The following is a 1,105,966-nucleotide window of genomic DNA, read 5'->3' on the forward strand; positions in this document are numbered from 1 at the left end:
GAAAGCAGATCCTTTATTATATGACAAATAGTAGTTATCATCTTCTGATAACTTGTTCTGATCTCCTGTTGCAAAGTGCAACATGCAGTTCAGATCTTTTTAGATCTGAGCCTTCAAAGGTCTTGCTTTTTGGGGTATTACTGCACTTTTTCATGATCATTCCTGTATTTTTTTTCCCATTATAATCAATGTCTGACAAACCTTCAGACAAGGTTTTTGGGGGAGATAGCCTTTGCTTAATGTTACTGCCTTGTTTAGGTCTTTCTGGGGCTCTGCTTTTGTCACCATCCTTGCCCAACAGTGTGTTTTCTCCATGTTAACCTGTTTTAATGTTACCTTGGGACATAATCTGTTTTTCTGTTTCCTTAAAGGCATGAATTGGACATCATCAACTGAAACCACATTTGTGTTCTGCAAAAATCGGTGTATTTGATTTTTGATACTGGGAATTACAACAGAAATCAGAATCTCAAAAATGAGTAGGTGAAAATTGTTAATGCTGTTGTTGTTGTTCTGCCTAGAAAATCAGTGTGTTTTCAGGATTCTGCATCATGGTTGGTTTTTTTCCCAAATGTGAATACCTTGGAGATGTATGGGTTGCAAATTACTCCTTTCCATGGTGCAGAGTAGCATGCTGATAATAGGTGCAAAATGAATCTACTGACAATGAGAGCTTCAAGAATTGTTCTGTGGAAACTAATGACATGTGTATCGAATCACCTGTTTTTCTCACTGAGTTCAACAGGATGGAAGTCAAAGCTCTACTGCTGAAAAAACAAGCCATGGCACATTTTCATCCACAACCACCTCCAATTCTCATTATTTTGGTAGCTGAGCAACAGGAGAAGAGTGCTGGACAATGCAGAGGCAGTGGAGCCCTCTGAAAGATTAGCATAAGAGAGTGTGAACAATTAAATACATATCTCAATCTGCCCTGTGTTCAGATCTGTCCTGTTCTGAGCTTGGGAATGCTCATTAATACAGTGTGGATCAAAGAAAATGCCAGTTCTGGGAAGCAAGTGCTTCCAGAAGGTACAGCGGACACCCTCTGGACTCCAATGCAGAAAGGTTGCTCAGCAGTCTGTGAAATCAGAACCTTGGACAAGCTTCCAAGCTGCCTGAGCGTATTGATTCTGGCACCTGCTTTCATAAGCAGGTGCTCAGGTTTATGTGCCCAGATGAAGTTACCTCTAAACATCTTAATTACATACCAGACTCTAGCTGTATCTATTGTGTGAGTGGTACTAGGTGTTGTTAGGAAAGGCATCAGAGAATGGAAGTATGCAAAAAAAGTTGAAAGAAAATTAAAAAAAAAAAACCCAGACTAAACAAGGAAAACAAAACGAAGTACTTGTTCAAAAAACAAAGATATCACAAACTTCTTAATCTGTGGTAATTTAACATTTGCTTAACATGTGCTGAATGGAACCAGAATTGCTCGAATTTGGCAAGTCTATCAGCAAATAAGAGCATCTCTCCACACAGCTCATTTCATATGCAAGGGGATTTCACTACTGTTCTTTTGTAGTGGTGGAACAGAGTTTTAGGGGACTGGGACTCTGCTGGGTATATGGGCAACATGTATTTCATTCTGTGTGAAGTAAATCAAGGGTGGAATTTAAAAGTCATATTGAGTAATCTGACCATTAAAAGCATGGTGAGATTTCACAGGGCAAATTTTGGCCTGTTTATTAGCACTCATCTGGCTTCCTGCGTGCTGCAGGACAAAAGGCACCTAATAATTTTCACTATACCATTATGAAGACTGTTGGATTACCTTTGATGAGGCTGCTAAATGAGACTGCCTTGATGATACTCTTGGAAAATGAGCAACAACAGGACTTTCTTGGGTTAAGTGTTTTATTATCCAGGCACGAAGGCTTGTGCTCTGGTCATTAAGGCTGCACAGAGCTCTCTGCTAGAAATTTCTTGGTCAGTATCTGCCCTGGTTTAAAGGACCAGGTGTCTGCCAGGGAAGGTGGGAAGCTCCCTTGGAACGGAAAATGTGATCTCCTTCCCTCCAAGTTATTGTAACTGAAATTATGGGGCTTTCAGGCAAAGATATGGGAAACGGAGTAACAGTTCTTTACTAGGATGTGTATGGATAACGAGGCAAACAAACAAACAGAACACAGCCCCAGTCCCGGCCTTCTCTCTCTGGGCTGTGGCGCTTTCCCCTGCGGTGCAGTTCCGCTCACAGCCGGCAGGGGGCGCTGGTGGCTCCCGGCCGGGCGGGGCGGGTGCGAGGATTCCCCCGCGCCTGCAGGGGGCGCCGTGTGCCGCGTCCCCTCACTCGGTCATGGTGGGTGGGCCAGCGGGAGAGATGGAAAAGGTGCTGCTTTTGTAAACTCTGGGTGGGCATGGGGGCCAGCCAGGCGCTGTGCCAATCCTGATGGGCAAGATAGACTGTAGCAGGGACTTCGGAGCAGCGGGCTGGAACGCCAGATGTGAGCATACCCCAGGGTGGCAAAGGAAGCGTAGCAAAGACTCCAGAGCGGTATCAGGAGCTGGACGGGCATGGGGTGTCGGGTTAAAGTGTAGCAAAAAACCCAAAGCAGCAGCAGCCACCCTCAGCAGAAGCAGCCAGGCTCCTGCAAACAGCCAGGAGATGCTCCCTCTGGAAGGGGGAAGGGAGTTTTTCCCTGAGGGAGCCGAGTAGATGGTGAGGGTCCTTCCCAACGAGGCTGTGTTCCAAAGGTCCCAGTTCAATGGCTGCTCTTAATAGCAAAGCCTCATTCACGGTAGGAGAGGCAGTGAAGGACAGAACTCCGCAGTGCCAGCGAATTGTCCCCACATCACCAGCAGCACTGTCTCACCTCCAGTCCCAAGAGCGAGAGAGGAGCTGACCCCAACCCCTCACCCCGCTGCCAAAATCTCGTGGTATCTCTGCCCTTCCCTTACCCCCGTCTTGGCCACATCTTTTGTCTCTCTTAAGTATCATTTCCATCTCTCAGGCAACAAATGGGAGAAAATTCTGGGAGAAAAAAAAAAAAAAAGGAAAAATCCTAACCTCCAACAGTATCTCTCTCCAGGAAGGTGCAGTTGTGGTTTAACTGGAGAGATAAGTAAATACCACACAGGAGCTCGTTCATTTTCCACCCCTTGTGCCGTGGTGGAGAGATTTGAGGAAAAAAGTAAAAATTGTGGATTGAAGTAGGGCAGAAATGGAAGGGATATTAATAATAATAATAATAATGAAAAAGTAATTAGGATATACAAATCAAGTGATGTACTTGATTTGTAAATCCTAAAAAAAAAAAAAAAGGAAGCTGAAGTACCCATTTTTTTTGTATTTCCTCTCTCTTCCTCCAGCTTTATGATGTGAAACCCCTATTTTCACCTTCACACGGAAATACACCTTCAAGGATAATTTTATCCTGGTCTCCAGGTAACCTAAAGTTCTCATTCCCTTATTATTAAAACTAAGCTTGTAAGTGAAACTGAACTCCCTTTTCAAATTAACCGCTTGGTGCAAAATGTCAAGTGGACTTCCATCCAGTGGAAGTCACTGAAGCCGGGAACTTGTTGACATGCCAAGGAGTTAAATCTGCAGCTAATGCTGTAGATTATTTTGATTTACTAACTCCATCACAAAAATGTCCAGGAACTGATGTTGTTAGGTTTTTAGTTCAGGGACAGCTCTGTACTGTGATCTGTCACGCTTCCTGCACTGCTCCCGTATGGACTGGGAACATAACATCATTTTCTGGCTACACAGATCACACATTAGTTTGAAAAGCAAACTCTGGATGTGATTTAGCACAGGGAGATGGAAAGTGGAGAGAGTGTGGCAGTGAGCTTAGATGTGTAGAGGATGGTAAATCTTTGGGCATCCAGGTTTTTGGAGGAGCGGGCTCAAGAGAGATTTATATGCATTGTCTCTTGCCCAGTGAAACATGGATTACAAATTATTCTGGGGTCTGTAAGGCTGGAGACTGGCTGTCTCACCTTATATTATTCAAAATACCTCGTTTTCCTCTTACTCTTGCCTGTTTTTGCTTGTACAGAAATGCCTTGACAAGACGTTGCAGCAATTTTCCCAACAGATATGACAGTCCATCTCTGGGGGCTTTAGAAGATATTTGCACAAAGAGGGTACATTCACTGTTCCACCAATTTGTGAAAGTACTAAATTAGGATATCGGTTATTGCATCTTACTTCACAAATTACCATTCATATAATTGTAAGGCTGTCTCCACTGAGCAACCATTTTTATGGTGATGATCTTACTATTTCCATAAAAATTGCAGTACACAAGGTAAATTGTGTATCCTAACCTGCAATTTTTGACAAGAATTTACACATGCACAAGAACTTATTTTTTCTTCTTAAGCAACAGTAATCATAAGTAATGTGCAGAAACATTCATAACTAGCTTTCTTGCATGAAAGATACATTTATTCCCTCTGTAACCTGCTGTAATTACAGTGCACATCAATTCCACCATAGGTAGGTACACCAGATTTTGTTTTCCCTTTATCCTCATACAATTTTAATGACCATCCCTGCTTAGAATACAACATTTTAAATTAAAAAATTAAAAATTTAGAAGAAGTTTGTTTCCCTGACAACACTGACAGCAACACTTAATTCCCCTCTGTGTGATTTGTAGATAAATACATACAGTTGCTGATACTAGTGAGATAACATGCCTGGGGCTAATTGTGCCATTACAAATATTTGAAGCCTGAGCTTGATAATGCAGGTCATGGTATTTAAATATGTATGAGCTGAACTAATTTAACTTTCTCGCTGCTTGCCAGCATATTGACAGAACCTTTGGTAATGGAGCTATGTGATTATCACGAAGCAGCTGAATTGTGCTGGGCACAGTTGATCACATATTGATGGGGAATTGTGGGGTTTTGTATTTCTTTGGATTTGTGGTGGCAACTCAAAAGAAGAGGCTCACGCGGGATCATGGGGCTTGTGAAGCAGATCCTGCTGTCCTCCTTCAGGCCCATGGATGGAAATGGAAAATGGAAAATTGAAAAATGCCAGGCTGTTTGGTGTAATCATTGTGTCTTGCCCTGTGGCTGTATGAGAAATCACTGAGATTTGTAAACTCCCTCCACACAAAATTGTTCTGCTTACGGTGATCCCAGACTCTGGGTTTTGTGCATCAAGCTCAGTTCTAGTGAGAGAAAACCCTTTACACACCCATCAATGAGCATTTTTTAAACCTCAGGACTCCTGGTTTAGCCTGTAAAGAGCTTTGGCTGGGCTCAGGGGTGCTTTGCCTCTCAAAGCAGATTGCAGCTAGAGCTGAGGAAACCTTGGCTCTGCTCCTCTGGTCTCCAAGCAGAGATTGCTGGGGAGTTATTCCTTCAGCACTTTGACTTGGGCTGGTGGCAAATGAACACCTGCAACATTGCTGAGTGCTGAGTTTGGGTGTGGGCAGAGTGACATGTTTAAGGTTCTTCCAGTTTCTTATCTCCACTTCTCATATTCTTGCATGAGGCAGGTGCTGAACCCAGTGAAAATTTACAGGTGGTGAAGCTAACCCAATAATCCCAACCCCAGTGTCATGAAGCCTTGGAAGCAGAATTGTGGTCCTCTCCCTTTTGGAGTGGCACCAGCACATCATCCATAAGTCTGTGTCACCTGCTGGCTGCACCAGCACAGCATCCATGGATTTTCTTGGAGGCTTTGGTGGATGGAGAGGTTTGCTGTCCCCGTTGCATCAGCAAAATCTTCAACAGGACTGTTGGAGCTGGCTTCAATCCTCCTGCTGCTGGGCCTTGGGTGGAGTCAGTGGTGTTACAGTGTTTTATGGGGTGTGAGGCACTCACCATGAGCTGTGGGGAAATATAATCATGAAAGTGGCATATTTTAGGGGCATGCAATTTCAGCAGCACAGAACACTGCTCCTGCAGGGCTCTTAGCTGGGAAATGGCCTGCCACAAGTCACCCAATAAAGCTCGAGGAAACGTGCTGGGATGAGTTATGTTGGAGAGTAGGAAAAGCAGACATAAAGGGAGAAGAGGTAATGAGAAAGAAGAGGCTTGAAAACCCAAGCATCATGGTTCAGATCACATTAAAAGGATTATTTAGATGTCCCTAAGAGGGTCAGAAATTCTAAATCTAACTGGACGAACCATGTGCTGTCCTATTGCAGCAAGTTCTGCTTAAAACTTTTTAGATTTGACGTGCTGGAATAATGTTACACATAGCCAGCTTTGGTCCATGCCAGTAATTAATTTGAGTGCAATTAATCTGAGTGAAGATGACATCTTTTGTCAGCAACAGGTAATCCTTCCTGGCAAAGGTAAAGCCGAGCAAGCAGTTGAAAGGGAAATCATTAGCAACATTCTCCTTCTCCTGCAATTTGTCTTCACATCCTGTTACTTCCCTGGATGGATGAGCTAAACACAGAGAATAACAAAAAACAAAACAGAACAAAAAAGCCCTTTGTGAGCTTCTGCAGCTGAGCTTTCTGGTTGAAAGGAAAGCTTTCCTTTGTATGTGTTGTTTCTTAAATGAGATGCTTTGATGGTCCCTTGGGGATTTAGCTTGTCTCAAAATGAATGTGGAAATTAAAGGAAATATGCAATTTGTAAGACAATCATATGAAGAAAGATTTGTTACATGTGTCTGTGCTCAGATTTAACACGTTTAGATACATTTATGCCCATGAATTCTTTGCTGGAGTCTGTCAGAAATACGGCTCCATTTGGGTACCACGCAGGAGGCAGTTAGACAGTTTTCCATGGCTCAGCCGTCCGGTGCTACCAGAGACTGACTGGGGCCCTGGGCAGTAATGTCAATTAGCCATAAAAGTCCTGCAAACAAGCATTCTGCCTCCTCCTTATGCATCCCCAGCTGCTCACAGGGACACAGTAACATCCAGAGCTAAAAACCATGTCAGAGCATCCCTGTCTTTTGTAGCTCCTCTGGTGATCTAAGTGGTGTTTTACTGGACATCAGTCTCACATGGAAATTTGGGTTGTCAAATTGAAAAAAGAGGATTTAGCCTTTGGTATCCTTTCTCAGGACATGCTTTTCAAATTGGAATGCCAGTAGTTTGCATCTAATTTCTCTTGAGCTAAATATAGTTCCTTTCAGTTCCTGTCTGTGCTTTTCAGATGGTGTTTCTGCAGGTGATTGGGGAATCCCTTAGCTCCAGGGGACCAGCAGGCATCATTTGCCTTTTCTGTCCTCAATTCCTCCATATGTTGGTTTATTTATTTACTGCCATTCCCTTGATTTTAAAAAGGAAAACCCAGGTGTCTGAGGACCTTTCTCTGCTGACGTTAATTATCTATAATCTATTCAGGGTGCTGCATCGATTGCTCCATCAAGGGCTGTGTAAACTCAGGGAGGAGTTTCCCAAATGGAAATCCCTTCCCTGCCCTCCCTGAGGGGCATGAAGTATGGATCAGTCCTACCTGTGTCAGGTGGATGGAGAAGCTCAAAAGCTCTCAGCACTGCCATCATGCAAACAGAGCTGGGTGCAGGGAAAGGATGCAACAACAATTACCACAGCCCTGAAAGGGAGATATGAATTAGCACAGCATTTAAATTTAGGGACCAGAGAATGTATCTGATCCCTTCTCTGCAGCACCACCCGGAAAATAAGTCCTGGTGTTGAGGGAAAATACAAAGGCTTTCTTCCTCTGGGCAAATGCTTTTGTATCACATCATGTGGTGTTTCCCATATATCATCCACGAGTCTGAGATGAGTCTTCAGGTGCCTTTTTCAACCACAAACGATGCATCTCTTAACCCAGGGCTACAAATCCAATGCGTATCATCCACGTGGAACTGAGTTTGTTGGATCACACACTGGTTGTGCTCACATGGGTTTTTCTGAGCACTGTCAGCAGCTGGGGGCAGGCAGATCTGTATCTAACGCTCCTTTGCACAGAAGTCCTTCCTCCCTTTTGAAATACTCTGGGTGCTCCACGGATGAAAGGTGCTCAGGGCACATCTGAGCATTTAACTTGGCTTAACTCATTTGTTCTTTAATCATTCATTATCCAGATGGGAGCAACTTCAAAGTGCTGTTCTCAGCAAGACACATTCCTCCCTACCACCTGAATATGCCCAAAGCCTGTTTCCTGAAGACCTTACACTTTTTTTTTCAAATGTATAGTATTTCAAAGTCACTTTATGATTAGACCAGGATCACTAGCAGTTAAATCCATCACCATCTAAGTGTCTGAGGGCATATTTTGCTTAAGTCATATTGTAGGCATAAAGGGCTCAGCTGCAGGTCTCCCAGTGTGCCCTGGCTCCACATAAAAGAAAAATAATGGATATTTCATTAATAAAAGTGCAGACCATCATAAGCACTCATAATCTCAGAGTAATTAAACAGCTGGAGAGAAATGATTCATACCAAGACTCACTGTGCTTAAAGGGTCCTTTTTTCTGTGTGTTTGAATGTGTTGCTAAGAAATCTTGTAAATAATGCATTATTCTCTTGTTAAAAAGCTGCCTTCTGGGGATGAAGCAAATAGCATTTTATTTGTTATTGTGTATCACGATATGTATAACACAACCTGGTGATCTTTCAAGGGGAGCAGTGTGGGATCTTGCAGAGGAGCATTTCTGGGAGAAGTAATCCAATGGTGAGGGCTTGGACTGTGATGGAGGCACAGCCCTGCAGAGGTTTAACAGTTGTGAGCTCCCACCATGTGTCTCGTAGTGTTGGGGGTTACAAAGCACCACAGGTAGTGAGAATTTTTTTGGTTCTCTTTCAGTATCAGTTTTCATCAAAAAAGTGTTTTATTTTCCACTTCAGTCCCCATGACATGAGAAAAATGGTCACAAATGTGGCAGTGCAGGCTGAAAAATCTAACAAAGAGAACTCAGGTTGACAAAAGATTTATTTAGTGATTAATATCGGGGCTGACTTACCAATTTATACTATTTGAAAGGCCAAATTGAATAACCTGTAACATTTTTATACTAGTCCTTCAGATGGGGATTGAAAAGCCCTTTCAGATGTGAAACTGTCTCTTGTGATATACTTGGATAGAGTGTTTCTGTGTATTTGGGCTAATTTGGTCTTCTTTTCCTAGAGTGATTTTTCTTAATTCTGTCTCACTTTTCCATGAGTGATAGTTTTTAAATGTGCACTGCTCTCAGTGGGACCTCTAGAACCCTCCACTATCCAGTTATTTCACCACAAAATTATCTGTCTGGGGATTTCACCTGCCTGAAAGTTAATCTGGAGAAGGGGACGTGTACAGAAAAGGACTCACAACCGAGAAGTGATATCAAGAAAACAGATCCAGGAAATCCCCCAGGAAGAAGAGCAGCTCCATGTATTCCCCAGCTGAATTGGCTCACTGGTCTTCAAGAAAATATCCAGCTTGAGAGCAAAAAAAAAGAGTGCTTTTCTCCTGCTGGCTTTTGAAAAATGATTTTTGCTTGAGTAATGCCGAGCTCCTTTGAGGTAAATGTGTACAGGGATAAAATCGTCAAATGAACATAGAACCCTAGAACAGATTGGGTTCATTTAGTTCCAACCCCTTCACCACGGGCAAGGATGTCCCCCACTGGGAAATCAGTTTGCTTCATGGCCTCTGGCCTTGACCACTTCCAAGGATATCCATGATCATTTTATGATTTCTGTGTATAAATAAACACCTATCAGGAGAGGTTGTTGGGGTCACCGTGAATTATTCAGCTCAGGAAGGTTTGGAAGTGATCAAACCTAATCTCCAAGCAAATCCGATGGCCAGATTCACTCAGCATCTCATCCCATAGTGCTCCTTTCTCCCCTTGCTCAGAAATAATAGGCATCATTTTTCACCAAGATATAATTTACATGGCAAACAAAATCACAGCAGCAATAGGAGTTAAGCAGTACGCTCCAGGAATTTTACTGCTGCTTAAAAGCAAATGATGGCTGTGCACTGATGTTGGCATCTCTGGCTCCACTGTAAATATTTGCTCATACCACCATTTAGGAGGAAATTTTCTGTGAGCTGATGGTGGTTCAGCCCAGCTCCCTTGCCATAATCTTGTCATTTTTTGCTTTACATTCCCTCCCGTCAATACACACTCATCTTTTGCACCCTAAAACAGGGTAAATGTTTTTTTTAAACCTCAGGTGCCTGACTGTCTCCTTGCAATACAGAGCTTCTTTCTGCTTCAACTTTTCCCAGTTCCTCAAGGTTTTCTAGTTCTTCCCATTTAATGCCATGATCCGTAGCTGTGCTGATAAAGCCTTTGACTTGCAGTTGATAACCTACTCTTATACAGAAATTAATATGTCTGTGTGAGCAAACTCTGTTGCCTCAACCTGTCCTTCAAATGTCCCAGGTAGAGGTGCTGTGGAAGGGTTAAGGGGAATATGCTCTGGAAAGGTGCCAGAGGATTTATGTGGTGATGCTCTGAGGATGTGCTTGAGAAGTATAAAGTGTGCTTGTCAGGCTTCATGGCTATGCTTAAAATCGACTCATTCCAGAACCTGTGTAAAATAAAAGGCTTTGGACAAGCATGGGATGTTTCCCTTGGCAGCCCAACAGAAATCATACTGCAATCAGCTGTGCTTGCTCCCCCCATCCACCTGGTAAGGAGTGTGCTTGGGGGAGGGGTGATATTTAATTCATGCACAAACATAATTAAAGCAGATTCAATCTCCAAAATCAGCATGTAAAGGGCTCCAAGAAACCCCTTTCTGCTTCTTCCTGAACCTCCTCCTGAATAAAGGTGCAAGGCAGAGACTGATAGCAATCCCCTCATCTGCTGAGGCTCAGGTGTGGTTTGCTCCAGCATCTGAGGTGAACAGCATCACCAACCAAACCAGACTAAACCTAGAGGGCAGCCGAGCTGAGGGAAAGGTGGGATCAGGGGACTTCTGGAGGCTGAAGTTCTCTCAGGGAGTGAATGAAAAAGATGAGATCACTGACAAGATGAAGCACAGAAGCTGGTAAAATCCTCAGACTTTGGAACATTTTATGAGAGCCTAATAAGACGCAGCAGGTTTCCCTCACCAGGACCACAAGAATGAAAGTGTGATTGACAGCACGGGCAAGCCTTTCAGCTGAAAGCTAAATTGGGAAGACATGGGAAATAAGCAATCCTAGGGCTTGGAAAGCCTATGCAAAGGGTGCTGAGGCAAGAGCAAGAGGAGGGTTGTTTCCAGTTGTTCACTCCGTGGGTGGTAAAAGGCCTCGCTGTCCTGATCAAAGCCAAATGCTGTGGTCGGTGTTCTCCTCATCACACAGCCCTCAGATCTGGGAGGTGTTCGGAGAGCAGCGGATGTTTAGCACTTAATAGTTCCTAATGACTTTGTCAGAAACCTGACACGGGCTTGTAGAGGAGCTCTGAATCCCTTCCTCGACCTGCAGACGGGAGCCGAGTCTTCACAGCTGTGATATCAATGTTTCTCACCTCTGGCTATGTAACCATGTTTTTGCTCTGTATGGCAGCTCTGTAAATCACTCCAGCGCATTCACACTGACAGAACTGGGAAACATCACAGCCCCTTGTATTGTCTTCAGTCCTGTTGTATCTTTTTCATTTTATTTTCTGTGGCAAAAAGTCAGGATTAGGATCTACCATGCTGCAAATCCTGAGCAGTGGTGATGGGTCAAAACAATATAACATGAAGGTTATTATAACCAAGCCTGTGGATTAGCATGAGTGAAGAAAAGAATGTATTTGCCTAAGTGCATCCTGACACAGAAAGTCTGTTCTCTTAAGACTTTTTTTTTTTTTCATATAGGAACTCCTCCTTCCTTGATTATTTCAGTCCTTGATTTTCCATGAGCGACACAGAAGGCAAATCAGGTTTATGGCAGAAAGTCTTCTAAAGATTGTGTAAATTTTTATACTAATTCTTTTAATGAAATAGATAGGATAAACTGAACTGGTACATACTGGTGAAAGTAAGTCAAACCGTAAAAGATAAGGAATGAATTTTGACTCATAATGACATGAACACCATTATCAGAATTTGTTTTGTTCTCAGCCCAATTATGTGGAAGAAAAATGATGGCGCAAATTATTTGCATGGTGACCAAAGCTCTTCCATCGCAGGCATCACGTCAAGTGACTCAGTAGTGCCATGCTCCAGATGTGCCCCAGCAGCCCTGTGCTCTCCCAGCGTCACAGGTTTGCAGGGCACCTTACTGGAACCAATGGGTTCATTTATCAGTGACCTTTAGTTTTATCTCTCTGAGGGTAGCCATCAGCCAGGACACCTGGTAAAGATCCCCTTTGCAGAGCCTCTTTGAGCATGGCAACAGCAATTCGTTGTTGCCCTGTTTGTGCTCCCATTGCACCCCAAACTGCTCTTCTACATCTTCCCAAACGAGCAGAGCACACAGCTGCGTGGCACTGCCAACGCTGAGAGAGAGAGAGAGAGAAGAAAAAGAGGCAGGAGATCATAGTGTTCCTTATTGTTAACTCTCATCTGGATGCCTTCCTGCTCCCAGGATGGACACACCTGAATTTGTGAGCCATGGGTATGCCAGGAAAGGCAACAAGATAAACTCAGGGCTCACTCGATGAATGGATGATTAGTAATCGCATTTTCATCAGGGCAAATTGAGAAGAAAAATCAAGCCATAGATTTTTTAATAAAATAGAACTTTGGCTGGTTGGTTAGGATTTTAGTTTCTTTTGTTCTTTTATACATACGTATCCATATATATGACTGCCATAGGAATCTGACATACTAAGAAGCTGGGACTTTCTCTTTTGAGCTGAAAGTGGTGAAAGTTACACAAATGCAAATTATTTCTGAGAGTCAGGCATTTTCCCTGATACTGCTTTGTGGTTAACACAGGACTTACATCTTTCAAAGCACTGAAACTACTATTAGTCCCCACAACACCTGTGAAGAGACTGAGCATTATTGCCCTACCGTTGTTCAAAATAAATGGATTTCTCTTGGCTTTATTATAGCTTTCTATGTGGACAAAAAATGGACAAGATATGCTATACATGTCTGAACAGACCTTTAGGAACAGGGAGAAGGTGACAACCGACTCCAGAGCCTTGGGTCTGACATTAACAATTCTTGGAAACAATTCGTGTGGCAGTTCAATCCCATTTATGTGATATTGCTTCCTGGCTTGTGGGGGGTTTTTGAGTTTGTTTCAGTAAAGGAACATGATGAGAGCTGGGCTAAGGCTGCTCATTGTCTTCGTCTGAAAGGCAGGAGCCTCCCTTGGAATGGAAAATGTAAACCCCCTCCTTCCGAATTATTATAATTTTGAAAATAAGGGGGCCCTCAGGCAAAGAGATGATAATAGGAGTAACAGTTCTTTGCTAGTATGTATAATAAAGCAAACAAACTACAACAACTACGGCATTAACAACAAAAAGGACCAGGAACCCAGTGACAGCCGAGACGGGAAGGGATGGAGGAGAGGCTTTGCTTCACAAAAAACCTGGGGCAGTCCATCCCGGTGCCCCTGCAGGACTCTCGGAGGCAGCCAGCCGGGCCGGCAGGAATGAGCAAAAATCCCGGGGTGGTAGATGAGATGTATCAGAGCTGTGGCTGGAACTGCGGGACGTCTCAGCAGGCAGGGAATGCGAGGTTACAGCGCAGCGAAAGCTCTCGGAGCAGCAGGACAGCGGCAGCCCGGCTCCCAGCAGGGCAGAGATGGGCGAGTCCAACATCCTGGGCACCTGATCAGATGGGGATAGGTCCCTCTTTTAGTGAGGTAAGGTGTTTATAAGGTCCCAGTTCAACAGCTGCTCCTAAGAGCAAAGGCTCACCTGCAGGAAGGACGAAGCAGCGGAGGACTGGGCTCCGGCGGTGACAGTGAAATCTCCCCGCAGAAAGCAGAGCTTGACCGTCCCCCGATGCCGAGAGCTCTTGCAGCCTCCCAGCCCCGTCTTTTGCCTGCCCAGTTCTCGAGGTATCCCTGCCGCTCTCCCCTGAGCTTGGCCACTTCTGTTTTTCATAATGGATACCCAACTGGATACCCAGTTGTTAGTGTGTCTTAACAACTAATGGGAAAGGAATTCTATAAGGAAAAGGAACAAACGGAAAGAAACTTAACCACCCACACTAGTTCAAATTTGAATCCCACTCCTGGCCATGTGTTTGCTTCTTGCAGGACAAAGATTTTGCTGAAGTTGGAAAGCTGCACTGGCTGTGTGAATCTGCTCCCTCTTGGCTTGTTCTTGATCTCAGTGTGGGTTCCATGCGGCTCTTGGCCCTTCAAAGGTGTTGTCTTATCCTCTCTCTCCACATCACCTTACAGACATCAGCAGCAAATAAATCTGTATGGATTGTCTCTTACAACATTAACAGCCTGAATATACTATTTATTTTCAGACCTGAGCTTGCCACCTGCCACGTGGTTTTATGGTGTGCATGGAGCTGGTGGACTTTTCTACTCAGTTTTGAAGCACTGTGAATTTTGGGACTTCTCTTTCACGTTTTCCTGCCCCTCTCCTGGCAAGCTTTTCCAAGGCTGGCTGCAGAGTCTAAGTAGTGTGAGGAGATCTTCTTGGTTTATCTTAATTTTCAGCTAATCAGTGATATTCCTTTCTGGGCTGGGTTCTTTCTAGCATCAGCACTGCCATCTCTTTAATCGCAGCCAATTAGCACCATGGAGATACAGCCAAGTGTCAGCTGGTGTGGGCTTTTCCTCTCTTTTTTTCAGCATAATTAGAGAATATTCACCAACTGTCGTGTTGCTTACATGTCTTTGTGGTGTTTCCTCTGTTGTGTAGCTGTGTCTTCAGGCTCTCTAGCTGAACTTTGGCTTCTGCACGGGGAAAGGTAGCTGGGGGCAGAGTTTGTTCTTGGTGCTAAATAAAGATATGACTTGAGATGTGAAAGGGAAGGATTGCATGGACGAGATTGTTGCTGGGGAGGATCTGCAGGCAGATGGCAGGTGTCCAGGACATGCACAGCCCCTGATTCCATGATCACAGCAGACACTTGATGCTCCTGATGCAGCAAACGGGGCTGGGGCATTTTGGGTATGTTGTTAGTGCCCAGGGCTGGTTTCTCTGTCCACTGTGAGGGATGTTAAGGACCAACTGAGCATTGGGAGGTGCAGAAAGAGTTTCCATGGGGCTGAGCATCACAAGAGAAACTCAAATGCTGCTTGTGACTCGGCAACAGTTTCCCTCTGCCTTTGTTGAACAGTGACCTGGGAATGGCCAGCCACGAGGGATTGGCCAGGAGCCTTTTCACAGAAGTATCATTCTCCCAGAGATGGTGAATAATTTTCATGACGTTTCCCAAAGTCTAAAAGGCAAATGACTTGTTTCTCATTGCATGAAATGTCTCATTCGAATTATTTATGCAGCAAAATTTAAAAAAAGAGAGCTTTCTTAACTCATGCGCTGCCCATGTCCATCTGCCCTGCCAGGCATCTGCTTGCCACTGCAAACTCTACTCTAAATAAGCACTCCTAATTTTTCCCTGTTTTTCCCTTAATTTGGAAGTGGAGTCTCATGCAGGATATAAGTTATGGTTCACTTCCACTATGTGCTTCTCTCCATTCCCTCTGTGATCAGAGGGAGCAGATGGAAAACTTTACAAAAAGAACAGACATCTCTGGTCCCTGGCTGCAAGGCCAGAGGGGTCTCAGATGTTATCCCTCATATTCTTACTCCGGTTAACTGAATTTTTCCAGGGGATTTAGAAAGAAAAGCTGCCATTGCCAGGCATTTTGTAAGGGGAATTTGTCTTGATATGTTTTCACTGTTACTGATGAGAGAGGGACAAAATGCTTAATTAGGGAGTTAACTGTCTTTTACAAGGTTAAGTTTCCTGCAAACGTATCTACCGAAAAGAGAAAGAAAGTGTTGCAAAGTCTGACAAAAATCTCTTTTTTCAGTGTGAATGAAAAGACAAAAAGACTAAAAGATGAGTGTAACTGCTTGATAGACCTAGGATTAGGTCTGCATACAGGTACTGCCTTACAAAAGAAAGGCCTTGTAAAATGCGGTTTAGGGTCTGGTACTCTGGCTAAGCTAGCAGCTAGCTTGTAAGTTCCCATGTGAAAGAATCATGAGCATGAGAATCACTTAGCACAACAATCTATTCTGATAAGATAACCTGTAAAAACAAAAAGTCTGTACCATGGGACTCTGCAAAGAAAATCTGTAAACACCTGGGTAAAGAGAGAGTCTCAGCACGTACACACACAAGCATTTTCTAACCAACGAATAGAGTGGCAGGAAAGTTATGAACCAATTACAGTTACACATGATGTCTTTGAAAACTGTATAAAAATGGGCTGTAACATTAAAGATTGCTTTTTCTGCATGAAGGAAAAAGAGTCCTGTCTGCTTTTATTGTGGCAGTTTTGCTCTAGGGAAATACTGCTTTCCCTCCTTTGCTGATCCTCTTTTCTCCTCAGATAGCCTGGGAAATGGAGGCCCATGCAGTAATTCTGATTTTGCCCCATAAGATCACACAGTGTTTGACTTTGCTGCAGAAGTCCTCCTCTCTTATCCAATACCTGTTCGCTGGAGTAATGCAGATTACAAAGCTGGGAAATCCAAGTAGTTTGTGGGGAAAATGTGAGTTTGAGCAAATGCAGCTACGAGATACGCTGCAGGTATCTCAGGGTGACGTGGAAAGCATTTGTCTGATGCAGTGCTACTTCTCACAGGAATAGACTAATATACATCTCAAATCCTGGAGTCAATGAAAAGTTAATTCATAGTGCCGGTATTGAAGACGATTAATCCAGTTTGCTGTTTGAGAGAGGAATGACCATTTTTGATGAGATGAGCAGCAGGACCTGACCCTTCTCAGCACATTCCTCTGAGATTTAGTTTTGAAGGTGGTAAGGAATGTTTACCTTTTATGATTGGAAAAGAGCACTGTATGAAGTGTGACAATTTTTTTCCCCGTTATGAGCTAAATTGTTAAATTCCTGCCTAGCACTTTGTGGAGAGTTTCTAATTCAAACTGACAGGTGCTGTACAGCAGGCTGCAATGCCAAGTAAAAAGGTACATTTTATATATTTATGCATGGATGCATGGAAAAGGAATTATTTCACATTAACTGAGAGAATGGCAGGGAGTTATACAATGTGGACTACTATTTTTTTTTTTAAATTTTTTCTGATAAGCTTCATCTACCCTTCCTTAACATCAAAGATGCACAGATGTTAATGGTTTCCATTTGCAGTTGGTCCATCAGAGCAGCTTGTGGCCAGCTCAGCATGACACGGGGCCAGTCTGAGGTTGTGCATCTTTTGGGTGCACAGGCAGGACAGGAAAAACCCTGGGCATGGGGCTTCCAAAGCAATCATGTTTGCTGGGGTGAGAGTTTTGGCAGATGCTCATCAAAAGAGGAGTCATCTCACCATGGGGATTTCCTTTGTGAAATCCCCATTGAAGCCTCTTCATCCAGGGGCTCCTTGTGTCCCCATCATGGAACATCCCAGTGGAGTCCAGCAAAGAAGATTCACCAGCACATCTGTGCCTGAGATCCTTTTTCTTGTGTAAGCTTTTTTTCAGGCAAAAAGCCCTTCCTTGCACCAGAATGACAACCAGGAGGTATTTGCAGGAAAAAACTCAAATATCTGCAAGCGTGCTGACAGATGTCTTTGGAGCCTTTTCCACTTGTCTGCTAAGAAAAAAAATCCCCAAAAAACAAACCCAACAAAGATGCTATTTTTGTCTGAAAATTTGCAGCAATCACTGGCACCTCCTTTGCTGTACAAAGATACAAGAATAGTTTTAAACCTGATTTAGTGTTCATTAACGCCTTTTAAAATGATGGTTATGGCCAAGAATTTACTTATATGTGGCACTGCATCTACTTCTTAAGCTAATAGATCATCTTCTGTAATCTTTGGTGTTAGTAAGTCCCCCAAAATGGGGTGATACTCATTTACATTAGTTGGGCCTCATTTCTCGGACAGCATTTCTGAAGGCTGTACACTTTGGGGGACATAATTATTTAGGATCCTTGCAGTCATAGGTGTTATTTACCATTAATAAATCAGACAATTTTCAATCCATATCCATCAGCACAGGATCACTGAAGAGAGCCACAGCTGGGATTTGTCTCTAGTGAGAGCTGTTAACAAGGTGTACCTGTTGAGTGAGGGCTGCTTTGCCATTGGAAAAATTCAGTGGGAATGAAATTTTATCCTTCTTTGCCCTCAAAGTCATAGCCACAAACCTGTTTTGCATGCAAGAGTAGTGCGAAATCACTTAAATGAGCCATGGAAGGGGCTGAGTGGGAGATGCAACAAGCAGGTTGTTGTGTTCACAGTGTTGCTAATGTTCCAATGTTCTCATGGAAAATGTCTGGTTCTGCTGGTAAATTTGGGCTGAGGCAAGTCAGACCATCTGTCCCCACACACAGACCAGAGCAGGCTGAAACTAAAGGTGTTTGAGTCCTTTTGAGTGAGCCCTCCACACTGGCTGCAAGCTCATTCTCACTCCAGCCCCAGCAGAAGGCTACTCCCAATTTTTTTCCCATAAAGGAAAACAAAAATCAGCGAGACAGATTTATCAGACAATTATTTTGTTGCAGTGATCTCTGCTTCAAGCTTGGTGTTCTCTCTGGGCAAAATACGATAATGAGTAATTAAAGACCTCTCTACCCTTTCAATTAAAGTTTCCAAAGTGCTTGCTAAGCATGAATTACAGTAAGGCTATGAGGGACAGACAACAAATTATAAACCTCAATTTGCAGGCAAGAAAAATGGAGTTTGTCAAAGGAGTTTGATTTAAAAACCAGTGTGAAAATTATCACCCCCTTCAAACAAATATTCAAAACACTTCAATATCTACTTGAATATCTACTTTGAAGTTCAGTAGGACCAAGTTTGCACTTCAGGGATCCCCTGTGCCCTGTAACCATCACAGACTAAAGTCTAGTCCCAAATGTGAAGTAACAGAAAATTTATTACTTGCTTAACCATTTTGAATAATTTTCCAATAAACCGTGATGAGGCCCTGTAATTACTGTGTGAGTTTAATTTAGAGTAGGTATTTACCAATCAAATTATATCTGACAGAGGCCTTGAAGGGATGGAAGTTATCTTAAAAAAGCCCCTCAGTATGTATATCAGTAATATTCCAAAAATCAATGTTGTCATCAAGCCATATTGACCTTCTTAGAAGCTGTGATTTTTTAAATTACATCTCTGAAATAAGATTAAAACTTTTTGTTATGCCTGTAGAGTTTCCTTGTGATAAATAAAAAGCACAAGGCATTTCTTATTGATCATTAGTCTCATAATAACAGTCTTTAAATCCGAACAAATCCAAATGAAAAAACCCAAACCCAACAACCTCAACAATCCTCCTCCATTATCCCGTGCATCAGGGGAGGTTAAATTTTAATACATATTTTGTAAATGTTTAATTACTGGTAGGATTTTTCTTGTTTCTCCTTTTGGTGTGCCAGCTCTAGAATCCACCTTTGAGCTCTTGAGGCCTCAGCAGAGATAAGTGTTAATAAGTGCTATTTTGGCACCTGATACAGCAAGTAATGCCACTCCATTAGTACAGTCCCAGACAACTCTTGTTCATGAATTGTTGTTCTTCATTAGAATGCATAGCTAAGGATTTATTTAATAAAAGAAAAAACTATTGGCAGTGGAAGAAGGATATAGAAGGAAGGTTTCAGATCGACGAGGGAGAAGGAGCATCCATGTGCTGAACTCTGCCCTGAGCCCTTAGAGAAGTCCATGCTTACATAATGCCCAAGGCATTGCAGCCTGGAAAAGAATTTAGATTTTTGACCTCTTCTTCTAACAGGATTGAGGGAGGAGTAAAGATGGCTGAGAAATATCATAAAAGCCCTAGAAAACCATGGCTAGGTCACCCCTCAGAATCCTGTCTATCATTATCTTCCAGATGCCAAAAAATAAGTGTCCCTCTTTCCTGCTCCTTCCAGGTTTATACCCTCCACGTCTACAGAAAAAGACTGGGAAACAATACTAAAGTAAATCCTAGAAATCAAAAACTATATGGCATATATAATCACTACTTTATTTTTTTAGATAGTCTTTTGGTGGTTTCCATATCTAGCTCACAGGTTTTTATGTGTGCTTGGAATTAACAATATGCCATTAGACACAGTATAAAAGCAACCCACAGAGAAAAACTCAGAGTTTTCTTGTGCACAAAATGTTTGTGAGAAAACTTACCATAAAAACACAATTTGTTTTCAAAAAGAATTTATAGTGGAGAGTGCTGATTTTTTTAATCCAATGTCAAGGTACAGTTTTCATGGCTGAAAACATCCTTCATAAAACTAGATAAACCCGTGTTGTGTTCTAGCATTTTGTGTTTAGGAGAAAAAACCCAGGTCCTGTCATGCTGACCTTGGGGATATATTCCAAGTTCTCTAGGGAATCTGGAAACTTCTGTTCTGATTTGTTTTTAAAATGGAATTTTGAAGTGATAGGGTTTGGACAACAGTTCTGAGCCAGAGCTGACTTACAGATGAGTCCTGTACATTATATAACTAATACCACCTATGCTAGTTATTTAAAAATAGATAAACCTCATTTACAGACTCACCAAAACACTTATGCTACCCGTTTTAACACAAAACTGGATGCTTTAGAAATTTTTACATGCTTTTGTGTATTTATCTGCATGATATGTTAAGAAACCCTCCCAACCAGTATCACTAAATGTTTATCTGTGAAATATTATTAGAAACTCTCCCCGCCATGGTCTGGACTCCCTGGTTCGGGGAGTTCTGGAATTGTACCACCAGCTGTTTCTGCACAGAAGGATATGCAAGTCATTCTGACTTGATGACTTGGGTCTGTAGAAGCTGGACCCTCTTTCAGCAAGTGGATGCACTGCTAGGACCTCCCAACCCCTGGGAAAATTCTCCAAATCCTTGCTGCAACAGGGGCTCCCCAGGAACTTATGGGTTGGATAGTGGTGATGTATTAGAGCAATTGGTGATGTATCTTTCTCCATCACTATTCTATTTCTCATGTAGTAATGATTTGGTACCTTGCTTATTTTGTTTGTTGCTGGGAGTGAGTGCATAGTAAGCTTATTGTTTTATTAAATGTATCATTTTATTTCTGTGTTGCCTTGGTATTAATAGAAAATAAAAAGAGCATTCTTTCCATTGGTTTCTGTGTCCTTTATGTTCCACCCATCAACTGGCAAAACAGGTATGTGTTATTGGAGGTTTTGCTTCAATTCACTGTCTTATTCACCTCCTTTTGGCAGATCAGTGCTGAAGAAGTTTTCCAGGGACATACAATGCGTTGCAGAGAGAGTGATAGATCTCTCTGAGGAAAAAGGAGATTAAGGTAAGAAAACCTGGGAGGACAAGGAGCAGAACCCATTGCCCCAAACATTGCTGGAAAATATTACTGGCACCTTTTTGGACTGCTTGTGTTCACAGCCTGGCTGGACCAACCTACCACACTGCTGCAGCCTCCCCTGCACAGCAGGATTGTATTTCAATTCAAGTTCTCTCATTGAGCTGCCAATGTTGCTGTGACAATTATTCTGTAGTTTATTGCAAAGGGAAGAGTCACAGTTAATTCAAGGAAAATGAATATCTGAAGCATTTACATCTCACTTTTGTTTTGCTATTGCTAATCTTTTGTTGTTGTTGTTGTTGTTGTTTTTCCTTATAAGCAGCAAACAGAATGCTCTGTTTGTGAAAGAACAGATTGGTTTTCTATGTCAGGGCTGCTTTATACAATTAATTCATAGTCATAGGGAAAAAAAAAAAATTTATAAATCCAACCTCCACAAAAGAACAACACAGAGGATCAACTGAAGCCAAACATATATGAGGTTTTGCATTATGTAATTGTAAAATGCTCCTACTGAAATGTTTTATTGATTGCTGAACAATGAAGGAACAAGACTAAGCTTCCAGAAACGCAGCACCAAATCTATATGGACTGATAGATATAATTGATTCCTTTCATTGTGGAGTGTTAACATAGAAAAATATGAGGTTATCTGTGAGGAGCTGTCTGAATGTTCAGATTGGTATTCAGTAAAGGCTTTGTATGGTACCAGCACTTCAAGGTGGCTGTTTCATATTTTCAGCCTTATCTGTCAACAGCTGTGCATAATCCTCTGTGGGTGGATCAATAAAAGCCAAAGGTATAGTGTTACAGAGTGATAATTCCTCAGAAAAGGTAGTGTGCTTTCAGGCTTCTTTGATAGCATTGTTGTCAGTGGGCAAACTAAGAGCTATTAGTAATTATCCTTCCCTCAGACAATGATTATTTAAAAGTCCTCATGGATTGGCCATACGCAAAGCACAGACCTTGTGGAGGTGAGTGGCTGAGGAGCCATGGAATTGTCACAATTCCCTGTGGTGGGGGAAGAAACCTCACTCCACGCTGACTTTTGATGTGCATCACATCACAGGTCCATGTGCTGCTTCAAGGACCATCTCCAAGCACATTGTAGTGCGCAGCACCAAGGGTTGTGATCTGCATCCTCTGGGCTCTCAGTCTTCAGAGCTGGCATGGCAGTGCATAATAGAGGAAGTGAGTTCATGCTTGGCCTGCCTTGCAGGAGTGTTTATGTGGGCCAGGAAACACTGCTGCCAGTGATTTGTCATCTGACTATTGGTTTTCATCCCTGGAAAGGGTGCCTCTGAACCAGCTGTGTCTGAACTCATGCCTCTGTAACCATGAAGATCAGACTCATGCCTCTGTAACCATGAAGATCAGCAAACCAACCTTGAAATAAATTTTGAACCTTCTCCTTTGAAAATCCTTATTCCATGTACTTCTTCCAGTATCCTAGATAACCCTCCCCAGCAGTCAGGCACTGTCAGCTGGGCTGGATGATGCTTTGTGCCTTTTGCAGAGGTAAAATATTCACTTGCAGAGGTAAAATATCCACCCATTGATTTTTTAGGCTTGGCTCCAACAGTCATGTGACAAACCCCTCTCATGAGGAATCATGAAATCCTCGGGTTCACTTAGGAGCTGCAGTGTGCTTAGGGTAAAGCATAGAGTTTGCTGCTGAATGATAGATACCATGAAATAAAGAGGACTCACATTTGAATGTGTCCACTTATTTTATACGAGACTTCGTTTTTAAGAACTTTCAGGTTGCCCCATGCTTACTTAAGCTAAGAAGGCAGCTTTCCAGATAAAAATAAATTTATTCAGCACTGACCATAAAAGATAATGAAATTAACAGCAAAGCCAGTGCCTACGTTTTTCAGACTGGGGTTACAAAAAAGAGCAGAGCAAGAGCATCCAACTTCAGACAGTCAGCAGGGAAAGGGCAGCAAAATCCTGGTGCCAAGCAAAATATCACAACACTGTCCAGAGAAGCCTGGGGAAAAATTATACAATCTGGGCAGAGTCGAGTTGTGCTGTCTGAAAGGAGACAGTTTAAAGAAAAATCCATTTCAGCACTCCACAAAATACAAGATGGAGTGATTCTGGCACCTTGCTCCCAGCCAAGGCAAGGCAGCACCAGAGGACCTGGCCATCAGCCAGAGCTGGTGTAATGAGAGGAAAGCTGGCTTCCTAGCTGTGTAATTTCTCCCTCTTCCAACAAGAGCATGAAGCCCTTCTGGCACGCTGCTTCCCCATTCTTCAGGGTGACATCTTTTAATCCTAAATCAGCTGATAGGGAGGATGAGGAGCTGGGCATTCTGTAACAGCAGGGGAGAATTTCATCCCTGGTGAGATTCCAGATGAGGGTTTATATTAATAATTCCTTGACACTGCACATTTTTCATCCATTTTTTTGCTACCCTTTTTGCCAGCTGTTTAGTTTAATTAAAGCTCCCCAGCATGGGTTTCCCCCTGAAAGTATCCAGTGATGCCTTGAGGTCTTTTGGCAAGCCAAGTATTAATTTCTCCAAATTAAGCTGTGTGCCTGCCTGCTCTTTTGCCTCAGGGAATGGGGAGGGTCCTGTGCTCCCTCTGTCCCATCATTCACTCCCTCTCCCTCTGCAGACAGAAATGACAACACAAAACCTTCATCTGTTCCTTGGTGCCCAAGGGCTGCACCCAGAGGTGCCAAGGGAGAAGCTACAAGTTTTCCAGCAGAGAGAAGACATTTTAATATGCAAATCTCTCCCTAAGAAGCTGTGAGGTGGCCAAGCACCCAAGGGATAATCTGGTTTGTCTGGCAATTTTTTTTAGAAAGCAAACACACAAAGGAAATACCTTGCTCTGGATATATACATTTATTTACAGATTCAATACCAGCAAAGCTAGTGAGCAAGTGAGCACCCACCCTAAGGTCAGAGCCAGCCTATTCGCTTCTCCCTGCCTCTTGTTTCTGAAGTTTTCCTTATTCCCATATTCATAAGTGCCATTGAAGAAGAACAGAGCTGTCACCCTCTGTGATTGAAATGCCAGAAAAAGCCTTTGGTTCCTCAAAATCTAATAATCAATATGCTGGGACTGATTCCCTCCTCATCCTTCCTCAACAGTAGAGAGGTCACAGTGTGCGCCAGCGGGACACACAAGGAAAACGGGTGACTATTTGGAGTTTAGCAAAACTGAGAGAGAAGGAAAAAGAAATGAGTGGAAGAGATAGTCAAGATCTGATACCAGGATCTGTTGGGGACACCTGGCCTCTCAACAGCAAAATGAACCAGAGCCTCAGAGGCACTTGAGTTAAGGGTCTTGAATTTAATCTTTGATGAAAGCTGGACCTGCTATGCCAGAGGAATCTACCCTCTCTAGATGCAAATCACAGATGAGAGGGTGTCTTGGTTTAAAAGAGAAATGTCCCCCAAGGAAGGCAGGAACCTTCCTGGAATGGAAAGAAGACCCTTTCCTCCAAATTGACATAACATTGAAAATTATGGGGCTTCCAAGCAAAAATGTAGGAAAAGGAATAACAGTTCTTTACTCTAAAATGTATCTGTAACAGAACAGAACAAACAACACAATAGCAGATGCTTCCCAAGCGCTATGTTTCCCCTTTGGTGTAGGTGATGCCTTGGGAAGACTGACCTGGAACAGAGACTACACAGAGCTAAGAGAATAAAGAAGGTATTTATTGAAAGGCCTTTAGGGTACACCTTGGGGAGGACAAGAGCCTGGCCAGGGCTACACCCAAGATGGACCCAAAATGGTCACAAAAAATGGCTGACTGGTCACAAGGTTTCAAACTTTTATACATTTTGGTCCATTTGCATATTGGGTTTAATTGTCCAGATTATTATGGCCCAACCTTCTTATTTTCTCTTTTCAGCCCACCATTGTTTTTGCTTTTGGGCCTGAAAGCTTGTAACCATTGTCCTTGGCCTCCAGCAGAAAAAAAGGTTTGTTTTGTCTACCCACCCTGTGAAGAGAGCTTAGAGAATGCCCGAGCCATTCGCTACACTACTGTTAACTCAATTACCTTGCCATCCATCCCTGAGGCATCATCTCCTCCTCCCAGTATCTTTTAAGGTGACAAATGGGAAGAAATTCACTGAGAAACCAAATCCAGAATGGGGGGACCAGCTGTTGAACTGCAGAAAGGAAACTGAGAGCAGTGTTGCTGGGTGAGTGCCATTTCTGGGTAATAATCTATAGAGATCATCTTCAAAACTCCACACAGGCCTCTGCTCCTGCCCCAAGGATTTAAAGCAACAGGTATAAAAAAAAGGAGATGATTAAGGAATGAATGAATGAATGAATGAATGAATGAATGAATGAATGAATGATCAGGTTACATCTCTGGCTAGAAGGTACATGGAGGTGTTGATTAGCTGTCGATTTGAAAAGCTGTGATTGTGATCTAATTGAGAGTTGGGAGGAGGACATAATTTTGGCCACAAGAATAAGCCTTATTCTTAAATGGCAATCACCCTGCTTGTGTCCGTGAAAGGCCATGGATTTGCTGTAATGGAGCTATAATATAGGATGTCTAATCTACTCTACACGTGCATTTAGGACGTACCATTTCTGAGGCCTCTCTTTGCGAACTCTAGATCATCTCCAGAAAACCAGAGATGGGAGCAGCTTCATCACAAACTAATAGTGGTAAGGGGATTTTCCTAATGAGAGATTATGTCAAAATCTTCTGAGATGCTTCAGATGACCAGGCCATTGCACTGTCCCAGGGGCAAAAATAATTTACTGCTGCAGTTCTGGCAGTGGTGAAGTCCTGGTGCCTAACTCGGCTGCTTGGACTCTTGTGTTTAAGGACCTTGGCATCCACGTGGGGTGACACTGAAAGGTTGCACCATGAAAGCAAGGCTTTGCTGAAAATTGTCTCTGCCTTCAGAGAGAGCATTTTACTCTTCTGTCCACATAGCTCAAATTCATTAACAGTCCCACAGATGCCTTTTCCAGGAGCTGTGACATCATTGTCGCCAAGCCATTAGCATTTTGTAGAACTTTGCTGGAGTATTGAATATTTGAATACTGAGTATTCAAAGTAAGGCTTATGGTTACACCTATGAAACTCAAGAGTGTTTTGCCCAGCCCACAGGCACCTGCTGGCTGGAGCAATCTGGGTACAAGCTTTTCTCACTCTTGAATTTCTTTTTTGGCTTAATTTAGACTGATGGCTCAAGTAATGGCCTTTTTCAGGAAGCCTTGAAAAGCTCTGTGAGCAATGACAGCACGAGGCGGAGAGAGCCCAAAAGAAGGGTATGTAGTACAGAAAATGTAAGAGCAAAAAGTGACACAGCTCTTCCTCTTTATAATGAAGAAGTTAATTAAAATACTTGTAAGCCTACAAGAGCAATTTCAAAGTAAACGACCTATTTTGCCATAAAATGAAGAACATGAAACAATATTTTGCAAAGGTTGAAGAGCTGTGTAGGCAACTCCTTGCTGTGAATGTGGCAACCTTTTTTTTTAAAATAGAAGGCGTATTCCTCTAATACCTTCTTACGTGAGAGAGATTTCTGCTTGTTCTTATTTGCTGCTGCTGTTGGGCTGACATTATTTTAAGTCATCCTGCAGCGCAGGAGGAAAAAAAGCTCAGATTTGTCAAGGTGGTGATGGGTGGGCATGCTGCAGCCTGTTTGTCCTCCTTAAATGGTTTAGAGGTTTCCACATCAAGTGAATCATGCCAGAATAATAATGCCACATCTTGCAATTCATTCTCATCCGTTTTAATGAAGACAAAGGGGCTCACTTTTTGAATCCATTTGGGCTTAACAAATTAAACATGCTGCTGAATGGTGCATGTGTACAGAATATTTGCCCACATAATGTTCATTGAGGTGGCATTGTTAACTAACCTTATTCCATATATATTTTTTTTTCTTTCTGCCTTAAGAAGACCTCACAGATATACAGTCGGTTCTGATCTGGTTCCCTGCTTATTTGAAGTTATTGTTAATCATTTTACTCCTATTCTTGCTGCTGCAGCATCACTGATGTTGCAGACAAGAAAATCTCCCTTATTTGCCACAGCAGCAAAATGCACCACCCATCAACAGGTCCCACCTATACAGGCAGTTCTCCATCTCCTTCCTGAAGCTTCACTTCATGGCCCTGTATCTACTGCTTGCTACCAGAGTGCAGCAGCCACCTGGGAGAGTGTAAACTTCCCACCATGCCAGGGAAAGTTGGCAGGTTGCTCTGGTTTGTTATGAGGGGATGCTATGGAGAAAATTAGGGATGACACCAACTTTGCCTCAAGAAACGCCAAGAACAGCAAGCAATATCTGTTACATTAAACACCTTCACTCTGTAAACCACTGAAAAGAATAAATACAAGAAAGGAGGTCAATTAACACTTTGACAAGATTTGTTTCCATAATAATCTGTCTCCAGCAAATAATCAGGGAAGGGTTCCAAACACTTGGTTGTCTGGACCTGTGACTTTGGATAAAGCATAAAGCAGAAAAGTGGAGAAACCAATGGGCAACAACTTCTGAGCTGTGCTGGGAAATAATATTCGTTACTGCAATCTGGGCAGCAAGGCAGGCTGTGCACAAGCAGCACCAAGGGGACAATCCAGATGTGTCCCCAGAGAAGCTGTGCAATGGAACATGTAAAGTGGCCATGTCATTCCCTGCTTGCTTTTTTCTGCCACAGGGAATAAAAGGCTACAGGAAGTACAGGTGATAACTTGGTTTTGGCATTAAGCAATGCCACGTAACTCAACATGGATCTCTCTATGATAACTTTTGACTTCTACGCACTCAATGGCATCAAAAATGCTGGGTTTTTTTTTTCTTTTTCTTTAAAGAAAAGGAGAGGCCCCTGACTCAGCTGTCTGTTAACTTGAAGAGTGACCCAAATATCATCCAGAAGACAGGAAAGAAAGAATCATAGAATATCCTGAGTTGGATGGGACCTACAGTGGTGATCAAGTCCAACTCTTGACTCTGTGCAGGGAACAAGTCCAAAACCCCACCACAGGCCTGAGAGTATTGTCCAAAACTTCTGAAAATGTGTCAGACTTGTTGCTGGGGATCCTCTTTCAGTGCTCAAATATCCTCTGAGTGAAAAACCTTTTCCTGATGTTTAAACCAAACTTCACCTGACAGCTTCAGGCCATTCCCTTGAGTCCTGTCATTGGTCCCCAGGAAGAAGAGTTCCGTGCCCCTCCTCTTCCCCTTGAGTGAAGGCTGTAGACTGCACTGATGTCTCCTGTCGAGTCTCCTCCAGGCTGAAGAAGATAAGTGACCTCAGCTGCTCCTCAAACAGCTTCTCTTCCAGACCTTTCACCATCCTCATGCACCTCTTTTGGTTGCTCAAGAGACTTGAACAGCTCAGCTGCCAGTTCCTTTTGTTATCGAGGGCATATCCTCTATTCTTGAAGACAAAACAGTATGTCCAAATGTCAAAAAGGAGAAATTAGAACACTGACTCCGGGAAATGCTGTTTTTCCCTCTGCTTCTTTCTTTTTCTTGTAGCTTTGTTGCTGAAGAAAGGTAAGCACAGTACATGGTAATAACAGTCACTCAAAATCCTGGACCAGGTGTATAATCATCTGTCTGTTCAAAATATTCAAGGTTTGTTTTGATAACGGACTCCCAGCAGCTGATTTTAAAACGCCCTGATTGGGCTGGCAGAGACAGGCTGCTACTGGCAAGAGGCAGAAAAGGAGGAACAAGAGGGGAAAGGACAGGCAGGTGAGCAACAGGAGCACAAATGTCCCACAGATTGACTTCAAATATTGAAATGCTTTCAAGGGCACTGGCTTACAGCAATTTACACTTATTTGTGGGAGATACCTTGAAACTCCATCCATTAGCAGCACAGACAGCATCTTCCATTAGGATACAGGGGTGGGCACTCTGGCACCACAGGGTGAATTTCAAAAACAAAATCAACACCCTATTGAACAGAAAAGTAAAAACAACCAAAACAAGTGATGAGGGGGGAGCTTAGATCTTCAAAGAGCACCAGGCTATTCACTAGAAGACTGAGATGCTTTGAACTAAGGATACAGTAAAAAAGTGTTGAAAAGGTCCGGAAAGGAGGTAGAGGTGAAGTCAAAGGCTGAAGAAAAATGACACACTATGGTGCTGGTGGAGACCAAAGGGAGATGTGTTTCATGTTCAGGGAATTGCCACCAAAGCAAGGAGTGGCAAATTTTAACATACCGATGTACAACTTAGATGGGGGAAAGAGCAATGTCACAAGCCTTGGATTTACTTTCTCCTGGTCCTCTCTTTTCCCTAGCAGCCATGACAGGTTATCCAGAAGGCTTGACATTACTGCACTCTTTATGGCCATTGCAATGAAAAACTGCTGGAGGTTTTAAGAAGCTGTCCTGCTGTTGCCCTGCAATGAGACATTTTTAAAAGTGTTGATTTTCTGTCTGCTAATTTTATCCAGGCTTAATTAAAAGCAACCACAGAGAGTAAGAGACTCCGAGAGAAGATGAGAGGGAGGAAAAATAAAATTATTAGGCTTCACATTCCAAGGACCCAAGCACAATTTGGCAACTAACTGAGGCTCATGAGAGATTTTTTAATTTTTTTTTCTTTCTAAATTATGTGTACTGAGTTCATAATTATAGAGATCCAGATCCTTGGCATTGTCATTTCCAGCAAGTCTCATTACATATCTTGCAGTGGGTACATGGCCGTTAATACTAATTCCATAATGACAGTGGAGCAGTGAAGTAAAATTTAATAGTTCCTCAGTTAATCATTAAAATGAGCCTATCTCTGTGGATGCTGGATCTTCTAATATTTCCATGCAATGCCGTTTTGGGTAATAAATGAGATGGCAAAAGGGGCTTTTTAATGTGTTATCACCCCATGGAGTCCAATAAGGCTACCTCGGTCCTGGCTCAGAAATGCTGGAGTGAGCTGCGCAAGCCAATTCCTTTCTGCGATTGTCCACTGGGCAAAATCTGTTTTGACATAACCACGAGATATTGAAAGGTCAAAGATGGTGAAGCAAATACAAGACAGCCAGAGCACGTGGCCTGTGTCTTAGTATAGAGACAAACTTAGGAGAAAAACGCTCTGGAATGGATGTTTTCTCTAAAGGGAAAGGCTTCAGTGCTCCTCTTTTCCTGGAAATGAAAGAGATGAATACCGGTGAGCGAAAGTGAAAAAAACCAACCCAATTGTTTATTAACAAAACAAGGGGCCTGCATTGCACAGAAAAAAAGACAGAATAAATGCTAGATATTGAACTTTCAGAACCTAGCCCGCCCTCCACCCACAGCAGGACAAAAGACTAAAAATGACCGCGGAAGAAAAACACTGGCTGGCCACTGGCAGGGAAGACAAAATTTTGGTTTTCCCTTTATCTCAGGGAAGGGTAAAAGGAGTTCCTGCAGCAGCTCAGGCAAAAGAGGTGGAAACCTGTTGAACCTCTGGGGTTGGTCTCCTCCTCTCAGCAGGCGAAGCTGCTGGATTTTGGTGTCCTTTCTCTTGTTGGCTGAGCTTTTCCCGAGGTCTCGGGCTGGCCGGAGCGGCCCCCGCCGCTCCCCCGGCAGGTCCCGATCATCCGCCTGGGCGGCCGCCCGACTCCGGACCAAAACCAAGCCAAACAGTTGAAGAGAAAACAAAACAGAAACCACCGAAAGCATTGCCGGTGCAGCCTCAGAGCCAAGGAGAGGGAAAAAAAGGAAACTTCATACTTAAATTAGCAAAAAACTAACCTAGCGAAGCAACAATCTATCATCCAGCCAGAGCTGCACCCAACACGGGGACTTGGAACAAATCCCGCGCCGGGGCTCCCAGGCTCTGCCCCACCCCCGGAGCCACCTTGAAGCTCCACAGCCATAAAGCTGTGATCAGGGAATAGAGTATCATCGTAAAATCATCCCAAGACACGCATGCTAATAGCTATGCAGTAGGGAGAAAGAAAAGAAAGGCGTCACAGTGGTCAGGTTGAGCTGCGCTGTGGTGAACTCCACCGGGCATAGATTCTTGCAAATTCTTTCTGGCTTCAGTCAGACTTATTTTTTTTAAGCATTATTATTCAATATTTTTTATTTTCTTATTCCTGAATTGGATGGTTTTACCTACAAGATTAAATGCTTTGGCATGACCTAGAGATTGAAGCCACCTCAGAACCCAAGCAGGGACATTTGGAATGGTTTAGTGAAGTGAAACGGTCTTGTCAGCTTAATGAGGGAATTCTTGCTCATGAAGGCTTTCCCCGGAAGAAACAAAAAACCCCCCCAAAACAACAACAACAACAAAAAACACCCTGAAAAGAAGTATTTTATCATTGAAGAAACTGGATGGGCAACAATAAAAATGAGATTATTTTTTCTTCTTTACAAGTAGATGACTGGTGGGATATTACAGATTTTTAAAAATAAACACCATCATCTCTTCTCAAATGTTGATTCTTAAAAGCTGCAGACAGGTTTTTTTTAAATAATGGGCTCAAAATCTTTGCTGCTTTTTAGAAGAAAACCACTGTGCTAAATGACTCCTCATTTAGTAAGTACTCTGCCTTTTAGGTTGGTTGCTTCTTTATGAGCTCCTGACTACAATACCATTGCCTTGATAAGGAATGCTGAAGGAAGGGACAGAGAAAAGACAGAGGGATCTTAATGTGGGAAGAGATGGGATGGAGTGGAGCTTAAAGCCTACAATAAACTGGAACCCAGGCAGTGTGTCACCAGGGCTGCTGCAGTGCTGAGCAGAGGAAGGCAGTGTCAAGAAATACCCAGACAAATTGGCAGCTGTCAAATATGAGAGGGTCCTGGGAAATGAAGAGTAGAGTGGTTGTATATCCCATTACTCCAAAAATCCAAGGATCTCCTGCAGCATGTCTAACCCCAGACATCTGATATTGGGATTGCTCTGCCTTCAGCATCAACAGTGCCACGATTTCTCCTCTGGGCTTTGGGTGCTGAGGCTGATAATCTCTTGACTAAATTGCATATCCTCAGACACCTTGACTCCATAACAAAACCTGGAAGAAAACCTCTGTCATTGTTCGGTGTATATTGGATTTGTCTCAGAGACTTTTTGTCTCTGAAGGATCCGCATCAATTCAGGCCATCCATGAATCTGATGCTCTTTGCACAGAAGACAGCAGGAGAGATAAAATTCAATTAATATAATTGATCCAAACTGGGACTCCAAATAATTTTTTAATGCTTTGACAGCAATCTCTGTAGGAGGAGATGAGTCAGTTTCTAGTCTGAGGATGAATATTTTTGTAATGAGATGTGTGGTGATGCCTTTGGGGTTGAGAGAAAACCCCCCCACTCAAAGCTCCCATTGGGTAAAGCTGCACAAGGCTTTGACCTCAAACAATAATTAAGGGTGTTTCCTTTTGTTCAAAATATATCTTGTTCAAAATCAGGCTGTTAAGGGAAGGAATAGAAATGATGTGTGAATCTCTTTGTAAAGACTATAAAATACAGACCATATTTTAAATATTAACTTTACTTCCTGCTCTTTCATATTTTTATTTTAAGATTTCCTTTTCCAACATTCAATAATTCTTTAAATCATTTCATGGTGTCTCATTTCAGCACACCAATAGCTATACATTTTCTTAACTGAAAATCTAGGAGAGCTTTCTAGGAACATAAAAGTTTTCTGAAACTTGATATTTTCAAGAAGTTTTCTCAGGGACTTTATCCAGAAAGGATAAAGTGCAGATAAATCTGTCAGTTGCTTTAAGATGCTCTGAATTAGTTCTATCTTGCAGGACAGCTCCCAGCACATCTCAAGCTTGGTGATAATTTCTACGGTAAATGATGTGTGTAGTCAGTGCATCCAAGATCTTTCTTCCAAAATAAGTATATGTATCCAATTTTTTTCCCCCCTGTAGGTTTCTTGAATGCGGGTTGCTTAAATCTTGCTCTTTGTTAGGACAGCAGACCTCTGGAGCCTTCAGTCCACACATCTCCGGCCCCTTGCCCCATGAGCCCAAGGGTTCTAAAGAGAGGAGCATCTTTGGGGAATGCCATTTCATCATTTGGCCAAAATGACGACAAAAAAAATGACAGTGAAGGAGAGAAAAAAAAAAAACAACAACTAAAGAAAAGAGAATGGGAAGTTGGTAGCCTGACAAGCAGAACAACTCTGCTCTCATCCAAACGAGTGGGAAAGAGATTGCCCCACAAATAAACAAATTTGCCCCACAAATGAACAAATGCCGTGGTCTGGGGGCTGCTCTCTTCCTGTTGTTTTTTTTTTTTTTTTCCTTCACAGTCATTTTCAAAATGCCTAACAGCCTTTAGCATGACTGGATTTAAAGCATTTTCACTATCTGCTTCTGACTGATTTTTTTTTAATATATGTATTTCATAACTCACTGGAAAGATGACTCTTATCCCCATTCCCTGCCAAAAAAAAAAAAAAAATCCACTCTTCAGTTCCCAGCTTTTAATGAATGGGAGAAAACATGCCATACTCACTCCAAGCAAAATAATAAAGTATTTACTTCTTCTCCATACAGTTAATTACAATTTTTCTCTTTATTGTCCAGGACTCCCAAATAATTGCTGCGAGCTACTCACCAAAGCCTGCAACTGAGAAAATTATTTTTTGTATTCACTAAGTTAAACCATAACATGCTGCTTATCCTTCTAGACTTCAAGACTTCTTCACTTGTGATTAATAAGACTGAGGAGTCTTGGGAAATTAGCTAGAGAAGTGGTGAATGCTACATTTCTGGAAATGTTGATTCAGGGACCTTCCACCTCTAGTGGAAGGTGTGGTGGGGCCTTGGAAATGGATGATCTTTAGGATTCCTTCCAATCCAAACCATTCTATGACTCTCTGAATGGTTCCAAATGGTAAATTATTTCTTGTCTGAAATGCTGGAAACTGCTGGGGTTTTCTTTGCTGTTACCTACCCACATTTTCAGAACAAGGACTTCATACTTACCCCACCAAACTGGGGCAACTGGTCTAAAAATGGTAAACACAGAGAGTGTTTCACTTTTTGTTTTCTTTCCTGTCTGATGGTTGCTGTGCTCAGACAGCTTGAAAGGAAGCACATTTTCTCCAGCAGCATGGGTACCAGCTGTCTCCTGAGAGGTGATAGCTGCTGTTTGTGCCTTTCAGAGCACACACTCGGTTGATACGAGGACTGTGACCATGAGTCACCTCTTTCACCCCCACACTGGGAAAAAGGTGATTTCTCATCACATGCAGTGTGACCTCCCCTAGCCTATGCCCAAGGCATGCTGTGATCTACCTTCCCACTGAAACTTGAGCAAGAAGAAAAAGGGTACACATGTGCCAGTTCTTAATGCCCAGTAGATTTTTTTTTTTTTCAGTAATGGAGATTTGGGGAGGAAGGAGGAAATCAGTTCGATGGGAAACCCAGGGCTTATTACCCTTTTTTTTCCTCACTCCAGGTTAGATGTATGTCTGTCTGGAGAAATATGATGAGTGTGTGTTTGTAAATAAGGCCAAATGGATTGAAATATAAATTCATTTGATTAAGGGCTAATTTTAAAATTGTTTTTAAAAGCCGATTAAAAATTAACCAAGCCCCTTTTTGAGAGCTGATCCACTGTTTACAGACTCTCTTCCAATATTTAAAATTGCATTTAAGTATTAAGCATCCAGAGAGACCTCCAGTCATACTTTGGTTCTGTCACCACATTTCTAGCTGATGTAGCATTGAGTGCATTGCATATTCCCCAAAATAAGAATACACTGCACATGCCCCAAAATAAGGAGAGCGTGAAGGATGGGAAGAGAGATGTGTTAAAAGACTAGGATGGTGGGTTTGAGTTCTTTTTGATCTCTGGGTATTTCAACAGGGTGTGAAGATATCGATAGCAATCAGGAAACATTGGCTATGTTTGATGCTTCACTTATGGCTCAATATCTAAAATAGAGAGACTGATTGGTTTCAGAGCACGCTGTAATCAATATGGCATGTTTGATGAATATTGCAGCCCTAATTAGCTGTGACTCGGTTGTTTAGTCTTTCAAATGAGGAAAATGATCATGTCAACGCTCTGATTTCATGAGAAGAGAATTACTGCCTTATTTTCTGGTATTTGTTTTGGTTTATGCATATGCATCTTTATTTCTGTGTTTGCGTATGCTCTTTGCTTTAGTGAATATGTGTTTTTGCAAGCTCATGTTGAGCAGAGTATGTCTCTGAGCTGAAATTGACAGAAAAAGCTTAACAACTTTTTGCAGCAAAAGCTTTACACTTGATCTTTTTTCTTCTTGCAGGGTTTTAAAAAGAGAACAGAGTACTTCCACAGAGCATGGGAATCATGCTCCAGTGGCAGGGAGTAGTGCTGTTAGCTTGCTTTCAGCACTGTCTTTGCAAGAGCCTGTGCAGCCTCCAGCACTCACACCGTCTGTTGCCATCCCCAGCTGTACACAGACAATGCCTCAAAGCCCAAACTAACCATTACTGAGGATTTTGTACATGCTACAAAATTTTAATGCCACTATAAAGTGGCCTACAGCAGTGTGATTGATGAGCACATGCCTCATGCCCTGAGTGGTCCTGTCACTGCTGAGGCTGTTAGACGAGCAGGGGGTGTCTTGTGGCCTCTCCAATTAGCTGACCCTCCAGCGCACACCAAGGGCGCCCCAAGGAGCTCTGTGCCCACTGAAGATGTTAACTGTCCCTGCAGGACTGAAGTACACCCTGTCATCATGGGTGCTTTCAGGGGTTAGGGGCACAGTTAGATGCGCCAAATCAGAACTGTCTCAAATTTCAATTGCTAAACTCCAAATAATCCTGATCAGGATAAGGTGATCCAGAATCAGAAGAATGCAATATCTCTGACCCTCCCAGCTGGACACCAACAGTGCTGGGTCCTTCCTAAGTATCATCCACATTTAGAGATGCCTCTGTCAGAGAAAGGGCCAGACCTGTCTCTGTATTGTAGAGTTCAGAGAGGAGAGTGAGTTCCAGCTCAGAGGATTACCCAAGGCCATGTGCCAAACCACCTGATCAGGTTATCCTCTCCCCTGTGGGATTGTGATGCCCATGTTGCAGAGCTGAAAGTGGAGAGGGTGGAGATGCCTGAGGGGAGCTTTGCTTGCAGTGTGAGACACAGGTACCTTAAGGATCCTGGATGCACTCACAAATCCATGTGGATGACTCTCTGGGTCCTACTTCACCACAGTTACTGGGATCCAGAGGGCCCTGGAGTGGCCAACGATCACCTCACCTGGGTTCAAAGATGGATACGGCTTTGCCTTGCATGAATCCAGTAGCATTTGTAGGGATGCTGTAAGAGACCAGCTGAAGACTGGACCCTGGGAAATGTACAAAGACAAATGAGCCCCTTCATCCTTGGCCATGTCCATTATTCCAGTCTTTAAAAACACTGCACAGGAGGTTAATCTGCCTCAAATGCCTCCAGGAGCAACCTGACCATGCTGAGACATCCTGTCTTGTAGCATACCTTGTCTCAGGGTTTTTTTTTTTTCCTGTCACAAGTTATTTATGTTTGGTGCCTGATAATTAGTTGCTAATGAGTTAAAATATATACAAAGCTAATGCAGTCTTAATCCCTCCCTGCAGCTGTGTTTGCCTAGCTGTCCCCTAAAGAGTGCTTGCAGGGCCTCCTCTAATGTTCCCAAACCCTCAGAAAGGCATATTTCCCCCAAAGAGATTTTTAAAAGGGCAATAATCCCTGGCTTAACATGTAACATGAGCCTGCCTGGGGTCACTCAGCAGCAGCCAGCATAAAATGCCCAAACAAGCCTTCTGAACTTCCTGCTGGTGTCTTCTTGTCTTTGGTTTCTCAGCTGAAGCTGCCAGTCCTCCACAAATTCTACCTTGTAAGGAGACTCAGAAAAGGAAAATGTAAAGTAGTAAAGAAAATGACAAAAAGGTTTCTGGTCATTTAAATGTCAAAGTTTGGGATGGTCCAATTAATTCTCAGCAGAACATTGGAGCTTTTGAGTGGCTCTTGTTGTTGTTTAAATGTGCATCAGGCTTGTGGGGGATCAAATTAAGGGCTTTCTAATTGTGATAATGTTGCCCCGAGAAGCAGCGGTCCCTCAGAGACCACCACAATCTTTGGGGTAAGTGAAGAGGGGAACTTGTAAGAAAAAAAGGGGGGTTGTCATTGCTCCCTGAGAAACAGACGAAATCAGACTTTCCCTCCTTTCAAAATGTGATTCCTACACCCACAGGTTACCAGGATGGAGCCTGAAAGTGGTGAACAGTGGAGATGGGACCTGATGAGATGATGGCCACTTCCAAATAGTGCTTTCATTGTAATGGCTGTGAAGTTGTGGAAGCATTTTTTTCGTGTTTTTTTTTTTTTTTTTTTTTTTTCCTCTAACAGATTCATACTTTTCTGAAGAGAATTTTTTTTTATACAGTTTACCACTTTTTCATCCCCTCCCCTCCCTATACAATTTAGCAGTGCTTAGTCACAGATTCCTCAGGTGTGCAAAAACAAAGCGTAGTTGAGCACACACGAGCACTAACATCATTGAGCATCATTTAAAAAATTTTATTGTGTAAATTAATTTCACACAAAAACACTGGCACAGTACACTGGAGTGCAGGCCTTGTAAGCTCAGCAAATGCCTGCACATTCTCTGGCTTTCCCCAGTTTGAAAATATTTCCTTTCCCTTCCAGAAACACCAAAGCACACAAATGTGTTTGATTACCCCGAGGCAAGGAGATAAATCATCCAGCACAGAAAAAGCACATCCAGCATAAGGCAGGAAGGATGCAGCATGGGAATCTGTGGAGCACACAGCTCCTGGCTGCAGTGGTGTGAAGTGCTGTCATGCCCACAGCATTGCTGGCATTCTTTCTGAGATATGTTTCCTGTTTTCATTGCAAATAGCTGAAAGTCTCCCTAGATCCCCATTAATTATAAACAAATGAGTGTTCTCTGCAGCATGGCCATATTTATTGTTAAAATTTGTTTGTGCCATTAGCCTTCACTTGTTGTCTTCCTCATGGCATGTTTCTCTGCTGGTGTTGAGTGGGCAGTTTTTCTTCTTCCTGGACCACAAATCACAGGGAAAGGTCCAATCTTGGTAGATATTGGACCGAAAACTTCTTAGAAATCAGCTGCAGAACATATTTTTTCTCTCTGTGGATCTAATGTCATGCCAGGGGGAGAAACAGACTCCAAATACAGCATGGTTTCTCCTGTATAATGTCAATTTGATATTGATTTGACTCTCTGGGGCTGTTTCCTGAATACAGGGACATGTGATGATACAGACCATCCAGCAGAGTTACTCTGACTCCTCTACATCTTCCTCATGCCCTGTGCCAAAAAAAATGTGTTGTGGTAGGAGGATTCCTCATCACTTCATGGAGTTAGAGAATTGGCTAAGGTGATTTATGTAAATAAAAGAAAATAGAATGGAGCAAAATAAAAAAATAAAACAGTGGCTGCAGAGGGTGAGCCTGGACAAGGGGGTGAGTGTTGAACTGAAGACGTGCAGGTTCACAGGTCAGGAATGAGCCCCTGCGTGGCCACCACTGCAAAGACAGGTAGGAAATGAGAGACTGATGCACTTTGTTGAAAAAGCCGTTTGGTAAATAACCAGGTAAATTCAAACAATTATTCTACCCTTCCTATCACCTGCTTTTCAGTAATGAAGTTTGATGCTAATGAAATCAGCCATCCAACTTTTCCCCAACTTGTCCTGGAGGAGAAGAAGTGGCGAGGCTCAATGAGGGAACCAGGGTGAAAACTAACTCCACGCATGGCTTCATCACATGATGCTAAACTCTCCTCTCCATGGTTGGAGTGGGATTTTTAAACTTCTTTTTCAAAGAGACATGTTTTTCACAGTCTCTTTTACTCTTCACACTCTTTCACAGTGCCACCCATCTCACCTTTGTGCAAGCCAGACCCAAGAACAAGAGGAGATCTCTGTATGTTGGTAATTTTGGATAAATAAATTTAGGCTTTGGGAAAACTGGAAAAAAATGTAATAATGTGTCCAGCATAATGAGGTTGGGGGATGTCTTGCAAAGCTGTTTAATTCTTGCTGGTAATTCTGTGGTGCTGTAGAGGACTGCAGGTAGCAAACTAGCCCAAGACATGTTTGCTATGTGACACATCCCTTCTTAATCCCATCCAGGTCTCTCTGCGTTCCTGGAAAAAATGAAAAGCTTAACTGAAAACAATGAGATTCGATAAATAAATTAAAAGGGTGTAAAAAGCGAGGCAATAAATAAACCAACAATTCTTGCCTTTCTCCCAACGTCAGCATGAGTATTCAGAGACATGAAACTTGCTTGTAGCACTCCTTACCCTTCAAGGTCAAGTATTCTCTCTAGAATATATGAAATACTTAGACACACACACAAACCAGAGGTGTACAGAGGCTGTCAGCTTCCCTAAGATGTTAGATGATATCTGGATGGTTTCGTTTATGTAATACAAAATACTGTGTATGCAAATATTGACTTTATGTTACAGCTTTTACCTGTGTTTAGGGATTACATACATCCAAGTTTGATCTAATGCATTTTCTATAGAGCACACATTTTATCTAATTAAATTAGGTGTAGTACATATAGTGTATATAATAATATACACTACATGGTCTGAGATGCATTAACTACCCATCATCTGCTATATTTAGTTGATAATAAATACAGAATATATGCTGCATAAAAATGGCTTTGCCTAGGGGAAGGAGGTAATCAATATCTCCTCACCACCTGGCCTCTGCTTTCCCTTTTCTGCAGAAAAAAATAAACACACCCTGCTCTGTGCTGTGAAGGGCACACTGGGCAGAGAAGGGATTTTTAATTTCATGATGCCCATTTGTGTGCTTCTGGATTTGCGGGTCTCTGCTGCTTGTTTCAACTGTCTCGTGATTTGATCTCTCCTTCTCTCTTTCCGCTTTTATTTCAAAACAATTTCCTGACTTGCTGTTGTGAAATAGATAAAAAAATATATTAAAATCTTAAAATTTAGGCTTACCTTTCCCATCCAGAAGGACACTTCTACTAAACAGGTGCTTGGAAACTGGTGTGACATAAGCAGGACTTGGAAGTACAGGGCAAAGGCCAAAGAGGTTCCCTGGCCTCTGCAACAGCTGGTGGCAGCACAGCTACCCAGACTTGCGCTGAAAATTATTTATAAAAGCTTGTTGCATTTTTTCCTGGGGAAAACCAGGAAGATCTTGGTGACTATTTTTAATAGGTGAGGTGTGTCTAGTGGCAAATGCCAACCACGTTTTCCAACATCAGGTAAGTGCATGGATTGATGCTCTTCTACCAAGGAGCGGATGATGCTCAGGAGGGTTAAACTGGAGGAAAATTTCACCTGTGTAATGCAAATAGAGGTACCCCCCCCAAGCCATGAGCCCTGAGCTGCCACCAGATGGAGCAGCCTCCCCGAGTACCTCCTCTATATTTTCATCAGGAATCTTTTTGGTTTCCTTTTTTTTTTTTTTTTTCCTGAAGGAATTCATTATGATAAATATTTTATCAGTGAATTCTGAAATAATTAATAGTGATTTGACATTTACTTTAAGGAGCTGCTGATAATTCTAGTGGAATGAGAAATTAGGGTATTTAAATGTCTCTGGACACTTTTACTTCAGTAAAAAAAAAAAAAAGAAAAAAAAAAAAAAAGAAAAAAAATAGCCCAACCCCAAGACTAATTAAAATCCCAAAGCACAGCTTTAACCTTACAAATAAGCCAAGGTCATAATGACCCCTTTGGAAGCTGCTGTGTGAGGGGGCTAGGAAGAGGAACCAAAGCCAATTTAAAGCATGCACATAACCCTCTGAGGAGATTCACATGGAAATCTTGAAAGGTAACCCAATTTCTTTTGGAAACTCTCTCTGAGAAGCTGATTAGGGAAATTGGTAATAAAGCCTCTGTTTCTGTAGACATAGATTGACATCCAATGTAATCATCTCCACAGAAGACTTTCCCAGGCACAAATCCATCCCTTTAACACCTTCCCTTTCAGACCTTGTTTAGAAACCTGCCAAGAGGACTCTCCTAACCCACATTATTTGGAGAAACGTCGACCTCTGACAGGATCTGTGCCCATTCAAACACATGCCCTTCTTCATACTCCAGTGTCATGAAGCTTTTCCTCTTGACTCTGTGCTAGTCTAGAAGGGTGGGATGGGCAGCACTTTCTCCCAGATAAGAAGGTGATTTATTTGCTCTCTCTTTAAACACACACTTTGTTGCAGCAGAAATAGGCTACAGTGTGGGTGAAGTAGGTGCTTCCACTGCTGTAAAGTTGTGGAGATCAAAGGAAACCAGCTGAAGGCAGTGAGAAGCACAGCTATTGCTGGTATTTCTCTCTCTCAGATTAGCTCAGACCATACCTACATTTGGGGTCTGAACACAGCAAAAAGACAGACATTCCCCCCCTGCCATGCATCTCCTGAACTTTGTCCCCTTCCATTTGGCAGTCCAAGGGTTGCACACAAGGAAAGGTGAAATTTCAGAGAAGGAAGCCATTTTTTGGAGAGTGTTGAACCCACCCAGCCAAGCCCCCTCACTTCAGTTACTGATGATTGAAGCCTTGGCTGAGAAGGGTAAGGCTGGGTTGGTACTCACAGTTCCACCTATGTCGGTGTCATGGAAGAAAAAATGCCACTTTTGCAGTCTTCGAAGTATCCTCTGCCTATCCATTTTTGAAATAAGTGATGGTAGAAAGGACAGATAACCTCTAGCATGCATAAATCTCTATTATACCTGTGGATTGCATATATATATGGAATATTCTTTGCCAGATAACAGATGCTGAGATTTAGTGCAGCAGGACGGGTTTTGTAACATCCCTTGTGCAGCAATGGGACCAGCCAAGATGCCTTTTCCCCTCTGAGCTGCAAAATCTTCTAAAAATCCCCCCTGCCAGGAGGTATCTGGTTCTTACAAGAATCTGCCAAATGACAAATTTTAATGAGAATCTGGCTGCATATGTAGCTGATGGCACATCCAAAAATGTCTTCCGTGGACAACCAAAATGACCTCTGCACAATCATCATGGTGAGGAGGGCATAAACACACCAGAGGCATTGCCCTGTTTGTCTTCAGGACAAGCTTTATTAACGATTTGCTTGAACAAGGTAGTTATGAAGGCATTGGTTCTTTAAGTTACAAGGAAAGTAAGGAGACTCAGGTTCAGCATGTAAATGACAAAGTAACAAAAAAGGCAGATGTTAACCCATGTAACTACTAGACCATCTATTAGAAGACATTTTGCAAGCAACATTCTACATTTCTTTGCATTGAAGTAAAAACATATTTTTTTGGTCAAGAAAATTACCTTTTTCAATTTTTACACTTTTTTAAAACTTATATCACAAATGTTAGGGTAAGGCAAATCCTGGATGAATAATATGATAAAAATCCCTATTCCCCAAGAAAATAGATCCACATACTCTGTTAAATTTTGTAATTTTAAAAGCAAAGCCGGCATGCACTGCATATAGAGAAAACTCTTTTTTTTTTTTAATTATATTTTCATTCAAGTCCTAAAGCAGAACAGTGTTAATTCAAAGAGAGGCTTTCTCAGTGCTTAATAGAAAGAGTGACAATTAGCTGCAGTGACCCATTATTACAGACTATGTCTAAGTATCACCTTTGGATGTCACCATGGGAGCAGTCACCAGCCTGAGGAATATCGTGTCTAATGGTAGGGGTGAGCACTCTCAGACACAGGAGAAACAACAATCAAGCACAGCCTCTTGTGTTGAATACAAACTTCAGCACCCAAAGACAGCTAGTCCCTTTACACCACCTACTGTGAATACATTTTGAGTTTAAATCAAAATCCTTGACATAAATACCAGAGTGGTGAATCTCCATCTAACACTTGTTCTTCTACAAAACCAGCTCCTTACCTTTCCCCATCTCCAGAAGAACATCAGAGACTGACTGCATCGACTATTATTAACACAGCTTCATGCTGCCAAAGCATACTCACTTTATGAGTGGTGAAAAATGCCAACAACTCAAGTCAAAACCCACCCAAAGGAAGACAGATATAAACAAGGCTGCAAACAGTACAGTAAGGACTCAATCTACTCATAGCTTTCCTTGCTTTACACTCTCTGGGCTTCATGCTTGGCCAACACATCATTGGGCAAATGGTTGTTTTGAAGACTCACTATTGTCTACCAAGGTTAAATAAAGAGCAAAATGAAATTACTGTCAGGGACTAAAGAGTGTCTAATACGATGCATCTTTGCAGCTAATTCTTTTCTTTAACTGCCAGTCAGCCTTCACAAGACATTTAAGGAATCTTTATCTCCTTCTGTATGACCACAGCTCAGCATCCAGCCTCCTGTGGGGTCATCCCTTTGGTTCTCTTGCTAAAACCAAAGCTGGTGCAAAGAGAGGGACATCTGATTCATGGCTAGTGTTAATGTTGCCCATGGGAAAACAGGATCAAAACAGGTACAGAACTACATCAGGGGACTATGACAGTTATTATACCATCCTCCTGATGTATTTATCCACTCCTGACCTACCTACTATGACAGCCTGTTTCAATCATAATGACACAGTATGGAAAATACACAGAAACAAAAGGGACCATGCAGAAAGCTCACATCCCAAAAGACATGTTCTGTCAAGCATAACCCCAAGGTTGGGAAAGGAAAGCATCAGAGGCACCTCAAAGGGAACAAGGAGGCCCTTCAAGTGTGTTTGGAGAGAACAAGAGCCAGAGGAACTGTAGTTACCAAATAGAAGTAACCTTAGCAAAATTTTCAAACTGATTAATAGACTAACATTAGCTCATTTACTCCTACAACTGATTAAATTTGGAGTTGTCCATCCACTCCAGGTGATGAAGAAGCTCCTTGAGAGCCTCTCTGGCACTAGTCACACCTGGGTGAATATACCACCGGAGGCAGCACACAGAAATACCCTTCTGATCCCACCTCTAGCAAACATGCTGGAGTCCCACAGAGAAGGGGAGGTGGGGGAGGCTGCCTTTCTAGGGGCTGTACCCTCTGTGTGTAATCTGATGTTTTTCCTCTTTTCCTTTCTAATCCTTGTTTCTCCTTGACACCCTTTTGAACTAACAACAACTATTGACTGTCACTGTCGTAGCCCACGTTAGGTATGCTTGGGTCACCCTTGACTTGCTCTTACTCCAGCACAGGATTTATCATTGAAACAGCTGGATGAGCCCAGATCACAGGAGGACAGAGATATGTCTTACCTTTTTTTTTTTTTTTTTAACTTTTTTTTTTTTCCCCTGGCCAGATACTAAATACCAATTTTGTAAATAAGGAATATTTTGGCTGGGAAAAAAAAAAGAGAACAGAACAAATTATTTTTCTCAAAATTATCAAATTAGAATCGATTACTTTTCTTAAAGTGACCATATTATTCTTTGCAGCACTTTAAAATGAGTTTGTAGCACATCCCACTAGGGACACAGGTCACGTGCTCTTCCATCCAGTGTATTTTCCGTCAGTTTCGGTTACAGTACAGTAGGGAAATGTACATGAAAACCTTTTGTTCCTTTTCTACAAATTTCAGTGCAGCATTTGCTGGCAGAACAATTGACATATGGAGAGACATTCTTATCCAAATAACTGTTAATTGCTTTTTTTAAAAAAAATAAAAACTCATGCATATGCAGCGGAAAATGTAATGAGGGCTGCTCACAGAAGCTACTGTGTGAAGCTGTATTTAAAAATGCCTCGAAGGCAGAGTCTTCCCAGCATCGAGGAAATGTCTGTTGCTTACCTGTACCCAAAGGTCATACTTACAGCACTGGTTTTGAGATGTGCAGAACTAACTGGAAAAAGCAGGATGGATTTGGGGTGCTGGCTGTTTTGAGGCCACATGTGTTATTCGCATGTAAGGACATGGCATAGCATAGGCTGATCATAGGAAAGAAGATAAAGATGCTAGAAAAGGGGTGGGCCTGGAAACAGGCTACTGATGGTGTGATGCAGGAGGAAAAAAGACCCGATGTAAGAGAGGGACTCACATTCCAGAAGAAACTGTTGTAAATGCAGGGTTAATTGCAAAACATTGTTAGACCTGGGAAGTTATGATTCTTCCCAACAGGCTTACAGAGCGAAATGAAATGAAGAACAAAGAGAAATTAAAAGCAAAAAGACTCATTCCCCCAAAAGCTCCCCCCCTCCCAACCCGCTGATCATCTCTGTGTGCTCTTTTCGGCCGAGAATGATGCTGTAGGATGTCAGCGCCTGCCCGTAGGGTTTCCTTGGGTCTCTCCTCTCCTGCATCCTTCCTTCGCCACAGGAGCAGAGAGAAAAGGGGGAAAAGAAAAAAGTAAAATTTTCCAATGTCTGCACAGAAGCCAGGTCTCGTGTTTCCAGCCACAGATGCCTACAGTTTTTTTGTCCAATGTGCGTGTGTCACAGCTTATATATAACACCTAATACTGGGTCAGCAAATTACCTGTGCTTATCAGGGTGTCTTGGCTTTCCAGAGCACCATCAAGCAACAGCTTGATACCAGACACCCCCAGCTCTGGCAGGTGCTTTGGTGAAAAGCAACGCATTAGAGTACCAAAACCAGGAAGCAAATCCACCCTTGTGAGATTCTCTGAGGTTTAACAGGCTGATCAGTCCTCCTTGGGGATTGCTCCTAGTAATTAAAACAGTAGCGAGGGAGTTTGGATGGCTTTGACAGAGAGCTGCAATGAATTTGATGCCTGTGTCTAATCCTGTGTATGCCACTGAACTGCTGAGCTAGACATGGTGTGCCCAGGATCTGGCCCCTTTGTATCAGAAAGATGCCTGCAAAGCCACATCTTGCAGGGGAACTGAAGAGATTTATTAACTGATTGCTAATTCATGAGCAAAAATTACTCCATCCCTAAACATTCACAGATAATAATTTCTATGGGAAAATGCAGCATGACAAACAGATTTCTTGAGGGCCACATAAAACTCTTAATATTCAAATACCTTTTTTTAAACAGAGGGAGGGTATTAACATATTGATGTATTTTTAAGTTAAGGATTTCATTATTTTCTCTCTTTTGTTTGAGCAAGGAGCTAAGGGAGGGGAGGAAGAGTTATGGATGATGCATTTTAATCATTATTTCGAGGGTGCATCCTCTTTTTACTTCAGTACTTTTTAAATGGGACACCCTCAGGGCTACTTCTCACTCCAGCAGTACAGCAGCACATCACCTGCACGCTGATAAGGACCAAGAGTCATGTTCAATGATAAGGCCTCATGTTTTAAATCTCTGTGTTACAGCTGCTGCCATTGTATACCTTGCTCTTGTGCCACATGAAAGCCCATTACAAGGGTAGATACAGCACGTTGCTGTTGATGATATTGGCATTTCTCAAAAACCCTCCAGTAAAGGAAGCAGTGTGCACTGGAAACCACTTCTGAGGGAGAAATGGCTACTGCTTCTTTTCGTTAGGGATGAGCCTTGGACTTCCCTCTTCCCCCATTATTCATTTTAGTCTAGAAGAAATGCTGCTTATGCCTATGAAAAACGCTGCCTCAACAGCCACCACTGCTCCAGCCACAGCACTGTCATTTGGTGTGGAAAGCCAAAAAAAGCTCCAAAAGGCAGCAGAGCTCCAGAAGGCAGCTCTCTGACTTTGCCTTGTTTTTCAGTGTATTGCTGAAGAGACATGAGGTACTGGAGTGCCAACCCTTTACGTTGTGAACCTTTTGTTTCCAGAACGCAGCTCATACAGAACTGAGCCTCACTCCAACCAGTTTAAATTGCCTGTCATTTTCCAAAGCAATGCCAAAAATTGTTTGCTCATTTGTTCTTCTGTTCCTTGTCTCAGTGATGTTTTGCCTTCTGATCATCCCAGACCATGCACTACCTAAACCCACTACAGCTGCAGATTGCTGTTATAATATTTGCTTGACATATCAAGTCTTACTTTTTATGATGTAATACAGGCCATGTTAGACAATTACTTAGCCTTTGTATTCTGTCTTCCCATTTATTTTTTTTTAATGTTTGGTAAATTTTAACTTTAATTCAGGTGCTTTCAAAGCAAGTTTTCATACAGAAACTGTATGCAAAATAGGGGAGAAAAAACAGTTGTGAGGGTCTTACCTGTTACTTAAGCTTTCCGCTCTGTTTCCATTGGATCGTTTATACTTTCAACTTGACTATTCATTTCAGCTGAAAAAGAAATGAGATGGTCATTAAACTATTAATGATACTCGTTAAGTTTATCATGTGGAGTAATAACTGCTTTTAAACCAAAAGGGACATTTATTGCATTAAGAAATCTCTTAAGTCATCAAATGGGTCTCTTCGGGGACCCATCCTAAGCTGGAGTCCCTGGACACCGTGACAAACAGTCCCGTAAGGAGGAAGGCTTTAGCAGCACTGGAAAGGCAAGCCTCTGGCTCTGGATTTTCTCTTTGGTCCACATCCATCCAGTCTGACTTTGGCACCTAACCAAGGAGTCCAGCTCAAGGTCAAAAGGACCCTCATCTCTCTCTGTAGGCCACAGGCAGAGATAGAGGTATTGCCAAGGAGTGATCCAGAGTTTTGCTGGACTAAGTGGTCTTGACCCTCAGATTCAAACACTGGAGTCTGACAAAGTCCCTGGTAGGTCCCTCAGGGTTGAGCTGCAGGATGGACATAGATCCATTTCCATAGAAAAATAGAATCATTTAGGCTGGAAAAGACCCTTCAGATCACTGAGTCCAACCAAAAATCTAACACTGCCAAGACCCACTAAACCATGTCCCCAAATTGCAGCAGTCAAGCTGTGACACTTTTGATGCTGTCTCAGTTATAGAGATGCTGCTTCCAGAAGTTCTCGAACTGCAAATTGCTTTAACCTAGGGAAGGATTCAGAGGCAATGTCACTGTATTCCTACAAAAATAGTTTGTTAGTGTAAGATCCGTTTAAAAGCCAACCTTACTTTCATTTAAAATTACAAAACCAAAACAAAACCCCAGTAAAATAATACTAATACTAATACTAATAATAATAATAATAATAATAATAATAATAATAGTAATATAAACTATGGCAGGTGTGATCAGTCATAGTGATAACATAACATAAACATAAATACCTGCAGTTTTAAGACTAGTATTTAGTATTTGTACTGCACTGAAATTGAATGAAGCCATTTATATTAAAACCATTTTTTTCTTTCTTTACCCTGGTTTTGTGTTGTGTTATCACCTGTAGATTATGAGGCCTTTGACATGGGGGACAGGCAAAATCCTCAAACATGAGTAGGAGATTTGGAAATTAAGATAAGATGGGAGAGAGGAAGGAATAAAACCCCAAATCAGTAATGATGCTACTTCCAGCTGGGCAGTATGATGTCTTTTCATGAATCAATGCCATGTCAATGTACCTGTTACAGTTTTGATGAATTATTTGTAAATTATTAATCATCCATATGCAGAAAAGATACTGTAATGGTTTCCTGGATGTTTGTGATGAATAATACAAAAAGTATCCTCTCCTGATTACAGAGCTCTGATGTACATCACATTTAGCAAGCTTGTGTTCTTTAACCATATTTGCATAGCAAAGACAGGATGCTTAATAAAAAAAAATCACTGAAGGAAGACTGCTGCACACTGACAACAGCATCCTCTCCCAGCCTCATTATGCTGAACAGCTTCACTGGCACTATTTGTTGAAAACACCTTCAGCCTTCACTCATATTCTACAGAAACCTCCTGCAAAATAAATCTGGACTTGAAACCTGAGGTTAGACTCTGTCAGCACCCAAAATGAACATTTTCCTGTGTGTTTGTGACTGAGCTCAGCTCTTTGCATGAGCTCTGCTAAGGACAGGGAGGTCTGGCTGAAGGATGGGCTCCTGCAGACCACTGAGTGAACCCCAACACATGCTGCTCTGAGGACAGCCACACAATCAGCTCTGTTCAGCTGGGAAACAGCACGGCAGTGAAGCACATGGCACAAGAACACATGGAAGAACTGCCCCAGGTACAGTGGGGATGTGACTCACAGTCCTGGGCTCCTCCCAGCACGAGGTGGTGTCACAGAGGCATCATTAGCCCTGGGTGTTCTACATCCAAACGTATCACAAGCTGAAATAGAGCTTCTCCCTGATAAGCAAGGGTTTTAGAGGGTTTAAACTGCTAACTCACTTTAGCAGTCTTGTTGTACCTCCCCAAAATGTGCTACATCAGCCAACAACTCAGAGAAGCACCTGGAGTGCAAAGAGGTGCACGTCTCCTAAATTCAGTTTTACCTACACCTCCTTCTGCACCTTCACAGAGGGTTTTTATGCCAGAAATGGACATCTCTGTGCAATGTGGACATTCTCTTGTCTCATTTCTCCTAAATTTTGACCCATTGGGGGCCAAAATTACCAGCTCTCAAATGATGACCAGGCAGGGATTTCTCCCCGAAAAGCAAGAATGTTCCTTGCAAGAGGAGAAGAAATAACCCAGCAAATAATTCCCATCCATCACAGCACTGTGGTTGTTGCTGACCTGGGGGGATGTGCTTTGGCAGTGCAGCATTGTTCCTCACCCCTGCAAGAGAGTTATGTGCTTAAAGGTTAGCTGGCCAGGAGAAGACAGGCAAAGTGGAGACTAGAGAGCCAAGTTAAAGTCATCTGCAAGAGAGTGAGTGCATTTCTTTAGCCCAGGATATTATGCCATAGACCTGGATAGCAGATGACACCAAAATACCAAAGTGTTTTGATTTAAATAGAGCTTTCCACAGGCTTGAAACCAAGAAGATGGTTGAGCAATCCCATTGTGAAAAGTTTGATTTGTTTGATCTGACTAATACCAGCTGGAAACCAAAAATTGCCTTAGTAATCTCTGCAGCTTTGGTGGTAGAAATACAAGCAAGCAAGCAAGCAAGCAAGCAAGCAAGAAAGCAAGCAAGACAAAGAAAAAATAAGGAAAGAAAAAAAGAAGTCTACTGCCAGGGAAATACCATCTAAGAACCCAATCACCAAAGGTGAGGTTTGCCGTCATTAAAAAAAACTAATCAGCAAATCTGTGCTGGGTTCAAGAAATTTAATATACAGGGGTCTCTGCTTTGATGGGTGATGGAAACTGGCAGGACAAATATGTGTCAGTATACACAGCTCTAATCCAGGCTACAGATGCACCTTCTGACAGTTTTACTGATGAAGAATCAAGCCTAGGTCTCAAATAATAGTAATTTCTCAAGTATATCACTCTCATGGACCTGCCCACTGGATGAACCAATATTGAGATCCACCTGAGCTGTCTTAACTCTCTGCATCTCTAATGCACTTTTCACTGTGCCATTGTACATGAAATTAAGCCACAAGAGCTGAGCTGCCAAGGGGGATGCAGTGATATATGCTTGTGCTTTCAGCTGTGAAGCAATGAGATCTCCTGGGGCGGAAAGAAGGGGACCAGAGGAAAAAAAAAGCAATTTACATAAAAATTACTGTTAAAGGGAACAAGTATGATCCTTCCTCTCTTTTTTTTTAAACACACAGTATATGTCCACGAGGAAAAACACCCTGTAAAATAATCCTAATAGCAATTTAAGCTGTCTAGAAACAAAGACTTCCCTGGCAAGTGAAGTACTTTTTGGCAGCCTAAGCAAACACCCTTTTCCTGTCCTTTCATGTAACTTAAAAATTCAAAGAAAAGGAACGTACAAGATGAGTCATATGTAGAAGACCTTACAAGATAAGCAAGATTTGAAACAGAGAAACCTATCAAGATCCTCATTTCAGAAACCACTAGCTGATCCTGCCGTCCTGTCCTATGGCACATGTTGAAACAGCAATGCAATCACTTTTCTTTACAGCCAGAAATCCCTTAAGATATTCCTTTAGTAAATTTGGGTTTGTTTTCACTAAGTAGCCCAAATTATCCCATGGATTCACAATTCAAATGTTTTATTGTGCCATGACTTTGGCGTTTGTTCAAAGCATGAATTCAAGAAGACTGCTTGGGCTTTATTCTGCACTTTTAATAGCATAATCACTAGTATTTTTTAAAAAAGAAAATTCATTATGTACACTTGCTTTTCCTGTGCTTGCAAACTTCTTTACAGGCCACTATCTAATCAGTCACAGATTCAAATGCTGCAGCACAATCTGACATCTGAGAAAGGAAATCAGCATCAGATTCTTTGTGTAAGTAACAGCAAAAAGAATATAATTGGTTTGTCTTGGAGATGTAAAAAATTGTGCCTTCAGTTTATATTATGTCAGTGTTGAGGAGGTTAAAGAAAGAGGTGAAAAATAGCCTTCACTGCAGAGAGGAGTCTATGGGTATAAAATGAGGATTGGGCACCCAATCCCACTGCTGTTTGGGGCAGTAAAAATCCCTTCTATGTAGCTCTTACTCTACAAGAGCTGACCCAGAAGAGTGAAAAAGGGTCTGCCTCACCAAAGCCTCAGCACCAGTCTGCTGATTCCCACCATTATTTCTTTACACACAAGATGAGTCAAGAAGGTCGATTATTTTTTGTTCACAAGGATGCTACACACTGCAGATTTTGAGTAGCATCCTAATACTCAGCCCTTGCCAGAATTTGCCACACAGATTTGGTCATCGGCTCACTGAGGTCAATGTTGGAGGAATATCATTTCCAAGCCAGGAATTTTGGGTTGATTATGTCCACAAACCTGACTGGAACTGCTGTTAGGCCAACTAAATTGTGATTGTTTTATTAACAGTAAAAGTCCTAGTGAGAGAACTGTTACCAGACTGAGCTATGCATGGATACTGAAGGAGGAGGAAAGGGAATCACAGCTGGCCTAGAATGAGACTAACAGACAAGTTCAGAGTGGTTATACTGCCAAACACTTCCCCCTCGATGGACAGAAATACTCAGAAATAATCTTCTGACTGCAGTTAGATCCCCAACCTCTTGGCCAATTCTATATCAAGACCAACATTACAGTGGGTCTAAAATATGACTTAGTTAAAAGGCAGGCAGTGTGGAACTTACCAACTGAACACATTAACCCAATCAACTCAAAAGACAGGCCTACAGCCCTGAAAGTTACTTCCAGCAGACTCACAAGACAGTGGGGATGGTGTTGACTCTCAAAAAGACTCAGTGGAAGAGATTATCATATCACTCAATTTTTTTAGGAGGAAACATATAAACACGCTCCAGAAAGGCAATGCTAGGTATCGACCTCAGGACAATACACAGAATCATAGAACGGCTTTTCTGAGGGAGGACTTTAAAGACCATCTAGAAGTACTCCCCCGCTGTGGGCAAGGACACCTTCCACCAGACCAGGTTGTTCCAAGCCCCCACGAGCCTGGTCTTGAACACTTCCAGGAATGGGGCATCCACAGCTCTCTGGATCAACCCGTTCCACTGCCTCTCTACCCTCATAGTGAACAATTCCTTACTAATAACCAATCTAAACCTGCTCTTTGTCAGTTTTAAAACCATTGCCCTAAAAAAGTAATTGAAAATAATAGAACAACACACCATCCTTATTTGAAACATCTGCTGCTTGACTTGCAAGGTCAATTTTCATAGGCTCCACAGAAGTTTCCTCTTGCTCTTGTATCCCTATAATAAAAGCCAAAGAAGGAGAAAAATCAATACTCAATACAAATCAGTATCTGATTAATGTCAAATTCTCAGACTCCTCGTGCTTGACTTTTTTGTTTTCCTTCTGGGATGCTCTTACCTTTGTAGACTCCACTGTTGTACAGTGGCACCCACCAGAGAAGAGGACAGAGGACATAGGAAGAACAGATTTTGAAAATAATTGCCTGAATGTTTTTACCAATTCATGCTCTTTTTTAACTGGGATTGTTAAAATCACATCGTGGTGTGTGCTTCTGCCTCCCCACCATTCTTTTCTCATCACTTTTAAAGAATCCCTTCTGCTCATAAAATGCAATATGTGATGGGGACCAAACCACAGTTATAAAGTTTCTCTAGCTAGCAGAAAGAAAATAAATACAGTGAAGAGTTCAAATACACCGGGTAGTCAGACACAAACTAGAATATGAATGTAGGAAAATACATTTTATCACTGCAACTCAACATTTTTATCTCTTCGGCCTCAGGCTCATCTGGAAGCTTAGATTCAAACTCCTAACAATATTTGAAAAGGGGGAAAAAAGTGGATTTTCTGTTTTAGACAGCGTTCTACAATTGTGCCATTGGCTAAGAAGCCAATTTTTATTTACATTCCATCACGCTACGTCTCTACTGCTGTGGCTGCTGTAAAGCCTGTTGCACCATCCTGTGACTGAACTCCAGGGTATCAGTGACTGGTCACCAAGTGATCAAGGCATTTGGGTGGTTATAACGAGACAGCAGAGTGCAGTGAGTGACTTTTGTCTCTCAAAAACCTACTTTTTCCTGTGGAATTCTAAAGTGGGGTTTTTAAAACCACTGGAGTGTGCAACATTTATTTTGTCCATAAAAATGTATCTACCTCTGAAAATTTCAGCCACTTTTCCTTCTAGTTTTATCTGCAAACCAATGGTATAATGGGAAATTCAGTTTCCTCTCTGCTCACTGTGATGGTGAATGCTATTTTCACTGGGAATTTCTGGCACACTACCTATAGAATCACAGAATCACGGAATCATTAAGGCAGGAAAAGACCTCTAAGCTTGAGTCCAACTGTTAACCCAAGACTGCTAAGTACACCACAAAACCATGTCCTCCAGTGCCACATCCACTCATCTTCTGAACACTTCCAGGGTTGGGGATTCCACCACTTCCCTGGGCAGCCTGTTCCAATGCCTGACCTATGGTCCTACCAAGCTTGGGGGATGGATGATTTTACAGGGATTGAAATGTTACTCATCATTTTAACAGACCTTACTTCTCATGCAGAAACTTTTCAGCGGATCATTGCAGCACCAGCTTCACCTCTCCCTCACTGTCTCCCCATAGACACAAACAAAATGCCTGTAAACATCTGTGAATGAGAATGCTGCCTATCTGCCTGAAATGGCCCCTCTGTGGGTGCATCAAACTCCAGATACTTCTCCAGGGAATTCATGGGAGGGAGTGTGGTTATCTCCTGTGGGCTTTTTATGTACCAACATCCCCAGGATTTCCCAGTGCTCACCCACCTGTCTTTTTGGCTCAATACAAAAGATAAACCCAGGTGACCCCACAGAAATAATGTATATATGGCAGGAATTTGTCAAGTGCAAGACTGAAGAGGTGTTTCAAAATCCCTGCTTGACTTCTGGCAAAATCAGTATGAAATTTAAGGGACCATGAAAACACTGATTAATCAAGCAAGATACACAGATAATTCCAGTTGTGATACATTTTGATTATTCGAGAGAAGCAGCTCTATGAAAAATAAAATTTTGAAAAATCTCGGAATAATCAGCCAGGCTGTGAGAAAGCTTAAAAACCATTCAGTTCCAATCCCCCTGCCATGGGCAGGGACACCTTCCATTAGACCTGATTGTCCCAGGCCTCATCCAACCTGATGAACACTTCAAGGGATGGGGTAATGACAGTTTCACAAGGGCCTCACCACCCTCTGAGTAAAGGACATCCTCCTAACATGCAGTCTTAACCCCACACTTTCATGTTAAAAACATTCCCCCTTGTCCTGTTGGTTGTCTCTACGTGAGTGCAGCCTGCAGTGGATGCAGCCCTACCCTCCAAGACACCCTGACGTCTGATGTAGGTATTTGGGATGTCTGCTAGACACCAACACGCTCCAGCTGGCAGCTGCTGCCTCTGAATCTGACTTTGACTCCTTAAAACCACCCTCTCTTAACCAAATAAAGGAGATATGATATGACAGGTCATGTCTTGCCTCCCAGTTTCTCCCCTTGTCACTGCCTGAAGTGATCACATGAACTTCCCAGCCCTTATCACAAGATCTTTAACTAAGCCTGGCTTTGCCACGCTGCTGAAAGGTTTCTCACTCTCCATTTCAGAAATCCCTCATGCAGCTGACAGGTGCAAAGGTTTATTGGCATAGTGTGAGGTGATGATGGAGGCTAATGAAAGAGAATTTTATGGACATGTGTGTGTGTGTGTGTGTGTGTGTAAATTTCTGCACATGTGCTTTGTTCCAGTTGACTCCCATTGGCAGTGACAATATCAGGCATGGGATGGGAGTAGCAAGCCTAGAAAGAGGCTAGGAAGAGTAACAACAGCATCAACAGATCTGCGAAATTACTTTTTTCAGAGGTTTAGAATCATAAATACTGTCAGAGGAATTGTTTTTGTTCTGCTTTTTCACCTTCTTTCCACATTTGAAATCCTGATTCCCCATCCTTTCTAGGAGGGGATTGTTGCAGTATCAGTGGTGTTTACAGTGGGAGTTTATTGTTGGATACTGTCAGCAAGAAAATTATAGTGGGAAACAATGTTCAGGGGAAAATTAGGCAGAATATATATTAAAAAAAGGTATTTTAAGCTTCTACAAAGCTGAGCACCACTGCAAATCTTGGGGAGAGGTTTGCACAGTTTACCATCCCATTTTTTGGCCAGACTTACAAATTCAGTTAATAAAAATTTAATTTCTTCCTTCATTATTACTGTAGGATGGACACAGGAACATTCACTATACTGCCACGCATGTGGAAAGGTTATTATCCAAAATAGCTCCTCTGCTGTGCTGTCAATTCAAGTTCACCCTGAGATCAGCCCAATTCACATAAACAGCAGATTTTGATCAATACCAGAAACTGCCTTGACAACCAATTTATTCATGAGGCCTCTCCCTCGATTTAATTCCTACAGGTTAAAGCACCAACAAGCAAAGGGTTTTGGGTCTCCATGCAGGAGCTGAACGTTCCTGAAGGGAGGGGAGCCCGGGAGATACCTCTTTCAGTATCAATTCCCATTTCCAACTGTGCTCCTGCCAGAGCTCATTACCTGAACCCTTTGCCAAGTGGTTACACAACAAGCCCAGCACTGAGAGACAATGAGCTGCTGGCACGGGCAAGCAGGGCTCCCAGCCTTTTCCAATGCACAAGGCAAGTATAGACCAGGAAGAGAGAAATTCTTGCACTCGCAGGTCATCTCTTCTTTTTTACCCTTAATAGTCACTTGTTTCATGTGCTTACAGTTCATACACCATTTTCTCTAGAGAAATATGATTTTTTCCCCTTTAGATTCATGCACTGTTTACAAGACTAACATGAAGCTCTTGTGGTAGCTCTTGGTACCTTAGCATCGATTTTAAAATTGCGCAAATATAGGGGTTAGAAATCTGTTTTCCAAACCTCCAATAAATTCTAACAAGTAAGAAGTGTAACCCTTGTCTTCCTCTTCATCCTCCTCCCTTTGCACAAGATTTACATCTATTTCAAGCAGGCGACAAAGCAGGCTTAGAAGCTGTAACAACCCAAGCACTGGTTTTCTGCTCTGAACTGCCTACCTTAAGGATGTTTATTTCTCTTTGATGTTTATTTCTCTTGGCAGAGCCCAGCCTTTGAGACCAGCCTTGGCATTGGGTGTGGGTCAGGGATGTCAGGTGGGCTCTGAACCAGGAACCAGAGTTCCTGCTATTAGTTTCTAGCTTGTTAATAATGTCAGAGATGCACTTTGAGACAAACAGAAAAACAAGCTTCATGTGTAAATTCTGTCAGTGTAATCACATACTGCATGGTAACTTATATCTTTAAAAATTCCACAATTTAAAATTCTTGTAATAAGTGGGAAAACCCGGCCCTAAGATCATTCTGAATATTTGAGGGAGAAAAGAGTTGTCAGTACTACAACAATCCAGAAAACTACTATTTTTACAGGCAAAATGGCAAAGCCATTATTCCCATGGCTGGTCTGCTCCACAATTTTGGGTGTTACCATAGGATTTCAAATAAAATACTATCCTGCCCATGGACAATGTGCAACCTGACAAAATTCATTAGCTGTAAATTATTTGTAGAGCAGTTGCTTCTACTTGTGTCAAATACTTAGAAAAATATCACCTCTGTCATTATATAATATAAAAACCATGTCACACTATCCAGATTTCTGCAATTCATACCCACTGAATACATTTTATTGTTTTGAGTTTAACTGTAAATATGCTTCCCCTAATCATGAGACTTTGAGAGAGTCAGGCATGTTAAAAAATAATAAATCCACGTTTCTCTGTTTAAAATTGGAACACATCATTTTTCATCTGCAGTAACAAAAACAAAACAAAACAAAAAAAACCCCAGAAAACAGACAAAGCTCTTCTGACCAACAGCTGCATTGTCTTATCTGTCAAAACCAGTTCCCACTTTGTTGCTCTGCAAATAGCCAGAGTTGTTTTTTTCTTTCTTTCCAGTCATTTCATTGAAGCGCTTCGCTAATGTGACTGTCAAGCCTTCATGTACTTTGTTTACTGCTGTATTTTAGTCACATTATAAACGCTGCCTCATTTAGAAACTGAAGCTGTCTGTGATACAAGGATTGTGTTTGACTCCTGTTCCACATCCATCTGGGATGACTGACCCTTTTAATCAGACTGGATTCTACCACATCCAATATTTGTGCTGTCTTCTTGTATGGCTCTACAGGTCTAAGCACCCAGCCTGCTGTTCTTGGGGCCCTAAGAAAAAAACCAGCAATCATTTTCCATCTGTGCTTCGTCACATTTGAGCTGGAAGGCAGTGTTCTCCCTTGCTGTCCTTCTGCAATGAACAGGTCAAGCTTAACGGTTCTGAATCTGCAGGAATGGCACTGCCACCACTGTGCCTCTCCTTGTTCAGCGTGGCTCAGTAAATAACAAACAACTCCATCTGTTATATCAGGATATGACACCTCCATCGACCACCACCCTGTCCCCAGCAATTATGCACCAGAGAGATGAAAGAAAACTCAAGGACACAGATTTCAGAGGAGGGAGTGCTGGTACCAGCTTTGCTGGGCTTTCCAAGGCACTGAGTGAGCATCATTCCGGATTTGTGTTGCAGCCCCTTCATTGTTACATGGAGTATGGACCCTCCTTTTGGGCATTTTGGCTTTGTTTTCCATAGCAGCAAAGAGTGATGGATCTCCCTGTCCCTCCAGTGCAATGTGTGTCAGCTCAGCGCTCTATGTTTGTGCACACAACTGCACCTAAAGGCATCGTGCTGCTCCCAGCCACTCTTATTCCCAGCTCAAGCTGAAAGGCAATTCTTTAAAAACTCAATTTAAAAGTGTCTAAGGTCTGCTTATCCCTATCCCTTCCAGCCCTTTATTAAACACACTGTTAGTCAATCTCATTGCGCCTACCATTCTCCAAAGGTGGGAAGAGGAGGCTGGTGAGAATTGTCGCCCAGCAGTATGGTCCATAAGAGCCACACAAATTTGGCACATCTAAAATCACTCCTGTCCATCAGGAGCACTTTGTGTATTTTCTCTCTCTCTAAAGACAGGATAAACCTGCACACAGCAGGCTCTTGATGAATACAAGGTACATTGTTTTAAGGAAAGCCTTTTTGATTTTTTTTCTTTTTATTCTGGAAAATGTGTAAAAGACCATGTCACTGTTTTCCAGATGCTCTTTTTGTGAAGCCTCTCATCAGAGAGGAAGCCTGCAGCATAGAATGTTTGAAATGGAGTACCCAGAAAATGTCATCTCATCCCTCAATTGCTGGCTGTTAACACAACTAAAATGTTGCCTGGTTGTGATCAAACTGTAGATCACCTGTCCTGAATGGCTTCCAAAGCACTCGTGCTCCATCCCTGTCTACAAATAAGGCAGATGGCATGCTCATTAGCATTATGACAAGTGAAGGGAACAGAAATGGTAAATGATTATTTACCTCTCTTTCCCATTCTGTCACTTTTTCCTCCTGTTTATGAAGTTCATGAGTGATTTAGTTCACTACCTGCCTCATCCTAAAAAGCTGTGTTGGTGTGAGGAATTAGAGCACTAGGGGACCCTTTTGTGTAAGCCGCAGGACATCCACATGTTTCCTAAGGCAAACCTTTTACCAGAGGGAATGATGCTGGGCATTCAGAAATGTCTTCTGAATTCCACAGCCATATGAGCCAGCCTGTTGGAAAACAGCTGCCCGCCAGAATGATCTCTGCACCTCTGCTCCCATCACAATATCACTGTCTCCACACACTCACCAGGCTCATCCCCACATACCTGGTAGTACAACAGCTCTCTCCAGTAGCTTTAATTCCTCTTTGCACCATTGATCTGTGGTGAGGACTCCTGGCCTTAATTCTAATGAACCACTATGGGAGCCCAAAGGCTTTAATAGGTCTTTCTTTCCCTTTGGTCCACCCGCTAAAAACCAGAACAATGTAGCCTGTGCTGCCATCAGCAGCACATACTCTGCCTCTATTCCTTTTCAATCTTCCATTCACTGCACTTTTCTGGGCATTTCAAATGACCTTGAGGAAACTGCAGAAAAGCAGACTGTGATAGCAAAGAGATCCTGGATCTCCTAAGAAGGACAGATTTGTCAGAATGTGACACTGTTTTAAAAAAAAAAAGGGAAAGAAACTTTCCATTTTGCTCCAAAGGAATACTCCAAACATAAAGGAGACTGAGCCAGTCCTCAGCCTTGTTATCCATACACATACTAGTAAAGAACTGTTACTCCTTCCCCCATATCTTCGTGTGAAAATAATTTCACACAAAGAAATAATTTCAAAGTTATAATAATTTGAAGGGAAGGGGTCATATTTTCCATTCCAGGGAGGTTCCCACTTCCTTTGGCAGACAACCTGTCTTTCAACCAAGACAGAAATGTAGCATTGTTTCTTTTTTAAAGCAGAATCCTGTTCGAATTCCTTCAGAGCCAAAATTTTACAGTCATCTTTAACTATATGGTGATAAACACAACTCTGCTCTAAAGGACTCATGTTGCTACTGAGCTCCTAATATATTCAAGTTCTCAGGACTGGTTTTTTTTTTTTCAGATCTTGGTCGTGACTCATCAAAACAGAACAGGTGTTTAAATAAAACACACACATTGGCATGTTTTTGTGTACATGTCTGTATTCAAGGGAAGTAAAGAATTTTTCATAAATAAATGGCTGGGAGTTAATTTCTCTCTGTAAAGAAGGGAAAAGCAGAGAGATGGAGATGTTACCCAAGGTGATACTTCCCACCCTGCCCTGAAAACACCTGTGGAGAGAAGACAGGGCTGAGATTTGGCTTTTGGAGATCCATGTAGCTTTTGCTGTCAGAGGACATCATTAATGCTGATGGCTGCCCTGCTTTCTCCTCTGAAAGCCTGGCATCCTTCTTCACAGCAGTGAGCCAGCCTCAAAGGAAGGAGAGGGAAAGCAAACATACTGAAAATGTGCATTACCTCCTAAGCATGGATGCCATTTTTAATTTCTGCTGACACCTGGATGAATATAAGAGCAAACATTTTATAGCAGTGCCATGAAGTAAGACGTTTCCCCAGCAAATCACAGGACTAAATGAGAGGAAGTGTTGCTCTAATCTTCAGCTGCTCTGCGCCAGCAGGGAATAACCACATCCTCTTCTGAACAGAGACTGTATCCAACACAGGCATGGGAGGACCTAAATTATGAGTGGTGATTTGAGCCCCAAATTAACATTTGCACCACAGGAGAGTATTTCCACATGGGGACAGACTTAGCCAATATTTCCTGGCAAGGCTAGAAAATGGATTTAGATTGTCACAATAGTGAATTTTATTTGCTCCCTTTCTTGACGAAAACTTGAAGACCAAAACTTTGGCCACAACAGTGCTTCCAGAACAGGAATTTGGCAGGTGAGGAAAAACCAAGTGTCAGTGCTGGCAGTTGCATGCTTGCTACTTTTCCTTGCAGAGAGCAATTATGCAGTGCTTTCTAAAATTGTAAATGCTCTTTCTGGCTTACTGTGGGAAACAACACTAATATGCATCACAGGGTGTGAGATAAAACGTGCAGTGCTATTGCTGCCTTTGATTTTTCTTCCATTTATATCAGCTCTCAGTAAAAATTACACAAAGACAGCTGCAGACTTTTTCCTCTAAACTTTTTCACGTTTCATTTTTCCTCTAAACTTTTTCACATTTCATTCTTTCTTTGGTTCATAAATTCTAGGGTCTAACTAAGACCTTTTATAAGGGACAGGAATTTCCATTTAGATAACATAATGCAAAGAATAATAACAACCATCATCATCCCTCTCTAGAAACAGCTCCAGAGCACTGCCCAACTGATCTCAGATTTGTAAAACAGGGATCTGACCTATTTGCTTCAAACTGAATATTTGTTTCTCCATAGTTAGGGTTTTCTTTAACGAGTATTTGTTTGTGTCCTGTCCCTCCCCACTTTTTCTTGATTTTAGGGAGTCTCACTTGCTGTGCTCGTGCTGAGTTAGTCTCTAGTCATGGAGATGACTCCAGTTTGTTGTCTGGGAATAGAACCTGAGCACAGCAGTAACTACAAGAGAAAGGCCACTGTGTTTTTCATAGTCACCTAAAAAAGTAGTTAGCAGACACCACCAAGAGCAGCTTTCTAAGCAGGACACTTAAGACAGGCAGCTTTTCTTCTTCTCAACCCCTATGCAAGGACTCAGTAGTAGCAGGCAGGCAAGAAGCTAGGAACATACATCAGAACTACAATAAATTGCTATGGAGAAGTCTTCAGTCAGGTTCATCAGCTCTGACATCTGGCATTGCTGACACCCAGGTCCTGTGATTTATGAGATTTTCTGCTCAGTTTAGGTGGAGGGGGCATGTACGGTGGGCTCCTTCATCTCCCAAACCACTTTATTCCAAACAACACTTCCCCTTAAACAGCCTCATTCCCTCTGTTTGAAGAAGTCCACCCTGCTGCTACTGGTCATTGTGGCAACTTTACAAGTAGGAGAACAAGGGATCAGAAATTTACACAAGGTTTCACATACATCAGACACTTATTTGTATCAAAAGATAGTAAATGCAAAGAGCAGGTTGGATCAAGGCTGGCTTACATCTAGATCATTACTGTGACATTGGGTAAAAACTGGAGCAACGTTTTGGGAAAGCTGAGGGATGTTTTTCCTCAACCATTCTGCCTTTGCTCCATGTTATTGATAATTTCTCACAGTTCTGTTATACCTCAAGGCACCAAACAGAAACTGGAGGCCAAAACCATATAACACAGAGACTGAACAAAAGTCTTTAAGGAAAAAAAGAGGGAAAAAAAGAGGAGGATGAAACTGTCTCAGTATGTTTCTTATCAGAGAACACACTTTGAAAAAAAATGCAGGATTTTTCCCTTTAGCACTGGAGATCATATCCTCTCTATCCATCAAACTATCTTTTAACACAGAGGTTGTTGCAGATGCCAGTACACATAGGTCAGCATTTTCAACAATAGCTGACTAATGTTAAGAGAACTTTAAAAGGGAGTTTAGATTCTTTTTTCCAAAAGCTTCAAGCTCCCAGTAGCTCCATCTGGCTTCAAAAGGGGCTCACTTCATAAAGTGTTTTGGATGTGCTCAGCATTTTTGAAATTCAGGGCACCTATTTTGAATCCTAAACATGGACTTTAAAAATCCATGCCAATTCTCACTGCACTAACGATAACACCACCTCTTTAATCTGTTCTTAGAAACCTAAGTGACATTATAACCAACAATCTGGCTTTCCCCTTCTTTTTCCCTCAACAGAATTTGTAGAACTCTGAAATAAAACTGGTGTCTACCACGAAAACTAGCAGGCTTGAGTCTAAAAAGATAACTATAATTTTCCTTGAAACTAGTCAGTAATACCTCCTCAGATCCTCTTTGTAATTGATGAGTAACATGAGTTCTTTACTAAGAGCTGTCCTGAAGGGCAGTCAGAATGCAGCAGTGAGGGCTGTGGGACACTCAGAAATACCTCAGGCCATGGAAAAGTATTGAATTCCAGGCTGGCATGTTGGAGTACTTAACCTTTCCTGGAATGCCAGTTCCCTCCTGTGGAGTGCCAGAAAACATAAGGGCTTGTATTTGCAATCCTAGCACTGAAGTCAAGACGTCCACCAATTAAACCAGAAGAGAATAATTGAATTAGAAGCTGATAGTGGCAGCCTTCTGTCCTGCTAAAGCAGGATGACACACACACAATAAAAACACTTCCTCAAGCTAAATCCTTCAGATTGCTGGACTCAGACCACACTTTATGATTTATTCATAATAAGACCTTCTGAGCTTAGGAACTTGCAGATGCCTAGAGCCTTTCCATTATATATCTTTCAAGTATTTTGTGCTTAGGAAAAAAAAAACCTGACACAGTGGTTCCAGCCTTGGGTCAAAACTCGGCAACATCTCCTCTCTTCTTCTTCCCTTGAATACTCACAGCTGGAGGGTAATACAGAGCTTTTGCCAGCACACAGCACAAGGGTAAGAATTAGAGGCTAAAGGTGTGCTCTCTACAAATGGCTCAGGTCTGCAAGAATTTGTACGCTGGCGTCAGGATTGTCACTGCCCACAGTCTCCACAGATACCTTGGCACCTCTTACTTTCATAGGAACTACTGAAGCTTTCGAAAGAATGCAGAAGTGCCAATTGCCTGATGCAAGTGACTTCAGCCCTGACAGACATTTCCTCAGAGTCACAGATAAAACTGAAGGATGAAGCCATAAAGGATTGGGAGAGGTGTCACCTAGAATTAAGTCACTGGCCTTGAATCATGGTTTTGTTGGGCACTGAAAATAGCAAATTTCACCATCTTAAAAACAAGCTTTATTGTGTTTCTTTAAAGATAAATAAATATATTTCAGATATATCTCTTGATTTCCTGAGTAGGCTTAAAAGTCTAGACGGCTCATAATTGTATAGTTTCCACTTTTTTACTACGCTTCAGTGCACTAAAAACCATCAATCTGACAATCTGAAGAGACCAAACAAATTTCTTTCACAACCGTGCACTGGATGTTTATGTATCTAAGCAAATACAGGAAATAAAATAAACACCTCGCATGGTTCTCTTCACATAGAACCTATTTTAAATTATACAGACCCCAAAAGGGGAGTGAGTGTGTGTTAGACAGAAAATTGGTCTTTGCCTAGAAAGTTTATAACTCACAGCAAATCTAGGTCTTCCCTACTTAGCTGCCCAGTTATTTTGATGCAAGCACCAAAGCCAGGTCCATACATGAGAAGTGCTTCAAGACCAAAGTCTGTGGCATTTCAGTTGTAGAGATTATTTGGGGTGGTAGGGAAGAAATAAGCCTTGTGCCTTAAAGGGCTGTTTCAAGTCACCCTGGGTATCTGTGACAACGTTGAGAACTGATTGAAAATCTTACGAGGGACCCAAGCACTGATGCTCAGTCTGATAGAACCTGCCATAATTTGGAAGTACTGTGCCTAGCTCAGGCTGGAGACTGGCAGAAGCCCTGACACTGTGACAAAGCCACTGCAGCTACTGCATTCTGCAGGCAGGGGATGGTCCTGCTGTACAGGCAACCCACTGCAAAGGCACATGTGGAGTCCATCAAAATGCCTCTAACAAAACCTTCTCCTGAATCAAACGACGTTTCGTTTTTCCTGGTTTAAAAGAACAGATAGCATAATGGGAAATGACATGTTTTCAGAGAGTCATACAAATGTATCCTGTGAAGATTTCCAGAGAAATGATCCTGGCTCTTGCCAAAACTATAAACTGAAGCTACCAGATTGGTGTTAAAAAAATTAAAAGAAAATTTCCTCAATTTAAAAGGACATGAGTATTTTTAAATTTTGTCAGACATTTTCATGGAGGAAGGAATAAGAAGGAACGGCTTCTGATTACCCAGCAGGAAGCATTTCAGAATGTGTTTGCTGGTCATTCATGACACAAGTACTTCTGGCAGAGGCAAGCAAGCTATTTTTTAGGCAGCAGAGCTGGAGGAAGCCTGTTGGTCACAGAGGATCAATGTATAAAACAGTGGTGCCACTGTGTTGGCAGCCCATGAAAGGGATGCCTCAATTAGGCTGATGAGCATGCAAAATCATGGAATTTAGGCTGTGCACTCCTTGGGTAAAGAAAACTGTGAAGGGCATTTTACACGGTGTTTCCAGTTTAAGTTTAGAGACTGGACTATGCAGCAGTAATCATTAATGATGGTAGTAAAAATATTAACAGGTAAAAAGATCCTGCTAATCCTTCTGTATGTTTCCTATCAGAAAAATTCTTGACTTATGTTTCATTTCCTTCACACAGAGCAATCCATAAGTGACAACTTAACAGTGTAACCATTAATGTACAATAGAAAGCATAAGGAAAATGAACCCAAATTAAAGTTCTCCAAATTCAGTTTACCTACTCTGCATCTCATGGCATATTTAAAACAGCAAGCCTAAAAGTTTAAGCCCATTTTACTTCTGCCTGCCCCCCAATTTACAAACCCTGAATTAATGCAGCTCTTTTCAAAGCCCACACATGAAAGAATTGTGCAAATAGCTGAAGGAAATGACAAGAAAAGAACTCTGTGTGCCATGGATCTCATCCTGTGCACAGAATGGCTTCCCCAGAGCAAGCCCATGTAGCAGTGCTTTTAGCATTCATCATTACAGCCCAGTCCTTGGATCCCTGGCCTCGTGGCCACGTGCAGCCAGGTTTCCGCTGACAGAGCACTGCTTATAACAAAAGGCCATCCCTCCCAAGGGGAGCACAGCTGTGATTTGAACATCAGACCTCAAAAAGGTGACTTTATTTCAAAAGTTTTGCCCAGGGCTGCTAGTGGGCCAATCAGTTTAAGTGTGTGATGGTTTGTAGCAACAAAACTGTGAAGTCTCCAGAAACTAGAAACCTGTGAAATGCGGGGGAAAAAGAGCTGCCGTCTTGCCAAAACAAAATTCCTGGTTATATAGAGAATTGGATCAAAGACAAAGTGTTTTGCAGAAACACAGCACTAGCACAAACTTCGTCACCAAGGCTTTGGGGATGCTGGGTGACAGTCCCTCTGGTGTCCTCAGCCACATTTGTGAGCACAGCCAAGGTTGGACCAGCCCCCTGCCCCTTCCTCCAGCTCTCCTCTGGACATACCCTCCTAATTCTGATTTATTCCATGTTATCAGCAGCAGGGCTGCTCACTGAGCAACTGGGAAGCACCTGGCTGCTCCTGGCAATGCCTCCTCAGCAGCTCCCAGCAGCAGGGCAGGAAGAGGAAAATCGAGATGTCAATTCCAAAGTGTGCCTGGAAATTTGTACCTGCAGTAGCTGCTCTCCAAGGTTTACAGCTCACCTCTTCTTTCCCAAAGCCTGCAGCAGACCCAAGTACTTGAAGCTCTTGGTCAGCACAGGGATACAGAAAGCATGGAGCAGCTTCAAGCTTTCTGCATATGTGTCCTTTGGGTCCTGAGGTCATAGAATCATAGAGTAGTTTGGGAAGGAATTTAAAAGATCATCTAGTTCCAACACCTCTGCCGTAAGTTTTTGCCCAAAGATTTTTCCGCCTCCCAGTCAGCTAAGAGAAGGTGCAAAATGCCAGAGAAATGGCATTTCCCAGTGATTCTGATAAACAGAGTATATAACCAGCTACTTTAAAAGCAGCCTTTGAAATGCTACTGGCTTGCTTTGTTCTAAGCAGTCCCAGGGAGAATGTCAGCACGCACAACTCATTTGTTATCTTTACAGAAAGGAGCTCCGCTAAGCGCCAGCCATCACAAAAATACTAACATTCCTTTTAGTGGAAAACAAATAGAAAAGAAAAACGCAACAGCTCGCTTAAAAGCAAGCCAATTAGCCCTTCAAAGATTGCCACGTGGTGTGTGAACAGGGATGGTAATACACTGGGGAACCATGCTCCTCTTCAGCCACAGCCTGAGTTCCGTCGATGGAGGGAGCACCATCACAGAGATAACACTCCCCCATGACACAAACCTACACTGTGCATTCCTTTAGACACGCTCTATGCAGTTTATTTCCCTCCGTGGCTTAAAAAAAAAAAAAAAAGCCAAGAATCCGAATGGCATGTGAAGAGCATTTTAATCTAGCCTGAGATCAGGCACTTTCCTCCTCTGGGCAGCGAGCACCCAGCAGCAACAACTTTATGTGCAACACAGGAATGTGTCAGGGAGAAAACTGCAGTAATTGAGGTCACACCCTCTGTGATTGCAAGGAAACCTCCTCACACATTTCACGCCCCCCGTCATCCATGGACATTTCCATGTATATACAGTTAACCATTTTAATGATATCTAAATATTTATCATCTGAGCAGATAAACTAGTAGGCATTTAATTCTAGTGACGCAAACACCCGATGGCTGGATGCTCTCATCTACCTGGAAATGCGAAACGCCAGCCACTGAATTCAATTATGTGGTAAAATTATGTGGCAGTTATCTCTGAGGTGTTTGGAATCCCACACAAAATCTATGCGTCACATGGTTAAGCAGCTAGCTCTCATATTTTGTAGGGAGGGAGGGAAAAAGTTGTGCTTTGTGGTTTGTTTTTTTTTTTTTTTAATCTCATTTGCAGCAGTACAGTTACAGCTTACAGATTAATAATAAAAGAGTGCATGTGACAATGCAGTAACAAATGATGTTCAATGTCAAACTCAAAGCAAGATGCAAATATATTTTTTTGTTATTTAACCAGGCTTTCATTTCAACTGCTCTGATCTTGTAAATAAAGCTTACAAGCTAGTCTCAAACAAGTGTGGGAAGAAAGCAAACAAACAACAAAAAAAAGAATACCAAACCCTAAATCAAAACATCTTAACTCGATGGTCTCCTAGTACTGATTAGCTAATTATATTTGCCGTTTTTTATTCAAGGGATCTAAACAGATTAAAACAGGTTAAAAACAATGGCACTCAGGAACTGGCCCAAGGGGAAAAGCACTCTGGATAGTACCAGGCATCAGTTGCTGTCAACCACTGCACAAACCCAAGGGGCATCCCTGAATGTTCTGAAAGACAAGAAGAGGTCGGGCAGAAGGATGGATGGACGGATGGATGGATGGGAGGACAGACAGACAGAAGAGACAGAAGAAAGAACAAACAACTGAATAACACTAACTGCACCTATGACTTCCCTTTACAAGCACTTTATTGAAAATGCACAAGTCCTCAACTCATCTTTTGGGGGGCAAATAAGGGGGCCTGAAAAGCCTTAGGCTAATTAAGCATTGCTGAGACATGCTTGATGAGATGGAAAAATACAAAGCTTTTGGAAGGATGAAAAATCTTCAACCATCTGGTGGTAGCGTTGAGAAGAAAGGGAAAAGACAAAGGGGCAGCCTGCAGCAGGGAGGCACAGGACTCCTTAATTATTGGGCTACCAAGACCATGACCACCCCAAATGCCTGTGAAAGCTCACAAAATGAGATTACAAGGCTCAACAAAACCAGCTCCTCTTAGTAAGAATATCATCTCAGGAAAGCAAACAGGAGTAGTCTTCCCCAAGATACATCTGCTAATTAGAAATGATGGGTTACAGATGCAGGTGGCAAGGCCCCCAGAAGAGAACAAGACTATTCCTGGTGACCTCTCTACCTGTTTTTTTCTGACTGCTGCTCTCCAAGGCTCCACAGATGGTATTCTCTTTAAATTAATACCACCCTGCCTGACAGGAGGAAGCTTCTGTTGTACTTGGCAATACAGGTGAACAGCCTGCATTTAGATTTCAAAGGAAATGCCCCAGGTGTTCCAGCAATATGGCAAGCAGCTGATGTGCTCCAGCCTCTTCAGGCCTGGAGAAGACTCAGCTGTGTTTTCTTATCTCTAAGACTAGCTAGAGAGAAAAAATCACAACATTCAAAGGGCAAACTTTGCACACTGGAGCAAAATCTGAACTATCTTTGCTCTAAATGGCTTTGTCAGTTAGGAGCTGTGAAAGTGCCAGTGCCATCCTGCCTTCTCCTCTTGGAGGAGCTGGATATGTATCCAGCTGATTGCAGGTGCAGGTTAGTGAGGAGCAAGCTCACACCCAAAGCTGTGACCAAAGCTTTGCAAAATTGCTGTGCTCATTCTCACTTTTGGAATGTGAATATGTATGGATGATTTCCTTCCCTCCCACGTGCAGATCCTTCTCCAGTTTCTTCAGCTGTGAGCTGGCGATCCAGTTGGATTCACAAGCTGGGCAAGAGCAAGCTATATCTAGCCTTGAATGGCAGACCTCATCACATAGAAGGAAATGATTCTGGCAATCTAATACATTGCATGGCACTGCTGCTTCCAGGATCAGATTTAAGCCTCAGGTCATGGCTACCTCTGGTGGTTAAATATCCCATAGCAGTTGTGATAAGAACAAATGGCATTAACCATATTTAAACAGCCAAATCTTGACATGAGTATCTCTCCCCCAGGCTCCCCTTGAAAGTTCTTTTCACTTTGGAAAGACTTTCTGTGTCTTAAACATCACACCTTTCACTTAGTACTGTTAAACATTGACTATGTTTAATGCCAGGGGGAACAGTTCCATGAGCAGATTCTGTGATCTCTATACGCATCCATTTCTAAGATTACTTGGGTTCCTTTAGATAGGTACAAGATATATCTGTATTTCTTATCATCTGCTTTTCATGCTCACACACTCCAAGAGCCAGCTAGATCTGCAAGTGGAACTGCATCCAGGAAATCTTTTCTATGCCATGCTGGAAGCAGGCAATACTAGAAATATTGTTTAAAGACTTTTCCCTTTAACTTTCTTTTCCTTTTGAAGCAAACTTGCCCACATTGCAGTGCCAGAAGGTTCAAAAGCTGTTTGGACATTTACCTGAAAACCAGCTGTGTTCCAGCTGCAGGAGTCTCCAGTACCACTGTGTGGTTACTGAGGCGTGTTAGTAACTTCTCAGTAACCTCAGTCATCTGCAATTCAAGACTCGGGTTTCTATGTGCAAGCAGATTTATGATGATACAGGCATTAAAAACATTGACAATGGTTTAAAAAGACCACAGTAGCTGTACCTACCGCACACTGGAAGACAGATAAACCAAAACCACAGAGGACACCAGTTTTACCAGACCAGGATGAGTGTGGAAACTGTTGGCTATGCTCATGTGAGGGTAATTGTAAAATATCTACTGTTCCAAGGAGGAAGTCGCAAAAAATGAGAGCACAGTTCTGGTCTCTTTTGGTGATCCAGCTGTTTAGATCAATGTGACCACCAGACAGGAGCTCCTGATATCTAAAGGAAGAGTTGGGTGTGCTGGCAAGGATCACTGCAAAACACCATGAATCTGAGATGTGAGATCACAAGAAGAAGGGCCAAGGGTTTAACTGAGGTGTGACCGCAGCAGCCGTGAAAAACTTGGAGCATTGAGGATCTGAACCCAGGTGAGGGAGAGGGACCATGCCAGTGCTTACCCTGGCCTCATACCCTGTTGATCAGAGCATGCTGGAAATAAATCTGAATTGATGCTGGAAGGGTTCCACCCCTGATCCCTGTGTTTTAAAGATTCCTGCAAGACAGCCAGGAGGGAAGCCCCTTTCACTGCTGGGACAGCACCGATGAGGATGTGTCACCTGCAGAGATCTGTCAATGCTCAAAAAAGAGCAAAACAAAAAGCAATGAAGCTGCTGTAGACTCATAACAGCAAGTCCTCCTCAGTTTTCTGACCTCTCCAGACCAGCTGGGTTGATGGAGGCACCATGTTAAGGTACCAACACGCCAGAGAGGGGGTGATGCTGAGACCCAGCTGTGCTGGCTACCTCCCTGCTCAGTCTGTGAGCTTCCTGCTAATCTTCCTTCCAGCTAGGATAGCTGGAAGAATCAGGCAAGTTAATTTCCTTGACTCGAGCTGCTTGAGTTAGGCATTGATTTTTCAGCACATTGACATCTTATTTTGAAGCACCTGAGGTATCTCCATTTGTTCTCATTTGACACTTTTGTGCTGCATTTCAGGCTGACAGACCATGAAAATGTGTCCAGCAGTTGTGCTTTACCTGATGAAACACCTGTGTAACTGTAACTGTGATTTGTAACTGTGATAGCATTTGGTGACAAATTGGGAATCTCAATGTTTTCTAGCTGCTGATACAGTGAATTTGCCATCCTGACCCCCTGACTGTTGTTAGCTGTAACCAGGGGGCAATGGAGAAGAGACTATTGACTTTTTCTGCTCAAAATCCAGAACAGAGTTTAACCAGTTTTTCTGTCCAGGTAAGAATGGTATAACCTGCAAGTGACTGCTTATTTCCTCCACAGAGAAAATGCTGAATGTGTAGACACGCTGTCTTTCAAGGGCTGTCAAGTCATGTAAGCATTGAGAGGTTTTAGGATGATGTAAATGGAATAAAGGTGGTTTTGGCCTCTGTGGTAGCTATGATTACTGGCACAGTGAAGAACAAACAAAGAGTAACGGCACATCCAAAAAGGTGAATAATGAGCCAAAGGGCTTATATACCCCAAAATGTCAGCGTAAAGACCCTGTAACAGTGAAGCAGTAATGAAGGTCATACTTTGGTTGAAGTTTGCTCGCTATAGATAGCAATGGATTTTAGAACTCAGGATAGGAGTAACAAGTCTGAACCTGGGAGGAAAATCATTGGCAACTGTTTCAGCAAAGCACAGTGTTAATCAAGTAAGTACATTATAAGATTGAAGCATGTGTACAGGTAAGTGAAAAAACCCCACCTTTCCATACTCCTGATGTTTCTCTTGGATCTCTCAAATAAAATTAGGTGTTTTTTTCCAGTTGCCCACAGACTGTCTGCAGCTGCAACTCACAGTTCATCACTCAGAGCACTGGTTTAATTGCAGCTATGAACACATGCACAGCACACAGGAGTGCTCCAGGAAAGGCCCCTCAGAGATCATGCAAGACCCCCAAAAGGAGACGCTGAGCTTTTTGTGAAATAAAAAAAGTCCCAAAGAGCTGCATTTCTGCACCAATATTTTGAGATGACACTACTGCCTGATTCAGATGCAGTCCCAGAGATGTAGGATGGAAGAGCTTTCTCCCTGGTAGATTATTCAGAGTGGCTAGAGACAGGGTCAGTTTGGGCTGTTGGGTTGATACTATGGGCCAGGTATGCTGGTGATGACCTTGCATGCTCACCTGGAGGCAAAACGTGATAAAAGGCAACCAAGCAGAGAAAAAACTGTTCCAGATGGCAAAACTTCAAAAGAACACTCACCTGTAAACCACATTAGGAAAAGGTGTGGGGACAGAAAACCTGCTGCCAAAAGTTATGAGTAAAGTGCAAAAAAAGGGAGACAAAATCCACAGGAAAGCATTATGCTTCAAAGATCTGAATGAGACTGGGTGGGATTTTTCCTGCTCTGGGTCAGCAGCAGTGAGAAAGGTTTAATCTTTCTTAGGTCATGCCTTAGAAAAGCAACCTCTACTTTACAAGGCTGTATATGCATTTCCCCTCACTATGTTGGAGCCCCTTCCTGTACAGCTCTGGCCTCCCTCTCCGAGCACAAGAAGCAAGGACACCTATGAAGCCATGGGGTACTAGCAGAGCCAGGAGTGGGAATACACAGAAGAGAAAACAGAACAGAGCTGAATCAAAAAGTGTGTCTCTTGATCCATGTGACAGTATAGAGTGAGTGAATGCCACTTTTCTCATATGAGAACAAGATTTACTTCTCACCACAGCACTATGCAAAACTACAGAAATAAACAGGGAAATGAAAATGTTCTTCCATTCCTCAAAGAACAAGCCAGAGAATCTTTCAATCCTAGGACATATGATGTTTTCTTTTAATTCCTTCCTGTTCTATACTTGGAAAAAGAAGAGAGTTCTCTAAATCATACCTTCTTCACTCCCACTGGCTGTGGTTTCCACGCAGTTATGACTGGACTCCAATCTATTTTATGAAAATCCTTGGTGAAATGCAGTTTGTCTCCCTGCTGCCCTAAGTATGTGGCCATTTGATATTTTGAAACAGATATAACACAGTGCCATAACCTGGGCAAGGCAATACATCCATCCAAAACCTAAGCAAAGGGGACCACAGAATTTCCAGTTCCAGAGCCGGCTCAGTTGGATCTGTGTGCATTCCATCATCAACAAACTTTATTAAAAGAGGTAAGAATCTAGAATTTATCAGTGCTTAACAAAATGAAGACTCCTTTTGTAGAAGACAGCACAAAGACATAACATTTGTCTGTAAGGGACCAAATTATTTCCTGGTGAATGCCTGCACTCCTTTGGTCTGCTGGACCTATTCTAATTTAAGACTGAATTTCTTACTGTGGCACACTGTAAAGCTCACTGTTCAAACAGACACCTCTGTAGCTGTACAGTGTATGTGAAAGTGGTGCCATATCTCTGGAGGTGCTAAAGCTTATTTCCAGAAATACTGTTGGCTATGATGCCATCTGTAACAGCGCAGTCCTCGGCCAGTGAGCCCTGCTTTTTCAATATGTTACAGGAAACTGTTTCTGCAGGAAACTGTTTCTACAGGAAACTGTTTCTAAGATGTCAGACTCTCTCCCATATTCCTTTCCCTCATTCCTAGGGTGCTATTTGAGATAGTTTAAAAGAGATACATGTTTTGTTTGCAGAAGGCACTGCTGTACCTCTGGAGAGGTGAGCTAAAACCAAAGCCTGGTAGACTTGGACTCCACCATTTGGAATACGGATTCTATTATCTCCCCAGTTTTCATATGTGAAAAGGGCATTATCAGTATCTTAAAGCTCTTCAAGGCTTGTAGCTCACGAGTACAAATCATGTAATACTATTATAAGCATATGAGGACTAAGAATGACATCACAGCATCTGCTTTTCACTGGGATTTCATGATTTTATATTTTTTTGGCATTCCCACCATGGAAAATCAAAATGAAAACGGCAGTTCAATTTATTCCATTAAAAAATATCCAGTTTCTCCTCCAGCATCTTTGAGGATTTATTTTCTTCTCTTTCTTTTTCTTTTCTGTGTATGGAAAAGCATTCTAAAGGTCCTTTTGCTTGATTTAATGCTGAGTGTGATTCAATTCAATGCTGTAACATAAGTTAATTAAACTAAACAAAGGCTGCATTGTCAACACTTTCAGCAGGAACAAAGAGATGATATTTTTAAATGCAATAAAAATTGCCAATTCATAATACTATTTCTATTCTGCTTACTTTAAAATGAAATGAAGAAAACAATCAAATAGAGATAATAAACCTTAAATGTTATCATTGTTACAGTACTCCCTATTGTTGTTTTCCTGTTTTCTTTCCTTTTGGCTTTTTGTCTTTTAGCCTTACCATCAAGTCTGGTAATGTAAAGTGATTGTGACAGCAAGCAAAATGTTTAAGCTGAAAAATTTCTTATATTTTCTCCTTTCTTATTAGAAAAGCTCACACAAAAATAGATTATTTTTCCTTGCAAGGGAGGAAAAATAATTAAAACTCCAAATTAATCTTGCACCACCTACTTCTTACATATATTCAGGATAGAAACTGATATATGGAGAGTAATGAAAAGAAACAGATTCCTTCTGTGGCAGGAAAATAAATATGACTTTTTTCCCCTCAAGAGGCCGAAATCAATATCTAGAGCAGACTACTGACAGTGCAATAACCACCCTGACTGCCAATGCACAGTGTCACAGCATCCTCAGGGAAGCACCCTCAGGAAAGCCCTGCAGGAGGTCTGCATGCCATCTGCTGCCCCATCCTGCACCATCAGTGAAGCTTCTTCGCTGATCTAAGAGCCTGGACGCCTCCCACGCCACAGCTGCCAAAGCCCCCACACAAACATAAACCCACAGGCAGCGGGGCCAAACTCCCACTCCTCTTCTTCTGCAGTCTGCAATGTGTAAGTGGAGCAGAGAAGGTGCAGGGGAACCTCACCTGGCTACTTCCACGAGGCACAGAAATTACTTGGATCTCCTTTTCTGCCACAGCTATAATTCCTTCAGGAGGGCAGAGTGCCTGAGACAGACCCAACAGCCCTTGGACCACCACAAATTCAGCACAGTGGGCTGGCACACATAACCTGCTCACAAAATCTCCTCAACTGGCTGATACCGCAGCTGAAAAGTTCACTGGAGTTTTGTGAAGTTCTGAAGAAAATAAAGGTTTGCAAAGCGAGGCACCTTTCGGGATTTCCAGTCATGATCTCTCTGTGCACCTCCCACTAGTCCCATCTACTGCTTCCCAACCCATAATCTCTGCATATCTTAGAGCTTTAAATACCCATTTGCAGCTTTCTGATTCCACAGCCTTTACAGCATTTCTGCAAAAAGTCCAATGGTGCACTTTTTTTTTTTTTTTCTGTGCCAAACATCAGTATCTGTTGGAATAGGATTTTAAAGATGTATTTCATATTTAGTTTCTGAATATGCTGTAACAGCCCAAAAAATGGTATCTGATCTATTCAGTATGGGTCCTTATCAAATGCCAAACACACTCTATCTGGTTCGGGATAGTTTTTCCTCTCCTCTTTGAGCAACTGAATAAAATAACTTGGAGCCTTTATACTAGATCTTCAGAAGCCACAGCACTCATAAATATTCTTTTCTTTCCAAACAAAGTGAAATTACCTATTCAAAGATCCTAAGGAAGACTTTTTTTTTTTTTTCCCAAAAATATCTCATCTCTCTCCACTTGAAGAATTAAAGGAGTTTGGTTAAGCAATAAGATTGCCATGAATCACTAATAAAAATGTCAGATTTGTCCAAAAAGATCTTTCTCAAGAATTCCTTCATTTCTCTAAAGCCACAATGTCATTTTGAAATTTTTGATTGCTTGATAACAAAGTCATATTTTGACATTATTTACAACTGTACCAATACATATAAAAGCCTATAAAAGCCTGAGACTGAAGCTATAAAACATGAGAGCTCTTTTCCCCAGGTTTTGGAACATTCAGTTCTCTCCAAGATTATTCCATAAAATTATCGCTCCTGCTAAAGCAAAATGGACAAGTGGAGAATGGACAAAGTGTTGCCTACAGAGTTACAGGTTACAGCTATTCACGTCACAAAGACTGCTCACCAAACCTGGGCTTAGCTAGAACAGAACTTGGCAGATTTCAAATTTGAAATTAGCCAGACTTCAAATTTAGAGTAAACAAGCACTGATCAGAAGATTGACAAAGGACTTCACACGCACTGCAAAGGATGGACACCTCCCCCAGCCTGCCCCTGAGGCAGCCCTAACCTCATGGTTAAGGTGAGAATTCTACCCAATCCCTCTAATATGTTTCTCATGTGGAGAAACATCACAGGTCAAGCTCAAACTATGTTCCAAATGGCACAGGACGACAAAATTTCAGCCCAGAGAACTAACAGCAACAACTGTTCATTTTCTAGTGCGCTGACAGAAATCCCACCCCTTCAAAGAGTTAAACAACTTTTAAGGGTGATTAGTGACGGAAATCATCATATTGAATGTCTTGATGAAGGGAGATAGAAAAAGCTGGGAAATGACAGAGGTGAGAGTGGGCTCAGAGGAGAAATTGGCTGCATATTCACACAAATATGGGATTTACTTCCATGTGCTGCAAATTGTGTTGTGGCATAAACGTGCTGATTAAACCTACAAATAAAGGTTGAGTGCATGGTCATTACGACACAACAGGACTATTTCCAAGTGTACGTATAAAGGGACTGCCAAAAGGTCTGTTAAAACTCTGTACATTTACCTAGTCAGCAAATAGGTCAGTGAACACCTCTTGCTCTGCTTTTTCATAAAGGGATTTGAGAATATTCCCCAATCTTATAAGAAACATACATTTTCATTATTCTTTTGTGAGCCAGAACGAGTGTATTATAGTAGTTGGGAAAAAATGAAAAAGGCATCTTAGTTTGCCTTTTTTTCTTCTGCTGCTCCCTCATAATATATAACTTCAAGTTGCAGTAGGAAAAAAAAGGAATAAATTGGCACATGTGATATTTTATTACTGATTTTGGAAAAAGTAACAGCAGGTTTTTATCAAACACACAGTGCCTCACACTGTTGTATTCTTCAGGGTAATCTGGCTTGGTTCTTACTGCTGGCAATGGGATATAGTGGTGTGACTGCCAAGATTTTGATTCTTCATTCCTCTGGGCTCCCAGCATCCCAGAACCTTGAAAGCACCAGGATCTGGGACTCCTTGGGGATTCACACTACAGCATGACCCTGGAGATGTGAAGGGAAATGAGCTATACAGGAAGGGCCCTGAAAGCTTTAAAAAAACCCCAAAACACAGAGAGGGGCTGGCAGTAAAATTTGCACAATTAACACAGAAGATAACCTATGGTTTGTCAGAAGTTCATGTAAACCGAGACATATCTTTAAAACAGCAAGAAATTGGCACTTTTTTCCACAGAAAACCACATCATTGAAAAAATTCCTAGCACGCTTCAAAGCCGCAATCAGTAACTGAGCAGAAATCCAACTTTAGGTTGGAAAAGGACTTTGTTGGTCCTTTGGTGGCTTACACAGCTCCAGTTCTGAGGACTGAAGGGATTGCAGATGACTCCCAAGAATGAATGTCCCAGTGAGACAGAGAGAAGAGAGAGGCAGCTACATGCTGCCTTTTGCTCTGGGATGAGTGAAAACAGACGCAAAAAAATCTCATGTGGAACAGAAAGACCAGGTAGCTTGGAATTTAGTAGTTGCCACATTTGGCTCTGCATATAGATCCAGAATGGGTCAAATTAACTTAAGATCCATGAATTTCTGTTTAACAGGACTAGCAGTCCCACATTAGCCTTCTTCCCACGATCTTGGACAAAAATACAGTATTACATCCTATGCCAAATGTACTGTGTGTGCTGCTGGAAAACTATTCAGCTGAATTACTTTAGGAAGCAGCACTAGGGTTACATAAAATAATGTCACATATTAAATCTCTTTTTAATGCCAGGTAATCTCTTTCTATCAAGAGGAGTCTCTCTTTGGGGAATACATCTTACTGTATCAGTCTGAACTCCAGCTGGTTTTTTTTTTTTTTTTACCTCTTTTTGTCCAGATCCACTTCACTCTTATGACAAACCTTCAAAACCCATGTGGCAGCATTTGTGCTCACCAGAACAAGAAGCATCCAGCAAGATGAGCTACGAGGGTGCTTATACCCATAAGAATGAAACAAGGCCAGGGAAAGGCTTTATTTCCTCCTCTGCTCCTACTCTGCAAGAGCACCCATTTATTTTCGAGCCAAAGACAGTACATTTGGAAGAAGCTGAACAGAATATTTATGCTGTTATCCTGCACACAGACTCAACACATCTCCTCTTATCATGGAACTTACCAAAAGATCACTTAAATTGATGACACTCCTTCTATGGACTTCAACAAGCTTTGGTTCAGATGAATCCTGCACTGTATCAACACCTGAGACCCCAGGTAGGAACAAGTTCCAAAATATTTAACAGGAACTTTTTACTTGCTTAGTATTTGAAACTTTTAAATCAAGGGCTGGAAAAGGAAAGGTGCCAAGAACAACACTTATCTGACATTACCTGCTTTTCCTTAACATTGCATATTTTAATAGTAAGTAGAACAGATGTTAAAACATATTCTCTCTTCTGAGAACTAAACGACAGTCCCTGGCTGCCAGGGACACTAAAGTAGTAAGGAGGAGAAAATGTGTAAATAATGAAGGTACATTTTGTCCAATTTAGTTGTGATGATGCATAAAAAACCATGTAAATAATTTCTATTTGGAGGAGATTGACATGACGATATTGGTATTTGCAATCAGAGTGAGCCTGCGTTGTATAACCTGGGTTTTGGCAACTGAGGTGGTGTGGTACCATTTACCTGAATTTGAACATAAGAATTATATCAATTCTCCCTTCATCATCATTACCACAGCACAAAACCAATACCGTTAACACAAATGATAACAAGGAGATGTGATTAATCTCCACTTGGACAGGCAATTAAAATTAAAAAAAAAAAAAAAAAGGAACAGAAATATTGTTTAGCTGTATATGAACGAAGAGGTTCTATTAACCTGGCTTTGCAGGGAAGAAAATTGTCAATATTGCTACTGCAGGTTTGCAAGTAAGTGGGTGTCAATGTCACTGAGAAAAGGACTTCATAATTAGGACAACACAGTTAGTATTGACCTTCATTTTCAATAAAAATCATGTCTGCACTTTCATTTGGAACTGTAAAATTCATCTTTGGGCTCTACAAATGACCATATAATTAACTTGCAGTTACTTTAAAATGAGCGAATTATTTACATATTACATTATTTTTTATATAACCATGTACCTTTACAAATGGTTAGATGACTGCAGGGTTCCCAGAAGCATTCAACACTTAAACTTCTACATTTCCTTGCAAAAGCATTCCCAAGGTTTTAAATACTTTACTCCCATTAAAAAATTACTGCTTCAGAAGACTCTGCATTCTCACTCCAAATAATTGGTTTCTTCATTAGAATTACTAGTTTTAGTTACTCTTTAGTTAAATCTCTATCAACGACTTCACAAATAACTATCATACCCTTTTATTTTAAATACTCTGAATGCTTCTAGCAAACGTGATCAAAAGGATACTTATATGGACATAAATATGTTGTTTTATCAGCATTATGTGCTTAAATGCAAAAAAAAAAAAAAAACAAAAATGAGAAGAGTATTTAAATGTCACTTTTGAACGTGAGGGTGCACTTCTTTGAACTTAGCAAATCCAAGTCCAATATATCAAAACTACACTCAAAGATAAGACAAAAAAAGGTTTTTCTTAGGGGTAAAAAAACACTTTTATGTGCCCTTTCCATGTTTCCTCACAATAGAAAATGATAACATGAGTCCTGCAGCATTCTCTGTCCCCATCTGTTTTATAATAGCCTCACCTCCTTCTTCTTTTCCTTCTTCCTTTTCCTCTGCACCACAAAACAAAGGTACCTCAGCTTCTGTTGTGTCTTCTTGGCTCAACAGTGGATCTGAATAAATTGGATCAAAAGGTAACAAGTAAGGCTTTTCAGAATGGACATAAAAGGATTAACACCCACTAGAAACCTTGCCATTAAAAACACTGGCAGAGGAAAAGACCCTTTTCCTCCATGAGTACAAATTAAAAAGGCTCCTCAAGGAAATCCAAGGGGCTCTACTTCAGAGCAAAGCCTTGAAGACACTGAACTTTCGGGATTTAGCCCAAAATCCCATGTGCCTACTCCAAGCATGGGTCTTCACCAGGACTCACTGCAATCCCAGAGACACACAGAGTCCATGCCCATCCCTTGAAGTGTTCGAGGCCAGGCTGGATGTGGCTTGGAGCAACCTGGCCTAGTAGAAGGTATACCTGCCTATGGCAGGGGGCTTGGAACTAGATGATCTTTAAGGTCCCTTCAGTCCCAGACATTCCATAATTCTATGTTAGTGTTTTTGCTTGTTAATCCTGCTTTTTGATTTCAAGACAGGAGGAGTACCTTCTATTTCCATGCAGGAGCCTTGGGAATCTGATCCAGTTTTAATCTCCTCCGTTGCAGAAACATCCTGTAGTCCTGTTAATCCAACAAACAGAAAAGGTATCAGGATGATGCTGTGTGCAGGCAACGCTACATTCATTAAAACAGAACATGAACCCCACGCACAGCATGGCACTTCTAAGCCAAGCACTGATTTTTTTTTCTATTAAGTGAACAATGTAAACCACATTTTATATATGAACATATCCCTTAACAATACTAAGCATTAAGTTAGTTAAATAGCTGGTCAAAACTGACCCTGCAGCACTTACAGCTTTTCTTCTTTAGCAGCTCAGCCTTGACACTGTTTCTCACAGGAGCTGTTGTAAAGCGCTTGCACTTGACGGTCAGCAGAAGGAACAGAAACACCCCACAGGCTTTCAGAGCCGCAATAACAACAGAGGAGGACGTGATAACAAAGCTCTGCACCCAGGATCAGTGTGGCTCAACCTATTTTGAGACGTGTCCTTCCCAGTAGCTCCAGGGATTACTGCCCCACAACCGGCTGACACAACATCTATCAGCCAAAGGCATTTCCTTAAGGTGGCAGAAGTCAGGCTGAAACCCACTGGATGCTGACACTGGAAGAACTGAAGTTTCACACTGGTTCATTATCTGTGTCTTAAAAAACTTTGATACAAAACTTTACCTTTGGCTTGATCTTGTTCACACACCACAGGATGCACTGAATCACCCTTCGGAGTGCCTTTGGAGTCTTTTGGGGAATCTGAGGAAAAAAGCAAGCAAACAAATCCTGAAGCAGTTTTCATGCTGGAAAAGTAGTTGCTGGATTCAGAGGAGGTCTTCAGTGCCAGCTTCATATTTGGCATTTTGATACACTGACCGATTTTCTATCTGCTTAACTACAGCCTTATAAACTACAGAAGTATATTTGTGGGTTTCAATTATTCAAATTGATTTTAGAATCCCCACCCTTACTGAGGAGTTTTTTTGCTGGTAGTACAAACCTTAAACCAGGAGCTGGCGAGGAAGGATGCCTAAGAATAATCAGCAGCACAACCAAGGACTTTATTCCTAATGAGTGGAGCGGCACAAATCTATGAGGAATAGCACAAACCACCTACTTGATAAATAAAGTGTTTTATTATTTATTTAGAATAACAGTTTTTCATGGTTGGATTTCCACAAACTTTAAATCTTTCCAGAAACATTAAATCCTATAAATCCCTGTGCAAATCCTAGCCTCCTGTCACTTGATGACAGAACTCCCAAGGTCATTACTGTGGCCAAGAGTGCTTTTCTTTTTTGGGGCAGACTATCAAAATGAACTGCCCAAAGCAATACTTTGGAACCAGTGGCACAGTGAGATTTAAATTAAATTTTGGCAGAAAGCCCAATTGCTGTGCTATCTGGGGTCTTCATAAACACAGGGCATTATTTTGTTGTGTCAAACAGCATTTTCTGACAACAGACAGTTTTTGCATGGGGAGGGAGAAATACATAATGCATAATTCCACTGCTTGCAGGTAATACAGCAACACTGACACACAATTTAGTTTTGCTCATCCTCATCACATACAGATTTCACTGGATAAAGAGCTCTCTTCGAGCCTCGTTAAAAACCAGTGCTGATCTAAGTGGACATTGTGCAAACCACAGGGATAAATCCACTCCAGGTCAAAACAGATAATCAGAGTTTGTGTTCCCATGTGAGATGCTTTCTAAAATCCTGCTCAATGGAAAAAGTGACGGTGCCAAAAGATCTACAGCATGTGATAATAAATTATTATTATGACAGTGTTATGACAGCGTTTTTACAGCTTAAATTCTGGAAGGTCCCTCTCTACAACAAGCTGAGCAAATCTTACAGTATACATACCCAAGGATGCCCCTGTAAAACTCTGTTCCTGAAAGTGTCCAAAAATAATCTCAGATGGATAAGTAGAATGCTGGGTTGTTAATATCTGATCCAAATTTAATAATCTGTAGGAAACGTATGTGCTGAAATTGTGTGGCTTTAATTAACTGCAAGTAATCCCCCATGGCAAATATTTAATTACCTGCACAGTTTCTTACTTCTTTCATGGCATGACAATAAGTTATAAAACCCCAAGTCTGAAAGTAGAATAACTCACTGATGCACAATTTGCTAAACTTTATACTTGCTGCACCGTTTTTTTTTTTTTTTTTTTAAATTTCTACTTATTCTTCTCAGGTGGATCACTGTACCAGTTTTTCATACCATATTGTACAATGAGGTTCAAAGGATCACCCTTATCAGCCTGAATTGAAGCAAAACTAAATTAGAATTTTATCAAATTCCAAGTTTCCAGTCAAAAATCCAGTTGAAGGATCTCTTGGTATAAATGGGAATAGCAAAAAATTCTATAGGGAATTTTTCAAGCAAACTTGAAACACGCTGAGGGAAATTCTAGCTTGGCTGAAGTTTTTGACAAAGCTCTCAGGATTTCAGACAAGCCAAGATTTTTACTACCTGTAACTCCATACCGTAAATTAATATATTTTTCTGTATGATACAGCTGCGTGCTTGTAAAAGGAACTGCACTGGCAAAGCTGGAATCAGAAGTTTTCTGCCTTGAGTACCATGATTCCAGGACCCAAACAAAGTCCTTCAAGCAGTCAAAAGTGATGAGAAGTATAGTATGACTTGCTCTGGGGGGGGGAGAAGCAAGAAGCTCTGCTCCATCATTCCCTTAGAACTCTCTTGTCCCGCAACCATTGCACAATACCTCATATTCCCAGATCGGCGCCCTTAATCCCGGTTCACTGGTGTCATCTTTTTTCCCAGAATGAGGAATGACTCCAATTTAATGCAAAAACCAATCTGTTGGCTGACAGATGTGCCCCATCATGCTGCAGTTTGTTGTGCAGCATCACAGAGGGAGGGATGTTGTCACTATTCCCACCTATTGGCACAGCTGGCAGTCTGTCCCATGGGCTTTATTCTTAAGGCACTGTAATTCTCTGTTAAGGTTTCATTTTTATCATAAGCAGTTGTCCTCTTGCTCCAGTGTTTGAGGGAGCAATTTAACTGCATGGCATTCCAAATTATCTCAGGCAATACACAGTGATAACATTTTTACAAGTTGTTTCTTGCAAAGCGTGTCTCTGAAAATAATGATGGACAGAAGTTACTGCCTAGCTGTAAGAGTCTCCCAGTTTTATTTCAGCAGCAGGAACCTCTCTTGATTGGTTTTACCATGCAGATTCTGAGTTCCAAAATCCTTAAGGTCAAGACCATATCAAAGGTTCCTTCTTTTCAAATCCAAATACCGCAATAAATATTCGAGCCAAAAGGTCCAAAGACAGATTTACTTTTAGGATTAACAAGAACAAAATAAAGCAAAGGGATAAACCCAGATTCATGAAGCAAATCTGTGCCAAGCAAAAGTGAAAGTGTAAAACCAAAGGCAGTGAACAGTAAAAATGCCGAAGATGGAATACTTTCTGTGTGCTTGTTTTCAGTAGGGTAGTGGCATTCCTCAGGCTCAGCTGATCTTCTGTGCTCACTTAGCCCTTTGGAGCCTTGTGCAGCTGTGCTTAAGCCCAGTATTATAGTCTTGGATGATTCCAGGGTCTACAAGAGCTCTGGCCATCCCTAAGGCCTTTGTTCACCTCTTATTCACCCAATTTCTTTTTTTTTTCTTTTTTTCTTTTTTTTTTTTTTTTTTTTTTTTTTTTGGTGTAAAGCAGTGTTAGTCTTCTCCTACACCAGAGAATCCAAGCCAGGATATTCTCTCACAGCACAGTATTGCTTAACTTTTTGATTACATACACACAGGGCACTTCTTACATTGGGTAAGTACAAACTGGGACTGTGAAAGTTAACTCTTCCCCCAGGTCAGGATGAAAAAAAATCTGTGTTTCTGATACCAGAGAGCTCCTAACACCACACATGAATGAACCAAACAGGACATTTTATTGCTTAAATAAGCCAAAGAAAGGCCACATTTATCTACTGCACATGAGGAATTTAAGTGCTTGTTGAAGTCTGAGCATCCCTTAGCGGTCCCAAAACAACTCCTGCTGGCTGGAGTGGCAGTGTCCATGTCAGGAGTGCTTTTCTCTGCTACCCTCCATTTCATTGAAACAAGTGTCTCGAGGGACTGCATGCTTGAATCCGCCTGGGAATTAGCCTCAGTCTTTAACAACCTGTTTACAAAAGGTTTAGGCTTTAAATAAACTGATCAGAATACTCTGTAAGTATATTCACTGCTCCTATCAACTGTATGTTGAATTCATCTCCAAGAAAAGCATGTAGCTTGCAGTAAAGTATCAATCCTATCCTTCCTGCCAATGTTCAGGCACTGTTTTGTTTAAATCCTGCATAAATCCCCATGCTTTTCCATACCATTCATTTTTCCTTTTGACTGTGTAAGGCAATTCTGCTCAAACAGAATTTTGCAAAAGCTAAGGAAGAGGGGAGATGGTAAGAACTGAATTAAGTGGTTTTAATGATCGTTTAAAATTCACTTCCCCAGCTACTCTCTGTATGGTTTATTTACTGAGTAGTTTCTAATGTGCAAAATACCTGGGTCCTGTACACAGCATAGATAAATCAGCATGTTTTTGGGAGCTGTAAGAAGATCAAAGAGGGAAAATGCTGGTCATTAGGAAAGAAACAGGTTCAGTACATTTTATTTTTTAAGCATGATACCGTGATAAATGACTGGAATATTTGCAGAGTGGAAGAAATCAAGCAGACATCTAAAATTACAAGTAATGGTGTGCATGGAGGCTGCCACATGATTAGGGTATTCTTTTGCCTCATAAACTGAGGAAAATATGTTAAAATGAAGTACTATAACATGGTGATTTATGAGAAGTTAGGAAGAGATTCTTGAACTTTGGCTTTAAAATGTTATTTTTATATCCACCAAGATTTCATTTTAATCTATCTTTATAACAGATTAGATTTATTGGAGCCAAAGTTGAAAATGCTTGGCAAACGAGACCTTTTTAGGTGCAACAGCTTGTAGAGATATTTTATCAAGTTTTCAGGTAATAGACCACACAGTTCATCTCGGCAGCTGGGATCCACTGAGAACCTCTCCCACAGCTTCAAGATGACAGAAGGGCATCTCACCTTCTGTCCACCTGAAAAACTCCAGGCGCAGCTTGTTTAAAAACTGTGGGCAACCTTCTCCTGACATAAGGGGCAGGACCTGTTGTACAGGGCTCTGGGAAATGAAAAAAGCTGAGGAAAAACCTGATTGCCTTGGTTAGAGCCTGTCCAGGGGAAAGGATTGGAGAGAGGAGATGAAAGAGCAGGATCTCATGTTGGACTGATGGGAGCGCAGCTGAATGGCTCCAGGTCAGCTAATACTCCAAAATAGGGAGGATTTAAATAAACCAGCTAAGTGGATTAGTGTTCACTGTTGCAGATGCCAGTACTGGTGAAGGGTCAAGCAGAAATACCTCTGGAGTAGTTCAGGGGCTAGACCCCATCTGGATGCACAGCTCAGGTCAGATTAAATGTGAAGAAGTGAATAACCCACATTACAAACAGCTCAAAGTGAACCCTGTGGAAGTTGTTAAGAGAATAAGTGGCTGGTTGGATGCTGATGCTGACATCCCTGGTTAAAAACCCCAAACCCGACAGATTAGCTTGTGTTAGCCAGTTTGCTTTCACAGGAATCCCTCTAACCAAGGCACAGAAAAATGTTATCACTTGAGTAGGCATGCAAAGCCACAGGTATGGCTGAGGATGTTGAAACTCTTCCATTAAAAAAGGTTCTTTTTCAGTTACCTATAATTGAAATTTTCCAGGCTGAAATTTTAGGTCTAATCATAGCCCAAGGGTGAAGTAAAAAGGTTTCACTGGTAGCTGCTGAATGCTCAGCACTTCTCAAAATCAGGTCAGTCATTTAGATGTCTTAATATATATCTAAGAGCTGACTTTAAACACCTCTTTCTGAACATATTGGCCTTTCACAGTCAATCTTTTTCATGTGCTTACCAACGACTAATTTATGTCGATTTGCACAGCTCCTCTGCATTTGAAATGCTCTGTCTTTCAGTTTATCCCTTCTCAATCTTTTATGTCTTTAGGACATCGAGATTTTTCCATACTGAGAGCTGCAGCTGGCCAAAGAGGAATTTATACCCTTTACATTTTACAGGCAGGAGACTTACTGGCTTCTGGGTTGCTCAAAGAGAATTTTTAGGGCTAACCCCTAGTCAAGCCATGTACCTAATTCCATGTTTCTGAAAACACAAACCCTCCGGCCAACTGAACCTGACTCCATTTCAGAGAATGCAGAAAAAAAGTGACTTGCTTTCAATGGCACTCCCACATAAGCCCAGACTTTGGTGAACACCTAGAAATAATTAATCAATCCCTATTTTATTTTTAAAATTAATAGTATATGATTTAATTTAGTTGACCTTCAAATGAAAATTCAGTTCTTAGTAAGTGCTAATGAATTACAATCAATGTATTGTGCACAGAAACTTTGCATAGTAGGGAGTTATGCTTCACCTGTACTCAACCCAGTTCCTTTTTACATTTTCCTGCCAGCAAGTCTAATCATAAAATTGGGTTAAATAGTAATTGGTAGAAGAGGCAACTGAGATGAAGATGCAGAACACTCTCTGTCACACACACACGGGCATGTACACACATTCTCTTTGACAAAACATAAACACAGGTTCAATCCAATCTTTACATGGTCAATTTAAAATTAAGTTGTAGCCCCAGCACAATCCTGTGCAGACAGACATACCAGACTGAGTGCAGCCTGCCTGATACGCCCTTTATCTGCTGTATAAGCATTAATGGCTTTAATCACTTCGTTCTGCCCTTACACTCCATAGAAAGAAGCTTCTCTCGCTTGAAACACGCCCTGTATAAAGGATCTACTTCCATATGCACAGTAATGAGGCACATGCAAAGGTGCTGCCTCGGAGGTGTCAGCTCTCCCCCAAGAGATCACAGCTAAGCATGCAAGTTTCTAAGGGTAAAATTGCAACAGACCTTTGCAGACAGTGGGAAGAGAAACTTGGCACAGACTGGAATAAGAGGATACCTCTACAGTGTTGCATTGAAAATCCTGATATTCTTGAAATATGACTGTTCTTCCCCCCCTCTATTTTTTTTTTCCTGTAGACAGATGAACACTCAAAAAATTCAGTTTTCTCAAAGGCCATGTGCAAACTGGGTTTGTGTGGGCCTTTTTTTCCTGGACAGTATCTCTCCTATGGTAAAGGAAGACATATACTTTTAAATTAATGTGAGATTTGTGGTCTCACAGGAGGTTTTCATTTCAACTGAAGCCCCAAAAGGTAATTCTTGCACCGTCCCCCACTCTTATCATGAAAATCCCTTTCATTCTCCCATCCTCTCCCTTTTCCTTTAAAAAAATGATAAAAAGGACTCACTTTCAGGAAAAATACTAGATCTTCATAGTAGCCAAGACAGATGTGTCCTGTTTCGAATATCACCACATTTTTAGAGCAGTAAATAACTATGTCAATGTGTTTGCTGTATTCTAATCCCAGAAATATGAGGAGGAAAAAAAAGAAGAAAAATTGCTAGTCAACTCTTAACTGGACTCAAAATACTTGTTTTTGTGTACTCAGAAGTGATCTGACACTTTAGAGATCTAAATTTTCATAGCAGGAAACCTCCCATTCTGAGTGGTTTAAACTATGCATTTTGGGAATGTGCAGCTAGACTTATTTGCCATAATTATTTTACAGTAATTAGGTGGAAGGACTGGGAATACATAATTTCTCTAAATGCTTTGTGTTCTGTTTATTTAGTTGAAGACAAACTTGAGAAATGAGTAGGTTCCAGAACCTGGAGGTTTCAGCCATGTTAACTCAGTGGGTAAACAATTTGAAAGCTGGAACTTATTTTGGGAGCATCAGGTGTTTTCAGAAATGCCAGGATTTTGTAAAAGTACTGTTTCTCAAAAAAGAAAAATAGCACTTTTTAAATAACAGTAGTATTTACTTTAAAGAACCCTCTCCTTGAACGCTTCCAGGGATGGGGCATCCACAGCTTCTCTGGCCAACCTCTGCCTCAGCACTCTCACAGTTAAAATCTGCAAAGTTGAAAGTCTACAAATGGAAATAAGGATTAAACCCATGGCCTAGTCCATGGTGGTTTTGCTGTCCAAAATTCTTGTTTCCATCAAAAAAACTAGCAAACAAATATAAAAACATGGTCTTAGCTTTTCTTTCTTTCTTTTTTCTTTTACTTTTTTTTTTCTTTTTTTTTTTTTTTTTTAAATAAACTTGCACAGTTTGACAAACGAAATCTATGGAGGAGAGTTTGTCTCGCTCCTTCTTCCCTACCAGATGCTTCCCATCTTTCTTATGAGGAGAGGGAGGACATCAAAGAGATAACGCACTTTGGATCTCTCAGAGCATTCTCTCTTCTGCCAGCCTCTAATGAGATGAGGGGAGAACACTATATATACCCTGAATATATTATGTGAAAAGTGAGACTTATCACACAAAGATGGTTTCTTTCCTAAGAAGAGACTTCTAATGCAACAGTGTAAAAACCTGGAGGGCTTACGCACTGGGAAGCAGATCATAAGACAGTCATCTTCTTAGCTAGGAACAAGCACTCAGAGCAATACCAATTTGTTGGGATTGTCAGCTGACTGCAGACAGAAAAGGGAAATCCAAACCCAAAGCCTCACTGCGACCCTCACATTGTGAAACACACAAAATGGGGAGTCTTTGAGACATAGAATACACAAACAGGCCAAACGTCATCAAAACTAGAGAAATTAATGACAGGCAATCACCAACCACGCTGGGATTGAATCCATCACTATTTCTGCCTTCCACTACCCTTGCCACAACTTCAATTTCTGATGTATCAACAGCAACAGGCAGTGCTCCAGCAAAGATCTGTGGTTCTTTTCTTCCTTTGCAGGATCAATCAATCTGTTAAAAGAGCACTTAAATCAACCTGCACAAGGCTTTGAACTCATAATCAGGTAAGTATGTGGGCTGTCCAGCATGTGGCTTTGGAACAAAAGGGCAGGATCTCACACCCTGTCACACTTATCTAGAAAAATGACAAGAGAGTCAAGTAGCGATGCTGCATTAAACATTAGATCTTTTAAAATTAATAAGTTAATGGATGTTAATAATCATGTTATCTCAGAAAAATGCATGAAAATTTTCTTTTAGTCTCTCTTGAAGGCTATAATGACAGATTGTATTTCTTATAGGTAGCATAACTCCTGTTTTGGATTACTGCTAACAAACATTTTGTATATCACCTGGACTTTTTCCTGATGTACCCCCACAAAAATGCTAAAAAATGTAGACCAGCACAAGCAATTAATAGCCTGATTATTACAGGAATATCAAAAACAATACAGCTGTGCACTGGTTCCTATCTGCTGGAAAACCAACAACTCCACAGGAAAAATCTCAGCTTGAAACATTTAAATTAGATAATCTTTCTTGTTTCCTAAACTCCCTGTCATTTGGCCCTGTGACACTTTTAAATATTTATTACAAACTAAATGATCTGAGTGCCCAGCACAGTCTGCACAAGATAAACATTACTATCTACCTCTCTATTATAACTTCATCTCCTCCTGATGTGTTTATAGCTATTGTGTTTTTCTTTTCCTGCCTCAGGAGAGCATTGAACAGGGAGCTGATATTGCTGAGATAGATGTGCATGCTTAACTACATTACCAAGACTTTTGTAAATGAAAATCCAAGCACTGACCTATTTTTGTATTGCTTAACTGTGATTTTTGGCTATTTCCAGACAAAGGAAATAACAGTTTAATGAAATGTCCTCTTGGGATGGGATATTTCAAAACACAATTTCCAATCTCTACCTTTATTCTCACTCAGCTCAAGGTCTTCTGATGACAGGCTGGCTACAGCTGAAGGTTTTGTTTCACCTATAAGAGCAAAGGAAATGAAAGAGAAGTTATTAATTAAACAGAAATCTGATGAACCTCTTTACTGAAAAAAAAAAAAGCGTCATGCGTTATTGAGACAAGATATTGGACCTGAATTTCATTTACATTTAAATTCGTGGCTTCCATCCATTCACTGGCAATTACTGGTCTGATTGTCTTCCCTAAGCAAGATGTAAACTAACATTCCAATACAGCCAGATCAAATCTGTATTTCCATTTCTCATAATATAGAGAGAGGAACAGCTATTGGTTTCATGGGTAGGCTGGTATTCTATTTGCTCTGAGATTTCTTTTTTTAATTTAATCCATATATTTTGAGAAAAAAACAATTAAGTCATTCCTAACTTGAATCATGTCCATGAATCCCACTGGAATCCAAATGACTAGATGCAAATGCTTTCCTGAAAATAGAAACTTTCATGAATCAGGCCTGAAATTAAAAAGTTGCTAAAAGTCTGCAGTGTGGAGTTTCTTTCATAGTAGAGCACACAGGCTAAGCTATTGTAATTAATAGATTCAACTGGTACCTGAAATTAATAAAACATTTTCAGTTTCACTGTTGATTTTTCTTGCTTGTTTTTATAGTTCTAAAATCTTTATAAGCTTTCGTTTTAATTTCTAGACTTTCGTTTCTTTCAAAAGACTTGTCATTGATGATTCTGACATTTTTTTCCCTTATACAGCCATCTAGTACTTTTAACTAGATCGAAACAAGAGCGCAGAACCACCTGCCATGTTGTTTTTCCATGTGTTAACTGTGAAGCTCATTGAAGACAGACTGGAGGCCAGACTTTAAAATAACCCCACGCAGTTGAAAATTTTCTGTCTTTTCAGACTATTACTGCTTTTTTTTCCAGTAGTATCCTTTATAATATATACTTTTCTCTATAATATCATGATATTTTTCACTATTCTGAGAATATACAAATGTTTATGTAATGGACCAGGTAAGAAGAGAATATTAATTTTTTTTATTCTACATTTTCTTTCACAGTCTCAAAGTTATATGATTTGTCACATTCAGAGGAAGTTTATGGCTTTTGGTTTAGATAATACAAATAACTTTAACATTTGATGGGATTGCTCCTAACAGGGGTCACTTGTAGTGCTTAGAAATCTTCTAGGCATACAACTGTGTACCTTGGAAAATCAGGTCATTTTCTACTGCCAAGACAGGGTGCAAAAGCAACAACCTCAAAATTCCTGGTGATGCTTTGTCTCCACAATGCATAGAGCAGAAAGCAGCAGAGAGTCATTAAGTGGATTTAATTAACTTGAGGTAATTGTGTCCCTCTTTGTTCCTGTCACTACGTAAACCAGGAGGGAAGGTTGCTAAGCCAAATAATTTTTTCCTCCAACACCATCTGCCCATGGCCAAGGAGGTGACTACTGGGCTATGAGTGGGAATGACATTATGTTTAGGCATGTACCTAAACCACGTTCCTAAAGCATGACATTTTCTGGATCTGGGACCTCAAATGCCTGGATCTTTTCTTTGACACTCTTCACGGGAATAATGAAACATGAGTACCAAAACAAGATAGCAAAAGAATGTGTATCAGGGCTCTGATAAAACAGCTTTGACAGCTCATACTGCAACAAGTCATAACAAGGAGTTTTGGGAAAAGCACAGTGCATTTAAAACACCTACAGTAGCAAAGTAGTAGTTTCAAGAGGTAAACATTCCTTAATTCTCTTGGGGAAAAAAGAGGATTTTATTCAATCAAACTGAAATACTCACCCCCATCAGAGGCACTATCACTGACAAGCACCGTGGGCTGCATTGGGCATCTGCAGATGCTACAACCAGGTTTAAGAGAAACCTCTGAAACTGGAGCCAGGAGCTCCGGGCAGTATTAGCTCTTAGGTGAGCTAGCAGTCAAGCAGTACTTGGTCAAGCTAAAAGCTCAAAATTGCTTGGGAAAAGATATGCTCCAGTCTAGTCAGAGATTCAAAACAGAATCGCAATTCACATGGAATAACTCATTCTTCTCCCTAGTCCCCTTGGCCTTTTGAAAATACAACTAGGATGGAAGTGCAAAAAACCAGGGAAGGTTATGTGGTTGCCCTCCCACACTTACAAACCACCACCATGCATTATCTTGGGGAGGATTAAGTTTGCTGAGGTCCACGGGTATCTATTTTATTCTGTAATACTGTTTGCTTCTGCCTGCCCCACATTAGGAGATACAGAAGAGGTTTTTTTACTCTCTCTGGTTTAAATATGTTTAAGGAACATTCTGCACTACAATGGGAAAAAATTCCTAACCAAATGAGAAAAGCAGTGTGCTACATGTAATGCTACAGTTAAAGAAATACTTAAGAAATAAGGGAATAATAGACATTTTGATTGCCACTTCAGGCCTTTTGGCAGCTAATTCATTCTGTCAATTCATAGCCATGTCTTGCAAGGAACAGAGTTGTGCAGCATGAAAAATACAACCATAAGCAGAAAAAAAAAATCTCCTGTGAGCATGGAGTGACACTGTATTCCAACATATTGAACTCACAATAATTTATAAGCACGTCACCTGCAAAATCCACCACTTGTGAACTCTGACATTCACTCACAGCATACACAATATTTTTCTCTATGGATTTAAATCTTCATAGCCACAGTGACTTGTGTAGACAATTTTTTAGAACTTGAAAATAGCCTTTTAAAATATTCAGGAGTTGAATTTTCATCAGAAGGAGCCTGCTGCTTGCTTCCTCCTTCCCCAGATTTCTTTCCCTCATTCTGATTCTATGCAGAGGGCAAAAAAAATATTTATTCCTTGTGAGAGGATCAGTTAGATTAGGCACCTTAAAGGGAGAATTTAGAGTTGGTAAGCTGGAGAGGGGTCTGCACCAGGGCTAATCTGGTGAAAAGGTACAAACATTCCCCTTCAAACGCACTGATTAAGGTTGTTGTTCCCCAAAGTGGATAAAACCTAAGACAGGCCTTTAAGGAGCTGGGCACAAACCTGCTTCTTGGCTCTGGGTCTTACTTTCATCATCAGTGTTTTGCTTATCCACTGCACCATCACCACCTATCGAGAAAAACACATAAAAATTATTTATGATACATCTTTTTATTGGTAACTGGAGCGGTGCAATATTAATTGTAACCAATTTAGCACAAACTGCTAATTTACAGTAGAGAGCAGTGATAAAAAAAGGAGAGATGTAAAGGTAAGCTGAAAAAAACTGCCACAGGATCAGTTCCATTTAAACCAGTCACATGTTTCTATCTCAAGATGAGGTTTATAGATTTTCTCTCAATAGACCCACTGGAAATAACAACACCAAATAAAGGGATGTTTCCCTAAACACCGTCTGCAATAAATGAAATTGTTGATTGAACTTCTATGTATTTTTCTTGGGATTATTTTCTTCCTGTAACATTTCAACAGGATCCTTGATGTGACTGTGTTTCTGACCTGCACCACTTACTTCAATGCCTGTGGAAGGCAAGAATCAACAGAATTGAATTTTAAAGCAAAAGTCACAATGCCACTTAATGTAAAGTATAAAAATGTAATGAAGAGAGCACATCAAACCAAAGTAAGATTGCTAGGACTGAATGAACTTCCCCCCTTTTTACATTCACGTTCATTCCCAATTTTCTCCGCTACTTCACATTCATTAGCTATTTTCTACTCCCCAGCTCCCTTTTGGAAGGCAGGTACCAAACAGCAAATTACTACTGAGAATAGGTAACACCCTGAAAAATATCTATGGGTCTCTTAAACTTTACTTGCCCTAACTAGAAATGTATCAGGAATTCTCTGTTTCGAGGGATGGAAAAGCCTCTTTTAGCTTCATAATAACATGAGGGGCTGCAGAGTTGCATGAGGGATTGGATGCCACGGCCATGCTCCCTTCTCTGCAGCACCGCAAGAACAGTTGAGCACCAGCCCTAACGAGGTATTTGAAAAGTTGATTGCTGAGCATATACATTGCAAGAAGGGAAATTCATTCCCAGGCCTGGAAATGTCTGGATAATGATGCACATTATTTTTTTGCTGTGATCTTTGCTGGGTGCTGGGTTTTCTGATGACAGCTTCTCTAAAGCAACACAGCTAAAGTTCCCTGTGTCCGCCACCTTGTTTTTGCTAAACACATGGAACCTGGTGATGGGAATAGCACTGCTCCAAATGTGATTAGGAGGATGGAAGGAAAACAGAGAGAGCACATATTTTCCACAGGCAGATGTACATCTGGTGGCACACTGCACCCAGCTGATATTTAAAGGCTGAGGTACGATGCTTTTTTCCCTTTCCAGCAGGCAATTCTGCCTGGCATCCAGCAGATGGGACTAGTGGAGAATTATTTCCAAGGCTGGCCCTGCACAGAGCAGCTCTCAGGAGGAGAGGAGAAGGAGCAGGAACTTGACACTCCTCACCTGAGAGAGGAGAGGTGGGCAGGGTGTGGCTGATGGCCATCAGCAAGGACTTGGGCTTGCTGCCCTCCTGGTAACTGTATAAATCCTAACCTTAATGGATGACTTGCCTTAGGGATTTCTTAGCACATTAGTGAGCTCTAACCTGTAAAAAAATTGTGTTATGTGGATGATCAAAATGGAGTGACAAAACCTGTGGGGTTTTTCTTTCCCTGACCTGAAGTCAAAAGGTATTTTTTTCAAAGTCACTGTTCTGCCTGTCCACACATAATTAGAGGACCACATGCAAAATAGAAAGTTAGCTAAGTTTTCTCTCCTCCACCCCTTTTCTCTTAAAACACAGGCTTGATGCCATCAAGCTATGCAGCAGGCAATTAATAAATAAAGACAACCCTGTAACACAGCAGTGCAGCAGCTCTGGAAAAATCTTTACCAATAGGTCAGACCAGGAGAGATTATTGCATCACTGTAAAATGAGCAGCACCAAAGCTTCAAGGATTCAGTCATGGTCAAGTGTAACATGTATCACTCTATGCAGAAAGAACCTTACAACCAGAAAAAGCAGGTCAGGAATAAATGTGACTACTGATACACCACTGAAATTAATTCCAGCCATTACCTTACTGCATTCAAAATTTAAAACTCCATTTCCACGTGATACTTGTTTCTACATCCATTATTAGGACTATGCCCACAACTTACTTGACTAAAACCAGGTATTTCAAGGGTTCATTCATATTTATTGCCAAGGAACTACATCTCTTGCTTAAGTCACCCAGAGAAAACTTTAACTATGAGAGAAAGTTTAAATGACCACCTAGTTGAGCAGATTATCAGATAAACCACATTTTCTCAATCCTAAATGTATTATTTCACTGGACACTCCCTGTTTAGAACTGGTCTGATAGAACATAATTACTCAGGATTCTCAACATGCTTTCACTTCATTTTGTTCCTTTAGAAAGAAAAATGTAGAAGACTTTAAGCAGAAACTTCACCTCTAGCACTCTGACCCAAACCAATAGACTGACTGGATCATGACATAAAAATTCATCTTGATCAGTGTATTGACAGTACGTGTTGTGCCTGGCAAGTGACTTTGGCAGAAATAGAGAAAAGGAAATGCTAAAAATTAAGACTGGAAAAGTGATGATCAAGTAAATGACTTGCAAAATAATGCTTGGCCTGGAGTATCTATTTATCTTGTGAGAAAGGGAGGAAGCAGAACATGAATACACTGACAAGAAAGCAAACTATAGAGTGGAGAAGTGACTAATCCCAAAATCTTTGACAAACAGGTTTTTCCACTTTAAAAACCCTTCTAATGAGTGTCTGAGCGTCTTTGACTGATGAAGAGTCTTTTTGCAGTTATTGCTCACCACTGGAACTGGGTGCGGAGCAAATGGAAAGGCTTTAAGGAGCACATCCTCAAGGCAAAGAGCTGGAAATATATTTTACAAGAGCAGTGAGACAAATTATCCACCATATTTTTATTCACCCCTGGCTCTCCTTTCCCCCGGGCAGAAAAGCCAGAGCCTGTACATTTTCCTTGAGTCTTTCCCATGACATTATTTATAATAAAAATGTCTTTTCCACTGGATGGCTTCTACAGTATCTGCCATCCTTCTCTTCCCGCTGCTGTGGCAATCAGTGATTGCATTTCCTTTAGGTGAAAGCTGTCCTCACAATCCTCGCTTTTCTATTACACTGGTAATTCAACAGAAATCTGTCACTCACTCCAAAGGAGATACAAAAAGTGGCAAATGACATGTCGTGTCATTTTAGGCCAGAAAATGTAAATGATTTTGAGCCACATCACAAGACAAACGGGAACATCTGTTCCTTCCCCCCTGGCATGACAGCCAGTTCTAAAAAATAGAAGTTTGAGGATTACAATAGTACTGTACAAACAAAATAAGCACATCAGACACTAAAATACCTTTTCCTGTCCATATGTCCTGCTTTCTTTTGCCAAGTTGACTACTGCCTCATAGTTTCTTGCTGTCTCCCCTTGGCATTTTCTTTGAGGTCATCAAGAAAATCCCCTTCCCCAAATGATATATTTGGTAGAAAAGAGGCTAAACAAGGATCAATCAGCATGCTCAGCAAGCTGGCAGAGTAAGAGGCACTTCTAACTCCATCAGAAAAGAGGATTCTCCAGGAGTGGCTGCCCACTTTCTGTTACGGAGCATGCACAGTGAGGTGCCAGCTGCAGTGGCAGCCCCCAAATGAAGCAGATAATATCATAAATAATATGATAAATAATAAGCCAGCCATCAGAAGAGGGCTGGGACAAGATCCCAATGGAAGGTCAGAGAACAAATCCTTGGAGCAGGTTTTCATATCCCTCATATTTTCTCTGCAAGAAACATGTGGCTTCTTACATCTTCCACTGTTCTTGTGACAAACATGGCAAGTCAAAAATATTAATAGCCTGCTGGCCTCCTGGCTCTTCCCATTTTGGAGCTGAGGAAGTGCAAGGTCTGCTCAAACACGTACTCCTCTTCAGCAGCACCTTTCTTCAAAAGCAGCTGGCGACATACTTAGAGATGAGGCTGAAGTCAGTGCCCCAAAAACTGGTGCAAAAAGACATTTTTCAGAAGAAAACAGAATTGCAGACACTGTGGTTTTTTTATTTAAAGGACGAAATTCTGCATAACCAGTATAAACCAGTCCATTTTTAATCCTCCACAAGGAATCACAGAATATCCTGATCTGGAAAGGATGCTCAAGTCCAACTCACTAACAGAGGTTATTAATAATAAAATTGGTTTTGCTACTGGGAAACCTTTATTTATATCATCCATAGGGTGTCAGTGTTCAGAATAAGGTTTCTTCAAACCTCCTCCTCCTTCCTGGGGTAGAAATAAAAGTGACAAAGGGCCAACACCTGAGGCTTTAATCCATATTTTTGCAGGTGCCACATCCTGGGATACCAGGTTTGATCCTGCTACATCTCTGAATGCTCTGTCATGGAAGTCCAGGAGCATCCTCTGCTTTTCTGCATGGCAAATGACTTTGGCACCTCTCCACTGGTCTGACCTGTGCTCCTTTCTTGTGTAAAAAATGCAAGTACAACCAAGGTCTGTCAGACAAGGGATGCCAGTTTTGAATTATCTTTTTTTGCAGCACAGAAATACTGCCATGGTAATCATACTAATGACATGAAGGTCCTTATTGTATAGCAGAGAAACTAATTAATGAGAAAGTGAAAAATATAGGCCTTGATCTGCATTCTGCACACAAGTAGATATGCTGGCTTCACTGAAACCCCTAAACTGTGAAAAGAAAGCACATGTACATCCATAAGGCACTTGAAATCATACAGCCTGCAACCATTTTCAAACTATTCCAGTGGTAAAATAATATCAGACATAAACCAAGAAGCACATACACACAAAGGCCATTATTGCAGAACTACAAACACATTAAAGTGAATCATTAATGTGGTGGCCTGAGGTTGCTGAACATTTTCAGTTTTCATTTTAATTTCTTTTAATTAAATTATGATTTAGGTCAGTTTTAATCATTACTTGTATATAACCCCTTTGGGGTAAATTTTAAGAAGGGTTAGTAATGAGTTATCTGCAGTAATTGTTTAATGGAGTTATGAGACTCTGCCCTCTGTGCTGCTTCAACAAATTACCACGCTGCAGATGCAGCCCCGAACACGCTACTGTGAACGCACCCAGCCCAGTGAAGCTGTCAGCCCAATAACTAAAAGGGTTTCATTTCCATGCAGCATTTTGTCCAGGAGTGTGGGAAAAGAATGAGAAAACTTTGGCTTGAGTGGCTTATCTCAGAGGTGAAAATTAAAACTATTGTATTTCAGGTATTTAACATCCTGAGAAATACAAAAGTCATGGCTAAAGCCCGCTGAAGTCAGCATGCATGCTCCCCTTCCTTCAGTCTTCTGTGGGTCAGAAGACAACTAACTCAGCTTCATCATAACCCCCCTGGTGAGGGAAGAACCAGAGGACAACAGCTACAGCATCAAATTAAGCCCTGGGAAGACAGGAGCATGCTGATTCATCTCAACTCACTGCTGGGAACATTGTGCTCACCTGGATTTTCACTGGGTCTCACTCTCCATTGACTGAGATTGTGCAATAGAGGTGCTGGGCAAGGGACATGGAACATTTCATTGCCAAAGATGCTGAGCATCACTGTTCCTGTGATGGCTCCAAACAAACAGAGACAGCTCCTGGAAGCTTGAGCTGACCAACACAACCACAATGTGGATGGATATCACACCCTAGATGTCACAGGCAGTCTGTGCAGAGGACGAACATAAAATCGGCATTTTCGTGTAAAAAATTACACACACTGTGCTCACCTGGCTTTTCACAGGGTCTAACTCTCCATTGACTCAGGTTGTGCAATGCAGGTGCTGCACAGTATTGCCACTGTTCTTGAAGTGTATTAAAGGGGACAGAAATTGCTCCTGTGAGTTGATGCAGAGTTCACAGCAGCATAAAGAAGCCCTGACTCCTGGCCCTACAATCTGTCCTATCCAAAAAACCAAAATGACCCCAGGAGGGTAAGTGCAAAATAAACCCACAAATGTTATCATTACTATAGAAATTTAGTCTTTGTTCATACTTTTACAGGGTGTCTGAAGACTGAGTGCTACAAGGGATGGCGACATGGCTTCTTTCCCAAGCCACAGTCAAAATAAAACTTGAGACCTATTTTGATTTTTCACCAATTCAAGAAACAGAGAAGCCACAGAGGAGACTTCACTCACAAAAAACCGTCACAAAATGCAAACAAACCCATGGACTACTTAGCATCAGCATTTTGGAATGAAGGGTCCAGCCCTATCTCCTGCACTGGACCTGAATAATCATGATGGTTTACTGTTATTCACATCATGCATAGAAAGGAGCAAGGAATTCCTTGACAGATGAGCCCCCCGCAGGTGCCTCGGGGTGTGTCACTGGGTAGAATTCTCTGACAACACTGCATTAAGTCACCCCAGTAACCCAGTCTTTTGCACCTTATCTCAGAAGGAAGGCAATCTGCTCCAAAGCATTCAGATTGAAAACAGGAATTGCAGGTGTCATTCTGGTGCTGCTACACAGCTGTACATTTGGTTGCTAAAAGAAACCCAAATGGGTAAATGGTCAACACAACAGGACTGCACATCACCTGTGGAGGCCAAAATGAGCTGTGTTTTCTGAGTTTAGCACAGCCACTGCACGGCAATTTAATGGAACAGTAGAAGCCACTTCACTGATGAAAAGAATCTTCCAAGAAACGTTTGCTCAGAGAGAAAATACAACTGAAAATACAGATAACATCCTATTTTACCCCTGGCTAAGTGCAAGGTGATCACCTAATATTCTGAAAACTGTAATCAGTCAGGACAGATGGTGGACTTCAAAACAGAAGTGAAAAGAGAAGCTCTCAACCACAGTGGATGGAGGTTAATTGCCACTTTTTAAATATAACCCATCTGCATTAAGGTGAAGTGTCTCACAGACATGTTTGATACACATCCTTCCCAGGGAATTTCTTCTGTAGTATTTTATCTTCATTTAACATTTTATTAAAGGATTAGGTTTGGTGGCAAAAAAGAAGACAGTCAATTCTAAGCTATCTTAGTAAAAAGAAACACTTTTAAGGCTGAATAAATGACTGTGTTTTTACAAGTATAATTATTTGCCTGGATGTTCATTTTCAGTAGATTATGATTGGAGCAGAAATTTACTGAATAATATGACTGCCCCATGGGATGCAAAGTACGAATGCAGCTACGATTTATCAAGGGATAAAAGAATCCCTTGCTATAAACAGCAGAACATATTAAAACTAATCAGAAGCCAAATCTAGATAATATTAATTCATACCTTAAAGAGAGAGACAATCAGGCCTGCACAGTGTTAGAAGACCCTTAGAAGAAACGCTTAGAACATCTCTGTGTAATGGCAAGAAAAAGTAGCTACTGTGTGCATCCCACCAGTTCCAGAGAGGATTAAGCCCACCTTGGAGGGATGTAGCACAAGCCAAGTGCCATGGACTATGGTGAGTGCATACACTAGATCCCTCTCCATGAAGGTAGAGCAGCAAAATTCATGGCAAATAAAGGAGAAGCAGGAAGGGGAAGCCTTATGTTAATCTCACAATCAGAGGGTTAAGCCATAAACAGAGGTTTATTTTCTGGTCCCAAGACTGCGCACTTTTTACCACTTCACAAAACCTTTTTTGGGAAAAGGGATGAGGAGCCAGAGTGTCTCCCTCTTGATGAGAATCCTCCTGAATGGCCACGGCCTGCTGGACCAATGAGTTGTTGAGATAAGATGCAGTTTTATTCTGCCTCATTTCTGCTGTGTACTTCAATCACCACAGTGACATCTCATGGACAGGGCATCCACCAAGTCAGGCAGGTGCCAGCTGGTGAGCCTGCATTTCTGACACAACATTCAGACATGTGATGTCACCTCTGAAAGCCAAGAGAAATTGTGATGGCCCCATCAGGCAAAGGAACCAACACTATCAACTCTGTTAAAGGTGATTTGTGTTCATTTTGAACTTTGTGGTTTGGCCTATTCATCAACCTGCTCTCCTTCCCACCCAGTGAATGGAAAGCAGACAAAGTACGTCCAGGACAAATAACTCCCAAAGACCTGCTCTTTCCACAGGTGATCCTGGGAGACAAACAGCCTATCAATCTATCAGGAGGAATCTGGTCATTCATCTGGGGAGCAGCTTATGAGGGAGGCTGGAGTAAGACAACTTGCAGAGCTCCAGTTTTGTCTTCACATCCCTTGAAGGAGGGCAAGGACATGGCTTTTGCTGCATGGATTGATTATTTTTCTGCTGGAGGAAGAGAAAAAGCAGGCATTTGTGCTCCTGTTACTAGATGCGTTACTCATCTTTGATACAATATTGATCTCACACAGACCACGGAGGGAATGGATGGGGAAGCTCTTTGGCAGGTTCTGCTTTGTATCTGAGAAATCCCGTAAAGAAGGAAAGGTGAAAGAGTTTTGCTTCTCCCTGTTGCACACACCGTGCTGTTCACTACGTATGGGAGAACATGCGGAGGTAGGAAAGAGAAACAAGGAACATTTAAAATTTTTGTTTTGTTAGGCTTTTGTGGAAATGGTTTGCCTTTGCTTGGTGACAATAAGTAGGATGAGAACGGGTGACTGTGGCATTTGTGCCAACTCGTGGCTGCTACGTTGTGACAAGTGCTGCCATTTTGTTTCTGTAACCACCTTAAGGTTGTGTTATGAAGCTTATGAAGTAAGACATGCATATGTTTTGTTTAGTACCAAACACATTTTGTTCACCTGGCACTTTACAATCACTCAATCAATGAGTGCACCTGACTGGGGGAAAACCAAAATTATCCCTGGCTGGTTTTAGTCTCCCAGGGTGCAGGAAAGCAGCAGGAGGAAAAAAAAAAAGAACAAAAAAAAAGAAAATTATATGGCATGTTTGCACATGTCAAACCTGAAATACTGCAGGGAACCTGCGAGTAAAAGATGTTTCCTAGCCTCTACATTTTCACAGACAATACCTCTGCAGTGAAAATCTATGGAATACAACCACTGACCTAAGAATCTGCTGTGCAGTTCACATTTACTTTTCTCTACCAACAGTCTGGAGGCAGAGAACAATCTATCTAATAGAATAATAACAGACACCATTAATACTTCAGTGGTTTGGTATAAGATGGCTTTCATTAGCATGTCAAGTGTTTATTTTAGCTTAGTGCAAAACAAGCTTCTTACATACAGCCACTTACTCACCTTTTCCTGATTGCAAAGAGGGTAATAATAAAGCAACTTCCTTTCCCCAATATTCTGTGGAGGTTTTAACATGCATTGAAATAATACTGCTCCATTACCTCTAGCCAATGAACCAGCCTGGTGAGCTGGAGAAAAATATTACAGCAGAAATATTGCTGAACTCAGTGGAATAGGTTTCAGAGACTGCCACGAGGGCAGACACGAGGCTGCTGTCATTGCAAATTGTACTCCCATCTTCAATCTAAAGGACACTCACAACCAAGCAGAGGAAAATACACTGGGTTCTTCCCATGTCTCGGTGTATATTTGTTAAATATTTTACAGCTGGTTGTGCTCCTAAGGGGAAAGTATATCCTATGTTAAATTTGGACTTTCTTTTATTGATCAAAGGTAGGGGTTGGGCTTTTGGAGGTTTTCGTTTGTTTTGTGGGGATTTGTTTTTTATATTTGTTTACTTTTTCGTGTGTGATTTTGCGTGGGTTTTTCTTTTTTTTTTTTTTTTTTTTTAAACTTGGGGTACTTAAAGTGAACTATCCCAAAGTTTAAACACACCAAACCACAAAGTACTTCAGTTTTACCCTAAGGGAAATTCAACTAAGTTGACCTCAGGCAGCGTTTGCCTTTGTTGTGTTTTACTCAAGATTGTTTATATGCATTAGCTACTCAGTTTTTCTTTTAAAAAGAAAAAAAAGCTTATTGGAAGAGAAGACAAGCCCCTATCTAAATAAAAGTATTCATCCATGCAGTTGTGGTTCATGTCACATATTCAGAACTTTCATAATCTTCAAGGCTCCCCATTAAAAGTTCTTTTAATTCATCAAAACCAACACCTAATAATTAGACCAGGAGAAACTAAATCCTCTTCTCAGACAAATGTGTGCAAATCCCATTTACTTCAATGGAAATGGCTCACAGGTGTGATACATTAGATTCCAGCCACTTGGCAACTTGACAGGAATCCAGTGTCTGGATCCCAACTTCTTGTCTCCTCTTCCAGAGGCACAGGTAATACCAAAGAAATCCGATCCAGGTTTCTCCACAGGCCCCTCAGCAAACACTTTAATTACCTATTCTTTTCTCCATCACAACAACTCTCAAGGCTAAATTTGAACTTTCAGTCTCAAACATTACAGGTTTGCTTCCTGCCTACCAGATGGGGGCTCTGCCACCAGCTATATTAAATCCAGCAGCAGCGATTACATTTTACAGACTTCAATTCTACATCAGCAAAATCTCCTGTACGGCATCAAATTCAAGGAATTCAGGCATTTTACAGCTCAGGAGTAATGCAATAATTCTATTGCCATACTGTTTACTTTGCCCTTCCAGCACATTTATTTGTGCTTCACAAAGTGAGCAGTAGGTCACCGGGAAAAATGGATAGGCACAGAGAAACAGGAAAGTGTATCTAGGGAGCCACAGAAAGAGTGAAACAACATTAGGTGATTTTTGAATGAAAGGAAAACCTTACAGTTTGACAATACTTTCTCTCTTCCTTTCATTTTGTTTAGGTTTTTTTTTCAAGATCCTGATACGATGAAAACTTTTCATAAAACAATTTTTGTTCTGCCTGTTCAGGAACATTGAAAGTGTCACCCTGATCCCAGCCGTGGGTTAGCCTGCATACAAATGGACATGTGGTTTGTCGGCGCTGAATTCTCTAATTCAAACGTTAAATTGGTATTTTAATTTAATCTGGGTTCAGTGCAGCATGAAAGGAAAGACACTCAGGTGTGATGAAATGTCTTGGGTCCCTTCCAGGTGATGACAGCTATTGCTTTAATGACTTGCCCGTAACAAGCAGTCACAATGTTAGTGACAGCACGTTACTAGCAGTTACTTAAAATGATAGATGTTAACACTTTTCTGCTCTTTGTGACTCACACTATACCCTAGTCAGAATATTTTAGGAGCTGAATGCACCGTGCTAGGTCAAAATGCTGAAGATGGTGCAGCCACTGGTTGAGGTGCAAAATTAGATGTGTCGTTTGAGGAATACTAGGTCAAAAAGAAACCATGATAAGGAACTGTCATGGATTAAAGATTAAGGTTCATCCTTTTAACTGTTTCACAGAAGGGGAATTTCTTCAGCACTTGCGTGTTTTGCTCTTCCACATATCTGAAAGCAGTGTGAAACTGTGCACTCTGAAAAGAAGCCTTTGATGTTAGCATCTTATAAACAATTATTCCAATGAGATAGAGATTAGGAAAATACACTTTGATCCAGTTTTAGAACAAGATAGACCACGTTTACATCCACACACATGGACAAGCTTCCCTGAGCAGACTCAATTGGAGGAAGGTATCCTCAGAGGAACAACACTTTAGGCATAATGTTAATCACCTGTGACTTCTAAGTAGGGGGAGATGCACTGCACTGTGTAAAGGCTAGAAACATAAGCACTGTAAAAAGGAAAACAGCAAAAATTTCTTGTAGAAAAGGAAAGTGAAGATTATATTGCCCTGTGTTTAGCAGCAGGTACCTGACCAACTTAACCAACCAGACTATGACCCCAACTCCACATAACATGAATTACACTTGGGCTTTTTTATTACATCGAGTCAGAACTAGTTAAGGATAAAACAGCAGCAATTTATTAACATGTATCAGCAATAATCAGTAGCCCATCACACAAAAATACAGTTTGTAATTGTGAATCCACCTTAGGATGAAATATACTTCAGAAGATTTAAAATCCCCTTATCTAGGCCAAAAAGAACTCTCCAAGTGTGTGCGGAGAGCATTCTTAACTGAAGGTTTTCCAGTTCTTTCCCAAGAATTCAAACCAAACTTTTACTCAAAATGTGAATTGATTAACAGCCCTGAGGAGTTGTTAGACCACCTACCTTCAGCATCATCCTGCAGGTCCTCAGGCTGCTCTTCTTTGCTCTTCGTGGGAGATGGAGGCTGGCCTTCTTTAAACATAACAAAAATATAAATTACATATATTATTTGGAAATGGTTTCATTGTATCAGATATTACCACAACTGTATGTTTTATCTCAGCACTCTATTCAGTACTTAATCTTTCTGCTATCTCAATTAATTATTGCATCATGTAGTATGAAATTTATAATACATATGTGTCTTTCCCATACATAACCCCCAACCAAATAATGTTTTAATTTGTAGTTGCAAACACAATATTTATTATACTGCATTATGGAACTGTGGAGAAATAGACTGAACTAAATGATTTTTTTCTTCTCTCAGCTCAATTCTCCATTCACTGTTTTAACACAACAACCAATGAATATAGACTGAACATGATAATTAAATGAAAGGTAGGGAAACAAATTTGATAGTGAAGTTAAGGAAATAAAAGCTTTACAAGATAAAAATGTTTGGATTGAAAAAAAAAAAAATCCATTCCAGCCTTCCAGACAGTAGGCAATATCAAGCTGGAGGAAAGGGAGTAAAAGAAGTAATTGAGGCAAATTAAATGTGAGATCTCCCTTACTTGTAGGGACTGAAACACACAGTGTCTAATATGAGTTGGTTAAACTTTAACTATTATGAACTTTTTCTACAATATTTTCAAAATATTCTGTCTTCTTAACATAAATGATGACATAACTATTTGTTTGCACCTCAAGACACAAACGGGTAGCAGAGAAAACCTGTTAATAAAAAGGGAGGCCAAGCTGGAAATCAAGCATAAAAGGTATTCCTAAATGAAGACATTCCATGCAGCAGGTTCCCTAATTAAAACATTCTTTAAACGTTGTTGCTTCACCACGAAAGCAGAGAGTGACAGACAATTAAAACTCAATTCATGGTGCCTAATGAAAGTATTCAACCATAATGGGAAAATGACTTTCTGTCATTTGACTTTCTGTCATTTGACTTTCTGTCAAACCTCCTGATTCCTTGTGGCTAACTGAGGGCTTGGGTGCAGGAGAAGCCTAAAGAAAACATTCTTTTTTGTGTGTACTGGAAATAAACCTTGACCACTCGTAATCAGGAAATTTAGGATGAGATATGACCTCACATGGTTTACCCTTAGTGCTGCTGCCATTAGAAATTAAGAGTCATGGCATTACTTAAAACTGATTAACTAATTAACAACTAGGAAAAAAACTATATACACATGTTTTATAAATTGCTTAAGTATTCCAAAAACTCCCAGGGTCTCTCCTGCTGTAACATATATGCCACACAATCATCTACTCTTTATGTTGCTGGAGTTTTAAGCAGCTCTTGACAATCAGATGCCCAGCTCTCATGCAGGACTTGGCTCTGCTGCAGATTCTCCCCTTTTATCTTCTACCCTTCCACAATTACATATATCCAGAGCCAAAATGCTGAAAATTTTAAAACAGGAGGTATGAAAGTAGTTAGGATGTGAAAAAGGAACTTGCAGATTCAAGGGGTAGCCGGCAATGATCCTTGTGGGACCCTTCAATTCAGGATATTTTGTAACTAAAAATATTTTGTTCATTCAAAAGACAGAAAGGGAGTGAATCATTGGCTTTGCATGGAGTCCAGGGAACATAGAAATATCCTCTGCTGCCCTCTTGGTTATTCTACCACACTTAAGCACAAAAAACCCAGACGAGCCATGGATTGGGAAAGTAGCAGGACAGCTCAAAGTGTCAGCAAAAATTCCAAAATGGAGATCTGTATGTGAGTAATTAAATTCACCCTCACTTTCTAAATTTTAATGAAAGAACATTATATATATAAAAAAGAACTGAACACTGCCCTTATAAATTTCTCCTAGAAGGGAATTTACACTTCTTTCTTTCTCGAACTACATAGAGCTCAGAGCATGAAGAGCCCTTAGCAATGAGTAAATAATGCCAGTTACTGCAAAGCAGAGCAAGCCTTGAAGTTTGGCTTGGAACCAGGTGGTAGGCTGCTCCTGAGAGCACTTAATACCAGGACATGTCATGTGTCATGTCATCATGTTTGCTCATCTGAATTTGAAATTCAAACACAGCATTTTGAGGAAAACGGGAGTTTTTCAAGCGCTAAGATGAATTTCTTTCTAGAGTGAAGAAGGCAGGAGTAACCACAGGAAAATCCATGGGGAAAAATAAAGGCAAAACCTGCCAAATAAAGACATGCTTTGTCAACCCTTTAAGGGGCTCAGAAGTGATGCTGATAGAGTTCAACAAGAACTGAAAAACAAAAGAGAGATCCTGAAAATAACCAGGCTTCCGAACACTTATTCACACCAATGCCTTCACTTTCTTTTAAAAAATAACTTGAATATTTATAGTGGACCATATCAAAATATACCTTTTCTTTTGAACCACCTGCCACCTTCTCTTTTTTGTTTGAGAATAATTCACATTAGGGGACTGAATCAATAGAAATGCTTTAATCAACACTTGCCACTCTACTGAGGAATTTTATCATCTAACCAACATGTGGAGTTTCCTCCACTGCCACACATCAAATGTCAATCAAGTTGAAGAGCAAATGTCCAGCCAGGTCTGTCAGGACTACCTGAATACATTAGATAATATAACCAACATCTTAACTGACAGCCCAAAGATGGAGAGGAAGGAGGTATACGTTCAGAGAACTCAGAACTGTTGCTGTCTCAGAAGAAACCATCTCTTTGCACTTTATAAAGAGCCTTCAAAACACTCACAAAAGGATGTAAAGGCAGTGTCCCAGGAGAACAAGATTTCAATCACAATTTCACTATTTTTTAGCAGACACCCCTTATTCCACAGACTGAAAAGCACGTGTGTTTACCACGGTCGAAATACAACTCTTAACTCTTTCTGCTCTCCAGCAGTGTGTACGTCCTTCCAAACATTTTGCCAAGTATTACAGAAATTTTGTCTGCAAATTTCTTTTTAAAAACAGCACACTTGGACAGGTGTCTGAACTGATCATAATAAAAGCTTTTCTAGTTGTGATCATTTGTGCAAAAAGGTTTCTGAGCTCTACTGCTGGGAGACATAGTTCTTCTTTATAGGCTAATTCAGAGGGTCAACAAGTCATTTAAATCTCACAGTCTGTCTCCACATAACCTATTTCCAAAACCCTTCCTAACTCCCAAATTTGCCTTGTTGCAAGTCATTGCTATTTTCATCTCAGGAAAAAAAGATAAAATCTCCCTCCAAAAAACAATCTCCAAGTGTAAGGATGTGCATACAGTGGAACAGGCAAAAAAAAAAAAAAAAATCTGTATTTATGTATCTTGATTGTAATAGGGTGTAATTAGGTATTAAGCCCTGTTAGTGTGAATGAGATCCTTCATCTTGTTGTTTTAACAGGCTGTGACTTCTAAGTAATGAACAGGTGATTAATTAGGATGATCAGGACAGAAACAGGATAACCAGCAGGGCATTTATTAGGAACAACGACTTGATAGGAAATGTCAGTAGTGTGGCAACAGACATAGAGATGAGGTCAAAAGGCACCTGGCAGAGAATGAAGCTGAACAGGCTGATGGACAATGCGGATTCAGATCTAAAAGTTTTTCCTGAGTGTAATTTTTTTTGTTTGTTTGTTTTAATGGCAATGGTAAGAGAATTGACTTATGTCAGCACATAATAATGTTATTATGTGCTGACACAAGTCAATTCTCTTACCATTAGGAAAAAAAAAAACCTGAAATGAAAACACTCAGGAAAGACTAACTACTGGGTCATCTGGTCCTTGTTTTGGGTTATGTAGGGAATCATTCACAAAGTAAAGCTGAGATGTAGACCTGCACAGGCCTGGACCTGCTATTTCTACATCTGCCCTTTTGACTCAAACCCTTCTAACACCAACTGCATGACACATGATAACCTTAAAGCACTTCAAATTAAGCAGTGCCATTAAACCAACAACTGCTACAAGACTCAGCATTCAGAACAACAGACTGGGTAAAAAACCTCTGAGTCAAATGCCATTAGAAGAGTGGGTTTGACTGTGTGCATTTAACAAGAGTGGATTATTTTTATTTTTATTTTTATTTTTATTTTTATTTTTATTTTTATTTTTATTTTTATTTTTAAAAGCGCCCCCTGCCGGCTGTGAGCGGAACCGCACCGCAGGGGAAAGCGCCACAGCCCAGAGAGAGAAGGCCGGGACTGGGGCTGTGTTCTGTTTGTTTGTTTGCCTCGTTATCCGTTCACATACTAGTAAAGAATTGTTACTCCTTTTCCCCATATTTGTGCCTGAAAACCTTCTAATTTCAATGTTGTAATAATTTAGAGTGGAGGGGGTCCCATTTTCCATTCAAAGGGACATTCCTGCCTTCCTTGTCAGGCATCTGTTCTTTAAACCAGGACACAGATGTAATTAGGATATTCTCTCATTTATTTTGAGGACTAATCAAAGAAAGAAATACCTTTCTCCATGTAATGAGGTAATTGTATTTTGGGGTAGTAGAAACACGAGATAGATTACTTTCATTATGTATCCATCTATCAGTAGTACACCCATTTGGAAATCTGTTATTTTTTACTCCAAGTTAGTTTTCTGTCTATTCCTAAGGCCTAATCTGGCGTGCATTGAAGCCAATGGACATATTCCCACTGCTTTCAGCACACATCAAACCAGGATCAAGGTTTTCTTTTTCCCTCTAATTTTGCCACCAGATTTAAACTAGGACAGATTCTGTGACCTCCACCTCACCATCCTACCACAATCTTTAAAGTGTGATTGGTACAGACACAATGAGCCTACAGTTCATTTGTGTCCTTGTATTTCTCTGTGTTTTCTCTTGGTCTGATATTTGCTCTCAGAAACATCCAGCCAAAAGGAAGCCGAGGCACAGGAATTTAGATAAAATTTAGATTTCAGTCATTGCCAAAGGTCTATACATGTCTAGTCTGCAACATGTGCTCCCTAGGAATCCAACCTCTCTTTTTCACTTTAAGCAAAATAATTGGAGGAAACACCCCAAAGCATATTGGCTACGGACAGCTCGAGGAAAAAGGGTCATCAATATTGGTGCCAACTGTTGAGTCCATCTGCTGCAGTCATGACCCATGAAGTCAAGTGGAATGAAGAATGATTATTCAACTAGTATCTTTTAGTGGTGACTATTACTTATTTACCGCTTACTTTTCTATTTCTCCCCTTTGAGGAGTAAAAAGCAGATATCCCCCAAACTAATAAAAATTTGAGTATGAAAATGAAAACTCTCCTCAAGGCAAAAATTATGTTTGTATTTATTGTTTCAGTAAATGCATCCTACAATCATTAAAAACTCCATACAGAAATAGATCAAAAGGGAATAACTTTTGTATATCTGCTACACTACTGGGGCTGATACATAAAAGATACTTATTTTTAGCCCTGTTGGTATTGATTGCTTACAGCCAATGCACTGATTCCCAAAATATCTCCAGCTGATAAAGAGATAACCAAGGATGTGCTGTTGAAACTCACAGCATCCTAGACCTGTGAGGGCAGCTCTGATCTGATCTATCTCATACACACACAAAAAAAGAGACGGGTAGGGAAATATCTTCCTGAAATTATATGATTCAGTGATAATTTCCCAGAGTATCTATGTGGCTTTACCTAAAGTAATGAAGCTGTGAAGGATATAAGACAAAAAAGAAGAGATTGGCTTTTAAGTAGAATTGCACTTTCTTTTAATTCTAATTTAAAATGCTTTTTAAAAAAAAACCTACACCAATTTAATTTGCATAATCCCCATAAAAACAAAACAAGAAATGCAAAATAATTTGGCTTATAAAACTACACATTTCACAATAAATATAAAAAATTAAATTATAAATGTTAGATGAATACTACAAATTTAACTGCAGCATTATCTTTGGCAAATGTTTGTTATATAATGACAAACTTTTTTAAAAAAACCTTTTATGTACATTAGTACAGCTATATCAATTGCACTAACTATTAAAATTACTAAACATTCCTATCCAGTAATCTTGACACCAAAATGTAATTACAATTATGTGTAATAAAATCAACAGGCCAGAACAGCCATAAAAGGATGTGCTAATCCATCAGTGTAACACATATCTGTGTTTTGACATCTATGTATATGCACCATTCTTTAAGTATTTCTAATTTCTCAGGTAATTAAGTTGTTGCATAAATTATCATAATCCATTTGTCTTTAGGACAATCTTGCCAATTTAAATAGTCAAGATACTGCCTCAAAAGCTTTTACCTCTGTTTTCTGGCTGGTATACCCCTGCCTCTCCCCATGTGGCACTCCTTTCTGACCCCTTTTCATAAAGAGAGCTGGACAGTCATACACAGTCACTGGACCATGATGGGATCAGGGTCACAGAGACCTTGGGGTATTAGCTGGTTTGGAAGAGGAGGCAGAGGAATATAGGGGGCTACTCTGCATGTAAAAGGAGATGCACTGCACAGAAATCCATATGGAACAGGAGATGTTTGCTGAGGACCTCAAGGTGAGGTCAGCAGGGAAAGTATCAAAAGGTGATGTGGTGGAAATCTGTTACAAAAAACCTGATCAAGATTAACTGGGTGAAGCTTTCTTGAAAAAACTAGCAGAAATCTCCTGAATGGAAGCTTTTATCCTCATGGGAGTTACCTAATCCTCTGTCCTCTCCTTTTCTTGTTCCTATGGCCTTCCCCTTATACCTATTCATCATTTCCATTTCATGTCATCCACAAACTCTAAACAGTGACACTTGTTTTAAACAGCAAACTATGAAGACCAGGAAAAAATCCTCTGAACCATTGTCTGACCAAGCTCAGTGTATTTAAAAGTTTGTGGAAGAGTTCTCCTACTGTTTTCATTGCAAACGTATAACTGCCACTATTCAGAATGGCAAATGAGTCAAGAATTGCTCAATTCACACTCTTTTACAGACAAATAGACTGAAGAATTGTTATTATTTCCCCTTCATGTTCGAACTAGCTACTGATAAAAAGCAATGAAATATCACCCAGAGGCTCATAAGATGATGACATTAAAAAAGCAGTCTCAGCTGGTCTTACCATGCACTTTTTATTATCAGGGATGGTTCACCTTAACTTTGTGTAAAAACCAGAGATGGCTGTTGCAACATTGGCAATAATGCTTAGCACTGCTTATCTCAACTAAGGCAATTAATTTCTAGATTTTTTCAGTTTGGCTCATGCTTCATAGAAGTAATATATTTTAGCATAAAATATTCTTTACTCACCTCTCTCTTCACTCAGCTGAGCCCCTTCTTCATTAGCATCATCTGTCAAAAAAAAAAAATTGAAAGGAAAATATTACTAGGGGGAATACCAGCAAACATCTAACATGAAATATTCCATGTTTCAAATTGCCTGTATCTTAGTTTGCTTTCTCCTGTTTAACATTTTGCAGTGAAATCTGGAGCTGGATGGGGAAGAAGGTTTTGATACTGGTTACTACCAGATATACGTAATGCAGGGAATGAAGACAGGGAATAAAAGTCTGTTCATAATTTACAAAATTCTGCAAATAAAGACAGGTATAATATAAAATTTCATTATCTTTCCTGCAGAGCTTTTGGTTTACTTGGAAAGTTTCAGTTTGCTTTGTTTCCCTGGAACAGCTGGCTATGCTAAGAAGAGAACTAGCTACACTATGAGACAACCACATAAAGAAGTTACTAAATATTTGCCAGACAGGCAAATTGGTTTAAGAACAAAATGAATCTGTGAAGACCAAACTTGGGCTAGCTAGGAACAGATAATTTTTAAGCTTAAGATTAGAGACAAGAAAAGCAGATTCCTTTTGCAAAAAGTTCCATTTTGGTATCAAAAGAATTTCTTACAAGATGTTTTCCTGAGTTAAAAAAAAAAATTAGCCTTAATTAACATCTTGGTAATTCAATGTTCTAGAGTCTCAATCATCTAATGGAGAGCTCACTGATCATAGACTTTTATGTCAATTATGTTCCTAATTCATATAGACTCCATTTATAGCCTTTTAAATGGAGTTGCTGAGGGATTTTTTTGCCAGAGCCTGTACTGGCAGGACAAGGGGGAATGGCTTTAAACTAAGAGGATTGGTTTAAATGAGATATTGGGAAGAAATTCATTGTGTTGAGGCAGTAGAACAAGTTGACAGAGAAGCTGTGAATGCCTTATCCCTGGAATTCTTGATCTAGCGGAGGGTGTCCCAGTCCATGGTAGGGTGGGTTGGAATCAGATGGTCCTTCAGGTCCCCTCCAACCAGCCATTCTATGATCCAATGATTTGGGCAGGTGAAAATTCTGTAGCAAGCCCACAGCTTCTGTCTGAGGCTCACTACCGTCCAAACTGGCATATATGCATACTATGACTGACCACCATACAAACTCCTTATTTGAAACATAATAAGCAATGCTAATGGAAACTAACAGCAGTATTTAGGTCCAATTTTACAGGGTTGGAACTTTACATCAGAAACTCTGCTGAGATCCAAATGCTCTGACTGGCAATGAGGATTAGGCTCTAGTATCACCAATATTTGGAGACTGAAACTTTATTCTAAATAGCAGAGAGCAGAAAAATTCATTAATAATAGAGACCTCTACTGGGAATTATAATTCATTATAAGCATTGAAGTCAGGAGTGTGAGAATTTTCATGCTTCTGAATCTCAGTTCATGGATCTGCATCCACTCTTCTCCCCTTTTCCTCTCATTTAGACATTACCAGGAGGGCAGAACTTTCAGAAGGCACTAAACAACAGCAGATTACATTTCTCTCAAGTACACTTTATTCTGACCCAAAGGACTGAAACAAGTCACTGCATATTTTACTTCCTTTCCCCTTATTCTTCAAACAACCCTTTGGAGGTGAAAAAGGCACATAGGCCTCTACTGTTCCAATATAAATTTGTACACTGTCATGATTTGAAAGGCAGATGTCTGCTAAGGAAGGCAGGAACCTCCCTTGGAATGGAGAGTCAGAGAGTATGACCCTCTTCCATCTGAATTATTATAACTTTGAAAAAAAGGGCTTTCAGGCAAAGATATGGGAAAAGGAATAACAGTTCTCTACTAGTATGTGTATGGATAACAAGGCAAACAAACAGAACACAACCCCAGTCCCGGCCTTCTCTCTCTGGGCTGTGGCGCTTTCCCCTGTGGTGCAGTTCCGCTCACAGCTGGCAGGGGGCGCTGGTGGCTCCCGGCTGGGCAGGATGGGTGGGAGGATTCCCCCGCGCCTGCAGGGGGCGCCATGTGCCACATCCTCTCACTGCGATGGCGGGTGGGCTGAATGGCAGGAATGGGCTGCAGCAGGAACCTCGGAGGCACCAAGCTGGAACAGCAGGGACAAGCAGATCCCAGCATAGTAAACAAAATGTATCAGAAACTCCGTGGCTGTAGCTGGAACCTCGGGCTGTCCCAGCAAGCAGTGGGCGTGGGGTTGCAGCATAGTGAAAACCCCAGAGCAGTGGCAGAGAAGCTGCCTGGCTGGGCAGTGACAGCCTGGCTCCTGAACACGGCCAAAAGAGGCTCCCTCAGATGGGGGAGAGGCTCAGGGTGCCCAGTTTTCCCCTTTAGACACCCGGGTACATGGTGGAGGGTCCTTTCTAGCGAGGTCAGGTGTTAATAAGGGCCTGGTGCTACGGCTGCTCTTACGAGCAGAGTTCCACTCAGGGTAGGGAAAGACAGCAAGAGATGGAACTGCTCAGGGGTGGCGAATTCTCCCCACAGCAACTGCAGCCTGTCTCCCCTCTGATCAAGGGTGAGAGTGATCTAAAAGCTGTACCCAGCCTCTTCCCCCCGGCCCAAAATCTCGAAGCAACTCTGGCCTTCCCAAGAGAAAACCGCTCAGGTGAGGGAGCAGCAGCCAGCTACACCCCTCCTCTGCGGCTACATCCCTTGTCTCTCAGCCCCAGTCGTTATTGTTTACTAGCAACAAGTGGGAGAAAATTTCCTAAGAAAGAAAACCAAAGGAAAAAGTCCTAACCCCCAACATACACACAACCTTAAGGAGTTTTGACAAGTAATTTTTAAGACAAGAAAATGAAAAATATTGTTCAAGCCCACGGGAATTCTGTCGCTGGCTTCAACTGAGCCAGGATTTTCGACCGGAGTTCTGCTATTCTTCAACAAACTGCTCAGAAAACATTTGGCAATATAGCGATTATTAATTATTCAGTTTCCAATAACATGTTCTTTACATGAAAGCATTTATAATGAAACCAGCATGATAAGGTTTCAAATTAATCTAAGATATGCCACTAAATCTGCAGAATCTTAACATACATATATCACCTGGTCTTCTGTGGAAGTTCTTAATTATAGTTCTGTAAGTGACTTGGAATATGAAATTCCCAAAGCAACAGAAGAGTTTCTAAGCTAGTGATAATGGACACAGACAAGAAATCTGATATTATTAAAAAGTAGGGAAGTCATTATGCAACATAATGATGACGACTCAAAGACTGCTTTTGTGAGCTAATTGTGAATTAAAGGCTGGGTTTTTTTCTGCGGAAAAAGTACCTAAGGCTTGTTGAAAGGCAATGAAGTCTCTACATCATTTTGAAAATGGAAGCTGGGCTCCCAATAACTTGGTGACATGATCTCTGAGTCGTTGTGGTGCCTTTGAAAAATTTACCCCAATCTAGGTATGAATCTGAGTTTCACTTTGGCACACAGCAATCCCCAGCCACTTTATGTGTCTGTAATTATTACTCTCACACTATTTATCCATCTGGTAGAAGCATTTCCCTCTTAAATATAAAACATTCTCTTTCACTGACCTTGGTGTGGCTGGCTGGAGTGATAAACACCATGCTTAGCTGACAGACCTCTATGCCAAAACCAATTATTTGAGATAAAAACTAGTGGTTTAGAAGTCTATATCCAAAATGCATTCACTTACCCCCTGAAAAGAATTGTATTAAGGGCAGCTTCTTGGTTACTGGCTCTGAATAAGCAAAAATATTTTTTTTACTGCAGCTTTACCTGCCTATTAGAAAGAAAAATCAGTGACAAGGTTACCATAAATTAGATTTGTTATGCCTAGTTTTGTTTTTCTTTTGTTTGCATTTATTTTTTTAAATTTATTTTCTTTAAACAATTTCTTACCCCATCTAGAGGAAGCCTTTGAGAGGTTTGTTTTGGTTTGAAATATGCACCACAGCCAGTCAATCCCAAAGTGAAACTGGATAAAACCACAGAAGAACCTTAGAGTGAATCTTTGACAGCAGCAAACATTCCCTTAAATACACACTGTCAATGTTTCTTGGCCAAACTCCCCCACTGGAAAGACCAGGGGTAAGATCCTCTGTACCTATCACCCTCACATGAGAGATGTTAAAAAATAACTGACTAGCAAAACATGCTCCAGTGTATGCACACATCTACCCACGCTTGGTTACTCCTCTGGCTGGGGAAGCAGAACAACGACCTTTCACATCACTTCCCCATTAAAGCCCTGGATTTTAGGAAGTTCTACCAAGAGGACTTTGCTAGAAAAGGAATGACTGACCCTGCAGTCTGGAGTGAGAGGAAAACTGACAGTGACTGCCAGAAAGGGTCAGTTCATCCCCAGGAAAAGTCACATCAGTATTTAGAAGGCTTAGGTGACAAGAAAACCTTCTAATCAAAAATGTGTGCAAGATTTCCCAGCTTGTAGGTTGAGGTATACTACATAAAATTAAATAGTCACCATAAATGGTGTAAATCATGCATACTACATAAAATTAAGGTATTAAATGGGTGATGTGTGGGAGAAGTTTCCACTCCAGTACGAAATCAATTACAGTTGAAAGTCAACCTACCATTGAAAGTCTCCCTCTAACTCCCAGGCTATCCGGGGTAACTGTATCTCTGAAGATCACAGAACTTCACATTTGTGAGCAAGGTGCTCAGAGCTTTTGTGCAAGCCACAGGCTCCCTGGTGGGGTCACACACTAAGTGATGCCTGTGGCTCCTTCATTGTCCTCTCCCTTGTTATCTGCTGGGCTTTGGGAAATGGAATAATCACACCATATCTCCTCTTACTGACACAGAAGAAGGGGATGCCTTCTGTCAGATCCTTTGTTTTGCCTTTTGCCTTGCTGGTCAGGTTGTTTCTCTGTCTCCCTAGCTGTGGCGTACAAGCAAATGCAAGCCAGATGGCTAAAATCATCAATCTGTGTAAAGATTTATGTTAGGAACAGAGAGGTGAAAGGCTCTAAATACCACCACTAGTTCCCAAAGCCATTAAACCACCTCCTCTTCGTTGCTCACGCTTCCACTTGCATTCTCCTTCATGCCAGCATGTGGAAAGCCAGCACTGCACAAACACTGTGCATTGAGAAGCCCTTACATGAGAGCCAGCTCCGAGCTGCAGGAGGCTGCTGCTTCATCTGTGCTCAGGTTGTGCATCCTGGGCTCCTGGCACTCCCCAACTGCTCTGCATGCTGCTAGCTCCTCCCTGCCTAGCTCCAATCTTTCCTCAGCTGCCTAATTGCATCCTTCAGGATTTTTATTTTTACCCCAGCATTTTCTGCAGTTTCCTGATTTCCAGATGTTTCCCTATTCCTAGTCAACCTACACGCCTCAGTTTGTTCCTCCTTGCAAGCATGGCTCCATGTCCAGACTACAACCAGGGGAGAAATGGGAGGGCACTGTGGGAATGGACAAAAATCCTCTCTGCCAAACAGAGCACTGAGATGGGCAGAGCTGTACAGGAGGCTGAAATGACAAGTTGGTGATCATAGTGCTGATGTCTTAAAATAAAAGCTCAAACCAAAAGAAACCCACCAAAATGTCAGCACTGAAAGCTTCAGCCATCCTCTTGGGCTTATTTGCAGTGTAAAAATAGGGGTCTGGCTCGAAAAGTTTCTACTGTCAAGCATTTCCCTAGCATGCATCCCACAATCTGCCTGTACTATTTCCACTGGGATTACAGAGAAGGAGCAGTGCAGCAATCTCACACCTTTCAGGAAAATGGATCCCATTTTGGGTCAGTCTTGGAAAACTTTTTGTGTCCAGTCGCAGAGCAGCCAGCAGTGTGGGCAAGGGTGCCCACCTGAGGCAAACCATCTAAACCACAATAATATGAGGTTTCCTGCAGCTGAAAAGACCGAGCAGGTTCTCACTGTCCATATTTCTCTCTCCCAGACCTTTCTTTCCAAAATTTTATCACAAAGCTTCAACCACCCAACGGCACAGTCACCTTCACAGCCTTAGGGAGATTTATAATCGTTTCTCATATCTATTTACAATACCTATCAACTGAAAAATCACTTCTTTTGGTGGCTTACAACCACTGTTGATACCCAAATGGAACTTTTTTCCTTTTGTACAGGTTTTATGTCCACCTCAGCATGAGTCAAAGTTGTTGTAGCACCATGAGCCACACAGGAAGGTTTCTTGAAGCCCAGACATACATCTGAGGCTTGCAATAACCCAGCATCTCCCCAAGCTCTTTTGGTTGTTTTGATTCCTCCAACTCAGTCCTCCACTGGGAAAATGTGACAGAAAATAGCACAAAAAAGGGCAATATTTTCTTTGAGGAAAAGCAGGTTTGGAAATCTCTGGGAGATGAGATCAACTAAAACAGGCCTGACTCTTTTCTCCTCTCCTAGTAAAAAGTTATATTTTCTATAAAACTTTTTCTCATCCTCAGTTCTCCTAAGAGGAAGGAAAAGAAAAAGATAAAACAAAAAGATCTTTAACAGAAAAAAAGTACATCCTTCTGCTTTGGAAGTAAAAATAGGACTTCTTTTGCTCCTATTTCTATCCTTTCATCATGCAGTCCTGCATACAGAGCATACTACATAAACCTCCACCTGATACTGAGCAAGTTTCATTAAATTTTTTTTTGTCTAATTATAAAGAAACTTCCACTGATGCACTGTACAGCCTGGCCATACTGCAGCAGCAGCACTGATTTCCTTCCTGTGTTGCTTAGTTACACCAGTCTCACAACACTGGAGCCTCACAGAATGTGTAGAATGTGTCTGTAGCTTTTGAAGCCATATCAAATAGAAATCCTCACTACCTAAGGTCTCCTAAGAAGTTAGGCACTGAGGGGTGTTGGTTTTTTTTTTTTTTTTTTTTTTTTTTTTTTTTTTTTTTTGTCATCACATCGATGACCTCTTTTATGAATCACCTGATCTGCTGTAAAATACATTCCATACAAACCATATGAACCTCAGCTGCAAAGACAAAGACTGTGCAGTAACTGCTGCTCCCACAGTGAGGGAACTGGACAACCCTAGTCCAGTGAAGGAAATGATACTCACACCAGGATCAGATTTGGACTTCTATTTTCCAGATGCTTCTACATAAAAGAAACAAGGCATTCCCTGGGTATCAGGCTTTAAAAAAAACCTATTCCATATTTCCTCTCTGCCCTAAAATACTGAAAATAATAAGTTTTGTTCACACAAGTGCTAAATTGGATGTTAATCGAGTAGTCACACACAAAATGGCATGTTTTGCATACGGTCATACATTTGCAAATACAAGCTTCTAACAGCATCTCATCAGTAACCCATGGCACAGGCAACCAAATGAGACAACCCCAAATTTAACTGCACCCTTGGAAACGAGAAGCAGTTGAGCACATGAAGTAATTTGGAGTCCGTGGCCAGAGAGGACAGGATATTTTTGATGATGACATAAAATGCATTTCGAATGCTTTAGTGAGATGCCACAACACCCAACAGAGTAGGAAGAAAAGATGCCTGATCAAAGATGTATTCACGTAACGTATTAAACAGAAAAAGCTGCTTGTTCATTTTCTGGTGCCATGTGTGAAGGCATCCATGTGTGAAGGGCTGAGTACAGAGGAGAACAGCAACATACTTCTCTATCTCAGCCCCTCCCTGAGCCTAAGGTTACACATAGTCCTTGAAGATTAATAGCTGTTGTTGCACCAATCTTCTGCTGGTTGAGCTAATCCTTTTTTAAACTGTATACATGACCTACAGACTCTGCAGCACCCTGTATCAAGTACTCTTAGATACTAACTGTAACTGTATGTTGGGTGAGAAACTACTTCCTTTTGCTTGTTTTCATCCAGATCCATCATTTCCTGGGACATCTCACACTCCTTGTGTTACAAGAGATGGCAAACATCTGCTCCATGGTCACCTTTCTAATTACCAGCCTCATCCTCTTTCTGTGCTCCCCCCATGCTGTTATCACGCACAGCAACCTGATCCTTGCATCTAAATGACCCCTGCGCCTTTCAAGGGCATCCTCATCCCCCTGCCACTTTGCTGTTTCAATACAGCTCCTATCCAGGTGGCTCCCAGGAACTTGAAAACTCCTGGATTCGGAGTGAGTGGACAAATACATAGAAACAGCCATTTTCCCAGACTTCTGGATTGATTGCAGGCTCTGTTGTCAGTCTCACAAAAGGAGACAAGAAAAATCCCTACAAGATGCAAAGAAGCAAAGAAGATGAGGCTCCTTTTAGCAAAGCAAAAGCTCCTGACAACAGCACTTTTACAGGTTATTAGCACTTTTATAGGTCCCATTGCTGATCTGTGCCCTGCTCCAAGCTGTGACACTGCTGCCATCAGTGTCAGAGGAGGTAAACAGCTTTCCACACCATAGTGCAGACAGTAGGTGACTAATACTTGCAACACACAAAGTCCAGAGCAACTCTCTGTCAGCAGTTGGCCGGAAAATAATTCCAATGAGATCACACCAGGAAGTTTTATTATGATTCAAAAGGAAGCCAGAAACAACCCATAAATTTTTTTTAGGTACTGGAAACCCACTGCCATGTTGGAATGCACTGGGAATCTTTCTTGATCTGCATATCTTCTGAGATGCTGAAAACAGTCTCTATACTGTTAGAAATATGTATAATCAGAAATATTTATAATCTGCTATTTACTCTGTCCCCCAAGCACCACTCCTGAGCTGCTGCTGGATCACTATCCTGCACTACACTGAGACCTTGGCAAAACAGGCAAAACAGACAACCCCAATAAGTGGAGGGACTGGCACTGTCTTTACCATGGCAAATAAAGACAGAAAGTCACAGGAAATTTTTGGTTTGCAGTTTCATGAACACATTTAGCTTTAAGTGACCTTGAGATTTTCTCAGGCAAGTTGTTTTCAGACACGTCTCAAAATGCACAAATATTTTAAATACTGTGGCTATTTTAAACTTTTGGATTAAGAACAATTTTTACAGCAACTTGTTTACACTGCAGGGTACTTTATCAGGGTGCTGTGGGAGAGAACTACAGCAAAGCCAACATCCTCTTTGAGTGCATAGGCTCCTCCAGCTCCCCCAGATGGGCAGTGCTTCCTTGGAAGACTGCTGAGGGCCAAGGAACCATCAGGGGAAACAGTGGGGCTGGGCTTCTCCCCAGCTGTTTTAAATTAAGTCCTTCAACAAGGGACCTCGCAGGAGCCATCTGTGACATCTTCCAACATGAAGACAGTTCAAAGGGATGCAGAGAGCATTTTGCACCCTCATGAAAACATCAGTGTGCCACTGATGCCTTAAGTTTTAGCTATCAAATTTTCAGACTCTGTGCTGCCTAGGGGTGCAGTTCTGAGCCTCATATTAAGTGCTGGTGAGCTCTCTGCACAGAGTAGGGAGACAAAACAAATCTTTTGCCTGCTGAGAACCAAGGACAACTTTCAGCCCCAAAAACACAAACAAGGATGGACTGAAGAGAGAAAACAAGAAGGATGAGACCTCACAATCTGAAGCTGAAATTGGACATTTAAACCCCAATATGCAAATGGACCAAAACTTATAAAAATGTAAGACCTCATGACCAGTCAGCCATTTTGTGACCATTCTTAGTCCACCTTGGGTGGAGCCCTGGTCAGGCCCTGTCCTGCCCAAGGTGGATCCTGGAGGCCTTTGAATAAATCCCTACTTTATTTTCTAGCTCTGTCCAGTCTCTGTTTCAGGTCAGCTTTCCCAAGGCATCACCACAACTTCTCCAAACCGACTGCTGCCTTCCACCTTCCACCCACCAAAAAATTCTCACTCATCCCTGCCTCAACACAAGACTCCCACAAGACTGGAAATCTGAAGGGAATGTTAAATCCAGAGCATGGAATCCAGAGCAGGTTGGATGGCTATGACTGCATAAATACTGAGGGTGTACCCTGGTATGCTCTCCATGGTTTGATACACAGCTCTGGAAAGGAAAGGAATGCATGGTCATGGCATAGCCACCATCTGAAAAGCCAAGTAGGATGTCCAAGGGACAAGACAGAAGTTTCTTGAGGCAGAGAAATCAGAGTTCTCTCAAGCAACCCAATACAACAGCTCCATTAGAACTATGGAGTTGGGGAAGCAAGACAGCAAAGAGCACCTTGCAAGCTTCGTGAGGGAAAGCAGTGGAGAGAGTCGTACAATGGTCTGACTGCTTCCAGTTTCACCCTGTGAGACCACAGGCCTTCATCAGCTGCAAGGGCAACAGCTTGGAAAACCTGCATGGAGACAGGAAAAGCAGCTGCAACCAAGCTCTTCAGGATGGCCCTTATTGACCAGGAGAAGAAAGCCAAAGAGATATCAAACTCTACCCAAATCTTAGTCCCTAAGGGACATTTCTGTGGGGCCCCAAGCCCTGGTGGCCTTTGTACTCCAGCCTGAACCAGTCAGAAAACCAGAGCCTTGTGACTGATGAGGCAAATCACTGCCCAGGTGAAACCTCCCATAAAGGATATTGGGCACTTCCAGTAAACTGCTTGGCACCTCTCCACAGAGTAAAATAAAGCTCATGAAAAATATTTTGTGGAATACATTCAGGTGATGAATTATGGAAACGAATTGGCTCATGAACGCTGCAAATGCAAATAGAGAGGCTAAATTTATCAGCTGAATTATCCATTTAATACTGGATTACTTGTTAAGGGCTAACTTATGACTCCTTTGCTCATGCGGAGAAATGCTCCAGCCCCAGTGCAGTCTGCCATAGGAAGCACAGAGAGAGAGATGCCTCTCAATACCAGTACAGAAATTACAGCCCCTGCTTAGGAGTTTGCTCACGTATTAGTGCAGAGATTGGCCTTTTTAATACAAAGGCCTTCATTCAGCCATTTAGACAGTTTCCAATTTGATTCCAAGCCTGGGAGATCTCTTAACAATGAATTTCCTCTGCAATTGTAATATATTTGCACATTTTACGCACAAGCGGGATGCTGTGCACCCTCCTGTAGTGATAGGAGAATTATTATAAGGCAGCAGCTCTCTTCCATATGGTTTGGGTAGGGGAAACAGTGTTTTCATCAACCAGGATGAAAGCAAAAAATGCATTAAATATCATAACCTGTAATGGAGGGAAGAGAAAGTTTCCTCAAGATGAAGCAATCCCTCTCTCTTTTTCCTAGCACCAACTGATGATGGCTCAAAAAAAAAAAGAAAAAGAAGAAGCTCTTGGGATCAGCATCTTTTCATTAGCTCTAAAAGGACACAAGTCTAAAAGCATGCACCTTCCATCTGTCAACTGGCCTAATCAAAGTGCAAATGTCCTATCTTCAAAAATTTTTGCAATGTTTCAGTGAAGTAATTTTCTTACCCTGTTTAAACTAGCAAGAAGTAATATAACCTTGGACGCTGCAGCTTCACGGGACATCCCTTTTATAGCATTATTTTCGTCTAAAAACATTTTCAGAAGAAAAATGTTTCTCCTCTCCAATCCACTGGTAACAGGTGGTAGATTTAGAAATACTTTAAGCGTTACAATTGAAGATAAACCTTTTATAATATTTGACAGCCACCATGAAAAATATGCATTTGCCAAAGGTCCTTACGAGATTATCTGTCTGACATATTAAGTAGCTTTGTGTACACAGAATACAGGAAGAAAAGAAAAAAGGTAACTTTGCTCCAGCTGGCAACTATTTACAAATGCTCTTAATTTTCCTCCGATATGTAGAATCCTAGAAGTATGTATGACTCCAAGATAAATGTTGGCAAATCTAGCTTTTCAAGGGAGGTCCCATTTTCTGGTAAGTCTTATCAATATGTATAGTTAGGAAGAAAAGTAACACCTAATGTCTGAACTCCATATGGAGTTCTATTAGAAGAAACAATGCATTCCAAAAGCAAAAATTATCTAAGTAGCAGTTCCTTTCCCAGAAAGCTTACTCATTATTACTAATAGCAAGGAATCCAGCAATGTAAGAACTACTCATATGAGCCAGAGCTGCGGGCAAAGATATTTTACTTGCCTGAAAGACATTCTCTCAGTTTAAGCAGAGAGAATGTTCCAACACAGGTGAAGGGAGAATAGCTGGGCTACGTCATTGCACAAGGAGATAGGACTCAATTCATAAAAAAGAAAAGCCCATCACTGTGGCACTGCTTAATATATTAAAACAGTGATCCATCTTAAGCAAATAAAGTCGCTCTTTCTACTGCTCTCTTCTTGCTAGAAATAGAAAATCTTCTCAGAAAAACCCCAGAGGATCAATAGAAAATTCTGCCTTGACTAGGACCCTTTACTTAAACAAACCAGGACTTTTCTGGAACACCATTGACTGAGAACCTATGTCTGAATTAAAGATAAGTGGTGCTCTGTTCCCCCTTGGAGCATGCTGGCTCTGGCTTGGGCTCTGTAATCACTGAGATTGAATCAGAAATGCTGAGACAGTTACAATTGCTCAGTTACTGCACAACTTTGCTACACTGCTAAGACATGACATTACTTCGAGGTCTGTCTCTTCCCCCTATATATTTGAAGTTTGAAAATGACAAGGCTCTTGGCAGTTGTCTTGATGTCAATATTATTACTTGACTAATTTCTCTGGCATTCCACTTGCAAAATAGGCCTAATGATATGTTCAACTAACGGAACAATTTTCCTATATCTATATTCCACTTACTCTAATGCACTGAGGTGTAATTCTAGCTTCATTTCATTATCACTTGACTAGCTCAAGCACTTGCATGTAGTTTTGGATTTATTAATGCAGTGGGTTTAAAGTAATAACTATTTATGTATATAACTCCATGAATATATTCTCCTTTCTAAGCATTTTTGTCCACATCTATTAAAGTAGATGTATTTCACAATGTTTCTGAATGCAAGATGCACTTTCAGAATGCCTTGATGTTTTTTCTCTAAGCTTAAAGCAATATCTCAGTTTTATTCTCTCCTGTGAGTGTTTAGATAGCATCCTATCAATTTAAATTTAGGGCAAGCCTATCCTTAAAGACTTTAATTTCACTAAATTAATAGATTTCCTTTAAACCAAAACAAAAACACCAGTTTCATTAATTTCTTCCACGGTAGAAATATCAGGAATTTACTGCCAAAGGCAGAGGTAGTTGCTAACTCCTTGACACACAGCCATGGTAGCTAAGTCTTCTGTGCAGGAAGCCAGTCCTGCAGAGAGATGGGATGGCTCTACAGCAAGAGAGACTGCTGATAACTTGTCCAAGTCTGCTATGTTAAAGGTAGATAGCAATTCCTAAGACATCTGAAAAAAAAGGGAACAAATGGCAGACATGATGGTCATCTGGTGATCCCCATCCAGCCCTTCAGCTGATGTTCTCACCAGGAGGTCATTTGGCACAGGGCTGACTTCAGATGTCAGAAGACAATCTCTAGAAGTTGTGGTACCCTGTGGAAAACTGTCATTTCAAGTTGGCAAAGAAAGCCTGAGGCTGTACATTAATGTTTAGGGCTCTACAAGAGAGACCCAGATACTGAGCATTTCTCCAGTCACACTACAGGAGAGTCGCTTGGGAACAAAGTCCTGCCTCTCCCTGACTCCTTACAAATTGGAGATCTAAAGACACTAAAAATAAAATATTAAAATAAAACCTTCCTGAATCCCTGGCTACTGACCCATTCACACGAAATCTTTCACTGCACCAGGAATAAAGTTTTAGAGCTAAACTGGTTCCTTTGAAGGCTCTGGTTTAATCTGACAGCAGATGCCCAGTAACATTAGGGCACATCAAAATCAGAACCATTAGTTATCAGAAAATTGCAACCAGGAGTTAATGAACATGGGTCCTAAGCTATTTTAATAAGCTATACGTAATCCTACAACAATCTATCTAAATTTTGGATACTGAGAACTAAATTTTCTCTGGACAGTTGTATATTTTAGATGAACCTCTTGTATAGCCACATATGCAAATCACTGGATTTAGAGGGTCCCTACCATGACCACCTGTCTATGGTCACATATCAGAATCCCAATTTTAGTTTGAGCAAAAAAAAAAATAATTCATAAAACCTTTGACCTTGTCATGATACATCTCTGAAGCATCTTCTTGTCTCTCAGACTTTCAGACCCCAGTGGGTTTTACATTTATAGAAACAATACCAGGCTTTACACCACGATTTCCAAGGCCTTAGGGATGAGAGTGATCATTAATGCTCAGGATTTGTTGACAAATTGATGCTACATTCTCCTCTCACTTAATCTGAAGGGCAGTAAAACATCCAGCAACAGTAGGCAGGGTACTGCCACTTTATCCTTTGGGTTGGGTATGCTGACAAAGAAATAAAATCACTCAATGAATGGATTACCCATGAATGCAGCTTCTTCAGTGCGCTCCAGACAAAAATATTATTAAGTGGTTAGACATCATTCAATGCTACCTGAATAATTCAATAGGTCTTTAAGTTTCAGCTGCCAATCACTGCAAACTGGCAATTACAAAGTCATCTACAAAAAAGCTTTGTTCTAGTGAGATGAGACAAAAATATCACAATTTCCATGCTACCAGACAGAGCAAAAGGAAAAAAACCACTGTGGCTACAGTGACAACACAGTCCTGTGAAATTAACAGGACTCTGAAGACACCAAAGCTCTGCTTCCTATTACTCCAGGGCCATTTCCACTAGACAGACAGCATGGGGAGAATTGGGAGATAAAATAAAAGACTAAAATCTGGATCTTTTCACACACATAGTTGGACTGATGTAAGCACAAAGCAAAATAAAATGGGAGGAGTTTCAGGGCTGATAAAATGACAGAGAGCAGATTTCTAATGATGTAGGATAAAAATAACTCGCAGCCTTATAGGAGGAGGGGGATTAGCAAATTTACTATCCACCAGGTTTCCTTAAATCTAGAAAGCAACCCCCTGTGTGAAATCCAAGATAAATGGCTAACATTTCCCAAGTGCTCCAGTGAGAGCCATCTTTCTCCCATTCATCCTTACACAGGGACAGCTCAAGTTTAAAGCCCTCATTCAGACACAGTTGGGCTCTAACCCCTGTGGTATCTTTTGAGACCCAGAGGAAACCTTACCAGCATTGTTAACGAAAGACCAAAGTGTGTACAAAGTGCATGGAAAAGCAATATACACTAGGAGCTATATACATTAGTGCAAATAATTTCATTCTCAAGAGTCAAGAGAGCCAGAGCCATGCACCAAGTTTTGGGAAAAGATACACATACAGCGTGGAATGAAGAGGTTAGCTGTACTGAGCATACAAAAGCAGTATTAGGAGTAGTTTTAATGGTTCACACATTTTAAATGTCTGCATTTGTACAGGATCAGAGCCTCTGTGTGCAGCTGATCTTTAAAAAAAGTTCACATTTCAGTATTTGGCTTTGGAAAGAAGAAATGATGCCAACTGTTGCATATTTTTTCTGCGGTTTTTTTTTTTAAAGTCAGATGGTACTTGGTTACTTTACCTACCTAGAGGGAAAAACTCGCCCATTTTCTTCTTGAAAATCTTGTAGTCAACCTCCAAAAAGACGCAGAAGATGATACGATCCACCTGTAAGAAACAAAATGATCCACAGTTGAAAGCCTCACAATCATCCATATTGGCAACAATGGTCAATAAAGGCAAAGAAACTTCTAAGCCAACGTGCTTTTATGCTCCAGGCAAACAAGAAAACAGGGCTGCACGTCTTGGCTTTATTGTACATCTGTGTTGTAATTTATAATATAACCTTTGCAATCACAGCTCACAACTGTATTCTTTGTTAACTGCCTCCTGTTTATGCAAACTGCTCTTGAGCACAGTATAAATGACTTTGGCATTCCAGATGAGAACTGGGATGCAATGTTTGATGAAAAAGTCACATGGGGACTTCTAATAAGCATACAGAAGAGTAAATGGGTAAGCAAAGAGCTCTTCTTCCAATCCTTGTCCGACAAACCTATTTGCAAACCCATTTAGTATTTTAAAATGGCTTTAAAAGGTTTCATGTGGTTTTAATTTACATGAAACCACTTATTCTTACTATAATACAAACAGAATGCAGCAGAAACACAAAAGCTGATTAGATGACAGGTAGCACACAGGGTAAATAAAACATTTAATATGCCATCTACTTAGCGAGGCTGAGCATATCAATGAAACCACAGCCCATAATGTATGCACCACCCACCAATGAGTTCAAATAAATTCTTTGGGAGATCACTGTATGTGAAAAGCTCTTCTGAAACAGACCAAAAATAATAAAAAAGCTAAACAAAACAAAACCCAGAAATCTAAAGCCCTTGAGGCTGAAAAACACCCACACTTGACTTCAGCCTTGCAATACCTTTGTTTTATTTTTTTGCATTGCCCAGCACAAAATGCCGCTGTAGCCAAAACCCAGCGTAGAGGGGTGCTGTGGAAAACAAAAAGACCCTCTTACAGCTGAGCTGAGGGACCTACAACTCAGTAATCATTTCTTTCTCTGAAGTGTGTAAGAGCTTAACCACAAAGGGATGAAGCCCAAGCAATAGGAAATTTGGCATCTTATGCTGTCATGGTGTCTCCATGGGCAATAAGACAATCTGTCACAGCAGAACTCCTCAAGACTGCCTTGAATGTACTAGCGAAGCCTCCCCCCTGCAGGGAAACAGTGAGAGGAATGCTCTCAAGACATGAGTTCTTTGCCTTATCTTCAGTAGAAAATGCTGTCCTTTTGCAGCAGCTGGTCTTAGAAGTGAAGTCCAAGCCTTGGCTACAAAGACACTGTAATGCTGAACAGCTCAGGACATCATTTTTGAGCTTGCTTCAGCACAGCCCAGTGGAATCCAGAAGGGGATGAGAGCAGGCAAGCTCCAGTTATGCAGGAAAATACCAGCAGCTACTAACAAGGACATCGCAGAACCAAAGGTGATGACAAAACCTGAATGGTCAGACTAGGTACATATTACAACTGGCAATAGTACAAGGGGTAATGGCCTCAAGTTGTACCAGGGGACAATCAGGTTCGATATTCGGAAAAATTTCTTCATTGAAATAGTGGTTGCACACTAGACCAGGTTCCCTGGGGATGTGATGGAGTTCCCATCCCTAGAAATGATCAAAAAATGAATATATGTGGCACTTTGCATTATGGGTTAGTGGGAAAAGTGGAATTCACTCAAAGGTTGAATGTGAAGACCTTGGAGATCTCCAACCTTACTGATTCTGTGACACTCTATGAGACTGAAGCTACAAGCTGCATTGGTTTTAAGGGAGAAAGAGGCTTGTGAGCAGGAGAGAAGGGAGCAGAGCAGAGCAGGGAAGCCTATCAGCAGATTTTTCAGCAAGAAAACTGCCTGCTGCTGTCTGTTCATATGATGCTTACGAGCCAAGCTGTTCTGTGCATCCCTCATAAACAAACCAGGCTGGATCTTAAAAATATTCTGGACTGTGGCATCAGCTACTCTTCAAAAGGGATATAATAAAAAGCTCAAATACTAGCTATGTGCACAAGCCAAAAAGTCATACTCATCTCCATACTCACAAATTCATAATATAAAGCATCATTGCCAAGAAGTGTTACATCTTATCTACACGAGATTTGACATGATCTTTAAGGTCCCTACCAATCCAAACTATTCTATGATTCTGCCTAAGTTGGGTGTTTTCAGGAGGGAGGGAGGCTTTAATCAGCAAGTGCTTAAATTACACTTCTTGTGAAAATTGAGTTAAGATATTGCTGGGGTGTTGCTGGATTGTCATCTCCCCTCTCTGCCTTGCAGACTTTCAAGCATTAAAAGTGATAGGCCCAATGAACCAGAACAGACAAAAGAGCAAGGATGGAAATGTATAAAGCAGAGGAGGAAGGATATTCCCACACAGAGAGGTTTCGGAGTCTCTGCATAGTCTCATATTCTCTGCTGAATATCCTACAGAAATTTGCCTTATTCTGTATAGTCCAACTTCTCAAGGTGTTCCCTTTACTTTTATTTATTCAGTACAGCTGGCAGTGACAAAGCTTCTCCACGAGAATTTCTACTACTTCTAATATAATTCCTTAATTTAAAAATAGGGAATCTCTCCAGAATTGGCAGACTATTTCAAAATTTCTAGCCTCCTGACTGTACACAGCCTATATATAAACCTGTTCCATCTCTTCTGCGTGTGAGAAAAACTGCTCTATTTTCAAGTATGCATAAGATATTGTGATGACAGCTGAAATCCTGTGTTTATCTGATTGAATGGCACGTGTTGGCAGATAGTAAATCTGAAATTAACCCCTGTTCTATCATTCTGCCAGTCACTGACTATTTTATCTAGCATCCCCAGCTAAAACAACTTGAGATTAGGTGGGGAAAGTAACCCTTGTCCTCACTATGCCCCTTCCAGCTACAACAAGGAAAGGTTTAATCCAAGTGACTATCAACCCACTTTGCCTGCTGGCCCACAAAAGCTCAGCAGGATTTTTGGGAGGCTCAGTTAGGAAAGCCTCTCCTTCGTTCAACAAGGCAATGTCTCCTCTCATGTGGCCTGGAAACTCCAGCTTCATTAGAGTGTCACACCACCCCTTTATAAAAGGGTGAGGAATAACCCCTGTGGGTTCCCTTGATAGTGCCCTGATAACCCCCTGTGCCTTTTGCAGATGCCCAGCTCCTCTCCTGACTGCTGACCAAGCACCACTCAGCTGCAGCAAAGCTGTAAAGGAGTCCCAGGCCGAAGGTATTAAAGCTCATCCCTGATCGACAGCTCTTTTTTGAAGGCTGGTATTATAATCTGCCATGCCCTGTCAGAGCATGATTAAATTCTGTTCACCTTGCAGCTATGGATAGGTGGATCAGAGAACCCCAAAATCAAGAGCACTGCAGTACAGGAAGAAGGGAGTTAAATGCATGAGCTGGTCACTTAGGCATCTTCACAACTCAAGGCTGTGAGTACATTTGATTATTTTTTTTTTACCTTGAGCCCTGCTTTCATTGCCAGTCTTTATTTAATTTTGATGGGGATAGCTTCCAGGTGGTTTTGTTAGCAGCACCTGATAAGAATTAGTAAACTTTTGCAGGGCTTACAGGACTCAGGCTATTTTTTTAGAATCACAGAATGGTTTGGGTTGGAAGGGACCTCAAAGATAATTCAGTTCCAATTCCCTCATCATAGGCAAGAACCTTCCACTGCAGCTGATTCCTCCAAGCCCCATTCAGACTGGCCTTGGACACATTTTTTGCAGTAGAAGGGACCCTAACTCCAGAATTTTAGAAGGATGCAGCCATATCTCATGAACTGAAAACATCTCCACTGGTGTTTTCAGTTCATGAGGTATGGGTATAAAAGCACAGTTGGTCTAATAGCAGCAGCACTGACCTCAGTGCAAAGGAAATGGCAAAAATATTTCTTTTTGGTTTTTGATCTTTGGGGTTTTGTTAGTTGGTGGCTTTGAGAGCACTTTGCATGTTGTGAGTTTTCAACTTACTGGTGAGTTGCTGCACCTTGGCTGGGTTCACTCACAGACCACTGACAGTCTGTGAGAGCTCCATGGAAGGCTGGGCAGGTGGGTGCTTAGGGACATGCACAGGAATGATGGAAAGCTGCTGAGGGTCCCTTAAGCTCATCCTAAAGGACACTGCCCTCTACTGCACTGTGTGGGAACACACTGCATGTTTACACACACATCTCTGCATGCAGCTGCTGGTACAGTAGGAATTTGCAGCTATATCTATATTAAAAAAAAAAAAAAACCAGCGAGTGATTTCTTACATAGACATATAGAGACAGGATAAGGGGAAATGGTTTAAAACTAAAACAGAAGAGATTAGGACTAGATGTTAGGAAGAAATTCCTTTCAATGAGGGTTGTGAGGCCCTGGCATAGGTTGCCCAGAGAAGTTGGGGATGTCCCATCCCTGGCAGCGTTTAAGGCCAGGCTGGATGGGGCTCTCAGTAACCCGGTCTAGTGGAAATTGTCCCTGGTCATGGCAGGGGGGTTGGAATGAGATAAACTTTAAGGTCCCGTAAGGCCTGTCTGTGATTCTCTATTCATTTTAGCATCAAAAATATCTATGTTTTTATCTCAGCTCTTCTGCTGTGGTCTCAGGCAGGCTGTGTGATTCCCCTGGCCTCATTTCCCTCTCTGCCTAAGGGACACCTGGCTGTGCACCAATGCATTGCTTCAAAGAGTTATTGCCAAGCACAATCCACAGGACATGCCAAGTGCTTTCATAGGTGTAGCTGTCTGTATACCCAAGTGCCAAGCTGGATATATCAAACACAGATCTGAAGCAGAACAGTGATCAAAAGGCTTTCTAGACTATTTCCTATAATGAGTGTTTCCATGACATTGCCACCCTGTGTCCCAACAAAATAACAGCTTGCAAGGAAAACAAACCCAAGTGTGTTTCAGCACTCCCAAGTATTTCATGCACCAGCACCACTTCATGACTCCACCACCAAGACATTTCTCTAGCAGGAAGTGACTGCTTTTTATATGCGACAAAAAGTTTCATTATCACTTAAATCTTACCAGAAAATACACGATAGAAAAACAATGAGAACTTGCAAAAAATGTTTCCCAATCCCAAATCAAATGGATGATAAAACAGCACAAAGAGAAGGTAGCAGCTTTTTGATCTTTGGAGGTGTAGCAAATCCCTTTCATGAAACACTCCTACCTGATCCCATTAGGACCCACTGTATTAAGGCAACAGTGAACACCAGAAGCTTGAGGAAACATTTTCAGTTTATCAAAATTCCATGGATTCAATTCAAAACTCAGTGAAGCAAAACAGAGATATCTTTTTCATTGACTTCTGTGTGCTTGGATTGGCACCTATGCTCTGTCGCACCAGACAGAACGTTTGCCTCCTCAAGAATTCAAGTTCTCCTGACAGAGACATTTCATTACCCTAAATGTTTCATACTTTCTCAAAGATATCTTTAAAAGTCACAGTTCAGAGCTGCCTGAACCCATCAACATGCCTTGACTACATTGCCTGTAAGAAAGGAGCTCTGAACCTTCAAAGCTGTAAGGGGCTTTGAGCAACCTGGTCTAAAAAGATCCCCATGGCAGGGAGTTCGGAATGAGATGGTCTGTAAGGCTCCTCCCAACTCAAACCTTCTTATGATTCAACAATGTTGAACATTTTCCTTTGTTTGGACCATGATTGCATGGGCAGTCCTGTTAGCTTTCACTGCCTGGCAAAATTTACCTTGTAGAGGTAAGAGAACAAAGCAACCTAAGCCAGGTTTCCAAGGCATGCTCTCACAGAATCAAAATCTCTGAGCTGTGAGAGGGTCAGAACAAGGAGCAAGAGATTTTTGATGCGCTCCAGGACCAGGCTACGAGTGCTCTAGCTGGTCCCTGTATATGACGTAAAATCTCTTCTGTTTCTGTGACAAGGGTTCAGTTTTTTGTTCTGAAGTTCATATCTCCTCCTTGCTTATCTTCAGGTACCCTATTTGCCTTTGCTGTTTTTTCTGACAGAGTCCCCTATCTTTTCTCTTTTTCTGACAGTTCCTCTGCTGTAGCTGGGCTGATGCACTGAACTGACCACATACACAAGTACAGAGACCAGTATCTGTTTCTGCCCTGCTAAAAAACTGGTAGATGATGCTCTTGATGCTGACAGTCTCCCCTTCAGCCCAGCCTCTGCCTGATCTGACCCTCTGGTAATCCTATTGCAACCAGCAGATGGAAATACCAGCTTTGTGGAATCACACAGACATCTGCCATATACCTCCCAGCAGCTGTAATGCATTTTGCCAGGGATGCTGCCTTTCTCGGGCGCCATGAACATCTGGGCCAGCTGTCCAGATAGCAGCCTGCCTGTCCAAACAGAGCAGAGAGGAATGCATCTCCCCTTGGAGACCAGAAGTGTCTCACACATTTTTTGAAGTTGAGCGCTTCAGGCCTCATAAATACTAATTTCATAGCACCGTAAATTAAAATTCAGCCTCCTGGTATTATTACTAATTTCACAGGAACCATTAGAGCATAAAGCCTAGCTGACTGACTGCTCCTTTTGGCATGACATCATGGTCTATAACTGCAGAGTTACTCCTAAAAAGAACCCCAGTCACGTATTTATGGCAAATAGAAAGCTTTGGTGCTGCCTTCATCCTCGGGACAGGATTTAAGCAGGGCAGAGGTGTCAGACTGGCGATACGGTGAATTTGACAACCAACCAACTGTGTGATGATGTTCACAAAGCTATTCACCTAGCCTTAAGAGCATTTCTCTTGGCACAGCTTTTGCAGACCTGAGCCAAAACACCCCGTGTTTATTTGACCTTGCAATCACACAAATGAGCCCAGCTTCAGGCAAACAGGACATCTCTGGATTACCCTTCAATGCAGGGACAAATGCACTCTCTCAGGACACTGCTCCCTGGTTTTCATGGATTTGAATTTGGAGATTCTTTGGAATCCAAAACAAAAGCTTAAATAAAAATTCACATTACTGCAAACCTCTTGCAAGTAATGGTATTAATCGAGAGTTATGATATTGCATCAAGAGCAAATACTTGCGGAGGACTAGCTGTGAAGAAGCAACTCTTACTTAAACCACCATGTTACTTAGCTAGCCATTGAAGAAAAAAATAATAGAAACTATATGAATTATAAAATATTTATGCTTATCACAGAGTGGAATGGTTTCTACGGTAGTCCTACTGTAGTTAAAAAACAGAATTAGAAAGTTATTATTACTGCTTTAATATTCTACGTCATGATGGAACACATACTTAGCTTGGAATGAAAGATAATTAAAAGTCCAAGGGCAATTAAAAAAAACAAACCAAAACCAACAAAAACCCCACCACAAATTTACTACCAGCTTAAAATACGAATACAGCCAACATCCTAGCACACAAGGCTCCGCAGCAATCTCTGCCTCTAAACCAAAATGAAGTAGCAACACATTTAACAGTGAAACTCAATAAAAATTCAAAATACGGCCAGAATGTCTCTGCCTGTCCTTTGTGCTTGGTCCTACAGGTCTGCTCATATTCAACAGCTGAGGGCTGTTGACGCTCCCAGTATCACACAGGTTCCAGACACACCAGTGCAGTTATCACTGTGGCCTGAGCCTATCTCCACATAACTGAAACATATTAAAACCCACAAAACTTTCCAGTGGAGAACCCCTTTAACCCACAGTTCCCAAGCACAGGCCAACATGCCAGTTTGGTGATAGTTCTGATAGATCCCTGCTGCCAGGTGAAGATTTGATGTGTCCAAGGTCACAGAAAAACAGGAACAGCAGAAGCAGAGTAGAACTTTTGAGTTTTTGGGGTTTTTTTCTCCTGCTCTCTTTTGACCAAAGACGCTACAGATGAAAAAAAAAAAATCCCTTCAATGGGCACATGCAAAGTTCACAAGCTTCACTGCACACCACTGCTTTTCCTCTGGTGGAAGTATCTTTTCAATGCATCCATATATTCTGTGAATCAATACTGATAGCTCATTTTCCCTTACACATTGATTGTTTTTTACAAGTTACTTATCCTTTGTGAGAGAATTCACTCTGTGAATACCTTCAATACTTTTTTTAATACAGTGCATTATTCAAGGGCAGGTAGAGCTTTCCCTTTTGGCCTTCATTGTGCTGAGCTGTTATTTTTTTGTGTGCGAACAAAGCATCTGCCTGGCAAGCAGAATGACTGTCCTGAAGAACCAACCTGGATCTCAAACAAGAAATTTTAACAGCATTTTCACAGGAATTCACAATTTTGTTGCCAGCCATTTGTGTATGTCCCAGTTACTGCACAATTATATGACAAATAAGATGTGACAGTCCTGTAGTGGCAATATAAACTCACACAGGCTGTAAAATAACCAGTCCTTAATAATCCACGTGTGGTTTCGTGCTCAACTACAAAAAAGTTTTTCATTTTCCTAAAGGTGAAAAAACCTGCAAAACCAGCCTAGGATTTAAGGGAACACCTCAGTATATTTCTTTTGATGGTCACTAAAACTTGGCAGGGAAGGGCCAGGAGAGTAGTTTAAGAATGCATTTGTTTTTGCCAAGATATCCATCAATCTGCACAACTCACTTCCGTGCCACACAAACACAACGACATAAAGCCCATTAATCTTTTCCACCTTAATACCTACTGTCCTTTGGAGATACAGGTTTGGAATACGTGAAGGCAACCTCCATTTTTCACAGCTCCCAGTCATAGGGCAGCTGACACAGCCGAGATAATCCTGTATTCAGCGAAACCGGGGGAATGAATGGATCCTGATGAATGTAATTTGCTATCTCAGTGACAAATGGCAAATGGGAAGAGAGGGGTGTGCATGCAAATATAACTGCATTAAATAAGGGCTTGTGAAGGATAGTGCTCTGAAAATATCTGATAGGCAGTTTTGCAACAACCGTGCCTTATGGAGGAGATAAATCATCAGCTTACTTAGAGTTATCATTATATCCTCATTGTGGAGCTCCGCTGAATAAGATGGAATTGTGGCACACAATCAAGCAGGGTGTTGTGGTCCCACAAGCCAAGTTTTTGCATCACATTTTACCTTACAGCATCAGTTTTTTGCTATCTTTTTAGTACAAGTTGGACTTAAATATCCCCAAATTCCCTAGGATTACGAGCATCCTAAACCTGTCTGGGCACTGAACCTGTGGCAGACTAATTCCCAAGACTGTTGTGCTCCAGCTCTTCACTGGATTGAGGTGTCACTTTGGAAAAATCTCATGGTTTTGATGGTTTTTGCCAGTTTTGTTGCAGTACCACATAATACCTACCGATAAAATTCCCACTCCCTCCCAGGACAATCAGCACTACCTGCTCAGACTCCACCACTCTAAAACCAAAATGTGCTTGAACACAGAAATGTGATCACCTCCTTGCCATTATCCCAGTGGCTGCTGCAAGATTCTGAATACAGAAACAGCCCCAGGACTAAAAACCATGCAGAGAGACCAAGTAAAATGGCACCTCTTACACTTCAAACAGGTATGAGAAGCAAAAAAAATATCAAGGTTTGGGTTGGAAGAGACCTTAAGATCATCCATTCCAACCCCCCTGCCACGTACAGGGATGTCCCCCACTAGATCAGGTTGATGAGGGCTCCATCAAGACTTTTGTGAATACTTCCAGGAATGGGACATCCACAATTTCTCTGGGCAAACTGCTCCGGTGGCTAAATTATGAGTCATTTCCGTTTGGATGCCAGAGCCAGTGCCCAGGAGGAGGCAGCAGGAAAAGCAATGGGGATCCATTGTCCTGGAAAGCAAAGCTCCCTGCTGCTGTTGCTGAGGTCCTGAAGGGTGCATAATTGCTGAACCACAGAAAAACGGCAGGAGAAACAATTCCTGGAAGATGATGATGATTTAAACAACTTTTTAAGTGCACTGTTACAGGCAGGGTAAAATAGCAGTCACGATAAATTAGGCAAAAACTTTCACACTGAGGCTGAGCAATGGTTTCACCCCACCTCAGGGGCTGGATACTTTCCAGCTGTTTTCATGTTATTTTTTAAATTATTGAGAAAAAAAAAAAAGTCAGGATGGATCTTACAAAGTTGGTTTAAAATTCAACTTTTTGAAGTGTTTTCATCAAAAGAGGACAGATGACTCCCACGTACAAAATTATATAAGCATCTAAAACCCAGGAAGTTTCACCTCAGAAAGCTTCTCAAAATGCATGACTTGATGAAGTCTCTCAAACCTGATGTAAATGAGAGCAGTCCAGAAGAAAACTCCCACTGAGTATTTCCCTTGTGTGCTATCACTTCTTTTATCATTCTCACCTTCATCCTCCATTCATGTTCACATTTGTCACTCTTTTTCCAAAGGCTGACGATTTCACAGGGGTTTTGGGTCAGTGCAACCAAATGTTTCCCACTCTGCTGGGAAGATGACAGCAGCACTTGGACACCAATTTTGTCTGACTACATCTGGGTTTCCAAAAATTCAACAGATGTCAAAAAAGCTGCACTTTCAGGGGATGAAAAGTGCTCACCTAGCCTGCAGCAATGTACTGCAAATTCTCCTCCCAACACCTCAACAGACTCTGTTTGAGAAGAGCATGGGCAGAGATAACATGTAGAAAGTCATTAATTCCTACCCAATGGGGTGATTAAAACTCCTGTTGCGGAAGCAAAGTGAAGGAGCAACAGACCTGCTTTCCCCAGAATAAAGGCCACATGGCATAACTTGAAACAGCTCTGAAACCGGTACTGAATCTCATTTATGTAAATCTTACCTAATCTCTCCCCTTGAAGAAAATGCTTTATGATTAAGTTATTTGTCATTTAGAGATCAAGTTATTCTCATTATGCAAGCTATTAAAGACCATTTTCCAAGGACAAAGGCTGATTTTCTTAAATACTGTATGTGTCTCCTTCTAATGCTGGAGATGAAGTTCTTGCCACCAGAAAAAGACAGAACCAGACAAAAAAGGATACTGTTAAATTTACAGTAATGGTAGAAAAAATACTTCTGTTCCCAGGATGCTCACTCCAGTATATCTTCCAAAAATGAGATCAACTCAGGACCATTTGCTTACTGCATGGCTGAGGTATGTACACCCTGTTTGTACCTGAAACACTCAGACAAATTCAACAAAATAATGCCATTTTTGTTAAATAGTGACTGTAGAACAATGAGTTATCTTTGTTAGATTTTGCCATGCTTGATTCCCAGCATCCTGAAAGAATCTCCATGCCAGGAGTCTGCATGACCTAAATGCAACCTCTGCATGTTTCTTGCTGATCACAAGGGATGTCAGGAGGAACAATGAGCAGCAAGCCAGGCAATTCAGATGTAAAATACTTATTCCCAAAAACACTCAGGAACCTGAGCTGGTGACTGGCTCAGCTTGTGGAATGGCTGCAGGAATGAGCCTTCTTTTGGGATGTCTCTAGCTGTGAGAGGCTGGGACCAATAAGACCTGTTCTTGAGAGCAGATACGATAATAGATTTGGCATCATCAGCTGGGGCAGCAATCCAGCCAAAATATCCTCATGTAAAAGGTCATTAAGGCAGCTTGATACGACTGACAGATGCCTTCCACAGAGGATATTGCAACTCTGATATAGGTTGCTCAGAAAAAAGAAACAACCAAACAATGGGATATAAATGTCCACAGTATGCAAACACTTTTCGTAAGGATTGATAGGGGAAAAACGATATTCATCTCTAAGGAATCAGTTTAAAATTAATTTTAATAGATGGTAATAGGCTGACAGTCCTCTGAAAACAGCCAGCAGATGTTCCAGCACTATACCAAGTCCCTGTGCCTAACACTGGGTATGCCGCTTCCACAATATCCATCTCCTGGATGGAGCTCTGTTTCTGCAATTAGGACACTAACAATGGCTCTTAGTGGGTCTTGAAATCCACCAGTGTGTTTAGTTCTGCTGTGGATTGCAGAGCACGAGCAAAGGAGCAGATTTATGATTCACTAGAAAGGACAAGAAGTTGCCTTTTTTTATGGTACGTTGCTATCAACAGATAACCTTGGTTCTATCCATCTGCTCATCATAAGAGTAAAATGCATCTAAATTACTGAGATACTGCTCAAATACAATTGAGAGCATCAGAACAATTTATACGAGCTGCTCAAACGCACTGATGCATATAAAGTCTCCAAAACCATTTATTGTCAAAATGTCAGCGCTAAATGCATAAAACTGTAACTTATTTTATTCCATTAATTAAGTAATGTGTGCACAGCTCTTTGAAAATGTAAAAGCACTTTGAGCACTGAGAGCTAAGCAGTGTTATTTTCACTCATGTGGACGCACTGTATGAATCATACATAATAATCACTTCTTGTGGAAAGTATTTTTGGTTCACTGCCAAAACCTAACCTAGAGATTTGGCACGTCTGTTCAGTAAAACATCTTTAAATGGTCCTATTTGGACTCCAGCTGGAAATTTTCTGTAACACATTCGTTACTGAGTCCTTCACATTATACGCCAGGTACACAGTTCCTTCAAAACTCTGTAATTTACTTTATAGAGAGAGATTGTAAACATTTGATTGCATTCTCCTCATTTGCACAAAATATTTGAGAAGAGTGGCTCACTGGTGTTAGCCGTGATTTAACTCATTCTCTTTGCCCTGTACAAGATGCAGCAGGTGTAATGGACGTAACACAGGGTTGGGATTCCCTTTCACCTTTGTGAGAGCTGTAGATCTCAGATTATTTACTGATCGGGTGAAAAGGAGATCGTGTGAAAAGGTGATTGTGTAAGAGCTTGATGGTATCATCTTTATCTATCCCTATCATTGCTGTGATTTGCTTCCCTTTAATCCCCCTCTGACTGAACTTTGTTTTTCCTCCCCCTCTATCCTTTGTGACTGAGGAGATGACCATGAGTTTTCCTTCCCTTTCTTTCTCTCTCTCAGAGAGCTTTCACAAGGGTCATGTTTTTGTACCCACAAGCACATCTGTTGCGTCTGTCTTGAAAAAAATAAGCCTGGCTATCCCTGCCTTGCACAAAATTGCTTCTCCATGATCACATTCACAGGGGGAAAGACTAAAATAACCAGAAACCAATAAAACTACATCATTTTCCTGATTAGTTAAGAGGAACAGTGATGACTTACAGCTGGCCTGAGTACCACCTGTGAACAGGTCAGCCTTGTGTATCCAGCTTCCTGGAATACACTCTATCCTTGTTACAGCTCTCAAATCAGGAGATATTTTACGCATGCCTTATATTTGCTTAAGCACATGCCTATCCATAATATAAATTAGTCTGTGTGGGATGAACCTAGCCAAGAATTTCTCTGGTGGAAGTCTTTCCGGATGTTCAGATTTAAAGAGTTTCCAAGAGCCTTGTCTGTAACACACTGCACCCATCTCTATTAATAACTCCCCCTACTACACCCTTGATAACTGATAGGAATATTTGTTCAGCATCATTTTTTATTCCCCAATTAATGGAGAAAGGAAAACAAGAGTGGGAGATATCTGATGTGGTCAACATTGCTCTGCAAAGTTTGGACCGATTCGCTCCACTTGAAACAGAGAAATTAATTCAGAGATATTTAAAAAGAAAGGAAGGATATTTGAACTGACTGGCTCGGAACAGATGAAACCTTTTACAGGGTTTACTGTGTCAGCTTACAAACTTTTCCGGGGAGGGGAAGCTACACTGCATATCTTATGGATAAGGTAAACACAGAGAAATCCCACAGCAGCTCCCAGCATCATGTAACTCAAACTCAAAAATAATCTTGAGTAGCTGTGCAGGACTTGCATGGCCAAGCTGAGCTTTAGGGGGCTCCGTGCTCAAAATGAAGGGTGCTCCCAGCCTGTCAAAACATTGCCCAGCTCCTGCTCTAATTCTGCCCAGCTCTGTGGTGAGCTCACAGCTGCTCAGAAAACAACATCTTCATCTCGTTTTAGCTAAAACAGAAATGGGGAAAGAGCAGGGAAGGCAGAGGAGAGTCAGCTGTTGTGACACAGCGAGCTGGGCTGGTACAAGTCAGCATGGCTTTCACCTTGCTTTCATGCAGTTGCTCCAAAGTTTCAGTAATGCTCAGTGTTAAAAAATCCATATGGCACTATCAGCATTCCAGATATATACATTATTCAATAATAATAAGCTACAGACTTTTGTAATACTCTCTCTACACTAGCTGTATAACTGCTGCAGGTGGAGGGGGAACAAAAGAAGAGAATAAAAGCATACCTCATGCAAAAGCAGTAAATAAACCATTTAAATCCCAACAATCAACTCCCAGGAGAGATATGAGTCTACCTGGCACCTCTTTTTAATAACTCCAACCTATTCCCTGCAAGCTTGAGCATCAAGAGGACAGGGAGTTCTTGACTCACTAGTGGGTTGAAAGAAAAAATTACCCTTTTTTTTTCTCACAGAAAAGGTAATTTGTGGCCCTTTTCCACAGCACACAGAGAGGACATGACTCTAACACCTATGTGCAATTTCTTCCAGGTTTGTTACTTCTGATTTGCCTGCAAGCACGCATGGAGCATCCACAAAGCTGATCCTGGAGACAGCTCCACCTGATTCAGCTTCTGGCTCCAATGTTCAGTAGTCCCACGTTAAAACCCATACAGCATATCCCTGCTTTTACATCATCCATCACCATCAAAACCAAATTATTACTTGCTGTTGATCATGTCATACCCACCCAAAGCTCCACGTTCTTGTGTCCGGTTACTCACTCAAATTTCACTTCTGTGGCAAGACTAATGTGTGAGAGATAACTTGAACGTGTCTAAATCTCTGAAAAGTTCAAATCAATTTTCTCAAACATCTTCTCTTGTAAAAATATCTCCTCCAGGGCTGTGATTTTTATGCCAAGTGTCACAGCACGGTGACTCTATATGGTTAAATTACAACTCTCTAAAATGTGGATTTATAATACAGATAATGGAAGTCCTATAACTGTAACATTTCAAATGTGCCATCTCTAAAAATGCCAGTTTTCAAGGGATGTCATTTGATGGTTTGAGTTGCCTCTTAATCAATGGCAAGCTGATACTATCTAGGGGGAGGAAGACTTTTATTATTTTCCAATGACTGTGCAGGATGAAGATGGCATCCTCCTCCTTAGAAGGCAACTCTGCCTACTAAGAAATTCTGTTGGAGTGATTGAATTTCTGTGGGACTAACACAGCATTCTGTTCATACTGCCTCGTGCTGCCTGCAGGACTAAAATCATACTGTGGCTGTAAACACCATATTTACAGCCTTAATCATGATGACAGTTTAAAAAAAAATCACATCATTTCACAAACTAATAAATGTGGGCATCTCTTCTGCCTTGTCATTTCTGAGCTTTTAGGAACTCAGGTCATGCTCTCACCTGTGTTTTCCAACTACAGACGACTAGAACATATTAAAAGCACACGTGAAATAGCTTAAAAAAATAAAAATCTTTGTCTTGGAAGCTTTCAAAACTCAGAGAAACATCAAGAAAAATACCAAAGCAGAGACAGAGGAGGTTGAAACGCCCCAATGTGATTTGCAAGGTTGCTCTGGTTGTGACTTGTTCACACTGAACTCAGTTGTGCTTTTTTGTGAATTGTGAGGGGACTTGAGCCAGGTTCACCTGTGATCACCATTGCACATTTCTGCCTCCATGGAAGACAGGCCACCTCCCTCCTGCCATCAGCTGTATATAAATGTCTCTAAATAGATATATTCTCTTCACTGTGCTGAAAAGGGAGGCACCATCTTTTTTTTTTTTTTTCTTGTATAATTTCTCCCAGATTTTCATTTTCTCCTGGAACATGGAAGAAGCAGCTCTGATGATTTGAAGCAGCAGGAGAAGGAACTGCTCTGGAAACGAGCCTGTTTTTCTGCTGCACTTTTCTTGCCATGTGCTGCAGGATGTTCTGCCACTTGGATCTGTGTTTCTAGGCTTCCCTTCTCTGCAGAGGCTTTTTCACAGGAGCCTGGAATGCTGCACTGGGGAACAATTCCAGCGAAATGAAGAACCTGCTGCTGCAATGCTACCAGGCACGGAGCAAGCCAAGGAGCTGCAGTCAGCTGGAGCTCCCAGCCACAAACCTATCACTACCCTAACTTCTCCTTCACTAAGAAAAAAGGCTCAAGAAACCCCAAAAATAATCCTGAGAGGATTTTTCCTGTAGCTTTGGAAGCCTTTGTGGGGCTTCCTATATCTATATCTATATCTATATCTATATCTATATCTATATCTATATCTATATCTATATCTATATCTATATCTATATCTATATCTATATCTATATCTATGTATATCAGGTTTCAACCTGACCTATTCTCAGGGTTTATCTGGAAAGGTAATTACTTCAATCTTATTGCCTGTTGCCAACTCCTGTGAGTGTGAATTGGTTGACCTGAGCGTCCAAGATGCGATCTGGTGAGTCTGGAGGTGTTGCAGATAGGATTCCTTCAGTGACCATCAGTACAAATTGAAAAGAAAATGTTGGTTTTCAATAAATAGTACATCCACGAACAGGTTTAGAAGCCTGAAAGCTACAGAGAGTAGCCATTAATAATATTTTTCAGTCAGAAGAGCCAAAATGTGATTTCTGTTGAAATAAGACAAGTATACAAATCACAGTTTTTAGCAGTTTTTATGGGTTTTTTACCACAACATAACTTTCAGAACAATCTACTTCCTTTATGTTCAAGTTGTGTTTATTTAAAAAGTTCAATCTGCCTTAAATCAGTGCTATTTTGATTGAGTTTTTTTATTGCTCTTCTCTTTTTTCCTTTTTTCTTTCCTTTTTTCCTTTTCTCTTTTTATTCTTTTTCCTTTATTCTTTTTCCTCTCCTGTGAAGCCAGGCTACAGCAGTTCATCAAAACAAAGCAAGGTAAATTTTCCCTTACTTGTTATTGTGAGGTATCTACAGTGGCAATCTGATCTCATCACGAAACAATTGCAGTAAAGATATCTAAGTGGATGTCACAGCTCTGCTGAAATATAAAAAAGTGAAATGAACCAAAAAAAAAAAAAATCTTTCCAATACAAGTCACATAGTTACACTGTAGTGAGTTGCAAACAGAATATGAGTACAGGGGGAGGGAGATAAAGCCAGAAATACCTGACTAACACGTTTATATTATTTTTAACATATTTAGGGAGTGCATAATCAAGGGATTTACAGCATTAAACCCCAGAGCTGTTGTGCAGCACTGCACTAAGTGAGACGATCAGTAAAAAAGGGAAAGGGTGAATTACAGCACTTTCCACTGCAGCTTGAACTATCCCCTCGTAAGATAAACACTATTGATTGCTTTTAAGCCTCCTCTCTATTAGGAAGAGACTTCTAATTTTGGGAAATCAATACTAAAAGGTAGCAGAACACACAGCCCACATTCCCCCACCTCCTCCCCACCCCACCCCGTCCCCTGCACGATTCTCTTCACATAAACCTCGAAACACGAAAGGGCAGAACCACACATTAAACTGTAAGATCATTGCTGATGTGCAGGGTGGAGAATTTGCCCCTTGGGCCACATTCTTCTTCAGTGCTGAATCTGCATCAGAATCAGCATCCACAAACTACTGTTTTAATTTCCTGACAGGAACAAAACCCCCCCCCCCCAAAAACCAAAAAAACCACCCCCCCAAAAAAAAAACCAAAAAAGAAAAACCAAACCAAACAAACAAAAAACCCCACAAAGTCTTGCAATGCCTGTTTTAACTTTTTTTTTTTTAAATTTATTTTTCGGGGGTTTTTTTTGTATCTCAGCTTCCTTCACTGCCTGAAAATTAACTCCTTAAGTAGTTTAACAAATATCTTTTCTTTTTCGAAACAAAGGCTTTTGTTAGAGACCAAAATAGCTTCAATTTTCAAGCTGTGGGGTCCTTTCTACTTCTTTTGTCTGGCTCATGATTTTAGGGGCCAAAAGGCATCAATTTAACAGCAAAGGAATGGGTGGTGGTATTGAATTACCAAAGCTGGTGTGTTGGGAGGCTGTTTGGGCCTCTGCTTTCTGGTGGTTTTCTTTTTTTCTTTTTTCTTTTGGAGGATGGCTGCTTTTCAAGGCCTGTACTATGAAAGCCCTGCAGACAATGCCAAATCCCTAAGAACAGATCTACACAAAACACTTCATAAAGCATATTCAGGCAGACATTGTGCATTATGTACCATGTAAGATGCCCAGCCGGCCTTCCAAGAAAAACAGCAACACTGACTGAAGCCAGGCCAAGGATTTTCTCATTAGCATGAGCAGAGGTTAGGCAGGCACACAGCGTTTCCCCCGTCTGTTTCCATTTACAGAGGCAACCACTCCTAGGAATATTATACCTAATGCACAGCTGGATAGTCTACAAAGAAATAGTTGGGTGGTTTTTTTTTTTCCCCGTCTTCTGCTGCTAAACTCCTGTCTTCTTGATATTTACGTGATTTCCCCTGAAAGTGGTGAGGTTTACCCCAATATGACACTGCTATTCTTAATCGTCTGACAGGGAATGGTCATCCCAGGCTGGTATCAAAACAGCAATTTCTCTGGTGACTCTCTTGTTAAAGCAACTACATGTGGCCATTATCTGAGTGCATCACTTAAGTCTTTGATGGCAAAACGTTTAAATAAATGAGAAGGAACAAAAATAGCTAGCAAATATCAGGGGATGATTATGTGGTTAAACCTATGAATGACAATGCTATTAAGAACAGTCATAGGTATTTTTAATAAAATAATCAGAAACAGATTAATAGCTTGGAAAGTAGCAGAGGATTTCTCTCTTCCAAAGCAATGGGATTTTCATAAGACTCTAAGCAGTCCTCACCGAAGTGGGAATGTGCTTATCTATATCCATCTCCTCTGATCACCTCACTCCTCAACATAAAGGGAAATCGATGAAAGGACTTGTTACTGAGACAGCTCTTAAGAGTCAGGCACTGTGATCACGTCTATAATCCTGCAGGAATCTATTTCCAACAACTACATCATCTCCAATGCAACAGGCATATTATTCAGAGCTGCTCTAAGACATAGGGAAGGAAATAAAACCCTATATAGAACATGGATATGGGGTGTCCATGCTGACCTCCTGCTGCTGGGTCTGACTCAGTACCAAAGGTTATTGCACTAAAATAATGTTTTTGACTGCTTGCATCTCTAGGGTGGAGACTCTGTTATCAGAGACAACTCTTTGATTCTCTGCACAGTGCCTATGGATGGGTTTCTCCCATGCTCATTTTTTTGGATGACCAATTAAGTGAACAAGGGCAGTGGAAGGGTTAAGCATTGATCTCGGGGCTCCCCTGGCATGCCAGGGATCTGCTGCTAATAACACTGGTGGAAGCTTCCTGAGCTGAAACTCCCAGCGTGATAGCAACTCCTGATCTGATGAAAATTCCTCCCTCGATGCAGCAAAACAACCCCATCGTTTAGGAGTTTTGGATGTGCTAACAGCTAATTTATTAAAGGACTCGTGCCATGTCCATGTTTACAGGGCTCAGGCGGCATACAAAAGAAAAGACTATTCCAGACACATAAGGGGAGCAGAAGAGAGCTGTATTTTTGGAAACAGCAGCACAATGTGCCAGAAGAAGGGCTGGACTGATGATAAGAACAGCTCTGATTTTTGTGCTGAGACTTCTTTCAGCCCGGACTAAAATGAGCACAAATACAGACTGGAAAAGACAAATAAATGAGAATAAAAATGTATTTTACAAATGGTGAAAAAAAAATGAAACAGGTTCAGGCAACAAGTCTTGAAAAATGTGGAAGTTTCCTAGATGCTTAGGTATGGCAATGAAGGGAAATGTATGTTGTGGGCACACAGATATTTAACCAGTGTCCTCTTATAAGGTGTTGTCCCTTTTGAGAAAGGTTCATCCTATAAATCACTATAAATCTCAAGGCAAAGTTTCTCAGCCCAAAAACCAGGGGCATAAAAGGACCGAGGAGAAATGGAGGCTGCATCTTCCAAAGAATTCTGCTTTTAACTAAGAAAATAAGATACCTGCCACAAATTTTGAGCAAATCCCCCATCTTCTGCACAAAAAATCCTGTAAGAGACATTTTCAGCCATCTCCAATAACAATCACATTTCAGATGTCTCTCTCTGACAAGCTGTTAGAATGTCAAAGCCTGGAAACAAAAGAAGTCCAAGCAAGAAGTAGGTGTCCTCCACATCTAACAACATTACCTCATTACCTGCAGGTAAATATTAGGCACAGCCTGAGTTTAGAAAATAAGGTTAAGTGCAAGGAGCACCTGGTTAACAGGCTAATAGGCTAAATAATTCCGTACAGTTTCCAGACACTAACACTTACATGTCGAGTTAGCTGTGTTCACCTTTCACTGAGAAGCGTTCATAAAATAATCTGAACAACTCTGGCATATGCATTTAATTTGAAGATTTACACTTCAGCTTCCTTTTAAAATCCCACTGTTGTAAGCAAACCACTTGATGTGTTGTCAAGTGATACTCTAATGAGGACAGTTTTCTAGTGGGCTTTAAGTAGCTGAGGGGAAAAGAAGTAAAAGCATGGATTGAACACCATGTTGAAGGTAGGCTTATCTTTTTAAGGTATGTTTATCTTTTTGAGGCACATTTATCTTTTTGAGGTACGTTTTATCTTTTTAAGGTACTGCCTTCTCCCTGGGCCTCTGATGCTTTATGAAAATGCACGTTTCTATAATGAGCTCCCATAAGTACGATGACATCACCTCTTCCTTACTTCATTCTGCCCATATTTGAAGCATCAACTTAAATATATATTCACCACGTTTTTGGCTCTGTGAATAAATTTACATGGTAAGTAGCATTAATTACAAGCAGCAACGTTCTGCTCCTTGCTATGCACAGTCAATATGAACTACAGATGTTCTAGATTAACGACTCCTTGCCTTGGTGGGGGTCCAGAACAAATGGCATGTGGTCCTTCCAGCACAGCACAGTCGTGTGTGTGATGGAGATGCCCTGTGCAAAAAGTCTTCCTCATTCAACTTCACCTTTTACCTATCCCTTACTCTTTCTAGCCCCCCAAAATCCTTGACTGTGTACTATGAGTAATCCTTTCTGTTTCAAGGAGGCTGCTCACAGCACTCCTCCTTCCCCTGAAGTCTTGTTTCACCCCCATTTATCCAAGCTGTAATCCTGCCACTGCCTTGTGACTCCCCTGACTTCTAAAGCAGCCAGACCTCAGTGGGTTGGTTATTTTCACCATCTGAAGTACCCCTAATATATCAATTTACCTCAAAATGCTCAGCAGTCACCTTCCATCTGCAGTTTTACTCCAAACATGCCTTATAAACAGGTTTATATCCAACTTCTCCACCAAGGACTCATGAAGTGCTCCATTCTCCTGAAGCTGGTCATCTGTCTTTCTAGTGCTTTAGCTCCCTGCCCCAGAGGGACACCTAAACAACATATTCCATTGCCATTCTTCTCAAGGAGGCACAATGGAAGAGTTTTTAGAGGACCTTGATGCCCCACTTTGGATGTTCTGCTTGCTAAGCTTTGTTAGTGCCTGGCGTGATCAACCACAGGCAGATGTGGCTCCACATCCCCACCAGAAAAGCCAAGTGGTGGTGTCCACAGTGGGGAAAAAAAATCAAGTACAAGAAAAAGGGACAAGAAAAAAAAATTAGTTTGGAGGAACACAGAGAAGACAATTAAACCTTGGGGTTTAATCAGTAGGACATTGGTACACTCCTTGCAGCAGTTCCAGGGCTGTGAAGTCACTTGAGGGGTTATTTTGGTGCTCAGCCTATGGATTAGCTGTGTTTCTGCAGCTCATTCACTCTGATACTGGCTGGTAGCATTACTGGGCTCACCATCTCTTTAATCACTTTATTGGCTCAGTTAAAAAAACATCCTACATCACTCTTCTGAGGTTTCTTAGATTGCTCTGTTTCACTTAAAAAAAACCTGTGACATTTGATGTGAAATCATCCATAATTATAAGGTACTGAAAATACATCAAAAATAACTCGACATACTTCTTGTATCTATATTCTTGCATGGATGTACTAGGCTGAGAGGCCAAAATATTTTAATATCCATTTGCAAGGCACCAGAACACACACCTCCTGAAGATTAGGCATTAAATTAAATGAAGACCAGTTCTGCATTTATGGATGATGCTTTACTAAAAGTCACCACAAAGTCAAAGAAAGAGGGAACAAATATTTATACGTCACCCTTCTAGAGCGTAGCAAAGGAAAAAAATCATGATGTGTCATGAAAAAAAAGTGCTATCTCCTCTTCTTAAAGCTCCTCTGAGGACTATGCAGATTTCACCTGGTATTCAAAAGAGTCTGAATTATTTTGAAGTACCTTTCTGATGTGCTTCCAGAAATTCCACCTCTATGAAATTTTATTGAATTAAATTTAATTGAATTGAAAATGAATTTTCATTTAATTTCATTTTCATTCCAGGAAATTCCAGTCATTCTCATACGGATCATAAAGGCTAAGATTGTCACCATGTGAGGATGCAGGCATCCACCTCCAGTGTTGAGAAGGAGCCATACGTAGCACCAAATCCGAACTGGTTAAAGGATGTTGGTGGGGTTTGTGGTTGTTGCTGTTTTTTTTTTTTTTTTTCAAATTTTTTAAGTTCTAGCTTTTAACCAAAAAATAATTAAAAAAGAGAGGAGATCTGCAGTATTGATCAGTTATCTCCAAAAGTACATTTAACTTCAAGAGTCAAAGCACTGATTTTTGACAGTCTCAAGAAATGCTACTGAAACAGAAATGGCAGAAACAATATCCAGGGCAGCGTCACTGAAGAAACATGTCACATTTGTTCACTAATTCCAGAAATTTCTGCCATTATTTGGTACCACTGAAATGTGTGTCTGCCTTTTCCCAACAGTTAAAGAACATTTAAAGATCCATTGCTTATGCTCTCTCTAATCACCTGCTCTGAGCCCGTGGCTGGGGACTAATTACAGTAACTACTAAAAAACCCAAAACATACATTATGCTGCGTATTTTTTTTTACTGAAAATACACTACACTGAATTTCAATTGGCAAAGAAAAATTGGGTATTTAAATTTCCTGGCAGAAATGTGGATTTATGAAAATAAGCCCCTAGGATGGGAAGAAAATACTGGTACCTGTATGCTAACAAGATTTCTGACATTTGTGCCTCTGTGGGTCAAATGCTGACCTCAAACTCCTCAGTTTTAGGACCAGACTTGCCCTTCTTTTAACTTTCAGAGAATTGTAGGCTAGTTCCAACCCAAGCCCAAGGCTGGATGGTGCTCTGAGCAACCTGATCTATTGAAAGGGTGGTTGGAACTAGATGAGCTTTAAGGTCCCTTCCAACCCAAACTGATTCTCTGATTGTATAAGTCAAGCTGGATGGAACAATTATTCTCAGAGAATAAACAGTAACTATGAAGTTTTACACTGCTTTAAAGGACCCATGTGAGGATGGACAGGGTTTTTTGATGTTTTCTCTTAGTCTTTTTGATTCCATTTTCTTCCTCTTAAACAAAAGCAGGATGTATCCCTCCAGTTCCTCTAGTTTTAGGCAGCCATAGCATCTCTTCAATGTGATGGAAAGAAGAGAATTTGTAATTCTTAACATATTGATGTCAAAATCTTCACCTCATACCTGTCAGATAGCTCAGTAAATAAACTAGGAACATCAATAAACACAGAAAAGAGCTGTTCTATAGAGGGGAGTATGGGCCCACTCTCAGCTAGCACACACAGTGCAGCTCTGGCATATGCCGAGGACACCCATGAGATATTCCTGCCTGCTCCAGAGAGGATCTTGGCTTGCTCATGGTTTCCTTCCCTCTGATCAGCTCAGGTGTTCCCTGAGTAGGCAAGAAGAAAAACTGTCCTGAGACTGAGTCCTGAGGCACTTTGAACCCCTCTCTTTCCACACATGTGGATGTGTTCATGAAGGACTGGCTTGCATGTGATCCCTGAAAGAGCTGGAGACTCCCTCTGCCCTTATTTCCCTATTTCACAGGGCAGTTTCTTTCCATAACCATGGTTTCTGTCCTTCCATTCGAGCACCAGAACGGCCCCAACTTGTAAGGAATTTTGACCATGTACACTGGGGAAAACCTCTTAATGCCAAGCTGCACAAAAAGGAAGGAAAATCTGCACCAGTGTCAGCCAGATGTGAAAGCAAAAAAGACCAGGCAGTTCTGAAGGGTGGATTTACAATCAGAAATTTCCCTCCTTTTACCTCACACATTAGAGAAAAAAATAAAATCTGAGAAAAAAAAAGGAGTAATTTCTGCTTTCCTGCACAGAAGGGCAAAAAGCAGCTTCAGCTACCAGCCTCGTTATTTTTGCATCCTTCCAAATTACGGCTCAAACAAACTGCTCTCAGTTCTAACATTTGTTTCTGGTTTCAGACTAGTAGAAATCTAATTTCCTTCTCCCCAAGAGCAAATGTCAGCACAAGTGGGATCTGAAATTTGTGGCTTGACACCTGCAGCAAAGAGCTAAATTGAGAGTAGTATTTCAAAGAGGTACTTGGGAGGTATGTGCTTAAATTTGCTTAAAAGGCAAGCAGGCTTGGATATGGTCCTCCTGCCCCTAAAACATATCCTCTTCCCCCCTGGACTGAACCAAGGCAGAGGAAAGGCGGCTGCTAGAACCACTATGATTGGAACCACGTGGGCCAATTGTGGTGTTTTAGGAAACTTTGTGAGTCTGGCTCAGAAATAAGTGTTATGATTTTACACTTCTAAACATGTTGGCCGAAAGAGCCTGCCTAGCTTTTACACAGAACCAAATGGTTTGGGTACAAGAGATGTTAAAGAACATCTTGTTCCAATTCCCCTGCTGTAGGCAGGGACACCTTCCACTGGACTAGGTGGATCTGAGCCCCATCCAACAGAAAAAACAGTTGACAATTAAATTAGTTTTTGATTCAGGATCACTCCAAACTGCATTCCTGATAATGAGGCACAAACAGCATCCTCAGTCCTCCCAGCCTTGCTTTGGTGTCCTGGTTCCTATGCCACTGCAGGCAATCTACCTCTCACTTTTCCAAGAAGAAATCAGCATCCAGGCTGTGAGCTACTAAATGCAACCCAGGAAATTTTAATGTTGGAAATTAGCATTCAGAAATTCAGTATTTAAATGTAGAAAACCAGAACATTTCTGTAATGATATTTATTGATATTTATCATAGTTCATCTGTAAAATGCACTGTTTTAACCCAAAAGTTGGGCAGTGGGACATATAAGCTCCCTGCAGTTTGATACTCCAGGCTGAGAGAGCAGGCTAAATCCTGGCCAGTTCTAACTCCATTATAACAAAGCACACAAATTAAATCTATTTTATCACTTAACTGATAGGGCTTGTGCAATCCTTGTGCTAAAATTGCTTGGCACAACTCTGAAATGTGCAGTGCAGTTTTCTCATTTTGAGAACAGGTCCCTGAGCTTTAAATCACACTGGAAACTTCTGTTTTGAGATGTCAAATTGTATTTTCAATTTTTGCATCAACCTAAACAGACGTGTGTCTCTTATTAATATATAGAAAACCACACTATCAGGACAATTGAGTTACAGAAATGTGAGCGAAGAACCTGGTAAGATTAAAATTCAAATAACCTTCCTTTTTGTCCCCTGCTGCAAACACAGGGGTGTAAGAATGTATACAGCGTTTCAATTTATTAAAGCAGAAAATATGCAAATTAACATTGCTTCCACGATGCAAAATGAGAAAGTAAAACTAAAACAAGGCTGCAGATTTTAAATGGACCTAAATTGGCACAGATCCATTAAAGTCATGGGGACGAAGGCTGGAAGCCAGTCATCTTCCATACAAAAAATAGCAATATTTGGATAGGCCAATAGTTATTAGGAATTCCACTGGCATGGAGTTGCTTTAATCTTCAAGTCAAGCCGTGTCTCAGAAGCACTAACTGGAAGATTGCCATCACTTTCAGCACCCTCTTCTAAAGCCACTACAGAACCAACAATTAATGCAAAGGGCAAATTATGCACATGCAATAGCACAAACATATTAAAAGTTCTGACTTCAGTAAGAAAAAAAAAATTGCCTGTAGCCTACCACCCACAGGGGCCATTCTACTATTTTTAAGTCAATTAGTTTAACTTGTCTCAAAAGTGAGCCCTCTCTATCCTCGTTAGTGGTGACAAACAGTTTATTGGACTTAATATTCTTTTAACAGCTCATTAGAACTGGAATCAATCAGTGCCACCGAATCGAAAGGTCATTTATCATCAATTTCTTGAAATACAAAATGGAAGAAAAAAGCAATCTAAAATATCCAGAAGGATTGCAATTACTGTAAATAGGATATATTAGGAAACTGGAACAGAAACCCAGCAGCATCTATATTTGTGGATCATTATGAGAGAGAAAATGTGAATCACTGTTTCCTAGCTGCTACAGGAGAAAGCCCAAATTATATTTTCTTCACTTTTAAAAATGGGAACACATTCAAAATCCTTTAGGAGGATTCTCAGACACTATATTGATGAGGAGCACCTGACCCACAGATCCTATATGATACATAGCACACATACATATCAAAGTATCATGTAGTACCTAAGTATACTCTATACAAAAGCGGCATTTAGAAAGTTCCACGTTCACTATTAAATGTGGTTGTTTTCCAGGACAATGAGTGCACAGATCTAGTAAATATCCACAGAAACCACGTATTTCATTATCGCTCACTTGTACTGGTCTTTTTCAGAAATGTTGATTTATGATAAAAATTATCAGATGCATTTTAGGGGGGAAAAAACAGTTCGACATTCTGCATGAAAAATTAATATTTATGCATAATTACAACATAGAAATTACCAGATAAATAATCCCATCAATTCCTATAGGGAAGATGCCTCTAGATGCCTTTAGCTGAAACTACTTGAGTTGAATAGGAAAACAGTCTGAAAACATGAAGAATTTATCAGAGAATGACAAGTTCTTTATACAGTTTTGAACCACCTATAGTTTCTATGCCATGAACATAACACTTTTTCCTTCATTTTTTAAAAATATCTCTGCAGAAATATTCCCATTCCTTACATTTTACAGTGATTTTTGTGAAGGGAAATAGTTTCATATTTGGGGATATATTTAGTACGTAAAAAATACTTAAATACATACATATTAGTCTGGGAAAAAGAAATTAAGTGGGTGCTTAAAAAATACAAGAATCAAAATGAATAGGAGTTCTTAAAGACTTGGTGCAACAAAAATCCTGACTAAAATGGATCAAGGAACATTGTCTATAGCCCACACCTGAGAGGCTGCTAAAAACACAGCCATAAAGAGTGGATGAAAACCCTTTTAGGCATACACACAGACTGGCTCTAGCCTGCTTTTTGCATCACGGATCCTGCCAAAGTCAGGAGGGAGAGCCAAGGGAAGAATTCCAAATTCTAAAAGGTGAGGCCTTGGAGGGCATCACCATGTCCCACTGAAGGCATCCTCTGCAGGCCAGAGGTGATTTACCAATGAGTTCTTTCCAGTCGTAAAGCACGATACATTTTGCCGAGGCTGGGATTTTGCATTTTAAAATTTAGGTTAGAAGATAAGAAAGGTAATCGAGTTAACACAAATTAACAACTCCCAGCTCCTCACCTGAGCACAGTAACTCATCCCTCCCAGCACCAGACATCTGTAAGTGAAACAGTAACTGGCAGCACAAGAATCCCATAACTTTTATTCAGGCCCACTTATTATACAGCATCATAAGCCACTTAAAATGAAGTATTATGGAAACACCCGGATTTTTCCTATATGGACAAGTCAGGACCAGTGACAGGAGCTTCTAATCATACCTGAACCTAGGCAGATCAAAAAGACAGTTTTATAAAAGCATTAATGCTTCAATAATCTGAATTAGTGTGGAGAAGTCTCAATTAGTCAGCTTCTTTCCTTAGGGAAATCTCTCCTCTCTATGTTTTTTTTTTAATTAAATACCAAACAATGCCACTAAAACACATCCCTGGCTCTGTGTGGGAAGCAAGCTAGTTAAAACAATTTTCTTCTCTTTGAAGATATAAAGACAAATGCAGGGAGAAGGAGATAGCTGCTTTTAAAACGCAGCACTGATACTCCCTACCTCACATAACAAATTGGAAAACACAAACACATCTAATACATATTTATGAAAGGCAGAATTCAACTGCTCTGTAATACTGTGAGTAAAACACCACGGAAGGTCTGTGCAGCTTATCCTGGTGCCATCACCTGCACCCAAATCTCAAGGCTCAGCACCACACATAGATGAGACCATATGTTTATACACCAACGGGTATTTTATGTTTCACTGTCCTTTAGTATTCCATTTAACTTCATTTTAAAAAAAGGAGCTTTTTGTTCTCAAAAATGGTTCGAAAAATCGCCTTTTCAAGATAAGCAGCCTGAGACATCTCACAGGGCCCAAGTGTTCAGCATTATTAATGTTCTATAAGCTTTCTCATCATGTCATTACTAAATAAAACATCAGCTGAACCCTACTAAAGCTCTGCAGATACGTGAGGCAGTTGTTATAACTATATTTATATAGGACATTTCTGCCTTGCTGCTATAAACTATTCTGACCGTAGTAGATTCTGATTCAGCATTTTCAGGTGTAAAACTCGTGCAAAAAGGAGACAATATTTTTTATTAACTTCCTATGGAAAGAGTAAGGAAAGTAATCCTTAATTAATTTGGGTGCAAACACGTTAATTTGGGAAGAGCACGCATCCATACAGGAGAAGTAGCTGTGCGGTGGTACCAGCCAATGTAACGAAAAAAAGAATCAAACAAACCCCTCTTTCCATAACGAGTATAATTTGTAATAGGGATCCCCTGTGGTTAAACCAAAATTACTGCAAGAGTTGCAAAGACAGCTACTATATACTACATGTAATTATATATACGTGAATATGTTTATTTAAAATGTAAAATATGATGCATCTATATTTAATATATAAAATGCATTGTATTTTATACTATTTATATTTTACATAATATAAAAGTATTTATATTTTTTTCATATATATATAAAATTTCTCTCTCTTCTTCTCCCTCCCTAACTGCATGTGCTCAAGAAAATTAAGATGATGATTCTGTGCTGAATAATCTCCAGTGGAGCTTTGGCTGGAGGAGAAGGATGTAGAGAACTGGTGGCTGGAGACGGGGTGAAGTTCTAGTCCTGCTTATGCTTTCTGTGCAAGGACAACTGGGAAGGATTTCCCTCCCTTCTTCTTTTCTAGGCTTTGAACAACCAGGCCTAGGGGAAGGTGTCCCTGCCCATGGCAGCAGGGGTTGGAAGGATGTGATCTTTAGGGTCCCCTCCAACCCAAAACATCCTGTGGATTCTAAGAAATCTCAAACTCGGAATTATTTTCCCTGAGTTTAGTTCAAATGAATTTTTGAACGAAGGCAGCTTTGCCTTGAGCAGCAATCCTGCTAATAGATGGCCACTGACCGTGGGCTCAAATCCAAAGTATGTGAATTTCAGCTCTGAAACACAGGAGCTGCTTTTTGCTACATCAAAACAGACTGAGGGGTCCAGCATCTTTGTCAGTGCCAGATGCTTCAAAACAAGTTAGATTCAATTTTGCTGCTAGCAAGATTAATTCACATACTAATCAACTCAGCTGAAACCGTGACACCAGTGAGCCCAACCAGATTTTGACCCTTACTGTACAGTTTCCAGCATGAGAAATAAGAAGGATTTCTTCTGACCACAACACATGATGCCCCGGAGCAAAAGCGATTTGAGAGAAGATTGGCATGCAGTGGTAATTTCGTTTAAGCTGGCGTAACCAATTTGGGGTTTTGATCTTGGAGAATAATATGACAGGATAACATTTTCAGAAGTGCCCAAGCAACCTTTGCCCTTGGGCTCCGCTGGCTTTCAGCAGGTCAATACACTGAAGCACCCAGGGACGTCTGTAAACCTCGCCAATACATTTGAATCTTTATAGATGTAAACCAAGAGAGACAGTCTGGCTTTGCCCTGTGAGCTCCTCCATGGGACTTGTTTTGAGGGAGCAGAAACAGCTTTTTGTTCCACCCGTGTCCCACCCCAATTTTTCACAGGCAGCTCCATAGCTTCAGCCCACTGCATCAGGAAAAACACGGGAAACAGGAGTCTGCTGGAGGAAGAATGGACAAGTCCCCAGTTTGCAATTATCAGGCCAGCTGAAGCGAACACACTCCCCCTTCCCAAATGTTCATAGGAACTTTCCCTGGGGCAGTCTGGTTTTGTGTTTACCCAGTTCCTCTCCTCGCACAAAGAGCTTTCACGAGGGAAATTTCAGAGGCAGAGTTTGTCTTACTGTGAGGGTAAAAAAAAAATAAAAAAAAAAAAATCAGAGATGCAAGACAAAGAATTGTGAACACTGTTTTTAATTACCGATAATTCAAAATTTATTTCTCACTCAGAACAGCTGATCAGGATGATCAATTTCTTAAAACATTGATTAAATCCTGTTGGTGTAAGATAACATTCCAGACTTTTCTTTCTGTTCATTGTGTAGCCTCATCTCTTTGAATCTGTTTCCTTGGAATTATGGGCAATTTACTGTCAATACTGCCAGTATGAATTCTCTGAGTATTCATTTTACATCAAATGTTGCTATGATAGACCCGGAACAACACCATGGTTGGAATGGAGTCACCAGGCATGCCAGAAAACCCGGACTGGCTTCTGGCTGGAGTCGGTTGGAGGGAAAACCCGGACCGGATTTTCCCGGAGTCCGGATCGGAGTCGGTTGGAGGGAAAACCCGGACCGGATTTTCCCGGAGTCCGGATCGGAGTCGGTTGGAGGGAAAACCCGGACCGGATTTTCCCGGAGTCCGGATCGGAGTCGGTTGGAGGGAAAACCCGGACCGGATTTTCCCGGAGTCCGGATCGGAGTCGGTTGGAGGGAAAACCCGGACCGGATTTTTCCGGAAACTGGAATGGAGTCGGTTGGAGGGAAAACCCGGACCGGATTTTCCCGGAGTCCGGATCGGAGTCGGTTGGAGAGAAAACCCGGACCGGATTTTTTCGGAAACTGGAATGGAGTCGGTTGGAGGGAAAACCCGGACCGGATTTTCCCGGAAACTGGAATGGAGTCGGTTGGAGGGAAAACCCGGACCGGATTTTCCCGGAGTCCGGATCGGAGTCGGTTGGAGGGAAAACCCGGACCGGATTTTTCCCGGAAACTGGAATGGAGTCGGTTGGAGGGAAAACCCGGACCGGATTTTTCCGGAAACTGGAATGGAGTCGGTTGGAGGGAAAACCCGGACCGGATTTTTCCCGGAGTCCGGATCGGAGTCGGTTGGAGGGAAAACCCGGACCGGATTTTTCCCGGAGTCCGGATCGGAGTCGGTTGGAGGGAAAACCCGGACCGGATTTTCCCGGAGTCCGGATCGGAGTCGGTTGGAGGGAAAACCCGGACCGGATTTTTCCCGGAGTCCGGATCGGAGTCGGTTGGAGGGAAAACCCGGACCGGATTTTTCCGGAAACTGGAATGGAGTCGGTTGGAGGGAAAACCCGGACCGGATTTTCCCGGAGTCCGGATCGGAGTCGGTTGGAGGGAAAACCCGGACCGGATTTTTCCCGGAGTCCGGATCGGAGTCGGTTGGAGGGAAAACCCGGACCGGATTTTTCCGGAAACTGGAATGGAGTCGGTTGGAGGGAAAACCCGGACCGGATTTTCCCGGAGTCCGGATCGGAGTCGGTTGGAGGGAAAACCCGGACCGGATTTTTCCGGAGTCCGGATCGGAGTCGGTTGGAGAGAAAACCCGGACCGGATTTTTCCGGAAACTGGAATGGAGTCGGTTGGAGGGAAAACCCGGACCGGATTTTTCCCGGAGTCCGGATCGGAGTCGGTTGGAGGGAAAACCCGGACCGGATTTTTTCGGAAACTGGAATGGAGTCGGTTGGAGGGAAAACCCGGACCGGATTTTTCCGGAAACTGGAATGGAGTCGGTTGGAGGGAAAACCCGGACCGGATTTTCCCGGAGTCCGGATCGGAGTCGGTTGGAGGGAAAACCCGGACCGGATTTTTCCGGAAACTGGAATGGAGTCGGTTGGAGGGAAAACCCGGGCCGGATTTTTCCGGAGTCCGGATCGGAGTCGGTTGGAGGGAAAACCCGGACCGGATTTTTCCCGGAGTTCGGATCGGAGTCGGTTGGAGGGAAAACCCGGACCGGATTTTTACCGGAGTCCGGATCGGAGTCGGTTGGAGGGAAAACCCGGACCGGATTTTTCCCGGAGTCCGGATCGGAGTCGGTTGGAGGGAAAACCCGGACCGGATTTTTCCCGGAGTCCGGATCGGAGTCGGTTGGAGGGAAAACCCGGACCGGATTTTTTCGGAAACTGGAATGGAGTCGGTTGGAGGGAAAACCCGGACCGGATTTTTCCGGAAACTGGAATGGAGTCGGTTGGAGGGAAAACCCGGACCGGATTTTCCCGGAGTCCGGATCGGAGTCGGTTGGAGGGAAAACCCGGACCGGATTTTTCCGGAAACTGGAATGGAGTCGGTTGGAGGGAAAACCCGGGCCGGATTTTCCGGAGTCCGGATCGGAGTCGGTTGGAGGGAAAACCCGGACCGGATTTTTCCCGGAGTCCGGATCGGAGTCGGTTGGAGGGAAAACCCGGACCGGATTTTTCCCGGAGTCCGGATCGGAGTCGGTTGGAGGGAAAACCCGGACCGGATTTTTCCCGGAGTCCGGATCGGAGTCGGTTGGAGGGAAAACCCGGACCGGATTTTTCCGGAAACTGGAATGGAGTCGGTTGGAGGGAAAACCCGGACCGGATTTTTCCGGAGTCCGGATCGGAGTCGGTTGGAGGGAAAACCCGGACCGGATTTTTCCGGAAACTGGAATGGAGTCGGTTGGAGGGAAATCCCGGACCGGATTTTCCCCGGAGTCCGGATCGGAGTCGGTTGGAGGGAAAACCCGGACCGGATTTTTCCGGAAACTGGAATGGAGTCGGTTGGAGGGAAAACCCGGACCGGATTTTCCCGGAAACTGGAATGGAGTCGGTTGGAGGGAAAACCCGGACCGGATTTTCCCGGAGTCCGGATCGGAGTCGGTTGGAGGGAAAACCCGGACCGGATTTTCCCGGAGTCCGGATCGGAGTCGGTTGGAGGGAAAACCCGGACCGGATTTTCCCGGAAACTGGAATGGAGTCGGTTGGAGGGAAAACCCGGACCGGATTTTTCCGGAAACTGGAATGGAGTCGGTTGGAGGGAAAACCCGGACCGGATTTTCCCGGAGTCCGGATCGGAGTCGGTTGGAGGGAAAACCCGGACCGGATTTTCCCGGAGTCCGGATCGGAGTCGGTTGGAGGGAAAACCCGGACCGGATTTTCCCGGAGTCCGGATCGGAGTCGGTTGGAGGGAAAACCCAGACCGGATTTTTCCGGAAACTGGAATGGAGTCGGTTGGAGGGAAAACCCGGACCGGATTTTTCCGGAAACTGGAATGGAGTCGGTTGGAGGGAAAACCCGGACCGGATTTTCCCGGAGTCCGGATCGGAGTCGGTTGGAGGGAAAACCCGGACCGGATTTTCCCGGAGTCCGGATCGGAGTCGGTTGGAGGGAAAACCCGGACCGGATTTTTCCGGAAACTGGAATGGAGTCGGTTGGAGGGAAAACCCGGACCGGATTTTTCCGGAAACTGGAATGGAGTCGGTTGGAGGGAAAACCCGGACCGGATTTTTCCGGAAACTGGAATGAAGTCGGTTGGAGGGAAAACCCGGACCGGATTTTCCCGGAGTCCGGATCGGAGTCGGTTGGAGGGAAAACCCGGACCGGATTTTCCCGGAGTCCGGATCGGAGTCGGTTGGAGGGAAAACCCGGACCGGATTTTCCCGGAGTCCGGATCGGAGTCGGTTGGAGGGAAAACCCGGACCGGATTTTTCCGGAAACTGGAATGGAGTCGGTTGGAGGGAAAACCCGGACCGGATTTTTCCGGAAACTGGAATGAAGTCGGTTGGAGGGAAAACCCGGACCGGATTTTTCCGGAAACTGGAATGAAGTCGGTTGGAGGGAAAACCCGGACCGGATTTTCCCGGAGTCCGGATCGGAGTCGGTTGGAGGGAAAACCCGGACCGGATTTTCCCGGAGTCCGGATCGGAGTCGGTTGGAGGGAAAACCCGGACCGGATTTTTCCGGAAACTGGAATGGAGTCGGTTGGAGGGAAAACCCGGACCGGATTTTCCCGGAGTCCGGATCGGAGTCGGTTGGAGGGAAAACCCGGACCGGATTTTCCCGGAGTCCGGATCGGAGTCGGTTGGAGGGAAAACCCGGACCGGATTTTCCCGGAGTCCGGATCGGAGTCGGTTGGAGGGAAAACCCGGACCGGATTTTCCCGGAGTCCGGATCGGAGTCGGTTGGAGGGAAAACCCGGACCGGATTTTCCCCGGAGTCCGGATCGGAGTCGGTTGGAGGGAAAACCCGGACCGGATTTTCCCGGAAACTGGAATGGAGTCGGTTGGAGGGAAACCCGGACCGGATTTTTCCGGAAACTGGAATGGAGTCGGTTGGAGGGAAAACCCGGACCGGATTTTCCCGGAGTCCGGATCAGGGTCGGTTGGAGGGAAAACCCGGACCGGATTTTCCCGGAAACTGGAATGGAGTCGGTTGGAGGGAAAACCCGGACCGGATTTTCCCGGAGTCCGGATCGGAGTCGGTTGGAGGGAAAACCCGGACCGGATTTTTCCGGAAACTGGAATGGAGTCGGTTGGAGGGAAAACCCGGACCGGATTTTCCCGGAGTCCGGATCGGAGTCGGTTGGAGGGAAAACCCGGACCGGATTTTCCCGGAGTCCGGATCGGAGTCGGTTGGAGGGAAAACCCGGACCGGATTTTCCCCGGAGTCCGGATCGGAGTCGGTTGGAGGGAAAACCCGGACCGGATTTTTCTGGAAACTGGAATGGAGTCGGTTGGAGGGAAAACCCGGACCGGATTTTTCCGGAAACTGGAATGGAGTCGGTTGGAGGGAAAACCCGGACCGGATTTTCCCGGAGTCCGGATCAGGGTCGGTTGGAGGGAAAACCCGGACCGGATTTTCCCGGAGTCCGGATCGGAGTCGGTTGGAGGGAAAACCCGGACCGGATTTTCCCAGAGTCCGGATCGGAGTCGGTTGGAGGGAAAACCCGGACCGGATTTTTCCGGAAACTGGAATGGAGTCGGTTGGAGGGAAAACCCGGACCGGATTTTCCCGGAGTCCGGATCGGAGTCGGTTGGAGGGAAAACCCGGACCGGATTTTCCCGGAGTCCGGATCGGAGTCGGTTGGAGGGAAAACCCGGACCGGATTTTCCCGGAAACTGGAATGGAGTCGGTTGGAGGGAAAACCCGGACCGGATTTTTCCGGAAACTGGAATGGAGTCGGTTGGAGGGAAAACCCGGACCGGATTTTTCCCGGAGTCCGGATCGGAGTCGGTTGGAGGGAAAACCCGGACCGGATTTTCCAGAAACTGGAATGGAGTCGGTTGGAGGTAAAACCCGGACCGGATTTTCCCGGAAACTGGAATGGAGTCGGTTGGAGGGAAAACCCGGACCGGATTTTTCCATGAGTCCGGATCGGAGTCGGTTGGAGGGAAAACCCGGACCGGATTTTCCCGGAGTCCGGATCGGAGTCGGTTGGAGGGAAAACCCGGACCGGATTTTCCCGGAGTCCGGATCGGAGTCGGTTGGAGGGAAAACCCGGACCGGATTTTCCCGGAGTCCGGATCGGAGTCGGTTGGAGGGAAAACCCGGACCGGATTTTCCCGGAGTCCGGATCGGAGTCGGTTGGAGGGAAAACCCGGACTGGATTTTTCCCGGAAACTGGAATGGAGTCGGTTGGAGGGAAAACCCGGACCGGATTTTCCCGGAGTCCGGATCGGAGTCGGTTGGAGGGAAAACCCGGACCGGATTTTTCCGGAAACTGGAATGGAGTCGGTTGGAGGGAAAACCCGGACCGGATTTTCCCGGAGTCCGGATCGGAGTCGGTTGGAGGGAAAACCCGGACCGGATTTTCCCGGAGTCCGGATCGGAGTCGGTTGGAGGGAAAACCCGGACCGGATTTTCCCGGAGTCCGGATCGGAGTCGGTTGGAGGGAAAACCCGGACCGGATTTTCCCGGAGTCCGGATCGGAGTCGGTTGGAGGGAAAACCCGGACCGGATTTTTCTGGAAACTGGAATGGAGTCGGTTGGAGGGAAAACCCGGACCGGATTTTCCCGGAAACTGGAATGGAGTCGGTTGGAGGGAAAACCCTGACCGGATTTTCCCGGAGTCCGGATCGGAGTCGGTTGGAGGGAAAACCCGGACCGGATTTTTCCCGGAGTCCGGATCGGAGTCGGTTGGAGGGAAAACCCGGACCGGATTTTTCCCGGAGTCCGGATCGGAGTCGGTTGGAGGGAAAACCCGGATCGGATTTTCCCGGAGTCCGGATCGGAGTCGGTTGGAGGGAAAACCCGGACCGGATTTTTCCCGGAGTCCGGATCGGAGTCGGTGTGAGGGAAAACCCGGACCGGATTTTCCCCGGAGTCCGGATCGGAGTCGGTTGGAGGGAAAACCCGGACCGGATTTTCCCCGGAGTCCGGATCGGAGTCGGTTGGAGGGAAAACCCGGACCGGATTTTTCCCGGAGTCCGGATCGGAGTCGGTTGGAGGGAAAACCCGGACCGGATTTTTCCCGGAGTTCGGCTCGGAGTCGGTTGGAGGGAAAACCCGGACCGGATTTTTACCGGAAACTGGAATGGAGTCGGTTGGAGGGAAAACCCGGACCGGATTTTCCCGGAGTCCGGATCGGAGTCGGTTGGAGGGAAAACCCGGACCGGATTTTCCCCGGAGTCCGGATCGGAGTCGGTGTGAGGGAAAACCCGGACCGGATTTTCCCCGGAGTCCGGATCGGAGTCGGTTGGAGGGAAAACCCGGACCGGATTTTCCCCGGAGTCCGGATCGGAGTCGGTTGGAGGGAAAACCCGGACCGGATTTTTCCCGGAGTCCGGATCGGAGTCGGTTGGAGGGAAAACCCGGACCGGATTTTTCCCGGAGTTCGGCTCGGAGTCGGTTGGAGGGAAAACCCGGACCGGATTTTCCCCGGAGTCCGGATCGGAGTCGGTTGGAGGGAAAACCCGGACCGGATTTTTCCCGAAGCCTGGATCGGAGTCGGTTGGAGGGAAAACCCGGACCGGATTTTTCCCGGAAACTGGAATGGAGTCGGTTGGAGGGAAAACCCGGACCGGATTTTCCCGGAGTCCGGATCGGAGTCGGTTGGAGGGAAAACCCGGACCGGATTTTCCCGGAGTCCGGATCGGAGTCGGTTGGAGGGAAAACCCGGACCGGATTTTCCCGGAGTCCGGATCGGAGTCGGTTGGAGGGAAAACCCGGACCGGATTTTCCCGGAGTCCGGATCGGAGTCGGTTGGAGGGAAAACCCGGACCGGATTTTTCTGGAAACTGGAATGGAGTCGGTTGGAGGGAAAACCCGGACCGGATTTTCCCGGAAACTGGAATGGAGTCGGTTGGAGGGAAAACCCTGACCGGATTTTCCCGGAGTCCGGATCGGAGTCGGTTGGAGGGAAAACCCGGACCGGATTTTTCCCGGAGTCCGGATCGGAGTCGGTTGGAGGGAAAACCCGGACCGGATTTTTCCCGGAGTCCGGATCGGAGTCGGTTGGAGGGAAAACCCGGATCGGATTTTCCCGGAGTCCGGATCGGAGTCGGTTGGAGGGAAAACCCGGACCGGATTTTTCCCGGAGTCCGGATCGGAGTCGGTGTGAGGGAAAACCCGGACCGGATTTTCCCCGGAGTCCGGATCGGAGTCGGTTGGAGGGAAAACCCGGACCGGATTTTCCCCGGAGTCCGGATCGGAGTCGGTTGGAGGGAAAACCCGGACCGGATTTTTCCCGGAGTCCGGATCGGAGTCGGTTGGAGGGAAAACCCGGACCGGATTTTTCCCGGAGTTCGGCTCGGAGTCGGTTGGAGGGAAAACCCGGACCGGATTTTTACCGGAAACTGGAATGGAGTCGGTTGGAGGGAAAACCCGGACCGGATTTTCCCGGAGTCCGGATCGGAGTCGGTTGGAGGGAAAACCCGGACCGGATTTTCCCCGGAGTCCGGATCGGAGTCGGTGTGAGGGAAAACCCGGACCGGATTTTCCCCGGAGTCCGGATCGGAGTCGGTTGGAGGGAAAACCCGGACCGGATTTTCCCCGGAGTCCGGATCGGAGTCGGTTGGAGGGAAAACCCGGACCGGATTTTTCCCGGAGTCCGGATCGGAGTCGGTTGGAGGGAAAACCCGGACCGGATTTTTCCCGGAGTTCGGCTCGGAGTCGGTTGGAGGGAAAACCCGGACCGGATTTTCCCCGGAGTCCGGATCGGAGTCGGTTGGAGGGAAAACCCGGACCGGATTTTTCCCGAAGCCTGGATCGGAGTCGGTTGGAGGGAAAACCCGGACCGGATTTTTCCCGAAGCCTGGATCGGAGTCGGTTGGAGGGAAAACCCGGACCGGATTTTTCCCGGAAACTGGAATGGAGTCGGTTGGAGGGAAAACCCGGACCGGATTTTCCCGGAGTCCGGATCGGAGTCGGTTGGAGGGAAAACCCGGACCGGATTTTCCCGGAGTCCGGATCGGAGTCGGTTGGAGGGAAAACCCGGACCGGATTTTTCCCGGAGTCCGGATCGGAGTCGGTTGGAGGGAAAACCCGGACCGGATTTTTTTCCGGAGTCCGGATCGGAGTCGGTTGGAGGGAAAACCCGGACCGGATTTTTCCCGGAGTCCGGATCGGAGTCGGTTGGAGGGAAAACCCGGACCGGATTTTTCCCGGAGTCCGGATCGGAGTCGGTTGGAGGGAAAACCCGGACCGGATTTTCCCGGAAACTGGAATGGAGTCGGTTGGAGGGAAAACCCGGACCGGATTTTCCCGGAGTCCGGATCGGAGTCGGTTGGAGGGAAAACCCGGACCGGATTTTCCCGGAGTCCGGATCGGAGTCGGTTGGAGGGAAAACCCGGACCGGATTTTCCCGGAGTCCGGATCGGAGTCGGTTGGAGGGAAAACCCGGACCGGATTTTTCCGGAAACTGGAATGGAGTCGGTTGGAGGGAAAACCCGGACCGGATTTTCCCCGGAGTCCGGATCGGAGTCGGTTGGAGGGAAAACCCGGACCGGATTTTCCCCGGAGTCCGGATCGGAGTCGGTTGGAGGGAAAACCCGGACCGGATTTTTCCGGAAACTGGATCGGAGTCGGTTGGAGGGAAAACCCGGACCGGATTTTCCCCGGAGTCCGGATCGGAGTCGGTTGGAGGGAAAACCCGGACCGGATTTTTCCCGGAGTCCGGATCGGAGTCGGTTGGAGGGAAAACCCGGACCGGATTTTTCCCGGAGTCCGGATCGGAGTCGGTTGGAGGGAAAACCCGGACCGGATTTTCCCGGAGTCCGGATCGGAGTCGGTTGGAGGGAAAACCCGGACCGGATTTTTCCGGAGTCCGGATCGGAGTCGGTTGGAGAGAAAACCCGGACCGGATTTTTCCGGAAACTGGAATGGAGTCGGTTGGAGGGAAAACCCGGACCGGATTTTCCCCGGAGTCCGGATCGGAGTCGGTTGGAGGGAAAACCCGGACCGGATTTTTCCCGGAAACTGGAATGGAGTCGGTTGGAGGGAAAACCCGGACCGGATTTTTCCGGAAACTGGAATGGAGTCGGTTGGAGGGAAAACCCGGACCGGATTTTTCCCGGAAACTGGAATGGAGTCGGTTGGAGGGAAAACCCGGACCGGATTTTTCCGGAAACTGGAATGGAGTCGGTTGGAGGGAAAACCCGGACCGGATTTTTCCCGGAGTCCGGATCGGAGTCGGTTGGAGGGAAAACCCGGACCGGATTTTCCCGGAGTCCGGATCGGAGTCGGTTGGAGGGAAAACCCGGACCGGATTTTTCCCGGAGTCCGGATCGGAGTCGGTTGGAGGGAAAACCCGGACCGGATTTTTCCGGAAACTGGAATGGAGTCGGTTGGAGGGAAAACCCGGACCGGATTTTCCCGGAGTCCGGATCGGAGTCGGTTGGAGGGAAAACCCGGACCGGATTTTTCCGGAGTCCGGATCGGAGTCGGTTGGAGAGAAAACCCGGACCGGATTTTTCCGGAAACTGGAATGGAGTCGGTTGGAGGGAAAACCCGGACCGGATTTTTCCCGGAGTCCGGATCGGAGTCGGTTGGAGGGAAAACCCGGACCGGATTTTTCCGGAGTCCGGATCGGAGTCGGTTGGAGAGAAAACCCGGACCGGATTTTTCCGGAAACTGGAATGGAGTCGGTTGGAGGGAAAACCCGGACCGGATTTTTCCCGGAGTCCGGATCGGAGTCGGTTGGAGGGAAAACCCGGACCGGATTTTTTCGGAAACTGGAATGGAGTCGGTTGGAGGGAAAACCCGGACCGGATTTTTCCGGAAACTGGAATGGAGTCGGTTGGAGGGAAAACCCGGACCGGATTTTTCCGGAGTCCGGATCGGAGTCGGTTGGAGAGAAAACCCGGACCGGATTTTTCCGGAAACTGGAATGGAGTCGGTTGGAGGGAAAACCCGGACCGGATTTTTCCCGGAGTCCGGATCGGAGTCGGTTGGAGGGAAAACCCGGACCGGATTTTTTCGGAAACTGGAATGGAGTCGGTTGGAGGGAAAACCCGGACCGGATTTTTCCGGAAACTGGAATGGAGTCGGTTGGAGGGAAAACCCGGACCGGATTTTCCCGGAGTCCGGATCGGAGTCGGTTGGAGGGAAAACCCGGACCGGATTTTTCCGGAAACTGGAATGGAGTCGGTTGGAGGGAAAACCCGGACCGGATTTTCCCGGAGTCCGGATCGGAGTCGGTTGGAGGGAAAACCCGGACCGGATTTTCCCGGAGTCCGGATCGGAGTCGGTTGGAGGGAAAACCCGGACCGGATTTTCCCGGAGTCCGGATCGGAGTCGGTTGGAGGGAAAACCCGGACCGGATTTTTCCGGAAACTGGAATGGAGTCGGTTGGAGGGAAAACCCGGACCGGATTTTTCCGGAAACTGGAATGGAGTCGGTTGGAGGGAAAACCCGGACCGGATTTTCCCGGAGTCCGGATCGGAGTCGGTTGGAGGGAAAACCCGGACCGGATTTTCCCGGAGTCCGGATCGGAGTCGGTTGGAGGGAAAACCCGGACCGGATTTTTCCGGAAACTGGAATGGAGTCGGTTGGAGGGAAAACCCGGACCGGATTTTTCCGGAAACTGGAATGGAGTCGGTTGGAGGGAAAACCCGGACCGGATTTTTCCCGGAGTCCGGATCGGAGTCGGTTGGAGGGAAAACCCGGACCGGATTTTCCAGAAACTGGAATGGAGTCGGTTGGAGGGAAAACCCGGACCGGATTTTCCCGGAAACTGGAATGGAGTCGGTTGGAGGGAAAACCCGGACCGGATTTTTCCGGAAACTGGAATGAAGTCGGTTGGAGGGAAAACCCGGACCGGATTTTTCCGGAAACTGGAATGAAGTCGGTTGGAGGGAAAACCCGGACCGGATTTTCCCGGAGTCCGGATCGGAGTCGGTTGGAGGGAAAACCCGGACCGGATTTTCCCGGAGTCCGGATCGGAGTCGGTTGGAGGGAAAACCCGGACCGGATTTTTCCGGAAACTGGAATGGAGTCGGTTGGAGGGAAAACCCGGACCGGATTTTCCCGGAGTCCGGATCGGAGTCGGTTGGAGGGAAAACCCGGACCGGATTTTCCCGGAGTCCGGATCGGAGTCGGTTGGAGGGAAAACCCGGACCGGATTTTCCCGGAGTCCGGATCGGAGTCGGTTGGAGGGAAAACCCGGACCGGATTTTCCCGGAGTCCGGATCGGAGTCGGTTGGAGGGAAAACCCGGACCGGATTTTTCCGGAAACTGGAATGGAGTCGGTTGGAGGGAAAACCCGGACCGGATTTTTCCGGAAACTGGAATGGAGTCGGTTGGAGGGAAAACCCGGACCGGATTTTTCCCGGAGTCCGGATCGGAGTCGGTTGGAGGGAAAACCCGGACCGGATTTTCCAGAAACTGGAATGGAGTCGGTTGGAGGGAAAACCCGGACCGGATTTTCCCGGAAACTGGAATGGAGTCGGTTGGAGGGAAAACCCGGACCGGATTTTTCCGGAAACTGGAATGAAGTCGGTTGGAGGGAAAACCCGGACCGGATTTTTCCGGAAACTGGAATGAAGTCGGTTGGAGGGAAAACCCGGACCGGATTTTCCCGGAGTCCGGATCGGAGTCGGTTGGAGGGAAAACCCGGACCGGATTTTCCCGGAGTCCGGATCGGAGTCGGTTGGAGGGAAAACCCGGACCGGATTTTTCCGGAAACTGGAATGGAGTCGGTTGGAGGGAAAACCCGGACCGGATTTTCCCGGAGTCCGGATCGGAGTCGGTTGGAGGGAAAACCCGGACCGGATTTTCCCGGAGTCCGGATCGGAGTCGGTTGGAGGGAAAACCCGGACCGGATTTTCCCGGAGTCCGGATCGGAGTCGGTTGGAGGGAAAACCCGGACCGGATTTTCCCGGAGTCCGGATCGGAGTCGGTTGGAGGGAAAACCCGGACCGGATTTTCCCGGAAACTGGAATGGAGTCGGTTGGAGGGAAAACCCGGACCGGATTTTTCCGGAAACTGGAATGGAGTCGGTTGGAGGGAAAACCCGGACCGGATTTTCCCGGAGTCCGGATCGGAGTCGGTTGGAGGGAAAACCCGGACCGGATTTTCCCGGAGTCCGGATCGGAGTCGGTTGGAGGGAAAACCCGGACCGGATTTTTCCGGAAACTGGAATGGAGTCGGTTGGAGGGAAAACCCGGACCGGATTTTCCCGGAGTCCGGATCGGAGTCGGTTGGAGGGAAAACCCGGACCGGATTTTTCCGGAAACTGGAATGGAGTCGGTTGGAGGGAAAACCCGGACCGGATTTTTCCGGAAACTGGAATGGAGTCGGTTGGAGGGAAAACCCGGACCGGATTTTTCCCGGAGTCCGGATCGGAGTCGGTTGGAGGGAAAACCCGGACCGGATTTTCCAGAAACTGGAATGGAGTCGGTTGGAGGTAAAACCCGGACCGGATTTTCCCGGAAACTGGAATGGAGTCGGTTGGAGGGAAAACCCGGACCGGATTTTTCCATGAGTCCGGATCGGAGTCGGTTGGAGGGAAAACCCGGACCGGATTTTCCCGGAGTCCGGATCGGAGTCGGTTGGAGGGAAAACCCGGACCGGATTTTCCCGGAAACTGGAATGGAGTCGGTTGGAGGGAAAACCCGGACCGGATTTTTCCGGAAACTGGAATGAAGTCGGTTGGAGGGAAAACCCGGACCGGATTTTCCCGGAGTCCGGATCGGAGTCGGTTGGAGGGAAAACCCGGACCGGATTTTCCCGGAGTCCGGATCGGAGTCGGTTGGAGGGAAAACCCGGACCGGATTTTTCCGGAAACTGGAATGGAGTCGGTTGGAGGGAAAACCCGGACCGGATTTTCCCGGAGTCCGGATCGGAGTCGGTTGGAGGGAAAACCCGGACCGGATTTTCCCGGAGTCCGGATCGGAGTCGGTTGGAGGGAAAACCCGGACCGGATTTTTCCGGAAACTGGAATGGAGTCGGTTGGAGGGAAAACCCGGACCGGATTTTCCCGGAGTCCGGATCGGAGTCGGTTGGAGGGAAAACCCGGACCGGATTTTCCCGGAGTCCGGATCGGAGTCGGTTGGAGGGAAAACCCGGACCGGATTTTCCCGGAGTCCGGATCGGAGTCGGTTGGAGGGAAAACCCGGACCGGATTTTTCTGGAAACTGGAATGGAGTCGGTTGGAGGGAAAACCCGGACCGGATTTTTCCGGAAACTGGAATGGAGTCGGTTGGAGGGAAAACCCTGACCGGATTTTCCCGGAGTCCGGATCGGAGTCGGTTGGAGGGAAAACCCGGACCGGATTTTTCCCGGAGTCCGGATCGGAGTCGGTTGGAGGGAAAACCCGGATCGGATTTTCCCGGAGTCCGGATCGGAGTCGGTTGGAGGGAAAACCCGGACCGGATTTTCCCGGAGGCCGGATCGGAGTCGGTTGGAGGGAAAACCCGGACCGGATTTTCCCGGAGTCCGGATCGGAGTCGGTTGGAGGGAAAACCCGGACCGGATTTTTCCGGAAACTGGAATGGAGTCGGTTGGAGGGAAAACCCGGACCGGATTTTCCCGGAGTCCGGATCGGAGTCGGTTGGAGGGAAAACCCGGACCGGATTTTTCCCCGGAGTCCGGATCGGAGTCGGTTGGAGGGAAAACCCGGACCGGATTTTCCCCGGAGTCCGGATCGGAGTCGGTTGGAGGGAAAACCCGGACCGGATTTTCCCCGGAGTCCGGATCGGAGTCGGTTGGAGGGAAAACCCGGACCGGATTTTCCCCGGAGTCCGGATCGGAGTCGGTTGGAGGGAAAACCCGGACCGGATTTTCCCCGGAGTCCGGATCGGAGTCGGTTGGAGGGAAAACCCGGACCGGATTTTCCCCGGAGTCCGGATCGGAGTCGGTTGGAGGGAAAACCCGGACCGGATTTTCCCCGGAGTCCGGATCGGAGTCGGTTGGAGGGAAAACCCGGACCGGATTTTCCCCGGAGTCCGGATCGGAGTCGGTTGGAGGGAAAACCCGGACCGGATTTTCCCCGGAGTCCGGATCGGAGTCGGTTGGAGGGAAAACCCGGACCGGATTTTCCCCGGAGTCCGGATCGGAGTCGGTTGGAGGGAAAACCCGGACCGGATTTTTCCCGGAGTCCGGATCGGAGTCGGTTGGAGGGAAAACCCGGACCGGATTTTTCCCGGAGTCCGGATCGGAGTCGGTTGGAGGGAAAACCCGGACCGGATTTTTCCCGGAGTCCGGATCGGAGTCGGTTGGAGGGAAAACCCGGACCGGATTTTTCCCGGAGTCCGGATCGGAGTCGGTTGGAGGGAAAACCCGGACCGGATTTTTCCCGGAGTCCGGATCGGAGTCGGTTGGAGGGAAAACCCGGACCGGATTTTTCCCGGAAACTGGAATGGAGTCGGTTGGAGGGAAAACCCGGACCGGATTTTTCCCGGAGTCCGGATCGGAGTCGGTTGGAGGGAAAACCCGGACCGGATTTTTCCCGGAGTCCGGATCGGAGTCGGTTGGAGGGAAAACCCGGACCGGATTTTTCCCGGAGTCCGGATCGGAGTCGGTTGGAGGGAAAACCCGGACCGGATTTTTCCCGGAGTCCGGATCGGAGTCGGTTGGAGGGAAAACCCGGACCGGATTTTCCCCGGAGTCCGGATCGGAGTCGGTTGGAGGGAAAACCCGGACCGGATTTTCCCCGGAGTCCGGATCGGAGTCGGTTGGAGGGAAAACCCGGACCGGATTTTCCCCGGAGTCCGGATCAGAGTCGGTTGGAGGGAAAACCCGGACCGGATTTTTCCCGGAGTCCGGATCGGAGTCGGTTGGAGGGAAAACCCGGACCGGATTTTCCCCGGAGTCCGGATCGGAGTCGGTTGGAGGGAAAACCCGGACCGGATTTTTCCCGGAGTCCGGATCGGAGTCGGTTGGAGGGAAAACCCGGACCGGATTTTCCCCGGAGTCCGGATCGGAGTCGGTTGGAGGGAAAACCCGGACCGGATTTTCCCCGGAGTCCGGATCGGAGTCGGTTGGAGGGAAAACCCGGACCGGATTTTTCCCGGAGTCCGGATCGGAGTCGGTTGGAGGGAAAACCCGGACCGGATTTTTCCCGGAGTCCGGATCGGAGTCGGTTGGAGGGAAAACCCGGACCGGATTTTTCCCGGAGTCCGGATCGGAGTCGGTTGGAGGGAAAACCCGGACCGGATTTTTCCCGGAGTCCGGATCGGAGTCGGTTGGAGGGAAAACCCGGACCGGTTTTTCCCGGAAACTGGAATGGAGTCGGTTGGAGGGAAAACCCGGACCGGATTTTCCCGGAGTCCGGATCGGAGTCGGTTGGAGGGAAAACCCGGACCGGATTTTTCCGGAAACTGGAATGGAGTCGGTTGGAGGGAAAACCCGGACCGGATTTTCCCGGAGTCCGGATCGGAGTCGGTTGGAGGGAAAACCCGGACCGGATTTTTCCCGGAGTCCGGATCGGAGTCGGTTGGAGGGAAAACCCGGACCGGATTTTTTCCCGGAGTCCGGATCGGAGTCGGTTGGAGGGAAAACCAGGACCGGATTTTTCCCGGAGTCCGGATCGGAGTCGGTTGGAGGGAAAACCCGGACCGGATTTTTTCCCGGAGTCCGGATCGGAGTCGGTTGGAGGGAAAACCAGGACCGGATTTTTCCCGGAGTCCGGATCGGAGTCGGTTGGAGGGAAAACCCGGACCGGATTTTCCCGGAGTCCGGATCGGAGTCGGTTGGAGGGAAAACCCGGACCGGATTTTCCCCGGAGTCCGGATCGGAGTCGGTTGGAGGGAAAACCCGGACCGGATTTTTCCCGGAGTTCGGATCGGAGTCGGTTGGAGGGAAAACCCGGACCGGATTTTTTCCGGAAACTGGAATGGAGTCGGTTGGAGGGAAAACCCGGACCGGATTTTCCCCGGAGTCCGGATCGGAGTCGGTTGGAGGGAAAACCCGGACCGGATTTTCCCCGGAGTCCGGATCGGAGTCGGTTGGAGGGAAAACCCGGACCGGATTTTCCCCGGAGTCCGGATCGGAGTCGGTGTGAGGGAAAACCCGGACCGGATTTTTCCCGGAGTCCGGATCGGAGTCGGTTGGAGGGAAAACCCGGACCGGATTTTCCCCGGAGTCCGGATCGGAGTCGGTTGGAGGGAAAACCCGGACCGGATTTTTCCCGGAGTCCGGATCGGAGTCGGTTGGAGGGAAAACCCGGACCGGATTTTCCCCGGAGTCCGGATCGGAGTCGGCTGGAGGGAAAACCCGGACCGGATTTTTCCCGGAGTCCGGATCGGAGTCGGTTGGAGGGAAAACCCGGACCGGATTTTCCCCGGAGTCCGGATCGGAGTCGGCTGGAGGGAAAACCCGGACCGGATTTTTCCCGGAGTCCGGATCGGAGTCGGCTGGAGGGAAAACCCGGACCGGATTTTTCCCGGAGTCCGGATCGGAGTCGGCTGGAGGGAAAACCCGGACCGGATTTTTCCCGGAGTCCGGATCGGAGTCGGCTGGAGGGAAAACCCGGACCGGATTTTTCCCGGAGTCCGGATCGGAGTCGGCTGGAGGGAAAACCCGGACCGGATTTTTCCCGGAGTCCGGATCGGAGTCGGCTGGAGGGAAAACCCGGACCGGATTTTTCCCGGAGTCCGGATCGGAGTCGGCTGGAGGGAAAACCCGGACCGGATTTTTCCCGGAGTCCGGATCGGAGTCGGCTGGAGGGAAAACCCGGACCGGATTTTTCCCGGAGTCCGGATCGGAGTCGGCTGGAGGGAAAACCCGGACCGGATTTTCCCCGGAGTCCGGATCGGAGTCGGCTGGAGGGAAAACCCGGACCGGATTTTTCCCGGAGTCCGGATCGGAGTCGGCTGGAGGGAAAACCCGGACCGGATTTTTCCCGGAGTCCGGATCGGAGTCGGCTGGAGGGAAAACCCGGACCGGATTTTTCCCGGAGTCCGGATCGGAGTCGGCTGGAGGGAAAACCCGGACCGGATTTTTCCCGGAGTCCGGATCGGAGTCGGCTGGAGGGAAAACCCGGACCGGATTTTTCCCGGAGTCCGGATCGGAGTCGGCTGGAGGGAAAACCCGGACCGGATTTTCCCGGAGTCCGGATCGGAGTCGGTTGGAGGGAAAACCCGGACCGGATTTTCCCGGAGTCCGGATCGGAGTCTGGGATAAAAACATCAGTCTTCGTTTGTAAAGCATATTTTCAGGTTTGATGGAGGGGATAAAGTTCTCTTTCAGGTGAGAATGTTCTGCTAAATCTATGCAGCTGGACTATTTTTCCTATAGTAGCACCACATGAATATGGATATCCAGCTGTAGTACTTAGGTGCAATCAGGGAGGGAGATGAAAAAACACAGTGACAAGAAGTTCAATATATTTTGCCTTATAAATTCTACTCTTGTTGCAGCTGAAGGGGATGGCAGGTATTGAGAGAAATATATTTCAATATTATCCAGCTCCACAGGTTTCCACACAACAGAACTGGGTGGATGGGGCAGGAATTCCATTCCTGAATGCCCATCACACACAGAGATATAGGGAGACTGTACCACAGCCTTTGCAGAAGGGCTGAACAGCACTGTGGCCACAGGGGAGGAATGGGAGGCTTAAAAGCAAGGAAATACCTCATTTGTCTTTCCCCGTGAATATTGCCACAACAACAGTAAAAACTGAGGCACTCCAAAGTATGAAACAGCCACATAAAGTCTCTTCTCCAAGCCTATAGATACCACAGGAGCATAAGACGCCACGTTACCAATTTCTGTGCTGCATCTGAAACCTGATAGCCAAAAAATATGAAGAGATCCCATCAAAAGCTCAGCCTCTTCTAAAACACTGAAAGAATTAGCAGCATGACTGGCCTGTGTAAATCTCCATGCCCATTCATGCCCCACTTACACACAAAGTCTGCCTGTTAACTGCAGCAAAAGGGAAAATTTGTGACAGCGGTTTACAATAAATCAATTCATTGATCTTTCCACTTTTTAACCAATATATATCCCCATACAGCTTCAATTAGCCCCTTGAACAAAGTGACACCTGGCAAACAGAACCATAAATTAGCCTTTGTTGTTATCACATCCTAAGCCAAAGAACACAGGGGGTGTTTATTTTACTAGCTGGTCCACATTCCGAGGTATACTTTACAAGGAAAAAAGGCACTATTAACACCTTTGTCTAAGGGCTAATTCTGTAGCTCTTAGAAAGTCTCTAGTCTTTTCTTCCAGAGAAAGAAAGAGAGCCATAAGGAGGCGTCACCTGAAAGGCCTGCCACTGGAAGAGGTGCGGCAAATATTCTAACATCATAAAATACCGGAAAATAAGACAATGCTGAGATGTTTTACTCAGCAAATTCATAATGAAATGCAAAATTAAAGCCCCAAAAGAAACAAAAAAACCCACACAAAAAACCAAAAACCAACAAAAACTAACCAATCAACCAAAAACCCTCAAAAAAGCACAACCACCCCCCCCCCCAAAAAAAAAAAAATTGCTGAATGAGGAGCATTAGAATTGATGAAAGGCAATGAAGCATGATAGCCAGAACAAACATTGCTGGATTCCACCACCAGATCGTTCCTGGGGACAACAGTACTTAAGCATCCATCTCTGTTTTCTGCAAACTCTCCTAATCGCAATTTGATTGAGTTTGAAGTAACGCACTTAATATTCAAGAGATATAAACTTCCCTAATGGTATGAAGTAATCCTATAAAATATCACAGTTGTGCAAACAAATTTAATTACCTGCGTGAGGCAGAACAGCCAAGGACTGAATTGGAGAGATCAGAGATGGCTGTCCAACACAATGAAATAAAATGTTCTATTGCTGTTTCTGAAGTTCTGATTTCTGACAAACAATGGCCTGGAAGGTCTACAAGTGGGGAGTTGACTTTTGAGGCTTTCACACTGAACTCTAAGCAAGCAAAAAAGTGATACAGCCATGACTCAGCTTTTACAGGGTTTTATCTGTGTTGAGTACTCTCAAACTTGTTTCCTAAGCCATGCATGGCAATTGCTCCCTAGCCAACACTTCATAGCATAAAGTCATTTGGAACAATTAAAAAAAAAATAAAGCATTTAACTGTTAGAAATTCCCGACCTACATCCAGATTTTGTCCTTTTTCTGGTTTGCTTTGTCAAGTTCACTCCCAAGGAGCCTGAGACATCAGGGATCCCCATCAGAATCTGAGATGCCCTGGCTAGATTGAGTTCTTCCCTCTCAGTCAAAACATACTCTGGCATAGTTTAGCATTAGATTAAGTGTGTCTTGTAAGATAATCACAATGCACTCAATAATTGATAGTGTGTTATGTTAAATTTGTTAAAAGAAAAACAAGCAACTAAGGCTTTAAACCCCACAATACACATTAAAGATGAATAAACAGAGAGAGTAATTACCAGCATACTCTGCTAGTTATATTCCAAGTTTAATCAACCCAGGGGACAAAGTAACAGACACAGGATTTCACCCACACTTCAAAACCGGAATAATTTCTCCTCCAGTGCAGCATGTTCTGCAAAACTCAGCGCTGGTGAAAAATAGAACCTTTCTGGCTTTAAAGACTTGAGCTCGTTTTTGAAAGCCCAGCTCTCTTTTAGCTTCCAGCTGAAACAGGGCAGAACAGTCCCTCAGCTGCAGTTAATCAGTGTGGCTCCACCAAAATCAACAAATCTGTGCTATTTAACACTAGTCTAAGAACTGACCCCAAGTTATTTCCCAGCATACTGTCCTCAGCTGAGACTGCAGATATAATTATTTTGGTTCTGGCATCTGAAATATTTCGTCAACAGTGAGTTAATTAGGTTGCTGCAGTAGAGTGATGTAAACTCCCATAATTTTTGATGTTTGCTCAAACAATACATATTCTGCAGCTGAGTAAATATTTCTTTGGGGAACATAATGTAGGAATTGGTTCTCACTCCAGATGTAGATTGCATTTATAGAAATTTGCACTGTGGCTTTGATTTGAATTCTCTCATCCTCTGGTCTGCGACAACCGAATGCCTGTACACTCACAGCTGTATCAGTAGTGATATTCCAAATTTCTACAGTGCCTTTCTCTATTTAGTCCTTTACTCCCATTAATGAATTAAGCCAAGGATCCCCCTGGGGTAAGAATTATTCTATTCATTTCACATACAGGGAATTTATGATGAGAAAGCTGAAGCCACTTGCCAAGGTTGTGTGAGAAACCTGGAGTAAAGCTAGAGAGAAGTGCAATCAATACATAGGAAAAGTTCCAGTCTTATTGAACAGGAATAAATGTTTGCAGAATTCAAGCCACATTTCACATTTTTAAAATATTAGGTAGACAAGTATAATCCAATAAAACAGAAAACAAACAAACCAACGTCATTCTGTTGAATGATAACTAAATGCTCTGTATATTTATTTGAGAAGTTTTGGAGCTTTTTTCTCCCCAGGAAATAATTTTCCTATGGTTTCAGCTGATACATATTGGAATTTCCTTCACGGGGGAAGATGTATCCCTTACTGCATTCAGCAATAAAATAGCACAAGAAATAAATCATTCTGGGTGGAACTTGCTGGCATTCATTAACAGTATTGGCTCAAATGTGGAAGTGCTGGAAAAACAAAAGGGTGTTTCAATCCTGACTTCCCTGACAGCAAAGGTAGACAAGCTTTGAGCTATTTTCATAATTCTGTTACCTGTTTTGACATGCTGAAGAACAACAAAAGCACACTTCGCCAATTGCCCTGTGAGAAATAATATTCTGATGCTCAGATTGCATTTTCAAGTTAAATAGTGCAAAAGAATTGCACACAGGTCTTTAAGAGAATACTGCAGATCATACAGCTCAAGTCAGGCAATGCTTTCAAATAACAATGATTAAGTTGACAGAAGGACAAAGAACTCTCCATGGCATTAATGGCTGCAGCAGGATGAAATGCTGAAGGACCAAAAAACCCTTGACTCTGGCACGGCCCTGACTTCAGAGATGAGTATTAGAGTGTTTGAGAATCGCTTCAGAAAGGACTACCCTATCATTAGCCACACAGGTTTAGGCTCAGGCATGAGAAGCATGGCAATGAAGATGCCAATCAGGAAAATTTCCTCCTTCAGAAGAGGGGGAAAACCATGTCCAACCTGTTTAAAACAATGGACTTCATCCTGTACCTTTAAAGGAGCTTTTGGTGGGGATGCAGTAGGTGCCTATGCCCATGTTCTAACAGAAGAGAAAGAACAAAAGAAAATGTCCACATCATTTATTTAGGGAGCAATGAGATGAAGAAAAATAGAGTAACAGCTATCTTGTTCTGCTAAACGTAAAAAATCCCCTCTCTGTAGATCAGGTCGAAGTAAAAAGAATCATTGAACATTTTAATTACTAGATAATATTCTCTCTTTAGTATGGAACTATCTCTTTTCCTTGCTGACATTCTCCATTTCCAGTGGAAATATGAAAAGTTATTGAAAATGAGATTCTGGTCCTGTACATTTTCATATTTCAGAGGTCAATTTACATACTAATCATGCTCCTCTTCTCTTCCACATTCCACAATAGGAACAAGCACACTCACAAAATATAGAACAAATTGACAAGGCATAACCCCTTCTATTGAAAATACAAATACATGAGCTCTGTCAAGTTACAGCTTAAAGCAGAACTTTCTTTCTGGCAATGTCAATTTGAAAATACGGTGGTCAGGACTTCTGGAATTCATGGAGCAGATAGGATTCAGAAGAGGAAGAATTTGTAAAGTGGAGAAATAAAGATGCTGGACAACACCAGAAAACAGGGCATGGCACGGTGAGAAAAAGATGGATAGAGACAAGAATTAGAAGGATGCATGTTCTATGGAGAGATGAAATGAAGGGGAATGGGATCAGAAACAAGCCTGATGATAAGCACAGAAGAAAGTATCTCAGAAATAAAAGCTATTTTTTGGCTGCTAAATTTTGCTGTTGGGCAGATCCAAATAATTTGCCGACACTGTCTGCTCCATAAATAACTACTTGCAAATGTGTCCTTTTATTTTATGTATTTATTTTTACTAGCTCTTCCACTGGTGATAAACACTGGATAAACACTGACTTTGCTGATGCTCTCTTCTGGAAAAAAAGAGAGAGAGAGAGAGGGAGAAAGAAAGAGAGAAAGAGAGAAAGAGAAAGAGAGAGAGAGAGAAAGAAAGAAAGAAAGAAAGCAAAAAGATTTCTCTACTCCTTCAGGGACAAACAAAAAGACTAACTGCTCATAAAATGCAGAAAAAGAAAGCATGGCAGGAGAATTCCTGCATGGCTGAAAATAAAACCTAAAATCACATCAAAATTGTTGGCCCAGAGTAATTTTCAGCGAACCACAACTGTTATTTCTCCTGCCAGCTGGGAACATAAAGAGACTTTATTAATGCATGATTTCTGCATTTACCTCATATTTCTAACTTGGAATAAATTAGAAACAGACTTAAAGGCCCCATTCCGAAGGGTGAAGTAAACAAATGTCTTTTACCATATACGCTTCTCAGAATGAATTCAATTCAGGCAGCATTTGTTCAGCTTGCTCACAGCAGACAGCTTTCATTCTGTACAACAGGCTGCAAGAACAGACAATAGAGGGTAGGCTGCACTTCACCTTTAAACAACAGCATGGGACATCCAGTTCTGCCTTCTCCTCACCACTGCCGTGTCACTGCACTGAACAGAGATTTTTAAACAGTAAATGTTGGTGTCTGTGACTGCCACCTGAAAATATAACTTCTATTCAGCACTGTGTTGCCAGGCAAGAACATTGATATCCCAAAATCTGAAGCAGGAAGAAAGATGGGAACTTAAACTTTGTTCTCATTCCAACCAAAAGTGATGCTGTAAACAGAAGCAGCATGAGCCTTGGGATGCAGTGACTCTGGGTTCTGGAAGGCTGCTGGCTGCACACAGCTGGTTCCATCTCATCCTTAAATTTCCTCTCATGGCTTGCTCTCAGAAGGGCCAACCCAGGGATCAATAGACCATATATGATATATTAACAACACCTAACCAGAAGAGCTTCCACTTCCCCTTGCCTTTTTTTTTTTTTTTTTTCTTTTCTTTTCCTGGTCTTTTCTAGGTTTAAGAAAAAGACTTCAAAAGAACACAGCTGTTCCCAAACCCAAACTAGTCAGTCTTTTTTATTTGTTTGTAATTTTTTTCGTTGTTGTTTTTGTTCAAAGGGGAACACCAAATTCTGCTCCAAGTCCAACTCCATGGTTCCGAGGTTGAACCGACAAGAACGAAAGTCAGGTCAAGATCAGGCTGAAGCCTTTGCTTTGGAGAGAACCCAAAGAATCTCTGCATGAGATCCTCAGGCCACTTTTAGCAGCCTATAGACCCTCTATGAGACAAGTGCTGCATGAAAGCACAGCTCAGAAATGAAACAACCACTTTAAAATAACATCTGAATTGCTTCTGTGAATGAAAACAGCAGGTTATGCTACATCAACTACATTTTTCCCAGCTCAGACTTTCAACACATATTTCTGTCAGAGACTAAATGATGATGACAACCTCTCACTGCAATCAAAAGCAACCACTGCAGTTCATATGCACAGAACATCTCACTATCAATCAGGTAAATAACTGGAAAAAAAAATTTCCCCATCAGAATGGAGTTTGGATTAAACCTTTAGAAGTGAACTGGCAAACCATTACTGCACACACTATTTTGGTATTTTGGCTGAAGAGAACTTCACTATTTCAAAAGAACCCCAAAAAGTCAATAAAGCTGAACTAAACAATTTTTAAAAATAAACTCATGATCTTACAGCTGGGGCCAGAAGCACTAAGGCTAAATAATGTCTCTGAAACGCTGTTTAGTTGAAAAGAGAAGCTAAAAGCACCACTGATGCTCAATTCTTTTCCCCTGTGGTGTGGCGGATACCTGAAATGTCTTGGTCTCTAACAACTGTAAATAAAAGATTATTCTTACTTCAGCTATGCTTAAGAATCAGTTTAAACTCATAATTTCACCACTGATTTATAGTTTACCCTGGGACCTTAAGAATACATGCAATGAACAACATGTTGCCTATATGGCAGTTACTACTATGGGAAAAATGCACAGAAGAATTAATAATTCTGAGCAACAGTGGTGTTTGAAGTTAAATGCATAAGCAGTCCTTACAAAATATATTGTCCAAGCTGTTTTTATGGCAATTTTTACAGTCATAGGGGTGTTTTAGTGGCACAAGCACAGATTTCCATAAAGGGATTTTTAGACATCAGATTTACTGTGTCTTCATTTCTGTTTCATATCAGCTTTTAATATCAACCAAATTAATCTGGTTGTGTTGGTAAAAGACTGGCTTCATACTCTGGGGTGTCTCAGTGAGGGTTACTAATTTATTGACAGCAATTTATGTTCCAAAGGAGACACACAACACATAATAAACATGATAAAATGAAAGAAGACAAAACATTAAGTGTTGGGTTATTTCCTCTGTGATAAATATATTCATCATTCTGAATGATTAATGAATTGGATCAAATTCATTAAGTGGATTCTTTAAGTGGAGTGTGTGCTTGGGTACCATATATGCTGCATTTATGGATAAGGGTTGTACATCTTGTCCCTCCTCACTGTGTCCAACCTGGTTTTTTCACACACAGGGTTTCCAGCCTTAATGAAAATAAGATACATCCCAAACACAAAAGCAAACAGAGAATAAAACTCCATCTTCAAGCACAAATTGGAAGCGCGATAATCACCAATTTAGCAGGCACGTCTTAAGGTCACTGAATTCACGTGGTAAGCAAATACTTTGAACAAAATTTCATTATCCTGTTGTATCCCTCCCTATCATCACTGACTGGCAGGCCCCTAAGAGGGTTTAACTCATGTGCCCATCACTACTGGAAGCACTGCGGAAGCCTGATGCCACTCATTCTCCAATCCATTCCAATCAATACCAGCTCCTTTACATCTCACAGGCAGCACTATTAGTCCTGGAGGGAGGGAGATGGCATCCTGCAGGTGTACATAACCTTTTGACAAACTGTGTACATTAAAACAACCTGCTCAGCAATGGAATTATATTAGTGAAGTGCTGTCAATCAGAGAACATTTCTATATACAACCTGGGGGCAAGAGGGAACAAGGGGCTTTGGGCACAAATCCTGGCTCCTGTTCAGCACAGCACTTTAGCAAACCCCTGAGCTAAGCACTGAGGGTCTTGAAAGCCAGTAGACCGTAAGCAAATGCTTAATTACAGAATTAAATATGCCCAGAATTGAGTCCAAACAGCTTAATCTTGCAGTAGATAAACACCATCAGCTAGCATTTTGTTGAGAGGTGCTAATGCTTGGTGCTGAGATTGACTGAAAAGTTTGGATGTGCACAACCCCCGGCTAGAATCCATGTGTCCAGCAATAAGGAAGAGAGGCAGACCTGTGCTAAGGCTGAAGATCAGTTGTTCTTCTTCCTTTAAAACAAATTCAGCACTTTGGAATATGGTACATCCCTTTTTTAATCCCATGACGAAAGAAAAAAAAAATGAATAACCTCAAGGTTATATTTATATAGTATATATATTATTTCTTTAAACCTACAGAAGAACGAAAAACTCAGACAGAAATCCACAAAAAGAGGAAAAGAAATTTAGGATGGCAAAGCACACTTGAAATCATTATCCTCTATGGCCAGGGTATTTTGTCTGGGGCAAGCAAAGTGGATTTTAAGTGTTTTAAGTGAATTCTAATGAAAGACTCCTTTTCAGCCCGACTTTGCTTTTAGCAGCACTATTTCTTCCTTATTAGCATTCAAGTTTATTAATTACCCATTGCATGCCTTAAAAGCATTTTTAGGAAGTGACAATAGCAGCACACTCTGTGATGGAGGGTAGACTTTGTTGGCACTTAGGCACTTGAAATGTGTGAAGTGGTTTGAGGGTGAAGGAACTCGAGCCCTGGGTGAAAGTGTAAGTAGATTTCAGAATATCTGACAAGGGGGATTTAGAGCCAAGGGTGTAACAAGTGCACGCTAATGCAGCTGAATGTCAAAACAGAAAGAAGATATGTCACTCTCAAAATGGCATATTATTTTTTTTTAAACTGCTTGAGATTTTAAGAATGCACATTTGATTGCTCATTAGAGCAATTATGTTCATAGTTTCTTAAGCACTTTATGCTGCATCTTTGTGAGGTTTTTCTACCCAAGCCGTTCAACTCTCTTTGTTTCCTGTTGAAAGATAACATTTAAATTATTTAATAGAGAATTGGTGCAGTCTGGCGACCAAAAGTTAAAAAAACTCAAGCAGAACTTCTAATGAATAAATTGTTAAAGCAATTTGAAAATTGCAGGGCTTAAAGAACATCACAAGTCTCATCTGAGGAAAAAAATAATCTCTTCAAGGAATGCTGTTTATCATTTCAAACACAGGAAAAAGGAAAAAAGAAAAAGGGAAAAGGGAAAAGGGAAAAGGAAAAAGGAAAAAGGAAAAAGGAAAAAGGAAAAAGGAAAAAGGAAAAAGGAAAAAGGAAAAAGGAAAAAGGAAAAAGGAAAAAGGAAAAAGGAAAAAGGAAAAAGGAAAAAGGAAAAAGGAAAAAGGAAAAAGGAAAAAGTCTGATATTTTTAAAACTGAGCAAGTGGATGAGATTCTGTTTTAAGAACAGATTGCACAATTCCAGGAGCCCCAGCCTCAACCTTCAAAGCTCAAATGTTTCTTGGTGACAATTTCTGTACATCAGAGAGGCCAAAAATTTAGTGCACAAGAAATAGGCTCAGAAATCCACATTTTTATGAGTGTGTGAACATCTTGCCCTCCTTCTTCATTCACACTGATTATGCCATAAGTGCATCAAACCTGTAAGAAGTCTCTACCCTAGTTTTTAAAAAATAATCAAGAATTTTGCCCATGAAAATAATGACACTAATGAATTACACACCCAAGTTCTTCATGCCTGACACATAGACCAGTCAAAGAAAAGGTAAGGAACAAGTGAAAACAATCTGAGGACACTAATTCACAGAAAACGGTTTATATCTGTTTTCTCTCATGGATTTCTTGTTAATGATTTACCAAATACCAGCGAGGCCAGCCAGGGTCCTTCATTTTACATGCAAAAATTAGCTCTCAAATTACTGGAAATCTTCAAAATACAAGAAACTTTTGCCATATGTTTACATTTTCCTCCTAAAAATGCAGCATTACTTTTCCACAGAATTGTACTATCTTGAGTACTCCTCTGAAATTCAGCCACGGTGCTGAAAGAGCTTTCCTAGTCAATGAAAGGTTACAATTTCTCAAAAAACCCAGCATTCACACAGATGGCAAGAAATAAGACATTTCCTTTTAGACTCTCAGTTTTTCAGCTATCTTACGTACTACAAACTTGGATTCACAAAGAGTAAGACACTCAGCTTTTCCTAATATTTCCCCAGGATATATAAAACAGGCAGTAGTATGGTTATGCTGCCTGTCAAGTCCTTTGCAAGGAAAAAGTTTCGTGTTTCCTCTGATGTACAAACTAAGTTTACACCAAAAATGTTTTTTTCACACTTATCTTCTTCACGAAAATGCATTTCTTATTTTTGTGATCTCAGAGATTTTTAAGTTGCACAGAAATTAGAGGAAATAAAGTGCTATCTCAAGTTGACATAAAGCCACAAGCTGAGTATAAATCCAGTGGTCCATAATATCTTCCTCAGCCCTTATTCTTAACAGGCCTGGATAGATACAGCTGTAGGTAGATTTCTAGTAGCTACGGATTTCTTGCTTACAAATTATTATTTACATCGTTTCTTCTGTTTTTTACTACATTATCACTTTTATGTTGGAAAACAGATCACCATCTAATTATTGCAGTCACCCATTCTAGCACTGTCACCACTACCCCCAGAATGACTTTGCCACCTTGTTAATAAAAGTACTATGTGAGCTCCTCAATGTAATTATTTGAAACTATTAATGTGAATAAAACTTTTCTGTGTGCATGTGGTAACCAGGTCTGTTCATTCCTTTGCTGGTGACAAGATGAGACATGGACACGACGGCCCCCAGTTAGCACCACTCAGTCATCACATCCCTGAAACCTCCCCAGAACCCCGAAATTTTGGGGTAAAACATCCCCCCAAAAACCCCAAGATCCCCAAATTTGGGGACCCATCAAATCCTTGAGACTCCCAAATTTGAGCCAAACCCCCAAAACCACCACAGAACCCTCAAAAGTGGGATGAAATACCACCCAAACCCCCCAAATTTGGGGTTAAATCCTGCCAAATCATACCACAAGCTTTAAATTCTGTCTGAAAACCCCCAAACCTCCAAATTTGGAGGACGGCCTGTTTGCACCGGATTCCCAGAGGAAGACTGGACCCATCTCACCACCACTGAACCCTTCTACAGGATCATCTCTGCTCCAACAGAACCACATCAGTCACACCAGGAGGACTTGATTGGACTGCTCCCAACAACCCTGACAAACAGGGTGTCAGATTGTATTCTTACTCTGTCAGGTTTTCTAGGATTTTTTTTCTTTTTTTTATTGCTTGGCTTTTTTGTACTACTACATTGGTATTTTTAATATTCCTAGTAAAGAACTGTTACTCCTATACCCATATCTTTGCCTGAAAGCCCCCTTAATTTCAAAATTATAATAATTTGGAGGGAGGGGGTTTATATTCTCTAATACAAGGGAAGCTCCAGCTTTCCCTGGCAGTCACCTGTCTTTCCAAACCAAGACATCCCTGGAGAGCACTGGCTCCAACCCCAGCTGCAAACAGCAATGCATCTACACTCAGCTGGCTCTTTTGCTTGGCAATATGTACAACCTGGGCAGTACGATTCCTGGCTTTGGAGGAATAAAGAAAACTTGCCTAGCTGTAATCTGGCCTTTTCTTTCTTCATGCCATGCACTGCACAACAAGAGCAGTTTTCACAATCAGCTGCCCTCAGTCAGGGTTTAAACCTTTGCAGATACCAGCAAATCTTCCATTTCACTTCTGCTTCCTGCAGCAGCCAGCAAAGCTACTGAAGTTTTCCTGCTTTTCTTAACATGAACTCATGAACACCACCAGAAACTGCATGTGTGTATTTGAAATGATTCTACATCCCACTGCCAGCTCCCCATCCCATTGCCCACAGCATGGAGCTCTCATATGGACCAGACACACAGCAGGCAGTGGGTCAGAAACAGCCCCAGTTTGTTGTCTCCCTTGCCTCTGTGCACTAATTTCCTTTTCATTTCCAGCTCCTAAATCCAAGCAAGGAATTGAAACTTCAGGTGACTTTGTCAAACAGACCATTTGAGGACTTGTTACTGTATGTTGTGATATTGATTCAGTAATGTTCCTGCAGCTCCTGCTTAGGGTAAATGAGACAGACTTCCTACAGCTTCCCAACACAGACCCCAAACTCTTCCAAAGCAGTCTTGCAATGACTGTAAAACACACCATGATGAGAAAGCCCTACAACCCTTCTTGCTTGGAGGAACTTTTATTTTAGAACAAGGGAATAACCAAAAGTGGCTGTCACCTTGTTATTGCTCTTTTTTTTTTTAAAATGGTTCCTGGATTTGCCTTCTGCATGATAACATCAGCTGTAGAGAAAGTCACAGCACTTAGAGGAATCTTTACTCTCTGTGGACATGAATACACACTAATAGCTTAAAAACTCTCAGATCCTGGATAAACCTGAGCACTTGGAGCATCCTTCTGTGCTCTTACCTATGGTCTGTAACGTGGCTGAAATACGCTTTAAAGCAGGTAAAACACCCCTCCATGACAGCACATTCAAGCTGCTTTTTAAAGTGGATGATGTCAATTTGGGAACAGGCTGGTGATGATGGGATGATGGGCATGGCAGCTGAGCTCCTTCCCAGGGACTGGAGCTGACCCAGGCTGTGCTTCCTAGGAAGTTAGATCAGCTACAACTGCACATCAAGAAATGGAAAGTAACAAAAGCATATTTTAAAAAAAAAAAAAATGAGGAAAAGGTGGCATCTGCACCAACTGAACTTCTCCATAATGGTGGCCTCAGTTACCAGTCCCAGGATGGTCACGTACAGAGACACAAGACTTGTCAGCAAACAAAGCAGGTTTAAAATACCTGGGGGTGCCCAAACCCACACATTTGAAGCCCGGCAAGGTTGCCTCATGCCTTCAGTCCCCTAGGAAAAGCAAATTGCAGAGTGTGTGCTTTTTCATCTCATTCCTTTGGCCCTGCATGCTCTACCTAGGAGCAAGGCTGACTCCTTTTCTCCTGGGCAATTCAAATGGAGACGGAGAAATTGTTAAAAGATGAGAGGGATGGGGGGAACACACACGTGTTATAACTCTATTTAGCAGTAAAGAGATGAGTAAATCTGAATGTTTGAAGAATCTTTAAAGCCAACCCTAGTGTCCTCCATAAGCCAACAGTGGTCTTTTAAACACAGTTACAATATAACCTATACATCACCTCTCTCTGTTGATTCATCTGAATCGTTAATGTCACAATGAAGAAAACAGTCTTCCTTCCTAGGTAATTGCTGTACATCTATTAAAATGAATTAAGTCTCTATTGAAAAGGCTTGTTTGTTCCATATCCATCCTGCTAATGTGTATCTTTTCCTTCATTATATCTAGTAAACTGTCGAGCCTGCTATGTTGGGGAAATCAATAATTAAAGAGCTTTACAGTAATTACTCCAATAACACACGTTCTTGCCACTTAAAACACAAATTAAAGCCACTAAATTAAAATTTACACTGTCAACAGACAGAGATGGGTATGTCAAGCACTAGCCCTCAAAGAGTTGCTGCTCAGAAAGTCATTACATTGAGCAACAAGTCTCCTGCAGAATATTTTACAGAGTATTTTATTTGCTCACTGGTGTTTATCGTCAGTGTACTTCAAGATATGAGATGTGAGTCAATAACAGAACCACAGCAAGCGAGGAAGAGACCGTGCTTTTCTCACACAGCACAAACAAATTAGTGTCATTTGCAAGCAAAATTCAGTGTCACTGACCTCCCTGTATCTGATCTCGTGTTTACAGCAAATGCCTACATGGACACATATGCAATATGAATACAATTTTAAATATATACATACAAATAAATACTTCCATGTATTTATTTGTACGTGTATATTCACTGTTTTGGTAACATGCGTGTTTAGATGCATAAGATAACAGGCATTTTTCTTACTTCAGGAGGGTTCTTTTAAAATGAACTGAATACAGGTAATTTCATTATATTATAATCTGAAAATTAGTATTTTGGTACTTCTGGTGTATTCTTATTAAAAAACCCCAACGTGTACAAACAAGTGTAGATGGGGACATACAGGCATGTTTATCCCAAATTACATTTAATGCTTAAATTGCAATAGCTATCTTCTGATTATTAAGCCCCTAATTATAGGGGAGACTGATGACAAGTTTTTATTAACCTGGGTTCATGGATATGAGAGTTGCACAACCAAAACAAGAGAGCCTGTCCTCTCACACCCACCTCAACTGCTTCCCTACTCTTGAATCACTGTCACCCTGACACAGCCTCAGGGTAAAAACGATTTGGGATCAGAAGGGCTCATCTTCCTCTTCATCATTGCCATTCACCATTTCCCCAGGGCTGGAGTGAGGATGGAATCACCATCGCTGGAAGTGATCAAAGGGCATGCGGATGTGGAATTTGGGGACATGGTTCAGTGGTGACACCGTGGTGCTGGGTTATTGACTGCACTCAATGATCTTAGAGGCTTTTTCTATCTTTAAGGATTCTCTGAGGGTGGGGCAGGAGCCAGGAGTAAGTGTCAAACCCCTGCTTTGCTGGGTGGCAGAGAAAGAAATCATGACCTGACAATCACAAAACTGAGATATCTGGAAGTCCTGCTGAAGGACCAGCTCCAGCATTGTGTTTTCCTTCAGGCCAAATTCTCTGTCAAGGCAGTAATTTGAACATCTTGGGCATATCTGTTGAGATATGAACATTTCTTATTTTAGGTTCTTATTTTAGAATAACCAATATTTTTGTCTTACCTACCTCAGGAAAAACAGGTTGGGTTTTTTTTCTAGAAGGGGAAAGAAATAAGCAATCCTAACCCCATCTGAAGTTATGGCATAGGCAAAAATCCTGAAATTACTTAAAAAAAAAAAAAAGGGAAATAATCTGACACGAATATGCCATATTCAAACCTAGACTCATTTTAAGTATCACTTTTTTTATAGTTTGTAGTAGGTGTCTGTGCCCCACAGGCAAAATTAACCAGCAAATCCCAATTTTCCAATTGCGCTGCAGTACATATTATCATGACCTTGATTTTCCTATTGTCACAGGCACAGAGCAATTTTCTTTATTGGACATCACTAGTCAGGCTTGAGTGATGTAGCAGTGACATGGAGATCCCTGTTTGAAGCCATGTTCCTCTGTGGGAAGCTTTGTGATGTGCTCCTACAAACAAGCTGGAGATCAGGGCCCATGGAGTTATTTAGGCTTTTCTCTCATTTATGGAAAAAATGAGATTCTCCCTCATTTTTTTTTTGTTCAGCTAAGCCACTGATGATCAATCTTTGCTGAGATAATCACTTGACATTTCACAAAATATCACAATATTCTTCCTTACAAAACAAGCCTTAGGTAAAGGAAATGGATGCACTAGACCAGTGTCACTGACAGATTAAAACATTCCGCCCACGCACCTTTTTGGGAGGCAACCCCAACTCCTTCCACTCTCATTGACACGACTCCTGATCTTATTGACTGAACTTTCACCACCCATGACTGAGCTAAGTTCAAGGCCACTGGTTTACACAGGCACATATAGGATTATTTTAGATGTTGGCAGGAAAAACTTTTAGGTGAGATCAAGTGGGACACAGTCTTATCAAAGAATCGTGAAACAGTTTGGGTTGAAATGGATCTTCAAGACCATCTCATTCCAACCCTCTTGCCCAACAAGGGCACTTCCTACTAAACCAGGTTGCTCAGAGCTCCACCCAACCTGGCCTTGAACATTTCCTGGGATTGGGGAACCTACAACTTCTCTGAGCAACCTGTGCCAGTGCCTCAGCTCCCTCCCAATAAGGGAATTCTTTCTAATACCCAAACCAAAACTACCCGCTTTCAATTTGAAGCCATCTTGCCTCTACCCCTACCTTGGCTAACCTCTGTGCTTGTTTTCACTCTATGTTGGGCTGCTGCTCATATTTAACGAGTGTGTTTTGACAGCAGGGAAGTGATTCCATGGAAGAGCCTGAGCACAATCTCTGCTGTCACCAAACCTGAAGGGCAGTGCTCTGCATCAGGGTGAATTTGAGATGAGGGCATTCCACATGCTCACTGTACTTTCAGTATCACACAAATCAGGAAGGGCTAAGAGGTGTGGGAGAGACTGGAGAGGGAGGAAAGTGTAATCACAGGGAGAAAACAAACAAACAAACAACAAAAACCAACAACAGCAACAAAAAATAAACCAAAAAAAACCAGCAGTAAAAAGATGGGCTGTGAAAAAAGCTTCATCCACTGTTGCTTAACATAGCTATCACACAGAGCACTGCTCCTGTGTTTTTTATCATGCATAGTTTTTTTTTTTCTGCTTCGTATGCTTCTATTTATATTTAACAAGACCTTTTATTCACCCTCCCTGCACCCAAATAATAAAAATAAAAAAAAAAAATCAGAAAGCAAGCCCCGCTGGGACTTTAAGCTAACACTTCTACGCTACTGATGGCAGCATAAAGAGAGCAGCACCATCATGATCTCTTGACCTACATGGGAAGCACTGCTATTGCGCTGAGGCAGCAGAGAAAAAGAGATAAAATGCCTTTTCCCTTGAAACAGCTGTGAAATATTGCAGACTCTGCTGTGTGCTAAGTGTACAGCTACTGCTGCTCTGGTAAAACGCTGGAGTGCTTTTCCCCCACGCACTGCTCCAGGAAATAAAAACTTAAAAATTCCAAGAAAACGCTTGAAATAGAGCTGAAGTTGATTTTTTTTCTGCCTTTTCAGTTTTGATGCTAGATAGGTGTTTGACATCTCCCTTGACTACATCTGTGTTCCTCTAATTCATTATTCTCACCCAGATTTTAAACTAGGTGAGTATTATTAATTAAGTGGATGTGGCAGCAGCTTCTGAACTGAAGCCCTGCTTGTATTACATCTGGGAAATGGGATCGTATCAGCCTTCAAAAAATATAAATAGTGTGCGAGATTTGTAAGTTGTGAATTATCCCTGCCTACTAAATTAACAACAGATAAATGAACTGTACCCTTTTCATCATAATAATCCAAAACTAAAAAAAAAAGGAAAAAAAGAAAAATACTGCCATGCTGCCATTAGCTGCACGATTTTCAAAACCAAGCTGTATTTTTTGGATGTCTGATATTTCTGTCACATCATGATGCTTGTAAGCTATCTGTCATTTTGGGTCATGCTCCACAGAATGGTCATCACTTTAGGAGGGCGAGATACCAATTTTAATGATTTTAAGTTAGTATTTCCAGCAGAAACAGGTAAAGACAACAATTGTATCTCATTATCTCATTACCTAATTACCACAGAGCTGGGAATAAACATCTGTCAGCCCATTTCCCCACTTTGTACTGAAATCTCAGCCACTATCACTGAATGCTAGAGACTACAGTGCACCTCCTCTTTTTGGCTGAAAAGACCTTTTTCTAGCAGTTTCTAAAAAATACTATGAAAGCTATACCAAAGATGAATATGCCTTGAAATATGGAACACAGTAGTGAATGTGAAGCTTCTTATTAAAAAAAAAAATATATATATATATATTTTCAGATTTTCTGTGAACTTATTTAGGGTATGGACTTTCCAGGTGCCAAATCAAACATTAAATATAAATATTTATTAAACATTGTGATGATGCTGCATGACATAACAAATACAAATACCTGACATGACATGCTCTCAGTTTTTATACTGGTAAAGAAAACAATCCTTTTTTAATTACATCATGTTGCTTATTTCAATGTCAAAAAAAAAAAAAAAAGAATACTGGGTGCTCACAGATGCAAAAATTTATATATTTTCAGATCCTGAGCTTCTGGTTAGGGCAGATTCCCAATAAAGGGAATTTGTGGGATGATAGCCCCCCAGCCACAACGTACAGCTGTACAGAGCAATGAAAGAAATTCTTTGTTCAAGCCAGTTCTTAAAAAGTAATGGTTATAAAAAATGCAACCTTCCTTTTTTTACATTATTAAGTGATCCCTTCAAGCGGTGAGATGGAGCTGTAATTTTTGCTAATTAAGATATCATTTTTACCCTATGCATACTGCTCAGAGGAGCTTGAGAACGTTTAGGTCTCTGAAGAGAATCCCTTACTCCTTCTGCCTACTTATTTTTTATATCTGCCTACATGCCTTTTATATCACCAGCAAACACCCAGGATTCATTCAGTCCTAGGAAGCAGCAGGCTTACACTGACTATCCAATTTTTATAATTGTGTGAATATTTGGGTAATAGAGTTTGTCTGAAGCCAAATTAGAAATCAAATAAATGATAATATGACATGCAATCACTTTCAGTGTCTGATAGCTTAATAGTAAGGGCCCATTTTAATGCTATGCTAACTCCATAATCCCAGAAATTGAATACATTGAAATGCATACCTCTTCTATTATATTTAGTTAGTAACTTGCTAATATTATTCATCTGTTCCAGTATTTCCCTAAAATCCTCTGCTTGGAACAGGATATTATTTTATGATTGAAAAATCAGTAAAAATAAAATGAGCAGCTGTTAACCTCAGCAATCACAGACCACATGCAACTATAAATGCATAAAGCACTCATTTTTCAAAAACTGCTTTTTTTTTCCTCCTCTCCATTTGTTGAAATCCAAGTTTGGATACACCAAGATGTTGCCAATTAATCTAAAACACACAGCAGAACGATCACTTAGCTCTAAGCAAATTGCTCATATTGCACATTACATCCCTGTCCATATTCACTTTACAGCTTTACATTTGGACATAGCCAATAACCTCCTGGGCAGTGTTAACTGCTCTGATATTTATAAATGCAGATCAAGCAGGATGGGCTGCAGTGAGAATCCACAGAGCCACTGAAACACCACCATGCTTCACATTTCTACTCAAATCTCTGCCAAGAATGTTACTCCCAAATGCTGATTATTGAAGGATTATCCATTGTCCATGAGTCACTGCCATGTAAGTCATCCCAAAATAACTACTTGCCTGTTGTTTTAAGGAGTGATTACACACACACACACACACACACACACAAAAAAAAAAATTGCTGATGAGAAACTAAAATACAATGTGGAAAATGGGTCCACAAAAGAGGAGGGGGGAGGCAGATCTGGGCTGGGAGAAGGGGGCTGGCCTTGCCCTGCATAAAAGGGTAAGCCCTCCATGGGTAAATGTAAACTGGGAGAGGAGAAAACAGACTGGTATATTTAAAAATGACTGAAAAACATGAGGCTGGAGAACAAGACTAGGATTCCTTGTGGGGATGAAGACCATGAAGAGAGTTGGGAGCCTCACTAGCACAGACTTTGCTTCACTGAGGAAAAACAGTGGGACAGGGATCATTAGGGGACACCAAAAATGACCAGATATGGGGACTGGGCAGTTTCTCCTACAGGAGGAGGAGTCCTGGTGGCATCTTGCCATGCTGAGTTCCAGCAAACAGCAACTCCTGCCACCAGCTCCTCTCTCAGCCAAGGACAGAGGGGCCCTGATCAGAGACAAAACACATCAAGATGCCTCATCACAAATTCTTCCTCTAAAGAATTGCAGCTGCGATTCAAGACCTACACAAAAGAACATCAGGAAGGCTGTCACTGCTAGGAAGTTAAGAAATACATGAAATAAATAACTCCTAAAATCTCCCTCCTCCATATGCAGATGTGGCAACCCAGAACAGCAGCCACAGAGGGCAATAGGACTCACACTGGAAAAACACCTTCAAAATTACCGTTTCTTAATTTTTCACTGTTTTGCAACCAGAAAAAAATCACTTCTTTTAACACTTAGTGCCATTTTTATGTTCTTTACTAGGGGTCTTCTGAATGCCATAATTACAGTGGGGCACATGCAACATCACATTCTTTGTACCAGTTCTCAGAGGATCGATATTGAAATTGAACCTCCTTGAGATCATCGACCTTTTTGTTCAATGTATGTAATCATTCCTAATATGAACTTACATGTAGGTTTTGTAGCACAAAATTCCTTCAGGCACACACTAATGCTTTTTCCTCCTGGACTAAATGGTTGGAATGAGCTGCTTTGAAAGCTGTCACCATGACATAAAACTCTCTATTTGCTTCTTCCTTCACTGCCAGTAGGCAATATTATTTCATAAACAATCTAGTTCTGGGCTGATGTTGCCCACATCAGGGGGGAAAAAAAAAAAAAAAAGCTACAAAGCCAAAAGGTAATCTTTTCAAAACACACATTTTAAGCAACCCATAAGGTCTAACCATATGTACAACGTCACGTAAAAATAAATGGGAATATTTCCACACTACAAATGAAGTAGCTGGTGGAAGCAGAGGAGAAACAGCAGCAGAACAGTTATGGCATCTTGCTAGACATGCAGAGGGGTTTTCCAGACTCTCTGCTAAAATTCCCTCCACTGGCACAGCTGAAATGGGCATACATGTCCACGGCCTCAGGGAAATTGCAGCTTAACCTCGTGAGATGACCGAATGGCACCTCAGAGACCATTTATATCTCAGATGGCACTCATCCTCAAATAAGAAAAAATAATTTTATGCCAATTCAATGCTTCTCTGAAACTGCTTTGCAGATTTGCCCCACTTTTTATGAAAACGATTCTCCTGACAGCAGAGTCAACCCAAACCAGCCATGAAGCACTGACCACTCCACCATCTTAGGGGAGGAACTGCTCATCATCTCCTCATCTCATTCTTTGTTCTCTGGACTCCCAAACCAGAACAGAGCAGCCCTGGCACTTCAGGGTAGTCACCTTTTTTTCCCCAGGACACTATTAAAATGATGAGGCTATGGCATAACAGAGGCATCTGAAGGAAAGTTATGATCAGTGAATTTTCTAACACTAAGCCTTTTTCCCCCAGAGAAAAGGAACAAAAGAAGAATATAAACACAACCAAATAAGACATATTACCATTCATTTTCCCAGCCTTAACGACTCCATGATTCTATACTTTCTCAGTAACTTCTACAGGTGCATCTTTAACCAGAGCTTCTGAAATGGCAAATCACAGCTGGACTTTTGAGAGTACTCTTCCTGTATGGTAATATACCTACCTTTGACCTCTTGCTTATCAATATAATATCTGCCTGCCTGCAATTCCACAGAAACAACTTAAAAAGCCAGTAATATCTTTATTCCTCTTTACTCAAATATCTGCTGCAATTGAAAGGAAAGTCAGGAGTAGATGAAAACCTATTTTCACTAATGCAATAACAATAATTCCACAAACATATTAACAATTTCCTGCCTCACTCTTAATTTTATTTCCTCTCCATTATATTCATTTAGGAAGATAATGATACCATTTGTTATACTGTTCTAGTCTTTGTTAAGCATCCAGGCTAGGAGTGAGACAAATGAGGTTGTTGGCATTTAGACAAAAAGGCAGATACTGTGGGATATAATTTGGGTATAACAAATTATTAGGCAGGTATGTACCCATAATTGGTACTTAGTTCTGCAGGTTTATTACAAATATGGTACACATTTAATGGGTCCACAATGTGCTTCCAGCTATTACTTGAGAGAGTAAATACTACTCAGGCAAGTTCAACAGGATTCAGGGCAAACCCTCACTGATGAAAGCCTGCAGAAGCCAGTGCTGGATGAGCTGGGATTGATCAATATGTTCAGTGTAATTTATGTGGGGTTTTTTTTGTCTGTTTGTTTTATTTTTGATTGGTTTGTTTGTTTGTTTTAACTTTATTACTTCAAATTAAATTTATCTGTAATTTCATTTGTGGAAAGTGGAGACAAACCATTAAACCAGCACGATTTCAAATAAACCCTAATTACATACAAGTGCAAATGCATCAACAGGCCTTGGACATGCAATTAGATTGCTAATTATTATTTTTTTAAAAAAAGATTACTCCAGATTGCTATGCACACTGTCAGGTCCTGAATTCACAAAATATAGCAGCATCTTAAGCGTCCAGGGTAGAAGCTTCTGCTATTTTTCTTATAAAGATATAAATGATGGATGGAGTCACCAAGGGGATTCACAAGAGCCTGCCACAGCAGGAGGTGTTGATGTGACACCTCACCCTTTCCTGGCAGGAGTTTGCAAGAGAAATGGCAGGACTGGGAGGTTGGTTAGAATCATTCCTAAGTTGTGGCTTTCTCCTGGGCGCTGACAGCTGAACCTGGGGCTGCCAAGGGAGCAACAGCGAGATCATGAGAACTGGGCAAGAAAGGACATTTATCCATTCTACCATTTCAGCATTCTCTTAGCTGAGGGAGTTGGGATGAGGAGTTCCGCTAAAACGAATGTATTTTTATAGCTCTGTTAGTCTGCAAAGAAACTTGTCCATGAAATCTTTCCTGTGGAAGTCTTATTCATGTCTGACCATAATCCTTTGAAAGGCTAATGTCCCTTACAAACACAGAGCCCAACACGGAGGCAGTACTCCAACAACTACCCAACAGGAGCAGAGCTGGGAGAAAGGGAAAGCAAAGTGCTCATGTAAAAAATTCCATCCCTAGGGTGCTAAAGGAGCATAGAACTCACACAAAGAAAATAAAGAAGAAAATAAACCTTCTCTGTGCAAGCCACAAATCAGTAGAATCTAATTAGTGATAAAAACAGATTGGCCCAGAAAAAGATCTGGAAGAAGCAGGAGCTTGCTAATGATACATCTCATGAGCTTCTCACTTGCTGATGTGAAGGAGATCTTAATCCTCCTAGAAAAATCACCAGAGGTTAAGAAAGAGCTGTGTTAATATTTTTTAAAGCATTTTCCTGTTGATAATGTCTTCATGTTTCCAGATATTTTGGAGACTTTATAAATCATGGCTCTGGTAGCAATTAAGGGAATGCAACATGAATCTATCTGGCACAGGTAATCTTCTTGTACCAGGATTTTGCCAGGTAATATTTCCAGCTGCAATCTTTCTGAAATGCTATTACTGCTTACAGAAATGCAAAACAAATCTGTCATTTACCTTTTTTTCCCCACAAACACAAAAACGAATAAAAAGACTGGAAGTATTTTACAGCATTCCTAATTCCCCTTGCCTAAAAGGAGCTGAAACAGTTTTCCAGAGCACAGCCCATGAATCAGGCATCCTATGAAATGCAGATTGCAGCACTGCTCAGTGTGCATCCATCCATCCCAGCCAACTTCCTGCTGGACCTCTGGATTCAATAGTGTGAGATTGATCCAGCTGAAGGACTCAGCTCATTCCTAGAGCTGCATGTTAAAAATGGCACTGACAGTAAAAAAGCAAGAGCAGAGACGGAGGTAGGAGAAGACAGGAGCCCGATCAGCCTTGGTTTAAGAGTGAATTTAGTCTAGCAATCTTGGGCAGCTGTGGCACAATAGGATTTGCTGTCAGTACTTTTAGATCCCGTATGATGAGTGTGAGTGCACCCAGGAGAGACAAAGGCTAATGCTGTCCATGGCCTAGGTGGCACTCCATGTGCCTGACTCTGCTTTGGCCCTTTGGGATCTATTTTAAAAAGCACTCTCTGTATTTTCTTTGCTTATATAAACCTCTCACAATTCCCCTGCCTTTTAAAGGCTGTGAGTAATAAATAATATCCTACTATGTGAGCAGCCCTGTTGTGAGCAAAGACACCATTCCTAAGGTGATGTGACCACAGGGAGGAAAGGATCGAGGCACTTTCTCTTTAATCAGCACTTCCTTTTTTATATATTTTTTCCAGGTATACAGTACCACGCTTCCTTAACTACTGTCTGACATACTTTTCCTCTCAACAGCTCCTTCTGTCTCCCCTTTTTTCTCACTCACATCCTTCCACATCATTTCCATTTTCACAAAGCTTGACTTGGCTATAAGACTAACTTCTGGTCTTATTCCCGTATTCTGGGGACTCGTATGGTTTTCCATTTTTCAACAATGGAACAAAGTCAAGCCATACCAACTGCAGACATCAAAAATACTGACCAGGAAAATGCTTACAGTCAGGAGCCACAAGGAAAAAATCCTCAAGTTGCTTAAATGTTATACAGACTAGATACATACACTGTATACCCAGTGTCCTATTCATGCTGATATCTTGGGTTGTTTAGGCGACAGTCTCTGTCAAAATCCATTTCAATAATACCCTAACTGGCACAGCAGCCTTCTCTCATTTAGTAGATTCAATCACTACTTGCTGATGGAAGGCAGACATCGCAGCTACAAGATGCCATTTACAGTACATTTCTCCCACGACTGCAATGTTTTTATCACTTACAATCTTTTGGACAAGATTCCATGTCTTGCCCAATGTATCATGAAAAGGGAAAACGAACGTGAGGCAGCAGCAACAGCTTTGTCACATCTTTACTGAACTCATTAATCAATATTTGTACCGTTAGTGAACCAAAAACTAGGCTGGACAGCAAAAAACCCAGAACAGTGCCTGTAGCTCTTGGCCTTTTTTCCCCTCCAACACAAATAATATGCCTGTATTTCATATTTCTAGAAGTCACATCCATTATTCAATTATTCAAAACACTTCAGCATAATTCATATTTTATGAGACCAGAGTAAAACCGGGTTAATTGGTTTGTGTCAGATTATAAATCTAATCTGGGTACTCAAAGCACTCAGGTCAGATTAGCAGTATTTCATTCTTTTCTCAGAAAAAAAACCATTACATTGAAAAGTCCTCATCATGTACAGTTGAAAAGTGTGGGAAAAATGTCATTAAATGAATGAAGACACTTTCAAAGAATATGACCCATCCAATCTTTGTTGCATGAGGAAAGAAATATATACAATCAAAAGTAATGTAAGTGTTTCACATATCTCTTTTCCTACCAAACAACCAAAAAAAAAAAAATCCCCAAAACCCCCACCTAAAAATATCTGGAAAGCACTTGTGTATAACAGAAAACATTCATTTTCAGAGTTCTTTGGGGTTATATATATATATATTTCTGGCTGGGTAAGTAGATTATCTGAACTAATTTTCTTTCCCTGCACATTCTGTACACTGAATTGAGGAGTGTAGTAGGTTTTTCTGCAGTGAGAAACACTCACTTGAGGAATTCCCTCTGATGCGTTTATCTGATGTGTTATTGACAATATTAACTAATGACTATTCATTAAATCCAGTGAACATCTTTACAGCCTTCTCCCCGGTCTGCTGAAAAGAGCAACAACAAAGCCATTAGGAAGCATCTGAAAATCCTGCAAGGATCCCCTGTGGCAGGATGTTCCCCCTCCTTATCCCTCAGATAGCTGGTGCATATGGATGAGAAAACGCAGGGGAGAGCTGCCTGACAGGGGGGTTATCTCTGGCACCAAGAGGGTGAGACCCCCCCCAGCTAAGAATAAACATCTTTGTCTGGAGAGGGAGAGATGTAGAGAGAGAGATAAAAAATGAGATCTCATGGACTGAAATACACTGCTTTACGCTATAAAAGCGACACAGATTTTCACAGAGACAGAAGCCTCCTACACACGCCCTGGAAACGTGCAGGACTTCTCTCATTAAATCTGGATGCATCTCTGTGGATACTCTTCCAGAAACTGGAGAAAGAACCATATGTATGTCCTTTCAGAAACTGGATGGTAAGATACACTGAATCTTAATCTATACTATTTCTTTGCTAGCTACATAAATATAGGTACCTCACTCATGCTCTGAATTGTTTATCTGCTAGTGGTGCTTCTTTTGCTTATCCTGTGTACTAAGTAATCTGTTAAAGTCTTACCTCTGTTTTCCTTGGTCTATTCCATAAATAATTCATGTTGTAATAGGCCATTATAAAGAACCTGAAAAGCGAGAGTGGGTTTTGGGCCTCAATAAAGTTACTGTCCACTGCCAGAGACAGGGATTTGTCCAAACACTCTTCTCTCCATTTCTAACACACCCTTTCTGGAAAGCCCCAAATAATCTTGTCTTCCCAGAGGGTCTCCTCACTTCACATGGGGAAAGGCCCTGATTTTAAAAGGTGTTAAACACTATATCAGTCAACAGAGTTTCACCTGTAGGCTCAAAACTGAGAACTCGTTTTGCAAGACTATTAAAACTCCGTAATATTCAGTCTTCAAAGACTGCTTTTCTCGTTACCATGTTATATCTTCAATTTCCATGGCAAAAATGCAACCAACACATTAAGAGCACAATGGATTTAGGTCATACCTTCCAAGGATGCTGCCTGGCAGTAAAATGCAGAGCTGGATACTGCCTTTCACTGAGCGTGCACAGTGGCTGTGGTTTGTTTCCTTCAACCTTCCCTTTCCAACTTCACCTCAGCTCTGCTTTGCCCTTTTTGCAGCTGATTTCTTGCTTACCTATTACATTGCCTATGTCCTCTGCACTAAGGTTGCAGAAGCCAAAAAAGAGATGTTTTAAAGAAATTGTCTTCAATTATTTCTTGCAAGGATGAGAACTCCCTGTTCACTCTGCATAAAGACTGTGAGTGCTTAGTCTGTCTTTGAGGAACTACAAAGACTCAAATTCTACGAGAAAATATCGGATTCTCATTACTGCTGTGAACCTTATTCAAACCTAGATTTAGATAAGCAATTAAACTAGAAATAGCAGTTATTGCCATCAGCTTTTCTACTCACACTTAAGGCAAAATTCATTGGATCACTGATGATCCTCACTATCCTCATCTCTTAATTTCAATTCAAATTCATTTTCAATGACTAAACTTATTTGTTCACATTACCAGAAGTCTCAGGGAATACTATTTATTATTGTTTCATCAACTGTGCCTGACATTATATCATATTCATAGACTGGGTAAACCAAATAATAAGTGCACATTACAGGCTGATGGTCATGAAGAAACAGCCATTTCCAAACAGAATTTTCCCTCATCACCTACACTGTTAAGTGGCATAAATGAAAATGAGACCAAATGCTTAAGGTGCACCCACTCTTTCAGAAAGGAAACAAAAGCAGAATCTTGTCATCCTTGCATTTTGGTGACTCCAGATGGAAGTGGCCAAGCACCCAGTAACAGCCAAGCACACACCCTGTGTTTGCTGCAAGTTAATAACTGGCCTGCAGACATGACACGCCAAAATCAATGAGTGCACCTGGAGGGATCCTGTAATTTACCCTGCTGAAAGGCTGAGAGTACAGGGCAACTGGTTATCCACAAAGGGTGTGATTACCCAGCAGGAAAAAGGAATTTCATGCCCTTGCAACGCCCTCTCTTTGATAACCACTTGCTCTGTGTGTTCAGCAGCACAGGGCTGCAAACCTCACCACGGAGTTAATAAACAGTTTCTCCAGGAAATCTCTTCCAAAGCACCAAGTGACTGCACATTTCTATGCAGGCAGCTGACCTCTGCACAACAGTGAATTCTCAGGCGGTATCCAAAAATGATGGACCCATCTGTAAAATTATTCTTTCACCAATTTAAATGTTTGACAGCATCCAGCAGATTTAACTTGCATGCAAGCAGAGATATGGTAACTTGCCCCATTTTCAGCAGTCTGAAATTTGAAGGTGAACACAGATTAATTATCTCTTTTCTTAAGCCATTGCCATTTCTAAGATAGAGATTCAGCTATCTAGCAGAGAACATGCCTATAAAGTGAGGATTAAACAAACTCAGAATTGAGTAGATGGTTTATTCGAGATCAAAAGATAGGCAGGTGTCAAAATCCATCTTGGATAATACACCATCCATCAGCTTTGATTCTCCCCCTAAAGTATACATTTTTCTTTCCAGAGCTACAGTTATGACATTCCACACAGCACATCATGCCACACTTTATATTATCCTATAAAGGTGATTTCCATTCTTGTTTCTAAGCTTGTGTCCAAGCTTAACTCAAGTTCTGCATTTTTGATAAAGTAAATAATATAAAAATATAACTGGAAAAATTGCATTATTTCCTATTTTAGACTCCCCAGTGATTACCAGCAAAAGTCTCTGTATAGCCCATTCAGAAGCATTATGCTTCCCTATACAAACTTTCCTCCTAATGGCTTGTTCTTTCAGAATAAGATTACCTCATTAGCATGGTGGAATGAGTTTGGGTAAATGAATGGTGCCTATATTGTCAGTAACGCTGAAATGCTATTACGTACATTCTTCTCTAGGGAGATTCAAGCAAGATTTAAATCAATTCATTGCACATTTTTTTTTACTATATAAGAAGGGGAAGAAAACTGGTACATCTGGTGTGAGCTGACCTTCCCTCAGGACACAAAACTATTGATCCTGTTTTCTCCAGCATCTGCTAGGTGTCATGGTAAATGCAATTAAATATGTGGTATGCTGTAATTCTCATTTGTCACGCTTTCCTGCAGGTAGAAAGAACCTTTCCAAATTCTAACATTTTACCCTTAGAGCATGTGAGCCCACTGTCAAGTGACAACAGCTGGACCTTACTAATCATGAGGTAAGGTCACTTTACATTCCCTTCTGAACTCAGACCTGTGATGTTTTTCTAATGAACAGGTGGCAAATTCCCCTTTTCTTCATCCTCTGATTTCTTTATGGTGTATAGGGCACAATCTACTACATCTATAACATCGCAACAGAGCAATTTAAATAAGCAAAGCACTTTAACACACAGAAATGGCTGCTATTAATATGTTGGAAGAATACCTGCATTCACTCATATTTCATATGGTGTCTTTCTGGATTTAAAATAGACTTAGTATCACAGATCCAAATGATTTTAAATGCAAACTTTGCTTCACTAACCCATTCAATGATGTGTGCATTATACAGATAACAGCTGGTCTTTTATCTGTGTTCCAGAGATCATACACCAGATAACTTCTTCATTATTAGCCAACAATATCACACTGAGCTATCGTTTTTTGCACAGCTGAAAGACTGAGACCTGTGCTATATATCCAGACCATAACCTCCACTCACTCATTCATGTATCTCAATCCCTCCTTAATATCTGGCAGCCTTACAGTCCTGAATGGACTGAAAATCACCCTCCACTTTTCCTGTACCAGCTACTTTATCACAAATTAATAAGGAAGATTTTTAATAAAATGTCTGTGGTTTTGTTTTTTGGGGTGCAATTTTGAAGTCATTCATGTAACAGTAGAAAATCAAGTCAATAGGAGTCAGCTTTAGAATTATCAGAGTCTGCTTAGTTTTTGAAAGAGTTATTCATTTTGAAAAACTAGAGTTCAGAAAAATGTTTCAAATTAAAAAAGCAAGTTTTTTGGTCTATGTAACACACATATCATTTGCATGAGGGTTTTAGCAGTACCTTCACTGAATTATGACTGCAGCAATTACAAAGCAATCGCTTTTACAGGTGACTTGCTTAAGATTTTGACTAAAAACATGCCAAAGAACTCCTCCTGCAAGTCCCCAGCCTCAGAAATTTCTTTACAGACAGCCTGTTCCTTGATACCATCATGCACCGCAGCATTATAAGCCAAAAAACAAATGCCACATTGCTAAACCAAAGCAACCCGCCTCTTAAATTCCATCATGAGCCTCAATCTGCATTTCTGTGAGCACGGGAACAAGGGTGGATGAGCCTGGCCACACAGGCAGCATAAGAAATCTTCAAAAACACACTGACTGGCTCTAGGGCAACCTTTGAGTAAAACCCCAGAACTCCTTCACAGCAAGAGCTGTTATTCACAACAGCTTTGCTCAACCTTCAGGATGAACTTTCAGAGAGATTCACCTATAGAAAAAAATTTACAGATTGACCTATAGAGGGGAAAAATAAAAAAAACCCAACAGACTTCAGCATAAAAATTCCAGTTCCCAGACATGCTGGATTTTAAGATGCACCTTTCCTTCATATTTTATTAGGAGCCCAGATACATTTAAATCTCAGACAGAGTGTTGAATGACTGCACATGAAGTACGGCACCACACAGTAGGAATAAAGCTCTGACAGACACTGAACGATCTGTAATGTAAAAACTCTCAGACTTTTCAGGTTTTTACTAAATCTTCAGCCTAAATTACTTTGCTCATCATAGCTACAGAGAGATTAATACAGCCTTAGAGCCTTGGAGCCAACTTAATTGGGTACTACAACCTGCGCTGGCTAGTTAAATGGGTTTTGGTAAACCTTTTTTGTTTCCCATCCTTTGCAGATGCTCAGACCAGCACAGGAACCTGTGCAGGATGACCAGTTCTGTCAATCCAAAGTGTAGAAAGTCACTGCATTTGTCTCGGTGGACATGTAAACCAGAATTCATCACTATCAGGAAGAAATACTTCAGAATGAGAGTGGGGAGACACTGGCACAGGTGACCCAGGGAAGCTTTGGATGCCTAATCCCTGGAAGCATTCAAGGCCAGGTTGGATGGGGCTTTGAGTGACCTGGTCTAGTGGAAGGTGTCCCCTGTGGCAGAAAGGTTGGAACCAACTGAGCTTTAAGATCTCTTCCAACCCAAACCATCCTATGATTGCATTTGAGGAAATGCCTCCAGCAACTGAATTAAGACTTATCCCATTTCCCATTATTTTTGGGACAAAGACACAAAATAAGTTGGGTAAAATCACTCCTTTTGGAGAAAGGTTGCAAGTAAATACTTCTGGTGCAGGGGCAACGGTTTTTTTCCATCCAAGGAGACCAGTGCAATGACCATGCATCTAATACATGTGCCAGAACTAATTTTCTCATGCAAGGAGCCACCCTTCCATCTTCTCTCTTTTCACAGCAAGAATTTGACACATTTGGAGCGCACATTGGAGCAACTTCTTGCCAGTCACACGGGTTCTGAGATGCAAATTGAATATGGTGAAGAAGTAGCCCTTAACCCAAGAAAACTCTTAAATGAGCTTTTAACTCCCCAGCAGCAATCCCAGGAGTTCACTTTCAGTGAGCTGACACTTCACTACGAAACCACATCTATTTCAAAGCCTGCACAACTACTGAGAGTGCCTTCATGGATCTTTATTTTGCTTTGAAAAAGGGGTTGGGGAGTTTATTCCTCTGCTGATTTCACAGCTCAGAAGAAGGAAGAAAACCTCTTGACTGAATATGATGGCCAGGAACTTTGCACATAGGAAAAACCACAACGTGCTCTCTGCTGCTCAAAATGAGTTTTCAAAAGAAGTGACAAGACTGGAAAAGGATGGTTTGGTATGAAACATTAAGGTTTAATTCTCAGTCACCAAGCTGAATTTTTGACAGAAGAGGGAAAGGGTAGACTAGCAGCTCCCAAAGTGAGAAACTCCTCAGGACAGCTAACTTTCTGTTTAAGTACAAAACCAGACTTCACTGTAACCTCAGTGGATCCTGATCAAAGCAGGCCACCTGCCTTCTGCCAAACACACCATCTGATCTCCATTTTGTATCCACAATAGATGAACTGACAAACTAGCCACAAGTCTAACATAATAAAGGCAAAAAGCTGTCAGCCTACAATAAACTTGGCTTGAGGCTACAGGAATATCATCTTTGAATGTTTTCTGGCATTCCTTGATCTGTCTCACCCAATTAATACTAATATATCACTAATATAATACAAGGACTTCAAGGATTTGCTGCCTGTCATCATGATGGTGATGAAGCATTCAGCACAAGATAAGAGTTGTAAGGTGGTTTTGTTCTGGTTTTAAAAATATATTCAGTGAAATGAAATTCCAGTATTATGTTGCAATACACTTTTATTAGGTGGAGGTTTATAAACTCTTCTTCAGAATCCTGCGGCTCAAAGCTTCTTTAAAAATGTTATTAAAAAAAATATCAAAAACTCACCTGCCATTCAATGTCTTTCTTAGGAAACTCAGTTTCAGATATACACACATATATATGTATATATAAAAGAATATACCTATAAGTATGTATTCAAAATGTATTCAAATGGTTTACAATTGCCAATATTTCTATCAGCACTAATGCAAGTAAGACATTCTAAACAGATTCTTTCTGGAAAGTTAAAAAGATCTTTTTTTTTTTTTTTTCTTCTGCATGAGAGAATGTGAGATTTTCAAACTTCTTCGGAAACATGCATGCTACACTGGCATAAAGGTTCATTTATCTTGATGAAAACCAGGATAGGGAAATTTAAGCAGAGCCTCCATACACTTCCAGGGCTAAACAGCTCCTCTAAAGCTTTTATCTAGACTGAACTCCCACTGGGAGTGTCAATATACCTTGATCTCTTTGTGCTCTATTCCCCATCTATAAAATGAGGATTAGTCTATGCCAAAAAGGAGCTCTGCAATATATTAGAGTGTGTCAGGTTCTTCAATCACATGAGCCACAAATTCCCAAGTACCACTGCAAAGAAGCTCACTTGAGTCCAATGCAAAAAAGGTTTGGGCTTTAATTCAGTGCTACATTTTAACATCTCTTTTTAAAACAAAAAAATCTTTTCCTCTGCAGAACCTGAACAAAAATAATCTCCTGAACTAGCTGCAATCTCAGCACAGTAATTACTCTATCTTTTAGTACCTGATTTTAAAAAGGACACTTACTGAGAAAGGAAATATGTGATTCCCTGCATCTGGCAGTACCATGAACTAAGAAATAGTTATAAGAAGTCTACAAATGCATTTTAGGGCCAGAAAAGAACATATTCCAGGGAAGATTATCTTATTTTGCATATCTCTAGACACTGGATCTAGAGATCTGTCATAAATGCTCTTAGCTGCCAGTTAACCTTTGATTTTAACAGGCAGCCCACGCCTGACATTTAATTAGCAACCCAATTAAATATTTTGCTGTTCTCAGCTTGTTTTATCCTTTAGAAGCTACAGAAAGAAATCAAGACAGACTTCCACGAGGAAGAATTTACAAGTGTCTTTATTAGCTGTTAGAACAGTCATTCTGGCAGTGTAATGAGATCAGGACTTGGACCATTTCCTTAATATTGAGATGTTCGTCTTAGATCCTTAAAACCATTCCCAGGGATTCTTTCAATAGTTTTATGAGAAAGACATGATTGTGAGAAAGAGAAGTATTAAGCTTTTATGTACTGGATGTAACACTACAACAACATTAACACACAGTTCTCCTGCCAAGGTTTGATAGAAAGATGCTCCTGGAGACAATGGTCTGTAGTGGATGGACAGTGAGAACCAGAGCAATGATCTGTAGGATTTTCTGCCTTTTCCTAAGTTGAATTTTACCCTCCCTACAATGATTTCACCATTAGCTACTTATATCCTGTGAAGCTGTTAAGGCACCTGGTCAGGGTGGTTTCATTAGGTTTATTATGCAGTTAACTAATGATCCTGCATATCTGAAAAATTATTAAGCTCCTTTCTCTCTGCCAGCCCAGGAGAGGCTGGGTTTTTTTGTCCAGCTATTCTCTTTTGAGGTAACTTTTTCACAGTGTTTTGTTTCTGGAAAGATGCTCCCATAGAACCAGGGGAAAAAAAAAAAAGTTTCAGGAAGTTAGAACTTTTATGGAGAAGTCATTAAGAAGGTGCTGATGCAACCCCTAGCTGTCTGCCTGTCACCTGCTGGCCGACTGCTCATGGAATCTTGAGAATCACTCCATGCAAACAAGTGAAATGAAGCCTAATTTCATTAAATCCCTCCAGTTGTTACTGTTTTGTACTATGCCTGGATAACATCCTTTATTATGGATTCCTTCAGGTTTGCTCCAAAATGCAGCAAACATCAGAGACCCCAGGAATTGAAATCCCTTTGCATTTTCAGGCTAATGGGGAAAAATTGAAGTTCCCCCAGTCGACTTAAAAAATCCAGCAGGCTGCATCACCCAGTTTTAGTGTGCATCAAGAATGTTCATGTGACAGCTGAAGCAGAGTAGGAAATGCTCTGTGTTAAATCCCACCTTGAATTACTGTGCACAACCATGCTGTGCTGACCAACCTGATTAAGGGCATCTGAAATCAATTATCCTCTGTTACGAGCATGGATCTGGGATCTGAGACTGATGTGTATTTTCAGCAGCAAGGAAATCCAGGCAGGAGAACTCTGTACCCAATGCCACTAGCTTCAGGTTTTATTTATGCCATTGTATTTATTTAGAAATCAAAAAGAATTTTCTTTTTTTTTTTTTAAATAACTAATTATGGAATTGTTGAGGCAACAGCCTGAAATGTCATCAGTAAAAGTCTCCTTTAAGGGTGTGTTATTAGAAGATCTGTTTATAGATTTTTGAAAATTATTTATCGTTCTTTAAATCAATTTGAAAGTGACTAGCACCACATAATTTTCTATTTGTGCTAATTACAAGTAAAGAGCAATATTAGGATGAGATGGTTATAAATAAAACTTGTTGAGCAGCATATTGACATTATTTTATAAAGCTTAAGATGTGCCAAGTTAATAATGGAACTTGGACCATTTGTGAAGAAACAGGTTTGATTAACCCTTGCTGTGCTAATAGCTGAAGACCATTTCTATTTCATTAAAAAGTACTGTGCTACATTAGTATTTCTATCATTCTTTTGCTGGTGGTCAAGGAGTTAACAAACATCTGGAATGTGCCTTTTAAAAGAACAGGAACACATTTAAACTACTTTTATCTTGGAAGTGATTTGATGGATCTGATCTTCGGTGGTATAAAACTGGAGGGGCTGTCACATACAGTACCCAAGCAGTTTGAAGGGAAAAACATTTCCAGCTGTACCATACAGCAGTTTCCAAATAACTCGGAATACATTTAGGAAATGATCTTTTCATGAGAAAGGGGCTAAGCTGTATCACAGAATTGAAGGAGAGCCAATAAATATACACTAACACTAGGATTTTAAATTTATTATTGAGTATTTGACAACTGGATTTTCGGAATTATGAGCTCTGTCCTCCAATTACTGAACTAACTCCTTTTTCCTTTCTGTATCTCAATCAGTAATAAAGTTTTGAGTTTGAGTGGAAGAGTTTTGTTTGATTAGTTTTTCTGTTGCCAGCACCACCTAATACTTACTATGCTTTGGGCACATTCCAACAGGCAACTGGCTAGATGATGGTGGTGAACTCACCTGCACAAGTTAATAAAATCTGAGTAAAGCACAAGCACTGAAATGAGCTGAATATTGCAGAAATACATCAGCAGATTCACAGCACTGCAGCACTTCAGTCATAGTCCAGTGAAGTTCTGGCTGTCAGATTTCCCTGTGGGTTAAACACTGCAGTCTTGGACAATAAATGTTGACTTCCTATTGGTGGTCCATGCACAGACCTCCTTTGCCCACCAGGCATATTTACAATCGACAACTGAGCTGCAAAACCAGTAAATTACTTTCTTCTCATCATTTAGTTCCTCACATTTGCACAGTGACACATGTCTGCAAGCGCCAGTCCAGCCCCTTGACCCCATGCTGCTGCCCAAACTTTCCTCCCTTTCTCAGAGGCTTCCTGCAGACCAACAGAGCCACTCAGGTCTCAGAGCTCCCAGAGAAAAAAAATATTTCCAATTGAAAACTAAGGTATCTATTACATGACAAATAATTTCTCCTCAGCTATCATTACCTATCACACCTTGAGCTGTATTATTTCAAACTACTACTTCCAGAAACCACAAACTACTCATTGATCTTCTAGAAGTTTACTCCATCTTCCTCCTGCTTGCTTAGCACTTCATCTTTCCCTTTCCTTTTTCTTTGAGGAGGGAGCAAAAGAGGGGAGGCAGCCTGTCAGTCCCTTCATGCTGGGAGACCATCTACCAAGTGTTTTTGGTTTCTGAAGCTTTGCTGTGTTAACCAGGCACCGAGAGAGCTATGAAACCCCAAGACAGCAGCTGCCTCATCTAGAGAACATCCTTCTCCAGCAGACGTGTACAACAAGCTTGCAAGTCCTCTACAATATTGAAAAAAAAATTGCACTGGAACTTTGTAAAAAAAAACCTCAAGTAGGTTTTGTCCCATGCCCTCCAAAAATTAAACTTTCCCATTCACCTTCCATGATTATTAAGAAAGAAGCAGTACCATGTGCTGGTTCACAAGGCTAAAAGATGCACAGGGAGGAAATACTAACTCCCTCTTCTCTGCTATAAAACCAGCATTTTTACCCTTAATTCCTCACTAAAGGTAAGGAATGTTCTTTCAAACAGGAGCATTCTGTACTCTGTACACACAGAATTGACATGCAAATGAGTTTCCAGCACAATCCCGACTGGCAGAGCAAAGAGGAGGTCTTTGTCCCCAAAAAGAACCTTCCATGTTTTAATTTTAATTGAAAATTTGAACAGTCCACAGGCTTATTCCAAAACTCTCTTAAATAACTACAAAATTTATCTTCAAAGGTTATCTGTTTACGAAACACTCCATAACAACAAAAAGTAGCTTAAATCTGTGCATGAAATAAAAGTTCCCTGACAAAGGAAATAAAAAGAAACAGTTAATTTTTCACAGAGTTCCCATTTCTGGCTGGCCTGATTTCTCAATGGGTGCTTGTACCACAGATGCATTTTGCTGTCTAAATTTGGGCACAAAAAGATCTCCGGCTGTTCCCAGGGACCAGCTGGCTCATGGGGCCTGTAGTGCTCCATTGTGGGACTCTCATTTTCAGCCCTAAGAAACATTTCTCAGTGGTCAGGTTTATCCTAATTATCCTAATTATTATTTTTTTTCTAATTATCACAGAGATACCAAAGCTAAGTCAAGGTCCTTAAGGGCGAGGATACTTGAAGTTATAATGTTTCATGAGAACGAATTATTTTTTGAGGAAAGAGCAATGCTGTCACAAATGGACATCTCTAACTGTATCTGGAACAACTTATTGGTACTGAGGAACTTAAAATTAAATTGAGACAGTCTAAAATAAGTGTAAAAAGGAAGAAAATTATCATCCAACATAAAATGCAATGGACAAGAGATTTACCCATTATATGCTTACACTGCAGTTCCTTAGGTCAATTTTGCACCTATATACTATTTGACACTAATAACTTTAGGAAAAGGCAAGATAAAAATGACATTTAATTTCTATTAAAAAAAATAGATTTGAAGAACTTGGATTAATTAAGCATTTTCTAAGCAACTGCTTGTAAGGATTGACCAAAAAACCATTTTAAGGCAGACAGTGGCAAGAAATACTACTAGTGTCTTTTGGGATATACTTGATGAACAACTTGTCAGAGGTCACAATCAATAAGATACCTTTTATTTCAACATGTTACACACAAGTGCTTACAAATATCATCTTTTACTGCCTCTTCAGAAAGAGACTTGACAGAGGAAGCAGACACCAGAATAAGTCTTCAGATCCAGCTGAAACGACAGCACTGGCAAAAATATCCTTAAAAATAAAACAAAACAATGTGCAAGTCCACCCACAAAAAAAAAAAAAAAATTAAAAATACTCAAATGCCTTATTTGTCTTTGAGAGGAACAGCAAGTCTGCATACATAAAGCTAATGAAAGGATTTCTCAATTTCTCCGAGCAGAAGTGCTTTAAAACCTTGCTAGGACATGCAGATACTCATTAAACACTGCGAGCTGCTCACAGGCAAATGGGCAGAACTTCCTCCCATGGGAACAGGCAGCAGATGATCGAAGACAAGCAAGGCAGAATAAAAACTGGCTAATATGACAGCCGAGGCTGGAAGGATTTGCTGAGATAAGAGATGGTTCTCAGCGTTCTGGCAAGGGTATTGTTGTCAGACGTTCTGCGATTTCCATTTACAGAGAGTTTCACTGCTCTTTTTTGTTCCCAGAATTAGCATATCAGAAGATGAAGCCTGAAGCTTTATGGGTTTTTTGGGGTTTTTTTTTTGCTTATTAACTACTCAAAAGCATGTGTTTCTATACCTTTTGATTTAGAGTACAAAGAAAAAAAATGAAGAATAGAATTCTATCCATCTTTCAAATTTCTTGCTTCCCTGAAAAATACTTACAGGCTATCTTGGCTGATGAAATTACATAGACCCTGCCCAGATCATCAGAGATAGTGCAATGGTGAGTACCAAGTAAATTTAATTTCACAACTAATATCACACAGTGGATTTGTGACAATTTTTTCAATGCAGCCATGAATTGTAGGAACAATTTCCTCAGAATTTCAAAGATTTGAAAAATTCCGAAAGCCTGTACAAAGATAAATTCAGCATTAGATATGAACAGGATAAATAAAAATAGACTGATTGCATTAAACAATCTTGAGTGTCCTCATAGAAATGGAATGGTTATTTCCATTGTACAAAGAAAATAATCTGTAATAGTCTGAGGCTTCCTAAGAAAAGCGACTTCACCATGACCAAAAATGCTTATGCACCAAGAAACAAAGAATAAGGAGGCTGAATAAGAACTATGTCAGATAATTAAAAAGTTTAAATATAGAACCAACTGCCTCATAACTCAGAATCAAGAAAGATGGCTATGTTTATACAGGAAAAAAAACTGTCAGAAGAAAGAGGGAAAACAGCTCTCCATGAATAAACAGGCACACATACTCAGTGAATGTCTTCAACAGTGAAAAAAAGAGACGGCCATTAAAACCTCGAAGGAAAACCAAAGATTGGGTCTATGGATATGCATCACCCTGCAATGGAAATGTGTGGAGATCAGCACAGAAATAAATTCCATTACTTTTGCTACGTGCTCTATCAGTAAGGCCCTTAGCAGAAGTGGTGGTGCATTGGAAGTAGGAATAAAACTGAAGGCAAGAGGAGACAGAAGAAACCGGCAATCATTGGGTAACGAGTAATATAAGGGTGTTTCTTTAAAACTGTGTTAGGAACAAAATGAGTCACAGCAATTTTTCTTGTTGATTAGTGAACAAAAGTGACTGGTTGTTAATAACACTGTAAAAGGTAGTAGCAGTCAATAAATCTCCCTTCCTGTATCTGGAAAATGAGTCAGTAGATATGTCACGCCACTTAATGATGATAACATTTATCTTTCATTCAAAAAGTCGCCAAGGGTGATGTTTAAATGAAGCTTCTAGATTTAGACCTTTTTTAAGCAGCAGGCCTGCATAAGCTTCAGGGCAACACCTTCAAAGAGTGGTTCTCAAGGTGCAATTTTTACCATCACCATCAATTTTGAGTTAAGTACTCTTTGAACAGTACAGAAATTCAAGAGGTTTGGAAAAAAGTAAACATGCTAACGTAGCAAAAAGTAAGTAGGTAAGAGACCTGTCACCTGAAATCAGTCCTGGGAAAAATTATGGAATAAGCATCACAACTGTTTTTGAAGCAATTAAAGAAGGACTACAGAAGTTAAAAGTGTTTATGGTCTTGTCAATCTAACTCAAGATCTGTGGCAATGACATTACACACTATGAGGTTAATAAAGTTAAAGGTGCTGAGATGATGAATTTCCCTGAGGTATGCAAGTCAGTGCCAAGTAATATTTTGTTTAAGAAATAGGAAAACTACAAATTTAATGCAACACATTAGATATATCAAAGATCAGCTAACTGACAGGTCTTAAAATTGAATTGGATGTTCTCCAAGCAGAGGCCAGAAAGGACCAAACATCTAGCAAACTGCTACTGAACATAAATCCAGAAACAAAGGGAAAAAAAAAACTTATTTAAGGAGTGAGGACTTTATCCTAGAAAGCAGCAAGTGAAAAGGACATGCTGCTCACGATGAGTAAAGGTGATTGATGCCACTTGATGCTACTGCATCTTCAAAAACTTCTGACAACTTGTCCAAGAAGGGAGAAGAGGCTGTTAGAAGAAACAGGCCAGTCAAGCTCACCTCACTTCCTGGGGAAATGATGGATGAAATTCCCCCAAAGCCACCTCCATGCACATAAAGGACAAGAACGGGATGGGAAAAAATCATCAGGGAAGCACTGAGGTCAAATCCTGCCTGACAAACCTGGTTGTCTTCCACGACTTGGAGGATAAAGGAGGACTAGAAAAAGGGCTGGTGACCTCCATTTCAGTAAAGCTACACTCACTACAGCACCCCATATAATTGGATAAATTATTTATAATGTGGGATCTTGAACCTTGGAGAGATTCAAAACCCAACTGGACACAGCCCACAGTAGAGCTTTGAGCAAGGAAATTGTAGAACACGTCTCCAGAGCTCCTTGCCAATCTGAATTCCTCTGATTCAGCTCTACAATCAACCAAGCATCAGCCCCTGAGTCTTTAACCTTGCAGATTAAAGAAAATGGGTAAAACAAACAAACAAACAAACAAATAAATAAATTCAGGCTAGAAATAAGGGGCAGAAACTAACAGCAATGTAAGTAGAATTTTAATGACCTTACCAGCGATGGTAACATGTATTCAAAAATTAAGACATTAAAGTCAGAGTACTTCAATGTATTCAGAAATTAAGACATTAAAGTCAGAGCACTTTGATATCTTGTGTGCTCCAGAAAGCCTATGACTTCATCACCATCCTCTTCTCCAGCCTTATAATTTGTGCATCTGTGACAAGAAAGTGATGGGTTTTTCCCCCATCTTTATCCTTAGGAGAACTGTACTCCATTATCCCATAGATGGAAGGAAGACATAATAAGGGAAGGTGAAACAACTGCAGAGCAAATAAACTGAGAGTAATGTTCCAGCGTTCAAGAATTCAAACACTGAAATTAGCCCCGGCAGAACATTAAATCACTGCACCAGGATGCCATCACAAGTATAAAGCTGGGTAAACTATTAGGAGCTCTACAATTGCAACTATCACTTGGGGAGAAATTGTGACAAAAAAGAAGTGATAGACACATCATGTTGTGAATATACAGCATTACTTCTTAAATGTTTATATGCCCACAGTGTTTAGAAAACAAATGTTCTGTGCATAAAGCAACATAATAAAAATTCCTTCTACTTCACAAGACCTCATTTTTAGTGAAAATATTTTTCCCTATAAACGTTTGATGTACACATCTTCTAGAGCCAAAGAAGTTAGAGACTTAAAAAAAAAAAGTCACTAAGTAAAAAATCCTGAAAAACACACAGAATGTAGTCAGAGCATAAAACTCTGCCTGTAACATTTATATGGACCCAAAATGACAAGATTTACAGGATTCCTTTTGCAACTGTCTGCACTGAAAACAATATTTTGAAAATGTTATTTTTGATTACCATGTTATTCAGTGCACTGAACTGCATGGATGCAGTTTCAAAAGAAAATTAATTATGATTGGTCATAGCATCACAGGCAATTTGAAGAAGTTAATTACACATTCAAAGTGCTTCTGTCTTCAAATTAAAAGGAGAACTGACACCAGCATTACTTAACATAATTATATCTTTTTACTCATGTATTTTGACCAGTGTGTAAGTTAGTTCCTGCCATTAAGACAGTTCCATTGTAAGATTCTGTTGGTTGTTTCCCCAAATGACAAAAGCTAAGCCCAATGGATGTAAGGTAAAAAAAAGCCCAAGATATTGCCAGATGTTGAGAAAAGAGTGGCACAAAAGCTTCAGCAGATCATCCCTATTTGGAGCCTCTTGTACACTTGACATTTGGGGACAGACATTTCCCACTTTAAATGTAGGTGAAGACTCAACTGCCACTTGCAGTTATCTTTTATCCTCTCTGTGCTATCAGACCCTGCTTTCATCTCTGACCACCCACACAGCCTCATGGTTTGAATTTCAATGGAACAGACGTTCTGTGATGTACACAACATATACACTCCTTGCCACATGCACTTCTGTCACCACTTTCTAAGGATTTTTCCAACACCACTTCATGACAGTACGGCCAAATGTTTCCCCATCCACACAGAAAAATGAAGAGGAGATGGGAGAAAATTCCCTTCCTCTCTAAAAGGGAAATAATTTCCCCTGTATCAAGCTGTGAACTGGTAAACACAAGAGGTAATAAAACCAAACCAAAGGTGGAGAATGCCTGACCAAACCAAAGGTGGGAAAATATATTTCCCAGATTATTTTTCTGGTTTTTTTTTTTTTTTTTTTGTTTGTTTGTTTGCTGCTTTTCTTGTTGTGGTGGTGGTTTTTTTTGTTTTTGTTTTTTTTTTTGTTGTTTTTTTTTTGGGGGGGGGGTTGTTTTTTGTTTGCTTTAGGTTTTGAGGGGTTTGTTTTGTTTTCAGTTTTTTTGTTTTCCTAGATTTTGTTTTCTGCCATACTTTAAGTAGAAAAAAATGCTAAGCCAACAAATAAAGAGCATCTTCTACATAAATACTACTGGATTTTCCTGATTGTCATGCAGAATGAACAGCAGTTGCTGTGTGGTCACAATTCCTGAGCTAATGGGTTGTGAGCCTGACAGTGATCCCACATTCTGGTATGAGGATATAAAATGCTGTAAGGAAAGAGGAAGTAAAAAAGGAACACGTAAATACATTAGGAGCAATAAAAGGAAGGGGAAGGGGAAGATTCTTTACTTGTAAGTGGAGAAATGGACACAGATGATGCACTCGATGCCTTTTGGCTTCACTCTTCACAAAAATGTTCCATTGGGAGCAAACCCTTAAGCATTATCAAGTTCAACAAAGAAAAAGGATGAAAAAGAGTGCATTTGGACATATGTAAGTTCAAAGATTGACACAGAAGCCCGTTGAAATCACTCCAGAGACTCCAGGGGAATATTGACCATTCCCCTGAAAAATTAAAGATTGATGGGAGAAATCCCAAAGGATAGGTAGGAAATAAGTAAGGGAAAACTCGGGAGAATGAGGATTTAGGAAATTACAGAGCAATACATTACATTTGAAAGGTTCTAATCTAGAAAATATATTTAACTATCCCCAAGTAAACATCTAGAAGGTCACAGCATGCCTGAGTGTGGCCAGCACAGAGCTGCTAAAGACAAATGCTGTCAAACCAACCTAATTTCCTCAAGTGGACTGGAGAGAAAGCACTGAAAGGGCTGTACCTTGGCTTCACTCCTGTTCCTGACACATTCCACATGGCACGCTCCAAAGCAAACCACAGAAATGTAGGTTAACATGAGACCACAACAGAACAGATGCAGGTCCATCTGAACACATGCTCCCAGGGACAATCACCAGTGATTTCCTGGCAAAACTCGAAAATGTATCAAAACAATGGCTCTGACGCTTGACTGTTGGTGTCACTAATAATGGAATGAATGCACATATAAAACTGGCCAGTGAAAAAAAAAAACAGACAGAAGGAGCAATTTGTTTTGAGTATGAAGTTAGAAAACAAGTCTTGATGGAATGAAGAAGCAGCAGTGTGAGATCTAAGGCAGAGAAGCACTACACCTACAACACACAAGTCACAAATACAAATGGGCAGTGCCAGCCTATGAAAACAGGATTTGAGAAATTTGACATGCATCACAGGGTGACTAAACGCTGTGATGCAAAATTTGCCACCACGGATGAAAACCATTATTCTAGGAATGCACTGAAAGGAGTGTCATTTGTAGTGGCCAGAGCAACTGGCCCATTGCCATCACCAGTTCAGAAACAATGAGGTCTCATGTAGAGCATGAAAAAGGTGAACTGGTGAAAGTATAGAGAAGACCACAAAGGAAATGTTTAGAAAAGTGGTTTTAGAAAGGCTTGGAGTAAAAAAATATACAAGTGTGTGTGTTCAGACTATAAAAGATAACTGAAGAACACACTGAGACATGGCTGAGTGGACAGTGACCATCAAATGCTCTGTGCATCTGGCTGAGGAAACAAGAACTCATGCCCTGAACTTGGAGCAACACAAATTTAAGGTACTAGAGCAAATTACCTCAGTGTACATTCAGTTAAGCAGCGGAACAGAGCAAGAAACAGCAGAATCGACATAGAGGGGGGGCTGTTTCAAGATAAGATCAGATATGAGTCTCAGGATTAAGTGGCATTACTCAAGACAAGCTAGGACTAAGTATTTACCAATAAAATTAATTTAAGCTTTCTACTTAAGCTGACACAGATAGAGCAGCTGGGATGTCCCAGCTTATTCCCTTCTTCAATGGGGCAAACACCTTAATCACAACACACACTTGGCAAGAGCTCAGCATCAACAAAGCTGACCCGAAGAAAAAAAAAAAACTCTGTGAGGAAGACATAGGGTTGTCAATGTGAAATGTGTGGCAGTAACTGCTGGATGTTAGAACTTTTCCAGTTTGAGTCACAAACTGAGCCAGCAAAATCAGTGTACAGATAGCCTGTCTCCTAAGGGTGAGAGTTTGTAAATTCTGTCTGCTTGGTCTAAAGGCAACAGTACAGAGGAATGCTTTTTACTGCTCAAAATTTTCTATGGCTCCTTGTCTTTCGGCCTTTTATTTTAAGATTGCAGAACTACAAAGCTAAAATGAGCACGTGCCTAAAGGAAATACAGAAATAGGATCTCTCAAGCAGTAATTTATATTACACCAATCTTCTGCAAGGGATGTAAACAAAATATAAAGTGCTATTTTAGCATACAGGCAGCCTCGAGGGTTTGTTTGCAGAATGTGCTTGGACCAGATTTTCAGTATCTGATGCAAAAAGTTATGCCAGGAAAAAAACCCAACCTGAATACAAAGCAGATTTTATTGCATGTAGCTGTCCCTTCCAGGCAAAAAAGTGGATCCTGATACACACAGTGACCTGTCCTCGGCATGTCATTCTCTGTTTCTCACAATTAGCAGGGCATCAGGCCAGAAGAACATAAAAAATATGTCCTTCAACCCTTTGTATTGTCATATATCTGGCTGGTGAATTTGAAAATCTTTGTGCTTAATTCCAAGTACATGCTGCCATAGACAAACTGGTCAAAGAATGAAATGCAAAGTGAAACCCTCCTCGAACCCCAGAGATGACAGAGAAGGTGCACACTGACTTAAGGTTTCAAAAAGAAGAGCAATTGTAATTAATTTCTCTTCCTCCGTGAAAAGTTACGTTTGAACAGATCTTGAACACCAGGCACCTGATCTTCACAGTCATCTGTGAGACAGGTAAATATCCCATTTCTTTTTATGGAAGCAAGTGGAGACAGCTCAAGGTCCAGGTTGGAAGCTTTTCAGCCCCCTGGAATCCCTGCATTGCTCCAGTACTAATTCTGTGAAATAGCTGCTCTGATAAGGAAGAAAATGTTCACAAGTGGGCTTTAAATGAATTCTCTCAGGTTCACAGTGCAAATCATTATCAGGAATTCAATTTTATCACAGGTGTTTTATATGCCCAGACCATTACATTAAGCCACTGTGAGGACCAATGATAAGGTAATAAAGGAGCACCTGAAAAACTTATTAAATGTGCTTTTTTTTTCATTACAGATACCCACAGAGATGACTTTTTCAAAATCATGGCATTCTACAGATTGCTTTACACAGACAGGGTCACAAATCCACTGCAGCCCTTTAGCTTTGTGTCTATAAACATTTTGAAGTGAAAGGTTTCATTCTAGTACGATGGCCATCAGGGACAGGGCTGTGTTCAGAGAATATCAGGCCTGCAGAAAGCAAACAACAAATGTGTGAGGGCCACAAGCTGAAAATACAAAGGGAAAGGGCTGGGTGATGGAGACCACATGATGTGCATAAACCTTATGGGGACCGTTTGGAAAACAGAGCAGGCTTCAGTAGGGCCGAATTACAGCAGGCAGGGAAAGAGACACGGGAAAACTCACAGCCCAAAGGAGATTCAGATATAATTCCTGTGCTAGCATTTAGATGAGAGGTTCCTCCTGAGTCAGAAAACCCTGAAGAGGTACTTAACAACACTCCCAGCCTTCAGTGCTTCTGCTGGGGAGGGCAACTTTTTTGGCCTCATTTTTAATACCCTCCTCATATTAATTTCAGCTTCTTACACCCTGGCACGTGTTCAAAACCAAGAGCCTGGGTAAGCAGCCAAGGTAATAGTTTCTGAGAGCCACCCCAGAGTCCCCAGGTATGTGTATATGTACTTTTTTCTATTAGGAAAGCTGCTATTTCTTTGGATGTAGCTCTTGACAACATTGCTGCACCTGAGAAAGCCACTTTTATCAGGCTTTCAAATGGAAAAGGTGGCCAACAATTTACCCAATTTTGGGTAAAATAATTAGCTACAAAGTTATTAAAAAATAATCACTACAACTCACATAGAAAATGGACAGTAGTTTACAATATGCTGTTTCACACCCTCTCAGGGTGATATTTTCTAGGTATTTTCCTATCTGTGTCACAGATCTGAGAAGCTTTAGAAGTACCCAAATTTACACAGGCAGTAGGATCTTAGGAGCTGAGTATCCATAGTACCAGATTCAGTCTTTTTTTCAGCAACTAGGATATTCTCTCACAGAGAAGAGATCTGCAGAAATGTTCAGGGCAGGTCCTTGCTCTGATCCACCACAAAAACCTCACTACCTTCTAAAAAAAGTGCCTGGGCAAGCAGGTCCATGCCACAGGGCAGTCAGTAGAGAGCTGATAACAATCTCTATGTTCACATTCCCACTCTGACCCTCTTCACACCCCTAAGCAGAAAAGTCTATTAGAACAAAAAAAGCTTTTAGGCAAATAAAAGCCCCTCATAGAAAGAGGATTTGAATTTTTTCCTGTGGCCTGATGTCTCTACTTTTGTCATGCTGTCTGGCCTGTGCTGCATGTACCTCTCTAGAGGTGCCCACAATATTTAAGTCCTGTAAAAAAAGCTGTGCAACAGGGATTCCAGATGTTATTATTCCTTAAATCCTTGGCAGCACACTCCCCCCAACCTTTTGAGCATCTCATTCCCAGGTTATTTATGCACTAAAACAACTTCTTAAATCTGTTGCCAACCATTACTATACAAACTTACCCTCAGAGAAGCTCTACAATTTTATGATAAATGCTGAGGGGAGATTAAGTGCTGCTGTAGCATCACTGCTGAAAAACCATGGAGAAAACCATCAGTTTATTCTTGTCATTGTAACCAATGCTTATCCATGGTGGTCAATAAATTCAATGCTAGTTTTCAAGGCAAGCAGAGCCAGTGACTTCTAAATATTACACAACCTATCAATTAAAATGTTGTGGATAATCTGTTCATTAATGGTGAGTTTTATTATTACTCTTCAAAATCAATTAATTTTTGTCAACACTGGTCACTTTTAGAAGGAAAGGTACAATAGGTTAGCAATAGGGCATCAAAATACTGACAAGAAAGCACTGATATTCGGGCTTTAAATAAGATGAATAATGTGGATTAGCACCAAGACTTAGAACAGTTGGCAATGACAGAGCTTGCAAAATTCAAGGCCTTTCAATTTAGACATGATTATTACAAAATAATTATCTCCCCCAAAAGCATCACTAGATCTGAGGGCCAACATACCCTCTGCTGCACAAAATCCACTGCCACAACCAGGGAAGGCTACAGAAGGGAGATTTCTGACAGTAAAATATGATCAGCAAAATTTTCAGCTTATTGTTCATAGTAACTCAAAACTATCACGGGCGGTGGAGCCCCAGGCGGAATAAATGAGATGTCAGTCCTCGGACTACAAATAGCAAATGTCAGAGAGGCACTTGCAGCTTCTTACAAATATATTGTAGGTGAAGCAGGCATCTCTGAGAATTTAGACAGGTCCTTTTGCTGTGCTGAAACACCAGGCCTATTCTTGAATATTCTTAAATTTCATCCCATATGAATACAAAAGATTGAGTCAATAAGATTTTGTGAATCTGGAAGCATCACGCTGGATGTAATGCCAATAAATCTTGTATTTCTTCCTAAAGCAAATTATGAGATACTGTTTTAACTTTTGGGAATGCCAAGCTAAGAAAGGAAAATACTTTTGTGTTGCTGAAATGTCAAAACCCCACAACAGACAACATTCCCCTCTGTCATTAATAAAACTGGTCTGCACGAGTCACTTACAATGAAATTTTACTACTTTTCTGAATTTCTTATCCTCCCCCAGCAAAACTAGTGCATTTACATGCCTGTAAAAACTGTTTGTATCAATTCCAAATAATTTTCTGATTATTTTGTACTTTTCTGTATCTGCCAATCTTTACATAAAACAAAGTAAAGATATAATTTCCAGTCCTTATGCGCTGGAAACCTCTGGGTGGGAGGCATTGGTTGGAAACATTATTTTAGTGATACAAATCATCACTGCAAACCATTGTCAGTTATTTTCCCTCTCCTCCCTTTCTTCAAACTGCAGTTAATCCTCCAAATCATTTCCTACATCCAGCCATTCCCTCTTCCTGCCCTGGGGATAAATGTCTCAATCTCCTTCTAATCATTCATCATCAAACTCCTTCACTTGGCTGTTTTGTACCAAACCATCCCCTGCACAAAATGATTTTATCCAGTTTTTCACTCTTACTCAAGACTTTATAAACACTGACTGCTATTTATCTATCTATATTTGATAGGTTCAAGTAAAGCTATGAACAGCAAAAAATTAAATTCTGTTTCATCCTATCAATTTACTACCCAAACTGCTTCTCTCAATCTGCCACATACATCAATGAGGACTTCAGCAAATTCAACTCATTACCTTTTATTTTCTCTGTTTCAGATACTCAAAAATTATGAAGCAACTTTAGACAGCAGAGTATTTTTCATATAAACCATGGCCAATTCACTGAATCAATACAAACCAATGAACAAGCCCCAGCCCTACACAAATTGCAGAGAGCAGCAGAAAGACACGTGGCCATATCATGGCACTGATCTTGAAAATGAACTCCCAACTGGAGTCAATAATGAAATATGCTTAAAAATCAATTACGTGCCTACTGCGTGGCAATTAAATCTGTAAAATGAAGAAAGTCCATTAAAACTTTGGTGCTTAAACACTCCCAAGTCACTCACATCTCTGTTTCTGAATTTCAATTGCATGCCAAGACAATATATTTGACTCGAATGCAGCAGTAAGAATTCATTTACAAGTCTCAAAAATCCTCCAAAGCAATTTTTACCAAAATCTGCAACACAGAAAGGCAGTGTATAAGTGGCCTCAAAGTGCCTCAAGGCTACCATTCATTCTTCAAAGCAAAATTCTTGTTGTGATGTTAAAATGCAAGGGCAGATGATGTCTGTGATGATTTCTCAGGATGAAACTGTTGACTGATTAATATCAGTGGCATCTCTCTGTCTTAACCATCCATTTTTGATTTCATCATAACAAAAAATTTACAGCAACCTTCAGCCTTCCCCCAGGAGGCTGTTGGTACAAATTGTTGATGTTAGACTGAAATGAGACATGAAAACCTTGTCACTGAGAAAAAAAAAAATACCAGGTTCTGGTTTTCCTACACCACCTGTAGGAAAGCAGCACTGAGAAACTGGCTATTAGCCAAGGCTGGGGATCAAGTGATCAGTTTGTACCGACGTCCTAATGTTTTAAAAGAGAAATAATCTTTAGTTTCAGGTAATGCAGCTGTCAGGGATGAAAGTGAGATTATTACTTTGGTCCAGATGGCAATCTCTGTGGCTGTGGTCTTCAGAGCATCACTGAAAATGATACTGCACTGTTATCTCCTTAATAAAAATGCAGCTAAAAAGCACAGCACGACAGTGATTTACTGTACACAAGTGTACAACAACCCTTAATTACCATTATCACTGCTTCTTCCAGGTGCAGTCAGCAGCAAAAAAGAACCATTTTCAATTCTCCATGGGTTCCTCTTTACAATTTAAATGCCACCACCCAGATCCCCACCCAGAAATACGGGAAACCTTGATAGCTTCCCTTGTGCAAACACTGTAGGAAACATTTCTTTCCTGAATTGAAGGGTTGCCTTATTGAATTGCAGGGTTTCAACCACTGAGAGTTCTGCTGGTATGTGGGAAAGGAACAAACACGAGGAAAAAGAGAAGAAAATTAGCAGAAGTCTTCCAAGTGAGATTCCAATCCCCAAGGGCATCTGGCAATTGCCTTTAGCTTCAGCTCTCCTCCCAAGACTTTGGGTGGTTGATGATGGAAAAACTTAACAATGTAAGCCACTTGTCACTGCTTTTCTCCATGCCCAGGTGCACATACAGGTTGGAAGAAGCTGAGACTGTTCAGGAAGCCCAGAATTCCAGCAGATGACTGTGGCCATAAGGGATGTGCAGCTCAGGCAGCTCCTTTACCACCTCACCTAGGGAGTCAACTACAGGACTGAGCATCCCATGCCAGAACAGCTCAGATATACCTGTTTCTAGATCTAACCATACACTTCAGAGAATACTTGAGTATTTTACTAGTCTTTACCATAAACTCCAAGCTACCTCAACTCTTTGCCCTCTCCTGCCAGGATTGAAAACTTAGAAGTTTCTGGGGAAAAAAATTGCAACAGGTGAAAGCACCACGAGTGGGAGCCTTTGCCACCACAGAAACCATCAAAAATAATTAAAAAAGAAACATGCATGCCTTTAGTCATTTTCTTGCCATCTTCCTGACTTGAAGTGGTTGCAGTCATGGGCATCCAGCCTTGGAGCTTCACCTGCCAATGCTGCATACTCTCTACTTTGATACTTCTATTTGATCTGAAACCTGCCCCATCAAGGACACCAGAAACTGATTCTGCACTTACAAAGTCAACAGACACATTGAATCTTTTCCAGGTCTCACACAATTGAAGACACACAGAAAATTAAGCCCTGGGTTAAGTTTCATTCAAACACAACAGATTTTTGTATTGCTGTAAACATGACGTTCTTAAACCTACAGACATCAAACCCCCAAATATTTCCATCACGGAGCACGATTTGACTTGGCCATAATGGTTTCTATGCTGCTTGAAAAGAAAAGATATCCTGTAATCTACAGAGTATTTCTATGTCTTCACAGTGATTGGAACTAGATGATCTCCAAGATCCCTTCAAACCCAAACCATTCCATGTTTTTATGATCTTTTCTTCAACAGCTTTAAAGTGACAGAATTGTGTAGTCTTTCCTCAAGTTAGCCACAAAGCAGTGCATCAGGAAAGGGGTGTTCACCTCTTTAACTGATTTTTACCCCCAGGTTTACCTGCTTTTGCATCATAACCATCTAACAGCATGCAGAGAAACTGCAGCAACTGGGATGCTGATTCAAGAAAAAACAAGAAAACCTAGTGAAATCCAAGCTGCGTCTAATGGCGTGCATAAAGCTGAGCAGTGTTGAAGTGTTTGTGTAAAAGTGAGATGTACAGGTACAAACAACAGGCTCACATCCTCCTCTCCCAGTCATCAGACACATCTACTTACCACTGGGGGCCCTGAAAAGAAAGGGGCCTTTGCAAGGTGGCCCCAAGGCCAATTTATAGATAACATTATATATGTGTGAATTATAAATGTCTCTGATGTTAAAACATCAGAGAATGTTAAAGCATTCAAAACTCAGTTAACATCAGACTTTGGGGTTGGCAGTGATACTCTGTTTTCACTCGGACCTCGATAAAAGTTTGCCACAGATTAATAATTCAACTATGCACATACTGAGTAGAAGTATTTTTATATTTATAAATTTTATATTTAAGGTACTTTACCCCTCGTCTTTTTCAGACAGACATATATTTGAGATGCATCAGCTGACTAGAAAAACATCCAAAGCTAGGCAGTTCTGTTGGCATTAACCAGAAAGATTGGGGAAATTATGGAACCAATAAAACTGCCATGATTTGTACTTTTCTAAACTAGTTGCTGCCTTCCTGATTTATTAGTGAGAACTTCAAAAGTTTTTCATGAAGATAAATAAAAGCACATGGACAGGAGCATAATACACAGAGTCGACAGCTCTGAAATACACTGTTTACAGTGTACAGGGAGAGAGCAACATTTCAGGTCATTCTTTATATCTAGCAGAGCAAAAAAATCAGAACTGATATGACTGATAACCACTGTAAAGAGTGCAAACTCATTTTCCTAAAGATGGAAAACCTTTAGACACAGCTGACCAGTGCCCAGCTTTAAAAAATTAATGTCCCCTGTGATCCCAGACCTTTCTCGACAAAAATCAACAGCCCTTTGGGAACAGGAAGAAAGCAAGATTTCTCTCTTGCAATATGACAGACAGAATGTAAAAATGTAAAAAAGTAGGAGAGCAAACTGATCAGGAAGATTTGTGCATCATTAAAAAAATGCCCCGTGGGCTATCACCTCAATAAATACAGGACAACAAAGATGATGATACTTTATCCTTCAAAACTGTGACTCCTAGGCTGCAATGGATAGCACTCAGAGAGCTGTGAGGGCAGACACACACAACAAGAGTAGCAGTTCAGCCAATTTTACTCCACAAAGGACAGCATGAGCACAGACAGCAGCTTACAAATGACATTCTGGCAGCCTGGTAAGGTCAGTGCCAACTCTGCCATTCAATTTGCTGCGGTCAGTCTTCTGCCATGTCCCATCACATCATTTCTTGGCCATACATGCCAAGTAAGTTTTCACTTTGAGGACTGAGTTGCCATTTTTCACTTTGTTACCCTGCCCTTTAACTGCCACTAAAGTGACACTGATGTATATCCCCAGGAAAAGGAAGGACAATTCTTTGAATTATCATGTGCCAGGAACTCATTCCCTTTTAAATACTACAGTTGCTGAGCTGCTATTTCCTTGTGCCTTATTAAGGCTAACACTGACAGTGTTGGTGGGTACACACTGCACTCATTAACTGGTTTTGCAGTCAGAGCATCTGAAGTCAGTATCTAATTGCTTGGAAACGCTTGGAAGTCCTTCTCTATTCCTTCTACACATACTTAAAAAAGAGTATGTTCAGTATCTATAAGCTGTTTCAGAAAGATGAGCTTTTGTTTCTTTGGTTTTTTAATCACTATAAGCAATTAACTGGGGATATATAAATCATATATATAAAATATATATATACCTCATATATAATATATATAAATATATAAATAGTGAAATCTAAAATTAATGATTAAAAGTGAAATATCACCAAACTTAAAAAAAAAAAAAAAACCCAAATAAACCATTTCAAGAAACACATCTTAAAACTACTGCTAAATACAGTGAAGCCTTGGCATGCCAGAGTTGACTTCTAGGTAGAAATAAGAAACAATACCCTGAATTAATAAAAACCGTTGGCAAAAAAATATACATATTAATTAATTTAGTGGAAGTTTACCCTTTCAGGGATCAGATTCCAGGCAGGGACAGCCTTGTCGTGGGAGCAGAGAGTGGCACTTGCAGGCAGTTGGGATGGCAAGGACAGCAGATGGTGGCGACTGCAGGCAGCACCTGCATGGAGCTTTCCATTTGCATCCCTGCAAACCAAGACTTTCTCCAACTGTTTAAGATCAATTCCCAGCTAGCTATCCCCTGCCAGGTGTCTGACACCATTAACAATGATGTTAATAAGGCAGCAAAGGTCGGATCTCAGAATTCATGCTCCAGGGGATCCATCCTCTAAACTCCTCGGCACCACACGAGATGTTTTCTTGGAGAATAGTGCTCCCTACCTGCTTTTAGGAACCAGTAAAGCCTCCTATACCTTCCACAGGAGGATGAACATCTGCCAACAGCTTGGTGGTATTTCTAACAACATTTTCATTCTCTCTAAAGTCTTTCCGTGCCCCTAGTTTCCAGATTGCTACTTGTCCTTTCTCTTAATCTTGTAATAAGATTCTTCAGGATGAGAGGGAACGGTCTTGAATTGAAACAGGGGATGTTTGGATTGGAGATTAGGAAAAAATTCCTCGCTGAAAGGGTGGTCAGGCATCGAAACAGGCTGCACAGGGAAGTGGTGGAATCACCACCCCTGGAAGTGTTCAGGAAGTGTGTGGATGTGGCACTTTGGGACACGGTTTGGCAGTGGACTTGGCAGGGCTGGGTTAACAGGTGGACTTGATGATCTTAGAGGTGTTTTCCAGCCTTAACAATTCTAAGATTCCACGACAAAACCTCAATACTTAATGCAGAAAGAATTTCCACACCTTCTATTGCTAAACAGTCTGGTGTGGTGAGTTCTCTCAGTGGCGGTCAGAGAGCTCCTGTGTGTGGACTTTCAGCTTGTGTGGCACAGCACAGGGAAAATCAGGCTCCAGTCATGATCCTGGGAAGGTTTCCTTCAGCTCCTCCAGTCAGAGCCACAGAATTAGCAAGTGCCCACAGAAGTTAAGAGCATTCCTGGGGAAATTCAGTCCCTCCCATCCTGCAGGGTACCAAGGACTCACTGGAGAGTGATGCTGCCTCCTCATTTCCTTCCCCCTTATATCAAGTACATTTTGAGCTCTAGAAAGGAAAAGCGACTTCCTGGCTCCAATCTGTGTTCTAACAGCTCATTTCAACATCAGTTTTGACAATTCACAAGATTTGGAATCCACTTCTGCACACTTTCCAAATGCCCCATATTTTAGTTTAATGGGGACTTAAAAAAAAATGAAAAAAAAAAAAAAGACTAACCAAAAAAAACCCTTTCAGTCGCTCTTTTATTAGAATAATGATGGGAATGGCATGCTATCATTCTGGGTAATATTTGGAATGAATAATGGTGGATTTACTTGGCCAGAACCTCACTGTAACCCAAATATCTGATGTTTTCAAACTTCAGAGTCCATAAATACGTGCAGATGTTCCCAAAGGCTGCTAGAATAGCCTGGCTGAGCTCATGGTGCAAACAAAAGCCAAAGCTCAAAACGTTTTATGTAACTGTTCAGATACCAAAAACTGCATAAAGTCCCACAAAAACTTCTTTCAGAATAATGCCTCAATTTGAAAAGTTTTCCCCATTTCAAATTCAGTGAAAACTAAAACAAAATAAAACATCTTCTAGCTTTTAGTCTTGCTTTTATCTCCCTCCTTTTCCCACATCCTTTTAAAATGTCACTACTCAGAAAAGCCAAGTTAATGGTCCCAGATCCTGAAATCTGCCCAAACCTTCTAAAAAGGCCACCACCTTTCAGACCAAAGAAAGCTATCAGATTTTCTGCCCATTTGGCCACTGACCTCTGTGAAATCCATTAGGGAAACACAGAAAAGCAGGAAAACACTTGTGCCCACTCCCCAACAGACTGTTCACTTTTATAAAATTGGCCATCCAACAAGATAACAATTTTCTGCCTGCACTCAAGTTCAAGTGGCTGAGCCTAAATCCTCTTTTAGTATTTTCTCTGCGTGTCTAAGGCTAAACATACCATATAAACTAAACTTCTAGAATTCAAAGAGAATCTTTGGCTGGGAATACAATAAAACAAGTATTTTCTTGAGCAACCTGATAGAGCAATGGTCCTAACTGAAGCTTTATTTAAAAAAGCAACTTTTTCTCTTCGCAATTTTTTTCATAGAAAAGTGAACATTCAATGACTGTTTCTTTGCTTTGTTAATAAAATTAACACTCCAGAAATGTCAAGTTTGCTTCTAAACAGTCTGAGGTGTTCTGTAACACAGAACAATGTGTTGCTCCAACCTGACTGTTGTACTGAGAGCCACAGGTATTTTAGAAAAAGCAGAAAAGGATCTGAATTAGACAAAAGGACAGACGTAGGTGGTGAGGAAATCCACTGCTGGGAAGCCAGGCTAAAAAATGCCAAAGCTGTAGTCACATCTATACTTCTAACAGAATCCTAATGCTTTGTTTCTCGATATGTAGCACAATATTCTGTAGCTTATTCCACTCAGAAAAGCCAGAAACAGAAGCAACAGAAGAAACAAACCTTTGATAATTGCAGAGGAGCCCTATATAATTTTCTCCTGTAGCTTTGTCCTCAGGTAATGAAGTGGGATGACACAATGATGGTTTCCTGCCTGGCACCTTGTTCCTTTAATGGCTACTGCACCTGCGTCCCTAAAGAAAGTGAATATACTGACATTCATTGGAGAAATGTATATTTTCTTGAAATTGAGCCGGTTTTCTGTCTCCCAACCTTACGAGATACATATCATAAGTTATTTTCAAAGACACTCGATGAAGGGATTTAGGCAACTTGGAGAAACTTGAACTAGACATGGCGCATTTCAGGGAATTGCCTGCTATGCTGTTCTCCTTTTGGTAAGCAATACTCATAAAAGTTCCATTTCATGACATGTCAAGCACATTCCCTCTAGCAAGATGGAAGATTGAAATCTACCTAAATATCCAATTTTCAGCCAAAAAATTATATTCTGCCCCAAAGTTAAATACAGTGAAAGTATGATATGAAGATGTTGCAAAAAAATTTATGAATGTATCATCAGCTACAGAAGCCAAAGGCCCTTTTGGTCAGCTGACTTTGGAATCAGGTGAACCCGAAGATTTACTTGTTCCCTCCTCCCACAGTTTGTTAAGGATGCCACACAATCAAGTTGCCCCTGCAAATTAGCACATCCTAATTGGCAGCAGTTGAGCTTCACTTCTAATGAGCCCATCCAATTGTACAAGTCAACGTCTGCTGGGACTGAGCATTGGCACTGACAGCATTTGAAATTTGGGTGGGCCCAGAGAGATTTAAGATAGCCTCAGAGTAAGCAAAATCCAGCTCCATTTGGCTACAAGCCGTTTCATCATTAACCCTGATATTAAGAAATATTTAGTTTATATATTTCTGCATTCTGATTTATGTACCTATCAAAGAGAACAACCATGTGCACAACAAACAAGCACTTTATAATTATATTTGTAAAATACACTAAATGCCCTTCTCAAGAACCATTCATTCTTGCAACCAAACTGACTATTTGTCCTTGGTCACGATCGAACTCATTTTTTATGGAAAAGGATAAAAAAAGCATCAGAATTTCTGTCACAGTCCACAATCTAGCCTGGCCTACAGCATGCAGCTTCTGTACCCAATGGCACTGCTGTGAATGAAGCAATTACTATCCTTTGTGTCAACCTCAGCCTCTTAACCTGTATTAACCAGGCAGTTATCAATATCTGGCTCAGAGTGAAAACAGTCTTCAGCACAAAGTGAGAACTGCTTTTACAAAATGCCCTAAAATAGGGCCATTTTATTTAAGAAAAAAAAAAGTTTAATATATGTATTTATATTTGTACCTGTGCTGTTTTTACACATTTAAAATTAAGTCAAATAATATTTAAAAAAAGCAGAATTTTGAACTTTGATTTTAGTCATTTTGGCACAACCCTGCAGTGAAGTCTTTGCAAATTAACTCCAACACAGCAGCAGCTCCACTCTACCAAGACAGAGGTCCACCAGGGGCCCAATCAGTTGAGGATGAACTGGGCATGCAAATAATAAACACCATTTTATTAGTGGGGAGAAAGCATTTCTAAAGGCCAAAGACCTCCAGGTGATTTGGCAGCAGCAGCTGAATGTGCTGATGGTCAAAGAGGTGGTGAGCACATCCTGAGGCCACCAAACCCTGACTTCTTCTTTCTAGAGCAGACTGCAAACTGCACTCAAACCTTTCCACCAAACAGTATTTTACTGCATCACCAGGAACAAAAATGAACCTGTTTCCATGTGCTTCCCCACAAGTGGAAAGGATTTTGCAATTTACATCCATCCAAATAACCGCTGCCTGCCTGCACAGCACTTACAGGCTGAACAGTGAAGTGAGTCATTCATCCTTTCAGGAAGGAATTTCACAGCCTGTAGGTCAAAAGCCTCTGTTTTTCATGAACATTTGCTCTCTGGTGCTTAAGAATTTGGATTCGTAGAAAATTCAGATTGACTGCCCCCTTGAAAGACAAAAATGTCTAACGCAACACTGGTAAAGGGACTGTGGGTAGGAATAGAAACATCTGTTGCTTGAGCAACTTGGGCTTTACTTTTTTTTCAATGTGGTAATATGAAGCACCAAAGAGAAACAACACCTGGCACAGAATTTCATTGTCGGCAAGACCTTTTGTGACTTGCAAATCGCACTTAAAGACTGGGAATGCAGAAAACAAAATTAAGGTATTTTCTAGAGTGAAAGCACTTTATGGAAAACAGGTCAAGATATAGATAGCATTATTTTATTTTCCTCTTTTTCCCCTTTAAAAAGAAAAATGTCTTTTTCCTTTCATACTCCAAATGCAAAATTTAAAATATTCTGAAAATCAAAACAATCCTGATGAATTTTTTTGTGGAAGTGGATTAGGCAAACATCAAGCGACAGCTGGGACCCGATATTTTGTATTAAATACCAATACTATCAGTTTCCCTTATTGTTACTGACCAAATGGTTATTTAGGGGCCTTTTGACCCCAATTTCTTTTAAACTGGGATAGTAGAGTTGAATAGAAGATAAGGGTAATATTTTTTAAAGAACAGCAATGCAAAGCCACTGCATTATTTTCTTCCAGACTGCATCAACTTCAATACAAACAAAAGGCAAATTGTCTGGCAGGAAATGGGACCATTTTAGCTGCTCACTCCAACTTTTATTTCACAGTTTTTATTTCCCTGGGCAGAATATATCAGCTATATAAGTAGTCAGAAAAATTTGCTAGAAATTACCCCAGAGAGTATTCAGTCTATACAGAGAAGTAGAAGATGTACCTTGATATTAGTTTGAAACCACATGTAAATGTATCATTAAAATGCAACTTCTGCTAAAGGTGAGTTTCAAATCACCTCCATGCAATAGACATTTTAATAACAGAATGTAACTATGTTTTCTTATTTGACAAAAGCAGGGTGGAGGTTATAATCTTTCTAAAACTACCTTTTCTGAGACACTCAAAGCCTAGTGCTTTTAAAAAAAGGAGAAAAAATAGTTCAAAATAGATTGAAATTAAGCTAGATAGTAAAGTCTGCCTGGATATCTTACCTTTTGTAAGCAAGAAAGGAAAAAAAAATCGGTCTTGAACACACACTGCCACTAGAATTGCAAATATGAACACCTACAAAGCTGCAGGTCCACTAAGACCATGTATACTGTTGCTGGAAGTTGATCTTATGATATTTCACCATTTCTTTTGAAGAATTCCAGACTTCACTGTATCCCCTACAGCCTTATCCCAGTCTGTTCAGTTCTGGCTGCTGTAGTATTTTGCTGTTTGTTCTGTAAATTCACCACAGGCAACCTGTCAGGTTCCAACTCCCTGAGAATGTTGCTCTGCATGATCATATGCCTAAAAAAGGTGATGCTCTGATCACACTCATTCTAAAGAAGGCCAAAACTATAATTTCTGTTCCTCTGAAAGAGGAATGCCTGAAACTATTTAAATGGTTTCTTATATCATAGCATGGTTTGGGTTAGAAGGGACTTTAAAACTCATGTAGTTCCAAGCCCTCTGCCATGGGCAGGGACACCTTCCACTAGATCAGGTTGCTCAGAGCCCCATCCAATCTGGCCTTGAACACTTCCAAGGATGGGGCAGCCACAGCTTCTCTTGGCAACATGTGCCAGGGCCTCACCACCCTCATAGTGAAGAATTTCTTCCTGATGATGCCTTAAGTTTTAGCTTTCATGTTTTTCAGACTCTGTGTTGCCTAGGGGTGTAGTCCTGAGCCTCATATCAAGTGTCAGCCAGCTCTCTTCACAGAGCAGGGAGACAAAACAAATCTTTTTTCTGATGGAGATCAAGGACAACTTTCAGCCCCAAAAGCACAAACAAGGGTGGGCTGAAGGGAGGAACAAGAAGGATGGGACCTCACAACCTGAAGCTGGAATTGGACAATTAAACCCCAATATGAAAATGGACCAAAACTTATAAAAATGTAAAATCTCATGACCAGTCAGCCATTTTGTGATCATTCTTCGTCCACCTTGGGTGTAGCCCTGGTCAAGCCCTGTCCTGCCCAAGGTGGATCCTGGAGGCCTTTGAATAAATCCCTATTTTATTCTCTAGCTCTGTCCAGTCTCTGTTTCAGGTCAGCCTTCCCAAGGCATCATTGACACCAAACCTTAATTTTGCTTCATGCAGCTGTTCCCTCTTGCCCTATGTAAAAAGTCCATCTCAAGCCTTTTTGTTTAGTGAAAAGAATGTAACGATGCACAGAAATGAAAGCTTGATGGATGAAGGCATCAGTTCTGTGCTACCTGGGCCCTGCAGAAATCAGGGATGCAGCACATGCCCCGATGCACCTTTATAGGTCACACACATCCGTGTTTTCTGTCTGAAGGCGTCAGTGTACAACACTGTCCATGAATAATTGGTGTGACACTCCTCTCTTACATGAGCCGGAACAGACAGATGTGGGAAAATTTACCCTCCTACTGTAGTAGCAAGAGAAATAGCTAAAGGAAAGAATAACACAAAGTGCCCACATCTGTGGAACATTTTGTTGCAGGAATGGGCGCACTGCAGCAGGAATTGCAATTACAGCAAACGCTGAAACCATCTGGGATTGCTACTCCGCATTTATGGTGGCTTCGTTCCCTATGTTGTTGGTGAGGAAAGGAGCACTCCGCATTGGACGTGTCATGAACAAGAGGACATAATACAAGCAAATAATGCCCTGTGTGGCTCATAAATATATTTAATATATTTAAATCATATTTAAATATATTATATTTAAGATATATGTAATTATATATATTATACATAATTTAATAGATTTAATATATTTAGTATATATAATTATATATTATATAATTATATATTATATGTAATTATATATAACTATATTTAATATAATTATATTAAATTCTAACTAAAAATTATATTTAATATATTATAATTAGGTGCCCCTCAAACTGTTGTCAGTATTGCAAAAAAGCCCACTGAAAGAAAACATAGAATTAGCGGAGGACATGAAATCCCAGAGAGGTATGGATACAACATGAGAAACCTATATAACAACTAATGAAACCATCCTCCAAGGATAGAAAGGATAGCTGTGAAAGAAACACAGCAACGAAGCAAAAAAAAAAGCACAATATAAGACCACAAATTCTTGCTGCCCCATAAAACTGCTGTAGCTAACTTTATCATGTTTACATGGGATGTTGGCTTGAGTTTAAAGGAAACATTCACTATGCTATATATAGTTGGCAAGAAAAAAGGTTCTCTCCAAAGCTTCTGGGAGCATATGTTTTATGAATACACAGAATAAAAGTAGTGATTTGTACCATTAGAATATATACCCTTCTAAAATGTGTCTGCGTGGCTCAATCAGATTTCTTCATTTAAAAATATAATGCAATGTAATTTTATTCAACTTTTCAGAAGTGAAATACAACCCATGAATAAACTCTTTCAAATCTCTGCCATGAGAGCAAATTCCCTAAATGTTATTCTGAAGCACCACATAATGACTCCCAGCATCTAAACCCCAAACCACTTGTGAAAATTCAGCCTTTCAAAGTGCTCAAACTCTATTGCTTCCAGCTGCTCACATCTGCCTAAATGTACTGAATCTTACACACAAAGTCTGTAAATCAAAGGAGGAAAGTGGTGGAAAGCCAGAGTAACAGAACTCTAAAAGACACAGACTGAAAAATAATTTGCTGCTATTAGGGTCTAGTGAATTTGACATATTTTCAAAAACACCACACCAGCACTGAAGTTCCTAGACAGCTCTTTCCACAAAAGGAGCCATTTCAGTCTTAGATACCTGATACTTCAAAGCGATTTCTCCTCTAAAACCTGTCCAACACCACAGTCAAGAATGATTCTCAGAGAAATCCCACAGTAAACATATATCCTTGTGTGTGATGTTGAAAATATTTTTATATACAGAGCAAGCAGCGTGACAGCTGCAACTCTCTCTCTTTTACAGTATGAAGATCATACTTTTTACAAAGGAATCTAAAACACACAGCCAGTTTCAGAAACCTGCAAACTCCTCATGAGATGTAAAGGGCTCAGAAAAAAAATTATGTCAGTTTCTGGTAACTTTTAAATACAAATAGCGTAACAAATGGGTACAAGTTCTGACGCTTCATGATTTTAAGTATCACAAAACAGGCTGGCAAAAGGCTCACGAATCTGGTAATAAAACATTTAACAAAGGTTTTAAAATTTTTACAGCCCTGTTGATTTTATTTTTCCTTTATCATACTTTTGTAGCCTTCCAGCATATTTGGAATGCTAGAAATCATGATGGCAGTACTTCTTTTTGAAGAAATGTTTAACTGAGACAAAGCTCATGTGCAGATGCAATCACTAATGCACTCACCAGAGCCAGACTCAATATCTTTTATCTCCAAAACATTTGTCTGTTCATCCGCAGAGCTAAAGGACATTTGCTCCATGTGGTGATAGCAGCAGTTACCCTCATCTTTGGTCACTGAAGGAGAACCTCAATTCACACACACATTAAAGTTCAACCTGCCTCTCCCCACCACCAAACTCCACAGTCCCTTCATGTACTCCTTTTCAGTTTCACAATGGAACTTCACCTTGGACTTCAGTTGAAGGAAAACTTCGATTACAGCAAAATGCAACACTGGGAACAGCTGTTTAAGACAAGCATCTTCATAGATCTAATTTTATAAAAAACTTAATTGTACCCAGATTTTTAATTTTAATTGTATAACTGCATTCAGGTGAGAGGCATGCATGTCCACTATCAAGACAAATCATATTTATGGCCTAGTTTTCATTTTATTTTTGTTTTTCCTGTATTTTGCCAAATTTGGCACCAGCTAAACACAGGAAATAAAACTAGTTTCTCTGAAACCAGCAAATCCGGTATAAAATTCAGCGGGAATACGATTTCCGTTTAAGGGCAGGCCTTGAACTGAGAACAAATTAAAACCACAGAAAGATTTAAGACTAAACCAAGCTGAGAACAAAACAGAATAAGCTTAAAATGACCAACCTCCTTTGAAAATGTAAGAGTTTTCTAGACCTCACTGCCAGCTTCTGTGTCTCTATCTACAGTGGGTACACATGAGCACAACATCCCTTTCAGATGCTAATCCCAATTAGAAATTAGATAATTTCATGCACAAAAGGTGATTGCTGAGGTGAGGAGCTCTCATGGTGAGGATTTGTAAAAAAGAATGAAGTGTCTCAACACCTTGGTCACTCGAACCTAGGGCTAAACCAAAGTTCTTTTGCTCTGGGTAGGCACAAAGGAGAAAATCCCAACTAAATATTCTCAAGAGGTAAAAACCAAACAAAACTTTGCTGGAAAACTAGAAAATTAAGGAACACTGGAAGAAGAGTGAAGACTGCATAACATCACTTACCACAGTACAGGCTCAGCCCACTGAACACAGAAAGCCTTATAACCCATTTGATGTTCCATGAAAAGAGACTTAGAAGAAGGGGAGAAAACGAGAAAAAAATAGACTAAGAGGGGCAAAAAAAGTTCCAAAGACACAGAGAAATGGTATGGCAAATATGATAGAAGAAAGCTTTCATTAGAAACTCTGAGAGCAACGCTGTTTTAAAAATCGGCTTTCAGAGTTATTCCACTGAAATGGATGCTGTCCACTACACTATGCTAACAGAGGGAAGGATAAATATTTTCAGGGGTCATGGACTGATAGAAAACAGAGAAATCATTTTTCATGGTGGTAGAAGCATTTAAAAGTGAAGCATCTGGAAAGGTGAAATGGATGATGGACGTAGTGTGTGTTACAATGGTTGGAAAAGAGAGACCTTCTCCAGGACTTGGCTGAGAAGTGTTAGGATGAGAGCTCCTGGGGGTATGCCAACAAAGAAATGGTTTCCTCAAAGATATAATGGTTTAAACTACTGTTCAGGTGTTCAAGACCAGCTTGGATGGGGTTCAGTGAGCAACCTGGTCTAGTTGAAGGTGTCCACAAGCATGGCAGGGCAGTCGGAACAAGATGGCCTTTAAGGCCCTTCCAACCCAAAATATCCTGTGATTGTACGATTAAACATTTTACCTGGAAGCATTAGTACTGTGTGCAACAAACTTCGACTTAAATTACTAAATTAGCACTCAATTGGTTTTGTAAAAAGTTGACATATTCAAGCTTAAATATTTTTCCTCTTCTCATGCTCTCTGACCCTCATATTATTCAGTTACTTTTTATATAGGGCATCCTTCTCTCCATTCCCTGTTTTTTTTTTTTTAAATGCCAAGCAAGATACATAAAAGGTGCATTTCATCTAGTGAGGTTATTCCTCACCCTTGGCTAACATTCAAAAAATAGAGAACTTCTGTCTAAAAGAAAAAAGACAAATGGCATCAAGCGAAGCCTAAAATGTCATTGTGAGGCATGAAATCAACTTCTTTTTCACACACCTTTAGCCGTATCAATATCTGCAAAACTTGCTGTTTCAAATAAAAAAAAAAATGAAGGATTAGAGCCACATGGTAGCCAACTAAATTCTTCACTTGCATCTGCTTCTCTGCTTGGGATCTCAGGCTCAAAGTGTGTGTGTGGGCAACATAAACAAGTTCCTACAGGGTGGGGAAAAGCCCACATTGCACTGCAGAGTGTGCTAAGAAAATGTTCTTTATTTTGCTTCAAATGTAAGGCAGATAAATATTTACAAGATTAACTTGGCACAGTTTGCACAAGACCTGGGGAAATTTTGTAAATTTAAAGGCACAGTTGTCACTCTGGACAAAGAATTCCTCAAGTGCAAGGGGAATTAAGAAAATCTTCTCACTGTCTATTAGCAGGTTGCATGGTGTGCTTGTTGCATACTTGCCTTAAGTTCCAGATTCACTCTGAGTTCAACTACTGCTTTATTCAGACTTTATTCAGCCTTTAAAAATCCTTTTCAACCACATAAATATCCAGCCAAACATCTAATTATATTTTGCCATACAAAGTAGTATGAAATAAACACTCGCTTTAAATGTCATTATCTTAATTACGGTAATGGCTTCAGGAGAAACCCACTGAATTATGGCTGATGACATTAGTCTTCTCAGTCCTAGAAAAATAATACATACCCAACAGCTACATAAATCTGATAATGACAAGAAACAGCAGAGCAAAAAGGTATTGCTGAGTGTATGCTGCTAAAATCAGTGGGGAAAGAGGGAAGAAGATGCCCTCTTTTCAAAGGAATCAGAGTTCAGCTTAGCTTTTCAAGTTTAGCCAAGAGAAGAAGAGTTCTCCCTTTTATCCTGGTAATAAAGATGTTGTTTTCCCTGCTAGTGAAAAAGAGTGGAATGGCTTTTTATGGAATGAGGCAGATTCCCAGGGACCAGAAATCCTGAAAAACTTTCCAGGAGCTCTCCAGCCTGTGTGTAGTGGGTTGCCAGCATGAAAGGTGATGGAACAGGCAAGGGAGAAGATGGAAAAATTTGGCATAGGGATACACAGAAAGGATCTATGACCAGAGGAAAACGAGGGAAAAAGAGAATTAAGAATGCCTTTACTCAGTGTGGATGCTGTTGCTTTGCCCCAAATTGGCCTCTGTGTCGTGCCTGTGGGAAATGTCACCTTGGGATAACAAAGCATAAACACCATGAGTGATGCAACCACACCTCATTTATTTTAGACTCCAGTCTAAGTCTTGATTTCTTTTCTTGTAAGAACTATGCCAGAATAAGCTGCAGAAGTAGGTCTTAAGGAATTAGTTTCAGTTCTCCTAAAATTAGCAATGATTTCTTTGCAGCAGCGCTACAGAGAACCACTGCCTGCATACTGTGCTCCACTGAGGGACGTGGTCTGGACACCAGGGCATATCCAGCCTGATTGTCCCACACCTACCAAGTAAACCTGATTTCCTCAGAATGCCTCAGAGGAGATGTTCATGCAAACCTCCCTGGAATGTGTGCTGTTATTAGGGAATTAATGAAAATATGCAGACGCAGCTCTTGCTGGTGAGAGGCCCTTGATCGTACTGTACAAATGGATGGCACTGTTGTCACACTTTAGAGAAAGGTATCAGTAGTTCTTCTGCCATACAGTTTTCTGAACCTGAGAGGATCACCACTGCTCCGTAAACATCTTGATTTCAGTGTCACCTGCAACTGCTAAATGCCTGCTTAGCATTAAAAGGACACAATTGTTTCTAAGTAAACCTAAAAATTGGGGGTTTTTTGTTTACACAATGACTAATCTCCACCAAACCCACCCTTCTTCTTCCTCTTCCCTCAGAGGACTTACACTGAAAGGCAGAAGGCAGACAAGACTGTGCCTCATGTAGTTAGTGATGAGATTTGGTATTTCCAGCAGCAGAACCTGTTCTCAGAAGGAGGAGCAGCTGTTTTATCTACAAGGTGTATTTTCTGAATTGCCAGGGATGTTAGGTGCAGCACGCTTCAGCAAAGCAGAAGGAAATACAGTCTCCTCACCATCTGGGAGCTTCTCCCTGATGTCACCTAAAAACAGGTGACACAAAAGGGATGCTGAGGGCAAAGACTGTGATGATAATGCACAGGGAGAAAACCCTTCAGTCACCAACAGCCTGCCTGGCCTTGACAACAGTCACTGCTGCAGCTTTGTCAGAGGTCACTGCAACAGCAAGGCTTGCTTAAGATATATTGTGTGAACAAGGAAAAAAATAGCCCTGAATTTTACTGCCTCATTACAAGAGACAACAGATGGATGAGGAGAGATGTCAACTGCTTTGTGATTATTATGCCAAAGGATATTTTAAGGGAGGAGTTCAAGGATTTAACAAAATTTTAACAAATGTTTCCGGGGAGAACAAGGGGAATATAATTCGCAGGGTGTACAAAAGATCTTATCTAAGAATACAACTGAGAGGCTGGCCTAGCAGAGGAGGTGAATTCACAGTGTGGAATCATAAGGGAAAAAAGTGAACACATCCATCTGTTGTGCTAGAAAAAGGCACAAAAAAAACAAAATTAAAAAAAAAAAGGAGTAAAATGGCCAAGACAAAAGAGAAGGATATGGCCCTTACAGTAGCATCCCAAACAGGTAAGGAGAGGCCACAATTGAATTTGGGAAATCCAAAGAAATAAAACAGATAGCTGTAACCAAAATGTGAGATGATGTTTGGACCAGAGTTTCAGTTCTGTGGTTAGCTAATTTAAAAAAAAAAAAAAAAAAGAAGAAAGTTTATTTTAAAAATCTTCCAGCCTCTGACATGCGAATGTGAGGCCCCAGTGAAGGTCTAATGAAACAGCAGCAGTCACTCATTACAGGCTAAGGGTTAGCAATTCAGGTTGCAGTGACAAGTGAAGGAGACAGAGGGAATTATTTTGGGAAATGTGGCTGCTTAAGAGCTAAGACAAGGATTGAAAAACCTCTTGGGTAAGAGGGTTCACCCTCACTTCTGTATGTGCTTTATATACCAGACCCAACCCCATAACAGTAGGAAACCACTTCTCCCTCCCCCTTCCAGACCGCCTTGAAGAACTAATTGGGCTGACAGCAACGGTGCAGCTTTCCAAATACACGGAACCGTAATACTTGATATTGTTAGGAGAAATAGCTTCCTGAAAGAATCTCCCTTAATGCATTAAGCCTTATGTGTTTTAATCATAGAGATGCACAGAGACTGAGAGGGGAGAGCAATGTATTTCAGGCAATTAGAAATAAGATGACATAGCTGTCATTGCTCATTGACTGCCTTTGACAATATCTACTGCAAATGGCACAGATCCCCACAGAGGTCTTTCCAAAGCTCACAGTATTTAATCTGCAGGCATTTTAATTTGAAATAAAAGTGATATTTTCTTCAAACAGAATGAGAACAGGGGGAACAACCACGATTCAGACAGCTTTAAAACACTCCAGGGTAAGGCTGTCAACAGGTACACCTTGTGCACACGCACAAGTCTTGTACCTAGCTTGATTTTCAGAAACTCACAAATATGTTTTTAATGGCACAAGAAGAAGGTGTTGTTTGATTCACTTGCCAAAGAATCCAAATATCTTACTTAGCTCAGAGGTGTGTGGGGGGAAGTATCATATTAAAAAAACCCAAACCAACAAAAACCCCTTTCCAGGACATGTTTACAACAAAAGAATCCTGTCTGGCATGTGTTGTGGTGGAAGAGAAACACACTATTGTCAACATGCAGGTTACAGAGATGACCCCACCGCTGATTTTTGGAGTAGTTTGGCCATCCCGGGAAAAGAGCTCTGAGAAACCAGATTTAAGCAAACAGCCCGCAGGAGGGGAGGGTGGAACCGACAGAAAACTAAACTGAGTATCAGCATTTGATACTCAGGAAATGGGTTTCTAGGCTGAGGATGAAACAAGCCCTCATCCTCCTCCCACACCAGTCCATTGTTTTAAAGAGGGATGTACTGACTGTGCTCCATCTCTGTGTCGATCCAGTTTTCACTTTGTCCAGGCCTGTTACCCTCTGGGAGCACAGAGGTGATTGCCTGAGGTGGATTCTCCCTACAGCTGGGACAGCAAAGAGGATGTGGCTCTGCCACACTGAGACACTACTCCTCCATCATTAGTTCCCACTTGCCCTGCCTTCTGTAAGAAATTCCAGACCAATTCCAAATTCCATACCGCAGGAAATGGATTTGTAGAGAATTCTCAAAGCCTGACAGAAGGTTTACATAGGATGTATCTGTACGCAAACTTCGAGATAGAAAATGCTGACTTAGAAATGCCGTGGAATAGGATGGACGTTGATGAGAGAAAAATGGAACCGGAAGCAAGTTTCAAAGGATGGCCTTGCAAATAAGACTGGGCACTCTGGAAAAATAGAACTATGAAAGGTGTTTTGTAGTAGGACCCATGAGGGGTAATTTCAGATGATTGGCTTTAAGGCATTAACAGCATTGTGTGGCAAAAGCTGATAGGCCAAGAAACGTTTATAATGTATTGCAATTAGGAAATAGTTTGGCTTCTGACTGTGATGGCGTGAATTGTAACATCTGTTCTGTCTCACCCTTTGCATGAGACTGAAAATGGAATAAAAGCTTTTAAAACACCTCTCAGTTGCCCCATCTCTGGGTCAGAAAAGGGCATAATCCAACACCATATTAAGCAAAGCCACAATTTATGGAAATTATTAGTTTTATTCCAGGTGTGCCTCCTCCAGGAAAGGAAAGTCCTCCCTTATAAACAAGGGATCAAGTGAAGACTGACAGCGTTAGAGTTATGGAAGTAGACAACATGCATAAACATGCAAGAAAACAGGAAGATATTGCAGTATTGATTGGCATCAAATTTCCATCTGGAATCAACAGTGCACTGCAAGATGAACCAAGGGAACCATGTAGTGTTCATTAATAGGGCAATTTTTTTTGTGCTAGACTAGAACTTAAATTAAAGGATTAAATTATAGGAGTAGGTTGTTCCTATAACAGCCCAGGTATGAAATTTTTTGCAGACTCCACTTCCAGCCCAGCAGAACCCTCATTTAGAACAGAAAAACACTGCAGAAAGGAATGCAGGCTGAACAGCAGAATCGCAGGCACAGCAGAACTCTTTGGGATTGGTTTTTGTCTTAAGGAAAGGTTCTGCTTTTTCAATAATTTTCAGTTCACCACTCTATGCTATGTTTTTCAGCAGCAGAAGCCTCAAGAGTTTTTCTCTGGAGAAATCTTGCACAGATTGCTCGTACCAGTCCAGCCACAGGCTGAGCAATCTGTTCTGGGTTTTTGTTTTGTTTTCTTTTTTTTCCTTCTTGGCTTTACTGCAATGAGCTCTTTAAAGGTACCACAAGCTGTTCCTTTCTCTACCAGAAAACAAAAAAAAATTATCTTCTATTTTAATGTTTTCTACCAAGAAGTATATGCTCTAAATGGATGTTTAGCTGAGCAGAAATTCAATGGCAAACACAAATTACTACCAGCATTCTGACCATTTATCATTTTTGACACAAGACCTTCCACAGGTTACAGCCATACAGGAGTCTAATTCTGATAATAAATTGCAAAGTGAATTTCTGTAAACGTCTTTTCCTCTTGTTATGGACCCCAGACATTTCAGCAGCTTTAGGCACTTGTACCAGGCATCCTCATGCAGTCCAATGACAAGTCTGCTTAGCTCATGTATTTTCTTAGATTTACCAACCAACACAGTTAATTTCTTGGTACTTTAAAGAGATCAGCAAAGAGGTTTGACCTCCTGTAGCACTCAAAACCACCAAACCATTGTATTTCATGGGATGTGGAGAACTTCCCATAAACTTATGCAAGAGAGAGAGAAAAGACAAAAACTGCCTCAGAGACTTCTAGAAAAGAAGAGCTGAAAAGTCAATGCATCCCAGCTTGCTAATGGATGTGAGACTCAACACTGTCGAAAGAGAACAGGATTTTGACCACCTTTGATATGACCACGTCTAAAAGATTTCCCCCATTTAAAAGACAAGAATTATTACCTCATTTAGTCACCACAAGAAATTTGAGAGTCAGTCAGAAGGGACCTGAACCTCTCAGGACTGAACTCCTAACACATGGTCACAGAAACTCTTTTCATGCCACTACAAAGTATATTGTTGTTTTCTCAATAAAACTAAGGATGAAAAATTAGGTAGCAAGAGAAAAAATCACATTTTTGACTACAGGCAGCTTGTTCCTAATCCCAAGTAGGAAAACCTAACCAAAGGTAGGGCGACAACTGCTCCAATTTTGTTGATCATAAGCATAAGTTCATTTTCCAGAGAATGGTTTTGAAGTGACCTTAGAGATGATCTTGTTCCAGCTCCCCTACCACGAGAAGGGACATCTTCCAACAGATCTGGTTGCTCAGGGCCCTAGCCCACAGTTTTTAACGTAGACTTGAATATTAAATTGATTAATGTAGAATTGAACAGAGAAAAAGAATTGTCTTGACTAAATCACATTAATTTCAGATAACAGTCTTTTAAAATTCTATGTTTATTGATATGTCTTCTGAGCACACACTTTCCATACTCTGTATGTTGAAAATGGGACATTACTTAACAAGACAAAAAATATTTCTTTCCCTCCTGTAAGAAGGAAAGGCCAGTGATGGACCATAACTCCAGATCAGAAGGATAAATTAGAATGCTTACTTGTACAAAAGGGTTTGGGGATTTTTGTTTTTGTTTTTTGGAGGGCTTTGTTTTGGTTTGGGGTTCTTGTTTTGTTTTTTGGGGTTTTTTTTGGTGGCCTATTTTTTCCTGTGGGCTTTTATTTTTTTTTGGTTGTGGGGTTTTTGGAGTTTGGGTGTGGTTTTTTGGTGTGCTTTTTGCTTCTTTGTGTTTGGTTGGTTGGTTTGGGGTTTGCATGCGTGTGTGTGTGTCCGGTTTTTTGTTTGTTTTCTCCTTGAGACAGAAAAAGGATATGCTCTTAATGGAAATGAAATGAAAGTGAACATGGATTTAATAATGGGAAAGAGAAGAGGGAGAATCTCACATAATTCAAAACTCATTTTGGGATATCTGAAATGTTTGGAAAATGTTTTATCTACATTACAGAACTTCAAGTTATATTAAGTTCCCCTAACCCTAACTTCAATTGTTAGCTCATTAAATATTTCCCCAGAAAGACTATGAATTAAACATTAGAGGAAAAAAAAATCTACTAAATACAGCCTAGAGAAAGCAGGTGCAACTCTTAGAGACATGCCTGGCTCTAGTTCAACTCGATGGTGTAAATTACATCTCCAACATTCACATTGTTAGCATTAGAGTAAATTACGAGCGGTTTCTATGAAATCCAAAATGTTATGCTGATGTAAAAATATGATAAGGGAAGGGAGAGCTGGGAGTGGAGAAAGAATGATGAGAAAAACTGAGTAAGCATGGCAGAGTGATGTGATGTATATGAACAAACAACACCCCTATGAGTTATAGGCTCCATTAATTCCTTTCCTCCCCATATTTACTTTTTTGCCTAGAGGGAATGTAACATAAAGGAGAATTCCTTGTTTCAGATTATGCTTCTGCTATCCAAAAAAAGAAAAAAAAAATTTCCAGAACGAACCTGAGTGTGGAGACTTCAGTAATTGGACCCATACATCACAACAGGTTGTCAAAACAAACTTTTACTCTGCTCTGCAGAGCCAGTTGTTTCAGAAGTGAAGACCTAGGAAGACACTGATGCTAAACAGTTCTGAATACCCCCTGCAAGGTGCTAAGTGCCTCAAATGTCCATTTAATAAGTGTGAATTGAGAGCAGCCAGCAATTCACAAGAGATGTTAAAATGCTCTGCAACACAGAGCTACAGATATGTCAGATCCTTTTTCCTGATGGCTTTTATTTCTTTTTTTTTTTCTTTTTAACAAGGTCTGCGTGATGCCACTTTCATCTGTGCTCTGTAGAGGTGAAGACAGCACTGGAAACAGCTTGTATGTAGCACTTTCCCTCTCTGAAATCCATCATGGTTTTGCTCTAAGTGGCACATGCTGGTGTGCAGGAGCAGGGCTCCCCTGCCTTCACCACTGTCTTGGGTTGTAATGCAGGAGTGCAATGCAGGTTGGAACCAGGGGTGTGTATTCTGCTATCATCTGCTGAAACAGGGTGGGGAGGTGTTAATGGTCCAGCTGAACAAAGCAGGTGGGGCAGAGTTCTTTATCTCTTCCAGGACCCATCCTCCCTCCAGGGGATATCTGCTGTTAATGGGCCATCGAGGCTCACTGCATGACTGACACAATTACATCATCCCATTGGGAGATGCTCCACCCAGTGGGAGGAGCCCAGGATTCCTACCTCCATAGAACCTGAGATTCAGAACACCAGGACAGCCTGTTTGCACTGAATTCCCAGAGGAAAGAGCAGACCCATCTCACCACCACCGGACCCTTTTACAGGATCATCTCTGCTCCAACAGAACCACATCTGTCACTCCAGGAGGACTTCATTGGACTGCTCCCAACACCCTGACCAACAAGGGTGTCAGGTTGTATTTTGACTTTGTCAGTGTTTCTAGGATTTTCATTTGTCTGCTTGTTTTTGGTTTTTTATTGGTACTACTACATTTTTAGTTTTAATGTTCCTAGTAAAGAACTGTTATTCCTATTCCCATATCTTTGCCTGAAAGCCCCTTAATTGCAAAATCATAATAATTCAGAGGGAGGGGGTTTATATTCTCCATTCCAAGGGAAGCTCCAGCTTTCCCTGGCAGACACCTGTCTTTCCAAACCAAGACAACCATACATTGGCTCCATGGGAAGCCACTGAGCTGCAATGGCAGGGTAGGGAACCTCTATTCTCCCCAGAATGAGGATTTGGTTTTTAGGGGAGTGGGAGCTCCTGCTGAGGTCAGGCATGGTTCTTGGCTCCCAAATGCTGGAGGGTGCAGAAGGCAGCCAGGGGAAGTCAAGGGCACTGCAAATGGCACCTGTGACAAACAGTCTGCTTCTCCCTGCACGAGCAGCCAGTGGTGATGACCTGCTGCATCCATCCATCAGTGCCATCAGAGGCACTTCCCCTGAACACATCTGGGACATATCCTTCCTGTTTACACCATAGCAAAACAGCACGGGAAGGATGACCTGCATGAAAACCCAGATATCCAGGCACATCCTATGCAGAACTAAGTTTCTGTTGTGACAGTGGAAAACTTAAATTGCTGGGTGGTGGTTCCTTACCCGTCCAAATATACGAATCAGCAAACAAATAAATTTACTATGATCTGACAGAAATGCCTGGCTATGATGGAGTAGGGGATTTTTCTAAGGAAATGCAGAAACAGACACTGGCTGTGATAGATGGCGAAACACAAGTAATTTGCATCTTGTATTATCATATCTTGTCATATTAACAGAAGTACTTATTTTAATTTCCAAGGTTTGGAGCAGCCAAAGAGGAACTCGCAGCTGATCTAAACCCCTGAAGCAGTCTGAGTAGCTTTAGAGCAGGCACAGCATTTTCACAAAGCAAGTGCAAGTGCTTTCTGTGAATACAAAAAATACTGCTGTGACACGACTGACCAGATGTTTAATTGCTCTGTTCAGCACAAGAGCATTTGTCTGACATACCAAACATCAGGAATAAAGCAAAGAGGAGATTCTCTGAAACAGGGGATAGACACAAAAACGACTTCAACATGAATAAACGGACTTCGTACAATTTCTTGCCTACTGCTCTTATAACAATCAGACGTTTCCTGTAGACACAAACATTTTGTGTAGACAGAAACCTAACATAACAGCAGTAAGGTTCACTAAAAAAACCAGACCTTTCAAAAAAAAAGGAGTCACACAATCCATTCCCTGAAAACACAGGAGGAGGAGGAGGAGGAGGAGGGAGAAGGAATAGAAAGGAAAGGGGGAGAAGAGAATGATCTTGCTTTAATGTGGCAACATTTTATTTACATAAAGTTAGATCTAAGGAAAATGTAGGATGGTATGACTTCAGCCTGTGATTCCAAATCATAGGCTTCCTGATGTAAAGTGATGGGGCATTGAAAACATCCCCTCCAAAGCATTGATTCTAATTAACTTAGTGCTTGTTTTACAAAGCTTTCTTAAATCTCTTCCCCCTTCAAACATCTGTCAAGCAACAAAAATCTGCTCTCACGCTTTTGTTTCTCCAGAAACATCTGACTTAGAGTAGAAAATTGGTTAGACAAGTGCAAAAATAATTGGGACCTGCGTGATCTCTGTTGGCATGAACAGCCCAAACCACAACCCAGCCATTAATAAAGTCAACTGCAAGGCTTTGGGAGGCCAAGAGCAGCTCCTAGGAAATGTCTGGGTGTACATGACCATTTTGGAGACAGGTACCATGGAGAACACCTGCATTCAGCAGGGGGACAAGCAGTGAGGCTGCCTGAGTCTGCTCAAGTTTGCAAGGGACATCAGGCAAGTGCAAACCTGCAAAGAGGAAAGATGGTGCAAACAGAGAGGAGCTGGACAGGATCTGATGGAAATGGGTTTATAATGCTTAAAATTTTTTTTTTTTAAAACAAAGACTTTGGACATTCATTGGAAGAACTGAAACTAGATGATTTTTCTACAGCAGAATCAGACTCTGTAATAAGCAGATTTTAAATAGCCAGAATGCAATTGCCTACAACACACTAACACTTTACCTACCATCATAATGCTAAAATTAAAAGTCCTGAGATGCTTTTAAAAAATTGCACCTATTAAGATTTGGTTCTCTTTAGGTCAGAATTTTGTACCTGACATCACACCTGTAACAAATACACCCAGGACCCTTGGGAAGGGTCAATGGACTCTTGGAAAGGCACATGCAGCTCTGCAGCACCAGAGCTTGGCTTGGCTGTGGTTCCTCCTTTCTCCCCGACAGCAAAGAGAGGAGAGGCACAGGTCACTAAACCTACATTATCAAAATAAATTAAAGCTCTAGAGGACAATTCAACAGCCAGATTCTGGCCAAACAGTTGGAGACAGATGGAAAAGTAAAGGCCCTGAGATGACTGCCTGATTTTCTCCCCTAACCCAGAGTAGTATGGGGAGAGGGCTGACAAATAAAAGGGAGAGAGAAACAATCTAGCTGCATGGGCTTAAAAACTGTATTTTGCAAAGTGCTCATTCTGCTTTCCACTGGCCTGGAGCCTTAGGAGCTGAAGAAAGAGGAAGGATTTTTAGGAGTAAACACAGTGCAGTGTTGTGGAAGATGAAGAGGTGTTCTGCAAACTCTGATGGCATTACCTATGGTTTTAAGGATAATCATTAAGCAACCACCTAAACAGTGGATCATATCCTGTCTCAATCACAATGCACCACAAGAAAGAAAATCTCTCTCAGGCTCCAGAGATGAACTAATAGAAATGAAAGCACAAAGTCCCATTTTTTCCCTCTGTGATTTACTTTTAATTACCATGAAGGCAGGCTGCCTCCAGATAAGTGAAAATAAAATCCAGGTAGAAGATACACTGAATGCAGGATGAATGTCAGGAACACCCCCAACATTCTGTTTATGATAAGCAGTATAAGGGAAAAGCTTTTTAAGCAATTTCTGCCACATCCAAGTCAATCAGAGATTGCATTTACTATTCTGGGGCAGGTGTCCTCATATCCGCGTGGCAGACAGGACTATACACATACCCCAGAAATACAGACAGTTCTACATATTTGTACATTTTTAATCAGTGATTCAAGAGCACAGCAAAGGTTAGGAAGTAAATCCTGACCTATACAAGCTACTGACACTACTCCCCTTGGAGCCAAAAGAGCTGGAGTCGGCCTCCAATCCCTGCTGCAAAGAGTTTTTGAATTTAAATTCTAGCAACAGCAGAGATGGAGCAGCATAACAACGGTTGGACAGACAGGTAAGTTGAATGCAACTGCATAAACCATGGGAATTTGAAGAGACTGAACTAGCAATTTTCAGAGTACTAATATTCTCTAAATCTTCCAGGTGAGTCAAGCTCAACGGGTATTTTACCTCCTATGCAAAGAAAGATAAGTAAAGGATTATGATGATATTAGAGATTTTCAATTCACTCAAGTTCGTTGTTAGATAAGGTTAAAGAAAGAGTTCAATTACGGTGCAACATTCAAGTTAACATGGAGATAACAATGAGCAGGTACTTGTTACCTGATTAGCTGAACAAAAGAAAAATGAATATGGGGGGGGAAAAAAAAAGATTTGGTAAAAAATAATTAATCTAGAATACCTATGCAAGTGTAGGTGACATTTGATAAGCTCACTCATTAGAATTGCAGAAGCATTCTTTTTTAAGGAATTTACTGCCCTAGGATTTCTAGACTCACACGTTCCTTATTCTCCCTTTCCCTTAAAGGAATGTGAGATTTTTCACAAATTTCAATCTCCTCAGTAATGAGAATTTAATGATTTAATATTACTATGCTCTAATAAAACAAAGAATAGCAGTGAACCTAATGCAGAAAATAACTGATAAATTCCTTTGCATGTTACCTGTCAGTCTTTTCACTCTGATTTGTGGGAAGTAAGAAAATACAACTAATTCTCACAATATACATATAAATATACATATAAATGACCTATTGCCCACTGCAGATAAAGACAGAATTTATTGGTGGTGTTCCTATTTCCCTGATAATGCAAAAGGCAAATGCCTCTTTTCAGAATGGCTGTGCAGCAGTGAAACACTATTATTTAGCCCAAAAAATTAGAAACACCTCTTACACTGTATTACATTGTTCCCAGTGAATAGCAGTTTCACTCCTTTAGATAAGTGCAGGAGTGGTTCACATTCTTCTGGGTATTTAAAGAAATGTATGTCACGCACAAACAAACCCATTGTTGATACACATGGTCCTAAAGGAAAGGGTGTTTCCAGGAAAATGCTCTACTCCAGCTACTGTCTCTGCCACTGAAAACCTGAGTGAGGGAGATAACGCTGATCACGCAGCACAAGCTAAACTTTTTAGCAGAGAGGAATGCTACAAAACCAGCACAGTAGTCTACAATCTCCCAGCAGAGATCTATCACTTGGGTTCTTGCAGAGCTCTGTGTATTCCCACAGTTACGAGGAGCTGGATTCTTAAAATTGGGTGCTTTTGTCAGGTGACTTAAAGCTCAATCAGGTGGAGCTGGAGAGCAGGAAACTGTGCCATGTACTGGCTAATTATCAGAGAGAAAACCTGTTTGTATGTCCTGTGGCTAATCTTCATAATTGCCTGCACAGACTTTTGTTACAGATTTCCAGCATTCACTTGCCACAGTCTCACTCCTCTTCGTAAAAAGACAATAAAATTCTAGTGCCAGAGTTGTCACCCAACACATTTGTTAAAATGGCAATTTCAGGAGCTGCTGTGCAAATCACACTTCCTGAAACATGTCAGGATTTTCTGTGCTCTATACTTGGGGTGTTGGGAGTGCTGCCTTGCAAAAACCCAGTGTTCTAAGAGTCTCTGACCACTCACCAGCCATTAAAACCTCCACTTCTCTGTGCTTCACCTCTACTTGCTAAATTTTGGAGTAGAGCAGTAAGAATAGAATATCAATCACATTTAGCTTTGCTTCCCTTCATCAGCAATGGAAAATCAGTTAATTTAATGAAGGTCACTCCTACATGGCTCAACTTTGGAAAAATTTCCTCAAGGGCAGTGGCCCCATGCTGATGTGAAATATCCTCAATATTAGGGATCACTCCTGAATAAATGCCTGGAAAACAATTCCAGCTCAGGTGATATCATATCCAGCTGATTTGATATCAGCTTCTCAGTTCTTGGTGCTGCTATGCCTACCCATGCCAGGAACTTCTGAGCTAACCCTGCACACAAAATTAACTGATAATTCCAAACACGGCTAGGATAGAGAGCTAATTGGAAAGTCCCGTAGCATTAAATAATTCCCATCTATCTTCAAAAGCATAGTATCAATCACAGCAATCGCTGCACTGGCCTTACTTTTCGGGCATGCTCCAAAGAGGAAATGGGAAAGGTACGGAACATATAAATCATTTTGATATAAAAAGAAAGTACTTAGGCAGTCATGTAATGAATCCCCAGCACTGTCATCTGTGTTAAAGGCCATGAAAAGTTTTGTAAGGTCCTGAGTGTAAACAGCATGAAATAACAGAAAAGTGGTTTACAGCTTCACAGAGCAGTATGAAATTCTATCTTAAACCACCACACAAGTTAAAATCTAAATGAATCCATCAACCAGTTACCAAAGGAAGGCAAGGACTAAGCTCTGTGCCTTATTCTGAATCTTTGGGTCTTACATTTTAGCAAAAAATATTGGATTGCCACTTAGATTAGCCATTTGCAATTATTTCAATAATTTGATAAATGCCTGGGTTATGTTCAAACAATGTTTCCTGCTTTTCCCAGTTATTAGAAAACAGGAACTCAAGCATTCAGTGGGACTCAGAGTCTGAAGGTGATGCTATCTCACACAGTACAAGACTGCAGGTCAGCATTAATCATGGAAACCACACAGAACAATTATCAGATAAAGAGCAAAATGGCTTATGCCTGGTTCAGAGCAGAAGCATGCTCTCCTCTGCTAATAAAATGAAGAAAAAGAAAATAAAACCCAGGTAGGGCTGGTTTTAAAAATGAGCAGGTTTCCTCCATCCTACTCAACATCTGCCATCCTGGACAACTCCTGTGTCATGCCAGCCAATGTTTGCCGTGGACTCTGCAATGCACAGTGTGTTTCCACCATTGCATCCTGATTATTTGTGTGTTGGTGGTTCCCACACTTGTGTTCTGCTAGAACCAGCACCTCTTAATAGGAACTTAGAGATGACAGATACACAAAAATATACACGCCCTTGAAGGAAAAAAAAAAAAAAGGTTTTGTTTGAGGCTTTTTTTTGAAGAACTGATGTCAAATGAGTTTCTGAAGATGTCTGTGGATTTGAGGTGGGTCCCACCCTTCCATCTGCAGCTCCTGTGCTGTGCCTGTCCCCGGGAATGGAATGGGCATCTTCAGCTGCCCAGACTGGTGGTTTACTGCTCTATGCAACATGATGGATATATGGAGGCAGGGTGAAATTAGATGATGTTTAAAATCCCTTCTAACCAAAACCATTCTGTGATAATGAGATATATTCATGTTTTGGCAACTCTGATGTCCTCAGTATAATGGTTTGATTTTGCCAATAAAATTAAAATGCAAGTTTGCATATTAGTAATAAAATAATGTAAGTTAATATTTGGATGCTGGCTTGTAGAACCCTTGGAAAATTCCTTGGCCAAAATATGACGCAGAACAATAGACAATTTCAATAACCATGAGTGTATGAAGAAGAACATTTTAAAAGATAAAAGAATTTGACTTTTCATAAAATTATCATGATACTAAGCACTGATCAGGCTTTTAAATTTAATTTAATGATCCTGATTTCTAATATACTTTCCATCAACCTGATAAATATTCATATTACTTTAGTGCTGTCACACAGGGATGAGCAAACATGACATACAGCTCAGCAAGAAGCAAAGTCTGAGCATTAAATGTATGCAACAGAGAAAGGGCATTCAACCATGACTGTATAACTCTGTTTAAGAGATAGGCAAAGAGACAAGGATATTTAACTACAATATTAACAAGGGCAACAAATTTTATTTCTGTTTTCTGCAACTTAGCAGCCAATTCCATATTTTAGAAGTATTAAAGTTTCCTCTGTTTAAGCTGTGGACATCAGTGAAGTGCTTACAAACATGCAGATCTACATTAGCTTATAAAATTTATAGTTTTATCAGCCCTTCTGAAATTATAGATATTTTTATGTACCTACTATTCTCTCCTGATTCCCCTGTGCAGGATTTTCAGTGACTGACTTCAGCATATTCGAGTATACTTTCATAGTGTACTAAGTGGATTGCCCTAGCTTTTCAGGGACTGCTTTTCTCCTTTGTCAGCTAAATGAAAATAGATTTAAAGCATTTCGGCTGCTGACCCAATGTGAGCATTCTAGTGAGACAATCTGATTCAGTTGATACAAACCAAAATAACACCAATAATGAGGGATTAAAAATTAAACTGAATTTGACTACTAAAATATCCTGAGTTGGAAAGGACCCACAAGGATCATCAAACCCAACTCTTAGCCCTGGACAGGACCATCCTAAAATCACACCCTGTGCCTGATCTGTGGGGTGGATAAAACAGGAAGCCCCACTTTGGAGTATCCAGTATTAAGTTATGAAAATCTCCAACCCAGTGATGCAAAGACTGACTGAAATAAATTTAACCTACAAAATCACACTAGTCAGAAATTGTTTTGGCAGATTAACACTGCCATAGAGGGATAAGCCATGTATTAGGAATTATCTGTGCCTTCTCACCTTCATTCCTAATAACTGAAGCTATCATAAGCTCCATATCACATGCTTCAGGCAATTTGATCATGCATCTACACCAGATCAGATAAAAATCTGTGCTTCTATTTGACACAATAATGCACAGATCTGATATTTACAAGCATAAAATTGCGCTCTAAATTTAGTTGCAATTGCTATTCACTGTTCAAATCTAGTTACGATGGCTCTACCCAGGCAGCAATTTCTCATGCTTTTCCTTATTTCTTTAAAACCTCAGTAGATAATTCCCACCCATGTGAGCAGTAATGATCCTGGGCTCCATCACGTGCTCATGTGATGTGGGGTGCACATGGTCAGTCTCAGGAAGGTTTAGTGCCAAGGTAGTCCTTCAAGAGGAGCCACCAAAGTGCTCATAGAGCTGGAGCACTCCTCTATGAAGACAGCCTGAGAGAGCTGGGGCTGCTCAGCCTGGAGAAAACTCCAGGGAGATATTATTGACAGCCTTCCAGTACTACAGGGGCTTAGAAAAAGGAGGGAGAGAGACTTTTGACAGAAACAGAAAGCAAGAGGACAAGGGGGAATGGTTTTAAGATAAAAGAGGAGCGATTTAGATTAGATGTTAGCAAAAAACCCCCAAAACTTCCTGTAAGGGTGATGAGGCAGTGGAAGAGTTGCCCAGAGAAGCTGTGGATGAGCCATCTCAGGAAGTGTTCAGGGCCAGGTTGGGTGGACAGCAGCCTCATCTAACAGGAGGAGTCCCTGCTCATGGCACGTTATAATTATGGGGTTATGGTTCCTTCCAACCTAAACCATTCTGTGAACCTTTGGGGACCCCAAAATTGGGGGTCCTATAATTCTGTGACTATGGAGAGATGGGTCTGAATAGAATTCTTGTCCTAAGCACTCAGGCTGAGGGTGCCTGAACGAAATGCACAAAAGTACACAGGGGAAATAGGAATTTATGACAATTTTTAGTCAGGTGACACACTGCACATTTTTCAAAGGCATAGAATAAAAAATACCTCACTTGAGGGAGACTTCTTAAAGAATCAGGAAAAACTTTTATTGTTAAATAAAGCTCTAGTCTATATGGCTTTTGTTATGCCTTTCAAAATGTAAATTTCCTGTGAGTGTACCGCATCAGTAGTTACTCATTGTTGTGGTTCCTTTCATTTAGCTGAAAATGGTCCTGGCCTTCTCTGCCAGCATCAAAGGCACCACAGTAATTGCTAAGATAAACATAAGAATGGTCCTCAATTTTCATTGCTCACTCTTACCTTTGCCTTGTGATCACAGCATCACTGACTACCCTTTCCACTACTGCTGGAATCTTTTACTATGCTTTCTTTTATTTTCATTCTAATTTCCCTTATGAAATTTAAATTTTGAGACTTGTGAGTCTTAAAAAGAAGCAGGAAGATGCTGGAATTGCCAGGTTGAGATGAACAGAAGTCACATTTCATATTTCAGTGTGTGTGCATGGCTATGGGCTGTGATGATTTCACTAGCAGGGGCATATGACTGGTCAGGAAAGAAACACAGACTTTGAACTGTCACAAGGCATGTTGTTATTCTTCCTGTGATACTCAGGATCCCAGAAAGGAGACCAGGGGGAAGAGATTGTATTTTACCTGGAGACTAGCTGAGCAATCATCAGTCTTTACTTGCTCTTGACAGGGAAAATTGGAGACTGCAACTGGCTGTAGCTGTAGGGCCCATGAACATATCTGTCCTGCCCCAAAGCAAGGAAGGCACCTCACATTCTTCTTCCAAAGACAACAGATACCGCACAGGGGAAGCCACCTTCTTGTGCACTCACAGCTCAGGAGGAAAGGGGAAGAGGGCTTAGGGCAGCCAGACAGCCAGGAGTCAAATGTCAGAGGTGAAAGAGAGCAGTAGTACTTGTCTAACTTTCCTTAAAAAAACTGCCAGAGAACTTAGTTTTTCTTTGCTCCGGAGTACACACTGAGCCCTTCCCAGCCCTGCAGTGCAGAAAGCTTGTGCAAAGCTATGGACATGTAATATAAAATCTAGCTTGACATTTAATCCCACACGAGAGACTCGTATAAGCCTTCACCCAGGTATCCAAACCAGTGATCTGGGAACAGCTGGATGCAGCCTGGCTTGTGTTATCACAGCCCACAAAATACAAGAGCAAAGCTCATTTCATGTGTGTGTGCTGGGGTTTGGCAGATGTTACACTCAGCATCACTGATCAAACACAAAGAAAGTGGTAGAACACAAGGATAATGAAACACTTTTTGGCAATCTGACAAATGCGCTGCTCCTTTGAGTTGGGTTGTTCATCCATACCTGGTATCTACACTCACCAGTACGTGAAGGGAGGAGGCCAACGTAAGGAATAATACCACAATTTTTGCCTGATCTTTTCTTCTTCAAAAACCATATCAAACATACTAGAGAGCCTGACTGCATCAGAAGTCTACAAGTTCCAACCATCTAGAGCCTTTTGCACCATTTCTCATCTTTTATCCATTACTTTACTCATTTAAAACCCATGTTTAAAACACTCTGAAAGAGGCAATCAGCATTTCAGTTGTACTACTGAATGTGTTGTTACTTGAGGAATATTCGCCCACTTATATTGTCCATTTTAATACCAGCTGTGAGAAACAACCAGCACTGACAGTTTATTTTAAGATTTAGATGTTCGGTGTTAAATGATGCTGGCTTCAAAAAAAGCAAGAAAGTTTTGGAAGAGGTTTAGAAAATACGTGTTAGCAGTTATTAGGCAAACAATTTCTGCTTACTGTAGTACCTCTGGTAATAATCAGGAATAGGGAAAAACCTCCTGAAACCATGAAGAGTCATGAAATTGTCATTATGCCACAAATCCCCATTCTTAAGTTTACGTTGTCAGCTTTTCTAAGTGGAAGATACATCATTTTTTTCTCTCAGCAGGATTAGAGAGCACTTTGAAAATACTTATTATCTGTGGGTTTCTTATCCACATTCTTTTACTCTACCTTAAAACATCAGCTTATACCAAGTGGTTGTTGCTTAAAACTAAACTACTGTGTGTTGCAACAATTGCTGCAGGCTGGAAAGTCAGATCCTGTTTCTGTAAACTTACAGATGTACTGAAAACATTTAGATAAATCAGAATCATTAAAACTAAGGCTTGAAAAAATAAGGGATATTCACTATTTCATGAATCTTCATTGGTTTGGGATCTAAAAGGGAAAAATGCCCTAAAATTAATTTTGTATGTGAAATGCTTTAAAGACTGATGGGATTTAGGCAAGTCTGAGAACTTTATATACTCCAAGGCACTGCTCAATGCATATGCAGTCATGGAATCTGGGCTATCTTCCATTTGCACATAGAGTCAGAGAGATTTTTAAATTTTATCGTGTATATCCATTGAACAAGGCTGGTAGCTTCATACAGGCTTTTATTGCAAAAAGAACATGATTACAGGGATATCTTTAACTCAAAATTTTGCTGCCATGCCAAAAGCTCTCACAGCACTACATTAGCTCTGTCATCCTTAAGACATGCACATATTTCTATACTAATGTTGCCCAAGTGTAGCTTTAAGTCACTTTATCTCCCACAGAGTTACAGTCACGCAGGTGCCTCCATGAAGCCCTGGTAGGTACAGCAAGGCTTCAGCACCTGAGGATCAGCCTGCCCCTCTGTTCCCCTTGGTACTCAGATATTTTGGTCATAAATGAAATCCTCTGGCCTTCAGTGAGGTCTAAGCACGACCTTCCAGGCTGGGAGCAATAGTCAGTGCTCCTGAGCCCTGGTCCTTAACAGCAAAGAGATAATGGTGCTGCCACCAGCAGCAAGGCAATGACAGAATCATAAAGTCTGGAAAAGACCTCTAAGACCATTGATCATCCACAAACAGCTGAAGTGGCACAACTATTTCAGGAAACCTGACTGGAGAGGAGTGGGAAGATTTCCTTCCCTGCTTTACTGAGAGCAAGTTGCACTTTCGTTCCTCCACTTGACTGCTGACGTGACAGAGAAAGTGTTATGAGAGGAACAGCACGTGCAAAGTGCTTTCTATCAATAAAGGAGGAGCAGCAGACACTTGCTGAAGAAAAAGTGCTTTTCTTCTCAGTAAAGACAATGATGACAGAACTAGCTCAGCTTAGCTTGGCAGCTTCTCTGGAAGAGCCTCAGGAGTCCTGCTGCCACAGAAATCAGGGCACAAATCAATCTTGTGAGTGACAGGACAAAGGTCCTATCAAGAGGTGTATTTAACAGCAGCTGTAAATATTAGAGATGTTCTTTCTAACACAGTGAAGATTAAAACAAGCCTGTGTTATCAATTTGCCTGCAGAGACCCAACAGGGGAGCACTGGGTGGTGTTGTCTCAATGCTTGAGACGATGATAATGTGCTAAATCAGCCTGGACAGCAGCATTTTAAAACAAAAGGCCAATTTATTTCCCTTATTAAGTGGTTAGGGAAATAAGGAACACTGGGCTAATCCCACAGGGACCAGAAGCTCCTCTGTGATGCCCTTGTACCTTTTCCTACAGGAGAGACTGGTGGGACCACACACCCTGGCACTGGAACACTCCACTGCAGCTCCCATATCCCTCCTCGAGCTTATTGAGGCTGCTGAACTGTCACAGATGCAGCAGCACAAAAAGAACAAGTTTTACCCTTTCCTCACCCTATTTTAAAACTTGCTTAAAGATGGAAACTTCCAGGATAGAGTTCATGCTATCAAAGGTGTCTATGCAGCAGTTGATGCTTTCGGTACTACTGAAAACTAAATAATTACAAACTTCATACATGTGCCCTTCGAAATCCTATAGCCTGGCTTGTTGATTTGGCCCCGAGGATCCAAATCCATTATAAAACTTCCTCTTTTTTTGCCTTCCAAAAACCCATTTTATATAAGTCACAATCTATCTTTTATTGTTAAAAAAAAAAAAAGAGAAAAATGTGTCACAGATTCAACCAAAAGCCACATTATAATATGAATCATAAATTTTCTAATCCCTCTCTCCTGCCCCTCCCCCCCATTAAATTATTCTCTGGATAATGAATCAGATATCCTTTTATTAGCATATTTCATTTCTCAGCCTTTCAATACATAGAAATAATATTTTCTAGCAAAAGACAGCTCTTAGACAATGAAAAGACATTAAATTGTAGATTTAAAAATTCCCTTTCTACTGGAAGTCCATATATATATTGAGAGGCTAACAGAACAATTGTGCTGCCTCAAGATTCATTAACTGCTGATCTCACGCACAGACAGGCAAGGGAGAAAACAAGGAAGGGAAGCTTTTGAAAATTGCATTAACTCTGATATTCAATTATTATAACAATGCCACTCAGGAGGGCTTGCACTGAATTTTGTTAGAGATGGGGATTTTAAGAAAATGATAACTGACCAATTTGAAGACTCACGAAATTGTTTTTCGGTTTCAATAATAACACGTATTACTCATTCTCCCTTCAGAAACAGGAAAAAAACTGTTTGTATTGCATTCAAATTCTTAGAATTTGAAGCAAGGTCACTTAAAAAAAAGAAGTGAAACCTCCCGTATTTTTGCATTAATAATGACAAATATTTGTGTGTGTATGTATGTATGTGTATATAAATTTATATAATTTTCCATAATGGAAGATATACCCGAAAGGACTAATTTATTTCTCTTTCTTTAATACCACCAGAGCCTACTTAGGGTGGCCTTGTTCAAACCGTTCCTATTTTTCACATTATTGAACTTCTTCTCAAAATATCTGAAATTCTCAACTATTGTCTCGTAGATTTTGGTAGCTTGCAGCAAGACTTTGCCTTTTAATTATGAATAGGCACATTTTAATTTTTCACTAACTAGATACCCACAATATAAACGGGTCCCATGCCATATCATTAAAAGCCCTTGGCAGAAGTCATCTTTAAATGGCTCCTGCCTAAAATGATGTTTCCCCCTCCTTACTTTCCACCCTCTTAAGACACCTCAAACTTTAAAGGAAAAAAATGGTAGGGCTTAATGCCTTTACCATCAAGCTAATTAGAAGAACTGCTAATGAGTGTGAATTAATAATAGCTACAACACACACCCAAAGAAAGAAAACCTGTATCTCAGCTGATGGAAAACCACTTATCAGTCAGAGGCACGGCAGCTGATGGAAAAGAATTTCCACTTTTATTTTCACAAGTGTGTAATTTAACATCAACCAGGGGTTTCCAAAGCACGTGCATGCCTAGTGTTCAATGGAACCCACAACTGTTTGCCCATGCCAAGGGTGTTGGAATGAGATGATCTTTAAAATCCCCCTCAACTTAAAGCATTCTGTGTTTCTACGAATAATCTAGAGCTTGTTACACTTACATTTCCGCAATCCTGCTCAGAGTTCAATACACATATGAGAAAAGACAGGAGGTTGCTGTTGTCCATGTCAATCCTGACTTTTCAAACACTATTTAGCAGTCTCATCTTTGATAAAAAGATCAGATGTCACAGCCACGAGTGCTGGTTATCCAATTACACACAAAGCACATCTCTGTTTTGAAAAGCACAGTTAAGGTACACATTTCACTTGCTGTGAAAGCCAATTTCTCTCAATTTCACCGACTTCAGAAATAGTGGGTGAGCAAAACGTCCCTAAACTACAAGCAGGCAAAACCAGCCCAAGACAATCCTTGTATCTGCAGCTAACACTGATGTGCCACTAATGTCCTCTGAAACAAAATTTACCCAAATCCCACACTGAAGCTCAGGTATGACATGATTACGTTTAGCAGAAGTGAGCCCACATATGAAAATTGTGTCTCTTCTGCACTCAGCCCTAACTTCAGCCCAAGTGTCCTCACACACAGCCACTTGGGAAATTACTGCTGTTGTTTAAAAGTCTTACAACAAACTTTATTCCAAGATCCAGAAGTTCTGATAGTACTTTTGAAGTCTGTCCAAAAAAATCCCAGCCCGAACAACAAAACCAACCCACGTGAGTTCAGATGCTCAGAAAGTTAAAAAGAAATACTTTTTAACCAGTCTCAAGCTCTCCATTTGTAAAACTAAGATGAGAACACCCATGGTACCTACCAGGGCTGTCAGAAATTCCTTGGCTAATACTTGTGAAGAGCCAACTGCCAAAGTTGCCCTTTGGTGCTGATTTTGTTAAAATTCTTACTATTCAAGGCTAGTAAATAAATATTCAATACAGCTTGAAAACAAACTGCCCTCTCTCTGCCAAATAGGACATAATATGATAGACTGCACTTGGAAAATAACTTTAAAGAAACATTTGTGTTTGCAGGTAACAGGACCTCTCCATATAGAATGACTGTGCTTATTCCTGTCAAATATAATAGACACAATAGAATTAAACAAATACACATAATTTCATCTGTTTTATCCACAGAAAATGACTGTTTTTACATAACATTGAGAAAGACTATTTTATTATTCCGGTTTTCGTCAACATGGTTATTGGAAAAGATATCTAGTGGAAGAATTAAATATGTATCCAAATCTTTTTCCTTAATTGATAAAAGTGACACAAACCTATATATTCCCTTTACTTTATTTTCAATATAACTATTTCACTTCAGCTAAAAACGTGTTTATTAAGGGTTCAGTGATTGAAGATAAACCAATTGTTAACTACTGTTGACAAATGATTGCTTGGGGACCCCTGCTCATCTAATAAAGTGAATCTGCTCTCCTCACATTTCTCCTTGCATTCACACCATAAACCACTTTTATAGCACCTTCCATGCAATGCATCACCAGGCACTTTACATTATAAAACTAATCAGCAGATAAAACACCACTGGATCTTATAACACTGACATAAAATCCAATATCCAGTAAAGCCTAAATCAAAAACTCAAGTTTTCTGCATCAATTTGCAAACTAAGAGGAACATGCGCTGCTTGCACTTGAGGGTGGAAGAGAAGTCCAGTGATAAGGAGCAAGGCAACTCAAAGCTTAGATTTGACACAGCTTGCACACAAGCCTTAGAAGTTACTTAGAGAGATTTCAGAGCCCAGCACACACAGAATGAAAATGTCAAATGCCAACTGATGTAATATACATTCAGTTTTGTAAGAACACAGGTTCTAACATGCACTAGTGCCTTGGCTAAAAATAATTACAGTTCTTTCAAAACTGATGATTGCTGGCATTAGCTCTGTTTTGGAGAGTAATAAGCAACTGCTTCACAACAGAGGAGGTAAAATTGTTTTACTGAACCACTGAGAAGGTAGAGAGGTAAAAACGGTTTGGAAGGCAAATTTAACTCAGGTAAAACCTGATGAGAAACAAAATTACCCAACACTTAAAATATCTTGAAAATAACGATCCAATCTAATGGTTTAGTTCAGAAATTTTTATCAGGTACTCCCACCAACAGTGCTCCCACCCGCACTTACCAGGATTTGACACAAAATCAAACCAATCAAGTCTATCAGTGAAGTGTAGAGAAAAAATTTACCTGTGTATGCTTACAGTAGAGATTACAATGCGTAGTGTTAATAAAAATCCTCATCTATAGAAACAGCACTTGTGCAGTAATGATTATCAACCAAGCGACAACTGCAGAATTCAAAACTCACATAAATCGATCTCCAGGGTATTTCTGGGAAGGACCTTTAAAAGCTCATCAACAATGAAATAAAAGTCAGGACTTGTTGAAGTCCAAACTGTAGAACAACACTATTCTGTAGTTGGAGAAAAGAAGGGAGTCTTAGCTATAATATCTTTAAAATATTTTAAAATAAACAATACAGGAGACACTTCGTGTTGAAAAACAACAGTGTAGCAAGCTCTCCAATGTGGGATGAGGATACGGCACAGGCATCATGACAGGACCTTATCCAGTGCAAACACCTCTAGGTGGGCTGTGTATTAACAAAACCAATCAGGAGAGTTTCCATACAAATTGTCACATGGAAATCTTTTTAACTTGCAAAATAGAACTAAAAGACCTCCATTAGCAGAAAAAATAATAAAGGATCAGAGAGGAAAAAGGGGTTTGAGAAAACAGCACTAAAGGATGGCCATGTCTATTAAAATTACAGAACCTTAAACAATTAAACAAGAATTTCTGAGATCTACATTCAAGTCTAATTTTTTTAGCCACTGAGAAGGCAAAGAGGTAAAAAGAATTTTGAAAGTAAATTAAATCAGCCAAAATCTGATGAGAAACATAATTATTCAATAAATATTTTATAATAAATATTGAATTTTTCAATAACTCTGTATTTATTATTAAATAAAGTTATTTTATTATTAAAGTATTATAACTGAATTTACAACTTGACAGTCGAAGCATAGCACTGCAAAATTATATTTTTATACTATGCATTTAATTCTTCTTAATTTTATAATTACAATACAATTTTATTCTTCTAAATCCAACTAACAGCCTCGGAGGGATCAGATAGCCCCAGTGCAATAAGGTTTAGCATTGCTGCAGACATTGTAGTGCTTGGCTTTTCACAAAAGCTCGGGTTATACATCACCCTACTTGTGAAACAAACCAGAGATGCATTAACCCATCTGATGCGTATCCCTTGGACTGAAAAAGCAGACAATTTTTGCACTCAGAAGAAGCAGCTGGATGCACATTGCAGCTCATAAGCCCTTATTCCACCTGGAGAACCTGTGCCCTGGCAGAGTTAACATTATCCATCCTGGGATATCCTTGCTGCAGCAAGGCCAGGTATTGTGTGATTCTTCAAGTGTGTTGTCTCTGCCTATTGACAGAAATGTCCTGTTGACACAGACAGGTGAGGGGAATAGGGGCAGGAGTGGCTGGTGTTCAAGCAGCTGTTTCAGATTGCACACTCTCGTGTATAGGCATGGACAACTGTCTGTATTTGTGCTGTTTAGAGGTCAATTAAGGTGATTTTTGTGCCAATAATACAGGGAGTTAGGAAGCAGAAGTACATGCAGACCCTTTGTCCTCCAGTTCTGTGAGCAGGGGCTCCAGTTCATTGCTTCTGCTGCCTCTGCACCCTGTATCCCCTGTAAACAAGGATTCCCACTCCTCTGGTGGAAAGAGACAACACAGTAACAGGAGTCTGCAAGGAGCAAGGGAGGGTGACCACCAAGATTAATCCTTGAGCCTTTGATTGAAGGAGGAGACTCCCACCCCATTCTTGGAGGCTGCTCCATAAGTACACTTGGAAATGAGAAACAAGTACTAAAAAGCCCCCAAGTTATACCTTGATACACCTTAAATCATGTATTTGCGAATTAATTGCCAGCCCTGTTTTATTTCCTAGATTTGATCCATACCAATCGTGAGGACAACAACATCATGGGAGGAACCTCGGATGTGGCCAAATGACCTTGCAAAGGTACAGCAAGGATATTCCCACTGTTGCCTCTTGAAAGGGTGGAAACAAATGAAGAAAAAAAAAAAAAGCTTCAGGGTTCTTAAGATCAGGTTCTGCATTGATCTTAAACCATGGAGGCAGAAGACAACAACAGCATCATCTGCAACAGATGCCGTGTGCCGGATGCTGGGACAAGTTTCCTCATAAAGAGCCAAAAGAGGGCTGGGAGTAATTATATGGGAAGAGTCACTAATAGAGGGAGTGCAGCCTGGAAGTTGAACACAAGCAACAAAGAGCCTAGATTGCGAGGCTTTGTGCTGAAGAGGGACTGAAAACCCCTGCTTTGCTCGGTGGAACGTGGTTTGAAAAGCTCTGCCTGAATTGGCCAGAAATTTGCATGATGATCAAAGGTAAAATAACTTTGAGCTGAAGAATAGCAGAAACCTGCTTCCTTTTTCTTTTCAGGCGGGAGGGGAAATGGAGGCACACCGCAGGAAAAATGATGGGAAGCAGCTTGGTTGTTGCAAAATCGAGGTCGAGATTTTTGCCATTAGATCAAAATTCAGCTCCCCTTAAGTTTTTCAGTGATCTGCACCTGTGCAGTCACTGTCACATGAAGGCTCAGGGTGTCATTCAATGCACCCACAATGTCTGTCAGGACAGGACTGTGATCACGATCCTTTTTAGAGGATACAGGGTGCAGAGGCAGCAGAAGAAATGAACTGGAGACCGTGCCCACAGAACTGGAGGACAAAGCATCCTGCACATACTTCTGCTTCCCAGTTCCCTGTATTACTGGCACAAAAATCAACTTAATTGGTGCCTAAACAGCACAAATACAGATATCTGTGCATGCCCATACACAAGAGTGTGAAGTCTGAAACAGCTGCTTGAACACCAGCCACTCCTGCCCCATTCCCATCACCTGGCTGTGTCAGTAGGACATATCTATCAATAGGCAGAGAAAAAACATTCAAGAATCCATTGTGCCTTTCACCAAAAAACCAGGAATTTTAAAACCTCAGGGACATCCTCAACCTTTAAGTACCTCCTTGGTAAAACCAAATGAAAAAAAAGAATTTGTTGCTGCCATAGGCCTGGTATATTTTACACATTCCAGATCCTTTACTCACTAATTAACTAAACACTGAACTTTCATTGGTGCTGGTGTTGTGCTATGTTAACTCGAAATAGGTGGTCACCTAGTTCTTTGCTGCTCAATAAACTGAATATCAGCAGAATGCAGGACAGATATATACAATCACATGGTGAGAATAAACTAGAAGGCATTAATGACACTATGAGAGCCATGGAGGATACCAAGAGATTAACAGGTAGTTCTAAACTTGGTGCCCTTGAAAAGATTTCTATTAGAAGATCTTAAAATAGTTTACAAGTGCGAATAGTAAAATCATTACATATCTGAACAGCACGAGGAACTAAACATACTTACTTCCTGGCTTAATTATGATCTAGTCAGAGAAGTACATTTTTGTGCAGCAAAAAAAAAGTCTATAATCAGGAGAATCATTATATGGAAGTACACTGGGAAATGGGAGGTGGCAGCCAATAGCTACATGCATAATTCAAACTGTGACTCGGGATTACTCACTGGTTCACATCCTCCTGGGACCAAAACATTATCAAAATGGCAATGCAACAATGCAAGTTGATGAACTCACAAAGGAAAATCATCTCACAACTGTGAATAGCCATTTACTAATAATAAAACATAAAGAAATGTAAACTCAGGACAGTCTTAACTCTGAAATTTCTAGGGAACAAAGATTTGGGAGATGAAGCATCTCCAACAATTCTATTTCTCAGAGAAGAAAAGTGTTCTGACAAAGTTTGTTTCTAATCTCAGTTGCAACCTCATTCCCAGTATTTGGCACACTGTGAGCAGATGATGAGGAGCAGACACTCAGCCCTAGGGCAGTACTGAAGAATTCAACACTTACAAAAGACACACATTATCTGCAACACAGTTATTCCTGCCTGCAAACCTGCAATATTTTTGACTGAGTGAAAAAGTCTTTCTAATGTAGACGCATGAGCTCTGACCTATGACCATCAAACGTAACATTACTATGACAGACAGCAGAGAGGAAAAAAAGTGAAATTACATTCTGATTTCAGTCACAGGAACAAAACCAGAACAAATACACTAAGGTGCACTCCCCACAGATAGCATTTGGGCCTTTACATTCAGAAGTAAAACCTGACAACAGAGTAGCATCTCTCTGAAAATCTCATTCTCAATCTTTTTAAATGAGCCAATGCTGACTGAAGCCAAAGAGGACCACGAGTGCTTTGGCAGTGGTTACATCAGATTTTCTGATGGAATCTGATGGATTTAAGCACCTAATGGGAAGTCCTCTACTTTGTGTGCAACAGTCACACAGAAAGCAATGCCATCTTTCTCTATCAATGCTTCTGTTACTGTTCTTTTCCAGTTAATGTCTTTAAGGTGTAGGAGAGTAGGTTTAGGCCAGCTATTACAAAAAAATACTTTACACAGAGAGTGGTGAGGCACTGGAGCAAGTTTTTCAGAGAAGCTGTGGGTGCCCCATCCTTGGAAGTGTTCAAGGCCAGGCTGGACGGGGCTCTGAGGAACCTGGTCTGGTGGAAGGTGTCCCTGCCCATGACTGGGGTTTGGAATGAGATGATCTTGAACTCCTCTTCCAGCTGAAGCAATTCTATGGATTCTAAACTTAGGGAGGCCTTTGGGTTCTCAAAATCGCTCAGGAAAATGAGAAAGAGTGCTAGAAAACTGCAAAAACCCCAAGTGTATTCCTAGTGAAAGAACTGCAGTAATTTTAAAGCAATCGACATTGAGCAGTCAAAAAAACCAGAAGTGCTGGAGAGAAATACAAACTTAAGCCTTCAGTGCAACATGAGCTGCCTCTCAGCTGGATTGCCAGACTAGACAAAGGAGAGGCATCAACTTCCAAAGTGCAATGCAAGTATTTCACCAGGTTCTTTTTCTCAGAAAAGTATTTGATCCTCTTGCAAATACTGAAGGAATGTAACATTAAAAAAAAAAAAAAAAGAAAAAAAAAAGAGTAGTTGTGTTTCAACAGATTTCATAGTCTGAAAAATCAGGCAAGGTCACCTTCATTTGAGATCAGAAAAACGTTCACAGGCAAGGAAATTGGGGTGAAAAAAGAAAAGGCATCTCGTATTATCATATTATCACAACCCTAATTCAACTACTAGTTCATTTTATAAGCATGGCTGAAAAAGATATAAAACAACTTACTACATGAACTTAATGAAGAAAACAATCCTGGTTCAGTGATGAGATGGAAATCTGGAAGGTTAGCTAACTGTTGCATCATGAACAGCTACATCCTTCCACTTCCTCTGGCTGCCTTTGCCAGCAATAAAAATAATCTTTTTCCAGATTTTAAGCATGACATCCTGAAGAATTTGATCTGTCCTTCAGAAGTTGTTAGGTTTTACTAACTGCATCATGTATGCAAAATTAGGCAAAACACAGAAAGAAAAAAATGTGGACTTAGGGTAGCTCAGAACTCCTTTAGTTTCAGAGACTTCCAAGCAGAAATGATGCAAATAATTTTTTTTTTTAAAGTCTCCTGTCGATTTAGAGGTTGATGGTTTTAAAGTCATAGTTTTCACTCCTTCTATGAGGCATATTTTGACATGTTCCTATAAAATCCACTTAAAAATACATGCTCTGCACCCAAAACCTGCCAGAGGTTAGAGAAGGTAATCTTCAGAAAATGGGTAATAATTTAAAAAGTAGGCTTCATCTGCAGAACTCTTTATAAATGAAAACAGACTGAAAAAAAATGAATTCCTGAGATCTCCTTTAAAAAGCAGGAAAGTTAGGCTTTTTCATTACTTCAGGCTTTGCTACTTCACAGGCTTTCCACACTGCTAGTCTTTGCTGCCTCGGGGAACAGTAACTATGATTATACAGCGCAAAATAAGCAGCATTAGCCCTAAGGCTGGATGGAACACCTAAAAATTTCTGACTCCTTCCAGAGTTATGAAAATGTGCACTGACACTCCCACTCCACCCTTAATAAAATGAGCAACTTGTGCTTGAGGCCACTCAAGTTCCAAAGAGCTTTAAGTACCAAGCTGTGATTATCCATTGGCTTCTCCTGGACGTGACCACTTGGAAGTTCCTCTGCACATATTCAATATGCCCTAAAAATGTACATGTACTGTTTTTTCTTTCAATAAATCTGCCTGTAAAGGTAACACCTGCAACAGTTCAGGTGCTAGTTTGTCAGGCCACGTCACATGCTTCAGAAAAAAAATGAGCTTTTATATTTTCCCAAATCTCTCCAATCAAAAAAAGAAAAAAAACCCAAAAAAACCCCCCCCCAAAAAAAAAAACAAACCCCACCCCTTCCACCAAACAGGAAAAATAAAAATAAAACTCAAAATAACCCCCCAAACAAATAAACACAACCCCCCTCAACCACCAATACCCCCCCCCCCCCATTTTTCCTTCCCCAGCTAATTATCTAGTCCCATCTATGGACTAATGAATGTTGACAACCATTTTTGAATATTAAGGATGGGAAAGCAAAAAGTCTCAGATAAATATTCAACTGCACAGGTTGATAAAAGATAACTATTACAAGAAACAATACTACTAATTTGGTCTAAACGCTCAGGATTTATAGCTGTGTGTGTATTGATCTGTAGAAGTGGTTTTGGCAAGCACTCATACTGATGTAGCAGGAAAAAAAAAAAAAAGAAAGAAAAGTTTTTCTGTCTCTCCCCACAACTTACAATCTCACTGCAAGGAGCCCTTTCCATGGTGGAAGCCCACACCCCAATCTGTTTTATTGCCAGAAAGGACAGTTTTAGCCAAAGAGTTTTTTAGGATGTTATCCACCCCTTCTTCTAAACCTAGGGATGAGGAAAACAGATATTTGCAAGTCCCAACGTAGATTTGTCACATCTATGGGTACCTAATACCATCTTTGGATATTGTACATACTCATCCTATGCACCCGAATAAATACATGAAAACAGTCCAGAGCATTCACTCAACACCATATATAATGCACAAATAATTTTACAGACCCACTACTTTAATTTAAGCAACAGTTTCAATGATATTTCTCTCTCTCTCCCCTAGGGAGGAAACTTGCAGCATTTTAGGAAGTCGTCAGAATAAGTAAAAACTAAGTATTTGACAGACAATTAGTACAAACTCCTTTTTCAATAGAACTAAAAATGCCTGTTAAGCAAAGAAGAAAACATAATTTATGACGTTAACTCTTAAAGCTTCACAAGATAATGACCAAATCAATGCAGCAAAAGTGTGTATTTTGCCTGGTAGTGATAAAGCAGGGAAGGGACAACCGCTTTTGGCAAACCTGAGAAGGTAAGTGAGGCTTGCAGGTCTTGAAAGCTTTGAGTAGAAAGCATCAGACACACACAAAGTGGAGTTTGAAAAACCAACACTGGGAAACAATCAGCTGCTTGTTTCAGCCTTTCCAGGCTGGAGGAATTCAAAGAGAAAGCAGCGCAGTAAGATTCTGTCTGGGTACATACTTTTCACTTCAAGGTCCTACCAAACCCTCTCTAACAAACTGGGAATTGTAGGTTATGGCTCTCTCTGTGGAACAAGGTTCCCAGGTAAAAGCCAAGCCTGCCTTTTACTACATCCAATTCAAAGTTCTGTAATGAAACAATAATAGAATCGGGCCAAAATCTCAGCCCATTAAATCATCTTTAAGTCACCCTTGCTGGAACCAAATCCAGATAAATCACAGAATATCCCCCAGCTCAGCGGCTTGGCCACACCGTGTTCCTAAAATACAAGACAAAGATGAGTAAAATAACATTTAGACTAGCAGCCTGTGCAGCATGCTTCCTTGAAGGTTTTGGATTTGTGCAGACACCCTGATATTTTACCAACACGTGCCAGGCTCATCCCTTGACAGCCCTTCCTCTCCTGACCCCTGTGGTGCCAAGCTTTCCCACCTGGCTCTTGCAGTTAAAATGGTGTTGCTGTTTGAGGACAATTTAATATCAACTAGAATGAAAGAATTTTATTTAGACTATCCAAAATAAGCAGCTACAGCTACACAACTTTATAAAAGACGTAGGTGAAGAAATGAAAGTAAAGCAAGGCTTTAATAATACCTTTTTCTTCAGACATCTCCCTGCTCGTTGCACAGTTCCATTCTCTGTGCAGAGTTTATGTCTGAGGTTGTATCTGTTAGACAGCGCCTACACTTGAGTTTTATCAGAAAATTTCCTTCTAAAGGAAAGGTTCCCCATGGACAACTTCCAATAAAAGGAAACCCTTGGAAATACTTAGGAGAGCTCACCCTCAGAATTCTCCATTTTCTCTTCAAACTTTTATAGCAAATCTCTCATTTTAAGTTTCCCAGGTGTCCAGACAGACACGATCTTTCATTCCAAAATTCACTCTAATTTCACCTTAACCAGAAGGTGGTCTTACCACTTTTTTTTTCCCAATAAAATAATCCCTGCTTTCCTCCCTTAGAGATGCAAATGTCTCTGTAAGACACAATGCCAGCACTGAGCAGTTACTGAGCAGCTCTGTCTCCTTCCACAGGAGAAGGAAACCTCTCCCTGCTTCCCTGACGTACTGCAGTGCTCCAGTGTTGAGCATTACAATTACTATATCAGATATCAACACCTACATCAGATATCAACACCTAACAGGTACCCAAGCACATGAACTCCTGATCTGACTCTGGACAAACACCATGTTAATAAATTTTCCCTGGGTTTATATAGGTGAGTTAAGTGACTTTTAATTTTTTTTTTTTTTATAATTAATACTACATTATATCTTTATTCTCATGTTTAGATTCATGCTGGTGTAATGCCCACATGGTCAGCAATGTGTCCTCCCACATCTTTGCCTCCCACCACCACCTTTCTCAGATTTTGGGAACAGCAGTAAAATATATTCCTCCTCTCTCAGGAGTTCCTCACTTGATCCTTCTCAGTAAAATACGCTTCTGAAATAAATACTTGGCAAATTCCTCACATCTTTCAGACACTTCTCTGAGTGTTTTCAAGGACTGAAAGAAGTTTCAGCACTGATCCCTGGTGGGGGCAGATGTTTAACTACCTGTATGGACAGTGATCTGATGGGCAGTAAAGTGCATAAAAAAAGATGATGTTTACTCTGTTCAACTTCCTTTCCATCCAATCAGTCTTTTCCCTATAGCTTGGGAAATAGGACTTAATTCTCATTCAGCATCCAGGAAAACATTTCTGTAGTTGAACAGGCAGAAGGCAATGGAACCATTCTGAACTCCAACCAGGAAAAGTGACAAGAGCTCCTACATGCACAAATCCCTTTCTATCATCCTTGAGCATAATCACAAAATCTGCCACGCTGTTAATGAACTCCTGCATGTCACAGACACTCTTCCCCAAGGTAAAGGAGTGAGTGACTCATTCCTGCAGCAAATCAGTTGGACAGCCTGGAAGTTTTAATGCAGTCACACTGTTCTTACATGTGTGCTGCCTTTTGGTAAGACCACCCTCCTTTACTGTGCAGTAAAGTAAGATGTCCTGCCCCTTATCTGCAAGAATGCACCTATACAAACCCTCGTTAACTTGCTCTGAAAACTTTCCTGCTTGCTCTGTTTACTGCCTTAAACACACAGAAAGCATGCTGAAGATGCAAACAGATAAAGAAGCTGAATTGTACAAGTATATGATATATAGCATATATATATACACACTCTATATAGATAGTATAGTGTATATATAGTAATTATACTATGTATAGTATATATAGTATATATACTATTATATAGCATATACACTATATATAGTAGATATACTATATATAACATATACACTATATATAGAATATATACTATACATAACATATACACTATATATAGTATATATACTATATATCCTGCATATATACTATATATCCTGTATATATACACACACCATACGTATACACCATATATATACACACACACTTTTTTTCCTCTCTCTCTAGTATATATAATATATAGTATATTCTTGCACATTCTTCATCCTTCAACTCGTACATGCAACACTAACGCTCACAAATCAAGGATGGGTTTAATATTCTGTCCCTCTGAAGAAGGTGAAGGACTAAAGAGGTAAAGTACACTTTCTTCTCCTCCTCCCCATCTTGCTTGTTTTTTGAAAGCATTCGAAAAAAAACCACTAGCTTTTCCCTAGCATCCAACTATCTCCAAATTTTAGAGGCATTTGTGAGTTTATGGCAGCAGGGTGAAGAAACCCTACTGCAATACAACACACAGGCAGGGAACTGGGGACAGCAAGGAGCAGGAGCCGAAGAAATGTCCCCTATTTTTAAGCATCCTATTTGAGGAACCTCCACTCTCTCACTAGTGCTGACTCTAGTCATTTAGCCATCAAAAGCCAGACCTTAATACTTCTCCTTGGGCACATCAAGAAGTTCTATTAAAGTCATGCAGGATGACTCATTCACAGGCCCAGGCGGGCAGGAGTTCTCAAGGCAGCTTTCTTGGCCACCATTCCATCCTTTCCCTCTTTCACAAGAATCCACAAATTTTTTTTTTTTTCCATCCACTTGATACTGCCACATATGGTGTGACACAACATCCTTATGAAGCTCCTTGAAACAACAGCATCTTTTTCTTAGCTGTGATTTGTCCAAAGCACATGCCATCTGTGCATCCTGAAGAGGAAAAAAAAAAACAACCAACCCTGCAGCTAGTGAATGTATGGCACACTCTTAAGCAATGGAAAGCAGGTCATAAAATGGGACACAGTGGGGTAGAGATCTTGAAATCAGACCTCCCTAAATGATTCATCTAGGGCATTATATGTTGATTTTGCTGTTGCATATTGATGGATCACACAAATCTAAGCCACAGATCAGCATGACGAGCCATGACCATCACTGCTGGGTTTTGCCCTTGTTGGAAATTTGGGGAGACATAAAAATAAAGTCCAGTGCATTTCACAACACTCAATTCACCACAGATGTAGAAGATCTGGCCCTTCTTCCTCAATGGGTGCAGAGGGACTTCCATGTAAAAGAGTAAATAATTCCACTCCCTGAGATCAAAGAAGGGGAAAAAAAAAGAATCCCCCAGCACCAAAAGCTAGACAGGATTTCAGGATGCAAACGTTAACATTAATGCTTCCTCAAGGTTTTTATTTTCTTCGCCTTTTAAAAAAAATTAAACCAGCTAAAAATAAATGACAAAAAGCCTGGTAAAGAAACACAATTCATCGACTTTTATGACACAGAGCTTAATGCTCTGCCAAGATGTCTCTCCACAGAGACCTCAAAGGGTGACCATTACTCCCCTGACCACTCAATCCTTCACATCCCCTGCGAGGCTGCCAACACACCCGCTAATTGCTGCCAAGGCAGATAATGCTTTCTGTGTTGTGAAATGGACACCTGGCATGGGACTATTCAGCTCGTTTCACAGAGGCCAGCACTTGTCAAATGATCATGATTTCTGGCCAGAAAAAAAAAAAAAAAAATTGATTTCTGGACAGAAAAAGCCTCAATGGAAAACTCTGGATGGGGGAAAAGAAAAGCATATGACAGCAACACAGAGGGAAAGCAGATAAAAGAAGTGACATCTTCTTGTCACAATGTTCTGCCTCTTTTCTCCTCTCCTGTTAAATATGTAGCATCACCAAAAACCCAATGACTCTAACCCATTTTGCTGCTGCCTGGGGCTCAAAAGCACATGGCTGGTTGTGCTGTGGTCTTGGAAGAACCAGCCCTGGGACCCTCCCAATCTCTGTTTTCCTGATGCCAGATCTGCAAGTGAAACTGGAAGGGATGGGAAAACATAGAAAAGAACTGTAAGACTTCTGAGAATTTTAGAAATGACTAGTGGTTCACTCTGTGGGGTTTTGGTTTTTTTTTTTTTTCCTTGAGTATATGGAAGTATTTTATTTAGGCTAGGTCGATAAGAACCAAGGAACAGAATGAAGCATATGTCTTGAAGGTGAAGAGTATGGTATTTTTACCACCAGACTGCAGAAATTCAGTCTTTTTCTAACTTGTCTCATTTTAAGTGGAAATGGTTTAAATACAATGACTTTTCCAATTTTTACTTTATCAAAAACCCTGCAGATGAGCAAAGTTCACCCTCATTAATGCTGCTTAAGTGTACATATGTCCTTGACATTTTGCCACGTCTGTGGAATAACATTTATTTTTTTATTAAAGTCTCGATGCCTTTTTTCAAATACTTGAGCCAGTTCTGCTCAGATTCACAGAAAAACCCTTTTCAGCATTATCATGCAAGCTGATTCATTTACAACTGTTAAAATTATTCAAGTCTGCCCAAACAAAACAGGCAAATAAAATCCCTCCAGAACACCACCCAAGCTATTAGCTGATACCATGTTTTAATGAGGACATCTCCATTTTTCTTCTGAAAGAGTTGATTATAGAATCCCACATACAGCCATTAGAGCGTTTAGCAGATTTAAAAGTTGTCCTTGGAAGCATCTTTTATCATTGCTTCAGTTTTCACCTCTAGGCAATCTCCCTTAAGAATTCCGAAGGGAAATTTGCATTTGTTAAGCCGCCTGCTCAGAACTCTTTATTAAGGAGGTTACAGGTTAACTGACGGGCTAAGTGGAGCTGCTCACAAATGGAAAACATTGAATCATTCATGAAAAGAACCATAAAAACACTATGTGTAAATAAAAGTTTTACTACAAAAGACCACAGAGTGATCTGCTCTGTGCTCCTGTGATCTGCGGCTTTGCTAACCAAGGATTATGGCACCATCCACCAGCCTTTTACCAGCTACACCACCACTGGATGTCCAACACCCTCTGCAACACCTGGAGTGGTTTAGAGCTGTGTTCTGTGCAATATTACAGTGTGATGTGTGCTGCAGGAGTAGAAGGATGTCTAAAATAAAATCACAGGCTGATACATGCTTGGTGAAATGGTACAGGGGAAAACAAAGCAGTTAATTCATACCAGCTCTTCTGGGATAAGATACATCCTTTCCATAATTTCTTCTTTTTTAACCTATTCTACAGCCTGAAAGAAAAGATGACCTGCAGGTGCTTTCTTTCAATGTTAGTCACAGTTACGTTGGGTGTAACAAGCTGGAAGGAGAGCAACTTAAATATGCTAACACTTCTTGCATTGTTTCAAACTCTTACTGCTTCGGGGCTTTGTAATATACTCACTGAATATCTTAATTGCTGTAATTTAAAGAGATAACAAAGAACAGAGCAACTGGCTTTGCAGGTACTCTTTCAGTATCACTGGCTGAGCAGGGAGCATCTGGAACAAATGTGCGTACAAAGAAGTTTGGGAGATCTTATTTCAAGCACAAGTTTTGGCTGATTCGTATGAACTTATTCAAATCTCTTTAAGATCAAGAAACAAAGCAGAAACAAAAAGGAAGATTAAAAAAAGAGCTGTCCCTCTTTCCAACAGTGATGAAACCAGATCAGTGGAAGACTGCATAAACTTCTCTTGACACATTCAGCCCAGGATACACGGCACACCCTTTCCCTAGCTAGCTACCCTTTAAATAGCTGATTGAGATTCTGATCCAAACCACTCCACCAGTGCTCATTTTTAAACTCTGGAGAATGATAAAGTAATATTATCTTATCCATACAATCGCTTCTTATTTATTTCTCTCTGTGAAGAAAAATTCTATTCTGCTGGGTTTAGGTTTTATGTGGGGAAGAGAGGTGAGTGCTTGGTTTTTTAAGGGAAAGGGTGGGGCAGTGATGAAAAATATTTTGATTTATCAGTTGGATATTATTTTAATGTCAGAAGCATTAATATTGCTAAGATTTAACAGTTGTGTTTTGTCATATTTTCAAATCATGTAAGCCTCACCCACTACATGCATTAAAAAAAAAGTGTAATATGACCATTCATAAATGCCACTGTATAGCTGTCAACTGTCTCTGAAAATTACAACCACGACCCAATACTCTTTTTAGATAGGAACAACACAGGGAATCTGCCATATCCATCTTAGTGACTGTACAGATCCTAGTGATGTACATACTAATGATGTACTTATTTATAAATATTAACTAAAGAAAACTAGATAGTTTTTAATTTCTACTATAAAAAATGAAGTCACGTTCTGAAACCTCAAATTTAGCTTCTCTGGAATGATGGTGTTTAAATATTTTGCTGCAGCAGCAGCTCTTCTTGGTATTAAACCCCTCCAATGTGTTTACATACCAAAGCAACTATGTGAAAACTTGAGGATATACATATCTCTCTAAACCCAAGAAGTACTTCCTAGGGAAACCAAAACCTATAAACTCCAGACTGTTTTCATTTGGCTGCTTAAATATAGAATGAACAGTGTAGCATCAGGTGTTCCTGTTTGAAAACTTGGACTGTCTCACTCCTCTGAGTTCTGACTCCTTTGGTCACTGACAACCAAGTCATGAACTCCCTCCTTAATGGAATTAAGTTCTGTCTTACAACTAGTTAAGCTGTTCTGTCCCCCACTGGACACTTTCTCACCAGCTTCTGGTCAGTTTATCCCAATTTGCTCCCCTCAGTGCCACCCTGTTACCTGCCTGATGTATCTACAGAAGGCAACGATATCCCCTCTCTCTAAATTTCCTGGGTTTAACAGGTCAGATTTTATATTCCCCCTCTCAGAAAGTTAAATTTTCCAGCTCCAGCCTGCTTTCCTTTAAATCTGATTGCCCAGGGAAGTGATGGACACCCCAGTTTTTGTAACTGGTTGAGGGCAAGCTGGATAGGGCTTGGAGCAACCTGGTGTAGGAGAAGGTGAACTGCACATGTTGGAGGGTAGCAGTGAGATTAGGGTACTTTAGGGTACCTCCCAAACAAAAACATTCTGTGATCCTTTGGTTCTTAAACACAAGTAATCACAATGTTACAATGCTTTCAAGATCAGGTTTCTTGTAGGAATAGGGAAAAAAGCTGGCCTGTCACTTCTGCTAAGAAGAGGAAGCTAACAAGCAATCTGTAAGTTCACATAAGAAGCTGTTTTGAGAACGAGAAGTTTCTTTAACACAACAATCTGTTCTGAGGGTGAAAAATAAATGCACCTGTAATAACAAGCGATTTGTCCCATGAGAATCAGTAAAGAAAATATATAAACAATCAGAGAATAGATAGATTTGATAGACAAGTAAAATGTCTTTCACTAACCAATAGAATAATTAACAAGCAAGCTATTAACCAATTAGAAGTTACCCTCGAGGTTTGTAAAAACTGTATAAAAGACAGCATTCAGTGATAATAGAGAAGCCTTCTGAATTTTTATGGTGTCACTCTATGTGTCATGACCATCCCAACCACATATGGACACACCTGTAGTTTCTCCAGTGTTTTTCAGGTCATTGAATGTGTGCCTGTTTTAACTGAAGTATTTCATACCATCCCTCCCCAGACTGCATTTGCCTTGGCCATGGCTTCATCACATCACTCATTCTCAGCCATTATGTGATTTAATAATTCTGAGTATTTTCCCTCTGTCGTTTCCAATTGATGAACTCACTTCATACAGCAGAAAATTTTATTAACCCCAGTGCCTATTACCACACAACTCCCCTGCAAATTTAATCATGTTTCTGTTACTCAGTCTTCAACATTATCTATTATTGTTATGGGAAGAAAAAGCCCCACAACTTTCATCAAGGAATTCCACTGGTTTTATCTATCTCTTACATAGAAGCCATCGCCAGAAATAACACAGAAAATCAAACCCGTGGTCACAGTTCAGAAACTGTGGCCCTTCCCGAGCTCACAAGTGCTTGTAGGCATCTCATCATCCCCATATCTCCAGCTGGCCATCATACAGTTTTCTACAGATCTCCACTTTCTTTAGCTAAGGAAGATTTCCTACTGAATATTGCACCTTGTGCTTTATCAAAATGCAGGTAAGATCTAATGTTTTGCCTTCAAATAGAAAGTCAAACATCTAATGAAAGAAAGATGCTCAGTAATATCTGAAACAATGTCTTCGCATTTTATCTGAGTTCCCCATTAAACTTTGTGCCTTTAACTACTCTTCATTTCCTTTTTGTACTCCAAAGATCTGCATATTGCTCAGAACAGACTAACACTTTTGTACTGGACCAGATCACTTTAATGTCCTCTGTTGATTTGGCATCCCTGATCTGAAAGATTTGTTACCAATCCTTGCCCTTAGAGAAGCCATCTCATATTATATCATGTCTTTCTGAATCCTGGAAAGGAGATTATGCTGATTCCTCTGACTTCAAGGTACTTATGTAAGGCCTTTAGAGCCTGGCTTCCACCTCCTCTATGATAATGTTAATTTCTATATACACATTCCTGTGAGGCACCCTACCTCTGCCCTACCTTTTTAAGTGAACGTCTTTATTTGAACTGCATCTGTGTGAGCTTTAATTAATTTGGCAGAGAAGTGTATTTCCACGATGTGGTCAATATTAATGAATGCACATGCATGCTGAGGAAGGGTGAATTCCAAAGTTATGGGGACACTGGTGGGGTTTCTCACAGAAGAGAAATGATCTGGTGTGAGTAGAGATGGCATAATAAGGCTTTTAAGATTTACTCTGAGAAACAGACAAGCTGAACATCATCTGTAGGATTAGCCTGGAAGGAAAAACAATCAGTCTCTCTCAGTAAAAAAAAAAAGAGCAGAAACGTAACTGCCTCTGAGACAAGCACGAGGAGAAATGGAGATCCTCCAGCCAGGTTCTTTGAAGGAAGAAGAGACACTCACCTAAATGAAAGCCTGCATCTCCCAGAGGCAGGAAAGCAGCACAGGGCACCTGTCAGACTGCATCATGCAGGGAAGAGAAGCAGTGCTGGCAGTGCCTTCCCCTGGTCACCCATTTTCCTCCCAGGAGACAGAACAGGGATTGACAGCAGCCAGGGAGGGATAGGCAGCTTCTTGCTGGGTCACAAATATGAAACTAATCTACACTTAAGCTGTGAATGTGAAACCAATATATATGAGGAGAAGAGGTGTCAGCTTGGGCAGCTAAAATTGACAGTTTAAGAGAGCTTTTCAATGTGTGAACTAAGGGGGATGAGAGCAGCACTTAGTGCCACTGCCGGGAAAGGAAGGCTGGGATAAGGAACTGGAAACACCAATCCATTATGACAACCAAAAGTTGTTTAAGATGTAGGAAGGCTCAGGGCTTCTGCTATCCAAGGACTGCAAAGGCCGGTGGTGGCAGGAAGGGCACAGAGTGAGAAGGAAAAGAGTGAAGAAGCAATGGCAAGAAAGTCAGGAAGCTGCTCCTTCTAAATAAGGCAATGTATCCACCATGGTTGGAAATGGAGTCTTTCCAAAGATCTCTTTCTAAAGCAGAGCAGAGGGTGTTAAAGAGAAATAATTCTATTTGGCCTTGGTTATCAAGTAGCCCTTCCCAGGGACAATCGAGTCCACAACCATAGGAAATGCAAGGCATTTTTCCCAATTTGCTGTCACAGTTTCCTAAGTAAAAAAATGCACAAAAGGATAACTGCATCTGTATTCCTGCTCTCACAGCACACAACAAAGACCACAGATCTCTTCAGGCTGGCTTAGACTGGATATTAGGGAAATTTTCTTCACTGAAATGGTGGCCAGACATTGGAGCAGGCTGTGCAGGGAAGTGGAAGTGTGCAGAAAACATGTACATGTGGTGCTGAGGGACGTGGGTCAGCAGTGGGTTGGCAGTGCTGAGTTGATGGTTGGATTCGGTGATCTAAGAGGTCTTGTCAGCCTTTGAGATGTGATGATTCTTTCCAAAGGGACAAAACTGCCTTGATTCTGAACTAATCTGCACTCTCTCTCCCACTTCAAATTCTTCCTCAAGATTCATCTCTAAATCCGGGAAAAAAAAAACTCCAAACAAACTGAGCTAACCAATTATGGTTAAGTAGTACCAAGGACAGCTGATTAAAAAAAAAAAAAAAAAAAAAGTGTTTTTTGAAAACAATCATGCCACAAATAGCCAATGTAACAGTGCAAGTTTAGTTCATGCTATTTGCTGTTTTCCCTTCTCTTCTGTCACACTTGCACTTCATATTAGGCTGTTACTTCTTTAAAACAGGACTTCTAGCTGCATGACACAATGATCTAAATGGTGGACATTCTAAAATAATATATAAAATTATGTTTAGAAAGGTACTTGTTCAACATAAAGATGCCAGAAAAAGATTCTACAACATCTCTTACTACATCAGGTCTTGATAACTCTTTTAATCCCTTCAGCATTACCCTGGGTTTATACTGTTCCAAAGCAAAAAGCACCTCAAAGCCCCTGTATGTTCCAGTTTAACAATAACTGTTACTAAATAATTTACTGCAAGCAACAAAGGCTTAAGACTGAAGTGAAGATGCCAGAGAAGCATTCGGTGCACTTTCACCATCTCAATTTCAGTGCCAGAAGATCTTGTTTGATTTTTATCCAAAAGCCAAAGGCAAAAAACCCTGTCACTGACAAGTGCAGAAAAAATGCTGATTTCAGAAAACAAAGCCCTTGTAGTGATGATAGCATTTTGCTTTGGTCTACTGGTGGCAGACATGTCACTTTTATGCAACTTCATATAGAATACACTAATAAAACATGATAAAAGTCTGCTCCAGTTATTCTGGCATGCAGCTGATGATAACCTGTAGTGGGAAGTTCATTTCTAAAAGTCAGTGCTTCAATCTTCCTAGGAATTTTAAATCTCCATTTTAAATACACCTTCACAAAAATATGTTTGATTAGTAATACTGTGTGCTCTATGATGTCATTTGGGTTGAGGTGCTAAAATATATTGTTATTTCCAGTCAAATTAAAACATCCTGAATATTATCAAGTATATTACAATCTATTTTTGAAAGCAGTACCTTGTGAAAAAGCAGTTTACACTGAAATAACACCATTAAAGGGAAAGTTTCTGTTTGAATACAGTTCAGTGTATCCTGCCAGGCACAGTATATGAGCACCAATACATTCCAAACTTCTTCAAGGAAAACAGAAAAGATGTAACTTAAACCACTCTCTGCAGTGAACAGAACAGGGCTGATAATCTACCAAGAAAAGCTCTTCTCATGGAGTTTGGCGCTCTAGCTGGATCCCCAAAAATAAAGAAATTCAAGACATGTAGGATAATGACATACTTTGATGGTGAGACTGACTGCACGCTTTTCTGTTCCCCTGATGCTCCTTTTTATTTCAGACATTAAATTTAAAGGCTCTTCCTATTCCATGTAAATCACACCTCTCCCATTTGCCTGCCCACAGGAGGGAGATTTAAAAAAAAAAAAATGGTAATAAGATCTAGTAGTTTGGGGACCACTGACTGGCAGGATTCTCTAGCAGGCAGAATACTGGCAACCAAAAGTAGATCAAGCGCGCTGCATCTTACATAAAAGAGCCCACGTGCCTCCTCACACTAAAATAACAGCTCTGCTACACCAAGAATAGTGTTTGTCATTGTCTTTTCAGCAAAGCTGTGACTGCAAAAGCCAGCTCAGCATGGGGTGCTCTAATTGATACAGAGAAGCTAATTTTTTTTTTTTTTTCATCACAGCAATAGAGAAAACTTTCTTCTAATGCATCTAGGCCAATGCTTTAAACAAAGAAATAGCTTGCCAAAGCCTTCAGATCACCTCAAATATGACCTCTGCCCTGACAACAGTAATGGAACAGGCTGCTGATTTCTCAAAGGCAAGCAGAGGTATTTGTGATCATCATAAATACAGCACGTAATAGTCTTCATTCACTTCTGTGCTGTTTGTCCTTTGCCCAGATCTTATCCAATTTCCCAAAAAATTTGTCCTTTTTCTGTCCCATTAATGTTCACACTCCAGCATTCAGAAGGGCAGGAAGATCCACAGCATATGCTGATACTTGCAAATACCAGCGCTGAAAACAGTGTACAACAGTGCACATCTCTGCAATGAATCACTCCAGCATGCTGATTAGCATTTTTACTACTTCAAAATTTCAACTTCCATTTTTTTTTTACTGCATCTTAATGCACTGCTCTTTCCCTTTTTTGGCTGACTGCAACTCGCTGTTCTTCTGCTTTCTCTGACTGTAAAGTAGTTTATGGTGTTCTGCATGGTGAACAGCATATATAAAAATAAATTGTATGCTTAATATGTTTAGAAGGTAATAGGAGAGCAAATCAAGAAACAGGAAGATTTAAACCTCCCTTGCAGCCCAAAAGACAAATAGTTTAGTAGAGATGAGGGATATCAGCTTTGCTTCAATATCCTACTTCCCCTGTAGAATAAATGTTTATATTAATATACAGACATTATGTATTATAACAATAAATAGTGTTTCATGCCACTCCAAAGTACCAAGAAAGATAAAAGGCTGGTCAGGCAGCTGAATTTGGATCCCCCATACAAAGTTATTTTATCTGATTTCAGCTCTTACTGCCATCAAACCTCTAAAGGAACAATGCAAGCCTGAAATGACATTAAGCAATGTCCTCTATCATGTGTTGGAAAGAGTTAGCAAGAGATTCAAGCACATCCTAGAAATTTTGTACTTTGCTGGGTGGACGACACACCTGTGGAGCAAGGCCACTGAAAACACGGAGTTTCCAATAGCTCTTCCCAGAGCTTGATGAGTGTTCACAGGAGCAAATTGCTCTCTTGAAACTGCCCCATTCTTTCCCAAAGCCAAACAATGAAGGAAAACTCTCAATCTCTCAGAAACAACATTTCTATATATTGTATACAGTTAGAAAGTGTTTGTGTATGTGTACAGACACGATTTAGCACACTAATCAAAGTAAGAAAAAAAAGAGCATTAACTTTAAACCAGGTCTTCTAAAGTTAAAAATATCTATTACACTGTGCTACACGCTTCACTGCTCAAGATCACTGAGGAGGAAGCACATAACTGTAAATAACATCCTATGTTTAATAGGGAAACTGTAAGACAGCAGTATATCAAAAACCTACCATTTACTTGACACAACTCGCACAGTAAGCTCATTTTTGTTGCAAGTAAATCACCTCAATATAAACAAGGACCTCAGGAAAAACAAGCAAGAATTCACAGTCCAACTCGGGAAAATCGTAAATCTAAACTTTTCTGTATGAAAAAAATGATACCAATCCACTGTTTGCATCCAATTTTCAGCATCCCAGGAATTCACCTTGTTCTTATGCATCATGCCATTACAGAAAGATGCCAGAACTGAAGGGTCCCCAAACACTCTGAACTAGACAGATGGGTCAAGCTTTTATCTGGTTCCCAGAAAGGCTGTTTTCATGACATGCCTGAAAGAAAACAAAGACTAATACCCCCCCTTTTAATTTTTCCTCCTCTGAGTCTGTATGCTTGGCTGAACTAGATAGAGTTCAGCAGCAGGTCTCAAAGAGTGGTGGAAGCGAGCACTCTGTTTCTGACTTCTGGGAAAGAAAGATCAGGGCACTGGATCTCAGTAAAGAATCTTCATTCAGCTACTTCTCCATCTGAACACTCCGCAGAGCTCAAAATATCACCAAACTCATTTGCAAAATTGCTGTGGGTGAAGAATCCAAGATAAGCAGAGGCCATAAAAACCTGAAATGTCATCAGTTCTCAATGGCATCTCGCTGGTCCTTGCAATGCTCACAGTAAATTATTTTTAGCTAACTAAGAGCAAATCTTCCTGGTTATGATACCATCTTCATGACATCTATGCAGTAGGCTACTTCACTGCAATGACTTTTAGATTAAGTTGTATGGATAGGACATGGAATTGTTCGCAGGATCACAGAAGGAATTTCTGTTCTAAATAGCTGGAACTACAGAAGCAGAATTTCTACAGTTGGAAATGTTATTCACAGCAAACCAACCAACATTCTTAGAGAGTAGGAAATCAGTAACGATGGAAAGCCTACTCGGCAAATACTCATTTCACAATACATTTCTGAACATCTATTTTGTGCTCATTACCCACAAAAAAATCCAAGGCACATGGGTTTACTCACTGTGCTACTCATCAACAGCACATTTTGACTGTAGTTAAAGAAACATTCAGAAGAATATTATCTACAGTAAGTTCACGTGCTGACTTTCTGATTCATGCTGAGATGGCTGTTCATTCAACCCTGCCTAATTAGCACTCCACAAATTATGAATGGCAACTATTTCCAGCAGGCCATTTCCACGTACTCTGAAGACTGAGAAATAAACACAGAAGAAGTTTCTTTTTATGATTTTTCATATTTAGGAACTGGTCATTTTATTCTATTGGGGAAAAAAAGGATTCTCTGCTATTTATCAGCTGAGCAATAAGTTCTGGCTATTTTAAAAAAATATGAGAACAAAGAATAAGCAACAAGAGGATGAGATTTCTGTTTATCTCTTTAGGTTTGTGGCTGTATATCTCATTTTGCCTTATCATCAATTGGGCACCAAAGAAAAGTACATCAGAGGAGCAAGACTTAGAGCTGACAGTTTCGCACTGTCTAAGGAATTAGGAAACTTAAAAAGAGCATCTACTTCCCATGTAGAACAACTCCATGGATAACCATGGCTCTCCAGACTAGCTGGCTGTTGGAATAGCGTTTGTTTTCTCCCTAAATTGTATCAGCACTTGCTCTCTCCCCTCTTGTTATCAGTGCTCCTTACACAGAATTTTAAAGAAAGAAACTTGAAGATAAAGGAATTTGTGTGAGAACTGTTCTTTCAATGCTGAGTCAGCTGATACATAATTAAATGTCCAATTCATGACTGAAGCATGAGCAGCTTCAGGGAGGCATTTGATCATTTAATAAACAAAAAAACCCCAACATATTGACTAAACCATAATAAAATTCTATTTATTTTTGTAAGTGCGCTTATCTCCTATGCAGCTCCTGTTGGGATTGGAGGATCTGCTACTGTGAAGGGCTGCTTGTGAAAATAAACAAACATTCAAGGCCAGACGCTCTTGCCACTACTTGGTATTCCCTGAGTAAAATCCCCTACAAATTCACTAAGAGATAGCAGGAGACCCTCAGTCACACTACATGTGAAGTGTGTATCTCCTGATGCTTCTGTAAACTCACATCTAGCTTCCCTATGAAAAAACTTCATGATTGCTCTGGCACATACACAAGTAAATACTTAATATTCAGTTTACATCAAAGAGGATTCATTAGTGGCACCGATCAGCAACAAATAAATTTCATGCTGCCAACACAATACAAATGCATATCAATCTCCGGAGTTTTGGAGGCAGGATTGGGCCATGAGAAAAGACTCAAGGACAACCTTAAATCTAGCACAGCACATCTAGTCATTTCATGGGAGTTAATTATCTTATTGTGCCAGTCTAACAAAAACAAATCAGAGAAATTACCAAAAGAAATGACTAGTAGGCTCTGGCAGAAAAGAACAGGGAGGTGGGGGACAACACTTTGCATTTACCCCATTATTTCCTGTCCTTTTCCTTTTTTTTTTATTTTCCCCTTGTCTAAGCACCTAGCATTGGTCACTCAGAGTAACAGAATGGGGCCAGTCTGATGTTTGGCTTTAGTCATTTTAACTCTTTGCACATCGCTAGATCATGTTCTTCGGAGAATGGAGTTTCTGTTCTCTGCCTCTGGGTTCCTTTTACACTGGGTCTTTAGATTCCTTTAGAACAACCAGAGGAGGAAAAAACTCTCTTCAAGAAAAGCTACAAAATTCCTATGTGATTCTTACAGGATACCAGGATTTGAAGCATTAAGGTGAACGAACAGTGCAAAATTCATAATAAAATCAGGTCAGCAGAACCCAAAATGATCAGAAGAAATAGTTACAGTATTTTTCATGAGACGTCAAAGTAATTTGACATATATCATCTCTGTGTGCGTACTGGGTAACATTCGTTCCTGTGAAGAGGGACAGCATAAAACCTGTGAACTACTTCAGTCTCATTTAAGACTTTAAATTAGGACTTCATGCATGTGGTGTATGGTCACAACAACTGCTCCCTAGCACGGAACTGAATTTTATCTACAGTGGGTGCTGATCTCATCTCAACTGGTGCTGCTCTTACATCAGGTGTAAATTCATGCAGAGTTCATTTCAGATCAACAAAAGTGATTCTACAGCTACCAGCCATTAACAAGCCAAAGGAAAATTCCATAAAAATATGAAGCCAATTTTTCAAACCTTCCTGCATACAGTGAAAACAAAGTACTCTGTACTACCTAATCTCCACCTTATGATTCTTTAAAAATACTTGTCTTTAGCAGATGGCAAGTTAATAAATCCAGAATTACACATTTCCAGTTGATAAGCCTACAAAAACTAAGCAAGTATTCCATAACAGAAAGCTTTTGATGCCACAATTAACATTGATGAGTGACAGTGATATTAGACAGAATAGCTTCAGACCCTTTGCACATATTATAGATCTGTTCAGGATTAGTAGGGAAAAAAAAAAAAAAAAAGGAAGTAATACCAAGTGAAAGCAATGCAGGAATTCTGACGGCCTTCCCATAGTCTTGAATAGGTCTTTGAACTTACTTTGCACAAGAGAATGTGTGACCTGAACTGCACCGTGCAACATGACAGATGAAGGGAGGATCCTCCTTCAAAGCTGGGCTCTCAAAAACTCACAGAGACAACAATTTACTCAAAATTTAAAGGCTGCCTTTGAAAACTGCCAACCAATGCACAGCAGTAGGGAAGGGTAATGGAAGATAGTGACATGTGAACAGCGTGATACATACAGAGGCAAGTTCAAAGCTGCAACTAAAGTGCCTGAGGAGAGAGGCAAAAAGCCAGATGCTGCTTTTGGCAGAATGTCCAGGAATCGTTGCACCAACATCCATCAGAAGAGGACAGCACGTCAGGAGATAAGGATGGGAGCTGCACTTCCTCACATCAAACACCTGAAGCCGATTCTGCTCTCAGAAAGATTAATTTAGGGAGGGCAAATATTTGGACAAAGGAAAAGACAAGCAAAGAAAATAGTGGTATCAAAATCAACAGAAAGACATCATAAACAATGGTGCAGGTGATGCCTTAGGGAGGCTGACCTGAAACAGAGACTGGACAGAGCTAGAGAATAAAGTAGGGATTTATTGAAAGGCCTCCAGGATCCACCTTGGGCAGGACAGGGCCTGACCATGGCTACACCCAGGGTGGACTAAGAATGGTCACAAAACAGCTGACCAGTCACCAAGTCTTACATTTCTATAAGTTTTGGTCCATTTGCATATTGGGGTTTAATTGTCCAATTCCAGCTTCAGGTTGTGAGGTCCCATCCTTCTTATTCCCCCCTTCAGCCCACCCTTGTTTGTGCTTTTGGGCCTGAAAGTTGTCCTTGGTCTTCAGCAGGGAAAGGATTTTTTTTGTCTCCCCACTGTGAAGAGAGCTGACTGGCACTCAATATGAGGCTCAGAACTGCACTCACACCCCTCGGCAGCACAGAGTCTGAAAAACATGAAAGCTAAAACTTAGGGCATCGTGACTGCTCATGTCAATGAATACCAGGTTGGATGGGGCTTGGATGGGCCCGATCCAACATTGGCTGGCCAAGCTTGGACATGGCCCTGAGCAACCTGGAAGGTGTCCCTGCCCATGGCAGAGGGGTTGGAATGACATGTTGAACCTCCTTCCAACCCAGACCATTCAACAATTCTGTGACGCTCCCACCAGTGCACCTTGTGGTGGCCGACCCCACCACAGCATGAAGACCAGCTTCATAAAACCAGGTAAGCAGAAATCCTGAACCAACTCAGTTGTTTACCACTGAATTGAGATTCAGCAAAGGAACAGCCATGAGGGCATGGAGGAGACTCACACGTTATGGGGACACACAGAGAAGCGTCCTCTATTGCTCAGAAACATTTCTGTAAATAGATACACCCTAATAAGGCTCCTGATCAGAAAAAGCTGATCATTTTCTTTGTGGGACCAGGGAGATGGTTCCATTGACACTCCCATCTTCTTGTTTGTGATGGGTTAAGAAGGAGGCCAAAAGTGTTGCTGATTCCCTTCAGTACCAGTGGGTTGGCAGGAAAAGGTAACGTGGCGCTATTGCATTCTGCTGCAGCTCTGCCTCTTGACTCTGCAGGGCACTGAGGATGGCAAGTTGAAATGTTGATTTGAAATGCAAATTGCTTTTATTCTAGAAAGAATGGGGGCATTTTAGAAGTTTGGTTTTTTTTTTTTTTTTCTTTCTGGCTAAAGCTAAAAATTTCTGGGTTTTTCCATGCAAGAATCTAACTCATTTTGCAGTCTGGGGAAAGGAACACTTGAAGCTCCTCTTTCTCTGTGGCACAATTTGTAGTTGACTCTTCTTAGTGGCAAGGAAAAAAACTGTCTGGAAGTCTACCTGGGGTAAAAGAAGTGAAGGATATCAGTCAGAGCTTTCTGTACCATCCCTTAAAATCAGCATTTTGGTAGAAGACGAAGAAAAAAACCTAAACCAAACCACCAGATCCAGAGTTCAAACCTCTAGCATTCAATTTAGTGGTGTGGATTTTTTTTTGTAGTGCCATAACTTAAATTCAGTTCGAGATCTTTAATGGCTTAGAGGTGGAAAAGGAATTTGATCCCAAAGTAAAAGATCTTCTCTGCAAATGTCCAGATAACAGCAAACCAGAGTGAAACAACGTTTGAGGGAGGCAGGAATGCAACTATCCTAACACAAAGGAAATGCACTATCAAAAAAAAAAAAATCTACTGAAGAGGATAAAATGGAGTAGGATACTTTCTAAGAAACAATTTCCAGATGTGGAAGGGTGAGAAAACTTAGAAAACCAAGCCTAATGTGAAAATCTATAGTATCATACGTATTCAGGTCCACAATAACATAGAGCTTTGGTATAAAACCTCAAAAAGAAAGAGAAACACTTTCTGACAGATTGTTTACAGCAAAACACAGGAGGTGGCCACACTTTGACACAGGAACTCTTGGTACAACTATTAAACTTACAGGGTGCTAAGGCAAGCTAGAGGTTATGTAGCTTCCATAATTTCAGTTCTACTGGTACTGTTCAACACTGTGAACATTCCTTTAACAAAGCATTCATCAAAAAAAGGACAACTTTGTAACCTGTTTTGTATGTTAACGGTTTTGAACTGCTGTTAAATGCTGGAGAATCAATTGCTGTGTGCAAATCTTTATGACAGTGACACCGCAAATCAATCAAATCCTTCTTCCTGTGCCAAACCTGTAGAAACTATCAGCTTGGAAGCACAGACAGTATACAGAGGCATAATCCAAATATTTGACAAACACGTGTCTCAAAGTTAGGAGCACATTTACAAAGACTTGCAAAACATTTTTTTTTTAATTTATTGCAGCCAGTGGGGCACAGATAGCTCAATCATGAATTTCCATCTTTTCCTCTGACAGTAACTCCTAAAAGAGAGTCAAGCCACAGCTAATATAAAATATGATGAAAACTGTAGCAACCTTATTCAATGTTTATCCATCTCTGTACACACACTTTTCACTCCCCAGTGAAATCCATTCAGCAGATGACTTCATCTAAGCTTTAAGAAGCACTGAAGAATGATGGATTTCAGTACAAAATGAGACAACAAGGAGTTAAACAGATTTTAAAAGGGTGTCTGCCTGAAGGGCTTGGTCCTGCTGAGGAAAAGAGACAAGTGCTCCAAGGATTCATAAACGCAAGAGATTTATTCCCCTAAGCTGTTATGCATGTACCTAGCAATCCTGAGGGGTCAATTCTCTGAGCAACCCAACTTAGGAAAAAACACCTTTTTCACTTATTTCTTCTTAAAGCAGGAAGAAGAGGAGCTTGGACAGGCTAGGAAAGAGATCTGCCTACAACAGAGAACTAAACAGTTTATCAGGGCTACATTAGATCATCAACAGGAGTCTCATGTAGCTGATTTTCAGCCTAATATTTATTTTGTACCACTGATTTACAGGCACGTAGGTATTAAGTGGACTGTGAGCATCCCATGAAATTCTTTCATCTTTCAATGTGCTTCTTGTGCATTTGCCAAAGTCATCATTTTCCAGCATCCTGGGTAGCTGCAGCACCAAATGATAAATGCTTTCTCAATGAAGAGAACATAATTTCAATAGATTTCTCCTTAAGCTCAAGCCTCCCTAATAATAAACACATTGATTAAAATTCCTGCTCTGGAAACAAAGGACAGATTAAATAAGTGCTTCATTGTGAGAATGTATGTATGTGGGAAATCTCCACTTCTATAAACACTCAATTGAATTTGGTGAGACTTGGTTAAAAAAATGGACCACATCCATAGATTGATGCCCCTGTGATTCAGGAAAGAATAAATCAAGAAACCTGGATGAGACAGAGCACGATGGCAGTACACTGTAGCTGGTTAAAAGCTGACAAACATTTAGCATGTATTCTGCTGAAAAGACACTGTTTAAAATAAGAAGGTTTTTAGATATAGCTCAGTGAGCTATCCTGCACTGTAAGCCATATAATTTTTGTTTGCATCAAATCTCCAGTTGCATTCCACTATTATGCACAAGAAGATAACGATATGCTGCTTCAGAGGGTCTTTAGTCTTGAAACAGAACATATTTGAATGTGTTGCATCATATAAACAATCTTGATTGTTCCAGCAGTGGAAATGGGCTGTGGGTGATCCTACACAAACCTGAAATAACACATTTACACCAGATTTGGAAAAAAGCGTCTTTAGAAATCCACAAAATGACAACTTCTAACTTGTCCTTAGTAGAAGGCCTGAACTTCTGACTGATGGTTTTCTAATATCAGGTCTTTAATGTCACTGATGTGCTTTGGCATCAGTTCAAATCTGTATGGGCACGTACCAAGCCTCACACTGGTTTAGTTTTCATTACCTGAAATGTCATTTTGGAGAGTTCCCCATTTAATATATAAATGCCAGGTGCCAAAGAGATGATCAGTGACCTTCTAAAATCATAGTGCTATCATTTTGCTGGAGGGGACGTTGATTTTTTTGTGGCGGGCACAGTGCCACAAACCAGTTAGCCAACGCCACAGCACCATCACAGGATGATACTGGTGGAAGCAACCTTAGACTGGAAGTGACAGAGGCCATAAGACAACAGCCACTCTGAGGCACAGTTTGTAAGGCTTAAAAATCTGAGTAACACAAGCATATGTAAAAAATCCTTATCTGTATGCCCTGCATGCATTCCGAACTTAGAGACTTAACAGCAAAGTTTCAAAGCATCTGGTAGTAAATCCAAATTTTAGTCAGTTTTATTGGGTCACTGCATTTTTATAGATGTTACTCCCTGCATCCTGGAAGATGATGACAGTATGATAAAAGCATCTGAAACTGATAAGAGAATGAACACAGAGTAAAATCATTACAAGCATACTCAGAGTAGTGCTGTTGCTGGATACTATCTGAATCTCTACCTTCTCTCTGAAATTCTTCTGCAGTTTGTGTTAGCCTCATCATGAGGATGATAAAAGTCTGAATAAAACACTGGCAAGGGAAGGAATCAGTATTTTAGAGTAAATAATCCCATGATGAGCCAACCTAACACACTGCTTCTGAACAGAGGTGAGAGAAGGCACTGCAGGAACACCTTTATTTCATTATCCTTCAGCTGCTTGCATGTCCATCTTATGTAGCTCAATTCAGAAAAAATTCTACAGTGGCCACAGTCTTCAGGCAAAAGGGAATTTTCTCCTGCACAAGACAGTACAACAACTTCACAGCAACAGGGGATGCTCTGAGACACAGAGCATTTGCAATGGAAAAACCCTTTTCCATTCTACTCCGGCAAAAGGTGTGTTTAGTTGCAGGAAAACAAAAAATTGTAATAAAAAGACCACCTACTCAGTGTTTTGGGGAAGAACTGGTATGGAAAAAATAGCACTGAAGCAGCTGCTGATTTCGACTAAACTATGTCTAGTAAAGCCACCCTCCATTTCTGCAGCATCATGCCTCTACACACATGTTGTAAAAAGAACGGACAACTTCCAGTGTTATCAAAACATACACCACACAGTCAGACCCACAGAGACTTCCAGCACAGAAAAATAAATTATTTTTAAACAAATAACTGTAACTCCAACATCTTCCACCCTATACAATCCAGTTGCAGGTTTCGTTTTTGTTTTACAGATAAATTTACAAGCTGTGCCTGCCTAAAATGATGCAGGGAAAAAGGGATAGAGAACAATCACAAAAATTCAGTAGTTTCCTCTAGGTCTCAAGGGACATTTTAGTAATTTTTTTGGAAATCATAAAAATAGTGTGGCATACTTGCAGCTGAAAGAGAATAATTCATTTATGACTCCACTCTGTTGTCTATTTATGACCTTTTGTTACATTGATGGGATGCAAGTACCAAGAGGAAGAAAATACTTGTAAACAACATCTTCCCCAACATTATCATAACAGCTAAAAAAGATCTTTCATGCCTTGTTGTGGAAGCATGGAGAACTTCTTACAACACAGCAGAAATAGCTATAGTACAAGCTGGCAAATTTCTCAGTGTTGCAAATCCAGATTTGAATGGCTCTCGCTCAAAAACTCTGCTCTGAATGTTCACCACCACCAAAAGCAGAGAAAATGTGCTATGCTCTATAAATCTACATTTTAAAATTTACTCATTAGCTTAAAGCAGAACCTATGTTGCTTCTGAACTCTGACTTTTTGATTAGGAAAACTCATTAAGAAAGATAAAATTAATCTGATGAAATTCATAACCCCTATTCGAGAATGGCCCTGAACATCTAAATATGTCTCTTGTTAGAATTAAAAGGAAAAGAATCTTACAAGATTATAAAAAGTATTTAGATTCTTCAAATTCAAATTGTATAATCTGAGAGGTGAAATGTTAAATTACCTGCCCAGAGCAGGGACAGGTCTTCATGTGCGACAAAGCTTCCAAACTTTGCTGATAGGAGCTGGGAAGTGACACTGATACTGGAATCATGTTCCAGTGGTGAGAAACTATCTTAATTCTTGTTTTGTCTCCATATATTTTTCCAAACTATTATTTCATATATTCATTGACCATATATTCATACACTTTTATTCTACTTCTATCATAATTTTTATTCCACAGTTAAAATCCATTTTTTCCACTTTTTGATAAGCCTACTTTTCTATTACAAGAAGTAGATTGGGTACACCTAAATTTAAACAGCCTCCCTGTCATTATCTCTTATGATCCTCAGACACATACCCAATATCATGTTTTTTCATGGTAAGGCTCAGTTCTACGAATGATTTTAAACTGGCATCTCCTAGAAATATTTTCTGATCTAAAAGAATCAGAATCAGTATTTTCTGTTCTAAAAGAAATATTTTTACTTCTAAAAGAATCAGTATGTGAATTAAAATTCTAAGTTTGCCTGGAACGAATAGCTATCAGTTTGTTGTAGCATCCTTCCATCGTAATGACAGTACAGGAGGACTTCATTTAGGATCTCATCAAAAGGGAGATGGAATTTAAGTTATTTACAAGCAAGACATTTGTTAAAGCTTTTATAATACAAGTGTTACTGCTGCAAAACGTTGAAGGCATCTTCTCCTATATCAAAAAATAAGTAGATTTATACAGAATCATATACGCTAATTCATAATTTTGCACTAAACAATTCGGTTTGTTCCCCAGAATTAACTTTAATTCAAGGAAGACTTTGCACTGCTTAGACCAGAAAACAAAGTTCTGAGATAAACAAGTAGCTAATACACACTTCCCAGATATATTTACCCATTAGTGAATAATAAGTAATTTCATAAGAAGCACTTTATGAGATAAAATATTGATTCCGAAATCAACAGAACCTGATGTGTACTTTCCCTCACTTTGCTGACCCTGTACTCCTACTTAATTATATTAATAAAGGACCACTTTCAAAAAGCCAAAACTGTTAATACATCCTTCGTAATATCCTAGTTCTGGAAGCAGGAGATAGCATAATGAATGTCCATGATAAATGTCGGAAAGCTGCTGCTTTCTTTCTTTCTTTCCTTCCATGGAGGGACAGGAGAAGAGAGGGAGGTATAGAAAAACACAGAGGAAAAAAGCCATTGAGCCCTTTAACCTGTACTTGTCTTTTTCCCTTTTTAAATGTTTGTACAGAAGAGCAGCCTCTGAAGCACTGGAAATAATTGGATACTTCACAAAATAAGGAAAGAGTGCCCAGCCTTGCAGTGCTGCCACTGCATGGCAAAGACAACCCTTGTGGAAGAGATAAAGAGCCTGAACATTCCTGGAAGGAATCACAACTGCTGGCCAGCACAAGGAACTGTGGTGTGGAGCTGCCTTAAACTGGCTGCCTGTTGTCATTTTTATTGTGCTTGTAATTGCAATTATAAACCATACCCCTTGTGTTCTTCCATTCTCATTCTAAAGACACAAATTGCTATTAACATCCTGAATTTCAGACAATAGCTTTTGGTCTAATTTTCTAGTGTTGCCTTCTCTTAAATTCTTCTTTATTTTTTTAATAGTGAATTGCAATTTTTTATTTTTTCCCTCTAAGCTGCAAAATTTGTACTTTGGCAATAATCAGATTTAAAAATCTCAAAACCATCGCCGAGAGGCTCAGTACAACAAACAACACATGGATCTCTGTGTTCATCCCAATCCATCAGAAATGTAGGCCCCTCTGACTCCCTCCCCAAAAGTCTTTATCCAATGTGAATATCAGTGTTCCTTTTTGAACAAGACTGTAACCACTCTATTGAAATATTCTCAATGAAAGCAGAGCTATAATATAGTTAATCTATATCTACTGTATTCTAGCTGGGTATCACCGATCTCAGAAAACACAGATAAAGAAGTTCACTGGGGAAAAAAGCCATAGAAATAATGTTATTTTAGTATTACTTATAGTAATAAGTATTTTAGTATTACTAAATATTATTAAATACTATAGTATTTTCTGTTTGCCACTATCATTTCCCAAACCAGTCAAACACACATGTAGAATTGGTGCTTGCAGACCAATCAGCTAGCAAAAATGCTACCAGCAAAATCATAAGACATAAAACAAAAGACTTGGGTCAAGAATAAATTTCTGCTTGGACCTTGGACTGCATTTTATATGTATGTTCAGGCACCTTCTGAACTTCTGCAGGTGGAACAAAATGTCCTGCTTTAAGGCCAACTTGAACTCAAGCAAAATGACAAGAAATAGAACCAGCCAAGGCACAGAGCTAAACAATCCATTTTTTTCCTGCCACTTTCTGCATTGCTTTTGTTTTTAACTGCGTGACCTGCCAGCAAATGAACAGCCAAGCACTTATTGTCACCAGATCTCCGAAGTGACAAGTCTTTAATAAGGCTGCCTTCTGCAATAAAGCATTTTTGCAAGAGGAGACAAAAATTGTACCTCCAAACATATTCATTAGATTGGATTGATGTATAACACAGCACAATAGAAAGGCGAGTCGCAAAGGATCAAATAATTATCTTAATAATGTCCACTACAGTGATGAACTGAAACAGTTTGTACATTAGAAGGCTATTTATGTACCCTGTGATTGCATTAGGCTTTGCTGCCTACAGGCACCTCAGGAGTGCACCAACAGCTCTGTAATCCACATCATTTTATGCTTTGTAACCAAGAGTGCAGCAATTAGGATTTAACTTTCTTCCTAATTTTTAATACAAACATAATTTTTCTGGTTGTAGTAATTACCAGTGAAAGCATGACGGAAGGAAGCAGGTAATCTATACCTTTTCTTGTGTAATATTTTTAGAAATATTACAAAATTATTTTGGTTGTTTTGTTTCCTGGCCAATACAGACAACATCTGGACTCAGCATTACTGAAACATGGAACTGCCATGTAGTCCACTTTCTGCCCACTGCTGCTGAGATCCAATCAAAGCCAAATGTTGGGGTGGCCAAGAATCTGAAATATTCCAAATCACCCTTTAGCAGGGGTGCTTAACAATAAGATCAGAAAGAATTGTCTCCTCTCTTGGAAAGGCTGAGAGAATTGGGATTGTTCAGCCTGAAAAAGAGAAGGATTTGGGGTGATCTAACTTTGGCCTACCTGAAGGGAGCCTACAAGAAGGATGGAGAGGGATAATTTACAAAGGTGTAACAGGACAAGTGGGAAGAGCTTCCTACTGAAAGAGAGTAGGTTTAGATTAGATATTTAGGAAGAAATTCTTCCCTGTGACGATGGTGAGATGTTGGAACAGGTTGCCTGGAGAAGGTTTGAATGCTCCATCTCTGGAAGTGTTCAAGGGCAGGTTGGATGGGCTCCGAGCAACCTGGGATAGTGGGAGTTGGAACAAGATGATCTTTAACCTAAACCATTTCATGATTAGCAAAGACACACACTGCGGTCCCCATCATGAGGAATGAGGAAAGATATGCAAGAAGAACTGTTGGATTCACAGCTCTTATTGGGATTTTCTGTTTGGTTGGTTTTTTGGGGTTGACGTTTTGTGAGTTTCTGTCTTGTGAGGTTTTTGTTGTTACAGTTTTGGGGGTTTTTTTGAATGAAGAAAAGCACTGCCATCCAAAACTGCAAACAGTCCTGCCTACAGGTGCAGATGATGCTTACAACGCGCTCTGAAGAAATGGAGCTATCATAAAGGTACAAACAGGTTACACTGAAACCACTGACTGTATTCTTCAGTGGTCATTCAAGAGTGCCTGGTACAATTTTGGGCTTCCCAGTGTATCTCACTCTGCATTGAAAAGGAAGTGCTTCTTTTTCAAGCCTTCAAATCAACCTCAGTATCTGGAAGACTCTGGTATCTACCAAGGCATTTGAGGTAGATTTAGTAATATTTTTATATATTTATCATGGCATATTGTATTCCATTGACACTGCAGAAAAATGAACTGCTATGTTTCATTTAAAATAGCCATATTTTCTTTGTCATGGTTTTATGACAATTTCCATCTCTGTTTTCATTTAAATGCTATTAAATGTGCTTGGTTTTGAACAGCCTTGGAGAAATGATTAGTGATAAAAACATTTGGATAATGGCTCATCTATTTTTGTTCACACTGACATAGCAGATATGCCATTCTAGGCTGGATTCTGAAAGGACAAGAGTCAGTGTTACACAATATCCATGACCCTCTTTTTTGTTAATCATCCCTAATCAGCTGTTGCTTTACAAATCAGATTTCTTAGTCCTTTCAGGCATGCAGTGTGATGCTAATGTGTGGCAACAGAATGTTGATTATAGACCACTGGGTAGCACTGGCTGCCCCATTAGTGGCACCCAGCTGTCCAGATTCACGCATGAGCAAGGAGGATTTAACAAGTGAAGATGAAGAACAGCAAAATGCCTGTGATGTGAAATGCCTGTGATGCAAAAATAAGGATAATACCGAAATAATTAGCGTGAGGGCAAGCATATTTTCAAAGCAGTAGTTGAGGTAAATGGCTGTAACTTTATTAATCACTACATTAGACATTGGCACTTTCTACAGTATTTTTAGTTCATCTGTTAAACCTGTTTCTAGCAATGATGAACATAAAAGCAGAGTGTAAGAAACTGGGCATTCCAAGGCCTGCAGATGTAAAAATATCCATTGACAGCTTGAACACAATTCAAAAGATTAATTGCATTAAAATAATTTAACTGATACAGACAGGGCTACTCTCTTGAGATATCTGTGTTTTCATCTGTAGGAAGCATCAGGGTAACACTGGCCTCAAACTTAAAATGTGGCTATCATGGGAAAGCTGGTATTTTTAGTGACATCTTATAAAACGCAATCTGGAAGCCTGAATATGGAGAGTTTCTATAATTTTAAACTGTAAAACTTTTCTGTACCTGCACAGACTACAAAGACCAAAATCCCCCGCCACAAGTTTTCCTCTGAATTTCAAGTCCACCCCCAAAACACCATGGAAATTCTTCTTTATCTAATTGCTGTAAGCTCTAAAAAGTGTCAAATAAAAGTGCTGAGGGTTGAGATTAGCCCATCATTACTTAAAAGCAAACATGGTACCATTTTTCTGACTTTATGCATCTTGGCCTGTATTTCCTGAGGGTACAGAACTTGGCTGTGTGTTACTTGGGTATAATAAACAGTCAATGGTTCCATAAATACCGGGGTCCAGCTTCTGAGCTGACGCAAATTGACTCAAATAGAGCTGAGCAGCCCGACACCAGCTGAGGAAACAGCTCTGTAGATCTAATTATACATACAGCAAAAAAAAAAAAAAAAAAAGAAGTCACTAAGAGCCCCATCTCAGTTCAGCCCATTTGACATAATTAACTGTACAATAAAATGTTCCATGATCAAATAGCTCGGTTCTTTTGAAGTGCTCGCTTTCCCTTTCCTGCAAAAAGCCACATCTAAGAAGAAATTCATTCTTACACTCTGCAAAGCCACGTTCTCCATTTCATTCTGCAGGGCCCAGATTGGTGCAGAGGCTGAGAAGCTCTCAACATAAAAATAATTGTATAATTATTTTATTATCTATATAATAAAATATATAAATATTCTATAATATATTTTAATAATATAATACACATAATTTAAATATGTAAAAATGTTTTATATATTTATAAATATATTAATATTTTTTCTCAAACAAAAAAATAATCTGGATGGGAGTTGGTGACCTGGGTAAAGGTAAAGGACTTGTTAAATCCTCTCCAGGGCTTCCCTCTGCCTCTCTTCTCTAGTCCTCACTCTGAAAACAAAGATGCATTTATATGAAGCTCTGTTGATTTTGGGAGGGGGGAAGGCAGTAATTAGGATGCTTCAGTTACATAAAGGGTTCATTCCTCAAACTCCTTGTCAATTCATTACTCTAATTTTTGACAAAGACACCTGGATTAAATCCATAAGTAAATGGATTTATGTGCTTTAGTCACTCAGGTTTTAAAACTCTCCAGAGCTCCACTGCATTACCCTACTCCTACAAGAGCTGATGTGCTATTCCCACAGACAACATCTATTAAATCATTATATCATTATTTTCCAAACCAAAATTCTCCACGTGCTTCAGTAATTTGCCTCCTTGAATCAGGATATACAGAGCGTGAGAACTATTAAGTTAAACAACTTCCCCTCGGTTATCTTGCTTTTATTTCTCCCTAGAAGCCTTTAAGGCATTCACAGCAGCCCCTGACAGAATGTGCTGGAATTCAGTAATATATCAATTAACTACAGTCAACCAGCTGCTAATACTATTTCTCCAAAATGTCTTCATTATTAATGGAAAGCGTTGTGGTGTGGCAACATGCTCAAAAACCGACTGAGAAAGAAATTATGACCCAGTTCTGTGAATCATTGTATTGCATTTCCCACCATTTTCCTATCACATTAATTAGTACAGTTGTGGTTTAAAGTTCACAGAACCAATCTGACCTCTTTTAGCAAAAGCTCACAGAGGCCACCCAGCCAGCAAAACCTTCTACTTGTCATATATTCTCATTTCAAAAAGATTTATAAAATACACACCATCAATGGCTTCACATGCACAGATACTTCCATTAACCACTGAATATTTCTCCCAAACCACTTTCTGGAGCATTTAGAATAAAATAATCTGGAAGAAAATTAACAGCTCGAAAACGACTGCGCGTGGAATTACTCACACGGGTGCTAATTAATCTAGCTGAAAACTGGGACATGACAGCTCTGGAGACTGTTATAAAATACAGAGCCCTGATTGCTGGTACAGCACAAGGTCAAGCACAGAGCAAGCGACACGTGTCTGAGGGGGCACGGCAGCTAAACTGGGGCTGCTTGGTGGCCCTGAGTGTCTCAGTCCAGGTCCAAAGAGACGCGTCGCAGTCACAAAAAGTGCTCCAGGCGCTGGCACAAATTGACACCCGTGCTGGAGCTGGGGCTGCTCAGATCCACTGCTCCCAGACGTTGTCATTTCAGATTGCGCTGACATCTCAACCCGTGCACACCCTTCAACCTCCTCCTCCTTTCATCCTGCTGGGCAGTGTCACTACCCTGGGCAGCAAGGAGCTGAACAAAATACCTCAGACGTGGATTGTTTCCAGATCTACACTCCACTTACCTTTCAACTCTCATTATTTTTCTAAACAAATGTAAGTTTGAACGTCGATGCCGTGTGTAATAAAAAACAATACATCATTAAACCACAAAACTGCTGCATTATAGTTCAGAGATACTAAATGGTTTGATAGCATTTTATGTTCAATTTTGTTTTAAATAACAGCTGTCTGTGCTTCTTGCTGTCCCTGCAGGAAGAAAAATCAAAGCTAATGCAGGAAAAAAAAAATACTATTCCCATCCTCCTTTCCAAAAGCAATTCTTTAACTATTCAGCCAATTGAAATCTAAAAATAGCTGAAAAAAAATACATGGGAAGAAAAAAGAATGGCTTCTTAATTGCATATTAATTGCTATACCCAATTGTAACTTACTTTTTTCACTAGCAAGTATCATAATTTGTGCCATTATAAAGCTCTGGAGAATTGTGCCAACAGAGAATGTGCATGTCAAATAATTGATTCAACCTGCCACTTGCCCACGGGGTCAATAAGGAGCAGCTGGACTTGAAATCCCTACCTAAAAACAACAGCTGCAGCACACCAGATAGACCCAGAGTGGAGGTACAGCCTTTGTTTTCCACATCCTGATCCAAAGCACTCAGCTAAATGCCCAGGCAATAAAGCAGAATATAAATAGACAAGTTCACCACGCATGCAGGGGGCAGACCAGGGACGGCTGAAAGGAAGAAACCACAAAGCGAAATGAAGTACACAAAGGAGGGGAGAGCAAGGCATACTGGAACCTGCCAGATCCCTGTATCAGCAGCTCATTTTTACTCCATGTCACTGCTTTGGACATGTTGGACGTCCAAGAACAACTTTTTCAAGCAGCATGCTTCAGAAAACCCAAGGCGAACAGTCCACTTACAAGATCTGTGGCAGCTCTCCCTTTCAACTAAGAGATTTTTACAACTAAAAGTCTGGATCCAACAGCTTCCCAGCACTTCATTTCTAAAGTTCAGGCAATACTCTGGGAAAGAGACAGAGCCAGCCTTCCCTGCCCCTGCTTATTTCCAGTCCAGACCAGCAGGAAAAACCATACAGGGTCTCCATGGCTATCCACAGCTAGACAGACATGCAACTCAGATCTTGGCTCCTTTTACAGCAGGATCCCTTTTTCCCTACATACGCAACATACAAGGTGACCATGAATCACCAATAAAGACAAGGTACTCATCATTTAGGTGGAAATCCCAGTTCACACCAAAGCAGTAATTTTTACGTGGTATTATGTACACCCATAATTCTTTATTCTCTCAATAGCTCAGAAAAATGTTATAGTTGCTTATTTCCCTCTCAGCTTCTGCTATTTGGAGGCATCGTACGAGCTAGATTTATTTTTGGAGGACCATGGCTATAAATTGCATGTCATGGGATTGTCCCTCAAAGACCTCTCTGTCTCAAAGAGAGCACTGCAGAAACTGAAGCACCACGCTCACAACCACCACAAGTGCTAATAAATAAACCACTGTATTTTTTGCAAATGCTTCTGCTTTCAGGCTTTTTCTCTGTCTCCTATAACAAACACTAACACTGCCACCCTAGTTGGACCTGGCAATTCCTGTGTGTCCCTTCCAACTCATGTGATTCAAGGATTAGGGATCCTTAGCCTGCCCTTCCATGTTAACCATGATGCAATAATTCCTTCACTGCAAAAATTCCACCTGTAGTAAAATTTAGGAAGGCTTTGAAGACCAGTGTTAGCCAGTAGAAGCTTACCCATTGGATTTCCACTCAGAGCATTGAATTACAAGTATCTTTGATAATTTGCAGTGCAGCAATTTCTTATGTACACAGCTCCACCTTGCTAATAAGCAATTCAGTACCAACAGCATGCCAGGCATTTCCCAAACTCCCATGAAGGCTCAGACTCCATCTGACAAGCATACACACATAAGCAACCTGTAGTTATAATAAGATTTTATTCTCGTATGATATGCCCCATAAAAATCACGCCAGATAAAAAATGTCCAGGATATCCGACAAATCTAAGCATGCATGTTAACAAGACATTGCAGTTATGCTATATAACACTGTATCAAAGTTCATAGAATCCAACAAAAATCAAGGGCAGTGGCACCTCAACTGATTGAAGGGAAACATATTTGCTTTGTAAATACTAATGAACTTTATGTGGTATCTGTAGGGAGAGATTTTACCAGGGAACACAGTCAGCAGGACTAAAGCACTTCATCTCTGTTGTCCCTCCTGAAACATTTCCCATCAGGAGGTTATCATCATACAGATCGTTTATTATTATCTGCAACCCCAAGGGGAGATGTTTGTTTAAATGCCCACAGGGAAGAGGTTATCACACAACAGGCATCAGGATTGAATTCAGGGAGTCAGACTGCTCTGTGACAAGTTTGTTTCATATTAGGTTCGAGCACTCACCCCTGTAACAAGAAGCACAACAACAAGCAACAGCGCAAGATCAAAGACTTGTTTCCACACGTGGAGAAGACATTTGACATGCACTTTCCAAAAAAAAAAAAAAAAAAAAAAAAAAAAGTGAAAGCAAAAAGAATAAATAAAATTATTCATATAGAGTGCATTTCATCCATAAAACTACCCACTACCATCTCAGCTGAAGGATAAGACTATCGATATACAAACAGAAGACCGAGGTTTTTTAACCTTTTGGATCACAAACCCAAAGGGGCTTTAAATGAGAGATGAAATTTCCAGCAGAAAAGGCTGAAAGTCACATATAAAACCCTTTCCCCCAACCTGAAAATATTTGGCTGGATTGAGGTTTGAATGCACAGTGCCTTTTAAGTAAGTGGAAAAGCTGTATGGAAGAGACCAGAAAAAAATGCAGAACCTGAAAAATCCCTTCCTCGCACATCATCAGATCTAGGAAATTTAGACCTGGGTCCCTGAAAGGCCCTGGTTTCTTGCCAGGGGGTGAAATCAGAAAGATTCCTTTGGATTTATTGGGCATTGATCATGCAGACGAAGATACAGCAGCTGATTCTTGGTATTTCTTTTCAGCCTGAAGTCTTAAAGAGCTGGAAAGTGTCCTACCAAGTGGTATCTTAGGTCTGATAGCAAAGATGAGACAAATATACCAGCGCAGAGAAGTGCAACACTCCTGGTTCAGAAAAGCATCCCAAATTCACTTCTGGTAAATGTAAATTTACTCCTGAATGAAAACGTGCTCCTGAATCAGGATGAAGACAGACAGAAAAGAAGAGAGACACGGCAACGCCGACCTTGTAATTTACAAGGCGTAACTGCAAGCCAAAGCTGTGCTCTGTGTCATGGAAACTTTCATCTCAACTGTAAATTATATTGCTTTTAAAGCTACTTAATTCTGCTTTCACCCTCACCCACATTTTTCATCTAACCACTGGTTGTTTTTTACTTATTTTACTAGCTCCAAAGTATATTCATCCTTTTTTTTTTTTAAATGTAGGTAAAAAGAAAATAAGGCCTCAAGAAATTAATAGTATTTAGATTTAGCTGTAAACAGTCTACGCTTGTACAGTTAATCTTCATTTTTTTTTATCTCATGGGAGATCAGGTTAGAGGTAAGGAGAAACCTGAGTAGGTCTCTGTGTGGTGTTTGCTCAAAAACTCTTCCCACAAAGCATTGCTTACAATTCCTATGGAAGAATTTCATAGCTCACCTAATTCATTTTCCATTTATTCATTAATCCCAAATAAACAAAAGAATCACATAATCCTGAAGTCTAAGTAGGAAGGTGATATGCACCCTCAAACTGGGCTGACATTTGAATTTAAGCAATTTGTTCTGTATTAATTTTCAGTTATTTTATCTTGGAAGCCTGCCATCATTCCCATGTTTCCACAGGTCCTCATTGTCAATGCTCTGCACATCCACAATGCTCTTCTCATCTGTTCTGTCATTTCATATTTAATAGACAGACCTATTTTTCACCTCCCCAGGAATACAGTAGGATACAGAACCTATGAAGTATGTGGCCAATATCATCTAACCTATTAAATGTCAGAATCATATATCTCAAACCATATGTCAAGATGCTGAAGTCTAGCAGCAATAAACTCATTCTGTTCCTCACAAGTAATGCACTCTGGCTGTAAAGATCCATGTGGGTTTCCTCCTGTATATATTTGATTGTGACCTACTATTGATGGCTGATGTGGTAGGAATTGGGCAGATCTTAGATGGGAAAGTGGAATAAAAGCTAACAAAATATTCTGTTTACAGTTATTTCTTTCATACCAGTGTGGTTCTTCATAGGGTGATCCAATGTTTGCTTCAGCATAAGACTTACCTAATGTATTTTTTTTTTTTTGTATTTTAGTATTATTTCACCGCCACATCCCATGCTGGACGTTTTGTTTTGGGAAGAACTGTAGGCAAGAGAACTGAATTTCAATCAAACCAAAGTGGCACCTTTCCAGAAGCAAAACAGTCATGTGAGTCTTTTGGAAATGGAACACCCAAAGCAGTTTTGCAGGATGCCAGGGAAGTGCCAGCAGGAAAAAGCACGGGCTCCTGTCTTGTACCATCTCTGTCCCTGAGGCCTGAGGCTGGGCAAGCAGCCTGGCCAGCAGCTGGTGCCCATCCATCCCACCTGGCTTCTGTCTGCTGGTGACTGCCAGCCAAACCCATCCCTGGCAGGCAGCTTCTCCCACAAGCCTCCCAAAAGCACTGTCTCCACAACAGGAGCCTCCCTGCAAACCTGCACAGAGCAGAAGGAAAACCTGCTCCACATCCCCTTCCTCTTCAACCTGCTCCACATCCCCTTCCTCTTCAACCTGCTCCACATCTCCTCCCTCTTCAACCTGCTCCACATCTCCTCCCTCTTCAACCTGCTCCACATCTCCTCCCTCTTCAACCTGCTCCACATCTCCTCCCTCTTACCCCATCTCAGCACAGCTCCTGCTAAGACCCAGCTATAATCCACTGATACAGTCCAGTCATGACACCAAAGTAGAGCAGAATATAAATTGCAACAGATTCACTAATGGGAAGAGCTCAGAAGCAAAACAAAGATTGCAGCAGCATTTTCTCCATTACTCAGGAAGTATTTTGTCCATGACTCTCACTCCAGCTACGTGGATTGTTGTTCTTCAGTTATTTATTCCTACATACACGCAGGGTGAGGGACACAAGCCAACTTGAAGACCCCAGAAGGGCAGCAACAATAACTGAATCCTTCCAAAATGAAGGCTGGACCTCTTCTGCATTGCCTTAATTTGAGGAGCCAGTTGAAATTATCAGATTTCTGGCTGAAAGCCAGTACAGAAATAACAGGATGTCATCGTGATCTTTTTTGTCAAGCAAGAAGTAACAACAAAAAAAAACCCCACTGTTTCTCCTTATTTTTAAGTATTTTTTCACACTGCTCACTATAGTTGTAAGGTCCCTCCAAATACCCAGAAATCACAAGGAAAAAAATAAATCAAAGAAACAAAACAAAAACTCCGCACTTAAGCAGAGACAATTTTGGTAATTTAGCTACACCCCTGTACAATTTTGAAGCTATCCAGGCTCCTGTTATCATAACTACTATTAAACTGGAAGGATAAAAAGAACAAATTCTTTGGCAAATTTCAATTATTAGCTAGTTAACTGCTGTAAACACGAAAGAACCCATGCAGAGCTCTGTTTTGTATTAGTGACACTCATTAGCTGCAGTGGAGTTAGTGGAGGTGTTTTTGATGCAGCACACAAAGGTTAGACAAACCTTTACAAAGATGTATTCAGGGAATATATCTACACTGCATGGATTCCCTTGATCCTCCACAAATTTTAGAGGGAAGAGCTGACAGAAAGCCACAACACCAAATCCTTCCTCCCAGTTTGATTTTGGTCACAAACAAGCATCTCAAACCACACCACAGGACACTCCCTTGGGACATCCCCAGCCATCATGAGCACCAACAGTTCTGGCCAGGAGGGATCCTTCCTGCCTGTTCCTCAGTATCTGGAGCAAAAATACCAAAATCTTCTCAAGTTAATAAATAAAGTATTATGTGTAACAAAGACAGGCTTTGTCCACTTCACTTTATCACCCCTCTAACTAAACCACAACCTGAAGAACATATAAGAAAAGCATTGCTGCCTTGGCAGCTGCCTTATCATTTCAGAAAATGACTTGTCTGCTGGGATGATAGTTAGATCTGGGCTTTGGGGACAGCATTGAATCTCTCTGAGCCTGGTGAGAGAGCAGCTACACAGAGCAAATAAATCATTTTAATTTTGTACCAGTTGAAAAGCATTTTTTTTTCTCAACTTCAGCAAGATGACAGTGGCATGATGGCTGATTTTCATTTCAATCAGAGCAGCATATGATTACCACCTAATTAGAATGTAGAAATAGAAAGGAGATCATTTTTTAACCTACCCAAGAGAACAGTGCTGGGGGAGGGGAGGAGATTATGTTAATCAAGTGATACTGGCATATCAGAGCAACCAAAATAGCCGGATGAATTTTTATCGGCACCCTCGCTGTCCTTGAGGATCTGTCAGTGGCTTCAATCAAAACCTGCGTTTTCAGAGCTTGATTTCTGAGTAATAAATATTCTTTAAAATAAATACAAGCCACCGCAGGCCCAAACCAAAAGACATCGCCTTAGGCATGAATACATATATTTTTGTTAAAATTTCACATGCTTTTGTTGACAACTGTAAAACTGTAAACACAAAAACTAACAAATCAAAACTAAAAGTCAGGCTTGTCTTAAGGGGAGCTGTTTGCATTAATATACATGTTAGGGGTTTTTTTAAACTTACTTTCATTAATTAAATATTGTCAGCTAACTGCTCCACTCCTTTCTGGCATACATGTTGGAAGTTAGTTGCTCTGCCCCCGGGGAATCTAAGTGAGGTTACATTAAATGGAGCTGCACCAGGCAACATTTTCCAAGACATGCTGTCTCCATCTGCATCCTTCCGCAGAGATAAAGACTAGACCCTGTCTCAAGATGCCACTTTGTTTAATTGCCTCTGAAGAATGAAGAGCCAAAATTAAATTGCTGAGACCACAGAAAGGAGGGGGTTAAAGAAATTAAAAACAAAATAAAATTAATGTTTAAATTATCTTTCAGGCAAGCCTGCTTTGTGCAACAGAGAGTGGTGGCAGCTCCCTTTGCTTTGCCCTCCCAGGCCATAGCTGGTCATCACAACATCTCTCTCCAAACTGGTCACCAGTACCCAGCACCATCTTAGGTGTGTGAGATATCCTGCCTTTAGCCACCCGAGTCGTAGAAAATACCCCCCCAGATCATAATTGGATGGAGCACAGTACCAAAGGAAGCACAGGTGTAGGGCACCCGTCCTGGAGTGTGCCTCACTAGACAAACGGGTTTCCTCATGAACATTTTTGTCAGGAGGAGTATAGCCAGTGTGATCCCCATCCCCATTAAAAGAGAGTTGCACTGATTTCAGCTGGACCAGGATTTGGCTCATCCTGCTTTGCTGGAAATAGATTATTTTTTTCTTCCCTTGGCTGTAGGATGATACGTAACTACCTGCTAAAAAACAAGGTGACTCGTGCTTCAGGCAAGATAAGAAAAAAGTCTCTCTTCAGCAATGAGTCTAACAAAAAGGAATCAAGGATGTGTTGATTTATTTCCCACCTCTGTGCTTTTAATTTATATTGGTTATTTCAATGGCACATACATTGCCATTGCACTTTCCTAGTTGTTGTTCTACCAGGGTGTGTAACAAACGTTGTGAGATATGGTGCAAGAGAAGGAACAATACTTTGAACCAAATGTGCTGTTAAATTAAAGTCTTTTCTTGAGCATTAAAAAAGTCCTGAGGCTTTTCATGTCAGTGTACTGTACGTTGAGGCATACACTTGGATCTTTTTTATTTTTCACCCTTTTGAGAAACACAGCAAAGTAAAAGTAGATAATGTCTATCATTGCAAACATTCCTAGATATCTGCCACAAAAACCCAAAGATAACCCTCTCCCCATCACCCCCAATAATGTAGGGGATGCAGTATTTAAAGTTGCCACAATGTTTTTGAGATACCATTACAGGAAATCAGCTGGCAACACCCCAAATTATCCCAGAAAAGAAGCATTCTGACCAAATTATCCCCAAAAGAAACATTCTGACCTGTTTAAAGAACTTAATGTGCATTTTAAAAATGAGTCCCAGGGTGTAATCTCCTAAAGAGTGGACGCCAATTCTATTTTGTGCTCTGAAGAATTCTATTAAACCTCAGGAGCACTGTGTGCAATGTGAAAACACAGTTTGCTAAGGAGGTAGCCTAGGTGGTCTGCAGTAAATTAACCACTGCTGCTGACTGAGGCCGTACCAGGAAAGAGTTTGCTCCAAGGGATTTCTCCACTCACAGCACAACACCATTCACCAGCTTCTAAACTAGATTTGCCCCCTGGCTGCAAGTCAGCAAACCTGGGTGTAAAGCTTGGCCAGAGATTAGTTTGACTAAAGGGTTCATTTCAAGAGCAGAACGGTGCTGCTGTTACACACAACTGAGTCCAGACCACTACTTACAAACAGATTATTTTTTTTAAAACTAAAGATAGTTGCTTTTCCCAACCGATTTTATGTAGTTGACTTTTAGGCTGGTGGACTATGGTGGCTGTATGTTTGAGTGAATGACAATAGAAATATCTCTGTTGCTTTGTAACAATTAACCTCAGGAAGGAGCTAACTCCATTTGCATGGTAATGAGACATTCATCTAAGTGACATCAGAGTTAAGCATGCTAATAAGTTTTTATACAAACACCTGAGGGGTCAAGCACAACCACGGGCTTGGGTAAGGAAACCTTTTATTAAATGCAAATCACTTGTCTTTTAAATACTTTGACAGAGAAATTTGCAGGACTCCAGCACAGCTTGCGGGAGTCATTCAAGTTACATTTTCAGGCCCCTGGGCTGACTAAGGAATATAGCAACTGATTTATTTATGTTTTGAATTAATATCAGTATCTAAAAAATCTTCATTATAGCATCAAAGGAAAGAAGTACTACAGGAAGGTAGAGAGGTGAAAACAAGAATATTGCCTTATCTCTCCCAGATTTGTCACAGATTCCTGGGTTGCTGGAAGGCAGAGGAGACACGGCTGCTGTAGGGAACAACAAAAGACTTGGAAATTTGTCAGCTTTCCTTCTACCTATTTGTGCCAGGTACATTGCAATGGAGGCAGACTCCCTAGTGAGCACGCTATCTATCTTGCACTAAAACTTCTTGAATTCAATCAGCCAACTCACATTCTACAATCACAGAGGTTGAGACCTCAGTGAGTGGTTAGGTCCAAGGGCATCACTGGGCTGCCAGACTCCTCTGGGACTAAAGGAGCAGAACTTCCTCACAGGTGAGGCAGATTGCAGGACAAAGGGTGAGGGAAAGAAGCCGACTTTGATTTAATTTAACTCTGGCAGAGCCAACTGCAGGAGGCCTCTCTTGTTCAGGAGAGGGTGTTTAGCAGGACACACCAACTCATCCTGGCAGTGCCAGGGGAGCAAGTTTGGTCAGTAGTAACAGGAAGGAGATGAAGACAGCACCCTGTCTGAAAAGCTGCGCTTGTGCCAGATCATTAGAGGTTTTGCTCCCAGACTAGAAAATATGAATTTAAATATCCAGTGGGTGTGGCAGGAATTGATCTGTCTTTAAGACAGAACTTTGTAGAAAAGACTGTATCATACGGCTGTGTGCAGCAAGAGGAGACTGTGTTAAAGCACAGAAAGTCCTCTTCATTCCATTGCTGTGTGATGAGCTACTTTGGGGAAAAGCTTGGGTAATATATAATACTACTACTCAAAACACAAAATCTAGTCCAAGAGAGTAAGTTACAAATCTCTGGAAGTGTTCAAGGCCAGGACGGACGGGGCCCTGAGCATCCTGGTCTAGTGGGTAGCATCCCTGCCCATACCAGGGGTTGGACTAGATCTACTTTTTTATGCAAAACATTCTGTGATTCCATAACAATACGAAATGGATCAGATTGACACCTGGCACAGAGCTACTTCAGTTCTTTTAAACCAGATAACTATGCTCACCTTGCTATACACATTAAATACCAGCAACCCAGTAATGGTATGCTTCCCAAAGATCCCTTTTACTGCCTAAGTTACTGCTGTCTTCAATAAAATAAAGTGTCTTTATTTTGCTGCAGTCCTGTTAATGACATGTAAAACATGCTAATGTGCCATATTCTAAAACCAAAGCCAGTGGATTGTGGAAAAACCTTAGGAAGAGGGTAAGCTTCATGGGAGAAAGCACAAAGATGTGGATAATCAAACCCTCAAAACTTGACAGAAACCTAATACTCCACTTCCTTTGAAAATCAACAAAAAACTCTGGGGGAACAGCTCTGAATCATCATAATCAGTAATATGCAAAAATTGCACCACCCATATGTCTTCAAATGCATCAAACAGAGTGAGACCTCAGCTTCGTGAAACTGGGATTCAGGATGTTAGGAAAACTACATTTAAGACAACAATTATGGGCTGTAATAGTCCAAACTGAAAAAACAGCTGTGGTCTAAGGTGAGTAGGATAACTTTAAATATTGCTTTGTGGTTAGGACAGCCTGAGCTCCTTTCACTGTCCAAACATTATAAACTACAGCTACTTATTTACAAGTAATTCTGGTTAAATTGGAGTTTGTGAGGAGCAAGGCAGGAGGTGTGTATACAATACAGACTCAGATTTTGAGGAAGAAAAACTTATTTCTGGAGAAAAAAAACAAACCCAAACCTTCGAGCCCATTTTTAAAATTATGTGGTAAAAATGAAGCTAGAAGAAATCATAAGATGGTAAGCGCCACAAATATATTGGGTTTAGCCTCACACATCGAGGTTAAAATTACAAACAGACGAGATCCCAAAAATACAAGTTTAGGGCTAAGCAGATGAGATTTAGGTCCTAACAGTGTTAATGAAGTCTGTCCATCCAAAACTCAGATTTCTAGCTGCGGGGAGCCAACTGTGACAGGAGCAAAAGCCACAGCAACCAACTACTCAGTGCTACAAAGAATCAGAGTCCAACAGGTGTGCACTCCTTAGTGCACTCCCAGGTTTGAAAACCTCAACTGTACCACTCAAATCTCAATGTATCACTTCCTCTCAATTCAAAGTCAGCAAAAATCCCAAACCAAACAAAATAAACCCACTGAATTCATAACCTGACATATCAGATTCTTAGGAATATATTGCTAGAGGAAAAAACCTCCTAATTATGTCCTTGAATGCTTTGTTCAATGTTTGCAGACAAAAAAACCAAACTTTTATTGTCTGAAATCTGCTGGCTGTTGTCATAAGGAAACAGGCAGACTCTCACTTCAAGACATGATTCTTTTATCTGTTTTGCCTCTTTTTGCTGCACTTCTCCAACCCAACACTAGGAACACAGAAAGACAAACAGTAGAGAGGGGAGAGATGCAGATCCTTCTGTTAAAAGCACTTTTTGTCTTGTACAAATAATCACTATTATGTTGCCACTGGAAGATGACCAGTACTATTAAAAGTTCTTATATTTGTGGAGTGTTTCTGGGAAAACTAATACTTAATAGTAAGCAAACCGAAAAATTAATGAAAACAGAAAATAGGATCCCACAGCTTTTTACTGTAAAGTGACCTCTGGAATGCCACTGACCTTTGGTGACCGTTTCCACTGACAACTGGTTTGCACATTTCCTCTCCAAGAATCTCCTCATTATTATCCAAAAACTCTGACAGTCAGAAACAGCTAAGGAAGAGAATAGTCTTCTGCTTTGCCAGGAAAGATTACAATGCACAGGAAATGCACAGTATGGTTTCGAACAAAGGTATCTCTTTTGAACTCCTGTAGAGCTTTTAGACATAAAAATCTTCCCCTGGCTGTATTGTCCTGACCTGACTTCACTGGTCTTAAGACTAAATAGTAAAAGACTTCAAGTCTCAAGCCTGTGTTTACTCTTTTCACAGTTCTGGAGTCAAAGACGATAACCTTAAACAGAAATTTGAAAAAAAAAAAAAATATTTTGTTCCATACCTCATTGTGATTCTTGCTTAACCATTCCTTAATAGTGTTAAGGGCAATGACAGCAGCAGGCTCATTTGGAAAACCTAAAAAGAGAGGAAATGAGAGATAAATAAAAGGCATATATTTCTTTTATATATAAGATATATATACAGGTATGTTTGTTACATATATAAGAAAAAAATATATATATATAAGACCCCCCTATTCTTTAAAATATTTTGGAATTACAGTTGGTCAACTCCCTTCTTCACAGATTTGTATAAAGGTTTCAGGTAACATCTATTACATTCTTCCCCAGCTAAATAAATTGAAAATAGGCACAACAATGCTTTATTGGATTTTTCTCTTTTTTTTTTTCTTTTACTTCAGTTAAGAAAAGTCCACTGCTCAGGAGAAGAAGAAACAATAGAGAGCTGTACATGTGTCATACTAGGCAGGCAACCATTCAACACATATATCACAATAACAAATATTAGGCTTACATTTCATGGCAGCAAGAAAAATTCAGACATTTCTTAAGGCACAAGGGCTTTCTTAAGGCTTTCTTTCTCTAATCCATCTGTCAGCAAAACTGTACCACACTATGACCCCAGTGCCATAGGCCTTATAAAGAGAGAAATGTTTGAGTTGGAAATCTCTCAATTTATGACCTAAATCATAACAAACAGCTTTGGAAATTAAAGAATTCATGAAGCATTAGCATATGAACTTAAGGCCTTATGTTGCATGATGCATTAGCAACAGTAATTCCCTCCAGCACTAAACAATATCAAAAATCTTTCCAGGGATACAGACTTTTTTACTTTGATGGTTTCTACCTACCAAATCCAAGGGTGCTTTCATTACTTGGGCACCCTTAATTTAATTTTGCTTTAAATTCCTAACTTGGGGGCAGCAAATCATTTCTGTGAGGATTTAAAAATAAAACCCTGTAAGCTTCATGAATGGCTCTCAGTAGGTTGGATTAACAGAACAGGCTTTGAAGAGGTGGAGCTGCAGGCACAGTGGACAAGCAAGCAATAGGGTTAGCAAGAGTCATGAAATTCAGCATAGAGCTGTGGAGATACAGCCTTTCTTACATCATACATCCTCACCCTTGCACCACAAACTGAAACACAGATACCGCAAAAAACCCACGAATTTTCTTCTTTAACCCTTTTTCAGAACTTGTGCAATGCAAGGTTAGGAAAAAAACCCAACCCAATCCAAAATCCCTGCACTGAATCACATTCCCGAAACATCACACCCGGTAAATTGACTCTGCAAAGACTTGCTCCAGCAGCATGTGTACTGTTTTGAAGTGACAGATGACAACCATTCATCACAAAAAGCAAGTAAAATAGTCAATTTTGGATAATACCAACATTTAGCATGTGCTTCCTTTGAATACATTTCTCAACAAAGCATATTTTTACATTTTAAAAAATATACTTATCAAATCCAAGATAAAAAAAAAAAAAACAAAAAAAAAAAAACAAACAAAAAAAAAAACTAGCTTAGACCCTACAAATGTTACTGTGGATACTTCTATTGCTGCTGGGAAAATAAATTCTTGTACCATTTAATAATGCTGCTGATATCATCGAGGCATATGTCTCATGACACCAACTAACGACCACTAACGAAACCCAGAGCAGGGACTTCCAACAGCCTCATTTTCATCCTATAAAATAACAGAGCTCAAAGCAGACCATCTGCTCAAATTAGTAATATCCTAGCTAACAAACTGGGGCTTCTTCCACACAGAAATTCCATGCCCTGTGAGTGTGGTAGCTCTGCCTGGACACAAAATGAACACCGTGCAGAGGGACAAATGCATATTTCAGACAACTGATATGCTATTGTTTATGCACTGAATGGTTTATTATTTTCAGAACAATTCTCCCTCCAGCAAGATTAACTTTTCAGGCTTGTTTTTCACTCCCTTGCAGCAGGTTGGCCAAAGCGGTGATAAAGCACAGCATAGAATCTCTCCATAAATTGTACTCTGTTTAGAAACTGCTGCCATACTAACCAGTCTTAAACAGAATGTTATCTAGAAAACTGGTGTTCAATTACTACTAAGTCACCACAATGTAAAGGAAACAGCTCAGCGACCTAAATAAACAGCCTTGAATTCTGTGTATGATTTTGGAAAGTAAGTTGAAACCCATCAGAGCCTTTCATGACCAGCTAAGCCCCCAAAAAGATTCATCTAATTAGCATTTTACACACATTTCTGGTAATTTTATGGAAAGGATTATTTTACTGACCGTGTGCAGAACCAGGATGGAATTAGCCTCCTGTTGCAAACCTTGCACCAGCACAAAAGCCCCTGTGTCTCTGATTCCCAAACAGACAAACATTTTTGTTTACAGGACTGAGTTAAAGTGAGATGGGCTCTTCTAAAACAGGCTTTTGCATTGTTTTTATCTCTAACCTACATTTGCCTGCCATAACATTCCTGGTCTGCTCCCATCTACACCCCCATCCCCCTTTTCCCACTTTCAGCAAGAAAGCAATCTCGGGAAGCGTGTGGGAATCAAATTACTTGAGAGAAATGAGCTCGAGGTGCCTCACAGTTTACTGACTGCTGGAGCAGCAGCTCAGGCAATTCTGGCTAAAGGCTCAATTTCACAAAAGATAAAACAGGTAAAGTAATGAGTGACACTGGGCCATGTTACTGCAGTGAGCGTTCCCCCAGCATACTGAAAAGGACAAGGGCACAAAAAAAGCACACAGTGGCCACGAGGTACAGGACTTCACTGTGTTTATCTGCCTGGAGGAAAAGAGAGGGTTGACAGGTTGTGTGTCATGGCCAGGTGTGTGGCAAAGTGTACCTACCCACAGACACAGGTATCTAACTTGGCCTGAGCTTTCTGCATCCTTCACTGCCCCAGCAAACACCTTGGCAACACACCCAGCTGTACCACAAAACCAGTGCAGGCTGTGCCTGCCTCCTGAAGATACAGAATTTTATTGCCACAGTCTGCATTTTGCAGTGCCAGCTGATCACATCTCACCACCCTTTACCAGGATCCCAACTCCCCAAGCACAGCAAAATCCTGGATAGGAGCAGCCACTCCCCTAGCGTCTCTCTGAGCTCATGAGCCATCCTTTAAGCACAGCTCTCATCATCACAGCTGATGCAAACCTTCTAAGTGGGTGCAGACCTTCTAAGGCAGTGGGAACGAGGGTGTGCACCCTGGTACCATCACATAAAGCACACCTCATCTCTACTGCTTTTGGGAGGTCTTCGCACAGATACTACCCACAGCGACAGCCCAGGAAAGCTTTGAGAGCCTTCAAACTTAAGACTTTGCTACTCTTTCCAGGGCTTTGCCAACTTATTCCTGGAAATTGTAACCCTGACCTGTGAAAAGGCTGGCAAAGCAAGCTCTAGGCTGCGTGAGTCCTTGCAGTCATCACGGCCATAATTTTACTGCAAAGGTACGATAAGATATGGCAGAATTATTCTGATGCATCTGATAGGAAATAAATGTGCTGTTTTCGAGGAGAAGAGTGTGGGGAAGAACTAAGATAGTAACTAGAGATACACACTGACATTCCCATTACATTCTGTATTTATTCCCTGGAATGCAATCAGTAAGAACATAACTCCCCCTGTTTCATCAAAGTACAGAAAATATGCAATCAATTCCCTGTTGTTGGACACCCCTGTGTAAATGCTTCATCTTTTGTGCTTGGGGGATTCAGTGGGGAAACATTTACTCTGTTGTAAATGTTTGTTACTCTTTGCCTAATTTATCCATGCAGTATCAAAAGAATGTACACCAGTAGTCCATGGAATTGCAGATTATTCTGAATTGAAATGTACCCACAAGGATCACAGAGCCCGGCTCATGGCCCTGCACAATGTTCTTCAAAGCATGACAGTGCCACAAGGATTTTGTGCCACAAAACTAACAGAAATCTATCTCAGGGACTCCCAAACGACGTGGAGATGCTGATGGCTTTATCTGACTTTTTACTGGTTTTGATCCAATCTTACAAAAAATGTCTAACTCACAATCAGGAAATGCCACCTCCCCATGAAAAGCCCATTAACCAAACACAGGTATTAAGTAATCAAACTTCAATATGATCTATTTGAGGATTAAGATAACAGATTGTAACAGGAGGTCTATAAAGCTAACAAGCAATTGTCAATCCAGAAAAATCACTTCAGTAACTGTAGGGATAAGTGTTATAATTTGTCAGTTTAACTCAGATGCCCAATGTTTTCTGTAAATCAACTCATCCTGGTTAAAAAAAAAGGTCTGTATCCTTTTTTGTTAGCATAGCTTAAGTGCTAGGCAGGTTTTTATTCATTTAATGCATGTTTCTTTCTCTATGGATTCCAAAAGGCTCGTCACAGGCTTAATATTCTTATTTGCCAGTTTAATGATTTCATTTTGAAGCAAATCATGAAAAGAAACTAAATGCACATCAACACAAATAATCATTATGTGTTTTCATATTTTCTCAGAAAAAATATCTACACTGGCATATTTGTGCATATATCAAGATGTAACAGTTTGCAGACTGTTCCTGTGTGCTAAAATCAACCCTGAGTCCCACAGCTTAATCAACAAGGCTGTTAAAATGGAAAAAAAAAAAAAAACAACTTCCACGTTTTAAGTTTATAAATTTGTCAGTATGTTTACAGATATATAAAAAATTATGCTCTTCAAATAGTAGCTTGTCACATTTTTAAACTGTGGGACTGCACTGAAGGCCATCTCTGCAGTCAGTATGACAGGGATCTCCACCATGCACCAAGTACTTGCTATGTGGGAATCATCAGCACCAGATGGCACCGAATATAAAGATGTTTTAAAGGAAAGAAGAAGGGGGAAAGAAGAGAAAAAAGGTACTAGGCACTTGTTCCATACGTGTTCTGAAACCCAGCATTATTACTGGTACTGTAAATACCTTCTGAATCACAACCTACACATAAATAACCGTGCTTCATTATGGCCACGTGGGTTAAGGCCAGATGATAGTACTTATGACAATAAAGAGAACAAATGAGATGCACAGCCCAGCATGCCTGAGGTAGGGTTAACTCGATACATCCACTTGTCCTTCAGCTGTGAAATAAACAGAATAATCTTGCAACTGATCCCATGTAATCATCTTGTCAAAGACGTATTTTAGTCGTCAAAATGAATTTGCTCACGCTAGGTTGATTCCCATTACCATGGCAAATCCGTTCTGTTTGGAAAGAGATGATAGCATTCTACCCATAAGCTTATTGTGTTGCAATTCTTGAGCTTTTTTCTTTTTTTGTCTCTCTCTTTTTTTTTTTAATTTTTTTTTTTTTTTCAAATAACCATTGTCACATAGTGATTGGACAAACAAGCTAAGTTCCTACTTTGATCATTTTTGTGGGCACTCATAACCCGGAAAGAAAGCACGCTCATTTGGATCAGCTGCGCTGAAGACTAAACAGAAGAGCCATGAATCTTCTGCTAAATAACCTACCTTGCCTTATTGAACTCATTCAACCAGAGAAAACCTTATTTGCTGTCCACTCCAAAACTAACTCTAAGAAAGTGAAATTAAGCACTCTGAAAAGCCAATAACCTTTCTGTTACCCTGAGAAACAAAGCTGCACCAATTCACTCTGCCCTTCACAGACTGTGCTACAGTAATTAATTATCATTCATGTAAAACAAAACGGGGAAAATAAGAAATTTTCAATATGCATAAACAAAACATTATTCTGAAGAAATCATTATGTGCTTCTCAGTTCCTCCCAAGAAAGGCATACGCCTTTACATTTTCCTTGAGTGAAAGAATTCAGAACCAACAGAAAACTACCTGCAGTTCCTGAAGAATCATTTCCATTTGCATTCAAGTGACATGACAGATGCAGCTGGTGGAAGGTGGTTAATAAAAAGAAACTCAGAAGAACTTTCCTGGTCTGATACAGTGACACAAAGCTGATAGAGAACTGAAATAAGGGAGAGCTTTTCTTCACCCACCAAAGTGTACTGGGTAAGACAGGGACCCCTGGTTAAGGAGCTGACAGGGGCCTCTTGTCTGATCAGCACATCATCTCACCTGCACCACCTACATCTCAGGTGCTCTTCTGTTGTGTATCTGGGCTCAGCTTAGGGTTGCAGCTGAAAGAAGTCAGTTGCCAAAAGGTGGCCACCATGTAGGACAAATTAGGTCACAGCTGTTTTCTCTGAAGTACACGGTATCACACCATGCTTCACACTCTGCCATGTTGAGATCATTGGAAAAATACCTGCCATATTGTGAAGGTTCTGGCTTCTTTTTTTTCCTTGCCAAGGTCGGGATTAATACATGGGAAATGTAGGTTTTGAGTTCGGACTTGGATGTTTGTTATTTCTTATCTATTTACAGACTCATGAGCCATGAACTCTAACTAGCAAGTGAGAGAAATGAGGTAAAATAGAGCCTTTTAACTCTTTCCAAGGTTATTTAAGTGATAATTACCCAATAACGAGGTGACACCTATATTATTTATACTTCTGACCCAATAATGACCACCCAAGGTCTGCAATGTGGACCTTTTTCACCCAATCACAGAAAACCACCCAAACCCATGAGAAAGGACAAAGACAACACCCAAAGCCTTACATCTTGACTCACGTGTATTACCATATACTAAACCCCCAAAATCTAAGTTTCCAGAATGCCAATACCACATAACTGTTAAATGTGTCACCTGAACAGAGACAGACACACTATAATTATGTAGGCCACGCAAGCAGAGGCTTGCACCAATAAGTCTAAAGATTCCACTGAAGAAAAACTAAATTTCAAGTTTACTGGGTGGTTTGACATTTATTAGTATTGGATGGGGGAAGAAGTTTTAGTGAAAATGCGTTTACATTTGGACTACTGAGGAGGAATAGAGTTCCCCTATGAGTACCTTGCCACAGGAAGTATCATAATCCCATTCTGAAGGAGAGCTGCACGTGTGTAAGAATTTCACTTTCCTGCAGTAGTCAGTCGATTTTTTTTATCAAAAGAAAAGCTTTTGGTTTTGCTTTTCCAGCATTTGTAAAGGAGTATGCTTGCAGGGGATCACACACCATGGACAAATGGATTCTGTAGCAGTCTTGTAAAAAAAAACACAGCAAGAAATACTTGGAGACTCTGGGAAGCAAAACTGCTTTGTAGCTGTGCTGTTTACTGTGCTGTGTGATGGAGTTTTTTTGTCTGTCAAGGAATTTCTAATGCCCAAGTAGAAAAATTAAGGCTTCAACCTGAGCATAGTATGGGAAAGACCAGAAATACACCAGCACACCACTGAAAGGAAAAAGATCTCCCTGCTCTGGCCATTAGCATTCTCCTGCGGGAGCAGAAAGCACACACAATGCAAATCCAAGTGGAAGATAGACTCACACAGGCAGGTTTGCAATTATAAAATCTACCTATGAGAGTGTATATGCAATGTCTGTGTAAATTACACAGCTGTTCAAACACATGTATGCAGCTGCTCCTGAACTCAAGCACATCATTCTCCTTTAAATACACTTTATACCATAACCAGAATTGCTAGTCCAGGAACAAACGTTGTACAAAGAAATGTTAATTGGAAGAGATTTCAAAGCATACATGAGCTTCCTAATGCAGACAATTAAACCTTCTATTTTGCCATATAGAGCAGGCAAGTTGTGTTTTAGGGTGGCAACATAATACAGCCAAAGTAATTTGAAACAAAGTGTAAAGCACTAGTCAGCTGTGAAATCTCCCATCATACACTGAATTGCACAGCAATGGGATATTGGCTTCAGTGTACTTACAATTCCAACAAGGTTAAATATTTATTCTAGCCACTGATTTAAATAAAAATACCTTGTTGTTCTCAAGCGCAGCAAAGGAATCAACCCTACCTTCCTGAAGTGCCTTGCTAATGCCACAGGAGATAAAACCCAACCAAACAAACCCCCACACACCCACAGGCTCTGAATTCCACTGGAAACTGGTACTTTCTTTTGAAATGTGTGGTCCAGAGCATTAGACCTCCTTAACCTCCACTGACACTATCCCAGGCCCTCCTTGACTGCCTCTGAGCACCAAGGGATGATCTGCTCAGCTGTGGGAATAAAGTCATGATTCTGTCTCTTGCCAAACCCTGTTCCTCATGGCATTTTGCTATTGATGGCAGGCTCTAACTGAAGGTTTATCTGAAGCAGAGATATTCTTGATGAGCCACTCCTTACTGAGTTTCTGATGTCTGCTATCATATCTGCCACAGCAGGCTGGGTAGGTGGAGAAGGGGCAGGAATTGTCACAAGAGGCTCACTCCTCTTGCTGATGGATCTTTGTGCAGACAGAGAGCCAGGAAAACGCACTGAGGAGCAGCAGATCGAGGTGGAGGAAGAAGAGGAGAGGGAGGGTATTTAATTTTTTCTCCTTTTTCTGCCACAGTCAGGATTAAATGCTCAAGACCGTATTTCTTGTTCGGACTCAGATATTTATTAATTCTTATCTATGTTACAGTCCCACAAACAGTGAGTTCTAGAGAACTTCTAGATAACAAAGTAAAAATGGAACTCTATCTCTCTCTCTCTCTACAAGGCCTTTTAAGGATAAACTGTCCAATTAAGAAATGACAACTAAATTATTTTTACTTTTAACCCAATAACCAACACCTGTGGCCTTCAATGTGGACTTTTCTATCCAATTACACAATACCACCCAAATCCATGGAGAAGAGATGAAAAAGAAAGACTCAGCCTCTGCCCTAAAACCTCCATCTTGCTTTATATATATTACTGTATCCTAAAACCTTCAACTCTTAAGTTTTCTACCCTGTGATATTACACACTTCTATTCAAACTCCACAGCCACAATCCCAGTTCTATCAATTCAATGTTGGAAGCCTTTTCCACAGCCTCAGGTCAATTGCAGTGCTTTCCTGGGGGCCAGTGCCTGTCAGCACAGAAAGTCTAGAATTCTCAGTGCTCGGGGTTCCAACAGGAAGGAACATGGAACTTCTTGCTGCAAAATGGGGAGTAGGATTTTGGGAAGAAGAGCTGAATGTGAGAAAAAATATCAAGGCTTTGCTGGAGCTCTCAGTACTTTGGAATAGGCAGCACACCATGACAGGAGTTACAAGAACTTGGGGAAACACCTGTATGTAATGCACATGAGCCACCACAGCAAAATGAAGGGAAACGGCAGCATAGAAAGTCTGAGAAACTTTAAAGGAATCAAACATTCATAGGCAATAGTGAAAAAAATACAAATATCACATAAAGAACACAAATAGCACTCCCAGCCCAGCTCTAACCTTTAAACCACTCCCACCATGTTCAGCTGCTCTGGAAAATACAACACAAAGACCTATCTGGATTATCTAAAACCAGCAGAGTATTTGGGGAAGGCCATCCACGTACAAGAACAAACAAAACTATCTGACATTATTTCTGCTGAAGCACTGCTCTTATCTCCTCTCCAAGAGAAATCAAAGATTTCCTAAGAGCACATAATCAGCTGAAAAAATATATACTTACTCCTTGTGAAAGAGAAGAAAAAAAAAAAAGGACATAAGACATGCTTTTATCTTTTTTCCCAAAAGACATGTGAGGAAGAAAGTTATAGGGCAGGTTGGGTGAAAAAGCAAGACACTACGTCTGGCACATTTAATCTACTTAGTTTAGTCATTTTAACAAATACATTATTGATTCTTGGTTTGTTTTTATTATTCACACTGTGGATTTTTTTCAATTCTTGCCTCAGGCAGCAGTAAACCATACTAAAGGGTCACAGCAGCAGCTATTGTACTCAGGAAATCTACAACAGCTCAAAACTGAAGTATTTCCATCCAATCTGGAGTTCAAAAATGCTAGTACACTTGGGAGGAACAGAGAGGGGGTGCATTCTAAATTTGGTGTTTAATGGCCTGTTCTTCACTGTACAAAAAGGCTCCTCATGCTACTTGAACACACAGTACATGTACGCTGCTAAAACAAGTGCTTGTGCAGGTTGTTGGACTTGATGCATCATTGCACTGCCTCAACAATTTTATGCATTAAATTTTTAAGAGGAAGAATTTTTTTTTCCCCTTGCCCAGATGCTGCTTCATTTCTGCAGCAGTCATTTGCCTGGCAAGAGGTCAGCTGCACATACCCTTCATTTTGTCCTGCAAGGGTCACAATGTGACTTATTTATTTTATGCTCCTGTAGCTATCAGCAACCAGCCAATCTACACTATTTATCTGCATTTCAGGACATATTGGAGCTACAGCCTTGTCAACAAAAACTATGTGGAACCCACTGGCACCTCTTCAACAATCCTCCCAATGCAGCACCAAAAAACCTTTCTGCATGTCCTGAGATTACAGCAGTATACACAAGAGATGAAAAGTGGTTAGAAGATTGTTAAATGTTGCAGCAGCTCTCTTGTTAGAGGGTAGACATGAGCTGAGACACAGACTCCTTGTTTATCACAGCACAAAAAGGGTCCTGGTTTATTCCTCTTTACAGCTCAGCCATCCTGACCCCAACCACTCACTGACTCTGCCTGCAGCTCCTGCTGGAGGTTTCTTTTGCAGCCTTTGACTGCTGGTTATTTCCTGCTCAACTCTGACTGCAGGCATTAGTTTGCAGACTCTGAAAGCAAGCTAGCATTTTACCTCGCTAAACTACAACTGCAGGTTCCAACACCAGGCTCTAACTGCACACCCAGACTGACCTCACAGCAGTGATTCTCCCTCCTCAGGATACTTCTTCATAATCCTCTCCTTCAGGCTCCTCAAGGTTCCTTCTCCTTCATGATTCTCCCCCTCACCAGCTCACCCCACTCCCTTTTATCACGCTTACCTTTATTGGACACACCTGTGGCTCATCAGGGGCTGTATTGGCTAATTAACACAGCTGTTACGTATTAGGGGTGAGGTCGCCTGTACTCCCTTCTCCTACACTTAAAATTTGGAATAACGGGGAAAACTGGATTAAAGCAAGACTAAGGAAAAATTACAATTTAAAAATGATTTCAGCAAACCTGCCTGGTTACAACAGTGCATTACACACTTGTGATGCTCTTAACAAGACCTCAAATGCTAAAAGGTATAAACAAAACCATTAATGGGTAAAATATGAAAATAACCTTATCTCTTGGAACACCCTCATCAGAACACCTTTGACTAACAATCCCTCCAAGAAGCAGTTGCTTTTTAAGCCCACTACTGGTAGGTGATCAACAAAATAACCCAGGTTACATCAGATTCTTCAGTGTTTCAAACGATCACAGCACTAATTTCTCAAGCAAGTATTTGTTACAAATACGATTTCTCCTAACATCTCTAATTTGCATTTCACTCACAATTATGCTTTTATTGAGTCTTGCATTCTTCAATCAAAAAGGAAATTAAATAACCAGTTAATGGCACTTGCAATTCCAGAAACTCAAATCCAATTTAGTCTCTCTATGAACTCTAGGTCTTATTGAACTTGTTTTAAATAGCATTTTCAACATGTATTCTGGTAAGTTGCCAGTATATTGTTGAGGTTTTTAAAATTTATTTCTAAATCATTATATGAGCAAACATGTGCTGCTTCTAGTAAGGAATGGGATTTCCTAGCACTCAGAAAGGTTTAACAAACATCAACCATCCTGGTTAGATCAACAGCCGTAAATCCAGCCTTTAAAGTAAAATGATTTAATTTTGTGAGGTGCCACTCTTCAGGGGGAAACATAAAGCCCAAACACACCTGTTTTTCAAGTAATTTTGAGCAATATTCAAATCGAGACAGGGGAAAAGCAATGACAGAGCAAGTGACAATTACTGTAGTCAGAAGAAATGCCCAGATTTGAAACTAAGGAACCGATGCTATGGTTGGTCAGATCACACAGCAAAGGATTTGGAAGACTAAGAAATCTCTTTTGTCAGAAAATGCAGTACAAATAAGAACCTGATCTGGACAATTTAAATGTAAATTTCTTACCACCTGTCAGACACAAGTGAGATTTAAAAACCCAGGCATCTCCAAAACCTAGCCTTAAAGTGAATATTGACCTCCCACCTCAATTTCCTTGTAAATGTGGCCATGTGGCCACAAAGGGGCTGTTTGTTGCAGCACTTTGTTAAATTTAGGTTTTGTGTATGGTCGGCATGAGATGACCCACACAACCCCTGGGGAAAACCACGATTTCAGGACAGGTCCATGCCACAGTCAAACACAACTAATCCTCTCGGAAACATGACATCCCAGAAAAATTAGCAGGAGGGATATGGAAAAGCATCAAATGCACAGCATGGAGAAACCTCACTGACTGTTAAGCAATGGGGTAAATGAGGGAAAACAGAAGATTTTTAATTGGGGCATATGAAAAAAAGAAGTTGTCAATTCAAAACAGCTTCTACATCATCAGAAATAATGTAAGAGTTAGAATCAAGCTTAGGGAACAGCTTTAGCCAGTGTGATTTCCATTAATTTTATCAAAGCATCCTTGCTACATATACAATTACACTCAAGATAGTTCACTTTATCATGACAGCTGCACATCTCCAGACTGTGAAAAATACCACTGCAATATTGAGCTGGGCTGGGATTATTTCAGTGGATTATTGGTATGCAGACACCACCCTCCACAGCTCAGTCTTCCTCACATCTCTGGGAACAGAAATCATTAAAAAAAAAACCAACAAAACCCAAACTGCAGGAAGGATGGAAAGTTGTATGAATGTATCAATGCACAGGTCAAATTTAGAAAGGGAAAAACATAATACATAATAAAGATTATGTATTATATCTAATCATACATAACATTAGAATAGAAAAGAACAATAGACAGGATTTTCTGGGTGTTTGATGGTGGTGGTTTTGGCAGTTTTTGAAAACACAAAACATCTTTTAAATAACTGCATCTAATGTGTGCTAATGAGATGATACTGTCATAAGTGCTGAACATTATAGAGAGATAATTCAGGATTGAAGTCCATGATTATCTTCTGGTGTTTATTGTGTGGATATTTAGATTTATAACGAAGGAAAAGAAGGAGAGTTTCATTATCAGCCCAGACATTTTTGGGGAAGAGAGGAGCCTTACAATTTAGATTTAATGTATTTAGTAGACAATGACAAAAACAAGCAATAAATACAGAGTAACCTAAAAAGCATGGATTGTACATTAAAAGTTACAAAATTAAGGCTACACATGAAATTCAGACAGAACCATTTTGTTTAGTAAGTAGAAAATCAGTGAAATATGTTGACACGAAGTCATAAAAACAAATAATAAAAATAAGTAGATTAAAAAAAACTGTGGAGGTAAGGGAAAATTTAAGACATCAAGAATGATAAAATGTGGAGCCAAGGCTGAAATGTATTCAGTACAAATATCAAGGTGACCTCCTCCTAGCAGAAAGCTTTGATACCACAAAACTTCAATAATTTGTGAAAATTGGTCTATCAAGCAAACACAACTCGTTATCAAATGCAATTTTTTAAAAGTAGATAATTTCTTGAAATCATATGCAATTTAAACTTAATATATATTTATGAACTTTAAGCCTATGTTTTATTGGCATTAGCACTGATGGAGAAACATTTCTATTTATTCCTTTTCAGAAAACGCTCAGCTTAGTTAAGGTCAGCACAAATGCCATGTAATCAACATGGAAAACTCAGAAGAAGGTCAACGACTCGGAAAGAGAGTCTTGAAAACATGGAACAAGTTAAGAAAGGATTTGGAAGCTAATTATTTACCATCAAATGCCACAAATTCCACAGCCAGGACATCACTGACTTCTCTTAGTAAGAATTTTGAATATGCTGGCATTATTCGAGAAATTCAAGGCCAGAGTAGTTACATATTCCCGCATTACTTGTGCTGAATTTTGGAAAAAGTATCAGCTGGAAATATCTGTGGGGAGTTACACTGAAGTTTTTCAGCTGTGCATTCTCTAACTCTTGGCCACCAGTCAGGGTAACTACAGTCACTGCTTCTGTTCACCTACAGCCAATAAAATGGTGACAACTGCACCAAGTTACGCAACTGAGGGACGGGTACACGGTTCTGATGCCTCAAGCTTTAGCTTTCATATTTTCAGACTCTGTGCTAGCTAGGGGTGCAGTTCTGAGCCTCATATTAAGTGTCACTCAGCTCTCTTCACAGAGCAGGGAGACAAAACAAATCCTTTCCCTACTGAGGACCAAGGACAACTTTCAGCCCCAAAAGCACAAACAGTGTGGCTGAAGGGAGGAACAAGAAGGATGGCACCTCACAACGTGAAGCTGGAATTGGACAATTAAACCCCAATATGCAAATCGAACAAAACTTATAAAAATGTAAGACCTCATGATCAGTCAGCCATTTTGTGACCATTTTGGGTCCACCTTGGGTGTAGCCCTGGTCAAGCCCTGTCCTGCCCAAGATGTACCCTAAAGGCCTTTCAATAAATCCCACTTTATTCTCTAGCTCTGTCCAGTCTCTGTTTCAGGTCAGCCTTCCCAAGGAATCAGTTCCATAACCCCAAATCCTCATTTGGAATAACGTGGAAGCATTGCCAACATGCATCCTCATCACCTGAACCATGGCTAGCAGCTTTGACTAAAAGGGAGCTTTGAATCTCACATCTCTTTTTGGGAAGGGCCTACAATACATCAGTGATTCATTGCTTTACTGAAAACTAGTAAATTGTAGCTTTTAATGTTGGTAGCAAAATAAAACAGATTTCTAGGGCACTGACTGGCATGGCCAGCACGTAAATAGCATCACTTTTTTCTTCTATCCTGTTTCTAGTACTGTGAAAAATTTATCAGGTTTCCTTCCTTTCTCACTCTGAAAGTGAGACTGTAAACTAGGCAAAAAGGGGAAAAAATATCATCTCTTAATTAAGCAGTGCCAGCTTAGCAACAGAATTGTTCTTTACTCTCATTCCTAAAGACAGGAAAAAACCACCCAGAAAATCCAAACCAAACCCAGAAGGCTACAACCAACCAGCAAATACAGCGCAAAATGTCGTTGGACATGTTCCTAATGGCACCAGGCTAAAAAATAATGTTCTGGCCTCCCAACAGTCAGCTGTAGCGTGTTTACTGCTACAACAAAAAGAACAGTTAAAAACCTATCAGTGGCAGAGTGTTCAGCACCTATTACAGACACAAGTGTAACTACCTAATGGTAATTAGGGGCACAAGAGAATGACTAATGCTCTGAATCCATAAAACTGCATCAGTTCACAAGCTATTATGATTGCACTGTCTGCAGCTCACAGCCTATACCGGGCAATTTAAGGTGATAAGCATAAAACTGATACTCCATTTTCCCAACACTGGATAATGAGCTGGTACATAAAGCTGAAACTACAAACCACACACTGGTCACCACTTCAACAGTCGATTTACTCTCATCCTAAGGATGCACTTGCTTTCCTCAGTCTTAAATTCTAGATATTCCTGTGCTGTATTTTTCTCATCAAAATGCTAAAAACTTCACACGGTTTCTTTTGAGATTTAGAAATGTGTTTTTGTTCATCAAAACTGAGAAACAAGAAAATGGAAAAAGAAAACACAGTACTGGCTGGTAGCTAGAACAATGTGCTGACATTTATATCAGCTTTTATTTAGCTCAGGGGTTTTTGAACCAAGCCTTCTCCATGCAGTAGTGACATAAAATTATTCACATTGGATAGCACATTCCTCAGTGAGTGACCTAGAATTGCTACTCAATTGGACTAAGCAACCCAAAATTTCGTTTGCAAGAGAAACAAGTTGCAACGTACGATAAACTATTATATTTTCTATACAGGATACTCCCTGAAAATGAAGGCTTCATGTTTGTATTCCAGAGAGAAACGAAACAGAAGGGGGCAAAAAGTCTTCCACTGCCACAGCATCACATGCAAGAAATTATTACCCTTTAAATAGTATTATACTGTATTTCTATTAAAGGGTTCTTTCAAACATCACAGAGAGAAGAGGGGGAAAAATTATATGCTGCCTTGTCCAAAACTAAATTGGAAAAATGATAGATACAGATTATCATCTAATAATATATAGGACAGCAAGTACTTTCATTCTCTTATATGTAAGTAATATAGTGAAAGGAATAAAAGACATATACAAATAGTTTAGAAATAAGACTTTAAAGTAATGTTGTTTTCAAGGCGCTAGATACTCTTTCAAGAAAAAGTAAGATAAAGTCTTCCCTGCCCAAAATCAAATATTTTAAAAACTGCACAATTCTTTGGACTGGATTTTTCCTCTGCTGAGCTCAATGCAGTTATTCAAAGTGAATAGGGTGAATTACAAAAAACCACATTTACTCCTCTCAATGCAGTGGAATATTTCACTTCTAGTGCAAATCACCACAGCTTCTCTGAAACCAATGTGCTCCAGCACAAACTTAGCTCGGTTTCCATTTTAGTTACCAGATGAAAACCTAAAATCATAGCCATAGACAGCATAAAGTACATTATTAAGTAAAGAACGCTACTGTGAGTACTACTATGAGTAGGCCAGTTAAAAGAATCCCATATTCCTAATGTAACCCTAGAAGCCACACAGCTGCTGCACAATTCCAAAAAATAGATAAGAAGAAAAAAGAAATTTAAGCAAACACCTACCAAAAGTTGAAAAGTTCTCTAGCGCTGTCAGAGTAAATAATTTTCTTTAGTCTGCCATTGTTTTCCTTCCCATCTGGAACCAACTTACCCTGGGACAAAATCAGTCTGTGTGAAGCTGTAACCACTCAGACCTGTCAGCAATATTAACAGACTCATGGAATGGATTGGGTTAGAAGGGACCCTTATATCATCCTAATTTCAACCCCAAATTTTTTCCTGTTTTTTTTTTTGCAGTAGCCATAACACATCCAGCCAAACCAACGAGTCTTTTTGGTTCCTGAAAACATCTCCACAAACACAATCTAGGTTGTTCTCTCTTCCAGGCAGGATCTTGCAAGCCACCGTGACTTTTCCTCCTGAGGACTTACCCATGAGCTCCAAGTCCCACCTCGGTGATGGATGAGGTGTTGGGATGCTCTCCAAAACCTTTATCACACCCGCCAAACCCCCTGACTGAGAGTGCACAGTTTGTTTATGGGCGGTGCTGGTGACAGGCACAACAACAAGTCCCCTCATTCAGTCAAACGGGAATTGAAGGATTAGTCTGTCATGCCAGACCAGGGCCTCATTTTTCTTCTGTGCTACGCGGGGTCACCCCCTTCCCTCAGCCTGAATTTGATCATGATTAATTCGTCAAGGCTGGCTGTAGCATGGAAATGAAGAAATGGATTGCCAATTACAGTTATCTTCTTGCAGAACACCCCTTGAACCAGTCCTTTTCTGCAGCAGTGACGGCTCAGAAATAAACCAAACGCACCTCTATTGAGCAGGAGCCTGACCCAAAGTGTGTGTTTTAAAGCAGGAGGTGACTTCTCCCTGCCCAAACCAGCTCTGTGGTATAAATGGTTGACTTCTATCCTGCCTGCCTGGCAGGCATAAAAAGCCCCTTCACATTTGTTTTCATAGTTAATATGTTCTGAATTACTGACTCAACACTCCTCAACAAAAAGGTGCACATTTGTTTCTGCAAAACCCACCCGAAATAAACCTGAAGGGCAATTTAACATGTATACAAATAATGCCAAGTAAACAAATCCAGCAATGATTCTGCTCTGCTCAGAAGCTCTGGAAAGGATTTGAACTTTCTCCTCACAGAAAGGTAAATTCTGACTCTTGCTGCATTTCCTCTGCAATAAGCCTCATGTGCTTTTACTAGCTGTGTAATATTTCACTGATATAAGAAACTAGCTTAAATTGAATAAGCAGATTCTGATAGACTAATTAGATAGGAAATAATTCCACAACAACCTGATATTTTTTTGATTATTAGTAGTACCAAAACTGAGAAATAACACCGCAGTCCTGGCAATGCATGCACACAATTTGTTTTATTCGCTGATGCAATCGCCAGCCAGTTACTTGAGTTACATAAATTCAAAGTATGTGTATAAATCTAACTTTTTATTACCTCAGAAATTACCAGTTAAAAAGAAAATCCCTTTTTCTACCAAAAAAAAAAAAAAAAAATAAAATAAAAAAATCAGAGCACTGAATAGATGCTTCCTTCCATAGTTGTAATTCTTGGTATTTTATATTATTTTCTGGCGCATCCCCACCTTGAGACAGAAGACAGGTGAACGTTTTGTGGCACACAATATCTCTAAATGCATTCCCAGGACAAAAAGGCACAACTCACTCTCTTCCAGGCCCTTCCATTAACCCAGCTGCCAACACGCTTTGTGGTGTGCAGAGCTGCAGAATACATCTTATAAACAGGATTCTGGCTTAGAAACAGGATTAGTCATTCACTACACAGAGTCATTCAGCCCTGCTATTCTGCCTCAGTGGCAGTTGCCCTTTCCAGTGATAGATGGCAGCTTCCCCAATTTAACAAAAGATGTAGAGAAAAGGACAACACAGTGAGTGACCCTCAGAGCCAGCAACACCTTCAGCTTGACTTTCAGGTAGTTTGATGAGACTCAGAATAGCAGCTCCATTCTGTTGACCCTTCCTTTCATTTCAGGAGAGAGGTATTTGCCCTAACAGCAATACATTTTTACCTTCCACAAGCCACCTGAAAGTCTCCATATTCTCACAGACACTTCTTCCAAACTTCGTGGAACGACCAAAGTTAAGAACAAGAGATGACCTTGGGAATGTAAGTTTATGTATTTGACAACTTTCTGTGTTTGTACTGGAGTAGCATTAAGGGTCTCCAACCCTGACTAGGACCAGTACAATAGATACGACATAAATAAACAGTAAGAGATAATGTCTGCTGTGGAGAATAAAACATAGGACAAATAAGGCCCAGCATCACAATATTCTGTGGCCAGACCACAGACAGACCCTCTGCATCAAAAACTAAAGAATTCCTGGGAAACAGAAGGCATTTTCCTGAGGCATTTACTATCTAATGCAGTCACAGAAGCTCAAAAAGACACCAAAGGCCAACACCTTTGTGGTAAAACTATTTGATATCCGTGACACCACAAATATTACTCCGACTCAAGTGTGTCAGGGCTTTTAAAAGCTCTGCAAGGACTCACAGACAAAGGCTTGCACTATTATTCTGTCCTCACAGAACGAGTTTTAGGCTGTGAGTGGGACTCAGCTGGATACACTCAGAGTCACAGGATCTCTCAGGCTGGAAGGGAACCACGAGGATTATTGAGTCAGACTCTGCTCCTCGCAGGACTACCTAAAATTAAACCATGGGACTGAGGGCATCACGTTCATCAGGCTTCATGGCAGCGCCCTTAATGATTACATTGGTAAACTGCAGATAAAGCAATTCCATGGTATTAAAATGATGGTAGGCAATCATCTGGGAATAGAAATCTTGCCGTTGGCGAGCTTTTTGTGGCTGCTGAAGTATACAGAACATGTGGTATGACTAAGATTACATACAAGACCAGTTATGCCACAGTGCACAGGTAAATGAAATCACTGCTAAGTGCTAAGGTGTGGGAAGGCATGAAAAAGATATTATAATAATGACTATGTTTTCACATCGCATCTAATCATGAATATGGTTAAAAGACACCCACAACAACACGGTAGAATCCACTAATGGATTGTGTTCCAAGTTAAGTTTTAGAGACGTGCTCTTTCCTGGGGCAAGGGGCAAGATTACATCAAAGAAAAAAAATCTGGATAGCAATAATTGGGCTTTTTACCAAGAAATATTTTATACTTCATGAATCATCTTAATGTAATGTCTCCAGGATGAGGTCCATGCAGCTTTATTTTTCTTACTTCAATTCATTTCTTAACAAATTAGCTTCAAAGAGCTTTAGCTTTTCCGGAGTGTAAAGGCACAGAACAAACACATCAGATTATCGTGTTGACATCAGCCAAGAAGATTTAGAAAAGAGAATTAAGTGATTCTGTTGGTCTACAACAATATGGAGTTTTAACTTTCATCATGGTAATTGAGACATTCCTAATTCTTTGAATAGAAAACCACAAATAAGAAAACAAATAATATATCTGACCAGTTGAAGCCCTGTTTATGATTTCTTCAATATGCTTCCTGAATACCAGAGAACTTTTCCAGCCTGTTTATGCTTTACAGGGTAGTTACCTGACAAAAAAATCCAATAATACAAATAGTGAAAGGGAAAAGGGGGAAAGTGCCCAAAGCTCAATGTGTTTTTGATGCCTTTGGAGATGTTTTTTCCTCAGCAGTCTGGAGATACCTACAGAGGTCACTGCAAAAGCAACTTGAGCCATGCTAGGAGATTCAAGATGGAAAACACTATAAATAAGAGCAAAAAACAATTGTTCCTTGCAGAATAGAACCCAGGCAGTGAGGTTAAAGAGGGTGGGCAGCTGTAGGATTGAAAGCTGCAATAATATAATAATATATCACTAACATAAATATGGCTGAAATGTAAATATGTATAAATATAATTTTAAAAGGAAAAAGTAACTACATAGACTTTTATTTCTTCCTAAAGAAAGGAATAGGACGTCTTCCTAAAGAAAAGGAGGAACGTGGAAAAGACTAAAAGAGAGGCCATGAGGCAACTGACTATTCAGTGAACAGTCCAAGCTTCCAAAGGGAAATTTTTAAGGACGGTCACCAAATGCCACTTGAATGAAGGACAGGACTTATCCTCTAGTGTCCAGGGGAAATGCTGCAAATTGTACCAGTCAGCAAGACCTTCAGAATAGATAAAATTCTAGATAGTCAAACTACATTATCCATAAAAAGCTAATTTCCACTGAAAAAGAGAGCTTATTAAGTCTCTCGTCTGGAATCAAGTTAGAGCTTCTCCTTGCTAAATACATCACACGAATGTTAATTTTAGACTGCTGAGAGCTCATCAATTTACACTTCCCTGTAATAATTTTTTTAGTATTTAAATTATGGGAAGACACCAATTAGTATCATGGACACCACACTGTCTGAAATAAGAATACTGTTAAATAATGCATGTAACAAATTTTTATACAAGTAGTAATTAGATTTCTAGGATTACTTGAATATTATAATAGCAATTTCATAGCTGTTACCATTATTTTTAATAATAATCTATTTAACTGGTGATCAGACCCTAAAGAAGTGTCAAAGAATGAGTTCTCATATATCTTCATTTTTGCAAACATATTACATTATCCCAGCTACGGAGCAAATAACAAAATGCAATTAACTTTCAATGAGTTACAAGAAAGGTCTTTTAAAACAACACAGTGTCAAAAAGGTTGATGTGGTCTGAGTTGAGGGATGAGGAGCTGTTGATCTAGTTAAAAAATCAGCTTAGTTATGAAAATCTCCTTAAGAGGAACTTTTCTTATGTGGCCTACCAGATTGGGATTTTTTTACCACAAAGAATTGATATGATAATATCCATTTTCCTGGATAACCTCAACTGACATCACAGTATCCAAATCGTGATGATCACAATAAGCATCAGGCCTTTTTAATGGTGACAGGAGCTCAAAGCACCAGACTGGAGATAAATACAAAACACTTATTACACATTTGTGTGTAGTAGCTCTGAAAACTTTACAGCTAATTCCTTCCTTGGAAAGGTGACAGTGCAAGCCTTATTAGAATTGCTCATTAAGGAAACATCTATTCCAGAAATGAAATGCCAACAGAAAAATGAGGAAAAAAACCAAAACAAACAGATGAGAAAGATGGAAATAGATGGCCTCAACCTTTAACCCTGTGTCAGGAATTTACTCTGCCTTTGGAAACATTTGGTTTAGTCTTCTGACTCAGATTTTCTGAGGGCTTTTATAACCCTTCAGCAGAACACCTGTTGGTTAATCCCTTGTTATAATCTATCCTGGCTCACCTCAAGGGAAGAAGAGCTGCTGGATTTGCTCCCAGCCTCTGTGGCGGGAGGAATCATTCCTTGGACCCTGAGCAGGACCGACTGGGGACACAAGACCCAAGGACCTCTTCCCCCAAATCTAAAGAGGATCTAAGGACCTTTTCCCCCCTATATCTAAATCATTTTTCTGTGTTCCCTCCCCGCATCCTCCCTTGAGAACAGATTATCTTCTTCTATTTCCTATACACACAGCCTCCTTTACTTTTTTTTTCTTCTTTTCAGACTTCTCTTTAGCTACACACAGCAAATAAAACCATGCAATGTTTTGCTATGACCAGGCCAAAAGCTACAAGTAAGTCTCAGTGCCCTGATTCTGCAAGCAGTGAGATTTACTCCAAAGCAATAATGATGTTTAAAAATGTGGTGAAACTATGCATTTCCACCACCTAAATCACCACAGAGCTTCTGCACTTTCACGGCATTCGATATCTTTCTCTCTGTGTTTTTAAAATTAATGTAAGTATAAATTCATAAGAGAAACTAATAGCTTCCTCAATCTTTTTTCTCAGAAAGGATAGAGGACATAATTTTCATGAAACAAAGCTAAGGAACAGCACACAGCTATAGTGACGTAGAGATATAAATACACACCAGTTAGAGAATTCAGAGTTTCATCTTTCTCCCTCTACTTTATTTCTTCTTTTTTTCCCCCTCTCCCTTAAGTTTAAAATAACATTTAAATGCTAGTTTCTGTTGTCAAAGAGCAGCTTATGTTGCCAACATCACAGAACAAAGCCAAGCCCTATATTAGTGTAAAGTAACAGTAAGGAGGTAACACACAGGTGTGCACAGACCACAACATCTTCAGTTCCTTCCATATGCAGCCTATCCCACAATTATTTCTCCACGTATTTGTGACAAAGATGAAAAAATCCCGTCTTCTTACAACCATCCAGCAGAGCCTTGTTTTAATTTTGTGGCTTGGGAGGTTTGTAGCACCATATCCCAATATCCTCGCTCACTCTGTAGGCTGCAAACGCCACAATTTGTGGAGAGCTTCCTATTGAGGTGCTCTTCCAGAAAATCTGCTAAGGAAAGTGACAAATCCCTCTTCTGGAGGTGCCTCAGGCATAATAAGACAGTAATTAAAGGGGAAACTGGATGTGTAAATGGTGATCCACTGGTATAACATGAAAACCTGACACACTACAGCCTAAAACAACACTTCATACCCTCTGAACTATAGATTTGTCTATTGACTTCTTCATCCCTTTTTATAATTTTTTTTTTCCAAACAGATAGTAAAATTGCTTTAATAAGGAAAAAGAGCCAAAATGTAAGAAAATTCCTAAAAAAAATCGAACTGGCCTGGCTTATGTTTGTGTGTTATTGAACAGCTGCTGAGGATGTGTGTAGCTTGATACCCCAACACCTCCCTAATGCCATGGGAGGGATGTAAATCCTCAGTCCTCCTCCCAAAACAGTTTTATTTGGGAAACTTCATGCTCTTGGCATAAACAAAAGCATTTATTACAATAGAACAGAATAACCATGGCATCCACAGGGGTATAAACCTCCACCACCTTAGCTTTCTTATTATTTTTATTCCTATCATTTTTCTTTATTATTATTTTTATTAAGAACTGATTAGCAGTTCTTAGGCTTATTAAAGGCGACAGGGATCTCTCAGGAAAATAGATTAGGGATTTGGGAACTCATAGGGAATTTTTTTTCCCCCAGAGTTGCCTGTAGGCAGACTCTCACTTGATTTTTTAGTCCTTACAAACATTTAGCATCGGTTGCCTTCTATGTCATTTTCCAAAGATGGAATCCCTCATTTGAATCAAAGTCCTAAATCAAAGTGGATCTGTTGCCAGCATTCTTTACACAGGAGCACATGAAAATCAAAGTTTGGACTGCTGGCACATCAAATGGCCTCCTCAGGGCTGTAAATTGTTCCAGCTGAAACATCCACAGCCTGATGGGTGGAGATGGAGCAGCAGGAAAGTGTTTGGGGAGCAGGGCAGACTTTTTCTTTAGCCAACACTCCTCCCATGAAAACCAATCTGCCCTTTGCCAAGACCCCAGAAAAAGCCTTGCTTGCTTGTTTCTTCCCAGATTTTCTTTTTATGGGAGTAAAAGAGTGCTCTGCAGTGATGAAAAGAAGAATGGGCTGCTCCCCAGAGAAGTGTGGACACTCTGTCCTAATGGCAAGAGTGAAGGTGAGCAATCCATACATCTACAAGAATCTGGAGCGGAACTCAATCCAGATCCTCAAACTGGATGTGCTCAGTCGATCTCTTGCAAATTTCTGTGCTTCAATTTGTAGGAGAAACTGAGTCCTCAGCCAGGGGTTTCTGAAGGGAAAGAATTTGTTTGTATGGATCCAAGATGAGGAAACAACAGGTGTGTTCCTTCTATAACGCGCTTTGTTTTTTTGTTTTTTGTTTTTTTTTTTTTGGACAGTCCAGCGTTATGTGCACAGCACAAAGATACCCTGATCACCTTGCCCACCAGACATGAGGCTGATCCCCTTCTTCATCCAGACACTACCTTTATCTAAAGGAATTTGCACGGAAAAAGGGGGAAAACCCCAACAAAACCGAAAAGATTAAAGCAGAGTTTTGTGTGTATTTTACATTACAAACACGTCACCACCCACAGTGTCATTTTAGCAATGCAACTGCTATCAAACATTCTTGAAAACACTGACACCTGAAGCCAGATGCAGGGCAGCCTGTTTAATTATTACTCTCAGGCAATGCATCTGAAAGTCTGGAAAAAAGGGAAGTTGTTTTGGTTTTTTTTTAGTTGAGGAACAGAAAGTATTTATTAAAATGTAAACAGTACAATCAATCAGAGGCTGTATTCCCACCCTAAAAAAAAAACCCCAAAAAGCAGCCTCAGAAAACCAGATTATTTTAGCACAAATGCAACAGTGAAAACAGCAAATAATTACAGAAAAAGCATCTGCCACAGTGTTTCTGTAATGCCAAAGCTACCTTTGAGACAAGCATTGAAAACCTCACGTAAACTCAAGATTCCTATCAGAGCTCCTTCCCAACTTTCTCTGCTGGCTTCAGGGAACCACATTTCTCACCTGCTGAGACTTTTCTTATAACTAGGCCAATTCCAAAATAAAGTGAACTATTATTATCATTATTTGTACTTCCCACTTACTAGTAATTCCCATAAATTTACAGCATGTCCTGCTTGATTTTCTAAAATAATAACAACAGAAATGTATCAATGCAAAAGATCAAGATTTAAGCCAATGAGTCAAGGACTAAATTGCAAAGCTTGCCTCCAAGTTCAAAAGGGGGACCAAAACTGAGAAATGAGGCAGAAATTTATCTGAAACTAGATTTATATTCAGCCAGTTCTAGTGCTCACATTAACGACATCTGCATGCTCTTCTGCAACAACTGAGGTGCAGTTCAAGTAGAAGGGAATACAGCACCCAAACTGAACTGGATTTTACCTTCTGAAGCCTATTTCAGATTTACAATCATCCAAAAAAATTTAATAAGAGGTCCTTGAAAAGGAAGGAACAAACCTAAATATTTCTGCCTTCCTTTCGCCCCTCCTGAATCTGAACTATCTAATTAGTCAAAGCTAAAATGATCTTATCTAACAATTACTATATGTTCTGACTTAAGTCATACTACATTGTTACATGACAATGACTTTTTCAAAATATTTATTGCTGTTTAACATAAAATCATTGAATAGTTTGGATTGGAAGTGACCTTAAAGATCATCTGGCTCCAATCCCCCTTGGGACACCTTTCCACCTTTCCCTTGACCAAGTTGCTCTTAGTCCCATCCAACCTGGCCTTCAACAGTTCAAGGGATGGAACACGCACATGTTTCTATAAATCCTTATTTTAAAAACCTTAAATCATGTGATTAATCAAACCTAGAATCATTTATTGGATCCAAATGGAAGAAAAATCAGCATAAGTTATTGCTTAAGGAAGAAAACATCCCCTTTGTAGTTTGCATGTTTTCTCAAATTTCTCATTTTTCCTAAATAATGAACTGCTTGTTTATTTCCTCCTTCAAATATCATGCTCACTTCTTTCACAATGCCAACCAAAAAGCCAGCTGACTGTTAGTGATGGATTACCTTATGATTACAACAAAGCAAGAGACTCACAACAACAGTTTCCTTCCAGCTCCTTCAGGCCATGTAAATTTGCATGTAAATTAATAAATTAAAATGGTGGAAGCAAAACTCAAGGGAACTAAGATAATTGCCTGTTACTCTAGAAAGTTGGCTTTTTTTGTTTTGTTTTGGTTTTTTTGGGGGGTTTTTGGGTTTTTTTGTTGGTCTTGGGCATCGGGGCATCTCTCTTTCTTTCCTTCTGAATGGAAAATTTTTCCGGACCCCTATTTTTTCCTGTTTAAGAGTTCCTGTAGAAGTGTAATCACAGTTGCAGGTCTTGGCTCACAGAGCTCTAAGGGTTATGCTAAGGGCTGCACAATAGAATCCCACATCCCAGCCTCCAGTCACAGCCAAGGGCTTTGGGTCTCTGTTATTTAACACAGTATAAATCCATTGGTGAGACAAAACGACCGATGAAACATCTGATATGAAACATCACTGCTTGAAAAACAAAGAATAAGTGACATGGAAGGTGTGTCTTACCATAAATTCCAGTTGAAATACAGGGAAAGGCCTGTAAAACAAATAAAAGAGAAAAAAAAAAAAATCAGTGGGAGTTCTGTTTACCACACTTTTTTATCAAAACCAAGAGTGTTTTTAAGTGCCTGTTTTTCAACACCCAGAGATTATATATTGTAGCATGCACTGATACAGCAGTCAAATCACAGGCAATCTCATGTCACTATATGAAACATACTCCATATGTTTTCCTTGCTGCCACGTTAATAAAGGTGCATTCTTTTCTACATCTCGAGCTATAAGCAACACTTGAACACAGATTCATTCTTAAAACTGCCTTTTGAGCTCAAATTTAATGCCATAAGCTAAAAATGAACACCATAAGCTACTACAGTAGCAAAAAAAAAAAAAAGAAAAAAAAAAAGTCATAGCATCTGGGTAGAGTTAGACAATGTTTCTTCATCAGTAAAATAAGCTTGACCAGCTTAGACTATGTTATGCCTCTTTGCCATGGCCTCATTCACTATAATCTCCTTTTTTGACTCAGCTCTTAACCTCAGTTCTTTCAGACCTGTGGTTTATGGTGTGACCCAACACAGCTGTAATGCTACAAGCCAAAGGTTTGCAAGCTGGTGCAGGGGGAGGAACTGGAAGATGCTGGTGAAAAGAAAGTACATTTTTGGCGCAGCTTGGACATCAAAAAATATACATCATGCAACAAGAAACATTACAGACACTGCACCAGCATGAACAATGATTTGCATTTCTGCTAAGCTGTCTGTGTTGTCTTGAGATTTGCATTTCTGTGAGCCAGAGTCACTTTTCTACCAGGAAAAAAGAACACAAAGCTGTCGTTTCAGGGGAGAGGCAATTTCCTTCGTGTTCAGCTGATATGTGATATCACCCTTGCCTCCCACCTCTGAACTGACAGCAGACACAGCTCAAAGGTATGAGAGCACCTGGGACCAAAGTCTCAAATATCCACCCCGGGGCTCCCTCCAGATCCCCCAGCAATGAGTCATCATACAAAAGAAAGAAATTCTTCTTTACTTAATCGCACAGGAAAACATCATTCAAAGCTAATGCTTGCTTTATATTTAACCAGGGAATTAATTAGGGAATGGTGATTAAGAAAGGAGAGGTCTAATGGAAAGAATACATCCTCCCCTCCCCTCTGAAAATACTTAACTAAAATAAAGTGGAGGAGAATTATAGTCTCATTCCTTCTCATAGCCACTACAGCTTACATCCTGAAAAGTACTTAGCTTTGTAGTTTGTACCCAATAAATCACAAGAATCAGCTCTTTAAAGAAATGAAGAATAGAGTAGAAAAAGGAAAAAAACAACCACCATATGGTTACGGAGCTCAGGCTGAAGTGGCAACAGACACTTCAGCAACCAGAGAAAAGCATAAAGGACAATTCTGTCCAGTTTAGAAAAAGATCTTAAAATTCACCACCGCAACAGTTCCACGGGTTAAGAGATAATTGCTCCGAACAAGTGTTTTGTTTTCTATTCTTTGCAGAATTTGAGTAACAGCATGAGACTTAGACACTCATCTGCCTCAGAAAACAACTAATGGAGTATTTATTCATGGTTCCTTCTCTTCCTGGCCCCACAACCAGATAAGAGGAAAGAGCCCCGCAGCACCTCCAAAACTCCATCAATCCTGTGGGGCTCCTTGGGCAACACCTCACACGGTGCCTATGGGATCTATAACTTCAGATCCCCACGTGCAGGAGTTCAGGACTTCTATACCACTAACCAATATGACTGAGCAGAAGCCATTTGTTGTTTACACTGAGCTGTACTCATACATTTTAAGTCTACTGTTTATGTGATCACATTTTTTGATTGGAGCTTCTATCTCGTCAGGAAATATGACTGGTTACAGTTTATTGCTTCACAGGCCTCTTTTACCTAGTTCTTCCATTCTTGCTGTTTTGTTTCTTAGGCTCTTCTTTTCTTATTTTGGTACTATTTATGGCCGGGTAACCTTGATGAATTCTAAAGGGTTTAGTAGGAATAACTACAAGCAGCATGACCAGAGCACATTATCGCCTAAGTTGTTCAGATACCTTGCTACACTCAGGGTGACAAAGCCACTCCCCTGGGGACCTTGGGCACCCCCCAGGTCACTGCAGATCCATCAGTGCTGCCAAGCAAAGGGCTCTGAGGGAGATCACAGATCCTTAGGGCTGTGAAAAACCTCTAAGATCACCCAGCCCACCCAGATTTAACCTCCTTAAAGCCCTGACAGGGACCTTGATGGGATTTACAAGACCGGCTGCTGCACTGTGGGACAGGCTCAGCACAGGCTGCCAACATCTGGCACCACGGCTGTGTGTTGGGATCCAGGAACCCGAGGGCTCCAGGGGAACAACCTTCTTTCTTATCTTTGCTCAGAGAGGGAAGATGAGAACTGCATTTTCAGCACTGCATGGCAGCCACTTGTCAAACCTGCTCATCTCCATTCACAGAGTAACGCGCTCTGAGGCCGCTCAGCGAGCTCTGGCTGGAAATTGGTGTGTTGTGTGTGTTTCTGAACACTTCAAAAATCACTGGGTAGGCACAATCATTACCTTGCTTTCAGTTTCTGTCGTGCAGCTGAAACGTATCTGGAATGGAGCTACAGGACTGTGTAAAATCCCATCAAGTCCCTTTGGAACGTGGGCCTGTGCCATAACTCAGCTGAGCTTTGCCCTCTCCCTCATTCAGAGATGATCACAGCACATAACCAGCGGATGTAATTTCGTAAAATGTGACAGAGCTTTTATTCATTCAAGAAAGACCCATGCCTGGGATCACATATCAGCCGTGTTTCCTCTTGGCTCCTAGGGAGACAATTTAGTCTAGATGCCAGGTTGAAATTACTGGCAGAGCAGTAATGGGGAATTCACAGCATGGATATCAACATACTACAATATTTGGCTTATGGACAAAAGATGTTAAGGTTTCTAACCTTTTCTGTGCATAATTAATAACAACTTAATTATATATCTGATTTCAATTAAAAAAAAATTCCATTTCACTGTAGGCAGCATTCATTCCTATTTCCACAATAAAAATGTTTCTCATCTTAATTTGCTGCTGGTATCCACTATTTATTTATGAACCTTTAATTTCTTTGCTACCAAAATAGCATGTTTGCTTTATTTGGGGACTAATAAGAAATGCTACCCTGATAGCACTCAAAACAGACACACCTCTGAAGTTAAACACAAGAAACAAAGGAAGGAGCTTCCTAGTACTCCTGTGCTATTGCAATCATCTGGAGAAAGAGGCCAAATTAAATCAGTTCTGTGAATACTGCAAGACTGAAATTGATTTAATTCCTGTAGGAGAGGATGTGGGCGCTCAGCCTCCGGTTCTTTTTAATCCAATGTGTCTTTACCAAGGCTACAGCAGCAGTGCTAATTAGGATGAAATGTAATGCAGCTTTATGAGGAACATTTACAATAGTCACCATGTGGAGGCCAAGTTGGACTCCAAGACATTTCAGTAAGAAGGACCTGGGTATTTAAATGCTTAGGGGCTTTATCTACATCAAGGGGTTCTAGTTCACACTGAGCTGCAATGTATTAACTGCTAAAACATGAGATGAATACAATTGCTAAGTCTACATGACCAGATGCCTCCCACTGCAGCCACAGCTCCTAATTGCTTACACAGAGCAAGGACTTTCTTCAAATTAAGTGCTTGGCATTCTGAAGTGTCATTCCCAGTGTCATTTCTGCCACAAACAAACTATATTTATGCAAGGTAAGCACTTTTATTCCAGCACATAACACAGCAGGCAAAAATAATACCAAACACAAATCCTTCTCCTATTTCACTGCATCATCTTATGAAGAGGACTAATTCTCCTGCTTGAGGGCCATTCCTTCATGCGCCCTGCATCACTGATACTCCTGTCCATCAGCCAAAGCTTCTAAAAAGCTTGTGCACCTTAGATGCTTTCCAAAATAACAAGCTATATAAAAACACTGAACTTCAAAAAACACAATAAAACGATAAACTTCGGGGACTATTGTATGTCTGTCTCATACAAACTATTCACAAGGTACCTATATACATATTTAAAATCAGTAACATCAAACACTCAGAGAAGTTGTGCTGCTGTTACTAGATCAAACTTATAAACCAAATGATTTCATAAACCATGAACTATAATACTACCCTTTTGCCTTTTAAAAATCCTTATACTGCTATCTGGAAGAAAAATAAATTAAAATCTTAGGCTATTTTCCAGCCTCTCTCCTGAAATTAATTCTCTTTTGGTCATTATTCTGAACCACAACTTAGCAAACAACAGATTCTGGAAGTAACTATCATTCAAAGAAAATTCTCCATTAATAAATAGAGAATTCCAACATAATTCCCTATCCTGAAAGTGAAGAGGAAAAAAAAAAAAAAGGGAACAATTGAATATAACCAGCTCAGTTTTCATATCAGATAATACTAGCATGTTTGTTATGTCTTGAAAGAATAAAAAAAGCAATTATCACCAAAAATAATCCATGTCTTGAACATGGCATATCACATGCAAGCCTTTAGGCATTTGTACAAGCTCATCCCTTATTTAAACACTGGAAGGTTCTCCTCATCAGAAGCAAACACTGGGCACTCAAATGCCAAAAAAAGTTGGGAGGCAATTTTTTCGAAAAAACACAAACCTTCAGCTATTTCACAAGCTTAAAATTCACACACCAGTGGGGAGGGTCTCAAAGGATGCTGACAGCTGACAAAGGGCTGGTCATGCAACCACAGCTGAAGTTTGGATTCAGACACACAAAGGCTGAGGTTTTCTTTAAGAAGTTTGTTTGTTTACACAAGAGAGCAGTCACTGAGAGAAGCCACTCAGGAGGTTAAAATGACAAAAAGAGTGTCTTTAAAATGTCCTGTTAACTGAACTAAACATATCAGGTGGCTGCAGGGGAGCATCATCCTTTGATGACCTGTTTGCTGTGTGGCAACATTCTCATTGTTAAATTATGTATCTCAGTTTACACAATGAATGACAATTTTTTTTTTTTTTTTTTACTGAAGTAAACAAAAACTTCAACCAAATGACATTCATTCAACAATGAGTGTGGTGAAAAAATATTGAGGAATGACTACTAAGGATTAAAAATTCTTTTTAGCATCTGTGTATTCTAACTTAACATCAATTTAAGATAGACTTTTGAAGGCATTGAAACCAAATGCTACAACCTACACAAGGCAATAGAGCATTGTAATATGGACCATTGTAATATGGAATTAAATTAAGATGGTTCACTACTTGAGGAATCTCACCAAATTTTTCATTTTAAATTTTTCAAATTTAGAATCTTTCAGTAATTAGAAGTCATAGCTCAATTAGCTGCCTGGATAAAGGTCTGGACTGAACTTGGGTCAAATAATCTGATTTCTCCATGTATAAACTCGATTGTGGGGTGAGGTTTGCCTTTTTTTTTCCCCTAAACTATTTGAATATCTGTAGTTAAAGTGAAAAACTAATGGGGGGGCTACAAATTAACAGTTTGGCACGTATTTTAAAATCATCACGCGTTTATATTTAGAAATACTGATCTATGAAACCAAACTGCTCAAAGCAGGACCACCTAAAGATGGTCACCGAGGACCATGGCCAGGTAAAGGTTGGAGTATCTCCAATGATGGAGACCCTACAACGTCTGTGGGCAACCTCTTCTGCTGTTTGTCCAACCAGAGAGTGAATCAGTCAATTTTTGTGTTTAAACAGCAGCTCTCTGTTGCCTGAGGACTCCCCAGGGTGCTTTGTTCCCCATCAGCTGAGTCACTAATGAAGAGTTTTAATAGCATTGGTCCCACAGCCAGCCCCTGGGGTACATGACTAGTGACTGGCTCCAGCTGGACTTTGTGCCATCAGCCTGTAAATCCCAGCAGCTCAGCCGGTTTTTAGTCCACATTATGCACAGTAAAAAAAAAAAAAAAAAAAAAAGACAGAAATACAATAATTGGGCTTATAAGATAGCATTTGCCTAGGATGTTTAGAAGCCATTGCAGTTGAAATACCAATTAAAGCAGCAAAAATGCAGATGATAAGGAAAGAATAAAATATCAAATGCAAATTTAGAACAGCTTTATTCATTTTTTTCTTTCTATACCATCCTGTGCCAAAGCAGGCTTGAAATGAATGACAAACTGATTTTGAACCACATCGGCGATGTGCTTTCAGCCCCAGTAGAGAACAGCTATGAGTTTCCTTCATGCTGAAGAGCAAGAAATTAAAACTCCTTCTTCCTTTTTCAAGAAGAGAAAGCAACACTCAGCTACGTGCCCCACATTACATCAGGCTCATGGTGCTACAGAGCAGTTTCTAGGTTTGCCTCTAGAGTCCCTGAACCCTCAGTGCCTCATTACTTTGACAAGAAGAGCTTGAAGATGTGAATTCTTTCACAAGAACTATGCAGATTACTTTTATTTATTCCATACTACTTTTTTTTTTTTTTTTAATGAAAGTTATGGACTATTTTCTGAAGAGTAATAACACTGTTTAATCACATTAACTTAAAAACAACTATTGTGTTAAGGGATTCCATTCCTTCAGCCTGACAGGGCACCTGCACAGCAAGCTTTGGGCATGCCTTCCTATCTTGGGTTGCAAATGCAGGATGTATTCTATTTTCCATCTGTCGAAACTGGTTGAAGAAGTGTTTTTTCTTTATCTCATAACTCTGGGGGGGAAGGGGGTGGGTGTCTTCTGTTAATGGGCAGCTGTTAAAACCAGGTGGGGCAATGTTTCTTTATCTCTTCCATGGCCCAGCCTCCCTCCAGGGGGTATCTGCTGTTAATGGGCCATCGAGGCTCACTGCATGGCTGATACAATTACATCGTCCCATTGGGAGATGCTCCACCCGGGGGGGAGCCAAGCATTCCTATCTGGATAAAACCTGGGATTCAGAACACCAGGACAGCCTGCTTGCTCTGGATTCTCAGAGAAAGACTAGACCCTTCTACAGGATCATCTCTGCTCCAACAGAACCACATCTGTCACTGCAGGAGGACTTAGACTGCTCCCAACAGCCTGACCAACAGGGTGTCAGGTTGTTTTCTGACTCTGTCAGTGTTTTCTTCTTTTTTTTTTTTTGTTCATTTGCCTTTTTGTACTACTACATTTTTAATAGTCCTAGTAAAGGACTGTTATTCCTACTCCCACATCATTGCCTGAAAGCCCCTTAATTGCAAAATTATGATAATTCGGAGGGAGGGATTTTACATTCTCCATTCCAAGGGAAGCTCTGGCTTTTCCCTGGCAGACACCTGTCTTTCCACACTGAGACACTTCCCCACTGGCATATTTCTAGTCACAGGATGCTGTGGTGCCCACAGACCTCATCTTCTGTGTGCATTGCTAAGAGGAAAGCTGGGATCCTGTTTCATCTCTGCTTGCCCATTTCCAGGCTGGACTTCTGGCCTGAGGTTTTCTCTGCAGTTAATAAAGAGGGTAATTCAGCTGTTTCAGGTCAAATGAATGGCTCTCATGGGGAACTGCTGACTACAGAGCCAAGTTAGATACCCAGGCTAAATTTAGGTGGAACAAATCCTTCCCTCAGAGCAGGAAATCATCTGTACTCGCCAGAAAGATTCAGGAACTCACTCTCTCGTGAGTCCTCACCACAGGAATATTATTCCATTGATTCAATATAAAATTACTTTTAATGCAAAATGTTGAGCCAGACTTCTCCAGCTTCATGAGACAAGCAGGGACTTCCAAGGCCAGCAAATCCACTCTGTTTCTCCAAAGAGTGGAGAACAGAGAGCCCTCAGTTTTGTGCACTGGCTTCACATCCAGGGGCACGCAGCTGTGAGAATCAGGTTTGCTGCACTCAGCGCAGACTCCTGGCAGCCCAGGGAGATTTCCAGCCCAGGAAATGCCAATGCTGAGCCATACATGGTGCTCAGGAGACACAGGCATTGCAAGCCTGGCCTAAACCCACATGGGTTGGTAGGAGAGGACAAACCGAATGCAGAATCAGCATTTCCAGCATCCAGGTCATCACTTATCAGCAACTTCGTAATGAGCTCAATTTTAGTGTCATTCAAATTAATATTGTGCCACATCTACAGATCAGTAGTAGTTTTACATTTATAATATTTTCAAATGAAAAGAAAAAATAATAAGAAACCACAAGACTATATATTGATATAAAGGCTTTAGGAAGGAGATATTCAGGAACAAAAGTTTTTACTGACCACAGTGACAATTACTTCATCCTTAACACCAGTTTAGCCTGTTCTTACTGCTTCCTCTCAACCACCATACTCAAGGAAATACCGCTGCACCTTTACTGTGGCATGATTCAGATCTGAGCCAACCTTGCAAGAAAAAGTTATTAAATGACATTAATATAGTAGTGAGATCATACTCTGACAAACAAGAATAATGAGGTAAATTAAGGGCAGATAGATATTGAGGCTTTCCTCTAAATGTCCCTAATTTTGAAGGTTTTAGACATACTGTCTTCTGAACCTCAGTGCAATTTTAGTTTTTTACTCTTTGTGATATTTATAGCTTCCGTTTATATAAAGTAATATGTAATTTTAATGCAGGCCTAATAGTTCCAACTGCCATTGACACAGATTGTAAAGTGAAAGAGAGAGGATTCCTTGTTGGGTGAACTGCTATTTTATATCATTCCTGCCACCCTAACCACTGCAGTACAGTGGGTTAATGCCATATTTGGATTCCAATCTTGTCAACACATCAAAGATCCTCCCAGGTGAAGAGGAGCAGGGCTGTGCAATTGATCTCCCCTAACCTGTAACATCTGTGTCGCTCTGGTCCAGGGTGAGCGACTGCAATGCATGTTTCTCTTTGAAAGAGGTAAGAGAGATGCCTTGAAAAAGTACACGATGATGAAAGGTACGAGGCCGGCATAGACCTTGGAAAATGTCAAGGGAGATCACAGTCAAAACTGCCTTCTTTATCCAGAATAAATAACAGCAGTTGTGGATTATGCGGCTGCAATTCTGTGGAGGAGGTCTGGGAACATAAATCACGGTAAAGACAACTTGAGACTCTTTTCAAAGACCAAGGAGGTTATTCATAATTTTAGCTTATATTCTACTCTTCCCAGGCACAATCCCTGCAGGTTTTTCTATGGCTATCATGAGTCCCCTCAGAGCAGTGTTTTTACCCTCCCTATTTATTATCTGCTCTCACCCCACACCATGGTTTTTTCCTTTCCTTCCTCCTGCACACTCCTTCTTGATCACAGATCGCTGCCATCCGCCCCGTTCCAAATTCACTGCTTCCATTATCACTTCCCTTGCAGCTGGGGCACATCTGCTCTCAGATCCACTTCACAATTTTTCCTAAGGCTTTTGCCTTGCTCTCAGCATTGCTGGAATGCCTGTGCAAGGAAAGTAGCAGCTACAGGAATCTCACCACCATCTGTGGCTTGATTCAGAGCCATTGCAGGCAGCAAGAAACCCTCAGCTTCAGCTGCAACCCAAATCCTATTACCACTGCTTTTTCCCTTTCAAACTGCTGTTGAACGACACAAATAAAAAAGTTGAACTGCACCAGCATTACCAAAACCAGGACAGCAGCTCTGGATACCTAATTTCTGGCACACTGGGTTTGGTTCAGAAAACAGCACAACCTGCTGCCTGAAAGAAGGTTCTGGAAAAATCAGTGGCAACGTGTTCAACGGAGCACTAAGGAAATGAGGAGTCCTGAAGAGAGGCCAGCCCAGGTTTGCGGGTTCTGACACATTTCCTCACTCTCAGTAACCCCAAGAGTGTTTCTTACCAAGTTGAATGAATCTGCATAACGCTTTCCTTGGCATCAGTAAATGTGTCAAGATTTGTCTCAATAAAACTTCAATGTCAATGAAAGAAAGGCCGTCACACATATGGGAAAAGTAGAAAGAAAAAAAAAAACAGATCTGAAAAAATATGTCTATTTTCTCTAAATTCCTTCAGCTTTCATTCTCTTACAGACATTTATTCCTCCTCTTGAGAGGTGTTGCTGCAAAAATACAAGGTTAACAATTTTAAATGGAACTGCGACTTTAATTTTCTATGTCCTCCTGTTTAATATATTGATCCAGACAGGTTTTGGTTTTTTTTTTTTAATTCAAGTAGCAAAATGACCTGTCAAATTCTTCCTGCTTTCAAATGTTCTGTATGGAAATAACTGGTATGTATATTTTTAAAACAGCAAAAACAGCAGAAGTGAATAACAGGCATAAAGATTTCTCTCTCTTTTTAAATACATATTTCCCAAATGAAGAGAACTGCACAGAGCAATCAAAATGAAAAACAAAAATATAGCTATGACTTTGATTTCCCTGTCTTTTCTGGTTGAGTTACCCCCAGATGCCTTTTTCATTTAAAAAAAAAAAAAAGCATATTGAAGTCTCTGTGCTGTTGATTTCCTTTTTTTTTTAAGGAAAGACAGACATGAAAAGGTCTAAACCAGAGACACATTATTATTCAAGAAACATTACAAGGAATAACCACTTGCATTACTAATATTTATCATTCATGCAAACTATTTAGCATGAGAGACAAAAGCAGATTATATATATATATATCTACAGCTATGTGTATGCTGAAGAGATACCAGCTCTGGAGAACAAATATAGCACACAGAAAAGGGGAAAATACAACAAAAAACCTAGCCAATACCGAAAAAACCCCAAAGCAGAGACGAAAATGAAGGAAATGAAGAACTTGTACCTGATGATGGTAAAGGCTTAGCATGGTTAGATGGTTTTACAGTTTCTTGTTTTCAAATACCTTAGAGATAATTAAGAATTAACTGTAAGGTTCCTTACCACGTGCCATGGTAAGGACGGTATAAAAGCAAAGTGAGAAATGTTGGTAAGAGTATTAAAACCCCAGTGATTTTTTCTGTCTTTTCTCCAAGCACCCATTGATTTCAGCAGGTGTTGTTCACATGTAGTGACTCCACAACAGAGCTCTAATTGCTTCTTCTCAGACTGATTCGAAGGCATTAACATGCATAAATTTCCATTTGTGCTCATGGGATTTGTAGGGCCAACACCACTTGTTATTCTCCCAGAGTCTGTTCCCCTGGTTCTTCTACTTTTACGATCTACTCCGACAGAACGCTCCTGTCTTGCATTAAAATACAGTTATGAAATTCATAACTAAACAGTACTTTAAACCATATTGTTTAATCTATGACTTTTCCTCTGACAAGTGTGAAAACGTGTGCAATGTGACAGAAGGTTTGCTATAGTAATTGCATGTTGTGATCGAAGGAGAGAGTAACAACCACGGAAATAACTGTCTTGCTGAAATTACTGCAGAAGGTAAGTTGCTCCTGTACAGTTTAAAACTCGTGCACCATCTGTTTTCACAGTCCTTTAAATGTTTCTTCAGCTAGTTAAGGGATTTTGATTGTTGTTCCTGTAGGCACTACCACATTTTCTCTGACCTTTTGCACATTGTACTTTGGAAAGTGTGTCTCTCCATCCCTTTCTGCCCTTCCTCCCCTCAAACCCTCCTCACTGGGACTCATTCATCCACTGCCCACATCTGACAGACCTCCCACTCATGTTTTCTAAATTCTTCCCCCGATAGCTAGAAAAGAGGAGATTACATATGGAGAAAATGTGTAGGTCCCTTTGTGTATCCAGTAGATGGAGACACAGTGTTTATTTCCCTAAAAGTTGACATTAATAAACATCAGTTCAAGAATCAAGTAATATTCAAAAATTATTATTATTATAGTCAAGAATTACCTAGTTGTGAAAAAGAAATATATCTGAATAATCACATTGTAGAGCTGAATTACAATGCTAAATCATTTGCAATATAGCACTAAGTAACACTACATTAAACTTAACAAATTATCAAGACTAATTCTATATTAAAAAAAACCAGCTGAAGTTAAAATGAAAATGAACAACAAACAAAATCTTTTCATTTAATGCATTGCTCCCTATAGGCATCAGGAAAGCTCTACAATGAAATAACCAACACAACAAAACTGTTACTGTAAGGTGGCACAAAGTGACATTATGTTAGAACAGTAATGTTGTAGTTACAACCACCTTGTAGTTACTAAGGTTCCTTCAATTCAAACCTCCAGATGAACAAAACAAAAAAGGGGGGGGGGGGGGGACATCAGATGAAACCAACGTGTTGCAAATTAAAAACTAATAAAAAGAGATTCTTCTTCGCATAAAACAGTGGATGCCACAGAAATGAGAAAAGCTGATGGGAGTTGAAAATCAATAATGTGAATTCACCTACAAAAAAAGCTGATGAGCAATTTGAAGCAGGAAGATAAAAGCTGTGGATGAAGAAGTCCCTAAGTGATGAAAAACCATGGCCAGGGCAGTGTTCTGACAACTGCCATTAAATGCTTATCCCACCCCTACATTCCCCACTGAGCATCAGCTTTTGGCCAAAGCAAAGGCAGGGCACCAAGACACACACTTGAGCTGACCCAGCGTGACCCTTCATATACTCCTCAGCAAACTTTCTGCATGACTATTGAGGAAATTATGAACAAACTGGCAAAAGGTGCAATTTGTGGGCGTTTCTGTAAGCTAAAATCTATAAAAACAAAAGAATTGAATCAGAACAGCAACTGCCAAAACAGCCAATGACCACAAGCAGCCTCTGGCTTGACCAAGACAGGGTTGTGGAGAGCAAGCCTTCCCTCCCATTTGCTCCTGCTAATGTCCTTTTGAGCAAAGGACACCTTTGTTTGTTAAGATGTGAAGCAAGCAGGAGAGTTTGTTGCATGATGTGCTCTTGCTTCTCTGTGGCATGAGCAAGAAATGAGTATCACACCAGTGCTAATCCTCAAAGGGACTACAGAGCCTGCTTATCCTTGCTGGATTTGCTGCAGCCACCAGGCAGCATTCTCACTTCCCTTGTGAAGCCACTCTCCCTCTGGTCTCCTTTGTTTCTTCCCAATGTGCTGCTCTAGGAGGCTTTGGGAAAGACTTCATCACTGCACAATAAACAATTCTCTGAATCCAAAACATAAAACACTTCATTGCCTTATCTTTATGACAAAAGAAGGTGCATTTCACGCTCACCTTTCTTAAACATATTGAATACAACAATTTTAATCATGTTTAAAATATTTGACAAATCTCTACCTCTGCTATATCTTATTTTTTCTGGTAACTCACTGTTCCATCTGAGAGCACCATCCTCATTATAGAGGTCGTCCCCCCCCCCCACCTCACCCCCAAGAAACATACCATCTTAAGAGCTGAGCATTTGATTTGCCTTTCCAGACAGAACCGTTTTCAAGAAGTCATCCAAAATCACTTTCAGAAAATTCCTCCCCAAGGAGTTACAACTAATTAAGAGTCCACGCATGGGTTAGTAATTTACATGATTCCATTGTGGATTCTGCAATTTTTATCTAAAGTCTTTGAAGTCTATATATAATGTCAGTCATTCTGAGTCATCAGCAAATTACAATCCTCTTTACTGTGCTGCTGGAAACACTGTTAAATATATGGAGCAAAACTGGTCCTGACACTGCTCCCCCCTAATACTGCTGTTAACCTCTTCCATTGAGAGAACAGCCTTTTTTAATTCTTTGTATTAAATTCTAATTTGCTAATTGATTTTTAATCCATCCAAAGGCTATCGATTTCTCCATCCCATGAATCCTTTTTCGGTCTATTATTCAGTCAATAAACAACACTGCTTATTTTCCAAAAATACCCAGCAAGGAGGGAGGCTGCCACTGCAGCACAAGGCTTCATAGTTTGGTTGGTGCCAGAAAGAAAGCAGGAGACTCTCTAAAGCATCCAGACAGGACAGGCAAGACTTTCATCCTTGGTTCAGGTAAGAGGGCACACACTGCCCAGGACAGATGGGTAGAGCTGGGCAAGAATAGCATCTCTAAGGGCAAGACGAAGCAAACAGAAAACAGGGAGGCCAACACATGTGATTTTTCAGCCAAGTCTTGAGCCATTCTAATAATAAACCAGGGAACCATCTTGAACATTACATGTTATTGAGCAGTGGACCCTGACCTTTTCTCAGCCCACACACCACAAGCAACATCAGCCCTTTGCCTTCCCTGGCACACGGAGCCTGTGACAGCAACTCTGTTGACAGAGAGCTCTGGCCACAGGACAAAGGGCACTGCTTAAAGGTTTGGGCTTTTCTTCTTAAGAAGATATTATTTTATTTTAAACATGTAGTGACAGTAAGCACTCCTCATAAAAGTAGCGGCACATTGACTAATGATGAATCAAAATGCTGTGGTTTTAGCTGTACACGGAATATATTTGGGATGATTTGGCTGATGACCAACATAGTACTACAAGCATAGCACAAAGCTGTCTCATTTCTCTCCTTCAAAATATTCCTTCAAACCTGGTGTCTAAAAAACTTGACAAATTGTAAGTTGGTGTTTCACTTTGTCAAATCCTAACAGCTAACATTATCGCTTCAGTGGGCTCCTGGTCCTTAAACAACCATCTTGAATATACCAGCAATAAAAAAGCATAAGCTATGACTGATTCGATCTCTTCAGCTGCTGGGATCAGTCCAGACAACCCACGAATTCTTTGTGAACTAAAAAAGCAGAAAATTAAACTACACAGATTAAGCTGAACCAACTTTAATGCACTTCAGGATTTTGGCTACCACTTCACCTGTAATTAACACTGACACTAATATGTTTTGCCATATTAGAACCAGTATGGCCATAAGTCTGGCATTATGGTATAGAATAAAAAGTGGCCAATCCCATAACTGGACTCAGAGAAAAATCTGTATGTGATCTGGCAAAAGCTGTAGTCCTTTCTCCTCAAGCCCTGAGAGTTTCCAGGACATGGCTATGCCATCACTCAGGATAGTGCAGGACACCTGTAATGGATTTCCATCAACAGAAAAGGCTTGTCTGAGGACTGGAAGGAAAACCATGTGATGCTGGAGGATAGAAGGGGAAAGGCAATGAGGATACAAGTTTTACTCTAAGAGCTCTTGACTCTTACTCTACCTGAAAGATCAAAGATTTCCAGAGAGCATTTGGCTGTAACTGCAGACGCTGTAAATCATAAATTTATCAGTATCAGGATTTTAATGCAGAAACTCCAAGGACATGCAAGTAGCAAACCTACTTCATAAAATACTAATGCTTCCTGCTCATGGAAGAGCTTTCCTCTCCACATGCAGCTGGGTGGATAAATAAGAGCAGGAGGGGAAAAAGAAACTTAAATATGAGGGTGGTGAGGCCTTGGCAAAGGTTTCCCAGAGAAGCTGTGGATGCCCCATCCCTGGAAATGTTCAAGGCTGGACAAGGACTGGAGCAGCCTGGGATAATATAAGGCGTCCTTGCCCACAGCAGGCGGCTTGGAACAAGATGATTTTTGAGGTCTCTTCCAACCCAAACCATTCTGTAATTCTGCGATTTTCTTGATTGTTTTACTTTAATTCTAAAGAAGTGAATTAAATCCAAGAAGCAATGGCCCAAATCAGTAGTTTCACTATGTTTCCTTATTATCAGGAATTGAATACCCCCAAAAGAGACAGATGATGTACAGAGTTAATAGACAGCTGTATAAAAAACTGAATTTAATTTTTTTTTCTCAGTGTTATCTCTAATTTCCAAATGCACTTTAAGAATGGAATAATTCAAGTTCTAGTGCAATATCAATGTTTTTCTATTGCATAATAATTCACTTCATACAGGGCTGGAAGGTCAATTCTTTTCTATTTCATGCCAAGAAAAAAAAGACATTTACCTATGTTGTTCCTAATTATTAGATAGAAAAGGAAACTAGCAAATAAATAAATTTTACTGCAGAAAAAAAAAAGCCAAAAAAAGGAAAAAAAAGGAAAGGAAAAAAAAGCAGCTATCAGGCAATACTCTTTGCCACAACCTAGATCCTATGCTTCACAATGAAATCCACACTGTCTTAATCCTGGAGTCTAGGCTATTAATTATTATGAGAAACAGCATAAATTGATCAAGCTGTGTCATCAGAAATTAGAATAAGGCAACTCTGCCTTTAAAAAAAAATGAAAACAACAACAAGCTCTTATTGTACCAGTCACAAAGGGAAAGTGTCCATATGTGATAGAGCCTGGCAGTATATTTTACACAGTCTGCGCTCAGAGTCTAGTGTTGAAAGGCAATAGAGCACTCAGAGGGGAATCCTATATCCTTCTAAAATGGAATAGGCTGTAGGATCAGCACCAAAGTGCTTGAGGATGTAGTAAGATGGCATTCCCAATAGTTGCCTCTGCTGACACTGTGTGTGGTCTGCTGAAGCCTTGCATTCAAGTTTTGAAATACTGGCTTTTGGGTGGTAGTAGGAGTGATCTCCTAAAATAAAAATAATACGGCTGCATATTGTTCTCTATAATTATCCCTGTTGTGAGGGTGAAGCCAATCCACACAATGGACTGTCCTTTTACTGGAGCTGCCTTTTTGTCAATACCTTTCACATAAATATGATTTTCAACCTCACTCATATGTTCAGTTCTCTCCTAAGAGAGGAAAATTGAGGAGGAAACAAAGGTGGATTATGCATACTATGTGAACATCAGCTTCGTGTAAACTTCGTTCTACATTCAATCAAAATTTAAGGACAAAGACCTAATATTTTAAAACACATTAATATATTAAAATATATTATTAAATATATTATTAATTATATTATTAAAATATTTTATAATATATACATATATTAAATATATGGAATAAAACATCACAATAAAAAAGACCAAACTGGGAAACTGGAAACCCTACAGAAAGAGCACACAGAAGCCATCATCTGAAATACTTCCAGCAGAGGTGTCTCAGACATCACTTATCTTGTTTCAACCCAGATACATAAAAATCTGAATCCAACCCACAGTGTAGTCTTTGGACTGGTCATTATCTCTCTCATTTCAAGAAAACCATATTCCTGATGCTACCAGAACTGCATCAACAGGCTCAGTTGAACCTACCCTAATCAAGTAACCATTTTTCTTGTGAGATACTCCTCCATATTGGAAGAGTGGAGGGAAAAACCAACTTTTCTCTGCTGGTTTGGGCTGAGATAAAGTTCATTTTGTTCTCAGTAGCTGGTACGGGGCGGTGCTTTGGATTTGTTCTGGAGACCATGTTGATGACACAGAGATGTTTTAGTTATTGCTGGGCAGTGCTTACACAGAGCCAAGGCCTTTTGTGCTCCTCACAGGAGTTGGGAGGGGACACAAACCAGGACAGCTGACCCCAGCTGGCCAAAGGGACATTCCAGACCACAGGAAAATGTGTGGGGCCTATAAAGCTGTGGGAAGGTGGAGGATGGAGGGGACACTGGGAGCGATGACGTTTGGCTTTTCCAGGTGGCCATTATGTGTGGCGGGGCCTTGCTTTCCTGGGCATGGCTGAACACCTGCCTGCCCATGAGAAGCTGTGAAAGGAATTCTTGGCTTTGCTTGTGTGCACAGCTTTTGATTTTGATGCCTTGGGAAGGATGACCTGAAACAGAGACTGGACAGAGCTAGAGAATAAAGAAGGGATTTATTCAAAGGCCTTTAGGGTACACCTTGGGCGGGACAGGGCCTGACCAGGGCTATGCCCAAGGTAGACTAAGAATGGTCACAAAATGGACAACCAGTCATGAGGTCTTACATTTCTCTAAGTTTTGGTCCATTTGCACATTGGGGTTTAATTGTCCAATTCCAGCTTCAGGTTGTGAGGTCCCATCCTTCTTGTTCCTCCCTTCAACCCACCCTTGTTGGTGCTTTTGGTCGTGAAAGTTGTCCTTGGTCCCCAGCAGGAAAAGGATTTGTTTTGTCTCCCTACTCTGTGAAGAGAGCTCACCAGCACTTAATATGAGGCTCAGAACTACACACCTAAGCAGCACAGAATCTGAAAAACATGAAAGCTAAAACTTAAGTCATCTATTTCTCCATTGAACTGTGCTCATCTCAACACATGAGTTTTTTCACTGTACTCTTCTGATTCTTTCCCCCAGCCCACTGCTGAGGGAGCAGCTCTGCGGGTCTCAGTTGCTGGGTGACAACTTTCAAGGACTGAGGTATTACAAATAAGCCACTCAAATGAACCTATCTGCAGCACACCACGGTGAGAGATTTTATTGGCCCTGTAAAAACCTGTGAGCCCTAGGAAGGCTGATGCATTTTGACTAAGCCGATTTCTCCGTCAAGGAATTATTTACTTATTAACAGACTTTGCTATAAAAGCATGCCATGACATTAAAAATGAGGGAGGAGTGGGGGGAAAGTGCTGTCAAGAGCACTTCCCAACAAAAGTGGTTTTGAACCTCCCAAGGTATTTATTTCCTACAGCAAACAAAACAATTTTTGTTCAGCCATCTCTATCTCCTGTACATTTCTAGAAAGATAAGCTCTCTGAGCTACCTATTATATCATTTAGTTCTTGGGATCTACTGTAATAATACTCTGTATATAAAAATAGCTCTAAAAGTGTTTTTTAGGGCTGCCGATGCATTCAAAAGTCACAAAACTCTAGGATTAAGATTGCTGAACAGTCCTTCATGTATTTACTCTGCCTCGAATATATTTTTCTCAGTTTTGTGCATTTCTTTCTGCTGAGTCCTTACTCGTTCAGTTTAGAAAAGCACAGTTCACATTATTAGCATGAGCTAGGTAATTCTAAGTATCTTCTGAAGGGAGTGCCTCAAGCTTCCTGGGCCTTCCTCACTCTCCAAAATATTCCTAACGCACAAAACACACTCCAGAAAAAGGATCTGTGAATATCTGGATACATCAGTGGCATAAAATTTACTGTGGTTCTGATGGGCTCATGACTGTGCTTCAGCTGAAGGAGACAGAACCCCATACACAAAGTTTCTGTTGGCTTTGAGCTGGCTGTACTACAGCAGACAAATTTTAACCCAGAAAAAAAACAGTGAGGTGCAGATATGTTGCACCCAATATGACAAGGTTTTAGAATTGGATCAGTGTAACGATTTTATGCCAGACCAGTACTGTTTAGCACATGGCTGTGGCTGCCTTTCTGCAGCATTAAGAGCCCTGAAACAGATTTTCTGTATCATCAAACCACAGTTGAAAATGAAACAACTTCATTTCCTAGTGCATTCACCAAAAAAAAAGTGAAATAAAAAAAAAAAGGTGAAATGAAAAGAAATCAGAGTTTCAGAGTTGGAAAGGTAGCTGCCTGATGCACCGGGGTTTTTTTTTTCTGTTTGTTTGGGTTTTTTACTAGAAATTTGCAGCTGGGGTGCAAATCTGGGACTCTCTTTTAATTGCTGATGAACTCCCCCTATACCTAGCTTTTTAAAGTTAGACCAGCAGAAGAAATTCTGGAAACAGGACACACCCATCACCTGAGCTTGTCTGATTTAGAACACAACATCACACGACTGCCCTGCTCCATGGCCAGTCCAAACAACTCCTCTGCTCCCAGCAGTGATGGAATGGAATCTGAGCTTGTTCAGCAGCAGCAGCAATGCAGAGGAAACATGTTTCTTGCCAAACCCCAGGTTTCATTTTCAGACTCACAGTGTGAGCACTGACCCAGCACCATGAGAGGATAGGAAAGCTGGCTGTATCCCACGGACAGAGGTGCTCAGGCAGCCTTCAAACCACAGAAACACCACTCTAAGCATCCCTCGTACTGCTGCCTCCCAACAGGAGACAGTTTTCCCATTTTCAACTACTGAAATAAATTATTTCTTTACAGTTTCAACATGCTGACTTCAAAACTGTTGTCAAAAGAACCTAATGCTCAGAGTGAACATGAATTCATGAGGCACAAGGAGCTGAGAAACAAAAAGCACAGGAAACAAGTCACTCCTGAACTTCTGCTAAAATATTAAATATTATTAAGAAAATAGAAAATACAATAAAATAATAATAGCTTTTCTGTAACAACTGAATAAGAACTTCAGCTCCATACACACATTTCAGCTCTTTACTCACATTACCACCTCAAGGATTTCTTTTCCAGAGGTGCGAAGTCTCACTTTGAGACATCCTGCTGCATCTTAAGCAGCAGCCTGAGCAACATGGACTGGAATTCTGCTGTTTCTGGTGACTTCAAACATCAGTAAACTAGTAATCAAACACATCTTCCACAGTGTCTGCAAATCTCTGTGATTTTCCTGGGATTTTTTAGTAGTAAAATGCTGTCCATCAGCTGCACATTAATAAACACTGGCTACATTATCTGCCTTCCTGTAATAACAGTGCAATACCAGCAGCCCTCACGGTGAGAAGTGCTTTTGGACAGGCAATATCTGGTTATAGAGCGTCAAAGAAAACATTCAGCCACTTAAAAAAAAAAAAAAACCAATCAAACAACCCCAAACCAACAAAAGGCAAAAATCTTTTCACCTTACCAGAATACAGAGGTGAGAAACTTTAGAATTAATTTACGTTTTGGTACATTCCTAAACTCCAAGTTAACTTGCTTTTGTTACCCTCATCTTTATTAAATATTCCATTTTCTTTCCTGAAGCGATGACATCTTGCTGTAAATCAACCTTTGGCTGGAGACAAATAAAACCAGAAGTCATCCTACTGGGATCTAATTACCCCAGCTGGATTACATTTTACCAAACAGATGCTTGCAGATTTTCTCCCTCACTGTATCTTTCTGGAAAAGACCTTTAATATCTCTTTGGAAGTTTCCCACGCTAGCTGCACTTTGCTAATCAAACTTTGTGCAAAAATAGCCTTGTGTGCTCCACTGTAAGAGTTTTCTGGATTTATACATTTTAGAAAAACATAAGAGGTCTCTGAGCAGCTTTTCCAGTCAGTCCTTGCTCTCTGCAGTCTGCCCCCATAGCACAGCTCAAGGCTGGGGTTTCACAGAGTCATTTTCATGATGCAATAAATTACCAACATGAATCAGGCACAGCATTAACATAACCACATTAGCTCACAGAAAACCCCACACATTAAAAACCTGTTTCCCTAACAAAGCAGAAACACAGAGCCTCAGGCAGCTCCTAAACTGAGCAGCCCCTTGCCTGTGGAGGCATTCAAGGCTGGAAGGTTGAGATGGTGACTGGCTCCCACCCCAGAGCTCCTGTCCTAGGGAAATAGCCAGAGCCACAGGCCAAGGACTAAAACGTCACATGGCAATGGAGTACAATGATTTCTGCTGGAGAGATGACTATTAGAAGTTCTAATAGTCAACCCTATGGCCAAAACATCCCACTTGCCTATTTCTAGTTTTGGTCACATCCACAAGTTGGTTTTTTTCCAACTCTCCTCACTAAGCACATCCAAGTTACCACCAGCACATCACCTCTTGCCTTTGCCCACTGCATTATAGGTTTCAGGAAAATGTCTCCGCAGGTTGAAGCTCACCTGCAAAATCTCTTTTGCCTCTCTGTTTCTGAAGCCTCATGCTGTAAAAGCTTTCCCTCCCTACCCTGAAAGGCGTTAAGCAATTCTTCCTGGCTTTTCTGGATCCTGCCTGCAACACTGAATATCATCAGTGCTGCAGAGACACCAAACTCCAGCTATTCCTTCTCCTCCTCCTTGCAGAGGTTGTGGCCAATAAAAAGACCGAAAAGGGAGCTTTCTTCCAACAGATGTGGTCTTCAGTTTGAGATGTGGGATCAGTACGTAGTCACATCGTGGCTAGCATTGCCCTTGCAGGGCAGGTACACCACAGCTAGCTGATACACCAGAGCTGAAGCTGATGTGCTCCTGACTGGTCCACAGCAATAAAAAAAGATCCCAGTAAAAACAAGCTGAGAAAAAGTTGGTAAAATGATTATTTATCTCCCATTGCTCTCTTGTCTTTGTGTTTGGCCAGGTTGGGCTGCCTAAGGCTTGAGAGTACTGCATTTTCCTCATCTGATCTATTATTCATGAGTTCAACTATAAAGACAGGCATAAAGATCACTAATCTCACATCAGCCGCTGAAGTTTACAGGCTCCATATCCATCAACACCCTCCAGCTTCAACCATTAAAGCAAAATACCTCAGAAGAACTAACAATGAACAAGGTAAAAATGGGAAAAGATCCAAAATGTTGACATTCCTCCCCAAAATATTTTCCCATTGTCCTGAGCTACAGACACAGTAGTTTTCACCAGACCCATCTTTGCAATCTGACTGTTTGTATGGCAAAACTTCACAGATTATATCCATTTAAAAATCACAATAGTGATCAGAAAACCCCGCAGTTTTAATTGTGAACTGAACTATTATTATTATCATCTATCTAGAGTTACCATCCCAAAAGGGATGTGCTTTGTGCTGGGGAGTGAAAGGAGATGGGGATTGACGTCAGCTGCCCTACAACTCTCTGCACTCCTGAATTATCATTTTTTAACCTTGGGGAAAAATTGAATTCCGCTACTGAATAAATTTAGCACAGAGTCAACTTAATGATCACATTAGTCCCTGTCTGTTCTCCCAATGCCCATTCACTATTTAATTAACCTATTTCTGTAGGTTACTTCCTGGAGCTATTTTTAGGTAGTTTAATCTAAGTCATCCCTCCTCTGAAGATGGTTACATGAGTTACCTTTCTTCTACCAACTGTGTCACTGCCATTTGGGTGTTAGCAGAACCATGGCTATGCCAAAGCCTGCTCTGACTTAATTTGTCAGTATATCACTGCCCAAAGTCTATGAGATTTTTAAATTTTTTTTTTCCCTGGGTAATCCCTAGGACAACAAAAATCGTTCCTGCCACTTTAGCAACTTGCTCGAAGATGGATTTTCTTCGAGTCAGACCAATAATTCAATCACGATCACGGGGTTGATTTAATTACAGGGGGTGGGGGTGGAAAAAGAACCTATACATCATTTTCCTGGAAGCAAGACCCACACACCAGAGATCTGAAGACAAAGCCTTGGCGTGCCAGCCCACACAGACTGCAGCTGTAGCAGCCAGAGGGGCGGCTGGTGGTGAATGCACTGACAGAAAAACCTCATTATCCCGACTGGGGAAGTGACGTGTACACTCCTTTTGTCTGCAAAGGGTGCAGGGTGGACATGACTAACAGCCAGAGACTTGTTATGTGGTTTGTCTGCATCACTGCACAGTTCACTGCAAAGCTAAGAAACAGGCAGATTAAAAAAAAAAAAAAAAAAAAAAAAAAAAAAAACACCAAAACCAAAAAAAAAAAAACCCCACAAAATAACTACTAGGGCAGAAGCCCAGGCAAAGCTTAAAAATATTTAGAATTGCCGTTTGGAGCCTGGGATTTTCCTAAACTGTTTGGAAAGGGAACCTGCAAAAAGAGACCCTACTTCCCCAGCTGATCCATAGAGAGACTGGGCATCTTTTGGAAGGAATTTCTAGCTACCAGGGTAACATTCTGAGCGATTGTGATACTGGCTGTCAACATCTCACATGTCTTTAGCTGCAGCAGATTGCTGCAGATTACTCTTTTTCTTTGCTGAATGTATGTCTGAGATTTTATCTGGTTAAAAAAAAAAAAAACAAACCTGTTTTGTTCTGTATGCTTATTGCAGTTTTGACCAAATCTGCCTTTCCAGCCGCATTCTCTGCCTTTTGAAAACACATCAAACAATTCCTTATACCTCTAATGGGTAAGAGATGATGGCTAAGGCTTTTAAGTTCCTTTTTCCAAAATACTACATCCATGTTTCAGTGAAAAAGCAAGTTCTTGGAGGAAGGGGGAAGGGCTGGCAGTAGATCTTAGCTGTCTCTATTATTTTAATAAAGTCAGCTGAAGTCCCTCAGAAGTTAAGAGGGAAATAAAATGTACCCTGTGTCGTGGTGAATCCAACACTACTCTGTGCTCTTCCAGCATGTAGTTTGAAGTAAGATGCAGAAAATAAAGGATTGTTTTTAAAGAGTTAAGATTTTAAAATAGTTAAATAAGTCAGAGGCATGATTGACAAATGTGAAAAAAAATAACAGAGGACAACAATAATAAAAAGACTAAGTTATAGAAGAGATTAATAATGATTACAAAGCCAGACCTGTAACTAGATGCCTTTCAATTAACTCAGCACACACATCAAACGTTGCCTTTTCTAGCCTTCATCCTGTGAAAACATAGTTCTATTCTTCTCTTCTGAAGTGTTCCTATATCATATGTGACTGTTAACAGAATAATTGGGTTTTCATATTATATGCATTGATTCTATATCATTACTAATAATACAATAGCTAATTTTTCTTTCATATGAATGTTACGTATCATGTGAGCGAAAAACCAGGTTCAGTAAACATTGCTGTGACTAAATTTATCACTATACCACTGCCCCTTATTAAGGAAATAATATAAATTGCTAAAATAACAATTATTGATCATATTAAAATAATATCTAATGCACACTTTCTAAAAGAGTGTGTATAAAACTGTACTTCTAATATAGCACTATTTTCATCTTATGTGTATTTTTAACAACCCTGGAGGTCTGTAAGATCCAGAATTTCACACCAAACATCAAGGAAGGATGTCAAATATGTGCCATGTTTTGGTCAATAATAACATGAAAAATTAAATACTAGGTAAATGTAGAATAAACAATTAAAATGTTCAGCTACTCAGGCTGGGCCATTTAGAGGAGCAGAACAAGAGTGTGCATGCCATAAGCATCCTATTTTTTTTTGTTTTGAACCAACTTTAACTTCCAGTAGTCTGCCAGGATTTTTTAGATGTCACTCTAATTCATCTTAAGAGACAACACATTTATTAATATCTACAATGGATACAGGATTTCTTTTATTCTATTGAGATACATAGCAACTACATAAAGCAAGAAGTGGTGCACTACCTGGGGAGCTTTTGCTGGACTACTACTTTAGACAAAAAACTACTTTTTTTACAAGTGTGTTGTGGAACATGTGGGTGGCTGGGACTTTTCAGGTGTCTGACTGCACCAAGAGTGCTCTGAAGCAAAAAATGCCCTTATTAATGCAAGATCTGCCAGGAGATATGATGGCAGTTGCTTTTTTTTGCTGCATCTAGGAATAAAATCGGGTGTTCAGAAGGATGCCTGTAAGCGGGAAGGAAAGTGGATGCAAAGGAAAAGCCAAAACCAACAGTGCAAAACTAAAGGAAATTCTGAAGTTTGGAACTTTCATGTTACCTTACCAAGAGTATTGGCTCTAAGTGTTACCACCTCCCCTCTCCAAAAGATTTCATATCAAATTTGATAAAGACAATATTCTGGTTTTTTCTTTGGATCATGCAAATCTGTGAGACTAGTTAAAGAAAATTAAATAGCACCTAGTTTAGGAGCCCAGTAGTTTTCCAGTTTTTGTTCTGAATACCTTTCCCTTTTACACATTTATTTCTTCCTGATAACAGCCTTAAAATACTGTAAATATCTTGCAAAATCCCTGTTGAGCTGTAAGATTACCTTTCAGCTCTGCTGCGAGTTGATATGCTAACAACCAGCAAGCAGTAAGCTTTCTTGACCTTGAAGGGACAAGCTGCTGCAATGAAGTGAAAGACCATATTTCAACAGAAACAACTCCAAATCTTCACTTTTCCTGTCCTCAGCCCAGATCTGAGGCATTGCCTCAATGAAATTTGGAAACTGCATGTCAAAAGAACTTTGCTAAGTCCAACAGAAGGACAAATTTCTGTTTTGTAGGAGCCGGCAGAGAAAAGATACAGAGCCTGCAGTGCCCACGTGGGTGCTGCATGCATCATGCTGAAAATCAGTGCACAGCCACTTGTTGCACACATGTTCTGATCTCTGCTGAAGGGACTCCTTGGAAGCAGATCTTTAGAAAGAGGGAGGGGAAATCCTGAACACCTGGTTGAGGGTCCAGCTGAGAACTGCAGCAAACAAAGAAATCTGTCACTGCATATTAACACTGATCAAAATGCTCTAAACTCATGGTCAGACTGGTGACTGTGACTACTTGTCACCCAGCCATCAATGCAGCCTGTGCAGGTGAATGAGATTAGTGCTAAATTGGTCATGCCAAAGCCCACTCTGGAGGTACTGGGAGAGCTGGGGCTTTGCTAGGTTCTAGAGGGCAGTTTTTAAAGGGGATTACTGGGACTACTGCCTGCAAATCCTGATTTTTGTCTATGGGGCACGAGTTGGCAGACATATCATCATCTGGTCCTCACTCAAGATGTAATAAAGTTCTCACTGGGTTCCTACCGCTGCCATCTCCTTTTTTGTTCAGACTGTGGAGAAGGGGTACAAAGAGAAGGGCAAGCCTGCAAATCCTTACCTGCCACACACAGATAATGCTGCTTTTTCCTTTCCTCTTGGAAACATCCAGAGGTCTGTTGAATTTTGTTTATTGCTCACTGCAGAATGCCTGCTTGTACCTGACCTGATTATTATCCTTTGTTTTATGAAATGAAGCAAAACACGTTGCCACATTGAAGAGCTGGATTAGTACCACGATTCTGCACACCACCCTGACAAAAAAAGGACCAGGCTCTCCTACAATCCCCGAGGCTCGTCCTTGCAGAGCACCACAGTTCAGCATGCACATGGAATGCCAAAATACTCAGATACCTTGGGCACTGATCCATACAGCATCCACAGTATAAACTGGAGTTTTCAGGAGAAACCCATAGCTGCTGAAGTAACCACACATTTGAATTTCTTCCTTTTTCCATGCCCAAATTACATTTATAAAGTTTACAGCAGTCCAAACCCAGAAATAACCACTGGAATAATGTATTCTGACCATACTGCAACACATTCATAGCACTTTGGTGAGGAATATTTATTATGTAGTATATAACTGAAGTTTTAACCTGTAGTATATAATCAGAAGATATTTCCAGAAAGATATTGCATTTTACTTTAAAAACTTCACTGGACAGAGCTCAGAGAAATCCAAAACTTAATTTCCAAACAAAACAAAAGCCATGCTTGTCAGGAAACTATGCAAGTTCATTTTATACTATTTCTCCCTCTGCTTCCCTACTTTCATGTCCCAGACTCCTCTCCCTACCCACTAGCCTGTAGCTTCCAGTTATTCTAACAAATAAAGTGGCAGAGATCTGGCATAAAAGCCCAAAACCGGACAGTAGAACAGGCATCAGTTCCATTCCACAGGTTCTCTTGTGTTTCAGGTTTGTTTTTAAAGAAGTTGAGGGCAACATCCAGTTTTTTTTCCATCTGGCTGACTCTAGTGATTCTGACTCCTGTAATGAACGCAGGCTTAATGTACAAAATTTATCAAAACAATCTGCAATCTCTCTGTTAACCAATTTGCCCTACTGCCTAAAGGAATCAGCACACGGACTAGGATGAGCTTGTGCCTTTACAATGAGAGTATTGCTGCTAACTTTAGGGTGGACAGATTGTACCTCCTGTTCTCATTTTTCCCCAGCCTCCCCAGGGGAAAACTCAAAGCCATGTAAAATTTCAGACAACTGGCTTATGTAGACAGCTAGAAGAGAGACAGAGGGAACACAGATGTTATACAGAAAACCAAATTCAGCCTTAGTAATGCAGAAGCAAACACAGCCCCTTAAATTTAGAAACAGGTAGGAGAAATGTAAGGATTTTCAGTACTTTCTGTTGAGTCGAAAACTTTAAAACCCAGTCTAGTTACATAAAAATCACAAAAAACAAAGCCTGTCCACAGGATGCAAGCATAACCCACACACTGAATCACGAGGATCATTCACTACAGCACAAAACAAATTCACGGTGCCCTTTATTCTGTTTGAATGAGACTTTACTCCACCAACAGTCCTCCCAATGTCCAAAAGAGGGACAGTGATGAAATCAGCTCCCCAAATGGCATGTAAAGCATTGAATTTCCAGCCTGAATAGCTCACTACATACATTGTCTATTCTTTAGGATAATTGCCACAGGATTTCTCTGCAAGAAGCCTTTAGAAAGCTTACCAACTTTGACCAATACATTAGCTACAGTTTCAATTACCCTGTTAATGTGAAACGTTCTTCTGCATGCAGCTTCACAGAAACCAGTTAGCAATACCATTACCTTCGCACTTAGCGGGTGAAGAATTGACAAAGATTAACATTCAAGCAAAGAAGTGCTTAGCTGACATATGCAGGTAATAATCATGAGCACATAATTATGCCAAATGGAAAAGAAAGGGAAAAACACACTCCCAAAAGTAATGAAAATGCTGAATCTTAAAACCAATCCTATAATGGCTAGCAAGGCACAAGATATACTATTTGTGAGCAATGCTGGCATACAAATGAAACACACTGAAAGAAAACTACTCAATAGAGAGTGCAACTGGGAATGGTGGTAAAGTGCACTCCATAACCTCATGCAAACAAAAGAAATCATTAAATATAACTTTGTTTGCCAAAATCAACACACAACAAATGGCTGTGCTAGTCAGCAATGCAGTGAGAAAAAGAACATGGTAATCACTGCAACCCAAGTCCCACTGTTCTCCAAAAAGTGAGTGTTCCTTTAGAATATATCTTATTTGCTCTCCATATTTGAAATGCAAGTGGTTTTTATCAGCTACATTAGTCTCATAAGTCTTCTGAAATGGCTTTATTTACTGTAGCAACCGAGTAACTGTGAATTCTAACAGAAATTTCTGTTGCTATTTTTCTTCCTTTGTTGAGAAACAACACGAGCTCTGATTGTGAAAACGACTTAAATTCCCGCATTACAGCCCACCCTGAACCAAGCATTAAGGTTTTTACCTGTTCTGCTAAACTGCAAGGGAGTGTTGCAGCAGCCCTCTTGTTAGAGGGTAGAAACGAGCCGAGACACAGACTCCTTGTTTACCACAGCACAAAAAAGGGTCCTGGCTTATTCCCCTTTACAGCTCAGCCATCCTGACCCCAACCATTCACTGACTCCGGCTGCAGCAAACTCCTACTGGAGCTTTCCCTTGCAGCCTCTGACTGCAGGGATCAGTTTGCAGACTCTGAAAGCAAGCTAACGTTTTACCTAGCTAAACTACAACTGCAGGTTCCAACAACAGGCTTTAACTGCACACCCAGACTGACCTCACAGCAGTGATTCTCCCTCCTCAGGATACTCTTCCTTCAGGATCCTTTCATCCCCTCTTCCTCAAGGTTCCTCCTCCGTGATTGCCCCTCATCAGCTGACCCACTCCCTTTTATCACACTTATCTTTATTGGATACACCTGTGACTCATTAGAGGTGAGGCTGTCTTGGCTAATTAACACAGCTGTTACTTATCAGGGGCAACCTCACCTGTATTCCCTTCTCCAACAGTTAAGCACGTATTTAAATACTTTGCAGACTGTGAATACAGAATTTTGCTAAGCCCAACTGCACAAGATTGTGCACACTGCCAAGCTTGTACAAGCCGGCCTAAAAAACTTTGTTGACGTGCCAGAAGGCTAGCCACAGCACGAGCCTTCGACATTTATTTGGAAAACTTCATTTACCAAGGACTAGGTCCTGCTGGCTGCAGAAAGTCTTTGCTCTGCCCAAAGTCAACAGGAACAGAAGAAGTTGGTAGCCTGCAGAATACAAGACATCACTGGGGTTTGTTACTGCAAAGAACCAACTGCTAAAATCTGCTACGAAACACCTCCTTTTCTAAACAATGTTTTGGACTCATGGCACTGCCAGAAGAAAACATCTGACATGTAAAGATGATAGAGCAGCATTATGAAAGGCAAAGGAGGACTGAACTCCCTTCAGAGAGCAAAAGCACTCCAGTCTTTGGCCTCCTGGGATGCCTCAGTTTCCAGGGTGACCCAGCTTCTGCAGAACACACTGCCTGGATGATGCTACACATCTGCCATCTCCTGTTGTGACTTATCTCTCTGCATCCACATCCTTCCTACTCCAACTTCTTAGCTCGCCTGTCTGCAAAAATGAACAGTTCACCTAGAATTCAATCTACTCTCTTGTTAATTAATACAATTCTGAGCTGCACCATCTCGGTAAACCCAAGCTGCACGTGCTGTGCCCAGCCAGCTGGGGGATGGACAGACTTCACAAGAAAGAAGGCCACCTACCAAACCACCCAACCCTCTCTTCATGGGCCTGCAAGCACACAGATTTTTTTCCTTGGAGAGCTTCCATCCTCAGTTCAGATCACTTATATCGCTGGTTTGCACCCCACTGCAGGCCATACACTGTGTAGGGAAGTACTGTGCATTCCTAGGAGGCAGAAATCAAACAGAATTGTATTCTCTTGAAAAAAAAAAAAAGAAGAATCTTTTCCTGTCAGAGAAACAGTTTGAAAGTGTCTTCAATGCTCTTCTTCTCCTGTCTGCAGCTCTTTTTTTTCCGAATTGGACTTTCCAGATAATCTGGATGCCAGCACAAATTACTTGGCAAAGGCTGGGCTACTGGCAGGTGGGCTGCTACTCTGGCAATTTCGAGCTGGACCAAAAAAAAAAAAAAAAAAAAAATCAATCTACAAAACACAAAATGGCCAAACAGATTACTCATTGGCTGGTAAGCCACATCCCCTTGAGGCTGTTGATCAGGCTCTATGCCTGGCTGCCAGCCTGCTGGAGTACAGATGGAAGAACTGGCTGTGGAAACACTTCTCTCGCCCACAGCTCAGCAGGAGAAGGGATCCCAGGCGCTGCTGGAGAATATTTCCTTGGTAACTTATCTTCTACTTATCAGTGCCTTTCCACTGCAGAAGCAGTATTTCTTTTCCTTGAGCGAGATCTAAAGGAAATTATTAGCAATTTTCAGTATTTCTATCAAATCAGTTACTCCTTGCAGAACGCTGAGCAAAGTTAATGGAAATTATTTTCTTGCTCAAAGATTTTGTTTTCACTGCAACACAACTGGAGACATTAAAGATAAAAAACTTTGCAGCTGTTATTTTGTGGGCTCAACTTCTTCATTTCCAAACATCATGTCATTCTCTTGTGGTAGTTTTGACAAGGTCCTGCCTGTGTTTATACTGAATTTGCAGTGTTCATATCTTACACACTACCTGCATATTTCTGCAATAAACAGTATAAACTAAATCAGGTCTACATTACACCATAATGAATCAATGGATTCAAACGTAACTTTACTCCTTAATTCAGTGAGTGTATTTAGAAAAGGTGGTAGGGTTGTTTCCATCACAAAGCTCTGTATATAAAAGTATTGGTATCATATTGTGTGCACCCTGCAGATACCTGGGAATGGAGCAAATCCAATCCCTTGTTATGATTTGTCCCTGGTGTTATGACTTGGATACGACTATGGTGTGTCAACACAGATATTAATCACTATTTTTCCCATTATAAGAAAGCCTGCAAATTTTAGGCAATTAGTGAAAAAGATAATTTGGAATGGTCACAATTAATGCAAATAAAATAACATGCAAATGAAATACATGCCGATACCTGAATACCCCAAGCACTAGAAGCAAAATCTCTCAGATTTCAAGAACCACATGTAATGATTTTTTTTTCATTTAATTTGCATTCATACAATTACAGAATGGTTTGGGTTGGAAGGGATATCAAAGATCATCTTGTTCCAACCCCCTGCTGTGGGTATGGACAACTTTCACTAGACCAGGGTGCTCCAAGCCCCATCCAGCCTGGCCTTGAAGACTTCTAGGGATGGGGCATCCACAGCTTCTCTGGGAAACCTGTGCCAGTGCCTCTCCACTCTCACAAGAAAGAATTTCTTCCAATATCTCATCTAACCACGTTCTCCATCATTTCAAAGCCATTTCCTCTTGTTCTTCACCACATGCTCTTGTCAAAAGTGCTTCTCCAGCCTTCTTGGAGCCCCCTTCATGCACTGGAAGGTGCTAAAGTTTCCCTGGAGCCCTCCCTAGGTTGAACAAGGTTGTGTTGCTCCATTCCTTTCCCAGCACACAGTACACAAACAAGCATTTGTTTTTAATTTTCCAGTTTAGTGAGTTCTCCTAACAGCCTCCTGCTCTCTCTCACCTCCACCAACTTGTCTCTCATCTGCTCTCTGATTCTGGTGTCCCATGAATCGAGTGATGGGCACAGAGGGAGTGTTATGCAGGTCAGAATTCCCTCTCCCAGCCCCTTTTGTTCCTGTTAACTGTCATGCCTAATCTCTGTGCAGAGCCAAGGGTGTTATATTAATCAGCTGTCCATGTATCTCTTGCTTCTTAAGTCCCGCTCTCCGCTTTACCCAGACCTGCTCCGAGCTGGCAGTTTGATTAGATGGCAGCTGGAGGGCCCTCACAAGCAGTGAGACTCTGCAAGCTGCTCAGCTCATGATCTGACAGTGGGACATGCCAGGATACAGCCAGCAAAGCAGCAGGACACGCTCCAGAGCCTGGGGGGGACTTGCCAGTTACTGGGCTGGCAGCAGCACCACGGTAAGGTCAGCTGGCAACCTTGATTTCCCATCTCCGACCAGCTATTTAATTCTTACTGTAATCAAATCAAGTCACTGGGTCTTCACTCACAAATCCTGGATGGCAGAGAGGGGACAGGTGGGGAGACCTTGGATCCCTCAGGAGTTGCCATGACTCTTCTTGCTAAGGGACAAAGGGACAGAACCCATGGTGCCACCACTCCACACATGTTGTGTGGCTCTCTAGAGCCCCAGGAACAGGAGCTGCCAGGTTCAGACTGGGGACTGATGGGACCACGTGCCAAGTGAGTGAAGAACACCATCCCTATGAGATATCAGGCTGCTCCTCTCTGGCAAGGAGCTGGGGAAAGGATGTTTGGAGGTCCAGAAACAGTCACATTTGGGAGGAGTTTGTCCTCACCAAGAGTTACAAAGCAGAAGGACAGTCCCTAGCAAAAGGGAAAGCAATTTGATTTCTTGGTTAGCATTGGCATGGCCAGAAGGAAACAAGCAAACCTACCAGAAATTGCTGAGGCAGTGATATTGAAATACATAATAGTCCTTGTTTTCAAAGGGCAAACAGAAGGAGGAGAAAACAGGGGACTCATAACCACAAAGGTGAGGGACAACACAAAACTCCCAAGAAAGCTGTTTCTATACTACAGCCAAAACTAAACCCAGGCTGTAACAAATCTTTGGGGAAGTTGCCCAGACAAAAAAAAAAAAAAAAAAAACAAAACAAAACCCTAACCAACCAACCAACCAAAAAAAAAAAAAAACCTAAAAAAACCCAACCAAACAAAAAAAAGCACTTATTGAATCATTTTCATTCAGTAAGGCAACATCAGGACTGGAAAAGGGTATTTCTAATACTATTTTTAGCCAAACAGAATCAATTTTAAGTTGTAGAGGGAAGGTAATATAAGATGGGAAAAAATAAAATTCCTTAAAAATGTTAAGGGAGTGACAACAAGAGACCCAATGATCAGCATGAGAAGACTTGGAGCTCATGCTGAAGCAGAAGGTCAACAGACCAAGGCATTAATCCCCTTCTTAATATTTTTAAAGGTTCAAACCCACCATAAAGAAAGGATCCATAATTTGAACTGAACACCCAAACTGGTTTTCTCACCCCTTGCTATTTTCCTCCAGCACCCACATTTGACTCGAGTCACTGCAGCAAATACATGGCGAGCTGTGGGAAGTATTTTTGGCACACAATGCAAGCTGTAGGTACTTGGCAGGCACAGCAGCCAGTGGCACTGGTTCCCTCTGTCACTTAAGGAAAGTCAGTGACAGATTTGGCCGAGCTGCCACATCCTCCCAACGCTGCATCCGGCTCGCGCAGTGTCCACTCATTCTTAAAAACAGCAAATTCAAAACCAAAGTGTGAGACAAAGTGTATCACCTTGGATTTGTGCACACACAATGTGCTTTTGCTACTGAGCATGAGCACATTCCACCAAAAACCAGCAGCGAGTGGTAATTCTGGGTGTGAGATGCAATTAAAACACCAGGGTTGGAAACAACGTGGTGGGGGAGAAGCAGTTGGAGAAAAGACAGGAATGAAACAGGACTGGTATTATGAAACTCTTTTAAAATAACTTGCATACCCATAAATAATAAAGAGCCAAGCTGGTTTAGCAGCAGCGTGCTGCTATTGCTGATTAGGGAGCTGGAAATGTGTCTGTTGAATCTGCCCTTTTCTGCTCCAGATGCCAAAGGTTTTCCCTCTCCTACTATTTTTAAAGCTTTTAAGTTTTCCAGGTTAGCCTTCACCTTTACTGCATGACTGCTCAAATACACTATAGGCAGGACAAACAGCTGTAAAAAATGAACCCCAAACCTCACCAAACTGTTCCATATTCATTTCCATAAATCATTTCCCCTCATTTTTATAGGGATTACAAGGCCCAGAGAAGCATTACACCATCAAGTGCTGAGATACACTCAGGGCAGTGGAGCTCAAGAATAGGGTCTTTCATCATTTTAACACCTATAATGAGAACAAAACATAGCTGGCCACCATGGGCTTGACTCTTAGAAAACACATGCAAAGGATATTGTAGAATTTAATAGTGGCAAGTTGGGGTAAGCAGAAATGTCAACTTCAAAAAGAAAATAAAAGATTTATGCTCATACTAATGCATAGCAGCATTCCAAAAAGGCTCAGTATGTATCATAAATCAAACTGAGCTATAAGAAAATCACAGTGAAGCTAGACAGGATAGGTGTTTTATAGTATAAAGTAATTATAGCAAGTGACCAACTGTACTTTTTTAACAGTAACAGAAATCCTATACACTCTTCAACCTTCCTTTATTTTCTCTTGCCAATAGTAATCGTTTTATAACACACCGTTCACAAGAAAGATACCACTTAAAACAAAAATCTACATATCAGGCCCACCATTTATTCTACAATCCGTTCTACAACTGGGAAACACACGTGATATTGCTGTTCCATGTCAGTCCATGGAAATGGGTACCATGCAGGCAGAGTTTGTGTGTTTTGCACCTCGAAAGCAGCAAACAAAACGTAATGCAGGGAACAGGCAGATCAGTGTGAACTGAACTCACTTTAATTGAAGTGAATGAAGCACAAGCCTTAGAGATCTGCCTGCAAGTGACTCCTGCTGTTGTTTATGACTTGCATGCATGACATAAGCTGCATACCAGCCCAGGAATCACTTTCCCTTCCCCAGCCTGGCATGACCCTTCTCTGATGGCTATCCTTCTGGACAGCACAGCAGGCACACGGAGAGAGGAAGGCACGCAAACCGCAGGACGATGCAAGAACAAACCGCACGAGAAATGCGTACTAGCAATTCCTGGTCCCTCTCAGAGATCAAAGTGTCAGGGAATGAGACTGCAAAAAAGTTGGAAATGCCTCCTGCGTTTTCAGCTTGGTGCTTGTTTGGTTTTTACACAGCAAATAAACAGTAATGCAGAAATGTCGACTAATAAATTTGAATGCATTATAAGCATTCCAGAAGAGATGCAATGTCTTCTTGCATGAGGGCTGAAGCTAGACCTACTAAAAAGTAGGTCAGGGGCAGGATATTCCTGAACTGTGTACCACAGGCTTCTGAACTTGCTTTTCTGAAGCAGCTGTTGGACAGCAAACCTGGTACTGGATGGACTCCTCCTCTGATCTGCCCAGCCCCAGGCAGAGTGCCAGCAGCTAGGAGCCACCTCTTTGTCCAGCCTTGCCTGCTTCATCTTAAGCACACCCATTATTTCAGTTCGAAATTCACTTCAAATCCAAAACTGCTCTCAAATCAGGCAAGCAAAAATGTCAAACGAGGTGGTTGGTTCTGCAACATCGACAAACGTGGCTTAAGGCTGACATTGCCAAATTAATCCTCTCCTCTGATCAAAAGATATTCTTTCCTGTAGTGAAAGGCTAACAACTAACCCAAAGTTTCTGGAAATCCTGGCAGCAATATGTATCAATCGGCAGCCTGATCCCCTCTCTCTCCCTGAGGACTGAAATCAGGCTAAATTGCTAATGGGAGCAAACTAACAAAATCATCACATACAACAGTTTTAAAGCAGAAACCTGAACTAGGTTATTTCTGTGTATTGCACAAGTCTCACTGCAATTCTACAGAAATATTTAAGACAAACCTGTTAATACATAAAAATCCATATATATATATATATATATATATATATATATATATATATATATATATGTGGATTTAGTACTCCACAGTAACTAGAAAGCCCTGAATTGATGCAAATGAGGAATGCAGGAGTTATTTTAATAATGTGCACTTCTCCGTCTGGTTTCAACAGATTAAGCCTTATTTAAAAAAAAAAAAAAAAAAAAAGTGAAATTCTTTAACCAGCACATAAAAAAGTCTCTTCTGCCTACAAAAAAAAAAAAAAAAAAAAAAAAACAAAAAAAAAAAAACACACCGGAAAAAGCCATTAAAACTCTTTTTTTAAATTCAAGCAAAATTTCAGCTCTGACAATGCTAAGAACAGCACACTTCAGATCTTTTCCACTTTCCTAAGCTATCACAATCAATTTTATAAAGACCTGGAACTTATCCTAATTAAGATCTTTGCTTTGATATCCTGAGAATGACCTCAAGGACTCATTCTAACAAACAGAAATGAATCCTGGTACTGAGTCTTCAGTTCTTAAAAGCTTTGCAGCAAAAAATCATTTAACTTGTTCCAGGACAAAACTACTTGTTGTGGATTGTTCCATCCAAAACAGTGCCTGTGACTCACTGACACAGGCTTGAAAAGGAAGTTGTGGGTTGCTCAAATGAAATGAAAGTTTCTCAGGGAGAACTCATTTGATGTTTTCTCATTTCAATGCAACTTTGACAAAAAAAATGAATCAGACTCCTCAGTTGAGAGGAAAACCCCCCACATTTGGAATGAAATGACACCTTGCTGAAGCAGGTTTCCTGATTAATTTCCCCAAAAAGACCACAGTGACACAGTTACCCTTCACTAGTTCAAGTCTTCCCATCTTACCCAAGCGCTCACCAAAGCTGTCAGTGGGATTTTTACTGATTCCATCTGGAGGTACCTTAGAGTAAATTACTTCAGTGGAGACGTTACTCAGCTCTGAAGAGTTACTTATAAACTCCTTTCTTTTTTGTTCAATAAATCCGTGTCATCTGCCCACCTGAAATTAACGCTTCCCAAAAAATGTAAACTTGGCATAAAAAATTCACTGGTTATAACAACACTTACTAAGAAGCTGGTCAAACACCAAACAATTTGGGCAGCAAGGTCATGGGGTGCCCATCTTTCAAGATATTCACACCCCAAAGGATCATTTTGCTTAGCAACCTTCTACCAGGGGCCGTACTTTGAGTAGATAAAGTAGAAAAAATCTCCAGATCTCCTGCCCAAACTCAGATCTTCTGTGATTACGTGAAAAATATTCATGAATTATAGACAACACTGCAGTCTACAAAAGATCACATTAATTTTAGTCTGCATGAGGCTCATTAATAACTAATTATAATTCAAAATACAGGCAGATTTCATAGAGAAAAAAAAAAATCCGTGGTCACAGAAATATCTTCACCCTCCCCACCAAACAATTCTTATATCAAGAAGTTACTCCATGCAGTTAAAACTTCAGTTTGCTTTTTATGCATGCAGGAAAAAAGTCAACACTGAACAAGGCTTTGTCAAATATGTTTTATATGCTACTGGAAAGGATAAGGTCATATTATTAAATAATAAATCATATCTGCTTTTGCAGGTTCCCATATATTACTGAGAATTGATATGAAAATGGGAGTGCTTTGAGCCTCTGTTAATGAACCATGCTGCTGTGCTGGGTCAGCACCACACTCTGCTTTAGTGAAGTGATTTTTTTCCCCCTTCACTTTAAAAAATAAAACTCAAACAGCTTTCTTTTAGAAAAGAAAGACAGGACAGCACTAAGGAATCAGGTTTTCATGTAATCCCCAACTCCCAGATTACCACCAGGGAGCACACAAATGTGCTAATGTGAAAAATCACCTCCATTTTCTGCTGCCTCACAGAGAAAAGCAATTTTATTCTGAATACTCACTCAACTCAGGTGCACAAAGGAACAGTAGTATATTCATCGATTGAGAAGAAGTGCCAGAACTGCTTCTAGATGATACCATGAATCTTATGGTAATAATGTATTGGGGAATGAGGGGAATGCAATTTTACTCACTACTGCTTCTTTCTCACGTCTATCTCAAAAACAAACATAGTCTTTTCTCCAGCTTTGTGTTCAGTCACCCCATTCCCTTTTATAATCATCCAATTTCATTAGAGACAGTTTCATAAATATTTTAAAAATAACTGACTTCATTGTCCCTTAGAGAAACAGATCTTTCAAATAACCCTGCAGATACTTTTTCTAAAGTTCAAGCCGTTGACCTCGATAATGATCTGCAGAAAATTTGTTACAGACTGGAGAAATAATTCCAGTTTTGTAATGGCTCGTAGCATAAAAAACCCACAAATTCTATGCAAATATCTGAGGCCATTTATTCACTGGTCAGAGTTGGGATCTTCGAGCTCATTTAGCATGGTAATACACATTAAGACACAAACCACAAATTTATCATTGAGATCTGGTGCCATACCAGCCCATTCATATTTGTGTCTCACTCCATGGCAGTTCACTTATACTACAGCTTCACCATGTTCATGCACGTGAGCCTGACAACAGAATGGAAGAAACCAGCAGCTGCTCAGATAATAAAAAGCTCAAACCACCAACCAAGTCAAAAATGAAGTATAGATTTCCTTCCCACACTCCAGCAGATTAAAACTCAGATTGGTTGAAATCCATTTTGAGATTTCAGCAAAATCCATTTATGTCTGCTATGCATCCTGCTGTCTTCCTACCAGGATTCCTCCATGGCCTAAAGTTAGGGTGAGAAAAGGGAAGAGTTCTTTAGATCTCCACATGACAGAGCTCATAGAGCCCTACAACAAACACTGCAGAACTGTGTGTCCAGCTGCAATATGGAAGGGGGAATTATTATTTCAGCCATACGGGAATTTCTGGAAAAAAACCCCATTCCACAATGAGCATAAAAACATGAAGAGAAGGATCCTTCAGTAACTTGCATTCAGTCCATTTGTAATGAGGTCAGGATAGAACTGCTCTTGACTTCAGTGAATTTAACATACTTGGAAAGGTTCAGCCAGACCCTTGACTAAAATTTTACCGATATAAATTAATACTGATGTACGGTAAATTAACTTCCACTACAGTAGATATTCATGCCTGCACAGACAATAATGTTCATGCACGGTTTTCCCCCATTCCAGGTATATTTTGTGTTTTTATGCTGCTTTCTCTGCATCTGTAGTGTCTAGAACAGTTTGACTAAAACAATTATACAAAAGTTTGCTTACATCAAGCACAGTAAAAGTATGTAGGGATGGACACATGCCAAGCACAAAGTGCAAATGCAATTTATTCTCACTATTACAGCCACAACTAAATCTAATGGAAAACAAGGACACGGTGCTATGACATCTGTAAGGCGAAACTTCCCCAGCACCTTTTATTCCCCCATTTCCATAAACACTTCTCTCTCAAACAGATGTACATACGCCTAACTAATCTCATGTCAAAGGAGAGGGCACTGTTCATAAAAATACCTGTATTTTTACTTTCACCACCACCACAAACACTCAAACAAACAGTCCTGGACCAAATGTATTGCAGCACATGCAACTCTTCATGGTAAGTGCTTCAAGTCTGTAACATATTGTCCAGATATTAATGGGAGTTTGACATTTCTAAAACTCTGGAGGAAAGTCTACTGAGAAAGCTACTGCCAAAATCAGAGAGGAAGTCTGCTGCCTGTGTCTGGGACTGCCACAACTGTGGGGAAATGATGTGTGTGTATTTATACCAGCCATCCCAAAAGAAGTTTTGTAACACAAATGTCCTGGTATTTCCCCATCCCTGGAAGCATTCGGAGACAAGTTGCTCTGAGCAACTTCATCCACTGTCCCTGCTGATTGCAGGGAGGTCGGAACTAGATGATCTTTAAGGTCCCTCCCAACACAAACCTTCCTGTGGTTCTTTTTCTGACCCAGTTTATCCTACCATAACATAGTGATGAGATAGCTTAGAATCCTTGTCTTATGTAGCATTGTGTTAAAGGATATTCCTTTTTAAGTAATAGTATTTGAATACTTCAGCAGTTACCTTTTATTTTTCAGAATGGCACATTAGTAAAACAATGTTAAAAAAAAAATCAATCCATCAGATGCAATCTCTTTTGTATTATATATAACATTCATGTTCATATATCACACATAATGATGTAGGGATGCACCAACACCTTTCAGCCTGAGAAGGTTAAAGGAAGAGAGAAAGATGCAGACTTTGCTAATTCTGGGATAACACTAAGCTTCCTAAGTAAAAAGGAACATAAGAGGAGCTACAGCAATCTTGGCAGAGAAATCCTCAAAATGGATAAGGAAGACCTGCAACCAATTTTATTTCTGCAATGTTCTGTTTTAAATACTATCCATGTCCACCCACAGTATTAACACAGCTGAATTTATGGGTACTCCTTAGGCAAATTTTAGCTCACCTCTTTTTCAGGTTATTTGGTCAAGATTTGTCTTATTAGATAATGGCTAATAATAAAAGGCCTTGTCATGGGAAAAAGAAAAAAAAAAAAAGAAAAAAGATAAAAAAAAGGTGCCCTGCCTTTGTAACTAACAGAGATTGGTGATTTAAGTAATGAGATACAATTATGCATCTGATTCATGGTGTTAAGTTTGGAACCAAGATACACAGTAAGTGAAGACAAAGAAAAAGATGCTTGGCCTTAGAAACAGGTGCAGGAACATCAGCAAAGCTGGCTCTGCACATGGAATAACATGAAATGAAACAGCCAGCACAAGACCAACTAAGTGAGAGAAAAAAGTGAAGTCAAACATCATTTGTGAAATGCCAACTGCAGGTGTGCAATGGTTAAACAGTTCTCAACTCTTATAAGCATCATTTCTTAGAGCATCAAGTAAGAGAGAACTAAAAAAAAAAAAAGTATAATCACCAATTCCATCTCTGAGTTATAATAAGTAATTTCAAAAATGGAGCGGATCAAAAAAACCCAGTGGAATTGAGGCTAGGAGGTGACAAAAGCACTGGCAGGGAGAAGCAGATGAATGCATCAGCTATATCTTCATTTTTAAAGGAACTAACGTGAGAACTCCCTCCAACTTTCCCATGGAGAGCCTCTAGGATGGTCCAAGGCGCAGTAACCATCTCCCCCTTGGAAGTCTCTCTGGGAGACTTCTCTCTGGCTCATGGTGACCCAAGTGTGTTAAAACCGTGAGCCCTTGCAAAGTTATGTTAATTTGTTACTTCCTATTGGTTAGTTCCCTGGTTCCTGGTTTTTACCCCTCCTGATTGGTTCTTTTTGGATCCTCTCACTGACTGGTCCCTTTCCCAACTCCTTTCCCCATTGGTCAGGTTATGAAACCCCACCCCCTGGCTACCCTATATAATCCCTCTCCCCTTGGGCTATTTGGTTCTTTCCCCGAGGACTCTGTGGAATAAAGCAGCTCTCCTGGAGATTGGAAAGACCGTGTCTTGCTGCTTTATTCCTGCATCATCCAAGGTGGCAAGTGTGGATCTGCTGCTCAGGCAGCCTCACAAAAGAGCTGGTCAGTCTGCACCTGGGAGTGCCTGTGCCCCCATCAAACCAGGTCTCTTTTTAAAGGAAAAAGACGAGGAAGGTCGCAGCACTTTGACCGTCGACCAGATCACGCCAAAGATGTACCAAGTCCTGAGGGTTGGCCTGCAACTTCTCAGAAATGGCTTAATGACATTTGCCAGACGGCTCTTCAGGTGGGTTTTGTAAAGCAAAGGTTTTAATAAGAGGGAAATTTACAAACGATACAAAAACAAAAGAACAAAAGCTGTGCACAGGTGTCAGAGAAGCCCCTGACAGCTGGCTAAGACACCTCAAAAAGACCCCAGAAGCTTTGTGCTCTTCCTTAAGCATTGAATGATTTAGGTGGGTTTTTTGGCAAACAGCCCAGTAGAAAATAGCTACATTTCTAAGGGACAGCTAAAGAGAACTATCAGAGTTTTTACCTTGGCATTGAGCCAATTACGGCAAGGAGAGGAAACCCTTAAAAGGTCCTGGGCTGAAACTAGAACCCTTTTCCTCATATAGAAAACATCTACCTGATCATGGGGGGTGCAGTGCAACAATGTCTCGGCTCTAAAACCTTCCACAATGAAGAATGATGATGTTTTCCCTCAAATGCTGAGACCCCAAAAGTGGCCATTTCCTCCTAAAGGTTTGTGAATTGCCATCTTGGGTGTCTCTTACACGAGTTATGTCAAAACTCAAGGGTATTCATGTACTTGTTTAGCTTATTCTCAGCTTCAGCACTTCAGCATTCTGAATTTGAACTGTGACACTTCAGCCTAACAAAACCTTGGTTCCAAAACAAAGGTTTAATGCCTCAAATGAAGGTCATAACTATTTGCCTGACTCTAACCTAGATTCAATATTTTCTCCATGTGATTTGAAAAGATCAGAACAAAGGTTCTAAGGCATGTCATTAAAAAGGCACCAGATATCTCTAAGACATCTGCCCTTTACCCAAGCCTATCTAATCTTCACTATGTACAATAATAACTTAGGGAATTAACAGTCTGTGATAACCAAAACAGAATCCTACCTTAATTTTTTGACAATAATCTGAAAATATTTGCATGAAGCCAAAAGCAAATGAAAGAATAAACGAAAATTGGATTCACTCTTTCCCTGAAGAAAAGGGTTTTTTAAATGTTATCAAAACTGCTTACTGCAGCCAAGATAAAACACCAGCTCCTCCCAAATTATTAAAACAATCAAGCATCGCATAATTTTAAGTAATTAGACTCATTAACATTCCTTAGAGACTGATTTGATTCATTATATGGAACACCCTCTTTCTTCCTACAAACTTGTTTTTTCAGCCCAAAGGAAAACTCTAAGCAAGTGCCAGAGATAGTGAATACTGCTTTCTAGCATCTTGAATCTAATTTCCAGTGAGAGAGCAAAACAGTGCCATTACTATGCAATAGTCTTCAATTAAACCCAGATTAAAGAGCAACTCAATATCTAACAAAAAAAAAAACCTTATACATACTTGACTGACACTGCATTGAACTCAGAAGACTAAAGAAATAGAAGCTGTTGTGGAGCAGGCAATCATACTATGTCAAACTTTGCTAAAGGAATAGACTTTTTTCCAGCCACAGGCATAGCTTTAAGGGCAGACCACAGCAGATCAATAACGTGGTTGGCTGAAACAGACTGATTTCAGAGGTGACCTTTTTGACATCTCTTTCCAGCTCATGTGTTTCCCCCTCTTCTGTCACACAAAAATAAAGCTTTCTGCTATGACTGACCAGACGCTTCAGATACACAAATCAAATAACACAAGGGAAGGGTTCTCTAAACCCTGGTGAGAACCCAGAGCTATTTCTCACACAGTCCCTCTGTAAACATTCCTTCAGTACGAGAGAAGAGCACAAATGGTAGAAGATGATGAAAAAAAGTTAAATTCCATTTTCCTTATATCTCAGGAGCGCTTCCCTACCTAACCTACTGAGGAAATGGGGTCTCTCACTCAGTCTGTTAAGTTCAGTTAAATCTAAGTTTAAGTTTTATAAATTTGGGCCCTGTTAAGTTGAAGTTAAATCTACGCTCAAGTTTTATAAAGTTAAAGTGATAATGGATTTATATCCTATTAATTTAAAGTTTTTACAATTTCAAGTCCTGCTGAAGCTGCTCCAGTTTATACAGTCGACCTGGAGACAACTGGGCAGACTGTTACAGAGAACCTGGGTCGCCAAAATGCTGAAAAAAAAATCCCCAGCTGTTTCTCCATATCAAGTATCCAGCCAAAAGAATATTTAATTATCTAAAATAAGTAAAACAGGGACACCAGGAAGAGCTAAGGAAGAGGCTGACAAAATCACCTGAGGTTTAGGGGAAAGCTGTGGCCCCAGGGAAGCATCCATCTCCCACAGCTCAGGAGATAATGGGGTTCTTGCTGGCCTAAAGCAGGTCACTACATCTTGTTTTGTTTGGGGAAAAACATTTCATTGGTCACAAAAAGACTTTTGTTAAACTCCAGACCTAAAAATTATTTGCAAAACCAGTCTCTCAAACAGTTCAATTATTAATAACATTTCATTATCCAAGTGTTTTAATTAACCAACCTTTAAAATTAGAGGAAAATAGAAGTAATAACCCAAACTTAGAGACAGAAATTGCTGTTGGCGTGGTTTGGCAAACCATTAGCAGGTTTGTTAGGAGTCTGTCAGGGATGAGCTGCTCAGTTGTCTACACATTGCCCCTGCTCCTTGATTTAAGAATAAAGAGGAAGGAAGTATTTTCAACATGATCTCCCAAATGATTAGGAAAGGGTTTTGCCTGTTTTTCAGCAGCTCAGTACTAGCACTGCCTCTCTGAAGCACCCAGACACAGCAGCGTTAGGGCTGAGGATGGAGAGACAGCAAGTCTGATCCAGTCAGGCATGTCCCATCTCAGGACTGAATCCAGAGCAAGGGACAAAACCAGAGATGTGACTGCCTGGCTGTACTTCAGTAATAAAAATTATATCTAACATCTCTCAGGCATTGAGACGTCAAAGGTTGTCGGAAAGAGAAATAAGTTTAGGACAAAGCTGAAGTATGACAGAGAAGGTGCTAAACAGTAGAGGGCTGGAAGATTGCCTGAAAGACAGACCCCTAAACATCTGCAAATTACACTGAGATAGATTTAGTGAGGTATAAGCAAGGTAAGTCTGCTCTGAAGAGCTGCAGTGCATTTTTGTTACTGGCAGACCATATTACTATTTTCTGTTGAGACTCTGTAAATGTGTTCTTGTGAAGACAAACCTACAAATATACACAAACAGGCAGGTTGACAAAATGAGCTCTCATTAATTTCAAAGGGATGCTACAGCAACATCTGCACTGAGGTGCTGATTCAGTACTGAAAGGACATGGATGGAATATAGTTTCATAACATATTCATTTCATAAATGCATATTTTTCTAGTAATTAAAGGGATGTAGGGGGTAAAATTTACCTGCAACAATGGAATTCCAACCTTAGATAAGGACGATCCCTTCATGCTGCCAAAGTCACTCACTACAGGGTACATAAGACATACCAGAGACAGCAAAAACCCATCAGCTACAAAAATGGGTGTGGCAATCAGAAAATTTGAACAAATGGAATCTGTATGACCCACAGAACTGCTGTACCAAGGAGATACTGGCAGTTTCACACCAAGCTGCAACTGGCAGAAAGGGGAAAGGGAAAAACCCATTAAAATTTTGAGTTTAAAAGTTTAAAAGTTTACTGTATCACCTACTGTATTCACCTACTCCCCTTGTTCATTTTTTAACCATTTAAGTTAAAAGAGTTCCTTTTACTTCATATTTGAGTTCCGCAATTCAGCAAGTTATACAAGTTAATACAATGTCTTCACCAACCTATGCTCTTGTAAAATTGAAATTTACAGATTAATATTACACAAATTCTCTCAGATTTTTATTGTAGATGGAGCATGCAGAGCAGTAGCTTTAAGATTATCTAAAATCACAGCGCTTCCATTTGAGACTATTTCAGTTTCAATACAGTCTCAAATTTCCATCTGTCAGGCTATGTCCTAAGCTGAAATTTTTAGGAACTTTCAAGAAATTGATTCAACCACCTTTGCATGAACAGTCAAAACACATTTTTCAAAAAAAACCCAAAAACCCAATTGAAAAATCTTGATGTTCAACTTCTTCAATACTGAAACAGCTGGGAGTTGAAAAATTACATTCCTCTGCAAAGTACCCTTCAATGATAAGTAATTAAGTTTTCCAGTGAACAGTATTTTGATTCAGTATTTTGAAACTATTCACAGAGGATGTACAAAAGTCTTAAGAACAAAAGTGACAAATTAAACAATGTGACTTGTCTGAGGGAAACAATGGCACACTGCACAGGCAGGTATGATGTGATAACTTAAGATAAGCTCATGCTACCTTGTACCTCCAAGCCTCATTTTCTTACTCCTAATATGCAGGGAAGAAGTCACTGACTGGAGATCATGCAGTGCCTGATTTAGGACAGGAAAAACATGTCACCAAGAAGATGGAGGGAAAAAAAATTCAAATCTGCATTCTACCTTGATCCCACCCATGTGTTTTGATAGTTTCACATTCAGATCTGGTTGTGAGGTGGGTTTTTTAGTTGTTCCTCTGTTTGTTTGGAGTTCTTTCTGGAAGGATTTTTATTATTTTTTACCCTTAGAGAGAAGGAACTTCCACAGAGCAGACATTCATGTTTTCTAGATTGGTAGTGAGTAATAGTTAATGCTTTCCCTCTAATCACCTAATTTTGCTTACTATGTATTTATATGCATCAAACAAGAAGCCGCTTCCTCTTTTCCTCTTCCTTCCCTCCATCCAAAAGACAGAGGAGAAAAGAACATTTCTGCCCACTAAGAATTTATCCATAGCACGTATCCATGCATGGAATTTGCTGGAAAGCAGACACACAGCTGGGGCAGGGCTTTGTTCATGCCACTGTGGAAAGTTAACAGTTAAACCTACAGCAAACCACTGTGAATCTAAACTGTTAGTTAGGAATTAAGGGATATAAACTGTTGGAGGGAGCTTCCCCAAGAGTCTAAGTCATTTCTCACTTCCCAAAGTGCTGCAAACTTTTAGGCACTTAATTTTGTTCAAGGAAGACTTTGAGCAAAGGTTTAGGGCACAAGAGACATACAAGTACCTCACCCTCAGGTTCCTGATATTCTTGCCCCATTTATTTCTGACACCAGAGCAGAAGACATGACCTAGATTCTGCAGTATCTATAAGGAAGGTTTTTCTCAGGTCTCCCTGCTTTTCTCCTGCAAACTACCACCATGAAAATCTGAATTAGAACGGTGAGATTGTAGAAATTCCTGGCTCTTTCCTGCTCCAAGTTCAGGGTGAACAAAACTCAGAAGATGTTGTTTTTGAAGTCTCACTCTTAATTTTATTATCCTTACCTATCACAAACTCACAAGATGTGAGCTCTCGTTATCTAACAAGTTGAGAAAGTGAGCCAAAATGGTGTCTATTCAAGGCTATTTAAGTCCCAATTATCCAATAAACAGTTGACATCTATATTGTTTATGCTTCTAATCCAATTATGATCACCCAAAACCCGCAATGTGGACATCTTTCACTAAATTAGAGAAAAACACCCAGATTCATGAAGAAGAAGGAAGAAGAAGGTAAAGACAACACCCAAAGTCCTCCATCTTGACTCATATGTATTACCATACACTAAAACCCAAAACTATAAATTTCAACTTAAATGGTCAACTTAACAGGAATCAGCCGATCTGAGGAGACAAGAGAAATTTGAAACAGGCTTAAAAAATGGTTGGTGAAAGAAAGGAGAAAAGACGTAACACAGATGTAACCACCTTCGGTGGTTTGGCCCACTCCCAGCAAGCCTTTCCTCTGCAATCCCTCTAAATTGCCTCTGCTTCTTCAGAAGTCCTCTGGTGTCACAGCCACCTGCCATCCTGTCCTCCTCTGTCACCTCAGCTGTGTAACTCATGGAGCAGGTGACCTATCCCTCCCAACGCGGGCCATCAAGAACACCCTGCCAATGCAACTCCTGTATTTATCACGTTGTTAAGTGGCCACAAATCGTCGTTAAAAGGGTGATTCTTCCAAACTATCTGCTTGTACCGAACACCTCACAACTTCAAAGGAGCAATCCTTCAAACCCATGTATCGGCATTTTACACTGCCGTTTTACGTTTTTTTAATGATTCTGAATAGAAAAATCCATGAAATACATTTGTTCGTGGAATGTGCCTTGCAGCATTTTAAATAACCTCATTTGCCTCGCTTACAAAGTATTTAGAGTACTGAAAGAACTCTGACACAAATATTCTCCGTGCTGCCATAAAAAAGGCTGCCTGATAATTTAACTATAGTATCATAAACTCTGAAACAATGTGATATTTTCTGACTAACAGTCAACATATTGTAATGCCCACGTGCAAAAGACGTAAATACGGGAAACATCTACTTGGTTACTCTTGCTGTATTTTTTCCCGAGTCCAAAACACGACCATTACATTTTAAGTACATTTAAATATAGAACTAAAGAGAAAATTGATGCGTGCTATGATTTTTAAAAGACATGGGAGCTAAACAACGTATGCAAGAACTATAAAAACCAAGTGGGATGGTATTTTTGAAACAGTTATGCTTTGGCAGTTCTGTGCTCAATTAAATTCATAATTTCACCTCTTCCTCATTGGGGAAGCCTCCATTCTAGAAATACAGAAAACTATGACCAAGGCTTCTGCTGTATTTCAAATTTCTCTATATGTTACAAAAAATTCTAGTTTGGAAAAAAGATCTTTCCTTTGTTTCCAGCCCTCCCTTGCAGATTTTCGTGGGAGTGCACACTGACCTCAAGACATGGGAGAGTATTGCCTTTTTCAAACGATTCTTCGAACACAGGAGAATAGGAAAGCAAGAACATTTAGCCTTAGGAAAGGGAGAGAAAGCAGGGGAACAAACCTTTTAGGAACGTTCGACCACATTAAGCATTCCATTAAGGTTTATGGACCGACATTAATAAAATCAAGTTAACCTCAGAGTTAAAGGTAACAAATATTTCATAGCAGTTGCTGTGCATTTTGATACTCCAAAACTGTGAGGTGGAATCACTGCCATCAGGAGAGGTCTGTGAACAGTCAGGTGTGCAACGGACAGGTGCCAGCATGGATGATTTGAGAGGTTATGAGCACACCAAGCACCACCAAAAGTATTTTGTAGAATTAGAGAGAGTTCAGAGAACTGCTGAACTGCCCAGAAAACCCCTCATGGAAAGAGACTGAAAGTGCTGGGATCATTTACTCTGGGCTCTGTCTACATCACCCAGGGTTACGTGCAATGAGGCAGAGCAAATCCAGCTGTGCCCATGCCCACACGGAATTGCTGCTCTGCTTTTGCTGTCCCAGCTGGCTCGTTTTACACTGATTTAAACCACTCACATGTTGGAAAGGAAGATGCAGAACAAGGAAGAAGATTGAAGTACAGAGTGGGTGACTAACACAGAGAAAAACACAAATTATGACTTTATTTTCCCTTTTTTCCATATTGCCACCAACACTCTCACCAATAACATAAGATTGAACAGTGGAACTCTCCCACCACAGAACAGTTTAAAAATAAATTTACATTACTCAGCCTTCTTGCCAAAGGTTTCAGTAAAGCTTGAATTTTCTTAATATTGAGTAAGAGACAGTATTCAATTCAAAGCTTGGGAGTTCTGAGAAAGAATCAGGTATAGGGTAGGGTGTCCTGTGGAGGCTAAAGAATTGAACATCTTTAATGATGCAATTGCAATGTCTGCCTGAATACAGCAGGGAATAATAAACCAAATGACATTTCTGGGCAGAAATGGGAGAGAGTGCTGCCTGTTTCTCTTTCACATTTGAACAAGGCAAGCACATCCATATGGGCTTCCTCATTATTAGTAAAGACTATTTTTTCTGTGATATTTATTCATGAAATTGCACCCTGTATCATTTTCCTTATGTCTTTCTTACTCTGCTTGGCAATCAGTTTCATTCTCTGCATTTTTTCACTAAGACACCTCAATGGACTCGTGTGACATTTTCAATTATCATTCTTTTCCTTCCAAAAACTGAATTAGAACTCAAAATCATTGATTAAAAAAAATTATAATAATAAGGCTTGCATAAACCTATCCCCTCCCAAATCTTTCAGAGCAGAATTGCAAATCTATCCATCACTGGAATCACCATGCAGTTAAAACTCCCCAAGCTTTCAGCTGGATCAAAATATTAACTGTTAACACCCAACTCCAGTGAAATGGAACCTGTAATGCTGAAACTGCAAGGAACTTCTGGCTGTCCTGCTTCCAGTGAGTAAAGCAGCAGTAAAGTGTGATTAACAGGGCAGTTAAACTCCTGCATCTTTCTGTGGTCCTTCAAAAATCATTCAGAAATAAAGGAAAGGTTTTGCCTGCCTGTGAGATCAGATTCTGAGATTTTAATGAATCTTCAAAAATCCAATATTCCTGCCAACTGCTTTGTCACAACCTGTTTCTTCTGTCACTTTCCAACAGCAAGCATGGATTTATATGCGTTTTAGAAAGCTGCCCAAGCGCTGGTTTTGCAAGATTTCCAAGATTCAGATTTAAAGCAGTGTGTCCTCGACTATGAACATTACACCAACCTCCCAATTGTCTCACATCATTCGGAGACAAATTAAAAGTGGTAAGATTATGAAACTTGCATTTAATTACCAAGAAATGGAACTGCTACTGATTAAAAAAAGTCTTCATTAAAAGTTCCCAGCAACATGAATAAAGCCAGAGAAATTACTGAAGCTATTATTAAAACTATTACTTAAAAACTGACATCTTAATTGTGTTCTGTGGCAAAAGATGAATCATCAAAAAATATTAAGTGTAATAATTATTGAGAAAATAAGGTGCCCCACGGTAGTCTCTTAAATGACTAAAGCATTCACTAAGTTCTTTTTCCTTCAAATAAATCCCCTGTTAAACCTTTCATTTCTTTATCAACTTACGAACATAAAAATCACACACAACACCTTGACAGTGTTTTGAAGCATCACTTAGCCAGGGAAGGATGAGGACAAGGCTTTGTTTTTTATTTAAACTAGTTGTTTGAGAGCAAGATACCATCAGTTAGATGCAGTCCCATCATTCAGTCACATCCTTTCTTAACTGGTTTGTATTTTATATCCTACCACCATTAATGAGCTTTTCTAACTCCCCCTGTACAATATACAATACTTCAGGAGAAAGTTTACTTGGAAGGCACATAATAAAATAATTAAATACAGAAACACTCCTCACAGTCCTCACCAAACTAACAGAATTTTCTCTAAGGAGGTAGGAAAATGCTGCTTCTTCCCAGGCACATATTGATCAAAAAAAGAGACACATCTGGGCAGAAGATTTACACATCTATACCATCTAATGCGACATATTTTAAGTTAATTAAAAACCAAAGCCAACCAACCAAAAAATCAAAACAATAAGCAGCCACAACCAAATCTTCCCCCACAAAACGCACCCAATCCAAATTATCGATGCTGCCTAAGATGGGGAGTTCCAGTTTTTCCCCCCAAGAACACACCACCACAAATGCATGGCATCTCTTCTGAGGAGACAAATAATCTTTTGACAATTATCATCTTAAGGCAAAAAATGAAAGACAAGGAAGCAAATGTTAAGCAAAACTCCCTGATTATTTCACACCTCATTTGTTGACTCGCACTCCCCACTGCATCCCAAGCCAAGCACCCCAATGCCTCTCATCAGTAGCTATCTAAAAAAGCTGCCAGCGGTTCAGTTCAGTTTCCTGCTACCAAAATTCCCAGCCTGACTGCTGTTAGCAGCTCACCAAAGATGCCTTAGCTAGTGCCACGGTGAAAGGGTGTGCATTGGAACCCTGGAGGCTGAAATTTTCCAGCTTTCTGTGTTAAAAGGTGCTGACCTTCAAACAAGCACCACATTTGACTTGAGATCTTATGACAAGCTCCTGAGATTGAGTGATAGCACAAGGGTTGTGGGTGTGTGGTTTAAATAGTGTTGTGTGATCTCACAGGGTGAAAAACTTAATATTTAAGATTTTAGTATATAGTAATACATGTGAGAGAAGATGGAAGGCTTTGAGTGTTGTCCAAGTCCTCCTTCTTCCTTCTTCTTCAGAAGTTTAAGGGGTTTTCAGTAATTAAGTGAAAAAGGTTTGCATTGCAGGCCTTAATAATAATGCTTTTGATCATTATTAGGTCAAAAGCATAAATAATGTAGGTGTCACCTTGCTATTAGGTAATTATCACTTAAATAGCCTCAGAAAAAGTTAAAAGCTTTACTTCGTTTCTCTAGCTTGTTAGTTTGAGCTCACGGCTCGTGAGTCTGTACATAAATAAAATTTAATAAACAACCAAGTCCAAACCTCATCCCTTATTTCCTGTGCTATTCATCCTAACTCTAGCAGAGAGATAAAAGAAGCAAAAGCCATCACAGATGTGCTGAGGAGGTTCTTTGGTAATTCTATGAGAAAGGATCAATGATGAAAAAAGCACTGACAGCAATAACAGCACTGCTCAGTGATATGAGCAGAAAAGGCAGTCTGGTGATTCAGAGCCAGCAGCAGTACGATCTGGAGCATCATTTCTGGAAGAAGTGGTAAATTATAAAATCTGTCAGATTTGGACCTAGCAAAAGGGGTGTCTTGTGTCAGAAGCCTCACCCACACCCAAACAGCCCTGACATCTTGCAGGTGTGTTTTTCCTGATTGTAAACGTGTTTTCTGTATAAGTGAAATGAGGTTAAGATAGGTGCCCATTCAGATGGGCAACGTCAAGGACTTCGAAGAGTCAGTGCGCCATCTCTAACACCTTACTTAAGAAAGCTTCAATGATCCGCTTCAAAAACTTAAGCCACAGAATCACAGAATCCTTAAGTTGGAAGAGACCTCCAAGATCATCAAGTCTAACCCAACCCTAACCTCAACTAAACCATAGCACCAAGTGCCACATCCAGTCTTTTCTTAAACATATCCAGAGATGGTGAATCCACCACCTCCCCAGGCAGACCATTCCAGTACTTCATCACCCTTTCTGTAAAAAACTTTTTGCTAATATCCAGCCTGTATTTCCCTTGGTGCAGCTTGAGACCGTGTCCTCTTGTCCTGTGAGTTGGTGCCTGGAGAAAGAGACCAACCCCACCTGAGCACAGCCACCTTTCAGGGAGTTGTAGAGAGTGATAAGGTCACCTCTGAGTCTCCTTTTCTCCAGGATGAACAACCCCAGCTCCCTCACTTGTTCCTCACAGGGTTTCTGTTCCAAGCCCCTCACCAGCCTCGTGGCCTCCTCTGCATGTGCTCCAGTGTATCAATGTCCTTCCTAAACTGAGAGGCCAGAGCTGGACACAGCACACCAATGCCAAGAAGTGAAGGCAAGGAAAGGAAGCTTGACAAAAGCGGAAAACCATTTCTAACACTGACACATACAGTTCAGCCCTGACAGAACAACTCTGAAGAGCTACAAGACTTAAAATTCACGTGTTGGGACAGCCACACCCCTCTCACCTCACCCCTAAGGCTCCACACAGAGAGAGAATCCACACACCCACCACCAACCCTGTCCTGCGGTGGGGACCTGTGCCTGGGCAAAGCTGTTGGAGGCAGCTCACAAACAAATCCCACTGGAAACAGCTGAACTGTGGAGGCCACAGTAATTGACTGCTTAGGTGATGAAACGGCAGACGAAATGCTGTGTTGACAAACGCGAATTAACATGCAGTGGAAAAACATTCCTGACTTTACTTACACAATGATAAGCTGTAATTTAGCTATTAGGACTAAGAAGCAAGAGCTTGGAGTTATGTGTAAATGAGAAAAAAAACATCAGCTCAGTGCTTAGCAGAGATTAAGAAAAGCAAACAAAGAGGGGGGGGAAAACATAATATTGCTGCACGCTACTCCTTTGCTCATTCTTCTCTCCAAGTATTTGTTCTTTGCCACTCCTTGAGAGCAGACAATGAATTAGTGACATCCATGGTCTGACCCAGTGAAACCTTTCTAGTTCTCCTGCTACAAGAACATCACAATTTGATAAAGGGACTGTGAATTAAGACATTATTAAGCTTACAAGAATTTCAAATTAATAGTACCAGCACCAGATAAGCTATAAATGCTTTCCTGATAGTTACATATTTTATTTACAGAATAAGCCAGACGGTTCAACAAAAACAGATACAAATTTGGAAAGGTTTATCATTGTACATTACCAGTGCAGGCCTAAAGGAAGCAAATTAGGTTTTAAGGAGCCTCAACAGCATCCATAACACCGTGCTTCCAAATGGTGACCAAAATACAGAATGTATAATGAGGACAGTTACAGAGGTCTTTAGAAGAACCTTTAACTCAATATGGACTGAAATCAAATCCCACTGAGGTCAACAGGGAGGGCAAACACTCTTACCTGTATTAAAAAACCTAAACAAATCCAAAGTTGTTATAGAGGACAACTAAGTAAAACTGCAGTAAGATTGTAGTAAAAGATGCAGCAGCCTGGGGACAGGGTTCAGTGATGGATTGGCAGTGCTGGGTTAAGGCTTGGACTCAACAGTCCTGAAGGGCTTTTCTCATCTAAATGATTCTAAAATAACTCCCTCCTCAGCGTGCAAGTGAGAATGGTGTGTCACCACCAGGTTAACGGCTTCAATCCTGACATCAGCTGCTCAAGACAATTGCAAGAAGAATGTCCATGCTTCTTTACAAATGCTCCTGGTGCTACCAGCTCTTAAGAGAAGACAGTTACACGTCAAATATGCTGTAAGACTGATTTTTTTTTTCCTACTGAAACACTCTACTGTAAAACCCTCGAGTCACTTCTGAGAATTCTAGACCTCAGATACACTGAGGGGCCAAAAGAAAAAGTAAAATAAAACCAATATATGTAAGACATTAAATAAAGTTAAAAGATATCCAAGAGAAATACATATAAATAATGGAGAACCCCATTGTAATTCTTTGGTGTTCAAGAAAAGAGCATTTAAATTCCTTGGTGTTCAATAAAAGTCCAAGTCCTCTGAAAATGTTTTTGATTGTCACCTTTTGCAAGAAATAATGCTGCAAGTGAATTCTAAAAAAAGAAGCACTATCTTCACAAGAAAATTTGATCAAAGCTTTCTTTTCAGAAAACATCCACTCAGAATAGATAATATTCCTTGGACTTTGAAAAAAAAATATTAGAACAATTCTTTAACTTAATTGTAATGACTGAATTTTACTGACATTTACCAGTCCTGCAAATATTTTCCATCAGGTTATACAAGAAAATGCATATGAATCAAAGAAGTCCTCTTAGAAACCTTTCCAACTGATCCGATAAAAATAACCTCTAAGGAACAGAGGTTTTGATGGATCTCTAAATAAAATCAGCATTTTAAAGATAACAACGAAAACAGATTGCAGTCATGTTGCTACAGGTGCTGTATTATTTGCTTGCTCAAGAAATTCTTTTCTGGTTTCCAATTCTATGGAACACAAATTTCAAATTACGAATCTGAGATTCAACTGATGAAAAAAAGACTCTGCAGCTTCACATGAGTGCTTTGACTGGGTGTAATTATTTTCCTTCACTGCATCAAAACTGTTGTAGAGAATGATAACTAAAAGCATATTAGGGGCTACAACTGTCTAGACTGAATGAAATAATGAAAGGCAAGTTGAGTCCTGCAATATTGTCCAGGGGGAAAGCAAGTGAAAAACAAATCAAGGAAAACCCCTCACATTCTTTAACAGCAGAGTTGTTCTGAAAAGCTATTAGTTTAGATAATCTTCCATGAAACCACAAAACTGCAATTTTTGTAGCATATGTAGAATCAAGAAAACTCGCTAGGCAGAAGTTAGTGATTCAGAGAGTGTGACTAAGCTTGATTAGCTTTTTGCTGAAGCCATTTCAAAATGCCCACATTTTCTTTGGTAAGCAATGCTGCCAGTGGATTACTAAAACTGATGGCTAGCTTTTCTTGCTATTTATAAGCTCAGGAACACCATTACAGCCTCCACTAAACATGGAGTTGGTCTAAACACTCAAGTTAATTTCAAAGAAAAATTATACAAATCTATGGGTTAGAATTTTTAAAGCTTAAAGCTTTTGAATTTAAAAGAAACTTCAAATCCTTCCATTAAAAAAAAAAATTACATACCAGCTGCCCAGTGACAGGTAGATTTAGATACTTTGATTTTGAGGCAGTGACAGTCACTTGGAATGTCTTCATTCAAATTTCATACACGACAAAACAGGAAGGGCTCCCTAGTCAGTCTCGCAGAGAGAAAAATGTGAATTTGTAGACAGGGCACTTGGTGACCAGGTGGTTTTAGGTTAATGGCTGAACTCAATAACCTCAGAGGTCTTTTCCATCCTCAATGATTCTGTGATCCTGTGATGCCAGGATTTCCTTGCAGGGGTGTTGATGCTCTAACAGCCATCTGGGGTGATCCATTTTGTGTTGGAAGGGCCTCTCTTTGCAGCCTTGCCCAGAGACATCTGCAAAGCTAATTGCCCTTCCACAATGCAGAACTGAGTCAGCCAGCCAGCCAAGGCTGCAGTCATCAAAAAGGGGATTTTCTAGCAGGGTTTTCAGCTTTGCTCTAGACAAAAGAATCAGAGCTGGGGTAACATAATACGCTGGCAGCTCCAACAGACACCCCGTCTCCCGGATTCGGATTTACAACTAGACTTGACTGGAACCATCCCTTTGCTGAGTGCAGGAAACAGAGTTCCTGAAATAGCTGATCTGGCAAGCACTTCTCAATCAGGCTCATCTGGCAGAAATAGCATCTGCAAAATCACTGGGAGTTAATAACGCATTCATCGACACTGAAAACGACTGAAAATTCCCTTTTCACTTATTATCCTACCTCGGTAACACATTTTAAAAGGAGCTGTAATTACCACTGTGCACTGTTGTTAGGAAGGAGAAGATCAAAGCTGCTCTAAAGCAGCCACAACGTCCCATCCTCTCTTTTGCTCTTTGCTGAACAACAAACGCGTGCCTTGAAGCGATTGCTCTGCAGAGAAGCAGCTCCCAGGGACGGATTGCAGTGACCTTGTGATGCTTGCTGGGGAACTTATCAGAGCCACCACTCAGTAGAGTGCAAGGGATATTTGATGTAAGCAAACTCAAAGAGTTGTATCTAGAACAAACAACGCTGCACCTTCTAAAATGCCAGTGGCAGCCTGGAAAATGCAATCCCTACACTTCCAGATTTTGTTATGTTCAGAGGGATGCTTGTTTGATGGGGTTCACATCTGATCAGGGAACAGGCAGGATCTTTCCAAAGAGAAATGTTAATGTTAAGCCTACTTCAAATTATAAAATAAAATAAAAGTAATAGAAATACTCAAATTGTGCCTCCTCCCCCTTCAGGTTTTTGCCATGAAGACTTCAAACAAACTTTAAACACGCATGAAAATGGAAAGACACCAAAAAAAGGTTCTGCCACTGGAAGGGTTTAAGAAACGCTGAGTGTGTCACCTATTTGCAACAAAAAAAAAAATAAACAAAGCTGTTGAGGGTAAATGGCTATAAATATAAAAAAGTAATGGGGCACAAAGAGCTCTAAACAAAACCAGAAACGTTGCCTGACTGAATTAGTAACTATAGCTAAATGTGGTTTTGATTCACTGGTAATTTATGGGTCTTTTAACTTTATGAATATAATAACTAAAAGGAGCCAAAAAGAAAAAAGATGACAAATGCTAAATATATATTACTATGTAATAATGGTAAATTTTCAGTGTGCCAAAAATACTTCAAAAGTCTTGGAGCGTTTAAAAACAACACCACCACCACCAATTTCTCCTTTTCTTGAAACCACATTTAACCTTCAGAGTGAATTAGGGCAAGACTAAATCACAGTTTCCTTGCTGAGAAAAGATAAGAAAAAATAAACTTCTGAGGAATTAATGCTTTATGTAATTTAGGTATTAAAAATGGAAAATGGTATTATTATAAAGTTAATAGCAGGGAAAGTATCAATAAGGAAATTATATATGCAGCGATTTTTAATTACCTCTCATGCCAGAGGATAAAGGGACAAAATGAATCTTATTGTCACTACTTAAAAATAAACTAGCACAGAACGAGCTTCATTAAGGTAAGTAACTTAGGTGCTGTCTTTTATCCTTTAGTGGCCTCTTTGGTCTGTTGCTTAAATCAAATCACCTGACATGAAATACAGGATTACTGTTACATATGATCATACCAAAGCTGGCCCAACATGGACAATCAGAGCAGTGCCTCACAGGCCAGAAGTGGAAGGATGGTGATTTGGGAGCCAGTTAGTAATTAATGGCTTCTGATCACTTATTTGGTGATCCCTAACTAGCCTCTTCCCAAAGATAAACTAAGAAAATTATTGTACATTTCCTAAACAACACGGCTGCGTAACAACCCAATTGATTGCCTAGGAGATGGAGCATTAGTCCCTTAACCTCAGTTCTCCTCACCTAGGATATACTCAGAAGTGTGGTTTCACAAAAAGCACATGGCTTGGAAGTTGTGTTTTCCCGGAGGAATAAATGAGTGCCAACATCTCCACATCTGATTCATAATTCTCTTCCATCCTGCCCTGGCTTACTCGGAATTACAAACAAATGAGACTCAGCGTTACTTTCCCCCAAGTATTCAGCTGTCAAAGATACCAATCTAGAACATGCAGAATTATTTAACTTTTTAAAACTTTCTACAGCTGTCCTTCCCCCTGAAGGCAAGGTTTCCTTCCTCAGTATGAGCCTCCCAACACTAAGAATGTAACCAGGCTTTGTCTTTTGAGTGGCAGCTGCTCTGGAGTGGCCCGGGACAGGAGGCAACCAGAACTCCTGGCAGAAGGTGATGCCTTAAGTTTTGGGTTTCATGTTTTTCAGACTCTGTGCTGCTTAGGTGCACTTCTGAGCCTCATGTTAAGTGTTAGGGAACTCTCTTCACAGAATGGGTAGACAAAACAAATAGTTTTCCTGCTGAGGACCAAGGACAACTTTCAGGCCCAAAAGCACAAACCACAGTGAGAGGAACAAGCAGGATGGGACCTCACAACCTGAAGCTGGAATTGGACAATTAAACCCCAATATGCAAATGGACCAAAACTTATAGAAATGTAAGACTTGGTGACTGGTCAGCCGTTTCGTGACCATTCTTAGTCCACCTTGGGTGTAGCCATGGTCAGGCCCTGTCCTGCCCAAGGTGGATCCTGGAGGCCTTTCAATAAATCCCTACTTTATTCTCTAGCTCTGTCCAGTCTCTGTTTCAGGTCAGCCTTCCCAAGGCATGAAAGGAAAAAACCACCCTGCAGTGAGGGCAGGAATCACCATCAGAACCCAGATGTCCATCCTGATGGCAGAGTAGGATGCCCAAAAGATGCTTCCCACATTTCCACAGCTCACCCCCACTTTGAACCTTCAAAGCTGGGGTCATTCAACAGCACCTCATAAAATCATGCTCTGTAAATGCTTCTGGTCTGCCATCTCTGTTGAAAACACAACCCTCAGTACTTAAAAATAGATAGACTAAAACCCCATTTCATACCCAAATGGTCAGCAGTTAGACAGCATCGCATCATCATTCAATACACTAAAGCTTTTTGCATCCTAAGAAACCTGAGATATGCTAAAAAAAAAAAAAATCCACGGGTGAGTTCATTTCAGCCTCACCTCTGAGAGCATAAAAAAGTTCACAACTAGGTTTTGTTCTCTATGAAATGACAAATAAAAAAGGAAAACTTTATTACATATATATTAATATATATATATACATATATATTCCCCTATATAAAGTACTTATTAAAATTACTTAAAGGCTTGTGGAAGAGAAAAGTGCTTCACAAAGCATTAGTTCAAAAATAGAAAACTTTCAACAGTGTATTTAAAAGCACTAACATTCAAGTGGCAATTTCTAAGCTCCCCCTCTCTTCCGCTATTTAGGTCTTTTGTTGAAACTTTTTACTTCTTTAACACAAAAACCGCTTTTAAAAAGCAACAAACATTAAAGAGCAGCAACAGAAGATCCTAATGGTTAGTGCTTCCATTGAGAGAGAAATAAAAACCCTTTCAGGGGCTAGGCATTACAAGCTTTTTCTCTTCCCCTTATATCTCTTTTGTTATCCTCTATTAAAATCAGAACGTGAAAGGAAATATCCATCACCATCGCACATGAGGAGACATCAGCTCATTTTGTGAGGAAACTCATCAGTCAGTAGTTATCGTAAGCTCTAATATTCAGATGTCAAGCAACTAAATTCTGTATTGCAACCGCACAACTGCTCTTAGAACAACTCGTTTAAAAAAAAAAAAAAGAAAGAAAAGAAAAAAATATTGGCAGTATAAGCCTTAAAGGAAATTGTCTCATATATTTTCAAACCATCCTGCAGAAAATAGCAGCTCTACAAATTTGTAGGGATTTCAGTCTTTGCAGTGACTGGAACCAATGAAATGGATGGCATACAAAATGAAATGGTTTTGCTTGATGAAGGCTGCACATTCTTTGAACAGTGAACCAACTGGGATTAAATATTCTAATTCTCAATCTTATAAAACATTGTGATGGACAGCTTTGTCAAGCTCATTAATACTAAAGCAACTGCTGATAATTGCTCCAGGTTTCAACCTCTAATTAAAGCTAAGTGGCTCGATTTGCATACCGTAAACAATAGAAGTTTCTTGTGATCACACTCCCAGAGGCCTTATCAGCTTCACAAATACAGTATCATTAAAACTTGAATGCTAATTACAGTTAATTTCTCAATGCAAATAGGAGTAATTCAGTGGACATTTAGGTCTTTCTTGCTTAGACTTAGCACTGCAGTTTATCTAAATGTACCCCAGACGCTTACCAAAAATAACACACGAGGAAGAACAAAACATTCCACAACTCTCCCTGCTCTATCACGTTTAATAAAATGATGTCAAATGTTATCAAAAGCGTTGCCATAAATTGAGCAAGGTAAATCAATTAGCCTTTCTCCATTTGTTCCCTTTATCTGGGTAACAATGTAGAAAAACAAAGCACCACTAATTAAAAGTAGTTCAGGCTAAGCTGTGGTGCTCACATTACAAACTTCAGTAGCACTATAAAAAGACTTTCCAAAACAATCCTTATCTTAAACACTTGTCTATGTGTTTAATGAAAAATCCCGAACAATGTAGAAATCTGCATCTGTTGGGAAAACATGTAAGATGCACTAAAGCGTCTAACAACAACACACTTCTAATGTACTTGTAATCTCTCCTCCAGCCACCTGTGTCAACTTAAAGTGAAGAGGAAGCAGGAGAATCAGAAGTAGGAACTATTTTCCCCAAATGAAATAGCAGCCACAACTCCGGCAGCCTCAAGGCCAGGTTAGGGAAGGGGATTTCGTGTGCCAGGCTGCACATCCCTGGGACTGCAGAGGATGGGGATGTGCCCACAGCACCGTGAGCAGCACCAAGAGCTGAGGAGAATCACTCAAAGAGCCAGCCCCTCTGCTCGGCAGCACACACAGCTCTTGGTGTTTGGGATGTGCCAGCCCTTTACCCCAAGCCTTTCTTATTCATCTGCTTCAGAACAATCTCAGATCCTCTCCCATCTGCTGTATGTCAAAATTCTGTGTGGACTAGAGCACAAGTTTGTGTAACAGAGTGACAAGTCACCTAAGAACAGCTTAGCTATAGTATTTTTAGAGTGTTTTTACATAGGTACTGTAAAAACACTCTAAAAATACTATAAAAACACTAGTGCAGGGCTGACAGTGTCACTGGCTAATTACTGACTCCAGATGTACCAGGGAAAACTCTTCCCACTGCTCCAAAGGCTGCATTAATGAGTCAGGTTATGATTCCCATTGACAGTCCCTAGTATTTTTACATCCTTCGACACTCCTTAAGTAACAGGTGAAAAGTGAGTCCTTAGGATTCAGAGGTACCTGTTTCACAACAGCTGCACCATGCAGAGAGAAGAAAACTTCATTTCCCATGGTCGTATTTACATCTGTATAAGGTCTCCATGGGGTGGCCAAGGCACTCCCGCATTGCTTGGAATGGGACCATCTTCTGCTCCAGCCTGCCCCTATTTGCTTTTCCAAGGAAAAAAAAAAAAAAAACAAAAAAAAAACCCCAAAAAACCCCCCCAAACTTCCAAGTTCTACCATGAAAATACTTACTTGGTAAATACCTCCTTGCCTTTTGCTCCTTCCCTTTCAGAAAGCCTCAATTTTAATTCTTTTCTCTCTGGCCTCTCAGCCTGCCATTTTTATAAAGGATGCAACCCTTAAGGCACCTTCCAAAACATCCAAGATTTTGGTTAATCTTGACCCAGAATTCCTTCTAAAAATAAAAATAGTAAAAATCCAACACTTGCTATCTATTCTGCCTCCTTCCATTCCTGAGGTACTGTACCTGAATCTACATTCTGCAACCAGATAATTTTTAAAACTGCATTATTCTTCACTCTTTCTGTCAGAGATCCTATAATCAGTCCCCCTCTAGATTTAATTTCCTAATCACTTCAGCATGTCTTTTTCCATGCTGGACATTACTACAGGAATGTCTCCAAGTTCCAAATGTGCCAAGGTTTTTAACCCCTTCTCAAAAAGAACACAATCCTACCTGCGTGAAGTTCTCACACTCAAGCCTTGCTAGGAAAAAAAACCAACAAACATTAAAACCAAGGTAGGGAAACAAACCAAACATAAGAACAGCCTTGGTTCTCCATGCACAGTTTGGATTCATAAACCGGCTACAGTTTATGAATCCAAAATCTACCCATATGAATCAACTCCCAGGAGGTCTCCAAGTATTTGCAACTACTCCACTGCTGGGGCTTTGTCCATCACTGCTCTTTATGGCAAATATCACCTGTTAGTTTTCAAAGTATACCAGCGTTTTGGTCTTTTAAACTATGACTCTCCATAAGCCTTTAAAATTTTTTATTCCATTTAAGTGATTGGAAAGCAGGGACCATAATCTGTGATAAGCACATTTAAATTGCTTGAAGCAAAAGCTGAGGCACTTCTGAAGTGAAACCCCAAGAATACAATGATTAAGGTCACAATAAAATGAAAATTGATACAAAATTGTATGAGCCTTTTTGCAAAAACCTTAATTTTTGGCACTGTTCTGCCCTAGAATACTACCCCACTTTGATCATTTCCATTTTCTGACATCAACATGGTAATGAGTGATTTACCAGAGTATGTACAGAGCCTTCTCTTTGCCCGTCTGAGATTTGATTATTACTTCTTGATGGCAGTTGTTATACCAGCTGAAGACATTTTGAATGCTGAGAATTTATGAGATTTGCCTCAGATAAACAACACGGGATTTTTGACACCAGCAGCTTCAGCTGAGTCCAAACTTTTCATCCTCAGTGGCTAGGAGAGCACACTTACGATCATTCCATTTAAAGACAAATGTTTTCATTTATTTTGGGGGGTGGGGAAAGGGTTCTGGTTTGGTTTTGGTGGGTTGCTTGGGGTTTTTTCCTTAAAACCAAACATTTCCCAATGTGCACACACAATCAATACCTTTGTGTTCAAGAGCCTTTCAAAGATTTTATTTCTCCTGATAACAACTCAGTGGTGTAGCTGAAAGCTTATTGTTCACCATTAAGAGAGCCTACTGCATTAAAGGTTTTGATTTATTTATTCCTCAGCCTAAAACATCACAATGTATTCTGGAGGAGCTTAATAAATGCACTAAAAAACTTCAGGGGAAAACAGGAAAGTAAACCACTGTACACATTTTTCAGAGATTTCACAGTTCCCAAAATTTTACAGAAAACATTATTTCAATTCCAAGTGAGCCATCATTTGATATTAACTTAGCTCACGGACTAAATCTTTCAGTGGAGCTTCTCTTGACGGCCACAGAACCCATAAGATTTACAAAAAAAAAACCAACCAACCAACAAACCACAACAACAACAAACCAAAAATCTACTGACACATTTTCAAAGAAAGAAAAAGAAGAAAACCCCCAAAAACTTAGAGCACAGAAGGCTTCCTGAGACTTCTATAAGGCAAAAACCTCCACATGCACTCCTAACAGTTCAAGGTTTTATTCATATCATTCAGTTCTTCCTACTGAATGAGAAATCTTTGGACTTTTAACAGCGCCACTGTTGCTTACCAATTTTTAAAAGAGCACTTAACTTTGCTCAGCTGCCATTTCTCTAATGAAACCCAAGCTCTTTTGCATACCAGAAGATACACAGACAAGACATGCAATCATCTCAGTAAAAAACTTTCCTGCTGGCACTGGTGCTGCCACACTCTCTACACACACCAAGGTGAAAAATGGATGCACAACCGGGAAAGCACCAAGTCTCTCTCTCTAGGAGCAGTTTAATTAAACAACATCACTTCATAACTTCAAAAGAACTGCAAAGGTTATATGTCTGAATATATATATATATACATATACACACACACCACACTTCCTGCATTAATGCCTGGGTATTCCTGCCTATTTGCTATTCTCCTGTTTAGACTGAACTGCTGAAACAGGTCCTGCTCAGAAGCCAGAATTACAAGGGAATTGTTATCTTTAACTAACAAAACCTTTCACAATTCAGTCCAAACTACATAACATTTTATTTGGCTGAAAATACTTTTATTAAGTCCATACTGTGATTTAGGTACTAGTGAGAATTTAACTTCGCATTTTCTATTCCAAGGCATTTTCTGGAGCCTGTCACTGAACCAGAATCTCCCTGGCTCTTTTGTAGCATTCCATTTTTTTCCCCAAACTACCTCATAAAGACTTGCAAGGTGCACGCATTTGTTTTATAAACCATCTCAGCCCTCCCTTCTCTGCTGGGACTAAGTACAAAGGGATTCAGGAGAAAGCCATTTTGTGAAATGATACTTTGCATATTTTTTCAGAGAAGCCCTTCACATGGGGAAAAATGCAAGGGCTGGTTTTCTTAACAAGGAGATAATAAAGAAAAATGATTTCATTTATTCCGAGTACATTTGCACTTCAAAAGAAAGGTATGATGATAAATTGTACTCACACATCCAAACCACCCAGTTCAGAGACTACAGATGGGCGTGACTATGATGGAGCTCTTCATGGTCAAGATTCCTGAGTATTTAGTCAGAACAGGATAAATTATTTCAGTCATCTCTGGTTCTTGCTGAAACTCTTCAGATGATGGTGGTAACATTGGATTAGGCCTTCCAAAAAATAACCCTGACCAAGGCCAAACACATGACAACAGCAAAATATCTCCCTCCCCAGCTATAAATGAGGGCAACAGATGCACCGCTGAAATGATGCACAATAAATGGTGATTAACAACATCAGCAGCTCCTGCTTTTAAAAACATCCATCACGAGCAATTTTAATTAAAGTGAACGGCGAAGTAGGTGATTTGGCTCAGCATCCACGAAATTATCAAGTGGGATGTTTCTGAGGCCTGATTACAAGCTGTAGTCGCTGCCACCATCAGGCCTGAGCAGAATTAGCCGTCATTAACGTCATTAGCTCCTGGGGGTGAAATAGGATGAATATACATCATCTCAGATGGCAGTTTATCCAACTGAACCATTGCCACCTCACAGTTTTCTAGCAGCCTGGCTCTTGGAGCACCAAATGGTTGGTGGTCTAGTAAAACTGTATTTTTCTTTTAAGAAAAGAAATTCTTTTAGTTTGTCTGTTTTATTTTGAATATACCTGGATGTGATGCTGCAGGCTTGCTTTCTCTCCTGAGAAAACAGAGAACTGAATTGGTGAATTATGAGCATTCAGATATTAATACTGTAGCAAAAAAATTGAGCTTAGATGTCACATTCTGCCAAGAGATGTGTTAGGGAGAGATAACCAAATGACAATCTCTACATATCTGCTGTTTTAGCTGGGCCTGGATACAACTTTACTTCCATTTAATGCAACTCAGCAGCTTTCATAGTCACAGACCCCTAAAAATTTGACAGATTATCCAAAAGGCCTGAAATAATGAAGACACACGAGAATAAAGAACAAAAGCATGGTGAGGGAAGATTAGAAAAATGGATAAATAAATATCCTGTGGAATTGGAACACTATGAAACACACTTTGAGGGATCAAAAAAGGGACGTACACAAACAGTGAGCGAGGAGAAGAAAGAAACAAAGCTACAGACAGCAACGTAACAATTCAAGGCTGCAGTAAGGAATAATAACATGTTTGGAACAAGGTTTTTCTCTGTTAAAGAAAGAAAATATGGCACCACAGTACATAAACAGGGAAATTAGAATGCAAGGGAGACATGAATTTAGCAGAAAGAAAGGAAAAGTGCCAGCTTGATGACTTGTATTTGTCTTGAGCTTGCCCTTGCCATCAAACTTAAGTCTTGTATTTGGAAATGGAAGAATAGATAAGGAATCAAATAGTAATATTGGCATGTAACAGAAGTGTGAGAAATGCTTTGAACCATTGTGTGTTTTGCTTTAAAAGAAAAAAAAAAAATCTGATCTGCAACGATCCAGCTGGAAAAAAATGCTCACACAAGGACTTGAGCCATAAATGAGAACGGAGTAGGAGATGGAGATTTGAGATCAGTGTCAGACACGTTTTAGTGATCCAGAATCATTAATGGCAGCATTTCCTCCTTCTGCAGGAGGAAATGTTCTCTGTATTGCACAAAGGGTGTGGAACTTCAGGGACATGACAATGGGGGGGGGGGGGGGGGGCAGGCACATTTGGGTTTCAACGTGCCAAAACACAAAGAAACACGTTTACAAAGGCAGGCACAGACAAATCCACATCCACGGCATGCCAAAGTACTGGACACAGAGAAGTCGAAGTGAAACAACATCATCTGCTTGCAAACCAGGAGGATCAATCCCAGCACTACCGCGCCAGAAAAATTCCCTTCAAAAGCCTCTGGATCTCTCTGCTTGACTGAGGGAGGAATGCATTCCACAATAAGGACTACCAGCAGGTAATGAATATAAAAAATTGTTTAAATAAACACTCTCCCCACCTTTCTTGTGGGTTCTGACACGCTTTCAGTCTTCCTTTTCCACACAAGCAGGGGAAAATCTGCCCTCTGGCTATGGAAGTGTGGACTCAGCTGTTCAAGGAGGATGTGTCAGTGGATAATTCTGCCCAAACACTAACACTGAGATCATCACCCAAGGTTTCTGCCCAAACTACATCAAGGAGCATGAACAAAAACCACTGTCTTGTGTGGATTCCACCTCTCTGGATGTGCATGGTTCTGCAGCTAAGATTCAATTCATAAAGGTTTAATACGGCGAGTATATGCCAAAGTAAGTTCAGAAACCTATGGAAACTCCTAAAACCCAGCAATACACTGATTTATCTCCTCAGAAAAAGATTTACCATGAGATATTTCAATGAGAATAGACTAAATAATAGCTCTTAGGAAACTAAATGTGCTACAGGTAATTACAGTCTGCAGAAATGTGTGTTCTTGGCTCACAGCTTTCGCTCACGCAGTCATCTTTTAGGAAAGGCACAACAAGAGCAAACAAAATGGTAATTTACCTGTAATTGTCCTAATCAAAATTATTCTTTCCCCTAGCAGTGATGCCCTTCCATGACAAGCCACACTACAGTAACACATCTTTTATATCATATTTTCTGTTACCAAAGCAACTAACTCTATTTGTTATATTTGTTTTCATCTCTGCTATGAACAAAACTCGAAATCCTAACTGACAGGCATCACTAGGAGTTGATAAGGGAGTCAGCTTTGAAAAAATCAGGCTGCTAAACTGTTTACTTGAATATGGACTGCATGGAGTTTTATACTTGGTGAGAACAAGTTTCAATTTCTTTCAGATGAAAGAAATTAATATTTCATCAGAGTAAATACTGAAGTACCTGTCATATTACTTAAATTATATTACTCCAATTACAGCAGTTTTATACTTTAGAGACCTTAAAAGATAACGTGACATCATCCCACAGGAATAATATTAAAAAACCACTCAGGTAAAGGCATAAATTTCATAACTGACTACTGAACATGGCTATTTCTTTACATGTAACTATGATTTAATATATCATTTCTGCATAATGTAAATGGCTCCAAGCAACTACTAGCAATTCAGGAAAATCGTTTTTAATGAGTTGCCAAATAAGGCTCACAAAAGCATGCCCCTTCTGATTATTCCTCAAAACTACTTTCCAATATATCTACTCTGATCCTAAGTAGAGAGTATGCTGTCATGATTTATTTTTTTTTAACCTAGGTAAGTATTATGATGCCCATCTGATACACAGAATAATTTATGCTTTTAAATGCTCATTTCTTTGCTTCATATTAGCTATACCAATATTAAAACCATGTTCAAAATAATTGGTTTTTAAAATTTTCTATTTGAAAAGTTGACTGATTTCAAAAAAAAAAAAAAACAGATAGAAACTTAATGCTATTGTTTGTTCTTTGCATAGATAAGTTAATGTCTAAAAAATGTAAATGGGACATACAGAAGTGTCTCAAAACTATCAGATGAAAAAAAGTGACAAGGATGTTGAGAGAACAGTGCAGTGCTAAATTGCAGCATCACACGTACTCTTCCTCAACATCAAATTGAAAGGGGGGAAAAAAAAAAATCTGCTACTGGAAAGTCACAATCTGCCAGAAAGCCCTTTGTACATTTTTAGGCATCACAGAAGGTACCTCCAGGAGAAAAAAAAAACTGCCAATAAGCAATTTCTAATTTCAGCATAACTTGACTCCACTTCTGGCGATGGAAAGAATCACAGCAGTCAGTGTCACAAAAAAAAAAAAAACAAAAAAAAAACAACACAACGCCCACCAAAACCAAACAAACCAAGCCTGTTGAAACTTTTATTTCATGCTGCTGCTAAGAATCCCATGAGTTTAGAGGATTGCAGGGATTGCCCTTACAGAGGAGCCTACAAACTGCCAACAAGGTGACAAGGTGTTAACAGGTCAGTGAAAGGAAGCCAGATACAAAGACAACAACAGCTTTGCACAGAGCCTGATGGCCACAGCTCACCAGTTCTCTGGGATTTGACAGGAATTTGTACATGCTTAGCTTTTATTAGGAATTTCCATTATGAGAATGTGCTGTTCAAATGACAAGCTTCTTAAATGCTTGACTCTGCACAGCCTGAGACGTGCATGCAAATAAGAATCCCTCTAGCCTACTTTTATTATTTTATAAATTCTCTTTCAATCCAAATGAAGCACAATTTCCTCTGCAAAGAAACATCAAGCATTCTCTTCCTCTGCGTTTTATGATGTAGACTTTCCAGCAATCCCTGGATTTTATGAGCTGTCTCATATAATGAACATTGTGGTCCACTGTCTGACAGATCTGCACTTTATCCTTCCCTAATGAGACAGTTCCCCAATTATTGAGCCAACAGGCAGTGTTTTCTCTACAAAGTTTCACCCTTTTAAGCACGGAATTCCCACAGGGTGATTGGCAAATTATCACACATTAAACCCATCACATACACAAACGTGTGGAATTCATCCCTGAACAAGCAATTTCCTTTCTTTCACCAGTTCAGGATGTTGTTCTGTTTTTGGTTTGTTTTTTTTTTCCCCCCCAAAGTGTTCAGTCAGTGCTTCATTAACCCCCCCTCACAAAAATAACTCACCTTTCTCCCTCTCCTCATCACAAAGATCACTGTCTTACAGGACAGTAACACCACAGAACAACAAAATGGAGAAGTGAGACTGCCTGGTAGTTCAGCTTGTTAAAGCATCAAGTCTTTCTTTACATCTGGACAGTTTGTGGTCAAAGATGACCCAGGTGGCTGAAAGGCTGTATGCATCAGTTTTTGACCTCTGTTAACGCCCCGTGGTGCAGGATCTGAGCCCCGGCATCCTGAGATCCATCTGCTGGCAGAGGTTCAAGCATTCCCTCAGTTTTGGGCTCTTCTACCCTCCCTGTACTCAAAACCCTTCTGAACACCTAAGCTAAAGTGTTCATCCCTAAGGGGGAGCGTGGATAATCCTATCCACATCCCACACATACTCCACTACGTACTTTACAAAAAAGAAGAGTCACAGCACGGTCACTGTTACAACAAATAATTTCTATGTGGTGTAGATATAGATTTATTTCCTTGCTACAAAACACATTCACAACTGATCATGGTGTGCCTCTGAGCTGCTTCTGCCACTCTTAGCCATAGTGAGCAAACACTCTAATACATTTAGAGCATCAAACCAAACACATCCATTCCCTCCTAGGAAATACAGACCGCACATGTAACCAGACAGGGGCAGAATCAAAAGTGAAATGCCAGTGATGGCCCACCTACACACACTGCTGGAGCTACAACTTTCCAAAGCAATTTTCCCAATATTTCACCAACCTTCCAATCAGGAAACGACTCATAATCTCAATTTTAAGTGCCCAATCCTGTAATTTGAGTCTGTTTCTTCTTGTCCTGTCTGCAGCCCAGACAACAATGCACTTTTACTCCTCAAAAGCCTTTTATGGATTAGGAGTTTTTTAATCTTCCTCTGCTCAGGGTATAAAATCCTTTCTCTTTCACTCTACTTTTGGTGTGTTTCTAACCCCATTTCTGGCTGGGACCCTGGACACAGCAGCACAACGGGTAACTACCTCACAATTTTTCCTGTTCAATTGTCATTCTACAGCTGCTCCCTTCTTGGTTTTTCCTGTAACAGTGTAAGTTTGTCAACACACCTCCAGCGCATGATCCACTACAAACTTCAGCTCATTCCCTGAGGAATCTCTGTCCAGTGCTTCAATCAATCCCCAGCCTTTCGCAATTGAAGGAGCATCTCTGTTGAGGTGTAGCAATTTACACTTGAGCTCGCTAAATAAATCTCCTTTAATGAAACCCTCATTGAAGGAGCAGAATTGCAATTCAATCTACCAAGATCATTTTGGAAGAGATGGTTGGGAGCACATCCAAAACAAAGCAGCAGATTCACCTTTGACTAAGAAAAGTATGGCCAACTCTGGAATATATATATAAATAATTATATGAATATATGCATTTATATACTATATTATATGTATCATATTATAATGTATATTTGTATATTTATGTATAGAAATTATATATAATTTTATATCTATATCTATCTGTATGTATGTATTATATAATATATAAATATATAATTTCTGGAACCACAGGGAAAGATCACAACCTCCTCATTTGATGCCAATATGATGATTAGGCAAACTGAAAAACTTGAAGTAACAGATTAATTTTTAAGGGTATTATCTGAAAAATACCTAAAAGAAGAAAGCTAAAAAGGGAGAAAAGAAAAAGAGGAAGGCTGAGCTGGAGAGAAAACTGAGTCAGAAAATGTAGCATCAGTCATATCGTAGCTTACAAGTTAAACAAGTGTTTCAAAGAAACAAATTAAGCGGATTTATGATACTGTGGAAATTTCCCTCCAAAGCAACTCTTCTGATTGATGGATATGAATCTCTATCAGAAAACAAGATGATAAAGCAAACCTTTAGGAATTTCAGACTTACAACTCATTGCTATGGCAACATTCTCAGCAAGATATAAGTTTTGTTGAAAATAATAAGAAAAAAAAAATCACTTCACTTTTCCCTAAAACATAAATCTCCAGCATAAGAGGACAAGACAGGTAAAGGCAAGAGTGTAAACCAAACTGTTAGACCAATACACAACAGTGCACTTCTTAAAGCATCTCTCTACAGTTCAAATAAAATTCCTCTTTCGTGCATTTTATAATTTACACCAGGAGGAGCTGAAAACACACTGGGTTTGAAATAGATATTGAAAATTGCAGCCTATGAGTTGTAATTGAAGATTCAGGCAACACAGAGGCTCAACATGTCTCCACTCAAATGAAGCTCAATAAAACTGTGCAGCCTAGCAGAAGTACATCTTCCTTTATCAAAGTGGATACAAGTACCAAGAATATTGGTGCACACCTGTTTTTAAAATCCCTAATTACAGGTGGGGACAAATATTTTAGACAATGAAAAAAAAATTTGTTTGCTTCTCAAGTGCTACAAACAGGTAAGTGGCAGGTACCTTTCCTGCTGTGTTTTTATACGTTGCTCTGCAAAATTATTAAGCTGTGTTATGCTAGTTGTACTATTAGAGTATATAAGTTATATAAGTATAGTATATATTTATATAACTATATGCTTACTTATATACCATACTTATAGTATATTCGTATATAAGTATATAAGGTATACTAGTATTTGTATTAACTCTCCCAATCACAGACAAAATATAATTGACCTCTGTCTACAAAAAAAAGTAAAAAAAAAAAGAGTTGAAATTCCCTATAGATTAACTTAATTATAAGTGAAACAAAGATTGATCTAACAAAGCCTCAAATAATACCCTAATTTTAAAGCCCCTGCAAATGCACAGCTAGCATTCAAAAAGCACGTCCTGATCCTATTTAACAACTTTTGTAAAGAAAAGCTCCCCCCAAAATGCAGCACAGGCTGTGTGCACAGGAGGGACACGCTTCATTCAGAGCCCAAAGACACAACCTACTCCCCCAGGAATATCCCATCATTCCAGGTCACTGGCCATCCTCCCACCAAGCCGTGGCTTTTCCACTCGACCTGGCGATGAGCAGGCCAGCCCTTGAACAGTCCCTCTCACTGCTATTTCCAGATGCCCTTTTGCCTTTTGATGCACTTCAGACAGCAGGAGCAGTGTGCTTGTTCTGAGAAGTCCAGCTAAGAGGTTTTTCCCTGCAGCAGGACAGCTTTCTGCATTCACAGCACAAACACCCAGCCTGGAAGAGACAGATCTTTGTGGTGTGGTGTTTTTTTAATGCCACACCAAGCTCATGTAGTAAGACTCTAGAACAGCATGAACTCTTCCCTACCTGACTCTAGGCAAACAACAGGAAAAAAAAAAATCTGTATTTTGTGTATAATGTCGCTAATACATTAGTTGGTGATAAGCAGAGCTCCTTCTGCAACTCCAAGAGCCACATTCTTAGAGGATTTCCTCCTGCCCCCTTTGGTGCCCTAAAATTCTCCCTCGAGGTGGAGGTCAGAGGGCGCAGGCTAAAGAAATGCTTCTTGTTAAAGCTTCACAGTTCACCCCCTGCCAACACAAAGTGTTCCTGAAGACTGCAATTCTGAACAGAGTGCTGAACAACAGCAGAGCTGTAGTCCCAATCAGAACTCCTCCATTTCCTCAGCCATTGGGGAGGAATCCTGCCCTGCCTCCTGAGCCAGGAACCAGCATCAATTTCCCTTCTCTGCAAACTCACTGCAGCTCTTCTGGTTTGGATTCCACCCACAGCAACACACACCATCTTTTTTTATTATTTTCTGTGCAGTTCATAAAGTCCCTGTCTGACTGCAATCCTGGCTCTGACTGACAGCAATTGATTGGAATTTTTTTTGTAACCACAAGCTAAGTCTGAATGAAATAGGTGGCAGGGAAGTGTTTGATGTTCAGAGAGCTTCCAGGGTATCAGATGGCTTCAAAGAAGTGCATGCAAAGAAAAGCAAGATGAGAGGTCCCATGAAAAACTTGGAGCACACAGAGTAAATAATTTCAAAGGCTGTGTAAACAGGGGACCAATTTAAAATCTGAAAACAGTGATTACAGCTCCCCCAGTCTGCCTGCTAACCTTACAATTAATTGGCCTGTAAGACTCTTATTTAGAAAACCAGTACAGAAAAACAGGAGGGGAAAGCACCTATCAGACTGGTTTTTTAATTATATCTTCTTCCAGTAAAGATTTAGTGCCTATAAGGTATTTCCAGTGTTCCAGGCAGCAGAGATTTAATTGATGCACGATAGCAATCCCTAGTATTGTGCAAAAGAGACCAACGTCAAAATACAATTTTTTTACTATTAAGAGATTATTCTGAACATTTAAGAAAATTAATTTGCTCACACACCAACTATTTACTCTCTTGGAATTGCCTTAAATTTTTTTTTTCTCCCATTCAGCTGCACCAACTTAAGTGGAGATAAACAGAAACCTGTCTCAAGTATCCTCTTTCCCAGACAGAGGATTATATAAATAAGACTCATCCAACACAAAAGGTTCCCCTTGACCACACAAATAGTCAGACAGCAGCACAAGTGTCCTGGAGGGAGCACAGCTACATAAGCAAGTGCTGAGGAAAAAAAGCAAGTTACGGAGTTAGGAATGCAAGATAACAAGGACACAGGAACACAAACTGTGGTATCCTGGAAGGCAGATGGAGCAGATGACCTGAGAGAGGCTAACTCTGCACAAAACAGCTGATGTGGCATTTGAAACCTCATGTTGAGTGTAAAACCTTTCAGAAAACAGGCTCAGGAGACAAATGTCAGGGGCTGTGTGATTTCTCTGAGCAATCCTGAGGACGGTCAGATTTGTTCCTGAGGCTTTTCTTCCTGCCTTAATGGCTATGCAGATCCTCACCCACAGCTGGGCTGCTAGTGGATTATGAACCTTGGCAATCTCTCTGATGGGCATCCCATCATATTCCCTCATCTCATTTCCAGTTGTACCCATCTTATCTTTTTATTGTTTTAGATACCGAGATAATAAAATGTTCAGATGAGATACCAGTGCTCCCTTAGGAGTTAGCCAGCATTGTTCTCATCCATGCCTGGACACCTTAGATGTGAATGCCACCTAGAAATTACTGTCAGCTACACCACGTAATTGCCCTGTTGGCACACAGACAATGATATTGTTCTCTCCTCCCTTCCATAAAGCTGCAGCTCAGAATTTACACAGTATTTCAAGGCTATTGCTTCCCTTCCTGTGTGTGAAAGTGCATGCACACGCATAAAAGAGAGTTTGGGTCCATTTTGAGTCCTATTCCTCTTCTCCCCAGTCCAATTTCTATGGCATCCATCATTTCTCCAGGGGCAGATCAACAATACTTAACAGTGAAACAAGTAACTGCTTTAAGTACATCTAATTTGGGACTTATTATTCAAGCCCGTTTCTTCATTGTGCTAGTTTACTGACTTGGACTATTTAAAGTGAACTGGGTTATTTTTCCCCACCATATGCTACTCCATCATTTCCTGTGCTGAGTTCTGCTGTAGCTGTCAGCTACATTTCCGACCTCTCTTCCACTGCAACAAAGGCAGAAACTCCCTTCTGCTACTGGAGTGGGTGCTGACGGGGTGATATTCACAGTCTCTGATCAATTGTTATCATACATCTCTGTCCTTTTCTAGCGGTTGCAACACTGCCTGTTGTAGCATCATTTGTAAATGTAATTAATGAGGTGTTTATGTACTCTTCAAAAATCATTAAGATGTAAAATTGAACTGCATTTAGTGGTGCACCCTGAGTCACCCTGCATGTTCTGGTCCAGCTCAATACCTTACCATTCATCATCACTCTCCATTCATGATGCCTCCAGCAATTCTAACTTCTTTGACACAATTCATGTTCAAAATACTTTCAATTGTGGTGGGGCTTTCCCCTCTTTTTGCAGTAATTTCTAGACTTGTCCTTTCTGTTTTGAAGGTAACAGATCTGTGCTGTTACAATCTAATGTCTTCCTGCTTCCTTCTCAGTTATTACAATTGCTAGAGAGTGCACAGACGCTCTGGTTTAGTTAATTCTTTCAGCACACTGCAACTTGCTATCACCAATACCTATTTATTTATGTGTCATTAACATGGCTTTTCCTCCTTTTCCTCATGATCTACTTTAAAATTCATTGCTTTTCTCTCTCACATACTTACTTCTTCTTGTTAAGGAGGCAATCAAAATAGGCCATCCATGGGCACAGCTGATTTTTTCTTCCTCATTTTACACAGGTAACCTTTTTGTCCCCTTCCACCCCCCCCCCCCCCAATTTTTATCTATCTTCTTCATACTGCAAATATTTCTGTTGCTATAATCCAATCTACACTCAAATGCTGTCTATTTGTGTCATTTTCAATCCTTTGCTCCCTCTATCTGGGTCTCTGCAAGCCTTAGAAATCTGTAAGTATTTTAATTCACTTTCCCTTCCCTCTACACATACAGTACTGGACCTTGTGAAAGCCACTTACACTTTGCATTCTTTTCCTTCAGACTCACAGTAATCTACTGCTCCCTAATTGAATGAATTATACATTTTCCTTTTCTCCAGGCTTGATTTTTTCATTAGGATAGACACTCGAGTAGCCTTCACTTTCCAAGGCATCACTGAAATCACTGGACTTAGGGCTTTTCAGAACGGTCCATGATCTGTCATGTGGACTTTAAAACCCATATTGCTTGCTAAGCTTCTAAATGCTGCTATGAATGAATGGCTCTTGGCTCCTGTTCAGTTTGTGCAGCTGTGCTCTGCAAGTCTGGGTGCTGAGTATTTTTTATCTCAAACAGGTGCACAGTCAACAACTCTTAACCGGTGAGGAAATAACCTGTGGATGATTCCTCCTGTGGTTAGCTCTGCTCATTAAAACATCAGGCCAGTTTCCATGAAATATCAGGCTAGTTTCCATGAGTACATTCCCTTTTTATAATTCCATGTTAGACACCATGCTACCACCTAGAATGTCCTAAAAATTACAGACTCCCTATAGATACAAGCATTACCTGCATTGACCAATCCCCACTAAAGCTTTTCCTTTGTTATTTCAATACTCTTCTTTTACACCCTTTCCTAATTATTATTCTTTTTCCCAGATGATATTAAGAACTTTATTCCCACTAACCTGAATGCCCCCAAAGCCTGTAATTGCCCAGAGCAGGCAGAAACAAGGACAAAAGTAGGAGCAAAACGCTTACTGGCTCCAATGAGAATCACAGCAGGACACGAGCATCCTTCAGTGTTTCAACAACACCAGAGAGGGGCTCAAAACATGCCCACCAACCCAAGGTTGTTTTCAGCTCTAATTTTTATGGCTAGAATTAAAAAAAAACCAAACCAAAAACCCAAACCCACCAAAGAAAACAAACCCCACAATGGTTTGTACAATGGCAAAACGAGGGATTGCTGAGCGCCATTTTGAGAAGCAGAGAGAGGATGTCACGAGCACAAAAAGTGTTGAAGAGCAGAGCTCTCACCAAAAAAAGAAAGAAACAAATAACATTCATCAGGTCTGATCTGAAGGGCACATCTAACTTCAGTTCAAAGCCCTGCAAACTGTCCTGCCCCTCTCCTCAAAAAGCTTTGTTTTGTGATATTTGTGATATTTCAGTGTTAATACTGAATATTACATCCTCATACAACACCATTGGTTCAGGAAACATTTCTTAAGATTGTATGTTTGCACTCTAAGTTGCCAAACATATGTGCTATCACATAACCAGCCAAAATGACCCCCAAAAGTGTGAAGTCAGGCTCAGAACACAAATTCTTTCTCAAACCTACAAGGAACTAACCTCTGCATATGTGAAGACTTAAGCTGCAACTGCGTGAGCTACAGAACTAAAGCTCTGGAGCTGGAGAGGGAAAAGGTCCTTTTCTCCTTGGCTTTTGAGGTATAAAACTGTACCATGCATTTCAAGCTCAATGAACTTCACAGTTCAATGAAATACCATAAAATAGGCTATTTTATGATCGAATTTGGTGAGAGGGTTCTAAAATCAATGACAATTGACCAATACCCTTATTTGCAGGAAGAAATAATAATGGGTAGAATAAGCAACAAATTAATCACTTCTCAGCCATTTAGGAGCCTATACTGCATGCAGTTATCCTCCGGACCAGTGGCTTCTTAGGGTTTTCTTAAATTAATAATACAGTGTAAGAATGAGCCATGGGATCAGCTTCCCCCCTAGTTTAATGAGACAGCTGTTTGCACTCCTACTACCAGGCACGCTTTCCCTAACTCCTAAAATAAGCTCAGCCCTTTCATCTGGCAATTGTTTCGGCCAAATCATGTTTAATTTTTTGGGTTTTCACAACACAAAGGGCAAGAAAACGTATCTGGAAGCTTACAATCATAATTATCCTACATCAAGGAAAGCAAGATCCAGACTAGAAAAAACAATAACGTGTTCTCCCACAATACTCACAATTGATCTGATGTTGTTTTCTTTTGCCAGTTTCAGAGAGGACTTGTAGCAACTTGCTAAGTTTTCTTTATGAGTGTCGGTGAGATGGCCTCTTGCAATTGGCCCAACAGTGTGGATCACATCTGCAGTGAATAAAAAAAGAAAATAAAGAAACATTAAAGATGCTATACTGAATCGCACATCGCACATCAATCCAATCTGGTATTGTAGCTACACACAAAGGTAGGAAAAAAAATGCAAGCAAATGTATTTAACTGGAAAACACATCATAATCTACACGTGCAATGATTAAACCTAAATCAGTAAAGGCTAAATTTTGAAGAATTTGGACTAAAGGAGGAAATGAGAAAAATACAGTGAATGCGTGTTACGTGTCTCCTGCAATGCACACACAGGGGAGATGAAATGTTTGCACAAATCCTCTAAATCTACAACTCCACAACTGTAAATGCTGTAGAACTTTGAAATTGTTGTTGTCACTCCCCCAAGTCCACTCACTGGGAAAGTTCACTACACAGAACCTCAGCACATTGTTGGCACAGGTCATACGTGATGCACATGTCACAGATGATACACAGGTCATCTCTCTTTTCCCTCGGCAACCATTTGTAAAGAAAGGAAATTAGGAATGTGCTTCTTATTCAAAAAACATGATTTCCTCTCATGTCAGAGCAGATGGAGACACCATGCAATAAAACAAAATATTCTGTTTGAAGAAATTTGTAATGAGCAAAAAGAGAAAGCACAGTCATCTTAGGTATGATGCCTTTAGACTCATCAAAATCAGATGCTGCAATCAATCAAAGTCTTTAAAGTGCTGTGAGAAAAATTAATTCAAGAGGCTGGAGTAAAAGAAGCGTTGAAAAGAAATCTACAAATTAAAAGGTACCATGATTTTTTTTTTTAATCTCACTCCTTCCTATCTCCCCCCAATTATTACGAACCGCATTTACTTTTTACACATCATTCATCTATAGTATATGTGAGCACAATAAAATGAGTTATGGTGGCAGACGTACATTTTTATTTGCCTTTCTTTCTAATTTCCTACAATGTATAGCAGAAATAAACAGTGCCACTACATATTTTCTTTTTTTCAATGTTGCACAAACAGGGATTATCCCAACACTTTCAACTGCAGTACTGCTTGGTCCCCTTTTAGGCTGTGTTTCTGTCCCATGTGGGTCAGGTTTCCAAGAAACATCTGCTGTTGCTACACTCCAGAATATTTTAATTTACTCACAAATCCTACAGAATTAACACCATTATTCTTCGTCCAAGCTGGTTTTGATGATTTCCATCCAACATATGCCAAAGCATAAGAGAAAATGGACAAACTAATATTAAAATGCAGACTGTCTTTTTTTTAAAACTCAGACAGCATCTGTCAAGTCCTGCTGCCAGATGAAATTCTGCTACCTGAAATATGGCTTTTATGCTGTCTGCTCTGAAAAATTCAAAATCTTTTCTATACATTAGCCACACAGTATTGATAAATCAGGAAATAAAAGCACATCTGATCCCCAGTGCCCAGAAACACCCAGGAATCCGCTGTGATGGAAACTGAAACCTACAAGAGCTAAACTTTCCAAGTGCTACAGGAAAATCCCCCTCCTGGGAAGTAAATAAGAAGTTGAGAACTCTTCTTTCCATTTTGATCACAGTGATTTTCTCCAGTTGTGGGAGCAAGATGGGCAGATTGGATAATTTCTGTCGAATGTCACAGCTGCCAGAGAGCCCTCCAGAGAACCCTCCCCGCAGCTGAGCCTTTTTCCAAAAGAAGGATGGCAGCAGGACACTAAAAGAACCTGTGAGTGCAGAAAAGAGTTGTGCTCTTACATGTGTTTTAGCTACTATCATAAACTGAGAACTATTAAGAAAAGACTTGAAAAAAGGAAAGAGCCTTAGTTTAAAATTTGCTTCTGTGCGCAGAGATAAGGTGGTGTGTGTACTTCCATCACCAAAGACCGTAATTTCTGTTCATGACTACAGCAGTTTCCTGGAGGTTGAAGCTTTCCAAGGAACATTTCTATTTGGAAGTGCTGGTAACTTCAGAGAAAGGAAAAAGAAAAAAACCTTCTTGACTTTTTTCCCTTGTTTTTTTTTTTTTTTTTTTTTTTTTTTTTTTTTACAATAGGTGAATTTCAATTACTGAGCCAGAGCCGTGATTTAATGGTGGACTTGGCAGCCTGGGTTACCTGGGTACTGGCTCACCATGACCTTAGAGGTCTTTTCTCACCTAAATGATTCTATGACTCCACAGGGAAAGGAATATACTCATGAATCTCATCTCGGTCAAATTCCCCTCTACATTTACAGACATCGAGATCAGAGTTATCATGATGAATTTCAAATTCACAATATCCAGCAGCCAACAAGCAAATAAAGGGACAACTATAAAACCAACTTAAAAAAGAATATTTAAAGGATGAATAAGAAAAGAATCATAAACATTTCCCTCTTTTGGCTGAGTTTCCTGCATTTCAACATGCAGCTCCTTGAAAGCTGAAGTATAATGGCTTAAATTATTCATGGGTTACTTAAAGGCAAGAAGGAGTTTTGGGGAACAGATCAAGTACCAAATTCTTGCCAGAGTCTTTCCATATAAAACTCCCACAGTATAGTTTCTAGATGCATTTCACTCACTAAATCTTTAGCTCCCTTCCTTTAGTCTTTCATTAGTAAACATTACTTTTAAGCCTCTGTTGAATAAATGCAAAATGTTTTTGTCATCTTTTTTTTCACAATTCCCATTTCAGCATTTTCACAGCAACTTGCCAGCGATCCTGTATTGCTGCATCAGACACTTCATGTAAATAAATAACCTTTAATGCAGTTTTAGCTTTTATGTTTAAATTTCCCCAAGTCCATCATAGAGAGGACACAAAAGATGGTTATGAATTGAACAGGCCCTGACAAACCCAATCTAATGGGAGACATCCTATGGCAAGGGCTTTGGACTTAAATGATGTTTAAGGGGTCACTTCCAACACAAAGCATTCTGATTCTATGAACTGGTTTATAAAACATCACAACTATTATAATTGTTTACAGCATATTATTGGCAAAGAAATCCTTTCCTTAGGCACATTATTATTCTGAAACACATGGTGAAGACTTCATTAGCAGAGCAGCATTGCTAATATGCCAGTGCTTTATGGTCAGCAGACAAAGAGGGAAGCAATAATTCTATTGTTGTACATTGTCAATAAAATCAGTGAGTACATACATTTCCTAAGCTACATGTTATTCTGCTTAAGCTGTTCCAAAATACCTTAAAGTTTCCAGGTGGGCAAAACCCTTTGAGATTTTACAGGCATGAAGGCAACAAACCAGAAAACAAAACAGCTCTTCCCCCTCCTTCAACCCATGCAGTTACTACCTGAAAATCAGACTTCATAGGCTGAAGCAGCAGCGTTCATTTTTAATACATCAACAAAGACTGTCAAACTTCAAGCTTGTCTGTCACAATAAAGTTTCCTTTCTGCTCACATATTATCCCCTGCAGAGAAATGGAGGATGGAGGAGTTTGTGCCATAGAGGAGGACTACAAATATTTCTCTACAAGAAAATTCAGGGCAGAACTGCTGTCCTGCTGTCCTGGCCACCCACTACAGCAGCCAGCCCTCAATTTTAAACTTCCAGTACTGCTGGCAAGGACAACCACAGATGAGCAAGGCCTAGCTGGCACCTTCCACACCCAGCCAGAACAAGGATCCACCCCAGGGAAGAACATGAGCTTTTTGAAGGAAAACACAGCAGTAAAGGACTGTCACAGGAATGAGTTTCGCAAGAGAAGGCAAACTGACTGCAGCAGCAAGGCAGTGAGGATGGGCATGACCGTGGCCTGAAGGTACAGAAATGAAACAGAAGTGGTCTCATCACTAAAGACTTTTAAACTGGGGGAGAAATGTAGAGAAACTCCAAAAAGACTCAGTTTGGCTGCAAAAGCTGGCTCCTGTTGCACCCTTCGGGGTCCCAGCGCTTCTCAGTGAGGTCAAACAGGTGTAAGGGATGCAAACATTTCCTAAAAACCAAAACTTTTTTTTTATCTTCAAAGCCAAGTAAACGGGTCAAAAAAGGGAACAGTCATCACTCAGAGAATGCCACACTAACCACCTGCAGCATTTTCACTTTTATGTCAAAAGAAGCTGCCAGCACTGCTGTGGAGTTGCTGATTTACCATGGTCAGTCTTCCAGCCAGGAGCACTGATAGGAAACTTCATTAAGGAGAAAGCTGCAGTCCATGGGAACATAAATCACTTTGTGTACACAGAGCAGAGATGTTTGCTTACATTTTTAATAGTATATTGAGGTGCAGAGCCCCCAAGGAAGGTATTTCCTTATCTGGGATTCAGGTCACAACAATGGATCAAACTGCTTTTAATGCTAATGAAGCTGTTGGTTTAAAGCAGTGTTTATAAGGAAAGGAGGTATTTCAGAAATAAAACTACAACTGCTGTGGAGTACAAACTTTACGCATAAAAAGACCAATGAGGCTTCTTTTCTCAGGTCTTTTTCTTAAAAAAGCCAATCTATACACCTTAAACTTGCTGTTTTCTCACACAAATTTTTAACTGCTGCTGTGCAGAAAGGGCAGAGCAGCATGGGCAAGGATGAAGCACGACTTCAATTGAAAAGGGTGAAGAGAAGTGACTGTGCTTCAAAAACCAACCTGGAGGACTGACATAAATTACTTACAATGTAATTTACTCTTCCCTTGCTCTTTGAAAAGAGCAAAAATTATTAGCACAGCGAGCTTTTCCAAACAACTAAAAAAGTACAAATAAGTTTCTCTCCTTCCTTCCCTTACAGATGTGAGCGTGGTGCTGTTAATGAACCACAGCCAGAACCAATTACATAGTTCTCTCATTCATCCCATTTACACATTCATAGCCATAGTTGGCCCACCCAGCCAATTGCATGTTGAATACATAATTCAAAATATATAATTCAAATAATGAAGCTGTAACCCTGTCAATCACAGCAGTAACCAGATGAATTTCAAGGAGGAAGTTGCATGTGCCATTGAGTTAAAAAAAAAAAAAAATCACAAAAAACCCAAAAAAAAACCCCAAAAACCCCAAACAAACAACAAAAACCTGGTAAAAATTCAGAGCATTAAGGGCTCCATTAGTAAATGTTATCAGTTGATTTACACAATAAGCACCCACCCATATTGGTGCTGAAAAGGAATAGCTGAGGTTCAGTCGGTGGCAAATGGAATTACCTCCAGATATTCATACCCATTGGCTATCCCTATTCTTCAGGAATGCAAGCAGCCTATTACTTTGGTACACAAATTGCTCAGCTTTCTCATTTTCTATTTCTAGCTACATGCACTTGCACATACAAAGTGCATTTTCAGTGTGCAAGAAACAACTGTTAATTTTAATTTCAGCTGAAATGAATCCCACAGGACCGCAGTCTTAACTGTGTGTCTCCAAAAGCAGATTAGCAGAGCTGAGCATTATAAATAAAAAGACATCTTTTATAAATCACTGAATGCTGTGTGTGACTACATACAACACAACTCCCAAGTTCAAAAGCATTTCTCTGCTTTGTATAGGTACATATTAGGTATACACCTAAAATATATAATACATTATATATATAAATACACACAGACACACACACACATATATATATATATTTAAAAAAGGTATATATTGCATTTATGAGCAGTTAAAGAGTCAGCCTCAGATTTTCAGGCTTGGGGCAAGAAGCACTGCTCGATCTGAACTTTGTACCTTTTATAAATGCCTTCAGTGATTAATTAGCTGTTTGGGGTGAACACACAAAAAAAAAAGTTTCACTACCTGCAAAAGCTATGGTATCTAGCAGTCATTTATGTAAAATATTTAAGCCATTTTTCACTTAAACAGCATTGTCTGCCAAGGAAAGGTAAAGAATATATTTACTGTAAATTATTAACCAGCATTCCTCGTTGCGGGCTAGACGTATATCCTAACTACAAGACAGCACAGTCAGAAAACAATATTCCCAGAGGGAGAGGAGAGGGATTTGCGGAGTCTGAGAGACCCTTTGGGGAGCTGCAGAAGCTTGCACTCAATAGCCTGCATTTAGCATCTATGGGAAGCTGGGGAACACAGAGAGCTTGTTTGCGACAGTCCCACCACTGCCTCGACAGCCGGCCGGAGAATTCAGTCACACAAGTCAAAGCCCGAGCCCCTCTGGCACTCGTGCCTGTCATAAAATACAAGGCGCAAGTTACGTCTGTGTAATCCCAGAGCAGTTCCCCTCCCAGCAATGAACTCTCAGCATAGCCCTGCCGAGTCGGGGCCTCGCCATTAACGGCGGAAACAAAAGTCCGCTCTGTTCAGGCAGGAGGAGCAAGCGGCGCAATTAAGAGACACTCTGCTGTATCCCAAAGTAATAGGTTTTACAAAGCAATTTAGGGCCACGATGACAGATGTCAAGGCAGTGGCTAGACAGGCGGCCCCGTAACTTCCATGGAAATAATTGCCTGCGCGTAAAGCCAAAAGGCAACGGCTCTGCTCGGGATATTCATAGTGTGATACGAACGAATGTGAAATGAACATGACAAGACCGAACATGAAGTTAAGACATCCACAACTCATTATTCCCGGTTTCTTTTTTCATCTCCACTGGATGGATTTGCAGAAGAAATGCTCAAATGTTATCCTTGTTCTATACTTCCCTAACCAAATAAAGACCTAAATGTTGGATTCTTTTTTTTTTTTTCTCAGAGATGGGGCAACTAAGAGACGTTTTAAAAATTTTTATTCCATTTTCAGTCTCAGGTGAAGGGTGAGACAATATAGATGTTTAATCATGCCATAACAATCAGAAGTCAAACCATTTCCTAATTACAATACATTACAAGCGTTTCTTGGCCTATCAGCTTTTGCCACACAATGCTGCTAACAATGCCTTAAAAGCCAATCATCTAAAATTACCCCTCATGGGTCCTACTACAATGCACCTTTCATAGTTCTATTTCTCCAAAGTGTCCAGTCTTATTTGCAAGGCCATCCTTTGAAACATGTTTCTAGTTCCATCTCTCTCTCAACAACGTCCATCCTATTCCATGGCGTTTCTAAGTCAGCATTTTTTACCTCAAAGTTTGCCTTACAGATACATCCTATATGAGCCTTCTGTCGGGCTTTGAGAATTGCCAGCAAATCCATTTCCCACACCTTAATACACCTAAGAAAACCAGAAGAGATGAGATTGTGCTGCCCCAAGCAGATTTTGTCCTCCACACACTAGAGGAAACCTCACTTTGATGTAGCAGCAGAGGATCTTGTGAAAACACATACCAAGTGACCCCCTTGACCCAAGCAATGCTCTCCCCCTTTCACCATTATTCTTCCCAAGTGGACAGTACTACAGACAAAAATATGCTAATCTGTTTTTTTATTAATGTTTGCAACACATAGGAAAGTATGAGCCACAAAGATTCTCTATTTTTATCATATTTTAACAGCGAAAGATGTTAGTGAGTGAGTTTGGGTTTAAATCATTTGATAAGGCTTTTCAACACTCAAAAATAAACTTGCTTGCCCTAAACTGAGAGTGTTTATTCTTCAGACACTAAGACAGAGTTTCAGGCTACCATTCCACAAAACTTTTACACCAAAATCCACAGTCTGGTGAAGGATTTAACATCAGCCACGTAAATTCAAGGGATATTTAATCCCACTTGATTCCTGATTCAGTAGAGAATCTTGCAAATATTACTCCCAAAAACACGCAACACTAATCAAGTCATAAAAATGCAAATGGGGATTAAGTTAACTTCAGTTCTAGTTTTGGAACTGGATTAATTACAGAGGCAGAGAAATCAGAAATGAGCTAATTTATGTTCTCAGCTTCTCAAAGAACGGACCCCTTGTCACACTTCATCTGTTCTCAGTGTCCAGTCCTGTTCTGTTGAAGTGAATTTAGTTACCTCTACTGGAGTACTGCACAATTAAAGCATAAATATACCCTTTAGGCTATGGGGAAAATAAAAACCAGCAAAACAAAACAAAACAAAACAAAACAATCCCAACACAAAATAAAAACCAACCATCCACCAAAAAAAAAAAATCCACAAAAAACCTCCCTCAGTCTCACTACAAAACATAGAACCAGATTACTTTTATCCGGAAAAGATTAATACTCAGAACTACATTTCTTACACTTTCCTCTGAGTGCTGAACAGTTCTACAGAGTGCTCTAATAATTTAACAACAAGCCATAGCAAAAGCTCTTTATTTCCTATTTTAAGGACTTTTTCCCTCTAAAAATTCTATTTTGATAACTTCCAGCATTTCTTATTAAAATGCTCTTTATTATTCGATCAAGCTCATTGTAGGGATGTTGAAACAAAGGAAGACATCCCAAGAAACAAAGAAAACAATCCGATATGTCATGTGTACCATGACCATGGGACATCTTAAATACGAGCAGATCCCCAGATACTGTGTCAATACTTCAAGGCTTTCTTTCCCTTTGTGAATTTATACAACTTTTAACTCAAATTATACGTCCTTCATCTAGAATTTAAGAATATTAGCATAAAAGCTTACAAAACACTGACCTTCACTTGAAAGGAGTGGTGATTATAGCAGAAAGTTTTCAAAAGACCAAACTAAACAATCCTTAATCACAAATTAGCAGCAGAATAACCTCAGGTGAAACGAGAGGAAACTGCCAGCATTGGTTTCATCTGCCCATTGAAGGGATACAAACTTTTTAATCAGATCACTTCAGGTAAAAGGGTTTTTAAAAAAGACTGAAAGAATTGTTTCCTGAAGAGGAAGCTTTATTGCCTTCTTCAAGAGGCGAAGTGTTACTTAGAGTTTCAAAGGCAAATTTATTATAGTCATAGTTTGTGCATCTATTCCTTACGGGCACATAACAAAAAGTCCCCACATTTGTTTCTTCCATTTACTATTACTATATGTTTTCTCGGGGATAAACAAACTGCTTTCACCTCAGAAACTGGAGCACATCTATTTTGTTTGACACATTTCTAATCTACGTATCCCTCAGAGCAGAAATTAGATGCTTTGCTAAGGATTTTGCATGTCTTCCTTAGGAAAAACAGAAAAAAAAAAAAAAAAAAAAAAAAGAAAAATTACAGGTTCTCCATGTATCTTCTAAAGAAACCAGTGGCAGCTCAATCAGCCTCATTAACTTTCAAGTTTGAACACTGGAAACCATGGAAGAAAAGTTCAGTATTTCCCTTGCCACAAACAATACAACACAGCTCTTGCAATGCAGATAGTAGAGCCTTGTGCAGCCTCTTGGTGCCATTTATCACCTCTCAAATCCAGGTGGATACAGAGAAGAAGGTTAGAAACTAAAAGACTGAAATCATTGAATATTTTTAAAAATGCAATAACTCCCAGTTTAAAGGCAGAACCGAGGATTCACTTGAACTGTGCTGCAGGACTCCATTCTACACAGAGAATGCTGTATTCTCCTCACAGCAATAAACACAGTGATTATAGCTCCAAACTGGCAAACTGCTGCTAAGCTTAGGAGCAATCACACAGAAACTGGCGAGACTACTGCTTCAAGGTAACAAGGATCTGAACATCAGCAAAGGAAATGAGAGCACACCTCCAGGATGGAGGAATGCACACTTCCCATTCCATCTTTTAAAGGGCATCACTGAAAAATCTCACTGCCTTTTCACTTTCACAAGAAAAAACATAGTCTCTAATTTACTTGACCTTATTTATCTTCTGTACTTTCAGCAAGCTGCATTTAACAGATCTTTGTCTACAGTCAGTTCTTTAAAAAAATGGTTGCCCCCCAAAAACTGAGCCCATCACAAAACAACAGAAAGAGGAAAAAATTGAATTTACCATTTAAACCTCTCTCTCAAACTCAGTCAAACACATTCAGTGGAAAGAGGGACATATGATGCAGCACCCGAAAGCAAGAAGCTCAACTCATTTTTAAAAGTTGACTAGATTTCCAGTTGGCAGTGCCACTTTAATTGCCACATGTAAGTGTGATAAGTGAAATAACTGGACAGCTCTTTGAACCATAGGATGAGACTTCTTGCCTAGAAGAAGAATATCACTTTCTGTTATCAACTGCATTTTAATTTTGGGTGGCTGAAACCACAGTAAAGCACCTTCCTGATGTCAACATATTCCAGGCACCGAGTTGTGAGGATGCTGTACATGCCAAGATAAATTCCTCTGACCCTTCTCCCTCCACCTCTTCCCAGAGATGCTCTCTAGTTTGAAAGATAGTTCAGTTTCATCAGCTGGCAATAAGACAAATATTAGCATTTGGAATCCAGTGCTCTGCAATCCATCCTAAAAGAAAACCCAGCAGATGATGGAGGCAGGGCACAAGCAAGTCTGGTCCTAGAGGGAGGAGGGAAAATTAAAATACAAAATGGAAAAACATAAAAATGGAAAATACAAAGACAAATGTCTGCACAGACTACAGACAGATTATCTATGCCAAAGATATGGAACAGAGAAAAAAATATTAGATTTAGAGAAGAACTTCAGTGCTTTGACCCTGTAACCTGCATGCTTTGTAATAAACAGCTACTACTTCTCCGAATACTTCAAACTAGAAAAGAGGCTAATCTATATTTTTAATAAATCTAACTACTCTTTTAGCAGAACTAAGTAAACATAAGTCTTGAACCAAGACTGAGTGCAGCCGTTTTCCCTGGGAGTGCAGGGGTACAGTGGAGGTAGAATTGCCCTAACACTGCTCTTTTACTCTGCTCAGCCAACCAGAGCCTTTGCCCAGCGCAAGCAGGACACACCCCATAACTTGTGTTCTCAGGACTCCCTAAATTTGAGCCCAAGTTGACAACTTTCCCTCCATACCTCTGCTGACAGGGCAGCAGGATGTGACTCAGGGCAGGCAAGGGGAAAAAGAAACAAACGATTATGACTGTGCCTGGCCATGGTGCTCTGCCCTTAACGCTTTTATCAGTTTTCTTTCACAACTGAGCTTTCAGATACCACAAGCATCACATGGAAATCATCTGATCTCTTCATCCTTCCAGCTCAGAAAGATACCAAAAGGAGAGAACAGAAGATGACAAGAAGACACCACTGCACCTTTAATCTGTTTACTCTCTGGATTGTGCTCATGATACAACACCTAACTGAGCGATATTTCTTACTAAGGAAAAAGAAATATATAAGAAATATACACCCTCTCATGGATTGTGATCTGCTCAGCCAGGCTACTTGCCAGCTGAGTTTACTGCCTGCTTACAACAAAGACCAGCTCACCAACACCACAGGTAAGCACCACCGAGGTGGAAAGGAGCTAAAAGCCTCCAGCAAACGTGTTCAGAATTGCCGGCAGACAAGAAAAGCTAAGTACAAACACAAAATGAGTCCAACGAGGGTATTTAGCAAAAATTGTGGTATGATATTTTGCACAATATGCAATGCTCCTGTGGTTCCAAGTGAAAAACAAGCTTTGACAAACATCTTGAAAGTGTTTTGCATCAGTGTAAGTTGTAAACAGTTGAATTTTCAGCACGAGCAAACATACCAAAATAAGAAACAGGGAAACTGGGGTTTTTTTCCAAGATAAAAGATGTATTGTAAAGTGAACTGTTAGCAGCTTGCTGAGGCTTATTGCACCGCTAATGTTCTCCGTGTCAATGTCACCAGGAAGAACCCTTGGAGAAACACTGGTGTCACCTCTTGTTCAGCTCAATTGAGAAAAATGTACTTAAACAACCTTCTGGAAAGTCATGTAATGAGCTAAAAGAGCTGCTGAAGGACATACTTGAGCTTCAGCTTTCTGTAAAGGAAACGCAGATATAAATAAAGCAAACTTATGCACTCAGTAGTATTGTAGCATGCCATTAGCCTGCCACAAGCATTTCACAATCACCACCAGTGGAGAATTTCCAACTCTAGTCACTCAAAAGGGATACTGGGGTTTAGGAACTGGTAACCAGAAAGACTGGAGCTAGAAATAGCAGCAATGCCTTTGGGAAAAAAAAAAGAAAAAAAAAAAAGAAAAGGAAAAAAAAAAAAAAAAAAAAAAAAAAAAAAAAAAAAAACCTAACAGGGAGATGGCAAAACTTATGAGGGTGACAAGTGTCAGAACCATTTCCAAACCCAAGACTGCTGAAAAGAACTGCTTCATTTCTGGGAAACCATATTGAGAAGAATATCTGTACATTTTATTGCACTTGCTATTGAGGCAAAATGGTTGTTTTGCCACCTGCAGCATCCACAAATCCAACGCATTGCTTCTCCAGGAAAAGAAGAAAATGTCTGCAAAAATCACGTTACTACTTTAACACCAGCCCGAGGATTAGGGGGACTTTTCAGAAGTCCATGTGCAAAGTTGTACTGCACAGCGCCGTTTCCCCTCGCTGTGGGCTGTCAGAAAGACAAACTAGTATTTCCAGGGTGAAAGCAATTGCTCCAACAATAATGTCAGCTCTTTATTGTTCACCAAGCGCTAGAAATCGGGGCACGTGAAGCAGCAACCCATTTGGCTGACCTCACCAGCCGAGCAACATCCAGTCAAGCAAGCAAAAAACATGTTGGGCAAGATGGCAGGGAAGAAAATCAAACACAGACGTGTACTTTCACACGTTCTTGTGATACCGCTGCACTCTGTCTTTTCAAAGCAAGCCAAATGCTTGATGCAAATCGTGGCAAACGACCCGACCTTACTCAAGTCAGTGTTTTTAATGTGGGTCCTGGGCCTGAAAGGAAAATACTGACAAAGGGAAATCCAACTGCTTCAGCAGTGCTTTTTACACAGTCAAGTGCTAAGCCCCACCTGGGCTGCTGTAGGACTTGGAAAATCCCTTTGCAGCACTGGCTGTTGGTGGCTGCTGTTTGAGAAGCCTGTAAATAGTACCCCACGGAAGAGGCCAAGGATGATGAACCTTGGGGATGATGATTTCACCACACTTTGAAGCTTTTCAAAAAGGCAAAGCTTTAATGCACAAAGGCATCTTTTTATTCTTAAAAAACCTCAAAAGGGAACTTTTACCCCATGTTAGTGCTGATAGTGTTCATGGTTTATAATTTCAATATTTGGCTTAGTAGAAACTTCATCTTTCTAGGAAGCTAGGATTTTTCTGCATATTTGCAGTAAAACCTATTAAATATTACTGATCCAGAACCTCATAACCTTTAGCTAAAATATTGCATGTTCCTCTCTAGTTATATTCAGTCATCTTCAAGATTGTCTAAACTGATACCCTTGGCTTTAGGGACAAAAAAAAACAAAACAAAACAAAACAAAACAAAACAAAAAAAAAAAAAACCAAAAAAAAAAAAAGGAAAAAAAAAAAAACCAAACAAACAAAAAAAACCCAAAGACAAAAGAAAAAGGACACCCCACAAAACCAATCCTCCTTCCCAAATTCCCACAGAATGAAATTCTAATATAACCAATTGCTCCTCTCCCCCCTGCTTCTCAACCAACAGAACTTTTGTTGGGAACTTCACCTCATTAGAATCCTCATCATTTAAATAACGTTCAGCAATAACAAAGGACCCTGTCATAAAGCTTTTGATGGATGTTTCACAGCCAACACATTATGGTCAGGATTTATGGGAATGATTTAGGAAAGCAAAAAAATAAAGTAGGACTGACTATCATTTAGCAGAGAAATTATAAATGCAAATTCAGATGTAAGACAGTATCCTTTTCTTCATGGAGACAAATTTTGAAGAAGTTTCTGGAAAGGGGGACCACATAATAGACTTCTAATTCCACTAGTAACATTAGGAAAGGAAGGAAGATTACAATAGGCCAGGTACCATGTCATCCTTGATATACTACTACACTTCTTTATGAGCACATTACAATTCAGAGAGCTAATAATAAAAAGTGATGCTAAGATGATGAATTGATGCTATGCAATTAGACCTATTAGAATTCACAAGAGTCGACAGGCAATAATCAAACCACTTTCATGCTGCCCATTGCAATTATCTTTGCACTTAAGAATCAACAAAGCACATAATGACTTGCTCTCAATTAAGGAATTCATGAGAAATGGAATTTTAATTAGTGTGTAGAAAATTTGGGCCATTTATTACTTTACAGGACAACAGATTGTAAAAACTAGTTGAGTAGTCTTAGGGTTCAGGTCCAAGAAGAACACACTGATGCTTGGAAAAAGGAGTCCCTAATAACATCCCTTGAAATGGGATTGCTAAGGGAAATGCACATTCACTTCTGATAAATCCTAGAGAGGAAAAAACAAAAAAAAAAGTCCCCCCAAACTCCCACAAACAAACAAACACACACCAAAAAACTCCAACACCCCCCCCCAAAAACCCAACAACAACAACAAAAAACCCCCACCAAAAAAAGAAACCCAACAAAAAAACAAAAACAAAACAGACAAAAAAAACCCAACAAAACAACCAAAGAAAACAACAACAACAAAAAAAATTCCACAAATAAAATTGTTGGAACTTGCAGCTAAAATGGAAACTGTTGCTGATGTTCTCAATTACCAGCTGGGGAACAAGTTGGGTAGAGTTACATTTATTTGTGGTACAAGCCAGATAGCAGAAGGTATAATTCTACATTTCTCATCACAACATGAGTGGGACAAGAGAACAAAAATGCACCATCACTTAAAAAACCCAGAGTCTGAATAGTAACTTGAATGCTGATTTAAGTTTTCTTTCTGTAGTGCTTGAATAGGAAGACTACTTAGATTCAAATAAAATTATTCTCATAGTTTGCTGATCTTAGTACAAAACAATTTACCAATAATTTGAACAAAAGCATCAGTTAAATTCTAGAAGTGGAGCTCTTTGATAACATAAAATAGAGGTTGATTGGGAAGTCGAAAGATGCTGAACTCCAGTGTTATAAAACGCTCATTTTTTAAAAATGCAAAAGAAGTCCACACTTCAAGTGTGAATATTGGCAGTACAGAGTTATGTGCTCACATAACATTAGTGAATCAGTAAGATACTAAATAACATTTCAGTTTGCTAAAACCATATTTCCAGCACATGGGTCAGCATAATCCCAAGCACAAGTATAGGTTGGGGGGAGACTGGAAGGAGAACAACGCTGAAGAGAAGGAATTGGGTGGGAGAAGCTCAGTGTGACCCAGTAAGGTGCACTGGCAGCCCAGAAACTACCTGGGCAGCATCCAAAGCCCTGTGGGCAGCAGGAGAGGGAGGGGATTCTGCCCCTGTGCCCCTGCCTGGTGTGACCCCACCTGCAGTGCTGCAGATCTGGAGCCCCAGTATAGGAATGTGGACACAACCACGAAGATGCTCAGAGGGCTGGAGCACCTTCTCTTTGAAGACAGGCTGAGAGGGGTGGTTCAGCCTGGGGGGGAGAAGGTTCCAGAGAGACCTTAGAGCCTCTTCTGATGCCTTAAGTTTTAACTTCCATGTTTTTCAGACTCTGTGCTGCCTAGGGGTGCAGTTCTGAGCCTCATGTTAGGTGTCAGTCAGCTCTCTTCACAGAGCAGGGAGACAAAACAAATCCTTTTCCTGCTGAAGACCAAGGACAACTTTCAGCCCCAAACGCACTAACACTGTGGCTGAAGGGAGGAACAAGAAGGATGGGACCTCACAACCTGAAGCTGGAATTGGACAATTAAACCCCAACATGCAAATGGACCAAAACTTATAAAAATGCAAGATCTAATGATCAGTCATCCATTTTGTGCCCAGTCCTAGTCCACCTTGGGTGTAGCCCTGGTCAGGCCCTGTCCTGCCCAAGGTGTACCCTAAAGGCCTTTCAATCAATCCCTACTTTATTCTCCAGCTCTGTCCAGTCCCTGTTCCAGGTCAGCCTTCCCAAGGCATCACTTCCAGTGCCTGAAGGGGGGCTACAAGAGGGCACAGACTGATAGGAAAAGGGAGAACAGCTACAAACTGGAGGGATAGGTTTAGATTAGAAATTAGGGAAAACTTCTTCCCTCTGAGGGTGCTGAGGCACCGGAACAGGTTGTCCAGAAAAGAAGTAGCTGCCCCATCCCTGGAAGGGTTCGAGGCCAGGTTAGATGGGGCTCTGAGTGACCTGGTTTAGGGGAAGGTGTTAGGGTTGGAACTAGATGGGCTTTAAGGTCCTTTCCAACCCAAAACTTCTTTGATTCTACTCAGTCTTTTTAAAAAATGCTACTAAAAGTCCATAATAGTTGAAAAAAACCCCGTTAAATACTGTGCCATTTGGATTATGGAATAATAAAAATTAAGTTTAATGCATGGTTATTACCTGCAAAAGCGTACCCCCATGCTTTGAGTCTTCTCAATTTCCCATTTTGCTATGAGCAAACAGCTGTATATTTAGTGCTTAAAAATCTGTCAGAACGATGCTCTATTCCCATTGTCAGGGAATTATTTCAGCAGTCCTCATTCTTGATTCCATGGGGGAGCCCTGTCTTTACAATATCCCGGTCAACGAAAAACATTCACAACAACCTGAATGGCTTCTTGTAAGTGATAATACTTCAAAAGAAGGGGGGAGGGAAAAAAAAAAAAAGAAGAAACAAACCCTTTCACACAGGAATTCATTCTTAAATTCCCCTACGTGCTCTGCTTAGCGAGGGCTCTGGGAAGCAGCAGGGGAAGCAGCAGGCACTGCTGCCCCAGGGCCATCCCTCCCACAAAGGGAACATTTTCACACTGCTGCCGAGCCACCATCCTCGCCCCACGAAGCATTTCCAGGGAAAGGGGAGCTTGTGGATGCATCCTTCTGTCTGCAGCACGCTGGAATTGCCCCTGGGGAGAGGGGCGAGCTCCTTCCAGGTTACAGCAGCTCCGCATGCTGCTGTCACTTTGGATCAGTCACAGACAGGCCAGCTCAGACGTGAGGATACAGGAACACCAGGATGCCTCACCTCCCACCCCCTGCTTTTGTGTCAAAAAAAAACCCCGTTTAAATTAGCACACCCCAGCCAGGGCATCAACCAGGCCACCCTCTTCTCCTGTACAGCACTCCCTGAAGTCACAGCAGCACATTTAAATTAGCACACGCCAGCCAGGGCATCAGCCAGGCCACCCTTTCCTCCTGCACAGCACAGTCCTGAGGTCACAGGAAGAGGAGATAAGGGAAATGGAATAACCCGTTTACCTTGCTGCAGTTGTTAATTGCAATTGGTTTCTGCAAAAATGACACCTAACCCTGGCCCAGGTAAGGATTTGAGAGCAGTGGATCTCCTTGGAGGCCCAGGGTGGATAGTTCAGGCATACCAGACATTTTGATCAGAAGGCAAGTGCCAGTTATGCTTTAAAAACTTAATTAATTCAGAATATGCTTACAAGGTAAAAGAACAAAGTCGCTCCAGAAGCGGTTTCCAGATTAACATCAAAATCTGTTAAACAGTCATAAAACACACTGTGCTGCTGAGGATTGTTAGGACTGAACCTAAGCTAAGTTATTCTCTGTGCCACAGAATTTACAAGATCATGGCTCAGTGCCTCATTAAAATTAGGGTTCTGTTAATTAAAGCTTTCTTTCAAGTGATAGATGGCTACTGTGGATGTAAGCTGCACATACTGTTGAAACTTCATATTAACAATAGACAGCACACATGAAACAGATAGCCCTGGGTGGAAATAAAGTGGCTTCCTATGGAAGCAAAGATTTCTTGTACTGCAATACAGACGGAGAAAGAGACAGGTGGAAGGTCCTTAAAAATTCATGAAAGCCTTGTTGGCACCCACCTTCATTTCAAAGTCTCTGAACAGTATCCTTTTCACTAGTTTCCAGTCTTGCCAAAGGCCACAGAAAGCTTTTTCAAAAAGATTCAAGAGCTTTGAGAGTGAACTTGATTGCACCCCTGCCCAAACCCTTTCATCTGAGATTTTAAACCCCACCTATTTCATTAAGAGGCATAATTATTAAAACAAAACAAAACAAAAAAACAAACACACCAACAAAACAAGCAATGGGTAGAAGTGTGCTCACTATAGTTAGGGAGACAGAGCACAATTTATTTAATTGGAAAATTTGTTACCCAAAACCCCCTTGACTTCTAAGAATGCCTAACACTATGTTTTACTGCTGAAAAGGGCTTCTGAGAGAGGAGGGATATCTACATCAGAGAAGGAACCCAAAAACCCCTAGAAAGAGAAAGCCTTGGGATTCTAAAGATTGATCAGGGATGAGATGGAAAGTCCACTGACTGCAAGAAAGTCCATGAGGCATCTCTAAGGTCATGTAAAGAGGACGTTTATGATGAGAAAACAGGCAACACACTTTAAAAATATATCTTTTAACCAATAAGCCATAAAATTGCCAACTATATCTTCTCATTAAAAGAGGCTTTTTGGGTTTTTTTCCAATTTGGTAACTTCTCAAAAAGAGAACATTTTAGAAGCGTGTTCTCTGCTGTTTGGATATTCAAGTCTAGTTTTTATCCAGCTGACCCTTCCAAACACTGTATTTGAGTCTTTAATGGCTTCATGGTTCAGTGAATTTGAATTCCTTCCTTATTTCCATGACTAAAAGGAAAACTCAAAACCAGAAGATTTGGACCACTTAGGAATCCGGCATGTGTTAGGGTTTAGGATGTGCTGCAACAAAACAGAGAAATTACAGATGCCAGAATGCACTTTTTCCCTCTCCCATATCACAGAGAGAATAGAATGAGCCCTTAACCATACTGATAGTCATTAACAGCTCTGAATCAAGATTAACCTGCACACCTTCCATAGCTGAATAGAGTTTCTAGAATTACCTACGACTGATGAGACAAAATCACGGGTCTTAGTCCAAGTTCTGACCCAGTAAATCCAAAAGGAGGAAAAAGCTGCAGACCTACATCCAGTGTGGGCACAATTTCAAACATAAGCATCCCTTTATTTTCTGAACTGAAACTTACCCTTAGAATTTACTTGCTTTTCACCCCTAGAAGTGTCAGCACTGGCCTGTGGAGCAAAACTAACACAGCCATCAAAATAATTAGCACAGCAAAAGCATCACAAATAGGTTGATGAATCAGTGTTACACGAATCTCAGCCTGTAACAGAGGGAGCTGGACTTCCCAGATGGGATTAAGTTTCTGTACTTCACCCGCTATCATCTTGATGAGGAGCTGTTCCTCCCCTGCTTTCCCCTCAAAGGAAAGCATCCTGGCTCTGGGGAGCTCATTCGTTTCCCCAGCTCAGGGCTGCGCATGGTCTCAGCAATTATGCACAGCTACACGAGCCTTTTCAAAGGGCTGATGCTTTCAAGAAAGTAAAGAGGCAATTGGGCCACGTTGACCAGAATCCAGGACATTAAAACCCTGGAGAGTTTGTACTGATTAGCTTTTTCTTTTTGTGTTTTATTGCAAGGAAAACAAAACGAATGAAATGCAGCCAAACGTGGTCTGATCACAAAGGAAATTAATTTAAAGAGAAAATTTCTACCTTGTATTTATCTGTTCTCTCCCTTTTCTACTCTGCCCCTACCCTTCTTCACTAAAATATTTATGTATGATAATGATTTCCTGAAATACAGAATGAAATCAAACCATATTGTAATAAAACTCAATGGAGCAGAAGATAAATAAATCAACATCAAGCATCATTTTTTACAGCTTTCCCAGAAATAAAACAATTAGCGCATTAGCCGTGAATGCAATAATAAAATTAGCCAATTAGGTTATTTAAGCGATTACCACATTGAATTGAAAGAATAACTGCCATACATATGGATAAGTCCTGCTGAGAGAGAGAAGAATCTGCACACTGTCCGCTTCTGTGTCAAATGGAGTGCTTATGCAACACACAATGGATTTATTGCCGCACACAAAACCTGATCTGATGTTACCCTTGCTCCTCCAGTGTCTGAAGGAGACACCTTAAAAGCAAATGAGAAGATAGCTGTGCTCATGTTAATTGTTGTTAATTGTAATACTATTTGCAGCATCCTTTCACACCAAAATTGACTACAGAGCTGTAATCAGTTCTTTAGGAATGCTACCAATTAAAAAAAAAAAAAAAAAAAAGGATATAAAGAATAAAAACTAAAAGGTTTACACATTAATAGCACTTCAGTGTTTTTCTCCCAGATGGTAACACAGCTGACTGCTGTTCCCTCTTATAACACAGCACTGTTTATCCTCTGAATGTCCCCAATATAAAACTGCTTTATTCCTTTGTTGCTGTTGTAAAACTTGATCTACTGTCGGACAACATGAAAGCGTCAACTTTTGGATATATGGCACAAAAAGGCAGATAGGATAATCCAGCCTGTACATCAGCAACAATGCAGTTCATGGCTCAGAGATAATGGGAGTGCAGATTATTAGCTGAAAGGTGCAGTATTTCACCCCTCACAGCGCGGGACTGAAGTGCAGTTCTGCTGCACGTGGTGCATTTTGGGCACGTTTTCTGGCTGCTCCCTTTCCCATTAGCCAGCTCGAAGCTTTACAGAACTCAGGCTGTGTGACTGTGCAGTCAACTGGAAGGAAACAGCACTTTTATTGCAAGTGCCTGACGATCTGTTAGTTCTTGTAGAAATTATGGAGCCGTTATGAAATCTAATACACGGCGTGGAGAGAGATTAGCAGAGGAATGGGGCTTTGATTCAGCATCTTAAGGAAGATGGATGAAGGAAGAGTGAGCAATTAAAGCAGTTGGTCTTGTGTGCAGAGTAAGAACACCCACACAAATCTGGACATCCACCTATTCCTCCCTGCAAACGGGGAGTGCCCAAGGAGTGCCATCAACCAGCCTTTATTTGCTGACTATTTGCTATCCCTACAATAAAGAGTAGGAAATATTTGAGTATCTACTACATGTCATTACTAGACTATTCTGGTTGCATACTTTTATAACTAAGTCACAATAAAGCGAGAGAAAAAAGGGGTGTGGAAGATTAAGGAGAAGTAGAAAAATTGGAGATAAACGTCAGTAAAAATAACATATTTACTGAAGCAAGCTATTACATACTTGAAGCAAATAATTCAGAAACTAGGCAGCAGGCTGGAAAGGTAAAGTGCCATCAGAATAGATATCACCGATCATCATAGAATGGTTTAGGCTGGAAGGTACCTTAAAGATCATCCAGATCCAACTCCCCTGCCATGGGCAGGGACACCTTCCACTAGACCACGTTGTTCCAAGCCCCATCCAGCCTGCCCTCGAACATTTCCAGGGATGGGGCATCCACAGCTTCTCCGGGCAACCTGTGCCAGCGCCTCACCACCCTCACAGTGAAGAACTTTTTCTTGTTATCTTGTTTAAACCTGCCCTCTGTGACTTGGAAGACATTTTCCCTTGTTCCATCACTTCATGCCCTCATAAAAAGCTCTCCTGCAGCCCCTTTAGGTACTGAAGGCTGCTGTAAAGGTCTGCACCACATTCAGGCTGTGCCATGTAAAAGTAAGTTACATGAGGGACAGAAGGGTTTGCTTCATTGGCACATAACCTCCACCTACTGCAGTTAACCTAAAACGTTTACTTTATTACACACAATATGCATCCGTCCAAAGATGCCGCGCCGTGTTATTTAAACACAGGCTTTATGAATATTTTTATAGCACTGCTATTCCTCCCCTCAGTGTATATTTATTTCCATTTTAGCTTGGTAGTTTTCTCGACCAAGTCTCCTGGATGTTGGTCTGTGTGAGAGCACCAGCTGAAAAGACTTTAAATCAACCTCCTTGTTAGTGGAAGCATACAGCACTATTAACCAGTGACTTGATATTCCTTCCAAAGAGCAGGAGGTCAATTCCCTGGGCCAAATTAATATCTCCACGGAATAATTTCCTGGCTGGTGAGTCAAGAGAAAAATGACCTCACTCTGTGGCTCAGCCAGGGCCACCAGGATTCAGAGTGACCATATTCAGATCTAGGTCCAATGTCCCATCACATTTCACCTGCTCATTACCCACCAGAGCCAAAAAATCTGCTGCAGAGAAAACAAAATTATGCTAGGCTAAAAGCAGGGCAGTGTACTAAGGAACTAGGTAAGATACTCTTTTATTTGATGCTTTGAAGCCAGGAGGGTTATGCATCTTAAAGCATTGTTTTTTTGCGTAGATCTGATATTCAAACAATAAAGCAAATTACTTTAAGCATTTTCAGTATACCAGAACAACCAAAAAGAAAAAAAAAAATAAAATTAGACACAGAATAGGAGGGCAACCAGTCAGTTCCAGATTTTATCCCCACACTGAAATAGATGCTCAGCTGTAAATACTCTGTATATCCAGCAGAGCACATAGCCATGTGTTTATATTTCAATCGTACCATAACCAAACAGATGCAAGTACAAGAATTTGACAGTGACATTGTTCAGCACTGAGATGAGTTTTAAGCTTAATACTGAATTTAATTTTAACATGGTTTTCACACAATTTAAAAATAAAACAAACTGTACCTCACACCCTTCTGAAGAAGCATTGTACCAGATTTTGAGTAAGAGCAACAGTAGCAAAATAAGAGTGAGTCATTCAAACCCATCCAGTAATTTTATATCCTCCCTTGGAACACCATGTTTTGAAATAGACAGTAAGTCTTACATCAAAAAGTGTTACAGTAAACATAAATCAGAGAAGCTTGACATGATTAACGACACTGGGCCAGTCACCCTGAGAGAATATGAACTGCTATTAACTCAGTGATGAAGGATAATATTCCTCTTCTTGCGCACTAGTTAGCGTAAGAGCATTCCCACCATTTACCAAGAATTGGACTCTCAATTTTCACCTGAATAAACTCAAATCAATGCATTGCCCATCATGTGATTAGTTAGACTAGATTTACTGATTTATACAAAAACTCTTTAGCAACTTCAAACCAACATTGTATGGTTATGCAAAGTTACATTGCGAATCACTGAGAAAAAACATTATACAGTTAGAGGAATAAGATTTAAATCTAAAACGTTTGGAGCACATGAAAAAGAACGCCAACCTAGACATGATGACATGTCACGGTTAGAGTGTTGACAGATGCTTAATCACAGGGTTCAGACACCAGGGACTGACCATGTAACACATGAGAGGTTGCCAGTACAGTAAACACATAAAAAAATATGTTTGCAAAAAGAGACTGTTAACCTTCAGTAGAAACAAGGATTTGTGCTATGATGTCTCTGAAGATGTAATTTTTTTTTTCCCCCCATCATTTGACCATCCCTGTGAAAGAACCTGATTAGTATTCTGGGAAAAGAAATCAGAACTCCTACTACAGAAATAATCCAAACAAGATAGTCCTTCCAGTGCAAGACTAGCAGTTGTTGACTGGGTTTCTGTTATTTCTATTAGCTGCACCAGAAGCACCAATTTTAGCAGAATCATTTAGAAACATCTACATGCCCCATTCAGCCACATCTACAGAGCCCAGGACTTTCCAAGCCATCACCAAGAATACCCTCACCAGCTGTCAGGAGCAGACTTGGTATTTTCATTTTAAAACTCAAAGCACGGAATAAAAGGCAAATTTTGAGGACCAGCTGCCTTGGTGCAAATGCAAAGCTTGTTGTTCTGTCCGTGTTGGAGGAAGTTTTGTGGACTTTTCCAGCACAGATGGATTGCAACTAGGATGATTTATTCTGTGAGTAAGTGGAACAAAAAGCAAGTATAGCAAGCAGAGCCACGAGTCAGATGCAAGGCTCCATAGATGGCTCACAAATACAGATTATTTGTGTCTTGCGCTACACTTCTGCTCAGTGCCAAAATTATTAGAGTTGGATGACACATGTTACGATTCCCAAAATTCTGTCAGTGAAGTCAGAAGAGTGATCATGATCTTTGACTATAACACTTTTTTATGCTGAAAGATCTCAACACAAAGAGAAGAGGGCTCACCAGCAAAAGCCTTTTTGAGAAACTTGGCCAGTCACTCTCTGTCCTGAAGTACAGAATCAACTGAAACCCCAAGAACAGTTTACAAATACAACCAAATCAATGCATTCACACAGACAAAAATGCTGGATCAGTAAAGCCTGAGAGATCCACTGCAGCCCAGACATCATGTAAAAAAGCCTTTGTAAATTCACTGCCTGATGGCATTCTGGCAGGGGTACAGGTTTAGTGAAAATTCCATACATTCCAATGCAATTAAAAATCCAAATAACACTGCTGCATTTATGTCCCAGCCTTCTCCTACAAAGCCTGGGCCACACGACAGCAGGCGGTAAAACATCGTGCTATGAATGATCTGGATCCAAAATCAGCATTTAACAGCCAAAGGAAGTGCATCTAAGCAAATTTACAGCCAGTGTAAATTGCTGTGCTATTATAATCTGCCATTATTTGACTTGTAGTTTTTTATTTGTAAATGGAATACTGAAGTGTTTCGTGGGACCGTTGCCTGCAAATACGTCTCTTGCTTCAGATTTCAAGAATTTCACCTATACTATCAGCAAAAAGCATAATTTGCAGGCATAAAGTCAATACATTAGACAAAATCTTTTTCAACAGAAAGGAATGTGAATGACAATTACAATGCTTAAGGGAAACTATATGTTTTTGAATTCCTAATGACAGGTTTGTTCTTTTTCTCAGCAGCTAGTATTTTCATAACAAGTTGTTTTAACTTTTTTTTTAAAAGCCAATCTTTTGTATGTTGATTAAAGGATTTTAGTTTTATTTCAAGCATAAGGAGCCATGAGCTCAAGACCTCTTCTGTTACATCACCAAATGCAAGGCAGAGAACTGAAATACCAAGTTCACTTGCCTCATGTCTTTTAACAGGCACCTTATTAGCATTTATAGTATATTAGGCTGTGCTAATTTATTAGCACAAAACCAGAAAAGTTAATTGTCACACAGATTTCAAATTTTGCACACAATAACTTCTATAATTTAAAAAACATATATGTATAATATATAAATATATATATGTAATTTAAAAATAGTATTTTTTTTTAGTGAAAAAAACCCTTAAGTATTTTGCATAAATCCTAGTACAGTAAGGCACAAAAAGTTTTGCAAGTGTCTTGGACAGAATGGCAGCCCTTTTTCCTCCACAAAAACTGCATTCAGAGTTAAAACAAGGTTGCAAAAAAGAAAAAAAAAACAATAGGGATCACTGCAGAGCACAATCCACATCAAACTTATCAACACACAATTTTCAAAAGTAATTTTTCACTCTGGCAGACTGTAGAGCAATTCCCCACAATAAAAGAATTTGCAGTTTCTGTGGTGATTAAGGATTTTAGTCTTAGTGCAGAATCAGAGACTGAGCTGCAGGGCAAAGGGAAGTCACATGGAAGAGAAAAATCTACCACTTAAAAAAAAAAAAAACAAACAAAACCCAAATTCACCAAGGAAATAAACTGGTCATTCCTGTCTCCCTACAGATTAGGCTTTGAGGAGTCCCAAAAAGGAGTCCCCTGCCAAGTGACACCTGATGAAAGCAAGAGTGGTGCAAAGCACAATATGAGGCTCAAAGTGTCCAAAGCAATTCAGAAGGGCATTCACACAGTTGGAGGGGAAATGAGGGAGCAGAAGCAATGCTCTGCCAACCTCCTCCACTGCCACCATGTTATTCCTTTAATTTGTTCGACCTGTCTGCTCAGATTACCTGATATGAATCTCAAGCTGCATGTACAGTGCTGGCCGAGCCGCTGGATAAATTACTTTTGATGGAATTAAAAAAAATGTGCTGTAATTGGGTGCTCTCCCCAGTGATCAACAGGAGACTTTGCCTGATCACTGTGCTGAGCTGGAAAGGAGATATCAGGCCTACTGGATTTTCTGCGACAAGGGGAGAAAATTTCTACAGCTCCCAGGAGCCAGAAGGAAAATTCCTTCCTCTCATCGTTAACTAATATACTTAAAACACTTCCTAGAAAATAGACCTAGCCTACAAAATTTGGTATCTTTGGCAATGGCTTCAGTGGGGGAAAAGAATGAAGAGTAAAGCTTGTTCCAACTTAAAACTACATATCCATAGAGACCACAGAAGGCAAATGCATCCCCTAGCCCAGGGTGCCCAGGAGACACAAGGAAAAAGGGTCACAAGGCCCCAAAGCATTGTAAGTTATTTGCATCCTACCACTGCTTTTCCTAATAAGAATCACACAATATCCTGAGTTAGAAGGAATCCACAAGGATCATCAAGTCCAACTCCTGGTCTCGAATGGACAACAACCGCAAGAATCACACCATGAGCCCTGCCCACAGTGAGCCAGGGCAGAGTTTGGGCCGTGTTTTCCTTACAGAACAGTAATATTGAAAGACAGCTAAGAAATTAGATATGCACGCTTTCTGTAAAGCTCTATATGACCCATCAGTCTTACTTTTTCTTTCCAATTAGTTTGGTATTCGAGGGAGAAGTGAGGGCAAAACTCAACACAGTTCCAAGTGCACTCAGCCTGCAAGTGAACTCTTGAGGTTTCCAGGTGATTTGTAGCTGATATCCTGAAGGAACAGAAACTAATGAGTAAAACAAAAAGTCTCTTTAATCTGCCTTTGCCTGCAAATTCTTTCCTATAATCCCTGTCTTTGTTCCCTCTTGGTAGACTGTTCACCAAATTTACATTTCAGAGTCCTCGCAAAGATTCCTTTCAGGCTGTTAGTGACACAACGTATAATCACCCTACCTGAGCCTACTTCTAATAAACAAACAAGAGGAGTGCCAGCTTTTCTGTGTGCCTTTGAAAAACCTAATTGATTAAATATTGAGAACATTCAAATATTTAACTACTCAGTCAGCACACAGAAAACCTAGGAATTTACTTTTCCTCCGGGGAATGTCACCTATTTAAAGTGACTAGGATGGCAAAGTGCTACAGGTGGATTTTCATAGCCTAAATTACATTTACAGAGTAAAGAGCAAGAAGTAGGAGGTGACAAAAACACACTAACTACCATATAAGCATTAAAAAGTAGAGGGAATAACCAGATCTGCCCTGAGCAGACATAGTGAGATCAGTGTAAAAAGAAAGATGAACTGAAGGCGAACGTAAAACTCAACTACTTATGACCTTGCATCGTTTCTAAAATTCCAGGTTTGTTATGTGGCAAAATCAAAAAGGACAATACAACAACGCTGTGGTAGGCACTGAGGGCCAAAGGAAGTGAACTGTTTTGATATTGAAGCATTGTAGCTGTCATCACTCGTGCTAAGTGTTGCTACTAATTTCTACCACCTTATCTCATAAATTAAAGAGCTGATAGATCACAACAGCACAGAGAAGAGTTATGAATCAGTTATGGGCCAGACTTATTTTCATGGCTATAGATACATGAAGAAAAATGAACTCATCTAGTCCAACCCCGGCTTTAAAAAAGGGGCAAAGTGTTCATTGTGCTGTGATTCTCACTGGGACAGGTCACAGAACGCATCTATCCCCAAAACCCCCCAAGGGCTGACTGGAAACAGACAGATCAGCAAAAATATCCTCCAAATACTGGATACACTCAGCAAACAGCTTGCATCCTTTTGTCTTGCCTTTGCTTCAGCACCACCCTTTAAAAACAGGAGACGGAAAGAAAGTCGTATTTCCCTGAATAGCAATAGTATTGCAGAGCTGCATTCCAAATTCTTCCCAAGGTACCTGAAAGATTGAAGGGGCTGGAAGAGGTCACCAAGAGGAACCTCAGATAACCATTTCAAATGCAAGGCCAAGCAAAAGCCGTGGATGGATTTCAAAATCTGACCCTTGCTGGAAAAAGAAGCTTTCCACTCTCTAAGACTGCATTAATTTTCTAAACTGAATATTTCGGACTTTTGCCCTCCTCCTGGGAGTCAGTTACCGGTTAGGGGCAGAAGGAAGAACTTTCCAAACACAAACTTTATAGACACAGTAGGAGTTATTTCACTTTTTGTGACTTACAATTCAACCATGCTGACAACCTCTGTTCAGCATCTAACTCTTGGTACAACAGCCACTGGCAGAAAGAATTACTGACCAAAACAGCATCTTTATAAAAGAGATACCTTATTAATGGGAACTGTTAATTTTAAGAAGGAAGAAAACCAGATTTTTCAAGGAACATTTGTTATATCAAAGAAGTTGTTTTGAAGGGCGTGTTTGACACACACTAGAGGTTCATTTCTTCTTTTGTTGGGCAGCAGAGGAAATCCTCACTGTGGAATAAACATCAGGCCTATTTACCAAGATGAATATTTAGATTCAGTAAGAGCACTGAGGGCTGCTGGGGTTGTGCCATAGCCCCATGTTAAACCTATTAAATCTTTATAACAACTGGCATTAGCAGAAGCATTTCATTAACAGGCTAATGAATACACCGGTACTCTCTGGCACTCTGGTTTTAATCACTGAAAGGTAGTTCTTATCCCAATTCCCAAATTTGGGGATATTTGTGTGTTTGAGTATAAGTGCTGCTGATCACAGCAATATCAAACAAAGTCGGACAGCGCCATAATCTTACGGGGGGAAAACAGAATAATAATGAGGATTTATGTCAGTATTTCTCACAACACTTTCAATTAAAAATATGCAACAGTGATACCATCAAACTAGGAATTGGTTCTGCATGACTGAAACAAAGGCCTACTGCACTGGCTGTGTTTATACTCAGTTATTGAGCAGAGGCCCTTGACTTTCCAAGGAGGCAGGCAGCCAAAAAGTTGCATTAAAACATAGCTTGAAATCCAGCCAGTTTCTAAAATTCTCCTGAAAGAGAATGAACTCTGTGTTGTGCAGAATTAGATTAATTTAACAATGGTCTTTTCACCCACACTCAGTAAATGTAGCCCTTCTTCTCTGCTGGAAAATCATTTTCTGAGTTGCCAGGTCTAGTAAGGTACTGCCTTTCATGTGATAAATAAAGAAAATGCAACAAAAAAACCCAAAGAAACCCCAAAAAAACCCCCCAAAAAACCCCCCAAAATCTGAAATCACCCCATCCCACTTCTTGACAACATTTTGCCTCCTTCTCCCTCCTCAGACTTGTGGGATTTTTCCATCTGGCTCTCAGTTTACTTTCCATTGTGCAGGTTACTCTTGGCTTTGAAAAAGCCACATGTACAGAATCCATCTTTATTGCTACACAGGTGTAATTCAGGAATTAACATCCAGGTTCCTGGCAAAGTCAGAGTCCAACAAAAATTTAAGACAGAAAGCATAAACTGTATTTGTGATCATCATCCTGACAATTCCTACCCAAACTGGGACTTGATCTGAGACATAATTAATGTGAATTGTGTCCTAGGTTTATAGCTTAAACCTAGGCATAAACAATATATAATTTAAACTATAAATTTGTATTCTGACAGCTAAAAACTATAAACCTATTAAAAGGTTTATAGTTTTGAGCTGTTAGAATACAAATGAAATTAGCACCGACCATTAAAAATGTCTTTGACTAAGGAAAAGCACACAAGTTGCATATCTGTCAAAGAAGAATAATAGCATTTATTTTTATTATTATTATTCACATTTAACAATGCCAAGTTTGCAAAGACTAAAAAGAAATTTGGTTGCTTTTTCCAAAGCTTCCCATAGTTCTGCTATAAAGAACTATACTATACTATGCTGTTAAAGTTTTCTAACTACCAGAAGAAATAGTATTTCCGTATAGCAAATACATCTACTGATATTTGAAGATAAAAGCCACCAAAAATCTAGGCTTGCACAAAAAAAAAGAAAAAAAAAGAAAAAAAAAAGGCTACAAAGCACTGGAAACCAGTGGAAATGTGTTATTTCTGTTGCTTTTAGAGAAAAGATGGGCTCAAAAAGTACCAGAATCAAACACTTTTGTGCCATATTCATAGTTATTTCTCACAATGAACACAGGTACTGAATGTTTGCATTTCATTAGAAATCATCAACTGAAGTCGGTGGGAGTACTGGGAAAAACTAATACATTTTTCTAACAACAGAAGATCCTTAAATTTATTTTTTTAAACTCCTTACTTTTTTTGTAAAGAAATAGCCAAGCACATATGTTTGGAAAACTGTCACTAAACTAGTCTAGGCACATAAAACCCTAGCAGACACACAAGTAACTACTTGGACATCATCTGAAAACATACTTCAGTGACCACATTCATGACATTTATCATCATAAACATCATTAGAACATTAGCAAAAAAGAAAGTATTTAGTCCAGAACTATGCAAACATCTCTAAAAATGGATCACCACGCTATCAGGACATATAAGAAATGTCTGAGTGACCTGAGCAGCCCCGGGTGCTGGAGGGGTTCAACCACTGTGGGTAAAACCTGCACTGGGCCTGGCAGGGAGATGATGGTGTTAGATGGGGGCTGGAGGTGGCCAAGTCTCACCTGAGCACCCCCCCGCCTTGGATGCAAGCCTGAGTTTGAGGCCGTAAACTTGCAGTTTTTATGGGATAAACAGCCTAAAAAGTTTATGATGAAAAGTACAAGCATCTCATGATGGGCAGCTAGACTAGGTTGCCTAAAGTCCCATCCAGCCTGACCTTGGACACTTCCAGGAATGGTGACAGTGGTGACATTACATATCACCTACCCAGAGAAAAAACCACAGTATTTGTTTACAGAAACTACCTGACATTCATTATTTCACTGTTTGTGAAACCCTGATGTTCTGACCTCCTTCAAATTGTATTTAAAGCTGTAAGAATGCCCAGGGCTTTACAAGTGAGATCCAAAGGATCTTTCTGCAATGAATGTGCAAATTATTCAGACCTTCTGAATTATGACCACACTGGCAGTTCATGGCTTTGAGTCACTCCAGGGCTGTGCTTGGCCTGGCAGAAGAGAGCAGGACTGTAGCTGCTTTCTTCCCCATTAACTCATGCAGCTGAAGATGCAGCTGAACAGCAGCTTGGTCTGGTGATACTGAAAGGATTAGAAATGCTTCTCTCTCTTTCCCAAATCAGAGAATATTCTTGCTGAAATAAGGTGAGCAGAGCTCTCAGCAGCAGCCCCTGTAGTTCACCCAGACTCTCCACCTGACAGCTTTGGTACAGCTGGCACAGGGCACTCAGGTAAAGCAACTCCAGCTCTGAGTCTCACCAGGGATGGGTTAAGTCTGCTCAAGCTTCTGCAGGCAGAAGCAACTCTCACCCAGTCAACTTTAAAATGGAAACACCCACTGAAATGATGCTACTGGCAGTATTATCATATTTTTTCGTATACTTCAAAATAGATCCGTTTATCCTATTACTGCTGATCCAGCTTTTTTTTTTTTTTTTCCCAGTGTATGTCAGCAAACATAAATCTTTTTCTGCTAACGTGGTACAAAGGCAATAATAGAACAATTACAGCTGTATTATTGCTAATGAATACAAATCTTATTACACCTCTTTTTTTTAATCGTACATTAAGTTATTCAAAGACAAATGCAGGTATCTCAGCAGCAGACACAGCTATTCCTGTTAACCTTGCACCTTAACTGTTCTCTCTGGTTTATATCCTCTTCCCCATCTGCTTTTCGTTTCTGTGAAATGAAGCAGATGACTCTCGCAAAGTTGAAGTCATCTTAGCCAAAACACAGAAACCAATCAAGGCCAGTCCTTTCTCCCTCCTTCCCTCCCCACCCCAGTCCCCTGATGATAATAGCTGCAGATGAAGCCCACAGACAGAAAACACCAGATGCTAGCCCAAATTACTTGTGGTTACCCGACTGCAACTGAGCGCACATTCTTCTTTTCTTCTTCAACATGAAGAACGTGCCCCCCTTCCCCTTGGCACTCTTCATTTCGATAATTTATTCTAATATTTGTTTGTGAAAGGGGGATGGAAAAACTGCAGACATCTTTGGGGACTTCCAGCCCGAGCTTTGAAGGCACTTGTTCTGATAACTTGTGTTATTGCTACACCTTGTTACACTTGTCACATCTTGTTCAATAAGGTCAGCCTGTGTTCAACAAGGAGGCAAAGCAGTGTGCTGCTAAGAAATATGGCTGTTCTCAAAACAAAACAAGCCAGATTTGGCAAAATTTAGCTCAAAATGAGAGCACAACAGAGTTTTCCTGTGATGCATGGACATTCCTCTCTGAATATCACAGGACAAATCTTGTATCAAAAGTTACTGTCCAAAACCATCCATCTATTGAGGGCTACACCTTCCTTTTACATCAAGTTGCTCAGTTGTTTTGTCAAGTTTACCAATGATTTCAGACATGCTTAAAATATGCAGGGGGGAAAAAAAAAATCACATACCAAAAGATTCAAAAGGCTGAATCTAAACATTTCACTTCTGAACTGCCTGTGCAAAATCAAAACTCATGTAATACCTCAGAGACAAATTAAGGAACCAAAAATATTGTAACTGCACATTTTAACCAGGCGTATCAGCTAAAACTATTCTCTGACTTGCCCTGTCATGTAAATTACCATGTAACATCCTTTGGACCACCAATAGACTGTAATTTCATCCAGCAAGCATACAAATCGAATAGCCTCCAGACCTTCTCAGTATTAATGAAAAAAGCATTTGTTTCCAGGCATATAAAGTATTAACTTCTTAGTATTAACAGTGAAACATACAAGTTGACAGTGGATTCTAGGGAAAGCTTACATCTCTAAAACCTCTTGACTTCCTTTAGAAGCTTTAGAGCAAACCCCTGTGCTCTGTGGCAACATTGATAAGGAAAAGCTTTTCCTGTGGAGCTAAGCCCTCCACGGGCAGCAAACAGCACTGACTGACAGCCTGGAAATGCTGAGGAGCCCAGAGAGACTCTTCTTTTGCTTTTCCACCTGTCCTGGAATTGCGTTTTTGTGTCTTATGTGTCTGATGTATTACCTGAGCCTTGGCAATGCTGACTCACCAAGCGAATCTGATTGAAGTGTCAGTCACGTGAGCCAAGATTTCAGTTTCAGATATGGGGACAAACACAGTGGTTGACCATCAGAAAAAGGGTGTTATCTGTAGGGTGGCCACTGTCATCACAGGAGAGCTAACTCATGCTGCAAGCATAAACCATCCTTCCTGCTGTGGGTCCAGAGAGTTCAGACCCCAGGTGTTTTCTCAGCATCAGGAAAGCAATGCAAAACCCATCAAATAAACCAAAATCTAGGCAACCACCTCCTGCAAAAACTCTACAGAACACAAAAGCCTAAGCACTTAGGTGGAATCCAACAATCACAGATCATCACTAATTTATTGTAGAGCATCCCATGCACCAGGAGCAAAAATGTTCAATCTCAGCCTTTCTTTCTGTTCTCGACCTCTGTTTCCTGCATGGACACGAGTGCTGCACACACAGATCTGATCCCATCTGTGGCACAGCCTGACCAGCCATGTCCAGTGATCCCAGCTGGGGAGCTTGCCTGGGCAGCAAGGGCAACACTTGCCCTTTTCTCCTTTGCTGCCTCTCTCCCATGACCCTCAGCATCTCTATTCACAGAGCACACTGCAACTCAAAGACCTTCCCCTGCCTGCCCCAGCTGGCCTCTCTCTTCTGAATCCACAACAAAACATCCTCCCCATCCCTCAACAAGACTGACTGTCACGGTTAATTCTCCACTTTCAGAGTGGCATTATTTCTTCAGTGCAACAGGAAAACTTCTTCCAGCCTGAACCATGATGGCATTGTTTCATTTCCTGTTTGCTCAAAGCCGATTTTCACAGGTCCTAATTGCATGATCTGATAGAAAATTTCAATAGAAATATCACGTAGAATTGGAGCTGAAGTATTTCATCAAGACACACTTTTCCAAACCAGCTTTCAGGGATAGACCTGAAGTGTTTGAGTCAACAGGTGAGTCACTAAGAAGATGAGGCAGACTGGACTCAATCCTATACATTGTCAATTCTGCAACTTTGGATGAAAAAGCTTGCCCTGCTTGACACAGATCAGGGACTTAAATTTTTATCCCCAGCTCAGTAATGCAACTGTCAGTCCACAGGGCTTATGCATCCTCTGCACACAAAGAGGCTTTTGTGGCTCACCAGGGAATGAAAACCAATTGTGAAAGTTGGAGAGGTGCTGTAAGGAATCCTCCCCTCACGCTGGGGTCTTTGAAGCACCCTGGACATCAGGTGGGTTGCCCTACAGACAGAAGGGTTCTGTTATCATCTCGGGTGACCTACTGCGTGAGGCATGTCACAGTGCTCCTCCCTGCCAAGCCACTCCGTCTAGCCCAGCTACTTGCGATGGCAACAGAGCGTAAGATGCCATTGAAATGCTTGCAGTGATAGACAGCTTCACCACGTCCACCAGCAAGTTGTTGCAAGGACTAATTACCCTCTCTTAAAAACATGCCTTGAATTTCCCGTTTGATCTTTGCTGACTTCGACTCCCAGCTGCTGGATCCTGTGTCTTTGCCTGCTTGCTAAAGAGTCCTCTGCACCAGACATCTTATCCCTCAGTGGGTACTTAGAGACCATGATTAAATAGCCACTTAACCTTCTCTTCAGGAAGGTGAGTCCTGTGAGAGCAGATGGTGCTGAGCACCTCTAAAAACCAGCACTGCAGCTATTCCTGTTGGTAAACTGCCAGCTGATTGTTTCGCTAAGGCCAGTTACGGAGAGCTGCTGGCACCACTGACAGACACAGGAGGGGCTCACAATTTGTTTTTTCTAATCTCACTTCCTAAAAGCCAAGGACATCATCTCCAGCCCTAATGCAGAAAGAGCCAACCTGTGCCACAGGAGATACACATTAAAGAGGACTCAGGGCCTTAGGACTGAGACAGCTTTACCTCTACGATCTGGGCAGTGCTGGTACTGATGCCTTAAGTTTTAGCTTTCACGTTTTCAGACTCTGTGCTGCCTAGGGGTGCAGTTCTGAGCTTCATATTAAGTGCTGGTGAGATCTCTTCACAGAGTAGGGAGACAAAACAAATCCTTTTCCTGCTGGACACCAAGGACAACTTTCAGGCCCAAAAGCACAAACAACAGTGGACTGAAGGGAGGAACAAGAAGGATGGGACCTCACAACCTGAAGCTGGAATTGGACAATTAAACCCCAATATGCAAATAGACCAAAACTTACAGAAATGTAAGACTTGGTGACTGGTCAGCCATTGTATGACCATTTGGGGTCCACCTTGGGTGTAGCCCTGATCAGACCCTGTCCTGCCCAAGGTGGATCCTGGAGGCCTTTGAATAAATCCCCACTTTATCCTCTAGCTCTGTCCAGTCTCTGCTCCAGGTCAGCTTTCCCAAGGCATCAGTACCAAATAAATACCAAACCCAACTGTGCTGCTTATTTTTGGCACACTGAGGAAACAGGTAAGATCTCATATCACTAAAGCAGGGAACTGAAACTGCTCTGCATTGAGAGAAAAAAAACCAGCTCCTTGAGTGACTGGCTGGACAAAAGCACAGCAATAGCACCAGCCCTTCCCTCTCCGTGCCAGAAACATCCCCAGCACCAGCTGTCATGGGAAGGTGTCACTGTCAGGAATTGCTCTGCAACTTTCAAGGAGTTTGGATCACCTGGGTCCCTCCTGCCCAAGCAGCTGTCCTTTGGAGAGCAGCCTAGAGAGGCTCCCTCACCTGAAGAGGCCATTTGTCACAGGGTCATTCCCACTGCCCCTTGGATTCCAGAAAGCACTGTTGTATCACAGCAAGGACATAATTTTCTTGCTACACCCAACATGAGAGAATTACCTGCATCTTCTGCCCAGGCACTTCAGAAGCAAAGAGATTCAAGTGTTGTAATTTCTCTGTAAATAGGCTGGCAGTACTGGTGTTAAATACATAAAAGTATTACTTTTAATTATTCCTCCAATTCCTTTGCTATTGGTGCTCGCCCAAACACATCTTGCAGCTGCAAGACCCCAAAATGTCCAATAGAGGAATATTTAGCAGTCTCTGGGGGGGAAAAAAAAAAAAAGAAAAAAACAATCCTTCTCATTCACACAATGGTACAAAGATGTCCATCTTACTAGGTAATGGCATGAATTCCTGGGCACACAGGGATAGGACATGGGAAGATTCTTGAGGTATCAGAGCCTCTAGCTTTGGGCAAGATGGAACATGCAGCTTCCCAGTCATGGCAAACTTCAGCTGTGAAATACTTTAATCAATAAATAAACCCAAACCCATCACACTGAGACCCCAGTCGTGCTATTTTTAGCTCCTTGTGGGAAATAAGCCCAGTGCTAGCAGTTTTCTGAGCAGTGCCTTAAAAACACTCAGGCAAGTAAGAGGACAGGACCCCAACATCTCATAATTGAAACAGAGAACCATCCCCCTGACCCCGACACAGGTAACCAAAGGCACAGCAAGTACATGAAACATAAGAATAGGACCCATATGGCTTTCATAATTGATAATGAATTCCAGTGAACTGGATTCAGTTCTAATTGGAATGAAAAAAAATCTTTTTACATCCAATGAAAGGAGAAAGAGGGTTGCAACTTTTTAAACCCACCCCTCCCAAGTGAATACACACACAAGTGTGCATAGATGAAAGGGACAAACAGGACCAGAGGACAGAGAAGAGACAGAAAATGTAAATAAGGAGGAGGCAGGCTACAGACCTCTGAAATACTTTCCAGATTTCCTGCCAGTAAACATCAATTGAATACGAAGCTACTGAAGTATAATTACCTCCTTGTCAATCCTTACATTAACATTTTCCTAACTCTTCAATGACAATCACCTCTTTCAACACTCCTTAATAACAATTCATTTACTTATCCTTTCACGGATGTGTAGGACTGTCAATAACTTCTCATCCTTAAAGCAAAACTGGGAAGCTGGGGATCAGAGGCAGCTACTGAAATTGAGATTTCTGAACAGCCAGAGTTTTTCAGACTGGACTTCCCACTTCTTTCGAAAACTGGAAAATTATTTTTTACCAGGTTACTTTATTCATTCTTTTCTCTTTCATTATTGAAAACTTGAAAAATTAGTATGCAAAAGGCAAATATCATTATGGATAAACAAGCCTGTAAGACCCCTCCTCCCTGCATTTTCTTTCAAGCAGGTCACAAAGTACTTCTCACAAATATATGCAATAAAGAACACAAGACAATCCAGTTATTGTTCAAGCCCTTAGCACAGACAGGTTGCATGTCTTGGGCACGTCACTTAGCATACACCTGCTGACTTTCTCCAGTAAATGAAACACTAGATTGACATACACCTTCTTCAAAACACCAGGAAGAGTAAGGAAAGGAAAGAGAGCATCAACTCCTATTTACAAGGTCACAGCAGAACTAGGATATCACACTTGTTCCTGTTTTCCTTCTGAGTAACAGCAAATGTGATCAAAGCAAACTCTTTTGACTATGAAATACTAGCATCACATTATTTGGCAAAGCACAGCCCTGGGACCTGCCTTTCCCCCCCCCCCCCCCCCACTTATAAAATCAAGCCCCAGTCCTTCTGACAAGCTATCTTCAAAACACAGACCAAAAGAACAGACTGTATGGGAAAAGGGTGCTGGACTTTTATCTGGTTTTTCTCCAGAGCTATCCTTAAAAACTGCAGAAGGTCCTGAGCCAAGCTCCACAGAAGGGTATTTAATCACAGAAGATGGTTGCTCATGAGAAGCTGCCCCAACAGACAGAATGAAGTAACCAAAGGATACAAAAAGTGAAACAAGATACAGAGAAGCTCATGTATTCAAACCTTTTGTCGTGATAACCACAAACTCAGAAAGGAAGTCTGTACGCAGCCAAATACAGACAGACCATGAAAGCGTGAATTTCATCTAAAAAAACCCATATAGTGTGATATGAAGTGTGATATAGTGTGATTTGAACTGTGCACCTCAGACAGTGAAGTAGTCATGCACAGCCCCAGCTTCTCATCAACAGGGTGAGGACCCTGGTTTCCTGGAGGTCTCATTATAACCATCCCGCTCTCAGTTCCATCAGATCTCAGGTGGCATATTTAGACCCTTCATGTGTAAGTGCCAGTATAGCTAGAGAAATATTAACACACCTCACCAGCTCTCAGCTCCTCTCTCAATTGATCAGATCTCTGCCAGGGGTGTATCAGGGAAAAATAGTATTTTGTTCTTGCTCCTGAACAGGTGCCTCTAGGGTCACGTGGGAGAATTCCCATGTTAACTGGTAAAGATATGTTTCCCCAGGATGATAGGGACAAATCTCTGGAAGTCAGCCTGTCCTCATAAGGCAAAAAAATCTTTAAAACCCTCTGCAGAAAACGATTTCTGGTCTTGATGCACATCTCCAGTGTCTTTCCTCTGATTGATCTGGATGTTTAACTTGTTTGCCAGAGCGATGGACCTGATTATCAGGAATACTAAATGACCATCAGTGCTCATCATCTTTAAAACCACAACTAATAGAAGTTGGGAGACAAAGTTTTCACTAAATCTTACAATTTCTCTTCATCCTTCATTTGTTACAGCTAAAATTAAAATGCCAATTAATAAAATCCTTACAAGAGGAGCTGACTAATGTTGTGCAGCAGTATAAAACTTCAGCGTTAGTCATGCAGTGAATTCCTTCAGGGAAGAGCTTTCTTTTCTGTTTAGATGTCAGACAGAGAGAAACCTAAATAGTTAAATCTTACCCCAAAGAACTAAAACTTAATAGGTGTTTTCAAGTCCTAAAGACTTGAAAGGCAGCCCTCACCTCAGACTTGTGCTCTTGTTGAAGTCAACAGCAAAACTGCCCCTGACTTCAGCAAGAACAAGGTCATGGTCCTCCTGTGCACTGTCATAGGTCCTGAATTTAAAGGAGAGAGAAATCAATACACAGCCTACAGCTGTCTGGTTACATCTCCCCTGCTACCTACAGACTCACACTGGGGACTTCAATTAGTTCTCACTTTCTGGACAAAAGGTTCGCATGACAGCGTGTAACACGTGAGGCTTTATCTGGGCTCTCAGAGGGGTTGTAGTCAAGAGACCACTGAGATAAACACGATTGCCAGTGTCTGGGTGTCCTGCTGAGGAGCCTGCTCCTTGTGCATTATACACGGCCCACTGGGAGCACACTGACAAATATAAATCTCTCTTTTATGGAGCAGCTCGTGTCAACAGTGGTGCCCTCACCACATGACTCAAGACATCAGGGGAATCCAGTCCAAACACTTCCCATGTTGCACAGGAGAGGCATAAAAAAAAAAACCAAAAAAAAACAGACTACAACAATTTTAATATCTGCTTCCACTCATGTGAAACTAAGCACAAAACTTGCCTTCTATATGTTCAAATACAAAAGTAACTTGTGTTTTGGGGAAAAAAAAAGTAATAACGAAATAAATGCTCATCTGTATGAGCATACGTAGAAAAAAATGTATGTCCTCTCTTGATAAAGATACATTCACGCATATACAAACACGTATTTATGTAAGGGGATCTCCATCTTCTGCTTTGCAGAAAACTGATTTTAATTTACAGGAGTTTCTGTTGCTTTCAAACACTTCTAAAAATGACTCATTACATGTAGCATTTCCTTTGCTTGGCATCAGAGTATTATAAAACCAATAAAATCAACTGCAATCCAGAGATACAAATGAATCTTCTATACTGCCAGCATCAACTATCCTTCGCCTAAAGAAAACCCAACTGCTTAACAAATGGGCACTTAAATAAGCTTTTACTAAACTTTAGCATAAACTGTTAAGCGTGCATTTGGTAAACTTTGCTCTGGGATTTTAATTAAAGCCACCTGCCATTTCAACTGCATTGTTTCTGCTTCTTTTTTTCCCCTCTATACATCAGCTTTCTCTCCCCCCAGCCTCGAGTGAGGAGAGGCAGATTTGTCTGAAGCTCTGGCCAAAGCCAAAACTCAAAGGCAGTCCCCATTTCCTGGGCTGGCTGTGAACACAGCTGACAGCAAGGAAATACACCCATGTGCTTTAGGGATGACCTTGGGAGCATCACCAGCTCCTTGGCTCCACTTCTGGCAGCTGAGAGCTGGATCATCCAAACCCCTCCTGAACATGGAAACACACGCAGTGCTGGCAGAGAGACAGCCAGTGCACTCAGCAATGGCAGGTTCAGGGAAGGAGCAAACAGAAAAGCTCTTGCTTACAGTCAAAATCAGCCAATTCTCACTCATTCAGCCTTGGAAATTGGCAAAAAATACAGTATTTCCCTGCTTGTCTTTTTTTTTTTTTTTTCCTGGTGAAACTTTCCCCATCAATCCTGCAGGTTTTTTGAGGGCAGTTTCACTGAAACATATTGGCTTTATCCGGAGGATTTTTGCCAAAAAATGTGCCTTTTTTATCTAATCATAACAATGACATTCTTATTGTGTTCAAATATTACAGTGCTACACCAATGCTTACAAAACATTACTCACCAGATCATTCAGGGCAGAAAAACAGAGAAGAAAAACTTGAGTGAACTTCGAATATACTGACTGCAAAAGCACTCCACATTAAGACAACATCCAGAATTTTAAATTAGCAGCTACAGAGGTGACTTGGGGAAAATCTATCACGTTGGGATGCACCACACATACAACCCTTTAACTAATTAAAACCAAGACATTCTATTCTTTTGCAAATGTTAATCATCTCTTTTTGAAATGTTAATCACCCAAGCAGCAAACTGTTTATGTTTTTGTCAAAAATTGATATGTATTGCCCCAAACTTTAAGAATTCCATATTAGCTCTACCCATCAAAAGACCTGAACTTTCCATCAAACAACTGTCTGCAGAGGAGCGATGAGGTGAATTAGGCAACGGTAATTTAACGATCAATCCTTGTCATTTCAGAACGACAGTACTATTTGGGAAAAAAAAAGTGACAGGAAAATAGATTAAAGTGCTCAAATAAAGACGCTTTGTTCATCTGAATAAAACATTTGTAACTCTGGTCTGAGAGGTTACTTTCATTTGCCAACCGGTTTGATTTGCCACTCATCTTCCTTTGGGAATCATTCTGTTTCAAGTGCAGTAAGAGATTATTTATTTGCATAAGGCAACAGAGGGTTATTCTTTCCCAAAAAAAATGACATTTTTGAGGATGACATTGCTATACAAATGAAAGAAAATGTTAACAACTCCTGAAAGTTCTCATAGGTGATTAAAGGCATCGTGCCACACGGCACTAAGCGATTAGCACTGATGTGGCATATATTACATTTTAAGCATAGTTGAGCTTTTGCACCATTTCTCCAGCTAGTAATAAACTTATTTTTTGAGACACATGAGAAGAATTTGATCTTCAGAAGAATGTTTTAGACTAAGAGCAGAAATTACTACCCTTCATTGAAATAACTTCTATAAGCGATCAGGAAATAAGTAGCATCCCTACCCATTTATTTAGAAATTAATCTTGAAGGAGCAGAAAGTGAAATTGAAGCTGGTCTTTGATACTATCATGTTGTTCTGTAGAAGTAGGGAGAGCTGGATCACAGCACTGAGGGAGCTGTCACCAACCTACTGTTGCCAGGCCTTCTGTCTGTGGATGTTCCTACTGCACTTTGTAATTACAAACATTAAGGGTTTCTCCTTCAGAGGAGGTTACTCCCACAGAGTCTCTCTGAAGCCTCCAGAGAAATCTGGTTTACTGGAGCCGACCTGGACACTCACACCAACACCTGCTGCAGCAGCAGTGTGAGCCCACAGTGAAAACATGGGGTACTTGCTCCATACCAAAGAGACTTTGAAAGCCAAGCCAACAAAAATATCAGCCCAGGGCCTTCTGCTCTTCTTCTCCTGACCTCCCTGAAGCTCTTTTCATGAGCTTCAACTCAATGTATTTCATCCTTTCAGCCTACAATCATATTGGTAACTGCACAGCTGGGGCCAAATTTGACCATTAGCTTTATCATTCTGCCATCCAAGCCCTTGGCCCAGAGTCCCACACACCTCCAAAAACCTCACCTGAGCAAATAAACCCCGCCCAGCCTCAGAAGAAGGCAGCTTTTCAAGCACATCCAGAAAGACCTCACGGAGAATCAGCTCCAAAGCCACAAGTCTTGGCGGAGCCCTGGATTACAGAACCAAACCCAAAGAAGAAGCCAAAGCTCCTCCAGCTGACAGGCTTCTGCTAAAGAACAGCTTTTAAAGGTGACAATTTCCTGACACATTACAACAAAGTTGCAGCACTACTTACTTGTTCCAAGCTGAGACCAGCTCCTGGACTTCCAATGGGAAGTCTGTGCATGGCAGAACACAACTCTGCAGGACAGTGGGTAGTACTCCAGAGATAACTAAACCTCTTTCATTTCCAAAGGTGCTGGAAATTCTTCCCCCCCCCCCCCCCCCCCCCCCCCATATCATGCAGACTATTGTTCCTTTCCTGGTAAGTCCAAGGAATTGAGCTCCTCTTTTCAAGTAAGGATCTTTTTCATGCAGTAAATCTCTGAGCAATACTTCTCTACTTTTAGTTCCCTGGCTGAAGATGTATCATTGCTGTTCTTTGGGCTTCAGAATAAAAAAGTATGTCTTTCACTCACTAATTTCTCTAGGTATGTTTAACACAACAGAGAAAATAAAACTCAGATTTTATATTGTCTCCTCTTTCTCACCAGATCACATTTAAATCCAAAAAAACACTGGAAGACAGTACAGTACGAGTATGAGCCTAGATTAAAAAAAAAATTTAAAAGCTCATTTTCTCTCCAACTAGTAAGAGAAAAAAAAAAAGGGAAAGAAAAAGAGGCAAGGGGTGAGAATATTAAAAGTCATGGTTGCCACCTCCTAACTCACCCAGGGCAAAAGCCAAAACAATTATGGAGAGACATATGCCGATGGCAATAAAACAATTACTTGCATTCTGTGCCTATTTTAAATATTAAGTGTTAGCAGCATGTTACTTAGAAAATTAAAACACTCCAAATTTTAGTTTCAGAATGTATGAATAAAGCACTGGATATGGAGGAAAGTCAAACCAACAGACCCAAACATTTCTTTGTTTGCATATTGAATACCCATAATATAATATAATCAAAAATGTACAGTTTAGAATGAGCCTAATACTGTAACTGATGAGTAAAATTTGGCATTGAGGGTGACCATTTACATGCTAAGTCTGATTTTACACTAAAATAAGCAGATGCCTAACAGCTTATCTTTTAAATATCATATACTACACACATAAATGCAAGTGCTGGATCTAATTTAACAAGATTTGTGGTTATGAACACATGGACACCACAAATCCAGCATGAATGGTAAGTCACAGTCCAATGCAGTTCCAGCTGGCTAAGATATAAACAATACTTTCCCAAACTGCAGTTGCTAGTAAAATCAGTACAGAAATTTACATTGTACCTACAGCAAATGCTTGTTTGGCATTTGACTCTTTCCTAAAGTGATGCAGCTCTCCCTCAGAAATAGGGAACAAGATGATAATACTCAGGGCCAGCTTCAGCTTCACTTCCTCCTCTTTCAAGATGGACGAAAAATACGTGGCCATGCTACTTGTTTCCTAATCTTATATTGAAGAAGATTTAAACAAGGGATAGAAACTTCTGCTCTTAGTCTGGGAGGTGCTTCTGAAGCTCAAATATTTCTGTTGTGTCTTCACAAAAACACTGGGCTGACCTAGAAGATGTCTAGGATAACTTTTATTCTTTAGCACAGCAAATATCTATGCAAAACAGGTGGAGAAGTGGTAACTCAGGTGAGGGAAGGAAGCGTTATTGCAGAGGTCAAAGCTCATTCAGGCTTTCAGTAACGAAAGCAGCACCAATCACTCCTGTATTTAACAGGCATAACATTGTCTTGACTGCCTTAATGTAATTAATAATAATTAATTTGCACATTGGGATCCATGTTGAAGCTAAATCCAAAGCATTACAAAAGACATGTTGCCCAGCAAAATTGATGTCACGTTAATTTTCTGTTGAGTATCTTTTTAGGGAAAAAACCTCCCAAGTTTACAGTGAACATTTCTTCCTTTGCTGGTTGCACTACACCTGTAAACTGTAGCATATTGAACATTAATTTAATGACACAGGCCAAGTGACAATGACTGATCTTTGGTATTAACTTCTGGCTGTTTCAATATGTATTTAAAAAAACTCCACCACTTTATTTTAGGATTATGGTGCTACTGCAAGCCATCCGTACTGGCAAAACCGCCAATAACTCAAGGGTTTGGTACCTATAAAACAAATTAATTTGTGTTGTATGCTTACATAAGAGACCCTTGTGAAATATTGCCTAACCCAAATTTAAGAAAGGAAAGTTAAATATTTATAAACAAGGCTCACTGGCAGCCCAGGAAATCCTTATGGAAGACATACTCCAACGTGATTGACTATTCATATACAGAGCATGACATACGATGGAAATGAATAAAAAAATAAACAACGCACTCCATTACTCCCAACATCTGCAAAGCCTATTTTAAACTTCCTAAATGACACAGATGTAGCAGCACGGAGCTCTTAAGCCTCGAGTGCATATTGATGAGATGGCTTTTGTGTTTCTGGGATCCTGAAGTGAACAATTAAAGAACAAACATTTCTGTATCGCAACTGAACAAACCCAGCATTTCAGAGTTTCTGACGTGTATATCTGTGAGACAAATTAGCAGCTTGCCAGCAGTTCACCAGGATATTTTTACTACCTCTATTTAAAAAAAAATCAATTAATTTTAAACAAAATGAAGCAGATTGTGGCCGAGAGGTTACAAAAAAAAAATTATTAAAAATTAATGAGTTCTTTAAAATACACATGAACGTGGGGGTAAGAGAAATTCAGATAAGCAACCAGGAATAGCAAAATCAAATTGACTTCAGAGGTGACTTACATCTGGAAAAAAAACCCAACATTTTTTTGTCATCTCATTTTAACCCCCAGGTCTCTCTCTCACCAGAGCATGTTCTGTACCACCATGCCCACAGTGCTCCAAGACCAAATGTGACATTTCTGCCCAAACACGAACTCTGTAAACTCTAAAAGGATCATTCTTGCACATGTAAAAAAAGTGAACCCTGCAGCTAAAACCAAAGCAGACCTTTCTCAAAACTCATCAATCAAGCAAGAGCTTACTGCAACATCCTGACCCCTATATGCATCTCCCAGATGAGGTCATTAAAATCCAAGGACTCCAGGAAAATCCTGTTATCACAAAAACACCACTGCAGAGAATTAATGATTTTATTACTTTAAAAAAAAAAATGGCCCTCACAATGTACAAATAAGAAGTTTTCTCCATTCCCTCTTCCTCTTTTGCAATTCCTCTGATGTGAAGTCCAAAAAAAGAAAAAAAGAAGGTACTGAGAGGGTGAAATGAATGCATATCAATACAAAAAAGAAAGAAACACTGCCAACTTAAGCGTTCCTTCATAGCAGAGTCCAGAGGCAAGAACTGCACACTCTACCCTGCTAGGAACAGAGGTGATGGAAGGCACTACCTGGAAGGAGGAGAGAAAACTCTCTGTGGAAACAAGTCTTTGGAAAGCCCAGGGCTCAAGACCACGCAGCAGGATCACTGAGGTTAGATGTGCCTGGATGAAACAAAATCTGACAGAAAAGACAAAAAAATTCCCCACCTGTCCAATTCCACCAAGTGGCTACATGGATTCTATCACAAATGAGTGGTATTAAGCATTAAAGAAAAAGCAGTACAACAGTTTATTAATAGTTTTAGAACTAAGCTCCAATGACACCTTTGCTTGGCAACACAACTGGATCTTCATTTTTTAAATCTAAATAATCCTTTTGCCATTACGGTCATTAAACCAGCTCAACGTTGCTCCAAAGACAGGTCATAACAAAAAGATGGCACTTTTGTTTATTAAGGACTTACCTCCTTAATTCTTTTCACTCACTAGGAAACAACTCCCCCCTCCCCCCCGACAATCCTCTTTTTCTGCAAACATCAGTCTAAAACTAAATGTCTACATTCTGTGAGAAAATCCAGTATTTTCTTCATCTTAAAGAAGAGCAAGACTGGAAATTAAAGTTATTTTTCAAAAATCACTAACATTCTTTATTACAAAGTACACTGGGGGTTTGAAACTAGATGATCTTTAAGGTCTCTTCCAACCCAAGCCATTCTACGATTCTATGATAATTTAGCACTACAGAGGATTTAGAGCCCACTGAACACTACAGGACTCTGCAATCAAAGTCCAGATCAGTAAAAACATCAAACACCCTTTTAAAGCAAAGAAAATTTCAGTGCAGCCTCTTTGTTCCACGTGCTGTTTGTCTCCAAAATGTAATGTTACTGTGATGTCATTGTAAGCATCAGAGCTCTAAGAGCCTGGCAGGCAGAAACACTGGTTTCAATTTCACCCTGGATTATTATTTGGAAAACATTTAGGAAAATATAATGAGCCCAACAGGAGGCCCAGAATCTAAGAGATCCTGTTGTCTGCCTTTTTGAGAAACCACAAAATCTTTAGCTCAAAGCTACTTGCATTACACTTTCCACTTTTTTTTTTTTTTTGGAACGGTTTCTCATTTTCCGTACCCCATTTCTATTGATAGATTTTTCCATCCAGTAAACAAGGAAGCTGCTGCTTATTTACAAAGTGACCTTCAAGGCTAACCAGAAAATCTACAGCTAATTGACACAACAAACCAACACAATTCCAAGAACAAGTGTATGCACAGGAATTTTTTTTTTTCTTAAATTTTCCTAAGAGACGCCCCAATACCAGCCAGAGTTGTGACAAGGCTTAACAGAAGCCAACCTGTAGGTTGACAAACCATTCAAGAGAATACAGTACTGTATTATTCCTTCTCCAGAAATTTTATGTCAATGGGGAGGACTACAGAAGACACAGCCCTTTGGGAAGAGGCACACCTGCATCATCATCATCATCAGGTTCATGTTTTAACCTTAAAGCAGTTTAGAGGTGTTCAAGGCCAGGCTGGATGGGATTTGGAACAGGCTGGAATTCCTGACCAAGAGTTGGGGGTTAAACGAGAAGATCTTTAAGGTTCTTTCTAAGCCAAACCATTCTATGATTCCATGAATTAGAGGGAAGCTGACTGTGTTGAAAGCAGGTGAAGCTCAGGAGCCAAGGACAATATGAGAAGAAGGCATCTCTGAAGTATTCCCAAGCAAGAAACGTGATCAGGGAATGCAACAGCTCTCGAGCTTTTTGTTCTCACAACTACTTCACACAAATTTATCTAAGCATTTTCTGGGTGACTTGATACCAAGTTGTTTTAGTGCGGGGGTGAAGGCAGCACCATCTTCCTGCTCCACCAGCTCACCGTGTCTCCGTGTTCCTGAAGAGCAATGTGTGCTCTGATAAATGTGAAAACAGGTCTGGTCATATTTCCACGGTCTGTACTGAGCTGATGAAGAGCAAGTTCATTTGTGAGAAACAGGAAATGAAATTCAAGAGCAATGATTCAATGCACAGAACTAATAGTGCTCAGAAAGTGTTGTTAGTCCTGTAACTGTCGCAGGAAATGGCAAAATCAAAAGGCACAAGTGGACTTACTAATTTAAAAGGACTCAGAATTCCTGGCTGGAGTGCAGGGAGAGGCAACATTTTATTTGTCCTCTTTCTATTTATTTTACAAATTTGTCTGCACAAGTGGGAGCCCATAATTGAAACTGCTTCTGTGGGCAAATTAAACAATAACGTTTTCTTCTATAAATCAAGCATCACACAGTAATGTGGAAATTTTTTTTATATTTTAAAACAATTTCTACTACCAAAAAAAAAAAATCACCTTGCAAGAAATTCTGGGGCCACACAGCCAGTGCTGCTGTAAGGTCTGTTAGTCTTCAGCAACTAATTATATCTGTGTATATTGCCTTAAAAATCCCAAACCTAAAACTTTTAACAGAGAATGTCCACTGGAAGTATCTGCCAGGAACAGCAAAAAAATCGTTTAAAAGGCATAGCTGAGGCCAGTAGTTAGAATACCTTAAAATACAAATGTGGATGAGAATGTCCTGAGGCGCCAGAATGATTTTTTTTTTTTTAAACAGAAGGGAATGTGTTATTCTGGATTCCCAGAGGGACACACATAAGACCAGACATCTAAATAGACTTTCAGAGACCTAATTACAGGATTTTCACACATAACAAGACAAGCAGTACCCATTCCAAAAACCAGCTTTGACACACTGTAGCCAGCTATTTAAAAAGGCAAACAAAAACCCACAGACACATTTCTATTCCCTGGTAAACACCAAGATACTGGAACTAAAAACCAAATGAAGACATTTCCAAAACGTCAGTCTGGAAGCGCCACCACCGTGGTTGGTTTTTGGGGAGCTCCACCAAGTCCTTTTACAATGCATCTGTCATGGAACCAAACCCAAAATGCAAGCAGCAGCAACTTTATTAGCACTTCCTGATCCCAGGGGTGATAAATACGTTTGTTTACTCCTGCACGAGCAAAGCTGGTGGTAAAAGGGAAACCGATCAGACTGTTAAGTGGCTGAAACTCACATTAAAAGTCAAATGATAACATAATCCCAGGAAATTGCTAGAATATAGAGATCGAAAGTGCTGCGGTAGCCGGGGCCACACTGGCACCTTGCCAACTGCCTGAGGGTCAAAGCTGTTATTCTGCATTTAAATCTACATAAATTTACATCTATTTTGCATAACAAGCAAGCACAGTATTAAATACACTTTACCGAGGCACTGTCCTGGACTCGTTTCCCCACTCTTGCAAGAGCACAAGGCTAGTGATTGCCTTTAACTCCCTATATAATAACTAATTTGGTTTTACAATGCAATATTCTGGGATAAAACCACAGAGAAGTTACTTCTCAGCTTACAAGGATGTGTACAAGAGGATGAGTGCAACCAGCTGGGATAGACTACTTGTTTATTTTACCTGGAGTGCAGACCCCTTTCTCCTATCTGTGGCATTGCCAAAATTCTAAACTGCCTTTCTGCTTTACTCCTATGGCTCATCTCAAATTCAAATTTGGATTTGGATTTTCCATCTTTTTGAACAGAGAATCTTCCTATCAATACTCAGGAAAAAAAAATAGCAAAACTTTTATCTATCCTCTTATAGACAGAAATGTAATCATAACTATGGTTTACGTGGTTATATACAGTCATACAATCACATATAGATGTGCTGGAGAGCCAGAAAGCATTCCCACAGTAAGAGATGAAAAAACTAATCACACAGTTTTTGGAATAAAAATATGGATGTACCCTCACACCATGACACGTTATCACAATCAATTCTTCTGCAGCTACAATCTGAGTAATTGCTTCCAACTGGTTTTGTGGGACGCTTTACTTTCTGAAACTATCAGAGTCCAAATATGTCAAACTGCAAAGCGTGCAAAAATGTGAGCTCTCTTATGTTTGCAGAATGTTGTACAATTTCAGAAAGCCGCTAAACCTGAGATATGCATAATATTTCTTTTAAAAATATTACCCTGTCCCTCATTTCTCCACTTCCCTCTCAATTCATCCCTTCTACTCATCAGCCAGAAATTCAGGACTGGATGCTTTGTAAAGCTGTCCAACTCTCTCAGAAATTTCCAATATATAAAAAACAATCTAATGCTTTCTGATATTATTGCAAAATAGGAACTAATTATCTGGAATGAAAGAGTGAAGACTTGCACAAACAGCAGAAAACAGCAGGGGTGTTATAGTCAAGGTGCTTCAGACTACACACATGAAAAAAATCTGAATTTAAATTATTATCCCTTCCTAGTTTCACATGTTTGAGGAACACCTCCAAATTCCAGGATATCAAACTTCTATTCAGGATTAAAAAATTGCAATCCTGAAGAAGGATCTGACTGTCCTTACAATGCAGGTCTGCCTGCCCCAGGTCTGCCCTGCCTGAACCCATCCTGCCTTCTGTCCTGCAAAAACAGACACCAAATGCCAAACATGCATTATGCCCTTCAGAACATTAAGCCTAGGCTATAATTTTCTCATTCTTTCCTCTTTCTGTGCTGGAAGTCTATCAGATCTTGTTTAGAAAATCTTCTTCTGAAGAGCTCATGTTTTCACACTGCCTTTTGCTTTGCAAAACAGCCAAGTGACAGAGTCAAATCTCTTCAGAAATCCTATAATAATAAACTGTAGATACAGAAAGGAGGTTGGGAAACTTTGTAGAGTAACAGATGTCACATTTAAGCTTCCAGGGAATTACAGAAAGGCAATCAGACCTTTTTTTTCTTAATTTTTAAAGACAGTTTCAGACACTATGTGTAATAAGGTAATTGAAAACACTTTACTTCTCTAAACTCTTTGCTGTTGGGAAATGAAACTGAAGCATCTCTGTACAAAACCACAGGCTTTGCCGCACTGCCATACATTCCCTTCATCCCTCCAGTCATTTTCTTCTCATCTGTCTGGCTACATGTCTCATCAGCATCCACTGCCAATGTGTACCATCACAAACTCAAGCTGTATTAGCTCAGAGAAGTCTATAAATTCCATATGCTTCTTTTTATGCTCTCCGCAAAGAATTAAAATAAAATTTGTCTGGATAAGCATCACATTTACCACGTTAGCACAGTTCTGCTCAAGCAGACTGTCCATCTTTCCACCTCCAGTCCTGTATTTTAAACCAGAGAAGACGCTTAATGGAACTGCAGAGGCTCACAGCAGCAGCAAAGGGTTTATTTTCCTTCATGTCAACCTAGGTAAATAATACATAATCTGGGTACTTAGTTATCTTCTGATTGCTGCCACTGAATGCAATGAAGGAAGGGAGATAAACCCTTGGAGGCTGAAGGTTGGTAATTTCTTCTGCTACTCCTACGTACGCGGCAAGAGACACAAAAGGCGAGCTCTCTGGAATTTAATCTTATTATGATCCATTTCCACCCGAACTTCATCCCTCTGGATGTAGAGCTGACACTTATCCCAGCCCTGTCAGCCCCCTGCAGCCCAGCTGCACTTGCAACATTCACAGACATTGCAAATTGGGCAGCAGGAATCGACAGGGGAGGGAACACTGCCTGGCTCGCACCGACACAACGGGGACTCCTCATCCTCCCCTAACCCCGGCTGCTGAAGCCCTCAAAACCCTCTGGAATACTTCTGTCACTGTCTGGGGGAACATTCAGAGAATTAGAGGCTGTGTCTGGGAATGGAACATGGGACAGCCTGATCGGCATAAAAGCCCAACAGACTGTCAGGGGAATAGTTAGTTCTCCTAATGTTGACACTGTAGCGTTTGTTCTTGGCAACTCGACACCACCACCAACTATCATCTTCTTTAAATTGTCTTGAAAGGTGTAATAACTCTCTTTATTTGGAATATCTTTTAGAAGGAAACGAAAATCAGTACATTATTTGTAAAGCAGCATCTATCTGATGACTTTGATCTGTGCTGAGGCAATACCCTTCCCGGATAAAAGCAGAGCTGTTAAAGAGGAGGAGCCATCAGATGAATATACACTATCTAGCAGCTTTTTGAAAACATATTTCTACTCAATTAGCAGTTACAGTGATAGCTAATTTTAGATATTAAAGCACTGAACTTTCTGTTGTCATGCTTTCATGCTACGAAATCCTCTTCAATTAAAGCAGAGCCTTATCCAAAATGTTTCCCTAACACATTTTACGTATTTTTCTCTGCTTAAAGCTGTCGGCTTGCCTACATTAATACACAAGGCAGAGGCTGAAATGCAGGTTATTTATTCAGCTGTTAAACCCCTGCAGAACAATGAAATTATAGAATGGCATGGGTTAATGTACATTGTAGAGCCATAACACAATAGGGGACATACTGCTCCTGATTAGGTTGCCTTGCTCCAGGAACTGCTTGTGTGATTCAGTCCTGGGCATAAGAAGAACTCTGACAATATTTCATCTGATGTCGGCTTCAAATTGCTCACTATGGAAACATATTTATACTATTTTAAGTTGGGATGTACGGGGTTCCTTTCAGAGGGGTTCTAAGTGCTGTAAAACCACACGATAAATAACACATACTCCTGCAGAGGACACAACCCAGCCACACGTGTGCTTAGCACACAACTCTGCACAGATGCTGACCCTTCATCTGGGTTATGCCTTGTGTTTCATTTTGATCATTGCTGACTGCTTATATGAAAGCTGAAAAGTGTTTTTAAAACTAAATCCTGACACATTTCCCCCCTATCTGTGGCTGTGCAGTCTATGTGCAGTGCAGACGAAGCTCATTATGAATACACCCAAGATCAAGAAGTGCTTATGGAAAACATCAGCAGATCAGCCCTTAAAAAGAAACAGCCTGGAGTGTCGGGGGCATTTGTGATCCTCAGAAGACTGGTAAACTGAAACACTTCAGAACAATTATTTCTTTCCTAACTGCAACAAAGTTTGTCCCTTAAAATCAGGACTTCAGTCATAAACCAACTTAAAACCTGTGTAACAGTCTAAATACAAATCCCAAATACCACAGGCTTTCCTAACAATGCTGGCTGGATGTGACCTGCAAACAAGATGCAGACTCCAAACAGTTCACAGAAGAATTGATTTATATCACATCCCTGTTCCATGCAGTGTGCATTTATGGAATTTTATGAGTCTGTGTAACATTAGCCTTTTGGCAACTGTGTACAGATACACCAGTATATTTATTTTGGGTAAGGTGGGTTTTTTTGCTGTTGATAACTCTGGGTATCATCTTCCCTATCTTTTTTTATCTCCCTATTTGTTACCTGCAATATTGAAGTCAGAAAATTCAGAAGTCTTATGGGAGACCAGCTATGTTGCATGATCGATTCGAGAGAAAATGAATACATCACCTTTTGAATTTTTATACTGACAATAATAACATAGAAAATAAAATTGCTCCTCTGACTCTTCCTTGTAACTTGGCCACTTTCTTCTAAAAGGCTCTGTTGATGTGTCCTGTGTGGCACCTCTTATAGGATGGGCATTTTCCCTGATCAACTTCAATCTCTGTTCCTAGAATCATGCTCTGATTGTTCCTGATTGTTTAGGTACATTGGTAGGGAAGCAACCCCACCCTTTTCACAAACAGTGAGACTCTAAAGTCACAAGTACATCTCTGAGAAAGAATGGGGATCCACTTACCAGTGGCCTTGCCTGAAACTGTGAGATGCCATGTCAGATTTTCCTACATCTCACTCCAGGAAAGTCAGTTCTATTTCTGAAGGGCACCCTTCCCACAGCTGAATTCTTTACATCATGTAAGCCACATGTTCACGGGTGCATAACAAGGAACAGAAATCTGCATCCTTCCTACAGCTGCCTGTCAGCTATTTTCAAAACGTCTTTCGAGTTGACATTGTTTTACCGCATCCAGTGATAAACTATAATGGACTTTGATTGCATTTCCCTTTCAATACACGTTATGATCAAGTAGCATGTACACAATATTCTCTTAAAAATGCTCTGGAAGCTTTGGACTTCCACTCATTGCATACTCAAGAGTAGGGCTTGCAGAGAAATCTTAGGTATTCCACTCCTGCCTCCACAGACATCACAGAATATTTCAGTTTATTTGACTAACCACTAACACTTCTTCTATATGAAACCATGTCTTATGTATACTCGAAAAGTGACAATACTGGCAGTATTTTTTCCCCCTTCATTTTGGTTTCTTCTGCACTGTTTGCATTAGCATTTCTTTCACATGAATGTTCACAGCCAGCCAGTTCATTTGAAATGGTTGTGCAGCTTGTCTTTTTGTGCTCTGCTACTTTTTCCATCAGCTTTTCCACTGAACTTTCAAGATCAATAGACTTAGTTTACTGCAATGCAAGATTTTTTTCCTGCTACTGCCACTGTCATTTTATTCACCTTTAGTGGCTTACAAATTCAGCCTCATTTGGTGAAACTCAAATGGCTTAAAAGGTGAGATATGAATGTAAAGTGCTATTTTCTTTTTAATAATATATTACAAATGCAAGCCATAAAGGGGGAAGAGTAGCCGTAGTATCTGTGCCCTACAGTAGAAAAATGGATTTACTGATACATTCCATTATGCTTCACAGCCCCAACAGAGTAGCCTTGAGTTTATTTGACTAAACCCAATCAGGACTGATGCTACTACCAGAAAAGCAGTAAAATTCAAACATAAAATTTGAAACCATTCTTCCCCTTTTATGCTTCATACAAGTGCTCTCCTGCATCACTGTAATGATACAAGCAGAGAAATTTCCATGAAGCCAATTTGAAAATAGGATAAACCTCCCCAGAAACCCAAACCTAACAATGAAAAGCAACAGCACTGGGAAAAATCAAGGTGTTGGTAAAGATGTGTGTAACAAAGGCATAACGGGAAAATGTCATATTCATTTTGACCAGAAGAAGATTTCTTGCCTTTTTCTACCCCCACCCCCTGTGTAGAACACAGTCATTAACAAACCATGCTTGGTAAATCACTGACAGTTCAAGTCTAACACCACCTTGCTCCCAACAGCAGAGCACCTAACATGCTCAAATGCCCAGTAAAAATCAATTGCCCAAAACCTAACAGGGATCCATTTAGGTACTGGAATGGTTTTGCATTGATTTCTTCCCTTATCATCTTTTGTATGGGAGCATGTTAGCAAAACTGAAGACAGCACTGCATATCCAAACCTGCTGTTTCTTTTGTTATCTAGAAAACCTACTTTTGTTTTGGTTTTTTTTAAGCCAAACCAGACTGAACTCCAGGCTCTGCTACGGATAAGTTTGGGGATTGTGTTCATTTTTTTAAGACTGTATTAATGATGCCTTAAGTTTTAGCTTTCATGATTCAGACTCTGTGCTGCCTAGCGGTGCAGTTCTGAGCCTCATATTAAGTGCTGGTGAGCTCTCTGCACAGAGTAGGGAGACAAAACAAATCCTTTTCCTGCTGGACACCAAGGACAACTTTCAGGCCCAAAAGCACAAACAAGGGTGGGCTGAAGGGAGGAGCAAGAAGGATGGGACCTCACAACCTGAAGCTGGAATTGGACAATTAAACCCCAATATGCAAATGGACCAAAAACTTATAAAAATGTAACACCTTATGACCATTTGTCCATTTTGTGCCCATTCTTAGTCCACCTTGGGTGTAGCCCTGGTCAGGCCCTGTCCTGCACAAGGTGGATCCTGGAGGCTTTTCAATAAATCCCTACTTTATTCTCCTGCTCTGTCCAGTCTCTGTTTCAGGTCATCCTTCCCAAGGCGTCATTAATGTGAAAAAGCAATCCACACTCAAAGGCAGCCCTGCCTCCTTTCACACGAGTTTCCACTAAAGCTGATGTTTGCTGGCCCAAAACCCCAATCCCTTGTGACTGCAGGGCAATGTGATTTAATCTGCTGCCCATGGCACTCAGGACTGACTGATCAGCCCAAGCCTGAGCCAGCACAGAGAAGGGCTCACCCTGCATTTGCAAGGTCAGTGGCCAACAATCCCCTCTCTCCCCTCACCACGGCAGCAGTAATTGCACGGGTATGTTTGAGCAATTCAACTCGCTGCAATGTCAGAACTTCAACCTTTTTTCTTTTTTGACATGCACCAGATTTGGTCTGAGTTGCACAGACATGACATTTCCATGCTTCCCCCAGAAACTCTCTTTCAATAAGGATCAAGCAATAGAATGAAGTAAGGAACTAGGAAAAAAAAAAAAAAGAAAAGAAAAGAAAAAAAAAGAAAAGAAAAAAAAAGAAAAGAAAAAAAAAAAGAAAAGAAAAAAAAAGAAAAGAAAAAAAAAAAGAAAAGAAAAGAAAAAAAAAAGAAAAGAAAAGAAAAAAAAAGAAAAGAAAAATAAACAAAAAAAAGAGACCACCACCACAGAACAGTTTGGTGCTAAGGCTCCCCTTTAACTCATGAGTGTAAGACAAGATGATATATCACACCAAAAAGGGAAAAAAAAAAAATCCAAACCATGAAATAAATAAATTGTTCAATGAACCACATTTTAATGAAAACTTTCCTATTTCAAAAAAATTCAGGAAAAAGCTGGCTCATCTACCTTAAATCCCAAAAGAAAATAGAAACATGAAAAAGGAAGAAGGAACAAGAAGCTGTCAGCTTCAAACTATTATAACCTTAGGATGCAAAATTACTTTCTTCCTGTCACCTTAAAAGGGACTCTTGGCTGAAAAATATGATAGGAACCATGACTGGATCAGACACGTTGAGCAGTTAAGTAATCACAAATCACACTGAATTTTGATTTTAGTGGGATGCCATGAAAATAGAAATTAAACATCCACAGCTCTGGAGGGCTTACAGCAAGATTTCATTTCAAATAATGTGTGCAGCTAAAGAAAGCAGTAATGACAAATGTCATTTCACAGAAAAATGTGTTTCAAAGTTTATAAGTTTTAAGCAACTTCATCTCTCTCAACATATTTTATAAATCTTTTACGTTTGTTACAAATTTTAAAAAAACAAACAAAACCCTTCACACTGAAAGAGACTGGATTTTTTTTTCCACATAGCATTTGATTTAGAAAGAAATTACATCATGTTCTTGATCACAGGTAATTGTGAAATTAATAGTGTATCTTAATTTGGAATTAAAATAGGAGAACTATTTGGAGTAGGGCTAGGGAGAATAAGGATGAAGGGGAGCTGAACCTGAAACCCCTCCCATTCTGGAAGCTGTGTACGGACACAAGTGTGACCCCCAGTGCCCTCTGGCAGCCAGCTGTGACCAGCTGCTATTCCAGTTTGAGGCACTGCCCAGGCCTGGCTCTACCTCCAGAGACTGGGATCCACCAACAGCCAGAAACCACACAGTTTCTGCCCAAGCAGCAGCCACAAGTTTCCTAAAAAGCCCCTGCAAACTAAGGACTACCCAGCTGAAGAACAGACTTGCACAAAACCCCATCCAACTTAGGAGCAATCCAAGCCACTGCATTCAAGGATTTGCAATTGTTTGAATTTAATGCAAGCTCGTAGGTGGAATGGAAAGTCATCTGGCATCTGTTGGCTTCAGCCTCTAAACCATTCCACGGTTGTCACTTCCCACCACCCCACCCAATGTCCCATCTCACACTGCATGGCGTCCCCTGGTGTTAGAAATTCTCAGAAACCAGCCACCTGAACAACACACAAAACTTTCCTAAGCTTAGACAAGCCAGGGCAGTGAACCATATGAAAAACACCAACAAGTCAAATCTCAGCTCACCCTTAATCCACCAGCCACAAAATCCCAGGGCCCAGCTGCTGGAATTCTGGAAGATAAAAACATCACACCCAGCCTCACTCCCTGCCCTGCCTCAGCCCATACAACCATCATTCCCTGCAAGCATGGTCTGTTCTCCTGACCACCTCCCACTCCGTGACACTTCAAAATCTTTGCATCCTTTCTACAGAACGTAGCTTAATCTAAGTAATAATTGATTTTAGACTTCAGTACAAAAGTATGTACACCCCTTAAAATCCTATTGGAGTTAACACTGTTATATACAGGGGAGATAAAAGTGGCAGAGCTGCAAAGTTCTGTATCTTTGTAAAAAAGTTGCAGAGCTGCAAAACTGTGTTTAGGGATCATGCCCACCCCACTGTGGGCATAATCCCTGAACTATAGATAAAGAGCTGGCAGCTTCAAAATCCTTTTCCCATTCTCCCTTGGCTCTCAGAGCAAATCTGTTGCTCGAGGTGGTAACTCAGGCATAGAGAGTGACAAGACAACAGCAGCTTCTATGTCCAGAAGGTCCCTTCTGGATTCATAGAGCAGCTGCAAAAACACGTGTTGGCCAAGCCCACAGGATGTCCTGCATTTGGCAAACAATCAGAAAGGAGCGAGGGGGAGTAGGGAATAGCCAAGGAAGATGAAACAAAACGGGGAGGCAAAAAATCTCCAAAAGAGAAAGGAACAATGGAAAAGGGCAACAGGGGGAAGATGAGAAGGTCGCTGCAAGGCAGAGGGAAAAAGGGCAAGAGAGTCTGGGAAAGTGGTGAGACAAGCACATGAAGAAACAGGCTGTGAGGAAGATCTCCCACCATCAGCACATAACACAAGGCTCCTGCTGGAAGAAATGACCAGCAAAAACAAAACCCAAAAACAGTTCTGCAAGATACAAAGAGAACTTAATCACACATTGGTAACCAGAAAGGCTTTCCAGCCCGCAGATACTTGTGTGATGACAACCGAGAAAGCAACACAAAGGTTTGGACATTGTCACTGGCTGAGTAAGTAGGTTAGGCTTGAAAAGAGATCACAGACACCAAATGCAAAATAGATAACATTAAACATTTATCGACAACACAAAAAAAGTTAGGCTAAGCTTCCAAAAATGAGCACCACTCAATACAAGTCAAGCCCTGAGATGGAGAGAGCAACAACTGAGCCTCCTACAGCTTTCAGCTCCAATGGCTCATAAGCTTTTCCTCCAGGTCTTTCATTGAGCAAAGTGAGTGCTTCAGTTCTTGCTGCCTGCTGGAACTGCTCGCCGTGGTGACTCTAAACCTGCCCCAGCCAGGCTGCCAGCTGCACAAAGGATGGATGTGTGCCCCAAAACAGACACACCACGTCTCCTCAGGGCTGAGGAGGAGGGAAACACAGTGTTGTCTCCCAGTCACACAGGACAGCATTTACATCCACTTGTTTCTGTTCAGAAGTGGCAAATAAATGAGAGCTTTGCTCTTTTTCACTGAGAGACATCCATCTGTCTTCTTCAAGCTAAACAAGACAAAGAAATGAGGAGAAGGTGAGGCACCGCTTTTGCCTGCTGGAGACGGAAATGCAGTGGTTTATATAGTGAAGTAAAAAAAAAAAAAGATAAGAAAAGACTCTTTTTCAAGTTGTATTCACTCACTGTTCATGCTACATTCCCTTCCACATTTACAGCAACCTGGAGCCACAAAGCGTCACCTCAAACCGACGATCTCCTGGGCCCCAGGAATCAGAGATCTGCTGTTCCTCAGCCCCCACAGTGCAGCACTATTCCTGCTCCCAAGACACATAGCACTTCCATCACAAATCCCATTCTGGATGGGAGGTAGAACTGCATTTTTAATTGCCAGTGATTGTTTGGTTTGCTCTAGAAGATACCTTGGTGCTGGATTTTTTTTTTTTTTAATTTAGTCTTTTCCACCCCCAAAACGGTTTTGTCTCTGTCTCCAGGATAGCAGATGTGGTTGAATTACACTAGCACAGCCCTCCTGACAGCACTGACCCTTCCCAGCACAGGAAAATCCATCCTGCACAAGTCTGGAATGGTGACATGGTTGTCACCTTTTTTTTTTTTTTTCCCCAACATATACAAGGCTTCATCTCTAAAGGAAAAGCAACATGCTTGCAACCCCAAATTTATTATCATTTTAATTTGTGAGAAAGGATTGTCTTCCACATAATTTTTGAAACTGTGTGATTTAAGCTTACTTACAGTTAATCCATTTTTCTAATTACATTGTTTCTCTCACTATAGATCAACAGTTGATTAATCAGACTCTTCAGCAAAGCAGCGAGGTGTCTGACCTTCTTACTTTCTGTATTTGCAATGAACCTCATCTCATATTTTTCCATGAAATTAAAAAAAAAAAAAAAAAAAAAAAAAAAAGAAAAAAAACAAAACCCACAAGCTATTTCAAGCTATCTGACTACAGGGAGCCCATCAGGAGCTCACCTATGGGCGAGGCTATCAACTTTATTCTCTGCCAGCTTCCTGACAAGTCTTGCATCATACTACACCCTCTTGGTGTTAATGAAGAAATATTTCAAAAGCCGGTTTTTCACAACTTAAATCTGCATTTTCATGTGCTAATTTTGTAGCTCCCCTGCTACAAAATTCCCTGCAGTACAGGGGCTTCCTACAAAGCTGCAAAAGACCTCCTTTAGTTATGGAAAAAAAGCTGTCAACACTTACCAGATATGTAAGTACTTGCATTTCTTCTGTGTTAAATGGTTGGAACTCAATGATCTTAGAAGCCTTTTCCAACCCAAAGGATTCTATGATTCTCTCCAGTGAAGTGACTAAATACATAAAACCCCAGCAAGTCTAAACCCAGTCACTCTCCCACTCCCGGGCATCTGCTAGTGCAGCACCCTTTTCACATAAAATAGGGACAGTGTTCCCTGTTGGAGAGCAGGGTCATCAGGCATTTTGGGAAGTTATTCCTCACCTTTAAAATAAAATCAATAAGGTGTTTGTTCTAACTGTCCTAAAAGATTTTTAAAAAAATGGTATCTCCATCACCTTCCCATGTTGTTTTATTCCATTCCTGTTTTAATAGACAGCTTTTCCTAGGTTTTAACTATCTTTTATCCTGTGTCTGTTCCTCTTCTACTTCACAAAGATTATTCCATTTTTAAAAATGTAAAACTGCATATTAAAAAAAAAAAAAAAAAGCCCTTTCATCTCCTTTATTCTTTTCCTCAATCTAAATCTCTCCTCCTCCTATTCCTATCTCGTGGAGTCACATTTTCTTTATCTCCAATCATTCTTCATGAATGATTTTCTTTTAATTGTTATTCTTTTCCAAATGGGTACACACTCCATTCCATCACCCACGACATTAAGGAAAATACTCCTCAGGTTCATGCCTGGTGATAGCCCTGACACTTCATTTAAATGATTCCAGTTAAAATTATTTTAAAAATCCAGTTTGAATCGTTAAAGCCAGTTTGTTAAACCCAGCCATATTACAGATTTCAACACCTCTCACAGGAATAGAAGTTGGGGTGCCAGAACCGACACCTTTTCGTGTTTACATGATGCAGCCCCATAAAACAATACAGAAATAAGATATCGGTTCAGTATCTACCCAAAAGACATACGTGGAAAAATGTGGGACTCAAAGCCCTTTTCATCAACCTTAAAAACATTTCAGAATTCGCAAATAACAACGTCCCCCCTAGTAGGGGCAAGTTAATATAAAATTCCCCAGTTTGAGCTGAGAGCCGAGTCTACGAGTAAGTCAAAAACACAACAGCTGGAGAGACATCTATTTTTAGAAAAAAGCTCTATTAAAATAGCTCATTTGTTTTGGCAGACTTATTTCCAAACACACTAAAGGAGCACTAACCACACACATGATTTACCACAGAAGAATTGAGGTTTGGAGAGGGCAGGGAGGGCTCTCCCCCAAAGAAGATAATGTATGTGTAAGGAACAAGCACGCTGGAAAAGAAGCAGACTGGGTTAGCCCTAACCTGCAGCTTCATTTGTAAAAGCTGCTGTGCTTCAAAGCTCTGCTCTTCCCAGGGCTCTGCACTGACATTTGGCTAACTGACTCACTCAATGTTCCCTTTAAACTTACACCGTGTCAATTAATAGATTATTGAAGCCATTGATTTACCTTTAAAGCACTTTATGATCTCCAGTCCTCTGAGAAGTGAGTGGGTACCTATGAAGTGACAGCTCACATCTCCATCAGCCCACAGCAAATGCTTCCTTTGCAGTCACTGAGCCAAGGCTAAGTAGGACATGGAAAATACAGCGTGAGCTTCAAACACCTGGGCTTCCAGCAAGGAGTTTGGCTCACCTAGAAAAAACACCTGGCCACAGTCTATGTGCTCAGAAAGGCCACAGACAGTATTGCGGAGGAATTTGGAATAAAATGGAATTGTCTTTTTTTTTTTTTTTAATTAAAAATCATGGAAGTTTAAGGATGTAGCATGATCTGCAAATGAACTAAATAAACATCAGTAAATGGAACAATTATTCCTAAATTGGGCCCAGGTTCAAACCAAAGGCTCCCTCAGACATCCAGTCTCCTGAACATACTCCAGTATGATCCCACTGCCTGACTGGGGGATGACCTTCGTCTGGATCTTCACCATCCCACAGACACTCACGTGACCTCCAAAACTAATAGCAGACACTCTGCTACTACATAAAGAACAAAATCTTGGTGCCCTTTGCCAGAGTAGTTAGCAGGACAGAGTAATGGCTGAAAATCAGAAACGGCCATTTGGAGGTGGGAGCAATATGAATGCTAAAATGTAAAATAATTAGGTGGGTATCCTAAAGGATGCTCTTTACTGCTCTCCTTCACTTACTAAGCACCTGTGCAAGCTGCATATTGGCCTTCATCCAACCTTACAACTTCAGCTTCTTGAGCCAGGCTTGGCAATGGCAAACTGAGAGCACAAGTTTGCACCGAATCCAACTGAGACAGAAAGCAATGCATCTCAATATTTAGTCACTAATTAGGCTGCTTAAATAATTGCTCCAGTCCACGTGTCACAGTTTCTTCCATAACAGTGAGCACTCCCTAATTGGAGACTTCTGATAAACTTGAAAAATACCATGTTTATTAATAGGAAGATTAATATTTTCAAAAGCTTTGTTCTTAAACTGTGAGTTAGAAAACCCAATAAAGCACCTAAAGGGATGCTATAGAAGGGAAAGCACCACCACACCATTAGCACACCAGCTGAAGGAACCTACTAGCCTGAGTGTTATTAAAACCACTAAATTATTTCTGAAATTCTTGAAAGATACAGAAAGGGTGATTATCCTTTCCTTCAAAGTCCCATCTGCTTTGAATTCTTACAGTTTCAAAACACGCTTACAGTTCTAATTAATTTTAATGATCCACGCTGAATTACTTACCAACTAAACGAAACTATTTAATTTCTTAGTGGGCTTGAATTTTGTTGTTTCATCATTACTAATTTATAAATGTTTTTCACAAACAGAAGCTACAGCTCACCTTGGAGGAGGTGCTCTCAAGTGTGATATATGGCTGCACAGACCTGCTGTGTTCAGGTCTCCTGAGAGGGCTGTGCTGGATCCAAATTAATACACAGAATTTAAACCCAGATCACTTGGTAATCTCTTTTGGAGGGTGTTCCCAACCGGATGCAGATCTCAAAGTCAGAGCAGAGTTAAAGGAACCAACCCACGTTTAAGTGAACTGAGGGCGAGGAAGGAGAAAATCACTATTTAGCGAACTTGTATATACATCTCAGTTAATTTAATCATCTATCATTAAGGAAAGCTTGCCAGTAATATCTTACATATGGGTTTTGTTTTAAGATAGACTGTATTCAACAGACCAGTTTTTTTATGGCTGCAGAGGGATACAAGGAAAAAAAGAGAATTCTGACTTCAGATTCCATATTAATGTTTCCATTTAACTCAATGGGACCAAGGGTTCCTCCCTGGAATGTGCCTGGGAAAACAAAGAAGTAGCCCAGGAACTTAAAAGAGTTCCAGTTATATCTCCACCCTTAAATAACATATATACTGCTGAACTCAATAGTTTCTCTCCACCCAAGCTAATATTCTGGATATTATAAGCAGAATATCAGCAGCATTATCACTAACAAACCACTGTCTCATCAGCCTGGGCAAATACTGAATTTTGACCTAAACTTCCCCCCGGAGCACTTCTTTAGAGACCTGTCGAGCCTGTGTTGAGAAAAGGTATAGAAGGAGTTCACAAATCAACATTTTATTTTTGCCTGCCTTGTATCACTCCCTTGCTTCTCCTCAATACCCTCTTTTACATCTGCACTAAAAACAGATCACAGTGCATAACTCAATTCCATGAGTTGAAATCTATGTCAAAATACTATCAAACAATGCCTTTTCCCACCCCTACTCCCTTTCAACTCAAGGTTCACTCTGAAGCATCTGTCATATTCTGCTTAGTGTTTCATATTAAAATCTTGTTTCTCTTGCAGTCTTACAAGTTTGCAGCAATGACAACTGGCATTTAATAATTAGCTTCCCAATTTCCACCAAAGCGCTCTGATTTCACAAAACATGACCTGTGGGTAGTTTGCAAACAGAGCCTTTACCCTCACTGATGTTTTCTGGAAAAGAAATGGCTCATTTAATTAAGCTATTTTAAACAACTGCATAAATTATTTAAAGAAAAAAAAAATCCCAAACAAACCCCAAAATATTCTTCTCATGAGTCTCTGCATTTCACTGCAATGGATATACTACAATGAAGCCTTATGTATTACAAGTCCATCATGTTTTTTCTTGCCCTAAAATCTAAATGGTTGCAAGCATTACTGGAAGTTCATCTCCTCCTGTCCTCCCCCAAATGAAATCATTTAGCTTTCACTAATATTTCTTCTCCCAAAATCATCTTCACTGTTTGGTCCATCCATACAAGAAAACGGGAGACATTCCTTCACTGAAAACATACCAGAAACCCTAAAAGAGTTACATAACTTATTTCTCATTCCACCACGTTTTACTCGTATGCTGCAAAGGGAGTAATCATCTACATACTAAATTAAGACAATCAGGATACTGAGGAATTCCTGTGCTTTCAAAACATTCTGTATTAATAATACATTATTCTCTTAATAATATATTAATGACCCTCCTCCCTCCCTCTCATGGAAGCTTCAGTCACTGAAGACAAAAGCAGGAATGTGGCAAGAGTCAGCAATGAGTTTTCCATAATTTCAGAGGAGCAGTGTAAATGTGGGTGATCTCTTATTCATAAGAGTTATTCTTCAGCACATTACAGGGGAAAAGAGATTTGTTACCATTTGTTTGTTATTTGAACAACATCCTCTCAGCTACACAGATGGGATTTCTCCTACCCCAAATCAGCTAAAACACTCAGCATTTGTAGACAGCTGATTTAAGCTGTTAGTAGAAGAAAAATAGATTATTTCTCTGCAATTCATTTGATAAGACCATCATTATTCATCTTCTCCTTTGCAGGTGCAAAGCTGCATGGACTTGATGAGAAAGATTCTGCACTTGACACTCGAGCATTAGAGATTACAGAATAAGTCCATGAAGGGCCTCCATTTTCTATTTTCCAGAGAACCATGAATTAGCTCTGAAAACAGATTCTCGACCAACAAATAAAAATCTGAGAAGATCTACATGCTGTATTCAGCGAACTCAAATCACAAAGCGTGTGCCCATTACAGATTTGAATGGTTTGTGTATCGCCGTCCCAGTTCCTTCCTTATGTTGCCTTTTTTTGGTAGAAGGTTTTAAATTATTTTTTTAGGTGGCTATTTTCCCCCCATTTTCCTTTTTAAAAGGCTTCTCAAGCTGGAACCTTGATCAATTGACTACTATTCCTCTGGTGACTTGTGCTGCTCAATTATGACATTTCATTTCAACCTTCCTCTCCCAACACCTTGCATTAATCCACCCAAATAACTACTGGCGACGTTTTCGAGGTGATTGATTTTTCACATCTGAAAGACATTTGTTCTGGTATGCTAACAGTAATAAATGAGAGAGGGGCCTTCAAGAGTGCAGAATGAAACTGAATGCCAAGATAAATGTTACATTTCAAAGTATAATGACTGAAAAAAATTTCAGATAAACATCTTCTGGAGTGCTTTTTTGGAAAAGACTTCTTATTTTCTTCCCCAATGTATGTATGTATCTGTTTGTTTGTCATCAAGGATTTGAATAAGACATTATCAGCATAATTAGAAACACAAATTGACTTATCTGTCATGTCAATAGCAGCTCTAGCTGGAGGACCAAATATCCAAATTTGCCCCTGCTCATCAGTGAAACCTCAAGAAAGCAAACTAATATTTCAAGGACCTCATGGGGAACACATGACAAATTAAGTCTCCAAAATAATTACAACATCCCACAGGGAAAACGCGCTCCTCTTGCAAATTACCCCTAGACTTTTACATACACTTTAGAACACATTTTAATGGAGTGATACTATCATAATTTATAAAAGATCATGTTTCCAGGATCTAAGGGTTCGTGTTTTGAAGACCTGAAATAAATCCTCAGCCCAGGACATACTTGAAAGTAAGATCAGGACTTTTTACCCTAAAGGTCATTCCCCTTTCCCAGGAAGAAACTGCATAGTGGGTATTTCTACAGGTTTGAGAGGTTTTTTTAAGTCACAGTCTTGTTATTTATAGTTCTTTGTACTGATAATTTGTAATACTGAGAACATGAAGTTTGGGGTTCAGAAACACACATACCTCTGGGGACCTGAAATATGGGGTCCAGGAACAATTCCCACAAACTAATCGTGCAGAGTGGGAAAATGGGTGGTGGTCAGGAATGGAAGATAAAAGTACAGAAAATACAGAAAGAATGGGCGCAATTCCTAGAAATTACTAGTTCAGAATGATGATAAGCTCTGTCTTCCCAGCCCTCCAGTGAACTGTGGCATGTATTTGATGCTTAATATTCACCTCTTGGAATTGCATAGGTTTTTCAAAAGAGAGCCATTAATTTCTCTGCAAGACAAGGAAAGCACCACTCTCACTTCTTTAAAATAAACCCAGAATAGAGAAATACCAAATAAAACATCTTGCTTCGTTTTTAAAACAATCCAATAGGTTTAATATCTATACATACACATGGAACTACAAACTGTTTTCTCTTACCCAAGCTACAAAATCTGTTGTCTGAACCCAAATGAGAAATACAAAACATGAACAAATTTTCAGTCAATCGCTCCCCTAGATTTATACTACTTTTTACTTCAATATAGAGAAAAAAAAAAAATCTTCTGGCAATGCCAGAGGCACCTTTGAACCCAAAAATAGTTTGATTTGAAAACATCTTTTTTCTACAAATCAAGAAAGAAAACCTAAAGCAAATCCTCTGTAAATGCCACTGGCAAAACACTAAAAGCAAGGAGCAGTCTAAAGTCCATTAGCTGGTAGCAGAAATGCACCAGAAGACAAAAGGTTGCAGTAGCTCTTGTATGTTCTTCTATTAAGAGACTTTAGACACGTGTTGTGGTGCCAGCTTAGAAAGTGCAGTGAGACTGAATTTTTGGAAGCTATAAAAACGAAGTAGGCAAAGCAAGGCAAACATCATCACATCTGTCAAGCTTTTTAATACAAAGGGATCCAATGACTGCCAGGGGGAATAAAAAAAAGCAATATAAGTAACTAAAAAAGCCATACCAATTTTTCCATATATGTTATGTTCATCTCTCTCCCAGTTCCCTTTATTGACTTTGCGTTTTCAAAGAAAACGCTTTTCACAGAAGGACCAAGTATGAGCACAATACTCACCCAAAACAGCAGTTTTATGAATAGATTCTTTAGGTATCTTGACTATATATATGTGATTTATGAAGGCGTGAGAAGCCTCTGCGTAGCTTGAGTACAGTTACAAAAACCTTTAAGGAAATCAGAATTGATACCAACGTACCCCAGGATGCACATTCAGCACCAGAGTATTCAATTCAGATTTTGTCTTGTTTGCAGAAAGGGCAACTCACAGAACATCCACACAGCTCAGACCACAGCGCTGCCAGCGAAGCAAAGAAAAACCCTTCCAAGCCCAAGCAGCTTAAGGAGGAATTTAGGAAAGCCTCCCATTGAACCACAGGTCATTTTCCCAAAAGGGAGGAGGTAGGCTTTACAACCTGAATGAGAATAAATTTCAGAATGCATTTTAGTATTTGTAAATTAAAAAAAAAAAAAAAAAAATACAAAAACCCAACAAATCCAAACACAAAACCCCCTAAAATTCACAGTAAATATTCACATTTTCTGACATCTATTCCCACCCTACCCTTTAAAATTCTGAAACTAAACTTCAGCAGACTTCCAATGCTCTCAGCACAGAAGTATTTCCTAACTGCTCTTGAGCTACAGCTACCCATTCTTAAAGCTTATATTGTCTTAAAAACCCTACAGACTTGTTAAATTTACATTAGAAAGTCATCCAAGTGAATATTGTGCGCAAGGCTGAAAAAGTCAAGTGTGTCAACTCCAGCACTGCTCCATCTGCTATTCATAGCTCAAAGGAAGGTTCTTGGATTTCTTTTAAAAGGGCCCAATTTCGTTCACTCAAGCACATTTGGAATAACAGCATCCCATAGCATTCATGCAAGAAAAGGCTGGTCACATATTTAAATTGCCTTTTTTTTTTTTTTCCTTCCAAGTTGAAGGCTGCTTTTCTACACGCAGGCATCACTTCATTTAAACAGATTTAAGTGTTTGAGAATGGCAGGACTGAATCTGATTTGGCACAGCAGAAATTCTATGTAAGATTTTATTGCTTTGGTCCTTAAACACACAGACCATCAGCAGCCTGATGGAGACAGCAGAGAAGCACTGAGAGCTGTGATTGTATTTCACATTTCTACCTTCACTTTGGCTCTATTAACAAATGACACCAGAAATAATACTTAAGACACTTCCCAACCCTTCAAGACTGGATATCCTCATTTTTTTCGAGATGCCACACATTCAGGGTCGTAAAATTGAGACAAAAGAGGCAGAACTTGTAACAGAGCAAGCTGCCGCACTGCTTCTGAGCTTATAAACTTCCTTATACAACTACAAATACTGTTTTGTTTGTCATGATGTGTATTCCTACCACACAGTGCAGTCAGCCTGGAGAGGGGGAAAAAAAATAAGCATCAGCAGTGAACATCATCCATTCTGTTTGTGAAAGGTTTTTATGCAGCTTCTGAGGGCATATACGTGGCTTAATTCCCATCAGCATTAGTGTAGCTTAATGCAGAATTTACAGAGAAAAATGAAGGGTTTTGAATTAGCCCCCAAGTAAATGGGTTGCTCTGTCTTTTGGTGCCTCTTAATGAAAAATAGCACTTCCTTCTAAGCCTGCTTTGTAGTTAGACAAGTCTTTGTTGCTGCAGAGAAATGTAAATTTATGGGAATAACAAAACAAATTGATTAGTGACATGGAAACCACTTAATTCTTGCTTCCCAGATGGGAGACTGTTAAGCAAGCGTTTAACCTATTTGTATTTTGGAAGGAAAATAAATGCAAGTTTTCAGCTGAGGTGCTGAAAACTCAAAATTATCATCTTTAACTTTTACCTGCCTGCAAAACTCCAGCCTTCTAACAGCCCTAGGTGGGGTGAGCTGCCCAGCTCTGCTCTTAGAGCACAAGTGGGCTGTGCTAAGAAGGAAAGAGGGCCTACATCCTAATTTAAAACAGCTACTAATTGGTGGTTTACATTATCCAGCCAACTAAATGCAGAAAAAAATTCTTTTTTTCAGTACGGTCTATGCAAATCCAAATACCTAGGAGTCCAAAAAGCAGACCATGAGAATGTGTGAAACCAAATTATCCTTACCTGTGCACTTACAGACCTGTGTACAGTAACATGCACAGTTACCTGGTCTGTATTTTCACACACTGGACACACGCCCTAAAATGCCACATCCACACAACTCTGAGAAGTCCTAGTACAGCCTGCACTGATCAAAAAGGCTTAGTTCACATTTAAACACTTCTGCCAGCACATCCCAATGTGATAAACGTGCATCAGCCACTTCGCTTCCCCAATTTTGCAATTTCGTGTAAGCAGAGAGAGCAGACTGAATCCACGTTTTAGAGCGGAATGTAGAATTACAATCTACAGATGATTTTACAAAACGCCAATACAAAACCGTCCCTTCCTGACCAAACTGCCTTGCATTTATCATTTTTATCATTCCCCTACCAAAAGCTCAGTATTTTAAAACAGAAATACAATAGCAAAATATTGAATTGACACTTATGATAAAATGTATTTGATTAAGACTTAATAAAATAGTCTGTATAATACCAGTGAATAATGCATCATAAGATAAAGGTGGACATAAAGCAAATAAGGGTGTCAAATCTAATTCTAATGTGCATTTTTCAGCCATATTACTTATTTTATTACTGGATTTTGAAATGCACGCTGAAATTCAATAAGCTTTTTTTTTTTTCTTAAGCAAATAACAATAAATTCCTTGAAGAAATTTACCTCATTTAGTCGTGTTGCTAAGTTAAAATCAATGTAAAAATTTCCAGAAAACTTGTGTAAATTCATACTCTGAATAGCACATCTTAGAAACAGAACATTTCAAGAAAACTTTCAGAAATAAAGCTAGAGTGTTTTTTTCTGTCCCATGCATTGGGAAAAACTGAAACACAAGAATGACCACCAAAATATACTACTGATTTTTTTTTTTCAGCTAAAGTAAGTTTTCCAGAATTTTCTTCTTAATATTCAACATGAGCCTTTCCAATGCAACAAGCCATAAACTATTTGTCCTTTTAAATGATAACGCACACATGCAAACACGTAATAAGTAAATGTTTCTTCTTCCATATTGGTAGCAGGCTGGCCTTAACTGAACCACAGCACTAAAGCCAAAGAACACCTTCCCCTTAATTAAAGTTTAAAGATATTCGCAAAGGCAAACATTTGTATTCAAAGTCCATCACGTATTGCTTGGAAAATATATTTGATATTCAAGGTGGAAGTTTCAGAGGTGAGGTGCCCAGAGCATCTCAAATTTCAACAAGTCTCCTAAACAATTCCCAACTAAAATCCTCACTAGAACTTTATGTTAAAGTTTACAATAGCATGTCGGAAAAAAAAAAAAGATTAAATTAGAAGATTAGTGACACTGCAGACTTTTCCTACAAGGCAGGTGGGCTCAGAAAGGGCAGCAAAGCAGCTCTGCAGCTCACAAGAGCTGGATATGGACCTGGTTGGCCCCAAACACTGCCCTGCTGCTTTCATGGCATTCCAAACTCTGCAGGAATAAATCCCACTCAGGGAAGGCTCACTCCATGGCATGGATCAGTCACATTTCACCTTTAGGGCCTCAGGGTCTGGGGGTGAGGTAAACATGCCAAGGAGGGAACTTGCCCTTGGATCAGGTATCAGAGAAAACCAAGACAAAGCCCTGACACTCTCAAGCATCAATACTGGTGACAAGGCTCCAATTGCTTCCCAATGTTTTCACTCTGGAGAGGTTTCCCTCGGTTTTCCAGCATAGCATGCTCTCCCAGCCTTGCCTTCCATCACTGAAACTCCATCCCTGCCTTTCATCTTCCCTTTCATGTGGAAAGTTAAATTTTTACACTTCCCCTCCCACGCATGCAGAAAAACACAGTTACTGTGAAGGACCACTCTGGGGGTGTATTAAAGTTCTTTTTTTCCCCTGTGTTTATCTTCCTTACTCCAGAGAAACTGGCACCACACACATTTTTACCCTCCTGAAGCCACATTCAACAGACAAGACACAAACAGCAGTTTAGATTTCAAAAATCTAAATTCCGGGATAAGCCACCAAGCCCATCTATAGTGCTGCTGAGCTCAGTGACTCTTTTCACTTATTTTAAAACTTTAATAATTGCGTTTGATAGCATCTTAGAAGAAGCTCTGATGCACAGCAGCGTGTCATTTTAGAAACCTTGCTCATAATAATTTGTAAAGCACTGGAAGTGCAATACTTTAAATGTTGAAGTTTTGTTCAGTAGGTAATGTTGCCTCAAGAAAGGTTAACTTCCTTTTTTCTGTGATTAAATCCCAGAATATAAAAGGCAGATAACTGGGGAAAAAAATATCCATGTCTCTACTGCCTGCTTGCTTGTTATTTTAAGCATTCTCTAATACACTGTGTAGAAATGGAGCCTTTTAGTGATAAGCAATGATCATTCATTTTACTAATAAAAAAATTTCTATTGCCTCTCTCTAATCTACAAATTGAGGGTTAAGAACATCCCAAACGTATTGTTTATAAAATTTTCGTCCTGTAAAACTCCAAAGGAACAAGGAAAGCATCACTGTTAGGAATTATTAGGCCTGAAACAAGTATAGGGAAGGTTTGCTTCTGACTGTGTGCAAGGAGTGGAGCACTACACGCAACTCTGAATCACTAAACCACATCCTGCTAAGTCCTGCTGAAGTGGATATTGCCTGATTTCATTGCAAATTTAGATTTATTGGCTGAAAAACAGATAAAAACAAACAAACAACAACAACAAAAAAAGCAACCTTTTCTCAGCAATCTCCTATAGAAGTGAGGCTTACTGCAAGGAAAGAATAGAGTATCAAAGCACTGCATGTGAAGCTGCTTATGTAAACTAAACTTAATTAATTACAGAATGGTTTGGGTTGGGCAAGGACTTTAAAAGGCCTTTTAGCTCCAACTACTCCGCCACAGGCAGGGACACCTTCCACTAGATCAGGAATCCTCCTTCCAATGTTTTCCTGAAGTGCACGAACACACGTTAAAACACAGCAACGTGTTTTTGATCACCGAGGCCAGCCTTTAAACACAGTCTGCAGAAGCAGCTTTCTTCCCATCACCTCAGGAGAGCACACACCAGCCCAGGAGAGCAGCAGGGCATAGCCCCAGGCTTCTCTCCCATTTCTATGCACTGCTTCAATCTCCAAGGCAAAAAAAAAAAAAAGAAAGAAAATAAAAAAAATAAACTACAGCAGACTCACAGATTGTAGCGCCTGCAGCTTGAAATGAATTCCAGTGCATTTTCTCAAGGACCTACCACGAGGAGTAACTACTAATGCACATTTCAAGTAGCTCTCTTGGCAAAAGCAAGGAGGAAAAAAAATCACCAGAGGGTCAGAGAAATTTGGAGCTGGAAGACATTATGTAGTCTCAAGCTTTCTATGGAAATGCATTTCCATTATAACTTCTACAGAAATATATTTGCATATCTACAAGGCTGCTTTAGATCAACAGATAAGCATATATGAATTCTCTTCTATAAAGGAAATCCCATTAAAAATTATTTTAAGTCTGTGACTTAGAAAAAGGATTTTGGACATCCAAGGAGGACCATCTTTGCTTCAAATGGAACCAATTGCTCCTTGAGCTTTCCCCACAAGACACAGAAAATTAATGACTACTGTATTTTTAAACCAAAACCTTTTAATATGAAAGGCCTACACTGTCTTTTTTTTTTTTTTCTCCTTTTTTTTATGGAGATGATTGCTACACTTTCTCCTCCTAATTCATTATCCCTACATCCCCAACAAAGTCTCTTGCCTTCTCTGGGATAGGCAGTTTAGCTGTGAGTGAGCAGCCTCAGCACTGAATCAGAACTGTGGCTCCACACCCCAAACTCAGGCACACATTTCCCAGCACCCGGCTCACTTGGGCGCTTTGTCCATCTTCATCATACTGGGCACACTGTGGTCAGCAAAACTTCAAAAATGTTGTTTTTAGAAGCCTTTACACACTCTCTCCCTGATGATGGGCAACCCACAACAGCTTTCATACCACAGTAACTAGCTGACAGTTCACTGGACATTCCTATACTTTATGTCCTTGTTGGTTTTTGTCCTCAGAGCACAGCTCAGTCAAAATTACCTCTTAATAAATTTTACTTTATATTTACAACAAATTCACAAGGAGGTCACGTTTTGTTCCCGAGCCACATTATTTAGGCTCGCAAAGGCTGCACTTTTGATATTCTCTGAGTTTTCAAGTTAGGTGTAGCTCTTTATAAAAAATGGTCTGAACACAGTATATTACTTGCTGCACAAGATGCATGCTAACCCTCCGGTAATTCCTTCAATCTAGGAATTTTATTCCCAAAAGCAAACTTGGCCTTACCATTCAAGATGACAAATACCCATCGGTGACTCACTCACCTTGGAAAGCTAATGAAGAAAAGTTATCGTAGTAAAAATATATATACATTTGAACTCTCGAAAAAAGAGACTGAACTAGTTGGTTCACTTAAAACTAAAGTATTTTTCAACAGTTCAACTAATTTGCTTAGCAGAAACATAACAGAAAATTATATAGCATTTTCCCTCCAATCTTACACATAAATATGAAAAAAAATAATCCTGGCTTTTCTAGCCAAACCCACTTTCATAAAATGAAGGAGTAATTTTTAGATAAAGGTCATTACCCTCTTTAAGTAAAAATTCAGTGTTATTCCAGGAGTTTGTGCTGCAGAGCTGCATCAACTCCCAGCGGTTAAAATGGAGCTGGACCTGGCAGGGTGTGTGGACACCCCCAGGTTCTTCCTCTCCTCTCAGGGCAACAAATCTGGCCATTGATTTAAAATCTCGCAGCACAATTTATAGTTAATATTTCAAACCTCCACCAAGACCATCAGATAAACAGAATATTTAATTAATCCCGTTCCTAACACAATTTCTTCTGAGTTGCCAGGAACAACCAGCAAATGACAAGTTCTACATCATTAGCGTTTCTTGTGATTGTTTTCAAAACAACTAAATTGTGATCACCGGAGGCCTAAAATACTGCTGGTCCTATTGATTATAGCTGCGCAAAGACATTTTTCTTTCCTGTGCTCTCTTTGCAGCTTTGCACACAAAGATAATTAAGCAGTGCTGATGATGCACATCCCCAGCTGGGCAGCAAGGAGCCTGGGTGAAGCCAAGCACCTTTGGTACCTACAAGTGTGAATTCTCACACAGCTCATTCTCAATCAAAACAAAAACCCGTGCCACAATGAAAAAAAAGCAACCCAAACAGATCAAATGACTTCCACTGGAAACAGCCTTTTACACCTCCAAAGTATTTTATGAGCATTAATCTGTCAGGTTCTCAATTAGTTTGTTTTTGTTTTTTTTTCTCCAAACAAACCTTGTTTAAAATGGTAATTATTAAACTGGGCATGAATATTCTGAGAACTTGCAGTTTTGCTTCATGAAATGCAACTTCTGGCTAGGCACAGCCATGTTCTTATTCCTTTGACTGGTAGTTTAAAAAAATGTTGATAAACTTGACAGAAATGCCATTGAGATTTTCCTTATGCACCACAAATGAAAGACTTACAGTGCAATAAACCACAAAGTCCCAAGACGAAAGAATGGCTTTTTGTATGAAGCATTTCAGTGGTTTGTTTGGTTTTTTCCTAAAGACCTGGGGCTACATTCATCCAACTCATCTTCTGTTTTCCATTGCAAATTCATGTGGGAAGTGCTTCATGCTGCTACAGCCCACAGCCTGGAAAGGGAGATCCCACCTCAGCAGAGTTCCCACGTGTAGGAGTGGCACCAGGCTCAGCCACAGCGCTCCTTCTGAAGGGCAAAGAGCTGCTGTCCTCCAGAATCAGAAAGATAATTAGAAGGAACCCCAGCAAGATGAGCAAGAAGGGTTCTGGTTTCAAATAATGGCACTGGACAAAACACGGATCAGTTTTGTGCATTGTGTGAATTGCATCAAAATAACACAAAACATAAAAACCCCACCGCCCCCCCCCCCCCCAAAAAAAAAAAAAAATCTTTAAACAATTCCCGTCATCTTTGCAAACACAGACCCAAACCAGATGGGACATCTCTTCAATTCAATTCACCCTGGATCAGGGAATCTTAACATGGGAGGTGTTTCTATTGTATATGTGAAAAAGCGGCCTGACCTCTGCATCCAGACATTTTAACCAGCAGTTAATCTAAAATGTATTTCTGTTGGCAGTGCTAATTCTCTCTAGAATCTGCGTGCATAAGCTATTAAAAGTTTAGATAATTTACAAAAAAACATTCTCCTGTGCATTTAACAAGCAAATAATGTAGTTGAACAGGGAATAAATGTGATTAAATGTAAAACTGGAAAAAAAAACCCCTAGCTACTTAGCAGACCTGATCTGTAATTTCCTAACCTCCACAACTAACCAGATTTCAGCACAACTTTAACTCAGTTTTATTTAAATTTCATCCTAGCTTTAATAAGTTATGAGCATAATTGTATGCACAAATGTTCTTCGGTATGGCACCATCAGAAAAAATTCTGCCTCTTTCAGATTGTTGTAAACATCATTAAATTGCAGCTTCCTATAATGTTTTATAAAGTAAAATGCAAATTTCATGGTACTCCAAGTTTCATGTGATGTATAAAACAGTAAAAGGATTTGTCTTTACCTATTAAGGATAGCAACTTGTTAGTATGCCATGATACAGAATTAAAAATTAAACAAATGTATATTTTGCCAGACTTACTCATCTATAAATTCATATATTAAAAACACATAGAAAATCAGAGTGTTTCAGAACAAGTTCCTTAACAGAAATACTATTTACAATATCATTTATAAAATTCTAAATCAACTCATGACAAAGACATGGACACTTCCCACCGAATGCTTTTCTCTAAATATGATCAGCAATTGCAGAACGTACAAGAACACTGAGAGATCCAAGAGAAACTCAGAGCAAAGCATTAAACAACCACTGCAAATTAAACGTGTACTAACTAGATCGCTTACATTCTACTCTTCTCCATGTTTCTGTCTTGTTGCACAAAGGATGACTATGATAATTCCCATTTCTGGATGCGTATTCTGCAACAGGACAAGTGCAAGAGCTTCCTCCATTTAAATCAGAGGCAACAGTGAAAAATCCTGGCTCAGTGATAGGTGTGAAGGAAATACATGCAAGACATCAAATACTTGTTAGATAAATCTTTGCTCAAATGGCCAGAAATGTCTGCAGCAAGATAATACCCTGTTTAGGAGATGAAGCAAAGGATTGAGCACCTTCTCTGCCTCCTTTTTTGCTAATTAGTTTCTTCCTTAGCTCAAGCCCATCTCCATATGAAAGGGCTGGAAAACACACAACTAAGTCAATAAGCATACAACCCTTGAGGGAAACAGTGTTCAGTAATGTGCTGCACAGCATACTTCCCCTTGTAGCACAGACCCTGAAATTCCTGGTCTTGTTTTTATCATGTAGAAATAATTACATGGACACTGCTCACCTTTTCTAAACATGTATACCTAAAGATCTCACAATGCTGTTCTTAAAAAACCCTGACATCAGCAGAGTAAAAGGATGAAGAAATGGGAAACGATGCCTTGATGTAAAAACGAAAACAAGATCATCCATTAGAAGGCAGACCTCCATATGAAGGCACAAAAAATAAAAGCTGAGAAGGAAAAGTGGAAAACAAGTCATTGAAGAAAGAAACAGAATTCTCTGGGGTAACAGAACATCCACAGCACCAGCTAAAGGCTACTTTGTACAATGTTGGTGTTATCCTCTGCAATAGGTACATTGGGACTAGTTAAGAAAAACCCAAAACCCCAACAAACTTAGAGGAAAGCCAAGAAAAACCCTCAGAAGAGAATTCCACCTTGAGCTATGTCTCTGAGTGAGAAACAACTCACAAAGATGGATAACATTACTGACAAAAATTACATAGCAATTTTTGTACTCTTCTATTTAAAACACAGTATTTTTCAAAGCCCTTAAATAAAGTTGGAGCATTTTACACCTGGAACAGGATCTGGTAAGGCACCAAAATGCCATCTACCTTTCCTCAGTGGTGTTCAAATCTTTCCTGAAAGGAGCTGTAAAAGAACTGACTCCTGTCACAGGCACCAAAGTCAAGAGCCATGTGCAGACTGGATCACATTGTTACTGACTGTGAAGAGTAAAGAGAAGAAAAGGGATAAAATTCATTTGTTTTCTGTCAATAAGCCTGTAAACCCAGCAGCCTTGTTAGTCTCTTTAAAAAGTGCAGCAGAGCTGATATCACCTGTTTTTAATTTTCATTCCTTATGCAAGCAACTGAAACAAGTTCTTTTTAAGCAAAGAATATAAAAGACGTTGTCACAAATAAAAGTTATTAGCTCCATTTAATTTTCCTGTGATAAAAAGCACAAGGATACGAGAAACAAAACACTTGAGACATGAAAAAATAACAACCAGCAACTTGAAGCTCCTTTCTTCAAGGTTAATGTGAATGAAATTTACTCAAGTTGAACATCACACCAATTACAAAAGAAAAAAAAATAAAAAATTAAAAAAAAAACACCACTAAGCTCTGATTTCTAACAATAGAGGTAGACACACTGTTTCCAGAATGCTCATTATATACAGATTTAGGTTGCTCCAGGGACTGATTAAGACCAGAGATATTCTATCAATACCATTAAGCTCACTAAGATGCAGTTATCCCCTCCCCAATGCATTTATGCCCTCAAAAATGAGGACACAACCACAAATGCTGCAAAGTATCACACATAATGTCATGATTGCTCTTTGGTCTTAAAACTGTAAGGCAAACAATTTTAGGCATCAGCTACAGCAGACACAAAATGATCTCACGTAGATGAAAACCAGCAGCACACAGAACGAAGTCCTTTGCAAGCCCCTGATGTAGCTGGTCCATTATTTTAAGAGTTTGGACAGAAACCAAGAAAAATGTATAAAATTGTGCAGTATCTAAAAATGGCATCTTCAACAAGGCTGTGCTCTTTGAGAATGTTACTCAGCCAAAGCTGGTTTTTAAATGATTATTTCCTTCTACACTGATAAGGTGACTTTTACACCCAGATTGACTACGACAAGATTAGCCTATGAAGAGGCACTTAAGATTAAAAAGAAAACCTTTACAAGTATGACCTTATGCATCCCAAGATTAATTCATCTTCTTATGTAATGTTTTTATCACTCCTTTGCAGTGAAAAATTGTTCTACAAGTTTTCCTTTCTGAGAGATAACCATAATCCAGTTGAAGACCACTATCATTTTGCTGGTGACAAAAAAGTATTTGCCTTTAGAAATACAAATCCATGACACATAAATGACTCCACAGTGACATTTACAAATCAAGGCATCATCCCAGCAACATTCCCAGCCAGATGTTGTATTGAAAAACTGGGTTAAACCTGTTTGCCAGAAACTGTTGCATTCATTCAAGAGTAAGTGATTTTCTTTTAAAAAAAATAGAGAAAATAACTTATATGCCTGTGAACAAAACTTTCTTGATTAAAGAAATACTAGTCTCTTTCCCATTGGTAACTCTTCAAAAGAGTCTACACAGACCTGTATATGAAAGATTCAAAAGTCACCAGGCCCAGTTATTTTCTGTATTTAACAGATCATATTATTAGAATTGCCAAATTTGGACCAACTTCTTAGCATTTCAATGAAAAGATGAGGCTACCAATTTAGGAATATTTGCCTTCATCATCTCTGGGACATTATCTCTCCAGAGCATTTGCCTTATTCATCTCCAGGTGCCAGCACAGGCAATAGCAACAAATTGCATGTTTATTGTTCATCAACCACAAACTATCCACCAACATTAGGTGGATAGTAGGTGAAGTATCCATCCTAAATCGATACAACAAGCACTACGTGAGGACTTTTAATCTGCACAGCTGGAAACATCTGTTGCTCTGAGCTGATTTATGCACTGCCAGAAGCCAACAGTTTCCAATGACGGGTCAACCAACTAGAAACACCCAAAGGAAACCAGACCACAGTGGGAAATCTCTGGAATTTCTAGTAAGATGACACATCTCTCCCTCAGCCTGGACTGTTTAATTAGTGTTGACCTGTTGCCTTGCACGGAGGTGGAAGAGATGAGCTCTTTAATATGACACAAAAGGAGGCAGGAGATCCTTCCTGTTTGCAGGGTGCTGCTGGAAAATGCACTCTCATCAGTCTTGCAGAGCAGGATCATCCAAGAACAGATGATCCAAGAGCCAGGACCCTGCTCAAGTCACCTCCTACTCAAGCAATACACAGATTTTTCTGCTCATAGCTCTGTCATAAGCAGAAATCAAGCCAAAGCAAACGTCACTCCCCACAAAAGCTGAAGCTCTCTGAACACCAAAACCATGACCTGTCCGCAACCTGGAAACACACAGTAGGAGTCCAAATGTCTCGCTGCATGATAATGACATAAGGACTCCACAAAATTATTTTGTGAACTACAAAATTATGAGAACTACATTCAGTGCTCATGCTCATTCAGACTCAGGAAAGCACTGCTGGTAGTTTTGTTAGGGATATTTACCCTTACTGGGTACAGGCAATTAGGCTTTTTTATTTAGAGTATATATTATTTATTTAATGTATCATTTCCCCGTTATTCTTCCAAACAACAAGGCCATTAAAATATTTCAGGCCTGGAGAATGGTGCAGTTAAAGTCTTCCACTTTAAGCAAATTGTGGCAATTCATAGGGAAAACAGGAACTATCTCTGATGAGCTGTTTCCCATTAGCCTTGAGAAAAATAAAATAGGATCACCCTTTAGCTCCCACTATTACCACTATCTTCTTGGGAATGTTTAGCTTCTTTAGTGAAATCAGATGTCTCCTCAGATCCCAAATCACTTTAAAGACATACAGATGGTCTAAATGCTTGCTTTTCTTTTCTTTTCATCTTTCTGTCAACTAAGAAATGTCAGCCCTGTGATGGCCAGACCATTATTAATAGTATCAAGCCTTTAATTCCCCCGCATTTAGAGGATCTTTCCTGGCTACCAGTTTTGCCTACCTTTTTGTAGAGCCATAGGGTTTAGGTGATCATTTGTTAAATGATCTGTTCACAAATCATGGACAGGTGGGCAGTGGGGAGAAAGAGCAGTACTGTAACATCAAATAGGTTTGGACAGCATTTGTGGCTACCTCTAGGAAAAAAAAAAAAAAGGTAATCCAAAATCTTCTGTCACCAGCTCCCTACCTTCCTTCAGACTGCCAGGTTTCCATAATTTAACGTGGGGTAGTTAGCAAACAGCAGATATTAATGTATTTAAATAAAAATTATATGAATTTTAATGTGGATACAGTAAATGAACTCATTTTCCTCAAGTTATGCACTTTACAAATTAGCAGATGACCTTCTAGCACATCAGGAGGGGCCATTCCCATTAAGAATAAAACAAGCTAGTCCATTAACTACTCATGCAAACAACCAACACAGAATTCCTAAAAAGCATGGAAAATAAGCATAAAGGAATATGTGCATTCTGAGCAGTACTCAGTGCCACAGACATTACAAACACATGGGCCAGAAGGTTTTTTACTCCCACACAGAATTTCACCCACCAAAAGAGGAGAGATTATTCTTCTGCAAAGAGATTCTCATTAACTCACACGAAAACTACTGCAAAACGCTGATGCAGTCAAAGAAAATTATACAATAATTATTTTCTTATTAAGAAACAAATACATTCCTTTTGGCCTCTTACCAAAACCGCTAATTAATGTAGATGCTACATTACATTATGAAAACTGGAGAGGCAGCTCAGTCTTGCAGGGGTTTTAAGAGCTGCTCGGGTGGGGTGAACAGATGAATTAACTGTTTCTGGGTGTTTTCTATTCTTCACCTCTGCTGACTAATACGAAGCAATCCATTAGTCATCCACCTGCCAGACCACACAACATGCTAAATGAATACACACGAGGCATTTACATGAAGATTTAACAAATCAGTGGGTATACTCCTGCATTTTTAAACAGTGGGAACATCTCTTTTACATTCTAAATTAGCCAGAATCACTCATCCCTCATGACTTACATACCATCATCAAGGCAACTATTCTTTCAGAGCACTGAAACTGCAGAACGATGCACACCTAAAAACGCACAACCTGCAGTATTTCATCCTGCATTTGTTTAAAATCCAAGTGCACACATGAACCCACTGAAATTCTTCTCCATTTCCATGGCCTTGAGGGAAGGGGCCAGGAAAAATATCCTTATGATTTCATCTCCAAAAGGCGTCCCATTTACCATTTGATAATTGCAGTCTGATTGAAGTCAGACACAGCTGATGAAGATTTTCTCAAGCAAGTGTGTTAAATCTAATACATATTACATAGAATTCAGCATTTCATTACCATACAAAAGTGAAACATACGCTAAAAATATATATATAAATAAATCTGTTTTCACATTCTAATAGCAATGCATTCCATTAGTTGCACACAGATTTTGCTTTAAAGTGATAAAGGGAGTGTGCCCCTGAGGAGAGACCCCAGCAAAAGAACCTCTGAGCTTTTATCCCCTCCCAGTCTGACCCCACTCAAGTCTCATCCTTCCTCCTGAGCTTCTCCATGCCCCATCCTCCTGTGATAGAGCAGGTATGACTGACACCCATGAAGGTTCCAAGCATCAGCAAGTCAGTAACCTTAGCGCACAGCCCTTTTCTCTGCACCTTCCCATGGGCAGCTCCACACAACACAGACTCCTTCTCTGTACTTCTCTAAGTCTTTTCCTCTGCAGGACCAGCTGACTCCTTCCTGTCCCTTGCATGACCAACCCTGTTTGTCCCTCCTGTAGCACCTTACCTTATCCCTTCCACCACTGCTTCACCCTTCCTCCTCACAGCACAGCCAGCAGACCCCAACTGACCCCCAAGTCCCCAATCCACTCTTTTATAACACCCGTTCTCCTTGGACCCAGCTGTGATCTCATTAAGGGCAAGGCTGTTCCCACTCTTTGGCAATCAGCACAGCTGCAGTTCATCGGGGCAGATTGCCTTCAGATTGCCCCTATCCCTTTACAATCCGGGGCAGATTGCCTTCAATACTGTCCCTATGCCCTTACAATCCATCCTCCCACTTTCCTGCCCTTTGTTATGCAAAGGATCAGAAGGTCATGGCCTCTTGTGTCAGGCTCCCACCCAGAACTCAACCTGCACCCCATGTAAACCTCTACACCCCTTCAGGTCCTGGAAGGCTGCAATAAGGACGTCCCAAAGCCATCCCCTTTCCAGGCTGAATAAACCAAATTCTCTCAGCCTCTCAAACCCATTTCTCCCGTGATTTAGGGCAGTTTGGAACATTTTCTGGCTTTGTTTCACTGTGGAGAGGCATCTCAAGGAGAAGCAGACTCATGGCACCTTTTGGGTGGATGACACCCCGGGCTCGGGGCAGTGCCAGGGACACACACCCGTGCTGAAGTGTCACACGCCAGTGTCACCAGGCACAGCCAACACTTACCTCGAGCTGACCTGGCTGTAATAAGCCTTCACTTAAAAACCATCAGTCAAGGAGCATTTTAAACACTTCCTCTTCCCTCTCCCCATGGGGAGCTCAGAAAACGAAGTCTAGCAAAAACCTCACAGCACCGCAGAGGTGTCACTCTGCAATCCACAGAGCAGGGGTGGCACTGGCACAGCTCTGCCTGCCGAGTCGCAGCCAAAGGAACCAATCTGACGTTTTTATTAGTGCAAAAAATGTCAATTTTTTTTTCTTTTCAAAACAGAAGCTAAAGACTTTCCCTCCCCAATTTTTTCTTTGACAGTGTGAGTTAGCCTGATTCTTCCCAGCTGTTACCACAAGAAAAAGGCTACTTTTTCATTGGAGAGCCCCTCTCCACTGCAGGAGCAAAGCTGAAGTATTTTGGTTTAGATCCTAACAGATCATGAGAGCTGTATTTTCTTAGCTCCCTCTCCTCTATTTATCCTTCATCTCTTCCCAAATACGAAAGAAGATCCTTGTGATCCCAACTGACTAAATCACTTACCCTGACACTTCCCTTATCCTGGGATATTTGCTACGCACACTAAATGGAGATGGTGAGAATTAAAAGAGGTAATAAGAAAAAGATCTGGAAAAAGAAAAGACCCAAAAGGTCAATAAGCCACCTTTCCTCCACTTTCTCAGGCAAGCCGAGTCATTCAGAGAGAAAGTCATGGGAGAAATGGGTTTGATAGGCTGAGAGAATCAGAGCTTCCCTGTCAGTACTGAGCTGTGATGGAGTTGGCCTAAAGTGGCCAACAAGGTAACAAGCATTGGAAATAAGCTTAACATCTTTAAACTTCAAAAATAAATTAAAGCATTTTCTTTTGATCTGCAATGTCAGTAAAACCTCAGCTATTACTCAGGATCCAGTCTACTGGCATGAGGATTGCCATAATTGGGGAGCAATAATTGACTCCATCCAAGTATATTAAATTAAGTATATTTTTGATAGTTGTAATAGACAGTGATTTAGCTTCTAAGTGACATTTCAAGTATATTTATTGTTATTACCATCACTGTGCAAGGTAATACAAAAGCGGGTGGGGAGAAATGGAAGATTTAAAAAAGCACTGTGAAAGGTAGGTATCAGTTTTTCTAGGTAGAAATCCACTCCAGAGCTCAGTAAAGCACCTCCCACAGTTTGACAAGGACTTTTAATCAGTTATTACAGGACAAATAAGGAACTTGAATATGCTGTAAGCCAGCAGTCTTAGGTTTTAATGAAACAATGTTATATTCAGCAGCTGACACAGGTAAACTTAGTTCCAAGAATTCTCATGTACTGTGATTTCAAAAGCGAGATGAAAACAATAAAAAGGCCAAATTCATTTGTGACTTGAACCCAGTAAGCTCCAAAACTATAAACAAGAAAGGATACCCTGACCCAAAGCAGAAGTTCTTTGGCACTCCTAATACAGACCTGCTGGAAAAAGGCAGATGCTGCTTCCTCATGGAGTAGGCAACACTTCATCTGCCTCATCATCCTTGCAAAAAGTCATTTCTGTATGGATCTATTCTCTTTAAAGAACTACAAAATTAGCCATTTATAGTTTCCAGCCACCATACAGAGCATCCATCTACTCATGTGACATGATATTACACAGTAATGTAATTATTGGAAATTAATTATATGAAATGGCTCCCATGAGAATTACGCCACACATAACACAATTATGAATATTTTTGTAGTGCCACTAAATATGGAAGATACCCTGTGTATGCTGACGTATTTTATATAATAATCCCCTGCCACAACCCATTTATTTCTAAAAATCTCTTTATAAAAGACAGCTCTGCACTTAGAGTGTTTCAGTTCACTTCCATCACACCACATAATGATTGCCAAATAATACAAATGATTGCATGGAGAAAGTCAAATACAGAATTAAGGGCAAAACAACACACTTAACTCTGCTGGAGAGGTTGTTGGGTTTTGGGTTTTCTTTTTTAAATCAAGACTTGTTATATTTCATGATTTGATGAGAACTTCTGGTACAGTATGAGAAGTAAATGAATCTGAATAACTGCATTGAACTAAATTACAGATAATTTACTTCCACCACTCTATCCAAAAACAATAATCAGTACCGTAACAAAATAAACAAATGACCATTTGTTATTTTCAGTACAAATTCTTCACCTTATCATCTGCTCTGTAAATTTAACCCGTCCCACTACAGCATGCAAAGCAATGCAAACTCAGGTTTCCTCAGCAAAAGCAACAGCAGAAAAAACACACCTGAAGAACACATTAATGAAATTCTTTGCAGTATATAAAAGACTTCTTACCTGGATTCCTTGAAAATCACTTTTCCCTTAGCAGGGTCCCTGGTAGTAGTAAGCACTAGTATCCAGCTAGCACATGGGAACATAAAGAGTGGCCACTCTTTATGATATAAACCCATCCATAACCATTCTAAACTCCATCTCCACCCTCTCCCCATCACCCCAAGCTAGCACCAGAACCTACATTTTGGAGGCTCCAAAGAAGGTCAATTCATGCTATTACTAATGAGTATTTCTCTCCACACCTGACATCCACCCATCCTGTTCTGAGGGATACTTCTGTCTCCTCCAACAACCCAAGAACTCTCCAGCTATCCCAGAGAGACCCCTCTTGAGGATCAGAATCATACAGGATTTTATCCTCCCTCACACTCTGCTGGAGCTCTTGGGTGCACTGCATCCCAGGATAATCCACTTTATCAATGAATGGCTAAAGAGCTGGTGCCATCAATGGAATTATGGATTTTTTGATTATTTTTTCTACAGCATCAGGCCTGCTTGAGTCAGACTGGAGTACTGTAGTGGATTTGTCTTGTGTAATTCATGGCACTCTCAGGCTCCTGGACACACCTCCCAAAATATCCAGGCAGCTGGAAAGGACTTATAAGAAGTAACAGAATAAAATATTTTATCCCTGATTTTTTTTTATATTGACAAAAAAAAAAAAAAAAAAAACCAAAAAAAAAAAAAAAAAACCAAAAAAAAAAACCACTACTATAAAAGCCTGCAGTATTCTCTGATTTCTCCAAGATCCTCTACACCACTTTAAAAATCATTGCACATAAGGGGGAAAAACCTATTACTGATTTTTTAAGGTCTATTTCTAAGGAAACACTGAATATGAGCCCATTCAATGACCTTTACTATTGAAGTCTTAAAATTCTTCACAACTGTTCTTCCCTTGTGAGAATGGCAGGAACTGCACTAACACTCATGCAATGAAGAAACTAAACTTTCTTTACATGCTAGGAGCCAAACCATTTTCCCTTAATTAGTCAAAGTGAAAAATGCACAAACTTTAAAAGGAAGGACTTTTATCACAATAAATGTAATGTGATAAACTATGGTGCATTTCTAGTTTCAGAACAATGCCCCAGCTGGATGCACTTCTGGGACAAACCAAAACCAGCCCCCAAAATAACAAAGCCAGGGCTACAAATGAAACAAAATGTGACCTGGGCTGCCACTCAGAAAGGTGCTGGTTTGGAAATGCACCTGTGAAGCTCAAAAAGAAGGACATTTGGCAACAGTAATGCCAAAAACCAGTTCAGAGATCTGTTCTGAAAGGCAATTTTTCATGCTACCTCCTTCTTCTGGATCAGTCAGCTCCTAGAGGGATGGGAGGCCCACAGTCAAAATATCCATGCTCAAAAAACATCTTAGCATGGAGTTAAGCAGAGAAATGCTTACATGCCATTGCTGACTGCAAGCCACTGCTCAATTTAGCAAAGCAATTAAGGACGTGATTATTCAGAACTGAACTTATATCCAAACCATCTGAACCTGCCTTATGCTTATTGTTAAGTAGATCCTTAAGAAGTTATGGTAAAGAAGTCATATGAAAGTGGGGTTTTTTGTTTTGTTTTAATTATTTACAAGCAAATGTGTAGGGCTAGCTGTCAAAACAAAGGAAACAAAGACGTCACACGTAAGTAAATCTAAAGAGTCACAGTTTTTGCATTTGGAACACAACAAAAATCAAATAATGAGCCAGGATGATGCATTTTCACATGAATGCTGAGATCATATTTTGACAAAACTGTCATCCACATAAGATTTCATTTTCAGTCTACTGAGGATTTTGCTGTAGCCTGAGTAGTTTGTGCAATATGCAATACCACCAGGTGTGTGGCAATTTGCTTGGATTGTCTTCAGGTGAACATAATCACGCCCAAACTGAAAACTCCTTGCACCAGGAACAAATCAGCAGCTTACTGCTAGAAGCAGTAACTAATAAAAATCTGTATTTCTATTTTAGATAACATTTTCTATACAAGAGCTTCTACTGCTGGTGGTAACCTCTTGTAACAGTTTCTCACTAATACAGCAAAACGGGTGCAAAAGTTGTCCAAAATCTTCTACATACGGAGAGTTTGATAGATGAGGAACCCCGTTTGAATCTAAAATAAAATGGATTTTGATACTAAAAAAATCATTCAAGTTGGAAGCCTCTTTCTTGAACATGGAGGGAGGCAGGACACGGAGACCACTGTGGAAAATCTGTTCACACCTCTACCCCCAGGTGTCTTCTACTAAACAGAAATGATAAGAAACTGGGAAACACTTCTGGAGGATAGTGTTACTGCTTGAGTGGAGTTTAAAGGCAGCATTAGCAGCATTAGTGGGGAACATGGACACAGGAAGAATTTGAAGAAGTCACTGTGCATCCCAAGGAAGTTGGGCTGGGTGTGAGCATGAAGACCCACGATGAAGGGAAGGTGCAGCGAAATTCTCCAGATTCTGTAAGCTGTGGAGTGAATGAGTTGGGTAGAAAAGCTGGAGAGTTTAAAGAGTCTTTTCATTTATTATTGTATTATTTCCTTCATATTTATTTGTAGAAAACATTCTGTCATTTTCTTATGACAGACTTCAAGCCTGTGTTGTTGGTTACCAGGTAATGCTGCAGTTTTAATGGCTCGAGTCAGCTGGAATCTTTTAGCAACACAAAATGAAAATACAGCAACAACAGGCTCCTTGTTTTACTGTAGCATTTCATCTCATAGGCACAGAAAGCCTATGTTCACTACATCAAGCAACAGAACACACAGGATTTATGCTGCACGCCTCCCGAAATTAAAGGCATCTCTACAGGGATGTAGAGGGGTTTTTTCAGTCTTTTTAAAACTGACCTCTACAGGTTGTTTTGAAAAGACTGAAAAAGAGAAGTTCAATCCATTTCTTTGCTTCCCTCCAAAAGCCTTTGTGGAAATTTGGTCAGGAGAGTTACACAGAGGACCATACAACTGGGATAAGCTGACTTCAGTTCAAGACCTGGTCATATTAATTGGGAGAAAGCATTTAAAGTTAAAAAGCCAAAGTCACTGGAATTTTAAAAGTGCCAGTAACTGTTAGGTGTCAAATAGGGTCAAACACAATAGAGAGGACTCCACCATCACTGTGTAATGGAGGCCTCTTCAAAAGCTTCTTTTAAATTCATTTCCATTCAGCACTTTGTACCGCTAGAACAGACTAGAACCAGGGACTGCACAGGAAAAGGCCACTCTGCAAACAACCCATCACTCCCTGTGAAGGAACACCCTGAAACACTCCAAGCATTTGCACTGAGCAAGGCACTGTGGTACTGGAACTGCAAATAAACACACAGCCAAATTTCCAGGAGTCCCCAATGAGCAAGGAGGGGCAGGGGAGTCCCATGGCCCACCGTGGTTTTGGGATGGCTGCTGCAGATCTCTCACTGAAGCATTCAAAGCACCTTTCATAAGGTGTGAAAAACCTTTATTATGCTCTGTAAGCCCAAACCCACCTTTTCCCACTTTGATTTTACAGAGGGCTTTCCTTCTCCAGCAAGGCAAGCCCAGCTCTGGAGTTGTCAGTACCTGCCTGATGTCAGGGAGGTTCCTGCACCTTCTTAACCCTCCCAACACCTCACCAGCAATGATCAGGCAGCTCAGAACAACTGATGGAGCAATTGCAGGTATTTCCACTCCGTTATTTACACTCTGCTCCAGGCAAATCATGGCAATAAAGCACAATTTTCAAAGGCGCTGTGTTTGCAGGGAGGAACCTTCGAGGAGAGAACCTAAGAAATTATCACTTAAAAATCCTGTGTCACGAGCAGTCTCTCCCTTTATCCAGAATACAAAATTCCAGAATTCTCCATCCAGAATACAAAAACACTGACAGTTGTTTTGCTATTTTTAATGATGTTTTAACAAATAATGTATTACAGTGTTATTTAACTGTCACCAGAGGTAAGAACAGGCCATGATTTTGTGAATATGTGGAGACCAGACTAATTCCTTTGAAAAAGAACCATTTAGACCGTGTAGTTTAAAGCTGGCAGAGCAGAAATCACCAGAGAAGGCTGAGCAAATAAACAACAAAAAATATTTGGACAAGAAACAAAAGATAACAGACAGAAGAACAGCACCAAGACAGAAGCATTTCCTTTTCAAAGGAGCAAAAATATGGAGAGGAGGAAAGACAGGGGAAAAATCACAAAGTAAAATAGGCAGGAAAAAAACCAAACATAAAGTAATGGATAAACTGTATTAGAGAATAGGGGGGGGAAAAAAAAGGAGAGAAAAATAAAACTAAGCTAACGTTTGCTGCAAACCGAATTCAGTGTAAATGTGCTGCCATTTGCTGAACTTCCCAGGAACAGAAATCCAGGGATTTTTACCTGGAATCTGGCTTTGGGTAACACAGGATACAGTGAAATTCCCCAGCCTGAATGATGGTGTCTGTGTATCTGAGGATAGAAGTTCTGCTGCATCTGACTTAGACTAGGAATTGGCTTTACATCCAACCAGAATTTAAAAGCAGGAAAAGTGCATCAGATCTTCCAATTCTGAAGTTTATCTAACACATACCTCTTTCTGAGGCAGAAACCCAGGTCAGTTAACAGGCTGCTAATGCCTCAGTAGAATCCCTATCTTAAAATCTTAAAAATTTAGAACCTTAAATCAGAAGATCTTGAATCTTAAAATTCAGAAGAATTCAGCTTAAAATCTTAAAAATTTGGAGGAAAATTCTAAGTAATCAAAAGATGAGAAGTTGGTACTGGAACAGGAAAAGCCCAGGGTGACCTGCCCTCCTGTGTCCTCTCACAAGAAAATCTTAGCACAGATTTTTGCTGTGGGTTCTTTGACAAACAACAGTGATCTATTCCAAAATTACCTCCAAGTAGCTATACATGCAAGGAGAAACTCTGCATTGGCCTCTGAGGTCCTTGAACTTCAGATTACTTTTTTTGATTCACCTTCATTAGACTGAAATTTTAAAGGAGACTGGTGGCAATTCGGACTGCTGAGCACATCCTGTGTTACATGAGTCAGGAAACCACGCAGGGAATTTTTTATGGAAGGAGTGTAGACCTGAATTTTGGCACCTTTGGCTGGCAGGCTTAAAGGGAACAGTGGCACATTTTAATCTCTGGATTCTGGCTTGCACTGGATGCTTACACAGCTCACCTGTGTAGCCAACACTCAATTTTGCATATTTCAGCTGATAACACACTGCGGTGTGTAAAGCATCAGAGATTTCCAGCTATCTGCCACAAGACATGTAGGTCACAGAAACTCAGTGTCAGATAAAAGGAGCTAAAGCTGATCTCTCTTTTGTCTCACAGATTACAAACCATCCCAGAGTCTAAAAGAAGATGTGTAAATCCTGATTATTCAGGGCTGCCAGGAGTATCTGTTTCTTGCACAAAGAAACACCTGGCACAAAATAAACCTGAGTAAGCCCGATGTGAATATATATTTTTAGAGGACTTCCTGAGCAATGTCTTCCCCATCTGTTCTTCCAGGGTGATGGGAAGCTTTGAATCATACTTAAATTATTATTTAATGAAGATGCTAGACCTTAATAATTGCCTACAGGAAGCTTGTCTCCAAACTGCACGTGGATTAAAACCTGATCCTTTACTCAGAGACAAGGTCCTGTTGGTGGTGATTCAGACATGAACCAGAGGGATTCTCCTGCTATATAGAGGCACCCCTAGAATTAATACAGAAGTACAAGCTTGTGCTAAATGTGGCTGCTCAGAAACACTCAGGAGCCTTTCTACAACTAGAAAGGAATGACTCTTTTCACCTTCCCTCGTGGATATTATTTTATGCTCCTGGTAGATTCCAGCCCACATTTACTCAAGAAGAAAATCTCAATCCCAACCTCCAGCAGAACAAGTTCCACCTTTATCAATCAAGGACTGCATTCCCTGGGGACTCTGCAGTCTGTAAAGCCCTTTGGTGGCTGCAGGTCCCATTCCCGATTGGAAAGATTCCTCAGAGGTATTTATGGAGTCTGAACTCCTCCCCAGCCAAAAGTACACTTCCACAATACATAGCACTTACAAAATTACTGTGCTCCAACCTTGGATTTCCTTACCTAGGGGACAGACCAAACTCAAATGCTAATAGCAGCTGAGAGGATGTGATTTCTTTAAGTAATATTTAGATAGTGTTCTGCAAGAAAAAAATAAAATTGCACTATTCTGAGTTAGATGAAAATAATCAACCTATTTACGTATTTAGTTCACAGAAAAAGTTTTTAGCTTGTGTTGGTCTATTTCATCTGTCTGGACACAGAAATCTAAATGACCTTGACATAAAAAGAGAATTTTTGACAAAACATAATTTACCAAACAATAAAAGCTTCTAAATTCAAAGGGAACATCAACCACACAATTGGCTTAAATGCACCGTGCAATTTCCCTTCCTAAATTTTGGCTTGAATACCATTTGACATATTTCCAGCAGAAGGCAACAAAATTAATTCTCTGCTTGTGCCCTGCACGAGCTACGTGATTTACTCAGAGGGAATAAAAGTTTTCTCAAAGTGTTGGATAATGGACCATTTCCATCAATCACTGTGGCATTCTCCTCCAGTGACTTCCTGTGAAGTCTCTGAATGATCCTGCTTCCTCTCTCCATCCAAAAGGCAACGTGAGTTTTGTTTAACCTCCCCAACCATCAAACACAGCTCTTCTGTTAATCTGTCATCTACTAATCAAGGCTCCATCCGGAAGGGCCCTGAATATCCATTAGCAGCTGGAATGCTGCACTGAAACCCTGGTTCCCAGCAGCTAAATAACAGATTTTGTAACTATTACTGGTCTAGGAGAATTCTTCTTCCACACATGCAGGTGCTTGTGTAATTTTTAACAGTTGTAGTGTAATATACAGCATAAATCCCAGAAGTGCTAATGGAGAACCATCTCATCCATTGCTCTGATAGTAAAAAATTCTAAGACACAATCTCTAATAAAGCCAAGAGTTTTTAAGGAGTACAAAGGGTATTTATCAATGTGCCTCTGACATACCAATTGAAAATATGGTACATTCTAGTTATGGACATGATGAAAATACTGCTTTGAAAATGAAAACCAGCTTGATTCGTGCAGGTTACAGATGAAATATCGGAGGAAGCGTGCTGCTGTGCCTACATAAAATGACAGATAAAACTTAGGATGACAAATTACAGTTCAGCAGGTAAACAAGATTTATCCATATTTTCTAGATGAAAGTGGTGCTTCTTAGGGTGGCTCAGCAACTACTATTTTTCAAAAGCTCCATGTATTTCAGAGGTTTCTGAAAGATGGCATGGACTAATATATCTTAGATAATCTTTATTACCAGCATCTTATTCATAAGGTACTAATTTTGCTCTGACATAAAACATGCAGATCAGGGACCAGTTTTCCTCAATTTATTTTTCCCTTATTTTTTCATTTGTCAAGTGAATTCAGAACTTCTCTGCTCTCAGTATTTTAAGGAAAGAAAATTAAATTTTGCATAGACCTCAACCTCAAATATACCACGCATTCTACACATTTTAAACACTGGTTTTGACAGAATTCTTTTTCAAACCTGTTTCAGACAGTTATCCTAACAGTTTGAGCTACTTTACAATGGAGAAGCAGTTGGGAACAGTTCTTTTACTACCTTTTATAAATGACCATTAAATTATGTCATATACTATAATGATATAACTATATTAAATGTTTTTTCACTTTAAAAATGTAAAAAAAAACACCCAAAAATGTAAAAAAAAAAAAAGTCCTTTCCTTCCCCTCTTTCTCCCAAATGCTTTCAATTTCATCAGCAAGTAGCAGGCTAAAGTACAGAACATACAACAAAGTGCATGTAGCAACTCCATTTCAGGAATTTTACCAACACAGACATTTATGGCTGTCACTTTATGCTGAAATTCTCCAACATCAAAGAGTGGTGTTAAAGCATGAGTGACAGCCAAGGCAACAGCTGTATGGATAAAATATGGTTGTTTTAACACCTTCCCTTCTTGATGTAAAGAAGGTCAAGGGATGTTGCTTTCATCCCCCTGTGGTGTTCTGGGTGAGCGTAAGTTCATCAGTAAAGCTTCAGAAGGGGAGTTTCTGAATAGTCCCTGTTAACTGTGCACAGAGGAGTGATGGGGAGAAAAAAAAATAAAATCTGAGCTTCCCTTCATTGACACTGTGAAGATTAAAGATTGGAAAAAGCAGCTCTCGGAGGTTCCTGCTCATTGGGATTCCACATATCAAAACCAGGAGCTTTCTGGAACTCTGGAAACTCACTCCCAAACTCACAGACAAGCACACAGTATCAAAGATGAAAGACTGCTGACTGCTGTGCAGTTAAACCCTCTAATTTACTTAGCATATTCTCTTTCTGACATCTCCTTGCAGCTGTTCATTGCAAATGATCCAAGGCAACGTTCCCGTGCTTGAGACAAGCATGGCAAATTTGAACTAAGGAAAAACACTTTTAGGGAGAGGTGAAAAGCATCTGAACTCAAGAGAAAAAGATTAACACCTCCCAGCTCTGAAGCATTCAAAATGTATGCATTGATTTTGTAGTTTCTACAAAAGATAAAAGCCTGTGCATGAAACTTGAAATTAGTGAGATTAAAGAGTAAAGAATTTATGCATTTCTTTTAGAAACAAGGGCAAATGTCAGCCAGTGAATTTATACATGTGATTTTGTCCTTGCTCCGTTTGCATTACACCTTTACACTGAGTTCAAATTTACTCTGGGGAATAATATTAAATATAGGTGACTGCCATTATGAAGTGGATGAACAAATACTGAATGCTGTCTAGCGAAAGTGGATTAACAGCATCTTTATGAAAAGGCCAAATCAAAGGAACTTGAGAATGGAGGGAATGGGGAAGTCATCTGGGAGCATACTCTTTTTTTTTTTTTTTGGCAGTTCCTAGTGAATGGCTTGGAGCTATCCCGACCTCCAAGAGCAATCAGGATGCAGACAGCTCAGTGACACCCCTCCAAAGCCCACCTGGGACCAGGGAACTCAGAGAAATGGGACTGACAGGATGCCAAGTCACCAGGACAGGACTTGGTAAGCTACAGCTGGTATCTGCAATTGACCTGTTGAAGGATGCTGTGTTCTGGCACTTCCTGACCTCTGCATGTTCTGTTTGGATTGATAAAGTTTTGCTTCATTTTGCTTTTGTGAGCTGCACTTCAGAGACTCGAGAAGCAAAGTAACCAACAGCTAAGATTTTAAAGCTGGAATTCTCTCTGAGTTTTGGTCAATGTCACCCTGTAAAATTTACCTTTCCTCAAAACCAGTTTGTGCCTTCTTGTTTCCCCAACTAATCCCGCCTGTTAACAGGAACAAAACGTGAAATGAGATACAGTGTGTTGAATATTGGAGTCTGAAAAATCTTCTTCAAGTAGCAATTGGTCCTGATCATTCTATTTAAATATAAATCCTGGACATCTTAAGAAGAAAGAGCTGTTGTTGTGAGCCTGCATCTCACAAGGCATGTATGGCACCACACGTGTGTGTGTGCTCTAGAGCCTTTGTGCATCTCGTGGTGAAGACTCACTGACACAAAGACACCGATGCAATCAGCCATGCAGCTCTTTGTGCAATATTTCTTTCTGCTCTTTCCCAGTCCCCCACTGTCATTCCAACTTCCAAGCTGTCAGGAAAATGCTGTCAGTTGCACCTTTTATGTTGGTGTGTATCCAGGTGCTCTCAAGTTTCCTTTGGTGTAAGTTGGTTCCAGCTCAGTCTTCTGGCAAGTGTTCCTGGGATAATCCCTAGCTTCCCCAGTCCTTCACAATAGCTCTCACAAAAAATTAACAACCTGATAGCTTCAATCTACTCGTTTCTCACAGCTCCTTCCCTCTGGGGACCCTGGGTTACACTGTGTCACTGTTGCAGCGACCAGGGCTGGATGACACATGTGCCATAGAGGTCCGATGAACATCTACTTTGGATGTACCAAGAGATAGGAGGGTCTAAAAAAAAAAAAATTAAATTAAAACCCTTCCATCCCAAAGCCTCGCTTTCTTCACTCCTGAATGGCTTTGGAATTTAGCAGAATGTTCTAGTGATGCCCTTTGGCACACTGTTTTCTGTCTAGGAAACAACGTCCCTCTGTCTTCCAACCACATTGCTCCAGCTCCCCAAATACTTCAGAATTATTTTGATTCTACCACTAATCGTGGTTTCTTTGCTTTGCTCCAGTTTTTATTAAATTCCCCTTCTTCTCAAGAGTCCCACCTCTGCAGGGGAAGAGGACACAGGAATCTCAGCCCATGGGTTATTTTGTTCTAAGTGAATTATTACCATCAATTGAGAAGACACCTGTGAGCAGTAAACAGCTCAGAGGCTGACAGCTCAGACCTGCTCTCTGAACCAGCAGCCACCACAAAACTCAATTTAAAAGCAGTCACTCAGCCCAAATTAATTATATACAAGGCCAGGAGCAAAGAGCAGAATGATCTACTGGGATCTCCTGAAGGCAACCTGGCTGAACAGAAAAGCAACACTGGTAAATTTTTCCCTGCCCTTGCCCTTTCCTTCTGACCACGCCGTAATTGCCAGTGAGGCAGAGCAATTTAACACCCAGCACCTGATCTGTGCCATTGCAAAGGACTAAGGGAGAGGGAAAACACAGCCTTCTAACACTTGCCCACAAGCTTTACCCTCTCTGTGTAAAGTAATCCCATAAAAAACCAAAATTCCAGCCTTTTCAACACCTTTTTCAAAAAAACCTCTAGGAAAAATAAAAGTGTCCTCAGAAATGCCAATGGAAAAAGTATGGTAATCGATTCCCTCAGAGTTTTATGGTCCTCTGCCATTGGTCCTAAACAAGATATTGCTCAAATGTGCACAAAGCTAACTCTGTAGGGCAGTTCCCCACTCAGCAGATGTCTTAAGGTACACAAGAGTTATTTTCATGTTGCTTTTCAGACCCAAGATTTAAAAATAATTTTCTCAAATCTCAACAATCCCATAGAGATATCAGGCCCTTACACAGTGAGTCAGCTGCCTATTGCAAACATGACTCACAATGTGGAGTAAACCCCTGCTCTCTTATAAAATTCACAAAAGGGAAGAAAAGGAGGTAGAGCTCCCACCAGCATAACTCACAACCTGTTTGCTCTGTGCCTGTCAGGTAGGCTGGGAAGTTATTGGAAGAAAATTCTGTGTTCACTCCTTGCACAGCCCTGTGCAAACTGTAGGCACGCATCTAAAATTCTATCTCATTACTGGCACTAATTTATTGACAGCAGATAGTTCACTGCAGGTGTCAAATCTCAGTCCATCACTTGGCCTGGGGGAAAATACTCAGAGGGAGATTTTCCTATCACTCTCCAACCTGTAAAAGCAGCTGCAACAGCTGCCAACGAGAGAGAGAGAGGTACTTCTGGTGATCCGTAAGTGCCTTGTTTTGTTATGTTTTCCTGTGCTAACTGCTCTCTTGTTTGGAAGATCATCTTTACTTCCCCCTCATTCAATTCAGTTTCATGGTGTATTAATGTCTCCCTTTTCAGTATCACATTTCCTCCCAACTATCTTGCATCTTCATAATCAATAATTTTTTTCTTCTCCCTTTCCTCTTCTGTCTCCTATAGAGCCTAACTGGAACCGGTCTGATATTTGCTGACATCAACGCTGTGGATTTTAACCTAAACTCCTACCAATATCCCTCACCCCAGGCTACTACAAGAGAACGTAAACTCATCTCCATATGTTTCTGCACTGGTAATAATAGCTGTTTTCTAGGCAAAATAAACAGTATTAGCAACAACTCATAGAATCACTAAGTTGGAAGGGACCTTCAAGATCACTGAGTCTTAGATCTGCTTGATTCCAATCCTCCAATGTATGGCAACACCATAGAGTTGCTTAAACGACACATGCAAAAGAGCATGTAAAATTTCATTACTTTTACTGATTCAAAACCTCACACTTGTTTAAATGCCATCGAGGGAAAAAAATCACACAAACACATTCTGAGGTTAAATATTGCAGTTAAAAGTAAACCAGGCTTAAAATAAAAAGTTGTCATTTTAAAGGCCCGCAAATAGGATAGAATCTACCAAGACTGTATAAACATTAATAAGTGGAGCTCCATTCAGAGCAGTGAGTCACGTGAGGACCAGCATGAACTCCTTTTAATTTGCAACCAGAAGGTCTGGAGGTTGAAAGAGGTAAAACAACTCAGCAGAAAGGTTCACTGGGACACAGATTAGGATCTTACACTTTCAAACGTCTGTTTCTGTTGGCTGCAGCTCTGTCTGATCGCTGCTGAGCTTGAGCGCTCTCCCACTTTACATCTTTAGCACTCTAAAGATATTTAAAAAACTGGAATTCTTTGTTCAAGCTGGTTCTCAGCCTGCCACATCCTAAGCAGCAGGTTCCTGGGATTGGATATTTCTCCCTCCCAAACCCCAGTGGTGCTGAAGAATGACACGACAGCAGTGAATTAAACAATAACCTTGCCCAAATGTTGCTGTGACTCAGAACCAGAGACATTTCTTTTTACTACTTAGTCCTGGTGAATGTTTTCTACAATTCCCCGCTGACACTCTCCGGAATGTTATCCTGCTGGATCCTACTTGGATGAGGAGCCCTGGCTTCTCTGTGTGAGACGCTGGCACCACAGGTCACTGGGTGTTGGAGGAAAGCCGTTCCTTGTGGAGAACTTTGTCTTCCCTGCCTTGCTGGAGGACATCACAGAGAGAATGCATTCGAGATACATCTCTTGCCCCTCAGCACAACAAAAACAGACAGAGATAAAAATCAAGAACAACAACAAAAAAAGTTTCTTTTGTGTCTTGGGTTTGTCTGTCTGGGACTTTGGCTTTACTCATGACAACCAATGAGAAAAGCTGCAGTAAAGATCAAAATCCCATCTGTGGTTTTAGGAAGGATTCATCCTTAGAGGAAAAAAAAAAAGCAAAAGTTTAGGACTTAAAAATTTAGTGGAAGTTTAGAAAAGGAAAGGCTAAGTGCAGCCTGAAATGTGATGTGAAAAATGAGAAAAATGACAAAGGGATGGTAGCAATACAGCATCAAATCCCTTGCCAAAGTAAATGAAAAAGTCACCCAGGCAGATAACATCTGGATATGTGCAACCTCAATTTAGGCAAAATCCTAATGTAAACAAGTCCACTGATAGCAGAAGAGTAGTTAAACATTCCACTGCCTTTGGATAATCGAAACCATCTTCCCTTCCTAAAAAAATAACAAACCTTTCAATTATCAAACTCTAAGGAAGAAACTGACAGCTACTGGAAGGATTCCATTAAAAGTTCTAAATTTCTTTTCTTTTTTCCTGCTTTGCAAACATCTCTTCAAATGATTTTTTTGTTTGTACAGAAACTGCAAGAGCTCTCAAATGACTTAACACTTCTAAATAATGGTAATATATGGTACACTGATTATACAGAATATAAACACTGTATTTTCATCTGGTTTATTAGACTAATGCAAGGCTACACATTCTGCTGACTTTATAACGATATTATTAGTTTCAGTGACATCAATATTGAAGCAAAAATTGAAAGAAAACATATTTTCAACTCTGTAACGTGGAGTCTCTATAACAAATGCATACCCTCTTCAAGAATCATAGAAAAAATTGGTAGCAGTCACTCTGGGAATGGTAACAGAGCAGGAAGGGAATTCAGTCTCTAACAGATTTTATATAAAGGCTGTGGAGGATCAGCGCATACGTATCTTATTTCACCAACCTAATTATATATTGCAATAGTCACGCAGTCAACCCCTCTGTCAACTTATTGCATTAATATATTACCACTGATAATGAAGTTTTGACAGTAATCTGAGACATCTGCAACAAGTACCATCAAAGCCATTGAATACAGAATAGCATTAACAAAATACCTTTTTTTTTTTTTTTTTTTTTTTTTTTCCCCAGGGATAACAACTTAAAATAGTTCTGGGGTAAATGTCACATCAGAAATAGTTGTAATCACATATGAATCACCTTTCATGCCTTTTGCTGGAATGCATATGAAATGGAATAATCTATATATTTCAGCAGAATCCATGCAATTTTTATGTAGCAAAGCTAAAGCCGATCCAGCAGGTCAAAATCAAAGGCTGAAGAACACTAACAAGGTTAGGAAGCACTTTGTAAGGAGTTACAAAGAAGAAAAGAATTCCACTAAGTTCCACTGCAAACGATCACAATTCAAAGGAAAATATCATTCATGCGTGCACCAGCAAATCCTAATGGCAACTAATTAAATAATAAATTCTAAAAATTCTAAAATTCCGTTCTCCTGTAGCTAACAAAGCTAAAAGGCTCATTTTTAAAAATAGGTCAAGTCTCTCATCTCCATGCAACAGTGACAGAAGTATTAAACTGGCTGATTTAAAAAGAAAGGGATTATCAGAACCCTTATTCACACATGGTTATGCAGAAAAAATCACCTCCAATGAAATTCAACAGAACCATATTATGTTGAAAACACAAGTAAACCTGATAAACAGCACACATAATGTGAAAAAAGGCTATACAGCTTCTAAAACAACAACAAAAAAAAATCAATGGGGAAATCAGATATTTAAAAAATTAAAACATGCAAAAGTGAAAAGCTTGCTCACCAGCAACTGCCTAGTTTATATAAAAATAATAATGCTATATGAGGCATGTGATGTTCATGGATAACTTCATTTTAGGATGTACCTCATTCTGACTCGGAGATCAACAGAGCTCAGCTCTCATGTAGTGCAGAAGGTAAAACAAATATGAACTAGCTTCCGGATTAGGGCTGGAGATGGAATTTCAAAATACAGAACCCCTGAAACAATTTGCACAGCCAAAATCACATTCCAGCACCATTTAATAATGAAGGAATCTGGAAGAGATTATCTGACTTTTCTTGAACATGCCATACCCAAATATATGGACAGCATTTTCATAAGTGCAAAGGCAGAGGGATTTAACTTTCAAGACAGTCACCAAGGCAGCCTCAAAATTAATCATTTTAAAGGTGTTATTCTCTTGCTTTGCAGTTAGCTCACACCCAGCCAGGACATTCTGTGTAACTGTATCACTTACACATGAGGATGTTAACAGTGCTGCAATACACACCAAGGATGGCATGCCATCAATCAAAATCTCTGTGCTTAGATCCCATTTTATTCTCCTATTCTCCAGTGTTGGGATGCTTCAATATTCTCATCCTACCGAAAAAAAAGAGAATTCAAAATGTATGTTTCAATCCTTCATACTCCTGCTACATTTTGGCAAGGAATGACTCATCACCTGCCATATACTGTGGCTGTATTGTGACTTTCCTTCTATTGAAGAAAATAAAATTCATTCTGAAGTTATTTGATTGTTCATGATGATACTGACCATTAAAAAAGGAACTACTTATTTCTGCTGGAATGTAATTTTTCAAGTAGAAAACCTGAAGCAGAAACCAGCAGCTCAGAAGCAGCTCATTAGCACACCTGTTGATCTCCTTGAGCCAGCTTTTGAAAAAGAGAGCATGTGCAGAATCCATGCTTTTTTCCAAATATTACAATTCAGATCTTTAAATTACAGTGACATGTGTATCCATCCTTAGTTTGGTGTTAGTACAAAGATGTGCTGATGTTAAACTGTGCATCCTGCCTTAATTCAGGCCAACAGGGATTTCCATTCAAGTGGCACTCACAAAATAACACTGCACTGTGGCCCTCCAGGGGCTGCAGCTTTTGAGAATGCTCTGTGTCCTCTTTTGAGTGTACATCATACTCAAAATACTTCCTAACTTCACCCAAACTAAATGCTTCCAGCTTAGAGATTGAACCCTCCAGAACTGGAACTTTGATTGTCACCAGTGGACACTTCTCCCCTCCCTCCCCAGAATTTTTCAGGGAAAAAAAAAAAAAAATACCACCACCAAAATTTGAGCTCATTAACATCTTTATGATAGTCTCCACTGGTTGCAGTCTTCCATTTCAGAAATAATATATCTGCAAAGTATTTATACTGTGTCAAACTTAAACCCCCTGAGCCATGCTGAAGGTAATCACAGGTACATCTGTTTCTGCCATATTTAAATTCATAGCCTAATTCAATTGCAAATAATTAGCTATTTATCACCATGAAGTTCACACTACAAAATCAGAAAGGGTCAGTATGATTCTAACCATTTAACAAAAGGCAGAGGCCTTAAAAGGAGGAAAGGGGAGAAAAACAAAATAACCCTGGTAATGAATCCCACCGTAAATCAAATACAATCAGTTCTGCTTGCCCATCATACCCCTGGACACCCCAATTCCTTTGTTTTTCTTTACAGATTTATGGAATTTATTGCCAATACATATCGTTTAAGTCCATCTTTCACTTTTATAGCCTGAAGAGGAGAATGATTTAGTCAAAATAACGTGAGTACACAGCTCTTGTAATGCTGTTGTGACCTCGGTCTCTAACACCTACGCTGGAGCATTACTATAAGTCACAAAGTTTTTTTCACTTGCAAGGACATCTTAATTATCCCACCCATGACATGAATGTTTTTGGAAGATAAAGTCTGTAATTAACTTGTTGCCAAACAATATGTTTACTGTCCCTGAAGGTCAGTTCTAGTATAAAGACATAAGGACACTTAACGCTGGGAGAGGTGCATTGAAACTGCCATCAAACATTAACCTAGTGGTCATCCATTATCTACAGTAGCAGCAATGCAGAGCAGGGAAATATTCTAAGCACCATGAAATGACTGGGCTAAAATAAATCTCTACTGGAACTCATAGGGCTGGCAACACTTAAGTACAACCAGAGATATTGACCCATTGTAATCAGACTTGTTAGAATTTCCACTTAATCTCAGTAGTCAGTCAGCAGCAGGAGAATTTGCTCAAGACAGTCAAACAGGATTGCTCCCGTACTGTGGAAATCTGTCTTTGCTGATTGCCCTTGTTGGAAGAATTTAGGTTTTGAAAATGTTTCTAAAGATTATACTGGAACAACTGTAAGAAATCCTTGCCTTGTTTAGTTCTGGGTTTTAACTAGAAATTTGCATGCCCCAGTTTGACTAAGGAACCCATGATCTGAAAAGAGCAGGCTGAGGATGGATGAGTATAGGTGTAACAAGGGGTTTCATCAGCCCTGCACAAAGCCATGAAGGGCAGCTCAGCACTCTTGGAACAATTCCTACACCAAAGGAGTTCCCTATTCCAGGGAAATGAGAAAGTAACCATCATTGATTAAAGATCTCCTACAGTACCTCGATTAGTTGTGTACATGAGCTAGGAGAGGTACAAACAGGGGGAGAAAAAAAGGAAAAACAATGAAATAAAATTAAGGAAAATTGTAATAAAGAAATATACGTGAAGCACTTCTGTGCTGTTGTGCCCAGTCTCTGACTCACATACATCATCATCATTATTCTGTATTTTAACAGGAAACCTAACAGACACTTGGCCCTTCCTTTGCTTTACACTCTGCTTACAGTCAGAGACAGATGGAAGGAATGGAAGGCAAAGAAAAGCAGCAAAGAAAATTACGGAGGAATAAAATCATCTTTGCCCAAGCAGACCCACTCTTCCATCCCACGCTCACAGCATGCTCTCCTTCGTGGAGAGGAATAGGTAACAACTGAGAACTTGTGTTTTCCTCAAAGTATTGGACAATATGGGAACAACTTGTGAAGAAATGGCATATGGAAGAACCTAAACATGGCAAACAGGCAAGAGTGAAAAAAGTAAACAGGAAAAAAAAGAAATTTGGATGAGAAAAGAGAAAAGATGAAAATGTTGTCTATTCAGATGAAGGAAGGGAGGATTCAGCTACAGAAGGGAAAATATTATGAATTTAGATAGGAAAAGGAACAAGAAATATGGCATGCCAGAATCAATGAATGTAAGACCTGGAGGAGGAAGGGGAGTCCGGAGACATTCACATCCACACAGTGTTAATGTGACCATTAGCACTGCACCAAACTAGTAAACGAAGAAGTTCTTTAGGCATATAGGAGACCATTACCGAAGATACTTTGAATTTGTACTTTTGATGCAAAACTAGTCGCTTCAAGTCTGTGATGTTTGAAGAACTCCCATATGTCAGCACTTAGTTACTAGAATAGCTTGTCTGTGTTGAAACATGGACTATTTGCTGGTTTTCCATTAGGAATAGATTGGATTTCAAATTCCCCCACTCAGTTACCAGAAGCCTTTCCATCAGCTGGAAACACTTTTCAATCCATCTTGCCCGCTTTTGACCTATGCTGGTTACTTTTGGAAGGTGAAACCCATCGGGATCAGGCATGGATAAGCAATTCTCCACTGAGAGCATGTCAAATAGACACGCTGCCTCCCCTGAGCCAGAACGCAGCAAATGTGCATTTCTCAAAAAGGGACACTTAGGGCTGTTCATATGCAGCAAAATAACAGGAGCTTATGTCAGTCTGCACTTCTCCTGTAGCTCAGTGTAGGCATCACACATGCTATCCATTTTCTGAGATAACATTGGAGAGTGCTGCGTGTGCGCTGCCTATAGACCATCTAATTAAAGAGCAGAGCATATTAAAGCAATTGAAAAAAAAAAAAAAAAAGTCATTTGTTTCTGCAGCACAAAATGAAGAGTCTAACTGCTAGGCAAAATAACTGACATGCTGTTACATATTTGCCTGAACATGATGGTAGAACAAGCTACAATACCGTAAGAGAAGCTAATTTCAGCCCAGGAACTTTCCAGCTTCTTCCTTCACTATTGCCAGTGGTACCCCTCAAGTGCCAGGCAGCTGCCAGTTGAGTTTTGAGTGCATGTGAAATGGAAGATCTGACTCTGTGGATGGCTGGAAGCTCATGGCACATTATTCTACAATACTGCAGATGGAAGTACACCCAAGTCCTTCCTCACCTTCTTCCCATCATTACCCTTCAACATCCATCCATTTTTTTTCTTTTTTTTTTTTTTTCTAAACAAGTCACCACAAGCCCAGCTCTGATGTCTTTTTAATTTCCCAGATGACTCCCTGACTAACTCGTTGCTTGCAGGAAGGAAAGCTTCCTGCAGGTGCTGGTTGCACCCAGCAGAGAATACAGATGCCTTGTTGCAGCAGGAGGGAGAAAATCAGAGCCGAAGTCATTATCCCCTTCACCACCACCCCTCTCTCCATCCTCTGTGTAAACTCTCTGACAGCATTCCCCCCTTATCTTCTTCAACAGTGTCGAGCAAAATGAAAAGGTTAGACTTGAAGGCTTTTATGTGGCCTTTAGAGTAGATAACCCATTTAAAAAAAAACCACAAAAACAACAAACCCTACACACTGCAAAATATTTTTGAAATCCCAGAAACACAAAGGTTCAAGGACTAAATTTGCTACCTTAGCTGAATTACATAGGCTTTAATGCTCTTCCACTAAGAAATACTTAATATCATGCTTCCCAAAGTGACTGTGGAAGCCAACCACAGGACCAAAATTTGGCTACAGTATCCAACAACGCATTGCAGATGCAAATCCCCACACTTGGGAACACCATGCTCCTTTATGTTGTTCTTCATACAAAAAGAGATGTTAAAAATGAAACATACAAGTTCTCAGCTTCAATCTGGTGAGGGCTTTCCCTTTATTTTCTGTATTTAGCATCTCCCTGTTCTATTGTCTTTCCCTCTTTGACATACCCACATTTCCTTTTCCTGTTTGGTAGAGGCTTTTTGGACAGTGAAGCAATAAGAAGTGCAGACAGTGCTGTGAAACCCTCTAAAAAAGCTCAATATGGATCAGACTCACGGGGATCACAGGCTACCACTCAACTCCACTCACAGCAAGAGCCATAGATGAATTTTCCATAAGGAAAAAAAAATGTTACTAAATATTCAGGCTCCAATCTTTCAGTCTTTTAAAGACAATTCAGAGGTTTGTGGTAAAAATATACGGTGCCTTAGTTTTGCATCAACACCATACATGATCAAAACAACTCGTTACCCAAGATTGATCTGTTTGTCTGGAAAATAAATGTCAGAACTGTCAGGAAAGGGAGAAGTTTATGATTAAACTCCAGCTGCATCATCTCTCATAATACTGTTTGAAGACAGCAAAGATTCAGCACTTGGTTTTTCATCCACCTCTTTGAAACAGCATTACAGAGAAGTCATGCAAAAGAACACTTATGTGGAAACACCTTTACAGTCAATGTTGTCATGTAAAAACAATTTTGCAATTAGTTTAGTTTTAGGGCAGAAAAATCATTCAACAGACTATGACACAGGATGATTGGACTAAGCACAGAAAGCAATTTTGTTTAAACACATGTAGACATCAAGCCAATGATCTGGAACAGCTCAGTGGAAAGCCAATGTGCACTTCTCTGTGGTCCTAATGGACTGCTTTAAACATGAAAGAAATTCATGCATTGCTTCTGCATGAAATCTCCCCTCAAAGAGGAACCAGGAAGCCACTCAGTTTTCCAGCATGTGCAGAGTAATTAAACAACTCAAACCATGACTCCCCTGACAAACCCCCCCCCATCAGTCCCACCCATCAGTGAGGATCACTGGGGCAGCCCAACCTGAGAGTCACTGTGGGATGCCTGACCAACATTACATTCATGTTCAGTTGTTCAAGCCAGATAAAATAATAAACCTGTTAGGTCACAGCACAGAGACCACATTCCTGTCTCACAAGTGAAGCTCTCAAACGAGGAAAGAGCTGTTACACCATTGCAATCTAAGTTAAGAATACCAATAATAAAATAGTATACCTCTGAGTATTTTGAACATGGAATTAAGTTATTTATTCTAAGTATCACATAGCAGCACTAAAAACGAAAGGCACAGGCACTTTAATTTTTTTTTCGTGTACAAAGGAGTTTTGCATGGAGATAGCTGGTGTCTTGCCATGTCATGACTGCAGAACGACAGCAGATACTTATCCACTCAGCTTTAATTAATTTGCTCCCAAATGAATACTGCATTTAGAAGGAAATGTAATTTTATCCTGGAAAACCACTTCACACAAATGGGACAAACTGTTACCTCATCTGATTTGTATCTATTTTCTAATCACACAGAGACTTACTATAAAAGAATTCAAAATTATTCTAAAAATATGCAGCTGCTATTGCACATAAATATTCCATTTTCCTCTCCGGATAAAATCTTTCTGAGGAAAACAGCAGACTTGCTTAAGGCTTGTTTTTCTTACATCTCACATGGACCTGCCTAAAACACTCGTATCACTTTTCCATCAATCTTTACATCACCTATGTGGAAATATCTACAAGTTCAACAATGTTCTGCTGCTTGAGTTCTGCTATTTTGGTGTTTTAATTATGTTACCTCATATGGCAAAATGAAGTTTGACATTAGTATTGAATCTCATAAATCATCACTTTAAGAAAATGCATTCCCTTGAGGAGAGGTAACACAGGTCATATGGGAGTCCCTGTTTTAGCTTCAAACCTTGTTAAACCATCTGACTTTCTGTTTTCAGAAAGTCAGTGCTAGGATTGTGCCTTCTGAGGCACAGAAGAAGCATATAACTATATGCTGGCCCTTTTTGTAAGTTTTTTTTTTCTATTTATGGGGAAGTTTTTAAGCAATAATATTAGGAGTCAAAAATAAAATACAAAATTGAATATGAATTCAACATTAATTCAGCAGTGCTGGCTCTGGAAGAAAGGCATGGTAACACAGCGTCTCAGATGTACAGTCAACATAGCGTTAGAGATGTAGAGTCCCTAAAACTTCCTTCTCCTTTTGCATTTTTCTTCACCCTTTCAAAACATTTTACTAAGGAAATGGCTGATGATGCAATACAAAAAGCAGCGTACCATACACAAATTTGAAAAAAAAAAAACAGTTTTACAATGATATTCTGTGATTCAAGATGTCAGAAGCTTACACAGGCTTTACAAATAACAAAGCTAATCACATCACAATAAATTTCACTAGAACAACTTTCTTAGGGTGCCAATTGTTGCTTTTGTAATGGTGAAATCACGATCCCATAGTATCACTCTCTAAAGGGAACGAACCAATCTGGTCTAAGTGTTTATTTAATGATGGAAGTCAAGTTTTTAGCAGAAATTTTGCACTTGCATGGCCCAGCTTCCACAGTAATGTGAGGTTATGCTTTGAACCCGATAGGGATGCACACAGAGAAGGACTGATATCAAATATCAATCAAATCAAATATCAAACACTGTGACAGCAGCAGACACACTGGGGTCATTTGCAAAGGCTCAGATATTTCTCAGTTTCTTCTTAAGAGAAGCTGCAAAAACCAGGAGGTGGAAGTGTGCAATTCTTTGAAACGAATAGACGGCAGTGCACAATTCTTTAAGGAAATTTGTCCTTAAATTTCTGTTGTTGTTGCCAATTCTTTCATTTTGTGCATTTAGGACGTGCTAAGGAGCTCCTCTCCCAGGATGGCCCCAGTCAGCTGAGGAGTGGCAACAGCAGGAGATGCTCAGTTTCATAAATTAATTAATAACAGTCTGCACTCCCTTTTCCATGTTTCCAGTCTATTGATAAAGGGAAGACTTGGTTATTGCCAACCACTCTACCTTTGCCCCAACACACTGCGAAAAGGATTTCTGCATGCTAAAACTAGGCACAGCAAAATGCAGATCTCTGGAAGGCACAGTGCATTAGCACCCCTGGCCTCACCCACACCACCCGGGTTTAAGGCACAGAACCACTCAGAAGGGGGTAAGGAAAAAAGGAAAATTGATGCTGCTACTTTTTGGCTGAAAATGAGAAATCTGGGATGGCACGTGAATCCTTCTCTGCCCTGTTGTAGGAATGCTTTCTGAGAGGACAAGAATGTACGTGCTGACCTGGGGGTAATGAAGCCACCTCTCGAATGCTGGCCCGTGTCACAGGTTGAAGCAGCCTGTGGGGTCCTGAGCTGGCCTTACCTCACCTGGGTGCATATAACACACACTAAATTAATTTTCTCGGAGACAGGCAAAGAGAGAATCAATATTTACTCCAGGATCAAAATGCTGTTGGGTTTAAAGAACTTAGCAGTCTAGAAAAGCGAGGAGCAATCATTCTGTTGGCATGACAAACAAAAGCACCCTCGCCAGTAGACACTGGATATTGACAATAACCTGGGAGCATCCTACCATGCATAGTAATCAGGTGGCATTTTGCTGCATGCAGCGAGTTTCTATCTTATAGACTTCTGGGTTTGGATCTAAGCAGAAGTATTCAAGAATCAAAATATAGTATTTTCCATTAAAGAGTAACATTGAAATAATTACAATCCACAACCACTTCTAAATCCCCCATAAAAGCTTTATTTAACGTGTCCTAATTGAAATACTGAGGGTATAAATAATGACTAGTAAATCATCCAGTGATTCAAAATGCAAGGAACGTGAAGTTTAGGGGCTTTTTTTGAAACTCTTATTTCATTTTACTGCAATTAAGTTGGTAGCGCACCAAGCTACCACCAAAAATGTCACACCAAATTAACTTCCTTTTTATTAACCATGGCAGGTCAAATAATTCTTAAAAAAGTGAAGGTGTCTTGGTAATGAGACTTAACTCAAGGACACTAATTTACAATGACACGGGTTCCTCCATTCTGTATTACCTCATGTATTTAAAAAAGGGTCAAACTCTTATGTCATCTAAAAATGATTTTGATCACTCTCTAGCTGAACTGCACTAATTTTATTTCTAATAGAACACCCAGTTTTCACCCTGTCATATCAACAGCCACCCACTGACTGCAGCATGTAGGAGCAGCTCTGGACTTCCCGTTTACAGAATGGACTGAGTTGGTATTTAATCAGTCAGAAACATCCAAGTGAACACCAGATCTCCAGAGTTTTTTGGCCTTTTTATATATTTTGAACACTCGTGTTTAAAAAATAGTGTTTCCTCAAAGGCAGCAACGGCATCTATTTCTTTCCAATGCTCCTTTAATCAAACCAAATCACATCCTGAATGTTGCATTTCACCATCATGCAGAGTGTTTCCCATCTGTTGGACTCTGCAGTTATTTCTGAGTGCTGTTTATCTCATTTCTCAGGAAAACACTACCTGTAGGAGTGGTCAGTGAAAATAAAGAGGACCAGTGATGCAAGAACTGGCTTTGCAGCAAGGTTGAGACCAAGTGTAGGCTCACTGTACCCAGTAGGTAAAAGGTAACACCCAGTCCTGAGGATGATAATCTGATTTTATAACACTGAACGTTACAAAATAGATATTCGTACAGACTGAGAAGGCAGTGAAAACAAGATTAAAATAATATCAGAAATATTTCATTTTATCTTATTTTATTCTATCAGGGGGTTTATGGAGGCTTGGGAACTCCCTGAGCTGAAAATTGGTGGGAATTAAGAGACCACTGTGGAGAGGCATAATCTATGTTTGCTCTGTTCCTGCTCTTCCCTTTGCACTCTTTTATGATCATTAAGGGACTTGTTGCCATTTTTTTTTGCTTTTTTTTTTTTCTTTTCACACCATTCTAGAAACGTAGCAGCAGGCGGCTTCACGCGCGGAGAGGACGGCGTAAGCTCCTCGCACATTTCCCAGTCCCCAAACTCATTTAATGTAAAATCCTCCAGTTGAGGACATAACAGATATTAAACTGATAAAAACATATGCTGCACTTGATCTTTGCCAAAAAGGTCAAGAGGCAAACACGAATCAGCAGCCCCGATGGTTTCTTTCTCTGACTCAGTGCGCACGCTGAGACTGAATCATCCCCAGATTTTAACACCACGGTAACAACAGTTATGCAGCTTCACCACTCAGATTTATTTCCAAAAGCTGCAGACAGATTACAGACCCCAAATAACTCACCCCAGGATCTCAGTGAGCTCATGATTTTGCACACACAGGAAGCGTTTCAGGACGGGAACTTGGGGAAGTCAATAATGCCGTGTCGAGCCTCCCAAAATATTTCAGTCTTGATCTGATTATTTCTTCTATGGTAAACCAAATAAAAAGAGAAAACACCTAGGCCTTCCCTCTGACCTCCAAGCTCCTGCTGCTTTAATGCCGCCAGCCCCAAATATTTAAGGAATCTTCAGTTTTCTGAATCATAAAGGTTTTTTTTAAAACATCTCCCCTACAGAAACTATTTCACCAAATTCTAAAAAGTTGAGGGAGTTTTTAATAAATAACTTATTAAAAACAGAACTACTGCTGTGTATTTTCTTAATCCTTGCATTTGAACATGTTGCACATTAATTCAAAGAATAAATATCTGTCTTGCTAAAGCACAATTATATGGTATCAAACTCCACCATAAATTAGCAGAGAAATTGTCCACACATGAAGAGCACTACATTTATACTGCTAAATCATCAAAAAAAAAGAAAATCATCCCTGTGCATGGAAACAAAATACATCTTTTCAAGTTAATGAGAAATAACAAAAGATATTTTAATAACTTGGAAAAAGACAACTGTTTCTTCAAAATTATTTTCATTTTCAGGAACACTTTGTAAACAAACTTGGAAACCTTTTTATTACCAATGATATTTTCAATCACTCATCATAATCACTAATTATTTGTAAGGGTAACAGCAGGTCACAAGTAAAAGGTATTGTCCCAGCAATAACCATCCAATATCCTGATGCTGGTGCTCCAAGCGGCACAAGACGGTCAGCCAGTTATGATGTAATTGTTTAACCTCCAAAACAGAGCTTTTAGTAAATTGGGATCAGCAAATCCACTGGATTTTAATGAGTTAAAATATTTTTAGAGCATAGCTTTGTTATTTTGTTTTAATCACCTTTCCCTAAGGCTCTGAACCACATTTAAGCATGTGCTTAATTTGCTATTGAAGTCAAAGGAATGAACAGTGAATACTGAAGTTAAACATGTGCTTAATGAGATTTACTGAGTCAGAATGCATAAAACCCAATGTGAGCAGAATCAAAGCCCTGAGGTATTAGCCAAGTCCACCCCGAGCTCCCCTAAAGATATGGGGCCTCCAAAAGGTGAATGAAAATTTTATGTTATTATGACATGTCTACTGCAGACCCGTATGTCTGAAATATTTATGTAGCAAAACACATACCAGACTTCGTAGGTCTCTGAAGTAACAAAAGAAAAACTTTGGATTTACCCAAAAATACTAACTGCAAGATTTCGTGGAATTTTTTTTGATGTCAGTAGCTCAGCAATATCCTTCGACATGAAACAACTGGTGATTTGTCTCAAGTTTCCTCCAAAAAGAGAAATGTAGTATGATTTAGGTGTTTTGATTTGGGGCAGGAGGGAATGGAGGAATGGAGCTAACATATATATTTTAGTTATTTGTTCCTCTGTGAAAAAGAAGGAATTTAATCCAATATTATTATCTCAATTCCTCAGTCAGTCAGACAAACTGTGTAATCCTATCACACCTGCACATGAGATCTGCATTGTACCAGTTGATGCTTTTTCTCAGACTGAATTAAATTAAATCACCTGCATGCCTTTAAGGCCCCTTCTTTACCACCAAAGACTGCCCCTTCTTCCTAGAGCAGATTAAACAAAAATAGCAACTCAATGAGCTTTGAATGCAGCATATAAAATATAAAACTGTATTTTTCAATTTTCTGCGACATTTAGATGGCCTAAGCAAACATTTTATCTAATTGCAGTTTATAAATATTTTCTTGACAGTAAATATTAGAAAAAAAAAAAAGGGGGGGGTTGATTCCAGGAGAAAAATTCTCCAGATTCCATACGCACTATAAATGTCCAAATCTGACTTAACGATATTTTAATTCTTTCTCTTTTAGCTTACATGGAGGATCTGGTTTTGGCATCAGATGTCACTGAGACTGTTTGGGATTTTTTTACCCTGCTCAGAAAAAATAACAGTGATTTGGAGAAATACTTAGCAATTTCTCTTAAAAACATACAGTCACCAATCCTTTCTCTAATATACTGTCAAAATCAGTGAATCTGTTAAAGAAAAATTAACATTTAAATGTTGAATATAATTTTTACTGGAAAATGGAAGTCATCAGAATGGAAGGAGTTAAATCTTCCCCACTCTTTTTCTAAGAGTAAAAAAGGCAAGGAACAGCTGTCACTCAGGTGATGAATACAAGCTGCCAGCCTTTTAAACAGCAGGTACAGCATTTGAGCTCTGAATTAATTAGCATTCAGAAAGCCTAAACACGGCTTGATAACTCCGCAAGATGATTTTTGTCCCTTCCTGCAATTAATACTGCTATTAAGATGAGGCAAGGGCACAATGCAGATCGTAATTGTACCCATTAAACAAAGTTTCACAAGTAATGAATTGGAGGCTCTTGCCAAGAATGCATCAAGTCAAATAAAGCCTCACTGCAAATAACAGACGCTCAGGAATCCATCTTCCCTTTTCCATGGCATTCAACAAAACCACGTGCAGCACGGATTCCTGAGCAAATGCACAAAATGTTTGCTGCATACAAGCACAGGCTGCTCAAAAGTTCATGTTTTTAAAGGTTTAAATGGTGGCTTTGTCTCAGAAGCATTCGGGCTGCTTCCATCCAAGAGCTGCTTGTAACATACACGTCTGCACTGAAAGGGAGTTAACAAGGCCTCAGAGATCATACTTAAAATTTTGTCTTAAAAAGCAAGGCCTCCCTCCATCCATTACTGCTGCAGCACTGCATCAAACTCTGCACAATCCATGTGGAAAATCTCCCTCCTATATTTATCATTTCCTTTACACAACGAGCATATTTATGAAGCACAAAAAAAAAAAAAAAAGATTGATACCAGAATTTAATGATATTTAATAAGTGGCCCATCTGTCAACAGTCAAGGAGTAAAAAAAAGAAGCACATTATTATTTCCCAAAAGACTGGAAATATTGTGCTAATTAAAAGGCACATTATCATTATCTCAAAGCAATGTCTAAACACTGATCAGACTTCACCTCCAGGGCAGGAGAACGAGGGAGAACTACGGATAGGAGTGCTCCCCAAATGGGTTGAGAGTCTCCAAACTGGATTTATGACAGCACAGGGATTGGAACTTGGCAAGTAGCTGGTACCTCCTGACTGGGTGGGCAAGCAATCAAACCCAGATTACTCATTTTAAATTCAACTCTTTAGAACAAACCTTTGGTACATTTTTACAGAGAACTGTAGAAGAAAAGAACTGTGCTCAACATGGCACTTCACTATTTGTTACTTCCAATCTTCCATCCACCTTGTGTCACAACAAAATAAAACTTGTGGTGCCCAAACACTAGACTAGACTGCAAAGTACTTTTTGCTGAGAAATGGCTCAATGTCACATGTACATAAGGGATTTATGTGGCCAGATGGACAGAAGCCTACACAAAAATAAACAAAAAACCATGAACATGGTGTCAGAAGCACTTTTGACTCTTGGGGCCTCTAGGAAGAGGGTCAGGATGTTTCAGCTTCTCCTGTTGAGTGCTATGGAGGAGAAAGGTACAAAAAGGTAGGTGGTTCAGTCTGCTGCTCATGTTTGCCTGGAGCTCTGCCTAAACATTAATAGTCAGTTTATTACCTTTGAAACCGTAGGATTTACTGCCATTTTCAGAATTCGTCTTGATCAGAACCTCCTTTAAACAAGCAAACCTCTCCTAACCTCAAAATCCATGCTTCATGTTCTAGCTGAGGCCACCAGCAGCCTACAACGTACTTTTTGCTCAGTATTTAAAAAGCTGACAAGACTCTTGGCATTTATTGCTTGCAGAGAGGCACAGTTACAGGCCACTGGCAAATGTTTTCCTGCCCTTGAGATATGAGGGATGTGTGAGCAAGATATGACTGATCCCACCTCTCACATGGTGGAAACTCAATGTACAGTCCCAGTTTCAGCAATATTGACTCTGAGCCAGGCCCAGCAGCTCACCAACTTTATGAGGTTTAGTGTTGTCAGAAGAAGAACACAGGTGAGTGATGCAGAATATTCCTGTGCTGGAGGTTAGCAAAGCATAGATGGACACGAAGTAAAAAACATGCTGGGATGAAAAGAGGGATGGGAGAATGCACTGAAAGCATGGAAAAATGGCAAAGTGAAAGGATCCCAGGCTGGAGAAAAGCACAGCTACCCTGGCAGTCGAGGTCCAGGGCCATGAGTACCATACCTGATTGAGAGCAGGCATTTTCCCCACCGTACTTTTACTGGCCAACTTTTTCCACCTAGAATTGCCACTATCAAATTACCATCTCCACAGTGCAAAGCCACCTCCAGTCCTCCTCCTCGGGTCAAGGAGCTCATTCATTACTGTCAAGTGAAGCATATTTCTATTTTCACTTGTCATTTCCAAACCATCACTTCACACAGGTGTGACCCCTGATCCTGACTTTCCTTCCCACACTCCCCTTGCTATACTCTGATGGTCCTCCATTATCTCCTCCCTGAGAAATATTAAAAAATGTAAAGGAGATGTCCCTGGTTTTGATTACCCTATTCCAATATAAATCCTTGATCTTCAGCATAAACACTTCAATCATTCTGGCATTTTCATTGACTCAAATTAAATGCAGAGCCAGTAATTATTTCCCAATCCCCTTGCCCTTTCATACACAGGTCTTCTGCCTTATGCAATGACAAAGTATTACCTCCCAGCCTCTTAAATGGTTCAGATACTTCAGATACAATTTTGGATACGAATCTGGCATGAGGGGGACTCATAAGTGAGGCTTACCCAGTACTAATTGTTAGTAATTACAGTGCTTTTCTCATGTTGAGCTCCAATGCTCAAACATGACGTGAGCCCCATAACCATACAATAGTTCCACTGATTAACAGGTTCCTTGGGGTGATCATGAGCATGAAGTTCAAGATCCCCTACATTTTGCTGCCTTCAAATGTAAACCCAGCAAAGCTAAAGCAAAAAAGAGAAATTCACAGTACTGTTCACTGTGAATTGGAGACTGGACATTTAGACAGACACACAGAAATGAAAAAAACACCATCAGCATCCAGTTTTACTTATGTTATTTACTGCCATATTCACTATGTTTGTTTTAAACTGGCACCGAATTCTTTATCCTTGGTGCCTCCCAGATTTGCCTTCTGACTTTGTGCAATTGTTCTACATTGTATAGCTGTCAGAGCAGAAGTGGAATGTATGAAAAGCTGGATAATTGCAAGCTGGGGCATATGGTACTACAGAGAACGTAGGGGTTAGTAGGAAGAGGGAGGGGTTTGCTTTTTTTCAAGAGTCTGGATATGACTGAAGCTTTTTCCAGTGGGCAAAGAAAATATCCCTTGTTTACCCATTTCTCCAGAATTTGAAAAGTTCCTTGCTTTTTTTTTTTTCCTCCCTTTTTCCTTTGTGGGGTGGGGAGAGAAGAAAGGTGGAAGTTACGTTTAAGGTTAATTCTTATTCACATGACAAATCATAGACGTTCCTTCTGGTTTTTTCTTGTGTCCTAAGAAGATACATTCTCAAACAGCATGCACAACATGGAGATTTTCCCCCCCAAAAAGCACTGGAATGAGCTAGCTGCTGTGTAAACATGTCAGGCTCCATACCTCACATACACTGAAATGATCAGCACAGTTCGCTCTTCTCAAAGGTATTGCTTCAAGCTGATTGCTGACTCAAGACAAGAACACAACCCTGGTCACAGCGAGTTTCTGAGTATTTTCTCTGCAGCTGCAGGGTATAGAGGGTTTTCTGTTTGTTTTGCTTCCCCCCCCCCCCCCCCCTTCATATGAAACCTCAGACTCTGGAGTACAGTTTGGCAGCACCAGGCTGAAATCACTGCCAGTTTCCTCGGGTACAGAATCTCCAATAACACAAAGCCCTGACTATCTACTTGCCCAATAAATAATCAAAATTTTGTACCACGATTGCCCTTTAAAATATATGACTACTTGTTTTTCTCTCCTGGTTGCAGCTAATCCTTTCTGCCAACAGGGTTTCAGATGTAACAAGCCTGCCTGTGACATGTTAGGTCCCAACACATCTCTCAACAAATGCCCCGTGCACGGCGCGGCTCACAAAGCGCACAGGTTGCAAAAAGGACCACAGAGACAGAGCCTCTCTCCTCCAATGGGATCAGAAAGGCTTTCCCATGGAAGATGCTCATCAAAGGCAAGGCCAGGAGAGATGGGTGTGCTGTCAGGGAAGCCCTGGCTCACACGTTGCATTTCTGGTGCATAAGCAGAACAGGGCGTTTGTGATATTTGTATTCCTGGATGGCTCCTCTGTCAGGTTGAATTATTGGTCACATGTTTATCACTGTCATGCTGGAAAGCTGATCCAGGTGATGTTTGCTTCATACTCAGCAGTTTTGAACAGCATTTTTCTAGCTTTAAGGGCTGGCATTGTATGACTCGCTCTTTAGGACTTGCTCTTCCTTTTTTCTGCCCCTGCTTCAATTTTACGCTCCTTCACTTTGCCCGACAGATCAAAAAGATCAAAAGGAAATAAACTGGATGTATCATTTTCAGCAGCAGTCAATTATCAGAGGCTTCCCTTGGTTTTGGCAGGAAGGATAATGGGAATAAACCCTATAAGAGCTGTTTGTTCTCCCCACTTACCCAATGCCTGGCCCTCTACCCACAGCTATGTGTGCAGCTGTGGAGGGGAGGAAGGTGACAGACACCAGCTTGCTCTGCCGCTTCCTGTGGGAGAGGACATTACCTCTCCTGCAAAATGCTATTACACGTGGCTGCTTTCTCCCACTTTCTCAGGAAAAGAGCTCCATTTTCATCTCATTGACAAGGAAATGAAAAGCGCCCTCAAATTCACTGTATAGACACTTGACACCTCGGGGGTTGTTTTTCCCATCTTATCTGGGATTTTAAAGCAGTTCCCATAGTTCACTGCGCTTCTCTGAAATCTGCTGCCAAGCCAAGAGTTTCAATTCCAAATTCAATTCAAAAATTCACTCAATGGCCCAAAGTGCTGCTAAAGCTGGTCCTGATGAGTGTCAAACTGCTAATAACTGAGAGATACCACAACAGCCATTAAATCCAAAATTGCAGAGGCTCTAGTTTTATCTTCTGAGATGTCTGACAAACACTGAGCCTCTGTCTGCCTATACACATCCGCATGGTAGAAAGACAGGGAACCTTTCACTGAGGGTACTTTGAAAAGGATATAGTCTGCTATAAATTCAAAATTTATTCTCTTCTTGGAGTGATCAGATGGGGCAGCAGAATGACAGAGCTCACCCAGTGACAGGTCAGCTGACACAGTACACAATTCTGCACTCTTTCAGATTCAGCATCTCAGATCACCTCAACAAATACTAATTATACCAAGTATTTACCCTCAGTAATTTCTCAAACAATCCCATTATTTACTTTCTACAGTACTATTTATGATGTCTGATGTAGTTAGTTAATGTTACAACCAGAGTAAAATTTCACCTTGGGCACTCTGCTGAAGTGCTGGCATTGCCAAATCTCTATGGGAAGTCTCCACTTAAGTAAATACTGTTGCAGGCACTCTAGACAAATTTTCACACACCAGTCTATTAATGTTGTTTCCTACATACAAAACTCCCAAATGAACCAGAGGCATTCATTAATAATGTGCATTAATGGGCAGAAATTTCTTCTCATGGACTCTATAAATCTTCAAATACTTGCAAGATAAATAGTTTGCTTTTGTGTAGTAAGAAAAGACAAAATTTTGTGTTTGATTAAACACTTGGACCTAATTTTTTTAGGAGTATATCAGCACTCATACCAAGCACAGATGGGAATAAGTATAAATTTATTTTATGCTCCCTTTGCTACGTTCATAGGAATATAAATTTGCATTTATTGTATTATTGTAGCTAAATTTGAGAACCATTCATCTGGGGAAAAAATGCAAGGAAGGCCCACATTTCTGAATGGATGTTAATTATCTAGGTAAAAACAATTGGACCACAGCCACCCTACCTACCTTGTGATGAGGTGAGATCCCTAAGAAGAAAAAGAAAAATAACAGGAACAAGAGAAAAGGTAAGAAAAGAAAAATTAGGGCCATCTAAACAGATTTTCCCGCCTGCTTTCAGCATGGCTGGTCAATCAGTAGTCAGTTAAATAACTCAAAAGTTTAACAGGAAAAAGTTAGCTCAGATTATTTACTAATTGTTTAAAAAGAGCACAACAGTAGTGAAACCATACAGCTCTTCCTCTCATCTAAGCAGTGAAGGCAGCATAAGCTGTTATTTCAGGGGTACCCTTTTCTCCCTGAAAAATAACCCTGACTCACCAGTCACTAAATAAAATTAAATAAGTAAAAATAATAAAGGTATGCTCAAAAGTGGGGACCAAAGCAAATTTTGTTTAGACTGAACAGATCCCGTTTACTGTGATGTTAATAATTGGGTTTATGTGTTTATAGACAGTAACTGCAGCTGAATTCAGGCACAAGTTTAACTTTTTTCAGCTAAATAGGACAGTAAAAAGATCTGCTTAAAGCCACCTTACAAGTGAATCAGATCTGCCTGAGGAAAACAATAGTACAAAGAACAAACAGGAAAAACGCACAAATTGCTTGTGACAGCCCAAAACTTTGGCTTTTCAAGGCATGTGGTCATCTAAGCAAGTCCCACTGGGACCACATGGCACGTCAGCAAATTAACATTTTGTTTGAATGTCAATCAACAAGACCTTTCCATTCAAACCCAGGTCAGCTGCACTGGCAGCTGTTAAGAGTGGTGACACTCCTTGCTCACACAGAGGCCTGGGAGTTGGGGGAAACACCATTCTACTTTTGAAAAATGTCCTCCTAGAAGCTTACAGTTTAAGCTTTTCAAAATCTATACCAAAAAATATCACAGTAAAAATTCTGGGTACAACCTCAGTGGTTTCCTCCATCCTCTTCTCATCCAGAATATTGGAGGTCAAAACACCAAACAGCAACCTGTGCGTCATACATTACCCCATACTACTCATCATCATTCCTGTACTCCATTGTACTTCAGGCACAATTTTAGAGGTAGTGACATCATAGAAACTCTCCAAGAAAAAAGGGAAAACACTGGCTTGCAACGCTGATCACCAGATCACGGGAAGCTCGCAAAGAATTCTGTCGGATTACTCTCTTAAGTTGTTGGGATTTGCAGAAAGGCCCTGCTTCATCACTGGGGCAGGATGCAGGCAGGGAACACCGTGTGATTCCAACAGAACAGCAAGGACCATGGGAATGAACCACCAGAAACCTCTGTTGAAGATGGCACATGCAAACACAGGCTGAAACAAGCCATGAGGGCAATACTTGGGAGGCACATGGGGAAAGGGGGTGGGGTGAAATGAGATAGAAAAGAAAAGCCAGGTAAATACTTTCTCTTGGCCTTAACTTTAAATGTTTGTCAAATTTTTTGGTGGTTTCAGTTTCTTTCTGTATGGATAAACTACACCGAACTTTGCCAAAAACAGTCTCAGTTTGTTATGAACTGCAGAGAGCTCACACACAAAGACATTCCTATTCTGCCTCTCTGCCGTGCAAATACACATGAACAAGTTGCAGGTGATAAGCAGTAAGGAATAACAAAATCTGGTCTACTTCTACTTAGTGAACAAGTTATGCACAAAATCCCCTTCCTAGATATTCTTCAGCACAATGTACAAGAATTTAAAGATGTGTTACCCATGATGGTTCTCCTAATACCTTTAATTAAAACACTACCAGAAGTTATAATGAAAAGGGATTGCTTCTTTTTTTTAATACTCTAAACCCTCAAGCTCTTGCTATTTTACATTCTGGTAAAAAGGAAATGAATAATGAAGCCACATTTTGGGATTTAACATAATTGTAAGATTCCCAGTTAAAGGGCAGGAAAGAGGTTTCATTTTAAAATTTCCCTTTAACAGACACAAGCTTTATGTTCCTTTATTATTACAAATATGCTAATTTAAAATGTCACCCTTTTAAACTCTTGTTAACAAGCCGCATCTTTCCTCTGCCCCACTACAAATGACAAACACAGGGTCTCACTGAATGAAAAGAAACTAGTTAATAATTGGCCTTATTGTGATTTCTGGCTGCCTTGTTTCACCCTTCTGGATTTCGCTCTGAATGCGAAATGCTTAATATCATCAAGCTTTCCTGGTGATCAGCATGCTGACTTACAACAAAGCTATTTACTGTTTGCAAACTCTCCCACTCCCTTTCTGACAAAAGCATTTTATCATTCCCTAGATAAAAGCTGGGATCCGGGGGGGGGCACGACAAGACAAAGGTCGATTGACTCCGAGATTCCTGCATGCCCGTGTGGAAAGCCCGCAGGTCCACCCACTGGGGGCATGCAGCGCTCCTTAGCATTTCATGGGGCTCACAGCATCTCCCTGATGATTTCAGGGGCAGCAGGAGGAACTGTGGTTGCCCTGGCCTCCAGCTCTTTGCTTTGGGAATGGGAATATCAGCTGGTGCTGTCTGCCTGAGGTGATGGTGCCAAGTCCTCCATCGAGGAGAGGATGGTGGCCACACAATGAAACTAGAACATCTCTCTCTATTCTCTTTCATGCAACTCCCATCTTGTGATTTCAAAAAATACACCTGACACTGAGCTTCTTCATGCCACAAACCTGATTCCTAGAGCCATATCCTCTTCTGCCATCAAAAAATCTTTCGAGCTCTCTGATCACATTATCAAAAACTACATGATGATGATCATATACAAAGGCGAAGACTTGGGCAAAACTGCAAGTCTTTGTAACTCTCTGAGCTTCTTTTAATGCATGGCGTCTGTAGGTAATTTCTGGGATTTGGAAACTGCGAAAATTCGAAATTGGTTTTGTTTGGATTATTATTTTATGATTTTTTGTTTCTGTCAACTAAAAAGCCAAACTGATATCGCACCATGAAATAGCACATTGATGCCAACATCCATATCATCCACGTCTAGATCCACTTATCAAAAATCTGGTACCTAAACAATTGACGTAAAAGACAGAGCTAGCAGATTATCTTCTGTGATAGCATACATATCTGCTACTTGTTTCATAAAGTACTTGCTAAGAGCAGGGAAAAATCCTGAGTTCAGTTCCAGATTCTTGATAAAGGTGCGCTTATTACAGGTCTCTCCCATCCAGTTCCATTCCTCCTGCAGAGCACAGCTCACCTCTGCTGAGCATGAGGACACAGGGGTTCCCAGAGCCTCACTGCAACTCTGAACAACTTAGGCAGATGTTTGACAAGAAAAACACAGAATAGCCGCTTAAGAATTTTTAGACCCTTGCTCAAAGCATGAGGTCTACTTCCTAATAAAAACAGCAACAACATCAACAAGAAGCCACCAGGAACTCTGGGATAACAAAGCCACTGTTCTAAAAGGATTTAAAGAATATAAGCCTTAAAAATCATACTTGATAATACTGCAATGCAACCCCAAAGAGAGCTTGAGTGCAACTGTGCCACAGGAAGACCCAGGCCTTACTTAGAGAAACAAAACCTGATTTAAGATTTCGCAGATCAGAATAAATTTGGGATCTAACTACAGTTAGGATGTCAGACAGAATAGGAATTCATTGCCACTGCCAGGTCATATCGACCTGGAAAAAGGAGTTTGCATATGTGTGTGCTTATCTGAGTGCATTACACATGCACCTCCTGGAGAAGGAACAGCTATGCAGGATTGATGGCTATGGACAGTATTTCTAATGGCCTTTTTAATTGGCACTATGATGATTAATTGAGGCCTTCACAGAACTCTGGGAGTGCTCATTACCACACAGCATGGTGTCCCAGCACACTGTGTGGGTGACCATTATTACTAAACAGTCATCAAAACATGAGACACTGATAAGATAAATTTTACACAAATCTACGAACCCCAGAAATGGAAGCCTACCACTGGGGCAGCTGGAAAATTCTGCTTCCTCTTAATATATTATTTTAGCAGTGCCCATATGCTCCCAGAGAGCTGAAAAGAACTTGAGAAAGGTATTGAAAACCGGCTACGTGTGCAATAAGGATTAAACACCTCATGCAGCATTTCTTGCCTTTGCAGAAGTTTACATTCGCTCATGGCTACACACAGGATACTGGAATTACCCCCTCAGAAAAGAGGGGGTCACTGCGCACCTGCAACTGCTGGGAGAGAAGCAGCTGTGCTCAGGAATGGCCATCAAACACCTCAGCTACACTGGACCTGCACGACACCCTGCTGCTGCCTTTGACCTGGAGAAATGCTGATGGGCTGCTCAGTTGTCCAGCAGCCAGGGCAGGGTTGGCTGAGTTGCTTCCTGACAGCCACAAAACCACTGCAGCAGCTCTGTGGGGCCAGGGGGGAGGCAGCAACAGAGGACCTTGAGGATTTCTGCATTCCTCCTTTGGGTTTGTACAGTTCTCACCTGGCCAGGGCAAGGGACCTGGGAGTCCTGGCTGACAGCAAGTTGAATATCCATCAACAGCGTGCTCTGTGCCAGCCACGTTCCAGGCACAGCATCACCAGCTGCTCCAGCAAAGTGATTCTCCCTCTCTGTTCTGCACTGCTGCAGCCTCACTTTGAGGGCTGTGTGTGTGTGCAGGATTTTAAGGTTTTAAGGATTGCAATATAAAAAAGACATCAAGGTATTTGGAAGCATCCAAAGGAGGGCCACAAGGATGGTGGAAGGCCTGGAAGAGAAGTTGTATGGAGGAGTGGCTGAGGGCACTTGGTCCGTACAGCTGCAGGAGACTGAGGGGAGACTTTACTCCAGTCTACAGCTTCCTCCCATGAGGGGAAGAGGAGGGTCAGACTCTGAGCTCTGTGCTCACCAGTGACAGGGCCCCAAGGAATTGACATTCTCAGCCCCAAGCCTGACAGAGTTCAAGAAATGTCTGGACAATACTCTCAGACATGCAGTAAGATTCTTGGGGCTGTCCTGTGCAGGGCTGAGAGCTGGACTCAGTGATCCTTGTGGGTCCCTTCCAACTCAGAATATTCTGTGATTTCTTCACCTCTGCCCTTGCCAGTACAGTGTGCAGGCTCCATGCCCACACAGCCCTCCCTGGCTCCTGCTGGATTACCAACAGTAATTACCCACTCCCTTCCTACTTAGAGGGGTGTTTGCTGCCTCAGGGATGTCTCCAATACACAACAGAGAACCATTTAGCCGTTTATAAATATTCTGTAAATAATCTTGGATAACACTAACACCATCTTTCATTCCCTGAATGAGTCAGGATTTTGTCACACGCCGACAAAGAACTCGTTCTCATTAGAATTCTGCAAAATCTTCTTAACACAAATCTCCTGTCAGCTTCAATCCATTAAAAATAATAAAGGTATGCTCAAAAAGTGGGGACCAAAGCAAATTTTGTTTAGACTTAACAGATCCCATTTACTGTGTTGTTAATGAGACAACAACAGCTCACGTCTCCCTTTGCCTTGACAATGGGATCTAATAGGATATTTGGCTGCATTTCCATCACACCATGGACCTGCAAAAACCACTGGTCATGACACAGGGCAGATTCAGTCCAGCCTGCAGGTCACAAGGAAGGACTGGTGGAGTTCCCAGGCAAGAGGGGCTCCCAGAGTATTATGGAGTATTATCCATTCCCCTGTGTTCATACCTCTGCAATATCCTCCTCAAATCCAGAACCTGAAATAGTGATCGCCCACCAGCCAGTGCAGGAGAAAAGCTTAGATCATCTTCTGCCTGATTAACTGGCTGTTCATTGTCTTCCTTTCCCATTCCCACCCTGTAAGAAACAGAGGCTTCACTGCAGCTGAAACAGCTCTCTCCCTAGCTGGAAAAAGCCAGATAATAGATACGATGTCCAGCCAAATATTAGACCCATGACAAGATGGGAGGAGCTGCCAAGAGAACATTCCCTTGGAAAAAAAAAATTAAAATAAAAATTTACTCTCCTGATGAGTTCAGGACTGTTTCCTCAGCTGGGCCCACACATCTAAAGCCAGCCAGAGACCAATTTGGGAACAGGCACTATTGCACACCCCAAGCAGGGGTGTGGAATGCAGGTGCGCACAGGCAAGTCTGGGGATTTGCTCTTAGCTGCAAACTTTCTGTTAAAAACCCACACCTGTCCTCTGAGGAATCTACCTTCCAAATTCCAGCTGATTTGCACCAAAGGATAGACTTCAGGAATTTATTTTTGCATTGCATTTTGTGAGCTGAGAACAGACAATATCAAGGAAAAAAACCCAAAAACTAAGCCCACCAAAGAGTTGCCAGGAAGCTGGGCTTTTCCAGCCATGACAGTGATGCTGAAGTAAACTTCCTTTGAAACATTTCTGAGCTTTGTAGCTCAGAATCAGGATTTTATGAACCAGTTTCAAATGCTTTTGGATCATTAAGAATTAGGTTAAGTTGCAGTTCCCTAGAAAAGAAACTGGCGTAAATCAATCTTATTTTAAACACACATGAACAGCTTAAAATTGCATTGTATGCCATTGCTAACATGTAATAGCTTCCAACTCCAAAGTAGAATTAAGTGCTGCTGCAGAGCTGAAGATATCATTTGGAAACAGATGTTAAAGTGTCATGAAAAGCAATTATCTTACTGAATAAATGAACTTCTTTGTAGCACTTTAAAAAAATTAGACAGGCTAAATAATAGATGCCCTATTCAACATTTTTAGATGGTGTAAATAGCCACCTTTATGAATCACAAATCATAACAAATTGCCATGTTTCTGGAAATGGATATTAATCTCCTTGAAACCTTGCACTCATGACGCACAGCAAGCTTGCCCAATAAAAAACTCATGAAAAAAAAAGGAAAAAAAAAATCAGAAAAACTGACACACATGTCACATTTGAAAGAACAGCTGAACTGGTGAATCACCAATCCCAGCCTTTCTCCCAAGAGCACTGCTTCTGCAGAAGAAAAAAAATTTAAAAAGGGGAAAAAAAAACCCAAAACCATCAAAATATATCTGCGTTTCGAAGCGCTTTTCTAGATTTTAGATCTTTTAGATTTTTCTACACTTTTTTAAACCTGAAAATTCATCTGTCCTGCTATTTTAAAGAAATAAGGGAAATAACACTCTAACTGTGGTTAAACCAATCTTTATATCAGGCTTGATTTAATGAGGAGTTTGTAAAAATACTGTGACACAAATAAACTCAATATGTTCTCTTCCTTGGCCTCCAGCAGACAGAAAGTGGTATTTTTCAAAATCTATTGACGTGACTCAAATTGTTTTGCCTCTAGAATTTTTATGGTTTCAGACGTACCTGACACATCATTTTTGCTACCCTCTTGTTAACTCTCTCAAATCATTAGCAGAATTTCAGTGTACAGAGGAGAACGCTAAATTAAAGAGTCAATTTCAGTTTTTAAGCCCCAGGGCAGAAAAGGCTGAGCACATCACAGAGAAAACGTATTTTACTTCCAACTTGGACTGCCTGTGCTCTCGTTACACTACTTCAGCACCCCTTCAGCTGCTGTGTGAAGCAGAGGTCTATTAAGCTCTGAAGGGAGCTCATCCTTCTGTCCTATAAGCAAAAGAAAGACATTTTTGGAGTGAGGAGAACTGCTTGAGCTGGATAGAGAAGACCCTTGAAAATGCCTCGTGGGGTTCCAGCCATACAAGCCAAAGCATAAAAGCACAGAACTGGGGGTGTGGCACAGAAGATATTTATAACTCGTGCTGGACAAAGCCTTTATTGCCCCCGGAAACACTGAGATGACAGGGGAAAACAACCCTATTGAGGGGGGAAGGGTGAATGCACACAATGGGGGTTTTTATATATTACCCAGACGAGTTTCTGCTGCTGTGGGACTTTTGTCATCCGTCGAGCTGAAAGGATAATTCTGCAGTGTGTCAGCAGATCAAGTGAAGGACAGGACCGCAGCAAGCTGCCCCCTAGGTTCATGCACACCTTGACAAATGGCTAATTGCAGCCGTGGGCTGTTTGGAAATTCTGAACATTCACGTGTCTGCTGCAGGAATCACAAGTGAAGTCTGGCAGAGCAGGAGAAAGGAGAGAAGCACGGCAGGGCAACAGAGGGAGAGGGAGGGCTTCATCACGCACAGTGCAATAACAAGAGGATTTGCAAGAAGAGCACCAATCTGCAACTGGTGCTGCTTACAAGAAGTGTTGAAGCGCATGTGGCATAGAAAGTAAAAATCAACAGGAAAATTAAAATTAATATACATAATTGCTTTTTCCATTGTTTCTAAAGCTACAGATTTTGATCCAAGAAAAAAAAAAACAACAACAAAACAAAGCAAAACCAAACAAACCCAACTAGAGCAAACCCCGTGTACCAAACCAACCAACCTCCTTCCCACTTCCATCTCTCCCTTTTTCAAAACCAGCCACTCTAGAATGAAGGTAAAAAACCCATCAGTTCAGTTACATGAAGAAGCCTTGGACATGATTAAACAAACAATAATAATAATAACCACCCTCATCAATTCATTCTTTAATGGCTAAAGGAAGATGCACTACATAGTTTCTTTGGGGATTGATACAAGAGGGGCAGTGAAAGAAAGGTGCCCAAAATATTTCAAAATTCGTTTCAAACTATCCACTCAATACACCTCGCTTTTCAATATCCTGGCTTTTCATGAAGCATTTTCCAGTCTAACTCCTCTGAAGAAACAAATTCAATTTAAGAGGGAAGAAAGCTACAATTTTCTCTAACTGGAAAAGGCAAATCAATACTTCGTAAGTATGGTATGAGTTAAGATAATTAATTTTCCACAATATGCTCAAATCTCAGCAGTGAAAACAGTATAAAACCAAATTAATGACTAAATATTCTACACACTTAGAGCACGAAAACACTCTTTCGTTCTTGTAAAATAGATTAAATGGAAACAGTTTCTATGGCTGTCAAAATGCAGCAAGTCTGAGCACCTTGAATTCTGAACCCTATGGATAGTACCATAATTGTCTTTTCTTAACCATTTGTTAGAAGTTTCATATTGTATCAAAAACCTTTGTGAAGGGAAAGGCAACCTTTAAAGGTCTCATTCATTTAGGCTGTGCCTCATTTCCATTATCCCCAAAGCTCATGTAGATTTTTATTCATCTCATTCTTTGCAAGGTCATATTTTTCTCTGTCATTTCACTTGTTACATCCCGAGCTTCAAGATCAGCAAACACAGCCTTAAATGCACTTCACCCTCACTCTAAAAAAAAAAAGAAAAAAAAAAAAAGAAAAAAAATCCTTTAGAAAAGGCGATTTTGACATTGGCTGCCTGCAGTTTGACTCCCTACAGCTTCGCAGTGAGATCAAGAATAATACTTCACTTTATAATGCTCACCTCGAGATTGCATCGGTAATGAAACACTCCAAGCAGGGATCAGTTAGAACAGCAAATGGCTTTAACATTTCCAGGGAGCAAAGGAATTGAAACATACCACACTTCACATTTGCAGAACAAAGAGGGGACTAAAAAAACCACCGAAATAAAATCAACAACAACGACAACAAAATCCTTCATGGTGGAACGTCTTGAAAGAGTGAATGTGTATGGCTGGAGGAGCTGCTGTGCTGCATTAAGGCACTAAGGTTTTGTTAACCACGGCTTAAAACCTACGCTAAGTGCAAAATGAATTCTCTCATGTTTTCTCTTGAGTATTTCGGCCAATTTCCACATGGTCATAAAAGCAAAGACAGGACCAAAAAGCCTTCCTGAAGGAAAGCATTGGACTGCAATGATTTCCGCAAGATCGTTTGTAAATTTATTCCTCAATTTCTAACACAGTACACAGGCACACGCAGGAAGCTCAAAAATATGTATGGAGCAAGCAGAAACAATAAAATAAAATCCAGCCACAAAATCTGCCCCCCTCTGAGTGGGATTTCACAGGATCTCAACTGGAGGAAAGAAGGCAATAAAAGCGGATCTGTGGGTGTTCTCACTGTACACAGGAATGTTTGCAGGCACTGGTGGATATGCAGGTTATTTCACATCTTCTGACATGTCACCCTCACAGACTAAGAACCTGATCTAATTTTGATCACTTCTGATAAGGTAATTTTAGATAGCAATGTAGGGACAGACTCCAATATCAGCCTCGGAGAGCAGGGAGAAATTGTTACCTGCACCTTTTCTGAGGCCAGGTTCTCCCTAAGAGACACAGGATTTCTACCCTTGTTTGAATCAAAGCAGGAACAGCAATTTGATCCTCAGTTTTTCAAAGTTTCTAAGTGTAGTTTTATCCTGAAGGGTGACAAGTTGAAGATAGCTCCTCCTATTTCCTATTTTCCTCCTATTTCTTGAGATCTCCTGCACACGCCTCCAGAATTTAGTCTGAGGCCAGAGAAGGAAATGATATTTAGCTGGTTAGAAAGGACAAAGCCCGACTCTGTCACTCCTGGAAGAACAGCCAGCTGCAGACAAGTATTTTTATTTGTGTACATGACACTGAACCTGAGTCACTGAGACAAATGAAATGCAAGAGCTTCACTGCTACGATTACATCCTCTCTGTTCACTTTTCAGGGCATGAGGATGTCTCTGGAAGAAGAAAGGCTGAGGACTGTGCTTTCCCAGGCAGGGAATTGTTACCAGCTTAAAGCAGGGCTGCAGGGATGATGGTCTGGGTGTATGGAACCAGCACTCACTGGGATGAGGCCTAAGGAGATCATAAAAGGTGATGCCAGCTGATGAAGTCACCCCTCCAGCTCAGAGGCTTTGGCACTGCCAGTCCCGTACTCAGTCCTTGCTGGGTATCTGTCTCTTCAGATGTTAAAGCTCCCATGTGTGTTTTAAGCCTACTTAAGGAGAAAACTATAGTTCTAAGGGTTTGAGGGGGGCTTATGTAACAGTAGCCCCGAGAAATAAAACCAACAACACATTTTCTCACAAACCATGCGGCTGAAGTGATTAAAAGAAATCACTAGACCCCGAAAAAAACCTCACACCTTATTTCTTGATTTTGGTGTTTGCAAACTTAAGCTAATGCAAGTGCTGCTATACAGTCAGTGTGATTTGTCAGTATTCTTAAAAGGCATGTAAACAGTTTAGATTAAAGCATAATGATTTAACACAGAGACATTTTCTGTCTTTCCTATATCTCCGTTTCGTAGTTACAGCAGATATTTTGCCATATGCTAATTTTCAAACAAGACTGAATGTATACTAGCAGGAGGGAAAGTTTTCCATTAAAGAACATAACTGTGAAAGCTAGTAAAAATACTTTTAGAAAATCCAAAACGATTTTAGTTCAAGGCTTTCTTATTATACTAATAAATGCATTCATGTCCACTCAGTGTATGAAGCAACATTATTTATTGCTTACCTTCTTCCAGAGGAGCACTTGAATATTTGCAGAGAAGTACAGTTCATCATAAATTTTCTTGCAACTAACATTGAAAATGAAAACAACTGCTTTGTATTAAGGAATTACCCACTGCCAATCAAAGAATTTGAGAGAAAAACATTAAAACATTAAAATCACTTAAACTGGATCTTGACTGGTACACTTCAGCTAAATTTTGTCCCAGGGTTAATGTTCACAGTCTCTAGATTATTTAGAAGTGATGAAAAGCTACATATTTCCATTCCCATCATTGTACACAACTACCAAAAATTTCTCAGTCTATTGAATATAGTATGCCGGGCTCCCAAGATGACTGGTTTGGGGCAGGTGAAAACAAAATTCTGCTCAAGGAATTTAAATTTCTTCACGGGCACCTTGGGAGTTTGGTTTCCAGATCGAAAGTGAACTTCAGTATAACAAAATCTATCAGTTCATATCCTGGGACATGGCTGAATCACACCATCATCATCAGAGTTAAAACCCAGCTTCCGACAACTCAGATACGGTAAAATTTCAGAAGAAGGAATAAGTGGAGAAAGCTCAGAATTGTACAAAAGAATTATTACAACTAACGAAAGTAACAGAAACGTCTTAAAATGACAGAACTGTGTGTTACAGTTCTGTAATACAGTTCAGTACAGTATTTAGATCAAAATCTAAAGCATCACATGTCACCTGACAAGAGTGAGGAGCACCTTCACACAGGGCCCCCGGGATGTGAAATGATTTGTACTGCTGTGCACCCCAGAAAACAGGACGGGATAAACAGAAGCCCTGGAGAGCAGAGCTGGGATGTCAGGGACTGCAGTGGGAGACATCAGTCTTTCCAAAAACTTCTGGGTGGTAGTGTTCCCATCACATCAGAAAGTCTCCTGAGGAGGTTTGGAAGGGACAAAGCTGCTGTGGGAGGAGATGGATTTTGGATAATCCTGATCCCCCAGAGGAGCAGTCTGAGCTGACTGACTCAGCCTGGAAGTGTAAAGGGGCTGGCAAGAGGGACAACTCGAGCAACAGGAGCCTGAAGTGAGACTTTCCAGTGCACAAATGAAAATAAGGAACTGCAGCAAGTGGTTCTCAAGAAAGCAGATTAGGAAAAGCCACAGCCCTCAGCCAACCTCTGTAGGCAGAGCCCAATAAATTGTCTCATGATCCATGGGGAGCTGTGAAAGTTGTGTTATTATTGGGAAAAGTGTAACTGTAATTTCCTCAAAGGGCTCTGTCTGGTCTCTGGGCTTACCCTGGCTAGCCAAAGGGATTATTTTACCACTCAAAACAGTCCTCATTCATAGAATTAATTCTTGATTTTTAAGAGGGTCAGGTACTTGAGGAGGGAAGGTTATCTCTGGGGTGGGAAGTAACACGCCGGGACCACTTAACCAGGCTTCAGAGACTCCTACATAGCAGAGGTATCGACACACAAAACCACTGTCAAATGCATGCTGAAGGATAATACTCACAACTGGAAATATTTACTGATAAGGACTGGGGAGCCTTGATTTTTCAGATTCTGAAGTAAAGATTTTTGGACAGTTGGAGTTTTTGCTCAATAAACCTTCTACTCTGATTTTCAGGAAGACAAATTATAAACAAAGCTTCTGAAGAAACTCTCAGAATTCAAAGAATCACTGGAAAGAATCTTTTAAAGAATAATTTAAAAAAAAGGCATTAAAGTTGAACTGGGAATTTGGGCTGCAATTATCCTCTTGAAACTCAATTCCACTGGCATCCCACCTCAAAGATGAGCAGATCACAACACGATTCTGTGATTGAAACCCGTCTGCCGTCAATCCACAAAACTGCCTCATACTTCACTTGGACCTGCTCATCTTGTCAAGCAAAGGAAAACCTCATAATCACTTTTAGCACTCCAGAGCCCTTCCAATTCTCAAAGTAATATTCCAAACAGCTCAACTAGAGCACAGCAACAGAGAACTCAGCAGCCAACCCACTGCAATGTTATGAAAGAGCAGAATTTTGGATGATAGAGGCCATAAATTTATAAAATCCTTTTGAGGCCATCCATACCACAATTTGAAACTCAAATGACTACTTCTCCCACCTGTTTCTTACAGGGTTTTTTTGGGGTTTTTTTTTCCAGGAAGAGCTGGGAAGAAACAAAAGGACAGGCAGCTACCTCACACTTTAAATCTGCATGTTAAAAGAATATATTGTGTACTCCTTTAGTCCACACAACATCCTACAGTGTGGGCTGGAACCAAATACAACCAGTTTTCAAATCCTGCTTTACCTGTGTGCATACACGTACAGGAGTAAAAAGGTGTCCTTGGAGTGGAGATAATCTGATTTCCTATTAACCAATCCCACAAACAGCATCCGAAGAAGGAAACCACAGCCTGTAATTATGCCGTGCAAGCCATATATTTCCACCGTTTAAGGGAAAATCTTCTGGGTAATAAATGCCGATTGGAATCTGATACACCTGTTATTAAATACATGTATTTCTAATACCTCACAATAATTAATAATTACTCATATAATTTTAATGCAGTCTGCAAATTAAATTGGCATCAAAGACATGCAAAGAACAACTTGTCCACAGGTTTGGGAGAACCTGAACCTAGGAAAACTGCAAAGTACCTGCTTTCAATGTTTCTGATACTTATTAAATCAGCCTATACTACATTTTTTTAATTGACACTCAAAAGCATTATTATGGCAAAAGTCCTAAAGGCACCTATTAGTTGAAGTGTAGGGGCAGAGCAAAAGGTTGAGTTCAAATTGTGAGAGAACTGTTCATCATGAGTATAATCATATAAAATTAGTTTGCTGGGACAGGGCACTGCTCCTGATGATGTTCAGGAACCCATAAACCACATCTTAGAGGAGGAGATGGAGTACAGAAGAGCAAGAACTGAAACTCTGCAGGATGGAAAGGAAGCAGGACTGTTTAAACATGTTATCTTCCACATCTGGAATCCAGCAGTGGGAGCCTCAGGAGCAGATTAGGAATTCACGATTCTAGACCAGTATTTCAGCCTGACAACAAGCTGCATCATTTGGCTAAAGAATGCCTCAGTTAGGAAAAGCTTAAACACCTGCTGCCAACAGGAATTTCTGCACATATCTGGTAAAGCCCCTTCAAACTTTCATCTAAAAGGAAGTTTAGCACCAAATACTTTAGATATGTTTCTAGAAAATAAGGTAGCGGCTCTCAAGCAGAGGGAGATAAAGACTTGGGAGTTGGGCTTTTGTGAAGGGGGTTTTTTTCTCTCCTTTTCTTTTTCCTTTTGAAAATAAATCCACAAAGCAGTGTCAAACTGTGTCCAGATGATAAATACTCTGGCCTTCATGTCTTACTTGGGTTCCTCTGAAGCTCAGCCCTTCCAGCTCCACATTCTGCAGGGAGAAATGGATTTTCCAGGTCCATTTCTCTGGACAGCGACTCATGTGACCTTGGCACACAAAGGGAACTCGTTGGAGTGGTAGCTGACACAAAATGGAGACCAAAAATCATAAAAAGTGAGAGAAAGGACGAAAAAAAAGTTGCAGAATTTCATTTTTTGACTATGTACAATTAATAAGATGTAAAAACATTTCCAAATATTAAGTTGCCTATTTGCAAGCATCCTAGTCTCCTAGAAATCTGCATTTCATTCTTACTAGGATACAGCAAATCTGGCTCAGAGATTTACACAAAGTCTGGAAAAGGAGGTGAAAGAGACACAGTGGGGAAACGAAAGCTGAACAAACCTGTGGTCCTCATAGGAAGTCTCAGCATTTTCCCATTGAGTAACACTGAAAGCAGGAGTTATCTTTATCCAAAAAATACAGCATGTGCTTAGCCCTTACCACAGCTGCCATTTCAATACCATTTGGTAAATAATTACACTTCACCTTTATTAGCAGTGCCAAACTCTTGATTACACCCTGAATTGAGGCTCTTGCAAGCAAATAAATTTGAGTCACATCCTCTAAATCAATTCCCACCACTAACTTTTCTCTTAGCAAAATCTAAGATGAGGACCCAGTTCAAGTACCTGGAAGGCATTTTTTCAACTCACTTTTATAATTCTAATCGAAAGCATGCATCATGTTTTTGTGACACGATGCTAAATTTAAGTCAGCTAAACAGGAATGACACTAATATTACGCAGCCGTGGTATCTCTCCAAAGAATTACTGTTTACATATCAAATTAGCTGTCTGAACTTTTCAAAAGAGAAGTCTTTTGCATTATTTCACAGCTGAGCTACGAAATGAACCGTAACAAAACTTGCAGGTACTCATTTAGCAGTAACATAATTCTATTTTTAAACGTGTGTGCAAAGGACTCCCTCGTCCAGTTTCCACTGAAGCTTTACCTCCATAATCACATCAACCAGTAATGCAAACGTGTCCTGACTGGAGACAAGCCCTCATTAGATTATGTTGCATTAAAACAAATTCCTCACAGGCCCTAATGAAACACTTGCCATCTAGCAGAGTAAGGCGATTAAGTAAACAGTGCTGTAGCATGACACCATGTGGTAAAATGCCATGGGGAAGGGTTTAATTGCATGAGCTTGCACTAAATGCCGAGCTGACCAGAATCCGAAGTGATGGGAGAAGAAATGGAGCACTCTGAAGTATTTCTGGGCTGTACATCTAATTCCTTGTGGATGGAAGCTAATGATGTCCAAAATACACACAACAAAGCTGGAAACTCGACGGTGCGCCTGCAAACGTGTGCTTGTAATTTTTTTAACCCATATAAAATTCGCATCCCAAGTTTGCATACAGCGTGTATAAGGTAGGTCATAAGCATGTATTTTCACAGCTGTTACCCTTCAGATCTCCTGTTTGCATATGCAAATGCTGGAAGGGCTGATGTGATGAAAATCTGCACCCAAATAAACAAACAGTGGCTGAGCCCTGCTCGTCAGGAGCCGTGTTGGATGTGGAAGTTCTCATCACCATCAGCTGCGCCCTGGCTCACGGCAGGGCACGCTCTTTGTCTCCTGAAGGAGAACAGACAAATGATGCCCTCCCATCCTGCATTCCTTCCCATCCTGCATTGCTTCCCATCCTGCTCTTCATGCACAGGAGGTTTGTGCTGGCACACTGAAGCTTCCATGTGGAATTTTCCTAACAGCCTAAATAACTTGGTCCCACCTCCAAAAGCAATACAGATGCCAAGGGGACCTCCAATCCTGTGAGCCCCGATCACTTTGTACTCTGAAACATTTGAACTCCAATCCTATGAGCCCCGATCCCTCTGTACTTTGAAATATTTGAACACTTTATGTCAGAAAAGAAGAACCTTCTCGTTTTCAAGTCATCTGATGACTTGAAAACTTGAGAGTTTATTGATTTTGACAACAAACTTCCTCCTAGCTCAGCAAAACATCAGGGCATCTGCAATTTTATGAAACCTTACAGAACACGTTTCCCAAATGATGGCTCAGCTGTAGGTGCTGCGTACCAGCAGCCAGGCTCTGAGTTTGTTTTCCCTCAAATGTAGAGCCAGACTTCCAGACAGACTCGGCCCTTGATATGTGCAAATACTAGACAGCAGCAAAGGGAACTGCTCTTTGTGAAATGCAATAAAACAGCTTGAGAGGGATGTTTTAAAAGTAAATAAAAGACTGAAGGCCTGAAGAGGCACTGAAGTGGTTTTGGAGGCTGTTATCCTCTTAACTTTGGATAATGACAAGTTGGAAAACCTGCCTCACCTGCCTGTCCTGCTGACAGGCCCCCACAGCATCTCCAGCTGGGTTGAGCTGAAGGGTTTTCAAGCACTGGCTGCAGCAAAACATCTAAACAGGATCTGTGGAAGTGTCCCCAAAAGATGTGTGGACAGACTCCCCCAGGCATGCCCTGCTGAGCTAAATTTGTAATAACTGCTTTTCCAATTTCCCCAGACGTGGCTGAGCTACCACCGAGGAGGAGCAAGGTTTGGGTTGAGCCCTGCTTGTTTCTAAGGGTGCCCTGAGAAAATAAAACATGCTGTAAACTAAACGATGCGCCTTCCAAGAAAAATGGTTACAGGCCAGATGTGACAGTGCAGCTTCTGATCTGCCCATGAAGCAGGGCTGCAGCTGCAAGTCACTCCACTGAAGTGAAAATAGATTAACTGCATACATAAACTGCCTGATCCTTCTGTAAAACTGAGCAGGGGATTTGTGGGATCTGTAATCCTGGTATTCAGGTCTTCCCTTGTGCTCGGCAGAGATGTCTGAAGCTGTTTCAGGCATGTCACACAGATATTTTCAGCTGACTCCTCCAATACTGGAGATTTTTAAAAAAGCCTTTACAACAATATTCAGTGACTCTAGACATTAACAGCTAACAAGAGTTTTAGGGACATGCCTACAGACATCCCATTCCCCTTGGAGGGGAATATTTACAATGCAGTATATACAGAATTACATCCAATGTGGAGATTGCACTACTATGACATTACTATTTTCTGAGTGTGTCCCTTTTTCCTTTCAATTTGCAAGTGTCTGCCCAGAAATTAAAACTGTCAATGCTATGGAAAAAAAACCACACAGATTGTAGGGCCGTCACTGTTCCAATATTAAAAATATAGATAACTCTATATAGGATGTAATGTCAATAATATACATGGTGTTTGTGTGTGTAGACAGATAAAACCCAAATATGGAAGCATATTTTTTAAAAAAGCCACCAAAATAATGCTCTTATCCTAGAAACTAGAAGAGAATTTTGCAAATATTTCACTAACACTAACCAACCAGTCTTCATAAAAATAAAAGAGAATCAAAAGCCAACATCACAGAACCTTCATCCACAGGGTGAAGGTGCTTCAGGAACCTATGGTTGGCAGCTCAAGCTCTGGAATCCAAAGAAGATTTGCTCCAAGGAAAGCAGCAAACACTGAGAGAGGCTCCACATAATACCAGGTCCTTCAAGTTGGATGAAATTCTAAAATCCACATTCTTATAGCCATAGATATTGTCACTGAAGCAGAGAATAGCATTAAAATAAATAGCACTCTTGAAGAGAACTACCTCATCAGAATGGTCACCTAAGTCTTGCTACTATCAAGTTCTGTTACATATAATTAACCTGAAATCATAAAAATAATCCAGTTTAAACCCACAACATTTAAGTCACGTTAAACATATCTGTACTTTTTATTGAAACTCTGCTTTAATCGTCCAAATTCTCTCCGGGGTCTTCCAGAGAAAGCGAAACTGCCCATACAATAAAACAGTTTTATATTAAAAACCTGTTCTCTAGAAGCACAATTTTAGGAAGCACAGTATTAACTCTTGGAAAATTATAACCTAGCCTGTTGCTATTGCATTAAAATGCAATTCATTAATATGTAGGAAATAGAGTTTATATTGCTAAGTGATTATTTGACAGTTTAAATGCAAAATCAGCATTTGGGTCAGATTTTAATACTGCTTTTTGATTTCAAAAACTGTGTGTTTGTAAGACCAAAAACTACATTTGTAACTGACAATCTCTTGATTTTTCTGACACAGTTAATTTCACTAATATTACGCTCCAATTCCAAAAGCAGTTGACAAAAAATGTGCATATCCGAAGAAATAAGGAATAATTACATTATCATAAGGAAGTGACAGTTTCAAAAGCATCTTTGTCAAGTTATTTTGATAAGTGTCACTTCCAGCTCACCGTCAAGAGAGGGAGCATAAATGCCAGAGAGGGAGAACGAGGGAATGCAAAATTTTAAAATATATCACAGGAGATCTCAGACCTCCTGCCTGTTTGCTAAAACTCTGTACCTCAGGGAGCCTAGTATTGGTCCATAATCTAACATCAATATTGTTTTGGCAAGTAATTAGGAATCCATTCAGGAAATTAAAGAGAGCTGAATTAAAATTTAGCTGTCACTTTGCATGTCGAAGCACGAGCCTAATGCTTCCAGGAGACAGAGATACCTAAATTATCGGCATGTGATTTGACTGAGGTATAAATCCGCCATTCTCTTGGGTTTTCTGTAAGTACACCAAAGAACTTCTTTAAGCCAATTGCCTTTGCTTCACCATCAAACTGTCAGCTTTAGTCATTCTGTTACAAAAACAATAACTTTCTGATCTAAAAACGAATTGAAGATAAGCGTGTTTTAGGAATTCAGAATGCTGTCATGCCACAGTCCGTTGTTTAAAGGAATATCAAATAAATAAATAAATGGATAAATAAACAAACTAATAAAAAACCATAATAATCACAGGATGTATTTTTATGTCCTCTAACAGCTGGGTCACAGAAAGATCAAAACAAAATGGTATTTTCTCTCTGTTCTCAGTTAATGTTGACAGGGTTAGGTAAATGATTGGTACTGAAATTTGCAGTAGATTATTCTGTGAGTACTTTGAAAGAAAGATACACAGCAACCCAGCAGATCTGCCAGCATCTTCCTGGGTCAATCACCATCATGCAGGAAAAGCAAATCATTTTTTGACCTAACCAATCTATTTGCTATTTATTGCAACTCATGGAATATTTCTTTCTCCCCCTTCTCCATGATGTTGCTGGTACACTCAAACAGGACACTTTGTCACGAAAAAGGACGCATTTCCTTTTTTCCAACTCAGTCTGCTTCTCCCAACCCTTTCTGTGTGCCTTTGCCATTGAGGCTTTTCCCCTCTCTGAATCCCCCCCCTTGTGACAGGGCTGCAGTGCAGGAGTTATTTGATCAGTCAGAGTCACCAGAGATATTTGATGTGCCGTGGATGTCGAAGTCTCTGTTCTGGAAAACGTTTGTGTCAGAAACAACAGCAAAATGGGGGGAATTCCACATTTCCTGTAGGCTCCCATAGGGCACAGCCAAAAAAAAATCACCCCTAAATCACAGTTTGATGGGTGGGTTCCCATCAGACTGAAGCACCCCAGTAAGAAAAGTAATGACTTGTAATTCCCTGTGACATTTCAGATGATTGGAAAAAATAAAAACCCCAAAACTGAAGTATCTTAATTGCAAACTACTTTATTGCTTAATTGGATGCATTTTCTCATTCTCTGTATTTTCTCAAAAAACAAAACAACTATGAAAACCAAATTAAAAAAAGCCAGCAGCTTCCCATCTGGAAACCCAACCCAGCCTCTCTCAGATCTGTAACTGGGGCAAGGAAGCATGACACAGTCCAAAGGAAAAGTCAGTGCAACTCCAGAGACAATCAAATCCTGTACAAAATACTAATGAGCTTTTCAAAATCTTCTGGGGCCTACCTAAACCAGAAATCATTTCAGATTATCAATAATACGTGTTATTTTTTCTCCTTACTGGGAACATTCAGCAAGTCAAACACAGGAAAATAATAAATAAAACTCCATGTGAGAGCACTGCTACTATATAGGACAGCAAAACCACAGGCAGGAATCACAGGGAAAGACACGAAAATACATAGAGAAGAAAAAAAACAATGCTTAACCACTCTTCGGCTAAAATGAAATCTGTTTTTTTCTAAGGGTGATACTGCTGCCACAAGTCCATCTGCTTCCTGAAGGACTTGCATGTCAAACCAAAATTTAAAAAAAAAAAACCCAACTCTGAAACTGATAAATGTTTTGCCTTGAAAATTCCTGGGCTAAACCACAACCAGCACTAGTGCATTCAGATGTTTTTCAGCCCAGTTTCATATTTTTTAAACTATTTTTTGGTTGTTCATTTGAACAATGTATAGGAACAGGATACATCTACATTTATGTATCAGAAATGGCAAAGCATTAAAATATTTTCCCAGTTTTTAGTAAGCCTGCAGTAACTACAGTAAATAAAATCTTATTACTTGTGAAATATAAGGTCAACAGCTCTGGTCTTAAACAGTTGCTCTCCATTTTCAGGTGAGTTTAATGAAAGTGAACGTGTCAGTTCCTAAAATATAAATGGCCACCAAGAGACTACATCCACAGAAAATATGTGGAGTTTCACACAGGGCAGATTTTGCTTTTAAACAGAGCTCTGCTGAGCTGGCCTCTACCCTACACAACTTGTTGGGTATGTTTAAACCAAACCAGCTGGGTCCATCTTGATTAATTATCATCTACACTATAAAACAATTAGAGATGCAACTTTCGCCTAGGTTGGCATCTCGATGTTTTTATGCACACACACCTTTTATGTTGAGAAAGTCAAGCTGCTCAAACACTCTCCATCACTGCTGTAATGGTTTTCTTTGCTTCTTCATCCAGCCTAACCTCTGAGGCCTACTACTTCATTCTTTTTGCATTAATGTTTGCAAAACCGTTTTGCAAAACCTCCTGATGCTATGTTTAAAAAAAAAAAAAAAAATTAATGCAAATTTATACAATTACTACTATTCAGCAGTCAATTTCTCAATAACAAGTGCTTCCTTGTGACTGGAGCAGTTTATTCACCTGACCCAAAGATCACTGGAGGCCCCAGTTTTTCAATACCCGACCCTCAGCAGCAAAAGAATTCCGAGTGAATTTCCTACACGCACGGGACCTGAAAATGCTCTGCCAGGACCTGAGCTGCAGCAATCCCACTCAAAATGCAGAGTTGGGGGAGACAAAGGTCTCAGCTCACAGGGTTCGAGAGGGAGGTGTTGGCAATGGAGCCAAGCCTGGATGAGCCCTCAATCCTACATTAATTCCTACAATGCACACATGGGCTCTCCTGCGATCCTGGCTCCCTGGAATAAACAAGGCCCAGGCAATTCCCACCCATCTCCCTGCCTCGCCTTCCTGCTCTGTGGAAATTGTCTTCAAATGCATTTGGAGGCCATTAGTCAGCCTCAAACAGACCTGGAAGAGCAGTGCAAAATGCCAGGCAATTAATTTCCCTTCAGTTTGGGAAATCACCAGGCGGGCAGAGGGGAGGCCCCTCTATCCACAAATACAGCAGAGTGAGCTGATCCCACAGGATCTCACAGCCGGCTCCTGCTGCTCCTGCCTTTGAAGTAGCTGTGCAACACCAAAGGGGTTCACCAACCAACAACAGAAAATTTGAGAAAACCCAGGGGTTTTTTGTTGGTTTTTTTTCCCCCCTGCTATCCACAGGATTCTCTCTTTTCCAACAGCTGTCATGATTAAGGATGCTTTCTGAAGCTGGAGGTTATGGATCATACTGAGCACCAGCAACCACTTCATCTCCCCATGCCCACCATTCATCACAGTCATCCCAACGCAGGGTGCCCTCCTGCGTGTGACATGCCAATCCATTCCCAGGTATTTCATTAGCTTACTTTATGTCTTCCCTTATAAATTATGTAAAGAACAAAGCAGGTTGTTAGAAGAAAAAAACACCTTGTTTCTCACAACAATATCTGGACAAGGGGTGTTTTTGCCAACTAGTTTAACACTACAAGAAAAGGTGAATAATTAAAATTCTAAATTTTTTTTTTCATGAAAATTCTTCTAAAAATGGTCCGTTAGTGGTTTGTTGCCTTTATGTAATTTGAAAAAAAAAAATCCATTCTCATTTGTTATCTACTGCTTGGGGCTGGATTCCAAGTTTTATAGTTAAGTAACTCTGCTACTTAACAAACGTGTGCATTGTGAAAAAGGACATTTGTATATCCAAAGAGATAATCATAGCAGAGAACAGATTCACTTTCAAACTAAAAGGCAAAAGACAAATAAAATATTAGAAAATATGTTGAGTAATGAATAAAATTATTCAAAGTACCTTTTGACAGTATTCTAACACATTATTTACAACATTAAAGCATTTTGGCTGTCAAAAATACAAAATCGAAGTCTTTACATATTTCATGCATTTGTCAATGAAAACTTCAGCCTTTGCTAGTGCAGTGGTCTGTGTTTATTAGAAACACCTTTCTTTTTTTGTTGTGAGACAGGATTAGGAGAAAAGTAAAGAAGGTTTAAATTTAAAAGGTTTAAAGATAGGTTTATTAGCAAAATTATAAGAGAGAAAGAAAACTAATAGGAATTAGAAGAAAAATTTTAAAAGTTTTTAAACAGTTTTTTTTTAGTGTATAAAGATAAAGCGTGCAATTTAAGGTTAGTATTACATTATCTATATTATATATATATTTTTAAATGGTGTTTTATTAGTTTATTTGAGAGAAAAGTCTTTTTTTGGTTTGTTATGATAGCTTTTTACCAGAAAGGACAGTTTGTGGTTTTTAATTTTTATAAAAGTAGTTGCTTGGGGAAAAATAGCAGTTGTTTAGTTGTGTAGTTCTGTAGCAGGCACAGAATCAGTTTAGTTTTGCAGTTGAGAACACAGAAGTTCCTTAATAGGCTTCTAGATGTATTTGAGTGATATGGATGCAGCCCTTATAATAAACAGCAAATCTCTGTAATGTCACAGTCAAATGTATTGCAAGATAGTGTTAGTTATTGTCTCCAGACAGAAGATGCTGAAGAACCATTTGTATTTTTCCCTTTTAATTAGATTATGCTCTGGTACCAGCTTATTTAAAATAAATTAAAAAATAACTCTTTAAAATTTCATACTATTTTGTAAAAAACCAAGCCAAAACACAAAACCTTACCCACAGCATTCATGCTGCAGCAAACAAATGTATCACAACCCACAGGCTTCCCAACAACTTCACTGCCATTAGCTTGGTTTGAATAATTACTGTTATTTTAGTAAACACTTCACATTCCAATTACTTAATACACTATTCACTGCAAATGGCCCCTTTCAGCTCTTGTCAAGTCAATATCAATACTCAGCAACTACTTGGAACTCACTTTTACTTGAAGAATATTTTTTTTTGTATTTTTCTTTTCTATATATGAATTTCTCTATCTGTTCTTTCCTCTACAATATTTTTGTGTGAAAAGGAGTATGTGCCAATTCGGAGGCTTCTCATAAATTCATCTGTACAATTCTCAGAATTTCGAAGGAGAGATCTGTAATTCCAGATCCTAGTGATTCCCAAATTAGGATTGCATTTCAGGAGTGGAAAAATGCATTATAACTTGGGTTTAGAAAATGACAGAAGGTTCATTTTTCTACTAGACTTGAGATAAGCCTTTTTCTCTCCTTGATCTGAATTGTTCCAAAGTTATCCTACCTGTATCCTCCAGGGAAAGCAAAGCATCACATGATTCTTTGCAAAGCTCAGAGGGCATTTAGATCAATACCTCAGCGCATTAGACTGCTTGCCAGAGCCAGCTTTTATCCTTCAACATGTTTCCTTTTAAAATTCTTCTTTTATTTTTCCCTTCACCCTGTTTTTTTTTTTTCCAAACTGACATTCCTGGTCGGTGCTTGCCTCCACTCTGCCATACCTTCAACTTTTATGATGTATTTTATGGCCTGGTTGCACACATCTCAGGATTGGGCAATTTTGAAGAGAAATACTCTTTCCGTGGATTTGGGAATGCAAATCTAGGATTATATTTTAAATTCTTCCATTTTCTGTTTGCCACCTCCAGCTGTGCACACTGAATTGCAGTAGTGAATGCTATCTGATCTTTGATATTTTTAATTTCTTTCCTTCTTCACTTAAAAATGCAGTTTCTGTTTGTCTGGCATACCTGTAGGGTTTCCAGCTTTGTGGAAGTGAAAGCATGGGATGAAGAGAGGGGGAAGGTTTAAACACTTTCAAATGTCTACCTAGCACCAAGTGAGAGCAAATATGAACTCCTTGCTCACAAACCCCCTGGCCATAAATCTGTGTCTGTGAAAAAAGATTGACCCTTGGTTCAGAAAGGCTAATTTTCAATAGTACTGGACATTCTGGAAGCTTTGCACGTGTTAGCAAATACTTCAAGAGCCATATGTAAACACATGGGATTGGGATATTTTGGGGAAAGCGTGGAATGATCCCAAAGTGGAAAACTTCACACCTTTCCCCAAGCTCTGCTGGAGGCTTCCAGCTCAACAAGGTTCTTTCCTCCAACTCAGACCACAACACTTTTGCATGCATTCAAAAAATAATTACTGACCTTCTTTGACTACAGCTGTCAGAATATGAACTTCTTAAAGGATCAAAAACCAAACACTGAGACATACCTACCTATTTCAATATTCTCTTCTTGCACACCAGTGGAGATCAAACCAAGTCAAGTATCCTAGACTGGCAGTACAGTTTCAGGGAACTGTTTTGATATTCCAGACATGGACAATTTTTTTTTTGGTGGGGTTTTTTTCTCTGTTTGGGTAGGTTATAAGTAAAGAAGCATGGGAGCCATCTGTTTGTGGATGTTTGAATAATGACCCAAATCTAAGTCTCTACAGACCTATCTCTAGGCAGATAAATTAATTTTATTTTAATTGGAAACTTAATTTCCTAAGAAATTGATGAAATGGATCCCACTTCCTACCATGCCCTTCCAGACCAAATTTCACATTCTTCAGCAGCAAACTGATCTTCCAGTGCTGACATTAGCCCAGATGCAAGTCCAACTGAAAATTACATCTAAACAAATCATGGTGGAAACTAATTGGAGGAGTTCATTGTGCTCACCAAAATCTTTTCTTAGCATGAACATGCTATCCATCACCAGCCTGTCCAACATATTCCAGCATTCCTGGAACTCCAGGATCAAACTCGGGGCCATGCTCTCATGCTTTCTTTCCCCTTTGGTCTAACTACTGCTTTCATTGAGTAGATTCCTGTCCAGCTCTGCCAAGGAAACTGCCAAGGTAAATAAGGCATTTTCAGATCCTTTCCTGATGCTATGATCAGAATATGACAACATCTGTCTTCTCCTTCCCACCAGTCACAGGCCTGCAAAAGGCACAGTCGTTGAGGGCTTGGGCCAAACTCTCTCGCAGTATCAGATACAGGGGGTGTAACAGTGGGAATATATGGGAACTGTTTGACTTTACTCTTTATACCTGGAAGCAAAGCAATGCTCCCAGGAGGACAGCTAACGTAAATCAACTTAGTCCTGTTTCCGAATATTTAACTGTCTTAAATTTCACCTTCATCAAACAATGCGAGCACAATTTTGAATATGTTTTGAGTTAAAAATGAAAGAATAAGAGAAGGAAAAGTAATTGGAAACTTAAAGTGATGGGGGGGAAAAGGATTGTTTCTGCACCATTACTGAAAAAGGGTATTGAGCTTTACTTGTTACCAGAGAAACAGTTCCTGTTTTTCTTTATTCATTGAAGATTTATATAAAACAGGCCATACAACAAAACCATCTCTGAAGGCAAATGCTAATAAACTGGCTAAGCTATCGTCCTCTCAAGCCTAAATTAAAACTTGCCATATTTACATATTTTCCTTTTTTGTTTCCCCTCCATACATATGAAAAGTCATTCAGAGTCAAGTTCTGAACACCTAATAAGAATGCAGACTTTGAATACATTGAGTGCCTCTCAATGTGTCAACCTCCACGCTGATCATCTCTTGGTTCACCACTGGCTCTAAGGGAAGCCAGGAAAGCTTCCCAGCACTGGCTCTTAGCAACGCTATCATGTTTTGGTAGCATATTTCTGACTGAATTAATTTTTAATTGCTAAAATAAATTACTGCAACGACCTAAAAGAAAAAAAAAAGTGAAGTTGATTTTTCACTTTATTAGAATAAGCCACGAATAGAGTAACATTCTTGCTGCTCTTCTCTGGTTACATTGTATTGAGTCTGGCTTGTGATAGGGGAAAAGATCCGATTAGGAAGCGACCTAATCCAATCATACAAATAGCCACAGGCTTAACAGAGAGTTATCAGCCATCCATCAGGAGTCCTGTGTGACTGCTTCAAGTGACACAAGGCATCTGAAGGGCCACAGACTCTCCAAGTAGTTCAGGTATCAAGTCCTTCACAACCAATAATGGCTTTTTGGTTCCTTAGCCCCTCTTGCAAAGCTGTCCAGATGACCTGACAACACACTGAGCCATTAGGGTTTGGGTGAAAGGACAGGAGGGAGCAGGAGCTCCATCACTGCTCCTTCTTGGTGCCAGGCAATGTGTGTTGTGGTTGGGCAGCCCTCCCATCCCAGCCTCATGCTCTGAGCCAGTTCATCCTCCCATGGCTCTTCCAGCTGTTTCACCTGGACGTGGCAGGCAGCACAGCCCCATTTCCCACGGAACAAATGAATTCAATTGTCAGCTCAGGAAAACGATCAGGATTTTGGCAGTAAATCCGTAACATAATGGCTGGCAGAGCTGCATAAAGGCTGAGTTTGCTGCCTGTGTTCCAAGAAAACTTTCATAGGGAAGCTGCTGGAGGCAGAGGATGAACAATGGCTGAGATGATGGCTGGGGAGGCTGTGCAGTGAAGCCTCTTGCCTCCTCCCCTCTTGTGCCTTGCTAGGTAAGGCACTGTGAGAAATATGACAAGTCTTTCTCAGCAGATTTGGTCCTACAGTCCAGGTGGGCCTGGAAATCACTGAGCCCTTGGCTCCTGCTTAGAAAGGCCATGCTCACACAGCCTCTGTCTCTGGGATCTCAATGCCTGCCTTGGAGGACAGGCAAAGTGAGCAGGTCATCTTGCAAAAGGGACAGAAAAAAAACAAAAACAAACAGGTGGCCTGGCAAGTTCCTACATCACTTTCAGGAGTGTCTGAGGCCAGGCAGGCATTTTTAAGCAACACAGAAGCAGTTCATACTCTTGCAAGTCCTTTATGATCAAAAACCAGATTGCTCCCGTAGGCATAAAGAAATTAAACCAACCAGTTCCCTTCATTAGGGTCAGAGCAGTGCAGAGAAGGGGCTGTGTGGGTGGACACATCCTCCAGAACACTCCTAAGCCATTCCCTCCCAGCACCTCCTGTTTCCAGAGCCATGACCCGACACCACTCCAGGCAGACAGGCTGGTGATGCCTGGAGCTGTAGAGCAGAGCTGAGTTAGGGACCAGCTGGACAACACGGGCATAACAAATCCATGAAAAAACAGCTCTGCTGTAAAAAATGTGGGGGCCCTGGCGGGCAGCAAGATGGATGTAAGGCAGCAGGGCAGCTTTGAGGCAACGAAGACAACCCTGTCCTAGACCACAGCAGGCCAAAGATGGGATTTCTGTGCTCTATTCAGCATGTTGTGTCATTCCTGGAATGACTGTCTGGTTTTGGTGACCTCGACCTTTCAAGCGAGACAATGAAAAATTGGGTAGGGTCCAGTGAAGGACAACCAGGATGATTAGAGAATTGGAGAACTTCTCATGAGAAGAAAAGGCTCAGAAGATCTAGTTATAACTTCCACTACCTAAAAAAAAAAAAAAAGTACAGATAGAGAAAGCAGAGATACTCTTCCCACCAGGATGTATTTTTACAAAACAGAGGTAATGGGCACAAGTTGCTGCAGGGGAAAGTACAGATGCATACAGGGGGGAAACTATTCAGTGAGAACAACTGAATTTTGGAAAAGATTGCTCAAAGAAGTGGTGGGAATCTTCTTGCTGGAAAAAATTGAGGCTCAGCTCAGTAATGTTCTGAATAATCAAATGTAAGTCCTGCAACAGAAAGAGAGATGTCCAAAGAAATGATCTCCAGAAGTCCCTTCCAAACCATACTTTGCTGCGGTTCCAATTCAAGTCCTAAAGTGAAGAGGGGGGGAAAAAAAAAGCAACATTTTTCTTGAAATGAAGGTAATTCTACAAATAAATTTCCTTCACTTTCCTTTCCTTCACTCAATTCATCTAGCAACAGTATTTCTAAAATAATCTATCTCCCTCTCTTCTCAAATCCAATAAAAAAGGACAGGACAGAAAAAGTCATAAGTGTAACTTGCCATACACTGTTGTGCTGTAAAACTACACAGATTCTTGGAGCCACGCTTCTTTTTGAAACATTTAGGATCCCACACAAAATCAAAAGCAAAGAGCTTAAGTAATCATCAGTGGAGCAATTCATGGGTTTATCCTAAATGTCAAATTTAAGTGACTCTGTTACTGAGAGAGGAGAGCAACACATGACTTTCCTGCAGTATTGGAGGGGAGATCAGAGAACAGAGCTTCCAGCCCTGGCTTCAGTGCTCAGGGATAACCTACAACCACCTAAAATGACAGAATGCTATGAAATGGCTTACAACCGACTTTTGATGAGCTACCTCATCAAAATCAACACACACCAAAGGAAAAAGATTGCCAAGACGATTTACTAACGGAGACAAGACTCCAGAGGGAGCGTTACACGTTATTTCTACATTCCTTTCTGGAGGAAAAAAAAAAAAAAAATCCTGTGTAGAATCTTAAAAGCGGCAATGTTGAGTTATGTCACAGGGTGTGATCACAGCTATCCAGCCCCATGCTGGAAATCACCAGCAAGACAGCATTCATTAAGACCTAAAAACTAGAGCAGATGAAAGTATCCCTAACTCAGAGCTTCTCCAGGGACACGCAGGAGCTGCAGTTTGTCCTCTGAGCACCCTAAACTAGTTTAAGATGTCTCCTGCAGGAGGCTGAGCTACGTGACCTTTGAAGGACCCTTCCAACCCAAATTGTTCTATGAATCTATAATTCTATTTCCAACTTTTAAATTTCCAACTTCAGCCATGCAGTCTGAATGTTTCTCACAGGCTGCACGTGTCATTTAAACACAGCCCCTGAAAACTCAGTTTGCTATTGCCTTGAGCAGTCAGGAAAAGCAATTTGACCAGCAGAGCGATGCTCAACTGGAATCAAAACTGGACAGGGACTTATGTTCACCAACTGAAAGCTCTCACAATGTCACTCTTGTTTCTCCTCTAAAATTAAAGCAGCACAATGAGCATTTCATTCTCTGAAGTCTCTCTAATGAGAAATAAAAAAAAGGGGTAGCAGATAACTCCTCACAGGTGTCTGGCAGGGTAGATCACTTGTTGGGTCTCCCAGTGGGAAACAACAGAGGAAAAGGAGACTAAAAAACACACACACACTGAGCAAAAACAAGATCTGGGAGATAAGGAAGAGAATAAATTATTTTTAAAAACTTAATAAAGGGTAAGAGGGAATAAGAGTCATCTTTGGCAATTAAAAAGACAACAAAAATATTTAGGAAGAAGCCTGAATGACACGCAGGAGGGAGAAGCCACTTGTTTGCTCAAGGGGCTGTGTTGCCAACCCCTCCCTGGGGAAGGAAAGAAGAGGGGAGCACAGCACATCACCCAGAGCCACAGCATGGAGAATTCTCTGCTTGGCTGGCTGCTGTGCTCAGTGGGAGGCACTGCAAGCAGCTCTGCATTTCCCCAGGTCTGATCTCTGAGAAACAGCACTAAAGTAAATATATGCTCCCATGGAAGTTCAGCCACGTCCCCGGAGCTCATCCATTCCCTAACCTTTTCCCAGCTGCTGGTCTGCAATGGGATCAGCTCACACGAAGCCAGGCTGGATTTCAAAGGAAAGGTCCCAGAGGTGACAAGCAGCTCATTAATTCACTGTGGTGCTTCAGTGCTGGAGGAAGTGCTGTAAACGCACAATCTGAAACTATTTAGAGCCACCAAATAATTATATCACAAGAAGCCACAGCACACTTCACATTCACTAATGCTGAAATCTAGCTATGTAATCTGCTGAGAGAATTAATGAAGAAAAAAGGAGGAGACTGGCAATTTATTAAGAAATGCTAATCAACCTGTTTTTGAAGTGTCCCTCATTTGCATTACAAACATTATTATGAAAATTCAGCATTATGCACTCTCCGTGCTGCATTGTACTGCTCTACTGAACATCAAAAATATTCACTTCCTTAGAGCAGGGAAAAAAAAGGGAAAGAAAAATCATGATCAAAGATAACTTCAATTACTTGTTAATTTCACCTTAATTCCACTCCTGGGATAATAAGCCTTCCTCATAAGTTCCCTTCCCTGTAACAAATTCTGATATATGCTTATAGACCCCTAAATATATTCCCACAAGAAGTACATGAATAAATATGCATCGGTGTAATTTACATAGCCTTCACCACAAGCATGGTAGCCTGTTTGTAAAAAAAACCCACTACAGTTTACTATGTGAAAAACTCATTAAGCTCCCCTTTGAATATAGGAATGAAACTTATTTTTATATTTATTAGGCACACTGCCACTGGTCTTTCATCCAAAAGCATTACGAGGGATGCTCAGAGACACTTTTATTCTCTAGTAAAAATAAAATAAGAGCAGAGAAAAATCAGAAGTGTGTAATTTTGGTCATTTATCAGAACTTCACACACTCATTTCTGAATAAACTACTTCTTTTATGGTTGCACAGATAAGTTGATATGAAGAAAAGCGAAGTGATTTCTAAGTTGGTTTATCTATCAAGAAATTTTCCACAATTTATCACTGAATATGCTTTCGTCCCTTTTCATGGGCCACTGAAATTTTAACTGCAAAGACTCGGGGAAACACATCTTTTTAATACTCACCAATCAATACCAAGAACAGGTAGAAAATGAAGAAATTATTAAACTTTAAAAATAGGCAACAGAATGGTGACATCTCAATTATTAATTCTGGTCCAGCAGCTGCATATGAAATAAATTTCTTGAAAATATTCCTCTTTTGAAGAACTGGTGAGCTCCAAAGAGAAAAAAAATTGATACTGGATAATTCTTGACCAGCTCTGCCTAAAATCACAGACACATATAATAGAATTTCCAGTGAGGCTAGACAAGCTCAGACTGAAAGAAATTTTTTTAAAAAATACTTGACTAATAATCCAATATATCTTCTCTGGCTATGACTCTGAAATGTAATTGATCAGATGAGATGACAAAACATCTAAAACCCAGCAAACATACACAACCGCATTTAAAAACACAAATTTTTTGACGGGAAAAGTGATCTCACCTCAACTCCTGAATAGAAAAACATACCGTTAATTTTTCTTTTTGGGGGTATTTATGCTTGTTTAGAAAGCAGAACTTGAGGACCAAAGGTTGCAACAGACTGTTCAGAAATGAAAACTACCAAAAGTTGAGCATCAAAATGAGAACAAAAACCCCTTTTATAGACACATTAGAAAATGAGAACAAGCTCTCTCAGGAAAAAGACTAACTGTGCTTTCCCTTCCTTATGTGCACTGTTAGTCACATCTTTTCCTCCCTTCTTTGGAAAGAAGGTTAAGGAAAAGAAACCTGCATTAGATTACATTTTATCTGTTTGGGAGGAAATGATTGCAGACAATAGGACCACCCTTCAGTGATGGGTGCCATAATTTGTAAAGCAGATATTTATAGTAAAATAGCATCTCACACTGGCCCTTCCCAGGAGCAGGACTGAGACTGAGACATAGACTTTATGAACTGCCTTTTGAAGATAGGGATGGTGATTTGTGCATGACTAAAGCACTGGGTATGTAAGGATGCAGAACTCCTCCCTCTCCTCCTCTCCTGGTCCCCAAACTACTTCCCCACCCTGGTAATTTCACCAGTGGAACAGCTGACCTAATCAAACGCCATAATACAAGATCTTCTGCAGTGACAGATGCTTTCTCTTGCACACTGAGGGTGTTCCAAGTTTTCTCCCTGCCTGAAGGGCAGGCCAGGAATCGTTTGGCCTCGGAGTGTTGGGAAGGGGTCTCACCTGCAGCCCGATAACGCGATCGATGCAGCAGCACTCTGCTTTCCTGTCATAAGGGTTATAGATTTTCCTGATACTGCCAAGGAAGGAGGTACACAGGGAAAAGGCTGTGCTGTGTAAGAGAGGCAGGGCTAACCCTCATCAGGAGTACATCCCTAAAATGCATCCTTCTCTTCTGTGTTTGTAGATCAAAACCTGACTGTGTCCCCCGAGGGCAGGGCTGCAACAAATGATACACACATTACTCTGCTTTCCATCTGGGATGCAGTTTTAGATGTCCTTCAAATTTCCTTTTATTTTACTAATCTGGATGGTTGATACATCAGCCACCTTAAGGGGTATAGAAAACATTATTTACTCTGTTAAAATTTAGTTTCTAAACTACAAGTATTGGTCTGTCCAATCAACGTGACTTGAAATGCGGCAAGCTTGCACAACAAAGTTCTGTGATGTTTCCTGGAATTACACTATTTTTGGAGTTGTTTTCTCTGCTGCATAATCCTCCCAAGGCTATGAAATCCCAGGTATTATAAGCACATGATTTGCTGAGCAGACTGCATGAATTTAATTCAGCAGTTTTCATTGACAGTGTTTAGATATGGCAGACCTGAGGGAGCTGTAGGAGAAGCCACTCCATTCTGCTTTCCCCTTTCCTTTTAAACACACATTTGTATTGTTGAGGACTGTGATTTAGGGAAGACAGGAATACAGCAGACACTTTGAACCATTCTGATTTTCCCTCCTAGGCCACCAGATTTTAAGTGACAATATCGGTTCTCCCAGTGGGCACATCCTCTTTTACTGGGGGGCTTGACAATGTTCACTGCTATAGAGTATTGTCTTCTAAGGTTCAGAAACTGCAGCAGCCCTTAAATAAGTCTCTTCTGATCATATTTTTTACTGCATTGCAATCTAATAAATACTAGGAAAACAAAATTTATTAAATGGCAGAGTTATCAGGGAAAAAAAAAATAAAGAGGAGAAAACCAAGCATGGGTAGGTACAGACAAAATCACGGCTTAGATGCTTTTTAAATAAGCACCTGGAAGCAGATTTGTCAAATCAAAGGAACACATTACATTTGTGGATGTAATCTTCTGGGTGCTACTTTTTTGTGTTTGTTTTTTCTTTTTTGCTAATTCACCACATTGGCTGTATCAATTATCTTGGCTTTCAATTCAGATTGAGTTTCTCTTTTAATCAATACTTTAAACCAAGAGCTTGATCCAAAGCCAACAGGGACCAGTGAAAAGTTTCTTTGACTTCAGTAGAGTGCAAGCAGCAAAATTACATTAAGAAACTAATCTTCACTGCAGATGCACTGTATGGGAAACAAAGCATAAAATATTTGAAATTACAGCTTTTTAATAATGCTTCAATACCACTTTAATCACACAGACATTTGCTCTGGGACTCTGGCTTCATATACCAAAATTCAGACAGAAGCTCTCATTTTTGTCTCATTTACCCATCAGTGTAAACAGAAAAACATACATTATAGCAACAATATTAAAACTATTCTACAGCACTACAAAAGACACGTCTCAATTTAAATCTCCATTTCTTATAGTCTGGGTTTCAATCAGGATACCTGGAGCTAATAATTAAACTCCACAGAAATTGCAGAAAGGGAACACTGGAAAAAAAAAATCAATAAAGAAACCTTTTAGAAGAATATACCTCTGGAACAAATGGCTGCAGTATTCATTCTGTTAAATGGTACCTGAAGGAGGGAAAACCTTAAGGCAGTCCTTAGCACAAATGCTGCAGATGCTACAGAACAGCTCCCTAACACATGGCAGAAGCAATTTCGTTGTGGGGGACTCCACTGCCTTTTAAATGACAAAAAGAACAGCAAGACAAAGCTCCAGTTTACTGAAAACTGTGGCATTAACTCTCATTCACAACACTGCACTGCAGTAAGCACCAGTGATGGATGCTCAAGCTGAAACAAGATGACTTTCCTGTCCTGCTTGCCCAGGAAAGTCCCATTACATTGTCACTCAGGGTTCTAACACATGGCAAGTGCTGCCTCATTTCATTCTTTCTTTCATTCTAAAAATAACTCTTCAAATGATAATTTCAGGGTGGTACCTCAAAGTTGCGTGAAGCTGCATGGAGCTGGGATAACTATTCACCCCATTTATCATCCCTTTGTTTCCTGCTTGACAGGGATGATAGCCTAATTTTTCCTCTGCATTAATAGCACATTCACGTCACATCAAATTCTGAAGTCATTAGTTAGTATATTCACCAAATCTACATTAATAAAGCAATAACTTGATCGCCGGCTTTTAAAGTGCCAATTCAAAATAGGGAGAAAAGAAAAAAAAAAACGCAAACAGGTGCTGTTTAAACAGCATAATCGTTACTCTAATTGACACCTTGGAGTTAACACTACAGAAAGGGGGACTAACCACGAGCACTGAACTCCCACACACACTTCAGTTCCAGCAAGTGCCTCTCACTCAGTGTTTGAGGTACAAGAGTCAGTGGCAAGGGAGCAAGAGCTGCTCCCACTGATGCTTGCAGATCCCCGTCCTCCTGGATGTGAGCTATTGATTTAGCTTCCAAACGCCAAGCCATCAGACTCCCTCACTGTGGGAGAGTTACAGAGGAACAGCAACTCCAGCCACAGACAGGATCATTAAAAGAACCACCTTCTGAACAGACCTGTTGCTAAAAATAAAAGCACCTACCCTGGTTCTGTGCTCCGTAGAGCTGAATCTGCTCTGTGAGATTCATTCTCAAAACCCTTTGAGAATGTAGGGGATGTCAAACTAAATCCCAAAGCCTCTGAGGCACAGAGATGTGGAGAACTGGGGTTAAGAGGCTCCACCACACGGCCTGGAAGTCAAAGGATTGCAGAAAATGTCTAAATCTTGAGAGCTTATATCACTTTTCTGGCAATCTCTCACGGGGTCTGTTGATTAAGCCTGCAACTCCTGACAGGCTCTGGATTTGAAGTAAACATTTCTCCAAGTTCTATCAGGGACAGTATGGAGTGCAGCCCAAAAAAATTGAAGTCTGAAGTTTTCTAGCAGTGGGGAGAGAGGAAAAAACCCCAAAAGCCAGATAGAATATTTCACAGTAACAGTGTGGCTGTACATCCTGTTTGCTTGTATTGCCAGGGCCAAGACTGCTTTCACCTGCAACCCCGACAGGTACCATTAGTGCATTTTAAATAGGCACGGCCTCATTAAAACGTTATTAATATATTAATCTCCTTAAAACTTACAAATATTTGGAATATTTTATTCCAAATAAATGGAATTTATTCCATTTATTTGGAATAAATGGAAAAATTAATACAGAGGAGAGACCCAGATTTACTCAAAAACATCTTCAAAAGATGGTAGTTCATGTCCCAAGGAAACGGAAAAAAAGCCCAAATTTTATGGATTCGTTATTTTAAAGATCTATCGTGCAAAACAAATGTACAAACAAAAACAATAGTACTCAACTTTCAAGTATGTTCCTCTTCACACAATTGTTTTTCCATCTGTCTTTTACATAATCCCTGTGACAGGAGCTCATGGTGGAACATAAAATATGTGCTCACTGATAATACAACTGCACAAACAGTTGTATTGAAGTAGCTCAGGTGCTCAGGCACTTCTGTTCTGCCTCAAAACTTAAAAGGTTTTGCTTTGTTTAAAAAATACAGATGTATTTGTAAGGAGGTAATTACTACTGAACAACTCACTGTTCCCTAACAGAGAATACAGTGCGATTTCCTAGAGATGCTTCTTAAACCAATAAAGAAAGGTTAAGTGAAAGAAAAAAGCACAAGTAGAATATATGAAACAGCACCGTGGCTTTGAACCCTTATATGAGAACTTAAGTGAAAACTAACAAAGCAGAAACACTTTACAAAGCCACAATTTTGCAAAGTTTGGACATAAAAAACCACCGAAGGCTTGCAGCATAATAAAAGATTCAACAAGACTTTCCAAGATCAGGGTTTCAGGATGGCCCACACAGTAACAGGTCACGAGCCAGAGACTGTAACCCTCCACTGTGGAGAAAAAAAAAAACGTGGTACAAAATGGGTAGTGGCCTCTGAGGGAGAAAAGTGGGGGGGAAAAGACACCAAAGTTCAGTATGGAAGCAAAAACACCACAAAGACAAAAGGCACATAACTAGCCAGAGAAATAGGTGAAAGAGCCTTCAAGCATTTAAACCTTACAGTGCCTCTGAGGTAAGTAAATATGACCTCTTTTTGCTTCATAATTGAGGCAATAAGGGTAAATGATTTCTCAAGATCACGTGGGAAGTCTGAGCCAGAGCCAGGAGCTCAGATTTATTACCTGGCCTCTATACCATGCTGACTCCCACAAATGATGGAGACAAACTGCAGGGATTTAGAAAGAAAAAACCCAAAGACTGTGGGCTGGCAAGACCAAGCTACAAAATGAGATCTTAAAAAAAAAAAAAAAAAAAACAACACAAACAAACAAAAAAAACACACAGCAAAAAAACAGTGGGGTTGGCACAGGTTTGCCAAAGCTAGCACAGAATTAGGAAAAGGAAATTGTGCTGCTGAGGAAAAGCAGCACAAGACCCTGCAGAAATTATGGTCCCTGCACCTTTCTCCCACTGGCGGTGGAGGCAGGGAACAAACAAAAGTGTCAAGAATCAGTCCCATTGCTCAGTTCCATGCTTGTTGAAATGCTGGACATTGCTGACATACTTTGGTGTAGCATAAGACTCATACAGAAGAGTGCATCTTGAATAAATTCCAGCCATTCCTTGGCTGAGGAATGATGAAGCATTTCTAGGGCTTAACCATTCCCATACCGTGAAAGCTGCCAATGGAAAGGACAAGATAAGGCATTGAGGTTTATCTGATCAATTATTTGGTGGAATGGGTTCAACAAAAAACCATAAAATTCAGGCCCAGTAAGAATTAACTAATCACCTACAGATGGAAGCACTACTCACCCTCATCTACTGAGAGAACATGTACACATACTGGACAGCAAACTTGTCCTGATAACAGTATAACCATCTATTGCAGCTTTAAAATGTGTATTTGTTGGGAAGTGGATCAATGAACCATTACGGGGGACCCAGTTTGACTTATCCAGCAGCTAAAAGTCAACAGCCCCATAAATTCCACGCCAAATGTGAGATTTTTAAGAGGCAGGTGAGCATTACAGAGAAGTGGAAAACTCCTGCTGAAGCAGTGCCCTTCACTTGAGCAGGCCTGTCAACACATGAAAGATCTGAACATCAAACAACTTTAAGGTCAACTTTGGCTGTAACCTTTTAACTATTCCTTTAGCTTTAACATACATAACTGACACCACAGAATTGACACCTGTCCTCCAGGTCTGCCAGCAAAGTTGATGAAAACAAGCCTAAGTTCAGCAAAACACCCTGAAGAATTCTGTTCCTGGGATACCACTTCTAAGGAGTAATTTTACCTATTTATTTTTAATTAAAACAACATTTAACACAATGCAAAGCTGAAATGAGAAAATATGATTGGCACAGCCTCAGAGACAGGGAAACTCCTGCTGGTCAAGCAGGGTGAAAGAGGTCAGGCACCTTTTCTAGTTTATGGTTCATATCCTCAGGTTCTGTTTCAGTTCCTTGGTTTTGAAAGAGGTCTAAGGCAGGACCTTTTCTGTCCTAGCTGACAAGGTATACTGCACACCCACATATTTTTTCCAGCTGAGGCCCACTTTTGTAGCCACAGGCTCTCAGCAAGATAAAATTTCATTGCCTTTGATGGTCTTCTCAGGACTGGGAATCCCTGTCAGGATTCTCTCCTGCATATTCAGGCTCCTTTCACCCCTGTTACCACCACCAGCAGCCCCATGGAGGCTTTCAGCATCTACCCAGGCAGATCAGGATGTTGCTGCTTAAACTAAATCAATTAGCAGGCAGCAGATGTCCAGGGCAAGTAGCTTTTCCATGGCAGTCTGGTTCCTTGAAATCAGCTGAAAGGTGAAGACAACAAAAGTTAAGGCCTCTGGCTGGGCTCTAATGCCTGCTGCAGGGATGAGATGGACCCCAGACAGAAATCAGATCAGGAAGGGAGAGCAGAGGAAGGCAGCCCTATGTAAATTGTCAGATGCAAACAGGAACCTGCACTGCAGTCCAACTTTTTGCCAGATACGTCTCTAAACAAATTAGTTTATCAAAGCTGACATCTAATTAAATCTTCCCTTTAGTGTCTGTCATTCTTCTTGCAAGGCCACGCAAAAGGGGTTATAGGAAAGTTTTTGATGACATTAAACATTAATTGCCAACCGTATTCTTACACACTCACTCCAATTTACCAGCTCCTAAATCAAAATTCAGGCCATGCACAGGAAAATCCTGTACAGAACATGTGATCACATCAGGATCTTGTATCACAAGCAAATCTAAAATAAAATCTATAATGATGCAGCATGTATTGGGAAAAGCATTATTTAAAATTAAGGGGGAAAGGATCAAGACCTATTCTCCTGTTGAGTTATGTATGGGGACTGAGGGAATTTGAAACCACTCTGTGTTATGCTCCATACATGCTGCTGACAGCCAAACCTCATAAGGAAACCTACCCCAGTGCTATTTGATGACTGACAATGTCCATGTGGCAGCATTTTCATTGGCAGAAAAGGAACATAAAAAGGAGAGACAAGGCAACTTTGAATTTCCATTGATCTGTCAGACTAGGTTAGAATCCACACATTACCAAGTAGATCTTTTTAAAAGCTGAACGTGGAGCAAAAAGGAGACCTCAAACTTCGCAGGACCTAAATATATTCACAGTAAGAAAATTTTATCAAGTTGTTCTTGACATCACACAATGAAGTCATGATAAAGTCGGAAATTGTCACCATAATGTGCCATTATACACATATCTGTGTATTTATCTTTTAATCTGTAAGCCTGGTAAAATTTTTTAAAAATATGTTTTTAAAGGAACTGGAAATACAAGGGTGTGAAGATGAGTATACTCAGCTAGAATTTCTTCAGGTCAGCTGAGGCTAGAGGACTCATTTTTGCAGTGGTTTATTTTGACAGTGCAAGTCTGTTCTTCCAAGGAAATCATGTCCATACAAAGGCAACAAAAAATACATATATCTGAGCAAATGAGACCTCTGCAGTGTTTGTAATTACAAAAGTGACTGCCTGGCACACACATCTTAGGGCAGCTGGATATTTGATGTGTCCCTGTTGCTGCTGCACCGTCAATTTACTATCACTTACTGGTCAAAACCCACTCTGAACAACCTTAACCGCATGAAGATGATCTCAGTAGGTTGTCACTATCATGCACTGTGACAGCTTTATGTTTTGTTATATTTATGGATCCCAAACATCACTGCAAAGAAGATCATGAGATTTCTGATCATTACACAGCTGAGCACGCAGCCTGCCGCGTTTGTGCTGTTTGTGGTCTTGGCTCCAGGCGATGTTCGTGCAACCACAGGAATGTTGCACCTAACTAAACTTTTTCCCAGGCTTGGGAATATTTAAGTACTGGACAATAGGAAGTTATTCATTTAAGAAAGATACATGGAAACCTTAAAACCTCGACAGGATCACATATGCAAAATTTAAGGTCAGTGACTTCACTGTTTGATGAGTCATTGCAGGTCTACTCTACCTCGATGTGGCACAATTTGAACTTCATCTGTTTTCCAAAATATCACTTTTAAAGACACACAAAAAAAAATCAGAATCCCCATTAGTATTAAATACTTTTTAATACAACATGCAGCATTCAAAAGCACACAATAGAGAATGGTTGTCCTGAAAACACAATCTCTGAGCAGTGGCTGAGGAGCCTGTTGGTAGCAATTTCTGATCTGCTTCCCACCTTAAACTAACTGAGAATCTCTTTCCCTGCCTTGCTGTTTCCATATGATACCAAGAAAAAAAAACAATTCACTATTTCTTCGGGTTATTTCCATAAAGCTAAGAAGGTTGTTGGTCCCTTTTGTACTCTGGAGGATGTCAGAAGCCACCTCATTCAGGTCAGATCAACACAGAGTGTTTAATAAGATGTGGCAGCAGACAGCCCATCTTTATTGCTGTTTTCTAAGCTATTAGCACTAGGGAAATCAAAACAAAAGCAGCAAGACCAGGCTCACAGCACTGAAAATGTTTTCTGCTATTTCTTCTCTCCACAGACTAACCCAGGAGGTTCTCATTCCTTCAGCAAGGTGGTTTCCACATTAATGGAAGTAGACCCAAGAAATTGTAAATAATTCCTAGCTGGATTTTCTCTTCCTTTGTTTAATTCACTTCTCCTCTTTTGCTGTTTCACTTTCCTGACAATTATCTTTTTGCCTTTATTACTCAATTTATTTTCTTCCCCTTACAAATGTCCCCAGTAGAAACCTGAAATGCTACTGTGGCCTGTAAAAAAGGGGTTTGGCTGAGATAACTAGAAGGATTCCTGTGACTCAGGAATTTGGCCAGAAGTGACTAGGTCCTGGGTGGATGTCAGAAGATGTGAAGCTAGAGTATCTCAAATTAGGCAAATTCAGATGAGGACTCTAAGTCAGCATGTCAAAAGTTCACTCTTCACTCTGCAAAAAGCAAGCAGCAGAAGTTTTTTCCTGTCTGCTTCCCGCTTGTTATATCACCTCCAATTTAAAATGTAATAGTCTTGGGGGAATTTTTTTCTTTTTTTAATTTCCTACTTACTACCTCAGTTACACAAGCCACATTTTAAACTGCTGTCGTTGATGGAAATAATCACAGCTCCAGATGATACACTTTTTATTTTTGCTGCTCTGATTGTAAAATTGATTAATGAGCCCTGAATTTAGAAGCCTCTACACCAACAGTCTTGGGTTTTAAAGAGTCTCACCTTCCTCAGCTAAAACAGAATACGTTGTTACTTCCTGACAGTGAAATGTGTGCACATGTGAAATATGTTTTAGCAGATAGAGATTTTAGGTCTACAAGCAACATCTTGTTCAAAAAGAACAATGTAACCTCCTGTCACACAGTAAGGATGTTGGTCAACAGACACACTGAGGGTTTAAAACACTCACCATCCAGAAAACCCCTTCCAATGGCTAAGCCCAAGGTCTACAGTAAGTGTTGGATGCTCAAAAATTGAAAAGTGCAACTAGGTTTAGGTTTTTGTTCAGGAGATACCAACCTCACTCGTGTGAGGACACTTCTGCTGGCTCCAGCTGCTAACATGATGGACAGATAACCAGCAAAAACATGGACCTTTTTCTGCATCACCTCAGAATCAAAAAATATGACAAATCTTTGATGAAATAAGGGTGACAAATATATTTATCAACATATTCTACGTTTCTTCTGCAGATTGACTCATTTTTTACAGCTGAAGATCAAATAATCACTGTATTTACATACAGATGTAATGGTCCACACGTGCAAAGTAAACTCATTAGTTTTCAAACCATTCCTGCCAACACTCAAGCAGCATCTCTTCAGGCAGAATTCTGGCACTAGGGAACCCAACTGTAGGAAGCTGGGAACTTTCACTTACTTGACTGCTCAGCCATGAGCTCTGGCATCTCTCAGCATTAATAAGGAAAGAAAAAGCCCATCATGGGGAGGTGGGGTGCTCACTACAAAACTGACATCAGAAAATGGAGAGCCTTGATAGCTATTAATCATAATTAATATGGTCAATAATTAAAAAACAACATGAGGCAAGAAACACTTCTCCCAGAGCAGTGAGACTCTAGAAGTCATGTCGAAAAAAGAAAGTGTGTTTCTGACTGAAAAAAATGCATCGACACCTCAAGCCCAAGATATACTGCAATGCAGTGTTCTCAGAAAAAAAACAGGAGTCACCCCGGCAGCTTTGGAAGTCACTCATGAGGCAGCACAGATCAAACTGGAAATTCAATATCTTGTTTTGCCCATAACTGAGGGCTGAGAAAGGAGGAGTTCTTCCTTTTCCAAGAGGCGAGCAGTTACAAGGAGAGCTGACCCTTCACCCCTGCTCAAGTCTGTGGGAACGGGAATCTTTAAGCCCTGGACATGATTTATTAAAAGGGCAGGATCAATTAAAAACTCATATTTCTAGCTAAAAATTTTATTACCAATAAGTCCTAAGATATTATCATTACCGAGGGGTAATAAAAACTTTTCCTGTTGTGGTTTTTTTTTTTTCTCCAGTTCTCTGACTATGTGCAGATGCCAGTCTGGACAGGTAGCTCCGAATAGTTCATGAGTATTTCATATTTCAGAATTATAAAAACAAGTCATAAACATGTGGTTTTAACGCTAGGATTTTTGGAAGATACCAGCAGGGAAATACCAGAAATTACTGAATCTCCTTTCTCTAGCAAATTTGAAATATATAATAGCCTGTGTTTTAAGAAAGTAAATATAAAGGCAATCTAAATGCTACCTAATTACAGAGATTACCTACAGTATAACATACTGCACGGACATACAGAGTTATTTATCAAAGTTTTAAGAATAGCAGGTTTCTTTTTAAATATTAGCATCTTTTAAGTCTCTTTCAGGTTGTGTGTTTTCCACATGTCTCTCCCATCTACTGCACTACTTCCAACCCAGCAAACCCTGCTGCGAAGAGCTTCTTTAACAAATAAGTCAAAGTTTTGCTGCCACTCTTGACAGCTCAGAAGGTGATGCAGGTGACATTTCAGAGGCAGTTCTCAGAAGGTAACATGGCATTTCTTCTGCACACACTGGTAAGTGGCGTGACAAAAAGGGAGAATTCTCTCAAGAACTGGGTACACAGACCAAGCTGAGTCTTACCTGCAGCGCCACCACAGAACAGGTGTCAGCACCGGAACGGCGAGTCCCGAATCTCAGGATTGCAACTTCTGGATTTACACAGCCTGGCCCAAGCTGGTGATGCCTTAAGTTTTAGCTTTCATATTTTCAGACTCTGTGCTGGCTAGGGGTGCAGTTCTGAGCCTCATATTAAGTGTCATTCAGCTCTCTTCACAGAGCGGGGAGACAAACCAAATCCTTTCCCTACCGAGGACCAAGGACAACTTTCAGCCCCGAAAGCACAAACAATGGTGGTTGAAGGGAGGAACAAAAAGGATGGGACCGCACAACCTGTAGCTGGAATTGGACAATTAAACCCCAATATAGAAATGGACCAAAACTTATAAAAATGTAAGACCTCATGACCAGTCAGCCATTTTGTGACCATTCTTAGTCCACCTTGGGTGTAGCCCTGGTCAGCCCCTGTCCTGCCCAACGTGGATCCTGGAGGCCTTCGAATAAATCCCTACTTTATTCTCCAGCTCTGTCCAGTCTCTGTTTCAGGTCAGCCTTCCCTCGGCATCACCGAGACCAACAGAGAAGTCACAGCTGTATCTTCACCTTTTGTCTAGTCTACACCTACCTCTCACAGAACAAGAGGAGAATGGAAAAAAACAATCTTTACTCATTATATTTTCACTCAATGCAAATTAATGCAAGAAACTCAGCTCCTGAGCACACAGGGCAGTGCAAGCACCACTTGCTGCAGAGTGGCACACAGAGCTGAGCACGGAGACACCCAGATACAGGCTACCAACATCCCACCCACCAAAAATAGAAAGAAAAATATGAGTACAAAAATATGAGTAGAAAAATCAGAGTAGGCAGAAAGAAAAACATGCTTCCCATCAAACCTGAACCCTTGAGATGCTTTGGTGTAGCTCCAAAGCTGGAGCATCACTTTGTGCACCACCAGGGCACAAAGAAAATGTCATAACTCTCTCCAGTGAGCGTTGGGTGGGCTGAACCCCAGACCTACGAACAGCAGAAACTTCTCAAGTGTCTCAGGCACACGGTGAGAAATGTGTCTGCTCTGAGAAAACAAGGAGCTTGAACATGTGGGCTGGCACTTTCCTGTGATATTCTCTTACTCAGATTCCTTGAATTTGTAAAGTATTCCCCTTCAGAAGACCCTGCAGTGGCTATGGTTAGAGGCCAAACATTATTTGAAAGTACAGAAAGCATAGAACAGCTTGATGAAGATCAGATAAGTGCAAATAGGTGATAATAACACAGAAGCTGAGACTAGTTGTAGCGTTTGACTGATTTATAGTAATTTAACCCTTTTTTTTCTTTTTTCTCTTTTTTTTTCTTTGGTATCTTATTCTCAGTTGCAAAAACAAAACAAAAACCCACTTGAGTCAGGACAGAGGTCAGCAATCACCATTTCAACTTAAAATATCACCATTTAAATGCAAATACTAGCCTTTCTTCCTGACCTTTAAATGTTCATTTCATAGAAATGGAATAGAAAGTGTAAATTTTGTGTCTTCGTATCTCTAAGCAGCTCCTGTGTCATTTAGTTGCAGTTTATGACACATAAATCCTTCTTATTAAATATATTCCTTCTGATTAAATATGTCATTGTATCAGCATGCTCTAGCTCCTCAGAGACAGAACTCAGTAATTTTGCATGATGTTTCATTTCACAGAGTACATAGATTAAAATGGAGATTATCATTGCTTCTTACTCTCTATTTATTGAGATAAACCCAAGTTTATGTGACACCAACAAAAATGCTGCAAATATTCTTGCTGGGGCTTGCTCATAGCAAATTTAAACAATGCTGATACCCGCAGCAGAGGCTTGCAAGCCCTCCTCAATTACATCTAACTCAAAACCTCCCTTTGTGTAGCTACAGCCACACATTACCACCCTTACATTTCTCAGCAATTAGCAGATGATTTATGCATGAAAACAGCAAAATAAATGAATTGATACTTATTTTCACACAAGAAGACCAAAGAGATTCCTCCCTGCTCTTAGGAAGAGCCATCCCGTGTTTCTCCTCCTCCAGGTACTCTGCACCTCCACAGCAAGGCAGGGAAGGCCTAGTTCCTTGAAAGAATGATTTTCTGCCTGTTTAAAAAGCTTGACACTGCCATTTAAAAGAGCAGCGTTTTGTAAAATGTCAGAGTTTTGGCTGCAGGGCAAAAAGGTACCAGTTCCTGGGTCAAATAGAGTCACATCACCATCACTCCAGATCAAAGGTCCACAATTAGCTGTGCCACCATCTCACATGTCATGGGCTCCCCTCCCTGTTCCACCAAAAAAACCATGTTAATAGGTATCACTGTGGATTCTCTGTGCCTGCACATGCAGAAACATTTCTGTTGTTGCTGTTTGCACCAATTCAGTCATTAGTTTCATAAATTAGAGCCCATCCCCTCCCATATATTTCATTTCACAACTCAAATCAGGACAGACTCAGTTTCAGTGTCAATGAATTACGTATGCAAATCACATTCATGCTCTGGCAAACATGACTGTAAGTTTGATTAAAAAAACATAATCATGCTTTATTACTCCATTTATTGGGGGATGGGGAGAAAAGTTTTAAAGACTGATTTTTCATGATGGCATTTGTTCCTCTATCAGTCTGGCTAATGGCAGTAGCAAGCCTAAGGAATTGTCAGTCTCATCTCTCAAATCAAAAGATAATGAAGAAAACCCAAGTGTGAAAACTGGTGTTTGGTACAGATCATCAGAGTATTTCTTGAAAGCATTTCAGAATGAAATGCGTTCCCTGTTTATATTCTTTTACATTGTACAAAGAGTTTTCTCTACTGACCCTGCATTTTCAGAGCTTAGATATTAAACAAATTAACTCCGTAACACATACCATGGAGTTGAGCAAGATTTATGCATGCAAAGGACACAGCATCACATCAGACTAGAGCAGCATCACTAACCACAGCAGCTAGAGAATCACAGCACAGTCAATTCAATTTTCAGCGATGCCTCTTTAAGCTCTAACGAACCATGGGGCCCTAATGAGAGGTTTCACTGAATCCTGGCCAATCAAGCAGAAATTTTATGGAGAAAAGGTAAAAGCTAAGAAGCAAAGCCACTCAATAACTATATTTTACAGCAATGTATTCAACCATGGACTAATAGTTTCCCTTTAAATCTGTAAAAAACTAATCATGATAGAATTGTAGCTTTGCAGTGCAGGATTGGCTTCCTTCTTCCTACTCTTTGCCTCCTCCCAAAAGTGGGAGACAATGAGCTATAAGGGGAGAAGAAATAAATGTTGATAACACCAAAAGGAATCATGATCCCTTGGTTTGTACCCAGCAGTACCTTTAGGCTGCCCTCAATAGCTTGAACCACTTTGATTTATGGGGCCATTAAAGTTCTAGTAATAATTCCAGTTCAGTTCCACATCTAATGGTTACTGACAGGAAGGGTTTCTGTTTTTTGACTTCATAGTGCTCAAAGATGCAATCCTGACCTCGCTGAAGTCCACAGCAAAACTTCCACTCAGTTCTGACCAGTGGAGTTTGATACAGACATCTTCCAACCTGTAAAATGTTTTCTAAAGGAGTAATTAAAGTATGGCAAGGGAGTGCTGTCAGCTGGCAAACTCTGTGCCAAAATGAAAACTTTGATCAGAGGGATGGGTAGTCTTTCACAAGAATGGGTTACATGCTAAGTGTTTGTCTTTCAAAACATCCTTGGGCTCAAGCAGCCTGCATGATAAGATATGTTTGCACAGAAAGCAGCAGAATCTGCTGAGGAAATATGAACCTTGGCAACAGATTTCAGTTTTCTTACTAGAGCATATCAGAGGAAAAAGAAAGGAAGAAAAGTAATCAATACCTCTGAATGCTTTCTTGTTGAAAGAAGAATTTGGATGCTGATGACTTAGCAAAAGTTACTCTCCTTAGAAGAGTTCAAACTGAGATGGAGGAATAGTTCTTCATGAACTTCAAAACTATAGAAGCTTCCTCTTCAGAGGATGATGATGAAGAGCAATAAAGAAAGAAAGATCTTTCCTTCCTGGTTGTAACAACTACATTTGAAGATTATTATGTCAGAGATCTCTCTGTCCCTTCCTCCTAAAGGAGCAGAAGTGGCACATGGCACACGTATCCAAGCTGAAGAGCAAATTAATGCATTTGGGTCCTTCTTCTTTAAAGACTCCTAGAAAAACCCTGTGTTATGGGGGAAAATAACTTCTCCAAAGCACCTAGCTGAGGTTTCACGGGCACACTGGCACAGGAGATGTTCTGTGGAGAGGATAAAGGAAACTAATCTAGTTTGCTTGGCACTGGAATAAATGAAGTCATGTAGAGGTCACTGATACACCGCATTTCACCTCTGTGTTAGGTCCAGGAGGGTGAACCCGCTTTCCATTCCTCATCTCTAAAATGGAAATTATATCAACAGAGTAAAATCATGGAATAATATCAGTGAATAAAATATAATACTATCAAAGGTAATTCTGATCCTCTAAGTTCAACCTCTCACACAAGGATGGTGGATCATTTCTGGATATAATATATCCCTTCAATCTTAAGGCACGTTTCATTCTGAAGCTACAATACCTCTGTTTATAAGCAGAGATTGTCACATGGCTGTGATGCTCCTAAACCACATAACCTCACAGTTTAGACTATGCAGAAAAGGATTCTAGTGCTAACTAGACTCTGGGCTAACCAGAGACAAATGTTGGAACCAGAGGAGCAAAACTCTGCTCTGTTTCTGCTACTTTTGTATGAGGAGCTAACGAAAATTTAACCAAAAAAAAAAAAAAAATCATTGTTTCATAAAGAGCTTGAAAATTAGTTGTATCAATGAACTTTAACAGCCAAATGTAATGACACAATCTATATTCTTGGAATCATTAAAATGAAGTCCCAAATTAAGAACTGCTTTATTGTTTTTTTTGTGTCAGAAAGACATCTATCAGATCCTTCCCTTTCCAATGCCATGTTCAAAGTTTCCCAGTTTTTTATTTTAATTTCTAGAACTTTTGCTAAAAAACACCCCACATTATATGAATAGTTCTAATAAGTCACTGCTTTTCTCTCCAAAGTTTGGTGGCTTGGTGGACACCAAAGCCCACATACCCTGAGGAAAAGTCAAAATTTACCAACACTTCAGTTTTGTATAGTCTAGACAGTCTAAAGGATTGACATCAAAAGACAGAATTTTTCACTGCCATACCTTCATCACTCTGACCCGAGCTCATAATTACCTTCATGTCAGTGAATCAATTCAGCTGTGCTGCTGGAATGCATAAGTGCTGACCTTTGATAAATGTGAAACCAGATGGCTTTGTTGGATCACTGGAAGTTTGGCACATATCACACACCACAAAAACTATGCTGGTCTGTCAGCAACTCTTCTAGCTCTCCCCTTTTTTTTGTAGAGTAGAGAGCTGGATCAACACAGAACATATGCTACACTCCGAAGTCAGGGAGGGCTGTTCCAGTTCGCTCTTCAGGCACATTTAAGAAGGAAGGCAGCACTTTCCTATCCCTCCACAAGCCACCCCAGCTCTCAAATGCAACAGAAGTTGGGTTTAAAATTCTGGAAGGAATAAAAATGTCTTAAATTATCAGAACCTACAATCAAATTACTTAGTAAAAGAAGAATATTTGTATGCTGTATTAGTCAGGGTAATGAGGACAGCATGGTAGACTTAGCAGTCTAGGAATTGCCAGACAAGATCATGATTCATCCTCTTCAGTATCATTTCACCAACTGTGGCCAATACCAAATGTTTCCAAGGAAGATATAAGAAATCCAGATGGACACAGTTAAAGGATAAAATTATGCTTAAAGACAAACGTCTTCTCCACTTTGTGAACGTAATCCAGCTTCATCTTTTGCCCTGAAGCAGGGTTATTTAAATTACTTCCAAAGCCCAGTTTTACTCATTTAGCTCTAGTTTCACACAGCAAAAAGGCTTATGTGACTGCTCTGGCCATGACAGTTTCCCTTCTTCTATCACCAAAACGTGACTTTGGAACCTTTTGGCCAACTCCATCAGGACTGAAACGAAAGGGCATGAAAGTCTCTGGGACAATTAAACTCCCAGAGTTATCAGGAACACCGGCTGACAGACCTAAAGAAACACCTCCACTCCTGCATGTGCCGAGGGACAGACAGGCCACTGCCTGCAGCCATGCATTCTGCCTGGCAGCATTCAGACAATCCATCACATCACACTTGGGCCCATCAGCCACATCACGCCTCACCCAAGCCAAAGCCTTTAGACCCAGCAGAGCTGAGGGTCTCCTGTGCAGTCCAGGGCAGGAGAAAGAAAAGGGGCTGCTGTTAATTCACTGGGGATGTTCAGGTGACAAAGGACACATCCCCAGAGGAAACCCAGCTTCATTCATTTGACTGAACACCAAGTAACCTGAGAGGCTTCTCTTTCCACGGCTAAGCATTGACCTACAGAGGTCTAATCCCAGCACCTCGCCTTCCACCTTTTGCTTTTACTTCTTTTAAAGACCTGGCTTAATATTTTAGAGCTCTAAGTAATCAAGCATTACACACTTTTTTTGTCAGCTGTTGATTTCCGTGGCTTGTTCAGTTTCATTAAACTTCCCACATTTTCTTCATGCACCACGAACAAACCAAGTTCTCCCCACTGTGTCATTGTGCATAACAAGTATTTGATGTTTTATATGCCTTCCTCTACAGGAAAAAAACAATCTTTTGAGTCTTTCTTTTCTGTTAAAAAAAAAGACCAATTCTTTCTGTGCCTCTAAATTATTTTCACCTCTTAAATATGGATTTTTATTTTATGTCCCGTGACAGGTTTTCTCTCAGAAAACATGTCTAGAAGTATCTGAAGTGCAAATACTTAACTAATACCATCTTACATTCTCTCCTGCACACTCACAGTCCATGTCTTAGACAAGGTTCAGGTTTTTAGCTGCAATCATACATTGGTCAAGAGCCCACGATAGCAATCATTTCTTAAAATCTGAGATTCAATGTGTTTACGCAGAAGGACACTATTCTAGGAATACAAACCTGTATGGAAGAAGGAATTCAGAGATGTCATCAGGATGATGTCTGAAACTCTGATATGATAATTTCATCTGCATTCCCTTGTAGGTGTTACAGTGACAGACATAATAGTATAATATAATACCAGGAATATATACTCTCTGTTAATAAGCACAATAAAAACATTTACTACAAATTGGACTGAACTTTCAAGGATGCTGTAACCAATGCAAACCTGTCTTATCACAGAGGATATACCCACACAAAGTTTGCACAGCAACAGGAAGCAAGAGAAAGCCGTTTAAGGAGTATAACCAGAAGTGAACAATACCACGCTGCATTTTACTGTCGCAGATTCTACTGAACAAAATGGTTAATAACATGCCCACAGGCAGAAAAGCATCTGGGACAGAAGGAAACGGTTCACCCATATTAGAACATAAGCTGAACTTATAACCTTATAACCTTTAACATATAACCTTCATCATCAGGGTGTGGGGATCAGCTTCACACAGCACGTGGATGATACACACCACCCTGACACACCCAAGCACACAGCACTGAAAATAGAATCCATCACACAGAGGAAGGGCTGCTGCACCTCCTGATAATAAAACAAAGGGCTAATGAACGTATCCTAGAAAAAAAGTAACTTTTGCCAGCCTTCGTTCAGCTTTGACATTAGTTCATCCTTAAAAGGCTAAATAATGAGCATTGATGCTTTAATTTGTACATTCGAACATTGGAGACTTCCAGATCTATTAATTTGGTGCTCTGTTTAAGTAGTCTATTCAATCGCTAAACTTGACTACATTAAATCTGAATTTTAAGTGATTAATTTAAAACAACTTTTCTCCGGGAACGGCAATCGGTATTTAAGCTTTTCATCTGCTGTCAACATTTAAATTAGTTGTACATAAGTGTTCCAACCTGAAAGGGTAATAAATCAATTAGAATCCATTTACTATGCCATATCATGAGCATGTGTCACAAATATAACCTGGTGGTCCCAGGGCAGTATTTTAGTATTTTAAGAGGGAAAAAAGGTGGCTACAAAGCAGAATGTGGTGGAAGCACACCAACACAACTAGTAAAATGCGAGTCAGTGACAATTAGTGACATAAAACACTGAAGAGACCATTGCCTATGAGTCTGTGCACAAGACTCAAGCTTCAACAAGCTGTGCATTGTTATCACATTTAGTATTTTCTGTCAATGGACAGATTTATTTGAAGCAGAGAGTGATGTTACTGCAGCTTCTAGTCAGGCAAAGAAGCAGGGCTAGTAATTTCAGTGTGACCAGGAGCAGGCTCTGGCAGTTTTTGTTCTGTTCCAAAGTCCTGGCGACAGAAGTCACTGATGGCTCAGGGATTGAGCAAGTGTCTGCAATCAGCTCCACTGTGGGGCGCCTTGCAATGGAAAACTGATGTTAAACGCCCTAAAAAAAACCCCAAAAATCACACAAATGGCCAAGCTAACCACTGCTAGTATCCCCAAAATTCATCTCAATCAATTTGATTTGCTTCCACTGGGAAATAATTGTGAGAGCCACCTGTCAAAGCAGCCCTAAACCCCTCTTCTTGTGTCTGACATTTCTACAGGAAGTTTATTTAGCAATATTAAAGGGAAAAAAAATGTTGTCCTGTTGGAAGAAAACAGTACAGACAGAAAGCGACCGGGGTTGGAATGAGCGACACCATCAGATTTGGCGTGGCTGGTCTGAACTGGCTCCTTCTAGGCAGTGATTTGGAATAGCCAAATGTCACACAAGCAGTAAGTGGAATGGAAAACCTGATTTTCTCTAATCAAATTTTGTGCATACAGGTACGTGTAATCTAATTCCAGGCTCCCGGATTAAGTTATTAACCCAATTATGTTCATTTTATCACCTTGTAAAAATGAGCCATCACTTCATTTAAATTTGTTCAACTGTTAAAGGCTAAGAGAGTAATATATTCCAGTGTCAATACAGTGCCAAAACGCATTTCATATAGAAAGCATCTATTTATATGAATCTTAATCAGTCTAGACATGTGCAGAAGCATTTCTTAGAGCAGACCCAGAGGCACAGCAGACAGTAAATTGAGTGGGCATAGAGAAGACTTACATTAATGGAACTGAAAACTCATTTCTTAGGCCCATTCATAATGGGGAAATTATTGTCCCATTCCCCACAGACTTTCCATTATCCCATTACAGGGAAGCCAGAACTTCTATCTGTGCTTCCACGCCCATGCACATATTGCATCAGGAGAACTTAATTTGGCCAAGGGCCATAAATTCACAGTGAAAGGCAAATGAAGATTCTCTCAAGCTGGTCACCAAGGCATGACATCCTCAACCCCAAGCAGGACAGAGCTCAGCAGCCTTGTTGAATACAGCCTGTTCCACCTAGGTGGTGAAGCCCAAATGTACTCTAACAACATGCCTGTCCCAAAATTAGCCGAGTAAATATATGCATGTGTCCTGAGGGCCCAGTGACCAATTTTCCAACTGTTCAACACCAGCAAATTGGGAAGGAAAGTGCGTGGTTCTGCAGCTCAGTGGCACTAAATTCTTCCAAACTGTCTTAGAAAACCAGCTTGAACAGCTATTTTTTCTAATCCTAATGTTATATTGAACATTAGTGCAAAAACCATGGCAATTGGCACAAAGATAGAATCCCAGAAAAAGGAAAAACGGATTTTTTTTTATCAGACAGCTAAAGAACTTCTCTTATCAGCCATTTGTTCACCAGGGCTCTTCAGCCCCTCATGCTTAAGTGCTTTGATGAACCGGAGCCACGCACCTTATCCATCATGACCACAATTTCCAAAAAAAAAAAAAAAAAAAAAAAAAAGTATACAAAAACCAATCACAACCAGAACAAAACCAAGAAATCCTTAAAAAATATATGCTTTAAATTTCATAAAAAGAGTTTATCTATGAAACAACACACCATCTCCTTGTCAGAGGCAATCTGTCATGAACAGGGAAGTATCACTGGATGAGGAAGACAGCTATGAGAACTGCTGAGGTCTGTTCTAATTAATTGTAGGCAAGCATTCCCTTTTCTCAGTGTGTTTTTACCCTTTCCCATTTTGCCTGCTATTCTCACATAAACCATCATCAGCTGTTACAAGATTTCATGAAACCCACACTTTTCTTTTTTATGTCTAGTTGACTGTTATCTATTCTTACAGACCCAGGCAGATCGAGTCACCAACAGGTGACTGAAGTTCAACGCTTCAGAGAGGAATTCTGAGCTGACTGTGAGGTTTCTATCAACGCTGTCCAAACACACCAGGCAGGAGAGGGAAGCAGGGTCAGGTCAGGGAGAGGCCCACACGTGGCACTGACCTCTCTGCTATCACTCCTGGCTAATGTGCACTCGTATCAAGGCAGGTTCTTGTGTGAGCTATTCAGTGTCGGCTAGAAAGGACAGCTTGTGCTTTAAGGGCGGTTTTGGTGCATCTCTGTCATCCCTCTGGTCCCACAGCAGGTTTACCATCCCAAAAGATAAGTCCTAAGTGCATCAAGAGGGACGCCTGCCTCTCTGACAACCAACACGTTAAGGCAAACGTAAAGCAAATTACATGAAGGCAGATGCAAAGCAAAACATGCACAATGCAAAACAGATGGAAATGAGCCACAGCGTGCTGCCCTTTGAAACACGAGCTATCTGACCATACAAGCAGCAGCACTGCATTAAGAAAAGAAGGGTGCTTGAATGTAAATGATGCACACCTCTCTCCTAGGAGCAACACAGGTAAAGCTCACCCTGGAGAACGGAGAGCTGGCTGCTTCCTGGGTGCAACACCAACCACAGGAATAGATCAAAGGTATTACCTTGGAGTGGTAAAAATAGACAAATCAAAACAAAGAAAAGGCAACTCTACACACCCCTGCAGCAATCATGTAATTCCCTCTGTTTATATGAACACATGGACACCACCCTCTTCTCTTAACACAGAACTCCTTTCCTTCAAACCCCACAGAGGGCTCCAAGAACTCAGCACGTAGCCCTAACCAACACACAGCAGCCATTAAGCATTAAAAAAAAAGCGCCCCACTCTCATTAACTAGCATTAAGTATTTTAAAAAGGCAACCCTAACAATAATTATTTTAAAAAGTTATGATGAAGGATTGTAGTAACTTGAGTGGCCTGGAGAAGGTGATGAAGTAGCAGCAGGTCACCACCTCTCCATGTGCAAGAACCACAGTCACATGGAACAGGCTGCAAGGAGGCTGAAGAAAACCCCAAACAGAAACAAGGTTCTCCAATAAACATGCAATAAAAGAATGAAAAAGGGGACAGAATACTCAAATGTGAAGCATTATGAGAGTTCAAAAGCAACAATAAACATTCAGGAAACTAAAATTTAGTAAGTTTATTTTAAGGAAAATAACACTGCTGTTGGCCGGGGACATCTCTGGTACAAATATCTGGAAAATGAGCTAATTACCTTGAGATTTGGGAATGTTCTGATTGGTGCCTAACATGACACTAGGCTAAACACATCTTCAGTCTGATCCACTACAGCCAAAGTACAGTTGAAAAAGAACAGTTTTGTGCTTTTTACAAAACTGGTCTAATCTGTAGATGTCTGTGTGGGATTCCAACCTTTAAACTTCACTTCCAAACTCATGGCACGGATGCTTTGACACAAAGGGCTGCAGACTTCTTGAAAGCTGCTTGCTTGTACCTGTCAGCTTTTCTGGCTCCTCCAAATTTTAAAGCGGCAGTTTTTAAGTAGCCTTCCAACAGACTGTCCTCCAACAACTTAAAAACCAACTCCATTTTGTGGATTTCAGTTTCATTCATTTAAGCCTTCAAAACACACTTTTTTTTTTCCCCCCTTGTATACACACTGCAATTACTCATTTGAATGCACTTCTTTTTTATCAGAAGGCATAATATAAAGATCTCTTTAAGGCCAGCACCCCATATAATGTAATTTCCCTCCATTACGCAGTTTGCTTAAAACATTTTGCCTGGGAACAGTCAGTAATAAAAAGCACTTCAATCGAGCTCATCCTTGAGCTGTGCCATAATTTTCAATTCAGGGTGTCAGCACCACATACAGAAAGGCAAGCTGGAGTCTCTTATAAAAATATCAAGCATATTAAAAGCAGAAAATGGTGAAAGAACTGAAGAGATCAGTGTTCCCTTCTTCAATCAGGCTGAATTTCAATCTGAACCCAACTTGAACAGATTAATATGTGAATTTATAACATCTCCACGCTAAACCATCTCAGAAATTGTTAAAGGTACCTTTTCCAAATGCACAAGTCCAACTGACTTTCAACAAAATTCATATTCTGACCTCAAAGAGAAGTTGGGAATGGGTGGGAATTTAACAACCACCTTTTAACTTCAGGATAAGAGTCTTTAAATGATTTCTGTCCTCTTAGCTGCTCCAACGTGGATCTGAACTATTTTTCTAACAGAATTACTTAGATTTCACACCACCACAAACAGTTTTATCTCGTAGAATCTTTGATATGTCGAACAACATTTACCTTTTACTGCTTCCTGACAAACTCAAGATTTTCCCACAGGGTGGAAACTATAGCTGTATATAGAAGAGAGTTGGAGAGATGCACCTTTCTCTTACTTAAAAATTGCTTTAATAAGTAAAACAAAGAGATAAGAGTACTCCTGTGAACTCTTAAGGGTATGTTTGCAAATCCTTTCTCACATTATAAAGCCCTAAGCACAGAGGCAGTGGGCTCATCTGTGATCATCAGCTCCTGTGGACTGCTGCAGAATAGAGTCGAGCAATACCAGATTTACCCTCCTTTATCAGAGGAAAGAGACTGAACTGATCGGATCCACCTGTGCTACACCCAGAGCATTCCCATACTACCCAAGAGGAACGTTTTTAAAACACGAGATTGGGGAAATGCGCGAGGAAACTCAAAAAAGATTAAAAAATTTTGATTTTGTCAGTGAACGGAGACCCATGGTATTCCTTGACCCTCAAAAAGTAAAACATAATGGCCCCACTGATGTCTCTTCAAAATAATGGAGCTCAACGAGAAATTCTAAAAACAAAAGTGTAAAAACAAAGAAAGGGTAAACTACAAAGTAATGAGGTGCAAGACAGGCAAAAATGAGAGAAGGCCAAGTTTGCTATGTATTATACATGTCAAAAAGTCCCTTCTCCTTGCCATCTCTGCAGGGTATAAAGTTACATGAGCAGATGCACAAAAATCCAAGCATAGGTTGGTTATTTTTCTGTATGGACCTAAATTCACCCAGAGACCATCCAATATTTTAAACAAACATTCTTTCAAAGCAGATAGTAATAAAAACCACAAAATTGAAGTACTGTGTACCTCTGCGGAAGAAAGGATTCAACAGATCATGAAGAGGCACACCTGTGAAGACTTACTTCAATAGTATGTTTATATTCCATGTTCTTTAAATATTAAACTTGAAAAGGTTTTTTAATCAGGGCAGTATTTTACTCAAATTTATGAAAGCCCACGCTTTGTTTCTTTCTTTTCCACTTGTTTTCTTTTCCTGAGGTGAGAGCTCTTGCAATTATTAAAAAATATATTTAAAACCAACTTGCAGGCTGTAATATTCGTGACTTGATACCTGTCAAGGCCCTTAACAGAGCAGCACAGTTAAATCCATGGAAAGAGTTAGGTAACAAAAATTAGTTTTCTAAGAAGCATTTGACAGCCTGTGGGGAGCCAGCCCAACCAGCAGAATAACTCCTGCAGATCTGCTAAGGTGTCATTAGCTGCATGAAAGTGGATTATTCATCACTAAGTTGTTTACTCTCCTCCTCTCTCTTTCCCAAAGTCAATATGTCATATTTCACTCCAGAAGCCATTTTCTTTTCCTCTAATTCTTCCCATGTCTCTAATAATTAATTCATTTTGCTTACACTGCAGCAGCCTCCAAAGCATGGTTTGAGTTTCTCAGCAAGAGAACCCTGCCAAAGGCAATGTGCCATGCCATAACCTCAATTACAGCTTACATGGGAGAAGGTTCCACTTGCTGCAGGAGTCACTCTTTTGTCTTAAACGAAATTCTCTCCGGGTTATTGGGTCTCAAAGATGTACAGCAAAAAAAAAACCACAGCAGATAATACCAAAAAAAAAAAATCCATTTCGGAGACAAGATGGAAGATCCACGTCAGAAAACACAGATTAGAGAAGTAATAACTATTAGTAGTTATCCTGTCACATGCTTTCACAACTACACAACACAGCATCTACAAAATATTTGTGATGGGGCTATGAAAGCCCAACACTCTGATCCACCTCACTGACTGGAATTCCCAGCAGCTGCCTCAGTGCTGGCTTTACACTCCCCACTTCTCCTTTTGATTAGCCCGAGAAGGGTTCTCTTTGGTGGCTGGAACACAAACACTTTTGACAGACTCTGTGTGCGTTGTTCTTTCATTTAGGCATCACTCAAGAAGGTCACCCCTTTCCGTGGAAGGGAAGGGAAGTCAGTGGAGACCCGTGGCCATTGTAATTGAAGTAGGTGGAATTAGCTGTGCAGCCTTCAGAGAAAGGCCTAAAAATCATTTATTGCCCCGATCCCTGAAGCAGAGGAAAAAAAAAAAAAAAATGGGTTCCCTGAAGTCTTTTTAGAGATCTGACATTCCAAGAGAAGTTCAAAGTCTTTCCACAATGTGAAAAATCAGATCGAAGTCTTTGAAATGTGAACGAAGAAATGCTTTGTCAAATTAACCTCCAGCCTTAGAAGAAGACAAAGTCTGCTGGCTTAGGATCACAGAAGGCAAAATAAGTGAGAAAGGAGCTTTTACAGAGGAATGGAGAAAACGTTCAAAATCTTGTAAAGAGTCAGAAATTAACTGGCATGAATATTATTTATGAAATCAGCAGTGTAAAAATATTAAATTAATTCTTCTTCCCCTGCAGCAATGAATAACAGTGAGTTAATAATTTATCTTAATGAACAGTATTTATTCACCTGAAAAGAGAAAACTACTTTGTCAGTTAAATTTATGCAACTTCTATTGGACATGCACAGCAAGAGATAACTCATGGATGTGGATAAGGCACAAGCACCTCAAGTCTGTTTTCCCTTCTACAATTAAAGTTGGTAGAAGCTCCGTGATTTTATTCCCAAGCTGTATGCAGCTTTCTGTTAAAAAAATTATGAATCAAAATACCAAAAGGGCTAACGTTCAATTATAAGACAACAAACCAAAAAACAGCAGCAAAGAAAATAAGAAAGCTGTTGTAAGAATTTGCAGGGGCTTTTAAATATGCAAAATTGTTTAACTGGACTCGTGACAAATTTTGGTTTAGTGCAATGAAATAAGAAACCATATGATGAGGGTCAAATTGAAGGCAAGGTTTTCAGCAATGCTTTGAGTTTGCAATTTTAGTCTTCCCTCTTAATTGTAATTGAGAATGGTCTAATGCTTTTCCCCAAAGAGTCTTCTGGTCTTACCTTAACATGTGTGGCATGTCCCTCAAGCAGCATATTCACAGTGCAGGAATAAAATGGTCAAGACACTTGCAATTTTAAGAACTGAAGTGTTTAATATAAGGAAAGGAAAAAAAAAATAGTGGAATTTGGAAAGAAACTGAAAAAAATAAACCCTGACAGCTGACAAAGACAATAGCAGAATTTTCCCAGATATTTTCCACAGCAGGGTGGCTCTGGTCACTAATGCATCTTACTGGAATGAAGAGGAAAAAATAAATAGAAAAGTGAATTACTGTAGGACCCAAAATAACTGGAGCCAAAGGTGAAATGGATAGAGCCATCTCAGATAACATTAAACACGAGAGCAGTTCTTCCCCCCTTTGTCTGATCAGAGCCTGAATCTCTTGTGCATCAGTGCAATCGAGCAACAGCAGTAAGTGGTGCTGTCAACAGCTTCAGCCTAACTTCAGATCCACATCATCCTGGGACAGCGAGCACATCTGCACAGCTAGCCAGAACACACAGTGCCTTGGGTAGAATCTGCTTTTGGGTTTGTTACCTCTCCATCAGCCTCCTGGTGCCCCAAGGACCCTTACAGGCATGCACAAAAGGTATTTTTAACCGGGATTATCAAAAGCACACTTGTACCTCATTTAGCTCAGAATACAGGTTTGGGAACAACGTCATCAGTGATGACTCTGACCCAGTTTAGGCTCAAAAAAACCCCAAAAAAACGAAGGACACGCTACTCTTTTAGAATCCTCTTGGAACTTGAGAAAAACTCCCTACATATACATATGTGTAGTTTTAATTAATGCTTTATCATCTGCTTTTGCATATGCATTTTAATCTGAAGTCACAATCAGTTAATTTACTCCATTTCTAAGTCAGTTTTAAAGTAATATGGAGACAAAGGCAGGAAGCTGAACTGAAACTATTAAGACTGTCTTGATTTTTAGCACAATATTTAAAAAACTTATTAAAAAGTGCTACTTTGGACCAAGAAACTTAGATTCAGTGTGGATGTGCAAAGTTTAATTGATGCGTGAAGTTTATCTCACATGGCTAATATTTCAGTTCACACTGACTTGCCCCAAACCCAATCCAATTTACATAGGAAGCATCCAAGCTTAAAATACAAGGAGGGATTAAAAATAAAAAAAAAAAAAAAAAAAAAAAAAACCACCACAAAAACATCAGCATATAATGTCTTTCAATTTTCAGTCTGGACTCTCCTCTTATTCTTTTTGGCTTTTGGAACCTCTGTTATCCTCCCTGATAACCGTTGCGTGGATAAGGGATCAGTAGACAGATATCAAATGCAAGCTGGATGTCAAAAAGAGCAAATCTGAACTTTCTTGTGTAGGATCCTCTCCAATTTTCTGATATCATGTCACCTTTCTTCTCTGTCAGGGAGTGACTTTTTTATGCCACGTATCATGGACTTCTTTTATGTTTTATATTTGTTTCTACATTTCCAGGAGACTATCCAAATGTCAAAACTGAGGTTACATGAAGCATTAATACTTAATAAAAGAGTTGATGACACACGAAGCAGCTTCACAACAATCCTGAACAGAAATCCTCCAAAAAACAAACTCATGTTCTGTTTAAGGAAACATCCGTGTGTCTTGAAGAAAGCTACACATTTTGTTTTTAATGCTTTCCACTATTTTTGAGCATTTTTAAACACTCTGGAAAGCTGTTTAGTTGGTCAGTACATCAGTGACGTGACCCTAATCTGAAATTTTCCTTTTATCTTTTCTCCGTGCTGTACCTTCCATACAGCCAAGTCCCAGAGAGAGTGAGTGCTCTTCTCCTGGAGCACAGGAAGGGATAAGAACAGAGAGTACAAAGAGAAAGTTGGGCAATTAAGCAATACAATCTCTCTGACCTTTACTCATCCGAGAGGAATTTGACCTGATGCTACCAAAGTGGCCATATAATGGAGCGTGGCTCTCCACCAGCAGTTGGAGCAGGTTCAGTTTTGCTGGCCTCTGTATTTGCATCTAATCTCTTTATTTAGTCACAGAACACTGAGGTCACCTATTTAGAAACCACCTACGGAAAAAAGGGAGCAAGTGTTACGTTTCCCTGTTTCCCACAGAACGCTTCCAAGACAATGGCAAGTGGAGACTACTCCTTCCATTAACACTGTGACCCTTGCAGTTAATGGCTTTTTGGTTCACAGACATACAGCCAACACAGCTCCCTCTGAGACCCTAAGGTATGGGTAACCTAAGGAAGGATGGGCTCTGCAGGTACTTGGAAAATGTCCAGGACTCGCTTAACTGCTGAGACAGAGGTTCACAAGTTGGCACGTTGGATTCATCATCTCATGCACCAAAGGATTCCAGAAAAAAGGGACATGTTGAAACACCTTGGTTTTGTAAGATCAACAAAGCTTTCAAGGAAAACAGCCCCCTTCAAAGCAGTGGTTCAAAAATGGAGATAGTCCCTTTTAATATCTGCAGCACACTCTTCAAAATGAAAAGCAACACCTCTGTGATGGAAAATTATTTATACCTATTACTACAAAATCTTACGAGGTGATAGAAGCAATTATTTTCACTTGATTTCATGCATTCTTATTCCTGCTCTGAATGGGAAACCTTTCTCACAGGGAGAACAGCTGACGCCGTGCTGAGCAGCATCACTGGAACAGGAAGGTTGCCCAAGGCCAGGAATATTTTTCATCCTTTGGTGCTTAATACTGACTTAAGGTATGCCAACATTTCAGCTACTACCTTCCCTAAAATCTAACTCGTGACACTAAGACTGTGACTGAGTAAAATAATTTGGCTTCCAGTGTATTGTTTTGGCATATTTTGCACAGGAATTATAAATTATGGTTTTCGTAAACCCAGAAGCTGGCATTCCTGTGATTTGGGATTAAAAATAAAATTTAAAAAAATATATCTTTTCTCAATTTCAAAGAAACCTCTGGAAGTCTGTAAAATTTTGGCTTCTATAATGATTATACCAAGAGTAAGACCCTATTTTAAACAAAAATATTAGACAAATACACAGCCAAACACCACCTGAGAAAGGAAAGAGACCTTTCAAGTGCCAGATTTAAGGACTACAGAAGAACAAGGAAGAAAAAGTACGGATACTCCCAATTCCCATTTTTCCCTTACACATCTCCATCTTCCTACACATTTCCATCTCTTACCATACCATCACCAAACATTTTTACTCTTTCCATGCACAAGTGATGTGTAGAATCTGTGATCATGGTTGTGCCCATCTCTGCTGACCTGCTTCATACATTTATTCCACTTATTTAACCCTTGGAGGCATCAAGATGTGACACAAGGACCTCTTCCCACACCCTTACAACCTCAGGCTCACCTAATGGAAATGGAAAGTCCTCATGGAAGACAAACTTGAGAAAAACAGCACAGGGTTCCTAGGCAAGAAGTTTTTCGGTGGCGTAAAAGGAAACTAATTTTACCTCCAATCACAGACATTAAAAATCAGTAAAATAAGATGGATATCAGATATCCTAAGACTTTTAGGAGCTTAGGATCAGTTTCTACGTGAGTTTCTTTTAAAACAGATGTCGAGGCCAAATATTACACCTGAGAATGAATCAGAGCAGAATTCCTGCCTAAGTGGACAGAAAAACACATTAAAGCTCAGCAGCATTTTAAGCATTGAAGTTGATGACAGCATTTAGGTACAAGTTCATTTATATTTTAATTTAGGCAGAAATGGCTGTTATTTGTGGACATTCCCACGGTGATTTTCAAAGCAGCATCAGGGTTCCGATTAGAGGCACACTCTGAAATCCAGGGCCTTAGGATTGCCTTTTAAACAGAGAAGCCACACTGCACTTGAAACGCGTTCACTTTTTCCATGGAAAACTTCTTTGCTAACAGCTGAGGATTTTTTGCCATCCACTGCTCTCAAAGTTTATAAACCAGCATGGTATTTCACTGTCCATAAATACACCTGTAAAGCTGAGCCCTGTGGTACAGGGAGCTGGGAGCACCTCATCTCTTTGGGGCACACAGGTGTGGGATTCCTTCTGTGGGACACAGGGCAGTTTAACCCCTGCAGGGCTGCTGAAGCAGTACTGGGTTATCACTTTCCCAATGAGAAGCACTTGTGAGACACACCACCTCCCATGTTTTAAAGCCAGATCAATTTGCTCTTATGGATTCCAGTTGTTTCAGGATCAGGACACTCCCCAGAGCCACACGGATCAAACACTGCACTTAAGCCGGAGATGAGGCAGGCTAACAGGTGATTCACCTTATCCAGGAATAGGGGTTATTTTTATTCTTTTTTTTTGTTTCATTCTGGCAACTGGGACTCATAAAATATCTGAGAAGACCACAGCAACATATTTTTTTTAAGAGAAAGAAAGAAAGAAAGAAAACAAAACACTTAGGAAGAATCAGACCTTTAGGAGACAGGGAATTCCTCCTAGAGCCAGGAGAAAAGCAGACAGCCTCAGGCAAGATGTCATCTTCTTAGTTAACACACAGCTCTTTTTCCCCATCCTTTCAAGTGAACTGCTGGAAACGTTTTAGATCTTGTCTAGAGATAAAAGTTAATTTTACATGGTGCATCAGAGACGCAGTATAAATTCGTAAATGAAGTAATATTTTTCCAGTGAGGCTCTGCTGGCAATGCAAGAGCTTGACTTCTCACTGCTGCAGAACCTTCCTATAAATAAGCTTTCTGCACATAAAGATTTAAGTTACTTGTCAGTCAGCAGGATTCAATAAAAGAAGTTCACATTTATTAAGTTTATAACTCTTTAATAACAAATTCTGCTTTCCTCCATTAAAAAGGCTTTTTTTTTTTTTTTTCTTTAAAGAAAGCATTTTTGTGGTACTTTCTGAATGCATTATCAGTTTGTCTTAACTGAAGTTACACTTTTGGGTAACTCATGGAGTTCCAGAAGATGATGAGACCTGCCTTTATCAGCTGAGGAGGAAAACCACGGAAACAAAGTCCAAAACCAGCTCTGGAGATGTATTTGTAATATGATAAGAAAGAATGTTAACAGGGCCCCGGGGACTGGAATACAGATGTTTCACATGCAGACTGGGTAGGCCAAGGGTTCAGAGGTGCAGGTGTCCTAAGCTCATGCCTTCGTGCACACAAGGTAACTGCTCAGAAAGCCTCTTTATCTCAGTGGTTCTTCAGCTTGACAGCAAAACCTCCCCTCATAACAAGAGTGCTCTGGCAGATCACCAAATGATTCCTTCACACTCAGACAAAAAGAGTTTTAATCCTCAGAGGCCACCCTTGCCACGTATGATGAATGCAATTAAAGTCTTACCCTACAGTACTAAAGTGATAACCTCTCGTTGCGAGAAAAGCCAGCTGAATATGTGTAATAAATGTCTTTATCTGCCATTATTGAAAACTGAGGCAAACAACCTTCCCAAACAATAGTCAGCATTCCTGCTCTCCGTGTTTTCTTTTTCAGAATACGCTGTGAATATGAAATCATTTCAAAGAACAGTACACAAATTAAATTATCCTGGTCATTATGAACACAGAGCAATATGAGAGGGTGATGAACTCACCAGTATGACATAATAATGCCAGCAAATTAAGCATAGAAAGCATCATGACAGTAGTACTTAAGTATTTCCCCTGCGCCTGAGCAATTTGTGCTTTAGCAGCCTATTGCCTCATCACTTACCACAAAACAATCTGAACTGGTAACTCTTTCTGACAACGACTGCCATTTATTATCCATTCCTACAGTGCCCAGCACAGTGGTGTTCAATTTATACCAGTAATAACCAAAAGGAAAGCCTGCAGTTTGTAACAGGGAGCCGGTGTCCAGGGGATTGCAGTTTGCAGCCCATCTGCCTCTGAAGATGTACAGGAGAACCTGCACTGGCAGTGCAGCCCCACACGGGCACAGCAAAGGGAAATCTGGTGCCGTGGGGCTGTGAAGATGATGATGATGGGTTTCCTTTCCTGCTGGAGACCCTCTGTGATTTCACCTCTTGACCCAAGGCTTCACCTCTTTTCCCAAGGAGCCAGGGAAGGTCATGGCAGTGGGGCAGAGCAGGCAGGAGAGATTTGCTGGCACACGCAGTGAACTCAGGACAGAGCAGGGGAACAAAGAGTGCAAGGCTTTGGTTGTGCTCCAGCTCAGCTCTCCTGGCCCTGAGCTCCATCCAAGACAGTAAGGAAGGAAGAGGGCATCACAGCCTGATCCATGTCGCCAAGACATGAACATCCATGCAGGCCTGACATCATCAGCATATAGAATTTTTACTCATCTCTCTCTTTTCTTTGCCCCCCTTATGCTCATCTGTCATTACAAAATCACACCTGCAAGTTATTACAAAATGGCAGATACGACCTTCTTCCAAAAAGGATTTTGGACAGGGTGTTTTTCCAAAAATATATTTTCTTTTTTAGAGCAGATACAACCAGATAACCAAGACAGCTATAATAACTTATCTATAAATACAATTATGCTACCAAAGACTGGCAAACTGACAGGAAGACTGGGTAAGGCTGCTAAGAGAATAAATACCTTACAAAAATACAAGAATATCCCACTACTAACAAAGTCTGAAGAGCCATTTACACAAAACACAACCAAGCCAATTAAGTGACAATAACTGGTTCTGCTTTGAAGCATCTCAAACTCACATTTAATTATGCTTAATGCATCATTTTATTCTCCTAACATAACGGGTTAGCATAAGCACACCAAGTGTCGACAATGACCTTTCTGTCTCAAATATGCTATTCACAGCTATTTCATCAATCCCTTACGTGTAGCTGGACCATGCAGCCTCATGTCCTGCAGAAGGGCACTGAATTGGCCTCATTGTCACCACGTGAGGTGGCATTCATCTCCAAATGCCAAAGCGGGCACGAGGAATGCGGCACAAGAATGGGAAGCATTGAAAAGAACGAGAGGAGAAGGAACACTTGAATAGCCTGCTCTTTGATTATCGTTTACAGATCCACTTGTGCAATGAAAAATATCCCAGAGATTGTTTTCCCACTTGTGCAGCCCCCAGTCTTTTGCACTTCAAAGGGGGTGTTTTCTTCACCAGCCAGCAACTAGGAGCCCAAAGTCACTCATGGCAAAATTCATCTCCTCTACTTTTGTGATTTTCCCTCTTATCAAAACATGTGTGTGCACAAGGCACAAGCTGAGACGGATGTCAGAAAACAGGCCTGAACGCTCCAGAAGCAAAGAGAGAGTGAACTGTGGCTGCCATGGCTCAAGCATTCCTGGAAATTTTACAGGAATCTACTTCTCTCTTTTCTGCTCTGTAAGTGTCAATAAGCAAGAGATTTTCGTAACAGAGATTATTTTTTTTTTGTTTGTTTTGGGAATAAGGGTACATAAAAAATGTCTTTAAAATACTTCCAGGAAAAAAAAAGGAAGACAATAAATATAAAGCCCCCCACACCTGTAGTTATTAAAAATATAGTTAATACTGTATTTAACCCAAAATTGTGATTACCGATGTATTTAGTTGTCCAGCTAAAGTACTAATGCTTCTTCACCCACTAAACCTCCTGTAGGCTCTCTTCCTAGTGCACTCTATTTAAAATTCACGCCACATCTCACAGCCTGAGCTCTCAACTTCTAACTTTATCAAGAAAAACAAGTTATGAGCTGCATATTTCCTAATAATGACAGTCATTTACAGCTGCAAATCTCTGCAGACAAATCTGCATTTATTCGAATTCTTATTGAAGAGAGGAACTGTTCCTGGATTGTGTTTTTACTCTGAGAAGTGTTAAACAAACTAGTTTCCATAGGCCTCTAGGTAAACACAATTAAAACCAAATAATTCAAATGTCTCTTTTATGCTGAAAATTTAAAGCACCTCAGAAAATGCCAAGAGAGTTACGCAAATGGAATTGTATAATCTTTAAACTCTTCTACTGAAGAGCGTTTACCAAATAAAGCTCCACAGAACTCTTTCTATTTCAGTTACTACCAATAGCATGTACTTTCTATAAACACAGACTAAAGCATGAAACAAATGTGTGCTGTCTGCAAAATCAATTCTTATTCTTTTTGAAAAGCAAAAATACCCCAATATTTATATTACTTTCTTCTTTGTATAAGAGAAATAAACCCTTCATTTTTCAGGGCAAGAATCCATGCGACATCTTTAAGTGAAATTCTCTTTCCTGAATACGTTTTTCAGCCCTCTATGTCCAGAAAGCTGACAGTGGGAACAGTGAGGGGATTTCTAGTTTTGGGTTTGGTTTTTATTTTCTTAAGAGTTACAGACATTTAGGTTAGTCCCAAAGTCAAACTACACTCCTGTTTCAGCTCATCAAGGAACGGGATGAATATTTAGTCTGGAGTGTTTCAAGGCCCCAAAGTCACTTTTTCAGCTTAACAGGACCTGTAACATCTCTGAAGTTTAGACTGAATGTCACAACTATGACACTTACTGCACCATCAGACTGACAGAGAAGAAATCAACAGGAAAAAACTCTGTTTTCATTGTCCACTGAAAAAAAATATGGGATAAATAATTAAGGACAGCTCAACAGAACTTATCCTTTTGCACATGCACAGTACAAATTAGACAGCTTACATAAATCTGAAGAGTACAGACAAATATTTCTTGGCTTTCTTATCCCTGTGCACTTGCCTGGCATGGACCCTTACTTAGTCTTCTGCTGCTCTTCTGCAAAACTGATGTTTCCAACTCCTTTCACTGAGGCACAATTCAAATTCACAATTGGCTGTGCTGTTCCCAAAATTAAGGGATACCTTGAAAATCCAAACAGTTGCTTCAAAAAGCTGTGTGGAAAATGGTGGGACACCAGGAGAAAAAAAAAAGATGCTGGGAGCAGGCAGAAGAAGAGGCAGGCAGCAGGTCTGTTCAGACAGCTGCCATACCATGGAATGTGTTCCCTGGGTGCTGTGGGGATGCAGCATCAGACACTTTGTCAAGAACAACCTGAAAACTGCTGTCACATCAAAGCACAGGAGCGCAGAGCACACCTCACACGACGATTAATATTGTAATAAACACTGCAAGCAGCTCACGTGCACTCGTACTGCGTGTCAGAGGGATGTTCCTGGCATTTTGGGATAGCTGCCTTTCAGATTTGACAGTTCATACTCTATTAATCAACACTGTAAATCCCAACAGCTCCTCATCACCCCCTGAGGGCCTAAAAAGTAATTTTTTACTGTTTTGTCAGAATGACTGGAGAAACTCAAGTCAGAAGAGAAGCAGAGGTCTGTCACTGAGAATTGCAATCTACTCTGTGTAATAAAATTGAGATTCTGCTTCAGAGCAGCTAAGCTTCTTCAAGTCCCTTTTCTCTTCTGAATCAATTATCTTCCACTCTTTTGTTCTTCCAGCTCCACACTAATGTTAGTTTTTTGTTCTGGCCATTTTTACCTTTAAAGGGTCTTGATGCCTGGCTGGAAGGAGCATGCACAGGGACAGTGTGAAAGCCCTGAGGATGGCTTGGGACCAGAGTGTATAAAATAATTGTTGGCAAACTGAATATGTTTGGCCTCGTTGAAGCCAGCCATTCCCTGCTTACACTTCCTTTAAGTACTAGTCACATCCTGGATTGTGACAGCAATTAAAGCCCCTTCTCAAAGGCTTTGGATATTGATTTTAGATCAGTTTGCTATTCCCAAATAGCCCCATAATCTCTATTTATTTTCCAGAGTTAAAACCAGCACGATTTTCTCCGAGTTAATACATTTTCATTGCTTCAAGTGGAAATTGGAAGTGCCCAGCTCCTCCACACTTGGGCTGCACAGCACGAAAAGCCTGGCCTGTGCAACTCTGAGAATGCTACAAAAAGAACCCATGCCAGGGACAAAATCAGCCCTTTGTTCTGTCCACCAGACCATACAGCTTCATGTCATCAAGCATCCTCTCCCTCTGAGAAAGGTCACACCGGTGTTTTCCAGGGAGCAGTGCTGAGCTGCAGCCTGAGCTGGAAGAAACTTTGAGCAGCTCTTGGAGAGTGACCAGACAATGCTGGTCCCCTCAGCTCCAGCAGGGAAAAGCAGAGCAGGTATCCTGCATCACTGCAAGGTGGCAATTGACAGCTGGGCCCTTTTAGAAAAGAACCTCTGAACCCCAACAAACATCCCCTACTTATTCCTTACACCATGGGTTACCAAAGCAATGAAAGGATGAAACTTCCCCTGTTTTGTTTTTTTTTTTAATTTTAGAATACATGAGTGTAGGGAACAGATGTTCCTTGATATTTCCTGTGTTGTCTCAATTAGTGGCCCACAAATCCCGGGTTTTAGATTCCCACTGAATTCCCCCTCTACGAGACTTGCAATCTGGCACTCAGCAGGCACCAAAGAAAATGACTGGTGTGGAGAGGCTTGCAGCAGAGATCAGAAGTGTGGGTACAGCCTACCTGCCCATTCCGGCACTGTGTGTTTTCAGTACCCAGGCATTCAAGTCTCACATTCATCACGTTCAGAGCAAGACAGAATACTTGCTTTTATGTGCACCCCATTCAGTGTACAGGGAATCTATACCCACATCCATCACGTTCAGTGAAATAGAGCCTATTTGCAAATGTTGAGCTTCCATTTCCCTGCAGTGAGCTGAATTACAATAGGCTGCAGGTGAACATGTTGAATTTCTGAATTGGGAGTGAAAAAATTCTGCTGGAGTCATTAATAGATGTGGCTAATGTGGAAAAAAGGCTCATTTCAGAACGTGGCTGTGCACCATAAAGGGTGCTGGGAAAAGCTCGTTTTTTGGCAAGCAAATACAATGTTTATGGCAGATGTCAGTGTGTGTAATAGAGATAGAGATGGAGATCTGCATTTATTTATTTATACCATGTAAAATGCTGGTATCCATAGTCCATCTACCCAGGCAATGCTGCTTCCAAACCTTCAAAGGCAACATCATGCATTTTCAAATTCATTCATCATGACCACGTTGAACTTTTTCTTTTCCCCCTGACAACCTATCAGTGATGCCAAGCAGCAATGATGAAAATCTGTTTTTGGAGGAAAAGTCTATATCACGTATAAACCAGTGAAAGCCTGTCAGGCATTTGAAATAGTGTTATTGTTCTCAGGCACTGCTGGCCACTGTAGTGCCACAGGAAAAAGGAGGAGTGGTCCAAGTGAAGCTTGTTCTCAGTGCACCCTTTGCCATGAGTTACGCAAATAAAACTCGAGAGAGGTGAAAAATGGGACTCCGTATGAAGACTAATTCAATTCACAAGTCATGATAATGCCCATAAGCTATCTGGGTGTGTGAATAGTTGGTAACTGCAACCTTGAAGGGAGAGATTTTGCTTTCTGGGGAAGGACAGGATTAATGGTTGAATACTGATTAGTTAGGTACGAGCACCTTGGTCCCTCAGCAATGTACCGGTTTGTTTTCTTTTTAATCTCTCCTGCTATACCGTTGGGAAATAGGGTAACTACTGGTTTCAATGCCTGAAATTAGCTTTTAGAGGAAAGTAAAAACTCCTAATGTATAGAGCATTAGAAACAAGTGAATCCATGAAGATGAGAATTTAATACTCTCTGGAAAATGGAGAGAGGGCTAGCAGAGACCCTGTTGAAAAAAAGGTCCCATTCTTGCTGCTATGAGCACAGTATGTCTGCTATTGCTGAACAAAGGTCAGAGGAAGGGTAATAGGAATTGACTAAGAAATTGGAAAAATCTCTATGATAGCCACCCAAAACCCCCCCCATCAGTATAACAATATAAAATAAAATTCCCACAAACAAACAAACAATCCCCCCAGAAACCTAAAACAAAGCCCAAACTCAAAACTGGGTACCAGAAGAGAGGACAACTTCGGCTTCAATTTGCTTTTCCCTGTATCCTGCTGAGCTGGAGCCCCACAAAGCTCCATCACTTTTCCCTACACCCGTGATTTCTGCTGGAGCCATCCTGCTCCACACCTCATGAATACACCTCAGTGGCCTTCACATGGAGAAGCACAGATGCTGCTTTCTGCTGATCATTCCCTGCTGAGAAGCTGCAGATCAGTCAGAGATGGGAACTGGCCCCATCCCACTGACAGGCTCTATCAACTCTCACTGCACACAGTCACAAACTTTTTTAAAAATCACCTTTATTCTGCCTTGCTCTAGGCCAGAAACTAGGTGATTAAATAAAACATACAACCTGTTAGAGTAAAACTGTCTCATGCAAGACATAACATGCTTCTCTAACTGTTAGAGACAGAAAGAAAAAAGAAAAAAAAGATATCTGTCCCTTTCCAGGATGGCCTAGGAATCTGATAAATCCAAATCTACTGGTCCTATGGATGAGTATAGATGCACCCATCCTTTACTGGGCTTATCCTGAGAACCCTCTTAACCATGAAATAATGAGGCTAAGATAGCACAGTGCTGAAATGGTATCAAATGGACTGTGGAATGAGCATTATATAAGAACAATTCTCTTGTAACAGCAAATCTTACTTATTTTTATGGGACTCTAAATAATTTCTTTCTAGACTTACTATGTGGCTTCTCAGCACTGCATAAATGAATCTCAAAAAGCAATTTAAGGTCTTTCCTATTTCTTTTCTACTTGCCTTTTGGCAACTAAACTTCTTTAATCAAAAAAAATATTTGATACTTATATCTGATGCAGCATTTTGGTGATGTGAAAATTACTGAAATCCATATGTCTGACCAGAAAATGGAGTGTGAAAACACGCACAATTCTAAAAAGACCTCTTTTAGATGTACAAGCTTTTCTCATTAAGTTTTTGTGTTTGAAAGAGGCATTATTAAGTATTGTGTTTTAGTGCACAAACTGCCAAATATAAGAACGTCCTTTTTATATTCTCTGAACTCCCACCGGTGCCACTTAAATTACTGTTCTTGTTAACCAGGATGGTTTTTATACTTGTGAGGTCTGAATAAATCACTTCCATATTTTTTTCATACATTACCAGGACTGCTTTTATTATTATTTTTTAAAGTATGCAGCTGTCACAGGCTAGCATTAAAATGTCACCTGAAAAACTGCAGGAGAAATGGATCACTTAATATCTGCTTCAGCAAATAACTATGCAGACAATATTTCTTGTGGTCCCCTGAAATCCGTGACAAGTCCCAATTGTTTGTCAGTGGTTTATTATTGCAATGCTGACATTTCTGTCATAAGGACCAAAAGATTTCTCTCCTTCAAAGGCGAAAAGAAAGGAACATCCTTTCTGCTTTAGGTCTTCAAAATGAAGATGGAGTATTTTGAGATTTTCTCCAATTCATAACCATGCAGCTTTTAACTTGTGTTTCTGAGACTGCATGTTTGGTGATGCAAGTTATGCCATTCACAGCATTCAGCGACAGGGCCCTTTCCTTTTTTTTTTCAGTGGTGCTCTATTTTTCACTTTGTCTCTTCAGTCTCTGTGGAATTCGGTATTTATTTTAGTGTTATCAGACACTACAATTTGACAGATTCGTGCTCCTGTGTTTTTATTCTTCAAAAACAGTTAAGGTTTCCATCTAGTGTTTGTTGAAGACACTTGGTGTCATGACTGACAAACCTAAGACTGCAGGTAACCCTTAGAAATTTGGGCATTTTCCATCCAAAAACACACTGTGTCTCTTCCTTCCTGTTTTCCCCTCCTCCTGCACACCTGAACTGACTCCTCTCAGCCACTGCTGTACCACTACCGACCCAAACTGATGGCTTTTCTTTTGGATACACGACAAAATGAGCTACTTTCTGCTGCTCTCTGAATGTGCTGTAGCCTTTTAACCTTTCATTATTTTCACTTCTGAAGAAGAGGCTTATAAGGAAAACTGCTGGGCTCCTCTGAAGCACAAGAAGTAGTTTTTCTGTTCACTAGCAGAACTCGATATTCTTCCACAGGCTCCACTACCTAGCCTGCCGTTTTCATCAATATCTGAACTGCAGCACTGCCTTACCTTTTGGTATCTCTGCATTCATTGTTCCATCCTCTCTCTTACATGATTTCCTCTTCCTTTTCTCCACTGAAAAGGTGACCATTTCTAACTAAGCTGCTTTTCCTGCCTTTTGATCAGTGCTGCCTCACTTCTCAAGGTCTCCTGCACCCTGCCACTCAAGGTGAATTTTAATTAAATATATTATATGAACACTTTTTCATTCCTGAACTTAGCTCTCTGAATGTTCATTTTATTCAGACTGTCTTCTAAAACACACAAACCAAGAACTTTATCTAGGCTTCTCTACGTACCCAACCCACATTTTCTAGATCTTTGGTTCTCATTCCCTGGCAGTTTGACTTTTCCCACCCGTGACACAGGACAGCTCTGCCCCTCATTCACACTCCACTGTAATCAAAGTCAGGAGGAGTTCTTTAAGCCCTCGAGTGAAGGGTTTTCCCTCCACTGCTGGCAGACAGCCATCTGTTTCCTAAAAATCCCTCCCTGCTGCAACCATAGCCACCAGCAGCGTTCAGTCACTTCTGCTTCCTCAGTTCCATTTCACCTGCCCACTCAAAAGAGAAAGCAATTGGTGAAGAGAGCAACTGAGAAAACACCATTCAGAAAATCAGGATTCCTGAAGTACCCATGGAGTTTGTTATGCCAAAATATAAGGGTGAGCCAGTATTTCTTGAAAGTTACTAGTTGTGACTGAGAATTAAAATATTTATTTGAGGAACTAAGGAAAGTAAACCTCAGAGGCTCAATACACAGACTCAACAACTGACAACTCCTACATTTCACTGCAAAACTTTGCATTACTCCTTTGTTATTTTGAGGGGTTTTTTTAACCGGCATTCTTTCTTCCTTTCTTAAAGTATTCATAGCATATGTAAAACATGCTACAACCATATCCTTATTCTTTATTCTATTTAGAAGAGATACAAATCTAAACAGAAACGGTATTATGTAGATATTAAAATACAAATTCTTGGATCAGATATGAAAATCTGAGGAAGAAAGATCCTACCTGTATTCAAAAGCAAATAAATGCTGGTTCCTTGCAACAGAGAAGGAAGTTTCGAGCTTTTCTGCAATAAAACCCAACACTAAGTGATCCAGTGTATAAGTGTAATTTGTACAATAAATAGTAAGTTAACCTCAATGGGATACATGTTTTGAAATTTGAAATTTTTCTTCTCCAACTATTACTCTGTACAGATGTGAATGTAATTTGAATTTTAGGTTCAAGGAGTATGTTAGGGCACGCTAATTCCGAAACCACCTTTACCTTAATTACATACAGCAAAAAAGTACAAATGCAAAAAAAAACCCAATTCTTTACAAATCCTTAAGCAGAGTATCTACTTAATATTGAGGATATAAATCAATAAAAAGGAGAAGCTTGAAAACTGAAGAGAAGGTCGCATCATAGGAGACAGCAGTGTAATTGGTGTGAGGACAGTGTACTGTTTGAAGGCTGAAGTGTGAAAACATTTATCCCTCCTTAGATGCCAAACAGCTTTTAAAATTACACACAATTAGACCTAATAACATCACACTTTCTTTTCAAGCTACTGCACTTTGACTGTAGAATACACATACTCCAAGGCCAGAAGTTTTGGAGAGATACTTTATATTCCATTGCAGAGAGACAAAGTCATTAAGAACTAACATGTCTGAATGTTACAGATGGCTGGAAGACACCCTTAACTGTAAATGTCATATTAATAAATTGCATTAATCTGAAATACAGAAACATTGCCATCCTTGAAAAGAATTCTACTTTAATTTCCATATTGTTGGTGCACTTCACCCCGCTGTGGATCCAAAGTTTATGTTGGACCTCTGAGAGTTTTTCACACTCTTCACTAAAACACATGGTACGTTCGTGTGGGGTTAGAGCAGTGTTTTCACTAGACACTCACTCTGTTTTATTCAAAAGATACTAATGCATCTAATTTACACTACAGAAAGCACTCAGCTCCTGCAAGGATACTTCTCTCTCTCTCTCTGCACTTCTGAACATCACTGAGAAAGGTAAAATGAGACCCTCCCAAAAAAATCATTCCTGTTCACTTAAAATTGTAAACCAAACAAGAATGTGTTTTGTGTCAATGCTCAAAATCAATTCACTTTCCTTTGTTCTTTAAGGTACTTCTAGAGATCAATAATTAATGATATCCCAGGGACTCAAGGAAATCAGACGAAAGTCCCTAATGAATGCATTTAGCATTAGTGGTCCTCCATGGAAAACAAATGAGAAACAGGTGCACAGGTAAGTGCAGCTCTAATTCATTTCAAGGAGCAGGAGTGACTCACACGAGGTTGTGCTCTGACCCCTCTCGTGGCTCAGTCCAGAGAATGCTGTAAAGAACAGCCAAGGTGTGGGAGTTCTGAGGGGAAGAGACACCACGGAATGGAGAGATTGAAATAAAACTCCTCATAGTAAAATCTGAAGTTGGTATCCTCTGAGTTTTGTCCACGTGAGCAATTTCCTCTGGCCAGTGCATAGGGGATGCTCCAGCGAGCTGGATTCACATGGACAGACTTCCTTGGGACAAGCTACAACCATGCACTCGCTACTTCCTGACTGATTAAGGAGAGGGTTGTATAAACAATATTTATACATGACATTTAACCTTCCAAGTCAGCAAAGAGTTACTAAAATGCAGGTAAACTCATCTCAATCAGTGAAAAAAAAAATAAATAAAATTCCTTGCTTTTAAAAGACCATGGTGTAGCAGCACGTGGTACTGATTTGGTTAATACCACCTATTCATAATATTTGCAGGTGAAGTTTAATGCTTCTTCATAAGAAATATTTAAGCATTGCTTTTTCTACCAAAAATGGTTTCACACTTCCAAACAGGCAACAGAGTAAGAACCACGTTGCCAATTTAATGAAGCTGTGATATTTTTTTTCTTTTCCTACCAAAGCTGAGAAAGGGCCCCAAATGACAGGTACGTTGCAAGAAACAAAAACCACAGAGGGCTCCAAAAACAACAAGAAGTGAAGTAATCAAGGTTTTCTGTGAAACCATGGAAGGACACCCACTGGGTCTTCAACTTCATGGAACATTTTGAACTGAGCTGGGCTAAACATTCTGGAAAAAAACTGTAATCAAAAATTCAAGTTATTTCCACTAGAATTTTCTTTTCAAAAAATGGATTAAAATGCTAAAGAATTAAACTCAGTTGACACAGCTTATTGCCACTAAAATCACCTAGCTATTTTCCATTTAGGAATCTGGCAAAATGTTTCAAAGACAAAGTCCTCAGCTTTCCAAAGCCAAGAATTTACATGCTTGTGTACAGCCAAGAGTTTACTAGTGGAAGCATGCACGTTAATTACTTGATGATTAAGTTAAGATTACAGACATAGGAAAAAAAGTCACCGCCTACCTTTGAAAACTTAATTTGAATACTCATACTGCCCAGCAGGGGCCTGAGAGGACTGAAGGCACTGGGATGGGAACAGTCACACTTTCTCCCCTCTCCATTCCCCTAGGTACCAGAGACCCAAAAGGGCAGGGGGATGTGACACTGACATGCAGTCAAGCAAATCACAGATGTTATTGAGGCATCAAGTTAAGTGCTGCTTAAGGCTGCTCATATCAAAAGGATAACAGACAATTTTGGCAGGTATCCCTTTGTGCCAGAGACAATGTTGGTGGTGTGGGAAAGAAGAGTTGTGTCTCAGGAACATGTCTTTTTTCCTGAAACAAAAATTGTAGAGGATGCCTATGAGACTCCAAGGATCGCTTTCTCGGAGAACTCGGGCGACGCAAGGAAGGCGGTCCATGGCAAAATGTGAATGTATGGATAGCTGACATGTCTGGACTGAAGCTGCTATGGCACAGACTATCTTTGTAAAGCAATGCTACTTTAGTCTGAAAATAAGATTATTACTTAGAAACATGCTACATATTAATTACATTTGCTTTCCAGTTTGCTACGGAAGAAGCTGTTAGCATTGGTTTGGTCTGGAAAGAAAATGACTGTGCATCAAAAAAGCACCTCAGGCCAAATATTTTAATGCCCAGGTCTCAGCCAGCACCGGTGTTACAAGAGCAAACTGAATGTGCATTCTGGGTGTGGGCAAATGATCTCAGATAGCGTCAGCGTGTTGGACCTGGGTCTGCCACGAGAAGAAATTTTTAAACTAGAAAACCATCGGAGCCCTTATTTTCTCTTCTTTGGAGGCTCATTAGCACCTTTCAACAATCTGCCTGGGAAAATAAGACTTACTACTGAGAATAACGCTCAAGCTGAGAATGGAGATCCTTCCACAGTCCCGGCTTGCAACACAGACAGGAGCAAACCATGTCATTCACATGCATGCCCAAACCTGCCTGTTCCCAGAGCTGAGACAGCAGCACTGCTCATAAACAGCTGGGAGCAAGGTAATGACATGCAAACGCTGAGCACGGGAGATTTCTTCACAAAAGCCAGGAAGTATTTATGGTACAACACACACTGTCTTCAAGTCTTAGTGCATCACAGCCCCTGTGAAGCTGTGAACAATCATTACAGAGGGTAAGTTTTGTGGAAATTATGATCATATTCAGAGCTGATTAGGGAGCAACCAAATTTATAGCAATGCAGCCAATTCATGGAAGATGAACTCTTTTCCAGAAAACTCTCAATTGCCAGAAATTCTCTCTCTCTCTGTTGGGAAAATGTCAGTTCCTGATTCACACAATCATTTCACTTTGAAACATTTAATAATAACCAAGAAGCTTTATGTTTTAGTAGACAGAGTTCCCTAAACAGAGGATGTCAGGAGATTTTTTCCTAAAGCCCTGCAACAGCATTTCTTAAGACTTAACGGCTAGCAAGCCAGGATAGCATAATTGTGTACACTACTTCACTGCTCAAAAATATATATTATTATCCTAAAACAGAGAAATGAAGGAAAAAACTGTGTTTTACAACAAGATTGCTGATAACTCCTGCTCTTCTCGTGCCAGGGCTCCAGAGAAGGGAGAAGTCCACACGTGGGAAGATCTTCTTCACTCTAATATATGCAAGCTGTATGTTGACACATACATAATATCTGCTTCTTTTAACAAGGAGTTGCACCATGTGATTACAAAAACTACATCAGGGAAATTTGGTGGCAGAACTTGGCCCTATCTGCCAAATAAGATAAAAGATTGTTTTTTGAAAGATTTCTTTTTTTTCATTTCGTTGAAGCAACAAAGCAGAAACAACAGGATTTCCCAACAGCTTTGATGAAACCTGAGCTGCACTTTGTTGAATCAAAGATAGGTGGTGCAGGGTTTCCCCTTTCTCTCAGAGACTTGGACACGACTTTATCAAGCTCCATTCCTTGCCCACAAGCCACACTCAGAGATAAATACCTCAGAGAGGGTCTCTTCAACAGAGCCAAGTCAAGGTGTCAGCCAACAGAGAGCCTTTCTGAAATGCTTTTTATGCAAAACTCTTTTGCATAAGTAGGTATGTACACTTGGCCAAAAAAAAGGAAAAAAAAAAATCCCACATCATGCCTTTTAATGAATGTGCTTGGAAGTCTGAGCAAGTCAAGGTTGGCATGGATTTGTTGTCTTGGCCATACAGAAAATGGTCGTGTTTTAATCTAGGAAGACACGGAATGCAAAATTAACACAGGCAAGTTGTCGTAGGTTTGGGGCTTTTTTTATATGGAAGTCCTCACCTTTAATGACTTTAGACAGACAAATAGATTACAAAGGCATCTGCTCAGCAGCTCTATGGGTGTCTCCTCACTAAAGGATCTCATGATTGAATCTCAAAGAAGATGTGTGGGTTGTCTTCAAGGAAAAGAGTCCCAAGTGATACCCCTTCAATTAGAAAGGCTCTGACGCTGCAGCTGAATTCCTTTGTAATGCTATCTGATGCAGGTGATGTGAGGTGCCTGTAATTTCAGGGCCATCCCCATTCCACTGCAGCACAAGGACTATTTGTGGAACACATCTCATTTGCCCTCTACCCCAAAAATACCTCAAGAGGGCATGTCACAGGGTAGGAACTGAAATACTTGGTAGTGCCTGTGCTTGGCAGACTTGAAAGAAAAAGTAATAAGGCAAAGATAATCGTACCCAGTCATAGTCATACAAAGAGTGCAACACCCTGAGGAAATGTGACAACTTATGACCCAGTGTGAAAATAGGTAACATGCATCTGAAGAGGTCAGAATGGATGAGCCCTCTCTGGTAACAGCCCTCTGGACACACTGGGACAGACTAGTTCTGACCCATGAAACGAGGACATAATCCTTTGGACAAGACTGTGCAGAATGTGTGGAATAAGGGTGTGTAAATGCAAGTGGAAGTTGGAGAAGAAAGGTGTCACACACTGGCTTTCCTCATGCTGAGCCAGCTCTGCCTCAGGGATGAGAGGCCATCACATCTGCAGCCAGCAGAGCCCACAATACAGCATCAGGTGAATGGTACTGTACGACTAAGGCTTCACTAATCTGTTGGATTAATGCTTGGGTTTAGTTGTTGAAGTGATAGCATAGCAGTTTAACATAAATAATGCTTCTTTGTGTTTGTGGAAATCTGCCAAAATATTCCCATCACAGTGGTCCCGATTTCCTAATCAAAATACACTACACTTCCTGAATCACTCATATCTGAGCTACCCACTTCCATACCAGCTCTAACAAATTACAAAACTTGAATTCTATTAATTCCAAAGTCGAGGCCAACGTACCGTTTCAGAAACCCCAAATTCCTTGTTGCTGAAAATAAATGGAAAGCAACTCATTTACTTTGGAGACAGGCAGGATCAGTCAGCTACCTCAGGCAAACACGCTTGAATGTTGGATACAGACTCTATCTACAAACCTACTATCTCACCCAGGCAATCAGACAAACACAAACCAAGAACACAAACATACCTGCTAGTCTGGATTGTACTAAAGGACAAGCTTTCCAAAGCTTGTATTCTCTCAGAGCAACTATGTGCACAGATAAAGACTATGGATCAATGCCCACGGGACCTCAGGAGTGTAAAGAATCCCTTTCATGTGGTAAGTTCACAAAACTGAAGCAAGCACAGGAAAGCTTCCTATTTAATGCATGAATTAAACACCCAAGACACACAGGTCATTACTGCTGAGGGCTGTGATTTCCAGCTGCACAACACCCAAGCAGTAACATCAGCCTGGTTGCCTAATCAAGGGTTCACTGCTATCTGCGGCAAGGAGCATAAACACCTCTCGTCTCAAGAGGCTGGAAGCAGCCCAAGGGACAGCAAGACAAAGAAAGCTGTGTCACAAAGGCATGGATAAGTGTACAGAACGCTTGGCTGTGCAGAAGCATACAGGAAAAAAGCCTATGGAGAGAACTGAGCTGTAGACACGAGATGTAAAAGGCAGTTAAACCCCTAGATCTTGCCGTACTGCAAACACGGACATACGTGACTGTTCTGCACAGGTGGCATTGAGTTTCTTTTTGTATCGGAATGACATTCCCAGAGGCAGTGCTGCAAGTGTACAGAGGCTCCTCTTTTTCTATTAATAAAACACATTAAAGGTGTAAAAAACAAACAAGAGAAACTGAGACAAACTGCACAGGCTTGTGTCGCATCCTTCCAAGACTAAGTGATGCAGTTGGTTGACTACAGAGCAGCAAGATGTTATGCAGCACATGTTCTTTGATAATGCCCTACTTTAGAACCAAAGAGCAGTCTGATTATGCTTTGAAAGCTACATGATCAAAGGAATTCAGAAAAAGCCTTTTGAATCATTTTCCTAGATGCTTCTATCAAACTGTATTAGGCCAAATCCGCCCTTTCAGTTTGAACAGTTTGAGCCACAGCATTAGTCTTCTGCTCCTTAAATCTATTCATAAACAAAAAATAAAAACCTTCCCCAAAGAAATGACCACACTAACCCATTATCTCATGTAGCTGAGTGCAATCAAAGACCTTCATTTACTTTATGTAAATGTCCTCTCCCTTTCCCAGGCCTAAGGTTTTCTTGCTCTCTGCTGTGTCACCTCATATCTAAGCTAGATACTGAACTCATCTGGGTGGAGGTTCTGGGTAAAAAAGTCACTACTGACTAAAAAAATACAGCACCATGGTAACTCAAGATACTTCTGCACCAAATACACTGGTTTCTTCTCTGTTTACAATATGCTCAAATAAAAAAGCATGGATGTAATACATCCAAATATTTCCATATTCATCACACATGGCAGCTGCTCCACTGTCCCCAAGTCCTACAGCACAAAACCACGAGTCATGGCATAAAGGGGTTAAACATGTGACAGCAGTGACAGGATTTTGGGGGGACATTAAAGCTCTCTGAAGCCGTGGCAGTTTATTGCTGCGGTGTAACAGGCCCATGTTTCGTCCTGTGGCTGGTTACAACGCTGTGAGGCATTTACTTGTGTGGGAATTCTGACTTCCCCTCCACTTCCCTCCTGAAAACTGCAGCGTGGTGTTGGCAAAACCAAAGGGCGATGATATTTCGTGGACCAAAGTCTCCTCAAAGATTCAGACGCTAACATTCACTAAATAAATGTGAAAGGAAGATTTGCCTCATATGCTTTGATGCAGTAGAATTTGATGGAAAAGATTTTATCTCTGTTTTCCTTTGTTCTGTTTTCACTTAACAGGAAATCTTTATGCATTGGCAGTCAGATTTCACAGCTAAAAAAAAAAACCTGCCTTGAAAATTTGAGTCTTTCATCTATTTTCTTTTAGTGTGTATCAGTGAGCATTTTCATCTGAGACACAACAGGATGTACACTGAGCTCTTAAACACATTAAACCAACTGGATCAAGTCCTTTAAATGTGTTAACTTATGTCTGCCTTGCTCTTTCATTTCACATCATGATTTTCTTTTCATTTATTATTGTAGTAAAGCAGAATAGACTAGAACTAATTTTTTTCTCAGGCCATTTTATATCCCATTTTCCTTCATTCCCTTGCTACATTACGTACTTCCAGGGAAGGAGTAATTTAAAAACACAAACAGGAAAAGATACAGTCGTTCCTCTTTCTTGTGGCATTTCTTATGGTTCCAACTATCACTGATCTTGCCACTGCTCCACTATCAAATGAAATTCATACTTCTTGGTTTGTACTCCTTTTTTTCTTCCCAGTAGCCTCTTCTACAGTATTTTATCTATTTACCCATTGCAGAATTTTTAGTAGCTATCTCTTCAACCTCTCAATGTTCTCCATTCAGGTCCTAATTATTTTTCATTAAGATGAAAGGATCCTCCTATTTTCCTGCTTCCAGGTATCCCTGATATCGTCCACAATTCCTTTTATATACATCCAGAATATTGTTAGCCAGCGCATTTCACCTCTCCTGTCACTTTGGTTGTGTCCAGCTTATGCTTATTCATATTTAGCTATTAACCTTTATTTAAACAAAGTACAACTAATCATTTTACTCATCCGTGTAATATTATATTAACCCATATTATCATTAGAGGTGAAAGACATTAATTGTGTCATCAACTTTAGCATCACTGCAGTATGCAAGATGCACGGGAAGTTGATATTTTTATTAATAAGGATGTTGTTGTTGTTGTTATCCAACATTAGAAGAGGTCATAGAGCTGGTTTTTGCAGTGAGCTGGGTCACATAATCTGGGATATCTTTACTTCATGGAGATATATTAAAGATAACCAAAATAACAAGGAAGAGGAGCCTCCAACCTGCCATGGCACAGACAAGCATTTCAGCAAGTCAGAATCCACGGTTTCAACAGCCAGGAGAACTATCTGCAAGATTTCCAAAGTTCCTTCAACAACTCTTTGTGGTAGCACCACAGCTGAGGTCAAACAGCCAGAGCAATTTTATTTAAGTGTTTCACATGAATATTGGTGGACCCTTCCCACTCAAAAGCACTTCCAACAAGTAGAAGGAGGCAATTTCTTTACATGCATTGGTTTTATAGTTTGGCCTATTTATTGAAAGAAAGGAGTTGATGACAGGGTCATAACTGCTGTGACATTTTACACATGTAGCTCATCTCAAGCTCTTCATCTCCTGGGCTCCCTTCTATCTTCAAACATGCTAGCAAAAGAAATTGGAATGGGCAGAAATCTAACACCCCTAGAAACTAAAAAAGAATCCTAACGAAGGGAAGCAGTGAGAAAATACACACATGTACGGCCAACTTCAGACTTGACCACAACAGCCCTACACTCCACTGTGGCAGAGGAATAAATCTGAATCTCAGCTTCATTCCTGATTGAATCATTAAATTCTGTGCCACTGGAATACAGGCTGCATGAGACTAGAGAATGTAAGGCCTATCCTTAATACATTTTAAATATTATTTGCTTCTAGGAATGACTTGCATCAATTTTTGTTTCAGACCAGTATATATAACACAGAAACAAGCTTATTTTTTTTTAACTAAACACACTTTATTTGTATATTCACCTTTCCCTACACTCAGTTCTTCAAGACCTCCCTTTCTATTCAAGTCCTAGATGTGACCAGGGACAAATAACTGGATTTTCCATTCCCATGGCCATACACAAAATAAAGAACTGAAAGGACAAGAAATTATCTGAATTTGCAACCTACCTCTGTTTATTTAGCTTTCCTAGAAGCAATAGTAGAAATCTAAATTCAGCAAAAAAAACCTAAACCAGAACTTTCTCCACAATACTTTTCCAATCTAGTGCAATCCATAGTAAGCAGTAACAAGCAAATTTGGGATTTTAGTAGCCATTCCTGCTCTGTCCCAAAGAAAGCCATGGGCAGGTGTGGGTTGCATAAATGTCACTGTGTGTCTGTGTTACTCAAACAGGAACATGTTACATGAATGCAAAGTGCACGTGGCAAAATAGACAGGGGAAGAAGGGCAAATCTCTGAAAGAGAAATACATTATTAAAGGATATATTTGTAATGCATGCAAAGCTGTCTTTTTGACTGTTATTGACCAGGGAAAAAGGACTACAGGTCTCTGCTATTATAGCACACTGCCAGCTTTCAGCTTTATATACTCACTTCTCCACAGAGATTTGAATATCCTCATCCTTTGCCATTTCTACCCTCACTCCCCAGCATTTGACTGAATTTTGAATGTCTAATACATTGAAATTCAGTGAATGAGATGGAATAAAACTGTGCAGTGAATAATCAGCAGTGAATAACATCCAGAAAGCACTTGTGTATTTCTTTCCTACTGAGAAAAACATCCTAAACAACATTTGATTTATCTACCCCAAAGTTCTCCTTACAGGGACTGACACTGCTGTTGACTGGGCATTTATTTATGATCAGCTGGTACCAGGCTCTGTGGGTTTCAGAGCAGGAAAAGTGAAATTCATTACTCTTGCCACACTACACCATCCATCTTTTATGTATTATATAGAGCACCGATTTACGGGAGCTGTAGAGTTGAAAACCTAAAAAAAAATGAATATTTAATGATTATAATATTATACATGCCCACATTTTCTTGTAAGGAAAATGTATGCATGTATTTTGCTGCACATGTTTTTCTAGCAGGTCGGTATTTGCAATGGTCCTGCCCTGCTGTTGGCAGCAGACATTCATTTCTGCGTTACCTGGCATCGCTTCTGCCAATTCCTTCAAGCAAAAGAGGTTCCACTAAAAACAGGAAGACCAAGATGACATCTCATCAATGAGAAAAAATATTGAATCTGATAAAACAAAAGCCACTTCCCTTGTATCACAATTAGTCTATTCTCATACCTGTGCCTGGGAACCAAGCTGTAGTCTCACCCAAAGTAAACGACCACTGGATTCAGAATATGAATTTAACAGGTGAGCTCTGACAGAAATCTTTCTCAATAAGGAGCATTCAAACAGAACTCCCTCCAAAATAAGTTTCTAAGTTTTCCTTCACAATTAACCTATAATGCAATATTATGGTTGCAGACCTCAAAGGCAATGTGCATGTATTTCTATTTATAATCTAAAGAACTGTGACACACAAATAAATGCTTCAGCTTATGCTCTAAACCTTGGGAGTACATAGTTCATCGTGTTAACCCTGCTTAATTCACTTGTGTTATCACACGCTATTAAGATACATAAAACATATGTAAGAAAAGTGAGCAGACTAACACTTCACATACCAGATTTGATGTCAAGCATATAATGGCACAGCCAACCTAGCATTCTTTAGCATTGCTAATCTATAGACATGAAATGAAGCATAAAGGAAGTGGGGGGGGAGAGGGGAAGAACACACAAAACCTCAAAAGAAAATAGCAATTCAGTTATAAGATTTTCTATGAAACCATGAATATTTATGAAAAAGCAAGGAGGGTGGTTTTTTTTCACTTAGCTTCCAATATCTCCTTTAAAAACTCTTCTGAAATATTAGACATATTAAAAAAATAAACTGTGCATATAAAAGAATGAAAGACATGCAGCTTTTAAGATAAGCATGCTTTCAGTGCAAGCATCTGCACTCAGAAGAGCATTTACACAAATTAACATATTTTATCCACTGTAAGGACCATAAAGCATTTCCAATTCAGCACATAATTTTTATTTCAATTGGCATGACAAAATCTTTAAGTGTAGCACTAGTAGAAGATATGAGAAGCTGCAATGACCAAAGGCAATGGTTGATTTCCCTGCATAAAGGAATGAGTAACAGTCAAAAAAAGGTTCGGGTATTTGGAGCAGAGAGAGGATGTTATTCTCAAATTCACAGAATCGGTTTCTTGTTACTATGATGTTTTGAAGCAAATATAATCCCTTTCTGAGTGAAGACAGAGAAAAAGATTACATGATACAGTACAATCCCTTTTCTAGAAACATGGCAATTTTGTCATCAACACACGGAGGAGGGATGTCATTACTCTTGGAAAAGAATTAGAAAGCTACTGTACAGCCCTCAGGCACAGCACCTCGCCTGGCAAACAAGGTCACTCCACATTCAGAGCCCCATAACATTTGCAGATTAAGGTTTCTAACACTAGATCTAGCTCCTTCATCTCCCAAAATTCAAATTGCAGCGCTTTGGTACATGCCTCAGACAGGGTTGCCACGGCACAGCACTCAAGAAAGCAGTAACTGCTTCCAGCACTTTGCTTCATGGCTGCAAGGACTTGTCTGCCCTGATTAATCTGATGTTAGTGATGAAAATACTAATAAGACTGAATCAGGAAAAGCAGATTTAGGGAGCTACACGGGCTCTTGGACGGTGCTGTGATCTACTCCTGTGCAGTAAAGCTTTCAAAAGAGGCTGTTACTTCTCAGGTACTCATAGGAAAAGTACTGAACTGTTTCTAAAGACACAGGACATACATAATGTCCAACATGTACTGCCATCCTCAAAAAGCACTTTTCCAATCACCAGCTGTCTTTTGCCTTTGCTTAAGGGTGGCATTTATCCATCAGACACCTCACAAACATGCCTAAACTATCAACTTAGCTGTCCTTGCTCAGGAGAGACGAGGGAGAGGTGGGTGTGCTTCCTCCACTCACATCTGCAGATCCCTCAGTTAAGCACCCCAAGACAGCACCAATCTGGTCCTTAGCAGGCCACAGTCTCCCCAGCAGACTCCACGTCCTAACCTGAATATTCTTGTGGAATCGAGATTTTGTTTGCCCAAAGCAGACCATGGCAGAGCTCTCTTTCACATCCCTGTTTCTCAAAAGGTTCTCAGTCACTCCAGACTTTTTATTAATAACAAAGGGGCATGTAATATGGGATATGTACAATAATCTGTCTGAAATTTATAGCAAATTATCCTAATGTATATTACTTTCAGTGTATTTCATTGCTTCATGAGCACTACAATATTACAGATTTAGAAATGATTTTAATTTACAAGCTGAGAGTCAAGATCCAAGTAAATGTAAAATCTGACCCTAAAAAATAGTGAAAATACTGTGAAGAAGCTTCCATTATTAACACATTTGAATCCTCAAAACTAGAACCTCCACCTTGAACCTGAAGTCAGAAATTAGCAGCCTGGACTAATGCATGAAATCATGGCAGCTGCACTGTCAAATAAAAATCTCACTGAAATATGTCTGAAATGATAGCAGTCATTTGTTACCCTTGCTCAAACAATGTGTAGGAGAACGAAGGCTCTGGTGACTCAACAGGCAGGAGAACTGGCACTGTATTTACCTGTTGTCACTATCTGAAGCTCCAGAGTAATAAATGGATGAAATGCAGCTCATAAAAATATTCATATGATGAAATTTATGGCTTACATTAAGCACGTTTAACTTGAAAAATGACTGTGTAAAGCTCAACTGATCTGTTCCCTGTGTATATTCCCAGTCATATCTGTTTACTTTGGGACTGCATGTTTAAATTTATTTCCACTTGTGCATAACCAAACTGTGTGCATGTCCCAAACAGCTGAAACTTTTTCTCTCCTATGTTTTGTTTTGGAGGTGGTTTTTTTTTTCCATTTTAAAAACTTCAGGCAGGTACTACATTTAAAACAGAGCCTGATACAATTCAATCTTGTTGACCACAGACACAGCCAAACCCTGAGATGGGATGTGCAGAATTCCAGTTCCCTCTCCTCTGCAAAGCCCAGGCAGGAAGGATGGGTGGTGGAAGTCACCAGCCCTGCAAAGCCCATCTGGCCAAGGACTGCACCCAAGCACGGGGTCCCATATTTTGTCTTTTTTTAACACACACATTTTTCTTCACATGGGAAGAGACACAGTTACCTTCTGTTCATAGCAAATGGAGGGGAACGTGTCTAACACCCAGCCCTCCTTGCCCACCTCAAAGGCTGCTGGGGGCAGGAGGTTTGGCCACATGAATCGACCTGTGCAGGCAGAGCCAGCAGCTCCTGCTTGGGTAACCCAAAGCTGCTCCACAGATGCCAGTGTAGATTGCATAGATCCTCTCATTTGTACCTCTATTACCATAACTAACGAGGAGTAAGCAGGATTCTCTTCCAGGAGTAAGCAGGATTCTCTTCCAGTCTACATGTAAAACAAGTATCTCTCCTTCAAGGCTTTTATACTCTAGATAAAGAGTGGAAAAATCTTTCACATGCTGCTAAGCTTCTCAGTTTTCCAGCAGCAACAACACACTTTCTTTTTGGGGAACAGCAGAAATATAATACTTCTCAAGACCTCTCAATGTAACATCTCCTGCATTCTTATTGTGTGTTATCTTTTCTGTGGTATCTAAATTTGTAGTATACTGAGGTAAAATAAGTATGAAACTTCCACAACGAAATCTTCCCCATCTTCAAACAACACACCACAATCACAACATGGCAGAGTAACAGAAGTCATCCCAAATTCCTTGCCAACAGACTTTTTAAAGCAACTAGAAGTGAAACACCTATGGACAACGTTACTCCTTGGATATATTGAAATGTATATGGGAAAACGAAGAACGTCAATTTAAAAACTGCTGATGGGGTAGCAACAGAACAAGATGTAAAATGGATTTGTACTTAAAAGGACAGCACTGAACTACAATGTTTCCAGCACAGAATTCTTTTCCCTTTGTTTCACTCACAAATACAGGTCACTCCTATGGAAGCAATCCTTTAAAGACAGAAGCAAAATTTCCAACAAGCACACATCAATTCACGCCACGGTGCAATTTGTGTTACTCATGTAACAGTTGATGTTTTTATATATAGATATATATATCTCTAAACCTGAGTGCATTTTCTTTTTCTTTTCCCTTTGTTTTGAGATAAAGCTCACCACCAACCTGAAAACCAAACCAGCCTGTGCAGAGGAGGACAACCAGGGAGACTTGGGGGCAACCAGATGACTTCTCAAAACTGTTGTGTTTGTAGATGTGACTATTTGCAATTTAATTGTTATTGCTCTGCGTTGAGTGAATAGCACCATACAACTGTTTCAAAACCAGCATCTATTCCTAATTCCATGACATCCAGCTAGCTGAAGAGCAGTGCCAGCAACCCACCATTTACAGAATGAGCATTCCTCAGAGACAGACACATTTAATAGGGGGTGGTGAAAGACATAACTCAGATGAGACATGTGGACTGAGAACCAGCCTCTCCTTAAATCTTTTCTGAACCGTCCTTTATTGCTCAGTTGAAAGGAATTTGCAGTGCAAAACGATAAGAAATACAAACCACCTTCTTAATCCATATGCCAAAACATTTACTTTTCTTTTTAATGCCACTTTAATTCCTGGTAAAATTCCAAACCAAGGGTTTATATTTCATGATATTGTCAACTTTGCATAAAACTACTGGTACTACTCATGACTTATACAGCCTCAGGGAGACTATTGATTTTTTTCCCCTTCATAAATCTGAAAATGCTCTGTCTCTTCCCCGTGGACCCATTATATTTATTGGTATCTATCCCAAAACAACTGCTCAAGGTTATAGCTATAAAAATATTCGAGGTTCTAATTCACTATGCAGAGGCTGGAGAAGCCCACAGATTTGGGCTCAGAACCCAAATTCTGCCCTGATTACAAAGGATTGATGAGTTCTTTTGTGTCAGGACCACAAGATAAACCTTTTTCTTTGGACAGAACTTATACCCTCATTGATGGAACACCAAGCAAATCTTACAGCAATTTTAAAAGTGACCTTATTTATGCAGCAAAGATCAGACAATACCAGTTAACAATAAATATCGGTATAAATATTTATTACATAAGTATTTCCCTAGAACTCAAACTTCTTCATGGACTAGCTAAAATAAGACATCCTGGCCCCCAGGAGTAGATGTTCAATTTTTGAAAACCATTTGAATGTCTGGCACCTCAGATGGAAATAAAGTATGTGGAGACGTGGTCAAAGATGAAAAAGAGGATTTAGCTCTTCAGGTGATTAAAATAAAGTACACTGTAATGACTGATTGTGATGCCACTGCTTTAATTGGCAGCTGAATCTTCAAAGATAACTTTGCATCAACTTATAAGCTACTTTAGGAAGGAAGAAGGCATCATGCAAGAATTTTCTACTCACTCTACCTGTACCGAGTCCAAAATGGAAGATTTGCATGTGAATATTTTTTTTTAAAACTACACTAAGCCACATATCCTATGCCATAATGATCTTCCAAGAGAGTCTGTGCCTGTGGGATGTTCCTCTCAGCACAAGAAAACTGCTGCCAACACAGACGAAGGCACTTTAAACCGAGCCATGGGACCATTTAAGAACTTCTCCCCGGCCACCCATGGAAGCAGGTGTGAGAAACACCAGGAAGAGCATCAGAGTCACGATTTTGATTTATTTCCCTGCTATTAGCAGGGACCTGAGAAGTGGGAGTACCACCAACCTCACCACATTTCCCTGTTCCACAAAGCAGCTGTGCACCACGCCGCAAGGAAAAAGAACATCGCCTCCAAAAGCAGCAGGAACAGCAAAGCCATTTCGTTTAAAAGACATGCAAAAATATAGTCATCACAATAAAAACTGTGGGCCTTGCCAATGGATTTCACTAAGTGGTATCTGAGATACCGTAATTTTGATTACATTTAGAACAAAAGCATATGCCTAGTGTGCAGTTAAAGGACACAAATGCTGACTATATATTGCTTTTCACTGTACTTTAATAAATTAAACACAGAAATTGCAGTATGTGATCCATATTCTACATGAAAATACCTACAGCATAATTTATACCTGGCAGCTGACCAGCTGGCAAGGCAGGCCTAGGCTTCACATATCACAGGAATACATAGTCTTTCATTTGTAATCTAGCTTTCATAAAATGAGCAGTAGCAAATTTTCAAGTCTGTAAATTCTACGCTGAACCAACCCATGCCACTATAAAACCTTGTGTCCTGAGAGTATGACCTGCTCCAGAAAAAAAAAAGGTTTTATTTTAGATCATTTTACAGTGTCAGCTTTTATAAAATACATTTAGTAAATATAAATCAAGGCACACACTTCTGGTTTTGATATAAGCCTTTGATTGAAGAAAACTTACAACAATCCAAAAATGAAGGATATTTCCAACAACCCAGAGTGCCAAACATTAACTCCACGGATTTACATGTTTTCATGAGCTGGTAGTTTCTGTAATGGTGGTATTTCATAACACTGCTCCTTTCCTTTACTCTTCCCAATACTAAAGTTATTATCACCCAATTATTGTAGCGTGAAAATCATTAAAAACCTTTCCTGCTTTGCTCAAGTAATATTTAACAAATTCAAAATGGTAAAAAGTGTTCCATGTGTATGTTCCAGTAACTGCACATGGAGTTTGTCACAGACACACAATGACAGAAACTGTAGCCTTCAGAAACTAATTGCTAATACATTATCATTAAAATAGGTTGCATTTACTACTTAAAAACTCATTGTCAGGGTAGGAAGAATTCTTAGCCTGCACTCAGAGAACACGTGAGCTTTTTAAAATTTATACACTGCATTTTGATCTCAGATAAATTTTGAGATTTAGTTTTTCTGTGACAATCTATGATGGGCAAATGTGGAATCTTAATTGACAGATAATTAAAATATCTTGATATTTAACAATAAAAAGTCTACATAAATTACTGAGGCGGTGGGTAGGGAGGGAACACAAAGAGAATCTGGGCTTGTTTCAGGATTCAACCGACTTCAAAGCAAATAAAAACACCTCTGACAAGCACAAAACATGATAAAATGCACCTTTTTTCTTTTCTAACAGAGCTCATTATTAAATAAAACCTTCTGTCTCCAGGGGAAAGTGACAGTGGTGCCTGTTAAAGAAGGAAAGCAGCACGTGTGGGCTGTGCTGCAGCTTTTCCCTTGGCTATTAGAAGCAATGACAGAGTTACCCAAACACTGAGCTGATGGGATGTCCCAGGAAGGTCCCAGTGCCAGCCCTTCATATCATCTTTAGGGACAGTGGGGTGTGATTTGGAACCTGCCTTTGGCTGGCCAAGAAATCTCCAACACAAACAGAAGAAGTCACAAGGTTAAAAGTGATGACATACATTTGGTGTTATCTTGGCATCAACATGCCAGGGGAATGTGGCATGATCCACTTGGCCCTTACAGCCCAGTTTATCCCAGTGCAACTCCCTTGCTGCTTCCCCTTTTTCTTCTGAGCACAAAGAGAAAAATTATATGTAAAACAAGTAATAATATAACTATAATTGTAATATAAATATAATTGCAAATATAACTTGTAAAACAAGTAATAATATATAACTATAATTCCCCATGATTTACCATGTTTTCCCAGCCTATGCTGCACTGACCCTAAAAGAAAAAGCAAATTATACACAACTCCACATGAAAATTTTTATATGTATCTGTACAGCAAAATGAACATGTGATTTAGCATTTTCAAGACTTAAAGTACTGGGTAAGTTGTTCTTTCCTTTAGTCTGCTAAGCAACGAAACAGAAATGAGCAGTGGGGCTAACCATGAATCCATCTTTTGAAATCACACTCACTGAAAGAAATAGGACACTCCCAATTAGAAACACCTAAAATTTCAAACAGAATTATCTACAGAAGTTGTATTTTCTTGATATTTACTAGGTTTTCTTTCCAACTGCAGAGACAGAGACTGTCTCCACTCTGTAAGGATGGTTGCAGCTCTGAGCAACAAACACCACTACACCCAGCCCTTTTTCCAGGGAACAGGAGCCTGTGTAGCACTGCTGGGGAAAAGATTCTGCTACATCGTGTTTAGATCACTAAGAAATTGTCAGTGTTGTAAAGGAAGCACCCCAAGAGGCCAAGAAGTGAGTCATGACACTGTGATTTTGCATTGATTTTATGGAGAGGATGGCTGAACACTGCAGCAGCGAGTGGTGTGCTCGTTTCCTCAAGCCCACAAGACAAAAAAAAGAAATGGATGCTATTGAAAGTAATTAACCGTAAAAGATAACGTGAAAATGGGATTTTAAAGCAAGATGTGTGAGGAGAAACAGAAGATTTTTAGCAAAGACACTAATTATTATGAAGCACCTTGAGTGGCACATACAAAGTTATCTCACTTTTCACCTACACAGAGGTTGTTTCTCCAGAGGTATTTCTCCAAATTACATTTCCTACTCTCCTGCCTCTATTTACTGCAGTTTCAGAAGAATGAATATGAGTACCATATGAACAGCAGCAGGAAATAAAATCTGGTTTTAATAGGAACTACTTAAATAAAGTTTAAAAATAAAGCACTTATTTTCAAAACTAGATTGCTTAATTTTTTAAGGGCTTTGGCTCTGCAATGTACAAGGGTGCTCTAGGATGCAGATACCCAAACCCCCGATTCACTTTAAAAATTAGTGCTCTCTTAGAAGTATAAATTGCTCCATCTGGAAGTGATTAGGGTTCCAAGGATGTGCAGCATTAAGTAATTTAACTTGCTGAAGTGCTTCTTTTTTAATAACCTCTTCAATTTAAAAATAAGAATAGTTTAAAAAAAAACCTCCCACCTTCTTCCTAGTACAGCTGTTTGAATCACATGAACCACTTCATTCATTTAATATCCTGAAAAAGGTGGGGAAGGCATTACTTGAGGCCAAAAGTAACAACTGCATTAGCAACAAACTGGAGGTACAACTGTAGAGGGGGAAAAAAAGTGAAATACTTGACACTCAAATGTTTGTCTGTGATAACCACCAGGCTATCCCTTTGCATGGGTACCTCCATCATTCATCTCCTGGTAGGAGCTTTTTCCTTTTATCTGTCTTAAAAAATTTTAGGATGCTTTCACAGCCTTTAACAGAAGGTAAGTTAAAAGTTGGCATTTGACAATGGTAATTTCAGCATTTTTCAGGTTAAAAATCCCTAAGTAATTTTGAAGGGTTGAAAAGTTAAAGTGAGAAATGCTAATTGCTCTGGGGAACATGAAAATTAAAATATATTTATAACTTGAATGAACTGACATGCATCATCAGTTGTATTTTCAATTAAGGTTCTGCAATGTTGATTAATTCACTCATTTGAAAACAATTTACATACAAGATGGTCAGGGAAGTGGAATGTTGCCCTGGGGGGAACTCAAGAGAAAAGTCAGGGATCAAAGTCTGAAAGCAAATTGACATATTTGGGGAGCTTTCAATAGCACGACAGCAGCGGTTGAAGATCAGAGCAGGGAGGTGAATGCTTTTTGCTTAGATGATGATTACTGCCATCACTGAAAATTTAAGGCTTCAGATTTTTCATAAGCACACAGCCGTGTACTTCATATTATTAAGAAAATTCCAGCCATCAGTCTCAGGAAGTATCTGAATACTGAAATGGAAATCAGCTTTGAAATTTGCATTTAGGAATGTGTAAGCATTCCATATGTGGACAGGCTTTTATGTTAAGAAGCTATTTCCTTGTTACAACCTTTGCCAGCAGACTCCAGAAAAGCCCTGACTTTCCCTATGTACCTGGCTGCTTAGATTAACCAGGAATATGCATGGGAAATTGACCTATTTATAAAGCAATTTAGAGAGAAATATTACCAATAGTTGCTCCTGCATTTCAATGGGATGCCCCAAGTCAGATTTCAATTTGCTACGTTCAAATTGCAAAAACAATTCCAATTGCAATCAGCTGTGTGGTCTCTTTGAACTGTATAGAAAAACTGGAGATGCAGCATCTGAGGAAATTATTGTAGGTAGCATTTTATAAGCAATTCAACCAATTATAAAATTTTACTCACAATCCTGACACACCACAGCAAGACTGTTGGCTTCACACTTCCCACGTAAGGAAACGTTCAGTAAAGTAAAAAGAACACATTACATATAAACTAAATCTATGTCAAGCAGAAACAAAAAAATTAGCCAAAAATCATTTTGAACTTGGAGACAAAGTAGGAAACATGAAACTTTGTGCTTTTTTAAAACCCATTTCCTACTGAACAGTTAGAAGTGCCTTTTACCAGCTGTTGCTGGAAAGCTGTCAGTTCATTTCCAGATAGAGATGTCAAAGGTCTGCAAACCTGTTATTGAACAAGGCTGAAAAGCATATGCCAATGAACAATTGAAAATGACTGGGGTGATGGGGTTAGGACCAGGGACACATGATTTTAGTCAACCTTTTGGCTTGCCATCTTCTTTGAAACTCAGCTCTCTGGAGCTTTTAAGGCTCTACTGTTACCCAAGAGATGTATAAATTCAGGACCACAAAGCATACCTCAGCCTCTCTGCTCTAGAGGCTCCAAATGAGTTAAAAATGAGCATGTCAGCACAGGTGAACTTTCACAAGTGAAAACTTATGTTATGTATCTCTGGAGGTAAAAATTCCAGACTAAGCTCAAATGCAACACGCTTCTGCTCTAGTAATACATGCTGCAAACAGGAAGAATCCCTGTAAAATACCATCCCTTCAGTGCCTGATCCATAAAAAGATGTTTAAAACTCCTTAGCCTTTATGGCGAAAAATACAATTCTTTATTGGTTAAGTAATTTTTCCTAAGATGGTATGAAGATACATGCTGTTATTAAAGTAATTATGTAGCCAACTCTGATGCAGACATTCTAAGCAGGAAGAACTTTTCCTTTCATGTAGAAGTTTCACCTGTGCCAATGTATGACACAGAAATAAAAACTTTACTAATTGGGTCAGACTCCTAATGCCACTAAAAAGACTGTCCTTGCACAAAACTCAGCATCCACTCTGGCTAATATATGAAAGTATATCAACAGGTCCTCTCACATGAGAAATTAATAATGCTGTGTGCAATCATTAACAGACATCAAGGATAAGTTGCCCCCACCTGCTACATTTAGCAATGGCATCAAAGGCTCATTAACACAAACAGTGAGAAACATACGATCCCTTTTGCAGTGGGGGAAAAAAAATAAGATGAAAAGGACAAATGCAAATAAAAAGGGCAAAACAAGTGGCTGGTATAAACCCTAACTAAGGCAATGAAACATAGCTACGTTATCCATTTTGATAATCCTATTGTCAGGTTATTTATTCTCAGGGGACAAGTCAAAGTCCATTTAACTAACCTCCAATAAAGAGTTAAAGCCTATTTAACAAAGAGCCTGTGTAACTGGATGACTGTAAGGATCCTCATGTTAAAACATCAGAAACATCCAACAACTTGAAGAGCTTACATATGACAAAAGTCTTATTAGGCAATGAAAAGAATATGTCCTTTTCCCTTCAGCAGGCCTATTTATATGCCTAAAATTAAACACATGCCTAATAATTAAGCATGATTAGGTTCCAATTACTTCGTTTGTGCTTCTTTAGTAGGTTTTTCATTTCATTCTAGCTGCCTCAAAATGTGAAAACCAGAGATGTGAATGGCTGAGATTGACTGCCATCCATTTCAGCTGCATTTCAGCCCACCCTGGAACATGTAAGCTTGCTGTCATAAGCTGTCAGTAAAACTCAAGCTTTCCAAACAAAGGTTCTGAGAACCCAGCTTACACGGCACCTTCAGATTTTACATTTTGTTTGACATCCACCATTTGCGAGAAATGGCATTTTATAACCGCTTTCCATCCTGTCTGTCCCCATCACCACCACCCCCACCAAACATAATTGCTGTGACTATAAATATCTGACAGTGCCACTGAAAGTAATCGAGTGAGATTTAGAAAACTCTTGTTGACTGCCTGATTGGTTTCTCAGAGTCACAGAATGGTTTGGGTTGGAAGGGACCTTACAAATCCCCTTGTTACAACCCCCTGCCATGGGCAGGGACACCTTTCACTACTCCAGCTTGCTCAGAGCTCCATCCAACCTGGCCTTGAACCCTTCCAGGGATGGAGCATTCACAGCCTCTCTGGTAAACCCCCAAAGAGAAGAATTTCTTCCTAATATCCAAGATAACCCTGCCCTCTGTCAGTTTAAAGCCATTTCCCTCTTGTCATAGAAGTGCAAATCTTCTAGTGTTAGTGTTAAGTAGCTTCTTTTCTACCAGATAAAAAAAAAAAAAAAAAAAAAAAAAAAAAAAAAAAAAAAGGAATAAATAATTTTTTACAAGTGTGGCCAGGGAAAGAACCCAATTATTGTACTGACAGCACATTTGAAAAGTCAGCTTATTACAACAGGCAGCACGCTACATATCTACAAGTTTCATCTCAGAGATTCAATATTAATGTCCTTTTTTATTGGTTCCTTACTTGAACATATCCTAAATTTTTTAGGTACAGTACATTTACTAAGGAAAAGAATCAGGTTTGCCCAGGTAAAGCTCATTATTTTCTGACTCAAATAGACATTAAAGTAGGAAATAACTGAGATGACACACTGTATTAGCAGCTGTGGAAAACAATTGTCAATGAATGTTCAATTTACTGAGTGGACATTAAAAGTGTTCCAAAACCTGCCAATAATAACAATAGAGTGGCAAGCCTTGGCAACAGAAAAGCAAACCAATCGATCTAAAATGGCAGACACAGAAAGCAGTCCAGCATTACAAAGGAACTTGAGCAAATCAAATAGATTTGATTTAAAAGATAAAGATGATTCCAACACCAGTTATAATTTAGAGGTATAATTCGGATTATATGTGTTATTCAAGGCACCAAAGACCTTCCAAATTAAAACTGCAGGACTGTCTTACTACAGAAATCATTCCGGTCAAATTAGAAGAGAAGATGAAGATTTAAGAAATTTTTTTGCGCTACTCTTACCACTCAAGTTGATCTGTAAACTGAGAACTAATCTAGGGAAGAGCTACTATGAAGACACAACCTTACAGAAAAAGGCAAAAGACTTTTCCAAAGGTGTTATTTATATATTTCTGCACGGAGCAAAAGGCCTGGGTTTCACAAAATGCCAAGGCTTGGCTGTTCACAAACGGCCAAAACTTGCCTGTTTGCGCTTTTGCAAAATTTCACCTATGTAAAACATATTTTGCTAAACTCAGTGAAGAAAGGATCCCAGCCAGGAGGTCCCACCTTATCCCCAAGATCCTGGGAAAACACGAAGTCCTGAAGCAGCACTGATGGACTGATGCATATCTAGAGATTTCTCACAGGATTGCGCAAAGAGCGCGAAGAGGAGGAAAAACGATTCCAGAAACGGTGTCAAAGTTCAGGAACAGATCACAGCAACCACAGCCCCAGGAAAAACCACCCTTCCAGCAGCACCCCTAAGTGGAAGTGACCCCCTTCCCCCAGGCTAGCCCTGCACAGCCCAGACTTTGTTCCCTGCCTGGTATCCACACCCATCCTCGGATAGACTCCTGTGTTCCCAGATGATCCAGTGCAGTGATTTACAGGAGGAACTAGCCCAGACGTGACAGCAACTTGCCTCTGAAGCACCAGGGACAGCTTGTACCTCTCTCAGAGCTGCCATTTCCTAACATCAAGAAGTAATTAATCTAAGCTGACTTCCATCATGGCGTGAACAGTTTGCCAACAGTTACCACATAATATTATGTTAGAAATTATACATGTTCACTACACTGGAGATGTGCCTGAGGCATTAACTGTAAATGGTATTTTTTCGGCAGGGATGTGTATGTGGGCATGCACACTGGAGCAAGAAAAGCCCTGACAGTCATGGATTGCACAACGGTTTCCATAAACAGATTTTTCTGTTGAGAGCTTTTCCCCCTGCTGTACTAAAGTTTTCCATGTTTGGCCTTGGAAAAAAGCAAAATTGCTCTAAATACTTCAGGACTGAAAGAACTGCTCCCATCTCAAATCCATCACCAGGAAAAGAAACAGGAGTCTGATTTCACTGCGTTTGTTCTCATCCCAGATTTACTTCAACACATGGAACCTCCCTCATTTTCATCTTCAATTTTTGATTCCTCCATTCCCAATATATTAACTGAGGTAAGGTTTATGCAGATGGATAAACATATCTGAGTAATAGGAAGCCTTGTCGGTGCTTGGAATCAGCTGGCACAGACGGGGATGGAGGGCTCATCAACTGAACCTCACTAAGTGTGAGCATGGTAGGAAAGGCTGGGCATCAGCTTATGCCCTGCCTTTTATATTTTGAAGCCTAGAAAGGCACTGAAAATCTGCAGCAGGCATTAAGCTTCATGTTTTGTACATGTGCTAGGGGGAACAGAAGAGCAGCAGCAAAATTCATAAGTATGTAAAGATCATGGTAATCAGTCTAAAGCATTATTAGCTAAATTTAGTGCGCTGGATGAAATTCATTCATGGAACGAATTCCTGCCCTACCTATTGCCTAAGCTGTTATTTCCTCAGGTAGTGCATAAACGCTAGGATGGCATTTTAAGCAGTGTGATTTCACACTGAGGCATTTCCAGAAGTCCTGTGAGGTATGAAGATCTATTGGGCTGTTTCAATTTGTTATGTTCAGGAGGCTTTCTCCAGAAAAAAGCTCACGACACAAGGGAGATAAGCCCCCAGCAAGGGGAAGTATCAGTCACATGCACAGAATAAAGTTTTCCCTTTACAATCTGACATTATCTGCTTAGGATGAAATACAATCTATGCTATAATCTGTTTTAAGCATTAGGAAACGAAAAGCCCAAACACACACGTTAAATTGCTATCAAGAGGAAAATCCATATTATAGAGGTGACAGGTTTTTCTAACAAAGCATTTAAAAGAGCAAAGTATGGAAAATACCACGGCCTGCCTCCAAATACTTGCAAAAAAGGTTAAGGAATATAACAGGCAAAAGAGGAAGAAATATTAGCACACAACAGCATAAGCTAAGGTGCAAAGCATGTTAATTAGTGTATCATAATGACTTCTGACAGTTTCACATAATGCCTTTTCATCAGCATACTGTTTCAATTATGTATTCTCCACTTCCCACATTAAAACCAGCTTCACTATGATTTTTCACCTGCTGCTTCAGTATTGGGCTTAAGCCCCATGTCTTCCAAGAAAATTATTTTGTTTTCCAAAAGTTACTCACTGAGTCCTTCAAGAAACACAGGGGAAAACACTCCTCTGCTTTGTGAAAGCATAAAAGGAAACGGGAGGGAAATGCTATAATGTAGTCTACCTTGTTATCTCCAATACCATGATCCTCCACGCTGCACAAGGCCCTTGGCTGGAAGTGAATCATGTAGCTCAGAGGTTATGCACACTGCAAACAGACACCTTAAATCTGGACTAACTTTCCCCAAATACTGAAAAAATGATCACAGAATGACAGATATGCTGAGTTGGAAAAAGGCACCCAGAAGGATCACGGAGTCCTATTCCCGGCCCTGCACAGGATCATGAAACAGCCCTTCCACCCCCATCTATTAAACACAGAACCAACCATTAAAACAAATTTCTGGAAGTCTGATCCACTCACAATTAAAAGGTTGTTTGATATTTCATCACTAGCGACCAGATCAGGAAACATCCTCCTGATCTATTTTTATAAACTAGTGCCTTGAGGAATCACAAATAAGAAAATCCAAAATGAATGCACAGCTAGGTCTAAATCCTTTCCAAACTTTAAAACGCTGGATCCCCCCTTCATCATTATTGCCATGGAAATGAGGCAGAAGGAAGGTGGAAGTCTGCCTTGCTCCTCTCCACAAGACCAAGCAGGGCACAGTGATGCCGAGCGTTCTGCAGGCAGAGCGTGAAGGGATGAAAGGAGCACAACTCCAAGGCACATCCACACACAGGAGCAGGCCCTGACAGCAGACCTGGGCCATGAGGAATGGGTCTCCTCCTACACACGCCTCTGAGCTCACTCTGGGGTGAGGCAGCCACAGGAGGACGAGGATTGCCTCCAGGAAACAATCTTTCCCATCCCAAGCCGCACGGGACACACCCTGTTCTCCAGTCATAGTATGGCTGGAAGAACTTTTTCCATGCACTCATAGATCACTCTGTTTCAACAAGTCTGCTACATTCTTCCTCCATCTACTGCTGAAAGGTGCCTGGAAACCTGTAAAGCAAGTCGGGACTTTAAGCAGTGCCTCTGCTACTCCACTGGTAGCTCTGGAGGTGCCCAGAGCCTGCCAGGATTTGGTGTTTGAGGCACGGGCAGAGCAGTCACACAGGGTAAACAATCCTGGTCATTTAATGACAGTTTACTGTAGCCACCTTCCACATACCCGCACGTTCAACCACCACTCTCCTCCACTCATTTTATGGAAGAGTCGCACAGTAAGAAAGCTCTTGACACAGAGCCACAAAATAAACTCCTCCTCGAAATTTTCATGCAGCAACTCATCACCCAATTATTCCTCTTCCTTTTACATCTCACTGAATTTCAACAAGGAAAATGGCAGGGAGCTAAGAGGCAATGTTTTGGCCTAAATTCTGTATTTGTTCAAAGTTCTAAATTCATCTTCTCCTCTGCTCCCTCCACCCTATAACATAATACTTTAGGGCCTTAATTCAAGTTCCTGCAGCCAGGGTGACACTCCCAGGCGATGCAAATGCATACTTGGAGGTCTGACAGCAGCATCTTCCATCAAGCAACGCACCCCATGAAGCAGCTGCAACCTTTTCTTAAGGCACTTGGATGCTTGCAGCAATCACAGACTGCCAGAATGAATTTTCAACCCCAGGCACACTTTAAGCAAGTGTCTTCAGGCTCCCCAGTGCCTTTTTCCCTTTTTTTTTTTTTTTTTCTTTATCTGAAGAACTATTTAATGGCCAGACTTTCCCATGTGCCTAGTACTCATGCACTCGCTCTGCAATCTCTCCGAAAACGGCTCCTAGTAAGATCTTAAATCAGCACTGGAGTGCTTAGAATTAGTATGTATTAACAGATTTAGGCAATGAAATTTTAAGCTACTGAAGCTTATTATTTTCATCCTCAAAATCTATTCATGTAAGTGCAGTCACCTTTTAATTCAGAGTAGAAGATTTGAGATTTAAATGTAGGTTCACTTTAAGTGAGTTTAGCACACAAAAAGTGACAGGAGTGGGAATACAGCTCTTTTGTGAACTGAAGAAAAAGAAATGGAAGAATAGAAGCAGCAAACAAATTACAAGACCTGTCAACCTTGTTAGATATTATGTTAAGAGCAGTAGGGATGAATGGGGACTTCCCACTTCTATGCCTATCACAAACAAATGAAAATATATGCACAGATTTGAATAAGGTATTTAGGAAGTGACAGATAAGTCTTAGGAAGGCACATTTGCTCTCCCTGCTGAGAAAATAACATATCTCAATAACACCACTTCCTTTCAAATTCCTCGGGACAACGAATCACAGAGGGCAATTTTAATTTATTTTGACTGTTTACTCTGTGTTGACAATTTGAATTGGTGGCTTCTGATATTCTGCTGCAGGAAGCAGTCTGAAACATGACAGCTCCGGCTGCAAAGAATTAATACCTTCAAAATTATACATCTCTTAACCAACTGTCTTTTTTTTCCCCAGCTATTCCAGCCTTCATTTCAGCATTCCAGCTTTGGGTTTCTTTTGTTCAAAAGGACATCCCAGAATGTTATTCTTTCCATTGTTTTGGAATTACACACATGCGTTAAACATGCCTGAGAAAGCCCGGGAAGGAAAAAAAAAATGAGAAGAAAAAAAATTGTAAAATTATTTGACTGTCAAGAAATTGCTGTCCCTCAAAGATCTGTGCTCGTTTATGTATTTGAGAAATTCCTTCTTTTTAGATTTGCCTTGTTTGGAGAACACGACCATATGCTACAGTGCTATCCACAATATGGAAACAGATTTACACAGACAGCATATTCAAGTCTACAGCAACCATTTTAACAGAAAGGGCACAAGTCAAGGTAAGAAAACCAACCTCTGATGAACAAGCATGTATTGTGACACTGCCACAACATAATTGTTGTTAAACGTCACAGGAAAACTTGCAAACTACATTAAGCTCCCCAAAAGGCTTTACAAGCAAAAAATCCTCTGCAACAACTTTGTTCAGCTTGCTGAAACTTCAAGAGGGCAAACTGAACTTTTCTTCATAGAAAATCTCAAACAACAAGCACCATTCTGCCTCTCAGGCAAGAAACTTTTTTTTGTTTTAATTGTTCCATTCCTTTCTCTAAGAAGGAAAAATACACCCTACCATTAGCTTGCTATTGTCAGGTAATCTGAAACGTGTAGGGATGTAAAATTAAAGCTCCCACAAAACTGACATAAGCTTCAAAATCATTCCACATCACTTGACAATTCCTGCTTCACTAAGTTTTATTGTTCTCCGGTCTAGTTAATCTTCTGATACCTAATGGTTATTGTTCCATGTATTCTGAAGGCTTATACTGAAGCAGGAATGTGGTGGGAATGCTTGTGTAGGTAACTTCAAAATCAATCCCATTAGGGTAAAAAAAAAAAATAAATAAAAAAAGCTTGATGCCAAAACTCCTCTCTCTTACAAAGATAAAATGTAAATGCTCTCCAGAAGGTGAAAACAGCTCCTCGGGGAATTGTTAGGAACTGGGCAAAAGAGCAAACGTTTCGTTAGTCAAGTAGGAACTTGAAGGAGGAGGACTGGGAGTGCTTGTGAGAACAGCACAGCTCTGCCAGCACGGGCAGCACCGGGGACACCGCTGACCTTGCCTGCGCGTAGAACGTCAATGAAGGAAAGGGAAACAGATAAAAATCTGTGCCTATAAAGTATATGCCATTTTTATTCCTTAAAGGATTTAATAAATTCCACAAGTCTCCAGGAACATAAAGATAAGCTAGCTGCTCATGAAGGGCAAAGCGCTATCAGCTTTCAAACCAACTCCACTGAGTTTAGGAAGGACTTCAGGGAGAAATGGCATTTATTAACATCTCTGGCTGCTCCTAAAACACAGAGCTGCTACCTAAATGGGGGCCATAATTTAACCTTCTTCGCTACAGAACACTGTTCTCAAGAAAACATTTCAAAATGAAGAAGGAAAACCAATTTACTTGTCTCTTTCTCGGCTTGTTTGTTAGGACCAAATTCTCCATACACTGCAATTACACTCTGAATGCATTAAGTATGACTGGAACTCAGGAAAAAAAACAGCATTTTATTTTAATGATCACCTTAATTTCTTTGATTTTCAAAATTTTTAATACAAGAATATATGAAAATGTGAAGGGTGTTCAGCTGGAAGAGGAAATTAGAAAGAAATATAACACAGCCTCTTTAATCCAAACATTTTCTTTAAAATAAATTCCACTTTCAAGCTTCATTTACAATCTCATTTGCACAGAGTTGCCAATCCTGATTAGCCCGAATGAACTCCCTAAACATCAAGGTGAAATCTCCCAGACAGTGATATAGCAGGAGATTAGAACACCTGCAGACATCCAGTGTGTGCTACAAGAGACTTTCTTTTTGCTTGGAATTACCCTCAAATAAATACCTTCAAACATAAATGCACAAAAGAAGGGATCTCACAATCTGTGCTTAAACAGAAACTTCGCATTTTGAAGCTAAAGAAATGCATTCTGTTCGAGACCAAAAGCTAAGAGACAAAGAAGCCTCTCTAGCTTTCAAAAACAGTGATCCTTTAAAAAGGGAGAAAATCATGATTTTTACCAAAGTCTCGAGACACTTTTAATAGAAACTAGTCATAAGTGATGTAACAGTAAGCAAGACAAAAAAATATTTGCTCAGCCCACCAGTGGAACAGATGATTCCCCAAGAAAACTCAAAACATAACCCTCTAGAAAGCCACAATTTCCTTTAAAAAAACCCCAAATGACTGATTTGTGATACTATGCATATTGTGAGACTGATTGCAAATGAAAACTCAGGTCACCAAAGTAAGGAATAAAGAAGGTAAGAAAGAAAGAAAGAAAGAAAATGATTTTCACACCCAGCAAATCATCACATGCCATCTATTCCAGTTGATTATGGCATTTATTTGGTCAAGTATTCACAAGTTAAAACTCCATGTGTTTAATCATAGTCTGGCCTGTTATAAAGCATTATGTCTTAAGACTTTATTTGATCAGAAGGCAAGCTTAGACTAGTTCTTGCAACTTTGAGAAATTGCAGTCAACCATTTCTCAATATCTGATAGGCAGGAAGAAGAAGAAATGGATTTTAAAATGGGTATGGTTTGATCACTGATACATGAGCCATGTTTCAAGAGCTGCGATTGGTAAAAATGGAGGGGGATTCCCTGACAGTATGGAACACAGCATACCTTATGACAGAAAAAAAGAAATGCCTATTATTGTCTTAATGCATATATTAAAACAAGGTACACAACAGATGAAGAATAAAATATCCATGAAAATACATCATAACACTACTGAGAAATCACCACCTGAGGTGACTGCACGAGAAAGTGCTGGAAATATGAAGGAAAGCATGAAGAAGTAGAAAGATGTGGAGGTAGGAGAAGGATGATAAACTTGCCAGGAGCAGCACGTAAAGAAGAAGCTGTAGTTAATTGTACCCTGTTAATTGTATGCCTGCCATTTTACCAGTTTCTAGGCTAAAGGTGCAATATATAATGGATGCTGGGCTTGGAGCCAAATCCCAGCTCCTGATGTTGAACATCCAGATACTGTAAGCCAATAGAGGTGTTTTTATGTTTTAAAACACTGGCAGGTAAATACTTTGTTACCCAAACACCCACAGCACATCCCCACTACAATTTCTCTAACAAAAAACACAATCATTCAAATGAGCATTATCACTGGTTTGTATTAAGGAGGACCTGAAGGTAAATGTTAAAAGCAAAGCCCTGTTTCAAAGAAACACATTGAATTCCTCTGCCAGAGGCTGGGACATCTGTTTGACTGGTTGGATAACACAGAAAAGTGAGGAAAGTGTGGAGGGGAACAAACGTGCTTTGCACGTGAGGCTAAAAGGGGCACTACCAAGAGGTGACCACCTTGGGAGCATTTATTTCAGAGCAGGGCTCAGTGCCTGGAGTAACCAGGCCTGCCTAAAGCTCTCCCGGGTTTGAAGACACTGAATTCACCCCCTAAAACACTAAGCAGATTAGGAAACCATTCATTCACCCCACAGGGGTACATTAAAATCTCAGAAAAAACTCAAGACAGGGACACACTTCACCTGCATCTAAAACGAATCACCATATATTTAATAAAACAGGATTCTTACAAAGAAGCAGATTGGATAGTGGGTTACAGAGCAATTGCTTACACAGTTCTGATTCAAATCCAGTGCTGAATAGGAGTGACAGAAAATTATGACCAAATTATGCCAGCTCAATGGATTACTCAAACTGCTCTAATACCCTCAAGTTTGTCCTTACTGGGTATCACTTTGACACAAAAGTCACTTCCACAGCTGGAATTAATTCAAAGAATACTTTTAAAGCACAGAATATTCCAAAAAACTGAATGTTCCTTTCTTATTAAAAAACAGTCTTAGTCAGACCTGGAAACTTTCTCCTTCCCATTGTTGCCATGCCAGTCCATGTGTCTAGTGTGGGTTACACACATGGAGAGCTATTGTTTAATTTTAAACAAGCACTTCAATTCTGCATCCCTGCAGGCATGAGGGTGACTCTGAGCTGTTTGGGAGGAGCAGTGGAAGGAGCTCTGAAGCTGCAATTTCTTCATGTTCTACAGCCAAACATAACACACCAAGCAGCACCACAACATGTGAAAAAGGCCAGAGCCCCCCCAGCTCTTTGTATAAGAGGTGAGGGTTTGTTCCACCTTAGAGAACTTCCTTTCAGAAATGCTCTGTCTGCCTTACAAGGGATTTACTCATTTGTGTTTACTAATTTCTGATTCATGGTCTTTGGGCCTCTAAAATATTGTTACTAAAAAAAAAAAAAGGACCAAAGAAGTCCTTTCTCATTTCCAGCCTCACCCTCTGTGTATGATCACAAGGGATTCTCTGACCCATGAACTAACTGCTCTTTTTGACACAACCAGCTGGTAGGAAAGCTAAATAAAGCATTGTCTCAAATCAACAACAAAGAGACAGGGAACAAAAAAAAAAGGAAATCTTAGCGTGGTTTTAGAGATCTTAAAGTGTTAGAAGTTACATTAACTGAAAAAAAAGTATCTGGGTTACTTAGAGAGAACCTCAGGTCCTCCAACTGAAAAATTAAGTTGCATAAAGAAAGAGGACTCATGAATGTGTAGGTGCAAAAGGAAATCCACGTATCTGAAAGACTCAGAGACCTCCATCGGGGATCTTCGGCCTCTGAATTCCCCATGGTGGGAAACCTGTCTAATACAAGTTTCCTTTACTTCTACCCTAATTATTCCCAAGCTACCACGGTGGTAGCCCCTAAGCAAGCCAGGTAATAAATATTCTTGAGCAATAAACCACAACACGATGGGAGTTTTTATGTCCTGTAAAAAACAAGCACACAGCAGGGATCTGGCAGTTCTGGAGTCAGTGATATCTTTCTTTTGGCTAGGGCCAAACATTCAAAAGGCAAAACTCACTCTCAGAAATTGCCTTCCTTTGCCAAGTGTAAGATTGTGATTTACAGTGACTTTTTTTGCATATTTGTTTTGTTCAACTCTCTAAAGTGAAAGAAATCCAACAATATCCATGGCTTCCCAGTCAATTTTGCATTAACTTCACTTTCAGACTCTAATGAATAGGGCTACACTGCAACAAACTTATTTTAAATTAAGTCTTCCCTGGGACCATTTCTACTTCATTTTGCTGGGAAAAAAAATTGTTTTAAACAAAATTACACCTCTGACAAGATTACACCTGACAAAAATGCAATCTTTTACTTGAGTGAATTGTGATTTTCCAAACTGCAGGCTTTCAGAGCGTATTACATGACATTATTCTGCATTCATGACACCTCTCAAAGTCTCAGGGGTTTTTTTCCCCCCCTCTCTGTATCACATATAAATACGTGTGGAGCTTCCCCAATTCTGTTGCAGGATTAAAATTGAATAATGCAGCTGTTAAAACAAAAATGCTACAATAGAAACTGTTGTGTCCATGGGCACTTCAAAGAGTTCTTGTTGTGCTGACCGGCTGTTTACAGTCCATGAAGATTAAGAGATATTTAAACAATATTCTTATTGTATTCTTACTTTCTCAAAACCAACCCACATGTTCCACTTCTAATAAAAACACTGTATAACATTATGCTCAAAGTGTAGCGAGAAAGTTGCAAAAAAAAAAAAAAAAAAAGTGATCCAGACAGACATAGATATAATCAGATATCAAAGGGGTTATTTTTAGTGTTTCAAAGCATTTCACATTTATGTATTTGTTTATAAGCCCTGGAAAGCTACCAGCTATTTTTTATTGAAAAACTAAATGGGAAGCATTCTTAGAAGAGTGCAGAGATGCTGCAACACATTGTCATGTTGAAGTATTAAGATGGTCAGACATTTCTCTGTCCATCTCACTGACACATCACTAGGAAATACAAGCATGCAGACCACTGCGTTAAAGGAAATTCAGTATAACTCACTTTCCCAAGGAGTCAGAAGGGAGATTCATATCATGACAAATAGCTAAGCAGGAGCATGTAAGATGATGTAATTCAAAGTGGGTGACAGTTGTTTAATTAGTAATTTCTTCTAGCTTCTTACTGCATAAATTACATTACACAAATTATACTCACCTACAAACATGGGCAGAAACAGTCATAAAAAGTTTACGTTTGACTATATTAAATCTTTCACGAACACAGTTTCCTCCTAAACCTGGCCCTAGAACTATTATCAGTCCCTTGGAGTACTGCTGAGTCTTTTAAGTCACAGTTTGGGTTTTCTGTTAACATTTAAAGACATCCAGAAAAGTCTAAATCCCAGATCAAAGTGACTGCTGTGCCCTGTAGATGATGGATTTCTAAGCTCCTCTGTATCCTCAGCAGTGAAACTTCAGTCCAAGCCTAGCAAGCTGAGAACCCTGTGCTGCAACCATTAAAAACTTCTCCAAGCAGTCTGTAAATGGCCAAAAAAATGAACCAAGCACAGAATCTGTTTTTTATCAGCTAATAATCTAAAAGATACTGACATCTATTCAGAGGAGAATAAATGGCACAACACTTGCAAGCCATGCAATGGTGTAAATAATCTTCAACCCTGACAAGCTTGCACAGAGCTACATATATACAGCAGTGTAAGTGTGTCACCTCCACCGCTTGTTCTGGCTTTTTTTATGTTTGAAAAAGGTAAAAAAATCAATGTTGACAACTCAAGAGTCTTCACAAACATCATCGAAAACTCACAAATACCAGAAAATGAAGAAATTAATCTGAGAATTATAAGAAATGAAAAAAATCCCCAGTGTATGGTCTTCAACTTGCATGACGAGACAAACGAAACTCTAAGAAAAAAATCTGTGCAAAGGAAGTATTAAGAAAAGGGACATGCTATCAGAAATCTAAAATAATACAGGGGAAACTAATTTCTAGTGCTGAACAGCAACAGCAACAAAAATCCATACAAATTTGATCCCCATACTTGAAGGCAAAACACCTTGGATGAAGTTCTCTTTTCACCAGAAGTGAAACAGCATCTTCACCACATAAAATAACACCAATTTTACTTCTTTTTACTATCTGATTAATCCGTATTTAGATTCCTTCCTACAACAATTAAAACATTATTTATACCCTGCAGTCTCACATCTGCTCTTTTCTAAATAAAGAGAAATGTTTCAAATGCTTGATCTTAGTTTTCACCAAAAACAAAACAAAACAAAACCAAAAAACAAACAAACAAAAAACCCTTAAGTACATAGGTCAAAACATTGTTACGTGGAACAGCCTCAAAATTCCTCTGCTGGGTGACAAAGATTTTTTTAAACCATTTTACATAACCTTCTCATCCTATCCACTTGAGCCTGGTCTAAATCAATTACATTACAGATAAAGAACTCACAAAACAGTCCTGCTTTTTGTCTGTATTATTCCTTCAAAATATAATCAGAAAAAAAAAAAACCAAGAACCAAATTTAAACCTCAACTGTGAGGTTTGTGAGTGAGTGAAGGAGAACTCCAAAAAAATCACAGCACCTTTCAGATTCATATTATTCCTTCTGCTTTACTTCAAAATAGTAGAAGGAAAATCCTTATTTATTACTTATGATCTGATTACTTCCATTTGCAAATGATTTGTCATATTTTTGGCTTTGTAATGTGCAGTTTCAGCAGAAAAAAGGAATCCTATTCTTTGCTTTCAAGAAAGAAAATTGGGCTGCACTGTTTTTAAAACATCCCAGCTACAATCATATAATTATTATTAATCTGAAGAAATGATAAGAAGGTAATGACCTCTGAGGGGCTCCAATTTTAAACCTTGTTTTTGCTACCCTAGGGAAATGGGAGGATCAGCAGTTAGTGTTCTAATTCGAGCCCCAAGCCTGTGCCAACACACTTTAGAAGCTAAATCCAGGTCTGGGAGACAGGCTGCATATTTTTCAGAGACTAAACCAGCATAAATCACCAAGTGCCAACACACTATGAGGTTAATGTTGTGTTTTACTACAGTAAGCAATTTCTATCACCATTTAAAATGAGACAAGCAAAATTCAGGCAGACAAAAATCTCATGCATCCAAGATTAATTTCCAAGTACTGAGTGTTGGCTTCGGCTACTGAGGGAACACACTAGAGTGGGAGCAGCAACCACTGCACTTAAAGGAGTATAAATATCTCCATTCTAACCCATTCTCCTTGTCAGCTGACTGTAGTGATGGGAATTTTGTTTCTTTTTCTGCCATGCATTAGACTTTTTTTTTCCCTTTTTATTATTATTTGAGTAAAAAGGACCAACTATGTCCAAGTGTGGAGGAAATAAAATATATCAGCCTTAAGGGGCACAACGCCCTGCCCCAGGGCCAGCATACGTGAGGAATGACTATGCCACCATTGTGGAGCGGAATATTCCAGCAAATTATTTTGCACCTAATTAGGAGACATTTTAAATAGCACCTTGCACATAAATTAAGCATTAGGAAAGTGTTTACACCTTGTAACTCACTCTCTGTTCCATCGAGGGGGTTTCCAGACAGTGCTGGATGCTGATGCCAAACAAAACTGTGATAAACAGGGCAGGCTGCTATCCCTAACACAGCACCCTGGAAATTCAGTTCTGTGACTGCTTTCAGGAGCACTGAACATCAAACCTCCGCAGAAAATGCAGCTGTCCAGAATTACAGATATAAGGGTAGGGAGGGAAATTCGTGGCATCAGGTTTCTACTGCCTGATATTACAGCATACTAACGCACACATTATATGCCAATGGTGGGCCCAATCACTGAGCAAATGGCTCAGGGCTCCTCTAAATTCTTCAGTGCCCACTTCTGTGCTGGAGTTCAGTGTTCAGTGACTAGATTGTAACAAGTGATGCCCAGAAGAGGAGGATTTAGATTCAGCAGTGAGGATCGATAGTACAACATTTCCTTCAGCCACAACACATACATTTGTAACCAAACAATTAGATGTGAAACGACAGCTTCCAGCAGAGCATGCCATGAGCTACTCACAGCATGACACTGCAGAGAACACTGACAGACACATGCTTGGGTCCATTCACAAATTAAATTTTAAAGAATCCATCCATTAAAAAAAAAAAAAAGTCTATGAGCTAGGCTCAAATCCAAGGACAAAGACCATACATTCCTGTGATGAAGATTCTTGGTGATTCACAACCTCTGCTAGCTACAGCACTTGTCCCTGTTCTTCCCAAACTGATGACAGACCCTGCACAGACTTGGAAGAGAAGGGGATGTTTGAACTTGTTTAGGTGAAGTTGATAAATGCGTTCCCCAACATCCCCAGGAGTCCTAACCTCTCCTTCTTGTACGTGCGTGGGGATGTACGTAAGGAAGAGACAAGCCACAAAGTTTTACAATAAAACCCTCTCTAAAATCTGAAAAGGTTCTAGGACCAAAGGAGTAATCATTAATACTTCCAACACATTCACAGTATAGGAATCTATGTGAGTGTCCACGGGGAAGAGAGCAGGTCATTAGGATGACTGGAGCCAATTAGATCCAATTAAAACACAATAAGGACACGACTGCACTTACTTTCAAAATGGTCATAAAATACGTAATATGATCTTATAAAAAAACCCTTTGAAACCCAGAAACCACTCAGAAGAAAACCACTTACCACATATTTGTGTTTTTGTTAACTATAAAGAAAACCCTTCCTAAAGGAATCTGGAAACAAAAAATCTCTCTCAAGAAAAAAGGAGTCTTGGACCTTTGTTTAGTATTGACTTGCTTTGCTTAATTTTCAAATTGGTTTTGAATGTATCAGCAACGATACTGATTTAAAGGGATGGCAAAGAGCTGCTACAGCTCAGTGCTGCTTCAGGAAACCCCTGAGTCTTTCCAGCTATATATTGCTTTCCCAGGAGGCGTCCTGCAGTTTGGGCACGTGGCTGACAATAATGTGAGGCTACTCAACTAAGATAAGGAGAAGAAACACATCCCTCCTGGAAAACTACCCTAACTTTTATGAGTTTATACGCTATTAATCGTTGTGGCTGTACCTTTTTAATGGAAATTTCATCAAACTTCAGTCAATAATAAGAGATCAAGGATCTTGACCAGCTGAGAGTTAGTAGTCAAGTCAGTCTTCTCTAAGCAATCTTGTCTTGTCCACATATCGTTCACTTTTACACCTTCCTTTCCTATTTCCAGACATTTTTCAGTTCCCAGACTTACCTTTTACCAGAATAAATAGGGAGGTAGCAAACTGAGCAACCACCAGAACCATGCAGAGGAAAGCAACTCTTCAAACCACACATATCAAAAATTTACAATCATTTGAAACAAAACTTCTGTGTTATTTTGTAAATAAGGTAATAAAAATAAGTGAACCAATTTCTTTGTGGAATCCTGGAAATCTGAAAAATATCCTGGAACGTTATGCTCCGTTCTTCCAGCTGGTCAGTTCAGTAACGCAGTAGAGTTTTGGAGTCCCATTTCTGCATAAATCAACCTTTTAATTACAGCTCTGCAACTGATCTCCAAGAAAATGAGGAGAGATTCAAAAATCAGTACCATTACAGCCTTACTTTAAAATAATACCCTGCAAATATTCATCTTTTAAAGACTGGAAATTATGTCTATGTAACAGAAGCACACTTTTTAATCTCTACTTTTTAATCTCCACTTTTTAATCTGATTAAACAAATTTAAAAGCTGATTCCTCCTACTGTGTTTAATACTAGCACTTCTGCTAACTACTTATTTCACAGCAGGGACTGTCTCTGAGAGCACATTCACATTATTCCTCCAGGCTGATCTTGGGCCAGAAGACTTGCTACATGTGCTATTTACTCAGGGACAGTGCTTGAAGTACTAAAAATGTCAAGCAAACAGAAAAAAAATTATTCTAAATATTATAGATTTATTATGAACATAAACCATTGTATTAGAAACTGTCTAGCAAGGTGTCTCCACCAAAAGTCCACCTTTCAGATTTACTGATAGTTGGTTCTATCCCATATCAGAGGCTGTAAGGTTTTATTTTCCGAGGTTTAGGGGTTTTATTATCAGACATTTTTCAGAAAAAGAAAGAGATTGTTACCAGACTTGGTAACAATAGAAAAGAAGTTAGTTTGGGGTTCCTTTCCTGCCTAGGTCAGGGTACCACATACCTGTGCTGGTTTGCAATTGGTTTTTAGGCCTATTAAATACCAGGCAGAATGGGACTTTATTTTCTAATGTGTCCTGACAGGGGTTTGGTTTTGGTTTTTTTTTATAGTGAACCTCAGCAAGCAGATAACAATCCACAAAGCTGTTATGGACCCCTCGTTCCAGCCATAAACACAATTTACATCCAGACCATTTTCTGCCAGTAGAGCCAACTGAGACTATTAATCAAATGAGAAAGAAAACAAGCATTTGTAGGGCTTTAAACAGATACTGTTCATCTGTTATTTAAAGCATGTCAGTATCAGAGTGCTGCTCAATGTTTGAGGATCAGCTGTACAATATTTAGAATGAACTGTTCTTTACAAGGAACAACAATATGAAGTACGTAAGTTGAATAATTGATGATCAGTCTGGGACGGCATTAAAGGAAACTATCTCAGAGGAAAAGGCAAAAAAGCACTGCCTTTTTCAGCCCTCCAGAGCACCGTGGAAACTTGGGTGCCTGCACAGGTGTTTGCTGAACAAACAACAATAGATGACATCAACCAAATTAGGTATTCAGCAAAGAACTTGGTTGGCATTTGGGGGGGACTTAGTGTAGGCTTTTGCAGCACAGGAGGCAGATGGTGATTACACTGATTTCTGTAAAACTGTACTGAATGTTACATTAACCGGTAATTAGAAAACTCAATTTGACTTCGCTTCTATTTTCAAACGGAATACTTTTTGACATAAAAGAGTACATCTTGGAAAGTTCATAGAAAACAAGTCCAGGTCATGGACACGTTAATCTTGGTCTGTTCACATTGCAACAAAAACAAGCTGAGAAAAAGGATGAACTACTTTATGTTTTCTCCTCCTGAACATTTGCTGTTACTTGTGTATTTCACAAGCTGATTTCTGACTCAGCTGCATAAGAACAAATCACAGAAAGCCAGCCTATACCCTAAATCTTTGCATTTTTCAGTCAGATATTTATTTTTCAATTTTTCCACTTTGAAGAAGTGATTTGTCAGACCTATTCTTATTTAACCTAAGTAAATATAGCAAAGTACTCCATAAAAATGCAATAGATCGTAAAGGAGATGGCCACAGTGCTTTTTATTTACCGACTACTACCTTCCTAACAAAGCATACCTTCCCCTCAGTGCCAAACTTAATCCCACCTTTCTCCAAGTAGTTTATAAAACAAAGCAATATGCTTTGAAAAGTAAGCCTTTTTTAATATGGAGTCCTTGCTGAAGCCCAAGTCCTGCATCATGCAGCACACACAGGCTGCTGCTGTCCCAGAGCAGCTTTGCTGAATTCAGAAAACTGTTTCCAAGCAAAGCACTTTAGGATCAAGAGCTTGAAATTGGAAAATCCCAGGGGCAGGAACTAAAACTGTAACATCTTAGAATTCTGTTAAACAACAACAACAACAAAAAAAATACCCCAAACCAACAATTTATCATGCTAAGGAATGCACTTTACGTTTACTATAACTTTGTCCAACTACAGCCACAAGAAGAACAGAGACAACAGAATAAATAGTTCACTACTCAAAAAAAGTGTTAATTGATTATTGCAGTTGGTCTTCTAAACACAAACAGATCAATGAAAAGCTAACTGTTTGTGAAAGTTGGAAAATTGCTGGCACACAACCTTGCCTCACAGCAGACCCGGACCTCCTGTCACCGTGCTGCTTTCCACACAAAAGTCAAATGCAAAATAGTTCCCACAGTTAAACTGTCCTCAGACAAAGCGACAGAGAGTGACAAAACATATCCCAGTAGCTTTACAGCTCTTTAAAATATGAAACCAGTCTTGACTGCTTGATCACTTTCAGATGAATGGTTTAAATGGTACAATAATTTAATGAGTCTACAACAAGTTTGCTTGTAAAGGCAAAAGTAAAAGAAAGCAACAGTTGGTGAGAACACAAATACATTTCAAGACAGAAAAACTAAGAAATCAAGAGGGTTTAATTCTCAGCCTCTGCATGTAAATTGTATGTTTGTCTCCCTGTGCCTGTTGCTGTTAAGGGTATCCTTTCCCCCTCTCATGTTGATGCAAAATCAAATACAAATAGACGTGGCTTTGATGCAATTTCAATTCCTAAGAACACTGATTAAGAAGAAAATTGCCTTTTCCCCATGTCTGGTTACAGGTTTTGTTTCCAACTTCAGGTGATAATGAGTTTTCTCATTGTTTTGGTTATTATTCCTACATGTAGAAATAAGATTTTCCTACAGCCTTCAAACAGGATCCCATTTTTCAAACCTAACTTAGGCAACCCCTGGAACTGCTTCAAGATTTAAAGGGAGGTCACACCTCAGACATGACCCTTTCTCTTTCTAACACACACCAGTTGTCCTGATACTTTGTATTTCGTTTCTATCACGAAAATACATGGGAGGAATTATGCGCCTACAGATGAGCAGCTTTTCTGTCCCTCCAGAGATACTTTTTGGCTAAGGGGGAAGAGTTGAACATGAACCATCCCCAGCACAGTAAATTATGATGTGGCACCCAACAACCCCATCTATGCCTTTGATGGGAATCTGGTGAAGATCTGGGCCATATACAACCCACCCTAACTACCACACTGAATCTTCCTCAGTAATTTCCCTGATCTCTAGTCAAATTAGCCTTTCATAAATGACCATTACCACACAGTAAAAAAAAAAAAAATACATCTAAAATATAGCAAAGTTTTCCTGCACATAGAAATTACCACTGCCAAGGAAATAATTGGAAGCTCTCATCATCATCATCAAAAGAGCAAAAACATGACTGGGAAAACAGTTTTCATATCTACCTAAGACATTAAGGCCTACAGGAGCCTAGAGAGATACTTGCTACTGCAGCCAGCATTTGATTTTACACGATAGTTAAAAGAGATCTACATATTTTTGAATGAGCCGTGTTCCTGCTGCTGCCTGCACATCCCAAAAAAAAAAAAAAAAAAAAAAAAAAAGAGAGAGCTTGAATTCTAGTTATACGGACTTTGCAATGCTTTCATGGTATTTGTATCTTCATGTTTTAATATACTATTTTGTAAGACCATGATTTGCAAAGATTTCCTACTTTATATTCTCACATAATAGACTGGCCAACCAATGTGCTGTCAACATGTTGGTGTTTTCCAAGAAGAGCTCAACATCTACAAACACAGTCAAATAACCATCTTCCTATTGGAAAGAGGAGGAAAAATTGTTGACAATTCCACTTTCAAAGTACAAAAACATTACGGCACTGAGCTAAACTTTGTCAAAAGTTAAAGTGTGACAGATGCCTTCACAGTAATTGCCAATCAGACACCACGTAGCAGCTGAAAACACAATACAACACTTTGATCTCCTGGGCCCTCAAAGTATTCACAATCAAGCAATCTGCATGAAGAACATCAAATATGCAACATTTCCAAAAACTGTCTCCGTGGAAGTTAAATATGATAATGTATATTTTGTTCATATTTCATAAAGCATTTCCAATCCTTTATTATGCATATGAAAGGATAAGTTTTAGCTTGCAAAAAATAAACATGAAAGATGCTTTATATTTTAGAGACATGCAAGTTTTCGTCGGATAACACAGGTGAAATAATCCTTTAGAAACGCCTGAATTGCTTTGAGGGGAAAGACATTATTACAGAACATGCTTAATTAAGTCCCACTGCTAATTTGGTAAAATGAATACCCTGTTGAATTAGACTACAGGGAAATGAACCGTGCACACCAGCAACACATGCTGGAAACAAAAAAAAGGCTGAGGAAAGGCTCGACTTACATTTGGCAGGCAGGTCGTATCCACAGGTGATTTTGGCCTGCCCCGTCTCACAGCCGCTCAGGTTGCGACACTCAGCCACCAAGCAGGGCCCGGCAGCTCGGTGTATGCAGCCATCCACTGCAAAACAAACACAAACAGGCATTTAGTTAAATGTTTTTGGGTTTTTTATGTTGCCTTTGATGCCTTTGGAAGGCTGACCTGGAGCACAGACTGGACAGAGCTAAGAGAATAAAGTAGAGATTTATTGAAAGGCCTTTAGGATGCACCTTTAGGGCAGGACAGAGCCTGATGAGGGCTACACTCAAGGTGGATTAAAATGGTCACCAAAAAAATGGATGATCAGTCACGAGGTGTCACACTTTTATAAGTTTAGGTCCATTTGCACATTGAGGCCAAATTTTCCAACCTCATCCTTCTTGTCTTGTCTCTTTTGTCCACCCTTGTTTGTCCTTTTGGGCCTGAAAACTTGTAACAGTTGTCCTTGGTCTCCAGCAGGAAAAGGATTTGTTTTGTCTCCCTACTCTGTAAAAGAGAGTTTACTAATACTTAATATGAGGCTCAGCACTGCACCCCTAGGCAGCACAGAGTCTGAAAAACACCAAAGCTAAAACTTCAGGCATCACCTTCACTCACAGTCATAAATGTTTACTGCCCATTTTTACACCCACAGCCCAGACCAACTGATGTCTAAGTTGATATCTAAATATATACAATTCATTCTTCTGACAGAATTAGTCAGTGAGTTCTGCGAAAACACGTTTAGACAACTTGTGCTAATTGGAAAGCAAACGTCTAGAAAAGGTAAAGTAGAATAAAAGTTTCAGTATTAGAAAAGCATGTTATTGAAGGCTCTAAGAAATTCTCACTACAAATTATGAAAACAAATTTGATCCCCATCTAAATGCCAAACTCTCTTTTACAACATATCTCTGACACTTCTACAACTGTACAGGTCATTTCATGTCACCATGCTACTAATGCCTGATAGAAAAATTCCAAGAAATAATGCTTATTGATTTGAATTACAAAAAAATACCTACTTTGGAGCTTTTTTAATTTTTCCAATTTAAAAAATTTTGCATTATTCATGCAATATTTTGGAGTTAATTAAAAAATAATTACTAAAAGATGCAATTGCAGCTAAGTATGCAAGAAAATTAGTAGAGTGCATAGATCTTATTACCCTCAGGAGCCAGCAAAAGGATAAAACAAGGCTGCTGGCACAGCAATTCTGCCCTCTCAACATGCAATCCAAGAAATCATTTACTGTAATTATAGCAAAAAAGTTTGAGAAAAAGAATAGAAAATAATAAAGGAAGTAGTGTATGCATGAACATGTTAACTAGAGTAAAATCCTAATTCAGCAGCAGCTATGGAGTTCAACTAGAAGAAATAATCTTCACATAAACTACAACATCAACTCAAAAGGTAAAATTAGTAAAAAGTAAAGTAAAAAGGCCAAAGAAACACTTATGGAGAGAAGAAAGGAAGAGTCTGTATGAACCTCATTTAGGACTTATTTCAGATTCAACTAGTTCCAACTGAGAGCTGTGCCCTGCAGCACATTTGAAGCAATTAAACCACAACAGGTTTGGAAAGCCAAGGGGAGATGGGTTGTTAAGAGATTCCCATCACCTGGTCCCAGCAGGAGCTGTGTAGCTTTCTGCAGGCTGACATTTGGGAAACCCATGGCATTCAGTGACTCCACTGACCAGGCAGAGCCCACTGGTTTTTATCAGGTTTTGAGTATCTCCTGAAGTCAGGCATCCCCAAGTGGATGACATCTTCAAATGGATGAAACTGCCTTCAGCTAAGTGTTAAAAGCCTGACTGTCCTTTCTGGGGAGTTCTATACCCTAGTTCATATTCAGGTGACACAGTAGACTTGGATAAGCAGTTCCTTGCAACACTCCATGCCCATCCTGGACACATTGTCACTGATTTTCAAATTTATTTTTTTTTGTAGTATTTTATATTAGAAAAAGAATACTACAGAATCATGTGATACTGCACTTTCAGTGAAATTGTCTGAATTTTTTTATTGATAAGACCATGGATGCCAAGCCACCAGCTGAAAGCACGTTGCACATGCTCTGTGCTAAGACACCAAGGCTTCTTATTCTACCTCAGCTGCACTATTCTCTTTAACTCACTCAAAACCTCTGCTCAACAGACTCCAAGATGCCAATGCAAGAATAATATTTCGTAACGTTGAGGGGGAGAAAAAGTTTGAAACCCATCCTGTGCTCATAATTCCCAATTTAATTGTTTTAACCTAATTACTAAATGCCTTTCCAAACCGAGCAGGATAAGTAAACCAGTACACGTTGAGGTACCAGCTCCCCTCTGTAACCCCTCTGATGCTGGAAGGGTGCTCTCAATGCAAATACAGCTATGATAGAGATGGTCTATCAGTATTTTCCTGGAGCTGATTCCACACCTCCGTGTCCAGCCTTTATAAGCAAAGACGCTCCAGAAGGATGAAAGAATAATTGAAAAAAAAATTGAATTCTTAACAGAGAAAAATCAATTCTATCACAACCAATCCTGACATATGACAAGGAAAATGGAAGACATCTGCCAGAAGGGAACAAGTAGACGTGAATGCTTCCCTTAGAAAGGTGGCACAAGAGAAAATGATTGAATGCTCCAGACAGGCTTAGATGGAAAAGTAGAAATTAGCATTTGATATACTTCGGTGACTGATGACACGGAAAAATGAAAAGGGAGGACAGGAAGGGGGAGAACACGCTCAACAAAATCAAAACCCAAAAAACCAAACCACCCAAAACTTTCATAACAACCTCTTTTTCCTACCATACTTTATTAAATGCATGAAAAGAGATGACCTCTGGTCTATGCATGCATTTTTTATTTCATAACTCAATAACCCATGCTAGAAATACTCTGTGTTTCCAATTATATATACACTTCAGAACTGAAGTTTGATGATTCTTAAAGTAAACCCCAAGCAATGAAATGTATTGCCAAATACGAGCACTCCGTCTAACACAAAGTAAAGCAACTGCAAAGGTAGAGTAGATTAACAAATCTAAATCTGATTCTTCAGCCTCTGCTAAAACATGTCTTAGCCACATTAATTAAGGGAAAAAACCCATGGAACAGGCATGTACAAAGTATTTACATGAGATATTCTGTTTTCTGGAAGTATGCACCAACTGGTATTGTCAGTGTACAGAGAGGCAAGCACACAGGGAAACTTAATGGAAATTACAGATAATGACAACAACCTCAGGAGGGAAAAATGATGGTCAAAGACATTTTGTTATTCTGTATTAACGAGGAAGAGATTTACATTATTATAATGGCATGCTGCCAAATTAATAGGAAAATGAAGAACCCTTGATATATTGGTTTCAGATATTTCATCAGTATTTTCAATTTTACTATGCTAAATAGATGCTCATCTGCATTATTCCAAACAGATCTGGAAAACATTTCTACCACATCCCACTGTTCACGGTGCAACTGGCTGAAAAACCCAGTCAAATCTGATTTGACATCACATGACAGTGATAAGGAATTGTGCTTTATCACATTAAAAAATGTGATTTCACTTTGAAGCCCTCACTCTGCTTTACAGTGTGCCTTTTTCCTACAGGCTGCCTTCCTGTTCAGGTTCATGGCAATCACACAGATATACTTTTGGTCACTTTCATACACAAGCGACCTGCCATTTAAGAGCAAAAGGAAAGATGTGGGGAAAATCCCCAAACTGTCAATTACAACTGAAAGAAATCCAATCTTCGATCTGCACACCGACCGAGAGGGCTTCTAACTATCCTTATTGGTACTGTGCTTCTTAAAACAAGTTTCAGGCTTAGAAACCAAGTTACTTTGAAGGGATTTTGAGAGCACTGAGTCCTGCCTAGGGCCACCAGAGAGGCAGCAAACACCCACGGGGTGGTGGAAGAACACCCTCTTCTCTTCTGCCTCCCATCCTAACAAACTGGCACCCCACCGTCTGAGGTCCCATAAATGCTCTGAAATAGCATTTGGCTATTTCACACAACACTTTGGCTTTTGAATGACTGCAAAGACTTCATGCAGGTCGACCTGTCTTTTGAAAAGTGATGCTGTTACCCAGTGCCTTCATGTGTGGAGAGCCCAGGAAAACCAGGTTTCTGTATTTATTGTTTCACCATGCTTGGGTGGGCAAGCACATGGAAGGAGCTTCTCAATCTGGAGGACCTACAAACATGAGCTACATTCTGAGGGCTGAAAAACGTCTCAAGAAACTTCAGATTCAATTCATCTCTGTAGTTCAAGTTGCTCATGCTTGTGGCAAAGCTATTAAAAGTAGTACTGTAATTTATATTTTTTTTTTCATGAAAAATAATAGCTATTTCATTGCATGCTTCCATAAGTTTCAGGACCCACTAGGGACAGCACTTTGTTCTCCCAACAATTCACCAGAAGCCATTAATGAAGAAAAAACTATTTTCAAAGCTACTGCACTCAATGGCATTGGTTGCACAAAGAAGCCAGCTGAAAATAACTGCTTAAAATACACGAACAAAGTGAGGTTTTTATCAAAATAAAAAGGACAGCATATTAATAACAACATGTTAAACAAAAATACGTAATCTTTGACACCATCTTTCTCCCTGCACACTGAAGGATGCTGAAAGGTGAAATCCTTTCTTAACTAATTCCTTGTAAAACCATTGCATTTATGCTCCAGAATTAAAGAGTTAAAGTCATATAGTAAAAAAACCCTAGTTAATTTACTGGTGTACAATATAGAACAAATCCATTTCTTAGAGAAAATCTCTTAAAATTGCAAATGAAGCAAAAGCACGGGAAACACAGAATTAAGGGTATCATGGGATGCCGCTTAAAAAAAAAAATAACCTCAGCAAAACTAGCCTTGCAGTGCAGATGGTAATAAAAAAAGGGTAAGGTAATCTAACACCACAGCAAAAATTACAAACTCCTCCAGGAATAATAAGGCCCAAATTTCTTTTGTGACCTTGTGTGCAAGGCTGAATAAAGTGAAGCTATGATGTAAACAACATATGCAGATTTATTGTGTTACATTTCAAGAATCTACACAGTCTTTTTTCCAAAGTAATTCCTGTTCTCTGGTGCTTTTCCAGATTTTCATGTCTTGTTTTCAGTAAGAAATTCATGAGGCTTGTTTATTTAAGAAAATCACCTGTGCTTGATCTATCCCTGAAGTGGTACTGCTCTTCCACGTGGCAAATGCCACCAGTGCATAAAACCAGGATAATGTCATTGCATTCGATGCAATGACATTATTAATTAATTATTAATATAAAATTAGATGACGAGAGGAAACTGCTTTGTGCACTGCAGAATCTCTGCTACAGAATCTCTACCCCGTTCTTGCGGACATTCAAAAAATGCCCATTGCAAGGACGCGTGTGACAACCAGAAAGAAAACAAACCAACAAAAGGACGAAAAAACCCCCCACTCTCAAAAAAAACCACCGCTGAACCCCCCCATAACATTTAAAAGAACAACTCACAACAAAACCCAGCCTCATTCTGCTGAAGTGGTGAAGCACCTCTGAAAAGTTCATTGGAATCAACCGCTGCCAAAGTTGCAACTGCACCTCTGAGACAAATGTCCAGGGGAAATAAATCCTGCCCCTCGAGGGACAACAGGTGCTGCTGGTCTAATGAACAAAGGTGGGGATCTTATAAAGATTATAACACAGATGCCAGTCCACTGCTAGGAGCAGCAATTTTTATTACTGAGATGGCCTCTGTCATTGGGAAGCTTAATGAACCGAAGATTTTTAATCAATGCACTGGTTTATAGGCCTCTGACATAATTAATTTTAAAAACTTAGCAATTATACAGTATTTCCTGGTCGAAAGCTCAGCGTTTAAAAGCATGATCTTAAGCTTTATGCTTAAAATTCTCATTTTCAAACACAAAAAGCACAGATTAACCATTTATTTTGAGATGGCTAGTTCCCTGAATTAGGTTCAAATTTCATCACCATCTACATTCTCGTTCCTTAAATATTCTTACTTTCAGAAACTCTCAGTGCACGCACCTTACTCAAGGCCAAAAAGGGACCTGCAAGTCTTGATGCTTAAACTACAGATTACCTAATGTGTCAACCCTCATCCTCTGTACAGTGCCTTTTTTTCTTAAAAATCAACATCCTGAGGCTTCTCAAGGGGCCTTCCAGCAGCTAGAATTACATTTGGGGATCCTCCAACTCCAACCAACCATGCTGCAGAGCAAGTTTAATGAAAAATAACAATAAAACATAATAAACCATTATTCCAGCATACGCTGCAAGGAACAGAACTTCTTGCAACAATGGCAGGTGTAAACCTTATTGTACAGCCAGTCATGGGAGAGCTGCATCTTAGAGTATTGTTGAGCTGAAATCCTATAAATTTAGCATTACAAACCACCGGTAATTGCCTGCCACGGTGAAAAGTACTGGGAATTAAATTTTAAAACCCACTGGTTGTTTAAAAGAAGGTTGTCCTTATCTGGATGCAGTTCACAGTCAAGCATAACAAAAGCAGCTGAAACATCCAACATAATCAATGTCCTTGCCATAAAGTGGCAAAGAGCCCGTATGGATAAAGAAATCAACAACAATTCAAAACAAAGCTCACTTACCCACGAATCTGTTACATTTTAAGTGTCCTACATTTACTGCACACAGCCAATTATTCCTACTTTGACAAAACACAAACCAACAGGAAACCCCACCACAAATTTTGGCAGATTTTTTTTTTTTTCAGTTAAATATCTCAGGATACCAGAAACTCATAATTAAAAATAAACAAAAAGCCAAGTCAAAGTTGTCCTGTCTAGGCAAATTCCTTCTATAAACAATTAAACAAGGAAAAAAGTGTTGGTTTTAGCTCACACTCATGACGCCATCTTTCTTAGTCTTCGAGTGCTCTGCTCCAATTTTGTAGGATGAGAGCTATAATGTCAATAGGATTCACACTTTTGTCAGCCCACTCAGGCAGCATAAGGGCTCAGAGAAACACGGGGCTGATAAACCTGTCTGAATGTCACACTTTTGGCAAGAAAAAACAGTAGGAAAGGCTCCAATAGTGCTTTTCCAGTTTTTTCCCAGTCCAAACTGCTGACATTAAGGCATGTGTGAAGGAGCCATCCACTTCCTTTTAATTGTGTTAGTGTTGAGACACCTGACATGCCACACTCTTTCCCAGATGGAAAGGAGACAGCTAAGCCCTAAATACCTCCCGGCAGTGAGCACAAAAACTGCTTGTTGTTGTTTACCGAGGAGGGAAGCGATAAGTCTGGAGAAATTCAGGCGACTCTGTTCTTGCTTTAATAAATCAAGCTCGGCTCACACTCCTCCCCAGCTTGCTCCCCCAGCTTCCCAGAACAACTATTAAGGAGGTGCAAGTTGTGTTAGGTGGTATCACCCTGCAGAAATGGGCCTGGCCACTCCAAAATCCTTTCCTCAGGCTCCTGGGCAGCCACAGTGCTTTGTTTGCACAGACTGGAAAGACAGCAAAGGTTTTAATCTACATTTCGTTTGTCCTGGATTTTGACTCATGTTCCTGTGCTAATATTACAGGACTGTCATTCTTTAGTAAATATCCATATTGTTGACTTCAAAATCTCCCTGAAACCCTCTTTGCCACGATGGCTATTAAGCTATTGAAGACATCAGGCTGCTGCCATCACACCAAGCTCTGTCTCGTGGCATTGAACTACGGATTCTCTTTTTTCCTCCTGTACTGTTCCCACACATAAAGTCAAACTCAGAGAAAGGCTAAAGGAACAAGTATCTGATAAAAAGATAGAAAGCATGTCTTACAGAGCAATGAAAATCAGAATTTTATTTTTAAAAAGCCATTTACTGATGTTCTGACGTTGCAATAAAGAACACAGAAATGTGTATGATTCTCTGTCCATCTGTCTCAGCAACCCATGTCACTTGAGGGCCAAAGAAAACGCTTAAAAGAAAAGGGCAAGATCAGAGAAAGAAATTACCAGGGCTTCCACAGCACTGGAAAATCACAAACATGGGAAAGAGGTCTTTTCTGTATGACTATGGCCTTGCTTTTTATCTTGTGGTTTTGGTACTTTCTGCTTTGGTTTGGGGTTTTTTTTGGATTTGGGTTGGGAGTTTTTAGCATTTTCTAAGTGTCTCAGACTCAGATATGCTTTTGAATTTGTATCTTCCAATTTTATGTAGTCTTCTGTTTAATGCAGACAAGGAAATTAATACCAGAGGTGATTCTGAGTAAAGGCATACTGCTAACCTAGAAAACAGAATGCAAATAGAAAAACTTTCCATAATCCTTCGGGAAGTTTTTTGTTTGGGGGGCTTTTTTCCCCTCATTTACGACACATACAGACAAGTGCTTCTTTCTGTGTTGTTTGATGTCTACTTTTTTTGGATTTTTGTGGAAATGCATGTTTTTGTTCTCTGTTTCAGCATTTTAAAGCTCAGCACAGGAAACTGCAATAGTGTGCTCCGTTACTTACAAATGTTTCAAAAATACCAAGTGCACAGGCCGGTCAAAGCAGATGAATTGTATTAAGCCAGAATAGGTATTTGCATATTTGGAGTACAGTTATTAAGCAGTCATCATGCAGTGATTATACAAATTTATTCACTACCATCAGCCAGCAGTTGACAGGCACAGGTCAAGGATTTAGACAGAGCAGGCTATCAAGTAATAATTGTAAAATGACTGTGTAAAAGGAAGCCTTATAACGGTGGTGCATCCTCACAGCCCAAAAGGCTTTTGGCATGTCATTCCAGAGAATTTTAAAGGTACAGTGAAAATTAAAAGAAAAATAATAAAGTACAACGTTAACCACTCTTTCCCCACAAAAATGCAAAGGCAGGTGAAATAAGCCCTTCTCAGCAGAGAAGGTGGAAGGAAGACATTCTCACACAGGTCTGCAGATTTGAAGCCTGAGGGCTTCCATAAGGAAATATGACTTCTAATTAAATATAACTAATCCAGACATAGGAGAAGGTGATTTTTCTCTTTAGCCACAGGGTGCACCAAGCATCAGAACACTATACATCACTGCTGGAATGAAAGAATACATTAAAGCTCCTGAGAAAGCCTGGGAGAAGTCACCGAGCCACAGCCAGACAAAGGAAGTACATGGGTGCAAGTTGAAAAGCTCCACTGCTGAGAAACCTTACACAAGAAAGGTGGGCAGATCTGGCCAGAAAAAAACTAATGATTTACAACTTCAAATATTACCTAGACAATTTTTGTTGGCAATCTGATTGTTTGTTTTTAAGAGCCATCTCTTCCCTTCCCCTCTAACCCATACAGGTTCAGTTTGGCCATGCAGCAGCACAGAACCCTCTTGGAGGTTTCCATGATGCACCAGCTGTGAGAGAGGGTGAGGAAAGTACCAGAGGAAAGGTCACTTACAGAAGCAAATTCAGCGCTGGGCATACTTCAAAAGGGACTTTAAAAAACTGCAGGGTTCCTAGGAATTCTGAATTAGGGCAGCAGCTGGAATGTACAAAGGAGGAAGACTGAGCATCAACAAAGGAGATACTCTCTGGCTTGCAGCAAGGCTTAACAGGCTCTAGGAAAACTCCAAGTTATTTACTGAGGAGCAGCTGGTTTGCTTATTTCCTGGATCATTTTCACTTGTGCTAATTTACTTTTATTGTGAACCACTGAAGGGAGAAAACTTGGTTGAGATACTTCTCAGTCTGCAATCACAGAAACATCCTCTCAATTTGGAGTGCTGTTTCAAACCAGATTAATTAACAGTATTAATTATACAAAAATTGCCTTGCAATAGGTAAATCCAATTGAACACATTACAATGTATTCTAATGGAATAAATACAAGGGAAGAAAAAGGTAAACACTAGATTAACCAGAAAATGATGTATGAAGAAGGTTCTTTCAGACAGCCTATTAACACAAGCCTGAGAAGTAATTACCCATAAAAACAAATATTCTCAAATATTCTTTCCTTTTGTTGAGATGCTGTGACAAATCATATGGGCAACACAATCAATAAAAAGATAACTTACTAGATCTCGCCAAAAGATAACTTAAAAGGCCTAGGACACAATCAACATTTAGCAATGCTGAAACACCAACTTGTTCAGCCACATGCAAAAATATCACATACACTAAATACAACTTCCCCTACAAAAGCAGCATTGTATCCTGATACAGACTCACACTGCAAATCAAATGCAGAAGAGAAACTATTTACTTACACTAATATGTCAGATTGCATTGCAGAAACTGAAAAATCTATTAAAAAATATTAGGTCTGTAGCTCAACCTATAAAAAACCACAAGCTTCACACATAATTAACTGTCTCTGCAGCACTGGGGAAGCTGCCATCATCAGGCCATGCCTTCCTTTTCCACTGCTAGACAGATTGTGTCTGACAGCAAAGTTCTGTTTCCAAGGTAAATGGAAAAGCCTTATACTACCTTAAGGGCGTCTGATATATGCAAAATTATCAAGTGGAAATTAGTGACAGAATAATAATGAATAAAATGGAAAGGAATAAAGACCCTTGAGTGTTTATTTGGTGACAGAAATAAAAACAAGACAGTGGCAAATCTTGAGATAACGTGCCTTCCACATTGCCCACTGGACTTGGGGGTCACTTTGGACAGAATTCATATTAAAAAAAAAACAAACAAGAAGGGCACAAAGCCTGATAACAGCAAGCAAGCCTTAGAGTTAAATGGAAGACTGATTCCAAAAGTTGCATGGGGAGTTTCTCCGAGCTGCTCCCTGCCCAGTCCTCCACAGGGCCACACCACAACAGCTTGTTTAATCAAGTCCCACACAAGCTGTTTTAGCCTCCAAAAAAGGTAAACCTGTAATTAATGAACTTATTACTTATCTGAGCTGCCTGCAACCCTCCCTATGCTCCACGAGTTGTGGGAAGGGAAATTAAAGTACTAAGCACAGCTTAAATTTACAATCTAATAGTTCTCAAGTAAGAAACAAGACATCCCACACAGATGGCTATATTTACTAGTTCGGCAATTCTGGTAATTCCCTCCCCAAATAACTTTATGTTTGTCCTAAAACACCATTAAAGCACAGATAAGGAACAGAAGAACTAAAGAGCTGGTTAATCTGTGTAGCATCATTATGTATTATTTAGTTTAATATCTTCTTGTAGTAAATACCAAATCATTATGTGCCATTTTCTTCAAGAGAACATTGTAGTAAATTTGGTGTTGCAACAGAACCATTAAAGTATAATAGTGTACACAGAAAAATTCTACTGATTAGCAAACAAAAATATGTAATTATAGCCACAGTGTGGGACTCAGTTGGCTGGTGTTTTATTGCATACTGTTCTGCAAGACTACTTTGCTGCCAGAAATAATGAGGAAAATACTGAGTTGCTAGTTCCAGTTGTACTAGAGGTTTTTGTCTTGATTTTATTGACATTTATAAAGCGATCATCGCATGTAACAAACAAGTCACATTGCCAACGCTGTGAGCTGCAGCCTGCAGTGATTAACGAGTAAACAGCATCAATCCCATAGCAACGTTCTACGGATATGGATCAATATTAACTGATTTTTTTTTAAAGAGGTAATTCTGAACAACACTCTGGCCAAAGCATCTCAAGTGCACTGCAGTTTGAGCAGTATTAAGGAAATAATACAAGAGCACTGAGACAGGGCTTTAAAATAAAAAAGCAGCTCAACATTAGCCCATAAAAGCTGTAGTAAACACGTTCAAGTGTGCATTTTTCCAATATATGAAAACACAGTTTTAAAAGAAAATGCATATAGTCATAAGCAGGAAGACTGAACAATATATATCCTTTGATATTTGGTATTATACTTAAGCCCCTAGATTTTATTTTCCAGCATTCATTAAAGGGAGGAGAGGGAACGAGATACGTTTGTAGCATTGTGCAAAAAAGATGGTGCCACTTTAAAAAGCTTGCAGAGAAATTAAAAATCACAAAGAGTTCATCTGTTCCTGAGAAGTTGCACTGGGATGTTTACATCAGAGGCATTAAACCATAGGTAGTTCATATCCAAACTGCAGCCTGATATCATTAGAAAGCAGCAACCACTCCAATATGATGAAGTAGGAGGATAGGTAACACTGGCTGAAGATACCAAAGCTCCAAAGACTGTGATGAACCCAGGGAATAAATCCCTCTTCAAGTTTGGCCTCCTTTCTGGAAACATTAACAGCACAAAATCTTTACCCATTTTCAGAAAAAGAAAAAAAATATCTTAATAGTTCGTCAGTGGTGTCAAAGGCAGAATAAAGTTCAACATAATTCTTAATATTAATCCACCCACTCAGAAAACATACTTTTAAAAACAGCTTCACCTACTCACTCACAGAGTAGTCAAAGGCAAGTTGTAGGCTGGATTTTGAGAAGAGACTGTGGTGAACTGGGCAAGGCATTGTGAACAGCCATCTATACAAAGGGGATATTAAGACTCATCTGCCTTTTTTCTATTAAAATTTATCACTTTGGGTAGTCTCCATTAGCAAATACAGAGGACCAATGAGAGCACACCCGTGGAGTAAAGCAGCTGCTGGTGAAAACCTGGTGTATAAATACTATACACAATTCAGGTGCTTTTTGATGGTGGAGAGAGTTTTTGTTCGGTTTGGGGCTTTTATTTATTATTATTGTCAGCTAGATCTTGTCTGGTCCTAGGGCTGAATGCCAGTTTTCCAGTGGAATGCATTAGGGACACATTTTCCAGTCTACTTTTACCAGAAAGAAACCTAATTCATGTGCTCCAAGGTACATGATAATGCTAAATACCAAAGTATTTAGCCACGGGACATGGGAATTCCCTTGAAAAGCACATTCTCAGCCCTAACTATACAAAGCAAGGTGAATGCACCTTGTATTGGTTTGGAGTTGAAATTTTTTTGAAATTTTCAGGATTTTTAGCCACTCCCAAGTTAGTGTACCTGCAAAAAAAAAGGGGGAAAGCCCCTTTCTCACTCAAATAAAACAAATCTTTACATTTTCAAAGCAGCGGTTTGGTACTGAGCCCCACAACCTTTATGAATCAAAGTGGAAAAGATCAAAGTAACAACTCGAGCTCTGTATCAGCCACACACAGAAGTCAGCGTGATAGGATATGCACTCCTTAAGGTTTCAGTTGTAAACAGGCACTAACAAACAACTGAGCAATGGCAGAAGAAAAACATTAGGCAGCCACCCCAGGGTACAGGCACAAACAAGCCCTGTCTTACAATGACTGATTGGTTCTGCTTGCAGTGGTGAAACTGGGAAAAAAAGTCAAGGATGAAGAGTCAGGAGCCAACGAGGCTGAGGGCAGCATAGACAAACTGAGATAATCAAGACTTACACAAATAACCTAATCCTGTGCTTCTGGTTACTTCTAGAAGATGGAGAAAAGGAATCCTTCATTGCCTTCACAACATTTTACACAGCAGAGTCCTTGTGAAATACACACCTAAGGTCAAGCTAAAAGCAACATGCGTGAATATCCTGAGGAAACATTTAACAAGGCACTCTCCAGAAGAGCAATGGTTAACTCATAGTCCCACCCCACAAATATTCCCCATTTTCCAGCATTACCACGCTGTAAAGACAAGCTGATCATGGTCCTATGGAAAGATTTACAAACTTTAATATTATTAATGCCTTTTACTTTCAACATATATGCTTTTGTAGAGCCAGAGACTAAACGAGGCTGGATTGGAGGCTTTAGGGTATGCAGTCCCACCACCTGCTCAGGTTCCCTTTACAAAACAAATGCATGGTTGAACTAGATCAGCCTTCCATCCTTCTGAAGTGATGAAAAACTACAGAAAAAGTTGAAGAGCTGTTCCACCATCTAAAAATCTGTTTATTGTTATTATTTTTTTACTAATTATGTTTAAGCTCCAGGGTAAAACAACACCCAACACCTACGTGTTATTGAAAATAAATGCTTTTCAATTATTAAGATGGGAGAACCAAAGCTAAACAATAACTGGCACAAAAGGCTCAGGCAAAAACAGTCCCAAGACGACACCTATGCAGCCTGGCAAGGTGCCCATTTGTGGTGATAGCAAGAACCACAAAAAAATAGGCGTAGCTGAAGTATTAAGGAGGATGAAAGGTGTAAGCTGACAGCAAATACAAACCAGATCTGAATTCTGCAGCCAGACTCTGTTTGGGGAGGCCAGGCTATTATTTGTTATCTGAGGACTGAGGCATGCACAACATGGGCAGGGATGAGCCCAGAGAGCCTTAATGAGGGACAAGCTGAAGCCTCAAGTCTCCCTCTGTGTAACAGGGTGAGAGGCAAAAGAAAGGGGTGACTTTTAACACAGCCTTCAGCAGACACCCAGGGTTCTGATTTATTTTTCTCACATCCAGATCTTCTTAATTTTGCTCTTCCTTTTCAACAACAAGGTTTTATTTATAACTATCTCTCCTAATTAGAAGGCCAGCTTCCTGATCTCTTGACCTATTGCACAATATGATTTTAATTAGTTCACACTGACATGCAAAGGCCTGGAGTTTAAGTATTGCTTTGCCTGAGCAAACCTATTTGCCCATTGAAATCCCTTACATTAACATCCCAACAAAAGATTTTTTAAATATTATTATACAAAATTTAGTAGCATAGAGTAATGTTGTAAAGGCTGATGTTCATGACTTTCTGAAAGAGTTTTCTCAGTTGAATTACACTTTTCACAGGGTTTTTTTTTAATAAACAGGATTTTTTTAATTGAGTACCAATACATCATTCCTTCTCAACTAATGCCTTATGTGCATCTCAGCACACACACAGATATTACAAGAATATTTGTTTTGAACAGCTCTTTCATCAGAGGTATTTTATGTACTTTGTAAAGGAACCTGGACTTTTGTGGGTTGCTAGCCAGGTAAAAGTCACATGTGCTATAGCAAATCTGAAATACACCAGCCACATGATTCCAACAAAATATATAATGGTAGAGTCTCCCTGGATTTCCCCAGCTTAACTTAAAGAGAGGCTTTAGCTCCTCTCTGGACATTAGTTTTTAGAAATCTACTCGTTTTGAAACTTGCAAGTCTCTATCACGCACATCTGCAAATAGCCCTTGGATTAAATTACGTGTTGGGAATTAATAGCAGGTAACAGACAGCACAAGGAAACCAGAGTAAGAGAGTTTCAAAATCTGCAGACTGCTTATATAGAATGGGGCACAACCAAAGCACACATTGATACTATCACGTATTTCCTTTCCAGTTGGACAAGAAATCCCTGACAAAACTGTCTCGGACTCGAAGGAGCCCCAGGTTTGCTCCAGGAATCTGCCTGTCTGTGAATGAGTAAGAGCAGTCTGGGCACCTGCGGTCAAGACACTTGGGAAACACAGGAAAGATCATGGATGTGACTGGCAGGGTGACTCAGTGAACATCAGGGCTTGAACTTCCACCTCCAGCAGTTATTGGTGGAATATCGACCATCATTCCATCTGAACTGTTTTCCCACATTCAGCAGATTCCCTATCAAACATGAGTTAGTGTTGCAAGTCTGCCTGCTTGAAAGCAACAAAATAGCTCTATGAGCCAGCATTTGCACTTTTTTTATAGCCAGAGTTCATCATTGTGAAACTACTGATGTTCCCTTGATATTTTAAACAGATACCCCAGAAAAGTAGAGAATAAAAAGTGACAAGAAAAAAAAAGTTTAGATAGCCATGCTCAATCTTGCTCTTCTATTATTCATTAACCTGCAGCTTTTAAGGGAGAACACAGTTGTTAGGGCTTCTCAGAAAAATCTGGCCTAATTAAGTTTTAATTCCAGCAAATCAGGATGTATACTTTGTGCCTGTCAAAATCAGAGACATATTTAAACAGCATTTCCCAAAAAGATAACATCTCTTGGTGATTTCACAATGGATTTAGTCCAGAATTTGGCACCATCTGTTTAACATAAAAGGTCTTTTCGATTCAGGAGTCCAACCAGCCTCTTCGTCTATAAGACCTTGGCCACATCTGCCTCCAGAACTCTGTGAACAATCAAAAAATCACTGCAGAACAGCTCCAAAAGAGCCCCTTCCTTCCTCTTAAACCTCTTTTGACTTATTGGCTTCAGGCTATGCTTAAACTTAAAGTGACGCAGAAGTGCTTTAATAGTAACATTAAATGTCCACATAACCCAGGGTTCAGTGCCTTCAAACATCAAAAATCAGAGGGACTGCAGCAGGGGGAAGGGAGAAGTGCAGAGATTCGTATGTAATGCTTTTTTAGTGTATCGATGCTAGGATGAGCCAGAAGACCTAGCAGCCAGTGTCACTATTCTCATTCCCATGGATGAATTCCTAAATAATTGTCAAGGACAAAATAAATCATTCCCACGATGCAGAGGACAGTAAGGAGAGCGATTTCTTGCAAAGCTTCCGCCTTTGTTGGCGCAGGTCTTTTTAACGGCCCTTTCTAAACATATTCTGGTCTTGAGCTTTGTGAAGGAGTTAAAACCCAAGCCTTGCTAAAACACACTGAAAAATAACATGTGGATGGGCACAGCCATCACTACAGTCAATTAGGTATTCATGGCTCCGCTCCCATTCCTGCTGCAGGAGGTGTGATTGTTGTACTTTTTCCCCCAATTCTCACGCTCCATTTACTTACACTAGGCCACATCACCGCTTCGCTACCCATCAAAACAAAAACTGCTACAGAGTAAAGCAGAAATGGATTTACACTGTACAAAACAAGGCATAATTTAAAAAAAGAAATTGAATACAATACACACAAGGCACCACAGAAGGTAAATGTGGGTCTCCAAAAGGTCTCTGCATAAATGAGGATTCTGGGAGCATTCTCCACTGGCTGCAGAGAGTTTGGGTGAATGCACAAAGCACCAACTGCAGTGCTCCTGTTCCTTGGCGCAGGTATGGGAAAACAACAATTAGGCTTTTGTCAAACATATCCTTTTTTCCAACAAGCAAACAAATTCTTTCTAAATACCTGTGCTGCCAACGTCTCTCTCACATGTGTAATTATACAGCCCTTCTTAAAACACTCCAAACAGTCAAACGGCATTGTTAAATAACCAAATGTGTTTTCTCTACCTTACTTTTGATTATTCAACATTAGCACCTAAATTGACAGTTATTAAGCAAATGATAAATGTTATCTATTCATACAAAAAGTGCTTTACTGAATCAAAACCATTAACAGTTCCCCAGAGCATAAATGTAATTCTTCTACACTACTGAAAAGAAAAGCTACAAAAAAAAAAAAAAATAGAAGAGATATTGTTACACTCAGAAACATATGCAGACATTCCCCAGAAGAGGCAAGTAACAGACCTGACCTAACACAGAACAGCTTAAAAATCATTGTAAAAGGAATTTATTGTGTGTAAGATTAGAAAACATGAAAGTCGATTTCTTTTCCTTATGCTTCAGACCTTCTGTAATGCTTCTAGTCAATTTTACCAGAAGAAGAAATACTACAAATTTTAAGCATAAATCTACACTTTTACTTTTTTTTTTTTTTTTTGCTATATAATATGTATTCTCTGTCAAGCACAATGATCACATTAAAGAATGGGATCATAACAAAGTTATTTGTGTTCAAATACTTCATCTAGCTCAGAAAGGCAGAAACTGGAAGGGCAGATCTTGGAAATACTTCCAGGACAGGTATTGGTGACTTAGAATTCCAACCTAGAAGATGTCCCATGTTCCCTTGCCTTTTCAAATGGTGCTACTCCAACATCTGCCAGGAAAAAGAATAGAAAATATGCTGTGAAAGGACCAGCATAGTTTCTGTGCTTGGAGAAAAGCACATCTCCTCATAACTGTAAAAGATATCCCTTGCCCTTCAGATGACTGCTTGACTTGGCAACACCAGAGTTTACAAAATACCCATCAGAAACAACCAGCAAAGCCACAGAGCAAAGCCTTTTCTGTTGCTTTTCCTCCATCCCACTTTTAGAGCAAATGAGCGATACGAGGTCTCAAACCGTAAAGTGGATATCCTACAAGTGCATGGTTTTCCCTAAGAAAGGGAACAGAGGTACTTCTGGCTAGTGAGACAGGAAATGTGTAAATCCCACCCCACTTTCTCGTTCAGGGAGTTTAATAAAGCAGCCCTGTATTGTGGCACACCAATCTATTTTGGCAGCGTTTGGAGAGATAGCACCTCCTGAGCTGCGAGTACCACATTTTACTGCACCCTGTCAGGTTAGATAAAAGCTGTCTGCAACTTTTATATTTTTCCTAGACAGAAGAGTTACACAATATTGCCAAGAAGCTTTAGAACCATGCAGGGTAGCCCATCACTACTGCCAAACAATTTTTTAAGATTCTATTTCTCCCTCCGTCTAAAAGGTGTTCTGGCAACTCTACAAACATTCAAGAAAGCAGCCCATTCTCTGCAACACACACTGAGACAGGGCCTTAGAGAGCCTGACCTCGTACAATTTCTTTAACAATTTATAAAACAACCTTCCCATGAAATGATTTTTTTTTTCCAGTTTCACAGTTAGAGAACAAACATTCTTTAAAAATCAAGTTCCTTCCTCCAAGACTCGCCCTAAAGGAATAAGGTACAAAGTAAAAGGAAAAAGGGAAGTAAGGAAATCAGAGCACACAGTAAGTATGTCAATTATTTCACCATGCTAAATATGACTGGAGAAGAGAGAAACTCCAGTTAATAGCAGGCTGATTATTCCAGTAGGGCCACTTAATAGTAATGATGGAAAGATAACACTTGTTTAACCAGTGTTTGTAAAGTACTTTACATTCCTCAGATAGAAGAGCTACAGATACACCAAACACCATCATCATTACACCGGCTGCTGCTCTGCCTTCTGTAAATAATGAAAGGCTGTGACACTGCTCTGGGTGAGCATATCCTAATGGAACATCTGGGGATGGGAGGAGCACACAGGACCAAGCCCTCCATCCCATATTTTATGCATGAGGAGTAATAACTTATGGTGTGGTCAGAGCACGCTGGCCAAGAGGAACAGCTTGGAGCTGAAAATGCTTCCTGAAGAGGCTGAAGAGTTCCTCTTGGGAAGACAAGAAGTGATCAATAAGCTCCAATGATTTGGGTTGACTCTCAAAGCAGTCTTGCTTTTAAAGGAATTTGTTTTGTTTACTTTGTTGGAAACTCCTAAAAACGTCTTCCAGTCCAGTGCTCAATACCTTTAAGGCACAATTACACCTTTACCAAAAGCACTTATTAATTTTAATTACTCCTTCTGACAAATATTTTGTACAGTGTAACACAGGTACATTTTATTAATCCAGGAATTTAAGGCTTTACATTAGAAAAACCCCCCACCTGTTCTATTATAACATTAGTTAAAGGAGGAAGGATCCAAAACGTGCAACACTCTGAATTTCAAAGTAGGGAGACAATTTCCTGCAAGTCTTTTTTTCAGATCATATACAATTTAAATGGACTTAGTTTTGCCCAAATTATTTTTGCTACTCATCTATCAGATAAGAGGCAACAGTAACATACAGTGGCAGTAATAATGGTGCTGAGAAAAGGGAATGGGCATGATGATTAAGCCTGTTCCAGCACAGGGAAGACAGACAGAGAAGTTTGGTGATGTTTTAGTTTATGGGTGATGCCCATTATCTGCAATGGTGAGGTGATTCATTAAATGGTCTTGGGCAGGCAAGTCTGTCAATACTGGAACAAAGCTACATACAAACCCATCATTTTAATTAAGGACTTAGAGGATGGCCAGTGAGTTAATTGCTATAAGAACACATACAAAGAATGTTCTTATTTCATCTGACATGTGTTTTCTTACAGACTCTCGCAGGAGGAATGCTAAATGATAAAAATGTTTTCTGTCTTTCTGTGTAGGAAGAGATTGTCGGCAAGTTAGGAATTAAATTCCACTGGATAATCACTGTATAGTAGCTAATTTTATAAGGTACACAGGTGGCTGTATTTCACTTAAGTATATATTTAATTCAACTAAAATTTCTAATATCAAGATGCAGCTTTAAAACCTCTAAAACCAAGCAAGCTTGCAGTAAAACACCATCAAAAAACCTTGTTAATTGTATAAAAAAACCGAAGCTAATGAAGCTAGCGACACTCTGTGTGTCAAAAAGAATCTCTTTATGCCTAAGGTGACCTTAAGCCGTGGCTGGAGATTAAAGAACTTCTAAGGCAAAAAGAAAAAGTGAATGATCTACACTGCATGAAACAACACAACAGAAAACCAGTTATATTTCACACAATTCAAGCACAAGAAGGGAATCAAACTGAAACGCAGAGGAATCAGAAATATTGGTGAGAAGAAACCTGCAGCGCAGCCCCTCAGAGAGGGCACGACAGTCCCCAGAGCTGCCCAGTCTCTGCTTGTGTCATTTGAGGAGGAGACAGGGTAGGAAGCCGCCCCTTCAGAGGAATGCAGCTCATGTCCTCTCATTGCTGGTCCATGTCATGTTCTGACCAAGAACTCTGGCAGACCCCTGGGAGAGCAGGGAGGCGTCAGGAGGAGACAGGTCAGCCCCTGAAGCCAAGGCAGGGAAAATCTTCCCCAGTGCTTCCAGCAGATGACCTCCACCATGCTCCCCCGCATCAGCACTGTGCTTCAGGCACCCTGCTTTCCACTCAGGTAATGAGGAACATTCATCAAAACCACTGCCTTAGCTTTCTTCTGTACACTATAGACTGCAAAACCAACACTCTTCCTGCAGATACATTCTCTTCACCTTACCATAACACTGGTGCATTATTTATTAGCATGGGTTTTTTTGCAAAAAAACCCTTTCCTTTTCAATGAGTAAGATCTGACTACTAACATTGAGCTAAATATAATGAGAGGAGTTTTCCATGCATTTGGGATAGTTTCTAGAGGCCTGTTTCAGTGCTTTTCTGATTCAAAGCCAAACTCTTGCACACACATCCTCCAGTATTACTCATGAGCTAATTTAAACACAGGTATCACCAAGTTTCAGTGAAAAAGACTGAAATGAAGACCAAGATAATAACTCAATACAAGCTGCTACAATATGATGAATAGGACATTTTAGAAGAGACTGCTAGGAAAATAATTCATATTGTGTACTAAATAAAAAGGATCATACTCTCAAGAGCTTTTGAAACGCTCCTTTCCCCTTGATGAATTACAATGCAATTTTCTAGCCAACTAATTTCACTAAAGAAGATAATGACTTGAGCAAAAGGCTAATCAACTGCCAATCAGGATTCCTTGAAGCATAGAATGTCAAACATTCAAGCAAGTTTTTTTACAAGTCATAAAAGCACTAAAGTTCCACGATACATCATAAAACCTGGGATGAAACCCTGAAGTTGATGAAGCATTATTATTTCTCCAGTGATATTCCTAAACAAACAAGTTCCAGCTTTTAACCAAATCTTCTATTAATAGTCAGACCTATTAAAGAAGTGTCATCACTACACAATTAGCTGTGCAAATGTCAGTCAGAGAACTAAACAGATTAATCACCCAGGTTGCTTTCTCTAGCAAGTGTCTGAACTGCCAATGTTATTTAATTTCTTCAGGAGTGGAGGGTGAGAAGGAATTTTTTTTTTTAATTTTCCCTTATTAGACTTTTATCATGATAGTGAGTGCTAATTTATCACAACTATTTGTTGTTAATTTAAATCCACTTTGGTTTTTTGTTCTGTAGTATTCCACTTACACCTTTTTTCTGTAATTCAGCAGAAAATGTTTTAGAAGGTAAGCTTTGTAGAAAAACATTAATTGCCATCATCTTTTCTTCACAAGAAACACAGGTCACTGCTCTTTTATGTGTGGCTAAATAGTAGCCTCTGAAGACAGGACTTCATTATTTTCATGTAGCTTGTCTCTTCCTTTCTATTTTTGAAGTCAATAATTAATGCTTTGTTTGGGCTTCTATTTCACCATCTTGTGTATTTTTCTGGGAAGAAAGCAAGGTGTCTTGAACCTCTTTACCCACTTGATCTTGTTATGATGTTTTGAGTTGGGTACATATTACACAAGCAGAATATCACTGATAAATACAGAATGGAAGAGAACATATTCTAAGTCTACAGTGTTTTCAAGCTACAAAAAGTTTTGGACAAGAAAGAAAAGCAGGCAGTCCAGTCTCATGTTCTCATAGCTTAAACACCTATTTCTGAAAATTTAGTACACTGCATAATCTCAGAAAACACAAGGAAAACAAAAAGGGTTATATGTTAGAGATTAATTCAAACATTTTAAATTGGGACACAGCGTGCCAGCTAAAAGGATTCAGTTCATTTTTGGTCCTAACACAATTAAAAACCATATCTAGATGTGAGAAATTAAAGTCATCAAATGTTTTATTAGAACACCATTATTTCACCCTGCTTCAAAAATCCACGTGCAATAAATGCCTGTACTGACTCGGGCAAACAATTTGTTCACTTCCTGGGAAAAGCTTAAAACCCAGGACGGACATGATGTGCAACATGTACTGAAGTCCACAGTAAGCAAAGATCCCTCCCCTAACCACAGAATGAGTTATTCCTGCCAGTTCCCACTCCCATGTGGCACATTCCTCCTCACACTAGTCCCCCCTCTCCTCTGTACACCTGGAAAAAACATTTTGCCTCTTTTCTCATAGTAGTAACTATGAATTTCAGGTGGTCTCACTACATTGATGTTTATTTCCTGGTACAGACTGCAGGCACATAAAGACCTGGAGTCTTTAGGCCTGCTCCACCTAGCCAGCTGCTACTGACTGACCCAAAATACAGGATCACCACTTCATGGTACTGGGCTTTCTTGTCCCCTCCTTACACCATGAGCACCTGAAGAGCTCCTCGGGGCTGGGATGGTCTCTCAGGAGAGACAACAGCAGTGCTGTCTGTGGTCGCTAATCAGAGACACCTGGAGCTACAGCCATTTTTAAAAGGGTTTTAACACCTTCTCAGAGACATTGGAAGCAGCAAAACTGCAGGATTCAAGAGTTTGCCACCGAAGCAAGGACCCTTGACAGAACAAAAGGAGACTTGTGAGAGAAACAGCCTCAGGCCCTGCTCATCGGGATTACCATCGCTGACCTCTTTTCTATGAGCTGGGGAAAAGCGCTAGAAAGGACAAAACCCTTTTCAATGAGAAAAAAACTTTAAAAAAAGAGAGAGATGGGCCAAGACAGGAAAATTTGGGGCTTTCCAAGCCAATGGGCCAACACTGTAGGAACAGAAAACTTCATTCCCTTTTTTAAAAAAGATTTTATACATATATATATATATATAATGTGGATGCCAATACGCACAAAAATCCAGGAAGAAAAAGACATAAAAACCAGACCTTGACAAGATCCTAGGTCTTCCTTGGGCCTCCATCTGTTCCTAGAAAAATTCTCTCTCAACAAAACCACTTATGTCTCGTTAAGATTTTTACCTCCTTTCCATCTATCAATTACTCTGGAAACAGCCCTTCTGTTTCTGGGAGGGGCGAGGAACAACTAAACTCAGGTTTGCTGAGCAGCAGTTCCACCTTCCCACTGGCCTCCCCAAATCCCCCAGGCCTGAAGAAATCCAGCAGGTGATGACAGAGTCAATCAGCTCGGCATCCAGTTAGAGGAAATGTCTTAGTACAAACTCTCACCAGGGAAACAAGCACCGAGAACACGCAGCTGGAGAAAGCCACTTCTGGGTGCTGACCTGCCCGATGGACATGCTGGTACCTCAGGAATTAACATCACAGACAGGGGAAAAAAAAAAACCCTGAACAACTCCACAGGCACCAAAGTATAAAATAAACTTACAGCACTGCAAGCAGAGTAAGACACTACGTGTTCTACAGTCCTTGGATATATTGAGTCCAAGAACATCCTTCGTCTCGCCAAACACTTGTTGAATACTGAAGTATTTTAACATATCAGGTTTATTAGATCACTGTTTGGAAGCCTTTCCAAAAAAACTGATCTGCCAAAGCAATTACTATTCCAGGCAGCATAGCTGAGCTGTGGAAAGCCACATGAGCTAGAAAAGATTGGCTTGTTTTAAAGCAGTCAGTGGAAGGGCAGTGTGAAAGAATAGCATAGAAATAACTTGCATAAATATCCAGATTTAAGGAAACATGGAGGGAAGCTAAAAGGTTCACAAAGGCCCATCAGACCTAATAAAATTAGACTTCTCAAGAACTGAATAAATTTCCAGTCATGTATGTGGACACTGTAGACAAGTCACAGCCCATGATTTTCCAGCACAGAGCACCATTTCCAGATGCTGCTACACCTTTTCAGTATTTTGGTTTTCTGAGTCAAGTGAGATGGGCTTCTTCTTTGATGGGAACATTTGAAAAAATATTTGAACCAAAATGCTAATCTGTATCACAGAATCAATGAGTCTGGAAAACACCTCTGAGATCATCGAGTTCAACCTTTGACCCAAGACCACCTTGTCAACTGCAACACGGCACTGACATCCAGTCTCTTCCTAAACACCTCCAGGGATGGTGACTCCACCACTGCCCTGGGCAGCCCATTCCAATGTCAAACCAGCCTGTCTGTGAAGCAAATCCTCCTAAAGGCCAACCTGAACCTCCCCCTCCATACAGAAGTAAAAAAATGTGTAATGTTTACACTGTAAATTGCTGCCTCCTTCCCTACCACCTTCTCTGTCACTTCTGTAGGATTAGCCCTGCCTGGCATGTCCCTGAGTGGTGTGGAAGGACTTGGAGCAAAACAGAAATGCAAAATCGCTCCTGAGAGATAAAAGTGTGTCAAGAAAGAGACAATCCAAAACAATTTTGCAGTCGACTATCAGAACATCCTCAAACCCAGCTCAGACTTTCCAATATCCCTGCTGAAAATTACTAGCAGACAAACAAATTAAATAGAATGTGATGAGACTGCTTATGTAGATATTAGAGAATCACTGAGGATTTTTTTTCTTATATTTATGTGTACATATAACCAATCCTGTTCCTGGATTAATTCATGAAACAGCAAGTCTCGACCGAAATCACGCCAGGGAGTGATGGAGTGGAAAGCAGTTGTGAGAACTGTGAGGGGAAGGATGAGGAGGCAGGCTGAGGTGGGAATAGCAAGGCATGTTTTGGGATCTCTGTTGGCTGTGAGCTCTTTGCACCCATGGCACGTTGCAGAGCAATGAGGCACCATCTGTCTGAGGGGTTTGCAGCTTCACTGTAGGAAAGCAACAAAGGTACTTGCCAACCTGATAACCTGTGACTTAGTTTTCCACGATGACTAAGAAGTACCACCAGCTTAATTTTCCTAATTTATACAGCCACATATTCTCTGTCTCATTTATTAACTGACAGAGGACGTACAACAGACACCAAAGAAAGCTTCAAGCATCACCACCTTGTTATCTAAATGCCTCTCTTACCTTTTCTGTGTAGCCTCCCATGGGCAGCTCCACACAGCTCTGCCTCTTTCTCTCTTCCTCCTGCAGTTCCAGCTCCTTCCTGACCGCAGCACAGCCACCTAACCCTGTCCGTCCCTCACACAATGTCTTACTGTCACCATCTTACCCCTCCTGTCCCTTCCTTCTCACAGCAGACTCCAACTAACCCTCTCCCAACTAACTCACTCCTTTATCACACCCACAGCTGTGAGGGCAAGGCTGTTCCCACTCTTTGGTAATTAACACAGCTGCAATGTCTCAGGGAGAAGATTGCCTTCAGCACTAGTTCTGTCCTCCCACAATTAACACCATTTCTGACTGCTTTTCCCACTTCTGAGTAAAATCCTCCAGAGCCCCAAAACTAAAGCTTGATGCTGGAGCAAGCTTTACACACCAGAACATGGTATCTTTACAAACAGGAAATTCTAACTTTGAAGGCTAGACAGAAACAGAGATGGTGAGAACACTACCACTGGATCACCTGCTTTTGGAAAAATGAGTAAAGAAAGACAATTTGCAGCAGAGACCTGAAATCAGTGGGGTACATTAACCAAGGAACAGGACACCGATTTTTCCTCCTTTTTAACCCTTGTGAGACATTGTTTACTGTCCTTCCTGGTCTTCCTCATTGTACACATTTATACAGATACCTCCTCCTTCTGTTTTCCTGTCCTCACCTCAGCTTTTCCAACAAAAGAATGACTTTTGCCATCAGGGAACAATATCACAGACTGAGCCTCTGATAAAAGGCCATGGAGATCTAGTGAGCCATGGCACCCTGATGATTTGATGCCTTGGGAAGGCTGACCTGAAACAGAGACTGGACAGAGCAGAGAATAAATCAGAAATTTATTGAAAGGCCTTTTGGGTACGTCTTGGGCAGGACAGGGTCTGACCAGGGCTACACCCAAGGTGGATTAAGAATGGTCACAAAACGGCTGACTGGTCATGAGGTCTCATGTTTTTATAAGTTTTGGACCTTTTGCCTATTGGAGTTTAATTGTCCAATTCCAGCTTCAGGTTGTGAGGACTCAGCTTTCTTGTTTTCTCTCTTCAGCCACCCTTGTTTATGCTTTTGGGCCTGAAAATTTTACTCATTTGCCCTTGTCTTCAGCAGGAAAAGGATTTGTTTTGTCTACCCATTCTGTGAAGAGAGCTGACTGACACTTAATACGAGGCTCAGAACTGCACCCCTAGGCAGCACAAAGTCTGAAAAACACGAAATCTAAAACTTAGGGCATCAGATTCAGTGATGCTGAAGCACCATGTTAGCACAACAGTGCTGCCTGGCCTTGCAATAAAAACATGGAAGTGCACATACTTTCCAGAAAATAACATACTTCTGCTGAAAATAACAAGCTTCCCCCATAAAAAGGAGTGATGGGCTGTCAATAAAAAAATGGCATTCAAATGAGCTGGTTGGATTTCAGTCCTACCTTCATTTTGTTCTTGATTTGCAAGGCTCTTCTCTCTTTAATGGTGCACTAAAGTGGTGACAGGCACAGTCCCTGTTCTGAAACAGGCTAAGGTGTCTGTGTGAGCTGACCCTGTCAGTGCCCAGGGCTTTCAGAGGCAAGCTTCACCTTTGCTACAAGCAGAAGTGGATGCAAGCACATTTTGTAAACAAATTGGATGTTGGCAAGTTCACTAGGACAGAAATTTGAACTAATCCCAGATTTTTCAAATCTGAAAGGGTCTGTGGTAGAGCTGAGCATCCTTTTTGGAAACGGCAATGGATGCCTGTAAGGGTGAGAGTCCTTACAGGAACATGCTAACATTATAAACAAATGCTATTAATTAAGATCTAATTACTAATTATTAATATCTAATAATGCCTTCATCAGCAAAGATAGAAGAGCCGTATTCAACGTCAATAAATATCAACTCATACAATTTCTATGTATTACTTGAAGTTATTTTTTCCCTACTGTCTTTCTATGCTGTGACTTACCAACTTCTCCTTTTTCAATGTATAAGTTAACCCTCTCTTTAATTAATACTTAACTGCATTGTACAGAGACACAAAAATTGTTATAATGGGCCACTGCTGAGAATTAAATACTTAACAACTGACCGCTGCATTAATTTGTGCTTAAACTGGCTTCCTCTTGATGATCAAACATCTGGGTAGAAAATTTTAACTAAAAAGCTCTATGAGCAAGGTGTACATTGAACAAACCAAATATGTTCTGAAATTTAGTTTCATAGGTGTATAAAAGCAAGCAATTCACATGTTGCTGCCAAGAGCCCATGAGTGCAATTCTTTCTTTGGATAATGTTCTCTTTCCTGCTTTTGAAAAAAAAAAACATTTATCTACTTTATGATTCAAAGTCTAGGTAAGTGCCTGAATATTCTGTCTCACAACTCCACACCTCATTTTAAAAAGTAGGCAATTAAGGAATAATGAGAATTTGTTAAGTAGTCAGAACATAAGGCATATAACAAATGCTAACACTTGGGATCACTGATGGAAATGTTATGAGAAGCTCCACAGTACTGTCTTAAAACAGCATAGGATAGAAATGCCCTGTGAGGCAAGGCAGAGGCTAGTGAATGCCAACAGTTAAATTTTTAATTTACAGCAAGTAGAAATGTTCTAACTCTCAAAATCTGTTTAGGCAAGGATCACTCTTGTGTCACATGTAACAAATATATATATATATATATAAATAAATAAATAAATAAATAAATAAATATATATATATATATATATATATAAGAAAATCATAAACTAACCAAAGGGAACTAATTATTAGAGAAACTTTAGGAAGAATATCTGCCTCCCCAAAAACACATACATGCCAAAAACACGGCAAAGAAACCTCTGACATTGCACACACTCATTTGCTGTGTGAAGAACAGACACTTGACATGAAAATTAGAATTCACAGCACTGAATTGACTCATAACCGTGCAAGTTGGAACCACAGAAGTTGGGGAAGGCGGGAGTGAGGCAGCACTGGCTCTGCAGAAGGCTCTTGGAGGAGGATGTCTGTGATGAAAGGGAGCTGCAGACAGGTCTGTGGGACACTCAAAGCTGCTTACTGCCTGAAACAACCAGGTATGGCAGAGATTGGGACTCGGTTTAGGAGCCAACTTGTGCTGCTGTGCCTCTGCTGCAGCGTAGTGCACAGATGTGGACACGGGTTTTAAAATCCTTGGGGCAGCCCAGAGCTTGGGTAAGTCACCTCCCTGGGTGTTTATTTGGCAGTGTAGCCCCAGCTCCAGCAGCTCCCAGTCACTGACAGGATCTGCAGTGACCACAGCCCACAGGCAGCCTCAGAAGAAATCAAGAACAGCAGATTTAGTACAGAAAAAGGGAAACAACAACCCTCTTATGAGAAGAAGCTGACTTTGACATACGTCTGAGTATCTAATCCAAACCTGCAGAGTAATCCTACAGCAGAACAACTCCAACTGCTGCAGTCTGAAAGCTTCTTTTTACCACAGAGCGCCGTTTTCCCCACCTTTCATTTCATCTGAAAGGAATCTACTTCGAGAGGCAGTATTTTGTTCAGCTTCTTGATTCCAAGCGTTGTCCCCACGAAGGGGCCTGGGGAGCAGGACAGACTGGCTCTCTGCTGGAATGAGCTGCTCCTCCCCACAGCAGAGGGTTTCCCCGGCTGGTTGTGGCAGACAGGAAAGGGGGAACCCACAGCAGGATGTGGGGGGAGAGTCAGCTCTCCAAAACCTTCTTCCCATCACCCTGCTGTTATCCGAGGGCACCGAGCTGACTGAAACAGAGCTCGAAAGCAGGAAGCTGCCAGCCAGGACAAAAGGGGAAATTGTCTGCAAAAGCTTTTTATTTTGGTTCTGTCCTGCCTAATCACTTCAAGTTTTCTCTGTGTGAGAGGTTGTAGTTCACATCCAAATACAATGTGGCTTTTGGAGTCTAATGGCTCTGCCACGGGACAGATTCCCCCCCCACCCCAGCTCTGGCCAACTCAAGGTCTTACAACAACTTTGCCTCTTCCTTCCTCCCAGGGTTAGTCCAACTTAACATGACTACAACATTATTTAGGGTATTTTACCACCCCTAAATGTACTGTCCTTCCTGTAAGGTTTTCCTCTATCCCAGGCAACATTTATTTCACGCAAGCCAGTGACTTTCTAGTGGAAAATATGAGACGCAAGCACCCCCCATCGACCACTGGTGTGGAAATTCATGGTGGGTACAGGAGGTGGGATGTGTTTGTGATGTGAAGAGTGACTTCATACTAAATGTTGGTGAGCAGGCTAAGAGCAGAACGGGATGGTTCCAGGAGCAAAATGTCTTTCCAGCCCATGAAAATGTGCTTTGCACCTATACTTCTTTTGTCCAAGGAATTGCTGTGCCTCAGAAACTGAAAAAATAAAAGGTGCCTCACTCTATGAGGGGAAGCAGAAGTATCACAACACCAGATGTTACAAGACCCCTTGACACCCTGCCCCTGAAAAAAAAGCCCAGCTGACACTCAGAACGGACTGTCAGCGGAAGATAGCAGTCCTCAAAAAGGAAATACATTTTGTGTCTTTCAGGGTAAAGAAATTACTAAAAAAATTACATTTTTCAGGCTGAAAAAAGACATTACTCTCCACAAAAAAATTTACATAACCCCCACTTCAAATAAATCGCAGTAACCACCCATTTTGATGTTATTGTTAAGAGCAACAATGTCAGTAGCAGTACAGCATAACAATATTTTAATGCCACAACAAACGCAGAAGAATTCTGCAGATATTATATTTATAAGTTGGAGCAAACCTCATTAACTGCCTGCAGCATTGCTTCAGTTCATTACGTGACACAAACAGAACAGATTTATATAACTGTATCTAAAATTACAAACAGGTATTTCTATACTTCCAGAGCTACATCGAAGCAGTGGTATTTATACAGCCATGAATAAAGTCCTACCAGCATTTTGATTATAAAACTGTATTTTTAGGATTTATTTTTTGACTTGGTCAGAAAAATGTGGTTTAACTTCAAAGTGACTACTAAGATTTTGCCTTTAGTTATTTTGTAAACTAATAAATCCTTATTACCTAGAATAATTTTACATAGACTCAAATTAAAGGAAGTCAGTAATACGGGAATGAGATTACTTCTCAGAAAGATATTGACAAGTTCACTAGGACAGAAATTTGAACTAATCCCAGATTTTCCAAACCTAAAATGGTCTGTGGTGGAGCTGAGCATCCCTTTTGGAAATGGCAATGGATGTCTGTAAGGGTGAGAGTCCTTACAGGAACATGCTAACATTATAAACAAATGCTATTAAAATGCCAAGAGATTAAAGGCTGAGATCAAATAATTATACCAAAAATATTTATCTCCGCAGATGTTTACATCAGATCAGTTCACAGCTGTGCTCCTTTGTTGTCTTGAAAGAAAAGAAGAAGATAATGAAAAGAATCAGATCCTACAACTACTTTTTCCCAACAACAATATCTTTTGTCTTGGACACCGAAGCAGCGGTGGGGGGTATGGCTTAGTGAGGTTATAATTCATCTCCACTAAGAGTTTTCTGACAAGAACAGCGTGAAGTGTCATTCCTCTCTTCCTCTGGGAGTTGGTGAAAGTGCTTCTGTCTTGCTTGCTTCTGTCCCTTACAATGTAAGGTGTCAGAAGCTTCCAGCCTGTTCCTCAGGTTTTTCTGGTGTCTTTTGTCCATTTTTATCACTTGGCATTGCGCCCTCCCCCAAGTTTATAAGTCTTGCTGGAGGTCTGTGTCTGGGAGGTGCCAAGGGTGCAGCACCGTGGTGTGACACTGGTGTGCCAACAGCTCCCCAAACACAACTTAACCCTTAGGCCACTGCCACTTACTGACTCCTGTGGGGACAGTTCACAACATGGTGACAATGACAGCCAATTATCTGCTATGAACACATATCTAGAGACCTTAACTGCCCCTTCCTTTTACCCCTAAGGACAGGGGGGTGTTACCCCTAAGGATAATGATAAATTTTAAATCATTTAAATATTTTTGGTGAATATTAAAATAAATACTAGGTAGCTTTCCAGTATCTTTTCAAAGCAATAAAAAAAAAAAAATGAAATAGGAGCATATGCCTGATTAAAATCAAACCAGCTGTGGCTGTCCCTCCCTGGAAGTGTTCAAGGCCAGGTTGGACGGGGCTCTGAGCAGCCTGGATTAATGGAGAGTGTCCCTGCCCATGGCAGGGGAGTTGGAACTGAATCATCTTTAAGGTTATTTTCAACACAAACCTTTCTATGGTTCTATGATATCATAAACTATGCAAAGATCTGAGTCCAGCAAAGCTCAGGCAGAAATAAGGTTCATATCTAACATATATATAATTAACCACCTGGAACAGCTTCTGACACAGGATGCTGTAAATTACTTAGGAGCATATAACTCAGATTTTTTTTTTTTGGCAAATTTTCATTTAAAACTTTCTACAGAAAAGCTATTTTGACCCAAACAAAGAGGGGAAATAAAGACACCAATCAAAACAGGTAGTAAAGGTTAGAGAGGAATTTTTATAAATGTGTGACCGTGAGATGGCTTTTTCCTGACTTGAAATAAAGAGACACAAACCTCAAAACCTTTGCAAACAAACAAATTGTGTAGTTCATGTGTTGCAGAATCTCTAAGAGGAATTATGCTAAATCAGTCCTGACTCCATTAATCTGTTCCTGCCCTGGAAATTGTTCTTACAAGACACACTGTAGATTATTAAGGAGGCTACTTTTTAAATTGTTATTACTCATGCAGGTGAAGTATTTTAAATATGAATCATAAGCTGACACATTGCATTAAAAATCCAGACATTTCTATGTCACGTCTCACAAAGCAGTTGCCACTGAGATGCATTAGATCATCACCTAAAGTCTCCTCTCCAGGGGAAAGCGAAGCACTAAACTGGACAAAAAGCTACCATTGCTTTTGTGGGACAACCCTGAATGAGCCAGGAGATGGGAGAGATGACCTAACAGGATTCATCTTGTCGAAAGTCAGAACATCAAAAGATTTTAAAAAAAAATAAAAAAATAAAAAAAGCCGGAGGGGGGAGGAATTTAATGTTTGAAAATTGTTGAAAAAAAATTTTTGGTGGAAGGAAAAGGCTAATGGGAGTAGCTGCTTCCAAGAAAAATGATGAACCAATCCATCAGGAAACTATGGTTTTCTTCCTGTTAGCTGTCCTCATCACACAGGGAGAGAGCACAGCTGCCAGACACTGCCCGGGGCATGAGGAGTCACTCTTCCTCCCAGAGAAGTGCCCAGCTGAGAAGCAAAATGTGCAGTTCCCTGCTTCAGTCCGTGGTGGGGATCACCCAGACAAAAAATAAAAATGTGCGAATGGAAGTTTCCATTCACACCCTTGGGAACTCTTGTCTTTTCCAAATTTCCACTGAAGGGAGAGGCCCAATCTCAAAATGATATTAAAGCTTGATTCTAATGGCATCTTGATATGAGTGAACATCCAGCACTGAAGGAGAGAAACACCTCCAAAGAAGCAGAGTGTGTCACAGTAAAATACCATCCTCAACAGGCATGAATGGGTAAACTAGAAGCACAAATACTTAAACACATTTAAACACCAGAAGTGTAAAACAAAGCCAGTCTAAAGACTAATACACCACACAATCATGGCATAGTTTAGGTTGGAATAGACCTTAAAGATGATCCAGTTCCAACTCCCCTGCCATGGGCAGGGACACCCTCCCCTATCCCAGGTTGCTCAGAGCCCCGTCCAACCTGGTCTTGAACATTTCTAGTGAGGGGCAACCACAGCTTCTCTGGGCAACCTGTGCCAGTGCCTCAGCACTCTCACAGTGAGGAATTTCTTTCTAACATCTGATCTAAACCTACTCTCAGTCAGTTTGGATCTATTCCTCCCTGTCCTGTCACTCCACGCTCTACTGAACAGTCCTTCTCCATCCTTCTTGTGGGCCCCATTCAGGTACTGAAAGGTCACAATTAGTGTGTCACCCCTGAGCCTTCTCCAGGCTGAAAAATCCCAAATCTCTCAGCCTTTCCTCGAGGAGATCTGCTCCATCCCTCTGATCATCTTGGGGGCTTCCTGTGGCCTCACTCCTACAGCTCCACGTCCTTCCTGTGCTGGACCCCAGATCTGGACACAGCTCTGCAGGTGGGGTCACACCAGAGGGGCAGAATCCCCCCTCACCTGCTGCCCACAGGGCTTTGGTGCAGCCCAGGGCATCAATCTAGGATTAGTTTATGTGCAACAAGTTTTAGAACTGAGCTCCCTAAGCGAGTGCCAGGGAAAAACCCGACCGTATTTCTCGCCCTCTTCAAGTGTTTTCGAAACATAATTGTCATTTCTGCCTGGAGGAAATGGTTTTTTTCCCCATCCCAGCCTACATCTATACCCTGAAGCTGTAACAAGGGCCTGTGAACAGAGTTTTCTGGTTACAGTTTCTCTTCTAAGAGCACAGGACATTTTCATGCTGCTGTGGGCTCTGTTACCAGAAGTTCTGATTTACCCAATTCAAAGGCAGCAATATTTTTTTCTAGGCTTACACGAGAGGCAGAATTCAGCTCGATTTAACAAAGCTTTTTCAACAGTGAGGCAACATTTGGCTTCGAGTCTGCCATACAAACAGCTTACCTTTGGGAATGAGGAGTGTATTTCTTTCCCAGAGTCAGACTTTTGTAATGATGAAAAAAGTTCCTGTTAGGCATTGATGCGTATAACTCATTTGAACAAATTAGGAAATGAACTCTTTGCTCATTACCTGGAATTTACAGTATCTGTGGGAAAAACATCGCTTATGTCATAGACACTCATAATGTCATCTGTGCTTCACCAGTGCTGAGCTAAGAAGTTTCTAGATAAGCTTGCTATTATCTGATAGCAATGGGTCCTCTGCAACTGCTGAACTGCATTAGGAGGAACAAAATACTCCTGAAATATTTATTTTCCTTCTGAGCAACAGCTGAAGTATTGATAAAGCAGAAAGGCGGGATATAAAGTCAGGACTGGAAGGCACAGACTCTGCAACCTAAACAACAGCAAAAAAAACTCTGAAAACATTTGCAAACACTTGACTTGAAGCACTTAAAGAGCAACAGGATGTTCACAGACATGTTTTATAAGGGCCAACACTTACATATACAGTAGTTTAGGAGGAAAAAAAAAAAGAACTGAGATTACAAACAGGGGCAAAGCAGCTAAAGATGTGTAATAACAGCAAATTAACTCTGCACAATTTCAGATACAGCTCTCCCCAGCACACAGGTTGATAGCAATAGCACTGGCTACGCTGAAAATGTTTCTTTTACAGCAAAAGTATGTTTTAAGATAATTATTGTATGGAGAACCACTTGAGAGTTAGGAAATGCTAGTTTGAACTTAATGTGTATAGACTTGATTTGGTCCATTGTATTGTACTACATGGGTGGCTGCTTTTCCCCAAATAACATCTGCCTGAGTCAGAAGAATGCTGTTCTAAATACTAAAAATTTTATTTTTTGCTGTTGAGCATAGGGCCACTTTTTTTTGTTTACTTTTTGCTCAGGTGCTGCTCAAAATTAGCCATGAAAACCAATTTATAAAAATATCCTGGCAGGAGTCATGACATTTGACATGGAATTATCTGCACGCTTAATAATGTTCCTCAGCTTATTTTCATACTAATGAAATAGCACTATTATTTGCATTTGAGAACTGCATGGAAACATATTTGCCTAAAAAGTCTCTTTCATCTCTGCACCAGACCACGTTCCACATGGATGCAACTCTTTACTGAATATGTTTGTTATAAAATTAACAAGTCTGAAAACTCAACGATTGGTTAAAACTTGTCTAAGCAATAAAATACTATCAGGCAGGGGCAGATGCTTGTCCTGTAGGCAAATATCGAATCCAAACTCCAAAACTCAGAAGTGTTACAGCCGTTTCAGGAAAAGAACAATACCAGTCTTATTCTTGGGAACTGGAGAGCCATTTTTACCTGGAAAATATGGAAAGTGAATAAACTTGGCAAACATCCAGCGATGAATATTTCATTTTGCACAAATAAGGGGACAAATTTACAAGCAATAAGAAGATGGTTGTGTGCCCAGGGTCAATCCACCTCTGAAGCATCCAGCTGTGGTGGGTTGACCCCAGCTGGATGCCAGGTGCCTACCAAAGCTGAGTTATCACTCCCCTACTCAGCTTGACTGGGGAGAGAAAATATAATGAAAGGCTCATGGATTGAGATAAGGGCAGGAGAGATCACTCACCAATTACCATACTGGGCAAAACAAACTCTGCTTGGGGAAATTGGATTTCTTACCAATCAAATCAGGGAAGAGTAATGAGAGAACATAACCTTAACCCTTAAAACACCTTCCCCTCTAGCCCTTCCTTCTTCCTGGGCTCAACTTCGCTCCTGATGTCTCTGTCTCCCCTAGAAGAGCACAGGGAGACAGGGGATGGGGCTAGAGGGGTGGCCTGTGGTCAGTTCATCTCACACACATCATTTCTGCTGCTCCTTCCTCCCCAGGGAGAGAGTCTTTCCCCTCTTTTCCTGCTCCAGTGTGGGATCCCTACCACAGGACAGAGACTTCAGTACATTTTCCAGTGTGGCTCCATTCCATGGGGTGCAGTCCCTCAGGAACAGGCTCCTCCAGCATAAATCCCCCATGGGATCACAAGCCCTGCCAGCAAACCTTCTCCAGCCTGGGCTCCTCTTTCTGAGGGCACAGAGGTGCTGTCAGGAGCCTGCTCCAGCACAGGCTTCCCACTGGGTCACAGCCTCCTTTAGCATCCCCCTGCTCCAGTGCAGGTCCCCACGGGCTGCAGGGCACAGCTGCCTCACCACGGGCTGCCCCACAGGCTGCAGGGGAGCCAGTCCTGGTGCCTGGAGCACCTCCTGCCCTCCTTCTGCACTGCCCTTGGTGTCTGCAGGGCTGCTGCTCTCGGATACCTTCACTCCTCTCTGCAGCTGCAATTGCTGCAATTAAAGACATTCTCCCAGAGACTCTGCCATCGTCCCTGCTGAGCTCAGCCTTGGCCAGCAGCGGGTCCATCTTGGGGCCAGCCAATCTTGGACATGGGAGAAGCTTCTGGAAGCTTCACAGAAGCCATCCTGGGAGCACCAACCCCCCCACCCAAACCTTCCCACGCAAATCCTACGCACCAGAGCTTCACTTGCAAACGCTGCTGCAAAGATTTGAACCGTTTTCCCTTCGGCATCACGTCAAGTAGGTACAACTGTAGTTTAGTAATGAGGGATGCAAGTTCAGGTCCCCTCAGTTTGGACTTTGACCTTGCCCTGCAGCTCCCAGGGCAAAAGAGAGGAATCCATCCCAGGCACTGACTTGTCTGGGCTGGCAGTCACAGGGGGTACCTAAGACACTTAGAGACACTCTGTGCTAACAGCAGATTTTAGCAATGTATTTTTAAAATAATTCTTACTACAGCATGAAGTTTTTCCTTTATAGAGAATATGAATCATTTAATGCCCCCCAAAATCCATTACTTTCATGCACTGTAGCAAAATAAATATTTTACAAACAATTAACTTCCATCTCTCTGCCTCTGAATTCTTATTCCTCTCCAGTTACAAACTGTTTAAGCCTGGCTTGTCATCATAGAGAGCTAGAAAAGCCAGAAAGTTTCTGCACAAATGATCTTTTCACAGTGTGTTTGCTATTTAAACTCATTTAATTAAATATGAAAATCTAATTATTTGTCTCAAACATTTCTGCATATGCATTTTAAGAACGCAACGAACAGAAGTCAATTTGCAATGCTGAGGCCAAACCCTACAGCCTCACAAAAGAACCCACGACCAAATAAACTGATGTGTGTAACAACTAATGCAGAGAAGGAGATCTGTTTAATTACTCCACTAAAACAACTTCTACAGATGTGAAATCTGTGTTATCAGAAGCCTTTTTCTTTAATCTGTGCTGAATCGTTTTTCAAATCTTTTCCACGAAGTCTCAGCAGGTCTTTAAGATCAAGTATTGTTAGCAAATGCTCTCCTGATACAACCCATCTGTTAGGTGTTAGTGTTGATCTTTTCTCAACATCCATAAAACACTCTTTTCTCTATTGTAGATTATAAATATCAGCAACTGTGCAGGAACAGCTTTGTTTAGATCTGCCAAGACCCTCTGTCCTGCAAATGTTGAGTATTAATTTCCAGTAAAAACAAATTCCAAGGGATTTTTAATATTTTTTAATTAGTGTGTGCTTTTTTATCTCATTAGAAGTATAATCAGTAGATTATTTGCCATGTAAACATTACTATTTCTGTACATTGAGAACAAACACATTTTTTTTTATTTTGGAATATGAATTAATTTTGATGTTGAACTTATCAGAAAAGCTGCCAATTTGCATGTTAGTCACTTGCAGTCTTTAAACCTTATAGAGAGAATCTATTTAGACATAAACAGTTAAACACTGAAAGATGAAGTTAAAATAGCCATAAAAAGGACAAAAGAGGAGGAAGCACATTTTCTACATCTGAGGCAAAGCAAACAATTGCAGTAGTAATTATAGCCCTTTTCTTTAAAGGAGACTTTAGACCAATTGTCCTGAGGCCACTGAAGGAAGAACAAGATTTAGTTACAGTGGCCATTTGATACTGCAATTTATTGCTTGCTGTATTTTCCTTGAAACAAGATATTTCAGAGAGCCAGTTGCTTGGTGTTAAAAGCTTAATTTTCAAAGCAAATTTGAAGAATGATTCCAGATTTTGACATGGCCAGTCTTCTTATTACTGCTCACATATTTTCCTTGGGCTATGAAAACAATTCCAGATTCTTCTTTTCATTTTGACCATAGCAAATGAATAATGTGGCCATGCAAACGATACAGTCAGAAAATCAAGGTCAAGTAATTCTGTTCTTAGGTTCTCTACTGATACCCAATATTAATAATGTTTTATTATTAAATTACATGCCTAAATATGCCTATTTTAAAATGTTTTATATGCTCTGTAAAATATTATAATAAGAATATATTTCTGTTAATCATTTTTCATATAATAACTTCGAGTGACCCAGAAGTAATTTTAAGAAAAAAAAATTCTGTTTATGTCATGAATAGACAAAAGAAGCCCAAGTCAGGGCTGTCTGTAGGTATATGCACAAACTCACACACATTTTTTAAGACTCAGAGTGTAGACATGAGACCAAGATTGTCATCGGGAACCTGAGCTGCTTAAACTATCTATTTAAGACTTCATGGCTGAGACTTTTCCAACACCCTGTGCTGATTTGACTTTAAAGATATGGAAATAAATGGCCACAGTGAAGTGATCTGATGTGGGCAAGTCTAACCTGCTGCCTTGCCCTCCAGTTAGGGAGAGCTGACAGAGCTTTGAGCCTCTGGAGGAGCAGCTTGGCACTGCACACAATGGAATTTTTTCAAGTGCTTCTGCGACAGGGGGATTATGAATAGGCAAATACAGACTCATGGATAAAGTGTTTTCAAAATAACAGCTCCCTTCTCTAAATGGCCAATATTTAGCAGCCAGCCCTGCTCACAGGGACTGACAAAACAGACAAGGATTTGCTAATACAACTCGGAAGCAGAGGGAAAATGATGGTCGGTAAATATTGAACGAGCTGTGTATGTTCCTTCCCTACAGCTGGAAGGGGCTCTGCCAGGAAATGATGAGGAAATTCAAACAGCAAAGATGATGTAAGAAAGGGCACGATCAGAAGATCAAACCAAATGAAAGTAAAATAAGGAAACAAAGAGAGAAAAAGAATAAAGGAAAATAGCAATGAAGTTCATATTAGACGAAAAAGGAGCGCTTGAGAGAGGACATATGAACACACAGCTGCAGATCAATTAGGCTGGAGCAGAAAATGGTGGGAATGGGGAGACCAGGAACATCTCCAAAGTCTGAGAGCTTCGCATGCAACTGGTTTGACAGGCTCCTGCCAGTCAATCTCTATTCTGAGCCTGTTTCATCTCAGTGACACTCTTCTTCTGTAAAGCCACATCACACAGGCCAGGCAGCATGCAAAGCATCCTGCTCCCTCCTCTCCTCCCGTGTTATCTCTGCTCCAACTGCTCCCATGCCCTTCCTGCCAGCTCCTCACACACACCCACCCAACAACTGAGCCGGTAGCAGGGAATTTCTGTGCTCAGGTCCCTTCTCTGCCCACCACTGGGGGAAGGAGAAAAACCCCGTGCACATGCAGCTGCTCAAGGAACAGATGGGAAATAAGAGAACTGATGAACGTAATGCCAGCTTCTCAAACATATCACTGTTAAAATATACAAAATTAATTATTTTGCTTAGTTTTTCTTATCTGCACACCTGAATTAACATTTCCAATCTATTTGTGCACAGTCTTTTAAAACATGATTATGAAAATTCCTTTAGCAATGCTGAATATTAGTACAGTTAATGTCATGGCATGTTGGAGAGTAAAGGAATTATTCAAGTGGTTATGAGAATTTGTCAAGTTCACGTCTCACTCCGACTTCTCAAATACTGGAATGAAAAAAGCCCTAAAAAATAGAGGGAAATGAGGATGTTGTCCATTTGAATATTATGAAAAGCTAGATATTAGTAATCTCAGCTCAGTTTCTGGTAGCTAGTTCCCCAGAATGTACAGCTGCTCTTGATTTTCCTAGTTCATTACTAATAGCAAGTGTCTTGAATGTATCAGAAGAAGACATTAAATAAATTAAAATCTCATTTTCCCATCAAAAGCAATTAGCACAATTTTTTACATCCTAGCCAGGTACTTCTCTTATTACTAGTTATTCTCTTTGACACGCACATTTGGCTGGGGAGAAGAAGTTTATATTTTCCACTGTCTGACAAGAGACTACAAGCTAACCATTTCACATATTTGCTAAAAAAAATCAGTAGAAATCAATATGCAAAATCATCATCTAGCTGGCCACAAGAAATTCCAAGGTAACTAGTTTTGGCAGAATCACTGCTATCTGAATTGAGGAAATTAGAATACTCAGCTGACATTAACACTACCAAAAAGGAAAAAAAAGAAAAAAAAAAAAAAGTGGAAGTAAATTTGCAAAGTGATGCTGTAATTAACATGGCCCTTGGGGTCTTGAGCTGATGTTCTGCCCAACTGCAGAGAAGAGTGGAGAAACTTAAAAGGCACCCAAATGCAATTTCAGCCTGACACAGCACTATCTAGCACAGCAATAATAGCAATAATTTGTGTCAATGGCTTCAGAATTACTGTGGCTGAGATGTACTTTATTATGTTTCACCCGTCCTTCAGCAGACTTTCAGTGCTGCAGAGCAGAAGAGGAGCTGGGTCAGAGGCAATAATTCACTACACAAAAAATCATCTCGATAATGCAAAAAAAAAAACCCAAAAAAACCCCCAAAAACCAAAACAGTTACCATTTCTGACTTCCAAAAAATCCAAGGAATGTTTTGACATCTAGATTTACTCCTGCCGATATTGTTTAGACAGAAAGGCAAGGAATACATGGCCAATGATCCAGTTTGGATTTCCAGTTCCTGAATCACACCGGGCTTTTTGTCTCAGGTAGTAATCCAGCTTTCTCCAAGTTTTTTGTCTCAGCATCTACAGCTTGGATGTTTTTTTAAGCTTTATTCAACCATCCATGCAAACCAGCTACACCCCAGACTCACAGCAAGCTAGTTATAAGCATTTGTTTGTTCTTGACTCCTTCCTCTGTACTTAATTTATGTTACACTTTAGAAGCTTTTAATTAGGGAGCATCTACTGATAACAGGAAGGATATATTTTAAACGTACAAGAACAAACTTGGATGGGAATTAAGTTAAAATAAAAAGAAAACATGGGAATTTTCATTCTAACTCAGCGCTGTGACTTCCTTGTACCTTTTAGCACTGACTACAACTCCTGCTTTAGAGAAATGTGGACTATAAGATGATAAAATCTTTTTTCACGTGTGAGAAAAAAAGCAAGATTGTGAATTAATTGTGTACTGAAAGGTGCTTCCAAATTGCTTCAGTATTGTTCAAAACATTCACTGAAAATGACATCCACGAGGTTTTGCCACACAAGCGTTTCAAACACCGTTTCAGCACATCGCGTTTCACAAAGGACAATGAGAGAAACAAAAATTAAAAAATAAAAATAAGCACCATCGGTGCACAGGTCCAAGAAGGGAGAGCAAATCTGTCAGGACAGAGCAGGTAGCACTGGTAGCAGGATGGGGAAGATCCTGTCTGCAGCTCTGACCCAGTGGTCACTCTACTGTGAATGGAGCCCAGAAAATCACTTCTTACCACTGGACATAGATCTGTTACACAGCCCAGAACAAGCCCCTGGAAAAGAGCCAAAGGTCTTGGCTCTCACATCTGCTTTCTAGACAGTGGTCTTGCCCCTGTTTGAATGGATTTACGGTCTTCGTAAATTAAAGATAAGGTTAAGAATATACCACCCTTAATCATCGGCTTTATTAGCTTTAGGATAGATTATTTTAAATTTGGTACGGTTTCTGTAACACAATAAAACAAACACACTTAAAGTAGAAAATATACAAATCAGTAGAAAACTGACCACCAGGACTTGTGAGAATCTCTTTGACCTTTCCAAATGTACTTTTCTGTCCTTCCTCTCTCTCCTCCCTGCATTATTTTCTGTTTTAGAACACGGCTGTTATTTGTCTGAGCCTGATAAGCTCCTGGGACTCAGCTTGACCTCTCAAACGAGATTCCAAGAACGTAGCCATCACAAGAAATCAAAACAGTGCATCCACAACAAACTAGTTTAGAAGTTGTGCTTATCACAAGCCTTTTTAATTATCTTCCATAGCTTTGATTCCTTTCCTTAGGGTACTAATTACACGAGTGTGTTTTGTTTCTTTTAATGTTATGAAACAACATCCACTTTTTTCCACATTTTCAAGCAATATTCTGCGTGCACACTACTTTTAAATGCACAACATTCAATTCAAGCCTTAGCAGTAGATTGGCTTTAATCATCTGAAACATGCTATGCCATCTCTCTAGTGTCAGAGAGAAGCCCGGATAACCTAAATCACCCTAGAGCAGGTTTGGAACGTCAATTACCACTTAATTTTCAAGTTCAATTACTGCCATAGAAGGAAAGTGGGTGGAAAAATTCGAAGTAAATGCTAGGGGTAACAAACTTGAGTTTTCAGACAAGTTTACATAATTTGTCATTATTATTTTTTTGTCTGCAAATCAATGAGTAACGAAACCAAATCAGTCCACCAGTGTTTCACTGGAGACAGATCTCCTTCACTGTCGGAAGTTAAGTTGTTACAAACGGTTTTGGTACATAGATTTTTATTTTCCTTAGGAGCGCTCAGATTTATTTGTGTGAGAAAAGGGAGGCTTCTGTTCAGCTCACAGCCATAAAATAAGCCAATACTAGACTGTCAAAACCCACAGCTGCAGACAAAGTGATATAACCAAAGAGAGTAAGGAGTTACTCTGCGTAACTCTTAAGAATGTAACTTCTTCAGCTTCCCTATTCATCTGCCTTCTTACTCTGTCTACGAAACAAAAGTCTAACACTAATGACTGCTCAAACCAAGTCTAGTTATTTTTTTCACCTTCAGCTGAAAAAAATTTCAATGCTAGCTAGAAAACAGATGTTCCATTAGCAGCACATAAACTGGAATATATATTTAAACAGGACAAAGGGTTCCTTATATCAATTAACTAACTAGCTAACTAACTAACCGTAGGCATGTTTGATTTGGGTACTTTGTGATGCCGGGTTTTAGCCCTGTGGAAATGCTTACAGACCTGTCCTGCTAACTGAATGCCAATGCTTCTAGATATGCAAGGCTGCAGAAATCATCCTGGGCATTGGATGATTTAACCCTGAGAGCTTACACACCATTTATGCAGGCTATGGATGTGAAGGATTTGCTTTTATCAAAATGAGTATTTTCACTTAGAAAATGCAAACCAACATTAGCTTTACTATTCTTCTCAAACTCTTCTTCAAATGACAGGCATCAAGAACATGAAAACCCTTTAATTCATAGGGAATGAACGGTGTGCTCCTGACAAATAGAAACTCTCCAACTGCCTGTGATATGATATTCTCTGGTCAATGAAACAGGTTGTGTGGGAACAAACGTTTTCCTGAAGCCTATCTCACAAAACCAATGAAAGGAAACTATTATCTGGGATTAAATGTTCTCCTTTGTTCTTTAATCCCAATAGTAAAAGGGATCTCCTACCCTATTTATATTTCATTCAAAAAGAACAAAGAAAAAAGGTTTTTTAATTAAGCAAAAAGTAGGAATTAAGAAAAGCTGAGTTGTATCTACATTTCACTGAAAATGTTCATAGGCAAGTCTCATCTAAGTTTTGCAGGTAGAAATCCTCCAACACACAGACACAAATGAGGGAAAGACAGAATGACTTAAAATCAGTGACAGCACCTCTCAGGAAGAGGTTCAAATGTGATCAGATCTACAGGGTGGTGATGAGTGCCCTCACCTCACACCACATTAGCAACAGTCACAGGAATCCAACCACTTCCCAAAGTGGACCCAGAAAGGATGAAACAGGACAGCTCGGTGCCATTTATTTTTCATTTAAAAACACAATCAAATAAATGAACAAAACCCACCCTGAATCCCTGCACCTTCCATCACTGGATACATACACGCAGGAGAACAATCTTCCCAGCCTTTGCACAATGTCAGAAGCACAAATGCTTCAAGATTTCATACTCCTCATTATAACAAATACTTTATACTCCTCAGTATAGCAAAAAGGCGACCTGGAAAGGGGATTTTCCATCGAGCCACTGAACATAGGAACACAGATTTCTCACAGAAAATGCATGGCTCATTTCCTTCGGGGAAAGAAATGTATTGTTACAGACATTAAATACAAACTACCTAAATGCACTGCATAGTTAGATACAATTACTATTCCTACTCTTTCATAAGCAATGCCTTCTAAAAGGATAAAGCCAGGGTTAAAACCTTCATTTAAACTAATCAGAATAAATGTCAACATAAGCATCAGCAGAGGAAGGCATGCCAAAAATAACAGAAAAATAGCGAAGACATAACGAACAATAAAGCTACTTAAAATCTTGGATACTGATTTATCCTACAACGCAGCACAAAATACTTGAAGGCAAAACAAAAATTCCACTTAATTTTCATTTGTTTGAAAGATCTAAATGTAAACACTGGTTTTCATTGCTCCTGTGACTTCTGCAAACAAATGGTTTCGAAATAAGTTCCTTGCTTTTCTTCTAAGGAGCTGGAACAGTACGGAAAACAGGAATGTGTTCAGACAGGGTAAAACAGAGAAATGCCACAATAGGAAGGGTTCTTGAGGCCCAGCTCTTCCTGGGCATTGAGGCAGGGTGTCTCTATGGACACAGGTCAGGGGATGCTGCTGGGATGGGCACACGGATTAGCAGAGTGAATTTAGAGAACACACTCACAAAAATGATGCCTAGCTACTGTTAGTTCCAAAGCCAGCAGGTTAGCGTTCTCTAACAATTGCTATTTGTCTTAAGTTTCCAAGGCTATGAACACGCCACCATGTCTGGCAAAACAGTGGAATTACACCTTTGAAAAACACAAGCCAAAATCAGGCAACTGATAGGGGAAGCGTTGCTCAGCTCAGATTGTTCCCGGCTCTGGCTGGCACTTTGTAAACATTCATATCAGGACTCTTGGTTAAGCCTGAGCCTTGGCTCCCTCACTGACTGTGCAGCCTGCACTGCTCAGGTGCTGACCTTTGCTCAAGTCCTTTTCTGTGTCTGGACATTGCCCAACTCAGGTCAGCAGTCCAAAGCATTATGGGCTGCCTAATGTACTTTTTTCTCTTCAAATAAAGCAACTGAAACACTCGAAGGCAGTTATTTAAAAAGAGCAGAAAAAAAGCAAAGACGATGACTCTAAGATGATTATTAAGTAATGCTTTTTTCCCAAAGTCTGAAGTATTGGCAAACTGATGTCCTGCATGCCATGACTGCACTGGCTGTTGGGAATCACTGCTCAGATCCAGAATGCTGTGATGCATTGAATAATTTCCTTTAAATACCTATCACTCTTTGCTTAATGCGATGACACAAACTTGGACCGTAAAATGACCTGCTGTAAGCTCATTAGTCATGTTCCTCTTTTGTTCAGAAATGCAGTGGGAATGACTCTGCACACAGATTGAGGAAGGCTGCTTTTAAGAACTGTCAAAATACATTGTAAAGTCTTACCCTCTCTGTTTTTATGTCTACCAGTGGTCTTGCCATTTCTTACCAAAATTAACCTTGATCTAAGTCGTTTGCTAGCAGAGTGATTCATCGAACATTACTATAATACGCAAGATGTATATAAGATATTACATTTGTCCAGCTAATGGCAAACTTGGGTTTGCAAGACATTTTCTCTCCCTCAGTATCAGCAGAGTATAGCTGAATTAAATGAAGCAAGAGACATGAAGCCTCTAACCTATTTCTGTGAAGTGTACCAAGCTATTTAACTCTTTAAACCAAGATGATACTTCATGTGGACTTCAATTCCAGACCTCTGACACATTGCTGAAACAGGCCATTGCATTTGGTTGGAAAGTCCTTTTATTTGGGAACAATCAGTTGCAGGATCAATAACTCGATTTAAAAGCCTGGAAAGCCAGCACTGCTCCATTTTCCTCAGAAGTTATGCATATTAGTGGCAATGCACAGAATGCTAGAAGAGTTTTGGAACTCTCTCCTGATGTTGAAATAACTGCGTCCTGGCCAAATTAGAACATTTTTAGGCATGTCTCTGTGCTCACACTTTTCCCTCAGTTTGCTACCAAAACCTGCTTGATTTGGAGAGAGATGTACTGGTTGATAACTCGATGGCCAATCTGAGTACACGGGGTTTTAACAGTACAGCAAAGGGTTAACACACATGCTGTCACCGAGAGAAATCAAGAACTAAAATCTCAAATGACAAAACACCGCTTCAAAGAGAAAAATGACTGAGCACAACTTCAGCAAAGTGGTACAAATTATAAAATAATCATCTGGCATTTCTGAGAGTAAAGTAGGAGAAGGGACAATAAAGGGGTTTCGGTGGTCTAGAGCTGATCATCCACCAACACCTCTAAGGGCTTTTGGCAATTACAGAGATTTCAAATATGAACAAACACCTTTTTTTTTCTGAACTGCTGAGCACATACAAATGGGAATTAACCATTTACTGAGACAAGCAATTAAGACAAATTAGAAAACAGTTTCATGTGCTTTCTGCACCACAAATACCTTATAAATGCCTTTCAGTGACCCAAAAAGTGAACAATAAGCCTATGTTAAAGGCTACTGTCAGAGAGACAAAGAGCAAAGACATGCAAGCTTTGTCTACAGTCATCTAGAGAAACTCAGCAAATTGCTCTGTCATGCATCTTGTACCCTCCCCAGCAATCATGTGGACCTTTGCCCTTTTGCCCTGACAGATTAAATCGAAGCATGAAGAAGTAGGATCTTAGCCAAAGAATATTACATTTTAAAAGCTGACCTAAGCTCTTTTTATTTGCCCTTTCATTTTGATCTCATGATGATGTTTCAGTACTTTCTTCAGATATTGAGTTCATCAATCTCTAACTCTCTCCTGATGTGTTGTAGGCTTCTGCATTTCTTCCATTTCAGGGAAGGATGAGGTTCTTTGCACTTTACAGACCAACTGTAATAAAAGGGTCTGTATGATTCAGGAGATCTAGAATATTAGTCATAAAGAACACTTGTAAGCTGGATTTCCCTCACCTCTCAAACTATGAATATTTTTATGCACTAAGACTCAGAATAGTAAAAAAAATATTATTGCTTAAATACTGATTTTGAATTTAAATAAAATTTATGCCAAGGGGAAGGATGTGGGCAAGCACCCTCTTTCACCCATGTATCCACCCCATCCACCACAGCCCTTCCTTAAACAGCTGCATTTAGCCCTCTGTAAGTACTTCATAATCAGGTCCTTGGCTTTTCCTAAACCTCTGAAACTCACACAAAGATTAATTACATTTTGACTCCGTGAGTGAATAACAGCAAAAACTATTACACTATTTTATCTGAAATTAAAATTCTCCAGTCTGCTACAGTCGCCTTTTAAATAGGCCTCAGCTTTCTGACCTGAAAACTGAGGGTGCAATCTGCACAGCTCTGGACTAAGTAATGAAACACAATCTTCCAGCTCATCACTCCCAAATTTTTGAGAGGCCTAATCACCTTGCAGAGGTTAAAAAAACCTAGTTGCCTCAATGTAGCTTTAAATAGATGGATCACTGTTATCAAGAAGAACAAAAGCTTGCAGATGTCTGAACTATTCTCATGCCTTCCCGAAGGACTGGTTTTTGTAACCATTGCATGAGCTACCAAAATCCTTGCTTGGGTGATTCGACTTGTGGAAACATTCAATTCAAATAAAACAAATGAAAACAGATATTTACAGAGAATAACATTGTAACAATAAAAATTTTTTAAAAAATCATTTTATTAAGCAACTCAGTAGAGACAGAGTATATCAATTGTGAATTTTTATGTGGCACACACCCCACACTAAGCACCAGAGACTGTATTTATGTAATTCCCAATGACTAAGAAGCTGATATCTCTTCCTTCTACACAATGATCTAATATTGCACACCATCATCCAAGTCTTCCTGACAAAGGAGGAGAAAAAGCACATATATTTGTACACAAAGGATCAATTTTTAGAGACTGCATAATCCTTTATCTCTTTAAATGGGTCTTCCTAGAAATTAGACATGTTTTAAATTGATATTACTGCAGAAAAAGGATTTTTTTTTTCAGATTGTTGTGATGGATATAGAACATGCAAGACCTCTAGATAGACTGCTTTTTAATTTTTAATTAGAAGACTCAACTTTTTTTTTCTATACCATTTTTCAAAGATAACAATATGGAAAAGTGGTAAAGGAAAATTCCAGATAAGAGAGGAGTTAAATCTGATTCTGAGAAAAGCAACAGTCATACAAATTGTTAAAACCACTATTTAGCAGTATTTTATGACCAAATCTCTCTTAATACTTAATGGCTATGAACGCAGGAATGCAAGACATTGCTCAGCTGTTAATCAGTCCTTACTCTTAGATTTGAAGACTGGGAAAGTTCCCCACAGATACCCAGAGAAGACAATGCTAACACTTACTAAAATTTAACGTAATAGTCACAAAGAAAACACAAGAATGAAAGATAAAAAGGAGAAGAGGGAAAGATGAGTATCATGGAGGATACAAAACACAGATGTTTTCAAGCCTTTAGCTTTTGGACATAAGTTTATCTTTGCAGTATCAATATTCACACGTAAGAACAATATTTCTCCAGCACAAAAGTCTGCTATTGGCCAATCAGCTGTGGAACACACCAGCCTGTTGTTGACACAACCCAAGAAAAGGGGATTTCAGGGCAGTGTGGAAATGGACTGGATTTCACTGCTCCAGCCATAACAAGAGCCTGTGTTTCCCACTGCAAATTCAAAAGTACTACAGTGTTACACAACCGGCACATTATGGCTCGCAAGAGCAATTTCTCTCTCTCTTAAAGGCAAGTGTTTACATCAAAGAACCTCCCAGAAGGGTTTTCCATACAAGTGAACCTCTGTTAACTGAACTAACATTATTAGAAAAATCATAGTCTCTCATTGGAATATCTTTTAGTATAATGCATGGGGTAGCACTTCATACTTACCAGAGGACTGTGCAGAATGTTTCTCCACTCACTGAAATAAAACCATTTCAATTCCACAGAGAATGTCTATATCCTTAGATAGAAGCTGAGAATATTAATCATATGCATACTTAGAATGATGGCTGAGACATCAACTACTCCTATTCTATGCACTGGGCAGCTGAAGAAGAGTCCCAAAAATACTCTTTATACTGCTGAGGACAAGAAGGTGTTTGTAGCCTCACATCCCGACATTGTTTATCAAGGTGTTTGTCACTGTGACTTGATACATTTCATACAGAACATTTAGCTTGCTGATATTCTATGAAAATAGATTTGGTGGGCCTGTAGGGATTTGATTTGATTTCACGGGAAAAACGTGCTGAAGATGTGGATGGCTCTAGGGATGATCCAGACAAAGCATTTCAAGAAGGCTGCACTTCAGATGGTTAATGCAATTCTGGCAATCTCTTAATTCCCCTCCTTATCCAGCAGCAATAAAGCTCAATTCTATAATCTGACACCTTCTTTGCTTGGATGTCCAATTAAATAAATCATAGCAAGTGAAGGACTCCTCAGAAACTGTGGGTTTTCTACCCAAAAAATCCCCTGAAGTCTCTCTTAATATGCTGATGTAAGTAAGGAGATACGGCTGCAGACAGAATGCACAGAAATTAGGAACAGATCTCAAGAAGTCACTCAGTTTATAATCTCATGTTCCCTGATGCTGCTTAAATACCTATGTTATCCCTGCCAAATATTTGGCCAATATTTAAAAAGCTTTCCTGCCTATTTACTATTTAATGGTCGTGGAGCTGAGACTTCCTCCTAGTTTTAGGAGGAAGTCTCGCCCCTTACTACAACTTGAAGCTGTTATTCCGCTAATGCAGCCACCAGGCACAGAAAACAATTGATCGCTATTCTCTTTCATGCAGAACAAATCCAAGTCTGTCAACTTTTTCTCCAAGAGCAGGTTTTAAATATATTTGAGTTTGACACATTTCTCTGCATTTTCCCCTCTCAAACTGCCTGCATGAGAAGCGAACTGAGAAATACGGGATGCTAAAAGGCATCTGGAATCCTTTTCTGGCATGAGAAAGGTATTTCACTTTAATCATTCAGACTCCTGTATCTTTAAAAACCCAGGGCCAACCTTCTCCAAAGCCTTTGTAGCTGCTGGATGTGTGGAGGTTCTCAGATATTTCAGACTACGGGAAAGCCTTTAACAGCCAATTAAGCTCCATATCTCTCTTGTGCTGGGGAGCCCAGAACTGGACACAGTATTTCTGTTTATAAACTATTTATCATCCCTCAGCAACACACACAAACCAGACAGCACAGCACTGATTCTGTGTTTAAAATAAAAAAAATCTATGTAAAACTTTGACAAGGTAGGTGAAATTTATAAAATGACAAGTTTTGAAGTTACTATGCCCTTGTTCATTTGGTGAGGACAGAGGAAGCTTTTTAATTGCCATTAAAAAACCAAAGGCAATTCCTGCAAAGTCCTCTCTGTCATCCAAATGTAACCCACACAAATCACCTAACAAACACTTCCTTCCCTTAGGATTATGAAGCTAATCTAAATATGCTACTCACAGATTAGGTCTAGGCCATTTTATTATATTCAAAACCAAAGTGAGGGCGTTTTTCCTATTTTTCAAAACACAGGAACTAAAAATAAAAGTGAGGCTGACGGGCATTTGGCTGAGTGAACTTATCTACCTATAAACCCCCAGCCCACAGAACTGCCCAAAGGAAGAGGGATAAAAACATGAAAAAAAAATATCACTCTGCAATCCCAATATTGTGTAATATAAAGGCAGTGGTCAAAACCGACAGGAATTAATTATTCAAAGGCAAAATATATGCAGCAGAAATATAAATCTCTTTTCATTTCTAGAACTCGTAACGCAAAGAAGGATGAAATGAATAGAAAAAAGAAAAAATATTTAGATCTGTTAGAAGGACGAAAGTTCTGTCTTCACCAGATTTTAAATTTTACACTTTAGAATGAACAAAAAAGCCCCTGAATCCCCCAACAAACAAAGAAAAAACCCAAACAAACAAAACCAAAACCGAAAAAAGAGGAACAAGTTTCAGCAAAAAAAATTCAATGCTTTTAAGAAGACGTCTGGACTATTTAATCTAAGGACTGAATCACAACAGCTTGGGGGCAGGGGAAGGAAACTAGACAGAAACATGGACTCATGGAACTCCTACTTGGAAGGGTGGGAAAACAATCCAGGGCAAAAGAGTTAAGAATTAGAGAAGAGGTTGCAAGCAGGGAGGCCTGAGCACTCATTTAAATATTTCTGTGTTATGTTTAAATTACTTTATTCTCAGTTTATTTTACCTACATGCAGCACATAAAAGAACACACCCTGGCAGTGAAATCTGATGTACCGAAAATTAAATTGTCCCTGTCTCTAAGTTAACAAACATTGAGAGACTGATGAGAGGAAACTGATGAGACTCAAGAGAGAAGAAAACTGATTTTTGTTTTCCTTTTGCTTTACATGCAAAAGTCAGCAGAGAATAAAGCACCTTAATATTTACAGCATGAAATATTGTATTTCATAAAACCTGATGCCTGAAATAATGGAGGCACTACAGACTTGGCCGGGTCCATGTTAGATTCTGAATGCAGTAATTAAATTTTTTACAAAAGGCATTAATTTAATTTCAGTGAAACCACAGAAATATTGTGTGTTTACATTATCTCCTCCAAGGTCTCATTTCCTTTTCACTTATTACATATATGAGACAGGATGTTCGAATAACAAAGCTGAGGTGCATTAATGAAATGGAGAATTACTTTTTGTTATTTGCAGCGCTTTGCAGGAAGACATACATGTATGTGCCAAAGAAACCTGGGTGAGCATCAGCACTCTCTTTACCTTGTAGGATTGAAAATAAATTACTCCAACACAGATGATCGTATGTTTCCTGATGTGTTAAATTCTAAATAAGGAAACAGATGCATAACTCTAAGGAAAACCTTCACACACAGGAATTCTGTATCTGCTTTGGTCATCAAAATACCTCTGTGGAATAAAGGAACAAGTCATTAGCCTCAGATACTGAAAACTACCTTTCAAGAAACACAAGTCATATTCCCTGCCTGCGTTTCAAGGGATATCTTTATTTTTGAGAGTTAAGAGAAATTTCTTTCCATTTTATAAAGCTGGCACATTCCCGACTGGCAACGAAGGTGCAACTGCCATCTTCTTAATACACCACATTAATTTTTAAAAATGTCCTATCCTGTCCAAAGGAAGTTAAGCATTTAGCACATGGCCAAGGCAGAGAGAAATTCTCACAAATACAAACTGTTGGGCAGAGCCTGGGTTTGGTTTGCCTCTTCTTGTTTCTGAATTTCAGTAGAGAGCAGAGCCATAGATTTCTTAAAACGTGCTACCAAAATGTGTCAACAAAATGAAATTAAAACATTGATCACTCCAGCAAGCCAGTGATGTCTAAAGGAAGTTTTAAATTACCCCCTGAAGTAGATTTCCAGAGATCAGCTCAGACAGAAGACAATGATCTCGTGCCCAGAAAGGCTGTATTGTCTTGCAGCTTCCTCCCAAAAGGCCTCCCTTTCACGCCGGTATCCAGCAGCAATCCAGATAACAGTTAAGTGCTACACGTAGTCCTTTTCATCTTATTCGTGCCTTTTTCTAATAAGAACCCGATTTCCTCTCAGACCCTGCAAACATTTGCCCTTTTCCCTGCTCTGTCCATGAAGCAGTGAAGGGGAAGACACACAATCCTCACTCGCCCCGTGTCTTGTGGACATCAGAACAACAAACCGTCCTTTAGTGCTTTCTGGTATTCATTTATGAATTCTCCTCGATTCCTAAATAATCTGTGTCGATATCTGGACACCAGCATCTCAATCTGGAAGGAATATCAGTGTTTTGCATTACCACTGGTAATTCAAGAGGTACTGGGAGAGGTTGTTACAAAACTCAAGCAGAACAGAGCAGAATTCTGCTTGGGTTTCTTGCCAGCACTGAGAAGGCAAACCACTGAGGAGCAGCATTATTTTGCCCTAAGACGAGCTGATAGTGCTTTTTCTGACCTCTCAGAGAAACTCAGAAACTTGGCTTCTAGAGAAGGAATAAACAAACAAAAAGCTCCGCCCCAAAAGCTACATTGTTCTGAGACTTCAAAAGATCAGACCCATGCTGAGGGGCTTGTCAATCACTTTTGTGTCCATACACCACTTCAAAACACACCCCAAGTTATTTTTTTAATTGTGTTTTGAGTTCTTGCAAGTCCCAGAAGTTTAGATAATTTTACCCAGCTGGTCTCAAACAACCCTTTGCAACTGTAACAGCTGTCAAAAAAGTGAGAGCATCGGAAACTGAAATGAATTTTTCTAAATTCATGTATTTGTGTTTACAAACATGTTTAGATGGATAGACAGATGCCCACGCTTGCCCCTGAGGCAAAGAAAGCCAGTGCCAAGGGACTCCCTAAGCCTCTGATCACCACCACCAAGTGACTTGCAGACAGCTGAGGGATTCAGACTCACTCCAGCTCAGCAGTCGTGTCTTTAATTCTCACCAGTTCAGCTCCTTCTTCATTGGTGTTTCTGCCAATACATGGAAAAAACCCTCAATTTCGTATTTAATACTTAGGCTACCTTTGGTTTATCAATTTGCATCTTTCTCAGCTTAAGACCATTCATTTGTTGCTCCGTTTTTAGACCCAGAAACTTCAATCTGGTGACATCCAACCAGGCTTTGGCCAAACAAACAACAACTAGTTGCTATTTCTCAGGTTTCAGATGCCCAAACTGCAGGGGAAAGAGCTTTGGCTGAGCTCACAGCCAACTCAAACCCACAACTTCAAAGGAATTAAAGATTCTAGCATATATTAAAAAAATTAATTTTAGTAGTGGCGTGATGGCAATAAAACTTTAAAAACTATTATTTTTCTTCTGCTACAGCAGTGTCCTTAATCAGAGAGTCACTTCTTCTGAACGTGTGTGATTAATGTGCAGCAGAAGAAAAAAAACCCCCTGCTTGCACCAAAGCGAAGAGCTGCTGCTTAGAAATGCAACTACTACGCCAAGAATTGTTTTAAATAGCGTCAAATTCCTAAAACAGGCTCCAAGATTAGCTCAGATACCACGCTACATTCACGCCACATCATAAAAACTGATTAAGATTGTCTTATACAAAAATCTTCTTCTGAATTAAAAGAGAAAGAATTACTCACAGCACGTTATGCCTCAGATACTGAAAACTACCTTTCAAGAAACACTCATATATTAGGAAATGGTAACTGTAGTAAACAGCACCCACATATTTCCTAAAAACCGTGCAACATGCCATCTCTTTTTAGGTTTCAGACATTAAAACTGCAGAAAACAGTTTTGTCTTACGGGAGATCGCAGATTCCCCAACACTGTAAATTTGACTTTAATAATATGATGCAGTGATGTCAGACAGGGGATGGCAGAATGAAATGGCCGGCCAAGAACAAACTCTGGGTCGTTGGGTCTTGGGGGGATTCATTTTGAGAAGAAAGGGGGCATTTCTGCTGAAAGAAGAACCCTTATGACTTATATTCACAGAAGCAACATCTTCCAACGTATAAAGGTGTCAAGCCACCAGAATCTTTGTTTAAAGCTCTTTTTGATAAGCTGAAACCTCCTCCTGGCCTAGGTACACGTTACAGCCCCTGAGGCTGAAAAAGACGGAGAGAGCCAAAAAAGGCAATTAACTCTAGCGCACCCCGGGATTGTTTATCAGCTCCTTCTGGCCAACAGTTAAACAGCAGATTCTGCTTTTTGCAAGGGCAAAGTCAGAAAACTCCGCCAAGGGAAAACAAACTAAGAGAGGCAATGGTGAACAAGGTTCAAAAAAGCCATTCAGAGAGGTGATTTCTGTGTACACATTCTCCTACAATGACTACAATCTTCTTTGTACTGCACGAAGCTTCGCCTGAGCATTGCTGTGGTGCTGAATAGGAATCAAACTGTACATCCCAGTATCTCATCTGAGCGTGTAATCACTTGACAAATCAATCAGCACTCACTTCACTCAGAAATACAAAGGGACAGATTCACCTCCCAGTTCCAGGGGGATCTGCAATCAGAGATTGTGATGAAAAGAGCCCAGGACTTTGCCTGTTCCTCTGCTCTGCCTGTTCCGCCTCAGGCAGCTCCAGCAGGATTCCAGTCCTATCAATGCCGACAGCTAAGAGAAGGCACTTTCCCTCATCTGGCGTTTGAAAAAATCCCAAAGCCAGCACAGGAATGGGAGGTGAGCAGGAGTCAGACTTGGTGCCCAGGTTCTGGTCAAGTACCTTTCCTCTCTGCTCTCCAGCTGGAGCTGAGGCACACTCCCACACCGCATTCCTGCCCTGCCAAGGAGAGAAGTAGGACAGGAGGAGTCGACCAAAGAGAAAAACACTTTTCCCACAGGCTTTCCACTTTTTCTTCCTGAGGGAAAGAATTTGCCTCGTGGATGAACCAGACACAAAGCGAAGCTTACAAAACATGAAACAGCGCTTGAGAAGAAAGAGAACTAAAAAATCCTGTATAATGGAGATAGAGCTCTCTGCTCGTGCTATCCAAAACTAAGGGGCTTCAACCAGACAGCAGCTCAACCCTGCTGCACAATTCACTGCAGCAGATTGCACCTCTGGATCCTGTCAAACACAAGAACTTAAGGAATTCACTGAAAATTCACTTTTACGTTGCAAGGGAGAAATAGCATTTATATCCTTAATAACACATTTCTGCAGTGGAACGACTGGCTTACACCAAACCCAAAGTAGTCGTTAGAGTGTCTGCAGAGATTGTGCCATTTTTCTGCATGTTTCAAAGCCAGTGTTTGAATCCAAAGCACTCCAGTCCTTCCCAAAGGAATTTTGTAGCAGGTGGTGTTAATAATCCCCGAAACAGGATTCTCTTTGCTGCATCAGCTAAAAGTTCAGGGAAAAGGGATTATGACAAAGACTTCACCTGACCCAGTAATGCCTCTGTCATTTGTCACCTCTCATGTCAGTTTTAGAATAAGCAGGTATAACATTTCAATCATAATACTGCAGATGTACTTCTACACTTGCCAAGGTTGAAGGCTAACGTGGCTCTTAGAAAGTCATTCTCTCCTGCAGGAAAATACGTGGAAATTAGAGCGACCTGGAATTCTACAAGGAATTCCTGCCAGTTTTCTGGAGGGCTTTTACAAACCCCTTCTCATCTGTTTAATCATAAAAGAAAAAGAAAAAAAAGAAAAGGAAAAAATAATAGAGAGAGATTGAAAAAAAAAAAAAAAAAAAAAAAAAAAAAAGGAAAAAATGCTTTATGAGATAGAGGTCAAACCAGAATGTCTCCAGTGAAATATCTGTGTGACAGTTTTCTGAAGTCACCTTATTGAAAGTAACACTGCCCCTTGTCTTAACATGAATGCTTTCCAGTTTTCATTTATGTTGATTGCTCATGCATTAAAAAATGTCTGGGGCACCAGTGTAACATCACATAAGGAGGAGTTGAAAGATATGAAACCTTTCTAATATCTAAACCCAAAGGTACAGATACATCAGAGCCATTATTTCATCATTAAAGTCCTATCTTTATAATAAATTAAAGACCTTTGGACCTGTATTATACACTGGAGTTATGTAAGTACATAAGCAAAGCATTTCACTATTAAATATGTACTTTTCTAAATTGCAATAAAAATAATTTATTTCACAAGGGGCATTTACCAGACACATTTTAAATATACCATACAAATTCTTGGATGTTTTTGCATGAATATTTAAGGTCTGGAGGAGAAATATATCAGATATTAAATAACATTACCTGATATTTTAAATTAATCCTAAACTATTCAATAAATTCTTAGACTTCTTTCACCTTTTAAATGGCGCTTTAGCACTTTAAAATGCTACAAGACAGGTAGATCCACATATTTGAAAACAACTCCAAAAGGCAAAATCACTGTGATAAGAGCAAATTTAGAAAATCAGTGCCTAGAGATCTAATTTACTGGTGTTTTTTTACAGGAAAACCAAAATTTTCAGAACCATCTGAGAGTTCTCATCTTGTAGTGCTACTGGCCATAACTAGAAACATTAGTCTGAAATACCCTTACTGTCATTTGTCTGCAGTAGCCTGTGAGAAGAACAGAGCACCACTCTTACACGTGTCAGAAACACAAATCAGCATGTATTCAGCTTAAATAAGAGTAAAATGACTACAAAGAGGAACTACACAAATCATATACAGTCATACAAGATTTTAAAACCCTTAATCCTTTGGCACTTGAGGGAGATGTTTATTAAAAATGCTACGCTATTGAGAAAGTACCTATTTGTGCTTTAGCTCTTCATTAAAAAATCCACGGATGTATTCTATTAACTTGGTTTTAGCAGATACAGTATGACAAGAGCTGGTCCTCAGTGAGTAAAGCAGAAGCTATTTTACTATAATCAGGCTGGTGTCTTTAAAGAAAACAAGACATTTCAGGAATTTTCTTTCCCAGTCCAATTTACTCCTGCCCACACTTCCCAGTGTTGCAATCCCACACTCCGATTTCCTGTTCCTCCCACTCTCTTTCACACACTCAGAACTATTCTTTTCCCCTTCCTTTTCAGCCCATCTCCCTTTGTCCTTCCAGCTCCATTGCTCCTATGAATCCACCTCTCCTCCCACTTCTGCTATTTCCATATTTCTATTAAAAGAAAAGAAAACAAAACAAAAAAGGAGTCCACGAAGAAATTCCCCCTTAAAAAAAGAAAAGGGAAATAACCCTGAAAATGAAACCTCAGAAAACTAATGAATAACCCTGCAACTGTACTGAGTTCCACTGATTTGTATGCAGCATTAGACTCTGTTATCTCCTGCCTTTTCATTTATTTAGACTGTAAAACAAACAAGTTAAGATCAGAGATTTAATTCAGTAGGTCACTTATTTGATTTCAGGATGCAAAGATGGATGGCTAGAGGAGTTTAGGTGGCTTAAGCAACTACTGGGGGAAAAAAAAAAAAAAAAACCCAGACAAAATTAAGCTTCCATCAAGAGGAGATGTAAGATCCTTCCTAAATTCATCGTCTTAACAGCATCCTGGCTGCATCAACAAGATTACTGACATCTTGCACTACAAACCAGCAGCAACCTGGAGGGCCCTGCAGTGCCTGGTTGCCATGTAACTATCATCTACCATCCCAAGATGCATTTATGTCTGGAATAAGAACTAAGCTTTTCCCATGTTACTGGTTTAAGCCGAGTGTGGCTTCCCCTTTACGCTGCCCTCTCTGGCTTCTCTCCTCCTGTTCTGCAGGCACTGAGATTAAGTGCCTATATATCAAAGGATGATTGCCAAGGAAAGCAAAAGTTAGATTATAATCAACACAAAGCTGGAGCCTCAGTGCTTCCACTCCTCTTATGACTGCTATCAAAACAAAAAGTGCTCCATAGGCCTGTAAGACACATTCAGCCACACGTACTCTTGTCCCTTCACGGGGCAAGTGTCACCAGCCTGCAATGAATAGTGCATATGCACCTGCACAGAGCTAAAAATTGAACCTGAAGTTCACATTAATAATGGAGCACTCCAGGTGGTCTGCAAGCTGGGGCCGTAATGAGGAACTTTCAGTGACACATTAGTTATCAAATGCTGAGCCAGGTCACTACACATGAATAAAATGATCTCCCCAGAAAGATGAAAGGGGAATTATTTTTTCTTCTGAAGAGAGATTACACCAGCCTTCTGTAAAAAGGCCTGAAGAAAGACAATGTGCTAAAACAGTTAACTTGATTAGACTGGAACTGAATAAAACACATCAAGAGCTACCAAAGGAGCAGAAAATTATTCTGAACTGTATATGCAACAGTGGCTAAATCCCACACCATGCCCTCTGAACCCCTGCTGACAGCAGAGCTCTGAACTGGGACTGCACTGCCTGCAAAACCAGCGGAGGAAATGATGCTGGTCTCAAGTGTGGCTGCTGGGGGCATCAGGGAATGTCAGAGGTGATAGCACCAGCCCTAGAAACCAGGAGCACCTTTCCCACAGCCAGCCTCTGCTGCCCACTCACCCACCCCGAGAAGCAGGCTGCCCCAAGCTCTGTAGGGACAAACACAGGAAGGAAAATCAGGATCTCCTTGAGACTACAAGGAACTGAGCCCCCGTTTGCCCTGCTTCACACCTGCTCTGTCCACTGGCAAGTAGGGAGGGACATGAAAACACTCTGGGGGAACTTGCTCAGGTCAGAGGATGACAGAGGGTCTGTCGAGGATCATTCCTACTTTCAAAGAGCCTGGGCAGGGTGTGTTCAGGGAATGACAAACACAGGAAACAAAAGTGATGTCCTATGTCACCCGTGCAGCAGGTCTTCACACGGCCCTGCTGGGAGGTGGTTCCAGCAGACACCACACAAAGGCTGCACAAAGGTTCTTGATGCTCTCTGCCAAAATCCTGTCCCTCCACTCGGTGTTCTGGGCCAAAACAGGGCTTTGCCCCTGCAAATGAATGGTGGGAGGAGGCAACTGCATTCAGAAGACAGGTCACTCAAACCTCAGGCATCCCCTTTCATCCCACAAGGAGTAAACAGAATCAGGATCTAGAAATAAGAAGCCTCGAAAGGTCTAAAGCTTTACAGACTTCTAAATCTTCACCCCAGTGCCTCACCCTGGGGCACAATGACTTTTAAAGCTTTGTCTTCTGAAAAAGAAACACCAGTTATTGTAAGAGGGAAGGAAGGAGTATTGGATTGCCCACTCATCAACACGTATTGTGAGGGTACAGGAGTAGGTTGATGAAATCTGGAAATGGGGAAGGGATGAAAGAAGAGAGCAGGATGGTGCCCTAAAACTTGGCAACACTGGGGCTGTTTGAAGTTCTCCACGTACTGCAGTATTGCTGTGAAGCACTAGAACAATGCAATTATGCCATAAATCAAGTTCAGTTCAGACTAGAAAAGCTCTTCATCTATTTCACAGATGGATATAGCACAAGGACACGGAAAAATAAAAGGAGTCAAGTCTCTGCATTTTGTTAGTGCCTGGTCCTGTAATCAGAGACAGGAAAGCTTTTACTGCTTACTACTCTGCTTTTTCATGAAAAAAGGAATTTCAGTAAGATACCCAAAGATGTATTAAGAAATATCACCAAATACAGAATAAATCAGTTAGTTGTTCTTCTCATAATTAAAGCACTATACAGAAAATACATCTAAGTGTTCCTACCAACAGGCACAATTCAAAATCAACAGCATTCAAACATCTTCAGAAAGAGGAACATAAATGAAATCACACCAGCTTGAAAAAAGATAGAAACAACAACAAAACCCCACGAAAATAAGTCTATCTACTGCACGACTCTGGAAACTGAATGTAAAGCTCTCCCTGAGAGAAAGCCAGCTCCCAATCTCACGGAGCTGTTTTAGCTTAATTGTTTTGAGATGTAAATGTAAACAGTGCAGAGTGACATTCTTCACTTGGGAGAAAAACCAAAACCAAAGAATAAACACAGTTGCTGGATCTGAAGCAAGCTGTTCACTGTCCTGAAATAATATAACTTACTTCGACATGTTTTCATGCTGAGAAGCTGGAGAAGCCAAAGTGCTGCTTAAGGGCCATTTGAGACACTTTTGCACCTAATGAGGCCAGCATATTTTTTGCAAGATAGTGTTATTTTCTTCTTTTTTTTTCCCAGGAATTCCTACATGGAAACTGATAACAGCTTCTGAAATACCACAGCCTGAGTGTTATCACCCAAATAAATCACTGTACTTCTGGGGGAAAAACAGCTCCTGGAATAGGAATAATGGAAAAACAAATCCAAAAGCCAAAAGCATAGAGGAACTAAGTGAAAAGTTGTTATTCCCATCAGTCCCAGGCCTTGATGCCAGAAAGCATTAATCGTGGTACTAATTTGAAGACTTCTATGAACTAATACCAAACATACCTATTCTAATATTTTTAAAATTCATTTTTAATGAAACCTGACCACTAACTCCAGCAAGCTGCTCTCAGAAGTCAAGCTTACTGTTTTTCACATCACCTGAGACGTGGTGTTCTGTCCCTAACAGGTTCTTTCTGAAGAAACAGTGTGTTAGCATTCATTACTGTAACCCATTGATGTATATTTGATTTGTGGTTTTCAAGTTTTCAACCACTTTTCTTTGATGCAATGCATAATCAGTAGTAATTAAAAGACTACCTTAAAAAATGGAAGCCTCTGAACAAATTTTGTGATAAACCATCAAAGGAGTGGAGTTTGAAGTAAAGGCCTGAAGGGTAAGAAACAAACTAAACTTGAAATTACTTAGGTCTATAAGAAACATGGCAGGAGTGGGGGAAATCTCTACCATTAACAGCCCTGGAAAGCTTAATTTAAAAAAAAAAAAAAATTATCAGACAGAGTTGTTGACCTGGATGTAGAATTAAACCAATGGATACTCCCATTCTTACACGAGGACAAATTGGAACTTTTATGTTTCTGTACTGAAAATGATTCGACGGTAAAATCACACTTCACAGCTCAAGGCAACATGATCCCACAGGATCCTTAAAGGAAAAGCAATGTACTTTGGTTCACTACCACTGACTTGTGGTCCACGGCCAGCTTAAAATCCTTCTTTGAATGAATCCTTGAAAAGGAACTAAGAGAAGAAACCATGGCTGGCAGCAGGCTTGAGCTCATGGTATGTCCAGGCCATACTTCTACTAAGAAATATGTACTTGCTCACTTATGCCAACAGGCTGCAAAATGCTTCTGCAGACAGTTTTCTTCCACTAGTAATGGGAATGTTGCATGGGTACCTTATGCTTTAGAATAAACATGCATCACTCATTTATCTAATTTTTCTATTACACTTAATGCCAAATTTATCTAATTATGGATTACTAATGAATGACTAGAAGCTAGAAAATACAAGCTTTACTTATTTTTACTTAGTAGATTAAAACAATTGCCAATCTGCAGGTGGAAACGTTTACAGCAATTCCTGTTCACTTTATTTAAAAATTAACGTTATAATTTCAAAACCTTTTGAGAGTCAATTGCCTCCAAGCACACTCTTACATCATTTCAAAGCTCAGATCCTTGAGCTTTAAAAATAATACTTGAGTTTATTCTTGCAGGCAAAGTATTCTGCTGAAAACTCTTTGAAAATGTTTGAACAAGCATTTTGATGAAATGGTAGCAAAAAGTTCACAGAGCCAGGCTGGCAGTCACAGAAGTCACAGTTTTACCAGTGCTCCATGAAATTCAGCTTCAAACAACAGATCCCTACATAGCTCAGACTTTTTCAAACAGACAGGAGCAGATCTGTCAAATCAACAGGAGAGCTGGGAAAGGAAGTCTGAACTACTGCAACACCTGAAACCAAAAATGTAGAGCTCATAAATGGTTCTGAACACGTCTAAATTAAGAATAATATAAGTGTTAATATAAATGTTCAGTCCTCATTAGCGTTTCCTATGTATATCATTCAGAACTGCTACTACAACTCCTTGGAGCAATCAAATACTGTAAGCACTTTTTCACTGGAAACTGCAAATACAGACAAAAGTTCTTGCATAGTACAAAGATAAAAGACTGCCTTCTGAATTCAGCTACTATTAACACTTGCACCTGGTGGTTACATAATTAAATACAGAAAACAACAATTGTACCCTAAGAGAAACTTAATTAGATTAGGCATGTAGTAACAAATGCAAAATTACCATCATTAGTATGTCAGTGCACTACAAATGGAAATGCTTAAATGCCAAGCCCACAACTCCCATTTCTGATTTATTCCCACAGATGAGGAGGAGACAGCGATTTGCTGCCTTTTGTAATTTCAGGACAACTGCATCTCGGTGAGATTTACCCAAAAAGGAGCAGCCAGGAGTACTGCTGGCATCTCTCTCCCCAGAAATTCAGGTGCACTGCTGTTGACAGATGTTTTGTGCTCCAAAAGCAAAACCAGATTGGGCAGTGTGGGACAGACTAATGAGTCTACAAAGCTCCTGTGTGTCCTGATCCTCTCACAGACACCTGCTTTGCTCACAGATGAGGCAGTGAATGATATGACAGCTTCTTCCCCAGCTGAAAGCAACAGGAATCCTTTCATGGCAGGCTTAAAGCTGTACCAACAACCAAAAGATAGAAATTAAGACTTCAGGGAAAGTGTTTCAATGGCGTGATGGTCTAGGTAGTGATGAACTTGGAAAGATTGCCTATGGAAGCTGCAAAGAAACAATGAAGAAGACAAGGAGGAGTTTGAGAATGATCCACCAAGAGTGACCTGAACAAAAGTGATGCTGCCTGAACAGGTCTTGCTTTCCCCTGATTATATATAGAATATATATATATTTTTTTTTTCCCCACCTGATTATATATAGAATCTTTTAAAGTAGCTGGAATACCCTTCCCAGACCTGTTACAGATCTGCCTGCGTGCAGAGTCACAGGAGGGAAAGGAATTATTGTAATTTATCCACGGTTATAATCAAACAAGTACTTTCCCAGTTGTCCTCTACCATCTTAGGGGGACCTGCACTCACAAATCTTCAGATCCCACCACCGTGACAGACCAGACTCAGTATGACCAAAGACAACCATGGATGTCACAAACTTGTGATCCCAAAGGTTCTACTTCATATCAGATGGACACACCACTGCGAGTTTGTAATTCTCTAAATGCCAAGATACTCCAATTTGTCAGGAATTAAAATGGGTGTTTAAATGCTTCATATATTTAATCAGCTTTCCTCAATTATTACACTGCAAAAGTTTTAGGGCATTAATTTGCCCCAAAAAAAGCTCTTAGGGACCACAGCAGCCTTCCTGGATAGTTCATGCCTGTGAAATAATTTAAACATTACCACTGGAATTGTAAAGCCAAACAAGTCTTGCTCACAGTTGTTTCCCCTGGCAGGACACATATTTAACTAAATCTAGCACCTAAAGCTACATATTATTTAAACAGCTTTTTGGTAGGAGTTCCAGAGGAGACCTGATCCAACTTGTTGTTCAATAAGTTGGATTTAAATAACACGAACGAGAAAAACACCTGACTAAGAATTCAGGTTGTTTTTAAGAAAGTAGAGCCATATCCTTTATCCTGGATGGCAAACCTGTCATCAGGTGAGTGTGAACTCTGCCACATTTGTGCTGCAATACTAAAATTTGCTATTTCTCCTCCCAAAAGGTAAAAAAAAAACCCCTTCCCTTTATCAAGAAAATCCAGAGAAGCACCAGACAAAGTTGTGGTCTGACATTAAACTTTACCATATAATTAAGAAATAAAATTTAAAAATAAAAGAAAGAAGCCTGGTTTATGCTATTTTTAAGGAAAATCAAGGTATTATGGGTTATAGGTAAGATTGTTCCAGGAGAAATCTACAGATACATAAGGTTACCCAGCTGTGCAGCCATGAAATGTGTTTTTCCTGATTAAATATGGAACTATAGCAACCAAGGGTACCATGGCCTCACATATGCTGTAATAATGAAACATAATGAAGGGTCTTCTGGGAGCTCTCCCACTACTGCTAAAATTTTATAGCATCAAATTTGGTAACTAATTTTGAAAAAGAGAGAATCCTATTTAATATTTGAGGTGCATTGGTACTTCTTTCCTTTATAACCAAGCAATTTCCTCTAAACATCCACATTCTTTATGTAGAAAAAAAAACTCCAACTGCTCCTGCTGAATCAAGTCTCAAAGGGAAAGATAATAATATCTCATCTGAACTTTACAGTATTTGCCAAGTATATCTTATTTGCAGATACCATCTGATTTGAATAATCATATGTTTGCAATTTTCCAGCTCCTGGTGAGAAACTGACCTGTCATCAGAGCAAATTTCCTTCAAAGCTCACATATGACTGTTATCTGTACCTGGTGTTACTAAGTACATCTCTTTTTTTGAGACTCATTCCACCAGTTATCTGCATATAAACTTACACATATAAGAGCTCTCATCTTATTTCATGGATATGTGGCTTTTTCTTGCTGTAAAAAGCGACTTGAAATAATTTTTTGATTAATCTTCCAATTCTTTGTCCAGCTGCCATTTCAAGGGAGAAGTTTTCTGCTGCCTCTTTTGTTCTCCGCAAGGGCGGGCAGCGCTAATTGCTTGTGAGCCCAGAGAAGGGGGGAAATTCCACCACAGCTGGCTTATATCTGGATTGAACAGAGGCCCCATCCTTGCACAAATAATCCCCATGGAGAAATTACTGCTCAGTCATCAAGGGTGAAGAAATACAAAGAAGGGAGTAGCACCAGGGGTTTTATCCTTTTACAGCAACAATACCACCTTCATTCCTAAAGCCATGGAAGGGCAGACAGAGTGACCACTGTGGTACAGCTGGGCTGGGTGAAACATTTTAAATCAAAATGGTGATGGGAAGATAAACAAAGATGACAACCACAACTGTAGGCTTTCACAAACTTTCCTTCACTTGCAGCAGCTCTGAAATTGGCAGTCCTCTTTCATTTGCCTGAGTAATGAATCCATTTGGCTTAAGAAATTACTGCCTGCTCAGAACACTTTTCCCTTCATCCCAGCACAAACTGGTGAAAGGAAGAAGTGCCACTACCTGCATTTAGAGGCTGATGATATGATTGCAGATGAGAGGGACTAGTGACTAAAGCTGTGATTAGGACATGGCATAAGAATACAGCTGGCAATGAAAGGGCACATGCAAATTCAAAGAGAGAGAATCTGGGAAAATGGTCTGGGACTAAAATTGGGCCATTTCCCAGTAAAGAATGGGATGGCAAGCCTGGAGCAGACAGGAACTGTGCCTAGCTAGACATGGAGACCTGTTTTTAGAAGTGAACAGTGAGGTAAAAAGTCAAAGGGGACACTCACTTCCTGCACCCCAAATGTTTGAGAACACAGTCTCACATTACGCAGCAGCAGAGGAAGTTATCACTCATCTCTTCCCCTCCACACTTGTTTCCACACCCATCACTCCTCTCTCAATCAGCTGTCTGCTCCTTAATCACATCAAAGCACCTTTTTAAGACCAAAGTTTGAAATTGTCGAAGCAAAAGTGCTCCCTAAACCCAATTCCTCTTTAATATGTAAATTTAGGCCTGCAGTATTCCAAATGGATGGGAATAGGGGAGCAGTAAACTGTAAAATGCAGGTAGTGGGACTGGGAACAAGAAGTGGAGAAGAAGGTGGGAATCTCAAGGTGCATTTCAACCAGATGATTTATAATCTGCTGTTACATCCTAAACCGATATACAAGTTCCAGTTTGAAGAATTGCTTGGAATTTATCAGGCCTAATTTTGGAAACAGAAGGACTTCCATTCTTCAACTAAATGAGACCCTTGCTGTATAGCCTGGGTCTTAAAATTAGAATTCTGATGTTAATCTCTGGGTTTGGGTTTTTTCCTTCTTCTTTTGGTGAAGGTAACACTATTGTTTTGGGGAAGACAAATAAACTCCCCATGAAATCCTTAATTTACTTATCAAATCACATACCAAACTAGTGAGCACCATAACAAATACTGGTTTGCAGACCAGACTTGACGTGTTCAACAAGGAAACCCTGGATGACTGAGAGGATGTTCCAGCTGGAAGAACAGTGAAGTTGTACAGTTAGAGGCAATATCATATACATACACATGCATAGAGCCTGTGAGCCTCCAGGCAACTCGAATTTTGGCACTTCCTAACTTTAAGTACTTGGATTTGCACCTTAATAACATTCTTTTAACAGTGTGTGTGTATAATACACTCATAGATCGCTCAGCCAAGACATACTTGATTTAATCAACCACATTTGTGAATTATTTGGGAAGCTTACCCCAGTTTTCTAAGTTGCAGCCCTGCCCAATAAAAATTAAAGCAGATGCCTCGGTGAAGCCCAGAGAAACAAGCTGATAATGTAAAAGGAACAGACTGAACTGTAACAGAAGTGTGACAAAAAATATTTTGTTCTTTGCTACTGTATATGTAGCCAAAACTACAACACTACAGATCTGCCAGTCCAAATGGCAAAGCCATCATTTTAAAAAGAAAAGCAGCTTTAAAAGGAACTTGAATTATAAACTCTACGCATTATGAGGCATTTACATGAAGAACATGAAGGAAAAATAAGTAAATTAGGTGAATTTGTAAAGAAAAGAACTCCAACTATTCCGCACATAATCATAAGGTAGCATTTTTCGTAGGAGAATCATTGAAATTCTCCAGCTGTTGAAAGAGGCTAGATTTGATTGATCATAAGATCGGGTGTTTTCTTAATCCAAAATACTTTTTATATCATCAAATATTTAAAAACACTTTGTTATTAATACTATACAAATTAAAATTACAAATAAACAGTGTTTATCTAACATAATGAAAAAAAGGCCCAAGTAAGAATAGCGAATTCTGTAAATTAAGAATTATTAATGGTAGGAGCCTCAAATACATCACATTTGTTCTATATACAGGTTTTCTCCCCTTAGTGTAGAATTGTTTATCTAGCAGTACTTATTTCCAGTTGGTAGTCCTGCCATTCCCTTAGAGAATTTGCTGCATCACCAATTAAGGTCTAATTGTCAGAAAGTTGCTCTCAGTAGAGTATGTTTCCCCTTTCTCCAAACGTCATCCTGTTTTTACCAGTAACACTTATGCAAAAATTAAAATTCCTCTTCCTTCCAAATAGGAATCAAAATTTCTACCTGCAAAACCGATCTAAGTTTTTACATTTTTGCTTTGCCTTCAGGGAGCTGATTTTTGCTCTTTTCTGCATGGACCTTTTGCAAAACAGGCTGTTTCCTAGGCTCATTTTCCAACTGGAAACTGGAGAAAACATTACTCCTCTGTTCACAAAGTAATTAGGTCTGTGGAGTATTTAGACTCTGTGATAATAATGCTCATGGAAACGAGGTTTGCCATGTGTTTTCTTTCATATCAACGCCGTCTTCAGCAGTCACTGGCCCTGGTCACATCTCAGGTTACTGTTTCCCCACTACGTCTGGTTTTAAAAATTAAGTCTAAATTGTTGCTACAAAGTCATACAGGCTAAACTTGAAGCCCTCAAAAGGGCAGGGAGGTTTTTATTTGTATCTTAAATCACAAAAGCTGTCTACTTTGTAGTCTTCCATATGTGATTAGAATGAAAATTAGCATATCTAAGCTGCACTGCCACCCAATATTATCAATTCAAAAGGATGAGCAACTGCAAAGAGAGACTTGGACATGCAGGTCTTCCACTAATGTTTCTTAAAAAGCAGTTCCACGGATGTAAGAGTTTTAATCCTTCATTAACAATCACAACATTTCATTTTCTGTATTATGCCACAAGTTCATTCCACTTCACATTGTCTGATACAGGGCTCTTAAAGCTGGAAGGAAGAAAAGCACACGGAAAACAAAGGACAGATTTTTCCAAGACTCAACTATCTTGGCATCTACTCTGCTGGAGATTTTCTTGGCTTTTGAAAAGCTGCATATTATAATCTGTGAGCGCTTTGCTTAGAAGAAAGAACTTTGGAAAAATGTGATCAGGAAAGAGCGATTCATAAATGAGTGGTGAAGCTCTGCAGAAAGAGCAGAAAATTTGAAATAGAAGGTGAGAGGTGAATGCAGACCTGATTTCATATTCCTTCATTCTGTGCAGCAAGAGGAGAGTTGTGAACTCTTTCTGTAATATCTGTAATTTCAATACTTGGGTTTTCCTTGGCTCTGTAGTTTAATCCTGGGTTTTATTCAAAATTGTCTTTGAAAATACAGTGACTAAGAAGTAATTGCTTTCATTAGAAACAGAAAGATGAAACCATTGTAAATTCTTTTCATTATAGGAGGTGGGGAATTAAGGACAATGACAATCTCCAATCTCTGACCTTTGGGGTCAGTACATCAGCAGACAGTGGCACAGTGATCTCCTTCCTTTGGGAGGTGTGAGTCATGTAATGTCCATATTCTCATTTTATTCAACGTGCATATTTTAAAAGAATAACCAACAAGAATCAGCAAACAGCTGGTGCCATTTTTTCTATGCCGTCATGCTCACACCTGTATACACATTTGATGTAGAAATTAATGAGCTTGGGGCCTAGAGATACCTTTAAGGAACATTTTACTGATTAAGGACTTTGTTTTGTATTTAGGCATGCCAGCATGAAAGCTTCAGTAAACAGGTTGATATTCAAAAGTGCCTCTATATCTACAAGTCAAGTACCTCCATCACTCCTTTATTTCACTTCTACTTCTTTTAATACCCCCCTGTAAAACCAATTTAAACAATTCTAAATGTTTTGAATTGCATTTCTCATTTTCCTCCTAATTGTAGCCTGGTCCTCCTACAGGACCTCCTTTCCTGGTTCTCCTCAGGACCAGGAAAATAGCTGTAGATCTTACCTCTGAATAAAAGATTTAAAAACATCACCACCCACTGTTTGAGCCTAACAAAACATGTCTTTCCTGCCGTGTTCGCTTCATTCTTACTGCAGCGAAAGGGGCACTGTCGAGATTGTTCGGCATGAAACTGAACAACTTTGACAGATGTCCCAATCTACAGATTTTTCTTTGAGGAAACCAACCAAATGTTTAATTTTAAAAAACATCTTCTGTAGACTGGTACATAGTTAATACAAACCATAGGCTGGTACATACTCAAATGCTCAACTTTATTCTCATTACAACATGCAGCGATGTGCGTCACTTCCAGCACTCCCAGTGATGCCTAGGGAAGGCTGACCTGGAACAGAGACTGGGCAGAGCTAGAGAATAAAGTAGGGATTTATTGAAAGGCCTCCAGGATCCACCTTGGGCAGGGCAGGGCCTGACCAGGGCTACACCCAAGGTGGACCCAAAATGGTCACAAAATGGCTGAGCAGACACGACATCTTGTATTTTTATAAGTTTTGGTCCATTTGCACGTTGGGGTTTAATTGTCCAATTCAAGCTTCAGGTTGTGAGGTCTCATCCTTTTTGTTCCTCCCTTCAGCCACCATTGTTTGTGCTTTTGGGGCTGAAAGTTGTCCTTGGTCCTCAGTAGGGAAAGGATTTGTTTTGTCTCCCCACTCTGTGAAGAGAGCTGACTGGCACCTAATACGAGGCTCAGAACTGCACCCCTAGGCAGCACAGAGTCTGAACACACGAAATCTAAAACTTAAGGCATCACCAGCCTGTTTTCCCTTGGCAACTGTGTCCCTCATCTTCAGCTACAGGAAGAGAGCCCCAGCAGAAGGTTCCTAAGAAGACTGAGCAGCACCTTGTCAAATGAAAGAAATGTGTTTTCTGCATACAAGATACATGAAACATACAGGTATTTGTCTGTACAGGGGAAAAGTGTTGACATTTTTAGACCTCGTTGCATTGACGTAACAGACTGTGAATTGCCTCATACATCGTGTGGGATCTGTCATTTAGGCAAGGTTTGTGATCATCCTCTCTCCCACATTTGCAGCTCTGTGCCCCAAGATGAAACAAAAAGGGAAAAGGAAAGAAATACATTCCTTACATAACCACCTGCCTTTTCACCTCGGATTTGTATCAAGAGTGGCTCAAATTTTCAGTGACCATGAAGTAAAGGTCCCAGTCCAAGAAAATTAATGTCCTATTTTTATGCATTTATTTAGGTACACACATGCCAAATCTGACTTCATGAAGCAATTGTAAGATCAAGTTCAAAACATTAATAGTGATAGGCACATACATACGTATGTATATAGGGAAGTCATGCATAGATGGAGAGTAGGAAGTGTGTATGTTCATGCTTTACTCATAAGTACACAACACTGTAATTACTTCATAATGAAATTAATCAAAACGAGCAGAGTTAGTGCAATGGTCTAACTGAGACAGAAGGAGACCTCACAATTGAGTGGGAGTTCAGAGTGCTGTGGACTCAGCACCCAGTAACTGATGAGTGAAAAATAAAACATCACTTCCTAACGCCCAATTAAGGCAACGCAGCAGCGATATTAAAAGGCTGAGGACAGCAGTGAGTAGGACTGGATGGACTAAATCGTAGATTATTTTCATGAACAAAACAGACAGTCATGTTTCTGCATTACCATCTGGAACCAGAACACCCCTTTAAAGAACTAAAAAAAAAAAAAAAAAAAAAACCACCCAAAAAAAACCAACCAGAAAACCCCAAACTGATCGCATAGCTGTACCAGTTCCTGTAAATAGCAAAAACATAATTTATTTATTTTTAACTAACTGCTCGGAAAGAGTAATTAGCAGGATACAATTAGGCAACAACTGAGAAATACTTAAAATCAATCCAGAGACTTCCTGTTTATGATTATTACCCATAAGATTGTATAAAAAGACTGGAGAAAGGAAGCTGGCACCCTATTTAGCCTAAAAGCAAAATATATATCATATTTTAACAAAAACAAAAAAGAAACCAGAGTAGAGCGCACATTTTAAATACAGTCACAGCAGTTTATGTTAAGGGTCCTTTGAAATAAACTGTGCTTATTTATTTATAGAGCTTTCATCATTATATCTCTGGACACACTACAAAATGAGAAAATCCACTAATTTTCCTTTAAAGCTGAACTAAAACTCCACTGCAATAACAGAAGGCAAAACCAAACATATATACAAGAAAGAAGGAAAGAAGGAAAGAAGGAAAGAAGGAAAGAAGGAAAGAAGGAAAGAAGGAAAGAAGGAAAGAGAGAAAGAAAGAGAGAGAGAGAGAGAGATTTCAAGAATAGCCAACCTGTAAAGAAAGACTTTGCTTGCATAGGAAGTTTGAATAAATTCTATAAAAGATGTTAAATTACTGAGAAATCTATTTGCTTTTATCTGATACAACAAAAAGCTCATGAATAACAAGATTTTGGGCTGAACCAAACACCTTAAAAGGGTTACAGTCTACCCTGAGCTACTGGCCTACCAATGGAACTATTACAGCTGTGCAGAAAAAAAATACATAAATATTAACATTTTAATTGGCTGATGCACTGTCACAGTGGGGGAACTTGTGGATACAGCCCTCTCAAACCCTCTCTATTTACAGAGATGAAAAAGAAGAGCATGCAAATAGTAAAAGGAGATAAAACACTTTAACAGCCCTACAGAATTGCAGCAGCACTCTCCCAGCAAAAAGGGATAAATTAGCAACAAAGGGAAATGGCCATTTGCCTTAAATTATCAGTTCTTCTCGTGGTCATTATTCACCAGGAAGATCTTTGTACCTTCATAGCCATTATCTACATACCTAGGCTATGACGCCGCAGTGTACAAAGCAACTGAGAGCTTTTGAAGATAGCTGAAATCCCAGATGAAGCACATTTGTTCCATGGAGCCATTTGTTGTGAGCACACCCCAATGTGACAAATGCATTTGACATGATACAAGAACATGCCAACAGACTGACATTAAAAAAAAAAAAAAAAAATTACAAAATAATAACGCTTATTTTCTTGATGAAAGGATCCTGTCAGTGCTCCTTTCCCAAACTCCTTCTTCTCCCTCTCACGGGATGCGTTTCATGTTTTGCACACGTCATGCACAAATTTGAACTTTGGATTTAAACCCCTGCTTCACTTGCATTTAAATTATGTAAATATCAAACCCAAGCCCTGTGAAATCCAAAACAGAGAGCATCTAGTCCTGGTTTAGGACAAAACAGGCTCGTCTTCTTCCTGTTACACATTATGAATGGGCGAGTGCAGGGCGAGTCTGGTATTTAAAGGCTTCTGCTGTTATGTGGATTGCTACAGGGTGCTCTGCAACTTGTCTCATTCCTGCCTCCAATCTTCTCTTGGACAACTTTCACTTCTCAGCGTCATTAATATTCATCGGGTAAACTGATGTCAAGTTACTATTAATTAAGTGCAAAACCTCCTTTCTTGGTCTTTTTTTTTTTTTTTTTTTTTTTGCTAGAGCCTTAATATCAGAAGATGGCTGGACATGCCGAGTAATGTACCTAAGACACAGCCATGACAATAAAAATTTATCCCTGGCTAAGGGGAGCGATATGAAGATATTTGATTCAGCTGTTCCTTTCTGACACTACTGACTGGATAATCACTAGATTTTTTAGCTCATTAGCTCACAATTAATTGACAAATAGACAGGGTGGCTGGTAAACAGCAGCTGACACATTTGAAGGGACGCAACTCCAGGATAAAAATCAGTCCGTGGTAATTTCTTTTGAGAGAAAACACTCTTTTTTGTCACTATTATAACATAACACAGATTTAAAAGCAGCAAATCCCACGTTCAAAGTGGAGTCTATGCAATGAAGGACAGAGAAACCCAGCTCCCTGCTGTGACCATGAACACAAGTTCCCCGCGCCATAAGAATTGTTTAAACAGGGCCTACAAACTGCATCTTGGCAGAGCAGACAGGTAGGTCTGGTCTACATTTAAGATATGCTAAAATACTTATGGCTATACATGAATTAATTTTTTTCCATGCTTGCAAAAGCCCTTGGAAAAAAATAGTTACACTTGGCCAAAAAAAGAGAGAGAGAGATGGAGAGAAACAGAAAAGCAGACAGATCTTCTGGGGCAACCAACTTAAACTGGGTGCAAACGATGCTTCCAAGAGACTTCAAACGTAACCTGTCCTCTCTCTGAGTTCGTAAAGACAAAATTACCCATTTTAAGTACAGAGCTGAAAGAAACTATGCTCGTAATAAATAGGACACACTAAAAGGTGATGTCTCCTTCCCAAATCCTAGCATAGGCAACAAAATCTTATGGGGGTAAAAAAAATCCAGATTTAAATATACTCTCAATTTAAGGTCAAAGAAATCAAGTCAATATAGAAATCAGCATGCAACAAAAATGTGATTACAGTCAGCAAATCAAGTACAGGAAAAAGGAACCATGAGGGAAATAACTGAACGCTAGGTGGGAACAGCAGTGCACAATACCCAAAAAAATCCCCACAGACTACCCAAAGCCATAAGGGAGGACAAACCTCAGCCCTTGCTCACTTTGCTTGAATAAAGGACATAAAATCGTATGTTTTAATTCCTTGAAACAAATGTAAAAGAATGTAAAGAAAAAACATTGCCATGCAAAATGGGGCACTTAGACTTCTGAAGTCAAAATCCATGACACATTTTTAAAAGAGCTTAGTTTTTCTCAAAATACCAAGTGTTTTTTTTCACTCCCTCCAAATGCAGGTAATTTTCTTCACAATTTTCACCTTTGCACTGTTGAACATAATGGGACGAATAATACATGATGCACAAATAAGTTATAATGCTCCGTGCAAGTTATTAGCAGTGAGATGCTGAATGCGTGATAAATCTGGCCCTGAAAGTGAAATATGCCTCCTAATTAAAAATCAATTATTAAAAACAGTAAAGAATGAAAAAGAAAAAAGGCTCACTCACCAAACTCATAATGAAATCCTGGAAACTTCAGAGTTATGTGAAAAGCAGAAAGAAACCTTCAACATCTATATTTAACTAAAGACTCCATTGTGGGTTTCTGGATTTTATGATTCAACAGTTCTGTGAAAAATTGTTTCTGGTATATTTTGTGCTTTTATCTCTTCATTCCAAACGGTCATGAAAACGAACTGACAGCATTTAAATGGGGACTGCAAGAACAAACCACTGCTCTGGCTCTGGGAAATCAAAGTACAGGGATGCCCGGATGCGGCTCCCAGGTGACACAGGGATGATAAGCAGCCACCCAAAACCACCAGCCCCTGAACTCGCGGACAGGTGCACAATGTTCACCCACAGTGTTCTTGCCCATTGGGTTTCTGAGCAGGTCTCTTCCAGAAAATAGTTTTAACACCCAGAGAAAGCAATTTGCAAGCATTAGATCAGGATGTGCAAATAACTATTTCCAATTAATTTGTGTTTAGCTGTGAAAAGATTTCAAACACAGAAGAGCTCAAAAGCAGCTCAGAATCACAACACCTGTTGCATAAGCTTGGACAAGGGGAAATTTCCAGTTTTCATTTTCTGTAAAACTAAGACATGTATTCATACCTCCAGCAGTGACAGAGAGATTAAATTAACGAGCACTACCGAGGAGATCTGAATCCCATTATTGGAGAAACTACACTGGTATTATGCATTATCATAAATATTCAGCATCTGCAATCAAAAGAAGGCTTTGGTGTTTACGTATATAATAAAGTTTTAATAATTCACTATCAATATTTCACGCAGCGTGCTACCGTCACTTTCTTCTGGATAAAAGAAAAAATACACCCGGAATTTAAAATCCACGACCATTCCACTGGGAATGAAAGTGCCTGTGGGAGAGTACCAAGCTATTCTTCCAAAAACCAGGGGCACCAGGCTCCATCTGCCTGTGGCTGGCCAAGGCTGCCTCCATCCTGTGCACCCCTGAGCAGGCTCCAGCTGCAGACCCCACACACTTTGCTTTTCTCCAAAACACACATCCTGTGGTGCCTGTCCAAAATCTAGAGTACTCTGGCAATGAAATTCTCAGGATTTTTATTCAGAAAAACTGGGAACCCCGAGGGAGTGTGCTCTGAAATCATCATCTGCCCTACCCATTGGTGCCTGATGGCACTTCCACAAATGTAGCCCCTCCGCCGTGAGCAGTCACCCTCTGAGCCATAGAAGTGTCAGATTTGGTATTTTTCATACCAAAATATTTGGTATTCTTCCAGCAGAGATCAAAGGCTGTGGGATTGGGGTTCTGGCCACAGGGGCTGCAGCAGCCCATGCCTGGAGGAACCCACTGCTGCCCAAACCCAATGTCCCACGGCAGCTTCCCCACAGCCCTGAAGACACTGATTTTTATAATGGCAGTAAAAGCCCCAAAAGATGTCAGGGCAGGAGCAGGGAGGGAGGAAGGGAGGAAAGGAGGGAGAGAGAAGATGAGGAGAAGAGGCAGAAGCACCTTGGCCTGCCATCACCTCAGCCTGCCATGAGGGGAGAGAACGTATTTTTAATCGCCACTTTTAACACATAAAATACAAGGAAAATCCCAACTTGACCCACAGCACAGGCTCACCCCGTCTGCTGCAAAGGGAGAGCCACATTATCAAGGGCCACACTGAACAGACATCAACTTCTGAAGTACAGTCCAGCTGAATAAATAACACAGAAAGTTAATAGCCAAATCCTTTCAGCAGCAGCAGTGCTCTGGGAACCTGATTGGAATTTGAACATTTGCATTGATTTATATTTTTTTTTTTTTGATGTTACCAGCTGGGAGCAAGTGCTGGAGAGAAGGTACAGGAACAGCTCTGCAAAAAAACAGGAACAGCTAGCGAAGGATTACCTCCTAAAGGATTATCTTTTAAACAAAGAAAAATTTGGTATACTGCAAACAACTAACTCAAATCAAAAGAAACAGATTAATCCAACAGGATTAACAGGTAAGGCTGCCCCATACTTCAATGTCCAGACACACAGCTGAGGAATGTGAATGGTTTTATTTAGACGGTTTTATTTAGTAGTCAAGCACCTTTTCATAGTCCAAAATAAGAGCTGTTTGTTCAGTTAAAACAAAAGCTTTGACGACTTATCCTGCAGCCTCACAAGCAACAGAGATCTCCCGTCTTTTTACAGAGCCCTTTCCTTTACCCTTACATATGTAAGCTCTGATCACAGAGTTCTTTTAACTCCCACCAGGAAGGAAGATTAGTTGCTGCCTGTACCGCTCCTGCGCTGTGAAATTTCCAGAACTGAGCTCTCCTGCTTCCCTCTGGGTGGCAGGGAAAGTCACCGAAAACTGAGATCAAGCTCTTTATGGGTTTGTCTTTCCTGAATTGTTACCGCTCGTGTAGGTTTTACAGACGCGGTATTACAGTAACACCAAAAGTAAAAAAGCATTGATCTACTAAAATAAAACAGCAGCCATGTATTTGGAAGCAATTCAATCATATGTGCTTGAGCATCCCTGCCTTACCAGCAGACACGTTTGTAGTGTCTCTGACCTGCACCAAAGATTTGCATTGAAATCTACTCGATTATATTTTGACAAACAGAGTAAGAGAAGCAACCAAGTTTAAACCATAAAAATAAAATTTAAAAATGTACAAAGACAAAGCCCCACTCATTTGCTAAAATTGCGTTTTACTGTATTTTAATATTTCAGCATTTTTGTTAAATTTGTTTATTAACCACACATTTGAGATTCCCTTGGGGTGAATTAAAAAGCCGAAATACTTAAAAACACAACACAGCGTAAGGCAATACAGCAGTTCCTTTATGTTTTAGTCAACCTCACATACGTGTCAGCCCCTACTCTGACCCAGAGGTGAAACCAAATTCAGCAGCAGTTGCAAACCTTACCTCTTAATGATAGGAAAGATTATGGACTTTGGTGAAGTTTTCAATCTAATAAATTTGTACTTTCAACTTTTGAACTTATATTCTTTCAAAACCAACTAACCTCTGCATTGGTCCAGCATACATTTTAAGTTTATTTAAGAATGAATTAAGCATTGAGCAAAGACTCACCTCCTCCACCTCCCAGAAGGCTGGAATTAGCTGTAAGAGAAACAAAAAGGGAATTGTTAGCATTGAGCTTCCTAAATACACATGGAACCAAAACAAAAGATGTTTCACAAGAGATTCTCCATTGTTTCAGTAACTTTGCTACTCTTCCCTCACCCGAAAACATTTCATGCAAAAACAATCACTTATTGTAAATTACAATCTCTACCTCTGCAATACCTTTGAAAATGCAAGCTAATAAATAAAACAATAATACAATTACTAAAGCTAAAGCACTGAATAGGTTACGAAATTACAATCCTGCGCTTATAATTCTATAAACCGTATTCTTTTGTGATTACCAAATTAATTCAAAATTTTCCTTGTAAAGAAACTTAAATAGACTTTTGATGCAACTTCTGATTATCTCTCCTTGTTTCCTCCGCCACAGGACCTTCGGGGATGACGATGAGAAATCCTGGCTTCATTGATGTAAAAGGGTTTGAGCAACTGAGCTGGGATTTCCCTCAGCAGGCTTAATTGACTCAGCACTGCAACCATCCAGCTACCCAGGCCAGAACTTGATAAATCACTTATGGAAAGCAATTTTCAGAGCACGGTGATACAAGATGGTCCTTCAAATTAAGCTAGCACAATTGGAATCACGCCAAATATTTTCCTTTCACTGCCTAGGCAGAAACAGAAGGAATGCCTAAGCTTCTAAACCTGCCCTTCAGATGTGTGGGAAACAAATCCTTGTTGTAGCAGAATATATTTAAAACAAAGTAAGAGCATAAAGAAGAGACACAGGTATTTCTTATTATTTCCTGGTGAGTAAAGAGCAGATACCTCAACCCATGCCCTACTGCAGGACAAGGGTATATAACAAGATACACAGAATAAATTAGATATTTTCTGTATGTTATTGTTTTTATCGTTTCCCTCTGCTTCTTCAATAGAAGTCTGTAAACAGCAAATTCCCTGCTGTTGGGTTTTTTCCATCACTTTCTTGAGACTTTATTACATAAAGTGACAATTATCTTTGTTTTCTTCTTTATCAGATATTCTACGAACACCTTTGACTTAATATCCATTTTCAGGTCAAACATTTGCAGGCAGCTTTCCCTGACACTTCAATAAAACTGCCTTCATCAGAAAAGGCCAGATTTTCCATCACAGCCAAGATCTGTGTTCCAAAGTACCTCTGCATTACTAACTAAGCACTTCTACGCTATGAAAATGCAATGTTCTTTAAAGAAAAAAAAAAATACAGTTTTATATCCAGCATAGCTGACCACATCAAATCAAAGCAAACTAATTAATTACTCATCCAAGGATTAGTTGTCCTACAGTCACCAAGGAATCATGGAAACTAAGACCTAGAGAGGTGTTCTCATGCATTTTTCTCACCCAAGTCTGGTTCTAATGCACTGGAACATTAGATGAAGGAAAATGGGACAAAAAAAACTTCTTTTTTTTTTTTTTTTTTCTGAAACAAAGTGATTTGGAGCCATTTTCAAAGAAGTGCTTGTTTGGACACAGAAAGGTTGGAGCAACAGACACAAAATGGAAAACTTTATAAAACAACACCACCATTATCCATAAGTGATGAACATCTCTTGGCTATCCTCTCTGAAGTGCTAGCAGGGAACAAATACTGCCATTATATATTGTCTTTGACAAAGATATAAGGATGGTAATAAAAAATGTGTGCAGACATGTTGCAAAGAACAACAATGTCGCTATATTTGTATTTATTCTTGCCCTGACTGAAATTCACTGTTAAACAAAGAAACAAATAAAACCACCCTCACATATTTTTACAGCTGCTTCCAAAGACCTCCTGTACCAGGTAACATCCCTTTCCCTGCAGTAAAAAGTACTTATCTGCTATAGAAATCAGCAGAGTTCTTATCAGAAGCAACTAAAAGGAACCAAGTGTCATCTACTGCCTGCTATTCCAGCTCATCTTTTTAGCACTGTAGAATACTCCTACAATTAAACTATTCTAATCCTTACATGAGTCACGTTCTAGGGTTTCAGTTGTTATGTTTGAGAGACTGGAGACACACAGCTAAAACCTGTTACCAAAGTTTCCACTACTAAAAAAGTTTCTTCGGATACCCAGCCAACATCCCCATTGCAAACTTTCATTCAATGGCTTCTCAGAGAATTATGTTTCTTTCATTAAGTTTTCCTGACAATGTTCATCTTGCCAGTGCTTTCCAAAAACTTCTTAATAGCATGTAAGTCAGCACCACATACTTCTCTATAGAAACAGTGAAAACAGTTCAAATGGATTTTTGGCTGCAATGCATCTAACTGCAGCTATTGAAAATGCCATAATAATTCACAAGCACTCTTTTTCAAGAAAATTTTGCTTGCATAATAGAAGGAAAATCAAACCATTTTCTTATGATTCCAGGAAAGAACAAGACTGATTTATATCTACAGTTTCTTTTCTAGAAAGATAACGTGTCAAAAAGCAAGAATCTTTATTTCCAGGTTTTTCAGACTCTCCCTGAAAGCTTCGATAAAACACACAGCCTCTTTCCATATCTGGGAAAGCCTTACCACTACAGAAGTAACTTGTCACTTAGCACCTAATGAATCTTCTCCCACCCAGAGGTCAGCACAGCCCTATGGCTGCAATCACACGGTGTGATGTTGGAGCAAGCACGGCCTCTCCTCTCAGCCCCTCTGTGGTCATCTGCTGCTGCACTTTGGACATCAGTACTCCCAAACCATCACGTCTTGGAAAACACTCTGGAAGCTGCTCCTGTTGTAGAGGTTCAGCTCTGGGGAGTTGTATGAGCAACCAGCAGAAGGTCTCAGGAGGTTTTCAGCCTCCAAATTTGACAGGGTCTGAATTGCCCCGCAGGTTACACTCAGGGAGAGCATGGCCACCCTCAGGTAGAACACCTCACACCCTGTGCCCCCAGAAGCTGTGCATGTCCCACCCCTGGCAGCATTCCCAGCTGGGCTGGATGGGGCTCAGATCCAGTGAAAGGTGTCCCTGCCCACGGCAGATGGAACGGGATCATCTTTAAGGTCCCTTCCAAGCCAAATCACTCTATGATTCTATGATTTATGACTGCAGATTGTAAATCCATCTTGGCTAACCCCTTGTCTCCTCATTTCTCTTTTCCAGAGCTGCACGAGGTTCTCGAGGTCCAGGAGACTTGGGGTGGGAGGAAATAGGAAAGCTGAATTGCTACCAAGTTACCAAGGCAAAGAAAAATAAAAGAAAGCAAACGAGAATAAGAGAGGCTCCAAAGAAATGTGAGTAAAGGCTTCCTGCACCTCATTTCAGAGTCGTATCACCCTTCCAAAGTGACCTACCCAAACTCTCTGAAATTGACTCCTTAAAAACTACAGTCCACAATAGATTCCTGGCCATTAACTCTGAAAACCTACTCTACTCACAATACAAACTTGAAATATTATTTTAATACATACACAGAGTGGTCAGGCAGCCAGCAGACTACAGTGTCAGACTGAAATACAAGACACACTGATAGAGGCCCATCCAAAACATGAGGCAACAGAGGTCAGAGTTCATCTAATCTTAAAATATTTTTGCATAAGCCAGTAACATAGGCTTCAATTTTTAAAAAAAATAATAAAAATAAAAATTAAAAAAATAAAAATAAAAATAAAAATAAAAATAAAAATAAAAATAAAAATAAAAATAAAAATAAAAATAAAAATAAAAATAAAAATAAAAATAAAAATAAAAATAAAAATAAAAATAAAAATGAACGCCCACCAGAAAAAAGAGCACCATATCTGGGGACCGGTTCCTGTGGTTTATCTAGTGGCCTCACGATGACACAAATTTACAGCTCTAGAGATGCTGTGCAGCACCACTGCTTTAAAAGGAGACTTGAATGCTGCATTCTGAGAGACAGATCTCATCCTCACAGTCTGTCTCAGTGCGGTGAACAGAAATACATCTAGAAGTGTTAGGATGGCTTTCAGCCCTTTAGCTCTGGGTTTCTTTTCAATAGGGACATTGGGAACATTAGCAGAAAAAGTGTTTCTACAAAGTTCAGCCTCATCTCTAAGAAAAAATCCATTCTAAAAAAAATCAACAAAAAAACGGTATCTAAACACTAAGGATACCAATTTAGCCCTTAATGAGATGTTTATAGCCCCAGATTCAACCAGAAATTCAGTATTTCAAATGACTTAAAACCTCAGTGGGCTAGATATATATGCTTTTTAACAGCACCAGGACAGCCCTAGTAAAGAAAACCAGTGAAATGGGTTCTCAGGGTCTGCTGTACCCTGAGAATTCAACTCTTGCTTTAAGAAATGAAATCCTTTCCAAAAAATGAGTGCGGGGAGAGAAGGGAAAAAAGTAAAGAAAATAAAAGACCTGGAAGGAAAGAATTTAAAGTAAGCTTAGTTGCTCATTATGGAATACCCACAATGAATACCTCAGGTTACTAAAAGGTACAAATTTTAATAATGAACATACCAGCACATTTAATAAATAAGAACTGGATATCAAAGGTTTAGATCTCAGCCTTCTAAATTAGCTATGTTGTATCGGTTTCCAACACTTTTTTTGACTGAATAAGCAGACCAGAAACTCTGGTGTGGGATTAATATCTTCATCACCGTTCCCTTTACAACAACATTCTTGCCAAACAGTAAGGTTATCTGAAATTTAGAGAAAAGCAATTGAACACTGAAGAAGTTCACCTCAAATGAAACTGAAAATCTGCCAGCCAGAACATACAAAAAATGCAGAAGGATGTATGTACGGGTTGGTTAAACAGGCTTTTGCAGGCACAGAATTATTTTTTTCTGCTGTCAATTCTGAGGAATTTAGAGAACAGGAAAGATGTGAATAGCAATTTTTGTGATGTCTCTGGAGATAACACACTTTTAGCTTTGTTAAAAACATAGCTGAATAACTGGTTACTTTTTGTTGGCACATACTCATCTGACAACAATTTAAGAACATAAATTCTTCTGGGAGCATGTCTTTGTCAAGTATTAATGGCACTAGTAACTTAAATTGACATCTATGTCATGCAGCCATGCATCTGTCAGTATAATAAAAATATACTTTTAAAAGATTAGTTGATATTGTCTGACTTGGCAGCAGATGTTTCAGCTTATTTTGATGTAAAAAAGATTGAATATTTTTGTCAATACTTTCTAATTGTGAAATTTATTCAAGGAGACATCTTTATAACTGGCAGTATTGTAAGATGCAAGACATTCTATTGCCTCAGACACCATTTTTATTCATCAATAAAACATCATAAGAGGCAGCTGGTGAGCAGAGTAACAGTAATTTATGGAATGGGAAGCTACATTTCTTCTACGTGTTTTGTGAGACATCCTTACCTGTCACTGCATTTCGTTTCATCTTCTCTCAGGAAACCAGAGAGAACAAAGAGGAGTGAGATAACAGCTGCACCTTTGTACATCCAAACATTTTTAAGCAAGAGATGTGTTTGGGTACCTTAAAGTAAAAAGCTTTAGGCTCAAAGATCATGAAGTCATTTTGCAGCAGGTACAGTAAATAAAACAGTCACCACACTACTTAAAATGCTTCCATCCATACTAAGCCACAGCCATCAGGAGAGGTAAAATAACATTTTGACAACAGACTGGGCCAGATTGGCAAAGTTATGACAGCGGCTAATGATGCAAAGCAGAGACTACTGGAAATTATCTACTACTGGAAATTCAAAAACCACTAGGCCTACAAAATAGGATTGACTTAAAACACTGAGGTTACCACACCCCAGAAACAGCTCCAGAATATGAGTGGAACAATCCACAGAAGATTTCTACAAACAACTTGCTCCTCTCCAGGTTTGCTTACTTTTAACGTGTGATCAAGAGCACAGCATGCTCTCAATACACACTCAAAAGACTTCAGCTTCATGTACTAAAAAACCTCTTCTGCCCATAAAACCCCTCTCCAAATAGAAGCAATGGCCTACTCAGTGTCATTTTATTCATAATAGGAACTGCCAACTTAAAGCTCTCTTTCTAAAAGGCCAAAAGATCCCTAGAAGCACGACCAAACAATTCAGCTCAGGAAGTTTCCATCATCTTTGTTTCAGCAAAAACAGATGATATGGGATACTACAGGAGGGACAGAGTTTTCCATGTCTCAACTTTTTTTTCAGATACTGAAACTGCACAGTACGAGTTAAAGATCGAAAGAAAAATTTAAAAAAAAAACCCACACCAAAAAAAAAAAAACAACCAACAAAAACCTAATTGAAGGTTTTGAGCAATTAGAAGCACAGGTTTTGTATTTGGAACCAATAAAATGGCTTTGAGGCTCACTTGCCACAACCTGTGATTTTTCTCTTCCCCGCTCACAAAATTCTGTACAGATAACAGATTTTTTAAACTGAGGTTTGCAAATAAAGTAGTCATTGTCTCTAATTTCAGGCTTGTAAAGGTTATGTCAGAGGTAGATTAAGGGAAAAAAAAACAATCAGCACACTAGTAAGTGCTCTGGAGTTGATCCTGTCAAGGAAATTGCCTTCACAACATTCTGAATTCAATAAGGAAACAATAACTGTCATAAGGTCTCAGTTATTTTTCTTCTTCTAGTACATTACCAACTCAATACATGATGTGCATTTATGCAACAAGGTTATTTTTAAAAGTTATATATTACATCCATTGAGCTTAATCAGTCATATGCAAAGCATCTCTGAAATCTGATATGAAGAGTAAAAAAAAAAATAAAAACCACCAAATGCACCAAAAACCCAACACAGGCAAGGCAGCAGTCAGCAGCACGGGACAAAAATGAGCACACAGCTATCAGGATGACATTTTCAACTTGGCCTAATCAGAAGCATAACTTCAAAGCAGAGGGAGCAGAATGACAGGTTTTTTACCATACAGTGAAATATAGTAATTGCTTTAATGCAGGGTGAAAGAAAATTAACAGAAATTGAAGTTGACTAACACATCCTGAGAAAAATCCATCAGAGAAGGTGTCTGGCCCAGAGTACTTCCTAAATGCTGCTGTATAGACTTCCAGATGGTCTGAAGTTTTAGGTTGCAGCTTTACAAGAAGCCTAAACTTTGCAGTAGCCTGAGGACTCCATCAAAATTGCTTCTTGGTGGGGAAGTCAGACAACCACAAGAAAAAAAAATAACTTAAAAGAATATCCCAAAAACCAAATGAACTTGTTTTTTATGAATAAACTACACAAAACACTTCCAGGTGAAATTTTTGCAAAAAACAGCACTTCATACTTTCCCACCAATGAAATTCTTACTTTTCATACCCACCCAGTGGAATTAATTTCAGCTAGACAGGACCATCTATCCCAAACCAAAGGAAAGAAAAAGATGCAGGAGAAGGTTTTCTGCCAGCGCCTCAAGAAGGACACTTAGAAAACCAGTTTGATGAGGCTGATGTCATCCTTGGGAGGCAGAAGACAAGAGACTCGTTGAATCAGAACCTGAAGTTTGAAGGGAAGGAGACAGAAAAGGCTAAAAGTGGCTGCTCAGCACTCAGCACAAAATCCATGGCCACGTTTGGTGTGTGCCTCTTTGCAGAAGCCACACTCATTTCCCCCATTCCTCTCCTTTTGGGAAACATCAGAAAAGCACAAACCAGGAATAATTTCATTCTAGAAACAAATAAAGGGTGATAAATTGTCACACGCACCACTGGATGATAAAGGGAAAGAGATGAATTAAGATTTCATCCATTTTGTGCATCAGTTTGTGGTTTTGCTCAGCCACTTACAAGTTGCCTTCTAGATCATGAAGGTATTGAACAATCTAGCTGAGCTGAAGTGTAAAGCAACAGGAACTTCTTCCAGCACAGAATAATAAGGACAAAAATATTCAGGTCTACCAGAGCCCATTTTTCATCACTCAGTTTAGGCCATTTGTGTGATTTGTAAATGTAACACTAAAGGGAATCAAAGTGCTGCAGTATATAATTAATCCATTTAAGTAGAATCATCATCAATATTTAAAAGCCCATGCAAAATAAAGTAAGACGTGGTCCAAGGTTCTACTAGCACAATTAGAAAAACTGTTTTGGTAGTAATTATTCCAAAATAATTACTGAAATTTGTATAACTCATGCATCTTTCCAGTATCCCAAAGGAACTAGAATATGTTATCTAGAAAACAGGGGAAAAAAAAAATCAGAGTGAAGTCCTTCAACTTTTGTTGCTTTTGTCTTTTCAAAATTACAGCCAGCTTTGCACCTACCAAAGTCTACCTGAATCTCATGACCTTTTTCTTCTATTTTTAATTTTTAAAACATAGCTGTGGTAGTAACAGTGTAGCTTATCACGAGGTTTCATTTCGATATTTTCATCCCAAAAAACTGCCCAATATTTGACTTCTCTAAGGAAAAAGTCATATTTCAAAAAGTTGTAATAAAGCAATAGCAACCTTCTGAAAATTAACACAAAGTTAAAAGGCAAAAAAAACTAACATATTTCAGTCCTGAAACATTAATATTCAACATTCAGGCTTCAAATCAATTTTAAAAAAACCCTAATTTGTTAGGAAATCAAAGACCACTGCTGAAAAGAAGCGACCTGGGGCCTTGTCTTGCCCATTTTTCCATGGGGCAACCAGCAGGAAGAGTTTCCCTGTGGTGCAGGCACATCCCACGCTGCTCCTGCTTTACTCACAGGCAAACCAAGCAAGGGTAGTCGTGGCTCCAGCTGCTGGGCCACCTCAGTGGGTGTATTTTCAACTCAAAGTACTACACGTCCACACCACTGTGTTCTCTTAGGGTGGTAACACTCGTGAACAATTCAGTTTGGAAAAAAAAAAATTAAAAAAAAAAAAAAGAAGAAAGGCACACCTGATGTCCTACAAAACAGAAACAGCCCCGGTGTTTTGGTTTGGTATGGTTTTTTTCAGCTGCACAGACAAGATTTCACTTGCAATTTTGCCTCCAAGTTAGAGGAAGGCAAGCTGTTATTGCACTGTTTTTGCAAGAGCAGCCTGGAAGGAAGATTTTGACAATGAATTACAAGCTCCTGCAAGCAACTAGCACAGACTTGCAGGAGCTGAAGAGCCTGCAAAGCACTGAAGTCGACTCTAAAATGTGTCCAACTGGGTGAGTGTAACATGCTCTGCACATGATGGTGTTGCATCACCTCTAATGATCCTTTCTTTATATAGCCTGAAATTAGAAGCAGCTCCCACTGTGGTCAGTGGGAGCCACATTACAGAAGAAACAGAAAAGTTGGTTATGTATTTTACAGTCGTGGGGGTGTTGTTTTCAAACATAGGCCCAAACTGTTCCTATAGGGCTAAAAATTTGTGTAAGAACAGTCATGTATTCCTTTGCAAGGTAAAGTGGAACTCAGTAACCTCAGTATTTCAGTCAAAGCAGGAACAATGCATTCTGGTAAAATATGGACTGGACATCACACACTGCCTCTAAGAATATTGTCCCAAATATTTCTGCATCCTGCTGTCAAATATACTATCCACACTTTATCTTAACTGTCTGTTTCAAAACGCTATAGCCTAAAAAAATCTGGAGAAGACCATAAAAGACAGTAAGAATAAAGTGTAGCCATCAACTTACTCTATCAGAGGCATCAGAAATTGCCCCTTTTATGATAAAAGTAAGTCAGCTTAAGTCAGATCGATCATCCTCTCCATTTTACAGCTCTTGGAACGTACAGTCCATGACACATCTTAAAATGGAGAAACATAAACTAAAGTTTGAAAAAAAACACAGTAAAAAAATATACTGTTAGCTTACCATTTCCACATTCCCTGAAAACTTTAAAAACTCTATTCAGGAACTTTAAAGAAAAGGAAGATCACAAATAATCAAAACAATGGGAAAGCCTGAAGATATTTTCAAAGGCGTGACAGAGCCAAGGGCCCAGATGAAATCCCTGGCAATGACAGATTTTAGATTGTGTGGGACAATTCTTTGTTCCTGTCAGCTTGTGGAGGGTTTTCTAATCTTTCCTAGCTGCAGATGCTCACGGTTTGTGATTTATCCCAACACCCATCAGACCGAGCGGTGCTGTGTGGTTACTTCCCTAGCAAACAGCGCCCTGCACCCCTTTTCCCTGGCCATCACCTGTATGATGTGAGCTCCCCATGGCTCCTGAGTAATAAAGAAAGGAGTCCATTTCTTATACCCTTAAGATCCCTCTTTAACCCTAAAATTCCAAGCACTTTTTAATGATAAAGGAGATTAAAGCTATTATCCAAAACTTCGCAGTAAACAGGCAGTGTTGTTGTAAGGCTGTGCATTCCAGGAGGTAATATCTGGCAGAAGCAGCATTAAAGGCTTTGATGAAAAATTTACTGAGGTTATGCTGGACAAGGAGCTTTCATTTTCTGTGAGGCACTACAGGAGGGCAGGATGTCGCACTGCCAACGCTGATAACGCCGCGCAGGCAGAAAAATAATCATCAACTTGCAACTCCTAATCAATAACTCCATCATATAGGCACCACTGTGCCATCCTCAGAATTTCATGTCCTTGCTTTCCTGCTGATTCCGCTGGTCAATTTAGATATGGAAATGTTGCCTGTATCAAGCAGGACTCGTGCTCCCTTGTCGTGTAGGTTATTCCCAGGGAGGCAACACATTTCCATCATCTAGATGAGACAAGAGGTTGGGTGCAGAACACATTTGGAAGGCTGATTTCCCTCCACAGCCCATGGTGACAGGCAGGCACTCTCTGGTGGCAATGTGGGACATCTGTGCTCTGTGAAGCCAAGACAGAGGATGTGAATTCACCCTCTGGTGGCAAAGATGCTTTGTGGTTAGTTCACCACCGCCACCACAAGCACTTCCACCACAAATCCTTTCAGCCATAACCACTACCCAAAACCGCAAGAACTGCTCACGCTTGCTATTTTTGCTACTTTTGTTTTTCATTGCTTCTAGTCACAGTTTGTCCATTGATTCAAGAGCAATATCAGCATGTAAAGCAAGTAATAAAACATATTTGCCCCTCTGCCTGGGCCACAGCTGAATCACAAGCTATTTTGTATAGCCTACGAATTATTCTCACCGAGAGTTTCAATAAAAAGGATTGTGGTTCCTGAATCAGAGCTTAGGACTGAGAACAAGAAAGAAAAATCCTACGATTTCTACAGATAAATAAACCAAAGATAAACTGGGGAAGGCTGATTAATCACTTCAAAGTGTGCTGCTTCTTTTTTGTGCTGTTACTGAGCATTTTTAAAGTGCTGCTAAAATAAGGACTCCTGTGCTTTTGTTTTACCAGTCTTTCTGTAAGGCAAAGAGGGAGACAAATACATGTGGCTCAAAAGCCCTGCGGGGGTGAACATTGGTTCAAAAACCACGCTGGTCCAAGTTGAATCATTTTTCTCCAAAATGCTGCAATACTTGTATCTAGAGCAACTTTCCAACGCCTTGCTGTCAATAAGATGATCTTTTAATGAGTTATTTTTCCTTCCATACTTTACCTCGAGGTAAAATAAAGTTCTTAAGAAGCTCCAAGCTTTCACACAGACCATTTGAATCCAGGATTAATATGTAACTCCCAGTGGTCTATTCCACGTCCAGGAAATACAAACAAGGATGCCATAACCTAATCTGTGCAGAGCAAACACTTCATTTCACTATTCTAATACTGCTGGAGTGATTTATGAGGTAGCTGAGTAATTCTGAAAAATGTACTAAGAAAACAAAGACAAAATTAGGCAAGGTACAAACGTTGTTTATATGAATGCAGAGACCAGTTATGTCAAAGGATATCACAGGCATCTGATGCCATACAAAAGCACATCTGGGAAGCAGGTAAAGTATGTTTTTATAGCTGTTCAGAAAAGAAAAAGATGAATCATCTTTCATAGCTCTATATAAAATTATTTTTCTAGTGGCAATTAATAGAGAGAGGCCCCAGAATACCAGTCACATGCTCTAACCATCAGGGAGAAGAAATAAATTACATGACAATAAAACCTCCCCAAACTTGAGTGAATATGGAAAATTCTGTTTTCTCTTGAAGAGCAGCCACATGGATCACACATTCTTTATGCACATTAGCAAAGAGATGGGCTGGTGCTGCCAGAGAGGATCTGCTGTCCCCAAAGCATCAGGCAGGGACACTGCAACATGAATGCCACATAATTAAACACCCTGCACAAGTTGAGGGTCATTATTTGCAGGAAAAGATGTCCTGTTAATTTATCTCATGTATCATTCCTACCCATATGTATAAAACCCATCAGCAGTCCCAAAATGTTACCAGAGGATGTTAGAGGCAGCAAAATCCACAGTGATCTGGCTGGAATAAGGGGCTGTGCTGGAGCTTGGCTCTTTTCTTCCCCCAAAGTCTCAGGCAGTCTTTTCTTTATACTTCAAACAAATTAAATCTACTGCAATTAATGATTATAGTTTTTCCTTCAATCAGCCCACACTCCTCTAGGAAATTAACTTAGCTATTAAAAGCCTAAAGGCTGGAAAGGAACCTAGTTAGATGAGTTTTACCTCCTCTGTATTGCCTGTGTAATCAAATGCAGTTTCCCCACCAGTTTAATTCTAATCAGTTTAATTACTGAAAATTACAAGGAAAAAAAAAAAACCAACCTTAATTCTTATGCTAGAACAAAGGAGAAAAGCTAGACATGGTAGCAGAAGAGAACTGGGTGACAACACTTTGATAGTGCACATGAGGGAGAGGAAATGACCAAAAATAAAGACAAATTCCAATATTCCTTAGACAACGGCCATCAGACTGAGAAGATGGAAACAGCAAGCTACCAGCCAAGAATATAACTCAGCACAGACCTGCTTCCAAGGTGTGAAGTTGTGGGGAGAGTTTATTACTTCAATACTGCAGCACCTTGGTTACACAGGACTTGTGTAGACCCACTGAGTCTTAATCTGTATTTCCTACTCAGTCTTTTGGCCCTATGTAAAAGTCTTTTTGCTGTAATATAAAAATAGATGAAAGGTGTCTTAAGCAAGTCTTTTGGACACACATGGTTCTGTGCAGATGGATTTAGAGAGAGAGTACTTTTCCTTCACTTGATTTCCACAGCAGAAGTATTTCGTATTGTTATGAAACTCCCCATTTAAAAAGAAATTATTTCATGGTATATTTCTTTTAGCTCTTCCCACAAGAAAACCTCCATGTTGATCAGAGCAACGAAAGGCAATATAATGCCTTTATTTCCTCTGAAATACCCCAAACATAAACCAAATCCATTCTTACGTTGTATCTATTTCCCATTTCTCCTCTTTGTCCATAATGGCTTTGCTGTCTACTTCGCAATTCTAAGGACCTCAATCAAGGCCACTTTAAATCTTCTCCATCCAGATGACTAATCCCAGTAATCTCATTTAAACTGCTGGTTTACATTCTACTAATGCTGCACAGCCATCTGATCTGTGCTAGGAAGGAGTAGGAGCAGCCTGGTGACTCTTACTAGAAGACATTACTGCCATAAATCAAGGATTTGTGCTAGTAAGAGAGTTAGTGGCATTTAAAAGTCTAAAAATGTTGGAACAAGTTATTTTATTTTTGCTGAATTCACCAATCAGCCAGCCTTGCATTTTGTCATGTGCACTGCAGAAAAGAGAAATTCTGTCTCACCACAAAAAATGCAATCCTTCTCCAAAAAGGAAACTTGTTCGATCCCAGGCAAGTTTTTAACTAATGATGTGCACAATCTTTTAATAGTAGAGACTGGGAGAGAGAATACCACAGAATTCATAAGTGCCTTGGAATATGCTCAGAAACACGGAAAGGTGAACTGTGCAGACCTCACCAAGAGGCAAACCAGGCATGTTCCTAGAGAAATACGTCGTGTCTCATAAAAAGGCCACTTTGCTGCAAGACAACACCCGTGCTTTCCACCAAGTCCCCTTCTGTGCCAAGATGTCTGTAGCCATGAAGTTTTTAAGGAGTCCCACAGTTTGTAAAGAGCTGCAGAGAGCTGCAGTATCTCTCTGAGCAAACACACCCCAAGCCTTTGTCCGAGTCTCCCGGAGGGATTATTTAATCAAGGTCGAGATAGGAATTCCCGAGGTGGAGAAGCCTCATACTAATGTTAAATGCAAGTCACTTATTCACCACTTCTGTTCCAAAATGCCTGGCCTTGAGCATTTTAAAGGCTGTAATGGGATGAAGCATATCTATCTAAAAGAACAATAAATCTCAAAGGTCAAAACAAGTTCTTGACTTAGATAAGATGTCTGCATATATCCTTACGAGCTCCCAATTGTTTTATCCTAATCAGTTAAGAGGGTATTTAAAAAAAAAAAAACCTTTCCCAAGTTTATCCTAGACTTTTTTCTCTTAGAAGATGGGGAAAGCCGCAGAGAAGTACCTTGAAATTCCTTTAGGTTCTGACTTTTGAAGCCCTCATCAAACATGCAGTGAATAAAATGGGGAAAGAACTGCAATATTCCAGGAGCATGGATCTACTAGCAGTAACTCGTTACTAGTTGATGGCTATTTTCTGCTCCACTCATGATAAAATTTGGTTTTCCTCTGCAAGATCAGCAGTTACAAAACTAACTAGAGGAAGAAGAGGAGAGGAGAAATAAAAAGCAAACAAAAACAGAACATGAAAAAAAAAACAAACAAAAAGAAACAAACAAGCAAAAAACCCCCTGAAGCCACACTCACCAAAAAAAAAAAAAAAAAAAGCCAAGAAACAACCATAAGAAATCACACAAAGGCAAGACCATAAAGTAAGATTTGCAAAAACTCTTGTCTCCTTTTTATTCCCCCCAGAAGATACACCAATGTAGCTATACTTTAAATTCACATTATGTATTTTAAGTACACCTTTATGAAGTTTTTTAAAAGAACTATGGTTACAAAAGCTGCAACAGGTCCTACAAGAAATGCTCCTACAAAAATCAGCTGTATGTGTTAGTGGGGAATATCCCCACCTTCAGCATGGGTCCCTTTCCTGTAACAAACTGATGAAGACTCCACACGAACTGCATCTCACATGGCAAGAGCAGACAACTCCCAAAAAGGCAACCATCACTAGTTAAAAATTAATCTTTAAAAGAATAAAATTGTATTTGCTTGAGGCATCTAAGATAGTTCTTTAAAATGAAGAAAAAGAAGCTGAACTGGAATTAAAACAGTCCACGTTAATTTACAGGATATTAACATTTACTCTATCATTGCCATTTCACTGAAGCTGAGATTTGGAGTGTTTTGTCTGGTGCACAAAACAGCCTTTCATAAAAGCAAATTCACCTCCTGGTGGGCCCAAAGAATCCCTGAGAAGAATGAATGCACTTAACCTGCATTTCCTAGAGGAAATGCATTCTGGAGGATGTCCTTTTGGAGGTCTGAGTCCCTTTCATGTAACCTACAAAGCACCCATGGGACCCAGCCAAAGCTCAGAGCTGCATGGAAAGCTCTCATGCCACAGCTGCCACGAGGGTCACCACTGACTAAACAGCCGAGCTTAAAAAGATTAAATTCCCTAATCTGAGAAATATTGTTGAAGCAGAAGACGGGATAAGTCCTAAGCATAGTTTCAGAAAACAAATCCTGCAGCTCAGCAATTCCACTCTTTACGGTAGGGGATGTTATGACAGCTCCACAGTGAGTTCGTATTTAAATGGAACTAAGTCCCCTCTTGCATCCTCCAAAACATCCATCACTGTAACTTCAGCCTTTTCATAATTTAAATGAATAATCTTCAGCTCCTAAGTACATCTTTCGTCTGTTTTGACAGACCAAATTAATACCTCTCGCACTTACTGCTGGAAAGTACCAGAAGCCCCAGTTATCAGATGCTCTGACCTCCCCTCTCCAGCCAGTTACTCAATTTAACCTGCTGCAAGAGAGAACTGTAGGGCTGTTATTGAGGAGAAAAAAGTTCTGTGTATCTTTATCTCAAAGCCAGTTCATTTGCTTTGTTATTTATTTAGGGGCAGTCTGTGTGTAGGGCCAGCAGCTGGACTTTGATGATCCTTGTGGGTCCCTTCCAACTCAGAATATTCTATGATCCTATGCATTCGAGTTGTACTAGTTAATTTTAATCTACGCATAATTTCTGCCTTGGAACTTTTGACCTACACTGAGCCCTGAGATCTTGTGAAGGAGGGGAAAAAAACCCACAACCCTGAAAAGGCTCAATTCTCTGCTTTCCCAAGTCTCTCCACTCCCCTTACTTGCTTTTCTAGCCAGTAAAAGCAAATGAGTGCAGGAAGAGCAGTAATGTTTGGATACTGTTGCCATGGTGGAAAAGTATTATTCCATACAGGAACTTTCATTGAATTTGTCATCAAAATCATTTTCAACAGGTAAAGGCAGAGTAGAGGCATGGGAGGCATCAGACCCTGACAGCCAGCAGGCTGATAAAGACCCAGCCAGCCAGAACTGAATCGTGCATTACTTCTCAAGGGAATTGATTAAATGGTAACATTTGTAATATTTGAAACTAGAAGTATTAATAAAAACAGGTTTTACCGATATTAATGAAGATGTTTGGTAAATGCATTAAGAATGCTTTATTAACATCATCTATTTAATAATGGACTGCAACCATTTATGAATGGTACTGAATTCACATGTCAAAGAATTTGGTGAAAAAAAATACAGTGAAAAAGGACGACATGTTCCACTTTAACACACTGTTTAAAAAACTCACCAGAAGGAACAAAATCCATGAGAAAAGATGCAAGACATTGTTTATTCAAGGAATATCTTAAAGTCTGAAAACTATAAGAAAACTTGCTGCATCTCAAGGAAATCTTTTTTTAAAACCATCATCTTTTGTTACGCAAGAAACACTTTGAGAATTTAATCAGCTGCAGTTAAAAAAGTGGTAACTATGAATTCTGTACAGTATTATCTACTTATTAAATCCATTAAACTGAAAAAATGTTAATTTCTTTTGGTGAAAAAGAAAACTATCAAAACATACAGCAGCTTAAAAACCTTGCAGGAACACATATTTTTTGTCTAATATTCCTTTCTTCTTTCTCTCATTTTACTCTTTTTATAAATGGCTACATAGGTATCTCCAGAACATCAGGTTGAGACGCTTTTATTATGATTCAACCACCTAATGATTTCACTTTCCATGATTTACACTTGGAAGAATGTAACAGCAAACACACGTAATGACAAAAAACGTTTGCTAAACCGACCAACTGCGACTAATGCTGCCGAAACCACATGGGCAGAAAGCAAATTGGGAATTGGTAAACGACAGTGCTGGAGAGATTAGATTTCACAGGATGTTCACAAATAATAATTTCCATAATGTGCTGCTCCCCTTGGTTCCCCAGGTAGCCATCAGTCTTTCTAGAAGGCAAGTTGGATGTAGGCACTGAACTTCCCATCCTGTGGAGCAAACTCCCTCCGTTTGGATGTTTGAACATCCCAAACTCCCTCTTTCCACAGACTGTGTGAGGGACTCAGTCAGCTTCAGACCTACAGGCCTTACAGCATTCTCCCCATGAGTACTCAGGGCTGGAAATCTGCACTCTGAAGAAGATTAAGAGACAGCTGGGAGCAATTTTCCAAAATCTTGAAGCATAAGAGGCCCTGGTGGTTGGGGAGCAGATCAAGGTGTCCACTTTGCTACGATGTTGTGTTTGGGAAGCCCAGGCTTTCACCCACAGTAACCCACACACAAATGCAGGGTCAGAACTGCAGAGAGCCCTTGGCAGTGCACACAGCAGGGACACTGGGAGGATTCCAGCACTCAGCAGATGCTGTCACAAGTGGAAACACATCAGAGACCCACTCTGACCAGGTGTGTCCCCACTCACACGAGTTCAAGTCAGCTTGTATGAACATAAAGTTAGCAGCTTGTACTTTCACATTGCTCATGACATCCTTCTGTGCTCAGACTCCTGAGAGGGATTGTCTTCTACAACCATTTCACCCTTCCATGACTGCAGCCATGTTCAAATAAAGACAGCTACCAAAAAAATCCACAACCTGTAGTATTTAATTGAAAGCAACCCTGTGGGAACTGCTGCTTCTGAGCAAAGAAATAACCTTGAGCCCAAATGAGGCATTGTTATCAGGGGCAATAAGCGCTATTTGTCCAAGATTTTCTACCAGAGACAAAGAGGTTGCCTCCACAAGTTTCTTTCATCTTGTCTCAGCTCTAGTATCTCTGATATCCCACTCATGGTTTCCCTCTCCCTTGCTCCAATCCCTCCATTCTCCCCTTTCCAAGGCCGTACATACGACACTTTCTCACAACCATTGTCTCCAGGTACTCCTCCTTTCTTTGGTTTCTCTCAGAGCTGCTTTCTACCTCCCCAGGTTTGTGCTGCCCAACTAGTTTATTTTTCTGCACCCCCCTGACCCCCCTTGCTGCTTTCCTGAGTGAGATGACATTTTGCCTTTCAGTTTCAGAGCATGCAGCTTCCAGTAAACGGATTAAAGGGACTTAAATTAGAAAGAAGGCAAATATGTAAACAAGCAGCTATGAGACGTAAGTGCCTAACGGAGGTTTCATTCAAAAGCTGCATGCATATTTGAGAAAGCAACCCTGGTTTTTAATTGCCCCAATAAATATCGCCTAAAACTTCCCTTATTTTCTGTCTTTCAGGGTCATCCTTCAACAAGGACACCTCAAGACACTCTTGGGTAAGTCAAGAAAAAATTCAGATTCAAATTAATTTATCAGGGCTTTCTCTTGAGAGGGAATGCAGCTGCTTAACTGGAAAACCTTATCTGATAGCCTGGGAGTTAAAAGGTCACAGGAGACTAGGGAGTAGCTGACTGAAGAATAGCCATTATCTTTTCCTATGCATTATGGTAAGCTTTCCCTATCAAAATCAAAGCTCCTAAGAATATTTTACTGGACACCACACTGATCATTTAGAATCTGTCCCGTGGAGTCTTAAAAACGTTGGCAATATAATTATGAAACTGCAAACAGAGATGTGGAATCGTACTGTTTATTGAAAAACATGTAAGGCATAAATGTATATAAAAACTCTAAGATCAGATATTAAGGCATTTTTCAACAACTCATGTATAAGCAGAAAGTTTCACTTACCAAGACTCATCACAAATATTGAATTATTAAACAAACAACCTAAATTGGATATTGAATACCAAGCATTACCACAATGAGGAAAAAAATCCTTACTTCCCTTGAGACTGGACAATTTAATCAGCCTACAGGAAAGAAATACTGGAAAAGTTAAATTTAGTGCCCAGTGAGTACTATTTTAACCTCCCTGTTTCAGCAAGATTCAAGATTTGTCTCAGAAGAGTTATCTGTTCTCAAATTAACTTTACTCTCCCCATCCTTTCTTCCATTTGTTTATGCAATTAACAACAAATAAAGCTGCAAAATCCCATACCAAAATTACATTTCCACTGGTGTAGATCAAACCACAACCCTCCTCCTGCCATTAACTGAAAACTAACTTTTAGATTAAACCCCCAAGGTTTTTTTTTTTTTTCCTTATGACCATTTGTCTTGATTTTTATCCTGTATTTTCAGGATGGAATGCCGAGGGCAACTTCTAGGTTCCAGCCACAGAAGGAGAGAGTAGAAACCAGAATTAACGACAGAATTGGAGGCTTCACTACATAAATTAACCTGCCAGAGTCCTGCCACCTGCTCTGAAGGAACTCCTCGGGGTGAAGTTGGGCTCTGTACCTCTGTGAGGTTCAGGTTTTAAGTGATGTTTAAACTGGAAGTTTAACACCCTAATACATCATCTGGAAAGCAGACAAGACTGAGCAGTTCTATTCGAAAAATAATTCCACCTAACAGTCCGTAAGGTAGAGAAAATACAGAGCACTTAACAGCCCAGATCAAACCCTGCAGAAAATTGCATGTGCAGAGTTTAGCTCCAGGAAGGAATATGGTCCCTTCAGCCACTCTAAACTACCTCCAGATGCCACAGCAGATCTGGATGTCAGTAGAACTTGGATACTCGTGGGCCCAGAAGCTCTTCTGAAGTAAAACATGAGCAGGTCTTACTAAGAGGAGCTTACAAATTGGGATTATGGGAGAAGCTGTCTGTCTTGAAAAGGAAGGGCTCAGAAGGCTCAGTTCAAATGCACCAAAGTAGTTTTACCTCATGTTGGTGGAAATAAAACAGCTATTCGCTCCACAATGGGGAGAAAAAAGAGATTTTTCCCTTATTTGTTCGGAAATAAAATTGTCGGGATACTCTCCACAAAATGCCACTCGTGAGAAAAACGAGACAGATTGGGAACAGCTTACACAGAGCAGAAAACTCCGCATTTTTGACATTTGGCACAACTCTCAGCACAGCTTTCCAGCTGCTGACAGGTGAGTCACAGAACGGCATGCACTAACTCCTGCTTCCCACGGCAGTGCCAACCCTCACCCACCAACCTGGGCACCACGGACAGTACAGAAGTTGTGTTCACACAGCACTTGGGTTATTTTCTCCATGCAGGCAAGCCTGAGTCATTCCTTCATAAAGCTTACTCCTTCCTCAGCACTACTCTCTAATGGTAAATTGTTCCCTTGATATGGTTTGCATGCTGCCCATCAGGGAAAGGTGATCAGAGGATCTCAAAACTAAAACGACAAAATATTGGCAAGCTCACTTATTCATCCTGTTTTCTCTGAAATTTTATTGATTTTACATAGCGAAATGTGGTAATCCCAAGTACCCTGGCCTCTGAAAAACCAACAATGCTCAGAGCCACAAAGAGCCATAAGGAGGAACAAGCCATGCATAAAAATGTCCTCAGTAAGAGGTTCACCCAGCCTTCAGCTCCACCTGCACCAAAAAGCACCAGGTTTAGTCAAGTCTACAGAAGAAAGAGCAAACATCGATTGTTTTCACCTGAGTGCCAGGACTGCTGGGGGAAAAAAGCTTTAGAAGTTCAACTGTAGTTATTTTTGTTGTGGTGGTGGTTGTTCTACAACATTAAAAGAGGAAACCCTTTGGAGTAATTGAAGCACACCATCATTGCCCATTTGACAGACACAAAAAATGCCACTTGCATCAGGCAACAGCAAGGAAACAACCTCAGTCGTTTTTAACAAAGGTTAAATAACTGGGAAGAAACAGCAAAGCATTAACTAAACACAGTGCTTTAAGCACAAAACCACAGACAATAGAAAGCATTAGCTGAATTCCTGGCTGATGTCTAGACTCTCAAAAAGCACGAATTTAAAGGCTATGAATTTCTAAATCACAGCCTGTGAGAGGCTTAGAAGGTCAAGGACCATTTCCCTTAATATTATGACAACAGCCTCTTCCCTGCTGGTGGAAAATCTGCTGGTTGACTAGTCAGCCAAAGGAAGAGATGCTCAGGCTAGGCCAAGTTTTTCAGAAAGAAAAAATATTCTGGGCCAAAATAGGGGCTTTTGGTGATTTTTCTATTTAGATGGAGATACAGTGAAGGCACATTTCTTTGGGTTGCTTCACCAAAAAACCATCCCATGCTAATATCCTCCCAAGCAATTCCAAAAGGAATATAATTTCTAAGAATTTGCAAGCATCTTTATCTTAGCAGCCATGTCAGCCTTCCTAGGAGATGCCACTGCATATGTTGGTTGTTTTATTATTTTTCATTTGTATCTTTGTTTTCTCCTTTGACAAGGAGAGAAAATCTTCTTGCTCCAAGGCAGGTACTCCTCCCTTCTTCTACACCTGGGGTACTGAATTGCACTGAAGGATTTATTCCAGAAGCTATGCCCTTAACAGTGGTCAAAAGCCTGCTATTTAGAAGTATTTACAGTATTATTTAAGAAAGATTCTCTTGTTAATAACATAATTTACATACTTAAAATAAGACAGTGGAATCCAGCTTGGGTACTCAAAGAATCAATTAACTTCCGTGACTCATTATTTAGGAGTTGCTGTACGAGTTATCAGCTAGGTCCCATCACAGCCAGTAAAACTTCTTTGAGGATACCTCAGGATTATCCAAAGTGAAGTTCAGAAATTTTACAGAAATTAAGAGTGCAACACACACACATAACTAGTGAAGAGTTTTCTACACTCCAACATACGATATGGAAAATATGCCAGTCAATCTTAAATTCTAATTAAAAGGAACCAATGCTGATTGCCAGAGAATGTGCAACTTGTATAAACAGACATTCCCCCATACCTTCACAGCCACTGAGGATGATTATTCACACAGATAACTCCAGGAAATCTATTTCAGCATCTTTTATTATGGACTAAAACTGAATCCACCCTCTGCAACAACGGAAATATTGTTAACAACATTGCCTCTTGAGAGGGCTGGGGTAGGGTTTGGGTTTAAGACCCTAATTAGCTGGGTTTCCATCACACTATTTTTTGCTGTCGGCTTCAGTGCTATCAGTTGTAATTAAAAACATAAAGTATTACAACCCTGCCTCTACAAATCAATTCCTAAATCATTGCAATGCGATTCATTGTCCAAGTATATATATCTTAAATATTACAAATGTTTTCCAGGCTTCACAGGCAATCATAATTCTCCTCTTGATTTTTCTTTCTAAAGCAGCCTTGCCTTTCCAATCCCGAAAATATACTACTTAATTGCTCGTGTCAGACTGAGTGTCGCTGCTGCTTCTGCCACTAACTAGAGGGCTAAACAACTCCATGGACCTAACAGACTGTGGAAAAAACCCACTGGAAAACTATTGCTTACAACGAAAAGAATCACAGCCTTTTAAGTGCAACCATACTGCCTGCTCCTCCACCAGGAAGAGACTCCCCTGTGGTAGTATCTGGGGACAAAGCAGATGACATTTTCATCCTTGCCAAGTGCTACCTCAAGGCCACAGTGGCCCAAAATTGTAAAACTTTGCAAAGTTTGATGGGCTTTGATAGGATTTTTCATCATCACACTGTTGCAATATTCCAATGGCTGGACAAATAGAAGTTAAAGGCCTCCATGCTTCCGGTTCCATACAACACTTCTCTGATTTACAGCCTCAGAAACTGAAAAATAAAAAGATCCAAAAGCTATTCTTTCAAGATGAGAGGAAGGAAAATCGATACCTATTCCACCTCTACAAATTCAGGTCCTCCAGAAACAGAGGGCCAGTATAATGAAGCAACTGAATGAAGTAAAAATGAGGCTCCATGTGCCATTTATTCCCAAAGGATGATCCAGTATGCATACTCTCTACTTTTCAGCCAGGCTTGTTAGACAGTTATATGGAGGATTATGGAGAGTTTGAAGCCCACATTTCTTTTTACATACAACTTCTTACTGGACTGTGTTTTAACCTGTCCCCTGCAACTGCCTTTTCCACGTCCTGCTTCCAGGAAATGAGTGCTCCTGCTGACAAGCTTGTGCCCGCTAATCTCAGCTAAAAAAGACAGGCTGCCACTTCGTACAGAAGCAGCAGAACACGATGTGAAAGGTCCTGCCCTCGGGAGAAGCACTTGCTCCTCCCTTTTCCATACACCAGCCTGGGAATGGAGCAGAGAAGGCCCAAGCCCAGGGAAAGTGCTGATGCTGGCACAGGGCACGGAGAGCAGCAATGCAGGAACTCAGGGGCACAAAACCAGGAGCAGGGAATGGAGGTCCCCAAGTAAAACCAAGCTCTGAGATCCCCCACTCCCCTCCAGACATTCCCACCTGTGCCTTTCGTACCGGGCAGAGCATGGGATAAGAAACAGACTCTGGAATTCCTTTCAACCTTCCCTAAGAGCACAAACTCAGAGGCTCTGCCCTCATCTTCCTTCCAGCATTTCTTTGTCTTCTTCTTGAAACTCAGCCTTGTTCTGCAGAGAGGAAGAGACAACAGCCAGACACGATGGATACGTGACCGGTCTGCTGACCTCTTCCCACATACCACCACAGGGTTTTTCTCATGGGCTGTGTTTTCTGCCATTTGCTGGTTTGCTTTCCTAACTGACCTTTCCTGTTCTGGAAGGAAAGACCACGAGAACTGCAGTACTCTTTCAAAGCAAAGACCCACCAGGCTTGAGATCCTACCCCTAACAGAGGCGTGAAAAGACAACCAAGACCAGGATAACCAAGCACAATATTCCCAAACACAGTTACTCCAGTTAATACCCCACATGCTTTCAGTTGCCTTTAGTTTCAAAATAATCCCCAGTGACTTTCTCATCCATGAACCCATGAGCCTCTCTTTAAACCATAAGCAACTGCAACACCATTTGGCAACAAGTTTCACATGCCTCATACTCATTGCACAGCAAGTCTGGCTCCTGCACACTTCCAACCTGGCACTGGCTCTATTTATGCAGGTGTTGGAAGTTTTATTTTTTTTTTTATTACACTTCTTAATAACTTATTCTGAACATAAATTGCTTACAGCCCTCAGCTCTCTCAAGTTGTGTTCAACATAATGCCATTACATCTGCCGCTTTGCACACCAACCATTTACACCATTAGTAATTCACCTTTTTCATTCTTCACGAAGTTTGGGAAACATTTGTTTTATCTTAAGACAAAATCTTTAAGTCTCCAACAAGAATGTTTGCTGTAGCATCAATCTCTCTAGTTGAGAGAGGTGGGGTAGCATTCACAGAATTTTGTATATCCCTGCCCAAAATTCCACAGAAATGAGCTCGTCACTGACCTTCCCTCAGTAGATTTTTTTTTTTTTGCTATGTGCCTTACTTAGAGCAATTACATTGAAGATATTTTCACATCTTTTCCATCTTCAGTTTTGACATGAGAGTTTGCTTTTTCTTTTCTAATTTGCAGACTGTCAGTGGTACAGGCCTTATCCTGGAAGGCATCACATGCAAAGCGTGCAAATGGAAAAACCTCCAGAAATGCTCCACTTAAGGAAAGACAAGTGAGCCTGAGACACCTTCAGAAGAAAAAAGGCACTAAATGTAATCAGCTTAAATTCTTTTGGTACTTTTAAATTCATTAGTATTTCCAGGTAGTGCTACAAGTAATGCTGAAGGGCTCTTGGGGAACAGAGGATCTTGGGTAAAGCAAGTATTTGCTATAATTTGATTCTGATGAGAACAAAATAGATGGAATTGTCTGGAATATATTTATAACAAAAAGACTTCATTAATCACAGCTTTTTGACCTGATCATCCTGGCATACAGGTCTGCAACTTGTCTCTACAACCTCTTCTTTAACTGATGACAAAATGAGGACAAATGAATTTGAATAAGAAAATGTTACTTAATTAAGAATTAATTAAGAAAACTCCTGTTATTTTCCTATTGCAGGAAACAAATTTCATCTGACAAGTATGAGGTAAGACTTTCACATATGTAGAATTTTAACATACTTTAAAGAACTTTACTTGAATATTTGTGCTCCATTTTAGGCATGAAACTTGCATAATAGCATATAAAGAGGGTGATATTTCAATAAAAATATCAATTCTATAAATATTTTTAATCTGTGCAACTCTTCTTCATGAATAGCTGATGCAATCAATTAGCAATTTATTTTGAGTATATTAAATACAAAACCAAAATTCTTTGATTAGTCTTTTGACAAAAGACTTATGATGGTTTGTCCTTCCCCAGAATTTCAGACCTCTCTGGCAAAGTCAAAGCAATGAACACAGTTTAAAAATCTATTTCTATTGACGGCACCTACACCTTTTTTCAAAGCAAAAATATTCCAATCACCAAATGAACTAATAAGAAACAGAAAGAAACACATTAATAATTAAAATTAGTCTAATGAGTCAAAGCAATACAAACAGCCTAATCAACTAGCAATAGGTAAATAAGAATTACAAAAGGAGTGTGCCAGTTCAAGTTATGATTTTGGACTTTCACGCTAGTGTTCTCTTCAGGAAAATGAGCAACTCAGCCCAGTGCTCAGAGCCCCATCCCTCCAGCTTTTTGCACAACACTGAAACTCAGACAAACCCAAGATTCAGATCGCAAAGAGGCAGATTTCTTCTCTGCTGTCAACACTTCTATATTTGTGTTGGTTGGCTTGACTCCTTGATCTCCAAGGAATCGTCCCGAAGACTTACAGGCAGATACAGAACCGGAAGAGCAAAGAATATTTAAGCAGTAGAATTGCTCAGTGGGAACGTGTAGGTGTTTGTCTGCAACATTAAGATTCTGATGTTGTTTTATTTTCAAGCTCCCTCCTAGCCTGAACAGGTTAGATGTAAAAACAGGCTTTAAAGCAGCATGCTATTTCAACTGGGCTGATGACTCTAATCATTCAATGATTGACCAAAGTTGTTGAAGTTTTACTTTCAGCATTCACCTGAAAGTAAAAAAAGCAAAGCAGAAAATTTTATGCTGTATTTCTTTTTTCAATATATTAAAAATATATATAATTTTATATATTTGAAATATATATTTCAATACTTTCTTTCAGTATATTTTTTCTTGGAAGCAAAAGAGGCGTTGATTTGTTCCCAAAGCAATATTCAGCCTGTATTGTGTCAAGCAGGCTCTTCTCCCCGGATGGATGGTCTAATCCATGTCAGAGCATCTCTGATACTGGAAATCAGGAAAGGAGAATTCTTTGCTCTTTGTGGTTACCAGGGCAGATCCCTCCTGGTATGTGTATTATACCACAGCAACATCATTCCATATGTTCTACCAAGAGTCTTCATGATTCTCTCCCAGATTTAAGAGGAGACAGGTTTTAGTACCAGAATACTCACCTGAAAACTGATTCCTGACATCCAGTGCAACTTCTATAACATACACTTCCACTGCAATGTTTGGGACTTACAAATCAAAGAGGGAAAAGTACTGTAACACCTTTGAAATGATCCGAGGTCAGTGCAAGGGTCTCTTACTACAGATTAAATCCTGTTTTATTCAACATATCTGTTCTGATCGCACTGAAAGTCCTTTCCTGCTGGCATAAAGGGTCACTGTGGCACACCATCTATTTCAGCCCATTTCCACCACCACAGAGTTTGCAGATGACTGTGCCAAGAAGTTGAAAGAGAGTTCTAAGTGTTTACTCATAGTAGCCTTCGTGTCCAGTCAAGTGAAGGGAGATCTTCCAGCTCAAGTGGAAACCCCAGCAAGACCTGTATCATCCTAGTGAATGGCATTACACACCCACAAGGTTTGGGACAGATGCAATCAGCAATATTTTTCTTCCTTCTTGAATCATTTCCATCATTAAAAATAACTCTGAAAGACTGACTGTTTCCTAAATTAATTCTTCAATAGACTCATCACAACAGATGGCTTGTTCACTCCCAAATACCCGCTTCAAGCAAGGGAAAGACAAACAGCAACAAGTGCAGTAACCACAGACATAATGTCTTGGAGATCCTCCTAAATTAAAAACTCAGGACAGAAAAAATTACCACAAATATTAACAGTGCCAAACTAGAGTTGGTAGAATCCAGCAAAGCTATCACATCACCTTGGAAATATATTATTTTGCTTAGAATCCAAAACTTCTCTAAGTAACACAATTTATTGCTTCAAATCTTATTATAACACCCAACCAGCAAATGCTTCTATGATGCCTTGTAACATGCACCCTTACAAGGTCTGAACTTTAAAAAACTTAGAATCAAAATTATCTGACTTTTATCTGACTGCTTTGCAGAGACTAGAATTCAGCTGGAATTATATTTTCTGTTATGCCAAATACCCCACATCTAAATCCCTTCATATTCTGAACTGGAAAAAAACCAAAAGACAGTCACAAGTTTCTGCAAATCATTTCTGGAAAAAGAAAAAAGTCTTGCTTTTTAGTTTCAGTGTAACATTTTGTTCTAGATATACATAGATATATATATATTTTAATACAATCTTATGCTAGCAAAAATCAGAACTAGGAAGCTGTTTTAGATCCAAACATGTCATGCTAAGAGAGTTTTGGGGTTTTTCCCCTAGAAGCAAAAAATTTCCCATCAGCTACAACTCTTTTTCAATCGGAATTTAGCATTTGATCAAACAACTTTCTCCTAAAGGAAACGCAGCCCAGCAGTCCTTTAAATTGCAAACAAGCTTCCAGGCCACTGGAAAACCTGTTGACATGACTGTTAAGAAAAGAAATAAACACCTTTCCTGTCTAACATAACCTAATCTGCTGAATTTCTGTGCAAGGCATTGTGGAGTTCAGGAAAATAGTTTCCAATCAAAAGCCAGCATTGGAATGAGTATTTGTGCCTCGAAATTACACCTTCTATTCTATTATACTTAGGATACACACATTTGAAAGATCCTGCAGCCTGGTCCCAATAGTATCAGCCATTATAAATGTATAATTTCTTTCCATCCGTTTTTCACTGAATTAGGTAATAAACTCTGAAAATTTGTAATTTTTTTTTAAACTGGTTTAAATCACATCAGAGACAACCGACAAAACTGAATAACCTGCTTACTATTTTACAAAGTATTTCCATCAAATTATAAGCCCAACAACCATTTAATAGCTTTGGTGAAAAATGATGCGGCCACAGAATAAAACCCAAGACCATAAAACTCTTCTGCATTTTATTTGGCTTTTTTTTCAGAGAGATTAACAAGAGCTACACAATTTACAGCTACTTAAACACAACTACCGCCGCATAAATAGCCAACATCACTGTTTCACACCGCTGACAGTAATTTCTATCACAAAAGAGATATGATCCAATCTGCCAGTATTTGCCACTCAAAGGATCTGGCATACCTCTTTGTCTAAAATGAACCTGAAAATGGAAAAAAAAAAAAAAAAACCAACAGAAAAATCCAAACCTAAGCCTATTTTGTTACAGAGAGGGAAGATTTCTGAGTTTACAAAGCGTTTTCAAAGGAAGCCACCACACAGGACTTCTTTCCACAAGGCCATCTGGAAAATCCCTGCCCTGCAGAAGGGAGGTCTCTCTCCTGCCCACATCAATTGTCAGAGCACATGAACTCCCTGCCACTGGCTTTCCAAGCAGACTTGTTTTGATGCCGGGAAGGCACCAGCAGTGCACAGCTGGAGACTCCTGAGGATTTGCTGGCTCCTGTGCAGCCCCTGGGGACCCCGGGTGCCAAGCAGCAGCAGCAGCAGCAGCAGCAGCAGCAGCAGCAGCAGCAGCAGCAGCTCAAGGAAGGCTTCCACCTCTGCTGGTGGAAGGGCCACACACCCCATCTTCTACAGCCCTTCGCTTGCCATGGCTGCAGCTCCCAGAAAAACTCCTTGAAACCAAGCCCCCCGCCTTGCATGCAAGCAAAGCAAATGCTGGTTTGGCATTTCAGAGCTGGAATTTGGAAAATCCTACAGGTAGACGCAGCCCCTGGGCTCTGATCCTCAGCAGTGAGACCTCCAAGCAACTCAACGCCTTGTTGTTTCCTGAATTCTCCTTTTCTCCATCACCCCCACCTTGGTTTTCTTTATAACACACAACCCAGCAACCTTCTGGGCAACAGCCCTTCAGGCACAGACACGTTACCTGCAGCAATGAGATCCACGACCTAAGCAGGGATTACATACAATTTCTGTCCACTGTTATTTTTGTCTCAGGGCACTCAGAATTTTTTGGAATCGCTGAAGTTGCTCTTTGTAGCCTAGTTTATTTCTCCTGTGTTGTTACAGGGAATTTATCCAATGGCGTTGTCACAGGATCACCGCAGGGTAAAGCCGAGCTGTCACTCTTACTCCTATAGCTTTAAATCTCAGTGAGACTCAACCAGTGGGACACTCACTCACAGCACACACCAGAAATTTTACATTCATTTATGCCGGGGAACCACTTTTTTAACAACCTTATAATATTTTGAAAACTCCCTTTGTGCCAAGACTGTTCACACAGAACGAGAGCTTCTTTCTGTATATGCAAGAGCCTTGCTTTGTGTTCCTACAGAAGCTGTGCCTGAATTTTAATGCTTTATAAGTCTCGTTATGAAATGTCTGTTCATTTGTACTGCACGTACCTTTTCTTCCCCTTCTTGGAAACCACACTCCAGCTCATCTGCAGGAATGAAGACACCCACCTGAACTCCTCCCCCACAGCCTCCTCAGTACAGCTTTACGAGTTCCCACCTTGCATTTCCCTAAATTCCCCGAGAAGGTGACAAACTCTGCAAATAACAATGTGCAAGATAAAACTCTGGATTTTGTGTAACCTTCAACAAGTTCCTAAAATCTGTAACTGACACGCATTTCTATGACAAGTAAATAGCAGTAGAAAACTAACTTTCAATTAAAACACTCATTTCCACGAGGGATTTTTTTTTTTTTTTTGGCAACTTATCCTAAAGCCCTGACCATTATTTCAGATATAGTGATTGCAGAGTGTGAAAGGCTGGAGGTACCTCACATTTTTCAGTGGTACTGTACTTGCCACTCCTTCAGACAGGCAGACCCTTGGAAAAAGCAAGGAAAATGGGGAAAAGAAAGCCCTAGTCTAGAGTTAACCTTCTTGCAACCAACCTTTTCAACTCAACTCGCTTTGGTACGTAATGCTTGGGCTAACAGTACAAGTGTGCAGGCCAGCACTGGCCCTGCCAAACCTGAGCACACAGATTTTCCATTGCAAGATCCATCAAAAATATGAGCCTTCAACAGCTCCTCCCTTTTCTCCCCTCTGTTCCCACCCAGGCCATGCCCATCCTTGCTTTACAAAGGGGGCGATTGCTCAGCCCTCATCTTTTTCACTACAACTTTCCACTACCGAGCAAAGTTATCCAATTCTGAAGGAGGTCCCATTTCACATCCAAGAAAAGGGAAAAAACCCTTGATAGTTGGTACATTCTGCATCCTTTTGAAACATCTCATTTTACAGAAATATGTTATTTCCAACCAACCCATTCTTATTGTTCATTTAGAACACAACCAGCTTTTTTATTGCAAAATAACACTTAGTGAGAAATAGTCCTTTAGCAGATTTCATTCTTTCGCTATTTTTCGCCCAGCTCGAATGCATACACACAATAAATAAGCTATAATTTTGGTTCTAAAACAGCTGTCATCTCATAAAAACTTGCTGCTCACAAGCAATGTTTGTTGAACATTCAATCCTATAAGGATATAATACACATAATTATGCTATTGTTATTAAGCCAATCATAACAGATACCATATGGACTTTAAAGTGGCTTTGAGAACCATTTTTTAATAAACGCACCATCACTGACACATTTTGGAAAAAAAATCCATTTCCTAAACTGCACACTGTTGGTAACACACACAGCTTACTCTTTTTGGGGTGTTTTTATGCTGTATGCACTGAGAGCAACAATACAACTCATAGCTCCTATTGAGATCTCACTTTCAAAGGCTCTCCAGACTCACTGCACATCATGTTTTTAATACAACAGTGACTGCATGCCAGAATTCAATGCTCCTGCAAATATGCCAACTTGTAGCTACTTTCAAAATGAGCTACTCACTAGGAATTAGTGCCAGGGTAAATCAATGGCACATTCAGCTAGATGTCCCAGCTCCACGAAATGAATTATACGCTATATACAGTCCTTTTGTACGTGTCTGTCTTTTTTGCATCTTTATCAACAAAAGCTGAAAAGACTATGAAATGAAGTTCCAGAAGGCTGTAAATTATCCCAGCAAAGGATTAGCAGAACAGGAAGCAATTTTGTCTACCTGCTGCACGTTTAAACAGTGGATTCATGTATTAGAATAAATTCTACCCTGTCTAAAACCATTTCACCCCTTCTCAAAAAACGCCGCTTTCTTTGGATTGCTCCTGCTGTGACACACACAGAGGGACGGGATGCTGCGAGCTGCACCAGCAGCCTACTAATAGCTGAGTGCTGGGCTGTTGTTGGCAAAAAAAATTTAAAAAAGCAAATAAAGTCACTTAAGTTGTAACAGCTAATGGGTGGCAGATAACTGGGGGCAGTGAAACTGAACTTGTGAATGCTCGAACGCAAACCTTGCTGGCTGCAGCTGGTATGGACACGACACAGAGCCCAAAACTAGGAAGTGGATCACACATGCTTCTGCACATGGGACTGTTAGGCTGGGAAAATGGGAGGCCTGGGAAGTGGGAAGAAGGATCCTGGAGCTCAGGCTCATGCATTGGGGCAGATATCAGCAGCTGCCTATGCACCTGACTTTCAGTCCCACCTCCTATGGCCAAGATCATCCTTGTGGGAAAGGGCACAGATCATCAAACAGAGTAAAGCCTCTCATCTTGTTGGTTCTTAAACAAACTGTAGTATTCAGAGATACTATGTACTGTAAGGGTTTTGCCCCCATTTTTTTCTAAATATGTTTCTCACTCATGACATGGAGACCATCTCTTTTTCTCTAAAAAAAAAAAAAATATTGCCAAGTGCACACTTGACCAATCTGCAATGCTCTTATTGCAAAATCCAGTAAGCCTCGGGGCTGCCCACTTTTACAAACAGCAGGTAAATTTTGGAAATAACTGAAGCTCGTGGAGTTGTGTTTGTAAGGGAGGAGCCTTCTCCGCAAGGCTAAAACAGCAATTTGCAGAAGTCTCAGTAGCCTGACTGTGTCCCATTTATAAAATCTTCTTATTCAGTACCCTTTCATTCCCTTCAGACATTCAATCAATTTTCCATCCACATCTCAAAAGTGCGCCTGGCCTTACAAGTTGTGTGCACTTGTACCACGTGTTAATCATCTCCTCCCACAGAACCAGCTTCCTTTATCTAGTACAACCTCAGAGGAACATGTCTAATTCCACCTGACTTCACTATTCAGAGACAGTATATCGTATTTATTTTCATATGGATTATGCACAGTGCCTTAGGTGCTTATACTATGGGCATTTTATAAGTGTAAACTTGATTGATTGGTCACAAGACTGTTTTGGACAGCTGTAAAATGGATTTGGCCCCCAGCCACGGTTTGCTCAGCAGAGATATACTGTAGGACTGAGATAACTGCAAGAATTCATAACACATATGCTAAGAAATATTACAAACCCGTATTTGTACGGTTGGCATAATACATGCATCGCTAAACATTTCTCAATAGCTAGGCACACTACAACATATAAGAGAATTCTGGCTGGATATTTATCAGGAAAGAAGACTTATGAAAATGTGCTTTCAATAACTGTGCGTGTGAAGTCAGCCCACTCTGTGCTGATGAGATGCAGTCGCAGCTCAGGAACAGCCTTATTCAGCAGAGTACCAAGCAATCACCCGCTGTACGCAGGCTTCAATTGGGAGCTTCATGCTTTATGCTGAGTGACTAAATGCCAAAAAAAAAAAAAATCAAGATGACTGCATTAATTGCCATCTTCAGCTTGAATGGCAAAAAGAAATCCAAAATCTAACGCCACCTCTCCACCTGGGTTCTTTTTCCACGGTTTTGTCAAGTGCTGTTTCAAAAAAAATCCCCTTTTTAAGATTGACTCACTATAGTAATGCTATTTTTATCAAAATACAAAGGCACCACCATTCTAGGAAGTCATCTTTTTATATAAACTATACAAGCTTGATATTAAGGTTGTTTTTATATGCAGAGTAGTATCTTCGTACCATTTGATGCTTCTCTCTCTTGCAAGTTGCAAAGGAGCCCTGTGTAAGGTGGTATTTCTGTTTTGAAATCAGTCTCAGTTTTGAAAAAAGAACGGGACTATTTTCAAGCAGTGAAGTCACCAGCATAAATATTTCACATACAGGATAAAAATAAGGTTTTCCTAAACTTTCTAGGGTTGTAGAGCTTCCCAGCATTGAACGGGTAATCACAAAGACTGCAGTCATTACAGCCAAGTTTGTGATGGATCATCCTCTATTCTATTTCTAGACTACCCTCAAATAATGGTCAAACCAATACATTTCACTTTAAACATGTATTTCTCTTGTTTTGGTATATTTGCAAACTACCACCTGTAACAATGTGGAAACCTTACAGGCACCTTGACATGTGTGGTGCTCCCAAACGTTTGAGAAGGAATTTATTTTTCATCTTTATGCTTTGAATAATCCTTTCTAAACCAAGTCACACAACTTTATTGCTAGTATAAAACAAAGTATTTAATTCAGATGAGGACTAGGTAAGCATTTTGGACAGTCTGTCTTCTCTTTGCAGAAGAAGCATGGCTCCAACCACAAACAGCAGGGAACTCTCTAATTAGCCTCTAAGGTTTGGATGTAGTAATTTGGCAAATCTCAACCAAGCAGAAAGCAGCATTTGTCCATGCCAGATACAAGCACCTCTTCCTAAATTCCATGTTAAGTCTGATTTTCTTATCTACGATGAAATAGGCCAGATTTTTTTTTTTCCTCCCACAACAAAACCTAAAATAATTTTCAGGTAGCGTCTCCAAAAAGCTCTGCTGGACACTACTGAATCAGCACTGCTAAGGAAAAAAAAACACCTTTTCCCTCTTTGAGACAGCCCTGATGTTAACTTAGGAATGTTCTTGCAGGCTGATTCACTCCAGCCCCACAGCATATGTTCACCTTTCGGAGCACACAAGTGACGTAAATGAAAAAGGCCCATGTTAATGGTTGGCTGGATCAGCTCCTAGTCCACAGTTGGTTACCCACTTAATCTGCTGCTGATCCTCTGTGTGCTCACAGGGTCTTAGAAGATGGCATGGGAAAACAGGAATGAGAAGATACAGAGACAAGATGGGCCATTATGACAGTTCACTGAATCATCGAGAGCGTGGCTTATCAACCACAGACAACAGTTAAATCAAATCAAAACAGGGCTTGGGGATCAATGAAACCATATTGCTGGAGTCATGCTGTTAACTGGCACTTGAACATAAAACTAACACAATCAAGCTACCACAGTTCAGGCTACCATTAAATTTTGCTCCTTGAACTGCAAAGCGTTTTTGACTGCCTTCTTTTTAACTTCCTTGAGTTAAGTGGATTTTTAAGGCAATCCATTAAAGTCAGAAAGCATATTTTTCTCCCCTCAACAAAGAACATCCTTTAGTGGCATGGCAATGTCACTTTGCCAACAATTAAAAAGGCCTGATTTATACAGTCTTTAGTATCAGTGCATGGGACAATGAAATGCTTCCAGAAAATTGAACCATTTTGTATTTTCTGTCTCCAGGCAAAGCCACAGAGACATGGGCCAACACAGTTATGTGTCATTTACAAAATGAAACATGGCACTTGATAAAGGATGAATATCTTCTAGGTAGGATGCTTGCTAAGTAGGTCCAAGCTGTCAAAGCATCAAAGACATCACCTTTTCCTCCTGTCACTCAGACTGCTGGCAACCCAGGCACATTACCATGAGAACAGAGATACTGCTGAAGTTTAAAAAAAAGAACCAAAAACAAGCAGCACTGGAACCTCTTGGCTTTTGCACTACAAGAGAGTCCACCAAAGAGAGTTTGGTGGAGGCATGCCAAGGTTAACTTCTTTACTTGTGAAAGTAATAGTAAGAAGACATTTTTAAAAATTCAAATCAGACATACACAATTATAGACTTAAGCTGGAAAATACCTACAAGATCTTTCCACTGAATTCCCCAATTAATTAATCTTCAATACCTTGGCAACTACCACTTTTCATGGGATCATGGAACGTTTTGGGCTGGAAGGTACCCTAAAGGACATCTTGTTCTGACCCTCCTGGCATGGGGAAGGACACCTTCCACCTGGCCGGGTTACTCAGGGCCCCATCCAGCCTGACCTTGAACATTTCCAGGGATGGGGAAGATTTCATAAAATTTTTAAGAGCATGTTTTTCAGTTCACACTGTAGTCCTGGAGAGGGAAAACAAAGACAGAAATGATGGGACAGAAAGGCAGGGGAAAAAGAAGGGAGTATTTTGAAGTCCTACACTCAGCACATGCTGGTGATACCTTTAAACAGAGAGAGATTTAAGAGAGGCAGAGATTTAAAACTAATCATGGAAGCAGTAACAAGATGCTGAAGCCTTTCAGCCACCCAGGCAGCCACTGACAGCATCTGATGTTTTCCCTGATGGGACAGCACTTAATCCTGGGCAGGGAAGCCTGAGCCAGGCTGCACCCAAGGACCACAGTGGTGCTCCCAGGCCTGGGAGCTGCAGTTTCAAAGAAACTGTGTGTGTATATTAATGAAAGGCTATAATTCTCATATACATTTTTAAAACTGCACAAAATTTAATAAAACTAGAATCAGGGCGCATTTTTTTCCCTCTCCCATTACTTTCACTTTGGCTTCCTCAGGTGATCCTAAATCCAGCAGAAGTGTTTTTGAGTGGGCCTGATGCAGTCCTTTGGATAGGACACACCCATTAGACAACTGATGGATGAATGCCAATAACATGTCCTCCCCGAAAATATCACCTGGTGATGTTTCTGAGCTCTTTGCTGGGGACAAGTGTGGCGAGGCAAGGCAAAAGACAAGCTCTTCAAAGAGAAACAACATGGCTTGGGCAGAGCAGCAGTGCAGCAGCAGCTGGGTCACTCTCATCAGACACTTTGAAAAGCTGAAGAAAGCTGCAGCACCCAGGGGAGTTGTGAACATAAGCTTTTCAATACTCGTTCACTCAGGACACACACTAACAGCCTAAATATTCCTGCTTCCCACTTCGACGGATGGCTCCTGACAAAGATGGGCACTGAAGGGGATGTAATGCCACACTCCACACACTTCTCATCACAAGTTACCCACCTGGCAAAAGCCAGTGCAGGGGGACAACAACAGGGTTTGAGAGTGAAGCCCCATCTTCTGTCTGAAAGGTTTTAGAGGCAAAGAGGGAAAACATCCTCTTAAATCTGCCATCTCTTCTTCCCCACACAAGGTACTCTCTTGCTTCTGCCACACAGCTCTTCTCTGTGCTCACAGCACATATCTTACAGGCCTCCAAATCCTCCTCCTCCTTTTGAGAATAAAACTTCCGTAGGTCTCAAAACACACTCTGATAGACCTAGTGTGGTTAATGAAGTTAAATCCCACAGCCTGGAAGGAAGCAGCTGCCCTGGAGCAGAGGAACAGCCCTGCGTTCTCTCTTCATTTAACTCCTGGTTTCCCAAAGCTCCTACGTTTGTTTTGGCCTGATACCATCACCTCTGGTACACGTACAAAGACCCCTGTATCACCAGACTAGCTGCTCCGGCTTGGGCTGCAGCTACAATTCAGATTTCTATTTTAAACTAGGGCTAAAACCTGTCATCTTTTCAGGGAGCACAGCAGCAAATACATCAAAGTGCTCATGGTCTTCCGTTTAACTTTCCTGCTATTTGCCCTAAAGGACATGCCTGCTCCAAAACTGTCACGGTTAACTTGGACAAGGGGGAGAGTTGAAGGCTACAGAAGCATCTTAGGAGAAAGAAACCCATGCTAAGTCCCAAGAGGCCCTCATGGGAGCACAGAGATAGTGCACCAGCAGTAACAGGGGTGTAAGCTCTGCCCCCAGCGCCGGCACACGGATGCTCAGCCCTGGGTTCCTGCACTCGCATCCTCAGCTCCTCCAGGGAAAGACACACACTTGGTACTGCAGGCAAGACCTGCAAGGCAAACCCCCCCTGCCTCAAATGGAATACAGCCCTGCTGCTCAACTCTGAGCTTAATTTAGGAACCAGTTTAGGATTTCAGTTCAGCTTTATTAGTGAAGTTGATGGACTGAGAAGAACTCGCACAAAGCCGTGGTCTCTGAGCCATGGCTCTTGTAGCATGGAGGTAATTTTATTGACAAAACTGTTCCACAAGTGGAGTAAACTGTGGTTTAGGTGAGCATTGCTTACTGCTGATGTGCTCCCCCCCAGGGTTATCAGGAAGCGAGTCATTCACCCCTGTGATAAGCATTTCAATGACAGTACCCTAACACTGCAGCCACTGTGATACACAGAGGAAACCCATTCCCAAAACGCCTTCACCTAAGACAAGAAAGGTATTTATATGGAAGCTTGCTAGCTTACAAGAAAACACAAATATACAGACAGAAGTGTTTTCCAAATCAAGTTAATGAATAGCAAAAATGCAAGCAAAAGAGATCACCCGGGGAAGAAAATTTAAAAGGAGGGTGGGAACAGGAGGCATCAGGCACTGAGTTGCATGGATGGCATACAGGGATGTTTCTGCACAGTCAAAGATTTTAAAAACAACTGGTGGGACAAACAGTAACCCAGCTAATCCTTGGTACTGGCACTCTGCCTATTTTGAGAGAGCAGCAGCTGGTGAATCTGACGTAAGTCTCTGCATCCAAAGCAGGAACTTACTGTAATGAAACCACAGCCCACATTGGAAAAAAGACTGTAAACTCGACAAAAAAAAAAAATTCAAAAAAAAAAATCAGGATCTCAATACACTATGTGCTACATCTCCATCCAAGTAAAATTAATCACAGAATGCCACAATTAGGCCGATTCAAAGAAGAAAAAAGAATAGGGGAAAAAAAAGAACCAAACAACAACCAAACAAAAAAAATCCCAAAAATCAAAACCATCAGTTGGACTGAACATAGTATTTAAAAAAAAAAAAAAAGAAAAAAAAGGTGAGGATGAAGGAATTACAAGCCTTGCATCTTCTGTGATTTGAAAAGTACAAATCTAAGACCTTAAGTGGCATAAAAACACCATTGCAGAAGCCTGAGGCGCTAGGCAGAACTACGTGGACTGGAAAAAATAGGCACATTAGTGAACCACCTAATTCAGGATCCAGTTACTCTTCCACCCCCATTAGAGCACTGCAAGAATGTCAGTCCCTTTATCTTGGACACCGTGAGAAAAGCACCTTCTGATAAAAACATCCACACCTCTCTCTCCCCCTCATTCCCTCCCTCTCTCCCTGTCCTCAGAGGAGGGCCAGGTTCACGTGAGGCTCTGAGCAGATACTCATTCTCTGCATTTCCCTGACTAACTGGTTTCCAGGATTATTTTCTTCCTTTCTTTCAGAAAATATAATGGGGGGGGAAAAAAAAAAAAAAAAAAAAAAAAAAAAAGGTTGAGGAACACAGTGCTTTTTAATCTTTCTCTTAGCTGTTTGATAATAATTAGCATGGGAAGAAATTACCGTCTGCATAATGGCAGGAGCAGTCACACAACGCCCCTGAATCTCATTTCAGGAATTCCAGTTGCTGCACCTGGTAAGGGTAATGGAAGGTGCCGATTTCATGGACAAAAAAAACCCCTTAAAAGATCTTTAAATGGGCTGAGAGGCACACGAAGGGGTGAAGAGGGTTATATTTCATTTAGGGATGATAGAAGAGGAAGTCATCAGGTCATTACATCGTTTAATTTGCTCTATAAGCAAATGAGTGCATAAACACCAGAGTTCTGGTCGTATTATCTCTGACTGACCTTCAGTGTCAAATATGCTCAGTTTATAAAGAAAATGTTTTCTTTTGTCTTTAAGAGCCAGCCTTGTAAAAATAGCTCCGGAGCTGAAAGTCAAGCTGTGTTCTTTTTTGTTCATGCATCACCATAGAAATTGGTGATGGAAAACTTATTAGAAATTGTCACTGGAGTCAGCAGATACCGGCTTTCAATAATCTTTGGCAGCTCCGCCGAGTAAGAAAGGGGCTGTTTTCCAGATCAGAACTCTTCTTGAAACAACCAGATTGTGCCTACAGGGCTGTGAGCGAAGCAAGGGCACGGAGAGGGGCTGTGCAGGATCACGGGGGATGGGACTGAAGTGACTCGCTTTTTTTTTTTTTCTATTTTTTTCCTTTTTTTTTTTTTTTTCTCCCGACTAGCAGATCTTTAATGCACCGCATGCCCCCGCCCCAGCCGCCGGCGGAATTTGGTCACGTTGTGAAAGCCGGGATGAGCTTGCCAGGAGCTCCCTGCCTTCCTTCTCCTCGGCGCTGAAAATGTGGCTCTGAAAACACAAGAAGCGCTCCGAAAATTATAGCTGTTCTCATCAAGCACTCGTGCTTCTTAACCCTTTGCTAATTCCCAGCCTGTGCTGCACATTTCAGGGAGATGAACCTCAGAACTCTGCTGAAACCAGATCAGCCTCACTCGATTCAACCTCCAGACTGGCTTGATGCCGAGCCCAGTTCTGCTCAATGTTCAAAACCTTCACAGATTTCTCTGTGCAGACAGAAGAACCAAGCTCAACACAGAAACTAAATCTGTCCAACTTTAACATCTTTCATTCCCAGCGTTTAATTCCTGGCTTTTGATGCATGAGAACCAGCGCTTCTCTAAATCAGCTTCTCCACTGCTTTTATAGACTGTACAACATCGATCCAGGCTTTCCCAGTGCCGTTTGCTCTGGGATCACCATCATCCAAGGAGAAAGTCTGCTGCAGAACAGCAGTGGCAGAACCAGCTCCAAAAGGGAGTTTACAGATCCAGCCCTGACTCTTCTCTTCCCCTCCCATGTAACACAGTAACTCCTCAGGTCTAAGGAAAATTCATGCTGCTCCCAAAGGAGACACACTTCCTTCCCGGGAGAAAAGGCAGCTGGAAGTCTCCCTTTAATTTCTGAAGAGCTTCGCATACCACGAGTGTTATGCATCTCACATTTTGACTTCAGTAAATTATTATATCATCACGGAAAAACATTATAAATATTACATTGAAAACAAACATAGAAGTATAATTTATAACCAGTGCCTCAAAACCTTGGAACCCCCCAGGCCATGGGGCCACCACTTGCCCCTGCTCATCATCCTGTTAACTCTGTCTCCCACAAGTGTCATCCCAGGGAAAATGGTGAGATACTTGAAACCTCACCAAATTTATAGTAAATGAAGTTGTTTAGCATGGATGAAATTATTTCATATTATATTCATGACAGAAATCTTGCATAAAATAATTTCACGCCTTAATATTCACAGAATTTCAGCATTCTTCACACAGGCCTTGCTAATTATCTGTAATGATTAACTCTACCATTTAAATGTAAACTGAATCATTTCTGGCACCATGAGAAGGGAGGAAGCGCTACACCGATGTGATGCAAATAGGTCAATGAAACATAATAATTGTAACTTTTTGGACTAAAAAGTTGTCATTTTACTATTCAAATATCGAAGTCTTCTTTACAGATTGATACAAAGATGGACTGAAATAACATTCTGTGTTGTCCCCCATACAAGGATTAGAAACAGCCCTATCTGCCTGGTCTATAACAAGAGCTGGAAGATGCTCTGGAGGCTGGACACACCAGGAACCTTAAAAGTATTCTATATTTTGGACTTCTGTCCTCAGCAGGGAGGAGCAGATTGCTAAATATTACTCTTGGTAATGGATGGCCTCCTTCTGTTGCCCTTTTTCAATCAAATGATTTTTTTCTTCCAAGATATCCTCTGGGAAGGTTTCCTGGAAGGCAGCAGAAGTGGTTTGGGATGTGATTTCTCCAGTGGTCTTTGAAGTCACTCATTTCTGAAATAGAAACTTGGAGACAAAACTTCCTCCATGATGAAAAATTCAGAGTGGGGGAAATAAGGAGCAGGATGGAGATTTTTTCATTTTCCACTACTATTTTAAAGGATGTTTCACCTCATTCAAAAAACCAAGAGTGTGTCTCAGAGAACCCTTAGAAACAGAGATGTTTAACATGAAAAATCAAGTGCAGACGTTCAAAGGCACAGTGAGGTGAGGTTTTGGCAGATGCACGCTGCTCCTTCTCCTCCACAGGCAGGGCTTGCGCACAGCCACTCGCCTGTAGAATCCACCAGGACATCTCAACTGCATTTCAGGTGCAGAAGAGCAGAAGCTCCACACTCCACCACCACATCCTTCAGACTCATCCTTCCTCCCAGACGTGTCCCCATCGCTGCTGAGCCAGCCAGAGCCCAGCTGGGCGTCCGGCAGCACAGACTGTCTGTGCTACACGGGCTTTGACTCAGCTCATGCCAGCTGATGAGGGAAGGATTGCCCTGAGCACCAGGAGATAATTTGCCAAGGTGTTTTGCTGCTCCTCAAGCCAATCTGTAATTTTACAGCATTTTGATTTTTATAGGAAGGCTTCTATTAAAACAGAAAAATCTAAGATCCAGACCGGAAGAAGTTGAGCTGCAGGTTCAGAAGAGGAATATCTCAGACACATGCATGTCTGGCCAACATTTCTTAAGTAGTTTATGAAATAATCCCTAAAATGTATACAAAGGGAAGTTTACATCATTTCAAACCCTACTGTATTTCACCCCAATTTCACAGTTGTCCTCTTCCCACACCGTAATGGCCCAAGTTTCCAATCCTGCCGAAGGGTTTTGTTTTGTTTCATAAAATAAAACCACAGATTTCTTCATAATAGGCCACTCAGGATCTGCATAGTGACAGTATTTCCAAAAGATCTGACATCCCTTCATTAAAACAGGCTACATCCCTGGCAGACTAAACGTTAACTTGAGAAGTCTAAACAGATGCTGTACAAGAAATACATTTTTCGAGGCACATGGTGAAATAGCAGCACTGCTGAAACCAATTGATCCGGTGACATTACAGCGAGAAGATGCTGTAGCTAAGAAAAACATCAACTTCATTTCAGCCCCAAACAAGTTATAACAGCAGCAATGTTGGCTCAGGGCATTTTCAGGGAATTAATAACCAGCCAGGGTTAGTAGCCTGAGGCAAAGTCAAGGATTAAGCACTACGAGGATAAACACATACAGCAGCTTCAAATAATATAGTTGACTTCAGTTTAATCATTTTGTTTCACTTTCAAAAAAACCTATGATCTCCAGACAGAAAATATAATTCATATCAGCAAAAGAATATACACATACACACCCCCCCAGGCAAGAGCTGAAGAGATAAATGGGAACACTGTAAAAAGTAAACATTTTCTCTTAGCAGCAGAAGAAGGAGAAAGCGTCCATTGGTTACAATTAAAACAAACAACCAAGAACCCCAGAAAAGAGGCAAATATTCCCAAAGGAGGATACAACAGACCTGGAGAGGGACTCTTGCCAGGGCATGGAGTGATAGCACAAGGGGAAATGGCTTCAAAGTGACAGAAGGCAGGGTCAGACCGGCTATTAAGAAGGAATTACCTGTGACAGTGCTGAGGTCCTGGAACAGGTGGCCCAGAGAACTTAGAGATACCACATCCCTAGAAATGTTCAGGGCCAGGTTGGATGGGGCTCTGAGCAGCCTGGTCTAGTGAAAGGTGTCCCTGCCCATGGCAGAAGGTTAGAACTGGATGATCTTTAAAGGTCCCTTCCAACCCAAACCATTCCATGATTGCATGAAAAAACACCCATACAACGTTAATGACTGCATGGGGCAGGAAAGGTAACTTAGGTGATCCCAAAGTTCAACATTTCCCCCCAAGAACAGTGGACCAACCTTCTACCACAGCCTCCACCAGCCAGAACTGCTCATAAAACTGAGTAAATATACTAATGCGCTTATGCTTTCTTTTTCTGCTCAGCTAGCAAATAAAAAAATCATCTCTGATATTTCTTTTGTTTGAAAGGACTACATACTTCTTTACACTAAAATAAATCAACCCAATAAACTTAAGACTAATCTGGAAAACATGTAGTCAGAATGGGATTCAGATTTTACTAACACATAAATCTAAAAGCATCTCGAAGGCACTGCTATAAGCCTTAAGTTTAAAAGTTCCAATAAAGAAGTTACACAACAAAACTGATACTTGAATTTTTAATAAAAGTATTTCTTTGAATCACCCAAAGTCAGAATAGAATAATTTTAAGACAGTATGCTTCAGCATCTCTTTATTTGAGAAGGCCTAACCAGTTGCTACCCTAACTCAGAGAGCCTGCAGTTGGAATGTTTACATTTATTTTTGCAGATCAAGAGGAGAAAGAAGCCTCTTCTACCTGGGTGACTTTTTAACACTTACATCTAAACACAGTACATGGCATTTGCTCTCTTGCAGAAGGTATTTCTTTTTCTCTCTCTCGGTTTGTTGGTTTGGTTTTTTTTGGTTTTTTGTTTTTTTTTTTTTCTTGTAAACAGCGAAAAGTCACTCATACCATTGAAGATGTTTAAAGGACATTGCAAAATTCTGATGTTACTTAAAATTACTTTAGAACTCTTCTTTCAGTATTAAGTATAGTATAGAAAATTTACAGTTGGTAACTATGAAGATTCTCAGCTGAATCTTTCAGACAATACTTCTCATTTATTACATAGACAAAAATCCCTGGAGTCAGTTAAATATTAAAGTACAATGGAAATGTTATTAATCTTTTACATCTCTAATTTATATTGATATGCTGATAGAAATATATTTATTATTACAATTTGCTTTTGAAAATGTATAAAAGGTAGGAATTTTTGGAGAGGTTTTCAATACTCAAAATGTAATCTGACCTCAGTGAAGTCAGAGGATGCATTGTCATGGACTGAATTAAGACCTCACTGTAAGCTTTTGTTTGATCACTCTTTGTTCAGAAACATGACAGTCATATCCCTAGAGATCTGTTTGATTGGAGTTGTTTCTAGTCAAAACATTTCTCATGCGACCAGCACTTCCTGACTCACCCCAAAAATCCTGTCACTGCCTAGAACAGCATCATCCACCTCCCTGAGCACGAGCTCTACAGCAAGGGACTCCAGAGCTTTAACTCCAAGTTCCTACAATATCCTCCTGTAGCTCCAGGGGAATAACATCCCTGAAGACTGAGACAGTGTTCACGCCTGAATATCTCCCAGGGATGGTGGAAAGGTTAACATTTTGAGAGCACAGCACTTCCATCTTGGTGAAAGAAAACATGCACGAGGGAAAGAAAGAAAAAACTTGTCAGTTGTTGGAGACAGAATGGAAAACTCAAAAAAAGAAAAAAAAATACAAAAAACTTTCAGGGGCCTTACAGTCTAATATCAAAAAAAAAAAAAAATCAAATGCTGGAGTGTTTTACTGGAAGTTCTTTTCACAATAGCTGGTGATGAAGAATGAATGGATGCCATTCCGAGTGCTAAGACGTGTTTTCATTGCCTCTTATAGACAGCATATTCCTGAATATTGAGCTATATTCTTCCAATGCTGTTCTACCTATAAATTCTGCACTTAGCACAGGGTTATCCATTTGGTGAATTGCAAAAGCACATAATAAAATGCATTTTATCATGTATATGTGACAGCCTCACTTGCTGTTAAAGTATCTTCCAAATACTATCATGTTCTTGAAGAGCTCTAAAATAAACATCAAATCCCAACCACAAGTGAGAGGCTCTATCCTCCTGAACAATTGAGTGTTGCCACAACTCTACCCCAATCTCGAAGTACAACTATTCAGTCCAAGTTCAGCATTTGCAGGGAATTATTCCATAAATTTTAAGTGTCAGGTGCATCTTCTTTTTACCTCTCAGGAACAAGTGGTCATCTATTTTTTCACTTCTTAGACAAAACAGTTTCCATGCCATCAATCCACAAAGTTGATAGTATTATGAAAAAAACCCATGCCAACAAACTTGTTTAGATTCAGGCTTCTACATTAAGTTTTATTTCTGACTTTACTCCTAACTTGAAAATACTAGTCAGTCTCCATGTTTCAAAGATGGATTTTTCTGACAGCTCCTGCCACCAGTTCAGATGGTTTAGCTGCCTAAAAGAAAAAATAGCAAAACCCACAAAGCACCAAGCAAAACAAAAATCCCCACGTCTTCTCCTCAGAGGTCATCTGGTGTCATCCCAGACACTTGAGTGCTGGCCACCAGGGGAAACAGCTTGGCTAAAACCAGTCTTAGTACTATCCAGACAAAGTACAAAACTTCCCAAGTACTAATTTTTATATCTTGTCAACATTTGCATGCTCTTTGTGTCTGGAAATTCCAGAGCAGCGTGCACAAGCTGTCAGCTACCTTTATGCAATGCTGCATCTTTCTCAGAACTCATAAAATCCTGATTCCTAGTTAGACAACATAGCTGTCACATCAAAATATATTCAAACATTTAAATTGGAGCACATCGCTCACCCCAAAATCTCTTTCCAAAGCGTCTCGGGCACTGAATTTGTGACATTAAACAGACAGAAGGGCTGTCTGCTAAAAGCTGCATCCATAATTAAGCAAGCAGAACAGATGAAGTGTGCTACAATAACAGGAAGGTGGGATTTCAGTCACCTCAGGTAAGGTTTCCACGGGTTAACGCAACCAGCTCCCATTTATCTGTCAGAGTTTCTTACAGACAATGGAAAGGAATAAACGGCTTAAGACAGCAATTACTCTAACTTATCTTCAATTCCTAATTTAATCAAGCTGAATCTCTTTCTGTGATTTATTTCTCTCCATTGATTGTAACCTGGGAGACGTGGAGCTCACATTTAGGTGTGTAAAGGTTAGACATAAAAGAGGAAGTAGGATGGATCTTACCTTACTAATATGTTTCATCCTAAAGCATGAGCACAAGAAAAAAGGTTTCCTCCACAGCTCAAGGAATTTGAGAACTGTAGAAACACAGTTTCATGAAAACACACAGTGCACATTGCTAGCAAAAACCAAGATCTTGCTATAAACACATGCACAGAGATGGTCTGGGATTAAAAAAATGAGAGTGTCGAGAAGCAGCATCTACAGCAGGAACACAATCTGATCTGACAATTGATGGCTGTCACAGACCATGCAGGCAGCAAATCCCTTGGACTGATGATCAGTGGATCCTATCACTCAAACACCCAGATTTTTGCAGGCATGTGTTAAGGACCTGCTGCAGGATTCCTGTTTATTCCTGCTCATGCCTTCAGGAATAAACAGGACATTATGTTTCTGGTCAGCTTAGACAGAGTCCAACCAATCTTCCCCTCCGCAACAAAGGAGCCAAAAGAGCAGATGCAGAACATAGAATGTCAAAGCATTTACCTCATTGCTCTGGCAAGAAATGTCACACACCACACAGAATAAACTGGACTACTAAGAAACACCCCAGTGCATGTTTATCTATCGTCCACACGACGTCCTGGCACCTGCCATCTTAGATTTCCATCAACTGGAAATTCCAGTGAGATATAAGGCATCATTTGGGCAGTTAAGGACCAGAAGATGGCCCAGAAAGGTTGTAGAATCTCCATCCTGGGAGCCATTGGAAGCTGGGCTAGACTCTACACTGAGCAAACTGATCTAGCTGAACACAGGGTTGGACTGGAAGAGTGCAGAAATCCATTTCAACCCTTGGTATCCTGTGCCTGTCCTTTCAGCCTGTCCTATGAGCATCGTGTACTGCCACATACAGGAAAGCAGTCCTGGTTTTGACAATTTTCACTCAGAGAGGGAAAAGCTCCCTTTACTCTTGAATAAACATGTTAGAAAAACTTGCAAAACTACCACACTTTTGGCCAAACTACCATTTTGATTACATTTTTGAAGGTGTGAACATCTTTTATTATTCAGTTTATAAACCTGAATTTAGCACCTCTCCTCCTCCCCACCATCACACCACCCCCAGAAAAAAGAGTCATCACTACACATGGATCAACCACAAACAAAATCATTTAGAGGAACAGGGAAAATTCATCTTTTATCATCTGTGCCACCTAGCAACACACAGTACTGGATCCAAAACATTTGCAGATCTGACACAGAGGAGCACATGAGCATCAGAATAGGAGAAGAGATAAAATCTCCTTTCCCATTTCAAAGCTTCCACAGGCACCAGAGCTTTCCATTAATTCTGAAATATTGTCACACTCACAACAGAACTCGAACATTATTTTTAAATTGCAAACCTGATTTTTGAGCAAACACAGCGTTTGGAGGTTGTGTGTGTGTGTGTGTGTGAGACTGATAATTCCATCTTCTATGAATCAGAACCCGGCCAAGTATTTCTGAGGTACGAAAAGCTTTGCTGAACATCACTGTTAAACAGAGGGCAACTACACTCTGCCTGATCTGCTGTGTGCAGCAACAGAAAGGACAGTCTTTTCTCTTTAAATTATTACAGTGGACACACTTTAAATGGACAGACTTAAAAGGTTTTAAGGCTAGAGCCCTTCAAGAACATGAGAATTTCATCCAGAATAATGAGAAAAGTATTACTAAAAATATTAATGTAAACATAGGCACAGATAATTACTTGCATGCTATTTGTTTGTTAGAATTGATCAGTTAGCTACTTCAGTTCCTGAGCCAGGGACACAAATGCTGACAAGACTGCACACAATAGGTCCCAAAATTGAGGCACATCTGAGGACAGGCTCGAGGCCTCCTGGCCTCAGTGCTCTAGCCCTGGTGTACCCTTACTTCAGTTTTAAAATGCATTTAATATTTAAGCAGTGTTATCTATACAAACAATGTGTTTGACTTCCAGTTCAATAAACAGCATCATGTATGTAATTTTAATTCTTTCTAAAAACTGCAAGCTTACTCAACTACAGTACTTGGAGAGTCAGTCTAGAAGAAATGAAGTATTAAACATCTTTAATTTCAGTCAATAGTCTGGAAACTACTGCAGCTTTCCACTTTTTAGGCATTCCTATTCATAATTCACCACTGGATACAACAAAAACAATCCTTTATTCATAAGCTGAGGAGTAGGTTCTGTGTGTACCAAAAAAATTTAATTTAGGATAAATTCTGAGAAACTTTATGAGACATCCCTCTCCTGCTGGGTTTTTCTTTTTCCCTTGAAAAAAAAAATTCAGTGGAATTCAATTTAGGAGATGGTCAAAGCACATTTAAAGATTTGTTTGGACAGATATATACATATTCATTCTGACATTTTCATCTTGATTTTTGACCAGCCATTCCCCAACTGAGGTAAATTGCTTTTTTTAAGATTTTAAAATGTAACATCTTTCCTGCAGATTCTGTATTTTTTTTTTTAAATTAGAATTTAAAACCAGCATCCTGCTTTAATCTTTGCATGTGGAGGGGACTCCAGGAAAGCGATGAAAGGTTTGCCCAGCAAAAGGAAGAGGCAACACAGAGACCAGAATGGAAACGAGCACAGGAGATGAAGCCAAAAAAAAAAAAAAAATTGAAAAGAAAATCAGAGATTAAGATGAATGAGGCAAAACAGAAGTTCAGAAGCAAACATCAAGATTGACAGCTGTCAGGAACTGAATCACCTATTCAATCAACTAAGCAGCTCATCATGGGCAGAAATAAACTCCTCCAGAACACTTCATCAGCCTCCCTTGAATCCCACTGAATGCAGCTCGGGGCTTGCTCTTGCATGAAACCTCATCTTTGCTTTGTTTCTTCTTAAAATTCTGCGCTGCAAAGCAATAGTCAGCTTTGACTGGTGATCCACTGTAATTCCAAAATCCACGAAAACCTGACAAATGGTGGCATCAATTCACAAACTGTCACACGGTAGCAATTACTGTCCTGAACTGGTCCTCAAATTACACACACAGCACCTTGTCACCAAAATAAGAAGGAATATTTGTTTCTGCTTAAACAGGGGAAGAAAAGTCAGCCAGATGTCTGTGTGAAATTGCACTCTGCTGCAAGCTCCTGTTACAGTTTTAAAGACAAAACTGAAAATGGGAGTAGGACGTGCACTTTGCACTAGGTAGAAAGTCTGAGGGGTCAACCACCACCAGTGGGGCTTGAAGAACAGCACAGAAAGCCCCTCCAAACTCAGCTCTAGAAGAAAGGGGGGATATCATTCTGTTTTTAAAAGCTTCTTGAAAGCAGAACTGAATTTGTTAAAGACTGTAACAGGAGATGTACATAGATTAGTCAAAAAAAATCAGCTTCTGTTAAAACCAAGGAAACTTGGGCTCTTAATTTTTGGTACTTTGGGATTTGCAAATAATTTCACTTCAAGTCAGAAAGGTTTGTGGAGCAAGTAACTCCTGTTCAGGTTTTGCTTCCACATCAGCCTCACAATCTCTACTCCTGCACACTTCTAAATGTCCTTACCCACCAGAAAAAGGGAGCCCAAGAACCAGAAACATTCTTTCACATTAGCTTTTCTATTGCCCCTTAATGTACTTAATCAATATTTATTTTAGCATGGGAGAAAAGAATACATGACCTTTGTTTAGAGAGCTGATTCTTAGATTTCAATTATCAACAGATCTGTGCTGGTTAAAGACCTTTGAGAGGATTTTAATACAGTGAAGCAATAAGGCGAGCCATAAACCAGAAAACCCAGCACTCTGCATTAGTTCATTAGAAAGTAAACACAGAAATTAAATGATTGCTCTATAATGTCTCAGAGACTGCAAAAACAATGACAAAAGGGTAACTACCATACTGATGTAAATGTTTTCATAGGATCCAATTAAGACACTGCAGTGTTTTTTTGCCTTTTAAGTTCTGTTCAATATTTTGTGTCTCATACCATTCACCCTCTCACTTCTAAGGAAAAATTTGTATTAGCTTGACACAAGAACCATTTTCAGCTTGATGCAAAAAGTGAACAGCTGAGGCTTTTTAGGGGAGGGCTCAGCAATTTTCTAATCCCATCCAACCTTCAGAGCACCTTGGAGAGACAGGGGAAGGGAACATGGTACAGCAGATCTCAGGGCTGTGGTGGACTTTCCTTAATTTTTGTTATTCACTAGGTGCCTTCTCACCATAACCACTTGTTGCCCTATTTTTTTATTTACCAGTTGCCTTTTTTCCCCTGGATACACAAAACTTTCCACGAAGGATAACTTCCTTTTCCTTTCCTCAGCTTCATTTTCTACACTGAGTTCATTTTTTCTGAACTCCTCAAACTAAGTATTTTCTTCAAAGTACACAAGTTTACATATCTATCATTTCAGCCTGATGCCCTAAAACAACACATATACTAATAAATCTTCATAAAATGCAAATGGCCGACCGATTCATCAACTGACTGCATTGCTTTGTTCATGATTCTTTAACCAGTTTTCAATACATTGCAGAGTGTCAAACAGTACTCAACAGTAATTTATTTTTCAGGACGCTTACTCCATGTGATGCATACAAAAGGCTGGGATTCAATTAGACTACCCCTGTGTTCTTTGCGCAAAACTTTTAATAATCTCAGAAAGTTTTTTTTTTTTTTTTCCAGCAATGCCTGATTATTTCAACTCATCCCATTTACTGCTCACAGCTCCGTTATCCTCTGGCTTCTTTGTTTTCCCTTCCCAAAAGGGAAGGATTTAATTGGATACTAAAGACAGTTTTTACTCAATAAAAAAATTATTTTCTTCACTGTTCACCAGACCTGAAATATGAACCCCCACTGTTCCCTTTGCTTTCCTCCAACAGGATCAGCCTAAGGTATGATTCTGAAGGTAACTGCAGTAATTGCATGAAATGAACTAATTTCTTACCAAGTTGATGATATTTGGTCACCCAAACACGTCACTTACTACACAGAATAATTTTTTCCACCCAACAAAGTCTTCTGTAGGTGTATTGACAGGATTTTCATCACTTTCTAATTGCCTTTGCTTCTTTCCCACTGAAGGTTGATCAAACCCAATTTCAATCTCTTTCCCTAGCACTGGCTAAAGCATCCTTACTTCTTCAGCTGGAGAATGAGGATAAAACACCCCATGCCCACACCCCCCGTGTCTGGGTGTGCCTTACCAAACAATTCCTGCCTGAATCCTCGCCTGTGCCAGCCTCCTGCTCCACTCCTGGAACTACTTGTTTATTTGTGTTCTGCTTCAAAACTCCTTTTCTTTTCTCCTTAGGTTTTCCCCCCCACCCCCCTACTTTGCATTAATTTGTTTTGCTTCTAAAATGGAATGTAACAGCTGGTTAGTAGTTTATAGCTCATTTATAGTTTATTCACCTTTTGTTGCTCTGCATTTTCGTTCTCCTTATTTAAATGAGCATTATGTGCTGGGATTTTAGCATTAAATAAATGCTTTTCTGCCCAGTTTCACCTCTTACGAGTTCCAAACCCATGAAATACGTTATAAACAAAGACCTACAACAGAACATATAAAGCAGCACTTAGAAATCCAGTTTGCCAGTGATGGATTAGGGCTTTACATTCCCAAACTACCAAGTACAGTGGTCTCCTTGACCACCCAGCTACAGTGATTTATATGCAGTGACAGATTAAGCAGTCTTCCTGGTTACATATCATTAGTGGAAATCAAAGTCATGTCAGATATTGATGGTAATACCTTTCAAAGGTACATTACTGGCCAAGCTTTATGAGCAGCTTTCACATTAATTATTCAGTGAACAACAATGCTTAAAATATATGCGTATATATACTCTTGGATCCTTGGACTATATTCATCACTGATGATTTTGAAGGAATGGAAAATTAACTCAAAGCTAACCTGAACACGGAAGCAGTAAGTTCAGGCTTCTCAATTTATAGATTTACTGTTGTAACTCCATTACATTAAATTGCAGTAAGACATCACAACTGCAAAAAACAAAAACTCCTAAATATCTAAATTCTAGCATTAAATTAACACAACTCTTTTTTCCTTTGGGTATTGCAAACCTATTCAAATCACTGACCAAAAAAAAAAAAAAAAAAACAACCCCAGCAATTAAGTATTTAAACTTCCATTTAAAGGCATGCAGTCATTCTGGGTCATGTTATTGTACGTTATCAATATGCTATTGATTAAAACTAATCTATTATAGGCACAGAACAATGCAGTGTTGATACGTATTTTAAAATCGAGAAGTGATGAAAGCAATTTTCATAGCCCATTTTAAACTTTCACTCAAAACATGTAGGTTAATGGAAGTTAATATAAACAGCATGGAACAGAAGGACTAAAATCTGATGAGAAACAATCAGAATAATTTGGTCTGCCAGCTGAAAGGATACACATGTACAACTAAATTGAACTTTGTTTATGCCTTTTGATTTTCAAGCCTTCTCTAAGATGATTACCCTATCTCCAGTTCTATCAAGGGAAAAACGCCTCCCTCTCTCTGAATCTGCTTCTAAATCAACTTTTTAAATATTGTTTTTACAATTTTAGGTATGTCACACTATTTAGAGTCTGCTCTAAACATCTGCAAAGAAAACGTACCTCCCACAACTCCTCACCTGCTCCTGACTTTCTCTACATCTGCTACTATTATTTTTATAGTCTCTGATTTGTTCTTGCCATTTTTTGATGTAAACAAGATTAGGGGAAGCCCTTTCTTTGTTTCTCCTCTCATATACCTTAGAGAAATGGGATCATAATTACAGTGCCATTTACGCAGCTGCAAGTAGTACTCCCGGGCACTTCAAAAGAGTTCTTGACCAAAAAGGAATCTCAGATGCTTTATAAAAATAAGAATGCTCACTATGAATGGAATTAAAGTGAAACATTACCTAAGTAGGGGTGCAGAGTAAATGATGAGATTTAATACAGGAAAAATAGCAAGGCCTCCATAAGCAGCCTGCATTATGCTCGTGTTTGTATTAAAAAAGCTGTGGTGCTTTTTACCCTTAAGCACTAGTTTCATTTTGTACACAAATTACATCCACTCTGCCAGACACCATTTATAATGGCAAACAATCAGATCAGACACGACACTCAAGGGTTTTTATAAACTTCACATTAAAGAAGCAGCATGTCAGTAGATTTGGCTACTACAGGTTTCCCCCATCATTTAACTCCCATTTGTCTTAAATTGGTAAATGGCTTTAAAGTCGCTATACACAGCACTGACATAACCACATCACAATGGTCCAAGCCTCTGGTTTTAGGAAATCACCTCGGAAAAATCTGCTTTTGTGCCATTTTCGAGGTCCCGGGAATGTACTTCACATCGGAAAGTTTTCATTACAAGCTTCCAAATAAATTTTTTGAGACATAAAAATGGTGAAAACTTTAGTTCAACAGGTTTGTTTTGATGCAGCGATGAGGACAGCAGTAGTTTGTTATACACTCTGTTGGAAAAGAAAAAACCCACAGTACTTGATAGCACAGAGTTATCAGAAGTTACTTAATTATCATACATGAAAAATGTTTTACAGAAGTAGACTGCAATTCACTGCAAGTTGTGCTTGGGCACATTTGCACAGTAAGGTTAGTATAAAACAAATTATCCTGAAAAATAATGGTATTATTCAGTAATTTTTTTACAGTTCCCTTTCTGAATCTTCCTGTTGAGCCTCCACTTATGCACGTTTTTTATTAAGAAAATGGATACCTAATCTAATAACACCCCAGACACGAGTGGCTTCATGAATTGTAAAACTTAAAACTAGAAGAATTCTATATCTCATAAATCAGAGCTCCTCTATTAACATCAGGAAAGGATTGTGGAAATTTCCATCCCCATCAAGCACTGCCCTGAAAGAAACCAGACCTTTGACGTGACTAGCACAGACTGCCCTCAAGACCATCAGGAAGAAGAATTAGTTTCAGATAGGGAAAGACGTGGGCCAGTAACAGTACCTTGAGTTTCACCAGAAATGAATGCTTGGACACAGGGACGAGTGGAGGGGCAGTGCTGGGGAGCACAAGGAAAATTCATGGAACCCTCCTAAAAGTGGCTGCAAACGAAAGGACTCTGGTTGTTCAGAGCAGGGAAAGCAAGCTCTGTTGTCAGTCATTCCAAGGGATCTCTGGAGCTGGACAAAGGGAGTCCCTTTCTATGGAGCAAACCACCATCTCTCAGGCCGTGGCTGAAGCCAGTGAAGGATATCAGTGTTTAATGGACAGAAAAAATCCACCAGAACATGTGGCTACAACATCTGTCAAAACATCCCAATTAAAACCTAGCAAAAATCACTATTAAATTGGCAAATTCCCTTGATTTTGGTGGGTTTTTTTGGAAGGATATGGCATGTAAATTTGTAGCCAGAGACTTTAATACATATTTTACCCTTCTAGCATTTGTTTTACCAGGTTTACAATTACTTTATTATATCCCAGTAGTCTGCATCCAGTAGAGAATCACTATCCATCTGCTAAGGAGATGCAAGCCCCTTTAATACAATTCATGACTAGGATGTGGAAACTGAGGCTAACTTTTGTCTGCTGCAGCGTTACAGGATAATAATTCCATTTGGGATGCAGTTCCTAACAATTTGAACAGGCCAGTAAAGCGCACACAGTAAGGCTCTAGAAGGCAAGGGTTACTTTGTCAATGTCTAAATCAACACATCCACAGAATGACAAACACATTTTCCCACATCACAAAGCACATTCTGAGAGCTGGCTAGCTCAAAGTTTGGAGTGTTGGGGTTTTGTTGGCTTTTTTTTCATCTTTCTTAATTATGTGGTTCTGTCAATCAAATAAAATTCCCTCAAAATAATGACCATAAAGAAATTGTGTCATTACTAATCACTGAATGATCACAGGCAAACCGAACCCCAGCAACAGTATCTGACAGCTCCCAGGGGATACAAGTGCTGTCAGTCCAGAAGCTGCCACATTAAGAAGTCCCTTAGCTGAGCTGTTCTACCGGTAAGGAACTGAAAGGTGCACAGAGCTGTAAGGAAACAAGTGGAAGAGTTTCCTGAAGAAAGTTTGCAGCAGCTTCTTTTTCACCTTGAAGGAGAACATCTTTGTCTGAAAACATCTCTCCTGGTCCTGGGATGGCGCCTGTACAAGGACCAGCAGTGCCTCGCTCGTTTAGCACCCAGTGCTCAATCCATGATTTACTTTATTTACATTTATCAACGTGAATTGTTGGTGCGCTGCCTCAATTCTTGTGCAGTCACACCCCCTCACCCACTCTGGTTGCATGCCACAGGCCCAGCTGCAGTATTTAGGATATCCAGGTATGCCACACACATTGAACTCCTCAGTTTTCCCAAGGCCAAGACAAACTCACTCTTTATGAGAAATATTCTTCAAAAATATCAGTTAACTTCTTAAATACAGCTGACATATGAAAGTCTCCAAAACGCTATTAAGCTTGAAAGAATTTATATGACAGAAGGCTGAGGGGTGACATTCCCAGTACCTGAAGGGAGTCTGCAAGAAAGATGGAGAGGGAATATTTACAAGAGCATGGAGTGACAGGACAAGGGGGAAGGGATCCAAACTTACGAAAGAGTAGGTTTAGATTAGATATTACGATAATTTTTTTCCTGTGAGGGCAGCACTGAAATAGGCTGTCCAGAGATGTTGTGGCTGTCCCATCCCTGGAACTGTTCAAGGTCAGGCTGGATGGGGCTTTGAGCAACCCAGTCTAGAGGAAAGAGTCCCTTTCCGTAGCAGGAGGCTGGAACTGGATGATTGTTATGGTCCCTTCCAACCCAAAACTTTCCATGCATGATTCTGTGCATTGATGAAATAAAAAGTCACTTCAGGTGATAAAGTAGGTGCAAAAGCAGCAACCTCTCACAGGGGAGGATGTGAGTATCAGTGAAACAATTTGGACTGGTGGAGAAGGGCACCTGTAAATACAAGAAACGGGGGCAGCACTTAACCCTCTAGTAGTACTAGATTAGTGCCCTGAGGAAGAAAAGGAAACTTTGCACTTGACCAAGGGAATGAGAGAGCTACAGAGAAAGAGGCTATAATATATCCTACAAGGCTGGAAAAGTAATACTGGAAAATAAGGAGCTTCTTCTTTCACCTCACAGCAACAATGAAAAAGGTATTTAAACCTATTGGAGTGGTCTGTTCTTCATAAGTATTAGAACAAAGACAACACTGCACTCCCAGAACTTCAGGTTGAAGGGAACAGAATCTGTTAAATGTCCAATATAAAGATGAAAAAGGTTTATGAAAATGATCCAAAAAGCTAACAGTGCACCTTTCAGAGGCATAAGTAATATATTAATGACTCTGAAAGAACATACATATTTGTTTGTTATGCCCTTGATACAGCCCAGTAGAATAAGCCCTGACAGGTCAGCATTTATTTTGCTGATCATTGGGTGTCCAAATTCTTCTGGTGCAAATAATTCCAGAGGAATGAGGAGGAAATACTACACAGTTCTGCCAGTCACATGCAAAGGCTGTAATGCAGTGCCAGGTAACCAAGTCCTTCCCAGGACTGACAATACTCTTCCATCCAGCAGCATCAGGACCCTGTTGCAGAAAGGCTCAAACTCTCCTCTTCAACTAAATTAGTTTTACATCAACAGTTCCTACTTTCCTGCTGTCAACTACCCAATGAGGAATTGATAATGCATTTTGATGAAGGACAGTGTACACATATAATAAAAACAATATTGATGATGCTTCCATACTTCATGATAAACTTTTTATTCTTTTTATTCAGTTTGGAGACTTAGCCATTAGCTGGATTTCCATTTCAAGAATAAATGTATGGTTCACACAGATGTTATTTCAAAATCAGAAGCTTGCTGAAGATACTGGGATACAGTGCATGTGAAAGTGCTTTGCTAGGGTTTGGGGGGGGCGGGTTGATTTGCTGGGTTTTTTTAACTAGCATAGCAATGATGTCAAGTCACCCAGAGCTTCTCATTTTCGTGCAACATGCATCATTCTCTGAAAAAAAGAGCAATAGTGCAGGTGTGCAAGTAATAAGATCTTATAAAGGAAAAACGTTCTTGCTCCTGAAGTAAAATGATCAAACAGCTACTTAGTCTTGTTGAATTCTGATACAAACGGCCTATGTGAGACCAAACCACCAAGGCCTATTCCACAAGGAACCCGGGTAAGTCATCAAGGGAGCCATGTTTCCTTTTTTAATTTAAAAAGTTTCATTATCTAGAGGAAGAATGCAGATATGTTTTTAATATCTGTCTGACTCGTACATGTATGAAGAAGGGCTTTTATTAATGACTACCAGGAAACAGGCACACCGACCGCAGATCTCTTGGCTTCACCTCACTGCTGCGGAGGGAAGCGTGCGTCTTTCATCAGGAATGGCAATATATTCCTCCAGCTTAACTGTTTTACATCCTCTCTGAGGCTTTTAACCACTGGACTGAATCGTGGACAAAGGAATCGGATGCCCAGAACGAAAGGCTCAGGGGAGCAGCAGCTCTTTATCCACTCCTAGCAATGCTCCTCTGACGGTGTGAAGCCAAGCAGCCGCCGGCGGTGCCCAGCGCCGCTCGATGCGGAACGCCGGCAGCGCGGCGGAAAGGACCTTTCCATCAGACATCCCCAAAGATCCTCCTATTAGCAAGACTTAAGGAGGCCTTTGTCATCTCAAATATGCTCAGCTGCTCACCGCATGGCGAAGCAGTGTAAGAAGCATTTAAAGATGTGTCTGACATCATTAATCTATTTGGCCTCTGACCCGCGGAGCTGAACTGTAACTATGGCGACTAAAGCTTGACCTTACTACGCTGAGAAACTTTAAAGCTCCGTCGTGTTTTGGGTCACATTGTTAGGATGAACAAAGGAATAAAGAAGAAATGTGACAGTTTCCTGGGAATTAAGGTCAGCGGGTCAATTGCCCTAAAGCTTTATTGTTATATGATAAGCAAGACTGGCTGAAATAATTTTTCAGCAATTAGAATTAAAAAAAAAAAAAAAAAAAAAAAAAAAAAAAAAAAAAACAAACAACAAAATCTAGAGCTTTTGTTGTCTGAAGGAGAAAATTGGTCTCTGTAAAAGCAATATGTAGCCCATCACTGAGCAAAATTACTCAACAGCCTTCCCTGTACCATTTACAGCACAAACACTGGGAAAAATGGGCAGCAGGTATCATTTTCACATTCTCATATCAGGTTTATTGTTAATTCAAGGTTTGGGGGGCGTGTGAAACGTATTTATTAATGAGTTTCTGGAATTGCATTTGCTGCAATTGTCAGTGTTTTCCATCCTCCCTTTTCAAATGATTCATGAAAGTAGGTGGGAATAAGCAGCCCGAATACACTGATTTGGAACATCTGTGTAAAAGCAGCATATGTCTTAGGCTGGGAATAAATACAGTATAGGGGCTTGTCCTAACTAAATGCTATGACAAATACCACTCCAAATATTTACAGTCTATAAAATTGGGCGTACTAACACTGTTTATACAATTAGGTAGTGTGGAGCAGTTTTCACTTTAATCATGCATCAGCAAAATTCATAGGTGTCTCCTCCATTTTATTATCTTTTTTAATTTATTCAATAAAATGACTAATTACAAACATATTTTTTAAGCTGAAAAGTTTTTCAAATTTTAGGTATTCCAACCCATACCATCCCGGACCACAAACATATCCTATAACAGCAGCTAAAAGCCAGATAGATACAAAAGATCTAAGTTATGTATGGAGTTATCATGTTGGGTTTCTTTAATTTCTCACACCATTACTTAAGAAAAACTATTGTAGTGCAAAAGTGCAGCCCAGACTGGGTATAACATGCCAGTTTAGCTGAGCATATCACCCACAAAAGTATAAAGTGTACGAAGGAAAAAGCATGAAAACAAAAGTATGTGAAGCAGGAAAACTAAACATATCACAACATTGTGTCTTGGGGTTCTCCACAATTAGTATATTTTATTTAATTATCTAATAATTATGTGAGTGGATGCTAAAACAGTGGCACTTGTTCATTAAGAAACATTATCGTAGTACACAAGTACAGTGCAGGGGAGAAGTATCGGCTCAAGTTTCTTATGACTATTAGAGAATACAAAAGCAAAATTCCAGGCACCCTGCAAGATAGCCCTTTCTGCCTTTCTTTTTTCTTAATACTCCAGATGTGTCTGAGAAATGGAATTCTACGAAACTGGTTTTAAAAGGTCTGTAGACTGCCAGCCTGACAAAAAAGCATGGCTAAAAAGATGCTGAGGTGTGAATGCCATCAATGAAGAATTCAAATTTTGTTTAATTCTTTCTTTTATTCAGAATTTGCACTGTTGGTTGAGCACAAACTGAAGGAATCACTGCTGCAGCTGTTTCCATCCTGGGGAAAAAATGTTAACGGCTCTAGAAAAGCACTAGAAACGCTCTAAAGAAAGAATTCAAGACCTAGAAAATTTGTTTCAGCATGGGCAAACAGAGAAGAATGTAATTAATACACATCCAACAGCAAGCTAGGAGTGATTTACCTGCAGCCATCACACCCTAGAATATGTGATAACTCTTATCACGTAGATTACTCGTCTTGCTGAGAATGTCCAAGGCCACTGCCAGCAGGCAGATCACAAACTGGAACAGGTTTGAACAGCGAGGGCAGTTTGGAGGACAAGTATGCAACAGTTCAGATTTAAGATATGCAGCAGACTCTTCACCTTGGAAGTCAGGATGCCTTTTGAAGCTGTGCCTGTGACAGCTGTGACACCAAAAAATAGTGTCAAGAGGTTATTTGGGCCCTATTATACAGAAGGTCACTCTAAATGTCATAATGGCACACCAGGTTATTTTCATCTTCTCTCAACTTGATACAAAACATTTAAGAGTCAAAACGCATTTGCTCTTAATAGACTATCCTTTTGAAATCACTCTATTTTAGCATTGTTTTATAAACAATGACAAACCAAGAAACTGGGCAACTTACTGCATAAACCCACAGAAACTTGCCACAGAAGGGGGGCATTCCCAGGTGCCACAGTCCCATTACCCACGCATGAACGAATAATTACTCTGGAAGTCAAAAGGGACCCTGGAAAACTTCTAAAACCTCAACAGTTATTGCTTTCTACACAAGAGAATCCCATCTGAAGTCATACATTGAAGTACTACTGAGTTGGCACAGAAATGGATTAAAGCCAGGAAATTCTAAGTTTAAGCTGACTCGCCATCCTTAGCACACTCTATTGTCCTTTATCCTTAAAATTTAATTAAACCTCAGTCCTGACCAGTTGTAATAAGGAGTACTGAAAACTGATTATCGGAATTGCTTTCCCCCGACAGTCTATTGTGCTACACTTCCTCTCTGCAAAATACAAAAGACCCTATGTACATTTTTCTTTCTCTGTGAAAAGCGGGCTGCGGGGAAAAAAAAAATCTGAAAATGTCTGAACTTTTATTTAGTTGACAATTGTGCTGTGGAATGAAACTAAGCATTTTCTTTTAAAAGCTGATTCGAACTCAGTACTTAATCATGCCATAGCAGAGCAAGAGCAGCAACAAATTATGTTACAATTACATTAGAAATTCTTCCACAACATTTTGTTTTCAGTCACTTCTAATCTTTCAATAGCTGCTGTTTCTAGGACTGATATTTTCCTAACAGCATTTGCTGCTCTGATCAGAAACATTTGTAATGTAAGGAAAATATGTACGTGCATGTGTGTGCAGAGCACAGACAGGGAGAAAAGCAGTCACATTTGATTATAAAAAAAGCTCTAGAACCCGTAAAACATTTCCTTCATTCTTCTACGTGGGTTGTTGTTTTTTTTTCCCTTATTCTAGGAGATTATTTACTCCTGTACTAGCCAATTTGTTTTCTCTGCTGCAGATCACTGCAATATATTATTACAAAGTAATGGTTTTAAAATTTAAAATGCTGTGAACTCCACTTCAAATAACAGACCCAAAACACAGGCCTCAAAGCAGACTCATCACTAACTAGATGGATGACTAAGCCAGAGAAAGGTAAAAGAGCTGGCAGGCCACAGGACACACAAATTGAGAGCCCAGGTTTTAAAATCCCTCTTTGTCTGCAGTGCTCTCCCTCTTACCCAGAAAAAGTCAGATGACTCGAAAATATCAAATAACATCTGTTTTCTAAACAACACACTAATGCCTATAAAATTTATAACACCCACTTTTGAAACAATACAGGAGACAGCTCAGCCTGCAAATCCAAAAACTTTAAAGGAATCTTAATTAGCAATTTCAAAAAGATGCCTATAATCCAGGCAGCATATCACTGCCACGAGATAAAAAATACGTATGCAAAGCTATCTATGGTATTACAAGGATATCCAACAGAATTCGAAAGCCTTTGGGTTAAAACTATTAAACTTGTAAAGCTTCAAAGAGGAAAGGTACAACCTTTCACAGGCCAGCAACAGGTCAGTGCCTGTTACAGCGATGCCTCATCGTTCCTCTGGTAAATGACTCCTGCTTTGGCTGCCTTCATTCCCAGCTACCTCTGCCTTTTGCTACAAATGCAACACAGCAACGTGTTTGCTCGCCAAAATGAAAATGCAAATCCCTACCACGTCCTCCTGCCTCTCTGGCCCAGCTTATGTAAATGTGGTTTCCCTAGTACACAGCATTCTACAGATTGGGGTGCCATAGCAAAGGACAAACTGACATTCCCTGTGTTTCTGCACAGCATTCCTGGGCTTACAGAGGTACAGTGATGTTTTCCCAGCAGTCACTCCTAAAGCAGCTAATAGTAAATGGTAATAACTTCTCTTCATCTCTAAGAAGGGAACAAACCCAAACCACCCTAGGATGAGAAGGCAGGTAGATTCCAGAGCTGGCTACATAGGATTAATAATGATAGATTCACAGAACATACTGAGTTGGAAGGGACCAATTGGGATCATTGGGTCCAACTCCTGGCCCTGCACACCACACCCTAAGAGTCCCACCATGTGCCTTAAGAGCATTGTGCAAATGCTTCTGGAGCTCTGCCAGGCTTGGTGCTGTGACCACTTCCCTGGGAGCCTGTTCAGTGCACACCCACCCTGTGGGTAAAAAAAACCCCTTCTGATATTCAGCCCAAACCTCCCCTGACTCAGCTTCATTCCATTTCCTCGAGTCACTGGTCACAAGAGTGAAGAGATTCTGCCCTGTCTTTGGCAGCACCCACTGCTCGGGGACTCTCAGAATAAGCTCTGCACATTTCATCAATAGTTACATGAGACTGTTTCTACTTGAAACCTTAAGTAACGCAAGCACCACATTGCGAGAGCAAAGGGTTGCTACAGTCACGACAAAATGAACAGCTGCCACACAATTTGATGAAAGTGCCAGTTTCCCATGCCAATACCACAATCCTTTCAATGAGGCATTTGGCCAACATATTAAAATCCTTAGACCATCGGGAAAACAACAAAGTAATTCCACAGTAACAGCCCCAGCATGTTATGGCATCTATTGTTATTAAAAATACAGTAGCTGTAGAATTACAGGTTACAGAAAGAGATGAGTACTTTTTTTTTTTTTTAGTTTCAGAAATTGAAAAGCAAAGAAGAAAAATGTTTTTGTAGTAATATGACAGGCGACATAAACCGTAAGAAATTTGACAGCTGCATATGCCAGACTCATACTTTTACTAAGAACAAGCCTGTACGAGACCTCTAAGGCAGAAGTTCACAGATGCAGAGCTGAAGTCAGTTTCAAACAGCAATGGTGGGTGGAAAACCATAACTAGCAGGCAGCAGGGCTTTGCAGTTGTTTTGCAGGCAGCTCAGAACGGTGAAGTAAATAAACAAATAAGTGAAACTGAGCCGGCAGCAATTTTTGACGTGCAGCGTGACTGGCTGTCAGTCAGAGCTGGCTCATCTGCTCTTCAAGTGGATGGATTTGACTTGAAACCATTCCATGCACACGTACACAGGAAGTTTCCATTAAATCCATGGAGACTAAAGAGAGCACCTAATGAGACTTAAAACTTGACTTTTCACCTCTCTGATAAGCATACCTGCAGTCCAGTTAAGGCTGACCACAAAGGCCAACTTCAGCTCCACAGTGCAGCATGCCAGACCCAACAACCAAAGCACAGTGCAAAAGAATGGTCCCACAGGCACCAGCACTTGTCTGGCTCCATCATGAGCCGCATGGAAAAGCAGCACCAGCAAAACGTATTTCATTGTGGGAGGAAGTCTGCATTTCTGGCAGCTGAGCTGACTAAAGGCCTGGCCAACCAAGCTGATGCAAAAGCAGAGATGGGGCTGCCCTCTGCGGCAGCAGCCAACCAGATGTACTGTGCAAAGCCATTTTTAGATGCTCTTGCCTGGAGTATTGAGGATCTGAACTCAATAACCTGAATCCCTTCTGTTATGTGCTTCTAGGCTCCACTGTGTGCACAGAGCACCGAGAGCACAGAGCTGACCCGGCACAGGCTCAAAATGATTGTGGCTGAACAATCCATAGCAATCACGACTTGTTCGCTAAAGAATTTACAATTGCAATCAGAACCTCTCTACAACCCCTGGGAAAAATGATCAAGAAGAAATGAAATAAGGCTTTGTTATATCCATGAACAATAACATAAAATAACATCAACTAGAAATAAAGACAAATACTAGGCAGGCTAACAACAAATGGAGTTTTCATTTCTCACTGGGGCTATTTTTAGATGCATTCATATTTAAATATGAAGGTAATTTCCCAGTGCAGCTGGTTAACAGCTCTTCCTGAGCTTCTCTTGGAGTTTGGGTGTTGCATCTGCTGGCATTTGCAAGGCAAACTTCTGGTTTCAGTGCATTATAACTACAAAAGCAGATGTTTCAAGCATCACCTTCAAAAATCATACTTTGCATCTCAGGGGGTACTATGGTCAGTTTATTTGCAAAAGGTTTGAGGTTTTATGTACAAAACTACGTTGCTATTGTAACAAGCATCTTGCATGGTTTTTAAATCTACCTGAAGACACACTGAGGTATGTATCAGGTGAACAAAATCTATAAATAATGTGCTAGTTTGGGCTGCTGATGGTTTCAGAAATGTGTGATTTTAAAGAATCATTGCTAAGGTCAAGAACTACTCGAGTTTTAATGAGGGACTCTGTCTGCTTCTCTCATTCAAATGAAGATTTTATTTTTTCTTTGTCAATAAGTGGTAATTAAATAGTTCTCACGCATTCTACTGTATCTGAAAGTCTGCTTATGTGGAGAGAGATACAGTAATGCTTTAATTAGGACTACAGACATACCATATTTGATTCAGATCATGGGTCCAGCTAGCCCTGTCAATACCACCACCACGTAGGTTTTTGCTTTCACAGCAATGTGCAAAACTGAGTATTTGTCAAAATACCTGAAGATTAGAAATAGATTTATATTTTGGTTTAAAAATCCATCTAGAGTAGCAAGCAAAGAAATGAAAAGCCAAACCACTCAAGAGTGTATATTACTGATCTCTCTATCCCATGGCATCACTTGTACTGTAATGACTGTGCTACAGGCCTGGTGCTTAACCTGCTGTCCTGGCAGAGCTAGACCTGCCTTTGACGTTTTTCACAAAAGGGAATGGAGACAAAGCCTCTGGCACTCATGCCACAAGCCTCCAGTGAAGAGCAGTGGGGTTTAGGTGGAGAAGCAGGTAGAAGAGTGATGGTAAAGCAGCTTTGAAAATCTTTTTCCCCACCAATGAATTGGATACAAAGCAACTACAGTGTAGACCACTCTTAGGGGAGACCAAAACACGCTCAGCTGTGTATGCGAAAGGCAGGAGTTTGGTGTTTTTTACTTGTGAGAGGAGAAACAATGAACTCAAAGAAAGAGTCAGACTGTTCTTCACTAACAAAGCTGCTGTTGTCACCTTCTCAGGCAAGTCAACCCTTACGTGCTGCACATCACGCACAGCTATGTCCATCCCGAGGTCAGCCAAAATGCCTTTGTTTTCCTGAGTCACAGAGCTGAAGGTCTCTTATGGGTTCCTACAGGTTACTCCTCTTTAGGGCTCCCAACACTTCCCCCAGGCCTTGGGATTGGCAGCAGCAATTAGTGTGTGTTCACCAAAGGCCAAAGAACAAAACCTTTGAGGAAGGAGATTAAAGATGGATTTAAGGAAGGAAAAAAAAAAAAAAAGAAAAAAGAAGAAAAGAAAATGAGGAACACTGCTCCAGATACAAAGCTTGAAATGAATTTCAGATTCCTATTCCCACGAAAATTCAGCCTCTTACCACTTCAATGAACTTCATCCTCAGTAGCAGCAAGCCATACCCACTAAATAATGCATGTCCATCACCTGCTCCAAGTAATTCCCAGGTCTCAGGCCTTCTCCTCATTTCCCTGCTTCCCAGCAAGTTGTGGGCAGACACCTACTGGGGGAGAGCTTCTCTTGCTCCTCAGTGTCCCTCGTCATTCTAGGTGTTAGAACTGGGTGAAAACTGAAGAGGGATCGCTCTAGGAATACCTGGGAAAACCTCCAACATGAATGTGCTTCTGAGACTCAGAGGAAATAGGATGCCTCAGCTGAGCATGCCAGTGCTTTAGGAATGAGATCTCCTTTGCATTTGAGGTAAATTCTAAACAAAATTTCACGGGTAAAAAGTAAGATTGCCATTAATAACGTACTACTAGGAAAGGAAATGTGAAAGAACACACACATATGCTTTACAACTAATTTTTTTTCCTGTTTAGCTTCAAGGATCTTTCCACGGCACATTCAGCCAGCAGATGCTGAAAACACGCCAGCGCCCACACCAATTCACGCAGATGGTGCTGGTGGGGTTGAGCCTTGTACAAAACTTACTTGTCTTCTCAACTAAGATGAAGTTTCTGCATATGTGTCCTTTTCCTGAGTCAGAATTTCATCGCTACGTTTCTCATGGCCTGGGAAATTTCAAAATTCCGGTTAACTCACTTTTAATGACCGTATCAACCCATATATGACCATTTAAATTTCTGCCAACCCCCCATTAACTGCTGTTGTGCAAAGCCATTCCTGAAATGGCCTCTCTTGCTGAACAGAAGAAGACAGAATAATAACCCCCGCTCACGACTAAATAAATCTGCTCAGACAATGTAAACTTAGCCCTTCCTGAGAATAAACACTTTTGAGTTATTCATATATTCAACACTGGCACAGTCTTTCGTAATTTCAAACCCAGGTATTACACAAGCAAATCAGCAAACGCACAGACTCCGGCTCATTGCTGGATGTTAGCACAGACTAGACACAAACAACTAGGGCGGTGCATTTGGCCAAAATAGTGTGCTAATGCTTTGATTTGATTTGCCTGCAAAGCAGGGGGTGTACATTTTTGTAGAGATTACAGATCACCACCTAATGCCTACAGCAGCACCGTATCCCCATACGCTTGCTTTGAGTTTACCAAGAATGCTAAATATTCAGACTGGGGAAGTCATACATTATACAAGTGCAGAAAACTTGGCCACTGTAATTTTACCAGATTAGACCTAAGTGAAACTGCTCAACTAATAGGAGGAGGAAAGAAAATAGGAAACTCTCTAACGTCTAAAAGGGGCCAAAGAAGGACAATGAGGGAGGAAAAAAGAGTTCAGCAGAAGCAGCTTCTCCCGGCATAAGATCAATGCAGAAAAAGCTGGAATGTGAATGTTCCCATGTGGGTTGATGTGTGGAGAAACAACTGTTGGGCACTGCGGGAGGAGGAGAGGAGCTGGGTAAGAGGCAGGGCGTATGCAGAAAGCTTGGCAGAGGGAGGCTGAGTACAGAGCGAGGAAAGACAAAGGCGGAAAATCCTCTGAGGCTATCAGGAAGTAAAAACAAAGAGAAAGGACCAGAAGAATTATTTTCGTGGCCTGCAAATAGACTTGAGAGAAAGCACGTGACTTTCAAGCTTTCAGAATAAACCTAAGAAGAACCGAGGTTTACGGAAACTGCATACAAAAATGTAACAAGAAGCATGAATTTTGCCCAACTGATTGTCTGACCAGTTTAGATACTCAACAGCAGGAGCAGCAATGACTTCCAACATTAACAGGCAAAACAGGAACATGGACAGAAAGGAGTCATCCACCCCAAGCCCCTTCTTAGCAAGTCCCAAAACACCCCTGCCTTGCTTATATCTCTATCCTCGAAGGCTGGCTCTGGGCAACTGTTGCATAAGCAGCAAACAAAGCTCCAGGAAAGAGCCCAAGACCAAAATGGAACCAGATTTTTTTTCTTCCTGCCATTTCAGAAGGTTTCAAGCTGGTTCTTTTGGTTCTGTTTTTGTTGTTTTTTAAAATGTATTTCTGTACTACTGGAACCCTTTTTATAGAGGCAGGTGTAAAAACGCATTTACCACTTTGTTCAGCTCAGTGTAGGCCTCATGGATAAAAATGTGAATTTGCAAATGCAGAACTACCCTGAGGGCAGAACAGCAGGTTTTTTCCTTCACAGGATTCTTCCTCACACACACTAGGCATTACTAACAATCTCAGTTAAGGTTTTCAAGGTTGTTTTGGAGGAACACTATTTTTCCTCCCTTTAACACACTTTCAAAGCCACATCAAGTGAAAGGAAAGTCTATTCTGTTCTGACAGCATCGCTTACTCTGTCAAGTAAGCAAGGAAAAACTCCATGTTCTTCAGAGCTGCAAAGGAGTTAGCACTGCTTCTCCTAAAAATGTTGTCATGGTGGCTTCATGGCTTGACATCTAACAAATAGAGGAAATTGCTTTTTAAATACAAATATCAACTTAAAGCATTAGGAGCGAACTTTCCTGGAATGGACTTTATGTAGTCAGCTTTCTTTACCCATTGCAGTATGTCCTGTAAATAATAAAAAATAAATACCTTACTAAAAGGCTTTGCAATTTCAAGTAGCCTATTAAGTTACTTAATTTTGCTATCCATAGCACATGATCTCACAAGCAAGGCTGTTTATTTGCCTTAGGGAAAATACAGATGTGATTGCATCACGGGTGTTTCTGAGTTGACAGGGTTTTTCCCTGGGGCTGTTTAGGACAGCTGGAAAGCAGAATGGGGGGAAAGCATGGAGAGAAGAGGGAGGAATGGCAGAAAATACAGGTGCAGTGGTCTAACCTCCTGGCCTTTACAGAGAGACAAAATAACCACAATTACAACTATTATCTCTCACATTCCTCTGGCTGGGGAAAAGAAAGAAACACACTTGAGCCCACCTAATTCTAAACTAGTATTTAGTTTAAGACTCTTCATACCTTTCTAGCTCTGCTGTGGACTGTCTTGCATGACTACACTCCCATTTTTGTTGCATTTGATACAGAGCTGCTGCACCAACTTTGACAAGGTGCTCTATGTACATAAACAATGCTGAAATTTGACAGACGTTTGTACTTGGAAGAAATACATCCAGAACTGGATTCTAATCCTGAAATGGTTCCAGTCATTTGAAGACTAAAGTCTAATACAAAATGCAATATGTATTTGCTGAGAAACTCTACTTAGTGAATATCAAGAAAGCTTACAGAACATGTATCATACTGAAGTTCATACATCATAGTGTCCTCTTTCCTTACACGTCCCTACAAATCAACCTGTACCTAACTTGGATTTGGGACAGCTTGCTTTGGAAAATCAATATAACCTCATAAAAGCCTGAAGCTAAAACCCACTAACATTCATTTCAGCTTATTCCATTGAATACCAAACTAATACTCTCAGCTTTATCTGACAGAAATCTGTCCTTGAGATGCTCAACGAAGCAAGGGTAGAGTTTTGATTCTTGAAGACAGCCAGCCCTCTCCTTCACTGAGGATGAGTGATCTCAGATTCAATTTCACTTCCCAGTCAAGGTGTTTGATTTCTCAATATTTCATAAATGTCCTGCCCGGAAATGTATATGACTGGAACCTGATCTACAGCAGGACAAAGTATATCCAGAAAGCCTGTCAAGTCACAAGGAGAGTCATTCAGGTCAACCCTAGGCTGAGGGAGTTCCCAGAACATCAATTCTTATCACATCATCAGGATGCCCAGGAAGGGAAAAAAACAAAAAAGCATCATCATTATCACACTGACCTAACAGCGCCTTACAAGAGCTTGTTATAAACTTGCAGTAAAGTTCTGTGAAACGCATTATGTGGTGTGAGCACTCTGAATTCCCCACCCCACACCTTTTAAACCCTCTCAGCCCATGAAGCATTAACAAGATTAACGTGTCTTCCAAAAGGTAATTTCCCTGTAGGTCTGACAAGAACTTTAATCTCAGTGTCATGAGCATGAATTAATTCTATAAACAAAATACAGGTAAAACACTATTTTAACTTAAAGATTCAATTAAAATCTCTCATTATGTTCCTAGGCTTTGGCACACCAATGTTAAATATTCATAGTTTTATTCCTCAGATATGAGTAACTCCATCCTTATTAACAGAATTACTCCATTCTCCTGGAATTGAAGACACCTCGAATTCCTACATTTTAAGAAAAAGATGGAGAACATGGTCAAGATCTCCATGTACATGAGTTTTTTTGTGGAGAGTATTTTAAAGGCTACCCACGTTCTTAAGAAGTATATTTATGGAGTTTACATAAAAGAATACAGTCAAAAATCTGCTTGCAACAGCACATTAAAGACCTTTCAGTACTCCAGAGCAGCTGTGACCTGGTAAAATCTAATTATTTTTCACATGCCCTTTGGAATTCTCTAGGAATATGTACTGTAATTTCTAACCAGTGCCATAAGCACTGGGCCAGCCTCGGAACTGAGCTGAGAGATAGCTGGATGAGTACCATATACATCTTTTATAAGCATCCCACAGATCTGTGTTAAGGCTTAGCAACATGGCACAGCAACATAACCCTGGAATCTGTTAACTAATACAGCTAAGTCAGGCATGAGAAATACCAAATACACAACGCTTTTGAAAAATACCACTATAATCTCAAAAGAATCTCAGTTAAAAAAAAAAATAGGATAGCTGCAGCGTTTCTAAACTCTTAGCATTTCCACAAGCCACTATGCTGTCTCACACGATGAGACAGGGGCATGCTGTAGCACCAGATGTATCACTGTTCATATAATACATGTACATATGTACCCATATGTCTATAACGTGCCTGATGTGCATTAAGATGTATATGCAATATAGTTGATTATTCTGAGCTGGTTAGGGCACAGCTCGCTGCCAGGACTTATCAATACAGACAATTACACCTTAACCTGAAGTCAATTTATTATTAGTTTTACTCTCCTCAAGAAAAGATTAGAATTGAAGTGACAGCAAAAAAAATCCTTTTCCTTCCTTATCAAGGAAAATCAATCCAGATTTTTTTTTAATTGGTAGAATAAATATAGCATGTATATAACATTGCAATACTTCTAAGAGTCAAATCCATCGAGCAGCATTCCAAAATTTATTAAAAACCACTTGAAAAAGGATGAGGTTTGACACTTTTGTCTGGCTTTGTTTGTGAGAAAAGATACCAACAGCAACAGAAGTATTCAAACTTTACACAGAAGGTGCACCTATGTGGCAGTTTCCATAGGATTTACAGAGGTCAAGCCCTCTTTGAAATCAATGGAGCCTTGGTAGTCTTCTGATCCTAGCAAAAAGTGCAACTGGAGGATAACTGGGATGGGTGGAGAAAGTTTTCAGGAGTCTGCCTTCCCCCAGACATTGGCTCTGTGCTGGAGAACCCATTGCTCAAAACCCTGCATGAGGTGACCAAGGGCACCTGTGCATGGCTAATGAAGAGAACAGGATGTTGATGAAGGCAGCAGCTGTCTACTGGGAAAGACATCCCTTTTGATGGAAAATTTGACGAAACAAAAAACCAAAAAAACAATAGAAACATCAACCGCATCTGCCAAAACCAACGCTACTTGTGTGCTTGTAAGCTACGGGTAAAGGAAACTGAGTTTTATGACAAAACACCTGGGGAAGACGTTTTCTAGTTTGCCCTTTAACTACCATACATTCTTGGTTGTGCTTGAAGGGCAGAAACTTCAGGGAAAATCCCTGAGGATTGCAGCCTGGCCAGGCCACAGTCCCCCTCAATCTCGGTCCCGCCGGGCATGATAAGGTATCCCCGGGTGAGCGCCGTCCCGGGTGGAGCAGGAACCAGGCACTTGGTATGCACTGGATGATTCCGAAAGGAATCACCTCGGGAAAACCCTCAAATCTTCCAAAGCTGCCGTAGCCTGCAATGCCTCACACGAATGCCCCACAGCCAGGGAGGTGTCAGGGGAGTGACGGCGCTCACAGCCATGCGGCGACTGAGAAAATTAATTGATTGATTTGCGTTTTGAACAGGTTTTTTAAAGCGCCTTCGTGAACCGCGCGGCCTGCGCTGGTCCTTGGATCCAAAACCAGGGAACGGGGATCACCTGCCCAGCCCAAAACCGGGCACTAGGGGATGAACTGGGGGATGAACTGCAGGATCAAGGGGAGACACCCGCTCCCAGCACCGCCACCAGCGGCACCATGGCTTCTCCGCCACGGGGGGGGGCAGAAAAAAAGGGTAAAGAAATACATTTAAAAGCCCCCCGAGCGCAGCCGAGGCGCCACGTCCGCCTCCCCCCTCACCCTCCCCCCGTGTGAGGGACCGTGGCGCCGCCGGCTGCTCCCCCTAGCGGCGGCCGCGCGCCACGCCCCGGGCCCGGCCCCGCCCCCCGTGACGTCCGGCCCCGCCCCCGCGGCTCCGCCGCTGCCGCCGCGACTTGAGGGGCGCGCGCCGAGCTCCGTCCGCGGCCGCCCCGCGACAGCGCAGCGCCCGCTCCGCACCGAGCCCCGCTCCGCGCTCCCGGCACCGCCGCCGCCCCTGCGCGCCTCTCCGCAGGTAAGCGCGGGATAAGCGCTTCTTCTCCCTCCGCGGGACTTGCGCGGGTCGGGGGATGCAGAGGAGGATGTGGAGGGAAGTTTGGGCGCGTTCCCCGCACCCGCTTCCCGGCGCCGGGGTGCGGGCACGGCGCTGCGGCGGGGAGAGCCCGCCCGCCCTCCCGGCGGGGTGCGCGGCGGGGCGCGCAGAGGGCTCAAGCCCGCACATCTGGAGCGCTCCCGGGGGCTCCCCGAGCCGGGTGCGCGGTGCCTGCGCTGCCCCGGCCCCGGGAGAAGGAGGCAGCGCAAAGCCGCCCTGCGCGGGGGCGGAGAGCAGCGCCCGCAGAGCAGCGCCCGCGCCCCGCGGCGCAGGGACCCCCCGGCCGCGCGTCTGAACGCGGATGGTGCGGGGTTGCCCCTGCCCGTACCCCTCCGCATCGCTCCCACGGTTGGGAAACTTCCCCCTTCCCCTCCATCCCTTCTTGCTGCATCTATTAAAAAAATAAAAAGAGAGGGGAGAAGAAAAAAAAAAAAAAAAAAAAAAAAAAAAGCCGAGGCGATGCGTTCGCGCCCCTGCGCAGCGCTGCCCCCCGCACCACAAAGTCTGCGGGCGAGAAGATGGGCAACAAAATGGTTGCACGGAAAGAATGCAACAGGCCCGAATTCCCGCCCCGACGCCCCACTTTCTTTGGGAAGAAGAGCTGGTTCATAATCCTCCTACCAATTCCATAGGTCCTCGCCTAGTTCTAATCAACTTTTCAGCTGTTTTCGGTGTATTAAGTGATTGTCTGCCCTCGTACAAGGCGCGCAGCTAGTTAATTTATAGATGGCCTGCAAATAAATAATTCACCACGTACTTCGTTCCGACACCTCATCTCTACGTGATTCTGACCCCAAAAATCGTTTCACGGCTGCTGGGATGTGCCACAATCTTTTGTTTTAACCCTTTTCCTCAAACGCAATTAGGAGCTGCAACTTAGTTGATCAGGCAAAAAGCCCGAGTATTCCTGTATTCCTGCATTTCCCAGCGTAGTGGTCCGTGCTTTGCCAGCGTCTGCCATAGCTCACAGCACCCAGGCACAGCTCTCTGATTTTGGGGTTGGTTGGCTGGTTCTTTTTTTTTTTTTTTTTTTTATTCCTGCTTAGTTTCCAAGCTCATCCCCCTGGTGAATAAAAGCTCAGCTCTTGCACAGACAGCTGCCTTTCTGGCTCTGTCCTGCTCTTTGAGGTCGCCTCAATTTTAATCTCCCTGACCGCAAAGGGGTTTGAGCTCAACCGTGGCACAGCCAGGCAAAGTTGCAAGGAGTGTTGCAAACGCGAGGACGACTGTGTGTAATTAACTAATTCATGGAATGCTGTTACCGAGGGGTTATTCATTGGGGCTGAAGGCAAGTCGCTTCCCTCCTGCAAGGGATCAATTCTGGGCAGTTAACAGAGTACAGTGGAGTGTTTTCTACGCCACATTCACACCAAAAATGCAGAATTACTTCACAATTAAATCTTACTCCTGCACGTTAGCTGAATGCATTTTCTCTTTGCCTCTCCGAAATGAGAAGATTCACGCCTTGCATTTCCATGTAAATCATTTCTACAAAGAAAAAGCGCACAAAGAGGCTGAAAATGTTCAGACTTTAAAAAAACAGTTCATTATCCTGACCCCAATTTCCTTGTCTAAAATATACTGCCCAAAAAGATAGAAGCATCAGTTATGCTCACCATCTGTTGCCTGGGGATATGGCATCTTAATGAACATTTCTTTGAATTAGACTGAAAAATGCATTTGTCAATTCAAGTGTATGAAGAGAAGAATTATTTGCTACAAAACAGAAAGATCAGTCTGTGTTTTCCTTGTCAATATATGCCACGCATTAGGTCATACTCAAGAGGTTTCAGTGCCCTTCCCTCCCTCAAAAGAAAACCCACCTTCAAGTTTCCTTTTAATTTATTCCAAAACCATACAATACAGCCCTGTTTAAGACAGGGTTTCAAATATTTCATAAACAAAAGGTATACCTGGGTTTACAGAAAGCCAATTATCTTGAAATACACTGAGTTTATTCTAATCCTACTTCATGCTGCTATCAAGCTTTTCTGTTTTTCCATCCACATTTAATCACTTCTAAAAGCTGTATTTTTTCCTGTCTTCTGTGCTTCTCCTGTGTACCAGAAACAGTGACAGCCCTTGGCATATATTTAAAATGCTAATTCCTTTTTTCTTTTTTTTTTTTTGGTGCACTTATACCATTTTCACTGGAGAACAACCAGATAAATACTGCAAGTAATCAGCATGGGAAATTCTGTGAACTCTCTAGAAGAGTGATTTATTTTATTTTTTTATAACTCCCTCCTTTGCAGGCTGCCTCTGTTTTTCTCAACAGGAGGCTTTGTTGTAATTAAAGCAGAGAAAACTGGACAGCAGCAAAAAACATCTGACTTGTGGCTCTTAAAAGCACAGGTTTTGTAGCATGTACCACCCCCCAGTGGGCAAAAAACTCTGTAGTAAACTCACAGCGAGCTTTGATCTCCAGAAATAAAGTGGATGCGTTTTTGCAGCAAGAACAAAACAAAGATGAGTTTCTGGGTTGGGGGTTTTGGCGTTTGTTTCGGTTTGGGGGGGTTTTTTCCCCCTCTGTCACCAGTAGCTAAAAGTTGTCAGATATTGTGTAAGGCAACGGTGACTAATCCGAGCAATTGCTGGAGTTTGCAAACTTTGCAGCTGCAGTTATTTGAAGTGGATTCAGTTGGGAGATGGCCATCTTTGTCTCCTTGCTGCAGGAAGCATGGATGCTAATGGCTAGTTACCTCTCTAGTTTTTTTTTTTTTTTTTTCTTAATCACTTCAAAGCACAGGAATGCACGGAAGAATTAATAATAAGTGATTGCTTACATTTATTTTTAATAAGCAGCCAAATACCACTCGGGGCAGGAATCTTGAGAAGGGTTCAGTACATTTCTTATGGCATCACTGACTCTCTTCTGCCTTTCACGAGCTGTAAGAATCCAAACATTCTTACAGCTTCACATTTTTTCTAACTTTTTGAGGAGCAAACTTAATAAAGCAGGAGATGAGCAAACAACTGCTTTAAAAAGGAAAGAAACAAAACTACTGAAACTTTATCTAGTGTTCAAGTAATGTTTTTTTTACATGTCGGGAGTTTTGTGCCAGAAACTCCATATCAGGTATAAGTCTACCTAAACTTGTCAAGAGGGGGAAAATAGAATTTTTTTCCCTTGAAACAATGGCAGCATTTGTTCTCTATTCTTTTATTTAATGCCCAGACAAGTTACCTCAGCAGCAGCTCTCTAAAGAAAACTGAGAAGCCATAATTGGCTAAACTCAAAGAGCACTAAAACACAAAACTGAAATCCATTGCAAAAAAAAAAAGACTCCCCCTCAAAGTGTTTTCTTAACGTGCAACCTTTCCTGCAGCAGAGTAGTCAAAGCAAGAGAGTGAGAAGGAATAGAGTAATAGTCTGGGTCTTTTCAGCCCAGCATTTTCAAATCTAGGAAAGGTTTTAGAAGTAAACTTCAGAAGAGAACCACTTGTAGTTCATTTCCATCCTCTGCAGCAAATACAGGTTTGGCTGATCTTAGGTGTGGAGTCAAGCTTTTACTCGGAATTCATTTCTAAGTCAGATTCACTTGCATTTGAGGGAAGATCACATAAAAATTTGCATTTTTTAGGACACTGGAGTTCGACTTAATAAGACACAAGCAGTATTATTCCTACTGCACAAGAAGTGGGAGCAAGATTTCTACAAGTAAATGAAACCTACAACAACAACAAAAAAACAGCAACCAAAAAATCTCACCAACATGCAGTGACACAGCCTGACTGCAGGGCTCAATCTCACTTTAACAAATTCTTGTGCATTTTTTACCCCTTGGAAAGACAGCTAGAGGACCTTCTGCTTGCCTAGCACCAGACAAAAGACTGGGGCACCTTCCTGAAATATGATGATCGTGGAAATTGCAGCTCCTAGACAGGGTGCTTAGAAAGCATTTTGCTGTCACTATCAACTAACCCTGAGTAATACACTTAAAGAAAACAAAGTGTGGACAGTGTTTTAAGTCTAGATTAGCACTGTGGAACTTCTTTTAAAAGAAAAAAAAAAAGTTGGTGAAGCTGTTTAAGCTGCAGCATGACCTTTGTAAGCACAATTGACATTATAAGCAGTAGATGGACTTTGCAAGTATTTTAAAAAATAAGCACATTCTGTGTTTCAGATTCTAAACAAATACAGAGCTAATTCTGGAATAGAAGTATACTGGTTAAGCAAATTGGCTTATCAAGTATGTATATTCTAGTGGTGGCTTTGAGTAAGAGTTCTGTCTTTTACAACCTGAAGATACTGAATAGTTTCCCTTTCCTCTGTTACTTGGATGGTAAGAAAGAAGCCACTGAGCTACCAGAGTTCCTGCTGGAGAACACAGAGGTAGATTAGAAATTCAAATAAGCATTGTGTGACCTCAAGTGAGGCAGGTCTTGATTTTATTCACATTTTATCACAGCTTGGAAAGAAATCTTTGACACTGTTTTTAGAAAAAGAAATGCCAACTTTTCAAATATACCAAACCAATTAATTTTGTTAAGCCATTGCCTGCCTGCAGTACAGTTGGACTCCATACTTCAGAGTAAATACAATGTTCTTCTTAGGGGGTTTTTGGGGGTTTTTTTTGTATAGCTCAACTTATGTTGGACTCCATACTTTAGAATGGAGTCTCATTTTAAAATGAGATGTTCCCTTAGCTGTGCCCCAGTGAAAAGTCCACATGCAAGGCCCACGGGTTCCTGCTCTCTCTAATAATTCACTTGCTTACACAGCCCTAGGAGAACTATTTTCTAACCATGTGGTTCAGAAAAGTTCAGGAAAACATTCAACTAGGAATAAAGATCAAAAAGGCTGCTATTCAGTTTTCTCCAATGTTACTTTTGTTACCAAAAAAACATGGAGAGATTTTTTGCATTTAAAAATTAATTTGAGCACCGAGTTTCTAAAATCTGGTCTGCTCAAAAATAATGGCTCCTTTCAAAACCATGTGTCCATGAAGCCTCCCCATCTGATGCTGCAGAAACCTGGACACAGTGTCTGTGCCAGTGGGGGTCACTTTTCTTTTCATCCTGCCGGATCAGCTATAATGACTCGGTGTCAGGGAATATTTAGAGACAGCTCAAGAAGGGGAAAGTTGGAGCATGGCAGCAGGATTCCCTTCTCTGTAGACAGATCACTGGAGCCTTTGATATGCAAAAACATTGTTTTCAGCTATGGCTTGAGATATAAAAGGGAAGTGCGAGATATCAAACAATCAAGACCTGAAGAAAACTATTCTAAGTTTAGAAAAGGGAGTGGGGGGTATGGTCTTAATCCACATTTTTGAAACAGTGTCGTCTTCTCCAGAGAGACCTTTTCTTTCTCTTGCCTCTTGTTTTCATGTAATTTTGAGAGAAGGGATAAAAAAAAAAAAAAATTCCAGGAACTTAATGAGCTTTAGTGCTTTTATTTTAATCCTACACATTACTGCTATTGTAATAGTGGCAATAAATGAAGAGATGACTATCAAATGAAGCACGGCGGAAACAGTTTATGTGCTAGAAAGGTAAAACAAATGAACTTTCTGTGTGTGCACAGACCTATGTAATGTATGCATTCAAGAGCCAACGTTTTGCTTAATGCTAACAAGTTTTTTACAGCTCAGAGTTCTAAAGAAAATTTATGATTTTAAGTACTTAAAAGTTATTGTAGCCTTCAAAGGCCTATTAAAGGAATTTATATTCCTATTTCACCATACCCTTCCAGAAAATACCTTCTATCATGACTGCACATTAGTTCCTAAGAGACACAATTTTTTTTTTCCCCACAGCTCCTAAGTTGCTGTTTATTTCAGAGTTTTAGGAATAGGGCCTGGGCTTCTTTCTCCAAACACTTGAGTAATACAAAGCAAGAAAACCAGACACTGCAAGAATACAGAGCTTCTTTTTTTGTTCCATTTCATAAGGATTATATAATTTACCCAAATTACATAAGTTACCAATAAACATGCATTCCCTTCTATTCTAAAATGTGGCCACACAGATTGAGTTTTTGCCTTAAATAAAGCATACATAAAAATTCTTTTTTTATGCCACTGTGGGGGTCTCTCATTTTGAGTTCTTTTTTTTCAATGGACAACTGCTGAAAACAAGAGGCTGAAAACGAAGCTCAGAGGAGCACGAAAGCAGCAGCAGCAGGAGAGAAGAGTCTTTTCCACTCCCTCACTGGGTAGTCACACCATCTCTCAAATGGGGGGCTTTGAGTTTGGGGGTTTTTTTTTATGGTTAACATTTTTCTGTGAAAAAGAGCAGCATAATTTGTATCTACTGAAATGTATCACTGCATATTCTGTGTTACTGAAAGGAGCCTGACTGGTGTGTTTCATAATAGAACCTGCTACAAATTGCAAAAGACAGTTTAAAAACAGAGAGCATTTGTGTTGAGGTCAAGGATTTTACGGGGGACCAGAAGCTGCTCTAGTTTTGCTCCCAGGAAGCAAGCATTACTCAGCACACTGCTCCTGCCAAGCATTCTGGTTCCAAGGATCATGCTCAGTCCCTTGGACAAACGTGAAGTCACAAAAGGGGAAAAGCAAGTAAACGTTAAGGATTTGTTTAATTTGGGATTGAACCACTTTTATTTCAGACATGCCAGTACAAGCTCTCAGGGGGCGTGGTACCTCACTGGATCCTTTATGCAGTAGTGATACGAAGCAGCCCAAGTTAAAAATGCTGTTTTAAAAAGAATTAGTGTTCTGTAAGAAACGCAAACAAAAGAAATAATCTTTTTCTTCTTTTTAGAAATTTTACAGACCAAACCCACCTAGGTATTGCCAAAAAAGCTGGCACAGATGCCTGGCTAGTCCCTAGCTCAGAATCAACATGCTGCAAATGGGAAATACTCGTATAATATTTTGGCAAAAACGCTTCCCCTCTCACCCAGTAACTAGTGAACAGTAATTAGCTCCCTTTACACTTAAAACCAAGAAGATCATCATCTATCTCTATTTACCAGGAACACAAAGCAAGCAACCATTTTGGCCTGCTCCAAGGAGGTAACACTGGCATTTGACATCAGATGAAAAACATAATTTACAAATATTTTGTTACTCTCTGCCTTTATTTTGCTACTGAAAAAAGGGAAAATGCAGTTCCAGCAAAACTGCAGTAACATGAAACTACACAGCAAAACATTTTTTGAAAGAGCTCTGTGGATTTTGCTGAAATACCAATGCTCTGGGGAAGCAAGGTGTGCTACTCATGTACAGGGGATGCAACTCTTAAAAGTAGTGTTTTTAATTCCAATTTCTTTGTTTTTTACTTTTGCAGGACATTAAGAGTTCGAGGAAAGCTGTCAGAAGGGAGTTTTCTGGGAAGGAAAATCATATTTTTGTGAGGGTTTTTTAATAATGAAGAAAACCATCTGAATTGCCTGATGTTTCCGTGGTAAAGTAACTTGCATTCTTGCAGCGCAGGAGGAATTCTTTCCTGCATTACAAATTTGGAAGGAGCGTTAAAAAGTGAGAATTGGTTGGAAAACTGTTCTCTGAAAGAGGTGTGGATGTATCAGGATGTAGCTACTGTACAAAGGTCATACTTGGATAATTGTGGATAGGAAGAAGCATCCCTTTCCTGACCACCTGAAGAGGCTGCAGTCCTTGGAGCCTCAGCATAATGAATGGTTTCTATCACGCGGCACTAAAGTTCCCTCCTCTGACTACTACGCTGCACAGAAGAGTTTGTAAGAGTTACAAAGAAAGTAATTCCTGCTAAAGGCATTAAAACCAAACAAAAGAGGCTCTTCATTCACAGACTTTACACCAGGACAAAAATAGAAGGAAGCTGAGGCTTTTTCTACGCTGGGGCCTGGTGTGCTTATGTACCATGATAAATCTTGGTTGGAATGCTCATTGAGTATCGTGCCAGGAGCCAGGAAACACGCACCACCACCACCAAGGACCATCTGAGTAAACACCATCCAGAAAACACTGCTTCATGGAGTAAACTGTAAGAGTGACTGGGCAGAACCACATCCCTTTACTGGATATCCTCAAGCACAAAATTTACTCATACCTTGAAATACGGTAGGATCAATATTAATTTATTTTCCTTTTCCTGCCTCTGAGAATAAAGTTCAATTAATACACGAACCCATAAGAGAAAAGGTCATGACACTGCTTAATGCATAGGTCATCTTGCAGGAGTTCTCACAACCCTAATTACAATGGGAATTGAATTATGTTGTCTTAAAAGCTATAAAAATGCTAATTACCTGAGCTGAGTGTACAAACACACCACCAATGCAACATACAATCTCAGTCTCAAGAGTTAATTTATACTATGCTGCTAATAAGGTGGGAAAATGTGGTTAAACCTACCAAATAGACTCTTAGGAGTGTGCTACTTAGTTAGACGACTTTTGAGAAGGACAAATATTTAAACGTGAAATTAAGCATGTAATGAAATATTTCATCCAGTGAACTAGAAAGCCATAGCTCTACCAGTTACCTGGCCAGTTTTAAAATTCACCTTTTCTGAACACTCACTTAGGCTTGAAAAACCAAGCAAAATAGTCCACAGTGTTTGCAAGTTACACACTGTGAAGTTGAGCACTGGGAAAGACTTGGGAAAAAGTCTTTACTGGCCCTCACTCTTTTGTCTGCATTTTGTGCTTTGCCTTTAGGGCTTTTTTTGAACTTCTGAAATAGCTGCCACTAGACTTGTGGGTTTGGTAAGGGTTTTATAGTTCACTTAAGGGCTCCTGAGGAAGTTAGCTGGCTTAGGAATTACTTCTTATCTTTCAGATATAGAATGATTTACTTGAACTCTGGTGTGACTTCAGTTCTATACTTATCTGGTATCTGTGAACAAAGATTGCCGGTGCATGTGAAATGTGAAGGAATCCTTAAAAAGAGGATCTTGTTGCTTCAGCAAAATAATTCACAGATGAGGCATACTTGATTATATTATTGTCAATCACTGTGCAGAATAACCAATTAAGTTAATTGAATTAGTACAAGTAGTAGAATTATTGATGTAAGGAAAAGAGAGTAAAATGCATCCACGCACTTGAATTTTGGTTTGATGTGTGTTTCAGATGTCTTCTGTAATGTTGATTTTTTTATTGCGGTTTCTTCAATGATGATCTGGATAATTTTGTTTGTTTGGTTTTTTTAGATTGTTGAAGATCAGAACTGTATAGAAATCTCATCATTCCTGACCATGATTAGTGTTACCTGGAGCATCTTCCTAGTTTGGACTAAAATAGGGCTGTTACTTGACATGGCACCTTATTCTGTTAGTGCCAAACCATGCCCTTCAGTATGTCGCTGTGATGTGGGTTTCATATATTGTAATGATCGCGATTTGACGTCTATTCCTACAGGAATCCCAGAGGATGCAACTACCCTCTTCCTTCAGAACAATCAAATAAATAATGCTGGGATTCCTTCAGAACTGAAGAACTTGCTTAGGGTGGAAAGAATATATTTATACCGCAACAGCCTAGATGAATTCCCCACTAACCTCCCTAAGTACATTAAGGAACTGCATTTGCAGGAGAACAATATAAGGACCATTACTTATGATTCACTCTCAAAAATTCCTTATCTGGAAGAACTGCATTTGGATGATAATTCTGTTTCTGCCGTTAGCATCGAGGACGGAGCTTTCCGGGACAACATCTATCTCAGACTTCTTTTCCTCTCTCGAAATCACCTTAGCACCATTCCCTGGGGTTTGCCTAAAACCATAGAAGAGCTACGCTTGGATGATAATCGTATTTCCACAATTTCTGAGCTGTCCCTTCAAGACCTTACAAACCTAAAACGCCTTGTTTTAGATGGAAATCTTCTAAACAACCACGGATTAGGAGACAAAGTCTTCATGAATCTAGTCAATCTTACAGAATTGTCATTGGTCCGCAATTCACTCACAGCTGCCCCGGTGAATTTGCCGGGAACAAACCTAAGGAAGCTTTATCTCCAAGAAAACCACATCAACCGTGTGCCACCCAATGCTTTCTCTTACTTACGGCAGCTGTATCGACTAGATATGTCCAACAACAATCTCAGCAATTTACCTCAGGGTGTCTTTGACGATCTGGACAACATCACTCAACTTTTTCTTCGCAACAACCCTTGGCACTGCGGGTGCAAAATGAAATGGGTTCGTGACTGGTTACAGTCGTTGCCTTTAAAAGTGAACGTGCGTGGGCTGATGTGTCAGGCACCAGAAAAAGTGCGTGGGATGGCCATCAAAGACCTCAGCGCAGAACTGTTTGACTGTAAGGACGAGAGCGTGATAAGCACCATCCAGATCACCACTGCAGTACCAAACACCTTATACCCGGCCCAGGGACACTGGCCCGTTTCTGTGACCAAACAACCCGACATCAAGACTCCCAACCTGAACAAAAACTACAGAACCACAGTGAGCCCGGTACGCAAAATCATTACAATATTTGTGAAATCCGTAAGCACAGAGACTATTCACATCTCCTGGAAAGTTGCACTACCCATGACTGCTTTGAGACTGAGCTGGCTCAAGATGGGTCACAGCCCTGCCTTTGGATCTATAACTGAAACGATTGTTACAGGCGACAGGAGCGACTATTTGCTGACGGCTCTCGAGCCGGAGTCGCCGTACCGCGTGTGCATGGTTCCCATGGAAACCAGCAACATCTATCTCTCCGACGAAACGCCCGAATGCATCGAGACCGAGACGGCGCCGCTCAAGATGTACAACCCCACCACCACCCTCAACCGGGAGCAGGAGAAAGAACCTTACAAAAACCCCAGCCTGCCCTTGGCCGCCATCATCGGCGGCGCGGTGGCGCTGGTGGCCATCGGGCTGCTGGCCCTGGTCTGCTGGTACGTCCACAGAAACGGGTCCCTGTTCTCCCGGAACTGCACCTACAGCAAGGGACGCCGGAGAAAAGACGACTACGCCGAAGCGGGGACCAAGAAGGACAACTCCATCCTGGAAATCAGGGAGACTTCTTTCCAGATGATACCAATTACCAGTGACCAAGTGTCCAAGGAGGAGTTTGTAATACACACCATTTTCCCACCTAACGGCATGAATCTGTACAAGAACAGCCACAGTGAAAGCAGTAGTAACAGGAGCTACAGAGACAGTGGTATTCCAGATTCAGATCATTCACACTCATGATACTGAGGGACGTGAAAGACTGGTTTGGGTTTTGTTGGGTTTTTTGGGTATGTTTTGTTTTTTAAAGAAAACAAGAAAAGACTGACTTAACAGTTGCTGTTCTACTGCAAAACACTGGATTAAAAGACTGACAAAGCAATGTACTGTACATTTGCCATATAATTTATATTTAAGAACTTTTTATTAAAAGTTTCAAATTTCAGGCTACTGCTGCGATTAATGTAGTGGGGATACCTGACCACAATTCTATATTTTAGTATTTTTTAGTAATTTGTACTGTATTTTCCTTGCTAATATTGAAGTTACAGACCATTTAACTTTTGTGTTCTACTGAGTAAGATGACTTGTTGACTGTGAAAGTGAATTTTCTTGCCGTGTTGAGCAGTCAGAACATTCATCTGAGATCCTTGTAAGTGTAAGCACAGACCATTTTTCACTTTGGTATCAATAAAATAATGTTGAACCTGGCAAATCAGGAAGATCAAAAAGTGGTTACAAAAACTCACAGAACTTCCAGTGTTGAGTCTATTAAATCTGTAAACCACAACAATATTCAATAAACAAAAATGCGTGTAGTAATGGGCAATATCAGCTGTCTGGATATATCCATTCAACAGTGGTGAAATCCAATTTAAGTGAGAATAATCAAATTGATGACATGCATGAGACTGAAGCTTTTGACAAGTGTTAAAAAAACCAAGTCCTTAGAGGAAAGCATAATCAACAAGGAATTTTTTTTAAAAAAAAAAAAAAAAAGGAAAAAAAATTGGTAAGCTCTACAAAGCAAGGGGGTAGATACAGTTTAGGAATAGATTTTTGGTTATCAGAATCAGTGGTCTGTATATTACAGAGAAAGTAGTGATGGATGCTCACAGGCATTTAGGAGACAAGGGCAGGAAAGACAGAGGCGACACTTCGAAAATGCTTTGAACGGAAAAAGGGCTAAAAGTGCAGTTTCACAAAAAAGAGCAGGACAAAACCCAAGACAATAAAAGCAAGGTCTCAAAACCTGTGGTCCCAAAGGTGAGCAGAGAAACGGGGAAAGCAGCTATTCTGAAGCATTTACAAGTCTGTGTTCAGTGTACTGCTGTTACAGTCAGGAATACTGCCCATTACTGTCACAGTTATCCAGAAATTCCTTGGTAAATCTGTAAGGTAACATGTTTCTTTCTGCCTTCCTGCTGAACTATGAGCTATTTCATGTTTAAACCCCAAGCCACTCTGTTGCAATAATCATTCTGTTTTTTCAACTAAAAACCAAAGTGCTTTGTACGCCCTTTGGCCAGTCTTGTGTGTGCCTTGATCCAACGCTACATGTATCAAGCTTTTAAAAGCTAAGAAAAAAGGAAATAATAAAATACCCACTTTTTCATACATAACTTAACTATGAAAAATACTGGTCTTATTCATGAATGAAGTTGAAAAACTACTTCAAAATTATGCTGCACCTCTGCAGTGCACTGATAAGAAACCCACTCGGAAGCTACTGCTTTTCAGGTCATGAGCTTCACCTCTCTCTGTGTTCAGGTTAGCAGTATTACACTTGAAGGTTTTCCTCATTATTAACTACTTGGAAAAAAGTTTTGACAACAGTGAACAGTGTGAACAATGAAAGGGAGGGAAGGCGTTGGAGTTGCAGCCCTCTAAAATACAGTTTTTAAAAGAGACAGCAAATAAAAAATATTTAATATTTCAGACAGTATCTCAGACAAGAAGGAATGTATACCAAATGTAATTCAATTCTGTGAGAATATTAGTGGTGCTTTGCCTGTTTCCCTAAGAGGAGTAGAGAATGAGAGATGAAAAGAAGAAAGAGTGACCAACCCTGAGACTGATGGTTTCAGCAATCGGCCTGCAAATGAATCTCCTACCAGGGATCCATCTAACCACGCAGACCCAAAATTTCCAGTAACACGCTTTTTTTTTTTCATCCTCACTTTCCAGATGTGCCCAGGGAAGTTCCTTTCCAAACTCCCTGTACCGTGGAGCTGTTGACGCATCACTTTCAAAAATGTCTCCTGCAGTTTCCTGAGCAGGGGAGGCACAGCACTGTGCTGCCTTACTGACCTTATACAAACCATTTCTCCTTTGCATGGAGCATTATTGGATCCATGGAAAGGGGAGTGTAACGCTGAACCAACAGCGTGCTCAGCTCAGTGTAATGCACCCAACAAGATTATTTTGCTCTGTTGTCCCATCTGGTGCCAATCCAGGGAAGGGCAAGAAGTGAAGGCTGAGCATGTGGAGCCTCATTATGTTGATGTGCAAAAAGCTTCCCAAGCAATGAGTGGGAAAGTGAAATGACACAGAGGGACTGGATAGACCTGTTCTTCGTCTGCTCTCACACAGGGGGATGGATCCCTGGTATCTGAGCCCATTTCATGGCTGGGTCACTGGCCAAAGAGCCTAGTTCTATGCCAGCAGTTCTCCAGTAACAAAACTAAACAGGTTTTGTTGGGTTTTCAAGTTACTTAAAAACCTCTCTCCCAGCTGGCTCCAAATTTATGTTGTGAAAAAGGTAAAATGACACTCGGTGACTACTTTGCTTTCTGAGGCACCTAAGCCAGAAGTGCCTGGTAATGGCATGTACCAACTCCAGTGATGCCACACAAGGTCATAAGAGTATTAAAAAGTTGGCATTTGAAGAGATAATTGTATGACCGTCTAAAGTAAAACGACTTTTCATGTGACATTTTATCTGTGAGGCAGTAGGGTACAAATCCAAAGCAACTTCAGTACATCAACCCGGTTGTTCCTACTTCAAACCCAGCTGTTCTTACTTCACCTTCCACCAGCAAGAGTGAAAACCTGGACAAGGCTCTGTCTGCCTCAGGAAACCTGGTCGGGCTTGCAGGAGAGCTGGTGTCCTCTTATCACGTGTGATGTCAATGCAAAAAAATGGCACACGGGAGTGTACAAGACCTTCCTCGGGTTCTACAGCAACTTTTACCCCACACACATAATGTGAAATTAATCTGGCAAGTGAAAGATTGCTTTCAGACTAAACTCTGTAGTTTTTTCCTTTGGCTGTTTATACAAATTTCTATTCCTCTCCATGTCAGGCCTGTCTCTTGAAGACTGCTCCTTATCCTAGAGCTGCAGTTGCTGCATGCAATGCTCCCCAGCACCATCAGAAACCCCTTCTGTTAGACAGGTATAGTGCAGGTAAAGCAGATTACTGCAGTAGGCAGTTCATTCAACACGTTTATCAAAACAACATTAACCCACATTAAATTTATCTCAGTTTTGGAATTCCATGTTACTTCTGTGTACTGTTCAATATTTAACTGTGGAGCAAGGGGTGGGGTTTTTTCAGTGTTACCTCAACCCATGTGAGTTCACTTGATCAGTATTCTACATATTCAAATACTATGCCCTTTTTAAATTTATATTGCTATCCTGAATTGCCCACAGTTCTGTTTTAACCTGAAAGCTATCTCCAAAAACACCCTGGTACTTTGGAAACCTTATTAATTTTGTCTCGTCTTGGCACCTTCCAGAACTAGGGCCAGAAGTTGGACTCAATGATCCTGATGGGTCTTTTGAACTCAGTATATTCCATGGTTTTGTAAGAAACTTGCTTCACTTATAAGCTGTTGTTTCCTAGCTTTCTACCAGAGCCTGATGTGCAGCAACTGTTAGGGTTTTTTGATTGTTTTGGTTTTTTTATTTTTCTTCTGGCTTTAACAGTACCAAATTTTATGGTCTTGGAACAGAGTTTCCATCTCTCCCGTTAATGCACTAGTGAGCATGCAAGCTATCTTGTGCCAATGCTGTACATATTGAATGTAGAGCAGCAAATGCAATAAAGGAAGAGCAAAAATAATAAAGGCTTATTTGCTATTAAATAATTTACTGATGACATAATGCATTAAAGCATATATATATATATATATATATATAGGCTTCCCTGCTAAAAGGATGAAATTTTGCACACTCACCTGGCAGCTGAAGTTGGGTAAGATCTTCAGAAGTGAGCTGGCAGATGCCATCTGCCTGGATTTATCCAAACCACGTTTGTTTGAGATAGTTTTGGGCAGAACCATAATTCACACGGGTACCCTCCACTTTGAAAACGCCTTAGCCTTACTTCCAAATCCATATTTTGTTTCAGCATCACCTTGGGACTGATCTTTCTTTAATTAACTTTTTCTTTACTGATACCAGAACAGCCAGAGCTTCAAGCCACAGGCCAGCACTTAACCTTATCAGTGATATTTTTTTTGTTTTCAAAGCATAAAGTTACTCCATGCCTGAGGAGTTTTCATCTTCCAAACAAGTCCAGAGTGATTGCATCAGAGAGAAAAAGCTCATTGATTGAATTCAGACATCAGAATTTTAGCTTTTTGGGTTTTTTTCTCTGCAAATTAGTTTAATTTTGGGGTGGTGGATAAGAGTCCCACCCTTGTGATGAAATTAGAGCCCTTTCAAACACTCTGAAGGTACAACCATGACACAAGTATTAAATTCTGGACACAACTGCTTTAAAAGTTTTTTTTTTTTCCTTTTGGTAAAACATGAATGTTTGATTTAATAGTTATTTCATCAAATAATTTCCTGCTCCTCTCAAAAAACCTAGATCAAAGCCGAATGTGGATCTCAGTGAAAGGGTGGCAAAGCGGATGCTCAAAACAAGCATCACCTTCCTTTTCACCTTCCTTTCTCAGCACAGGCCATCAAGTAAGATACTCACAGCGTGGCAGCCTTTAAGTGATGCCTGAGGAACATTTCTCCCCTGGGGGGAAACCAAGACACTTCAAATGGGTGTTAAATAAACATCCTCTGGATTTTTGATGGTCTAGGGCAAAGGCATACAATACACACTTTGGCAAGCAAGCAAACGTCCATCATAAATGGGCCCTGTGCCTGAAACCTGCAGGTTGGGACTGCAGATGTGAATTTCCCAACTTCAACTGCTTTTCAGAGCCCCTTTTTGTTTCCTTAGGATGAAAATGTAATGGAGTCACAGTATAAAACCCCTCAAGATTAACAACATGAGCTGAAAAAAAAAAAAAATCTGAAGCTGGACCTTCTAAGCTTAGCAAGAACACTCATAAATTAAAAATAGAATGGTCTTAATAGGGCTAATTAAATAATCTGACTTGTTCAAGCTGGTTGATAGTGTTCATATAGGCTGATACTCTGTCCTGAACAGCCCTCTTAAGTCATCAAAAACAGGGAGCAGATCATACCCAAGTGCTAGCACAGGCTCCCATCCCCTGGCTGAGCTTAAGGAATATCTATCTATAGACAGAGCTGTGGAAGGTCTAATTGTTCAAACTCGAGGGGCCTGCGCCGTGTTCTTTCATCACTAACTGTGGGAACATCATTTACAAAAGGATGGAGTTATGCACGCTATGCATAATTTAATGTCCCTAATTTATGCAAAAGAGTTAAAAATTTATTTCGCTCAGAACTGCACATCCGATTTCTGTAATACCGCTTCCTCCAGTGGCCTTGGTCCCTGATAAATGCCTGCCAGGCTTTCCACATGAAAACAGATGTTTTTGGGGATGTGGGGATGGGTTTTGTTTTTAATAATTTTTCTTGGGGTTTTTTTTTGTTGTTTTTTTGTTTGTTTGTTTTAGGTTTTGGGGGGGGGTTTTTGTGATTAAGAACAATGAATAATTTTACTGCAAATCTTTCAGTTTTTAATGGGATACAAAAGTGAACTGGTGGATAATTTTAAATGAATGCCCTCAGACATAGCAGGTGTTGGTGTGACAAAAGATGTCCCCACAAACTCTGCTGTCCCATCTCACCTCACAATAATGCCTTCCAGGGTTTTAACTTGAAGCCTTGCTTTTATTGCAAGGATTGCAAAAAGGTAATGAAATGTGTTTTCACTACTGTAAGATGAAAACTGGGGACGTCTAAGCTTTGAGGTGCACACGAGCAGTTGTATTTCCATAATGCAGGCATGGCTGCCTTTCAGGCTGGGTTACACACAGGAGGCCACAGCAAATCTAAGCCTTTGTCCACCTGTGAGGCTGCTGTATTCGCAAAGTTTCCTAAATTACTGGACCAAACATCAGCAGCTTCAACAGGCAGTGAGAGAAAGTCTCCTTGCCTTACACATCATCTTCAGCTACCTGTTTGTGTGTGTGGTGTTAATTTGGCTTCCTTAAGTGTTTTTTTTTTCATGGATTCAGTGAGGAAGTACAGAAGTGACACTTTTTAACAAGGTATACCCTTCTACCAAGGAATGCTGACAAAGCAGAGGATTTAAGAAATGATGTTTTAACCCTTATTCCAGAACTACATCCCAAACAGAAGGCTGTGTAAACCCTATGCACTTCCTGATTGTGTGTATAATATACTCACCCCCTTTTTAAGCTGCATTTAACAGACACAACTTATTTGCATTGCACTCCTCCTCAAAATTTTCATTTTCTACAGAGTTTGAGCAACAATGTAAGAATGTGGATAGGTCCAGAATCTGTGGTAGTTTGGTTGTTTACCTGGTTTCAGTAATCTTCTCAAGAAACATTGAAGACACTTATTTCCAAAGCCTGATGGAATAAATTACTGCCCACAAGGAACATGAGCTCATTAATAGAAAGAAAGCCATAAACAGGAAATGCTAACCCAGTGAATAAATACAATTTTAAGGTGTTAGCTGATAACACAGAACCTCCACCTAATGGCTTTAAAGCAATTATTTTCCCTTAAGAACTCCTTAATGGCATGTAACCTACTTCATCCACTAAAAACCTTTTCATTTCTCCCTGATACAGAAATTAAATACAGCATGCTGAAATAAAAATTAAGAAAAACACCACAGTACTTCCAGGTCTCGGAAGGTTTTCTGGTTGCTGAAATTCAGCGCTTTGCAGCCCAGTGAAGTAAGCAGTCAGGAGAATATCACTGGGGGAGCTAAACTGCTGACCTCGTACAATTTCCTTGGATAAAGGAAAAAAAGGCAGAGATGGAACTGCAATGTAGGACCTCAGCAGCTCCACCATGGCTATCTCAGACAGACCCTCCTCACCTGTCCCAGTTACAAACCTTGGTGCTTTTCACTACAGGAAAATTTGTAAGTTCCTTCAAGGGACAAAGAAGTTGAGCACCAGCAGGACGACCACCATCTCTAAGCTCTTCTTTCTTTTTCTTTTTTCCTTTGTTAAATAAATAAACTTCATTGAGAGTGTGTTAGGCATGTAAAAACCTCTTCATTGCTAATTGCACTTGTTGATACATAGTAGAAGAATGCTGAACCCTCCTTAAAGAGTTTGCACTTAAATCCAGGGCAGGCACATCACAAAATATTTTCCCTGGAAATCTCCACTATTTCCTGAACTTACACATACATGATGTTAAGGGTGAGGGAACAAGATAAGAATATGTTCCTAGGAAGTTGCTCTTATCACTGTTACTTTCCTGTGTTCCATATATGAATTTAAGAAGTCAAAAGAAACAAGATCAATTAAAGAGAATTTTGGAGGAGAGGTGCAATATCACGAAATCACATTTCTGCTACTGAGAATTGAATTATGTTGAACAGCTACTTGGTTTATCATGACTTATCTGTCTCAGGAAATGCTCGCATCTTTTATTATCTCCTGGCCTAGGGACAGAGCTGCACTCATCAGAGTGTTCCTTGGGTACAGACAGAGGCATTAAAAGGAGCCAAATACACCTGAACAAAACTAATAGGGACCGGTTTTGTAAAAATAGTCAAATTGTCCTAAATTTCTGTGTTTTGTCCAAAACATTTTGTCCCAAACTCTGAAATCTATGACTATCATACATTATTCTTTAAAAAAAAAAACAAACAAGTAGCTTATCTTTCAAGCATGGAAGATTTGATGTAATGCCCAGCTTTAGCTGTAAAATTAGTTTTAAAAGTTTTGTTTATATGACTTCATACCCAATTCTGTGATGAGCACATGTTCATTATGGACCTCCCCAGTGTTTCTCAAAACATGTTCTGCACAGAAGTAAATGGCTGGCTGTGCATTCCAGTTCCCACCCGTTTTCCCTTCCCATTTTCCCTGTGTTATCAACTGACGTTTTTAACACTTATATCATTTTAGTCGTTAAATACTAAAAATGCAAAAAAGTGGTTTGTCAAAGTTTTCTTTAGGGTCTTAGAGATGTGAGAGGGAAAGGACAAAGACATTATACTGGGATGCTAACTGGAGGAAAAGGATGCTATTGTATGCTGCAGGGAGGTTTTCTTTGTTTTACTGAAAGGAAAAAAAAATCACAAAACTTTCACAAATGCAGCTATTTTGACAAAAGGACCTGCTCATGCAAGAAACACATCTTGTTCCCAAAGCAACCACACCACTTTGGGAAGGGAGGGGAAGCGAGTCTCTCTCTTTGATATGGATTTGAAGGTGATATCCTGCATCCCCATGAAGGAGCACCCCGCTGGTAGAGTCAGAATAAGCTGGATTGTCTTAATATCCATTTTAAACTCAATGCTGGTGTTGCTGCAAAACCAGGGAGCAAAGCAGCCCAGTCTCAGGGACTTCAAATAAACCCCCAAACAAATCAAAAAACAACCAACCCTGCAAAATCCTCCAAAAGCACCTATCAAAGTGATTTCAGTCCAGTGATCCGGTACACAGTCAAAGGATGTAAGCTCTTCTAATCCCACTCTTTGAGCTCCTCCGGGCTCCAGCCCCCGTTGCCATGGCCCTGCTGACACCTCCTGCAAAGGACAGGAGCCCCACAGGCCCGAGGGCTGCTGGCTGTGGGTTTCACACTGCAGAAACAGCTTGGGAGGCGAGGAGCATGGGGCACCCATTCCAGTCCAGGAGGTTTTATTACAATGAGTTCAGCTCTGGGCAGGCTGCCATCATCAGCATATTTCTGACAGGTATTTTATTTTTCCTCCACAGAATACCTAACACTACTGAAAGCACTCACTGCTACATTAGATGCTGCTGGTTTCTTTAGATAAAAGAAAATAAAATTTGAAATTACCTACTGTTCTCCTTTGTGCTAATAAAGACTAACTTTATCCTTCAGTATAATCCCGCCAAATCAATTAAAACGCATTCAGTGGGTTGAAAGGATACCAGTGAAGTTTTAACAAAAGCCTGGTTTGGATTATGCAAAATTTTTGCAGCAATTGACTGATGCAAAGATTTCTGTGGCAACAGTTTCAGGAAAAGAAAATAAATCTAACTCTTCAAAATGTTTCTTACTCGGCTTTGCTCAGCAGCTCTAGGGAAGTTATTAGGTCAAACTCCCACAACACTGACCTCTTTCTGAGGTTTGCAAGTCAATATGTGAGTGATGAGTGAAGTCTCCCATACTCAATTCATGGAAATCTCTACAGTGCTGCTATAAACTGGGCCTTAAGGATATTAAAGAGGAAATGTCTTAAAACAGAAGCTGCTGAGGTGCATCATCATCAGCTGAGGAACCCATCTAGGACATGCCTGAGCCTTCCTCAGGAATGAAGCAAAATTCTTCAGGATAGGGAAACAACCCATGCTAGGTGTTAACGGGGGGTGGAGACCTGCCAAGGTCTCTGTTCCCATATCTTACACCAGCTAAAATGCCACTATGGAGGGGAGAAAACTTTTTTTCTCCTGCTGAGAAGGAGCTCTGGCAGGTGCTGTTACCTGTGCTAGGGCTGGTCAGCGGACAGCCAATTCTGCTTCCTTTGCAAAAAAAAAAAAAACACTGGGATAAACCTTCATCTGTCAGACAAGCCAGGGATCATGTTTTCTAATGCTTTCACATTTGCAGGAAGCTGCCTCTGACATCTCCCCTCAGGGCTTGATCGTACAAGGAAGGAAAAGTAGGGAATTTTAAAGACGCTGGCAAGCGTTTGGTCTTTCAAAATGTCATCGCTAATCTCCACATCATCCAGCCCGCTCGGTAATCAAGACAGAGGAACTGTACAAGTGCAAATTAGTGTCACTTATGTCCTGAAAACAAGTAAGGAAGAGGATACGGAATAAGTATGCCCAAAAGCAACATCAAATTTATTCTCCGTGATCAGATGAGAGATTTACTGAAGTTTACTTCACCTTACACAGAAGAAAAAAAACAGCAAACAAACATGAAGATCTCTCTATGACATTTACCATCTGGCTGAGCAGGTTAGCGCTGTATTATTGCTGTACTCTGCTCAATAGCAGTGAGAAAAGGGAGGCAAGGAGTGGTCCTGAGCTCCCACAGCCATTTTCGAACACTTCCAAGATAGAAGACCCATCTTCTGCAAGATCTGGTTTGCTTTTTTTGGGGGGGGTCTGTTAACAGAAAAATTAACAGTAGCACCAGGGTTATTTTAGGACATTATGCATCCCAATGACCTGGTCTGAGTAAACAGAATAAATTTGGGGGGGGATCACCAGTTGAGGTGCAGGATAGACATCTAAAAGCAGCTCTGTTATCAATCCACAGATGCCACATGCCAGCCTGGAGCATCTCTCTCTTTCAAAGGAGGGCAGCAGCACTGTGAGCCCACGGATGAGCAACCTCAGCACACAGGACAGGGAGAGCGCATGAAAACCTGCCAATGTTTCCCTGAGCCACTGAAGCACAACAGGGAAGCAGCCAATTCATACTAGTGGACACTAGGAAGTTGTCCAAGACCTTTAAACTCTTATTCTTCTGGGAGCTGACCCAGATTTGACTATTACTCTAACGGTAAAAAAAAAAAAAAACACTCACTACTTAATACCTGCGGTACGTTATTAAATGCTGATGATGCAGGCTCCTTGAACACTGCAAAGTGCTGGGGGTATTTGTTGTTAAATCGACAGTTTTGCAGGAGTGATCATTGTACCTGCCTAGGAAAAAACCCCAGGATTTCCTATATGGGGAAAGGCAACAGTGTTAATTGCAGGTATTTCATGTTAGAAGAAAACTAGCAGGCAAAGAAAAAACAAACACCATTTCTGCCCACTCCCTCCAACCATAGTGATCAACTTACACATTCCAACTTATTTAAAAAACTGGAAATATTCTGTGTCCAGAACAGTCTTTTTTAAAAAATGTGCTTTGTAAGGCCTTTTTTGTAACATTCATCCTTTACTAATGATTTTTAAACGTTCTTCTAATCAGTTTGAAAGGGACCAGTAATTTTTGGCTCAGCTGTAGCAGCAATAGAAGGAATCAGCACAACATGCCAGAGGAATGCAAAATGTACTAACCAGGTATGAAGTCAGCCACACAATACTGAAATCCATGCAAGTCCACATCAGACTGTCTGTTTAACGCTGCAGAATTTGTGATATTTACTCTGCCATTCAAGAACACTCTTTACATGACACTTACCCTGATCTCTCAAAACCACATGTTGTATAGCCAGAGTACAAATGGAAGAACTAGTGCTCTAAATCTATTCTCCGTTTTATTTGAAAGCAGAATGTATAATAATAATTTTTTTTTCCTTTTAAATTACATTTCATTAATCTTTGTCCTTTAAAATAAAGATACAAGCACGTGGCCAGATATTTTTCTGTATACAGCGTCATCATTCCTTTGATAAAATAGGTCTTCCAAGCAGTATCTCCTAAGCAGCCAAAAGTAAAGACTGAGCAAATTACAATACTAATACTAATTTATTAAAAGCTACTTTCAAATGCTTTAACTTCCCTTTCCTTTGTTTGCAGCATTATAGGGCCATTTGATAAAGCCAAACTGCAGATGTTCAGCCCTTTGTTTACTAAGGTAACTGCAGTTGAAAACGAAATGGAAGTGACAGCACCAGGGCTACCTCGCCTTGCCAGCAGCAACGCTGTGCTGGAGCAGTTGCTGCTGGAGGGAATTAAACTGTAGAAACTCTGGAGGATGACATTACTGGGGAGCTCTGCAATTCAGACTGGCAAGGAGGCAGGAGTGGGAGCCTTGGAGAGCTGCCACCACCTCTCTTCTATAAACCACGGCGTCCCTTTCCCACTCTGCTGTTTTCCGGGCTGCACAATGTGTTTTCTTAGACCTGCCACCCATATGGACACTTGGACACGTTACACCAAGTCAGTCGTGCTGGCCACTCCTGGTACAAACCAAGCCTGCCACATTTATGCCTCTGTCAGCACTAATTCTGCTGCTTTTTGAGGAGATGACAAAGCTCTGCTGTGCTGCAAGCAGAGATTCGTCGCAGCCAAGTGAACATACTGTGAGTTCACGAGACAAATAAAAGCTCTCAACTTTTATTTGCAGGTTGTCCTGCAAAATTGTCTCCTTGCAGACACATCTATTTCACAGCAAATTTATATTTTTTTCAACTTTCTTTAAGCAGGTGCTTATGAAGGCAAGTGCTGTGATGCTTGGTCTTTAGGAGTGCATTTTAAATAACAAAAGCTAAAAGGCTCTGATTGATCAAAGCTTTTTTTAAATCGGAAGATCAACTGTTTCACGCTGTTGAAAATAAGAGAACAAATCCAGGCAATATTTTCTATTTCCCACTCCTACTCTTAGAAAAACACGTGACATTTATAACCACAGTGTAAAAGCTCATTGATACTCTACACTGACCTATTAAAAAGGGTTATTGGCAAAACACAATAGGAGACATTCTCCTGGAAAACAGACAAGGAAAGGAGAGAACAGCTCAAGATAAGCCACCTCTCCACAAACAGGCTCAAAGGATGAGATCATTAAATGAGTGTTAAAAGCGTCTAACATTTTTCACCTCCTCTCTGCTCATTTCAAAACTAGCTTAAAACCACAGAATAAAAGCCCATCGAACACCCCAGTACATTTTAAAAGGCAATTCTCTCTCAAAGGGCTGATAGCAGGCAGGGAGTGGGAGAAAGGTTTATTTTAGTTGAGCTCATCTGACAGACTGGCACCTACTCAGAGGTGTTGGAAGACGTCTGGCGCATCCACACACCCACCAAGAGCAGCACTAAATTCTTAAAGAAGACAGGGCTGCCTAGGCATTAAGTTCCCTTTTAAAGTACTTCTCCCCTAGTAGCTTTGTTCTTTCTTTTCAAAGAAATCATTTAAAGCAAGCTCCCAATAAATGTGCTCTTTTTTTGTCGGGGGGAAACACTTCCAACACTTGACCTTGGGGTTTGCCAAAACTAGCAAAGGCTCAAGGCACCGTGCCCATGGAAGCACGAAAAAGGGTGAAAAATCACCTGACTGCCAGATGAAGTGGAGTCCATATTCATACCTCATGCAGCCTTCGAAAGCCATCCTTTAGCTTAAATAATTGTGGTTTGCTTGGGGTTTTTTTTCTACCATAAACTTACAAAAAACAATCCTAATTCCTCTCTCAGCTTATGTTTTTCTAGGCCGAAGCCAAGTTCTTCCAGGCTACTGGTAAAATGCTGGCTGATCCTTTCACCATTATCCTAATTACCCTTCCTTGACCTGTGGCTGTTTAAACTCATCTTCCTAAGTACAGATAGGACACCTTCATCCTTTCCTGCTCCCAAATGGTGATGCCGAGCTTATAGAAGGAATTCATATTGTCTGTCCTTAAGCTCATGACATTCTCCTGAAACCAATTAATGGCAGAGGAAAGCAGTTCTTCTCACTTCATAATCCTGTCCTCCCCCGCCTTGCCAGTGTCTCTCAGCTTTGAGGTTGGCAAATTTATTTAGCAAGCTTTTAATTCTTCTGTAAAGGCTGCTAATGAAAATATTAAATAAAGCACGATTTGATCTTTGAGGAGCTCCAGCAGTACCTTCGCACAAACTTGCAGCGATAAAAAGGTTATCAAGCATGACAGCACTGAAAGACTCCAGTCTTTCAAGGTATCTTAACCACCTCAAAAGCCCTTCTTGCAGGAGACAGGATTACCATGATGCAATCAAATTACGTCCAATTATCTCAAGTATTTTGGGCATGTGTGCCAGCCACCCACCCCAAAGAAAAACAAAAGCTGAAATAACACTGTTTGACACACACAGATGCAGCAAACTCAGTGACCACTATTACTCAAACTAACCCAGAAGGAAGGTCACTGTCACGGTTCCCCCAAGATGTCCCTCTCATCCACCCAAAGATGCTTTCTTAGCATCACAAAACAGCTTGCAAAGCACAGATCCCCTATGATACTGCAATTAGCTAATTTCCTATACTGATATCTCTTGTAAAGCGAACAGCATTTTAATTAATTCTTTAAATATATATTCCTCCAATAGGTTGAACCTTAATTAAAATTAGAAGGGCCTGATAGCATCTTCTTATCTGGTTACAAACGCATTTTTTTGAAATTTGCGGTGATGATATCGCAACCACATTAAAAGGAATACATATTGAATTTTATGTTCTTTCAGTTCAGCAGAACACTAAGAAAATTAATTCAATCTGCATTTACACTCACAGAATCCATCTCTTGCTTCACTAATAAATATTTTTGCTTTGTTTCAAACACAAGTTTTACAAAATTGTTTTAAACTTTGCCCTGGGCACGTCTCTGACCAGCAGAGATCTGCCTCATCTCATATTTCATTAGTTATTGCTTAATTAGAACCCCATTTGAAAGAAGTTGAATAAAAATGGACCATTTAATTATCGTGAGACATGAAAGAGGCAGAAAGTCCTTTGTAATCCAAGCTACTCCTCAGCAAGTTTTTATCGTGTTGATCACAGACATCATACGTGACTTTACCGTCTATCTCTCTCTCGGCTCTGCATCTCCTGATGCAGCTCTTCAGTCAGCACATCTGAGCTGCCACTACTCCTACATTCATCTTCACACAGCTCCCCTGGCATCAGGGAAGACCACAATCCACGTTCCTGCAGCCCAGGAGCATCACCACCAAACGCTTCCCAGGCCCCACCCTGTGCTTTATATCACACTTCAAACCAAAAGACCAGCACAGCAACCAGGGGAAAAACTCCAGCAATATCGTTCAGCTGCGACAAGTGCACAACTGAACAGGAGGCCTTCTCAAACCTACCAGGGTTTATTACAGCTCTAAAGCAAGCAGGGCTTCTTTGGTACTAGCACAACCCTTAAATATTGATTAAGAAACTAAAAAAGTTTATCCTGAGTCTCTCTAAACTGCAGCCTTTTCTCTTTATAGCCAACCAATTAACAAAACCAGCAAGTTTACAATGCAAGTACAGAATGACCAAGTTAATATCTATTACATGCCCAACTAAACACCAAATTGTATCAGTTTTTCCCCTTGTTCAAGAAGCATTTACACAGGAATGCCAAATTACATTCTGTTTTCAGGCTTGGGCATCCGATTATAATTTCAGCTTTCTGATGTAAACAAAATGTGCTAAAAACCTTCAATTTTTTTGAGAAGCATTCACAAACTTCAGTCGTGTCTGAAACCACTCTCTGAAAATGCTTATTCCTGAATTGTAAATTGAAGTGTTACTGCTCTGTATTATGCAAATAGCCAAATTCTAGCATTGTAAGAGAAGCAATGAGCTTGTTATCCTGTCAGTCCTGCAAGCAGACACCTTCTTAGAACATTATTTCCAAAACTGTTTGTGCACTCCCTTAACTGCACTAGTTTTGATACTAATGAAGGATTTACCACCAACTTAAATGAGATGAGTCACCCAACAATGAGCACTTCTGAAAAAGCTAAGCATTATCTTTAACTTGGAATGCAAACGATATCCTCACGCTTATCAAAAATTCCCGTAAAGGCATTCATGTTAACAAACACAAGAGATCCACTGGAACTGAGGAGCAGAAAAGTAAGATAGCAGGTATCAGGACTCTTGCTAAATAAGCATCACACAGTGCATTCCATCAATGCAACAATCAGCTTTGCTTGGGTGTTCAACAACTAGTTTCAGTTGGATAAATCATATAGCTGAACAGTTGTATGTGAAAAATGAGAGTACGTGCAACTGTCTTAAGCTGAGATCATATATATCCCGACAGTCATCCTTTATGGAAAAATTATGCATATGGTGCGTGTGGGTGGACTGAAACCACAACGGTACGAGCGTTGTTACCTCACTGCCTCTCCGTAAGGCAGGCCGGGGTGGAGGGCTCAGAGGAGCCCGGGCACCTGTCAGATCCATCAGCACATACATCAGTGGATTGCTATCAGCAGCTTGAGTCACGTGGATCCCATTAAATCCTGCAACGTTGCCTTGGATCCCATTAAATCCTGCAAAGTTACCTCATCCCTGCGGCACTCAAGGAAGCCTTGTCAACAGACGTTGCCTCCCACCCGCTCCCACCCGGGTCACGCCTTGCAGGTGGCAGGTGACACGAGGACAGGCTGTGCCAGGGACACACACCAAACCACACCAAGTGGCACATCACACCAAACCACACCGACTGGCCCTGGGACACAGGATCCCCACCTCCTGCAGGCCTGAGAGTACCCAACAGCCAGCAGGGATTTGCTCCATAGCTCCAGGGACAGGGCAGATGTGCCTTCCACAACAGACAGTGTGATGACACACATCCCACACCACCAGGGAAAAGGGCTCAGTCCTGATCACTCTGCTGCTACAGCACGGAGCCTCCTGGCCTGGCTGCAGTGCAAGGCAGGAATCGATTCAGGAATAGTGCTGGAAGCAAACAGGATTCTGAAAGCAGAAACACATCTGAGCCCCCAGCCCATTCAATTTAATTCCAGAGCTGTTACATCATGTTTGCTCACAGTCAATCCTTTTCTTTGCCTCATTTAAACTGACTTCATTTTTACAAAGAAAAGCTCAATTTTAATGCATTTCTTTAATCCTTTCCACAGCATTATGCTACTTCCTTTACAACTTGTGTTAGAGAGCAGCTTCCCATAACTGTGGGATATATTTTTTTTCTTCAGGACAGAGGTTTCAAACACATCTGTCAAGTCGAATGGAAACAGGGAAGAGCTAAGCTCTAGTGTCTTGGGATAAGAAAACACTGACAGCATTTGCATGCTGCAGCTGAAAACAATATACTGAGGAAGCATCAAGGGGTGTTTTTATCAGCAGACGGGAGAAGGAGCAGAAATGAGGCTCAGAAAGAAGGAAAGGAATTGATCTGGAAGAGCCACCTCTGTTTCCTCTCACTTTTCACAGCTATAAATTAGATATTCATCTCCATACCTGATTCAGGGGGCTGTTTTAAAAGCTGCTAACAGGGTCTGCACAGCTTGCAGGCTGTTATGCATGAACAAAGAGTCACCACCATCCTTAAACCAACAGCATCGTTAGAGGTACCATCAGAAATTATGTTGGGGAAGAAAAGGGTATTTGAATATGTTTTTCATTCTGAAATACCAACACATGCAGAGTTGGCCTGCAATCTCAATGAAACCAAGGAAATCCTTCCTCTTAAAATGCATTGATGCTGCTTGAGTGAAAAGTTTGCTGCTGATGGGTTTTATGTGCATCTAAGCTGAGCCAAGTGAGCTCAAGACAATCTAGCAATTCTGCCATTTACCATGCTGCAGTAAAATAAGGCTTCTTCCTTCTCCCTAATTATATTCTCAGGCTGCACAACGGACTTATCTACTCCCACTACCCTATAAACGACAATGCTGTTGTAATATTTAGTAATGTATTTCCAAATGTTAAAAAAACAAAAGGCAAACAATGAGAAGGAACAGCAAACACAGAATAAGAGGCTACTGTCCATGCTTCCACAAACACTTGAGCCAAGTGTACTTACACACCAGCATAAATCAAACAGGCATAATCCAATTTAAATACAAGCCCAGCTAGGCTTTTTCATTAATGCATGGTTTATGCTTTTGTCATCTTTTGACTAATTTTATTACATAATACTGAGAGATTTACTATATTACATTACGGCTCAGCTAGTCATAACAGAATTGAAAAAGTTAATTTTGTTTCTCTGTTTCAGAAGCTAGAGAGTATATTATGTCATGCTGATTTTCAATCAGTACGTTTTTCTGAAATTCCCCTTTTGTTCCCTCTTCCTGTTCCACATTAAGAAATACACCTCCTATGTAGTATTGCTCTTTTCAAAAGCATACCAAAGAATGCTTCCATCCTTGTACATGCTGCTTCTCAAAAAAAAAAAAAATCACATCTTTAAGTTTTTTAGTTTCTTGTCTATTTTGCTCCATCCTATTTTTTCAGGGTCTCTGGTCAAGCAGAAATAGCTCAGCCGTTCAGCACTGACCTCACAGAAGACAGGATATAGGGCCACCCTGCCTTCGTATTTCCCTTACTTGAAACAGCACAAGTGATTCCACTTTATTTGGGGAGATACATTTACAGCCCATTTTTGAAGATGGGAACATAACTCTGGTGGGCTGTTACCAGCTTTCTGTCTTCCTTAAACAGCTGCTACAGAACATCATCAGAGGCAGGATGATGCTCTGCCCCGAGACGGCTGCACTTGGGAATGGATCACCACAGACAGAGCAGAACCAGAAGGAATAAACCCACTGCGGAACAACATGTGTGCACTTATCTCCATTTCCATGTTGAACTGGGCTGCTTCTTGGTTTTATTCTTTAGTATTTTATTCAAATTTCTTAGTTCCTCAGCACCGATACAGAAGAGGACCCAGCCAGAATACAGGAAACTGTCCACAGCAAAGGCTCCTGTGCCTAAATCCCCAAACTAGTATTGCTTAGAAATTCCAATCCAGTGTCCCAGCTGCTAATGAAAAAAAGAGATTTTGGCCCAGAAGACTGTGTAATGTAAAGAACAGAAAAAAAATCAAATAGGAAGACAACCACTATGACAGTATGCTGCACATACAGCATGACACAGGTCAAAAACACACGAAAAAAATGGAAGTCACGTTACTGATAAAAACACCTTCCACGACCCACCTAATATACCTATTATTTACCTATAATAATATACCTATCATTAAGGGTTTTCTGGCTTTTTCATTTGCAACTCATTTTAAAAGGACTGCTCAGGGAGTGCTGCTGGTTCCAGACTAATTACTTCCAGGTTGTGTTGGATTTTCCCACACACAGAAACAAGTAGCATGCTGAATTTGGTCACGTCAAGGTGTTTCCATCAGCTGCTTCATAACCACTTTGGGAGACTCATCTAGATGCAATTATAACTTTACTGCAAAGTTTTTGTTGTTTTGTTTTTTTTAAAAACACTGGACCACAAAAATCATGTTCCTCATTCAAATCCCATTGAAGTAAATTGGATGGTTTCCGTGGACTTTGATGACTTCTGGAGGAGGTTTCATAAAAAAATGAACAATAAATCTCTTCATCCACCAGGGAGAGAGGTTAATCTCTTATTCTTAATGCTTGCACATCAAAGAACTCCAGCACTGCACAGGACTGCTGCACATAAGTCCGATAGATGGCTATTTCATAGTCATAATTTGAAATGAAGAATACTTACATAAAACACACCTCCAAAACTAAGGACTTGGATTCAAAAAACCTAAGCTCTTCTCTGTGAAGTAGCAAGTTATCAATTCAAAGAGATTAATCTTGAAGTTAGAAAAAAATACAAAGCCACTAATTTCATTCATAGATTTTCTTTTCATTTCCCTACAACTAACATATAAGCAAACCTCACCTGAGTAAGGTGTACTTTTATACCTTCAATTTGTCACAGAACATAGTAAGACATACTTACAGATATCTTCTCTCCAGATGACACAGTTGAAGGCAAAGACCATTTAAACATCACTAGGAATGGGGGGATACTTTAAACCCTTTCCCAAGGTGAGAGTTACAGCCACCACACAGAAGTTTTTCAGCGCAGTCCTCCTCAGGAGATGCTACTCCCAAGAAGACTTGCAAAGAAAATACTTGTTTGCCTGAAAGCCCTTTACAGAAACCTCAGCTCCAAACTCAGACTCAGGTGGTGCCACAAGTGGTAGAGGTGTCTTTGCAGCAGCCAGCCCCAGTAAGCTCACAGAGACCACAGCTGCATATTAAATAGTAATTTCTTCTTTACTCAAGCATCTACAACCAACAAAGGGAGAAAGTGGTGGGTGTCTCTAAGGGTCTCAATAATCTGCAGAATTCACAGCTTTATTTTGCCCTGAAACATTTGAAGCTACTTCTGTTTTTCTTTATAGCCATGAGATACATACATATATATATACATATATATACACACACACACATATATATAAATAAATATATAAATATATAAATATAAACATAGCTATGATTATAGGAACGCAGTTGCCTTAATGAACCATAGAAAGTGTGCTGGAAAAAAGAGGCTGGGGATGAGACCTTGTTCTGCCTTATAAGAAGTTTCTTGGCCACTGTTTTTTCCTCCTTGTCACATACTCAGCCTCTGAAGTAAACACACATTTCACCTATAATACAATGAATCACTTATAATAAAATATATGATGACACTGCATTCTACCTTTGTTAGAACTGTGCTGGCAGTGTTGATTTTAACTTTACATTAAAGACTAAGTTCAAGCAAATATTTTTAGCATAGAGGTTTTTCTTTGAAGTTCAAAAAAACTAACAAGTGAGAGAAGGTCCTTAGGAGCCTTTTATTAGAACTAGAATTCTGCCCACTTCTTTCATTAGCAACGGACCAATTCCCAGCACATTCTCATGCTGAAATACAAACTGCTGGCATTCTTCTCTGGTGTGTGAGCAACGATTCCGTTGTTTCATTCCAAATATGACAATTAATGTTTAGCACATACTGAATAATCCTATACATGATTGCTCACTATTACGTGGCTTGTTCAAATCAGGCCGTAGTTAGCAGTGACTGAAAGTTATCAGATTATGGAAAATTAGACAATGGTTTCATTCCTTAGTAATAATTATCTTTCTTTTCACACCAAAAATTTGGAGATTGGTACCTGAAACTTCTCCTCTCTACCTGTTCTTCCAACTCTGCAAAAATTAAAAGTACTTTTTCATGCTGTAAGCTCCAGCTGGAGCCTAGAAACAGACATGTAACAGCAGAAGAAAGACCAGTTGGACTTGCACAGACTGCACTGCAGGCTGGGAGGAGAGCAGGGGAGGAAGAGCTTTATTTATAAATTCATATAAGCTGCTATAAGATTAACCTAGAGGAAAAGTCCACCCTTCACCACCAGCAATTATTCAACCATCTTCAGTAGCCATTTACTGGGTAAATGCTTTAATTTGTGGAGCCAAAGACAATTGTTTATCATGTCATAACCTGGAAATAATTGTAGAGATTACAATGTAATGAAATGGATTTTTTTTTTCTGATGGTTGGCAAGATTAATTATGTATTTACAGCACTAAGTAATTTTCTACATGTATTTCCTATGACTGTTTCAGTTGTGGGGTGGGTTTTTTTCCAGTGGACCAAAGAGTCACACAAGTATAATAATGCTGGATGTGCAAACACCATAGGCAAATTTGGCAGAAACCATATGTTTTAAAATGTATGAAGTCAATAAAATGTCATTAAAACAACAGGCTTTAAGATATGGGAATAAGAAAGTGCAAAATTGTTCAATAACTAAGGAAAGCATCTGTATAAGGAAAACCTTTAATGCATGCTGCCACAATAGGTTTTATTTGCTTGCTTCTCTGCTGGCAGTATTGTAATAACATTGATGATGTTCAATATGATATCATTTTTTTTCCCCACCTGTGTCTTATATCTGAAAGAAAACACAAGAAACTGCAGAGGAGGAGAACACATTGCACTGAAACCAAGAGCAGTTTGTGTCTGAATTAATGAAAACAGTATTTCACTCCAAGCTGAAGTGATTTGCCCCAAGTGGCACAAGTTAGAAGCAGAACTGCTGGTTGTAATCCACTCCCTCAACTCCTCTTCTCCTCAGTCACTCCACCAGATCCCTCACCTGCCTGTGTCTGAACAAGACACATGTTACAGTACATACCAGCTCTGCTCCACTGGCACTCATCTGTCCCCCTCTGGATTTAGTCCAATACTCCATGTAACCAGGAAATTACCTCACATTTCATATTTCAGCTGCAGAGCAGGAAATCAATACACGCAGAAAATCCTTCAACCTTTGTTTCTCAAACTGAGAATCCTCTTACAGATTTCTGAAGGATTCAAGTCTTCAGGTTTTTCCCAAGCACTGCCATAACCAGCCAGAGCATCACTACAGCTTCAGCAGAGAAACAATCAGCTCCCCAGAATGCCACGTTGGAAATGCATTGACATCACCATGCAAAAACTCAAAGTCCTTTTCCCACTCAAATGTGCCCCCAACAGTTTTCACTGCGTTTGTCCACAGAGCACACACATTTTGCTATGACTCAATTATTTTACCTTTTAGTGCTTATCCATAACAGACCAAATTCTCTCAGTGTTTTCTCTCCAGATAAGCAGCTCCAGTAACCACAAGGAATTACTGATGGCAGAAAGCAAGCAGAACTTGCCCCAGTTTCCTTAACTGGCTAGATTGAAAATCTGTCCAATTAATCCTCTTAAAAAAAAAAATTTAAAAAAAAAAAATAGCCTACTAGTGCACTTAGAGTTATAGCTCCAGCACTGAAAGTCTCTTGGCCAAACTCTGCCAAAGATCCTTTAAGGATCCTTTAAGGAGGGCTGGGTTTTACCACTTACTTTTGGTCACTGTGGGGAGGCCATTTATTTAGAGGTGTGGGGGGTTTTGGTGTTCCTTTTTTTAAGAATGCTTGTGAATAGTAATAGCTATATACCTTCAAGATAAATAAAAACCTGTTGGGAAAACTCACACCAAAGGATTAAACTTACTGTTAAAGAATTCAACTCACACTGCTAAGCTTTAATTTATCTTCTAAGTTAACTGAACACCAGACAGAAATTGTGCAACATGGAAACTGTGCAAAACCACAATAACCTTCATCTCAAACAAGTCGTTCCCTGCATGGGATGTGGTAGGGTGTCCAAACATCCTCACTGACTTGTCTTACATAGAGAAGATTTTGTTTTCTGTCAGCAAGCAGAAGCTATGTAACAATTATCCTCCGTTCCCTACAGCATTTGTTATCCAAATTCTCTGATCTCAGGGACTGCCTGACACTTCACTCCCAAAGTGTTTAGTCTTGGCCTTTTAAAAAAAAGGACAAAGTTGTAAATTAATAGGAAAATCTGAAATAGAGAATGCAAGAAGTCCTGCATATTCATGCAGAACATCAACTGAGCTGAGAAAAACCAACTAGAAGAGACAGTCGAGGAAATAATAAAAGCTGCCAAGCTGCTGCTCCTCGACTTCAGCTGCCCCTTGGTGACTTGAGAGTGTTTTCATCTTTTCTCAAGACAGCACCAGTTACACATGAATGCTCCTGAGTGCCAGCCTCGTTAAAGCTTACATTGGTGCCAGCTCCTATAGCCAATGCAAAATTAATATTCAAACTTCCACGGAGAAGACTGTCACAGTTGCTCCACCAGAGTTTGCATACAAGGAAAACAAGTGTTACAGAACAGGAAAATCACATTAACTGTGTTCTCAAATTGCCGCTCTGAGCATTGCATACTAATGGATTAATATTTGTTTTTAAAATAAGCATCTGCTACTGGAAGAGAAAAGCAGATGTTTACCCAAAGCACCACAACAGTTTAGGAAAAGGAAGGCTGTGGGTCATTGGCATCTGCCTGTCCACTGTCAGGGAGCAAGGACGTTAAAGCTGAACCTAGTTAAGGCAAGACCAAAGAAGGGACTGGACAGAAACAAAGCTTGGAAACCATTTCAGAGTCAAACTTTTGTGCACGTATTTAAAATACAGATTAAAGACAACTCTAGATTTCACAGAGACAACTGATTCTGAGTGTACAGGGAGAAAAGAGAGATTTTCCTTCAGACCACTAATAAAAAGATCCTTGGCCACCTGAAGTCAGGAAGCACCTGATAATGGATCTGAGGCAATTGGGACTTCATTCGTATTTCAGAGGCCTCCCATCCTACCTCCTCCCTCGCTTACTTGGGCTTGCTTTTCCACTAGCTCAGTAGGGAAAGCAGCAAACACGTGCACAGAGGCTACACGACTGTAAGCCGGTAAAAAGCTGCTAAGCTAACTGATGGCAAATCTGACCTTCCTAAAATGCTTGACAAGAATTTAAGAAGATAAATATTATTATTTCAAGGATCAGGATTCTCACAGATATCCCATTAAACTTCAGGAATAGCAAACCACGACAGGGTTCAGCCTGCACATGGCCAGCAGGGAGAGATGTGCCTCTGGTAAGATCAATGAGAGTTATTCAGAGGGAATGGGGACATACAAAATATAAACCAACTTCTTTATTTTTTAATAACACACTGAACATTCGCAAGTTCTCCAAGTAAAAAGCATTTAAAGATCATTGTAGTTCATTCCTCCTAACGTTTCCCTTAACTGCATTATTACTTTTTGAGCCAAGACACATCTCAGAACTGCTCCCATACCTGACACCACCTCCATCATGACACCAAGTTCAGAGCCAATATGAGGAGATAAAAGCAATCTCATTCCCACTCGAGATGATTCTGTCCCACATCGTATTTATTTTAGAAACCTCATTTTTTAAACATGCAAAATTACATAAGCAACACAATAGCTTTGCAGAGAGCAGTGCTAAATTCTTCTACACCACCTGCCTTAACACTGGGACAGGACTGTAAGTCAGCTGTGGACCAAGTAAGAATGACCCAATGCAGTTCTACTACAATACAAAGGCTTAAAACTGTTTTTTATTTAATAAGTCATTCATGACTAAATGGAACGAGAAATGGCTAATTTGATTGATGCACATATACTAGCGTGAATTATTGAAAACAGTAATATTTTATCTGGAAATAGATTAAAAATTACATTCCAGAATTCTAAGCCAAATAATTAAATTTGCTCAGTCTGTCCCCCATAAGGAATACAATTCAGTTGCTGTTTCAATTTTATTTAAGATACAAAATACACATTGCCAATATATTATCATACATATTATTATATATGATCAAGATATATATTTCAATATATTTAAGATATATTTATATTTTAAAAGATACGATTAATCTTTAGCAAGCCCAAAAGCAATTTATCACTTAAAGCAGCATGCTGAGAATTTTCCTGTCACCCCTAATAAAAAACTGTTCCAACTTAATAAATTCTATTCCTGATAAAGGTCTTTTTAATGACAGGCCACAAGGTCAGTAACCCACTACCACAGATTCAACCGTACTCCCCGAGTGCCACTGCAGAGATGGAGAACAGCAATGGAAAATACAACTCCGTGGCTGCAGTCCAAGCAATATATAGCAGCACAAATTTCACCTTATTCTGGATCAATTCTATTTTTCTTAGGGACAATTTTGTATAAAAATCCAGCAACAGAAAACCCAGAGCCATAATTATGCTCTCCAAGGGAAGGGATGCTCAGTAACAGAGACAGATGGCTCGTATGCTGCACTCCCCCTTTTTCAAAAGTTCTGCTGCAATGTTATTGTAAGGGCTTTGTAACTCGCTTGTTTGCATCTGTCGTCGTATTTCGTGAGCTGTGTGCCTTCTGAATAGAAAAAAAGTATGTTTTGTTTTTGAAATGGGAGCAGATTTTGCTCATTTATCATAATAATTCCCTCAACTGGGATACAGCTATTTTCTCACTGAGAAAAATTTGAAGTGTAACATTATTCTATTCCTCTGCTGTCAACAAAAGCAAAATGGAGCATTTGTTAAAAATGGAATAATGCTTCGGGATCAATAAAGACCACGACCACACAGGTTAACCACCTCCAAAATGTGTTAGGTGGTCTTCTGTCTCCGAATACACATGTCCATGTCCACAGCTAATTGGAATAACTTGGTCTCCTCCATATATAACAACCTTTTACTACTGCATAAGAGCTGCAAGACCCAAGGTGAACATCAGGTTAGTATTTCCATATCGGTCCAGTCACATATCTCACCTTTATTTGCTTTAAAGCAATCACAGTTTATTTTGCACATGCGCTCGATTTACGCCATTCGCCTCCCTGTGCCCATAATTAATTAACCGTGCACCAGTTTTAATTTGCCTTAACAACTGAAGGATTGTCTTCTCCTTTTACCCAAATTTATGTGCTACTCTTCATGATGCAAAACACGGCATTTTGAAGTACGAAATGTTGTGTTGGAGCAATTAGGTCACCAATATGATCAGAGGCCTGCAGCACCCACCCTCAGGACAGGCTGAGACATTTGGGGTTGTTCAGTCTGGAGAAGAGGAGGTACCACAGAGACTTCAGAGCACCTTCCACTATCTTAAAGGGGCTACAAGAGAACTGGAGAGGGACTTTTGACGAGGGCATGGAGGAAACGGCTTAAACTACCAGAAGGAAGGATTAGATTAGACACAGGGAAGAAATTTTTCCCCACGAGGGTGGTGAGGCACTGGATGTCCAGAGATGTTGTGGATGCCCCATCCCCGCAAGTGTTCAAGGTTAGCTGATGAGGCTCTGAGCAGCATGCTCTGGTGGGAGGTATCCCTGCTCATGGCAGATGACCTTTAAGGTCCCTTCCACCCCAAACCGTTCTATGGTTCTGTGACTATAACATCCCAGAGCGTCCACCTCCCATCACATCCCAAAATAAGCCCCTTTAACAGTTCCAGCTTTGAGATCAACATTTTGTGGCCAGGAGAGGTGTAGAAAACTCGTTGGGTGTAACACCAGGAACCAGTGTGGTGCAACAGGAGTGACTCACACAAGCTGCAGCAGGACCTCACCTCTCCAACCAAGTGGAGCAAACAGAAGAGTGACAACAGTGCAGTTTGGAAATGGAAGTGATGCACAGATACATTAAAAATGTAAAAGACAGAATGGCATGCAATGGAAATATATCCTCAACAAGTGATCAAGCGAAAACTTCATTTATTGCAAAGAAAGAAGAAAATTTTGATTTTATGGCAAGTCCCTCAACAACTAGGTATTAAGGTTACCCAGAGTACACAGCAATGTTCATGTTTTGTCAGAATTTCAGCTAGCAGGGAAAAAAAAAAATCAAGTGAAGGTTGCTAAATCACACATGTGTCTTTCTCCCTCCACATATCTATCCATCTATATAAAAAATTGGTGCATCATATAAAGTTGCCAGTAATGCTGAAGTCTCACTTTGATGATTTTATTTTTAATTCCTTTCCACATTACTCTCTCAAACTGAATAGAGGACATGTCAACTACCAGGCTTAATTTCTGTTCTCATTAGCTTCTACATTATGCAGATGTCAGGTCAGGAAGAACCGTACCGGATAACCAAAAATTAGTAATAATTAACCAATAGCAGTGCAGTTTGCCCAAAGAGACCTATTCTTTCCAAGTGGTAAATTATTTTTTAATTATCCCATTGAGATGGAGACTTCTAATTGCAAATACTCTAAGCAAGGAAAAAATATACACCGGGGAAATCCCAGATTATTAGCAACTGTGCAACTTTCTACATAGCTTTTGCAAGTAATAATAGACTTTTTCCAGCTAAAAAAAAATTATTCCTAGAAGACTGCTTCATTGATGCAGATAAACCTGAAATTGAAGTACACAAGGATAATGGAATTGTTAATCCTTTTTTTGACGTCCAAACACTATTTTTTAAAATCAAGAATAGATTGAAGTCAAACTTATTTGGAATGTGCAGATATAAGAAAATAAAATGGGTTTTGAGCAGCAAACATTCTATTGGTTTAAAATTAGATTACGTCAATATCTACCTATTTATTTGGCACTTGAGAGGCACTTCATTTGTTCCAATACAATTTCACAGATCCAGAATTACTCCTGAGCCCTCCACCCCATCTTTCCATTACAGGGAGAAAAGAAGAGATACTATTTAATACCTGGGAACTTCCACATTTTTTCACTCTCCATAACCACCAGACTGAACCGCTTCTCACACAACAAAAGAAAGGAACTAAAATCACCACCAGACTTCCACCAGCACCAGAGTAACCGGGATTTCGGAAACCACATGCTTGTGGCCACTGTTGAGCATGGCAGCTTTAAATATTCACCTAGTTCTGCATCCAGTGGTCAGCAGAGCAGTTTGCCCAGCCCAAAGGGACAACACAGAGAGGAAGAAGAGCTCTTGCTTTTTCTGGTTCAGCCACAGAACTGGTGCTCAGCATCCTCCTCCATGTCCTAACAGTCCTTCAGCTTCACCTTGATCTTCCCCACTTCTGTCTCCTAAACAAACCCAGCTGCCTTCTCAGGGTTCAGGCCCTAACTGTCCCTCAAACTGAGCAAAGTTAGAACTATATATCAATGTTCTGAGCATCCTTTTAAGATGCTGCATGTCATTTAGATGATCTTTAATATTTTCTTGCCCCCCTGGGAACAACATTCTCAGGTTACAGCAGTAACATTACATCCAGCACATGGATTTCAGAGGCCCAAACACCTTTAAATGCATCAAGCATTTAATAAACATGTTGGCTATAAAATCCTAACGGTTCATTTGTCACTTCCAGATTTCATAACAAGCATTATCATCCTCTCCCAGGATCCCAACAAGCAAGCTTCGTACTAATGTGGTTCAGCCACAAACATTTCTATTAATATGGCTCAGGCACACATTTTCTACCTAATCAGCTACATGTCACTCACCAGAGACTTCCCTCCAAGTTTGAAGGGTAGAGGAGAATATTATGCACTGAAGGTGGAAAAACACAAAATCCTCTTTCATGGCTGCATTTTGGGTTTGTTTGGTTTTTTTTTAAACCAGTGTCTTTGCTGCTGAAAGCTGGCAGCACTACCTAGGTGCAGAAGGTGCACAGATTTCTGCTCTGTGGGTGCAAAATATAGTTTATAGGCCAAGTGAAATCCACAGTCAGCATCCAGTGAACTGCTGGCCTTGCAAACTGCAGGAAGGAAAAGTCAAGTGTGTCTCCTGAGAGAGAGAGTCTTTGGGTGAGGCAGGTTGTACAATAAAGGTGCACAGATGAACAGCCTTCATTTTGGTTTCCAGAGAGTTTGGGAGGACAAGAGTTTGTGAAAGAATGTCAGTAAGATGTAGAAAGCTTTTGACCCGTCATCCATGTTATTTTAAATTTTCCACACAAACCCCGGCTGACATAGCTGTCAATAAAGTAAATCCTGTGTCTCACAGAATTTGGGGGTCATCTCTAAAACTGCAGACAACAGCATCAAAGCTCAGCTACTTTTGAGGTTGCAAAAAAACAGGGCGCTACAACCGCTACACCCACTTGGCAACTCTTGCACCCAAGAGCTATTGTAACAAAAAGAACTCAAGAAAGACAAAGTTTTCAGTGAGGGGGAAATAATCAGCAATTACCCTTTGCAGGCTTTCTTTAAAACCACTGGAATATGCAGATTTTTCACCCATCCTAATTTGCTCAGTGCTACCCTACCCTTGCTTTTCAAACCTTTGTGCAGAAGAGAAGCAAGGCCGCTGCAAAGAAGCCACCACAGAGCAAAGCACCTCCCACACCAACAGTCCCATTTTGGTCCTATAGTGTGAGTGTGACATTTAGATCCAGGTCACCTCATCAGCTTATCCCCCCCTGTCCCTGGACTGCTTATTTTCCCTCTGCAGAAGGGGAAAAAAAAAAATCTATCAGGAGGCATGAGCGACATCTCTGACCTAAAAACACAAGCTGAAATATCTGTAATTAATTGGCTATTCAGTGTATTGTCACACACAGGAGCAGAAGACAGCATGTTAATTGCCAAGGTCCTTTCAACTCCAATTTGTCCAGTTCCTGTGGTTCAAAAAGATCCCTGAAGTCTGAGACTTTTTTTTAATTGTCATTACAGTTATTTCAGTTCAAATGTTGCCCCCAGAAAGCCTATAAAATAAGAAAATTTGATTTTATCTGCATCTGATTTTTTCTCTTTTATATAAGCTTTAATGCAGCTCATAATTAGGCACAGCTACCTAAGGGAAAATTAATGAAATAAGAGCAGGCCTCCAGATGAAGATTTTAAAGCGTGTGTCAGTGACACAAAGGTTTTTTGGCACGTTAGCATATTTAATTGAGAGAAGAGTGGCAGAAAGTGGCTAGAAACACAGCTGACCTCTTGTTCTGTGTCAATGCACCAAAATCTTGTAATCAGACATTGATATATTGAATATATCACTGTGCTTTTTTCTCCCCTTTCCCAAATACTAATCACAGAGGAAAAATTGCCTGTAGATTGGGGGTTTGTTGCTGTTATTTCTTTTAAAGGAAAACTAAGATGCTACCTGTTGTCCTTTACAAAATGTCTAATTTCCATCGAAAACAAACTCTTCTGTCCAGGTACACAGAAGTTTAAAACATGAGGGTAAAGTGACAAAGTCAACAAGGCCATTTCAGAATAGGAAAGGCTGTGTTTTTATTTATAAAAAATATGATGTATTTGCCATATAAAAAAAACAGAGTTAACCCCTCCAAATTTTCAAAATCTAAATAGAAATTTAATCAGAAAAAGACATTTCTTTTCCCTAGCATTTTAAGATTCAAATGTACACTAAAACCCTTTTCACAGAGTTGAAAATTATGTTAATTTAATGAACTCTTTAGTCAGCACTACAGTTATGCTTTGAATTCACCAATTCTATGATGAAGCACTTCTCAGACTGCTTTGGACAAAAAGACACATTATGGTATTGTTGCTCCAGTAAATGCAACAAAATACATTCTTTTTTCTGAACACAGTCACTACTAATCTGCAATTGCAAAGCTGCCTTTGAAGTTGCCACTTCACCAAAAAGAAAATGGCTAAACACACAATTATTTTAAAAAGACTAAAATACTCCTATGCAAATACGTGCAGCAGCCTGAATTTGACAAAGGGGTCAAGTCTCAGACAAGTTCTGTAATTTCCTATTGGATTTCTGTCACTTCTATTGCTGCTGTGACACCAGATGCCTTCCCCATTTGGAACTATAATTAGAGTTATTTACAAAAATAATTACAATTTCATCAGTTTTCATATTTTCTAGTACTGTCCCCCTCTGTTTTGTCAGTTTGCTACTGAAACAGAAAGTCAAGGAAGACAAGAAAGTTTCCATTCTCATTTCTTGCTGTCTCAATACATTAAGTTTTCTCGCTGTTTTCCCAACATTGAAAACAAACCACCTTTCAAAAGCTTAAGAGCAGAGCAAAGAAAGATTTTCTCAGAAGAAAATAAACCAAGCCCCAAAGGAATATGTCTACTAACATTTGCTCTTTTCTCAGGATAAAGTGGCTAAAAAGATGGGCTGGAGCCTGAAAGGCAGAGAATGTGGCCGGTTTCAAGGCCAGGGAAGTGCCATTGGTGTAAGGCTGTGGTGTTCATCACCGTAACCTGGGAAGGAGGTAAAACAGGGATGTGCTGAAATTCCCTGACTGTTTCCTGCACACAGCACTAGCTCTGTGTTTTCGTACTGCAGAGGTCAAGGAGGTGCAGCTGAGACCCCAGAGGTTAAGCCCCTGGATTCAAGCAGTCTCTGCACTCCCAGCAGAGGAGGCTGAAAGCACTCGAGGAAAATTTATCACTGCACGTTCGCTGCTCAGATCCCACTGCAGCCGGTCCTAGACAGGCCCAGAAAACCCTGCCCACATCCTTATGAAAAACTGGAACACTAAACAAGGGAGACGCTGTATCTCAAGGTAAGGATTTGCCACCAGGGTCAGTGGACAACTGAAATCAAGGCTGGGAGAATGAATCCACTCACCGGGACACAACGATCACTGTGTGAACCTCTTCATTTCTTTTGCACCTTCCCATAATCATTTGACTTCTGTATAAACAGTCTATTATTCTGGTTTATAGTATAATAAAACCTGCCTCTTTTCCCCCTGTTTCAAAGCCTTCTATCACTCACTGAAGTCATTGCAGACCCACGTTTAAGCTGCCTGGCAGCAGGACCCTAAAACCTACATCTAAAAGCAACCATGCCCACAAGCTTGTTCAAAAAAACAAAAGAAACAAAGAACCCACAAACAACAAAAACTGAACATTAATGGTAGTAAGCTCTATATGAACCTCAACTTCCCTTTAAGAGGTTTTTCAGAAAAGTAATGATATTGTTTCTGCTTCTTGCAACCTCATCTGCCCCTCACACCACTGTCTCCAGAAATCAGTGGCTGATTTTCTCAAATGAATCTTTATGATGGAACACCAAAAGGAAAGTTAAAAAGTGAAAAAAAACAAATTTAAAACCTGATTACTCAGTGATAAATACATAAAATTTATCTGTGTCTGTAATTTCTATCCTACCTTAGAATAAGAGATTAAAAAAAGTAGTAGGCTTTTTCTCCTTGAGTTTTTGTTATTCTTTTTATGAAAAACATCTAGATCCTATCTTCATATCCCATGAGGTAAAATAAGTTTTTGTGGAAAAGTGTATCCCATTTTTCTATGCCAAGCACGTTTGGAAAAAGCTTCACCAGAAGACTAAGTGAGGTACAGGGCAAACTTCTCTATTTGGGGCACAAGTGACACCTCCTTAAAAAGTCCACAGTTGCAGAAGTTCCTGGAGAGGCCGGATTCAGTTTCAGCTATTCCCCATTTTTCTTGGGAAGAAATTGGAGAAGGACTGACTTTCTATGAGTTCCTAACAGAGCTCCTGAGTAAGACCGGAGGGAAGTGGAGTGAAGCAGAAGGGAACCAGAGCAAAACATGAGTATTTGGAACTAGAAAATCGAAAGCGCTGTCGGTATACATGAGAGGATGTGAGTGCATCCAAGACTGGTGAACAATGAAAGGAGCACAGGCCTTGGAAAGAGGTTTAGCAAACACATATTCTGGGAAAGCTGCAGAATGTGAAGTATAAATTGCCAGATTACAAGGAAACAGAGATGAAAGTTTGATTACAACAACTGGGAAGGCAGGAAAATTGAAGAAGTCACTGACTGAGAAAAAGACCGTGAAGGAGAAATAAGCACACAGCAAGAGAGTGGAAATAAAGACAAATAGAAGACGGTTTAAGATAGAAAAAGAGCACAAAAACAAGGGTTGGATACAAAAATTTGTACTTTTGTTAATCTGCTTAGATAAAAGATTATTGTAAAAACTACCGTGCTACAATGGTAGCTAAGACCAGAGGCATGGCTCCAAAACACTGCTAGAAGTTGAGAAGATGTGACTTGGGTGACACAGGAGCCTCGCTCAGAGCAGCCAAAACCCCTGTCCCAGTGGCCTGCCAACCCTCCTCATGCAGCCTGCCCAGACATAGCCACCAGCCATCTGGGTAGTGGGACAGAACGGACATAAAATTAACAACAACAACAAAAATGGGAGTCATCTTGCAAGGCAAGGACAAAACCATGCAATTCTCAAAAATCCTAGTTGTGAGATGGATGTAAACCTGTCCAAAAGGCAGGAATGTTTCACATTGAAACAAATCACTTCAACCCCAGCTGGGCAACTGGTGTGAATCAGGGGCACGGCTCACACAGGTTGTCTGCCTTCAGCAGACGGTGGGAAAACGTCCATAAAAGCTTCCTAGCTTTTCCTGTGCACAGAGTAACCCAACGTCCCGCATCTGAGGAATGCAATGCTTGTGGGGCAAAGTAAGGCTGAGGAAAATAAAAGAGAAGCAGGATGGTTTAATGTCAAACCAAACCATTTCCCTTAATTGTAGGGTTTGGTTTCTTCTTTTTCAAGAACTCTAGTGTCACAGAAGACTTTTTGAAAATAACTCAAGGAACACAAAGACACAGGGACTAAGCCTCACTCTTAAATTATGTTTTCATCATTTGAAATCATTTGAGAACTTTCACTAAAGGCATTTTTTTAATTCTTTACAAATTCATGAAGTACAGTTCTACAAGAACATTTATTCTCTCAGGTGAAAAGGTTTGGTCTGATTCCTGCTTATTTCCCAGCAAACCCTCACTGCAAATGCTGCTCAAGCACTGTACCTTACACACCAAGCTACAATTCAAAAACTATACAGCTGAAAACATACATTAGCAGGAGACTGGGAAGGCTGGGACTCTCCAGATTGGAATGGGAAAGGAAAAGGTTAAGCAGAAATCCAGGTTTACGAAGCAGCACCCTCTGTGGAGGGGCTGAAAAAAAACCACGTGAAACTGAAAGGTATTTAAAAGTAGGATAAAGTCCATTTAAAACAGTTAAAATAATTTTTCACCCAGTGGGCAGAGGACCCTGCAGCTTCCTGGCTGCAGAGGCAGCCCGTGGCATCAGCTCAGTGATGGTGTCAGCCACCTTTGTGCAATCATCGCTCTTCACTTGCCAAGAAACAAGAGCAACTGCTGAATTCAAGGCAAGAAGACCTCCCTGGGATGGTGTAGGGTAAGACAAAGCCATCAGAGGTGAGGTCTGCATCCCACCTTGCCTGTCCAGAGCTCATCACCTCCACCCAGCCCAGGCACGAGGTCCTGCCAGAGCCATATGTCCCACCATATGTCCAGAGAAGCGCTGGCATGAGACACGAGTGGACTCGCCTTCCTGCTGCTGCATCACCTTCCTGCTGCTGCACTCGAGGCTTCTGGATCAATGCTCTTACACTGATCAATCAGGAATAACCAGGATTTAGCCTTGAATTCCCCGAGCAGCAATAGAATTAGATTACTTTGATTCGATGCAGCCTTAGATCCCTACCAGCTTTCTGGCTTGTTGCATTTGTATTTCCTAGACGTAGCCTGGTGAACAAAGAAGCCAGGTTAACAGATGGGAAGGAATAAAAGTGAAGATCTTGGATCCATTTCTGCTAAATTGACAAGCACATTTCTATAAAACTAGGTATTATATACATCACACACAGCCAACAGAGGAACTGATTGGCTCCCTGAGATACCTAACAAACCTACCCAGAGAAATTAGACATGTCACTTTGAATGCCCCAGAAGGGGAAATGAAGATAGGTAAATTCATAAGCTTATTCATAACCACCAATCTTATTCATAACCATCTATTTCACAGCATTACAGACACAAAACCTGAGATTTTTACAGTCTTAGTCAGTACTCCTCCTAAGTAATAAGTCAGCTTCAGCAGTTAGGTAAAGCAGTTAATTCATAAAGCCACAAGATCCCCTAACACATGAACACATTGCAGCTGTTTTATATTCAGGGGTTTATGTAATGCTATCAATTCTCTTCTACTTTGTTTCTTCTCCTTGTTCCCTCAGAAGAATAAAGTAACTCTAAAGTAAAAAAGAAAGAAATCATTCCTTAACTACCTTGAGAAATATGTTGGCGTGACTGCGAAAACCAAGTAAGACTGAGGGATACAGGGTCTTGAGATATAAAAATTGCCACAGTTACTGAAAAAACCCAGAGATTTTCCTCAGAAGCACCTGAGGAAAGAAGACTCCGTGAAATTTCATGGTATCAGAAAAAATGACCTGCTATAGTAAGTACCAGAAATTTTCCTACATGAAAACAGAAAACGTCTGATAAACAAATGACAAACATTTGCAGGGAAATGAAAATTCTTATGCATGAACAGGAACATGACCCAGGGCAGTAACCCCTATTCCCTTAGGAATTACAGAACATTTGAGAGAAATGAGAAATTCTGATGAATGACAAAATGTATGAATGAAAGAGCCTGGAGACCAAGAGGAGAGATCATGAACTTCACAGCATTAAGATTTTTTAAAATCTCATCTTCCTGCAAAACACATATACACAGTCAAGTATTCAGCAGATTTTTAATAACACTCATTTTGTTACACATTTGCAACAATGCCGATTCTTCTTCCAGAAATCACTTGCACAAGCAGCAACTATGTTCTCAAATGCAGAATTAACAACTGTTAGCAACGACATAATTTTGCCTTTAAGAAGTACAATATGAAATCTGCATTATTTTTGAATTTTCTAGAACTCGAGCTACTGGCAGTCTTTGAACCTCATCCTCCAAAGTTTCTCCAAGGTACAAAAGGGAAGATAATGGCCAAGGCACCTCAGGAGACAAAACCAGCTGGTTTGCATCATGGTCTTGAGAATGGCTGTATGAAGAGATTAGTCAGGCCTAAGAAACAACCTTCTTTGTTTCACTCAGTTTGGAAGCAAATACACCCCACAAGAGCAGCAGAAATCAATATTAGTCCGAACCACAAATGAGCCTTCACATTCAGGAGTTCAGCAGCAACTGGGGTCAGAAAGAGCAGAGAAAGAGTATTTGAATAGTACAGTGATCCATGAACTCAATTCAAGGCAGTAAATAACCTCTGTGCCTGAGCGAGCTATAATACTTTATAAAACAATAACAAATGACTACGCTTCTGACTGATAGGAAAGTATTATACTATACCACAGGCAAAACTGTTGCCAATGTAATCTTTTTTTCCAAGGGAAAGGGACTTTTGTGATCATTCCTTCCTGCCTTAACTTTCAGCTTGCTAACCTCAGAGGCAGAGATTAAAGGTATTGTATGTTTGTATTGTATTTAAGTTGTATGTTTGGCAACAAATCGAGTTGGTGTGGATTACAGAGACCTGGTTAACACTTTGCCAGCCTTACAGAGCAGGAACCTGCCAGGGCACAGATCTGTCCCAGCCAGCAGTCAGGTGGGAAAACAAAAGAAAACAAACAAACAAAAATTTTAGAACAAACAAACAAAAAGAAGGAAACATGTAAAGGTGGCATGAAGACAAGAGAGGGAAAAATACACTCTTGACATTCACATCAGTGCACATCTGCACGAACACTGCAGAGAAAAGACCATGGGCCTTTTACACCACGAAGTATAAGAGAATTGTTTTCACTCTTGCAGCAATGCATGGACTGTGGTACTGAGTTTATACTGAAGGTAAATGTTTGGTATATTACTCTTGGTCAGTGCCCATTGAAGGGGATGAAAAGCAGCCAGTAAAAAAAAAAATAAATCTGATGACCATCTTGTGCTATTATAAAGCAAGAAATACCCTCGTTTCCTCTTTTTTTGTGACACAATGAAACTGGAAAAAAAATACTATTCTTCATGCTTGAGGGATCTTTCCAGATTCAAACAATTTAACCGAGATCATGACTAATAGTTTTGTCATCTAATCAAGATACAGATTTTACAAAATTTTGACTTTCATACATAGAGTATCATGAGAATGAATCCATTTCAAGTCTGGCTATCCAAAGCTCAATCCAAGCTTAGTGACTACAGAACCCCAAATAATCTCTTCAATTTCTTCTCCTTCCTTCCTCTCAGTAAACAAGCATTTTATATCAACCATTACACCTTGATTTTACTACGCTCTTGCACACCACAAACTGTTGACTGGCCAGCTTGAAATGTTTATAGAACAAGCTGACTGTATATACACAAGCCCTGAAACATCTGAAAACTAAAAGCATACACAAAACCAACATCCCTGACATGTTTAAGAGTCCAAAATACATCAAATGAGAATAAACTCCAGGTGCTACTATGCAGGAGGGTGCAAGAGATAAAAGAGTAATTCAGATAAAATTGCTGAGAAAGTTAAAGTCTCACAGGTTTCTAGGAGGGTTTTTATAAAAATAATGTTTCAGCTCATAAGAGAACATTTTTCTTCAGTTTCTGGCAGTACTAGGGGTAGTGTTTCCTTTGTAAAGATGCAAAAGCATCATTTTTCATTATGAAGTCTAAGAAATGTTTCACATTTCTATCAGAGGAAATTACTCTCATTCATTTTAAAAGACATTGTGACATTTGTAAAAAACGCTGATCCACAACTATTGTTATTGATAATTAGACATGCAGCTCAAGCTACATGTGGTAGAAACAGCTACTCCTCTTCAAAGGATCCAAACCCTTATAGTAATAGTAATTAACAAGAAAACAGCAATTACAGATTTATGTGCTACCTTAAACATGAATACTGACATCATAAAAACAATTCTGTGCAAGTTGCTGTTTTAATTACTCCTTGTGCACTTTGTGTGAAAATGAACATTCCAGTGACGTACTGTTTAAACACTAAATTTAGAAACTTATACTGCAGAAGTGATAAAAATCAAACAATTAACTGAGACTCATACCCAGCCTGTAATTTCTGGCTATTATCTCTACTGAAGTACCTATATTTTTATAAACACATGCATATATATATATATGAATGAAAGATTCTGAGATAAACATTCCATAAGCTGCCATTTGTGTCTTGCAGACTTGCTTTTCTTCTAAGAGTTTGATTTCACTCTACTCATCTGCTTTATGTAACTATTTCATGCAAAACTTTTAAACTATTTAAGCACTTAAACTGCACGTGTAACATCCCCTATTGCACAACACATTCGAATTTTTTTTTTTCCCTGAAACCATTTCTTTCAGAAACCAACTTTCCCTCGTGTATTTTTTCAATTCTAGCAAGGTAATAATTCCATTCTTTTCAAAGTGCTCGTTATTGACTGATGCTTTATGCACTTGAACAGCTGCATCACGGCTGGTTTTGTAAAGCAGAAGAGTTACAACCTGAAGCCGCACGTCCCGGCTTGTTTGCTCCAGCCTTGTAATTTCTTTCCTTGTTTTGAAATCAAGTATCCTAAATTCCAATATACTTTTGAAGCAGCTTGTTGCTTTTAATGATCACAACCATTTTGAAGCTAAGCTGAACGGTGCCTTCAGGGCATTGTTATTAAGGGAGAAGAAATTCACCGATGCAGACACCAGCACACGCTGCCTCTCTCAGGCTCTATTTTTACAGACCATCAGAAATCTGCCACGTTTTGTCACATTCCAGCAGTGTGGCGCTTCGGGGCTTTGCCAGCACCTATCCTATGTGGGATTCTTCTGTCAAACCTTATGAATACCTTGCTGAGTCTTCAGGGGTTTTGACAAAATTCAATTCACACTGCAGCACCTTCCCCGCCCACCCCCAGAAAAACACCCACTGCCTTCAACTTTCTTTGTACCTGTCTGTAAAAACTCTCTGAAGAAACTTTGAGTCAAAGCAACATGTTCCTTCACAGAGAACAGCAAGTCACAGGTACCGTAACAAGTTGGGCAAAGCTCAAGCAGTTTGGGCAAGGAAGGACTTATCCCCTTCAGGGAGCAGAGCATGGAACGGATTCCCTCAGAGCTCCCAGCAGAAGCTGAACACCATTAGGGCATTTCACTGCACCCCACGGAACATCCCTGCCTCAACCAATTTTGGGGGAGCTGCCTTTCCTCTTTCTTGGTACTGTAACTTCTTCACTAGAATGAATCACCCTTTCTCTCCCCCACTGTTTTTGTTCCATAGGATTTGCTGGAACTTCTCTTTGGCACCAAGTGGTACCAGCTGCTTTTATGCACAAACAATGACTACTTCTCTATTTCCATTAACGTACAAACCAAACATTTTCATAACAAATATGATCCAGTCACCAATACTTCTTCATTCCCCCTTTTCTTTTTCTTTCAAGGAATAAAAACACAAGTATTCCTTAGACAAAGTTTAAACATCAGATATCTGGGATGCTCCTCCTCCTTTCACAAGTGAATTCTATCTGAAAAAAGCTCAGCACAGGGAACTATTACCGTGATTCCGTGGCTGGCAGCAGCAGCAGCATTGAGGACACATAGGAATGTGCAAAAAAAAAAGGGAAGTTTTGCAAAAAAATACACCAGACTTGGACAGTTTATAAGTGCCACAATCACCACTGAAAGGCCCCAGCAGCTCCTGATCCCAGCTTCTGCCTATGCCCACCCAGGGAAATCCTTTACTAATTTTTACATCATAACAAGATACATAAAAAGATAACTTGGTTTCATTACATCTAAGAAACAAAATACTCTAACAAACTGGAGTTCAACCTGTGAAAATTACTACAACAAAGTAAAATGTCATTTAAAGAACCAAAACACAAACTAAGAGGTTCACAAATTCCTATTTCACATCCAATACCAAATCCCACGTAAGCTGGTGATGGGCACACACATGTGGCAAAGAGTTTCCAACAATAACTCGAGATCTGACTTTTTGTGCCTGAGTTCTGTCGTTTGCTTTCTTACACTGTGTTTGGCTGCTGTTGCAAACAAACAAAAGCAGGTTAGGGAGAAGGAGCAGGGGAAAAAAAAACTATTCAAATGTATTTTGAATAATTAACAAATGCCTAATTGTGGATTAATTATTTAAAGACTGCACAAGATTTCTCTATCAGATATTATTAAAAGACCAAAAGCATGGCCATGACAAGGCATGGGAAGGGTTTGACAATGTCTGGCCTGTCCATGCACAAACACCACTGGCAGAAAAATATCAGGAACTGAAGCAAGGGGAAGCAGAGACAAGGACACCTGTCCACCTTCTCCATCATCCTGAATTTCTCACCACCACCATCCCCACTCCAAATCACTGAATGAGCAAAAGTGTGGCCATCCAGCACTGAAAGGCTGTGTTCAGAGAGAAAAAAGGTAACTTGGCAGGAGAAAAGTACTCCCTGAAGCTTCTCATTCCTGTGGATAATCTTTTCCAGTTCCAGGATTTGGAGGTTTTCAGCTCTTTAAACAAGTGTAGCTTATACTTAATGCAATATATAGTGAGACCATGGTAGGAGAGAAAAATAAAAACCACACCAAACCCCTCAACTCTTTCGCAGTATTGCAGGAAAATTTAAGCTACAAGGAGAATTCATTCATCTTAGTTGAGCTTGCAAGCCCCCACATTTGTTTAACAGAGGCAACTGAAAACTTGGAGATTATTTGTTTTGCTGCCTTATAACTGACAGCTGCAATTTAATGCTAACCATTGTAGTTGAGATTTACAGGTGGATTTTAGCTCTTAATAAACTGGAAATAGCAATTAAGTCAGAGCTGTCAGTTACCATCATATATACATCTGGGTAAACCACTATATGCACAGCAAGCAAACCCAATTGAAGTTGAAGGATGGAAGTAAATCAGTAGAAGAAAGAAAAGGTCCTATTTTCTCTATGTTGTAACCTTTCCAGAAAAAGTATTTCCATTTTAACTGCATCAAAAAGTGATTTCCTTTCTTATATAGGAAAAAAAAAAAAAGCTACACATTAATTAAACTGCTCTAAGTGCTTCCCTGCTCTGAACATTTACTCACCCAAGTTTTGGGTTATAAAAGCAAAGATACAAGTTTTTTGTTGCCTTTCAAGAAGTCATTACAGCCTGATCTTTCATTCTCTAAACACATTAGAGACTCGCTTTACTGCCCTACTGCTTTTATCCCTTTTAAAAATTTACATGCAAAAAACTGTCCTGAATTATTTCATTTGCATGGCAGCACTAAGCACGAAGCATTTTAATGGAAAGAATTTTTACACAGCCTTTCACAGCACCAATATACATGAGCTAAGTTAAGTCAATGGCAAAAAGATGTGTTAAAAGCACCCACTAGAAATTATTACTACAGAGGGTTTCTGAGTGAAACTACTGTCCATTGCAAAAGAGTGACTCAATAACAACTTTCATTTAAGAGGGAAGATAAGTTAAAATATCAGAACATATTTCTGAGCAGGAAAAAAGAAAGGGATATACCTGATAACAGATGTGTCATAAATTCAAGTTACTGGTAGCTAAATGAAAAAATCAAGAAATTTTAACTACCTCTTTGTGGTGTTTATAAGCCAAAACTTTTAAAATCCAATGCATGACACTACATTAGAGAAATAAAATTCACCGAAATGCAAATCTTGCAAAAGTGAAGTCAGTTACTTCTTAACAAGTGTACAGCACAGTTCTCAATACCAAGTGAAAATCCCAGCAGTCTCCTGTCAGCACTGAGCATCCTCAGCTGCTGCTTTACAGCTTTAAAGAACTTCAATAAAAGGAACTCTTGGAATGCAAGGATGACAAATTACAGGGAAGACTTGCCTATAAGCTAAATTAAAGGAGTTTTGACTACTCCCATTACTTGTGCATATGCACTGCTTTGCTCACGTGTGTCTGCAGAACCTGACCCCAGGCCAGGCTGGGTGGGGATCTGAGCACCTGGTCTAGTGGAAGGTGTCCTTGTCCATGGCAGGGGATGGGAACAAGATGGTCTTTGGGGTCCCTCCCAACACAAATCATTCCATGATTCTATGATTTATCACTTTCGGATGAAAACAAACTCCCACAGTGTCCCCAGGGCAAAAACAACAGCACAGAAGCATCAATCATCCCCTTTCTTCACCACCTTTTTATCTGATCATGAAAAAAAATAAAACCAAACCAACAAAAAAGGACAAATTCTGGTGGAAAAAAACCAAACTATCAGCCTAAGTCTGAAAAGAGATTAAGTGTAGTTATCTTTTGAAGTGTTAGATAATGATTGGAACTATCATGAGTTTCCAAGTAAGGCTGCATGTCACAAATTCCACGTTAATTCAAACAGAGAATTTGAGAGGAAAAAAAAAATCACACTACCTTGTTAGCACACATTGTTCAGCCAGAGTTCAAAGTCAGAGAATGGAATTTAGTTTTTGCTGTCACACAGGTGTAGTTTATAATTCCACAGTTAATAGCTGCAAGTATTTTCACCTAGCAATAAACCCAGCATTTACTACAGTCATAAGATTGAGATCACAACATTTACTACCGTAGTAGAGTCGTAATTACAAACAGCTTTGGCTGGCTGCAGAGAGGAGGAGTTTCAACACTTGTGCGGGATGAGAAGGTCACCGTCTGCTTCCCGGCACCGCCGCACCCACTCCACAGGCTCCGGGAGCATCAAACGGAGCTGCCCAGCCTGGCAGCCCTGCACACCGCAAACCAAGGAGAGAAGGGCCACATGCAATTACAGCAAATCCCAGCTACGTGTGCAAGGTAAGGGAAATACACATCAGGCTGCAGTGACAGCCGAGCGTTCGGTGTGAAGATCCGAGCGCTGCAAAAGCTGCCGCTCTCCCGACGGCAAACAAGTTCCTGATTGTGACCTGCGACTTGACACAGCCACCAACACCAAGCAGATGGCAGACTGCAAATTAACATCTGGAACTCAGTCCCAGGAAAGCACACGCATTGGAGGCATTTTTGCAACATTATGGCAACAGCAGCATTAGTTCTAATGATGCGAAATAGCTCTTGGAAGAGTAGCTGTCATTCATATTCTGCTGACTCCTCAAGGAAGTAGGGGGGAAAAAAAGCAAACAAATTATACTGTCGGTAAAAGCAAGCCTTCTTCAGCCATTAAAAAGACGAGTATAATGGCCAGCTTGCCCTATAGTTTAACAGTTTTTACCTCATTCAAGAAGTAATACAGCAAGCTAAAAAATTTAAAGCCAAAACACTTGACACAAAATATGACAAATGAAGCTGTTTCTGCTTGTTTTACAGTTCAGACTGGTATTAATCGGTCAACATTTGAAAAAAACCCACTGATGGTCAAATTATGATTCAAAATCCATTATTTTGGGGGCTCATCCTTCTGCATAATAGATTCTGTGATATGTTTTAAGTAGAATTAGCTGCTCTATGAATTCTTTTATTTAAAAGGAAATAAAGATGTTATTTTATAGCATATTTGGGGTTGGTTTTTTTTACTTTCAGAAAATATGACAAAATCATTAAGCCTAAGCCAAGCTACAAAATAAAAAAGATCTATGTCAGACTTAGGCCTGCTCTGACCCTTCCATATCTGCTTCTGGAAGTCAAGTCTACCTGGCTTGCCTGGGAACACCACCTGGCTACTTGGAGAACACGTTGGGAAGCACTTTGCTAAGGTGTCTCAGTTCAAAGGCTGCCCATGTTCCTGAACAAGAAGCCACTTCGCTTGACATAAACAGGTAGAAACATCCACTAAAATCCAGTCCAGCTCACTGGAAGTTGCAGTCTGAAACAGTTATTGCAGGCAAAGATGTGAAAGATGCTACTTTTTACATGTTATGACCAAGACAAATGTCTAAATTAGACTGTTTTCTTGGGTTAAATACTTCCCATCTCTGTCTAGAGGGAATGGAGAGATATCAGTTACTCCAAAGGAATTTACCTCAGCTGTGGGCACCTCTTTAAGGAAAGGCTGGATTGCCTTCAGGGAGGTGTTCTTGCTCCACTGCCTATGGAAGAAGGAGAGGGCCAAACTGGACAGTGGAAAAGGAGGCAAATTCATCCACAGATGGAGAAAAAAAATAAATACAGAAGATATACATTATTACAAAAACATCATGCCTTTGACTCACTTAAACAAAAGAGAAAATGGAAATGTGAAATTGAGAAAGGTTTCTTTCCCACACACAAACAACTGAAATTCAGCTGCTCTGTGGTTAGGACTCTGATTTCCTCAGAAGTCAAAGTCAATCCCTGCCCAGGGATGGGGGTGGGACCTAAATGATCTTTAGGGTCGCTTTCAAGCCAAATCATACTGTGATTCCCAAGGGCAGGCTCCTAAGTGTGGACAAAGTGGATAAGAAGCTACAGGCTCTCACGCCGCTACTAACAACCCAAATACTCCCCGATGACTTGCTGAACTGCAACATTGTGCAATTACATGGGTATATTAAATCTGAGAACTACAAGCCCAGAGCATCTTGTAGAAGAAAAAAAAAATCAATTTGGTTGTTACTTGGTTAGTTATGGCATGGTATAATTAGCCCAGCTCATTAAATCTAAGACAAGGAATACAGAGCATCTTGTATAAACTTTATTGACAATACTAGATGTATAATTTGCATCTTACTGAAATGAGCAATAACAGCATCAATTTTCTTTTTGAAAGAATAAGCTTCATATTGCTTAATGCTGAAAGAAATTAAGATTGCCACAGAAATTTAGGCTTATAGTCATTATTCCCTGAAACAAATGTCATTCTAAATACGGGCTTTTACATCTTTGCCTGGAATAAACCTATCCTGAAGAGTCAAGTAAACATCAACTTCCTTTCTTCTCAAAACCTCCACACCAACGTTCACACTTTATCTCAGCTCAGCTGATTTCCCCCTTAGCCATTTCACCTCATCATACACCCACCACCACCCCAACACTGTCTGTGGAGGCTTTACCCCCTCATTCACTTACATCTTCTCAAAACCAGCTACTCCTTACAAAGAGAAAAAGCAGTAAAAAATTACTCTCTGCTGTCATCACACTATTCCCCTACTACTTAAAAATTTTTCTACAGGGGTTCCTCCTCTCTGCTATTTAAAATGTGCTTTTGAGAAAGGAGCTGCCTACTACTGCAGCTGTGCGAGGAGCAGATTTCTAAGCACCTCCCCTTCACCTACATTTTCCATTTTTAAATATACTCTTCCTCCAACACTGAAAGAAAATGAGCCAAAAGAGAGCGGTAAGTAACTGCCTTAAGTCCCATGCCACTTCTGTGTAAGAGAGAAGGCCTGGGTTTACAATTACTACCAAGATATTTGGGATGGAAGAAGCCTCCCTTTGTTATAGATGATTTACTGAATAATGGCCATAAATAATTTTTTTTTTTCCAGAAACTGCAGCAAAGAAGGTCCTGGTTACTGATGGAGAACATTAGTCTCAGATTTCCAGGGTGGGGAGTTCAACCAGCGATATAAAGTGTTGGCAAGAGAAACGTGAAGTAACTACTATGATTTCTGAAAAACTAATAAAATAAGCAGCCTTCAGAAAAGTGGTTAGAGATGCAAATGGGAATTGTTAGTTTATTACAAATAAATTGCATCTTAGACATCAACAGTTTGTGTGTCCTATCAGGCATAAAATTTCAATCCTGCTTTATTTGTCTCCCAGTTATATGAATTGTTTACAATATTCACTGATTATAGTTATATTAGAAAATAATAAACAAGGAGTAGGAAAAACAAGTCCATTATTTAAATCTAATGTTTAATTTTGCTTTGCATTGATACTCAGCAGTATCAATTGGGTACAAATAGGTTTTGGGCATGCTATTTAAAGAGCAAGAACAAAGAAACTTGACCAATAACAGGAAATGCATAAAAGAACAGAAGAATGAAGGGACTACATTAAAAGTCATAAAGCATTTTTTAAAACTTCATTTGATTTAGAAATGTATCCAAAACCTACGTCTTCTGGAAAAAATCTATAAAATTACACAATTGAAATTAGAAAGCATGAGATTTCCTGTACCAGGGGAGAAGAATGGAATCTGAAACTTCCCTTTGCCGTTCCAACCCCAGCCCTCATGGAAGTGCACAGCTGTGCCCAAGTGAAAGAGATAGGCAGCTCAACATCTTGTATCAGTAACAGATGGCTTAAGGCAGGTACAAAGGGATTTACTTCCCATGTGATCCATTAAAATCTCCAGATAGGTTTAAAGCTCACACTGTGGAATTACAGTAATGGAACTGTCCTGGGACCTCAGAGCTCCAACCACAAGTGTCTTTTGTTAAGAAAGCTGCCAAGGCTTGAATTTCCATTTAATATCAGTTTTCTACAAAAATACAGATAGCCTATCTAAAACATATGGACAAACATGTGTTTTAACGTAAAGTTTTTGGGATTTTTTTTTTTTAACCCTTTAAACTTATCTCTAAGTTGCTTCACTTGCCCCAACATTTGGGCCAGGACTCCAGGAAAGCATTTTCTGCTACTCTTTGGGTTTGGGCACTACCATTCAGAAGTCCTTGTATGGATTCTCCTAAAAAATGGAACATTTGGAAATAAAAGCGTTTTGGCACACAAATGAAAGAAACAGCAACTAGATCATTCAAGACTGATAGTACTACTTTTTTGATAATACTGATTTTTTTAAGCATTTGCACATGGATAGAAAATGCAGATAACTTGTCCTATAATTCCTACAGTGTACTATAAAAGCAAAAGCTTTCTAAGGTATTGAAAAGCAGTCTTTATCTCAATCTTTCCTCTGAACAGAGTCAACACAAGGGTTGAAAAGTGGAACATGGGAGTGAGATTACCTGTCTTCAGGCCAAGTTGACCGATCCAAAAGAGAGTATGCGTGTGTACATATAAATGTAAAAATACATAAAACCTCCCCAAATCTCAGGACTGCCTTGTGCTGACATGTAAGGTAACATCTAAGGGAATATTGTTTCACTTCCCTGCAAGCTTGCTCTAAATGCTCTCCCCAGATGTTACCTTCCTCATGAGTCTCTGCAGAGACTTCCATTAAAACTTAACATCTGGAAAAAATTAAATGGAGACAAGTAGTTAAGATGCTACATTAATTAAACTACCAGTTGATTATAAACCTATCCCATAAATTCCTTCAGCACTGCCCTGTTTCAAGACTCATTTGAGAACCTGGTGACTCATGAGAAGCCCGGCAAGTTCCCTAAAAGGGACACTGCTCCTGTTTCCAGTGCACAAAACTCCTCCTGCCATTAAGCTTTACGAAGACCTGCCTTGTGAGCACCTCATCTGCTGAACCCAGGGAGAGCTCAGTTCTGCAACAGGTTATTGGATGAATGATCTCAGTTTCGCACTAGAAATGCCTTCCTTTGCAGCACTTCCTTGCAAATTTCATTCCATGAAGCAGTTTTGACTCCATTACTATTACACACTCCAAAAATTATAAATGTGTGTTGAAGAAACTTGTATTCAAGGCAGAAAATGCAAATTCTCCCAGGCTTCCTGGCTGCTTTAGAGGCACAAGCTGTGCAAAGCCAGGCCATCCCTCATCTTGGAGCTGGTGCAGGCAGCGTGTTGCATTTGCTTTCACATTAGAGAGTTCAGCTGCTGTGACTGTTTTCCACAAGAGAGAGCTCCAAAAGTCTTCCCTATCACCCAACTGAAATTTCTGTTCTCTCAAATTTATTCCAATTTCCAAACCATAATTTCTCCTTGAAGGCACGCTCCTCAGAAATGAGTGGATGTGCACTCTGCCTTCGTTACCCCCACAGCACACCCTCACCCTCCTCCTCTCACCCAGGGGATGCCTCTCTCCAGCCTGTCACCCAGACAACTGCATATTTTAGGAATATAAATACCACCACGATTTCCAAACACTTGGAATTCAAAACACAGGCATTTTCAAAGGATTTGGTTACTTGTACGAAACAGCTAAGAAACAAAGAGGTAAACAGAAGCTGACAGAGGGAAATCTGTCACTGCCAAGGCAATGGGGAACCTCACCCTGAGGCTCGCTACCGATGCAGCCCACCAGGTGTGTCTCAGCTTCCAGCCTGCTGACACACACCTGAAAGCCACAGCGCTGCTGTTATCAGCTAAGCAAGCATTAGTTAACAAAAGCTTTCCAGAAGCCCAGTAGGAAATTTCAAGGAGAATAAAGGAGTGCCTTTAGCTTCGTTTTAATCAAGCTAAAATGTTGAAGCACAAAGCAGCCACAAGAAAAATTAATGTCATTAAAAAAGACCAAGCTCTACCTCTACTCCCATCTCTCTTCATTACACTACAATCTGAAACCTGAATTCAGTCTTAGAGGAATTTTATCCTTTGTATTTACATTCCAAAGCAATGTCGGCTGTTTAAAAGCTTATCATTTGTGCAGCAAGGAAAAGAGACCAAGAAAAAAATCTCCAAATACCTGAATGAGAAAAAACCTGGTCTGTATAGTGCTCAAACCAGCTCAATAAAATGTTGCTGTATCAGAGTTTGAAATGTCAACAGATGCTTTTGTTAGTGTATTAGGATAAAATCATAGAATGATTTGGGTTGGAAGGGATCATTCCAACCCCCTGCCATGGGCAGGGACACCTTCTCCTAGACCAGGTTGCTCCAATCCCCATCCAACCTGTCTTTGAACAGTGCCAGCGATGGAGCATCCACAGTCTCTCTGGGCAGCCTGTGCCAGTGCCTCAGCACCCTCACAGTGAAGGATTTCCTCCTAATATGTAATTTGAACTTGCCCTCTGACAGCTTGGATCCCTTCCCCCTTGTCATGTCACACCCCTGTAAACAACCTCCCCCCATAATTCTTGTAGGCTCCCTTCAGGGTACTTGAAAGCTGCAATTACATCACCCCAAAGCCTTCTCTTTTCCAGGCTGGACAATCCCAATTCTCTCAGCCTTTCCTCTCAGGAGAGGAGCTCCATCTCTCCTATCAGCTTGGTAGCCCTTCTCCTTGGCTCATGTCATCACCAGCACCCCCAACTTCTTCTGGGCAGGGCTGCTCCCAATCTCTTCATTCCCCACTCTGAATAGATACTGCCCTGACCCAGGTATCAGCAACAACATCCATGCTTCACATGAATAATCCCTTTTTTTTTTTTGCACCTCTTGCCTGGCTTAAGATATCTTTATAAAAATGGAAAAAATTAAAAAATTAAGGAAAAAGCAAGTGTTCCTGTTAAGCTGTAAGGCTTTTAAGGAAGCTCATAAAAGAAAAACAAAGATGCCCATATGGCCAAAAGCACAGAGAACACCAGAAGAACAGATTCGGTGTAAATCCCACATGTCTGGATTCAGATAATGTAAAATGCTTTACAAGGCTGGGGATAAAAAAAAAAAAGTTACAGGGAATTAAAAGCAATTAGAAAGAGTCTGATATAAAGATAAGATTCAAGAAGTTTTCAATAATTCTTCAATTCAATAATGATGTTAATAAATAAAAATGCATGCCACTTGTTTTCTTGCCTGTCAACTTCATTAGCAATCCAAAGGAAATTATTTATGAATATTCAAATTTCTTATTCCTACATATGGCATAACCAAATACACGCTTGAATTTGTTGATTATTTTTCCTTCTCAAGGAAAACAATGTATTCAAAATACCTGGCAATGATATTTCAATGACTAGTTGAGCATTCCCACTGTGAGTCAAGGAAAAATAATAATTTCTATAGAAAGAAAAGGAAATACTTCTGTAAGTTTTAATCGTGCCATAACTAACACAATACCCAGTGCTATCTTTCTGTTACCATATACTCTAGATACATCTTGATATCCTATTAATTTCCTGCTTTACAGTTCTAAGAGAATGTAAATCTTGCCTTGCCACAGAAATTTTAAAAAGTAAACTGTCGTAACATATTGCTTTAAAGATGGCTTTAAATTATTCAGACATTTCTGTTGTTTTCTTCCAAAAGCACTGAGAAGGCTGAATTTGAAAAGATATGACTAAGAGAAGCCCAAGCACATATACTCACAAATCTTGTTCTCATTTGGAAATATAAATTCCTAATTAAGTCACATGAAACTTTTAAGAAAACAAGAAATTCTTCAGTATTACCATTCCACTGAAGTATCTCTGGTTTCAGAAAGCTGCACTGATTAAACAGAAAATGAATTTTGGGCAGTCCCTCTCTAGAATAAGTAACCAAACCCAGCCCCCTGCTTTTTCTAAAGAGAGGCAGAAAGACAAGGAAAGCTGAGGTTTAAATCACATTTTTCCTTTGTTTTAGAGCAGCATCCTGCAGAGGAAGGGAAGCAGAAAGCTGCCCCAGCACAAGGAAAACTTTGAAGAACTTCAGTGGATGCTTTTGCGACTTGTCTGTCTCATTAACTTCTTCCCTACAAAGGATTTCTGCTTCCAGAGCCCTGGCTAGCTGTCGTATTTCCAGAGAAATCCCATTAATTATGACATTCAACAACACCAAGGAATCATTCCAAGGAATTCTGCTGAGCTAATGCTACCACCACCAAAAGAGAGGTTATTAGGGACTTCATGAAAACCTGCAGCACTACTTCAGATTTTTTTTTTTTAAATGAAGTGATTGAAAGAAAAAAAGGAAGGTGAGAAAGTTAAAGCACAGAAATGAGTTAATATCTGGATAGATACGATCTTCTCCTTTACTCTTGCTCTTCTTTCCCCCCATGATGAAAGTTAGACACCTAAAAATGAGTGTGACATCTGTCCTGAGGATTGATTAAAAAAACAATGCAGCCTGACACAGAAACCCAAAGAAGTCTGCAAGGATGGAAAGACAGGGGGGACTTGAAGAGGCAGGAGGTACACTGAGCAAGCCTGTTTTCCCAAGGGGTAAGTTAAGCTGCAAAGGTAAGAAAGAAATAATGCTCCATAAAAACATTTATCTTAAAAAATTAGATTAGGCTTGCACTTTCTCAGGTGTCCTTATTACCATAACTACATATATCCAGCTAATGGCTCTAATACCATTCAGATGTTTATTCTAGAGTTTAAACTCTAGTAAATTCTAGAGTTTAAGAATTAGCAGCAAAGCCCACTTCTCCTACTGCAAGTCTGTATATCCCAGTTCTTTGTGCAGGTCCATCACCAGGGAGCAAGCAATTCATCCATCAGGTACCATGTGACTGATCTCAGCAAAAACCAGAAATATCAAGGACATCCTTGAGCTGGCAATGCTGCTGTGCAAAGCCCAAAACCGAAATAAGCCCTAAAATAACACTTGCTAGCAGCTGAAACTAAATGAAGGTTGGACTAGGTGATCTCAGGTTGGACTAGATGATCTTAAAGGTCTTTTCCAACCTAGTTCATCCTGTGATTCTGTGAATCTCATGGCTTCTCATGGCAAAACCAGAAAAAGTTCCATTTATAAACACATCAGAAGACAGGTATTATAACCAGATGGAAATAAAGGTAGAAAAGCCTCAGTCTAAACTCTCCCTAGAGCTCACTCTACCAATCCCGAGTCCGAATTTCACCAGTTAACAGAAAGTAAACAATGGGAACGATGTCAGATCAAAGTCCATCAAAAACCTGCCAGAACCACTTTCTCAGCCACACTCACTTCAAAGCCTCCTAAATAACACTGCTTCCCTTAGCAAAACAACAAACATGATTTAAGCCTTGACCATATTTACTGAAACTGATGTGGAAAACCTACTTTCATTTTAATTTTTAAATACCAAAGAACAAGAGGTACCAACTCCATCCTTAAGCCCACGTACAAGTTTGCAGGACACCAGCCCAAGGAACAAAATCTATGTGAAAGGGGGAGGGAGGATGAGATCAAATCTAAAACCCACCCAAAGTTTTGTTTGTTTTTAAATGTAGTCTCTAAAACTGTATTTCAGCTCTTACCATCATTAAAACAATGCTGCTAGGAACTGTAATACAGCCTCCATGTCAGTACATTAGCTGCTAAGTTTGTGTGCTCAAAGCGTTATTGGTTTAATTCAACCACTTGTTTGCTGTGTGGTTTATGTATTTTAATTATTTTGCAGACTTCCAAGATCTGTACTTTTTATCTAAAATGTTCTGTCACATTCTCAGTTATCAAAACACAGAAAACAGTTTAGGTTTTGAATAAATGGAACATAAAACATAGTTGAAGGTAATGCAGGAGGTTATTGTCCAGCACAAAGACCCTACTGGTAATAGCCAAAAAAACATTGCTCAGGTGGTTTAAACCATTCCCTGTCTTCTCCCTTCCAATTGTTTTTCTTTCTTAAATCAGTCATAAATATATTTCCATACTTCTTGCCTTTATGTTCAGTTTTTTCCTGAAGAACCCAAGACTAGTTTCTTCAGACTTGTGCTTTCATAATCTGTTCTTTAAAATGACAAAAGCTTATATAATGAAAAGATTAAACCAAAAAATAAAGTTACATAACTATAAAGATGCAGACAGAACAGCTGAAGGGTGTAATATTAAAAGCCAAAAATCAGAGACCTCAGCTTAGTGTTCCAGTAGTAACTGTTCAGGTTATAAAAATACATTCTAACCTTTAAGAAAAACAAGCGCTGATGTAGATTACTTCAAACTCTTATTGAAGGTACATTAGTTCTTGTGATAATGAGTTTTCTGCTATGGAATGGTAAGGTAAAATCCATGTACAGCACCCATGGAAGTAAGCCCATGAATTTGCAAGAACACTGGTTCCCTACAGACAGCCCATATGGAAGAAGCAGCTTTGGCAAGTACCAATGCAGGCTTGAGCAGGTATTTGTGAAATGGTGAGCCTACATTGCTTTCAATACTTCCCAACACTGCACTGGTGAAGTTTTATAAAGCAACCATTCATCATTTCCCATATGAATAATAAAGAGAATTATTGAACCGTGGAGGAAAGCCACAAGCAAAAAAGGTGGACACCAGGTTAGTCACTGTAAAAAGTATAGATTGTATTTTCATGTAGAGAGTGACTATGCAAGATAAACTTTTTAAAAAGCACTTTGTCTCTAGCTTCATCCATAATGCATCCAAAGACCTTTTTCAAAAGAAGTGAGGGCTGCATACAGATCTTGTTCAACTCCTGACACAAGGCAGAAATATAGAAGGACTTGCTGCAGGTTCCCCATAGCTAAACTAGTTCCATGTTTAAAAACCAAATGCTACACTTACAATACGCACGCAAAATATAAAGATCTTCAAGCACAAAATGAGGAATCAAGAATTCTATCAAAAATAACTGTGAATCAAGTCCTAAATTCCCAGAGATGATGACCCACAATACATTCACAGATGCAGAGACGGGGGAGCCAGCTGGCAATTAGGAGAGCACAAACAAGACTTAAAGCTAGCTTTAATTCCATGTTGAATGCAGGAATGCTGCAAGTCTCAAAGAAATAATTCTCTGCTTTTCCCATACACCTCCCAAAGCAACCCTCCTCCTTCCCCACTGCCTCATTCAGGGAGGCTGTGACCCCATTCCACGAGTACCAGAGGCACAGTTGGAAAGCTGCGTGGGCACTTTGTGGAGCATTTTGCAAGTGTGTGCGTGCCAACCAATCCTGATCACGGGAGCAGATTCCTGTCAGCATGGGAAAAGCATACCTGGCCAGGAAGATCTAAATGTCTTTTAAAAATTTAAAAACCAAAGAAAGTATCCTAGCAGCGTTCCTTCCAAGGTTGTGACTGGCACTGCTGCAAAATGTGTAAGTCACTACAGTAGCTCCACATATTATCAAAGAAAAATCAGGGAGGTGACTTTTTCAGGCAGTGAAGTATTTTAATCATTAAACTGACTTTTCTGTAAGCACAGCCACATGTAGGTACATGGAAGGTACTTCCAACACTGCTTGACAGAGACCTTTGCAGCATCGTTTGCAGGTCACCAGATAAAGTTTCTCTCACTCAACAGAGCAACTTAACTTAGGGAAAATCTTCACTCTGTTTTCTGAAGATGCCCAGTGCTGCAGCACGGAGTAACCAAGCAGTAAGCTCTCAGTGCTTTTATCTCTCAAGAGCCTCTGCAGCACAGAGAGGAGAAGAACAAAGGTGGGGGTGTGATTACTGACCGTTCCTCATGGAAACAAGTGAAGGGGATCTGTGTTTAGCACACAGGCCACACAGCAAACGTAACTCAAGGTAACTTTTGTTCCTGTAGGAGCCCAAAAGGTGACACAAGCAGATCTCATCCACCACCAGCCACTTGGACAATTGAGAAAGAGGAAATTTCTGATGCACAACAAAAGCGTCTGCCCCTAACCTTCATTAAAAGTCAATGGGATTTCAGCTCCTGATTCTCATTACAGCTTTTGAAAGTCTCCCCTTTTGTCCCTCCACTGCAGAGCACAGATGAAAGCAAGAGCTTTTCTGTTCCAGACAGGCAGCAGCCCCTTCAGTCACAGCTGAGCAGGAAAAGTGATTTTACTCCTGCCTGGACTTGGGGTTTTCTATTTACACAGTATCGATCAGGCAATGGGTAATAACCAAATTACGGCAGAGCTGGCAGGTCGGATCAATCTCCTCTCAGATATAAACATGACCTCTCTCACCAGCTGCAACCTGGAAGCTTTGGAGGCCTCTCATGGTAAAGCAGTAGATACTTATTGAAACACGAAGAGCATATTTACTCTTTGCCACTAGTAAGCAAAGAAATGCCACCGTCTCTCTCCGTGAAATACAGATTATCAGAAATACTCAATACTTACAGGAAAGGACTCTCTGATAAAAGCCACTACAAATGTGTACACAGCATCACTCAAATCACTTCTGATGTAAAAGTGTTGAAAATTCATGAATTTTACTGATTAAACAAGACATGTAACTGAAACACTACAGTTACTGTTCTAGCACTGTTTGAAGACCTGTCTCCTTTATAATCATAGTTTAATCCTAAAATTCAAACAAAAAAAAAAATTACAAAACCATGCAGTTTCTGCTTCAAAAGTCCTTCCTACCTGGCACTGGTAGCCCTCAAAAAAACTTTAAATAAACCCAAAGCAAACGAGAAAGGTATTACAAGCTTTAGTGCCTTCATAAACACATAGTCACATTCATTTTAATTGTTCCATGATAAACAAGGAAGGCCTGTTTTAGAAAAGGAGATTTAGTAGCTTTTCCCACCAAATTTCTGTGTTAAAACAGGATTAAATAACCAGTAGGCAGCAGAAAGCAATCCCCATAAGCATACTGAAAAACAAGTCATCCAGGACAGCGTAACAAGCTAATCCATTACTTCTTTGACTTGCTCGCTTGTTCAGGGGCTTGTGGATTTTAGCGATTAACATAAGGTTCCTAGGTATCATTAGCAACTCGAGCGACAAGTGCAGTTTGCCGTGGTGTAGTTTTGAAAGCAAATTCGAAAAAATCTGGTAATCCACTGTGAACTCCACAAGAAAATACCCCAGACTTCTTCTGTCTGCACAGAAACAACAAAATACTTTCCTCTATGTATTCTGTACTTGATTCAAATGCTGTGGTAAGAAACACATGTGTGTGTATTGCTGCTCATCTCCATTTTAGCGTATTAATGCACCCAACAGCAAATCCCAACAGGTATCACATTCCAACCATTCAATTATAGCCACTTGGCTATTCCTGTTTCTAGGAATAGAGTGCACCACTTGACATTGCTGCCTTGGTCAGCTTTAACTACTGAAGTGCATATCTATATATATATAAATCTATGTGCCATTCCAAGGCATCCCAAATAGCTTCAGGGTGCTGAAATAATTGAACTGACACCCATTACAAGGCAAAACAAAAAGGATTTAGAGAAGGTGGAGTTGGCTTGCAGCACTTGTTCTTGCAAGGGAAAAATGGCTCCAGATATCTGTGCTAATGGAAAAAATAAATGCAGAGGCATTTCCTCCATATTTTATGAAAATATAAACTTATTCCTGCTGACAGGGGCAATTAGTGGAAATGAGCCTGAGAAACCTGAGCAGCTTGGTTTTTAATAATGAGAAACACCTACTCCATGATACTGTTCAGAAGAAGAAATGCCTACCACACAAGACTAATAGTCTGTCTAACCAGGATTTTCTCCCTGATGGGAGAAACAGGGGATGATTTTCAGGGAGACATGTCAGCCTGGCAACTGTACAGTCTCTTCCCCTTGCACTTCCCCTGTATTCTCAACTGATCCACTAAGGATGTTAGAGCATACAATTATGTCCATTTATGACCTGTTGACAATGAATCTGCCTAATCACTTTCACTGTAAGAGAAGTTTAAAAGTGAAGCTATGTGTATTCTGAGAGGCCACTCCCATCGGGTGGAGATGGCCAAAACAGAGAAGTTCAGTGAAGAAATACAAGGAAATTTACAGCGACAGCAGCAAACAGCCTAAAAGACTTTTTGCCTTAAGAAAGCTGGCATTTACAGGCTGGTGCTCAATGTAGGGCCCAAGTTCCCTGCATCCACAAACACAGAACAGCACAATATGACTGAACAGTGCCTTCCTCATCCAACAGACATGGAGGAACTGCCATGGCTGAGAAGCTCTCAGGAGAGTAACACCCAAAGACAACATCCAGTCTAACATGCTTGTTATGTACCTTTTTTTTGTTGTTCTTTCAAGATTCTTTCACCCAAAAATGAAGCCAAGCAATTTCACTTCCTTGATTTACTACAAGCACTCAGCATAAGTCTGTTTTTCCTTTCCATAGAAAAGGTTAAGTTTTTAACATTACACATTGATCACTCAAGTCATCACCATGGAAGTCTCATGAACTGACGTTCTGGTCAGACAGGTTGCCTTCCTCACACAGTTTGAGGCAACAAATTGCTAAAGCCCAGCTCAGAGAGCACCTGCTCCAAGAACAAGTTATCCCAATCCCACAGGGTTTGTTAGCGTCGCTTTAGATTGCCACTCCAGCCAGGTTAAATAAGCCTCCCCTGTGTAGTTGCTTTTGAGAGCTTGTTGTGAAGAGCTACAGAGGGAAGAACTTGCTGTAAGGGTAAAGTCTACAACACCAAAAACTCACAGGAAAGGAAACAGTGTTATTTCATAATTGCAGTTAACCATGACTGCTGAAATTATGCACAGACGCTACAGACAAAGACTCAAAGCAAGTCTTACACAACCAGTTTGATCTCATATTTTTACAATTTTCATATTTGAAAAATACCTTGACAACATAGCTGCTATAAAAGTACCTCTTTGCAGCCTGCAATATCCACCAAGCTTTTTTACTTCCTAAGATTAATTTAACTCCATACCTTCAATGACATATCAGGGTTGAGACACCCAAAACCACAGAAAGTCAACAGACAGCCAATCCCAACTCATACTTTTAAGCTCATCTCCTCAGTTCTCCTAATTATATTCACACACAAAGGATATCAGTAGTAAAATACATATATACACACATGGTGTACCTAGAAGTACCACTTCAAAGCTGTTCCCTACAGTAAAACAAAAGAAATTTTAAAAATTAAAATTTTTTTTTGAGAACTGTAAGGCCAAATTACTCATTATCCCAGTTAGAATTTAGCCAGTCAAGTCTGACATAAATTTCATGGTAAATCTAGAGCAGAGCTTGGTGAAATTCTAGCTAAAAGTTTATTAAGCAGTAGTAGTGTATAAAACTGGCATCACCCTTTTAACCACATGTCTTCTCAGATCTTTTTTCCCAACATACAAACAGATCACGCTAAATTTAATAATAAAACTTAAAATTAGTTTTGAAAGTTATCAACATTTTGTTGTTGCTGGTTTTGGAGTTGAACTAATGAGCAATGCAAAGAAATTTATTTCGAGACAAGCAAAACCACCACTTCCACTCAGCAATCTGGCCCAGCACCACTCCTGAGCCCTAGTGTGATTAAAAAAAAAAAAAAAGCAAACAGTGCCTAAGTTTTACAACTCCTCCATAAGAAAAGCATGAAGGAACGGCCTCCTTGGCTATATTTTGTAACACATGTGTGCTTGCACATATGCACAGGTGCGTAACTGAAGCAGTTTCCAAATTTGTGTCAGGCAGCCAGAACTGAGTATGTAAAACATCACAACACATTTGCAAACTTTCCTCCTACAAACTGCAAGAGGCACGATGGCAGAAACACAGTTTGAACATGCCAAGATCAAACCTTGGGTAATACACCTAACACGGCATCACAGGAACAAAAGAACAATCTGCAATTCCATGTTTTTAAATACTTCCTCGGTTTTAGGAACATATGGGTAGTGTATCCTTGATACAAATAGTGTTATTGCCTATACAGATACTTACAAAAACCAACTCCTGACTGGAAGTATGAACTCCTTCTTCAAAATGTCATGAGAATATTTTGATTGGACTTGAATATTTTGATGTCAGTTTTTATTGGAAACATAACTAATGATCAACAGCTCCTCATTCAACGGAATTTGGGATCAATTGTATCTGGCACAAGACATCTGAAAAATTTAGAGTTGTAGAAGCATAGAATGGTTTGCATTTGAAAGGACCTTACCGAAAATTTATTTCCAGCCCTCGTTTTGGGCAGGGACTCTTTCCACTAGACCACGTTGCTCAGAGTCCCATCCAGCCTGGCCATAAACACTTCCAGGAATGGGGCATCCACAGCTTCTCTGGGCACCCTCACAGCAAAGAACTTTCTCCTAATATCTACTCTAAACCTACTTCTTCCAGTTTGAATCCATTCCACCTTGTCCTGTCACTACATGCTCTTGAAAAAGTAGGCTCCCTGTGGGTACTGGGATATTTTGAGAAATCTAATATTCTATCAGACTTTACATTCAAAAGAACCCATATATGTTCTCACGAGTCTCGTATGGCTATTTTAAGTATACAGAATATCCAGACACAAAGGAGCTTTTCTGAATCAGAAAGAGTTAAAGCAGCTTCCTGAGGAAGTTTCTTCCATAAGAATTCCTCCTCACAAGTGAAATTAAATCACAAAGGAGAAGGCAGACAGACAAAAAGACTCAAAACTCCATATTGTGGCCAGGATATACTATTTGACATGCTAAAATAGGCATGCACAAAGGGAAACACACACAAGAACTAGAAGGTTCTTGGAGCTTTGTTATGAGACAGCTGCAAACACGTAACTGTTAGTGTTACTGACTGAGGAAAAGATTCATTTATTTCAAGTAGCAGCTAAGCAACCTTTGACCACTGTAAGACCTGACAACTTTAATTAGTTTTAGCTTAAAACGGAACCAAACTTGGCTTTGGCATCTCTCCAAATAATTTTATCCCAGCCTGCTCTCTGTTCCTAGTGGAGCATTGCAGTATAATTACTTTAATCTCTTCATAGGCATGTTCCATTTGCTAGCTTTCCAAAGAAATTTACAGCCTTAACATATAGCTCAAAAATAATTTAAAAAAAGTATTTCTCATATTAGTGAAACAAAAATTAACAAGAAGCCCCCATCTCTCGCTGGCCTGTAAAGAGAATTTTTATTTTTCAGAAGTTATGGCAAACCTGTGCTCATCACATTCAATTAAAGACACGGGACACAACAGCTCTGTGCAGTGTATGCACAGTGAAGCAGCTAGACCTGTTTGTATGGCTGGGGTTTGGTTTTTTTCAGGTTTAGCTTGTATCGTTCTAGACAAGAAAATGACCATCTGGCACAAATTCCCGACATTAGCAGCCGTAACTATTTCCAGATTAAATAAAGTTATCAGGTTGCTATAAAACACTAACAGCACTTAAAGATTCAGCTGCTCTGATCTGGCCACCTCACCCACAAGCTCGACAGAAAAGAGCTGGGCAACCTCTTTGTGCATAAAGTCAAAGTTATCAGAGAGAACAGGAAAAGGGGGCCCTTCAGCAGAACATTTTCCCTGACTGTCCTAATCCACACGTGTATTTCCCAGAGTTCTCTGCTGAGCTGCACAAGATGGTGTGCTTGCTTCACAGAACAAGTCAGGAGATGAACCCTGGAGCATGGAATAGCACACGGAGTTGTGAAGGAAATGAAAGAGGGGCTTTGACAGGAACCTGAAGCTCCTAACTGTGGGTAATCCTGCTGTGAATCGGGGTGCTCAGGTGGGCTCTGCACTTGCATTCATTCTCCTTCCAGCAGAGTTCTAAGTTGCAAAATGTGCAGGCATAGAAACATACACATAACATAATGGGACTTTTTCTTAACAGGCTTTGGGTTTGGAAAATCACAACTTGAAAAACACATATTTACATGGAACACAGGTTAATCTCATACTTGAGATGGAAGACAACCATTCCTTGCTTCTGTACAAAGCCTCCCAAGTTTAGCCCTGTCCCTACGAGAAGTGCTCCCTGCACGGATGAGCTGCTCCTCTCCCGTCAGTGCCCGCAGAGGAGGATTGTCAACCCTGATCTTCATCCAAGAACAGGAGACGACGTTATGGATTTCCCGCTATAATTCAGAGCGCAATTTTCATCAGAGGATGAACTTAATTAAAATAGGACAGGACAGCAGAAGTAATAAAAAAAACCTTTTAATTACATTTCTACGGTTTTGGATTTGTCCTCAAGCTAGACATCCAGACTGCCTCAGCCTTCACCAAAAATATGAAAGGAATTCAACTTGCAAAATTTTCCTGAGCAAGCAAAAAAGCACTGAATGTCAAAAAAAAATTACTACTTTCAATTTGTGCCTCTCTATCAAAGAGTAATTTGCAGGAACATAGAAAACAGGCCCTATTTATTCTAAAAAGCCTGAACTAAGACTTTTTGGTAAATAAAACTAACACATTTCCTAACTCCATATACACCATCGTGCTTTCTTCTATGCACAGCCCTGCACAGGAGGTCTGCATTTTCTTCCCCACATTCACCACTACAAAGCTCCAAAGCTGAACTCCATAAACATTACCACGCAGCACCTATAGACGGTTTAATTAAATGCTGTTGATACCAACTCTTTATAAGCCATCAGCGTGGCAGCCTCTCTTGGGCTCCTCAGTCAGCAAAATAAAGGCGGCCATGGGGACAGGACAATGCTTAACAGCAAGATGCTCTCCCGGGGCACACAGGTACCAAGCTAACGAGCCACCGAGTCATTCACTGCCAGGGAAGCAGGGTGCAACACAAAGAAAACAGCAGGGAAATTCACTTAAGTTGCCCAGGCGACAGCAAAGCAACGTGATGAAAAATTCCCAGTGGCCCAGTGGCAGGGAAGGCACTGGGGCGAGCTTGCTCCAGCCCAGGGCTGGGACTGCAGCACACTCTAGTGACCCGAAATCTCCACAGTAAAAACTAAATTCCAGTGCTGAGCTCCCCAAAAAAGCTGAAGAGCAGCAATTTGAACTCTGCCTCCATTTATAAAACATCTGTTGCTTGTTAAGAGGCAAAGGATTGACCAGTGTTGGTCTGGGACCGCCAACCTTTTTCCCCTCTGGCCCTGTGAAGGCAACTGTAGTTATTATGCAGTTTGCCACTTCTCTGGGGCAGATTTAAACACTGATAATTAACCATCGATGAGCTATGGCTTTGCACTCTGTCTTAATGTCTGAGAACCAACATGCAGCACACAACAGCATGGGGGGACCTGTGTGCAGATGCCGCAGCAGCACTGCACCAGGACACTCCTCCCCACAAACCACCACATTTCCAGGGATCTTTGCACACCATGGCTTATTCTTGCAGTTTCTAGGCTACACATACAGTCTGCACTGTAAAATGTAACTGAAGATCAGAAGCTTTTCAACAGGTGCTTCAGCTACTGCAACAAACAGCTCATTTGCAATAGCAAAAATAACTGAAAACGTGGACTTGTCTCCCTCCCCACCCCCTGTAAGCATCTTACAGTTACCTTGCACAACACTATCAAGAAAAATAATTTATGTCCAGTCCCAAGGCAAATTACTTCGCTAAGGCTGGAAAAGTGAATGAAATCCAGAAAGAAATTCAGCACAGCTGAATTTTTATGCACTTGCCCAGAACAGCCCCGGCTTGGCAGATCCTAGAGGGAAGAGTTCAAGCACAGATCCTTCTCATTCAGGGTGAAGTATTCCCCATTTCAATTTCTGAGAAGCTTCCAAATTGCAATATAACTACAGCCCCAACTCACACCACCTTGATCAAGTGGCCCTTTCCCACTCACACCTTTAGCCCATCATTCCTTCATCTTCTTAAATTAAAGCATAATTTTTTTCACATCCCTACGGTTTCATTAACCAATCTGGAGGTGTTGACTTAGTGGCTCCATGGACTCAGTGACAAGATAAGCCTCAATAACTCAAACCCATCGAACCACTAATGTTTTTCCCCATGTGCCCTCCTGCATTTCGGCGCCAACTTCCTTCTCCCACTCATTTGCAGCACTTCAGTCTTAACTCTTCTTTCTCTGGTTTTCCCAGCGTGCCTTTGTTTCTCCTTCTCCTGCTTCAATTTGTTCAAAAGTGCTTGAATTAAGGAAGCTTTTCCAATCATTCTGCCATGGCTAGAGTTGTTGCTCTTGTTCTTAGAGTGAGCATGAATTACTGGTTAATCCAAAGCCACATTCATATGCACACACACACTATACACCAACACACAATGTTTTGACATCCTTCTCATAATGACTTTACAGAACAATTACCATTACACAAGACACATTTGGTACCCATGGTAGCACCACTTCAGTCAGGAATATATACTCAAAAAATAAATTTTTGGAGAGTTTAAGTTTCAGACTGTTTAAGAACATCATGACTACAGCAAGTACTTACAATGGATCATTGTACCTACTAATGAACAAACCCTGTTGAAACACTAAACTACAGATTATTGCTTAATTTCTAGATGTGGATACACCTCATTGCCTCTCCGTACAGACTACACTTTGAAGCTGAAATAATGAACTACATGATTAGAGAGCAGCTTTTAAAGAGAACAAAACTTAGTGCCTTTTTATTAAATACCGGGGGAAAAGAAAAAAACTTCAATGAGAAATAGTCCTTTAACACATCATTTTTCAAGACTTTTATATGTCCTTAAATTATGCATGAACGATCCTTCCCAAGTGAACGTGACTACGCCTGCACTAAATTTAAGAACTTGTGCAGCTTTTTCCAGGTTCAATGCTCAAACTCGAATCTTTTGAGTGACACAAATGCCTTATTTAAAATCAGCATTTTCATTAAACTTGCAAGCTATTACATGTGATGCAGGTATTAAGCTTCAGAAGCATAATGTGTTGGTACCAAAAAGAGTCATCCGTGCACTCTGAAAAGGAAGTATTTTGGACAAAGGAGGGAGAAAAATGCTTTGGAAGCACCAGATGCAGATTTCCCATCCTTAATATGAAAAACTTGACGTGAACTGAGATTAGAAATCCTACATCCATTAACAAGGAACATTTAACACCTTCTCTCAGCAAGGCAAAAGAAAGAAGTGAGCCACCAGTTGCACTGGTGTAAAAGAACAGTAATAACAATCCATAAACAATGGCAAGTTTTCTTGCCATTCCCTTCTCCCATCAGCTACCTTCACACAAGCATGCATGTTACATGGCAGGCAGTTCAATTATGACACTCTACAGAAAAAAAAAAAGCATTTAAAAGAAGATCTAATTGAAAGAAACTTCCAGAATATAAAAAACAGTGCAGCACTGAAGTTGCATTAATAGATTTACCTCAATATTGCTAAGAACCAGCCCTCTGGGTTACCTGGTCCACTATGTATCAAAGTTGAATTAAAAGCCTGAGGCTGTTCAGCAACTGATTTAATTTCCTGTTCGTATGCACATTTTCTTTCTCACCTAATTCATAGATTTATTATATGCACTGACAAGGGATCAAAATTCAGGATCATAACTAAAAACTCTTCGGTCTCACTAATTATATAGGATTTATCTCCTGCATTTGCACAATGCAAGCACACTGCTGATGGTTCAGACTATTTCTTTAGCTGGTCTGGAAGAAACACTTAAAACTGCAGCTAATTTTTTTTTTTTAAGCAAAATACAAAGAATGTAAATATACACACATATTATATGCTGCAGTACATATATTGGAAATTAAATACTATGCTTGAAGTGCATAAACATCATCTAGACAGAGCCCATGTCTAAACAGCATAACAACCCCAAGCAAAAAAAGTTAAGCCAATTCATTAACTGATTTCACCACAACCAGAAAGCACCCAAAATTCCACCTCTGACATTAAATCATTCTCTGTCTCACCAGACTAAGTCCACATTTACAGCACTGTGTTCATGCCAGGACTGGGGAAAAATCAGACCCAAGGTAGAACAACTATTTAACAGAGGTATTATAAACTTTTTAAGAAAAATTAAAAATCAAAACAGTATTTCTAGCAAGAGAAGTGTTGCATTTGGCCAAAGAATTAAAAAAATCCCTTGATTCGGGAGATCACAGTGGGGAAGAGAGAGACTACTCAGTTTGCACAAATCCAAAGTGCTTGTGCCCTTTTCCTAAAGCCCTGGATCATGAAACTGTGCTCTTCCATCATGCCACAACCAAGAGCAAGCCCACCGGAGTTCCACAGGCCCCAGCTCACAGCTGCATCTTCTATTGAGGAGTGATGCTTTACCACCTTCAGCACCAAAGATCAATGCCTGCCTGCCTTGAGACTTCCTCTCATTAAACAATAATTTTATTTATATATATATATAAAAGAAATTCATGAGCAAGAAGTCCAGAGAGGATGACAATGCCACTGATAAATCAAATTCACGTTCCAAGCTAGGGAGAGGTAACTATATACTCCAGTTTTCAATTTAATCAAAGCAGAAGAGTGAGCTTTTCACTACGTATCTTGGCTAAAAAAGAAGCATGTCCTAGCTTAGCTTCATCATGCCTGCACCAGCAAATTGACTTAATTGTCAGCAAGGAATTATGAAACATGAAGTGACTCCAGCAGTGCTCCAGGGAGACTCCTGAGGCACGGTGTCTATAGCAGAGACACCAAAGTGCCATCCATCTCACTCTCACCCTCGGGCAAAGCAGAACAAGCCTTGGCTCTCTAAAAGAGGCCGCCAAGAAGAACAAAACCTGGCTTTCCTGGATGATTAGCAGTGGCTCAAACAGGAAATTTTAAATACATCAGCACATCTTCCCCGGCTGCTGAAAGCACAGGCGGGGAAGTCGTGATTTCAGACACCAATTTGTAGTTACATCCAGTTCCAGCTCACGGGGGCCTTTCTAAGGCGAGAGGCAACACCGTGCACACTTCCTCTCTCACATCCTTCTTCTCCCCAGTGATAAGGGCAGAAAGGGAGGCTGCAGACAACACAAGCTGCTCTGCTGTATTCTGGCACTGGAGGACAGGACAGGAGAGGAAGGCAGCAGAGCTATTGCTAAGCTGTACTTTCTGACTCAAATCCTGGTTTCAGTCTGACATTGCCAGCACGGCAGAAGAGGAGAAGCCACGTGTAACTCAGCCCCTGGGACATGGGCACTAAGAAGGAAGTAGGGAGCCCAAAACCTATTGCTGGGTCTTCGGTAAGAGCTAGATATAAGTACTCCCACCTCAAAACACCCCTTTGGCCTGTCTGTCAGGGATCCGCTTCAGATTTAAGAGTTTCTGTTTTAATCTCATCTATTACTGGTGGTGGGGACTAGTCTGAACTAGAGTTGCAGCCTCTGAAGCTGTAAAGTCCTGACCTAAAGAGCCTTTGGGCTGCAAGCCCTGCCAAAACTCCACGTTTTGGCCTCCTAAGCAGGTCCTTTTGTATCAGAGGGAAGATAGAGAAATCACTCTTTGTAGTGAAACGGCCCTAATGCTGATCACTCAGCTCCCTGAAACGCTGTGCTTGTTATCTAGTGGGGGAAAGGGGCTATAATTAGTTGAACCTTGGCCAAGGCTAAAACTGCTGGTTGGCAAAACTCTGCTGGGACCTCGCAAAAATTGTCTGGCCTCCAGCACTCAGAGATGCCTTCATCCAAAGAGTCAAAGAAAACCAAAAAGTAAGAAATTGCCCTGGCCTACCCCTCCCCCAAGGCTGATTTAGTTGTTTTATTTTTTAAGGTAATGGGGACCCTAAAATGAAAATTGTTTCAGAAACCTAAGAAATAAGTTGTCATAAACGAATTCTCTCAGCTTTCCTGTTTTGGTGAACTCTGCAGGTAAAACGTACCATTCTTCACTGACTGACTATTCTGAAAACCATCCTGAAATTTGATTTTCATTTCAAAAGGAGTAATAGAATTACTCAGATTTGTAGAAATTCAGAACTAGTCAAGTGACCTGGACCACAAATAATCGTGCTCAACATAATCCCTTCAAAGTGGACTGAAACTGACAGGATGAGAAAAGAGGAATGGCCTGTACACCACAAATTCTTAGAAACGTAAAGGGAATGGGCTGCCAGTTACTATTACCTGGCATATCAAGTCACAGGGAAGACTTACATTCCTCCATAACCCGGTTTGATAGAGTTGAAAGCAATACCACCTCTTTCTTACATAAAAAGTTATTTCACATGACACACGAGTACAGTTCCCTTGAAAAAGCAATATGGTTCACACTTTATATTTAAAAAGCATTTCCAACATGGATTTGCAATGCAAAACATTCTAAATACAAATCAAATATAGCTGACAGAACCATCTTTTTGAGGCAGCCCACAACTAGGCATGCCAGATATTAACCATTTCTATTTATTACTCGACAGAAACCGGCTTTCAAGCATAAAATGAAGGTGCTACAGGGACATACTTAAGTGATTCACGTTGCACACCCGATTAAAGTTACTGCGGCACAGACATGCAAGTGATAAAAGAGAGAAGGAGCAATAATCCTCTAAAAGTTCTCCAAATCGGGGTTTTTCCCACAAGTTTCAACTACTCAGACACAATAGACAATGAAAGCCCCAGGCTTCAAGGCTTCGCTGGTGAAATCATCTGAGAACGAGGGCCCATTACAACATCGCTCCTACAAGAGCCAAGTCATCTTTCCTTGATGAGACTGCCGGCCCTCGGGCACGGGTCAGGAGCTGCCGAGCTCCAAAGGGCTCCTCTGCAGCCAGGAGGAAAGTGGGAGGGACAGGGTATCCCAAAGAACGGGACCACCCACGTCCCCTCCTGGCCATTCACACACGTTGTGCAAGTGACGATCCAGCCTGGAGACGCTAAGAATGTATCCTGTCACCTCAGAGGGAAGGGAAGATGTCTGGGAGCAGCAGCATCTCGTCATCCCTCTGCTGTGAGGAAAGCACAGGGCCTCGCAGCACCTTCGGGGCTGTAATTAAAACAATTCCCAAGCACATCCGAACAAGGGTATATTAGCAAGTGACTACTCCTTGCACACGATGCGAACACGCTTGCCATCGTGCTGGGATTAACAAGCAAATACCGTTTTCACAATCTTCCACCGACCTTTGATGTCTATTTAGCTGCCATTACTAATTTTTATGACCGTGACAGCAGGTCACACAAAGGAGTTTGGAGCTTTTTAAAGCCAAGATGTATCCTTCATACTAATTTCTAAGGGAGAAGCATTCTGAATCTCTAAAGAAAGCAACTTGTGTTTTTGCAAGCAGAAATGTTTTTCTTTTCTCAGAAAATCAGTTGCTAACAGCCATAGGTCAAAACGAGACCTCAACTGCATTTCACAGTCCATACTTATTTATTTAACAAGTAATGGAAGCTGTATTTCAAGGGAGTAACATTTCCAAGACCTGCATCAAATGACAAACCCAAAACCTCAGCCAAGGGTGGAAGACTCAGCAGCTAAGAGAATTAAGCGAAGGCAACTCCTCCTGCCCGAGAACGCAGGGGAGACAGACAGGGTCAGCCAGCTGCACCAACAGCCGTTTTGAACATCAACTCTGACTACTGCTTTTTTACCCCATTTTCTGCATCCAGCAAATTAGATAAGATAAACCTAAAGCTTACTTGCTCCAATCAAAGTAGACCTTCCCCTATTCCATACTTAACTGCATATATTTAACGAGATTACGTTACACAGAAATGCTAATTCCCATGCTGACCTTACTGTACTGCTTACAGTGACTGAGACAATGGTGATCTGTGCAAACCCAGAACAACCCAAAGTGTTCACGGTTAGAAACAGAAAGGGAGGAAAGAACAAATGCACATCTGGACAGAGAAGTGTGGGGGGCAATATTAACACTACAGGGACAATCTCAGCCTACCAGCTGACCTCTCACTACCAGTATTTTGTAAGTAGAGAGAGGATGCCTCAAAGAATTCTTCTCTATTGTGTCCAACACTTGGAAATTACTTGACTGATTTGAGTTTTTTAAAATGCAAAAGCTTGAAAAAAAACCCCACAGCGTTGCACGCCTATCTTGACTGAGAGCACACTGTTGCAACTATCGGCTTAAAAAACCCACAATCCTTTAGATAATCCCCCACAAGTCCTGATTAAAAGTGGATTTAATATTATGAAACGAAGCATAATTGTTCAAGACGACCTTGAGTAGTTTCTTATACCACTCTGCTCCATCAGCGCAGTCAAGATGACAGCTGCACTGTCAAATGTATGACAAGACAGGCTGATAGCAAGGTCTCTCCAAAATATTTTCTTCTATGAAGTAAAACAGATGCTTACAGTTCTTCCAAACCACGCCTGTCTCCTGTTCTATTTCAAACACACACTGAAGGCACATAATGAAATGGAGTCGGCATTTAATAAGCACGAGCTGTATCGACGGCCTATCCAAGAAGCACGCCTCGAATACATGCATTTTGTTTCCTCTGCTTAACTCATCACCGATTTTATGTCCAGGAAAATTAAGGTACGCCGGCCTAAAAGCGGTTTTACGATAACAGGGGCGCTATTGCCACCTGCTGTCAGAAAGGATTCACCGCATCCCACTCCAGCTCATGCTTCCCGAATGAGGGAAGCCACAGACTTTTGAAGAAATCCAACTTTGCAGGTGTTTTGCTTGTATACTGCTAGTTTTCTCTAGAAAGAGCACACACACGCAAAAAAAAAAAAAAAAAAAAAAAAAAAAAAAAAAAAAAAAGTCCATGGTAACCATGGCATGAAGGATCAATAATCACATTGGGGTCAAAGATAACAAATGGGTTCAACAACTGATGCACAAAGAAATAAGGAGAACACATTCACCCGGGTAAAACAGATACTGTCCTGAAAGCATCAACACTGAAAACAGACTTGTGAATAAATCCAGCTACCACAGACCATCAGGTTAGATAAGGCTACTAAAACATCTACCTTGCCCATTCTATATTAGATTTTCAGAAGACAGACTATGCTGAATCCTGTCAGAGAAGAAGACTTGGCCATTAACTTCGTGTCAGGGTATTTCCTGGAATCACAAAATGGCCTGTTTTGGAAGGAACCATCAATGACCATCTAGTTCAACCCTCTTCGCCATAAGCAGGGACATGTTTCACTAGTCCAGGTTGCTCAACTTCCTCCAACTTGACCTTAAACATTTCCAGGGATGGGGCAACCACAACTTGTCTGGGAACACCGTTTTAGATAGTTAGGTATCAGATGCTTAAGGATCATGCACGCTTCTCTCATTCCACTCAGAATTCTGTGGGAGCACGGAATAACATGAAAAGTCGCAAAGCATAGCTCTGAACCTCAGCATCTGTGTCTGATGCTTCAGCCCACAATCTGTCAGTTTAAGGAGCCTTTTGAGTGCATTGTTCCAGTGGAAAGCACGTTTCCTTCTCTACTTTTTTTTTTTTTTATGGCTTCTCAGTAAGTCACTGAACACTCATCCCACTGCTTGAGATCATCACTTGATTGTCATTAACATGCAGTGCCAGTCTGTTTGCAGCGCCTGGCCATATGGCAAGGTGAGTGGCAGAGCTCTCCTTGACGCCTCCATTCCACCACCCAAGACTCTCCGCTCACTAGCACCACACACAGCGTGGCAGGATAATGTCCCAGTGTCTGAGGGACATTTTCACCTGGAAGCCATCTCCATTAGCTACATGTGATGGCTGTGAGCACACTGCTGGGATACTGGAAAGAAAGCATTTCACCACAATTCACTTCCCCTTCCCAAAGCACCCCAGAACAAGGAACCAAGTTCCTCCCTGATTTGTGTCTGCAGCACTGCCAAGCCTCTCTTTTTTTAATGCTTAAGTTTTGAGTTATGCTAATTATACCTGAGATATTTTCAAAGTGCATTGCAATCATCCTTTCTGCAGTGCAGTTCTGAGGGAGCCTCCTCAGTCACAAGCCTTGGCCGTGTGGTTACAGCAAATGGTGTTTGACTGAGGCAGCTGCTACGCTTCTCCACCTAAATTTAAACCACACCTGCAGCAGTACTTGCATTCCACTTCATTCTCTTGAACGCTGTCACTACACACAGACTTTTCATCCAATATGAATATTACACTGCAGGGAAGAACAGCATTGAAATGAAATTAGACCGAAAGCAGAGGGTAAGTTTAAGCACATGTACTGCTCACCAGCCAGGCTCAGAGCATTTTCCACAGAAAGCAGTAATAAACTCACTCACAGATGTCACAACTGAGCATGACCGATTCCCTCAACTATTAACATTGACTTTCCTGATGAGTAAGTGAGCACTATATATAAATTAGTCTGGGGTTTTACACACAAGTGTAATTGTACCAACTGTAAATTAACTTGAGAAACCTTTGATTAACACCACAGTCTGCTCACAGCAAAGATGAAAACCAAATTAACAACAATTGGTTAGCAATATTGGTTCTATTCCTAGAGGAAATTACAACAGTGTAAGTTACATAGGCAGATGCCAGATGACTCCATGCAAGAGATTTCAATACAAGTTTTCCATTTTCCTATCTGTACACTGGAGATAAAACATGCAAAGTATGTTTACAAAACATTCTAATGGACAGCAAACTCGCTAAGAAGTTCCCAGTATAATCATTTATGTTTAGCTCAACTGAAAAAGAAAATAAAAACCCCACAAAAATCAATCCTAATAAATGTAAAAATCCCATGTCAAAATGTTATAAGCAACTTAAGGGCAGGTTTTACTCTTTTTTTCCTTCCATACTCAATAGCAGGAACATCTGAGTTAAAGGACTTATTTTCACAGCAAATTACTGAAGAATAATTTCAAATGAGCTCCAGAGTAAGAATTACTGGTCACTGTAAAATAAAAAGGGGGAGAATAAGTATACACACAATACCAGACCAGCCTCAGTGACTGACTCAAATACCTTCATAATATTCAGACAGGCCACTTCTGAAGCTACAAGATAAAAATTCCATGTGATAAATTAAGTTGCCAAATGAAATGGATTAGCAATCAGTGAAATTGCCTGATGTCAGATCTGTTCCAGATTAGAATCCATCCTTTTTCCCCACCTGTTCATTAAGCACCAAGTTCAAGGCAACTGCAGTGACTGATTGCACACTAACGAGCTGTTTGTGTGGAAAGGCAGAGTTCAGTCCCTGTCTATACTTACACACTTGTATAAGCATAATTCACTGATCATATATTCAGCTCCCAGTATCAATACATAGCTCTTCTACCTTGATGTGTAATTTTGAGCTTGAGAAAAAAAAAAGGGACACCTCATTAAGTTAAACAGTCATATTCAAGGTCAAGGCCAGGAAATGATGAATCTGGAAGAAAATATGTTGCTATCTCCAGATAAAAACGCTGGATAGAGATATTGCTGTGACACAAAAATACTGAAAAATGGCTGTGAAGTCAGAAGCCTGAAGGAAGAAAGGCATATTTCACTAGGAAAAGTGAGATTCTATACGAAAATATCTATTTCACGCTATAAATCGAGTCATGCAAAGGCTCCAGTGAAAACCAGTCCTGCAACAAGCAAAGCAAGAACCGAGTATTTAAAACAGAATATTTTTCACATACGTTCAGTACCAGGACGGGGAGGTACAGCAGGACAAGCCTTCCAAACTCTTACAAATTTGTTTAAAAACTCAGCTGTAATTCTCTCCCTGGAAACAAGTCTTCCTCTTAAAGCACAGGAGACCGTCACCTCTGTACACCTTCCCTCGGCTGGCCCAGCACACTGTGCCAAGGAAGCTGAGCCTCCCAAACTAGCATTCCCAGCTGAGGGAATTCACTGCACACAAGCAGGTGCTTTCCTGTAGAGGAAACCTCTTCCTGAGACATGTGAGGCTCAGTAAATAAATTCCAGCATCAGGGCTTAGCAAAAATGGGACATAAAATCTTGTTTACTTGTATTAGTCACCAACTCTTTTCTCTCTTGATCAGAGGTACGTTCTAAATCATGTTTGTTTTCTCACATAGAAAATACAACCATTTTAAAAACAGAGTTTCTATCCCAAATTTTTGGGTATTAGAAATGATCCCAGCAATCAAATACAGTTTAAAGGGAGACACCTAGTTGCTATAACTGTAGCAACTCTCTAATTGCAAACTTAGATGCAGCAGTACACACCTATTACCAGAAATATCTAATTGAATAGACATGAACATCTTCCTTTTCCCTGAAGATTAAAGGGTTCAGTTCTCAGTACCATACTTTGGTGCTGATACCAAGAATATTTTTTAAACATCAGAAGAAATATCTCTTCTAGTGTTCTGCAAGTCATCATCCTCCTCCTGCCTATCAGATAAAAATAAGGAGAATCCTTTTTTTCCCCTGACATAATGGTTTCCCTTTGTTCTTTCTCCTAGCAAAAACTCCCTCCCAAGCATATTAGTACATACCTCCTTATCTTATAACTGGACAGTAAGATTTATTAACAGGTAGGAAGTGAATGAATACCTGAGGTCAGTAGTGATAAACCGCTATTTAAGGTATATGAGGTACACAGACATCCCCATCACACCCACTCCCAAAATACCACCCCTGCACCTACTTCAGACAGTTACTGCATGTGACATAAACAGTGACACAGTTTTCCTCATTAAAAATGCAGAGGAAACATAGTCCTCTACTGCTCAGTTGATACTATAAATATTGAAGAAATTGTTCTTCAAACCTTACTCAGGCTTTTACTGCTGATTTCTGTATTTAGGATTGCCAGAGGGACTAAACGGCCCCTCTCTGCCCTCCCTAGACACAGACACAGCACACCCCCCTCGGAGCTCAGCTCTGACAATTTGTTCAGATGTTTGGCTAATTGTGGTTATCTGGCTTCCAAGTGCTTGAAGCACTTTTGGCATCAGGATGAAGTGACATCCAGGAACATTTAATCTGTTAAAGAGGCCAGTCAGCACAGATTAATGCAGTAAGCACACGCCTCAAGGAGAGCCTGTTTACAGTCTTTGAGTGTAATAAACGAAGTACAGAGGAGGATATAGGAGTAAAAATAAGATTTTTAGACAAGTCTTACCTGAATCCTTTAAAAAAAATGTGTGAAAGAAATGGCATAACAGGATACCTTATGCAAAATATCAAGTTAAACTAATGCCTGTCTGCAATGCAACCAGAAGTAAGGAAGTTTTAGGAAACCATTGTGTAAGGAAAAGACATTCACAGAGGTAGATAATTGACATCCACTTTAGCAGAACGGCACATCAGGCCCTTTTTTCAGTTCTTTTTTCTCTCACAATGCATCTCAGTTCCTCACTCTAGTCTTGAATGATTTCAAAGAGGCTGTTTTGATGTGGTTCTTTTGACAACGAGCTAAGACACAAACTATATATAAAGTATTTTTGGAAAGTAAGCAACATTCAGTTTGTCTGCTAAAAGTCTAGGACAAAAAATGATCCTTTTGCAGCAGTGCTCATTAGTGATACCATTATATTTAGCTACAGATGATCACCATTTTTATTAATTTATGTCTCCTTACATATTTGAGAATACACTTTTTTTGCCAGTATGTTTGCATCCAAATCTGGAGACAATCTGAACCACCTGGAGTTCTTCCACAGCCCTAGAGAATTTGCCAGGCCATTCCATTTACTTCAAGCATGTTTAGTTCTTTGCATAAGTCAATTTAAACATGCAACCTGTATCTTCCTGTGGCTTTAATTTGGATATTACAGGAGACAGTTAATGGAATTTCTAAATTCAGAGACAAAGTCTCCAGAGGGTCTCCTCCTCCCTTCTTAACCCACAGCTTGAAACAGATAAGAGGGAGTCAATCACTAACATTTGGGGTAGTCAGAAAGCATTAAGTATAAAAAGAACTTGCACAGATTTCCCTCCAAAAAACCTCTCTCCTATTCCATATTCAACAGGCTGCATTTTATTTGACTTACACACAGAAACTGGTACTGTGGCTACTTACTGCTTTATGTCTTTGAGGCTTGGATAACTTCAGTTGCAGAAGAAAAAAACAATGGAAAAAAACAGTTCTTTGCAAAAGCATCATATGGTGCAGAAACATGAGTTTCATTTCACTGAAACTGCTGGATTAAAAAGAATCTCAGCACAGCAGATGTTTTGCATAAATAATATGGATCTTGAACCAAAATACCTTCCCCTCATGTAGCTTTCCAGCTATCCTCCACAGTTTGAAAGGGTAACAGAAAAAAAGTAACACTGAAACCATGAGCAAATCAAAGGCTTAGACTTAATTACTGCTCTGACAAATCGACAGCATATGGTTTTTCCAAAGTAACTGTAGGTTAGTATTTTAATCTAAACTTATTAGTATCTCATGATAGTTAACATATTAGGCCCTTTAGGAACTACAGAAGGTTACAAAAGAGTTAGTACAATTTTAAAAATCCTCCTGTACCAGTGCCCTGGCCCTAGGACTGCTGTTTGTCCCAAGGTCTGACACACCAAAGTATCACTGTACACGTTCCTTTCCATAAGCAGCTTTGCCAACATCTAATCTGAATTTCCCTTTAAGCCCAAATTCCATGTACAGAAGACTACGGTAGAAACAACTTTTTTTACCTAAGGCTTTCTAGATGCTTTCAGAGTGTTATGTCCCTCTTTAGGACTTTCAACCTCAGTCTGTTTTGAGTGGCCTTTAAACCTTTTCTCAAAATTGCATATCAGTACACATTGATTTGATTCTTTTTTTTTTCCTCCTCAGAGAGATGCATTTCTCATCAGGATGGCAGGCAGATAATAGGTTTATAGGCAGATAATATCATTTGAAGTCTGGGATATAAGTTTTTTTGGACCTTTCAGGAAAATTAAAGGGGGATTTAAATCAAGAAAAGTATTCCTATTCTAAAGCTAATCCGTAACTAGTTCCAGTCTGTAATTCAAGGAAGGCCTATGAACAAAGAAAAGCTAAATATAAATGGAGAGAAGTATGCTAATATTGACTTACTGGAAAGTAATAAAGTAAGGAAGTCAGCAAAATCAGTACTGGAAAAATCATCTTAAAAAAAGAATGACAAAAAAATACTAAAATATTAAAGCTTCAGAGGCCTTGTGAACACAGTGAGCAGAGGATCATGTTACATGGATGCTACTGCATTGTTATTTAGGAAGGCTTTTGTGCATCAGTAAACTAAAAGATTAATTTTTTTTTTCTTTGCTTGGGAATACCAGCCTCAGTACTTGGAATGCAAAAACGCATTTTGAAATGGCTAAGGAAGGATTCCACCTGTACTTCACAAAACCCATTAACACATGTCCACTGGTAAACTGAGATGTCACACAACCAAACGGCCCAAGAGAGTCTGTTCAATACCCTCTAAACACAAGAATGTTTGCGTGAGCAAACATTCCTGTGCTCTTTACAGACATGAACCAGTAGCTCCAAGTGGAATTTTCCTCTGATAAGCAAACACATCAATTTTGGCCATTACAACCCTGGGAACCTCTGAACTTCATTCCGTCACAGAGAAGATACTGCAGCATGTTTCCTTCCAAGAAATGAGCACCACCAAAATTACTTCTTGAAAATTAATCAATGCCACTCAAAATAGTAGGGAAAAAAAAAAATTTGGCCTCAGGACACACAAACCACACACTCTTCTTGGAGTGGAGAGTGCAGGCAAGATTTGGCTGTGTGCACAGGGTAAACCTTCCCATCGTTTTTTCGTCAAAAAACTGAACTAGCTTATTAAAATCTAATACACTAATTAATTAATTGCACAGGTTTTTCCATCTTTTTGTCACAAGATGCTACACGCAGTTCTTCACCTCAGCTGCACATATGGAGACACGGTCACTGAGCATGAAAAGGTATTAAAACACTTAAAACTCTGTATTTTTCAAGGTTTTGGCTATGATCTAAAATCTCCCAACAAGAAAGCAAATATGAAAACCACATAAACCAAATTCTGTTTTCCTATCACCTTGTTGTTAAAGTTCACACATTACCTAGCCCACAAACAGCTTGATTTATAAAAGCAGATTGGAATATACTGCATTAGCTTAGTAACAAAAATGAGCCTTCTACAACACAGAGTGTGAAGTCTCAGCTAAACAGGTTCAGTCAAAACATGGACACAAGATCATTAATTTTTTTCATGGCGACCATACCATAAAGAAGTTCCACAATAATCCCTGCCACAATAAATGCACACAGGATGAACAGATGCAATATGAAGGAACTGGGGGAAAAGCCGTATTTTCAACAGATTTCCACAGGACGCACCAGTTTTAGGCAACTTTTCAGAGTTCACGCTTGTACCATGGAGCTACAAAGGATTTTCAAGACACAGCTACATAAAATATTTAACCACCTACCAGCATTGACAATGGCATCAACCTCAAGCAGCGTAATGTCACCTCTATAGAGAGAAACTTTCTCACTCAGACTCTTCTTCCCTTGCAGATCTTCTTTAGCGTTTTCACCTACAAACCGAGAAAGCAGAAAAAAAAATATCAGGTTTTAAGTGTGGGTCCGGGGTCGTTATTCACAAGCCCTGAAGTGGCAGCAGACCGGCGACACTGCTGCTGTCGGACTGCAGCGCCTTTCGGTTTCACCTCGAGAGGGCACCGGTAACCCACAGAGACACCAGCACTGCCCCAACATCAGGCTGCTGATCGCTTGTTCCCAAATACAAGCCAGTAGGAAGCACTGAATCCTTATCCACACGCCATTTGTTTACAAAACTGTAGAAACATACGTATTTGGGGAGTGAGATCCACCAAGTAATTTTATTTGGTAATCACAAGGGTGTGAATTGCAAAAACAAATTGGGGAATTAAGACTACCCTCCTAACCAGAGTAATAATTCCTCCGATCTGGAATTATACCAAATGAGTACAAAAAAACCACAAGCACACCATTTGCCAACAGCCCCAAAATTCAGAACGACTTTTGAAGACATGTAGCCAGACAACAAGCCTGAAAAATAATCCACACAAATTTTAAACTTGGAGCTTTGTCACCTTAAATTGCTCAACTAGGAGGAGGGGAGGCAGGTGGTGAAGACAACATACACCAACTTGCAACAGATTTGTTACTAAATAATGTTACCATAGGTCCCTTATTCCTGTAAACTCTTAGGATTTTGCATCACCAAATCATTTCTATCGGATTCAGTCTATGGAACAGCCCAGTTACCTCAAACCCTTGCACAAACATATTGCCCAAATCTTCACCAGGTTAGACACGCACATCACCAGAAATGAACTGAGGAGGGAGGATTGTTAAATTCACTTTTACTATGACTTTTTAAAAATCCTTTTCAACACAAGTCTCAAGAAGCCTGAGTTCACGTCTTGGTCAGAAATAGAACTCATTTGCTGAGGAAACAAAGTGTGAATCAATTCCAAATCTTCAAAACAAGTGAAGTCTGTTGACAAGCAAAAAGCGTCCTCAATACTTAGTGAGAAAATAGAAGCAGTCCAAAGAAATTTGTCCCGCTAGTCTTACCCTCCATTTCCATCAACTCAAGAATACCAACTCCGACATGCCAGCAGTTCCTTGCTGAGCAGCAGGGAGCACATCCCCAAGCTCCTGAGCCTGTCCCACAGCACAAGTAGCGGGTCAGAGCAGCAGACTGAGACAGCGACAAGCTCAGACTCTTTGGTCTGGCCTTACTGTGACATTCCCAGCCTCTGGCTGCCAGGTGACAGCCTTGTGACATCGCAGTTGATGCCACCACCGCGCCCACAGCCCGTGGGCACAGCTCGGCTCGGGGTCAGGGATCGCAGCTCCTCTCTCGGGCAGCCCCGCCATGCTCGGCCCGGGGCTCTCCCTGCTCCTGGGGCTCAGCGTGGCCTCGCTGCTCCCCGGCACGCCCGGAGCTCACGGCTGCTCCCGCAGGAGCTCGGCCCGGCTGCCCGCGCCGGCCCGGGACGTGCCGCAGCCGGAGCCCGGCACGGGCAGCGCCTGCACTGCTGCAGCTTCTTAGCCCCGTCCCTGCTGCTGGCCGCGCTGTGCCTCGGCTGCAGCCTGCGGAGAAAAGCCCAGGGGCAGCCCGGAGAGGTGAGGGACGGGCACCGGGCCGGCGGGATGGGGCCAGGGGCCGGCAGCTGCAGCGCGTAGGGTGAGGAGTGCCGGCCCCTGCGGAAAGCCCGGGCAGGCACCGGGGCTCCTCCGCCTCTTCCCCAGCCCCGGCCCGAGCCCAGAGGCAGAGCTGGGGCTCAGCCCCTTCTTCCCGGGAGGAAACAAGCGCAGGCCGAGGCACCAGAACGAGACAGAACGTGCCCGAGGTTCTCCGCACAAGCACAGCCTGGGGCAGCCCAGCCAGCCCCGGATTCCCGGAGAGCCCGAGGGCGCCCGGCCCCCGCAGCCCCTCCGCCCCTTCCATCGCTCCCTCCCCGTGTCTCCCAGGAGAAGGGCTGGACACGCCGGCCTGGCCAAGGAGCTGCTGCCCGGCTGACCGCTCCCCGCTCCATGACGAGGTGATCGGCTGCCGGGAGGAAAACTCTGCCTCCGTCAGGAGCTTCCTGAGGCACCTGCGCCAGCGCTGCCTGCGGGGGGACGTGCTGCAGAGGGGAAGGAACAAGAAAGTGTGGAAGGACTTGGACGAGGAGGCAGCGCTTTTCTTTCATGGAGAAAACATCTGCTAGGAAATAGACCAATATACTGCAAAATTACTCATATACAGCTTTTAATTATTATTAAAATAACTTATTAAATAAGACAGCTTTTATTTCTGTTTTAACTTTAGTCTTGCAAACAGGTTGATTGTAACGCTTACAAGAGTGAAGTCAATGGCCACTAAATCATCTCTGCACACACACAAAGGATGGAGTTGATCCTGGTAAATCTTTTCCAAAATCTGGGGGTTTAGGCTATTACTGATGACACACTAAAGTGGAAACGCTGCTGTGGGTCATTCTCTTGTCTCCTCTGCCCCAGCCTCAGTAAGACATTACAGCTGAAAATCTTCACCAGAAACAGCTGAACATTCATGTCCCATCCCCACTCTTCCCCTCTAGATCCAGCATCCTTCTCTGCCCCTCTGCCTATACAATCCAATTTCATTTAGCTCTTCTTCCTACACCATCATCCTTTGGTCCTTCAGTCATGTTCAAAACAACTCGGAGTTCACAGAGCCACAGCTTGAAGTAGGATGAGGTTGATTACCTGAGCTCTTCACACCAAAATAGAGAAAATAGGCAGTCCTAGCCCTCAGCTTTGTTTACAACTCCTTCCAGATCCCTCCTAAGGAAAAAGGAGCTTACAACTTACACAAGGGTAGAAAAACGCATTAGATTGAGTCTGCAAAAAGTGCACTTGAAAAGAAAACGAGTAAAGTTCATGTGAACAAAGTGGACAAGGGACTGTCAGAACATCTCACTAGAGGGAGCCCCCAGCCAGGACATAAATGTACTCAGCTGGTGCAACGGACAAGGATGGCACAAACCTACAGCATTAGAAAATCAGCCCTGAAACTCAATCACTGCTCAAATATCCAGAGTTTTAAAGCCTAATATACTTTAAAGTTTATTAATTCCTTAAACAGGTCTCAAACATCCAATTACAGAAATCCCTACAGCAATACCGAAGAACTTACCACTAGAGGGAAGAGAAAAACCTACAGCTTGAAGAGTTTATTACAAAAAAAAATACATTTGCATTTTAAAACGACTGTAAATGAAAGAGTAGAGCACACACAAAGTAGTAAAAATAGGTACCAAAGCCCCATAGTATAAAGCAATACCCATGGCAAAGTAAGAGTCTCTTGGCACTCCATAGGCAAAGGCCAATAAGGGAAGAAATCAAAGAGAGAACAAGTGAGAAGGATTGATGGCAGCAAGGCTCACAGCCTCACACTGTTATAAGGGAAGTTTCTTAAACAAGTCACATGACATTTCTCAAGTTCCTGAACACAAGCAGCAGACTGGATTGCAAGAAAAAAAAAAAATGCTGAAAATAGGAGAGTTTCATCTTTTCTAGTCAGCTTTTCAATCCACAGTAAATTAATTCCAAGTTCAACAGAAATAAATCTGCCCACTACTTCATTCCTGCTACAATAGCTACTAGCAGAGACGTATTCCCACAAGGAAGGTTTCTCTAAGAGGATCTGGGAAAAGAACCTGAGCAAGGGACAAGAATTACATTATCCCCAGAAGAGCTGCAGCCCTTCCACTCCTGGAAGAATACTCAGCAAATACTTCACGGGGACACTAAACCACTTTTCTTGGGTTGCTGCAAACACAGATGAGATGAGCGAGGTTTAGGAGTGCATCTGACCCTGGCAGAATGTGCAGCAGCAATTCTCACTCTGTCCTTTTTCCCTTCGGTGCCTAAGGCTTTGTTTCCACAAGTTTCCTATACAGACTAAAAATGATGAACTACCAGCAATTACTAATCTCACATCTAACACAACTTTCCATTCCATTTGTTTCTGCATTGGCTTATGGAGAGTTGGAAAAGACAGATTGTAAGTCCTGTAATGTTATGTGTCTGGTTCTACTCCTACTAAGCATGGATGATTGTACAGGAAAGGCAATTGCTTATCTAAATCAAGATAAGCATTATTTCCGTATGTTCCATCACCAGGGGAAAAGCATTCACAGATGCACTGTAGTACTTCAGATTTGTAGTACAGATTTGCTCTATCACTTCTTGGACTTAAACGAGATCAGAACCTGAGCACAAGGAAGAAACATCTGTTGCAGACAAATCATTTTCTACTCAGCCAAAAATGCAGCACAACATGCAAGTCAAAAGCACTTGATGATGAACACCAACACCTTCTCCCTGGCTGCACAGTCTGCCAATATGGTCTGTTTCAGCTAATTACCAAGTGGCATAATTGGATTATCTGAGGACTACAGCCAAGTACCTCCAGGAGGAGGAGGCGGCAAACAGACACCACGAATCACAGAACAGATGTGGTTGGGTGGCACCTCCAGTCATCAAGTCACCCAGAGCAAGCTGTCCAGGACCCTGTCCCAGTTGGGTTTAAAGCACCTCTAAATACAGAGATTCCACAACCTCTCCAAGTAACCTGCTCCAGTGTTCAGCCAGCCTCACAGTATGTGTGTAGTTTTGGTTTTTAATGCTCAGAAAGAATCCCCTCTTTCAACTTGTGCCTACTACCTCTTGTCCTGTCACTGTGTACCACAGAGATGAGGCTGGAGAGACCTCTTTACACCCTCCACTCCATGTTTATAAACACTGATCAGATCCCATCTGGGGTATCTCTTCTTCAGGCTAAACTTCAGCTCTCTGTCTCTCCAGGCACAGGAGATGCTCCAGCCCCCTAATCATGTTTTAATCATCTTTGTGACTCATCCAGTGCATGAACCACACTTCCCAGTTCTGCATCACCAACCAACCTCCTGAGGTCACACTTTGCCGCACCTTCCAGGTCAGGAGGTCATGGTACCCCCTATTCGAGGCTCTCCAGGAGGCATGAAAAATCCTCCATCTGAGGGGCTGTAACTCACCCCTGTACAACTACCACAAAAAGCCCCGAGCTCGCTCACTCAGACCAAGTTTAACACAGAGATATGGCTACCAGCAGCCCTCAAACAAGGTTGTAAGTGCGAGCCTTGACTTTTCAGCCACATTTAAATGGGAGCCATTGAAGACATTTACACTTTACAGACAGAAAGAGTGGTGTACCATGAGAATTGATCGAAACAGCCAGTCACTCTGAACAACCCACACAACACTCATGCAAAATGCAATTTGCTTGTGTTACAAGGTCTTGCACAGTCCTTAAACAACCTTTTTCTCAGTCTATCCCACACAGCTCTCTATATCCCCAAAATAACAAAGCTGAGTGGCAAAAAACCCTTTAAGTCTGGGAGAGAAAGAAGTAGCAGGAAAGCAAGAGCCTGCCTTTTTTATGAAGTTTTTGTTAGCCTAGAGAAGACTTGGTATGGAATGCTAAAGTACCAAAGTTTGAGAAAGAAGTAACAACAAACGAGAAGAACAAGAACAGGAATGCATTCTCAATTCTAATTTGTGATGCACCCTTATCTGCAGGGACATGAAACTGTCAATTCATAAATCAGAGCCTTCTCACTTCAGCAGCATGCACATTGACAGCAAAGACACGACATAAGTAGGCTGAGGCCCTTGGGTATTTGTGTGTTTACATGGAGAGTCAGCATCCAGCTGCTCTGGTTGCTATGCTTGCTGGAGATTTCATGATTTAGGGTCCATAGAAAAGGCTGCTGGTTCAGCTGTGACTCAGAAGGAGCTGTGCTTTGTCTGTGTGAAGAAACCCCTTCAATCGCTGTCTGGTTTGGTTTTATAATGTGGACCTTCAGAGGGATTCCAGACTTTGTAATGATCTAGTGGAATAAAAATGCTGTTGGATACAGGATTTTGCTAAGTTCTTGCCCAAGCCTGATCATCAGTACCTCACTCCAAGCGGTACCAAGGATTTCAATATAGATTCTTCTCAGTGAATGGCAGCCTGAGTTGTACTGAAGTACATCAAATGGTCAGTCAAGGTCATCCTGAGGCAAGAACTACACTGCATTGCCTCAAACTCAACTACTTTACAACCCCCCTCTGCTATGGAGAGTTCATAATTAACAACGGAAGTTCAGAAATGGAGACACAAACAAATGACACTGCTTTAGATCATTGTTCATTGCCCCATGAGTATGTTGATACTTGTCTATAAATCTAGAGGACTACAGGTGATTCTGCTTCACTAGATTCCTTCCAAGAGAAAGCAGATCCCTTCACTGCAAGAGCTGTCTTGGCAATATCACAGCACTCATACAACTATTCCTGGTGTGCTCAAACTGATCCAGTACCACTTGGGGTATCTATGAGCCTTCATCCAAAACAGCACCTACCACCAGCAGTGAAGCATTCCTCTACTCACCTTTACAAACTGTTTGGGAAAAAAATTACTTTTCGTGACCAACCAGGTATTCAGTCCTCAGCAGCACCCGTTTTACTTACCAAAATGTGAGAACTCATTTAAATAAGTGAGCACATACAGCATCCAGGAGGATTAAAATATGTTTACAGGGGGGAACCACAAAATCATTACTTTCATTCATTAACTTATTAAGCTATCAGACAATTTTTATTCTACATTTTCTGCTTTTTTAACTCTCTAAACCATTGCTGAGCAGTGACTTCTCTGGTAGAGTATTACAGGCTTTTGTAGTACTTGGAAGTACAGCTTGGAAATAAAATGCTGCTACCAGAAGACTATGAAACTTGTGCAAAACTATAAGCAAATATTTCCTGGCATTGTCATTCAAAAACCTCTCTCTGCCTGACATAGAGTGACAACAGCTTACCGCGTGGGAGAAGGAACTTTGGTTTTCTAGTATTGGGACAGGCAGGTAAGTGTTGGGGTTTAGGTTTTTTCCCTTTCGTTCTTTCTCGAAGGGAATTTTCTACCATAGGTTGCTAGGCGACAAAAATGACCGGATACTTGAGAAAGACAAAAGAAGTTGCCAAGCTCAGGGGAGGGGTGCAGCCGGCTACTCTCTCTCTTGACTTGGGGGCTCCTCTGGTGTGGGCAGAGATATCACAAGATCTGGGCTGGAGGAAGGGGTTGGGTGCAGCTCCCGGCTTTCTCTTGTGCTCTCGGCATTTGGAGGGGAGACAGGCTGCAGTCGCTGTGGGGAGAATTCACCACCACCGCGGGGTTCTGTTTTCGGCTGCCTTCTCCCACCACGAGTGGAGCTCTGCTCGTAAGAGCGGCCCTGGGTATGCACTGGGACCTTATTAACACCTGACCTCGCCAAACAAAGGACCCTACACCATCCACCCGGGTGTCTGCGGGGAAATCCCGGGATCTCCGAGCCCCCGTCTCCTCCAAGAGAGCCTCTCCCAGCCCTGTAGGGGAGCCGGGCAGCCCCTGCACAACCCCCGCCGTTCTTCTGCCACTGCTCTGGGGTTTTTGCTACTGTGGCCACGCACCCCCTGCCTGCTGGGACACCCCTCTGCGCTTCCAGCTACAGCCACGGAGTTTGTTGTTGTTTGTTTGCCTTGCTATCCATACACATGGTACTCCTTTTCCCATATCTTTGCCTAAAAGCCCTGTAATTTCAAAGTTATAATAATTTGGAGGGAAGGAGATGATCTTCTCCATTCCGAGGCAGTTTCCTGCCGTAGTCGAGACGGCCACTGCACTCAGAGTGCTTCAATAAAACCTTCAGGGGACTCCAAGTATCAGGACCATGTTATCTAGAAGTCTTTCATACCTTTTCTATGTCGCAATCTTACGGGCAGCTCCCCACAGCTCTCGCTCTTTCTCTCCTTCTTCTCTCTTCTTTCTGCAGTTCCAACTCGCTGCTTGCTATCCCTAGCACGGCCACCTAACCCTGTCTGTCCCTCGTCCAGGGTTACTTTATCCGTCCCTCACACGAGCTCCCGTCCCTTCGTCCTCACACACAGCCGGCAGACTCCAACTGACTCTCCTACCTAACTCACTCTTTTATTACACCCAGCTGTGAGGGCAAGGCTGCTCCCACTCTTCGGTAATGAACACAGCTGCAATGTATCAGCGGCAGGATTGCCTGTAGCACCAGCTCTGCCTTCCCACAGTTTCCCACCTTCCTTGGCAGACACCTGTCTTCCAAGCCAAGACAGTAAGTTCGCACACAGGTGCAAGAGATGATGTTTTCTGCATGGAGACATTAGGCTTGGGGGTAGCAGCTCTTACCTTACAGCACCTTTTCCCCCCCTACTCCTTGAGATACCAGATGTAATTTGCTACACTGAAGAATAGTGGAGGTTCAACATAAACAGCAAGGGACAGAGGAAACTCCGAATACTTGAAGACAACTCTACCAGTATTCACTCATTTGTGTTGCAAGTCAGGCTTGCTTCATTCAAGGATTTAAAACATGGAAATTAATACAAACTCTCAAGCAGTTACAAACTCCCTAGCAGTTAGCAAAAAGATCTATCTCTGTCTTCTTTTACATATCTACCTAGAACTGAAAGACACACCAAATCTCAAAGCCTTTAAGCCAATATAAGAATGTCTGTGTACATCACATATTCTCCTGGATTTAGTTACTTGCAGTACACTTACAATCCTTCCCCTGTAAGAACACTGGTGGGAAGGCAGTAAGAGGGGAAAAAACAGAATGGAACTCTACTTTTTCTTTAAATATGACTGACCCATACTCTGAGTGACAGCTACACGAAGCCTGGGGTTTGCTTGCAGTGGCTGTAGATTCATTAGAAATCCCAGCAAAGGGCAGCACTGCAACACACAACACATTGGCAGGTGAGCAGTAGAGTACCCTATACAGAAAAGATTACACTGAACTTGTGCGAATAAATTCAGTGCAGGCTGAACTTCAACTACAAGTCATACCTGTGCAGCAAATGGAACATGCAGAGCTTGGAGCACCTTTCCAGTCTAATCAGCCATACCACGGAGACCATTAAAAAGCCCATCACTACATGAATAAGCCTTTGTGAAAAAGCAAAGGGCAGGATAACACAGGGAAAAGTTTTAAAGACAGAGGTGCAACCGGTTTCTTCATATCTGCATTTTCTTCATACCTACTCTGCATTAGAGACGGGCTGAGCCTTCTGGACAGGAGCCTTTGGGTAAACTCTAGAGCAGTCTTTTCTAACACAACATTTAAGCACCAACTCCCAGGGATGCTGTTAGTGCAAAGGTGCTTGCAGAGAACTACATCCACTCTCAGAAATAAATGTATGGGCTACATCAGCACGAGGCTGAGAGGCTCCGTTTCCAACATGTACGTTCTGTAGCATCCCATCCCCAAAAAGCATCTGGAAATTTTGGTGAAGGCCTTTGTGACACATTTCTGCAAACATGCCAAGTCAACATGCAATAGCCTGCAAGTCTCAGGACAATCTCTGTGCACAAACATGCTTCTCCCTCATACCGCACACTGAAATAGAAAATACTTCTCAGTATCATTTCAATGGTTTTCAGAGCTGTGCAAAATCCAAATTTACCATCTTTCAACTGGATTGTTGAGCCTTCTCTCTAGCACAGAAGAGCATTTTCTGGGCATCATAAAAAACCAGCAGCAATTCCTACAGGGCTGAGAATTTTCTCTCAACTGGATTTTCCAAATACACACCAGCAAGATGCCCTCACATGGAGAAAGCCACGTATCACTTCACAGATTAACTACTACCATTTCATGGTTGGACTCAATGAATTTAGAGGTCTTTTGAAGCCTTAACAATCCTATAATTCTACACTAGGATTATTCAGACCCGCACTGGCTTATTAAGAGACATTCCTACATGCTGAGCAGTTTGGGTCTACTGAATCAAAAAGGGGAAGCCAAGTTTATGTTATTTCCAGTGACTGGGTTTTTAACACATGTGTAATCAGGTGTTTAACTGTGCATGAAGCAGATATAGCTACACATGAAAGCCAGTTAACATGATCCAAGCGGAGAGCTTGGTGAGCTTAAACTACACCAGTGATCCCCTAGCACCCTCAAGGGAGTTAAAGCAGTATCATTACTTCATTTGAGTGTGAGGTTAGTTTTCAAACTTACTGCAAACCTCCTACACCCAGAGTTGGGTGGCTTAACCCTGTGTCATCACCAATTAAAAAGAGCCAGGCAGCAAATCCTAGTTGAGACAATAGTTCAGCACCTTCATAAATACCTGTCATTTCTAAGCTACATCAAATTAAACCAAGACATACCAGTCTCTACCTGTCTAATCAAAAGAAGGGTCCATCTTCTGCAGAAGGACATCAGCTTTTCCCAATTGCATTTGAAAATATCTTAAAGTCACTTATCCAGGCAACAGATCCACATTAGCAAGCCATGACAAGGGTACAACTTAACAGCTTGGTTCTGGCCTCAACCTAATCACAGGCACATGGCTTCTAATCAGGCTGGCACACTGGCTCACATCTGTGTGCAAAGGCTGGGAGGACATACGCCACAATCCATCATAAATTATAGATTAGGGCATCAGTAAAGATACCATACTGAGCAAAGCTAGATGACTTACTGAAATCGTCTTTGCAGAGCAACACATTAATTTGGGGGTTGGATCTTGCAATCCCCCACAGTCAAAAGAAACTCATCCTTTATATGCAAAAAGAAGAATAGAAAAAAAAGTAATCGAAGACAGAAGTCAAAATATATAATCTGTAATTTTCCCCTGCATAGATAAAGCCATCTTACTCAAGTCAGCCACCAAAATATTCCAAGCCGGAATCCACAACTTTTCTCAGCAGTTTCTGTAGAACAGCACATCCCAACTTAAGGCATCACTGCTGCTAAAGCCATCCTCCCTCACACCCTGAGCAGCCCTGCCAGCTGACAGCACACTGCATCATCTTGACTTCCTAACTCTACTGAGTACTTCCTTAGGGACCTTTGTATGAAACTCCAGTGCAGTGACATTCAGCAGCTACCAAAAAAAAAAAAAAGATTGTTTCTCACATTGCACGGGACAGAAGCTTGGAAGTTATTAATCTGATCAAGATTCACGTCACCAGTAATTAAACATTAGAACTACTCTTTCTGGCAAAGATGTGCCTAACTTCCCTTTGTATCTCCACCTAGTATCCCTCTCTAACACCCATCAAGAGCTTGCAAAGTCTCAATAAGGACACCAATTTATCAATTTGCTGTTGAGAGCAGCATCCTTTCCTATGGTTAACTTCTGCCCCTCAAGGAGCTGTCTGGCACTGTAGATAAGAGAGCTTTCTCAACTGCATGCAGAAGAGCCACAAAACAATAACTCTATCCAGGACCTGTGTAAGCTTAATGCTGTATGGAAGTTACCTTGTTAAAAAAACCACAGAGCAGCAGCTTAAAGAGAAGTCATCATCTTAATTACATCAAGGACAAGTGATTTACTTCCTTAGAGAGAGGATTAGCTACACTGGATTTTGTGTTCATAATCTATGTAAATAGATCTGAACTTTTTACTAATCATAATCTCACACTTGCTGGAAGCAAGAAACTTCTTTGTTTTTCCCAAAAACACTTTAATGCAAACTGTAAAACGAGCGTCATCTCTTTGGCAGCTAGTCCATCCTACTAAGGTTATTCACATGAAGCTCACCAGAGAATAACAAGGTCAACTGAACACATCTTCAGTATTTTTGTTTACTGAGGTTTCCTTTCACCCCTCACACTAAGCACACTAATTTAACTACTTTATCAGGGAGATAAAAGAGATAGAGAGATAGAGAGATAATTCACCTCCAGTAACAAACCAACAAACACAGATTATTACTCTGTTTATGCTCAAGTAAACTTGCACCTGAAGAGTTATTCCCATCTCTGTACTGTGCAAGTTTTCCTCTGGAAATCAATAGCCAAGGTGTGTATTGGGAAAGCCAGAAAGGTGTGTGGGGTCACCAGATCAGATTTGCACCACTCTGCAGCTTTGCATCTGATCAGGACACATCCTGAAAGGGCAGCCAAGAGCCAGAGCAAAGCAGAGCACACAGGGCTCTGGTTACACCCTCCTGTCCTGGCAGCTTTGGATATCTGTGGCAGCCAAACAAATACCAACCCAGCCTTAAAGTTACCCCACATTATGCCACGGGCACACAGACTCCTGGACATCCTCAGCACAGACTAAGAAGCTGCAAACATGGTTTGTTCTTCTTACCCCTCTAAATCCTTTGCTGCTTCCTTAATATGCACGTAACATGGACAGAGAGCAGAAATGAGCAAACAAGATTTTCAGCTACATCCACAAAAAGCACGTTTCACAAGCATTCAAAATATTTAATTACCATGATCCTCACACAGTTCGTTTTTTCATGGTGCTCCCCCAGCCATTATACACAGCAATTAATAAGCAGTGCTCTCCATATGCATCTAGGAGACACAGTTTTCTAACCTCAAACACAGAAGTCCTGAAGAGACCTTGTAATAACATGTTTAGCATCAGTAACAGTGGTGTGCCAATACATGAAAAGTAAGGACAATGCTGAATACAGCACGAGTTTAAGTGAATCTGGAATTCATGCTCAGGGCCACAGGTAACAGAGGAGACCCTGAATGGTAGGACACAAGTTATTGCTGTTTTCTGTGTGTACTCAGCAGAAAAACTGCTGCACTCTGAACTTCATCAAACCAAGAGTTTCAGTAGCAAAAGCATTTTTTTTTTTTGAGAGAGATAGCAAAAATTACACTAAGATGTCTCAATTTATTTTCCTCCTTGTCACTCAGCTAAAAATCTGCTATAAAGACAATTGTTACAGTCATTGTAAGAAAAAAAATAACAATGAAAGCTGATGGACTTGGATTTTTGGTGGGGGGATGGTCTCGAAGCACACAGGTTTCACACAGCTCTTAGCAGGAGAACTTGTGATTGTCAAACTTGTCTAACAACCTCAGTGTTCTAGCTGAACATAATTTCTTTTTCTGTATAAATCACTGATAATATTGAGTGGTTTAGAGAGATGCCATTTCTTACTTGTAGGTGTCTGGCTGAATTTCACTGCAGTATACTAGTGGTGCCACTTTCCAAAGTCTGTTTAATACTCACCACCTTGGTTCCTAGTTCCTGCAGGACAGATACTCATCTCAAGCAGGGCTGCACTGGGTTCTTTGGAGAGTATTTGTGTTAGTCACCCATCTCAAGAAATGCTGGTCAGAGCTCAGTGTTACCACACATTTTCTTTCCACCATGAAGCATTTGGACTGCCTTATCTACATGCTTTGTCTCTGTAATCTTGTGTCAACCCACTGTGAATATTTAGAAAGCTACACATTCATAGTACAACGATGCTTTTATTAAATCCAAACCTTATTATTATACATAAAACCCTCAGTGTTAAAATAGATTAATTTGAATAGTTTGAGCCGTATCATTTTATTTAGAAATAGCAGATTAAAAAGATTCAGAGACTGCCAAAACATCTAAACATATTTCAAGACTTGTTTAAAAGGACTGCAGACCTTTTGTGTCATTTAACCTAAAACAAAAATAAACTCCGTTACCGTGTCCTTCCATTTTAACTTCATCCTATGAAAAATAGTTCTTACCACTAGAAAAGATCTTTAAACCACCACCTGAATCTGCTGTTTTCTTGGCATCACTATTATACCAATGAATTCCAAGGGCTGTGAGAGTCAGCAGGACCACCAGCTGCCTGGAGTTAGACAATACCACTTAGTCCATTTTCTGAATTACCCAATTAATACAACAAAATGTTTTTCTACCAGTGACACGCAAAACTCAGCAACAACAAAATTCCCTAGACCCTCATTTTTAAAAAAGCTTTCCAGAAAAGTTTTCAGAAGTCATCTCTCAAATTCACCACTGCAGAGTAAAGATATTTTTGGGAATTAGCGTGTACCCAACAAAATGCTAATACCGATATTTAACTTCAAAATGCACTCTACCTGTTAGTCTACATGGTGGCATTTTATTCACTGAGCAACATTAGCTCCTGTTGCTGCACAAGATGAGTGCCTAACGAAGTGGTATGTAATAAATAGCATTGAAACAAAGGGATATAAATTCCAGGGCCTCATAAAACAAGTCCATTATTGACATGTTGTCAGGAAGACACTCTGTTTCAAAGTACATGAGAAGACAGATGAGATGTGTGTGCTTGTGGTGTATCTGAAGGATAACAAGTGGCGAGAACAATGGACCACAGTATATTCACACCATTCAGCCCTCTGTGGCAAGCTCGTTCTGTTTCCAAAGTGGGCAACTCCTCATTTCCTTAATAAACACAATTAAACCAGAGAAAGCTTCCATTTACAGGACCACTTCAAGAACAAAAGTTCTGTCTTCCTACCATCCCCTCTTGACATTAAAGAGGGCCACTTGTCACTAACTGTCCCTTTTCCTGCGACGCTTGATTTCCAAGATCCACTTGCACAGCCTGGCAAGTGGCACACCAAAAATCAGGGTGTAGACAGCAGAGCCCTTCTGAAAACAAACACTGCCCACATCAGACTGTCCCCCTTAGCTCAGAAATGTGGGCACCAAGCTTAGTCTTTGCATTCCACATCATGCCACCCTCTTCCCAGAACCAAGACTGAACACTAACACTGACTAAACTCCATGCCAAAACATACACCAACCTAATTTCTTACAGCTGGTTGTGCCCATATGAGGAGACCTGCAAAAAATCTAGTTTTTTTTTTTTTTCTTAGTGACAGCAGAGCATTTTAAAAGACACTGCCTCTTTGAACTTCCAAATGTTTTCTAATAGCTTTGCTGCTACAAAGAGACAAAGCCCTTGTCAGCTGCCATTCAGAATTCAGTAACTTCACTCCTCAGGAGCCTTTACATAGATGCACATCTCCCTATTACAAAGACTTCCATCCTCACCAGAACACTGAACATCCACCAAGATTTGCTGGTGTTCTTCAGAATTAAGTTCTGAACAAAACTTCTATCAAAAGGTGGAGGAGGGATAGGGAAAAACTTTCTTCCACAGACTAAGACATGTTCCAATTTGCCAGTAAAGAGCACCCATGAAGTACCCTGGCAGTGAAGTTAGTTCCTTCTCAATATGAACTTCTTGGGTCGTTTCAGTTTGCATAATTCTGCATCCAGACTTTTCAATAATCTTCCATTAAACTTTCACATAACAAAAATGAATCCCTAACTGGAACCTCCCAACACCCTCCAGCAAGTCACTCACATTTAAAAATGGGTTTTACATTAAATGTAAATGATAATTATTAAATTAATTAAAAAATTAATAAAATTACATTAAAAAACGAAGGTTTTACATTGTACACGCAATTTTTTCCTAACAGCCAATACAAAAATTTGTACAGGACTGAACAGTCAATCTTCAGTTGAGCAGTGAGTGTCTATGGGGATGGCTGCCAGCTCAGATGCTCTCTGCCCTTCTCCTATCGCTTCTTACTCCAGCAGCTGATTGATTGTGCCTGCTTCACTTGATTTGTTCTTGGTTGCTTTCTTGATTTCTCCTCATCACTCTTCCTGAACAGCCACTCTATGCTTTACTAATCAATCTGTCATTTTTTTCACTGTATATGGTAGTGGGAGTGAATTGTAAGGAATTTTTTCCAAATTGCCCATCAGTTGTTTTGGCTTGACAAATACACTGAAGATTTTATTTTCACTACCATCACCCTTCAGACCTCTTCTGTTTGTCAGTGCAAGAGCAGCCACTTTTCACGTGAAGAAAATATCAGAACTTGAGCATGGCATTGTCAGATTATCACCAATTCCATCACACCTGGAGCTTCAGTTGTTCTCTCCAGAATCTCATCCAGCCTGTACCTGTTGCCCTCTGTATGTCACATCAAACAGAGCAAAAGTTCTCATCAGCAATAAGACTTAAATTTTTTTTATTTAAAAATTTCTAAATTTTAAATTTTTTTGTTTTAGTTTTTCTGTAATTTGGCTCCAAAAAACAGCTTTTAGACACACTTGATACCTTCAGAATGGGGGTCAACATTTAAGAGAAATAAAGTTTGAAAGAGATGCAGTAACAGTCACATTAATACACATACTTCTTTTAATTATCCTAATCAGTTGGAATGTGGAAGCATTTCAGCAGGGCAGCCTTCCAGAAGTTCACTATTACACATGGCTTACTTAAAACAAACGCATCAAGGGAAAAGAGTGACTATGGATATTTTCTCTTGAATGTACAGTGCAACAAAACCTTCAAGTAGCAGAGAGGGGTTCCAGCACAACTTTTGCCTTCCAGCTTTTTTTTTTGCAGTGTACTGGGTACTAACAGAAAGAATGCAAGAGCAGCTACAAGGAAATAAATTCACCATTGCCATGATTCAATACCCACATATTAGACACTGACATTTTGCTTCTGTGAAGTGTAACAGCAATCACAACATAAATCCACACCTTGTCACTTTCAGCAGCCCAAGTAATGCAACATCTCTGAATTTCAGTGCTTTGGAGAGAATCTGAGAGTAGCTGGAATAAAAACATAGTTTGGGCTAGGAGGGATAAAGAGTCTCCCAGTTAAAGCACATGACATTCTGCATATTCCCACATCCCACAGGCCTCCAAAATCAGCTTGTGAGGAGTCAGGTAATCTTTTTTTAATTATTATTTTTATGCAGCCTTTGTTTTCTAGATGGACAGGCTTCCTGATGTTGCAAGATATAAATGACCTACTCAGATCAGGAAAGAGGTCCATGGGTACTGATGTAATACAGCTACTCGCTCAGCAATCTCTTGGCATATTTTCACTAAGAAAGTTATTCCAGCTGCTTTTAGGAGTAGACAATAGCAATAGCTGCTTTTCACAAGGACATCTGAAAAATCTGTGAGCTCCTTCAGATTGTGGTAAAGTAAGTGTTACAGCCTTCCAATTGTATTGCAAACATCTGATTAGCTCCAGGCCTCATTTCACCTGGACTATCACCATAAAGACCATGTTCACCTGCAGCCACAAGGTTACTCCACACAGGTCTTCACCCAGGCCAGTATTTGCCTTTAATGATAACAAAAGGGTCAGAAAATTGCTCCTATTCTGCAGAGGCAGGAAGCACTTTAGGTCTCACAGATCCTCCTTCAAAAAAAAAAAAAACCCACAGGGTTCAGCCAAGTAGGATAACAAGACACAGGAAAAAAAAAAAGAGGAGGAGGAAACCAGTGCAGAAGCCATCCCTATTCCTCCACATCCTTGTGTGAATGAAAGGGAACTAGAGTAACAAGGAACTGTTACACAATTACCTGCAGAGTAGAGAAGTCTGTAAGCAAGGAGGATTCACGTTTTTGGTCAGTTCTCACTGCAAGTATTTAGACAACTCTGCTGGTGATCACAACCATGATAAGGCTGCACACTCTAAGAAAATGGGAGTTAATCCAGGCCAGACTGATGTTCCTCAGCCCAAGAAAGCAGGCAGGACCAAAAGCAAGGGAGGCCCCATCTTCTCCAGTTTCTGAATCCTTAGAAAACAACACAGCTTGAACACTTCCCCTCTGCTCCTGGGTCACCTGCAACACTGTTTTGCCCAGATTCCCTGTATCATTATCCTCAGTAAGTTTAGGCATGGCTGACTGCTGGAGTATCTGGAAAGTAAGATTCATGGAGAGAAGATCTATTTTACACACTTAAGGGTTAGTGACTCCATCTGGGGATCCCAGCAGAGTTCTGGGACACCAGGGAGGCTTTAAAAATTTTTGTTGGGGCTCCCCTCTGACCCCATCCCAATTTTAGGCAATCATTGCTGATAACGACTTGGGTTTTAAGTCTTGGCCTCCCTAGAAGTAACTTGAGACTGAGAAAACAGAGTGCTCTGTATTTTAGGACACCTCCATTTTACTTACCATCACTTTCACTCTTACTTTTTAAGTCTTCCATCCATGTTGGGATAGTTTTCAGTGCAACATAATCCCCCAAGTACTCCTTGCGTCTTTCTTCCAGGGTCATCTTCAGCAAACGCTCTGTTCAGGGGAAAGAGAAATAAAAGAAAAGCTTTGCAAGTTTTCACACATTGTTGCACGTGAGCCAGGGGATGACCAATGCAGTGTCCTTGATGGATGAAATGCCACTTGAGAGGACCAAGCAGGAGAGATGTGACAACAGGAGCTAACCACGGTGCAGCTGTCCAACTGCACACTCCTGTTTCTGGCTATCCCAGCTCTGCAAAGTTAAAATTCTTCCCCGCACCCTGGGGCTGTCCAGGCTGCCTCCCCACATCACTGCTGCGCTGCTTCCTCCTGCCTCTTTAATTCCTGTGTCAGAGAACAGCAACTTTAGTGGGGAATTGTTGTTTCACAGGGAGTTTTCAGGTATTAAAGTCTGTCCCGTAGGTGCTGCATTTGTAAACCAGAACTAAGAAAACAAAAGTTCAAGTAAAGGGCAGGGAGCGTGGTGGGAAATTAATAAAATGCCACTACATAACAAAAGAGATCAGAGCCACAGCAAAGGTTCTGTCAGTTGCTGGGTGTCTGGGGTAGTGAAAAAGGCATGTTTAGCTTTGGAGATTTTCATTACAACATTGACAGGACACACCTGGCTAGCACACTAAAACATAAAACACATACAGGCAGTTGTTTTTGTTTTTTACTGAGAAGGTCACTACCTCTTTTTTCAGATGTTTAGTGAAAAGTAAAGCTTCAAACACCACCCAAGTATGACAGCTACTGCCAACTTCACTATTCTTCAGACCCTGCTATAAATGGACTTTCACAGTTAAAAAAAAAAAAAAGTCATCCCAATGACCCAAAACTGCAAGCAACCCCAGCACCTCAGCTCATTTTGCAGTCACATCCTCTTTTCCCTCCTTTCCTCATCAATGCTTAGTATCAGCTCAGCACAAGGTGAAGAGCTTTTTCCCTCCCAAAAGAAGGGAGGAAAAGAAAAGGAACAGTAGAGAACATCACGACACCCATACTCCACTCAAATCTCTGGGTCTGTTTTTACCAGTAGCACTGTAACCACACTAACAGTTTTCCTTGACATGTTAATCAGTAATAAATGCCTTTCAATGACTGAAGACTTTTTAGTGGTGTAGGGAAAGGCTAGACCTATGTTATTTGCACTTTACATACAGGACCAGGCAGACAGAGAAAGAACATTTTCATCTCAACTTGAAGAAGCAGCAGAAGATGAACACAGGAACTGCTTCTCAGATCAAACCTTAAAAAACAAAGAAAGCAAATCACTGGGTTCTGGTTTGGGGTTCTTTCCTTCGTGGCTTTTTCAAAACAAAGTTTCCTAATTATGCAGGCCGCTGTCAGCAGCCTAATAAGGCAAGTTTTGAGCACAGCCTCCCTTACCAAAATAAGTTTATTTCAGTATTTTTTGACAGCATCCCCAATTTCTTTGGTTGACAAAAAACATTTCTCTCTCCCTATTCAGCCTGGTATCTCAGTGGGACATCGACGCCTGCCAAGCAGAGCTGACACAACGAGGGTCACCATTCTGCACAACAGCTCCAGGCACACAAAACTCCAAGTATTCCAGGGCACACTGGAAGTCCTACAGGCAGGCAGACCTGAGAGAGCATGTCACTTTTGAGGGACTGACATGCAGACCAAGTCTAGGTGTCTTTTTGCTGAAGAGACAACAGAGCCAGTCCTGTGCCTTCAGAACACAAGTTCTTCTCCACAGGAAGGTTTTACCAAAGTCTGCTCTTGTGAGTCAGCAGCAAGAACTTAAACTGAGTCTTAATTATACACACAAACCTCCCGGAGGATGCTCCCAACAGCCTTCAGTGCAAGTACAGTTTTCTGCCTGTGGCAGAAACTCGGGAAGTTTGCAGGCAGCCCAGTCCTGTGTCTAAGGTTCTGAAATCACCTCCGCTCCTGCTCCGTTTCAGCTGTCCTCATGGAAGAGCTCCCCTGGGAGGATGTGGACCAACCCTTAATTACCAAGAAAGTAATTAAAAAAGCAAGCGTATTGTCAGTGGGTTTGAACTCAAAATTTAGCAATCAGTGCTTTTTTTTTCCTTTAAAGAAGGGCTTCAGAATATAAAAGGCTGAGAGCAACTGCACTTAGAGCTTGGTGGGAAGGACAGAGGCAGTGAGCACAGGCAGCTTTGCAGGGGTTCAGGGGTGCCTGTGAAAGGTGAAAGCAGATCTGGAAAAAAAATTGTTGGGCTTTTGTAGTTTCCCTCTCAATAATTGAGGTACTTGATAAGAACAGTTCTATAGGGCTAAAAACTGAAGGGCAATGCCAGCCAACAATGAAGAGAGAAGCTTTCTCTGCCCTCCTCACTCAATGTACTCAGGGCCAACACTATCAGCATGGTGCTGGAACAGTTACTGGAGCAGAAGACTGGCAAATGCTTTTCGTTCTCACTGGGCAAAAAGACAGGGAGTTGTGGCCAGCTAGCACTCAAAAATGCCTCCTGGATGGAAAAAGCTCAGCAGCACTGAGCAGCGCTGGTGTGCACTCAGTAACACCACCATGCTGATGGAGACCACCACCCCCACAGCTGACTGAGACACCAAAAGTGTGCCAGCAGCTCCAGTTCCCAGACCCTCCACTCTGCCCTCCTTAACAATGGTTTGAGTTCACCTGCCAGGCTCTGAATTCACACAGACAGCAGCAGAGCTGAAAGAGACAAGTGGGAGTAATAAGAACATTCGCTTGAGCCTACCAGTAACTTTTCCCCATCTGCCCCTTGCATTTTTTGAAGGTAAAACATACAGCATTAAGGGAAAAGTCATAATTAATCACACATGAACAATGCTTATGACAATTTCACTGTACCTTCATCATTGAAAACAGAAACTTCTGTCAGGTAGAAATTTGTTGCCTCACCTTTAGTACAGAAACACGGATTGTAAAACGGTTTGAAAGAAAAAGCCTCACTTCATTTGAGAGGAGTCTGACAGGAGCAACTAACCTACAGAAAAATAAATTCATTTGTGTTTTAACAATTTTTTCCTTAGAAAGGTTCACTTGAATCCTGTTCATTGAACTGGTCTTCTGCCTTCTTAGCTTGAAACATAGAGTCACAAGGGTGATGGAAGAAAAAAAAAAAAAAAGAAAACTTAAAATATGACCCTCTGATCTGTTCTTCTTCCTCTCCTCATCTATTACTACATTATATGGAACACACCGGGCAAGAAGCTTTCCTCCTCACAGATATAAATGCTACACTTCCACTCTATGATTTTTTTCTTGATTTTTAACGTTGCTCTCCCCGGGGCGAATGTAAAGTACCAAAAAAACCCCAATGTCTGCATCAAATGCTTGGCCCACAGTTTTCATGCTCTGGAGTTTGTCTTAGGGCTTTTATAAACTGAGAACACACTGGCGGTCCCTAAAATACATATAAAAATACATAAATAGTTCAAAAGATGGGACGTATGGGTCTCCGAGACTCCCGTACCCTAAACATTCCACCCCGGCTGAACGACACTAGAACCTAAACTGACTACCCCAAGGATTCCAACAAACCACGTTTCCCCTCAGAAAACAAACGCACTGAAAGGAGACAAAGCACGTCTTGAGAGCGTGCGCTCAACTTTCCGGCCTGAAGCACTCCCACAAGGTGACTTGGGGGCGGGCAGCCCTCGGGAGAGGGCTTGTTTACCGCCCTCCCTCCGCCCCGGGGCTGCACTGCTCGGGGATACGCCGCGGTGTGCGGATAACATCCCCGATCCCCGCACGCCCGGGCTGCCATGAAGGCTGTTTCAGCCAGGAGCGCCCGGGACTAAGGCAGAGAGCACGGAGTTCCCCCATCCCCACCCCGTGGCCCCAGCCGCGGCCGGCGGGAAAGCGCTGCCGGACAGCCCGCGGCGAGGCGGCGGCTCCGAGCGCACCGGGATCACCTCCCCCTTCCCTCGCTCCCTCCCGGCTCAACGTGGGCTTAAAGGCGGGAGAAGCGGGCCCGGCCACCGGGAAGGGCGAGAATACCTTTCTCCTCCCGCCACAGCTTTTTCCGCTTGTTGCCGGAGTACATGGTGGTGTGGCTGGCGGCGGCTTTGAGCTGCAGGTTCCCCAGGCTCACGAGGGGGTGGAGGAGACGCCGCGCCAGAGCCAGAGCCGAGCGATACCGACGCCCCGCGCCGCCGCTGCCGCCGCTGGTACCGCTGATCCCGCCGGCTCCGGCTCCGGCTCCGCGCCCGCCGCACGGTGCCCGTCAGCCGGGTCACGCCTCGCTCTACCCCGACACCCCCGCAGCGCCCGCCCCGCTCCCCGCCGCCCGTTGGCTCCGGCAGCCGCCGCTCAGCCGCCGCCTCCTCCTCCTCCCGCACCGACCAGGAGGAGCCTGAGCGCGGCGCCGCCGGGCCGGCAGGATCTGGGGGCAGCGTGTTGTGCGGGGACACGGCGTGGCGGCGGCTTGGGTGCGACACTGCGCGCTCGGCGCGGTGCCGGCAGAGCTCGGAGCTCCCGCGGGGCGGGAGGGAGGCAGGGAGCGGGCGGGCACCCCTGTCCCGTCCCGCCCCGCCGCCGCCCCCCGCCCGCCTCCTCCGCCCCTCTGCTTCCGGGTTGCGGCGGTGCCGGGCTGTGCCCGGGGCGGCGGGGCTGTTGCCGGGCGACGGCGCCGGGCCCGGGCCCCAGCCTGGCCGGGCTCCGCCGCTCGCCGGCGCCTCCCGTGCGGCACCGGGACCCGCGCGGCCCTGGGAGCGCCCGCGGCGCAGGAAACTGCCCCGGCCGGTTTAAACGCTGCCGCGGGTGCCGCGCTGAGGATCCCGGGCTGGGGTGTCCGGAGAAGGGCGAGATAGCTGGTGTAGGGTCTGGAGCGCAAGTCCTGTGAGGAGCGGCTGAGGGAGCTGCGGGTGTTCAGCCTGGAGAAAAGGAAGCTCAGAGGTGGCTTTATCATTCTCTAGAATTCCCTGAAAGGTGGCTGCAGCCGTGTGGTGCCACGTAACCAGCGTCCGGACAGGAGGACAGAGTCTTTAGTTGGGCCAGGGAGGTTCAGGTTGGACATTAGGAGGAATTTCTTCGCAGAAAGGGTGATTAGACATTGGAATGGGCTTCCCGGAGAGGTGGTGGTGTTACCACCCCTGGAGGTGTTTAGGAAAAACACTGGATGTGGCGCTCAGTGCCATGTTGTAGTTTGACAATCTGGTGTTCGCTCAAAGGTTGAACTCGATGATCTCGAAGGTCCTTTCCAACCTAATTGATTCTGAGATTCTGTGACTCCCGGGATCCCTACACCATTCCCCCAGCCCCTACTCGCACCTATTGTGAAATTCACTGCTGGCTGCAACAGAGGCCAAGGTCTACCTGGGTCCAAAGGTCAAGGAAGGCGCACCTTGACCCCTGCACCACTCAGCCTTCTCTGTACCGAGAGGAATTTTCTCCTTCAGACCAACTCCCATGGACTAAATAAATAAATACAAAAGCTTCCCTGCAGCTGTACAGATGCTCTTAGCTTCACTTGTGCCCCCATGGAGGGAAAGGCCCTTCCCCATTCAGGTGAATGGATTTAGCCCTGGAGCTTGACTTAGAGCAGGAGTGATGATGAGGGGGCTGCTGTGACAAAGGACACATCACAGCCTCACCGTGCTTGTTATCTGACACAGCTTCACCAAGACAGAACAGTTCACAGGGGTACAGAGATGCCTGATTGAAGTCAAACGCAGGGTCTGCATCTGTTCACATGGAAAATGGAATTCCAGCTAAATCATACAGAGAGTGTCTTGTGTGCAGCCCCAGGTCAAGGACAGGCTTTTCTCTTGTGAGACGCTCCTGTGCTTCGCCTGTATCAAAGAAAGGTGAGATACAACTTAGCAACATTTCAGTAGCAACATTTCAGTTCTTTGCTCTTAGTCTGTGCTAAACGCAAACATTAGCATCTCTACTGTAACCATTCATCTTGGTACAGCTCCTTGCAGTTAAATCGTTAATCTTATCCCACTCAGTGATGCAGGGAAGAACCCAGTTTACCTTTTAATAAATCAGACTGAGTCCTCTTTACAAAGCATATTTGAGCATTCCTGTTAGACAGCCTCCTGGAGGGTTGTTGTTATCTCTGCCTTATTTCTTAGCTTTGCCCAGGTGATGTGCCTTGGTAGCCCAAGAACAATTTTCTCATCTGGATAATAAAAATGAGAGAGAAACCGACAGGTAAATTTTTCTTTTTCTACCTTTTACATCCATTATGTGCAGCAAATATTTGAACGCATATCCTAGATCATTGAATATTTACCAAGCTACTGAATATTCTAGTGTCCTGTGGGATCTGTTCCACATTTTATAAATCAATGTTTATTGGACCAGAAGGGGAGAAGGAGAAAACTTAGCTCTCTTCCTGTAGAGGCCATCTGCATGCATTCTGCAGTTTCATTTGTAAAAGCAGCTACAATAGCCATAATTTTGAAAAATACCCAAGTATGTACATATATAAAAGGGAAAAAAATTAAGCCTGATGTTTACACCAGCCCTAAAATGAAAGACAAGATAAAAGACAAGAATAAAACTGGTCTTCAACTTAAAAACAGAAGTGTCCAAATGTTGCAATTCCAGTAAGAAAATTCTTACTGCATTTTACTTTTTTTTTTCTTCAGGTCTGGTGATACAATTGATCCCACTGAAGAAGCAAAAAATTGTACCACTGACTGATATGAGCACGACCTGTCTTCTTACACTTGTTGATTCTGGAGGCCTGAGGGCAGAGAAGCAATCAGCATTATCATACATGGTGGGAAAATTCAGCTAAAAAGTAGCATTTCAGTATTTGGCGGAAAACCAATCATGCTGCAAACTGGGAGATTATTTTCTGTGAACACTGTAGCGAGCTGTATACATTGAAGGCTAAAGCAATGCTCAGAAGGGCTTAAAAATGCTTTGTTGAAAAAAATGAGCATGAAAATAGCACCAACAGAAAATTGGTGTTGATCTAATGATCTGTGTGTATTTAGTCCATCCAAGGGCTACTGAACTAGGTTCAGAATGGTGACATGCTGCAGAGGAAGACAGGAAATCTGGGCAATGTCCAAAATTAGTATTTAAGAGATATATAGCCTAGGCAGAATACTAATAGCTGCAAAATGAACATTTAACATATGGATAAAGTAATGACTGGTTAGAGGGTTCCCATTAGAGATATAATAGGAAATGTAAATTAATATGAGAGTGAATGCCATGCTATAGAAGTGAATAAATGTACCAAAGGAGAGCTAGAGCCTCGATCCAAACTGCTGGATCAGCCAACCGAACCAGCATTAAGGCCCCTACGTGCAGCAATTCCACTGCCACCGGCCATCCTGACCAAAACAAAGGTGGTGGCACAGCAGATCCTGCTCTGAGCCCACCTCAGAGCAAAGCTGAGCAGATCCAGGGCCCTGCAGGAGGCACTTTGGATGAGCACTGGCTCCGTGGGGGTCAGCTGTGATGTGGGAGCCCTGGCGCGCCAGGAGAGAGTCAGTGTGAGATGCAGGTTTTAAAGAAAGGATCAAAATACCAGTTGCTGGGGAAATAGAGAGGATGGGAATGGAGGTTGGATGTTCCAACTTTTGACAGTCTTAAAAACGTTTGAAAAATTCTGTGTCAAAGAGAGAAGGCCAAACTGGTGCCACCTTCACAACCACCGCGTGGTGCTGGGTCAAGGCCTGTGCTGGTGGACTTTGAACCATGGGCAGCAAAACTGGGCAGTTTTGTGAGAAAAAGTGTGAATTTAACAAGAAGAAAATTCGCATAAACATGGTAATAAGCAGCTCTTTTCATTGTTTACAGTGGAAACCGGTTGTTTTTTACACTCTTGATTCATTTTTTCCTTGAATACAGCAAAAAGGGTAGATATGAAATTAAGATATCTTAAAAGTTCTTAAGTAATTCAAATTTTCATCATTTAAATATCAATTTTACTGACAAAAATTTAAAATGCAGATCTATATTCAGATTATTTCCTCAATTACTACCTCATCAGAGAAGAAGGCAACAGAACATTGTGGACAGTTTCACATGTTAAGAAAAAATTCGTTCGGCATGTATGTGAAAGTACCTTTTCAAATGCATAATATCTGTAGCTATTAAACAAAATTGATTTATTACACCAATAACAGAGCAATATAATAACCTAAAATGTGTTTATAAATTATTTACATTTAATAAAAATTTATTTCAGCCAACATCATTCTTCTCAAACCTTGCTTGTGTAGCAAACTGCACACTATCCGCGGTCCTGCTGATTTTGATAAACCCTGTGCCGTGCACGTTTGCACTGCTGGAAATTCAAATGCAAACTTACAGCCCCTGTACATTAACCATTAAGTCTCTCCTCCTGTCCATTCCTATCACATGCTGGAACTGTTCCAAGTCCTTCTCCCAAGGCTCCCACAATATCGCTGGTAAGATGTCACCTTTTATTAGCACGTCCTCTCTGAGATACACTAACACGCACTGAAAACATAAAACGCGCATCATCCATCTTTCATGTGACAGCTGCATCCCACCTACTGAACTTTCAAGCTCATGGCACACCTGGGTCAAGGTTCTGTTAATAAAATGATGCTGAGTGACAGAAGAGTGGGAGTTAACTGCCTGCAAGCATTTGATAAACTGTTACCTGTAATTTCTTTGGTTTGTTGCCTTGGGCAAAGGTGCTGAAGAGGAAAGAAGTAACTACAAGCCCCATTTCTCCAAGTGGGTGAGTGGAGATGGAGATGAAAGGCAATATACTCGTGTTAGTCACAGCTTTATGATTTTCATCCACTTTGTCAGGGAATTATCTTTTGGTCCATCAAATAATGTGATAGCTAAACTAGTCAAAGAAAGAAAAAGCAAATGTTTCTGTACTTTTGATACATATGATTGCCTGAGTCTATTGTTTCAAAAGTAACCAAATGCACAGTGTTTCAGTTTAACCACCAAGGTTATAGTTGTATCTAGATACCATCATTTTTGATAGTAAATAAATAATATATTAAACACATAAATAATTTAAGATAATTACTCAAATAATCTAATATATACACATTATTGACACTTATGACCAGACTCATTTTTTAATATTTTGATATACACTTGTCTCATTTTTGATTTGTTGCAGCAGTATAAACTTTTAGTACAGAATTTGATAGAACCTTTTAAGTCATACCTATTTTAAATCAACTATTTTGGAAAACGTTGTTCCAGTACAGTAGTATTTTAACACAGTTCAGTCTGGTGATGTAAATGAGTGGAGCATTTCCCCAAGACTTAATTACAGTTCTGAAATACTGGGTGTGGTTGTGTACACCATGTGGGACTGATGCACAATTGCTGCATGTTGTTACCGTGTTGCACCTGACTTCTGCAGTGAGTGCTGCTGTTCACTACAGCCATAGGCACAGGAGGCAAGGGAGAAAGGCAAAAGATGAAGAGCTTTTCAGAGTTTCCACAATAACCCCACAGACCTGATTTTTTAGGTGCAGCAGAAGACCCAGGAAAAAAAGGCAGGAATGTTCAACTTAGGCTCCTCTCCAGGATCAGCATCATATGGAAGAGATAAAAATACAAGCTGAAAAATTCAGCAGTTGATCCAGACTGAAACTGTCTTCTGCTCCTGGAACTATTTCTGGCTCCTGGAGAGGAGAAGAGGAAGCCAAGAGAAGTGTCCCAACTCAGAGATGACTCAGTGCAGAGTGCAGTGGAACGCCACACTGGCTCCCTGGGAGTTTGCCACAGTTCAGGTGTTTGTAGGTGCGGTGGTGGTGCTTACACAGACCTTTTCAGGCCTCTGCCAGAGGCTGCTGGAAACAGAAGTAGGTTGTAATCTCAGTCATTCTGTATCTGAATGAACTAAGATGTATCTGAATGAACTAAGATGTATTCCACAAAGTACTTGATAGAGAAGAAAACTTTAAGTAGGAAATTGCTCTTCTGTATGCGGCTTGAAAAAGCAGAATTCCTGTTCAGCCTGCAATGTCCTCAGTAAAAAATAGAGACTGAAACCACAAACAGAATGAAAGTCAATGTGACCTCAATAGAGAAGAACAGAGTTAAAAAAAAAAAAAAAAGAAAAACTATAAAAGCAGGGTTTAACCATGTGCTCAAACATAAAGTACATAAAAGCAATTCCATTGACTTCACCGGCACCATTGACGTACTCTGTGACTGCTGGGAACTTGACCTCAGCAGGCTGTGTACAACCTTCTCATCATCAAGAGAGCCACATCATCAAGTGCCTCTGCAAGGACAGAACTTAATTAAATGGGATCACATCTAGCAGAGGAGAGCATAATGTTAATCTGCAGTAGTAGTAAAAATATTCCCCTGGTTATAAAATTCCTTAAATGCTAGCTCCTCTTCTTCCCAGAAAAACAGCATCCTGGCATTAGAAACATTCAAGCCAGGTGACCAGAAGAAGAAGCAAACATGCATTTTCTTGTTTTGCTTCTTCCCTCATCACTGCACACATCTACACCTATGCTTGGATTTTTATTTTAGGACTGCAAAGGGCAGAAGGCGAGTGATTTATTTACACATGCTGTGCCAGTGTAGGGCTGAACTGGGGCTGGTTGGGCTGGGCAGTAATGGGTTGCTAAAAACAATAGAAGATGGGAGTACCTTTAAAAGACATCTAGCATGCTGATTGTTAAATTAGGCTGAAATTACATTATTAAAGAAAGCTTTCAAGTGTCAGAAATGAAAGAATGTCATACATCCTCCACTAAAGAAATTTAGATCTCACCAGAGGGGACATCCAGTGTCATTATTCTGCTATTTTATCTGTTTTGTCTTTGATAACAACTTTGTCGCCAGACAGGGGGAAAAAAAAGCTAAGAGGTGGTTGAGAGTTGAAAGAATGAGCAGACAGAACAGATAAATGATGTAAGAATTGGGAAAATAGCTCAAAATTTTAAAACTACATACAGTGTAAAGCTGGTACAAAACAGTTGATAAAAAGTGAGGCTATTTTGAATGCAGATGTTATGCATCTTACTATTTTTGTTTCAACAGATAACGTGCATCATCAAAATCAGTGGAATTATACCACTACAAGTTATGTTTATTTCATATATAACAAGAAATAACTGAATTAATTTTTTCAAGTCTGCTTTTCCATCTCTGTCCTTTGCTTGGTTATTTTATCTTTATACTGTATGGAGTCCAACACAAAAGAAAGAGCTGGGATGGAGGGTGTCAGCTGAAGCAATGGTGCGGTTACTTTCCAGGTAATTTTTCTTTCTAATTTTACTTTACTCTTTTGTCTTCTCTTGCATTTTGTTTGCTTCGCCTAACATTTCGTGTTGTTTATTGCTCATCTTTCCATTAGTAGCACAGGGTATTTTTATCCCCTGTAAATGCAACACATGCTCCTGCTCCTTTTCTTGCAATGCTTCCAGCACTGCACAAGCATATCTACATTTTCCTTTTCTTTTTTTTCCATGTCAATGCAATATACACCATACCCACTCCACTACTTTCCTCTCAATTAAATTGTTCTAATTTATTTGTTTGGTGTGAAGGGAAAACAGAAATGTAAAAATAACTGCTTTACCTTTAATCACCTGGGTATCATAACAGTTTGTGTGTACTTTGTTCAGTGTAATTGTATCACTTGGCAAAAATTCGTTCAAAATTTGGGAGTTCAGGTTTTAAAGGAGAAAAAATTAAAAATAATTTTATCTTATATATAATAATACTGAGCCTGAATGGTGTTAATTAAAATGTCCTCCCCAGAATTGGGATTTATTGCTTTGTAAATAGCAGTTACTGTATCAGTGACATACTATGTGATATACAAGAAAAGTAGGAGATTTGCATCACAATTTTGACAAGATGTTTGAATCCTTTCATTTTTTTTTTGTTACAGTCTTCATCACCATTAACTATTTTTTGCCTTGTTACAGTAGTTTTTGTTGCTTTTCCTAATGTGCCCAAATCAGTGCAGATCTTTTTACTAGTCCACAAGTATTTCTTGACCTGTAGGAGGCAGGTTTGTTTTTATTCCCCCTCAAGTTGGTCAAGAATTGTATTAGGAGTTCTGTGCTGTTCCTGCCGAACTCCCCGTGAAACCCTCCTTTTATTGTGACCCTGCGTGAATGATTTACTGTGGCTACAGAATGTTCTTTGCAGCAGGGAATCCAAATCTAACAGCGTCAGGGAGAGCAGGGAGTGTAAAACACTCTGCTCCCTGCTGCTGGGAGCTGGGCAGGACTCTGGTGCTGGTCACTGCCCACTCTCCTCCCTGATCCAGCAGCCTGATCCCCGTGGCTCTGCAGTGCTGCTTTGCTTCCAGGCCATTTCCTCACTGCACAGTCACTCCCAGGAGTTTGCAGTGTGGATCCTCTTCCATGGGTTATCTACAAGCTTCACAAAGCTCCTGAAATCCTCTTTGTTGTCAATCCATCTGTGCTCATGTACAAGAAGTAGTACAAGTTAAGGCTGATACAGAGCAAATTCTCCAAATAATCCATTCCAGGGAAAATGGAGACTTTCTGCCTGTTCATGCATGGCAGTCTAAGGGATAGCTAGCTGGCTAACACACCACTTAATTTATGGTTCTTCATGTAGGTGGCTGCAGCTCGGTGCTACAATGCTGCCTTTTGTTAGAAGCTGGAAAATGAATTTACTCCTTTTTTTTTTCTTCTTCTTTTAGCAATCCCTTCCTGAAAGCCCTTTCAAGAAGTGGTCTGTAGTGTTCTCATTAGAATTTCATCTCTTATATTTTAATAACTATCCTACCAGATTATTAAGGTGTTAGAATTATCTAAAAAAAAAAAAATAAAAAGAGAAAAAGAATTATATAATTAGTTAGCAAATTAAGTCTATTTGTCTCAGATACATTCTGTTTGGATAGAAAGAAAACAGTTTTATAACAAAATGAAGCCTCTTACCAATAACTTGCTTCTTTTCAGAAGCAGAAAACATTTTTTTAAACCACAGAGAAATAATGTTTCAAAACAAGTAAATGCATTTCGAAGCATAATTGTATAATTTATCAGGAAGAAGGTTTACTCCCTCCAACACAGTCACAAAATGTGTTGCACATTACTTCTCCTAATAAATTTGAGGAATTGCCTGAAGTGACAGTATTTTTTACCAGCACCCAAATTGCCTCCACACAGTTATTTGAAGGTAGCCTGGATAGGCAGCAGTCCCACACACTCACTGCTAATGGAACCCTCCGACCTGGAGCATTTAGTGCCCACCTGGGCAGCAGCTTTCAGGAGGCTCAAGGCAGGCTCTGCAGGTATCCGAGCGACCCAAAGCAGTGCTGTGGAGGCCAGCAGGAGCTCAGAACCTGCTGGGGACCATGGTAATGAGACTGACCAAGCCTGGCAAAAATCAGCATGAGCTGTTCACATTGCTGAGGAGTAACAGCACGGGAGTGTCAGTCACAGTGTGTGCCCTGAGTTTCCAGGAGCTGACACCACAGCACCATTGATATTTGTGTGAATGACTTGCAGAGCCTGCCAGGACTGGAAGATCACAAAGCAATGACAACAATTCCAGTTACTCCCAGGGAGCACTGCAGGGACTTGTGCTTCTTGTCAAGCCCTCACTCCGAGGGTTACTGTTCTGTGTGGACACTGAGATGACACTTGAGGGCACAGCAGGCAGGAACAAGGAGATCAGCTGATGTCTCAGAGACACTCACAGCTCTTATGAATGGTTAAAATGGGACACAATCTAAACAAATCTCTGGAGGGCAGATTCCACAGAGAAGGTGCTGAAGAATAAGTCCATGCACTTCAGAGTACAACTGCCCATCTTCACAATTTGGCTGCCCGGCAGGGGCCATCACAGATGTCAAGACCAACGTGTCCCCAAATGACTTGTCACCAGAAGCTGCTGGAGAACTCAGGTCTGCACTGCACACAGCAGTAAAGCCCAGCAGTCATGTCCTGTGCTCAGGAGGAACAGGACCATCAGTGGGACACATTGCCTGGCATTTGTCCCCAGGACCCAGGAATTAATTCAGCAAACAGCTGCCACCTCACAGAAATTGTTCTCCCTCCCCCAACCACACATCTTACTATAGATGGGCTTACTAGTAATTAACTGAGCCACAAGCATCTCTCATTGTTTGTTAGCTGTTCACCACCACGGAACTGGGCAGTGAAATACGTTTGAGCAGAGAAATGGGCAGAGCTAATGAGAGCTCATTTTAAAGTCCTGAGTCTGAAAGACTGCTTCTTACAGTAAGTGTTCTCTCAAGTGATAGCTAAAAATTGCAATTTTCAATAAAGTCTTAAAATGTGCTATCATTACTGTGGTGAGATATATTGTTATTATTGGAAAAATGAAACAGCATTAAGCTGCTGTTATATATAGCAGCATATACTATCAATGTCTTGGATCTTGCTGCTGATAAAGCAGGAATCTGAAAAGTCCCTCCAAGACTGATGAATCAGTCCCAGTTCTTAAACTAGGAGTCAGGTGGAAATGGAAGTTCACCACATACAGCTGGAGTAGCCCCACAATATTTGAATACAATCACATTTTGTAAAGTGGTCATTAATTTTGGTTCTGCTCATTTTAATATCCAAATCAATACCTCATAGATGTGATTTGTGAAGAGGGCACTTATTAAATGAGTTCAATTTCAAGTGCTAAGCTATAGCTGAGACATATGGGAGAAATGCTTATCAAATATTTGCTTCCAGATGCAATTATTTTAGTAGTAAGTTTTCCAAAAAAAACTTATTTTATGCCTAAATCCAGTTGCATTGGAGTGTTTTTATTGGAAATAGGCTATACCAGAGACAGTCTTGTCTGTGAACAAGAGAATCACAGGCTGCTCTCCATAAGCTTGTTATTGTTAATTTTTTTCTGCTGGAGACTTGCACATATTTTAGACTGAACTTGTTTTGTGCTGGTGCTTTGCTTGTGGGGTAATAAACAGGTTTATCCATATACAGTCCATCTGGAAGCAGTGTATTAAATAATTGAGATAGTTCTTTGGGCCTTGCTTCAGTTGCATTTGAAAACAAGGTTAACTTATCTGGATTGGTAAATAACACTGTTAACAAGAAGAAAAATGCTATGTTCATCATGAAGCCCTTCTGTGGTTCGTGAAATATTAACAATTTTCTGTTCACAGAATACATATTCCAGTTTTTTAAAATGTTATTATTTTAGACTGCCTCTGTAAGGCAGCAAAACAGTTTTCATGATGATTTCTGGATTTGACACTTAATTGATTCCTCTTAATTGCTGATAATTTCCCCTATTTAACATCACCCCAAAATTAAGTAATACGAAATGTTGCCAAAAAAATATTATTTAATCATAACAGATGTAAATCCACAAAAAACCCACTTAGAATGTGACTTCTCAGACCTTAATAATAAATTGTCCCTTCTGGCAATCTATTTGGACAAATTAACAAGTTTCCAGTACAAGGGAAATCAACTACTCCTTAAAAAAAAAAAAAAAAGAGAAAGAAAAAGATAATAAATTAGTATTTCGCGTTATAGACTCAAGCCTGCAAAACTTCAGTCTCATCATGTTGCTCTAGTTGTACAAAATGGGGTAGAAATAGCCTCAGGGAAGAATCCAGAAGTAATGAGGTTAGTTCAAGTGGAGCTGACAGAACAACTCTCTGTCAGTCCCCCCAACACTAAGCCATATATCCACATGCAGCAGGTAATATTCACCTTAAACTAGCACAAGATCAGCAACAATTTTTTTGTGCTTTCTACTTTTGTTTGTCTGGTTAAACACACAACTTAAGATTGTGTTAGAAGGTACAGATCACAACCTTTATGAGAAGTTAAAACAGCAGATCAACAGTGTACAACCACATCTGCCTTAGCAGAGCTCTGCAGTAAATTTGCACAATTCTCCCCTTTCTATAATAACAGTCTCTGTTTAGCTTTAAAATAGTTTGTGTATGAAAGATGGATTAACAGAATGTATTTTAGTTCACCCTGGCCATTTGGTGGCAATATACCTGCCAGACCTACAGTGGCACAAGAATAATTAATTGAGACACTGCCAAAGGGACATAACACTTTTACTGATAAATTCTTTACATCTTTCAAAGGGTCACAGCCAGTATTTCAGCTTTAGGCTGGTTTATTGCCTAGAGCAAATTTGATTTTGATAGACTTACACAAGCTATGGAAAAGGTGATCTAGAATGGTTACATGTTTCAAACATGAAAAATGTTCCAGGGAAAATAGAAAAGCTGCTGCACTCGAACTTCTTCATGCAAATAAAGACTTACCTGAATATAAATGATGTGCATTTCTGAACAAGGCTGCCAAGCTGAAAAAACCCAAAGCATATTAATATTATAATACCAAGATGAGGTCTTTTGATCTTGGTTTGATAGAGATGATTTAAAATCTAGATTAAGGACGTCATCACAGTGCAATTCATGGAGAGAGGGAAATGAAAAACCAGAAAAATAGAAATCCTAGAAGTAGTTATTCAGTGAAAAATCAATTTAAACCCAGACTAAAAAATGTTCTAAATTAGAAACACCAGTGAATTTTATTTTTTATTATAGTTCTCCACTGTTCTTCCAGCATAGACACAACAAGTCTGATATTAAAGTGCTTTTGCTAGCACAGCTAACTTTGCTTGTTGAACCAATCCTTGCCAAAATACTCATTTACTGATATAACTCTGCCAGCAGACTTTCTGGTGTGTATTATCCAGCCTCATACAAGGTTTGCCTCTGCCTTTCTTTTGACCCTTAATTGGCCATCACCCTCTTTAGGCAGTTTCACATTGTGCTATCTAAATGAAATACTGCAGTGATTCATCAGTGACAGCCACAGGTTTAAAATGTTTGAACTTTTTTGTAGGCTAGTTTAATATAAGTAAACTGTATAAAATCATCAAAACGGGTCTGATGTCAGTCTTTTTGGATTCTCCTGGTATATTCCTGCATTTGAGCAGGATTAGAGAGAAGCCTGAAAAGGTTTTTAGTCCCAAAGGGCAGATGCTGCAGGCAAAAGTGCCCATTACCTTCAATGATGATTGAATATCATCTGTGGTCACAAATGCCAGTTCAGAAGTGATGTCAAGTTTCAGCTGAAAAACTAACACTCTGAAAGAGAAAACAAAAATGGGAACTACCTGAACACCAGACACTGTGCTCCAGATTCTGAAGAAATAGCAATGGGAATGCTAAAATTTTATTTCTACAAAGACTTACAAGTCTCCCCTTATAGAAAAGTTGATAATGACAGTTTTCTTCAGGAAGAAAAAGTAGATCAAAGATAGCTCCAAACAGGAGGTAACAGTGAGGGGCATTAACAAGATTTATATCAGTAGCCACGGACAGTATTTTGGTGGGTGCAGAGGGGTGGGAAACTGTGTATGCATTTCATTGGAGTTTGTTTGTTTTCTTAGGAAAAATCAGAATTTGGGTTCCTTGGCTTAAGAAACAGCTTTGGCAGGAAGCAAGGTTCCTTCTTATAGGTCAAATCCCAGCAATAATAAAATAAGGCTATAGGTACCTTCAGTGGATCTGTATATATCCCCAGGCTGTCTGTGAAGGCTATGCTGACTTACAGGGAATGAAACCTGGCATGGCCTTTCAGATGTGGGTAAATTAGGTCAGGCTAACGTGAAACACAATCAGGCAAACACTCAGAAAAAAAAAAGTTCAAGTGGTTGTGATGCCCATGGTACCCTAAATGAAACAAGTTTCTTGAGAATTTCAGTGAACTTTTATTTTCAGTGAACTTTTATCTCAGCGATTCTGTCAGGTACTAGACTTGGAAAGGGTCTATCAGATTTCCTTACTTTTCGAGCCAAGCGTTTTGGTTCCAGGTTTGTAAGTTCTAGAGACATGCTGACTTGGGTGAAATCTCTGTGGTGCACGTGTAAGCAGGTGCATGGTGTCTGGGAAAAGAGCAGCCTCCTTGAATGAGGACAGTTTAAGAAAAATAAAATTAAATAGAGAAGCACAGGTGCAAAATTATGAATAGGAACAAATGGAAGATATTTACTACACAACTATATCTTCTTTTCTTTTTTGTTTTCTGCAAAATCTGATAAATATTAAATATCATTAAATATGAGATTTCATTGATAACACTGGAGTTCTGATATCTGTTACTACTGAATTCCTAGTGCTAATAAAGCAGAATCTTTGAATACTTATTGAAATGTCTTCTAAACAGTGAATGGGCCATTAATCCTGCTTTTTAAAAGTCAATACATACAGTGTATACTTTCTCAATGATCACGCTGATTCCAGCTACCAATTATAACCTCCTTTTCTTCAGTCTAAGGAGCCCAGACTCCTTCAGCTCATACAATATGTGAATATATTTGTGCCATCTCAAAAGCAGATAAGCTGAATTTTTAGATGTTTTATGTATGGGATGTCAGTCTTAACAAATGTTGCAAATACAGCTCAGCAGCATAACAAGACTGTTTAAATCCTGTGTGTTAAGAATAAAAGTAGAGAACTGAGTGACACTTTACGTCAGTTATTGCTAATATGAATGATGAATGATATCTAGAAATACACAGAAATGTGTGTGTATACATCCAAAACAAAGCTTGCTTTGAAAGAAATGGTGCATCATTTCTTTTCTTCTCATATCCAGGACACACTGAATGAATTTCAAAGATTAAGAATGGAAGACATCACCTCACTGCAAGTTAACAGTCTTGGCTTTAAGTATCTGCTTTCCCCACATGCTGCTTGCCCTGTGTAAAGCATGCTGCTAGTGTGAGACAATGGAATTACAAAGCTTTTCTAAAGCAGATGTGTCTCAAAAATTTAAAGCATCATCTTTAACAAAAAATTTCACTTTCTTCTACTTTCACCTGTTACATCATGTCCACTCCAGATGTTCCCCTGCCTGACTGCAAGATCCTTCCCACGGGAGACAGTTCTCCATTAACTTCTCCAATCTGAGTCCATCTCATGAGCAGCAGCTCGCTGCCAGGTGCTGCACTGTGAGGCCATCCCATGGGCAGCAGTCCTCCCCAAACTGCTGCAGCGTGGGTCACTCTTCCATGGGGTGCAGTCCTTCAAGGACAGGCTGCTCTGGCGTGGGCTCCTCTCTCCAGGGGTCTCCCAGGGGGTCACAGTCTCCTCTCAGGCCTCCTCCTGCTCAGGGTCTCCTCCCCAGGCTGCAGGTGGATCTCTGCATCCCCATGGATCTCCATGGGCTACAGGGCACAGCTGCCTCACCGTGGTCTTCACGACAGGCTGCAGAGGAATCCCAGCTCTGGTGCCTGGAGCACCTCCTGCCCTGCCTTCTCCATGACCTTGGTGTCTGCAGAGTTGTTCCTCCCACATATCCTCTCCCCCTCATCTCTGGCAGTGGCAACTGCACAATAATTATTTTTCTTTCGTCTTAAATGAGTTATCACAGAGGCATTACCACCATTTCTAATTGTCCCAGGCTTGCCAGTGGCAATTCTGTCTTTGGAGCCGCCAGGGATTGGCTCTGCCAGACATGGTGGAAGCTTCTGGCAACCCCTTGCAGAAGTCACCCCTGTAGCCCCCACTACCAAAGCCAGGCCATTCAAACCCAATACATCCCCAATCTTCCTTAATATTACCATGAAAGAGGACAATGAATGAGTCAATAAATACGAGTGTCACATTTGATTTCTGAGAGCTCACTGCCTTCCCAGTTCAGCATTTTAATGCCATACAGGGTTAATTTCCAATTCACATTCAGAAGTGCTTCCATGGGGTAAAATGTTTGAGCATTTGCCTAAACTTTTAATTGAATGTGGGTCCAAGTCATCATTGTTCACTTGATTTACATTTGGGAGTAGGTTATTATTTTTTGAAAACTGTTCTGTAAAATGCAGATTTTAGATTGTTTGACAATCCAAGAAAGTGACTCAGTGGGGAAGTGTGCAGTGAGTACATCAAAATGAAGAAACAGTCATGAAAGAAAATCCTGAAGATTTTTGAAACGTTTGGTGTATTTCAACTGTGAAATACACAGACTTTGGATCTAAATCGTGGTCAACAGTGATTTTCAGTGCTGTAGCAGATGCCTGAGGGACTTGTGAGGCGAAGAAATTTTCTGACCTAGAGCTTTTAGAATGCTCAGCCATCTAAACCAAATATTTTTTATCAATACTCAGAAATCAATTAAATATAATTAGCAAAGTATATTTTATACACAAGCTAATTCCAGTAAGATACCTGTTTTATATAAGCTAATGGGTGGTTCTTTCTGCCTGCAAAACAACCTGGCAGACCATAGCAAACCCCATCATGATAAGGATTGCTACCTTGCGAGTGATGATAAGGGCATAACAAACATGAAATTAGACAGCTCCAGCATGTATTAATCACAGAGCAAAGCAGAATGCTGCCCATTGTTCTACACAATGGATGGTGTAGTACCTGAGCAGTAATGTTTCCTGAAAGCCTTAAAAATGGTTCTGTTTTGTTTTTTCTTGAACTTGTCCAAGATGTATAATGGGATGACTAAAAAGGGGTATGACAAAGATCTACAAAATCATGAGTTGTATGGAGAAATTGGATAGAGACCAAGTATTCATTGCCTCTTCCAAAACAAAACCTGTGGGGGATCAAATTAAGCTATTGGGAGCTACACTGGAAACAAATGAAAGTTTTCTTCATGTAGCAGAGAGAACATCTAAGGAACTACATGCCAAAAAGTAGAGTGAGTGCCAAAAACTTGCAGGAGTTCTAGGAAACACTGAACAACTTCACAGAAAATAAAATCACTGATAGTTATTAAATACTCAAGCACTATATCTAGATCAAGAAGTTCCTGAGCTTCGCAGCAGATGGAGGCTAGAAAGTATCCTGTGTACTTACCCCCTTTGTAATTTTTCAGGAACATTCCCATTCAGTCACTTTTCCTTTCAGTCTCCACTTCAGGACAGGCTGAAGTGTTCTCCTTAAGCAATGCAGGAAGAAACAAATAATTACAGAAGACAGGAAACAGAAAAGGTGGAGGGGAAGATCAAAATGAAGAAGAGAGGAAAAAAAAAAAAAAAGGGAAGAGATCCAGACCACCCTTGACAGCATTTATTTCTATCTTCAAATATATGCGATCTGGTGAACACTGGTCAGTGCCTGGGCCACACCATCTGTGGTCTGAACTGTAAATATAAAACACATTAAAGTATAAACTTCACAGTAAATGAGATAATAAGATGTATCATTTTACAATATCGTTGCAGGGAGATTATGTTACTTCATGCAGTTGTATTAATGTGATTACTCAAATGATAAATGCTTTGATTAATTTATTTGATATCAATGTGTGACTACAACAAGTTAAATAACTCTATAAAAATCAGATATTTTATATATATATATAAAAGTTATGCATTGAAATAAAGCTTTTGAAAAACCAGTGACATCCATTTGGAATTCAGCTTAGGTAAAAACTAGCACAGCCATACCTGAATAAAACACATTAAGACTTAACAGATTTTATAGGTACCAATCTTTCATATAACCTTCTCCTTCAAGTAGTTGTAGGTTTTAACATAACAAAACCCAAGGAAGAAATATGCAAGATAACGTTAACTTGTAATCCTTAAAACCCCACAAAAATAGGTGAAATCCTCATTTAGAGGTTGAGGATGAGCAAAGACAGATCGAGAAGGAAATGTTCTTTGTGAGGGAGAAGCAATTTGTACTTTTCTAGCAGCTATCCACAGCACAAACGTCTACTAAAGAATTCGAGAAATAACTTGTGATGGCATTCTCTCACTCATCTTTATTACAGAAAAATAAGAATCCAGCGCGCTCACTAAGAATATAAGACAGATTTTAGCACCTAAGGCACCTTCCTATAAAGAACTGCTGCCTGAAGCATGGGACTGCTACAGAGAGAGCACTTGTTGTTGCAGATAGCAACACGAGTGAGATATTTTATTTTAGCCAGTGACAAACACTTGGAACCACCAATTTCAGGCTGTGTATTTTTCCTTTTGATGGAAGTATTGCCCCATCTATTCCCCAGAACAGCCCAACTGACTACCAGGGTGCAGAGCAGTTGTGTAGCATGCACAGATGCACATACACATGTGTTACATGCTCTGTTTCTCTTTTACTCAGAGGAAATCTCTATGGCTCTGGTAGAAACCAGGTTTCCAAAAGCACATAATTTGTACCCAGAAATGAGGCTTCAGAATAATATACTTCCAACCAGAGGAATTACTGGTACATTAGGTAGAATGGAGGAAAATATTCTTTCTTTCTTTTCAGCCCGATCTTCAAACAGAATTTCCTTTACACCAAAGACAACTATCTTATCTTTTCACACAAAATTTAAGTTGGAAATGCATTGGCAACAAAACAAATCACTGGTTCTTTATTCTTACCTTGTGCCACCGTCCCCTTGCACTGGCACAAAGGTTGAGCTGGGTGAAGAAACTGATCTGGGCTTTCAGTGACCTGACAGTATTTTACTGAGTGACCTGACAGTATTTTACTGGCCCTCTGGTAGCTTCCTTTAGGTTTCTGCAGATTCGGGTGTAAATTCAGCCCCGCCTTTCATAAATGCAAAGGGCTTTAGGAGTCCTCTCTCTCTTAGCAGAAGCTTTATGTAAGCCTGAACCAGACTTGATTTTTTTTTTTCCCTGCAAGTTAACTTCCAGGTCATCTTTTTTATTCCTTAAAGTTGTTAGCCCTAACCTCATGTAAATATTAATATTACCAAGTAATAGTCACATTAAGTTGAAACTACTACTTGGGGAGCGTGGGAGGAGTAACAGAACTTGAAAGATCTTTGTTGCCAAAAAAAAGTGTTGTAGTTAGCTGGCAGACAGTGGAATAGTGGCTGTTGGTGTTCAGGCCACTGCTCTGTAACGACTCTTAGGAAACATTCAAATTCAATTTGAACCCCTCAGTTCTGAACTGGAGTCTATCAATGCCAGCAAAACAACAACCACGGGAAATCTGAATGCAATGGAAAGAATAGCTCCTGGTTTACTCTTCAGACCTCCTGGGCTTCTGCACACGACGCCACTGCAGCTGTGTTGCTGTATGACATCTTTGGGAAAAGAAATAAAGAAAAGGGGTTTATAAAAGCCAAGCTAAAAGCACTATTTTAAATTTTCTTTGTAAGTGTATAAAGCTTTAATTAGCACTACTCAGCTGGAAAGCTTATATACATTTGAATAGCAGTAAGAATTAGTTTACTTCTACATTTATCTTGGCATAAATTGGGGTCACGCGTAATTATCCAAATGACAGCATCCTCTTTGAGGTAGTCTTAGAGGATCACATTTCCTGATCAATGTTGGAAGTAACTAATATTAATGAGTGATACTGAACCTTTAATGTGCTTCCTTTTTATTCTTTAAAAGAATTGCTTATGTTCAGAGCTTCATTCGCATTGGAATAAGCTGTTCCATGTCACTTTTTGTGACAATTACTGAAGTTCTGTTTTCTTCTGTGGCTCCAAAGATAATTGGCAATGTTTAACTAAATATTAAATATGAATCCCCAAGAAGGTTTTAAACCTGAATTTTGAGTGAGTGCATAATGTAAGAGATGTTTTGACTATTTTAATTCAGATGTTCTTACACTACCACCAAAAACCATATTTAGCTGCCAAAGTTATAGGTTCATCTTTGAATGTTAACAAGGTCAAAATATTTTCCTGTGGAAAAAACATTAACTATAATTCAAAAATAGAAAATACTTTAACTTCTCACAGTGAAGACTTTCTGATTTGCCTAAGTCTCTTGAATACTAAATGTGATTTTGAAGAATTTCAGTCTGAGTGAAACTCCTTTGTGACTGCATATGCATTAAGTACATGGGTTAAAGGTCTTCCCTTAAAATACTGTTTTTCCCAGTTGCTCTTTTCTGATGACTCATACCAGATTCACTTCCCATTACAACTCACTATCATTTCATGCACCTTCATTTCCAGAGCCAGCCAGCATTACCACTGTGAGCTCCCCCCTGGGAATGTCACTGCAAAATCAGGTACTCCAGATTCCATTAATTTCATTCATAATTATCAGTGGATGAGATCCTCCACATGTATGTCCGTTAGGATGCTCCTCACTGTATTGTTTAGCACAGACTAACATCTAGTTCAGCATAAGCTAAAGTTCTTTAATTAATGCCTAATTTCAAGTCAAGGGGGATCTCCAGATGCCAAATATTTACTTGCATAAACATATTTGTTTGGTGAAGTAAAGTAAATGTGGCATAAACCTGTCACTCAAGAGGGCATTTTAATTGACATTACTGCATTCCTGTTATGCCTTGGTATTGCTCTTGCCAAGGTTTTGCACTTTGGTTGTATGAATTTCCTTGGAAAGAATAGTTTTGTCATCTGTTTCGGATCCCATGGCACCTATGGCAACAATAGGAATGGCAGCAGTTTTCACTTTAAACTAAGCACCAAACACAATCTCAGATTTTATCCACCTGGCAGGGAGACATTTGAAACAAATACTTCATGTAGGGGAACTATATCCTGCATGGGACAACTCCTATTTCCATTGAGGCAACACTTCTGTTCTTTAAAGTATTCTCCACAAAAATATTCAAGAAAACAACAGGCTGGTCCAGCAGGAATTCACTGTAGAAATGCTCAGATTTTTCAATTGGTGGTCTACAGAATGTTCACTATAGACATTAACATCACTGTGTATCACAGATACCTTCCCCTCCTGCTTCTGTAACACTCTCACACATCCGACACTGCAGTAGAAGCCAGTCCAGGTCAGTAACTAAAAACTGACTCCAAATACTCAGAGCAGAACTGTTGGTTTGTTAAGTAATGATAATTGTTCAAATAAACAGCTAGAAACTACAAACAACTTGATGGAAACCCCTCAAAGCAGCAGGTGAATGCCATACTACAGGACATGTTCACATCTCTTAGATGAAGAGAGTTGAATGTAGCATTAAGTGAATACTTAAGCACAAAGACAAGACATTTACCAGTTTTGACAGCTAGTACTTTGCTCTTGACTTCAGTAGTGCTGTAAGTTTTTGGTAAGTTCCTTATGCATTGTCTACTTTTTTGTTGTTGGGTTGGTGGTTTTTTTGTTTGTTTATTTGTTTGGTTTGTTGGGGGGTTGTTTAATTGATTGATTGAAATGTAACTTTTCCTGTTGGGGAAAAGGAAAGGATTGGCACAAATGATGACACGTGATGTGCTGCGACTTGTTGCATCCTGAGTTTAGGAATGGGGATGGGGTCTTGCCTTGGGGAAGCGTCTGTGCTGTGGTCCTTTCTCACTTGGATTTAAACAGCATTCTCCTCCGTGTTACCACCGGGTGCCATGTCTTGAGAGCTCAAGACAGATCCCAGCCTCACAATTCTTTTCTGTAACTTCTGGTGCTGTCACATACAGATATTCCCATTGCATCCCTACCAATATCAGTACTTCAGTTACAAACCTCTACACCATGAAGAGTTAATTTAACTCCAGTCTGCTGGGAGCAGACAGTTTACATTAGTAGCTCCTATCCAGGTCTCCATTGCAAACCCACTGCTTCCTACAATATGGAAAGTTATATGATAGACACCCCAGATTCCAGGACAGAACTTCTCTTCCAGCAGGCATGGGTTATATTATTATCCAAAGAGCTGTCACTCCTCATTGTGGGTCCCAACGCTTAAATGAGAGTCTAGATCCCGTTGGAGTCTTATTCAGGATGGATTAATTTAAATGTTTTTTCCTGTTTGTTTAATTTCTTGTCACAGTAACCATGGTGATAAGCTGCTCAGGAATTAACATAATATTCTGAAAAATATTAATGCCATCCCATATCCATTTTAATGTGTGCCATCCTTCAGACTCTAGCTCACAACACTGTTAGTGTTGAGGTCCAGTGGACTTCTGTAATACTATTAAAGTAACTGATCCAGCTACCAGCTCTATCAAGAGGCATTTGCTACCATTTAAAGTACACTATTTCACTTTTCTGGACCAGTTCCAAAGCACAGCATCACATATGGGCAAGTCCCAGAGCTTTCTATTTATTTATTTAAGAGGAGAATTAAACCACAGAACTAGAGCATTATTCACAGTTATTAGCACTGCACTTGTGCTGAAAAGATTTTAAGGATTTATGCAGCAGTATCAGGAGCAGTTCTACAGGCTGCTTCTCCATTTTATGTTCTTTGCATTACTATACAGTGTGGGTTTTCTCATAATACTATTGTGCTACTTGCATTCACCTGTGGTGAATTTCAAAGATAAAGTGCTTCAGGAACATATATATATATATACACCTTGCTATGTTTGGAATGAAAATTGAGGGAAAGACTTTGACAAACAACAAAATATGTAAGTTAGATATTTCATAAACAGAATACAGAAAAAAAAATCATTCTTTAATCACAGGGAGCAAAAACATAGTTATCTTGGAGTTAAGGTTGCTAAGCAACTTAGCTGGTACAAAACCTACAGAGCAGAAATCCTACTGTTAATAAACTATAAGTGTGGCAATGTCCAAAGTAACAGGCATTAAGCTGATAACATTATATTTCATAGACTCCCTTATCTGTACAAACCAGGCAAGTCATAGCCTTATTCCTGTTTTTCATTCAAATAATTTTTCATTTTGTTGAACCCTTTATTATTTCATAACAATATGGTATAGAAAACATAGGGTAAAAGATAATGCACAAGGGACAGAAGAATAAATATCAAGCGATGGCAGGATTTTCAAGACATTTTCCCTTACTACTGAGACTGTGGAAAGTGTCTTACCTGAAGACCTCTTGTGTTTGCTCCTTACTTCATTCATAAAAATCCCAAAGCAGTAGAACTTGAAAACTTTTTAGGAATTTTGGTCTTTAGGACCAAATGCTACTTCTCAGGCCAGGTTCATCACTTAATTTGTCCTAAAGACATAAAAATCACTCCGGAAACTATGAACAGAAAGATAGAGGAAGTAGATAATAGTAAATCCCCTTTTAAACACTCTGTGGACATACTGAATGTGTCATAGTAATTACAAATAGTCCTCCAGATATTTCCAAAATAAGCATTTGATGTGAAAAGAGGCTGAACGTGCCAAAGTTATGACTGGAGTTAATCACACAGCTCTTACATATGAGAAAATAAGTGGAGATTGGTGAATCACAGAACAGGAGTGAAGGAGAAAGAACACTACACTAAAATTTTAATTTTTCCCAAGAGAAGTAAAAACTGAAATCCTCCTCATTCATGTCTGAACAAAATCCTGCAATTTCAGGAACTACCTCCCTGGCTTCTTTCAGCATTGCCCACATCCTTGTGCATTGAGTTTGTCTGGAGCTGCCACTGGTGTCCGCAGAGCTGGAATGTGACCCCTCAGTCACCGAGCTCCTCTCTATGACCGGGACCACTTGTCCTGGAGCAGAGCTGGGTGGGCTGTGGCTGGACACAGCCTCTCCTTGTACAACACGCTCCTCCTGCTTCTGTTCCTTGCCTGTATTCCAGGTTATTATTAAAAGTCTTTGTGGGAGAAGAAGGCAAATTCAAGACAGTGTTATCTAATGAAGGTTATGTCTCAAGCAAAAAGTTCTGAAAGTTGAAACAGTATTTTCAACTTCAAAATTCAATTGCTTTACCTGATAAAATACAAAGATTTATTGGGTCAGTGTTCAGCTTATTGGGCATTCTATTCTGCAGTTCAGACTATGGGGATAAGTGTAATAAATGTTAGAATAAATGCATTTAAATTTGATTTAGACCTTGAGTTAAACAACCTTATTTCCCATATACCTTTGAAACATAAGGCTACAACAGTCCTTACACTAACACCGTCTCTGTAGGGCTACAATTACTTTTAAAATATAAACTCTGTGACCCTTCAGATTATTTTTGCTGGATCCCTGTTGCCTCAATACTCATCCTATAAGAGCTTTTAATCTCAAGCATTTTTCCTCAGCTGCTCCACTGACCATAAAGCATCATAGGAAGACAAGGAGGGGAAGGCATTAAACATGCAGTGAAAGATTTCTGCTGACTTCAGTAAACATTAGATCAAGCAAATAAGCATGCATCAACCTCTACTTCGATTCAGTGAGAACATATTTCATAAGCAAAGCCCACAGGAAAAACACATTCATCCTTGCTTCTCTGAACTTTTAGTGGAGGGAGTGTGGAGTTCAAGCACCATGGCAGTGATCTTTTCTCTTGGTTACCAGCACATGACCATGAGCAAGAGAATTATTGCACCAATTTCTCACATACGAACTACAGAAGTTGGATAACTATCTGTCCAGGGAGCATGGGCTGTCTTTATAAAACCTGAAGTAGAATACAACTCCTCTGCATCCCACCTAAATGTCTAAGCCAGCAGATCAGTTTTATGGCCACGGGAACAGCCCTCCCTTCACCGGGTCTCAGCTGTCTGGCCTCTGTGACCTGTGCTCTTTAACCATGCGGTTTGAACAACAGGTTTAAACTCCTGCGCCACGTAGTGCCCCAGGCAGTTTGAACTTCAGGTTTCTTTGGCATGACTCTACCTTTCTTCCGATGACATCAATTGGAATGCCCATCTTTCTCCTTTCACTCCTGTGCTCAAAAGAGAAGACTGTCAGTCTCTCGTGACATTACTCTCTCCAAAGTAGGAAGTTCAGTTAATTTGGACTAAGAACTTTACAAACCCACGAGTGGAGATAATTTGTGTTAATAGCAGTAGAGACTGTCCTCTCTGGATTTTATTCTTCAGTACCATTTATAAACACTACTTATAACCAAGCTCATTGTTACATCTTATTTAAGAGCTGTTTAATATAATGGCTTTCCTGTTCCGTTCTCTTTATGTTAAGCCCAAGAAAATAAGGAAAAAAAGAGAGTCATCAACTTGATAGCTCTGCAGTAATGAATAGTTATTGCTATCTCCAGACTCCTTAGGTAAATGACCCATCTAGTGATTACCACATCCCTGGAGCGAACCTGCGATCCCTGGGCAGTCTCCCCTCAAGGGCAGCCGTTTAACTTCCAGGCAGAAGCAGTTATCTTTGTCTGATCAGCCCCTGCCCCTTCACTTCCTCAGCAGGGTATTGACCTGAAGCCTCCTTGTAAATCATGGTGATCATTCTCCCCTGTTCCGAGTGCAATTCAGCAGCTGCAGAAAATGCACCCCTCAGAGGATAACAGAAAAGCAGCTGATAACTGCCTTACTTTGCAGTGCAAAATAAGTTTAGGACAAAAGCACTAGGGAAAAATGCAGGTAAATGACTGTAAATTACTCCTATACATACTAATCAAACCAAGATTTGCATCAACTTTACCCAGTCATGGACTGAGCAGGAATTTCTTTTCCCTCTCCATTTACTTTGCCTTTTTTCCTTCCTTCTTAAGATACAAAGAAGGCTGAACTGAATCCACCCGAGTACTCTGGCAGGATCTCTCTTTGCTCTTCCCCTTGAAGTATGAACTTCAAAGGAGCGAGCTACCACACATGGCACAGTTCGGTAACCACATCCCACTGCAAAGGTGTTGATAAAAACTGCCATGGAAGGCACCAGCTGGAGAGAAGGAACACGCTGGCCCAGCACCATTTACCCCTTCCCTTGTCCCTATGAACCAGATCTGCCCATTCTGCTCCTCGTGTGAAAGTTTTTTTTTTTTTTTTTTTTTTTTATCAGTAAAACGATTTCACTCACCTATATTCAATCTGATGAAATGTAGAGACAGCAGACACAGAGGGCAGCTGCCTCTCTGGGGCACATCCTGCAGAGCTCTGACACTTGGATGCCTTTTCCCACTTCACTGTTACACTTTGTCACACATATTAGGGATTCATGTTAGTTCGTGGCTTCAGTTTCTACAAGAGACTTCTCTTGTTCAGCCAGGAAATAGAAGCTTTACATAACAGTAATTCTCTGTTCCTCAGCTGCCCCATGCTCCCCTATAGCATCTCAGACAGCAAGTCTGCTTTTGGAATTTCTGCCTGGCAGCCTCCTCCGGTCTCCTGCAGAGAACCTGAAAAACAACATTTATTTTTCCTATAATGTTCCTTTGCAATATTTCCTGTAGTTTTACAGAAGACAAGATTAAAAAGTGCCATGACCAGCAAGGGGTTCTGCAGTGGGTGACAATTTAAGGTGCAATTGTACAAGAGTTTGTTAGGATGGCAGTTTGTTACAGCTTTGTAAGAAACAGCGTGCAACTATGCAGTTATATTTAGAAATTGTCACTCTTGACCGTGAAACCTCCACTGCCTTGATCAAAAGTCTCTCCAGTGCTTCAGCATGGTTTTCCTTTAGACCTTACTCACACTTCGGAGGAAACTGTGGAAGATAAATTTTATTTCTTCCTTATTTAACATCACAACAATTTTTTAAGAATTGTACAGGTGATGGCCTTTTTTTTACTCTGAACCTTCCCTCTTGTGGGAATGGTGGGCTGCAAATAGTCCATGAATGATGCACTTATCTTCCCCATTCATTAATTTTAAAGGCTCTGAAGAAGCATATATTCCTTACAAAAATACATTAATACATAAAATGGACATTAATTCGATCAAAATAATAAAATAATGTCCGATATAATAATTATGTCTCAAATTACCTCTAAGAATTATCATTCCTGTTTTGAATATGCTCCAGTACTATTTCCTTGGCTACATGGAAGGAGTTTCACTAGACTATCTGCAGAATCTGCTGTAGATTTGTATCTTTCTAACCTCAATTGCCATTCATGTTTTTACTTCCAGATTGTAGCTACCAAAACTCTTGGAACCCATTTCAAAAATGGCATACCCCAGACTCTTTATCACTTTCCATTGGCTTAATTTGTGGGCTCCCAGCCTTTATGATTTTGTGATAATCTGCATTTCTGAGCCATTGAGTTCACTCGGTGGACTCAGTCACTCTCAGTAGCCCACACTGGAAATTTCAAAAATATTTCGACCAAGACTATTTTTATTCTAAATTTCATACAAAACTTAGGGGTTTGAGGTGGGTGGGGGGTTTTTTTGTTGATTTTTTAAATGAAAGCCACAAGCCAATGAAATTTCTTCCAGTCATTCATCAGAATTTCCGAAGTGTGCCTGTGAAATTTTTACTAAACCAAATAGGTATATTTATTCCTGAAAAACATTTCTAGCTTCAGTAGTTCACATATTCCATAAAACAACCCCAAAACAAAACCACCCAAAATGAAGCAAAACAACCCCACCATGCAGATGTTCCATCAAATATCACTTGCTGCATTTTGCACCATTGTAGCCTTGCATCTCAAATTTCACCTGTGCACTAGTGCTTTAAGCCAAGAAATTAACCTGACTGTACAGCTTTGCAGCTTTAATGGCTTCATATTTGATTATATTTACACCCTATTTAGTCTTGCAGAGCATGAGAGAACTACATTTAAGGCTTCTTAGAAATCAAGCTGAGCCAGCAGAGCCGCAGCTCACGAGACCTGTGCTGCTTCCCTGATGTTACAAGCAAAACCAGTTCAGCCCTCTGAGTTATGAGTTCCCCAAATACTTTATTCTTTCAAAATGACTGTACCCTACATTAAGTGCAAGAGTAGGTGTGAAGTTTTGTCATACAATTTAAAACCATACTATTGCAATTTAGTTAACAGAGCTGACTAAGCTTCCTGTGGGAAATGGTGCCAAGCTCTGTTCTGCAGGTGGGTAGGGGAGCATTTCTGGCCCAGATACTGAAGCACCAACTAGAAGCTTCCCTAATTCCCAAGATTATGCTGGTACTTTAAAAAAAAAAAAAAAAAAGTCATTATTTTTAAGTCATAATTTTTTACTTTTAACTCTGTTTCTGAAGCATAGTGAGCTTCATAAGAAATTCTATTTGTAATGGCTGAAACCATATTTTACCATTTGAAGTTAATATAATCACTTTGAGTTTTCTTATATTATTCTGTTTTTGTTAGAGATAATTTCATCCTTAAAGCATCATCAGGAGAGGATCCAGTTTACAAGTGATAGTAAAATGAAAGTATCTTATTTTGCAAAGCAAGTCTTGAAATATTGCCCTTAGTGCAGCAATAGCAAATACAGAACTAAGAGACATACAGAGCTAACAGCAACCCTGCATTTTGGTAAATAAGACCATTATTTCTCATTTCTTGTTGGCCTTATATCTGCAGCCATGTGAAAGGTGAATTGTTGATCATTTCCAGTGTAAACCCTGGCACTGAATTCTTCCAGCTAATGTTCTTTGTTAACTGAACTGTCCAATAATTACTAAGAAGAGAAATGAATACTGCAAATATTTCCTCATGCATGTTTCTTCTAGGTACGCAACATCTTTATGCAGTTTCATTATGTTTAGCATAAGCTGGCTGGTTTGATACCTCTAGGTCACTGTACACTGCTCTTTTTTTTATCTCAGCCTTAGGTCTTACAGTTTATTAACAACTGTTGTTGGATTAAGAAGATTGAAGATGGACAAAAGTTGAGTATTTAAACACTAAACTATGTGTTGGTAACAGAAGGTTTGGAGAAAACTCTCAGATATTTTGTTAAAATTATCTGGGGTTCTGGGGTGAAACACAAAAGGCAACAGTGATTTGGGTGTTTATGGGGATGTGTTTCAGCCCTCTGCTCTAACAGTATTTCTTGAGTTGTGCTCAAGGTAGGCACTGTCACACACAGAAAACTTGTGAGTGTGGTGTGTGTGAGTCATTAAGGCCTGTGTTTTGGGCACAGAAAATCACAGAAACCAAGCAGAAGATATCAAGCCCTTGGTTTCAACTGGATCTATTTAGACACATGGATGCCCTGGGCACTCAGCATGTGTGTGTCTTGGACACCAAACATGTTTGCACTCCTACAACAGCAGGTTTTACACCAACAGTCCTGGGTTTGCTGCTTGTGCTCAAGAATGTACTTTTCAAAGCAAATCTCCCTGTCCCCATTTGCCTGATTTGGTTCACGGTGTGGACCAGTTTTGGTGTGCGCTAACTCGATTACTTTAAGGTGCAACTAAATTGGAAGTGCACATCAACCACAAATGGACAATTAGCTCACAGAACCAGATCTTAAAATCACCCCTACCCCTTCAAAACCCACACAGTGGTACCTGCAGCCTGTTTGTTCCTGCAGGTCCACAACCACCGCTCCACACTATTTGCTAACGAAGACACAGCCTACAGAACTGAAAAGCTTGTGGAAGAACAGATTGTATTTTAGGACTTCTCAGGGTGGAAGCTGGTTCTTGTACTTCTTTTCACTGTGCCCAGAACAAGAAGACTTCAATCCAGAACTTAAGATCCAATATTGCAATAGTCAGAAAACCTAGAAATATGAAAGAAAGATAACAGGCTGCAAATATGGAATCAAAGTAGATTCTAGGTCTCCAGCAAAAGGAGAACTGAGGCTGCCAGACAGCATCAAGCCAGGAGAAAGTTCCTTCCTACTTCAGTGATGTAAGGAAAAGCAATTGAATCAGAAGGTTAGTCTCTTTTCTTTCTATCCCCACTGTCAGAAAAAAAGGAACAATTCTTACTTATTAGGTCAGCATAGTCTGCAAGGCTTTGCAAAATAACAAAGATGTAAGTACTTCCTTGTGCCTAAGGCTTGCCCTCTCAAAGGACACATATAAATCATATACACATAAATATATATATATTCATTAATTTTATACTTTGCTGAGCACTTTCAGAGATACTAGCATCAGCTGGGCAGAGCAGGGAATGTATTTTCAGTGAAAATACTTTGGAATGCAGTTTCATGTTTTCACAAAAAGTAAAACATCTTCCTATATACCAATACACCACAACAAGCATTCCAAATTGCTGGTTTGTCTGGTTCTAGCAGGGTTAACCTGACCTTGTTCTTCAGAAAGAATTTCTTTCCAGCTGAAATATCTAACTCTTCACACACGACCTCAAATTCAGCCACTTTCCACCTCCCACACTAAACTACGGCTATTTTGTCATGACAAATCTGCTGAGTGGGACTGCATCTGTAATAATCACATCTAGCAAGAAATCAGATTAAAGAGCTAACCAGGGAAACACATTTTTTGTACATTGTAATAGTTTTCAATTCACATCAAACAAAATGAAAATGTAGAATATATCAAACTCATTTCACCTTTTTGGGGGTGAGTGGAAAGATTTATTTTAAAGAAAACTTTTTACTATTTGACAAAGACAGTTAAAGTTGGGCCTGCTAATGGTACAGCATTTGGAAAAAGGTATGTATTATTTTAAGGCTAATTTGATAAATTGCCATCATTAAGGACTTGATAATGGCTAAGTTTAATGCAGCTGCTCAGGTGCATATGGGTAGTATGATGGCTGCTTTTTGTTCTTTTCCAGAAAATGTTGCAGCTTCACTTGAGCACTGGTGACAAAATGGGCTGATTGTCACTACATCCCACCCTGAGGAGCAGAATTTAACTCTTAGAAATCATGCAATTGGTGACTTAGTTTAAAATCAGATAAATTAGAATTAACAACAGTATTATTACCCAAAGAAATCTCTCTAGAATCTAGACTGAGATATTAATTAACATACACTTTATACTTAAACCACAGTTATAGTGCATCCTCACACCCAAGTGGATGTTTCCGTATAAGGAAAAGGGTTTCAGTTTCACCTCAAGACTTTAAAGGAAGAAAAAGGAGAATCTTCCATGCCCTTCTTACCGTGGTTGGCTCAGTGCCAAGACAAAGGCACCTGTTGGTCTCTGTAGCTGTTCTCCAAAAATGTAGCTCGTTCCTGTTGGGCAGCAAGTCAAAAGCCCTCCTAAAACATTAAGTACTTAAGAATGAGCACAAAGCCCCTCACGGTGCTTTTAGGGATGTCTTAGCCAGGTGTAAGGGGATTTACAGCACCTGTGCATCCCTTGTTTAGTTTTTGAATAGTTTGTTATTGTCTCATTTATTAAAACATTTGCTTTTTCAAAGCACACCCAATGAGACATCTTGCAATTATTTAAAGCCATTTTTGTGAGGTGCTGGACACCTTCAGAGTGTATTGAACCCTGGTGGAGCTAAAACCATCTGGCTTAGTGAGAATTTCAATACCATACCTGAACCAAACTTGAAGAAAAGCAGGAGGAGAACGTAGAGCTTAACTCCAAAGACACAGGACCAAGTTACACGGAGCAGTTTTGGCTTCACTGAGCTCAGAGGGGACCACCAAGTTTATATTCCTCCAGCTTTAGGCATTAACTTGGAGCAGGAGAGTGGCTGCCTTGCCTTATGGGCACTAACTGCAGAGAGGTGATGAAAGTCTAAGGTGGGAATCAAATCCCTGGAAGAACTAATCCCTCTCTTATTTCCAGAGAGTCTTAATTGATCGATGTTAAATAGGTTGAATTTAAATTTGGGACCCTGCAAGTTCATACGAAGAAAGGTTTGGGTCCGTCATGCTTGTCTTGATCAAATTTTATAACATGCAGAATTTTTACAAGTAATTTTCATGGATTGGTTTGACTCTGTGTAGCTGGTGGAAATAGAAATGCTATTTTATTATCAAATAAAGCAAATATTTACCAAATTAATATGCAAGCCCCTACCCGATTTTCATTTTTTCTCTGTTCCCTGACTCTGCTACTATTTTGAGTTTCCTGGTGTCCAGATAGCCCACATCCAACAAAAATCTTGGAAGGAAGTCATTATTACCCAAAGAATGAAAGGACAAAGTAGGAAAAAAAGGAATTATCTTTGAATGGAATTGAAGTGGGAAAGAACAGAGTATATTTCCTCTTGACATTTTTGATACTAAAATCACATCAACAAGGACAAGATGTATTTATTTTATTGACCAACATTTCTGGAAAAAAAAAATCAGTCCTTCTTTTGTCTTTAAAAATTTCATAATGGCCTTGAAAAGGTGTCATTTCTAATGTTTTTAATATAAAGTTTAATCAGCACTTAATTACAAAAGGAAACCATGTAATCCACTTAATGAGATGGAGTTAAAAATAGCAAAAAGGGGTACTACAATATATAATGAATTTTGACAGCATATTTAGGGAAATAATAAATTCTATCTGGAAAGTTGAAGAGTTGAAAGAGGAAGCAAATTCTCAGTGTATGCCTGAAGTCTGAAGGGCTATTCACCAGGGCACTTAGAATCCTCAGAGCCAAAGCTCAAGATCTCATTAAAGCAGAGAATTCTTTATGCATATTAAAACACTAAGGTCTGGCTCATTGCATAGCTGTGCTGCAGAAGTGTAAAATCTCACTCAGTTCTACTGCTTTTCTGTCCAGCTTTACCAAAGTGCTTTTGAACTGGAAAGCTGCTCTAAGAACTTCTGTACTGTATATTCTCTTTCTCACACTTCTGAAATCAATCCACATTTGGTCCTGAGAATGCAGTTATTCTGTCATCAAAGGATTTATTCTGTGAGCAGTTCACAAAATAACATGTGCTATGAAGCTTTATGCATATTAAAAATGATGCACAGCAGGATTTCACATCTTCAGGTTGTGCAACCATACCTCTCACTTACATAATCATCACACATAAATATTCTTTGCATCATTAAGTTATCTAAGTTATCTACTCTGTACCATATCTACAGTCAGTAAAAGTGTAAAAGAAAAAAGTCTTTGGTTAAATTAATCTCTTCTAGAAAAAAAGTCATCATGTTCCCTCAAAAAATTGAAAGAAATTAAGCATAAAAATTGAGGGAAATGGGTAAAAAGATCTTCCCTGTTAAATATACAGTACTTAGTTCAATTAAATGCTGTTTAAAGAATAAGCAGTTCTAAAGACATGTACTTTATTTTTCATCCAAGTATGTTAAAATTTAATCTGATCACCATCCACTCTCGGGTATGTTTCTACTCTGAAGGGCTACAGTCTTACATAGTAATCCATAATCAATGCAACAGCTGCAAGCTCCAGACTTAAGGCTGAAAAGTAAGGGTAAGGGTCACATTTTTAAAATAGTGAATAATTAATCATTGCAAATAAGGCCTGTGGTAGCTTCTCTTACATTCGAGCTTTCAAATAAAGATTAAGTACCTTTTGGGTCCTTTACTGAAGTCACCAAGGTTTCTTCAGTATTCTGAAGGATGTCCCTAGGAGGTGATGCCTCAAAGACAGATATTGAGCTCCTGACGACCCCAGCCACAAAAAAGTTCTACCAATCAGCATGAAAACTCTTAAGAAACATTCAAGCCAGCACGACTCTACTGGAGCCTTCAAAAACGAATGGACTGACAGACTAAATTTTACTATTGTACTGAAGAGAAGCTTTTATTCAGAAAACAGAAACATACCTTCTCTCTGTCCATTAAAAACAAATCAGTATTGTTGATGCCTTCTCAAGTGATTCAATCCCTGTCTGTGTTCTTATCTTCCTTTAACAATTTGAATAATGTCTTTCCTCATTTTTATGCACTATTATCAAAGCAAGCAATTACTGGGAGAGAGGGAGAGAAAAGACAAATAACCTTTTAGATTAATGGGATGGAAAAAGCATAACATAAGAAAGCAAGAAGAGGCAGACTTGCTTGGTCTCAGAGCAGTTGCCATGGTACTGCATCTGACTTCTTGTCTACATTAGCTGCAGATTTACTCACTTTCTGGCAGGTAACAGCAGCCACAGGAGTTGGTTTTCATCCTCTCTGGGAGAGGGAATTTATTTGCCCCTCACCTCCTAGGCACTAAAAACTCAACCTTGTTCACAGTGCCAAGAAATACTGAGCTGACCGTGAATTTCACACAGAGTAGGAGTCACTCTACATCACTCCCCACCCTGACTCCTCTCATTTTTAGCCTCTCACCTTCATCACTGAACCTGCTCCAGTCAACCACTCTCCAAAACTTTTTCAGTGTTCTGTATAGGAAAGTAATTCATGTTGCTCTACGACTCCTAATCCTTCTCGGTCTATGATATACTTTTTCCTTTCCTTCACTGAAATTTGACATATCTGAGTGACCAAAATGACAAAGTCCAAATCTTACCTTCATAATAACTTTTTAAATATTTTCAGTGACTGTACATATCAACCTATAGAGTATTAAAGAAGAAAGGAGAAGCAATAATTACTTCTCCTCCTAAAACTTAACCTGATTGAATCGGCTGATAAAAAGACAGATTTTCCTGCAGCTTCTTTTGGTGCATTTTCTCTCTTTCACTTAAATGACATCACCTATTCTCAGTATTTCCAAAAGTAATTTCTGCCTTTGAGTGATCTAAATACCTTCTGGCTGTACTCCAAGCATCCATTTTTAGCACCAGAATCGAAGGTGTGCCTTGTCACCTCCAGCTAAGTAACAAAAAGAAAGTTTCAAGTTTGTCAGATCCCTTTCCCCTCATTCAAACTTGTCCTTCTCCTCCGTCATTTGAACACTCAACCTATTTCTCCTTTAGCAAAGCTGTTGCTAAATCCTTTCTGCCTGCCTTTCATGTTGTTCTATAAACCTGTTTTCCTCTCTCTCTCTGATCCTGAAATCACAGTAGATACTTTTGACAGTGCCCCTTTTCCTGCTTGTCCCCCCAAGTTCTTCAGTGTATTGGGAATCCAGTTGCTGACCACCCCTACCCTGACAGCTGCTTTTATCATTCCTTTACCTTTCACACTCAGGCTTTTCATTTTCAGATTCAAAAGTCTCTTCCTCTTATGGGAACTGATATCTTAGGCTTTAGCTTTGCCTGTGGTGCCCTCTGAGCTCTCCCCTCCAGATGTCCCGTGTTTCCAAGTCCTTTTCATAGTGTTCTGTGTCAATACTCTGTGCAAGCACATGGAAGCAATACAGCTCTCTGGTAGAGCTGCAAACATCATTGCTTAATAATGCTTTCTAATTTTGGTAACAAGAAGAGGAAGCAAAAATGCTTTTCTGAGTCAGGTCCCAAAACAAGGGGTTTGCCCTCAGAAGTCCCTCTACATTCCAGTTAAACACAGAACTGTAACAAATGTGCTGCTCTGTACTGCTTTTAATCCACTTGGGGAAAAAAAAAGTCTCAAATTTTCAAGCCACTTAACAACCTTGGCACTTCTTGGCCTGAGAAACAAGGAGCAAACAGAAAGCACAATTAAGATTCATTCTTCAATTCTTTGTGTCTTCTGCCTTTCCTTTGCAGAGGCTCCTTCATCAGGAGCCTAAACTTCCATCCCTACAACTATCTAGGACTGCTTAGAACAATAACATTATTTATGTGTTTGTAGCTATACCCTTTGTTTCTTTCCAGAAAAGCACATGATAATAATCACCAGTTTTAAAAACCAGTGACAAGCGAGCAAAGCAAAGGAAAACACCAACTGCAGAAAGTTGGCAATCTGTTCCAGGTCTCTGTGACCTGCTGGCAGATTGAACATGCAATTAATTTCTGCATGAACAATAAAAATATCTGAGCTCAAGCAGGCTACAAGGCTCATCTCCATGTCTAACCAAACTCCAGATCTGTAGCCACACACCTTCACTTTGCACCTTTCTCCTTACATTTTTCAGTGAATTTATTTAATGATATATGGGTACTTCTTGCATTTACTTTCCATAAGTGCTCAAACAATTGAGTCTTCCTGACATAAATGGCTGTGGAGAAGGAATTAATGTCAAGGTCTTAAGCCTAAGCATTTATGGCAACCTAATATACGAATCAATGCAGAAATGATAGGCACTCTGTCATTCAGTAAATGGAAGAAAGACACCATTGTGACATATAATTGAGTACCTCTAAGTAACACAACTTGGAAATGAAAAACTAGCAGAGAGTTGTCTGCAGTAGATAAAGGGGAAGGCAGGGCATGAAAAAGTGAAATGGAAAAACACACATGAAATTTAAATTATTAAAGGTTAATGAAAAATGATACTTTACTTTTTAAAATCTTGAGCTGGCAATAACCTGTCTCTCATTAGTTTTGAGTGTGAATTTCAACGTTTAGGTTATGAGTGATCTTTCTCTCCTTAGTTTCCTTCCCTTGTCTTCACTCTTGCAGTTCTCAGTGAAAGAGACAGGTCTTCGTGGCCATCACACACATTCATTCCTCTGTTAGAGCTGTCCCTTTCCAAATTACATTTCCCTTCCGTCATAGATTTCATTCTCCTGTGGTTAGTTTATATTGTGTTGCTGAGTAAACTTACCAGAATGGGGCTTTTTATAATTTGTTTTATAAATAATTATGCCTTTTAATTAAAAAGTTAATAATTAACAAAAACATACAATTAGCTGTATTCCACAGCACTGGACAAGTTGCAGAATAGCTTAATATAAGTGAACAATAACTGCAACTATAGTTAAAAAAAGTAATCACCTTCAGCATTTATGCAAAGTACATTATAAAAAAATTAAATGTGCATGTTTAACTAAAATAGAAACCCTGTATGATCCACAGAATGCTGAATTTAATGTCCTTATACTGTTAAGTGATTTGCTTCTCAAGGTACCATTTTGCAAAAATAGCCAGTTAGTGGCACCATATTAGAATTTAAATTACTATTTTTTTAGAAATGAAATATGCTCAGAAATTCAGTTCAGCAAGAACACTGCTGAAAACATGATTACTAGCAGAACACTAGAAGGAAAGGCGTCTTTTCCAAGCAGCATCTTCCTAACATCACAATCCCATTTTCACTTAAAAGTTAAACCCCTGTACAGCATTTAGTAACTTTTCCCCATTTTAGTTTCCATCTCTGTTACATAAGAAGGCAAGTGGAAGACAGTCCAGACACAGCACAGACCTACTTCAACAGCCAATTATTCATTTCAGAGCATAAGTGCTCTGCTTCTAATAGATAGTAAAAGCCTGAAGCCTGTGCTGAAAAAAAAATTCACAGAAAAGAAAAATCAACACAATTATTTTTACAAGCAACAATGCTGCTCTACCTACCTGACCTTGCAACCAACTTCCAAACTTACCCATGTGTCCATTTTTAACTTCTGAAACTTCTTGAAAAACGGGGGCTTGCTTTGTGCTTACATCTGGTTCTATTTTGTTGATCACAAAGCATTTTAGGGGAGAAATACATTATGATTTCCACTTTAGTTATGACGGCAGAATCATAGTTTGGGTTTAAAGGCCCTTTAAAGGCCATCTAGTCCAACCTCTCTGCAAAGAGCAGGGACACCTTCAACCAGATCAGGTTGCTCACAGTCCCATCCAGCTTGACCATACTTCCAGAGACGGGAGCTTTAAAATTTTTTTTTTTTTTTAATTTTTTTTTTTTTTTTTTTTTTTTTTTTTTTGCCTGCAGAGGTGAGAGCAGCCCTGAAACATTGCTGAGTCTTGGGAGCAGCTACCCCTGTGAGCACAGCCACAAACATCAGCCCCTTCCTGCACTGCCTGTGAATAATTTTATTCCTATAATCAGGATTAAGTGAGGTGGTTCTCAAATTCCATGTCAAACACACCCAAATTCCTGCGTAGCCCAAGAAAATGTTTTACTTCTTGAAAGTTCTACTGCCAGAACACCCTTATTATAGAATGACATCTTCAATCTTCAGCTACTAGTGAAGAGAGATGCACTGATTTACCAGGTAAGATATGAATACACTCTCCCAAGAGATTTATTTAAAACTTTGACCTATCTTTTCTGTGACTCTCTGTGAGAAAAAAGACCGAAGAACACTTCTCCTCCATAAGTTCTATTTTAGCAGAGTGCAGCTCAGTTTGAGGGAGGCCAGCAATGGACTGCTCCCTGCTTTTCTCCCCTCACTGTGGGGTTCACATTGAGTTCAGGAACTTTAAAAAACCCTCAAAAAAACCAAAAACCCCCCCTACTTTAAAATACTCTTTCTTGAATAAACCAAAGTTAGAAATCCCATAGGATTAACATTCTTTGGGTTTAACCCAGAACAGAATTGCTAACTACATGTTAACGTATTTTAATAAAATAATTTACATTGCCCAGAGTTAAATCCTACAAATGTAAAGATACACGGCCCTACAACCAAGTAAATTGAACACTGCCTGGTTTTTTTTGGCAGGCTGCTAGTCACAAAGTACACACAGTGGCCCATCAGCTCTCCAGCCCAGGACCAGCAAATTATTTCATTTGCTCAGTGATAAGGCAAAGGAGGAAGGCAGGCAAGTGCACTCTATGAAATTATCAGACAGGGAAAAGTGTGGTAGGGCATAAACCCCTAAGAGAGTTGCTGTTCTAATGTACAAGAAAGAACTTGTTATTTTCACAGTTGCAGCTCTAATTTTATTCATTGTACTTAACAGAAAAATGCAATAAGAGTACCTTTAAAATGGATGTACTCCTGAAGGAATTAAAGCATTTTCATGATTGGTAAGTTTGTTTTGGAGAACAGTCTTCTACATTTATCTCTCTTTCCAGTAGTGTCAGCTTGCAATAGCTTGCATTTTAAAATCAAAATTCCATCATGAAAACATACTCTGAAGAACTTGGTCCTAATCTTCAAGACTCAGGGTTGGATTTTGTTTGTTTATTCACCCTCTAGGGAACAGAAAAAGCAGAAGAAACTTCATGTTCTTCTAAGAATATGTTCTCTCCCACAGCATTAATTGTCACTTTAGTCTCAGCAGGTCACCACAACTTTGCTGTGTCTGAGTTTACTGTACTAGATGAAAATACATTTACATAGAGAATTCCCCATCATAAACAAATGAGCTGTTAGAAGGGAGGGAAAACTATCCTTGAAATTCCATCATCTAGAACTTCTGAAATGCCCCACAGCTGGTTACATCCAACCAACTGCACAAGTGCTGGCACCAGCCTGAATCATGACTTGAGAACTCTGCATCAGCTGTGGGACTCCAGCACCCTTTCCACTTTCAAGAGTAATAAATAGTATTTTATTATCTTTATTGTCAGCTCTGTGTATATTCTTCATTTAGAACAACTGATCCAGCTATTCTTATGAGGCTGCACACAGAACTGGCCACATCCTCACATTTACTACAAGTTTGAACTTACAGCCAGAATACCATCTTTAAAAGGTAAAAAAACCCTACTGCCAACCCAAGCCAAAAAAATTCCCTGACTGAAGGGACTTTCAAACCTACTGGCATGTCTGTTGGAACCAATGCCTTAAAAACTCCTTGTGCAGAACAGAATTGATTGGTGTTTTACAGTAATGCCTTCTGTCAAGGAAGCGTCCAATGGGAACAAGTTACTGTATGGACTCTAATATAGCTTGCCACATTTTTACTAGTGTTTTCAATGTCCACACAAGAAATTGCCCATTAAATTTACAGACCAATTTTATGTTAATTATACTCATTACACTCTGTGAGAAAACTAGGTAATTGGGTTGTTGTACTTCTATCTTTAGAAATAAATTAGAATTCCTGCTTAGTTAGAATAATTTAAAATGTCTGACTGTGCCTGTTCAAAGCATCCATTAACAAATGCTGGCTTCTCCTCGACTTCCCACTGCATTAAACAGGCCATTTCTACACACAAGACAAAGCAGCTAATCAACTGGAAGTTGAAAATAAATATGCAGGGAGCAGGCATACAAACCGCAGTGTTAAAATGCATTTGCCTTTTGCCAAGATTCATTTGTAAATTCATCAAGTGTTACACTTCCTAAGTCATGTTGATGTGTTTGCAAGATGGTTAACTGCTCGAAAACAAATAATATTTACAGTACAGTTAAATGGAGTTATTCAGCAATACTCCAAAGCAGAGACTGAACAAGTAGGTGCACAGAAGCATTTGTGTTGCTGCAGCACTCAGGGCAGTGCTCTGGTGAAAGGTGCTGGGGGGTTAGAACTAGATGAGCTTGAAGGTCCCTTCCAACCCAAGCCACTCTGTGATCTAACTCTCAGATCCTTTTTACAGCCAAGGGGCTCTGATTTCAATTCCCAAGACCTCTAAAATTATGCAGTCTCTATGTGACTGTTCAGTGATCTAGGAGGGCCAGTATAACAAAGCCAAGCCATCCAGCAGAAAATGCCAGAAAGGCATGCAGAGACTAAATAATTTTACATTTGTGAAGATTTACTAACTCTCTGCAGGGAAGCACTTCCCTGGACTCCAGGAGCCTTTGCATTCATAAACCTGAATTCTTTCCCAAAGCAGAACAACTAAGTCTGCTCCAAACACAGGCTAATAAATAATCATGCTATTATCTTAATGCTATATGTTTGGGACAGAATTCCATTTAAAACTCTGTGCTTAGCTATCTTCGAAGGGATAATAAACTTTTAGGTACAAAAAACCACCAGCCACCAGGCTGTAAAAACATCCTGAATAGAGACACAACCACCCAGTCCATTCAGTGCTCCGAGTTTCACTTTCCACACAATGAAGATTCAGTGAGTGAGGAGGGAAAAACGACATACACAACAAAATAAACAAAAGAACAAAACAAAAGAATTGTACACATCTCCTCGGAAAGCTCACATATAAATAAAAGAACAGCTGTTTTCATTTGTTTTGTGAAAGGTGGTAATCGAAGATCAGTCACCCATGCATCAAACAAGTGCTCTACATCTGTTGACTCAACAGCGCTGTGACAGCACCGCAGCTCCTCCTGAGAATGCCTTCCAAGCTCAATCCTGGAGGCAAAATCATCTGAGGAATGCTTTGTTTGAGATGTGATTAACAAAACCTCTTGGCAGTAGCTCCAGCTCAGCTATTCCTTTAGAATTTCAGAAACAATTATACGTAAAAAAAAAAATAAAAATAAAAAAACAATCACAGACAAGAAGTCAGGCCTGGACAAGATGCTCTGCAAATCTGAACTGAGCTACCTATGAAGTTCAGCATTAGTTTACCAAGTAAAGCTCACTACAGCTGCTGCCTCAGAACTGCAGTATTACTCAAAGATTGGGCATCCAACTTTTGAGTCAGAAAAGAAATGGACTGGGAATATAATCACCAAATCCAAAGTAGTACTTGATGGGAATTACATTTCTAATTACAGAAGTGAAAGCAACTGATATAACATCAAGAGTTCTGTAACAAATACAAGTTCTGCATCAAATTATAGCAAACAGTTCTAGAACAGGAATCAAGTAATAGATCTTCACAAAACTAAAAATTACAATACATGGTAGAAAAATGGGAGACTTCAAAACATTCCTTAAGTAGTTTTTGGTAAGAACTGATGCCTCTGGCACCTGAACGCTACAGCAATATACACTTTGTGAAGACAATGGCTAAAAAAATGGGCATCACACACAACCATCTGTGGCTCAGTCTACGGAGAAAAAAAACCTCAGGGAGTACAATTCCACTATCAATGAAAACTTTATGCTACGACTTCTTAGAACTGTTACCCCATAGTTTCCCTGAGTAAATTGTTCATTTTGGCTAGCGTTTCCACAGAATAGGTGATATTTTAATATTAGGCTGCTTGAGATGTAAAAAAATCAAGATGAGAGATTCCAACCATTTAAACCAATGCAGGCACCGAGTAAATAACTTCTTTTACATTATAATTTGGCCAAAATTTATATAAAGGATCATAGAATGGCTTGGGTTAAGAGAAATGTTAAAAGCTTACCTTGTTCCAACCCCATTACTGGCAGGGAGACTTTCTGCTGGACCAGGTTACTGCAAGCCCCATCCAACTTGACCTTGAACATTTCTCCAGGGATGGGGCACCCGCAGCTCCCCTGGGCAACCTGTTCAAGGGCCTCACCACCCCCTCAGGGAATAATTTCTTCTTGTTATTTAATCTAAACCCAACCCCTGTTACTTTAAAGCCACACACCCTTAAAAAGTCCCTCAGCAGCCCTTTTAGTGCTGGAAGGCTGCTGAAATGTATCCAATGTATTTCTGTCCCTGTAGCTTTGTCATCTATGAAAGCAGAAATTATATCTGATATATACTATACAGATTGCATTTAAATAATAAAAAACCTCCTTATTTTAAAATTATTAGAAAAGTTGGAAATTTTTATATATTCTGGCCTATGAACAGTTTGAGGCCAAATAGAATTCCGCAGTATTCATCATTCACTGCTTCAAAACAAGGCTCCAAACAGGATTTTTTTTCTGTGGGATTTGTCTCTTCCTTTATCAACATATCTCGGATCCCAAGACACAGCTCCAAATAATGGGGGAAACCACCATGGAGTACAATGTGGCAAAAAATCCTGGACATCAGCTTCTATGACAGAAATAAAACAAACATCCAGTACTTTGAGGGTGTTTGACCAAAATCTGCTGAGATTGTCTGAAAATGAAGATGACCACCAGTCACATGAAATAGTAATCAGGCACTTACAGAGAGACCTCAGGTGAGAAAGAAAAATCAGCTTAAAAATCAAATATAAAAAGCCCTAACATTTCTAACAGGGAGAAAAAAAAGCAGTAAAAACCTGTCAGATACCAAGGAGCCCCTGGCACCTGAAGTTCTGTGGAGCCTGAGGGAACACCCTCCCCTGGCAGTGGGTTGAGAACACAGGGGACAAGAAGCATGGGTCACTTCTGGGGTGTCACCTTTGGGGTGACAGGAACAGCCCAGGAGAGGACACAGCCACAGCACCTGCATCTCCTCAGACGATGGATGCACACGGGGTAACATTTTCTGACAAGGGTGGGCTCACACCACTGAAACCTCCTGGTAAAGGGACAGGGGGGAGCATTTACCTGCAAATTTGAGGATGTAAGTGTGGGAGCTGTGGGGGTTGTTATAGGAGTGTGTTTACTAAGGTTTTGTAAGGGTATAGTAGTCATTTATCTGTTATATTGCTGCTATTAATCCTGCATCTCTAGTTAATGGGCTAACAGTTAATTACAAGCTATCAATAAATCAACAAATTACTTCAATTCTGATTTCATTTAACTAAGGATTGAGCTGGTGTTCCCTTACAAGCAGCAAATGCATTCCTTCAGTATATTCTGCTTTGCTCTGATATGTAGCCTTCAGCTAAACTTACCTATCTCAGGTTTTTCTTTTTTATTCTCTTCTTCCTTTTCTTTCACCTGAAGGCACCCAAAATATTCAGGAAATCAAACCACTATCTACATAGGTCACAGCTGCTTCAGTACTCACATTCCAATCAAAGCTCTACAATAATTGCACTCCTCCAAAGTAGTGGCTACAAAACCTGGGCAAAAACGGATCACATCTTTGAAAAGTGCATATTAAGTCTTTGGGTTAGCCAAAAGAAAACTTAAGAGGTTTAACATACATGCTAGCCTTCTAAAGTGTGGCTTCTTAAACAAGATGCTCTAATGAATTTAATCCCTGAGATCAGGTTTTTGCTTCAGGAAATTCCAATTAAACACCATATGAAAGCTTGGTGTGTTTCTCCCCCTGCAACTGAAAGCTCAGTGTCAGCTCCTAGTTTTTCCAGAAAACATAAAAAGAGTGCTACTCATATTTTTCTTTTTTAAACAGTGTAAAGAAATACATTTAAATTTAATTTTGTATGGTTCACTTTTATACTTCTGCTGATGACATTTTTATAAATTAGAGGTAATGAAGAATCCTCTCTCATGTTTCAACTTCACAAATTCTTAGTCTTGAAAGTGCAGGATCTCACTCCTTTATTCTAAACAGAGTTGATTAAAACTATACATTGACAGATCTTGTAACCAAAGACCCACACCAAGCATACTCACTGATCTGTGACTCAAACTCTGTAATAAAAACACTCATGTTCATTAAGTGCAACCATGCTTCTTTTCTAAACTTATTTTTATTTTATTTATGGGTTCCTAGCTTTTGATTAATTAAAATAATTAACTGCTTGAATTCTTTCCTCATTCTGTATTCAGGAGAAAAATATTCTGTATTATGCATAAAGCTTTTTAAATTAACTAATAATGTCACCTTTGCAACTCCTTTTTAGAAGTTACTCACTCTGCAAAAGCTGACTCTCAGCATACATGAAGTACTAGGCTAGCAACTGGCAACCATGCTCTTCTTCATTACAATTTTAGAAAGCCATAAAGACTTACACCTGAAAAAAGAGTTCAAATGAAACAGAGCCTTGTGACAAAAACATCTCTTTGTAGTAAACTAAGTATTTTCAAAGTGTTACTTACTCAAGCAACTGGTAGAAACCAGGAGTAACCTAGAATTCCAAGAAGTACTACAGAAAAATCCCATAATTGCAGTTAAAACCCACCAGAAAAGGCAGTTATTCAAACACAGCCAGGGAAATTAACACCTTGCCTGTTACCTGTTCCCTCATTCCAACCCACGCTGCTCCAATGCCATCTTTACTACTCCTTACTCCTATTACTCCCCAGCCCTTTTCCAAATTAATGGAATATCTACACCTTTTTTATCTCCCCCAAGGGTTAGGAGCAAAGCTACTCATCCTTTCTCCCTGTTCAGAAGATCTGTTTTCCCACCACCAAAACACTTAACTATTTATGTATGCCATCTATGAAATATGAAATCAAAGAACTGAAAACCCTTCCTTTTCTCCAGAACTTGAGAACTTCAAAGGAGCACAGTAGGAGCACTTCTCCAATTAACATTTACCCAGCACACTCCACCTCCTCATTCCCTTAACACGTCTGAGTCACAACCTGCAGCTCAAGTGACTGGAAATTAACCTACTGAAGCAAGGATTTAAAAAGTTACATTAATTTGACACATAACTTCACAGAAACCTACATCTGGGAAACCAGAGATTCCTCCAGAAACAAGGGGAATTTTATTTCAGCCAGAGAAGACCTGTAGAGAGATGCAGTATCTTGTATTGAGTCCACTGATGTAGCATTAAACAAAAAAGCAGCTTTCACAGGAACAAGCTCTTGTTTTAGATTTAGTCTTCAGAGGGCTTTAAAGGTTATCAGACCATTTAGAGTCTCTCTCCCTTTTTCCAGCAGCATTCTTTTCTAGGAAAACAAAAGATGAACTCATTTTCCTCAAATAATTATGGGTTAGGCTTGTAAGCAAAACCAGGACAGGATATCTCTGCCCTCCTTCTCATGATCTGCACCTTCTCTACATATTTCTTATTCAAAATCAAAGTCTGCTCAATAACATAACCCCCCCAAATCAGGACCTTACAGATGGGAAGGCTTCTGCCTACCCGGCCGGTTGGGTTTGTGCCACACACAAGTTCTGTCAAACTCCACCTGGTGGATAATCTTAAAATAGCCTAGGAAATAAACTTGAAAAGGCTTTAGTTCCACCAGGACTGATAAATCACACAGATACTATAATAAAACTTCTTGAACTGTGTATAATTGGTTGTATAGTCTTTACCCTGTTTCTCCCCATCTCTATGAGTGCTACAATCAAGCAAAATCTCTGGGCAGATATTTTTTCTCTCATATTAATGGGTCATAGTTGCAATTAATATCAGTTTCTGGTAATGCAGTTACAGACAGGAAAAGTCACAGCTCCATGGCACGGCTAAAGAGAAAATTTAAGGCTCTTAAAGACTCTTAAGAGAAAAGACTCTTCTTGCTCTCTAGCCTCTGAGATAGAAAAGTGGAAAGTAACGTGTAAATGTAATTTTCAACCAACACTTAGATTAAATATCACTTAATTATTCAAATCTCAAACAATAGTTACAGTAACTTTTTACCCATACTTTCCAACTCATAAAACCCATAATTTATATATCTGTATTTGCTGCTAGTTTCTCTTTCAGGATGTCTCATAAATATATCTACTACCATTCTTTACTTTTGTTATACACTATTATTTATTATGATCTACTATCCTTGAGAAATAATTCGAAAACATGTTCAAGACATGTAAACCATACCTGGAGCAGTCTGTAACACTGAAATGCTGGAAGAGGCATTATTTTGGAAAATGGTGAATTTAATAAAAAGTAGAGAGTTGAACTGCTCTCTTCAAGACTTGAGAAAGCAAACTGCTCAAATATTTATGTAGGAACAAAAAATTAACAGCATTTCACACAGATGATGCTGTGGCACAGTACAAAAACCTCTAGGGTATGTACTTTATTACCATTTCAGGATGTCATCACTAAATAAGCACAAGTGAAGACTGTCTGCAATTAAAACTTCTATAGAAGTCTCAAGGCAATTACTACTCCTGATGAGCAACTATTTTTTTCCTCTTTTAAGAAGTCCTTCTATTTTTGCCAGATCTCCAAATGAAGCCGTCGCAGAACCTCGCTGGGCTGGTTTTGCCTAAGGAAAAAAAAAAAGAAAAAAGTACATATAGGGGTAATTTTAAAGGAAAAAGTTTTGTAGAAAGCTTTTAAAACAATGCTTATTTAAATAGTAGCTTGAAAGAGAACAGAACAGCTTCCCATTACCTGTGACTCATGGTATTTCCAGCCAATCATGTAGTAGATCTGAAAGGTGGCAGGGACAGAGCCGTCGCTGTTCCCGTACATTTCTGTCAGGGCAGGGAGGGAGAGACAAAAGGTTCAGACCAGCAGCTCCAGGAAACACTCAGTTCTCAGAACATCACAACTGACTCTGACATATTCATCATAATGACTCCTGCTGAAAGATTTGGGACAATAAAAATATCTCCTCCTGCTGCATCAATATAGTTCAAATCCTGGCATTATAATTAAGGTTAAAAATAGCTGATGGTAATGGCATTTTGTTCTGAAGTGTTTGGGGGTTTTTGGGTTTGTTTAGGGGTTTGGGGTTTTTTTACACAAAGGTCACAGAAAAAGACACAGAAAAAAATGTTCCTAAAGTCATTTTAGATAAACTCATTGTCACTCAAATACTGACCTTGGTATATTGCAGCAGCTGCCAGCATTGTCTCCCTGTGCAGCAGAGGTTTTCTATTCCAAGAGCAATTACTCTCCCCCATACCTAAAAATACGTTTTAGCTTTAAGAAAAAGAAGATACAGCACATGCCATGAGTTAAGTGCCATGCACTAAGGACAGATTCTTACTAAACCGGAGTAAGTACAGAACCCTCTGCACTTCACTGTAAGAGAGAACATACCACCAAGCATTAGGTGAGTTTCTTATGTGTAAGAATCCAAAACTTTTAATTCCTATGCTTTGCAATTCACAGTTTACATTGCTAGGGATCATTTCAAATTATTACTTCTTCAGTCTGAGTCTTCAAACATGTAAGCTTTTAAGTATACCTACTTTTAAGAGTGAGTACAAGGAGTTTATTCAGACACATGACCATATTGTTTTAACTGATAATCATGTAAACTACTAGTCCAAGAGATTTAAAATACAAAATAAAATAACCACAGTTCTAATCTTTTTAATCACTTACTGCATCTGAATGTTTCTGCTCAGAATAAAAGTTGCTTTTCCATTAAGGAATTACTCCAAACAGCAGTGGATCCAGATAAGAAATTCCCTGAGTTGCTGTCAGTAACAACAGACTGCATGTCAATGACTGCTTCACAATCCAAAACAAATGTAATCAGAATATTAACAAAATCCTTACTCAACTGTTTGCTGTTCCTCAGCAGACTCCAAACTGAGAATATATTGATACTCATTCCAAAGCAGTTTGCTGATTGCCCTGGTGATTAGAAAGGCTCACAGGAAAAGACAGTGTGTGGGATATATAGGGTCCTATCTCCCCTTAAGGGCTTTTCTGCACCTCACACTGAACAGGCTCATGCAGACCAAGAACCCCAGGGAAGCAGAACATTCACAGCAGACCATAAAGTAGCAAATCTTTGACTTGTGCTTCCCAACACAAATCTCCTGACAGGCATCATCTCCTGACTCACTAGACAGCAGGAAAAAAACTAATGCTTCCCCTGTCGCAAGAAGATTTATTTGCATTTTAAGAAAGAAATGTTTTGTGATGAAGATGGTGCAACACTGGCTCAGGTTGCTCAGGGAGGTGGTGAATGACCCACACCTGGAAACATCCAAGACCAGGTTGGACAGAGCTCTGAGCTGTTGCAGCAGCCCTCTTGTTAGAGGGTAGAAATAAGCTGAGACACAGAATTCTTGTTTATCACAGCACAAAAAGGGTCCTGGTTTATTCCCCTTTACAGCTCAGCCATCCTGACCCCAACCATTCACTGACTCTGGCTGCAGCAAGCTCCTGCTGGAGGTCTCCCTTGCAGCCTCTGACTGCTGGTTATTTCCTGCTCAACTCTGACTGCAGGGATTAGTTTGCAGACTCTGAAAGCAAGCTAGCATTTTACCTAGCTAAACTACAACTGCAGGTTCCAACACCAGACTCTAGCTGCACACCCAGACTGACCTCACAGCAGGGATTCTCTCTCCTCAGGTGACCCATTCCCTTTTATCACACTTATCTTTATTGGATACAACTGTGATTCATCAGAGGTGAGGATGTATTAGGTAATTTACAGAGCTGTTACTTATCAGGGGCCAGGTCACCTGTATTCCCTTCTCCTACACTAAGCAACCTGATCTAGTTCAAGATGTCCCTGCTCACTGCAGGGAGTTGGACTAGAAAGCCTTTAAAGGTTCTTTCCAACCCATGTGATTGTATGTATGATTTGGAGTTAAGAAACACACAGTAAAACTCTTCTGTGTCTGCTCCACTGATATAGAAAACATTTATGTTTCCACAAAGAATATACTTGCCTTGTAAGTCTTCCATAACCTCAAATAACCCTGGATAGTTCACTTGGATTTCATCAGTATCCTAGAAGAATGGAGAAGTTCAGTTTTAGAGCGTATAAAACTAAACCAATATCATTATTTCAACCTTGCTATACTACCAAACTATTCCCTGCCCTGGCAGAAGGGTTGGAACCAGATGATTTTTAAGGTCCCTTCCAAACCAAACCATTCAACAGTTCTATTCATCCGCCTCTTCTGCTCAAATCATGTCTTTCCAGAAAGCACGCACTATTTCAACCTTTCTAAAAAAGTTTTGCTTAGCAGCCCAAAAGCAATCCAATTTTAATTTAAATGCCATCATATTTTAATTTAAATGCCACCAAATTTTAATTTAAATGCCATCACTTCCTGATGATGCAAGAGCAAGTGGCTGTAACTTTTTCACGCAGCTCTAACATTCTCTGACGTTTCTCCAAGAAAACCATCCAAATCCTACTGGGCCACGAGCCAAAGATCCACTTCAGCTGGTTCCATGAATCATCACAAAGCCAAAAGCAGTGGCAGTCCGGGCTATTTCTGCAGCAAGATACACCACATTATTTAGCGAGGTGCACCACATTCAGAAGGAAGCAGTATGTTATTACTACATTAACAAACAGTGATTTTTATATTCCAGCAGCTCTGGATTGCTCTGCCTGATGGTTCTCTTACTTATAATTACCACGGTGAGGGTGTTGAAGCCAGCCCTGGCCAGCAGGTGTCCCAGGTCAGCGACGGCGGTGAAGGGCGACACGTGAGGGGAGAAGCCGCCCTCCCTCTCCAGCTCGGCCAGCTGCAGCGAGCAGCGCAGCTCGTACAGAGTGTCCCCGCCGAGCATGGCCCCGATGAACACTCCATCCGGCTTCAGCACCTGGTGGATCTACAAACACACGTGGTTCTGAGATTTTGGGTCTTAATGAGCTCCAAAGTAATCACTGTAAGGGCTGTAACAGACTTAATGCTGACTGTTCTGCAGGGAGAGCTGTGACGCAGCCTCTGGTCACACTGTGAACAAACACTCCGGCTGTTCTCTATTTTTTTTAGAGTAAATCCTCAGAAATGTTCCATGTTTCCTGACTGTAAGTGTGATTTCAGTCAATTTCACTTACTTACAGTCAGGAAACGTGGAATAAACCTTGGAAATTGAGGATAAAACTATTTTCAGCAGAATATTCCTATAAATATTTCCAATTAATTTCCTTCTGAAAGGAGGGTAAATTAAGATAAGTATGCTATTTACTTTTACCTCCTGAGAGTAGCAAAAACACTTTTTAATGGCTTGATTTAAGAGAAATGGAGACTTCAGTTTCCAGTAGTGCTCTCTGCAGTTCTGAGACAACAGAATAATTGCCATTTTCATTCTGTCTATGATTACTTACAATTAACTTGCCAAAACAGGAACATCAAAACTCAAACAACAAGGCTGACAAGCTGCTCTCTGCTCTCCTAAGTTCTATGGCAAATAAATTCATGCTTTCTTGCTTAAGAGTTGGAAATGATCTCTGGTTAAATGATCTCAGACATCCAGAAGAGCCCGATTATATAACCAGGCTAACGAGACAGCAAGCATTTCCAATGCTTTTAAAAAAAGAAATTTTCAGTAGTTTTTTAATGAAGTATTAATCAAGCTACATTTTCTGTGCTAGGAAAAAAGCCTTTAATTGACAGGTAAGAAAATTAGGCAGGTAAAGGCAGTTTCCATCAGTTAAAGACAGTGGTACCAACAGAGGAAATCAGGAAAGTTGGCCAAGAAGCCCAGTTCCCTCCCCATTGTGAGACAGTCACATTTACTGTGGGAGAATGTATTTGACACTCTATAGAACACTTAAATTCCAGTGAAAATTGTATATTTCTTTCAAAGTTTCTTTTGTAAGTACTGAAAGCATTTCAATTGATTTTTATTATTTCAGTAACAGTAGGGGAATCCTATTCCCACCAACAGGTGATAGAACAGCACTGCAATGACTGATCAACAGTCATTTGATGTTAACATGTTCCTTGTTCTTGTGCCACAATTTGGATTTGACTAAAGGTTATACCTGGAAGAAAGAGATGAACTAATCCAAAATGACCAAAACTGTTACTGAAAAAAAAATAAATTCTGTCCTCAGCAAGTATTTGCTTCATTTCAAAATCAGAAAGCCTTGATCAAAGCTGAATTTCAAAATAAACAGCTGAGACATAAAAATAACTCAAGCTCCATAAAGCAGTTCTGGAGAAGTGTAGTAATCGTACTACAAGTAGTAAGAGCTAACAATAAAAATCAACAGCACTGCCTCAAGTAACATTAGGTACCACAATCTCAGATGTTTAGAATCCAAAATATTGTACAAACACATTGTTTCAGTTATTTAGTCCAAATTGATTTGAGGGAGCAAATCAGTAGCAATATCAACTAATGCTCCTCAACCTGCCCAAAGTACTGCAAACAACACTTGTGTGCAACCTGAGTTATTTATTTAAAGACCTGGAAATACAGAGTGCTCTCGATGCAAGTAATGACTTACAGTATTAAAAAACAGTTTCTTACCTCTCTGAAAGCTTTAGGAAGGTCATTCACCCAATGTAAACTGAAATAACAGAAATGTACATTTAAAAATTTTTTCAGATTTTACAGATTAAAGTCTACATTTTAATTTTTTTTAGATTTTACAGATTGAATCAAATTTACGGAATGCAAATAGCTATTTAATGAGCTAAGTAAATTTCAGGAGCCAAAGAGACAAAGTGGTTTCTCAAGGTGCAACCACGCTGAAACACCTGCTTGAAACTGATACTAAACAAGAACCAAAGTTTTTAGCCACACAGTGCTTTTTTTTTTCTTTTTTTTGGTTGAGAAAATGCAACTCTTGGAGACTAGTTTGTCAAAATGCAGGAAAGAGACAAGTTCCCCAAGTGTTTTGTAGGAAAATAAACAAAACAGGAAGGATAACCAGGACAGTTTTTCCTAATGCATGCTCATATTAATTATGCAAGTACATTTCTTATTGCTTTTTAATGGACTAGTAATCTTTGCTGCATTGATCTTCTTAAAGCTATTCTGAAAAGAACATTATTAACAACTTAAACAAAACAAAATAAATGATTAATACATACCTCAGGCTGCTGACAACAAGATCAAAGGTATCTTCTTTGAAAGGAAGGAATTCCTCATCAGCTACGACCCTTACTGTTGGGATTTCAGACTCTACAGCATTTTTCTAAAGTTGGGTTAGAAACAAAAACAGCTCATCAGCAACCCCCTTCTTTTGCTTTCCTGTATTACAGAACTGAAGCACTTCAGCATTCAAAGAGCTACTTACTAAAGCATTCTCTGCCATATCAACTTGAATAAGCTTCTCAACTGTTTCCTGAAAAAACATTTTAAAAGTCTGTTAAGTATGTAAATTATTTTGTAAATGGACGTAAGTAATTTTTTGGCACTTACACCTATTTATATGAAGTCAGAAAGAATCTTTTCCACCCTCGCTAAAAGCTTTATCTAAAGCAGAAAGCACTTTTTCCCCACCCAACATGGCACCTGCTCCAATGGAGAAGTGGTAACAGAAAACAGAAAGAGGCAGAAGTGGTAACAGAAAACACATTCCGTAATTTTAGAAATAAGTTTAGTTAAACAAACCATGGATTAACAGCCAAGGAAGCACCTTTACTTACAGCCTGGATCATGAAGGGTAAACTGCAAATAGCTTCGAAGTCTCCACAATAACACTTCTCTTTAACAACTAACTGTGGCAAATAGACTCACCTAAAACTCACACATATTCCTACCCGAAACTAGAAGTTAACTGTATTGTAACAGATAACTTCCCTTGCACTACCATTTGTCCAGTTTTCAGTGGCAATAAACTAAGAACAGCCTGCACAACACACAGCTTTGAACTATAACTACAGGTATAGGGCTAGAAGGGAGGGAAGACTTCATCATGACTCACATTGTTTTAAGTTGTAACAGAGCCCTGTTTGAAAGGCAGGGACACATATGAACTGCATTTAAATACTCCTAAGCATGAAGAGAACGGCAGTTACCTTGGTTAAGTGCTGAGCTATGTAACCTCTTCCAGAGCCAACATCCAAAGCGAGGGGAAACGTCCTGAAAGATAAAGTTAACAACACAGAACATAGTCTTAAGATATTTTCAATTTTAGACTACGTGACGTTTCACCTGCTAATCTCTAAGGGTCTGATGAACTCAGCCCACCGAGGTGAGTTCTGTAGTACCCCGGGGCTCACCTGGCGACGTCAAACACCCGGTCCGCGATCCTGCCGCCCACCTGCGGAGAGAGCCGGCGGTCAGAACAAGATCACTGAAGCTGAAAAAGACCACTGAGATCATCAAGTACAATCTATTAGCAAACAGCGCCTTGTTAACTAAACCACGGCGCTGAGCGCCACGTCCAGCCTTTCCTTCGACACCTCCAAGGACGGTGACTTCACCACCCCCCTGGGCAACCCATTCCGATATATGATAACTCTTTTCTGTGAAGACATTCCTAACGCCCAACCTGAACTCCCCCTGGCAGAGCTTGAGACGATGTTCTCTTATCCTGTCGGCGGCTGCTTAGGAAGAGACCGACCTCCACCTGGCTACAACCTCCATCCAGGGCGTTATGGTGATAAGACGACCCCTGACCCTTCTTTTCTCCAGCTCCCTCAGAGGCCTCGGGCTCCAGCCCCTTCCCCAGCCCCGTTCCCTCTCTCCGGACCCGCTCCAGCTCCTCAATACCGTCCCTGAGCCGCGGGTCCCAGACCCGGCCCCAGCGCTGGAGGTGACCCCGCCAGCGGCCCCGGCCCCGCACCTCCTCCCGCAGGTAATCGCACTTGGCGGGCTCGGCCTGCAGCGCCGCCCAGTTCTTCTGCTTCCGCTTCAGCCGGCGGTCGAAGGGGTTGAGCGCCCCGGAGCCCGGCGCGGCCCCGGCGGGAGGAGGGGGCGCAGCGGCGGCGGCGGCGGCCCTGGCGGGCAGCGCCCAGAGCCGGCGGCACCATCGCGGTCCCGCCAGACCCCTCATCCGCTCGCCCTCCGCGCCCCTCTGCGCATGCGCCGCGCGGGAGGCGGAGCCGCGTCCCGCCGTGTCCCGCCGCGGCCGCCGTAGCCCCGCCGGAAGTGGTGGTGTGGCGGCGGCGTGAGTGCAGCGCTGTGAGGGAGCGGCGGACGCCGGGCACGGTCGGTGCGAGCGGAGCGTCCTCGGGGCTCCTCCCGGCGGCCGCCTCGGTCGCTGGGGTCGGGGACGGAGCGGGTGCGGGGGGTGCAGCCGTCTTGGCGCGCCTGGCGCTGCTGGTGGGCTGTAGCTGCGGTGCTAATCTCGTGGAAGGTGCCGTGCGTGGTGCGGTGGGGAGTCGCGGAGGGATGCGTCTGCAGCCCGGGTGTATCCCGTACCGAAGAATCATAGAAGGGCTTGGGCTGAAGGGGATTTTAAACACAATCTCGTTCGAAGTTCTCTCCCATGGGCAGGGCCAGGTTGCTCAGAGCTCCATCCAACCTGCCCGTGAGCATTTCCAGGGATGGGGCAGCTACAGCTTCTCCCTGCAGCCTGTACCAGTGCCTCAGCACCCTCACAGTGAAGAATTTTTGCCCCCTATCTAATTTAAACCTACTTTCTAATAGGTTGAAACCATCCCCCTTTGTCCTGTTGCTCCAGACCCTTGTAAATATTCTTTCTCCATCTTTCTGGTAGACTCCCTTCAGATACTGGAGGGCCACCATTAGGTTTCCTGAAACCTTCTCTTCTCCAGGCTGAGCAATTTCAACTCTCTCAGCCTTTTCTCATAGGAGAGGAACTCTATCTCTCTAAAGATCTTGCTGATCTCTGGACTTGCTCCAACAGCTCCGTGTCTTTCCTGTGTTGGGACCCCAGATCTGCATACGGCACTTTAGGTGGCCTCTCCCCTGAGCAGAGGGTCAGAATTCCCTTCCTCACCTGCTGTCCATGGAGCTTTGGGCACAGCCCAGGGCACAGGGCATTTCTGGGCTGCCAGCACAGCTGACAAAGCAAAGATTTGTGGCTGAGGCTGTGGCAGGCACAGGATTATTTGTGACATGTTCAAATCTGCTGCTGCATCAAAACCAGCGGGGTGCTGGGTTCCATCAACCACGCGTCAGCAGCAGAGATAAAGAAGTGATTACCCCCCGTGGTGCTTGTCACATCTGGAATTCTGTGTTCAGTTTTGGTTCCTGCTGTATGAAAAGATGTGGACAGGCTGGAGAGGGTCGAGAGAAGGGTCACAAGGATGGCCAAAGGCCTGGGAAGGCAGAGAGAGCTGGGTTTGCTCTGCCTTGAGGAAAGAAGGCTCAAGGGAAGACCTTATCCTCATGTGCCACTGTTTAAAAGGTGGCTGCGGAGAAGATGGAGACTCTATTTTTACAAGAAGCCACAAGCAAAAGGCAGAGGGTAATAGGTACAAGTTATTCCTGGGCAGATTCCATTTAGATGCAAAGAGGAAAACTTTCCTCAATGAAAATGAATAATCTCCCCAGGGAAGCGGTGGATCCCCACTTACAAGATTTGTGCTGGGCCGCCTTGTATATGGAATGCTTTTGGCATGGAATGTTGGGCCAGGTGATCTTTGAGATCCCTTCCAGCACCAGGTGGTGCGTGATGCTGTGAAATTGCCACGTGTGCTTTTGGAAAGAACTTTTTAGAGACGGGTTAGAAATCCAACTTTGTTTATTCCTCATCGTTTTTTTTTGTTCAGTTACGTATCTAGATCTATGTTAATTGCTCGAGTTTTGTTGTTTCGGTTTTTTTTCAACCAGAAGTGTTTGGGTTTGTTTTTTTATTTCCCCCATACTGTAGATGTCCAAGTCTTCAGTGGCACCCAAAATGTCATCCCAGGAGGAGATCCTGAGCGATGGGCGCTTCAGCCGCATCGCCAGGGACCCCCGGTTCTGGGAGATGCCCGAGAGGGAACGCAAAGTCAAGATTGACAAGAGGTTCCGAGCCATGTTCCACGACAAGAAGTTCAAGCTGAGGTACACAGTGGATAAAAGGGGCCGCCCTGTTAACTACTCCTCTGCAGAGAACCTCAGGAGGTTTTATGCCTTGTCGGAATCTGACTCTGATCTTTCGGAGGGGGAGAGTAAAGAACTGGCAGGGAAGAAAAAAAAGAAGAAGAAAGGTAAAGGTAAAGGAGAAGCAGGTCCTGCTGGTGGCCTCCCAAAGGAGGAGAGCAAAAAAACCCAACAGGAGATGGACCAAACATGTGAAGCTGTGACTGACCTAAATGACCTTAAAAAACAAGGACCGAAAAGTAAATCTAAGGTGAGCTTGAAAGAGGACTCACAGAAAGCTGTGGTGGAAGTTGACTGCTCTCGGGGAAACAAGGGCCTTTCACCCAAAGGGGAGAACAAGCAAGGAGATGTGGCAGGCGGAAGATCGATTTCAATTCAAAACAAGGAGAAGTCTTCACAAGCAAGTGCTGCTAAGTCAGCCAAAGCTCCCAGGAGGGACCAATCCCAAGGAGGAAAATTAAAAGAATCAGGTTAGTAGTTCAAATCGCAAGGAGAATTCAGCTGTGTTCATTTGGATGTTGGTGCTTTCGTTTTATCCACAGAAGATATTTTGCAAGTTTAGTTATAAAATAGCTGACTCAGGTCAGTACTGCTGAAGGACTGGAGTTGGTCAGCTCTATATAGAATCAGTTCTGATTCTTCAGTGAGATTGTGAACATCCCTGTCCTTTTAATTGTTGGTAAAATTTACGACAGCATATACACTGCTATATTTATGAAACTCAACAGCAGATATATGAACTGATACCATGAAGGCACTTCACAGCTTGTGGGCTGAAGTAGATGTGGCAGCATTGAGCCATTAATTTTCAAGGGGATTAGAAAGAACAAGGTAACTTGAAGAAAAACTTATTTATATTTCTTGTGCCTGTGTATAGCCTCCATTATTAAATAGATTTCTACCTGTTGGTTCTGTAATGTAAATAAAATAGCAGAATATTTAATTACAGTTGAGATTGATAACACAATTTTGGACCTAAAGAGTAATTAAATTAGATGAGGCCAGACAAACAAAAGAGGCAATGCTGATGTTTTCCGTTATTTGCTCCTGCATCGTTGCACCTTTCAGGAGTCCTGTAAATAGATATGAAAAAGCCCTGAAATTTTCCTTTTTGTGTAAAGGGTCATGTGTAATTCTAACATTAAAATGTGTCTAATGTTTATCTTTCTGTGCTCAGACAGCTGTGAGCAAAGTACAAAAGGCAGAAGCCAGTCAGAGGAAGAAACCTCAGCAAGTGAGGATGCAGAATTGGAAGAGGGGGAATCAGAAGATGGTGGGGAAACAGGTGAGGAAGAGGAGCCAGAAGATGATGAGGAAACAGGTGAAGATGACAGTGATTCAGAAGATGATGAAGAAAGTGACAGTGGGCCTGATCTAGCCAGAGGCATAGGGAACATTGAAACCAGCTCAGAGGATGATGAGGATTTAAATGAGCTGTTTCCAAAGGAGCCAGAGATCGAGCACTCCTGGCGGGAGCTGGATAAAGATGCCCCTCGTGGAGATGAGGTAACAATGCTTTGCATGTGGAAGGTTGCTGCACGACAAACTCGGAAGTGTTATGGGTTCATTACAGACCATCATGTATGTTCATGGAATTATTTTTCATAAAGGTTTTTCAGGCTTTTCATGACAGAATGGAAGTGATGGTGAAATTGTGTGGCAATGAGAGACTTGCAGTTTTCACTGGTATCTTTTTCCCTAAGCACACTTACCTATACCTGTGAATAAGCTGTCTACAGGTGAAAGGACAGACAAAACTGAGCCTTTCAGAAATTCCAGAATTTAACTAATAACTGCTTTTTGTTCATTACTGATTTTTTTCACTTTTCAACAATTTAGTTATTTAACTCACACCTTAGGAAATTAAGGCATCGTGACAGTGAAATAGGACTTTACAAGGAGCACAACCAGTGTGAAAGCAATCACAGTACTCTAGTGCTGTCACAATAGTGACAGTGATTGCTCCTGAGATTATCAGTGTTTGATGATAACAAAATCCTAAGTGATTATGTTGTCGCTGCAGTTCTAAATCTGTGATTGGTGCAGTCTGTTCTGTGGTGCTTCACTATTTCTATCCTTTTTATGTGCTCTAGTATTTGCTGCTTCTCATCTTTGCTAGTTCAAGTGATAAAAAGTCATGATGACAGTGCTGCTTTTCAGCAAAGTTTATTGCTGACTTTGATTTTTACCACTGAGTTCTGCTAGAGAATTTTGTATTCCCCACAGCAGTCAACAATTAAACCCATGAATCTTATGTTCTTCTCTTTCAGATTACAAGTAGATTGGCAGTTTGTAACATGGATTGGGACAGGTTGAAGGCTAAGGATTTGCTGGCTCTGTTTAATTCTTTCACACCCAAAGGAGGAACAGTGTTTTCTGTTAAGGTAAGAAATTCCTGGTTTCTGAAAGGAGTACTGGCTTTTACTGTTAAAAAAAAAGAAGACTCTAAAGTAAGAAGTAAGACAGTGCTCTGGAGAACCAAAAGAAATAGTCATATGTTTAAAGAGAAACTGTGTTGCCATGTAACTTGCTGCAACAGGCCTGTATCTGGCAGAGTTAAGAGAGCAAAGCCATTGACTTCCCCTGCTTATGAGGCTGGCTCTCAGTGCTGGTTTTCTGAGACTACTACTGAAGTTCTCAGCTCTAGTAGGGGGAGACTACATTTCCTTGATTAACATTCAGTTTAATATTGAGTGATCTGTATGGCAGGTAACCCAACCTTAGACCTAAGACCCAGCCTTAGACCTTACTAATAAATTGGTTGTATTCTGGTCAATTAAGTTACATATTTCCGTTATTTGTGTCTGTCTCAGCTCTCTGAGAAATTTTATTCAGACACCTCTTTCTGAAGAGGGCCACAGTACAGTGAACAAAGTCAGGGTTCCTGTTGTTCTTCATCTGCCTCAAAATTCCTAGCAGGCAGTTTGGTTATTTTGCTGTCTTTTCCATACATTAAAGTTAGGAAGGTATTAAAGTTTATGGAATTGATCCCTTTACTGATCTTAAAAACTGTAAAGTGTAAAAGCCTGGAGAGATTTTTTTTTTTCTTAGCTAGTGTACATTACACTACAGTTAAAAATTTAGTTTTGTGTTCTTGTATTTGTAGATTTATCCTTCAGAGTTTGGAAAAGAGAGATTGAAAGAGGAGGAACAAAAAGGACCTGTGGAACTGTTTGATCTTCCAGAGAATACCACAGAGGATGATGGGTATTAATGTTAATTTTGTCTTCAAGTGAGAGCTATAATACGTTTAATTCTTAGTGGAAATCCCAATCAAACTCCTGTTTCCAGGAGTTCGTATGTGGAAATGTCCTGTGGACCTTAATTTTTTAGTTTTTTTCAAAGGTTGTTTTACTACAGGCACTGGTTCATTATCAGTGCATTTAATAAATGCATTATGATGAAACTGGGAAAGATTTGCCTCTTGATGTGAGTTCAGCATTTTATGATGCAACTCATTGGAATAATCAATGGAACAAATATGTTGGTAGCTTAAAAACCAGCATTTCTCCTCTACAAATTGCCATTTGTGCAGTAAACTCCCTTTAGTGGTCACTGTCAACATTCTGATCTGTGAGTCAACAGGGACCTTAGTCCAAGAATTCCCAGACTGAGATTTCTTGAGTGCCACCAGCAACAGCCCTGGCCTGCTAGGCTGAGCTCCTCACTGTCCTGGCTTCTTCAGGCATGTCTTTTTTGCCTTTTTAAAACTTTCTTTCAAGGTTTTGCTTTGATATTTTCCCAGAATTTCCAGATGTTTGGCAGCCTGACTGGGGCCATATTTGTATAATGCATCTTGCTGGACTGGCCTGTATTTAGAAAATCTAGAAACTTCTAAAATGAAGGCAGATCCCTTTGAAGACATTCTCTAGTGCATCAGGAAATGGTAAGGTGGATGTAGAGCACATACTGAGGTCACTGTGTGCATCCAGCTGCATCCTGAAGTGTTGGATTTGCCACTCAGTGGGCTCGAGAGCATCTGGAATCCAACACACAGAAATCCAGGTGTCCCAGAGGTACCTCAATGATACCTGTGCCCTTCAGATTCACTGGACCTCATCCCCGTGACCTTTCAGTGGAGTCATGTACAGATTGTACACTTAATAAAACTGCCTGAAATAGAATTTTTTATTTGAAGAGAACTCACATAGGCTTTTTACTTGAAGAAAACTCAGTACTAGTGGAACTCAGTGTTTTTTAACATCTGATCTTACAAGATTAGGAGAATGGTTGATGAGCACATGTTTTGGATGAATTGAATTAGAAGATTTTGTGAATAAAGGGATGTAAAAGCCAGCTCACCTGCCTGGTCTTATCTCCAATTTTTGCAGGATTTACAGGGAAAAACTGCGGGAATACCAGTTTAAGCGACTGAAATACTTCTATGCAGTGGTGGAATGTGATTCTCCTGCAACAGCCAATAAAATTTATGAGGAATGTGATGGACTGGAATTTGAAAGTAGCTGTTCTTTCATAGACCTGAGGTAACTCCACTGGTGATATTTTTTGCATGTTGGGCCAAGGGGCGTGAATCAAAGGCAGTTTATAATAATTTGGAGTAAACTATATTGACTTTATTCTGTAACCAAAATGAGATACAAAGCTAAACTGGGCATCCAGTGAGTTATTAGGTTTCCCTTTGGTTCTTCTTGCTTCTTTTTGGCCATTTTTATTGTGATATGGGAAGTTCAAGAGGATCTCTGCATGGAGAGTCTATTTTCAGACAAAAAGTTCTGATTACATCTTCAAATTTTTGGTATAATTAAGTAAAGTGATAGGATTCAGAAAATGAAACTTTTTTTCTTTTTCACTCCCCAAGGGTCCAGAACTGTGTCTTTTTTGTGATTCCTTACTACAGGGCAAAATTATTGCTGCTGTTGTCATGAGGCTGCAATAGATCTGTTAGTCCTTGTGAATGAGCTGCTGGATGCTCTGATATTTCAAAAGTCATGTCTGGGGAAGAAAGGATTTTAAATTATGGTTTGGTTTATTGTTAGTGTTTCCTTTTGTTGCAAAAAAACCCCTTTCATTCTAAGCAGAAAAGTTACTAAATCATAAGTTGTAACAAAAGCCCTGTTTGTCTGCCGGGGACACTCTTGAAAGTCAGTGAAAGTTAAGGGGTTTTTTGCTTTGAATCATTTTCTAGAGGAACTCAGTTAATTTACTTTGAACCATTTTGGAAAAGACATCTTTGCTAAAGGAACATGTAACTTTTCATCATTTTAAACAGTGATAATGTTTTATAGCAAATACAGTTGTTTGAAACTCTGCAATGATTCTCCCAATCTTCTGTTTTGTTAAATTTGAATGTTGAATGCTATTTATCAGATTACTTTTGCAAATATGTAAAAAAGTCACACGTAATTTGCATGCAGTATACCAAGGTCTTTGTTTCCTTTTTTTAAAAAACTAAGTTCTTCAATTGTTATGGTCTTTTTAACTTTTTTGGTCTTTTAAACTTTTTTTTTTTCCTTATTAATTGTAATTTTCGAGATGTACCAGGTTTTCCTGAAAGGTTTGGAATTTCTTATTCATCTATTTCCAAATCCTATTTTATTCACTTTTTCCTTTTTAATCTTTAATATTAAACTTTCTGAAAAGATGGTTCTTAAAACAAAGAAAACCACTCTAAAAACCCCACCCTGACCCTGTTGATACCAGACTGAAAATTGAAATATTTCCCGAACAGGGTGTTGTGATACCATGAAAACCTGTGGAACAGATCTGCAGAAGCCAGGCAATGAATCTTACATGTGTGGAGTTCTCGTTCATTTCTTTTGTTCCCTTTTCAGGCTTTACCCCCTTTTTATTTTAGCCAATTCTTTCATGCACCACCCTCATGAAAGCTTAGACTGTTTATACTATGCAATTTCCCAGTGTACTTGAAGAGTAACATGTTTTATTTGCCTTTAAGATTTATTCCAGATAATGTTACATTTGATGATAAGCCAAAAGATGCAGCCTCAGAAGTGAACATAGCTGCTTATAAGCCAAAGTACTTCACATCTGCTGCTATGGGAACATCAAAGGTATCTTTACAGTGTTTTTGCAATGTTTTTCTTATTTGTTTAGTTCTGCTGTCAGCTCATGAATGATATATGTACTGGGGAAAAGATTCCTGATTATCTCCGCCATTTCAAAATAAAGACATCAAACACGTTAAAAGATTTAAGCATGGCAAGGACCCACAAGTTGCATCCCTGGTTTGGATTTTAAAGGAGATTGGGCTTCTCTGTTGCAAATTAAATCCTGAATTTTGACCTCATTGTATCTCTGTGACAAGCTGCACATGAAATTACTTTGTTATTATTTGCAGTTAAATCTTTTAATTTGCCCAAAGTGGATGTTAGTGTATAAATCAGTAAGAGCTTTTCTGGTGGTAATGCCAGGCTTCAACAGTTGCTTGTAGCAATTCATTCCTGCTCTCTCCTGCTGACAGCCAAAGTTTCCATCTGGCCATGAAGTGAAGCAGATTGGAGAAGTGATTAGTTGAGAAAGAAGCACTTTGTGCTGGATGGTTTTTCAGATCTGTTCCACGTTCTGGCTGAGGCTGCAGTTGTGCAAACACTTTCCTTGTCTCCACTGCAATCCCTGTGTGATTCCAGCAGTGCATGGCTGCTGGAAGAGGGAAAGAGAGGGGCTGGTGGCTGCTTCAACACCAGAATCTGCTGCCACAAAGGGAATTTGGCTTACAGAGCTTTTCTGTTGTGGAACCTGCTCTTACTGAACCCATGCATGAAGAGATTTCATCAGTTCTTGTAGCTCAAACTCACTGAAACTGACTGTAGAACAAATTCCAAAATGTTATCATTAAATTCGTGTTACTAAAGGGTTATTAGAGTGAGTTATCATGGAGAGCATTGCTAACAGGTTTAGATTGAATGGGAAACATAAAATAATTTCCCTTAAAAAGATGTTGTTAGTGTTCAGTTTTAGTGCTCCAGCTTCTACAAGTGGCACTTTTATTTTTAAGGTAGATATCACCTGGGATGAGACAGATCATGAACGGGTGACATCACTCAGCAGAACTTTTAACAAAGAGGAGCTTCTTGACATGGATTTTCAAGCTTATTTGGCTTCATCAAGTGAAGAAGAGGAGGAACAGCAGCAAGGTACTGTGGTAATAAATGTTGTACACAAAAGTCGTTAGCTGCAGGGTTTTGAATACAAATTATTTAAGTATTTAAATGTCATATCTATAGAAAAAGCTTTGAATGTCATCTTTTACAAGGACAATATTATATTTGTTGTATAATGATCGTGCCCTTGAGCAGAATCACTAAATGGTTCAGACTGGGGACCTTAAAGACCATCTAGCTCCAACCCCCTGCCATTGGCAGGGACACCTTCCACTGGACTACAGCAGCTGCTTTCTGAATAGGAGCTTACACCTCTGAGTGGAAAATAATTTTCTTGCATTTTATTTCTCCCCCTACTCCATTTTTCCCCTTTTTTCAGGGTATCTCGTCATCTCTTTGTCAAGTTTGGCAATATCTGCTTTTAATCTCTTCATTTCGGAGATAAATTATAGGCCCACAGAACTTGAAGTGTTACCTTTTCAGAGGAAAATCCCAGTTTGAAATGCAAGGTGGATAATGACTAAATGAACAGGAACATCTTTCAAATGCTTTTTGATTCACATACTTCTTAAGAATATAAAGAGAATTTCATCTAACTTTGTAAGGTACAAGAGTCTTCTGCATATGGTGCAGCAATGTTTAAATTCCTGATTTAAATTGCTTGTTTTCATTCTAAAATTCATCCTACTCTTAGGAATATATACAGCCTAGATTACAAGGCAAATAAAACTTCATTAAGCCTTAATTAGGTTATTCAAACAGATGTTAAAATTGATTTATACTGCATTAAAGCAGGTTGCTTCAATCAGAGATGAGCTTGGAGCATGCAAAAAAACATTACAGATTCTTATGCTTATAGAGATGGGAAATCTTGTGGCAGCTTTAGTTTCTCTCAGTGAAGCCTGTAAAGGGCAGCAGGGGATGCAGGATAAAGCATTTCCATCTTCTGTCATGTACAAGGCTACCTTATCTGTGAGGCTAAAGAGAAGCAGCTGTGATAGGCTGGTGATGAAAGCAAATATTCATGTGAACAGCACTTCAGGAGTTTTTTTAAAGAGTAAAATTCCATGGCTGGGGAAAAAAAAAAAAAAAAAGACCTTAAATAATCTTATCATACGAATAAATTTTAAACCTGGAAATGTCTGGATTCAAATGATGTTTTGAAAAGTAAGTTACTAATAGAGGAATTATGTTGTCATGTCTTTAAAGCGTTCCTGACATTTTATCCATCCAGTTATGTGATAGAAAACAGGATTCCATCTGTCAGGGTTCCATCCAGGAGAATTACGTGGTGCTGTGAACAAATGGGAAAAATCAATGTCAGCTGCTTGAATGGAAATGTAGGAATCTGATAAGGAGGAAAAAAAATGTCCTGGACTTCTATTCATACTTTTCAAACTTACTAAAATGTTTTATTTATAAACAGCTTTTTGTTGGTTTGTTCTCATACTTTTTTTCATGGAGTTTCTCAACTTAAAATACGTGCATCATGAATGTTATTATTACTGTTCAGCAACAGTTCTGTAAGATCAAGGATTTCCGTGACCTGGAATGTTGTGGTTCATAGCACAAAATTTCTCCTTTGCATTGCTTCTGAAATTTCTATTCCTTGGGTACATTTATCCCAGTTAGGAAGTGTTTGTGGCATTCATCAAATCTAGCCCATAATTGTTATTTTGGCAACGAGGACCAGTGACTTAGTGTATGGCATTTTAAATATGCTTCAAATTAAGCATTATGGCGTTTATGTCTAAGCTTTTAATCTGTTTTCTTTTTAATCTTTTTAAGAGCAACATCTTTTCTGCTGTTCTGTTTTGCACAGCCCACAAATACTGAAAGAGTCTATATGATAAAGTACTTTTATGGGACTTTTTTAAATTAAGTGGTCTTGATGGAATCAAGATGGAATATCCTGAGCTGGAAGGGACCCATGAGAATCCTTGGGTGCAAGTTGTGACTCCACAAAGGAGTTTAACTTAAAAGTTACACCTAAGAGTTGTCCAGACACTGAACACCCCCAGGCTTGGAGGGAGCTCCATGTAGATCCCTGCTCTCCTCAGTAGGAATCTGAGCAGGAAGCCCAGGCTCCTGTGCTATTTCACTTCCAACATAAGACTCCACAAAGCCTTTTTGTCTTTTGTTGCCTTTCTTGTCTTTTGTGCTGCTGCCCCCATGCCAGAGGTGCACAAGTGCAGAGAAGGGAAATGTACTGGTTGGGAGGGAGGAGTTTTTGTTTAAATAATGCTGCCAAACCTTATATTCAATAATTAAGGGTAAACAGAATCAGACCAGTTGTTAAATCTTTTTACAAATCTATTTGGTGCAATAACCAATGACTACATATATAAATTTAAATGCATATATAGCATTTCATTAGATAATGGTACAGCCTTTTTCTCTCAAAAAGGAACAGCATCCACATGTGTTTATATTTGCTAAAGCTATTTCAGAGGGCTAAGAAATGGAGGGTAACAGAAGTAGAACATGCAGTTATTTATTATTGCCTCTGTAAAGAAACAGCAAGAGGGTTTAGCAGTTTATGAGTTGGCCAAGCCTGGATGGAATTTCATGGGAATTTCGGAATACAAATACTACACAACCTGATTATTTTCTTTCTGTGAAGCATCAGAAATGTGATACAACTGATGCAGATGCTGGATACTTTTCCAAAGCATGTTTGCAGAACTGTTGGGTTTGTTTTGTAATTAAAGGTGCCTGGAAGGCTGCACCTACAAAACTCACCTGGTTTGCAAGGGGAGGTTTAAAAACTACACCCAGTGCACACCCCTCAATGGTTGGGACTACACAGACCTGAAGGAAAATGCAAAAAAATTTTAAAAATGCCATAATTCAATGTTTACCATACATTTACTGTTATCTGTCTGTTTGCAGTCTCTTCTTCCAGTATCTTTTCTCCCTGAAAAATCTTGCAAAAAGGCATCAACTCTGATAGGCTTTGAATAAACTTCCTTTTGTATTCTGAATTTTTCCAGTTTTTTATTACCATTGGGATGAACTAATGGGATTTGCCCAACTCCCTGTTCAGGAAGTGCTTAGAATGTGGGGAAAATGGGGTTAAACCCCAGTGTTTTCTTTGACTTTTTTTTCTGGCTTGAGACTGACATCAACACATTTAATTTTTCATAACATGCTGTAGTGCAGTGCAAAAGCCTTAACCTCAGACTGGATTCTTGAACACTGGAGTGTAAAGCTTTTTAGTTTTAATTCTGTGGGTCTACATGCATTGTACTTATTTTGGGTTTCATTTTTCATCTATCTGAATTTGAATAACTACCCTGGATAGAATTGAGACATTTAGGGCAATTCTTATGGTATGGCCATCAACATCCAAGCCAGTAGCTGAGTTTTCTGCTTTGCCATTACATCACAGAAAGAAAATTCCCCCCTCATCTTTAAAAAAATTTATCTTTGCATCAGACCTCTTGTCAGATGTTATATCTGCTACAAGTTTTCCACTGTCTTTCCACTCATCTTTAAAAAAATTTATCTTTGCATCAGACCTCTTGTCAGATGTTATATCTGCTACAAGTTTTCCACTGTCTTTAGTTTCTAAGGCAGGTTTTTTAAAAAAAGGAATCACTAACTCAGCTATTGCAAAATAATCTTGTTAAACTAAGAACAGGATCTCTTCACAACGCTGTGATTACAAGAACGTGGTCTCAGCTAACTCAGCTGCCAGTCACCTATTTAATATATTGAGCCTCTGCATTTGGTTATATTTTGTATTAATGTCATCTTTTAAAAACAAATTGTTGTAGTGGCATGTTTCTGAGCAGCCTCACAATTTGAACATTCTTCTTTTAAAATCTTTTAACACTTCTGTTGCTACTTTCTTTGGAAAACAATAAGAGTATACTTGTATTTTACACTCTAAATTTCATCAGGTGTTTTTGCCTTTTCCTCCTTCCCAGGTTGATTGTATTTCTCTTGCAGTGCAGCTGTTAATGCCCCAGAACTTTTTGGTTTGTGTGTTTTGTCCAAAAAGCCTTTGAACAAGCTGTTGGCAGAAAGTATTGCTGCCTTAATATCCATCAGAAAGTGGTTCCTGATGTTGTGCAATACAGCATGATACTTGAAAGTCACTGACAAGGTTATTTGAACTCTGAACAAACTTTGAGAACATACTCAGCTCACTTTCCTTCCTTGCAGCTGTTGTCAAATGGGCTTTATTTGCTTACAGAATTAGAAGCTCCTACAGTGCTTTTGAAGGTGATGTTGAACATTTGTTTCGAAACCGTTAAGTTTTGACAGAAGAAATACAAGTTCTATCTAAATATGTATTGCCACTTCAATTTCTCCCAGCAAAACAAGTAATAAATACAAACTGCTATCCTCTTGCCTCTCCAGCTTCTAGGGATCCTCTTTTAGCTTAAGGATTTTTCAGTTCCCATCCAGTACAGCTTCTTCTTTCTCAGGACACTAGGAAGAAGGAACAACCAAATGTCTTCTTTTTCTACTTGTCTTGAAAACAGAGTTGCTTTTTGCTTTCTGGATGAGCAGATGCTTCCCTCTTAGATCTCAACTTCTAATGAGGAAAGTGGAAAAGCAGCTGCAGCTGACTTGTCCCCATGTGCCGTGCAGGGAATGAGCCCAGCCTGGCTGAACAGAGAGCTTTGGCTGCAACTTAGGAAAGAAAGGAGAGTTTATGGACTTTGGAAGAAGGGGCAGGGAGAAAATTAGAAAGGTCACAGCCAAGCTGGCCACACAACCTGGTTACTGCCATGAAAGACAAAAATTGTCTCTATAAATTATTTGCAATAAGAGGAGAGCTAAGGAGGATCTCCATCCTTTACTGGATGTAGAGGGGAGCACTGTGACAGAGACTGAGGGAAAGACTGCAGTACTTAATGCCTCCTCTGCCTCAGTCTTTAATAGTAATGTCAGTTCTCTGGGTACCTGAGCTGGGAGACAGGAACAGGGAGCAGAAATGAGCCCCCTTCATCCAAAGAGAAATGGTCAGTGATCTGCTACCCCACCCCCACTTAGAGACACACAAGTCTGTGGGGCCAGATGGGATCCACCCAAGGGTCCTGAGAGAGCTGGCAGATATCAAACACTCACTTAGCCACTTCCCAGCATTTTTCAGCAGTCCTGGATAATCAGGGAATTCCCAGTTGACTGGAAATTAGCAGATGTAATGCCCATCTACACAAAGGGCTGGAAGGGCTGGTTTTGGAGATTAGAGTTCTACTCTGCTGGAAGGGACTCTAATAATTCTAAAATACAGTGAAGGATGCTGTGTCCAGTCAGTGATTTCCGTTACTGGACAAATCATCTTTTGTCTTTTCAGGCACTACTTTTATTTCATCTAAACAGGGGAATTCTTAAACTGGCTACTCTGTGGGGTAATAATAGATGAAAATATTTTATATTATCTTCTGGAAATAATGTGTGTGTCTTAGGTTTATTTCCTTAAGACTAACTTGAGTTGCTCACTTTCTTGAGGCTCTCTGTGACAACTTTGCTCTCTCCTCCTAGATGGTGATGAAGCTCATGAAATGGAAGATGACAAACCGAGGAAAAGCCAAAAAGATGATGAAGAGCAAATTGCCAAGTACAGAGAGCTTCTGCAAAGTATCCAAGAAAAAGAGAAAAAACAGGAAGAAAAGGATATAGGAATGGAGATTAAATGGGTTCCAGGTAGGGTGCATTTATTTTTTTCTTTTCCTGCCTTGGCAGATATGCAGTATTGGTCTGCTGACAGGGATATAGTGTAAGGTGCTGAATTTATAGTAGGAGAAACAAACCCTTTTTTTTTTCAACCCATAAATTGAAATCCAGATTGTTTACAGTGAGAGAAGTAGAAGAAATAACATGCCTGAACTCAGTTCCTCAGCTGTAAGTTCCTCTTTATAGATTATTTTTTGCCAGGATTTTTTGTACTTGCATTTTCAATTATCACTTTATAGACCTTTTTTAAGTAGAATTCATGTGTTTGCTATAGAGTCATAAAACATACTTACACTTTTAAAAATGAAAACCAGTATGATTTGGAAACTTAGTGTATAATTAGAGGAGAGTGGTTTGGAAACGTTGCTTGCATAATGCCAAAGATTTGGGGGAGCAAAGAGGGAGAAGTCTGATTTTTCCAGTGCAACTGCTCTGGGAGAAAGCAAGGTACCGGGAATGGTTGGGGGAGCAGTGACATCCAGATTGACATCTGGAAATCAGTGAAAGGTAACTTCACCATGTAGCATTCCAGCAGAACTCATCCAAAGAGCCAAACACCTGTGTCCAGTTCTCTTTTTCCTTTGTGACAAAAAGCCACTCAGACTGAATGCTTCCCCTGAGGTGTAATGGGCCAGTTTAACAGCTCGCTACATCCATGAAGGGAAAGGTTTGCACTGATCATCACCTTGATCCTGGCCCAGAGCTCATTCTGACTACCTGTACCAGCCCTGGCACTCTTTGCAAGCCTAATTTTGTTTGCTAAAATAACAGAACTACTCTGGAAAAGAAAATACCTGGATCTTTTCCACTGAGTTAGCCTGTCAGATAGGCAAATGTTCAGAGGGTTAAATGTGCAACTGAAAGAGTAGGGAAGTATGAGATTTCCCCTCCGGGAGCAGCAAGGTGCAGCAGGTGTGGGACTGCAGCCTGTGTCAGAACCCAGCCCTGCTCTGTTACTGCATATTGCAAGACCAGACACACACCAGAATCCAGGCCCTTCACTGCTGATGGGTTAATCCTAGCTAGGAATGCGTATCTAATGATGTGATTTATACAAATGTTATTCTGAGTTCACTCAGGTAACTTCTGCTGAACAGAAGTTCTGCTTGGTTTGAAATATTCTGGTCTCTAGCGGTTCACTGAAACGGACTAAACTGAGGAGAACAATTTAATTCCTTTTTCTTCATCAGAACTGTATTCAAAAGGATACACAGGCATTAAAAGTAGTTGCGCGCTTTCAACCACGCTCTTATAATTCCAATAACTTCTGACATGGATTCTGTCAAAACCTTTTCGCAAAAGCAAGTATCATGCAGCCAAGTGCTCAGTGCCACACGTTGTTCCCCGTCTGTCCACAGAGTGTCAGTGCTTGCATTCACAATGTCACTGCCTCAGTAGTTAATCCATTGTATCGCTGAGAATTCAAGGCCGAGGAGTTTTCATACATAAGCAGCTTTATTAGACTTCCACAGAGATTTGTTGTTGCCACCTTTCAGAGTGAAGGTGGAAACCAATCAATTGCTGCTAGGAGTGTGTTTTGTATTTATGTGTGTTTGTACTTAGGTGGTGTTAAAGCAACCATTTTTTGTGTTGGTTTTGAAAAACACGTTTGGAGGCTGGTTTTGTTTATTATGGATTATGTTTTTTGAAGAATTTTGCAAATTGTGTGAAAGAAGTCCTGTAAATTTAAAAAAAAGTTTGAGCAACTAAATGTGGTAGCACAGTCAGGAATCTAGAGCAAAGCATTCATTTTAGGAGATGGAAAATTGTTTTCAGGGAGATCAAAGGAAAGTCTTAAGCCTTGCTTGCCCTGAAAGAGCAAAAAGTTTTCTAACAGGCTGTCCTTAAGACTACCTTGCATGTTATGAGTAAATTGCATTAACATTTAGTAGCAATGGAGTAACTGTAGTAGAGATGGAATCCAGTTCCCTGATGCATGGGTTCTCTGTTTCTTTGCAATGGAACTTGACATCAGAAAATTGGATTTGTTCCATACTTACTCCTAGTCCAACCCCTTCCCTACTGCACCTTCTTGCAGGACTCCTAGGACTCCTTATCTCTTTTAAAGGAGGGCTGGTAGAAAAACCCAAACAATCAAAGAAAACCCCCCTATCTTGATAAATTTGACTGATTTTGTCTAAATTTAGCTGGATGACCATGCACAGGGTCAGGTTTGTTCATATCATTTTAGGTTCAATGTGCATGTGTGCACAATGAATTTTACATGCATAGTTTACAGTATTTGATGTTAAATTTGCAACTATGATTTTACAGCATATGTTAACATCTCCTCATTTCTTACCCTGAAAAAGTGAGAGATTTATTGAGGAGCATAGGTTCTGGAAATCATAGAAGTGTTCACTTGGCTCTGTTAGAGACTGTCCACCTCCACAAGGTCAGGAGTGCCACTCGTGGCTTTGACCCCTGCAATAAGGTTTTGTCCAAATCACAAGTCACAAAAGTGAAAATGGGTGTCTTAAGTTGGCTTTTGAGTCAAAAATTCAACCATTACTGATTTCAGGCAGCATTTGGAGAAGAGGTCCTGCACACCTGAAGGTGATACTCTTTTATATATATATATTTTTATATGGTGGAGCATAGGCAGCACATGCTGAACAGTAGTTTATAGCTCTGGCAGTTTATACACACTTGAGGCTTTGCTTCCTTGTGGGAGGGAGGAACATTAGTTGTTATGTTATTTTTCCTTGAACAAATGGGCTCTTTTAAATTTCAAAACCATTTATGTTCAGTTGGAGCATTCTGGGCATTCAAAATAGTTTTTGTTGTAATCTCTGAAGACTCCTTAATTTTTTTCAGAACTAGTTTATGTCTGTTGAAATATTTTTATTATCAAGTTCTGCCTTAATGTGCTTGACTTATTGCAAAATCTTTTTCCTGCCCCAAACGTTTAATACATGGAAGAATTACAACAACTCTAGGAAGATTTTCAATTGAAAGGCAGATACTTGAATTAATTCAAAATTTTGAGTTTTGGCAGGGTTATTTACACATGGTTGTAGAAAGCATACTTTGTCAATGATTCAGTTATTCTTGAATCATAATAGTTTTAAATAAACCACAGTGCCAGCAAAAATAAATTAGATGTAGTTCCAACTCCCTTTGGTCCGTTTCTTCTAGGCACAAAATCAGTGTTATATTTAAGCATCCATCTGTTTTCTTAATCACATCTGATTGAAGCAACAATTACTATGAATCCTTATCCAGCTCCCAAAGGTCCCTTTAGAAAGTGAAAAGAGAGAAGACCACAACTGCATTTCTTGATGATACTCAGCCAGGTTTTTGGGGGGGTTTTTTGAACTTACAAACTTTTCCTTTGGGAAGAACAAGATGTAAATATTTAGCTAGGCTTAGAGGAAAATTTCAAATTTGTTTTGCTCAGCAGTTGAATAGAAGGCTGTGGTGTTTGTAAAGTGCACAGTGAAGCCCAGCTGTACAGTTAGAGAGGATGTAGGGCACAGAAATGCTGGTGTGAAGTATTTATCTCCATCTGGGTCATTGCTGAGTGTGTCCCTGCCTGGGGTGGCCTCAGCTCTGCTGAGCTATGTGGGGGCTCACACCTGACAGCTGCAACCTCTGGTGGCTTCTCACAGCCACTTCTACTGCTCAGGAAAGCTTGGTTGACTTTAACATATTTTATCTTTGGGGGTGACAAATTCTAATGTGATCAGAGTGTTTCTATTTGCTGTTCCTTTCAGCTACCTGCAAGCAGGTGTTTCATTTTTCTGATGAGGCATTACAGGCAAGATGAACTGGGTTGTTTAGGTTTCCTGAGAACAGAAATGTATCTTCCTAGCCTCTAATAACAGTGACAAGCTGTTAAACTTCCTTAAGTTTTCAAAACTGAGTGTTTGGAGAAGTAAAAATTCTGGCCTGCACCCATCCCTTGCTGTCCCACCAGCGTGTTTAGGTTTGCTGTAGTATTTACACCACTTTTAATCCTTTAGTATCATGATTTCATTGCATGCTAATATAAATTACCTTCTTCCTCTCTTTTCTTGCCCACATTTGTGAAGATTAAATAAAACTATTGTGATTCATTAATTAAAAAAAAAAAATTATATCAATAAGGGTATATAAGTTAGACCTTTCTATGACCAGCTAATATTTTACCTAAAGCAGACAATTCCTTTCCTCTTCTGCAATCAAAATCCTTTTGACCACTTAAATACACTCTTATTCTCGGGAAGTGGTCTGGACAGTAGTTTCTAAGCCATTCTAATCTGTGGAGAAACTGTAATGCCTTTCATGAGTCTGCCAAATACCACAAGAAAGGGTTGGATTTTCCTCCAAGTTCTTCAGTGCCAGATGGATCAAATGATTCCATTTTCCAGGCAAATAAATCAGGAGTAATGTAACTTCCTTTCAGATTTTGGGTCTCTCTTTTGCTGGAGATGTGACATACATTCTTTTAAATTCCGTATTTACTATCTTCAAAGAGAATCTGCAAGGTTGTTACCTGACTAGTAATTTTTGCAATAAAAGTACTACAAAGTATCCAAAGTTATAGTGGTTCAATTTCAAGGAAGCTGATGACTCTGCTTTCATGGACTTTGAAGATAACTAAATATTTGTTCTTGTTGTATGAGAGTTTCCTAATGGCATGTTTTTAGTGAATCTATGCAAAACCCTTCCTTTATCGTGGCTCTGATTTGTTTGCGGGGTAAGGACCCAGTTTTTGTGGCTGTAAGAGTTTGCCACTTACTGTTCATTCTGGCACCTTTCCAGAGTGGTAGAAGGATCCTTTATCTTGTTTTTGCTCCACTCTTTCCCTCCTACGATCCTATGGTTTAATATGATTTTAGATCTTGTCCACACTTGGTCTTTCAGAACAAGTTGTAACCAGCTCCCCAGCCTTGGAAATTATTTTTGGAGTGTCAACGAGCAGAAAAGCAGGGATTAGAGTTTGAAGTTTTTCAGAAGAGTGTTCTGCCTGCTCTTCTGGGGACAGCTAGAACTGTCCATGAGAGCTGCCCCGTTCCTTCCATCATGATTTTCAGTTCCTCCATGCTGAGGGGAGCTGGAAGGAATGATGAGGAATGGGGACTTGGCCACTGAGAAATCTGGGAGAAAAAATGGGATCTAGTCTGAGACATCTGGAGAGGTCTGACTATGATTTCTAAGCCACAAAACTGGAATGAGGGGTGGGAGGGAGAGTAGGATGTGCTCAGGTCAGGACTGAACTGGCATGGCAGAAGAGAAAGCTGAAGGGAGACCACTAGAAGTAGGACGGGGGAAGAGACAACAAATATCAGGCTTGGAGGGCAAAGCAGAAAGAGGATTCCTACAAATTCCCAGGATAATTCAGTGAGTTTGTGTCTTACATCATTGAATACTCCAATGATGCATATTTATAGAAAACTTCACTCTGTTTTATTTACAAAAAGCTTAAAGGTTAGGAGACACTTGTCTATGCAGGTGCTAGTGCTGGGCATAGAAACAGTGGATGTCTGTGCTAAATTATGGAATTCAATGTAAACCTAATTCACACATTTAAACTTAACTGTCTGGTCCTGTTAGGCCAGAATTACAGAGATCCTGCAGTATTGTCAGAGTATTGTCACAGAGGCAAAGCTTCAGCAATTCAGAATCTAAACTAATTCAGAATCTTAACTAATGATAGTGTGGTACATTAAACATAAGGGCGCTGTGTATGTCTGTTGGTTTTATTGTGTTGATGCCTTAAGTTTGAGCTTTCATGTTTTTCAGCCTCTGTGCTCTCTAGGGGTACAGTTCTGAGCCTCATATTGTTAGTCAGCTCTTCACAGAGTAGGGAGACAAAACAAATCCTTTTCCTGCTGAAGACCAAGGACAACTGTTACAAGTTTTCAGGCCCAAAAGCATAAGCAGTGGTGACTGAAGAGAGAGAAAAAGAAGGATGGGACTTGATAATCTGAAGCTGTAATTGGACAATTAAACCCAATATGCAAATGGACCAAAACTTCAAAAAGAGTGAGACCTAGTGACTGGTCACCCATTTTGTGACCATTTTGGGTCCACCTTGGGTGTAGTCCTGGTCAGGCCCTGTCCCGCCCAAAGTGTACCCTAAAGGCCTTTCAATAAATCCCTACTTTATTCTCCAGCTCTGTCCAGTCTCAGTTCCAGGTCAGCCTTCTTAAGGCATCAGTGTTACTCATTCTGGCATCTGTAGACTGCACAGTTGAATGTCTGGAGAAGAAACCTTTCTGAGGAACAGCAGGAGTGTTGGGAATCAGATACCACATTAGCAAACTCTTCTTCTGACTCTTGTGCAGTTTTTACTGAAGGAATGTTTTATTTGGAAAAACACATCCTGTAAAGCGATCTTTATAAAGATGGGGTTTTAAGCAATATTTATGCTGTTTCCACAGACTTGTTAAAGAAAAGCTAGATTTTTTTTTTTACACTGGAGAAAGCAGTTGATTAAAAAAATTCAGATTCATCACATTTTTTTAAATTTACTATGGCTTGTTTTCTAGGTCTCAAAGAAAGTGCTGAAGAAATGGTCAAAAACAGGTTGGAAGGAAAGGATAACCTGACTCCTTGGCAAAAATATCTAGAGAAGAAGAAAGAAAAAAGACTTCTTAAGAAAAAGAAAAAGGTAATGTTTATATTGGCTATTTGAGGAGGAGTTGTTGTTTCTTTGTTTTCTTAATTTGTTGTTAATGTTTTTTTTCAGATAAACAAAATAAATTCTCCAGCTGCCAGTGCTGTTTTAAGGTTAGAATGTGCAGTGGTCACTCACGTGGAAGTACCGAGAGTATTTTATCAATCCTACAGAGCAAAAGGATACTCAGCATACTGCTGACCAACAAAACATCTTTTATCTACTTGTGCTGCTGTAAAGATAAATTAGTCATAATAATAATAATTGGCTTTAATTTGCATTTTTAATGCATTAGAAGCAGTCTTTTTGCTGCTGTGTGCATATCAATTCAAAATTGTTATGACAGTGATAATTGCAGGTTTGGAAACTTGGGGGCTAAAATTATACAGACTTGTTTCCCAAAGCTGTAATAGCAAAGAATTAATAGCTGCAAAGAACTATTCAACTTTCAAATTGCAAGAGGAGGAAAAAAAAAAGGCATGTGGCATGGAGTATCTAGGTTCTCTAAAGTCGTAAATTACTCCCAGTATAACTCACATTGCTGAATTACACTTCTAAGAGTAAGCTCTACACCTTGAGTAGAGTGCATGTCAGGTAGTTGTAACAGGCACTTGGTGAGTAACTTCTTTAAGCTGGTAAGTGCTCAAAATGGAGTGAACAGCACTGTTCTGCAGCAGAGCAACTTTGTCATCACATTCTTGTCCAGTTTGATAAATTAAGGAGCAAGGTGTATGACACACCACTACCAGTAAGAAAATCTGTTCTTTTAAATCTAAGCTCCAGCTTTTTGAAATTTCCTGCACAGAATGAAATTCCTCACTCAAGTTTGTCCCCAAGCATAGCTTTTGAGGAACACAAAGCAAGGACATAACAGTGCTGATCCTGTAATTTGGTGGAATGGTTATCTAATGCATCACAGTTTGGGGATCTGCCTAATCCAAATGTATTGAAAGAAGGTTGAAATTGTTGATTTGTCTTTCCTATCAATTATTAGTGTGCTCTGGTTTTTTTGATGTTCCATGTACAGCCTTTCAGTTTTCATCTCCATAGCTACTAACAGAACATCTCATTCCAGTGCAACTTAAATAGTAGTTCCATGTTGATGGAAATCATGTTTGTGCTTTATTACAGGCTGCTGCTGAGAGAGAAGAGAGTGAAGATGAACTTCCACCTGATGTTGATCTCAATGACCCTTATTTTGCTGAAGAATTTGAGAAAACAGGTCAGTCAAGACAGGCAACTTCTAGAGTAAATCTGCCCTTTTGTTAAATACTGAGTTTTCAAAACAAAGTCAGGCTGGTCTAAACACAAAGACAGAATGTTCAGAATTAAATGAAGTAGGTGGCATTTGCCTAAAATTGCTGTTCCTGTAAAATTACGGATATTATAATAGGTGGAATGGTAGGGAATATTCTCTTGGCTTTCACCAGAGACCATTAGTTGTCCAGTTTCTGGGGTTGGCTGTTTAAAACAAGCTGCTCCCTTAAGTATTCCACAGAAAAGAACTCCATTGCTTTTGAAGTCTTTTTACATGGGAACAGCCATATATATATGGGTCCCCTTGAAGCTTGGGTCAATTACAAAAACATCAAATGTTTTTGCATCATAAACCAAGTTGTCTTGGAGAAGAAATCACTTTTCTCTTAGTCTGATACATGTTTTTACTGGAGTATTCTTGGCTGCTTAGAAACCCCAATAGTGAAATGTAGTATTTTAGAAAATAACTTGCCCAGTTTAGATTTCTAGGTTACCTTTTTTACAAGCTTTTTTATTCTGATGCTTAAATTAGCTTTTGCTGTGGTAACAGCAGATTTATTTTGAGTGATTTTTGCTGAGTAAAATCAAAAAAGGTAAGTTTCTGATGTTCCATACTTCTGGGAGCCAGATCCTAAGGGTAGCTCATATTCTTGTATATTAAAAGCAGAAAAATTACATAAAAACAAAAGAAGAAAACAAACATAAAGAAGACAGCAACAGATTTACTAATACTGCCAGTCTGTTGTTTGGTTGGGGTTTTTTTTTGAGCACAGAAGTGCAGATCCAAGCTCCATTTAAAAAGGGTAGGTCACTTTTAATTATATAATTACCAGCACAGGCTTCTGTCCTGAATGTTAAAATGTATCCTAGGATAAAATAAATAACTGAACCCCAAAATCTGCATGATTTTGTGCTTAATAATCTGAAATACACAACAGTAGAGTGAGTCCTGTCCATGTTTCAGAAAAAAACAGCCCAGTCCAAAGTGTCATGCAGTGCTGTTTTCTGCCATGCTTTCTGCATGGCTCATGTGTAGGTTGAAGTGACTCATTGTAAAGATAACCATTCCCTCCACCAAATTATTTAATTTTTCTTTAATACCAAGATATACCCAGGTTCTCTCATATGATGTGTGCTGTTCTCTGTGAAATCTCTGAAAAAATTGTTTCTCCTGCATCATGTGAGAAGTTGTGTCCTAAAGGGGCTCGGCAGAGAAGGAGCTTGTCTGCACATTTTTAAACCTTGTCCATAACATGGAGAATAGGCTTTAGTGTTTGTGGAGTCTTTTGAGGATGGTTAAATACACATAAAGGTTAAGAAAGTGAAGCTTTTTGTCTTCAAGATTGCTGATAATTACTGAGATAGAGGAGAAAACCAGAATGTGGTTAGCCCTGGAGAAGTTCTAAAGGGACAGTTCAGTGGCTGCCTGTGAGCCAGTTTACATTTTAATGGTAATTACACAGCACAACTTTGGCTCTCACCAAGTTTACCCAGAACAGCCTCTGTCTCATACTTGGGGTTGCTTTTATGCACAGCTTATCCAGTGAGGGAAAATGGATTACAATCATCTTTGAACTTGGCTGTAATTCTGCCAACTGTGTATTTAGGGTACAGGCAACTTAAATGACCATCATTTTTCACCAGCCTCCCACAATTCCCCTGGAAGATTGAAATTTCACCCTTAAATTGACTGTCAGATTATTTTAGATTATGCTAAAGAAGCATGTGACAGGGTTTATTTGCAGACTCATGTGGACCAGTGCAGCAACTGAGGATGCAGCAGTGCTGGATTCATTTGTTGCCTTTAACATGCATGGGTCTTGTGTAGCTTGGTTTCTGTCAAGCTGAGGCAGTGGAAGGGAAGGAAGAGTGGAAGGAGCTGCTAGACCAAGGGCCTAAAAACTCTGAGTGCTGTGAAAGGAAAAGTGGAATTTATGGAAAGTCTGCTAAAGCATAAGTTCCTCAGGTATGTCTTTGTTCCTGATAAGCAGGGAGTGATTCTTACACTGGGGAGAGGCGAGGTAGAACAAACTCTTTGTGCCTGCTGTGCCCAAAAGCTGTCTGTGTGGGGTTCATGGTGGTACTTGCTTTGCACACTTTTCATGTGACTGTTTAATAGTACCACAGGCTGAAATGTCAGATACTGCAGATACATGACCCTTGATGATGCATGCCAGGAGCTTGACTCTAGTTTGATATTGTCAAGAAAAAAAAAAAAAAAGTCACTTTCATTTTACACTGATGCCCATATTCTTTTAAAAAGCCTTGGGAGACTTGGGTTTGGCTTGGCCAGTTTCACTGTTACTGCATCAGCTTCTGTGGAGTCTTAGAAAATGGAGAGAGAATGACTCTTGTAGCCTAAACTGTTGAAAAATTAATAGCTGAATAGTGTAATTGCTTATCAACATGAGAGCAAGGTCCTGCTTTTGGAGATCACTGAACAGTTTCAGAGCACATTAAACATAGTTTCTGTTGAACCTTTGAGGAATCCTTCACAAAATATTGTAACTCCTAGTAGTTCCAAACCATTAGATGCCTTCTCATGGTCTAATTTATGATTTGTATGGGAATTGATGGCTTTTTAAAGCCAGAAGGGAGCAGAACGAGTGCAAGGACCTAAGAGCTTAACAACAAAATCGGAGTATAGTTGTAGAACCTGTATTTGAAAGATAAAGTAGATGAAAAGATTAATTGATTGTGTGTCTTTGAAAGGCTTTTGAGACTGACTCAAGTTTCTGAATAAGGCAGAGGTCTTGTGAGAGGAGTTTTTGATTTGGAGTTTCTGTGCCTGAAGTCTCAGAGTTACGATAAGCTTTTGCTGTCAGCTGGAAAGTTGCTGATGCACAGTTAATGTGGCAAACAAAATTCTTAAGCTGAGAAAGAGTCGAATGGCAGCTTGAGTGGGGATTACAGCAGAAGCTGGACACTTTTTATACTGGCTGGAGGCAGCTACCAATTAGTTCTGCTTCACACTGAAGCATCTTCTGCTGTAGGTGGGACAAATCTGATTAAAAGGTGGCAGTGGGGATGAAGCGCTAGGGAAAATCTGAGGGTTTGCCTAAGTGTGCCACAAGTGTGTGTGGTGGGGCTAGCAGAATGTATGTGGGAAGAGGGACTGTGGTAGGAGTGTGTTAAAAATACAGAAAATTAGGCATTTGTGAATTTTCAAGCAGAACCATTTTCAGTATGACACAAATCTTTGGGTCCCAAGGGTGATTTTAGATCCCAAGCTGGTTTTATTAGCTGCATAGTGTCAAGGCAAGAAAGAAAGGGCTTACTAATTTATTTCTTTTCATGGAGAAGAGCTGAGTTTGTTACCAACTCTTTGTTCAGCCCCATCTGCAGCCACAGGAATCTCTGAAGGCATAAGGATCACTTCTGTGATTCCCCATAGAGTGAAAGAGGAGGGAAGATGACTTGAATGACTTTCCTTTTGGAAATGTGTGGAAAAAAAAAAGAACTTTACTGATCTAACTTCTCATATAATTGTCTCCAGTTGTGTCTCTGTGCTCCTTTTCTGTAGTTTAGCCACTTCTGAAAGATAAAGATGCTATACTTGTTGAAGTCCTACAGGAGACATTTATTTCTCCCTTCTACACATTAACTTAAATTGTGTAGTTTCGGTAACAATATCATATCTGAATCTGATTTTCCTGCACATTTTCTGGAACTACTAAATCAATAGCTTAGTTTTTGACTTGATGTCATTGTGCATCAGGATAGTTTATTTTTTCATGGTGGTGGTTTTGTTTCTTCTGGAAATCCATTTCCAGTTTGGAATCCATGTAGAAATAGTCAAGGGAATAGTCCAGGCAGAAAAAAGCCTTCCTCAAGAAATACATCCTCTTCCAGAGTATCCTTAGTGATAGAACTTGACATGTGTCTGGCATGTCTGCATTTCTAGTCTGAGTACAAACCTGTCTTAACAAAATGAAGCCAAATATCTTCCTTCAGAGTCCCCCCAGTGGACTGCAATAAACTGCCTGGGAATGTCATTCCGAGCTCAAAGGTCAGAGTGTGTGGTTCAGGTCAGGAAACCTTCTGCTTTTCCTGCCTTTTCTTGATCAAGATCTCCAGGCATTCTAAAGAGAATCACTTGATTTAGTAGAATTTATAAACAGGTCTTTTTTCATTAGGAGTTTGGTTTGACTGATGTCTTATGCTGTTACTGTTCATTATGTCTGTCTAATCAGCACTGTGTATCTGAATGCTGAGGGAGTAGGAGAGCTTCCTCAGGACAATATTCAGCCTGAACAGAGTCAATCATCTTAATTTCCACCAGAAAACACCCTGGGAGTGCTGTGATGTCACGGGTTTGCCTGCACTATTGTGATACTTCTCTCTGCTGCTCTATGAAAAATACAGTAAAACCATGGTTGTGACTTATTTATGCCATTTGAATGTTGCTGCCTCCTTAAACTGAACAACTGTTCAGTGGATTTTTATTGCTTTAAGTCTTGGTTTTTCTTAACTTCACAGTCTTTTTCCTGTGCATTTAAATACTGACTGCAAGAAAATGAGATGTACTTAGAAATTTTAGCTATAGATAAATTATGCCCTCATGCATAAGCTTGGATAAATGTGTTCATACCCTCCCTGTATTTGCACTTAGGGGTAAAGAAGAAGCCAGAATCGGTAGAAAGTACCTCAGAAGATGAAGATGAAGTTGAAAAACAGAAGGTAAAGTGATGTAAAAATGTTGCATTCCATGAATTCTGCAAGTATTTGGTATGTGTTTGTGAGTTTTATTCTATGGCAGTAGAATAAAACTCTGCAATTTTAATAGTGAGAGCTTTTGGAACAAAAACTACCAAGAAGTAGTTTGTGTGTTGGGCAGTGCCAAGGGGTTTGTTTTTGTTTTTTTTTTTCTAGTATCAGTATTGTATGAAACATTTGTGAGGTGAAACCTTGTCCTGTATATTTTTGTCCTTGAGGATTGAGTTATTTGCTATTTTGTGTTTTCTTTTCATTCCTTCTCAGAACAAGTTAACTAAAGAAATTACTTAAATCCAGATATGTTAGTTTTTATTTTGCTATATGAATATCAGTGTTAAATTGTGTCCATTAGTTATTTCTAAACTGCGGTGTACATTTTTCAGATAGATTGTTACTGTGTTTGAAAATTGAATGTGGGTATTTGCATTTATTTTATATCTAATAAGGAAATCAAATTGTACTAATGCTACACCTCAAAATGTTAAAATAATGTTTTTATGGATTAAATAATGCTGCCCTGATGGCCCTATTTCAACTTATTTAAATAAATGTAGACTCATACAGGCTTTATTAATGAGATGCTGAATATTTTCATAGAAAGCTTTCATTGTGTACGCGGACTTTCTTATTTTGTAACAGGCTGAAATGGCCCTGCTGATGATGGATGATGAGGATGACACCAGAAAACATTTTAACTATAAAAAGATTGTAGAACAACAGAACTTGAGCAAGAAGAAAAAGAAACTTCTTATGAAAAAGAAAGAATTACTAGAAGATGACTTCCAGGTAATTGTGTACTCCTTGACTTTGTGACTGGAGCAGGAATCTCATGAACTGTGACTTGTGAAGCAGCTCACGTTTTATTGGGCTTAAAAGCTTTCCTGTCGTGGGAAAAGCTTATCTAAAATAAATGCTTCTTTTCTCCCTTCAGGTAAATGTTGCTGATACAAGATTCCAAGCCATGTTTACTTCTCCCCTGTTTAATTTGGATCCTTCAGATCCAAATTTCAAGAAGACAAAAGCAGTAGAAAAGATCCTGGAAGAGAAAGCTCGCCGAAGAGAAGAAAAGGAGCAAGACCTTAAGGAGGCAAACAAGGGCCTGGAGAACAAGATGGCAAAGAAAGGAGAGGTTGCCAAGAAAGCCATAGATCCTGCCCTATCCATGCTAATAAAGTCTGTCAAAAATAAAACCCAAGAGTTTCAGGCACGGAAAAAGCAGAAAATCAAATAACTGAACTTTGTTCTTATTCAGACTTATCCCAGCCCTTCTAACTGGAGACATCTGCTGAAGTTACTGCAGCCTCCTCTAACTGCTGTCCACCTAAAATGTCCTGAAAAGTCATTTAACTATGTTGGAGAATTTTGAAGTGTTCAGAGTAATAATTGCTCCTGTCTTTTGCCACAACAAATACTGTTTTGCACATATGTAAGGAAATGATGGTTTTGGGATGGTTTGTTTTGAATCATGTCATCTCTTAAAAATCACAGAGGTGCTGAAGATGGCTGCAAAAATCATAATTATGGGTTTATTTATAAATAATAAAAGCAGTTCTTTTAATAAACAGAGGTTTATTGCTGAGACTAAGTGGTTTTTAAGTTTTTAACTCCACTGAAATCTGTAAACTATGCTTGTCTTGATAAAGAAGGTAATAATATAACTACAAATGGAAGGAATTTTGTATACAAGTTTTTTGTAGATTTTTAAAAATTGCATAAATGCTTTATGAATTTCTCCTTTAAATACTTAAAGGTAATAGAATTAATTAATGGGAATATTGCCATTTAGAAGTGTTTCATTGAAGTGTTTCATTAACATACTTTGGAAATAAATAGTTTTTAATTGGCCCAAAAGAATTTTGGGTACTAGCTGTGTTTTTTTTCTTTCACGCCTAAATGAAATTACATCAAAATAAACTTTTTGCTATTGTTACTTCATTTCCACGAATATGATACCTATACGAAGTCTTCCAGCATTGGAAGTGTTAAAAAAGAGGGAGGTGGGGAGGAGGGGGAAAGGGAAAAATCAAAGGGAGATGTTGATGATACAATTTTAGAAACTATGTTGTTTGGCCATGTTAGTGTTGGTGATGAAGGTATCAAAGGTGTAGGAAGAATACAGTAAGTAGAAAATGATCACTCTTCCCTGGGGTGTGGCCACTGATTTGTCTTTGGTGTGGATTGGGGTGTTTGCATTTATTTTAATGTTTGCTGTATCAGGTCTAATGGGAAACAACATGGCCTTGCAAGAGAGGCTGAAAACTTCAGAAACAAGGAGCTGAAAGGGAATTTTCCATTTTAAAGACATAATTTTTAATTTCTGAGATGTTCTACTAATCTAAACAAAGGCTTCTCTGAAAACAGAGGTTGAAACTACAACTAACCAAAAAGCCAGTGTTTAAATCAAGTAAATTTATCTCAGTATGCAAAGGAGATAAGAGAGCTGGATTAGCACAGGGGAGGCTGGAGAGTGACCAAAACAGCCAAAGGTATTAAGGAACATAATATACAAATACAAGTGGAGATGGATTTTAAAGGAGTGCTTTGCAATGATGTGCCTGTGGAATACTTGCAGACCTTGAGCGTTTTAAATGTAATTACTCTTTGTAAACATTTGAACATCTTCAGAGTTACTTTGTTTTAGTACTGGGCCCATGGAGAGCCTCCCATAACTTTGTTTAGTGATTTGAATGGAAAAGCAATTTGTTGGGAAATGAAAGGCAACAACAAACTGTACTGGCTCTTGAATCCCCTAACTCTGCTGAGTTCTACCGAGCACTTGTGTGTTATGGGTGCGTTTCTTTTCAGCTTGGTGCTTTTATAACTGGAAGTTGACATGTGGAATTGGTGACTCTCTGCTCCTGCAGATTGCCCAGATTTGCTGAGTGACTCACAGGTACAAAACCCTCCACCAGAACTTCGGTACTCCTGCAATGCCTCTGATACAGTTTAACATGTGGCCAAAGTGTTATGAGCCTGGTGTAAATGTATCAATCTCTGAGGGTCCAGCCCTTGCAGATTGGTTTAAAATAACCTTGGTGAGACTGCTCTTCAGAGGCGTTTTGTAAAGTAAAAGGTTTAATAAATGAAAAACAACAAACATTACCGAAAACAAAAGAAAAGCCACGCACCGGTGTCCAAGAAAACCTCTGACACCCTGCTAGTAACACTCTAAAAAGCCCCTTACTTCCTTTGTGCTCCTTCCTAACTACGGAATGTTTTAGGAGGGACAATTTGGCCTGCTGCCAATAGGGAGAGGTACATGATTTGAGGAACAGTGACAAGGCCCAACAGGCTCTTCTCTCCTGCCACTGAGACAATTACAATGAGAAGGGCACAGAACTTTCTAGTTAAACTTCCCAAAATGTCTAAAGGTAAAACTGAAACTCTTTCCTTGTACAGAGATGCCCACTCGGGGGTGGGGGATGCTTTACTACATGCCTCTGTTCTTGACATGAACTTCGCTGGAGGAGTCATTTGAAAGGTCTGGTTATAAAATTAAAAAGTCACAAATTGTGAGGACTTCTTATTGAAATTAGATTATATAAGTTATGTTGTATCTTCACGTGGATGTATGCTGGCTACTTTCTCCTGTTGGGATGCCTGGCCTCTACCTGGATGTCATAGCAAGACAAAATGCATGGAAAGATGAAGGCAGACTTCACAGTGACTTTAATTATCGGTTGAAAAATTTATTTTGTTGCATCTAACATGTATTCCTGTAACTGTTTAATGTATGATTGTTTTATGTAATCAGATGTTTTTTGTTGTTGGTTTTGCTTTCAAGTTACTGAGTGCTGAGGGGCCATCTTAGTTGGGAAGAACTGGAGAACTTCAGGCTCTGTCCTAGCATGCACCTTAGATGGGAATTTTTTTTGTTTGTTTATAAAATTATTAGCTCTAAAATCTGTTTTTCTTTTTCCCCTTTAAATTTTTTTAAATTGCTAATTAGTATTTCAAATCCCATCATCTAATCTCCATGATTCCAGATCAATGTGAGCAAAATCTGACATGCTTTCTGTATCTCCAGCAGAAAAGCATATCTTAAAAATCTGGTAAGAATCTAGAATTCCCTGCAATCCATATCCCTTGGTGTAAACAAAACAAATGATGGTTTTGACCATCTCGTTCTTTTAAACATGAAAATAGGATCTAGAAGTTCCAACCTCTCAAATGTGAAATATGATTTAGCTTTTCACTTTCACTAGATGTCATGTAACCAGCAAAAGTGAAGGCAATGAAGTAAAATAACACATTAAATACCGGGACTGTTAAAAGTGAGACAAATAATTTTTCTAGCAACTTACGGTGGTCTGTTATAAAGTAATTTGTCTCCAAATTGGCAGTCAGCAAAGCTCATACTGAATGTAATCCAGGCCTTTAAAGCTCTAATATTACAAGAGGAAATCACAAGAGGGTTTGATTTATTTAAAAACTCAGAAAGATCAGACAATAAGAGATGAAGAGCCATGTATGTTTTCAATCATTCCTTCTACCTAAAAATTAAATGTATTTTTTCCAATTAATAGCAAGTTGGCTTTTTGTTCTTTTCATATTTTGATAGTATCCAAAAATAACAGTGAGTTTTGCCATCACATACTTTTTTAGCAAACAAAGCAAACAAGCAAAATACTGTGGGTTTTCTAAAGAAGGTCTTGGGAACTTATGTTATATATGCTCTATATTTAAAAGTACTAGAGTAAGTAGTTTGCTTTGCATTTGTCTTAAATCATGTTAAATGCCAGAGTCAAGTTTTGTAGCTGTGATAAGAAAAACAACACTGGTATTTCTGATGGCACAGTATTTTTATTAATTCCTAGAATACTTTAAAGAACTGTAACTTAGTGTAAAAATGGACCTTTTCATGTAGAGGACTATGTTCCTGCATTCCTGTAAGAAGCAAGACAAAGTGGCAGAAAGGTCTGTTTTGAAGTTTTCTGTCCTTAATATACAGCATTATAAATGGGAGTATTTTTGTCTGGGTTCTGGACCCAGTCGAGATGAATGTCACCTCAGGTCATTAGTACTTTCTATCCCTCTCATCACTAACATATAAGTAATCCCTACTCAGGACTGTTCCAGCTCTGTATTTCAGCCATGCAACACTGTTGAGTTCTAAACAGCATAACTTGTAGCCTCCAGTGAGCCCACGGGCAAACCTTGCTCCTCTCCCATCCTCACAGACACCCGATCCCACAGCTGGTTGCCACAATTTCACGGGCAAATGCTCCTGGACTGAGTCCCATGAGCTCCTTGGCACTGCACAAATCCCTTGGCTTTGCATTGAAATCCTGCCCAGTGCACTTAGACCTTCCTCCTTTTGTATTTCTGGGACAAGGAAGGAGGGAAAGGACAACTGAGGCAGATGGGGTTTGTAGTGACTTCTGACAGCGGGATCAAGGATGGGCATTGTAAGTGTGAACAGAAAAACTGCCCCGTGCAGTCAGCAACGTGTGTGCCTGAACCACTGCACAAAGGGGCTGGCAGGTTGTACCAAAAGGACTGGGAATAGCAAAGGAATGGTTTAGGGCTGCTACAGGTGATTAAGAGTTGAAATCAGTTCCATGGAATTCAAAACTCTCAAGCATAAGCTGCTTCCCTTCCTCATCGCCCTGTCTGCTTTTCCCCTTAGGCTGGTGCCTGGGCACTCAAAGAGGGAGGAGGTACACGAGCTGGCCCAAGAATGGATGCCTTGGACATTTGGATGCCTTGGGCTTTGGAGGGTTTAGGGGCAGGTTGCTCCTTCTCAGCAGAAGTAACAACTGAGGAGAGTCAGCAGGGAGAGAGCCTCAGATGTGCAGTGATGAGCAGTGCCTCTGCTGTTGGCAAAAAGTTTAAGGGTGCCCTTGCAGTTGGAGGGGCGAAACAAGGTCTGCAATTCTTGAACCAAGCAGAAGATAGACTTTTTTTTCCACATATTTCTTGTTGGGTGAATTTTAGAGCTCCCTATGAGGAAACTAAATACAAGTGCCTAGGAACCAAAACCATGGCAGAGAGAAAATCAAGCAGAGTAAATGTGAAATAAGCTCTGGCATTTGTTGCAGTTAGCTGCACAGATGCTTTTCTTTAAACTCTAATCTGACATGAAAATCCCACGTTAAGGGAAACAGTCTTCCTAATTCTATATTTTGGGGTCCAAGTGCTCAACTTTGCAAAATATCTGTTTTGTCAGCAGGGTATTAATTTTCATTCATTTTAATGAAATAAAAGCCACAACCTTTCTGCTCCACAGAAGCTCAGCTGTCTCATGGATGGATGATCACTTCAACCCAGAAGAGGAGACTGGGCACTTCAGTGAACATCCCAAGTGTTAGCAGGGAACAATTCTTGCTTTGTATGCCCTCTGCAGACAAGGAGAAATGCTTCACAGGGTGGTGGCCATACAGCTACTGCAACACTTGTGTAGTAAAATCAAAACAGGTGTAGCAGACCACACTTGAAAGGAATACGAATCTATCCCTTAAGTTATCTGCTTTTCTTAAGAGGCCCAAAATTCACCTTTGATAGCAAAGCAAGTTGCCTTGGTAAACAAAGATGATTTTGTCACGGAATAACTGCTTTGTTTTTCTGTGAGTTACATTTTTTGAAAGACAGAAGGTACAAAATACACAAAAAGGATAACAGTAATTAATTTGGTTGTGTATTAAGATGTAGTTTAAAAATCCAGATTCTGTCCTAAGATAAACCGGCATTGATTTTTGATCTCAACATCACCAAAATGTGAATTTGCTGAGAGAGTTCATGAGCTTGTCTGAGGGATGAGAACAGATATTTTTTCCCTCATTTTGTATCTTGAAGATCAGAACTTCCCAGTAAGAGAATGATTTTGCTAATTATTCTTAAATTGTAGTGAACTTGGGAATCCTGAAGTCTCTCTCTTGCACAGGGCTCAGTATGACAGAATTTGAAGAGCAGGATGCTGTGAAGACTGCGCTACCGAAATCGTTATCATACCCTAAGTGCAATAAACCAGCTCTGGTTTGGACTAAATCATTAGCCATGGAAAGCTGCAGAGAGCAACCAGGCAGGTCAAAATCCATAACAATAATGAGATGATCTAACCTGTGGAGAAAGCCTAGACTAATTCCTAGTTCAGAAATTACTTAGTTGCCAACTTGACCTGTTCTGCCAAAATAAGTATTTTTAAATTGTCATATTTAAATCTGCACCATACTTTGTGGGCATGAAGAAAAATGTTCTTTGATTCTGAAAACCACTTTTCTGCAAGTCTTGGCTTCCTGATTTCCTGTAGCTGTCACTGGGAGATCAGTGTCCTACCTACTGCAGTGGCCAGGATGTACCCTGTACGCATTTAACTCACTTTTCAAGGAATAAAGACAAAACCTTGCCGGGATTTACTACTTGTGGTTATTTTGGCAACAAGCGATGCACGCATTTTTGAAGCTGCATTTCTCAAAAGTCCCATGTCTTATGATTTGGCCCCCCTGGAAATCTGGCTGACAGATCGCAGTCGCACCGAGTCAGAGCTTTCTGCGCCGCGATGGAACGAGCGTTGGAAATAATCGCGTGTGGGTGTTTGAGCAGCGGGGAGTTTGTGGAATGCTAAACAGACAGGTCCAGGATGCTGGAGTATTTTCCTCATCTGAAGTAGCTCATTATCTGGAAAAAACATTATTTTACTGGCTGCAAGTCAAAGAAGGGGCCTCTTCACAAGGAGAGGAAGCAACAAGCGTGCCTGGAGAAGACTGCAGGCTTTTTTTTATGCTACCTGCCAGGATCAGCCAGTCTTTTAGGGGGATTGATGATGTGGTGTTTGAGTGGATTGATCCCAGCCTTCAGTCGCTATTCTCTCTTGCATGCTATCACCCGGATAACAGTTCCTGTTTGTATTTACTGAGGCATTCAGCTTCTTTTTCTGTTGACTGTAGAAGTGAATTGCAAAGCTCCTAACTGAAGCTGGAGTGGTTCATATAGGGCTGTATTTCTATGTACTTGCCTTTTTTGTTTTTTTTTTCTCTTTTCCTCGTGGCAACTTTCCAGACAATCCCTTCGTGAAAGCATTAAAGTTGTCTTTAATTGGTTGTTTTAGGGTGTCCTCTCACCTGGGTTAAAAGGGATAGAAAAGGGATGTGAGTCTTCTCCTCTTCTACTGCCCTTTCCCAGCACCTTTGTCCTTAACAGGTGTCCGAAAGCACTGAAACCTCCCAAACCAAAGGTTCAGGTATTTCTTGCCTGGAACATCTTTTGTGAAACCTCACTGAAGTCTAAGAACTTCCATAGCCACTTTTATCCAAAATAAATTAAAGGAGCAGATAAGCTCTTGATCATATTAGGAAGTAAAACCAGTAGAGTGTGCTTCAAAAGACAAAGAGCAAGAGGAGATCTAAAATAATCAAGAAGAAACAGAACAAAAAAGCCCCACAGGCTTTAAAACACAGCTGGAATCTTTGTAAAAGGAATAAAGAAAACCTTTCACTTCAAACCTGAATGCTGAGGAACAATTTACAGAATGAGGTCACCTTTTTATTGGAGTAGCAACACAAATCTACAGAAGAGTAAGGACCAGAAAACAGGAAAAAGAAAAAAAACCCAAGAAATATTTGGCCAGTTTGAAAACTGTCACCACCAGCAGAGGACAAGTTAAGTAAAGGCATCAAAAGACAAGTGAAAACAGACATTTGGATTTGAAATCCAGTTCTGGAAAATGGTATAGGACCAAATATTGACCAGGCTTTAGCTTCCCCCGTAAAGAGCGAAGGGCTCTGTGATATTGTCAATCAGTATGACAACTCCAACTTCGTAATTTGAAACTATTGCCAACCTCAAGGAGATTTGACAATCAAGTTAAGTCAAAATAGGTGTAGCTGACAGTCAGACACCTGTGCTGCCCCTTTCTGAGCCACAGAAGTAACAGCTGGACACAGAAAGGGAAAATGGGAGGCAGAGGGTGCCTAGGACCTTATACAGGGCAGAGAGGTGAATGCACAAGGTCGAATCAAAGTTGCCTTGGTGGTGGCCAGTGCTGAGCATCGAAAAAGACTGCAGCCACAAGGCAAGTGTGTTGCAACATTTCCACAACACCCTCCTTTCCCCTCAAATCAGTCTGTCCTAGCTCAAATGTACCTATTGCCATCTGAGAAGCAAAAAGCGTACTTTGAGGAATCTCCTTATTTCACTTCAGCACTGTCAAGAATTACAAGGGCTTTAAATAAAACAAAAGAAAAAAAAATATGGCAACAACACAACTCGCAACTGGGATTTGGGCCTCAGGTTAAAATCTGTGAAAGGTGGCCAAAGATTTCCTGAGGGTTTGTGGATTGCATGTTATTTCCTTGTAGTTTTGTCCAACAGAATAGGAAGCACCTGGTAATGTGGAAGAAAAAAGCTGCTCTCCAAAAGCCACATAGTTTTGTGTGCCAAAAACTGGTGTTGAAAAAGACTTGCATTTGTTCCTGACATATTTTGCATTGTTAAAAAAATGTAAGGCTGGTCTTCGAAAAAAGAAGTCAATAATACAAAAGTGGAAGCACATTTTTATTGGGGAAAAAAGCCATAGAAAGGGTTTCTGTGGCTATTAGGCAGGCCAGGAAAGAGGCTTCTGAATTCCTGGGGGAGATCCTATGTAGAACGATTAGGATGTGGTGGAGATGGAATAAAATCTGGGGGTGAAAAAGTTAGTTTCCAGATGTCCCCATGCACAGCAGGGGGTTTGAACTAGATGTTCTTTAAAGGCTCCATGCAACCCAAACCATTCTATGGTTCTACGATTCTTTCTTTGGTTCTTGCCGGTTTGGTGCAAGTTCCCGCTAATTAACACGCAATATAACCTGTGTTCACCACAAACACCAAATGGCGCTTCCATTGATGACGGCAAGAAGTGTAAGCAATCTGTTACTAGTTGTTATTTGCTACGAAATGTATTTTGGCTAGTATATGGAATTGGTGTTTATTAGGAAGTCCTATGGTAAGTGTGAAAAACAAAGTTTGCTTTCTAGAATTTTTAGAAGATCTTTCTGGAATTTTTAGAAAAGTTTAATAAGGGATAAAAGAACAATATCCAGTGCTGGGGTGTTTTTTGGCTAAAGAATACACCCTTAAAACAATGATCTCTATATACTGTTACATTACTGGGGGTAATACATATTTATGAGTTATACATTATTCAAACATTTTTTGTGAGTTTTCTAATGTTTTAGGGACTTTTTTGTTTGGTATTAGCCTTTGACTTGTCTGCATAACATCTTGTAGATTAGGTCAATATATTTTATTTCTTCTTGTCGTTCTTTCTTGTTGTTTCACTCTCCCTGATAAAATTCTTCTCTGGTGCTCTGTTTTTTGTCACTGTTGTCACTTGGAGAGGCCAGTTTGCAGATGTGAGAAACAACGTTAATTGTTTTACACTATTTTCTGAGTTAGTTACATCAAAGCATTTTAACACTGCATAGTCTCCATTTTTGTATTTCGCCAAGGCTTATGATATCTCTTTATCACGCTATCATTTATCCAGGTTATATGGTGCATACATAAACTGATAGATTATATTATACTAACGAGCAGCTAAAAGGAATTATAAATTGCACTCTATCAAGAACACTTGTGATCAATAGCAACACGCAAAGGCAGACACATAAATGCGAAAGCCAATATTATGCTGTCATTTGTAACAGTAAGTGCTGCAGAAGCCTAATTTGCCAAATTCCCTTTAAAAACTGAAGTGCGGCGGGCGAGCTCCTGAGGGCGCGGCGCGCTGAGGGCTCTGAGGGCAGCGCCGCGAGGCGGCCGCGCGCAGCCGCCCGTGGTGACGTCACGGGGCGCTCCGGGTGACGTCACGGGCCGGGCGGCGGGAGGACGCGGCGCTCCGGGGGCTGCTCGGTCCGCCCGGGCCGGGGCTCGCCGAGGGACCTGAGCCCGCCGGGGACCGAGCACGGACATGGCAGCGTCGGGCCCTGCACGCCCCTGCGCTCCGCTCGCTCCGCGGCCGCTCCCTGCCGGGCTTCGGGCCCTGCGGGGTTCCCCGGGCGGGAGGGGACTGCGAGTGGCTGAGCGGCTCCTGCTGCCTCGGCGTTACCCTCCGTGTGTTTGTGTTTCTCCCGGCGCCTGCTCAGGGTTCAAAGTTACTTTTGCAGTGCGGTCAGGGGTTTGGGCGCCTTCCGGGAGACCAGGTTGCTCAGAGCTCCATCCAACCTGGCCGTGACCATTTCCAGGGATGGGGCATCCACAGCTTCTCTGGGCAACCTGTGCCAGAGCCTCAGCACTCTCACAGCTCGGAACTTCCTCCTAATATCTAATCTAAACCTACTCTCTTGTCAGTTGGAAGCCATTCCCCCTTGTCCTGTCACTCCATGCTCTAGTGGACAGTCCTTCTCCATCTTGATCATAGGCTCTCCTCAGGTACTGGAAGGCCACAGTTTAGGTCACCCCTGAGCCTTCTCTTCTCCAGGCTGAACAACCCCAAATCTCTCAGTTTTTCTCCAAGGAAAGCTGCTCCATCTCTCTGATCATCTTGGTGGCTTCTTCTGGCCTCACTCCTACAGCTCCATGTCCTTCCCTGTGCTGAGACCCCAGATCTGGACACAGCACTGCAGGTGGGGTCGCACCAGAGAGGGGCAGAGGGGCAGAATCCCCCCTCACCTGCTGCCCACAGCGCTTTGGATTGTTTTCCAAAAACAGGGTTGTTTTCTGGGCTGCCAGAGCACATTGCCACATCATGTCCAGCCTCTCATACACCAGCACCTCCAAGTCCTTAAATTATTTTTGTTCATGTTCTTCAGGTATCACACTACTGTGTATTTCTCCACTACTGTTTCATAAGCTATACAGATGTAGAACAGCAAACTGTGTGACAAGCAGGGTCAAGATCAGGATTGATGAAAGTATGACAGCCAGGAAGAAGAACTGATAGATACTAGGAGGAGTTTGAAAGTGAAAGGATGGGTCCAATGTGATCTTACAAAGTGGAAGCAGCAGTTTCCTAAAAGAAATGTAAATGGACATGAATAATATTTTGAGATGGAAGTGGTTTGACCAAATTGACCTGATGAGGAGGAAGTGTTATGGAATTATTGAGATAAGTCAACCATATGTAGAAATAAATATATCCTGAGACCCAAATATATGCAAAGGCCTTATTAGGATTCTCAGCATGGCATTATGCTCTTAGTGTTTAAATGGCATCTCTATCTTCATTTTCAAATGCAATGTCAGAGTGAGATAGAGCAGTCAGAAGCTCAGACCCTTTGGTCTGGCCTTGCTCTGACATTCCCAGCCTCTGGCTGCCAGGCGACAGCCTTGTGACATCGCAGCTGATGCCACCACCGCGCCCACAGCCCGTGGGCACAGCTCGGCTCGGGGTCAGGGATCGCAGCTCCTCTCTCGGGCAGCCCCGCCATGCTCGGCCCGGGGCTCTCCCTGCTCCTGGGGCTCAGCGTGGCCTCGCTGCTCCCCGGCACGCCCGGAGCTCACGGCTGCTCCCGCAGGAGCTCGGCCCGGCTGCCCGCGCCGGCCCGGGACGTGCCGCAGCCGGAGCCCGGCACGGGCAGCGCCTGCACTGCTGCAGCTTCTTAGCCCCGTCCCTGCTGCTGGCCGCGCTGTGCCTCGGCTGCAGCCTGCGGAGAAAAGCCCAGGGGCAGCCCGGAGAGGTGAGGGACGGGCACCGGGCCGGCGGGATGGGGCCAGGGGCCGGCAGCTGCAGCGCGTAGGGTGAGGAGTGCCGGCCCCTGCGGAAAGCCCGGGCAGGCACCGGGGCTCCTCCGCCTCTTCCCCAGCCCCGGCCCGAGCCCAGAGGCAGAGCTGGGGCTCAGCCCCTTCTTCCCGGGAGGAAACAAGCGCAGGCCGAGGCACCAGAACGAGACAGAACGTGCCCGAGGTTCTCCGCACAAGCACAGCCGGGGACAGCCCAGGCAGCCCCGGATTCCCGGAGAGCCCGAGGGCGCCCGGCCCCCGCAGCCCCTCCGCCCCTTCCATCGCTCCCTCCCCGTGTCTCCCAGGAGAAGGGCTGGACACGCCGGCCTGGCCAAGGAGCTGCTGCCCGGCTGACCGCTCCCCGCTCCATGACGAGGTGATCGGCTGCCGGGAGGAAAACTCTGCCTCCGTCAGGAGCTTCCTGAGGCACCTGCGCCAGCGCTGCCTGCGGGGGGACGTGCTGCAGAGGGGAAGGAACAAGAAAGTGTGGAAGGACTTGGACGAGGAGGCAGCGCTTTTCTCTCATGGAGAAAACATCTGCTAGGAAATAGACCAATATACTCCAAGACTCCTCATACAGCTTGTTGTTATAATTAAAATTGTTTACTTAGAAAGACAGCTTTTATTAGTAGTGAATGAATTCATTGTCAGCGAGGTGCCATAGAAATTTTATTTGCAAAAATTGTAGTTTGGCTGAAGTGGGTGATTTTCTGGCAGTTTTTTTGCAGAAAAGGAATGATACTGTGCACTGTTGCAGGAACCAGTTTAACAGCTGCATGATGGGCTTCTAGGAAAACAAAACTGAGCGGTTAAAAATCTACTTCATCTAGAGGGGTCAGGATAATCTTTTGTACAATATACATCCTTTCACATCACGTGGTGGAGCTTGAGCAAGAGATCAAGTGAATTCTGCAAACAGAACAGCCTTGTCTTGATCTAATCAAAGTTTTGGAGTTCCAACTTTTAAAAGGCTGAGGTTCGCAAATGAGAATTTGAGGTGTCAGCTAAAATAAATTTACAATATAATTAAATCCATAAGGGCAGCTGGACTCATTTCATGGTTCTACCAAGAAGAGGAGCAAGGGGCTGGAAGTGTGGAGGCACTTTGGAAACAGTGGACATGGTGGACTGGGATAATGAAGTTTCTCACACATACATAGCTAGTTCCCAGGACTGATGATAGTGACCATCAAAGAAGGTATCATGGAAATGGGACTCATATGCAGCTGTCCTTGATCCTAGGAAGGCAGCTTCAGAAAACAATGTGTCATGTCTACAACAAAGTGGACAGAAATTTATTTAAACTTATTATCTCCAGCAGGACACAATAGTCAAATGCTCATTGAAGCAGAAAGATGTAAAATATCTGATTGTTGTGAGAATTTCCCAGCAAGTCGATTATGAAATATATGTATTTTTAATCAATAAAGTTAGTTTTGGGCAGCTATCAGAAGTCACCTGTGTATGTGTATATATAGGTATCCTGCATATCCGTCTATGTTTATATTGTGTATTGTATTATTCAGTGCATACAGTGTTATATATATGTATAGTGATATGATACATATTTATATTGCATATTAATATATGTATATTGCATATTGCATGATATATATTGATAATATGTATGTTGACATAGATGTATTGCATATTGGATGAAATATATGTATATTGATAGACTATCTGCATATTGATAGAAATATGCAGATTCTCATATATATATGCAATATGTATACCATATATATTGATATGATATATAGGTATGTAGCATATTTATATGTACATTGCATATTGTATGAGATATATGATATATATGTATATTGCACAGATATAAAGGTACATTACATATTCTATGATATGTATATCGATACGATAAATACGTATATTGATATGAGATATAGGTATGTTGCCCTGGGGCGCACGGTAACAACACCGGAGTTCGCTATCCACCCCCTTGAGACACAGAAGACATCTGTGGGGTTGTGCTGCTTTGCCAGGAGTCCATGCCCGGCGCCCGGAGCCGATCGTGCGGCAGCGCCGGAGAGCTCGGCCCCGCCATGCCCGCCCCGCGCGCCATTGGCCCTGCGCAACGCCAATCAACAGCGGCGCCACTTCCGGCCGCCGGGCGCGGCCCGGCCAATGGGCGCGGGGCGGGGGCGGGACGCCTCATGCTCACCGAGGCAACGCGCGGGCGGGCGGTCCCGGATGGCGGCGGTGCAGGGTGAGTGAGGCGCCGTCGCGGGGCTGCCCCGAGCCGCCGCTCCCGCCTCTCTCGGCACGGCCTCTGCCGCGCGTCCTTCCCGCGGGGCTGTGCGGGCCGGGAATGGGCCGCGCCGCGGGACGGCCGCGCGCGGGCTGCCCTGCGTGACGTCACGCCCCTGCGTGACGTCACGGGTGCCGGAGCAGCGCGCCGGGCTGGGGATGGCGGCGGGGGAGCGGCGGCCCTGCGATCCTTGAGGGGCTCGGGGCTCCCTGAGGGACTCTGCGGCCGCACCCGGGCGGGACGGGCTGCCCCGGCCTCACCCTCACGTGTGTTCGTGCTTCTCCCGGCGCCTGTTCAGGAGTCGAAGTTACTTTTGCAGTGCGGTCAGGGCATTCATTGGCTGTTTTGGTCACACCGTTTTGGTTCCCGTTCTCCAGCAGGCACGCTGTTGTGTGTTCTTCCACCTCTTCTGCCGCTGTGCAGGGGATTTGTAGCAAGGAGGAATGAAGTCAGGAGCGCTGGAAGTATGACATCCACGAGGGAGTGATAATAAATCTTAGAAGAGGCTTGAAAGGGAAAAGTTGGGTCCAGTGGGAGCTTTAACAAATGGAAGAAGCAGGTTTGTGAATGAAACGTGAAAGGACTTGAACAGTTTGAGATGGGAGGGGTTTGAGAAAATTGACTTGGTGTGGAGGAAGTGTTAGAAGCGGAAGCAAACGAGAGAGATGGGTTGCCTGTATGTTGTCTGCAGAAATAAACACATCCTTAGGCCTAGCTGCAAAGGGCTAATTAGGATGTTCAGCCTGCAGTTACAGTGCTAGTAAGTTTTTAGGTGACATCTCCATCTTAATTTTCAAAAGCCATTTTATCGTCATTATTGCTTTCCCTACCACCACACTATTTCTTCCGCTCCTGGGAGAGTTTACATCCTTTACTTGCTCCTCTGTCTCTTTCCCGAAGTCTGTGCTGTGCCCTTGTTGTAGGAGTGACTTTCTGTAGGGTGTAACAAGATGCAGCAAAGTGGAGCAATGCTTGCTGGAGCTTTCTTTACTATTATTGGTAAAAAGGAAGTAAATGCAGTGATGAATACTTTCATTTTAGCACTGAAGCTTTTTCAAGTGACCATTACAATTGGATGTAATCCATAAAAACTCTTTGTAGAGCCTGTGTATTGTAGTGGCCTTTCATTTTGTATCAGGACAAATATAATTAGAACAAGAAGTTCATATTTAATTTTGATAAGTAAATTTATGAATGTGTGAAGGTTACTAGGTATGTTTAGCATTAGGCTTACTTGGTTTTGTTTTAGAAATACTTTGTCATTAAAAAAAAGTTGATTTTTTTTTTTTTTTTGTTTCCTGCTGCAAGTTAGTGGGGAATTATAAGGAGATGAGATGAAACAGTATAGAAGAATAGGAGTTCATTATGGGATCTTAAACAGGTATTCTCTGCAAAAGAAAGGAAGAGGTGTGGTGTTTTAAAGGGTTACTCATGTGCTAGTTAGATGTGATGGGTGGAGAAATTGGATGTATTGTTGGAAAACAGGACACCATGCAAAGCAAAACTTATATCAACAGTTCCTTCCTGTGTCTGGCATTAGGTTCAAGTTCTGTTGTAGTGAAAAGCTTTCAGCTTGCAACATGAACTTTGATTATTTTAGGTCCCATTGATGCTGTTGGCTAGGGAAGAAGTTGGAAGCCCTGCTTTGGAGAGGTGTGTTCCGCTTGGTTCAAACCTCTCTCCCAAAAGTTCTTTCCGAGGTTATTTGCTTTAAATTCATCTCTTGAAATCCATGTCTAACTTATACATCTGGTCTGGTTTTAGGATGATTTCTCTCCAGATTTTATTTCTGAATGGAAGTGTGCTCCTTCCCAGTAGAAGATGGTGATCCCAATGTGTGATCATGGAGAAGGGGATAAGTTCAGTAGAAGTTTTACCTTCCAAATCATCTCAGGTTACAGCTGTCAAAGTGCTGGTCAAAGAGCCCGAAATAAAGCAAACCCAAAGAGGGAAACGAGTGGGATTTGTGCTTGTCCATGCAGGTAAGGTGTGGAAGCAGAACAGCTGCAGTGGAAATAATGCATAGTTTGATATCAAACTAGATACCAACAAAAAAATTTTAGTGACTTTGGGCTACTAGTGTGCTGATAAAGTGTCATTAGCTCTGTGTGCAAGTCTTGGAATGGGGAGTTTGATTGGAAGTTGCATGGAAGCTCTTAAACAAAATGTTGCTGTTCGGGTGTTCTGGATGGTATTTTTGTTTTCCCTGACAAAGAAAACCCCTAAATTTAAATGACTCTAAAATGTCACATTCTGCAGTTGTCTGCTAAGCTTGGCAAACCTACAAAAAGAGGGTGATATTTCATCTGTTTCTTTATCTATGGAAGGATCAAATGCAGTTGTTTCATTACTGATGGTTTCTTCTCCAGCTTGTCCATGAGGACGGTCCAGCTAAGACCTTCTGAAATCTCCTTGGGCTGTTTGTTGCAGAACTCTTTTTACCCTTCTAACATTTTTCTTCCAAGTCTATTTTTTTTTTGTTCGTGTTTAAGTGAGTTACTGTTTATTCTTTCCACTCAGATCTGATACAAAAATTATGTGTTGTATGTGTCTTGTTCATAAATTCTTCTCTCTTAGATTCTTTATTAAATATTGCGAATCATGAAGTTAACAATGCTTATATCTGGGTGTAGATTTGTTTTGAGGATCTGTGTGAGTACATGAGGTGAAATAGAGGGAAGTGGCCTGGTCACACCTGAAATATTTGAAAAGCCAACACATTACCTGCTTTGTGAAATCATTAAGGTTAAAAAAACAACCCCAAACCTCAAATAATTTATTCTCAGTTGGTGTTTGATGACCCTGGTGTTCTATTTTAAGAGCAAATGAAATTGCTCAACGTAGCGTCCTTTACTGGGTCACTTTGGTATTAGTGTTAAAGCTGATTTTATTAGAGTTTCTCAAAACTAATCTTTCTAAAGGTGAGCAAAGGGAAGTTGGGATAAATACAAGCATGCCTTCAAGTGCAAAACCTAGTAAAACAGAGGTAGATTTTAAATATAAGTGTGCCACTCTTGTTTTTCTGATGCTGCATTTAGCTGAGTGGTGGCACTGATAAATTTTTTAGGTATGGAAGTTGGGGCAGTGCCTTCAAAATAGAGCAGAGTGGTTCAGTTGAGTGGGATAGATATAAAGGCTGAAAATAAAGAAAAGGTGACAAATCTGTATGATCTTCATTTTAAGGAACTCCTTATTCTGAGTCAGGAGTAACAAGCTCCAAAAATGTAGCATAAGCATGAGAAAATGAACAAAGTGGTAATTGTGATAAAAAAAAAAAAATCAGAGTTTGACGTAAAACTGAGAGTTTTGCCAAATAATGGACAGTGAAGAAGAAAAGCAAGGCTGGAAATCCTCCAGGAGTGGATGAAACTGGAACCTCTTGGAACCTTTTAATAGGAAGAGATTGATGCTGATATTTATACCTGCATGCTCCTGGATATATGAGCTGTATCCTGTATTTTACTCAGTGTGTTTGATTCTGTGTTGGAATGCATGAAGTTGTCAATCACTGGCAGAAAAAGGAAATGCCAGAATAAGGAATGCTGTATCTGCCTGTGCCTTAAATCTCTCTGTAAACTCCAGGCTGTAGTTTGCCAGGTGCTATCATATATATATTATATGTAATATATTTTCTTTCTGCTTCAACTGCAGGTGCAGGTTATCATTCCGAATCCAAAGCTAAAGAGTACAAGCATGTGTGCAAAAGAGCCTGCCAGAAGGTAAGTGTCACCAGCCCCACAGTCCTGTGCTGGCTCCACAAGAAATGTCTGGGCTTAGCTGCTCAGGCTGGATGTGGTTATGGAGGGAAGTGAGGGAAAACAGAGCAGTTAACGTGATACAGAGACAGGACAGTGTGTGGCTGTGAGATGCAGCAACATCCTCATCCGTGCTGGCAAATGGCAGACACCAAAGAAACAGTGAGAGAGCAAGAGGAAGTCACGGTGGTACCTACAAGGAGTATTCCTACAGCTTCCTGCACTTCTCCAAGGTTCCTGGAGCTAAATACGGTGTCTGTATTTTGAATTCTTGCATGCCCACTCTTTGGAGTTTATTTAAATTCTAGCATCTGAGCTGCTCTGTGAACGCAGGGGTTTCTAGAATTATTTGCTTCTTGATAGCTCTTACCCTCTTAACAGGAAGGGAGGTAAAAACAGGAAAAACAAAACCAGAAATATCAAAGTTGGAAAGGGAGAAATGGCAAGATGTTAATTTTCATTGAAATTAATATGTTTTCATCTCTGCCAAGAACTTTGCTTTTGAACTGGCAAGTCCTGTCTTTTAAGTGTTGAATGAGTGGCTGGAAGACCTCTCTCTAAAATTTTTAATGTCTTTTACTTTCTCCAGGGAGAAGGAGCTTGGGAGCTTGGCAGGATTTTTAGAAGAGTCTCAGACTTGGTCTCTGATAATTATCACTTTGTGTTTCAGTTTGTTGCTCAATCCTAATACCAATCTAATTTTGTAATGAGAGGCCTCACAAATCATCCAGATTTAACATTGGCTTTATTAGCCCTGGTGAAAGTAATTTTCCAGCTAGTTATGAGATCTGCTATTGAATTCAAGTCCAGTTTGAGATTGTGTAGCTCCTCTTGAGCTGAGTAGCCAGCATCAATAACTTCTGTGTAGAACAAACAATTTCAGGTTTGTCTTGCAGCCAGAGTTGTTTTCTGGGGTTCCCTGAGAAAGCTTGACTGTAGGGTCTTGTTCAGTATGGATCTAATAAATACCATTAGGCTCTACAAGTTCATTGTTGTGTGTGGATAGAATTTGAGGGGAACATCATCTTACTTGATTCATGTTTGCTTTTAGATGAGGTTGTGAAATTCTTTTCAGTTTCATGGTAATTGCTGTATGTGGTACTGGAAATTTTTGTTGAATCTTGGAAGGAAAAGTTAAAACTTGTTGACTGGAACATTTGGTGTTTGAGGACATCAAATACAAGAAGTAAATATAAATTTGACTGTGCAGAAATCTGCTGCTAAACGCTGTGTGACAATGTCATAGCAGTAAAATCATACCTTCAGATCTGCCCTCACTTGGTTCATACTGACTTCTTCCTGTGCCTCTTGTTCTTACACCCTTTTACATTTTAAACTAATTTTGTGTAGATTTTATTTGATACAGGACTAGGAAAATGTAGGGCTCAGTCACAGACTAATAGAATTTCCTTATTATCAGCTAAAACTTCTGTTTTGCAGGCAATTGAAAAGCTACAGGCTGGTGCTCTTGCAACAGATGCAGTGACTGCAGCACTTATAGAATTAGAGGTATGAATTTCTGACTAGTAGTAAATATGTCTCTTGGGTGAATTTTGCCAGACCTTTCTCTAGGGGGATATTAAATGGGAAATCTCAGTGGATTTTTGTTTTTGTGCTATACTGATTTTTATCTTTTGCTTTTCCACTATATTTTGGTATAACTTTTAAGTACTTTTAATGTTTAAGTACTTTATAAAAATACAAATTGAGTAGAAGTTTTCTGGTTGGTGCAGTTTGGTTGTCATCTTAGGTGTGCCTTATCAGATAGTCTTTACCCTTCAAGAATAAATGCAGTGATTAAAGACTTATTGAACACTTTGTAAGGAACTTTATTTCTGACTTGCTGAGCTGCAGACAGATTGTTCTGGCTCTGCTTCTTAGAGAAGGGAAAAAGTATCCTACTGGTTTTGATTATTATGACAAAATATGTGCAGAGGAATAGGGCAAGTAATACTTTCATTTCAAAACAGTACTTGTTAATTAAGACAGAACATCTTGACGAGCAGCTGCTGGTGAGGTTTTTGGAAAAGTGTCTTTTTGGAGTGATGAGATGTTTTATAGCATCTGCCTTCAGTGAAGGAACCCCATGAAATAATGTAGAAGTGAGTAAAGCTCAACATTTCTGGGAGGTAAATGAGGCAGTCTGGTCATTGTCCCAGATCCACTAATCCCTCATGACAGTAATGATGGAAACAGGTATTCTTCTTCTCCTGCAAGTAGTAATTGCTTCTTCCTCTCCAACTTTATTAGTAAAAAAAAGGAAGGCAAGGTAAGTGTTGTGCTGTAAAAATAATTTCCTGCCCTTGGAATTGATGGTAGTATTCCAAGAGGATAAGCAGTGGATTTGCTTCCCCAGATGTTGGGGAAGTGTTCATTAATGCACTCGATGGGATTAGTGTAAGGCAGGCAGTGAGTGCAGGCTGCAGTGTGTGTTAGACATGCTGTCTGGGAGCCAAGGCTTCAGTCATACTGTGAGCTTGGCAAGTGCCTTGGCTCCCAGCACTGCTGTGGGTCTCTCTGAGCTGTTCAAAGAAAAGAACTTCACTGAGTTTTCATGTGTTATCTTACACATTAGAGTATAGCTCAGAAAGCAGCGGGTGTCTCTCTGATGGGATTATTTATGGTGCACTCCCCTAAGCTCACTGAGGCTGCTCTTACTTCACGAGCACGAGGCTCGTTTCTGTGTCAGCTCCCTCCTCAGTGGGAAACAAAAAAAAAAAAAAAAAAAAAACTACTTTGGGGTGTGATTTTTATCGTGTTCCTGTGCTACAGAGGAAAACATATTTTGAGAAGCTTAACCGAACAGTTATAGATCTCTTTGCAGCTGTGTCTGGGGTAAATATTTTATGGTTTTGTTATCCCCAAGGGACTTTACTTTCACTTTATTAGATTTAAATACTCTGAAGTAGCTTCTGTACAGCAAGTTATGGCTTTAGGATGAAATGAAAAAGTTTTTTCCAATTACTCCAATCAGAAAACTTTTTCTCCTTATCTATCTTGCTAGTACTGTGCTGATACCTGCCATCATTCCACTTTCTGGTTCTGCAGTTGTCTTAGGTAGTATTTTTATGTGTTTTGTTGCACAAAACCTTCCCCCCCCCCCCCCTTTTCCCTGTTTCTAAGATAAAATGTTATTTTGTTCTGGTTGTATTGCAGTCATTAATGTAATTATTTGCTTTCATTTATTCGTTAAGTGATTTATACAATCTCTTAATTGAAGGTTTTGTCTGTTACTGGAATAGGGAGTACTGGGTTTGGGATTTGAACTTCTTGGAGATTTAAGTAGTTAGTTATGCAGTTACATTGAGGAAAAGTCAAATTTATACCTAAACCAGAAAATGGTGTGGTTTGCAGTGGCAGCTTTTTGGATCTGGTATGAGAAAGTCTCAAGTGTTAGACTGTCAGCTTCCAAAATGTGGAAAAGTTTGTATCTACTCATACTTTGTTCTGAACACCAGCTCCAGACATCTCTGTCATTTCTGGAGCTGCATCTTCTGGTTTAGTACTGGTGGTTTTTCTGTCGCTCTGTGGAAAACAAACTGCACATGGCAAGTCAACAAAGCAATCAGAATAGCTTTTCTCATTAATTGCAAGATTTTATGAGTAAAAATATAGGTTTGTCTTGGCAGTCTCTCCAGTGAGCTGTCACTCCCGTTTGTTTATGCTAAAGCATAAACATATAATCTGTTTTAGCATTTGAAGTTGGCAAATACATAACAAAAATCTGTGTGAAACTGTTTGTTTTCTTGTCTCCCTGTAACACAAATGGAGATGTAGAACAACAAACGATTGTATTAAATGAGAACAGATTTCCTTGTAAAGTGTACTGACTGTAACTTCTTGATATTTTGGTTTCTGTACGACATACTGCTATGAGTTTATCTGAAATATTTAATCACTTTTACAGCTGTCTCAGACTTCTAATGCTGTATTCCAAACATTTGTAGTCTTTGCAAGGCACAAATACCTCTTCATGGAAATCTCACAAAAGGTGAATATTTTTCCTCAGTTCTGCTCAATTGCAGAACTCCTGTTGCACAGGATTCCAGCTCATCCAAAAGGCATCACTTCAAAGACTTGTTGAGGCACAAGAGTTGCTCTTGATCTTTTATGAGCAAGCTGACAGTTTGCTTGTGGTATGCTTGTCTGTGTTTTATTTCTTCAAGCTCTCAGTGCAGGAAGAGCAGCCTTTCTCCGTTGGACTAGGCAACTCAAGTGAAATGCTGTTCTGTGAATAGGATAATAATGCTAATAGTTAACTAGAGGAAAAGGTGGATTTCTTTTGCAAAGGAACGAGACCGACACAGAATGTTGTTGAAACAACTGTGCTGGTCTTCATAAGCATCAGCTGTATTTGATATAGTCATTGAGGCAGGTGTGTTTTCTGGTTTGAGAACCCTGGCACTGCAGAGAAACAAATGCACGTGTTACCTCTGTCAGCCTTTGGTAATAATGTGGTCTGGACAAGGTATTTCATAAGACCATTATTAGCTCTGTTAAATTCTACAAAGACATTATTGCAATATTGTTAATTTTTGCACTCTTGATATCAACCATCATATGGTGCCTTGATTTTGCTTGAAACACAATTATTAAACTGTTTTGGTTTTTTTTGGGGGGGGGCAGGAGACCCCTTGCAACCTACTTAAAACCTGCTGTTTTCAGCAAAACCACTTCTTGATTTGCATTTATGTCTGGCTGTGAGAAGATTATGCAATTTCAAGCTTTTCTTTGACTTTAGAGCATTTAATGAAGTCTACTGATCAGGAACACACAGTGCTTGTAAAGAATGATGAAGATTTCAAATTGTGTTCAAAGTTTAGTGTAATTCTTTATTAATATGTATGCAGATTACTTGTTTCTTTATCTGACTTTAGTAGAACATTCTTTCTGAACATCATTTAAATTGGGAGTTAATATTGATATTGATGGGGAAGTGGATGTCACATTTTGGGTTCCAGTCTCCTTGCTACTGAAATTGCTCAGTTTATTTTGCATGTTGTTATTGTGGATCAATGCAAAGAATGTTTTGGACTTGTTATACTCAAGCAGTGTGTTTCTGTGGTTGTTAGTGAAATTTTGCAGTGAAAGAAGCTTTTTCTTGGTGAATTGTTTTTTTCTCTCTCTCTTTTTTAAATTATTTTCCTAGTAATTAAGACTTTGGAATATACAGCCTTAGTCCCAAGGATTTCTCTTTCAAGCAGAAGCATCCTTGTTGTATTAAGGCAGTCACCATAGATGAACTTCCAATGGGTAATGAACTGGAAGTTGTTAATTCTAGTAAAAAGCAGTACTATGATGTTTTGCTGCAGAGTGACTGACAGTAATTTGTGGTAATAGTGTTCCCTAAAAACATTTTTACTCATGTAATTGAAAAGGATGTGACTCATCCTTGTAGACTATTGATTGTCATGAAATTCTCACAGAAAAATAACTTTTGGAATTACAGTATGTGGAAAGAAGTGCCTGTAGGCTTTGAATTTGTTTTAGAAGTTGCAAATAAGCCATGGCCAAAACTGTATCAAAGATGGATGGAATGTTCTTTCATGTTCATTGAAAACTGAGCGTTATAACTCTTTGCCTAGATGTGTTACAGAGCTGAGTAAGATCTTCAAGCATTCCAACTCCTGCCACAGCTAGAAATTTCAGGATGCCTATATTTGCTGCCAGAATACATTTTGAAGTAAAAAAGATTCTAAAAATAAAAATTATACCCTCAGAAGCTTGAGAGCTTTTGCAAGATGGGTAACTTGGGAAAACAAAACTCTTATTTCAGGTCTTAAAGCTTTCTCACCTTCTTTGCTGCAGGTTTACGTGGTAAGTTAGAGATACTTTTTGTGGAATAATTGCCAGGAAGTCTAGTATTTTTCAGGTAATTGAAGAGTTATGTTTTGTTAAAATGCTTTGAATAACCATTTGTTTGTCTTTTCTGTCTTCTTACTCTTCTATGGTAGCAAGGCTTGCTGTTAACATGCAAAGCTCAGGCTTGGTTTGCTTCCTTGTCTTTTTCATTTTCCTTAAAAACACAAAGGCTGATAGCTGCTTGTGGTTTTAAATAAAAGTATATTCCTGAAGATATTTTTTCTCTCTTCCTATCCTCCCATTTCCTGGACACATGCTTTGGTGGGGTTCTTCCCCATTTTATGGTAGTCAGGTCTTGCAGTGCTGCATTTTTCTGTCTGAGGATATAAAGAGACTTTCACTTAGGTCGGTTGTTTTCTTCTCTCTTTGCAGGCACTCATGCTTCTGTTTAAATGTTTCTGCATTCCTTGAAAGTTTTGAATTTTCGTTTCAAAATACACCTTAATGTTCGTACATTATGTTCCTCCATTTGCATATCAGACTCTTGAAATCTTTTGGTCAGACTTTGCAGAGGTTCATGTTTCCAAAAAGAGATTGTATTTGTGTGTCTTTACCTATTCATAGAAGTAGGTGTGAATGTCTTGTTTCCATTTGATTAATAAAGGTTTTCCCCTGCCTTGTTTCAAAGGCTTTTATCTCCCCTCAGAGACACTCAGATATCAAAAATTCCATGGGATCACACCCAGTTTCTCTAAAGCTTTTTTCAGATTGTCTTTCAGATGTGTGAAGTGAAGCCATCCTCCTCTTAGGAATTCTGAGACTGTTTTCTTAATTGAATGCAGTCTGATTCTAAAGATAGTGAAACTCCACAGAAATTTTGAACTGATACTTGGAATTTGGTCTAACTCATGTTGTTACTGGTAAGATTCCTTCTGAGTCCTAATATGAGAGTTACCCCACCAAAGAGACATCTGCAGTTTGGTGTGGATTTCTTCTTTATCAAAAATTCTGTAGTATTCTGATAAATATTCTGTAGGGAGAAATAGGTGGTGTTCCCTTTGTCTTTAGATCCTCTGAGTGAATTATCTCTTGGTGCATTCCTTGATGTTGTGCCAGTGAAGGGGCTGTGCCAAAGCATGTAGCACATACAGATCCTTAGAAATTAAGTGCACTCTGTATCCTGTGTTTTTTCCCTGTCCTCTTTTGATTATTACCTTTACCAGGTGGTAGAGACCTTTGTGCCTTGAGTGCAGAGAGATTCGGAGCAGTGTTAGCAGGACTTCTTTCTTGGTGCATCCTTCTTACTCCCTTTATTTGGCCATGGCATCTACTCTTGAGGTAATAGCTGTCTCTGCTTTGTGGCAGTGTTAAATCTGTGGGGCAGGACATTTTTCCTCTTTGAGGAAAAATCTTTTGATTTTGAGTCTTTTCTATTGAGTACAATGCACTGAGTGAATGTCTTTGAACAGAACATCAGAGATTTGTCCCCAGACTCACAGGTCTTTGCGCTCTGATTACCCAAGGGCAGAGCGTTTGGACAGCACTAGGAGCAAGAATTGTTCATCCTAAGCATTCCTGGGTTTACTGTGGCTTTCAAGTACCTTCCACTGTTTGCTTTCAGTTCCTTCCACCACTTCTCTGCTCCCTCTTTTTTCTAAACCTCACTGACTTGATTTTCTTCATATTTGTAGAGCCTCGGGAACAATGAAGTCAGTTTAGCCAGCAGCTACTCTGAGTCTTCTGCCCTTTCAAGGCCATAATCTGTTTCTGAACATATTTTCCCCCATCCATCCCCTTTCTACAGAAAATTATTTGTGCACTCTAAACGGTAAATGTTTCATTATTCTAAATTTTTTTCAAATTTACCCATTTGTTGTGAGGTGTAGCTGCCAAAATGAACAACAAAATGAATATACACAGTGAATTGGAAGAAGTGTTGTTGTGTGGAATAGAATAGGATGGAATAAAATAGGATAAACTCTTGTGCTGCTTCAGAAGTAAAAAGCAAAAAATGAAGGCCAGTTTCATGATTATGTTTTAGTCAGGGATCTTGTACTCATGATTCTTCAGAAAGAAAGTGTTTCGGTGACTCAAATGCTGAGAACTCTTTACATGTCTCTGTAAATTTGAATCACTATCTTGCAGAACAGATTTTGAATTTACTCACTGCTTGCTCATTTGAAAGTTAATAGAAGCTAACTGACATCAGATTGATTTTTCATTTCTGTGTGCTCACCTCTCTTCTATTTCTTTAAATTCTTTGCAAATTAGTATGCTCAAAACCCATCCTGTTCATTTTAAATGTAAGACAGAACTTTGGGTTGCATCCAATAATTTGTTTCCTGATTCAGCTTTTATTACTAATCAGTGTTATACTTCTGCAGTGCATGTTCATGCCTGGTCTAGACAAACATTGTTCTTTGTCACAATGTTGTACTTTAAAGACAGGAAACTCTAAAAGCATGCAGCATTTCTCTGAAATTGGATTTAGCTGTTATCTCTCTTTGTCCTATATTCTTTGCATCTAGAAGAGGGGATTGTATTGAGCTGGCAGTGAGACTGCTGAAGTGTGCTACTTTGAAATTTTGTGGTTTTAAAGTCGTGGGGATGCTCTGATGAAATGGAAGGATAAAAATGGGATTTAGTTCTAGCCTGCAGAACTTACTCTTTGACAACCTTGGGTTTGTTAAAAGCCACAGAAGGTGTTAACAAAAAATAGTTGGGTTTATGATATTGTTAAAATGTTGTTCCATAGTTTCTATGAAATAAGTATTGGTTTTTAGTCAAGAAGCTTCCAGACCACAGTCCTTGTGCTAATGGTTGAATAGAACTTTGTAAAAGTGGAGTGTAAATGATGCCAGTTCTTCATTTCTGCATATGGAGCTGCAGTCATGGGCTTAGAATGTTCAGAAAAAGGACAGTTCTGTTCTGCTGAAGTGTCATACTTAGGAGTTTCAAAGGCAGACTGGTCTGTGCAGTGATTATAAGATGTTATTTAAATGTTACTTGATGGTTTAAGGACCCAGAGAAGTGTGTGCTTTGGGGGAGGGAGAGATGTTTCACTCATTCTAAGGCTTTTGCTTGCATAGAAATGATCATCTTAAATTGTTGGGTGATTGGTTTTTATATTAGTGCATGATTACATTACATTATCACCCCCTACAGATGTGAAAGCTGTCCATTGTAGTCATTTTAGATGCTCTGTTCCAATTGCCCTTGTTTTTGTTGTGGAAGATTAAACTACTAAAATAAGAAAATGCCCTGCCCCAAGATCATTGTCATCAGATCAGTTACACAGAGGTTTTGATCTAGTCTGTTCTGGATGTGGCCTGATAGTGTTTCATTCTTATTTTTAGGATTCTCCTTTTACAAATGCAGGATTGGGATCTAACCTAAACCTTCTGGGTGAGATAGAATGTGATGCCAGTATAATGGATGGAAAGTCATTGAATTTCGGAGCAGTTGGAGCACTCAGTGGTATGTTAATTATGCATTACAAGGCTAATTACTGATTTAAGTGCAAAGATCAATTTTGGGTTTTTTTTTTTGCCACAGTTTACTGCTACACATTGTACATTCTGCTGTGTTTAAATAAATTCTGCACCTTTAAAAAAGGGGGAGGCATTCCTGCTCCCTGAAATGCTGGTTTGTATTATTTTCTTTGTGTAGCATGTGTTATTAGTTCACTGATAATCGTTTGACTTAGCACAGTTGTGTGATACCACACAGTATTCACAGTGGGACTCAGTTTGCTCAGATGAATTTGATGAACACTAATTTCATTGTAAAATTCAGTTGTTACAAAATATTACAAGCATTTAAATTAGGCATTTTATTTGTTTTTGTGCTCAAGCATTTATTTCCATATGGGACTTATTTAATATGGGAACTAAAGTGTTTCTCTCTTTTTGTCTAGTTTTAGCTTTCAGTATAAAACAAATATAAAGTTCCAAACAGGGTTTGTTGAGGTTTCATTGGAAGTACATGAACAGCCTTAGCTGTTACTATTGAGTAACTTTTCTGACAAGATTTCAAGCTTTGTTCTTTATCCTAGAATACTTCCAAACTGTGGTAATAGCTTCCTCATGTAGATATAAATCTAAAATAAATAGTAAAATTTAGTGTTTCAAGCCTTGTTTGTTACAAAGTGTATCCTTCCAGCCATGGGGAAGGAGGAAATTGAGAGTGAGAGACAGTTAAGCTTTAATCTGTAATTTCTCTTCTGGCTGGATAGAGCCAAATGAAAATCCCACCTAGAAAAATTAATGCTTATGAACATATTTGCCTCTTAGATGCAGTAGATTTTGCATGAGATTTCTGTGGTAGGAGATCACTCCTCCTATTTCAATATGGTTTGTCCTTTCTTAAAAAAAAAAAAAAGTGGGGCAGGTGTTGACTAGAAAGCTTTGTCACTACTGACAGCATGTGAAGGCAAAACTGAGAAAGTTGTTACTACATTGAAACATAAGGTGTCTCTTAATGACTTGACAAAGCCTTGAGAATCAAAGGAAGCTGAGTTCCACTGCCAAAATGAACGCTGTAGTGCTATGAGGAAAAATATTTTAATGTTTTGGTCCCATTTTTTGCTAATTTCTCTTTTTTTAGGAATCAAGAATCCAGTTTCGGTTGCAAATAGATTGTTGTGTGAAGGGCAGAAGGGGAAACTCTCTGCTGGCAGAATTCCACCTTGGTAATTGCTTTGTTCTGCTTGACTTTTCTTCACTCTTTGGTCTCTGCTGCGTGGATGCAATATTTGGAGGTTTTATCTCACCCAGGAAGGCTGCTGCTGGTTTACGTAGCAGTGATAGTGTGCCTTTAAAAAGAAGATAAGCTTTGTTCTCTGATCTTGAAACCTCTTATGCACTTAGTGGAAGGAAGTATTAGATATAGATAGCAATATCATTTTGTGATAGTTTCTGTCTGTCTGATTATTTCCAGTTGTCATGCTTCATTCTTACGTTTGATACTGTAGCCTCTTGAAAAATCCCAAAAAGCATCAAGACTAAAGGGAAATTCTACTGCCTTTGCCTCTGTCTAGCTTTAACAAAAAGCAACTTAATAAATATAGGAAAAACATCCTATTTTACTGCCTTTGTGGCTTTGTGGAAATGTGCAGTGTTTAGTAACTTCCTCTTGAATTTAATAATATTTGCAACAAAACTGAAAACATGCAGTCCCTCATTGAGATGGATATAAAACTTAGATGGAAGAGGTAAGTATTTAACACAGAGTAACTTCAAATGTTATTGCCTCACTTTGGAAAGAATCCAAGAAATGTTTCAGAGTTGATTGCTCTTAAAACCATCTTATTTTCATTAGCAGTTTAAATTGACAGATAGAGGACTTGAATAATTCATTCATATTAATTGACTGCTGTCATCAGTTATCACACCTTTAGCAGAAATTGCTGCCCTCTGCCAACTAGTGGTCAGTATTTGCAGAAGTATTAAATCAGCATTTATGTAGTTTTAAAAAATTTAATTATTAGATCCAAAAATTTTATTTTCCTTACTGTAATGGTCTGTAAAATTAGCCAAGCAGCCTATAGCTGGATGGTGCAGTATCCCAATTTAAACAGTGAGGATTTCAGTGTTCTGTCATGTGCAAGGAGAGTTCATAGATCAGAAAAAGCCACCCTGAAATCAAACCATCAACGGACAGATTTTACATTTTAAACACTTTTCTTTAATGGATAAAGAACAGAGTAACTGTGGTGGGGTTTACTAAAGAATAGGAACTTTAATTTCAATAGCTGTTAGCTGCTCATTTGTTTAGCTGTCGGAAGAAAAGGAAGCTTTGCTGAGGTACATGAGAATGTGAAATGACTGTGAAATGTTTTTTTGGTGTTCCACAGGTAGTACTGAAGGCAGCTAGAGGAGCAAGCTCTTGGGATTGTATACTTGTATCATCAGTGTTCTAGAATTATTGTAACGGAGAGCACTTGGGTATTTTGCTGTGACTTTATGACCTAGTTTATGATGCTATTATTTTAAAAATACTGAGTGGGAAAGGAACAATATCCTCATGCCCTCCAAGGGCAATACTAAATCTTTGGAGGACTATGCAAGGCTAGCAGATGCTTTTAAAGACAGGGTAGCTCAAATTTTCAGGTGAGAGATGAGCTGTCTTTGAAACAAACACATGCAGTTCCTTGTGCAAATGTTGTGCACTTGGGGTTACCTGACAAGTATTTTCATTTCCTCTATTCCCCCTTCTGGATTTTGAATGCACATCTTATTAAGGCAGATTTTTTACCCTGAAAGAGTCTCTACTCGTGGGATGTGGTGGGTTATGCTTTGGGCCTGCTGTGGTGGATGATTCTGTGCACACAGTGTCAAGGTCAGAATGATAAAGTTCATATACACTGAAGGTGATGCTGTGGAGGATTTCATGCCTTGCCTTTCTGCCTGGGGTTGGCATGACATTGTTTTGGGTCTGAAATATATTCCTGCCGAAGCTGGGAATACTTAGAGTGAAATGACAAGAGATTAGCTGTATTTTGGCATTCCTAGGAAGTGTCAGGATTCTAGTAAGTGATTTTTAATTGTTAAGATACTCGATTTTCATCTTGGTTCTCATTGGCCCACAGTGTATTGGGGAATCTTCCAGATTCTTCTTAGCCTAAGAACCTGCTTAAAGAAACCTATGGAAGAGACACTTTCTATAGTATGAGCTAAGCTACCTTCATGTTTTCTGCCAAAAATGTTTGGCACATGACCAAACAGGAAAAATTCAGGAGCTGTGAAGTTAGTAAAAGTGGCATTAGGGAGTTTTTTCACTATCAAAGAACACGTGGAGACAATTTGCTTGGCCTGTTTACCCCTGTGCAGCACACATTTTTATAGTGGCAGTTCAAACCCAATTGTAAGTGGTATATTTCTGATTTTCTGTGGAAGAAATTCCAATAAGTGTGAATTAAGTCATTCAGAGATGGTCAGCTTATTGGGAAGGAGGGATCAAGTGTCTGAACTGATATATCTAATGTGCTGTAAATTGCTCTGTGGAGTGTGTCCTTCTGGATCAATCTCTCGATTGATCAGTCTCAAAACACAGAATTCCACTATCCAAATAAAATTTGAAAAGTTTACAGAAATCCTGAATGCATGGTGCACTTGTTGGAACCTCTAAGGTCCTGACATCTTTCTGTTACACTTTATTCAGCTTGGTGTTGTCAGGATTTTCTCTGATGCAGGAACAGAAAATACTTAACTTGTAAATATTGCACAATCTCATGGAAGATATTCCTGTGTAACTTTTCCAAAAGAAAGTTCTTTTGTAATTGCATGGTTACAAACTGGATGAACCTTTGGAAGCCATCTTTGATCCCAGAGTAATGGATTAGGTGTTTTGTAGTAATAAACTTGAGGATTTTCTGTTTCCTACTATGAAACCTTGACCTAAGGGCAAAAGCTTCTTGACATCTGTCTGCTCTTAAATGTATGTTGGTAAGCTTTGCAGGACAGCACAAATGCACCTGAATATCTCCTTTCTTAGAACTCCTTTGTAGTATTGACATCATGTCCATATTCCTTTCTCAGTAAAAACTGTATGGGAAAGAATTCCTTTGTAGGTTTTCCCCCCTTTGGATGTACAGGGGTTTGTAATTGCTTTGCAACTTTACAATATTGTGTGCAGGATACAAACATTGTCTAAGGGCAGTGCACAGTCATGAAAGTTCCCAGAGTGAAGGGAGACTTGCACCACCTTTTGTCTCTGCTCTGTATTTCTTCAGAACAATTTCTTCTTTGCAACACTGATTTCAGAGTGATTGCTACTTTTTTATGATAAACTGTGACCAAGTGGATTTATTGCAAGCAAGATCACCTTGACCATGAGCCAAACCTTCTGACACTTGTGTTTGGCTTGGAGCAGCCTGTTTCCCCACAGCCCATATTAAATGGCCCTATTTGGAGTACTCAGCACCAGCATAATCACGTTCTTGGAGCAAATTGCTTAAAAAGACCATTTTAGAGGCCTTTACTTGTGTTTTCTATTAATACGGCCTAGTGTGCCTGTAGCTGGGAAGCACATCTGAGCACCACCTCCTTGCTGGGAGAGTGTTTTCATCTTCTGTGTTCTGAGCCTGTAAGAACTACCGTACTCTGTCTCATAGGTTTGCAAGAAGGACCTTTATGTCCTGTTTGTGCCAGACCCAACTTTCAGAGTAGCAGAGAATAAACTCATTCATCCTTTGTTTATGTGTATTTGTTTTTCCCCTCTCTTTGGAAAATTGTATTCTGAATTAGCCTGAAGGCTTTTGAAACTTGGGGTGGTTTTGACTGCTTTCTATAGTGCACTGGCTTTATTCCCTCTTCCCTCTCCCCCAGTAAATCAAGCTTGGTGGTAGTTTTGTTTTTGTGTACAGACAACAAAGCTCTGAGGTCCTGATGCTCTTTGTCTTGTAAACAGTTTATTTTAACTTTTCTGTGATTACAGTGGCCTTTAAAGATGCAAACTGAACAATTTTAAAAAGGTGTATGATCTCTGTGGTGATATGGAGCCTGAATTAGTTTTCTGTTCTAACTAATTTAATGACGCTTTGGGAATAAAACTGTGTTGTAGGAGAAAAAGGAATCTAGGAATTAAGGACAGAAATGTGAACAAACTAAAAGTTATATCATATAAGAGACACTCTTGGGTGCTTTTTTGCATTCTTTATTAATACTGGTGACGCTTTCTGTTTTAAGTATTAAAAAGGCAGTTGTGAAACTGCTTGTAAAACACAAGTGTCTGACCTCTGCTTGAGTTACCAGATGTCAAACTCCCAGTGCTGAGTTTGGTGCTTTTCCCACTTAATCTTTCTCTCTGTGTAAATTATTTTGTTGAAAAGGAAGTGCTTATTTACCTCCCAAAAATGTATTGTTTGATAAAGACCAAATCCACCTTCTTTTAGACAATGAAGAATACTGCTAAATTAGGTTTGGCTACAGTTTGCATATCTTTTTTATGTTAATATTGGAAGGTTTTTTTTAATGTTATGTGCCAGTGCCAGGTTGTTTCTTGAGCACTAACTTAGCTAACAGATGATGCATGAGTTCTACCAGAATACCCAATAATTTAACCTACAGTCTCTTCCAAAGTGAACAATTCTTACCTGGAGCTGCACTAACAATGGTAAGAAATAGGCGTTTAACAATTCAAATTCTCATTTGGATCGACCTTTTTTGAGACTTTTGTAAAGGAAGACTGAGGTATCAAACCTCTTAGATTGGTTAAATTATGTAGAAGGTAGAAAATACCACCACAAAATACTGTATAACAAAAGCTGCAGGTGTCAAAAACACTTCCAGCAGCATTAATGCCAGCAAATTTGCTGTATCAATAGTGTTCTCACAAACTCAGAACTGCATGGCCCCAGGGATTACTTTGTAGCTGACATAACTTCTTTAAACTCATCTTCAGAACTCTGCTATTTCTGTAAAACTTTTTTCAGTTTGCTAAAAAATCCTAGTCTTTTCTTGTTGTGTCCATCAGGCAGTTGTGTTATTCTTAACTTCATTATCCGTTTTTGAAATAAGATTGGAAGTAGTTGTCCTTTATTGTGTTGCACAGCAGCTTTATGCAAATGTCTCATTTCCAGCTATTACATACCCTTTTTTTTTGGCAATAAGATTAATTTCTTTAGGGGGAAACAACATGAGGTTTGCTTCTTCTATCCCTGGAAGTTCCATGTGTGTGTATATTTCTTGCTCTTGTTTGTTGTCACAGCAGTGTGTACTGTCTCACTGTGGTAAAGTGTTCAGTACTGACTAGAAAACAGCTTCTCAGATGGCTGGAGTATTTTTACAAGTATATTTTAAAATTTAGTGGACTAGTCTCATTTGCAAATGCTTGATAAAACTCCATGAAGTAGACCTTAATCTTTCTAAATAAGGTTAGTTTTTAGCTTGTGTTGTACTTCTCAAAATACTTCTTGGCATTCATTTGGCACTGGCTGGCTTGACTGGAAATACCTTACCATTCTCACCTTTCTCATCCCGTACTTTTGATCTTTGGGATCTTGCTAAATTGTTACAGGGAGCAAGACTTGAGACAGCTCAGTTCTGTTTTAGCTGCAGTTGAAAGCTGATGCTGTTTTGTAATGAATTTGGTTTTGTCCAGCAATAAATTTAATGTCAGAGCTGCATAATCTTTTAATGAAACTACATAAGGTTGCCAAATGTAATTATAGCAGACAGTCCTGTGAAATATAGACAGCTTATGATTTAAAAATGACCAAACCAAATGGAAAAAAAAATAATTGCAAGCAAAGGGGGATTTGTTATATGGTTTTGTTTAAACTCCCTCTTCTGTGTCTCCTAGCTTTTTAGTTGGTGAAGGAGCTTTCAGATGGGCAGTTGATCACGGGATACCAGCATGTCCTCCAGGTATCATGGCTACAAGTGAGTAAACTGGTGGTGTCAGTAGGAAGAACAGGACAGAGTAACTTTAAATGCTGCCTCATCTTTTGAGGTGTACATCACTTCATTGTTCTTAACATTCAGCTGGCTTACGGTGTTATGGTCTATAAGGGTTGTTTAAGTTGACTAATTTTCTAATAAGCATCTAAAGAGAAAAAAATTGTAAACTATTACTTTAGCTGCATTTTAGCAACATCTAATTTAAGTTATTCTGTGATTTTAGGACTAAATCCAGTGATGGACTTCTTTTTACCCAAAATATAGGCTCTCTAAAAGCTCAGTCTTACAAGTCTCCAAGTGATCCATCTTGGATCCCAAAAGCACCAACTAGCCATGTATCAAAATTCAGCTGGTGCCAGTTTGTCTCTGAGATTATGTAGTTACACCCATCTCTGGGTCTTTGTCCAGAACTGCTCTTGTCTAAACAGGCTGTCAAATTTATTTGCCTTTTTTTTTTAGCCTAAGGCTTCACTTTACCTAACCTGATAGAATAACCCCGTCTGGAAAACAGACTTGATTATACTGAATACTAACCCTAGCTTCTTAGAAAAGCTTCTTGTCTTAAAGTAAAATAAGTGATTGTGTTATATTGATACATCATCTATGAACTAGGCTAAAAATGAGTGTGCTTACCCATGGAAAGGAGGATGTGGTTCTCTTCCTTCTCTTCTTCAGCCCTCCTCCCTTTTGGAAAGTGCCATTACTAGCAGTCTGTAGTTTGTTGTAGGTGAGAACATGCCCTGTGCTGCTGTTGGGTTTATGCAGGAAAGAAATCAGCAGTTATTACCCAAAGAAAGAGAACACAGAGAAGATTAGGAATGTTTATTTTACAGTAAATAATGCTGCTGCTTCAAATGTCTGGTTTGTCCCTAGATCAGAGTTTGAAACCCAGGGCTCCCATTAAGCCTTTTATTTGGTCTGAATGTAGATAAATACCTAGTTTAAATGTAGATAAATACCTAGAAACTGCAGCTCAGAATGGTTGTTACTCAGTGCTGAAGTATAACCCCTGAAACTGTGGCACTGTTTTATTTGATTGTGCCAATTTTCATACCTATTCACAACACATTTCATTTTGAACAGGAAGTTTTGATCTCTAGCTCCACACAACTGAAACTTTTGCTGAACCTATTTACCGTCCAAAACAGCATTTGCAGAACAACTGTTGTGCTGAGTTGAGCAGAACACTTTTATTTCTGTGGCTCTAGAAAGAGTGTAAACACCTAAAGCTTTGAAGTTTTTTTTTGAGGGGAGTGGGTTTGCCTTTTTTTTTCCTTTTCTTTTTAGGAGAGTAGTTGCTACTTACATACAGGAGGTACTTCAGCAAGAAGCTGCCTTGACTAATTCTGTTTGCATGCACAGATTTCAACTGCTTCTAGTACCAGTGTGTTTCTGTTGTGAGGAGATGATTGGATTGTGACATTAATTGCCACATGTTACATTTGCTAGCTACAGTGTACCCAAGTCAGAGCAAATCTACACATTTCAGTTTAAAAATAGGGGTGGCCACTGCTAGTTTGGTTTGCCTAATCCATGCTATGAATTGACATTGGAGAAACATCAGAGGAATAATCCCAGCCAATGTATTTTCACAATCCTGCTCCAAAAGACCACTAATTACATTTTGTCTCCTCAGCACATTCAGCATACTTATATTTAGCAAAACAATTTGCATTAAAACAGTTGAAACAACCAGACTGACAAGTTAATTTAACAGTGTAGTTATTAATGGTAGTATATCTGAGTTTTTTTCTTAAAAAAAAAAAAAAAAAACCAAGAAAAAACAAAGCAAGAGTAAACAGTACTGAAAAATCAGTTCCAGAAAATGTTACACTGATTCCTGTCCCAGTCCTTAGCAAAGTAGATCTTGTACTTCATTGACCTCTGGTCAGTGGGTTTGGAAAATGACCATTAACAACATGTGTGACAACATGAGATTGTTACAAGTGCAAAGAAATTGGAAACTCTCTCACAGGTAACATGTAAGAAGCCAAATGAAATTTATCCAATGTTACCATGGAAAGAAAAGTTAGATGTGCTTAAGAAACAATCAAAGAGAATGTTGTTTCCAAGCAACCACAAAGAGATCTCATTTGAAGTGAGCTGTTTTGTTAAATAATGTACCAGTCTTCAAAAAAAGGGAGACTTTTTTGGTTGTGCTTGCTACCATTGCTGTGGTAAAGTTGCATGGAGAACTGGGGGTAAATTAACTAGAAATTACAAATTTTCTGCATAGCTCTGTAAAACAAAGAACTGAACTAATTGCCAAACATCAGGAAAATATGTTTAGTAACTTATTTACAAAAAACCAAACCAAAATCCCCCCCCCAAAACCTCTAATCCAGATTTAGATGTGTACTTGCAGTAAGTATTTTCAAGGAGAACTGTGTGCATGTTTTGGCTTCTCTGTGCTGCACATGGAGAATATATTCTTGAAGTTGTCTTATTCTGTCTCCCTTTCCTTGGAGCTGAGGTGAGAAATGTTCTAGGTGCTGTAAGTAAGGCTGGGGCATTGGGTGGTTGGTTTGCAGGGATGGAGCTTCCCTGGGATCAGTATCACAGAAAGGGTCAAGCTCCATAATTCTCTCAGAACTATCAAATTATCTGAGCACCAGACTGGAAGCATGATTTAAACCATGTTACCTGTTGAATTCCAGCAAGGTTTTGTCAAGGCTCACATGCTTTGTCTTCATTGGTTTGTCAGATGTGTGAGGAAATGGGATTTCTGCCATTTGTAGAAACCTTTCTGGTGACTTTGTGGCATAAGAGTGAGTGGTTTTAAAAAAAATCCAAACACCTGAAATGTGATCTCTCTATATGGCCCACAATCTGCAAGGAAACTGAATTTATTAATCCCTGCCCAGACTTGAACTTGCCAGTACAGAGCCCATACTGGCTTATCCCAGCACTTTGTTGCCCTGTGCTAGAGAGACTGCTTTGAAAGTGTAATCCAAGTGTTAACATGTAATTACAATTTAGAAGTGCTGAATTACTGTACAATGCAGTCTCTTAAAAATGTTAAAAATACACTTTAAATATGCAACATAAATTGGAGGTACGTCTTCAACTGCCAGTATCAGTGCCTGCACTGGTAATAACCAAAACATTTCCATCTGAAATTATCAATTCAGCCTGTAATAGATGCAATTTATCTTTGACAAAGATCACAGGGTGAAAGAATCTTGCAGTTGGAAACATCTTAGAATGTTAAGTCTTCAGAGGGAAAGAGAAGGAAGGCACCTGCTCATGCAGCAAACTTGTAACTCTAACAATGTGGAAGTGACTGTAAGCACCTCAGTGAATAATATTACATAAGAACAAAACTAGCAGCAGTGGATCCACATAACTTGTTAACGGCAGTTCAAGAAAAACCACAAATAATATGGTTAAGGAGGGATGTTAGAACAGAGCAAGTATTTGTTTCCCTTCCCCTATCTTTTATATTATTCCAGACTCTAAATTCCTAACTTGTTAGTGACTCCTGCACGCATGGAAAGTAAACAGTGGCATTTTCTGACATGAAATTTTTGTTTCCTTTTGAACCCATATCAATTTCCAGCACCTGCAAAAACCTTTACAACTATGAGTTCCCTCATTATCATTATTTTGATACTTGCTGAATAAAAGCTGCTGCTTCATTGTCAGAATCCTACTCAGAATACTCCTTCAGTCAAATTCTCTAATTACCTTAAATAACTTAGTGTCATCAGTAAAATCACTTCTTGTTCAACAGGCTGGGGGCTGCTATGGGTTGGTTTGGAGTTCTAGTTGGAACAAACCATTTCTTGTACTTTGTTGCTTTTTTTTTTTTAAATAACTGTGTGCATGCAAGGAAATTCCTGTTTATCTTAGGGCTGCTTGGATTTTTTTAATGAGGGAGAGTCTTTTCTGGATGAGTGTAGTGCAGGCTGTGCTGTTTCTAGTGACACTCTGTGTCTCCCTGACCACCAGTATTGCCTGCCTCTCCTCCCAACCCCCAAATCTCACCTCACTCTCAGTTCTCTCATTACTTCATTATTACTGTATTAAGAAAAACATTGCCATATTGTTGGAACTGTGCTATGAATTTCAGGCAGTGTCTCAGACCATTTTTTCTTTGGTTTTGATGGGAGGATGAAAGATTGGGAGAAAAACTCAAGGGTTCTGGGGATTTGGTTAGGAAGCTGGGTTAATCTGAATACCTGCTGTAAATCCTCCCTGGATTTGGAGACAGTGTTCGTAGGGTCACTTGCTGTTCTGAAATCAGAACAGCTGAGTGCAGCCAGGAGAATGGCTGTGAGTTACCCAGGAAAAAGGTTGGGCCAAAGTGCCCAGAAGATACTTGGAATGAAAATCTTCCAGGCTCAGGAAAGGCTGCTTGACAAAAACCAAGACTTCTTGCAGGAAGTAGTAAGAACTGTTGTGTCCAGCAGCAACGTACCCCAAGTTTGTGTTATAAAGAACAGATCTACAGAGCAGTGCTCTGAGAGATTGGTTGTTTTTTTAATAGGCTTTTGCCAAGTGCCTTTTTCCCCCTATTCATGTTGCTGTTTCTGTTAAAGTATGGCAACATGGAAGCTATCTCTAGTAGTGTTTTAGTCCCAACACAAGCCTAAATGGTGTTAATTTGTCATTTAAAATAGCTTTGTTAAAAAGAAATTTATTTTCATCTGTCTGTTTTCATTTGTGTCATTTATTTCAGCAGCTACTCAACAGAATTCTTCACAAGATCATTTGAATTCCTGTGGGTTAACTAATTTGTTAGTATATTCCTTTTTAATTCTCTTCTCCAATAGTTGCATTCTCTTTTAATATGGAATAGAAAGATAAAATGCAGAAAGCTTCTCCCAGCTGACTCTAAGCACTGTCTGCCAGGGGGTGCTATATGATTGGTCAAAGCTCTATCTCTCCTTCAAAGGTTTAAAAATATTCTTGAATTTTTCTGAATATTTTCAGTTTATAGTTTGATTTTAAACAAGGATTGCTGAACACTTACAGGTTGCGCAATGTTTAGTTGCACAATAGTTTGTGCTGTGTGTGATAGAAAGTTTGTATTTGGTGTTTGTGTTCCCAGCCTGCTGTAACCAGGAAGGTTTGAATGTTGTCCTGAACTTGATTTGTCATTTAATGGTGCTAAAAATTTATATTTCTTACCTGTATTTGAAAATATAGTCATTAGCCATTTTCTAAATTTTCAACCTTGCTGAAAATAAATAAGGGAATAGATGTGGCTTATAAAAGCATGGGGATTCTAAGGAAATATGGACTTTGTAGTAAAAATGCTTTGCATTACCTTTGGGCAAGGAATTAACCGTGTATTCTAATAAACAGCCTGTCATCTGCAGGCCTGTTTCAAGTACACAGGGCTAGAATTAAGAAGTAAATATGTATCAATAGTACCATTATTTAAAAAATGAGAAGGTGTCTTAGTGTTTTATTTCAGTCTGTATGTACAATTCAGTAATTTCAAGGACTCCATGTAAAGGTCAAGTCTGCTTTTCGTTTGCCTGTGCTCTCTGAATCATTTCTAATGGGCCATGAAAGGTGACTAAGAAAAACTTCCGAAGAGCTGTGTAGAATGGGGAATACAGTTGCGTTTCATTTACTTAGTCATTGTGTCATTATCTAATAGAACTGTCAAGATTTTTGATTTAATTTTGACTTGTACACAGTATAATGGTTAAAGAAGTTAAGGGAATGATCAGAGTGCAGGGGATGAGTAAATGATGTGGGAGTTTTATGGCAAACAAATGGCACAGACGAATCTCTGAACTGACTCAGAGACTAATGATCTCTTCCAGTGACGACCTTGCTGAAAATTACTTTCTTATCTGTTTGTTAGGTGGTGATAATGATGAAAAAAGCCTGTAAATTTTTTTTTTTTTGTCTAGCAGTAATATTTTAGGAGATGAATCTTGTGCTAATTAATGATGTAATGGAGATCTTGTGGCCCTTTCTCATTGGGGTATCCTGAACCTTTTGAATATCTACAGCAGTCTTAGCTTTGACCAAGATGAGCCTGTGAGGCTTTTCTTCTGCATTTACAGATAAATATTATCAAGTGCCTGTTCTGCTACCACATCCAATAGTGCCAGCCTCTCCTGCAGGCCAGTGGTGTTGAGCAGGAGCTGCTTCCACCTGCTCTGTGCTCAGCCACTGAACCTTCTCCCAGGCAAACCCCTGCGCTTGTCTCACCTCTGCCTTGACCAAGTATTTATTCCAGCAGTGCCTCCCCTGGCTGCCACAGTTACACCTTGGTACCTCGGGGGCTGAAGGGGAAATGTGCAGGATTATTAGGAAGGTGTTTCCAAATAATCCTTGCAGATCATTTGTTCCAGAAGAGGCACCCCGTGCTGCAAGGCAGGGATATGTGATAAATACTGTCAATGAGGTTGGATTGATTTATAATGCTTTGGTTCTGATGTGCTACAATTGTCACTCATTAAGTCTTTAGTCTGGATGTGGCCTGAGAATGGTGTTTAAACAAGGAAAGTCATTTTGTAAAGCTGTGGGGCTTTTATTTTTCCTTCCTCTCCCAGCAGCTCTGAGGCAGTTTATTTATGCCAGTAGGTGCATAAATAAGAGAGCAGAACAGATGGGCTGCTTGTACTCTTGTGGCTTCCAAAATTCAATTTTCAGTTCTTCTAAGCATGATGTGGAGTGTACATGCTGTAACTGGGTAGGGTAGTAATTGCCAGGGATTTTATCTGCAAGTACTTGTTTGAATTACATCTAAACTTTTAAATTCTTGAGCAAAATCAAAGGACCTTTTACTAAATACCTTTCCACAGAATTCAACAACAGTACTGCTGGGCTGTGATCCAAAACTTTTTTGAGCTAAAATTCCATCAGCTCCCTTACCTCTCTTCCTAGCTTTCTCCCCAGTCAGTAAACTCTGCTTCTCTTACTTCCCTTCCTCCTTGACCCAGGCAACATCAGACTGATGTAGCTATATCGCATTTGTTTTAGGAAAACATGCCTGTCTTCATCACTGTGTTGTGACCCTTTCCTTTTCTCAAGCTTGGAATACACTGTCTGGTTGAGGAAGGTGAGAGTGGTTTTTATGCTGCCATTAAGGACAACTGAAATTTTGTAGTGTCCTTGCACCACAAAGTTGAGGTTTTGTTTTAGATTTAATGTGATCTATGAACTCAAATTGTGTATAAGTGTTTTCTTTCTGTCTGTAGGGCTTATTTGCAAAATACTCTGTGGGTTGTTTTTCCATGTTGTGTGTGTGTGTGTGTTGTTAACCAAGCACATTTGAATCCCGGATTGTATTTTACTTCATGAAACATTTTAATTTAATGTTTTAATATGTTCTTTGTCAAGGACCAAACTTAGAGGATGTTTTCAGAAAACTCCAGTTTCATCTTTCATGTGTGTAGTTAGAAGCTCACTTGTGTTCCTCAGTTTTTTGTCACTAGTAGACCAAGATGAAGCAGTGAGAGTACTATTCATTTTAATGGCATTTTTAGTGGTTTTACATAGATAGAACATCACAAAGCCTGGGATAAACTGAGGGCAGGCAGCCTGTCACTTGCTTTAGTCTTTGTTCCCTTATTCTGGGAAGAAAAAAACAAACTTAGGATTCAATTAAGAGTCAAGGCTTTTTTTTTTTTTTTTTTTAACTGAAGTTGGACATACAACTATCAGAGGAAAAAATTGCCAGGTTTTAGTAGTAACCTGGTCCTTTATTTCATGGTTATTTGGTCACTTTAGAGGTATTCACTGCCTTATCCTGCTAAGAGGAAATTGATAATTACTGCTGGTAATTGTTTTCCTTAAATAATGAAAGGCTGTTATTCATCAGTCCTTGCTAAAACAAAATCTTCACCTTTTAGAGGAAAGGTAATTTTAATTTCTGTTCTGAAGTTGAATGTAGCCTGAGCACAAGAATTTCCCTGCTAGGGGATGTCTGACTAGACTGGCATACTCACAGGTATGAAAGGTATGGTGTTTCATGGTAAGCTGAAGAAAACTGAAGAGTATCAATTAATACCTTGTTTATTTAAACCTGAGGTTGATCAAATATTGAAGCAGAGGCCCAGAGGAGCTGTGAAATCTCCATTGTTGAAAATACTCAGAATCTGACAAATCCTTTTAAATTGTATTTGGGGTTTTTTCTTTTGAGGTTGGACTCAAAATAACCTCCTAATATCCCTTCCAAGCTGCATCATTAAATGTTGCTGTCTTCATCTGTCTGTCTGACATGACCCAGGTGATATATATATACACTTCTTTACTAACAATGAGGTTTTTTCTGCCCTGTATTTCACAACTTACTGATACCACTTTCAATTAACAATGCAGAAAAGAAGTTACTGTTACCAGATCATTCAGAGTGAGTCTTCAGGTTTTTTCTTGTTTTGAAAAGACAATCTTAACGCACAGGGTAACCTCTGAAAATTAATTGCTTAGCTAGGGATCGTGGTCTTAAGTGAGTGAAACATCTCTCAAGCTTGGAGAATTTTGTGTGTTGTGGAAAAATGGCAGGATAAATTTGCTACCAAGTTATGGGTGGAGATGCTGAGAGGCCATAGGGCAGCACTGTGTGCAGCTGGCAGGGCAGCTTGGAGCTAGTCCATGTGTTCTGTGTATTTGATGTGATTGCTGCATGGATTTGGGCTGGTGAACGTGCGAATACTGCAGAAGGGTTCAGGACACTGCTGAGATTTGAGTCTGAAGTACAAGGAACCTGTTGAGGTTTGCGTGTGTGGGCTCCTGCACCCTTCTGCCTGTCTAGGTCCACTTTTTTTCCAGCTTGTCAGAGGCAGTGGCAGCAGCAGGTCCCAGGCTTAGGCAGATTTATCCCTGTGTAATGCCTGCTTTTGAGGAATCCCAAGGCCACACACCATTCTTACCCCATATCACTCTGCCCATAGGTATTTGCTGTGCTTGGTGAACTTGTGTCAACTTACAAGTTCTCCTGTTTAAAAATTCTCTTAAAAACAACCTGCTAGCTTAGTTTATTTGAGGGCACTTCTGTTTACCAAGTTCTTGATCTGTGAGAGGTTTTTAGTTTGTTTCTCCCCACTACCAATTAGTACTTGGCTAAAATGATTCTTTGCCTGCTCCCCCTTATCAAGTATTCAGGTTTTACCTCTTTGTCCTCATTTCAAACATAGAAGTGTGTTGTCCTAAGTAGCTGCATTAATCAGCTCTATATAGTAGAATAAATTCCTTTCTTGGTGATGGCAGATTAATACGGGTTTACATTTGTAAAAAACTGATATTCATTAGGTTTTTGGGGAGAAATGCCAGCTTTCTCACTACTTTCTGAGTTACATACTTGAATAACTAACTGTGTGTACATTAGGGTCCAGTTTTATATACTTAAAAACATGATTGAAAGAGTTCATTAGGTGAATTTGACACCTGTATGGAGAAGTTTCAAAGTAAACTGCTCCCTGTCTGTGTTCTTTGTGAGAATTGTAAATGAAAGCTCTGGGTTCCATTGACTCTGCAATATTGAGTTTATTACTAGACTTCATGCAACTGTTCCAGTCTTCTGAATAATAGTGATGTAGCTACAGTCAGAATTTCATTTAAAATGGCATTTTTTGAAGTTTATAGAAAAACCTTGCTTTTTCATTTCCATGCAATTTGTGACTTACTTTTGAAAGATTCAAATTGCTCTGTTCTCCCAAGAGCTTGATTTGGTGTGGTTAAACAAGTGACAAAAGACATTTTCTCCCCACCTCTTTACATTCTACAGAGGATGTTAAAGCAGCCTGGGGATGATATTGAGTCAAAACTAATTTAAACTAAATATGTCAATATCTGCAATTTGTTCATGAACTGAAACTTCTAAAAGGGGAACATGTCATTTTGGTCTCTTAAGCATAACAATTTTATTTTTCAGTCCACTTTAGAGAGCACTTCCTTTCTGAATGTGGAGCTTAGATGTGGGAAGTAGATGTTTTACTTCTTGAGACCTAGGTGGTCTTTAGACTGTGTTGGATTATGGAGCATAAACTACTGCTAGACTCGTGTGTGGCTTTAAATATATGGGTAAACATACAGATATATGATTAAGGTAATAAAACAGTAGCCTAATTTTATGGCTATCAGAACGAGCTCACATGGTATCTATTTACTTGTCAGCAGTCAAAAGCAATTTTAACACAAGCCGCTTACTCTGTTCTCTTCTGTGCAGTGCTGCTTCTTTGCCAAAGATATTTAGACCAGCTTCCATGTGTTCACGCTGTTTTTTCTACCAGATATTTTACTCATCACCGTTGCTGAACAATAGTAGAACTTTTTAACTTAGGAAAAGATGTGAGCATCTTGCACTGAAACTTAAATACTTAGATTTTGGCTTTTTATTGATGCTTTTTGCATCAGTAAGAAGAGGGGGATTGTGTCCTTCAGAATGTCGAGTTATCAATATTTGCTTATAATAAGTAAATATTACTTAGTTACGTGCTTTTGAACTATTTTTATAGGGTTTAGTTTAGCAGCTTTTAAGAGGAACAAGAGGAAGCTGGAGTTGGCCGAAAAGGTGGAAACAGATCTCATTCAACTAAAGAAAAGAAGACAATCAAATGAAAAGGTTAGCTCTTGTTTCAAATTCTTGTGTCATCCTGTAAACTTACAGCTGTTTGCTAATAAATTTCATGTCTTATCTGATAAGACTGATGTAGCCTCAGAAGCCTTGTCCATCTTAATGTTTAGATGATATAATGAAAACGTAGTGCAGTTAAAACTTCTCTTCCTTGCTATTTGAAAACCATACCATCACTTGATATCTTGTTTGTGCTAAGAAAAACGTTTTGCTCATTTTGAACTGGAAATATGACGAATGTAAATGCAAACAGATAATTATTTACCAAAACATTTTCTTTAGCTTGGGATCTCTGTCACTGTTTCCCACTTTTTAATGTTTCCTGAGCACACTGCATTGTGGAGCTGGAATTGGTGAAATTTGAAATACCAGGTAGGTAAACATGTGCATCTGTGCATGCATCTGGCATTGACCTGGCCCATATTACCTGTGCTACAAAACTATCAGGATTCCCTCTGTTCCCCTCATTCTTAGTTTAAATGTAGAGCTTTGGTTACCTGTGAGAATGTCATTCACAGTATTTGTGTTTAATGTTGAATATCAGAGTATAGCTCATTAAATGAAATGTTGGTGCTTTATTTAGGGCCTGTGGGCCTTCAGGTTGACCATTTCTCTTTGCTTTGCTGGGCTTCTGACCACTGAGTAGTTACATATGTTGATATAAATTGAGTATAAATCCCAGAGAATTGTTAGAAAAAGTGTATTCTCTGTTGTCTGCAAATGCAAACAGTGACAAATTAAGCAACTTACATCTGTATTCTTAGAGAAGATGTCTTCTCTAACAGGGTGCTAATTTTTCTTTTTTTGAGGAGCTAAGACCTGTGGAGAAATTAAGGATGGGGGAGCCATGGAAGTTAGTTGTACATTTTGGAACTTTCCACATTCACAGAGCATCAGTTACCTCCTTGTGAACCTGGGAGTGTGGAATTTTCCCCTCTGCCTGAGGGAGGAGGGGTCCCTGTGCAGGATTGCTTTCACGTAATAAGGGGCAAGTCAATGCTTGAAACAAATGCCAATGCATGAGCTTACCAACCTGCAGTTTGAAATTTCAAGGGCTCCAGAGTCCTGTGCAGCTCTTGTGGGAGATTCCCAAAGGCCAGTAGGTAAAGGAGGTGCTCAGACTGAGCTTTTCCTCCTGCTGAATAATCCATGCTGCTTTTGTCAGTGTGCGGGCACATCCTGTCTGTGGAGCGGGGATGAAAACCAACCCATGCTCTCAATATGGAATTCTCGTGCTATCCACAGAGTGTAGGATAATTGCAGCCTTACAGGAAGTAAGGTTTTCGAAGCAGTTTTTCAAAATGAAATAGAAATGAAAAAATCAAATTCTAAAAGAAAAAAAAAAGTAGAGTATATCTCCCCAAAATAGTAGAAAAGAATCATTTAGCAAGGACGAGGCGTGTGATTTGTTGCCCTAAAACTCACACTATCAAAGCTGTGCTCTCATTAAAGGTTCTAAAATAACTGGTTTAAAACCATTTAAATACTTGAGTAATTGGAAGTTAATCTTCTTGTCAAAGTTATTTTAACTGATAAATACTCATGTAACTTTTTTATCAGCTGTGCTTTTCTGGGAGCTGCAGACCATTCCTTTCAGCAAGACTTCAGAGCTGTTCTATTATGTGGTTTGACTCACCCACTTGAACTCTGTGCTGCAGCTGAGCCTGTGTGCCTCTTGTGTGCTGCAGGTTGTGGGGAGAGCAAGGTAGAAAGGATGTTAACAAAGGTGGAGTTGAATGGGATCAAAGCTGATAGGCCAGGGTGAAGAGACAGCATTGCAGACCAAAACAGACTGAAATTACTTGGAAGTTTGAGCTACTGATAAATGGCATCAGCTAAAAAGAAAAATACAGGCTTAAAAATTAGTTTTCAATAAAAATGTAATTATACCGACCTTGAAAAAGAATGAGGCTGTTTAAATTTGTCAAAATTTGTATGGAAAAACTTGGCAGTGTAACTTACTACAGGAGTTATATTTCCTGATGAATGGAGTTTTCTCTTTGCTGTGTTTTTCATTGTTCACCCAATGTAGGATTTGCAGAGGGAAGATCCATTAATAACTTCACCAGATTTTGAAAGTGTAAAAATTTAGTCTTTTAAGTTGTAGAGTCTTACTTATTCACGTAGCTAAGAAAAAATTCACACAGAAGAATTGACTAAACATTCTCATGGGGGGTGGCTCTGCTGTGTTCATTCAGCCAGATGCCATTCTCAAATTCTCCCCTCGAGCACCAGTAAATATCAGAAGTAAATATTTGTCTGCTTACAGTTAGTCTGTCTTTTACCAGAGGAAATTGTCATTGAAAATAGCTTAGCAGAGTTTGGCTAGAAGCCCTGATCTTAATTTGTCTGCTTCTATTACAAACTTTTACAGGTGATCTCAGCATAGCTGTAAAAAGTTGTCCTCTTCTTGATTTGAATAAGTGACACTAAGAACCCCCAGTACACATGAGGTTTTTGGAACAGATTAGTGTTTGTAAGTTAATATTTTACAGTCTAGTTATTTAACTCCATAAATAACATTATTTAGGGTGAATTTTATTAAAAAATGGCTTGGTTTTTATCTGGTTTAACAGAGGTACTCACATACGTGTACACCAGTTGAAATTATATGGATGGAATCAGTGGTTCCATGTTCTTCAGTGACTGTATTAAGACTGAACATATTTAGAAAATACTCTTGTCTCTGTGCAGGTAATTGTAAGTGTAGCAGTCAGCTGTGGCAATCCTAGTGTCTGTCCTATTTAGTCTTGCAGTTTGGAAGTTTCCTTTAAAAAGAAATCAGTGTCCCATTCCACATTTGTGTGCAGGTGGTCTTTGATAATAATGCCTTACAGTTTTCCAAAGTATGCTTCAAAATCCATTTATAACAGGAAAAGAAACCCAAATAATTTTCACCCAATCTAGATAAAGCCAAAACAAAACAACAAAACTTATCTGTGGAAGTACAGTATGGGATAATTTCCTCATCTGGCACAGGAAGATCAAACAAAATGTTCTTTCTTACACACCAAACAACTGTTAAACTGGGAAGGCTGGGATTGTTCATCAAGCTTTGTATAATTAGATAGTTGGGTAAGAGCATATAAATGTTAATTGCTTCAATCTGATTAATTTTGTATTTTGTCAGTTGTACTCAGAGATGAGATTCAGTGATTACTTTTCATGGCATTTCAGAACTATCTCAAGTGGAGAGGGAAAAGGCCCTGTGTGTAGAATCTTTCAGTGGGCACTGGGTAGAGCTCTCCCAATCTCCTAATTGCTTCCTTAGGGGCTTCTAGTGATGGATAGTTACAATTTTTTTATGTGCAGGAGGAGTTTTTTAAAATTCTTGATAGAGCTCTGCATTTGTGCAGATGAACATCTTCTGTTTTGTGTGCATGTTCTTAGCAAATTTTGAGTATTTTGGACCATGGTTTAATAAATTAATTTTCTTTCCTGCTGCAAAGTGCAAATTAAGTAATGTGAGGTCTGACTTGTAACACTGACTTTGTTGTTTCCATGCAAAATATTAATTACATAATAGATTATATTTAGGGTACAGTGCTGTATGGTTAAAACCCCCAAACTGCTTTTGTAGTGGACAAGTATAATTTACTAGCTGAAGTCAGATCCAGAATTTGGTAACACATATCACCAAGTTTCCTTTGGAACCTGCAAAATTTTAAAATTTAAATAGCTAAATAAAGCAATCCATAGAAGATAAGGACAAGCAAACTAAATCTTGTTTGGTCCCTATTGGTTCTGTATAAAGTTTGGTCTTATTTTAAACTTTCTGAATTATAGTGTTTATCATAGTTGTTTTTGTTGTCCTGATACTAGCTTGACAGGATCATCTCCTTTTCAACATTCCTATGATTTGAAGAGAGGAAATGTGTGACCCCTAAAGTCTTCTCAGGAGGTGCAGTCTTGCAGTAACTCATCAGGCACATGATGCTTTTCTGTAGGGAGATGTACAGGAAGTTCCTTTGTTAACTTGTGATGAGCTCTTTATTTACTGGTCCAGAAATCATTTCCAGTACAGTTCACCTACACAGAAGATACTGATAATGTTTTTTTCCTGTTGGATGTTGTATAGAACTGGTCATGACTGCTTTTCAGGTTGCTGAATAAGGATAAATACAACGTCACCTATATATCAGTGACTACTTTTGATGACAAACCAGCCCCCTCGACACCAAACCTATATTACTGAGAAGAAAAATACAGAATTCCTTTGCTTCAGTGCTGCAGATTTCCTTCAGATGGTGTTGTGGGCCAACTCAACCTTCCCTTAGCAATGCTTCCTTTAAAAAAGATTTCCAGCCTCCAAGTTGCCTCATTTAAACTACCTTTGACAGGCTTCATTTTTTTAAAATGTGTAGTTGTCTATTAGTTGAGTTTTTTGTTGTGGGTATAGTTTCTTTTGATAAGAGAGGGCAGGGGGTAGACAGCAGCACCTGTATCATAGTAGTTCTTCTCTAGAAATAGTTCTTCTGATAGAAATCGTGTTGGGAAGAGCTTTGTCCTGTCTAGTCCTGGAAACCTCCAAGGATGGGAATCTGCACCTTCTGTGAGCAGCCTGCTCTGCTGCTTAAGGTCTTTTCAATCTGCTGAGTTGAATTGTTGTTTGCACTGGGTTAGCATCAGCTCATGGTGTGTCTGGGAGTTCTGGGAGCTGGAAGATACATTTGCACATGGGATGTTAAAAAAAGGATTCCTTAGTTTTCTTTCATCTTTAGAACTTAGGAGGCAGCTGGCTCTTTTCTTATCCCCCTTTGCTTCCATCGTCAAAACTCCTTTTGTTTCTACTTTTCCTACTCTCCCTGATCTCCAATCCTTCTTTCCTGTGTTTTTCACCTTAGTCTTCTTCCCAGTGCCAGTTGAAACTGTGGATCTCTAACTTTTCACCCCTCTCTGTCTTTAAACAGTTACTCTGTTTTACTGTTGGGACATCCATCCATTCGTTTTAATACTGAATATGGTCAGTGCCAGCGTCTGAGTGCAGAACTTGCCAGGGAAGATCCAGGTGTAGGTGCCGAGGAGAAACTTGCTGTTTCTCTGGGTGAAAGCCAAGGATGAAACTCCTGCCTAGGAGTTCCAGTTGCTTGAAAAGTACTGTAGAACATGGTAGTGCTGCACTGCCGGTTTTTCCTTTGGAGACTGAAACGGAATTAACCCAAGTGTTAACTCTCAAGTGTGGCCAGAGTACCATCAGCATTGTGGTACTAGAAATGGTGCTTGTTAAGTGACATAGTATGCCCAAGGAAATTTTAATTGATGGTGGGAACTTGATACTTTGAAGTTGAATAGTTAAGGAGTTTTGTTTGTTTGTTTGTTTGTTTTTAATTCCTCCCTTTGAATTCTAGTCCAGAAAATTCACATTTATATGACAAAAACTTAGTAACCTTTGGCATTATTTCACTGGGTAAGTCTCTGTGAGAGGCTTGTGCAGCAGCAGTGTGCATCTCTGGAGAATGTGATGGATGATGATGGATCAGTTTTGTTTATTTGTTTTCTGTACACTGCATGCTGTGTGTGTGGTGGGGCATGAGGTGTGAGTGCCTTGCCCTGGGTTCTAAAGAGAAGGGAAAACTGCTCCTTGTCTGAGAGGGACTTAGTGTGGTGTATTAGGGCATGGGGGAAGGATAGGAAGAAAGACCCCTGCTCCTGAGGGGAGGAAATCTACTTCAGAAGTCATGGAAGTAAGGACACTTTCCTAGTTACCCTCTACTTACAGGGAGCAAAGGGTAAAATTGCTTCACTCACTAAAGATTCCTGAAGTGGCAACAAGTCTGGCAGAAAGAATCTGTCCCTGGGATGATTTTTTCCTTGAGGCTTCTATTTACTGTCTTGCTCAGAATATCGCTGTTTTCTCTTTACATGGTAAACAGCTGCTTGGTTTTTTTGGTGGTACTTTGTTGGGTTTAGTTTTGTTTTAATTTCATTTTTTTAAAAATCACACATCTTTAAAGATCAGAGCCTCTGAAAATGCTTTCTTGGGCCTTTTAGGAAAGGCCTTTTTATGTGGCATCAGTTGAATCATTTCTTGGTTGAATCATTTCTTAGACAAGTGGCAACCACTAAGAAAAAATGACTTCTGGCACTTTTGTGAGTAAAAGCAGGTGATCCAAGCATTGCATGAGTTCTGAGATGTTTATTACCTTCTTATTTTTACTTGCTTATTACTGAAGAAGTTCTAAGGTCCTGTCTGAGGCAAAACAGCATTTTGGGATGATTTATGGCAGTGGGTACGAGTGCATGATAACAAATCCATTTTTTTACTAGGCCTCTCACTTGCAGACTCGTCAGTAGTATGATCTGACTTTAATATACTGTTTTTGCTATTTTTTTTTTCTGTTTTTCTGTGTGTCCAGCAGGAGAATGACTCAGGAACATTGGATACAGTTGGTGCAGTTGTTGTTGACCAAGAAGGAAACGTTGCTGCTGCTGTCTCCAGTGGAGGTTTAGCACTGAAGCATCCTGGAAGAGTTGGGCAGGTGATCATTGTACATTGTAATTTTGTTTTTAGTTGGGAATGATTGTTCAGTGTGTCAAGCAGGTGTCAAGCGAGAGCTGTGACAGCAAAATTCTGTTCTCCCTTCCTTCCTGTTAAAGGCTGGAGGCATTTTCGCTGCATTGATGTGCAAGTGTTGTTTTTAGTGTCCTCCATCAGTGTAATAGAACAGCAATGGGTAGATGTTCTGTAGTGACAGAGATATCAGCAAGTTAAATACCTCCTTAATACCACAAATGGTCTCTTACGTGCTTCTAGTCTTAAAATAAGATTTCTCTCAATATTTAGGGAAGCTGTCCTAATTAATTTTTAAGTGATCTTGTGAATTGGAGGAAGTGACGAAAGTAATAAAAGAACACATCGGGTATTTATGATGTGTTATATATTATTATGATTATGTTTATAAATTATGTATGGTTCTATTTATTATTGATGTTATTAATAATAATATATTTATGATGTGTCACCTTACTGTTGTTAGGGAATTTTGAGGTGTATCAGAAATTTTGTACTCCACTTCTGTACAGCTGTATTTTTGCTTGACATTTTCCACTGTCCATAAGTGGTTCTCTTCTGAAATGTTTTTAAGTTTTATTTTTTGGTTGTTTTTTGAATAGCAGAGTGAAAGAGACTTTATCTGAACAGGGTTATCTTTACCCTCATTTTCTGTTAAGCTAGGCTAAAATACCGTGTCTATGACAAACACACTCGGATATCAAGAATAGTAAAAGGATGTAGCAAAATGGAGTGGAATTACAATATAGTTATGCTATTCATTTTTTTGTATTAATACTTGAATTTTTATTGGGGTTTTTTTTTTGTTATTGTTGTTGGTTTGAGGTTGTTTTTTGTGTGTTTTTTTTTAAGGAAAGGGAATAAACCAAAAAATCTCATACGCTTCAGATTTATGAACAATGTGCTTCTTTCCTTAGGCAGCTCTTTATGGTTGTGGCTGCTGGGCTGAGAATACAGGAGCTCATAACCCTTATTCCACTGCTGTGAGTACTTCAGGTATTTACTACTTTTATAAATATTTAATGAAGTTGCTACCTTTCTCTGTAATGAGTTTGCAAATTTGAAATACCAACATAATTTCCAGACTATATTCTAAATTTGTATCATTTATTTGCATATATATATGTGTGTGTGTGTATGTCTGTGTGTGTCAGTATTGTCGTTTAATTGTCAATGAATTGTCTGAATTTATTCACTGTGAAGAAGTGCTTATTAGCCCAGTATTGTATTAAATACAGAATATTATGCAGAATATATATAAATACGGAATAAAATGCAGAATACCTCTGGGAATGGAGGCCTTGTGTCAAGGACTAAGATAATCAGAGGGTCCTTTGGATACAAAAATGCTACGTGCAGTGTATTTTCCTCAAAAATATTTCATTACTATTTTGTATGAGTATTTAAGTGAATTTTTTCTTCATCACTCTTTTCCTTCTGGAAGAAAAGGGAAGAGGCAAACCCAAAATGCTGGGATAAATGTATCAGAAAATATTCATTCAGCAATATTGAAAGTGATGTAAAAATTAGGGGAGCTTCTGTTCTCTTTAGAAGGCTCAGGGTCCTGGACACACAAAAGTATTGTGTTCATTAGATGACTTGCAGAACACAGAAGTCTTAAGCTGAAGTTATGTAAGAGTTGCTTTAACTGTTTTTTTTTTTTTCCTTCCCCCTAGTTGTATGAACAGCCTGAATCAGAAAAAGCTAGTTGTGACACTTTTTCATAACTGCTTATGTCAGGTTGCAAAATTCATGGTATTGCCCACTGCTCAGTGGTCAGAGTTCCCAGCATTCAGCACAGGGAGAGGTGAAGAAAATCTGCAGAGTTCAGACTCAAGACATGTCATATCCCATGGGCAGTGCAGAGTTAGTTATTTCTGTCTGCTGCAGAAATAGTGGGGGGAGCAAGGTGACAGGATGCAGCGTTAAAATTTGATAGAGGCTGAAGATCATATTCTGGAATATTCTGTGCTTTTATTTCCCCTGTATTCACGCCTGTTTTGCACTGTTGAAAATGGATGTAGATGTTCACCCTTAAGTTCAATGTCAGTAAAAGCAGGTGTCCTTTTGGGTACTTACTCAAGGGATGGTTCTACTGAACACAGGAGTGTCAGAAGATGTTTTTACTCAAGGGACACCGTATTGATTTTAGTTTAATAAATGCTTACCGATGTAACCAAATACATTTAAATCTTTGGGACCATATCAATTAGTGAGTACAAGTCCAATATTAGAGATTGTTTTTCGGAAAAGCTCAGGTGGACAACTTCATTTAGCTCTTCAAAACTGTTCCTTACAAAGTCAGCTGGATTTGAAGTCTGTGTGAGGACTGACAAGCATCCTGGTGCACTCACAGGAGATGACTAGATTGAATGATGGCCTGAAATAGAAGCCTCCTCTCTTTTTGCTGGTACCACTTTTGTATAGTGCTAAATACTTCAGTGTTAAACTATTTATAACTGTCACAAACACAGATAGATGGGTACTGGTTTAGTTTAAATCTTCTAGCTTCCATGACATTGCCCTGATCCCAGTCCCAGTTAATTGGAGTGGCCTGCTGGCAGGCTGTGAAGTGTGGCCATCTGTTCAGTCATGGATTTGAAATTCAGACTAGTGGTGTTTAATTAAACTCTTGTTTCTGTTCATTCATGGATCTGAAATTCAGACTAGTGGTGTTTAATTCAACTCTTGTTTCTGGTTTTTCTTGAAAGTAAGTATGTGCATGTAGAGAGAGGGAGATAGAAATGTTTACAGGAAGCGAGAACTCTTCTGTAATCAATACCATTCCTTTTTCCATTTCAGAAGCTCATAATGTTTTACTTTATAATGTACTTTATGTTTAGTGCGGTTCTAAAATATATTGATGCCTGACTCTTGTTTAAAATATGAACATCCAACAGTGTGAGCCATGAATTTAATTAAGGAGTAAAGGGATGGAAAATTAAGTTGTAGGAAAAGCTGGAAGAATGAAACTTACAGCTTGGCTGGATCGCAACAGGAGATGAGAGTGTGGGCATAAACATCTGCAAATATTCAGGTGAAACTGCCATGGCCAAGGAAAAGAATAATGCATTAAGCTACAGCATTGTTAAATATTTAGAAAATAAATTTAATGTCTAAACTCTGGAAGATGCCTTGATTTAGAAAGCTCCAAGATGGACAGTGCTTCTTAACAGAAAATCATGTTTGTCCCTTTGTCTAAACCCAGACTAGACTGTATAATCTTATTCATACCCCCCTCTAGTAGGTTTCCAAACAGGTTTTGTGTGGACATTTTATTTTTTAAAAATCAGCAACAAATGCAATTTACATGTTATGTATAAATAAAAACTCTGTACGTGCACATGTTTTTTATGTTTCACTTTGCATTCAGACTTTTACACCTGTATGGAAATGTATGTAAAAGATGTACATAAAAGGAGTCTACAATCAGTTTAAATTTCTATGGTTTTCACAATATAACATTTTATTGTTTTAATTTCACATGTCTATTTATTTTAATTTGTCTTTGAGTCATAAATTTGGCACAGAGCTAATAGTTTCTACAGGGAATTTTTTTCCGTTTTGTGGGAAGAAGGAAAAAAAAGAATAAAATTAGACTGTGGTTGCTGTGGGTATTGAGTAATGTTTAATGTTTATTGTTACATGACTTCAGAGAATAGCTGACTCATCAAATCACATTTGGAATTGAAAAAGAATCTTGAATAAAAGGTTAAACTCTAATTCCCCAAAAGCTTTATCAAAAGTATCCTCAAAATTATTTGATGTTAATGTGTGTTAAACCAAATAATTTTAGCTGAACAGTTCTTTGGGAAAGAAAAGGTTTCTCTTTTGTGCCGGTTTTTACTTTTAAACTTCCTTTTAGTGATTGCTGAGAACAGAAATTTGAGCCTTGAGAGTTTGTTGTATCAGGCTCTATATTCAGTCATGGAAAAGGATATTCTTTGGCATTAGTTTCATACAAGCAATTTTGAAAGGTCAGGTTTTGTAAACTCTTCACTCCATACTTAAGAAATTGTTTGTGTCTTTGGGTCTTGGAAGTGATGATCAACTAGAGATTGAAGGGGTTGGGGAAAACCTGTGGTGTGGGGAAAGGAGGGTTTAGCACGGTAATTCAAAGTAGGCAGAGCCCAAACTCTTGCACGTTGAAATCCATGTGGAATGGACACAGTGGGTTGAAGCAGAGCTCCAGACAGTTTGGTTCTGTCTCACACAGGGTGGTTGCAGTTCTCCAGGGAAAAGTACAGGACTGGGAAAAGCGCCTCCAGTGCATCATCCAGGCTTCTGGCAGTTTGTGATATTGGGACTTTATAAACTGGAGATATATTTGTTCTCATAGGTCAGGGTGACTTCTCAAGATTTCTCATTTCTTTTTGTTCCTAGAAGACCAGAAATTTAAATTTTGCTGGGAATAGTTTTATTCTGTGGTTACCTTTGTGTAGAGACTTCATTGGAAAGTGAAAAGCTTTAGTTTAAATGCCACAATTAATAACACAGTAGGCTTTATTCTTGAATTTTTATGAATTTTATTCTAGAATCTTCCAGTTGAAGCTTCAATATCTTTCAGTACCTGCCCCATTAGAAAAAAAAAAAAAAGCAGGCTGGGGGAAGATGTCACCACACAAGTACTTAAAAGTAATTCCAAATTCCTGTACCTTTCTTTCAATGGTTGTGTGTTATTTGAAGACAACTTGGATCTTCTGTTGGCTCTGTGGCTGCTGGGAGACTTCCTGCTTTTGCCTGTTCAGGAAGGATTTGGTATTAGTTCTTATGGCTTTTAGCAAGTTGTTTCATAAATATTTTTGGCTATTTTTACCATGTTTTTATGTTGAATGTGCCAAAGGTGGTGATTCTGAACTTGTTTGGGCATGACTTCAACTTTTTGCATGGTAATTTCATACCTCTAACAGTCACTTGGCCTTGTTGTTTAACCACAGTGTCTTTGGTTTTGATTTTTTTTTTTTTTTTTGTCTTTTCAAAATTTACTTCAAGGTTTACAAAATACAGGGTATTGTAAAACTCACATTTTATGGTTATAGAATAACAGGGCCTGGGACAACTGAAATCAAAAGATGGAGACTTTCTAAAAACACAGTGGGGGAGATGGGGAAACTTAGAGAGCCTTGAATCCAAGGTTTATTCTGTAACTCTCAGTCTAAAATTCAGTTTCTGTGTAAATGAGTAAAGCCTTTCTGGTTTGTTTGGGGGTTTTTTTTCCCATCAATTTTTTGAGACACTTTGATGTATAAAGTCGGAATTATATTAAAATTAATATTTGGGTTAGTAAAAAAACAGTTGTGAGACTTTATTGGCAGCTGAAGGATAAACATTAAAGGAATTTAAGTATCTCAAAACCAACATTAAAATTCAAGAAATTCAGAGAATGCTTCGGTTGCAGGTACAGCCAGGACACCTGGGCAACCTTGACTGTGACATCTAATAACTGTGCAAGGACCGTTCTGTACAGGAATGATGGCAGAGACAGAGTGAAGGCTTGTTAAATGACACGAGTGCGACCAGTGACCTTTATTTAGTATAAATGTAATTAACAGCTAAACTGGGTTTTGGATCAACGAGCAGAAGCCAAATCTTGTGATGTTTAAAAGCTTCTCCATGCATGTGTGCACACAGACGCAAGCAAAACAGGCTCCCCTTTAGGCACCCCCAGCCATTCCCCCAAAAAGAGGCCAGAACCACACTTGTAAGGCTGCTTGGAACTCTTCAGTGGGTGGGTTTTGTTGGTGTATGAATGTAAACACAGGAAGATGGGTATTATTTGGAGGGAAAACATTTGTGAGCAAAACCCAACCACAGGAGAAACAATAGTCCGTTTTTTGGCTGTACTTCAAGAAAACATTTCCTATTTTTTTTCTGAGCGTAAGAAGAATCAAAGACTTTGTGCATATTCTTCTCATTCAAAATAATATCGAGTGTGACACTGAATCTCCTACCCAGTTGGAATATCCGTGATGATGGTGTGTATTCATTCACTAACTGTGCCAAAAGTAATACTGCTCTGGGGCAAGAGACAGGCTGGATCTTCCCCAGGAGATAAATTGAAAAATTGTAATTGTCTTTGGATATACAGAACCTTAACAATATATATAAAGGTAAATATAAAATTACAGTAACAGCTAATGCAGGACACTTTGAAAATGCAACCCTAAGTGGAATCTTTGAGTGGAAGTGTAAAGACTGAAAATGATGGCTTGCATTTCTTTCATCTTTACAACAGCAGGAAATAAAAGGCATATAAAGGATGGATGTGTTTTGTGTCTAGGTACCAGCCATTGAAGCCAGCAAACCTTTAATATTGCATTTCTGAAGACAGAATTTCTTGCATTATTTAAAAAAATGCAGAAGTTCTGTGACACAAAGCTGCAAAATCTCTAGCTTTTACTAAAATGTATTTGAAGAGACTGTTTGATACAAGAAAGGCTCATAGGTTATCCTAGGGAGATGTAAAATACGACCTAATTTATGATCCCAAACAAGAAGGAGTAGAAGCATGAAATACATTGAGCTCATTCAGAAAAATTTAGGATGCTAACAAACATAATTTGGTTTTAGGGCTGAGCCAGAGTTGTGTTTTGTTGAGAGGGGAGTGGGGATATCAGATTTCTGGAAATACCAGATTTATTTATGAGGTGTAGTTGAGGATTCTGTCTGGGAAAGGTCTTTCAGTGATGTCTTGCTCTTCTCCCCTGCACAGAATCTTTTCTTCAATGGAATGAAGATCAGATAGAGAAAAGAGCAGTGTTTTAGGAATGCATGAACAAACTGTATTTATTCTGTGTAAACTTCCTTGAGGGTTTCTTGTGTTGGTGAATTCACCAAGATCCTAAAAAACTGTCAAGGTCTCATGACAAAAGCAGTGGCCTCTGTTCTCATAAAGGCATTTTAGAGATTAGATCATAATGCTTTAAAATCTGTGTTGGATATACATTTGCATATATAATGCATCATTCCATGAAGGAAAAGTAGCACACTTTGTGTTGTGAAGAATGAGAATTATTTAGTTTGAAAGGAACCTCTGGAGGTCTAGTCCAGCCCCCTGCTCAAGGAGGTTTCTCTTGTTTTTGAAATTGATATCAATAAGGGAATTGATGTATTCACTTTTCCTTGCTCCACCTTTTCCTGCTCAAATTGTGCATTCAGATCTGTCATTCTTTCCAGTCCATTGCGTGTCCTGTGGGTGCTTTTGCAGGCAAATGGAATGGGTAATGCAGAATAGGATGGAATAGGAATGACACCTGTGCAGAGATGGGCCGTGGTTGTTAAATTGTTTGTTGAGCTGTGCCCTCAGCAGGCCTTTTGGTCTCCTTATGAAAGCCACTGATCTGTAGATTCCTTCTTGAAAACTCCTTTTGCAAACGAACCACAGTGATGTGCAAATCTATGGAGTAAATATTTTTCAGGGAAGCTTTAATGCAAATAAATTGGCTTGTAATGCGTGATTTTGGCTTTGTGATTCCTTTTTGTTGAGGGCAGTAATGGCTGTGTTAGGATCTAGTGGGTGAATACCTGGCCAGTGCTGTTTTGTAGAATCATGGAATGGTTTGAGTTGGAAGAACCTTAATGGATGAAACCCCTGTACCCTGGGCAGGGATGCCTTCTCCTAGACCAGGTTGCTCAAAGCTCCATCCAGCCTGGCCTTGAACAGTTCCAGGCATGGGGCAGCCACAGTTTCTCTGAGCAACTTGGGCCAGTGAATTGCATTTATTATGTGATTATAAACCTTGCTTCAAACTTGCACGTGTTATTAGCCCTTGTACAACACACAAATGCAGCATTGTCTGTCTGGCCTGTCCTTCTGAGTCCATGCTCCCAATGCCCAGAGGAATTGCACATGCAAATCATGTATCCTGTACAGATTGTTCGAGCTACACTATGTGAGATAGATATTAATAATTAAGATACAATTAGTCTCTTTGCAGACGTGTGTATTATCTCTCAAAATCAGTCTGGTCCTGTAAGATTTGGGGAATAAGAGGTAATTTAATGCATCAGAGATGAAGCAGCTGCATATGGAGAAGAGTTACGTCATTGTGAACCAGAGGGCAGGATGGAGGAAGAGGAGGTCTATCTCCAGACAGATCAGTATTCACCTATGAAGTGAATGTTCCTCTCGAGAGTTCATTCAGCCTTTGTGTACAGATGCAGTTGGGAGGCTTCAGTGCTGCAGCATGTGGTGTGTGAATTAACTCAGCACCACCACGAGTCTGGGAGAAGAGAGAGGAAGCCGCAGGCAGAGATGTTTTGTGGGAATGGCAGCATTGAGAAGCGGTCAATGGAACACAGAACTCAGTGTTCAGAGCTGAGGGGTTTGTTGTCACAATGATCACAGTGGCTGTTCGAATTGCCTTTGGCAGGCCTGTTGGGAAGCAGAACTGGATGGATACAATAATCAGAGTGCTTTTTGCCTCTCGAAACTTTAATTGGACTTGATGTTATGGTATCTATTGGGCTTGAAGGTGCAGAGGCTTTTGGAGTTGTAGCCTCCTGCAGAAGGCTCAGGGCTTGCTGAGCAGCGCTTTTGGAACCAGGGCCAGCAGCTGTGCAGCACCAGCTCCTGCTTTGGACACTTGATCCTGTCCCTACTGCTGTGCTGTGCCCAAGTGGCTTGAAATAGGTGCAAGGATAGAAAGTGAATTGGAGATGGATAATATTAGTGATAGTGCCTTGTGTACTTCACTGTGCACGGCGAGCGACGAACAAGGCCATCAAAGGAGTCTTTTTTGTTCAAGGGAGGGGAATGTGGGAAATGGACTTGTAGAGAATTCTCAAAGCCTGACAGAAGGCTCACATAATGTGCATCTGTATGCAAACCTTGAGACAGAAAATGCTGACTTGGAAATGCCGTGGAATAGGATGGACATTGTTGAGAGAGAAATGGAACTGGAAGCAAGTTTCAAAGGATGGCCTTGCAAACAAGACTGGATACTTTGGAGGAATAGAATTATGAAAGATGCATTGTAATAGGACCCATGAAGGGTAATTTTAGATGATTGGCTTTAAGGCATTGTGTGGCAAAAGCTGATAGGCCAAGAAACACTTTTAATATATTGTAACTAGGAAATAGTTTGGCTTCTGATTGTGATGGCATGATTAAACATCTATATTGTCTCACCCTTCACATGAGACTGAAAATGGAATAAATGTTTTAAAACGCCTCTCAGTTGCCCCATTTCTGGGTCAGAAAAGGGTAAAATCCGACAAAAGCACACTGAACTCCCTTTCTGTGTCTTCAACACTATTCTGGAATTGAGAGTAAGTGGTTTTATGCCTTTAGTTAGCAAGCACATAAGCTTCTGTCTTCCTTCCCTGTAAGCTTGATGTGACAAGTGATGTAGTTTGGAGAGGTGTAGGGTTTTTACAGAGATAGTAGCAGGAAAGCTTCTGAGGAAGGCCTGGGCAAAAGTGTTGGCTTCTTTCTTTACAGCTGAACTGAAATTAATCTTTCCAAATGCATTGAATGTAATGAAGAATGTAAAAAGTACATCCTCTTTAAGGGACCTACATTTTTTCTTCATTCTGACCCTCCCTTTGAGGTACATCTGAAATTCTTTCTTTGTTCAGAATAACTCAAACAAGAAGCTTTTAAAATAAAATATCTCCATTTGCCACTATTTAGAACTTAAGGATTCATTCATTTGGCATTATATCTCTCTAACCTTTTTTTTTCTTATCTGTAAAATTGTAGAAAAGCTGAATGAGTTGTTCCTTAGAGTCATTTTAGTTTATTTTTCCCGTATTAAAAACTTGGAGATGTGTTTTTCTACCTTTCCTTAGAGAAAATGCTTTAGACACAAGTTTGTCTGCGTGTTGAATTTGTCTTTTGTTATCTTTGAAACCTGCCCAAATTTACTGAAGCTTCAACCTTTTGGAAAATTTCCATTGCATTTTCTTAGTAGGTAAATCATCTATGAGTATTCTGTCTGCAGCAGGAATGTGCTCCACTGAGCCCTCTAGGATCAGTGCTTTAGGAATTGGACAGGACTTTGTCTGCAGGTGTTTTTTCTGGCAGCAGGTCAGCAATTTAAAAATTTCCCCTGTTAGTATGAAGACAAGATACAGCAGCTGATAAGAGTAAGAAAAGCTAAAAGTTGTGTAGCTTTAATTTAACGCCGTAGTGTAAGCTGATAGACTGCAGCATTTTGTCTTTTGAGAATTATACATTAAAATTTTAGTTCAGTATGTAACTACCTCTATCAGTGTCTTGCCAACTAAATATTTTTATTGTACTGTATTTTGTTTTTTAAAATCACTGCCTTGCAAGTTTTTAGTCAGCTCTTTCTAGAGATGCAGGAAATGACGAGCAGAGCTTACTGAAATACAGGTTTCACTGTGTTTCCATTAGGCATAACTAGAAGTTATCCAGGAAATAAAGCAGAAATAGTAGTTCTTTGACTTCTTAGCTGACACTTCAGAGACTACTAATGAACTGAAAATAACATCAAAGCTTTACAGGACAGAAACAACCGGGCCAGGTTCAGACTCTGCTGCATAGAATAGAAGATAAAATACAGATAACCTGTAACTCCTGTCTTTAGCTTCTGAAAAGCGAAGAGTCATACTTTGGCAGTGGAGTAAACCAGATTAATTCTTCCATTCTTGACTGTATGTGAGTAATGCAAGTTTCCATTCTGTGCTCCTTTCAAACAAGTTCCAACACTTTGTGTGGAGGTACTGTGTGTTTCCTAGCTAGACAGGCTCCTGCAGCCTGTCAAAGCTCCCCAAGCCCTCTGCTTGTGGCTCGCAGAAAGCAAACGAGATTTTCATTTCTCCTTCCATTCAACAGGAGCCTCTTTCATGTCTGAAAATTGAAAACGCGTGTTTTTCAGTGTGCTGCATGGATGTGTGTGTGTGTGTGTGTGTGTGTGCCCTCTGGCACACCTGTTTCTAATTTCCTGACTTGAAAGCATCTCCCATCAAAAGGAGCAGAAAAACAATTTTTCTCTGACACGCTGCTGGCTTTGCACAAGGCCCTTCCTTTGGTTTGCCATCTTGGTTCCATCGGAGGAACGTTATGAGATGCAGAGCACACATTGAATGGGATGTTCAGCTTATATTGTGCTGGGCTCTTTCTCCTCTTGTTGTGGTTATTTCAAGCATTAGAAATCTTCTGGAGAAGTCACTATGCTGAGGAAAATGGTTTAATCCTTAGTTTCTTGCATGGAGCTCAAATGAAAGATCCGAGTCTGTAGCAAGTTAAGGTTTGTATAACCTGTGAATTGAGTATTAGTTAATGTTTAGTAACTAATTAGCAGAAAGATTAACATTTAAAAATTATAGCTCAGATTTCTTAATCTTTTTTCAAAATTGTTGGAAGCGTAAGATAGTATCTAATATAATAGCTAAAAATTAATGTTAACAATCTTAAAAAATAAAAACAAAAACCATCACAAAACCCACTCTAGTAACTTGGTTGTTGTGGAGGTTGTGCACAGGCTAACTAGCAAATCACTACTGCTGAAATAGTAACTTGAGGGGATTACTGATACATCTAGAACAGCTAAATTATAGTAAGGTAACAGAAGAAAAAGAGCCTATGAAAAAAAGAAGGTTGTAGATTCCTGATGGTTCTTGTGCAAATCTTATAGTAATCATTGAGGGGTATTTAAATAGAAGGTAAAATCGTTTTATTCTCAGTAATTACTCGTTTCACTACCCACAGAAAAGGGAAGTTCTATTTCACCATTGATCTGCCTGGCACTTTGAAAGAAGTGCATCAAAAACTGTATTGTGGCATGATCCAAGATATGTCTCTCTGAAAATCAGTGTTGGTGTTTCTGTATGATCTCCAAGTGATTTTGTATATGATCTTCAAGTAATTTTCAGGCAGGAGTAGAAGCCTGTGGTTGGAGACAGGTTTTCTGGGATCTCTTAGAGTTTTGTTTGGGTTTGTAGTTTGTTTACAAAATAAAGGTGTTGTGACTATTAAGCCTCATTCTTCTTTCCTTCTCTTGTCATAGGAATCTGTTGCCATATATCCCTGGAGGCTTTCAGAATCTGTATATTCTTTCCCCTTAATGTAGGACGCTAGAAACTGGCATCAAAATAACTGTCTGTGTGTTTATTTTTCGTAGGATCTTAGAGTGGTTTGGGTTGGGAGGGACCTTAAACATCATCCTGTTCCAGCATCCTGCCATGGGCAGGAACACCTTCCACTCGAACAGGTTGCTTAACCAGCTTGAGTGTGAACGCTTCCAGGGATGGCACATTGAGAACTCCCTGGGCAGCCAGTTCCAGTGTCTCACCACCCTCACAGTGAAGAATTTCTTCCTAATACCTAAGCCCTTGTCACAACTCTTCTGGTGTGGCTGTCCAGCCAGTTCCTTATCCTCTGAGCTGTCTGTCCATCAATGCAGAGACAAGGATGTTGTGCAGGGCAGGGTCAAATACTTTGCACAAGTCCAGGTGGGTGGCACCAGTTTCTCTTCCCCTACCCTTCAATACTCTAACCTCATCATAGAAGGTCACCAAATCTGTCAGGCATGGTTTATCAAAATACTCTCTGTAAACTGTTTGTTTCCTGCAGAAGTGTTTTTGCCTTTGCCAGTAGCAATCCTAGAGGAAGGCAGTGAATTTTACTTAGCCCTGCAAACATGGACAGCAGCAGTTCCAACAACAGTATTTTTGTCAGTGGAGGAGTTACAAGTAGGCAACATGGTGTTTGCAAAATATTACTGTGTTAGGAAAATAATTTGTTTACTATATGAAACAGTTATTTCAGTGCGAAGCACTAATTTAACCCAGTAAATTTTTCCAGCCAGTCATCTCATTCTTGAGTCACTCGTGTGTGAAGTGTTAGGGAAGCATTTGTCTGTCATTGCAAAATACCCATCTTTGAAATGTAATGAGCTTCAGGTTGCTGAAGAAGTCATCATTATGACTGGGAAAGGATAATAAAATGATTTAAACTCTGTTTACAGGAAACTTACTAAAATGAATGTATTTGAGACTGTAATGTAGAATTGAAAGATTCTTCGTGGGAGTCCTTCTTGCTTTGGTTGCAGTACTGTTCTGTGGAAGAAATGCCAAATGTATTAACACTTGCAGTTAAATGTAGTATAATGTGCGATAGTTAAGCAAATGAACCAGATTTACGTTTTCAACAACTTGTGTGCATGGTTTGGAAATGTGTTTAAGGAACTTTCACTGCAGTTGCTGTCTTGAGTCATGTTAATAGAACTTTTTTGGAAGTTGGCTAACGCTGGCGGTTAGACTAAAGTGACTGGAACTATGAATTTGAACCCACAGCTTTATATTGTGAGTTATAAATCAGTTTTGATTGCTGTCGTGATGTGTACATTCATTTTGTGCCTTGTCCTGGCATTATCTACAGTGTGTCCCCAGTTAGAGGCTATACAGACATATAGATCTGCTCAACCTGCAAGAAGTTGACTTCTGACTTGAGATAATAGAAAGTGTAATTCTTATTCTCAGCCTGTATCTGGTCAAACTGTGTGAAACGCTGCTTAGTTGTTCTTTTTTTCTTCTTCAAAAATAGATGTTCCTACATCAAAACCTACAGTAACAAATTTTTCTTTTCCAAATGGGGGAATTGTTTTCCTTAGTTATCTGTCCCTGCAGACTGCCAGCAGTTGATGTGTTGAAAGATCTTTGCATGCACTGCCAGCAGCAGCCTGTAAGTTTGCTGCCTTATAGGTTGACATAAATATGACAAAAAGAAATAACTTTGTCTGTGGGGATGTAAAGATGTGTGATGTGTTAGTAGAATTGCAAAGCTGCTTTCCTTGTGGTTGATCCTGGATCACATCCGTGGGCTGCAGCTGGTCTTAACCCATATTAAGTTTTCTCTCTCTGAAATTTTTTTTGGAGCAGACTTGATGTTATGGGAACTCTTCAATAAAGTCATTCTCTGGAGGGGGGAAATAACATTATACGTCATGCTAAAAAATGGCCATTTTTCTTTTTTGATGCCAATTTAGGAAATACTTGAAAATTGTGAAGGAGTAACATCTGGTTTTATTACTTGATACACTGGAGATGCATAGGCTTGCTCTGATTTCTGTGTCCCATTTGTTTGATTTATGTTCTAAGTCCTCTGCTTCTTATTCATATAGTTATATTTAAAGGTATTACATGTTATATTTTAAAGGTACTAACAGGTTTTTTTCGAGAAAAAAACAGCTTTCTCAGTTTTTGCTGAAGCATATGCCTGTTCAGTTTGGTTCTTTGCAGTAAAACTTCATAGTGAGTAAAGTTTCTTAGTTTAAAAAAAAAAAAATAATGTCCATGTTGTGATCTATGGGTAAAATGTATCTTGTGGGGTTTTTTCATGTTCTTCATTCATCCCTTTGGAATAAATAGTAGATAACTCACAGTTCTGCTGTGGACAGAAGCTTCTGAGTGTGGGTGGAATGAGGGAAATGAATGGACAGACCCTCCTGTAAGCAGCTGCAGAGATTGCTCTATTGCAGCAGCCTCTTGAAGATTATCTCCTAACCAGGACACTTCTCTCATTAACTTGAGAGCTTGACAGTCTCAATGAAAACACTTCTCCCCTTGTGCTCTCAAGAACGACTTCCCTTGGCTCTGTAATTGTTGTAGTGTTTTGGCTCTTTCATTTTCCTCTAAATTTGTAACTGGTTTTTACTCAATCTGGTTGCTATACAAAGAGTTTTTTGTCTTTCTGTTGTGCCAGTTGTATGTAGATTCAATGCCAAAGTGTCCCACTTCAAACAACTCAGTTTAGCTGAATTGTATTAATCAGGAGACGCTGCCCATTAGCAGGGACACATAACTGAAGACCAAGGTATTTTTTTGGTGATTGAACATAGCAGGAGTTTGGGACACACGTCCACAATTTTTCAGCAATCTGGTTGAATTCTCTGGGCTGATTCTCTGACATCTAATGCATCCATAGTGCTCCAGAGGGTGGGGTTTTTTTGTTTGTTTGGGTTTTTTTAAATCTTGAATATGAGAGGGGTATTTTTTTTTCCTTCTCTATTAGCAATCTTTGAAAAACAGTGGAAACTCACTGTACATTTAAGGGGAAGGGTATAATTGTGTAACAAGTAGCCAGAGAGGGAGATTCTTTGAGTAGGTTGCCATGTTAATTAGGGTTTAAAATGGTGAGAAGAGCTAGAAACCAGTCTGTGAGTAGCTGCAATAGACAGTGCCAGACCTGCTCACGTCTTTGTGCCACGTTGTACCCAACCAGCCAGTGCTCTGAACTCACCATATGCACAGCAATGAGAGACCCAGCAGGCTGCACTGGAGCCACTTGGGGTTGGGTTTAATTATTAATTTTTTTCTTTATGCCACATCTAGGCTGCCTTCAGCCAGTGTCTCTTTTCTGGGCTTGTTAGTGCTTCCAGTAAAGCGTGAGCTACCCGTGGAGACTGAGCTGCCTTTGTCTGAAGCCAGCCTAGGTCTGATGTCTTACCAACTCCAGCTCCCTGCCACTTGGAAGCAACTAGATTGTTTCCAGCCATAAATTTGTTTCTGGAGGCTGTGTAGGTGTATTTATGTAATTCTGTACCTGAGCTAATGAGTCCAACTGGATTATGGCAGATTTTTTTTTAATGGTTCCAATGCTTGCATCATCTTTTTGTATTTAATGAGAAATATGCTAGAAATATTTATATATAATTGTGAACGGACTCTATCTGACTTCTCTCTGTATATTCTGGTGTCTAATGCAGTTTTAGGCCCTGATAAGTTCCAAATCTGATCAAAATGTAGAAACTTACGTTTAGATCATTTGAGATCGTTGTTACTTTACAACTCTACATTAGTTATGTTTTTTTTCTTTCCTAACTGGATAACACAGCTCACCTGGCTCTTCATTAAACCTCTTCTAGCTGCTTTGTCTGCTTCCCTGCCATTGAGGATAAATATCAACAAACAGGAGGCAGAAGTAGTGTAATGACCTTGGTCTATATGGAGCAGATATCAGCAGTGAGTTTTCCTGTCCAGCAAACTACAGTTGGTGCAGTAAACATGCACAGTGCCATTTGGCTGCAGCTGCATGTCCCAAAGCACAGCACAGGAAGGGAAAAGGATGCAGGAGGAAAAATAGCAGGTGTGAGTGTTCCTACAGAACAAGAGTAGCAGTAATGACCTGCTTATCTTCACCAAAAACAGGTTTCAGGGGATGGCTACAGAAAGCACTGAGGCAATAAGTGGTTGTTTGCAGAAGCTTTTTAGTTTCTTGAGGACAAACCTTTAAAAATGACAGGAATTTATATTAGGAGTCCAGTGACTTGCCACTTTGGCAAAAACGCATGGGTGAATTCATCACGTATTCCTTTGTTGCAAAAAGGCTGAATCAGATGGACTGAGTAGAAGATTCTGTCATGCAAAAGGAGTTACTGTGTCACTGAAGTTGTTTGTGGTTTGTAGAGTTTCATGCAAGGATCATTCCCAGGAGAATGATTAGTAAGAGGATTCTATCTGGATAGAGATGCCAAGTCAGAGACAGTGTTGCTGTTTCTTCTTTCTGTGCTTAACTTTTGTTTGGTTTATGACTTTGTGCAGTCAAAATTTCAGGAAAGTTGTGAAAATGCCCCTGACATCGTAGAATTTTTGAGTGCCTCTATGTCAGCCTTTCTAAAAAATAAAAATACGTGGCAGAAACTTGTCATATGCATCACTATGAAAAGACTCGTTATTTTGCATCATCGCTACCAAATTAATGTGATGATGTAAATTAATGACAGGGTTTCTTCACAGTGATATCTGTATTTTGACTATTCCCAATCTTCATATTTCTTTAGGTTGTGGAGAGCACCTTGTCCGGACCATACTGGCCAGAGAATGTTCATGTGCTCTGCAAACAGAGGATGCCCACCAAGCTCTCCTAGAGACTATGCAAAACAAGTTTATTGGTGAGTATATGGCCCTAAAATGACGTAAATGTCACTCAACATTGTTGAAAATGCAAGCAACTCTATTAAATAAAGATACTTATTCTTGTGCTTTCTGTTGAGGCCTCGTGTTGCAGTTGGCTTCAAGATTTAGCGTTGTGTTACATCTGAAAAATGTTAAACTACAGAAGAATATATTAGGAAATTTAAAGGAAAACCCTTGGAAATACCTCAATTGTTATGTGAGTCATAGAATACCCGGAGAGGTTTGAAGAAAGAATTTCCTGTCTGAATCATGGGCTGTGGTGTACAATTGCATATTTTAGAATTGATGGGTTAGGAGCATTAGTAAAAATTATTCCTCATGTTAACCCTTTTAAAAATAGTAGACCTCAAAACCACTTCGTGTTCTCATTAAGTGCTTTGGACAGACAGATTCTGGTTTGCTATTTACATCATGAAATTAATTTCTTGAAAAAGTGAAATGGACTTTGTTAAAAAAACAGTTTTTTCTTTGATTTAAGAGACTTGTGCAATATGTCTTCAATTTCTTGTAAATATAGATCTTGTTTTCTTTCCTCAAGTCATAAGCAAAATATGAATGTGGATTTTTAAAATAACCATAAAATCTTGCCCTTTTGTAAATCCCAGTGAAGCTTGTGGCACACATGTTCACTTGCAGTGTTTTCATACCCCTTAAAATTTTTCAAACTTCAGAATCCACAGACAATTTTCGTCTTCAGAATTTCTTGTGGACAACATAATACTTGTACACTGTGTTACCAAAGCTGATTTTGTGATATTTTAATTAGAACTGAAAGAGGGACATATGCACACCTTTTGGGGTCCCAGGGGCTGATGCCCTTGGCCTTGGCAAGCAACTTCTTGATTTCTTTTTATAGTACTGAATCCATGTTAGTTTCTGCTGCTGACATTTGACTCTTTGAGGGGAAGACTGCATTGGGAGACTGCACTTGATGATCTGCTGCTGCACTGCTGTCATTTCTAGGTGTAAGGAGTGTAGAACTCTGTGTGTTCCCCAAAAAGTTCTAATCCAAGCAGCAAAAATGTAGTTTTTTATATTTAATCACTGATTCTGGTGCATAGCGGCACAAAATCAGGAATTTGTGTACCCAAAAGAAGAGTTTAGGAAGGATGCTTGTGGCAGCTTTTCTGATTTGTAAGCAGCTTTGCAGATGTTGTATGGAAGTGGCCTAACTTGAGGAAAGTCAGATCTTTAGTCCACGCTCTCAAAATTGATTGTGCTGGTTGTGGGAAGAGTACTAAAAGTAAACCCAAATTGTATGTAGCCTTCTGCAATTTCATATTAGTGCATGTACACCCACAAGACGGAAAGCTACTGATGAAGTAATTCATAGAGACTGGCTGATAAAAGCCCCAGATTTAAATTTTTTTAGTTAAAGGTGCCTTCTTTAAGTTGCTTTGAGTTTTCTGGGTTTTCTTTTGTTCTGTTTGGTAATGGTTAGCAAAAACCACAATTCTCTTTTTGCTGTTTAAAGCAAACATATTTTACCACCACTTTGCATAACAGATGTTTCCATTTAAATATTAACTGTCTCCTATGTGATACATACATTGTGTTCTTTAGTGGAAATGTGAAAATGTTTCTGTTGGAGGTAAGAGCCTATTAAATGTTGCTGAAGTTTTTGTTGCACCTGAACTATTGCAGAGAAAGAGGAACTGCACAGACAGAGGTACCAGGATATCAATGTGATGTGTTACTGCCTTGGGAAAACATTAAACCCAGTTAAACAGCAGAAAGTGAAAAGAATGAGAGACAGGATCAAATTAATACTCTTCATGAAAAGAAAACTTGAAAAAAAAGTTTATATAACGTTTATATAAATCCTTTGTAATTCCTTTTTTAAAGTTTTAATTCAGTACAGGTCTGGCTTGTATTCTCAGAAGCTTAGCACTGCAAGCTTCTGCTGCCTGACAGCAGGAATGTGTAGTGTCTGCTCAGTTATACTCTGGGCAGTGCTGATGTGGGGGGAAAAAAGACACAGCCACTTTTGTTTCTTGTGTAGGTGAAGTGCTTGGATTAGAAAACATAAAATCTAGTTTGTGCTCAGCTGTCCTGTGAATGAAGACTGATCAAAATCCAGGTACATCTTGCTGGTAACATGTGACATAGTACTGAGTTTGTAGCTGGTAGAGAAATTTTGGAGATCTTGGCAATTCTGCAGATGGAGTGCAAAGTTACATGCAGCAAATAGAGTGCAGCAGTTAAAACTGTGCATTACGCTTAAAGCTATAGGTTTATACTAAATAGGCTTTTTTTGCTGTGACTTTTCACAGGTGATGTACTAGCTGATAGCACAGGATGTGTGGTGTGGTGCAGGATTTCTTACTGTGAACCAACGGGATAAAACGGGCTCATGGACTCCTTGCTGAGTGCATGGATGCTTCCCTTGCCTTCCTCAGAGCCCTGCTTTGTGGTCTTGTCAAACTGTCACCAGAATTATAATGGACCAAGGCATTGGAAAAAAACCCCAGCCTTTAACAAAGCTGAGCTGGAATATTTTATCAGAAGTCAAAATGTGTATTACTTGTATCAGAGGAATAAACAGCTGATTTTGGCAGTTGCCATCAGATTGGTGCTTCCTGTTTACAGGATTCTCCGAGTCTCTGCAGGGCCCTGGGATTCCTTCCAGCTAGGGAATGCCTGGCTTAGACTGTGAGTGCTGTTGAAACAGCAGGTGATGAGCAAACTCATGTCAGATGTGCTTCTCTCAATTGTTTCTCAGAGCCAGCTTACTGTGGAGAATGCACAGCTGATGGTAAAATCAGAGGTGAGAAAAATCAAATTTGGACATTTTGGAAATGGAATAGGCTCCATATCTTTAGTCAAAGAGCACAAAAGGCTTGGTTCACAGTTAAAGAATGGTGTTCTGTAAACAAAAATACCTTCCAAACAGAAGAACAGAGGATTTTGTTACTCATCATTCCTTTCAAATGCAGCCAAGTTTGTGGAATGTAGACTTAGAGTAAATATTTGTGTCATCTCATTGGCGGGAAATCTGGGCTTTTAACAATGGCAGCATTACCAATGGTACTTTAAAACTTCTTATGAAGTATTTGTAAATAATGAGCTGAAAGACATAGTTGGAATCTGATATTTGCTCTTTCCTTAGCGGAAATATGTTTCTCTATTCTTGTGTTTTTAAACTGGGCTTCAGCTGAGTGAAGTCTGCAGAAAGGTAATAGCAGCAGGATAAGGCTGACACTTTCTCCTCTAGAAATTTAATGTAAAAATCCTCTCTTCTGAGCAGGACTTTGGACAGCTAGGAACCAGAGGATATTAATTAATAATGATATTATTATTCATTATGCTTGCTGGGGAGGAAAAAAGCCTCGTACTTTAACAGTAACAAGACTATGCCTGGCATTGCACAGTATTATAGTTACTTTATAGTACTTTATAGTTTCCTGTGGTGCTCCATCACTCTAAACTTTGTAATATCCTTTGTGGTTTTCTAGCAGAGAAAACAAAGTATGGAAGCATTATTATGCTTCTCCGTGACACAGGGGAAAAGATTTCGAAAGAAAGTGAAGCGATCCTGAAGTTTCATAAACACAACGTGCTGATGTTCCTTCCACAAGGATTTGTGTAGGTCCTCCCTATGCTTCTCCTTGTCAAAAGCACTGGGATTTTATTGGTCTGTGGTATCCTCAGTTATTTAATTTCTTAGCATCTTCCCTGTAAAGTTTTAAAGTGCAGGTGTTTTCCCTTGCAGCTTCTTTAAAAATTCAACGTAGATGTTGCAACTTAATATATCGTGAAATATAAAGACCTCTGACTTGAGACAGCTTGTGCTTAAACATTCACCAAATAATGGCGCATGAAATTAAAAGCAGGCTTCATTTAGTGCTTATTACATTCCTCTAATGTTTGTTTCAGTTGTTACCTTGGGCTTTAGTGGGCTACATAGCAGAAGCAGAGTGGCAAACAGCTTCACTTCCACCACGTTCTGTACACAAGCTGACAGTCCAGTGGCCGAGGTGATCTATAGACTGTTAACCTGAAAAAGCCAGAGTTTCACTCACACAGTGCACTAGGAGGTTTGTTTAACTGCCCTCTGTTAAAACTGGGGGATGCTGGAGCACTTAATTGGTTACACCACACCACAGTCAGTGTTTAGACTCAAGTTTTAAGCCTTTGAAAGCTGATGTAAACAGTGAAGCTGGTAATGGTTTTTCTGCTGTGGAAGAGTATGAATGTAAAACATCTGATGAGCAGCTGGTTCATCCTTCAGCTGGGTAAGTGTAAATAAAACACTTCATTTACAGCTTAGCGTTGAATCTGTGCTAGAATGGTTCTGTGGGGGAAAAAAGGCACAGGATCAGAAGTGAACAATTCATATCAATCCCATGATCTGGAGGAAACAATCTTCATCACACAAGAACTTTACAAGAGACTGAAAAAAAGTGTTCTTCACTTGTAACTGCAGCTCCTCTAGAGCAAGGCTGAATGTTGAGGCCATTATTTGCTTTAACACTTGTGACATCTCTCAGTTCCGTCCCTGATCAATGGCTGAACCTGGCTCGTGATGTTCAGCTCTGGCTGCTCCTGCAGAACTCCGAGGGATCAGTGAATGTGGAGTTGCTGTGAAGACCTGCTGGCTTTTTTTTTTGGGAGACCATTGCTGCAGAATAATAACACACAAAACACACAAATAAAAATGTGATAATGCTTTCTGTATGTCATGCAGCAATAACAGAGTAGCTGGGCTTTGAAAGAGAGAAATGCGTTTTGTAAAATGTAGTTTTGTGACTGGGGAAGGTGAGGATTTGACCAAAACTAATGAAATACGGGGTTTATTTGGTTTTATCCTACCCTTTCTCTCTGGTGTGGCCAGTCAGTGCTAATATTATTAGTTAATGCTGCAGTTGGAGTTTTACTTTGGATTTTTCATGTCACATTCCTCAGTGGTATGCCAGTGTAAATGGGAAAGGAGCACTGTGCTTCATGAGACTTAAAAGTTTATTTAAAGCCCCAGGTTTTTGTAATTTTGTCATTAGCAAGCTGTTAGATCAAAGATTTATCCAGCAATTCTACTTTATTGCAGTGGAAAACAGTATTTTTGGCTAGTAGGCATATTTTGGTTCTATTTTAACTAAATTTTGAATTTGTACAGGAAAATCTATCTTTCCAAAGAGTAAAGGGAGAGCAAAAATGGTGCAGAAGGTGGGAGCCAGATCACTTTTTCCTTCTAATGAGAAACCATTCTGCCTTTAATATACATGGCAGTATTTTAGTTCCACTTTTTCTCCTCCTCTTGAAATACCAATTAAATGTATATATAAAAAAGCCATTACCTATATTGTTATTTTTTACAAAAGTCTGCTCTGTTATTTCTTTTTCTCAATGGGTTGGCTGTAACAAAAGGAGTTTTAGAACTAAATTAATGAAATATGTTCCTAACCTTTGAATTCACAGTGTTTTGAGAGCACTCAATTCCTGTGCACAGTACATGGATTCTCTGTAGAAATAAAGTATAATACTGCTCTTGTACCATTTTTTTACAGATTTCATGATGGATGCACAGCATTCATCTGTCTGGAATTTTGCTTACCATAGACCTACTCATTTGCACTATCTTGTTTTTTAAAATACATCCTTTAACATAATTGTGATCATCATCAGTAGGTTTGCATATTTAGAAAGACCCTTGTTTAAAAAAGGTATTATACTTGAATCCCTCTTTTAACATTTTTGAAAAATAAGTGACTTTTAAACAAATGCTGTTCAGCCTGTATTTAATTTGGCTTAGGGTCTCATTTTTAAGAGCAGAGAAACAGTCTGAATTGACTGGAACATAGAACACTGTAATGTTATTATTGTAGGCAAGTGGTTTTTACTGACACTTTTTAGAGGTCGATTCCCCACAACTTGGGCAGTGAATTGGAGACATACACTGTATATTGTTGCTGATTTTGCACTAGAGATGATTCAGCTGAACTTGCTGCTGAAGGCATTTGGGATGGGTGAGGGTGTAGTCACAGAATTTGCTTCTGATGTCCCTGGGAATGGCAGCCTTCAGCAGAAACAGGGAAGCAGGGTGGCCCTTGGAAGAGGCGTGGGTGGGAAGATCCTGAGTCCTTGTGGGGTAGTGCAAGTGACTGTCTTCATTTGCTGCCTGTGTTTGGAGATGAAAACAAGGGCTGTGTTCTTTTTTCAGATTTCTCCCACCATTCCAGAGCAATGCTTGTTCTGGAGGTGATGATGAAACGGTGTAGAAGATCAAAAGGGCAAGCAAGGCTATATTTTTGTCTGTAGGAGAGATAATGTCTCCCATCATCCTTGCTTTGTTTGCATAACACACACTTTTAAGAGATTTGGTTCAATACCCCATTCAAATTACCTGCTACAAAGTCACTTTAAGTTGTTTTATTAAGTTATTTATCTCTGTCTCAGGCCAGTAGTACTGTTACAAAGTTAGTGCAATGTTAGTTTCATGTGACATAACCAACATTTCTTCTTAGTCCAAGGGCCCAACCTCTGTCATTCTTAAAGAAGTCAGTGTCTTGCCCTTCTATTCTGTTTTATTGTATTGAAATTAAGACTTTTATCACACTTTTATCAGGTGCAATTCTATTAAGTTAATCCTCTTCTGGAGTTTTGCAGCTGCAGTAGAGTGGCAGCTTCAGCAAAAGCTGAATTAAACAGTCAGTTTTCCAACTTTTGAGTGGCCTTCAAAGTCTTTTGAGTGTTGTGGAGCAGTAGTAAAGCTTCCATGGTGCATAATCGTTGAAGGAGGTAATTTGTTCAGAAAGCAATTGTGTACATACATAGGGCAGTATAATGGGCCCCATGTTTAATGTCAATAAATAAATGCTGGTTTTGCTGACAGAACTGGGGCTCTCAGTCGTTCGTGTAGAGGTTGAGCATCCTTTTGGTTGAAGTTGTAAGCTGAAAATTGTCTTGTATGCCTGAAGTTTAAGTTCTAAATTGCATATTTAAACCCCCTTTCAAAATAAGTTTCACAAAACACTTGCTTTGAGTGATTGGGCGTTTTTTTATTTTGTTTTTCACTGAAGATGAATATTTAGTTCTTGCAAAGAAATCCCTGTAAAAATGGAAGAATTTTGATGAAAACGCAGTGTTATGTGTTTTTCTTCAGTCTCTACATGGAAAGAAGCCTTGTAAGTCTTGTAAGATTTCAAAGGACGATATATAAATACTCAGATTACTGAAAATTTGATCAGTCATAATGGCATAGTTGACAAAAATACTGGGAAAATGAAGAAATATGTAATTAACTTATTTACGGGCTTCCCTTTCATCTATTTTTTTCAAAGAGTGGGAGACAGAAAATCCCTACAAAAAAGGGATTAAACTAATGGAAGCATTTCTAGAATAAGACTTTAGTGGCACCAATAAGACTTTAGTGGCACTCTATAATCAGTAGTTACTGTCTGGTATTACATGCATTTCATACAGTTGCAGTGTTTTACTGTGGCCTTGAATATACTGTCTGCTGGGAGTACTGATTGCTGGCTGGGTTCTGATGAAATATAATTTTTAGCCATTCTAATTAAAGAGAAAATTCATATTTTTCACTGGAACCTTGGACGAATCTTTCACAGCCCTTGAAGGGAAGGAGAAACTGCTTATTAAAAAACAAACCAGAGCTTTTTCTGTCTCTTTATAATGGCTTAGAGCCTAAATAATCTGTGAAGTTTAGTGTGAGATTAGGTCTGCAGACCAAGTTCAGGTAGAGGCATTGTCTTTGAAGTGCCTGATTTTGACTTGGGTGGTAAAACTCTTCACACCCTTGTGTTTCTATTTTAACCAAACATATTTTCCTGGTTTGTTATCCATTACCTTATCATGGGCTGCATTCTTGTTTCACAGGCATTTGGTCACAGTCGGTGAGCAATACAGGAGCTCTAACTGTAACTAGTAATAATTCTTTTACAAAGCAAGTGGCACTTTAAAGATAATATCTGTTTGCATTAGATCATTAAAGATATTACTGCTTATTAAGCATACTGCATTTATTATTTTCCTGCAACGTGGGCTTCTATTGCAGTGACCACCATGTATCACTTTTGAAGGCTCCTCTAATGTTTAGAGAAAACACAATTAAGGTTTTAGCTTTCTTTATGGTAAAGCTCGAAGTTGGATTTTATTGGGCTGTTTCGTTGTTGTTATTTGCATTAGAGGAGTAATTTTAATCATACAAATAGCTGTGGGCAAGTTAAAGGAGTCCAATGAATAGATCTGCTCAAAAGTTCTGGTGGCTTGCAAATTACAGTGTCTGTACACTAATTTATTTAAAAGAAAGAATTGAAAAGAATTACATTAAATGGCTGTTCCAATTGTGTGTTCAATTTTAAATGACAGTATAATGCAGATGTTTAACTAGGATGTCTATGGGCCTAAGTGCAAGGACTTGATTAATTTTGTGGCTCGAGGCATTTTAAATTGTACGTAAATTATACCATTGTTTCCACATTTAAAGCTATAGGGATCTTATTTCGAATTGCAAACCAGAGAAAGAATACTTAGGCTTGGTTCAGCTATCTTTAAAGCTTTTCCAGCCTCTGATAGACTTTTATATCCTATGTCTTAAATTAACAACAGAGGAGCCAGTGTAAAAAGGATGTGCTTAGGCTTTTCTGCTAGTATTCGTCTAACAGCAAGGCAGACACTATAGCAGTTTGATGATGTCTCTGTACAAAGGGCTTTAAACTGGCAAAAATGAGTAAACTGTAAAAATGACCTAAATTTGCTTGATTTTTAGGCATGTCTTTGTCATAATTATAGAACAGAATGAACTAAATATTGAGTCATAATTTTTTTTCAGCTTGACACTCCATTTTTCATTACTGTATTTTCCTTGATCCATGAACAAATAGATTTGCACTCATGAATGTAATTTTCAATATTTTTGTTTTATTCCACGTAGCTCTTCATTTTTTTGATTACTGGTGAATTGGTAGATTAACACTGTAGAAAAATCATTCTTTTCAAACATTAGGAAAAAGGAGAACTGATGCTTTTGTAAAAGCACTGTTTGATCTGTCAATCTTTTCAACCCTTAGTGACGAGCTGAAAGGGGAAAAGCAGAAAGTCAGATCAAAAAGAAAAAAAGCCCAAGAGACTATTCCTGTTGCAAATAATTCTCCCCAATGGTTTTGCCCAGGTTCACCTTTTCTGGCCAATGAAGATGGTGTGCTTGGAGGTGTGATAGTTCTCCGCTCCTGCAGGTGTTCAGCAGAGCCTGAGTCCTCACAGGAAAAGCCAACTTTACTAGGTAAGAAATTCTTACTCATTCTTAATTCTAATTTAATTTTAATTTAATTTTAACCCAGTCAGCTGGGTGCTCACTCAAAGTGAAGGGTGAAGTAAAATCTCTGTACAAAAAGGAATTGACATTCTTTTGCATTTTCCTAAAGTCTAGAAAGCGAAATAGGGAACAAACAAGGCAAATGTTAATAAAACTCCAGAAAAGAGCATTCTTCCTGACTCATTATTTCTGAGCAGAATTGTCACTGAGAGGGTTGTGTGGGGTCCTTCTAAATCTATGACATAGATATAATAGTTGCTTGTGGAGAGGCAGAAATTTTTCCTCATAGGAAAAATTGCATTTATAGCTGGGGGTAATGCATGTAGCTGTTTACTGCTTCCCAGTAGCTTATTTGTGAAAAATGCTTTCTGAGAAGTTCTTTATTCCTCCTTCTTGCAGAAGAAAATGTGTGGATTTGGAGGATACACTTAAAATTTATAAGGAAAGTTGTTCATGATTTTTTATTCTTGGTAATGGCCAGGAAAATCAGTTTATATAAGTCTCAGTGACTCTTTGCATTCGCACCAAACGGGAGTTGCTGCTGCTTATACTGAAATCACCTGGACTTCACCTCCAGCAGTAGCTGGCTGGTTCCCAAAGGGCTTTACATCCCTTCATCCCTGTTTCTGTCCTGGAAACACAATCCTTGTCTTGCTGCTTTATAGCAGAAAAGTCTATTACGGAAAACTGTCCCGTGGTTTGTGTGGGAGATACAGATGGGAACTGATGGCTGTAGACCACGAGCAGGACAGGGTGGAAATACAGCCCTGAGACTATAAAGCCTCTTTAAGGGAAGGAATTTGGGACTGGGGGCGTATGAATTACTTCAGGATGACACTTGTGCCATCTCCTTTCCTGTGGTGCTCCTCAGATGTGGAACTATGTGCTTTTTATTGGGTCACACTGACCTGTGTAATATAGATTGAGGTTATGTTACCAGAATTAAAGTGGTTTTCCTTTGTATAATACTCTGCTTTATTATTATTTACCCAATTGTGACATTATCTAGTGCAACAGCATCCTGCAACATAAATTCTATCCTTAAAAAAAGTTAAGAAAATGAAAATACAAGTCTCATTAAGTAAGAACAAACAAGATCAACTTAACCTTCAATTCCTGAGATATAGAAGTGAGAGAATTTTTTTCTATTCATTTAATGCTTGTCAGTCATGTAGGAGAACATATTCTGTTGATGAACATTTGGCATTTTTTCCTCAAAAATTCATTTATAAAATCCCCATGTAACGTACATCACAAGTAAAGTCTAATTGTCCATTGATTTTTGGTTTTCTTTCCACTGAAATAACACTGAGATTAACTGTAACACAGTACTTTTTCTGTACCTTTGAAATTTCCTGCCTTATAATGAATGCAGAGATAATACATAATTAAACATCTGTAGTATTTCTGTTGTTTGGACTCAAAATAATTTGGTTAATACTGAAAAACTTTGTGTATTAAATAAGAAATGCTCTTGTCTTTGTTACAGGGATCATCTTTATTTCTTTCTTTTTAATATTGAAACAAATGGCAAGGAAGTGACTTATTAAATGGTTGAAAATATACTTATCTGAAGATGTTTCACATGTAATTTAGAATTTTCATTATAGTTAACTACTTGTAATGGCTAACAATAACCAAGGTTTGTGCTAGTACAGGCTACTTTTGATAGCTATCAAAGGCAAAAATATAATGTTTTGGAGGTATTTGGCCTGAACTGTTTCCCAACTTCTCAAAATTGAAAGATGGGATTAAATTTATCTTTAAAAAAAGCACACATTGATTGTGCTGGATGTGTTTAACTCTCTGAAAGCTTTTGATTCACCTTTGGTGCTATCAGTCCTGAGTCTGTTACAGGGGAGCAGAGCACACACCTCGATGGAGTTCATTCTTCTTTTATGATCATATCTGCGTATCTGTCAGAATCTTGTAGTCTTGCTGGGATCATCCCACCTTTGATCCTCCTGCTCTGGTTTCATTGCTATGCAAAGGAGAAGTGGTTCAAAGGATTAAGTGTGCTCAGCAGGCTGTGACCTTCATCAGCCACGTTAAAGGAACATGAGGAATAGGAAGGAGTGAAAGTTTTAAACCCATCTAGTGATGCTTTTTTTTTGCAGTATGTGAAAGTCACTCTCAACAGAAATACGTGGAAATGTCTGTTCATGGCATCTTGTGTAATTCATGTGAGACACCTCTCATAATCCAGAGGAAGAATTTGTGCTTGGGTGCATTTTTTTTAAACCTTTTACAGAATTCTGTGAAATGCTTTGAATTCTGATCAGCTGGTCTTTTTTTTCTTTCCCCTCTTCCAAATTCCGGACTTTATTTACACAAAGAAAAATGACCATGACAGCAGGACGAAAACTGTGGCAATTTATAAAGCTCCACTGACATACAAATAATGTTGAACATACACATAATGTGCTCTTTCTCTGAATTTTGTGTTGCAGCTGAGTAGGAGTGTGTTTGTGTACATAAAGATACCTGCATATGTATCAGGCAATTAAGGATTACTGGAACAGGCTGTTAAACAAATAATAAATGAGGAAACTTCTAGACTTCAGGACAGCACCTTACTGGATTAACAGGCATTAACAATCCATGTGAGCAGTGATGAGTTTTCTTAATTGTTCTCACTGCAAACATGACAGTTGGTCTTTAACACTGATATCCTAAATTGTAGACAATTTTAGGGTCTTTGACACTAATATCCTAAATTAGCTGTGAATGCAGTACCAGAGAGCTGATGTTGTGTCCCTGGTGCTGGAAGTCCAGGTTATCAGACCTGAGAGTGCTTTGATAGAGGTTTCTTCTTCATCTCTCTTTCCTCTCTCACCTTTGGTGCTCCTTTACACTATCCACAGAGAAAGGGAGTGTTTTCATCTGCTGTTGGAATTCAGCATACTTTTGAATGCAGGACTTCCTCTGATTTTGCCAGAAATATTTTATTGTGCATGTTACTTTGATTCCATCAGACACCTCTCCTCCTTTTTCTGCAGGATAATTTTGCTTTTAGCTGATGTCTTTCCTGCCTGCTCTAGATCTTCAATTCCCATATTGCAGACTTGAGTATTTGTGCATGTTTGTATTTTAAACCAAGGCCTTTTTGTAACTTCTTGCATTTTCCTTTGCAGTGGAATTTCTGTGGAGCCATACAACAGAGAGCATGTGTGTTGGATACATGTCTGCACAGGATGGCAAAGCTAAGGCAAGTCATGAGGAACAGGCTATAATACAGTAGAATGAGTGCAGAAGCTAAGGAGAATTTGAATGAATGATAATGAAATATCTAAGAAATGCCTTTCTTTAAGAGAACAGAAGAAGTAATGGTTGCATAAGAAGTTAAATGTGTCCATTGATTAGGCATTTCTAATTTCTCTTTTTTAATTGCAGCAGTTAACAGCCCTATACTAACATATATTCCACGTCAGGATAAGGTGCCACAAACACATGTCCATTCCCTCTGCTGACAGTAATTGTATTTGAATGACTTTATTCATCTTGATTCAGTTGTGCTGGTACCATATTTTTCTGTGAGCACGTCTTCCTCCAGATAAAGCAACTGCACCATCAAGGAAGATATAAAACAAACTTCAAACAAGTTCCTAGAATAGCCTCTGTGGTAAATAATTCCAATATTACCATCCATATTTTCAGTTTCTTGGAGCCTTAGGATTGATTTTTAATGAGTGAAATATTACGTTAAAATCGAATTTAACAACGAAAACCGGTAAATTCTGCCACATCATGATCAAGGAGCAGGGATTAACCAAGCCCATGACAGTCATGGTTCCTGTAGGTGTTAATGCAAAGGGGGATGTGGCCAAGGTAATACAGGAATATACAAAAAAAGACAATGAACATCAGATATTTTACATAGCAAAACTGGTGTAACCCTCTGTTTCAAGCACTGGAATGGATGAGTTCATCTTCAAGGCATAAAATGTGCAGGAAAAAAAAAGACAAGGATGCCCCAGAAAGACAAGAAAGATAACAAGCAGCTGATGAAGGAAGTGCTAGTGGAGGTGTAAGTGAAGTATTTGCTTCACTTTTGAATAACTTGGGGACAATTCTTTCCAGATAGCTATACATGAAATTGAGTGTGGTTTTACTTCTTTTCTTAATATTTATTACGTATTTAGTTGAAAAAAAGTCCAAACTGAAGTTAAAAGCTCAGATTGAACTGGGTGAAACTAAAGCAAGTTCAGCCACAGATGTTCTAGTATTTGCTAGTTAGCTTTAAAATTGTTTTCTTGTGTTTGCAGTGAAAGAATAACTGCGAATAAAGGATGTTAAATATTTCCAGTGTGGACACCTGCCTCCGACTTGCACTGAAGCTCAAAATGTTATTGTTTCTTCCTGGCAGTGTCTAATTAATAAATAAATACTAAATATGAAATCTGTCTGGTAATGAGTATTAACATGACAGTGCCATGCCCAGAGTTGCTTTCCTACTCACAGTTGCAACATTTGACATCTGGTGTGCATTGTTTTCATACTGCTGGTAAATTCTCCAGCTGGTAATCCTGATTGTGCTGACAGACACAGCTGCTCTTCTTGGTTCACTTTTAAATTATGTTTTTGACCTTCACTGAAGAGTTAATCCCCCTCCCTTTCTTCATTCTTTGAGTCTGTGGCCACAAATGCTTTCCAGAGAAAAACCACAAATGCTTTTGCTGCTGACTTCTATTGATCAAAAAAAGTCTTCTGTCATAAAAGCTGGAATTTTATTCTGCTACAACTAGGACTAAGTTATAGATGGAAAACTGGGCTTGAAATAGAACACAATGTATTGCAAGTGAAAAAAAAAATCTCTGTTCTTTAATTGAGTGACTGTTTTGCTACAGTTAATTTTGACTGCTTGCCATGAAAGGATAATGGCATAAGAGTTCATAAAAGTATAAAATATCACTTGTTTATGAGGACCATAGCAAAATGATTAGGCAGCAGCTTGTAAGGAAACATTTGCTTTCCTGTTTTTCTAGGGTGGTAAAGACCTTCAGGTTTTATTTCTTTCACGAGTCTAGGACTTGTGTTTTGTTCTTAAACTGAGGGCTTGTCACATTGGCTGATTTTGAACTGGTTCAAATTAATCAACAATTTAATGAATGTGAAGCAAAAGCAAGACTTAAAAAGTGAGGAGGTTTTAAAGTATCTGCTGTTATGAACTAGGCTAATATCAGAATCATATAAGAGGGTACATACTAAGGAGAAAAGGAGCCTGCTTTACTATCTTAGTGTGATTCTTTGGGCATGGGAGGTTAATGCAATTCCTAATAGGATGCAGAAAATGGTTGTTCTGAACCCCAGGTGGAAACTGTGGAGGTACAGGATGCCTTTCCTCCAAGGCAAACACAAGGTAGATGCAGCTCACCTGCACCTTGGTGTGCTCAAGACATGGAGACAACCAGTTACCTGTCAGCAACTCCTTGAAAGAGGAGTGGGACAGGAAAGTGGAATTGGAGACTTGAAGTGGTTTGTGCACCCTGACCTGCTGGTGCTTCTGGCTTCTAGCAGTGTGAGCTCTCCTGATTTGGAAGTACCCTTGCACCAGGGGTTTGTTCACTCCCAGTTGAGGCAAGACTGGGTTCTGCAGCTGGCCCCTCACCTGCCGGTCGGGCTGCCTGAATGTTAGCTCACCAGCACCCAGTGGCTGAGCCTGCAAGAGCTGTGCACTAATAGTGGTTTGATTTGGAGCATACTTTCTGGAGAGGTGTCCAGTCTTTTATTTTTAAAAAAAAACTAGTTGCCTGGAAAATTCACCATTTCTTGTTGGATTGAAGTGTTTAGTTGAGTGTTGCTTTAAAAATCCTGCATAACCTTGCCAGATGAGCTAAGTTCACCTCTTATTGCTGACACAGTCACCTCTGGTTGTGTGTCCTACCAGCTCTTTCTTAATGCTGGAACTATTTCAGCTCCTCCACCACTCATAGTTCTGGAAATGTCATCTGCAGCACCTGCATAGTGGATGTCCCAGTGGCTTCCCTCAGTGACTTGCCACAAAGAGCTAACCAAGGCATATCTTACCTGGTTCAACTGTGCTTTTCTTTTTTTCTTGTCATCATTCTCAACATAAGCAGTTTCATAATCACTTGGTGCCAGCATTTGTCACAAATTGGATGTGCAAGGACACAAGCTTTTCATCTGAACATTTTGGCTCTCTCCTGTACTTCCTGAACTAACCTGCACCACCAGGTGCTGCACCTGACCCAGGCTGGTGCTTGGGTGCCTCAGTTATCATGAGCTTAAGGGGCAGATACTCTCTGGTTTAGGAGCTGCTGGAGCCAAACCTCCTTCCTGCAGCAGTACTGGGACGGATTGTTCCAAGATCAGCCCTGTTCGTTGGAAGATGAGTGGGCTTCCCAAGATCTCTTGAAGCCAGGTCTTGTATCGCCACCTCTGTGATGGTAGAATTGCCACAGTAGCTGATGCTCAGCTTTTTCTGTCTGTTAGTGAGGCTGTTGGAATATTCTGGGCTGCAGTGGAAGTTTCTGGCTGCAGCTGTGAGAATACATGGAAGCAGATAGAAAATATTAGTTTGTGGATTCTCTGTACTCACTCAGCTCCTTTTGGAGCAGTAGCTGCTGCATCCACAAAGGTTATGACTTGTAGATTGAAGGACTGGGGATTAAGTAACTGCATGAACTGAGATTTTGTTGTTGTTGTTATTGTGTTGTTGACTCATGAATTAATTGATATGGATTTAAGATCCTTGATAAGCAATTATTTCTTTTTCCAGTCCAAATTTTCTTCTCCTTCTGAGATACTAGTTGGTTTTCAGAACAACCTTCCAGATGCCTGGGGTTTTTCTATGGATCTATAATAGATCTAACAACTGATCATGTCATCAGCTAAGAAGGTCACCCTGTTACTGGGGCTCTGACTTCTTTAACCTTACTCTGGCAGAGTTCAGTTCTCTTTTCCTGTTTTCCTGAACTGGCTGGGTTATGTTCTGAGAACTTAAGCATTTTTGTTGTCACCACTGGAGGAGCAGCTCTTCTCTAAGGTGTTGGTTCTTGCAGCTCTGTCCATATGATCATGGATGATGTGCAGTACTTCGGGTCTTAACAGTTTATGTAGCATTTAGTAGAGCAGTTTCAGTGTCAGTTTGCACAAAGGGCTTGCAGACCTTCTGCCATATAATTTGGGATGGGAAGAAATAATTCCTTCACCCATAATGTGATTTTTAGATTAAAATGAGGAATGGGGAGGAAGGTTGTTAATGGTTAGGTTGCACAAGTTAATTGACTTCTCTTAGTTACAGAGAATTCATATCTTCTTGTTCCATGTCTGCTTGCTCAGTGGAGGGTGCTTCAAAGGAAAATAAATTCTTCAATCTCAAATGAGAGTGCAGCGTATGCCTGCAATGTGAGTTCACATACCAATGGCATCTCTTGAAGGTTCTGGCTATGGGTAGGCAGCCTTTCTTTGATTTAGTGTTGTGTATCTGTGCATAATCAGACAGGAGCCCTTTTATCTCAGGCAGGGTCTGCAGAATATTTGTTTTCTCAAGTCCTGCAGTATTTTGTATGCAGAAAGTGTAAGTGGCTGGGATACTTACTTTTTCCTGGATCTGACAAGTGTCTTGTCATGGTGATTGAGAGTAGTTGGTGGTGGCTGAGGTTTCTGCTTGAAGATAGGTAATTCCTCAGTTTGTTTTCAGTAGTATTTGAAGTCAAAGTGCTTTTTTTCCAATGCAGGATCCAGTCTCAGTACCAGCAAAATGCAATTTTGGTAATTTATCTTGTGTAAGTATTTGAAATAATTTATCGGCTTGCTGTATTTCTTAGTATTTATAAATCTGCTATATGATCTTTATAAATGTTGCAAACTTTGGCAATTGCTGTAAATGTTGCAATATTTTTGAGTAGTAGTTCAGACGCATAGGTTTTAGTTTTTCCAACAGCTGGTTGACTTAGACAGCAAATTTTAAAAGCCCAGTTGCAATATTGAATATAATCCAATTCAGTTGCCAGTTTAAATCTCCTTTTGGCAGCTATTCAGTTGTTATAACGCAAACTGCTAAGCTTTATGTTATAGGAGATTTTAATAATGCAAAGCTACATAAGCCATTCTTTCCATTCTCAAACGAACCAAATTCACATTGCTTTGCAAGACGTGGTGCAGCAGAGAGCGGAGGGTGTTGCATATTGCTGAGTTTGAAAACATCCATCAGCAGCAACTGCTGTCCACACCAAATGTTGTGGTTGCAGCGTGCAAACAGAAACTTTTATCTTTGACAGTTAATTTCATTTGCCGGTATGAGCAAACATGGTGGACAGGGAGACCATCTCCAGTTCACTTTTCCTGTGGAGATGTAAGCTGTCATCATCAGATTTATTTGCCTTTACTGGCGCTGTAAAATTTAGCAGAAGTCCTTCCCTCTGTGTTTGAAGTGATACATGTGACAAACACTGATTGTAGCGATTGTTGTTGGTTTTTTCAGCATGAGCTTCTGTATTTGACTCTGTGAGTGTAAGGTCTGTGAAAGCCCTTTGTCAAGAGAAGGGCACTTTTCCAGTGCTCATTGGGTGAAGAAACACATCTTGGAAGAATCCTAATTCTAATTTGAAAATTAGTGGAAAAAATTACTGAGCTTGTTTAGTGAGCAGAAATATGAAGTCAAATAATTCAGTCATTCATTTCAGACTACAGAGACAGTCTTATAACTTCATGAGACAGGAAAAGTATATGTCACTGTTCTTATTTTCTTTAATCCTCACTCTTGTCTGGAGACTGGGGAATCAGTCAGAAATTTTCATTTGAAAACTGCTGTGTGCATACAGTGGACCATCCAGTTCTCTCATAAAAATAAGGTTTTTCTATTTGTTGGAAATAACCTTCAGTGCTAAGATACCCTTAAAATGTTTGGCTCGTAGACTTTCATGGAAATGAACTGGCTCTGAGATGAGAAGATAAGTTCACTTTTTGGGTTGGGTTCTTGCATAAAGCCAGTAGTTCTGGAACTCTCCTTGGATTTGGCTGATAGAGTGGAGTAGGGAAGGTGGGACTGTGTGTGCAAGTATGCAAATATAAATGAAATAACCGGACTTCGTGCCTGTAATTCACAATGATATGGATCACACCTGAAGATTCATGACAAGGTTTTGGAATGCCTCTACAAAACCCTGGGATGCTGACCTGATTGGATGATTGGTTGGTGTGTGTCTTTAGGATGTCTTGATGCAGGTGTGAATGATTTAGTTAAATACATCAGTAGTTTATAGTAATATACTTAACCCACAGAATGAATCTGAGCTTGGAAAACTTAACTTCCTAAGCAACCTGTATGTAAAATCATGATTTTCAGGACAGTGAGATCAGAAGTGTCCCATCGCTGTGTTGTTCTGTTGTTTCCCAACAAGGACAGTATTCTGGAGCCTCTCTTTCTATTTTCCCCATTTTTTTCTTTATTGAGGTTTCATCCAACATGATGCACGTGGCATTCTCCAGTAGTAGCAGTTGCCAATATTTAGTGGGGCACCTTCCTCCTGCCATACTACAGGTGTACATACAAATCAGGAGGAGAGATTACCGGGAGACAGAGCTGCAGTGTTGCTGCCAAAACGGGCTCTTACTGCTTAGAAAATAAATTCAGAATGTGTGGTCAGATGGTCCTGATGGTGGAAGTGTGTACCCAGCTAGAAGGCTCCAAATTTCTAAAGAGTATGTGGATTTGGTGATACTCTTTTCTTTCAGGGAGCAAAGTTGTAGAAAGCAATTTCCTTAAGGATATGGTGTCCTTGGTCTTTCATTATGTTTCATCTCTATAGTGTAATGAATGGAAAAAGTTTGTTTTATAAATTATTCTGTCTAAAGCACATCCTGAGTGTGTAATAAGAGTGCTAAACACATGAAATACTCCCTAGATTTGCTTAAGAACTGAATGTGCTGCCATCTGGTAGTTGTACTCTGTCCTCTTGGCACCATTTGATTGATTTCAGCTTTCTCATGCAGCACTGCCTGTCTCTTGGCTTAAATTTTATATATTCATTTTACATTGTATTTATGGTTTTAAAGAAAGAAAAATTTTCTCAAGTTATTGTGACAAACTGATACTTTTATATGAATAGAAGGAGGAGACCAGCTCTTTAAAAGAAAACCTTTTTCATATTCCTTGGTCTCAAGGTTGTTATGGAATCCTTGTCTATGAGGAATGAAATAATGTAAGTCAAAAAGATGAAACTCTATGTTGTTCCTGTAGTAGTTGTATTCCATGTATTCCAGAGCAGAAAGACCTGTTGGTTTTGTAAGTAATGGGGAACTTTGCAGTGTGCATCAAAAAGCACTGGGAGAAACATTCCAGCACTGAACTGGGGGGATCAGTAGTTCCATGATGTTGGTTTGGTTAGGAGGGAAAGAGGGAAACACTGTGTGTTTGGAGGGCAAGAACGTGGAGCAAGAATCAGCATCTGAAGGATGGTTAGTTCCTTTGGGCTTTATGGAGGGGTAGGAAGCAAAAGATCAAATGTTCCTTTCAGCATTTACCTTTTTTCCTGTGAAACCGTGGGCAAGAGGTTCCTCCTTTAAGCTGCAGCAAAAATCTGTGGTGACTGACTGGTGTCCCAGGTACCTCATCTCCTCTTGGACCCTCACCAACCTTGCTTTTCTCTGGGAAAGCAAAGCAAATCAGAATATTCTTGTAAAATGCCTGTATATGAAGCTGAACTGTGGATAACAACATCATTCTTAATCTACCATTCTTTGACAAATGCTTTACTCAAAAAGAGTCTTCCATGGAGTTGAGTGGAGGATTAATTCAGGAGAATTATTTATTTTCCTTTTTTATTCTGGTCCCAGGCACAATTTCTTCCAGGTGTGGGCTCATTCAACTTGTAAAGCTGACAGACTAATTGAGTTCAATTAAAACCTTTCCTTGTCGTTCTTTTTTGTTTGCTTTTTTATTTTTAAGTTTCTAGAATCAACCTAATTGACTATACAATCTGGACTTAATGTAAAATATGATGTTGGGATATAAAAATGTAACTAACTTTACAAATAAGTTCTATGGTTCATTTTAAAATATTCAGTGTTCTTTGAAGTTTCTTTTTATTTACTGGAGTTTGTTCTTATGGTTAAGAACAAGGGAGATAAAATTGTAAGAATTCACTTGGGAGTTTTCTGAAGTTGTCTTGACATGGCAATGTTATCCTTTCAGATTATTTATTTAGTAACATCTTAAGCATTATCATCTGAGATTTGTCTCATTTTTGTTCTACATAAGGCAACCATTGGTGAAAGTAATAAAAAGCAGTCAGTGTAAAGCAGGTCTGTATTTTCTCTATCATAAAAAGTATGCAAATAAACAGGATGCAAATAAAGGCTTTAAGAAATGCTTTGTTATATGTGGTTTCCATGTTTCTGTGGAAGTGAAATCTTCAGCTGCTGCTGTACAGTGGTTTGGGGTCTTGTGTATGGGAAATGAGTTCCTCCTGACACAGGAAATTAGGTTTTCTATAGGAAATGTGTTTTAGGCAGCTATTTAAGCACAGCTACTTGCTATTGTATTACTAGATAGTGACTACCTGCTTATCCCCTCTTGTACATTTTCCTTCCCTTGCTCAAAAAATTATTAGGATTAACTTACTGGTTTGCTGTGATTGCAGTACCTCACTAAACAACCAGTAGCATTCTTCCTCTGAGGAAACAAAATTCGTTACTATGCCCATCAAACAGTGCTGCTTTTATACTTTTCATTTTGACCCTTTCACAGAACTGGAAGAATATCATAGATCTGTAAGTCATAGAATAAAAAATACCTTTCTTCCACTTGATTTTCTTCCTTCTGGTTTGGTTTTTTAAATCTGTGAAATGACATCTACAGAAAAATTGTCAGTTACATTTTGGGGAAAGTTGTAACAGATTTGAAGAGAGTATTTTCTTCTTGGAGTGGTAAATGGCGATTGTAACTGAAACTGTTCTCAAAGTAGGAACATGTTCATATATCAAGCAGGAAAGCCAGAGATCAAAGTTTTAGCCATAGAATTAAAACATTGAAATGTTTTAAATTAAATCTTATTTTGTGATTTAACTGAAAACAAGACCACCTAAGTGCAGGCACCAGGATGCCCTTATCAAGAAAGGAATTAAAAGAAGCTGCCCAAGACACAAAATGTTTCTTTAATGCAATGAACTGAGTTTAGAGTCTCAAATCACTTTCTGCTCAATTGATGCAAATTTTTCTTACTGAACTTTTATATTTGTGGTTTTTGTGACAACCTGTTGCCTCATGGCAAGCCACACATTTTGCAACAATTAAATCTTTTAAATAGGATAATGTACGTACAAGCAAATATGTGGTGGGCTGCACTTACAGGAAGCTGTCATTTCTAAACACCAGCAATGTTATGTTGTGAGCTTTATACCATAGTAGGAATCATTTCTAGTTCCTAATTTAATGTAACAGGAGCAGTTTTCACAGTGTAAAAACATGTGCAAAAGGGGATAAAAAGTCATTACTCTTGACAGGAAGTCAAAGTATCTTTTCATAAGCAGATGCTTTTGCCCATCAGTAATAAAACATACCCCAGTACATAAAGGATCATTAACAGATTTTTAGGGTCACGGAGTTACAATTCAGTTATAAACTGGATTTTTGTGTACACAGACAAACATACCCACTTCCTGGCTGAAATATTCCAGTGCCTTCTCAAAGGCTTTCAAAACTTTCTGTGGAAAAGATGCCTATTGGCAGAACCACAATTGTTCTTTGGGCTGATTCATTTGGTAGTTGGGAACAGGAAGCCTTTGGAGTTTTTTAGGTGGATGAGTGGGTATTTTATGCAGAGAAATTTCTTCCTTGCAACCTGATCTTTGCAGTTGCCTTATGCTCTGAAGTGTTACTTTGTCAAATGTTTAATTCTGTCTGAGGTTTCTCAAAGGTGCATTTCTCTATGTGGTAGTAAAGACTTCTGAATCTCCCTAAAATATAGACCTATAAACAATGAAATGCCAGAATTATTTTCTTTTGTCTTCACTCTGGATATTTCTTTGTATTTTCAATGCATTGATACATCCAATTTACCTTTTCTATGCATGTGCCATGGTCTTTCTCTTCATGTGTTAAACATTAATGCAAACAAAATAGGAAAAGAATCTCAGTTGCTTTTCAAGTTGCTTTGCAGTTTGTCCTCAGACTTCAGTGAGGGAACAGCTTAATTGTTCACTACTTATAAGCTTACTTTGTCCTGCATAATTTTGCCTTTTCTCAGTCCGTAATATTCTTTTGACTTTTCCACAGACTCACATTTCAAGACTTCCTCCTGGAGCTGTGGCAGGACAGTCCGTGGCAATAGAAGGAGGAGTTTGCAGGCTGGAGAGTCCAGAAAGCAGCTGATTCTTCACTTCATTGAAAAGAATGTGAATGACTTTTTGTACAATAAAGTTTTTTTCTTTTTTTGTGTTTTAACAGATGTTGGGAATTCTGCTTTTGTTTTATACTCCGTATTGCAACCATGTGCACCATAACTCGAGACAAGTGCTGCTGTAGTTTATGTTCTCACTCTGTGAATGGAGTTGGGGGTTGTGTGCATGTTCATTTTGTCCCACGAATAAAATAGGAACTCTCCCCAGTTGTGCAAAGATCATGTATGATAAATGATTGCATTTTCATTTTTTTCTGTTGAAAAAGAACCAAAAGTCAACAAAGAATAATTTAAAGATAAGATCACAATTGTCATTCATATTCTAAATTTAAAAGTAACAGGCCTTTGAAGTGGCGTTATAATTATGCAAAAATGATTATGGTTTCTAAGTTTCTCAGTGGTTTAAGGAAATCCAGAGGTGGTTTAAACATGAGTTGTTTTTTTCCTCTCCAATAAGGAGGATTTTTTTTGTTGTTGTTCAAAGAATGGTTTCAGTGAAACAAACTAGAGCAAAATTAAGGCTCAAATTGTTTTTAAATAGTCTTATAGGTCATATCTGTGTTCCCAAACCAAGATGTTAATAGCTCCAAGCTGTATGTATTGCAGAAAGCTCTATGAAGATAATGTATCGTTACGCAGTCTTTATGTATAATGGAATATTACGGTGTAAATAAGAAAACAAAGTTTATGGAAAGATTCGATATTATTCTTCACTTCTGCTTTAAATCTATTTTTAAGAGAGGTACAGAAATGAACATATTACTGGATGCAAAGTGCAATGTGTATGAAGTGGCTGGTGGGAGGTCTGACACTGAGCTTTCGTGTTGGTCAAGCAACTTCCTCAAGTCTGGCCGCAGCATGGGTATTTATATAACTGTGTGTAATATGTATGTACTGTGCATAAATTTACTGTAACTCTTTTGATACCTTCAACAAACCTGCAGTGTAAAACAATGTAATCCTTGTCTGCCTCGTGAAGGAGCGTTGGCAGTTGAACTGTCATTTGTCACCGGTTTGGATGTGTCAGCCAGGCTGCCCAAGTCCTAAAAGCGAGTTCTGACGTACAACCTTCCACTCAGTCCTTTTTCCTTCACAGCACTGGCAGCAATAGAAGACTTTTGTAATTGATTCATTGTCCTGATAAGTATGCCAAAGAGAAACTAAAATAGTTCATCTTTTTCCCTGGTGGATATTTGATAATACTGTTTTCAGAAATAGTGGATGAATAGATATTCAGACTGTATTCGCTTAATCAGGCATTGTACTTGCCTGTTTTGTAATGTTGTGCCTGCCTATAACAGACATACTTGACTGATGAAATTGTTATATTGATTGTAGTACCAATCTTTCATGGAAAAAATAAAATTTTTTTAATAGCCTGAGTTCATTTTCACTATTATACTACAACATACATTGAGATACTGTCATCTGTGTGTGTTTTTTTTAATTGTGACTTCAGTGTAGCCCTATAGTTGAAGATACTTCCACACAGTTCTGCAAATGATATAAAACAGCAGCTTTGCAGATTGCACAACAACGAGGTGGAATGTACCTGTCTTGAAATAGTTTGTGCTCAAATACAACACTTGAGGTTGGATCCTCAGTGGTACACTCATGGTCTGAGGAAATGAAGGACTGTCCTGCAGCACTCCAGAAACGATGCAGCAGAAGCTGTGTTGTCACAGCCCTTAGAACTGCTCTGACACTGTTAATGATGAAATGGTTGTGTGGACCCTTCACTGTGTAGGGAGTGAAAAACTGAAGTTGATGTATATGGCTTTGTACATACCCAAATTTGAAAATAGCCTTGTTGTTAGAAAAGCTGTAGGAACAGTGTTAGCCTGCTTTTATTCTGAACGTGCTTTTGTGTACTGACATCATAGAAATTTTGGCATAAATTCACTCTTTCATGCCATAAGCATGGCAGGACGCCTTGTGAAATGTAAATTGATAAATTGTCTCTTCCCCTTGCCTAATCTCTCTTTTTGGAGGTTTAGATTCCAGCATAGGATTTTTGTGGTTTGTTTTTACTTTACTTTTGTGTCTATACAATAACCCAATCAATTTTTTTTTCTTCTTTTTGGTCTAGAGTTTTCTACCTAAGGTACGTATGAGAACTGTCTTAGTGTGTATGAATTTTGGTATCTGTTGTGAAGACTGACAGGAGTAGAATTTCCCATCAAACTCCCACTTAAACCAGTGAAATATCTTACACTACTTTAATTATGGGTTTAATTGTGCCACCAGTTCTATTTTGAGGTTAAAAGAGGCTTTTAATATAAGTATAAATGGTGAGGAGGGACCCTGCAGTGACGTGGTCTGTGAGCCCTCTGTGTGATGAGTAACCATTGCCACTGGCATAAGCAGATACAGTCCAAGAGGAAATTACACAGCTGACAGCAATAGCTGCTGAAATTATAAAGGAAGGATGAGCAAGTGAAATACACAGAAATAAAATTTGGGTACTGTCGATTTTATACTCGAACACACAATTACGGGTGCTAGAGGATTTTGCAGCAGACAGGTCGGTGCCAGAGTAGTCCCACTCAGTCTTCTGCCATAATAAATTTTCTTGCTTAAAGTTGCTAATAGGCTAAACCAAACCCATTTTTTTGTCTTACTTTGCTCCTGTGCTTTTGCAGCATGAGCCTACAATGAGTGATTTCAAAGGACTCCAACTGAGCAAGTTATGGAAGACAGGCTTGTTACGCTAAAGAATCTGAAGAGGTGATTAGAATTCCAGTTGTGGGGATTGTTGGGTGGTTGGTTTGGGTTTTTTAAATAAAAACTCTACAGTTTTTATATTCTGTACATATGAAGACTCTGCTTTTCTGCTTGTAAATTAACCTCTGAGGGGCAAATGAGAGATTTGACTGAGGTGGAGGAGGAGAGGAGCTGATTTAGGGGAACTGCAGCCATTCACCTGTAAAGGACGATACAGAAGAAAAGAAGGAAGCCTAAAAGAAAACAAAGCTGGTAGTAAATCTAGGGTTACTAGCAAGGTTGGGGTAACTGCTATTGCTACTTAAAATGTGAATTAAAAGCAGAATATAGAAAAAGTAGCCAAAGGAATTGGTGGTTATGGCATTACAGGTATGATATTTCACAGTGGCACGTGGTAATTGTGCAGCTGGACAGTCTTTGTAACCCAGTTTCGAGCAGAATGATGCAGAATTAGATGGGAAGGTCTCAAGTGTGTATTTGCATGCTTGTAAAATGAAGGCTTGCAATTTAATGATTCCTTGTTCTTCCAGTTGTTATGTGAGTTGTTGGAATCAATGAGATATATCAAGAGTACTGTCAGTCAGTGGCAGTAGGATTTATCTGGTGAAAGACACTGAATTGCATGGCCAGTTTTAAGTGTTGTGTGTGTAAATAACTGAACACCTCAGTTAATCTCATTCTTACAAGATTTACCACTAACAGAATTGGCATCAGTGTAATTCTGGGTGGCTGACATCCCATCCTCTTAGTAGAGAGTCACTTTTTCATATTAAAATATGACGTAGGCTGGTTTTCAGGTCAGCTTTGTTGGTAGGAGAAGGTTTAGGAGAGAATTGAAGAGTTGAAGGGGAAGTTTGTACTGTAGCTGGGTAGGGAAATAAAGGCTCTTGTTAGCAGGGTATCCAGAATAAATTTACCAACAGGGGAGGGCAGAAATCAGTGGAAAGTGGTAGAGGGAAAACAAAATTGTTTTGAAGGAAAAAAAGAAGAAGAGACAATAATCAAGAAAGCTGGGTTTTCAAGGATTTGATGTATTCCTCACATGCTATTAGAGCTCGTCTTCCAAGGGATATTTGAAGAGACAAAGTATGAACTGCTCCATTACACTTGGTTTTCATGTGAAAGACTTGTTTTGGTTTGCAGCAAAGTGAAGACAAACACAGAATGTCTGTGGCTTTTAGCCTCCATGGATGTAAGCAGAGGTTTTGTAGATTCCTTGCAGGAGGGTTGGGAAAGGGCCACTGCCACATGCCAGAGGCCAAATCTGCCAAGAAATGCTGAGAACCTGTAACTTGCAGGAAATTGTGTTGAGATTTTATATGGAAGCTTGTGGCCAAGGACTCCTGTAGTGGGTCTAAAGACAGAATTTCTGATTAATAAAACTTACCTCTTCTTTTTTGCTCATTTTTTACAGGAAGGCTGTGGGAGGTTTTGCTTTGATTATTCACTCCATTGGGAGCTAACACAGAGATAAGGAGGACTTGTGCACTGACTTGTATTGTTTTAGATTCTACAGTGACACGGATTAGATTGTGCACATTCCACATAACCTGGGCCCTACATCCCTGTAAACAGCATTAGCATCACTTGATTGTGATTTAAACACAACAAATGTGTCTTGTTACCCACTCCTGTCTGCCTAATGAAGCAAACAGAGTGAGTTAGCATGAGCAGCAGGCACAGTGAGACCTGCTTTCCCTCGGCCTTGTGCCTAAACCGTTGTGCCCTGCCTTGCCTCTGAGGTCTCCGTGATAATGTTGTATTGCTGCAAATACCCACTAAGGCAGAGGGAGAGCAGCTAAGCTCATCTGTCTGAAACAAAAAGCCTTTCAAAGTGAAATGCCATTTTCAGGGAGCATCACACGAAGGCAAGTGTCTGAGGTGAGATCCTGTCCCCAGTGAGGTCACCTGGAGCTCAGCCATCAGCTTCAGTGGAGCCAGGATGTCATCCTTGGAGGTGTTCATCTTAGAGGACTCAAACTTTATGAGTCCCTTAATGCCAGTGCTGGAGGCTTCAGAAATGAGGTGGTGTGAGATGTTTTGATGACTCATACCTATTTTTTGGATTATCTGGGAATATCTTTTGGGTGTGTAGGGCTCCAGCAAGCCAAGTGGAAGAACCAGCCACAGACTCCTCTGGGCTAATAATCTGCTGTAGACAGGCAATGACTGTGCTAAAGGGAGCTAAGAGGCTCTCTGCACTGTTTTTCTAAAAGATGATGATTTTGATGATAAATAATCCATAAGTTTTCCTAAAGATGACAATTTCTGCAGCCCTGGTTTCACTTCAGGTACATGTGTGTGAATGATATCAACAACAAACCACCAGAGCACAACCTTAGGCAAGGATTCCCGTGGTACAACTCACCTGTCGCAAACCACTGTGCCCCAGGTAAGTGCCAAAAAGCCACAACACCAGCCTGGATTGTAACATCTGCTGCATGTACTGTACCTCTGATAGAAATCCTATTGAACATAGTTTTTAGAATTTTTTCCTTAAAATGTGAGTTGTGACCGGTAACAGCCACACAATGCAATTCCGTGCTGGAGATCTGGTCCTGCTCCCTGTCAGCCTAAGATTTGGTTTAAAGTTGGGATCAAATTGTCCATACTTGAAAATACTGCTGCTTTTTGCAGCTAAGGGTAAAGCCTTTTGTCTCTGGTGATCGTGTGTTTTGTACTGTGGACAGGTGTCAAGGCCCTGGCTGTAGAGGAGCAGGATGGGTAGCAACGAGTGAGAAAAAAAATGTGATAAAACAACCCCACAAACCCTTCTTGCAGGAGACAGTGAAGGATTTATGGATGAGGGAGTAACATTGAGCCTGGGAAAGAGGATATGGGGGAAAGTGGTGTTTTAATTTGCCTTTGTCTATCACTATCCAAGCCTATTTAATTAGCCATGCATTAATTTTCCCCTAACTGGGTTTGTTTTACTCATGTATCAATTACCTCTGCAGCCGTGGTTCTCTTCAGGACTATATCCAAAGAGTAAAATTTTGCAGGAAATATTCTCCTGATGGGTTAATTTTCTCTTGGGCCAGGGGCCTGATGTTTTTTGGGCCCTGCAGCTCCATGGCAGTAAAGGAAACAATGGAATGCTTTGCTGAAAGAGGGATGGGGAAGGCAGAAAGACTTGCTTTTAGCTGATGTTAAATTGGGTATTAAATGAAACTGCTCACATCATCCTACTCACTGTGATTCTTCTTCATGTTGGATGTTGTTCTTATTGCTTCCAGTCCATCCCTGGAAGTAACTGCTACAATGCACCATGGATCTTGTTGGAAAAATATCACCGTGTTTATAAAATTGAATTTGTGGCTGATTTTATGGGAATCAATCCTAGAGATTGCTGTATGATAGATGATTTGCAAACTCCCGCAATTAGATGACTCCAATTCCATTAATTCCTCAAGGAAAAGGATTAATGGATAGAAAAAAACCATTGTTTTGAGTTTCTTCTCTGCACATCAAAAGAATAGTTATTCCCAGATAAGTTTCAAGAATCCTGACCAGCATTGGGGAGGTACCTGAATTAGGAAAGAACTCAAAAACAAGGAAACACCCAACTAAAAATGATGAACGGAAACCCGGCAAAAAGTCCACTGTTCATACACAAGGGGCAGAAGGCAACTGAGTTATCCTGTTCTCCAAAGTGTGACTTGGACAGAGTTTTAGGTTCAGGTATGAGCTAATGCTGTTTTATTATTTTGGTACTTTTTTGTTTTACTTTTTTTTTAGTTTTGAACTAAGATGTCTTTGCTTTTGCCTTGCTAAACCGTTTCCACTTTAAATGGTGGACTTTAAAGTCATGCAAATTAATTTAAAGCAAAGATGCTCTTACTTCTGTGGGGGTGCCAAGCCCAGGCCAGGTAGTCAATAGGAACTAACGCTGCAGAGAATGGCATCCAGTTGCATTCAGGTGTGTGAAGAAATGGGTGGGTTTTCAACACTACCCTGTGCTTTGTCTTCAAACGAGTTCTAATTCCAATCCTTCATCCATTTCACCTCCATAGAACAAGCCCATGTTAGGCGGTCTCACAAAGGGCACACACCAAGTGGTAAAAGCCTTCCTTTTACCCCTCCTGGAGAGGGAGTGAAGAAAACAAGACCTGTGGATTTTGTTTTCCTCTCAAACTGAGTGGCACCACTCAGCTTGCCCGATCCCTGCCCCGAGGATGTGTCACAATGTCTTCAGGATGTTTCCTGAATGCCACAGTTTGGGGTTTGCTCTCGGGGTACTGGGGGCACTAAAGCCTGTATCCATTCCTCTCATGCTGTTGTCCCTTCTGCATCACTGCCAAGAATCAGCAGAATAATTTGCCTGGGAAAATGCTTGAGGTCTCCACCTTGAAAAAGAGGCTCCAAAAACTACATTTTAATGGGTTTTTTTTTATAGCAAGAATGGTGGCCAGGCTGGCTAGTCAGTGTGATTGACTGTCCATTTGGAAATTCTAGGTGCAAGTTCTTTCAGGCCAGTGTGCTCCTGGATTGTATGTGCATGTGTTGTCTTTATTCATGTCCACTTCATGTCCTGTTCTCCCCACTCGTTTCATCTTTATTTTCTCTTTCTCCAGCACCACCACTTGTTTCACTTCAATACTATTAACAGAGGGTCAATAATTAAATTTCCCCTGTGAAATGAATGCGTGTGGCTAGAAAGAACAAGGAAATACATCAAGTTCCTGAATTGAAAGAAGACTGATGAGTCCCTCGAGGATCCATGCCCAAAAAAGCCTTTGTACAGGATTTTCTCCCAGTTATGCTGAAATGTAGGTTGCTGTGATCTCTGTTGGCACAGATGTGGAAGGAACCAGGCATTGTTTGATCCAGTGATTGCAGAACAGCTTCATTCACAAATGAGAACCTTTTAAGCTGGTGCAAAACTTTTGAATTTTTATTTCCGTTTATTTTCACCAGTTTTTTGCCTATTTAATTTCTCATATTTTTCACTTCTCAGATTTTCCACAAATGGTAAAAATCACCTACACAGTAAAGTAGTGCCAGTCATAAATTGAATATCACCTGAAGAAGGCACTGCATCCCTGCTGGCAACAGGGGAGCTGGGGAAGGGGGCAAAGGGGCCATCCCTGCTTTTTGTACTTTCTGGTGAGTTTATTTTTTCTGCCCTAAAAATTCTCCACCAAAGGTGTTCCTTCATGCAGTCCTTTTACAGAGACAGATACGATGTTCATGTAATTTTGCCATAAAAAAGTCCTCTATTCATGACATAAAAGTAGATGCAGTCACTTTTTTGATCAGGACTTGTAAGAGAAAGACCACATAAGCTTTTTGCTTCTTCTTTGCTGAAACCTTTTGTGTGGCTGGAAAGAAGATATAAGCCCTTTTCCCTTCCTCGTAACTAATTCTCCTTACCTGAAAATACCAAAAAGGAAAAAATTCTTTCAAATGAGAGCTGATATCTCCTCCTCATCTTAAATATTCTAATTATTTCTATCTCCCATGCAGATAGGCTGCAAGACCTTGTTCTTGTTAGTCATGTGCTGGTGAGGTTACCAAGTACATTTTGTTTCAGTCCATCTTGTCAGGAAGAAAAAATGCACTAACTCGACAATGGACTTCTAAGTTAGCTAAACAAGGTAAGTTTATTTGTTGGTGAAACACTGCTGCTCTCAAATTCTCTCTCTGTGCATACAAATCCAAAAAGGGTCACCTGCTGTTGATTCCTTTCTCTGTCTGTCCTCCTGATCCTGCTGCTCCTGCATCCCTGCTTTCCTGGTTGCTGGTGAGCTCTGGAGTCTTCACAGTGTGCCTGTGGTCTTGGCTTAGGGAAGAGGCCTTAGCTGAGAACTTTGATCCAACTCCAAGGAGATGATGGGTGGAAGCTCTGTGCCATGCCCTTGTGTCCAGGCTTTGAAGTCTGGGATTAGGCTGGGGGAAGGAAGGAGTCCTGCACGATATATCCTTTTGATGTGAAGCTCTGATGAGTGATGATGTGAGTTCAGCCCAGGACTTTGAGGCTCCAGCCTGTGCTGAGGGGCAGTGATGAGCCCTTCCTCTCTCCTGGGACAGAACATCCTCACATGAAGGGGTGGAGATACCCTGGGATTTCCCCCGTTCTGGCCTATAGCTTTGCTGACAGACTTATTTTTCACCCGAGCATAGTAAATAAAAGTTTGTGTCCTGCTTGGAGATGATTCATCTGTCGTTATGCTCAATAATTCGAATTCCATGCTGGGCTGCTGCTTCCCCCGTGCTCCGCCAAAGCCGGCGGTCTCCGCTCTGCACAGCTCCATCTGTTGGCATTGCTTTGCCATATCGGAAAAGGGCTAAAAACATCATAATCCTTCTCCTCCCTCCCCCGCTTCGGCAAGAACAGCTTTTTTTTTCCCGCTTGGAACGTGAAGGAGATGATAGACAGGAGGCATGGGGAACCATTTGCTGGGATCCCAAACCAGTCGGGAAATTCCTGCATCCCTGGGCTCCCCTGCATCTTCAGCATCCTTCAAAACCAGGAGTGCCCAGAGCCAGCTGAGCATGCCGCAGACCTGGGCAGTGATGAGGACCCGGTGCCCCCACACCATTTCCTTCGGTTTTCCAGCCCAAAGTTGCCACAAGCAAGGGCTGACAGGGGCTGCGCCTGCTGGTGGCGGTGGCTGGCGATGTGGAACGGCTGTGGGAGCTCCGAGTCCTGCCCATGCACACAGACAGCTGGAAAGGAGCTGCAGGAGCCGCCGGATCAGAAGAGAAAAGAGGCAGGCGCCATCCCTACACAGCGCCCGACTGGGAGCTATGGAAAGGGCGGCTCCACTCCTCTGGGATGTCTCCAGGAGCCATTCCCAGGGGCCGAGGACCGAGGGTGGTGTGGGGATTGCTGGGGAGGAAGCAGCGCTGCGGGGGCTCGGAGGTTGCTCTGGATGAACACGAGGGATGCAAATCGCTCGGGATGAGGCAGGGCAGGCCAGGGCAGCCGGACGGATGAAGGCTTGTGCTGAAACGCCGGCACAGGCTGGATTCCCCATCCCTGGAAACATTCAGGGTGAGGCTGGACGGGGCTCTGAGCAGCCTGGTGTGGTTGAAGATGTCCCTGCTCATGGCAGGGGGGTTGGATCAGACACCTGTAGAGGTCCCTTCAGCCCTTCCCGGCTCTCCAGCCGGGCAGGAGCGCGGCAGGTGCGGGGCTGCTGCTATGTCAGGGCCGGCCACAGGAGGGTACCACAGACGGGGACACGCTGTCAGCCCCGCCGCCGACACACGAACCGGGTGTCACCGGCCACACCGTGCTGCTCCCTTCCCTCCCCTGCCGGTTTGGGAGCCAAGGTGCGAGCAGGGCTGGTGCCCGAGCCGGGCAGAGCTCAGCCCGATGTGTCTCCGCAGGTGAATCCCTGGCAGGGATTCCTCCCCCTGGTGCTGGGGATGTGCCGGATGGAGCCATCGCCGCTCCGGAGGTGTGAGGCAGGAGCTGGGACTGCCGGGCACCGTGGGGAGCGGGGCTGCTTCCCACCCTGCCCGGGGCGAGAGCGGAGAGTAAAGCGCTCTGGGCGAAACCCGCCTTGCTCGGGGAGGCAGAAATTCAGCCCATCCTCCTTTCTGTTCTCAGGGACCCAGAGGCCGGTGCTGAGTGCCAGCACATTCACTCCTCTCCCTGCTGGCTCCGGGCACGCCGGGCTCGGCTCCTTGGCTGGGCTGGAGCAGCCGCACGGATTGCACCAGGCGGGAATGACACTGGCATCAACCAGGGCGGCTTCAGTTGCCTGGAATTGTCCAAAAGCTGGAGCATTTTTAAAAAAATGAAGGTTACAAACACGCTCACGAGCGAATAGTTTTCCCTTGTATGGTTTATGTAAGTCTCTGCTTAAAAAAAAAAAAAAAAAAAATCAAAATTATCTGCCTTCCTGGCAGCGTTGTCTTCTTCCAGCTGCTTGTGGTGTAGGTATGAACTTCCTTGACATCAAATACTGAATGTTTCCAATACTGATACCTCATATGTGGCTGGTCCTAAAGCAAGAATGGGGCTTTATTTATGTTTTTCTTTATATCTTATAAGATATACATGTTTTATCTATATATTCTCTATATATTTTACCTAAATATTCATTTATCCTTCAATCATGATTATTATTTGATTTTATAAGGAACTTCTTCTTTAAGACACATCAGACGTTCAGAATATCAGAAATCAGTATTCTTTATGATGAGAGATTTTTTGATAGAGGCTTTTTTCCCCCTCCATAAAAGGAGAAAGCAATCTGCCAGCTAAATAAACGCAAACATTTTGTTTCTCATGCTATCAAAAGCAGCATGCAATATGATCCAGCCTCCTTTGTGAAGGAACAGTTCTAGTTACAGAGATGAAAAATTATACTTAAAAGGCAAAATCAAACAGAACTGTGTAGCTTGTTTGTTTATCTTCAGCGGTGATTGTCCTTTGGAGACTGAAGCCTGGCCTGAAGCTGACATAATACAAGATAGATTGCTTCCATGGGCTGCGGTGGGAGTTTGGATTGGATGATGTGAGGTTGCAAAACTAAAAATGCCTCTCAGAAGGACATGAGTACAACTTAATTCATGACGGAAAAAGCGGGGTATGAACACTGTGGAGACTGTTTCAGTTCCCCAGATTTCTCTGCCTTGAGAAGGTGTTCTGCAGGTTCGTGTTGGAGATGGCCATTCCCAGAGGAGGGCGTGCAAGCAGATTTGGGGTTTCCCCACCAAGGAGAACAGCTCTAGGTGCTCTATTATCACAGAATCATGGAATAATTTGGGTTAGAAGGGACCTTTAAAGGCCAGCTAGGGTCCAACCCCTCTGCAGTGAGTAGGGACATCTTCCACTGCATCAGGTTGCTCAAAACCCCATCCAACCTGGCCTTAAATGTTTTGAGGGATGGAGCATCCACAGCTTCTCTGGGCATCTTACGCCTGTGTTTCACCATCCTCATTGTAAAATTTTTTTTCCTAATACCTACTCTAAGTCAACCCTCCTTCAGTTTAAAATATACTTTGTCCCATTGCAACAGGACCTGCTACGTAGTTTATCCCCATCTTTTTTAGAAGCCCCCTTTAAGTACTAGAAAGGGCTTGAAGGCTTCCCTGGAGCCTTCTCTTCTCCAGGCTGAACAAGCCCACCTCTCTCAGCTTGCTTTCACAGCACAGGTGCCCTCTGGTTATCTTCAAGGCCCTCATCTGTACCTGCTCCAGTAAATCCATGTCCTTCCTGTGCTGAGGGTCCCAGACTTGGATGCAGCACCCCAGGTGGGGTCTCACCAGAGAACAGTAGAGGGGGAGCATCACCTCTCCTGACCTGCTGCGCGTGCTGTTGCCCTCTGGCATGATCTGAGTTTCCCTGGCTGGAGTGCAGGAACTGCCATCCCAGGAAGAGCAGCATGAAAACCCCGTGCTGTTCCAGGCACTGGGATGTGGCAGACACAAAGCAGGAACCCACCTGCAGGCTCAGCTGCCCATGGAGCTGAGAGTTCAGAGAAGAGCAGTGCCCCTTCCTTGGCAGCTGGGAGCTCCATCCACAGAGATCCAGTAATGCTGTACAGAGAAAGCCAACCAGAGGTTACCTGGCTGCCCCAAGAAAAACCTCCTGGGTTTCTCATATGCCTTATCACAGAACAGGGACAGAGAAAACCACAAACAGCCCCAAATTCTGCTTCTTTGCAACAGCCTTCAGATGTCTTCACAGTTTGAAGCAAAGCTGCTACCAGGGCTTGGGAAATGTGAGTGAGCCTGACTTCAGTTATAGAAAACCTACAAGGCTGAAAGTATGAAAAGCTTGCTGGTAAATCATTTACAAGAAAATATCTTGCTCAGCATGGGGTTTGCAGTGAGGGGGTCATATTTAATGACCTGCTTCGAATGTTAATATAAATCATTACTTCCTCACCAGCTAAATCATGGCTGCCTCATGCTCTGTGTGCTCTCCCCTAGAAATGTCACTGACTTGTGAACACGATGGAGTTTGGAGCCACGTGGCACCCAGGGATGGGGAGAAGGACAGAAAACATGAGGGGCTGTCGGGCATCCTGGGAAGGATGCCATCCCTGACTCAGCTGTGCAGCTCCTGGGTTTCCACAGCACTGTCCACCTCTGCAAAATGCAGGAAGTTCGGGAACTTTTTGGCAGCCTGCTAAACTCCTGTAACCTAAATGAACCTGTGTCCCTGGGGCAGAAGCAGGGACAGTGTTCACGGGGATACAGAAGGCAAGTGTTTGGCTTTGGGCGAATGATGCCTGTGAGTTATGCAGGGAAACATCTTTCAGATGGCAAAATAGACCTCAGACTCACCTGGGTCAGTCAGCAGAGCTTCCCAATGGAGCCACCTCAGGCAGAATCTCCCCAGGTCAGGCACAGTCTGCATCAGTTAGAGGTGCAGGGGGGGGCAGCCTGGGAGTGCATGGCCAAAGGAATGTGTATGCACAGGAAAGGGAGGGGGGGGGAATTCTCTGAACTCCTTCCCCTTGGAAAAAAAATACTGCACCTCGGAAAGGCAACAGCCACTGCAAACACGAGGGAACGTGAGTCCCACATCTATTTCTTGGCACTGGATACATTTGGTGCTGGAAGGGGCGTATGGGCTGCTTTCACCTGTTTGTTTTACACAGGGCAGTGAGGGAGAGAAACCTCAGAATGTCAACAGACAATTGGTAACTCATTGCTTTTTTCTACCTTTAGATCATAACTCAAAAAACCAAAAATGCATGCATGGCATACTCTTTGTCCCTGTTGCCTGTGTGAGAATGTCAGTTCTGTGGGTCATTCAGAGAGATTTTATGGTAACAATGTGCAAGTGAAAGCAGTTACTGCTTTTGACGGATGTGTTTAGCACAATGGTACTTTTACATTTTAAGAAATGAGAAGCAAACTTTAGTCTCTTCAGTCCACAGTAAGTACAAAAAGCAAAGTCAAAGCATGTTAAAGGTGTTACCTTTTCTTAACAGAACTATCTTAGCCAAGGAGAGGAAGTAGGAGTTGAGTAAGGAAGGCTTCAAAGTAAATGGGCAATTCTGGATTCATGGTGAAGATAGAGTAAGAAGGTGTGGAATATTGTGTGAATGGAAAAACAAAATCTGGAGCAGAAGCACAATTAGCATACACAGAGCTGTAAGATTGCTCAGAGAAGCTCTAGGCTGGGCTGTCCTAATCCCCACGCAGAAACCAAGACTGGTTTGTTGTCAAGTCTGTGTACATCATGTTTTCCTCAGTCTCCTTTCTTTTCCTCCCTTATGCATGAGTAAGATTTTAATTTTAGCAGAAATTCTGCTAGGCTCTTGTGGGCAGGTTGGGTAAAGCAACTAAAGGATGCTACTTTTATTTCCTCATAAGAATGCAGGGAAGTTTGAGCTCAGCTGACAAGGGCACCACCAGAGAGGTGTCACAAGTCTGGCTGACGTTTGGTTTCCCAGGGAAGTTATTGAGAAGAGAATATTGGAGAATGTTTGAAGTCACCATGCATGGGCGGGCACAGAGCTCAAACCACTCACAGAGTGGTCTGCATGTCCATTTTACACTGGTACCATTCACCCAGGTTTGCCTGACCATGGACACAGGAGGTTGCACGGGAGGGTCCCCAGGCCCAGCTCCTGCTGTGACGTGGCTCCATGCAAGCAACACGTGTTAAGAAGTATGAAACTCTGCTCATACGTTCTGCAGCTATGTCTTGGGTTGCAATACGTAGCCAAAAGTGTGTTATTCTATTTGCCATCTGTTGAAACCGGCTGGGGAGGTGTTTTTCTTTATGTCTTGTAGAACTCATTCCTCACAACTCCAGGGCGGAGGGGGTGGGTGACTCTTGTCAATGGGCAGCTGTTCAAACCAGGCGGGGCAGTGTTCTTTATCTCTTCCAGGACCCATCCTCCCTCCAGGGGAAATCTTCTGTTAATCAGCCATCGAGGCTCACTGCATGACTGGCACAATTACATCATCCCATTGGGAGATGCTCCACCCAGGGGGGAGGAGCCAAGCATTCCTACCTGGATAAAACCTGGGATTCAGAACACCAGGACAGCCTGTTTTCCACTGGATTCCAAGAGGAAGACCAGACCCACCTTACCACCACTGGGCCCATTTACAGGATTATCTCTGCTCCAACAGAACCACATCTGTCCCTCCAGGAGGACTTAATTGGACTGCTCCCAACACCCTGACCAACAAGGGTGCCAGGTTCTATTCTGACTCTGTCAGTGTTTCTAGGAATTTTTTTTTGTTTGCTTGATTTGTTTTTTTTTTTTTTTTTTTTTGTACTACTACATTTGTATTTTTTAGTATTCCTAGTCAAGAACTGTTATTCCTATTCCCACATCTTTGCCTGAAAGTCCCTTAAGTGCAAAATTATAATAATTTGGAGCGAGGGGGTTTACATTCTCCATTCCAAGGGAAACTCCAGCTTTCCCTGGCAGACACCTGTCTTTCCAAACCAATACAAGCTCTGATGGGCTGGCATCTGCCTGATTTGTAAAGGAATCTCACTGACCAGATTAATCCATCCAGAGGCTGAATTTCCTCCATGTTGTGCTTCTTCAATAGTATTGCAAGGGGCTCCTCTATGAGTGGAATGATGTTTGGATGGGTTTAACCACAGGGAAACAGGAAACTGAGCTGATCTCACCGCTCCAGACAGGGAACCCAGGCACCCCTACCAGTGTCTGGTGTGAAAGCAGAGAGAAAATAGCTCAGGGTTTCTCTTCACTCCCACACCACTGACCTCTGCTGGAGTCCAACAAGCCACCCCTGCCTGCTCTGTTTATTTGTTTGTTCAGCCCTCGTACACCCCTGTTTACTCACCAGCACAAGGGACACTGGCTCATTTGGCAGCCTCTAATGACAGCTTAAGGCTCACCACCCTGCACTAATTCTGTGTTGTTAAAATACACTTTTTTTTTTCCAAATGAGAAATGGCAGCAAGCAAACATAGGGAACAGCTCTTCTCTAGTTCATAGTGTGTTTGCTTTGTCCCACACCTTTGTTTTGGGAGATGCTGTTTTTGTAGAAAATGAGTCAAGAGCTGCGTAAGTCTAACTCAGCTCTTTCTAAGTATGTTTTCTGGGGATTATCATGCTGGCTGAAAAACAAGCTGCTTTTCACAGCCAAAAATGTGAACTGAAAATAGGCTCAAGAGCCATTGATTGCAAGATAAGCAGAAGCCTTTAAACTGAGACTGGCCACAGTGCTGTAGGATGACTATTACTGGTTGGACACTTCCTGAAATGCAGTGGTGTCAGGAGCTAAAATTACCAGCATTTCTGTGGGGTTCTGAAAGTAATTCTTATTCTGTTCCATCAGCCACTGTAAGAGTTGTGACCAATATTTTTCCCTGCATTGGTACAAGGGGAAATAACCAGAAGAATAGTCAACAAGCTATTTATAAAGATATAATGCAATGCACACTCATCTGCTTCTGATGAGTGGGTCTGGCCATCAGCAAAACCATGAGGGATTAGAGGAGAAAATGGGTTAGTGTTTCTTCCTGTACCTTTTACTGTTAATCTACAGCATTTTATCTGATGTTGTTTCAGCATCTGAGCCCCAAAGCATCTGTGAGGTGAGACTCTCCTTAGTTGCTCTCACCTGATTGCTGAGGTGGAATGAATGGATTGAAAGGTTCTGCGTGACATGTTGAATAATCGCATTCCCCACGTCCACCCACAAGCAAAATATTTTTTATTTAAGAAGGGATTTTGTGAGCAATTCCCTTTAACATCCCAGCAACTGAACAGTATGCATTATTCATGTTTCTGTGGGCTGCAGAAGTTGTGATCATTAATCACTAATCTCACATTTTCAGTTGATGTCTGCTCTGTTGGTTTGGTGGCCTTTGTACACTTTGAAAAAACTTGGGAATATTTAGTAAGCTGGCTTATTTTAGATGGAAATTTGTATTGATTTCAGTGGGAATAGACAGCCCTTTGTGTTGACTGAAGTTGATAACCCTCTTCTGTGCTAAACTAACTCGAGAGTTTGAACTACTCTCTCTGGTTTATCTTACACAGTCATTTCATGTTGCATCCATGCTGGATAGCTCAATCCGCATCCATCTTTAAAAGTAACTCTTTTATCCCTTCAGGTAGGAATTGGTCAAACCGGGTAGACATTGCCATTGTGGTGACAGTGAAATGGGGATCTGCCTAGTGAGGGCCCTGCTGTGCTCTTGTGCTTATGAACACGGATTTATCAAAGAGCAAATGAAATTGCCTTCAGGCCTTCAAGTTGTAGTATCTTGAGATGGGGAGGCTTGGATAGTTGCTGGGGTTTTCCTCGCACCCGTAATTGTGGCTGTATGAAGTACAAAGTGTCATACGTCTAAAATTGGGACATAATTGGGGCATAATCAGGACTCCCTGTTATCTCTGCTCTTAGGGAGTACAGAATCAGCCAAAGCAATTGTGACCAGCACCCCAAACCAGGTCCCTCTGTCTCACTCACCCTTCCTCAGCTGGGACGTGGGGCTTTCCACCCCGCAGCGTGAGCAGACTCTGCTCTTCCGTGAGGCCACAGTGCATGTATGCACACATGTCAATTCTATGGTGATCCAGATGCCCTCCTCCAGACAGTTTTCTGAAAAAATGACTTCATATAGGAAAGATGTGTTTTTCACGTCTGGCTCTTGAACATTGTTTTTCGGTTACATGGTATTTTCTGTAATTAGCAACAAAAATTCAGGCACAGGAATATAGTGTGTGTTTGTTCCATGAAGAGCTGGGACCATTTTGATATTTTGCAAAAAAAAAAAAAAAGAAAATGAAAAGCTCATTTAATACCAGTCCAGCTATTTATACCTCTTGCACAAACTTAAACATAACAAAAAGTGCAACATAACTCATGAAGCAAAGGAGCGTCTCTGCCAAGTGTAATATTTGTATTTGGAAACATGGTCTATATTGTATGAAGCAGTAGCCTTCTAACTGCCTCCAAGGTTTCTTTTGGCTGATGTTTATCCAAACAGTCTTGCTCTTCATTCATTTTAATGGCTGAAAGGGAGCTGAGTGTTTTTTTGCTCGGTGGGACTGGCATGGCTCAGCCTCTGCTCCTTCAGCTGGCGCCGATGTCCGCCCCGAGCCCCGGTGCTGCCACTCCTCCTTCACACACCAGCACAGGCTCCTCTTCTGCCTCCGATCCTGCCCCGTGCTTCCTACAGATCTGTCACCATGGGAATGAGTCACAGCACCCCCGTTTAAAGGAGACACTGCCCTTTGCTCTCATGGCCATGGGGGACTTGGGCAAGCCCACTGGGTGTGGGAGAAGCGCTTGCACCGGCACCATCAGGGAGTCTGGAATTGGGAAACATCCCCGGGCTCCTGCTCTGAAGATGACAGTGCTCAGGTAGAAAGTAGGAATTGTGTTCTCCTTGCATTTTAAAGACCCAATTTTGTAAAATGTGGGTGCTGCCTTATCTCGTATGTGAGGCTGATGTCCTTGCCATTTATTCCTGTTTAGAAGAAGTTCACAGATTCACAAAATATTCTGAGGAAGGGACCCACAAGGATCATGGAGTCCAGCTCTTAAGTGGGATTGAACTCACAGCCCTCATGGTATGAGCGTCATGCTCCAAACGAGCTAATGTTGGGTTCGGAAATACTCTCCAGCTCTTTATTCCCCCTTTTGAGTTCTCTTTTAAAAATAATAATAACAATAAAAATAAAAGTAACAGCAACAACAACAATAGTAGTAATACTATTACCAACAATAATAATTATTCTTCATCATCATCATCATGACAATACAGTTGTCTGGACTGCCAGGCTGCACTTAAGCCATACCCCTTGGGGAAGCTGAATTAATTAAGGGACAGACAGATTAAGTTGAGTTTATACCTAAATGACTGAAGCACAAGCTTTCCAAATCCATGCCCTGAAGAGCCCAAGACATCGCGATTTATTTCAGGAAGATTCTTAAACACAAAGTAATAAAACTTCTGAGAATGCTGAAGTTAGGAATAAAGGTACAGTTGCTAAACAAAGCAGCAGGAGCAGGGAGTGGAGAAGATGCAAGTCATTCAAATGTGAGTCAAAGGGGCATAATAATAATGGAATATTAGGAATAAACAAAGACCAAACCTTGTTTTTCCCTCTTCTTTTCCCATCTGACAGTTATATAGCACATCACCGTTGCCTCACTGTTCAGGACATTATCACAGCAGCCATTTTTTCTTGTGGATGAGCTGTTCCTGAAAAATGTAGTTGGCACAGACCACTCTTATTTTTCACACAAGGAATGTAGGTCTTCCTGTTCCACATATTTTTCTTCAATGAGCGTAGTTATCCTTGTCACTGGGAGGAAAATCCTCTGTCTGTCTGCTAAAACACTTGAGAGGGGGAGATAAAGCATGAAATCTTTTTGTTGTGGCTGAGGATTTCCTTTGCAAGGCTTCACTCCAGTGATTCACGGCTCTTCTCCAAAAGAAATGCAAAGCTGGGATGGGTATTAATTACAGTTTGCAGTCTGGGGCTACATCCATGGCTGGTGTAACTCAAATATCCACCGGCACCTATGGAGGAGATTTAGGCTGGATTGGTGATCAGAGCTGGATCAGAGGTAGTGCCACCTCCTCATTCTGCTCTGGGCTCAGGGATGTGCCCTCGTGCTGCCTCAGGAGTGCTGCTGGATGCCATTGGTGCCCAGGGGCATTGCATTGGGGCATAACTTGGGTCTTCTCTTTCAGGGTTTCCAGGGCAAAGCTCAAGCCATTACCCGGAAAACTCTCTTCAAAAGTCACCTCCCAATCCATATCACCGCATGGAGTCTGCTTCTGTGCTTCAGTGCAGGAAAAGATGCACTTTTTCCACTGATGGAATAATAATTACAAATTTTGGCCGTTTTGAAACAAAAAAAGAAGGGCAAGTGTTCTGATTTTTCTCTAAAGTTAGAGCCATTGTTCATCTGGGCAATTTTTGTGTATGAAATGAAGGCAGAGATCTGTGTTTTGGGGGAGAGCCACGCTGTGGATAAGTGCAAAGGAATTCTGCCACAGCTTTTCCATGAATTATATGTTGTCTGAGGGATTTAACAATATCACAAAGTTCATCGAGAACAGGAACACTGATTTTCCTATCTTTCCCTGCCAGCGAAACGAACAAGCAATTGAGCTTCCTTAAAGAAATTCCACCCAGTAGCTGTGCCAGCTCTGTCTTCCTCATGTTCGTGTGCGTTTGCTTTGTTCCTGAGTCCCAGATGGATTTCTGAAAATGGCAAGGGGTTGCCAAAATGCATCTGAAGACACATATCATCAGTATGCACAAATTGTAAAGAATGCAGCCCCTGGAGCGATGGATGATTTCATCAAAAGTGACTTTCCAGCTACGCTGAAACCTTTCATGTCTCTTGTGCAATCTGCAGTGCTAAAGCAAACAATTCCAGCGCCAGATTGTCATAAGGATATGAATGCTTCAGCTTATTAAAGGGCCACAATCTTATCAAATCAGAGAAGAAATGAAATATCAAAGAAGGCTAAGCTGCTATAAATACAACCAGGTAGATGTAATTGCTTTCTCTCCCTACAAATTCCCCAAACACTTTAAAACCTCTTAAGGATTTTTATTCAAAGGGCCAAGATCTGCTCGCCAGACCTTCGGTTTTCCAGAGCCCTTGAGCCACATTTTTGGTGCAGTGCTGTGCTTCTGGTGGTGTCAGGGGAGTTTTGCAGTGATTCACCTGGGAAACAGTGGGGAGTTTTAGGATTTTGAGAGAGCTGTATGGTGTTTGATAATTTTTTTTTGTTGTTGTTTTAGATATGGAAGTCTGTCTAGTCTTAGGTTATGACAATAGTAACAGAGGCAAATGGATTCTGAGTGAGTTGTGGATACTTTTCCAAAGGGGGGTTGACAGCATGAGGGAGTGCACAGAACCTGAAAGAGTGCAGGAGTGCGTTGGTGCTGCGGGGCATTGGGACAAAAACATGTCCGCAGAAGTGTACCCTGGCAGAGAAAGCCCCATGGGTTTGGGCTCCACATTTTGTGGAAAGTGAATGAAAATGGGGAAGTGAGAAGAGAGCAAGGGAGAAAGTGCAAAGAGCTGCAAGATTAAGGGCTTGGAGTAGCGACAGCCTCCAGCTCCACCAGTGCATGGAGAGAGGGAGGGCGCTGCTCACTGTGTTTTTAGTCACCTGTAGAAAAGGGTGCCTTGGAAGTTGAAAGGGAGGAGGCTTCTGCAAAAACTTGGTGGTAAGGAAGATGGCTTGCTCAGGTGTGGAGTAAAACCTCCAACAGTGGAAACTTCTCAAGATTTATGGAACAGATCTCTGCTAGAAGCACTATCTGATCTGCTTTAAGGCAGGAGGATGGCTGGACCTCCTTGTGAGGGTCACTGGAGCCCAGTTTCCCTCTCACAAGCAGTGCTGCTGGCAGCCACTGACTCCTGTAGTGTCTGAAAGAAAGCAGCATCTCAACACAGGGATTTGGATATGGTGCCTGCATTTTCCCTCTTTTTCTCATTTTCCAGGCTTTAGGAACAAATCTTAAATGCTCATCAAGTTTCAAGACAACAAATTAAGTAGGTCACGTCACAACTTTGCCAGCTGATTTATTTTAAAAGAGTAAAGCAGTGATGAATTCCATACAGGCTCTTTTGGTAAAGGTACCATCTCCTCTACAACTCAATTGATGGTGTTAGGAGGTTGGTATTTTTATGGCATTTCTTTTCAACTTAAAAGGAAATTTTTATGAAGACAGTTCAATCACTTTCTCTCTTCTATTTTTTTAAAACAAATTAGGAAGTTTTTTTTTGTGTGTGTGTGTTCAAAGACAGTGCTTATATTCTGGTTGGAAACTTCTTTTTCTTTTCCTTGCTGAGGATTTCAGCTGGATCAGCTTCCTGAATTGAATTGCTGAATGAACACCAGGGTGAACGCAAAGGCTGGCAGGAGAGAGGCAGTGAGCACATCTGGCTGGAGGCAGGGGGTAAGGAAAAGAGACAGTCTGAGTGGGGAGAACAAAGGGGATCCGACCCCTGGTTGCTTTTCTGAGGGTCTACCTACACCACCAAAGGCAGTCACAGCCGTGGGATGGAAACTTTTGAGCGATGCTGATGTAAAGGCACAGCTGGCCCTGGAGCTGATTTTAAGTTGTAGCTTTTGTTTTCCTTCCAGACCCTGTGGGGATACAGCAGGTTCCTCTCTGAGGTCAAGGCATCTCCGCCACAGCAGCAGCAGCAGCACCCGCAGGTGTTTGCTCCCCCTTTCCTCTCCCCTGGTGCTGCTCCACGGCCATCCTTGTTTTTCCCAAGCATGAGCCAGTCGATCAGCCCAGTGCAGAGGAGAGGCAGGAACCTGTCCTGGCCAGCAGCCCCCTGCCCTGCTGTGGCTCCCATGGTGGGGCAGGTGTTCAATCCCAGTGAAGACTTTGCAGTCTGCTGAGCAGAGGGGTCAGGAAAACACCGCCCAGCTGGAGCCAGGACATGCTGCAGCCCTCTCTTCCGTGGGCTCTGCATCCCGCTGTCAGCACTGTTTGCAGTGCTGCAAAAGTGTCCTGTGCCAGCAGCTTCTCTTGGGGGAGCTTTAGAAGCTCTCATCCCCCTTCCCCTCCCTTTCTCATTTCCTAATTTATCTTATAGAAGGGGCTGGAGGACAGACTGTCTGCCTGAGCTGTCTGGCACCAGGTGGGAGGTGATGGCTGGGGCTGTGTCCCAACCTGTGCCCATCCAAAGGGCTTTGCTGGACCCAAGCAGTCCTCTGTGATGGAATACATGTCCTGTGGGCTTCCATCGTATGTGTGCTCACACAACTGGCTTTGTGACTCACCCCTTCGGCTTCTGCAGTCGCATTTAATGAACTGAAGGCTGAGGTTTCACCCCAGAGAGAACAAAGCCCTCCTGGATGCAGGACAATGTGTCATCTGTGAGTGGCACATTGCAGAGGGGAACTGAGACCAAATCCTCCGCAGTGTGCACTGACTTCATCCACCCATTCCTGGTTCTTTGAAGGATTTGTCTGCGTGCTGCTTTGAGGTGTAGACAGTATTTAACATGGGCACAAACTTGTTCTTGCCTCACATAGCCTGGTGGCTGCTCAGTTTCTGTCTAAGCCACTGGTGGGTATGAGACACAATTACTGGAATCTTCAGAAATATCAGCATTAAAAACACTTGTGTCTCAGTGATCTTTCATAATAGTGCTCATGCTTTTAAATGTAAGATGGAGCCCTAGGGGAAAGGGGTTTGCAGCCAGGTCCCAGTTTTGCCCCAGACCTTCCTCTCTGTCTTTAGCCGGGTCACTTCTCTTGATACCATGAATTTTCCTGATATTGCTATCGTGCTTTAAAAGCTATGGAGAAATTGGGTAATGAAAGTTTGTTGTGTTGAGATCCCCAGGAGGGACTTAGAGATGTTTTGTAATGTACCATAGAGACGTTCTGAGTATGGAGAACCACACCAAGGTGTGGTTGTGATTCTGCTGCTTAAACCTGTCCTGTCCCGCTGTGTAGGGGCTGACTATGGCTCACAAGAAGTCTCTGATTTTGGTTTTAACATAATGAGAAAGCCTGTATTAGTAGAAAGGCCTCAGCTCCTTCCCCTATTTACTGGAAATCCTGCCCATGGTGGAGGATATGTTTTAGTGGACATGGAGGTACTATTTGGTTGAAGACTGGGCTTGGTGATCTTGGAGGTCTTTTCCAACCTTTATGATTCCAGGATTCTGCGAATGCTCTCAGGAAGGGCTCTGCTCTAGGAGTGTAGTTAAGCAGACAGCTTAACCCTGAAACCATTTGGTTACGCGCCAATAACCTGAGGAATTTCAGTTACCATGGCCTATGGTTACAGGCAAGTTCTTTTGCATGGAAGTCCCCAAATCCTCACCCATATGTGTGTGGGATCCCCCAAAACCAGCAGAGCCTCCTGTCTGCTCAGGCTTTGAGCCCTTTGTCTGCAGTGCTGGTTACAACTGGCTCCACAGACGTTGAACTGGGACCCTCAAACGGTCCCAGTTAGCTCTGGTCTGCTCAGCAGTGGTGCCAAGACAGCTGATGCTGTTTTCCTCCCAGGAAGAATCTGGAATACTGCAAAATGTGCAGTGTTTCACTTCCTATGTTTTCCTCCCTCAATGAACCCATCTCATCTTTCTTTCCACATTTCTCTCATGGCTGGGACGCAGTGCAGGTGAGGAACTCCAGCCCCAGGTGAAGAGGTCTGGTGGGCTGTCATCAGACATCTGCCCAAGGAGGGCACAGGATCAGGGAGCCCAGATATTAGGATGCTGCTTCAGTTTTGTTATAGGCATAGGCTTCTCTGTGGCCACCAACAGCTCTGGAAACTGCCCTCTCTTTCCAGTTCATTGCTTCCTAAACCATTGCCTTTGCAAAACTACTGCAGAGCTTGATTCACAAAAGTGCTCTGAGGCCTTGGGTGTGAAATATTGTGACAAAAGAAGGCATTCCAGCTCTTTATTGCATCACACATTTTAAATCATGGAAAATTGGACTAAAATACAGTAAATTTAGCATAAAAAGGACTCCTTTCCAATTGCCTGTCAGGACCCTTTCAGCCTCATAACTGTTTTCGTGTGAAGCAATGAGTGTAATGCCTGTTGATAGTTGTTTGTTCCCTTGTTGTCTGGAAGTTGCTGGAAGCAATTTACATGTTACTCTTGCTTAACGTCTAGGAAGAGAAAAGGATGGAAAATTTTTACTTGTTTCTTCTCGGTAAAGAGTGGATTCCTGAAACAACAGACTGGCCCATGGATGATTTGAGCCTTGCTGTTGACTTTGGGGGTCAAAGGCTCTGGCCCTTTGAACCCCAACTGTTTGCCATGGGCAGGAATTTGGGAGTCAGGCTCAAGTTCCCTTTGCTGTGCCTGCGTGTTTCAATGCCATTTGTGCCACTCCCCTTACAGAAAAGGTTATTGTTGAAAGAAACATTACCTGAAGGACAGGATGTTGGTGGTTAGATTTGTTTCTTTCACACAGGATCATTTACTCTTTGATACCACCTGTTGGTACAGAGTGTTTCCCCTCCAGTGTTTGGTGCAGTCCCACTCACTGGCTCTGCTCTCCTGCTGCCTGTGCCTCTGTCCCTTTACTGCCAAACGCAGCATTTTGCTCACCTTACGCAAATTTGAAGGTAATGTTCAAATGTTTTTTGATCAGTCAGGGTTTGTTTTCACACCTTGGCTTCCTGCATGCATGTTTCTTCATTGACTGGCCAGGGTGGATGGGGGTCTGAGCAACCTGTTCTGGGGGTGGCATCCCTGCCCATGGCAGGGGAGTGGAACTGGATCATCTCTGAAGTCCCTTCCTGTCCAAAACTCTGTGACTCTGTGACTGAGGAATGGCATTTGGAGCTGCAACGCAATGAAAGAGTTTCTGAGGGTTTTCAAAACCACAGTCTGCCTTCACAACCTGTTCAGGGGTGACAACTAACGCTGTGGGGAAGATGTGATCATCTCCTGGGGACTGCACAGCTCCCACAGCACTGAAAGCATCACAATTTGTTCTGTTTGATTTCCGGCAGACGGTCTAATTATATGAAAGAGCATTGCTCTCCATTTGGTCAGAAGATGTATTCTGGGCTAAGTTTACCTAATGTTTTCCTGATTTGTGTGGTTTTTGCTCTTTTTTCTCCCTTCCTCGAGCTGGACAACAATGTGGTCTTAGTCCAGCAATCAAACATGAAAGAGAGCCCATATGTATAAAGCACCCTCCTCATGCTGGAACTTATCCAGAAGAGACAAATTGTCTTCATACAGGAGGTCTGGATTTGTGTCTCTTCCCATTAAAAAAAGAAAAATCTGGCATGAGAAGCGTCTTGGGATAGGAGCAATGCAGTGGCCACTGCCAGTGGTGCTGGGCTGCGCTGCCAGACCCGAGGGATGCAGTGTGGCCTTAGCCAACACAGGGCAAGTTTGTGGTAGGAGGGAGGCTGTCACTTGACCTCTGTGCCCCAGGGCTAGCAGCAAACATACTGGATTAGTGCCTCCTAGAGAAGGTTTTTAAGCCGTTTGGTTGAAATCCACACCTGACTTGACCTGAAAAACTCATCCAGGTGGGGAGGAAAGCTGGGAGTGCTGGTTCAAAAGGGGCCTGGCAGCTCTTGGCATTTTTGGGGGCGCAATGACATGGTGGTGACTGAGCTATGGGGGGGTCATATTGCTGCTGTCTCCCTTCTAGGTTTTGCTGCCAATGAACATTTCAAGGTTGGGTGAGATGGAGATCTGAGCAACCTGGTGCAGTGGAAGCTGTCCCTGCCCATGGCCAGGTGGGTGGAACTACATGAGCTTTCAGCTCCCTTCCATCCCAAACCATGATTTTCTCTAGAGGGCCCTGGATTTGAAAATGTTGGGGA

At 40.5% G+C, this 1,105,966-nt stretch overlaps 5 protein-coding genes and 1 pseudogene across 16 annotated transcripts; 3 read left to right on the forward strand and 3 right to left on the reverse strand.

Annotated features, from left to right (window-relative positions):
• Nucleotides 1–42,200: 42,200 nt before the first annotated feature.
• MACROD2 (mono-ADP ribosylhydrolase 2) lies at nucleotides 42,201–908,272 on the reverse strand. 6 transcript variants are annotated; one of them, XM_066177795.1, is made up of 19 exons: nucleotides 908,050–908,265; nucleotides 904,023–904,121; nucleotides 886,136–886,243; nucleotides 727,448–727,477; nucleotides 650,221–650,337; nucleotides 416,783–416,904; nucleotides 339,635–339,665; nucleotides 313,224–313,297; nucleotides 127,705–127,786; nucleotides 112,351–112,392; nucleotides 105,103–105,171; nucleotides 93,078–93,143; nucleotides 90,025–90,090; nucleotides 80,871–80,948; nucleotides 80,183–80,257; nucleotides 79,607–79,696; nucleotides 52,551–52,634; nucleotides 47,207–47,275; nucleotides 42,201–45,397 (listed from the first exon to the last, which is right to left on the reverse strand). In XM_066177795.1, exons 1-18 carry the CDS (start codon nucleotides 908,093–908,095, stop codon nucleotides 47,214–47,216), a joined length of 1,341 nt encoding a protein of 446 aa, XP_066033892.1. In that variant the 5' UTR covers nucleotides 908,096–908,265; the 3' UTR covers nucleotides 42,201–45,397; nucleotides 47,207–47,213. The 6 variants fall into 6 exon arrangements, with proteins under 6 accessions (XP_066033892.1, XP_066033889.1, XP_066033888.1 ...); XM_066177792.1 differs by having other exon boundaries at nucleotides 105,103–105,168; nucleotides 904,005–904,121; XM_066177791.1 differs by having other exon boundaries at nucleotides 42,201–45,393; nucleotides 904,005–904,121.
• On the reverse strand, nucleotides 525,305–525,481 carry LOC136287945 (U2 spliceosomal RNA; annotated as a pseudogene).
• Nucleotides 798,894–810,956, forward strand: FLRT3 (fibronectin leucine rich transmembrane protein 3). The gene is made up of 3 exons (XM_066177790.1): nucleotides 798,894–799,042; nucleotides 806,381–807,135; nucleotides 808,229–810,956. The coding sequence occupies exon 3, from the start codon at nucleotides 808,274–808,276 to the stop codon at nucleotides 810,221–810,223; it is 1,950 nt and encodes a 649-aa protein (XP_066033887.1). The 5' UTR covers nucleotides 798,894–799,042; nucleotides 806,381–807,135; nucleotides 808,229–808,273; the 3' UTR covers nucleotides 810,224–810,956.
• Nucleotides 908,273–951,243: 42,971 nt separating the features above from the next.
• NDUFAF5 (NADH:ubiquinone oxidoreductase complex assembly factor 5) lies at nucleotides 951,244–961,252 on the reverse strand. 3 transcript variants are annotated; one of them, XM_066177799.1, is made up of 11 exons: nucleotides 961,029–961,252; nucleotides 960,463–960,503; nucleotides 960,259–960,322; nucleotides 959,535–959,582; nucleotides 959,329–959,432; nucleotides 958,763–958,802; nucleotides 956,915–957,112; nucleotides 956,215–956,275; nucleotides 954,402–954,485; nucleotides 953,969–954,051; nucleotides 951,244–953,840 (listed from the first exon to the last, which is right to left on the reverse strand). In XM_066177799.1, the coding sequence occupies exons 1-11, from the start codon at nucleotides 961,236–961,238 to the stop codon at nucleotides 953,754–953,756; spliced, it is 1,020 nt and encodes a 339-aa protein (XP_066033896.1). In that variant the 5' UTR covers nucleotides 961,239–961,252; the 3' UTR covers nucleotides 951,244–953,753. The 3 variants fall into 3 exon arrangements, with proteins under 3 accessions (XP_066033896.1, XP_066033898.1, XP_066033897.1); XM_066177800.1 differs by lacking the exons at nucleotides 951,244–953,840; nucleotides 953,969–954,051 and adding an exon at nucleotides 954,911–955,005 and having other exon boundaries at nucleotides 954,418–954,502; XM_066177801.1 differs by lacking the exons at nucleotides 951,244–953,840; nucleotides 953,969–954,051 and having other exon boundaries at nucleotides 954,407–954,502.
• An 80-nt stretch (nucleotides 961,253–961,332) lies between these two features.
• ESF1 (ESF1 nucleolar pre-rRNA processing protein homolog) lies at nucleotides 961,333–990,408 on the forward strand. The gene is made up of 14 exons (XM_066177802.1): nucleotides 961,333–961,393; nucleotides 963,024–963,708; nucleotides 964,416–964,744; nucleotides 965,509–965,622; nucleotides 966,345–966,445; nucleotides 967,570–967,722; nucleotides 969,153–969,267; nucleotides 970,212–970,350; nucleotides 975,817–975,978; nucleotides 982,485–982,606; nucleotides 983,744–983,834; nucleotides 988,482–988,549; nucleotides 989,225–989,371; nucleotides 989,517–990,408. The coding sequence occupies exons 2-14, from the start codon at nucleotides 963,024–963,026 to the stop codon at nucleotides 989,814–989,816; spliced, it is 2,526 nt and encodes an 841-aa protein (XP_066033899.1). The 5' UTR covers nucleotides 961,333–961,393; the 3' UTR covers nucleotides 989,817–990,408.
• Nucleotides 990,409–1,003,389: 12,981 nt separating this feature from the next.
• Nucleotides 1,003,390–1,080,063, forward strand: TASP1 (taspase 1). Of its 5 annotated transcripts, none has more exons than XM_066177804.1 (14): nucleotides 1,003,390–1,003,445; nucleotides 1,005,252–1,005,469; nucleotides 1,007,139–1,007,206; nucleotides 1,008,683–1,008,751; nucleotides 1,016,401–1,016,521; nucleotides 1,017,650–1,017,734; nucleotides 1,023,347–1,023,426; nucleotides 1,033,869–1,033,975; nucleotides 1,040,344–1,040,466; nucleotides 1,041,416–1,041,494; nucleotides 1,057,247–1,057,357; nucleotides 1,066,510–1,066,620; nucleotides 1,069,788–1,069,861; nucleotides 1,079,894–1,080,063. In XM_066177804.1, exons 2-14 carry the CDS (start codon nucleotides 1,005,331–1,005,333, stop codon nucleotides 1,079,987–1,079,989), a joined length of 1,263 nt encoding a protein of 420 aa, XP_066033901.1. In that variant the 5' UTR covers nucleotides 1,003,390–1,003,445; nucleotides 1,005,252–1,005,330; the 3' UTR covers nucleotides 1,079,990–1,080,063. The 5 variants fall into 5 exon arrangements, with proteins under 5 accessions (XP_066033901.1, XP_066033904.1, XP_066033905.1 ...); XM_066177807.1 differs by having other exon boundaries at nucleotides 1,040,347–1,040,466; XM_066177808.1 differs by having other exon boundaries at nucleotides 1,023,347–1,023,411.
• The last annotated feature ends 25,903 nt before the right edge of the window (nucleotides 1,080,064–1,105,966 follow it).

Source organism: Chamaea fasciata, unplaced genomic scaffold (assembly GCF_029207755.1).
Source record: "Chamaea fasciata isolate MVZ Bird 193981 ecotype frontalis unplaced genomic scaffold, bChaFas1.0.hap1 SCAF_3, whole genome shotgun sequence".
Taxonomy (NCBI): domain Eukaryota; kingdom Metazoa; phylum Chordata; class Aves; order Passeriformes; family Sylviidae; genus Chamaea; species Chamaea fasciata.

Coding starts and splice junctions, on each gene's coding strand:
- ESF1 (XM_066177802.1), top strand. CDS start 963,024: ATGTCCAAGTCTTCAGTGGCACCCAAAATGTCATCCCAGGAGGAGATC. Junction 964,745..965,508: donor ATGCCCCTCGTGGAGATGAG/GTAACAATGCTT, acceptor CTTCTCTTTCAG/ATTACAAGTAGATTGGCAGT. Junction 989,372..989,516: donor TACTAGAAGATGACTTCCAG/GTAATTGTGTAC, acceptor TTCTCCCTTCAG/GTAAATGTTGCTGATACAAG.
- TASP1 (XM_066177804.1), top strand. CDS start 1,005,331: ATGGAGAAGGGGATAAGTTCAGTAGAAGTTTTACCTTCCAAATCATCT. Junction 1,017,735..1,023,346: donor GCTGGCAGAATTCCACCTTG/GTAATTGCTTTG, acceptor TGTGTCTCCTAG/CTTTTTAGTTGGTGAAGGAG. Junction 1,023,427..1,033,868: donor TCCAGGTATCATGGCTACAA/GTGAGTAAACTG, acceptor CTATTTTTATAG/GGTTTAGTTTAGCAGCTTTT.
- MACROD2 (XM_066177791.1), bottom strand. CDS start 908,095: ATGTACTCCGGCAACAAGCGGAAAAAGCTGTGGCGGGAGGAGAAAG. Junction 904,122..908,049: donor GCTGTGGCGGGAGGAGAAAG/GTATTCTCGCCC, acceptor TCCCCTGAACAG/AGCGTTTGCTGAAGATGACC. Junction 105,172..112,350: donor TCAGCTGAGTGAAGAGAGAG/GTGAGTAAAGAA, acceptor TTATGTTTAAAG/AAGGCCAGCCTCCATCTCCC.
- FLRT3 (XM_066177790.1), top strand. CDS start 808,274: ATGATTAGTGTTACCTGGAGCATCTTCCTAGTTTGGACTAAAATAGGG.
- NDUFAF5 (XM_066177799.1), bottom strand. CDS start 961,238: ATGAGGGGTCTGGCGGGACCGCGATGGTGCCGCCGGCTCTGGGCGCTG. Junction 958,803..959,328: donor CTTGTTGTCAGCAGCCTGAG/GTATGTATTAAT, acceptor CTGTTATTTCAG/TTTACATTGGGTGAATGACC. Junction 957,113..958,762: donor TTCCTAAAGCTTTCAGAGAG/GTAAGAAACTGT, acceptor GTGTGTTTGTAG/ATCCACCAGGTGCTGAAGCC.